General features: G+C 32.2%; 189 protein-coding genes, 29 long non-coding RNA genes, 1 other non-coding gene and 2 pseudogenes across 334 annotated transcripts; 115 read left to right on the top strand and 106 right to left on the bottom strand.

The window, feature by feature from the left end:
- Positions 1-674: 674 nt before the first annotated feature.
- On the bottom strand, positions 675-40,530 carry LOC107361778 (death-associated protein kinase 1). Of its 5 annotated transcripts, none has more exons than XM_015928681.3 (15): positions 40,388-40,530; positions 32,647-32,868; positions 31,596-31,858; positions 31,431-31,506; positions 30,719-30,862; positions 30,450-30,591; positions 23,802-23,927; positions 10,071-10,184; positions 9,455-9,553; positions 9,271-9,369; positions 8,879-8,977; positions 6,817-6,915; positions 6,471-6,569; positions 2,884-4,750; positions 675-2,815 (listed from the first exon to the last, which is right to left on the bottom strand). In XM_015928681.3, exons 1-15 carry the CDS (start codon positions 40,447-40,449, stop codon positions 1,245-1,247), a joined length of 5,082 nt encoding a protein of 1,693 aa, XP_015784167.1. In that variant the 5' UTR covers positions 40,450-40,530; the 3' UTR covers positions 675-1,244. The 5 variants fall into 5 exon arrangements, with proteins under 5 accessions (XP_015784167.1, XP_015784166.1, XP_015784169.1 ...); XM_015928680.3 differs by lacking the exon at positions 40,388-40,530 and adding an exon at positions 33,784-34,001; XM_015928683.3 differs by lacking the exon at positions 40,388-40,530 and adding an exon at positions 33,789-33,994.
- On the top strand, positions 11,895-12,769 carry LOC112538833 (uncharacterized). The gene is made up of 3 exons (XR_016200868.1): positions 11,895-11,985; positions 12,110-12,208; positions 12,279-12,769. It is a non-coding gene; the product is annotated as an uncharacterized LOC112538833 (long non-coding RNA).
- LOC107361780 (uncharacterized) lies at positions 34,079-37,352 on the top strand. Of its 2 annotated transcripts, none has more exons than XM_015928688.3 (5): positions 34,079-36,131; positions 36,222-36,411; positions 36,587-36,756; positions 36,880-36,968; positions 37,104-37,352. In XM_015928688.3, the coding sequence occupies exons 2-5, from the start codon at positions 36,291-36,293 to the stop codon at positions 37,255-37,257; spliced, it is 534 nt and encodes a 177-aa protein (XP_015784174.1). In that variant the 5' UTR covers positions 34,079-36,131; positions 36,222-36,290; the 3' UTR covers positions 37,258-37,352. The 2 variants fall into 2 exon arrangements, with proteins under 2 accessions (XP_015784174.1, XP_015784173.1); XM_015928687.3 differs by having other exon boundaries at positions 34,105-36,131; positions 36,227-36,411.
- LOC107361781 (uncharacterized) lies at positions 40,381-42,878 on the top strand. The gene is made up of 6 exons (XR_016200864.1): positions 40,381-40,520; positions 40,654-40,924; positions 41,107-41,451; positions 42,004-42,520; positions 42,622-42,712; positions 42,819-42,878. It is a non-coding gene; the product is annotated as an uncharacterized LOC107361781 (long non-coding RNA).
- Positions 42,879-42,940: 62 nt separating this feature from the next.
- Positions 42,941-45,431, top strand: LOC149094936 (uncharacterized). Its single transcript, XR_016200865.1, has 3 exons — positions 42,941-43,371; positions 43,471-44,041; positions 44,230-45,431. It is a non-coding gene; the product is annotated as an uncharacterized LOC149094936 (long non-coding RNA).
- A 459-nt stretch (positions 45,432-45,890) lies between these two features.
- LOC107361581 (uncharacterized) lies at positions 45,891-47,011 on the top strand. The gene is made up of 2 exons (XR_001568532.3): positions 45,891-46,117; positions 46,181-47,011. It is a non-coding gene; the product is annotated as an uncharacterized LOC107361581 (long non-coding RNA).
- Positions 47,012-48,544: 1,533 nt separating this feature from the next.
- On the top strand, positions 48,545-49,332 carry LOC107361884 (prefoldin subunit 6). The gene is made up of 3 exons (XM_015928823.2): positions 48,545-48,770; positions 48,955-49,079; positions 49,165-49,332. Exons 1-3 carry the CDS (start codon positions 48,633-48,635, stop codon positions 49,250-49,252), a joined length of 351 nt encoding a protein of 116 aa, XP_015784309.1. The 5' UTR covers positions 48,545-48,632; the 3' UTR covers positions 49,253-49,332.
- A 1-nt stretch (position 49,333) lies between these two features.
- HisRS (histidine--tRNA ligase) lies at positions 49,334-52,846 on the bottom strand. Its single transcript, XM_015928822.3, has 11 exons — positions 52,392-52,846; positions 52,164-52,324; positions 51,995-52,102; positions 51,826-51,924; positions 51,030-51,758; positions 50,841-50,942; positions 50,470-50,713; positions 50,237-50,397; positions 50,066-50,173; positions 49,906-50,004; positions 49,334-49,845 (listed from the first exon to the last, which is right to left on the bottom strand). Exons 1-11 carry the CDS (start codon positions 52,636-52,638, stop codon positions 49,381-49,383), a joined length of 2,523 nt encoding a protein of 840 aa, XP_015784308.1. The 5' UTR covers positions 52,639-52,846; the 3' UTR covers positions 49,334-49,380.
- Positions 52,847-72,366: 19,520 nt separating this feature from the next.
- LOC112538787 (uncharacterized) lies at positions 72,367-76,615 on the bottom strand. 2 transcript variants are annotated; one of them, XR_003082135.2, is made up of 5 exons: positions 76,436-76,576; positions 75,654-76,368; positions 75,022-75,404; positions 73,331-74,868; positions 72,367-73,232 (listed from the first exon to the last, which is right to left on the bottom strand). It is a non-coding gene; the product is annotated as an uncharacterized LOC112538787 (long non-coding RNA). The 2 variants fall into 2 exon arrangements; XR_003082136.2 differs by having other exon boundaries at positions 73,135-73,232; positions 74,951-75,404; positions 76,436-76,615.
- A 10,805-nt stretch (positions 76,616-87,420) lies between these two features.
- Positions 87,421-132,817, top strand: LOC107361773 (uncharacterized). 3 transcript variants are annotated; one of them, XM_025160707.2, is made up of 11 exons: positions 87,421-87,769; positions 90,036-90,155; positions 102,648-103,115; positions 111,025-111,110; positions 118,139-118,709; positions 119,649-119,798; positions 123,548-123,658; positions 123,751-123,900; positions 124,511-124,648; positions 129,856-132,182; positions 132,279-132,817. In XM_025160707.2, the coding sequence occupies exons 1-11, from the start codon at positions 87,671-87,673 to the stop codon at positions 132,286-132,288; spliced, it is 4,230 nt and encodes a 1,409-aa protein (XP_025016475.1). In that variant the 5' UTR covers positions 87,421-87,670; the 3' UTR covers positions 132,289-132,817. The 3 variants fall into 3 exon arrangements, with proteins under 3 accessions (XP_025016475.1, XP_089126064.1, XP_015784161.2); XM_089269938.1 differs by lacking the exon at positions 90,036-90,155 and having other exon boundaries at positions 87,547-87,769; XM_015928675.3 differs by lacking the exons at positions 87,421-87,769; positions 90,036-90,155 and adding an exon at positions 100,812-101,519.
- LOC112538786 (uncharacterized) lies at positions 89,636-90,658 on the bottom strand. The gene is made up of 2 exons (XR_003082134.2): positions 90,228-90,658; positions 89,636-90,126 (listed from the first exon to the last, which is right to left on the bottom strand). It is a non-coding gene; the product is annotated as an uncharacterized LOC112538786 (long non-coding RNA).
- LOC107361774 (uncharacterized) lies at positions 96,620-99,443 on the bottom strand. The gene is made up of 3 exons (XR_003082141.2): positions 99,205-99,443; positions 97,512-98,363; positions 96,620-97,436 (listed from the first exon to the last, which is right to left on the bottom strand). It is a non-coding gene; the product is annotated as an uncharacterized LOC107361774 (long non-coding RNA).
- Positions 100,034-100,785, bottom strand: LOC149094935 (uncharacterized). Its single transcript, XR_016200329.1, has 2 exons — positions 100,645-100,785; positions 100,034-100,546 (listed from the first exon to the last, which is right to left on the bottom strand). It is a non-coding gene; the product is annotated as an uncharacterized LOC149094935 (long non-coding RNA).
- Positions 111,740-117,402, bottom strand: LOC107361775 (uncharacterized). Of its 3 annotated transcripts, XR_003082138.2 has the most exons (11): positions 117,190-117,329; positions 116,956-117,115; positions 116,686-116,812; positions 116,382-116,544; positions 115,439-116,259; positions 114,700-115,251; positions 114,268-114,624; positions 113,511-113,752; positions 112,517-113,304; positions 112,210-112,406; positions 111,740-112,052 (listed from the first exon to the last, which is right to left on the bottom strand). It is a non-coding gene; the product is annotated as an uncharacterized LOC107361775 (long non-coding RNA). The 3 variants fall into 3 exon arrangements; XR_001568566.3 differs by lacking the exon at positions 116,956-117,115 and having other exon boundaries at positions 117,190-117,402; XR_001568567.3 differs by lacking the exon at positions 116,956-117,115 and having other exon boundaries at positions 116,393-116,544; positions 117,190-117,399.
- LOC112538788 (uncharacterized) lies at positions 132,551-133,720 on the bottom strand. Its single transcript, XR_003082142.2, has 2 exons — positions 133,485-133,720; positions 132,551-133,400 (listed from the first exon to the last, which is right to left on the bottom strand). It is a non-coding gene; the product is annotated as an uncharacterized LOC112538788 (long non-coding RNA).
- Positions 133,721-133,984: 264 nt separating this feature from the next.
- On the top strand, positions 133,985-135,871 carry Art4 (arginine methyltransferase 4). The gene is made up of 2 exons (XM_015928870.3): positions 133,985-134,454; positions 134,534-135,871. The coding sequence occupies exons 1-2, from the start codon at positions 134,119-134,121 to the stop codon at positions 135,818-135,820; spliced, it is 1,623 nt and encodes a 540-aa protein (XP_015784356.1). The 5' UTR covers positions 133,985-134,118; the 3' UTR covers positions 135,821-135,871.
- Positions 135,872-136,159: 288 nt separating this feature from the next.
- On the top strand, positions 136,160-139,383 carry LOC107361920 (uncharacterized). Of its 3 annotated transcripts, none has more exons than XM_089269941.1 (6): positions 136,160-136,609; positions 136,931-137,065; positions 137,213-137,712; positions 137,801-138,072; positions 138,163-138,395; positions 138,735-139,383. In XM_089269941.1, exons 4-6 carry the CDS (start codon positions 137,827-137,829, stop codon positions 138,862-138,864), a joined length of 609 nt encoding a protein of 202 aa, XP_089126067.1. In that variant the 5' UTR covers positions 136,160-136,609; positions 136,931-137,065; positions 137,213-137,712; positions 137,801-137,826; the 3' UTR covers positions 138,865-139,383. The 3 variants fall into 3 exon arrangements, with proteins under 3 accessions (XP_089126067.1, XP_015784357.1, XP_089126073.1); XM_015928871.3 differs by having other exon boundaries at positions 136,931-137,069; XM_089269947.1 differs by lacking the exons at positions 136,160-136,609; positions 136,931-137,065; positions 137,213-137,712 and having other exon boundaries at positions 137,745-138,072.
- A 1,860-nt stretch (positions 139,384-141,243) lies between these two features.
- LOC107361997 (lysine-specific demethylase 4C) lies at positions 141,244-146,405 on the bottom strand. Its single transcript, XM_015928970.3, has 10 exons — positions 146,181-146,405; positions 145,495-146,044; positions 145,037-145,278; positions 144,747-144,925; positions 143,921-144,656; positions 143,128-143,485; positions 142,590-142,852; positions 142,098-142,478; positions 141,776-141,985; positions 141,244-141,639 (listed from the first exon to the last, which is right to left on the bottom strand). The coding sequence occupies exons 1-10, from the start codon at positions 146,295-146,297 to the stop codon at positions 141,556-141,558; spliced, it is 3,120 nt and encodes a 1,039-aa protein (XP_015784456.1). The 5' UTR covers positions 146,298-146,405; the 3' UTR covers positions 141,244-141,555.
- Positions 146,406-147,593: 1,188 nt separating this feature from the next.
- LOC107361800 (adenosine kinase) lies at positions 147,594-150,963 on the bottom strand. The gene is made up of 4 exons (XM_015928713.3): positions 150,630-150,963; positions 150,358-150,432; positions 148,369-148,996; positions 147,594-148,192 (listed from the first exon to the last, which is right to left on the bottom strand). Exons 1-4 carry the CDS (start codon positions 150,647-150,649, stop codon positions 147,860-147,862), a joined length of 1,056 nt encoding a protein of 351 aa, XP_015784199.1. The 5' UTR covers positions 150,650-150,963; the 3' UTR covers positions 147,594-147,859.
- A 2,026-nt stretch (positions 150,964-152,989) lies between these two features.
- On the top strand, positions 152,990-155,426 carry Brd7-9 (Bromodomain containing 7/9). Its single transcript, XM_015928712.3, has one exon. The coding sequence runs from the start codon at positions 153,168-153,170 to the stop codon at positions 155,154-155,156; it is 1,989 nt and encodes a 662-aa protein (XP_015784198.1). The 5' UTR covers positions 152,990-153,167; the 3' UTR covers positions 155,157-155,426.
- A 696-nt stretch (positions 155,427-156,122) lies between these two features.
- TRNAH-GUG (transfer RNA histidin (anticodon GUG)) lies at positions 156,123-156,194 on the bottom strand. Its single transcript has one exon. It is a non-coding gene; the product is annotated as a tRNA-His (tRNA).
- Positions 156,195-157,127: 933 nt separating this feature from the next.
- Positions 157,128-161,929, top strand: LOC107361801 (phospholipid scramblase 2). The gene is made up of 5 exons (XM_015928714.2): positions 157,128-157,456; positions 158,724-158,906; positions 158,976-159,072; positions 160,008-160,374; positions 160,892-161,929. The coding sequence occupies exons 1-5, from the start codon at positions 157,219-157,221 to the stop codon at positions 160,952-160,954; spliced, it is 948 nt and encodes a 315-aa protein (XP_015784200.1). The 5' UTR covers positions 157,128-157,218; the 3' UTR covers positions 160,955-161,929.
- LOC107361802 (phospholipid scramblase 2-like) lies at positions 161,927-163,946 on the top strand. Its single transcript, XM_015928715.3, has 5 exons — positions 161,927-162,546; positions 162,622-162,804; positions 162,870-162,966; positions 163,094-163,460; positions 163,543-163,946. Exons 1-5 carry the CDS (start codon positions 162,384-162,386, stop codon positions 163,567-163,569), a joined length of 837 nt encoding a protein of 278 aa, XP_015784201.1. The 5' UTR covers positions 161,927-162,383; the 3' UTR covers positions 163,570-163,946.
- A 1,136-nt stretch (positions 163,947-165,082) lies between these two features.
- LOC107361517 (phospholipid scramblase 2-like) lies at positions 165,083-166,585 on the top strand. Its single transcript, XM_089266149.1, has 4 exons — positions 165,083-165,176; positions 165,315-165,497; positions 165,717-166,114; positions 166,195-166,585. Exons 1-4 carry the CDS (start codon positions 165,083-165,085, stop codon positions 166,219-166,221), a joined length of 702 nt encoding a protein of 233 aa, XP_089122275.1. The 3' UTR covers positions 166,222-166,585.
- Positions 166,586-167,662: 1,077 nt separating this feature from the next.
- LOC107361573 (phospholipid scramblase 2-like) lies at positions 167,663-169,025 on the top strand. The gene is made up of 5 exons (XM_015928410.3): positions 167,663-167,961; positions 168,033-168,188; positions 168,256-168,352; positions 168,493-168,856; positions 168,938-169,025. Exons 1-5 carry the CDS (start codon positions 167,799-167,801, stop codon positions 168,965-168,967), a joined length of 810 nt encoding a protein of 269 aa, XP_015783896.2. The 5' UTR covers positions 167,663-167,798; the 3' UTR covers positions 168,968-169,025.
- Positions 168,531-170,457, bottom strand: LOC112538836 (uncharacterized). The gene is made up of 2 exons (XR_003082209.2): positions 170,201-170,457; positions 168,531-169,836 (listed from the first exon to the last, which is right to left on the bottom strand). It is a non-coding gene; the product is annotated as an uncharacterized LOC112538836 (long non-coding RNA).
- Positions 170,458-170,465: 8 nt separating this feature from the next.
- On the top strand, positions 170,466-171,902 carry LOC107361988 (phospholipid scramblase 2-like). 2 transcript variants are annotated; one of them, XM_015928960.3, is made up of 5 exons: positions 170,466-170,761; positions 170,845-171,003; positions 171,069-171,165; positions 171,308-171,671; positions 171,759-171,902. In XM_015928960.3, the coding sequence occupies exons 1-5, from the start codon at positions 170,599-170,601 to the stop codon at positions 171,768-171,770; spliced, it is 795 nt and encodes a 264-aa protein (XP_015784446.2). In that variant the 5' UTR covers positions 170,466-170,598; the 3' UTR covers positions 171,771-171,902. The 2 variants fall into 2 exon arrangements, with proteins under 2 accessions (XP_015784446.2, XP_015784445.2); XM_015928959.3 differs by having other exon boundaries at positions 171,739-171,902.
- A 590-nt stretch (positions 171,903-172,492) lies between these two features.
- LOC107361986 (phospholipid scramblase 2-like) lies at positions 172,493-174,303 on the top strand. The gene is made up of 5 exons (XM_015928957.3): positions 172,493-173,008; positions 173,082-173,240; positions 173,306-173,402; positions 173,528-173,894; positions 173,972-174,303. The coding sequence occupies exons 1-5, from the start codon at positions 172,846-172,848 to the stop codon at positions 173,999-174,001; spliced, it is 816 nt and encodes a 271-aa protein (XP_015784443.2). The 5' UTR covers positions 172,493-172,845; the 3' UTR covers positions 174,002-174,303.
- A 17,204-nt stretch (positions 174,304-191,507) lies between these two features.
- On the top strand, positions 191,508-193,717 carry LOC107361984 (phospholipid scramblase 2-like). The gene is made up of 5 exons (XM_015928955.3): positions 191,508-192,404; positions 192,488-192,646; positions 192,712-192,808; positions 192,897-193,287; positions 193,366-193,717. The coding sequence occupies exons 1-5, from the start codon at positions 192,242-192,244 to the stop codon at positions 193,423-193,425; spliced, it is 870 nt and encodes a 289-aa protein (XP_015784441.1). The 5' UTR covers positions 191,508-192,241; the 3' UTR covers positions 193,426-193,717.
- A 5,508-nt stretch (positions 193,718-199,225) lies between these two features.
- On the top strand, positions 199,226-201,088 carry LOC107361989 (phospholipid scramblase 2-like). The gene is made up of 5 exons (XM_015928961.3): positions 199,226-199,863; positions 200,001-200,183; positions 200,247-200,343; positions 200,414-200,780; positions 200,849-201,088. Exons 2-5 carry the CDS (start codon positions 200,009-200,011, stop codon positions 200,876-200,878), a joined length of 669 nt encoding a protein of 222 aa, XP_015784447.2. The 5' UTR covers positions 199,226-199,863; positions 200,001-200,008; the 3' UTR covers positions 200,879-201,088.
- Positions 201,089-202,030: 942 nt separating this feature from the next.
- On the top strand, positions 202,031-203,464 carry LOC107361987 (phospholipid scramblase 2-like). The gene is made up of 5 exons (XM_089270410.1): positions 202,031-202,338; positions 202,422-202,580; positions 202,652-202,739; positions 202,875-203,238; positions 203,317-203,464. Exons 1-5 carry the CDS (start codon positions 202,176-202,178, stop codon positions 203,338-203,340), a joined length of 798 nt encoding a protein of 265 aa, XP_089126536.1. The 5' UTR covers positions 202,031-202,175; the 3' UTR covers positions 203,341-203,464.
- A 658-nt stretch (positions 203,465-204,122) lies between these two features.
- LOC107361985 (phospholipid scramblase 1-like) lies at positions 204,123-205,529 on the top strand. Its single transcript, XM_015928956.3, has 5 exons — positions 204,123-204,426; positions 204,503-204,685; positions 204,747-204,843; positions 204,970-205,336; positions 205,414-205,529. The coding sequence occupies exons 1-5, from the start codon at positions 204,264-204,266 to the stop codon at positions 205,441-205,443; spliced, it is 840 nt and encodes a 279-aa protein (XP_015784442.2). The 5' UTR covers positions 204,123-204,263; the 3' UTR covers positions 205,444-205,529.
- A 292-nt stretch (positions 205,530-205,821) lies between these two features.
- On the top strand, positions 205,822-207,833 carry LOC112538447 (phospholipid scramblase 2). Its single transcript, XM_015929075.3, has 5 exons — positions 205,822-206,044; positions 206,129-206,293; positions 206,356-206,452; positions 206,799-207,138; positions 207,218-207,833. The coding sequence occupies exons 1-5, from the start codon at positions 205,936-205,938 to the stop codon at positions 207,320-207,322; spliced, it is 816 nt and encodes a 271-aa protein (XP_015784561.1). The 5' UTR covers positions 205,822-205,935; the 3' UTR covers positions 207,323-207,833.
- Positions 207,834-208,463: 630 nt separating this feature from the next.
- On the top strand, positions 208,464-211,271 carry LOC107362071 (phospholipid scramblase 2). Of its 2 annotated transcripts, XM_015929073.3 has the most exons (6): positions 208,464-208,697; positions 208,782-208,946; positions 209,009-209,105; positions 209,493-209,850; positions 209,939-210,052; positions 211,134-211,271. In XM_015929073.3, exons 1-5 carry the CDS (start codon positions 208,583-208,585, stop codon positions 210,041-210,043), a joined length of 840 nt encoding a protein of 279 aa, XP_015784559.1. In that variant the 5' UTR covers positions 208,464-208,582; the 3' UTR covers positions 210,044-210,052; positions 211,134-211,271. The 2 variants fall into 2 exon arrangements, with proteins under 2 accessions (XP_015784559.1, XP_015784558.1); XM_015929072.3 differs by lacking the exon at positions 211,134-211,271 and having other exon boundaries at positions 209,939-210,416.
- A 673-nt stretch (positions 211,272-211,944) lies between these two features.
- Positions 211,945-212,877, bottom strand: LOC107361519 (uncharacterized). The gene has a single exon (XM_015928358.3). The coding sequence runs from the start codon at positions 212,804-212,806 to the stop codon at positions 211,997-211,999; it is 810 nt and encodes a 269-aa protein (XP_015783844.1). The 5' UTR covers positions 212,807-212,877; the 3' UTR covers positions 211,945-211,996.
- Positions 211,945-215,095, bottom strand: LOC112538835 (uncharacterized). The gene has a single exon (XM_089266391.1). It carries the CDS (start codon positions 215,022-215,024, stop codon positions 214,200-214,202), a length of 825 nt encoding a protein of 274 aa, XP_089122517.1. The 5' UTR covers positions 215,025-215,095; the 3' UTR covers positions 211,945-214,199.
- A 5,660-nt stretch (positions 215,096-220,755) lies between these two features.
- Positions 220,756-222,941, top strand: LOC107362111 (uncharacterized). The gene has a single exon (XM_089268998.1). It carries the CDS (start codon positions 221,707-221,709, stop codon positions 222,796-222,798), a length of 1,092 nt encoding a protein of 363 aa, XP_089125124.1. The 5' UTR covers positions 220,756-221,706; the 3' UTR covers positions 222,799-222,941.
- An 865-nt stretch (positions 222,942-223,806) lies between these two features.
- Positions 223,807-224,781, bottom strand: Srx (sulfiredoxin). The gene is made up of 2 exons (XM_015929158.2): positions 224,474-224,781; positions 223,807-224,283 (listed from the first exon to the last, which is right to left on the bottom strand). The coding sequence occupies exons 1-2, from the start codon at positions 224,720-224,722 to the stop codon at positions 224,077-224,079; spliced, it is 456 nt and encodes a 151-aa protein (XP_015784644.2). The 5' UTR covers positions 224,723-224,781; the 3' UTR covers positions 223,807-224,076.
- An 856-nt stretch (positions 224,782-225,637) lies between these two features.
- Positions 225,638-226,869, bottom strand: LOC107361992 (enoyl-[acyl-carrier-protein] reductase, mitochondrial). Its single transcript, XM_015928963.3, has one exon. It carries the CDS (start codon positions 226,828-226,830, stop codon positions 225,730-225,732), a length of 1,101 nt encoding a protein of 366 aa, XP_015784449.1. The 5' UTR covers positions 226,831-226,869; the 3' UTR covers positions 225,638-225,729.
- Positions 226,870-227,535: 666 nt separating this feature from the next.
- LOC107361991 (protein singed wings 2) lies at positions 227,536-230,184 on the top strand. The gene is made up of 2 exons (XM_015928962.3): positions 227,536-228,069; positions 228,196-230,184. Exons 1-2 carry the CDS (start codon positions 227,974-227,976, stop codon positions 229,624-229,626), a joined length of 1,527 nt encoding a protein of 508 aa, XP_015784448.1. The 5' UTR covers positions 227,536-227,973; the 3' UTR covers positions 229,627-230,184.
- A 387-nt stretch (positions 230,185-230,571) lies between these two features.
- On the top strand, positions 230,572-232,367 carry GCC88 (GRIP and coiled-coil domain containing 88 kDa). The gene is made up of 3 exons (XM_015929010.3): positions 230,572-231,356; positions 231,438-231,866; positions 231,946-232,367. Exons 1-3 carry the CDS (start codon positions 230,851-230,853, stop codon positions 232,139-232,141), a joined length of 1,131 nt encoding a protein of 376 aa, XP_015784496.1. The 5' UTR covers positions 230,572-230,850; the 3' UTR covers positions 232,142-232,367.
- LOC107361520 (uncharacterized) lies at positions 232,302-233,961 on the bottom strand. The gene has a single exon (XM_015928359.2). It carries the CDS (start codon positions 233,630-233,632, stop codon positions 232,424-232,426), a length of 1,209 nt encoding a protein of 402 aa, XP_015783845.1. The 5' UTR covers positions 233,633-233,961; the 3' UTR covers positions 232,302-232,423.
- Positions 233,962-234,602: 641 nt separating this feature from the next.
- On the bottom strand, positions 234,603-237,125 carry nSMase (neutral sphingomyelinase). The gene has a single exon (XM_015929086.3). It carries the CDS (start codon positions 236,810-236,812, stop codon positions 235,310-235,312), a length of 1,503 nt encoding a protein of 500 aa, XP_015784572.1. The 5' UTR covers positions 236,813-237,125; the 3' UTR covers positions 234,603-235,309.
- A 1,380-nt stretch (positions 237,126-238,505) lies between these two features.
- On the bottom strand, positions 238,506-240,554 carry LOC107362107 (bromodomain-containing protein 7-like). The gene has a single exon (XM_015929113.3). It carries the CDS (start codon positions 240,441-240,443, stop codon positions 238,719-238,721), a length of 1,725 nt encoding a protein of 574 aa, XP_015784599.1. The 5' UTR covers positions 240,444-240,554; the 3' UTR covers positions 238,506-238,718.
- A 716-nt stretch (positions 240,555-241,270) lies between these two features.
- On the bottom strand, positions 241,271-243,844 carry LOC107362076 (very long-chain specific acyl-CoA dehydrogenase, mitochondrial-like). The gene is made up of 2 exons (XM_015929080.3): positions 243,822-243,844; positions 241,271-243,435 (listed from the first exon to the last, which is right to left on the bottom strand). Exon 2 carries the CDS (start codon positions 243,411-243,413, stop codon positions 241,488-241,490), a length of 1,926 nt encoding a protein of 641 aa, XP_015784566.1. The 5' UTR covers positions 243,414-243,435; positions 243,822-243,844; the 3' UTR covers positions 241,271-241,487.
- A 1,476-nt stretch (positions 243,845-245,320) lies between these two features.
- On the top strand, positions 245,321-246,653 carry CRIF (growth arrest and DNA damage-inducible proteins-interacting protein CRIF). The gene is made up of 2 exons (XM_015928954.3): positions 245,321-245,523; positions 245,585-246,653. Exons 1-2 carry the CDS (start codon positions 245,473-245,475, stop codon positions 246,389-246,391), a joined length of 858 nt encoding a protein of 285 aa, XP_015784440.1. The 5' UTR covers positions 245,321-245,472; the 3' UTR covers positions 246,392-246,653.
- A 579-nt stretch (positions 246,654-247,232) lies between these two features.
- On the bottom strand, positions 247,233-250,530 carry LOC107361982 (uncharacterized protein F35H12.5). Its single transcript, XM_015928952.3, has 6 exons — positions 250,205-250,530; positions 249,487-249,829; positions 249,309-249,405; positions 248,935-249,238; positions 248,546-248,717; positions 247,233-247,899 (listed from the first exon to the last, which is right to left on the bottom strand). The coding sequence occupies exons 1-6, from the start codon at positions 250,334-250,336 to the stop codon at positions 247,652-247,654; spliced, it is 1,296 nt and encodes a 431-aa protein (XP_015784438.1). The 5' UTR covers positions 250,337-250,530; the 3' UTR covers positions 247,233-247,651.
- Positions 250,531-250,624: 94 nt separating this feature from the next.
- On the top strand, positions 250,625-251,472 carry LOC112538810 (uncharacterized). Its single transcript, XR_003082163.2, has 2 exons — positions 250,625-251,144; positions 251,208-251,472. It is a non-coding gene; the product is annotated as an uncharacterized LOC112538810 (long non-coding RNA).
- Positions 251,473-251,802: 330 nt separating this feature from the next.
- On the bottom strand, positions 251,803-254,602 carry LOC107361745 (very long-chain specific acyl-CoA dehydrogenase, mitochondrial pseudogene; annotated as a pseudogene). 2 transcript variants are annotated; one of them, XR_001568554.3, is made up of 2 exons: positions 254,229-254,602; positions 251,803-253,813 (listed from the first exon to the last, which is right to left on the bottom strand). The product of XR_001568554.3 is annotated as a very long-chain specific acyl-CoA dehydrogenase, mitochondrial pseudogene, transcript variant X2 (transcript). The 2 variants fall into 2 exon arrangements; XR_001568553.3 differs by having other exon boundaries at positions 254,406-254,602.
- LOC107361746 (methylglutaconyl-CoA hydratase, mitochondrial) lies at positions 254,406-256,040 on the top strand. 4 transcript variants are annotated; one of them, XM_089270408.1, is made up of 3 exons: positions 254,406-254,544; positions 254,886-255,279; positions 255,385-256,040. In XM_089270408.1, exons 2-3 carry the CDS (start codon positions 254,925-254,927, stop codon positions 255,933-255,935), a joined length of 906 nt encoding a protein of 301 aa, XP_089126534.1. In that variant the 5' UTR covers positions 254,406-254,544; positions 254,886-254,924; the 3' UTR covers positions 255,936-256,040. The 4 variants fall into 4 exon arrangements, with proteins under 4 accessions (XP_089126534.1, XP_015784109.1, XP_015784108.1 ...); XM_015928623.3 differs by lacking the exon at positions 254,406-254,544 and adding an exon at positions 254,576-254,716; XM_015928622.3 differs by lacking the exon at positions 254,406-254,544 and adding an exon at positions 254,600-254,741.
- On the bottom strand, positions 254,875-269,200 carry LOC107361744 (fatty acid synthase-like). 2 transcript variants are annotated; one of them, XM_089270405.1, is made up of 6 exons: positions 269,062-269,193; positions 267,946-268,221; positions 263,615-263,767; positions 258,381-263,432; positions 256,222-258,278; positions 254,875-256,149 (listed from the first exon to the last, which is right to left on the bottom strand). In XM_089270405.1, exons 2-6 carry the CDS (start codon positions 268,154-268,156, stop codon positions 256,030-256,032), a joined length of 7,593 nt encoding a protein of 2,530 aa, XP_089126531.1. In that variant the 5' UTR covers positions 268,157-268,221; positions 269,062-269,193; the 3' UTR covers positions 254,875-256,029. The 2 variants fall into 2 exon arrangements, with proteins under 2 accessions (XP_089126531.1, XP_089126532.1); XM_089270406.1 differs by lacking the exon at positions 267,946-268,221 and having other exon boundaries at positions 269,062-269,200.
- On the bottom strand, positions 269,062-270,503 carry LOC107361747 (serine/arginine-rich splicing factor 10-like). Of its 2 annotated transcripts, none has more exons than XM_015928624.3 (4): positions 270,269-270,503; positions 269,873-270,081; positions 269,494-269,635; positions 269,062-269,401 (listed from the first exon to the last, which is right to left on the bottom strand). In XM_015928624.3, exons 1-4 carry the CDS (start codon positions 270,340-270,342, stop codon positions 269,257-269,259), a joined length of 570 nt encoding a protein of 189 aa, XP_015784110.1. In that variant the 5' UTR covers positions 270,343-270,503; the 3' UTR covers positions 269,062-269,256. The 2 variants fall into 2 exon arrangements, with proteins under 2 accessions (XP_015784110.1, XP_025016522.1); XM_025160754.2 differs by having other exon boundaries at positions 269,229-269,401; positions 269,766-270,081.
- Positions 270,504-270,998: 495 nt separating this feature from the next.
- On the bottom strand, positions 270,999-273,651 carry Pbp95 (proximal sequence element A Pbp95). Its single transcript, XM_015929110.3, has 3 exons — positions 273,052-273,651; positions 271,788-272,964; positions 270,999-271,706 (listed from the first exon to the last, which is right to left on the bottom strand). Exons 1-3 carry the CDS (start codon positions 273,547-273,549, stop codon positions 271,072-271,074), a joined length of 2,310 nt encoding a protein of 769 aa, XP_015784596.1. The 5' UTR covers positions 273,550-273,651; the 3' UTR covers positions 270,999-271,071.
- A 292-nt stretch (positions 273,652-273,943) lies between these two features.
- Positions 273,944-276,761, bottom strand: LOC107362126 (uncharacterized). Its single transcript, XM_015929137.3, has one exon. The coding sequence runs from the start codon at positions 276,587-276,589 to the stop codon at positions 274,058-274,060; it is 2,532 nt and encodes an 843-aa protein (XP_015784623.1). The 5' UTR covers positions 276,590-276,761; the 3' UTR covers positions 273,944-274,057.
- Positions 276,762-278,776: 2,015 nt separating this feature from the next.
- On the bottom strand, positions 278,777-279,922 carry LOC107361522 (choline/ethanolamine kinase-like). Its single transcript, XM_015928360.1, has one exon. The coding sequence runs from the start codon at positions 279,920-279,922 to the stop codon at positions 278,777-278,779; it is 1,146 nt and encodes a 381-aa protein (XP_015783846.1).
- A 3,490-nt stretch (positions 279,923-283,412) lies between these two features.
- LOC107361523 (choline/ethanolamine kinase-like) lies at positions 283,413-284,558 on the bottom strand. The gene has a single exon (XM_015928361.1). It carries the CDS (start codon positions 284,556-284,558, stop codon positions 283,413-283,415), a length of 1,146 nt encoding a protein of 381 aa, XP_015783847.1.
- Positions 284,559-289,859: 5,301 nt separating this feature from the next.
- nwk (FCH and double SH3 domains nervous wreck) lies at positions 289,860-294,693 on the top strand. Of its 2 annotated transcripts, XM_015928843.3 has the most exons (16): positions 289,860-290,508; positions 290,586-290,747; positions 290,809-290,916; positions 290,988-291,093; positions 291,156-291,276; positions 291,381-291,528; positions 291,618-291,813; positions 291,933-292,059; positions 292,129-292,294; positions 292,374-292,766; positions 292,845-292,987; positions 293,049-293,257; positions 293,326-293,575; positions 293,653-294,015; positions 294,163-294,179; positions 294,262-294,693. In XM_015928843.3, exons 1-16 carry the CDS (start codon positions 290,201-290,203, stop codon positions 294,526-294,528), a joined length of 3,084 nt encoding a protein of 1,027 aa, XP_015784329.1. In that variant the 5' UTR covers positions 289,860-290,200; the 3' UTR covers positions 294,529-294,693. The 2 variants fall into 2 exon arrangements, with proteins under 2 accessions (XP_015784329.1, XP_089122568.1); XM_089266442.1 differs by lacking the exon at positions 294,163-294,179.
- Positions 294,694-295,504: 811 nt separating this feature from the next.
- On the bottom strand, positions 295,505-301,773 carry LOC107361904 (FHF complex subunit HOOK-interacting protein 1B). Of its 16 annotated transcripts, XM_089266475.1 has the most exons (13): positions 301,656-301,773; positions 301,162-301,251; positions 301,014-301,084; positions 299,321-299,400; positions 298,797-299,127; positions 298,302-298,704; positions 297,837-298,221; positions 297,620-297,667; positions 297,260-297,427; positions 297,104-297,183; positions 296,166-297,016; positions 296,007-296,109; positions 295,505-295,944 (listed from the first exon to the last, which is right to left on the bottom strand). In XM_089266475.1, exons 5-13 carry the CDS (start codon positions 299,065-299,067, stop codon positions 295,719-295,721), a joined length of 2,535 nt encoding a protein of 844 aa, XP_089122601.1. In that variant the 5' UTR covers positions 299,068-299,127; positions 299,321-299,400; positions 301,014-301,084; positions 301,162-301,251; positions 301,656-301,773; the 3' UTR covers positions 295,505-295,718. The 16 variants fall into 16 exon arrangements, with proteins under 16 accessions (XP_089122601.1, XP_089122577.1, XP_089122580.1 ...); XM_089266451.1 differs by having other exon boundaries at positions 298,797-299,400; XM_089266454.1 differs by having other exon boundaries at positions 296,007-296,106; positions 298,797-299,400.
- Positions 301,774-301,921: 148 nt separating this feature from the next.
- On the bottom strand, positions 301,922-313,259 carry LOC107361787 (uncharacterized). Of its 3 annotated transcripts, XM_015928693.3 has the most exons (10): positions 312,890-313,259; positions 312,711-312,820; positions 305,031-305,987; positions 304,794-304,953; positions 303,547-304,720; positions 303,309-303,485; positions 302,998-303,229; positions 302,756-302,938; positions 302,462-302,698; positions 301,922-302,377 (listed from the first exon to the last, which is right to left on the bottom strand). In XM_015928693.3, the coding sequence occupies exons 3-10, from the start codon at positions 305,956-305,958 to the stop codon at positions 302,307-302,309; spliced, it is 3,162 nt and encodes a 1,053-aa protein (XP_015784179.1). In that variant the 5' UTR covers positions 305,959-305,987; positions 312,711-312,820; positions 312,890-313,259; the 3' UTR covers positions 301,922-302,306. The 3 variants fall into 3 exon arrangements, with proteins under 3 accessions (XP_015784179.1, XP_015784180.1, XP_025016455.1); XM_015928694.3 differs by lacking the exons at positions 312,711-312,820; positions 312,890-313,259 and adding an exon at positions 306,115-306,324; XM_025160687.2 differs by lacking the exons at positions 312,711-312,820; positions 312,890-313,259 and adding an exon at positions 306,111-306,282.
- On the top strand, positions 310,829-312,343 carry LOC149094934 (uncharacterized). Its single transcript, XR_016198069.1, has 2 exons — positions 310,829-311,107; positions 311,294-312,343. It is a non-coding gene; the product is annotated as an uncharacterized LOC149094934 (long non-coding RNA).
- A 156-nt stretch (positions 313,260-313,415) lies between the features above and the next one.
- On the top strand, positions 313,416-315,843 carry P5CDh1 (delta-1-Pyrroline-5-carboxylate dehydrogenase 1). The gene is made up of 5 exons (XM_015928697.3): positions 313,416-313,629; positions 313,799-314,045; positions 314,137-314,934; positions 315,016-315,383; positions 315,452-315,843. Exons 1-5 carry the CDS (start codon positions 313,556-313,558, stop codon positions 315,681-315,683), a joined length of 1,719 nt encoding a protein of 572 aa, XP_015784183.1. The 5' UTR covers positions 313,416-313,555; the 3' UTR covers positions 315,684-315,843.
- Positions 315,844-319,300: 3,457 nt separating this feature from the next.
- Positions 319,301-322,766, bottom strand: LOC107362042 (uncharacterized). Of its 2 annotated transcripts, none has more exons than XM_025160690.2 (5): positions 322,407-322,766; positions 320,717-322,306; positions 320,337-320,548; positions 320,000-320,196; positions 319,301-319,712 (listed from the first exon to the last, which is right to left on the bottom strand). In XM_025160690.2, exons 1-5 carry the CDS (start codon positions 322,574-322,576, stop codon positions 319,662-319,664), a joined length of 2,220 nt encoding a protein of 739 aa, XP_025016458.1. In that variant the 5' UTR covers positions 322,577-322,766; the 3' UTR covers positions 319,301-319,661. The 2 variants fall into 2 exon arrangements, with proteins under 2 accessions (XP_025016458.1, XP_015784522.1); XM_015929036.3 differs by having other exon boundaries at positions 320,337-320,497.
- Positions 322,767-322,980: 214 nt separating this feature from the next.
- Positions 322,981-324,868, top strand: LOC107362089 (uncharacterized). Its single transcript, XM_015929093.3, has 2 exons — positions 322,981-323,726; positions 323,833-324,868. The coding sequence occupies exons 1-2, from the start codon at positions 323,696-323,698 to the stop codon at positions 324,696-324,698; spliced, it is 897 nt and encodes a 298-aa protein (XP_015784579.1). The 5' UTR covers positions 322,981-323,695; the 3' UTR covers positions 324,699-324,868.
- LOC107362088 (dnaJ homolog subfamily C member 21) lies at positions 324,709-326,276 on the bottom strand. Its single transcript, XM_015929091.3, has 2 exons — positions 325,635-326,276; positions 324,709-325,534 (listed from the first exon to the last, which is right to left on the bottom strand). Exons 1-2 carry the CDS (start codon positions 326,259-326,261, stop codon positions 324,947-324,949), a joined length of 1,215 nt encoding a protein of 404 aa, XP_015784577.1. The 5' UTR covers positions 326,262-326,276; the 3' UTR covers positions 324,709-324,946.
- A 1,715-nt stretch (positions 326,277-327,991) lies between these two features.
- On the bottom strand, positions 327,992-330,408 carry LOC107361569 (uncharacterized). The gene is made up of 6 exons (XM_015928405.3): positions 330,212-330,408; positions 329,495-329,554; positions 329,329-329,420; positions 328,969-329,248; positions 328,701-328,912; positions 327,992-328,551 (listed from the first exon to the last, which is right to left on the bottom strand). Exons 1-6 carry the CDS (start codon positions 330,297-330,299, stop codon positions 328,165-328,167), a joined length of 1,119 nt encoding a protein of 372 aa, XP_015783891.1. The 5' UTR covers positions 330,300-330,408; the 3' UTR covers positions 327,992-328,164.
- Positions 330,409-331,879: 1,471 nt separating this feature from the next.
- Positions 331,880-336,332, top strand: LOC107361959 (ubiquitin carboxyl-terminal hydrolase 19). The gene is made up of 8 exons (XM_015928920.3): positions 331,880-332,108; positions 332,480-332,583; positions 332,661-332,981; positions 333,199-334,104; positions 334,164-334,224; positions 334,309-334,421; positions 334,508-335,502; positions 335,577-336,332. The coding sequence occupies exons 1-8, from the start codon at positions 332,058-332,060 to the stop codon at positions 335,687-335,689; spliced, it is 2,664 nt and encodes an 887-aa protein (XP_015784406.1). The 5' UTR covers positions 331,880-332,057; the 3' UTR covers positions 335,690-336,332.
- Positions 336,333-337,626: 1,294 nt separating this feature from the next.
- rept (RuvB-like helicase 2 rept) lies at positions 337,627-339,559 on the bottom strand. The gene is made up of 3 exons (XM_015928874.3): positions 339,410-339,559; positions 339,201-339,308; positions 337,627-339,071 (listed from the first exon to the last, which is right to left on the bottom strand). The coding sequence occupies exons 1-3, from the start codon at positions 339,422-339,424 to the stop codon at positions 337,794-337,796; spliced, it is 1,401 nt and encodes a 466-aa protein (XP_015784360.1). The 5' UTR covers positions 339,425-339,559; the 3' UTR covers positions 337,627-337,793.
- Positions 339,560-339,871: 312 nt separating this feature from the next.
- Positions 339,872-343,574, top strand: LOC107361921 (RNA-binding protein 5). Its single transcript, XM_015928873.3, has 7 exons — positions 339,872-339,980; positions 340,153-340,503; positions 340,691-340,801; positions 340,907-341,021; positions 341,155-342,425; positions 342,501-342,569; positions 342,646-343,574. The coding sequence occupies exons 1-7, from the start codon at positions 339,978-339,980 to the stop codon at positions 343,012-343,014; spliced, it is 2,289 nt and encodes a 762-aa protein (XP_015784359.1). The 5' UTR covers positions 339,872-339,977; the 3' UTR covers positions 343,015-343,574.
- A 1,430-nt stretch (positions 343,575-345,004) lies between these two features.
- Positions 345,005-347,564, top strand: mts (protein phosphatase 2 catalytic subunit mts). Its single transcript, XM_015928996.2, has 3 exons — positions 345,005-345,398; positions 345,871-346,128; positions 346,578-347,564. The coding sequence occupies exons 1-3, from the start codon at positions 345,140-345,142 to the stop codon at positions 347,030-347,032; spliced, it is 972 nt and encodes a 323-aa protein (XP_015784482.1). The 5' UTR covers positions 345,005-345,139; the 3' UTR covers positions 347,033-347,564.
- Positions 347,565-347,851: 287 nt separating this feature from the next.
- LOC107361916 (kinesin-like protein KIF12) lies at positions 347,852-366,037 on the bottom strand. 2 transcript variants are annotated; one of them, XM_089266507.1, is made up of 11 exons: positions 365,904-366,037; positions 365,205-365,338; positions 358,795-358,873; positions 357,977-358,104; positions 357,577-357,652; positions 357,026-357,178; positions 355,087-355,219; positions 353,993-354,293; positions 352,507-352,567; positions 352,151-352,336; positions 347,852-349,232 (listed from the first exon to the last, which is right to left on the bottom strand). In XM_089266507.1, the coding sequence occupies exons 2-11, from the start codon at positions 365,231-365,233 to the stop codon at positions 348,483-348,485; spliced, it is 1,896 nt and encodes a 631-aa protein (XP_089122633.1). In that variant the 5' UTR covers positions 365,234-365,338; positions 365,904-366,037; the 3' UTR covers positions 347,852-348,482. The 2 variants fall into 2 exon arrangements, with proteins under 2 accessions (XP_089122633.1, XP_015784353.1); XM_015928867.3 differs by lacking the exons at positions 365,205-365,338; positions 365,904-366,037 and adding an exon at positions 361,608-362,858.
- On the top strand, positions 363,030-364,050 carry LOC149094933 (uncharacterized). The gene is made up of 2 exons (XR_016198068.1): positions 363,030-363,286; positions 363,820-364,050. It is a non-coding gene; the product is annotated as an uncharacterized LOC149094933 (long non-coding RNA).
- A 3,143-nt stretch (positions 366,038-369,180) lies between the features above and the next one.
- On the top strand, positions 369,181-370,914 carry LOC107361917 (uncharacterized UDP-glucosyltransferase YjiC-like). Its single transcript, NM_001323119.1, has 2 exons — positions 369,181-369,209; positions 369,636-370,914. The coding sequence occupies exons 1-2, from the start codon at positions 369,181-369,183 to the stop codon at positions 370,912-370,914; spliced, it is 1,308 nt and encodes a 435-aa protein (NP_001310048.1).
- A 3,358-nt stretch (positions 370,915-374,272) lies between these two features.
- On the bottom strand, positions 374,273-376,005 carry LOC107361556 (cytochrome P450 2J4-like). Its single transcript, XM_015928394.3, has one exon. It carries the CDS (start codon positions 375,843-375,845, stop codon positions 374,364-374,366), a length of 1,482 nt encoding a protein of 493 aa, XP_015783880.1. The 5' UTR covers positions 375,846-376,005; the 3' UTR covers positions 374,273-374,363.
- A 1,096-nt stretch (positions 376,006-377,101) lies between these two features.
- Positions 377,102-378,645, top strand: LOC107361557 (uncharacterized UDP-glucosyltransferase YojK-like). The gene is made up of 2 exons (NM_001323117.1): positions 377,102-377,130; positions 377,367-378,645. Exons 1-2 carry the CDS (start codon positions 377,102-377,104, stop codon positions 378,643-378,645), a joined length of 1,308 nt encoding a protein of 435 aa, NP_001310046.1.
- Positions 378,646-381,013: 2,368 nt separating this feature from the next.
- LOC107362033 (sterol 3-beta-glucosyltransferase-like) lies at positions 381,014-382,565 on the top strand. Its single transcript, NM_001323122.1, has 2 exons — positions 381,014-381,042; positions 381,287-382,565. The coding sequence occupies exons 1-2, from the start codon at positions 381,014-381,016 to the stop codon at positions 382,563-382,565; spliced, it is 1,308 nt and encodes a 435-aa protein (NP_001310051.1).
- A 1,232-nt stretch (positions 382,566-383,797) lies between these two features.
- Positions 383,798-385,252, bottom strand: LOC107362030 (cytochrome P450 2J4-like). The gene has a single exon (XM_025160714.2). The coding sequence runs from the start codon at positions 385,107-385,109 to the stop codon at positions 383,841-383,843; it is 1,269 nt and encodes a 422-aa protein (XP_025016482.2). The 5' UTR covers positions 385,110-385,252; the 3' UTR covers positions 383,798-383,840.
- A 1,421-nt stretch (positions 385,253-386,673) lies between these two features.
- LOC107362032 (sterol 3-beta-glucosyltransferase-like) lies at positions 386,674-388,263 on the top strand. The gene is made up of 2 exons (NM_001323121.1): positions 386,674-386,702; positions 386,985-388,263. Exons 1-2 carry the CDS (start codon positions 386,674-386,676, stop codon positions 388,261-388,263), a joined length of 1,308 nt encoding a protein of 435 aa, NP_001310050.1.
- Positions 388,264-389,252: 989 nt separating this feature from the next.
- On the bottom strand, positions 389,253-390,868 carry LOC107362031 (cytochrome P450 2J4-like). Its single transcript, XM_015929024.3, has one exon. It carries the CDS (start codon positions 390,767-390,769, stop codon positions 389,306-389,308), a length of 1,464 nt encoding a protein of 487 aa, XP_015784510.1. The 5' UTR covers positions 390,770-390,868; the 3' UTR covers positions 389,253-389,305.
- Positions 390,869-391,280: 412 nt separating this feature from the next.
- Positions 391,281-393,370, bottom strand: LOC107361560 (uncharacterized). The gene is made up of 3 exons (XM_015928397.3): positions 393,169-393,370; positions 392,239-392,468; positions 391,281-392,171 (listed from the first exon to the last, which is right to left on the bottom strand). Exons 1-3 carry the CDS (start codon positions 393,242-393,244, stop codon positions 391,680-391,682), a joined length of 798 nt encoding a protein of 265 aa, XP_015783883.1. The 5' UTR covers positions 393,245-393,370; the 3' UTR covers positions 391,281-391,679.
- Positions 393,371-393,639: 269 nt separating this feature from the next.
- On the bottom strand, positions 393,640-394,536 carry Ppcdc (phosphopantothenoylcysteine decarboxylase). The gene has a single exon (XM_089266421.1). It carries the CDS (start codon positions 394,534-394,536, stop codon positions 393,958-393,960), a length of 579 nt encoding a protein of 192 aa, XP_089122547.1. The 3' UTR covers positions 393,640-393,957.
- Uxt (Uxt prefoldin-like subunit) lies at positions 393,640-395,363 on the bottom strand. Its single transcript, XM_015929041.3, has 3 exons — positions 395,036-395,363; positions 394,764-394,935; positions 393,640-394,681 (listed from the first exon to the last, which is right to left on the bottom strand). Exons 1-3 carry the CDS (start codon positions 395,329-395,331, stop codon positions 394,619-394,621), a joined length of 531 nt encoding a protein of 176 aa, XP_015784527.2. The 5' UTR covers positions 395,332-395,363; the 3' UTR covers positions 393,640-394,618.
- On the bottom strand, positions 395,320-397,052 carry LOC107362046 (cytochrome P450 2H2-like). Its single transcript, XM_015929040.3, has one exon. The coding sequence runs from the start codon at positions 397,050-397,052 to the stop codon at positions 395,565-395,567; it is 1,488 nt and encodes a 495-aa protein (XP_015784526.1). The 3' UTR covers positions 395,320-395,564.
- A 647-nt stretch (positions 397,053-397,699) lies between these two features.
- LOC112538791 (uncharacterized) lies at positions 397,700-398,246 on the top strand. The gene is made up of 2 exons (XR_003082147.2): positions 397,700-397,873; positions 397,941-398,246. It is a non-coding gene; the product is annotated as an uncharacterized LOC112538791 (long non-coding RNA).
- A 231-nt stretch (positions 398,247-398,477) lies between these two features.
- Fkbp12 (peptidyl-prolyl cis-trans isomerase Fkbp12) lies at positions 398,478-399,188 on the bottom strand. The gene has a single exon (XM_015929130.3). It carries the CDS (start codon positions 399,144-399,146, stop codon positions 398,820-398,822), a length of 327 nt encoding a protein of 108 aa, XP_015784616.1. The 5' UTR covers positions 399,147-399,188; the 3' UTR covers positions 398,478-398,819.
- A 530-nt stretch (positions 399,189-399,718) lies between these two features.
- Positions 399,719-401,303, bottom strand: LOC107362095 (N-acetylglucosamine-1-phosphotransferase subunit gamma-like). Its single transcript, XM_015929101.3, has 2 exons — positions 400,898-401,303; positions 399,719-400,798 (listed from the first exon to the last, which is right to left on the bottom strand). The coding sequence occupies exons 1-2, from the start codon at positions 401,011-401,013 to the stop codon at positions 400,120-400,122; spliced, it is 795 nt and encodes a 264-aa protein (XP_015784587.1). The 5' UTR covers positions 401,014-401,303; the 3' UTR covers positions 399,719-400,119.
- Positions 401,304-401,921: 618 nt separating this feature from the next.
- LOC107362094 (LETM1 domain-containing protein 1) lies at positions 401,922-404,923 on the bottom strand. 2 transcript variants are annotated; one of them, XM_089266402.1, is made up of 6 exons: positions 404,217-404,923; positions 403,604-404,109; positions 403,374-403,520; positions 403,207-403,303; positions 402,992-403,115; positions 401,922-402,097 (listed from the first exon to the last, which is right to left on the bottom strand). In XM_089266402.1, exons 1-5 carry the CDS (start codon positions 404,416-404,418, stop codon positions 403,033-403,035), a joined length of 1,035 nt encoding a protein of 344 aa, XP_089122528.1. In that variant the 5' UTR covers positions 404,419-404,923; the 3' UTR covers positions 401,922-402,097; positions 402,992-403,032. The 2 variants fall into 2 exon arrangements, with proteins under 2 accessions (XP_089122528.1, XP_089122527.1); XM_089266401.1 differs by lacking the exon at positions 401,922-402,097 and adding an exon at positions 402,678-402,807.
- A 107-nt stretch (positions 404,924-405,030) lies between these two features.
- Positions 405,031-409,542, top strand: SMC6 (Structural maintenance of chromosomes 6). The gene is made up of 5 exons (XM_015928986.3): positions 405,031-405,464; positions 405,560-406,520; positions 406,579-408,050; positions 408,319-408,776; positions 408,877-409,542. The coding sequence occupies exons 1-5, from the start codon at positions 405,170-405,172 to the stop codon at positions 409,054-409,056; spliced, it is 3,366 nt and encodes a 1,121-aa protein (XP_015784472.1). The 5' UTR covers positions 405,031-405,169; the 3' UTR covers positions 409,057-409,542.
- Positions 409,543-409,578: 36 nt separating this feature from the next.
- LOC107361902 (ankyrin repeat and MYND domain-containing protein 2) lies at positions 409,579-411,247 on the top strand. Its single transcript, XM_015928842.3, has one exon. The coding sequence runs from the start codon at positions 409,827-409,829 to the stop codon at positions 411,069-411,071; it is 1,245 nt and encodes a 414-aa protein (XP_015784328.1). The 5' UTR covers positions 409,579-409,826; the 3' UTR covers positions 411,072-411,247.
- Positions 411,248-412,773: 1,526 nt separating this feature from the next.
- Positions 412,774-423,677, top strand: sdt (MAGUK p55 family member stardust). 5 transcript variants are annotated; one of them, XM_015928841.3, is made up of 12 exons: positions 412,774-413,169; positions 414,616-414,716; positions 415,044-415,572; positions 415,670-415,881; positions 416,311-416,467; positions 416,619-416,897; positions 417,022-417,295; positions 417,440-417,594; positions 417,733-417,806; positions 417,886-418,072; positions 418,495-418,638; positions 422,966-423,677. In XM_015928841.3, the coding sequence occupies exons 3-12, from the start codon at positions 415,200-415,202 to the stop codon at positions 423,253-423,255; spliced, it is 2,145 nt and encodes a 714-aa protein (XP_015784327.1). In that variant the 5' UTR covers positions 412,774-413,169; positions 414,616-414,716; positions 415,044-415,199; the 3' UTR covers positions 423,256-423,677. The 5 variants fall into 5 exon arrangements, with proteins under 5 accessions (XP_015784327.1, XP_089122521.1, XP_015784326.1 ...); XM_089266395.1 differs by having other exon boundaries at positions 412,987-413,169; positions 417,745-417,806; XM_015928840.2 differs by lacking the exon at positions 412,774-413,169 and adding an exon at positions 414,248-414,389 and having other exon boundaries at positions 417,745-417,806.
- LOC149094931 (uncharacterized) lies at positions 414,000-414,830 on the bottom strand. Its single transcript, XR_016198031.1, has 3 exons — positions 414,690-414,830; positions 414,577-414,624; positions 414,000-414,288 (listed from the first exon to the last, which is right to left on the bottom strand). It is a non-coding gene; the product is annotated as an uncharacterized LOC149094931 (long non-coding RNA).
- A 102-nt stretch (positions 423,678-423,779) lies between the features above and the next one.
- Positions 423,780-424,702, bottom strand: LOC112538823 (uncharacterized; annotated as a pseudogene).
- A 4,217-nt stretch (positions 424,703-428,919) lies between these two features.
- Positions 428,920-433,382, bottom strand: LOC107361828 (zinc metalloproteinase-disintegrin-like MTP8). The gene is made up of 6 exons (XM_015928749.3): positions 432,975-433,382; positions 432,501-432,659; positions 432,125-432,323; positions 431,836-431,978; positions 431,668-431,739; positions 428,920-431,534 (listed from the first exon to the last, which is right to left on the bottom strand). The coding sequence occupies exons 1-6, from the start codon at positions 433,143-433,145 to the stop codon at positions 429,210-429,212; spliced, it is 3,069 nt and encodes a 1,022-aa protein (XP_015784235.1). The 5' UTR covers positions 433,146-433,382; the 3' UTR covers positions 428,920-429,209.
- Positions 433,383-434,827: 1,445 nt separating this feature from the next.
- LOC107361830 (ubiquitin-conjugating enzyme E2 Q2) lies at positions 434,828-436,718 on the bottom strand. 3 transcript variants are annotated; one of them, XM_025160735.2, is made up of 3 exons: positions 436,491-436,718; positions 436,050-436,187; positions 434,828-435,910 (listed from the first exon to the last, which is right to left on the bottom strand). In XM_025160735.2, exons 1-3 carry the CDS (start codon positions 436,650-436,652, stop codon positions 434,984-434,986), a joined length of 1,227 nt encoding a protein of 408 aa, XP_025016503.1. In that variant the 5' UTR covers positions 436,653-436,718; the 3' UTR covers positions 434,828-434,983. The 3 variants fall into 3 exon arrangements, with proteins under 3 accessions (XP_025016503.1, XP_015784238.1, XP_089122130.1); XM_015928752.3 differs by having other exon boundaries at positions 436,083-436,187; XM_089266004.1 differs by lacking the exon at positions 436,050-436,187.
- A 241-nt stretch (positions 436,719-436,959) lies between these two features.
- Positions 436,960-440,213, top strand: LOC107361829 (serine/threonine-protein kinase 3/4). Its single transcript, XM_015928751.3, has one exon. The coding sequence runs from the start codon at positions 438,107-438,109 to the stop codon at positions 439,763-439,765; it is 1,659 nt and encodes a 552-aa protein (XP_015784237.1). The 5' UTR covers positions 436,960-438,106; the 3' UTR covers positions 439,766-440,213.
- A 169-nt stretch (positions 440,214-440,382) lies between these two features.
- Positions 440,383-442,427, bottom strand: LOC107362128 (peroxisomal membrane protein PMP34). The gene is made up of 5 exons (XM_015929140.3): positions 442,381-442,427; positions 442,096-442,324; positions 441,786-442,005; positions 441,048-441,350; positions 440,383-440,951 (listed from the first exon to the last, which is right to left on the bottom strand). Exons 2-5 carry the CDS (start codon positions 442,296-442,298, stop codon positions 440,745-440,747), a joined length of 933 nt encoding a protein of 310 aa, XP_015784626.1. The 5' UTR covers positions 442,299-442,324; positions 442,381-442,427; the 3' UTR covers positions 440,383-440,744.
- Positions 442,428-443,357: 930 nt separating this feature from the next.
- On the top strand, positions 443,358-447,443 carry Polr2B (RNA polymerase II subunit RpII140). The gene is made up of 4 exons (XM_015928608.3): positions 443,358-443,721; positions 443,828-446,472; positions 446,548-446,746; positions 446,834-447,443. Exons 1-4 carry the CDS (start codon positions 443,518-443,520, stop codon positions 447,305-447,307), a joined length of 3,522 nt encoding a protein of 1,173 aa, XP_015784094.1. The 5' UTR covers positions 443,358-443,517; the 3' UTR covers positions 447,308-447,443.
- Positions 447,444-447,733: 290 nt separating this feature from the next.
- LOC107361737 (serine/threonine-protein kinase DCLK1) lies at positions 447,734-456,047 on the top strand. 5 transcript variants are annotated; one of them, XM_015928610.3, is made up of 4 exons: positions 447,791-448,323; positions 448,633-448,746; positions 449,523-452,707; positions 454,089-456,047. In XM_015928610.3, the coding sequence occupies exons 3-4, from the start codon at positions 450,549-450,551 to the stop codon at positions 454,615-454,617; spliced, it is 2,688 nt and encodes an 895-aa protein (XP_015784096.1). In that variant the 5' UTR covers positions 447,791-448,323; positions 448,633-448,746; positions 449,523-450,548; the 3' UTR covers positions 454,618-456,047. The 5 variants fall into 5 exon arrangements, with proteins under 5 accessions (XP_015784095.1, XP_015784096.1, XP_089122129.1 ...); XM_015928609.3 differs by lacking the exon at positions 448,633-448,746 and having other exon boundaries at positions 447,734-448,092; XM_089266003.1 differs by lacking the exon at positions 448,633-448,746 and having other exon boundaries at positions 448,175-448,323.
- Positions 456,048-456,827: 780 nt separating this feature from the next.
- On the bottom strand, positions 456,828-458,726 carry LOC107361582 (phospholipase A1 VesT1.02-like). The gene is made up of 2 exons (XM_015928417.3): positions 457,522-458,726; positions 456,828-457,403 (listed from the first exon to the last, which is right to left on the bottom strand). Exons 1-2 carry the CDS (start codon positions 458,177-458,179, stop codon positions 456,901-456,903), a joined length of 1,161 nt encoding a protein of 386 aa, XP_015783903.1. The 5' UTR covers positions 458,180-458,726; the 3' UTR covers positions 456,828-456,900.
- A 131-nt stretch (positions 458,727-458,857) lies between these two features.
- Positions 458,858-508,301, bottom strand: LOC107361756 (uncharacterized). Of its 7 annotated transcripts, XM_025160788.2 has the most exons (9): positions 508,084-508,233; positions 506,925-507,875; positions 489,407-489,600; positions 480,931-481,450; positions 477,255-477,386; positions 468,835-469,080; positions 467,335-468,383; positions 459,962-464,763; positions 458,858-459,879 (listed from the first exon to the last, which is right to left on the bottom strand). In XM_025160788.2, the coding sequence occupies exons 3-9, from the start codon at positions 489,529-489,531 to the stop codon at positions 459,422-459,424; spliced, it is 7,332 nt and encodes a 2,443-aa protein (XP_025016556.1). In that variant the 5' UTR covers positions 489,532-489,600; positions 506,925-507,875; positions 508,084-508,233; the 3' UTR covers positions 458,858-459,421. The 7 variants fall into 7 exon arrangements, with proteins under 7 accessions (XP_025016556.1, XP_015784129.1, XP_015784130.1 ...); XM_015928643.3 differs by lacking the exon at positions 489,407-489,600 and having other exon boundaries at positions 508,084-508,301; XM_015928644.3 differs by lacking the exon at positions 477,255-477,386.
- On the top strand, positions 469,594-473,536 carry LOC107361758 (uncharacterized). 3 transcript variants are annotated; one of them, XR_016197986.1, is made up of 4 exons: positions 469,594-469,780; positions 469,897-469,985; positions 470,314-470,928; positions 471,022-473,536. It is a non-coding gene; the product is annotated as an uncharacterized LOC107361758 (long non-coding RNA). The 3 variants fall into 3 exon arrangements; XR_003082192.2 differs by having other exon boundaries at positions 470,314-471,285; positions 471,976-473,536; XR_001568561.3 differs by having other exon boundaries at positions 470,314-473,536.
- LOC149094930 (uncharacterized) lies at positions 474,985-478,136 on the top strand. The gene is made up of 2 exons (XR_016197980.1): positions 474,985-476,105; positions 476,579-478,136. It is a non-coding gene; the product is annotated as an uncharacterized LOC149094930 (long non-coding RNA).
- Positions 508,302-508,743: 442 nt separating the features above from the next.
- On the bottom strand, positions 508,744-511,893 carry LOC107362064 (sorting nexin-14). The gene has a single exon (XM_015929061.3). It carries the CDS (start codon positions 511,615-511,617, stop codon positions 508,834-508,836), a length of 2,784 nt encoding a protein of 927 aa, XP_015784547.1. The 5' UTR covers positions 511,618-511,893; the 3' UTR covers positions 508,744-508,833.
- A 5,512-nt stretch (positions 511,894-517,405) lies between these two features.
- LOC107362151 (carotenoid-cleaving dioxygenase, mitochondrial-like) lies at positions 517,406-522,188 on the top strand. The gene is made up of 7 exons (XM_015929165.3): positions 517,406-517,752; positions 520,034-520,779; positions 520,835-521,128; positions 521,198-521,294; positions 521,494-521,600; positions 521,694-521,802; positions 521,861-522,188. Exons 1-7 carry the CDS (start codon positions 517,614-517,616, stop codon positions 522,037-522,039), a joined length of 1,671 nt encoding a protein of 556 aa, XP_015784651.1. The 5' UTR covers positions 517,406-517,613; the 3' UTR covers positions 522,040-522,188.
- Positions 522,189-525,679: 3,491 nt separating this feature from the next.
- LOC107361660 (solute carrier family 60 member 2) lies at positions 525,680-527,537 on the top strand. Its single transcript, XM_015928505.3, has 4 exons — positions 525,680-525,945; positions 526,008-526,166; positions 526,428-526,841; positions 526,926-527,537. Exons 1-4 carry the CDS (start codon positions 525,738-525,740, stop codon positions 527,474-527,476), a joined length of 1,332 nt encoding a protein of 443 aa, XP_015783991.1. The 5' UTR covers positions 525,680-525,737; the 3' UTR covers positions 527,477-527,537.
- A 131-nt stretch (positions 527,538-527,668) lies between these two features.
- Positions 527,669-532,739, top strand: kz (putative ATP-dependent RNA helicase kurz). The gene is made up of 16 exons (XM_015928500.3): positions 527,669-528,099; positions 528,160-528,260; positions 528,323-529,178; positions 529,251-529,364; positions 529,447-529,548; positions 529,611-529,942; positions 530,009-530,270; positions 530,353-530,477; positions 530,564-530,657; positions 530,836-530,998; positions 531,059-531,303; positions 531,386-531,542; positions 531,628-531,748; positions 531,821-531,996; positions 532,063-532,467; positions 532,546-532,739. Exons 1-16 carry the CDS (start codon positions 527,803-527,805, stop codon positions 532,632-532,634), a joined length of 3,639 nt encoding a protein of 1,212 aa, XP_015783986.1. The 5' UTR covers positions 527,669-527,802; the 3' UTR covers positions 532,635-532,739.
- A 715-nt stretch (positions 532,740-533,454) lies between these two features.
- Positions 533,455-535,296, top strand: LOC107361657 (solute carrier family 60 member 2). The gene is made up of 4 exons (XM_015928502.3): positions 533,455-533,784; positions 533,852-534,010; positions 534,154-534,582; positions 534,680-535,296. Exons 1-4 carry the CDS (start codon positions 533,577-533,579, stop codon positions 535,228-535,230), a joined length of 1,347 nt encoding a protein of 448 aa, XP_015783988.1. The 5' UTR covers positions 533,455-533,576; the 3' UTR covers positions 535,231-535,296.
- Positions 535,297-537,131: 1,835 nt separating this feature from the next.
- On the top strand, positions 537,132-539,241 carry LOC107361658 (solute carrier family 60 member 2-like). Its single transcript, XM_015928504.2, has 4 exons — positions 537,132-537,448; positions 537,513-537,671; positions 537,801-538,226; positions 538,346-539,241. The coding sequence occupies exons 1-4, from the start codon at positions 537,241-537,243 to the stop codon at positions 538,894-538,896; spliced, it is 1,344 nt and encodes a 447-aa protein (XP_015783990.1). The 5' UTR covers positions 537,132-537,240; the 3' UTR covers positions 538,897-539,241.
- Positions 539,242-539,436: 195 nt separating this feature from the next.
- On the top strand, positions 539,437-541,175 carry LOC107361661 (glutaryl-CoA dehydrogenase, mitochondrial). The gene is made up of 2 exons (XM_015928506.3): positions 539,437-540,131; positions 540,240-541,175. Exons 1-2 carry the CDS (start codon positions 539,661-539,663, stop codon positions 540,969-540,971), a joined length of 1,203 nt encoding a protein of 400 aa, XP_015783992.1. The 5' UTR covers positions 539,437-539,660; the 3' UTR covers positions 540,972-541,175.
- Positions 541,176-541,338: 163 nt separating this feature from the next.
- On the bottom strand, positions 541,339-544,660 carry LOC107361656 (uncharacterized). Its single transcript, XM_015928501.3, has 3 exons — positions 542,426-544,660; positions 542,213-542,327; positions 541,339-542,126 (listed from the first exon to the last, which is right to left on the bottom strand). Exons 1-3 carry the CDS (start codon positions 544,465-544,467, stop codon positions 542,010-542,012), a joined length of 2,274 nt encoding a protein of 757 aa, XP_015783987.2. The 5' UTR covers positions 544,468-544,660; the 3' UTR covers positions 541,339-542,009.
- Positions 544,661-544,857: 197 nt separating this feature from the next.
- Positions 544,858-546,272, top strand: Mettl2 (methyltransferase-like protein). Its single transcript, XM_015928507.3, has 5 exons — positions 544,858-545,068; positions 545,142-545,420; positions 545,482-545,542; positions 545,623-545,762; positions 545,837-546,272. Exons 1-5 carry the CDS (start codon positions 544,974-544,976, stop codon positions 546,147-546,149), a joined length of 888 nt encoding a protein of 295 aa, XP_015783993.1. The 5' UTR covers positions 544,858-544,973; the 3' UTR covers positions 546,150-546,272.
- Positions 546,273-546,476: 204 nt separating this feature from the next.
- LOC107361664 (uncharacterized) lies at positions 546,477-548,351 on the bottom strand. 2 transcript variants are annotated; one of them, XM_089266361.1, is made up of 3 exons: positions 548,200-548,351; positions 547,358-547,525; positions 546,477-546,876 (listed from the first exon to the last, which is right to left on the bottom strand). In XM_089266361.1, the coding sequence occupies exons 2-3, from the start codon at positions 547,464-547,466 to the stop codon at positions 546,713-546,715; spliced, it is 273 nt and encodes a 90-aa protein (XP_089122487.1). In that variant the 5' UTR covers positions 547,467-547,525; positions 548,200-548,351; the 3' UTR covers positions 546,477-546,712. The 2 variants fall into 2 exon arrangements, with proteins under 2 accessions (XP_089122487.1, XP_015783996.1); XM_015928510.3 differs by lacking the exon at positions 548,200-548,351 and having other exon boundaries at positions 547,358-547,693.
- Positions 548,352-548,678: 327 nt separating this feature from the next.
- LOC107361663 (uncharacterized) lies at positions 548,679-550,941 on the top strand. The gene is made up of 2 exons (XM_015928509.3): positions 548,679-548,899; positions 549,184-550,941. The coding sequence occupies exons 1-2, from the start codon at positions 548,807-548,809 to the stop codon at positions 549,910-549,912; spliced, it is 822 nt and encodes a 273-aa protein (XP_015783995.1). The 5' UTR covers positions 548,679-548,806; the 3' UTR covers positions 549,913-550,941.
- Positions 550,942-551,773: 832 nt separating this feature from the next.
- Positions 551,774-556,392, bottom strand: LOC107361654 (dynamin-binding protein). The gene is made up of 2 exons (XM_015928499.3): positions 556,099-556,392; positions 551,774-555,701 (listed from the first exon to the last, which is right to left on the bottom strand). Exon 2 carries the CDS (start codon positions 555,615-555,617, stop codon positions 551,946-551,948), a length of 3,672 nt encoding a protein of 1,223 aa, XP_015783985.1. The 5' UTR covers positions 555,618-555,701; positions 556,099-556,392; the 3' UTR covers positions 551,774-551,945.
- Positions 556,393-556,897: 505 nt separating this feature from the next.
- LOC107361551 (pseudouridylate synthase TRUB1) lies at positions 556,898-558,129 on the top strand. Its single transcript, XM_015928390.3, has 3 exons — positions 556,898-557,135; positions 557,219-557,299; positions 557,428-558,129. The coding sequence occupies exons 1-3, from the start codon at positions 557,027-557,029 to the stop codon at positions 558,111-558,113; spliced, it is 876 nt and encodes a 291-aa protein (XP_015783876.1). The 5' UTR covers positions 556,898-557,026; the 3' UTR covers positions 558,114-558,129.
- A 709-nt stretch (positions 558,130-558,838) lies between these two features.
- LOC107361847 (manganese-dependent ADP-ribose/CDP-alcohol diphosphatase) lies at positions 558,839-565,569 on the top strand. The gene is made up of 4 exons (XM_015928776.3): positions 558,839-559,065; positions 559,187-562,021; positions 562,792-563,437; positions 564,554-565,569. Exons 2-4 carry the CDS (start codon positions 562,010-562,012, stop codon positions 565,402-565,404), a joined length of 1,509 nt encoding a protein of 502 aa, XP_015784262.1. The 5' UTR covers positions 558,839-559,065; positions 559,187-562,009; the 3' UTR covers positions 565,405-565,569.
- On the top strand, positions 559,409-569,424 carry LOC107361524 (uncharacterized). Its single transcript, XM_015928362.3, has 2 exons — positions 559,409-560,887; positions 566,206-569,424. The coding sequence occupies exons 1-2, from the start codon at positions 559,409-559,411 to the stop codon at positions 568,012-568,014; spliced, it is 3,288 nt and encodes a 1,095-aa protein (XP_015783848.2). The 3' UTR covers positions 568,015-569,424.
- Positions 569,167-574,877, top strand: LOC107361846 (glutamate receptor ionotropic, kainate 2). 3 transcript variants are annotated; one of them, XM_089266338.1, is made up of 12 exons: positions 569,167-569,895; positions 570,032-570,195; positions 570,365-570,520; positions 570,620-570,871; positions 571,350-571,528; positions 571,641-571,694; positions 571,898-572,065; positions 572,158-572,310; positions 572,378-572,482; positions 572,608-573,293; positions 573,379-574,069; positions 574,150-574,877. In XM_089266338.1, the coding sequence occupies exons 2-12, from the start codon at positions 570,069-570,071 to the stop codon at positions 574,306-574,308; spliced, it is 2,730 nt and encodes a 909-aa protein (XP_089122464.1). In that variant the 5' UTR covers positions 569,167-569,895; positions 570,032-570,068; the 3' UTR covers positions 574,309-574,877. The 3 variants fall into 3 exon arrangements, with proteins under 3 accessions (XP_089122464.1, XP_089122460.1, XP_089122458.1); XM_089266334.1 differs by having other exon boundaries at positions 569,518-569,895; positions 574,147-574,877; XM_089266332.1 differs by having other exon boundaries at positions 569,518-570,195.
- Positions 574,878-576,369: 1,492 nt separating this feature from the next.
- LOC107362092 (calmodulin-lysine N-methyltransferase-like) lies at positions 576,370-578,662 on the bottom strand. The gene has a single exon (XM_015929096.3). It carries the CDS (start codon positions 578,121-578,123, stop codon positions 577,173-577,175), a length of 951 nt encoding a protein of 316 aa, XP_015784582.1. The 5' UTR covers positions 578,124-578,662; the 3' UTR covers positions 576,370-577,172.
- A 648-nt stretch (positions 578,663-579,310) lies between these two features.
- LOC107361543 (uncharacterized) lies at positions 579,311-580,474 on the bottom strand. Of its 2 annotated transcripts, none has more exons than XM_015928383.3 (2): positions 580,334-580,474; positions 579,311-580,265 (listed from the first exon to the last, which is right to left on the bottom strand). In XM_015928383.3, the coding sequence occupies exon 2, from the start codon at positions 580,231-580,233 to the stop codon at positions 579,547-579,549; it is 687 nt and encodes a 228-aa protein (XP_015783869.1). In that variant the 5' UTR covers positions 580,234-580,265; positions 580,334-580,474; the 3' UTR covers positions 579,311-579,546. The 2 variants fall into 2 exon arrangements, with proteins under 2 accessions (XP_015783869.1, XP_015783868.1); XM_015928382.3 differs by having other exon boundaries at positions 579,311-580,242; positions 580,334-580,472.
- A 1,988-nt stretch (positions 580,475-582,462) lies between these two features.
- LOC107361564 (uncharacterized) lies at positions 582,463-583,391 on the bottom strand. Its single transcript, XM_015928403.3, has 2 exons — positions 583,199-583,391; positions 582,463-583,134 (listed from the first exon to the last, which is right to left on the bottom strand). Exons 1-2 carry the CDS (start codon positions 583,257-583,259, stop codon positions 582,578-582,580), a joined length of 618 nt encoding a protein of 205 aa, XP_015783889.1. The 5' UTR covers positions 583,260-583,391; the 3' UTR covers positions 582,463-582,577.
- Positions 583,392-583,847: 456 nt separating this feature from the next.
- Positions 583,848-585,705, top strand: BckdhA (Branched chain keto acid dehydrogenase E1 subunit alpha). The gene is made up of 4 exons (XM_015928917.3): positions 583,848-584,205; positions 584,300-584,461; positions 584,529-584,835; positions 584,970-585,705. Exons 1-4 carry the CDS (start codon positions 583,905-583,907, stop codon positions 585,526-585,528), a joined length of 1,329 nt encoding a protein of 442 aa, XP_015784403.1. The 5' UTR covers positions 583,848-583,904; the 3' UTR covers positions 585,529-585,705.
- PIG-T (phosphatidylinositol glycan anchor biosynthesis class T) lies at positions 585,638-587,808 on the bottom strand. Its single transcript, XM_015928916.3, has 4 exons — positions 587,546-587,808; positions 587,265-587,442; positions 586,876-587,197; positions 585,638-586,804 (listed from the first exon to the last, which is right to left on the bottom strand). Exons 1-4 carry the CDS (start codon positions 587,721-587,723, stop codon positions 585,788-585,790), a joined length of 1,695 nt encoding a protein of 564 aa, XP_015784402.1. The 5' UTR covers positions 587,724-587,808; the 3' UTR covers positions 585,638-585,787.
- A 220-nt stretch (positions 587,809-588,028) lies between these two features.
- Positions 588,029-588,948, top strand: LOC107361957 (uncharacterized). The gene is made up of 2 exons (XR_001568596.3): positions 588,029-588,271; positions 588,339-588,948. It is a non-coding gene; the product is annotated as an uncharacterized LOC107361957 (long non-coding RNA).
- A 594-nt stretch (positions 588,949-589,542) lies between these two features.
- LOC107362044 (uncharacterized) lies at positions 589,543-593,423 on the top strand. The gene is made up of 2 exons (XM_015929038.3): positions 589,543-590,416; positions 590,754-593,423. Exons 1-2 carry the CDS (start codon positions 590,172-590,174, stop codon positions 592,069-592,071), a joined length of 1,563 nt encoding a protein of 520 aa, XP_015784524.2. The 5' UTR covers positions 589,543-590,171; the 3' UTR covers positions 592,072-593,423.
- A 396-nt stretch (positions 593,424-593,819) lies between these two features.
- Surf1 (surfeit locus protein 1) lies at positions 593,820-595,018 on the top strand. Its single transcript, XM_015928384.3, has 4 exons — positions 593,820-594,002; positions 594,080-594,201; positions 594,268-594,574; positions 594,642-595,018. The coding sequence occupies exons 1-4, from the start codon at positions 593,862-593,864 to the stop codon at positions 594,909-594,911; spliced, it is 840 nt and encodes a 279-aa protein (XP_015783870.1). The 5' UTR covers positions 593,820-593,861; the 3' UTR covers positions 594,912-595,018.
- A 1,211-nt stretch (positions 595,019-596,229) lies between these two features.
- Positions 596,230-598,066, top strand: LOC107361561 (uncharacterized). The gene is made up of 5 exons (XM_015928398.3): positions 596,230-596,778; positions 596,874-597,181; positions 597,377-597,424; positions 597,514-597,615; positions 597,693-598,066. The coding sequence occupies exons 1-5, from the start codon at positions 596,580-596,582 to the stop codon at positions 597,768-597,770; spliced, it is 735 nt and encodes a 244-aa protein (XP_015783884.1). The 5' UTR covers positions 596,230-596,579; the 3' UTR covers positions 597,771-598,066.
- A 2,984-nt stretch (positions 598,067-601,050) lies between these two features.
- LOC112538821 (uncharacterized) lies at positions 601,051-601,555 on the top strand. The gene is made up of 2 exons (XR_003082180.2): positions 601,051-601,258; positions 601,345-601,555. It is a non-coding gene; the product is annotated as an uncharacterized LOC112538821 (long non-coding RNA).
- An 8,443-nt stretch (positions 601,556-609,998) lies between these two features.
- Positions 609,999-612,324, top strand: LOC107361952 (uncharacterized). Its single transcript, XM_015928914.3, has 4 exons — positions 609,999-611,141; positions 611,524-611,682; positions 611,751-611,840; positions 611,929-612,324. Exons 1-4 carry the CDS (start codon positions 610,983-610,985, stop codon positions 611,950-611,952), a joined length of 432 nt encoding a protein of 143 aa, XP_015784400.1. The 5' UTR covers positions 609,999-610,982; the 3' UTR covers positions 611,953-612,324.
- A 388-nt stretch (positions 612,325-612,712) lies between these two features.
- On the top strand, positions 612,713-616,866 carry LOC107361950 (RING finger protein 145). Its single transcript, XM_015928912.3, has 4 exons — positions 612,713-613,093; positions 614,118-614,302; positions 614,376-614,728; positions 614,813-616,866. The coding sequence occupies exons 2-4, from the start codon at positions 614,140-614,142 to the stop codon at positions 616,106-616,108; spliced, it is 1,812 nt and encodes a 603-aa protein (XP_015784398.1). The 5' UTR covers positions 612,713-613,093; positions 614,118-614,139; the 3' UTR covers positions 616,109-616,866.
- Positions 616,867-617,521: 655 nt separating this feature from the next.
- On the top strand, positions 617,522-620,001 carry LOC107361951 (cytochrome P450 4C1-like). The gene is made up of 4 exons (XM_015928913.3): positions 617,522-617,892; positions 617,980-618,095; positions 618,493-619,330; positions 619,403-620,001. Exons 1-4 carry the CDS (start codon positions 617,658-617,660, stop codon positions 619,948-619,950), a joined length of 1,737 nt encoding a protein of 578 aa, XP_015784399.1. The 5' UTR covers positions 617,522-617,657; the 3' UTR covers positions 619,951-620,001.
- A 3,109-nt stretch (positions 620,002-623,110) lies between these two features.
- LOC107362080 (uncharacterized) lies at positions 623,111-624,815 on the top strand. The gene is made up of 4 exons (XM_015929084.3): positions 623,111-623,499; positions 623,582-623,997; positions 624,066-624,412; positions 624,487-624,815. The coding sequence occupies exons 1-4, from the start codon at positions 623,260-623,262 to the stop codon at positions 624,621-624,623; spliced, it is 1,140 nt and encodes a 379-aa protein (XP_015784570.1). The 5' UTR covers positions 623,111-623,259; the 3' UTR covers positions 624,624-624,815.
- A 294-nt stretch (positions 624,816-625,109) lies between these two features.
- LOC107362079 (uncharacterized) lies at positions 625,110-626,922 on the bottom strand. Its single transcript, XM_015929083.3, has 3 exons — positions 626,725-626,922; positions 626,409-626,605; positions 625,110-626,340 (listed from the first exon to the last, which is right to left on the bottom strand). The coding sequence occupies exons 1-3, from the start codon at positions 626,818-626,820 to the stop codon at positions 625,308-625,310; spliced, it is 1,326 nt and encodes a 441-aa protein (XP_015784569.2). The 5' UTR covers positions 626,821-626,922; the 3' UTR covers positions 625,110-625,307.
- A 3,702-nt stretch (positions 626,923-630,624) lies between these two features.
- LOC112538493 (uncharacterized) lies at positions 630,625-633,970 on the bottom strand. Of its 2 annotated transcripts, none has more exons than XM_089265935.1 (3): positions 633,676-633,970; positions 632,713-632,937; positions 630,625-632,069 (listed from the first exon to the last, which is right to left on the bottom strand). In XM_089265935.1, exon 3 carries the CDS (start codon positions 631,919-631,921, stop codon positions 631,196-631,198), a length of 726 nt encoding a protein of 241 aa, XP_089122061.1. In that variant the 5' UTR covers positions 631,922-632,069; positions 632,713-632,937; positions 633,676-633,970; the 3' UTR covers positions 630,625-631,195. The 2 variants fall into 2 exon arrangements, with proteins under 2 accessions (XP_089122061.1, XP_089122062.1); XM_089265936.1 differs by having other exon boundaries at positions 632,713-632,923; positions 633,676-633,947.
- A 655-nt stretch (positions 633,971-634,625) lies between these two features.
- Positions 634,626-637,434, bottom strand: LOC107361894 (uncharacterized). Its single transcript, XM_025160675.2, has 3 exons — positions 636,801-637,434; positions 636,347-636,709; positions 634,626-636,240 (listed from the first exon to the last, which is right to left on the bottom strand). Exons 1-3 carry the CDS (start codon positions 637,306-637,308, stop codon positions 635,423-635,425), a joined length of 1,689 nt encoding a protein of 562 aa, XP_025016443.1. The 5' UTR covers positions 637,309-637,434; the 3' UTR covers positions 634,626-635,422.
- Positions 637,435-637,595: 161 nt separating this feature from the next.
- Positions 637,596-638,560, bottom strand: LOC149094929 (uncharacterized). The gene is made up of 2 exons (XR_016197763.1): positions 638,424-638,560; positions 637,596-638,098 (listed from the first exon to the last, which is right to left on the bottom strand). It is a non-coding gene; the product is annotated as an uncharacterized LOC149094929 (long non-coding RNA).
- An 829-nt stretch (positions 638,561-639,389) lies between these two features.
- Positions 639,390-640,906, top strand: LOC149094928 (uncharacterized). Its single transcript, XM_089265934.1, has one exon. The coding sequence runs from the start codon at positions 639,577-639,579 to the stop codon at positions 640,873-640,875; it is 1,299 nt and encodes a 432-aa protein (XP_089122060.1). The 5' UTR covers positions 639,390-639,576; the 3' UTR covers positions 640,876-640,906.
- A 1,042-nt stretch (positions 640,907-641,948) lies between these two features.
- On the bottom strand, positions 641,949-642,945 carry LOC107361525 (copine-8-like). Its single transcript, XM_089266128.1, has 4 exons — positions 642,853-642,945; positions 642,786-642,789; positions 642,386-642,732; positions 641,949-642,263 (listed from the first exon to the last, which is right to left on the bottom strand). The coding sequence occupies exons 1-4, from the start codon at positions 642,943-642,945 to the stop codon at positions 641,949-641,951; spliced, it is 759 nt and encodes a 252-aa protein (XP_089122254.1).
- Positions 642,946-651,289: 8,344 nt separating this feature from the next.
- LOC107361935 (uncharacterized) lies at positions 651,290-654,041 on the bottom strand. 2 transcript variants are annotated; one of them, XM_015928892.3, is made up of 6 exons: positions 653,706-654,041; positions 653,553-653,630; positions 653,129-653,235; positions 652,759-653,065; positions 652,395-652,624; positions 651,290-652,305 (listed from the first exon to the last, which is right to left on the bottom strand). In XM_015928892.3, exons 1-6 carry the CDS (start codon positions 653,791-653,793, stop codon positions 651,943-651,945), a joined length of 1,173 nt encoding a protein of 390 aa, XP_015784378.1. In that variant the 5' UTR covers positions 653,794-654,041; the 3' UTR covers positions 651,290-651,942. The 2 variants fall into 2 exon arrangements, with proteins under 2 accessions (XP_015784378.1, XP_015784379.1); XM_015928893.3 differs by having other exon boundaries at positions 653,129-653,217.
- A 1,403-nt stretch (positions 654,042-655,444) lies between these two features.
- Positions 655,445-657,666, top strand: LOC107361936 (uncharacterized). 2 transcript variants are annotated; one of them, XR_003082150.2, is made up of 3 exons: positions 655,445-655,741; positions 655,816-656,790; positions 656,862-657,666. XR_003082150.2 is itself a non-coding variant. In XM_025160719.2 (2 exons), the coding sequence occupies exons 1-2, from the start codon at positions 656,763-656,765 to the stop codon at positions 657,539-657,541; spliced, it is 708 nt and encodes a 235-aa protein (XP_025016487.1). In that variant the 5' UTR covers positions 656,701-656,762; the 3' UTR covers positions 657,542-657,666. The 2 variants fall into 2 exon arrangements, 1 of the variants encoding a protein (XP_025016487.1); XM_025160719.2 differs by lacking the exon at positions 655,445-655,741 and having other exon boundaries at positions 656,701-656,790.
- LOC107361934 (uncharacterized) lies at positions 657,190-659,986 on the bottom strand. Its single transcript, XM_089266274.1, has 3 exons — positions 659,840-659,986; positions 659,611-659,778; positions 657,190-659,551 (listed from the first exon to the last, which is right to left on the bottom strand). Exons 2-3 carry the CDS (start codon positions 659,654-659,656, stop codon positions 657,765-657,767), a joined length of 1,833 nt encoding a protein of 610 aa, XP_089122400.1. The 5' UTR covers positions 659,657-659,778; positions 659,840-659,986; the 3' UTR covers positions 657,190-657,764.
- A 226-nt stretch (positions 659,987-660,212) lies between these two features.
- Positions 660,213-662,082, bottom strand: LOC107361792 (uncharacterized). The gene is made up of 4 exons (XM_015928704.3): positions 661,934-662,082; positions 661,115-661,644; positions 660,859-661,047; positions 660,213-660,800 (listed from the first exon to the last, which is right to left on the bottom strand). The coding sequence occupies exons 2-4, from the start codon at positions 661,605-661,607 to the stop codon at positions 660,328-660,330; spliced, it is 1,155 nt and encodes a 384-aa protein (XP_015784190.1). The 5' UTR covers positions 661,608-661,644; positions 661,934-662,082; the 3' UTR covers positions 660,213-660,327.
- Positions 662,083-662,251: 169 nt separating this feature from the next.
- shi (dynamin-1 shibire) lies at positions 662,252-669,097 on the bottom strand. 4 transcript variants are annotated; one of them, XM_015928699.3, is made up of 8 exons: positions 668,803-669,097; positions 667,604-668,239; positions 666,335-666,898; positions 666,075-666,209; positions 665,620-665,695; positions 664,585-664,808; positions 663,445-664,155; positions 662,252-662,877 (listed from the first exon to the last, which is right to left on the bottom strand). In XM_015928699.3, the coding sequence occupies exons 1-8, from the start codon at positions 668,946-668,948 to the stop codon at positions 662,775-662,777; spliced, it is 2,595 nt and encodes an 864-aa protein (XP_015784185.1). In that variant the 5' UTR covers positions 668,949-669,097; the 3' UTR covers positions 662,252-662,774. The 4 variants fall into 4 exon arrangements, with proteins under 4 accessions (XP_015784185.1, XP_089122382.1, XP_015784188.1 ...); XM_089266256.1 differs by having other exon boundaries at positions 662,252-662,486; XM_015928702.3 differs by having other exon boundaries at positions 665,644-665,695.
- A 1,009-nt stretch (positions 669,098-670,106) lies between these two features.
- LOC107361791 (sialin) lies at positions 670,107-674,943 on the top strand. The gene is made up of 5 exons (XM_015928703.2): positions 670,107-670,253; positions 670,380-670,640; positions 672,790-673,269; positions 673,413-673,787; positions 673,874-674,943. The coding sequence occupies exons 1-5, from the start codon at positions 670,137-670,139 to the stop codon at positions 674,087-674,089; spliced, it is 1,449 nt and encodes a 482-aa protein (XP_015784189.1). The 5' UTR covers positions 670,107-670,136; the 3' UTR covers positions 674,090-674,943.
- A 2,133-nt stretch (positions 674,944-677,076) lies between these two features.
- Positions 677,077-692,599, top strand: ninaC (STKc_myosinIII_N_like and MYSc_Myo21 domain-containing protein ninaC). 13 transcript variants are annotated; one of them, XM_089266230.1, is made up of 19 exons: positions 677,106-678,323; positions 678,393-678,568; positions 679,027-679,131; positions 684,497-684,596; positions 684,717-684,939; positions 685,024-685,089; positions 685,571-685,645; positions 685,987-686,077; positions 686,143-686,424; positions 686,530-686,921; positions 687,335-687,545; positions 688,233-688,570; positions 688,659-689,043; positions 689,354-690,422; positions 690,513-690,904; positions 690,977-691,047; positions 691,229-691,285; positions 691,391-691,542; positions 691,657-692,599. In XM_089266230.1, exons 1-19 carry the CDS (start codon positions 678,185-678,187, stop codon positions 692,058-692,060), a joined length of 4,728 nt encoding a protein of 1,575 aa, XP_089122356.1. In that variant the 5' UTR covers positions 677,106-678,184; the 3' UTR covers positions 692,061-692,599. The 13 variants fall into 13 exon arrangements, with proteins under 13 accessions (XP_015784426.1, XP_089122356.1, XP_089122354.1 ...); XM_089266228.1 differs by having other exon boundaries at positions 690,974-691,047; XM_015928938.3 differs by lacking the exon at positions 685,571-685,645.
- Positions 692,600-693,019: 420 nt separating this feature from the next.
- On the bottom strand, positions 693,020-699,655 carry wge (BAH domain and coiled-coil containing protein winged eye). Of its 4 annotated transcripts, XM_015928989.3 has the most exons (5): positions 699,386-699,655; positions 698,785-698,977; positions 697,274-697,520; positions 694,634-696,228; positions 693,020-694,545 (listed from the first exon to the last, which is right to left on the bottom strand). In XM_015928989.3, exons 3-5 carry the CDS (start codon positions 697,512-697,514, stop codon positions 694,324-694,326), a joined length of 2,058 nt encoding a protein of 685 aa, XP_015784475.1. In that variant the 5' UTR covers positions 697,515-697,520; positions 698,785-698,977; positions 699,386-699,655; the 3' UTR covers positions 693,020-694,323. The 4 variants fall into 4 exon arrangements, with proteins under 4 accessions (XP_015784475.1, XP_015784478.1, XP_089122393.1 ...); XM_015928992.3 differs by lacking the exon at positions 698,785-698,977 and having other exon boundaries at positions 699,386-699,576; XM_089266267.1 differs by lacking the exons at positions 698,785-698,977; positions 699,386-699,655 and adding an exon at positions 698,111-698,492.
- A 495-nt stretch (positions 699,656-700,150) lies between these two features.
- Positions 700,151-702,125, bottom strand: LOC149094927 (ARF GTPase-activating protein GIT1-like). Its single transcript, XM_089266295.1, has 3 exons — positions 700,948-702,125; positions 700,812-700,875; positions 700,151-700,709 (listed from the first exon to the last, which is right to left on the bottom strand). Exons 1-3 carry the CDS (start codon positions 701,973-701,975, stop codon positions 700,500-700,502), a joined length of 1,302 nt encoding a protein of 433 aa, XP_089122421.1. The 5' UTR covers positions 701,976-702,125; the 3' UTR covers positions 700,151-700,499.
- A 68-nt stretch (positions 702,126-702,193) lies between these two features.
- On the bottom strand, positions 702,194-705,969 carry LOC107361711 (protein Son). 5 transcript variants are annotated; one of them, XM_015928575.3, is made up of 6 exons: positions 705,693-705,969; positions 705,092-705,284; positions 704,817-705,003; positions 703,098-704,337; positions 702,855-702,965; positions 702,194-702,778 (listed from the first exon to the last, which is right to left on the bottom strand). In XM_015928575.3, the coding sequence occupies exons 4-6, from the start codon at positions 704,238-704,240 to the stop codon at positions 702,320-702,322; spliced, it is 1,713 nt and encodes a 570-aa protein (XP_015784061.1). In that variant the 5' UTR covers positions 704,241-704,337; positions 704,817-705,003; positions 705,092-705,284; positions 705,693-705,969; the 3' UTR covers positions 702,194-702,319. The 5 variants fall into 5 exon arrangements, with proteins under 5 accessions (XP_015784061.1, XP_089122401.1, XP_015784062.1 ...); XM_089266275.1 differs by lacking the exon at positions 705,693-705,969 and having other exon boundaries at positions 704,817-704,842; positions 704,910-705,003; positions 705,092-705,234; XM_015928576.3 differs by lacking the exon at positions 705,693-705,969 and having other exon boundaries at positions 704,910-705,003; positions 705,092-705,234.
- A 486-nt stretch (positions 705,970-706,455) lies between these two features.
- Positions 706,456-710,772, bottom strand: LOC107361710 (ARF GTPase-activating protein GIT1). Its single transcript, XM_015928573.3, has 5 exons — positions 710,464-710,772; positions 709,283-709,645; positions 707,251-709,216; positions 707,117-707,180; positions 706,456-707,014 (listed from the first exon to the last, which is right to left on the bottom strand). The coding sequence occupies exons 2-5, from the start codon at positions 709,341-709,343 to the stop codon at positions 706,805-706,807; spliced, it is 2,301 nt and encodes a 766-aa protein (XP_015784059.1). The 5' UTR covers positions 709,344-709,645; positions 710,464-710,772; the 3' UTR covers positions 706,456-706,804.
- A 579-nt stretch (positions 710,773-711,351) lies between these two features.
- Positions 711,352-714,508, bottom strand: bsk (mitogen-activated protein kinase dJNK). 2 transcript variants are annotated; one of them, XM_015928579.3, is made up of 4 exons: positions 713,976-714,508; positions 713,653-713,903; positions 712,814-713,141; positions 711,352-712,707 (listed from the first exon to the last, which is right to left on the bottom strand). In XM_015928579.3, the coding sequence occupies exons 2-4, from the start codon at positions 713,814-713,816 to the stop codon at positions 711,973-711,975; spliced, it is 1,227 nt and encodes a 408-aa protein (XP_015784065.1). In that variant the 5' UTR covers positions 713,817-713,903; positions 713,976-714,508; the 3' UTR covers positions 711,352-711,972. The 2 variants fall into 2 exon arrangements, with proteins under 2 accessions (XP_015784065.1, XP_015784066.1); XM_015928580.3 differs by having other exon boundaries at positions 713,653-713,787.
- Positions 714,509-714,762: 254 nt separating this feature from the next.
- On the bottom strand, positions 714,763-716,493 carry LOC149094926 (uncharacterized). Its single transcript, XM_089266307.1, has one exon. It carries the CDS (start codon positions 716,152-716,154, stop codon positions 714,997-714,999), a length of 1,158 nt encoding a protein of 385 aa, XP_089122433.1. The 5' UTR covers positions 716,155-716,493; the 3' UTR covers positions 714,763-714,996.
- An 81-nt stretch (positions 716,494-716,574) lies between these two features.
- Uba5 (Ubiquitin-like activating enzyme 5) lies at positions 716,575-718,382 on the top strand. The gene is made up of 4 exons (XM_015928581.3): positions 716,575-716,727; positions 716,809-716,854; positions 716,924-717,397; positions 717,467-718,382. Exons 1-4 carry the CDS (start codon positions 716,660-716,662, stop codon positions 717,980-717,982), a joined length of 1,104 nt encoding a protein of 367 aa, XP_015784067.1. The 5' UTR covers positions 716,575-716,659; the 3' UTR covers positions 717,983-718,382.
- Positions 718,383-722,278: 3,896 nt separating this feature from the next.
- Positions 722,279-723,368, bottom strand: LOC107361527 (uncharacterized). The gene is made up of 2 exons (XM_015928365.3): positions 722,777-723,368; positions 722,279-722,710 (listed from the first exon to the last, which is right to left on the bottom strand). Exons 1-2 carry the CDS (start codon positions 723,227-723,229, stop codon positions 722,399-722,401), a joined length of 765 nt encoding a protein of 254 aa, XP_015783851.2. The 5' UTR covers positions 723,230-723,368; the 3' UTR covers positions 722,279-722,398.
- Positions 723,369-723,769: 401 nt separating this feature from the next.
- Positions 723,770-725,062, top strand: LOC107370618 (uncharacterized). The gene is made up of 2 exons (XM_015938591.3): positions 723,770-724,549; positions 724,616-725,062. The coding sequence occupies exons 1-2, from the start codon at positions 724,097-724,099 to the stop codon at positions 724,925-724,927; spliced, it is 765 nt and encodes a 254-aa protein (XP_015794077.2). The 5' UTR covers positions 723,770-724,096; the 3' UTR covers positions 724,928-725,062.
- A 230-nt stretch (positions 725,063-725,292) lies between these two features.
- LOC107370617 (uncharacterized) lies at positions 725,293-727,879 on the top strand. Its single transcript, XM_015938590.2, has 6 exons — positions 725,293-725,476; positions 726,020-726,499; positions 726,607-726,732; positions 726,822-726,956; positions 727,024-727,230; positions 727,305-727,879. The coding sequence occupies exons 2-6, from the start codon at positions 726,350-726,352 to the stop codon at positions 727,431-727,433; spliced, it is 747 nt and encodes a 248-aa protein (XP_015794076.2). The 5' UTR covers positions 725,293-725,476; positions 726,020-726,349; the 3' UTR covers positions 727,434-727,879.
- Positions 727,880-730,101: 2,222 nt separating this feature from the next.
- pug (pug C-1-tetrahydrofolate synthase, cytoplasmic) lies at positions 730,102-733,498 on the top strand. Its single transcript, XM_015928604.3, has 14 exons — positions 730,102-730,177; positions 730,272-730,471; positions 730,582-730,692; positions 730,913-730,978; positions 731,040-731,158; positions 731,230-731,460; positions 731,603-731,783; positions 731,867-732,013; positions 732,085-732,266; positions 732,335-732,628; positions 732,702-732,782; positions 732,853-732,937; positions 733,033-733,115; positions 733,200-733,498. The coding sequence occupies exons 1-14, from the start codon at positions 730,143-730,145 to the stop codon at positions 733,287-733,289; spliced, it is 1,905 nt and encodes a 634-aa protein (XP_015784090.2). The 5' UTR covers positions 730,102-730,142; the 3' UTR covers positions 733,290-733,498.
- Positions 733,499-733,574: 76 nt separating this feature from the next.
- Positions 733,575-736,100, bottom strand: LOC107361734 (metal cation symporter ZIP8-like). The gene has a single exon (XM_015928606.3). The coding sequence runs from the start codon at positions 735,875-735,877 to the stop codon at positions 734,033-734,035; it is 1,845 nt and encodes a 614-aa protein (XP_015784092.1). The 5' UTR covers positions 735,878-736,100; the 3' UTR covers positions 733,575-734,032.
- Positions 736,101-739,258: 3,158 nt separating this feature from the next.
- Positions 739,259-742,665, top strand: LOC107361886 (uncharacterized). The gene is made up of 4 exons (XM_015928826.3): positions 739,259-739,490; positions 739,555-739,668; positions 740,889-741,112; positions 741,581-742,665. Exons 1-4 carry the CDS (start codon positions 739,400-739,402, stop codon positions 741,692-741,694), a joined length of 543 nt encoding a protein of 180 aa, XP_015784312.1. The 5' UTR covers positions 739,259-739,399; the 3' UTR covers positions 741,695-742,665.
- LOC149094925 (uncharacterized) lies at positions 741,353-742,999 on the bottom strand. Its single transcript, XR_016197979.1, has 2 exons — positions 742,711-742,999; positions 741,353-742,621 (listed from the first exon to the last, which is right to left on the bottom strand). It is a non-coding gene; the product is annotated as an uncharacterized LOC149094925 (long non-coding RNA).
- A 1,279-nt stretch (positions 743,000-744,278) lies between these two features.
- Positions 744,279-746,802, top strand: LOC107361885 (beta-galactosidase). Its single transcript, XM_015928825.3, has 8 exons — positions 744,279-744,371; positions 744,437-744,600; positions 744,656-744,806; positions 744,866-745,380; positions 745,445-745,607; positions 745,682-745,948; positions 746,026-746,160; positions 746,224-746,802. Exons 1-8 carry the CDS (start codon positions 744,303-744,305, stop codon positions 746,680-746,682), a joined length of 1,923 nt encoding a protein of 640 aa, XP_015784311.2. The 5' UTR covers positions 744,279-744,302; the 3' UTR covers positions 746,683-746,802.
- A 116-nt stretch (positions 746,803-746,918) lies between these two features.
- On the bottom strand, positions 746,919-748,596 carry LOC107361887 (uncharacterized). The gene is made up of 3 exons (XR_001568584.3): positions 748,286-748,596; positions 747,768-748,159; positions 746,919-747,645 (listed from the first exon to the last, which is right to left on the bottom strand). It is a non-coding gene; the product is annotated as an uncharacterized LOC107361887 (long non-coding RNA).
- A 1,701-nt stretch (positions 748,597-750,297) lies between these two features.
- Positions 750,298-751,049, top strand: LOC107361888 (uncharacterized). The gene is made up of 2 exons (XM_015928827.3): positions 750,298-750,597; positions 750,669-751,049. The coding sequence occupies exons 1-2, from the start codon at positions 750,366-750,368 to the stop codon at positions 751,010-751,012; spliced, it is 576 nt and encodes a 191-aa protein (XP_015784313.1). The 5' UTR covers positions 750,298-750,365; the 3' UTR covers positions 751,013-751,049.
- Positions 751,050-751,174: 125 nt separating this feature from the next.
- Positions 751,175-752,890, bottom strand: LOC112538817 (uncharacterized). Its single transcript, XR_016197978.1, has 2 exons — positions 752,716-752,890; positions 751,175-752,618 (listed from the first exon to the last, which is right to left on the bottom strand). It is a non-coding gene; the product is annotated as an uncharacterized LOC112538817 (long non-coding RNA).
- Positions 752,891-756,364: 3,474 nt separating this feature from the next.
- Positions 756,365-757,997, top strand: LOC107361795 (uncharacterized). The gene is made up of 2 exons (XM_015928706.3): positions 756,365-756,579; positions 756,739-757,997. The coding sequence occupies exons 1-2, from the start codon at positions 756,470-756,472 to the stop codon at positions 757,640-757,642; spliced, it is 1,014 nt and encodes a 337-aa protein (XP_015784192.2). The 5' UTR covers positions 756,365-756,469; the 3' UTR covers positions 757,643-757,997.
- Positions 757,998-759,245: 1,248 nt separating this feature from the next.
- On the top strand, positions 759,246-761,682 carry LOC149094924 (uncharacterized). The gene has a single exon (XM_089266378.1). It carries the CDS (start codon positions 759,375-759,377, stop codon positions 761,184-761,186), a length of 1,812 nt encoding a protein of 603 aa, XP_089122504.1. The 5' UTR covers positions 759,246-759,374; the 3' UTR covers positions 761,187-761,682.
- Positions 761,683-763,246: 1,564 nt separating this feature from the next.
- Pka-R1 (protein kinase, cAMP-dependent, regulatory subunit type 1) lies at positions 763,247-767,636 on the top strand. The gene is made up of 5 exons (XM_015928705.3): positions 763,247-763,434; positions 764,209-764,397; positions 764,737-764,937; positions 765,507-765,726; positions 765,954-767,636. The coding sequence occupies exons 1-5, from the start codon at positions 763,276-763,278 to the stop codon at positions 766,328-766,330; spliced, it is 1,146 nt and encodes a 381-aa protein (XP_015784191.3). The 5' UTR covers positions 763,247-763,275; the 3' UTR covers positions 766,331-767,636.
- A 1,903-nt stretch (positions 767,637-769,539) lies between these two features.
- LOC107362045 (MFS-type transporter SLC18B1) lies at positions 769,540-773,141 on the top strand. The gene is made up of 5 exons (XM_015929039.3): positions 769,540-770,135; positions 770,307-771,225; positions 771,409-771,937; positions 772,276-772,369; positions 772,445-773,141. The coding sequence occupies exons 1-5, from the start codon at positions 769,983-769,985 to the stop codon at positions 772,487-772,489; spliced, it is 1,740 nt and encodes a 579-aa protein (XP_015784525.1). The 5' UTR covers positions 769,540-769,982; the 3' UTR covers positions 772,490-773,141.
- Positions 773,142-773,368: 227 nt separating this feature from the next.
- LOC107361665 (lon protease homolog, mitochondrial) lies at positions 773,369-776,748 on the top strand. Its single transcript, XM_015928511.3, has 4 exons — positions 773,369-775,124; positions 775,217-775,600; positions 775,678-775,818; positions 775,888-776,748. Exons 1-4 carry the CDS (start codon positions 773,523-773,525, stop codon positions 776,596-776,598), a joined length of 2,838 nt encoding a protein of 945 aa, XP_015783997.2. The 5' UTR covers positions 773,369-773,522; the 3' UTR covers positions 776,599-776,748.
- A 451-nt stretch (positions 776,749-777,199) lies between these two features.
- Positions 777,200-779,606, top strand: Atg4a (Autophagy-related 4a). 3 transcript variants are annotated; one of them, XM_015928515.3, is made up of 3 exons: positions 777,200-777,370; positions 777,523-777,970; positions 778,535-779,606. In XM_015928515.3, exons 1-3 carry the CDS (start codon positions 777,292-777,294, stop codon positions 779,277-779,279), a joined length of 1,272 nt encoding a protein of 423 aa, XP_015784001.2. In that variant the 5' UTR covers positions 777,200-777,291; the 3' UTR covers positions 779,280-779,606. The 3 variants fall into 3 exon arrangements, with proteins under 3 accessions (XP_015784001.2, XP_025016587.1, XP_089122505.1); XM_025160819.2 differs by having other exon boundaries at positions 777,500-777,970; XM_089266379.1 differs by having other exon boundaries at positions 777,281-777,420; positions 777,500-777,970.
- A 1,040-nt stretch (positions 779,607-780,646) lies between these two features.
- Positions 780,647-790,546, top strand: LOC107361668 (aromatic-L-amino-acid decarboxylase-like). Its single transcript, XM_015928513.3, has 9 exons — positions 780,647-781,127; positions 788,460-788,573; positions 788,634-789,096; positions 789,167-789,261; positions 789,379-789,446; positions 789,516-789,606; positions 789,681-789,779; positions 789,847-789,948; positions 790,012-790,546. The coding sequence occupies exons 1-9, from the start codon at positions 780,927-780,929 to the stop codon at positions 790,219-790,221; spliced, it is 1,443 nt and encodes a 480-aa protein (XP_015783999.2). The 5' UTR covers positions 780,647-780,926; the 3' UTR covers positions 790,222-790,546.
- Positions 782,594-783,822, bottom strand: LOC107361671 (uncharacterized). Its single transcript, XM_089266380.1, has 2 exons — positions 783,523-783,822; positions 782,594-783,460 (listed from the first exon to the last, which is right to left on the bottom strand). Exons 1-2 carry the CDS (start codon positions 783,694-783,696, stop codon positions 782,711-782,713), a joined length of 924 nt encoding a protein of 307 aa, XP_089122506.1. The 5' UTR covers positions 783,697-783,822; the 3' UTR covers positions 782,594-782,710.
- Positions 790,547-792,562: 2,016 nt separating the features above from the next.
- On the top strand, positions 792,563-794,331 carry schlank (ceramide synthase schlank). The gene is made up of 2 exons (XM_015928876.3): positions 792,563-793,979; positions 794,111-794,331. The coding sequence occupies exon 1, from the start codon at positions 792,658-792,660 to the stop codon at positions 793,720-793,722; it is 1,065 nt and encodes a 354-aa protein (XP_015784362.1). The 5' UTR covers positions 792,563-792,657; the 3' UTR covers positions 793,723-793,979; positions 794,111-794,331.
- A 391-nt stretch (positions 794,332-794,722) lies between these two features.
- On the top strand, positions 794,723-796,968 carry Pgk (phosphoglycerate kinase). The gene is made up of 4 exons (XM_015928875.3): positions 794,723-794,882; positions 795,081-795,327; positions 795,567-795,892; positions 795,983-796,968. Exons 1-4 carry the CDS (start codon positions 794,821-794,823, stop codon positions 796,593-796,595), a joined length of 1,248 nt encoding a protein of 415 aa, XP_015784361.1. The 5' UTR covers positions 794,723-794,820; the 3' UTR covers positions 796,596-796,968.
- A 639-nt stretch (positions 796,969-797,607) lies between these two features.
- On the top strand, positions 797,608-799,625 carry LOC107362014 (uncharacterized). The gene is made up of 3 exons (XM_015928995.3): positions 797,608-797,763; positions 797,976-798,066; positions 798,548-799,625. The coding sequence occupies exon 3, from the start codon at positions 798,661-798,663 to the stop codon at positions 799,357-799,359; it is 699 nt and encodes a 232-aa protein (XP_015784481.1). The 5' UTR covers positions 797,608-797,763; positions 797,976-798,066; positions 798,548-798,660; the 3' UTR covers positions 799,360-799,625.
- A 424-nt stretch (positions 799,626-800,049) lies between these two features.
- LOC107362013 (uncharacterized) lies at positions 800,050-802,579 on the bottom strand. The gene is made up of 3 exons (XM_015928994.3): positions 802,421-802,579; positions 801,799-802,339; positions 800,050-801,737 (listed from the first exon to the last, which is right to left on the bottom strand). The coding sequence occupies exons 1-3, from the start codon at positions 802,532-802,534 to the stop codon at positions 800,752-800,754; spliced, it is 1,641 nt and encodes a 546-aa protein (XP_015784480.2). The 5' UTR covers positions 802,535-802,579; the 3' UTR covers positions 800,050-800,751.
- Positions 802,580-802,991: 412 nt separating this feature from the next.
- LOC107362135 (uncharacterized protein F35H12.5) lies at positions 802,992-805,303 on the bottom strand. 3 transcript variants are annotated; one of them, XM_015929149.3, is made up of 6 exons: positions 804,946-805,303; positions 804,473-804,812; positions 804,285-804,381; positions 803,879-804,182; positions 803,616-803,790; positions 802,992-803,525 (listed from the first exon to the last, which is right to left on the bottom strand). In XM_015929149.3, exons 1-6 carry the CDS (start codon positions 805,054-805,056, stop codon positions 803,413-803,415), a joined length of 1,140 nt encoding a protein of 379 aa, XP_015784635.2. In that variant the 5' UTR covers positions 805,057-805,303; the 3' UTR covers positions 802,992-803,412. The 3 variants fall into 3 exon arrangements, with proteins under 3 accessions (XP_015784635.2, XP_089122503.1, XP_015784636.2); XM_089266377.1 differs by having other exon boundaries at positions 803,616-803,787; XM_015929150.3 differs by having other exon boundaries at positions 805,209-805,303.
- Positions 805,304-806,748: 1,445 nt separating this feature from the next.
- Positions 806,749-807,225, top strand: LOC149094923 (lipase 1-like). The gene has a single exon (XM_089266126.1). The coding sequence runs from the start codon at positions 806,749-806,751 to the stop codon at positions 807,223-807,225; it is 477 nt and encodes a 158-aa protein (XP_089122252.1).
- Positions 807,226-807,253: 28 nt separating this feature from the next.
- Positions 807,254-808,452, top strand: LOC107361529 (gastric triacylglycerol lipase-like). The gene is made up of 3 exons (XM_015928367.3): positions 807,254-807,360; positions 807,435-808,022; positions 808,091-808,452. Exons 1-3 carry the CDS (start codon positions 807,303-807,305, stop codon positions 808,210-808,212), a joined length of 768 nt encoding a protein of 255 aa, XP_015783853.2. The 5' UTR covers positions 807,254-807,302; the 3' UTR covers positions 808,213-808,452.
- An 857-nt stretch (positions 808,453-809,309) lies between these two features.
- Positions 809,310-835,684, top strand: LOC107362043 (uncharacterized). 5 transcript variants are annotated; one of them, XR_003082157.2, is made up of 12 exons: positions 809,310-809,679; positions 810,898-811,623; positions 811,708-812,020; positions 812,791-813,956; positions 829,020-829,115; positions 829,369-829,793; positions 832,715-832,850; positions 833,322-833,432; positions 833,831-833,958; positions 834,211-834,305; positions 835,041-835,272; positions 835,362-835,684. XR_003082157.2 is itself a non-coding variant. In XM_015929037.3 (12 exons), exons 3-12 carry the CDS (start codon positions 811,738-811,740, stop codon positions 835,577-835,579), a joined length of 2,862 nt encoding a protein of 953 aa, XP_015784523.2. In that variant the 5' UTR covers positions 809,310-809,679; positions 810,898-811,623; positions 811,708-811,737; the 3' UTR covers positions 835,580-835,684. The 5 variants fall into 5 exon arrangements, 2 of the variants coding, with proteins under 2 accessions (XP_015784523.2, XP_025016507.2); XM_015929037.3 differs by having other exon boundaries at positions 829,372-829,793; positions 834,236-834,305; XM_025160739.2 differs by having other exon boundaries at positions 834,236-834,305.
- Positions 835,685-836,259: 575 nt separating this feature from the next.
- Positions 836,260-838,559, bottom strand: LOC107361590 (transmembrane protein 130-like). Its single transcript, XM_015928424.3, has 4 exons — positions 838,384-838,559; positions 837,894-838,229; positions 837,307-837,606; positions 836,260-836,876 (listed from the first exon to the last, which is right to left on the bottom strand). Exons 1-4 carry the CDS (start codon positions 838,439-838,441, stop codon positions 836,260-836,262), a joined length of 1,311 nt encoding a protein of 436 aa, XP_015783910.2. The 5' UTR covers positions 838,442-838,559.
- A 74-nt stretch (positions 838,560-838,633) lies between these two features.
- Positions 838,634-840,088, top strand: LOC107362130 (uncharacterized). The gene is made up of 3 exons (XM_015929143.3): positions 838,634-838,760; positions 839,029-839,328; positions 839,392-840,088. Exons 1-3 carry the CDS (start codon positions 838,703-838,705, stop codon positions 839,973-839,975), a joined length of 942 nt encoding a protein of 313 aa, XP_015784629.2. The 5' UTR covers positions 838,634-838,702; the 3' UTR covers positions 839,976-840,088.
- Positions 840,089-841,245: 1,157 nt separating this feature from the next.
- Positions 841,246-842,653, bottom strand: LOC107361530 (uncharacterized). Its single transcript, XM_015928368.3, has 3 exons — positions 842,462-842,653; positions 841,997-842,302; positions 841,246-841,901 (listed from the first exon to the last, which is right to left on the bottom strand). The coding sequence occupies exons 1-3, from the start codon at positions 842,517-842,519 to the stop codon at positions 841,267-841,269; spliced, it is 999 nt and encodes a 332-aa protein (XP_015783854.2). The 5' UTR covers positions 842,520-842,653; the 3' UTR covers positions 841,246-841,266.
- A 75-nt stretch (positions 842,654-842,728) lies between these two features.
- LOC107362132 (uncharacterized) lies at positions 842,729-844,444 on the top strand. Its single transcript, XM_015929144.3, has 3 exons — positions 842,729-842,892; positions 843,009-843,305; positions 843,373-844,444. The coding sequence occupies exons 1-3, from the start codon at positions 842,835-842,837 to the stop codon at positions 843,954-843,956; spliced, it is 939 nt and encodes a 312-aa protein (XP_015784630.2). The 5' UTR covers positions 842,729-842,834; the 3' UTR covers positions 843,957-844,444.
- A 554-nt stretch (positions 844,445-844,998) lies between these two features.
- LOC107361531 (uncharacterized) lies at positions 844,999-848,891 on the bottom strand. Its single transcript, XM_015928369.3, has 5 exons — positions 848,720-848,891; positions 848,206-848,541; positions 847,624-847,923; positions 846,431-847,021; positions 844,999-845,324 (listed from the first exon to the last, which is right to left on the bottom strand). The coding sequence occupies exons 1-5, from the start codon at positions 848,775-848,777 to the stop codon at positions 844,999-845,001; spliced, it is 1,611 nt and encodes a 536-aa protein (XP_015783855.2). The 5' UTR covers positions 848,778-848,891.
- Positions 848,892-848,961: 70 nt separating this feature from the next.
- On the top strand, positions 848,962-850,259 carry LOC107369695 (uncharacterized). The gene is made up of 3 exons (XM_089266104.1): positions 848,962-849,155; positions 849,442-849,741; positions 849,811-850,259. The coding sequence occupies exons 1-3, from the start codon at positions 849,098-849,100 to the stop codon at positions 850,257-850,259; spliced, it is 807 nt and encodes a 268-aa protein (XP_089122230.1). The 5' UTR covers positions 848,962-849,097.
- Positions 850,260-864,252: 13,993 nt separating this feature from the next.
- LOC107369741 (transmembrane protein 130-like) lies at positions 864,253-867,335 on the bottom strand. Of its 2 annotated transcripts, none has more exons than XM_025162383.2 (6): positions 867,019-867,335; positions 866,755-866,942; positions 866,165-866,669; positions 865,635-865,970; positions 865,162-865,464; positions 864,253-865,077 (listed from the first exon to the last, which is right to left on the bottom strand). In XM_025162383.2, the coding sequence occupies exons 3-6, from the start codon at positions 866,286-866,288 to the stop codon at positions 864,461-864,463; spliced, it is 1,380 nt and encodes a 459-aa protein (XP_025018151.1). In that variant the 5' UTR covers positions 866,289-866,669; positions 866,755-866,942; positions 867,019-867,335; the 3' UTR covers positions 864,253-864,460. The 2 variants fall into 2 exon arrangements, with proteins under 2 accessions (XP_025018151.1, XP_025018152.1); XM_025162384.2 differs by having other exon boundaries at positions 866,165-866,477.
- Positions 867,336-868,284: 949 nt separating this feature from the next.
- On the top strand, positions 868,285-870,007 carry LOC107361585 (transmembrane protein 130-like). The gene is made up of 3 exons (XM_015928420.3): positions 868,285-868,743; positions 868,882-869,181; positions 869,246-870,007. Exons 1-3 carry the CDS (start codon positions 868,614-868,616, stop codon positions 869,827-869,829), a joined length of 1,014 nt encoding a protein of 337 aa, XP_015783906.2. The 5' UTR covers positions 868,285-868,613; the 3' UTR covers positions 869,830-870,007.
- Positions 870,008-870,797: 790 nt separating this feature from the next.
- On the bottom strand, positions 870,798-872,829 carry LOC112538815 (transmembrane protein 130-like). Its single transcript, XM_025160763.2, has 4 exons — positions 872,604-872,829; positions 872,113-872,442; positions 871,494-871,793; positions 870,798-871,420 (listed from the first exon to the last, which is right to left on the bottom strand). Exons 1-4 carry the CDS (start codon positions 872,659-872,661, stop codon positions 870,798-870,800), a joined length of 1,311 nt encoding a protein of 436 aa, XP_025016531.2. The 5' UTR covers positions 872,662-872,829.
- Positions 872,830-873,259: 430 nt separating this feature from the next.
- On the bottom strand, positions 873,260-875,277 carry LOC112538816 (uncharacterized). The gene is made up of 4 exons (XM_025160764.2): positions 875,106-875,277; positions 874,591-874,923; positions 873,976-874,275; positions 873,260-873,897 (listed from the first exon to the last, which is right to left on the bottom strand). Exons 1-4 carry the CDS (start codon positions 875,161-875,163, stop codon positions 873,284-873,286), a joined length of 1,305 nt encoding a protein of 434 aa, XP_025016532.2. The 5' UTR covers positions 875,164-875,277; the 3' UTR covers positions 873,260-873,283.
- Positions 875,278-881,600: 6,323 nt separating this feature from the next.
- LOC149094922 (uncharacterized) lies at positions 881,601-882,656 on the bottom strand. The gene is made up of 2 exons (XM_089266127.1): positions 882,295-882,656; positions 881,601-882,022 (listed from the first exon to the last, which is right to left on the bottom strand). Exons 1-2 carry the CDS (start codon positions 882,620-882,622, stop codon positions 881,682-881,684), a joined length of 669 nt encoding a protein of 222 aa, XP_089122253.1. The 5' UTR covers positions 882,623-882,656; the 3' UTR covers positions 881,601-881,681.
- Positions 882,657-886,336: 3,680 nt separating this feature from the next.
- Positions 886,337-888,293, bottom strand: LOC107369700 (transmembrane protein 130-like). Its single transcript, XM_015937672.3, has 4 exons — positions 888,100-888,293; positions 887,572-887,907; positions 887,070-887,375; positions 886,337-886,987 (listed from the first exon to the last, which is right to left on the bottom strand). Exons 1-4 carry the CDS (start codon positions 888,155-888,157, stop codon positions 886,365-886,367), a joined length of 1,323 nt encoding a protein of 440 aa, XP_015793158.1. The 5' UTR covers positions 888,158-888,293; the 3' UTR covers positions 886,337-886,364.
- Positions 888,294-891,593: 3,300 nt separating this feature from the next.
- Positions 891,594-893,508, top strand: LOC112539638 (uncharacterized). Its single transcript, XM_025162379.2, has 3 exons — positions 891,594-892,008; positions 892,130-892,429; positions 892,493-893,508. The coding sequence occupies exons 1-3, from the start codon at positions 891,951-891,953 to the stop codon at positions 893,074-893,076; spliced, it is 942 nt and encodes a 313-aa protein (XP_025018147.1). The 5' UTR covers positions 891,594-891,950; the 3' UTR covers positions 893,077-893,508.
- LOC107361859 (uncharacterized) lies at positions 893,288-921,603 on the bottom strand. Of its 6 annotated transcripts, none has more exons than XM_015928793.3 (4): positions 921,078-921,603; positions 902,313-902,560; positions 900,821-901,087; positions 893,288-898,537 (listed from the first exon to the last, which is right to left on the bottom strand). In XM_015928793.3, exons 1-4 carry the CDS (start codon positions 921,349-921,351, stop codon positions 894,053-894,055), a joined length of 5,274 nt encoding a protein of 1,757 aa, XP_015784279.2. In that variant the 5' UTR covers positions 921,352-921,603; the 3' UTR covers positions 893,288-894,052. The 6 variants fall into 6 exon arrangements, with proteins under 6 accessions (XP_015784279.2, XP_089122248.1, XP_089122249.1 ...); XM_089266122.1 differs by lacking the exons at positions 902,313-902,560; positions 921,078-921,603 and adding exons at positions 901,274-901,435; positions 901,631-901,970; XM_089266123.1 differs by lacking the exons at positions 902,313-902,560; positions 921,078-921,603 and adding exons at positions 901,318-901,435; positions 901,631-901,970.
- LOC107361860 (uncharacterized) lies at positions 902,434-903,292 on the top strand. Its single transcript, XR_001568580.3, has 3 exons — positions 902,434-902,573; positions 902,732-902,938; positions 903,027-903,292. It is a non-coding gene; the product is annotated as an uncharacterized LOC107361860 (long non-coding RNA).
- Positions 903,632-904,283, top strand: LOC149094921 (uncharacterized). Its single transcript, XR_016197873.1, has 3 exons — positions 903,632-903,773; positions 903,890-903,984; positions 904,144-904,283. It is a non-coding gene; the product is annotated as an uncharacterized LOC149094921 (long non-coding RNA).
- Positions 905,820-909,261, top strand: LOC149094920 (uncharacterized). The gene is made up of 4 exons (XR_016197872.1): positions 905,820-906,413; positions 906,537-906,732; positions 906,990-908,555; positions 908,765-909,261. It is a non-coding gene; the product is annotated as an uncharacterized LOC149094920 (long non-coding RNA).
- A 172-nt stretch (positions 921,604-921,775) lies between the features above and the next one.
- LOC107362075 (fatty-acid amide hydrolase 2-B) lies at positions 921,776-927,457 on the top strand. 2 transcript variants are annotated; one of them, XM_089266124.1, is made up of 6 exons: positions 921,776-922,350; positions 922,443-923,274; positions 923,593-923,792; positions 925,082-926,110; positions 926,566-926,887; positions 926,973-927,457. In XM_089266124.1, exons 3-6 carry the CDS (start codon positions 923,610-923,612, stop codon positions 927,245-927,247), a joined length of 1,809 nt encoding a protein of 602 aa, XP_089122250.1. In that variant the 5' UTR covers positions 921,776-922,350; positions 922,443-923,274; positions 923,593-923,609; the 3' UTR covers positions 927,248-927,457. The 2 variants fall into 2 exon arrangements, with proteins under 2 accessions (XP_089122250.1, XP_089122251.1); XM_089266125.1 differs by lacking the exons at positions 921,776-922,350; positions 922,443-923,274; positions 923,593-923,792 and adding an exon at positions 924,586-924,770.
- A 1,608-nt stretch (positions 927,458-929,065) lies between these two features.
- On the top strand, positions 929,066-931,971 carry LOC107369735 (uncharacterized). Of its 2 annotated transcripts, XM_015937713.3 has the most exons (6): positions 929,066-929,407; positions 930,518-930,580; positions 930,655-930,746; positions 930,820-931,099; positions 931,156-931,370; positions 931,524-931,971. In XM_015937713.3, the coding sequence occupies exons 1-6, from the start codon at positions 929,320-929,322 to the stop codon at positions 931,935-931,937; spliced, it is 1,152 nt and encodes a 383-aa protein (XP_015793199.1). In that variant the 5' UTR covers positions 929,066-929,319; the 3' UTR covers positions 931,938-931,971. The 2 variants fall into 2 exon arrangements, with proteins under 2 accessions (XP_015793199.1, XP_015793200.1); XM_015937714.3 differs by lacking the exon at positions 930,518-930,580 and having other exon boundaries at positions 929,201-929,407.
- A 79-nt stretch (positions 931,972-932,050) lies between these two features.
- LOC149094919 (uncharacterized) lies at positions 932,051-936,225 on the top strand. Its single transcript, XR_016198650.1, has 2 exons — positions 932,051-932,154; positions 936,171-936,225. It is a non-coding gene; the product is annotated as an uncharacterized LOC149094919 (long non-coding RNA).
- LOC107369740 (uncharacterized) lies at positions 933,673-936,225 on the top strand. The gene is made up of 6 exons (XM_089267460.1): positions 933,673-933,957; positions 934,569-934,628; positions 934,702-934,793; positions 934,873-935,152; positions 935,209-935,426; positions 935,566-936,225. Exons 1-6 carry the CDS (start codon positions 933,870-933,872, stop codon positions 935,959-935,961), a joined length of 1,134 nt encoding a protein of 377 aa, XP_089123586.1. The 5' UTR covers positions 933,673-933,869; the 3' UTR covers positions 935,962-936,225.
- Positions 936,226-936,505: 280 nt separating this feature from the next.
- Positions 936,506-939,015, top strand: LOC107369702 (uncharacterized). 2 transcript variants are annotated; one of them, XM_015937675.3, is made up of 6 exons: positions 936,509-936,715; positions 937,400-937,459; positions 937,528-937,619; positions 937,699-937,999; positions 938,056-938,270; positions 938,413-939,015. In XM_015937675.3, exons 1-6 carry the CDS (start codon positions 936,628-936,630, stop codon positions 938,800-938,802), a joined length of 1,146 nt encoding a protein of 381 aa, XP_015793161.2. In that variant the 5' UTR covers positions 936,509-936,627; the 3' UTR covers positions 938,803-939,015. The 2 variants fall into 2 exon arrangements, with proteins under 2 accessions (XP_089123503.1, XP_015793161.2); XM_089267377.1 differs by lacking the exon at positions 937,400-937,459 and having other exon boundaries at positions 936,506-936,715.
- Positions 939,016-939,695: 680 nt separating this feature from the next.
- On the top strand, positions 939,696-946,842 carry LOC107361538 (brefeldin A-inhibited guanine nucleotide-exchange protein 3). The gene is made up of 10 exons (XM_089270050.1): positions 939,696-939,925; positions 940,012-940,792; positions 940,913-941,092; positions 941,173-941,305; positions 941,378-941,475; positions 941,540-942,405; positions 942,480-942,809; positions 942,893-945,230; positions 945,296-945,646; positions 945,714-946,842. The coding sequence occupies exons 1-10, from the start codon at positions 939,832-939,834 to the stop codon at positions 946,753-946,755; spliced, it is 6,213 nt and encodes a 2,070-aa protein (XP_089126176.1). The 5' UTR covers positions 939,696-939,831; the 3' UTR covers positions 946,756-946,842.
- A 1,236-nt stretch (positions 946,843-948,078) lies between these two features.
- Positions 948,079-950,586, top strand: Atg4b (Autophagy-related 4b). The gene is made up of 4 exons (XM_015929045.3): positions 948,079-948,355; positions 948,436-948,629; positions 948,705-949,167; positions 949,400-950,586. The coding sequence occupies exons 1-4, from the start codon at positions 948,234-948,236 to the stop codon at positions 950,442-950,444; spliced, it is 1,824 nt and encodes a 607-aa protein (XP_015784531.2). The 5' UTR covers positions 948,079-948,233; the 3' UTR covers positions 950,445-950,586.
- A 400-nt stretch (positions 950,587-950,986) lies between these two features.
- LOC112538783 (uncharacterized) lies at positions 950,987-953,364 on the bottom strand. Its single transcript, XM_089266373.1, has 6 exons — positions 953,175-953,364; positions 952,596-952,655; positions 952,444-952,535; positions 952,077-952,356; positions 951,806-952,020; positions 950,987-951,647 (listed from the first exon to the last, which is right to left on the bottom strand). The coding sequence occupies exons 1-6, from the start codon at positions 953,260-953,262 to the stop codon at positions 951,252-951,254; spliced, it is 1,131 nt and encodes a 376-aa protein (XP_089122499.1). The 5' UTR covers positions 953,263-953,364; the 3' UTR covers positions 950,987-951,251.
- A 538-nt stretch (positions 953,365-953,902) lies between these two features.
- On the bottom strand, positions 953,903-956,218 carry LOC107369753 (uncharacterized). The gene is made up of 6 exons (XM_015937732.3): positions 956,030-956,218; positions 955,268-955,327; positions 955,107-955,198; positions 954,747-955,026; positions 954,479-954,690; positions 953,903-954,337 (listed from the first exon to the last, which is right to left on the bottom strand). The coding sequence occupies exons 1-6, from the start codon at positions 956,115-956,117 to the stop codon at positions 953,942-953,944; spliced, it is 1,128 nt and encodes a 375-aa protein (XP_015793218.1). The 5' UTR covers positions 956,118-956,218; the 3' UTR covers positions 953,903-953,941.
- A 987-nt stretch (positions 956,219-957,205) lies between these two features.
- LOC149094918 (uncharacterized) lies at positions 957,206-959,977 on the bottom strand. Its single transcript, XM_015937730.3, has 6 exons — positions 959,556-959,977; positions 958,620-958,679; positions 958,460-958,551; positions 958,101-958,380; positions 957,824-958,044; positions 957,206-957,666 (listed from the first exon to the last, which is right to left on the bottom strand). The coding sequence occupies exons 1-6, from the start codon at positions 959,641-959,643 to the stop codon at positions 957,271-957,273; spliced, it is 1,137 nt and encodes a 378-aa protein (XP_015793216.1). The 5' UTR covers positions 959,644-959,977; the 3' UTR covers positions 957,206-957,270.
- An 864-nt stretch (positions 959,978-960,841) lies between these two features.
- Positions 960,842-963,522, bottom strand: LOC149094917 (uncharacterized). Of its 2 annotated transcripts, none has more exons than XM_025162393.2 (6): positions 963,069-963,522; positions 962,437-962,496; positions 962,271-962,362; positions 961,910-962,189; positions 961,642-961,853; positions 960,842-961,493 (listed from the first exon to the last, which is right to left on the bottom strand). In XM_025162393.2, the coding sequence occupies exons 1-6, from the start codon at positions 963,154-963,156 to the stop codon at positions 961,353-961,355; spliced, it is 873 nt and encodes a 290-aa protein (XP_025018161.2). In that variant the 5' UTR covers positions 963,157-963,522; the 3' UTR covers positions 960,842-961,352. The 2 variants fall into 2 exon arrangements, with proteins under 2 accessions (XP_025018161.2, XP_089122501.1); XM_089266375.1 differs by having other exon boundaries at positions 961,642-961,847.
- A 202-nt stretch (positions 963,523-963,724) lies between these two features.
- On the bottom strand, positions 963,725-966,369 carry LOC149094916 (uncharacterized). Its single transcript, XM_015937725.3, has 5 exons — positions 965,377-966,369; positions 965,263-965,322; positions 965,097-965,188; positions 964,480-965,013; positions 963,725-964,377 (listed from the first exon to the last, which is right to left on the bottom strand). The coding sequence occupies exons 1-5, from the start codon at positions 965,462-965,464 to the stop codon at positions 963,973-963,975; spliced, it is 1,179 nt and encodes a 392-aa protein (XP_015793211.1). The 5' UTR covers positions 965,465-966,369; the 3' UTR covers positions 963,725-963,972.
- An 835-nt stretch (positions 966,370-967,204) lies between these two features.
- Positions 967,205-969,892, bottom strand: LOC107362002 (uncharacterized). The gene is made up of 6 exons (XM_015928975.3): positions 969,608-969,892; positions 968,671-968,727; positions 968,511-968,602; positions 968,159-968,438; positions 967,892-968,103; positions 967,205-967,730 (listed from the first exon to the last, which is right to left on the bottom strand). Exons 1-6 carry the CDS (start codon positions 969,693-969,695, stop codon positions 967,362-967,364), a joined length of 1,098 nt encoding a protein of 365 aa, XP_015784461.2. The 5' UTR covers positions 969,696-969,892; the 3' UTR covers positions 967,205-967,361.
- Positions 969,893-970,458: 566 nt separating this feature from the next.
- On the bottom strand, positions 970,459-972,948 carry LOC107369756 (uncharacterized). Its single transcript, XM_015937735.3, has 6 exons — positions 972,708-972,948; positions 971,830-971,889; positions 971,672-971,763; positions 971,319-971,598; positions 971,051-971,262; positions 970,459-970,913 (listed from the first exon to the last, which is right to left on the bottom strand). The coding sequence occupies exons 1-6, from the start codon at positions 972,793-972,795 to the stop codon at positions 970,524-970,526; spliced, it is 1,122 nt and encodes a 373-aa protein (XP_015793221.1). The 5' UTR covers positions 972,796-972,948; the 3' UTR covers positions 970,459-970,523.
- Positions 972,949-973,055: 107 nt separating this feature from the next.
- LOC112539641 (uncharacterized) lies at positions 973,056-975,680 on the bottom strand. The gene is made up of 6 exons (XM_089266374.1): positions 975,440-975,680; positions 974,562-974,621; positions 974,404-974,495; positions 974,051-974,330; positions 973,783-973,994; positions 973,056-973,645 (listed from the first exon to the last, which is right to left on the bottom strand). The coding sequence occupies exons 1-6, from the start codon at positions 975,525-975,527 to the stop codon at positions 973,256-973,258; spliced, it is 1,122 nt and encodes a 373-aa protein (XP_089122500.1). The 5' UTR covers positions 975,528-975,680; the 3' UTR covers positions 973,056-973,255.
- Positions 975,681-975,787: 107 nt separating this feature from the next.
- Positions 975,788-983,147, bottom strand: LOC107361998 (uncharacterized). 6 transcript variants are annotated; one of them, XM_089266368.1, is made up of 11 exons: positions 980,471-980,725; positions 979,862-979,921; positions 979,697-979,788; positions 979,338-979,617; positions 979,070-979,281; positions 978,524-978,928; positions 978,303-978,408; positions 977,990-978,202; positions 977,245-977,304; positions 977,069-977,176; positions 976,959-976,991 (listed from the first exon to the last, which is right to left on the bottom strand). In XM_089266368.1, the coding sequence occupies exons 1-6, from the start codon at positions 980,556-980,558 to the stop codon at positions 978,527-978,529; spliced, it is 1,134 nt and encodes a 377-aa protein (XP_089122494.1). In that variant the 5' UTR covers positions 980,559-980,725; the 3' UTR covers positions 976,959-976,991; positions 977,069-977,176; positions 977,245-977,304; positions 977,990-978,202; positions 978,303-978,408; positions 978,524-978,526. The 6 variants fall into 6 exon arrangements, with proteins under 6 accessions (XP_025016460.2, XP_089122494.1, XP_089122493.1 ...); XM_089266367.1 differs by lacking the exon at positions 980,471-980,725 and adding an exon at positions 982,838-983,039 and having other exon boundaries at positions 977,990-978,408; XM_015928971.3 differs by having other exon boundaries at positions 977,990-978,408.
- Positions 983,148-983,829: 682 nt separating this feature from the next.
- Positions 983,830-987,056, bottom strand: LOC149094915 (uncharacterized). Its single transcript, XM_089266376.1, has 7 exons — positions 986,874-987,056; positions 986,292-986,351; positions 986,126-986,217; positions 986,001-986,045; positions 984,809-985,043; positions 984,543-984,752; positions 983,830-984,381 (listed from the first exon to the last, which is right to left on the bottom strand). Exons 1-6 carry the CDS (start codon positions 986,959-986,961, stop codon positions 984,601-984,603), a joined length of 672 nt encoding a protein of 223 aa, XP_089122502.1. The 5' UTR covers positions 986,962-987,056; the 3' UTR covers positions 983,830-984,381; positions 984,543-984,600.
- Positions 987,057-987,360: 304 nt separating this feature from the next.
- On the bottom strand, positions 987,361-990,918 carry LOC149094914 (uncharacterized). Of its 2 annotated transcripts, XM_089266372.1 has the most exons (7): positions 990,362-990,918; positions 989,644-989,703; positions 989,472-989,563; positions 989,118-989,397; positions 988,831-989,051; positions 988,291-988,689; positions 987,361-988,205 (listed from the first exon to the last, which is right to left on the bottom strand). In XM_089266372.1, exons 1-6 carry the CDS (start codon positions 990,447-990,449, stop codon positions 988,294-988,296), a joined length of 1,137 nt encoding a protein of 378 aa, XP_089122498.1. In that variant the 5' UTR covers positions 990,450-990,918; the 3' UTR covers positions 987,361-988,205; positions 988,291-988,293. The 2 variants fall into 2 exon arrangements, with proteins under 2 accessions (XP_089122498.1, XP_089122497.1); XM_089266371.1 differs by lacking the exon at positions 987,361-988,205 and having other exon boundaries at positions 988,236-988,689.
- Positions 990,919-991,048: 130 nt separating this feature from the next.
- Positions 991,049-994,138, bottom strand: LOC149094913 (uncharacterized). The gene is made up of 6 exons (XM_015937734.3): positions 993,260-994,138; positions 992,501-992,560; positions 992,336-992,433; positions 991,975-992,254; positions 991,691-991,896; positions 991,049-991,540 (listed from the first exon to the last, which is right to left on the bottom strand). The coding sequence occupies exons 1-6, from the start codon at positions 993,345-993,347 to the stop codon at positions 991,148-991,150; spliced, it is 1,125 nt and encodes a 374-aa protein (XP_015793220.1). The 5' UTR covers positions 993,348-994,138; the 3' UTR covers positions 991,049-991,147.
- Positions 994,139-1,003,838: 9,700 nt separating this feature from the next.
- Positions 1,003,839-1,005,089, top strand: LOC107366026 (uncharacterized protein F54H12.2-like). Its single transcript, XM_015933602.1, has one exon. It carries the CDS (start codon positions 1,003,839-1,003,841, stop codon positions 1,005,087-1,005,089), a length of 1,251 nt encoding a protein of 416 aa, XP_015789088.1.
- An 8,947-nt stretch (positions 1,005,090-1,014,036) lies between these two features.
- On the bottom strand, positions 1,014,037-1,016,525 carry LOC149094912 (uncharacterized). The gene is made up of 6 exons (XM_089266096.1): positions 1,016,364-1,016,525; positions 1,015,190-1,015,249; positions 1,015,024-1,015,115; positions 1,014,658-1,014,943; positions 1,014,390-1,014,601; positions 1,014,037-1,014,240 (listed from the first exon to the last, which is right to left on the bottom strand). Exons 1-6 carry the CDS (start codon positions 1,016,449-1,016,451, stop codon positions 1,014,037-1,014,039), a joined length of 942 nt encoding a protein of 313 aa, XP_089122222.1. The 5' UTR covers positions 1,016,452-1,016,525.
- A 656-nt stretch (positions 1,016,526-1,017,181) lies between these two features.
- LOC107369759 (brefeldin A-inhibited guanine nucleotide-exchange protein 3-like) lies at positions 1,017,182-1,020,149 on the top strand. Its single transcript, XM_015937738.3, has 4 exons — positions 1,017,182-1,017,442; positions 1,017,505-1,018,049; positions 1,018,124-1,018,453; positions 1,018,537-1,020,149. Exons 2-4 carry the CDS (start codon positions 1,017,551-1,017,553, stop codon positions 1,018,809-1,018,811), a joined length of 1,104 nt encoding a protein of 367 aa, XP_015793224.2. The 5' UTR covers positions 1,017,182-1,017,442; positions 1,017,505-1,017,550; the 3' UTR covers positions 1,018,812-1,020,149.
- A 192-nt stretch (positions 1,020,150-1,020,341) lies between these two features.
- Positions 1,020,342-1,024,152, top strand: psidin (phagocyte signaling impaired). The gene is made up of 9 exons (XM_015937724.3): positions 1,020,342-1,020,436; positions 1,020,548-1,020,772; positions 1,020,838-1,021,031; positions 1,021,113-1,021,847; positions 1,021,912-1,022,472; positions 1,022,566-1,022,717; positions 1,022,796-1,023,198; positions 1,023,287-1,023,814; positions 1,023,876-1,024,152. The coding sequence occupies exons 1-9, from the start codon at positions 1,020,394-1,020,396 to the stop codon at positions 1,023,996-1,023,998; spliced, it is 2,964 nt and encodes a 987-aa protein (XP_015793210.2). The 5' UTR covers positions 1,020,342-1,020,393; the 3' UTR covers positions 1,023,999-1,024,152.
- A 283-nt stretch (positions 1,024,153-1,024,435) lies between these two features.
- LOC112539637 (uncharacterized) lies at positions 1,024,436-1,025,901 on the bottom strand. Its single transcript, XM_025162378.2, has 2 exons — positions 1,024,847-1,025,901; positions 1,024,436-1,024,782 (listed from the first exon to the last, which is right to left on the bottom strand). The coding sequence occupies exons 1-2, from the start codon at positions 1,025,831-1,025,833 to the stop codon at positions 1,024,636-1,024,638; spliced, it is 1,134 nt and encodes a 377-aa protein (XP_025018146.2). The 5' UTR covers positions 1,025,834-1,025,901; the 3' UTR covers positions 1,024,436-1,024,635.
- LOC112539639 (uncharacterized) lies at positions 1,025,323-1,028,039 on the top strand. Of its 2 annotated transcripts, XM_089266365.1 has the most exons (3): positions 1,025,323-1,025,421; positions 1,027,449-1,027,607; positions 1,027,675-1,028,039. In XM_089266365.1, exons 1-3 carry the CDS (start codon positions 1,025,377-1,025,379, stop codon positions 1,027,822-1,027,824), a joined length of 354 nt encoding a protein of 117 aa, XP_089122491.1. In that variant the 5' UTR covers positions 1,025,323-1,025,376; the 3' UTR covers positions 1,027,825-1,028,039. The 2 variants fall into 2 exon arrangements, with proteins under 2 accessions (XP_089122491.1, XP_025018148.2); XM_025162380.2 differs by lacking the exon at positions 1,025,323-1,025,421 and having other exon boundaries at positions 1,026,679-1,027,607.
- A 7,611-nt stretch (positions 1,028,040-1,035,650) lies between these two features.
- On the top strand, positions 1,035,651-1,040,178 carry LOC107369766 (uncharacterized). The gene is made up of 2 exons (XR_001570428.3): positions 1,035,651-1,038,469; positions 1,038,556-1,040,178. It is a non-coding gene; the product is annotated as an uncharacterized LOC107369766 (long non-coding RNA).
- Positions 1,040,179-1,042,708: the final 2,530 nt, after the last annotated feature.

Below are 1,042,708 nucleotides of genomic sequence, written 5' to 3'. Positions count from 1 at the left end.
TTAGCTATTCAATGTGAAAATGTTAAGAGTAAACGCTAAGATTTGTTTCGTAAATCATCTGCAATTCTTATCGATTTGTTCACATTTGACGTAATAAGCAATATAAACGTATACTTGACATTAAGTAAACACTTTTTGGAGGATCAATGGTTGTAATAGAAAGTCATCAATAATGAAATTAAGTTACAATTACGTGAACTTTTCCTGTTTAAACACTTAGAGTTGAAATTTTTGAGAAAATTTTTGCGAGGCTATTAAAAGATCATTGAATCTTATTCATTTTAACTCAACTCCTCATCCCATGTAATCACAATGTTTACATTTATTGAGACAAATAATTTATGAAAGGAAATACAGTTAAACTATTAGCTTATGTACAAGTTCATGTACCCCGTGAGTCCAAATATACATGGCGTTAGCGCTAATTAAACAGATTTGTTTCTCTGATAGTTCAATAACTAAATAGGCCAGACATTTTTGCATATTTATAACACTTTAGCCATTAAAATTTTTTGATACCAGATTCTGGATCATCTGCTTATTTGACCTTTTACTAGCATTTGAAAGAAATTTCAACCTTTTCTTTGAATTGAAAGTTACTTTAGCATTTTGTACTATTTTTGAGTTGCTTTATTTAATTTAGATGAACTGATTGATATAGATAGAGATATTGGTTTCGATGAGTGTGATTTTATTTTAATAATATCATGGTACAATATAATTTCAAATAATTTTCATTCAGTGTAAGAATCGCTTTTATTTCAAGATGGCACTTGAATATCAATTATTCAATCAGAGATGATTGGGATTTGTTTTGTTTAAAAGGCTGGAAAGACATGATGAAAAGGCCAGAGAATAAGAACTGAATTGATGGAGAGAAACAGAAATATGGATCAAGAGGAAAATAATGAAAGATAGAGAAAATTAACAATCAATTTGATTTTGAAAAAATTAAAACATTAGTAAAATTAGTACAGTTATATGGTCTTATCTTTTTACAGGGACTAGGAAGTGAGGCAAATTGAAAAGCCTTTTGGTTTGTCAGTGCTAAGTCACAGGTAACAAAGCTGATGATACATTTCTTGATAATAATATTAATAAATCAAATTTAATTATAAAACAATCAAAAGGCACCGAAAACTTATTAAAATGAAGACTTTAAATTTTGATTTGAGAGCGTCATGAAACTTTTTAAAGGTTGTCATCTGATGCAGCTTGAATGCTTTCATTTTGATTCCATATTATCAACGAGATAAATTTGAACTGGACGCTTGAGAGGCTGATCTAGTTACTGTGCTTATGGGTGCTGATGAGGCGTCATCACTAAGAGGTGGGCAAGCTGAGTCCATGTTTGAGAAAAGAGGGAAAACTTTGAGAATAGGAACAGAACTGAGAACTAAATTAACAGCATCCAATCTAGATAATTCTTGAAGTTTAGCAACCAAAACTGATATGGTACAAGAAGGATTGCGACAACATTCATCTAAAACTCTCCATGTAGGACTGATTGCTGTATTATTACCAGGATCTAGTTTGGGTAATTTATCAGTTAGACCTAATTTAATTCCGAGCATACACCAATCTTTACCCATGGATTCAGGTGGATCAAGCAAAGCACAAAGACGCTGTTTAGTAACCACTGGAAGATTGTTAATATGTAATTCCCCAACTAGTGTTGGATTCAAAGAGACAGGACCAAATGCTGTTGCCGCTGAAGATCCAGAGGAAGAGTTTGAATTAATTGTAGGTAAGATAACTGATGATGATATTATTGATGTTGTCATTGGTAATTGATAAAATTGAGGTTGAAAAAGATGGTGAGATGGAGATGATGATTTTATTGATGACGATGATGGTGGGACGGTTGGAATACAAGTTCCAGAAGTTTGATTGAGTCTAAGCTCAAACTCATAGGAATCTCGTGATTTGGCAAAAGCTAGATTAGTGGCTAAAGTTGTAGGTGCGCTATTGGTTGATGTTGTGGTTGCTGTTGATGGTGAATCCATATCAAAATTGAGATTATTACAGCCGAAGCTAATAACATCAGCTAATCTCTCCCCAACACCAGTGCATCGACCAGTTTCGGAGGATGGTGATACCGATGAAGAACAAGAAGAGGAAACTGAAGATATTAATGATGTTGTTAAGACTGAGGATTCAGTTAATGATAAAGATTCTTCCAGAGGACGAGAAGATCTTAGGGCAACGTCAATTAATTGTGAAGGAGAATAGGTTAAAGGGTGAAGCTTATGTTTGGCCAGTTCAGTAGGACTCATGTAATGTCGGTGGATGAGAAGCGCTGGAGCCATAGAACCGATCGAAGATTCAATGAGTGATAAAAGGTCATAAAAAAAGTGGAAAGCATCTAAAGGTTTGGATCGAGGACCAACAACTCTTAATTCAATGGCTTCGTATTGCAAAGAGCAGGAAAGTATGGCGGGCATAAGGGTTGCTGTTAAAGGTCCAAAATGTAATTTAACTGTATTACAAAATTGTTCCAATTTCAAGGAATTATCGATATCATTATTCTCTTGGACCAAAGATCGTAAAATTGTTTGAAGTCGAGGGAATAGGCAGGTTAATAAAGTGCCAGATGGAGTATCAGGATCACATTGTAATCGGATTCCAGCCATCAGAGTATTATTTGGATTATTAGATTCTAATCCCTCCGCTGGTGGCCCAGGTGAACTCGAATTAATGTGATGATCACGATGATGATGATGTTCCTCCAGTGAATCAGCAATTAGTAAAGGACTTTCAGGCCTTTCTTGCTTAATAAAATAAGGGAATTCATATTCGATGTTTTTATGTTCACCTAGTAAAATAAAAAAATAGATTATTATTAATTTGTCGATAAATAAACAAATTGATTTGACAAATTACCTTTACTCATAAAGTCTCCTTCAGAATCACATTGAGTGCATAAAGATAGACTCTCTAATACTTGAAGTAAATCTAGAGCGTCCATTGACGGGAAAAGATCTTGAATCTCATCAACAGTGTACCTTCCTGAAATTGGACTTTTCAATATTTGATCTTCACAAAGAAGATTGCCGATAACGGTAGATGTTAACCATTTGGGACATAGAACAATAAGATCTTGATCATTTTTTGATTTGAGGTAAAATATTTCTCCAATGGAGACAAGTTGACGGACGATTTGATTAACATGTTCCTCTCCTGTAAGAGGATTGATCTGTTCACGAATCATGGAAACTAATTGATTATATGTTAAAATGGGGAAATTTGATAGTGCTTTTCGCCAATGATTTAAGGCACTCATAACTGATTCTAAAAGGCCGCTTGAAGGTGGCAATATTTCTAAAATTTTGTTCTTGACAATGGACAAGTAATTTTTAAATTGTTTCATGGCTTGGGAGCCAACAGCATGAGAATCCATGATGAGAACTTGATCGTGAATATCGAAAATGTTTGAAAATTTTTCCATGACAACTTGGTAAACAGTGGCTACTTCTCGATTCACATAATCGGTTGGGGACGAAGCTGTAGATGAACAATTGTTAGCTGCTGGATAGGCATGGAAATTTGGCCGAGAGGGTAACAGATCAGCATGTGTTGCAATCAAGATAACTTTGGCTGGAAATTGGCTTTTACCTCCAAAAGCTAAAGGCTCTACAACGGGGAGACGACTTTGCAAGAAATGAAGCCAATACAGGACTTGGTTCATTTGAATATCAAGTCGATCACAGGCACGAAATAATATGGCATGGACACAATTGGTTTCTGCAAGAAAATGATCATAAATTTGGAGATAGCTTTCACAGCCTGAAAAGTCCCAAACACTAAGATCACCGACTCCAGAAGGGGAAATGGTTGAAACATCTATTCCTCGAGTAGAGTTTTCATGATGTAGGCTACTACAAAATTCAAATGACCCATGGAAATGACCATTAATTCCATTAGCTGCACCAATGCTGCCATGAGTTGAGTGTTTACCATTACCATAAGCGATTGAAGAAGTAGCGATGCTACTGGTACTACTGCCAATACCACTGGTGGCAGAACTACTTGAGCCATTACTACTTGATCCAGCAGAAGAGGATGAAGATGAAGTAGCAGTGGTTGGAGTTAGAGGAGGTGATGCATCAAGACTAGACTTAGAAGATGACATTGAGTTTTTGCTTAAAACTGAACGTTTACCAATACTTGGAAGTGAGGCAACCACTGCTGAAGCTGCAACTGTTGTTACACCACGAGAGGAGCGGCGAAACCAGCTTGAAAAATAGCCACATTTCAACGATTCAACTAAAGTTGTCTTGCCAACTCCTGAGTGACCTAGAAGCTTAAGTTTAACACGAGTTAAAGGTTCACCGGAGGGCATCAATGACTGAATATAGTCTGATCGAATGGTTTCGTTTTTAATTGACACCAGTAGGTCAGCAATATCCTTGTATCCTTGAGCCAGAGCAGAGATTTCAGCAGTTATTCCATCACGATTCTTTTGATCAATCGTACATGATGTTAAACATAAAGTACGGACTATTTCAATGTGACCATTTTTAGCAGCCAAATGAATAGGATAGAGTCCAGATTTGTTGCAAACATTGACCGAGCAATTGAGTGAACATAAAGATTGACAAACAGAGAGGAGACCTTCTCGAGCAACAATATGGATTGCCCTTTCTCCAATGGAATCAGCGATCTCAAAATTAGCTCCTCCATTGATCAACATCAACGCCACAACGATATGATGACGACGTAAAGACAAATGAAGAGCAGTGCATCCATTCTGTAGACAGAATACAAGTAAATTTGAAAATTAGCATATTAATAACAAATAAAAACAATGAGTTTAAATGAATAAAATAGGTTGATAGTTTGAAAAATAACGAATGAATTCGTGGTGCAGTCTAAATAAAGCATATTTTTGGAATTATTAACTGGATGTTAAGTCATCAAAGTCAAATTGATTGAAAACACAAAAAGATTGGTGAAGATTCCCTAGAAATTGGTTTGCAAATCTCTTCATTTCAATCAAAGTGAATTATTCATTGCCTTTTCTGTCAAAATTTCAGCATTGACCTTGCGATTGAATCCTTTAGTAAAAAGATTCAATCAAAATTGAAAAAATTTTATTCTATATTGCTTCAGATGCAATGAGTTGAACAAATGAAATTGAAAAAGTTCCTGATAATGATGTTAATCTTGATTATGTGAAAGTAAGAAAAGATTTTCACTCTGACAAGCTTGAAAGTTATTTAAGAAGCATTTAAAATCAATTAAGGACGATTTGACGAAATATTTCAGGATTCATGAGATTAAGAAGATGGCGTAAATCTTTATACTTAATGATCATAATGATGATGACTATATGTAAAGGTGGCAGACAATTGGTGAAGATTGATTTTATTTAATCATTGAAATATTAGGCTCTCATGGGTGTAACTAAGAGTCGGAGAAGAAAAGTAAATTAAATCTGAGCTGATTGATGAGAAAAATGAAATCGATAAGTTGATTGCTAATTCTATGACCGATTTCTTTTTCATCGCCAACACCATTGTCTTTTCACTCATTTCATCTGTATCAATCATGAATTACTACTCAAAAAGGTAGATGAAACAAGTTATGTGTTTCATCTCTCCATTGTCCATCATTTAATCGTGACGATTGGGTGAAAAGTCATCTTTTACTGTTTTAGCTATGAGAAAGTATCCATAATGTATAATAAGAATTTTGAAGAGTCTATTGATAATAGACTGGAGGTAATTAAACTTAGCCATGGCTTTAGGGAAGGAAATAGAGTTGAGTCAACTTATAATAAGGTTAATCAAGCTTAAAATCTAATTAAATTAGTTAATGATCACCCATCATTTGATTAGTATAGTACCATTCAATCACCTCAAGTGAAGAAAAGTGAAAAATTTCAATTTATAGTGAGAAAGTGAATAGTCAGCATAAATTATCGTCAATTCGATAAATTGAAGTGAATAAAGACGAAGCAAGTAATTATGAAGAAAAGGACATTGACCGAAGCTTTAAAATGATTGACCATTGCTTGGATGGCTCTGCCATACTTCAAAATTGCAATTATTGTTTAAATAAACTATCTAATGAACTTCGTATATCAAAAGAGTGGCGTAATTAAAAGAAAACATTAACACAAACAGTTCAATTTAACTAGCAGTTTATAGCTTATATCAAAGCTTCTTTGCAAACACGTATACGGTGAGGTAATTGTTTGCTATTGTGGTGGTCATCAGCTTCGGATTTTTTTCTATCAATTGTTGAATAAGTGCATATTTTGATTGATGGACAGTAACAATCTATGTTGTAACTTTACAATTGTAAATGAGTTTCAGGCTCTAAATTGGTGTAACTTTCTACCAGGTTCACTATTGTTTGACAGATTAGACATGGTTTCACCTCACAAAAAAACAATCAAATCCAAATAATCCACATTTCAAGAATAATGAATTAAGATGGTTAAATGGCGATTGTTATAAACTAACCTTATCGAGAAGATTCAAATCAACTCCAATCTCAAGTAAACAACGGACACTTTCAATGTGACCTCGAGCAGCAGCACAATGTAGAGCAGTTTCATCCTCCTAATGACAGGTCAAAATCATCAACATCAGGGTTATCATTGTGATCAGCGCCAATTTTAGGTCCAAATTGAATTGTTAACGAGTGATGAAAAAAGAAAGACAAATACATTAGAATTAACATTTAGAATCAAGCATCTTCACTATAATCATGAAGGAATGGACACTAATTAAGGTAAACTCTAGTTGTAACGTTCATAGGGAATAACTGGAGATTACTGTTATAATAAAACAGAAGTTTTAAACTTACCTTATTTTTAACATTTGCGTGGGCCCCAACTTCACCTAGAACATGAACGATTCTGGGAAATCCATGCCAAACCGCAATATGGAGAGCAGTTTCGCCATGCTGATAAAAGAGAGAATAAAAAATGTCGTTAAAACATGAGAAATTGGTCAAAAAGGTTTATGTTAAAAAAGATAAAGAAAATGAAATGAAAAAACAGACAAATAATGAACGAATGATGAATAAGAGTTTAAACGTTGGTAACAAAAAAAGTGAAATTGCTTTCATTGGCGGCCATTAAAAGGAGAAGGATTATTTTTCTTATCTTTTCATCGCGCTCTTTTATTTTCAGTTGCAATTTTCCCTCGTTTTTACATAACATATTTTTCTTTGTTGGTTAACAATTGATCTCAATTTCTTTCTGATTTCATATTCATCTTGAACTTAATCACCAATTCAGTTAACCATCAACTTTTTTTGCAAATGGTGCCTCCTAACTTTCAACAGTTAACCGTTTTCTTCTCTTGTTAATCAGGCTAAACATCCATCTTATACACAACAATGAATATATGTTAACTCATCAAGATGTAAGTTTTCTTGTATACACTGGTTATGAATTGAGCTGATTTCTGGGTGAGTGTATATTGGAGATGAAGCAGGAGCGTTCATGTCCGAGATTGCAACAATTATGATGAAGATGAATTATCATGAATAAAAATTGACTTGAGGAAGCCAGATTATGCCATTAATAAGAGGAAAAAACTTGTACCCAATCATCAAAATTTCAACAATAATCAGTCAAGTTTTTGTTGTGGTTATTTCATGATGTTTATCAAGTTAATTATTTTTGCTCTGATTGTTCGGTATCCATTTGCAAACTTGGCTTTTTCGAGCATTTAGATGAGCAAAATAAGTTATTAATTACTGCCCCAGGTAGTTGATGATTACTGTTTTCATGTGGTATTAGGATCAATTTGCTGTTTACTTTCGGATTATAATAACAAGCTAATAATGTATATGTCAATCACTACATAATCACGAATGTTAACCTGTTAATAAAGCAAGATGAAACCTTAATTGCCAAATTAGAGGCAAGGATCGTCCTAAAGGTAAGAAATATAATAATTTTTTGTCATTTCTCGTTCAACCCAACCTTTTTAATAATCTATTTTAAGGTTTTATTTGAGACAAAAACCTTGTTTTGATCCAATTAAATTAAATAGATTTATTTATTGTCTTAGTTGTCTGTCTTTATGCATTTCTCTCTCACAAGAAAGTCGTTTTATTGACTCCAATCTAAACGATATTGCCGCAATATCCCTAAATGGCGGATTTATAACCCCATCTTCCTAAAATGTTAACCTTTATTTATTCCAACTAAATCATTTTTCTTCTTACAGACTTTCAAATTGCTCAAACATTATCTACATTTGTCTGCTCTTAATTATGAATAATGATTGTGATCTGACTACAGCTGGCAAAACAACACGATAATGATGAAGTTTAAACAGCGATGGTTCAAGTCAAGCCAACTAATCAAACCGTTCAACACATCATTCTCCATGGTTCAGCTAGCTTACTCATGAAAAACTCTTCTGTATCCCGGAAACCTGATACTTTCAAAGTGGAGTCATCATTTTTCAACTATTCTAAAAATTGACAGTCAACAGCACACACACAAAAAAGATGCCAGTAACATTTCAACTTGAAGATACGATAAAAGATGAAAACACGCAGCAATCACTTCATAGAATAAATGTTGATTCCTGGATTCCACTGTTCATCATCTTGCAAAAACCTTGAGCTTGCCATTGTTTACCAGATTCACCATTCTTAAAAGAATGTCTTAAATTAGAGGCGAACGATCAAAAGAAAAGAAATACAAAATACTAAATAGAGACAAAATAAGAATGGACTTCAGAACCAGCCCATTCGCTACAAGCTGAAGGATTCATGTAGCGAAAGATAAAGGTGAAAAAAGGATCGCAAGGAAACGTAATAAAGGACAGTCATGAAGATGTTATGATAACTATAAGAAAAGCAGGAAAAATTGTCCTTTCAATGGTTTAACAAAAGTTAAACTTACATCGTCCGCCACATTAACGTTTGCACCACATTTGCATAACTGTTCAATAGCATCGGCGTGTCCGTAACGTGCAGCTACATGGACTGCAGTCTCGCCAGCCTGGTCAAGAAAATAGAAGAAAACCATAAAATTAGCTCACCTCTACCATCATCTTATACAAAATCATACTCTACAAGTACTATATCCAACAAAGCATATTATTTCAGAATACAATTTTATCAATAACATCAAGAAGAATTGAGCTAAAACAATTTATAATTTTATATTCTCTATTGTCCTTTATCCTATCATTTCACTGAAAGCACGTTCAAAAAATTACTTTTGTTTCGTTATCTTTTGATATGCAGATAATTCACGATAAATCATTTTTGGTTCATCATTAAATGGCTTACCTTATTTTTACTATCAACATTCAATCCCTTCTCATAAAGATAACGGATAACCTGTGTGTGTCCTTGCCTTGCTGCCCAATAAATAGCACTGTCACCATGCTGTTGAATCAAGAAATCAAAACAAATTCCGTTAAAGTATACAACATTGACATCTTTACGAAAACTTATGACAAATTCAACTTACATTATCGACTAGTGTGAAGTCAGCACCTTTTTTGATTAAAAGTTTGAGGATTTCCAATTGTCCCAAACCAGCCGCAATATGAACTACCGTTTCTCCATGCTAATTGTTTAAAGATGCAAGCAAACATAATTAAACGATGTGTTTCCAATCGAGAATAAGTAAAAAAATTGATAGAGTAAATGCTTTTAATTACTGTAAGATATTTCAATGTATTTTGAAATGCAAATCACATTTACAAGTAGCTTCGCCAGAGATAATTGCCATTTTCCAGAGGTAGCACCCAAAGGTCAGGGTTAATTGTTGAAAATTATAGTCTGATGTTAATTTTGTTAAATACAATGAAGAGAAAATGAAATGAAATTTTCACAACGATTAACATCAACAGACAATTAAACAGTTAACCTTGTCCATTCAATGCAATTCCTTCTTTAAATGAAAACTATCTCTGCCTTTCCTTGTGATTAACTTAACCTTCAACAATCTAATTATCCATCCTAAAACAGAATAATATTTTCTACTTGAGACATTATTAGTGTCAAATATATAAAAATATTCCCGTTTTCAACTAAAATTTTACTCTTTTTTTGCAATTTAAATTATAGAAACCGCTACTAACCGTATTCGCCTGGTTTATATCAATCTTGGACATGTTAACAAGCTCTTGGAGTCCATTGAGATTACCTTCTTCAACGGCACCAAACAGCGCTGCCAGAACAAAGTTTTCATCTTGCTGTTGAAATTGAAACAAAAATAAATCAAAAAGGATACCAGATTAATATCGTAAATACAATTCACAAAATTTACTTCTTTTGTTTTGCTTCGTACAATTCAGTTGATTCAATTGCAATCATATCTCTTTAGAGTAAATCAACAGTAAGCTGGAAAGGGTCAAGCAAACGGAAAACAATTTCAAAGCCTTTTGAATCAGCAATAATACAAACAGTAACAATTAACACGATTATCATAATCATAAGCGAAACAAACTTGGTGAAGTTCATTGTTAACAATTTAATTCAATTTCAAGCAAAGCGAAGAAAGTTTTTTTTTGTTCATTTTCATTCATTTTAAATGGTGATTGTACGATTTGGAGCTTCTTTTTATTCCCAAAATGAACAAAAACAATTCTCTTTTCATTTAAAATTCTGTTATTCTTAATGATCTTCATTTTTTTATCTTTTTAGGTGTTGATGAACAGTAACCCACCACCAACAACTTGAAATTATTAACATCACAAAACGTAATATTTTCAACAACAATGGTTTTAGGTCAGCCAAATGTTCATCTTACTGGAATCAATTTGGTCCAATAAGTTAATGAATATCTATTAATTCATAAATTGTGGGAAAAGGTGCAAAAATGAACCCAAATTTGAAACGGATTACATAAGCAAATGGATCATGTTGGCAGGTTTGTCAAAAGACACTTAACACCATCATAAATGGTATAAAGAATCGAGGAAAATATCATTATTTTCGTGTTAATCAACGGAAAGAAAGGCGATAAGCAAAGATGAAAAACCGCAAAATATTTACAATTACTTATTGGAGAGATTGGATTAAATTCAAAGTAATAACAAGCTAAAGAAATGCAGCAAACTCGCAACTCTAATTGCAGTCAAATTTACAGTTTAAATTATCAAATTATCATCATCACTAGCACCATATAATGAAAACAATGGAACCCGAAAACATCATTATTACGTATTCCTTTCAAATGAAGCCTTTACATCATTCAAAGTGAACCCATCTTCATCGTCATTATGACTGACCAATTATAATAATAACACACATCAAAGTCATAAGTGTGTGGCGATTTGTTAACATTAATGCGTTGGAGGACAGTGATTAAGAAGATAATATAATTGGTGTTCTGTAAACTATAATTAAAGCCTATTGAACTTTCATAACAACGAGGTTAAAAGTTATCTCACGATGAAGTATTCAGATGAAGATGAACAAGAGTGAAAAAAAACATTGATAATCAACAATCTGAGCAATTGTAAGGAGGCTAAAGACCACGAGGATGAAAAAAAACAAACGATTCAAGAGGTTTCAACATTCAACATTTAACCTGTAAACGGTTTCTTGATTACAATTGGACAGTCAAGCTTGAAACCCAAAATTTGGTTAAATGTCGCCCAACCTGGACCAATTACAACCAAAATAACTTGCCTCCGAGGTGACTTTACTTACAAGAAAGTGAATCTCATCAAGTTCATTAAAAATCGCAATATTTAAAATTTATAAATAGCTCAGGAAAAGGTCATCAAAACTAGTATCAAAATTTTTCATCAAAATTAGCAAAAAGTTACATTTAAATTGCCTGTAAAACCCTATTATCAGGTCACTTAAAGCTCAAATTTTTCAGGCGTTTCAACTTTACTTTCTCAAGAGAAATGTACTTTATTATCCAGAAAGTATTAATTCATGAATTTTTGTATATTTATAAATGATACCATTTAAATGTTCATTTTGTGTAGGCTGACAAAGTAAACTATGGTTTTTTGCTGATAAATTGCTTCAACGTTTCAGGTAAAGTATCATTTTTTTCAACAATATTTGAATATAATTTGGTTCAGAAAAAAGATCAATTCACGAATTTATCGTAACCTTTAATTTTTATTTTATTTTCCCGTTTATTTTCATTCTCAAGCAGACATAATTTCAATTCTGGTGTTGGTATGAAGAGGATAAAGGCAATTCTCAGATTCTCAAGAATATAAAGCATTTCTCTTGATCATCAATTATAATAATTGTAAGTTTAAAAGATTCTCATCGTCAAAACTGAACCATTATTAACATTACTATTGTTTTCACTTCCGAAGTACACAAGGAATTCCTATTCACGGAATCAGAAAAAAAGAGGATGAAATTGGAACAGGTTCAACTGATGGAAACAATGAAATACATTCGCAACTGACACTGAAAACGATAAATCTAAATTAATTAGCAAATTGAAAGATGGATCCATGGAAAAGCATGTAAAGTTTGAGCAATTGGCACACCTAATAACAGATTCATTGTAAAAAATATTCATTTCATCCTTCAAACAGATGCATGTTCAATGGATCCATGTCTGTCAACACCCAAAACCCTGTTTTTTCAACAAAAAAAACCAAAAGAAAGGAACAGAAATTTTCCTTTTGAAGGTAATAATGTTAAAAAAAGGTTTATAATAATTTGATTGCTATTTTATTTGTACAATAATAATCCTAATGATGTATTGAATTGTTGAATACAAGGAAATGTACATTTACCAATAGCTTGAACCTTTAGTTCAACAGGTAATTGAAAAAATAATATTTTAAAACCAGTATTTTTGTCTTGTTTTGTCTCATTTACAATCAACTAATTTAATTTGTCTTTTAATTATCCTTTTAGTCTTTCAAGCAGAACAATTTAACCTCTCGTCAGTTTACTTAATAACATGCATCCTAAAAACAACACAAATTACACTTAAATTACATGTAAAACACCATTATTGCAATTTAATTTAATTTTTCTGCTTCAATTTGGTCTGTTAACCTTCAAATAATACCTTTAATCTGGTTCCAGCTTTATCGACTAAGGAAATTCAATTTGAGATTATTGGATAATTTAATGATGGATTCAGTTTTAATGGAATTGGCCGCTGTTGGAAGTGACAATCAAAGTTAATCAGTTGATTCATTTAATTTACTAATTGCTGCAATTGCTGAGCAAAGCACAGACAACAAGCCTGATAGATCAACAATTTCACATCGCTTATGGATCAGTCTAACATGGATCTTGCAAGAAAGCCAAAAGCTAAACCAAAAGCTAAATATAACGATTTACAGAAAACAATTTAGACATTCCAAGATAATTAACTGTAAAGATGTAAATCAGTGATCAATTGATGTTAACTTGGAGCAAACTATAAACCAATCTTAATCTGAAAAACGGTTTAACCCAAAATCATTCAATTACGGTTTACAATATTTTGCTGAAACAACAGCTTTTTTCATTCACGATTCTGGTAATAGATTGTTTCAATTGGTGGTTTTGAGGTTATTCATTATCAATAATTAACAATTATGAATAACCATGATCTTCATCAAAGATAATCATCAAGAGAACAACAAAAAAGATGAAAAGAAGGGCTAAAAATGGCAAAATTTCATTGACGTTTCGCTTCAAGTTTATCTGATGGCAATATTTCAGTGATTTGATGAAGAGAAGGAAGCAATTTGAGCTGACAATTTATGGTAACAATTAACATTGCAAGATAAATTGTCATTAAACAATTGAAACTTTTGCTTTCAAAGGTTAACCAAACAAGTAAAGCATGAAATTTTGTTTCACTGTTTAACCTTAAATAGAGGGACAAAAAAAGGTCACTGACTTGGGTTCTAAATCATATTGTATCATATTGTAACCCTTTAAATAGTAAATGAAACAATCATAATAATCATTATTATTATCATTTCAATTAAAAGTAAATTCAATGAGATGGAAGTGAAATTTGAAGAAATCAAAGGAAAGTTTCAGTTAGCAAATCAACTTTTTGATTTGGATGATTAAGTTTTTGATTAAAAAACCTTTTCCACTTTACTTTCTCATGATAAGTCTGAGTTATTATTTCAACCTCTAACTGTTATTAATTTACTAAAATAACTTGCCAGCTGATTTTCACCATTTAGTTTCATTGTTTTCCTCACAATCTCTTGTCCATCTCAACCTTCTTGTACCATTTAATTGCAATTGTTTCTTCAAATTCAATTGTTTAATATAATTTTGGATTAAATTTCGTTTCTCTTTTCCAAACACTTTTAGAATCAAAATGGCAAGACAATTAACAATTCATCGAATCAGCAAACTGATAGATTTACATGAACATAGTCACAGGTTCATTAAACCTTCGTATTTATCTAGGAATAACAGTTATCTGTTTACGGAAAGATGAACACATTGTAAAGACTGATTACCTGGAAACACTTAACTCAATGATAACTATCAAAGCTTCTTAATGTTGGCAATGTTGGAACTGTTCATTTTGGCAACAATTAGAAAGGTGAAATTACTCAACAAGTCATGATAATTATGATGATGATTAAACAAGAAGGTAATTCATCATCAATCGTTCAACAATGTTAATACATTAGGATTCTTGTTTGACCATAAACATCACGAATTAGCCATTTAACCAATCAACAAGAATTCATTTGATACAAAGTTTATTCAACGATTTGATGGAAAAAAAATGTTTCACATGGAAGTCGGAAGTTGACAAGCAGAGGAAGTTGAACCCAAATCAAAGCTGATTAGTGAACAGTTGAAAGGTTGGAAAAAAAGAGATCGACATTTGACGGATTTCGGTAGGAAATGAAGTTCACCAAGTTTTTACCCCAAGAAACACGAAAGGGTACAAAAGGAGGAAAGGCCAAAATTGATGTGTGTTATGATTGATCAGGAGTGGGTGAAGGCAGGAGATAATTCAGTGAAGATGAAGGGATGGAAAAGCGGAAGAAGGTCGAGTTAACACGTTGAGGTGATCAAGATAATCATTAGCTGTGTTTAGTGTTGTGTTAATTTAGTTGAGAAAACATTTTTCATTCAAATAAGACAATGGATTAAGGTTGACAAAATTGAACAACCAAATGAGTTGAGAAAATTTTGCCTTTTTTTTGCTCATCTCATTTGTTTTATTGTAACTGTGTGAAAACATTTCATGATGTTACCTTGGAATGAGAATGAAAAACGAAATGAACATTTCATGCATTTCAAAGTTGATCTTCTTTATGATTAACTTTGGGTTAACTTGGTCTCACCATGAAGACTAACATTTTGTCTTCAACAGTATAATTGAAATTACACTTAAGGTAAACATTTAAATGATTGTTTCACCTTTTATTTTCACAGATTAAGTTGAATGATTGGTGAAAGAAACCAGTAAATTGAGATAGTTTATTAGATTAATCATGAGACAAATGAATGATCTCAATTGATGGTTAAAGAAGGTTAAACAAAGCATCAGATTGTTAGCTAATCAAGTATTTAAATTGACCAAGAATAGAGATTACAATTGGATAATTGTATTAAAATAAGATCAAAATGAACTTTCAACTTGGGAAACCTTTTCATTGATTTCAAGTCTTTCAACCTAAAATGGATTAACTAAAATTAAAGGTTCCACTTTAACCAACAAAACCAACAATTATTCAGGGGTTCAATGGACAATTCAACCTAAAGAGTTAACAAATTGCTCGGATTGGAAACGATTGGCAGATGATTGAATCTTTGTTGTGACTAACCATCAATCAAACACAGGATTGGCTTTACCTGAAAGGCGCTTAGGTGATCTAAGATTTCTTGATTTTCAAAAACAAACCTTGAAATAATCGGGAAACACAGAAACACAATTACTTGATAAACCACTTTTGAACCAGACTTGGAAACCAGAAAATCAAATGAAATGGGAAAATATTAAGAAATTAAAGGAAAGTGAAATTGCGATTGAATCAAAGACTATTTTCATCGGTATATTTGTAATTAAGGGACAGAAAGTGATCAAAACTGGTTGTCAAGGAAAGGTGAATCATTACCGTTATTATTTCAATCAGGTTTCCATCAACTATCAGATTTAACTAAACAAATAAGGTCACCAAACATGATTTGGTTTACTGAGTTAGTCAATGGAAAAGATTAATCATTCAAAATAACTGTAATTGTAATCATGATAATTGGTAAAAAATTTTCAACATTTGCATCATTCAATATTAAACCATTTTCCCATATCAATCATTCAATGTAATTATTAAATTGTATAAACCATTAAATATAACGGCAGGCTTGAAATTACAGACAAAAATATAAAACGTTTTTACCAGTTTTTATGTCTTCAGCAATACATTTGACCTGGTCAATCGTTTTTTGCTGTGATTTACAGATTTTGACTTTTTTTTTATTTCCAATCAATTTAACAATCTTTTAATCAATTAACCAATTCTTGTTTTTCACTTGATTAACTAATGATCATCATTTAATGATTGATTGAGGGAAAAAAGACGATTTCTAATAATACAATGTAAAAACACTATCAGTTATACCCTCAAGTGGCTTAACATTGAATTGGTATTTGGTTGTCGTTTGAATCACAATTGTCTAATAATTAGTTAACTTCAATTTGATTGTTATGATAATTCAAAGCAATCAGCTATTGATAATGATTTGAATTGCAATACCAATTTCTTGACAATAAGTAGGCCTCTTCATTTCATTGAGTTAACCTTTCCAATTAATTGCTAGTTAATTTCAAAGGTGATTTAAGTTTAAGAAGATTTAGAAAGACCCAATTAATGGTTGACCAATCTAGCAGTTAATTAAAACTGACCATAAACTGTGAAGCAAATTGTCGACAGTCGACAGTAAAACTGTAAAAGTCAGCCTTTTGAAAATATATTCATTCGGTTGTTGAATTATCAGGTAAAATGTACGATTAGACTTAATTGCCAGTGATAAGTTACGATTAAACTGATATGAGATTCAACCGTCTTTTTGGGTAAACAAAGCCAGTTGGATAATAGTCTGACATTGTGAATGTAAGTCTATCCTAAGAAGATATATTTTACCAGTAAATTTGATCTGTTGAGTTATGATTGCAATTTACAAGGTTGATGAATATGATCAAGTGTTGATTGTTGTAAAATAATTACAATCAAATTACATACCAATGTTGATACAACTGTAAAATCAGAGTCATCATTTGTAGTCTCTTGATCAAAATAAACTGTATCCTCATTGGTTAAACTGTCTCGTGAAATATTTGAATGTTTATCCATTTGGTTGTTGATTGTAAAGATGATTTACACCATTAATAACAATTAAAGTAACAATTATTCCTCATTTGGCACAGAAATTGAAATTGAAATAAACAAACGATTCAAGAAACATAGAGGTTCATGAAAACAGAAGCAACATTTTGGTTTATACTGTATCTACAGATACGGAAAGCATGGAAAGCACAAAATTGTTGAAAGCAAATAACATTTAAACGATATTTAGCAATCAATTGAAATCATGATATCAACAGGATGAATGATTCAAATGGTTATCGAGATGTTAATGAAAAAAAAGTGTGATGATAAGGTTGATAAGTTGATCGGTTAAAAATGGGTTTTGGTTAAAATGGGTTTTAAGTGGATGTAAACATAGCAAGCTTATGGGACATTTGTAGTGTTGACTGAAATTGAAAAGTGGAAACTAAAAGTTGCAAAAAGGACAGTGAAGATGATGATGATGATGGTTATGAAATGTTCAACTGAGAAATGAAGGAAAATGATAAACAGGATTGGGAGGGAGAAAGGGAGAAAGACAGAGAGTAGTTAGTGAGAGGATAGAGAGATGGAAGAGAGATGGAAGAGAGAAAGGGAGACTTTTTTGTAAGGTTGACCTGAATGTGTAAGAGTGAATCTATTGAGATTTATCTTGAAGTTGAATACAATTTGGAGTAAAAATGTATTAAATCATCGACAAAGTAATCAAGTAAATCATGTAAAATGATGAGAATCATGGATAATTAAAATTAATTTGTAATCGATAAGGTAATCAATATTAATGGCGAGTAAAAGACAAGTCAAGGTTTACAAGAAGCAGTTTAATGTAAAACTCAACTTGGTTCCAGTATTGGAGGGACACACAATTTGGACAGTTAATTGATTACAGTAACATGTTAAATCCTACTGTAAGTAGGCAAGATGAAGAGGAGACCTTTTTTTAGTATAAATGGACATTCTTGTCTTTCCTTGAAAAGTGAGCATTTTTACCAGTTATTTTAGGTATTTTTGGGTTAGACAAGAAGCAAAATAAGAAGCAATGTTTAACGTCTTAAACCAGAGAGAGTGAGGTTGACTCGTTGTGAGGTAATCTGGTGAAAATGGTAAAAACAGGTTTCAAATTGAAACTGTTGGTTGAATCATCGGCTACAAAAGTACAGCCAATCGTACTGATAATGATGTTCACTGATTCATCATTGCTTGAGATGTTTGCTTTTGTTTTGATTCTCCTTTTTTTCTGGTATTCTTGAGTTACTAATGGTAGAGCTTTGGTTACATAGTAACCCAAATGGTCCAATTGCCTTTTCATTGGGTTACCAGGGTGATAACATTATGATAATGTTTATTATAATCAATAACAGATTAAGACCAGCAAGAAAAACCAGATTCAATGCAATGCCTAGTGACCCTAATAACCTTAATTTAGTGTCACTTGATTGTGATCAGGTTAAATTGATTTAAAATACAGTAACGAGGTAAAAATGGTTAAATTGTTTTCACTTTTCTTTACATTTCAATTGTTCCAATATTTGGTTAACTAATTGCCACAATCACTAATTGTCACTAATTGTTTACAAGACAAGGTTACTGATGAATATGTTAATCTAATTCTTGGGTCAGTAAATGTCCAACTTGACAAACCTGTCAATGATAAACTCAACATTTTTATATTTTTGAAGCCCAAATTTGTTTGTCATGAAACAATCAAAAGTAATATTTTACAATTTAAATCAAAGGATAAATACATTTGATCCAGATTAAATTGTTAATCTAAATTGATGAAGACTAAAAGCAATCATTTCTCCTGTTATTACCATCAACTGATTCACTCCAGGATTAAGTATAATCATAAATCGTTAGAAAGGTTTCTTTTTTTATTGATCATCATTTAAAAGTTAACCATTGAAATCAATCAAAATATTGATAATTTAACATCACAACCAAACCGGTGAATTGATTGAACCGTATTAAATGACAAAAAGTGTAATAGTTGACTCTAATTCAAGCTGACAATTTTCATTACCGACATCTTTGCTTCTCACTGGATAACCGTTAATGTGACAAATTTCAAATTTAAATGCTATTGATGGTAACGATCATCATTATGATGGAGACCAAAATTAACGGTTTATAAAGTTATCATAAAGGTGAATCTGGTTGTGTACAATTGTGATCAAGACACAATCTATTTGGTAATCTTAAAGGCGTACAATTTTTGCGGTTAACTGAAAATTAATCAACAATCCATATCACCATGAATTAGTAAATGTTGATCAGTACCGATTTGTAGGTAAATGGTAAAACCAATAACCTAATCCATTAAATGACAATTTACCGAAAAAGTAACAATGATTGATCATTTGTATTGCCGAGACAAATTAATATAAATTGAGACAAAATCAATTTCATAAAGCAACTGGTCAACATTGAAACAATTTGGTAAACAATCGTCTATTTACAGGTTTTGTCAATTCAGATTGAATCATCATTAAGATTTATGGTTTGAGTTAATCATCAAAAGGTTTAATCATTAGACCATGATTAAGAGACTTAAATTGATCAAAGTAGAAAGCTATTAATTTAATGTTCAACATTGATTAACATTTAAGCGCCAATCAATCAACCAGCAATCTTTTTTCATGAAAAGCTAAACTTCAAGTTTTCATGTTACAACCAAAATCAACTTTAAGATTGACAATTTTTTCAATTGTTGATAAACTAACAAACAATAGTCTTGCAGCAATTAGTTGATTGTCTCTAAACAATCATTTCGTCGTTTATTTGATTAGTGACAAAACTCATCAAAAGTGACTTCTGTAATTAGCCGATGAAAAGCGGTTAAGAATCAATATTCAGTTCCGAGTCAAAGTCAACCTACTGAAGGTATTGATTTGAAAAAAAAGTTGAAGGTAAAGTGAAAATTAGTTAGTGAAGGTTAACCATTCAATATTGACCTTAACAAGTTGAGGTCAATATTGGTTAACCTTGCTTATTATTTATAATCAAAATAATTAAATTATCTAATGGCCTCATTTGATAATTATGTTATCTATGCAATCGATTGTTGCTCATTGTAAGATTTAATGACAGTTTTTGAGTTGATTTGAAAGGAATTGAAGGATTGTTGAATTTGCCTGAAACAGTTTACTGTGATTATCGGCTGAAGGAATCAATTTTTCATTAGATTATTGTTGCTACCAACAAAATGGTTAACGGCTCAGATTTATTGAGATAAGAAATATTAAAACACCATAAATAGTAAATAAAATTGTAATTCATTGGATTTAGATTACCAGATTTGGTTGAAATTGAGCAAGTTTGATAAAACGGTTGAATGTGAACAAGCGAATATCAAGTTAAATTGTTCGAGTTGAAATTCTTTTTTATAACAAAATTTAATGTTAAGGGTGAGGTTTAACAATTACTCTACTGATTAGTGCATTTCAACCACAATAAAAATACTGAAATTTGTTTACCAATTGCGATTTAACGTTGATTTACACATAAAAATACACTCCCAACACCAGTCAATTGAAATTGAGATTTAATCAAAATCGAGTGAAATCAAGATCATTACAACTAAGTTAATATCTGTTTATGCTGAATAACTCGAACAATCAAAATGAATAATCGGGTTTGTATCAAAATTTCACTTATTTTTACATTTTCAATGCAAAGACCAAGTTAATGGTTGAATCGTTGGTTGCTCTAATAGTTACAGCATGTTGACTTATCAAAATCAACAGGAAAGTACTTTTTATAAGATTCTGGAATTAGAAATATGCTGAATAATACGTATAATAAATAAATCGTACAAATAAATTTGATTAGTTATCATGTTTAAAGCTTTGAACATTTAATTTTGTCAAAAACGTTTGTATTGTTTTCAAAACTACAGCTCCATCTATTGGCCGAAATTCAAGTTAAGAGAACTTCTATTGATACGCATTTTGACAGAAAAGGCAAAGAAATCAAAATCTACTGAATGAATATTATCTGTAAAGATCAACTATCCAATTATGATCAACAAGTTACATTAGCACTGCAGAAATGATCAGATTGATTCAAAGCTAAGGTCAGTTTGTATTTATTTGCAAATTTACCAAATTTTCTGCCCTTTTCGGAACTCGTAATGGTTGGAAATGGGAAATGAACATATCCAAAAATTGATGGACAAGTCGATAATAAAACTCTTTAGACTGAAAAATAATTGAAAATTGATTGCCATATTATTTCGGATGACTATCAATCAAAATGTTCATGATCTTCAAACAAAGGCAAATGTTGCATTCCTGTGTTACAATGTTTCGTTCATTTGCTGTGAATATTTCAAACAAACCAATTTGATTGATTAACCCACCCGGTTAAAAATTCGTAAAATGGGGGGAAATTGAGACAAGTCAAATGCTGATTTTAAATATTATGTAACGATCCTACCCATAGAATCCGTGACTGGACTTTATATTAAACTCGAATGTCTAAAATCCAATCTTTGATGAAAAGGTTTTGATTGAAGCAAGTTACACAACTGAATAACTAGCGCCATCTAGTTTTCGCTAATCAAATAATCTTCTCAAAATCTACGAATTCATCATTTCTGTGTGAATGGCTCAAAATTCCCTGTGATGTTCCTTCGATTATCTTTTCTACTTTCTATTTTTCTGTTAAAACTGAGTGACAGAGGAATACTTTACCATTCATTTCGAGCTTTCAAGTTTTTATTTTAAATAAAATGAAGTTTGTCATCATGTTGAACTATTAAGACCTGAGATGGCGCCTTAAGACTTGTTTCGTTAGCTTTTGATTTCAGTTTTGTTGATTCTTGGACGATGATTAATGAGAGTCGTCAATGAATCGCTTTAATCATGTAAGAACCAAAGAATAGTCTTAACCAACAATAATTGTCCAAACCTTTGTCTTCAGTTACATAGTTGCTTTAAATCATGTTGCATCAACAATTGAATATATTGTTAAGTCAATCAAAAACTTAAATCATCTTTGTTTAGTAAAATTTCAACGAGTCCCGAATTTAATCAAAAATTTAACTTTCAGCACTTTTCTGTTTTTGCTGGATAACTTAAATGATTTCAACTACAATTTGAATCGAAATTTAAACATGGATCATTGAAAAATTAAGGAATGAAGCAAGTTGATTGAACCAAAAAATGGATAAAGACGATAACACTGAAATAACAATAAATAATTAACTGAAAAAAGAGATAGAATCATGTTAACAATGGAAGATTTATCAAAACATCAATCTGGTGAAACTGAATTCAGAGTTTTCAGAATTTATTGTTGCTTTAAAATGGTTTTCTTGTTATTGATACAATTAGTTGTACTAATACTAACAAGTGTAAATAACTTAATAACTGGAAACAATCAACTGATTGCTGGTCAAGATAATGAAGCAAAGTACAAAATAAATGCTAAATGATAAAATAAAGGGTTCAATTGAGTCAACAATAGCTTTAATAACAAAGAAATGATTAAAAATTGAGAAATCAAAGGATGCAATTAATTAATAAAAATGAAAACCCATATCGACATTGATCATCAACTTTCCCTCAAAATAATAACTAAATTGTGCTAAAATACAATCAACTTAAATTGTTGATCTTCAATGGCATTGACTTTAAAGCACTAATAGTTGACAAAAAAGGACTCAAAAATTGGCAGAAATAAATTTCAAGTCAAAATATCGTTTGATGTCATTGAATTCACAATGAAGAGTTTTTTTGAAATTAAATTTTCTAACTTCAGAGATTGTCAAAAAATTGATTCAAAATTGACTTTGATTGAGCATTTTTTGTCAACAAAGACCAGCAAAGAGCACAAACCAGCAATTTAGATTGTTGTTGACATTCAATGTGAAATTATAAAAAATCAACTCAATCGATTCACTTTTGTGCCTTTTCTGGTTTGGATTCAATTTTTACTTGTAAATATTGAAATTTAAAAGTTTAATCAAGGGTTTAATGGTTAAATATGCAAAAATATCACAATTACAATTTGAGTTGATTATTGTGGGAGTTTGCAGACTCGATTTAGGCTTGTTTCAACTCGTCAAACCTTTCAACTTTTGAGTTGAAACAGACAAAAAATGTTCATTCAAGTGAGACTTTTTTTCAGGTGTTTGCAAGATTGACCTTGCCAAGGTTATTGTTGTTCAAAGCTTTGATATCTTTTTCAAGACCTGAGGGTTGTTTAAGGTTAATGACGTAGGCTTTGGTGGTAAAAATGAATAACGATTCTATGAGAAAAAATGTTGACGATTGCCATGAAAATCATTGGAGAAGATCAAAAGATCGGTGAAATTTCAGGTCAACTTGAGGTCAGCAAGATGAGGTTATAATGTCAGGTGACAGACTGTGTATCAACTCCTACGTAAAACAATTTAATGAAAACATTTCCTATTTGCTTAACCATCAACTAAAGCCACTTTAAACTTAAAGTTAAAGTTTACCTTTCAATGGCAATTGACTTAAACCTTTTTTGTCCGGTTGACATAAAGTTGCAATTAAACTGAAAAGCAAAATAAAATTGAAAACTTACCTGTTTTTCATTGTAAAAGTCGTTTGGAAATGAATTCACAAGACTATTGATACTTTCATGGTGATTTTCCTCCTGACCGGCGGGTCTTGCTAAACGAGTACAAGTTTTGATAACTTCATAGGCGAGCTAAGGAAAGATATTGATTAGCAATTAATAACAATTCAGTTCAAGTCAAATAATGAAAAGCAAATGACTTTTTAAGTTAACATTCAAAGTTGAATCAATATTCATGTTAAATGAGAGTGAAAATGGTTTCTAATTTTGGATTCAAAGTGATGATCAAATGTTTTAAGGTAAAAATTTGTTTAAAAATGAAACTGTAACTGGATTAAGATTGATTATATTAGCTTAATTGCTAAGATTTAAACATTTGATTCTCAATACTTGTAAGTCGATCTCTGCAAATCTCATTTAAGTCCGATTTTAGCTTCTATTATTTGAATCACAAGAAAAGTCTCACACTGTTATTGATTAACCACCAACAGATTGGTTGATTGTATCATGGTTTCATTGTGTTCATGGGATTCACTAATTCAAGGTTTCATCTTGTTCAAGTTTATTCCAGTTTCTCTTGAAACTGAAATGCAGATTAAGTTTCAAAATTAGAGTAAAAGTTGACCAATAAACTGGTCAAAATCATGTTCGCAATCAAAATGATCATCAACTTGGAAAAACTTGAAAATGACTTTTTTATGTAAAGAAAAAAAATCATTGAAAGTTCATGATGCAAGTTCATTGGAAATCATGGCAATAATTATGTACATTGTTATTGAACTTGGACCAAACGCAATAAAGCAAAAAAGATCAATGATTAATCTTTTTTTCTGATTGTTCTGAATCAATAATGATAATCCTGAAGCAATTGAGTTTTTTCAAGTTGAAGCCGGAAATAAAATACAAAAAACGCTGAAATGATCTTATTACAATGAAGCGACTTTCAGTTTTTTTACCTCTTCTTAAGGTTGAAACTCACACTGAGATATCATGAATTTTTCTTGGTTAAACAATTATTGCAACGGGTGTTTAAAATTCATTGATAATTCACAATTTTTCATGGGAAGTTAAAATGGGCAGAGCGAGCCAGAAATGAAACCATTTTTGCAGCCCAACATGAAGATAAAGTACAATGATATCAATCAACATTTCAATGTTATCATGTTATTGTGTTTGTTTGGAGTTAAGGTTAAACCATCTTCCCATTATCTTCATAATAACAAGTAGTAAATCAAATAAAACGGTAAATTTATTTTCCGGGTTTGGTCAAGAAAAGGATAACTCATCAAAATGTATCTTAATTATTGATTTAAATTGTCTTCTTTTCAAATGTCTTTCAGTGAAAAGGTTAACAAAAGCTATTTGAATAGTTAACAAAGAGAGTTAACATTGAAATAAACCAATTCAATGTTTACTGATAATATGAAACCCATTATAATCATGAAATAAGGTTTCAGTCAATCTGATAACAATTAATCCTTCTAATCGTTGCAATGTCAAGTAAATTCATTAATCAATACAGATTCATTCCTAGAAACAGTTGGTCCAACTCATGAAAAATTTTTACATTCAAATTCATCTTCTAAGAGCTTTTGAACATCTCAAGTCATAGCAATTTAATGTTAAATTTAGGTTTAACCAAAATTTACCAGAAAACCCAAAATTTCAGAATTGGTTTACATTGAAAATCTCATTAAACGATGAACCATTTCAGGCAAAATTGAAAGGCGGATTCACTAATCACTTCATTAATCAGAGTTTCAGAAATTTCTGTAGAAATGAATTGATTTTTACTGAAAAAACGTTAATTATCATTGAAAGTCAATTCAGTTGGTGTTGATCAATATTGGTAAAAGCAATTAAAATCGCTATTGTTGTCTCTTAAGTTGAAAAAGTGCATTTTTGAAGATGACTTTGACTAGAAGGTAAATATTGAATAGATTATAAGACAATTGTGATTTACGTGACCCAATTTAACCCAACAATTAATTCAAACAAATTGTAGTTTACTGTTGTTTTTATTGTCTCTAGCAACTTCACATTGTAAGTGTATTGCTGACTTTTTTGTTGCTGCATTACCAAGAGCAAGTCGGATTGTTGGATAAACCTTAATTTGCTTGTTTTGTTAATTTGATTGCCTCTCTTTAACTAAATTTTAATGTTAACTAACTTAGCACTTGATGTGAAATTGAAAGTTTAAATTTGCAAAAAAAAGGATTGAATGGCAATTAGATGAACCTTACCCTTAAAAAACAATGGACACAAATAATAATCGTTAACATTATTATTATCATCTCAACATGGTTAATGATATTACCTTCATCAGGCTCATGTATTTAAAGGACAAACGATGAAAACAAAAGGTTCAAGTTGATTGTTGACAATGATTAAATTTTTTGCGCAAAAAAACTAATCAACAAATGGCTCTTTAGATTGTCTTGTCCAACAATATAAAGTACAATTTAAATGTTCATTATTAAAGGTCAACTCGTTGCCCAAATGGTTTGATGTGAAAAAAGAGCAACAATTTTCAAACCTTTTCAAATGCAAAATCATCTTAAACAACATTTTCAATTCTATTGTCTTAATCATTAATTAACCTAAAAAAAGTTAACTGTCAATGAAGATGATGATTAACAAGCTGATTGTTGGTGTTAATTATTGGTAAATTGGTTCACAATCGACCAACAAAATTAAATTTAAAAATGCAAATTCAGTTAACTAAACTTCAATATCACTAACAATAGCAACTCAAGATTTAAGGTTGCTTCAAATGAAAGTTGTTTAATCATTTCCAATTGATTCATGGTTCTCATGAAAGTGTAATAACGAGAAATGGCGAAATAGTTCATTGGTTATATTGATAACAGGTTAAGGTTCACAATTAGAAGGCAAAAATTGCGTGATAATAAAATACGCATCACAATTTGATGAGAACTCATTTCAACAAGTGAAATGAGTTCTGAAACTGATTAAAAGTAAAAGTCTGTGAATCTTTTGCTTTCAATTGACAGTTATAATTATTTATAAACTTGATTAGTAAATTTTACCATAAATGTCAGGTGAACATTAACACGTAAAGTTTATGAAGCAATAAAAATCTGTAATTTATCAAGAACGTTGACTTGAGATAAGAATGCAAAAAAAAGATAATTCATGATGAGAATAATGATGAAGATCCAAGATGGATAATAAAAGATTCTGGTTAAACTTGAAATTGCTTTGTATTTTATGGTCTGCACTGGTCAAGATTAAAGTCATCATTGTTTTATTGTTGTTCAACAGTTTAACCATTCATCATAAATGGACAACCTGACCTGATGTTAATTTAAACCTGGACAAAGATGGTCATTTGGCGATTCAAGGTTCACAAGGTTTCATGTTTTGTTTTCATGTCAAAGTAAATTTTAACACACATTTATCTAGAGGAGTGATTAATGATTAAAAGCTCATTGAATTGGGTTGAATAATCAAAGATTAATTGTTGAATCGTTTCTCTACAATTAGTTTGATTCAACAATAATAATTGTTAACAATGTTGGGGAAAATGTCATTGATTGTTAAAGATATTAAAATTGAGCAAAAATTGCAATTTCATTGGTAAATCTGGTTTTCAGCTGTTTTAGGTTTAGGTTAACGTTGAATCCATATAAGGTTGAATATGTATTTATACCTTTATAATATGTTTAAAAAGGTAACTTGTATTGATTCAATTGAATTATAACCTAATTTACCTGAGCCATAAATTGAAAGGAGTTGAGAGAGATTTGTAAAGATTGAAAGTTAAAAGTGTTCAAATTATCATCAAGTTGATACAAAAGTTGAAGTCGCTTCATCAGTCAACATTTCAATTTGTAGCTACTATTTCAGTGAACATACAGTTCATGATAATCAAGGTAAAAATGATTGAAATAAATTTACTCTCACATTTTTTTTCGCCTGGTAAAGGCAGATATTTGTATTACCATTATTAATAATGAGTTAACCACCTACAGATTGACCTTTATCGGTCAATTTTTATTTACCTGTAAGATTTTAATCCATTTATTATTAGTCAAGTTACATTTGATCAACATTTCACATTACATTATGAGAAAAAGTAAAATCTTAAATCACGCATTTTCTGGTTAAATGTCATTGTCATTATAAAAGTGAAACAATTGGAAACAAAGTTAACCAGATTTTACAATTTTCTGGTTTTGGGTTGAAATGGTTTCAACCTTCACTTGTATATTTAATTGGACAAAATCAATTTAACTAAATCAATCTGATAATCACAATTTTGATTAATTTGCTAAATTGATTTGATGGTTGGTCAAGGGTAAAAAAACATTAAAACCTACACAAGTAATCAAATTGATGAGACAATAAACTGTAATTGATCAACTGCAATTGATCCTTGAAATCATCGTCAAATCATTATTTTTGCTTCCATTAAATCGGTTTGATTAAAATCCGATCTTAAATTAAATGCAATATTTAATTGTAAAATTCAGGTTGAAAAAGGGTGAAAATAGCACTTTTCAAGTAACACTTGTGTAAATAAAGTAACTACAATTAACTTGATCCATTTTAACATGATTAACAGGACAAATCTCTCAACCACACCTGAAGAACCTTGAATATGAAATTCAGAAGCTTCAATTTAATGATTAAAATGAGTGAAAAAATCTCACTTTTCCCAACAGTTAACATTCAAATGAACCTGGAGTTTGAAAATTTTCAATCGTAATATGTGTCAGAGCGAGTTCACGATAATTCAAAATCATCATCTAACATGATTCTCATCCATTAAATGTAAATGTTGATTTAAACATGAATAATTTATATAAATATTACTGATTGATAAGTTAATCAAGAATATATTTCAAAGCAATCTAAAACAATCAAAGGTAATCGAAATGAAAGCAAAAGGTTTTACAATTGATATTGGGATTGGCTTTGAAGCTTTGCAAAGTATTGATTCTGGTTTAATAAAATTCAACTTAACCATGATGATCATAATTGAAGCACTAATTGTTGTATATCAATATCTGTCAAAATTAAAGAGTTAAGGTTAAACATAAGATAATCAATAATGGCCAATTAAAAGCTAATAGCAATTGGGTGACATTGGGTTAAATCTAACGGAAAGATTCGGATTGAGATCAGTGAATATTTTATGAAGGATTTGATGGTTGAATATGAGTTTTGATTCTGATTGATTGAGATGATTGCTGTAAATGTGATTGAGATAAAGTCGACTGAAGATTAACTGACCACAGAATAGTAAATTGTATCAGTGAATGATTACTTTCTTTCTGGCTAATCTTTCGAGTTAATCATTGAAATTAAAATAATTTTATGAATCTACTGAATAAGATGATTATGATGAATCAAGATGAACATTTGAAACATGAAAAAAATAAACCTTTAGGCTTGTAATTCACATATAATTCAATGATGATTGTAGATGAGGATAAAGATTATTATCATTATTTGTATTATCATTTTTATTGTTATCATCAGGCATTATAATTATAAAGCTCTTGTATTTTAAGAACTGCTATTTTAAATGAGTTGGGCGGTTGGTTGAAATCAACTGATTGTTAATCTAGGATTGTTTGTGTGTGATCTAAACAGTTCGTGATTAAAATTAATCTAAACACAGTTTAAATCAATTGAACATCACAATCGTAAAATTGACAACTCCTAAGAATGGGTTTATGAATGGAAAAATGTTGAAATTGAAAATGTGAATCAGTTGAATATTTTTTTGTTTAAATCAATATTAACATTGAAATAAAGTGAATGTTAAACAAATAATGATAAACAATATCGACTATTGAATCGACTTGGAGGTCAAGTTTATTCATATTTTTTTTTCATTAAATTGCATTCAAATGATGATCTCAATTAGACTTGGGCTGAATTGAATAACTAATTAGATGTGAATTACAAAAAATGGCTATTAAAGTCATCTGAATGGCAAAGTAATGTTAACCTATTGGGTTAACCTAAAGCAATTGATACATTTGTAGTTGAATAAAGGGAAAAGCAAAATGAAACGAAATGTAAAATTTTCATTTTTTGATCCAGTTTCAGTGTAAAAAAAACATTTCTGGTCAACATAAAGTTCATTATCTCACAATCTATTGTTCATGATGCTAGAGTTGGTAACCTTTTTTGCTTCTATTCTTTGGATCAAAATGAACCTTCCTTGATTCCTTATCGTCATCACAATAATAGGAATCAGTTTCATAGTCAATATCTTTGCTGTTGAAAGGATGAACATTTTTTTCCTGACAAACTCTCACTGAAGCCCTTGAAGCGTACACACAACAATGTAAGCTAGTCTAATAAGATGGTCATGGATGGATGCAAAGGGTTCAAGTGAGAAAGCAAGATTAAGTTGGAATGATGATGATTATGAAGAGAGTAAAGGTTCATGTGGAAATGAAGGTAAAAATGATCTTTGACAGTTGACGTAAAGACAGCATTAGGAAGGAAGATGATTGAAGGAGGATGAAAGGGAAGATGATGAAAGTGTAAAGCACTTTTCATAGTTTATGATTCCTGTTTCAATGAGTTGTTCAGCAAAAGCTGTTATTGACAAAAAATTGAGAGTACAACTTGAATGTTAACTTAAGCCATGGATCAGTCGAGTTGACTTACTTTCCACCTATTTCGAGCTTTAATATTAATCAGTTGAGGTTGATAATTGTTTGCTAATTGTATCACAGTTTCACTGAGTAAATAGGAATCATTTTGCTTTATCCAATCGTGTTGTAAACATTGATCGACGGTCAATCGTTTTCTGGTTGAAAAAAAGAAGGAAAGATGAAAAGAAAAATTAGATTTGGCAACAAATAGTGATTAATATCTGTAGCATTTTATCGACTATTTATATCAATAATAAATGTTGATTGAAATGTTAAAATTACCTTCCATCTTTAACCAATAAATTACTAATAAAATGTTGCGCTAAATCACTAAAATGAGTTGAGTCAAAAAAATAATCAACAGCAGTTATATTGGCAAAGGTTTCTTGTTTGGTATCTCCAAGGAAAGGTGATGCTCCACTTAACCTGTAATATAATCAGGTATTACCATGATTATCAAGGGATCATCAGGTGAAAGGATAAGAAAAAGATATTATTAATGAATGGTGAAATGATAAGTTAACCAACTGTTTGATTTGGTAACAATTAATTTTAATTGATGTCTTCCCCTTTCTATTTTTGTTAATGTTGTACGCTTTTGCTTTCAGTAGATTATTAAAAGTTAATTATTGGTCAGCAAAAAAAACACAAATGTTAAACAATCAAAGATGACGCTCAAGATTTAGATGATACTGAAAGAGTGGAAGCAGTGAAAAGTTGCGTTTTGTGTTTGATTTGTCTAGCATTACATAAATTGCTATGATCTTATCAACACGCAAAAAGCAACAGCATCAACAATAACAGTAACAGTTAACCGTGGGTGACCTGATTTGATAAAAGTTTGCCTGATTAACATTTAGTTGAACCACAAAAGTATGTTTAGTTGATTAATAAGGCGTTCAAGATGACGATCAAGATTAATCGGAAAACATTATCAATTTTAATAATCAATTGTTGACCAAGTTCAGCAGAGTAAAAAACATCAGCAACTTACAGGTTATAAGTTATAACACCAACACTCCATAAATCGGTTGCCAATGTTATTGGTTCATAATTAATAATTTCAGGAGCTAAGAGAGTAGAAAGAGAAGAAAAGGAACAATTAATAATGAATTAAGTTACAGGGTTAAACTGATTTAACCTAAGACCTTTGACTTACCAACAAATTCTGGTGTTCCCAAGATTTCTCTAATATCTGAACCAGTATTGACAACTCTTGACAAACCAAAATCAATCAACTTCAACCTTTGAGTTTCCTTGTCAAGAAGCATAATATTTTCAGGTTTCAAGTCTAAATGTACAATATTTTTGGAGTGCATGTGGTCCAATCCGAGTAGGATTTGTTTAATAAATGCAATTGCTTGAGTCTCTTCTAGTCCTTCCTTGCCGGCCAAATAGTCAAATAACTCGCCACCTTTAACTCTAGAATTATTAAAGGAAAAGGAGAAAAAATTAAGTTTAAAAATGACAATCAAAAGTTAATTGAAAAGGTAAAATGAAACCTTAAAGGTTGAGTTTGAACAAAAAATGTCAAGTAAAGTTGATTACTCTTAAAGGTTAAATAATATTCATAAGATATTAATGATGATACAAAAATTGTTATAATAATCATAATAATAAATGGGCAAAATGAAAAGGTAAAGTGTATTATGAAGTAAGTAAAGGATTTCCTGGTTTAACCCAAGATTACCTGTGTTATACAAATTTTGTGGTTACCTAAATTTAACCTTAAACTAAAGGATAAACTTATTATAATTAAGATGACGGAGGATGATATTTGACCATTTATATGGTTTTATATCATTTTGGTTGCTGTTACTATTGTATAACATTTAAGTTTGTCAAAACAAACACCGGAAGGAAGTAAACAGGTAGCCTTTACAGTAATCATTGACGGGTGGAAATTAAAATGAATCTAAGGTGAAGATAATGATGATTATGATTATTATTACTATTATGATTATTATTTACTTTTATAATGTATCATCAAGATGAAATTTATAAAGTAATGATTCTTCAACAGTAATACTAATGCCTACAAAAGCTGTTCAAGTGTTCAACAGTTAAGGTTAAATATCACTTGTGAGTTTTCAAATCATTTCAATAATGGATTAAGAACTATCATGAAACTTTTGATATAAGTGAGCATTAAGTAAATTGTGATTAACTGGATGAAGAAGCATTAACCATCAACTTGACATCAAACTTACAACTCGAGTATAAGAATAACTTCGTTTCCATTGTCATAAACATTGAACAGTTTAACGATATTGTCATGATTGAGTTTCTTTAAAATGTTCACTTCACGTTCAATATCTTCCAGTAAAAGGCCTCGTCGAGATCCAATGATGCGTTTCTTGCGGACAAATTTAGCAGCAAACTCTTTACCAGACGATCTTTCAATACACCGACGGACAGTTGCAAATTGGCCACTAGAAAAGAGAAAAGAAGAAAATTATTAGTAAAATGTTTAAAAATTTTGCTCAACCAAAGAGGTGTCATGAAATCAAACCATCAACATATCAACCATAAGAATCATTTCGGATAAATCTAAGATATAATTTGATCCACTTGTTACAAATTTCAGGTGTATGTTAAGAGGAAAGAGGGAAAGAGGAAGAGATTGAAAAAATTAGATGATAATTAGGCTAGAATTGAGTGAAAATTGAATCAAAAATCCTTTAACTGACTTCTTTTTTTACAGTCCAAGATTATTATTACTTGATGTGTGATTACATTTTGTTTGCTGTTGCTTTTATGGCGTAAAGGTAAAATGACCGGAAATTTGGTCACGAAGAAGGAAGATAAATCAGATGATGATGATAAAAAGGAAAGAAATATAATAATCCAAAGATAACAATCAACTTTGTGTTACGGCAAAAAAGAGGCACACGCACCATGTTAATGTTAACACGTACAAAATGTCGACCAAACAAAAAAGTTAAACTTAAAACCTCATCATTATCGTCATCATCACCATTTTGGTCTTCCTGTCATGTTGATTATTTTATTATTCACCATCCTGACAAGCTTTTTTCAACATTTCTCTATGTGATTCGATTAAAATTTAATTAACCTTAAAGGCAACAAAATAGTCCACAAAAATGTTTCCCATTTCTAAAGCACTTTCAAGTTAATATAATAGTCGGGCAAATCGCAAGAAGAACAAGAATGACAGTTATTAAAATAAAATGGCTATAACAAAGGTAACTGTAATGATGATTTTGATGACGGTAATTTAAACGATGATCAAGCTTCTCCATTTCAACTTGTTTATAATTGGTCATTAAGGTCAATTTGATTTGATTTTAGAAACAAATTCAGAGTTATCAGGAAAAAGAAGTTACCTCACATGTTCAGGTTTTTGTGTAAGATGCAAGATTAACACTTGATATAAAAAGAAGTCATTTAAAATGGAAATTATTTCACCATTTAACATAAACATGTAGACTTATAATTGTAGATGTGAGTGTTTAAACGTATAAAAAGAAATCAATGACTTTAATTGTAATTAACATTTGATGGACAATTTGTTACGCTAAAATAAATTATCGCCTTAATGGCTTCAATTTTTGGCGCGTCTTCATCAGCTGAAGCTTTTACCTATGGTTCCCTCTAGGAAGAAAAGTGACAACAAAATGTAACGTTTGGTCATGAAAGTTGATAATTAACTTCAATCTTAAGGCCTCAAGGCTTAATAACTTGTTATTTATTGATTTATTTTTGTTCAGATAAAACATTAAATCATCATCAATGTGTAATTATCAGGGATTTACAATACAAAGGTTTCTTTGGTTCATGTGAATGTAACACTTTTTTCTCAACTGTTTCTGGTTTACTTATTTCTTCAAAATCAATTTCATTTTGGTAAATTATCCAACAACGGAATTTGATTGATTTAAATGCTTCAAGGCAACTTGAATAGTTTTTAATTGTTGCTAATCATCTCCACAAATCTATAATTATTGTTGAACGCTATTTAATAATATTATCATCATCTTTACATCACATTTGTGATGGTTCTGATTGAAAGGTGGCAAACGGAAAAGATTAATATGTTGATGAGATTAACATACAAGGAATCAAAAATGGCCATCTTCTGTATACTATTTTACTGGTGATACAAAAATTTCGTGATTCCGTTTGTTACCATTTTATCAATAATAATTACAATTAAATTGCAGCCAATGTTTCAAAGTTAAACATATAGCTGATAATAATATTAATCATCATCATATTTGGTCGTGATTTGTTTTGATAACATGATGATTACAGTAATAATCATACATAATAATTACACTCTCAATGTAAAATAATATTCAATTGGGAGGTTAAATATTTGGAAGCTGAAAGTTAAGGTAAAGATGATAACAAATGATGTTGATGACGGCGATTGAAATGGTCAGAAGAGTGTAAAGTGGTCATTTTAAAATTCAATTTCAATTGAAAGCAAAATTTGATTAACTTGGAAATAAAAATTGTAACATGAAAATTATTTCCCCAACATTGAAATGGCAAAGTAACTAAAAAAGATTATTTTATAAGTAAATTTTGTCTATTTTTTAGTTGCAGTTAATTGTTGCATGTAAAATTATTAATAAGCAATACTAATCATGATAAAAAGGTATGAAAATGGATGAGAAATGTGATAATCTTTTTGATTTTCAACTGAAATTAAAGGTTCATCAATCAAAATGTTAACCAGATTAGCTTTAAAAACACTGCATCAACAGACAATCACTTGAATGTCAAATGGATTGACATTAAAATTGATTGTTTGTAATACAATTAATGTTTCTTTTCAATTCCCTAATCATTCAGGCAATTAAAGACTTTGCAATGCAAATTAGTCAATTTTGGCTGATCAAATGTTTGCTATCAAAGTCATAGGATTTTTTCAATTTGAATCTGAAATGTCAAAAGGCTTTTTGAACAAAACCTTAATTACTGTTAGACTAATTCAAAGTCTTATTTTGATTATAACATGAAACCTAAAAAAGTCATATTACAATCAAAAGGTAAGTTCATTCATCTAACCAACAACAATGATTAAAATAAAGATAATTATCACAAAGCATTTCAATTTGTGACTGTTCAAGCTGAGTTGAGAGTTGACCAGAAAAGCCGTTTTAAAAGCAGTTAATTTGCTTCTAAAATTAATGATCAATTAGAGGTTTGATACTGACTGAATCTAATTGCAATTAAAAATGGATAATAGATTGTTGGATTTGACGGAAAAGACTCTAGTCAATGGACTTGCTGACAAAGACCATTGACCAGTAAATGCATTGACTATAAAAGCGTTTATCATTGTATTTGAATAATTGTTTTTTTTCACTATCAACAAATTGGCTATTCTAATTGTGATAATGGTTGTTAACATCATCACTATTATCATTATCGTTATTAAATATCTTTTCAATGTTAAAAGTTAATTTAGCTGTAAACTATTAAGCTGGTTTCTTCTGAATATTGACATATAAACGTATCCAAGTCAATGTACTGTTAGGTTGAGTTGTAAGGGTTAAATTGTGAGGTTAATAAATTGATTTTGGTCGTTGGCAAAGTGTTGATTGTAGATGTTGATTAAAGTGAATGTTGGATTTGTAATGGAGTCTGGTTAAGCAATGGAGAAACCTGTAAGTTGGAGTGATCAGGATCAAGAATATGCGTTTTTTGATGGTTTGCCCAAAAGGTAAAGAATCGAGTATTAATACATTTAACTGATCCATAAGTTAATCAAGCAAATCAATTGACAATTCATCTCATTGAACCTGCAACCCAGTAAAGATCATCACCATTTTCAATTTGGATTGTGAATGTGAACACACTTTTGGTCAAAATAGCTGTTAAAATGTCCATTTACGTTAGCGTTATGAAAATGTTTACTTCAAATGTTTACTACTTTGTTGTCTTCAATTGTATCCAGTTAAGTCAATTAACAAGTGTTAGTAAAGGAAACATTGTATTCACAGGTAAGTGGATTAGCCTTTTTTTTGTTGCTTGTGTGTGTGTATTTGATTGTTAACTATTAAATGTTCCTAATGATTGATTGATTTGGATTCATTTGTTATATTGTTTTGCGTTTCTTTTATTTTTTTTCATTGCCTGGCTTTTTGTTTTCCTGGTGACCATCATTTGAAACAAAAGGAGCATCAGCACAGCAACAATCGATTCCGATTCCAATTCCGATTCCTATTCCAATTCCATTTTTACACAATACAATGGGTTTACCAGTTCCACCTCATCCTCAATCAGCTCCACTTCGTAATCATTTCATTGAAATGTCACCAAGATCCCATTATCAACAGCCTGACCAGGTAAGCTCAGATGGTACCAATTATCATACAAATTAATCACTAAAAGTATGAGAAAAAAATTGATTTCTCCATTTTTTGCGTCTTCCTTCTGTCCGTCTTTTCCCATTAACTTGGCTTGTACAGATGATGCCACCCTACCATGGTTTACCGATGGAAAGATCAGCGTCTCATCAATCAGATTATTTTCCAATCAAAATTGTTGTTCTTCCAATGTGAGTTAATCAACCATCAGCTATCACAATACAAAAAGAGTCTTCAATTTGGTATTCCTTTTATGAACGCAGTTGAACTTGTCCTTGGTCTTTATTGTGCTTCATTTTTCCCTTTGCTTTATACTTTCGTTACAGAATAGCCAATCTTGATGATAATCGTTGGAACAATCAAGGTACCTTTCCATCAAATCAACAGGATCAACAGGATCAATTGGATGATGCATTGATCAGGCAACACCAGCAAACAAATTCACCAAGACCTTGTGGCTTAATACTGCCTTGGCAGTGATATTAATGATGGAGGTTTAAGAATCAAAAAAATCTGGATCTGTCTATGAACAAAATCAAGATATTATTAAAACGCAAGATTACAGATTTTCAAAATTTCTCAATTTTCAATCAATCAATTATTGCTACAAGAACGGGATCTAATAAAGATATTGAATCTAAATTGTTTTTGCAACCATTCAATGGGAAAGGTTGACAACAGAGAAGAGACAATTTTCATGATTATTAGATTGTTATCCTGCAAGAATGTTGGTTCAATTACCAAAATTCAATCCATCTGAGCAGAAAAAAACATTTCCCAAGTTACAAGAATATCTAACCTTATATGTAAGATTGTTTCAGAGTTTACAAGAGAGTGAGAAAAATGATGATGATAATGATAATAATCCAATGATCATGAGAGTTGAGGTTGTATTACAATTAGATTGTTGGTGAATCAAATTTCTGGATGAGTGGTAACAATTAATTTAAGGCAAAGGGAAAAGAAAGGTTGTACACAATCAAGGTTTTAAACAAGAGAGATCAAGTTGAAAGCAATCTTTAACCCTAAGAATTACCGTATTGACGCGTATCGTGGCGCCGCGCTTATAAAAAAGTACGCCATCATATAAGCGCCTTTTGAGCCACTGCAAATGCGCGAAGATCATTGCTTATTATTAAAAGGCGCCTCTATTGTCACAAAATTGTGCCTTTAAGAGTAACATTCTCATTATTAAGCCCGGTGCTACGATACGCATCAATACGGTAATCATCGCTCAGGTATTACAATTAATCTTGTTCAAGTTTAATTGTGTGGCAGTGTTGAACCATTGATTCCATGGAAACTGGAAACAATATTAATAAACATTACAATAATGTATCACAATATAGTGAGTTTCAAGGGCAGTGGGAATTGTTCAGCAAGGAAAACAAAAATGGTTCAAAGTAACCAATGGTTATGTGGAGTATAAATGATCAAGCTAAATCGATCAAAATTTATGGCTATTTTGTACGATTAGAGCAATATAATGATTCATATTTGTGGTATTAATGATCACTGTGTTGAGGGAATTAATTAGATGCCTATCAAAATGCAAATTAATAGCGATCCCAATGGTAAACATTGGTTAGCCATACCAACAGGGAAAACAGATTGACTCTGCAGTTGATGAGATTTTAACAAGGTTTGTGACTTTGGTTTGTATTAATAATGTTAATTGTGAGGGTGGATGTGATTAAATGGATCTTGGTTAGTTGATTATCGGTATAAGTAGGAGTGATTAGCAGGATAAACTCAAGGTTTCAACTGGGTAAGGAAGTAACCATAAAAGATTGCGACTTGAGTTGGTTGTTTGATGTGGCTCTTTTTTGTTGCCGTTTCCGAGGGACCAAGATTGAACAATTAATACGATTCCAAAACAATCGACTCCATCATCGTATTGCAATTGAGCTTTTTGTCTTGATGAACAATGTTGACTTCAAGTGTATAAGGTTTCGATATGTTGGTCAATTTTGAGTTTGCTGTCTTTAACCAAATGGCCTAAATGGAGACCAATCAATCAGTTGAAGAGTTGCTTGTTGTTGACTGTTCATTGAAAGTTAATTGTTAACCGGTAAAACCACATCTCCATTAATGATATACAAAACTATTGGCCGTCAAATTAAATAAATCATGTTTACCAAAATACAAGTGCTTTTAGAATGCTATTAAGGTGGAAGGGAAAGGAGGTGGAGGAGGAGGTTAGGTTGGTTGGTTGATAAAAGAAAGGTTTGCTTTGATTAAATTGTCATTGATTTGAATTAAAGGTAGTTGATGAAAGGTACAAATTCACACGCATACGTACCAATATGAATAAGTGTAGTTCACAGAAAGAGTTGTATCTTTGGTGGTCAACCCTCAATACCCATGGTTAACTGACATGTTGAGGAAAGTTAATTTGTTGTTTTTGTTAGACCTACACACTATCAGTCATTAGCATTCATCTTTAAGCCAGGTATTGTTTAATTGTGATTAAGGTTACCTGGTTGACTGAATCCTTTTTACAAAAAGTAAACTTGTAAGGTTAATTTTTTCACTTCTCTCAAATTTACATTCATTCATAAACAAATTATTTTCACTTTTTTTCCATCTAATCAAATCAATGTTTTAATACGCTTTCACTAATTGATTTTCATTAGTGAAAGGCCTTTTAGCACTTAATTTGCAACAAATTGTGTTATGGTGTTGATGAAGTATATGGAGGTGTTTAGTGTCGACATTTTGAATGATCAGAAGGTAAGAGACTCGCTGAGTCGCGTGAGTATAAAGCTAAATGTCTAGGAAATTTACAATGAAAATTTGGCGTTTTCAGATGAAATATAGTTGTCACGATTGGAAAGTTATGATTGACATAAAGACTGGTTGAATTGCTGAGAATGAACCACAAGAAATGATAGATGGATTCACACACAAACATGAGGTAAAAAATTGGCAATAAGTGGTAAAATAATTGAAGAAAAAGTGCAAAAACGTAAAAATATTGACGATGATTTGAATGGAGGTGATGTCTGATGATTTGATAGTGGGAAAGTTAAATCAGTATATTCAGATTGGAATGAAAAAAAGAGAAAAATCAGGTGAAACTTTAACGATTAAGAGGTGAAATAATGTTTTCAAAATGGAGCTTAAAGTTGACAAATAAATAGAAGAAAATCACAAAATTAGCAAAAAAATGGTAAACAAAATTTTATAATATTGCTGCTATCATCATTAGCGTAATGATGATGATATAAAATATTGAGCTTAAGCTTTGTTTTGTCATCAATATTTTTGTTGAACAAGAAAAATAAAAGATTGGATTCTAATTTGAATGATTTAAGTTAACCGAAAAAATCAGAAGTAAATATCGAGAGCAAAAAGGAAAACAAAGGAGTTCAACTTTTGAATCATCATCTTTACCAAACGGTTTTCAATTAGTCAACGGTTTTTTTGGTTCTCACAACCAATTTTGTTGCATGCTTTTTGTCTTGTTATCAATACAGTTCTATAATTTTGTTTTAATTTTTATAATAGTGATATCTGTTGATATGTTGATTTGAATTTCATGATTTACCCACGATTATTATATATTGATTTTTCTTTACCAACTGTTAAGGATTGAGAGTCAACTTACCTGCCAATTTCCTCGGCAATGATGTAATCCATTTCAATGGGCTCGGATTTAAATTGTTTCATGTTTTTAGCTTTCTCTCTTTATTACCCGTTTGATGTTACTTTTTGGTAGCCGTTCAACTTTAATATTTATGGTGAGCTTCCCAATTTTAAATTAACACACAAAACTTATAAATTAGAGATTTAAACTTGAACCACAATTATTTATGATTGGTCATGTCAGTTAACCTTTTATTTTCTTTTGTCCTTTCTTTACTTTTTTGATAGCTTTTCTTGGCTTTTTTTCAATGTAACTTTTTGTGTTTTTGTTTTAATTCACTGCTGATAATACGATGATGAATACGGTAATGATGTATTTGTTTACACTTCATCTATGGTGACTGTACAATTAAACACTGGAGAAGGTTATAAACGAGGATTCACAGTGACAATTGCAGATTAAAACATGGTGATATCGAGAAGATGAGGTTAAACATGATTATGGTTTCAATACACAAACAAAAGTTTGTACAGATCCAAGTGAATGTTTAAATTAATGGTGATGATTGTATAACTATGTTTAACCAATTGTTGTTGACACTTAGAAGCATATAAGTAACCATTGGTTGGTTGATCATTGTTGAACATGAAATCCGTGCTTAGATTCTTTAATTAGAGCTTCAGACTAACAATAATAATCCTTCTCTTGTTTTTACCCATTTTTACTCTTCACATACACAGGTAAACTTAAGCTTTGGAGAAATAAATATACACGGATAATGTTGACGTTGATATGGAACAGGTCAAAAACAAAAACAAACTATGCATGAAGGTTAACACAGATGATGATGTCCACTTGTCAAAATACTCGACATGGTCCACAGTGACATGGATGGTAACTTGATGACCAACTGGTAGAGGGAATGTTTACGTTAAGATGAAGATCACACCTATTGACAAGATCACTGGACGTAAATGATGAGAGGATGTAGATAAAGAAGATTCCAATGAAGAAAGAATGGCAAATCTCGTTGTGACTTTTTTTTACTGATGTTTCAGATTCCTCTTCCACCTCCAAACCTGATGGTATAAGATGATGTTTTTTTCTCTCCTTCCTTTTCTTTAAACTTCTTTTTCTTCTTCTTTCCTTACCCAACCGGAGAATGGAGAAAGGTTAACTTTCGTTGTTACCGGAGATCATCTCAATAAGCATTTCTTGTCTGGGCTTGACGAACAAAAAAAAATTCTTCCTTTCTTTTTTCTCCCTCCCTCATCTTCCTCTCTCTCACAAACTCGCATACAGCTATTCTCCCTTTGCCACTAACTTACTCTTTCTCTCTTATTTTCCTTCTGTCTAACTATCTGTCTGTATCTCCTCCTTGTTTATGTTTTTTTACCTTACAGGTAACTAAGTATATTAGTAACTGTGAATCCCCCTTTATGTATCCCTAAGCAACTCACTTACCTTCTCTCTCTTACTCTCTTGGTATTATCTTTTGTCTGTATTCATCTTTCATCTGTATACATTTATTTGCACTTTTTTGCTAGATTTCAACTTGATCTTTCAACTTCTGAACCTTCATATTATTTTGCAACATCTTCTAACTCTTTCTTTTTATCTCACCATTTTTATCCTAGTTTAACGATTTCTGGTGCATACTGAATCAAAGATAAACCAACCTTCAGGATGAAAGTTATTAAGCTTCGGTATCAAGATGAATTCATTAAATTGGAACTGCTTGGATCTTCAATTCTATGAAACTTTTAGAGTTTGGTATTTCATTATATTCCTATTACCTGAGGTTATCTGAGCGGCAAACTTTCTTATTCTACCATTTGCTTCAGTCTATGATTTCAATTAGAGCAATTGCGATGTCACTTTCACTTTATTGATATTGAGCTCAATAAGTTTGTTTAGAAGTGACTGCAAATTATGGAATCTCTATGGCAATTTAGCGAAAGTAAAGTGATACTAATTATGATAATTAATTCCACTCTGATTTAACAATTACTCATTAACCATTAATACACTCAATGGCATTACCAAACAGTTAACTCAGACCCAACATCAGGACAGTTGATTAACCCTTAAGGTATTGTTAAAATTACTTTTGGATTCGATATATTTCAAGTTGCATTCAATAATGAATAACTGGTAATACATTCTTAATCACAATGGCTGTTAACTTTTAACAGCTCAATTTACGTATCTTTATAAATTAATGACTTAATAACAAGTGTCAATTTTTACTACAGGTTATTAATACACATGTCAACACTTACAACTTCATCTTGTTCCTGGTTAATGATTAATGCAGAATCTGGTTATGATGATGATACCAAAATGGTTAGTGTTTTTATTAAAAAAAATATTTGATACATTTTTGGTTGTTGCCAATTCAATTGTATTAATATCATTCCTATTTTTTCCTCTTTTTTTGCATATTGATTAGTGATTGGAATCGGTCTTCATTCTGGGTAATCAAGTTGGTAGTGCGTCTCACAACTGAAACACTTTTTTTATATAAATGGTTATAAAATGATCAAGATTTTGTTACATCGCTTACTACCTTAGGAGACATTTTGAGGTCAAGAGAAGCAATAATAATTTAATCAACAGCAGACTCACATGCAGCAGACAAGTTGTTAACAGTTTACCATCAACAACATCAACATACAAACCTAATACAACCAGCACAATCAAAAGACAAAGATAACTCACGGTTAATCGTTCAATAGCAACATCTCTTTTCAACACTCTGATAAAAGTGACTTGATTTCATCAGAAAAAATAATAATGGCTACCAACAAAACTCAGCATGTCTTTTTGTTACTGTCAACCACCAACATGGTGTGACCTGTTGCTGCAACAATCAACTTTAATCATCATCACCATAATCATTTCCCAACAATGATAACAACAAAGTAAATCCTCTACTTTTTTTTCTCCGTTTAATTCATCAAAAAAAGGAGAATGAATAAAATTAAAAGGATAAAATATTCATGGTAATTGTTTTTGAAACTTTCATATTTCTATTAATATTTGTTATTTCTATTACAATCAACTTTTAATGTATCAATTTACCTATTCATCAATTTCTTTAGGTTATTTGACCAAGGCAACTTTGTTATTTAATCTTTTACCAATCAATGAACAAAGCTTTCACATCATGAGGAGAAAGACGAAGTTAAAGTTGTTCGCTATCACCATGAAAGATGTTTAATCAAGGTGGAATCAATTTGACTTTCTAATGGCAAATTTTAGTCTTTTACTCAACCTTTGAACCAGTTGAACAAAGTTGATTTTGGATGAATAAAGTCCTGTTATTGATGGTTATGGCGAGTCTTTTCATTTGAGCCAATTGACCAACTCAAGTAGCTTCAGTGATAACACTTAATGACCATTTAATTCAACCTTTTATCCGATTGCTAATTAAATATTGGATACAATCTTCTATTTTCATGGAAAATTTATGCTGTGGGATAATAAGTGAATTGTAATTGTCATCATCTTTTACTGCTATTATTACCTGTTATTACATTCACATCAACACCAGGAGACAATCAACGTTCGTTGTTTTTGCTGGAGAAACAGAGAAAACATTGAGTGTGGAATATATTTTTTCAAGCTTAATTTAAATGTGAAATAAAGGTGGTAATAATGATGATTGAGAATGTAATGTTTAAATTTACTCAAATTCATATTTCCATCAATATCACCAGCTCTTAATATATCTGAGAATTTATTATTCTATTTATCTAGATTCCTTCCTTTCTCTCTATCGCTCTTATTCTCCCTTCTCATCCTCATCATTGCCTTCATCACATTTTTTCATCATTATCATTTTCTTCCTCTTTTTTCAGGTCAACCTTTCTTTCCGTGAATCTCAATCATCAAGGTTTTTGTCGGAGAGGAGGATGAAGCAAAGGATAGGCGAAAAGGCAGTAGCCAGTTTTATTTTTGGCTTGTTTTGCCTTTTCAACTTCATTCTTGTGGTCAATTTGGAAGCATGAACATCATCATCAACCAAGAACGCAAGCTGATAAAATGCTGATGGATAAAAAGGCAACGCGATGATAAAGAAGATGAAAATGATGAAGTAAATGACAACTTCAATTTTGAATGCTCACAATTGCTTTCCACCACTAGTAATGATCTTATACTGGCGGATTGTACCTCACTGCTACTGTTGACTTAATTATTATCGGCATAATCATTGAAATGTAGTTGCTGTTGACTTAAATTGTTCATCTTGATACATCTCACTGTTAACAATTTACTCTCACTGCCTTTCATTTTCCAATTCATTCTCTTTCCATCAAACTCTTTTCATTTTTGCTGCCAATAAATGGTCACTTTGCCATTAAGGGACCAGTTGTGTCACTTTCACAATCAAATCACCCGGAACATATAAATCAATCTTGATTCTCCTCTCAACATCCAACAATCATCTTCATCATCGTCTTAATTTCTTTCATTCTCTTGCTTCAAAATTACATTTTCAACCATCACTGGTTTTGAATGGGAAAGTAAATAACTGAAATTAACTAGAAATTTGATTTATCACCAATTTGATGAGGATTCAAGAAGTCGATTATTACAGACAATTAATCGTTTCAATTTATGAAATCTCTTTTAATTCACTGCTAATTAATTGATATCAAAATTGTTTGGCTCATCATTTACGATTGAATGGCGTTTTCTGGATGATGATCTGTTTCCATTTTTACTGTGGATTGGTTTAGGTTGGAATTTTGTTGCAAAAGTAAATTTTTTACACTATTTGTTGGTTTATAACGGTTCATTTAACTGATAGTTTAACCAATTGATATTTGACCGTTGGTTACTTCAGGTTCTGGTCAAATGTAAAATTGAAACGGACGATGAATAATGATTAACAATGAAAAGAAAGTTGAAAATTAATGGTAAAGATAAATAAAGCAAATCAAGTTTTAGTCAAACCAACAAGAATAATTTGTTCAAATGTACATTCAATCAGGATAGTAATCAAAAATCAAATGTCTAACTCTTGATTAACACTTGATTAACATTTATTTACTTTTTATTCACTTCTATCAAAAAGTTATTGTTATTGGACGGTTGATTGAGCAAATCATTTTAATAATGATTTCAAAAATATTTTCATCAACGAACCAGAATTTTTTGCTTCGATTTCTCATTCAATATTGTTATTTCATACATTTCATACATTCAAATACTGAGACCGGAAAAAATTGTATTAACTTAATTAAATTGATTCTAATTTATGCTAACTTGACTCTCTTTAACTCTTTCATGTTTTTTTACGGTATGGACAAGTTGATTTGATTTATTTGACAAGTCAACAATTTAGAGTGGTTAAGCTTTAACTTTAATAACTGTAATAATAGTCATTTCAAATCCAATTTTTATATTATATCTAATATTTCAACGATAAGAACAACATTAATTTGTTTCTTTACCCTAATGACAATAACCACGGGAAATGAAACAGAATGTCATATATTAATTGTCCCTCAAAGATAATCAAGGTTGAAAATAAAAGGCGCGCTACAATAGTTGAATAATAATAACAGTATTTTTCATTTTAACCACAATAATGATAGTGTTTTGATTGATAGAGCTGATGATTTGATGACAATAGATGATAATTTTGTTTTGGTCCGTTTATTGTGATGACCATTAATGTGTCTTATGTGGCTGTTAATCTGGTCCAGATGATGTTGTGTTGGATACATTACCGGTGATAAGGTGAGTCCATTTTAAATGTCTTGTTTGATAACTGACAACTAATTGCTTCTTTTATCTATCTAGATTAATGCAGCATATCATTTGCAAAAAACACCAACATCATCAACAATTTTGACCTGTTCCAAAAAATTGTCAAACGCGGTGTCAACACAAGATAAGACAGACACATTTTCCTATCGTCTGAATTTGATATCGCCATATGTCTCAGGATTCCAAGACTTTCTGATTGTTCTACTGCTATTAAGCTTGACTAATTCCTTATTTCAGACTGGAATTCAGTGTTCTTTTATAATTTCCTGGATATGACAAGCAAAAGACCCACCGTTGCCCAAAGGACAAGATTCAAGTTGCCGTAGCTTAATAACCGTTAATTTTCAATCTCTTTACCTTGAAATTTCTTTCACTTTAAACTCATTCACAAATTGTATCGCTGTGATATTAATTGTTGATCATGAATTAAGGTGTAATTTCATGAAATTGATCGAAAATTGTGATACTGTAAACAACCGAAAGCGGACCTGACTGTTTAAGCCACTTCATAGAGAAAGTGTTTTTTTATTTTTAATATTTCACTTGATATTGTATTTAATGGATACAATGAGTGTAATCTAGAATTAAGGTGTGATTATCAAATTAATCGCAATTACTCTCAATCATTATAATGCTTAAACCTTTCTTGGAATGGACTTTTAATGATAACCCTCTGTTTTATCGTACCTGTAAAATCAGTGATGGCCTCTGATTTAATTTCAAGCTTATGTTATGATTAATTGATTGTCACGAGCTGTCAGGGCCATTATTCTTGTTACTGTTATTGTTGTAGATTGAGATGATAATAACAGTGAGAGTAATAATTATTAGCTTTTATTTATTAAAAATTAGATGAAAACTCCACGATTAGCTGTATTTATTGTGAATAAACCGTTAAAATCAAGTTCATAACAAAAGGTTTTTTCAATTTAACCAGCTTAAACCTTTCAAATCTTAATCAAACTGTTTATCAAATATAGATTACCTTTGATTAGTATCACACTTTAATCTTGCCATAGTGATACAACTTAAACTGTGAATGATTGTAAATTATCTATTACAATTAGAGTATTAGATTCTTCCATCACTATCATTATTATTATCGTGTCCGAACGGATAAATGGCCTTAGCTGCACTTTGTTTTTCAATCTTATATTAGCTTTCAATGTTACGGTCATGGATAGAGCAAGTTTAATCAATTGATAATGAATGTTAATGTTTTAGATTGGTTTCCTTGTTTATTAACCATTAATCAAGATTATATTAACTTTCACATTCATTCCAATTGCTAATCAATCGATTGATTGGACTTATGATAGACAGTTATCACTCAATTTCACCAATCTTTAATTTGTTGTAAGATCAGATTGTAAATCAACATCAACAGCAATATTAACGTTTTTTTGGGTAAACTTTTAATCTAAATGATTTAAAAGCTTTTGATGATTCGCTTCAACATTTGATGACTTCATTTGATTCTCATAAACATGTATATTGATTCAATTGCAGTTGATTTAATTGCTACTAAAAGATAAAACAAATCATCTCATGATTCCACCTTTTCACTTGTAAATCATTGAAAATACCAGCAATCACCGATTAACTTTAGACAAGATTGGGTTAAAATGCAGTTTAAATGAAATTCAATAAAATTTACCAAATAAAATTAACGATAATTACCATTATGGTAATTATCGATGTACTGAAATTACTTAATTATTATCCTTTACTTATAGCTTTTTTGTATTCTTGTTTACTGATTGATTAACCTGAATTTCATGCAAATCTTTTCTTGTTTTTCTGAACATTTCGTCCTTTCCAGTTACCATTAAATGATTTGTCATATTTGACATTCATTTGGTTCAGTAAATCAATTCAAATCAATCAGATACTTTCGATTACAATCAATATCTCAAAGAGTTAACTGTTAAATGATTACGGGAGTGGTTTTTGGTTGTTTCAGGTAACAAATCAATTGGTTTACCTCCAAAGTTAACTTTAGGCATTATTTTGTTTAACCATTCATTTGATAGTGAAAATGGTAAATAATGGTTTAATCAAAACAATTAAATGATTTAGGTTTTTTGTTTGATGGAAATTAATTGTAATCAATTTGCTAATAAGGAAAAGTCAAATTGTAAAGATCATTACTCAAGTTTAAATGGACCTTTTTTGCTCTTTATAATTTAATGAACTTTTTGCTGTATTTGTATTGATATTTTTTATATTATTTCATTCTAATTGTCGGTAAATAAAGTATTAATTGCATTTATAATCATCAGTGACTATTTAGAAAGAGTTGAACAACGCGCTCAGCATTTAATAGTAACCAAGGGTAACTTTGGTTCAGTTTGTTTCAACAAGAAACATCTTTTTTTTCAATTGTCACATTGTTCTGTTTTTTCCAACTTGCTTTTTGATTAACTAACAATTTGATTTTCAATTGCCTGTGTATAATTATTTACAGTGTCAGCAATTGTGCAGAATGGAGTCTAAAAATATGTCTACCAAATTAGCTGATGAAATTGCTAAGTTTAATAACCTTCAGAAGGAATATCAAAAAGTGTGTACAACGCATCAACAATTGGATGAACAGTTGAATGAAAATAAAATAGTCAAACAGGTTGGTTACAAATTTTATTTCAACTTAATTATTGCTGGTTTAAATCAGTTGTTTATCTAAATCATTTAGATTTTCAATCTCAATCCTTTTCACATTTTTCCAAAGAATATTTAAACACTGAAAAGTATACCTTTTTATCAAGAAAACTCATCCATTGCATCACTCTTTATCTTCATCATTACAGGAGTTTGATTTATTAGATGAATCTTCAGCTGTTTATAAGTTGATTGGACCTGCACTGATTAAACAAGAACTCAAAGAAGCCAAAGATAATGTTCAAAATAGGATTAAATATATCTCAACTGAAATGTAAGTTCTGTGTCAATCTCTGTTAACGATGTTAACCTTAATACATTTTTTCTACACCCATCTTTTTAAACTCTCTTCATATTAGGAAAAAGCAAGAGGAATTGCTGAAGAGAATTGAGAAACAACAACTTGAACAAAAGGAAGTGATTGGTAAATTGCAAAAGCAAGGATAATTTTTGGTTTTCATTTTTTTATATCATGATTCTTGGTGTATAACAACTTATCTGTTTTAATAAGATGATTGAAAAAAGAACTTAAGAAACTTCGAGTTTATTCGTGACAATTTTATAAATTATTATAGTTATTCTTTAACTTGGATGCTTTTTTGGAAGTCTTTAATGGTCAGTAATCTGTCACTGCCGATACTAAATCCAACTGCCGGTACTTTGTGCTTTTTTCCCGCTAATAAAGTAACCAAACCATCATAACGACCACCACCAGCTACACTGCCAAACCCGTGATCAACGGGATCTTTTAGGGATGCTTCGAAGATTAGTCCGGTGTAATAGTCTAAACCTCTAGATAGACTTAAATCAAATTCAATGCTATCTTTATCTATTCCAAGAGCTTGACAATATTTAAATAGAGTCTTTAATGATTCCAAAGCTTCTTGAGAACTTTTGATCTTTCCTAATTCACCGGCCAATAATTCATCCAGCTTATCTTCAGAACCACGATGTTGTATCAAATCTCTGATTTTATCGACAATAACCTCAGTTAAACCAGTTTCTTTCAGCAAATTTTGTTTAATTTCATCCCAAGAAGTCTGGAAAAATGGATAAAAAGATTATTATCTGGGAATATGAATCTTAAAATCGGATTTTACCTTTTTCAACTTGTCCATGGCTATGAACAAAGTTTTGAATGACTTTTCAGGAGCTCCAGCTAAAGTAAATACGCCTTCCAAAATTGGAACCATGTTTACCTGCGATAAAATAAATATTATAAAACTTGTTGAAGATTATTCTTTGATTTTGAAGCCATACCTTAATGATAAACGATTGCAGTCCAGCATCTTTTAAACACTTGTAAAGCACTCTGATACATCTTGAGTCAGCAATCATAGAATCAGATTGTCCCGCTATATCGAAATCCTGATTAAAAGATAAAAAACAAATGATTGAGCTGTTTCCTTAGGATGTTGTTAACTAGCTTACACATTGATAAAATTCACGGAATGTTCCTTTGGTACAATCTGGGTTGTCGATCCGATAAACTTTACCAATGTGATATCGTTTCATACTGTGCATCTTAAACATAGTCAAGAAACGAGCGAAAGGAACCGTAAGATCGTATCGAAGGGAAAGAATCTCTCCTCCTGTTAATAGACAAAATTTATATGAAATTAGAATTTTTTGCTATCAACCGACTTTCATGAAATCAATATAACCTTGATCTGCAAGATGGAAGATCAACTTTTCTTCTTCTGGTCCATATTTTCCTTGTAGAGTTTCTTTCAATTCACAAATCGGAGTATCCAGAGGTTGAGCACCAGATCGTTTGAAAGTATTCTCAATGGTATTAAAAATTTCTTCTCGGTCCAACATCCGTTCAGGATCATAATCTTGCATCCCTTTAGGTGTATATAAACCAAGCAGTTGGTTACTTTTCTCATCATCAATGGCGTCTCCACCCTGGTGAATTAAGAACAAAAGAAAGGAAATCATTTGAAGTTCTGAAAGATCGTTGAACTATTAAATTAAAAAGTTCTCAATATAGAGAATTGTTATTACAGAAAAATTAACTTGAACAACAACTTACCATTATTTTATCGATTGCATCATTTGTACTAGTAATTTTGTTAGATTCACCTTTAGAAGAATCTCCAGTTAGATCTGATTTTTTTTCTATGAGCATTTTTTTCTAGAAAGAGAAAAAAAAGATGGGAATTGTGAAATAACGCTTCGAATTTGAAAAAAGGCTCTAGCAAAAATAAAATCATCAACTAACCAATTCTTCAACTAATTTGGCTCGTTCGATAGGCGTTTCAGCACGAGTCTTTACATCTCTTATTTTAACAATGCCGTCTTTCAATTCATTTTCACCCAGCATCACAATATAAGGGATGTTTTTCTCTTCAGCTGCTTGAATTTGTGGTAACAATTTGGGATTGGCTTTATCCAAATGATCAACGCTGATCTGAGCATCATCTAGTTCTCTAATTATCTTGAGCCGTTCTTCAACCATTCCTTTTCCGATTGAAATGACAAAACACTCCACTTCCATTGAAGGTTCTACACTAAAACGTTTTTCGATAATAGCCAATATTCTCTCAATTCCAACACTAACGCCAACGCAGGGTACATCATGTTTATCAGCGGAAAGTAAGCCAACTAAACCATCATATCGTCCACCGGCAGCTATTGAACCAACCTCCAGGCCATCATCTTGTAGAACTGCTTCATAAATAACGCCTGTATAATAATCCAAGCCTCTTGCTAAACTCAGATCAAATTCAATCTTTCCTTCGATACCAGAATTTTTACACAAATTGTAGAGAATCTTCAACTCTTCTAAGCCCTTCTTGGCATTTACGTTTTTTCCCAAATCGCTTGAAAGAAGTTCATTCAACATCTCTATTGAACCGTGATATTTGATCATTTCACCGATTTGATCTGCAACAGATTCAGCCAATCCTTTATCTTTACACATTTCTTGTTTAATTTCTTCCCAAGTCAACTAAAATAGAAGCAAAAAAAACAATCAACTTTTGGTAACTTTAAATTGGTCAGAAAAAATCTTTTACCTTTCCCAATTTATCGATTGATGAACAGATTGTTTTGAATTTTTCTTCAGGTACACCAGCTACAGCAAACATTCCATTAAGGAGTAGCCTATGATTGACCTGAAAAATAAAAAGGAAACGTAATTAATGAAACGAAAAGAGTTTAAAAAAAGGTCTTAAAATAACCAACCTTAATTATAAAGGATTTAAGATCTAATTCGTTTAAAACTTCACAAAGAACTTTAAGACATCTTGAGTCCGGCTCTATTGGTTCAAATTTACCAGCAATATCAAAATCCTGAAAAGAAATGAGATTTGAAATTTTCTGAACAATTCACTTGCATCCCTCCAAAACTAACACATTGATAAAACTCGCGAAATCTTCCTTTGGTAATTGATGGATTATCTCTTCGATAAACAGCATTTATTGAATATCGGGTCATTTTGGTAATTTTATGTTGAGCAAGGTGACGGGCAAACGGCACCGTGAGATCATAACGAAGTGAAAGAACATCTCCTTCTATTATCATAAGACGAAGAGTAAGAATTAATTAAATGAGTTTTAAAATTGTTCAATCTGTACTTACCTAGTTCTTCAAGATCGTAAATAAGTTTGGAATCTTCTCCGTATTTACCGGTCAACAATTGCTTAGATTCCACAACTGGAGTATCTAAAGCTAAAGCACCGTTTCTTTTGAAGGCTTCAGTAATAATCTTAAAAACCTTTCGTCTTATCAGCATTTGTTGCTGACCAAAATCTCGCATTCCTTTGGGCGGCTTGAGAACATTTTTTAGATCCTTTGAAATTAACTTGATAACATTTTGACTTGCCATGTTGCAGGTAAACTTGATCAACACTCTTTGGTTTCAAAACTAAAACTAAAACTTGTGCGTTGGCAAATGGAGTTAATGTTTACAGTTTTCTACAGTCGTTGCACACTTTTTTGAAGACTCTTTAAACAGGTCGAAAGAGAGAAAGGCAGACGTTTCAACTATCTTCCAAAACAAAACAATTCAATCATAAAAAGTGTTTACAGACTGTGAAAAAAGTACTCATTCCTCTTGTTATCAACCGGTAACAGTAGATCGTCAGATGGCTCTGCAAACAAGGTTACAATCAAAAACACCGGTTTATTTAAAAAGAAAAAATTTCATCAAAAACTGAATTAAAATTAGTTTACAACTGATTAGCTGTTAAAACAGTCTATAATAGTAAATCCGATTTTTCGACTGATCCATAGACATGTCCAAACAAAACTCCAAAGACTTCTGGTTAACCAACAGACTGACAACTGTCAATTAAATGAACATTTCACAAGATTACTTTTTACCAAATTCACAATCCAAGTTGAAGAAAAACACTTTATAGAACGGGTCAGACTATCGAAGATTATATTCTCAGTTAATTTACATGGATTTAATGTTAAGCTAATGAAATTAAATTCATTTCACAAAAGATCACCAAACTGAGCTCAATATTCAATTTACAAACAAAAATAATCACCACCTGATCTATAGTTTTAAACTTGCTCGATAGATGACTCTACATGGAACAATCGAAGCTGAATGAAATTTTTTAGATCGACTTAACTTTTTAAATTGTTGCGTTTAATTATAACAATTAGAAGTTTTTTTTCGCAGCATTACTTAACGACTTTGGCCATCTTAAATGGTATCGATCGTTTGGAGTGGACGTTAACCTTGATAAGGCAAGTTTGGTGCCAATATGAATGCGAAAAGCGTTTGTTGGTTTACCTTCTCTGATTGTCACTGATATGGACTGAAACCGGTTTAACAGTCGCTTCTTGTGTACCTTTTTGAGTGAGTATTTTTTGTTTATCCCGTTAAAAACATGTTGAACATTATTCAAGTATTTACTGAACAGTGAACATCAGCTAACTGGATACAGTTGATTATCATCTTCACCCTTCTAGATGTTTGCAGTGTCTTTATACTTCTGGTCAGCTTGCTTGTCTCTACCGGCTATGAACACAATGAGTGCGATACCTTTCATAATTTGGATTTAATGTGTTACATTTTAGTGTCAACCAATTGAAGCTGCAAATCAACTCTAAATTTAATTGCCAGTGAAAATGTGTGACTTAATTGACAATTTTACCAATCAATAGGATACAACCTAAAAGGAGTCCAAAAATTGTGTTACTTTTAATAAACAACCTTTGATAATCATCGTTTTATTTACACTATTATTATACCTCATGCTCGGATATTTTTCACCAAATAGACTCAAAGGTAAGCACAATTAAACTGTACAAATAGCTAATCAATAAGATATAATCATCTGTCAGTGATTCCCAAAAAATCCCATTGATCAACCCAAAAAACCCAAACAAACGTTTACAAACATTGCTTCAATGTCAGGCCTAATGTTGTCCATTTTCAATAGCGCCTATCATCCAAATTAAAGAAGCAATCGTAACTGTAGCAATTAGCATTATTGTAATGTCATTAGTTGATTGGCCATTTACAATGTGTGCTAATTAATTACATAAAAAGCAATTGCTTTTCAATAGCAATTGATTCTTCTTCCAACATTAGCTTTTCTTGAAAGCGAGCAACTATTTTTGATCATGACAGTCAACTTACTTTCAATTTAATTACTTTAATTAACAGTCATTATTTGTTGTCATCCCTTAAACGGTACATTACTCTTAATTGTTGTTAACAAATATTTGCTTTTAATCAACAAGTTAAATTCCTTGACAATTTTGTCGCCTTAATGGTAAAGGGTTAAATTGAGTTGACATCATTTTTCAAATGATACTTTGGTGCAACATAATCATCATTTTTAGGCTGATTCACAATCATTTTACATTTCACTACATTAATTGCAATCAATCAATAATAAGGGCAAATTAACCATCACAGTTTTATCAACATTAATACAATAATTACTTTTTATTATTAAAAGCCTCAAGTAGCAATGAACATTCAGAATCTTTTTTTTCTGGTGATTTGTGAATTGAAAAAAAAAGTATTAAGATGATGATGAAAAGCAAAAACTATTGAGGTGACCTTTATCATCATAATTAGGATGATATGGGTTTTCATGGTAAACGTTGAATTTGGGCGACAGAATTTTCTTTCTAGTTAACAAATTGTAATCATTTTGGCAAGCAATTTAATGATTAAACCATTAATCATTATCAGAATGCAAAGACTTGGTCAATGGGAAAAAAAACCAAAACACTGAAAACAACCCAAATTGAGTTAACCTCAAAATCAACCCAAAAATTGGTTGACAATTTTTCTGGTTTTGTAAAAATAATACTTTTGTTTATATTTGTATTTAATTGTTGTGTGTTTTACATGTTGACTTCATTAAATTAAATTATAAAACAAGATGAGAATCCAGTAAATCATTTAACTACCACGAATTAATCATTAATGATAATATGATTTGTGTATTTAAACCGGATTTAAGTTTTAAATATCATTATATAATGTTTTCAATGTTTGCTATTCATTTTCTGGTTAATATTTTACCCATTCATATGATTATTATGGGATAATCTTTGAGCAACAATAACCATTTCAATTAAACATTTAAACCTTACCTTGTAACCTTTATATTAATTTTTCTTGTTCAACCTCTTCTTCCCAATTAAACAGCTTTTTTTAATCAACACAATTTAGCAAAGGTTTAATAGTAGACTTGGTTATAAATGTGAAATTATTCGATTAAATGGATCACAATTTGGGTCATCAAATGGTATAATTTAATAGTGTTTATTACCAACTCCTAAATCATTTGATTATTGTTTTGCATTGTTAATCAAGTTAATTTACCAAATTTCAATTGTCCAAAGTTTAATGTTTGGTTAGGTTTGAAAAGACAATTTCATTTGGATATTGGAAATGAAATTAATTGTTGTCTTTCTAATTGATTGCTAGTTAAGTTGATGATAGCAAAAACTTTCACATCTTCATAATCCTGTTGGGTTACCATTAATTGTAAATCAAGTTTATAGCTTTAATAAGGTCAATTAAGATCAATATCTTTCTTTTTTAATCATCATCAGAGTTGTAATCATTTAACGTTTTAAGGTCAATCATAATGATTTAAATTGATTTTGATAACAAGAGAATTGTTTTCAATGTTATCCAATTCCTGGTTGAATCTTTGGGTTTTGGGTTAACCTTGGTAAACTTTTAACCAGATAATTGCCAATTTAACTACGAAAGATCATCAAAAGCTAAAGAATTAAAATTATCCAAATCAATTTTATTCTGGTTCACTTTGTCTAGTTAGCTCTTGCAACTGTTTTTTTGAGGTCAATGGTCCGAAAAATATTGGACTGTACAAGTTTCGCTGTAAAAATGCATCAATGCTCAAATAATGGCGAATCTAGAAAAAGCTCAAAAAGATTGAGACTGAATCTCAGTGACTTTCATGTTGCATGTAAGAGACTCGGAAGATAATCCTACTCAATTTTTCCTGAAACATTGTGAGGTAAACATGAAGTGAACTTGAAATTCATTGAAAAACAACAAAAAAGGTTGAACAGCATTTGCTGTTTTCCCGTTATGATAATCATTCAACTTGACGTTGAAAAATGGCCAATCGCAGGTCATATTAAGGGCGACAAATTCACTTCTAATAAAGCTCAAGTTTCAGTCAATTTAAAAACAAATTCATTAAAGTCTAAGATTCAATTTACATCAGAAAAAACAACTTCATTTTCAAGACAGTTTCAGTTGATTCCATCCTTAGAATTTCTGTGTTTGTATTCAGATTATTTTCCAGTTTCATTTTACCCAATTTCAGGTTTCGTTCGAGACTTGAGTTAGAAAAAAAAACGATGAGCTGAACCTTGCAAATGACTTTTAACTGATGCAGCCGTCTATTTCAACCTTTCAAGTCTGGACAAGATTTTATCTTCGAGTTTATCATTTCGTCAACATTGCTCAATATTTGAACTCAGTCACCAGTTGGATTAGTCAAACTAAAGGGTTAAATTGGTTGACAATAATGGTCACTTGAAGCAATGACAAGTAAGCATAATGAGCTAAATATACAAAAAAGGATAAAAGTTAAACTGCGACAACTTTCAAAATTAAATGCTTCCCCAAAATCATATACACTTGTCAGTTCATATCCGTATCATAATGCAAGTGTACCTTTAATCATCACCATCATCATCATTCTAATCCAGTCCAAGATACAATTTAAAGTTTACTTCAACTGGATAATAATGGTAATCTTAATCAAGTCAACAGTTAAGCATCGTTTACTACATTTTATTGCGTTCAAGTGGACAAAAATTGTTTACCAGAAACAAAAAACATGGATCAAAACTGTTGCTTTTGGTCATTTCTTGTTTAATTTTGTCCGGTTGAGAAATTTTTTTCCGTCTTTCTTTTTATTTACCAATTTTTACTCTTGCAACTCTTTAGATGATGATGAGTAAAATTCCGGAAATCAACTACAATTACCATCAAGATGAGATAAGTTTTACACTCACACACTCACAGAATCAAGCAAAAACTGTGGTTAAGGTTGGGTCTTGGTTAATTTTACAATTTTCAACCAACTATTAACTTGCACTTGAAGGTTTAAACAGACGCAAAACAAATGAAGGCAACAATTAAATTTGATTAGAATCATCATCAACTCAACTTATCTCTTATATTGATTAATCAACACGCAAAATCAAGTCACTCCTTCAGTTACAGGGTTATTTATCATGAAAATTATCAATTTTTCTTCAACAGAAACAGCAACATTTACCCAAACAGAAAGGATAAAAAAGTAACTCAAAAACAAGTAAACTGGTTCAAAACAGTTTACCTCAATCCCAATTAGATATAACACCTCAAGTTTGATCGCTAATTGTTCAAAACTGATGGAACTTCGAAAGAAAAGATTCAGGAACAACTTCGTTTTGAACACTTTTCGAGATTGTCTTTAAGCATTTGATTTTGCGAGTCCAACTCGAGGAATGGATTTCGTCTTGAAAAGTATTGCAAGTCGCTTCAGTCCTTAAAGACTTTTGATAATTGCTCAAGTTCCAACGACTTGGACTCGAATTTTGAGGAAAATTTGAACATTTCATGTTCAGATGAAAGCCATAATCGAAGTGTTTGATGTTTCAAATTTTGTTCATTTTCTTTCGATGAGATTTTCCATTTTGTTCATATTTTTGCAGATAATCATTTTGGGTTAATTTAATTGCAATAAACATATTTCATTTTCTTGACTGTTATTAGCTGATGAACAAATGAATCTGATTGTTATTAATTTTGCTTTCCTTCATCGTGATAATCAAACAATAATGATAAACTTTATTTTACCTTTTCTTTTTCTGGTGTTATTTTTGCATCTGAAGATGTTCAGATTCTTGTTCATGAACCATGATTTGATTCAAGATCAACACTGATTGTTTAATAAATTGTTGTTGCTTTTTTGTTGTGCCTATTAATGGTCATGTTTTTTAATTGGTTACACTTTGAAATATGATGATGCTAACAAAAAGCCAATTGTGAACAATAAAAGATGTTAATTAATCTTTTTTTACATTTTATTTTTATTTTTGCATTGGTCTTTTTTTATACCTCAAAATATACTTTGACTTTCCTATTGTTTCGGTAAAGATTTGAGCGTTTTTTTAACGTTGAATGCTCAACAAATCAAGGTTAACTCATTCCATTGAAATTGATATTAACTTGTTAATTATTATGATGGGGTGAAGATGAAAATTAAGACAATTAAGGCAACGATAATAATAGCATTTGATTGAATGTATTAAGTTTCCTTGAGAAGGTAAAATGTAATTGTAGTTTCGATGCTCTTTTCATTGTTGATGTTCAAGTTTTCTTGTTGCCTCTTTGTCCCATGTTTAGCGTTTAAAATGGATTATCTGATGTGATTCTGGGCTTGTGTTCATTCTTGATGAGTGGGCAATGCTATATCATTAGCAGATTTAATGGTCAAGATTATGTTTCAATGGTGATGATTAACTGACAGCAAATGATTTAATTTGTAAGGTGTGTGTAATCAGTTTACAAGTGCATAAATTTGCTTTCTAGTTGAATCAGTTCAGTTGGCAGGTTGATAAGTGGTGTTAAAAGGTGACACTTTATGCGATTCAAGAATAATCATTTTCATTGTGCCATGAAATCGAGAAACTTGTAGACTCTATTGAAGATCAGTTTAAAAACGATGAAAATTTCATCTTCAAACTCGTCACTGGAAGCTTTTTGAGTGACATTAACAATAACATGTTCAAAAATCGTTTATGAAACAATTCCGTTTGCTTAAGATCAATATTTTTGGACAAATTGATTCGATCTTAGTTCTTGGTGAATTTTTTATGTTAAGTCAAATGACTTTATTGATGCTGTGCGAGTTGTTTTGTGTTATTATTAGGATTTTGTGCGAAGTAAATGATGCAAATTGATATTCATTTGAATCGTTATTTTTTGTGATTGTAATTGATTCTAGAAAGATTTGGTGATAGAATCTAGAATCTGGATTGAATTTCATTGGATTTTATGGTCTGGTGAAGGGCGAGATCAAGACAATAGTTTGTTGATTGTTAATGATATTATTGGCATCTTCTTACCTTAGGACATTGACTAAGAGTCTGATTGTTGATCATTTACATTGAGTTTTACTTGTGTAATTAGTGAAATCAGTTGTCTCGATCAATTGAGCGCAACGAAACCATTTCAATTGTCAATCTTTAGATACGAAATTCTGGCAAACATTGAAACTTGAAACATTGAAGCTTTATTCACAATCAATGAAATTGCCGATGAACTGGATTAGAAAACGATTAAAATGATGTTAATCATAATTTGAAATCTTTTCTAGTTTTAGGCTGAAAATCGGCCCATTTTACGCTATTTAATTAGCTAAATTACATCTTAATTTGCAATTTTATCAAAATTTTTACTCTCAAATTAAAGTTTGCAACTAATGCACACTTTTGATCATTAATTAACTGATTTCAAGATTTCATTCATGTTCTTCTTCAATTTTTATTGCAATTAAATTTCATTTTGTCACCTGATAATTGTGATAATAGTAGTTCAATCAGCGTTTAATAATCAATAAATTTTGTTCCAGGTTAGCCTTTATTTGTTGAACCAAGTAATTGTTGAACATAAGCCTGAAGGAACATTGAAAATGAATATTATTAAAGTAAACTTTTGGCTCAAGTAGAAAGACTTTAATATAAAGTGAATCAATGATCTTTCTAATATTACAACCATTGTTACAATATTGAAAGTTCAGCTATTATAAGAAATTCAGTTTAATCTCGATTAATCCTATTCACAGTTTCTAAATCAATTTCATTCTAAAATCGTTTAACCAGATTGAAGCATCTCAATTTCAATTAGTTTCAGCTTAAAGACCCAATAAGATGATTGAGATCTCAACAAATAAAGATACAAGTAATTCAATTAACTTGCAATATCAATTCATGATTGAAATATGAAAGGAACCAAACGGAAACCAATAAATTTGATCAATTAATTTCATTCATAACTTTCAGTTGAGTTTAATTATTTATAGCTTAGAACTGCAAAAAATCAGATCAACTTTAGCCTCAACTGATGATCAATATCAAAAATGATGCCAACAAGTCTTGATCATCATTTTGGCAATTCTGCAAGAGATTCAAGTGCAATTACACTGATTATCATGCATTAATTATCCTTCAATGTTTCGATTCGTAAGTGACTGTAGATGTTATTTGTGACCTTAAGCATCTCATGTTTCAGCTTAACAACTTTCTCTTGATTAGTAAATTTTGAAGGTAACTTGGACAGTTGACTGTAAGAGATCTAATTGATTCTCATCGATCTTTTTGACGGCTTCAAATAAATCTATTGCAACCTTGTTGACCCTTAACGCAAGAAAGATTTTGAAAAATTAGTTTCAAAGCTATCAAGACGAAGTAGACCTTCAATTTGGGTTTGTTTGATCCAATGACCACAGACCTGGAAATTTTGAGCAAAACTTTCCAATTGTAAACCATAATCGATATTGACGTTTCAATTTATTTTTTGGTTAAACATTTGATGCTACATTTTGAGCTTCAAAAGTATCTTTATCCATTTTTGGGATACAATTTTGCGAATCTCAATTTGTACAATTGAAGGTAAAAGTAAACAAATAAATGCTCAAACTGACCCTTGTATTATCCCACTAAAAGCCTTACAATAGCAACAATTGAAGTATAATTGATTTGTTTATTGTTGTCTGCTGTTTGCCGTTTCCTCATCAAACTTGCTTCGTAATTTTTTGACCCAAATTTTAACCAAAATTTCCGGTCTAAAGTGTTCAGCTTGAAATCATCTTCATCAATGTTGATCAAATGCTAACTTGCAATTTTTGTTACTTGAATAGTAACCGTCAACTTGCGACAAATGGTGAAAAAAGCGTGAAAAAAAGAGGAACTCAGCAATTCCTAAACTTATGTTTATAAGAAAAAAAAAGTCTTGATAACCCAATTCATTTAATAGTTAATATTTATCACTTTTTATACCTTAAATTGAAATTATATTTTCATTATTCAATCAAGTTGAGTGTATCAATTGAATAGTTTATTAATATTGCAAGGTTTGAAGTGAAAGAGGAAAAAGAATGAAAAAGATTGCAGATTTTCAATCAAAGAATCAGGAAGAAGAGTAATATCTGATTGCAAGTCATCATGTTGATGATAATTTGTTGATTTAAATGAAATTTAATGAACAACAGAAGAAACTAAAATGAAGAAAATGATTCAAAAAGTTAACTTCTTCAATGTTTATCAATCTGAACAATATGCACAAGTAAATATTTCCGAATCACGCAATTTATTCATTGGAAAAGCATTAGAATGGATTGAAGGAAAACAAAGCAAACCAAACAATTTAATCAACAATGAATTGGGAAAAATTTAAATATTTCATTTTATTTCTCATCAAAAGTTTGATTGAAGAAATGAAAAGCTCATGTTTCAACGGCTTCTCAATTGTCATGATGAATCCTAGTTTTGATGGACGTTTTGATATTCAGTTGCAATGAATGATTGAAAGCTTCAAGTTTAAGTGTCTTAAATGGTCAAATGTTTAAAGCTCGCTTTTAATCATAATTACAATCAATGATTGCATCTATTAAAAGGATCTAATAGATCACATTAAAGGTTGAGTTAAGTGTTACCTTAATGGACCTGAATGAAATATATTAATCAAGTGGGTCTAGACTAAGTTGATTAAAAACCGAGTCTTTATTACCTGAAAGTGACCCTAATAATAGCCTTAAAAAACCAGTAAAAACACACTTAAAGAGGTTATTAGATGAACCAGTTTAAATGGCATTCAAATGGTTAGATTCATGCATTTAGGTTTGGCGATCTTTAAACATTAACTTGGCGACAATTGATCAATTGACATTTGATTGTCAAATTGATTCGCAAGTTTACTGGTCAAGAGACTATTTTTGAATCTGTAAACAGATTTCAACAGTTGAGTTGTATTTTGATTGAACAGAAATAGCTGTTTGTGTTCAATCATGTAAACATGTAAACCACAATAGAAGTGAAAAAATCATATTTAAATTGTCATTTAATTTAAAATTTTGCCTTCATTTTTCGCCATCGTGTTTGGTGTTGCTATTCATCGGCGTTCAATCAAAACTGTCAGTTACAAGTTCGTTACGTTTGTGGGTGAAATGTGGATGATGGTCCTGATTATTATTATCATTCAAACGGTTAAACCATTGAACCGCACACAACAATTGACTTTAAAATTGGATCAATTTATGTGTTACTAATTAAGGTTTCATTTTGTTTCCCCATTTTACTTTTTCCTTCACATTTTTCGGATGTTCAATTACTTTTCATTATTTTGGTTGTGTTACAATTATTATTAAACTTTCTCGCAAAGCGACAAGTTTGTAGAGCAAAATTGAACCACAATGATACAAACTCAATGCTCAACATTGCAAGTTGATTGATTAGTCCATAATATCAGTATCATAATTAACTCTAATTATAGAGAAAATTTGAAAGACAATTTAATATCAAATAACAATAGAATGCCGTTTTTGCAACAATCGATGTTGAATACAACGTTAAGGCTGAGCCGACTGCTAATAGAATCAAAGTTTATCAGAATCAAATCAATTTCAGTCAAAAAATAGCCATCATTTTGTTCAATACAATATTAAAAACCAACTTTTACCATGAAAGTGAAGCACAAATAAACTGGTCAACCGTTCGGCTCATTATAACTTAATGTGAAGCCAATGAAGCTCGGGAAGTTGATTTGTCTAGTAAAGTCAAACTCTTAAGTCAAGTCTGAAGTTGTTAGACTAACATCTCGATCAGCAACAATTGAAGAGCAAGGCTATTAATTGATCTAACATTAAATCTCTCGAATCAATGGTCATAACATGAAAAGTGTAATCCTTTAATGTTATTCATTTTCGGCTTTTACATTTGTTGCTATTTTTTATTTCTTTTTGATTCTAATGCTACATTTAAGTATTCAATGTTGGTCTTCATCTAGCTCATAATAGTGCATAAGTTAACCAAAAGAATCGGTTAAACACTAAAACTTGTAATGAAATTGGTAATTTTGATCATTTTGATGATTTACCAAACAATTTGCATTTACACTCAAGTTTTACCAGTTTTAGTTTTATTTCATTTCCTTCATAATAGATGAAAATACAATCGATCAATACAATTTCAAGTTGATTCACTGACGATGATTACAGTTGCATACAATGTGTTTTAATGGTCATTTTATGCCAAAATTTAAACCAATTTTCTCTGTTCTCTTTCAGGTGGTGATATAAATGAACCTTGTCCTATTCCAGTTACATGGATTTATTATAAACAAAGGCGTCATTACGGTGAGTTTCAACTTAATCTCTAGTTTTGGCTAATAGCAATAACGATGGGACCTTCAAGTGATGGTCAAATTTCAATGATTCAGTTAATCCAAGTCTTTTGTTTTCCAATCTTTTCATCTTCAATGTCGAGTATAATAACGAAAGTTGATATTGCTGGTCAACAGTTTGTCAGAGTAGCAAAAACCTGAAATCGTTGGACATGAAGTTTAATTTTATGATACTTTTGACCAAATTTTTCATCTTTATGTTTCTGCTATTTTGAGATGTTAGCTTGAAGATGATCAGCATGATAAAAGATGAAGGTAAGATTTAAGTTGTAAGTTCTTATAATAGCCTGGAAACAAAAAGTGAACTTCATCAACTCAACCAATAAACCTTTTCTTGCTTTCCTTACTTGTTGTGTTTTACCGTTTAAACGTTAATTATCATCAATAATGATCAGAGACAACAGTTTAGTTAAACTTTACTTTCACTGAGCGACCAATAACCATCAATTTCATATTGTCCTCACATTCCGACCCTTTAAATAAATACAGAAACGGTGTTTAGTGTATTAATAGTAGCCTTTAGATGAATTTGATATTACAATTTACTTTATTTCATCTCAATTATCTTTTGATGACCATAACAAGGAAAATACGTTTCAAAGCGCTTTCCAAACTTCAATTGTTTCACCTTCTAATAGCTTCTGATTTCAATTTAATCCCATTTTTAGCCTTTCGTTTTCATCTTGTTAAACAAAAAAGTCACTGAATGCAATATTGCTGCGATTGATAAAGTCGCAATTAACCAAAGCTCATTGATCTCAATAATGCAACTAACCGACTGAAACATAGCGAACATCATCAGATCATCTGTCTTGTTTTGTACATTATTGTCACAACGTACAAAACAAGACAGTAATGAACCACTAAGCTTGCTAGATCATTTCAAGCCGACGAAGTCTGCCCAAGCGTTTGGTTGCAAAGTTGGCTCTGAAAAGTGTTTGAACAGAAATTGAAAACGCTTGTGTTTAACTTTTGATTACAAATTTTGAGTGCAAATTGAACAGGCTTTTCTAACTTTGCAAACTAAACTTCGCTTTCGCTAAATCTGGTTTAGTCTGATCCAGCAATTGGCTTCAATGTGCTAGACTCGAAATTGTTTTCCAGTTTTGTTTATGTGCAAAGTTGTGTCAATTTGTGCACAAATGTTTCTTTTCAGCAACAAACTGGTTGATATTGTATTGAAAATGGCAATAAAGTAAACTATGTACTTTTAACTTGAACAGAAGCTGCTAAAAACGCTTGTTAGCAACATATTTTGGGTGCAAATAGAACAGACTTCTCTAAAATTGCAAACTAAACTTCGCTTCACTCAGACTAATTTTGCAAGTTAAACTTGTTACAAACAGAGAAATCATTAAATTTATTTCATTCTTTATTGTTTCAATACTTGGCTACATAAATTGGATATTGCAATGAAATTTAATGTACTAACAAAAGCTGTTGTTAGCTAAATGAAACAGTCACTAACTTGAACAATTTCAAGTTGATGCAGTTTTAGAGCATAAGCCAGGATCAAGATCAGGGCCATTATTTCGTCGTTTTGTTTTGCATTAAATTTTGTGTTTGTAAGAAGCTGACAAAAGGTGTTGCATGAATTTCGAGTTAAGATGTTTCTTTGCTTTGTGAATAGCATTTTAAAAAGTATGCAAGTTGTTGAGTAAACTTAATGAATACTTTTCATTGATTATTGATATGTAAATGTCAATGAACCAACACTGATGGTCAGTTTACGATTCACTTTGTTTTGCTGTTGATTGATTAAGTGAGTTGCTTGAATTGTCTTGAATCAACTTCCGATAGATATTTTTTGCTCTTCAATCTGCAAATCAACTTGTTTAACAATTTTTCCATGTTGATACAAGAATTAAATGTAAATCAAATTGAACCTCCAATGAACCAAATCTCGTTTTTGTTGTCAAATTCACCATATACCTGCTCTAGTGACTGTAAAGCTTATTTACTTTAAACTACAATCAAAGCACACATGAGAAGGCAAACCATTGATTAAGATAATTGATTAATTCGTAAATTTACCAATTAAACTCATCAAAATAGAAACCTCAATCTTCAACTTTTACCCCAAAGTCAAGCTCTTCATCAACTTTCCGTTCAAAGTCAATTTTTCAGGCTTCTTCACCTAAACCAGGTAATAACATTAAGCTTAGCTTAAATTAGGTTGAAATATGAATGACCCAAGCCTAGGATTTTTGATTAACATAAATTGATTGAGAAAAAAGTTGAATGAATGCTGATTGAAATGTAAACAGAATTACATTTGAAATAGCATTTTAAGCTTGACATTTAACCATTTAAGCTTCCAAGTAAACAAAATATTGAGTTAATCTTGAGAAACAAGAATTCTTGAACTTTTTCAACTTTCTTTTTTCACCATTTTCCAACATTTGTTAATTGTTTTTCATGTTAAATAGGTATGATCAAGAAAAGTCACTTCTAACCAGAAATTATTTTTCTCTTCTTCTCCTCACTTTTCTTACCTTTTCTTCCAAATAATAAATTAATTCCCACAAATATAATGACGATAATTTATAATAATAATAAATGGATGAAATGAGAAACAAAATTTGTATTTAAAAACAGTTAATTTAACAGAAAATTTCACTCAGAAAAAAAGGCTCAAAATTAATGGTAAATTATGAAAAAAGGGAAGTCAAGTTTCAACTGAAAATCCATGTTATTTTAATTTCCGCATTCATTTTATTCACTTTATTGGCATCAACTTTCCAAGCCTTTTTTCACTCGACTTAAATTAGCATCTTTTAATAGCATCTAATAACTTTAAATTTGGTTCACCCTTGAAACTGACCACAAGTTAATGAGTTACAGTAAAATAATAACAAACAGAAATCGTAAAAACACCAAACCAATGAAAAAGAAACTCAAACTTGAGAATCTTGAAAAGTAAAAATTGACTGAAACTGTCTTTCCAGTGACAAGTTTATTATGAGTTATTTAAACAACTGCCACAAGCAGTTATGAGATTTAAAGCACGAGGGCGGAGCCCGAGTGAATTTTATCTCATAACTGCGAGGGGCAGTTGTTTAAAAAATTTACGTAACGATGTCCATTGAGAGAAGCCGAAGAGAGAGAGAAATGAAAGAGAATGAAGATGAAGAGAGATAAGGTGAAGAAAGATAAGGACAAGATAGAGAAGATAGAGAGTGAAAAGAGAAAGAAAGAGAAAGAAAGAGAGGAGAAAGAGATTGAAGAACAAGAAAAAGAAAAGAAAGCAAGAGAAGACCAAAACAATGCATATTAACTGTGCGATTAAACAGTGTCTGTTAAATGTGCCACATTATGTAGTTTAACCATTGCTGATAAGTTGATTTATCAACCACTGAGTTATGTAAAATCAAATTAAAATAGCAATCAAAATATTCTGATGATCATTGAGTCGACAGTTATGATCCATGGACTGAACCCAACCCAACTGGTCTGTCCGTCTTGAGTAAACTTGTCCGTTAAGGTGTAAGTTGATAGCCATTAAAGTAAATCCTTTTTAGGTAATCTTGTGATTACTTGAGAAATGATCTTGAAAATGAAAGTTGATTTTCCTCAAAATTAATACAAATCCAACACTTGACTCAAAATGATTAACATTAACTTTTGGTTAAACTGCTCCAGTTGATTAAAATGTTTGAGTGAATCTGGTCGGATTCAAATTGATCAATTTATTGATATGAATAATTCAACTCTTGATTTAGGCTTGTTTATTGATTAACTTTGATTACTCCATGAATCAATAAACAGATAGTTGATGAGCAAATGAAAACCTACACATTTACTGATTGAACAAAAGTGTTGTCCACCTATTTATAGTCAATGGTAATAACCTTACATCTTATTAAGAAATGAATTTTTCTCGTTGATTACTTTTTACCTTTTAATAATGACTATTGTCACTACGTTTCCGCACTAAAATGTGATTGATTAATGATTGAAACGTGCCAATACAATGATAGCAATCGTCTATTGCCCTTTGCTAATAATTGTTGTTATGATAAACCCAAGTCTTAAGAATCGCAAAACACTTTGCAAACAATTGAAGAAAAATTGAGAATCTGATTTACTGATTGCTCTTGTTGGCAGACAATTTGCAAAAAACTGTTGAAATGTTTCAATTGACTAATTGGTTGCTTGATTTAAATTAACCTTGATTTAAAGGTGTGTGTTGTGTGTGTTGTGTGAGTAGTAATGAAATTAAATTGAACTTGCGTTACAATAATAACCTTGTTGGGTTAAATGTTTCAGGAAATAACATTTAATTTAATAATAATGTCATTACAAGAGTTTTGCTGCTTCTCCATGTTAATCAGTAAAGATTTCCTGGTGAAATTGAACCTTGAAAATTGAACTAAACAACAATCTGAAATGAAAGTAAATTATCATCTTTTTGACCATTAGACTGGTATTAAACCTACTCTTGGTTATTAACTTTTTCAAACATTGAGAGAGAAAAGAGAATCATTTTTGAGGGAAAAAAACTCAGCTATTATAAAGATGGAAATGAAGATGAAATTAAAGATGAAAAAGATGAATATGAATGTGAAAAAGATGATCATTTGCCAGGAAATGAGAAGAGTAAATGTTACCTTGAGAAGCCAATAATAAATGCCTTTTTCATACCAATTTTGCTTTCTTATTTAATTATTGTCTGCATATTAATTTGTTACTCTTGATTGCCTTTGATTCAGTTTCTTCCTACTCAAGATGATCCCTGACTTGTCTCAATAGCTCTTGTCAAAGTAAATCAACATTTTTGGCCAACATGTAACTGTTTATGTTGATTAAGACTAAACTTACAATTCAAGTTTGCTATTCAATTGTTGCTATTTACTGATCATCAAAATTTGTGTTTTTGTTCATTGTATTGCTGCCAATTGAAATGATTGCCAGTAAACAATGAAAAAGGTCAATTTCACTTGAATCACTTTGCAGGTTGAATGTCATGATGTTCATTGATTGTGCATTGATTAGTGATGCAAACAATTGAATTAAATTGATTCATTGTGACTGTCTCTACCTTTTAGGAAACTCGGAAAATTTGAAACATTTTTCTTCTCTTCTCGCGCTTTTCCTTCACTTTTAATAACTTGATTAATTTACTCTTTGCTCATGATTAATCATTTTTTTTCGGTGAAAATGAAGTTGATATAATTAATGGTCACTTTGTCACTAACTGATTTGCCCAACTTGACCTTACTCGTTTCAACATTAATATTGTAAAGATTAAGATTTCAAGTGAAAATAAAGTTGATTACAAAGCGTCAGATGGACAAATTTTTCATCTTTCAGAGTTAATCTAAAATGTTACCTTCAGGTCAAAGAAGGACATTTACCTGAACAACTTGTTGGTTGACATGAATTTATATTGATAATTGATTTTGTTGTTATTCAAATGATTGCTTCAATTACGAGATTCACTTTTTGTGCTTATTTTGAGATTCACAAGAAATCTAATTGTTGATGAACAATTGAAAACAACATTGATTTCATTGAAACTGCTTCTTTCTCATAACCATTCAAACCTTTTTTTACTCAGAGAAACAAATGAAGTTGCTCATGAATAACTTTTACTCTTGTTTATCATGATTAGTATAATATTGGCAAGTGATTAACTGATTAACTTGTAACATGTAATCAGTTACAATAATGATCAATATTGCGTGTGTTTACCAACCAGCTTCATCATTGTCAGAGAAACGTAACAAAACGAATAATCATTTTCAGTTTAAAATGGAATCTCATGAGAAAGAGAAAAGGTGAAAATAGCAAATGACAGGTAAGAAAAAAAAGATCATCATTGTAATGATTAACATAATTGTAAATCAATTACATTTGAAAAGAGAAGGAAAAAAGTTCAGAAGTAACTTTAAAATTGGTTGAAGTCAAGTTCAGTGAATAACGGAAATTCAACTTTCTTTTTCAGTCTCAGATCTTTGACCTTAAATGTCCGTTATTTTTACGTCCATTTCATTACTGTTATGAGAAAAGTTGAGTTCTGTGATTTAAATTGTCATCGCAATGTTTGATATCACAAAAGATGAATTCAAATTTTCATCAATTTCCGAATCAATCCAACAATTGTAAATTTAACCTTTTCAAAGTTAATCATCAATTGCAGAAAATTCATCATTCACATTGTTGAAAGAAAATCCTTTTTTCATCTTCCAATCATCATGATAACAATATTTACATTTCTTTTATATTTACCTTTTTTGTCCTTTTTTCATACCTGAATAGACCATGAAAAGGTAATGATAATGTTTGATTGTCAATTAAGTTCAATTTTGGTTCATTTATCATTTCAAATTTTCAACTTTTTTCATCTTCCATTCAAAGTGACAGTTTATTTTTACACATTTTCATCAACGGTTTGATCCGAGTTCATGAAAAGGTCATTATCATGTCACCACATTGAATGGGCGACAAAAGATTAACCCTGAATGGACTTGGAATGGACTTATTGATTTACGTTTTTCGTGTTCAATTTGAATGCATTTGTTGTACAATAACTGATGTTGACTCAAGAAATAATCATTTTCAGATTTCAATTTTTCTCCCAAATTCAACTTAAAATGGAGAAATTTTTTCTCTCACAATTTAATCATCTTGAGGTTAACCTTGATTAAAACCATGTTCACACCTTATTATTGTTAATTAATTATGATACAAAAAAAAAGACTTGACACCATCCAACTGTCATTTGTGTTAACCAGGAAAAGCTGGGTTAGATTAATGATTTCATTGGATAATTTGTGTCTTCAAAGTGTTGTCAGAGGCGATCACTTTGAAACATTAAAATTCAAGTTCACAATTTTTCTACTTTTACCATGAAAATGATTGAAGAATCAAATTCATTCGTTGTTAATATTTCAATCGATTCGACAATTTACCCAAATCTAGAAACTGGTTAAATTTGGTTAAAAACTCATTGCGAGTGAATTTGGTTAAAGAAAAATTGAATTTCCAATTGAACCATTCGCCAACATTTTTCAACTTTTTGTTCAGATTTATGCTTGGTTTTGTCGTCAAGTAAACTTGATGAATATCGTTTCATCTGAACCAGTTTTACTGAAGATGACAATTTCAACCTGTTTTCAGTGAAGGAAAAATTTGAAACCTAATTTTTACATTTTAATGGTCTTATTATGTTTCACTGAACAAGTCTATCAAAGATTCAAATGCATAATGAAACAATGACATTTTTAATGATTTGACAAAAAAAAGAGTTTACATGAATGGGATTCGATAGCTTTTTAGGTGAAATAAAACATCCGCGAACTTGAACATTTTCAAAATCAACTTCAGTTTTGACCAGAACGATTGCTGTCAGTTCTTTAACTTTCATCCCAATGATGCATATCAAACTCTGAGCCAAATCTCCGTTTAATGGTGTTTGGGTTAAATAAAGAGCTTATTAGATTCAACTCGCAATAACAACCTTTAAAAGTCAATATTAACTGAATATTAGTTCAAGTAAACATTTGCCTCAATATTCAAAACTAGATTCTAGGGATTGAAGAGGAAATAAGTTCAAGACAATTCTTGTTAGGTAACTTTGACTAACCAAATTTGTCTGTGCTTCAAAAACGGTCGACTTTTTACAATTAGATTTGGGACTTAAAGAGACCAAACCGATTCGGTTAGAGAAGGAAATTTAGAATCAATTGTTTCAAGACATCAAAGTAACTCGAACTTGAAAAAACCATGATAGTGATGAACATTCTATGTTCATTGAATAAGCAAGAACCTTATTTTGCTATGAAATGTTCAACTTTGTAAGAATGCAAAATAGCTTCTTCGATAGTTTCCAGAAAAGTCGAGATTCTTTCCCTTTTAATGGCCGATGTGTGAAAGTTTTAATCAAAATTGATGTAAGTTGATGGAATGCCAAATTCCAGGTCAACTTTTTTTCTTGATTCAATATTTAGCCCTTTTGAGCTTTATTCAAATTAATTTGGCCATTTTTTCTCTTCTTTTTAGCGAAAAATTAATCAAAATTTTTTCGCTGTAATTAATCATTGAAATCTTATGGATAAATGATTTAGTCAACAATTTTCAAAAGTTAAATTACATTTTAAACAAAAGTAAATCTTGAACCTGTTAAAAATAACGATTGAACCACAATGTAACGCTATTAACCGAAATATGGCCACTTTTGTGTTGCTATTGTGGTTTGATGTGATTTAATATGTGTAAAAATAAATATTAAACTCGTTGTGAGGTTGAAAGGTTGATTGAGTTAAGATGATTAAGGACTCAATTAACTCTGGTTCAAGCTGCAACAATTAGAATCATCCATTTTGGCCATTTTTACTCTCATTTTGATTCGCTATTCAATTAATTTAATCCAATAAGCTGAATAACAAATGAATGAAAAAGAGCACAATTTATCATGAAATTTGGTTGTTTCATTAGTCTTGTTTGTGTGAATTTTGTGTCAAGTTAAAAATATGTTGAGATTATTTTGAATGGTTAATAGTGAAATGTTTTGATCAATATTTAGATACATTCATTATTAAACTAATAGAGCATTAAATTATCAAGTGAAAATGATTAAAGTGTCAGTCAAGTGAAGACAATAAAGAGTAGAAGGTAAAAATTGTGACCAAGAAACGCAAAAATGGCTCAAAATGAGGTATATTTTGAATGGTAAATTGAAACTTCGACAAACCAATAATTATCCATTCAACTGTATTGTTGATTGTTTGCACGTTTACACATGATAACAATGATTATAAAGATGATCAGTAATCATAACCATAATCAATGGTTTCAAGAAATACAAATAAAAACAAAACAAGAGATGAATAAACTCATTAACAGTAATGCATTCATAAGGAACAAACCGATTGCTTCTTCTTCACGTAAAAATACAATCAAATAACACTTTCATTTTAAGTGAAATTACGTCGATTTAACCGTTAATTGTGAATATTTTTTACCTTTAACTAAACATAATCTATATCTGAGTTTATCCACATTCAACAATTGTTTTTAACACAAACGATTAACCCAATGTTTCGAGTATTGTCTTGATATTTCGCTGGCTTTTTCCTGGTAATCTTCAAAGTCCATTATTCCCATTCAACCCATTTAATCTATTAAGATTGCTATTATTAAGATTACCATTAAAGTTGCTATTTAAGTTACCATTAGAGTTACAATTGTTGATCTTTTAATCTTGACTGTCGCTAGTCAACTAGTGAATAATTTTTTAGTTATTCAACGATTAACCAAATTGTGATTCAACTGATTTACTATTGTCTTTATCTCATTGTAAACCTGTTGAGGTTAAATGTTAATCCTAGCAGATCTCAATAATCGGGTCAGCGTTGGTTGATTTAGGAGTAAACAATTGAACGTTGGTGTTGATTGTTGCACTTCATATCTTGACAATTGTGATTTTATTGTGGCTGATTAAGCAAATGACTGTAAATCATGATAATCTTGATAGTCAGGCCATTAACGAAAAGCTGTTACCAAAGCTGTTTTAAAGGGAATATTTGAAATGGGAAAAATTAAGGACAAGATTAAATGCAAGATTAAAATTTTGAATTAAATTCAAGTTAAATTGTCAACTCACTTTGATTTAGTTTCTGGAGAATAGTTTTTCCTCGCTTTTCAAGTCAATCTTTCAGTTAACTTTACAATTACCAATTTAAGGTATAATGATGATAAAGTTGTAAAGGATTGTTCGGATAGTTGCGATCAACAATGAAAAGTAATAGTGTTTTTGGGGTGAAAAAATAGACTGTAAATCATAAGTTAAATGATTGCTTTTTTTGATTGTTGCAAGTTTTGAATGAGCCAAGATAGGTTTTTGTTGTTGGTTGATATATCATGTTAATCATCATTATTATCAACAATCAGTAACAATTACAACAGGCCGAAAAAGTCTAATCAAAATTGTAACATCATTTTGCCGAAGCAGAATCGAGAAGATCTTATTAAAGAGTTAAAATCTTTTCTTCCTTTCAAAATTAAATCAGGTCAATTAAAGGTCTGACTTTCTCTTGATCATAATCATCATTATAATCAGAATCATCATCAGACTTGAACATCATGTAATCTCTTTAAACCAGTTGGATGATATATAAATACATATATATATATATAAATATAAATATATATATATCAAATTAAATGATCAAAGATGCGAAAAAAGGATGATTTATGTCTGATTGACTTTAAACACAGCATGAAATTTGGTTTCACTGGACGGAACAAAAAAAGGAACCATTTTGATGATGATATTTAAATGATTATTAAACCATAAAAATCATTTCTTATGTTCAATTTAATCAACCTTAAACAATCAGTTAATCACGGTTAGTCCTTTTAACTGGATCCAGCCTTTTATTAATTCCACTCGTGTTGTAATGTTCTGTTGATCCTATCATTTACTTAATAGTAATAATGATATTAATGTATTATTAACAGCAGCAACAAGCCCAACATGATCCAAGTTATTGATGATTGAAAGCAACAATGTAATGATGAAAGTTGATTGTAAATTAATTTTGTTTACAATTAAGATGCCAATAATTAACAAGCTTTTGACCAGTAAACAGATAATCACAAGCAGCATCATAGCGAATCAAAGCCAAAATTGTTATTGCTATTGTATTCAAGCCATCTACTGATCCCTTTATTGGTAATTAATTGTTCCCATCAACTAATTGATTGCATTTTTCCTTCTTTCTCTTTACAGATGAAACTATGCGGATGTACAGTTACTTTTATCGAAAGGTAATTATTCACTCAATTTGCATTATTCCTCTTGATTATAATAATGGCGATGAATATGGATTTGTCAAGATTACGGTCAACTTTGACAATATCTAACACGCACTGTGTACAAGAGAAGCTTTGACTGTAAGATCGAAGTAAAATATTTGTGTCATGATTATTTCAAGTTGAAACAGGCAATTATATTGCAATCTCATTGGAATGTGTCCATTTTTGTCAACATCTACTCCGTCTAATATTACTTGAGTGCATATTCACCAGAAGATAAATTATTGGAAATAATTCATTATGATGAGAGTGACCGTCTTTTTAATCTTGACCATCCTGTGAGTCAGCTTTTTACTTGATAGATTTTAAATGGTAAACAGCGAACTGTTGGAGAAACAAAGATTAGAATGAATGACTCTGGATTTTCCAAAAAAGATGATGATTGAATAAGTATATTATGATTTACTTGATGCAAGTCAAATAACAGTTGTAGATGATAAGTTGTAGGTCAGATGGGTCCAATTAAGATCCTATTACCTAAGAATTTGAATCCATAGTTTTTAGATGACTGTAAGATGATAACGGTGATGATATGAACCAAGAAAATGATCAAACTTTTCAAAGTTGAGATCTTAAACAATCTAATCCACTTGGTTTGACCTCTTTTGCTTGCCTTTATTTGATCGTTCACTCCCAGGTTTCCTTTATTTGCTTATTTATTCATGTCAGCTATCTATGGGCCGAGTTTGAAGGACCTGGGTTATGTAGTTTCTGGACCGGTAGGACGTATCTTGTAGGTCTTTGCTTGCGCTCAGACTAATTATAATAATAATTACAGCTCCAAGTCTCTTTCTCTTTTTTCTTTCTCTTTGTAATTGGGCATCTTCAAGGCAAGTAATGGCAAGTTTATTGGTAAGAGGCTGTAAGGAAGAGAAGAGAAAAGTTGAGTTAAAAAAAAAAAGAAATCAAAGTTAGTTGCAAGCAAAAAAGTTCACCTCAAGTTTTGCATAAATTATGGCAAAATTCACATTGACTTTTTGGTGGAACCACCTTTATCAATAAAAAATATAATTCTTGCAAATCTTGCAGAAATCTTGAAGAGAAAGGTGAAATTAATCTTCCAACTTCTTGCTTAAGCCATGTAGATACAAAAAAAAACGTTAACCAACCAGTTTCTTTGGGTAAACTTTTAAGTTAATGTTAAACTTAATTTAAGTTCAATTTTTTTTGCTTTGCTTAACTGCTGTATTACCAATTGATTACAGTTATACATACAGAAACCGGTTACTTGTACAGTCTTCTTGATTGTTATTCACTTTTGTTTTTATCAGCCAGGGTTAACAAAAGCACTTGAGGTAACACATCAAGTCCAAGATTAGCCACATTAAAAACATTTATTGGCCAAAGAATTACATTTGACCAACCAATAATTCTTGCCAGATGTATTCCATTTAAACAGCAGCATACAGTTTAACTAGAGGATTAACTGGCATGATAATTTTACGTTTTCTGTTTCCTTAAAACGCGATCACTTGAGAGTGCCAAAAGTTGATTAAGCTTATTGGTCATCAACATTCTTGTCCCCATAAGATGCTTCAGAACCCAAATTTTTTCTTCCAAGTAAAGGTCCAAGTTGCTTTGAGTAAGTTAATACTGGTTAATCATTGAGTAAGCTCTAATTCATCGATTGAGTCCACTTGAACAAAACGGTTAAACATTCAAACTGTTACAGCACTTATTAGACCAATTATTAAACCAATTATTAAACCAATTGTAGCATATTGTAGGTACAAAGAGCGACTCGACATGGATTGATTATGACAATTAACCAAAGAAAGCTAATCAAAAGATTAAACACCAAACCATGATTTGACCAGGAAAAGGCTGAAGCAGCAATAAAAAAACACATGGAAATGAGTTGCGGGTTAACTACGCAGCAGAAGTAACTTACTTAATCCAAACCATTTAATTGAACACATTAATGAAAAAAACTTGAAAACAGATGACAGTTGATTGACAGTGTCGATTGTTTCAATCAAACAAATTTTCTTTGATTAAATGTTTAAAATTAAAAATAAAGCTTCTAAAAAAGCTTCTGAAATAAAAAAAGAGGGAAACGCAAAGACAAAAAAACGCTTAGTCAAGGGGTTGTATAATAATTAAGATCGTCAATAAGCATACTGGGTGGATAAAAAATAAAGGGAAAAGGGGTTCGGTTTAATGTGCTCAGTCTTACTATTTAAAATGTAGACAAACCAAATTTGTCTTCTGAGCAACAAAAGGGGGTGCTTTCCCCTACCCACAATTTTTTATCCACCGAGTAATTTTAAAATTGAAAAATTGTCCGTTTTAATCAAATTACATCCCAATTGAACCCAATTAGATTTACCAAAATGGTTAAATCAAAATCCCAATGGTATCAATGAAAATGAGAAGCCAAAATATAGACATTTACGGGTCAATGGTCAAACATTAACAAAATAAACAATAAGACAATTTCATCTCCTATTAACACTATCATAATGATCATCATAATCATTACAATAATCAACATTTCCATCATTACTACCTTTTTTTAAGAAATGGTTGTTTGTAATGACAATAATTATTAACAAGCAACTTGGAGTAATTTAAACAAGCCTGTAACAATACAAGTGATAATAATGGCCATAACCATAACCATAAATGTGATGAAAGATTCATGAGCATTTTCAGTGTCCATTTCAAGTTCATTGTTATCGGTCAAATTGAATTTCCATCATTGAAGTATTGAAGAGCAACAAAAAAAATTGCTGATGATAATGATGATGAAGTAAAGAGGCAAAACATGATAACGGTAGTTGACAGGTAAAGACTTGAAAAGGTGAAACACATTTGAAAAGGTCATCACAATGATAATGATACAAACTTGTGATGATATTAACAGTTGAAGCTATTTTTTTCACATCTATTAACAATTCAGACAGTTATTCATCTATCAATGGTGTCTAATGATATCTAATGGTGTTTTGCATTTACAAGACAAAGGAGAACAGGTTTCAACTGAAGTTAACTCTGAAAAATCTGACTTTTCTTTCGGTGTTAACATGTTACCTAATGGCCATTGATCTCGTTGAATAACCATTTCAATCGGTAACAGCATCAACGATATAATCAACTGTTATAATCATTATTATGTAAATACAATCTTTTAGTTTGAAAAGCTTTCCCTTGTTGCGACCGAAAGTATATCTTTGTGATTGTGATCAATGTTTATCACTTTCATCTTTTAATTACTCCATTTTATCACTAAATTGTCGTTGGACTAAAGGAACAATATTGATTGAAGATTTAGGTGAAAGGTGAACCTTTTTTTGGATTGTTTTATCTTTTCAATTTGCGTTTGAATTATCATCTTTTCATGTTTAACCTCAAATGGTTAAGTTAATTGTATCAGGTGTGTGTGTGTTTTAATTTACATTCAACTGAACCTCTTTTGTTTGCTATTATTAACACAGTTTATGTGTGTAATCAAGATGATTTGTGATTTAAAAAAGGTTGGTTTGTTGATACCAATAGATAGTTAATTGTTCACGTTTCAATTTATGCCTCGCGAAAAGCCAAAAAAAGGTTATTAAAATTAGCTGTTAACCAAAGTCGAAACCAGATTTCATATTAACCTCAACAATCGAATAAAAATGGTCACTTTAAAAATCGATTTCAAATGGTTAAGTTTTCCTTTCAAGCTTAACAAGCAGACTCTCGATGACTGATCCATAAAAGACCCAAATCATCCATGAAAAACCATTGTTAAAATGAGAAAACCTAAAAATAAAATGTAAACTCAATCTAAAACAGAACGAAGTTTAACTTTGAAAGCGATTTCATCCAAAACTGTCGATCAAACAAGCGCTCCTAAAGTTCATCAGAGCTCAAGCCATGAAATCAAACTGAACAAAATATTTCCCTCTTTTCAATGCTTTAGAATATGGATTCTGTTAGAACATGATTTTCTCAGAAATCTCAATTGCTAGGGAACGAATCTTATTTTTCGACTCTTTAGTCGAATTATTTAGTCGAAGTTACATTTGGTTGCAAAATTTCTGATATAACACTTTTACCTCAGCTATAAAAATGATTGACCGTAAGTCTTTCTATCGAGTAAGATACATTGAATTCAAAAAGAGCTGAATTCTTGATGGAAAAAGCATCATCAGATAGGAAATCCTAAAATTAAAATCTTAGCTTTTGTCAAATCGATAAGATTCACTTTGGGATGAAAAAGCTTTTCTTTAAGAAACATAAAAATTTTGAGTTGAAAGTTGACCCTTTGTTGGTTGCTAGAGCATAAAACTGATTCCATTTGTTGAATTGAAAAGTTTCTCTGGACAATCGAGTTCAAAATTGAAACTCAGATCTTCCTTTTATAAAGTTGAGGAACCAGATTTCACCAAACTCTACTAACTATTTATTGTTATCCTTTAGTATTGTTATTTACTCGAAGACAAAGTTTTACATAAAAATCCTGATCCAACAATGAAACATCAACCTGGATAACAATGTTTTCCCCAAGACTAAATGTTAATGAAGTCTGGCTTTTCCCCAGCCTCTATCTTCATGAATTTTTCAGCGATTTTAATTCTAAGGTGAAATCTCTCACTTTTGTTGTACTTGAATTAAGGCTGTAATTTAGTTCTAGAACCCGCTCGGCCACAATTCGGACACAAAATTTGATACATTGACTTAGTTCGGTTTAATTGTCATCGTTGCCAGAGCTAATCTTTCAGTTTATTGTTAAATTGTAAACAGACTTTCGGTTTGTCTCATGTTTCCTCATTTTAATTATTGATTGTTTTCACCTCAAATTAACCCAATGATATCCTCGATAATCAAAATTAAGTGTTACTTGAGATCATTTTTCACTTTATTACATCTTTTGCTCCCAGTCAATTGACCTTAACCATAATAAATAATGGCAAACAATAAAGTGGGTTAATATTGGGTGAACCAGAAAAAAAGGTAAACGTAAAAATATCTAAATTGAAAGATGAAAATGAAAACAAATATCATCATGAACAGATACATTTCTTTCTCTCTCTCATGAAGACTGGGAATGAAGAAATATTAGACATTTTATTGAAACTCAGTGACCTTTACAAATGTCAATATGCATATAATAATGATGATGAAAATGTTTCCATTAATAAATGGATCAACAGAGAAACTAAAATCTCTGGTTTCCACCAGTGATTATTTATTTCTTGCCACTGAATTGTTATAACATTATTTGAAAAATATTTTCACCAATTCATTGTTCACCTCTTTTATTATTATTATCATTATTATTCACAAACGGAAATTGACTTGATAAACAAGTGTAAACATTATGACATGAAAAATAGCTATTTCAACTTGTGACAAAATATGAACAGTAATCAACGAGAAAACATGATAAAATTACAATATTATCTAATGATAAATGAATGTCAAATAAACAAAGGTAAAAGGTATCAACAAGATTTATCAATGTAAATGGAAATCATTTTTTTGCTCAAAAAAGGTTATTATTTTAAAACGATGGAAATGCTGACAGAAACGAAACTCGGATTTTCCAATGAAATGGCCAACATTCGAGATTCATTTCGATTCCATTGGAAATCAAAGTCTCTTTTCAAATCGAATCATGAAGATATTAGGAATTGGAACTTTGATCTTGGAAATTAGAAAATTTGGAAATTCTTTTAGAAAAATTTTTAAATTTTGCTCTGGAAAAGGATTCAAACTTTCGTTTCATCAATTTCATGATCGATTGAGGATCAGAACGAATCGATCATTTTTGAGTGAGTTTTGAGTACAGATGAGATCATTTTACACATTTCAGGAAATGTCTGACAGAGAATCTGAAAAATCATATTCCAATAATGCATCGACTATTTTGCCTACTGATTTGTCACCAATTAAGGGAACTGCTTCACTCCCACTCAGTGAATATTGAACTTTAAAATTTAGACTAAAGTTTTGCAAGTTTGTCCATTAAATTCATTATTCAAAAAAATTTCTGCTCTTGTTTGAGTCAAATTGGTTGAATCTATTCTGTTCATCCATTAATTGTTGTGTTCATTTATTTACATGGTAAAAGAAGGGAATTGAAGAATTCCAAGATGAATCTCTCAAGTTACCTCAGTAAAGATGCGAGGACAGCTAAGGTAATCAACGAGAATCGTTGAGAAGCTAGTAAATATTTGAAATACCAAAATAAAGGCATTCGTTAAACTGAAGGTAAAAGATCAATAGGCTGGTGAATGGAGATAAATTGAGTTGCACAGATTTGTTTATTCAACAGTTTATAGTGAAAACTCAGTAAACTCAGTGATTATCTTAATTTTTAATTTCTATCGATAATAATTCTCAACAATTCTTAGTCTTCTTATGAACTCAATTCCAACATTGTTGCAATACAGAGTTGAATCTCATCTCAAATCTAACCTTTCATTTTAACAACCAAATCTCATTCAAAGACTTGATTCAACTTTAAAATGAATTTTTCTCATTGAAATCAGATTTACTTGTCTAGACTGAACTCCAACTGAACCCTTTCTTAAATCGTCCAGAATTTCCATCCTTTCATCAACTTAATCCTGATTGAGTTTTCATGTTTGTCCAAAAGATGTTAATGACTTTTTCATTTGAAATTTTTCATCATTTCTAGCAACAAAGAGACAAAATAATGCTCAAAGTCAACCTCAAAAAGGAGTGGACAATGATTGTAACTGAACTTCATGAAGAAGACTGACTTTCTGATTCTTGTTCATTAATTTTATCAATAATTAGATTAATTAAAGAGAAAGGATGAAAAAAAGTTGAATCGAATAAATAATTGGGTGAAAAAGTGATTTGCAAATTTTAAAAATAGTTGAACGAAAATGAGGAAAAGAAGGAAAAAAATTGTGAATCCAAAAATTCCTAAACTGATGGACTTGGAATTGATGATTACAAGTAAAAGTGATAAGGTTGACATAATTTTAATGATGATACATCAATGTAATAATATTGGTGAACCAGGTAAAGCTTTTATTATTACTTTACCTTTTATTTTTATATAGTTTAATGATAACCTTTTCTGTATCATGTAAAGCCTTTTAAAAACTCATGCGCTGAATCACCAATTCAGTTGAGTTTTCAGATTGAACATTGTTTTTTTGAACATCGCCATTCTACCTTTACTGAACATCATAGGTACATCATCAACATCATTATCATCCTTTCATCATCTTCATCACCATCATTAAGAGTGAACACTTTAAAATCAATTTAAATTTTTCCAAAATTTGTTGTTCTTTTTGTAAACAGAGAAATGTTTTATTTTACAATTTTGTACAAAAATTTTGATTGAGCAAAAATTCAATCAAAAAGTCAATAAGTCTACCTTTTGAATAAAGTGCTCAACATTTGAATCTCTTGGATTATCCATTTTCTTAGTGAATTGAGTTGATGTAAAAGTTTCATCTTTTTTCAGCTTTTCTTTGAGCTTTGATACTCTTCAACTTGGAGTAACCATTTTCCCTCTCAAAGTGTTAGCTATCGTTGAATGGTGTCTTCAAAGAGCAAGCACGGGTCCAGCTTCTTTCCCATCTAATGGTGACCCTGATCGGACCCAGTGTCCGTCAGGTCAACCATTGAAACCAACCTTTGCCACTGTTTCACCTTCAGCTGTATCAACAGCCAAGGCAAAAGCCTTAGCCTCAACAATCCAAACAAGTGCAACAACAACCTCACCACAAAAGGTTAACAATGAAAATGCTCAACATGTAAGTGAATAAAATTTACATTCAAATGTCAATGATTGTTAACATTTGCTCAAGGCTCTAAGACTTGATTCCTATTCCTAAATGAAATCAGATGAATAATAGAAGAGCAACTTGTCCAATTAGAGAAACTTAGAAAAGTTGAAAGATTGGACAAACTGTTGACCACTCAATGAAAGTGAGCATAAAAATTTCCAATAAAATATTCTGATCGATCAACTTTTATTCAGTTTAATTATTTTCATCAAAATGACATCTTATGTAATCTCTTCACCAATGAACAAATTTCCAATCATTTTTTGCTTCTCTTTAGTTTCATCAAATTACGTGAATCTGCAATAGTTCAGTTACTTTCAGAGTTTTCCCTTTTTTATTAATATCTACAACTTTAGTTACTGCAAGTTGATCCTGATGGATGACATTTTTAATTGTTATCTGATCATGTTTTGTGAGATTAAAATAAAATCCAAACAGCAATGTTGACCAATTTCAGGGAAAAGCATATTATTTTACATTATTACTTCACTAACAAGTTGACCACTTCGACTAAATTGATGACAAACTTTTCCATGTAAATTGAATGATTCCGGTCAATCAAATGAACAATAATGTTTCCAAAAGTTGATCTAAATGAATATTCCATTAGAGTCTTCTCATGAAACCATCCTTATAATCACTGATAAGTGCCCAGCACAGAGATATATCTCAAGCTGAACATTTCAATTTGGTGAAAAAAGCAATTAAAAAATTCTGAATGAACATTAAAACCTTTTATGAGAAAAGCAAATTTTTGAAAATGCTAATTGACAATGAATTGAACCTTTGAAACCTCTCACAATATCGCATTACCTGTCCTTGCTGAAGGTAACTCAATTATTGTCTCTAAAGTTGACTTCAATGAAACAAATGTTGATATGAAATCGCAAAACTGTCCAATCAATTAAAAGCATTTTTATATTTTGCTGTTTTTTTTCATTCAAATTGTGATTCCATGAAATTGGCTGTTTACGTCAATCCTGGGAATGAATACCAATAATGTAATAAACGATAAATGATACTGAAAATGATGAAATGGTCAACAGACAAAAGAGTTAAATTTGTAAACCTTACGAGTATTAAACTGGTTTAATGGATACCTTAACCAACTGACCCATAATGTTAAATGAGACTTATTATTGTTGGGAAAGTCAATCAGAGAAACTTGAATAACAATAATAATAACACCATTGATATGCATGGTTGATATGAATGTTTCATTCTGTATGATAATCATTAGACTGTAGTCATTGGTAACCTTGATTAGGAGTGGGTCAAGGAGTGTTTCAGGATTGTCTATTTATTGTCACATTGTATTATTATCAAGAATCTTTTTTTTTTGTTATATTTTTCATTTTCTCATCTTCTTCTCAACCTTTTCATGTGTACAATTTTACTGATTAATGCTGATAGTAAATTTATAAATGATTGAAGATGATGATCAAGATGAGATGGGTGTGTGTCTCAGATGAGACAAAATACGAAAAAAAAAGGTTTTCTTTTATTTCACCATTTAAACTCAATTTATAGATGTATTAATGTTGATCAGAATTGCATGAGAAGAGTCAAGAATTTTTCTGCTCTTTTCAAGGTTTTCAATGTTATGTTAATTTTGTTACCTCAAGACTTTTCATTGTAACGATTGTTATTATGGGTGGATTAGATTAACTTTTTAACAGCAACAAAAGACGATTAAACAATGGATTATTGATTATTATTGATATTACCTTTTCTCAGTTTTAACCCTTTTCCAAGTGTTAAGGCGATTCAATGTTCAACTTTTTACGAAAATGCATTTTCTCGACTTTCGTCACTTCTTTCGAGATTGCTTTTCACATTTCCGTAAGTTTTTTTTTGCAGGAAAAATGTCTCGATTGATAATTTAATTTAATATTAGTTACAGTTAACTGGAATGATACAGCCTCGGGCTGAGAAGATAATCAGTGAAAGTAAAGATGATCAGGAAAGAAGAGGAAAGAAGCTAAATTGAATGATGAACATGATTCTGTTAAGGAAATGAACAATATGATAACACTTGGTTTAACATCAATTCAATGGTTGCATATTTTAAGGTTAATTCATCAATGATTCAATTAATTGTTGCCTTTTTTTGTTCTGCTATTTTTGTGTCACAGATGAGATAAAATGAGTTTTGATAAAAGATGAAATTGAAACTTTTTCAAGTTTCCGTTTTTCAAATGTAAAGTCACTTTTTTGTGCTTGCAAAGTTGGACAGTTTCAGATTTACTCAGCTTCAAGTTGCATGAATTTTTGGTTTTGTTTCATTTTGCAGTTCATTTAAATTGGCTAAAGGTTGAGCAGAAGTTTCAATAATTGATTATTTTCATCATGCATGCTGAGTAAGCATATTGTGGCATTTGTTGAAAAATTTAAGTTACATTACATTCAATTTTGACTTAACTTAAAGGTTTGTACCAAGTTTGGTCGACGGAAAATCGATCACATTTATTTCAATGTTCATGTAATTGTTGCCCTCTAACAAGTTGAAAAATTGATGTTAATTCAAATGAAGATTTACAATTTCGTCTATGATGAGTAAATATGAATCATGATATCATTGAGGGTTTGGTTATTTGGAGCCTGAATGGATTAGACAGTTTATTTGAAAATATCCTTAAAGTGGTTTTATGGTCAACCTAGTTGAGCTCATTTCATTACCAGTTGGTTGGCTTGATACAAACTCAATCTTTAATTGTTTCTATTGATGGTTACTTTGACGACGCAGGTTGACCTAAACTCTGTAAAATATGTGAATTTCAGTCGAGTATGAAATCAGTTTGCAATTAACTTTTTTCCTAATAGTTACAAGCTTAACAAGAGTTGGACCTTATCTGGTTAACCTTACTTTACAGTTCAATGTTTTGCATTATCATCGTGACAAGAGACTGACAAGACTTGACCATCGTTGAGACTTCAACTTGATTTCAATCAATTTAAGTTGTCTTTAAAGTGGACTAATTTGTCCAAGAATGAGAAGTGTTTTTACGAGTTTTCTTGAACCAAAAATAGATGGAAGCACAAATAATATCGTTATCATTTCGTTACACTTTTTGTTGAGCATTTTATCGTAAAGTTGTGGTCGCATCAGATTGAAGCATATGAACCATGCAAATGATTGTAAATATTGCACCATTTTGGATAACAATGTGAAAAACGCAAACTAATGATGAACTTTTTCACGATAAACTTGATTCTCAAGTAGAACTGTTTGGGTTGATAAATTTTCAAATAAACATTATCATTAGTCAATAGAGAGATGATAATGATGCTGATAATGAGGTTCAGGGGAAGAAGAGTGATCAAGTTTACCATTAAAAAGTGAGAGAAAGTGAAACTTGTAAATAATGAAAAGTAAATCACTTTACCAATGAATTATCATTTTCCCTTGAATTACGATTTCTATTCACAATTTATTCTACTTCATTTTTTTTAAATATTTAATGATGGTTAAAGTAAAGATGGTGATGTTGATGAGAAAAAAAGAGAAGAAGATGAAAAAAAAACTTTTTTTTCTCCCAAAAAGTTGAGTTATTTCTTATATCATGTGAAAAATATTAAATCAAATGGTTAACCTTTTTTTGATACTTTTGCCAGAAAAAAAAAGTTTACTTTTTCTTGAAATGCATTTTGTGTTTTGCTTGGTTGCCACTCTTCATATTTTCACTGTCATTATTTGTTTCACTTGAAATTTCATGAAATTATGGTGTAAAAACAGGTTAATATTTTGATAACATTAACTCTTTCAGCTTATTGGAATCAATGATGAACAATAATCGATTTTACAGTCAACAATCGATCTTTTTGAATCGATTCTCATCAATCGATTTTCGACGAAATTTTGATCAATTTATTTCAATTAGTTCGGATTATTGACTTCAGTTGAACCTTTTTGGTCAAAATTGACGATCTCGACCTTAGATGTTAGCAATCGATTGTTACCGATTTATATCGATTATTAGTGATTTTTGTCGATTTTTAAAGATCGCTCAACAATCGATTGATGATTCGTGATAAAAATTGTTCAATTAATTGCTAAAAATAGTTTAACTAATTTAATCATTTAGTTGTTAATGATCAATTTGCATATTGAGATGATTTATTTTCTGGGAAAACGAAGATATAAAATCGATATTCTAAGTATCGACATGAATCGATTATTAAACATCACTGTATTCAATTAACTAAATGAATCAGTTGATCTCTTATTGCTTCTTGTTGCAATTAAATATGTAAACTGAAGCAAATTGATTTGGACCAACAATTGACTCACCAATGAAAATTAGATGTTGGTTTCAATGAACTTGAATTTCACCTGAAAAGGCAACAATCACATGAAAAGACAGCTCAAAACATTGACAATCAAAGTAGATTAAAATTTTGTCAACTTGATTACATATGATTGGTGCAAAATAATGGGTTTTCATGAGCAATAATTAGCAATCAATTTGAAGGCAAATTAAGATGATTACAACAATAAACACTGTCAATGTTTGTGCATTAAAATGTTTACCAACAAAATGAGCAAATGAAAGTGTCTAATTAAATTTATCCGTTCAAATTGGTTATCATTAAGGTTGACACTTGCAAAAAACAAACAAAACAAGGAAAGACAAAAGATTCAGGTAAAAGATTCATCAAATGAATCTCTGTTTGAGTGAAAAAAAAGACACACAAATCTGAGGTAACAATTGAAAATAAACAAAGCTCAAGATTGAACAAAAAGTACAATCTCATACAAAATACATTACACCAATGATTTTCAATCAACTGATTCAAAACCTTTTCTTACCTTCAACTCACTCTTTAACTTTCATTATTACGTATCTCACCTTGATACTTATCATCATCATCATCATAATAATAAACAGTGGCAACAACAAGAATCATCTTAACTCTCTCTCTCAATTCACATCTCATTGTCATTTTCAAATGAAAAGTGTTGGACTATTTTTGCAATTGTTACTGATTGATAAAGTGTTAGACAACCTTGTTTATTACCTGATCATCTTTCCCATCATCAATGACAGTGTTGATCATCATTCCGAATCATCATCACCATTACCAATAAAATTATCAACACTTTATCAACATACAAAAATATTGATGGGTTTCACTGTTTTTGGGTCTGCCATTCAATCTATTGATATCTTTCAATTGCATGTAAAATGTTTCACCAAAAAGGATTCAACTCATTAAACCAATTATAAGTTAATTGTCAATCTTTCATCATTTGTTTAATTTTGTATTCAAGTTTCATTGAAAAGTGAAAGTCAAGACTGTCAAGAGCATGTTGTGAAGAGCCTTTGTTCAAGTCAATTTGGATTAAATTGTAATCAAAGTGAATAATGAAAAAGCATTATTCAAAACTACGTAAATCATCATTTAGCTTTTCTCGACGCTATTCAACTGATGCCGTTGTTTTCAGTTCCTATGAGCCATATCATGTAAGTAGATGGTCAAGTTTGCCAAATAAGTTGAACAGTCGCTGTTAATCAATTGGTTTGCATTACCTTTGATAATATCACAGAGATGAGACTTAACAACACATTAGAGTCGATTGTTTCCAATTTTCACTTTTCATTGAAAATTTAGCATCATTCAGTTATTGTATTGAAATGATTGAAGTTTACAGAAATATTCATTAGAGCTTTATCAAGGTCTTACTAACTCTCCATGGGCCTGCCATGATAATAATGAGCTTTATTATCATGATAATGTTAACTGGTCTTTATATAATTGACTGGAATCATTTAATGCTTTTGATAAAAGATCACGTTGAGAATTGTGTTTACCTTTTTTCACTCAACTTATCCCTAACATCAAATTCAACCTAGATATTTCAATCCATAACTCATCATCATCATAACCATCGATTCATCAAATCTCCCTGAAATCACATGAAATTTAGTTTTTCTCCTGTGCAAGTTGATAATTACAAATATAAACTCCCTAAATGCTCAAACCAATTCAATAATTTGCTTGCTCAAGTTTACCTTTTTTTGTAATTCATTTCAAGTTTAAAAACATTTTTTTTTGTATTCAAAATACACGTTTGTGCTTAAACATTGTTTGTTGGTCAATTGAGGAAAGCAATTGAATTATCAGTTTCACCTTTTATCCAACAATTACATTATTATTCAACTAATAAGGTAAATTTTTGACCCTTTCTCATCTTCTGCCAATTCACTTATCACTTTCACTGTTAATCCCACTAATCCAACTAATCCAATGTTGCTGGTTAATCGACCAGTCAAGCTTATCACTATTTGGTCTCTATTTGGTGTAAATTGTTATTAAGCTTAAACCTGATCAAGGCGGGTCTCGAGCAATATCTTTAACAGATAATTGCACTCAATGAGATAATACTAATTTGAATAAAATGAAATATTGTGTGCTTTTTCCAATATATTACACATACTAAGGGCGTGATTCATATATAAATATATTTTGATTCATCATCATGATGATTCTTGATATTTAGTGGCCAAGCTAATAGCGAACCAAGCAGCAAGAAAAACAACGATGAAAATCAGGTTAAAACCCTAAATTAAAGATGTAACCATGAAGACATTTGTTTCTTGCTTGTGACAAGTTACATATCACATTTTTGGAAGAGTCTTGTTGTTGACAGCTTTGATTTTTATCCTGTTTGCTTCTCCTTTTTCCCTTCATCATCAGCACCGTGAGTAACTTTGTGCTGATTTAAAGCTAATCAGTGTTGATTAATGTTTGAATTTGAATATAAGACCAGCAAAAATTAGTTCAAACTGGTAGCCTTTATCGCAATGGTGAAGTCATCCAAAATTTGATCATATTTGCCTTGCACTTGCAGGAGTTGATTAATTATCTAGAATTATTCAAATGATGTTTTCCAATTTGAGCCAGATTTGATTACTAATGGTACGGCTATTATCACTATCCAGGTAACTTTGAACCATCAAGTCGTCAATTGTGTACCAAAGATTATCTGGAAGCAAATGAGAATGTGATTATTTAATAATAGATTAAGTGTCAAAGGGAGACGAAATGATGATCACGATGATGATGTTGGTGATGTTGAAGGAAACCTTTATCATGTTCAGATGTTGTCATGATGATCAGGTTTTATGGATCAAATAAATATGAATCTACATGTAACCTGAACACGCAAAACAAGATGAAAGTTTGTAAAGAGAAGAGGAAAAAGTTTAATTAGATTTACCCTTGAATATAATTGTGGTAACTGAAAAAATGTAACCGGGAAGAGGCAGGCAAGAGTAAAAAAATAAATGTATGCAAAATGAACCTGAAAAAAGGAACAAGAATATCAATCGATTATTAAATTAGTATCGTTCCGTTTTATTTATCGTTACTAGCCTGAGTCATCTCAATTGTAACCACCAGGAATGATAGGTTTATACAGTTGAAGAGGTTTTACCAATTTAACCACAATTATCATCATCATTGAACCAAATTTTTTTACCCTAAAAAATGTCCTCCATGTTTTTTTTATATACAAGACAAATGTTGTCCTAAATGTACATATTAATGTATTATATAATATGCAATATTAACAGCAATCATTGACATGTATCTTCAAACCTTCTGGATTCAACTCTCATCTAATTATCGCCATTATTATTATCAAATTACCATTCTTTTATCATTATATAATATTTGGGTCTTTTTAATCTTTACCATTTCTTTGTCTATCTCTTTATCATAAACCAGGGATCGTCTGAAGATCTTTATACCAAAAAATCATCCATATATCGATCATCAGGTCAACTTTTAAAAACCTTAGGATGCCAAAGATCGTTAACTACAAAGGGATCATCATTTGAGAAAAAGGTAAAACACAATTAATTTTCAAATCATTCATTATCAATCTAATGTCCAACCAACCTTTCCAAAAATACTTACTTGAAAAAATTGACTCTAAAAGATGACCGTTACAAGTGAACAGCTTTGTGTAAAAAAGCCAAAATTTTAACAATAGATTGTAAGACATTTTGAACTTGATTTCTCGAAATTATGACAAGATAATTTATGAGGATTTTGACACAAAAACTGATAATATTCCATATTTGCTAATCCGGTAATCAGTTATAAGTTGAAACAAATATAAAATTAACAAACAAAATATAAAAAAAGCTTAGCATAACGTAACTCAGAAAGTTGGATGAATGTAAGTTGACAATTAAGATTTTCATTAAACTGATTAACTCAAGCAATCTAGATCACTGTTTTGGAAACAAAGAAAATTGAAATAATTTATGTGATGAATTAAAATTAATCGTAGTTTATGAGTAAAAGCAAAATGAATATTCATAAAGACTTTTATTAAAGAGGGAAACATGTGATTTATTTTAGGGAAGAGCTTTGTTACCCCGATTAACCAAAGAAGCGCCCGATTTAAAAGCAATTTATTGTAACGTGAAAAAGTTTATCAATTTCAAGTAAAATCTGAAAAGAGTAAATAAAATTTAAATTTTAATGTAAAAGATAAATTATTTACACACTTTTCACACTATAAACCAAGTAAGACCATTAATTTAAAAGTAAAACAAAAAATTGCTCTTAAATTGTCAAAATGTTTACCTTTTGTTTGCTTTAATTTTCATCTTAAATTCAAGTGTCAATCATTTTTGATATCATTGAAATAACATTCAATCGACTTGCGACTCAACTGAAAATGCAATAATTATAACTACTTCATATAGCATTGGATAATGGTTGCAAGATTATTTGATGAAAAAAATTGAAACCTGCAAAGGTTGAAACAATCAATCATAAGGACAAGAGACAGATCAAGATTTGATTATTTTTTCATCAAAATGCATTTCCAACTGTCACAAGGTTTGCACATCAACCCAACCATTTGCATTATAACCTTTACTTTCAGGGATTTTCAACTCCCAGCATGATAATAATGAATAGGAAACTCTGCAATATTTTACGATCAGATGATCTTGAAATATTTATTACAATAAATAACATAATTATAAAGTTACTTGATTATCAATCAAAGTAACAAAAGATAAATCATTTGAATGTAAATTTGTTTCCACGTAAAAGACCCTAGTCTTGTATCCAATTTGATGGGAAGCGAGTGACTCTTTTAGGTTAGGTTGGGTTATGGGAGAGGCTTGGTTTTATCAGACAGTGTCGATGAGTGAATGATGAATTTGGATGAATCTTGTTTGTATGTTAATTGATTGAATAACTAATCTATTGTGAGATTATCTGTAAGCCAAGTGAAAATGAATTAACTTGATTTAATTGTGAACCCTTCATGTAATCAATTCCGATTCAATCAATTTTGTCTTGAAGCTTTAATCTTGCCAAAAGAAGCCCAAATTTACTCTGTAAACCTTTTTTTTGCTTCTCGTGATTATGGGAAGAAACTTCCGATTCTGGTAACATTTTCAATTAAAGTTGACTCAGATAATTTGCTGGCTTTAAGTTAATTATCTATTCTTTTTACAATTGAATTTATTTTTTCCTTCAATTTGACCTTTCAAACATTTTATTTACACTTTACAGTCAACAAATCACAAGCAAAAAAACTCACAACATTTAAACAACATTGACTTTGTTACTTTCCATTTAAATTCAATTCACACTTTTTACCAACTTGTTTCATTTCAATTTGTGTCCTTTCATCTGTTTATTAACTTAATTATGTATCGACTTGGTAAATTGATTAGATTTAGTTTCCCATTTCTTGGATCACAATTTGTTAAATTAAATAAGGAAACACCAAGAGTGAGTAAACACTTCAACATTGCATTTTAATTTCACCAAATTTCATCTCACTTTACAATTTAAATTTAAATCCACTCAAAAATCCTTCATATTTAAATATTCATCAAACACTTTTCCAACACAATTAAGCAACAATTAACTTTTTTTGATTAAATTTTTCATTCGTTGCTTTTATCGATGTAGCTGCCATCTAGTGAGTTCAATTAACACTATTTGTATCTTTTCTTGATGTTGGTTTTTGGAGGGAATCACATTTTTAGCTTTTGTTTGCCTTCAAGTCATCTCTTTTCGTGAATCCATATTGCACCTTTAATTATTGATTTTTAACCTTTAAGTTTCCTTTTTTGATTAATTATAGTTTCACTTGTTTGATCAATTATTTGATTTATATGAGGTTTGCTGGTTTGATGAATTACTTTTCATTTGAATCTCTTCTTTGGTTATATCGTCTGTTGTGCTTTTCAATGCTTTGACGTGTTCAATTTTGGATTTCTTATTGATTTAATGAAACTTTCATTATCATTGATTGATTAGTGATTTCTATGGATCTCGCAGATTCACCTGTTAATTTTTAATCTACTATAAATCTTCAATTGTTGTTTCTTGGGACCACAAATTTAATTATTAATGGATATTATCGTCTGCTCATTTTTTCCCATTGGCTTCTTTTGGTAACACCATAAACATCACTAAGATTGATGAAATTAATTTCATTTCTTGACTTTCTTTTTTTTCCTTGTGATTTCTCATAAATTTTGTGTATGTTTTAGCCTTCAACAAAAGCTTCTCCTTACCTTTTACTACCTTTTCCGTACCTTTTTTGATGTGCTTTGTCAAAAATTGTTATCATAACAGGGTTACGGATTTTTAATATAACTAGAAACGTTTGAGCAAACTGATATCTTTTATCAAATATAAATGATAATTTGTTCATAAACCTGGAAATGAAACACTGAGCTTATTTGTTATTGTTTTTACTTGAACATTTTGCTTTTCCATTTTCTCTTCTTCTCTCCTAATATTATCATTATTACTGATTCAGCAGCATTTTACTTTTTTTTCTTACATCAACATTGTTTCATCTTTTTTGTTCCTGTGTTCAACCCATTATTACATACATCATCACCATGTTACCTGGAAAGAAAAAGCAAATTATTAGTTTGAGTGAAATCATTTTCTTCATAATTTTCAATTCTTCTTCATAATCATCATCTTTATTTTCATTTTTATCATTGTGAATTAATGCTGAGGCAAGGTGGAAAGCAAAGTGTATCCCAAAAAGTGAAATTGATTTCAATCAAACCTGATTGCATCAATAATGATTCAATCAAACCCTAACCATTTGTTTCACCTCTCAAACCAATATCAAGTTGTATACATTAAACTGGCAACAACAACCAATTTTAAATCTACTTAATTGTTCCTGCTGTGTCTTAATGTTAATCATAACAATAATTTGTTGGCACAACTCTTACAACTTATATACCAAATGAATAATTACCAGTAAATTGGGTTAATATCTTGGCAACATCCGAAAGATTAACCAGAAAATTAGACTTATTTTTATCAATCAAAGTTAATCCTGCCAATTGTAATTCATTAATGATGATGTGACTCTGTGATGATCCCACAAAACATTCAATTTACTGGTGATATTAATAAAGTGACCGCAACCAAATACCAAACATACACAAGAAAAGGCAAACCCAAACAAAGTTACCTTCTAATAAAATGACCAAATTGATTGTCTTGAAGGTAAAGACTGTCAACCCTTGAGGCTGTGTATGGCTGGTTCAAGGTTTCATTGTCATTTTAATAATGTTCATCATGAGATGCTGGTCATGATGAAGATGAAGAAAGCCATTGATGAATGGAAAGTTAAACAAGAAAATGTATGAGATGAAAAATATAAGATCAATTTGAAGGTGATAAAAGACGATCAATAAAAAATATGACAAGGTAAATAGAGGATGAAATCAAAGAGCAAGATGATCATCTTTTCAGTTGACACCAAGAAAAATGAGAAAAATGAATCAACTACAAATGATGAACTAAAATGATAATTAATTTGATTACCACTTGAATTGTAAAAAAATGTGTACAAAACCAGAAAACCTAAAAGCTAGTGAAAAGACATTGAAAGTAACTTCAACATTTCAATTGAAATCACCTTATACTTTCAATATTGCCATTTCACATTTAATCAAAATATTGCATTAATTTTGCTTTTTAGGATTGGAGATGAAGGGCCAAATTATTTAGCCAATCAATTGGACAAAAGTGGGCTTCTTAAGGCTTATCAAGAGTCGATCCGATCAATACTTTACTTGAAACTACTTTGATTTAGCCTTAATCAACCAGCCTTTTAACCTTGATTAGTTGCTTTGCTCTATTTTTTCGTGTCTCTCATGTGATATCGTTAATTTCATTTTAACCACTAGTCTAATCATGTATCATATTTTCATTATTATTGCAATAATCAACTTTGCTTCCATCATGATTTGATTCACTTCATCCAGCTTGGCTAATACATTAATTCAATTCAACTTGCATTGGCATAAATGTACTGATTATTGATCAAAGCTAAACAAGATTCAATGATGTTTCTATAGATTTTTGTTATAAACTTAATTTCATTAGTCAACAAAAGTCAATTGACACAATAAAATGTCAAATTGATATTGAAATTGGGATTAGCCTTTCTTGGGGTTTTCATGGTCAAATAAAAATCTTGACCCGCTATAAATGCATTACATATTGTAAGGTTAAGGATAAGTTTGTATTCAACTTAAAACGATTGTGATTTGTTATCTGAAGCTATCTGTGAATCTGATTGCACTAATTATCATGAAATGCTTCATTTTTAGATGAATAAACAATGGAAAGTAAAACGTAGTTTGAATTTTCTCCACAATTGAATTCAGATTCATGATTGATTTTGAAATTTGCAAATCTCGATAAAATGTATTAAATTTATGTAAGACCTTAGGTCAAGCTTTCAGAGAATTGGATATTTCCAAATCAACAAAGTCAGTCAACAACTGTACTTGCCCTTTTCAGTTTGTCTATTCAATGGCATTTCATTGAAATTTATCGGTATTTCGTATTTTTACGTATTAATGACGGTGAAAAGGTAAAATAGTTGAAACTAAAATCATTTCACCCATTTGTGCTATTAGTTTTGATCAAAGGAAATCTGGTTGACAATCTTGATTTATGCAGTTATCTGCTTCCACCTTTGCTCAAATTGTTACTCACCATAAATTGAGTAAAGAGTTCAATTTTAACTCAAAATGAATCATTTCCACTCACATATGCGTTTGAGATCAACCCAAAGTGATAAATATGAAACTGCATAAAATGACCTTTTCTGTTGGTCATTTCATCTAATTTCTTGTGAAATAATAATGCAAAATTCACTATTAAACTTGAAGTCTAAATCATTAATCAGCTCTTCGGGTTAGATAACCATCATGCAGTGAGTCCAGGTTGAAACCCTCCAAAGTTGCCTTGTAACTCGTTAAATATTTGATATTTCAACTGAAGCTCAAAGGTCCAATTGATCACAATCACCTTAACTCATCAAATTATTCACCTTTACTTGGATTCGTCCAATTTCACGTCCAAACATTTACATTAATAATTGAAAATGAGCGACAATGAGTTTGTCCAAAGAAGCAATTTCAACCCAAACACATTCAGTTTTACCTGAAAGTAAAATTTGAAACCAATTAACATGTTAAAATGATCAAATTGCAACCATTAATTTATTGTAAACACACTTTAACCAAAAGGTAAAATTAAAATCTGTTTTAAACCTAAAATTGTTATTGATTGTTGGTGTTAACCAGTAAAACCATTTGAACCCATAAGTGTATACTTACAGGGTAAATGTCATGTTAGTTGAATAATAAAAATCAATGGAAATGTTGTTAATACCAATTTGAGTTTATTAAAATGAAAACGGTTCATCACTAGGTAACAGTAACAGTAAAAATAACTCAAATGATTACCATTTTTGTTTAGTTGCCTTGTACACAACAACAATAATAACACTAAATACAAATACTTCTCATTCTGATTCTCCTGATTGAACCATTTTACTAACAATCGCCACTCAATCAATACTGACCATTAACACCAGTAACAATTGTCACTCCATATCAATAACAGCCATCAACAACAATTTATTAGCATCACTTTACTTGATTTGTTTTCATTTTCATTTCTAAATTTAACATTTTCACTTTTCCTTGCTCTTCCTCATCTCACCAAACCATCTCAATCGCCAAAACTGATTGTTACTATTAATAGTCTCAACCATTTATTAATATTTATTGATTGACATTAAAATTTAAAACTGTTGTTTACATATTTTGAATCATTTCCCTTGTGGTTCAATATAATGGGCTGTTAATTAATTTTAATTTACTTGCAATCATATTGATTAACTTAATGACTTTTTCAACACAAATTTTGCCTTTCCCTTTTGACTGATTGTTGCTGTTATTAATAAATCACTGTTCAAAGAATAGCAAATGAACAAATTGTTCAATTTTTCAGGGTTAAATTGTTTAAATTTTTGATTGTTTGCCAAACATTAACATTCAAGACTTGCAGTTACAGAAAGTGAGAAATACAAAAAGGTAATTACATATTAGATAATTAGTTTAATATGTAATTCAGTTTCTTGGTTTTTTTGCTCTGCTTTTTCACTGATCTCAGGTTGATTACCTTTGGGTTAATTTGGTTGATGGAAGACACTTTTTTCAAATTAAGATTGAAATTGACTTTCAATTGAAACGGTCAAAAGGCTGTCAATTTAGAGGTGAATAATCAATGTTAGTAAATGAAAGGTTATTAAATTTCAAGATGAACATTTTACAATGAAAGTGACTGCAACTGACAGGATTGTTGTTGATGATTTGAATGATAAATGTGCTTTTTTCATGTTGAGTTTGGTACAATGGAAACCTGAGAAAAGCATAAAATGAAATGATTTTCAGTGAAAATTGTGATGATCAATAGTCAACTGGTCATTTCCACTTTTGACAATTGCAATTGTTCATCGATTGTTCAAGTCTTGAAGGTTGAATATAAGGAAGATGAACTTAAATTTATACCAAAAGGCGAGAATGGACCATCATTTTTTGATCGATTTCGGGTAACATTGAAATTCACTTTTCCTCAAATGACCTTTTCTCAAGTATCAAATCAACCCACATTCAGTTGAAAATGACACTTAATTGTTACCCTGTTTGGTTACAAGGTTGAGTTGAGGTTTTCGTCGTTGAACAATTTTTTTACAAAGATTGTTGACTCGATTCCAGGATGAAAAATTGTACAACTGTAACTGTATTGTAACTGGGAAAAAGAAACGTTTGTCAATCGCTTTTTTTACATTCAACAATCAACTTGTTATATTAGTATTAATCTTACTTTTCATCATTATCAGTGTAAAAATTATTTCTTGAAGTAACCATGAAGATGAGGATAGATACAGAAGATGATTATGAAAGAAACATTTGAAATTAACATAATTTTGTTAACAATTTCTTGGATTGTAGTCAAATGTTGTAAACCCTTAAAGCCTTTTCACAGTTAATTCTCAATTTTTCATTAATGAGGCTTAATTGTTGATGGTTAATATTGTCTTTTCACTTGAAACATTTGATCATTTTCATCAACACAATCATCTAACAATGTTTTGTGATATTATGTTTGAATTTATCATCTTTTTATCGGGTTCATTATTTATTGGTTTTTTTAACCTTGCTTTTGTTGTCATCTTGAAAATGGTTGAGTAAAAGTGATTTTTACTTTGTTTTTACCCTGAAATTGAGTTAACATGGTTAAGAGAAAAGACAAAAGATGATTGTTGATGATGATTATGATGATGAGGGAAAAAAATATCTCCATCTTGGTTGTCAGTATTGATTTGATGGATTAAGCTTTGATGGAGATGGAAGAGGAGGGAAAAGGGTGAGACGTGAAGATGGCCCTCAAGATGATGAAGATAAATTTTGAGTGAAATATATAATAATTCTGTCTCAGTAAATCTGAGATAATAGAATTACTATTAGTTTTTACTTCTTCTTCTTGTTGATAATAGAAATGAAATTGCGAATCATTTTGGCACAACGAAAAGTATTATAACAAGAAATCGGAAGTTAGACTCTGAATTGGGTTCTCCTTTTGCTTCAAATTGTTTTCAAATTTTTCTTCATCATCTTTTCACTTCCACAGGCTCAATGGATTTTCAAGTTTATACGTCAATCCTGGTTGAATAATCTGAGGAGAGAATAAGAGAGAAAGAATGAAAGGATTAGAATTTTTTTGTTCCATTTTTTCACGTCACTTTCTTTTATACTATTGATGAACTTTTTTTTTCTCCATCCCTTAAAGTATCATGTTTTTCGTCATAATTATTGCTTGAAATGACAATGAGTTACTCTGGTTATTATTATTTTCATCGTTATTTTCATTTTGCAGAAATGTTGATGATAATAATGAAGATAAACAAGTTTAACTGATTGTCAATCATCAGCTTTTTTCATTGTACAAGATGGAGAGGAAAAAGATGACAATATTGTTGTTACAGTGATGTCCCAGATAATGGGAATAGGTGGAAATTTTTTTCACTATTTGTCGGTCACTCGAATACATGATTTTCAATCTTTTTTGATACATTGGTTTAGCCTAAAATTATAATTGCTAGCTAAATTATCGAGTTTTTTATTGATATTTCAAGCATTTTAAATAATAACTCACGTTGTCTGGGAAATCACTGTATGTTTATCATGTGTTCAGCACAAAGAGTAAAGTAGTGGAAAAGGCAAAATTAAAGTGCTGTCTTATGACACGGGATGACTGTTCGCAATTTTAATTGCAATTGCGGTTATCGAGTGATAAATTGTTTATCTCATTTTTTATCAATTTTTCCATCGGTGTCAGCCTGTGAGAAAAGACGATACTTCAATTTTTCCTTTTCACACTGCAGTCTCTCTTCAGTTAGTAGGTTTTCAGCGGGTAGGTTAAAAAGTAAGGTTTTTATCTACGAAACGAGTTCAGGTAACTTCATTTTCAAACGATGTGCAAATTCAATCATAATAAAATATAAAAAGTTACTTACTGAATTTTGGTTATCTCCCAATCAACTTATTGTTCTGGCTGGAAAATAGCCTTCGGATCACCCTTAAATATTCTGAATTTCAAATAACTGCACTAAAACGACTTTGACATTCATTTGATCAATCTTGAAAATTCGGTGTCGGAGGCCAAATTTGAACCTTTGTATCAAATTTTTTGAATAGCTGATCAGGAATTTACGATAAAGCTCACCAATACAAAGTAACAACTTGCTCTGACTAGTAGTTATCGAGATATTTGAGTGCAAAGTTTGAGCTACCTTGGAGGAAGACCTTGTACTTTACTCTTTGCTTTAACATTATTACATAATGCTGATGAAAATTTTTCTCACTTTCTTGACCAAAAAAGTAAATAAAGGGGAAAATAGGTGAAATTTGACTTGATTTTCATTTGTTGTCTTCCTCTCATCGTATTTTCTTTCGTATTCTTTACATGTTAGCCTTGCTGGTCCTCGTCTTTAGGGGCACTTTTGGTGAAGAGTGGCGTCAAGTAGAAAAACCAATATTATGGGGAGAAAAGTGAAAATGTATATTATGATGATGATGATGATGATGGAAAAGTGAGCCTCTTGAAGGGGAAATCTCGATAGGGAAACCATTTTTTATACCTTTGCTTTTTGCCATGCAGTTGCGTAGTTGTAGAGTTGCTGCATGATGATGATTATGATGATGAAAGAGGGAGCCTCAATGACAATGTCTAGTATCGTCATCAACATCATCATTATCATCATCATGTATTGAGCATCATTCAACTTTCAACTCAACTTGAATACACGACAACTCTCATTCCAATGGTTTTTTTGTATATGAAGATAAACAAAGAAAAAAACTAACTCTAAATGTATTTAACACGTTGTATGTAATTAGTGAGGCACACAGAGTAAAGTCAATTGATGATGGAAGGAAACCTTTTGCTACCATCATCGTCATCGTCATCATCACCATTAACTCGGTCGTCTTCGTCATCTTCTTCACCCTTCACTTGTTCACCATTACAAGCTCCAAATGATCATGTAATTTGCACCAGTGTGATATGGTTGTGCTAAAGTTTTTCCCAGTGTTTGGTTAAATAATCTTGAATATATCTCCAATCAACAGCCAACATCACAGCAACCATAGTTTGTTTAACAAGGCAAAATCTCTTTTTATCTAGTCTCACCAGTTTCATTTGTCTTTACAGTGTCTCTCTCCATAATAACATGATTTATCGTTAAAGTTGTTGCCATTTATGAGTGATTAACATTATTAAAACCAACCCGGAGTTGCCTTCAATATGATTTTAATTACCACCAGTTGTCATTAATACCATTTGTTAACCAGTAAAACCTAACAAAAAAAGGTATAAATAGTTAAATGAGAATCAAATAAGACACTACAAAAAACAAGGATAAATTTGGAGACGAAAAAAAAACGTGTTTACTTACATTCTCTGTGTAGTGTGTTATGCTGATGATGACGATTTGATTGATCCTGGTGAATTGGTGTTGACAATTGTTAACCCTCAACGTGTAAACTATTATAATCAAAGTGAATTAAACAAAAAGTAGAAAAAAATTAAATTAAAAATTACACAAAAAGCCTAATAAACCAGAAGTGAATAGAGCAAAGTTTAAGATGGCGACTCTCGAAAGACCTTATTAGTCAATGAAGGAGTTAAACAAAGGAAAGCATAAATGACATAAAGTTAACCAGATTTATGCTTTGTATACCTAATAGTGCTCTTTATGCTTCTAATCGCCGGCTCTTCAGCCTCATGACAACAACCATTAATGTATCTCATTTAATTGTTTAATATATATCCTTTACTCAGTCAATTTTAATCAGCTTAATTTTTATCTCTTCACAACATTCAATCATCAATCTAAATTGTGTAATAATTGTTCCCATTATATCGTTGAAAACAAATGTTTTAATTATTGTGTACTTTCCAATCATCTTTACCAATTGTTACCAAAAAGCTAACCAGAAAACAAAAAGCAAAACCAAAACAAATGCTATGTCTGTTATGCATTACAAAGCAAAAAGCTTCAACCCAAAGTAATATATCCATGTTAACGTTTTAATTTAATTTTATTGCTGTTAATTGTTTTAATTTAAACATTTTAAGTTATTTCTCAAGTTTTTCATTTATCATAATTTATTGTTGCTTGTATCAACATATTATTTTACAAGCTTGCAACAACCAAAACAAAGCAAAAACGCAAATCATATCAACAAATAATCAAAAACAATGCTCAAAAGAGTCAATTCACATTTCAAAGTTCGTAAACCCAATTTCCTAGAGGTTGGATTAACTCCGGTAAGATGTCAATTTAACCATTCCATATTAAACCATGATAATGATGAAAATGTTGATGATCCTAAAATACAAATGACATGTTACATGATTACATACAGAAAAAAAATTGATGATTGATTTGCTGATGTTGCAGTAGCCAGTTTTATCAACTGGTTACTTCCAATTACCATCAGCCTAGTCATCATGATCATCCTTCTCATCAAAATTATGAATTACCTTGATTTAATGTAATATTTTTCATGAAATGACTAAAAAGCATAAATTGGTATATAATTAAATGATCTGTAAATCATCCTTTAAGACCAATTATTGGATGAGAAAAGCAAAAAAACAAAACCCTTTCATTAGAAGCGCCTTGTCTCAATTGAAGCGCAATTTATAAATTTCAATTGTAACACTTTTACATTTACAAATTATCTATGGCTATCAATCTAAATGGTTTACCATTGAAATTATTAGCATTACTTAAGTGGCATTGATCGACTATTAAAAACAGGTTATCATGTCCCTTCAATATCCAATAATGAATATATCATTTTGCAATTTACCTTTCAAATGATTGATCATTTTTATCCCTATCATTTGTAACCTTTCATCATCGTCATCATCCTAGTAGTCATCATGTTTCTATGTTTACCTTTTGCTATTCACCTGTTGATTGTAAACAAATTAGATTACAAACAAAAAGCTGAAAACAGCACAAAAAAAGGCCACAAGTAAATACTCTTAAATGACTATTTAGTTTTCATTGTCTTAGTTACTTGAAATAACTATTGTTATGTTCAAGTTGGGTTGATTAAAATGACTAGATTAATAGGTTAATTGAAAAGGTAGAGAGTAAACAATTATTAAAAAACCATTAACAAGTCTAATACTTGTAACTGCTAATATCAAAGGGATAATCAACATTTTCAAATATTTTGATTATTGATTATTTCATTTGTCTATTGATTTAAGATTAAAAATTTACTTCAACAATTTAAATTGCTATTCATGGTCAATAGAGTCAATTTTACTGTAAACCCGATTCCTTTAGTTACATGTATTTTTCAAGCTCTTCAAGCTTTAACCGTTTTTTGAAGTCAATTGATTGATTTGTTAATTTTAATTTTGATTTCTTGTTCTTAGGCTCATCGAAGTAAGAGTTTAACTCAAATTGATTGTCTTGAACCTCCACCGTCTCAAAGGTTGATGAAAGGTGATGGACTTGGTGCAAGCGGTGTCAATATTAGCAACACTCCTGGATCGGGTTCAACTGGTACAGTGTCTGGTGCTGGTGGAGTAAGTGATAGTCAACAACAGCAACATCACCAGAAAAGGTCGCCATCAAAATGTGACTCTTCACCTGAATCAGGGGCTACACTTTTAAGTGATCTTCATTATTCAAGTGATCGCCTTGTTGTTCCAAGTTATCATCATGCCTCTTCATTGGGCCTTGATGAGGAAGATACGACTTTATCGCGTTTTAAAAACGTTTCCCAACAACAACATCATCCCCAACAACAGCAACAACAACACCATCATCAACAACAATCTTCACAACAACAACATCAACATCATCCTCAACTTCATCATCATCATTCTTCATCCTCAATGGTAAGCCTCCATTTATCATACCTTGCATAATGAATTGTAATGAACCAGACATCTGGTTGAGTACCAATAAATGTCCCTTTTTTAAAGGTAAACCCAAAGTGAAACCCAAAATTTATTTGGATCTAATCAACTTAGAGCATCAAATTTACTCTCAATTTAATAGTTTAGATGCTGTCTATCTCATGTTAAGTAACTCAATGATTTACCATTAAACTTTCAACTTTGTTTATCAACGCAATTCACTGTAGTTTGAAAATTTACCTCAATGATTAACTGCAAGATCAAATTAGCTTTCCTTTCCTCTCAATGAATCTCGGTATGTTTTTAATTATCACAAAAGGTTTTCCCATGAAATTGATAGGGAAATGGAAGAAAACATTTCACCAAAGTTGACCTAGAAAAAGGATGAGGAAAAAAGCAATATCGTTTGAACAATTGGTTGAAATTTTGATAATATCGATGAGAATCTAATTTAGTGAACATTAAATTACACATTAACCAACCAGATTATGCAGTGATGTGTTTCCAACTAGGTTACACATTAAAAGCCTTCAAAGGTGCTTTGTCATAAAAACATGAATAATGTTTAGAGTTGGAAATTAAAATTATAATAAAATCAACTTTAACCATCAACATTGTGATAATCAGATCAGTCTCTCTATAATGCAAAGCTAATGATCCAAATAAACTTTGGGTTTACCTTTGAGCCTAATGAACATTTAAACCCAATTTTATATTAACATGTTAAAGAGTCGATCACTTTCCAGCTGACAGTTGAAACATTTACTATCATGTGTTGTGATGATGAGGCAGATGAACATTTCAAGACAATGACATGATTATTGTGAATCCGTGATATTAATTGCTTGTGACACATTAAATAGAACAGTGTTTAAGAAAATAAAATATGTCATTCATTTGTCTTTTTCCTGGTCCATCTTGATCATCATCATCTTCACCTTTTCATCTTTTACTCTGTGTATCATCAAAGGTTAATCAAAGGTACAAACCTGGCAATAAACGGCAATCCACTTTGAATGAGCATTTTGTTCATCAATCAACTGTTAACCAAATTGATGACAATTTAATTTGATTGAAATGTTTTGCGTTTATTATTGTTTTCCCTTTCAATCCCTTTACACTATTTAATCTCAATTTTTTCGTTGATACCAACAATTTAACTCAATTGTAGATCGTTTGATTATCCACAAAGAAGAAGATGAAATAATGATTCTGTTGAAACAAGAAAAATGCTCAACAGAAACAATCATCGCTGGATAAATGTTAAATGTTAAACCAAGCTTATCATTTAATGTTATACCAGTTTTACCCAAAATGACAACAATCATGTTTAATTTGTTTCCATTTTGGTGACATCAAACTTGAATAATCATGAAACTGTTTCACCCAGACAACAGGCTTTCAAAAATTGAATGAAAAACAAAGTTCAATATCATTGTCAATGTCAATCCTGGAAGCACACCAAAAAAAACTAATCAATTTTAATCAACATCAGTTAACCTTTTAACCAAATTTTCCCATTGACCAATGTGAATATTGAAACATTGAATGAACCCAATCTTTATCATAACCATGAAACGTTTGAAAAGCAATTGAATAAACATTCGCTTCAATGGAAACAAGTTCAACATTTTGTATTCAATTGTTGTTTTGTTTTTTCTTGTCCTTTCAAAACTCCCAGTAAAGGCCACTTTTTCACTCCACTTGTGTTCACTGAATTTGTGTAACTTGAAAGATTTTATATACTTCTTGTCACTGAGTAAATTTTTCATTCCTTATCTCAGGGAAAATGACGATTCAAATGCAAGTTTTCATCGAGGATAAAATGGAAACTTTTAAACTCAATATTTATATCAAAATTTGTCTCACTGTTTTTGTTTGATAGGTAAAATTGATGTTGAACATGATGATAAATGTGAACACTTTTTTTCCTCTTCTCATGTAATTCAGTTATTGCTATTCAAAAGTTTATTTCTTTTTTTGCTTCCTTTTCTTTATTCATAAATCAAGATGATGAAAATGTATAAGATGATGAGGAACCATCAATCATTCATAGCATGCTATTAATCTTGAGATTGTCATAATTACATGAAAATGTGTCCAACATTTGATGAACAACAACAAAAATAAAAGTAAAGTAAAAACAAAACATTTTCATGTTTCCACCAATCATCAAATGTTCACAATTTGTATCAACATTATCATGCTACTGAATGTTAAATGGTTACATTTTAATTGTCAACAATTACTGTCTTGAAGGTTGTTCATTTGATTGATTGTTTCAATCGTCTTTTAAATCAACATTTCATTTAATATTAAAATCAATTTTTCATTTCAACATAATTGCCCTTTGAGATTACTTTTCATAAATGATCTGAAACTGTTTCGCCAACGTCTTCATCATCACTCACAATATCAAAACTCAATTCACTTTTTACACCGAATCATTGTTTCAAATGATTTATCAATTTGTGAGATGGAATTTTCGTTCAGACAAAACTTAATAACAACCAGATATGATATTGATTATGATGGAGTAGTTGATGAAGTTTACCATGTTATTGATTTGAATAACATTTTCTGTTTTCTTTGCATTTGTGAAAATAAAATGCAAAAAAATGTTTAACACAAGCTGTTGATTGAGAGTAAGTTTAAGTTGATAAAAAACCTGAAAATCCATTATTATCATCTGAGTATCATATCAAGTTGAACTATTAGCTGAGTCTATCAGGGAATGGAAACAGCAGGAAGTTAAATTTTGAAAATAATGTGAAAGTGAATAACGTTTGATGAGTTGTAATGAAAAGGGAAGGAAAGCTGAAAATTGAAATGCAGAAAAAAAGTGTTTCATATTATTAAATATCCATCCATATGATAACAGTTAATTAAAAGATGACACCAAATTAAACTGGTAATGGTTTACCTTGATGAACAGTTTAAACCGCAATTTAACTCAACAATTTAACATCGGTTGAGACACTTTTTAAAGCATCTTTTAAAGCAAATCAAGAGCCACTTTTGGGTTATCCAATTGATCCTCAACATTCTGGTTGTTTGGATTAAACCTTTTGTGACTGTTTTTTGGTGAAAATGTTTAGAATTGAAATTTGCTTTTTTATCAAAAGTTGAAACTTGATAGATTGTTTCATGGAATTGAATTAATCCAATGATTTTGCTCGACAAAACCACTTTAACAGACATACTTTACAATATAACTCAAGGCAAGTTTTTGGGTTTAACCAAAACCAAGAAGAAAAAATTGTTTCATATTTTTCAATATTTTTTGTAAGTAAAATATTCATCAAAATTCATCAAAATTCAATGTTTCTTTTTCTCTCTCTACTTTCATTTCATTTGTTTCGTCTCGTTGGATATTGATTTACTTTGCAAATACGTTTTTTAACCTTTTCAAATGGTCTCACGAGATTTGTGTCAAATTTTGGCTTTGCTTTACTGTTATTGCCATAATTAACGCCAATTGAATCAAATTAATGTAATATTGTAATTAGTAATTTGATATTTTTCCCTGTTAATCATGAGTCTATGGATGAATGGGGGAAAAGATGATAAGCTTTTGCAGTGTGTTAAATATTTGCATCTGTTCATACTTGTGAAAGAAAGTGAAATATGAGATTTTACCTTCAATTATTTGTGACTTTATTTCATTTGAATTTCAGTTTTAGTTTTCATTCCCATTGGAGTTATCAAGATTTTATTGTTAAGTGATAAATTTTCACAATTTAACTCTTCATTTTGAGTGTGTGTGTTAGGTGTTCAGATTGTAAAATAGTTAACTGGCATCAATTATTCATTCAATTTTCAATAATGTAAAGGTTAACTTAACAAGATGATTTGTTATTTATGAGGAAAAGCATTCACAAGGCGTCGAAAAAAGTGCAATCATTTGATATTTATTTTTATTGTTTGATATTATTTGTTGTTGTTGATCATATCAATTGATAAATGGTTCAATATTTGATGAATATATTTATGTAAATAACATTCATCTTTAATCTCTATATTGCATCTTGAAAATTTCAGCTCAATAAAGAGCATTATAGCTTTTAAATTGCTTTCCAACGATAAACATCATTATTGTTCACCTCTTAATTGTTCAATAAAACAGGACAAATGTGAAGATGTGATGAAACTCATTCAGGATCGTATCAGATGACATGAAACTATGAAATGTTTCAGTCTTTGGTTATTCAGTAATGCTAATCAAAGCCATAAGTTGAATATGGACCAAGAATCGGTTTTGTGTTATCATTGGGTTTAAAGCAATGAATATGAACAATAAGCCAATATTGAGTTAAATCTAGAAATTTGTTTTCTAAATTGCAACTGAATGACTCTGATTTCAAGTCAACTAATAAGTGGAGCTTGTGAAATGAACGATTGGTTTCGATATCTGAAAATTTTACTTTGATTGAAATGCGATTTTTACAATTCTAGTCGATATGTTCAACTGTCTTTATTGCATTAAAGCAATTCAAATTTGATGAAAATTCCCATTGAAGTGTCAATTGTTTCTTGAATTTTCACTTTTTTTCAAATCAACTTTGGGCTTGACTTTTATTAACTGTATTTAGATTGATTGAAAATGGTAAGAATCAAACTGAGATCTAAATCTGCCACTGATTGCGATTTTAGATTTATATTCAATACTTTTCCAACTTTCATCTTAGCCACGTTTCAACGTTAAATGAGCAATTTTTATTGTAAAGCATATTGAACATGACAGACACTGAAAGTCCAATTGTAACCCTTTAAATGGGTCTTACAATGAGTCGATCAATTGAATGTGACACTATGAGGGAAACAAAAATCAATATTAATTTCTTACATTCGCCTATTTTTCTTGGTTCCCTTCAACTTTCAATTGTTATTCAATATGTTTCCCATTCAACTGTTTCTCCAGTGTCTGATAAAGCAAGATTGATAACCGGAAATATTGGACAATTTGATTGATTGTTTCCAATGATTATTATTAATTTATCCATAGTCTTATTGGCCCTTGATTGGCCTGAAAAAGCAAAATCAAATGATAACAGAAAGCGATCAAGTTGACCAAAAATAAGCAAAACAATTTTCTCACCTCAACAATTAAAACCAGACTCGGTCCACATTAAACACAATTTTTGACAATAAAAGCTCAACATGAAAGTGATTTTTTCAAAGAAATGAAAAAATTGTAAAAAATATCTTTATATTTGACGATCTGAACAACAAAAAATGTATATAAATATAAATCAAAAGTGGAAACAACAGGAAAAACATTTCACTGATAATGCACTAAAAGTAGTTACAAGAGATGAATGATTCAAGTTAAAAAGCAAGCAAAAAATTGGTGACATTTAAAGTGATAACAACTTTAGGATCCATTTTTGTTCACTGGCCAAACTTGGACCTTTGAAGAGGCCAAAATTTATGGATCTAGTGAGTCAACTGAATGACCATGATGAGGTTTGAATTTAAGTGTCCAAGTTGACTGAGATTGAGAAGAAAGTGTCTCTTTATCCCAAACCTTTTCTAGTTTAACCTTTTTTTTATCACTTTTATTGGCATCTTTGTGTGCCTTTAAAGCCATTCAGTTTACCTTGAGTTTGATGTTATTAAAAACCATTATGACCAGTTGAAAGAAGACCATGAAAAGTTGAAATGATGAAGAAAAATATGGCCAATATACACTTGAATTGGACAACTGGAACAAAAGTTATACAATGGTTGCCACTCTGTGGTCACTTTGGGTTCAACTTTTTTGTTTGTCCCAAAAATTTCAACTTTTCATTTTCACTTCTTCTTAATAATGGGAACAAAAGTGAACAATGAAAAGATATTTGAGTGAAAAAAAAGACTGACGATAAGTGATTCTTTTGTTTGGAAACGATAATGATTTTTGAGGCAAAATAAAGTTATCTCATGAAACTGAGCTTTTCATTCTGGGATTGACAAGTTTTTACTCTTAGTCGTCAATTTCATTTCAATTGTTTTCATATTGATAATAGAAATATTATTCATGATTGAGAAGCTTTTGTTCATTTTTTTTCTTGTATTTATTGAATTTCAGTTTATATCTTCTTTCCATGATACATTATCAAGAGAAATTTGTACTGAATTCCAATGAATTTTTGAAACTGCAAAATGAAATGCTCTTCTTTTTATATCTTAATTTGAATTAAAATTGTAAAATTGCTAGGAGATGAGTTTTGTTTTGTGTGGCAAAATGCAATTGCTTGTGGGTTTTGATATCAGATTATCAAGACAATCGGAATGACTGGGAGTTTTTGTTATTGTCAAAGTATTTTTGTCTTCTTTTCTTGTGAACTTTTCTTTTGATAGAAAGTTGTAAATTGTCGTCATTCCCTGTCATTGATATGCATATAAAAGGGAATAGTTTTTTCTTCTTCTTCTTCTGTTTGTCAGTTTAGTTGTTCATTTTGATTGTAGTGAAATGAGTAAAAATAAGACATGAAGATAGGGAGAATGAAAGAAGAGAATAATTAAATTGGTTTCTATCCAAATGGTTAATTGCTCACCCATGGATTGACATTAGCAATTAGTGTTTAAAGAATGAACATTATATAGCAACAGGAATTAAAGGAATGGGCAGGGAATGATGATGATAATGATGTTATAATAGTGAGGCAAGATGATGAAAAGATTTGGAAGACAACAGCAGAAAAAAATGAATACTAACTTGTGTATTAGAAATGATTATGTCAAATTTAATTATTTTTACTTGGATGAGAGCAACATTGCGTGAGAATGGTTCCGGATGATATGGATGAGAAGATGAAAATTAAGGAAGAAATCAGAATTGTTCAGTAAAAGGATGATGAAAGTAAAGTTTACGGAGAAATGTCTTCATCTATGTTACATTCACTGGGACGAGCAACTTTGATGGGTTGAGAGATGACTCTTTGCTTAACCATTGACAGTGAAAAATGCGGTAAAAGTATTGAGTTTTCAACGAGTCAATGACTCGACTAAATGCTGTATTTGATCGGTCGATGGTTGACTTGTTAGGTTGAGAGATTCATAACATTTAGCCTGACAGTGAACACTGATCAAGTTGATTAAGATAATCTTTTCATGCGTAAAATACCCAATCTTTACATTAAAAGTGATGCTATGATGTTGACTCTGTTAGGTTGAGGTATTCCTTGCTCTTGGCCTAAGCAAACTTGGATGAAGACTTGGTTAGGTAATTATGATAAGGTTAATTATGGAAATGTTTATCAAGTTAATTTAATTAAAATTAGTTAATTTTGTTGTTGAAAATGATGTTGATTTGATTATCGATTGGGGAAAGGTTTAATTTCTGAGAATCACTTTTTTTCACTTCTTAATCAAAATTTGTGTTCACTCTATTTTGGGCTTACTTTTTGCTTCTTCTGGTTCAATGTCAGATGAACAAAATATTGCCAAAATGAATAATAAAGAAGAGGCAAAAGATTATTATATAAGAATCATCTTATTGCATGGTTGAACATTTCAATGCTATCATTATTATTCCTCTTCTCATGAAGTAAAGAAAAAATTTGATGCATTTTTCAATCTCTAGACTTGAAAATCTTCATTTTATAGTTAATGATTGTTTCTTATACCATTTTTTATTTGTTATTTTATAGATATTTTTGTTAGATGCATTTAACGTCATCAAAATAATTCTGGTGTTAACATATTTCGATTTAATATCTTACAACTCTTCAACCCTTTTCCCTCATATTTATACTTGGTTTCATTATCCAAAGATATTCCGTTTCTGATACAGTTTAACATTCAACTTATCCAACCATTGATTAACATGTTAATATAAGATTTTTTCATTCAAAATTACGATGAAAATTTTTTTCTAACTTTTCCCTTTTACCTTTCATTTCAGCTATCACATCATGATAATTTAACATCGAGCCTTGATCAATACAAACCTGAAGATGTAATTTTATCCCGAGGATTTCAATCAACAGGGTAAGTCATTTCAAGATTCAGTTGTCAATGAATTTAATTTCACCTCAATCTTGTTAATATCCAAGTGTCGAGTTAATGAAAAAAGTGTTTAAAAAGGGTTCCTTAAACTATAAGCTAATTCAAGTGTTATAACATTGTCATCATCTTATTAAGAGTCTAGTTAATGAACATCCACCTTTGCCTATTATCATTTAACTTTGATTGTCTAGTAACTGCATTTGGTTTATTAATTTTCATCGTTATTAAATTGTATTAACGTAATCTATTATATTATCAAAGGTTTTCCAGTAAACAATTTACAGTATAAAAGGTAAAGTGGTGTGAAAATGATGAGGAAAATTAATTTAACTATAAACGTATTAGCCTTTGATACAGATAATAATAACCTATTGTATATGTGAATATTTACATCAACAATTTTTAACAAGAGAAGTTCAAGTTTTGTTTCCATTGTTGTTTAAATTGTTTAGTTTCTTCTTTCCACTCAAAGATAATTCAATATATTATCATCTCGACACTTTGTTATCCTCCATCCTCATCCTTCATCTTTACATCTCATTTTTCTTCACACTTTTTCCCTTCCTTTTCTTTAAGAAATATCAACTAATTCAATCGAAATTTCAGCAAAATTTTCAGATAACTTTGACCTTTTTTTGTTAATATTTATGTCTTGTTTACATTGGCTTCTCAGTCTTTTCCTCCATTACTTGTCAACCATGAATCAATAAACAGGGGACAACATGAAATTTACATTATTAAATCTATTTGTTGCTTCCTCATGATGATGGCAGTGACGAAAGTAGATGAGCAAAATGGCTTTTGTTTGAAATTGAAATTTTGTATCACTTTACTTTTAAAGTTGAATATTGATTCTCCCAAAATTTCCTGTTTTATCTCGATAATGAGAATACTGAATAATGAATATTGGAAATTAGATGTAATCTAAATAGTTAAGAGAAACGAGAAATTAGATTAAATGAGGTGTAATGAATGAATTGGATGCTCTGATTATCCGATTTGTGTGAAAGTAAGGCAAAGACGATTAAGCTTTAGTAACAAAGGCTTTTACTTTGCTTCCTCCATCGAGATGATTACTTACTCCTTGCCTATTGAGTTTTCTTGGTTAATTTCTTGATCTTATTTTGATTATCACATTTTAACAGGAACCCGAAAATATAGCCAACAAAATAGATGAAGAGTGAGAGGCAAAAACAATGACAGTAATGAGTTGAAGGGAAACCATTGCGACCATTATCTTGTTTCAGGATTGACCATTTTGGTTTTTGCCTGATTTGCCTTGTATAAGAAAGAAACAATTAGAGTTAATTAAGGTCAGATGCAAATTGTAGGATAGTAGAGCAAAACTAATATATAAGATACAATGTTGAATAACATGTTTTTATTACCTTGCAAGTCTTTGATCAAAAGCATGGACTTTTAATACTTTCATATTGGTCATCTTGGATTCCATATTGTTTTACAATCCAGTCACAAAATTTCATCCTTTTTACAATCTTTTTACAATCTTTTGTCATTCTTGTTCTTCTTTCAGCCCTAATATTATTCTCAATCTTGTTTAGATTCTCGCAAATTTGCCTCAGTAGGGTTTTCTTGCATTATTATTTAGCTTGATCGATAACAAAAGTATCAGCTGAATAAAAAAATTCAAGAAAAAGGTCGATTCACATCGATCCAATTCTCTTTTTTCTCTTCTTCTTTTTTTATTTCTATTCTTATTTTCGTCTTCCCTATCTTTATCTTTCTTTCCTTTCCATATTTATATCTAAAGAAATTCAAGGAAGAGAAAAGACAGGGAGAGAAAGAGAAAAACCTTGAGGCTCAATGAGAAATAGTGGAAGAACATGAGTGAACAAGCGATTCATATTGACTAGAGTTCCCTTGAGTTGGATGGAAAAAATTCATTCCTTCCTTTGATTCCCTTCATGCTTTTGACTCTTTCCATAAACACAACCAATGATATCTTTCCTTTTCTTATTTTTCCTTCTCCTTCTCAACACCAATGGAAGAAGAAGGTTTATACTTTCATTTGGCGTTGCTTCAATCAAGTGTAAAAACCAGTCTAAATACAGATAGCAATCAGGAAGACCAAGTAATATGTATCAGTTGTATAAGAAGTCTTTTCATGTCCCATGTCTGTGAAGTTGGTCTATTTGTTTGTTTGCTCCATCCTCATCTGAACAAGAATAAGATGAAAGTGAAAATAAGGAGAACCAGAAAAGGGCAAAAGAAAAGATATGAACATACAAAGACAAATACAATCACAAAAAAAGGAGTAAGTGAAAGATTTATCTCATCAAGAAAAAAAGAGAGAAGTGAGATGATAAGAATAGGAAGAGAGGAAGATGAAACAGGATGGAATTTTGATAAAAGTATATTTACCAATTGATCTATTTGTGTGTATTAATACACAGTGTGGAGGTAGAAATGTTTCCTGAGTATCCTCCAATATTACCATGTCAGTTAATCGTTTTCATTTCACCTTTTTTTGTTCTTTTCTTCTCCACGGTTCTTGATAATATCTTTATCCATGCTTCCTTGAATGGTCCAGTTCCACTGAGTTATCCAATTGATTAGAGTCCAGCATACTTTGATGGTAAAGTTTCTTTCCTCAGGAATGATAACTAAGAAAATAGATAATAATAATAATAATAATACTTCAATATTATTAGATGATAGGTAAACATGATCAGGTTTTGTCGAGTTTTTTTTTCTTCACAAAAAAAACCTTGATATTCATTATAAGTCATTACTTTTATATCAAGTGTAAGCTATATTAATTGATTTCAAAATGATCAATAACATTACAAAAGTGCAATTTAAATCTAACTTAACTGATAGGAAACAATTCATCTTCTGAAGAGACTGATGTATTTGATAAATGTTACACACTATTTGAACGTTATCATAAGTTGCAATTTTTCTGCTACACAAATCATAACATTATATTTTGCTCCTTTTTTCCTTCCCTTTCAACTATCAAACTACTCGGAATAAATCACTCAAAATAACATGAAAAATATCTGGTTCATTCAGTTTTTGAAGAAAACAAAAAACGATGAAACAAGAATCAAAAAATTAACTTAAGAGGCTTCTTTTAAACCACTCAACTTTGAAACAATCAAGTAGCATTACAAACTTTTTAGACACTATTCAATGACCATTGATTTATTTGCTGTAAAAATTGCAGCCACCTTCAACACCTTAACACTGATATTGTGTTCATTAAGATCCGATTAGAACCCATTTTACGCTCTTGGAACAATCACTGAAATCGCTGTTATCATCTTTCTTTACTTTCACTATTCCATTATTGCTGATTTTATATTAATATTTCCTCTTTTCACCATCTTTGCCATTAATCTCCTCTTTTATATTGAAGTCAATTTTCACTTTTATCCTTGAAGCTTATTTCTTGTCCTATTGTTTCACTTTTTGCTGATTAATTGGTATCAATTTTCCAGCTTTCCTTCGTCATCTTGTTCTTAAGCATAATCTGAAACAATAAACAATTTGATATGTTAACATTAATATTATAACATTTAACTCTATTACTGACTAAAAACCTTACCAATTATTAGTTGAACCAACAGCTACCATAAAGTAATAAATAATTGTGTCCAGTCTTGGTTAAAGGTAATCATCATAAACATCAAACTTATTTCTTCCTTCAACATGTTAATCTACCCCTTTAATTGAAATTGTTGTCCTCTTTTTTTGCTCAATGTTTACAGCTTTCCAAATGTTTCTCCTGTTAACTTTCAAATCTTGAGTTCATGATACAGTTTATCTGGGTTTACTGTTTCTAATCAATATATTGGTCCAGGTTAAGTATAATAAAATAGTTTAGGAAAGTTCCATGTCACTTGTTAGCTGAACATTCAACTTTGAATCTTATATTGTTTGTAATATAAACTGTTTACTAGAAACAGTTTTCTGTCAAACGTTGTAAAACTTTTCTCTTTTCCTATTTCACTTCCAATCAATCAGGGTTGAATCAGCTTGCACTATTTTTTTAATCTGATTGTTCAGCTACTATTCCAATAGTCGAAGTAAGCGAAGGGGCCAAAAATTCTGGAAATTGCATTGTCATCGTTTTGAAAACCAATTATTATGCACCAACCTGTGAATGGATGTAAAAATATTATGTTAATTTTTGTTACATTGATCTGCTTTTAAAATTCAGTGAGAATCGATGATAAAACTTCTCATTGCAATGATCAAGGTAAATTGATCTATTGAGTTGTGTGATTAAAAGATCATCAGAGTGTAGAAACAAAAATTAAGGTCAATAATAAGGCAAAACAAACCTTCTTCATCTTTAAATGATTTAGCTAATTCACTAAAGAAGGATAAGCCTCAAATCATAAACCGTCCCATAGATAATTGATGATGATGATGATGATTGAACGAGTTGCAATTTCACTAGATTTCATTCATAGGACTGATAAATCAGGTTGATAAAAATATTTTCATCTGATGCTTTTTCCCATTTGATCCTTCGCTAGATATGCACAGACCTTTTCTTGATATTTCCAAGAGAAACTGCGAGTGATTCTAGTTATAATCAGGTTCCATTGACTTTCCATTGTTGGTTAGTTAATTGATTCAGCAAAAAGTAGATAAATTAAGATGAAACAGAGCAAGTGAAATGATAAATCAGAAAAGGTCAAACGATTAATTGATTTGCAGAATATTTAGACTTGTAATGTTTGCAATGTTTGTCTTTATCGACATCCATATATTAAATGCAAATTAAATGTATTCACGAGAAGATGATCTACCAAACGTGGTGATGACCTGGAAGTTAGTTTTTTTTCATCGTCATCACTATCATCAACCTTTAGTAAACAGTTATCCATCCAATTGTAAACCAATTGCAATAGTAATACTTGATTCAGCAATTGCTCCATTATCATCATTATCATTTGAATTAGCATTAATATCAGGCAATAGAAGTAATGTTTAATACCAGTTAGGCGTAAAATACATGAACAAATATCAGTGACTGCGATAAAAATTCATTTATACTCCGCATCAGAATAAAACACCAGGCTAATGTACCATGTATCAATGTGTGACAATGCAAAAAAGTTGGACCAGCGTTAAAGGGTGTAAAATCCTGAGCAAACTGCAAGTATAAACAGAATTAAATCAGCAATGATTGAAAAATCAGGAATGTTGAACTAATACAATAAAAGGAACAACTATCATGATTAGCATGAGCTGCTATAGTGAAAATTCTTGACTTACATAAATCTTACATTTGGAATGGTCATAAGATCATGAGTTTTTCCCTCTTTCCTCATTGAATGGTGGCCAGGGTTAGATTTTGGAGCAATTTTGATGTTCATTCCAGCTTGATTAACCATAATAATGTAAAAGATTACAAGTCCATGATGATCTCGTCTATCGCCTGAAAGAAACGCGAAAAGGATAAACTGTATTAGCAAACGTTGAATAGGTTTGGCTTATCCAGCTGTAAGATTCTTACATGAAGCTCAAGAATTTTTTGCTTCATTTCTATTTAAAATGTAATTAATTAGTTAATACTTACTTTATTTTTTGGCATTCACTTTAATTCCATCTAAATATTAAATGATAGGGAAAATAATCCATAAAATTGATAGTGATTACATGATAGATCGAGGTTTGCTTGAACTAGACAAGGCTTTTAGGATAAGCTTTGGTCAGGTGATTAATAGAGCGAAAAGAAAGACAAAGAAAATGGTGGATTTAGTGGATGACAGTTGATTATTGTGAGTAAAGATTATCTTAAACCTTCTTAAGACAAAAGTAATAACAATTTATGTATTAAAGCATTTACCAAATTTTTAATTAAGAACACACAAAATGCCTAACAGTTGCAGGTTTTGATTATTGACCAGTCTTGTTTGAAGAAGGCTTTTCAAAATGAAAACCAACGAAATTTTAAAGTTGACCTAAAATTTCACTCCTTTAAGGTTTTGTGGAATTGCTTTCAGTTTCTTGACCATGTACACAGATAAATTATTATTATTAGAACAATAAAATGAAATAAATGTTGATATTTTATACTTACCTATTGACCAATGTACATTTCAAGAGCAGTTGATGGAACATTGAACAAAGATTAAAATTATTCACATTCCATTGCATCTAATCCGTTTGCTATTGCCATTGATACATAAATTAGGTAATTAAAGTTTCATTGAAAATGTCATTAAGAACTGTAAAAATAACAGATTTTTAATTAAATCCTAGTTAGTAACGTTCCCAATGTAATTAACAAATGTAAATACTGTCCATTATTAGATAACTGTCCCTCAACTTTCTTGCTAAGCGACCGATCTTTTGTTTATGTTAATTTTTTTTAATAATCAGACGATCGTCCAATGCTTTTGTTTTCTGAGTGTAATTTAAGTCACTTATTTAATTGATTATAAACTTGTTAACTTATCTGTTAATTGTTTGCCTACTTATTTTGTGATTTTCAATTAATTGACAAAACGTGTTAATTGTTAACTTTCACTTGTATTATGTTAATGTTTTGTGAATTTTACTTGCCAGCTTTGCCTCTCATTTTACTTCATCTTCGTAAGATATTATTTCTTGTGGATCAGTTTACGTCTGACAAATTGAAATGACCACTGATGAAAGTGTGAACTGTTAAGCTAATCGAGTCAACAACTTAATTGTCTTGTTAATTATTTTGTCTAAGCTACAGTTTTCAATAGACAATTTTAAACAATGGCTAATGAAAAAAAAGAGGGAGGATAAAGACGAGTCAGAAGATTGTTGATCTCATTGTAAAATGTTTAAATATTGTTTACTCCAACATCATCACCAGATGATGGATTGGTTGAAAATTTGCCTTCCGAGAAATCCTTTTTAGACAATTTTGTCTCCTCTCTCAATTGTCCATTGAGAGGCAATCTGACAACAATGGACGATACAAGTAACCATTACTTCTCAGCCATTAATCTCTATCCTTCACAATTAATCTTACTGTTGTACCTCTTTTTTTCTAGATCTCGTAAGAGTTACCTCGAGGAAACTGGAAGCTCGTTATCTCATGATGGTACATTAAAGAGTTCCAAAGGAAGCCGAGGACAACTGGCTCGTCGAAGTGGTGGCATCTTTTCCAATCCATTTAAAACGGATCGAGAAAAGATGGACCAATTAACGGAATTACTTAACTTGTACAGTGTTCATGGTATTCCAGACCAAGTGGGTCTTCTCAGATTTGAATCAGAGTTGGATAAGTTAGAAGCAGCTCGTCAGAAATTAAACAATGGTGCAAATTCAACAACAAGCACTTCTAGTAGTGTTTCTGGTGGTACTGGGTCAACTTTTAATCTCAACAGTAGCAATTCAAGTATCTCCATTAAACAGTTAAGTGAAGAATCTCTTTTCCTTGAAGACCATTGGCGATGCATTGTTACCAATTGGGAAACTATGCCAAAGAAACTGCAAAATCAGCAAGACGCTATCTGGGAACTTCTTCATACCGAAGTTTTCTACATTAAACGCCTCAGAGTTATCGCTGATCTATTCCTATCCTGTCTTTGTAACCTTCAAGGTGAATGTCTTCTCAATGATGTAAGTTATCTTTCATTTTCTCCTTCTATTAATCCCCACACATCTAACACATAACATCAACAATTATGTTAAGTGACAAGTTGCAAACAAATATTAATAATCAACTTACAAGTAACCTCAACATGGTTTCATCCTTTCACTGCTAATTCCATTATTACTAAATACCTGTATCTTGTGTCCTACAAAGGCTTTGACAATTACCTTGACCATCCAATCATAACTTAGTCCTTTATTACCACAATTTCGTGGCAATCCTTTCCCTTCCTCGGGCCATTTTCACATCCAATCAATATACATTCGGGAATAAGATGAAACGGTAGACAATCGACCCTAAGGATTTATCTTTAATGGTGATGATTGGATAAAATGTTAAATTGATTAAAATATTTACGATTTCATCTTATTTGCGCAAAGATATTTTTGTTCTGATCAAACTCATATTCGACTGTAGATATTCATTTCTATTCATAGCAAGAGAAAAATTTCCCGCATCACTTGACTGATTATTTCTTCTTATTCTTAAAGATTATATTTCTGATTCTATTTTTTGCCTCTCATATGATATTTCATGTGTTTATATTTATAATACACTCACACACAGACACACATACTTTCCTCTCTCCCTGTTATTCATAAGCATATTACCTCTGGGATCAAGTAAACAACAACAACAACAACAGTAAAGAGTCGTAAGGTAAAGTATTTTGTGATTAAGTGTGTTTGTGTGATGATCAGACATGATTGAGGTTAGGTTAAAAGGCATGTTGACAGGTAACATTGAAGTTGTCATCATCATCACTATCGTCACTTTATTGTCCTGTTGTTGTTGTTTTATTTTCTCCCAGGCTTATATGTTTATTATTTGCCTCTTCACCTTATTTATCATCAACCATCACTATTATTTTCATCATTGTTTTTTCTTCTTTTCTTTTCCTACAGATCGATACCGAGAAAATGTTTTCCAATATAACGGACGTATATAAAGCAAATCACTATTTCTGGATGCATCATCTATTACCAATGTTAAAAGCATCCAGAGAAAATCATCAACCTCTCAATCCAATCATCATGAAAGATGGCTTTCTCAATGTAAGGATAACAATCATCACAAAAGATATTTCTCATCATCAACCTTTCCCAGTTCTCACTCCCCATCATCATCATTTCTTCGTTACCATATTGTTCATCCAACTCTCTTCATCTCTCTCTCTAAATGAAGAACCTCAACCCCTTTCCAAGACTCAGAAGCAGGATAAAGGAGAGAGAGAAAAGAATAATGATAAAGATAAATTTACTAGAAGAGGAAAGATGAAGGTGGTGATGAAAAATAAGAGATAAATGATCTTAATGCTTCAAGACTTACATTCACACGCACTCATTCATATTGATAAAATTGACGCCTACCAAATTTATATCCTTCTCCTTCAATTGTACTTGTGATGAAGATCATGGAGTGAATGTTAGGATTCATTCCTTTCTTATTTTTCATCATCTCATCTTCATCTTATGTTATATCTCCTTCCCCATCATCACCATCATCACCAACCATTTTAACAATCAACAAATCGTTTTCCCTTCACTTTACTAGCTTGTAAACATTTAAGCTGAGAAGACAAAGAAAAGGGCAAAATATAAATGATAACAAAAACTGTTACTAGCAACCTTTATCATACCATATTTTATCATTATCATGATGATTTTCATTTTAAGCTTCAACTTGTCCAGTCTCATTTAATCTTGCTGGCTTTCCTTAAATCCTCACTGATGATGGTGATGAAGATAAATACCATGAAAATGATTCTTAACTTTTTTCTTCTTCTTTTCCAACTACACTTTCAACTTTTTCATCTTTTCCTTAACAACTCATGATAACTTTAACACTCCATCTTTTCACACCCTTTCAATTTCACCCACTTTCCTCTTCATCACCAATGGTTCGTAAATTTGAATTTTTGTCACTTTTATTTCATTCGGAAGTTGTATTATGGCGTAAACAGTCAAGTAAAACAGTTTACCATCCATTAGAAGGCAAATATCAATGTTAACTTGACAACCATCAACATTTTTTTCTTACTTTTTTACATACTTTTATCCATTATTATTTACCATCAGATTCACCCAAAGTTTCCTATTATTTCATTATCTTTGCTTCCCAGCTTTAATTGAAAATTATCATAATTTTGATTAAAAAAATAGTCTTTTATCAATATCCATCTAATCAATAGAAAAGTTCAATATCAAGTCATCTTGAACCCTTTTCCCTTTTCCTTCATTTTTACCAGAATTTCCTTGACTTTATTTTCCCTTTTTGACCCAATAATTGTCTAGTTAATGTTCAATATTTATCTACATCCTTTTGGTGGTGAAAATTGTTTCAAAATTTGGGTTAAAATTGAACTAAAACTTGATAATTCATCTATTTTCACCTTCATTATGAAATTTCCGTTGTAATCTTTCCATTTGCATGTTAGTCATGCTGATCATCCTTATCATGGTTTCAGCTATAATTTAATCTCATTCTGTCCTCTTCCAAATACATTTTTGATTTAATTTGCTAATTATATTCACCAATCTGCCTAATTTATCATTCACTTTTTTTCCAATCCTTTCTGCTCAACACCACCATTGTCTTGTTCAAGTCAAAACTTGGGTTTCCATCGCTTTTTTACCTCGTTTTTGTTATCAATCTTCCCTTTTTCATTTTCATCATTTCCACTCCCATCTCTAGTAATTATCATTTTCATCACTGATCCCAATTTGATTTAAATGATATCAAATTTAATTCCCAATGACAGTTTAGCTTATCTATCTCATCATTAACAGCAACAATACATTAAACTTGTTTTACAGGATGAGTTTCATTACAGTTACATTAGTAACCTTTAAACTGTTCACAATGTAACCTTGTTTTTTTCATCATTGAAACTTTGTTTTTTTCACTGTAAATATATTGTAATCTCTTGTCACTTACAAATTATTTTGACACCATATTCAGGGAAAATTCAGTCTTCTCTTTCTCTCTCAACTCACTTGATCAGCATTTTATCGATTTAACTTAAAATCGATTTCCTTATTTCTATGTAAACCCTGTTTTCACCATCTTTAGTTTCCCTCATTGAACCACTTTAAATTCAAGAAATAACATCACAAGTTAGCAACTCTCAAATACCGAGAGCTAGAAGAAGAAAAAAATCTGAACAAAATTATTTTCCTCAAAATTTCAGCATGTTTGGTGATTGATTGGGAATCCATGAAAACCATTCTCAACATTGTAATTCCAACTTAAGCCTAAATGATTTAGATTTTTTTGTTTAAATTTAGTTAAATGGAAGCGAAACAGCGTGAAATTAAACCCAAAAGTAAAATATCTCAAATAGTTGAACATATTATACTTGAAATGCACCATCTGGAAATGTCTTAAAAGCTTCTCGAACCCAATAATTGACCAAAAAATCAAATTTCTTTCTCCAACCTTTAACATTATCGATTGCTCATTGTATTCAAACTTTCCATTGTTTTCAAGCTTTACATTTTTACATCATTGAACTCAAAGCTAAAGGTTAACATTGATTAAAAGCAAGTCACTCAAGTCAACCCTTCAACTCAACTTTCCCTGTAACATGAAATAGGCAATTTTAACCTGATAGCTGATCGATAAACTAGTAAACAATTTACTTGTTTTATCATCAACCTTATTGAGAACTGAACAAAATGTGAAAATAAATTGACCCAACCACTTGCAAGATATTTTTCATCATCAAAAGTTGAACTAACTGTTAAAAATTTTTACATTTATCATACTTTTTTGGTCAATTTTCCTTTTCTATTTTCGCCGAACTTTTCTTCAACTGATGAATTTCCAATACTGAATAAGAACAAAAAATCAATGGTTATTAAGTTAAACTAACCAGGTTATCGCAATTTAATACTCACAATATATTGTTCAATAACTTTCAGTCTATTGAATTGATTCCTCTTTTTTATATTGACTTACTTTGGCTCTTAGTTATTTACTTTTCATTGTTTTCTGAGCTTTTGTTGTTTCCTTTCACCATTTCTGGTGTCAATCAGAAACAATTTAATTGCCATTAAATTTGATTCTGTTTACTAGCTTTTGTTTTATAAATCAATTGATTTTTGCCTTCTTAATTTAGGTTGAAAGAAAGTAAATTATTTATGGAAATTATTTACCAATTTTACTCCCATTTACCAACAATTAGAAGACAGTTGATCATCAATTGAATTATTTCAATTGTACTTTTCAAAATGATTTACAAATCAATCTCAATCAATCAAAGTTATGATAAATTAATGAGAAAACATTTTGCAAATTTTGTACCTTTTCAACTTATCTAAATATTTACCAAGCAAACACTCGAGTCAAAAGTGAAATTAAATATTAATCGTTGTAAATCAACATTGAATTAATTAATCTACAATTTATTTACATTCTCATCTTTATCACCTTTGAATCCTGAATTTCCTTTGGTGTAAAATTGTGTATAATGACGATTATATTGAATAATTGTCAATAAGAAGTGAAAGCGGAAAAATGAAAGTTAAATGATGAAAAAAATGGCAACTTTTTTGAATAAAACATAATAGTCAATGGAAGTGATTTTTTCACAATATTTAAATCATCATTCATCCATCGTTTATCATTTTTATTGAAATTTCATTTTCTTTCAACTTTCACAAGAAATGATTTGCTTTTACCTTTAACTGTTGTTATCTGTTTCTTGGAAACTTGAAATTCCCATTCCTTCTGATTGTTTAACGATTCCTTTGACATATTCATTATCAACTAATTTTCGTCTTTTCAATTCCTTTTTCAACAGTTTGATGTTATATTCAGACCCTATGTAAGATACTGCCTGGAGCACAGCAATTGCCTGCATTATGTAAAGGAAAAGCACAAAGAAAGTGAATTATTCAAAGCTTATGTTGTGGTAAGTTTTAAACAAAAAGGAACCCTTTTTCTCGGAATTGTTTTTCCTACCTTTTCTGACAATTTTATAACATTTTTCTTCTTCTCTTTCAGTGGTGTGAAACTCGGAAAGATTGTGACAGATTACGTTTAATGGATCTTCTTGTAAAACCTATGCAAAGATTAACAAAGTATTCACTTCTTCTTAAAGCCATTCTCAAAAAGACTGACGACGATGACCAGAAAGCTGCCTTAAAGTCAATGGTAAATTAGATTTATTTACTAATTGTCTTCTCTTTTTATCGGCCCTGATGAATTGTTGATGAAAAATGCTTCAATCGTTCATTTTCATTCATTAAATTGTCAATCTCCAAGTTAAATTTATCCCCGATGGTTCACCTTGCCTTGACATTATTCATTGTTTTATCCATTGAAGCAAACAAATGCAAAGAGATCTCAAAGCTATTATTGATATAAATTGTATTCACAAAGATGACCCAACATTGTGAATCAATAATGTAGTTACTTTATAAGTTTATTTTTGGCCCACATGAAGCAAAAAAGTATATCAATGTTTATAAGATACAATTAGATTACTTTAGTTGAAAGGTTGATTCCATTGAAGATTGGGTTAACATTGCTTTTGGATTTTCATCTTTCAATTCACAATTAATGGTTAACATTTTATATTGCTTTTGTGGTAAAAAAAGAGTCTCGAGTCTTGAACTATTCAAGGCAACGTGAACAACCCTTGAAATATTTACACTTAACATACACTTGATTTTCAATCAACTTCAATTTGACTTGAATAAAAGTTGTTGACAAATTTTTCCCTGTTTACTCTTGTTCTGACTTTTTGTTTCTTCTTTTTCAGAATTATTCCGTTGAAAAATTTGTATGCCAGGTTGACGCTTGTCTCCGTCGGCGACATGATATGGAAAAACTTGCCTCAATTGTCAGCCGTATTGAAAGTTATGATGCTCTTGATAGTAGCAACGATGAAGTTGAAAAGGTAAGTTGTTTTGTTTTTGATCATTGAAGCGTCTGTAAACATTTACTACAAAATACATTCAACTGATTGAATTGGTAACCATTAGCTTTTCATTTATCAACCAAAGGTAACAGTTGAACTTGTGCCATCTCACATGATCATATTTAGCTAATCGGGTGAACATAATGTTATTAATATATTTATTAGCATGAACATGTTGAATTAGCTTTAAATCTAGAGGAAGAAGAGAAAAAGTTCAATCGATAATAAACTGAATGAAACAAAACACACACAAAATAACTCTTCATCAAGGTCTATGGTCATCATCATTACCATCCTTATAATGATCATTTCAGGCTGCAATACCATTAGCTTTGGCAGACTTGAAAAACAGTCGAGTCTATCATCAACAATTAACTCTAGTTTTGCATTTAGACTTGATTTACGATAAAATTGATTAAATATCAAATAACCATTTTATCTCCTTTTGTTACCAATTAATTATTATAGACTCCTTTCCTATTGATTTACATAAATCATAATTTTATCACTTTATCATTGAAATGCTGAAAACACAGGAAAAAACAGCTGCTTGAATACAGTATTAGCTCAAAACAATAAATTAATCAAAACATGAAAGATATCTTTTCTCGCTAACTTACATTAACAATCTATCAACAATCAACCCAATTTGATCAAACATAATGCAATTTTATTGCCAATTGAAATAACAATAGTTTATCAAAAGGTTGACTTGATAGTTTCCAACTGAACATTTTGATAAAAGATTCTTGTAACTCGGCATTTAGCTATAAAAATTTGGCAACATTTAATCACAAAACGTTTATATTAGTGATAATAACATGATAATATTGCAATAATTTTATTACTGTCGCTTCACATCATTTATCATTACATTGTATCAATTTAACATTCAAAAGGTTCTCAGTTTTTTTACCTTCAATAAAAATGTTATTTTTGAACGTTTTCAATATTTACTTTTAACATTATTATTATCATGAAAATTGATGAAAATAGAAATAACAATTGATAATATTCCTGTCAACAGATGAAGTTGAACATGAAATTGAGTGCAAAAGTTCAATTCATTCGCTATCCATACCAATTAAATTCATAGCATTCACTGTTGAACAATTATTATTATCAATTTTCAACATTCATGATTCACATTTCACTTGAAACTAGGAATAACTTTACGCATATTCAATGAACAAGAAACACTCATATTTATCCAGTTGTGATAGAAACATTTTTTCAATTCAATCAAAATCTGTATCTTAATACAATCCTAAACCAATTACAAGTGCAACCTTTAATATCATTTTATTCACATTCATTAACAAGAAAAATGTTTTCACTTATACCTTTTCTTACCTTTTACCTGTCAAATATAATAATATGAATTGTGTAAAAAATGAAAAAATTTACTTTACTTTGAACATTATTTCTCACTTTAAGATAATCTTTAAGTTTAAAGGAAAAAAATATTTCACCCAAAAAAGTCTCAAAATGGAGTAAATATATTTTATATTTACATTTATATTTATATATCTATTATATAACAAGTAAAACCATCTTTTTTTATGAAAATCCTCTATCAGATTATCTGAGTTTTCCAGTTTGTTTACGTTTCATTGCCTTGATGTTTATTTATTTTTAGAGAAAATCTTTTCTTCGTTTTTCCTCTTCCACTCATCCTCCTTATCCCATCCTCATCCTTCATCATCCCATCAACTCCTTTTACCCAACCACCAACAATGTATTTAACGTTGAAAAGGCAAAAACAAAAACTGTTCAATCTCATCAAGTCTACAAGAAACTATGTTTTATTTCACTCCAAGTTACAGCCAAAAATCACTGGGAGTTTTTACTTATATTTAGATTATCTAATGATTCGAATGATTATTATTATACTTTCTATTACTATTATTGCTATTGCTATTATTGCCATCACTATTATTGCTATTATAACTTTATATATATAATATTACTCTTTTTTTGTACATTTCTGTTGGATTTGAAGAAGCAAAAAAACTCCAGAAACGTAAACAATATCGTTTGTTGCTTCAGGCCTTCAACAGTAATATGGATCTTGTATTTATTTTATCACTATTTATCGTTATTATTTTGATGATTATTTTATTTATTATTACGTTTATTATTATTTATCTATGCACTTAACTAAATATCATGTTAACTGTTGAAATAATACATAACCAAATCGCTAGTCATTTCAACAAATCTTGAGCCTTTTCAATTGTTGAATCAAAAAGATGAGCTTTTTTTATGCTTATCGAGACACTTTTATCCTTTCCAATGTTGTACATTTTACTGATTTACTTTATATCTTATGTATATTATTATTTCAATATTATCATTGACAAAAATTGGAAATTTTGTTTTCCTTTTTCGCTCATTAATTTGATATTTTATTACATTCATCCAAAGCTTTAGTTCAAATACAGATTTACAGTAAAACCCAACTTTGATTCAATTTATTTTTACTTAGACTTTCATTTTTCTAGCTTTTTTATATCAAAAGGCTGAGTTTACAGTTTATTTTCAATGTTAATGTTTCAATGTAAAGTTGGATATCAGTCCATAAATTGTTTTTAATTATCAACTCCGCTTATTCATTGGACTGCTTGATCTCAGTGATTAAAGGATTTACTGGGAAACATAGCAAAGTCCGGATTTCCGATGCATATTGAAGGAATAATGGAATAACTTTCTATTCATTTTATCGTCATCATTATCATGATCGTTTTGGTTGATTTCTGAGGAAATAAATTGTCATTAATTTTCTTGGAAACGTCCAGTCAAGAGTCAACTATCGATTGTTAGTTTTTTTCATTCAAATCTTGACTGATTCAATTTTTAACCATTTTGCTCAAGATGAAGTTGAAATTTTCAATTGTCCAGATTTTTAAACCAGTTTCACCCAAATAGTGCTCAAAGTAAATAAAATTATGCTTACTATGCATTTAATTTGTTTACCTTTTTTATTCCACATCAGCTCATATTAAATTTGTTTTTCATCACAGATAATGCTGAATACTCAGTAAATGTTACACTTTTACATTTTTGTCAAAATTTTGATTCAAAAAGTTGACTCAAATTTCTCAGTATATCCATTTAAATACATTATGTATTATAAAAATGGGTTACTTTCAATTTAAATGCTAAGTAATTTCAATTCTCTTTTCACCTTTTTACCATCTTCAATCATCTTAGACTTGATAAAAATTATGAGACAAATGGAAAAGGGTTGAGAAATTAATTCTAATTGTCAATATTAATCATTAGTCAACCTTTTCGAGCTCCTTATCGGCAACTTTCAAAATCTCATTATTCATGTTATTTGTTATTTGAAACTCTGCTTCTGAAATTTTATAATTTTGAAAACTTGTAAACTGAGAGCCTTTTTCAAATGATAATTATCATTTTTGTGAGCTTTTTTGTTACCTGCTTACAAAAATGATCACATCTCGACTACTCAATATAAATTTGTATTTATTCTCATTGGAATATGAGTAAAAGATTCAGATTTTCAAATCTTTATCTTGCTCTTCTTATGAAATATGTAACATTCATGTATATATTAGGTGGGTCAAGCATGCGTAGGTTTGACCTAGAGGCCGTGATCACAGAAAGATCGAAATTTTTTTAAAAGAAAGAGCGTAGTCGAATTATCATAGTTATTGACTTTTATCGTTATAAACGAACTAGTAACAAAGTTATTCGAAATCGTTCATGATTTCTTGCATCAAAATGTGATTTTGCAAAAAAGGGTTGTCTTGAACAAAAGAGGATTATCAGAGCCATGCTTGATGAAACGCTAAATGCTTTCATGACAAGATTTCTAGATGGATGAACTATGAATCGACAGAGAAAGGAACTACAGTGCAGCCATGTGTCTCTAGAAAAATGACCCGAAAATCGAAAATGAGTTTTTTTGTGTCGCCTTGTGTTTTCATTGACCTGAGACAACTTTCATTCAGCGAAACTAACTGATAAGCCTGGATTTATGAACGGCAAGGTTCATCGTTTCTATAGTTACGCCGCATTACATATCAATTGGTCTTTTAGGTATTGAAAATCGAGCTGCAATAACTGCCTAACAAGCACGTCATCTCGGCTTTCATGATACCGTTACAACACGATATCATATTTAGGAATTAGTCTGAATTCAAAGCATTTTTCATCCATAATCAGGTAGATTTGTTCCCTTAGACTTATTTTTGATAGAAAATTGTAGTCAGTATGACCGTGAAATGAGACAGGAATCGATCAATGTGCTAAAGGCAGCCAAAAACCGGTTTTTCGGTTCAAAGACTGTGGCCTGCTACAGAGTGGAGATACAACCATAGCTCCTTCGTTTATAGTAATATATTAAGACCTGCAAATCACATTTACAATGAAAAGTTATCTAAATTAACTCCTTCAATGTCAGACCTACGCATGCTTGACCTACCTAATATTAAGTGATGAAAGGATAAAAGACGAAAGATTTCTCATCAAAGTACATTTTTCATCTTTTTTTAGCTTCAATTTGTCTCTTCAGTCTTTTCTTCATCCATTGCTCTCTTTTTATAATTCAAAATATCTACCTTTGAAATCTTTTCATCTTGATTACTTTACATCTAATCATTATTATTATTAGTTGTATTATTATTGTATTATGGGTGTTTGTGTGTATTCAAAGTACCATTTAGTCTTTAAAATGCTTTTCATTTTCAACAATCTCGAGAGGAATTTAAAGTCACTTTTGGTATTAACCAAAATAAATAAAAAGGTTACCCTTTCAGGTGAAGTTGTACAAAAACATAGGCATTAAGAACGTAAAGAACAACTTTTCTTCACTTAATTAAGTTTCTTTTCTTTATTTTTACTCGTATTTACAATTTTTTACCCTTTTCCCACTCGAATCACATTGTCTTTTTTTCAAAAAAAACATTCAACAATAGAATGAAAATTTTATTAAATTAAGACACATTTGAATCTCTGTTGTCTATTTACCAGAGCTTTACTGAAATTTTAGATCTTAAATCTCTCAAACTGTAAATGCCTTGAATTTGCCATCTCTTTACTTGGTTTTATATTATTGCAGTGAATTTACAATTGAATGTATTTTGCTGTAACTTGCACTTTTTTGTTGCCTATTTATGATATTCATGATTCTAATTTTTCAATGTTTCTTTATTCAGGTTCTCAAAGAGTTTACTCGACTAAATCTTACCTGTCCAATGCCTGGTTGTCTTAGTTCTCGAATCCGTCAACTGCTGCTGGAAGGATCAGGCTTAAAGCTTCGAGATTCCTACACTTCAAGTAAATTGGATGTTCACTGTTTCCTTTTCACTGATACCTTATTAATTTGTAAATCAGTTGGACGTAAAGGTGATAAGGTTAGAGTGATTCGCCAGCCTTTCCTTGTTGATCGTATTGTTACCCATGAATTGAAAGATGGATCTGGTTTCATTGTGATATATTTAAATGAATTTAACGTTGCTAGTGCATTTTTCACTCTTTACACCACCGAAACACGAACCTGGCTAGAACATATCAAACGAGCCCAAGATCATTATGAAGAAGCAAAACAACAATTGATAAAATCTCAGGAAAAGAATAAAGCAAAGAGTGATATTGAAAATGCCAATGCTGATGATGCTAAAATTGTCACCAAAAACGATAGTAATAACAATAGTAATAGTAGTAATAATAATGATAATATTAGTAAACCAACATTGAATCCGCTGGTTCGCACTGGAACTGGAACTGACAATGAAAATGAAAATGAAAATGACGATGATCCTGATTTCCCAGGAACTGCACTATTAGTTACCAATCAATCACCTCAATCTTCTCGGTCTTCCCTGATGCGTTCACAATCTGGCTCTATGGACATTTCAGAGTCCAACTTTGCTCTTGGTTCAAGCTTAATGATTGTACCTTCAACAACACCCAACCTTTTATCTCAAAACTATGGACCCGATGGTGAGCCTTTACCGTCTCGAGCCATCTCATTTGAACTTGGGGAACTTCGTAATCCAAGTATGACTGTTGAAGATTTAGAGCCTTTTGGTCGATCTCATTCAATGGAGACTCGCCAACCTCCAGTATCTGTTACAATTACTTCACCTCGACCAGAGAGACGAGCTTTCCTCCTTAGAGGAGCTGGTAGTGAAAAGTCTTATGATTCAATGTATGAATCAAGCATCAATACTTTATCAGTTAATGTTCCAACCCTCCATATAAATGATAAAACTGTCACAACTTCAATTCAGGTTCCTGTGCTTAGTAAGCAATCACAGTCTCAGCAACAATTACAACAACAACAATTATTGCAATATCAATCAACAGTTAAACCTTCAGCTTCACCTCCATCATCATCTTCTTCCTCTTCTAATGCTCCTCGCCAACGATCTGTTTCACCTCGATCTCTTCAACGATCACTTCCGATCTCATCAGGCTATCCAGCTGCCAATAAACCACCTTTGGTTAAAATGAAAAACATTACCGGTTTAAAGGTTCACTCTGCTCCACCTTCAGAAGGTCCTTCACCGGTTCACTCGTTTGACTCAGAGGCTGGAATGGGAGAAGGTTATCCAATTTCTAGTGCCTTGGCCGGAGTCGATACAGTTGAAGGTTATGGAGCGCCTTTAATCCCACCAAGCTCCGGAATGGCGGGTTACAATACCAGTATCATCTCGATTGGAGAGAGTAACAGTCCTGAATTTTATTATACCTATGAAACATCAACACTTTCTCCGGGAAAAGGGACAAGTGCTGCAACTGCCAATGATCCAAGTGAGGATGATTTGGATACTGCGAAAAGTCGTTTACACCAAAAGCGAAGTGTTCGTGGAGAAAGACGTTACCATACCGCTGATTCAATTGAAAACATTAAAAAGGAAAAGGACTCATCGATCCATAAAAGATTATCTTGGAATTTTGGACAACAATCTTCTGGTGGTGGTCGAGGATGTGGTCATGGAAGTGGATGCCCAAGTTCAGGATCAGCTTGTGGCTCTGGGCCTAGTGGTAGTCATGATCGAGTTTTATGTAATAAACATTTTAACAAATGTCTATCATCTGAATCAGTCTATACCTCATCTGGTTTCAGTTCAACTGGAAGCGTTCCATTATCGGTCAACAGTTGCGAATGTGAACAATGTGGAATCGAGATTTTAGGTCATATCCAAGAAATGGAACCTTCAGCAGAAAGTCCGACAACCTCGTTAGATCCTGTTTCCTCAGAAGAAATGAAAAGAAAGACCTTATCCAATGTTCATCCATCATCACCAAGAAAAGTAGACCCCAGTGATTCAAGTGGCAGTGGTCACGGGGAAACTTCCAAGTCAACAACTGGTGCTAACCCTGTAATTGGACCTTCTGACATTAAAATTGATGTCAGTGAGGTTAAAGACGGCATTTCTTCAGTGCAGATAACTCTGAGTGGAACAAATATCGGAAAACCTTCAAAGAATGATCTTAAAAAGATGAAAGAATTTCTTTTAACCAGTTTGGAAGCATCGTAAGAATTTAACATTCATGTGACATTTGTCCATTTTTTATCGTTTAAATATTCATTTTTTTTGCTAATCAAACTCTTTTCTTTATTCTGTTACAGTGAAGTCTGATATTAAATGGTCCTAGGAACAACCATTGATTCCGTTTATGATTAAACCTCTATTGAAATTACCAAATCGAAGATTGACCAGCAAAAAATCAAAGCTGATTGATTTTATGCTTCTCGACTTTACTATCAAGGCTATTTATATCACAAACCAATGTAATCAATATTATGCATATGATTATTATTACTCCAAATTGATATTCTGTAAAACCTTCTCAAGACAAAAAGTAATACAAATTTTTTCGCAACAAAACCAAATTACTTCGTAAAACAAACAAATTTTATTGTAAATATATATAACAAAAACAACCATTATTAAAGAAACAAACAACAAATAATAATGTTATAAATTTATTATTAATACAATTGATAATTGCTATTTATAATGTTAAACTGTTAAATCTCTTCTCCTGTAATTTCCCTTTTATCAAAGTAGTGAGAAACAAAGCAAAATGAAAGAAAATCTCATTTTCTTTTGACCGTAGAACGTACTTTTTTATCATTAAATCATTAAATCATTTTTATCAAATATCCTTCCATGTATTTTATTGATTTATTTTATTCTGCGAGAATCGGAACCAACTGCCAACTACTAGATATTTGTATAAGTTTGGATCACCATAATGAATTTATAATAAGTCGACGTCTATCCAATAACCAAGCATTTCATAAAAGATGAATAAACTCAATTAAACTCTTGTATGAATCGTAAATTTGCATTTGTCTTATCTTTTTCAGTTTAAACACAAAAGTGGTTTAAGATTAGACCCATAACCAGAATTGTTGACATCGAATTAAGTACTCAATGATCATCATTTCAAACCATTGGCCTACTAGGTTTGATTCAGTGCTTGCAAAATCAACACTGATACAATGGATTTATTAAATTGTTATTAAGACTCGTACTCGAACGCATTCAACAGCAATTTTATTTTTCTTGTTATGCATTATTTTCAAAACAATGCTCATGGCCGGGTCTGAGTTCAAAATATTAAATTTAACGTTTATTTACAACAATGAGCTGACCCATGCCCAAAATATTCAGTCAGAAATTGATAAATAATCAACCATTTAAAATCAACTGCGAATCCAAAATTAAGAAGACATAGATTAACCCTAATAAAATGTTAAAAGAAATGACATTAGGTTAAAAACAATTTCGATGCAATTTATATTGCCAGGTAAAAAATTAAAACTTACCTTTGTTTTTATGAGAAGCAAAATGGCGGTCTCGATGATTTCAAATGAATGATTGAGTAGCATAGGATAAACATCTTTTTACTTGAACCCTAGATTAAATAATCCTTGATTTAAGAGTTTATAGTGATTCGAACTGCTCAATATAAATTAATCAAATATCCTACCTAACTTAATTATTTAATTAATTTACATTGTTGTTTAATAAACGATCATTTCTTGCATCTCACAAAGGTAACCATAGTTTTACACAGCTTCTCTTTGGTTTCCTATCCAAGCGCCATCTAACAGCGATTATCTCAAAAATCTCCGCATTTCTTTTCTTTCAGCATTTTCAACAAAGACCAAGTATTTAATTTTGTAACCTTTTTGGTTAAATCAATTCGTTTAATATTTATTTTATTTTATTAGTTATTTAAATCGATTGAAATGTTTTATAACCCTTCTCTATATTTGTAATGAAACGGGTTAACTTCGACGTGATTGATTAACTGTATGAAAATTTTTGCCTGACTCATTTTTTTCTCTGTCATCAAGTCCTAGGATCTTATCCGACACACTCAAAAAAGTATCCTTCTAACCTCATCATATACTATTGTACATCTTATATTAGAATTGTATTCTCAAGATCTCCATCATGGGCACCAATTATGCAAATGTAAATGTTTTTACCGTTACCGATGATAAGCAGCTCATCAAAAAGCCGGGTAATCCATTTTATGTCAAACTAAGTGATGAACAGGATAATCTTTTGATTACACTGAAAAATAGTGAAACCAGTTTAAGTGATAAAGATGAAGATTATCCATTTTACAAGGATTCAGAGATTTCAAAGTTCGGTAATGACTCTCTAGTAGTACACAATGGTACCATTACCTTTGTCCTTCAATTCGATAACTTACAAGAATCAACCATGTTTAATAAAATTCTCACGGATTTTAAGCAAGGAGTTAAGGCATCAGTCTTTTCACAGGTAAGTTTTATTGTAATGTAACAATGCTGCGTACTTATGTTTCTAATCTTTTTTCCTAATTTTTCTTGCTATATTTTAGAGAACTGATGAAGCCTCAGCTTCTCAGTATTTCCAGTTTTATGGATATCTTTCTCAACAGCAAAACATGATGCAAGACTACATTCGTACATCTACTTACCAAAGGGCCATTCTGGGAAACACTGATGATTTTCGGGATGCAGTTGTATTAGATGTTGGTGCTGGTTCGGGTATATTATCTTTTTTTGCTGCTCAAGCAGGTGCACGAAAGGTTTATGCAGTTGAAGCTAGTTCAATGGCTAAACACGCTGAACAGTTAGTCTTCCATAACAAGTTACAAAATAAGATTGTTGTCATTCCCGGTAAAATTGAAGAGATAACTCTACCAGAGAAGGTTGATATAATTATCTCTGAACCGATGGGTTATATGCTGTTTAATGAACGTATGCTTGAAACTTATCTTCATGCTAAAAAATGGCTCCAACCTCAAGGTAAAATGTTTCCAACTCTTGGAGATCTTCATATCGCGCCTTTCAGTGACGCAGCTCTCTACATGGAACAGCTCAACAAAGCCAATTTTTGGTATCAAGAAAATTTTCATGGTGTTGATCTCACTGTTTTAAGAACAGCTGCTGTTAAAGAATACTTCCGTCAGCCAGTTGTTGATACTTTTGACATCCGAATTTGTATGGCGAGGTCTCATCGATTTACAGTTGATTTTCAATCAGCCTCAGAGACTGATCTTCACCACATTGAAATTCCTTTTTCTTTTGTAATGCTACACACAGCTGATGTTCATGGTCTTGCCTTTTGGTTTGATGTTGCTTTCATTGGTCAAAATCAAACAGTTTGGCTATCTACATCTCCTACTCAACCTTTAACCCATTGGTATCAAGTTAGGTGTCTTGTTGATACACCTATTTTCTGCCAAGCTGGACAAATTCTCACCGGCCGAGTTGCTTTAAGATCCAACAAGCGTCAGAGTTATGATGTTGACATTGAATTAAATCTAGAAGGAACCTTAAGCCGAGCCACTAATTCATTAGATCTGAAAAATCCCTACTTCAGGTACACTGGACAAACGCAACAACCACCGCCAGGAGCTCATGAAACTTCTCCAACTGAACAATATTGGCAATCATTGGACAATAATCAAGTAATCATGAATGGTAATTCTGGAGTTGCTTTCATGGATATGTCAGGCATCCACCCTATGCCTCAAACATCAGGGCAAATTCCACCTGCCAATGTTCAACAACAACAACAACAACAAGGCTCAGGAAATCTAAACATGATGCCACAACAACAGGCACAATTGTCTGCTTTTAATAAACCAATCTTTCGATAATATCATTAAAAGTATTTGTGTTGTTTGATCAGACGAGATTGAACGTTTAGATCAATGGGTCCATCAAAAAAAGTTATATCGTGAAAATCAATTGGGTTGATTTTGTAAACCACTAAACAATACAAATGGTAAAAACGAAAGTGTACAATCTAGGCAAATGTTGAAATGAAACAACTGAAAAAATCGATTACATAAAGATCAGTTATCTAAAGAAGCCGATCCTAAGTTTGTTTCTGTTTTCAATGTAATCATCCAAATTAACAAATTTAGTTAGTAATGGGTCAAGATAATTCTGAATTTTTGTAAATTCTGTCTCTAATTATTTAAATTTTCAAAAACATGCACAGAACTGTTTCCTAACTCAACTTGAATTTGAACTTGAAGCAAAAGTTCACTGATCAACCGTTTAAACTCAACGGTTGCAATTTTTCCAAAATGTATTAGGTTGACTCTAATGTTGGTAATTTTTCAATCACGGACTAAAATTGATTTTGACCACTGGATCATCTAGGTCATTCATCTTATCAACTAAACTTATGACTGTCGCCTAGTTAAATGTTAGGTTATCATACATTTTACAGCTAAATCTAACCGTCTAATGAAGATGCATAAAATCGTCCAACTGTGATTGAGTTAATCGTGCAGCCTTGCTAGGAGTTTAATTGATGACCGAGAAAGAAAAGGTCAAAATGGCTTTGGGCAGCCAAAATATATACAAATGTTGCATTGGCCTGACCCATGGACTTTGCTTTATCACATCTCTGATTTAGGCTGATAAGACGGATCTAGGTAAGACAGGATAAGATGCCAAAAATAGATTACCTTAAATTGGATTTTAATGAAGGAAAAATACATTTCTATTCAGAAATTCATCCTCTACTCACCACTGAAGACAACAATTGACGGTTGAAAGATTAAGTGTTATAATATTGATAATAAAACAAATTGAATAGATGAATAAATGGCAACTTTTCCCCATGCTTACCGAAAACAATAAATCAACAAAGCTTTTTTTTATATACCTTCATTGATTTGTTATTGTTAATATAATTTCAATTATTTAGCTAACATCTAATTTTATCCTCTTTTCTTTCTTATTCAATCTAACAGTTTCTTTTCATTATGTGGCTAATTTTTACATCACTTTGACCCCAAATTGACTCAATACATCAACAATTAATACAAGCAACAAGCTGATAAGTAACCACAAAAACATCAACATATTCACACTTATTAAATCAAAAAGCAAGTATGAAACGACAACGAAAAAAAAGAAGCCATCAATTGAACAGATGAAGATAGCAAATCAGATGATCTATCTATGTTTAATTGATGATTATGATAATAAACTTGAATCCTCATTTCTTATATCTTTTACACTATCCATTTTAGACGCAATAATGTAAGGTCAACAAGAATCAGAAGAAGATCCAGAAAGATAGAGAAGGTACAGAAGGTACAGAAGATGCAGAAGATAAAGTGAAACGTCAAAGACAAGCGTCATTTGGTTAAATCAATTTAATTTTAATTTTACTTGGTTTACTCGTCATCATCATCCCCAACCTGAAGATCGTATTATCATTACATGACCTGCCCTGTTTCTTGATGATCATCTCCTCCCCTTTGCCCCTTATCCAGACCCAAGAGATGAAAAGAGCGCAAAAAAAAGAGTCAGGAACTTGAACAAGACCTGTTTATCAACATGTTCATTACATTTATACCCATACTGTAATGATGAGGTTGCCCCGAAAAAAACAACAAAATAAGAATTGGTTCAAAGTGGATCCTTCTCACCTTTTAGCCCCTCATGTACTGTTATTCTGCTCACTCATCTTCATTTTTTTCTTCTTCTTGTGACCTCCCTTTACCTGCTTACTTCCTAGTTGTTTAAGGTAAGATCATTTCATTTAAACCATTCAGTGTTTATAACTCAGTGTCTTCAGATCAACGCAACTTAACTTATTTTGTCTCTTCATTTAGTAACATTCCCACCAACTCTTACAACCATGAAAAACGTTATTTTAAGTGTTGCTCTTTTGGCCGTTTTTGTTGCCGTTGTTTCAGCTTCTGAATCAACTCAAGCCCGTCAAGCCCGATTCGATGATAGGAAAGCTCGATTTGATACCGAGAAGAAGGAAATTACTACATTTATGAATACCAAAAACCTCTTCAAAACTGTGTTCAAAATTTTATTTGGTACAAGTGATGAAAGTGCAGCAACATCACGTCAAGTCCTCGGTGTTCTTGTCGAGGTAAGTTTCCCATTTTGACAAACAATTTCATTAATTTTGCATGAAATGAATCAACACTAACTTTTACTTCATTTTGCTTCTTCTCTACAGGTTCTTGACATGTTGAGAAGCTCATTTGGTCAAAAGGCACGAAGCTCATCTGCTCGTGGATTAAAAGATGCTGTTGATGATGCTGCTTACGCTGGAGCAACCATGTTACGAGGTTATGTAAAATCAGTCCTTGCCGGTGACGATCATTGTGCCCAAAGACATTTGTGTGAATCATCCAAGGAAGCCGTTAGGGAAGGTCGTGAACTCGGTTATGTTGTATCCCAAGTTGGAGGGTAAGTTGAAGCTTTCTTAACCATTATCCATCCATCAGTTTTTATCATTGACAATATTTTCAAAATACAATTGGATCGAGATTTTGAAAGATGTAATAACCCTGAATTGAGGTCGATTCCCTTGAACGCTTCAACAATCTATTATGTGCAATTTAAAGTTGTATAAATATATATCTTCAAGATCTATATAATCAGGACAAGTTACATCTTACCCTTTTCTCGCTTCACATCCTATTATCCAATTTTGACCTTTTTTTCTGCTTCTCTTCATATTTTCTTGTGTATTCATCCTTTCTTTATCATTTTTTCCCCTTTTCCTATTCAAATGTATTTAAACAGATATGCTACTGGTTACCTCCTTCAACACCAAAAATCAATCCCATCAAATACAATCTCAGAGGCAGTTAGACGAGGTCGAAGCGGTGAGGATTGTGCCAAGATTTACTCAAATTGTAATGAAACTTTGTAATGACTGGCCATAACAACTGTTACATCCAATTCAACTACACCAATGAGCTTGGATTTCATCCTTTTGGTTAGATTTAAATTTTAGCCAATTTATCATGACGATAATCATACACAACTATACCACCGATTTTTTAACATTTGGGACAAATTAATTTTTATCCCTTCCATTACAAATAAACAATATTTAAATGGTAAAGATTAATAAGCCTGTTACAGTTCCGTCTCATTCGTCTTTTCACCTTAATAAATATACTTTTCTTTACAAACCAACCAATGGAAAGAAACAATTAACCACCGTCAGGGACTACGATCAATGCCAAAGATCAAAAACACCATTTTCTTGATGATCCTATGTCACCTCTGATCAGTCCTACCATTTACAATCAATTTAACACCATTAATGTAACACTTATTTATAATGCACCCTTAATTGCACACAATTTAATTTGTCCCTTTTTTTAAAAAAAACCTATCTTTGCGATTCTTTTGTTATTTTTAATAAAAATTATCTTTTGTTGAATTTTGATTTGTCCTCTTTACTGGCAACTAATGAACAAATTACAAAGAACAGAATGTTGTGTTTCAGTGTTTCAACTGAATAATTGTTCTTGATTGGCACTTGAACATTCAGCTTGATAAGAAAAGCTTGTAATGACACTGAAAGACAATTAAATGATGAGTATCCCAAAGATGTTTGTGAAAAGATGAATTTGTAAACAATTTAATTTGAGCCTCACAGTGTTTTTGTGTTGATAAAATGATGGTTGGTTATAATGGTTGGGTCAAGGAGAAGGTTATTTATGTAAACAGTCTCAGTATAAAGGTACAGTTACAAACAATTTTCAAGAAACCAGACCAGTTATTCAGGAAGTGGGTAACAATTCCGACCTCGATTATCTTAAGGCGAAGCTTCATTAACCTTTCCGTGAACTTGATCATCATCATCATCTTGATCAACTCCATCTTTCTTTTTTTTGCCATTTCTTCAACCTACCTTGACAGAAGAGGATTTAAGCAAAAAATTACTGATTCCTATTGATGATTACTTTTTAAACTGGTAAACTATCAATTAACTATCAACTGAAATACAAGTTTAATATGGAAAACTGCTAAAGGCTAACGTGATCAAGATTCGAGGTGCCAAAGGAGCTGGGAAAGTTGAACAATTTACTGGTGACAATCAGGTAAATGTCTGATATGTGAGAAGTTAGTAAATGGTTGAAGGTAGTGAGTGAGAAATTTCCAGACAAATTAACAGTGCATTTGGATGACTGATAACATTTCATACAAATAGTGCAGATTTATCAAGCCAAACTTTACTGACTAAACTGCTTATACTTGTATGTTAACCAACATCGATTCAATTGTATCCCATGAAAATCAGAATAACTTAGGCAATAATTATTAAATCAATATTGGTTATTTAACAATTCATCACAAAAAATTGACCATCGATTCGCTTGAATACCAGACGTTAATCAAAAGATAAGGTATCGAGGTCTAACTCCATTTCCAATGCTTTATTTTAGCTTCAACAAAGAGTTTATCTGGTAGCAATTATTATTCTTGGGATTCACTAGGCTCTGGTATTGAAGATATATGAACAATTGAGCTTCCATTACAAGTTGTCAAATACGATTGTTGTCATTGCCGGTAAAATTGAAGAGATAAATCTACCAGAGAAGGTTGATATAATTATCTTTGAACCAATGGGTTATATGCTGTTCAATGAACGTATGCTTGAAACTTATCTTCATGCTAATGGCAGATCCAACTCTGGAAATTTTTCATATCGCGCCTTTCAACAGCTCAACAAAGCTAATTTTTGGAACCAAGAAAATTTTCATGGTGTTGATCTCACTGTTTAAAAAAAGCTGCTGTTTAGGAATACTTCCGTCAGCCAGTTGACATCCGACATTACTTTTGACATCCCAATATTGTAAGTCGAGGTTTCAGTTGACATTTACAATGAAATTTACAGTTGACTTTCAATCAGCTTCAGAGACGCATCTTCTCCGCATTATAATCCCTTTGTTTTGACTTTCACGGTTTAGATATTCCTCTTACCGGCTATAGCTGAATCAGCTTGGTTAGCGTCTTCTAATCAACCTTGTCGCTATTTATTGCTTTTTGACACATGTGGATGTGATGTAAAGGATTTTATAAAAGATAAGAGTATTGATGAAAATTGAACTCAAACGCAGATAACAGGAAAAAGTGCAAATCATTTGATAAGTGATTACTTTGTCGCCATCTACTGTTAATTATTCATTTTTATCTCATTTTTTGACTGAACTGAGGTTAAAATGAATTTTTAAGGACGAACCAGAATAGTTCAGAAGTCACGCCATCTAGATAAATTAAGGATACAATTTGAAAATCAATTCAACAATTTTATTTTAATAAAATGATCAAATAAAAATTGTAATTTGAGGGGTGAACATATGGTTTAATTCGTTGTGGAGTGAGAAGAAATCAAACAAACTAGATAAGATTACATGCATTTTAATAGCATCAGAGTTTCAACAGAATGAAGTACGAGATAATACTATTGATATTTTCATTATGAGTAATACGAGGAGAAAAAGATAGGCAAAATTAAATGATTTGTTTTTGATTTTTTGAAAAGTTGATTTTGATGATTTTTATGATTTTGTTGCTCGCGCCCAAAAATAATGAGTATAAATATACATTATGAGTTAATTATTGTTGTTTTGAATTTTTTAAGATTTGCGGCCCAGAATGCACTTTCGTTTTTAACATCCGTCGCTCGAGACTGAACAAAAAAGAGAAAACAAAAATTTTAGAAAAATGAAAGATTTAAAATTGAGGAATGAAAATGAATAAAACAGACAAAGTAAATAAGATCTGGGTTCAGATAAAAAATTAGGTATCATTAAAGATCTACTTACTCGTTTTTGTTGAACTTTTAGTGGAATTTCGTCATCCAGACGATAAAAAGATTCTCTTGTACATTTGATTATGGATTCGTCCTCAAATTTGAGAACATATTGAATAGATTTGTGGTTGCCAGCATATTTTCCAGCTTGATTTGTTTTCTCCCAAAATATTGTAATTGGATCACCGATTTCAGGGATTCCAGTCCTTTCAATATCTGGGTCCTGAGATAAAATATAATCAAAGAAAAAAAACAAAACAAAGATTGTTAACAAGAGTACTTGATAGGTATCATTAATTAATAAATAAAAAAGAGCAAGATAAATAGCCACTTACAACAATATCAGACGTTTTTAAAATTTGTAAAATTGAGTTATCCTCAAGATGAGCGTGATGTAAAATCAGGCTTGTTTTGTTCATCACAGTAGCTTCATAATAACGACGATTTTTATGCTTTGCTAAGACGATGGTTCCCAAGTTTACCTCGTCCTCTTCGCCCGGCAGGCCAAGATGTTTACCAGATGTTCTTCCGATGCACTTTGTACAATACACTCTAATTGGGTCAGGCCAATCGTCCGTTTCAAATTTGGCACCATTCAAGTAAGCGCAGGTTGTGTGAAATTTTACAGAGCACTTCGGTGCTAAGTAACATTGAATACAGTAGCCACTTATATAGTCTGTAAGTTTATTATTGGTTTTCTGACAATATATACATTTCTAGAGGACAAGTGAGGAAGAAAAAAGGGTAAAACAAAAGATGCGGTTAATTTATCAAAAGATAAGGGAATATATATATATAAATATGTGTATATATTAACGGATGCTTACAAATAAGGGTGCATTTGCTCTATTTTTTTTAATTCCACTAATATCTATAGGTTGCTTATTAAATCCATTTAAAAAAGTAACCCCAGGTTGCATTAATGCACAAGTTATGTGAGCCCATTTACTGTCATCTTTTGTTTTTTTAAGAGCACCTCCTCGCAATGGACAGAGACAACAATTTACACCATAGTCTTCATTTATACAGCGATCGCATCTCCAATTTGCACGATTATCAACATCTAATTTATTGTGGACTCCATAGCAGACTGTAAATTAAAAGAAAGAAAGATTGATTAGAAAGGAAAAGTTTAAGGTTTTGAATTGGTAGATAAAGTACTAGCATAGCAAAGGATGGATTGTGAAAGATTGTCAGAGAAAATGAAAACTAGACTAATTTTGAATTTTAGAGCGACTCTCAAGATTGACTCTAAACTAATTTCAAGTCCCTGGTAATCAATCAAATTCATCCTGCCCAATGATGTTTATCTGCAGTATTGATCTTTACTAGGTTATTTTATTGATTGTTATATTCAAAACTTACTTGAATGTACACAAATTTTGCAATCCGCGCAAACTAGCAATGAGGAACATTTGATATCTTCAAGATTTGGCGTAGCATCTTTCACCTTAAAGGCAAAAGCAGCACTTGGAAGTATGATTGGACTAGAGGTAGGTATTTTATAATGTGCATCAACCCAATCATCTTGGATTTCAAACTTTCTCATTATTATACATATCGAACAATGAGGAAATATACTTGATATGTAACAATTAAAGATCTGTTCACCAAAAAAACTGTAGGGTAAATGTTGGTAGAGGTAGGGTTGGACAGGCACGCGCTTTAAGATCTCTCTCATATCACGACTTAAGGTCTCATCGGCTAACAGCTTAGATAAGTCCTAGAAGATAAAGGGATGAACACACAACAGAAAGAATGTGTTAGAGAAAAGAGGTTAAAGTGTTCTTTATCAAGTTTTAAGTTAAACTCAATCGATTTCTCAAATTAAAATATTAATGACGAGGTAATAATTTTGAACAAGCAAATGAATTACTAACAAACACACAAATTGAAACATATATAAAGAGGTGATAACATGGAATCTCACAGAAGTGAATTTAAAATGCATTAAATTTGTACAAGGATTGGAAGAGTTATTGCGACCGATAATCAAGAGTTGTTGAGGTTTCGGTCAATATTTGAAAGTAACAGTAAGTAAATTCTGAGTAGAGACAGAATGTATTGAGATAGATTACCAGGTCACTAGATCACTGAGACATCTATAGTATAGCTAATTTAGAGGCAGAGCTAGTATGGATGATGAAAAATTACTTACATCATTAAGCACTATCTTGGACTTCATCGATAAATCTGTTGGGACATCATCGTCATTCGATGCACTAGCCTGTGAATTTCCGTTGTATGGTAAAGAAGAAATTTCTACATTTTCTGATAGATTGAAATTTGGATTTGTTGGATAGAAAGATGTAGCAGATGATGGCACTGAAGATGTCAGATCACAATTTAGAAATTTATCGATCAATTGTAAGGCTCCAGAATATGCTCCTGGTTTAGTAACCCAGGTTAAAGGTAACACACTTTCCGGTGGTTGAGTGCACAAATTTGAGTGCATATATGAAGGCCCAGCAATGGGATTCGTGTTGATGAAAGGAGTTGGATTCATAAATGGAGGTGCATTAGTTGGCATCATTTTGGTTGAACTTGATTCTGGAGGAATGGAGCAAGTCGAAGAGACAGTCGATGATTTACGAGAACGTTTCGTTAATCCACTTTTTGGTGTAAATCGATGTTTTATTCTCTTGACAGCATCTGTTATATTTGGTGGGCTAGTTCTGAGATATTCAGATTCTCCGATTGTAACAGAATTATCAATAAAACCATGCTTTGAATCTGTTTGGTGTGAAATTGTTGCTGATGGCCCAGGAGTTTCGAAGTGTTTACGAGCAGCTTTTGTTGGAAATGTTGGCATAGCTTCACAATGATTATCCATTGATTCTGCATCTGATATTTCTGGGTCAGGTTTGTAAGGCGGGTGTCGTTTACTTTTACTCCTGTAATTGTAACAATTATAAGTCATTAATTAACTACATTAATAATCAACAGCTAAATGTGAAAATTTAAGAGAATGAAGAAACACTTACACTTTGGATAGAACTTGAAGTTCGTAATCAGACGGTAAAGGCGCAGGTGAGATATGTGTCGGATCTTCTGGATGAGGTCCAACATCTTTACCTTGGAGCCAGAGATCATAACGTTCAGGTTGATATTTTTTGACAAAAGCCTCCATGCTAATTTTAACTGAATCACTACGGCAATTACACTATGGAAAAGAAAGAGTAGAGAAAGGTAAGAAAGAGGGAAATAAAAACAAATAGCTAGAGGCAATGTTTGCCTAAAGGAGTTAAAAGTGAGAAATTGCTCCAATTCCTACCCTTGTAGCTCGTTTTCCATATTCAACCCATCTTTCCGTTGCAAAATTAGTAGACTCGGCACAGTTATAGCCGTGGTTATATCCAGCATGATATGAGTAAGGAAATGTAACCATGAACTCTCCAGCTTCTTGAGTTATTTTGTTATATGGTATAGAATATTGTTTCAATATTGCTGGAGAAATTAATGTCATCTTATGTCTTAAGAAAGCTGGACAAGAAGTTACGCTTGAAGGGAAAAAGCCTTAAAAAATTGATAGTAAAAAAAAATGATATGAGTAAACAGAAATTGATAAGTAGAAAAAGTAGCTCATGTCATTAACACATGGACATTTACAACACAGCAAGAGTACTGTGAAGTATTTTTCCATGCTCTTTAAAGAAAGCTCAAGAGGGAGCACTTTGGGAATAGAGCTTACACACAAATGAAAAAAAAAGAATTAAGTTATAAAAAACTCACCAGCAGCAAGCCTTTCGAGACGTTTACCATGCTCTGGGGGGACGCAATACCATGATTTTGGCGCACCGAAGTGTAAATAATTTATGCTATAGAGATCCATGTCTTCAGTGTGCCAGGCAAATGTAGTCTTCCACATACCAAAATAAAGATATGCGGTATTAACACCCATGATCTTGATTCCGTAAGATTCATTTACCAAATCGAGAATAGTGTTAAGTCGATTAATGTTGAACTCATCAACGTCTTCATCATACAAAGAGCCAGGGACATCAGCCCCATATATTGGTGGGTTATAAGTAACATTTTTCCAATATTTCCTTTCAAGCTCTTCATAGTCAAAAAAATCTGGTGTCCGATATTTCGGATTCTCAGCAAGTTTCTTGAACTCTTTAACAGTTAAAGATTTCTTCTGAATGTTATACTGTTGGTAAAGGCCTAATCGACCTTGAACGATTTGTTGAATTGGAGCTTTTATTACAAGTTGATCTATCTCATGAGATTGATAATTTGAATCTTTACGACGAGGTTTCCATTCAGCAGGGGGAATAATCTAGGTTAGGTAAAATTATCAATTTGTAAAGGATAAAAATATAAATAAATGAATGGGTAAGAAATTGAAATAGAAAGCAGGAAATTTATAAAAGATAGACATTTGAATAAGTAAACAAAATATCGCAATCACTTACCTTTGCTAGGCCTGCTTTATGAGCACCTGATTTCTCAATTTTATTGATGTATCCTTCAAAATCTTTCATCTCTTCCATAGAGGGCCGAAACACTTGAATTCTCGGTATATTAATCATTTTGAATTTATTAAAACATAAAAATTAACTCTGTGAAAAAACTGTCCAATTTCAATTTCAATCAATTGAACCTAAGGCAGAACCAAAAACCAAATTTGCAAGAACCAGGAGGCGGAGTGATTAGTGACTAAAATGGATCGCAGCAAAGAGAGTAAAGAACATGTGACGCCGCCTATTGACAATAATTTTGTCTTTCTTATGTTGGTTTGAAAATTTTGTCTCAAAATCTTTAAACTATTTAACCTAAAAATGATTATTATTAGTGTTTTTAGGTTTTCAAAATTAAATGACCGCTGCAAAATACCAGTTTTACAAAACCTGTCAATAATCCCAAGGAAGTCCAACCCATACAATAATGGATCTGGTCAGCTTGGAATAAACAAGTTCTTTACGTTTTTTCTAGAATTGACAATCCAAAAGACAATCTCTAAGAACTTCCAATTTAATCTTTCCAAGTCTTAAAGTTGAAATCGTATCAACATCGCATTATCGACTTTTAATTATTGATTGAAAAGATTCCTATGTTTTCAAGGCATCTGAGCTATTGCTATATGATAAATGAATTACGCATATTTTTACTGACCTTTTGTCATTAAGATATGTGGTCTAAGATTGAGCGTAATGATAGTTTATCGACTTGATCAAATATTTGTTTCAGATGAGAATTTGATTTTTAATCAAATGAGATAATTTAAAAATATAATGTTTACGTGAATCTCAATGAAATCAAATTTAATTTATCCATTGCATTGAATCGTTCATTTCATCATACGATCCCTGCATCTACTCTGTTTTTAGGATGATTCAATATTTTGAATTTTCTAAAAATGTCTCCATTAATGAATGCGTAGTTGAATGGAGATGAATCATTTGAGCGAAGACATGTGAGGTTTAATTGAAAGATGAGCGTCTAATCTATGTAAGAGTTGAATAGCATAAAAAAGGTTAGTGCACTTTAACGGTTGAGCATTTTTGTCGCAACCTAAAATCGAAGTGATCTGTTGCCTGTCGCATAAAAAACGAAGATTCAATTTCTCAGAGTTTATTTCTTTAGCAAAGTAAGGGCATTTTCTGGTTTGCCATCAAAGGTACCTGAAAATTTCTTACAATATTTCTTGTTAATCTGAATTATCATGGAAATATAATAAACCAAAAAATATTTGGCTTTTGCAAGTAGAAACCTTTACTTTTGGCTATTTTGTTTTGCCTGTTTAAGTGCCACCAAAGGTCAAAGGTTAATCTAGTGATTATCTTTCCAAACCAAAATTATGATGAAAATAAATAAACCAAGGAAGATTTAGTAAAAGGTTGAGTTGTTTTTTTGGACAAACGGATTGTCAAATTACATTTATCATATTTTTAGATTGCAAGGTTTAATATTAAGATAATACAGGTGAAATTATTGAAATGATGAAATGAAATTGTATCAGAGTAGGGATTTGGATGCAAAGAGACGAAGAGAGAAAGAAAGGAATATTCATTGGAAAATCTGGATATTAAGGGTTGGGATAAAAGACTGAAAGGAAAGACTTTAAATAACAATAACAATGATGGTATTTAATTTAAGGAGTAAACTTGAATTCCTTAGGACAAGTACAGCCGATTCGTTGAATACATTCAGTCGCACAGTAGATACCACATTTAATGCAAACATCCAAAGGTTTTTCTTGGATGAACATAGCCAGAAATCCTCCAGTAAAAGCATCGCCAGCTCCATTAGTGTCAATTATTTTCTCTTCCTCTAATTGAGGAACAGGATACTCAGCAACTTTGTCTGATCCAGTAGTAGCCACTAAAACAGCTTTTGGACCTTGGGTAGCAACAGCAATTCGTGGACCTTTACTTGTTTTCGGTTCATTTGCAATCTTTTTAACTATCTCCTTCATATCCGTTGTCTGTTGAACAAAAAAGGCAAAAAAGAGAAGGAAAAAAGTAAGAAATCTTTTTTTCACACAAAAGTGAAATGCTTAAAAATAAATTCAAACCTATCCAATTCAGTTTTCAAATACTAATTATAACATAAATTTAAACGATTAGCAAATGAAAAAAACTGAACACATTGACAACTTACTCCATATTGTTTGAATTTAGCAAAAGCTAAAGTTTCCTCTTCATTACCAAACATGTAGTCAATGTAAGGTAATATGGCTTGCAGCTCTTTACCATGTTTTTCACTGACATATGTGGCAGCCAAATTGAACATGAACTTTTTATCAGTAAATTTGTCCACATTTGTTTGATGGGCAATGGCGACAACCGAATCAGGTGTAACAGATAAAATGTGACCCGTTGTATAATATACTCGAGCCTTGTCCACCCAATGCCAATTTCGGACAATAGCCTCTTTATTCAGTTTGTCAGCGGCACCCAAATAAGCACATAATGATCTGTTCTTTCCATGGTCAGTAATGAGGACAGCACATGTTCCAGTAGCGGTTGTCTTATCTACATGATAAAGAACCTTGACTCCTTCAGATTTGGCTTTCTTTTCCATCATTCGTCCAAAATAATCGTTTCCAATGGAACCAACAAAAGTGGTAACCGAAGTATTTTTTCCGATAATCCATTGAACAAAACGCAAGGTATTTTGACAGGCACCACCAGCCGAGTAGTCAATTTCAAATGAGTTGATTAAATCTTCATACAAATTTTCATGAGTCTTATCAGCAACAATGGCACCATTTTTGGGCAGTTTCCATCTGAAAAAAACAAATAAAAATACGATTAATTAGTGAATGATAAATGTACTTGGAACCATTCAAATTTAGGATCAAATTTCCTCAATATTTAAAGGTTAAGTGTAAGTTGATTAATGCTGGCAATTTAAATGATAAAATTTACATACATTAAATATGTAATTATGAAATTATAAATAAGCAATGAGCATTTTTATATTCATGTCTTGCTATAAATACACATAGAAATGTTATGAAATATTGAAAACACTTGGCCTGACTTTCAGATTCATAAATAAAGAAACAAGATTTACAACAAATATTGATTATTGAATGTACATAGCTAATTATCGATAAACAAATCGATAAAAACTTAATTTATTCAGTTTTAGTTGATATAAAATCAATTGTTTCGTTATAAACTGTTACACTGATAACATTGAGAATGTTAACTGACATTGTTGCGAGATAAACTGTGTTATTGAATAATACATTGTCTTGATTTTTAGCAGTAAATGCTCAGAGTAGTAAAGCAATTAAGATGGGATTTGATGCTAACGACAATTTTAAGTAACTAATGATCGCTTTAATCAAGTTTACTATATAGTTTAATAGTTAATATTGAGCGAAAATTGCAAGTTGTTTGAGAAAAGTATGCTTAAAGTTGAAGCCAATTTTCATTGTTGATGATTATTTTTCCGATTCCTCTGGCAATGTTTATTTTTAACAATTGAGCTAAATTAGAGCGTGAAACGAGCAGATATCACTTGAACACTGCTTTCCTTTTTAGCATCTCATTATCATGATTATGGTGGATCGTTAAGCCAAGTAGTTAAGGATTGAAAAGTATAATTTTCACGATGTTGTTCAATAATCAGATTCTTTAAGAGTTTAGTTCCAAAACAATTTCATATCACTGAATATCTTACACATTACTTTTCAAGCAACTCATATCACCTACTCAAGAAGCAAGATTATCACCATAATCACAATCCTTTTCATTCATGTTTATCTTTCATCTCACCGTTGAGAAATTATTACAAATGAGTTTTCACTTTCAAATTGAAGATCATGATCAACACTTTTCCAATCTGTCTCTTTGACTAGTAATAATCAGCAACACTTACATAATTAAGTTATTAAGCTATGTTACGATTGATGATCAAGTTGAAAAACCTAAAATCAACTTAAAATCTAGAGTATTGTCTAGCTAAAAGTAGGCTTATAATACAAAAATACAATAAATCAAAACTCTAGAGTAATTGTTTTCCTCTTTTTAATTGTGGTCAGAATTAAATCTTAATGCTGATCAATGCTGAATAAGCGAATCTATTATTACTTATATAAAGTAACAGTTGGATGGGAAAATCAGTTAATAGACTTACTTTGCTAAAAATTCATCGTTGACATTGGCAGAAATATCCAATAAAGGGTTTCCAATACCAAAAATGGATCCTTCTCTAGATAATTTTAACCAGAGGAAATGAAATAGAGACAATAATTAATAAAATATAATTAGAGTTACCAAATTAACCGTGAACACAATGGCTGATTGAGACAATTAAAATATAATTACAAAAATAGATAGGAAACTAAAAAGTGATACAATAAAGCTATAACAATCAATGAAACGTAAAAATGGAGGGATAAAACTTACACCAGCAACTCTTTAGCCATGTTTGATTTTTGATTGGACGATCAAAATGAAAACAAATTTTAACGATGGAGGGAAAATCAAATTATACAAGAGTTGAATTAAAAATCAATAAATCAGTTAATCAAATGATTAGAACACAAATTAAAATATTAATCCAATGTAAAATGGAGTAACATGAATAAATACGAGGTAAACAAGGTAAAAAAATTGGTTGTGTTTACAAGTGTCCAAGTCTGGTTAATTTTAACCGTTTGACGTGATTCAAGTTGATATTTGAAGTAAACAGTCGAGTAAATTATCCTGAATTAGTGTATCATTGAATTGCGAAGGATCAAGTGAAAAGTGAAAAACAAAATGTGAAAAGCTGAAAAAATAGAAATGCTGTGACTTGACCGAAATAAGCGTATTTTTATTTGAAACGCAGTCGCAACCCAAATTGATACGGATTTATGTAAGTCTTGAAAGGATGAATGGGTGGATAATGATGATAATGAAGATGATCATCTTCATCATCAACGGAGTATCTTTAGACATAAGGAGGTGAAAAAATGCGCAAATAAACGGTGTTAAGTTAATTTTGGGTTACTCCAACCATGTGAATCTATTCAGAGAGTATACAAAAAGTACGATAAACGAATCTGACAGAAACTCTTTTTTTTGTCTTTTATTCACTTTCCTTCTCATCACCATCATCCTCATCATTATCATCTCAGCTCATCTCTGAATCGCATTATAAAAAACCAAATTTAGGGCGATTCCTCAAGGAAACTCGAATAAACCAAACCTTCCGTTTCCAAGTATATCATAATTTTCATCTTGTTGTTTTTCAGGCAACCATTAACTTTCATTATTTTTCATCAACAACATCACTTATTACGACCATAATTTCAACAGCAAACAAATAAACATCAACAACAATCAACAGGATCCATGTTGATCTAGCGTAAGCCAAAAAATGATGATGTAGACGTTCAAGTACAAAGTAAAGGCCCCATCGTAATTATCATTTCTGTACTACAATTTAGGTTGAAAACAATCACTAATATATGATAATAAATTATTGAGAAAATGGTTAAACCAAGGGAAATTGATTGGCACAACTGACAGGAAAAATTGATTGTTGAAGCAAATATCTTGAGCAAAAGGAGCCTCATAGAGAACCAGAGAAAGATTAACTCTTTGCTGGTTCATTTTACCATCAGCTGAAGCACTCGAGTTAATAAATTATCTGGAAATCAGGGAATCACAAAATCAGTGTTGATTGACTTACAACATTAAATAAAGAATAAATTTGATTAATAATTGTCATGGAATGGTTAAACTGGTTAAAATATAACAATACAAATAAGATCAGTTGGGATAAGCAAGTTGACTTGGATCAATTTGGATCAGTTTCTTGTATTATAATATTACTTGGACTATATCCATAAAGATTGATACTATTAATACAGTAATTGATCGATCATAAATTGTAAATTTTAAATTTCTAAAGGTTATTGTGCTTAGAAATGGTTGATTTGTTTCTAACATTATTATTAACACTGTTATTTGATTGAATTAGACTAGACTGATTGATTGTTATTTTAAGACAATCGTTGAAGGTTTAAGGCTTGACAATGTATCAATAAATTGTATTGAGGCTTGTACAAGACATTGTAAGACTAATGGTGTAATTAAAAGGGCAATTTATTTGAAAAATAATGTGAGAATTGTTATTTCAATGTTTGCTATTTATCCATGAGAAATAAATGGATATTTGATCCTGTTGGATTAAATTGGTGATGATATTTGGCTGGGTAACAAGTATTTCTGGATAATTTGAGATACACTTGAATCTAGTCACTGTGTAAGTCTATTAAAAACAATATATTTATATAAAACAGAACTTTTATTTTTAATTTAAACATGAAACTCTTTGGTGATGAGCATGATGAATAGAAGAGTGAAAGTGATTTCAAGGTGATTTAGTATGCAATACAATCTGATGATTACAGATTTGTCAGTGTTTTCAATTCAGGAAAACTGAATGAGAAATATTAAAAACAAATATTTACTTCCAATTCATTTGGTAACCTGGAAACTCAATTTTCAATTTAAAGTTAATCTCACGGTCTATTAAAGATTTATTGATTCTTATTGATTTTTGAGATTGTTTTCAATCAAAATCAAAATCCATCAACAACAATGACAGTTTCAGCTGAATATTTGTGAATATGATTTATCTGAATTGAACAAAAACTCTGAGAAAGATTTGCTGAAAGATTAGATTTTACTTTTTTTGGTCAATAGATGGCATTCAGCATTTGTGTTTTTCAAATCTGGCGGTTCAAATTTAGTAACCAATAAGTAGTCGGTAACTAGAAGGAACTAACACGGGTTTTCCTTGAAAGCGATTAACCATTTTTTTCATCTTTATTGGTGTTTATTTTAGACAATCTTTATTTAGTTGTTGAATAAAATTCAAGTATAATCTTGTGATACTTTCGTTTAATTGTCTTGTGTAAAGTTTATTGTTTTCTGTTGTTTTTATCTATAGTAATGAAGTCAAAGAAACATAAGAAACATAAGGATCATCATAAATCTGGATGTGAAGATAGTCCATTTGAGCAGAGACCGCTGAAACTTGTTCTCAAAGTTGGTTCATCGTCTTCTTCAAATAATTTAGCCACTGCAAAGAAAAAGAAAAAGTCTAAAAAACATAAACATGGACATCATCGTTCTCATCATTCTCACCATCATCATAGGCATCATAGAAGAAGCTCATGCAGCCATCATTCAAAATCATCATCATCATCACAACATCATACTAGCAGTGAACAACCACCATATGTAACACCACTTTCAATCAAAACTCATCCAATTCCTACTGAAGTTAATGAAGTTTTACCCTCTAAATCACCTCCACCCCCACGGCTTGTTTCCACTGGTGGAAAAACAGGCAGCAAATCTCAATTTATCCAGTTTTTGGGACATCTTTTGAAATTGCTTCAAAAGCGGGATATGCATGACTTTTTTGCATGGCCAGTTACTGACATGATTGCTCCAGGTTATTCATCTATAATTTCTCACCCTATGGATTTTGATACAATGAAAAAGAAGATTGCCCAGGGACTTTATGAAACATTGGATTCTTTTCGGTCGGATGTTAAACTAATTTGTGACAATGCCATGGTTTACAATATGCCTGAAACCATCTACTATAAGGCAGCGCGAAAATTATGGCATTATGCTAGATGCAAAATTTTCAACAAAAACATTATTCCTGAGTTAGCCAAACCTTATCCTGATTTAAGTCCAGGTCAACTTGGCTATGATATGGAAGAAAGTCCAATAATGGAGATTGACTCTTCAATTCAAACAGTGCCAGGTATTGAAAACTCACAACAAGACAGCTGTACGGACCCGCTAAAACTTCCAGATAAAGAAATGAATGATTTCAGTGAAATTGAACTGATTGATGACGAAGAGCTGACTGCAGAACAGATTTTAGCTCACGTGAAAAAATCTGCAAAAATAGCTGCTGATAGATTAACGTTGGAAAGACCGGAAGGGTCACATTTAAGTTTCCTACGGCAGAAAAATGATGGAACCACAACATTGGGTATTATTGGAAGTCAAGGCAAAGAAAAGACAGTAACATTAGGAAGTTTAGTTGGTCAAATATCCGATGGTATTTCATGTTTACCACCCTACAAAGAACCTGAAGCAAATCGAGTTAAAATGATGGATTCCGTCACTATAACACCTTTCTCATCATTCTTACCCTCAATGGATTCGACCTTTGCCACTCTTAGTAAAGAAGAAACTCAATTGTTGACATCAACTTATGGAGAAGATGAAATCGGCCTACATTATACACAAAGTCTACTATCATTTGCAAATGATAATGACTATGTTATGAATATGGTTGGATCTTTACTTGAAGTTCTAACTCATGGTCAGCATGGTAAAACGATGCATAAGTTGAAAGATTTGCAAAAGGAAAAGGAGAGAGAAAAGGAAAAAGAGAAAGAGAAAGCAAAAGAGAAAGAAAAAGAGAGAGAAAAAGAACGAGAAAAAGAGAAAGAAAGAGAAAGAGAGAAAGAAAAGAAAAAAGAAGAGGAAAAAGAGAAAGACCAAGAAAAAGATGGGGATAAAGAGTCAGAAAAGGAAAAGGAGAAAGATGGAGATAAAGATAAAGATAAGAAAAAGGACGATGAAACTGAAAAAGCCAGGAACAAAGAACAAACCAAAGACAATACTGATATGGACATTGAAATGATAGCCATCGATACAAGTTCGGATGATATTCAACCTCAATTAGATAAAAGTTCTCAGCTTATAAATGAATTACAATCCATCAATCATCAACGCTTAGCATCTTCTACTCAACCAATACCACCATCTGATGATGAAATGAAATTAGCTAACCTATTATGTGACAAACTAACGACATTCATAAGTTCTCATACAACACCAGCTGACATCAGTGATCCTAGAGCTATCAGGAAAGCCTTGGGAATACAAATCAAATCAGAAAACCATTGAGTCTCATCATAATTCACATTCATTTTCAGCATCTTGATCATATTAATATTTAAAGATTTTGACCATTCAAAATCGTAAACTTGATTGTAGACTCTTTACCTCGCCTTTTGTTTGTAAAACTGTTTTTGAAGTCATCTCTCTTCGTAACCAGCTGATCTTGATACTTTTATATCAAAGCTGGTGATATATGATTATAAATTAATTGTTATTTAATCCAATATTTGACAATGAAAACTTACTTTAATAAACAAAAAGAATGCTTTTAGCTTATTCCAAGCTATCAAGATATTAGCTGATAAAAAATAACACAATTTACAAACATTTTTACGATTCAAATAGCAAATAATGTCATTTAGGTTTGATTGATATTTTTGTAAAACTAAGAAACTCGAGCTAAATAACGGGATGCAGATTTAATGACAAAATGCGATTATTGTGATTAAAACTTAAACATGTTCAACGGATAACTCTAATGAAGGAAAAGAAATTGATTATAAAATCTATTTTTTGATTTAAACACCTGATGGAAAGTCAAGCTCTATGTATAACTTGTAATTAACCATTAAATCATGATTAATAATGATAATAACCGATAATTATAATGTGAAACTGTAAATTTTGAAATTGATAAAATAAAACATGACCATTGCTGCTTTGAATCAGCACTGGAAATTGAAAAAAGATGAAAAAATCATTTCAGTAACTATTGAACTGCAATTTTCGACATTATTTTGTATTTATTGCATTTCTACTATTTTTAATAAAACCCTGAGTTGATATGGATCAATGTGTTAAATCGCAAACGATTGAAAGATGACAAAAATCGTGAACTAAAGATTCTTTGTCAGCCTATTTGAGTCTAGCAAACTTCGTGAACTTCGGTTTAGTTTGATGGCTGCAAAACATTAAAATAAGTGTTTCAACCGCGTTTTTGAACAAATGCCGACGTTTGGACTAAAAAGTATTTGCTGTCACCAGGATTCGAGCCTGGGTTGTCGCGGCCACAACGCGAAGTACTAACCACTATACTATGACAGCTTATATAATCTGAATGCAGCAAATTGGAAGGGATGAAAACTGAAAAGCCCAACAATGAAATTGAAGGTATGAAGCCAATCCTGTTATTACTGAAGCTAGGGGAAGGAAAAGACCAACCCTTTCATCATGAAGCTGAACAATCATTTTATTGATAATGATAGGTAATGGTTCACTAACCATGAGCGGGCTGAAAAGCTGTAAACAAGTTAAATTGTAGTTCAAAGCATACTTACTTAGCTGTTGATCTCAGAGCGTTGAGCACCTCGAGTTTTAGCTACCATGCCTAGAGCTCGAATTTCTGCGACATCAGTTACTTTTTTGTCCAAATTTCAAAAACCGAAAAAGGGTGAAGAAAATTGAAAACACTGAAAGTTAAATCCATCCTAAGCAAGAGCTTGAAAAGCTGATATTGAATGTTTATCACCAGTGACAATAGAAAATGGTTTTCCACTTTAATTTGAAAAGATACAACAAAGATGTATACTGTAAGATCATTGTCGATTGTCGTCAAGTTTCATTCCACATTTGATCGTTTTCAAATCAAATACAATGTCAACACACCAAAGAAAACCAAAAACTCGGGGAAATACTGAAGCTGAAAAAATGAAGCTTAAAAAAGCTATTGGAAATCAAAGCAATATCTGATAAATTTCAACTAGTTCGGTGAGTCAACATGTTGTTATCAGTAATTCTTTTTAATACTTGATATTATTACTCCTAAAAGTGGTAATTTCAATCAATGTTAATTTCAATTGAGATAAACAATTCGTATCAATTGTTTAAACGAGTTGTTTATTGTTAACGGTTGAGAGATGGAGCAACGTTACCAATTCTTTATGTAACTCACTTTTTGAAGGAGAAGTGATAGGGAAAGAGAGAGAGAGAGAGAGATAGCAAGTGATTTATTCTACAAACATATAAACAGTCTTTTTATTTTCATAATCATAATCCACCCTTATTTTATTATTGAAATTGTCTCTTTTAATTGTATACTTGTTTGACCTAAGTGTTAGTTTAATAAAAGATGTCCGCTCCATATTCAAATCAACCCCCACCAATAGGTCTTAATGGTCCTCCGGCCGCTGCACCTCCAAGTTATCCAGGTTATCCACCAGCAGGTCCACCGATGAACCCAGGTTATCCTCCTTATTCACAACCTTATGGTGGACAACAGCCACCGCCAGCTTATGGTGGAGCACAACCACCACCACCAATGCAACCTTATGGACAACAGCAAAATTATCCAACGGCTGTCAATGAAGGTAAGCTTCATAATTTCCTTTAAACCGTAACCACTATCTCATCTTTTGCGTTACATCTATTTGATAATATTGTCGATTTATATTAACGATTTTATTTCTATTCTTATCGGTGTTTGGAGATAATCTGCATCTTTTTTATTGTTTCACTAACTGATTTGAAGGAGAATCATAATGCTAGAAATACGCCAGCCATTCTGTTGATCTACAGTTAATATCGATGGTAATAACTTCAGGGAAAAAGAGAAAAGGTTGAAAAGCAAAATGTCATGTTAGTTCATCATTCTCTATGTATGTCGATAAATGTACATATTGACTGCTTTTAATGACATTTCAATCATCATTAAAGCAGCCAATCTTCTAGAAGATTTGATCTTAGCAATTTCAAGTAGCATAATGCTTGAGACAAATACTTATCATCGTGTTGTTTTTGCTTAACTCATACATTGCGTAGACTACAGAGTAAAGACTCAGCTTGCCATGTTTCATAAAGCGAAGATTTAAAAAGAAACAAATCGTTTCAATTTCACTTGAGCCCACATCGCTGATGTATCATAGCGATATTCAGTGACGTCAATGCATTACTCACAACTATTTTTTTGACCGGTTTTACGTGCTTGTAGTGTGTGACTGTTTTATTTATAGCTCTAACCGTTTCTTCAAGGAAAGAAAAAAAAAGTTAACCTCTTAAAGAAAGTGAAACTGACTGAAGTCAATTAAGTCTTGTTTTCTGTGACCTAGTTAAATTGAATCTTTCCGTTTTTCGTTCCATCAACAATTTTCCCAATTCATGATATTTGCAAAGTAGATCCATCCGATGATAATTTGTAGACTAAAATTACTTAGTAATCACAAACTGTAGTAGAAATGACAACTCAAAAACAACTTTGATGTATTTCTATACAATATTTTTATATCAATTTATCAAACTAAATACAAAGTGTTGACAGATTGTTAACAATTTGTTACCTTGAATTCTCAGCCATTGAAAATGAACTTTGTTCCTGTCTTTTCGGAGAATTATTGTAATATTATTTGTCAATACTTTAAATGAATTTATGAATGATTTCATATAGCATTAGTAAAGGCGTTAAGATAACGATAACCAGGATTTACTTTGCATATCTATTTTTAGGTTAAAGTGTATTCCACAAAAGGCTCTTATTATTTAAAGGTTGACTTTTCACATTTAGGAATATGAATCTAAATGGTTAAATGTTTCCCTAATTTTGTTCCATCTAATTTGTCTTTTGTCTTTATATTTTCACAGGTAATTGGATGCCAACTCCACTAATACCAAATTGTCCACCAGGATTAGAATATTTAACTCAAATTGATCAACTTCTGGTTCACCAGAAAGTTGAGCTTCTTGAAGCTTTCATTGGCTTTGAGACAAAAAACAAATATCACATTAAAAACAGTATGGGCCAGAAAGTGTACACTGCAAATGAAGGTAATATATTAATAGCTTAAATTGTCACCTTTCAACTTGACTAATTTTATTTCTTTCTTCGCCCACTAGATACTGATTGCTGCACCAGATGTTGTTGTGGATCTGCTAGAGCTTTTGATATGAAAATTCTCGATTATCAGAAACGAGAAGTTCTTCATCTCTACCGGTAAATCATTTTTGCTGATTCTTGTAGCATGATGCATCCACCGTGATTTAATCATTTAGATATGGTTGCCTGGTTTCAATCCTGTTTCAGATAATCCAAATCAATATGAACCTGACTAATTTCAAAGGAAATTAGCATCAATTTGATTCATCTTATTATGCTCTTTTCTAATCTAATAGCTTAGGTTCTTTCAATATGTTTGCCTTTTGCTCGTTATCCTTAGTTTTACAAGTAATCAATTTTTCTTGTTGGATCAAGTTAGTTTTCATTTTTTTATTGATTTTTCATTCGAAACTGTCTCTCCATTTCTTTAATTATTTAAATATATTATTCATGTTGTCTTCTTTCTATCATGTCCTGTCCATCTATCATATTCTGTCCATGAAAGTTGTCTATCATTCAATGTGATTGTTAATCAATAGTTTAAGTCAATTCTTGAGCTAGCATACTTTTTTGTGTTTATACCAAGAACTGTTGGGTTTAGCTTCCAAATTTGACTCTATCTATGTTTATTTAGGCTTACATTTAGTTCATCTTGACAAAAAATTTCATTTGAAATTTCTCTCAATTCAATTATCACGGTTTCATGTATTGTAGTAACATTGCTTTATATTGCATTCATTATAATAATCAACCTCGTAAATAATCAGGGTTAACCATTGTCGAATCTATGGGTAGCTTTAAAGTATCTTTACAATCTTTTATAATCTAATGACATGATGATCACTGAAAAAAGCATTATTGAGCTATTTACTAGCACTTTATTGAGCTATAACAAAATCGGTCAAACGATTGCTCATAAGATAGGAAATTATTGTAATAAATATAAGCTTGAAAAAATCACCATAATTTTCGGATGTATTTTCAAGGCTTTTCCCATTTATTTGGATGAAACTTCATTAATTGAATCTTTTTTATCTCTTTTTTTTGTCAAGCCCTTTGCGATGCCAATCCTGTTGGTTTCCCTGCTGTCTGCAACGCATGGAAGTTACTGCTTCTGGTAATTTATGTGGATATGTTGAACAATCCTGGAGCCTTTGTTTCCCTAAATTTAGAGTTTGTAATGCTGCAGGAGATACAGTTTTACGAATCGAAGGACCATTTTGTACTTTCTCTTTCTGTGGTGATGTTGAATTTCAAGTATTATCACGCGATGGCGACACGCAAGTCGGTCGTATAACTAAACAATGGTCTGGTTTAGCTCGAGAAGTATTCACAGACGCTGATCATTTTGGTATTTCATTCCCAATGGATTTAGATGTCAATATTAAAGCTGTATTATTGGGAGCTTGTTTCTTAATTGTAAGTATTTATCTTATAATTATTGCTTCAATTCCTTACGCGTTATTCAATAAATTCAAGTTGAAGAATTCATAATTCCCTTTTTAATCCAATCTATCATCGGTTAACGACTCAAATCCTATGATAATTTTTGTGATCGTCACTAGAAACTTGAGTTACAATATCGTTCGAAATAGATTTCAAAAATGAATTACTATTATTTTGCTAATCTTAATACTTATTCTGATTAGATTATGATATTTTGACAATTATTGTAGAGGCGTTATATCCTTGAGATATTATCTTGCCTTTCCTACGTCAGTTTTTTTAGTTGTTTCAGCCAATATATTTTACTAAATAAGTTGCTCATTTCGTAAACAAATGATGGCATATTGCTAGATCTTGATTTTTTCATATATTTCAGAACTTTTCTTACTGATTACAAACATCTTATCAACTTTACTTTACTTCAATATTTGATGAAAATTAAAACCATTTTGTCAATATTACAACTAATTCTGTCTCTTTACTTTTACAGGATTTCATGTTCTTCGAGAAAACTGGAAATAAAGAACGTGATAGACCGGGAATGTTTGATTAGGACGCAAAAAAGACACAATTTTACATTTAACGACTTTTCTTAAGGCAGATCTATTGAACGGCAACCTACAACCATGCTATCAATTAAAGCACATTGTTTAAACTTAACAAACCGAAACAAATGGACATATTAGTGTATAAATATATATTATTATGTGTAAAATGCAAGAACAAAATTCAATATCAAATATCAATAGACATGGTTTGAAAGGCTTTTGATATTGATATTGTTCATGTTTTGGTGTGCAATATAACTTTTTTACTCTGTTGACTATTTCATTTTACTTGTTGAGTCCAATTGTGCTCGTTTTTGAGGCTCATCTATGAATTTCATTCATTTGCAAACGAAAGTGACAATTATTGACAAACTTACCCTTTGAAATGACAACAACATCAAAGAAATAAAATTGAAGGAACCCACTGATGGTCGACAGCTGATAAATGCCAACAAAACTAACTTTTAACTAATCTTTCAATAATCTTTGAGGTGAAATTGAAGTTTCATTAATATGTAAAGACAAAAGTGAATGAAATTCATTGAGAAGCGTTTCATCATTTTAAACTATTTCAATTTTGATCATTTTACACTGTCATTGTAAAGATCAAATGTGTTTTCATTTGCTCTTTTTGTTACGCTTATACTTATAACAGCCATTATCTCTAATTGTCCAGATTAACCTAAAGTTAAAGCAAGTCCAACTCTCACAAAGGTCCCAAATGAAACAAGAATTATCCTTGACTACCGAAAAAGCCTTCGTATTTCTTAAATGTTTGTCCGCATCTAATTTACAATGTTTACACCGATATAAATATCCCAAATCACTTTGCGTTAAAAACAATGGTTCATTTGATTGTACCGGAATTGTATCAAATCTCATTTTATTTAAATCATCTGTCTATCAACACAGAGATATATGTTTAATCGAGTTTTTTTTATAAAATTATGACCAATAAATTGCACAATTTTATCATTTTATCCAGGCTTTTTATCCAGGAAATTTTTAACAATTCATTGCACAGTAAAACCTCAGTTATTTTATGTCAGCGCTAATTTTTTGTTGCGCCATCTCTTGTTTTCTTTTGATACTCTGCATACAAAAATATAAAATAACCAAGACTCCACTGTTATTATCAATCAATACTTCATGAAATTATTATGTATTTCTATTGTAATTGTTAGTTTAATAATGAGGAATCAAAAGAATAGCCATTTAAAAAGGATTTTCTGCACTTTTTGATAGCCTATCAATGATAGGTGTCCATATTCAGCAAAGTACTTTCATTGCTTTTGAACTTTCATTTCAAAGATGAAAAAAGCGAAGAGATAGGACACAACGGTAAACTGTCCATGTCTAATCCATGCTAATTTAAACTCTAATTTTCTTGTTAAAAGAAATTGTATCAAATTTAATTCAGTGATTGTATAAATAATGTTCACTCCAAATTCAATCCAAGAACCGTCATGCAATCATCTTTATCCTTCACTCGAAACACCATCAAATAGTGTGGTTCATCCTCAACCAGCAACACATTTAGAGCAACCACTTTATCCTCAGCTTTACGGTGGAGCAAGACTACCATCGACCAATCCCGGTAAAATCAATTACCTAAATGTTTTGTTATCTGAGTAAATCTAATTTCTTTCTTATATTTCCATGATATTTTTAGATGAATGGATTCCGGGTCGTCCAGTATCTTTTAGTCCGCCAGGATTAGAGTACTTGACTCAAATTGATCAAATTCTTGTTCACCAGAAAGTTGAAATTCTTGAAACTTTAATTGGCTGTGAGACAAAAAACAAATATCATATTAAAAACAGTATGGGCCAGAAAATATTCAATGCCATTGAAGGTAAGATGTTGATATCGCAAATAACCTTTCAACTAATTGTACTCCTTTCTCGCTTTACCCATTAGATACCACTTTTTGTACCAGGTGTTGCTGTGGACCAATGAGACCATTTAATATGAAAATTACCGATAACGAGGAGCGAGAAGTTATAAATCTCTATCGGTAATATATGTTGATTTAGCATAATACAGATTGATGGAAACAAGTATATTATCGAATGCATGTCCATTCAACTTTCACTGATTCATCACTTACTGAGTTTTTTCATTATTTTAATTTTTTCATTTAGGCCTTTGAGATGTCAAGGACGTTGTTTCCCTTGTTGTCTTCAAAGTATGCAAGTTACTGCTTCTGGTGTCGTATGTGGTTATATTGAACAAACTTGGAGTCTTATTGGGCCTAAATTCAAAGTATGCGATTCTTCTGGTGAAACAGTTTTGCGGATTGAAGGACCATTCTGTACTTTCTCTTTCTGTGGTGATGTTGAATTTAAAGTTTTATCACGCGATGGTGACACTCAAGTCGGTCGTATAACTAAACAATGGTCTGGTTTAGCTCGAGAATTATTCACTGACGCTGATCATTTCGGCATTTCATTCCCAATGGATTTAGATGTCAATATCAAAGCTGTATTATTGGGAGCTTGCTTTTTAATTGTAAGTATCTTCTTTCCTGCTCAATATGATTTCAATGAAAAGGACTTATTTTCTTTATGCTTTATTTTTCTTGATTTTACAGGATTTTATGTATTTTGAAACTAAATAGTGATCCTGTAGACAGACGATTCAAATGAAATGAGATTTGACACAATCACGGCACAATGAAATGAAACATTGTCTTCAACGAAAAGTGATTAAGGTTTCATTTGTGACTGTTTTAGAGTTGGACTTGCTTAAACTTTGCGGTTGATCTGGACAATTAGAGATAATGGCTGTTGACAACAAGTCTAAAATGATCAGAATTAAAAGCTTTCGCTTATCAGCCGTCGATTTTGTCTTATATTGGATTCTATTACGGCATCAATACTATGTATCGATGGTAGGCTCTCGATATTGCCACAATTTAAAGTTTGATATTTGCTATCATATTATAATATTTTATAAAAATCAAATAAATATAAAATTTTATCAATTTACACCAAATTTTTTACACAGGTTAGTTGCTTTCTTTATTTGTACGTAGTAAACCGATCACCATTCATCACATCGATTTCAATCCAAAAACCTCCAGGATTGGAATATTTAATCAAAATTGATAAATTTGTTGTCAGTCAGAATATTGATCGTTTTGAATCAAAGAACAAAGTATCTTTTTTAAAAAACTATTTGCCTCAGAAAGTTTATACTTCAGTTGAAGGAAAGATACAAAGAAAATTAACGCCATTTCTCATTGTTTTCATCTCCTCCGCTCAGAATACGATAAGTTTTTATAGATTTGTTGTAACACTTGTTTCCTAGTTTCAATGCTGTCCCAGATAATCCAAATCAATATGAATCTGATGCTGATTTAAAAGATGAATTTGATCCATCTTATTAATATTATGAATTTTTCTTAATCTAATAGCGAAGGTTCTTTCAATATGTTTACCTTTTGCTCATTATCCTTAGTTTCACAAGTAATCAATTTTTTTTGTTGAATCAAATTAGTTTTCATTTCATATCGATTTTTCATTTGAAATATTCCCAAAATTTCTTTAATTATTTATTTAGAAAAAACAACTGATGTTAAATCTTGATTTTTTATATATTTCAGAACTTTTTTAATAATACTAATAATGGCAAGCTTTGTACTAAATTTTAAACTAATAAATGATTTAAATTTACACAATTTTTGTTTTTCTTTTGTCAATATTACAACTAATCATTCAAACAGAAAAGTTGTCATTTATTTAGTTATTCAGTTGATCAGGTTTAATTTATCATAACCTCTGTTAACTTAAAATCGGTAAAAAGTAGAATTTTCTTCAATCAATAGCGAAATTCATTTGGGGTGAAATTGTTAACAATTTATTAATACAAATACTAATATTATCAATCAATACTTCATGAAAGTTTTAAAATGAAAAATCAATAGGATAGCCATTAAAAAGGGGGTTTCTGCACTTATTGATGACCTATCAATGATAGGTGTCCATATTCAGCAAGTACTTTCGATGCTTCATAAACTTTCATTTTTAAAGATGAGTTGAAAGTGAAGAGATAAAATGAAACAGTGAACTTTCCATGTCTAATCTGTGCTGATTTTCTTGTTAAAAGAAGTTAAATCAAATCAAGAAAACATGTCCATTCGAAATTCAATCCAAGAATCTCCAGGATATCTTGTTGGTCCTCAAACCGAAAGACCATCAAATAATGTGTTTCATTCTCAACCAGGTACACAATTGGTACAGCATTTTATCCTCGGCTTCACTATAAAGCCAAACTACTATCGAACCAAATACCTAAATGTTTTGCTGGTTTTTCTCTAAGTAAATCTAATCATCTGTCACGAATTTCCATGATATTTTTCAGATGGTTGCTTGCAGGACCGTCGAGTAGCTTTTTGTCCATCAGGATTAGAGTACTTGACTCGAATTGATCAACTTCTTGTTCACCAGAAAGTTGAACTTCTTGAAGCTTTCATTGGCTTTGAGACAAAAAACAAATATCACATTAAAAACATAATGGGCCAGAAAATATTCAATGCTATTGAAGGTAAGATTTTGACAGTAACCGTAACTAACAGTTTCGCAAGTAACCTTCCAACTAATTGTACTTCTTCTCTTGATTTCACTAGATTCCGATTGCTGCACCAGGTCTTGCTGTGGGCCTGTTAGACCATTTAATATGAAAATTATCGATAACGAGGAACGAGAAGTTTTAAATATCTACCGGTAATACATTAAATCTGTCAATAACTCATCTCTTATTGAGGCTTCTTCATTATTATTCATTTTTCATTCAGACCTTTGAAATGTCAAGGATGTTGTTTCCCTTGTTGTCTCCAAAGTATGCAAGTTACTGCTTCTGGTGTCGTTTGTGGTTACATTGAACAAACTTGGAGTCTGTTTGAGCCTAAATTCAAAGTTTGTAATTCTTCTGGTGAAACAGTTTTACGGATTGAACGATCATTCTGTACTTTCTCTTTCTGTGGTGATGTTGAATTTAAAGTTTTATCACACGATGGTGACACTCAAATCGGTTGTATAACTAAACAATGGTCTGGTTTAGCTCGAGAATTATTCACTGACGCTGATCATTTCGGCATTTCATTCCCAATGGATTTAGATGTCAATATCAAAGCTGTATTATTGGGAGCTTGTTTCTTAATTGTAAGTATTTTTTCCCCAGTCTATATGATTTCAATGAAAAGGTTTATTTTCTTTATGCTCTGTTTTTCTTGATTTTACAGGATTTTATGCATTTTGAAACTAAATAGTGATCCTGTAGACAGACGATTCAAATGAAATGAGATTTGACACAATCACGGCACAATGAAATGAAACATTGTCTTTAACGAAAAGTGATTCAGGTTTCATTTGTAACTGTGTGAGAGTTGGACTCGCTTAAACTTTTTGGTTGATCTGGACAATTAGAGATAATGGTTGCTTAAATAGTGATCCTGTAGACAGATGATTTGATTAAAATGAGATTCGATACAATTCAGTTTCAATGAAATGAGCCAGCTAACACAATGTGATTCTGGATATTTAGATCTGTGTAAACGTTAAAAATTAGATGCAGATTAACATTTAACAGCCACGAAGGCTTTTTCGGTAGTCGAGATTGATGTAGGTTTCATTGGTGACCTTTGTGAGAGTTGAACTTCTTGGAGTTGGATATCTGCTTTCATACTTATCATATGTATTATTTTATTCGTATAAGTTAGATCACTGCAACGAGGGTATTCGTTGTTAAGACTCGAGGCGGAGCCGAGAGTCTTATCAATGAATGCCCGAGATAAGGTGATCTAACAAACTTATACCAGTTTTAAACAGTATTAATGTGCTGCACTGGTATTAGTGCAATACACTTTTCAAAAAACAATGGCTCTCCTATAAAAAAGTGGTATAAATAATAAATATAAAATTTTATCAATATACAGCAAAATGAATCGTATCGATCTAGTACGAATTACAATTATTTTGAAACGTTATTTGCGTTATAAACCTCTAAGGTTGTTACTAAAAGGACACAATTATCACATTGATGCACAAATTGACACAAATGGACAGAAACGGGTGAACATTAATTTCTTTCAAACTAAGACTCTGTTTGAGAATGGCATCACTTAAAATCATCAATCTTTCACCAATTAATAATCCAATCCCTTTAAGAACTTTCCATTATAGCATTTGGATTATGATGTTTACGCTGTAAAATGTACGACCACCAACTTATTCAACAAACCAAATTCTTCGTAAATAAACCAATTTTCTGGTTAAACTAACAAATGAAATGCAAAAAGTACTGCGAAAGTCTCGTACATTTGAGTAAAGAGTTGAGACTTGGTGGGTTTGTAGGGACATAAAACTAAGTCTAATGGCACAATTAAATAAGTAATAGACAGTGTTCTAGAAAGTCGAGGTATTTTTAAAACTACCTTTTAAATATCTTTCATCTTACATCTTGTCAGCTGTGTCAGAATATGTAACTAACTTTTAATTGAATACATTGGGGATTTTTTGGCTGCACATTGATGAAAGGATCTTGGAATTGTCATTAGATAAAGGAAATGATACACAGTCGTCTTTTCCTAGCTCAAACATATAATGATCTTTGAACCAACAATTAAATCTCACTAATAACATAATCTCTTGCTAGACAGAAATAACTGTACTTTGATCTTACAAAATCTTACAAAGTTCTTTGTTAGCCATGTAATGATCTTTGATTATGATTCAAAAGTATGCTTTGATTCTTTTCTCTGTTTTCATGCTCATGCCCGTTAATTTAACCTCTCATTTTTTTGTTAAAGAAGTTCCATCAAATTTAATTCAGTGATTAAAATAAATAATGTTCACTCCAAATTCAATCCAAGAACCGTCATGCAATCATATTTATCCTTCACTCGAAACACCATCAAATCGTGTGGTCCATCCTCAACCAGCTACACACTTGATGCAACCATTTCATCGTAAGCTTTATTATGGAGCAAAACTACCATCGACCAATCCTGGTAAAATCAATAACCTAAATGTTTACTCAGTGAATCTAATTGTTCTCTTATATTTTCATGGTGGTTTTTAGATGGTTGGCAGCCGGGTCGTCCAGTGCCTTTTAGTCCGCCAGGATTAGAATACTTGATTCAAATTGATCAAATTCTTGTTCAGCAGAAAGTTGATAAGAGAAACAAATATAAAATTAAAAACATCGAAGGCCAGAAAATATTCAAGGCTATTGAAGGTAAGACGTTTAATTGCAAATAACCTTGCAACTAATTGTATTTCTTTCTCGCTTTGAATCCCATTAGATACCACTTGTTGTACCAGGTTTTGCTTTAAATGGATTAGACCATTTAATATGAAAATTACCGATAACCAGGAACGAGAAGTTATAAATCTCTATCGGTAATACATTTATTGTATATTTATACGTTGCCGTTCATCAAATGATTCACATTGATGAAAACATGTTCAAATGCATGTCCATTAATCTTTCATCGATCATCTATTATTAAGTCTTCTTTATTTTATACGCCTTTGTTCAGGCCTTTGAAATGTACCGACTGTTGGTGCCCATGTTGTCTTCAAAGTATGCAAGTTACTGCTTCTGGAGTCGTTTGTGGTTTTATTGAACAAACTTGGAGTATTTGGCACGCTGAATTCAATGTTTGTGATTCTTCTGGGGAAACAGTTTTACGAGTTAAAGGGTCATTTGACATCTTTCCCTGCCGTGATGTTAAATTTAAAGTATTAACAAGAGATGGTAAAATTGAAGTTGGTTGCATTACTAAACAATGGTCTGGTTTAGCTCAAGAATTATTCGGCAACATTAACCATTTCGGCATTTCATTTCCAATGGATTTAGATGTTAAGATTAAAGCTGTATTATTGGGAGCTTGCTTTTTAATTGTAAGTATTTTTTTTCCTATTCAATATGATTTCAATGAAAAGATTTATTTTCTTTATGATTTGTTTTTCTTGATTTTACAGGATTTCATGTATTTTGATATTGCATATTAATCCTGTAGACAGACGATTTGAATAAAATGAGATTGGATAAAATTCCTTTAGAATGAAATGAACCATTGTTTTTAATGCTATGTGATTCTGGATATTTATAATGAGTAAACGTTGAAAATTTTAAGTGGAATAACATTTAACAGCTACGAAGGTTTTTCAGTAGTCAAGATTGATTCAGGTTTCATTCGTGATGTTTGAGAGTTGAACTTCTTCATATGTATTATTTTATACAAAACCAAATAAATTTAAACTTCTATCAATTGACACCAAATGGAATCATATCAAATCTCTTAACTATTAACTCATGTTTGTTGAGTTTTTTTATGAAATTATGACCATCAAATCGCTTTCACCATTTTTTCAACCTTCTTCAGAGTTATTCAATTTTCTTGCTCATGATAAGTTGTCATTCATTTAAACGTTGAGAATATATGAATACATCCAGGTCACTTTGATGCTCTTCGTATTTAAGCATAAACATGTTTCCATCAATGTGCATCATGCAACATCAACATCAACATATATTGCCGGTAGGAATTTATAACTGGTCGTTCCTCGTTATTTCATATTAAACGGTCTAATTGGTCCAAAAAAGTGGTATCTAATAAGAATTACAATTTTTTGAAAGGTTTTTTGCGATATAAACCTCTAAGGTTGTTACTAAAAAGACACAATTGAATCAATTTTCACATTTATGCATCAATTTAGCGGCAGTTCTCTTAGCATGATAGCGTGATTTTAGGTTGACGTTTAGTAGATCTGCCTTAAGAAAAGTCGTTAAGTGTAAAATTTTTCCTTTTTTGCGTCCTTATCAAACATTCCCGGTCTATCTCGTTCTTTATTACCAGTTTTCTCGAAGAACATGAAATCTTGTAAAAGTAAAGAGGCAAAATTAGTTGTAATATTGACAAAAAAGAAACAGAAATGGTTATAATTTTCATCAAATATTGAAAAAAAGTAAAGTTAATAAGATGTTTGTAATTGGTAAAAAAAGTTCTGAAATACATTGAAATATTATGTCTCTATGATAGTTGTCAAAATATAAGAATCTATTAAGATTACTGAGACACTATGTTTTGATCAGAGTTACTCGTGATAAAACTATGATTAATGTTTTGTTGCTGAGAACTGATTAACCACTATTTAATAGGATATATTTTTCATTTCTTCAACTTGATCCGTTCTCAAGAAATGAATAATTAAGATATTGACCTTTAATAAAAAATAACAAACCTTTTCATCGTTTATAAATAATCAAAGATCATCTTACAGGTACTTCTCCCAACCAGAAATGAAGGATTTATGATGAACACGTCAACTAAATGAACGGGGACTAAATGTTAATGTTTTATGTTTTTATTTAACAAGAAGTAGTTTTCAAAGCTCTAAAAATCAGATTAAAAAACAATTAAGGCTCAATTTGATCTATTAGAGAAGATTGAAAATGGTGAAAATACGCTGCCCGTTGAATAGTGTAAATAAGCTATTCCAAGAGAGCCAATTATTTCAACCTTTACTGTACAAAAAGTAAACAGACGATAAACTGTTCATGTCTAATCTGTGCTAATTTAACCTCTCATTTTTTTGTTAAAGAAGTTCCATCAAATTTGATTCAGTGATTAAAATAAATAATGTTCACTCCAAATTCAATCCAAGAACCTCCAGGATATCTTGTTGATCCTCCAATCGAAAGACCATCAAATCGTTTGGTTCAACCTCAACCAGCTACACACTTGGTGCAGCCATTTCATCCTCAGTTTTATTATGGAGCAAAACTACCATTGACCAATCCTGGTAAATTCAATAACCTGAATGTTTACTTGATTTTTTTCTCAGTGAATCTAATTGTTCTCTTATATTTTCATGATGGTTTTTAGATGGCTGGCAGTCAGGTCGTCCAGTGCCTTTTAGTCCACCAGGATTAGAAAGCTTGATTCAAATTGATGCAATTCACGTTCAAAAGAGAGTTGACTTTTGTGGAAGCAAATATCATATTAAGAACATCAAAGGCCAAAATATATTCACTGCTATTGAAGGTGAGATGTTGCTATCGCAAATAACCTTTCAACTAATCTCACTTCTTTCTCACTTTACCAACTAGATCCCACTTTTTGCTCAACGTTTTGCTGGGTAACTGTTAGACCAATCAATTTGAAAATTACCGATTCTGAGGAACGAGAAGTTATAAATTTCCACCGGTAATAAATGTTGATGTTCATAGCGTGATACATATTGATTGAAACATATTAATACAAATGAATGCACTTTATTAGTACATTGCATCTTTCATTGATTCATCTTTTATAAAGGCTTCTTCATTATTATACATTTTTCATTCAGGCTTTTGAAATGTCAAGACTGTTGTTCCCCTTGTTGTCTTCAAAGTATACAAGTTACTGCTTCTGGAGTCGTTTGTGGTTTTATTGAAGAAACTTGGAGTCTTTGGCAAGCTAAATTCAATATTTGTGATGCTTCTGGCGAAACAGTTTTACAAGTTAAAGGGTCCTTTAACATCTTTCCCTGCCTTGATGTTAAATTTAAAGTATTAACACGAGATGGTAAAATTGAAATTGGTTGTATTACTAGACAGTGGCCTGGTTTAGCTCGAGATGTATTCACCGACTCTGATCATTTCGACATTTCATTCCCAATGGATTTAGATGTTAAAATTAAAGCCGTATTATTGGGAGCTTGCTTTCTAATTGTAAGTATTTTTTCCTAGTCAATATGATTTAATGAAAAAATTATACACTTCATGATGTTTTTTTCAGATGGTTTTATGATTTTACAGGATTCGATGTGATCTTACTACTGCAGCTTTGAAAAGAGATTCATCTCTCATTGCCATTTCTTTATCGTTATTCTCATTTGCCAAACTTCTTGTAACCATTAATAAAGGATTTAAAATAAACTTGGAATTCATTTTTTCTTTTAATTTTGAGACTTTTCAATATTCAACTTTCTTTAAAATTTTCTGTTTTCTGTAAAACAGATCAGTTCGATTTCCAATTAAGTCTTCCGCATTCTGTGATCGTAAGAGTTAGAGATCTGAAACTTGGTTGATAAAAACTGTCTGTGCAAACTCGTACAAACAGGCACATCTTTAAAAACGGTTGCATCGAAAGTTTTCTTGACTGAATAGGCACAGAAAAGTGGTGCCTATCAAAGAGTAAATACCATATAACTAAACAATGATCTGGCTTAGCTCGAGAAGTATTCACCAATAATATAAAAATATCAAACCTTTTCATCATTACTAAATAATAAAAGGTCATCTTACTTTTCCTCAACCAAACTTGGATTGAGCTATGATGAACGCTATTGGAAAGTTCATTTCATTTACTTTCTAATGTTGTATAAACAACATCAAAATTACTCGACTCAATTACTAATGAGAACCAGAGTCGTCTTTTCCTAGCTTAAACATATAATGATATTTGAATCAACAATTAAATCTCACTAATTGTCTTTGCTAGACAGATTTAACTGTACTTTGATCTTAGCCATGTAATGATCTTTGATTATGACTCAAAAAGGATAATTTGATCTGCTTCTCTGTTTCATGCTCATAAACGTTTTTCTTATTAATGATTAACATAAAAAATTAACAACATCTAGTCCAGTCTTGTGGTTTGCACTGGGAACTCTCAGTCTGAAAGTAACATTTTTGTTTCTCTCTTGTTGTGTTCCTTGTTATTTAACACGAAGTATTAGTAATAGTTTCCTAAGCCCATTATTCACTATGAGTCGTATTATTTCAACCCTTACTGTACGAAAGGCAAACAGTCGATGAAATATCCATGTCTAATCTGTGCTAAACCTCTCATTTTTTTGTTAAAGAAGTTCCATCAAATTTGATTCAGTGATTAAAATAAATAATGTTGACTCCAAATTCAATCCAAGAACCTCCAGGATATCTTGTTGATCCTCCAATCGAAAGACCATCAAATCTTTTGGTTCAACCTCAACCAGCTACACACTTGGTGCAACCATTTCATTCTGAGCTTTATTATGGAGCAAAACTACCATTGACCAATCCTGGTAAAACCGATTACCTGAATGTTTTATGTCAATGAATCTAATTGTTCTCTTATATTTTCATGATGATTTTTAGATGGTTGGCAGTCGGGTCATCCAGTGCCTTTTATTCCACCAGGATTAGAATACTTGACCCAAATTGATCAAATTCTCGTCCAACAGAGAGTTGACATTTGTGAGAACAGATATCATATTAAAAACATAATGGGCCAGGAAATATTCAATGCTATTGAAGGTAAGATGTTGATATCGCAAATAACCTTTCAACTAATTGTACTTTCTTCTCACTTTACCCATTAGATACCACTTTTTGTACCAGGTTTTTCGGTGGATCTAATAGACCATTTATTATGAAAATTACCGATAACGAGGAGCGAGAAGTTATAAATCTCTACCGGTAATATATGTTAATGTTCATAGCGTGATTCACATGGATGAAAACATGTACAAATGCATGTCCATTAAGCTTTCAACGATTCATCTCTTATTGAGTCTTATTTATTTTATACTTTTTTCGTTCAGGCCTTTGAAATGTGAAAACTGTTGTTTCCCTTGTTGTCTCCAAATTATGCAAGTTACTGCTTCTGGAGTCATTTGTGGTTACATTGAACAAACTTGGAGTCTTTGGCAACGTAATTTCAAAGTTTGTGATGCTTCTGGCGAAACAGTTTTACGAATTAAAGGGTCATCTAACAACTTTTCTTGCTGCAGTGATGTTAAATTTAAAGTATTAACAAGAGATGGTAAAATTGAAGTTGGTTGCATTACTAAACAATGGTCTGGTTTAGCTCAAGAATTATTCGGCAACATTAACCATTTCGGCATTTCATTTCCAATGGATTTAGATGTTAAAATTAAAGCCGTATTATTGGGAGCTTGCTTTTTAATTGTAAGTATTTTTTTCCTAGTCAATATGATTTCAATAAAAAGACTAATTTTCTTTGTGATTTTTTCTTGATTTTACAGGATTTCATGTATTTTGAAATTAAATATTAATCCTGTAGACAGACGATTTGAATAAAATGAGATTGGATATAATTCCGTTTCAATGAAGAGACCTTTTTTTTCAACGCAATGTGATTCCGGATATTTATATTGGTGTAAACGTTGAAAATTAGATGCGACCAAACATTTATGAATAACAACTAATATGAAGGCTTTCTCGGTAGTCAAGATTGATTCACATTTCATTGGTGATGTGTTAGAGTTGAGTTTCTTGCAGTTGGATATTTGCCATTATACGTATCATGTGTATTATTTCATACAAAACCAAATAAATTTAAACTTCTATCAATTTACACCAAGTGGAATCGTATCAAATATCTTAACTATTAACTCATGTTTTCGAGTTTTTTATGTGATTATGACCAACAAATCGCTTTCACCATTTTTTCAACTTTTCCAAAGTTATTTTATATTCTTGCTCATGATAAGTTTTCATTCATTAAAATGCTGATAATATATTAGTACATCCAGGTCCCTTTGATGTTCTTCGCATTTAAGCACAAACATGTTTCTATCAAAGTGCATCATGCAACATCAACATTAAATATAATATCTGTAGAGATTTATAACTTCTCGTTATTTCATATTAAACGGTCTAAAATCAAATATTGAAATAAAGTAAAGTTAATAAGATGTTTGTTATGCTTAACTATGATTAATTTTTTGTTGCTGAGAACTGATTAACCACTATTTAATAGGATATATTTTTCATTTCTTTAACTTGATCCGTTCTCAAGTAATAAATGGTTAAAATATTGACCTTTAATATACAAAAACAAACTTTTTCATCGTTAATAAATAATCATAGATCATCTTACTCTTCCTCAACCAGCTGGATTGAGCTTTTATGAGCGCCATTGGAAAGTTCATTTTTCTTCTAATGTTGTATAAACAATATCGAATGTTGAATAAGCATATCATTTCAATGCATTATAAACTTTCATTTTTAAAGATGAGTTAAGTGAAGAGATAAAATGAAGCAGTGAACTGTCCATGTCTAATCCCGATGAACGAAAATGAGTCAAAGCACTCACTCTATCATTCAATGTGTGTGTTTTGTCTTCTTTGGGCTTTCATGGCTCTTCAACATATTTTGATTGTTTCGATCAAGAAATGCAGATATTTCATTCAACATATCGATTAATCACCTTATCATTACTGTAGAACTATCTATTATATCTCCTAAAGAATCACTTTCTGTCTATCTATTTCCGCCATCTTATCAACGATACGACTGATCATCTCTTTTTCATTATCTGGAAATCAGAAGTTTGACTAAATTTTTGCCGATTGACTGAGAGGAAGCTCAAAGTCACCACCCTTTTTGAACAATTGAGTCACTAATGAGTTAATATTTGCGCCATAAGGCTGCATAAAAAAGCTTTTTTTCATTGGGATCTGGGCTAATTTTCTTGTTAAAAGAAGTTAAAACAAATTTAATTCAGTGATTGTAAGAAAACATTTCCATTCGAAATTCAATACAAGAACCTCCAGGATATCTTGTTGGTCCTCAAACCGAAAGACCATCAAATAATGTGTTTCATTCGCAACCAGGTACACACTTGGTGCAGTCATTTTATCCTCGGCTTTACTATGGAGCGAAACTACTATCGACCTAGATACCTAAATTGTTTGCAGGTTTTCCCCTAAGTAAATATAATTTGTCTTTTATTTTTATATTTTAACAGGTAATTTGGTGCCAACTCCACTGATACCAAATTGCCCACCAGGACTAGAATATTTAACTCAAATTGATCAACTTCTTATTCAACAGAAAGTTGAACTTCTTGAAGCTTTCATTGGCTTTGAGACAAAAAACAAATATCACATTAAAAACAGTATGGGGCAGAAAATATTCAATGCTATTGAAGGTAACATGTTGATATCGCAAGTAACCTTTCAACTAATTGTACTTCTTCTCTCTTGATTTCATTAGATTCCGATTGCTGTACCAGGGCTTGCTGTGGGCCTGTAAGACCGTTTAATATGAAAATTACCGATAGCGAGGAACAAGAAGTTTTAAATATCTACCGGTAATACATTAAATCTGTCAATAACTCATCTCTTATTGAGGCTTCTTCATTATTATTCATTTTCCATTCAGACTTTTGAAATGTCAAGGATGTTGTTTCCCTTGTTGTCTCCAAAGTATGCAAGTTACTGCTTCTGGTGTGATTTGTGGCCATATTGAACAAACTTGGAGTCTGTTTGAGCCAAAATTCAAAGTATGCGATTCTTCTGGTGAAACAGTTTTACGGATTGAAGGATCATTCTGTACTTTCTCTTTCTGTGGTGATGTTGTATTTAAAGTTTTATCACGCGATGGTGACACTCAAATCGGTTGTATAACTAAACAATAGTCTGGTTTAGCTCGAGAAGTATTCACTGACGCTGATCATTTCGGCATTTCATTCCCAATGGATTTAGATGTCAATATCAAAGCTGTATTATTGGGAGCTTGTTTCTTAATTGTAAGTATCTTTTTTCCTATTCAATATTATTTCAAGGAAAAGATTTATTTTCTTTATGCTTTTTTTTCTTGATTATACAGGATTTTATGTATTTTGAAACTAAACAGTGATGCTGCAGGCAGATGATCCGAATAAAATGGGATTGGATAAAATCCCGTTTCAATGAAATGAACCTTTTTTAAACGCAATGTGATTCTGGATAATTATATTGGGTAAACGTTGAAAATTAGATGTGGAATAACACTCAACAACTAAGAAGGTTAGGTTAGGTAAGATAAGATTGATTTAGGTTTAATTGGTGATGTGTGAGAGTTGAACTTTCTGCAGTTGGATATTTGCCCTTATATTTATCATATGTATTATTTTATACAAAACAAAATAAATTTAAACTTCTATCAATTTACACCAAATGGAATCGTATCAAATCTGTTAACTATTAACTCATGTTTGTCGAGTTTTTTTATAAAATTATGACCAACAAATCGCACAGTTTTATCATTTTACGGTCTCTCTCTTACGGTCGCAGAATGCGATCGGTTTAACTGAAATTCGAACGAATCTGTTGTACAGAAAAAGAAAAGTTCTAATTCTAAAAATAAATACATTTTCTGGTTGATAATCAAAAGTTTCATCAGTAAAATTAGTTTGTTGAAAAGATCTGCTTCCATAACCGCACAAAAGCGCAATCCAAGTTTCAAGTTTGGACACGATTTTCTCGAAAACTGTAGCTCGGATGAACCCTTTAAATCGCCCGAATGGAATCAGTTTTATTTCATAACAAACTAACAGAGTCTAAGCTTGGAGGAAATTAATTTTTACCCATTTCTATCCATTTGTGTCAATTTTTGCATCAAAGTGACAATTGAGTTAAAACTTTGCAACATTTAACTTTCTGTTGCACAAGAATTAAACAAGTTTAAACAATGATGCGCTTTAGTTGATATCATGATTGTAGGTTACCCTTCAATAGATCTGCCTTAAGAGTCATTAAATATATAATTGTGTCTTTTTGCGTCCTAATCAAACATTCCCGTTCTATCACATTCTTTATGGTTGTAGGCAAGTTCACCGAAAATCAATTTACCGAAAACAGGTTTACTAGAAAAAAAGCTTAAAAGCAACAATCGATGGTAAATATGAGTATATCGGATAACAACATTGATATCGAAATAAATAATCGTATTCAACCTGAATTAACATTTATTAATTTTATTTGTCTTCTCATTGAAATATATTTAAGTTCCTCAATTATCCGAGTCACTGAAATTATCAATTACATTTATTGGTTCATTAAGACCCATTGGTATTTTTTCCAAGTAATGATTTAAGTTAATATTGCCTGTCTGAAGTCATTTGTTAGTTTAATCAATTTCTGTTTAAAAACTATTTGTTTTCGTTTCATTGGATTGATACGATGACCACAATGAGAAAGTAAAATGTTTATTTCTGTTTTTTGTTGCTCCTTTTCGATGAAGTCGATGAGAGTAAAGATGTTTGGATGTTTTGTTTTGATCAATTCGTTGAGTTTACGATGCAAGCCTTCAAGATGATTTGTTGTTCGGAGACAAAATGCACCATAATGATTCCATTCATTTACATTGAACTTTCCATCCGACCATACTCTTCCAAAATATTGGTAGAATCTATTGAGTAGCGATTGTAATGGCTCATCAAATGAAGAAATTTTCAATTTCTGATATTCAGATAAAACTTCGTTCTCTGGAACCAATGGTAACGACATTATTTTCCTCATTAATGGTCTAATGAATGAATTATTATAATATGATGATAAACCAAGCTTATTTAAGCGTCTCCATATAGCTTGAGTATAATGAAAATTACAGCCTTTGATATTTGATCTTGGAAATACAGTTTTGATAGCGTGAAAAGTAGCTTTTTCAAAGTTGAATTGGAAAGTTGATGGATCAAAGTTAGCGCCAATTTTTTCAGCTTCATCTTACAATTGTCAAAAAACTCTAATATATTTTTTTTCCTTCGATCAGGCATTAGTATTACATAAACATTAGTAATACATAAACTAAAGGACACATAATATTTTCAACCATAGCATGAATGGTGTAAAGTTGATGAAATCGACGAGCAACAACACGAAAAGTTCCATCCATAAAAACCTTATCAGCTTCACATAATTTCCTTAAATTAGTTTCACTTGCAAAGGCTATAATTTCATCAGTCGAACCAATTTGAAATAACAAAAAATTTTCACCTCCAATCGTTTTGCCATATTCGCCATCAATGTTGATATCAATTCTATCATTTTGTTCAGCTGGAGTAAGCTTTGCTTTAGATTGTCTTATTGTTGTCCTCATTGACACATATTCAGGCAAATCTTGTGCAATGATTCCCTTTTCATTTTGTGTTTTTCCATCTAATGTTTTGATAACAATATTATCATAAACTGTTTTAATTGATTCCAATGGCTTTTCTTTGATATGTTGACGCATTTCCATCTTCAATCTTAGTTGAGTTATCTTTGTCTCTGAATTGACATGAAGTGAATGATCCTTTTTTGTGTCATTGTAAGACCATCACTGTTTTCGTTCACAATTATTCTTGATCTACATCCATCAATACGGAAATCACAGAAACAATATTTAATTCCATCGATTTGGTTTACTATTTCATCAGCTATTATTTTATTATTACATATTACATTATTTTTCTAATTCCATATTAACCAATATAAATAGATATAATGTTATCACAATGTGCTTTGAGAAACTATTATTTAGACTAATATTAAATGAACGTTTCTCAGTTTAAATTTGTATTCCATCGATAATCGTTTCTTTTTCCTTAAACTTTTTATTCTAATAATCGGTTTTTCTAGGAATTCATTTTCCGGTGAACTTGCCTGCAGCCTTCTTTATTACCAGTTTTCTCGAATAACATGAAATCTTGTGAAGCAGCCTGGGGTGGTTTACAGGGTGATTGGTGATGACCCCTGGACGTTTGATTATTAATAACTAAAAAACTTCTACTTTTAAGTGAAAACCAACTTTGATAGGTTAACACCTGGTTTTGGTTTATGCAAATTTTGACATTTTGCAGCTGCAGCGCTCCGTTCACAAAATGGGCGTTATCGGGTTTGATTAACTTTAAATAGCGATTGTTTCAAAGCTGATCTTTATACTAGTGTCAAAAGTTGTTTTTAATGTTTAACAAGCATTGTCTTAAATATATGTGAAGTTTCATTGCTTAGTTTTATCTCGTTTCAAAGTTATAACCTTGCAAACCAATGGCCGAAACCCGCTACTCAACCCAGCAAAAGGCATTTTTTGCGTTAGAATACCATGTGTTGAAAAATTATGCTGAAGTTAAGCGTAGATACGCAAAACAGTTTGAGATCAATGATTTGCCAACCGATGAGACCATCAAACGTGCTTATGATAACGGAGATGTGTGGATTCCTTTTTAAAAAAACTTAAAGAGGAAAACAAATTAAAAGTTTAAGAACAACTAAGAATTATTTTTGTTATGAAAGAAATAAAAAATTAGAGAAAGAGTGAAAATATCTTGCATCGCTGACAAAGATTATTGAATCGATGCTAAATTATCATCAATTAGGAATAAATTGAGACAATACAGCTATAATTGTTAATCTGAAAAATATAGCGAAAGGAAATAAATTATCCATAAAAGTTTATCCATAGTTTAATTACTATTTGTATCTTACCGTTAACTAAATTTTACAATCAATAACATTTTGTGCGTGCAAAGTCTTTGTATTCTTGATAACTAACAGTAATTTTTTCACTTTGATAGCGAGTCAATTTGATAGACGAACGAACGTCAGCTATTAGGCAAGATACAAACTAAAATCAATGTGTATAAATGTAATGACATCTATTGGCATTTGTCATTACATTACACAAAAATAGTAAGTACAATGCTTACATCATTTTGTTAACAGCATGTGCTTCCTTTACCCTTACTCTTTCTTTTTTGTTTAAGAGTTTTTTATGATATAATGACCATCAAATTGCTTCACCATTTTTTTTGCAACCTTTTAAAAAGTTATTTTATATTCTTGCTCATAATAATTTGTCATTCATTAAAATTTTGAGAATACCCGGCGTTTTTTTCATTTCACGTCTTCATGCAGTCATAAGTCACGAACGGCTCACGAGACTCCAGACTTGAACCATAAGCTTATTCAGATTGCACAAACATAAGTTCGAGTACTCAAGGTTATTCGCGGTCATTTCTTTGACCGCTAACCAGCATTGAAAGGTCATTATCTTAAATCGTAAAAATTGATAGTGTTAGTCACATGTTCAACTCATACTGGCTAAAGGATATGAGTGGTCCAATAAAATTCAGAAAAATACATCATCTATCAATGGTTATGAACATGTGTCATGCATCATGTTTCATCCTGCAACGTCAACATCAACATATAATATCTGTAGAGAATGGTCCAAAAAAGTGGTATCTAGTAAAAACTACAATTAGTTGAATGTTATTTGTGATATTAGGTGATCCAATAAATTCGTATAAAAATTATGTTCAAGGGGAGCAAAAAATTTTATTTTAAAGATATGCGCCATTCAGGTCAATGAGTTTTGCCAACGAGCAGGCAGACCGCTTCGAAACCAAAAAGCGGGCTTTGAAGAAAGTACTCATTGACGGCACTAACAATCTCATCTCGGCTGCTAAAAACGTGTCCTCGGAGTGACCTTTTTAAGTTAGAGAACAGAAAAAAGTCTGACGGGGCAAGGTAAGGTGAATAAGGGGGTTCTTAACCAATTTCCATCCAAGGTTGGATAAAAGGGTCTTTGTTTGGCCAGCTTTGTGAGGTCTTGCATTGACTTGAAAGAAAACCGGTTTGGTCGCTCCTCTCCATGACCTTTTCTCTGTCAAGATGGCGGCAACTTCTTCTATTTGGGCGCAATATTCGGCCGCGGTTACAGTTTGACCCTATTGCAAGTATTTAGCCAAGATAATATCATGGTGGTCCCACCAAACACAGGCCATAATCTTTAAACCATGAATTTCTCTACGAACTTCTCGACTGACCTGTGATGGGTCTGCCCCATTGTCTTGACTCTTGAGTGGTCAAAGGGTCATTCGCACATATCCAGGTTTCGTCCATAGTCAATAAATGTTCAAGAAACCTACTTCGGTAGCTTCCAAAAAGGTCCAAAGCTTCGCGACCGCAAGCGATTCTTTCACGCTTTTGCTCATCCGAAAGTGCGTGTGGGACCCATTTTGCGGCCAATTTTTTGAACTTAAGTTCATTGTGTAGAATATCCGACATGGTACCTCTCGATACATTAAAGATGGCTGCAAGTTTTTCCGTTGTTGTTCTTGGGTCTTCCTCAATGATTGGCCTGGCACGGGTGGCAATCGTTGTATGGTCCACTTCTAATGTTCTCCCCGGGCGAGGCTCGTCAATATGTTGGTTCAGCCATGTTTGAATTGTTGAGCATATTTTCGAATGAAGGACGAACTGAACTTGTACCTGCCATAAACAGCTTCAAATTCGGCCGTAAGACCGGCATAAGACAGGCGTTTTAAAACTAGGAATTTTATTACGGCACGGTATTTAACGTAATCCATGGCCTTAGAATTGGAATAACTTTTGAATGAATGAAAATAAAGTGATGAAACTTTCTAAAGTTTGCCTTCAAAATGGCCTCTTCATTGCTATACTAGCGACTTGAATAAGAGAAAATGTGAACTAACTTTTTATAAGAACTTATTGGACCACCTATTATAAACCTCTAAGGTTGTCACTAAAAAGACACAATTAAATCAATTTGCATCAATTTAACGACAGCTCTTTAGCATGATAGCATGATTTCAGGTTGTTTTGAGAAAAGAGGTGTTATATTAAAAATTGTGTCTTTTTGCGTCCTAATCAAACATTCCCGGTCTATCGCGTTCTTTATTACCAGTTTTCTCGAAGAGCATGAAATCTTGTAAAAGTAAAGAAACAAAATTAGTTGTAATATTGACAAAAGAGAAACAGAAATGGTTTCAATTTTCATCAAATATTGAAATAAAGTAAAGTTAATAAGATATTTGTAATCAGCAAGAAAGGTTCTCGAATATATGAAAAAATCAAGATCTAGCATTATGCCATCATTTGTTTACGAAATGAGCAACTTATTTGCTAAAATATATTGGCTGAAACAACTAAAAAATGACGTAGGAAAGGAAAGATAATATCTCAAGGATATAACGCCTCTACGATAATTGTCAAAATATCAGAATCTAATCAGAATAAGTTATTAAGATTAGCAAAATAATAGTAAATCATTTTTGAAATCTATTTCGATCGATATCGTAATCGTATATCGTACTGTATCGTTTTTTTTATTGGATTGAGTTAATCTTCCTTAGAAAGGATTATTGTTAAGTTTTGAGTGCAAAAATCTCACAATATCAATTGAATTAACTTAATTGGATTAAATATGGATTTCTGAGCGCGCAAAAATTATAAATACAGATGGAAAGAATTAACTAATTAGGAAAAATAAAGGGAATAAAAGTTCAGAAATAGTGTTTTCAGGGTCAGTTTTGTGTCTTCTTTCCGAATAGTAACTTCTCTTTTCGATATTTTGTATATTTTTTGAGTTATTTTCTATTTAATTGAATTCAACCTAAGTTTTACTTAAAAAAGTGAATTATGCCTAGAGGAACCGAGTTAACTGAATATGAAAAGGGCCAAATTAGTTCTTTACATTTTCAAGGACTATCTTTAAGGAAAATTGCTGCTGAAATCGGTTGTAGCCATACCGTTGTGCAAAATTTCGTGAATTTGCGATAAAATTATGGTGCAACTCCTGGATCTGGACGCCGTCAATCTCTTAGTGATAGAGATAAAAGAAGAATTTTGCGTTTAGCAGATCAACCTGGAACATCATCAAGAAAGATTCTGAATGACTTGCAACTGCCTGTCTGCCAAAATACCGTTTTGAAAGCAATTCGAGACTCGAATCTCTTTGAATATAGTCAAATGGTTGCGCAACCTAAATTAACGGATTCTCACAAAGAGAAACGGATGGAGTTCGCCAGAAAGCATATTACATGGACTGATGAATGGCTGAATGTGATTTTTTCAGATGAAAAGAAATTTAACCTCGATGGACCGGATGGATCGAGATGTTATTGGCATAGGATCGATACCCCGACAAGAGTGTTTTCAAAACGGAATTTCGGAGGTGGAACTGTAATGGTATGGGTTGCATTTAGTTTTAATGGTGTGCTACCAATAGTTAAAATTACTCCTTCGATGAATTCAAAGGATTATATTGCTGTAATCAAGGAAAATTTGCTAGCAAATGCTCAAAATAATGCTGGAGATGACTGGATTTTCCAACAAGATAACGCCCGAATTCACGTTTCGAAGCAATCAAAAGAGTTTTTTTCTAACAATTCAGTAAAATTAATGGATTGGCCTGCCTGTAGCCCTGATTTGAACCCGATTGAGAACCTTTGGGCCGCAATGGTTAGGAAAGTTTATGCAGCGAATAGACAATATGATAAGGTCGATGAATTATGGAATGCAATTGAAAATGCATGGTACAATTTAGAACCTGAACTATTGCAAAATCTTGTTCGAAGCATGAACAATCGACTTTTTGAAGTTGTCAAACTAAATGGCGCTCAGACTCATAATTAAATTCAATTTTTCAATCTGTATTTATAATTAATGCGCGCGCAGATTTTTATTTTTTTTCAATTTAGCATTAATTAAAAAATTTAAATATGGATTTTGACACATCATCTTTTTTCTTATCTCAAGACAAATCTTCTGATTTAATCCAATTTATCTCAACTCATTGCATTCTCTTTATAATTGGAAAAAACCGGTGTATTTATAATTGTTGCGCTGAGTGTATAAAGGTGGAAAATGGCGATATTCAGGGTTAACGAAAATGCCATGAGCTAAGAAGCCTGAGTCTTGAGTTGACTCCGGGTTTGGTTTAAATTGAAGAGGAACATCAAGAAGTGATAAAAGAAAGAGAAAAAAGGAAAAACAAAGAAGATAAGAAGATGAAAATGATGATAAAGAGAGAGAGAAAGAGAGAGTGAAAGGAGTAGAAATAAATGAAATGTGAATATTGCGCTTAAATACAATAAAATAATGTTAACTTACCTGAGTTTGGAGTTTTGTATATCCTATGGGCAGAAAGTTTGAGACAAATATACAAATCATGTGTTAAGCTTTTTTCTTGCTAATCCGATTAGCTGGAGCACTGAAACTTTCAGGAGACTGAAAAGGAAGTTCAGTTCATCTACAGTGAGAAATTCAAGATCATCGAACATTCTGATCAATTTTAATTCATCATTAACTCTTGCGACAATTGAATGATTTCTTGCCTCTTTTCATAAGAAAAAATATTTGAAAAAATCGATTAAATTCAAGATCCATTTATTCAGAGGCTATATAACATTTAAAGCTTTTTTAACTTGCTAACGTTCCAAAACACTCTATGACCTATCAAAATCTTATATTTTAATTATGATATTATGCCTAAGACGACAATAATTAAATCTAACAAATCAGAAAAAAATTTAAAAATTCAACTTCAATCACCGCAGAAGGGTGCCAAAAACATGAAATTTGAAGCAAAAGGTGCTATGTATAGTAGGTCATTATATATCGATTTAAAGAACAAGAGTTGTTGAATCTATACTCGTTTGAACTGAAAAGTTAAGAAGATTTTTGAAAAAGATACGAGCAATTAAACATTTGTCTCAAACTTTCTCCCCATAGGTTATTTTCACTCCCAGGACAAGATTAACATTAGCTATTGCCATTGTTGTTTTTTGGAGTTGCCTGATTAAAGTTGCCTGTTAAAATTAGTGAAATAAGAAACATTTACCATTCCATTGAGTGTTTCAATGTTCAAGTCCAGTTATGGATCGATATGTAATCCATTGAACCTTGAAGTTATTATCATTAATCAACATTCCCTATATCAACACCATCAACAATAGATAGAAAAGGATAGAAAGATGGTTGAATCAATTGCGGTGAAAAGGTTAACTGTTCAAAAATAAGCTCTTGTAGCTATTATACTCATCTTTTCTTTGATTGATATTTATACACAGTTAAACCAAACAATCAAGAGTGATAACCTGGTGAAAGAAATTCAAAGGTAAAAATTTATCTTTTCCTCTCCCACATCCAACTTTCAACTTTCCACTTTTATTTAATTCTGGTAGACAGAATTAATAGGTATTCCTTGTTTACCTGAATTTCTCTTCTTTTCCTTCTATTAGCCAGAAGTAAAGAAGACCCCTATTTCCTACCGTCCAACTTAAGATAAATTAAACCCGAAATCCTGGTAGACAGGATTTGAAGAGGAATAATTCAGATTTAATGTTAGACCAATAAAGTTTTGCGAGGAATCGCCAAATACTTTAAATAATAGATCAACAACTTCCTCACCTCCGATAATATTACCGCTGCAATCAAGCCATTTTAAACTCTCAAGTATTATTCGTGGCTTCCAAAATGAATGTTAATCCTCCTTTCTCCAGACCACAATCTGAAAAAATGCCCTGTTCGAGCTTTGGTTCATCTCTCATGGTCTCAACAATGATTCCTCAATTTCACCTATTCTCATATTACTTCTGAAATACCGCAAATGAGGCAGAAGGAATTGCGTCATTCATTTTACAAGACAAACGAATTAGTCCAAGTAACAAAAATTTGCCACTCGCCAACGTTGATGTGTCTCAACAAATAACCAAGGTGACCTAGAATCTGCTTCCGGGATTCTTTACACAAACCTACATATATTTCCTAATTCTATTCTATTCTATTCTAATTTTATTTTGTTTTTTGTTTCAATTTCCTTTCCTTCCTATTTTCCATTTCCTTATAAACAACATTTAACCACTATTATTTAGATATGGCTGAAAAGAAGAGAATTTCAGTTGCTGGATACTGGAAAAGATTACGACCATTTTTCATGATTCTTACTAAGCCAAATAAACCACCTGAAAAACGATAAAGAACTATGACCGAAGAAATCATAGAGACTAAAGAAGAAAGACTAAGAGAAGAAGGAAAGTAAGTTCCTGATACAAGGAAAGACCAGATTACCCTGCCTTCTAATGAGATGTTTGCTTCTTCTATTCAAATCAACCTTCAAAGTCCCTGTTTCTGGCCTTGCCCGCTAGCTTGACTCGCATGGTATGCCACACAAAGAATTAGCTGTCGAAGTCCCTAATTCACTATTTGAGATTTGTATGAACATAGTTCTGGTTAATAGGATCACAGTTATTCAAATGACATGGTTATTACGATTGGTGGGTCTTTCGAAATCGGAATTGTAGAGTAAATAAAATTCATATTGTCTGACATCCTTTGTCTTTTTTAAATTGGTTCAAACACCTGTTAAGAGACCAACTGAGAAACAACGGCACGAAAATATGAGATATGATTATATCCAAAAACCATATCAAGGACTTTGAAAAAGATTTCGCGGAAGTTCCACCAGCTGAACTTTTAATAAATAAACCTTTTATTGATTGTTTGCCATCTACAAATAAGAATAAACGACAGCGATTTTGAGAAATGGAATTACCTATAAACTGAGTGTATTCAACATCAACTTCTTTCCATTAAGTTTGTTAGCTGAAAATGAAATCATGTGAAAAAACGAAACAAATGAAAACTGGGGAAAACTAGGTGAGTGGATTTGTCCTGTTTTTTATTAATATTCAATTATGGTTATGTGCAAAGTGATATGGGACAGGGTAACAAAGGAATAGGTAAGGTAAGGTAAGATCAAGAGAAGAAATGGTGATGAAAGATAAGGTTATCTTACTTTAAACTTACCTTTACTGACCTTTATCTTACATTATCTCACTTTAACCTTATGTAAGATAAGGTAAGGTTAAGATAAGGAAAGAGCGTAAAGGTAAGGTAAGGAAAAAAGGGTATGATAAGGAGAAAATTGGATAAGGTAAAGGTAAGGTAAGTTAACACAGATTAAAAAAGGGTAATGAAAGATAATGTTATCTATCCTTAACCTTACCTTTACGTACCTTTACCTTATATCATCTTACCTTAACCTTATGAAAGATGAGGTAAGGAAAAGAGTGTGCAGGTGCGGTAAGGAAAGAGTTGAAGGTGAGAAAAAGTAGAACAAGAAAATGCATGGAAAAGGTAAGAACAAGCTAACTGTATGCTAAAGGGAAAGTGGAGAAAAAGAAAGAGTAATGAAAAGGGAAACTTACTTTTGATGATGATCGTGGAGCTGTTGAAGTGTATCCTGCAAATGCAAAAAAATAGATAAATATACACAATAAATAACATAGAAGACTTACCTTAGCTAGTTGTTGCTCCTGTTGCCCCTGAAAGAAACAAGGATGTTAATAAAAAAATTTGCAGGAAATAAACGCTTACCTTGTTGTTTTCAACAAAAAAAGGCGGAAAAACCTATTAAAAACAAATAAAACTAACGAATAAATGAGAACTGACTTCTAGTACACCAGGCAATGTTTTGAAAGAATCTGATTTATTAATGGAGAGATTGATTAAGATAGGGTCATTTTATGAATCAGCTCAATCTTCTAGTATTTCAATTTTTAATCAATTTCTTGGCGAAAATCGTTGTTTCTCAATTTCAATATCCTGAACATGGTAAAATTGAATTCATGCAGTTTTTCTTTCATCGTTATTTTGGTTTTGCGCCAGTCCACTTGCAGCCAGCATAGAGACGCTCCAAGTAAGTCATTTTGTTATATAATATTTTCCTCTATTCAACTCGAATTTTAATTTCAAATTTTATTGTTTCACTATTAAGTCAAACGAAACAGTTGAAATGAAGATATCGTAGAAAAATTCCTATCACCGATCCAATTCATATTGTAAAAATTTTAACTCCAGCTCGAGCTTTCGCTGAACTAGATGAATTTGAGTTGAGTTTGCAGGGTCGAGTGCCAACAGAACCTGACACTCCAGAACAAATGAACTTGACGCTGAAACTGTATACCAATGAAAATAATTCGACTGGGCTTAGATTCGATTATAAGGAAAAATTTTTGGAGAAATTCTCCTTGAAACGCAAAACTGTCATATAATCCATGGATTCATGAGTTCTTTCAAGGAAAATGAATGGACTGGCGTTAGCTAGACAATCCAGCTAATTCTCTGTTATAAAACGACTATTACTCAGTCTCAATTATCTACGGACTAAATATTTTTATGGAAATTCTCCAAAAGTTATTATGTTTACAAGGCCAGCCTAAATTAAGGTTATCTATAGAAAATTTTTCTATCGTATAAAGTGTCGAAAGAAAATATAATAATTTTCAATGTCGTTCATCATATTGGAATAGTTGATAATAGTTGTTAATACGTGATAGTAGTGATGCGTGAGCACTTTACGAGTATGATAATAGTTATAATTCAATTGCATTTGGACTCTGATATGAATAATGATAATTTCCGGAAAAAGTTGCACTGATCTTGACCTTTAAATATGATGATTATACGCGAAACTTTCTGTCAAAATATTTAGCCTCGGGCTGAGTTATAGCCGTTACAAGCTTAAAAGCCATGTAGCTGAAGCCATACCTCTAGATATTATAATTATTCGTTTGCATATTTACTTGCATCTGTTTAGCAATTAAAAAATTTATTTTTTGAGTATTCCAAACAAAAATATATTGTTTTCGGAGTTAGCTGGCCGAAAAGAATGGATTCAATAACAGATTATTCGAAGGCTGCGAAGTAAAATACCACGTTGTGGTTGGATTTCTGTTTCATTTCATTCATAGAATGCAAAAATTTTCAGGATTAAATCTTATTATCAGAATTATCTTATTTGGGTTTGATCAAGTTTAAATGGATGTTGGAGACTTGAGAGGTCCATTAATTGTTAACGAATCGTCGTTTTCATCTGAAGTCGATGCTTTACAATTTTTTCTTGGCGAATTCCCATTGTTACAAATGCGATGAGGACACTTAAACTAACAACTGAAGTATCTAGCTGGTACGGTGTAGACAGAGGATTGGTGACAATAAAAGACAGAAAATATTAAGGTGGAAAGGACGATAAAAGGAAAGACAAAACTGACATGACTGAACATAGATTCACAGGGTAAACCAAATAGACATGAGCTGCGAAGCCTGAGTCTTGATTCAACTCCTTTGAGTTTTATTGAAATGATTGATGCAGAATAAATGAATTCATCAATAATCATCAGCCGCATCATGATTCTCAGCATTAACACTGAAAGAAAAAACTAATTTTAACCAGGTTTTGGTCAACGCTACCAGTAGGTAGGGAAAAGTCACAATTGGTTGTTTTTTGGTGGGTCGCCCATTTTGTGGAGGAGATTGTCACGTTGCATGAAATGGCCGACATTTCTTTGTTTTCGCTGCGATACAGCGACCCGCGGAGGCCCTGGTAAAATGAAAATTGGACAACTTTATTGATACTACTATTGCTGAGATTTGTATTTGACTAGTGAAGTGACGTAATATCTGTGCCTATGCCCTAGTGAGATTCAGTATTAATTAAATGTAATAGGAATGTTTACCTAAATTGCATTATAATGTTAACGTTGAGATTCATCTGCAACCACATCATTTAATTGGATTGAGAATTCCGGCAACTCGGTGACTACCTTGTTTGAGAGTCTGGTGACTCAAGTATTATCACTCGATGGTGACACTCGAGTCGGTCGTATAACTAAACGATGGTCTGGTTTAGCTCGAGAGTTATTCACTGACGCTGATCATTTTGGTATTTCATTTCCAATGGATTTAGATGTTAAAATTAAAGCTCTATTATTGTAAGCTTGATTTTCAATTGTAAGTATTTTTTCCCAGTCAATATTATTTCAATGATTTCAATTATTTTCTTTCTGATTTTGCTTTGTTTTTCTTGATTTTACAGGATTTCATGTATTTTGAAACTAAACAGTGATGCTGCAGGCAGATGATCCGAATAAAATGGGATTGGATAAAACCCCGTTTCAATGAAATGAAAATTTTTTAAACGCAATGTGATTCTGGATAATTATATTGGGTAAACGTTTAAATCTAGATGTGGAATAACACTCAACAACCAAGAAGGTTTCCGGTAGTTAAGATTTAGGTTTAATTGGTGATGTGTGAACGTTGAACTTCCTGCAGTTGGATATTTGCCCTTATATTTATCATATGTATTATTTTATACAAAACACTATAAGTTTAAACTTCTATCAATTTACACCAAATGAAATCGTATCAAATCTGTTAACTATTAACTCATGTTTGTCGAGTTTTTATGAAATTATGACCAACAAATCGCACAGTTTTATCATTTTACGGTCTCTCTCTTACGGTCGCAGAATGCGATCGGTTTAACTGAAATTCGAACGAATCTGTTGTACAGAAAAAGAAAAGTTCTAATTCTAAAAATAAATACATTTTCTGGTTGATAATCAAAAGTTTCATCAGTAAAATAAGTTTGTTGAAAACATCTGCTTCCATAACCGCACAAAAGCGCAATCCAAGTTTCAAGTTTAGACACAATTTTCTCGTAAACTGTAGACCAGAGAAACCTTTAAATCGCACGAATGGAATCAGTTTTATTTAATTACCAACTAACAGAGTCTAAGCTTGAAAGAAATTAATTTTTACCCGTTTCTATCCATTCGTGTCAATTTGTGCATCAATGTGACAATTGCGTTAAAACTTTGCAACATTCAACTTTCTGCTGAACAAGAATCAAACAAGTTTAAACAATGATGCGCTTTAGTTGATAGCATGGTTGTAGGTTGCCGTTCAATAGATCTGCCTTAAGAGTAATTAAATGTAAAATTAGTAGTTAATAGTAGTTTATAATTTACTAATTGTTCCAAAAAGTGGTATCTAGTAAGAATTACACAATAAGATTTTTGTAATTAGTAAAAAAAGTTCTGAAATACATTGAAAATATACTGTCTCTACGGTAGTTGCCAAAATATCAGAATCTATTAAGATTACTGAGACACTATGTTTTGATCAGAGTTACTCATGATAAAACTATGATTAATGTTTTGTTGCTGAGAACTGATTAACCACTATCTAATAGTATATTTTTCATTCCTTCAACTTGATCCGTTCTCAAGTAATGAATGGTTGAAATATTGGCATCAAACCTTTTCATCATTACTGCATAATCAAAGATCATCTTACTTTTCCTCATCCAGACTAGTATTGAGCTATGATGAACGCCATTGAAAACTTCATTTCATCTTCTTTCTAATGCTGTACAAACAACATCGAAATACTCATTTACTAATGAGAACCAGAGTCGTCTTTTCCAAGCTCAAACATATAATGATCTTTGAATCAACAATTAAATCTCACTAATTGTCTTTGCTAGACAGATTTAACTGTACTTTGATCTTAGCCATGTAATGATCTTTGATTATAACTCAAAAGGATAATTTGATCTTTTTCCTGTTTGCTCATTGCTCGTAACTGTTTTCCTTACTAATGGTTAACTGAAAAAATTAACAACATCTAGTCCAGTCTTGTGGTTTGCACCGGGAACTTTCAGTTCGAAAGCAACATTTTGTTTCACTCTTGTTGTGTTCCTTGTTATTTAGCACGAAGTATTAGTAATCGTTTCCTAAAGTCATTATTATTTTTATTATGAGTCCCATTATTTCAACCCAATGTACAAAGAGCAAACAGACGATAAACTGTTCATGTCTAATCTGTGCTAATTTAACCTCTCATATTTGTTGTTAAGAAGCTCCATCAAATTTAATTCAGTGATTAAAATAAATAATGTTGACTCCAAATTCAATCCAAGAACCTCCAGGATATCTTGTTGATCCTCCAATCGAAAACCCAGCAAATCGTTTGGTTCAACCTCAACCAGCTACACACTTGGTGCAACCATTTCATCCTGATCTTTATTATGGAGCGAAACTACCATTGACCAATCCTGGTAAATTCAATAACCTGAATATTTTAATTGATCTTCTCTGCATGGAACTAATTGTTCTCTTAAATTTTCATGATGGTTTTTAGATGGTTGGCAGCCAGGTCGTCCAGTGCCTTTTAGTCCACCAGGATTAGAAAACTTGATTCAAATTGATAAAATTCTTGTTAAACAGAGAGTTGACTTTAGTGGGAACAATTATCATATTAAAAACCGTATGGGCCGGCAAATATACAGTGCTATTGAAGGTAAGATGTTGATATCGCAAATAACCTTTCAACTAATTGTACTTCTTTCTCACTTTACCCATTAGATACCACTTTTTTTACCAGGTGTTGCTGTGGACCAATGAGACCATTCAATATGAAAATTACCGATGACGAGGAGAGAGAAGTTATAAATCTCTACCGGTAATATATGTTGATTTTCATAGCATAATACAGATCGATGAAAACACCGCTTATTAGAACTTTTTATTTTATATATTTTTCGCTACAGGCCTTTGGCATGTAAACACTGTTGTTTCCCTGGTTGTCTTCAAAGTATGCAAGTTACTGCTTCTGGTGTCGCTTGTGGTTATATTGAACAAACTTGGAGTCTTTGGCAACCTAGATTCAATGTTTGTGATGCTTCTGGTGAAACAGTTTTACGCATTAAAGGACCATCCTGTACTTTCTCTTTAGGGCCATTTGACTTATTTTCTTGTTGCCGTGATGTTAAATTTAAAGTGTTAACAAGAGATGGTAAACATGAAATTGGTTGCATTACTAGACAAAGGTCTGCCTTAACTGAAGAAATATTACCCACCATTAACCATTTCAGCATTTCATTTCCAATGGATCTAGATGTTAAAATTAAAGCTGTATTATTGGGAGCTTGCTTTTTAATTGTAAGTATTTTTTCTTAATCATTAGGATTTCAATGAAAAGATTATTTACTTTATGCTTTGTTTTTCTTGATTTTACAGGATTTCATGTATTTTGAAATTGCTTATTATTCCTGTGGAAAGACTATGCGAATAATATGAGATCTGATACAATTGATCTAATTCCGTTTCAATGGAATGAACCTTTTTCAACGCAATGCGATTCTGGATGTTTATATTTGTGTAAATCTTGAAAATTAGATGCGGACTAACATTCATTAATAACAACTACGAAGGCTTTCTCGGAGGTCAAGATTGATTCACATTTGATTGGTGATGTGTGACAGTTGAGTTTCTTGCAGTTGGATATTTGCCATTATGCGTATCATATGTATTATTTTGTACAAAACTAAATAAATTTGAACTTCTATCAATACACACCAAATGGAATCGTATCAAATCTGTTAACTATTAACTCATGCTTGTCGAGTTTTTTATAGAATTATGACCAACAAATCGCTTAGTTTTATCATTTTACGGTCTCTCTCTTACTGTCGCAGAATGCGATCAGTTTAACTGAAAATCGAACGAATCTGTTGTACAGAAAAAGAAAAGTTCTAATTCTAAAAATAAATACATTTTCTGGTTGATTATCAAAAGTTTCATCAGTAAAATAAGTTTGTTGAAAAGATCTGCTTCCATAACCGCACAAAAGCGCAATCCAAGTTTCAAGTTTGGACACGATTTTCTCGAAAACTGTAGATCGGAGAAACCTTTAAATCGCCCGAATGGAATCAGTTTTATTTCATAACAAACTAACAAAGTCTAATCTTGAAGGAAATTAATTTTTACCCGTTTCTGTCCATTTTTGTCAATTTGTGCATCAATGTGACAATTGAGTTAAAACTTTGAAGCATTCAACTTTCTGTTGCACAAGAATTAAACAAGTTTAAACAATGATGTGCTTTAGTTGATATCATGATTGTAGGTTGCCATTCAATAGATCTGCCTTAAGAAAAGTCATTAAATGTAAAATTGTGTCTTTTTTGCGTCCTGATCAAACATTCCCGGTCTATCTCATTATTTATTACCAGTTTTTTCGAAGAACATGAAACCTTGTAAAAATAAAGAGACAGAATTAGCTGTACTGTGAGTCCGCAGTTGATGCATAAAAATGTGGGTTAAGCTTTTTCTAAAGTCACTTAGACGGCGTTTTCAAATGTCGATCTCTCTACATTTGACCATCCTTTCTGGTGCATTGCAGAGAATCTACAAGATCTATTTGTTTGTAAATTGGGAGGAAATTCTCATTTGTGTAGATCATCAACTTGTTCACCAACTCATCACTATATTTTATTTAAAAGATTTGATTATGCCGCGGTCTATGGGTTGAAGTTTACACGTCATATTCGGAGGTAAATGCTTAATTGCTTAATCTTGTCTTCAAAAATGAAATCAATTTTTATATAACTCTTTGCGAAAATGACGTTATGGAGGATTTTATCTTTAATTTCATTGTAATGAAGATGATTCAATAAGATAATTCTTTGGTATTTAGTCAATTAATCTATCAGTAGTCTTTCAATTTCATTCTGTGTATTTGTTGATTTATATTGTTCCAAAAACCTTCCACCATGCCTAAATACTTACGAAGTATTCGAAAGTTGAATGAAAAAATTCAGAAATTTGCAAAAAAGAAAGAAAAATTCTTTAAAAAGTCCGGTTGCAAACCTCTTCAAGTTGTCCTTCCCCTCATGAGGAGTTTTGATAATTTTTTGGGCAAGTGTCAATCAATTTCAAAATCTGGCTCCCCGTCCTCTTTGTCATCATCATCAACTTCTAGTCAAGTTGCACCAAAACCAAAACCAAATTTCAGCACCTGAAGCTTTCTCTTATTCAGATTCCTTAGCATCAACTTCTCATTCTGTTCACCCTGTCAACATCATCTTCCCAAGAGCTAGCATCTTCGATAACATCAGATTATTTTTCATCATCACCAGCTTCATCTTCATTACTATTTTATAACCTGGATAGTCGAGGGAAATTGGTTATACATAATAGAACGCATTTATTCGTAAAATGGAAAATCAGTTTTCTGTAGTTTGATTATTAATTTCTCTAAATTTATTATATATTATATAATCTTAGCCAATTTGTGTTAATTTTAATCTTTCAATCCTTTCTATGCATCTTAATTCACTGGTCGCGAAATACGTGGTGAGTAAATTCATTACCTTCTCACCACTCATTTTAAGTATTCGCTAAATAATAATCCTTTATTCTTATTCTATTCAACTATGAGATCGGGAGATTTCCCTGAATTACAAATAAACATTACGCCGATCTTCACTAATGATGTGTGTCAAAAATTTTACCAACTAACCAGTTAAAACACTCAATCAAGCCCGGTCATCAACATTGGTAGTCAAATTGATGGTGAGAAAACTCATGAAAGAAGCCAAAAGATCTTGTCAAAAGAACATGAATATAGAAAAAAGAACACACTCGATTCCTAAACTCTTTCTCGGTACTCTTGTTGGGAATTGTTAATTAGGATTACTTTAACCTCTCTTGCACTTGTGATCTTTTACGTTTTGTCTTACGTTATTTATATTTTGTACTCCAATTCATACCTTAATAGCACTTACTATCATTATAACTTTGATTCAATTTGATTTCACCTATTCTCAAATTACTTATGAAACATCGCAAATGAGTCAGAGTGGATTGGGGAACGGAACTGAGATTCGGACCTGGTGGACAACACAATTCGGAGAAAGATGCACGTGCAACAATTTTGTCTTTTTAAAGTGGTTCAAACACCCGTTACGAGGCCAACTAAGAAATGGCATGAAAATTGGAGATATGTTACGTTACCTTTGCTAGTTGTATTGGTCCTTTTGATCCTGTTGATTCTGTTGATTCTGTGAAACAAAAAACAAGGATGATAATAAAAAATTGAAGGAAAAACAAACACTTACCCTTGTTGTTTTCAACAAAAAAGGCTAAAAACCCCAATTAAACAAAAAAAACTAAATAAAACTAAATAAAAACTTTGATTGTGTTGTTGATGTTGATGTTGATTGGCAACTGAGTAAAAATAGATGCTAATTTAGCATGAAAGAGAGCACCTCTTTTATATGTTTCCGTTTTATAATTAAATTATTCATTTCATTTCTCGAAGAGACAACAGGAGGACTGCAAGTAGGTGAGTTACCAGGAGAAATTTCAGTGCAACTACTTTTGATCAAATGTGTTCTTCTTTCGAGAAATTAATACTTAAGGATTTAATCAGGTGACTTCTAGTTTACCAGGAAATGTTTGAAAAGAGTCGCATTTATTAATCAAGAAATTGATTGAGAAAGGGTCTTCTTATGATTCAGCTCAATCTCTATCATCTTATTTAGATTTGAGCAAGAGTGTTAATGAATCCAGGAGACTTTAAAGGTCCATTTATTGTTAAATAATTGTCGTCTTATTTGCGAAAAGTCGATGCTTTACAATTTTCTCTTGGACGAATTCCTATTGTTGCAAATGCAATCAGGAAACTTGAACTAGCGGGGAAGTAAGCTGTTGGTGCTGATCCTGAAAAGAAAAAAATTAGATAAATATAATCAATAAATAACATAGAAGACTTACCTTAGCTGTTTATCCTTGTGTTGATGATGTTGATCCTGTCGCTCGTGTTAATCCTGTGAAGGAAAAAAACCAAGTATGTTAATGAAAAAAATTGAAGGAAAAACAAACACTTACCACTGTTGTTTTCAACAAAAAAAAAGGCGCTAAAACCTAATAAAATAAATACAACTAATGAATAAATAATAAACGACTTCTAGTTTAGCAGAAATTTTTTTGGAAGAATCGGATTTATTAATCAAGGAATCGATTGAGAAATTGTCATTTTATGAATCAGCTCAATCTTTATTATCTTATTTTGGTTTGATCAAGAGTGAAAATGGATGTAGGAGACTTGAAAGGTACATTTATTGTTAACTAATTGTCGTGTTCATTTGAAAAAAGTCGATGCTTTACAATTTTCTCTTGGACGAATTCCTATTGTTGAAAATGCAATAGGGACAATTAAACTAATAAGGGAAGTTACCTAGCTGGTACGGTCTAGACAGAGCATTGGTGACAGTGAAAGACAGAAAATATTAAGATGGAAAGAACAATGAAAGGAAAAGACAAACCTGACATGACTGAATATAGATTTGCCGGATAAAACAAAGACACATGAGCTGGAAAGCCTGAGTCTTGATTTGACTCCTTGGTTTGGGTAAATTGAAGAGATATTGCAGAAGAAATGAATTCATCAATAATCATCATCCTCATTATACCCAACATTAACACTATCTAAATCTTGCAACGGTTAATTGTTTAAAAATAAGATCTTATAGTTGTTGGATTATTGAGCAGTCAATCTACATTATTTAGTATTTAACCAAAGGTCTTCGTATAATGAATCAATTAAATATAATTACATTTTTCCCGCGTTTTTTTAAATGGAAAAAATTAACTTAAAAGTAAATTTTTTATTGAATATATGAAGTTTTGAACAAATCATCTAGAATTTTTTCAATTTCTTCATCATTTATTATTATTGGGTTATCTTGATCTTTCATAATATCCATGTCATTAAACCTTAATTAAAATTGATAAATTTTTTATCACTCAGAATATTGATTGTTTTGAATCAGTAGACAAAGTATATTTTTAAAAACTATTTCCTCGGAATGTTTATACTGCTGCTGATTGAAAGATACAAAGAAAATTAGCACCATTTCTCATTGTTTTTCATCTCTTCTCCGCCGTTCAGAATACGATAAATGCTTTGATTTGTTGTGACACTTTTTGCCTGGTCTCAATCCTGTTTAAGATAATCTAAATCAATATGAATCTGAATGATTTCATAGGAAATTTGCATCAATTTTATTCATATTATTGTAATTTTTCTTTGACCTTAGGTTCTTTCAATATGTTACCTTTCGCTAATTATCCTTAGTTTCACAATGATTCAATTTTTCTATTAGTTGAATGAAATTAGTTTTCATTTGATATCGATTTGCATTTGCATTGTCCCAAAATTTTTTTAATCATTTATTTAGAAAAAACGACTGATGTTAAATCTTGATTTTTTATACTATATTAGTATACTTACAAGGGAAGTATCCCAAGTGGTACGCTCTTTTTCGATTTTTTTTGGGTTTATATTGTAGAGGATCGAAAATTATTGGTTCGTGATGTAGAGCCATTTCAAGTCGCGACAGTCAATTCAATGTAAAGCGTATGGAAGTAACTCTAAATTTCATTTTAATAAATAAAATGTTTTCTTGCTTATCAAAATAAATTTTACAGCTACTTTCATACGCTTTACATTGAATTGACTGTCGCGACTTGAAATGGCTCTACATCACGAACCGCGCGCCGGCGAAAAAAAGTCAAAATACGTGTCTAATAATTTTCGATCCTCTACAATATAAACCCAAAAAAAATCGAAAAAGAGCGTACCACTTGGGATACTTCCCTCGTTAGTATATTATATTTCATAACTTTTTTTAATAATACTAATAATGGAAAGCTTTGTACTAAATTTTAAACTAATAAATAATTTAAATTTACACAATTTTTGTTTCTCTTTAGTCAATATAACAACTGAACATTCAAACAGAAAAGTTGTCATTTATTTAAACACAGTTAAACATTTGAATACTTTTAATTCACTATCATAGCCTCTGTTAGCTTAAAATCTGTAAAAAAGTAAAACTTTTATCAATCGATAGCGAAAGCCATTTGGGCTGAAATGGTTAACAATTTATTAATACCAATATCATCAATCAATACTTCATGCAAGTTTTGAAATGAAAAATCAATAGTTAAGCCATTAAAAAATTAAAAAAACAATTTAAAAAAGCCATTTTCTGCACTTATTGATAGCCTATCAATGAGGTCCATATTCAGCAAGCACTTTCAATGTATTATAAACTTTCATTTTTACAGATGAATTAAGTGAAGAGATAAAATGAAACAGTAAACTGTCCATGTCTAATCCCGATGAACGAAAATGAGTCAAAGCACTCACTCTATTATTCAATGTGTGTGGTTTGTCTTCTTTGGGCACTTCATGGCACTTCAACATATTTTGATTTTTTCGATCAAGAAATGCAGATATTTCATTCAACATATCGATTAATAACCTTATCATTACTGCAGAACTATCTATTATATCTCCTAGAGAATCACCTTCTTTCTATCTATTTCCGCCATCTTATCAACGATAAGACTGATCATCTCTTTTTCATTATCTGGAAATCAGAAGTTTGACTAAATTTTTGCCGATTGACTGAGAGGAAGCTCAAAGTCACCACCCTTTTTGAACAATTGAGTCACTAATGAGTTAATATTTTCCCCATAAGGCTGCATAAAAAAGCTTCTGTTCATTGGGATCTGGGCTAATTTTCTTGTTGGAAGAAGTTAAATCAAATTTAATTCAGTGATTGTAAGAAAACATTTCCATTCGAAATTCAATACAAGAACCTCCAGGATATCTTGTTGGTCCTCCAACCGAACGGCCATCAAATAATGTGTTTCATTCTCAACCAGGTACACACTTGGTGCAGTCATTTTATCCTCGGCTTTACTATGGACCGAAACTACCATCGACCTAGATACCTAAATGTTTTGCAGGTTTTCCTCTAAGTAAACTTAATTTGTCTTTTATTTTTATAATATTTTAACAGGTAATTGGATGCCAGCTCCACTGGTACCGAATTGTCCATCAGGGTTAGAATATTTAACTCAAATTGATCAACTTCTGGTTCACCAGAAAGTTGAACTTCTTGAAGCTTTCATTGGCTTTGAGACAAAAAACAAATATCACATTAAAAACAGTATGGGACAGAAAATATTCAATGCTATTGAAGGTAACATGTTGATATCGCAAGTAACCTTTCAACTAATTGTACTTCTTCTCTTGATTTCACTAGATTCCGATTGCTGCACCAGGGCTTGCTGTGGGCCTGTAAGACCGTTTAATATGAAAATTACCGATAATGAGGAACAAGAAGTTATAAATATCTACCGGTACTACATTATATCTTTCAATAATTCATCTCTTATTAAGTCTTCTCTATTTTATACTTTTTGTATTTAGGCCTTTGAAATGTCAATTATGTTGTTTCCCTTGTTGTCTCCAAAGTGTGCAAGTTACTGCTTCTGGTATCGTTTGTGGTTATATTGAACAAACTTGGAGTCTGTGGCAACCTAAATTCAATGTTTGCGATTCTTCTGGTGAAACAGTTTTACGCATTAAAGGACCATTTTGTACTTGCTCTTTTTGGGGTGATGTTGAATTTCAAGTTTTATCACGCGATCGTGACACTCAAGTCGGTCGTATAACTAAACAATGGTCTGGTTTAGCTCGAGAAGTATTCACCGACGCTGATCATTTCGGCATTTCATTTCCAATGGATTTAAATGTCAATATCAAAGCTGTTTTATTGGGAGCTTGTTTCTTGATTGTAAGTATTTTTTCCCAGTCAATGAAAAGATTTATTCTCTTTATGCTTTGTTTCTCTTAATTTTACAGGATTTCATGTATTTTGAAACTAAACAGTGATCCTGTAGACAGACGATTTGAATAAACTGAGATCTGATACAATTGCGTTTAAATAAAATGAACCATTGTTGTTAATGCAATGAAATTCTGGATATTTATATCGGTGTAAACGTTTATAATTAGATGTTGACTTACATTGAACAAATACGAAGGCTTTTTCGGTAGTCAAGATTGATTCAGGTTTCATTGGTGACTTCTATGAGAGTTGGATATTTGATAGCAAGAATAGATAACTACTGTAATTTATCTGCTAGTTAAAAATTGTTACAAGAATAAATATTGTCATTTTTTGTTCGTGCTTAAAAGTGCAAGCTAATTAAGAGTCTGTAAAACAATATACAGCAACTAGCAGATTTAAATGATAAAATGAGAGATATTAATGAAAGGATCTTGGAATTGTCATTAGAGAAGCAAAATATTGCAATAATACACAATTGACTATTCACTTGAAAACTTGCGTAGCAGTCAAAACAAACCAACAAGTTTAATCAAATGAATGAATTAAAATATTGAACCTTTTCATCGTTAATAAATAATCAAAGATCATCTTACTCTTCCTCAACCAGCTGGATTGAGCTATGATGAACGCCATTGCAAAGTTCATTTCATTTTTTTTCTAATGTTGTATAAACAATATCAAAATACTCATTTACTAATGGGAACCAGAGTCGTCATTTCCTAGCTCAAACATGTTTAAATCAACAATTAAAGCCTAACTATTTGTCTTTGATCAAAGCCATGAAATGATAATTTGATCTTTTTCTCTGTTTTCATAATTTCTTTGAAATTTGCTTTAACTAAAGGTTAATGTTTAATGTTCCTTGTTATTCAACAAGAAGTAGTTTACAAAACTCTAAAAATCAGATTAAAAAAACAATTTAGGCTCAATTTGATCTATTAAAAAGATTGAAATTGGTGAAAATACGCGCTTGAATAGTGTAAATAAGCTATTCCAAGAGAATCCCATGATTTAGATGCATGATACCAGAAATAAGTATTTATTGAAAGAACAATATTTTTTCCATGAGTATCAGAAAGTCAGAAATATCAACGAAAAAAATATATCGAAAGGAACAATACTATTGCAGAAAGTATCGATAAGTATTGTTGTCAACAATTTGTTGAGATTGATAATATTTTTCAAAAATATAATATTGCTGCAACACTACCATTATTTCAGCCCTTACTGTACAAAAAGTAAACAGACAATAAACTATCCATGTCTGTGCTAATTTAACCTCTCATTTTTTGTGTTAAAGAAGTTCCATCAAATTCAATTCAGTGATTAAAATAAATAATGTTCACTCCAAATTCAATCCAAGAACCTCCAGGATATCTTGTTGATCCTCCAATCGAAACACCATCAAATCGTGTGGTTCAACCTCAACCAGCTACACACTTGGTGCAGCCATTTCATTCTGAGCTTAATTATGGAGCAAAATTACCATTGACCAATCCTGGTAAATTCAATAACCTGAATGTTTTACTTGATTTTTTCTCAGTGAATCTAATTGTTCTCTTATATTTTCATGATGATTTTTAGATGGTTGGCAGCCAGGTCGTCCAGTGCCTTTTAGTCCACCAGGATTAGAAAGCTTGATTCAAATTGATCAAATTCTTGTTCAACAGAAAGCTTGTGATATGTCAAACAAATATCAAATTGGAAACATCAAAGGACAACATATCTTCACTGCTATTGAAGGTAAGATGTTGGTATCGCAAGTGACCTTTCAACTTATTTCACTTCTTTCTCACTTTACCAACTATTTATAGATACCACTTTTTGCTCAATGTTTTGCAGTGGACCATTGCATACCAAAATTACCGATTCCGAGGAACGAGAAGTTATAAATCTTCACCGGTAATAAATGTTGATGTTAATAGCGTGATGCATATTAATTGAAACATAAAAATGAATGGAGTTAGAAGAACATTAAATCTTTCATTGATTCATCTCTTATTGAGGCTTCTTCATTATTATTCATTTTTCATTCAGGCAAATGCCATGTGAAAACTGTTGTTTTCCTGGTTGTCTTCACGATATGCAAGTTACTGCGTCTGGTGTCGTTTGTGGTTTTATTGAACAAACTTGGAGTCTTTGGCAACCTAAATTCAAAGTTTGTGATTCTACTGGTGAAACAATTTTACGAATTAAAGGGCCAGGTATCACCTGTACCTTCTGCCAAGATGTTAAATTCAAAGTATTAACAAGAGATGGTAATAGTGAAATTGGTAGCATTACTAGAAAATTGTCCGGTTTATCTGAATTATGCAACGACATTAACCAATACGGCATTTCATTTCCAATGGATTTAGATGTTAAGATTAAAGCTGTATTATTGGGAGCCTGTTTATTAATTGTAAGTATCTTTTTCCTAGTCAATATCATTTAAATGAAAAAAATTATTTACTTTATGCTTTTCTTCTTCATTTTACAGGATTCGATTTATTTGATATTTTAAACGTTTTAACTAGAGATCTTATTGCAGTTTTGAAAAGAGATTCATCTCTCATTGCCATTTCTTATCGTAATTTTCATTTGTCAAACTACTTTGTAACCATCAATAAAGGATTTAAAAGAAACTTGGAATTCATTTTTTCTTTTAATTTTGGGACTTTTCAATATTCAACTTCAAAATTTTCTTTTTTCTGTAAAATAGACCAGTATCGATTTTCAGTTAAGTCTTCGGCATTCTGTGATCGTTAGAGTTTGAAATCTGAAACGTTGATAAAAACTGTTGGTGCACATAAACGATCAAAAACTTTTTACAACTAGTGCGAACAAGTGCATCTTTAAAAATGGTTGCATCGAAAGAGTATCAAAGCCTATCAAAGAGTAAAAGACCATAAAACTAAGCAATAATCTGGTTTAGCTCGAGAAGTATTCACCAATGCTTATCAAGAAGATTCTTCAGGTTAAAAAGCGATTGGATGTGAACACAATTTCACACAATCAAATATTGAAAGGTTCAAAATAATGGCATCAAGCAAATAGTTAAATCATTTCCAAATGTATCCATTAAATGGACTCTATTTTGTGGTTGTTTACTATGTGTCTTAACACAAAGCCACAAGCTCTGTTACAAGCTTTTATTCAAGCAAAACTGTGTGCAAAAATACGATGTAGGATGCATAAATCTTGATCTATGGATCTTGGCTTGAAATTCATAAGAGATTCTATAATGAAAAATAAAGAGGAAAGGCATTGAAAAAGGGTTGCTCTACTCTTTGATAGGCGCCACTATTCTGTGCCTATTCAGTCAAACAACCATTTTTAAAGATGGGATACGATGGGAAACTTTTCATGTCTGATCTGTGTTTAACCTCTCATTTACTTGTTAAAACAAGTTGTGTTAAGTTTAATTAACAAGTGATCTGATTAAACATGTCCACTCCAAATTCAATCCAAGACCCTACAGGAGATCTTGTTGACCCTCCACTCGAAACATCATTGGATGATATGATCCTCACTCAACCAGGTTCACACTTGATGCAACCATTTCATCCTCAGCTTTACGATGGAGCAAGACAGCCATCGACCAAGCCTGGTAAACCCAAATACCTAAATGTCTTTTTCTCTGAGTAAATCTAATTGTTGTCTTATATTCTCATGGTGTTTTTCAGATGAATGGATGCCAGGCCGTCCAGTACCTTTTAATCCACCAGGATTAGAGTACTTGACTCAAATTGATCAAATTCTTGTTCAACAGAAAGTTGAATGTTGCGAAGTTTTAACCGGTTGTGAGATGAGAAACAGATATCATATTAAAAACATAATGGGCCAGAAAATATTCAATGCTATTGAAGGTAAGATGTTGATATCGCAAATAACCTTTCAACTAATTGTACTTCTCACTTTACCCATTAGATACCACTTTTTGTACCAGGTTTTGCTGTGGAACAATTAGACCATTCAATATGAAAATTATCGATTCCGAGGGACAAGAAGTTATGCATCTCTACCGGTAATATATTATAATATGTTGCTTTTCTTAGCATGATTCGTATTGATTGAAGCATGTATATGCACATTTGATTGTTCATTAATCTTTCATCGATTCATCACTTACTGAGTCTTCTTTATATTTCAGGCCATTGAAATGCCAAGACTGTTGTTTCCCTTGTTGTCTCCAAAGTATGCAAGTTACTGCTTCTGGTATCGTTTGTGGTTACATTAAACAAACTTGGAGTCTTTGCAAGCCTAAATTCAAAGTTTGTGATTCTTCTGGTGAAACAATTTTCCGGATTAAAGGGCCATTTTGCATCTTTTCTTGTTGCCGTGATGTTAAATTTAAAGTATTAACAAGAGATGGTGAAAGTGAAGTCGGTTGCATTACTAAACAATGGTCTGGTTTGGCTCGAGAATTATTCACCGACGCTGATCATTTTGGTATTTCATTTCCTATGGATTTAGATGTTAAAATTAAAGCTCTATTATTGGGAGCTTGTTTCTTAATTGTAAGTATTTTTTCCCCAGTCAATATGATTTCAATGATTTCAATTATTTTCTTTATGCTTTTTTCTTGATTTTACAGGATTTTATGTATTTTGAAGATCCAAATTAAACCTTAAAACATTACTTGTGTTACATGAGTAATTCAATGCCACACCTTGTTTAACTTTTAAATAAATTGACATTTTTTCAATTGCGTTACAATGAAATGAACATTTGTTTTTAACGCAAAGTGATTCTGAATATTATTGTTTGTGTAAACGCTGGAAATTAGAATCGGACAAACATTTAACGAGGCTTTTTTGCTATTCAAGACTAATTTAGGCTTCATTTGTGGCTGTGTACATCAATCATGACGTTTCAATCATCATTGAAACGTCATTTTCCTGTAACTGATTTCTGATATTTATCAGAGTGATACGAGATGCTGGATTAGATTTTTTATTGTAATATATAGTCACTAGTCTAAAGTGGAGTATTTATGAGAAGTGTTTAACTTCGCCATATAGCTTTAATTAATTTATTGTATTTCCATAATAGTAAATCTTTGCAATTCGATGTTTAAAACTCATTGAGTTTCAAGTTGAATTGCAGTAAACAAAACATGTCAAGTTCAGTACCAGATAACCCATTAAATGCCTATGATGGAGCCAAAAACCCTTCTCTTCAGCTCAAAGATCAAAATTTAGATGCTAAACCAAGCAACACTGAAGGTAAGCTTTAATTTTACTAAGGATTTCAATTTGACTCCACAATCTAATAGCATATTTAATCATTGTCATTCATTGTTTTCAAAGATAATTGGATGCCATTGCCACTGGCATCAAATTGTCCACCAGGATTGGAGTATTTAACTAAAATCGATAAATTTTATGCCGCTAAGGATGAAAATCGTCGTGAGTCGAAGAACACTTATCTTATTAGAAACGATTCGGCCCAGAAGGTTTATACTGCAGTTGAAGGTAAGATACAAAGCAAATTAAGGCCATTTCTCATCGTTTTGTGTCTCTTCTTCGCTACTTAGATTACGACAAATGCTGTCTGATTTGTTGTAACACTACCAGACCATTCGATATAAGAGTTCTCGATTTCCAGGAACGCGAAGTTCTTCATTTTCATCGGTAAAGCGTTTTTTCTTTTTTTTGTCAAAAACATCTTGTTATTCAATGTTCCTGTATAGCTTAGTTGTTTTTCCTGATTTCAATATCATTATTGATGCTTTAAACCAATATTATTAATAGATTCATCAATTATCTTCCTTGACAATTATCAATTGGCAAGCAGATTAAGATAATTGTATTACAATATGAACTTTGAAGTTACAGCAGACTTTCAGATATTTTCATTTCTTTTTTTGATCTACTTGAACAAATTGATAACCATTGAAGGCATTGTCCAGAATAAAAACGTGTGATGATTGAATTTAATACATTGACTTAATTGTCTTTTTTTTCATTCTTTATGCAGACCTTTAGGATGTCAATCTTGTTGGTGCCCGTGTTGCCTTCAACATGTGCAAGTGACAGCTTCTGGTGTCGTATGTGGTTTTATTAAACAAACTTGGAGTCTTCGTAAGACTAAATTCAGACTCTGTGATGCTACTGGGAAAACTGTTTTACTGATCCAAGGGCCATCTGACCATTACCTTTTAAACCAATTCAAAGTATTATCAAGTGATGGTAAAACTGTATTTGGGAAAGTTACTGCGCTAAGGGCAGTGAAATCACAAAAAAACTTTAGCATTTCATTTCCAATGGATTTAGATGTTAATATTAAAGCTGTATTATTGGCCGCTTTCATCCTAATTGTAAGTACATTCATTGATCAGATATTATCTGATTATTTGGTATGATTAATGTTTTGATTTCGTCCTTTTTGGTGTTTAGGATTGCTTGTACTATAAAAGAGCACCCAGGACTAACAGTGATTTCAGAAGTGCGTTTTCTGTGGGTTGGGAACTTGGATATTGTTTAGCCATGTGTTTCACCTAGTAATTAATTGATCTGACTTAAGAGAATAATTCTAAAGAAATTCTTAGGAAAACTGATCAATATCGATGTATCGGAGTATTGATGTTTGAAATTTTCAAGATTGACCAAATGCTGATAAATGGTCATTTGTTTGACTCGAACTGTTTTCATTTTTTCACTAATCTGATTGGATCAATAATTGGATAATAATCAACACTTTTCATGCTGCCATTGTGTATAAGTTTCGTGTTTTCATGAGGTTTTACAAAAACTGATTTTGTGGTTTAACAATACAATGATGGTGCTTAAACAATGATGTGCTTTAATTGGTAGCAAGATTTTAGATTGCCTTTCAATTGATCTGCCTTAAGAAAAGTCGTTTAATCTAAAATTGTACCTTTCATGTATCATAATCAAACATTCCCGGTCTATATCATGTTTTCGAAGAACATGCGATCCTGTAAAGAGACAGAATTATTTGTAATATTGAAAAAAGGCAAAAAATAATAAAATATTAATAAGATGCTTGTAATTGGTAAGGAAAGTTATGAAATATTGAAAATATAACGCCTCTACGATAATTGTCAATGTGTCAGAATCCATTAAGATTAGCAAAATAATAGCATTCATTTTTGAAATCAGTTTCGATCGATATTGTAACTCAAGGTTCTATTAGATGACAAAAATTATCATTTGAGGCACCAACCGATGATAGATTGGATCAAAGAGGGAAGCCTGCGAATATCTAGGACCAATTTCAATAAGACTAATTTTATTTGATAGAAATTCAATAAATAGAACATGGAACATTGTTTTCATCGCAAATTGGTTCTGGATATTTATGTTCGTGTGAATGTTGAAAATTAGGTGCGACCAAATATTTAAGAAACATGAAGGGTTTTTTGGCATATTGTCGTGAAATTTTACCAGTTCACCCAATTTTTGTGATTCAGGTTAGTTGCTTTCTTCAGTGGTAAAAACTGTCGTAGGCTCGATCTTATTCATCATTTTGCGCTTAAACCAAAACAATAGTTATCTTTGAATTATTCATTTTCCCTGGAACTGCTTTCTGATTAATCATAGCCAGGATAATGCAGATTGTAGATTAGATATTGTATTACAATATATTACTAGTCTAAAGCGGAGTTGGTTATAAGAAAACGTTAACTTCATCAGTCAAGATAGCTTTCAACTAATTTTTCATAATCGTAACTCAATTTTATTCAATTGTCTGAATTGTTCAAGTTTCAGGTTGAATTGAACCAACAGGCCAATAAAAACATGTCAACTACGGATTTATTATCAGATGATCCATTACATGCCTATGATGGAGCCAAAAACCCTTCTCTTCAGCTCAAGGAACAAAATTCAGATGCTAAACCAAGCAAAACTGAAGGTAAGCTCTAATTTTACTAAGGATTTCAATCCAACTCCACAATCTAATAGCATATTTAATTATTGCTACTCATTATTTTCATAGATAATTGGATGCCATTGCCACTGGCATCAAATTGTCCACCAGGTTTGGAGTATTTAACTAAACTTGATAAATTTTATGTCGTCAAGGATGAAAATCGTCGTGAGTCGAACAACACTTATCATATTAAAAACGATTCGGCCCAGAAGGTTTATACTGCAGTTGAAGGTAAGATTCAAAGCAAATTACATTGTAAAGCCATTTCTCATCGTTTTTTGTCCCTTCTTCAGATTACGATAAATGCTGTCTGATTTGTTGTAACATTACCAGACCATTCGATATAAGAGTTCTCGATTTTCAGAAGCGTGAAGTTCTTCATTTCCATCGGTAAATTGCTTTTACTTTTTTTTGAAAAACATCTCGTTATTCAATACGTTTGTAAAGCTTGGGCGGTTTTTCTTGTTTCAATATGATTTCAGATGCTTTGAATCAATTATCAAGACAGATCAGTAACAATTGTATTCGTGTTTTTATAATTTCCTTTCCATTCAGCTCAGTTCTTTGCAATTTTTTCGATTAAGATAATTATATTACAATATGAACTTTGCCTTTACTCCAGACTATCAGATATTTTCATTCTCTCACCTTTTTTTGAATCTACTTGAATTGATAGCCATTGAAGACATTAGGCTTGTCCAGACAGAAATGTTGGACTATTGAATGATTGAATTAAATGTCATTGATTTAATCGCTTCTTCCTTTTGCTTTATCCAGACCTTTAAGATGTCAATCTTGTTGGTGTCCCTGTTGCCTTCAAAGTGTTGAAGTTACAGCTTCTGGTAATTTATGTGGTTTCATCAAGCAATCATGGAGTCTTTTTGTATCTAAATTCAGAATCTGTGATGCAACTGGGAAAACTGTTTTACTGATCAAAGGACCATACATCAATCAGATTGTAACAAAATTCCAAATATTATCAAGTGATGGTAAAACTGAAGTTGGCAATGTTTCTGCGCTAAGGGCAGTGGCATTGCAAGAACAATTTGCCGATGTTGTTCACTTCAGCTCCTCATTCCCAATGAATTTAGATGTTAATATTAAAGCTGTGTTATTGGCCGCTTCCATCCTAATTGTGAGTATATTCATTGATCAGATATTATCTGATAAATCTGATAATTTACTATGATTAATGATTTGATTTCGTCCTTTTCCTTGTTTAGGATGTCATGTTCCTTAAAAGCGCACGAATGGCTAGGATCAGTCATGCAGTTGAAACAGGATGGGAGCTTGGACATTGTTTACACTTGTGTTTGCATTGTCTCTGATCTGCCTCGGTAAAGCATTCAATATCAATCTAATTGGATCAATAATTGGATAATAATCAAAACTTTTTATGCTGCTATTGTGTATAAATTTCGTGTTTTCATGAGGTTTTACAAAAACAGATTTTGTGGATTCGTAACAAATTTTTAAATCATCAATCGATATCTTTTTGGTTTCAACCACAAATCGATCAGCATAAACCTCGGCCTTAAAGTAACTCTAAAATGTTACAAGTGACCACAATACAAGACAATTGGGTGGATTAAAAGCTTTTAAAACAAGTGATATTGAAAGGTCATTCTGAGCTTGAATTGTCCAACCATTTCTAACTTGTTCATTTCAAATGGGAATAAATATTAAGATTTTTCTATCTAATCATTTAAAGCAGCTCGAAGGTTCAAATTAATGCTTTCTGTTTTAATGAAGCTTTGATAAAATAACGGATATTATTTAAAATTGATAATTTATCACTTTTTCGTTTTCTATTGTGAATAACTCAACTTAAATTCATAATTATACACCTGAGCCGAAATCGTCTCCAAAGTCAATCATAACTATTTGATGTGCAGATACTTAACGCATCAAAAACTGCTTTCCAGGCAAAGAGTTATACTCTTTGTTTCCAGGTCCAATTTTCATTGACAATGGTCAGTTGAGAGTCATTATGATGATTGATTCAACATTACTGTTTACCCAATCATGTAGGAGAAGAGGATTTATTGTGAGAGAAATAAGAAAGTAACAAAAATATTTATATTTTCTTCTCGAATAGCATTTTCGTTGAAAAAAGGAGCAAATCTGGTTGTTGATGAAATAAAAAGAGCACATTAAAACATAAAACAAAATGTAATGGAAATAAACGAGAAAACTTTTGCAATATTTAATTTAATTTGTCTTGTATGCTTTTATACCAAATTACTTTGAACCTTCAAGACTTCACAAGTCGTAAATTCGATTCAACCATTTATTGATTTTTTGTTTGAATCTTTAAATTGTTTCGTTATTTGTTGTCGAGAAATGATTATTTACCATTTACTTATTCAATTGTTTAATATCATTTACTAATTACATTATTTTTTGTTCATCTTTTAGGTGCCAAGCTTAAGCCTTATATCGTTTTTGTGGCTCCACCGACCAATATTGAGACATTGAAACGAGTAATAGCTTCAACTTACAGAGGTCAAGAGGAAGGCAATAATCTACCATTGAATGAGTTACAAGCAATCATTGACGAAGCCCGTGATATTGAAGTCCGTTTTGGCCATCATTTTGACAAAGTTCTTGTAGTGAATGATATTGAATCAGCTTATCAAGAATTATTGAGAGAAATCAATTCCCTGGAAAGAGAACCTCAATGGATTCCAAGTATTTGGATTAAATAAAGATGTCCATCTCATTTTAATCATCTCCATTATTTATACATATGCATGTAAAGATAACAATCAATTCAAATTTACTCTAAATGGATCATATTTGTCCACTGTTTTACAAGCTCAATTTTAATCAAATTGTTCTCACCAAATGTTTGTTTTCTCTGTTTTTTTTCGCTTAGCTAAATTTATTTTCAATTTGCTGAAATCAGTTATTATTATGTAGTTTTAAAATTGATCCAGCAAAAAGTACAATGTATTTAAAGAACGATTTTAGCTAAAAATTGATGAAAGCGAAAGGTAATGCTTACTTTTGCTATGATAAAACGAAACATCTCCGAAAACAATTCCAAAAAATTATACAAATTATAATGAATGCAATTTTTGCTAAAGAGATACGAAAAAATGTGATTAATAAACTATTGAAAGATGTTTGATTTGTGAATATCTTTATTTGCAAGCTAAGATTTGTAAGTTTTGTCCATTAAGCTTAGAGACTATTCGACCGATCAAATCAATTGCGATTTAAGTTTAATTTATTTCATGCTTTATTTTGTTTTAGAGTATTTGGATGGAGAATATCAATCAATGCTCAATAAATGAAACATTTCGTGGATCTTCGAATGGAAGGACGCTATTTTCAACTTTAACAGTTGGATCAATTGACAAAACATAAGATGCACTGTAACCATTACCTTCTGGAATCAACTCTAATATTGTGTCGGATCCTCTAGACAAGGCGAAGACAATATCTTGATCATTTAATGTCAATTCATTGTTATTTTGTGAATAAGGATCGATCAGTTTCAATGCTGCAGGCATCTCTCGGTTAAAGTAAAGCTGTCCAATGTAACTGACTGCATGTCCGTCTGTGGTATTTTTGTCATAAATTTCAACATGAATATGAATACAACGACCAAAGTACCAACCAGGAATGATTGTATTGAAGTTTACTAAACCATCTTCATTGGTTATTTGGTAACCTCTAAGAAACCTTAAATTGTTGATTGGTTTTGGACGGAAGGTTGGATGATCAAAAAAGTTAAACTCTTTTACCCCTGAATAGTGACCCATGGCATTAGCGTTCCAAATATGAACATAATAGTTGGATAAAGGTGAACAATCCTTAGCATTGGTTAATAGAAGAGTTAGATTCAAGTTGACTCCAGTATAGCCATCAGTAATGTCTGAGCGTTCATAGTCATCGGGTAAAAAGTATGGGCCTTCAGTTGTGAATGGAGTGATGACACATTTATGTTGATTGGCTTCTCTCTTGTATCGAGCACAGTCGATCACTGTAGCATCATGATTCAATATTTCAATGGATCTTTCGGAATGGGATGAAACAAGGACAACATTAGCAAACAAAGTCACAGTTAACATAAAAATCAACATTTTTAATGGTTTCAAGGGTTTAGATGGTTCACAGAAATGAAATAATTCACTTGTTATTGCTGATAAATCAAATTGGAATATGTTTTGCTTTAAAAAACCGTCAGCTTTATATACATTGATCTGCAGCTCTAGTTCGTAGTGCTAGTTCACTCTTAAAGGTATTATTGTCCGATTTGTGTGCCATTATTGTCCCTTTTGTCACCTTTGTCACTTTGTCACAAGGTTTTGTTTTTTCGATGTCGCATTCAGCTAAAGATATTCATTTCGTAATCATTTTGACTACTTTCAAGTACTCAATTTTATCGATTTATCGTTAATCATCTACATAATCCTATTGTGTGATTTTGTATTGTTTCAATTAGAGTTAAATGTTTTTCAAAGATAATCTTCTAAATTGTCCTTTGTTCTAGAGATGAATTGAATTGATAAATTTAGGCTAATCACTCAACGTTGCTAGTATTGCATATGAGCCTCTTGACCGTTATATACAGGAATTAATAAGCAGACATCATTATATGATAATAAAATATACTGTTAATATAAATATGTTTTTACATAGCACAACATTGTTATTAAAATAAGAGTCCAATTAGAGGAAAAAGAAGGCAAAATGGGCAAAGTAAAATGAACTGTACTTTAAATAAGTGATCCGAAATTCAGATTAAATTTCATTAGAAATATCAATCCAAAACCAAATTAATTCTCGTAATATTTTTCGTGAATATGTTTCAATATTTATTGCTGTAGTCGAAACATGGTCATCATTTTGTCGTATAATTTCGTTTATAACTTTTGCGTTCAGTCATCATTTCGGCGCAATGACTGGTTATGAATTTTCTTTTGCCTGACTAGGACACAATCAATCGACTTGTAATAGACACAAATTAACGATTTAAAATTATCGTCATGATAAGAAATACTAAATTTGAAATATTTGGCTCTTGTGGCTTTAATAATCATTTTGGGATGCAAAAAGTCATTATTCAAGCAAACTTGCAAAATTCCCATTCTTGTTGAGAGTTGATTCATTGTTGGTTTTAGAGCGAAAAAGTTGATTCCATTTGTTTGGTTAAAAAGTTTCTCTGATGGATAATTTTGCAAAATTGGGTTAAAATTTGAAACTTTGGTTATTTTGTATCGCTGTGGTTCCATATTTTTTCACCTAACTCTTTACACTTCACTTGAAAGACACAGTTTTACATATACTTGCAATCCATCAATAAACCATTTTTTACGTCACAATAAGTTTTACTGATGCGAATGGTTCCAATAATGGTGAAGGTAGCAAACCAAATAGAGTAAGAAAATTGATAATTAAATATGTTTTAAATATTATTTAGATATTTATTTCGTGCTTTATTTTGTTTTTCAGTATTAGTATTGAGAACATCAATTAATGTTCAGTAGATGTACGATTAAGTGCTTTGAAAGCGTCATCATATAAAAATTGTTCGTAAGTATTTTCAATTTTAACAGTTGGATCAATTGACAAAACATAAGATGCACGGAAACCATTGCCTTCTGGAATCAACTCTAATGTTGTGTCAGATCCTCTAGACAAGGGGTAGATAACATCTTGTTCATTCAATGTCAATTCATTGTTATTTTGTGAATAAGGATCGATCAGTCTCAATGCTGCAGGCATCTCTCGGTTAAAGTAAAGCTGTCCAATGTAACTGATTGCATGTCCATCTGTGGTATTTTTGTCATAAATTTCAACATGAATATGCAGACAACGACCAAAGTACCAACCAGGAATGATTGTATTAAAGTTTACTAAACCTTCTTCATTGGTTATCTGGTAACCTCTAAGAAACCTTAAATTGTTAATTGGTTTTGGACGGAAGGTTGGATGATCAAAAAAGTTAAACTCTTGTACACCTGAATAGTGACCCAAAGCATTAGCGTTCCAAATATGAACATAATAGTTGGATAAAGGTGAACAATCCTTAGCATTGGTTAATAGAAGAGTTAAATTCAAGTTGACTCCAGTATAGCCATCAGTAATGTCTGAGCGTTCATAGTCATCGGGTAAAAAGTATGGACCTTCAGTTGTGAATGGAGTGATGACACATTTATGTTGATTGGCTTCTCTCTTGTATCGAGCACAGTCGATCACTGTAGCATCATGATTGGCTATTTCAATGGATCTTTCGGAATGGGATGAAACAAGGAAAACATTAGCAAACAAAGTGACGGTTAACATAAAAATCAACATTTTGAATGGTTTTCAATTGTTAAACTGTTCACAGAATTGAAATATTTCACTTGTTATTGCTGATAAATCAAATCAGAATATGTTTTCCTTTAGCAAACCGTCAACTTTATATACATTTGATTTGTTAATTTAATTAGACACTCTTAATGGTATTATTTTTACCTTTGTCCCTTTGTCACAAGGTTTCATTTTTTTTCAAGTCAATATCGCTTGCAATGGAAGATGTGCATTTCCATAATCATTTTTAAGTGCTCAAATTATCTTTAATCATCTACAGAACCCTATTTGTTTATCTGTTTCAATATGTTTTCATAGATATTCATCAAAATAGTGTTTTGTTCAAAAGATAAATTGATTTATGAATTTCAGATAATTAAGTGCCTAAAACCTTTGACCATCATTTACGGCAATATATGACACATCATTATATAATTAATAAAAATGGGTTTCTCAATTAAACATATCTACATCGGGTGTTGATTGATCAGATATGGCGAGTGCAAGAGTGAGAAAATTAATCAAATCGATATCATGTTTAGCAGATCATTGAATGTCAGTCTTCAATGATTCTGCACTGATTAAATCTTTGATTGATTAATTAGTCAAATTTTCTAATTCAATTTATCTTTAGAGCCAAACACTATTTTGATGAATATCTCTGAACATGAGCAACGAAAAAAGAACAATTATTTCTCAAGTTCTGAACGCATCAAACACTTGCGTTTGCCAATACATTGAATCTAACTTCTTGACTGAACCAAATGAAAAATTTCAACATAAATAAAAGTCAATTAACGCTATCAACGTGAATAATCTGGTCTCGTCTCCTCACTCAATTAGAATACGTTTTCAGAATTTGTTTCGTTGCATGTTTTCCCATGGATTGCTAATCAGAACGGACAATCTCTTTATGAATCCTTCTGATTCTCTGGCAAATGTTCAGTCCATTCGGTTTATTCATTGACATTTAATCGTTGAAAATTAGTTTAATATCTGAGTTGATCTTACGATCTTTTATAGTTTCAGCATCAAATGAACTGATTCAATCAAAAGGGATTAAAATTGATTGAAATGATGGAGATGAAGTTTTCATTTTCATTGAGAATAATCTTATTGTTTCGATTGTTCAATTTTGATAAGTTTCTGGATTGAGATTAATCAAAATTCATCTGTAAAATGGCTGTCAATTTGATTTCAATAAAATGTTTTCAAGGTAAAAATCATGTCTTTTTGGTGAACCAAGGTTGATTACCCTTCGATTACTTGAATCCCAATATTAAGTGAACTTTATTTTGAATCATTTTTTGATTATTTTCTTACTGTAAAACAATGTTTCGTCCAGTTGATTATTACCGATTCTGAGTTATTAAACAAGTGTATTTATTGAATATTGAATAAGGTTAAAAGTGAACAGTATGAAACAATTTAACAGACTAACTGAATACTATAATTGCTGAACATTATTAACGTGAAATACATTGTTTAAGCTCAACCTAACAATACCAATCAAAATGTTTAATTGTTACTAAACTTAATAATTTTACTTAATCAGGATAATGTGACTGATTAACCAACTCTCCCACTCAGACCACATTATCATTGATGAATAGCTTGGACCGCAGAATTTGAAACTGATCCTTTGGTAAGGCTTTGGTCATGATGTCCGCTATCATGTCTCTTGTTGATAGATACTGTACTTTGATGATTTGATCTTTTACCTTCTCTCGTATGAAATGATATTTAATGTCAATGTGTTTTGACCTTGACTGAGATACTGGATCTTTGCTTAAAGCAATTGCGGATTGATTATCTTCATGAATAGTTGTTGGTTCTGATAGTGATATTCCTAATTCATGAATCAATTGCCGTAACCAAATAACTTCTTTTGCACAGTTAACTAAGGCTACATATTCAGCTTCCGCTGTAGACAGAGAAACTGTTGTTTGCTTCTTGCTATTCCATGAAATTAGATTACCATAAGAAAATATCGCCGAACCACTTATGCTGCGTCTATCAATTGATGACGATGCAAAGTCGGCGTCTGAATAACCAACTAAAACACAATTATTTTGATTTTTACTCATTGTTAAACGGTAATTGATGGTCCCTTTTAAATAACGTACATGGCTTACATTCGTACATGTTATATCGGTGCAAAATATTTTCAATGTAATTTGATTGACTTAGTTGAATTATCGTGTTATCATCAGAAAATTTGAACTCAATTCCTAGAAATGACTTAATTATACCAATATCTTTCATTTCGAATTGTTCACACATTTGCTTTTTCACAAATTTCATGCGTTCAATCGATTTACCGAATAACAATAAATCATCAACGTAAATTAGACAATACATTTGCTTATCTCCTTCACCTTTGTAATACAAACAATTGTCAGACATCAACCTTATGAAACCAATCTTTACCATAAAATCGTTAAATAAAAGATTCCAAGCTCGACCTGACTGTTTAAGACCATAAAGACTTCGCTGAAGCTTACACACTAAGTTAGTATCATTGACAAAACCCTCTGGTTGTTCCATATATATCGTTTCCGATAGTTTACCATTGAGATATGCTGTTTTTACATCTAATTGATTGACATAATAACCATTCTCAACACTCAAGGAAATGAGAAAACGCAAAGTAGTGAACTTTGCTACCGGAGCAAAAGTATCAGTGTAATCTTTTCCCTTCTCTTGTGTAAATCCTTTTGCAACTAGTCTTGCTTTGAACCTTTTACCATCAAAATTGTCTTTGATCTTAAAAACCCATCGGTTTTTAACAACATTACAATCGCTTGGTCGCTTTACTAATATCCAAGTGTTGGCATTAAGTAATGATTGATACTCTTCATGAATAGCTTTCAACCATTCATTTGCATCATAACATGAAATTGCTTCATCATATGATTCAGGTTCATTATTGACGGTTAAACAAACATGATCATCATCTTCTGTCTCAATGTTTTGGTCTGTTTCAGTTACATCGTCAATCAATGTAATTTCATTGACAATCGATTCATTTTGTTTATTCAATATAGCCAATTCATCAAACTTAACGTCCCTTGAATAAATTACCTTTTTGTTAACTGGATTGATTAAACGATAAGCCTTTTTGTTGGCACAATAACCCGTGAAGATTGCTTCCAATACCTTAGATTCAATCTTCGACCTCTTCTCTTGAGGTAATAGTGCAAAAGCTTTTGAACCGAAAACTCTGAAGTGTTGAACATTTGGTTTCCTTCCTTTCCATCTTTCAAATGGAGTTAGATTGTAAATCACTTTTGATGAACAACGATTGCGAATATATCCAGCAGTTACAATAGCTTCGGCCCAATAGGTTAATGGTAATTCAGCTTGGTGCAGCATTGAACAAGCCATTTCTCTCAGTGTACGATTCATCCTTTCTGCCACTCCATTTTGCTCATGAAGGTAAGCAATAGATGTTTCATGTTTTGTGCCTTTATTTTTCAAATAATTCACAAATTCTGTTGATAAATACTCTTTAGCATTATCAGTGCGCAATATTTTAATTGATTTACCAAATAAGTTAGTAACTTCTGCTTCGTATTCCTGATATTGTTCAAATACTTTATCCCGTTCCTTGATTGGAATAACTTTTACCCAGTTCGACCAATCATCGATAAATGTTACAAAGTAACGTAAACCAGTAAATGACTTAGTTCGTATTGGTCCACAAATATCAGAATGAATCAGATCTAAAACAGATTCAGTCTTGACATGTGATCTTGCCTTTTTGCTACTTTTTACCATTTTACCTTTCAAGCAACCTTTACATATTGATGACTTTTCACCCTTCAAGTTAATACCATCAATTGAACTGTTTCTGACCATTGAGTTCAAGTTATCATAATTAATATGCCCATAACGAAGATGCCAAAGGTTAATATCTTCCTTTTTGTCTTCATGATCAACCATTAATACTGCATCATTTTCATTGTAAACTTCACATTGTAATAGGTAAAGTCTACCTTCTCTTTCACCTTGAGCAATGCATTCATCATTAAGATAAATTTTACATTTTCCATTCTTTATGTGCATTTCAGCTCCTGAGTCTTCTGCTTGACCCACTGACATGAGATTTAGATGCAGTTTAGGGACGTAATATACGTTTTTCAATGTAAATTGCACGCCAAAACTCGATAGAATATCAATTTCACCAATACCTTTAACATCAAGATTAGTAAGATCGCCCTGTTTGACTCGTTTGTCAGTGATTTCTTCAAAGTTTTTGAACCAATTACGACGAAAACACATGTGATTCGTCGCTCCAGAATCAATGAACCATTTACCGTTGCTATTAAAATCACTAACAAGTGTCAATGCTTTGTCCTCAGTAATCTTATTCTGTTTTACGTATGGCTTATCAATATCTTTTGGTACTGTTTTTGGCTTACCAAAACCATCTTTTGATTGTATTTTAGGGCAATCACGTTTGAAATGACCTTTTTCACCACAGCTATAACAAGTAAACCATTTTTTACCTTTTGGTTTACCTTTACCTTTTACAATAAGAGCTGTTTCAACATGTGTTTGTCCCTTGAATGTTTCCTCTTCTTGTAACAACCGAGCTACCAAATCATCAAATTGAATCTTATCGAGAATAACCCTGACTGCTGAGACGAAATGTTTGTACTCATTTGGTAATTTACTCAATAACTCAATAACTTTGTCATTGTCACTAATATTATCACCACAATGTGCCAATTCAGACCAAAGCTTTTCCATCTCAGTAATATAGTCAATCATTGACTGTCCAGTTTTTATCCGCAAATTAGCTAACTTCTGTTTTACGGCAAGCTTTTTAGACAAATCATGTCGTTCAAAAGTTGATTCCAGTATTTTCCAAACTTCCTTTGCAGTCTTAGCCTTTTTGATCAAAACGACATATTTTGAGTCAACACAACAACATATCAAACCAAGCGCTTTTTCGTCTTGACGCTTGTATATCTTTTGTTGAAAAGGACTATCAGTTTCATTGGTTCCACTAATAACATCCCAAAGACCATCTCGTTTCAAGTAATTCATCATTTTGAACTTCCAAGTAGAAAAATCTTTACCTTCAAATCTTTCAATAAGGCTTGTTGAGCCGTAACCAGAATCTGCTCTCGTAGCTGAGCCCATAACCAGTTGATTATTACCGATTCTGAGTTATTAAACAAGTGTATTTATTGAATATTGAATAAGGTTAAAAGTGAACAGTATGAAACAATTTAACAGACTAACTGAATACTATAATTGCTGAACATTATTAACGTGAAATACATTGTTTAAGCTCAACCTAACAATACCAATCAAAATGTTTAATTGTTACTAAACTTAATAATTTTACTTAATCAGGATAATGTGACTGATTAACCAACTCGTCCAATACTTTTCTGGTTTCCTATTATTCACAATTTACGTTTCCTAAGATGTTTTGATTTGAACTGAAGGCCAATTTGGTTGAGTAACGATGAGTAAATAAAAAGTGAATGTCAATTGTCTAATTAACCAGATTTTATTGAGTGAAACCAGAATAACCAGAAACCAAAGTTGATTACCATAATGAATATGTGGAAACCTCATCTTCATCAACTGACTCTGTTCAGAAATTTAAAAAACAATTATTTCCCCTGAAATTAATTCTCATTATTATGCTTTTTTGTGGAAACTGTTAATCATTTCAGTGAAACTATCTTTACTTTTTTAATCATCTCAATTAGCCTTTCAATCACCGATGAAAACCTTGAAATATTCAAGAAACATTATGTATGAGTCAAAAGGTTTACGAAATAACATGTTTGTTCAAATGCTTCTTGCAAGTAATCTATGGACGTCTATTAAAGAGTCATTTTGTTGATAGCGATGTTGGTAGCGATACTTTTGAGTTGAAATTCATCTCTAAATAAGTGCCTTCGAGTTAAGCCATTTATCCATTTACAGGCATACAATTGTTTCTCATAATTGTCAATTAGCAAACCTTTTTTATCCAGAAAACGCCATCTTAAGACAAAAATTAATTTCTTAAGTCTATTTTATAAAGCAACTTTGCAGTTTGAACTTGATAGTCATTTGGTAGTCACTTTCACTTCAACCAACCTTTTTATGCCTGTACTTTCACACTGTGCCTGTACATAGCGTCTGCTTCCTAATTGTGTTTTCGTCGCATTTTTATGACCTTTTACATTTCCATTATTAAAACCATCATCTTTAGATCATATGAAATTATCATCTATTCATTTCCCTGAACAGTTGAAGGAACAACAAAGAGACCATTAAACAACTTACTTTACTCTTTGCCATTAAGAGTTTCATTTTTTGCTATTCTCTTTTAAACATCAAGTGCTTTCGTTGTACATTTGTGTACAACTGTCACCATTCCATTTTCCAACTAAACAATATGTGTCATTTTAGTGAAAGTCCATCATCTTAACTATTAGTGCTTACTGTTGATTTACATAATCATCTGAAAACGCTGTAAACTTGTGTCTTCAATCCTTAAAATTGTTTCCATTCATCGACAATATCTTTTGGCTGGTCTAGTTCAAATCGTTTGGTTTCTTTTTCTTTATTTAAGATAATTGTAACACTGTCCCAGCTGTTTTGTTTAAATTAGTTTACTGATCCACAACTGAAGCTTCATTTTAATGTCTCGCCATCAAACCTCACCGTGAAAATGTCGTTGCCCTTAAAAGAACGACTTGTTTACATTTTTCGCTTTCCTTGTTTGTTTCTCATCTTTCTTTACCAAGATATTTATTGCTGGTTCAAAAGAAAAAAAACTGACCCATCGATTCGTTTGGATGGTAAAGTAATACTAGTAACTGGTGCTAATAGAGGGATCGGTAAACAGATTGCTTCTGATTTATATAAACGTGGTGCTAAAGTGATCCTTGCATGCCGCAATACAGAAGCAGCATTGAAAGCTTGTTCAGAAATATCTAATGGAAGATCTGATGATCGTTTGGTTCCTTTGAAATTAGATCTAAAATCATTTACGTCTATCAATGATGCTTGCTCTCATTTGTATTCGACTCTGGATTCATTGGATATTTTAATAAACAATGCTGGCATGTTTGGGGCAAAGGATAAAACAATAACAGCCGATGGATTTGAAGAAACATGTCAAGTGAATTTTTTAGCCCCTTGTTTATTAACTTATAACTTGATTCCTTTACTATCTAAATCAACATTTGGTGCTCGAGTTATCATGATCTCTTCAGAATTCAATTTGATTCCATTTTCTTTCAACACCGATCTTTTTGTTCCATCTTCACCTGATTATGATGCTATTCTCAACTACGCCATGACCAAATTTGCCCTGAATGGATTCGTGTTGAAAATGGCTAGTCTCTTGAAGGATACAAACATAACAATCAATTCTGTCCATCCTGGTTGTGTGAAAACTGACATAGTTGGTAAAGGATCATCGTGGACAACTAGATTCAGCAATCGATTTCAACAAGCATTTCGAGGTGTTTCCCTAGAAACTGGTGCGATAGGACCAGTTTATTTAGCAGTTGAACCTTCAATGCACAAAGTCAGTGGACATTATTTTGTTAGTAATATTGAGTTCAGTCCAAATAAACGATTATTACAAGAAAGTGTTCAAAATTGCATTTGGAATTTCATGGAACCATGTTTACTTTCATATAAAATTGACTGTAATAGCAACAAAGAAACGACAGATTTCCCCATTCCAAATCAATCATCAAATTGCCACCTAACTAAAAATACTAAGCATAGCTTGGATATAAACATACATTAAATAAATTGAACATAATCACAACTTTTGAACACAACCAACTCAGCAAACTTCATAAAGTGAATTTTAACCTTCAATCAATTTTACATAGAAAATACATTTTATTTTAAAATATATAAATTAAACCAACTTTTTTAATATCTACACTAATGGTCGGTTTGTATTATAATAACGGTATATATATTGAAATAAAATATGTAACATTGAAGCAAATTCAATCAACTTCATCATTGAGTCTGAAAATTTTGTCGACCTCAAATCTTGAAAAATAAATAATCTTGGAAGAAGTAGAATCATTAGGCTGCTTGAACGGCTAATGTTTTTATGATTACATTTTAACTGTTAGTCTAAATGAATATTGAAATGAGATGCAATAGTAATGTTAAAGATATGATCGTGATATTGTTAAAAGCTAAATGGAAGACGGAAACAGCTCATAACATTAGAGTACAACAAACTCGAGGCGATTAATTTACTCTGAAGAGATGCAGACTATTCTTATCAAGCAACAAAGTAGTACATAAACAATATAAAATAAACAGCATTATTATAAAAACTATCTGATTTTGACATTCTTACCTTCAAAACTTTCAAAAGTAACATATGAGTATAACTCAATAAAAACATGCAATATTTATTACCTGTTCATTATCATTATTTAATATTTGGTTGAGCTTGTGCTTTTGGAGTACTCGTAAGTATATTTGTTGAGCATGTTATTGTATCTAGTGAACTTTACTTACGTGAAAACAAAAAATCATTAGAAATAGACAATTAGTTTGGAGTAATTAACGTAGTTTTTAATATTTCTGAATATAAGGTGGAAACATATTGAATATTTTCAAGCTAAACAGTGAATCACTCCTGCTTTTATTTTCTCATTAACAATGAATCTTTTCAGTTATTTAAAATGAACATTCATTCAATCAATGCTGTTATTGATTATCCATAAATCTAATGGTTAGGCTAGCTTGGAAAAAAACAAAAATTCATCATGAGCCTGAGAATTGATTTGTTTTGAATAATCGCGAAAAGGCAATGTTTACTATTCTGTGTCTGGAGGATTATTTAACATTAACAAACAAAATCATTTGCTAGAAAGCAATGTAATACAGTTAGAGAAATTTAGAAACAAAAAATAATAAAATAACGTTAACATGAGCTGGTTCTCAAAAATAAACTTGTATTCGGCAATTAACAGGTAAGTTGATTCAATTGCACTGTTGTGTCCACTAAAAAAATAAAAATGTCCAACATTAACGATGCATAGTTTGAGGTGAATTATTTAAGGTCTGGAGTTGAAGATCCTAGGTAAATACGCAAATCGTCGATGGTTGACGGAACCAATTTACATTTAATTGTAGGTGAATGTAATCTGCAATGAGCCTCGAATCGATGGCAGCCACCAAAACTGTAGAAATAATTGCCACCTTCAGATCCTTTAATCCAAAGTACATCGATTGGTGGCACTTTATCCTCTTCAGTTTCCTGTTAAATCAAAAGAAAAAGATTCATACAATTTATAAACAGAAGGCCTAACGATTACATTGTAATGTACATTGTCAAGAGAAGGCGTAACAACACAGACACCAACAGTAATGGATTAGGTGATTCTTGTAACCTTTATTCTGGCTGTTAACAGTCATTTGCTTCTTTAACCTATGGTTTATGTAATTACCTTTAATGTGTTCATCAAACTTTGAACCTTGTTTTCATCCAGAACAGGAGGAATCGGCCGGATAATTACACTGATTGGAACGTTATGAACTTCGGTTATCCCAGCCGCGTGTATAGATGTAGCAGCTACCGATTCCTGTGAAGGTTGTAATGCTGATGAGTGTCTTGATGAATTGATTAAAGATGGCATTGTTAATCGGTTGAACAAATTTAAATTGGTAAATACAAAACCAAAAGATGATCTAAACATGTAAATAAAAAATGAGCAAATTATAAGCAAAGATGAAAAAATAACCTTCAATATTAAAGAGAGAGTATGGAAGTAGTGTTGCAACAATATCATCGATACAATAAATAATATCGATAACAAAGCTAGCAATATTTATCGATAAGTCCGACAATACTATCGATAACTAATATTATCAAAAAATCTTACGTCCAGCTACAATAAAATGTTTTTTTCTGAAGCGAGTCAATAATTAATGAAGAATGCACAGGTTAATGTTAATAAACTAATGTTTCTAAGCTCACTGCCTGGTTCTCTGATTAAGTTTTCAATCTGCAATTCAGTCAATAGAAATCTAATAATCTAATCTTACCTATTTTTTCATATTAAATTCTATGAAAATAACAATATATTGCAATATTTTTCAATATTTAACGATATTTTTCAATAACAATATCATCAATAAGTATCGATAAGTACTCAAACAATATTTTTCCTATCGATAAATAACTTTTTTCAATATTTTGCAACACTATATGGAAGAGAGTTGAAAATAAAGTGAAAACCATGGAGATAGGCAAACAAGATTTCAAGACAATTGCCTAGGTTTTTCATGATAATTTGTAATCAACAAACGATTAAGGCCACTATTCTAAAAATCATTAACGATTTCAATGATACTAGAGTTTAAATGAATTTTCAATGTCAAAGAGAGGGATTTTAAGGTCAATAGAGTTGTTAATAAAGGATTCACATTAGTAATAAACATTGGATATTGATTGTTATTTAAAATTGTTATCTCAAACAACATGTAAACATAATATTTCTTCTCGAAATGTATTACTCTCAAACCTTAGATAATGTAGCTTTTAGTCTGATCTTTAATTGAATTTATTCTGATAACTCTAGTAGTTCAGTTGAAATAATTAAATGGAAGAATTTCCTAGTTAAAAATTTATTAATTAACATCTAATATTATTGGTATAGAACATAAAAACATAAATTTTCAGAAACCTCTATTTTATCACATTTCAAGGTGTAAGAATGACTTTTCCTTCGACGTAAGGTGCAGTAGCTTTCCGTATAGCTTCTTTGTAATCTTCAAACTTGAAAGGTATCACCTTCGGTGCTTGTAATTTTCCTTCTTTGAAAAGATTGACTAAATTTTGTGTCATTTCTGTATATTCAGGTTTACCAGCATGTTCTTTCTTCCACTTTGTAACCCAAAATCCAGTACTTATAAGATGTTTAAAAATAAATGGACCTGCTGGAAGGGTTAGTGGTTTTTTGGACATTGCACCATAAGTCACCATTACTCCATTGTCACCCAAATAACGGAAACAGTTGGTAGCATTTTCCCCGCTGATGCAATTAAGAGCAAGGATTGGTTTAGGAGTTCCACTTGACCAAATTTTATCCATCACCTCGCGGTTTCTTAAATCATCTTCAGTTACAACATGATCGGCTCCTAAATCTTTTAATGAGTTGAACAGTTTTTCCGTCTCTTTAGGATCTGGTCGAGCCCGAACAACATTAATAGTTTTATAACCCCAAATTTTACATAATTGAATGACTAGAAGACCAACAGCTGAATTACTACCATTTTGAATAACACAATCACCGGGTTTTAAATTGCCATAGTCTTTGAGCATCCTGTAAGCAGTAGGTGGATTAACATTCAACTGAACTGCAGCAGGCAAGTCTAATTCATTGTCTATCAACATCAGATCACCTTCAGATGTTATTGCATGAGTTCGCCATGTACCTGAACCAGGTCTAGCAGGTATAACCCAATCTTCAGGCTTTAAATTAGTTACTTGTGATCCTGTCTTAAGGACTTTGGCAACACCTTCATTACCCCCAACAGCTGGTAAACTGGGTTTGATTGCATAGGTTCCTTGGATAGTATTAATATCAGATGGATTTATTGTTGAAGCAATATATTGAATCAATACCTGATTAGGTTCTAAAGGTTTGTCTAACGAAACAGAACTGGTTACATCAACTTTTTCAACAACTTCCAATGGATCACCGTAATTTTTATACATCAGAGCGTAAGTAGAATTGAATGCCATTGGAGGTGTCTTGATTGTCCGCAATTGAGCCATCAAACGTAAACTATTCTTGATCATTTCACCGGGGAAATAGGCAGGTTGATAACTAATAATAATAATTGTTAAAAGATGCAAAAACAACACTAATCACATGTTAACCTAGTGAGTTTTACCCAAAGAGTAAATTCAACCTAATGTAAATAAAACCCGGGATATTCAAACTTCAATTTGTCTTGAGTTTTTTATTACCTTTTATGAAATTAATGTATAATAACTGCACTAGTTCAATGATTGAAAATGGTCCTAGGTGTTGTTTCACCTTCGATTTACAATTAAAACTATTCAAACAAGGTTTCAACTCATTCTAATTGTACTTTTTCTTGGTTTCTCTTAAGGACAACATCATTAACTAAAGCTGTTTCTTCAAGATCATTCTCACCATCGATCAATTTTTTGAGACAAAAAAGTGAAGGTTGTTTTCATTTGAAGCAACAAGTTTTTTCTTCTATGTTCATTATTAACATTATGAATAGTCTTATTTATTTAATTTTATTATTAAATATTGTTTGATCTTTTGGTCTAAACACATTTCGCAAGCAAATCAGATTAAGTATGTAAACAAAGTGTCTATAGTTAGTCTTTCTATTACCATAAGATAAGCAACTTGAACATCCCATGTTAATCACGCAGCTATAACTGTTTTCCTGTATATCTCATCTATGGTGAAACAACCTTGTAAAAATAACAGCCAATATCATCTTCAATTAAATGCTATATTTACTATATTTAACTAACTGGTTAAATATCAATTGTGTTTCTTTTATAATATGATTATCATGTGTTGAACTTCCAAGTGGATTATTACTGTGGAGCATATTGTGGTGTAATTTCGCGTTGCACTTGTTGCCCAGTTGGTATTTATTTCATAGTGGTTTTTAAACCTTCTTAATTAAGCATACCTGATTATCATCATTTAAATACGTGTTGAGGAAAAACCATAGAATATATAGTGATCATATAATGATCAGAGATAAACCTCGGATAAGAGGTACATCTCTTCATCATCTTTACTTTCGCTGTAACAACCTGTTGCTTTAATGTTCAAATATTATAACTGTGCTTATCTTAAAGTCTTTGTTTACTTTTGCCATTCCTTTGGTTGATTGAACCTAAAAACAAACTTATTTCTCAACCTGATTCCGGAAAAATAATATTGACTCAATGGTAGCTCGAATACTCAAAACTTGTCTCCTTTTGATTTTACCCTCCATCTTTTATTCCATCGATTATGTTTTGGCTTCATCGCTCGTTGAAAAGGTAAGCAAATTAAATTTCCAGTAAAAAACTGTACATGTGTATATCAAAATATACCGTTTAATTTTTGTTGATGTATATTTCACTAAAACTTTGCTCTTTTCATCTTTGGTTTCATCACTTAACTAGGGTACCAACGGAAATTATGGTGATTTATGTTCAAGTGATCCATTTGAACCTGATAAAGGTTCTTGTTGGTGTTTCTATTCAAATCCAGTAAATATAAGCTGTAGCCATGTTGGCTATTTGGAGATAATAACTAATGCCATAAACCAGACCTCAAAGACTCAAGATAATTCAAAATTGGCATTACAGGTGAACGAGTCTTCTGAAACAATCGATCAAATTGTGGCTTGGTTAACTAATGGCTCCTACGAAGAAGTTTTTGCGTCACTGGAATTGCTTCATCTATCATGGAATGGCCTAACTTTGGTTGATTTACGTTTTTTCACCAAATTATCCAATCTAAAAGAATTAGACCTTTCAAGTAACCTGATTGTCAGCGTTATCTGGGTTTCGCTACCTTCTTTAACATTTTTAAACTTAAGTCACAATCGTTTAACTTACATAAGTTTGAATGATGCCCTTAGAAATTTTCCACTTCTAGAAAAATTTGATGTCTCATCGAATTTTCTGAAAAGCATGGATGGATTGGACCAATTGAAACCAAACAAATTGTTCAGTTTGTACATACATGACAACCCATTAGATTGTAATAACCCATCAATTGTCAAGTTAGGTGGATTAATTTACTCAAATCGAGATCCAACCAAACAAGGGACCAACATGATTAGACAACCGTGGGATATCCTCTGTTCTGAGCCTGTTAAATGGAAAGAAATGACTGTCGAACAAGCTTACTCTGTTAAGCAAACTTCCATTTGTCACCAATGTGATTGTTTTATGATCAAGAAAGATCTTCTCATGGTTAACTGTAGCTACCGTGATTTGACATCTCTTCCGAAAAATCTACCTCTTGGAGCACGAATAGTTCAATTAAATGGTAATCGTCTTCGCAGTTTTTACCTGTCGGCAGCCGACAGTTCATCCTGGTCAACTGTTCGCGCTGTTTATTTGGATAACAATGAAATTAGTGGCCTGCAAGATCTTGAGATAAGCAAAATATTGAGAAATCTATTGTCCATAAATCTTCAGCGGAATCAAATGAAAGAAGTGCCCATACATATCTTGGAACAATTTTCTCACCTTCTCAAAATCAACCTCTCCGAAAATCCATGGACATGTGACTGTAATACTCTAACATTTCAAAAGTGGCTTCAAAAGCACCACGAAAAGGTTTCAGATATAAACAAAGTATATTGCACCAACTCTAATAACAGGATGGATTTTTTCATAACACGGAATAAAGAAAGATTGCCAATTCATCAATTGCCCATTTCCGAAATATGCCCTCAATCTAATGTGCCATTACATTTTCTAGATATACTTAGCGGAATTTGTGCGGTTTTGACTATTCTCATTGCTTTGAAAGCTGTTTATGATTATTTTTGGCAAAAGAAAACAGGAAAACTACCCTATTTTTTCAAACTAAATTGTTGAGGAAGAAGCATAATTAAGAATGTAATTTCTTTTTCGTAAACACCATCAATTTGTTTCCATCAATATTTAACTTGATTCAAATCTATTACAACCAGTAAAATGCATTTCCACCAAAATTATACCAACCAGATTACTCTTGGCATTCGCTTAAACTGCAGTTTTATTCGTATATCGACCAGGACTAATCTGATCCAATATTTTATGATGATTGGCCCGCTAAATGCTCCACTGGCTCAAAATATGACAGAATCTTCTTCCATATGAATGCATTCTGACGATCTCTTTTGCTCATCGAGAGCTCATCATTAATTTCTAGTCTTAATCATAATTCTTGTCTTTCTGTGCTTACATTACCTAATATTGTGACTACAATCTCACTCATTGTTAGTGCTAATTGTATATGGTTAGTCAAATGTTGCTCATTTCATAACTTTGTTCAAAAATGTCTAAAATTTTTATTAATCTATGTTCATTGTTGTGCATTCTCAAAAGATAAATGAATGTAAAACGAATTCTTTGAATGAATTTCATAAAATTTAAATCTTGTTCGAACATCAATTTCTTCTTTTATTCATTTGCAGATCAAGCTAAAAATTGAGTTACTCAAGAACCAAATTAAAATTTTATCAACATTAGATCTTTGATCGATACTTTATCAACGTGTTTGATCAACTCCGTCAACTCTCTTGACCAACTAGAAAAGAGAGAAATCAAACATTTTCTTAAACATGTTGAAATATTAAATAGCTTGAAACATTGATTATCTTTAATTGACATTATTGTTAAAGTTAATCAAAACCTAAACCTGAATAAACCTGGAAATTTTATTGGAGTTTGAATAATGTTTGCCATCTATTATCACAGATTGGAAGCTATACAAATTACAGTTTTTCGTAAAAAGATGGAGCTGTAGTTATCGTCCAAATTTTGGACTCCAAAATATTATTGACTATAGCTTCTTGTTTACAAATTGTTATCTTCTGTATTTGAAGCTTTAATTCTGTACATTATGTGGATTTTAATCAGAAAAATATTTTTCGATTTCTGACTATTTTCCGAAAAATAAACTAACTCATTCAAATTAGTCTGTTAAATTGAAACATATGTGATATAGTTCCTACATCAGTATTCAACTTGTCCCTTTAATTTTGCTGTTTGAACTTGAATGTGGATAAAAAAGTTGCTTTATGAAATCATTTCGCTACCGTAAACTAATTATAAAATATGTCAACCAATACCTCATCAAACTGTGCACACTGTGAAAAACTTGAAAGTATTGTTAACAAACAGAAAGATAAATTGGCTACTGTTGAATTGAGACTAAGAGACTGTGTTCGAGCTTATAAAACTGTACTCAGCGAGAAGAATGTTATTCTTCAAAATTTGGAGGCCTCAAAAGAATTGTTTGCTAAACGAGGAGAAGAAGAGGAGAAACGTTTAGCTACTTTGGAAGATAGTCTCAATGAATTGAGCTCGATTTGTGGAAAATATGAATCTGAAAATATCAAGAACCAGGCGTTAATTGAAAAGCTTAAGCAAAAATGTGATGAATTGACTCGACAATTGTCTGCTCAAGAAGCGATTGGGAAATCTGAAACATGCGATGATGAGGTTAAAATAAACGAGCTTGATCGTAGAATTGTTGGTGATGTTAATGAAGTTCGTAAACTGAATAACAAATGGACTCAAACAATTGCTGAACAGCCAGAAACAAGGGAAGAACCAGAAATGTAAGATTTTTCATTGTGTCTGTTCTTGAACATTTTCTCATGCATCTTCTTGTTTATTTATCTTAATCTTGAAAATTTTAGTGTTCAATCAACTTCACGTGATCAAGAAACACAAACAAACCTGGAATTAATGAATTCTAATCATGGGAAACAAAGGAAAACTGAATGTGCTATTGTCTTACCAACTCACAGGGAAGTAGAAATTGAAAAATCAAATGATAGTCGACGTGGTTCTCATGGTTCCCGAGCAAGCGTTTCTGAAACCGTTTTCACAGACAATGATTTCAATCTAGGTGATAGTGATAGTCGTTTTGAAGTCTCTAGTGTTAGACCTTCGCTAAATTCCGTAAGCATGGTTAACCAGGAAATGCCAAGTAATTCTGTCTCATTATTCTATGTTAATGAGTTGGCTCGTAAAGAAATTGAACTTGTTGAAACTCGTCTTGCAGCTCGAGAAAATGAATGTGCTCTTCGAGAGCTTCGGTGGAAGTACAATGTTGATACATTCAAGTGAGTTGCTTATTCAAGATTTCACATAACCTTGCATAAATTCACTGACAAATAACGTTCTGTTTGTTTTATTTCACAGGCTTCAGAGTAAAGTTACTCGCTTGGAACAGCAGCTTCAACAAGTACAAAGTGACGATACAACCAAACCTAATCTAACCTACGTAAGAAATGTTTTAGTCCGATTCCTTAAAACAAAAGACAAAAAACAACGAACCTGTATGATGAATGCATTGCTCACTGCCTTAGGAGTAGACCAGAAAGAGATAAAGTTGTAATTCCAATCGTATTGTATAATAAGATAATCTACTTCTGGTCTGTTGATTTAATTCATTCTCGAGCTGCTCATGAATGATTGATGGAAATTCAATCAATTTTATCACCATAGCTTCATTTGCTCTCTGTTATCCCATGAAATGAAAAGTTATAAAAAAAATGTTTAAAATCTGTTGAATTCTGTTTGATATTTATTGTTATTTTAAAATAAAAATGGATGAATTTATACTTTTGATATTTAAAAATTGATTACTCCAAACTAAAATGTTCATTTGCTCAAACTTTCAATTCATTTCGTCATTGTTGAATCGATGGTTTGGTCGTGTGTTGTTTTGATTGTTATTTAATGTTGTCGATGATGATGATGATATGTTTTCTTGACGAACACCGACCAAAGGTCGAAGTGGCCTTTGAGGAAATGAATGGATGTTATTAGGAATACTCCGGGAACGGTGATAGTTAATGTTATTGTTAAAATTGTGATTATTGTAATTTTGCTGAACATATGGAACATATGCACTTTGGACCATCCTATAATGACCTCTATCATTGTAAGATCGATTTGATTGTCCCTGGTTTCGTCTGTGATGAGCATTATTATTATTATTATTTTGAAAGGTTGAGCCAGTTTGGGAAGTTAAATGAGGATTGGGTGCTGGGAAAGGAGCGCGAGATGTTGGGTAGGAATGAGTTGAATTGCCTCGGGATTGATGTGCTGGGGGAGGTGGTGGCGGTGGCGATGAGGTTGATGGAGGGTTCGAACGATGACGTGGAGCTTGTCGGTTGTTTGGAGGTCTATTGGGGTTACGATTGTACCGATTTGAAGCCCAAATTATTCGAGGATGGGCAACAGGTGATGGAGCACAAGCTGATGGTCGACGAGGTCTTCGGTTCTCAATGTACAGGTTATCCATACCACGAATAACTGGAGTCAATTCCATCTCTGGTTGTGATTGTTGACCTCTTGGTTGTGGCTCTTGTTGTTCCTCTTGATAGGCTGTTTGTGGTTGCTGAACCATTTGTGGGTGAGGTTGTTGGTTACGCTGGTTATGAGGTTGTCTTGAAAATTGGCGAACAGCAAAAATGTTTCGATTTGATGGTTGGTTTCTATTGTTGTTTGTCCACCATGAATCTCGGATAAAATTAAACACAGAAGCTCTCCTTTCCTCCAACGGGATCACCTCATAGTCTGTATCGGAAAGCACATTTGTTATTATATTGGCAAAAAAGGTACGGCAGATGGGACAAAGTTGACTTCTACGAGCCCATTCAAAAATACATCGACCACAAAATTTGTGAAGACACCCATCGGCATAACTGGTCACTGAAACTTCATTTAAACAAATGGAGCACAAATTGTCAAAATTAATTGATACTTGAAGCAGATCGTCACTGCTAGACTCTGGACTTGATGGTCTTCCCTCATCAGGATCAGTGTTGTCAACCGTGGTTGTCTCATTATCACTTTCATTTTCATTGCCTGAGTTACTCATAATTTAAATTAAACAGAGAGAAGCAAATTTTTACTTGATTGACTTTCGTTTAATCCTTAATTGGTTACCACAATTATCCTATAGTTTTGGTTTAAGTTTAGATACAGATGAAAATGAGAGAGGCTTTGGTTGTTTCAATAATTTATCCTTTGACTGTTGCTTCGTTATGTGAACACCCCAAGTACATCGTAAATTAATAGTAACAGTTTTAGGTAAATTAATCGGATTTTTGAAAGTAAAATAAACAATTATTCTGGATTTAGATGATGCTGATGGTTGTGTAAAGGTGAAAGAGATGATATATGATCAAACAATGATGAACAAAGGTTGTTCAATAATGAGTTTACTTTGATATTCATCTTCATTTGAGCTAAATTTAACTTGACTCTTCAAATAACTGATTGGTTAGTCTTTTTGTCCAGTTACTCATTTCCATTGGTTAATTTTTTTCAATCGACTGTTGTAATTTGTGAATCCGCCAAGTTTCCTTTAATTATTGTTATCTAAGTTTTTTAAATTGCTCATCAGCAATCAGTTAACTTGATAGTGATACAAATATTGCGGACTATTCCAATAAATATGTTGTACTGTTTATTTTGCTTTTAACATCAATTTTGTCTTTATAAGATAAATACGTCTTCACAATTTAGACATTTTGAAACAATGACTATAATTAATTTCGCTTAATTTACTTCAATAATTTGTGTTGAATTGTATATTGTATAATGTATTGTTGCCCCTCGTTTTATAAAAGCCCATGAATTAAAAATATTGTTTACGGTTCAAAGGATACTGTTGGTTAATCAGCTGTTAATGGTTGATTATGGTTCATCTACACAACCGGAAAATTTCCTCGACTATTTTTTATATTGTATTTTTACTAATTGTGAATAATAATGATTTGATTCGGAACCTCAATTTTATTAACTTGATAAAGGGTAGATGAAAATAAAAGTTGACAATTTTTCAATCAAATTGTTTTGATTTATTTATTGAAGATTGAAACACAAAATTGTGACATTGCAAGTCTTTTAGGTTACTATATATTGCTGCAATAAAAGTCAATTGCATTTAATGAAGGTAAAGATAGGAGGAATTCAACAACCACCAGGCTCCAGGGAAACATTGATATCGTCTTTCAGAATTTGCGAAACCCAGATAATTGTATTCATTCATTTTTCCATCTCACTTTTTTGTTTGCTTGAAAGGTGAATGGGCAATAGTGACAATGTAAAGGTTGTCAGGCTCTATGAGAAAAAAAACGTTTAAACAAAATATACTTCTGCCATTGATCGAAGCTGTATACATCAGGATGGGAATAAAATTAGTAGATTGTTTGCAACTAAATTGGAATTGGTCTAATTGCTTGGAAAGGAAAAAGGCGAAGAAATGAGAAAGCGCTGTAGGTGTTAATCCATTGATGAAATAGACATGCCGTGTCATAAAGTTATTTTGATCGAAGATGTATTGAGAAATTATGTTTCTCAATTTATCTGAATTGAATTGATTTACTTTATCATTGTTACTTAAAATGGAGAATCTGTCTTTATCCTTTAAGGCAGTTGAATGGTGTGTATCAGTGATATAGATGTTTGAGCCTGAGTAGTTGTGCAAATATCGGAGCAAATTTTCGTAAGAAGGTTGAGTGAGACTATTTTTTTCACCATCTGTCAATCTTTATAATTGTAGATCGTTGACAGATGAAGGGGTTGATGTTGATAAAGAGCAATTCATTTCTTCAATTATACTGCATATCCCGTGTTGTTCAAATCTATAGACAAACTCAATAACTAGGAAAATAAAAACAAATATAACAGTTAAAAGAGTACAAGAGATTACCAACAACAGCGAATTCATGAAACCATGATAAAAGTTGGCCATGGTCAAAGCTAAAATGAAGGCAACACAAAAAAAAGCCAGGAAATAAGTTAACTTGTGCTTTGAAGATTCATTCTCATTGATGTAACATCGTATTAATTTAGCAGCTTTCTGTAGACTTGTTCCACCAACACTTTGACATTTCTCGGAGTCACTTGAAAAATTCATAAATCCATTTGAGTCAACTACCTCGAAATTGGATCTTTTTAAATTTATATTACTGTTACTATAATAGCCAGCATCACCATTTTCTTGAGCTTTATGTTGGTTAGTTTGTCTCGTAATTTTGAATCGCGCTGCAACCGGTTGATGATCACTGAAAGAAAGTCCAGTTTTAGGATCTTTAGTTAAACATGGAAGCTTCTCAGCGACACATGTTACGAAATTTTGATTAGAAGATTTTATTTCACTGGTTTCCAAGTTTCTATCACAGACACGTCGATTGACTAATTTATACAATAGAAAATCAATTTGTTTACCCGCGTTTGTTTGTATTTTGTGTCTATTCTTATCATCTTTACTCTGACCTTTGGGGAAAGGTTCAGTGTAGCTGTTCTCGGAATGTCCACAAGTAACCAAATCTGTCCGACGCTTCACAGTGCCATCTTCACTTTCGTTGGAAACGGAATGACAAATATCATGAAGTCCAGTGATAGATTCCAACAATTTGAATGGAAATTCTCCAGGACTAGTATTAAGATCACCGGCAAGAATGAATAATTCACTAGATTTACCAGTATCATGGACTAAATCTTTTGTCATATTGATAAATTTACCCAATTGGTAGGATTGACAAATCCTATGAATTGAATATTGATCACTTATGGCTTCATTGTCACAATACTGGGCATGCATGTGAGTACAGAAAAGATGGATTCTCATATCTTGTAAATCAACTCGAATATAAGCAGTACCTTTTCCGGTAAACCAATCACCATGCCAAGGACGAAAAGGAGATCCATTAACAGTGAATGGCATGAATGAAATGTGAGTTGGACTCCATTTGGATAGAATTGCTAAACCACTGGTTCCAAGAATACTCTTTGTTGGAAAAAGGTAGGCAAATTTGTAGAAAGAAGAGGTTTGCTGACGAATCAATTCAAAATCAGATTTGACCCACACTTCTTGGAGGAAAACAATATCATATTTTTGTTCAGCCAAATAATCAGCAATAGATTGTATACGCTGGAGTCGATGTTTTGAGAAGAACAGCAATCCCCAACAGTTCAAAGTGATGGCATTTATCGTTAACTCTTGACTCTTTTCATCTTCCTCGGTATGATGATAGATATCTTCATCCATTGTCTAAATTTGATAGATATTTATTTTCAAATCTATTAAGCCTATCGATTAAAGCAAGATGATATTTTTTTACAGGTCATCCATTTAACTTTGAACTCATAGTAAAGATTAACAATTAAAAAAGGTAAATATAAACTAATCACAATAATAGCACCATTTGAAAGCGATTTAATGTAAGTACAATGATAAATTATAATATATAATCTACTGAAACACAAGAGTAACTAATATCAAGATAAGTAATGGCATAGTTTGATAGTCACTAATGACACTAATCTCAGGCAGATGATTTAAATCGGCAGCAAACATTTGTTTACATATAAAAAAACTGGTAAGCCCTATTCGTACAAAAAAATATCTGATAAGATTCTCATCCTTGGATATGTAGTAGACTTTTATTTGGCTTAAGAGTACGGCGCGTCTGTTTAAACTCTATGGAATAGTGTCAAAAACTTGATTATTTAGATTAAGATTTGAGACTTTGTGGATTTGTAGGGACTAATTACCACATTTATGCACAAATTGACAGAAATGGGCAAAAAACGGGTAAAAATTAGTTTCTTTCACATTTAGACTCTTTTGTAGGGACATGAGAACTGAGTTCATTTGTGCAGTTTAAAGATTCCTCTGGTAGATAGTTTCTGAGGAAATCGAGGTCAAAGTTGAACTTCGATTGCCTTTTGTTCATTTATGAAAGGCAATCGAAGCAAAAAATTAAGCACTTTTCAATTTATCGACCGTTCTTTTGATTTAGCCATTGGCATAAAATAATTATCAGACCAGCTTTGAACCCTCAATCCTTTCAAAAAGCTTAGCGTATTAACCTACTCTCTGTCCACTGGACTGTCCTTAACTCGATTAAATTAAAGTTTAGCTCATCCTTATGATTGTTAACCTTTTGAAATCAAGCTTAGTGTTTGAATTACACAAGAGATGGCGTTGAAATTCGCATTTGTACAAATACAGTCACCATTGAGATAATGCACTCATTTTTTCAATGGTCCCTATTGAGGAGGAGTTATATCTACTTTTGAATTTCGTCAAATTTTGATTCGATTTCTTTAATTATCAATTGACTTAATTCAATTTTCTTACGTGAAATTTTAATCCAAAAACTCGCAAAATCAGATTAAAGCAAAATTTAAGGTTAAATTTGATCTAATAAGGAAGATTGAAAATCATGAATTACGCTGCCCGAAGAATAGTGAAAATAAGCTATTCCCAGTGCGGTGCATTATCTCAATGGTGACTGTAGTCAAAAAGCCTATTCGTACAAGTTTTTTGTACGAATAGGCCTTTCCAAAAAAACTCATGCCATCTACAGGATGACTCAGTTATCTTAACTGTATTGTGCTGCAAGTTGCAAAATTTCACCGCCAGTTTTGAACTTGCTAACAATTAAACAAAAAATTCACTAACCTTCATTGAACCTGGAACTTTTTAGAGTAAGAATAATTATTCTTGAACTTATTTTCAGATTGTAAGAAGACTTGGACCAAGCATTATTGTTATAGAATGATTACATTCTAATGGCAAGTAAATTGTAGTTCATAACTAGAATCCGAAATTCAGAAATTGAAGTCGGTAAAGTTTACTAATAAAAAATACAGTATGATAGGAAGTTCATGTTTAAACAATACATAAGCTGATGATAGATAAAGGTGAAATTCAGGTAAATAAAGACAATCAAAGCTTGGAAAGAAATGAAAACACTTTTTTATTATCACAGAAAATTATGAAATTATTTTTCATGTTTTTGAGTCGGCAGACTGTCAGCTGGGTGTGAAAAGAATTAAAATTTGTTTAAAATTGAGTTTTGTGATTTCAAATGTACAGATCAAGAAATCTTATGGAGATGAATATGATAATATTGATGTTAAATTATGAGATTCAATAATTGTTTGATTTAATTGCCAATTTCTAAGTCTCTTATGATATCTTCAAGAAGCATACAATCTGGTCTTGTCGAAGTTTCATGATCTTGTGAATCGGATAAAATTGTTGTTTCATCATTAACAAGCTCAGTCAGTTCCATTTCATCATTTGACAGCGATATTGGCTGTACACAAGACGTCGAGGGTTGCATATTGATTGGTTGATGCTCATTCAATGGATTCGATATGAATTGAGAGCTTAGAACTTGAGGTTCATCATCATCGGAACTTATATCAATGGCTTCTATTTCGTAAATTGTTTCTTTTTCCGTTTCGCCTTCATCTTTGCTTTCATTTTCATTTTCCTCTAAATTTTCTTCATCTATATTGAACTCTAGAGCTAGTTCCTCGAGCTCTTTGCCTTGTTTATCAGTAAGAGTTTTAATTATCCGGTCAGCCATGTTCATGGCTAAATCATTGCCATCAGAAAACGATAAAATACTATGTGTATATTGAAAACAAACATCATCATCTCCAAAAGCTTCTATCAATGTTCGAGTTTCTTCTTGACTGAGGGTAGCATAGCTTGAGTCCCATGAGGGTAGAAATGACGAGAAAGGTTCTGTAGGGACAGAGTCAATCAGGTTAACGAGATTTTCTTCAGGTTCTTTGTAGGGCGGTAAATCAAAAAGACCATCGGATAAAGGACCAACCAAACTTCCCAACGTTACTGGTTTCTCTTTTACTTCACTAATTATCTTCAATGTCGTGGTTCCATCATTCTTTGGACGTAAGATACTTAAATGGGATCCTTTATATTTTACTCGATTGGTAAGTTTTTTTGCTGCTTTATCCACATGGGCTAAAATTTGTTCAGCAGTCAAATCTTCTTTATTGGTTGTTTCACTTTTACTCAATTCGGTATTCTCTTTATCAGCAGGTTTTAGTGTATTCAAACAGCTGCACTGCAAGTTTTCGATACATGTTGATGATTGAATCGGTGAGATATCCATAGTTGTATCCTCTGCCATATCACAGTCATGTTGACTTTCAATCAATTTACGATGCGTTTCGACTGATTCAATGGCGATGTTTTTGTCAGCACATTCAGCACTCAAAACTCCACCATTCGATTTATTTTTCAATTCATATTCAATAGCTGCGTTTAGACCGCGATATCGACGAGCTAACTTGATGAGAGCTTTTTTGGTGAAAATTTTTTGTTCAGCATGACGCCACAATCTTTCCGCCTTTTTATAATAAACAGTATAAGGCGCGTTGTAAAGCATGGCATTTTCACAGATGAGCTTAACATCATTCTGGAAAGATTCTATTGTTTTGTAAAGATTTTGATTGATTTTCCTTTTCATTGTACTAAAATCCATTGGGTGAGAAATAACGGTTGAGTAAAGTGGAGCGATCTCGTCTGTAACTGGTGTTGCAAAAAAATCGGAATCATCTTTGGTTTGTAGCTTTTTCAAAATGGTCCCCAGATACAGCTGAAAATCACTGGGTTTACAGGTGGTATTGCTTTGGATGGATGCTGGTACTGACGATTTCGATGTCGATGCATAGGTATTCAAGCCTTTTTTAAGATGATTCTGAAGATTGAGAGAAGAAACATTTTCATTCTCTTTATTGGTTATCCTTTCTTCAATGGCAGCAACATTGTTGGATACCAATGAGTTAGAAATACAAAGTTTCGTTGGTTCACGAACAACTTTGTTAAGCTCAAGTTTTGATCTCTTTTGTCCCATCGAAGTGCTTAAACGCAAATAATGAATAAATTGTCACAACAGAAAATCAAATGATAAAAACGATGAATAAATTAAAATTTGTTAGAAAGAGTAAAAAGCAGTTAGCAAATGAAAAAGCATTGTCAAAATCAATTTGAAATGTATGAGGTAATGAGTTCATTAAAATTGCGTAAATAAAATTAAAAATTATCTTAAGCGGTACATTCAAAACATTCATCAAAAAGGGCTGAAGAGGTGATCATTAAATAATGCACAAAGCATTACACATAAATTATAAATCAGATCACTTGAAATGAAGAATTATTATTTAGAAAATCTGGGAAATACTCTTTTGAGTCTGATTACGATATGAAGCAATGCAGTTTAGAGCAGAAACCTTTGTAGTGAGTTGAGACTGAGTTTTTTGAAAGTCAATAAGATTTTATTTGGACCTTTCTTTTATCATGCTCTAGACATGCTGTTTCTGGGTTGTTACTAATAAGACACAATTAACACAATTAGACATTGGACTTATCCATGTTTTCATACTTCCCCATCATTCCCCAACATTTTTTATCCGATCATTTGAAAAAAAATGAGCATATATTATTCAATAATCTTTTGAATACAATAATAAAATAATAATAGCATATCGATAGGAAAACTGAACAAATTTTCGCAAGAGACATCAACGGAAATCAATGCATATCAAGAGAACTGTTGATAAATTGAAAAAATGTGTCCAATCGTTGATGTGTACCTACCATTTTTATCGACGTAAAAAGTTTAGCTCTTTGAATCGTACCGTCACTCGAAGCTCGAGGTTTAACGAAAGTCGAAGTGATCTGTTGTAGAGGAAATTGAAATTTTATTTCCCGGAATGAGTAAATTTTCTGGTTGGAATAAAAATTTTACATCAGAAAAATGAGATCTATGAAAAAATATGAATTATTAAACATAGGAAAGTTTGTGCTTTGACCTCGTTTTCTCGAAAACTGTCGGTACAAAAATTTATATATAATTTAAAATTTCGAAAATTTTTCAGTTTAAATAGAAACTCTTTTGTTAATCTCGTTCGATAGGGTGGCGATGAGAAACTCCATTGTTAACAAAAAGCGACTCTGAAATTTTCTTCAGGTTTTTCAAGTCATTTAACTTTTCAGAGCTTCGACAGGCGACAAGATTTTGATGAACTCGAGATGATGCTTCATTACAAATTACTTTGACCATGTTTACTTCATGCTGTGCAGATGGGAAATTTTTCTGGACTGAGCGAGTGGCTCTTGAAAGGGTAACAATCATTGAATAAATGTCAATTGCTGAGTTAGCTAAGCGATTGAGTAAAAATTGCTCGTGAATAATTTTCTTGTTGTACTTGAATAAAAGATGCTCAACAGTTGCTCCGAAGTTTGTCACTGATTTGGATACCAAAGCAGCTGAAGGAGCCAATTCAGGTGAAACAAATTCAGTAAGAGATGGTCCTGAACTTAATCCTACAGCCCGGAAAACTCTTTTAGTTGATTCATCAAAAATCATTCCCAAGTTGGCAACAGGATTTTTCATAGCTTTTTGTAATTCTTTCAAATGAGAACCAGCATTTTGAATTCCAGTTAAGGCAACAAACAATCTAAGGATATCATTTGTTCCTTCAAATATACGGAAAATACGAAGATCTCTCATTATCTTTTCAACACCAGTTTCTCTCATGTAACCCGAACCTCCTAAAATTTGAATAGTTTCATCACAAACAAACCAAGCAGCTTCAGATCCAAAGACTTTTGAAATAGCTGCTTCTAATTGAAATTCTGTTGATCCTTTATCCATGTTACCAGCGACCATGTAAGTCATCGATTCAGTTATATATTGAGCTAATGCCATTCTTGCAATCTTTTCTTGAATAGTTCCAAAACTGGCAATTTTATCTCCAAATTGTATTCGGTTGTTTGCAAAATCAGTTGCTTTGGCAATACAAAGTTTCATGGTTCCACTCATCGATGCACCCATTCCAAACCGTCCACTATTCAAAACATTCATAGCAATTTTGAATCCATTACCAATTTCACCAAGCACATTCTCTACTGGAATTTTAACATTTTCAAAATAAACATGAGCGGTATTTGATGTTTTGATTCCCATCTTTTTTTCATCTGGGCCACTAGTTACTCCTCCAAATGCTCTCTCAACAATAAATGCTGTAACCTTTTCTTTTTCCTCTCCGCTTGATGTTATAACTGGAGTTCTGGCAAATACAGTGAAGATATCAGCAAGACCACCATTGGAAATCCAAATCTTGCTTCCATTGAGTATATAATGAGATCCATCCGGAGAAAGAACAGCTTTACATCTGAGAGAACCGGCATCTGAACCAGCACTTGGTTCAGTTAAGCAGAAACATGCAGTTTTCCTACCTGTTGCTAAATCAGGGAGATATTTGTCTTTCTGTTTTTCATTACCAAAGAGCAAAATACCCTTGTAGCCAATTGACTGATGAGCACCCAATGTAACAGCTAATCCTAAATCACTTTGACCACTAAGTTCAGCCAAGGTAGCATATTGAGTGTTGTTCAAGCCAGCGCCTTCATATTTTGTAGGAACCATAAGACCAAAAGAACCCATATCTTTGAGCATTTGTATAGTTTTATCATCTGCTTTACCGTTTAGCTCGGCAACTAATGGGTCGTGCATTTCATTGAAAAGTTTCAAAGTGGGTTCACGGACCATATTTAAGGTTTCCACTTGATCTTCAGTTAAAACATCAGGATAAGGAAATACTTGATTTACATTGGCTTGTCCAGAAAAAATACTCATAATAAATGAATTAGTTTCTGGAAGTTTTTCTTTCTTTACTTCTCGCTTGTTACTTTTTTCTTCCTTCACTTGTTCCAAGGGTTGAGCCTGAGCGGACATCAATCTCATATGAGGGTAAACAAGTTTGGTTGATTTTAAGACATTAAAATGTCTAAGAAATCTCACTGACATCATAGTAGACATCTTGACAGATCCAAATGTGAAACTGAAAAAACAAAAAACCAAAAAGTAGAATAAAATTGAGGAAACTTTAACTTGAAATAAATGAAAATACGTCAATAATCTTAGGAAATGAAAAAAAGAGACATAAAAGACAGTAATGAGGCCAGTTGCACTTAAAAGTCAGTTGACTTGTTTACAAACAAAAACGAGTCATGTGATGTGTCATGTGACCAAAGTTGGTACAAAATGATGTTCCAGTCTTTTAATTTTGGCTCAATGAATCGATAGATGACAATTTAACAAACTATTAACGGTTCCTGGACAAGTACAGTTTTGAATCTGAACCAAAAATTGATTTTTGTCAAATCAAATTCCAATACGAAAGGCTTCTTGATATGAATTGACAAACAAGCATCTAAATATTCTTACCTTTCAAAACTTGTCGATGTAAGAACAGTTTCTAATCTTTTTAACGACACAAAGACAGTTAGCAATTAAGCAAATTATCCTTTCCACAATTAACTTGACACATTCGACACATAATAATTCACCCAATGATCACACATTTCAATAATGCAAAACTCCCTTACCTATGGAATGGAAACGAGTTCTCGATGAAATGTTTTTTTTATTACACTAAAGTTAAAAACTATAAGAAACTATTATATTATAAAAAGTTGAATTTTGTTACAAGCAAATAATTTGTTTGAATCTCGACTAGTTTCACTGAACAAGTTTATTAACAAGTTTATTTACTCTTGCAAGTATTTTGTTTTCATATCTGTGAATCAAATGTCTTTTTATTTTATTTATATGAACTGGTTATCTGTAAAATAGATTCATCTTGATTCGATAAAAAATCCAAAGGTTGGCTGATTATCATCATCTGCATCATTTATTGTTGAAGTTAATCAATTAAGTAGCATCATTTGATGTGTCGCTTATTGTACTTTACCTTTGTACTTTGGATATCACCTGTCGCCTAATATTAAGCCGTCTTATGATTACATAAGTTTAGCCAATTTCTTACGAGAAATGAATAACATCGAAGCTCGTTTCTTTCTTGAAATAAGTTTTTATCTTTCTGAACAAATTAAGGAAATTCATGCAATGAGTTATGCTCTTGGTGGAATCGATCTCGATATTATTTTTAGTTAAGCTTTAATATTGGACAATCGGAAAACAAACAAGATTTATTCACACAATCTTTTGAAAATAATGAGCATATTATTAGCTATTAATATTAGAATAGCTAGACCTAGAGACACCCTTTTTCAGGTGTCAAAGCAGCTTTCTTAGTTTATCTAAATTAAAAATTTTGAGTCGATTCATGAAACCGTTTTCAATTATGACTAAAATTATTACCATTGAAGACTTCAATAATGGTCAGTTTACTTGTGCAATGTATGAATATCATTCAATCTTTTGAATAATTTGCAATAAAATCATTACTTATCCTGAACTTATGATTAACAAATGGGATGAATATGCCATATTCAATATTGCTTCACACCATGTATATTTGTCCACAATCACTGATTGACTATCAGAAAGATAACTGATTCTACTGAATAAACTGTTACTCTAAGCTCTATTAAAATTGAGCTGCTTATCAATGCAGATAATTAAGAACGTTGCACTTAATATTACCGTGTTTCCGCACAATCAAGCACCGTGGTAGTGTTTCTAACTTAAGGTACAATATGTGAAAATGTGTGGTTAAGCTTTTTATTTGATCTAATTGAGATAATTATTTCAATATTAAATTAACTAATGACTATCAAGCTTCATTGGAAATTTTCATCAATAAATTATCAATACGATGATGAAAATTTAATGGTCAACTCTTTTGAGAGTTTATAATAACCGCTATTTTCCCTATTGGTTTATTACAGAGTTGATGTGATGAGAATGTAAACATATGGTGCATGAGTGTAATTGATGAATAGTGAATATATGAAGTGTTTTGATTATTATTACCGATTTAAACTTTAATTTAATTCATTTTTTATCCAAATTCATTGTAAATTTATTAATTAACTTGAACAGTTCATTTAATCTGTTTGTATTTTTCCTCAAAATGAGTTTACTTTCTGTTTCTTCACCTAAATTGGTATCGGTTACATCTCAGGTTTGTTTTTTTTCTCTTTCAAATTGTATCATATTTCTGATTGAAAAATTTTATAATCTAGATAACAGTCAGTCGTAGTTTGGCATCTTTTTGGCCTATCAAAAACCCATTCAGAAAGTCTCAGCCGGAAGAAGACTTGGCACTGCAACCGATAGAAGTTGAAGCTAAATCACCATGGCAAGACTTAAGTGAGGAACAAATATCTAAGATTTGTGATCGTTCGGGTTTAGATGATGAATTAAAGGCGTTAGAAAGGAGACAACTTTCAGCGCCTGTTAAGTTTGATCAGTTGAGAGAATATAAACGGGAACATGTCAGGAGTTTCTATGCACAATATGGTAAAGATAGTGGACTCAAGCCGGGTGTTTGTTGGCCCAACAGGGAAGAATTGGACTTTCGTGACAAGTTCGAGAAAACTTTCTACCCTTCATTGGAAAAACTTTTGAAGGATAATGAATTGGAGAAACAAAGAATCGCTAACTTAAAGAAAGAAACTGAAGATTCAATAACTGCTGGTCTTGCAAAAAGAGAGGAACAAATTGCTGCTTTCCACGAAAAGAGAGCAATTAAACAGGCAGAGGAAGAAGAAGCCAAGAAACGTAGTGAAAAGTTAGTTGCAGAAGTTAGAGAATACCTCGGATTTAATATCGAAAGATCAGATCCAAGGTTCCAAGAAGCATTAGCTAAAAAAGAAGAAGAAGAACGTTTGAAATCTAAGGCCAAAGTTAAGAAAGATAAAAATGCCAAAATTGCTGATATGTTACGAAAAATGTTGGATATACCTACGGAAGAGTTAACGGCCAAGTCTACAGAAAAATCCGATAAAACTGACCAATCTGCTGAGACTGTAAAGGATAAAAAAGAGTGAACTGGCATTGGTGTATTGGTCATTAGACTTCATCGACTGTTAACATCATTTGTAATTTCATGGCTAACAAGTACAAATTTTGTGAATTATCTCTTGCTAGTTTGGCATAAATTACAGTTGATGTCACGTGAAAAAGTCATTGCTGTTCTTCATTGCCAGATTTGTTAATTAGTTACACATCATGCCTATAGTCATTGTAATAATTTAATATTCAAAACAAAGTTTTTGATAGTGCAAATAAATAATATTTGAGAACGCGGCACTTTTCTCTTTGAAAAAGTTCTCATCTCAATCCAATAAATTATCATTCATATTAAATCATGCAGCTGACATGATACTACATTCTGTCTCAAAATATAACTAATGAAATTACGTCGATATTTCAATTGATATTCAGCTGATGAAGGCAAAGAAGGATACGAAAATCAAACTAACTTGATGAGAAACGCTTTTTCTCAATAACAAATTTTGTGAGATTAGTTATTTAAATTTATAATTACATGTACTTTAAATGTACTCTTCAAATTTTGACGAAACAGTTGTCATTGTCTCTTAAATAGTTACCTAGATTTAATTTGACTTCACTGGCTTCGTTTCCCATATTTTAAATTTGATTGTCATAAAGATGATCTTTATATAAAACAGATTTAATATAAAATGAAGTAAACAATTTGAAATGAATTTGAATTGAGCTAGACAATGGATTTTTCATTTCATTACCTGACAGATACATTGTATTAGATACTTCAGTTGGTCAACCGAACGATCATACTTTTAGCTTGAGATAATGTAAAACATAATTTACTTCAAATTTAATTTTAAAAAACCAAACAGTTACCAATAAATTATAATGATCATTTATTAAAATTAAAGTTTCATTCATTTTTTTCAACCAAATATGTTGTCAAAGTTGATTGAGTTCCGTCTTTGTCTTTCTATTTTATAAAAGTTTATGTTGAAGAAACTAGGCAATTTATAACATTAATCAGTAGATTATATTGAACAATAATTTTAACAATCAGTAAATCGACAAAAATTGGTCATGGACAGGTAGATAAATGGATACAAAGAAAGAAACAGCTTTGAAACAATCAATGACAGTCTGTCAAATTGACATACATAGTCTCGAGTAGGACAAAAACAGCTAATATTACAATCACCAATTTAAAACGATTTGCAGTTGAAAGCTTTTGTTGTGGCAAAAATAAGTCCAATAACAATTAATAGTAGCTGTCGAAACGCTAGTGATATTTGAGTTCTTTAAAATCGCATTTTGCGAACGAGCTTCTCTTGTTCTTCTTGCTTTTCGGAGCTGTGATTATTAAATTCCAATGCTTGTTTGGATTGGTGTCCAATTGAGTTAACTTCAAGATCAACTTGCTTCTTATGTCGAGTTACTTGGTCCAAGAGTTCTTCAACTGCTGGATTAACAATGTTTGAAAATTTAAGGAATGCATAGTGTCCACCTTTTGCGAACTGGATAATCTTCATCCAATCATCCTGAGAACCTGAAATTATTCAGAGAAAAAAAGATTTGTAAGATAGTGAATCATTTTTTATAACAATGTAATTGCTTTGATTGAAGTTGTTGCCAAGAGGATGATGTGCAGAGATATGAGTCATTTATATGACACGATCATTGAATTGAACGGTTGAAATCTTATAATCAAGAAATGTTAGATCCTGATTAGAAAATCATGAACACCACTGATTTTCATATGCACAGAGGACAAAGTTCTAAAAATGATAATCTTGAATGCAACAACAAAATCGAACCACACGAAGTGACAACTTCATTGGACTAAATAGGAAGTTAAATGATCACTCTATTAAATTTGATTATCAGGCACTTTGTGTTGAGATAATTCATGTTGAAGTTTATGATACTTTCATTGACGATACTGATAGCATGAATTAACTTTACAGTCATCGATTCTATTAAAGATTATTACAGTAAAAATTGTATAACACTTCAAGTGAAATGTATCTTTTCTATTCATGAAATACATCGATTTCAATGTTTGCATTTCACCGATTAAGCATTCAATAGATAAATAAATTGTCCCGAATTGGTGAATTTCCGATTTCAATTGTAAGTACCGATTGAGAAAAAGATTATGGTAACGTGAAGATGATAAACAAAAGTAAACTGACCTCGGACGATACAATTTCCTTCGGCATCATATTTTGAATATTGAGATTCCTTGGCATCAAGTATTTGAGCCATTTCATAGAAAATTTGTTTCTCCACCAATTTATCGTTCTCACTGTATATGTACAAAAGATTTGGTTTTTGTTGCCTTAAGGTCTCCAAGAATCCAGACAACTGAAATAAGAAGAAAAGAAAACCGATAGAAAGGAAGATTAGAATGGTAATCATAATTAATAGGATCAAGGAGAAAATAGAAACAGGTATAAGGAAAATAAGATAAAATTAAGATAGTAAACTAAATGTATGAAAATGAGTTTTAAAATATTCGTTAATATTAATTGGTCAAGGTGAATAAAGTTTTATTAGTAAAAAAATTAAATCATAAACTTACTCTTTCTGATTCTGAGAGAAACATTACAGTACCAGCGTGTATAACATCATCCAAAGAGTCAGTACGAACTGGAACTCCTTTCAATGCGAAAACATATTTACCAAGTTTACGGAAAATAGCCCGGCCAGTAGGATTAAGAGTGAATCGAATGAGATTATCGATAAACCAAGCAGGCTTCATGCCAATTATTTTTCTATGTCCAGCTGGATTGATTAGTGTATAAGAATTAACAGGGAATCGTTCATTAATGCACATATCAAGGGCAGGAAACACGGCACTACTATGAGTTACTAGCATATCCAACCTATGAAAATAAAAGATATAGACGGATGACAGTTTGACTACACGTAAAAAGGATGGAAAATTTCAAATACCTGTCAATGTCAATTGCTTTTAGGAAATCTTTTAGATATTCTCTTTTTTCATGAGACGAATGGCGGAAATATTTTGTTCGATCAATGGCAGAATATACTGGAGAAGGTAAATTATAATGTGATTAGCCTTGAGAGTACTTCAAGAAAACAGAAAAATTGATGCAAAGAATAAAAATACCTGGCCAATTCGGGGCGATGATACGAACTCCTTTAGGCGCTAGATGATTAATCAATGGATGAAAGTCTTGATGTGAACCAGGAGATCCATGAAGGGTTAGAATTACTGGGGCTTTATCATTTGCGACATACTCTTTGGTATCCACATACTCAACATTAAAAGATAAACCTTCTTTAGGCGCACCAGCATAAGCTTTCCTTGTTTCTCTCCATTCCTCATACAATGGACCACAAGTTTGGATAGTGATATTTTTAATTGCGGTAGGAGAAATCACTTTAGATGCGCCTGATGTCCCATGCCAGCGTAAAGTATTCAACAGCTGTCTGCGAGCTTTAAACTCTTTCTAAGAATCGTAATTTTTGTAGGAAATCATCGATAACAAAAGGAAAGTGAACATGAAGACCAGAATTAATATCATTAAGATAGGAGTCAAGTGGAATGACTAAGCTTTAGAAACAATTGCCAGAGAGAAATAAATAAAAGGAAATAAACTTTTTGGACAAATATCAGGATAAGGTAGCTCAACATAATCAAAATATCGAACTTTTTGTTACCGCCTTTCTGTTGAGTATTCGTCAAACAATAACACCAACAAAATTCAACTAACCATCATCACCATTCAAGAGGGTTAGTTTGGATTATGATGATCCATTATTATCAAAAAGAATTCCATTGGAGTAGCATTTACACTTGAGTATTTTGTCTTTGATTAACTAACCTTTTCAGTTGGATTTCTCCAAAAATAATGAGTTGATGGCATACTGGACAGATGACGAGCAAAGAATTGGCCTTCACCATTAATTATTGCTGGTGAAGCAACTTTAGACAAAGAGACAACAAAAAGAACCATGATTAATAATATCAACTGTTGGCAAACCCAAAACTTAAAACACTTTTCTTTTCACCAAAAAAACAAAAATAATGTTTACAAAAATCTAATGTAAATGGTAAACGCAGGTTGGAGGGTTTCAATTTAATATTTATTAACTAAATACAAAAATCAACAATCAAATGGCACAATCTAACAAGCTAGTTGCACAGTTAATTGTCATTTCATTGTCATATTATGGAAAGCAATACAACTCTATTTCTCTCATCCAAATGGCGTGATTTTGTCCCCTCCTTTAAGGGATGTTCCGATCCGATTTTAAGATCGATCTCATCGATTTTTCTCGCACAAAAATTCATCGCTCTCCTTAAAAACACGTCCTTTCGAGCCAGGAGACACTTCTGTAGATCCGCTGATACTTTTTTTGAAAAAATCAAGAAATTAAATTTTTTTGGGAATTTTTTCTGATATCATTGTGCTTTTAAAAATCGAAAATCGATCTCAGTAAAAATTGAAAATCGCACATATCCTCTAGTCTTTAACGAGCTCCCTCTAGGTAAAACTGTAAAAAGTTTGCATCGTCTGATTATGTGAGTCCAGTTCAAAGTATTTAATTTGTTTAATTAATAATACTAAAGTTTAATAATATAATTTAATGTTAATAATTGTGTCAGGTTTTAAGTCATTGGATAGATGGATAAATCAACCCAAATAACACCAGAATCCTCACCATCGGTATTCAAGGACCGAGCTGATGAAATAATAAAGTTATTAAACGAAACACCATCAGACGTGGGCTCAAGTATAACACAGGATACCATCGAAATAAGTAAGTTGATACAATTACTCCATTTCAAATCATGTATATAATTGTGAACTACTGATGATCCAGGAAGTAATAAAAGAAAAGCTCGAGAGGAACCCACCATCAAAGGAAATGAAATCGCTTCCAATCTCTATGCAAATAAAAATTCTTTCGAATTCTGGTCGTATTGTGATGAAGTCATTGTAAATGATGTTAAATAGCCTAATTTGCTGAAAATTATTTTCATTAATTAATTGAAACTAAAATCAAACCTAACAAACTTTACATTAAAAGTTAATATTTGATGATCTTGTAAGTCTTAAGAAAATGAAAATAAAGTCTCAAACTTCGATCGCTATTGTACAGTTATTGATCTTTTTATCAAATTCATCTTATCGTGTAACTTTAATGCTTGATAAATTTTCAGTCATATGTAAACTCAGACTTAACTGTTATCAATAGTATGTCTGTTATCAATAGTAAATTTTGAAGTTTTAAACACGATTTGCAATAGTCAGTAATGAATAATTCATGAAAATTTTCTTTAGGTTGAGTAAAAACCGACGTTATTTTTTAATTTGAGTCAGTCAGATTTGTTTGTACCAACTTTTGACTGTTGTTTACCGCTTATCAGTTGAAATAAAATCTACAAGATAGAAAGTTTCATAAAGCATTAAGCAGGTTTTTACGGCAAGAGTATAAACAATTTATCATAAATATCATAAAAGTTTTACAATTTTTTGCTTTGATCGGAATATCTTTTTTTAATCTCGTTCGATAGGGTGGCGATGCCAAACTCCGTTGTTAACAAAAATAGAATCTGAAATTTTCTTTAGATTATTAAAGTCGGTTAACTTTTCAGAACTTCGACAAGCAGCAAGGTTTTGATGAACTCGAGATGCTGCTTCATTACAAATCACTTTAACCATATTTACTTCATGAGGTGCAGATGGGAAATTTTTCTGGACTGAGCGAGTGGCTCTTGAAAGGGTAACAATCATTGAATAAATGTCGATCGCTGAGTTAGCTAAGCGATTGAGTAAAAATTGCTCGTGAATAATTTTCTTGTTGTATTTGATTAAAAGATGCTCAACAGTTGCTCCAAAGTTTGTCACTGATTTTGATACCAAAGCAGCTGAAGGAGCCAATTCAGGTGAGACAAATTCAGTAAGAGATGGTCCTGAACTCAATCCAACAGCCCGGAATACTCTTTTAGTTGATACGTCGAAAATCATTCCCAAGTTAGCAACAGGATTTTTTATAGCCTTTTGTAATTCTTTCAAGTGATAACCAGCATTTTGAATTCCAGTTAAGGCTACAAACAATCTGAGGATATCATTTGTTCCTTCGAATATACGGAAAATACGAAGATCTCTCATTATCTTTTCAACACCAGTTTCTCTCATGTAGCCCATGCCTCCTAAAATCTGAATAGTTTCATCGCAAACAAACCAAGCAGCTTCTGAGGCAAAAACTTTTGAAATGGCTGCTTCTAAATGGAATTCTGTTGATCCTTTATCCATGTTACCAGCAACCATGTAAGTCATCGATTCATTTATATATTGGGCTAATGCCATTCTTGCAATCTTCTCTTGAATGGTTCCAAAACTGGCAATTTTATCTCCAAATTGTACTCGATTATTTGCGAAATCAGTTGCTTTAGCAATACAAAATTTCATGGTTCCATTCAACAATGCACCCATTCCAAATCGTCCACTATTCAAAATATTCATAGCAACTTTAAAACCATTGCCAACTTCGCCAAGCACATTCTCTACTGGAATTTTGACATTTTCAAAATAAACCTGAGCGGTATTTGATGTTTTGATTCCCATCTTCATTTCAGGTGGACCATTAGTTACTCCTCCGAATGCTCTCTCAACGATGAATGCTGTAACCTTTTCTTTTTCCTCCCCACTTGATGTTATAACTGGAGTTTTGGCAAACACAGTAAAAACATCAGCGAAACCACCGTTAGATATCCAAATCTTGCTTCCGTTGAGTATATAATGAGACCCATCGTGAGAGAGAACAGCTCTAGATTTTATGGAACCGGCATCTGAACCAGAACTAGGTTCAGTTAAGCAGAAACATGCAGTTTTTCTACCTGTTGCTAAATCAGGGAGATATTTGTCTTTCTGTTTTTCATTACCATAAAGCACAATACCCTTATAACCAATTGACTGGTGAGCACCTAATGTAATAGCTAATCCTAAATCACTTTGACCCATAATTTCAGCCAAAACAGCATATTGAGTGTTATTCATACCAGCGCCTTCATATTGTGTCGGAACCATAATACCAAATGAACCCATCTCTTTAAGCATTTGCATGGTTTTATCCTCTGCTTTACCGTTTTCCTCAGCAGTTAATGGGTCGTGAAGTTCATTGAAAAGCTTCAAACTGGGTTCACGGACCATATTCAAGGTTTCCAATTGATCATCAGTCAAAACATCAGGATAAGGAAATACTTGATTCACTTTAGCTTGTCCAGAAAACATACTCATAATAAATGAATTAGTTTCTGGAGGCCTTTCCTTTTTCACTTCTTCCTTCTTTTGTTCCAATGGTTGAGCCTGAGCGGACATCAATCGCACATGAGGGTACACAATTTTGGTTGATTTTAAGACATTAAAATGCCTTAGAAATCTCACTGACATCATGGTAGACATGTTACGCAGTCTTATGAGGAACTGAAATGAGATAAAATAGTTCGAGTATAAAATAAGGTTGAGAAAGCTTCAACTTGAAGTAAATCAAAATATGTCAATAATCACACTCAATAATTAGAGGAAAATTAAAAATAATAAGAGACGCATAAAAGACAGTAATGAGGCCAGGTGAACTTAAGTCTGTCAGTCTACTTGTTTACAAACAAAAATGTTAAGTCATGTGATATGTCATGTGATTACAGTTGATATAAAATGATTTTGTTCAAGTCTTTTTAATGTTGGCTCAATGAATCGATAAATGACGATTATAGAAACTATTAACCGTTCCTGGACAAGTACAGTTGTGAATCTAAACCGAAGATTGATTTTTGTCAAATTTAATTCCAATACGAAAGGCTTCTCTGATGTCAATTGACAAACATATAAATATTCTTACCTTTCAAAACCTCAATACAAGATGTAAGAACGGACTGAAAAGTTTCTTATCTTTTTAATGACACAAAGACAGCTAGCAATTGCAGAAATTATCCTTTACACAATTAGCTTGACACAAATGGTACTAAATACTTCACCTGATGATTCCCCACATTGCAATAAAGAAAAATTCCCTTACCTGTAAAATACCAACACGCTTTGCCTATTTATCACAGTTTTAAATCCTTAATGAAATGTTGTTTTGCTATTTCACTTGAGTTTAAAAATTATTAAAAACTAAAATGTTGAACTTTTTCACGAGTTAATAATTTGTTAATGTAAGTCAATCTTTCACTGAACAAGTTTATTCACTCTTGCAAGTATTTGACTATCATCTTTGTAGATCAAGTGTTTTTATCTCTAGATAATAGATAAATCTTGATTCGATGAAAAGTCCAAAGGTTGGCTGATTATCATCATCTGTATTATTCTGTGGTGAGGTAAATCCAGGTAAATACAAAGAGTATAACAAGAGGTATCATGCAATGTTAACTATCTTTTTGAGATAAGGATAGGGAAAAGGGCTCGAACGCGATGGAGCCACTAATAACCCTTTTAATTTTTCTTTAATTTTTTTCAACTTTTTCTCATCAAAAAATTTGTTTACATTTTCTCACAGAATATCCAAGTTGCCTATTGTTTGTTATACGAAACTAAAATGATTTTCAGGATTTTTTCCCCATTGTTTCATCCAATCAAACCTGTTTCGGTCCCGTTCCGTTCTCTTGCTGTTAAGCGAGAAGATTTTTTTGAAAAATCTGATGAGATAGTGAAAGTGCAAACCTCGCAAGACGTAACTGGACTGTTTGTCTTATCATTGAACCACGGGAAGAAACGTAATGCATTGAGTGAAGCTATGATTTCTCTCATGGAGCAAAGCTTGTCATCTTTGAAAAGTGATCGATCAGTCAGGTGTTTAATCCTCAGAAGTCAGGTCGATGGTGTTTTTTGTGCTGGAGCTGATCTTAAAGAAAGATTTGAAATGGATAACCATGATGTTGGGCCTTTCGTAGGTAATTCACCTTTTTTTTATCTACTGTCGAATACCCGGTTAAAGCAAAGTATTGAATTTAATCTTGTTCAATGTCACACCTGTTGCATATCTTATCTATTTACAGAAAGACTAAGAAATCTTGCTAACAACCTGTCCGAATTGCCGTTCCCAACCATAGCCGCTATTGACGGTGCAGCTTTTGGAGGTGGTTTAGAGTTTGCTTTGGCCTGTGACCTGAGAGTAGCATCTTTGAGAGCTAAATTAGGCCTTGTTGAAACTAAATTAGGAATTTTGCCCGGAGCTGGGGGAACGCAGCGATTACCTAGATTGATTGGTTTATCAAAAGCAAAAGATTTGATTTTCACTGGAAGAAAAGTTTCTGCAGAAGAAGCACATTCGATAGGATTAGTCGACTATTTGACATCGGATGAAGATAAAGAAGATAAAGAAGCCGCTTTCAATCGATCAGTTGGTTTGGCTAAGGATATTTGCAGTTCGGGTCCATTAGGAGTCAGGTGGGCTAAATTTGCGTTAACGAAAGGGATCACAGTTGATATACATTCTGGGATGGCATTTGAAAAAGCTGCATATGATCAAATTATTTGGACCAAAGACCGAGTTGAAGGAATGAAATCTTTTCTGGAAAAAAGGAGTCCAAACTATAAAGGCGAGTGATTTTCAACAGGTGATTTAATACGAACACTACAAACCACTACAAAAAATATAATTTGTTTGAAATTGAATTTATCTTATTTATAATAAAGAAACGTTAAGCAAAAACGTAAGTAAGGAAATTGTCCATCAGGATTCCAACCTCGTTGGAATTGTGACTTAAGAAGCTGCGATGATCACCATCAACGATATTTATTTGTATTTTATTTGACGAGAGCTGGAACAAACAAAAATTATTGATTAGTCAAAATTTTCGCAGAAAAAGTGAGTATAATTAAAAAATAATTACCTTTGATAGACCATAATCTTCTTCAAACGAAGCAGTAGTGAATTTGTTTGCCGCTCTTATAAGATTAATGGATGCTTCAAGAGTACCCGAAGGTCTGTAAGTGTGCGCCATTTTCATTTTACGGAAGTGTCTATCAGTAGCCAAAATTAGTGAATCTTTTTTGGATCCTGAAGAGAAATGTTGACCAAGAAGAACTTCCATTAATTTGATTCTTTCACCTTGTGATTCTAAACGGAACAACTTCTCCTTGAATTTATTAAGCTCATCCGAGGGAATAACAGAAGCTGCATAGTTAATCAGAGTTTCAGCTTGAGCTAAACTTTCGTCCATAGAACCATATTTATCAATCATCTCATCTAATTGAGAACGAAGATAATCAGGAGCTCCATCCAACAAGACCAATCGATTGATAATTGACTGACCTCGTCGAACAGTTAATTGCAAGGAAACTTCAAGAGCTAGAAGCGAACCGAAAGAGTAACCAACAAAATCAAATGTTTCATCAGTTGGATAACTTTCCAATAATTTATCGGCATAGAAATTAGCTGCTTCTTGAATGGTTTCAAATGTATCCAAATCTTTAGTCCAATTGATACCAATGATTGGTCTTGAGAGAACTCGAGTCAACGGAAGCATCAAATTGAAATTACCCTCAATGGGCGGGAAGAAGAATACAGCTTTACCATTGTGAGACGATATAGTGGTAAACAGTGAGTCGGGTTCTTGGTAGACTTCGGTAAGAAGATTTGTTTCTTCAAGTTTATCAGATTCATTATTAGTCTCTGAAGCTTTTGCTCCTTTTGAAAGACTGAGTTCCTTGATATCTTTAATCTTAAGATTACGAATCTCTTGAGCAGATAGAATAGAATCATAATCACGTTCAAGAGCTTGTTTAATTTCGACAGCCATCAGAGAGTCCATTCCAAGTTCACCAAGAGTTGTAGATGGGTCAAGAGTTGAAGGATCTTTAACACCAAGAATGTGACAAATCATTTTGAACGGCGATTCTTTAACACCACTTCCAGCACGTTTAGAGTCAGCGATAACAATAGATGAACAAGTTGTATGCGATGAAGTTAAAAAGGTGTCCATAGTTGACATTACAGAGGGTATTCGTTGTGGTAAAGTACCACCAATTATAACATCATTGCCACCCAAATGTTCAGCCACTACACCAACGTCACCAATGGCTCCCCATTGAATGGCTAAACCATGATGACCAGCAGCTCGACGATCTTCACAAACTCTTTCCATAAACGAATTAGCAAATCCATAATTAGATTGACCGGCGTTACCTTTACCAGCAGCAGCTGATGAAAAGCAAACAAAATAATCCAAATCAGGACAAATTTGTCGAGACAGTGAGTCAAGTAAAAGTGTTGCTTGGACCTTTGGTGCACAAACACGTTCAAAAGCTTCAACCGTTTGATTTTCAAAGAGAGCATCAGCTAAGACCATAGCCAGGTTAAAAATACCCCCAATGGGTCCAAGTACACTTGCTTCGGCGAATAAAGCTCGTGCAGAATCTTCAGTTAAAGCAGTATTAGTTGAGACAACAACTTTTCCAAATGAGTATGGAATAGATTGTTTCAATCGTTGAATACACATTTTTTGATAGCCAGTAACGGCACCTGAACGAGACGTCATTACTAATTTAGCAGCTCCTCGAGAAACCATCCAATTAGCCATTTCAAGACCAACTCCACCTAATCCTCCAGTGATTATGTATGTTTTCTCGTGATCGAAATGAACTTGTGCCAAACATGGATAAGATTTAACCAATGGAACAGGCTCTGTGGGTTCATCTCTAATTTTAATTAAAACCTTTCCAGTATGTTTACCAGCAGCCATGTATCTCAACGCTTCTTCAACTTGATCTCTTTCAAATACGGTTGTGTCGATAGGTCGGACTGTGCCATTAGTTAAACCTTCTTCAACCCATCGTCGACATGTTTCTGCTGTTTCACGGGCTCTAACACAGCCAGAGAAAGCATTGTCTTGAAGATGAGCAAGGCAGACAACGTGATAAGTTTTATTGCCGGCTAAGAGTGCGGGGTCTGAAACGAGAGTTAAATGAAAAGATAAAATAATTTAGGATGTGTATGGATAATAATGGATAAACTAATGCTAGTTTGTATTATAGTTAAGTTAAAACTTACCAATTGTATTGTTTTGGATAATATCGTATTTACCAATCTCAATGAAACGTCCATTTTCAGCAAGAACACGCATAGAAGCAAGGAATTTATCTTCAGCAAGAGAATTAAGAATAACATCAACACCATCTCCGTTGGTTTCTTTGAGAATTTGCTCTTCAAAGGAAGTATTTCTAGAATGGCAAATATGTCTGTCATCTAAAGCAGGGAACAATTTTTTGATATATTCTCTCTTTTCTGGTGTTCCAACTGAAGTGAAAACTTCGCATCCCATACCAAGAGCAATGTTGATTGCTGCTTGACCCACACCGCCGGTTCCAGCGTGAATCAAAACTCTTTCACCTTGAGTCAAACGACCACGAATGATGAGAGCATAAACAGCGGTGTAATAAATAATTGGTACTCCGGCTGCATCACGAAGAGACCATGAATCAGGAACTTTGACAATAAAGCTACAAGTAACATCAGAAATGGTGTCACAAATTCCTGAGCCAGAGGTCATTCCAGCAATACGTTGACCCGATTCAAGGATACCAGATACTTCAAAACCTAAACCAAATTTACTCAATGTGTGAGGATAGGCATTGGTAGGTATACGACCTGAAGCAACCATTACATCTTTGAAATTGATTGCTGCATAATAAATATTTATCTTATGCAGTGGTAAACCTCTCATTTCTGGTGCGATAGTTTTGCAAAAATTCATTGGAGATTGCAACCAACGAATAGATGATAAATCACCCCTAATAGTGAAATCGGCATAAGAATAATTGGCGCTAATATATTTGTCTTTGGAATCCATTAATGTATGACGATAAGAGCCCAGTGAAGATCCATCGAAAATGTTCATCACCAAATCTTTTTCAGTCAAACCATAACTCTCAAAAAGTTTTTCAGTTTCTTCAGAGCTCTCTTCAGTAATTAAACATCTCAATTTAGATCCAATTGGTTCACGTCGAATACAATTAACCATACCAACAAGACCAGTTAATCGTGAGTTGGATCGAAGCCAGACACGGTTATAATGTGGATCTTCTAAGTGGGTCTTTAATGTATCAACCCAATCAAACTGATGAATTGAAGTGTCTATTACTCGAGTTTTCAACTCTTGATTGCACAATTTTTTCCTAATTAACAAAGATTTCCAGCCTGAATCTGCACACCGGGAAGCAATCAAAGTAAATCCTGTCTCTTCAAGTATATCCTTGTATTTTGTAGCATCCGATGTTGACCATTCACTTTCTTTTTGACCTGAATATTTGGTTATTTTTTCTTCCAGAGGATAAATTTGACTTCGAGTAAGAATCAAAGCGAATCCTTGTGGAGCTAAATTTTCAGCAAATTTGTTAAACAATTCAACAGAGTTGATTGGATCAATTTGCTCTAATGATGCGTGTAAAAGATCACAGGAAGGTTCAACGTAAAGTATGACCTCAGCTGATGGAAGCTCTGGAAGTCCACTAGAAGGTGACCAATAGTGAATCTTTTGTTGGGTTCGTCTAAAGTTTGAACCGTCATTATTAGGTGTTACAATTGTGTAATTAACTCCACGATTCATTAAAATAGGTAATGTTTCCAATAAAATGGAGTAAATTGCATTTTGACTCAAATTTACTTCAACCATGTTAATAACTGTAGCAGAAACGTTTTCTTCAACAATTCCCATATGGAATCGCAATATACCGGCCAAATCAGGATTATTCAACAATTTATCTGATGATAATTTATCAATATTTGATGTAATATGTTTGTTGATTACATTCTTGAATTGTTCAACTTGGTCATTTTGTTGCTCCTTTTCAGAAGCAAGTTGATTAAGAACAGTCAATAAACCATTTTTATTGGGATCAGATTCAACCAGCGATTGAATTCGGTCATTTACATCTGTGGGAATGGATTTTGAGTTTGCTTCAATCAAGTTACCCCAAAGTGTATCACACAAATCAATGTACTCATTTAGATTAGCATCTTTAATTGGAGCAACATATGAACCATCGTAAGGCTGGAAATCGTACGATTCAAGGGTTACTTGTTGATTGTTGACTTTTCTTGGAGCCGTGTTACCAACCATTCCTTTAATAACAAGTCCTTCAGTTGAAATGACATTACAATGACGATCAAAATAAACTGTTTTCATGGAATCTGCGTTGGTTTCAAAAGCTTTGAATAACTTTTCTGGATCATAACGTATGTACTCAAAAAATGTTGGCAAGAAAAGTTCACGGATAGGATTAGCCAAGATAGCACAATGAAGAATACAATCAGCTAAAGATATAAAATGCTCAAGACGACGGATTTTACCGCAACTACCATCAGACATGGCTTCAACTACACCTTGAAATGTTGACCCATAATCGTAGCCTCGAACTCTCAATTCCTTGTAAATTGATTTGCCGTCAATAGTGACAGCATCTGGGGAAGTCTCTACTTTTCCCATTTCTGTGTAATTAGTCTGACAATGTTTCGAGCCAATACGATATTCACCAGAGCAAGCGACAGATTCTGATTCAACAATGGCGAATTTTCCAACTTTTTCGTTCAATAGAATAGTAAATTGAACTGCATTTCCCCGACTAAGTAAAGTAGCTCGATGAAGTTTAACATTCAACAATTCAATGATTGATTCCTTGGCCTTGATTCGAGACAATTGACGCCAAACAATATACATATAACCAGTAGCTGGAAACAAAATACGTCCATCGATTGTATGACCAGCTAAGTATTTATCTGATGGGTTATTAAGATCGAAAGAATATCGAACGTTGACCGCACCACTGGTTTGATATTCTGGATACTTGGCAACCAAATAGGATTTAGAGTGATCCCATTTTAATAGATGAGACAAAGGTTCAACTTCTCGCGAGACAGGATACTCAATTGAAGGATATAGCTTTTCAATTGCTGGGTTTAATCCTGATTTATAAAGATCACCAAGTCCAGAGAGAAGAGGAATTAATCCTTGTGATGATTTGTCAGACAATCGGACGTAAGATCCTTCAGAACCGATGGTTTCTCTTATTAAAGGCAATAAAGTGGCATTTGGTGCGATCTCAAGGAAACAACTGTTTCTGGGTAACACCTTGATTTTTTCATAAAATCGAATCTGATTAATAGCAGCATGAGCGTAATAATGTGGAGTACAATAACGATATCGATCTTGTGTAGCTTCCTCGTCAGGAACTGATGAAGAAATCCAGCGATGAGAACGTAGTTTAGGTTCGGTTATTATTTTGCTGAAATGTTCAATTAACCCATCATAACTTGATGCAATAAATGATGAATGGAAAGCAGTTTGACATGATTCAACTTCAACTATGGGTACACCTTGAGACTTTAAATCTTCAAGGAAACCAGGAAAAACTGATGCATCACCAGAAACTGTTGTATTATTTTTGGTGTTGGAACAACCTGGTTCAATGCCTGTTGGACACACTTTTAGAGCTTCTTCCCATGTTAAACCTAGATTTACCATTCTTCCAGGTCCAGTTTGGCTTGCGAGTACCGTTTTTGCAACCCAGTAGGCAATCAAAACAGCTTGTTCATCAGTTAAACATCCATCAGCATATCCAGAGGCTATCTCACCAAATGAATAACCCAAAATACCATCAGGTTCAATATTCAGGAAACGTAAAACATCAACAAGACCAATTTGAATAGAAACAATAGAAGCCATAGCATGAACAACTGATTCGAAGATTTCCTTATTCTCTGAATCACATATGAGCGATTTCAGATCGATTCCAAAGGGTTTCAAAACTTCGGCCAATTTATCCATTTTGGAAGCAAAAACTGGAAGTTTCATCAATGATTTTCCCATACCATTCCATTGAGAACCAAGAGGTGAAAAGATAAACCATAAAGGTTGTTTTGCTTCAACTTTTTTGTTTGATTTACGAACAATTTCACCGTTTTCAATTACAGCATAACCTCGATGGTTAAGACCTCGTTTAGGCTCTGCGTAAGATAAATTGTTAAGTAGAGTCAAATATTCCCGGTTCAATGTCTTTTTGTCCAATTTTTCACTTAACGTAGAAAACATAAATTGTACTCCTTGAGAGGTTCGATTGCAAAGATTGACCAAACGCGGAATGGGTGAATCAATAAGGTAAGATTCAGGTGTAAGCCGTTTCTTGTTAGCGGTTAAAACAGCATGAACATTGACTCCACCAAAGCCAAATGAATTTACACCAATAATGTCTCCATTGAATGGTGTTTGCTTCAATACTGGAATGATGATTCCCTTTGAAAGACCAGGAATATTAGGGTTTGGTTCGGTAAAGTTAAGATTAGGAGGAATCCATCCCGTTTGAAATATTTTGGCAACCTTTGAAATTGAACAAAGTGCGGATGCTCCTTCAGTATGACCCATATTTGATTTAAGGCAACCGAAAAGAATAGGTTTCGTTGATTTTGATCTTAAACCTGATAAGATAGCCTCCGATTCAATAGGATCACCTGCTGGTGTACCAGTCATATGAGCTTCAATGTATTCAACATCATCAGTATTGATATGAGCTTCTTCATAGACTTGTTTCATTAAAGAATGCTGGAGCTTGAATCGAGGGAAAGTAATTCCTTCAGGCTTAAATCCATCACAATTAGTTCGACAATTTAATACTTTTGCATAGATTCGACGAGCTTCAGGTTCTCGTTGTAAAAAGATAGCAACTACAGCTTCAGCTCGACAGTAACCATCTACTTTGGCATCCAAACATTTAGGGATACCGTCATCGGATAACATACTAAGTGCACGGAAACATTGAGATATTGAGGGACGCAATTGCACAGTTACACCACCAACAATACAGCTATCACAATCACCTGCTTTCATGGAGGACAAGGCGGCACAGAAAGCAGAGAAACTCGATGCACAAGCGGAATCAACTTGAGCAACTGGACCTCGAAGATCGAGAGCATAAGAAACTCGAGAGGTGGACCATTGAATGTAAGAATGAGCCAAGGATTCATCTTGAGTTATAGCTTGAGTGGAATCATCATAACATAAGCCAAAAAATACTCCAGTACGACTACCACGGAGATCATCTGGATTTATACCTGAAAAACGATAAAAAGATGAGCATTAAAATCTTGTTGATTCAAATGTGCTTAATTCACAATAATTTTTTGTAAACTCTGTAAAATATATTTGCTGTTCAAAATGCTTAATAGACAATGATCTGTCTTGTAATAGATGTGATATTTTGTTATCTAATTATCGTAAAAATCGTTTAACGTACCAGCATCCCAAATTGCTTCATAAACAGCTTCATGAAAAATCCTTATTTGAGGATCCATAAGATGAGCATCTTTGTCAGGTATTCCGAAAAATTCGGCATCCATCTTGGATATATCATTGATTTTTCCAGCTCTTTTAGGTGTTCCAAGATAACCTGTAGAAGTAATTGAATTGAATAAAAATATAATTCAATTACAATAAACCGATTCCATTTTTAATCGTCAATTAAAATTAAATTGGCCCAAACAATAAAAGGATTGGTATCTTATGCATGAAAAGAGCTAGATTATCCTAAAAGACGCAACTAACAATCAGTGCAACTTCATCAGAATTTTAAAGATTTAAAGATTTAGCCAACTCATTTTGGAATATACGTCAATAGATTAAAATTGTTAATCATTTATTATGCGGAGGAAGTGATTATATTGCAGATTCCAGACATTTCAATGAATTTTCAAAGAGTTGTAATTCAAATTGAAAAAATCTGAATAAATTAAGTATAATCTTAAGATGAGTTTTTGCTTCTGAACAAATTAATTTTTTGCATTATTTACTGTTGAATTGTAAAGAAACGGGTCATTGTATTCAGCTAATCATTTGTAATCAAATTGAGACACAAATCATCAACAGACTTGGACCAAGAGTTCATCACAAATTGTGGTAACAATTCAATGCAAAGTGATAATGCAATTGCACAAAATTATTGTTCGAGTAAAACTTGAAGATGAACTCAAATTCAATACCGAGCCGTGTTAATGATTATTTTGCATTAGAATAAGTTAATCAACTTGTTGTGATATGCGTTATTATATGAGAATGGTGAGAGCAATCAACTAAATATAGTTGAAGTTATGGGAGATCATGGTAAATCATGATTGAAATTGAATCCAAAAGAAAAGATTGAATAATGAAAACATTTTGTTCTTGAGCTCATTTGTTTTGAAAAAGGTGACTTAAGGTCGGGATAATGAAAATAAAATGTGATGATGAGAATAAGCTGTGATTGATAATGAGATTGAGAAGTAGGAAGATGAATATTACGAAAACTGTAGCATATGAAATCAGTGATGCCAATCAACTTGAATGTTTAATGGTTCGTCAACCAATTAGAACTTAATCTTAACATTGTATGAGCAAGAGAGTGCTTCTGATGATTTATATTTCATCCTATTGATCCTGCCTCATGAGAGTAATGAAACACTTGTTATTCACAGTCTTACATTAATAACCAGATTAATATTGGAAATGATACATTGTAAACTGAATATTTAACAATAATCATTAAATCAAATCCAAGATATTCAAGAAATAATTACATAAATTGTAAATCACAAGAATAAGCTTTGAATAAGTCTTCATTTATACAAATCTTTTTTCAACATTTGCAGTAACGTTTGATTTTAATTTTGAACTATTTTTTGTGATTTTTTGAGTTTAATCAGCAATTTATGGTTAATTGGTTATTATTTTACTAATTATTGATGACATCGTTATTTGCAAATTGGTGTTTCAATAGATTAACCCACAATTGTACAGATTAAGCGTATAATTCATCTTCACAAGACTTTAATGTTTGGTTTTGACTTTGTTTTCTGTAATTTGATTTCTCAAGTTAACCTTAATTATGTTTTGTCGCAATTTAATCATAATTTAATGATTAAAATTGCGCTATCCATTGGTTAGACTATTTATTTTAATGTTAATTCTTTTCAGTTTTTGAATAACAATTTAGAAGGATTGAAAAGCAAGGAAATGTCAATGAACTGTATGTCTGTTATTATTTTCAACCAAAATTTTTAGTCTCTCCACTTGCAATCAGAACGGGAAACATTAAAATAATCAAGAATTAACTCTTCAATTCTTTCTACTTCTAATAATTGTGATTACAGTCATCATTACTTTTCGATTTTCTTCGATCCTACAACTTGATTCAGTTGAACTTAATGATAACTTAATTTCTCGCGACTAAGTTGACTTCATTAGTGTTATCGCAACTTTTGACAATAAAATGTCCCAAGTTCAGCAGTTCATAACTTTAAAATGAACCTTACAATGTAAGCAGTGATTTTAACGACTATGTCAAGAAGATCAAAGACAGTTCTCTATGCCCATGAAAATCTCAGAAGGTAGTGAATTTAGTCATGAATCAACAAGATCATGTTGCTTAACAATTCAAACTCAACACCTTCATAAACTGCAAAATATCTAGAAATAACTCGATGATTTGATTTATTGAATTCTTGCACTTTATTTTCTAGAAAAGTTTCAATGGCATTTTCATTTCTCTTTTGGAACTAAAGTTTTATCATTTCTGCTTAAAAAATAACAAGTTGGAAGAATTGGTTTATAAATAACATTAAAAATCTAAAAGCAATCAACAAGATGGCAATAATAACGAGAAGTTTGTTCTTGGTTTTTTCATCCGGGTGTTAAAATTTACTGGAATCACTCGCTTTGGAAACAATTTAATGATTGGAAGCTCTTGTCGTTTCTTCCATGGCTTTAGGATTGAAAGATCCGTAAGGACAATCAAAAGCCACTTTGACATAACTGTAAAATTGAGACAAAATATCGATGAATAAAGCAATTGAATCTCATGAAGCGATCCGAATATTTGAAGCGGTTCAATAAACTGTTGTATTAAAATAATTAATGACCAATTGTTTATATGCTAAGCTTAGATCAACAAGGTTCATGTTTGCAATTTCATAACATTTTCCCGCTTTTGTTTCAGATTTGGATTGTTAGCTTCATGATTCGTTTCAATTTATATTGAATGGTGAGTGGCAAACCAAATCGGTATAATTAAATTGGCTGGAAATGCGAAATGTTTCGAAATCTAATGAAGAGATTTGACAATAATTTGATAATCACAAACTTATCAAATTGATTCTTAAAATAAAAGATATTTTACTTTTGATCAACTATTAGAGTGAAAATGTATTAATACTTAAAACTGATTGCTTACTCATTTCAGCTCTTATTCATCTTCTTCTTGCCAAAGACATGACTTTACCTGCTTCATCTTCATTACAATAAGATGTGGTGATCAATGAATTGTAAAAAAATTTAAAAAAATTAGCCAAGCAAAGAGCTGCTAAGCACCAATGAAGAAGAAAAATGGTTCAATATCTTCATCTCGACTCATCTTATTCTCGGCTCGTTCCCTCTCACCTTCAAGCCATCATCATAAAAGACTTGTCAACGGAATAAAAATTTAATCATTCACCAATCCTTTTTAAATACATTGCAATTAGGATCGTTATCAGTGTAAAACGTGTGTGTGTAAACTCAGCAAACACACTAATCATTAACATGTTTCGTGAATTATTTCTGTTTCATGATACATAAAGGCTCTGTAAGTGTACATATTGATCATGAATTAAAACCATGATTTACTGTAAATATGAGCATTCTATTGATTATGACAGCTTTTGCTTCTACTAAAATTATCTCCTCATCTCCGTCATTTCAGTTTACTGTAACTTACCTTTGTTACCAGAAAATTGTCTTCACTCATCAGTTAATTTCACTAATTTCCTTTGACAATTTGTTTACTCATTCATGTTAATTAATCTCCTTCTAACCATTTCCTCTAACAATTCAACTTGTTTTATTTTTACATTCCTAATAATTCAAAATATTACAAACTAATAAACTTGCTTTTCAATTTTAAGCAAAGGCTCAGATATTCATTTCTTATATTAACTTACAATAGTTAATTGTTAGTCTGACTATCAGTAATCAACTATCAACTATCATTACTAATGGCTAGTTAACAGTAAATGGTTTAGATTATTCATTCTTCACCTTCAAATCCTAAACTAAAGGTTGGATGATTATAATCATAATTGTTTAAAATCTTATCTTAATCTTACACAATTCGGTTTAGGGATAATAACAACTTAAAAATGAGTGTTTAACATCTTAAAGATTTAGACAAATTAGATTTAAATACTAATCGATTTTCTCACGATTTTAATTGTATGTATCGCTAATTAACACTTCTGGCTTTGATTTAATCTTTCAAGAAAGCGATCTAATCATGAAATGCTAAAATTGTGGTTACAAGTCGACTGATTGATACAAAATCAATTGATCTTATCTGGTGGTTACCTTAACTGCTATTCAATTATAAGCTCAATTAGCAAGCCAATCGGCATCAAAATTAGTGAAACCACCAACTGCTGATGGCAATCAAACCAATCTGAATCAATTTTCAAATGTATTGCAAAAAGACTGGCTAAGACTCAAGTTTTATAAAACCATTGGCTATTTGGAAACAAAAGATGGCCAAATAATTTACTAATTTTTAAGTAAAAATTAACTCACCTATTGGCCATCGTCGATCATCAGCTGTATAAAGAGGAACCCCATTCATGAGATTTGACCAAAACTTTTCAATATCATCTGAGTCTGGATAACGTCCAGAAATACCTGATATAACAATGTTTTCTTTAACCTTCCAACTCAGGTCGTTTATACCCTTAACATGATTGCTGTCATCCATATTTTGATTATCCATGTTTTCTGAAGTTCCCATATAGAAGCCAAAACAATATAACACAAGATATTACAATTTTTTAACTATCAATTTGATATTCTCAACTTCATTAATTTGGATGTTCATACAGAATTTGGAAAGATGAAAAAGAGAACGAAGACGAACAATGTTTATAAAATACTTGAATCCGTTTAGATGAAATAGATGAACAATAAAATAAAGAAACACAAAAAAAAATAATAAACGACTGACAACTGTCGCAGTAAGAATGTGTTTATCAAATGAATTTGGCAAAATTAACTAATACATTTCAGTAACATTGATAATAATTGAGCAAACAAAGGATTGAACCTGACAGTTGCTGATGTTTATTTAATTAGTCTCAATCTCCACCTTATTTTAAATCCTTTTTTCAGTCTTTAACCCTAAATTGTCAACGAAAAAAGGAAGAAAAGTTGATAATAATCATCTTGAGAAACTCCTTCACAGCCTCCTACCAATTTGATATTGTCATCGATTTTGTCCCTCTTTTCTCTCTTCTTCCAAGTCAAACTCATTCCGAGGGTCTCCCATCATTAGTTTAAAAGATGTGAGAATGGTGATGAAGATAATGATGGTGACAGTGTGAAGACGAGGAGGAGGATGAAGAAGGAGGGAAGATGAAAAATGAAATGTGCATGCAATAATGCGAACTGCTCGATTAGACACAGTTTTTTTCAATTTTCTAAGTATCAACAGTGAATGACAAATTCTTTGTATCGCTCTATTTCGTTTCTTCACTATTTAACCATTGCTACCATAAGATCATCCATTTCATTATAAATGTCATCATTTTCGTCTTCAGCATTTGTTCATCAGTTTGTCTTCCTCACTTTAACACGCACGCATGTTCCTTTCATTTATTTTTAGTTTGTAAGGATTTACCAAATAACTAATCAACTTACTGAGGTTATAACTTTGTCCGATAAATATTTCTTTATCTTTTTTCCTCCATTTTTTAATACAATTCTAGTGGTTGGTGACAATCAAAGTATTAAATCATGAATTCTTGAATTAAATCGTTGAACGGATTTTATGATGAAAATATAAGCAATAAGTGATGAAGACTGACTGGGAGATGCTAATGACTTTTAATGAGTTCAAATAGGGGAGATTTGACGAGGCCGGTGTATGTATCGATCGTTATGATGAAGGCTACCAGAACCATGTTTTGGACGTGACCTTGATAATGAGCGAGAGCGACGTGACGGTCTAGAGTGACGACGAATTGGACTTCGACTAAACCTAAGATGAAAAATACAGAAAATACAGATGTAAATTATTGTTAAGATTAATATATTCAAAGAATTCAAAGGTTCAATAAAATTATAGCTTACCTTCTTTCCCGTGATCGACCTCGAGATCTGCTTCTTGAGCGACTCCTGCAACGTTCTCTAGACCTTCTTCTGTAACCATTGTGTCTGCTATCCCCACGCTCGTTCGGTGTTCGTCTTTCTTTGTATCGCATCTCTGACGGAGCTGGATTAGCAATGCGCAATTCAAGAATTGACAAAAGAAAATGATGTTCAATGTGAATGAATTCAGGTCAATAACTTGATAATACTTTGATTAAATAGGAATCGAACGAAGAGTAAATCTTTCAACCAACTTCTTTCGGTTCTTTAAAATTTTGTAAAACAATGTGGATTTGTGGATTGTGGATCACAGTCTTGTTTAAAAGTTCCCTTTGAATCAAACCATCTTTGGATGACTTACTCTTTCGATCTCCTTGGGCAAATTCGACAGTCAGCTCACGTCCATGAAAAGTAAGATGTTGTAGATCCCTGACGGCGTCTTTAGCATCCCGCAAACTTTCAAATTGAACATAGGCAAATCCTCTAGGTTTCCTGTTGTAGTAGTCGACCGGGATGTAAACATCAGCTATTTTACCATATTTACCAAAAATGTTCTTTAAATCATTTGATCTAGATAATTATAACACAAAGACAGTAAAAAATTAAACAATATTCAAATGAGATTCATTGGTATCTCAATTAAGGCTACCAAGTGAACAAAACATGAGACATTCAGCAATTCATTTTAAAATGAACGCTTAGTTGTTCAAAGTAATGTCCAATGATAGCCATGCTGTTTTAAACAGAAAGGACTCACCTAATATCCTCAGAGAGGTTCTTTATAAACAGTGATTTATTTGCTATCCCATCACCTCCTCCGCTTCTTGGCATGATGAGGTTCTCTTAAAATTGTAACCAATTTCAACAAAACCTATTAAGGGTACTACAGAGAATTTGTCTATTTCACAAAGTATACAACTAGGATGATGAACAATTAATAAATAGTAATCAAAACAGATATTAAATTAGACACTTTGATAATGTATTACAATAAGCATGTAGAAACAAATTTACAAGCATTTTACGCATGTTCTTTTACTGAGGGTACTGCTGCCATCTGTCTCTTTTATATACCTTTTACATTTTCATATTTAAACTCCTTAGCAATTTAAACCTTTTAATAATCCAGATTAATTAGTAAACTGCCAAATAGAAAAGCAAACCTAGAAAAGGCTTGAAGAAATGTATCCAGGTCTAGTGAAAGTGAGTTAAAAAATAACCTCATCTAGATCTAAAGCTGATTATAACGATCACTCCTGCTCTTAAGCAAGAAAAATTGCTTAAGCAACAATCATCCTTTCTCACAGTCAGTCAAAGTTCAAATAATTAGTTAAAAAATCCTACCCAGATAATTAGCTAAAATTATGTTTATCATAAATATAATATAAACTATAAAGTAAAAGGGTACAGACAATAGACAATTGTATGCATAAGAAATGTACATTTTGCAATTTAGATTTTGATTAATGCAAATGACAAATTGCAAATTTAATCTTTTTCAATATCTTTCATTATTTATTTAACTCTTATATAACATAATTTGGTATAAAAACATACAATTTAAATTGCATTAGATTGTGGGTTAACTTCTTGTCTCGCTTTGGATTCGAGATATCCTTGATAAAGTGCAAATATATATCGTTGTTTCTCTCTTGCTTCATTAAGATAATCTATATTTGGTGATTGAGATTTTTTCCTTCGTTTAGAATGTTTTTTCGTTGATGAGAATGATGCTGATGATGTTGATGAAGTTGATGAATTTGATGAAATTGTTGAAAGCTCAGATAATAGCTGCATATTATCCAGTTGATTTTTGGGAGGTTGAGTTGATTCTGGTGGTTGAGTTGAAAGAAAGCAAGGCCAATAATAAACAGAAACGAGAAAGCCTAAAAGTGCACGATAATTTGGGTGCCACTCGTGCTGACTAGTATCAATGGTTTTTCCCTCTAATTGTTTTATTAAATGTTGCTTCATAAATAAAAGGCACTGGTAAGAATTTGTTGTAACCAGGTTGGGCGGGAAAATTGGTGGACAATAACCAAGTTTATCAGGGTTTAATCCAATCACTTGTTTTTTGAGTACAGCAGATACAATTTGTACCAAAAGATGAGGTTCTTCAGGTAATTTGCCAGAAAAATAATCTTGTAATAATGAATTTAAAACATCCAGCACAATTGCTTCTTGACTAGCACGATCTGTAAATAAAAAAAGATAACAATAAAAAAGTTAAAAAACAAATTCATATAATTGATCAGACAATTTAATCTTTTGCATACCCAATCTTTTGACTTGAGGGTTGAGTTTACCAATGAGAGAATAAAAACTAAATCGGTGGACAAGTTCTTGTTCAACAATCTCATCCCTTTCAGCCCTTTTCGGTCTCCCTCCATTTCCAAGTCTACTAATTTTTGGTCGATAATTACTATTCTTCAGATTTATTTCCAATTCTTTTTTACCGGAACGCAAAAAATCGTCGATAGTTTGACCTTCCTCTAGTTGCAACTCAGGAATGATAAAATTATTACTTTTTGATGATTTTTTACGCGGCACCAAATCTTGTAAATCTTTATAATAACGTAAATCATTGGCGATTCGACATCTTTCAAGAGTATCATATCGTGCCGCTATTTGGCGGGCATTTCTTTTAAGTATATGCGCCATCATTTCAATCCATCGAAACTTTAAATTAGGAGCAATTTGAATTAATTTACAGTCTTCGTTAAAAGTCCAATCAGCAAGTTTACGATCTTTTATTCCTAATCGCATCATGTACCGTTCTCTACATTGTCTATTGCTTCTTCCTGGGATGAAATAAGCTACGTGCTTCCAATTACGAGTTCCATGTTTTTCAACAGCAGCTAGCAAAACTTTATCTTCCAGTTCATTCCATTTTGCTCCTCTTCTACTACAATTTATTTTATTCCAGAAATGCTTTATCTGTGCTAGTGAACGTTGTGTCATAAAATATGCAACTTGATGCCAAGGTATGTAATCTCCAATTGAAAGTCTATCCACTAACTTTTTCAATAAACAGTTCTCTTCATAAGTGAATTGCCCAGATCGTACGATCCTCTCATTGAAGTGGGATTGATACTTTTCAAAACATTCCCATGCAGTTCTTTTTGTTCCTAAATTCACAGCAACCATATCCCAATCGGTATGTATCTTTTTACAGAGTTGTTTCAGTTTACTTTCTTCTTCTGAAGTCCATTTCTCATGATTTATTTCAGGGTGTAAATAATTTGACCATTTAATTTCACAATCGAATTCATTATATAGCGCTGAACACTGGCTTGAAACCCATAACCAGTCAATATCATCACTTTTATCTGGAGGCGGATAAAAAAACGTTACTGGTAATTCAGAGATTTCGTTAATTTCATTTCTAACATTTTCCAGTTTTTCAATTTTTTCTTCCAATGTATCTTGATCAGCTCCAATGGCTTCTAATTGCTAAAAGTATCAAAATCAAAGTCATAAAAATAACGAATGCATTAGTTTAGTTTAATAATATTCAGAATTTAACCAGAAAATACTTACATCTATTTCAGCAAGTAAAGAATCTTGTTTCCTAGTGTAAGGTTCCAAAGTTTTTCTGCGAACACAGCTTTCAACAGCTGACCTCAAATTATTTATATCTTGATCATTCCATGGTTTTTTCTTGCGTCTATAGAAAAAATTTATGGCACCCGAAAGTTTCCTACTTTTTGTATCATCGTTATCCTCAGGTTTGAAACCTTTTCTGTCACGAAAATAGGGTACTAAGAATTTGAGTGCTGAATTTGGATGGGCAACATCACTGATGGCTGGTTCTTCATTATAAAGTTTCTCTTGCAAAGCTCTATTCTCGATCAGCTTCCTTTCCAGATCCTCTTTAAAAATTTCAAGTTCATTTTGATAAGCCTGGTTTATGATATAACAGGAGGGAACTGAAGGTGGTAACTCATTTATATCGGGTATATCATGTGTTTCATTAGCATCAGGTGATTCACAAAAGCCAGAAGCATCAGGTTCTACTTCAAACGCACCATTATACATAATTAGCCTGAGCGAAGCGAAGACTAAATGATGAGAAAACTTTTCTATGTGTTAACAATTTCACAGCAAACATAATACGCAATTTAGTAAAACTTGGACAGCACGATTAATATTTAAAATACTATATTAAAATGTACGATAATATCGAGATAATCGATACCTATCGATTGTTTAAGCGATTAATCGCTTTAAATTGACCGTTAGCAAACTTTAGAAAGTTGATTTGATTAGTTATAATCAACTAATAACTTATATTTTATTTAGTAATTAACATTTCCAGACCTTATCAGTTTCCAACGATCGATCATGCAATTCGAGTTTTCATTAACTAAAGATATCTATCATGAACTCTTACCTATTTGGTGACAATTTTATAAGAAAATAATTCAAATTATGATTTTGTTAATCATTATTAATAATTACAATAAAGTAATTAACTTGAAAGTTTACTAAGAAAATACATATTTAATGTTAAACAAGGAGGACTAAATAAAATTCAATTTTAATCTCAACAGCTTGTATCTAAACGTAATATCCTCAACTTTTCTGCTTCAATAAAAACACAAGCTGATTCGTTCATTCCACCACAATAGTGTGATGAAGAAAAGATAGTTATTACTTTACCACCCATGTGAAATCGATAACCAGCTGGAATAACCTCATGAGCTCTAATAATGTGAGTTAAACCGTTGACTTGAAGAAACTTATTAACAGCCTCTTCATTAAAATAGTAAGCTGTTCCTCGCTTAGTGTTGGGTAAAAACCCTTGTAAACTGTTGAATGCATTGGATCCTGATTGTAACCGCAACATGTCCGCATATTCATCAAATTCATTTCCAGACACTGGATCATTCCAAAGTATTTCCCAAGCAGGCGGTGACTGTGACTCGGGTTCAGCCAGTGGAGTGGGTATGTTTTGAAGATCCTCAATTTTAGTGACCGAAGTAGGTATTCCACCATGAGCACAGAAAATGGATTCATCAACAACTGCACATATAGGCATCACGTCAAAGGCTCGATTAATAGCATCCCAAATGGAGTTGCCCAAGTTTTTCCCAAATTTATCGGCACATTCACGTTGAAAGGTAAACACTGCTTGGATGGATCGTAGTTCATGGTTACCACGGATAAGCCAAAATTTTTCAGGTGACAATATTTTACAAGAGAAAAGGTAAAGAATACATTCCAATCCATATTCACCTCGATCAACAAAATCACCAAGAAATAGGTAACTAGCAGATACACAGTTGGGAGCTTTTCTCCAAAGGATTCTTTCATAAATCATGATATCTCTCAAATTACCATGAGTATCACCAAGAACATATACAGGACTATTAATTTTAATACATCTAGCTTCTCGTTTAAAGATATTTTCCATGTCAGCACACAGTTTAATTATCGCATTGGCCAAAGCTGTTCTATCACTGGTAATCCAATAATTTCCAGCTTTCTGTTTCTCTCCTGGTTTACGTCTGGTACCAAAAGATCGTTTAAAATTACCCAAATTGGCAACTTCAGAGTAATCACGAAGCCATTCAATCATTCGGTTGGCCACATTTTCAACACTAAATGCAATCAATGACATTGCTCGTCGATCTTTGGGTGTTTGGGCAATTTCTTCGGGTAAAACCTCTTGTACCTCAACAATATTTCCTTCTGGAGCTACTCGAGCACAATGGACAGCAATTGTGAATTTTTTGTTTTTACAATTCGAACAAATGCCTTTGAGTCTTCTGCAAACTTTAAGCTCTTGTTCACCACCAACTCCTTGTATATGAGTGAGAGACTCGTAACAGCGTTTCGCTGAAATGGTTGTCAAGATTGGGAATGGAGCACGAAATAGAGCTGATGTTCCTCGGAAAGACATGGTACCAATGGCTCGTAATAGTTGAGTGTCAGTGACAACAGGTGATGGATCATTTAGGTTAACACCCAAGGCCTGATAATTTTTAACCATTTCCTTTTCCACCGAGTCATCATCATGGGGTTTGTTTTTCAAACGTAAAATATCATAAATCATTCTGGCCATTTCAATATTATCCAAAACTCCATCATTGTTGGTATCATAATAACGAAAGATATAACCACATCTCAACTCTCCTGGGTGACCTCCATGATGGGTTTGCTTGTCCATTGCTGCAAGACCGAGAAGAAACTCGTGAAAAGATAAATAGGACATGTGGTTGAAGCCAAAAGCACGGTAAACATTTTCCAAGTCTCGATCAGCAGCTGGCCAACCAATACGAGACATGTAATCAACAAATGAAGGGAAGACCATGTACTGTGAGGGATAACAGTGTTGAATGAATTCAGAGTAAAGTCGATTGATATCTTTGTCCGCAAAATTGGCTGATTTCAACATTTCATCTTGAAACGTTTTTGGTGGATCTCGTGTCATGTAACGCATAGCATCTCTCATCGTGTATTCAGTATAAGCTCCTTTTTCAATGGCATTGTGAAGGAAAGCTTCACCAAAAACGCAAGGTTCTGGACCCCAAAGATCAGCAACATTTTGATTGATAACATCATCAGCTGAAAACCAATGTAGAGTCTTGTTTGGTTGGCAACAATTGCCTGAACTTTTTTCTTCATGAGTCAATTGAGATAAGAAAGTAACTCTAGTAACGAATTGGCAAAAGTCTGGAACTTGAAGGCGAAAAATATGTATCAATTCTGGTTGGGAGAAGGAAAGATATTGCTTCGGTCCTGTACCGGTTGAAAGCACTTGCTTTAAACGGGAAACACAAGCGGCATACCAACCATCTGAAGGTCTAAGAGGTACATAAGGTAACCACATTCCTTTTCCTTCACCAATCCTGGTTAAACCAAAGTTATTGTGTCGTGGACAGTAAATCAATGTGGCACAACAATCAAATAAATTTGGTCCAAAGGCTGGTGGCTCAAATGGTATATCACGTCGACCGGGTCGACCGGGTGGACCAATTGAAGAAGTAGATTCCAATGAAGGTGACTTTTTTGGGAATCCAATTGCTCGGGCTCTGTCTTTGGTTGTACGAGCACTTTTTGCCGGTCGTGGCATGATTTAGCTTTTTAAGAATCGTTTTAAGTTATAAATTATAATTGTAATTTTTTCAAATAAAAAAGATTCGTTTTATTTCATTACAATTATCCAGTTCATTTTAATTAACAACAATGTAGAATTTGGAATGTTTAATTTAGAATACTAAGCTTCAAGTTGTGGCAACTAATGAATATCCCAAATTATGAGATAGAATTGGTTTAATTAAAAATGGAAATTGGAAAATTTTGATGGGTGAGATTTTTTAAAAGCACCTATGGACGCAGATTTTATGCTTCTACAAACCCCACAAAGTCCTAACTTGAAAATTTTAATGTTAATCTTATGCAACTGAAAGGTTATTAAAACAAAAATCTTATGAGCTAGAAGGATATTAATTATTAAATGTCAGATTTTCTTTGGTTTTAAGTTTAACTATGTCATAGCCCATCACAAAATCTAATGATTGACCAAAGAATGATGAGGATAGCTGATACCATTCTTGAAATATCGAGGTTAAAAGTTTGTAAGAAAATGGCCGAAATCAAGAGAACTATCGATAAATTAAAAAAAGTGATTGCGTCCTGATTTGTGCCGACAATTTTTATCTACCAATAATAAGTTTCAGCTATCTAACACTTACGGTCACAGAATTCGGTTCGTTTAACTGACAATCGAAGTGATCTGTTTTACAAAAAAAAGAAAACTTCATTTCACAAAATAAGTGGATTTATTAATTGGTCATCGAAACTTACATCAGAGAAAATGAGTATCATTAAAAAATCTGGCTCCATGGCTGCACAAAACGCGATCGAAGTTTTAACTTTGACCTCAATTTTCTAGAGAACTGTCCATCGGATGAATTGTCTAATAGTATTAATGGATTTAGTTTTTATGTCTCTACAAACCCACCAAGTTTCAACTCTTTACCCAAATGTTGGAGCTTTTGGCATTACTTTTTGCATAACGGTTGCAAGTGCAACCAGAAAATTGATTCATTTACCAAGAAATAGGTTAAGATGAGTTTTGTTTGTTGAATAAGTTGTTGCTCGTACATTTACAACCCAAATATCATGACCCGAGTGCGTTCTTGGAAATTTATTTAATTGAATTGGATTATTGATTAGTAAAGGATTAAATTGATGAAAGAATAATGGTTGTATGTGATGCCATTTTTGAAATATCGAGGCTCAAAGTTTTAAAAACAATGTCCAAAATCAAGAAAACTGTTCATAAATTGAAAAAAGTATTTGATGCATGATGTATACAAACAAATTTTGTCCACAAATGATAAGTTTGAGCTCTTTCACTCTTACAGCCAAAGAATGCGATCGGTTCAACTAAAAATCGAAGTAACCTGTTTCACAGAAAATAGAAAACTTTATTTCTGAAAATAAACACCTTTTCTGGTTGTTCATTAAAAATGTCAATAGAGAAATGAGTTTCATGAAAAAGTCTGCTTCCATAAGCGAACAAAAGGTGATCGAAGTTTCAATTTCGTGCTCCATTTTCTAGAAAACTAATGGTCCATGAAATTTTTTAGTAGCATCTATGGACATTCAAACTCTTATTTTTGATCCTCTAACATGCTTGTATATCGACTGATGGGTGAATAACATGAACTGGTTAAGATTTAAAGATCGATCATCATCGATCATAAAACTCTCATGAAATTCCAAGGCTAACATAATGAAATAACATAATCATCCAGTTGTATTACAATACTTACTCTAAACCTTGAAACGAGGTTGAATAATAAAAATGAGCAAGTAATCATTGAATTGTTCATTGAAAAGCATAGAAGATAAATAAGCAAATTTCACTCGCTGTTGTCATCTCATAACAGAGTCATCCACTTAGCATCACATGATGAATAATCATGGAAAAATTGATACTTTAATCATGATTATATTTGCTATTATAAGGTTATTCAACTCAATGGCATTGAACATTGAAGCTTTTATATGTATCACTGGGGCAAGTGAATAAGATAACTCGATGGAAATCACGATAACTCATCGTCTATTCCCCTGCATTAATATAAATTATTCCTGTTTTTGATCGAACAATTAAATCTTTTATACTAAATTAATTAAAATAAAATATAAAATTAAGCATTCTGATTCCTTCTATTTCATTATGTTTACAGCTTTTCGAGACACAAACATTTATTAAAAAAGGTTTAGCTTCCATTAAAGCTTTAGCCTTTTACAAAATTTGTGACCATCGTTCACAAAAATGAGTGTACAGATCAATCCGTGAAACTGAATTTTGTAGCATGTCGAGACTGTCAAAGTTTGGATGCAATACATTCCAGGGTATGACAAAAGTCAAAGCCATCAAGATTCCAAGTTGCATCTCAAGAAATAAATGTTCATGGTTATCGATTTCGGGATCAATGCCATTGAATTGACTAGCAATTTTGAACCATTGATTCAAATAGCAATCAACGAAAATATGAATATCAGAATCATAGAATGAAGAAAATTTTTTCGTTTCATCAGCAAGATAAAGTTCACAGAAAAATTTACCCAAATCGATCCCTCGAAATTGATTTTGACTGTTTTCCACATCAATTATCATCAAATCATCCGGATTGTGCGGCAAATGAGGATGAGGAAATAAAAGATTGGAGTTGATAAGGTCCATGTGACTAAAAACCCTCTTGTGTTGCGTTGAAATCATCTTTGATAGTATACGAAATCCCAGCTTTTGGGTAATGAAAGTCTTAACCTTTCTGAATAGCTCTAATGAATTGTCCGAACAACCAGCAAAAATAGATTCATCAAAAGTTTCCAACTTTTCACAAGCTTTCTCAGTATTGTCCCGATAAATTTGTACGAGATCGTGATCTCGTTGACACCGAAATTGTAAGCTATGATATTGAGCTATTTTGGGCGCAACAATCATAAGGTTAGTGGGTTGACTCAACCGATTTGGAGGTAAAATGATTGATTCAACATATTCATCGATTCTTCCACCAGTAAACGGGACTAAGACACGAGGACTAAGACCTTTTGAGGAAAGAATGGCCAAGATTTCAAGTTCTTCTTCATCGGTTACACACTTATATCGATTTCCTTCTCCCGTATAATCGCTGCCATAGAATCGAACGACCACTTTAACATCTCCATATTCGTCTTTCAATTGTTCAAAAATTGACTCTTCATGGCTTTTTGAAGGTTTTGGGCCATTTAAAGAGGTTACCAATGGACGGGAACAGATGAACAAACGGTTTGATCTTCCAGTTGTTATTGGGTCAACAGTGATTTCATCCAGTGACAAATTTTTCCATGGACCGCTTAGAAGACTTTGACAGATTGATTTAGCTTTTACAGTCCATTCAGAATACATTGTGGTAATTAAATTGTAGTTGTAATTAGATTTTCACTAATAATAATCAAACTTTAATTAAGTGAGAGAAGCAACGATCAAGTTGCGACTACTCGAGTCTCCGGTTCATTTAAATACTTTTGTACCTTTTGGGTGAGCAAGGTTTCGATTAGAGGTTTGACTTAGTTTCAAATCAGTTATTGACGTCAATAAAAGTCGAGTTTCACTTTTATATCAGACTAATAATTTATTTATTATTGCATAGAAATGCGTTCATTGAACTTGACAAAAAGAAGTGCTTGTTTCATAACACAATCTAGACTGAACAATTTTCTCGGTGAAAGTAAAGGATTATCACGATATGTAGATACATTGCACTTTCATTCAAGGTAAAACATTATAATCGTTACAAGGACGAGTGATAATAAGCAAGTCAATGAACTTATCATGAGAGCTTTCAAACCAAACAAAGTTATTAACTTGTTTACACTTTCAAAGTCAAGATAATAAATAATAGATCAAGAGATTCAATGAGGCCACAATACATGTAACGAGACCTGGGACTTTCTTTTACCACATTCCGATCAATACAATTGTTCAATGCAATTGACTTCCATTCAAGTTAATCCATTAGCAAATGATCGATTAATTTAAATTTGAAACATTCTTTCGAAACAGTCTCATGAATCATGAGTCATGATCAATATCACAGTCACACGTTTGAAGATTGGGGACTGCTTGTTTTCAGGGATCTCCTGGAATATCCTTTAGCTCTGGACTTGTCTTTGGACAAGAAACTTTCTGTCGAGTTAAGAGTTCGATTAAATTTTAGCTCATTCAAATTTTAACATTGTATTAATGTATTTAAACCAAAATCAGTTTCAGTTATTCAACCATGAGCCGTTATACAAAGCTTAAAAAGCATGTTGGTTAATCAAGAATAACAGTTTGAGTGTTTAAATTGAAGTTGAAACGAAGGGTTGTTGCTAAAAAGACACAATTAGTACGATTGCTAAAGACAGACACAAATGGGCAAAAACGGGAAGTAATGAATTTCTTTGGAGTTTAGATTCAAGTTTTCAAGTTTGTACAGAAATGAAAACTGCGTCCATAGGTGCTATTAAAAAATTTCTTGAACCAACAGTTTTCTAGAAAATGGAGCACAAAATTGAAACTTCGATCACCTTTTGTTCGCTTATGGAATCAGACCTTTTCATGAAACTCATATATCTGATGGCACTTTTAATGGGCAACCAGAAAAGGCACTTATTTTCAGAAATAAAGTTTTCTATTTTCTGTAAAACCGATCACTTCGATTTTTAGCTAAACCGATCGCATTCAGTTAAAGAGCTGAAACTTAATATTTTCCCGTAAAAATTGTTGGTTTACATTATGCATCAAATTCACTTTTCCATGCCTTGACTTTGAGCCTCAATATTTCGAAAATGGCATCACTTACAATCATCATTCTCCCACCGATTTGATTCTTTACTAGCTATTAATCCAATCCGATCAAATAAATTTCCAAGAGCGCATTTGGCTCATTATATTTGTATCGGTGTTTTAATAGCACCTATGCATGCAGATTGCATGTCTCTACAAACTCTACAAAGTCACAACTTTAAACTTAAATCTTTACTCAAAAATTTAAATGCAAATCTTATAAAGCTAAATGGTTGTTCAAACAAAAATCTTATGAGTTAGAAGGATGTTAGTTATTCAATGTCCGATTTTCTTTGGTTTTAAGTCATATTATCTCATAGCCCATAACAAAATCTTATGATTGATCCAAGAATGATGAATATATCTGTTACCATTCTCGTAATATCGAGGTTTAAAGTTTTTAGGTCAATGGCCGAAATCAAGCGAACAACCGTTAAATTGAAGAAACTGTTTGAGTCAGGATGATAGTCGACAATTTTTATCCATGAATAATAAGTTTCAGCTATCTAACACTTACGGTCATAGAATTCGGTCGATTTAACTGACAATCGAATTGATCTGTTTTACAAGAAATAGAAAACTTTATTTCACAAAATAAGTGCATTTACTAATTGGCCATCGAAAGTTACTTCAGTGAAATGAGTATCATCAAAAAATCTGGCTCCATAGCTGCACAAAACGCAATCGAAGATTCAACTTTAACCTCAATTTTCTAGAGAACTGTCCATCGGATGAATTGTCTAATAGTATTAATGGATTTAGTTTTTATGTCTCTACAAACCCACCAAGTTTCAACTCTTTACCCAAATGTTGGAGCTTTCGGCATTACTTTTTGCATAACGGTTGCAAGTGCAACCAGAAAATTGATTCATTTACCAAGAAATAGGTTAAGATGAGTTTTGTTTGTTGAATAAGTTGTTGCTCGTACATTTACAACCCAAATATCATGACCCGAGTGCGTTCTTGGAAATTTATTTAATTGAATTGGATTATTGATTAGTAAAGGATTAAATTGATGAAAGAATAATGGTTGTATGTGATGCCATTTTTGAAATATCGAGGCTCAAAGTTTTAAAAACAATGTCCAAAATCAAGAAAGCTGTTCATAAATTGCAAAAAGTATTTAATGCATGATGTGTACAAACAAATTTTGTCCACAAATAATAGGTTTGAGCACTTTCACTCTTATATTCACAGAATGCGATCGGTTTAACTAAAAATCGAAGTAACCTGTTTGACAGAAAATAGAAAACTTTATTTCTGAAAATAAACACCTTTTCTGGTTGTTCATTAAAAGTGCCATCAGATATATGAGTTTCATGAAAAGGTCTGATTCCATAAGCGAACAAAAGGTGGTCGAAGTTTCAATTTTGTGCTCGATTTTCTAGAAAACTAATGGTCCAAGAAATTTCACAATAGCATTTATGGAAACAGTTTTTATGTTTTTACAAACTTGCAGAATCTAAACTCTAAAGAAATTCATTTTAGCCGATTTGTTTCAATTTGTGTCTATCTTTGGCAATCGTACTAATTGTATCTATTCAGTAACAACCCTTTAACTTAAACATTGTATTAAAATTGTAACACAGTTGTATTACAATATTTACCCTTAACATTGAAGCAACGAGGTTGAACAATAAAAATATGAATGTAATCATTGAATTGTTCATTGAAAAGCATCCAAGATAATAAGCATTTCACTCGCTGTTGTCACCTCATAACAGAGTCATTCACTTAGCATCACATGATGAATAATCATGGAAAAATTGATACTTTAATCATGATTATATTTGCTATTATAAGGTTATTCAACTCGATGGCATTGAACATTGAAACTTTTATGTGTATCACTGGGGCAAGTGAATAAGATAAACCGATGGAAATCATGATAACTCATCGTCTATTCACCTGCATTAATATTTTCTTGTTTTTTGATTGAACAATTAAATCTTTTATACTAAATTAATTGAAATAACACCAAAACAAATCGTAAGCATTCTGATTCCTTTATTTTATTATGTTTACAGCATTTCAAGAAACAAACATTTATTAAAAAAGCTTTAGTCTTTTAAAAAATGTGTGACCATCGTTCGCAAAAATGAGTGTAAAGATCGATCCGTGAAACTGAATTTTGTAGCATGTCGAGACGGTCAAAGTTTGGATGCAATACATTCCAGGGTACAACAAAAGTGATAGCCATCAAGATTCCAAGTTGCATCTCAAGGAATAAATGATCATGGTTATCGATCTCGGGATCAATGCCATTGAATTGACCAGCAATTTTGAACCATTGATTCAAATAGCAATCCACAAAAATATGAATATCAGAATCATAGAAGGAAGAAAAATTTTTCGTGTCATCAGCAAGATAAATTTCAGCGAAAAATTTACCCAAATCAATCCCTCGAAATTGATTTTGACTGTTTTCCACATCAATTATCATCAAATCATCCGGATTGTGCGGCAAATGAGGATGAGGAAATAAAAGATTGGAGTTGATAAGGTCCATGTGACTAAAAACCCTCTTGTGTTGCGTTGAAATCATCTTTGATAGTATACGAAATCCCAGCTTTTGGGTAATGAAAGTCTTAACCTTTCTGAATAGCTCTAATGAATTGTCCGAACAACCAGCAAAAATAGATTCATCAAAAGTTTCCAACTTTTCACAGGCTTTCTCAGTATTGTCCCGATAAATTTGTACGAGATCGTGATCTCGCTGGCAACGAAATTGTAAGCTATGATATTGAGCTATTTTGGGCGCAACAATCATAAGGTTAGTGGGTTGACTCAACCGATTTGGAGGTAAAATGATTGATTCAACATATTCATCGATTCTTCCACCAGCAAATGGGACTAAGACACGAGGACTAAGACCTTTTGAGGAAAGAATGGCCAAGATTTCAAGTTCTTCTTCATCGGTTACACACTTATATCGATTTCCTTCTCCCGTATAATCGCTGCCATAGAATCGAACGACCACTTTAACATCTCCATATTCGTCTTTCAATTGTTCAAAAATTGACTCTTCATGGTTTGTTGAAGGTTTTGGGCCATTTGAAGAGGTTACCAATGGACGGGAACAGATGAACAAACGGTTTGATCTTCCAGTTGTTATTGGGTCAACAGTGATTTCATCCAGTGACAAATTTTTCCATGGACCACTTAGAAGACTTTGACAGATTGATTTAACTTTTACAGTCCATTCAGAATACATTGTGGTAATTAAATTGTAATTAGATTTTCACTAATAATAATCAAACTAGAATTAAGTGAGAGGAGTAACGTTCAAGTTGAGACTACTCGAGTCTCCGGTACATTTAAATACTTTTGTACCTTTTGGGTGAGCAAGGTTTCGATTAGAGGTTTGACTTAGTTTCAAATCAGTTATTGACGTCAATATAAGTCGAGTTTGACTTTTAATAGCAGACTAATAATTAATTATTATTGCATAGAAATGCGTTCATTGAACTTGAACATTGCACTTTCATTCAAGGTAAAACATTATAATCGTTACAAGGACGAGTGATAATAAGCAAGTCAATGAACTTTTCATGAGAGCTTCCAAACCAAACAAAGTTATTAACTTGTTTACACTTTCAAAGTCAAGATAATAAATACAAGATTATTCAAGAGATTCAATGAGGCCACAATTCATGTAAAGAGAGCTTGGACTTTCTTTTACCAAATTTTGATCAATACAATTGTTCAATGTAATTAGTTTCATTATTAATCCATCAGCAAATGATCGATGAATGGAAATTTGAAACATTCTTTTGAAACAGTCTCATGAGCAATATCACAGTCACATGTTTGAAGTTGCCTTTTTGTTTGCAGGGATCTATTGGAATATGATCATATCATGGACTCTGGACTTGAATTTGGACAATTAACTTTCTTTTAAGAGTTCGATTGAATTTCGCTCATTCTAACATTGTATTATTGCAGCTAAAGCAAAACCAGTTCAGGTTATTCACCCATCAGTCGTTATACAAGCATGTTAGAGGATCAAAAATAACAGGTTGAATGTTTAAGTTAAAGTTGAAACAAAGGGATGTTGTTGTAAAAAGACAAAATTAACGAGATTATCACAGATAGAAACAGATTGACACGAATGGACAATGTTTCTTTTGAGTTTAGATTCTGTAAGTTTGTAGAGACATAAAAACTGCGTCCATAGGTACCAACAGTTTTCTAGAAAATGGAGCACAAAATTGAAACCTCGATCACCTTCTGTTCGCTTATGAAAACAGACTTTTCTGTGAAACTCATTTCTCTGATGAACAAACAGCCAAAATAGATGCGTCAAAAGTTGCCAAATTTTCATGAGCACTCTCAGTATTGTCGTGATAAATTTATTTATTTATTTTCTTTGATTTCTGGCAAACAGAAAAGGCGCTTATTTTCAGAAATAAAGTTTTCTATTTTCTGTAAAACAGATAAGTTCGATTTTTAGTTAAACCGACCGCATTCTGTGACCGTAAGAGTTAAAGAGCTGATACTTATTATTTGCTGCCAAAATTTGTTGGTACACATCATGGATTAAATACTTTTTTCAATTTATCAACAGCTTTCTTGATTTTGGACATTGGTCCTAAAACTTTGAGCCTCCATATTTCGTAAATGGCATCATCTACAACCATTATTCTTCCACCAATTTGATCCTCTACTAATTAATAATTCAATTCCATCAAATAAATTTCCAAGAACGGATTTACTCCATGATATTTGGGTTTTAAATGTGCAAGCAACGTCTTATTAAACAAACTTAACTCATCTCAACCCATTTCTTGGTAAATAAACCAATTTTCTGGTTAAACTTGCAATTGTAATGTAAAAAGTAATGCCAAAAGCTCCAACATTTGAGTTTACAGTTGAGACTGGGTGGTTTCATTGGGACATAAAAACTGAGGCTATTGGTACTATTAAATTAATCATCCAATCAATAGTTTTCTAGAAAATTGAGGTCAAAGTTGAATCTTCGATCGCGTTTTGTGCAGCTATGGAGCCAGATTTCTTAATGATATTCATTTCACTGAAGTAACTTTCGATGGCCAATTAGTAAGCTTAAATGCACTTATTTTGTGAAATAAAGTTTTCTATTTCTTGTAAAACAGACCACTTCGATTTTCAGTTAAACCGAACGCATTCTGTGGCCATGAGTGTTAGATAGCTGAAACTTATAATTCATGGATAAAAATTGTCGACATTCATCCTGACTCAACCAGTTTCTCCAATTTAACGGTAGTTCGCTTGATTTCGGCCATTGACCTAAAAACTTTAAACCTGGATATTACGAGAATGGTAACAGATATATTCATCATTCTTTGGTCAATCATTAGATTTTGTTATGGGCTATGACATGGTTTGACTTAAAACCAAAGAAAATCTGAAATTTAATAATTAATATCCTTCTAGCTCATAAGATTTCCATTTCATAATAGAATGCTTAGTTTTATGTTTGATTTTAATTAATTTAGTATAAAAGATTTAATTGTTCAATCAAAAACAGGAATAATTTATATTAATGCAGGTGAATAGATTTATGATTTATGATTTATCATGATTTTCATCGAGTTATCTTATTCACTTGCTCCAGTGATACACATAAAAGTCTCAATGTTCAATGCCATTCAGTTGAATAACCTTATAATAGCAAATATAATCATGATTAAAGTATCAATTTTTCCATGATTATTCATCAGTTGATGCTAAGTGAATGACTCTGTTATGAGATGACAACAGCGAGTGAAATTTGCTTATTTATCTTCTGTGCTTTTCAATGAACAATTCAAAGGTTACTTTCTCATTTTTATTATTCAACCTCGTTTCAAGGTTTAGAGTAAGTATTTCAATACATAGCAGATAGACACAAATGGGCAAAAACAGGTAGTAATAGAGAGTAGAGACATGCAAACTGCGTCCATAGTTGCTATTAAAAAATTCTTTGAACCAACAATGTTCTAGAAAATGGAGCACGAAATTGAAACTTCGATCGCCTTTTGTTCGCTTATGGAAGCAGACTTTTTCATGAAACTCATTTCTCTATTGACATTTTCAATGGACAACCAGAAAAGGTGTTTATTTTTAGAAATAAAGTTTTCTGTTTTCTGTAAAACAGATAAGTTCGATTTTTATTTAAACCGATCGCATTCTGTGACCATAAGAGTTAAAGAGCTTAAACTTATTATTTGTGTACAAAATTTGTTTGTACACATCATGCATCAAATACTTTTTTCAATTTATGAACAGTTTTCTTGATTTTGGACATTGTTTTTAAAACTTTGAGCATCGATATTTCAAAAATGGCATCACATACAACCATTTTTCTTTCATCAATTTAATCCTTTACTAATCAATAATCCAATTCAATCAAATAAATTTCCAATAGCGCACTCGGGTCATGATATTTGGGTTGTAAATGTGCGAGCAACAACTTATTCAACAAACAAAACTCATCTTAACCCATTTCTTGGTAAATAAAGCAATTTTCTGGTTAAACTTGCAACCGTTATGCAAAAAGTAATGCCAGAAGCTCGAACATTTGAGTATAAAGTTGAAACTTGGTGCGTTTGTAGAGACATAAAAACTAAGTCCATTAATACTATTAGACAATTCATCCGATGGACAGTTTTCTAGAAAATTGAGGTCAAAGTTAAAACTTCGATCGCGTTTTGTGCAGCCATGGAGCCAGATTTTTCAATGGTGCTCATTTTCTCTGATGTAAGTTTTGATGACCAATTAATAAATCCACTTATTTAGTGAAATGAAGTTTTCTTTTTTTTTGTAAACAGATCACTTCGATTTTCAGTTGAACTGGCCGCATTCTGCGACAGTAAATGTTAGATAGCTGAAACTTATTATTGGTAGATAAAAATTGTCGGCACAAATCAGGACTCAATCACTTTTTTCAATTTATTGATAGTTCTCTTGATTTCGGCCATTTTCTTAAAAACTTTTAACCTCGATATTTCGAGAATGGTTTCAGCTAAACTCATCATTCTTTAGTCAATCATTAGATTTTGTTATGGGCTATGACATGATATGACTTAAAACCAAAGAAAATCTGAAATTTAATAATTAATATCCTTCTAGCTCATAAGATTTTTGTTTCAATAACCTTTCAGTTGCATAAGATTAACATTAAAATTTTCAAGTAAAGAGTTAAGTTTAAAGTTGGGATTTTTAGGAGTTTGTAGAAACATAAAATCTGCATCCATTCAAGCTATTAAAAAATCTCTTTCATCAATAACTTTCGAGAAAATGGAGGTCAAAGTTGAATTTTGGATTGCCGTTTGTTCAATTATGGAAGCAGATTTCTTGATGAAACTCATTTGAAGAATCTAAATTTTGTTGACAAATCAGTAAATGCACTCATTTTACGAAATAACGTTTTCTATTTTCTGTAAAACAGATCAATTCGATTGTCAGTTAAATCGACCGAATTCTGTGACCGTAAGAGTTAACTAGCTGAAACTAATTAATAGGGGATAAAAGTTGTCGACTTTCATCCTGACTTTAACAGTTTCTTCAATTTATCGTTAGTTCTCTTGATTTCGGCTATTGACCACAAAACTTTATTTCGAGAATGGTATCACCGACACTCATCATTCTTTGATCAATCATTAGATTTAACTGTCGATCATGCAAATTTTTTAATAGCACTAATGGACATAGTTTTTACGCTCCTGCAAACCCAGAAAGGCTAAACTCTAACTCAAAAAAAATTCTTGTTCACACGTCTTTAAAATTATATAATCGGCGTTTATTCTGAGTAAAATGAACGCAGAAATATTCCGGACTATTCTTGATTTGCTTATCTACACAGTCCATCTTCACGACGACTTCAATTTTCTATAAAATTGTATTTTTATTTCTTAATAATTAACTTGATTTTCCCGATTGGGTGAAGGGAACAGTTTCAATATCAAAATGATTGGCATATTGACGAACTATTCAAATGAAGCGAAAATCTATGCATGACATTCGATTAAATTTGCTTTCATCATTTGCCGTGAAATTTGCAAACTGTGAAAGTATTTCTCATGTCGTTGAGAAGTATGTCATCGCATACTCAATATGCAATATTTTTGATTTTAAATGCATCAAAGAAATTGTCATTCTGATAAGCAAAATTATCTTTGTCAAATTCATAAGCCAACACCAGTATTGCCGGTTAACCCTAAATAATGTGCTTGATCGAGAGGATCTTTGGTTGTTTCATCTTTTTATTATTTAATTTGACAAACATGAACAAATTTACATTATTTTTTCATTTCAAACTTTCGCCATTACAAATATTCAAATGAAAATCGCTCAAAGAAAATGCTAATTCTATATTTAATTTTCATATCTAGTAATTTCAATTGAAAACAACATCTCGACTTGAGTTACTCGATCGATAACAGCTCTCCATAGACTCATTGTGATCAGCGCAGTGTATTGAAATCACCAAACTTCTAGTTACCTTAGTCTCCCTTCTGAACCTCTTATCAATATCCTCATTCCATTCGAGGAAAAAAAGACAAAAAATAACAGAATTATTTTCATGTGTCTTCTTAATTTCATTTATATTCACATATTATGCTTAGTGTCTTAAATTTGGCTCTTCCATAGAGTTAACCAGTCTATTGTTACCCAATTAATTCAGTGTAAAATGTAAAAAAGCAAATGAAGCAACCTTAATTGTTTACTGTTGACTAATTCATATTTCCCATTCATTTACCTCCTCTTTACTTCTCCTTGTTTCAGCTCCATCCCATGTTCCTCATCAATATATATGTCATTCCTTGACATAATATTTTATAAAGGTTAAGATCAGTTGGAGTTGAAGGGGTTCCATTTATAGATTGGTAAACAATGAGTGTTAAAGGTCAAAGTGAATCAAGTAGCTCCGGTTCAACTGGATTAAATAGGGTTGGATCTTTTATGGTTCACAGTAAATCAGCTTCCCTGGTTGCTGGCTGTAAATCAATTTTTCAAGAGCAATCTACTCGATTATCACAGAAACATGCTTCTGAATTGGAGTTAATTGATGATGTGAGAACCTTTTTCAAAGTTAAATGTACAATTGAGAAGGATTATTGTTCATCTTTAACCAAATTATGCACAAGCCATTTAACCCGTAAATATCCATCATTTGAGGTTGAAAAGGATTCAGATTTCAAGTGAGTATATTTTTAAATATAACCAGAACTAGTTTAAGCTGATTGCCTATTTAATTTTGCTTATATTTCCAATGTAGATCAATCTATTCAGTTTGGCAACTGTACCTGGAAGAAGAGGAAAAATTATCCAAATTTCGGGCAACTCAATTTGAACAGATTGCTAATGTTTACGATTCACTGAAACACATCAAAAGCCACAAATCGTCGATTGGAAAGAAAGGAATTGATAATTATTTAAAGTAATTATGAGTTATATGATTGGAGATTTATATTAATGAGATCAATTTCATTGGGTTTCAGGAAACAACAAGAAGAGCTGATTGCTTCGGCAGTCGAGATTGACAAGAATCGTAAATTATATTTTGATGAAGAGCATCTTGCTAAGCAAGCTCGAGACAAGGAAGAAAAGTAAATGTTGATTTGATTGGTGATACTGATTTCAAGTTATTAATTGTGTCTCTATTTTTGAAATTAAACAGGGTTAAGAAGCGCAAAGGAGGGATATTTTCAAAATTTACTCATTCAGAGAGTAAAAAGGAGAAGATTGGAGCCCATCGGGAAGCTAGTGATATACAATCAACAATGGTAATTAAGCTATATTTTGATTCAATCATGTTAACCTAATCTGTTTCTTTTGAAATTTCAAGGCGAGAAATGAATATATTTTAGCTTTAGTTGCTGGTAATGCTCATTTAGAGCACTATTATTCAATTGATTTACCCAATTTGATGCAATTCCTAGAGGATGATGTTCTTGACAAATGCAAAGGTAACTTGAGATTTTTATTGATAATATGTGGTCAATTATTGTAAATTAATGGATGGGAATATTTTATTAATTGCTATTTTATCAATTATTTAATTTATTTACAGGATTTATGTTAAATCTATTGAATTCAGAAACAACTTCTTTAGCCAATGCCAGTGAAGCTTTAACTGGCTTAGTTACCGCTTTAGAGTCTACATCAGCTGAACTGACTGATAAAGCATTTTTGGCTGAGCAAGCATCTAATTGTCTGAGGTATTTATAATTTACAATTTATTTTATGCTCATTTATTACATTTATTCTAATAACAATTATTGATCTTTTTTGTTTTATGCTTTTTTAGAGATACATTGCAGTTTGAATTTGAGCCTTGTGATGGAGATCAGATACAAACAGTTTCGATTGAACATAATGCTGAACTTGCGCTTCAGCATGAAATTGCCAAATGGATGTCCTGTTTCACCAAGGAATGTCGTAATCTTCATAAATTGAATCAACAATTAACAAAATGTCTTAACTACCAGGCTACTGGTAAAAAGGTGCGTAAAGGTTTTCTTGTGGGCAGCTTCTTTCGATTCCGTCAAGTGTAGTCTTTAGTCTTTGCCCATTTGACCATTTGTTCATTTTGACTAATCTATTTTTTGACTAATCGATCCAGACTGTCGAAGTGACTGGAATTGGTGTCGTTGAAATTGAAACACGTATTGATGACATCAAACAACAATTGAGAAAATGTGACATTAGTAGATGTAAAGCTGAAGCTCGTCTAAAAGCAATCAAACAAGGTAAGTTGACAAATAACTCGAAATTTATATTGGTTTTCGTTTAATTATTTTATTATCATCGTTTTTTAGCTGGAATGCCAATTGAAGATTTGGAAGCAATTGAATCTCAAATAGCATCTGAGATGAAACAAACTTCATTGGATGTTGATGTTGCTCAACCATTGAGTAGAACACCAAGTCTTCGAAGTACCAATATAAGCGAAGGAAGAGTTTCATCAATGGAAAATAAATCATTGTAAATTGATTGATTTTTGAGCTCATATTAAGGCTTGTAAGGTGTATTAATGACATGTTTCTTCTTCTGATTTTTTTAGTTCTGATGACCAACAAGAATACAATAGCCAAGAACCAACTCCAGAACCAAATGAAAGATACTCTTCTGAACCAGAACCAGTTGAATCTCCAGTTGAAAAGGAACCATTACAGCAAACGTATAGTTATGAGACATATGATACCAATGCAGGTTGGGGTGATTATGATGCTAATGATGCCTGGGCTGAACCTGAGCCACCTCAAGAAGAATCCATTTCAACATCACCAGCGCCTGTTTTACCATATCCAACTGATGATACCTCGTCTTCATCCCCACCTCCCCCTGTCACATCATCATCTATTCCCATCTCATCTTCAGACAATCCTTCAATACAGAACAATTATGATTCAGTAAATTACGAGGAGCAAGCTGATTATACGGTCACTGTTGATGTGTAAGTTTACTTCAATATCACTTATTTTTTTACAGTGTTCAATCAATGATGAAAATGTTTTAAATTTAATTTAAATAGATCTCAGCTTGTTGGTAGACGGGTTCGCGCTTTATATCCTTACGAAGCACTAAACCAAGATGAACTGAGTTTCGAAGTTGATCAAATATTAACTGTTTTATCGGCAGCAGATGAAGCTTGGGTTACAGCTCAAAACGATAAATGTTGGTATTTCAATAAAAATTACTCAAATTCATCCATATTAATGCATCCTTTTGATTTCAGATCAAGTCGGTTATATTCCTGCTGCTTACGTTGTGCTTGCTGATGATGATTTGCCTCCACCTCCTCCTGAGGCAAATGGGTATACAATTGTAGAACCAAATGACTCATTTAATTCGACCGTTTCACAAAATGAGCCGACAATAACAGCTCCAGTTGAAACGCAAGATAGCTCAAAAGATGACCAAGATTTCAATTCAAAACCTCAAATTGTAAGCTGAAATACAATGTGAAATCAATTTGTACACGACGTTTTCAACTTTCTCTTCTTATTTTCTAGGAAAATGCCGATCATATTCAGAATGTTAAAGCTTTATATGATTACACTGCCACTTCTGAAGAAGAAATATCATTCAAAGAAGGTGATATTTTCATAGTAATTGAAAAAAGTGAAGACGGTTGGTGGCTCGGGGAAAAGGATGGAGTCAAAGGTCATTTCCCATCAATGTTAGTGATCGATGCTGATGAATATGAAGAGGAAGAAGAAGATGAAGAAGATGAAGACAAAGGAGACGAGCAATCTTACAAGGGTAAACATCATGAAAATCCTATTTCTCCCTTGTCATTTTTAAGTCAATTTACACTCATTTTTGTAACATTTTTTCAGCTGAAAGTCCTGGAAGTGAAAGTGTCGATTCGAATGAGCTTCCTATGCCAACTGAAGGTCCTCCTCCCCCAACATTTGCACCACCAAAACCTGCATATCTAACACCTCATCAAGTAGTAATCATCCAACCAACTCCTGAGATTGAATCAAGGGGTACTTTTGGTGAAGATGTTGATGAATCTGGTTCAGCATCTGATCAACAAAAAGATTCATCTGAAACCAATGGTAATAACGATGAAAATCCTAACGCCAACATTGAACAAGATAATGTAACAGCAGCAGAGGAATCTGGGATTGAAGTAAGAGTTGAATTTGACGCTGATTTCAGTCTTGCAAAACCTAATAAAAAGACTAATGATCAAGGTAAGAATTATTAAAATATAAAATCAAACGAGTAATTAGACTCGAGCAATTGTTAAAGGTTTTATTGATGTTAAACGTTCAACAACATGCATAAACATTTATCAAAAATATTTTGTTTCTTATTTCTTTTAAAATCTCTTCACCAAGCTGAGGATTCAAATCCGGTAATTAAACCCTTCAGTCTTTAATAGAGACAATTTTTGAATTTTTAGTGCTAATTGATATTAATTTTTGCTTTTATCCTAGGATTCGGACCCGCCAACAGTTGTTGTTTGTGAACCAGATTTTGAGTCCAATGGACATTCTGATTGTAATTTTGAAGTCGAGATCTCTCATGACGAGGATAATAATTTTCAACCAGAAGGTCCAGATAAAAACATTGATGGCGCTGATTCCAAAGACAATCAGCAACTGAATGATACTAATGGGATTACCAATAAAGAAGCAACTAGCTTAGGACACCGAGGTGAAGGCGAAGGTGCATCTCATGAAAATGATTATGATCTTAAATGAACAAAATCATTAGGACTACACCACAGTAGCAACTAACAATACAAATCCAAACGAAGCAATTATTCTTTTAGAGCTTTCATCAAGACAGTTAGAATCTCATCACATTTGCAAATTGTTACATTAAGAGATAACCAGATACTCGTTTGAATGTTGTTTAATTGTTGACTTAATGGTTCCATTATTTGTTTGTATTTCATTGCAATATCTTTCATCACTTCCTAATTGGTTATTGCTGATCGAGTCAGTTTTCAGTTTCTCATCGTCAGTTTATTTGCAGAGTTTGATTTGATTGTTTAAATTGTTACATTCCCTGATATGAAAGAATCAAGAATGTGTTTTTGACTAGGAAATTAGCAAAATCTGTTTGTAACTGTGACTGCCAGTCAGTCAGACAAAAGTTAAATCCGTTTGAATCTCTTTTTTTATTCTTTCACAGTTTTAATCCTTTCTAATCAACCCTAATCCCTTTAAATCTTTAACCTCACCTTAAACTTATAATATAATGTTATGATGGCAATGATTAGTTCGAATCGAACTGTGAATCGTCCTTTGAAAGAAAATCAATAAGTTAACATATTAATTTATCTCACCTTAAAAGCCTTTCACTATTAACAATAACAATAATAATAGCCAGAAAATAATGGTGATTAACTTACATTACAACTAATACAAAACAGTATATCAACTCAATGCTTGATCTCAATTGTGCAATTCAATTCAACATGAAAAACTTAAATCTGACATGTAAATTAAATTCAACATGTAAATTATGACAAAATCAAACCAATGTCTTGATCAATCAATCAAAGCACTTGAATCTTTTTTTGTGTATTATTAATAACTAAACTAATGATTAGGAATAAGCTCTTTTAATTATTGGTATGAAGCGCTGTTTTGTTTGTTTTAGATTTGCTTTTAATACTAAAAATTGATGAAATAAAGTGCTGTTAATAAATTTAATAACAAGCTGATAGGCTTAGTAAAAGAAACTTGTTTAATTTTTTGAATGTTTCAATCAAATAAGTTTACATTTTAAACATGGCTATAAACAATTTTGTATTTACATTACAAATCTATCTGTAAATTTTGTCGAGCGTTTCACATTCTGTTTAGCCCTAATCTTAATCTCAGATAAATCATTTACTAATTACAGCTTGATCGATGTATTGATTAGTTTGACGAGACTTAAGTCAAGATATAAAGTTCATCAAATAGTTTTGGGATATCAATTCATAATAATGAGATTGATCTGGATCTATGTCGGAAAGTAAATAATGCTCAAGTGATATTGCAGCGAGTTCTTTCACGAATTCCTCAAAAACAATGGCAGCATGAATGATTCGTAGGTTTTCAGATGCTTTAGAAGATCCATCAATTCCTTCGTCTTCTTCAATAAAAACTTTTTTATTGATGAACCTGTAAAGATAAAGCATTCAATGAAGTTACTCAAGTAAAGAAAATCAAAAATCAAGACTTACTTATATCCATTGTCAAGAGACTCTAAGGATGGACACTCTTGAAGTTTAGGATTACTGTTAACCCAGGGCAAAAATGATTTGAAACTTCGCCTTTTTTTACCTGCTGTGATAAATAAATAATTAATAATAGAAAATTTGAGCTATAAAAAATTTTTGTACCTTTTTTATCAGAATTTGATTTAGTTGAGAGTGTATCTGATCCTTCACTGAGAACAGAGCCGTTTCTTCTGCCGGGTAGAGTTGATAATGATAAATTTTGTTTCTCTTTAACATATTGTTCGTGAAAATCATCAATTTTCGTTGACATTTCTTCCAGTTGTTTCTTCAGAGCATTTAAAATAGAGAATAAACTGCGAACATTTCTATGCAGTTTGAGGTCACAGTTTAAAAAAAGAGATTTCAGGTGAAATTCTGGAAAGGTTGCGAGACGAGTAATCAGTCCAGTTAATTGTAAATTGACATGAAAATCATTAAATGGTAGTTGTGATAGGCGAGAGAGAAGATTAGAAAGGAAAGGTCCAATTATTTCGGCTTCACTATTGTGACATGATTCGAATAGTGATTGATCATTGCAATCGGTGGCAAACTTTTGGCTGTCCAGGTTAGATGACGAACTGGTGGTTAAAAAGATTCCAGAATCTGATGGTGGCGAGACAATTTGACTGTCATTTGTACCATTGAGGCTTTTTGTTTCATATTTGCTGATCCAGGAATGGGTTTTTTGTTTGCAACTTAATATTGCTGTGTGAGCTTCATCCAGGTAATTGAAATAATTTGCAAAGTAATCAGTTTGAACATGAGAGAGAGTTGAAATTGCCTTTTGCTCATATTGATTTTGATATGATAACGGATCATTGTTAACATTTAACGATGAACGAAGTGATACTTGACTGAATGTTGGCACGAGGGTGAAAAGCTTTTTTACAGAGTTTAAAAATTGCAAAGACGTATCCGATCCGCAGTCATTATCGTGTTTGTCATCAAAAATGTTTTTACAATCAATGAGATATCTGTAGAAGAAGAAGAAGAAAAAATTAAATTTGAGTACAATTTGTTTGTTTTCTTTTTAAAGGGAGGGAAATAATTATTATACTAACCTTAGTAACAATTCAAGGATAACATCTTCACAATCAAGGTCTATAATGGTACGGATCAATACCAGAGTTATGAGACTCAACTGTAATGAAAAGACACAAAATAAATATGAGAACCATTAACTTAATGTTTATTTGCATTAACTGTTGTGAACTAACCTTGGTTGTAGCTTGAATCCTTGCAATTAGAGTATTTAAAATACGGTTTTCATCAAATTTTTCAACGCATACAAATTTGAGAAATATTTTCAACAAATCTGGCTCAGTTACTCGGCGCAAACATAGTTCAAGATATGCAGTTGTGGTGATTATTTGTTGAACAGTATCCTAAATTGAAACAATAGAGTTAGAATATATTTTATAAAATTGAAACAAATAAAAAAAGGGAATATAAATAATAAGCAAAAGGGTAAAAAGTAGAGATATGGAAAGTAAAGAATAAAATAAAAAGAAAAAGGATTGAGAAAAAATGAAATTAGCTCAGGCATGCAGCGACAATATATAAAAAGCGAGACAAACCGAGTGCTTTGATGTGTTCTCCAATATATCAAGAGGTATATTCATTTCCTGTAAAAAGTTATATAAAGGTTATAAGCTGGGAAGCCTATGATAATTTTGTTTATTTGCACTGAAAGCCAAGCTAATTGGATGAATGAAACATTGAAATTTCTTCATCCTATTTTTTATCTTTCTTTCTTTCTTTCTTTCTCTCGTTGGATTCAATTCTTCAACTTACCTCATGTAGAGCTGGACCAATGACTGGCACCAAGAAACCTTGAAAGATAAGATCAACCATTTGTTTCTTGATCGTGGGATGAGACATTTGTACCACTGCATTACAGAAGTCTAATGCACTTAAGAAAATTTGAAGTTCGAACTTTTCATGAATATCTTCTTCAATAATTTGGATTCGATCGTTAAGAGAAGTCAATTTTCTGGGCAAAGATGAGTATAGCCCACTTAAAATGGTAACCATGACTGGACAAAGATTACTATAGTTGGCAATATATTGACTAAGAGCTTCATTGGTTTGAGAGATTGGCATAATCTGGAGTAAGCCTTCTCTTGCTTGTTGACCAATAATACCTTCACGGTGGACAAACGACAAAAGAAGTGAAAATCTGAAAAATATAGAAAAAATATAGAATTATTTTCTGGAATTTTTAAGTGCTTGATATTAAATATAAATTGAGATATTTACACTAGAAATCTTGATTCCACTTCTTTACGATCTTGAAAATAGGCTGGTTTAATATCACTATTGACTTCAGTGCAATTTTCATTTGTTTTGGTTTGATGATCGTCATCAGGAATAAAAAATAATTTCAATAAATGATTATTTTGTCCAATGCAAGAACAAATTGTATTGAGCAGCACAACAAGCCTCTTTTCAACTTCCAAAGGACAGGTTTTACTGCAAGTAGACAGAAGCTTGTGTAATGGTTTAATTACTGAAGGTTGAAAGATACAATCAGTTTTATTATATTGAGTTATCAGAAGTTCGTAAATTTTAAGCTGCTCAAGTTTCATAGTGTTGGTAAACTCTCCAACGTCCCGGCCCCAATTGAAAATGGTTGTTAAAATTTTTTCCTTTAAAAAGTAATCTGAATAAGAGAAGAGAAATTAAAATTAAGATTAATATTAAGTATTTGTTTAGATGATATAGAGAAAGGATACAAAATAAATGTAAATATACCTAAAATTGAATTTGTTGTAGGTTGAAAGGAACCTGTATTGGCATTGTTTGTTTCAGTGCTTTTGAAATTATTGGCTTCACGAAGAAGCAAGGCTATCATTTGATCTATATTATTCACAACACTTGATATATCATCTGAGGTTATTAATTTTGATTTTGGCACTTGTGGATTGAATCCATTAGAGGTTGCTGTCTTAGTGGTCATGATGTGTGATGTTTGGTACCAGTGATTTTTAAAAGTGGCCAACATGATGGACGGATCAAGTGGCATTAAAACGGATCGATCAAAAGTACTTTGTTCATTAATTGAAGGATGATGGTGATTTGATTTCTGTGATAATGAATAGAAGGTTGAATTGTGAGACTCGGGATGAGTTTGAATTGCATTTTGTTGATGGATTGGCTTGTTTGATGTTATCCTTTTGTTATTTCGCCAATTGTTCATCTTAATAAATATTACGTATCACAATGATTCGGAAAAAGCACCAAATAATCCGGTATTAAAGGTTTCAGTAAATAATTACATTTAGTTAGGTCATTGCAACAAGCCTGATGGATTGAGAAAAAAGTCTAAATTTCCATGCTGTAGACGCAATCATATAATCTAGAGGAGAAAAGAAAAATACAGGATTAATGTTAATAATATGAAGTAATTTAATAGATAAATGACAGTTAGTCATACCAAGTTAACACAGTGAGAGGAAAAGGAGATTGAAAATAGCAATATCAACAATAAAATAGGGATGTAAAGAGTAAATTATCTCTTTTAACTGCATTCAAAAGTAGCAATAAGGACAATTGGAAAAATACTAAATGATGATTTGTCAAGAGTGAAAGCATAAAATCAAGAATGAATTGAAAAAAAGTTGTATCTCATTAAGAAGCCTCAAGGTTCTCAGTAGCAATTAAAGGTTGACCCAAATTTTTGGATACCAAAATGAATCAATTGATTTCCTGGGTTAAGTAGAGAGAAAAAACAATCAAAAGGTTTCTCACTGTAAGCCTAAATAGGAAGATAACACAAATTGATGAGCAAATGTTAAAGATGACCATGGGAGTTAATTTATTCACAGACTTGGAGTAAACACATGAGTGTAAGTCTTAATCATATTTTTCTCAGTGAATTTTATAACTACGGAAGGTTACTGAAGCTCGGTTTGAGTTACATCTAACTTATGTTTCTATACCTCAACAACCAATTCATTTTTTTTAATAGGATTTAGCATAGATTGGACATTAGTTATATCGTGTTTGGTATACAGAGACATGGAAAGCATTGGCTTAATGGCTATAAATTTTATCTTCAGTTGAATGTTGGAAAGGAAGTTAGAAGCCATCTGATGAAAATTGACAATTATGGTTATAAATCATTTCAATATAATAATGGAAAACGTTTTAATGCAAGTTTCAGTATGACTACTGAATTCACTTACTTGTAAGCTTCAATAGCTTCAATTATTCAGGTTATTTCACATGCAGACAAAAATACAACAAGATAATGAGGAATAAAATTAATCGGAACAGTCATAGTAAAATGAGATTTTTTATGCATCATTTTTGTATCACATCTGAATCAGATCAAGTGAGAAGTTATTTTTTTACTCCAATCTGTCAAAAAACCAACAGTTGGAATAGGTAAAACGCTAGATGATTTAGCTACACCCTAAAATGAATTACCAGGAAAATAATGGAAGAGTAATTGTTTTAATATAAGACAAAAAAGGCTATTATATTGGAATCTATTGACTTAGAGCAACCCGTATTTTATAGATTTAAATATTAGTTAGCAAGACATTACTCAATTTTTCGAGCTACCAGTTTTACCTTATTGTGATTTGAAATGATAACATTGTAAGTTAGAAATGATAATACTAACTGTTTAGTGATTAAAATGAGTCAACGATCCAGATAAAATTAAATGTTGATAATTCTATTCTATCCAATGATAAAAATAAATGATTCACCGACAATTTTGTTAGTTCATATATTTTGTATATTCAGTTGCTCTTTGCTCCAATAGTGGATTCCAATCTTTTCAGGCTATTGACAATAGTTGGGTAAATTTAGAGCTAGTTGTATTGAAAATTTGGAACAACTGTATACAACAAAAGGAATTCAAGTTTCATCTCTGAAATAAAATAGGACGCTAAGTTGAATCATTTTTACCAGACTCTACACTGACTAATCTTGAACCAATCTTGATTTAAATCAACTCACTCGTCAGTTTTGCAGTGATAACATTTGCGCATCTTGGATTAAATCATAATTCGCTTATTATATACAATTCACTTTTTGATATCAGGAGAAAAACAAGACAAGAAACTGCATAAGACGAAATTGACATTAAAATGATAACATCACTTACCTTAAAAATTTAGGTATCACCTTGATAGCAAAACATTACATGTTGATGTGTCATTCAAAAGTACAAATGTAGGATGTTCAATGTTAGAATCTGAAAAAGAGATGAATAAAAGTAATGAAAAATTGGCTCAAGACTTAAGGATAGCAAATACTCAGAAATATTAATGAGAGAATAAAGGCAAGTGAAAACCAATGATAAAACAAGAATCAAACCCTAAGGTAATGACAACCAAGAGAGGAAGAAAAACAAGTTTGCATCATACAATATTATATAAATATTGATTCAGAGAATTCTTAGCTAATGAATATATAATGAGGGCAAGCTAATCACAATACAAATAATAAAGAAAAATAAGGCAAATTGGTATAAATTGAAAATATAAATCAATGAAAGTTTACAATGAAAATTGGAGGGACTCTGTTTATTTTCTTATTCTTAGATCTGAAATCACTATAAATGCTTCAAACTCCATAGATTTAGAAAAACGAACTTACCTTTTCAGGATGAAATTAATCCATTTGGCAATTGGATTTTATAAAGTTAGTTAAAAACAAATTGGTTATTGACAATTAAAAATCAAAGACTATCTATTAACTGATGAAGATTGTGAGAGGAAAAACATAAACACAATTTTAACAGCAAATCCATTGGAAAAAAATTTTTTGCTTTTGCAAGTTGCAAGAGTGATTATTGTGTCATCTGGTGATTAAAAGGATCCCTACAGTAAACTTGATGAATTCAAAATAGCAATTGACTTTGATTTTAGTTTGCAATGATATAAAAGATTTAATAAATGCAATAAGACATTGTCATGATGTTTTTTAAATTTACAATTTACAGGGTAGAAATTTCAATAACAATAAATTATTAAATATCGGCTAGAACTTCAGAATGGAACATAGGATTGAATTGGAAATTAAAATTGGTATTTCCAATAAGTAATGGAAAATTAAAAAATAAAAATCAATATGATCAATAGATGTACATCCTAAATATAAAAATTTTTGGCCTTGTTTGGGTGAAGACGTTTCCAATTATCCAATGTAATTTGTGACCTTTAATTGAATAAAAGCAACCAGCTCAATTCAAGCTGATTTGATTGACATGATTTAGTTTAAAATAAGTGTATGAATCGGATGGAGCCTTCAAGTTGTTCCTGAATGGTTAAGCTTATTTGAATGGCATGTGTAATGTTTTGCTGTTATCATATGATGTGCTGTAAAATGATAAAAATAAACAGTTAAATTAATTTCAAATGTTATCAAAATGGATGAAACCAAAAAGAATCAAAATGACTTACCTAAATCGTTATTGTCATTTGATATGAAACCACATTCACAAGTCCAAGACAAGTTATCAGAATTGCAAGTGAATTTGTTTAATTCAATCAGGCGATTTTGTTGATGTTTCTTGGCGTTTGCCAAACAATAAGTCTTGAAAGTGCAAATTGTACAAGATATTTCTGCTTGTGAAAAGTGATTCTCTGTTACTTTGAAACCACACTCCATGCATTTCAAATCTGACAATCTTCGTGAACCTGGATAAGAGAAAAGTAAATTAATCTGATCATTTAAAACAATGATTTCAAACTAACCTATATGTAATTTTTTTAGCCTTTTGTGGAGATCATTTTTATTTTCTTTCTGCATGAAAATTTTATGTAGACTTGAAGGATCCGATTTCTTTAAAAATTTCGACTTCATAAGCTCATCGCGAGTTGCGATTATACTGTAGATCTGCTCTTTGGCATGTAAACGGTATGGTTCAAACACGACTTCTGTAAATATAAATGTAAATGGCTGATTATATTAAGAATTTGATAGCAAATTTACTTACCAGTTCCATAACTGTTAGTTGGGTCTGAGTGACAAGTTAAAAAGTGACATTTTCTATCATGATCCGAAGCAAATGTCAATGTACAATTTGAACAGCTAAATGTAGAAAGCGCTTCGAAGTGTTGCGACATGTGACCATGGACAATTCTCGAAAGATTATTTGGACTGTCACATCGTAAGATGGCTAAACAAATCGGACAAATGGCAATCGTTACCTCAGAATAACTATGCTCCTGTGAATGAAATAAAAAGTATGATTAAAAATGATTCTTTTAAGTTTCTGATTTCAATACTCTGATGATCTTCAGTTACCTTTCTGAAATGATCAAGTACATCTTTTTGAAATGATGATCGGTATTTACAAACATTACATCTATAAGGAGCTTCTTTTGGCCAGTGTGTTTCAATCATGTGCTCAATAAACGACAGGCGATTTGTAAATGGTAAACAGCAAATCCTGCAGGCGTATTGTTGTAATTTGTTACTCGTCTGTAAATATAAAACAAAATTATTTGACTTGAATCAAGAGGCGTTGACAAAATATAAATACCAATTCTTTGTGTAAATGTAATGTTTTAGGTCCGAACAGTTTCAGGCAATGATTACATCTAATTCTTAGATCTGCCTGTGTTTGTTTGCCATTGACTTCGACATCGTCCAAGTGTTCAATCATGTGTTTACCAATGTTACTTTTGTTGAAATGCATCTGACATAAATGACAAATTATGTCTAAACTAGGTTTGTAAAAATCAGAAGCGCTTAGTGTGTCATTTGTAGGATACCAATAGCCATAAAAATATTCATCAACATAATATTCGTCCACTTTATCATTGGAATTCTGTCTCGTATCGCTGTTTTGTTGGTTACCAAAGTTTAAAAAATAAACTATTGTTTTATCCATTTCATCGCCTTGAGTGTGCATACAACTTTTACAGTTTTTGATTAACCATTCTTCGCAGTTCTTTCTATCATTAGCTTGATGAGCACCAGACAACGAACGATCTATAACAGAGTTTTTAAACATAGGATCAGTAGCAATATGAGTAATTATATTTCGGAAAGCAATGCAAGGCTCGTAACCATATTTTTCACGCCATTCGAGTTCACTTAACAGGAGATTCATTGTATTTGCGCTTAACGAGCTGAGATCGATATTTTTAAACATTTTCTGCAAGTGCGATATTATATAGCCACCAGCATTTTCATCGTTGGTTTTGAATCCATATTTACAAAATTCTGATTTAGTGAGGAAGCTGACATTATAACCATGAGAGATTAGGCCATTGAATTTCTTTTCGAATACTCGAAGGGTTGATGGAAGTGCAACCCATTCACGAACTTTTTCAATAAATATATTGATGCCCTTAGTAGCTGCTGAGTGGATTTCATCTATTGAAAAAGCATGAAGTCTAACTGCTTTTGTTTTGCTCTCCATAGCTGCAAGAATAAATGTTTGGCCTATTTGAACTGAGACAACTTCAACAGGATAAGAATCGAATGATGCTAATTTCGTTCTATCTCTCGTTAAGATGCGGTTACAGAGAGATTGTAACGATGAATACACAGCAAATGTATCTTTTATATTATCTTTGCTGAATAAGGTTAGAAGACTCTCAGCATTATCATCACGAGTTGCCCAGCAGTAGATAGCATGTACCAGTCTACATGCCGATGTGAAATTTCTCAAAACTGTGTGAAGTACAACAACTCCTGAATTACCACACCTGAAAATTAATTGGTTAAAAAATATTAGAAATGCATAAGTTGTTTACAATGAATTTAATTGAATAGACTTACCCACAAACCCAAATTATTTCAGTAAATTTTGTATAAGTGTATTTTGGTTGATATATGAATTGATTATTACACGTCTGGCATACAGGCTTTTTAATTAACCGCTGTCTGAACATCCATTCAATGGCATCAGCATCCGATTTGATTTCTGTGATAACGTTTTCTGTGTAAAAGATAAAATATGAAATTAAATTGCACAGTTGAATTATTTAATACACACAACATTGATTTAAGACTTACCCAGTTTTAATAAACATTTTACTATGATATTTCCTTTTGGCCAAACAGCTGGTAAGGGTTTAATGGAGAGGAAACTGCGTTTATTCAGCTTGCGAATGCTTTGTCCAATTATTTTAGCCAATGCATTTGTTAGTGTTGCCATGTTCAGTTTTATCACACATCGCTTAGTATTAATTGAATTGTTTTTTTCTAACTCTTTATCATTTTGAGACTCGTCTGCTTTTGATTTATCTGGAAGCACAAAACTCGACTTTTCAGCGGACGTTTCTTTCGCTTTATCAGAACCTTCCCTGTATGATATTGAATATTCAACTCGCTTAGAATCGGAGATATACTTGAATTTGGCCAATAATTTAGGTCTATTTGGTGTATTATCATCAGTTTGATTTGATTTGTTTTGATTAGTTGGATTTGTTTGCTTTGATTCGCAATTGAAACTAAATTTGGAATTATCTGAAACTAACTGAACCTTTGTTGAATTGGAAGCAGGACCATCGTCGGACTTTTTAAATTTCTTATAGGCCAGTTCGAAAACATCTGAATATCGAGCATCAATTGAAAACATTTCTTCAAAATTATCTCCATCTGATGTATTCGTTGGTTCAGCATTTGAATTTTTTGATTTCTCATTTTGGATTGAACTCTTGTTGATATCGTAATTGTTATCTTCATTGTCTTTGTCAATCTTGTAAAATCCGTCTGATATACTGGGGAATTCATTTTCTATCGACTCACATTCCATGAATAGATCATTCGAGCAACCATCATTGTTCTCGCTTCGATTTTCTGCAAGCTCATCATTTTTGCTCGCATTTATATCCAAGTCGTTTAAATTGGTATCATCATAGTTTCCATCCGATAGATTTTCAATGCAATGCTCCGATATATCATCTGGAGTTATCAAAATTGATTCTATATTTGAGTCCATGAAGACGCAATCTTATTGAATAAATAAATCTGTTATAGAAATGGAAGAAAAAAGATGTATAATTACTTAATTTGCTTAACTTGCGTAAAATTGTTTTTGTGATATCGGTGAAACAGAAAGCTGTATGTTCTTATAATAACAAATTCACTAACTCACTCGGTATCAATGAGTGTATACAGGGTGTAATTGAAGATCGTGGTTGTAGGAAGGCTGAAGAGATTCAATCATTTTCTTAAACGAGAAATCAAAACAAACTATATTTCAAACAAAAAATATTTCTACAAGAAATATTTTTTTGTTTACAACACGAACTTGTAACAAGTTGAGTGACTAGTGAATTTTAAAAATGGCACACCATTGTAATCTCTTTATTATTGTTAATTAAATATGCGTTTATGCATGGGGGTTGTTCGCTTCTTCACGAACTACATTATTGTATCATATTGGGTATACATTGAACTGAATCATCATAAGGAGTTTTCAGTGTTTTTGATAGACATTGATTAGGAGATGGAAAAGCTGAGCATTTGAGATCTATGTTAAGGGGAAGCTCATATTGTTTCCTTTTGAAAGACAATTTGCGGTGGGTGGAGGGGAGAAGGGCATAATTTTGGTGAAAGATGTCAATGATTATTACGAAAGTCTGAGTTACTTATAATATTACAATTTTTGATTCTTTGGATATATTTAAACATTGCCTCAATTAGCTTGGTAACTCTTGGCGTTTCAATTCTGGTCAATAGCCAGTCAAATTTACCAGGGGTGCGGAAAGCGATTGATAGATTGTATTTCCAGTTTGAAAATAGTGGACAATATTGAATAACATGCTGTGGAATTGCAGAACCAGTTCCACAAGTACAGATTACTCTCGAGTCATAGAGAAAGTCATATCCACCTATGAGAAATTTAACTTTCCAGTCGATTTTTTCGAGTTTTTTGAAAGACTTTTGAGGCCAGAAGTACACAATTCTGCCTTTTGTTTTCTTGAGAATTCTCTCTGTCATAAATTTATGAACGGCTTGTATTGTCATTCCATTAACTCCATGCCAAACACTATTACTAGTAATGGAAGGAGCTAAATTAACATCCAAGTCGATCATTCTCTGATAGAAAGGTGAAGTTGAACCTCTGTCGATCATTTCCTTGATTCCTTTTTTGACTGCCGTTTCGAGTATACGCGAAATAAAGCAACCATTGATTGTCAAATAACCTATGAGTTCTCGATTCTCCGAGTGTTGGTAAGAGTTTAAATAGCGGTTGAGTCCACTGAAGAGATATTCAAATCTTTTACATAAGGTCGCATTCTTAATCACATCATCAGCTATCAAAGCTGAGTGTCCGATGAAGTGTGAGTTAATGAAAGTCGTGATGATGATGTTTTGGGTTTCCTTAGGCATCAACCTGATGATGTTTTTCTTACTCATTACATGAGCGATTTTTCCTTTCAGTATATTGAGATATTCATCATAATTAACAAGATGTTGGTTGGCAGATATTGGAACACCTAGGATTTTAGCAGTGTGCGTCTGAGGGATCAGAGTGTTTGTTGAACCAGGAAGGTTACAAATTACTTTTGATTTGGCAGGAAGTATTTCCAGTTGATGATTATTAATTACTTGCTTCATAGAATTGAATCTAGCGTTCATTATGTTATTCCTTTGTTGTGATCTTGTATAAGAGATATTAATAAGATCATCAGCATAAGCTAAAGTCCTAGCATCTTTGTTGGTTCTATGAGTGAGCTTTGGGTTGATCGAGACGCTTTTACCAATTGTTTGGAGGTTATTTAAAGCTAGTTGAAAACCATAAGCATAAAGTACAGGACCTAAGCCTGAACCTTCTGGTACTCCTCCAGTTATCTGCTTCCATCTAATTTCATCGTTTTGCAGAAGGCCAACTTTATGATCAGCCAGAAAGGAAACAGTGAGATAGATGATTGATAGAGGACAGGACAACGTAGACAACGCATTTATGATGTGATTATGTTTAATTGTGGCGAAAGCAGACTCAACATCAGCGACCAGAAATTGGTGGTTATGAGCAAGACTATATTCAGATTTTTTCAGGCTATCTTTTATATTCAGAAGTAAATCAGTAGTTCCTTTATTCCTTTGATAAGCATACTGATTATGGAAGAATGATGTTGGTGTGATTGCTTCTAATTTACTCAGGACGATAGTTTCAAGGAGTTTGGAGAAAACTGTTTGAATTTGAATAGTTCGGGGTCTTACCCCATCTGATTTAGGAATGATTGTTGCTCTCGAGAGTTTCCAAGCAGTTGGGAAAAGTCCTAAACTTAAGGTTTTCTGAAAAAGCTTAAACACTGATGTTGGCTTCTTTTTGTATAATTGTAATAACGTGTCCTTATTCATAAAGTCGATACCATGAGCAGCTTGAGAGTTAATTCTTGAGATCGCTTCATTGAACTCTACCTCGTCAAGCGATAGACCAATTGAAGGAAGAGTGATCGTTTCTTTTAGTATTTCCCTCAACTCATTGGTCTTGGATTTGTTTGTAAACTCGTCAATTTTTTGTTTCTTGTTTTCCTCAAATTCAGGAGTTTCTTTGATTCTCTCTTTTAGGAGCGATTTGAGGCGAGTCCATATCTTCGGATGATCATGTTGATAGTGGGTGTTATGAGTTGATTCATTATTTTCTTTAAGTTGTCTCTTGATGATGTTAATGATTTCCGTTCGAGCTGAGAAGTTGTCTTTTTGATTTCTTTTATTCAGAGCTTTGAGGACTTTGGTTATTGGAGGTCTTTTAGGCTTGATTATTTGAGGTCTTTTCTTTATCGAAGATTCATTTTGGATGTTAATGGTTGAGATCATGAGTTCAGTGACTCTGTTGTCAAGATCTTCTCTACTCAAGGCATTTTGCCATAATTCCTCATCAGGGAATGAACTAATTAGCTTGTCTGTAAATGTTTGTCTATTTACTATCGAGATCATTTCAGTTTGTTGTTTGACAAAACTTGGATTAGTTCTGTTAACATTTTTTATCAATGATGAAATCAATCTATGGTCATTATTAGAGAATAGGAATTCATAATTGATCTCTGATATTTCTATTTCTTTGATAAAAATGGCATCAATCCATGTTTTATGATTATTTTGTGAGTAAGTAAAGTTGTCTGCGTTAGGTTCAATTGGACAGTTCAGACCTAGCTCAGTGAAGTAATCAACTATTAATTGTGAGGAAGCAATAGCTCTATTTCTGGTATCATGCGACCATTCAGAATGTTCGCAATTCATGTCACCACATATTATTCCTGGTAAGTGTTTAACTATACTTATTGCTTTGTACATTTCTGATAGTATTTTCTTAGTTGTCGGAAAGGTTGTAGGAGTCGGGAAGTAAACTGAGGCTATAAAAAGCCTTTGACTATCAATAGTTAATGTAATTAAAGTTAAGTTATTGGTTTGTCTGATTAATTTTGGGTTCGAGTGAGATTCAGCAACAACTGCTGTGTAACCTTTCTCGAAAACTTTTAAAGAGTTGTTCGTGATTTTGATATTGTTTAATATTGAAGCATTAAACTCTTGAAGGGTAAAAACTGTGTTAGATTCATTTCTTGTTAAATTAAAAATTCCTGTCGTTTTGATTTGAGATTTACCACAGTTTAGGTTGTGTAACCTAAACATCTAATTGTGTATTTTTCCTAGCTTTGTTAAATAGCTTATTCAGCAATGGACAGTTTTTGTGGAAAGTTGGGTGATCATGAGGTTTGCTCTGTTTCTGACACATATTGCATCCTGACTCCACTGAGGGAATGAAGGCTTCTTTTTCACATTTACCTCTTTTGTGTCCTGCTTCCCAGCATCGGGTACAGACATTAACCATGTAATGATTTTTAATTCTAGCCGATTCTCCACTAAAGAAGAGAACTTTACTTATATTCAACTTTCTGTAGGTAGCTGGTGATAGTCTGTAGACTAACCTGGTCAATGGAATACCTTTTCTCGATTTAAATTCCTTCTTAAAGACCTGTTTAATTTCATCATTTTCATCAAATCCATTTCTATATTTAAAACTAATCTCATCTTCAACAGAGTCACTTCTAACAATCACTCTTACCATTGGATCCTTCTTCTTTTCATCTTCGATGTTGGCTTTATTTCCGAGAGTGGTGTGTATGGAGGTAATTTTAGATGTAAAATTTTCTTGTGGAGATGTTATCTTGATTGATTTACCAGCTTTGACAATATCACGGACCTGAAGTCCTTTATCTTCATTGATAATTTTGGTAACTTCCGCAGCTACATCTTCTAGAGTTTGATCTTCTGTCGGTTTAATATAAACACAGTGTTTCTTTGTCTTCTTTTTTAAAACCTCAGCATAGGACATATTTGTCTTCTCAATGGGTTTATTGATTTCCATGACCTTTGATTTAATTTCCTTGATTTCCTTGTGTAAATCCTTGAACGCAGCATTGATGTTGGTGTCACCAATCTCTTTGTTTACCACCTCTTTGACGCAATTAGCAAACATCGTCTTGATAATCGGAAAGTTTGATTCAAATTTACGTTTGTCTGCTACTTTCATGAATTGTACCATTTGGTCCATCATATTATTAAATGAATTAACCAAGAACATAGAGTCCACTACCACGTTGTTTGTGATATCAGGTAACATATCCACGTGTAAAGGTGTAGAGACGAACAGATTTTCAAGCTTTAAAGCTCTTTTTTCATTATCAATTACCTCAAGCGGCATGTTGTTAGATGCAGGAGATTCTGCTTAATAAATTGACATACAATTTAGGTCAGCACTAATTAAAATTAATTAATAATTCACAATTAAGGCACTTGGTTAAAAAATTTCAACTTCACTCTCCAAAATCTCTATGCCCAGTAAAGGTACATGCGTGTCATGCAACTTGAAACTTTCAAGTTGAAACAGAGTATCATGTTTATTGTAATACATCATCAAAGTGTCTAATTTAATATCTGTTTTGATTACTATTTATTAATTGTTCATCATCCTAGTTGCATACTTTGTGAAATAGACAAATTCTCTGTAGTACCCTTAATAGGTTTTGTTGAAATTGGTTACAATTTTAAGAGAACCTCATCATGCCAAGAAGCGGAGGAGGTGATGGGATAGCAAATAAATCACTGTTTATAAAGAACCTCTCTGAGGATATTAGGTGAGTCCTTTCTGTTTAAAACAGCATGGCTATCATTGGACATTACTTTGAACAACTAAGCGTTCATTTTTAAAATGAATTGCTGAATGTCTCTTATTCTGTTCACTTGGTAGCCTTAATTGAGATACCCATGAATCTCATTTGAATATTGTTTGATATTTTACTGTCTTGTTTATAATTATCTAGATCAAATGATTTAAGGAACACTTTTAGTAAATAAAGCTGATTAATACATCCCGGTCGACTACTACACCAGAAAACCTAGAGGATTGAAGGATGAAATCATGAAAAATGGACTTCAAAAGAAATAAGTAAACTGAAACAACTTTGTCAAAAGAGTCATCCCGATTGGGATATGGTTGCTGTGAATTTAGGAACAAAAAGAACTGCATGGGAATGCTGTGAAAAGTATCAATCTAACTTCAATGAGAGGATCGTACGATCTGGGTAATTCACTTATGAAGAGAACTGTTTATTGAAAAAGTTAGTGGATGAGTTTTCAATTGGGGCGTTTATACCTTGGCAACAAGTTGCATATTTTATGAAACAACGTTCACTAGCACAAATGAAGCATTTCTGGAATAAAATACATTGTAGTAGAAGAGAAGAAAAATGGAATGAACTGGGAATTAAGTTTTGCTAGCTGCTGTTGAAAAACATGGAACTCGTAATTGGAAGCACGTAGCTTATTTCATCCCAGGAAGATGCAATAGACGATGTTGAGAACGGTACATGATGCGATTAAGAATAAAAGACCGTAAACTTGCTGATTGGACTTTTAACGAAGACTGTAAATTAATTCAAATTGCTCCTTACTTAAAGTTTCGATGGATTGAAATGATGGCGCATATACTTCTAAGAAATAAGCGGCACGATATGATATCATGATGTCAAATTGCCAATTATTTACGTTCTTATAAAGATTTACAAGCGTGAAAATCATTAAAAAGTAATTATTTTATCATTCCTGAGTTGCAACTAGAGGAAGGTCAAACTATCGACGATTTTTTGCGTTCCGGTAAAAAAGGAGCAGAAATAAATCGATTAAATAAATTATCGACCAAAAATTAGCAGACTTGGAAATGGAGGGAGACCGAAAAGGACAGAGGGATGAGATTGTTGAACAAGAACTTGTCAAGCGATTTAGTTTTTATTCTCTCATTGGTAAACTCAACCTTATATATGATTCATGAGATTAGCCCTGTAAAAGATTAAATTGTCTGATTTATCATATGATTCTTTAACTTTTGTTATCTTTGTTTTTAGTTTTTTCATTTACAGATTTAGCTAGTTAAGAAACAAATGTACTAATTGTATTTAAAATACTAATGATACTACATTAATCTGCAGCATGAATAAGACATAGCTAAGGCAATTAGATGACAGCTAGTTCAAATAGGTGACAGATAGGGTTATTGTTTTTATGATTTAAAGGGTTGATCTTACATTAAATAAGAAGAAATGTTGTTTATTTATATAATTCATAGAATCTAACAGCATGCATTAAGCATCGTATTCGAGATACAAAGTTACATTATGTTATAACGGAAAACAAGTGAACCTAACTAAGTTAAAGGAGCTAACAAACAAGATTTTTACTTACCTAGATTTTTAATTTGCATTCCAATTGGCTTGACAGTATAATCCACCAAATGGGCCAAAGATTCAGTGTATGTTGTCTGTTTCATGATTGAAATTAGATGCCATCGATACCTATAAATATAAAGCAATGAAAAAATGTTAAACAACTTGCACTAATAATAAATAAAAAATTTAACTTACCAATTTATGATGATTGGTTTTCTATTAGATAGAATATCTGGGAATAAACTTGAAAATTGACTTTAAATAAAACATTTACACTGGTTTAATATAATGTTTACATTGTTTACTATAGATTGAGATCATAACATGAAAAAGTCAAATATCTCACTGATTCTCTATATAGCCCCCTATCGATATTCAGCCTAAGGTTCTAGAGGTTAAATTCAAATTGCCCAACTCTTTGAATGGTGCTTCATATGTTTAATCAGATGCCAATTATATTTACTGCCAATTTACCAAACATGTTATCTATCCAATGTCTTGTTTATAAAAGTGAATTTGAATAGAAAATGAATTCGAAATAATTATTCAATTTTTTATCTCAATGTGGCTCTACCTATAGATGATTTTTCAACAGCCGTAAATTGAACATCTTGTAATCATATGCTGAACGATTTGATTATCACATTAGATAATTTGTTTATGACTTGTGTTATCCTTGCTATCGTTGCTAAAATATTTACTAGTCTTTTTATCCTGTAAATTTTGTTGACTCAGGTCTTGTGTTTCAATCAGTGACACTTTCAAATGGATTAAATAATGAAAATTTTCACCAATCATTGATACAAAATTTCAACTCTTCATTTCATAATCTTGGTTTTTATGATCAACTAATCTATTGAGATGGCTACGAACCTAATCAAGGGCTTCAACCTAATTAATTCGTCTATTAAATTTTCTTCCAGATATCCTTTAAGGTGATTATCTACCTTTTGTTTACAATTGTCTACCATCGTAAAGATTGTGCATTTTCGGGAAAATCTCCTTCTAATCACTCTTTGACTATGAATTATGTCTCTATGAAGATATTTTGACCTTGATTTTTGTTTTCTACATTTGTAATTTAATTATTCTTGTCTTTTGCAGAGCATTTTCAACTGTAATCAACGAAAACATCGAAGATTTCGTCGTGACTAATGAACCAATATTGAGCTATTTGTCATCCAGTAAAGAGAGGCAACTCTTGAGTGATTCATTAACCAAGTTGTCCAAAGATTGTCACAATGTACCGATTGTCATCGATGGGAAAGAATACTTTAGTGATCATGTTAGATCACAAGTTATGCCTTTTAATCATAGCAAGACGATTGCTAAATATTATTGGGCTACATCGGTGAGTAACTTGTTGAAAACATTTTCATTGACATTTTTCTCACAGTTACATATTGATATTAACATTATATATTGCATCTTCTTCTCTTTAGGAACTATTGACTAAAGCCATCGAGACGTCGCTTGAAAAAAGAGAAGCATGGGAAAGAGTGCCCATGAAAGAGAAAATAGAAATTTTCAAGAAAGCATCCGATTTAGTTGCAACAAAGTATCGTTATGATTTGCTAGCTGCAACCATGCTTGGTCAGGGTAAAACTGTTTTCCAAGCAGAGATTGATGCTGGAGCGGAATTTGCCGATTTTTTACGTTTTAATGCTTTTTTTGCTAAAGAAATGACCAAATATCAACCAATTAGTGAAAATGTATCAGTTGTCAAGAATAGCTTTCGTTATAGAGGGCTTGAAGGATTCATTGCTGCCATTTCACCTTTTAATTTTACTGCCATCGGTGGAAATCTAGCATCTGCACCAACATTGATGGGTAATGTTGTTCTCTGGAAACCTTCGGACACTGCAATCTTATCCAATTACCTTGCATTCAAGGTACTTGAAGAAGCGGGTGTTCCACCGGGAGTGATAAATTTTGTTCCTTGTGATGGACCTGTTTTTGGAAATACAATAACTCAAAGCCGTTGGTTAGCTGGTATTAACTTTACTGGAAGTATAGGAACATTTAAACACTTATGGAAACAAGTTGCTCAAAATTTGGATCTATATTTAAATTATCCTCGTTTGGTTGGTGAATGTGGTGGAAAAAACTATCATTTTGTCCATTCTTCTGCAGACATCGATAATGTTGTTGTCAATACAATTCGATCCGCTTTTGAATATAGCGGACAAAAATGTTCAGCATGTTCAAGATTATACGTACCTAAAAGTATTTGGCCCGAGGTAAGTTGGCAACTGATACTTTAACAATTCTTCAACAGATACAAATATTTTTGTAACACTTGTTTTTATGTTTATTTGAAGATCAAGAAAAAAATGCTGGATATCTGTGGTAAAATGAAACTTGGCAGTCCACTTGAGTTTGACACTTTCCTTTCTGCTGTTATTGATGAAAAAGCGTTCAACCGTATTAAGGGTTATATCGATCACGCGAAGAAAAGTTCGTCTTGTCAAATAATTGCTGGAGGAGAGACTGATGATTCAACTGGATATTTCGTCAAACCAACTATCATCGAGTGCAATGATTTAAATGATAAGTTATTTAATGAAGAAATTTTTGGTCCAGTTTTGACTGTTTATCAGTATGATGATGCATCGGTTGATCAAGCATTACGGCTAGTTCATAGGAATACTCACTATTCTCTTACTGGAGCGATTTTTGGCCAAGATCCGTAAGTTTGTATATTTTGTGCTGATCTAAACGTGAATTTTGTATTGATCTATTTTATTTTTTTCACAGAAAATTCTTGCAAATGGCTGCTGAAGAATTGAAAATGTCAGCAGGTAATTTCTATATAAATGATAAATCAACCGGAGCTGTCGTCGGACAACAACCATTTGGTGGTGGTAGACTTTCAGGTACTAATGATAAAGCTGGAGGTCCCCATTATCTTATCCGTTGGACTTCACCTCAAACAATCAAGGAATCTTTCGTTAATCAAAAAGATTGGAAATATCCGTACATGACTTAAAGCAATTTATATTTTAATTTTATGGTTATATGCCAGATTATTTTGATATTTATATTCACCGACCTTGGAGCCTAAATTTGTTATTATCTTTTAATTGTTTACGAATCACAATTCTTATACTCTTATAACTGTTGACAAATAATATAAGTTTTGCTGTTGACTCTAAAAGACAATTATTCATTATACTATCTATCATTTTACAGATCGTTTTATCGCCTTAATTGTTCATTTGCTAATCTTTTATGCAATTTATCATCAGTCAAATCAAATGTCAATCTTCTCTAATTAGTTTATAACCTTCGCTATCTAAATTTCTACTAAATCACAAAATGAGTAGGTTTCCATTTCAATCTGTGGGTAAAATCAATTAATATATCAACATTCAACTTCGTTATATTTGAATTGTTGTTATCCTTTGGAAAGAGTTGGATCGTAGTTTAAGTGGGTTGGATCAATAATTAGACCAAAGATTAATGGTGAAATGATTGAACAGGCAACTGCAATTACAATTATAATTTGTATTTATCACTTTTTGAAAATATTAATAACATCAAGATCAACTTTAACATTATCTTTACAATTGAATAATTGAATTTATTTAGAAAAGTAAACGAGCAAACTTGATGCAAACAGGAAAGTTGTCATCATAGAAGTGATCATTTTAATTTTCCAACCAGAGGCTCTAAATGAACTGCACTTGAGACTGGTGACCTCTTTAATTAAATTTTTGTTTAATTCTTTCAATTCTTCCAATTGTTCCTTTAGCTCGGATTCACGAGACTCATGTAATAGCTTTTCATCGCGCAATCGACTTACTAATATTTCAACTGCCCGTCGCCGTAAACGACAAAGCAACAACGGTTCACCAGTTTCTGCCATCGATTCCATCTCTTGTTGAGTGTATTCATCGTCATTGCTATCATCGTCATCGTCATCCATTCCGACTCCAATATGCACCATTCTTCCAGACGGAAATGTTGTTGCTGATACTGTTGATGGTAAATCAGATGATTGTGTGTTTAATGTTTGCGGAGCTGAATCAGTATTTTGTAGTTCACTTTGAACAGGATTTGGCTCGTTTAAAAGGGAAGCTGTTCGACTCTCATACAGATTATTAGAGTCCCAAGGAAGATCACTCATGTCAGCTTCTTCGGTATTATCTATAGTTTCTAACTGATCAAGTGTGTCAACTGGCAACTGAAGTTCGTCAAATTCATCAGATAATGGATCACTCAAATCATCATCATCTTCATCCTCATTTTCTTCATTTTCAGCTTCTTCATCATCCATAACTATCACTCCATCTAACAACCCTTCAGTTATGTCATCTGGGAAAAGCAGAGGATTGGCTAACGACTGAACCAGTCTATGATCAGTTTGATCGCTCTCTACTTTTGGACGTGAAATATCACCTGACCTGGCTGATAGAGAGGCAAATAGATTGTAACATTCATCTTCCAAATGATCGAGTTTAGCTCGACGGTTGTCAAGAGCTATTGCTAAATCCTCATAACCTGTTGTACGTGTTGTATCACTGCTTAACGATTCAATAGCTTGTGAGTCTCTTTGCTGGTTATCAAGATTATTGGAAGGTCCATCCGAAGGTTCTAAGCCTTCACGGCCATCTTTTGCTTCAATAAAGCCACTTTCTTCACTTGGTTGTTTCCTTTTCGAGGCAAATTTACGACGTAGAGTCTCAGACCAAAGTAAATCATCTTGTTCGTCTTCAGGGCTTCTTTTCTTAACCCTTAGAAGACGCCAATCTTCTCGGGTTTCTTCCAGTTGATTGCGAAGACGTCGTAAGAGCTTTCGTTTTTCTTGAAATTCATATTTAAGAATAGCTTCTCGTGTTTTAAACGAATCATATTTCTCCTTTAGCTGGTGAATTAAATTATTGCTTGAATGAATGTCAATTGGTGAACCGGTCAATCGTTTATGTAAACATTGAATGTTATATACTAAACAAAATCCAAGTCGATGAGATTCTTGGACTTCTTCACGAAGCTTATCAACCGCTTCTACCAATCTTTCTAATTCAATTGATGAAAATACTGACGGAGAAGATGATTGAGACAAATTAATTGCCTTCTCATCATTGTTTTTAATAATCACAGAATCACTGCTAATTACTTGGGGAGAAGTTGTTGGATTTGATGGGCGACGAGCGTAAAGATCATAACCACTTGACCTATCTTTTAGATTCAACAGTTGTTTAAGTATATTGGCATGAAGGTTGAAATTTTTGGCATCCTTAATCAAATTGTTGCATTGATAAAGTATATTTTCAGGTGGACATGATGAAGCTTGCTCTATTGCCGAGTCGCTTTTGCCGGCACTAGATTCCGTTTGATGGCCCTTTACTTTTTTACTATCCGATGTTGTGGTTACTGTTTGTGATTCAACTGCTGATGTTCCCATCATGGTTCGGATTATAGTTGGACACGAAAATTTTTAATGAAACTTATCCTATTGTTTCTGGATCAACACTGGTTATTGTAAGATGAAACATTAAACTGACTCAAATTAAAGTAGTTGAAGCATTTTTTAAATGGATACAGCAAAGAGAGGAAACGTAATGAAAAAGATATCTTGGAAGAGATTACGAACAATTATATTTGAACTATTAGATTGAACAACAGTCGAAGTAACACTTTCTTATGATGCAACTAATTTTGTTTGGGCCAAGACAAAAGACCTTGTGAGGCTGAATTCGGTTCTTGATGAGTGAAGAAACACTCGAACAAAAAAAACGAATAAGAAAGATGAGCTTTTACGTTACTCATGATTTTGGTAACAGCTACCTCTGACTAAAGATGAACATCATTCTGGGTTTATGTTTGCATTGGAAACTTGAAAGATCTAATTTTAGAGCCTTCGTAGTTAACTTAATTTGCAATCCGTAAAGAGCAATGTTTTTGTCTTTTGGTTTTGTTTAACTGAATTTTACTCTCATTTTTGTTTCTCTCTCTCTTTCATCTTCTATCTTCCTATCATCTTCTTTCCCTTTCCCTTTCTCTTATAAATACTTTTTTCCTTGTGTTTAATGAGTCTTGGGCTATCATCATCTTCATCTTCATCAGTTGCTTGAAATTTTCTCCTCATCAATTTGTTTCTCAGATCTCGTGAATCTTGATGAGAAAACTTGGCATCATGAAGAGGGGATTAAAATGAAATGGAAATTTAACTCGGTAAGTTAGTAAATTAATCAGTCCTTCAAGTTTACATTTGATCTTGATGTTGATCACCAGTAATGATTGCCAGATGAGACAAGTAAATTAGAAGCAAAAGAAAGAAAGTATCTAATGTAAATGGGAGGATATGAAGAAAGTAACAATTAACTAATAATTTTATCACATAATCAATAATTTTCATGATCATTCACTTCGAGCTTTTACTTTTCTGATTTTATGCTGTCAGCATCGAAGTTATTTGAAAAAACTAAGTCGATGATCCTTCCTAGCATTTTAAACAAAATTCAACATCAGCATCTTGTATCACTCACTCAAATTAAGGATATTTAATAGAGAAGTTGACATGCTTGGTGATTTATGAGTCAAATTTAAAAGCTTTTTACAAAAGGAAAAGCTTACAAATAATGTTTCTAGACGCCATTTAAGTTATTGTCAGTAAATACGCATTTTATACAATTTCAATCATTGTCTTCAGTGAAATTCGATTATTCAATGATCTGGAATCTTGTACTTTTGAATAATTTTGAATTTCCATACATAAATATTGTAATTCATCAAAATAGTTTCATCATCCATCGATGCATTCGAATGAATATAAAGTCTTAAAAAATTGCAAAAAATTGTTATATTTTCGCCTGATCAGTACTTATTTAAAAATTGGTTAATTTTGTATCCAGACCAAGCTAATAAGTGCAATATACATGTATATAACATTTTATTCATGATGCAGTCTTTAAACCAGGAAACCAACAGAAAGTATTGATACTTGAAACTTTGATTGTTTGAATCAAGCTGCCACTATAGGTGGATTGTTACATGCTTGTCGCACGCTCATTTCCTAAAGAAACGGAGAAGAAATATGAAGAGTAAAATGTTATATTCTGATATAGATTTCTAAAATAGAGTGAAGAGAAGCAACTTCAAGCTAAAACTATATTCAAAATTGCTTAAGACCTAAAAAGATACTGAAAAACCATTGATCAATCTTAATTGAAAAGTCTTAATTTTAATCAATGTTATTGATACCTTTAGTCTCTGTTGATACTCTTTAGCTTTTTGACTAGTACTTTAACTCAAAGTTGCTGCTGTTTTATCAAAATGTTAAAAATATGAAATAAAGATTACCCATCGATTCAATAAAGTCATGATTGAGTAAATATTGGGCAGATTACCAATATGATCAGTAAACATCCTCCTAATATTCATCAGAATTGGTGATGCACTGTACTCTTCAGAATCAATAAAACACTGAGGAGGTTCGTTTGGATAATCGTCAGGTACTTCTAATGAAATAGGCGGAACACATGGTAAATCTTGATCATCTGTCAAAGCAAATTAAGAAATAAAAGAAATTATTAATACTGATACTTTCACAAGCGTTCATGGAAGTTAATGTGTTTGCATAACTATCCAAAACTGATGGTATAAAATAATTTTTCTCTCGAAATATTGAAGTTCTTACCTAGACGACAAATCAAATGTATAGTTTGTGATCCAGGTTGGTGAAGAGGGTGAAGCTGGACTTTGAATTTCGGATCTAATCGAGCAACTTCTCCTTGAATTACTTCGGGAATCTCCGTCGGACTGGTAAGAGGCTTTTTACGAGGGATTGGATTTGAATTCCTACAAAAAATAATATCAAAAAATGTCAATATTTTTTGAAAGAAACAGCAACTAATAAAGTAAAGCATCATTCACGAAACATTAACAACAATAGAATATAAAGATTAATGTTGAGAAAAAGAGAAAAGCAACAAAAAGATGAGATAGAAATATAGAACTTCAGACAAAGTCGAAGTAAAGATAAATTATTTGAATAGGAAATTCAAAATTGTTTGTTACCATTGAGTTCCGTTTGAAAGAGAACATACAGCTCTAGAGAATGTTCGATGAAGGGTATGATTGAAAAAAGGCTTTTTAATATTGTTTATAAGAGCATCCATCAATGGTTGTCCAATATTTTGATCTGGCATTTTTGACAAATTCTGTTGGTTCATGTGTGTTTGTTGGTGTTGATTAATGGCCATTTGTGTTTGATTAGCAAACTCCATCTTTTCTAATATAATCTCACATTTTAGTAATAACTCCATTGGGACGCGTACTGAACTATCTGATATGATATTAAAAAGGTTTCTTAGTTTACTATATTCTTTCTTTTTGTCAGAACCAGATTCTTCTCGTTCCAATCTTGCTCGAAGCGGCTCAATATAACGCGATAGTTGTTTCAATTTTTCTTGATAAGCTTGATCATCTGTCATTTGGCGTTGAGCTGGACTAACTTGTGAAGCCATTTGTGGAGTGTTTAATGGACCTGGCGATGGCACTGATGGTATAGAACCTGGACCTCCCCTTGATTGCATCATTCCAACTGACATTGGGGAAGGCATTATATTTTGTGATGGACTAGGGACGAATTGAGCAGCAGGTGACATGGTAACATTCATCTGATTCATTTGATTAGATTGATTATGCGAGTGTGGATGCATTTGATTGATTTGTTGAGGTCCACCTTGGTTTATGATGAGATGCCCTTGTTGCATCTGTGGACCCTGTTGGAAATGTTGCTGTTGTTGTTGCTGCTGTGGTTGAGGCTGCTGCTGCATCTGTGGTGGTAAGGGCTGTTGTGACTGTTGAGGAGGCGGTGGAGGGGGTAAAGATTGTTGGGTTGGTGGTTGTTGCTGTTGCTGAAGCTGAATTTGTTGAGCCTGTTGTGGTCTATGTTGAACCATTTGAGTTTGGTAAAATGTAGTTTCGGTAGCTGGTTGCATTTGTGCCTGAATAGTCATATTAGGAGTAGCCTGTCTCATTGTTCGTTGTATTTGAATCTGTTGCATCATTTGACCTCTACTTCCACCAGGATGAGGTTGACCAGACATTTGAACTGGTTGTCCTTGTTGAACCATCATTTGATTAATAACCATCCTATTCTGAGGAATACTAATGCGCTGTTGTGGCATCATTTGAGGTCCACCAGTTGATACAGCTGTCATTTGAACTTGACCAGCACCTACGTTTGAGATTTGTGCCATTTGCGGAGGCGGTACTTGACCAGGACCCATAGCTTGTATCTGAATACCATGGTTATTATTTATTTGCTGCATTTGTATCTGTTGCATTTGTTGCATTGGTTGCGTTGTCATTTGTATTTGATTTACTGGTTGGCCTCCATGTCCTCCTGAAATGGGGACATTGATATTAGTTGACGTTACTGTGATCCCCATCATATTTGGATCCTGCATAGCATTAGACACTGGTATTGGTTTATTCATAGTAGTTTGATTATCAAGAGTTTGCAAGGTAGCAAGATTTTGCAACGCACTCATGGGATCTGTTGCTGCCTTAGGAACATTTGGATTCATATCCGAAGGAATCATATTAGCTTGCACAATCTGGGGTTGTCCAAGTGCCTTTTTATTTTTTTCTTTAAGAGCACTAAAGTGTAATATATAAAATAAATTGTTAGAATTCAAGAATCGACCCAATTACCCAAAAAACTAACAATCAGGGTTCAATTAACACATAATCAACTCACCGGATAACTCTGAGAGCGTTTTCGATGTATTCTTCTCGACTCTTTGAGGTACCAAAGATGCTATTCTCCAACTCTGTAACGCTTTTACCATGAGCAGGACCAATTTGTTCTTCTAAACTCATTCGAATTCGTGATCGGAAAGTTGGTGTTTTCCAATCTTCCGCCGCCATCTTGTAATTTAAATTAATCTGTACACTATTTCAACAAAAGCATAGATGAAAGCACAAATCAATAGTAACGTCAATAGGTCAGGAATAATCAGAGTTTTAAAATAAATTAAGAACTAGAGGTTGATTCAGCTTTCAACTATACAGGTAACTTAAATTCAAATTCAAACACCATGACATACGTCAAAACAAAGTTGATTAAATGAAATTTTAAGAGTGTTTACACAGAAGTTTGTTGCCTAGCCTAAGCTCCTTATTGGCTTAGATTTTGCTGCCACTGACATGTAGTTAGCTTTGGCGCGGCATTTAAAATTTACAAAATATTATAATATTTATAATATCAAAAGATTGCGTCATGGGTCAGTTAGCAGTGACCACCTTTTTACCAAAAAGTGGTTATCTAATCCGTCAGTCGAGTAGTTTGTTAAACTCAGAACCCGTTATCAAATGTTTATTAGCAATGAATAGTCATAGCTAATAAACTATCCGAAGGGTTTTTATTCTGAGTTTTATTTTTCTTCTTCATCATCTTCTTCATCATCTTGAATTGACTCTCTGACAGCAAATAACCAACTTAATGAGACTAAACTGCATTTATATTGAATTCAATATTTGTCAATCTGTTATTTACAGTTTGGCCTGTCCGTCAATAATCTGTCAGAATTTTGGTCAGTAAACACCGATTTTTTACTTGTGTCAAATATTGTCATATTTAGTGCAAATATTTTCACGAAGGAAAAGTGCAAGTTTATAATAGCTTTAGTGTTTCAAAAGGACCAAGTTTCTGATTGTTGCCTTGTCACTTGTTCGATATTCACTGAATATTGTCCAGCAATTAGATATGAGTCGAATAGTTCAATGCTGTTAGATGTAGAATCTACATTATAGATGTCACTTGAAAACGGTCAGCTGATAACATTTTAAGGCTCAAGTCTTAGGCTCAAGACTGGAATTTCAACTTATATTTGCCTACGGCCTAGGTCCTAGGACGCATGGATAAGACGAGTCCTTTAGTTTCCGTGATTCTATTTTACAACTAGATTTTATCCTTTTTTATATTTTCGTAGATTCCTTAAACGAGTAAACAGTAAATTATTTCTAAATTATTTCTAAATTATTATCATGGAGATGCAGCACTCATTTGGTACATTTGGTAAGATTATTGAATATTTACTCGGTTATCAATCAACATTTATTGATAACATGAATAGATAATGAATTTTAATTATTTATTTTCTTTTTTTATCTTTTCATAACAGCAAACTTCAACCAGCGCAATGATGAGGAAATGTCATCTTTTGGCTCTTCAGGAATTGCATCAGGATTCAGTTCACCCTTCACTTCAGCCTCTAGTACAGCGTCTTGCTCATCATTTAGTTCATCATTTAACTCACCGTTCAATTCATCAGCATCTAACTTATCTTCACCTTCTATTCCAACTTCATCCACACCCGGTCGCATGAAAGAGTGGAAAAACCGTAAACATCGTGAAGGAACCAATACAAATTCAACACGGAATCGTAGAGATGAAATCGTTGCTCGATTTCGCGGTATCAGTTTAAGTGAATTTCCTGATGATGAAGAAGCCAAACTTCCCAAATGGGATTGGGATGATTGTGTAAATTCATCTTGGGATTTGAAAGTGGAACCAAGCAAGCCAGTCCCCTGGTATATTTATGACGATTCTTTGACTTGGGATCAATTTCTTGAGCTCAGTGAAATAGATCGAAGAGACAGAGAAAGTCAATATTTCCAAAATGAAACTATGCATGATTTAGAGGCAGGGGATGATTATCCTACTAACCATTGGATGGTAAAAACAGAGCTTCTCATTGGTCAACTTATCAACACCCCGAACCTTCATGATATGATGTGTCCCGCTTGCCACCATTATGCTTTAATAATTAAATTTAAGACTTTAGTCTGCACAGTTTGCCTTAAATATTATCCTATGCCGTCAACTGCCTTGGATATATCAGTGTTGAAAGAAGGAATCAAGCTATTTGAGAATAAACACGCAATGCGATGTCCCAGAACAAGTGCATCTTACGGAATATTCAATGGTGACATTGCGATTATCTGTGATTATTGTCAACTCATGTACAATATCTCCAAAAACTTTTAAACTAATCCCATTTTTTCCATTTATTTCATTTATTTAAAATTTAATATTCTTGCCTACATTTATTATAAATTCAACCTCTCATATATTGTATCTTGTATTTGAAAACCACCATCTTTTTTGTACTTTGCGTCATTATCCTTATTTTCCTTACATTAAAATTATTTCTGATACATCTCGTCATCCTTTCAATTTTGTTTATCCACATTGTTATTTGGTCAATTTATTTTACTAATCAAGTCGAACTGTTATCAACTCACACCATCCTCGTTATCTTCCAGTTCACTGTTATTTTCTAGTGATTGGTCTTCTTGTTCTAATAAAACTTTGAGAGCGGCTACATTAACCTTATGTTTTTTAGAGTTTTCGTGATTTTCAAAAGACTTGACTGATTTAAATAATTTTTCACACGCCATACAATATAGATCACAATTCTCGAAGGATTCAGTCTCCGAATCTTCCTTATTCGCACTATCATCTTGATCACAATTTACTGGGTCATTATTTGTGGTCTGGCCATCAATATCTTGTTCGTCTTGGACAGTTTTCTTTCCGCCAGTTAAAACTTGGTCTTTCGTTTTACCTTTATTTTTCTTTTTCTTTTTCTTCACGTCATCATATTCAGCAAAATTTTCTTCGATATTTTTCAATTCTTCCTCTAGATCACCAACAGAAAAAAGATTTGATTCTTCGTAACTCTCAGCTTCTTTTCTTCTTTCCGCCAATTGTTTTTTTCTATGTTCAGCTGATTTTTTCCTTTTCTCTTCTAATTTTACTTCAACTAATTTCTTGTGAGCTTCAACTCGTTTATCCCTTCTTTTGACAAATGCAACCAACTCCTGAAAATGAGATTTTTGAGAGAAAAATAACATAAGAAACAGAGATAGAGAATTGAATAGTAAGGAATATTGTGAGAGAGAAGAAGATGGTAGTAGTTACCCGAATTTCCTCATTTCTTTTCTTTTTAGCCGCATCTCGAATCTTTTTATTTTCCTTTTCCATGAGTCGAACAATTCGTCGGTTCGGTGCCTCCATTGTCTTATATAAATCGAGGAAAGCGAATGTTTTAGGTGTTGAATAACTATCCCAAAAACTATAAAATTGGTGGACATCTTGATATGGAGTGGTTGAGTAGCCAAAAGACATCGGTTTAACAAAGTCGTCTTCATAATAAGGTGTATCTTCTTTGATAATCTCATCGAAAACGTGCCGGTAAACGGTATAAAAACCTTCTTCGGAATCATCATAACCAGAATAACATGAAGATGTGAAATATGGAAAGATGTCGAAACATGAATCAGCTATTGAATCTTTATCTAGTCCAGCTAAAATGGCAGATCGATGTTTATCATACCAGGCTCTTTCTTGAGGATTGGTTAACACTTCATAAGCTTCCTGGACTGAACGGAACATCTCAGTTGCTTCGGCCAGATTGTCCATATTTTTATCAGGATGATATTTAAGAGCCAGTAATTTATAATTCTTTCGAATAACTTCATCACTGGCATTTTGTTCAATACCAAGAATTTCATAATAACACTTTTTGATTGCTTTTCTTCCAGCCATTTTACTAACTTACAATGTAATGGTTAAAAATGTGCATGAGGTAAACAACAAAGCTTTCAAGCTGATTTATCGATTTTCAACAGAATCGATCTGATCGATATGTTTTGATGCATTTGAATCAAATGATTTGGTATAAAGATCGTATTAATAAAATAAAAATTATGATTCATGAAAGCATTTTGATATGTTATTTTGATTGAAATCAATGAGTCAATTAACGTTAAATGTTGTGAAAAGGAAGATTTTAGATGGTGATAAGGTAGAAAAGAGAAAATTTTAGATTATCGTCTCAAGTATCGAAGCAAAACATGTATCGATTAAAAACTTTCCATGATTTCTTGAGATACATTGTAAAGTTATCGTCTTCGAGAAAGCTCTGCACAACGGAAAGGCCGTGATTTTTCCTTTTTACTGTATGGGGATCAAATAAGATCAGTGAATATTGCTCTTCGTATAGTGAAATCAAAAGATATCAAAAATTATGCTATGAAATGCGATTTTTTGGTTTTGATTTATTTTCACTTATTAAATCATCCTCCTAACCTATTCGTTTTACTTTATTTTAGTTTCGCTTTCATTTTACAGAAACAGTACCTCAAATGAATGAAATGTCAAGTCAATGGGACCGGCTTTTTCCACCGCATCCACCACTTTTAGAGCACATTTTCCACCACATTTTCAATCAATTTTTTCATAGGATTTTCCATCAAATCCACCAAATTGTTCACCACTTTTCAGATATGATAGATATGATGGTGATGAATAGTGGACGTTTTAGATTTGAATGATGGCCAATACGTAGGAAAAAAGTGATTGAAAAAGTGGTGGATAAGGTGGTGGAAATAAGTCGGTCCCCAATTCAAACATAATTTATTCTCTGATCAAACATTCAGTATAATGTTTCATATGCCTGCAGTTAATGTCTGCATCAATGTCAGTTGGTATGACGCAATCAAGGTGAGGCTCGGGTTCTATACCATCAGTGTCATCACCAGGTCCATTAAATACTACACAAATGGGTCCGGGATAAAAGACAAAAAAGAGCAAAAACTGGGCAAAAGATGGCTAAACTCTCGTAATAAAGCGTCTTAGGTAGTCTAACATATAAAATATTTAGAGTTTGATGAAAAAGTAATTTATATTTGATTATAACACAACTGATTTCCCCCTGGATTCATATCACTGTGACTTTCCTCGTAAATTATCAATTTATCGGATGGATCCAAGTTGTGCCATTGGTTTTTATTGTCCAACTCGTCAAGAATATAATGAATTAGCAGACACAATCGGAGAAGTGATAGTTCCAAAACACACTGATTATCCCATGTTTGTTGTGTCTGAAGGTTCAGCATCTGCTCATCGTTATGACTTTGATTGTTCAATGGAGCAAACCATTCGTGTTAAGCATCGTTATATTGATGCTCTTGGAGAGATCACTTCTGAATTTGATGCAGATGAGTTTGTTATGATCTGATTTAAAACTTGATTCAACTGTGATGAAGTGAATGAAGTTCTATTGATACTTTGATTTATTGTTAAAGGATGACAATGAAAAAATTGCCGATTTTGTTAACTTAACCCTGATTACTATTGCACTGAAAATTGGTGCCTTTATTCAATTTTTAGTCTAATCATTTTTCACTTCAAAATTTTATTGCAATATCTTGAACCATAAATATTTTTAATCAAACAAATTCTGCCAATTTTTTCAGACCAATCTATCTCCAAAGCAATTGAATAAATGTTTATTTCATTTAGCAATAGCTACAATCATTTATCTTTTACCTATCATCATTATTTTTGAAACCTCGATGAAAGTTATCTACGGATCTAAAGTTCTAACCCTTTGACCCCAAAGACATTTCTTTAGGTTAGACAATAGATAATATTCAATAAGTACTTTTCAATAATTAATTGGAATCAAAAAATGTGAGAGGTAGGTAAAGTCTTTGCGAAAGCAATGTTTCATGAAATCAAAGCCTCGACTAATTTTTTCGTGTTTAGTGGATAATTGAGGCCAATCTGATTCGATTTCATTACAATTTCCATTGAAGTAAAATTTGATTGATCGTCCATATCTTTTACAATAATCTTTAACATAATCAGCCGCTTCTTGAGTAACTCTGTTACACCCACTAACATTCAATAGCACTAAATTGGGTAAAATGTGAACCAATTGCTCGATATGTTCATCTTGAATATTCCCAAATCTCAACGAAAGATGTTTGAGATTCGGGTATTTAATAAGCAATCTTTTATATTTATTCCAGCTATAATTATCGTATCCATACTGTAAATATAAAATCAATTAGTTTATATGGAAAAATTTTGAACAGATGATCCTTTCCATGTTGGCCTAACCTAACCTTGTTGATTTTATTCTCAAGAAATTCCTATATTCCAAAAAGCAATTACATTTCAAATATGAACAATACTTACAAATTGTATAACTAAATCTTGTAAACTTTTGTGTTTCAATGTTTCATCAATAAACCAAGAATCAGTATTCATAGAAATATGTGCACTTTGTAAATTTGGACATGAATCCATCAACTGGAAACCATAAAAAATTTTTCGAACCCAGCATTCGTAAGACAATTCAAGTATTTTAAGCTTTTCCAATACTGGGCCATCGTAGGGATTTTCTGTAACTGAACGATAGATTTTCATAAATGAACATTTCTGACCAAAATATTTCCATAATTACCAATAATTTGAAACTTTAGTCTTTCAAGGTTTGGCAAATAATGAGCATCTCTTCCCAAAGCCTCTAGACTATAATACAAAATGTCCAATTGCTTTAGGCTGGAACTATTTCGTAAATTGTTTGGATTGAAAAATATGACGGATAACATTTCGAGTTTATCACAATATTTTACTATTGGTTCATCAAATGGATTGATTAATCCTTTCAGATTTTTTTGGTTTTTAACAAATTCAATAGCACTTTCGGCTTTGTAATGTAATCTGGAAGACAATTCAGCAATCTAAGTTAATAAAATAAATAAGCAAATTAAATATTTAATTAAAGATGCAAAAAGAAATTGGATTAATTATATCAACCTACTTTTAAATTCGTAAATAATTTATTCAGACAGGTTGAATCAATCAAAACTTGGTTTTCATAAGAAACAGCATCAGATGAATAACCACACTGATCTGAAAATATAAATTTCTGTGATTAAGAAATGGATTACAATGAGCATGAAACATTGATGAAACATGAATCTTACCGATCAAATATTTAGTTTTTTTAGTCCGTTTAGCAATTAAATAGCTCCATTTAACGCACACTGTAATCAAATTTTACTAAATTAACTAATAATACTTTCAAAACCAAACTTATTTCATGTTTAAACGAATGAATTAAGAATTGAAAAAAATTATGTACTGTTCTTGTTACTTCTATTTGTCCAAAATTTCAGAGACAAAAATAATACAACAATATTATTATCGGTTCGGAACAATACAACACTAGACTTAACATCTGTATAAATATTCAAATATTGCGCCCTATCAATCAGATGGTTTAGTCAGGCAATAATCACATGATGAAACTTTTATAAAAACAAAATTGTAAGTTATTATTTTGCTACCTCAACGTTCGAAGCTTGTTGACTCATGCGAAAATATATCTGGTCAATTCAGCAAATCGTCGATTAGGTTTGCCCAAAAAATTGCAACCATCACTGAATGGGTGTCTGTCACGAAAAATTGACTCTCGTTAAATTGAAAATGTATCTTAATTTTAGAAAGAAGACATTGAATTAGATTGAACTGCACTTTACAATTGAAACAACTTTTAATGATTTCAAGCAAACCAACTATGATACAGTTAAATCTGCTCCTGGTAAACTCAAAATGGATTATTTTCGATTTAGTCTGACATAAAACTTCTTACTAGGGAAATATATGAAATTTATGACACAAGAAGCACGATTGGTACTTACCCTTATAGCAGTTTATTAAATCCCACATGTTGTTCATATAATCAAAAATGGCGAGCAAACAATCATCGGGAATTTCGTTGATCAACATTTTATAATAAAATGCTTAAAACTACAGTTTTCCTTGAGTCTAGTGTTTGTATTCAAAATAGTAAAAGATTCAATCTTTCATTTAAAATTGTTTTTCCCTGTAGTTCCCATAGATGTCAGCAGTAGATTGAGATACATATATGTTTTGATGCATTTGAATCAAATGATTTGGTATAAAGATTGTATTAATAAAATAAAAATTATGATTCATGAAAGCATTTTGATATGTTATTTTGATTGAAATCAATTAGTCATTTAACGTAAAATGCTGTGAAAAGGAAGATTTTAGATGGTGATAAGGTAGAAAAGAGAAAATTTTAGATTATCGCCTCAAGTATCGAAGCAAAACATGTATCGATTAAAAACTTTCCATGATTTCTTGAGATACATTGTGAAGTTATCGTCTTCGAGAAAGCTCTGCACAACGGAAAGGCCGTGATGTTTCTTTTTTACTAACACTTTGTCTTTGTAAGGTGGGATCAAATAAGATCAGTTCATATTGCTCTTCGGTTAGTGAAATCAAAAGATATCAAAAGTTATGCCATGAAATGCGATTTTTTGGTTGTGATTTATTTTCACTTATTAAATCATCCTCCTAACCTATTCTTTTTACTTTATTTTAGTTTCACTTTCATTTTGAAGAAACAGTACCTCAAATGAATGAAACGTCAATTCAATGGGACCGGCTTTTCCCACCACATTTTCAAGCAATTTTCATTAGATTTTCCATCATCCAAATTTACCAAATTGTTGACCACTTTTCAGGTATGATAGATATGAAGGTGATGAATAGTGGACGTGTTAGATTTGAATGATGGTCAATACGTTGGAAAAAAGTGATTGAAAAAGTGGTGAATAAGGTGGTGGAAATAAGTCGGTCCCCAATTTAAATATCATTTCTCAAACATTTAGTATAAATGTTTCATATGCCTACGGTTAAAGTCTGCGCCAATGTGAGTTGGTATGATTCAATCAAGGTGAGGGTCGGGTTCTATACCATCAGTGTCATCACCAGGTCCATTTAATACTCCAATGACTTCACAAGTTAGTCCAGCTAAAGGCCAAATGACAGATGATCAAGCTTATCAAGAAAAATTGAAATAGCTATCGTGTTATATTTATCCTCTTTGTACAGAGAAGGATCTTTGTTTAGCAAATCTCAAGAAGGAGTGAAATAAAATTTATCACAATTAATAAACACGTAAAAAACTGTCAGGCGAATCATAAGATAGAATATAAACTCCAGAGAAAGTGTTTCATTCACAATTGGGATTGTGAGTACATAGTAAAATCTTTTTAACAATAAACATTTGTTGATAGACGTTGATTAATAAGATTAAAATATTTTCTATTTACATTGATTCATAAGATTTATTTTCCAGCGATGATAACAAATAAGTTTTCATAAATTATAATAAAATTTGCATCTCGATCCATCGATATAACTGTGTTTAGTATCTGATCCTTGGCATAAAGATTGGATTTTATCATTTTTATGGATCCAATATTTCAGTCTAATGCAGTTTTGTTTCTCAATTTTTAATTTTATTAATTTTACCTCATTTTTCCGCATTCGATTGTTGGGATTTGACTTTAATGATTGTAATTCTCTAAAATGTGTCATTTAAGAATTTAATTAACTCGCTGTTTTCATCATTGTGATTGATTTCTCTGACTATCTATTTCAATTACCATTACATTGGATTTGTCCCATTTCTCTTCATTTTCAACGCATCAATAACAGAGTGAAAATATTTCAATGCCTCACCAATTGGAAACCGATAAATTAAGATATGAAAGCTATGAAAGGGTATGATATTTAATTTTTACTTAATGACCTTTAATAGTTGGTTCCTATCATCTCTATGTCCTTGATCTTCTCGTTCGCGAAAAAAATGTCTAAACTCGTTGAAACCTTTCAATTTTAAGCTGTCCCTTTTCAAAATATTTCCGGCTAATATGTTTCTACCTTATATTGTTTTTCAATTACGTTTTTTTCATTTTAACCAATCATTTAGTATTCTAGCTGACTCTTTGTTATCTCCCCTGAAAAAATATTGAAATTATGACAATAATTTACTGAATTTAACTTGCTTCATTTGTTTCTCAATTTTAAATGAATCGCTCATTTTTCTTTTTTGTCTTATCATTTTTTGATTCTGAATACCATTTAAATTACAGGATGAGCATAGCATTACTTTGATAGTTTACATAAAAGATATTAAAGATGGTTCTTACAAGGTGACTTTTGGCGAATCAACGGTCAATATTGTTTTTCAAACAAGGTAATTATCCAAGCCAAATTCCTTAAGCTATTTTGTACTCTTTGATATTTTTCATATTTACTCATGTCTTTCCATAGTAATCCACGTTTGATTGCTCCTGAATTTGGAGATTTTCCCCATGATACTGAATTCAGTTGGACTATTAATTTGAAAAAAGAGATTGTACCGGAACAATGTAGTTATAATAAAACTGCTTTTAAACTTGAAGTTAAATTGAAAAAGAAGAAACCTCTTAAATGGGATACAATTGAAGAAGCTAAACCCAAAGTTTTAAAAGATACTCTTCAAGAAATTGATCTACGAAAAGTACCGAGTAAACGTAATGTTTGGATACCTGCTGCTCCCATGGAAGATGATGTTGATATTGAAGTACCCAATGAAAATTTATATAATAATCTGTAAGTATTTTCATTCACATGTTAATCCAATCTATAATAAATGATTTCTAGCCATAGAAATCTCAGTTTCTATTCTACTTTTTAATAATTTGCTTATTCATGCTAATTTTTGTACTCTTTGCTTTTCTTTAATTTTGAATCTCTAGTAATAATCAACTTGTATAGATTTTCTAATTTATATCTTCATTTCTAATCATTCGTTTTTATTTTTATCTAGTGGCGGAGATATCTATGGAGCTTCAATTCCACTCCCACCACCGGAAGAGATGAGAAGCTATACTTCTAAGCTCTCTTTGAGTAGCTTTTCTAGCTCTGAAGTTGGCTATACTGGACTTGATAATCTAGGAAATACATGCTTCATGAATGCTGTGCTACAATGTCTCTCCAACACTCAAGAGCTAAGAGACTATTTCATGGAAAACCATTTTAAAGAAGATCTGAATGAGAAAAATGTTTTTGGAACAGGTGGTCAACTTGCTGTTTCATTTGCTGTTCTTATGAAACATCTCTGGTCTGGGGCTCATCCGTCTTATTCACCTTCAAAATTGAAGTCATTGCTTAGTGATAAACTCTCTCAATTTTCAGGGTTTGCTCAGCATGATGCTCAAGAGTACATGTCATTTTTGTTAGATGCCCTACATGAAGATATCAATAGAGTTCGACATAAAGCTAATGTTGATATGAATGGTACTGATGATGAAGAAAAACCTAGACCTGATGCTGAAATAGCTGATGAAGCCTGGTATAAATATAGAATGAGAAATGATTCTGTGATTATTGATCTTTTCCATGGTCAGTTAAGATCAAAAGTTATCTGTCCTGTTCGTGCCAACGTCTCCATTACTTTTGATCCTTTCGTAATTTTACCCTTACCTATGCCAAAAAATCAACTCATTTACAATGTGTTTTTCTTCTCCCGTGACACATCCAAGAAGCCTATACGTTATTTAGTTAAATTACCTCAAGATTCAGAAATGCGATGTTTACTTCAATCAATATCAACACGCACTTCAGTTTTACCTTCTAATCTTAGAGCACTTTTAACCTGTAATGGAAGCATATTAAATATTTTTAAACCTGATGAAGCTATACCAACGATTAGCCACAATGAGATGTTACTAATGTAAGTATTATTCATTGTAAATCAACCCTTATGCTAATCTTTAATTTCTCGTTTTTTAGCTTTGAGACTCTGAACTCTCAAGATTTAGGTGAAGATGTTTATGAGTTTGCCGTTCAACAGGTTAGTAATGATCAAACTTTAAACAACGCAAGTTTGAATTTTCGGTTCAACTTTCAACTATAAATATTTTCTATTCCTATTTAGCTACTTGCTAATTCCAATGATTTACCATTGTGGTGCTCTGGTTGCAACAATGCATTAACTGAAAAAGAACTAAAGCGTTGTACCAAATGTTACCAAGCCTATTATTGTGATCAGTAAGTTTCTATACATTCTAATTCTACGATATTCTTCTCATGCTAATTTTATCTTTTCTTCACTGATTAATCTTTAATTCAAACAGAGAATGCCAAAAAAATGATTGGACTAAACATAAAGAAGTTTGTTTCTCCCGACCTGAGCTTATTGGCTGCCCCTTCATCATCTCCATTCCTCAGTCTCAATTTACCTTTAAAAACTTGCAACAAATGGTTGCTGAATATTCACGATTCTCCGTTGATATTTGCTGTCCAACCTCTCGAAGTGACTCAATAGATGATTGCCCAGAAACAAAGGATAGTGATAGTGGAGTTTACAGTGATACTTCTGAAAATTCTTGTTCATCATCTTCTACTTCTTGTAGCAACTCCATTCCCCCTTCCTTTACCGCACCAACATTAACCTCATCATCAACAACCACATCGACAACCTCAAGTCCAACAGTTACTCAAACTAGACCTAAATTCCTTTTACGCTATCATAATAGTCGTTGTTTCACCAGAATATCCGATGAAACACTTATTCAGGAGCCTGATGACGAAAATGAAGAGTCGATTATGAAAGACCTTAGTGGTAAATATTTTCTTTCCATGGAATGGCGGCCATTAGAACATAAAAACGGCTCCTTCATTGTTGAAACTAAAGATTTAGACCACAATTATGATATTTTAGAAGCTCAACGAATCGCGTCTGAATGTTATGAACATACTTTACAAGATTGTTTAAGTGCATTCATCGAACCAGAAATTTTATCAGCAGATGAAGCTTGGTACTGTCCGTCATGCAAAGCACTTCGTGAAGCTACAAAACAACTTTGTCTATGGCGATTACCACCTATCTTAATTATCCAATTAAAACGGTTCATGTTTAAGAATTTATACTATAAAGAGAAGATTTCTAAATTTATAAGATTTCCTTTAGAAAACTTAGACATGACAGAGTACTGTTGCCCAAATTCACCGCAGGTCTCTCAACAAAAACCCATCTATGACTTGTATGCTGTAATTAATCATCACGGAGGAATGTTTGGTGGACATTATACAGCCTACGCAAGGACACGCTTTAAGAATCGTGAATACGGTAAGAATCGGATTTATTAAGTTGAAACTTTTGTAATGACTAATAAAATCTTGTTTAATTTTATTTGAATACAGGTTGGCGTTGTTTCGATGATTCTCGAGTTAGAGACATGCATCCAGAAGAAGTAACCACTGATAATGCCTATATCCTATTTTATCGACTTAGAGAAGAAAAAATCAACTCATAACCATGTAATCTACGATCAGTTCAATATAAACAAATTATCTAAACCCGTTGATGAGCTTTCATCCAGCCGATGATCACGGTCTTTTTATTTTACCAAACAGATCTTTTCTTCAATTTTATCCTGTTTATAATGAGGTGATTTCATTATAAGTATTATACTTTCCCTTCTCAAATACTGGAATATCAAAACTGTTGAAAATATTGGTCATATTTATGAATCTTATGCGGTACAGGATGGAAAAGATAATTGTGACCCAATCGACGCAGAACAGATTATTCAGCTAAATTGATAATTTTAATAACCCATGTTGAATACCAAATCTTAAATTGGTCCCATTTTCTCTCCTAATGCTTTCACCAATATTCATTTATGACATCGAGCTGAATCATTCAACAAAAGCAATCGAACTCAAATTGTGCCATCTAATTTTGTTTTCACCCGTTAAATCTATTTCAAATTTACACTGACGAATTGCGAATCAAGATTTATTGATTGCTTGGTTGTTTGGCTGATAGAATTAATGATTTATATATTTTGGAGACCAAGATTGAAAGAGAGAAAAGAGCGAACGAAATACGCAATCCCGAATCACTATAAAATTTAATCTAAAATAAAAATGTCATTTTAATTATATCATTCAAAATGTGACCAAAGATGTTATTGCTTGTGTATTATCAAAATTATCAAGTCAAGCTTTATTATTAATCCCGCTTTACCTCAATAATTTTCGCCATCCTTCATGTTAATTTATAGGAAGAAAAATCAACAAACTATTATTTTAAAGTTTATTCAATTCACAACAAAAGATTAAATCACTGAAAATTAAATTCTGATGCATTGTAAAGTAAGATCTTACCCACTCATAATTTCATTAGTTGTAATTTGCTTATATCATTTTGTTTTTTTCTTGCCTGTTACAATCAATAAAAGCAGGTTGATTCACCAAAAATTAGTTTATTCATTTAAATGGTAGAAAATTGAAATTCAAGTTAATAAGCTAATTATTTTTTGATTGAATAGTTAGTGCCTAATGTTTTAACAAAAATTTCAGGATCTTTGACTCTTCCAAAAGCATCATGGAAAGCTTAACCCGCATAGTTAGATAATTACAAGTTTTGATGGATGTTAATTAATGATTATCATTATTTAAGCCTGACTTTATTAACAAAAGCCTTACATAGACATAAGTTCACCACTCTATCCTCACCGTGTTACCTCTGTAAAAGTGTACCTTTTGAGTCGATATTTTTTTATTTTACGTGATGAATTTATCTTCGTTCAATATTGTTTTGGCAATTTCGATCAGTTATTATAGCACTTTTTGCTCGAGTTTATTGATTCAAGATGTTAATGAAGATTTATCGCAATGTGGTGTACCTTGGGATGATGTGAATGCTATTGCTGAAGCTGCAATCATTAAAAAATGCAAGGAAGATTTAGCGGATGGTTATCCGTCTTTTTGTGGATTTAGACTTTACTTCGAAATACTTTGGGATTATATGACAGGAACTGGAACATTGGATGATGAGATTGTAGATATGGCAAAGGAATTGTTTCAATCACTTATGTCGCCCGATTCAGAAACAGAATCAATTGTTCGTAAAGTTTTTAATAGAGTTATTGATAACCGCGGTGATTATGAAGTAAACACGGAAGATGCCACTAAAGCCGGATACATTGATAACTTGAGTAAAAAGACTTGTTGAAATATACTAATTTTAATACCTTTTTAATTGATCCTTTTTCAATATTCATGTAAGTAGACTAATAAAGCGATAAAAGTGGTACAGAATATGTAAAGCTTGATCATAATCAAATGATCAAGCATGACAACTACTGATTTGCGATGGTTATGTGAATGTTTTCGATGACAGCTTTTTGACAAAAGCTTAACGTGTCTATTTATTGATAAATTCAAATGAAAGTGTTGAAGAGTATTGTAAATTTAGGAACAATTTTGTAGCGAATTGTGAAACTTTTTATTAAGCAAATAAATTATAAATTTAACTTGAACGAGAGTGACATATTTAATCAAAGACAGATGATTCTGGAACAGAAAAGTTAAAAAAGTACAATGTCAGGATTTGAATTGCTTATCAGTAATTCAAGATTTCATTTCAACGTCATTGTTGACTGTTTGGTGGAAAAGATATTGTGCCTGATACTCTTCCAGGTGTTGACTTGATCTGTGCACATCAAGAAACAGAGAGTAAACTCTTTTAATCACTCCAACATCAATGGCTTCTTCTTTCGATTTTCTTTTCAAATGAACAACATTGGCTGTAGTAATCAATTGCATGGCATATCGAAGACTTTTTTCTGCAGCTACTCGAGCCAGTAAAATGAAAGCTTCTTCGGTAAATTTAACGTCTTCTTCTTCGCATCGGATCTTGAGAATGTAGGAAATTTCGTCTTCGGTGTATGGAACAGTTGAAATAATGATCATTCTATCTAACAAATCTAGTGGCATACCATGTGGAGACTCATAGTTGGTACCTCTGATTTTAGTGATTCCTCTATTACTGGCAACAATAAGGATAGGAGCTAGCGGTGATTCGAGAGCTCGATTTAAAAATGAGAAGCATTCAATGTCCAGCATATGAACCTCATCAATAAAAAGAACTCCTGGAACAATTTCGGCTTTTCCTTCTTCTCTCCATTCACTGACTTTTTCATTTATTTGCTGACGAACTTCTGCTTTGATCTCACCAGTGTCACCAGAGAATAAGGCTAAAAATCCTTGAGTCCGACTATTGATAACATCTATCTCATGCAAAGAAACTGTGTGAGTCACCTCTTTCCGTTTTTGTAATTCACCACTTGGACATTGAACAAATTTAGTTTGAGGGCCCATAGCATCATAATCACGAGCACGGGTAAAACTTCTTCCAATTTTTGTTATTTTTCCAGAAGATTTATCAATTATTATCACATCTCCAGCTCCAATTTTTTCTTTTGTTAAACTGTCAATCATTTTTTGACCAAGATCATAGATAGTTTCCATATCAGTTGTTTTCATAGTTAGTTTACCGGTTTTATTGCCGGTACCATTGGCTGGTCTATCAATTGTTATCTCAACAACTTCCCCTTCGATAATTTCAGTTTCTTCTTTAATTTTAACAGCAATCGACTTTCTGAAAGCCTGCATCAAAGCCTCAGATTTACTTATTTCCAAGCTGAAAATCTCAGATCCTGATATAATTGTGAAAGGAGTACGTCTTCCGAGGGATTTGAATAATGCTGTTGCAATAGCAGTTTTTCCAGTACCCGGTTCACCAGCTATGAGAACTGCTCGCCCGTAGATTTTACTTTCCTTAATCATTTGCATAATCAATCCAGCAGCTCTACGTGCATTCATTTGCCCAACCATTCCTTCAGAAATCTGTAATATCAAACAATAAATAATGATTGAAATAAGAAATACCAAGGTAAGAAGAAGAGGATAAGCCTATTAACAATAGTATGCCTCAATTGATAAAAAGGCGCAAAATGTATGGTCACGATACCTTACCTTTTTAGGTTGCAGAAATTCATCCAAGCCAAGACCTCTGATATGAGAATGAGCCCCAATACGATCGACTTTGGTGAGATCCTTCATCTCACTAGCTTGTCGAGTTATCTGTGACATAAAGTTAAATAGTAAACATATGAATAATCATTCAAGTTTTTGAACAAGTCTCAATACAATGGTACAAAGGAATTAATTTAAATGGAACTTACCCCTGACAATGTCATTATAAATTGAGTATCGGAATCAATAGAGTTTTAAAAGAAAAATATTAGGTTGAATCAATAAGAAATGAGATCAAATTAATTAATAAAAATAGATTATCAATTAAGCTTTCAAAACAATGTGTTTTTCATTAAATCCGGCATTTCAAACCGACTCGCGCAACTTTTTAAAATGAGCTTTTGTAAAGAAAGATGGCAGCATAGAAAAGTAGATGTGAAATTTAATGCGATATCGTTTTAATTGTCCAAATATTTAATTAGTTAAGAATTGACTTTATATTGTAAAAGACTTTACTGCGAAAGAAGTTACAATTCAAAAACTTTATTCAGCTTTTAGAATCAATTGTTGCTGATTTAATACAATAAAGCTAACATTTACAATTTATTTACAAAGAGTAGTACTTGTATCTGTTTAGGAATCGATGTTTCAGATCTTTTACTGTCAACATCTTTTAGCTGGACAATTTTATTTTTGTATTAATTGATTTTTGTGATAATAAATTAAATTACTCTATCTGATTGTTTGCTGTATATTTAATTGGCATTTATATCTAACATGGTATGTGATTCAGATTAAGATTTTATTGTTTCATTCCTATTTCAACTCAACATTGTTACAATTGATTCATGTTCAATCTTCTTTAACTCTATTACTTTACTTTTGCCAACATTTCTTTTTTTCCTATATTTTTATTTTTCAATGGTTTTTTATTTTCATTTCTCTTCTCTAGAATTTTAGATTCAAATCACGTGAAAAGGACAGAGATGATCGCAAAGATCGAGTTGCCCTAGGTATGCCCCGTGAACGTGATCGTGAATGGGACAGAGAGTGGGACAGAGAATGGGATCGCGACAGGGATCGTGGTGATCGTGATTATCGTGAAAGAGAACGACATCGTGATCGAGACTCCTCACGAGAACGTGAAAGGGACTACGATCGTCCACGGGAACGAGAAAGAGATCGAGATAGAGAAAGGGATCGTGATAGAGAAAGGGATAGAAGTCATGATGACAGAGATTTCAATCGAAATAGGTACAGAGAAAGAGAAAAAGGATCAAGCAGTCGATATAGGAGAAATCACGTAAGAAACAAAATAGACTGGATTTGCCAGCGTATTGCGAAGTTACATCAATGGACAAGTTTTAAAGATCTTATCAACAACTTATTTGGATTACATCTACTCATATCTTTGTGAAATATCTTTCTCTTTCTTCCCCTCCTATCTTTCCTTATTTTTACATTCTCCTCACTTGGATTGGATTCCAAAGGGCTTTAATAACACCGATGAAGACAATAGCCTTTCACATCACAATAATGCCAAAGATGGCTATGGATCTGACAGGAATGCTATCCAGAAATGGGACTGGAGTTGTTATAAGGTGAACCTTAAAATGCCTTGAATTTCTTAATTATATATATATATCGTCTCATGTGTGGTCATGATCTGTGCTCATTTTTAAATCCCTTCATTTTATCTTGTAAAGTGTGGTGTAAATAATTTTAAGAGAAGAGAACAATGCTTTAAGTGTGGAACTCCTCGGGAGGAGTCTGCCGCGGCAATCGAAGTAGGGGACGAGATAAGTATCAATCCAACTAATTGTAAGTATTTCATTCAAAATTCCGTCCAAATTTTTCGGATAAATTACTAATCATTTTTTTTCTTCTCTTTCATTCCTTTTCTTGGCACTTCTAACCTTTTTTGCTATTTTTCATCTTTCTTTTATATTATTAGGTCTTATTTTGCGGGATCTCGCTCCACACATTACCGAGGAGAAAATTCTGACTGCTCTAGAACAAGTCACGGCATTACCTATTAAGAGTATCCGTATACCCCGAGATCCTGTCTACGGTTCTACTCGTTGCATTTGTTTTGTAGAATTACATACCACTTTAGAAGCTTCTCAGCTTTTCACTTTATTGTGCTCTTCAAATCCAGGTTTCGTTGTCGATGGTTATCCGCTGAAAGTGTGTTACGCCAAGAGAAATGTTTCATCAAGTATTGCTCCGAGAGTTTCAAACGTTGCCAGTGTTGCATTAGCTGCTGCCCAATGGACAAATCAATCTGATCAATCAAATCAATCAACCATGACTAATACAGATTCGACATCTCGTGATCCAACAATCTCAGCTGGACCTACTGTGATAGGTGCCAATTCCCATTCAGCTGTTGACTCTAGTGAAAATAGTAATGTTGTTAGTTTGGGAACCGTTTCAGTTAACGGTGTACTTTACCCGAAATATCCAACACCTGATACCTCAACTTACCAATATGATGAAAGTTCGGGTTACTACTATGATTCAACTAATGGGCTTTACTATGATGCTAATTCTCATTACTATTACAATCCAACAACTCAATCGTACCTATTTTGGGATGGGAAGCATTCAACTTATTTACCAGTAGACAATAAAACTTCTACAAAATCTGCTCAGGCTTCCAGTCCAACATCACATTCTAATGATAAAAATTTAGTTGATAAAACATCTGAATGTCAGGATAAACCAAAGGAAGTACAAGACGAAAAGTTGCAAAAACATGACAAAGTCAAGATTGCCAAGAAAATTGCAAAAGATATGGAAAAATGGGCCAAAACTCTTAATCAAAAGAAAGAAACTTCACGTTTATTAAGTCAACCTCCATTAGCTGCTTTCAGTCCTGAGGAAACAGAAACCCCAGTGTCATCATCAGTTCATTCACAACCTTCAAATTTTAGCTCTAAAAACAGTGAATATGTTACTTCACTTGATGAAGCACCTAAAAAACGTCGCTTTGAATATGAAACAACTATGGACTCTCCTGAACAAAGTGAGGAAAAAATTGAAAAACCTGACTCAGATGATTCTTTGTCCCGTTCACCCAACCTTCCAGACGCTTTAGCATTTCTGCAAACTCAAGAGCAAAAATTACTTGATTGGGAAAGACTTTTGTGTTTATTGTGCAAACGACAGTTTAATAGTAAAGAACAATTGACAAAGCATCAACAAGCATCCGATCTTCACAAGGTAGAAAAACGTTTTTCTTTTAAACATTTCATTAGCTCAAATTTTGATGTGTTGTATTTATCTTTCGTATTACAGAACAATCTGATAAAGCTTGGAGAAACCAAATTTGCTGAAAGTATAGAAGCAGGAACTTCTTTTGGAGATGTACGTACTTTTCTACGATTTTCATCAAGTCTCGATTTACTATTTTCTCTATTATTTTACATTCTCAAATATCTAGTCTAGCTATCGAGATCGTGCCAGAGAACGAAGACTGAAATACGGCCAACCTGAAGTACCTGATGCTGACTTAAGTACAACGAATATAAATACACTATTTACTGAACCCAGGAGTTCAGCTAGTTCTGCTAGTTCTGCTGGTGTTAGCGGAATTGGTAGTAAGATGTTGAAAGCAATGGGTTGGAGTGAAGGTCAAGGTCTAGGTAAAGCTAAACAAGGAACTGCATCAATAATTGAAGTCGAGAGACGATCTACTGGAGTCGGACTGGGTATGAAATCAACTACGACTGGAGTGGGTGAATCTTATAAAGATGCTGTTCGTCGAGCTTCTTGGTTAAGATTTCAAGAACTTTCTAAAAATGATTCTTGAAAATGAAACCGATCAATTATTAATTCTACCCATGATTTAAACCCTTTCCTCTTCAAAGTCCATTTGGCTGTGCACTCAGACTTGTGGAATCTCCATCCACGACTTTATTCAATGATGTTTTATTAACACGAGCAAAAATGATTGCAATGCTGTTTTGTTTTTTTACTGAACATCATTTGAATTTTGTGAGATTTCTGACTTAAATCATATTGATCAAACCATTTGTCTTACCTTTAATTATCTCTCACTTGAATCATTTTTCTCATTACATAAACAAGGCTACACCCTTTCTGCTTCGTTTTCTTTTGCGATTACAATAAATGGCAAGCAAAACAGAAATTTCTGCACCTGAAATCAATTAATTTATTAACAAATCTACCTGAATTGTATTTAGATTGTCAGCTAGATACGAATGCAAGGGAGTAAAATATCATTTGAAGATAATCTGGCTTGATTAATAAATTTTATCAGCTGGAATATTCAAAATAAAACATCTCTTTTGTACTATCAACTGTTTCATGGAATTCGTTTCATCAAATAAAATTGCAAACCTTGCTCTATTTTTTTTCTTGTTAATAATGATGGTCGCGAATTTGAACCTTTTTGATTACTTTATCCTTCTCGAATTCAAAGCCAAGTTTCGATCAAGTTTTAACATTATCCTACTCGTTACAACTAATCAACCCTTTAAACAATTATCAATAGGAAACATATTATCTTTAATTGAATTAAAACACACATTGATTATTTTTTACCGCACAACCTCCAAATATGATCACTGATCAGTTTTGAACTGACAGTATTGTTACCCAACTTTGGTGAACTGAAAATTATTCCGAGAAAACTGACGTACAATCAAAATGACAACCGCTAACATTATTCAATGATTATCTTTTAAATAATACAGCCTATTAATGATAATTGATAAATAATGAACAATTACCAAATTTGATAAAATTTCTAACTAATACTCTGATCTGTAAATGATAGCTTTGTTCACTTTTTTCAGATTACCTGTAACTGAATTCATATATTCGTAGCAACGACGAAATCAGCCCCAAATATTAATCTAAATTGTTTGAGTACACTATACATTGAACATCTTTGAGTTGTCTTAGTTTTAATTTCTTATTTATAATCGTGAATTTAAATGTTTATCTTCAACTGTTATATAATTCATAAATAAAATTGTGTCTAGTAAACAAAAGCGGGTTAAAATAAATTACAGATGGCAATGAAATCATCAATATTTTTTGTTAGCCTTTCCATTATCCTGTCAATCCTATTGGTGTCTTTACAATTGATTTGCTGTGAATCAGCACCAACAGGAGTTAATAAGATCAAGTTGGTTGGTAATAAATTTACAATTGAAAGCGAACAAGGACTGGTCTGGCGAGCTAATTTCTGTGAATACGCATGCAATCATGGTGATGGTGGACCCTTCTGTAGATGCGATTTCATGCCTTTTTTATCCAGCTAAATCAAGTGAACAAGTTGCTTGATTGACTTTTTCTTTAACTCATTGAAACACTTTATTATAATAAACACTCAGGTGATTATGTTTCTTTTTACAATTGTTTGCTTAATGGTGATTCTTGGTGATTGATGAAACAAAAACAGAAGTAATCTTTATTCGGTAATGTTGCCTGTAATTACAAATTGTAATTTACAGTCATTTCAACGAAAGATTTGAACTGGGGTCTAAAGAGGGCGACACAATTTAAACAATTAATTGACAGATTTTACTGTAAAATGGTCAAACTTTTATAAATCAATTGTATTTTGACACTATTAAATCTAAATAAAAGATAAATAATAAAAGGTTCAATGGTTTAATTGAAATTAAAAGAATGTTTCAATAATTCTTAAGCTAAGATAAATGTGTTTAATAGTCTTTTATTACACTTTGTGATGAACCAATGGTAATGGCATCTGGTGCTGCCACCATTCAGGGCGGTTGCTCTTTGGAGTAACTTACTTCAGTTTTATTGATCAAATCAAGTTGCTTGTTGTGAGGAATCATCGGAAAAATCATTTTATTTAATTAATTGTTTCAACTGGTTTTCATTTATACTAATCTATTAATTACTGTGTTTACCAGTGATCACACTTAAATTTTTCAACAATGACGGAAAACAGTGGTTCATTGAACAATGAGGTTACCAATACCAAAAAGGAGCCTTCCTTAAAGGAATTGGACAATTATATTGAAAGTCTTATGGAATGTAAACAGTTAACGGAAAATCAAGTTAGATTATTGTGTGAAAAAGCCAAAGAGATTCTTTCAAGGGAAAGTAATGTACAAGAGGTTAAATGCCCGGTAACTGTTTGTGGTGATGTACATGGCCAATTCCATGATTTACAGGAGCTATTTAAGATAGGAGGTAATAATACTTCACTGATAACCTCTCTCTTTCATCTCTTTCTTTAACTCTCTTGTGCCCTTTCTCTTACTTCTCTTTCCTTATTCCTTTCTTTTCATTTTACTTTTCACAAATATATATATATTTTTAACTTCCTCTCTTTCCTTTTTTTCTCTTTCTATGCCTTTATTTTTTTAATTGAAATGATTCCTCATTCTTTCAATTTAAACCTGTGAATAGTTTATCCTATTCATTTTGCTTGCGCTTCATAGGCTTGCTCTTCCTAATCTCTTCTATAGAGCTCTCTGTCAATTTGCACTTCACTTGTTTGATGCAGGCTTGATTCAAAGTCATCTTAGCAAAAATAAAGCTTATAGCACTGAAAATAAGTGAAAAGGACAGTATTTTAATGGTCAGCTGCATAGAAAGTGAAGATTAATTGGATTACATATTTCCCATTGTTAATTTCACCTCTTTTCTCATCTTTTTCTAGGAAAATCTCCGGATACAAATTATCTATTTATGGGTGATTATGTCGATCGTGGGTACTACTCTGTAGAGACTGTATCATTGTTAGTGTGTCTTAAAGTCCGTTATAAGGAAAGGATAACCATTTTAAGGGGTAACCATGAGTCACGACAAATCACCCAAGTATATGGTTTTTACGACGAATGTTTACGTAAATATGGTAATGCTAATGTTTGGAGGTACTTTACCGATCTTTTCGACTACTTACCTTTAACCGCTTTAGGTGAGATATTTTTTTTTGTTTTCATCTTCTACGACTTCCAAGGCCATCTCTTTGATTTGTCTGAGTAATTTACCATGCCATAAACTTATCACAGGCTTTCTTTCTTAAAAATAGAAGATTAGTTGCAAGTGGATAGATAGTAGAAGACATTAAAATGCTATCTTTTCAAAAAATTAACTACTATCATTTATTAATCCTCACACTCTTTTATTATTATTTAAGAATTCTTGTTTTGATCGTAGTTACTTAACATTTTATTGCCTAGATTAAGGTAATAATCAGACATTTCAATTACTCATTGCTATATTTGTCAAAACATGTTATTGATGAAATCCCTCAACCTTAGGCCTTGGATATTTTATTTTGAGTTTACACTGCTTTGATCTATTTTGACAAATTTTGATTAACTAAATTTTTTCTATTGTCTCATCTCCAAATTTATATTACAGTTGACGGTCTGATATTCTGTCTCCACGGAGGATTATCACCATCTATAGACACATTGGACCATATTCGAGCTCTTGATCGTTTACAAGAGGTTCCTCATGAAGGACCTATGTGTGATCTTCTTTGGAGTGACCCAGATGACCGAGGAGGATGGGGTATTTCTCCTCGAGGAGCTGGTTACACTTTTGGACAGGATATTAGTGAAACATTTAATCATACTAATGGATTAACCTTGGTATCTCGAGCTCATCAACTAGTTATGGAAGGGTACAACTGGTGCCACGATAGAAATGTAGTCACCATTTTTTCCGCACCTAACTATTGTTATCGTTGCGGTAATCAGGCAGCCATCATGGAGCTTGATGATAGTCTCAAATATTCCTTCTTGCAATTTGATCCTGCACCTAGAAGAGGAGAACCACATGTTACTAGGAGGACTCCTGATTATTTCCTGTAGGTTGAGATGAAGAAATAATAAAAACCTAAAAAACAAAAGCATAACAAAGCAAAATTTGAAGATTATCTACCTAGAATACTGAGCAACTTCAACGTAAAATCATCGGAAAATAGTTGAAAGGAACCGTTTGCAACATAATTACATTATTATTGCAACCAGAAAAATCGCAAGCAGCAGCATCGAAACATCGCTGAGTTTTCTTTTCCCTATGTTGCCGTTTTTCAAATTAACTAATTTTCAATTTCATTCAACTAATTTGGAAGCCCACCCTTCATCTATCACCGTTTCTACTGAGATACAATGAGAAAAAGATCTTTCTGTTCTCTTCTCTTCTCTTTCTCTTTCTCTCTCTTTTCCTTCTCTATTTTTCTTCCTTCTACCTTTCTCTTTCATCTTCTTTTCACTACCAGCCAAGTGCTGGTGTATAAAAACTATCACTAATATTGAAAAAACAAATCCTCGCAACAAAAGAAAATTAACTCTTCACTTTGTTCTGAGACTCTAGTTAACTAAATTTTAACAACCTATTCAATCTTTTTTGCGTACCTCATAACTGCGTGTTTTTATAAATAACTATGAGAAAAATGAGAAAAAATGTTGTTATTAGTGTATTTATAAGACACAATCGCGCGCGAAATCCCCAACACGGAATCCAATTGTCAAAAATTGAGCTTTTATAATTTAACCCATCCACTAGTATTTGAAAACAAATTAAAATCTGATTCGCAGTGAAAATAATTTCATATTTTATCGGTCAAACTGTGATTAAAATAATGGCATCAAAAAACGATAGTTTTAATTGAATAACATAAAAAACAATCAAATTATGGTACCTTTTATTGCAACAACAACAAAAATACATTATTTACAATTGAAGTACAATGTTGCTGATAATTCAATTGAATGATTAATTTACAATGAAAGTGACTAATATACAGCTTTTGTTTATTCAAATTATTCTGCGCATTTCTCGGTATCGTTTTGTATTTCCTATTCACTCGTTTTTTGACTAAATGAAGTCAATTATAAATTGAATTATTACTTTCTCTTTAATTATTTAAAATTGTTTTCCTTTCTCTTCCTCTTTAATCTTTCAACTCTTTCGATGATGCTCCTGATTCCCTTCCTTTCTCATCGTTGTCTTTCTTTTTTTACTGTGTCACCTCAACTTCCTCTTTCTCATGACGAGATGAGCTTTTGTTGAACAATTGAAAGCAGCAGAAAAAAAGAAATAACTTGAACCAGTAATGTGAAAAAGTCATCAACTATCTCATTATTATCTTGAAATCGTTACTTTCACCATTCTATGTTTACTTTTATCGTTTGTTTCTTGTGAATCCTTCCTTAACCCTTTTCATCTTTGATAACATTCAAAAATATTATCCTCACGACTTCATTTCCATCCAATTATTAGTCTTGAAGACACAAAAAAAAATTGTAGCTTTAAATTTTACTTCCTCCTGAATCGAGTCTTAGTTGCTGCTGAAGTCCCTCTCAACTCCAGATTAATATCATTTGATTGCTTCTCATTACTATCCTTGATTAAATTATAATTAGAATGATTGTCAGTGTTGTTATTTGCATCATTTAAGCCATTAACCAGCATAAGCTTTCCATTTGCTGATTTATCATTAAATTTAAATCTATTATGTGATCTTTCCTCTCGATTACCATTAATAGCCACCAAAGAAGGTCGTCTTTCTTCATCTTTCCTTATATTTCTCATGTTATTTGATTTAGTATTTGAATTGACATTATTAGACAAGTTTCCGTTGTCCACTTCATTGTCACCTTTAATTGTTTGATCTGGTTCACCATTAAAACCATTTTCTTGATAAACTATGTTAGTCGCCTCTTGATTTGGTATCGATAACCTTTTCCTTAATCTATCATTTTCTCGGCAAACCAATTCATGGTCATGGATGAGACGTTCTCGTTGTTGGTGAAGTTGAGCATTTTCAGCTCTCAACCCTTCATTTTGTTGCATATATTTATGAAGTAAATTGTCCTTAATTTCTTGCTTTCCTGGATCTCTATTTCCTTCAGCTTCAAGCTTGCCATGTTGATCAATTGCCATTAAAATTTGCTTCTCTTTTTTATCTCCATTAACTCCATTAATTGTATTATCATGAGATGAAATTGAATCATTTGAAGTTGGACGATCACCATTGTTGAGGATAAATCCACTTCCAATGTTAAGCTATCCATTTGTGATCCAACAAGCCAAATAACCGAAACACACATCAAATCAATCATATTAGGTGATGGAAGATGAACCATAATCAAAATGATGAATATAAGATAATGGAAAGAAAACAAAAGAAAGTTATTATTCAAGTTATTTCAAGAAATATTAATATTAAAAGTAAATCTTGATTGTTACTAAAATCATGACCAACATGGCAATCTTAATGTTTATGCAGTTGTACATGTAAATGGTTTTACATGAGTTATGGCTACAATGGCAGTAAAGATGATCAACAATTAGTTAACATATCAAGTTAATCATTACACTCAAAGATGTAAAAATACAAACCTAAAAGATCGAATCGCATTTTTAAGGCCTTTACAGGACGAGCTGCAAGAATCTCGATCTTTTCAGGTATTCATTTTGAATTACATTTTATATAACCAAACCTGTTTCCCATCTCAATTGTTATTCATAGAGTCTTTTGTTAAATTATCAAGCACAATTTTAGGAGTGATTTACATTCCATTTTTAATTGTTCAATTTTTTAATTCAATGTGAACACTGAGGAAAACAATGAAACCGGTTAAACTATTAACAAAAAGAAGCTAATTTTACCCAACATTTAACGAAACAAAATTAAAGTTGATTATTTCATTGACCATTAAATACACACTCAATGGAGCCATTGAATATATTTTTGTTCAATTAAATAGAGACTTTATTGTTGAAAGATTGGGAATGCAAGTTGAAACAGATTGACATTTAACTGACTTCAATGTTTGAACTTGTCCAACATATTACATTAAAAATAACCGAGAAATATATTTTTTTTGTGGATAAATTGTACAATTAGAATGATTGATTCTCACAATTTTCACCATTTAACAAGAATAATTGTGTGTGTGCTTTATAAGATATAGTAATTATTGATTGATTGATTGTCTCATTAGCTTTGAATGAAGACAACCAGTTATGCTCATTGTGTGTGATCAACTTGAGAAACGTTGACAAGGCAATAAAATTTTCATTCAAGAGTTGGATAACTTATTATTATAAATATAAGCTCGATGAAAGGATAACATAATTAATGGCAGAGGAAAGATTGAAAGTGCTGAGAGGTTAATCCTGATCATAATGAGTAATGAGCAAAATGAATCTCAGTTTGATTAACCTTTAGTTGAAATGGGTTAACCCAGAAAACAAAAATACTGTATCATTTGGGTTTGCTTCATTATTGATTAAAAGTTGAATGTGCGTAATTTACATTAAGCTAATTTTTGCTTGCAACCAATCGTCTTCTTGAGTCACCAAAAGATTCTGAATGTCTGAGATTCTGTGACCCAGAATCATTGGTTTCCCATTTCAGTCTGAAAGCTGTTTCAAGCTGAAAGCATATCAAAAATAAAATGATTGAATGTGGAGCAAAGGAAAAACATTTTCCCTTTGCTGATCAATAAATTAAATTCATCACTGAATTATGTTCCAAGGTTGAATGAAATTGTGATGAAAAGATGAGAAAAATACAATTAAATTATTTTGATTGCCAACAATGATTAGGTTAACTTACATCATAAATTTGCTTAATTCACTCGACTCTTGAGTTGTGCGTAGGCCTGAAATGCACAAATTTTACACAATCAGTAACTCTGTGTGATTATTGAGGTAATTTTGTCACTCATAAAATAAAAATAAAATTTCAAATCTCAATGATTTATAAAGTTAAACATTTCATATTTCTTGGTGATCAACGAGAAAAATATAGATTTTTTTAATCAAAAAATATATCAACAAAACTAGATCAACCTACGCTCATAGACATTGTATTAAATATTAATATACTTTAGCTGAACCAATGTACATAAAGATTACATTTTTGTAATATTTATATAATTTTTGGTTATTAAAAAATAGCACACTTTAATATCTCATTTGAATCAGTGGAAAAATGTGCCTTTCTGTCAACTGATTCTCATCTTTTCTTGAATTTCATCCAACCGAGTAAATGAAAGTGTGATAGTGTGTGTATGTAAGCGTGTATAGTAGCGTGAGTGTTAACGAGAATAGATGGTGAAAGTGAAGATAAAGAAAGAACCAAAAAAATCTGGTTAACTCAGTATTGAATCTTGTCTGAATCCTCCTTCAATTTCAATAAATATTCACTTTAGGATTGTCATTAACGTTTCCTCCATTTGAATCTTGTCTTTCGAAGGCCATTTTTGACCATATTGCCAATCACCGCGATACCCCTTAATGGACTCGTTGGTTTATCAATTTTCCTTAAGCCAAGTGGCCCACCATCAAACTGCATCTATTACCATGACATACATCATATGATATGATTTGTATTTTCATGTTAATCAATACACAATTTATATACATACAGATAATCTCAGTGACCAGATGAGATAATAATATACATCAAAATTGCCATGTTAAGTCATGAACCTTTTTCTTCAAGGCAGTTAACACAATTTTATCTGGTGTTCTTGAGCAAAATATAAAAATATATCCGAATCCTAATCTCGCAATACATCCTTTAACACTGTAATATAATGCTTGATGATAAGTTGAAAGATTGATTGGAAAAGCATCACACAATTGATTCATTCTCAGTGAATGCTTTACTTCATCAAACAACGGGTTGATGGCACTAAATATAATTTACTCATTTCTGGTGCTATGGAGAGTTAAAACTGGATAATGCTTGCGTGACTTTATCATCAGTTGATTGACCTGCACAGAATCCTTTCCTTTTGTTTTAATCACCTCGATTAGCTGGGCAACAAGTTTACTTGAGCTTCATTGGCAAGACTTGCTAAAATATTATTCATGGATAAGCTTTCATTGTTCTAACAGGTTCTTTCCTTTGTGTTAACTACCTTTTCTCTTGACTAACCATTTCTTTAGAATCAAACAGATTATCTCACCTGTTGTCTAAGGTAGATATTTTCCATTCTGAGCAATCTAACTTCTCGTTTCAGGGACAATATCAACAGTTCTCGGGGATCCATTCGGACAATTGGGTTGGTTTTCACTTTCTTGGCTCGGGCCGCATATCTCAAAGTGTTTATTGTCTCTGAGGCATCTTCAGGTGACGAGGAAACACAGGCAACCTGTAATTAATTGTTGATCAAAATGGTAATTAGGAAATGATGGAATGATTAAATTGTTGGTTGAAAGAGAAAAGAAGAAAAAAAGAAACAGAAAAGAGTTGAATGTCAGCTAAGATGTTGAACCAGATTTTTAGCTTTCATGCAACAGCGATATAAACAGTTATCCATACCATTAATGTCATTCCACTTCCAGATAGACTATCAGCCAGTAATTTAGTTAATGTGCTATCCCTGTAATAAAAAATTAATCATCATTAGTATCGATTATCATTAAAATTTAATTAAATGTGAATAATTTTCTCCTTAACCAGTATTTAACACAGACAAAGGAATAATTTGCCATGTTTGTAAAAAAGTCAAAGTTTATTGAAAAACCATTTTTCATTAAATGGTTTCCTTTGTTTTTTTTTCAACGGATTATCAGCTAATTGTTTCAAGATTGAACAATTTACAGTTCATTATCATCTTTTAATGCTTGTTATGGCATAATTAAATCTTAGCCATCAAATAATCAGTAAATTGCTTGTGTCGTCAACATCATTCATCAAATATGGTTAATGGCAACGGGTAAGTGAATCTTGTTTAGCTTTTTTTGTATGCAATAATTATACTAGAATACTAATTAATGGTTAAATTAATTGCTGCTTTAACCATTCTCATAGTCTTTGTCTGAATCTGCTGTTGATCTAGTAAATTAAATTTAAACTTGAATTGATTCTTCTAATGATATAAGTGTGATTAAACTACAAATTAGACAAACCTTTCTTTCTTGTCTAACTAGTCTTAACCTTTGATTGATATATTGATTAATTATTCATATTGATAGATCTGAGTTCACTGTCCGGCTATTTGTATTGATTTGAAACCAATCACTTGCCTTGACTTTGATCTCGAACATAATCTTCATCTTTGTCAAGAAATGATTACTAAGGGTTAAACACGTTATAAATAGTTAATGGTTAATATTGTTGTAAAGCTGACTCAACATGCAATAATTTCATGAATGTTTCAATGGGAATCTTCAGACTAATAGAGAGCCAATAACATGATAAAACTGATTTTCTTGATTAATGTTAAAGAGAAAAGTAAATTCATTTGTTTTTTCAAACTGAAACATTTTTTGATTCGATTAGTGTTTCTAGCCATTCTCAGGTTGACGTATTATGTCAATAAATATTTGTATAAACAAATGAGAGGCCAGTGAACCTACAAGAATCAACAATTTGTGAGTCAATCACCGGTTCAAGAAAATCTCAGTTGTGCTTGATTAATCTAGTAATAAATTCTGACATTTCTTTTCTATTCTATTTAAATTTACTCTTTTTCTCATTTCATATTTATATTTAGGTGTTGATCACTAACCAACTCATTAGAAGGCAAATTTTCCCTCTCCATCTTTACTGCAACCATGGCTGAATGGAACCCAATTTTTTTCAAAATTCTGGTAATACATCAATATAAAGCCAAGAAAAGATTCAACAAGATTCATTGACATTAAGCTTAGCGTGCTAATCAAAAAATTTGCTATTCATCACTTTTTAATACTTGATTATCAATTGCCGCTCAAAACTGGTAGTTAAGATGATATTGTCCGTAAAATAGCAAATTTGATCGCTTCTCTATTGCGGAAGAAAATTATCTTTCTTTGTTGTTTACCTGTAGGGAATGTGTCCCGCTCTGCGTTTAGGCGATGCCAAAGCTGAAATACAATTGCCGAGGACGAGTAAGGATCGATTAATATTGTTGGCCTCAACCAGAGTATCGCCTTTACTCTGAGTACGCTTAGTCTTCTCTGAACCAGCAAGATCAACCAGACACAGTCGACCCTCTCTTCGGATATAACCCTGTGGATCTTCCGGGTCTTGAGTTTCGGATGCCAATGAAATGGTCAATAAGGAATGACTTCGACTTGATTTCTCGTTCATCATGTGGGATCGAACTTGACGATTTTTGGTTCCTGGAGGGAAAAATTACAAAAAATTAGATATTTATCTGTCAAATGTTAAATTAAAAAGATGATCAATGCTGTTGATTGGACATCTTTAGATTATAAAAACCATTGAAATCATGAATACTGATTATCTTGAAATAATGGAAATGTTTCAAATAAAAAACGAGATTTTTCTCGATTCATCAGACAGTCAATGTCTTGTTAATAAAAAATCTTTTTAATTGTTTTCTATTATTACTTGTACAGTGATTATCACTTTCTTTACTTGTTTCCCATGTTACCAAAATATTAATAACCCAACACCATGATAAACCATAATTATCTCTTACTTTCAGTTAGAATCATCTAATGATTGTAAAGGGACTTTTCTTTCAACTTCTCATTACCGTAAACACTATTATGCAAATTACTTATAACAATTTAGCTAATAATAGTGAAAATAAAAACCCGGAAAATTGTTTCCCTAATGGTCAATGTTGATTAACTTCTTTTCAATTTTTCTCCTTTTTTCTCATTCACAAAAATTCCTAATTTAAACATTTTTACAGATATAACATCTCAAGTCCAATAATAGCTTTTCACAGACTAAAGAGCTTCAATAATTAATGAAAGCCTTTTTAACATAAAAAATAACCTCTAACAATATGTAAATTATGCAAAATTGAAAAGAGTAGACAGCAATTGTACAAAAGATATCGCTTATTTCATTCATTCAAACCCTACTTTGCAATTCAACCAAATACGACCAACAATTAGATTAACGATCAATGTTACCAAATGGTTAACGGCGTAAACTCACCTTCCTCCAAGACACCTTCAAGATCGCCAATATCTTCACATTCAACTTTAAAAAGGTTTTCGGCATAAAATCCTCTGTCTTTGGACCAACGAACATTGAGGCTTTTTGTCGATGGATTCAATAAATCTAAAACCTTAATTACAATTAAAATGAGTTAGCAAGTTAAATATAAAAAGAAATGAAAGAAATATTTCATGACCTGAAAATGTCAATGAGAAGAGGCAAATCGCCAATCTCTTTTAGTACAATTGTTCATCATTAATTCATTATCAAAGGCTAACCAATGTTCACAATTAATCCCAAATAAAATCAACTAAACTGAACAATTTAAGCTTTGGAATTAGTATAAATGTAACTAAAAGCAACAGATGGAGACACATATTCAACAAATCCAAAAATTATTTTACAATCAATTTCATGTTTATTTATGTTTAAGTTAATTCAATATTTAGTCAGTTCTAATTATTTAAATTGTTTATTTCCTTGTACATCTAGAAATTAATTCATTAAAACATGATAAGTTCAATTGATTGGTCAAATGGTCGAATAAATAGAAAGGAAAAGAAACTAAAAAGTGAAAGATATTTTCAAGTCCAAGACTTTAGTGATTGTATCAATACAAGACTCATTTCAACGGTTCCTTGATTGCCAATTATTAAGTGCTCTAGTCACCATTATAGATTATTTGTTGATTAAAAATCGTTTCTCCATTAAGTTAATTGCTATTAAGTTGATTGTGCTTGAAAACCTAGTTTTTTGCAGTCAATTGTTTCATTAAAGTGCAATTACTTATGCAATGGTATGAGATGCAACTCCTATGAGATTAACTTAACTACAGTAAACGTTAACTATTGATTGTCAAAGGTTGAACTACATTTTGTAACATTCACTCATTAACTTGTACATCATAATTGACAACATAATAAAATAACGATTATCTTCAATGAATAATTAAACTGAAAATACATAATTAATGCATAATTCAATTACATATTTCAACATGAATATGAAAAGTATTGCCAGCGGACTTTACCATGAAACAAAAACAAAACATTGAACATGATCTAGATCAAGTTTAATGAAAAGCACAAAAGTTAAACCAAGTCAACAGGAATATTTAGATATTAATGTTAATGAACATGTAAATGTAAACCTTTTTGGGTCAAATTGATGGTTTTTAGTGAAGAAAAATGGGAAAATATGTTTCCTATTTTATAATATTTTCAAACAAAAACAATGAAATATTTGGCCAAATCAAGTGAAAATAATGAATTGATTTTAGCGTCAAATATCACTCAACTTGCGTGATTGTAAGTTATTAGATAACACAAATTGAACAAAGTGGACAACAGGATTTACACGTGAAACTGAGGAATCAATAATTGTTGCCATGTAATAGACCATGAAATAAGTCAATTAATTATTGATACCAGCTAATCAAATTGTAATGATTAACCGGGAAAAAGTTAACACAAATGGTTGAGTTGTGATAAAGAGCATTCAAGTTGCTTGTGATTTTGTTTTTGTGTTGAGTCGACCCTTGGACAAAATTGAGACAAATTGAAATAACAATATTGATTGGAGTAAATGAATGATATGATGATAGTTAACAATTAACTTGGATAATCTGAATTGTGAATCTCAAGTTGTTGATAAACAACAATTTTAACTGAAAAAAATAACAAATTGACTTGTAAACGATAAATTGCCAAGTATTAATATTGCTATTAATAGAGTTGAAACCTTGGCAAAATGATCAATCTTTTCATTAATTTAAAACAATCAATGAAATTCACTAATTGTGAAAATGATGGCCAATAAATAATGAAAAAAGAGTTGAAAATTGAATCAATATTTCCATCAGTCTATCATTTAGCATCGTCTAGTTGATTGTTGATTGATTTCCTCTTCTTATTGATTTAACCAGAAAGTCTGTTACCTGTTCATTGTACACCTCTAAATATGAAGCTGTAACAACGTAATAAACTCCTCGATCCTTTTTTAATTTGATTTGCTCAAAAAGATATGCGAAGCTCAATTGAATTATGCCAAGAATTTTCTTTTCACCGATGTTCTTCTCGTCACTGAAATCCTGGTAAAAGAAGCAAAAAAAACGTTGATTAATTTTATTGAACAAAGGAATGGTCATAAGCTTTTTTAAGCTATTACAATTATTTTATGGACAATTCAAATTGACCTTATTCAATGACATACATTGGAAATTGATTAATCATTTTGATAATCTTAATGTTGATTGGAAACCTTGACAGTCCCAAGTTATTTGCTGTTGGTTGAGCAACAAAAGCATATGTATTTATAACAAAAAGTGTCAACAATAATGTAAAAATAGGTTTTCTCATTATTTCAGTATAAAGCCTTTCGCTTTAATCATAACCTTGATCACTATTAACTTGTTTAATGATTAATCAATCATGATGGACATTAAGTTGAATTGATTAGAGGTTAATTCAAATCAAGAGTATAACTTACCTCATAATAATTACCACAAAGTGTAAAGGTTTTCCCTGAACCAGTTTGACCATAAGCAAATATTGTACAAGCAAACCTAATCAAGATTATTACAATTATTAGACGAGTTGAAGGTGAGTTGAACAATCAAAATGTAGGTTAATTAATAAAAGCTAAAAGTGTAAATAAATTGTCAACCAAAAATGAAACAAATTAAACAAAACAAATTAAATAAATTAAAATTGTAAACCAAAAAAGCAAATAAATAAATGTAAATATTGAAAGAAAATTAATAAATGAAAAGTGATTAAAAAATCGAAAGATGGCGTTACAAGAGAATCGACTAAATTGGTTGACAATTAACTAATTTTGAATAATTTTTCATTGATTAACATCTAATTGAACATTTAAAATTGCTTACCCTTCTAAGGCCATGTCAATCAACCTTTTAACTCCTGAATGTTCAAAAATTTCCTCCTGAGTTGCTTCAGGCTCAAAGACAACATTGAATGTAAATGATCGAGTTGTGTTTGATATTGGATCATTAACCTGTTAATTATTGTTAGATATTGATTGACCAATGAGTGTCTAATTAGTGGTCAAATTATTGTCTCTATTATCAATGATTAATACTGATTGACGTTTAAATCGATTGATGATGAAAGCTGTGGGAATGCATTTTCAAGTATTAAATGTTGATTTCGTAAATCATTTTCACTGTGTTTTATCGTAGTTCAATCCACTTCAATGATTATCATGATTAACAACAGTGATACGGAATAAACCATCTCGTTTACATTGGTGTGTATACATGCTGTTAAATGTTTGCTAATTCAATTACAAATAGTAAATAATTATTTGTTCAATTTAGGAAATTTTTCACCATTTTTTTCCTTGACTTTCAAGATTGAACTTGAATTTTCAAAGTTATCGAGATAGTGATTTGAATTTTCCATCAGTCAGTTTCATGTAATGTTAGTCAATTCACATGCAGACTTAAAGTAATTGATTCTCATTATCGATTATTACCGGTAATAGTAAATAAAGAAAGTGATTATGTCAAGTTTTTACTATCAATCGCAGCTTTCATCATCAATATATTGGATAATGTAATCATTATCACATAAAAACAACACTATTTTGATCACATTTTTCATTACAAATGCTTTTCCCATTGAGAAACCATTATAATGAGCAAATAATTAGACAACAATCTGACACTAATTAACAGTTGCTAACCTGAATCTGTCCAGCAGCAGGGAATAATGAAGTATCTCGATTTTTCTCTGAACCTCGATTTCCATGAATAGGACGGACACTGGAATGATAAACAATGAAATATTAAAAAAGACACAAAGAAAACTGATTGTTAGGTGCAACAGTCCCAATCAAGGGATTGATTAAAATGTCGATTTTCGTATCGATTTCAATGTTGAACCAATTCCTATTCATACAACGAAAAATTCAACCTTTTTGTTGTTTGAAAATCATGTAAAAATATCTAAAAATATCAAAAGTCAAAACACTTACATAAGAAAAGAGTTTAGTCGGTTAATTGTGATAACTGAATATTAAGATGTAAACAATTGAAGAAACCATTCAAATTAAGATGAAGATAATTATAAAATTCAGACTACAATTGTATAAAATCGATAAAATTATTGTTATTCAGAAAAAGTATCAAGAGAATCATCAATTGATATCAATTGCACTTCAATAATGTGACAGTTTTGAAACAATTTCGCAAAGAACTTTCGAAACTGAATTTTTCGTTCGTCAACAAATTGATTGAAAATTGCATTGAAATTTAGGAACACAATTTATGGGCAAAATTAATGACTGGGTTGGCTTTTGTCAAGCAACATAACTTGCTCTGGTTATGCAGTGAAGTGAGTCGAGCTAGGTTACATTGAAGATACTTTGACCAACCAACAAGGTTGATGTTCATCAATAAAATGTTTATTGGGTTCATCGAAATTTGGATTCACATGGTAAATGTGACTTAGAAAAGTCCAACCAAAGGTCAAAATACAATTTGATGCTCTCAATCAAAGCCATATTTATCCAGGTGTCTGTTCATCGTTCAGACATTTTTGAATGAACAATTTCAATGTCATTCTTGATTCGTCAAGATTGTCTTTGATACGCTTCTTGTGTGAGTTGATATCTTTCATCAAACCAATTGTACTTTGCTCAAGTTTTCCTGTTCAGATGAGCTCATAATTTTGAAACTTTCTACTATTAATAAGTATTTCCACTAATTGTAATTCATGAGAAATACTTTCTACTGAGTCTTGAACAAACTCAAGTTCAGTTAAACTGGATTGAGTTGAATGCAAAAAATATAAAATCGATACAAACAAACTCCAAGTAAATCGACTTGTTTACTAAGAATAAGAGAAATTTTTGGTAAAATAATTAAAAAATTTATCATATTCATGATTGCAATGAAAACATGGCCATGAACATTTCATGAGCCAGCCTTGAACCAATTGTCAAACATTGAATATCGAGTAAAATAAATGATTTTAAAAATCGATGGCAAAAATTGATAATTGATAGCTTTCAAGATATTGAGTTTCACCTAAAAAACAAATAAACATGTTATTCATCAATACTGAACTTTTCATCACGGAAACATTGAAATTGTGAAAAGGTTGGAATTGAAACTCCAACTCTATTATTCAATTGACTGTCTAATGCTTATTGACCAGTTGATTATCAATTTACCAATTAGTTTATCATTGTTTATCATTATGTTTATTGGTCAAACATCAAATCAATAGGAAGTAACATTTTGCTTTTAATACCAAAGCTCTTGTAAGTAAACAAGATCAATGACCGTTGGACTGACCAATCATTTATACATTAATGTAACGAGGTTGAAGGCAAAATGATCAAATCTTGCTTGATCAATAGTTACATATGAATACTTTTGCTTGTTGATTGAAAACATTCACTAAATGTCATTTGTCTTCTCAATGTTGAATTTAAATTGAATTTTTGTCATGTTTACTCTTGTTTACTAACAATCGGTAAATGTTGATAATCAAGGTTAATGATGAGGTAAAATATGGATAACAATTAATCGATTGTTGCGTTTATTTATAACACTATTCATTGATTGTTGGATAAATAATTCAAAAAGCTACTCTTATTTACAATTTGCCTTTTCTTATGAAATTTTTTCCGAATTACTGGTTATTGATTAATCATTAAAGATTTTCATTTCTACTGATTGTTTGCATTCAATTGAGACCTTGATTTTTAGAGACAATAAAACCAATTAAAGGTTAGTAGGTTAATACATGGCTTTGATTGATCTTCATTTTTCAAGCTAAATTGTTAGACTTTTTAATTGATATTAATATTGCATTGGACATTGAATGGTAAAATTGGACTTCAAGAAAACGAGCTCAAGTTTGGTTTCTTTACCTGTGAAGCTGACAATTTGATTTAGATTGTTGCAAATGGTAACAAAATTAAAATGTTATTTAGACTATTCAAACAGCTAGTTGAATGGGTATGTAATTAATTGAATTATAACGTTATCTAATCATTTCTAGATTGAGTAAGAAGGAAAAGTAAAAGTATATTTCTAGATTGAATGAAATCAATACTGCGAAGGAGTGAAAGGCTTAATTTACATATGAGTTGTTACCAAATTATTGGTAAATTATTTCTCTCATTGGATGAAAGTAATTATACAAATGGTTTGGGTGATGAAATTGAGGCAATTGTGAACTAATTCACTGTTAGACGGGGGGTAAACATCAGTATTTTGGACTGAGTGATTGTCACACTACAACAAGCTGTTATTGCTTGTTTTGAGTCATAGACTTGTAGACTAGTGTATTTTTCCAACTATCAACTTGACTGATTAACGATCATGAAATCACGTCGTGACCAGAATTATTATGAACAAGAAGAGGATTTCCTTACGTACACAAGATCACCGGCAATGATCATGATCTTGATGAAGATGATGACAACATCAACGACAATAATAATATCAAAATATATTGAGAAAGAGAAAGCAAAAGTAGACTTACCGTACAACAACATTGATAGCATCAAATTCACTAGCTACAGGAGATGCTTTCAATTCTATTGGTAAATCAGGAGATGATTCAGTGACACTTTCAGCTGGTGACGATTTAAGTTGCTCTTTATCTGATGAAGAATCAGCATAATTGTCTATGGCGGTCATCTTAATCCAAATTGTAGTGTTAAAAGTAACCAAAAGAGTTTAAGTAAATCCAAAATGGCAACTCTGGCTTTCTCTCACACTTTGAGAGATTGTAAAAAGCAATAGATTCAATAAATAACCGCCTTTTTACATTAATTTATAAATTAATCTCATTTTTAAACAGTTAGTTGACAATTGAGTCAACAGTTGGGTCAAAATCAACAATAAAACAATTAACAATCAAGAAGCACCAAGTAAAATCACAAGCGAGTAAAATAAAGCAACATTGAGTAAGAGCCTTTGTTAACCGGTAAAAGTTGAAACTGGTAAGGCATGATTAATCGGTCAAACCAACGGTTTTCTTTGTTTTACCAGAAAACTAAAGGATTGACATTAAAGGTTAACATTTTAAAAAAACAACAATTGGATCAACGATAAAAGTCTAATGTGGTTATTGGTAAAAGGTAAAGGTTAAAAAACGAGTCTCCTTGTGAATCCAAACTAATGTACAAGAAAACAAAACTCCGGTTCAATTCATATTCAATTGTTTTGGGTTATTTGTCATTGAGTTTCCTTGGCAACATTTCTCGGGCATGAATATTATTATAAAATATGAAAATTAAGTCCATAACCAACAACAACTTTGTTTAGATGTACTTTGATTTTTACGTTTCTTATTTTGTGTTATTTTTTCTTCCTCTCTTTGCACCTCATCATTATCATCATCATCATCATCATCATCTTCCATCAGTAAGTCCATTACATTATTAATATGTACATAAATGTACATTTCTGGTCAATCAGTGTGAGACTTAATGTCAATGTAACCCAACAAGAAACCAAAAATGCCTTAGAAGCCATTAACATGATTGTTTCTTTTAAATTACAATGATTTATATAGCATGATATTAATGTTGTCCAATAATTTATGATATCATTTATAAATAATAATAATCTTCTTGTTATTCGTATTGATATTTTAATTTCTCAATGTGTTTGAAAAAGAGCTCTAGAAATCTGTTGATATTCAACTTTACTAACCCAAAGATGAAATATTATAATTGATGCAAGTCTTGATTCCATGAAAATTTTATAAACCGAAATAAGAATTAATTAGAAAGTATTGATTGTTACCTTGGGAAAGAAGCTAACGGACAACCCAGAAGAGAAAAAGATTTGTATTAGAAGTGCTTGTTTCTCATTGGCTTTAAGTGGTAGCTCCTTTTATCTCTCTTTTAGTTTATAAAGAAATGATCTTCTGTCTTCTTTTATTTTCATCTAAAACTCATCCAAGCAACTTGACTAAACAATTACAATTTTAACCATAAAAATGTCCAATTTTAACATCACTGGTGTCCTTTTATTACTCCTCATAGTACAAACCTCATCTAAATCAATCAGTGCGTGCTCTGGTCCAAATTGTGTCCACGTAAATTCACCTAGATCCAGTAAATTAGATAGTGCGCCCTGTGATAATGGAATCATAATTAAACGAAGCTGTACTTATGAAGAATGCCTTAAATACCGGTATCCAAATATTGCGTAAGTAAACCCGAAATGTATTTACATTTACCCAAATTTTCAGTTGACTTGACTTTTTTCAAATGGTTTAAACATGAAACATTATTGAAACAAAATCAACAATTGAACGCATCTGAAGCTGTTAGGATAGGACATACATGTATTGTATTTGTTAAACTACATGTTGAATGCCTGAAAAGACTTGTATCTTTGTGTATATGGACTTATTTTTACCACTCAACAGCCCGCTTCTCGATCTGACTTTAGTCAACTGCGATTTAATGGCCAACTAATGGACTTTGGAAGCACGGATAAGTTTTCACTGCCTCGATCATTCCTGTTGACGGTGGAAGTAACCATTTCCAGAAATGTTTTGAAAAAATATTAGATATACGAGTTTACCATGGGAAAACTCTTTGAAATATGTTTACAGCTTCATATCATGTTAAATTAATACTTTGGAACCATGTGTTTTAACCATGATAAAGAGTCAAATTCAACTTGAAATTGTTATTTTCATTTAGATTAATTGTTTTTTCCTTTTTTACTTCCAGAATATGCCGCAGATGGGATGAAATTGAATGGTCAGAAAAGGTTGAAGTATGCCATAAACTGGTCAATACGCCTTGTAATGAATTTTAAATTACTTCGATCATTTCCATTTTTCTTCCAACCCGATGCAAAGTGATATTTTAACCAATTTCATCAAATCATTCCATTTGTTATTTATTTATTTTATTATCATTCTTCCATTTAAATAATAAATCTTTGCTTCTGTATATAAATTAGGTTAAAAAAATGAATTAATACCATGAGATGAGTTAGAACAACAATTAAATCATCATCAGCTGCGACTATGCTGCTAGATTTAAGGTATCACCTGTGTGATAGGTGATAGTAGCCACCACATAGTACCAACTGCGTGTTTAGGTAACATTATTTAGTCAACCATCAGTTCAATCATGTTTATCAAATAAAAAAACTTACATTTTTGTTGAGTCAGTTTCTCGAGTACCTTGATAGACATTATAAGAAATCAAATTAAGCTGAAATTCAGTTGACAATAAACTCAAACTGTGCAAAGAACTTAATCATTTTAGATTTCATTGTTAGAGTTTTCATTGTATTTCTGGGAATATTTGATTTTCGTTTATCTAACTAACAGTAAAACGGTTTAAAAACACTAGCTAATGGTTTAGTGAAGCATCTGTAACAGTCACAAAGTTGAATGATCTGATTACAGCAAAAGGGAAGCATACCAACAATTAGCGTTAATTACTTGATTTGACCAAACTCAATCTCCAATAAATTGATCAATGGAGTCAGTCACCAATGTATACACCAATTTAACAGAGTAAACAATTGAATGCAAGAAGGAAAAGTTATCAGTCGCAAGATGAAACACAAGGTAAACCCTGAGAATCAATCAAACTGTTTACCTTTTGGGATAACCCATCATGGATAGCGATCAGAATGAGTAAATAATCAACAAGAATCACAATGAGCAAGGTGAAAAATTAGGTTAAAGATTAGTGAAGAGGGTTTCACTGATTTAAGTACAATTACTGATTATCATATGGTTTTCGATTAATAGGAAAACCCAAGTTTGAGCATCTTTACAACTCAGACTAATCAATAGTTGAACCATTAGTATGATATGAAAAACAAGATAAAAATTAACCACCAACACCTAACAAAGGTTGATTGCAAAAAATAAACTCAAACAAATCTTGTTTACTTTTTCTGTAGTAGATGGCACTCAACCCTTTTTGCACCCACAGAATTCAGAATTGAATCAACAAATCAAATAAGCATCAAACAATGAAAAAATGCCAGAATCCAAAAAACAGGAAACACATAGAATTACAGACTAACATGAATTGAATTGAATTTTCCCAGATCAAGCATAATATGAATCTAACAAAAGACAACTCATCACCTTATAATTTTTCCAAACACTCTTTCCATACCTTGGATCCACCACGATTCCCTGCAGTCCACCACGAGTATAACTGTTCGGAGTTTCTCCTCGTGAAGAGTATTTTACGTTTGGAGTCGATGGAATCCACGGTACTGTAACAAGGTGAAAGAATTAATGTGATTGATTATCAACTTTAGATTAGTCAGTTATTTGAGTTAATTTATTGATTAACCAGAGTTCAGAATTAGATTTTCGTTAATTTTCATTAATAACATTCACTTTTTTCAATGTTACTTCGATGAATTTACGCTTAGCTTAAGCTCTAAAAGAGAAAATTAATTTTAAATTACTCTAAATTGTGAAAATTCTGATCATAATTAGCTATAATCAAATTGATTGTCTACCAAAAAGAGTCGAAAGTCGTCGTAAGTTGTTGATATTGGTTTATTCAGATTTCAAGTCCAGTTATTTAAATTTTTTGTCTTGATTTATTGATTTCTATTTCCAATGCAATTGCTGTTTCACAATTTGTTTCGATTCACTTCATTATTGATGCAAATGGAATTAAAATGAAAATTTGAAATTATAAATTTCACTTTTACTTTTTAAAAAGGCTATTATTTTTGACTGCATTCATGAAGCAGTTCCGTTTCTGTCTCGACATGATTTAAATATTCATTCATTACAAAAAATGCATTTGATTAAACTGAGTCATACCTTGAAGTCAATGGATCAATATTGAGCAATAAAAGTGAAATTTGAGTGTATGATCCAGATTGGCTTCAATCAGTGTAAACCACTTTTACATTGGCCTCAGTGTAGCTCAATCTCAATAGTAAATGATGGCTGCGTCATTGAAAAAGCCATCCAATCCTTTAACCAAATCTCTGATATTTACTCATGATAAACTAGTGCCGATTATTATTTGCATTATTGGGGCAACTACACAGGTGTCAACCTTGTTTACCCTCTACTTCTCCTGGCCAACAACTACAGTAATTGAGTTGTATCGACCTAACGTTATTAACTTACCTTCGATTAGTTTGTGTTTTGTTTACAAACTGAGCAAGGATGTTATATTGGAGACTATTTTTTCTCGCGATACACTGAGTGACATAGGTCAAGAAATCTCTAGTCTTGACTTGACTCTTGATGAATTGGATCATTTAACAGCGGATTTACATAATTTTGTGGAATCCTGCAAAGTGGCCAATGCTTCAATCGATGCCAACCAATTATTCAACATGGTTGACTGTGAAAACGTTAGTCAAGTTAAAGTTGCTTTGGCACCATTCTTAAAGTGTTTCACTTTTTTTGCGGGAAAACACAATCCATATGAATATTATCGAAATGATTTCTACGATGATTACTTTCTTTTGGCTGAACTCAATGCAAACCATTCAAGTGGTCTCTCACTGGTTTTTGTCCATGACAATGATGAGGAGGTGGCTTTCAACAATGGCAGTCCTGATATGGCAGTTCTCGACAAGACTTTTTATAACAAATTTGTCTTGACCTATTATACGAAGACTAACAGTGAACTTGGGTTTCCATATTCAAATTGTATGGATTATGAGGAGGTCCACAACAAATCTAGACGCACTTTGATCAAACAATGTATGTATACTGCGATCTATCTTGAGTATCTTGCTTTTCCTGAACTTTCACTGGTTTCCGTTCCAAATTATTTGTCCAATGTTACCTTCGATAAGGGAATCCCAACATCAAAATTTCGAGCTGCTTGTGAGGCTATTTATCATCAACCAGAATGCAAAACTCATCTGTTTGAAACACGTATACTTAAAGCAGAGTTTGATCCCACCATTGATCCTGGAATTATCTTAATAAAGTTTGGCTATCCTTTAGGCTTACAATCCGATATAATGAAATCCAAAAAATTCAATGATATTGAATTTTTTTGCTATGTTGCTTCGATCATAAGTCTTTGGCTTGAAGTGTCCATCCTTTCAGTTGCTAAATTTTTGTTTCACAATTTACGGAAGCTTGGTCGCAATATTTTACGAAGGAGACGTGAAGCAGCCAAGAAACGTGCGCTTTTAGCCAGATATCAGCAGAAACAGCGAAAGATGAACAAAAGTAAAGCGAAAATTTCTTGGATATCCAATGGTTATGAGCGAGAATTTTATCTCTTCTATCCAAAGTACATGAGATCCTATGGTCCAGTGTATCCAATCAACTATTATTGAAATATGAAAAGATTAAAACAATATCAGTCAATTTAAGGAGTTCAATGTGCAAGAAAAAATGTGGAATTTAAGGGTCATTCTTGTGTATTGACAAGAAAATCAATTACATAACATGATAAAGGAATAAAAATAGCACAATCACTGTGATTATCCTACAGATAATCAATACTATATACTCACTTTCAAATTGGACTTGATCCAAGTCAAAGTACAATATAAAAAATGTGCAGACACCATGATCATGTATTTTGATTTCAGCAAATCCAATCACTTAAATTAACAGAAAAATTTGAATATTGAAATCGTCTTTCTTCAGATAATAATCGGCAAAGGTCTTTCACATCACGTGAGTCCAGTAAAAAGCTGACCATAAACAGCAAAATTCTTGATGTAACTGTTATGTGTGATTCCGGGAAGATAACTCGTGAGTCTAAAGTTGAAAAAATAAGTAAATATGATTAAGTAACAATTTAATATCAAAAATAAAGAGTTCAATGATTGATTTGAGATCACCGAAAGCATGCAGTTGAACACAAATATTCCATCGTCTCAAATGAACCATTTTGGGATTCGTTGATAAAGATTTAAGCTTGATCACAATAAGATTAGGTCATAGATTTACTGGAGAAGATGTTGATGAAGGTGATGAAGAGCATTTAATAGACATTGATTTATTTGAAAATTATAAAAATACCAAACATATGAAAAAATGACTCGTTGCCATTAGCAATTATTGCTCAACCAGCTGATTTCATACGCATTGATTCATCCAATTGAAGCATTACTTTTAATAAATCAAAACTAATTAAAATGATGACACAGTTATAACAGTGGATCGGTAAGTCCATAAAGTAAGTCCACTATTTCATTTTATAGATCATTATTTAGAAATGAATATTTTGAATCTACTCGTATTTTGTACGTCGAGTGAGATCAAAGTTTGCTTCAAAGGATACTGTAATGGTTTTTTATTAGGATTAGACGGGCGGACGATAAACGGACCAAGATTGGAAAGACCAGACAATCTTTTGGAGCATTAAAAGAGCCGGTATTCCTTCTTACGGTCGCATCATTAAATATCTTGCCTTTTCGTTTAGATTGTCTGTTGAGTTACCCATAAATATAGTCTGCAACTTGTATGAAATTCACTTCATTTTGATGTTTCAACGCCTTTCGAAATGAAATCATTAAGGTACTGAAAGGTATCTGGTCTAGCAGAATGGAATGATCTGAATCTAAGGCAATCAGCGGTTAAATTAACCATATCATAAGATCCGTTATACCCGTAAATTGTAACTTGTAAAATGATTTTAGGTGAACCTGTATAAAACATACTATTTTTCACTAGATCTAGACAAAGCGACACACGCACGTAACAACAATCACTGAGTTGAAGTCAAAGTCGACTGTGCTTTTACTCCAAAATGTCATCAGAGAGATGAAAATGGTCAAATCATTTAATCGTAAGTATAATTAGCATTCTAGAAGCAATGAATTATAATAAAGGAATGAAAAGGAATGAAAATCACTGCCATTGAATTAATAGAGCTATCGATGATAATATCCAATCCCTATATCTGAGTACCACATTACTGGTACAAAACACTTGAGTCTTATCTTGACGTTGATTGGATTTAAGAAAAATTGAAAGATTCATTTATAATTTGAAAATCATCGAGACTGTTAACAATTGTTTAAGTTTTAAAGTTGAGCTTAAAAGTGTATAATTTCATTTTTACTTTGAATTTTCATCATAAATTGACCCGATTTTTGTCTAACATCACAAAATGCGTTTTATGGTTACAGCTATTGATGCGTGAGTATAATAATTTATCGATACAAATTGTTTTGTTATTATATTGGTTACTCTGAAAGAAGCGAAGTTTTATTTTTGCCAAAACTTTTGCAGATTATTTACTGTTTGTTTCATCTTACATGATGTTAGTTTAAGCTTAAAGGTTTGAAAATATTTCAAGTAACGTAATGTATAGTAAAGATATATTAATGCTTCCACTTAATGTTAATAACTTCAATACTGAATTGACTTTTTTAGTTCTGCGAAATTCGCATGTCTTTCAATTGAAATAATATCTATTCATAACTGACATGTTATCTGACATCTCTAGAGCTTAACCAAATAGTCGATAGTAATCATGTTTTTAAGCAAATATTTGATCTGCTTAATTATTATAAGTTGATAGAGGTTAAAGTACAAAATATTTTTCATTTATTGTCTCTTTAGTTTCGGACATATCAATGCGACTTTAGGATTCGCTGAAGGTTTGAAGGCTGCTGGTCATGAGATTACCTTTGTTCATCGGGAAAAACACAGAAACTTGGCTATTAAAAGAGGATTTTCATTCATTCCGTTTGACGAAACATTAGTTGGTGGAAATCCTGAAGAATTACTTTTCAAGTGGATTGATGCTTTTGCTGAGAAATTTCGACAGGAACCTTTAAAACGTTTTATTGAGTTTGCTTCCGAGAAACAGGAATCTTTCGAAGCTCAGGCTAAATTTTTCGATACATTAAATGATGCTTTAGATAAAATAATTATCGATAATCCTGATAAATTTGATGCAATTGTACATGATTTAGCCGCTCCATTCCCTTTTCTGTACAAACATTCAATTCCTTGGTTTCAACTGGCATCAACAAATCCATTGATTTTATATCCCTCAGGACCACCACCATTCGCTGGATACTCTGTCCACAGCGATCAAACTGCTTGGAATGAGTTCAGAGAAGTTTATAGCCGAGCCCATGCAATACTAACTGAAATAAAAAACAAAGGCTTTGAAGCTGCTGGTCTCAAAGATGTCAAGTTCAACCCAGCCGTATTTGTTGACATCCCTCAATCCTTTGGATTTTATCATTACCCGGCTGAATTGGACTACACTGAATGTGAACCAAGACGACCTAATTGGTATCGTGTTGATGCTTGGATCCGTCAACCAGATCTTGATACAGAATTCGTAATACCACAGAAATTACAAGATAAACCAGGAAGATTGATTTTCTTTTCTTTAGGATCATTGGGATCGGCTGATTTAGTTGTCATGAACAAGATAATCGCCATTCTAGCCAAATCACCTCATAAATTTATCGTCTCTAAGGGACCACGAGGTGATGCACTCGAATTGGCTGACAATATGTGGGGTGAAAATTATGTTAACCAAATTAAAGTTATTCAAGGTGTTGATCTGGTCATAACTCATGGAGGTAACAATACTTTTATGGAAACACTTTATTATGGTAAACCCATGATTGTCATTCCTTATTTTTATGATCAATATGATAATGCACAACGAGTTGTCGATAAAAAGATTGGGTTCCGAGTTAATCCATATGATATTGAGGAAGATTATCTTCTTAATTGCATTGAGAACATATTTAATGACAAAGAAATGATAGATCGAGTTAAATCCATTTCACACAACATGAGGAATTCAAATAGTCTGAATGAAGCTATCAAAATGATTGAAAAACAAATTGAAATAAATAATAATAAAGTTCAGTAAATTATATTTTCAATGCTGATTTTGATAGAAAAAGTATTCACAACTAAAATATTCATTAATAACGTTTATTTTCAGCTACGAGCTAAAGTAAGTTTCGATTGCAAGACTTTAATATTACTTATCATTTAATAAAAGTATTCAGAATTTCTTATTATAAAATATGCAGCAAAATATGTATTAATAACGGTTTTGAATCAGGAGCTAAAGCAACTTTGGGTTACAAGACTTTGACACTTTTGACTCAACTACGTCGTTCTTCATGGGCAATGATCTTGATACAGTTTAATAAATTATATTTTCCACTAACACAAACTTCGATTGGTATTCAAAATGAAATGTTTATATAAAACTTACCATTTTCTTATTTAGCAATAATTTGCTTTTAAAGAGATACGAATTCGTCTTCACCTATCACCCTGAATTCAATTCTTAGCTTGAGTCAACACCTAAGTCATTATTTCTCGCAAAAGGTCGAAAAATTCGCAGAATTCGCGGCTATTGAGCTTAAAATTTCCTAATCTCAAAATTTTATTTGGCCGCACAACTTAAGTGAAACCAATTATAAATCAATCAAAACCTTTTGGGAAGGTTTTGATCAAACAGGACCCAGAGAGTTACTTGAAAGTTACTTACTTTTATCCGTCTCAATCAAATTCAGCTATGCTAGGGTAACCATAAATTAATCATTCTAATAAACTACTTTGGATTGACAGGATAAATTACTTTTTCATAAAACTCTAAATATTTTACATGTTAGACTACCTGTGATCTTTATCACGTGAATTGAGTCATTTTTTCCTCTTTCCCCTCTTTCGCCTTTTTGCCCAGTTTTTTGTACTTTTTTGTCTCAACCCAGACCACGTTATCCCCGACTCCCCAATGACGTTCCAACAAAAGACTACGGATACCGCGCCATCGCTTGTACCGTTTCCCACCACAATAAATATTACATTTGAACTTTGTTTTTTTAATAATGCATCACTGCGGCCTTTTAGCGCTTTACTCGAGGCATTGCTGTAAGAACAGGTACACCTGATGTAACCCAGCTTATGATTCGGGATTTTCTTCATATTTTACATTTCATTCATAAATTCATTAGCGTTTATTGTTAAAATGGTCTAATTCTTAATGATTTTTATTTTCTGTGGTTAGGGCTTTTTATAGCCACCTTTAAGTAATTGGAACTGCAAATAATGAATGAATGATTTGTTAGAATCGAAAAGCAAATTGAAATTTTATTATAAAACACTTACTCAACTTGTGTTTTACACAAAATTTTCTGCTTCTTCCTTTTAGATACTTTCTTTATCAATGGAGTTCTTTTATTATTATTTTCATGATTTTGATGATTGCCGTTTTGTTGCATAGCCAAAGGGGAGTTTGCAATCCTTTTAACAATAATTTTATACAGACCGTTATGAAAAGATGGACTCATTACTGACGAATTTATTTATTTGAAATCAAACGAAGAATCTCTTTCACTTTGATATTTTCTTCAGATCTCATTGAGCAGAAAGCAACAGACTTACTTGCATTGATTGTCTCATTCCAAACGGTTTGGTTGATTTGTAATCAGTTTTGATTGCGTTTTGCGCAAAAATTTTTTGACGAAAAAATTTAAGTGGCTAAAACAAACAGAGCTTCAAGTCTATAATAATTAAGATTCATTTGAAAACTTTGCTGCCAGGAATAATTTATCTTCTTGGTGTTCAACAGAAGAATAATTTGCTAAAAGAAAGAAATTCATGATCTGTTGATTGATTTTTTTTGTTATGTTCATTTGTCGCCTATGAAGTCAATAATGGACGCCCCGTGCCTGATCAATTGATTGTACAAGCGTTAGATACAGCTCGGATTGAAAGATTCAAAGAATCCACACAAGATAATTATGAGCGTTTAAAGCAAATTTTCATATATTATTCATTATATATTCAATTCACTGGCAACGTATCTTTACAAGGTTATCTATTCTTCATTTAATGAATGAAACTTAAAGGTGATAATTATATTCTTTGCTTTAGGTATACAACTGTTCACCGGACCCGAAAGCAACAGTTGGTGGTACTTCAACAGATTCTTGTTTTATTTGTATTTCAAATGTAATTGACACAGTTTGTTTCCCTTGTTTCCACGCTGGATGTAGACGTTGTTTAGTTCAGTGGTTGCGTAATTCATCATCTTTACCTTCATTGTCATCAATTTCAACTCTGTTAGCTGACCCTGTTATGGCTGTGGTGAGAAGAATTGAGGAAAACACCACGCAATTACTCAATCAAGTCTCAGTCAACACCACCAACATTTTAATCAACAGTAGAGACTTGGATGACCTTCACGAGATTACGGAAAGGATCCAAAATCGTCAGCGAGCTCAACATTTAAGAGTGGTGGAATTCATCTCCGGGGTTGAAAACCATATCACTGAAAGTTTAGATCATGAACTCGAAAGAATTCGCAATATCCAAAACAACCTTGCTAACAGTTTAGTTGATCAAAGCGAAAGGATTCTCAATGCTATGGCTGTCTTTGATAGAGCCAACAATTATTTCATTGAACAACTAAATAGATTAGTAGGGCATCCTAATATTTAATTCATTACTTTCAGAACCATGATTCCTGTCTATCAAGCCATTTCCATTCATTTTGCTTCCTTTTTGGATATTAAATATGTTTAATTATTCATTTAAAATCATGTTCCATTCATATTCCTTTGTTTGAAAATTTGGTTCCATTTGCTGGCATTATAGCGTTTAAGTTAAAGGCTAAAATTTGATTGGTAATAGAAAATTAACTCAAAAATAACCGTTGAAATAGTCAAGATATTGCCAACTACCTAAGATTGCAAAAGAGTCAAAAGATTACAAATAAGGTTAACCAAAAACTGCTAAAAAACCTGATAAGATTTGCTTTAGTTGGCGCCAAAAAAGATTAAGCAAAAAATTTCACCCTTTGACTAATTCTTTATTTCATGAGATTGTAAGTGCCTGGATGGGGAGAGGAAAACCGGAAGGTCCGGAAGTATGATAAAGTTTTCTTTTTTATACTACTGCCTAGAAACTTCCCCACACTCTGAAAATCTGTAACCGGAAAAATTTTAATTCTAATGACAACGGCTATTTCTCTGTTCTTCTTGGGATGGTTAATTTTTGTCTTGTCAGCTAAATGAAGTATTGACACTTGAGAATAAAGAAACTTCATACATGAAAGTTTATAATCATTATGAATCATTATTAATCATTTTTATAGGAATTTTAAACTCGGAAACTGTAAATTATGCTGGCTCATTTGTATTTTTCATGCTAACGGATCAGATTAGTTGTGATAATTCAGATAATCATTTAATAAAACTGAAAATCCAGGCTAGAGCTGAGTAATTCATTTATTCAAAAAGTACTTGTTAGTACTTTCAAACATGATAGGGGAGTCTGAATGATTAACTTTGGTTTATAAAATTAAAAGGAAATTTTTTCGAAGATTAAATCTGGCTTGTATTTTGGACGTCGAGTGAGACCATTGATTGCTTCAAATGATAATGGTTTGCCTGATTTGATTTTGAATCGTTGAAGTATACCAACTGTGTACAAAAATAGCTCCACATTAGCTAAGCCTTCACCTGGACAAGCTCTTTTACCAGCACTAAATGGGACTAAATATGGAGGCTTTATTACTTTGGTACCATTATCAGCAAGAAATCGATTTGGATCAAATTTATCAGGATTAGGCCAAAGTTTTGGATCATGATGGACGGACCAGAAATTGAACAGAACCAGACTATCTTTTGGAACATTAAAGGAACCAATCTTTGTGTCTTGAGAAGCTCTTCGTATAAGATTTGTAGCGACGATGGATTCAATACGTTGGACTTCATAAAGAAAAGCTAGAGTAAAAGGCATCTTTTGACGATCCGAGAAATCTGGTCTCTTTTCAGTTCCAATAGCTTCTTTTATTTCTGATCGAATCTTCTCTTGATATTGAGGATACTGGACGAGATACATAATGGTCCAAGTTAGAGTACTAGTGACTGTTTCTGAACCAGCAACAAAGAAAGTGATAACATTTCTTCTTAATACATTATCATTGAATATTTCATCTTTCCTTTTGGACTGGACATTTAAGTATCCATCAATATAGTCTTCAACTTCTGTCGAATCCACTTTATTTTTATGTTTCAAAACCTCTTTCGAGATGAATTCGTTTAAATGCATTTGAGCTTTTTGTATAATTTTAAGATTAGCTTTACCCAAAAAAATTAGAGGTTTAGTTAACCATGGTAAGTAGCTCGTTAATCCAGTGAATTGGAAAATGTTACAGAGTCTCGCGACAATTTGATCAGTTGTTACTTTTTCTGGATCATTATAATCAAATATGTGACCAAATAAAAGAGCTGAAATGTTATTAGAAACACTTGGCATTAGACGTTCAGGCAAGTCAATTACATTAGTTTCAAGTGAAGACAAAAATTGATGAATTTCCTCCGAGATCAAAGTTTCCATTTCTCGTTTACCCAAACCAACATTGCGCAAAACATGTAATGATAACCGTCTGTGTTCACGCCAAGCTTCACCCGACATTGAAATAACTGAAAGCGTGTTCTCTATTCCTGATATGAAACCTTTAACTGGACGAGCCAATAAAGCATCATTTGCGAAGGCGTCTTTAAGGTTATCCCAATCACAGACAACAAAAGTATCAAATTGACCCAACTTTAGACTGAAGACTGGTCCATACTTTTTGGATAGTTGATCGAATTGTATGTAACTGTGATGTTTCAAGAACGGGTAATAACCAAATATTGGAATTCCAAATGGTCCTGGTGGTAATGAATATAAGCGTTTCACAGATTGGTAAAGATATTTGATGATCCAAATAGTAGACAGACTCAAGAACAAGTAAATGACAGGCGATGGTTCACTAAAGTAATCAAGAAGCAACATTTTCGTAATTAGTCAGTTCACTTAATTAATGAAATCAGTTCACTCGTTTTACGGTTTAATATTAAACTGGTTCATCTGCATATGAACACGAAATATAATATAATAAATAACAGTGGCTATTTATATATTTTGATAACTGTCTTAGTACTATGCACTCAAATTATGAACTCTTATCAATGATTTGATAATCTTTAAGATTCTTGGTGCTTCGTACTAGAATTATGAAAAAAATATGTAAAATATGAATGACTGTTAATGGGTTAAAATTGATCGCAATTATCTCTTGAAATATCGAAGTCCAATAGTGAAATCAAAATGATGAGATAATCGTGATTGTAACTGCAGAATAATGAGTTTCATGAAAAAATCTTTCTCCCATTATTGAACGAAAGGCGATACAAGTTTTAACTTTGACCTCGATTTTCTTTAAAACGGTCAATCAGAGAAATTTCTAGCACTAATGGACTCAGTTTTTATGCTCCAACAAGCCCACAAAGTCCCTAAAAGTCAAAGCTTTCATCCATAGTCCTTTGAATAAAAACTAAAGCAAAAATTTGCAGATCCTAAAATAATTTCACATTTTCTCCTTGTATGAATTAATCAAATAATTCACTAAATCAAATCGCACCAGTGAGGCACTTTTCCTCGTGAGTTGAAATAGTGAATGCTAGCATTGCCATTGAGTGACTAAATTCATTGGGAATTGAGCAAATTTTAGCTTCAAAATGAAAAGATCATTTGACTCTAATTTATTTATTGTAGATCAATAAGACCATCCGATTCCAATTTGGTGATTCATGTAAACTAGAACTTCATTTATGATTCTACTTTCAATGTTTATGGCCTAGAATATGGCAAATGTTTAAAAACAAGTTTCTATTCAAATTAACGTATAAACTTGTTAGGCAGTTTTGGCCTTCCTCATTGTGTTTGTATTCAAAAACCTGATAAATGCAGTCAAATCGTGGTTCATCTTTATCTATTCAATTTCAACTTAATTTTCCCAACACTATTGCACTTAGCTTCATATCCAATGCACATATCCTGTGAGTACCACCATAAAGATAGAAACACTTGAAGGTTATCTGGATGGTGAATTTATTACTGAAAATCAATAAATTCAATTATAATTTGCAAATCGTTGAGCCTGGCAACATTTCTATAAGTTGCAATCGTTCAAGCTGTGAAAGTATACAAATTCAATTTTGACTTGAACCCAATGTAAATTGACGACTTTTAGTGCAAAACAACTCAACATGCGTTTCTTGGTCACAGCAATTGATGGGTAAGTAATTTATCGATACAAATTGCTTTGTTATTATATTTGTTACCATCGTTATTGTCTTGGAGAGATCAAGTTTTTATCCAATATTTTTATTGTTTGACTAAATACTAAATCAACTAAATGTAGCCGTAATTTATTAAAATATACATCAGAATTTCAAATAAATTAAAAAACACCCATTCGTTCGATAAATAATGGTGATTGCGACTAATGAATTTAATCTATTGTCTATTCAGCTTTGGACATATCAACGCAGCTTTAGGATTCGCTGAAGGTTTGAAAGCTGCTGGTCATGAGATTACCTTTGCTCATCGAGAAAAACACAAAAACTTGGCTGTTAAAAGAGGATTATCATTCATTCCGTTTGATGAAACATTAGTTGATGCAAATACTGAGGAAAATCTTTTCCAGTGGATAGATGCTGCTGGTGATAGATTTCGACAGGAACCGCTAAAACTATGCCATGACATGATCAACGATAGTTCAGAAGAAGCAGCAGCTAAGGCTTATTTTTTCATTGCATTAAATGGTGCCATGGATGCAATTGTTTCGGATAAAAACAACAAATTTGATGCAATTGTAGTTGATTATCCCACTCCATTCCCTTTTCTGTACAAACATTCAATTCCTTGGTTTCCATTAGCATCAATGGGCCCGTTAATTTTGTATCCATCTGGACCTCCGCCATTCTCTGGTTACTCAGTCCACAGCGATAAATCTAATTGGGACGAGTTCAGAAAGGCTTACCAACTAGCCTATGCAAAGATTACTGAGGCGCATAATGCAAACATAGAGGCTGCTGGTGTCAAAGGAGTTAAGTTCAACCCATCAGTATTCGTTGACAGCCCTCAGACAGTTGGATTTTATCATTATCCAGCTAACTTGGATTATACTGAATGTGGATCACGACGACCTAATTGGTATCGCGTTGATTCTTGGATCCGTCAGCCAGATCTGGATACAGAATTTGTTATCCCAGAGAAGTTACGTGATAAACCAGGAAAATTAATTTACTTTTCTTTAGGATCATTGGGATCGGCTGATTTAGTTGTCATGAAGAAGATAATCGCCATTCTAGCCAAATCTCCCCACAAATTTATCGTCTCTAAAGGACCTCGAGGTGATGCACTCGAATTGGCTGACAACATGTGGGGTGAAAATTATGTTAATCAAATTAAGGTTATTCAAGGTGTTGATCTGGTCATAACTCATGGAGGTAACAATACGTTTATGGAAACACTTTATTATGGTAAACCCATGATTGTCATTCCCTATTTTTACGATCAATATGATAATGCACAACGAGTTGTCGATAAAAAGATTGGGTTTCGGGTTAATCCATATGATATTGAGGAAGATTATCTTCTTAATTGTATTGAGAACATATTTAATGACAATGAAATGATAGATCGAGTTAAAGCTATTTCACACAACATGAGGAATTCAAATAGCTTGAATGAGGCCATCAAAATGATTGAAAAACAAACTGAACTAAATAAAAATAAAGCTCAATGAATGATATTTTTTAGTTCTAATTCTGATCGTAAAAGTTATTCAGGCCAAAAATGTACAATGGGTTACAAGATTTTGATACTTTTGACACAATAACGTCTCTGTTTATGGCAAATCTATTAATAAAGAAAGATCATCTCAAGATATTATTATCCATTATTATTATTAATATAATCCACGATTTATATAACCCCCTGCCATAAGAAATTGCTTTAGATAATAATGTTGCTAAAAAGACACAATTATAGACAAATATTACAACCACATAATGAATATTTTACCACATCATAAGATTTATGTGCGAATAAGCATTCACTTTTATAAAAAAGTATCAATCTACTAAAATATCATAAACAATACGACGCTATAACTTTTTTGCATGATCTTGATTCATCTAGAATTTCAATAAACCGTAGCTTATAAGAAAATTCAATTATTAGTTAAAGAATCGGGATTTTAGGTGATACCATTTTCGAAATATTGGTGTTTAAAGTTTTATGGTCAATAACGAAAATCAAGAGAACTATCGATAAATTGAGAAAATTAGAAACATTTTATGCTTGATCGTCATAAGTTACATCAGTAAAATGAGTTTTATGAAAAAATCTGGCTCCATAATTGCACAAAAGGCAATCGAAGTTTCAACTTTGACCTCGATTCTTTAGAAAACTGTCCATCTGATGACTTATTTAATAGTACTAATGGACTCAGTTTTCATGTCCCTACAAACTCACAAAGTTTCAACTCCTAACTCAAATGTTCGAGTCTTTGGCAGCACTCTTTGCATTTCATTTGCAAGTTTAACCAGAAAATTGGTTTATTTACCAAGAAATGGGTTAAGATGAGTTTGGTTTGTTAAACAAGTTGTTGCTCGTACATTAACAACTCAAAAATCATGACCAGAATGTGCTAATGTAAAGTTATTAAATTGAATGAAATTATTAATAAGCAAAGGATCAAATTGGTGAAAGAAAGATGACTGTAGGCGATGCCATTCTCGAAATATTTCGTCTCAAAGTTTTAAGGCAATGGCCAAAATCAAGAGAACTGGGCATAAATTGGAAAAAGTGTTTAACTCATGATGCATAATGGCGGTTTTAGTAAGTAGTAAGTATTATAATAGTAATTTTCAGCTCTTATGGTCACAGAAATCTGTCGATTTGAATGAAAATCGAACTTATCTGTTTTAAAGAAACAAAAAGTTTTATTTCATAGCATTTCTCATCAATACATTATCATTGAATAGTTCATCTCTCATTTTGGACTGGACATTTAAGTATCCATCAATATAGTCTTCAACTTCTGTCGAATCCACTTTATTTAGAGGTTTAGTTAACCATGGTAAGTAGCTCGTTATTCCAGTGAATTGGAAAATGTTACAGAGTCTCTGGACAATTTGATCAGTTGATACTTTTTCTGTTTGACCATATGTGACCAAATAAAAGAGCTGAAATGTTATTAGAAACACTTGGCATCAGACGTTCAGGCAAGTCAATTACATTAGTTTCAAGTGAAGACAAAAATTGATGCATTTCTTTAGAGACCATTGACTAAAATCAAGAGAACTGTTGATAAATCGAAAGTGTCTGACCCAAGCGGTTTATCGGTGGAAAATGAATCTCAGCTGTCTAACTCTGACGGTTTCTCTTGGTTTAACTTTGAATCGGAGCGCTGTTGTACGGAAAACGAAAACATTATTTACCGAAATAATTGCATTTTCTGGTTGGCTATTAGCAGCAGAATAATGAGTTTCATGAAAAAAAACTTCTTCAATAATTGCACAAAAGGCGATCAAAGTTTCAACTTAAAACTCGATTTTCTAGAAAACTGCTGATCAGAGAGTAGCACCGATATACTCAATTTTTCTGCTCCAATTTTTTCGACCCTCATAGTTTATTTACTGAAGATCAAGCAGACCCAATACCAATCCCGACTTCATTACTCCGACTTCCGACCCCGTTTTCAATGCTAATCGTCTAAAATATGGTAAATGTTTAAATTGAAATCTTAATTTAGAAACTTGTGTTTGTACTCAAAACCTTGATAAATGCAGTCAAATCGTAATTCATATTTAACATCACAATTCATTTTAAAATTAATTTTCCCAATACTTTGCACTGAGCTTCATATCCAATCCACATATCTAACAATGGGACATATCTGACATTGTGAGTACCAGGGTAAAGATAAAAACACTTGAGTGTTATCTCTATGGTGAATTGATTGCTGAAAATTAATAGATTCATTTATAATTTGCAAATCATTGAGCCTGCCAACATTTATCCAATCTCCGAAGCTGTAAAAGTACAAGGCTCGATTTTGACTTGAATAAATAGTGTAAATTGACGAGTTTAGTGCAAAACAACTCAACATGCGTTTCTTGGTCACAGCAATTGATGCGTAAGTAATTTATCGATACAAATTGCTTTGTTATTATATTTGTTACTATTGTCTTAAAGAAACCACAGTTTTTATCCAATAATTTTATTGTTGGCTGAATACTGAATCAACTGAATGAGATCGTAATTTATTATATACTTATCTTATAATTAAGAATTCTGATGTCTCTAAACACCCATTCGTGCGATGAAGAATAACGATGATTATAATTGAGACTAATGAATTGAATCTCTTGTCTATCCAGCTTTGGACATATCAATGCGGCATTAGGATTCGCTGAAGGTTTGAAGGCTGCTGGTCATGAGATTACCTTTGCTCATCGGGAAAAGCACAGAAACTTGGCCGACAAAAGAGGATTTTCATTCATTCCGTTTGACGATACATTAGTTGCTATTAATACTGAGGAGTTTCTTTTCCAGTGGATAGATGCTGCTGGTGATAAATTGAGACAGGAGCCACTAAAACTATGCCATGATATGATCAACGATGAGTCTGAAGAAACAGCAGCTCAGGCTTATTTTTTCATTGCATTAAATGGTGCCATGGATGCCATAGTTTCGGATAAAAACAACAAGTTTGATGCAATTGTAGTCGATTTACCAGCTCCATTCCCTTTTCTGTACAAACATTCAATTCCTTGGTTTCCATTAGCATCAATGAACCCATTGATTTTGTATCCAACTGGACCTCCGCCATTCTCTGGTTACTCAGTCAGTAGTGATCAATCTAACTGGGATGAGTACAGAGAGGCTTATCAACTAGCCCATGCAAAGCTTACTGAGGCAAATAATGCAAACCTAGAGGCTGCTGGTCTCAAAGATGTCAAGTTCAACCCAGCCATATTTGTTGACAACCCTCAATCCTTTGGATTTTATCATTACCCGGCTGAATTGGATTATACTGAATGTGGATCAAGACGACCTAATTGGTATCGTGTTGATGCTTGGGTCCGTCAACCAGATCTTGATACAGAATTTGTTATCCCACAGAAGTTACAAGATAAACCAGGAAGATTGATTTACTTTTCTTTGGGATCATTGGGATCGGCTGATTTAGTTGTCATGAAGAAGATAATCGCCATTCTAGCCAAATCTCCTCATAAATTTATCGTCTCTAAAGGACCACGAGGTGATGCACTCGAATTGGCTGACAACATGTGGGGTGAAAATTATGTTAACCAAATTAAAGTTATTCAAAGTGTTGATCTGGTCATAACTCATGGAGGTAACAATACGTTTATGGAAACACTTTATTATGGGAAACCCATGATTGTCATTCCTTATTTTTATGATCAATATGATAATGCACAACGAGTTGTCGATAAAAAGATTGGGTTTCGAGTTAATCCATATGATATTGATGAAGAATATCTTCTTAATTGTATTGAGAACATATTTAATGACAATGAAATGATAGATCGAGTTAAATCCATTTCACACAACATGAGGAATTCAAATAGCTTAAATGAAGCTATCAAAATGATAGAAAAACAAATTGAACAAAATAAAAATAAAGTTTTATAAATGATATTTTTCAATTCAAATTTCGATAGGAAAATTTATTCAGGCCAAACATAAATATGTATTCACAATATACTAACTATCTTAACTAGTATATAAGAATATTTCCAGTATTGCCTAGCTGGATAGCAAGTTTTGGTTGCAAAACTTTGGTACTTTTGACTCAACTCCATAGACAAATCTATTAATAAAGAAGGATAATCTTAAGATATTGTAATCCACGATTTATATAATCCCCTGTCATAAGAAATTGCTTCAGATAATAATGTGGTTGTTGCTGTAAAGACACAATTATACACAAATTTTACACACGCATAATGAATATTAGATTTGTGTTTGAATAAGCATTTACCTTGATAAATCAAGTATCAATCTAAAATACCATAAGTAATACGACGCTATAACTTTTTTGTATAGTCTTGCTTCATCTTGAATTTCAATAAACCATAGCTTATAAGAAAATCCAATTATTAGTTAAAGAATCGGGATTTTAGGTGATACCATGTTCGAAATATTGGTGTTTAAAGTTTTATGGTCAATAACGAAAATCAAGAGAACTATCGATAAATTGAGAAAATTAGAAACACTTTATGCTTGATCGTCATAAGTTACATCAGTAAAATGAGTTTTATGAAAAAATCTGGCTCCATAATTGCACAAAAGGCAATCGAAGTTTCAACTTTGACCTCGATTCTTTAGAAAACTGTCCATCTGATGACTTATTTAATAGTACTAATGGACTCAGTTTTCATGTCCCTACAAACTCACAAAGTTTCAACTCCTAACTCAAATGTTCAAGTCTCTGGCAGCACTCTTTGCATTTCATTTGCAAGTTTAACCAGAAAATTGGGTTAAGATGAGTCTGGTTTGTTGAAAAAGTTGTTGCTCGTACATTTACAACCTAAAAATCATGACCAGAATGCACTGATGGAAAGTTATTAAATTGAAGTAAATTACTAATTAACAAAAGATCAAATTGGTGAAAGAATGATGACTGTAGGCGATGCCATTCTCGAAATATTGCGTCTCAAAGTTTTAAGGCAATGGCCAAAATCAAGAGAATTGGGCATAAATTGAAAAAAGTGTTTAACTCATGATGCATAATGCGTTTTTAGGTACGAATAGTAAGTTTAAGCTCTCTAACTCTTATGGTCACAGAAATCTGTCGATTTAAATGAAAATCGAACTTATCTGTTTCAAGACTCAAGAAACAAAGAGTTTTATTTCGTGTAATAAATGTATTGTTAGAATACTAGTTTTATAGACTTAAATGGACATTTAGATTGAATTATTAGAAAGATATTTTTCGAAGATTAAATCTGGTTTGTATTTTAGACGTCGAGTAAGGCCGAAGTGTGCATCAAAGGACAATGGTTTGTCTGATTTGATTTTGAATCGTTGAAGTATACCAACTGTGTACAAAAATAGCTCCACATTAGCTAAACCTTCACCTGGACAAGCTCTTTTACCAGCACTAAATGGCACTAAATATGGAGGCTTTACTACTTTGGTACTATTTTCAGCAAGGAATCGATTGGGATTAAATTTATCAGGATTAGGCCACAGTTTGGGATCATGATGGACGGACCAGAAATTGAAAAAAACCAGACTATCTTTTGGAACATTATAAGGACCAATCTTTGTGTCTTGAGAAGCTCTTCTTATCAGGTTAAAAGCGACAACTGATTCAATACGCTGGACTTCATAAAGAAAGGCTTGAGTAAAAGGCATCCTTAGACGATCAGAGAAATCTGGTCTTTTTTCAGTTCCAATAACTTCTTGAATTTCTGAGCGAATCTTCTCTTGATATTGAGGATATTGGACGAGATACATAATTGCCCAAGTAAGAGTACTAGTGACCGTTTCTGATCCAGCAACGAAGAAACCAACAACATTTCGTCTTAATGTCATGTCCTTGAATAGGTTGTCTTTTCGTTTAGATTGTGCGTTAAGATATTCATCAATATAGTCTTCGATTTCTGTCGATTTCACTTTATTTTTATGCGCTAAAACCTCTTTCGAGATAAAAGCATGCATACGCTGATGTGTCTTGCTTATAACTTTAAGATTAGCTTTACCTAAAGCTATTAGCGGTTTAATTAACCATGGAAAGAAACTCAGTATTCCAGTTAATTGGAAAGATTCACTGAATCTCTGAACACCTTGGTCAATCATAATTTTATCAGGATCGTCATAATAAAAAATGCGACCAAATAAAAGAGCTGCAATGTTATTAGAAACACTAGGCATTAGACGTTGAGGCAAGTCATTTGCATCATCTTCAAGTGAAGACAAAAATTGATGAATTTCTTCCGAGATCAAAGTTTCCATTTCTCGTTTACCCAAACCAACATTTCGCAAAAAATTTAATGACAAGCGTCTATGTTCACGCCAAACATCACCAGACATTGCAATCACTGAAAGAGTTTCCTCTATTCCTGATATGAAGCCTTTAGCAGGACGAGCCAATAAAGCATCATTTGCGAAGGCATCTTTAAGGTTATCCCAATCACAGACAACAAAAGTATCATATTGACCCAACTTCATAATGAAGACGGGTCCATACTTTTTGGATAGTTGATCAAATTGTGATGTTTCAAGAACGGGTAATAACCAAAAATCGGAATTCCAAATGGTCCTGGAGGTAATACATATAAGCGTTTCACAGATTTGAAAATATATTTGATGATCCAAATAATGGACAGACTCAAAAACAAGTAAATGATAGGCGATGGTTCACTAAAGTAATCAAGAAGCAACATTTTCGTAATTAGTCAGTTCAATCAAAAATTATAATTTCTTTTGGGTTTGCGTTTAGAAAGAGAACATCAAAATCAAAGAGTATAGTAGAAGATACTGTTAGTAAATCTTGTTAATGTTGAACCATTGAATAGTCCACAGACTGTCTTTCCGCTTAAAATAGTTATTTAAGTATCCTTCAATGTAGTTTTCAACTTGTAACGAAGCTGATTTATTCTGATGTTTCGAAACCTCTTTCGAGATGAATTCGTTTAGGGGCATTTGAGCTTTTTGTATAACTTAAAGATTAGCTTTACCTAAAGAAATTATGGTTTAACCTTGGCAAAAAACTTGTTATTTTGAATAATTGGAATGATTCTGTGAATCTCTGAACACTTTGATCAATCATAATTTTGTCAGAATAGTTATTATCAAAAATGTGACCAAATAAAAGAATGGAAATGTTATTATTAATATAAACACTTGGCATTAGACCTTGTGCCAAGCCAATTGCATTATTTTCAAGTGATGACGCAAATGAATGAATTTCTTCAGAAATTAAGGTTTCCATTTCTATCAGTTGATAGCCATTGATAGTTAACCCAATAAAACATAGAATGGACTGACAATTGAAAAACATGCATAAAAAGATGAATAAGAGTCAATTGATTTGAATTGCCACCATACTCTGATGGGTAATTGATGGCAAATTATTCAAGTGCATAATAGTTTGCAGAAATCGAGTGATCTAACAAGATCTATTCATTAGAAGTCATGTAAATTTTAGAGCCAATTATAATCTTGTGCAGGAAATACACGAAGATCACGAGGTTCAGATCAAGCTTAGCGTATCTTGATCTGAACAATATCTTAAAGCTAACCCTTTCATTTAGCATTTTAGACCATTAAAGTTGAAGAAATGTTGATGATGATCAAGTTTGCATGTACTGATTTGAATTGGATTTAATTAGTCTCCAATAAAATAACTATGAAACTTAATTATGATCGTCGAATGGTTAGTTTCGTGACTAAGTGCACGCAAACTTGACAGTGTTTGTACTCAAAACTCGGATAAATGCAGTCAAATCGTAATTCATATTTAACCATTCATTGCAAAATTAATTGTTCAAATACTTTTGCACTTAGCTTTTTATCCAATTTGACATTGAGAGTGCCATGTATAAAAACACTTGAGTGCCATCGCAATGATCATTTAGCTTTGAAAATTGTTAGATTCATTTACAGTTTACAAATCATTGAGTCGATCAGCAGTTATTCAAGTGTCAAGCTTTCAAGCTTAAGAGTATAAAACTCCAATTTTAACTTGTGTAAATTGACGAACTTTACAAATTCAGTTTAAAAGCAACTCAACATGCGTTTCATGGTCACAGCGATTGATGCGTAAGTATTAATTTAGCGATATAAATTGCTTTGTTGTTGAGTCCGCTACTCTTTAAGTTTGTATCTATTTAAGTTGGTCAGAACTATTTGTTCGACTGCATCTAGTATGCAATATCAACTGACAACTTGTGAGTCTAACCGTGATTTATTATTGATATCCGGAAACTTTGTTGTGACATATTATAACTTCAGAATCCTGATGTCTCTAAATTGAAAAAACACCAACTCGTTCGAAGGAGAATGATAATCGCGACTAATAAATTGAATCTCTTTTCTATTCAGATTTGGACATATCAATGCGGCATTAGGATTTGCTGAAGGTTTGAAGGCTGCTGGTCATGAGATTACCTTTGCTCATCGTGAAAAGCACAGAAACTTGGCTGTTAAAAGAGGATTTTCATTCATTCCGTTTGATGAAACATTAGTTGCTGTGAATACTAACGAGTTTCTTTTCCAATGGATTGACGCTTTTGCTGATAAATTCCGACAGGAGCCTCTAAAACAATGCCATGACATGATCAAAGATGGATCAGAAGAAGTAGCAGCTCCGGCTACTTTATTTAAAGCTTTGAATAATGCCATGGATGCAATTGTTTCGGATAAAAACAATAAGTTTGATGCAATTATAGTCGACATACCAGCTCCATTCCCTTTTCTGTATAAACATTCAATTCCTTGGTTTCCACTGGCATCGCTGAACCCATTGGTTTTGTATCCATCAGGACCTCCACCATTCTCTGGTTACTCAGTCAGTAGTGATCAATCTAATTGGGATGAGTTCAGAGAGGCTTATCAGCTTGCTTATGCAAAGCTTACTGAGGCCAATAATGCAAACCTAGAGGCTGCTGGTCTCAAAGATGTCAAGTTCAACCCAGCCATATTTGTTGACAACCCTCCCACCTTTGGATTTTATCATTACCCGGCTGAATTGGATTATACTGAATGTGGATCAAGACGACCTAACTGGTATCGTGTTGATGCTTGGGTCCGTCAACCAGATCTTGATACAGAATTTGTTATCCCACAGAAATTACAAGATAAACCAGGAAAATTAATTTACTTTTCTTTGGGATCATTGGGATCGGCTGATTTAGTTGTCATGAAGAAGATAATTGCTATTTTAGCCAAATCTCCCCACAAATTTATCGTCTCTAAAGGACCTCGAGGTGATGCACTCGAATTGGCTGACAACATGTGGGGTGAAAATTATGTTAACCAAATTAAAGTTATTCAAGGTGTTGATCTGGTCATAACTCATGGAGGTAACAATACGTTTATGGAAACACTTTATTATGGGAAACCCATGATTGTCATTCCCTATTTTTATGATCAATATGATAATGCACAAAGAGTTGTCGATAAAAAGATTGGGTTTCGAGTTAATCCATATGATATTGATGAAGATTATCTTCTTAATTGTATTGAGAACATATTTAATGACAAAGAAATGATCGATCGAGTTAAAGTGATTTCACAAAACATGAGGAATTCAAATAGCTTGAATGAGGCCATCAAAATGATTGAAAAGCAAATTGAGCAAAATAATAATAACGTTTTATAAACTATACTTTTCAATTCTAATTCTGATATGTAAAAGTTATTTATGCCGAAAATAAAGAAAAATACACAGGAATACGTATTCATAACGTTTATTCTCGGTTGTTTCAAAAAAGCACTTTTGTCATATTTATGAACAAATCAACACAGATGCTGAAAGAGAAAGGAGCAAAAATGGGTAAAAATTAGTATCTTGCGAATTTGGACTTTTTTGGTTTGTAGGAAACTGCGTCATTTTGTGTGATTTAAATGTTTATTTGATCAACAGTTTTCGATAAAATCGAGTTTGAAGTTGAAACTAGTAAAGCTTTTTGTACGATTGTGGAAGCAGATTTTTTCTTTAAACTCATTTTATCAATGTAACTTTTGATGGCCAACCAGAAAATATACTTTATTATAGAAAATAAAACTTTTTGTTTCTTTAAAACAGTTAAGTTCGATTTTCAGTTAAATCGACAGATTTCTGTGACCATAAGAGTTGGAGAGCTGAAACTTCTTATTCGACCCTGAAAACTGACATTACGCATTATGAGTTAAACATTTTTTTCAATCAATCAACAGTTCTCTTGATTTTGGACATTGGCCTGTAATCTTTGCGCCTCGATATTTCGAGAATGGCATCACCTAAAATTATCATTCTTTGACTACATATTAGATTGCAATATGGGCTATATTATAATATGACTGAATATCAAAGAAATCAGATTTATTTCGTTTAATAATGAATATTGTTCTAACACATTATAAGTAACCATTTACCTTTGTTAATCTTATATAAATCTGACAAGCTAGGTAAAACAATGTTATTACTTTTTTTTGTAATTTCTTGAATCATCTAAAAACTTCAATGTATCATATGCCATATTGCCATCTAATATTTAGTCAAAGAATGATAATTTTAGGTGATGCCATTCTCGAAATATCGAGGCGCAAAAATAACGTCCTGTCGTAAAAATTAAGTGAATTAGATATCCATATTATTAATACATTGAATTTGAATTACCATTTTGTAGACTTTAATGGATATTTACATTGAATTATTAAAATTATACTCTTTGGAAGATTAAATCTGGTTTGTATTTTGGACGTCGAGTGAGACCGTTAATTGCTTCAAAGGATAATGGTTTATCTGATTTGATTTTGAATCGTTGAAGTATACCAACTGTGTATAAAAATAGCTCCACATTAGCTAAGCCTTCACCTGGACAAGCTCTTTTACCAGCACTAAATGGCACTAAATATGGAGGCTTTACTACTTTGTTACCATTTTCGGTAAGGAATCGATTTGGATCAAATTTATCGGGATTAGACCAAAGTTTTGGATCATGATGGACAGACCAGAAATTGAACAGAACCAGACTATCTTTTGGAACATTATAAGGACCAATCTTTGTGTCTTGTGAAGCTCTTCGTATAAGATTTGTAGCGACGATGGATTCAATACGCTGGACTTCATAAAGAAAGGCGAGAGTAAAAGGCATTCTTAGACGATCCGAGAAATCTGGTCGTTTTTCAGTTCCAATAACTTCTTTTATTTCTAATCGAATCCTCTCTTGATATTGAGGATATTTTACTAGGTACATGCTGGCCCAGGTTAGAGTACCGGCAACGGTCTCTGATCCTGCAACAAAGAATGTGGCAACATTCCTTTTTAATGTTGCATTATTGAATAGTTGATCTTTCCGCTTAGACTGGACATTTAAGTATCCATCAATGTAGTTTTCAACTTTCCCATTCTGGTGTTTGAAAAGCTCTTTTGAAATGAAGTCGTTTAGATGCATTTGAGCTTTTTGTATAATTTTAAGGTTAGCTTTACCTAAAGCAATCAGTGGTTTAGTTAACCATGGTAAATAGCTCGTTATGCCTGAAAATTGAAATGCTTGGCAATAATCTCTCAGACTTTCATCAATCGCCACTTTATCTGGATCATCATAATCAAAAATATGACCAAATAGCATAAGCGAAATGTTATTAGAGACACTTTGCATTAGACGTTGAGACAAGTCATTCGCATCATTTTCAAGTGAATACAAAAATTGGTGAATTTCTTCCGAGATCAAATTTTCCATTTCTCGTTTACCCAAACCAACATTACGCAAAACATGTAATGACAACCGTCTATGTTCACGCCAAGCATCACCCGACATTGAAATAATCGAAAGCGTGTTCTCTATTCCTGATAAGAAACCTTTAGCAGGACGAGCCAATAAAGCATCATTTGCGAAGGCATCTTTAAGGTTATCCCAATCACAGACAACAATAGTATCATATTGACCCAACTTTAGACTGAAAACTGGTCCATACTTTTTGGATAGTCGATCAAATTGTATATAACTATGATCCTTTAAGAACGGATAATAACCAAAAATCGGAAATCCAAATGGTCCTGGAGGTAATGAATATATTCGTTTCACAGATTTGAAAAGATATTTGATGATCCAAATAATGGACAGACTCAAGAACAAGTAAATAAAAGGTAATGGCACACTAAAGTAATCAAGAAGCAACATTTCTCGAAGCTATGCAGATCACTTTATTAGTAAAATCATTGAAAAGTAATTCATTTTATTTAAGTATCCAAAAATGAATATCTCATGAGTGGCTTTTATACGTCTTGATCTTTGAGATCCTCAGTACAATGGAACTGGTCATGGACTTTTATCAATTTTATACTTTTATGGTATTTTGTTAATAAAATCATTTATAAAATAATTTCTATTCTTTATGGATTTAGTAAGCAATGATATTTCATGTAAATCCTCTAAGAATCATATGATCATAATAACAGCAAAAAATTTTAATTTGTTCCTCTGAATAATAAAGGTAATTAACTAATTTATTGCTGCCACTTATTCTTGAAATCATTGATTCAATGGGTGCAAATTCCTTACAATTATCTCAAAAACTTTGCTCTTAATAGTACCATAATCAAAGATCATTACAATCACTTCGTACCTAATGAACTTTTAACAAGATTGTAAATCGCTGTTATATTGATGCAATCAAATTTAACTTGACTGGTTATTGATTCTCATCGGTCTTGCGATGCGTTAAAAAATATTTATTGGTAAAAAATTGTTGACTTTTAAAATAAATGTGATATGTGATACAAGTTGAATAGTTTGGTCCATTCAATTTCAATTCAAAGTGAAAAACAATGAAAATCAATGGCCAAACTTACACAGATACATAGACTAAAACAGTTATAAAATTATTAAATAAGTTGAATAACTAATACATGCGGTTATTATGATATTTGATAATAATGAAATTTCGAAGTAAATTTTCGGAAATTATTGTCAAACCAATTACACAAAACAATAGTTCTGTAGAAATTGATAAAATTTTTAGCCTAAAAATGGGGAGATAAATGGAAATATGAGAATAGAAATTCTGAGTAACTTAAAATCTCAACAAGATTCAATCAATATTGATCACATTATCATTGCACTGCGGGTCGGTTCTTGCAGGTCCTGGTCTTGTGACCCTTGGAAAGTAATCTGTTATTGCTCTAATATTATCAGCTCGATTGAAATGTAGACATCTTGGCAGTCGGATGGGTGGCCGTGCCAAATCACGTCCGAGTTGGTTTACAATTCTTCTCACCAAATACTCGAAAGCATCTTCGTCGTCAAACAGCTTTTCATCCACTAATTTCATGAGATCCAAAAAAAGTTGCTCCTCTTCTGATGTGAAAAATTCATTTCTATCACAGGGTTTAATACCTTTCAATGGCTGTCCGTTTTTGCCCATCATGGTTTTTACAAGCCTGTCATGACCAAACAATATCTCCGCCAATTTTCTTACGAATGGAATAGGATCCTTAGGACCGAACAAGAAGGTCGATTTAATGGTTCTCAAAGTATCTGCCTTCACCCTTTCTTCTTGTAAACGTTTAATCATTAATCTCCACTGCAAGAAAAGAAAAGAAACTGAAAATTGTTGTCATTGTCTCAAAAAATCAGTGAATTTCACTTACAGCTGGATCATATCTTCTTTTCACCAATTTCTTGGTGAATTTCGCTTTGTATTTCAGCTCTATCAATCTCTTTGGCTCGAATCTTCCTTCCACTATTTGAGTTTCAATTGTATTAAAAAACTCTTTTTGAATTCGCCCCAATGCATCTACTTTAGCTTCCAGGAACTCTATCTTAGAGCTCATAACCTCGGGTCGAGTATCCATCTCATCGCACCGAGAGCTTGGGCCAGCTAATTCATTTGATAGACAAAAAAAATGTTAGTAAATATTAGATAATATTAAAATTAATACCAAGTTAACACTTTACATTGATAGACTTTTTAACAATTTCATTAGGTTAGCATCAATTATGATCAGAATAATTTGTTTAATTGTGCTCGATAGCTCATAGCCAAAGCATGATACGGATTCAGATGTCATCGGATGAATTGATTGATAAACGATCAATTCAAATCAAAAATTCATTTAACATTGATCTTTAGAAGCTCAGTTTTTTATTTTTCACCATTTGGATATCTTCAATGTTATTTTAACATAAGATTTAGCAGAAAAAAGTTGAAAGTTTGAGGATTCAAAATTAATTGATTAATTTATTGATTTAGCTGAAGGCTTGATGCATTTAATTTTGAATCGCAATTAAACAAATTACTTTGATCCCAATGGGCTCCAACCACAATAAAGCAAATGAAAAGTATTCCTAACCTGACGCAAGTTATTTATATTGTTATTTATCAATGTAATTCAATGATAATCAGTTCGAAAATTATATCTAACTAAAGCTTAATAAATTTTCTATTATTTAGAAGAAAAAATAATTCAAATAAAGTTAATTTGAAAGAAGAAGAACGAACATTTAAAATTAGATTGCCAAAAAACGAACGAACTTAGTTGGATACTTAATACTATAAGTCACTGAATTTTTAAACTCACCTTCTTGATAATCTTCATATTGTTCATTTGACTGAGGTTCATGTTTACAAAATTGTTCATTGTCTTCCTGGGACATTTTATTGTCAAAATACTGAGAACTTTGTAACAAAATTACAAATTAACAACAATCAAAAACTATTGATGCACAAGTGTTGAACATATATTATAATGAACTTACTGTACTATAATCACAAAAGTTGAACTTTAGACCTAGTTTAGCCTCAACAAATATTTTCGCTCATAGAAGACACTACTTGTTTATTTCACCGCTAATTTTAAGTGACTTATTAGTAGAGCTAATTACTGTAAAATGAAAAGGCTCAGCAAGCAAATAATGTGTCTTTGTAAGATCTTGATAAATACGTTTCACATTTTTAATCTCTAGGATATCATTCATGGTCAACATTCAATAGCCGTTCGAACCATCGAACAATTTTAAAATTTGTAGAAGTAAACGCATTACGAGTAAAGTTTGATTAATTTCAAGTATTTTTATTCAAAGTAATAAAGTAATAACATTATGAATAGTTAGTATTGATAAAATAGAGTTACTCGGTAAAGGTTAATGTTTGAAAATTTGTCTCTCTAAAATAATACGAATAATAGCAATTTCTAGGAGTTGATTCTTGATTGATTCTCAACTATGAAAGAAGAGAAAAAGCTAATCAAATATTTAAATAAGTCAAATTGAGCCTTAATTTTTAAAAGACTTGTTCCAATTTAGACTGGATTGGTTCGATTAACGGCAATTTAAATATGAGAAGATGGATCAGAATTAATGGACTTTCTCTATACTAGTGACTTTATTTGGGCAATAATGGTGTCGACTTCAGCCATAGCTCCAGGTCCAATATCACCACAAGCAAGCTTTTTGGAAACAACTGGAATCAAAGTGTAACCCCATGTCTCAAGCTTTCTAATAGCTTCAGATGTGACTGGATGTTCCCACATGAATGTGTTCATAGATGGACAAAATAATAAAGGCTTTTGCAGATCCCAGGCACGGGCTATACAAGTTAATAAGTTATCACAAATACCAGAAGAGATTTTGGCTAAAGTATTAGCATCCAATGGAGAAATCAACATAATATCAGCCCATTTACGGAGTTCAATGTGCAAAACAGGATCGGACATTTGTTTCCAAGAGGACCATTCTTGATCATCAGTGAAAATCTTAACAGTCTTGTACTTTTCTTTAATCTCTTGTAAATCGAAGAAATGGAATGAATGATTAGTTCCAACAATTACAATGTTCAATGGCAAATTCATAAGTTTCTCAAGCAAAATAGGTATCTTAATCGCAGCAACACTGCCAGTGACACCAATCAGAAGATTTGTAGATTCTGGAGAGTTTGGTAGCTCAATCATTTTATCTTTCACTGATTCGTCTTAAAATTGATTTTCAGAAAAAAATAAACGAAATGTAATAATTATGATATTTGGGTATCTGTTAACAACAGCACTCTTCCTCGTTAACGTCCTTATCAGTAATTCCTTGAAGATAACTTAGCGTCTGAAATTAAGATGCAAAAACATAGTGTTACATAAAATTTTTGTAAACAAAGATTTTAGTAAATAATTATTTGAATACTTACATCAAGAATTACTTTAATATGAGCTTTAACTTTATAAGCTTGGTCAGATAATTTCTCAAGACAGCTATTAAGAAATTTTGACCTCTTGGTAATAAAATCCAATGCTTCCTCTAAGGTGAATTCAAGATAAAACCCAAGTCCTACGAAGACTGTAATCTTTTGCGTACAAGGTCTTTATAGAAAAGGAAAAGTATGAAAAATAAATGAAGGGATAATGAATTATCAGTCGACAAGTTATCAGCTTAGGTTCATGTGAAGTGAGGAATACTTACATAGTACATCTCATGTAAAAATTATGGCCAACATCAATTTGAGTTTTTATAGATTTACCTGGACCAAAAGAGGTATTTTGCAATTCAATGATGAATGACTTGAGATCATCAAAATTATTTAATTGAACATGAATATTCTCTTGTCTCATATGAATAATTTTAAGATCATTTCGGAGTTGTTCATTAATGAAGGTTTCACATTTGAGCACAATTGGATCAATTTGAGGTGTAGCTGGTGAAGGTGCTGAAGGTGCTGAAGAAAAAGAAGACGACGAAGAACAAGGTTTATTAGACATTTTGATATTTATTTGAAAATCATATCAATACAAAACATGTGATAAAAGAGACGGTGACTCGTTGCCAATAGCAATAACTGCCAAACCAGCTGATTTCGTACTTATTGAACCTTAAATTTTGAATAAAAGTATTAATTTTGATCAATCAAAACTAAATAAGATGATGATAAATTTATGACATTGGTGAGTCCATAATTTAATGATTTTGTTTTCGCTTTATACTTTAGACGCTGCTAATATTGAGAGGATATTTTTTCGAAAATTAAATCTGGCTTGTATTTTGGACGTCGAGTAAGGCCAAACTTTGCATCGAATGATAATGGTTTATCTGATTTGATTTTGAATCGTTGAAGTATACCAACTGTGTACAAAAATAGCTCAACATTGGCTAAGCCTTCACCTGGACAAGCTCTTTTACCAGCACTAAATGGGACTAAATATGGAGGCTTTATTACTTTGGTACCATTATCAGTAAGAAATCGGTTCGGATCAAATTTATCAGGATTAGGCCACAGTTTGGGTTCATGATGGACGGACCAGAAATTGAAAAAAACCAGACTATCTTTTGGAACATTATAAGGACCAATCTTTGTGTCTTGAGAAGCTCTTCTTATCAGGTTTATAGCAACAACTGACTCAATGCGTTGGACTTCGTAAAGAAAGGCTTGAGTAAAAGGCATTCTTAGACGATCCGAGAAATCTGGTCTCTTTTCAGTTCCAATAACTTCTTGAATTTCTGAGCGAATCTTTTCTTGATATTGAGGATACTTCACGAGATACATTAAGGTCCAAGTAAGAGTACTAGTGACTGTTTCTGATCCAGCAACAAAGAAACTGATAACATTTCTTCTTAATATCATATCATTAAATAGGTCGTCTTTTCGTTTAGATTGTGCATCGAGATATCCATCAATATAGTCTTCAATTTCTTTCGAGTTCGCTTTATTTTGATGTTTCAAAACCTCTTTCGTAATGAAATTGTTCAGATGTTTATGTGTCTTGCTTATTATTTTAAGATTAGCTTTACCTAAAGCAATCAGTGGTTTAGTTAACCATGGCAAAAAACTCGTTATTCCAGTAAATTGGAAAGATTCACTGAATCCCTGAACACTTTGATCAATGATCATTTTATCAGGATCGTCATAATCAAAAATGCGACCAAATAAAAGAGCTGAAATGTTATTAGAGACACTTGGCATTAGATGTTGAGGCAAGTCATTCACATTAGTTTCAAGTGAAGACAAAAATTGATGAATTTCTTCCGAGATCAAAGTTTCCATTTCTCGTTTACCCAAACCAACATTACGCAAAACGTGCAATGACAACCGTCTGTGTTCACGCCAAGCATCACCGGACATTGCAATCACTGAAAGAGTTTCCTCTATTCCTGATAAGAAACCTTTAGCTGGACGAGCCAATAAAGCATCATTTGCGAAGGCGTCTTTAAGGTTATCCCAATCACAGACAACAATAGTATCATATTGACCCAACTTTAGACTGAAGACTGGTCCATACTTTTTAGATAGTCGATCGAATTGTATGTAACTGTGTTCTTTTAAGAACGGATAATAACCAAAAATCGGGAATCCAAATGGTCCTGGAGGTAATGAACATAAGTGTTTCACAGATTTGAAAATATATTTAATGCACCAGAAAATAGATAGACTCAAAAACAAGTAAATAAAAGGTAATGGTACACTAAAGTAATCAAGAAGCCACATTTCTAGTCATTAATATTTCAATTTCAAATTAATTTCTTTCTAATGTTTACTGAGCGTTGCATTCATGTAAGTTTGACTTTTAAGTAGCTTTTAAGTACTGAGGACTTTGAACTAACAAAGTAAGTGACTTTGTAATAGAGCTTCATGCTTTGTTTCAGATTGTAAACAAGATTAAATTTAATAGAATTATAAGATCTTTCCGATTCTCACAGCATCGCGCTAAACTGTCTTATCCACGATATTTCTCAGCTTATTAAGGATTTCGTTGAAACACTTGTAACATCACGATTGAGGTAAATGACTACATTGGGTTGTAAAAAGAATCAATGGACGAGAGTATGATTTCATGTCTTTCATAATAAATGAAAAATTAAGTGCTTGTAATTTGACAAAGTTATTGATCAATTGTACTTATTGAAGCGAGTTTGTGATTTAGCTTCTATTTGTTTGTTATTGGACAAAATCCTAGCAATCGATCGAGCAAAGCATCGAATTCCTGCAAAATACATGAAATTTTTCTGCAATTTCTGCTCATTGTTTGAAATCAAATAATCTTCTCAAGGAATTTTTTTACTCATTTGCAAATGCTTATGATTTTTGTATTTCTTGTTATTATTTAACGACCCCTTCAAGCTACAAGTGTAATTGTAAACATGCTTTCTGACTTGGGGTCAAACCGTAAATTTTGTTGAAATTAATTTAAATTGTGCTAGCATCATTTATCGCAGTCAGCCACATTTACATTCGTTAGAATTAAAACTAGGCCTTTATAACGACATCCATTTTTTGTGTTGAAAATCAGTGATCAATAACACTCAAGGGTAAGATATTGATTCTCAGGTTTTCGGTCAGTCGTTTTATTAATGTGGTCTTATCTTTTCATTACAGAATGTTTCAATTACCTGAAGGACCCAGCTCAGCTCATCAGGAGAGGAATGCCCGTAAAGATACAGCTAATGATATCGTACTGTTCGCTTTAATGATTGGTCTTATTAAAGCAACTCCTTACCTTATCAAAAAATTCAGCGAGTAAATGATCCTAAATGACATCGATTTATTCATGTTGTTTTGTCAAATTTAGTCAAATTTTTGTTATATACACGAATTTTACATGATTTAATCATGTTCATTCGCCATTCGAAAAATTGTGTTCTGAATGCTTTGATTTGTAAATAAACTATCAAGTGACTTATAGATTGCCTTTGTGAAGATTTATTTCATCTTGGCTTGAACTGGAAATGCTTTTTGTCGCGCTTAACTTTACATTTAATCGACATCTACTAATTTTCAAATCTTGATTCATGATGGATTTGTGAATTTTTCTATGAACTTTTAATGTTTCCTTCACGGTTTGCAATCTAATCAGTATTTTAAATTTTAGCTGTAAAAACTCGAATTGGTAGAGTAAAGTTAAATATAGGCAAGTTTTGTTGTAGTCGAGTAAAGTAAAGCAATTTTATTGTGGTTTAACCAAAACCTTTTACACACTCAAAATAAATGAAAAAATTTCGACGTGTAAATGGATGAGAAAATGATAAAGAAAACGGGAATAAATTGAAGGGACAAGAATTAATTCATCTCTGATCATGGTTACAATAATTTCGTTAGTAAGCGAGGAACCGATTTAGATATGTTGAGATACAATTTAATCTGAAAGATAAGCACGGTAAGCAAGTAGTTTTTCTAATAGGATATCTAATGCGAAAATCTAATCAATAGTTGCAAGTTGAGGGAAAAAAACCTTAAAGATGAATGAATTACAAAAGCTCATTCTAAGCCGAGAAGCTCAACGTCAAAAATAAGCGTCGAATTTGGAGGAATAATTCCAGGGTGACCTTTTGATCCGTAAGCAAAATCGGGTGAACAGATTAACTTAGCACGTTCACCAACACTCATTCGGGCAACACCTTGGTCCCATCCTTTGATTACCTCGCCTTTACCAATTCGGAACTTGAATGGTTTGCCTCGGTCTCGTGAGGAATCAAATTTCTTGCCATTTTCCAATGTACCAGTATAATGAACAACGACAGTTTGTCCAGATTGAGGATAATTGGTACAATCACCAGCTTGAATCGTTTGAACTTCGACACCCATGATGACAATTTCAATTAACTGTGATGAAACAAATTTTAAATTTAAATTTTAAAACAAAGGATGAAATGTAGACTTTTATACACAAAAGAAATTAAAGGAAACCAGAAATAATCCCGTCTAGAGAGCCATCTATCATCTGGTTATCTAACTCCTTTATCATAAAATCTGGCTCATTTTTAAATTCATTTTTACGAACATTAATAATCAGTTTTAGCCCTTCGCACTTTTGTGAAACGAAAGCTTTGAGCTGGTACAAGGAATCGGTGTTTCTGGTTAATATCAAATAGCACCAAAAGCATTATCAAAAGTACTACAGAAAATGTTATTAAAAAGTTTCGTGAGTCTGAAAGATGAACGATAGCTGAGTGACTGAAAGGATGAAATGAATTATTTTCAATATTCCCAGATAAAAAATGAGTGGGAAAGATTGAATTTTGATTATTACGAAGTAATAAAAAATTTTAAAAATGAAATGTGGCCTCAAATTAGATTGGCTTTTCATTAAAGATACGATACATTGCCATTAAAAAAATTGCGCTTTGCTGGTAAATGAAATTAGATCGTTTTGGTTCTTTTTATGTGGCATTTTGTTTAACAAGTATTTATTGTAGGAGTAATTTATTTGATTAATTTAAAGATCTTTGAAGTATATAAAAGGATGATATTGTAAAAAAATAGGGTGAGAAGAAAATTATTCTCATCGCTATATCACTTGAATGATAATCATTTTGGTTCATCTAGAAATGATCACTTAGTGATTTCAATCATAGATATGAAAAATATACATAACAGCAAATAGAAAACTGATATGACAATATTAGATGATGGATGATTCATGGCAGAGTTGTATAAAAGATACATTGAGTTAAACCTTGAGAATACAGCAAAAGATCTCTTGAATTTGTATCGATGACGTTCTGGGCAAAAAAAGTCCAAATGAGATACAAATTCAAGCGATACTTTACTATAAAATTTAGATTTTGGCAGAATGTGTCTTCTCTTTCATCAAATTTTTATAAGCTCGTTTACATTGGGCAAGGTTGTCAAACTGGGGCTCTTCTTCATCATCTTTTTCCGCACCAATAGCGAACATATTACGATGGATGAGACCAGCTTCTCGAAATATTTGGTCAACTTGAAAAGTGTAAGCCTTATTGGTTATCAATTGGTTTAAACGCAAAGTCTCCAAAAGATCCCATTTAGAGCGTAAATTTTCATCCAAAGTTGGATAAACCTTGATATTTTTGGTATCACAGATGAGAGGAGTTTCAAAATACATCTCGTATCGACAAAGATCTGGTTCAGAGGCATTTAATAATCTGTTTGAAGCACCACAAATGGGATAAACCTTTACTCTTCGACGTATTTGACCAGTTTTACTTGAACATAAGTCACCATCGCGATATTTCATGCTTAAAAATGTGTTGTTCCCGATGGACCATTCACCAGACCAAATACCTAAAACTCCTTCAAATCTACTCCAATTGCTTGTTGTTTCATGTTGAGTTACATTGCGAAAGGGACAGAATCGATATTGGTACAATTCATCTAAATATGTGAAACATTGGTTTTCCAAAAGGCGTAAAGCAGATGGACCAGAAAAGTTTGCCGGTGGCTTAACGGTAGCAAGTGATTTAGGAGATGGTGTGGAGCTAATAGACAACATAAAGAATCAAAGTTAATAAGACAACTCAATAGGACAAAAAGTAAATGACATGAAAATGAATGAAAATGAAATTGTAAAGTCTTACCTTAAGCGTGTTGATTGTTCACTAACAATTCTTATTGGTACTGGGTTGACTAAATTTTCCACGCTATTTATTAACGTTATTACCGTTGTAACCAAGCAAACCAGCTGTGTTATCATTGTTAATTACTAACTGGTTGCGAGAAATCTTTGATTTCAAAAGCAATGTTAACAATGAAAAACAGATGTTGATGCACAAATATGACAGAAATTGTTTCTTTATCTGGAAAAATAAAAACATTTAAGAGTTGAACATTATTGACATTGTTCCATGAGGAAATAAATACTCAAGTAAAATCATGTAAAATGATGAGATCAAGTCAGACTGACATCGAGATGTTTCATCAGTACAAGTGAGTGAAACAAGCTGACTTTCAGAAGTTTGATTTTTAGCTTCTTGACTTTTCGAAATAAAATAATGATAGAGAAGTGATGATACAAAAGTTGAGACGGAATGAGATATGAAATCAGTTTGGAAGATCTTGGGTGAGTTAGATAAATGGTTAGATAGACAGAGAGAGAGAGCAAGGTTGACGTGTGAAACCTAATTTCAAAGCAATTCAGAGAGAGATATATTTAAAGCGAAAGAAAGGCAAAAAAGAAAGATGAAGATGAGAAAGGTACGCATTTATGGAGGGAATGAATTGGTGAAAATATCGGTGACCTGGCTTTAGGGCTATGATTATAACAATCTAATACAGTGATAGGTGACCATTCAGAAAATCATCAGATTTTGCTGATTCCTTCTTTTCTTTCCTTTATTGTGATTTTCTCGTTTCTCTTCCACTATTCAAACTACCCATTCACAATTATCGGTTCATTTTATATCCTGTTTAATCCTTCTCAGATCTTTTTCCATGCTTGTTTCAACTTGCTCATCATTTTATCATCTTCTTGTTCCTTTCTTTTTCTTTATCTCCTTTGTCTAGTCATCTTAAGTTTTGCTTTGCCTACGCTCCACCAACAATTTTCAGCTCTTCTCAAATCATATTACAATATGATTATTATATCATTACAATGATAAAATATACCTTTCTTGTGGCATCAATCGATATTATTTAGTATCCTTTCATTGGTTAGCTGCTGTTGAAAATGGACAACAACAAAATCAAAATAATGATCACTTGATAGAAAGAATCCAATTGTATTTGCAGGAAAGGCTGGAAAGTTAATTCAAGACAGTTTTTGTGTAATAGTTGAATATCTGTAAAAATAGAAAGATGATGAGAGAAATCAGTATTTTATCAAATTTATTAGAGGTAAACTTGAAAGTTGAAATTTCATCATGAAAAGGCTACTTTTGGTTTTCAATCAAAAAAATAGACCAAATTGCTACCAAAAAAAGATAGTAAATAAGTCAAAATTAATGCGTAAATAAACAGCTCTCAACACTATTGTCAAACTTGATTACACTCTTTTCAGCTACAAAAATCGTGTAAAGAACGACCTTCTTGTGCCCACAGTTATTATCGTGATGATTATGATCTATGATTATCGTTGTGATGGTAATGAAAATGGCGATTAAGTTGATAAGAGTTGAATACTTACAAAATTAATAATGTTTCAGTTCTTAAAGACAGTTAGACAAACAAAATGTTGCAACAGCACGAATGTGTTATGGACTTATCTGGCAAAAAACTTCACCAATTGAAAAATACTTGTTCAAACATATTCAATGAATACAGAAAATTTTCACCATTTTTAGTGGCTTTTAGTTCGGACAGCCTTTAAGCACCAGTTTTGGTTGAATCGAAAAAAGTCCAGCAATCAATCAGCCTCATATATTATTTCAGAAATTACTATTTACTAATTTCATTTTGGTCCTTCTTTGAAGCATAAATGTCATAGATGCTGTCAATTGAACTGAACTAGAATTGAGCTGTGGATTATTCCTAAAAATAGTCATGATGATACCTACAAAATATTTGAGAATTAGTGATAAATAGAATGTAATAATTGCGATTTGTACATTACTTGAATAAAAAAAGCATAATATTTCGTCCATAGTATTTGAGGATTTAATTTAGTTCAAGAAGAATCACAACTTATTCAGTTTCAAAGCAAATTTGCAAAGTCAATTTAATAAACACTACTTAACATGTCAAATAACAAAATTAAAGATGACTAGAAGTACAAAAGTTATTTGTAGATAAGCTTCCAATTGCTAGGCTGGTTGTATCCGAGAAAGATGGGACAATGGAGTAATAACGATGGACATGTGCCTAAAAAGAAAAGATTTTCAGTTTTGATGATTAGTAATTTATATTTATTGCATTTGATATATATGATATTCAATTAGCGGATGTATTTTACCATTCAATGCTTTAGAAATGTAAAGCCAATTATCAAGCCAATTGGTTAATTCTTCTCTACTACACCCAAAAGGATTCAATCCTCTCATGTTGGCAGCCTGTAAAATTGGAAGAAATTATCTTTAAATATTTTGATTGAAAAAATTATGAAATTGAATGTGTTCTTACAAGCTTGAGATCGTTGTCAGATAATTTTGCAGATCCTCCTAATCGTAAAATAGCTAAATCTAACTCGTGAACCAATCCACAATAGTTGACAAGTCGAGGTACTTTTCGAGGTAAAGACGTTATTCCATGCATCTTACAGAGATGAGACTGAATAAAATGATTGATAATAAAAGTGTTAATGACCTTTATCAAATAATGAAAAGATAAAAGATAAAGATTTATCAACTAACCAAATGAGATTTTGAAAGATGCAGGAGTCCGTATGGTTGCTGATCAAAAACAGGAGATACTTTGAGTAATTCTTCAACAGTTGGATGCGTTCCACTTCCAAGTTTGTCATAAATTAGTTTGCATTGCTCTTTGAAATCGATGTCAGGTGAATTGGACAACTGCTTAGGAATTGAAGAGAGTTTGAATTGAAGATAGCGAAATATGGGTCGATTGTGTTTCAATCGTTTCTTTGTTTTTTCTAATTGATAATTGAAGCGGATTTCCTTGCTCCAAAAGTGTTGAGACAATAATTGTTTAGGAAAATATAAAGCTAATGGAAACACCACGTAATTGGCGAAAGGGGCAGCTGAAACTAACAAAGTTGGTGCAACTTTGAGTAAATCCTTTGGTGTTTGATAATAGACTAAAAGCTCTTGATAAGATAAAGAGCGTACATCTTTTCCATAAGAGAGTTCTCGAGATATTCTTAGATATTCAACGGTATCAGTGTAAAGAGCTCGTGTACCTATTAAATCAAAGAATAAAAGAATTTTTCAATAAGCTGATTAAAGTGCGAAATATTTAAAAGGATGAGGATGAACAAAGAGCTTGCAGTAGAAGCAAAAAACTCACCGACGGTGAAAACTTGGTAGACTTCAAATGCTTTGGGAAATCTTTTAGATAAAACATCTTCATATGAACCGACAAATTTAGTTAAATACTCAGCTATTAGTTTACGAAAACCTTTAACCGGTTGAACATACTTTGAGTCAGGTGATGCATCTGGTTTTATAGACTTACAAAAGCGACGAACACTTAGACGAAACAATGACATAATTAATCATATGTATGTAGTTTCAAGGCAAAAATTTAGCGACAATTAATAATCACAAGTCTAGTTGACAAGAAAAAAAACATAAATACTGAAAGAAAACATTTGTCAACAAATGTAAGTTAAACTCATTATTGCATCATTTTGTAGAAAATGTACAAAAAATAGTAAAAAAACAAATTAATATCAACGATTTCTCAAATTTGATAGTAACAAGGGACAACTGTTTACAGAAAAATAGCAATCAGATTTAAACTCTACAATTAAATGATTAAAAAGGATGGTTTACTCAACCAGGTTGAGAGATAAACATGCATGTCAGCTGGCTTATTGAGTGTAAATTGAGAAGCGCCAATTATGTTTTCACAATATTTCTCAATGAAATTAAATTCCGAACTAGACTTTAAAGTAAAATAATTAACAATTAGTTTAACTTTCTTTCTTAGAATCAAAATTTTAGTAATTAACCTTTGAGTAAACTGCTTAACAAAATTTAAGAAGATTAAGATATTTTTCAGGTTGAAAAATCGCGCTCATGAGCTTACTTTATATCTGCATCCCTAGGGGCGGTTTACAAGATATCGTATTCTTTACCTTCATTCATTTTCCCGGTTCAGAAACAAAATTCGTTGTCAGACGATGGTTTGTTATTTTGCCTTTTTACTCATTGTTGACTATCACTAGTTAATTATTTCTATCTTTGTTTTTATCTACCTGTATTTTTGGATTTGTGTTTGTTTTTCTTAAACAGGACATGATGTCTGCCAAAAGAAAGCGTCGTGATAGATCACCAAGCTTATCTAGTGATTCTAAAGAAAACATAGATTTTGATGAGGAGGACAATCCTGATCGCGCCAATGATTCAGACGATTCACTGGATATGGAAATCAGCTCTATTGGAGAAACTAGCTTTCTCAATAGTCAAGATAAGTCCAATTATATTGAGTGTGGTACTATCAAATCCCTCAAATTAGTCAATTTTATGTGCCATGGCCATTTTGCTATTGAATTTGGCCCAAGAATTAACTTTGTTATCGGTCGGAATGGAAGTAAGTCACTCTTATACATGTATCTTTAGACATTTATGTCCATCTATCTTGAACTTGAATTTAAACTAACATCAATCCCATTCTTATCTTCTAAGGTGGTAAAAGCGCTATCTTGACTGCTATTGTTTTAGCTCTTGGTGGTCGTTCTCATCACACTAGTCGCGGCCAAAGCTTAAAATCTTTTATTAAAACTGGAGAGTCTAGAGCTAAAATTGTTATCAAACTGAATAATTTCAACAATATAGACAAAAGTGCAAGTTTCAAGTATGAAGAGTACGGTGACACTATCTGGATAGAGCGTCTGCTCAAGTCAGACGGTTCTTCAACTTACCATCTGAAAAACAAAAATGGCAAATCTATAACTACGATGAAAAAAGAATTGGATACCATTGTGAAACATTTCAATATACAAATCGATAACCCGATAGTCGTTCTCAATCAAGAAATCAGTCGAAATTTTCTTAACTCAAAAAACCCGCGGGACAAGTATAGCTTCTTCATGAAAGCAACTCAGTTAGAAGACATCTTAAACGACTATGCGTATGCTTCCGAGAAGACTACTTTAACTGAACTTGAATTGGATAAGAAAAAAAAGGTTTTGAAAGACGTTGCTTCAGAACTCAAAGAATTAAAGAAGAAAGTTTCATTATTCGCCAAGATAGACGACCAAAACAACAAACTGAGTTCTTTGGATAAAGAGTTACTTTGGGCCTTAGTTTGCGAAAAGGAACGAGAATTTGAAGAAATTTTGAGTAAAATCGAAGAAAATAATGGCAAAGTGATTGAGCACACAACTACAATAAATAAACTGGAAAATAAACTTACTAAGTTTTCAGCAGACAAAGAGAATACTCAGAAAGATTTGGATGACATGGCAATCAAAGTTGATGAAATAAAAGCGAAGATTGGCGAAAAGACTCAAATATTGACCGAATATAAAGAAAAAAAGAACAATTTTGCTATTGAATGCTCTAGACTGAAGAATGAACTCGATGCTATGGGAAAAGATGAAAAGCATCTTGAAAGAAAAATTAACGAACTCAAGAAACAATTCGGGTAAGTAAATCCCATGGTTACTAGTTTTATTTTACTCATGAAAAATTTTCATTTTCAGTGATGTAGAAAAAGTCGAACAAGAGAGGCATCTTAGAGCTGAAATGGTTGCTAAATTGGAAGAAGAAGAGAGGCAACTCAAAGCAGAAATACGAACCCGTAAACTTCATAAAGAACAATTACAAGGCTCTATTTCCGAGATCGAGAAAAAGATTTATGGTTGCAAGGCTGAAATTGATTCGATTAAGTCTTCAATATATAGAAAGAAACAAGATATTCAACAAGCTCGTTCTAGTGAGAATGACCAACTGTTGCGGTTCGGAGTTTACATGCCTCATTTGCTCAAACAGATTGATTTAGAATTCAAACAAGGACGATTTGTGAAGAAGCCATTAGGACCTATCGGCCATTTGATTAAGCTACGAGATCCCGGTGCAGCATTTGCTGTTGAGTGTTGTATCAAAGGGCTAGTTAGTGCCTTTTGCTGTGATAATCAAGGCGATGCAAATGTTCTTAGTCAGTTATTTAAAAGGACTCTTGGCAATGCGCGACCTCCCATGATAATAACCAGAAGATTTACTAATCTTCACAACGTTTCTTCCAATTGTATTCAAAGTGACAAATATAAATCTATATTAGAACTTCTTGACATTGACCAAGCTCCAGTCGCTAATGTACTAATTGACAGGTCTAACATCGAGTCAATTGCCTACATTGCTAACGAGGATGAAGCTCTCAACGTGATGACTAATGCAGAAAAAGTTCCACATAATTGTAATCAAGCTTACACTAAGCAAGGAACCAACATGTATCCAGTTAAAAGGAACCAATTTTTCAAGTCTTATGCGCCAAATTATAACCAAGCTAAATATCTAACTCATGACATCTCAGATTACATTCTTTCACTTGAACACGAATTGGTGGAATTGAACAAAAAGTGGGAATCTAGAACAGCTGATCTAACTCCTTTACAAGAAAATCTTCAGGAAAACAAATTGGATTTAGTTGAAACTACGAACAAGCTTTCAAAATTGTATGATCGTGCTAATGAAGTTTCCAGAGAGCTCGAAGAGTTAAAAAATGTTGTTGAAACCACTCCAGTCGAGATGGATCTGTTTGAAAAAGATCTATCTGATTTACGAATGGAAAAAACAACCAGAAATGAGAAGCTTGCTGGGTTGCAGGAAAAGTACAGTGAAATGAAAACATTAATTGAGGAAATTAATGTGAAAATAACGACCCTTCAAGATGAAAAGACTCGTCTATGCCATGAAGAGAGACCTGCAAGAGAGAAGATGAAGACTCTTGAAGACCAATTAGTCAGTGTTCAGCGAACCCTGAACCGATTTAAAGACAATCTAACTTCAGTGGAAGAAGAAATACACGATTTAAAGAAAGCTCAAGAAAGTAAAAAGCAAGAAGTCGAAAATATGAGGCAAAAAGCTATGGAGGAAACAGGACAAGAAATAAGAACGACTAGATCTCCTAGTGATGTCAAAAAAGAGATTGTCGACATAAAACGGTTTATGCAAGGTAATTTATCAATTTTATCTAAATTTTTTCATTGATGTATTAAAGTCCAATAGCATCTAACCCTTTAGCTAAAAAATATGACCAATTTTGTTCATGAAAACACTGACAAATGTGAGATGGTAATTTACATCACAATTTGATTTTCATGATTTACGAAATATTACAATCTGACTATACTCAATCTTTTATTGATTACCCCTTAATTATTAATTTAATATTTAATCTTTTGGTTACATTATATAACTTTTGTTTTTTTATTTATCTTTAGAACAAGAAAGTGAAATCGGAGATCGAGATAAGATCATCAAACAATATAATGACCGTATTGAAGCTCATGAACGTGTGCTTGAGCAAGTTGAAACTTTTGAAGAACTACTTGAAGAGTTTAAAGCCTCAACCAAAATGCGCCTTGATAAATATCGTCGATTACGAAAACAAATAACAGAAAAAGCTTGTCAAGTATTCAAGATAGCCCTTGATGCTCTCAATTTTTCCGGTATTCTTGAAATAAATCACGATGATTGTATAATTGATGGTGCCTCAAAGAAAGCAAAAACATTGGATATCAAGATAAATCCCAAAGTAATGGTTAATTCAGATGTTTACAAAGACACTAGAAGTCTTTCAGGAGGTGAAAGGTCGTATGGTACAGTTGCTTTCCTTGTTGCTTTATGGGAATCATGTAATTCACCATTCCGTATACTCGATGAAGTTGACGTTTTCATGGTAAGTTTGCATATTCCACTTCTAATGAACTTCATTGATTCATACATATTTTTCACGTTAATTCCTTACATAATTTTCTCAATTTAATTTTCAATTTCAGGATGTTGTTACCCGATCCACAGCTATGCAAATTCTTGTCGAAAATGCCAAAATGAAAGCTGGCAAACAATACATCTTTTTATCGCCTCTTGGTTTGGTGGTTGATGAAAAATATGTTCATGTTCACCGAATGCCTGATCCTGTCAGAGGAATTTCAAACGTACTGTCTCACACAGATTAATCAAAATATATTTTACACAACTTGCTATTTTTTCTCATTTCGTAATCTCTCCTTATCGCCTAATCATTCCCATTGACTGTGGTTCCTATTTTTCACCATTTCCCTTCTATCACTATCCATCTCTATCCTTAACACTCAGCTAATATTATATTCGATTATTTTTCCGTCCTATTTTCACTTATTTTTTGCACAAATCAGAAATATCAGAGTAATTCTTTGCTCATACAAAAAAATCTCCCATCCTATCAAAACCTTTTTATTGTAATGTTAATTCTACAGAATAATCTGTCAATTTTTTTTTGAAAAATGGGCTTTTCGCAAAGCTCATCAGTTGTAAATTCAGAAGTTTTCCAATCAGAAATAATTGTTAAGTTGATTAAGCGTAATAACAAGCTTGATGAGACGAATCTAAGGAGATGATTATGCCAAAGAATTTAAAAACTATTTTGTTCTATTGTAATAAAAAATGATTATTGTATTTATCAATTTTAACTGCTATGAGTCATTTTCAAGCAATTTTTAATTGTCATTTGTTCATTTAAGAATTAGCTATCCCTTAAAAATACAATTAATGATCCTACCTTAGCAATAAGTTCAAAAAACCCGCTTCTGGGCATATTTTCAGGTAACCATGACTGTTGTGTAAATCAAGATCTTGACTGCAATGAATAATTTAACAAATTGTTACCTCGATCGATTTGATTGTTTACAGTGAGTATAAATTAGTAATTTTGTTTCGTCTGCTAGTTTAGATAATCTAATTTAAAGTTATGGCCACCAAAACTGATTTATCTGCTAATGAGAAATTGATTTTCGAGAAAATATGTGAAAATAATCTCGAAGAAGTGAAGCTTTTAATGAACAAAGATGATGTCCGTTTAAATGCCGTTGATGAAAATGGAATGAGTTTCCTGTGCCAAGCTGCTTTCAAGGGATCTTATGAGATTTGCAAATTTTTAATTGAAAATGGTGCTGATGTGAACAATACTCGGCATGTCCATGGTTACACAGCGCTAATGTTTGCTGCCATAGGTGGACACTTAAAGGTTGTAGGAATTTTGCTAGAGGCTGGAGCCGACATTAATCACATTAATAGTGTTGGACGAACAGCCGCTCAAATGGCTGGTTTTGTGGGTCAACATGAAGCTGTCAACATGATCAACAATTATGTACCAAAGGAGGATGTTTTATATTACACTGAGAAACATGGACTTGAAGACGAACCTAGATTAAAGTCAAGTTTGGCTGATCCACTTTGGTCTTTATTGAGACAAACCAATATACACCCGGTTCGTATGGTAATGGAACTTGAGAAATATCCATTATTAATTGAATCAATTAACCAAGTGATAAAAGTTTTGGAGTTGATGACCGAAAGAGAGATGAAGAATAAAGATGCCAATGAAATGTTGGCTCTTAAATTCACTTACTTAGCATTTATATTGGAATATTTTGGTAAACAAATGGAAAAGTTGGAAGCCAAACATGGACCAAATGCCAATCGTAAAGAGCTTATCTCATCTTGTGGAGATTTATTGATCAAATATTGGTTGAAAGGAAGAGACTCAGATGGATTCCCTGAAAATTTAGAGAATTTCTTGAGAGAAGCAGTAAAAAGATTTCCATATCATAATTCAATGACTTTCATTCAAATTGTCAAAACTCTGTCTACCGTTTCGATTGGTGAAGAGCCAAGTGCATTGTCTCTTCTTGCACGAACTATAAGTGGACAGAAAGGTTTCATAGATGAAGAAATGGTCAATTGTGCTGCCTGTAGTGAACCCAAACCAAGTAAAAAATGTTCACAGTGTAAATTAACACAATATTGTAATCAGCGATGCCAAAAGTTACACTGGTTTACACACAAGAAATGGTGTTTAAAGATTAAAGAAGATCACGAAAAGAAATTGAAAGAAATTAGTGAAAAGAAGCAACTTGAAGACAAAAATGAACAATCAAGAAATGAAGGTGACAATCCTTCAAATCCTGATTTAAATCAATTGAATATTTCCTAATTCTTTCCACTTCTTATACTTTTATATAAAACAGCTACATGTATTGATATGCATGTAATCGATATTTCATTTATCATTGTCAAATGTTTCGTATTGCATGAAAAATACAAAAAAACATTTATTAATCTTCATAAATTATTGAAGTTGATAATATAATCGTCAATATTTAAGACCAATTTCAGTCATCAAATTTTTTCAATCTTTACCTTTATCCTATTGAAAGGTCATTCTGAGCTTGAATTGTCCAACCATTTCTAACTTGTTCATTTCAAATGGGAATAAATATTAAGATTTTTCTACCTAATCATTTAAAGCAGCTCGAAGGTTCAAATTAATGCTTTCTGTTTTCATGAAGCTTTAATAAAATAACGGATATTATTTAAAATTGATAATTTATCACTTTTTCCGTTTTCTATTGTGAATAACTCAACTTAAATTCATAATTATACCCGAAATCGTCTCCAAAGTCAATCATAACTATTTGATGTGCAGATACTTAACGCATCAAAAACTGCTTTCCAGGTCCAATTTTCATTGACAATGGTCAGTTGAGAGTCATTATGATGATTGATTCAACATTACTGTTTACCCAATCGTGTAGGAGAAGAGGATTTATTGTGAGAGAAATAAGAAAGTAACAAAAATATTTACATGTATATTTTCTTCTCGAATAGCATCTTCGTTGAAAAAAGGAGCAAATCTGGTTGTTGATGAAATAAAAAGAGCACATTAAAACATAAAACAAAATGTAATGGAAATAAACGAGAAAACTTAATGGTCAGTCCATTTGACTCGATGTGACCAAAAGACTCAAACCATAACCATGTTTCATTATGATTCTGTTGATGGTGGTCATTACGGTGATCACTATCACCAGGTTAAACCCAAAGGACCCCGAAACCAAGAGATCAAAGTGAAATAAGGATGAATGGTGAGAGATAAAAACGGAGGACAAAAAAAGAAACATGAAAGATGAATAAATGTATTTTGTTATTTTTGAATCTACTAAGAATGGTATCAACAGTAATGTTTTGGAGTCAGTATGACTAGACTTGCGCCATCATTCAACCGTTGAATCAGAGATGCATTTTTCAAGAGAATTTAGATCAAAAATTAGTTAATTTTGATTTTAAATAGTGAGGTTATGGATCTATAAATAGAAAAGATCGTCGAAATTAAATTTCCAGTTTCGTGAAAGATCACAGTAGTCTGAGTTTGTCAAGCCTTATCCTGATTTAAGCCCAGGTCAACTTACAAAAGGTCGGCATTAAGCAATTATTTCCATCAATCAGCGAGTCTAAGAGGCCAATCACGGTAATTAATGAGGTTAAAGTTTTTTTCATCTAATGTTCATGGAACGAATTTTCGTTTGTTATCAAAAAACTTCAGCATAATGCATACAGAAATGCATTGGTTCGCTACGAAAGTGTGAATAACTTTCGTTATCAAAAAACGGACACTTACTATTTTTCACTTTTTATGTACTCCTGATGGGCTAACTAAAAATATATATTTCATTAGGAAACTCGATTACACTTCATGCCGACCCCTTGTGAAACGGTTACCAGTAACCGATGATTTGGTTAGTGGGGGAAGAAAAGTAACCGGTTAATGGTTATCCTAACCAGTTACTGTTTTTATAGACCGAATAACTGGTTAGCGGTAAAAATTGCTCTTCTTTATTGAAGTTGGAGTAACTGTCAGAGCTGTGCTGGTTAATGCTTAGAATGGTTGGTAACCCCATGGTTAAGCTGACCAAGCAATCGACGGTTACTGAAGCAGGTCAGCGCCTTTTAATGATGATTAGGATAACTTCAAAAAAGACGAAATTTTTGAGATAAGCGCCTCTAGTGTTAGGTTTAATAGCTTTCAACATAAACAAACTCTTGAGCGCTTCCTCTTTCTTTTTCTCTTTCTAAGAAGAGACGGTTACCGACGCAAGCTGAGACGGTTACAACGGTTTCGTCAAACTTTTTTTTATTAGTTTTAATTTAATTAAGTTTAACTAATTTTTTTAAATTTATTGACCTTTAAAATACTCAGTGAACTCAAGTTTTATCAAGAATTTCATCATTTTGTGTGTTATCGCTAAAATAAGGTGAGTACCAACAAAACAATGTGCTTTTCACATGTTTTAAGGATAATATGGATAGGAAATATGAATGAAATAAAATTGTGGACCAAAATATTTGGTGCTACTTTGGAAAGACTACTCTTTGGACGTGTTGACTTTGGATACTGAGAATGGTTTGCCCCATAAAGTTTGCCTTGGCTTTGGTCAAACCTAGGCGGACTATCCCTTACAATTATAATTACATAATTTAATCTTATTTGTAATTTTAAATGTAATGCTGGTCAAGCTTAGTATGGCTACTGAGTGGTGGACGAAGGAACCACTCAGCTCTGTGCTCAGCTTGACGGCATTTTGTTGTCAATAAATTATACCACTAACCAATTAACCGGTCTTTAAAAACAGTAACTGGTTAGTATAACCATTAACCAGTTACTTTTCCTCCCCCACTAACCAAATCATCGGTTACTGGTAACCATCTCAGCTCTAACTGTCAGTCACTGACTGTAGGCCATTTACATAGCAAGCACTAATCATTAGGCAGAAGTAAAATTAATAGAAATTCAGTGATGTGCCAGATAATGGGAATAGGTTGAAGTAGCTCGGGTAGCTTAATAGGTTCGGTCACTTTTTGTTTTTTGGTTAGGTTTAGCTTGAGTTAGGTAATAGTTTTTGTATACTTGAACACCATTTGCCCTAAAAAAATTAACAAAGGCCTCAATGGGGAGTTAGGCCTTTTTTCATAGAATTTCTTAAGAACGGTAAATAACCCGCGACCAATTGTTCCTATATGAGTAGTCCATGATATGAACTATAATCATGTGCAATCTCATCATGATTGGCGGGGTGGTTCTTTCGAAATTTATCCAAGGGATTTCTTTACTCTTTGATATGAGCCACTTTTCTGTACATCTGATCATTGAATGCATAGAAGCATCCTATGCATGATCTCAGTAAGATTCATCTCCAAAGCTTCATTGCAGAATTTTCTTTCCTCGATTTCTCCATCTATTCATGTTTTCTGTCTCTTCTGGCCTCCATTCCCTTGTTGACTTCCCTGTTTTTGTTTAACCATCCACGGTCTGTCCTAAGTATGTACAAAAGTACCAAAGTCACCATCACCATCGATATAAATATTCACATTAGCTGCAACAACAACAATAACAAACATCATTAAATCAACATGATTGACCTTGGTGTATATGTTATTGAACTGGTTGAACATGAAGGAAAGATTAAATTACTAGGTCGGTTCTTGATTTGCCTCATAGTATTAAAATTGTTTGGATTTAATAATCAACCTGTCTAGTTTCATACTTTTTTGTGATCACTCTATTTCCCTATAAATTATATTTTAATCTCTCTTTCCTCTTCTTCTTCCTCTTGTGTCTTTGAAATCCTTACAACAATCTTCTTCGCAACGATGATACTTACAATGATGGATACTCTCTCTGATGATTCTTGACCCTACAGGATCAGCAGCTGAAAGGAAAGATTGTGATGAGATACTTGAAATCAATGGTGAATCTCTGGAGACAGCTACTCACCAAGAAATCATTCAATACATAAACCAGGTTAGTTTATTTAATACTTCATTAAGAAATGTTTTTTTTATTTATTTTTGTTGTTCCTTCATCACACTATCACACTATCAAGATTAATCTTAATTATTAGCCTCCGTTGCTGGGTTGTGGCCTGGCAACGGGGACTGGCAAAAGTAATCGCCTCGCCAGGTAAACTGGTTGCCCCACCTGGCGTGTTTAACCTGTTTTCTTTGTTTCCCATCAACCTGTGATTTATTATTATTGTCATTTTCATCCTTTCATGCTTTTGTATACTTGACTGATCTATATTTTGTTTTTTGTGTACATTTTTTTAACCTCTTCTTTTACCTTTTACAGTGTATACGAACTCGGACAATATGCTTACGAGTTAAAAGACGGACAAGTGGGAAAAACCAGGAACAAGCTGCTTCATCATCATCTTCATCTGTTGTTGAAACAACCAGCAAATCGTGTAAATCAAGTGTCAAATATTATGAATTGAGTGATAAAAATATGGAATTAGTAGAGTTAAATACAAAAAATTTAAGCCCCTACCGTGAGGTACCTGTTGATGTTCCTGAATCGTTTGTTGGTATCGTCAAGCAAAAACCTCGATACCCACCACCACCACCGCCTCCACCTCCTTCCAATTCACCCTCGTTGGGGTCAACTCAGCCGATGTCCGATGAAGCTGAAAAATTGCGTAAATATTCCGAAGACATTAGTCGAAAGAAAGCGGAAGAGGAATTCCTTCGTACTAGTTTAAGACATAGTAAAAAATTGAAACAATTGGAACACAAGAGGAAAGTCAACGAAGATATTCAATGTGAATCTGCGGTTAACGATGCCTTCGAGGGTGACGATGATTTTAATGAACAAAACAAAAGTGAGTGTTGAAAACTTGTAACCCTTTTTTTAGTTCATCTTGCATTCATTTTTAACTCTTTTTTTGTTTTCGTTTCTAATCTTCTTTTCCAAACCAGTTCTTCCTAGCATCGATTTAAATCCCATTTTAGATCGTGTTGTCCAACAATTAAATAACGAATTGAAGGAACTTGTTACCAAAACTGATTTAACCAAATTAGTTAGTGTTTATAACAGTATTATGCAACAAAAACAAAAACAACTTTCCCTGCCATGTGTATCTATGCCGGCAACTGATCTCCTTGGTGACATTGTTATGCTTTTACAAAAGGTAATGACATTTATTTAATGTTATTTTGTGATTATAATCAACAATAATCACAAAATTATTGAGATAATCAGTGATCAATGATCAGTGATCATAAGAAAAAATTACGATTACTTGTGCACCTATATAACTTTTTATCTTAATACTTTTTTTTGCATCTTCACTCTTGGATTTGTTTTGTTCCCTTCTTAATGGCAAATCTATTCTTCAACTATTAAATCATCATTATCATCACCATCATGGTTATTTCATCGTGATTTCATCTTTAATAATTTTATGGCAATCACCGTTCAATCGCCATTCACTATTGGATTTATCATCAATTGCATCACATTAAAAAAATATTAACGATTGTTTTACCATCTTAAACACCAACTTGATAATCATCAATGGAATGTTTTCTTTTCTTCACTGGGAAAATCTTGTATCCAGTATCCTGAAAGTAGCGAAGCAGCAGAACTTCTTGAGATACTTACAAAATTTGAATTGGAAGGACTTTGCTTCGCATTTGATCGGATTGTATCAACAGTAAAAGATTATGAACTGTCACCCGCAACTACTTCTCATCAAGCCGTGAAAAATGATCAAGGTACGCTTTGTTAATTTCACCAAACAAGGAGATTTCTAAAACTTGCGACCATAAAAGTTTATCCAATTAATTAAACGGTTAAACAATTTTTGTTCATCTTAATCAATTTTCTTTTAACCATTTTCATTTCTTCCTTTTACACGGATTATAGAAGTTAAAATGGAAATGGAAATGGAAATGGAAGACCTGAATTGCGAATTAAATTCAAATGTACGAGTTGTTAGGATAGAAAAGTCGACATGTGAACCTCTTGGTGCCACAGTGCGAAATGAACCTGATGGTAGAGTTATAATCGGAAGGATAGTTAAAGGTGGAGCTGCTGAAAAATCAGGTTTACTTCATGAAGGCGATGAAATATTGGAAGTCAATGGTATTGAAATGAAAGGAAGAAATGTCAATCAAGTTTGTGATCTGTTGGCTGAAATGACAGGTACAATGACGCAAAAACAAAGCAATTTACCAAAAAATTTGTCATGATCATTGTCATGATTTCAATTTGTTACTATTGAACAGAACATTTCTAACATTTTTTTTTCTTTTCTCAATAATTCAAGGTACTTTAACTTTCGTTGTGGCCATAAGGGATCAAGTAACAAAAACTACATCCACCGAAAATCACACACAACTTATCCATTTAAAAGCATTATTTGATTACGATCCTGATGAAGATGTATACATTCCATGTCGTGAATTGGGCATTTGTTTCTCGAAAGGTGATATACTTCATATAATTGACCAAACAGACACTAATTGGTGGCAAGCTTATCGTGATGGAGAACAGGACCAATCGCTTGCTGGACTCATTCCTTCAGTACATTTCCAGTTGCAGTATGTTTACTACCTTCATTATTACTCTTGAATTACTTTTTGTTCATTTCATTTTCCATATTCTTTACATTTAATGCTAACATTCCTTTCATTATTTTTTTTCTCTCTTCCTTTCTCCTCCTTTCCTTCATTACACCATTACAGACGTGAAGCAATGCAACAATCAATGTTACTTGATAATAATAATACTACTGCCCATAACTACAAGAATCGCGCCAACAAAAAATCAGCATCTTCCATTATATTTAACTGTGGTAAAAGATATCATAATAAGAGGAAAAAACATCGGAAAATGATGAGTAAGCAAATTATTTAGCTTCCCTCTTAATTACATTGTAAATCAAACGTATGGATCTGTAATTTAAGCCAACAACCTTGACTTTTCATTGATGAATCCATTTCTTTCTTTTTCACTGCTACTGTTTAATCACTTTTAGGCTTAATTTCAGGTTCAGATGAAACTCTTACCTACGAAGAAGTTTCCCTTTATTATCCAAGAGCCAACATCAAGGTAATCCATCTTTATATTTTGTTATTTTATCACACATAATCAGAATTTTTTCACTCATTTTATCTCTTTATCTTTACAGCGACCTATTGTTTTAATTGGTCCTACCAACATTGGACGCCATGAATTGAGACAAAAACTTATGCAAGATTCAGAAAGATTTGCAGCAGCAATACCTCATACATCGCGACCTCAACGTGATGGAGAAATTTCAGGAATAGATTATCATTTCATATCACGCCAAGCCTTTGAGCAGGACATAAAAGATGGTTAGTTAATCATTCCAGTTATCATATTGTTACAGTATTGTCACCTTTTAACCCAATGTATGCCAACAATTGGGTTGTATGAATATTATTGGGTGTAACTGTTAATGTTGACATTTCAATCAATGACAACTCTTTACTTTGGTATGTGACTTTGGGTTTTTGGTTTCACTTATTTCACACATTGGAAATAGCAAACTGTCACCAGAAACTGTTCCTGATGAAACCATAAAATTCAGATTGCCAATTGAAATGATTAACGACGATGATTCAAAATCTACTTTTGTTTCACCTTCACCACACCCAATATATCCATTGAAGATCAAAACTTTAACAATGATGACTAATGATGTTAACCTTTTAACATTCTTATTGTTTAACTGTCCAACTAATTGTATAATCATCTTTTCATTTAAAATTAATAGGAAAATTTGTTGAACATGGACAGTTTGAAAAAAATTATTATGGAACCTCATTGAGTGCGATTGAAGCTGTTGTACAATCGGGTAAAATTTGTGTTCTCAATTTACATGTTCAAGCAATTCCAATGTTGAGACAAGGACATGCTGGTAATTATCATATATTGTTTATTGATTAACCAACCATTTAATCATTTCGACAACAATGCATCAAAATACACAAACGAGTGTTTATTTTTAAGCAAATTTGCTAATCTTTCAGGGTTATAATGCTATCTTATGTTTCTCTTTGTCATTTGCTATTGTAGCGATTTAGTTTAGCTTATTTTTTATAAAGGGTGTTGCGTTTAATAAGGTGCAATTATCAGTACCAAAAATGAAGATAAAAGATTAGAAATGTAAGATGTCTTGATCTTTACCTTTGTCCATCTTCTTATCTACATTTGGCTAACTGATAATTGCACCTTATTAAACGCAACACCCTTTACCAACGTTGATTAACTTTTATTCAGTCATCAAGGTAAATTGTTGTGTTATGCTTGAAAACAAAGTGAAACAAAACAAAAGCAAATGCTGCCTCATTCATATATTCATGTTGAATGAAACAACCTGAGTATTAACTGGATGAAAATGGTGAAAAAATCTGATTATAGCAAAACTTACATCATTAACTATTGAAAGGGTGTGTAACCATTTCACTTGGCCATTCACAGATTAAATTTCTTGCAATCTTGATGATCACTTTCATCTGCGATCAATTTAATCACGCTTTCCTTGTTACCTTACTTAAGCTATTTACCCATTTTTTGTCTCACTTTGTGTACAAATCAAGCGAGAAAAAATGAAAATTTTTTTACCTTCCAAAGTCATCAGATTATTTCATAAATATTGAGTTTAGATGGTTGCAAAAAATCCCTATTTTTGTTCATTTGACTTATTTTATGTTCAAATGTTCATGTTCAGTTAGCTTGTTGCTCAATTTTTGAACTCTTTTGAATAAGTGGGCGAAACGAAAGCAAATTGAAAGCAAACTTTGTATTGAATAATTATAATTGAGCCGATTATTCGGACAAATAAACATTCATTTATAATCTACTTGATCATCATCAACCATCTTTATTCATATTTGTGGGTTTCCTCCCTTGTTTTATTGATCATCCAGCTATGAAAGTTTGTTGACTAAATTGAAAACTTTCCTACAACACAATATGAATTTAACTTTTGCTCAATACATATTGTTAGGTGTGATCTGATTATTTTCAGTTAATTTTCAACTTCTTTCTTCCCAACTTACCTTCCCATTTATGTTAGGCATTATTTAGGGCTAATCGTTGCTAAAACAGTTATAATTGACTGTCCTGCCATCATTCAATCTAACTTGACCAATATCCACTTTGAATGCAAGTTTTGTTGACAATTTCCATTATTCTGCAGAAATCTTTAGCATGAGCAAAACTGTAATTATGATTTATGTATATGTTTGTATATTAAATCAGTAATCATATTCTTTTTACAATATAATTAAGTTAACACAAAGTCAAAAGCATAATCACCAGGCTTAACTAATGGGTAATTACCCTGTGTAAGAGTATGTTAACTTTGCTGATTGAATAGATTAACACAGTTAACCCTAGCTTTTGATGTTTGACTTCGTTGATGGTGTTCATTGTTACCAATTATCTTGAGCTGTTTCCAAGTTAGATGTTCACTAAAAGATGCTTATAGAGATAGTTATGATTACCACTATTATGTTGGTTTCGTGAAATAATCTTTGAAATCTTTTCAGTTCCCAGGATCTTCAAGGAATATCCAAAGCTGTCTGCCTTTTTCATTTTTTATGTTAACGTGGATGTTGAGCATGAATATCAAATTCATTTCATAATAAGAATTGAATTGACTGTAAATGTAAACATAAGTATTGCCACTATTAGAATTAAGAATTGTATAAATTTTGTTAATAACGATGTCAATTAATCTACCAATGAATTATTGTAATATCAAGTCTGACATTAAGCTTTAATCTTTGAAGTTATCAATTTCATTGACACTTATTTCAGAATTAGATTGAGTTGTACTCTCATATCGAAAACTGTACTTGATGACTAAATTTAGATTTGAAATCAGCGTAAATTTCACATAAGAAAAGTCTATAACTGAATAATTCTAGTCACAGACGAGTTAACTCATTCTTAAACTTCCTTTCCAGATTGAACATTTTGATGTTGGCTTTGGTTTGAATTCAATTTTATGTGAATATGCTTTTTCCTGCACTTTAATCAGTTGACTTAATCAGTTGATGATAATCATGATGGTAATTTTTGCTAATGAACTTGAAAAATGTAAAACATCTTGAATTAGTTTAACCAAACATGGTCAACATGAAATGAAGTAAAGTTACTTAAGTTATAAGATGTTGATGGTACATCTTGCTGCCTTTATTTTGTATGTAAAATGACTGTTATTTAGATGTTGTACAGACACGCAATTTCAATGAAATGAATGATATTTCATGATTATTTTCACCTTCTTAGTATCCAAAATGTACTCATCTTTTGCCATCTCACGCAAACATTTTAACTGACTTTTAACCATTGGGTTAAATATAAATTTACATTAAAATATTTGCAAATGCAATCTAAATTTCAAGCCTAAAAGTACCAACAAAAATGGATCAAAAAGCAAATTCAGATTCAATATCAGATTTCATTGACTTTTAGATCACTGATTCTCGTCAAATTTTTATCCATTGATTAATTATAGCAATTAATGATTGAAACAATTAAAATGTTTTGCAGAGCTGAATCTTCAAGAGTTATAATCATTTCACTAATCAATTGAATTGATTTCACCTTTACTTTACAAAGTCCATTATTCTGACCTTTTTGGTTTGGTAATTTATTTCAGCTTTGACTTTCCATCAATGTAACCATTCATAAGGTATAATTAACTTTTTCCCATGTGAATCTTGGAACAATCAGAACTTGAATTAGAAGATTACATTTTTTATTTCACGCGATTTCTCTGATATTATCATACCAATCATGATACGAATCACTTGAAAATTAATTGCTACCTGATGATTAACTCTGATGCGTTTGTTTTAACATTGTGTTTACTATTATTAATAGGTTCGTTTGCATCAACTTGATGTAAATGATCTCAAATTTTTTCACCAGTTTTGTGAAAACTCCGATGCTTTTAACACTTTAAAACCAATTGATTTTTACTCATCAAATTTTCATCAACAATCAACACTGAAATTCAATTTCAAGCTTATAGTGAATGTAAACCATTTTCAAGCTTCTCAGCAATCAATTTGATCTCAATCAGCGATAAAATAAGATCTACTTTAATATTTCAACTTCATCCACTTTTTGATCTGAAAGGTGGATCACAATTTTATTCATTGAGCTAGTGATTGATTTGAGCTTTCATTGTAAAGCGGAGATGAAACTTGGTGTTAACAAAATATTTGTTATCCATTTTGATAAAAATGATGTCAAGCGAAACTCTGTGGGAATAAATTGACGTTAAATCTAAAACTTTGAGTATTAACTTTGAATCTACTTGGCCATTATTCATTTTTTTGTGCAATATCTATCAATATAATGTAAAAACTATTGTAATGCTTTAGCTTGCAAGGTAAATGTTATATCTAACTTCATTGACAATGTGTATAAAAAATGGCAGTAAAACTGTATTTTCACATGTTGTGATCATTTATTAGCTTCACCAATCTGATCCAGCAACATTATATCAAAAAATGTTTCACTTGAAAGGATTACCAGTGAGCTGTTGAGGGTATTAAACATGAAAAATAATGAAAAGAAGGTGAAAATGATGAAAATTGCAAAGGAAAGGTTTTATTGTAAAAGATGAAAGTCAAGGAAAAAAATGTTAACCACACATTAGTGTTTCACTTATCTAGTTGTTGATTGCTTTTACTTTTTGTTCAGTTTTTTTTCCTGCTAATTCACCTTCTTTCACCTTTGTTTTCATCTTGATTCTCAACTTTATCCTCACCTCATTCATTCCACAACTCATTAAATGCTTCATGTAACTTGAAGTGTTTTTGTTGTTGATTGTTGATTGATAATGTTTGAACTGTTATCCTGTCAATTTCCAATGCTCATCACCTTTCATTGAGGTTTTTATGGTTCAGACAATTCTTCCAATACTAATTGTATTCCTGATTCACGTTATTCCATTCATTGCACATCGCTTATATCATCTTTTCAGATCACTAACTAATGCATTATTAAATTTAATTTGTCTTATCAATGTCTGCTTTTATGCCAAATTACTTTGAACTCTGAAAGACTCACAAGTCGTAAAGTCAATTTACCCATTTATTGATTTTATGTTTGAATCTTTAAATTGTTTCGTTATTTGTTGTCGAGAAATGATTATTTACCATTTACCTATTCAATTTTTTAATATCATTTACTAATTACATTATTTTTTCTTCATCTTTTAGGTGCCAAGCTTAAGCCTTATATCGTTTTTGTGGCTCCACCGACCAATATTGAGACATTGAAACGAGTAATAGCTTCAACTTACAGAGGTCAAGAGGAAGGCAATAATCTACCATTGAATGAGTTACAAGCAATCATTGACGAAGCCCGTGATATTGAAGTCCGTTTTGGCCATCATTTTGACAAAGTTCTTGTAGTGAATGATATTGAATCAGCTTATCAAGAATTATTGAGAGAAATCAATTCCCTGGAAAGAGAACCTCAATGGATTCCAAGTATTTGGATTAAATAAAGATGTCCATCTCATTTTAATCATCTCCATTATTTATACATATGCATGTAAAGAAAACAATCAATTCAAATTTACTCTAAATGGATCATATTTGTCCACTGTTTTACAAGCTCAATTTTAATCAAATTGTTCTCACCAAATGTTTGTTTTCTCTGTTTTTTTTCGCTTAGCTAAATTTGTTTTCAATTTGCTGAAATCAGTTATTATTATGTAGTTTTAAAATTGATCCAGCAAAAAGTACAATGTATTTAAAGAACGATTTTAGCTAAAAATTGATGAAAGCGAAAGGTAATGCTTACTTTTGCTATGATAAAACGAAACATCTCCGAAAACAATTCCAAAAAATTATACAAATTATAATGAATGCAATTTTTGCTAAAGAGATACGAAAAAATGTGATTAATAAACTATTGAAAGATGTTTGATTTGTGAATATCTTTATTTGCAAGCTAAGATTTGTAAGTTTTGTCCATTAAGCTTAGGAACTATTATTATTTGACCGATCAAGTTAATTGAGATTTAAGTTCAATTTATTTCATGCTTTATTTTGTTTTAGAGTATTTGGATCGAGAATATCAATCAATGTTCAATAAATGAAACATTTCGAGGATCGTCGAATGGAAGTACGCTATTTTCAACTTTAACAGTTGGATCAATTGACAAAACATAAGATGCACTGTAACCATTACCTTCTGGAATCAACTCTAATATTGTGTCGGATCCTCTAGACAAGGCGAAGACAATATCTTGATCATTTAATGTCATTTCATTGTTATTTTGTGAATAAGGATCGATCAATTTCAATGCTGCAGGCATCTCTCGGTTAAAGTAAAGCTGTCCAATGTAACTGATTGCATGTCCATCTGTGGTATTTTTGTCATAAATTTCAACATGAATATGAATACAACGACCAAAGTACCAGCCAGGAATGATTGTATTGAAGTTTACTTAACCATCTTCATTGGTTATCTGGTAACCTCGAAGAAACCTTAAATTATTAATTGTTTTCGGGCGGAAGGTTGGACCATCAAAAAAGTTAAACTCTTGTACACCTGAATAGTGACCCAAAGCATTAGCGTTCCAAATATGAACATAATAATTGGATAAAGGTGAACAATCCTTAGCATTGGTCAATAGAAGAGTTAAGTTCAAGTTGACTCCAGTATAGCCATCAGTAATGTCTGAGCGCTCATAGTCATCGGGTAAAAAGTATGGGCCTTCAGTGGTGAATGGAGTGATGAAACATTGGCTTCTCTCTTGTATCGAGCACAGTCGATCACTGTAGCATCATGATTCAATATTTCAATGGATCTTTCGGAATGGGATGAAACAAGGACAACATTAGCAAACAAAGTGACGGTTAACATAAGAATCAGCATTTTGAATTTTTTTCAATTGTTAGACTGAGCACAGAATTGAAATAATTCACTTATGATTGCCGATAAATTAAATTGGAATATGTTTTCCTTTAAAAAACCGTCAGCTTTATATACATGGATTTGTTAATTCAAATTGACACTTTTAAAGGTATTATTTTCACCTTTGTCCCTTTGTCACAAGGTTTCATTTTTTCCAAGTCAATATCGCTTGCAATGGAAGATGTGCATTTCCATAATCATTTTTAAGTGCTCAAATTATCTTTAATCATCTACAGAACCCTATTTGTTTATCTGTTTCAATATGTTATTTCTCAAGTTCTGAACGCATCAAACACTTGCGTTTGCCAGTACATTGAATCCAACTTCTTGACTGAACCAAATGTAAAATTTCAACGTTAATACAATCATTCTCGTTTGTTTAGAACCAACTTTCATATGAACAAAACCAGAATTCAAAAGAGTAAATTACCATACTTTTAATAAGCCCCAATTAACGCTATCAACGTGAATAATCTGGTCTCTTCTCCTCATGTAATTAGAATCAATTCTAATCATCAGAACGGAAAATCTCTTTATGAATCCTTCTGATTCTCTGGCAAATGTTCAGTCCATTCGGTTTATTCATTGACATTTAATCGTTGAAAATTAGTTTAATATCTGAATTGATCTTACGATCTTTTATAGTTTCAGCATGAAATGAACTGATTCAATCAAAAAGGATTAAAATTGATTGAAATGATGGAGATGAAGTTTTCATTACATTGACAATAATCTTATTGTTTCGATTGTTCAATTTTGATAAGTTTCTGGATTGAGATTAATCAAAATTCATCTGTAAAATGGCTGTCAATTTGATTTCAATAAAATGTTTTCAAGGTAAAAATCATGTCTTTTTGGTGAACCAAGGTTGATTACCCTTCGATTACTTGAATCCCAATATTAAGTGAACTTTATTTTGAATCATTTTTTGATTATTTTCTTACAGTAAAACAATATTTCGTCCAATACTTTTCTGGTTTCCTATTATTCACAATTTACGTTTCCTAAGATGTTTTGATTTGAACTGAAGGCCAATTTGGTTGAGTAACGATGAGTAAATAAAAAGTGAATGTCAATTGTCTAATTAACCAGATTTTATTGAGTGAAACCAGAATAACCAGAAACCAAAGTTGATTACCATAATAATAGGGGTGTTCGATAATGCTTTGACCTGAGGTAGTTTCTCTGAATTCTGGTAAATATTAACATTTTGATATGATTCTCCGTACTTAATAACAAATATCTACTGAGTTTGGTCAGCATCGATCAACACTTGATCGAGTTATCAGGTCAAATTGCGTTTTGAAATCGATTTACGGCTGAATACTAGTAACTCAAAGGTCAAATATGACCTTCCTGTATTAAGAATCGGCTTATTGTGCAAACATGCAAAATCTCCAAGCATTCAGGTATTCAATGAGGTAAAAAAAGTCGATAAGGAGGTAGAAACATCCGTATGGCTATTCTTCGAGCTAAGCCAATGCATCTGGTTCGGCTTAAGACTGGTGGAAGCTTCGGCAAACTCACAGACAACTTAGCTGAGTCGACAGTTAGCTTAATTTAAACCTTGGATTAACTTTAATTAACAAGAGAAAAACATGGTTAGTCAGAATAATCAAATACATCGAGTTGATCCATAGAAAATGGATTATTTTGAAGATGTTTCAATGTTATTTCAAAATTGAGAGTCGGCTCATTTTTGTTGTGATACAGAAAGATCCCAGATAATGAGACTACTGTGGAAAAGCTTATTTTCACTATTCATCGGGCAGCTTATTATATGATTTTCAATCCTTCTTAATAGATCGAATCTAATCGTAAATTTTAATTTAGGATGATTTTGGGAGTTTTTTGATTAATATTATACGAAAGAAAACTGAATTAAGTCAATTGATAATTAAAGAAATCAAAATGAAATTTGATGAAATTCAAATTGAGTTAACTTAGGGATCGTTGATAAATTTATCTCATTATGTGGGACTCTCATTATCTGGGATCTTTCTGTACTTTGACTTGTATAAAAATTCGATCAAATGATCATCTCTATTTGGTCCGTTAGAAGACTTAGGTATGTGATCTTTCAGCGATCTCCAATTCCTCTCGATGTTTTGGGTATGGACATTTTTGTTACTAGGGTTAAGAAAATTTTTTGAATGATTAACCGTGTCATGAGAGTAGAAATTATATTGGTCTAAATTGTTGTAGCTTTTCCAACAGTCAGAGTAAATTGTTGTTCCGGGCAAAATGTTATTTTGAATTACATCAATTAGAGTCTTTTCATCCCTTTTCTCAACAATTTCTGCGAAAGTTGCTTTCGATTCCCGTTCTATGCCACCAAAGACCCAAACTTGTCTTTTTTGATTCGACGATAATCGTCCACGGTTGTATTTGCGCTTAAATATCATTGTCTCGTCAATTTCTACCACTTTACCTGTACCTCCAATCATTTGCTTATCTTTATTCAATATATTGTAGCAAACCTAGCAAAAGCAGAGAAAAAAGTTAGAAAATATTTCCAATAATTAATATCATTTACTTACCATTCTTAGCATTCGAAAATGATGTGAAACGGTTTTCTCATTAAGCCCTAGATCCATTGATGTCATTTTGATTGATTTGTTTTGACACCAACAAAAAATGAGTTTTAGGTACGTCAAAATGGTCAATTTACAGCTTTCGAAGATAGTTCCTTTGGTCCAATTTATTTGTTTCCTACACTTTCTGCAAACGAAACCTTTCTCTAGTATTGAAAGTTTAATCGCACTCAAAACCATCATTCCATCACAACCATCACAACCAGGCTTAATACACTTTTTTGGATGTTCATCGGGAATAAGTCCGGAATCGATGATGTATTGCAAGCCGGGAACTGAATCATTTAAGGAAACAATTACTGAATCAAATTTAGTAAAATTGAGTTTGGTTAGTTGAGACATTTCGATAGATAGAAACTAGATCTACAAAAACTCGAAGTAAAATGAATTCTAAGATGCCAATTGTGCCCTTTATATATTTCTCTTGTTAATTTAAGTTAATCCAATGTTTAAATTAAGCTAATTGTCGACTCAGCTAAGTTGTCTGTGAGTTTGCCGAAGCTTCCACCAGTCTTAAGCCGAACCAGATGCATTGGCTTAGCTCGAAGAATAGCCATACGGATGTTTCTACCTCCTTACCAAAAAGTCCAACTTTATCTAAAGGCCAGCCGTTTATGGTCATTTTGCGGATGCGTTACTTAAAAGCGGTGATTTCTTTTTGATTGGCCGCAAAAATCAAATGACAATGCTGCCGTGCGAAATTTCTAATGCTAAACATTCCTCATTATCTGACCTTTGAAATCATAAAATGTTTCAGCCTTTAATCCGCGATTTTATCCGCTGAAATCTTCTCATAAGATGTATCCATTAAGATTTGTGTTTAGCAAGCAAAGGAGTTTGATGAAGGTGAAGATGTTGAATAGAAAAATTTCGCGAAAAATTTACGATTATGCGATGTCACTTTCCAATTCAACTAATGTAGCCCTGTTGATTAATAAAACGCTTTAAAACTTCATAAACTACGCACAGAACGGGTTATTGCACCAATAAAAGAGAAAAAGGCTAAAATTTAGGTACTTTTCAGAGAGAATCCAAAAAATAGGTATGCCGACGGAATTTTTAAAAATCCTTTTAGATGGCCTCTATACACTTCCCAAGGAAGTGATTTAACTCTTTAGTTCGAAAAAATAATTTATTTTTCATATTGAGGTCAACACATTATCGAACACCCTAATACCATAATGAATATGTGGAAACCTAAAATTTCATCTTCATCAACTGACTCTGTTTAGAAATTTAAAAAACAATTATTTCCCCTAAAATTAATTCTCATTATTATGCTTTTTTGTTGAAACTGTTAATCATTTCAGTGAAACTATCTTTACTTTTTTAATCATCTCAATTAGCCTTTCAATCACCGATGAAAACCTTGAAATATTCAAGAAACATTATGTATGAGTCAAAAGGTTTACGAAATAACATGTTTGTTCAAAGGCTTCTTGCAAGTAATCTATGGACGTCTATTAAAGAGTCATTTTGTTGATAGCGATGTTGGTAGCGATACTTTTGAGTTGAAATTCATCTCTAAATAAGTGCCTTCGAGTTAAGCCATTTATCCATTTACAGGTATAAAATTGTTTCTCATAATTGTCAGTTAGCAACCCTTTTTTATCCAGAAAACGCCATCTTAAGACAAAAATTAATTTCTTAAGTCTATTTTATAAAGCAACTTTATTATTGATCGATGTTGACAGTATAAAAGAAATCTTCCTTCACAATTTTCTGACGAATTACATGATATGAATTTGACTAAATTGTGCAGTTTTTGTCAGTCAAATTGCCATTGATACAAAACTGTTTCAATATGAGCGCATGCTTTTTGTTTTTTAAAGTGATCAAATAAACGAAATATACACTAAAATACATTTAAATTTTGAATTTGTATACAAATATAATATTTATGTCTAATATTTAGATTGACTAGTTTAATCATAATTTATCATCATCTTAAATGTTTATCGTTTCCAGTACTTTGTTCATCTGAGTCTTTGACTAAACCTACTTTGGACTTGATTTGGGGTTGATTTGATAAGGATGAAGGAGGATGGGATGAAGATTTGTTTGATGCATTAAAACTAGCTTGCAAAGCAGCCAGCCGTGCAGCGAAACTGGCTTGTCCGATACTATCATTGGAGGAAGCTTTCCTATCATCCTCTTCTCGATTATTCATGAGGGGACGTTGAAGGTCTTTACTATTATTAGATGAGGGAGGAGGATCAGAAGATGAATCACTGGATGAGTTATCCTCATTTTGATCTATAGGAGGGGGTTTGGGTGGAGGATGCTTTGGTCTTTCAAGATGGGTTCGTGTTGATGAACGAAGGCTTGTAGAGCGAGATAAATTACCAGCTGTTAATCTATTGGGTGCTGGTTGATTTGGACGGCCTGAAGCTGTTTTCGATGAAGGCGATGATCTCTGAGAAGGCAAAGGAGGCGGAGGAGGAGCTGGACGAGCCGGGGCGACAGCTGAAAGTGGAGGAGCAGTGGGTCGAGGTGGCTTAGGATAGGAAACAGGACCAACATGATTTGTTGAACGCAATGGTTTGACTACTTGAACTGGTGGAGATACGACTGTAGCCCATGGTACAGAATTTCCGTTACCTATTGTGGTTAGGACTGTTGTTGCTGTTGTTGAAGGTGCTGGAGTTGTTGTAGTTAAACCTGTCGTCGATGTAACTAACTTTTGTTCCACTTGGTCAGCTGAAAGTGGTCCGGAAATCTTCAAAGACTTGAGATCCATGCGAGGAGTTAAATGCTGAACTTTTGAGATTGATGATTGTTTGGCTCTTGATTTAATGTTAGCTTTACGAGTTCGTAAAATCCACCAAGTTTTAATATTTGAATGAAAATAGTAGGCGATAAAGGCAGCAAATGCAGTTAATGGAAGGATGCAAAGGAAAATAATGTACATCGCTAATGTTAGATGATACCAACGAGGTAATGGTTGTTCACAATCAGGTTCAGCAAAACCATCCATACAATGACACATTCCTTTGTTATCACATAAACCATTTCCTGAACAATCATTGGGACAACTGATTCGTCCTCGTATTTTTTCAACCGGAGTACATCGCTGATTAAGACACATTTTGTTCTCTCCACATTTGGCCCCATTCGGTACTAGTCCTGGGTCAACAGTTTCAAGACCTAAATCAATAACAGCAGAATGACAGGCTAAAACGGACTTAGAGTCACCTTCTTTTTGCGTTATGAACGTTTTGTGAAGAATAGCGGCAGAATACATTCCAAATTCTAAACGCTCATTGGTATGAGTACAATGTAGCATTCCACAAAGAGTGTCTGATACACTGCACGGGATGTAAGTTTTATTAATACGATTGAATCCACAATTACCACTTGGTTTACCGAATCTATTTTGGTCATAACATGCTGTAGATGAAACAGCACCGGAGTCTCCCCAAAGAAGTTTACACTGCGAGTTATAAGATGAGCAAGTACCATTCAAACAAAATGCTTCTTCAGATCCACATTCAGTTCCATCTTGGACATAACGATCTTCAGGGCATAACTCAGAACTACCATCACAATATTCAGGAAAATCACATTCACCACTGGCTGGACGACAGGTCTGATGGCTAGACGCTTTGACAACAGAACATGTAGATAGATCACAACAAATACCTATAGCACATTTGGCGCCTGTCTTTAATTTGCAAGTTGAAGGGTCACAGCATGGATTGTCACAGAAATCTTTTAGACCACAATCGCATTCTTCGCCTTCCTCAGTGAAACCGTTTCCACAAACAGGCCCAATTATCATTCTAGGTTGGTTTTTAAGGCAAAAATCCATTCCACGAGAAAATGCATCATCTAAATATTTCACAGAGCAAGAGGACCATTTGCGTGGACTATAAGCACCCGATGAATGAGACATGATACATTTTTCTGCATCTTTGCACACACATTCGGGTGTGTCATGTTCCATACCAAAATTGTGACCCAACTCATGAGCAACAGTTGTTGCTACAAGACTGATCAGATGACTATGATCGGTGTTGACTCCCCCTGAAAACTCATAGGTACATATTGGTCCTTTAAGCGCTTTACCAACAACGCCAGCATCGAAGGTTGTTCCAGTTATGAGTTGAGCATTATCATTAGGATGCTTTGGAACCAAACGCTCTTTTCGGTAACGAAGGAAATTGTTAAGTGTGGTATCACCATTAGTTGATAACGTAATCTCATCATGATCAGACCAAATTATAACTCCAACAAGAGCGACAAATATATTTAATTGATTATAAAGCTAAAATTGTAAATAACAAAGGAACAAAAAGAAGATACATTAAAAAAATGATCGGAAGTGACGAAATCAAATTGGTTCATTTTCTACTGATTAATTGATAATAAAGCTGTTTTTAAAAAACAAAAGAGCTTACCGCATTGACGATGTTTGCTATTTGTTTATTTTTTTCGATCACAGTTTCTCTATCTCTTCCACATTCAATGTACTAGTGTAAGAATGAAAACAAAATAAATGAGTTCAAAATAAAACAAAAGCATTAATTAGAGATAATTGTCAGGAAAACTTGTATACTTGAACATACCTCTTTATTGTCATTGACGAGAACAAGTTCTACGTAACGCGTTTTTGCATTGTTACGGTAAGGTTCTTTCCGGTCAGTTGACCTTTTTGGTCTAAAAGAATGAAATGATTGTTTGCTTTGATCAGTAGATGCATCTTCAACTCCTAAAATGTCAGAAAAAGAATGAAAAAAAGATAAACGGAATAAGAAAATTACACCAAATTTTTCAGTTATTGAATAAAATGTGAAGAAGAATGAAGTAACATAAATGGTGAGAGATTCAAGTTGAATGACCAGAAAAGATAATTACCGCATTTGAAATTTTTGATGTTTTTGTAATGGCTAGACATAAAAAGTAAAGTTTTTGAAGCTGAATCATCATAATGAATATGATAAGATTCATTGGTGCTATAAATTATCCCAGAGAGTGTTCCTCGAAAAATACTGAGAGCAGCAAAGGAATCTGGATCGGAAGATAGAGAGCCTTGGAAATGACAATGATTTGACGGCTATATTTAACAGAATTGGAAGGTTAAAAATAAAAAACCAAATTAGTTGGATATGCAAAAAATCAGATGAATAGGAAAAAATTTGAAAAAAAGTAGATTGCATAGTAGAACGGGAAATGAAAAAATAGCGTTCGCAAGTAAGGTGCAACTAATTCAAAGAAAACGAACATAGCTCACCTTTAATTGATGTTTCTGATGAGTAACTAGTGAACCATTAAGATGAATTTGCTCAAAATAGTTATCAGGAATGAGATTATGATTTTCTTTAAGATCTAAAGAGAGGGTAACATTATGCAATAAAAATTGTAAGCGAGCGAACTCGGAGCAAGGTAATATCTAAGATAAGAGAAAGAAAACATTTGACAGTAAAGAGAGGAGCAAAAGAAAATAGAAATAAAATGTTATTAAAATTAGATTAAGGTTTGAATAATGGAATGTAAATGAGGGAAATTTTCGAAGAATTAAATGGTAAAATAACAAAATGGTCAGGGCAATGAATAGGAAAAAGAGTCCAATTTAAAGACTGGTTAACCTTAATGCAAAAACAAGTCTGCTGATTTAATGCTACAAAATGAAAAGGGGGTCCAAGATTTTGGGCATGAAGAAGGACAAAAAAGGGGTTATCTGGTTAGCTGATTAAGATGACCTTACTTTTAATGAATCGCTTGACAAATGGGCACCTTGAGAGTTGTAAAAATTTGGCTCGATAATCTGGTGGAAGGTAAACTCTTCAATCGGATGGACCTTGTTAGTTGATTGAACAAAACCAAATATTAACAGAGTTACCGTAAGATAAGCAAGAAAAGAAGGCAAAAAGATCATCGCCCTTTTCAATCTTCTTCCTCATAAAGTTGAAAGCAACAACATAAGCAGGGAAAGACACACACGTTTAGAAGATGAAAACATTAATTGTTTCACTTTGTACGCTTTCAAACAAAGCGAATCACAGCGAGTACAATGAATTAAATAACTTGCTCATTGCAAAGTAAAACTTTGGTTAATTAAAAATACAATTAATACATAATAAAAATTTGATTGACTAAGATGCTTGAATACAAAATAAACAAAAATAACAATATTTTTACGTATCACAACACAAAACTCTTCCTCTCTTCTCTCTCCTTTCTTTATTAGATGATAAACGCCATCTATCAATAGTTACCTTCACTTTAAATCATTAAAAAAACGTAATTGCTGTACAGTTACTAAATCAATGAAAACAAACTGAACAAACATAACAAAAATATATAAATAGGACCAAATAATCGCACCTTCAAAGACAATTCACTAACAACATCGAGCATTGACGATATGGACACTGATGACGCTTATTTTCAAAAAGGATGGACGTTACTCGGAATTGCTTGAGGCAACTTTTTGGCGGATGAATTGCGAAGGATTGTCGACATCTAGGATTGGGGGACTAGAAGGGAATTGCTGTTTCACGTTTTCAAATGATTGATGTAGGAAAATGAAATAAAAATGAAATTATCTGGAGTTATTTTATTATTCTAAAACATGAAACCTTCAAAATTATCTGATTGGATAGAATCATCAGGAAAAAGTTGAAGAAACTTGAAGAAGCTGGAAGCATCTTTGGTTCATTTTGTATTCTCAACCTTGATGGCCTGATCATCGGAATAACCGTGCCCCATGAAGTCATTATTGCACTCTAAATGTTATCAAAGCAAATTATTGTGAAACTCTCGGTAATTTCCTAACCTGAGTTGTGAACTCTATTGTAAATTCAGTCTTTACTCATTTACATGCATCTTGGTGAGGAGTCTTAATTTTTCCTATCTGGGTCTTTGGATGTTAGCAAGATAAAAGTATCTCTGAAAAAATGTTACAAAAGTCCTATACAGTGGGCATGTGTAAAATGATGGCCTCCACCTTAGACTAATGGTTAATTAATAAATTAAATTAATCTTCATCATCAAGTTGATGAAAGTTGCCATTTTTTAAATATTTAGCTTTTAACGTTTAATCACCTTTAACAAATTAATAGTTACCTTCTAAAAACTGACGTAATTTTAACAGAATATAGATGATGATTGTTGGAAATTAATTGTTTAAGGAGACAATTGAAAATAAATATTGAGTCACTAAGATTTTGAACCGATTGTAATTTTTTTCTGCTATACGAGACTAATTTTCGTTTCAATGATTTAAATGGTGCAAAAAAGTTATTTTGTCAGGAAATAAGTGAAGATATTAATCTAAACGGAATTATATTTGAAATTTGACATTGAAAATCCTCGAAGAAGCTAAGCATTTGATTTGCATGGATTTGAATTAATTTGAAATATAAATTTTCACGATTCTATCTATTTTTTCAGTTGTTATAAATATTAATTAATTTATAATCGAATATTCGGAATAATGTCTTTTTATGTAGAGATTTTTCGTTACATTTGAATCAAATTATCAAATTGGTGAGTTGTTCTATTTCTCACCTGATCATTGGTTAATAGGCATATAGAATAATACAAATTTAAAATAAGTTAGATCAGTAAAACAATTAGAGTTTATTTATATGTGATTCAATGGAACAAAAAAGCTATTATTGTAGGTTCAGAAGATTGAGAGTCAACAGAATCAAATTATGATTAAGGAAAAAGAAAGAAATGAAAATGATGAATATAAGAATAAATCTAAGGTTAACCATCTTCTTTGGGAGGTGTGAACCAACCATTTTTCTCGTGTATTTGTACAAGAGATCTGTAAGTTTGTTGTGCCCGAGCGAGACTATATTGGCCCTTATTTCCATGGAATTGTATACGAGCTTTGCCCTTAACTAAGGTAGCAGCTATTTGTAAAATGATAGCTTCAACTGTATACGCACTGCTCCATCCCTGCTTGGTTAGTAGTTCCATACAAATGGCTCCACCACACAGCACATATCCACCTTGGATCATAGGATGTACGACACGAACAAATGGTGGCTCGAAAGGGTAGGTTTCTTTGAATAAAATGTTCAATAGAATATGATCTTTTCCCTCCTTTTCCTTTAGTATTCTCAGATCATTGTGCAATGGACTATCTGGATCTACAACTAATAATTTCACGTTCCATTCATATAGAGAATCGTTGATCAATTCAACACAAAATACTCCTTTTTTGAAGCTTTCTGATCGATAAACTTCTCTCAACTCTTTCATTAGCCTATCGGAGGCTTGAACAGAGCCACTGACAGATCCTCTCAGATAGCCTTCTCGTTGGTTTTGTTTAAGCCTTTCGAGAGTGGCTGTGTGTTCATGGCTTAACCCGTCATCTTTTGACTTATCTGCATTGCTGGCATCTTCTTCCATTTCAATGGGTAAATCTTCATCTTCCATATCTGAGTCTTCTTCAGTGTCTGATGATTGATGATTATTAACATTAGCTTGGTTTACCTCATCATTGTCATTGATGTAACCCGAATCACCACTGTTTTCGGTGGCGAAAGAAGAACGTGAATTTGAACATTGTAAAGCACCGTTAAGAAGAGGTGTTGATACATCACAAAGTTGACCTAACTCGGGTGGCTCTGGAAGATTGTGGTCTTTGCATAATTCACGAACCAGGACTTTTACCTGTTGTAGAATCTAAAGAGCGAGTGAGTGAGTGAGAAAGAGAGTTAGAGAAAAAGAGAGATAGGGAAAGAGAGAAAGTAAAAGAAAGAGGATAGAGAAAAAAAGAGAACGAGAGCGAATAAAATTTAAGAGGAGGTTGAAAGATACACACAAGTACACACACAAAGAGCATGCGATAACATACATAATTTTCAACACCACTTGTGTTGCTCAGATATTGAACGATATTACTGATACTTTCATCTTCAACCTCGGAGAACCAAACTGGAGGTGCCTCTGGATAAGTTTCCTGTGACAGAAGAAAAAAGAGACAGAAGAAAGGGTTTTACGACTATCAAGTGAAAAAAATGAACAAGGTGTAAGGAGAACCAAAGAAACAGCATCCGAAGAAGCATCCGAAGAAGCTTCCGAAAAGCTGAAAAAGGATAGTGGAAGAAAGAGAAGCACAGAAAGAGAAAGAGCAGAAATAAAAAAAGCAAAGAAAGAAAGATAGATAGAGAAAAAAAAGAAAAAAGAGAAAGAAGAAAGAGAGGAAAGGAAAGGAAATATAAAAAAGAAGCACAAGTGGACAAACAAAGGAAAAAAGGCTTACCGTGAAATTTGCGTGAATCTCGTATTTTTTACCATTTCTGCCGATAAAAGTACATGTTAATTCATCAACAGTGGCACTAATCAACTGAAAACGCTCATGATCTTTAGGAAAAATGGTCTCTAAACGTCTTAAATCTTTTTTTAGTGTGATCAAACAAGCCATAATTTACTGTTTTCTATAGATCTTTCTTATTCAATTGAGTTGCTGGTTCACTTTACTGCAAGTGCTGTTCAAAACTGACTTTACTCAAAAATTACACAAACTGCCATCTATTGAATTTCTGTCAAGTATTTAGATCCGAAAGAATCGATGATAAGATTCGATAATAGCATGTTTCTTGTTATTGCGAAATCGTTCTACCTTTAAAGTTAAGCTTTTGTGCGAATCCGGATAATTATACAGGACTAGATAATTTACTCGAATCTTAGTTGGATTCAAGTTCAATCATATGATTGTTTTGAAGGAAAGGAAGAAAAAAAAAGAAAAGGTTAATGAATTTATTTACGTCAAGTAATACATGTTTAAGCAGAGTTTTGAGCCTTGGTATGGCTGAGTGATTTGGTGGTCACCCTCTGTGTACCTTACTAGGCTTGGCCAGGCGAATTATTCGCAATAAATTAAAACAATTACGGCCTTTCAATTGATACAAAATACATGAAATCTTTGAGTGATTACGCATCTTAAGATTTCAAGACTGAACTTTGTGTGCAAACTACATATTTCCATGTCAAAGGATATTTTGTTTAGATATTTTCCTGACAGTTACTTTGTGTTTTTTCCCTGTGACCTTTATTTCTCTAAGAGTTGCTCATATTTATCGTATATTCCATTCCCAGTTCTCAAAGAAATCTTCTGATTCCGTTTACTCCATTCATTTTGTTTCCGGGTTCAATCTCAGCTGATTTTGTGTATCTTTTGTTTTTCTGGTCAGGACCAGAGTTTCCATCAGCCCATTCCGAGAATCAAATTGAGTCTAAATATAATTCATTTGGATTTTTATCAATCATTCTGACTTCTCGATTAAAACACTTCTTCACCAGATCTTTTCATTTCAGAGCAATTCGTCATAAGATGTCGGCAGCTCCTCGCAATTCTTTCATTTCTGTACTTTTTACTTTCCTAAATTCAGTAAACTACCAGTAATTGTCAGTAAATTAATCAATAGTCCCTCAAACCCTTTGTTTACTTGTTTTTATGGAAAGTTTTGGTTTAAATTATAAAGATATTATTAAGAAAATGGAATATTTTGACAAATTTTATTTTAATTATTACTCTTGAAGCTTGGTAATTTTAATTTGTAAGCTTTTCCGACGATTAATTTATGTTGGTTAAATTTATTTCGATTAATTAAACTATTTTCGCTCAATGAATAGCTCTTGCTGTGTAAATAAGCTATTTCAAGTTACTGACATTATCTGGTACTTTACTGTAGCTGTTATCCAGTGTATAGTTTATTCATTTACAGAAAATGTAAAATCTCTCTCTTCTTTTGTTTAAATTGTTTTTAAAGCAATGAGTGTGTTTAATCGTTTTCTTTTGTGTATTTATTTTTAATCAAATGGTTTAATCAAAGGCTAATTTGTTAAGCGTCAACTATTAAAGATTAATCGATAATCATGGCGACACTTAAAAAACTAAGTGAGGAAGCTTTGACTCGTCCACCGGAAGAGGTTTTCGATATGATTTGTAAATTAGGCGAAGGCTCTTATGGATCTGTATTTAAAGCATTACACAAGGAATCCGGACAAATCTTAGCAATCAAACAAGTGCCAGTTGAAAGTGACCTTGGAGAAATAATTAAAGAAATATCAATCATGCAACAGTGTGATTCGCCTTATGTAGTTAAATATTATGGAAGCTATTTTAAAGGTAAAACTCTAGGAAGTGATTTATGGATCGTAATGGAGTATTGTGGAGGTGGAAGTGTCAGTGATATCATGAGGTTAAGGAAGAAAACACTCACTGAAGATGAAATTGCAACCATACTGAAAGATACCCTACTCGGCTTGGAGTATCTCCATGCTCGTCGCAAGATTCACAGAGACATTAAAGCAGGAAATATTTTATTAAACAGTGAAGGTCATGCCAAATTAGCTGATTTTGGTGTTGCCGGTCAACTAACTGATACTATGGCTAAAAGAAATACTGTTATAGGGACACCTTTTTGGATGGCTCCAGAGGTTATACAGGAAATTGGTTATGATTGTTTGGCTGATATCTGGAGTTTAGGTATAACAGCATTGGAAATGGCTGAGGGTAAACCACCTTACGGTGATATACATCCCATGAGAGCAATTTTCATGATACCTACCAAACCACCACCATCATTCAGAGATCCTGATCGCTGGTCAACTGAGTTTATAGATTTTGTATCTCGCTGTCTTGTCAAAAATCCTGAACACCGAGCTTCAGCTAGCAGTCTACTTAAACATGAGTTTATTAATAGAGCTTTACCAGTTAGCACGTTAACTGGCATAATCCAAGAAGCCAAAATGATTCAACAAGAACACTATAAGCAAGACTGGACTGGTGATGAGGATGTTGACTCCTCAACAATAGTTCCTAGCTCAAACAGTCAAACACTTAAGCCATCTTCCTCAGATGGAGCCAATGGAACAGCAACCAGTCAGAGTGGTAGTACCAAATCAGGAACTGTGAAAACGATGAATACAGTATCAGATGTAGAATCAGACCTTGGAACGCTCATAATTAATGATGAGTCGGATGATGAGGACGGTGATCGAACCTTAAAACCAGCATTTATGCAACATTTTGAAAGGACTCGAGAATTAGAGAAAGAATATAGCAATCATAGTGACTCTGCGAACAAAACAGATATCAAAGAACAAGATTTAAATAAAAGATTGGCGGAAACTACAACCTCTGCCTTTTCAATCCACGATTCGCTTTTACAACACCACCAGGTACAAGCTCAGACAATGCCAGCAACAGCTCAGATTCAACAATCTCAATCGCAACAAAACTTACCTTCGACCCATTCAAATCAAACATTACAATCTCAACAAGCACAACATCAACAGCAACACCACCAACAACAACCTCCACAATATCAACCAATGTCGCGTGCAATTATGTTAGAAAGTGATTTTGAATTTCTTCGATATTTACCTCTTGACGAGCTTCGTAAACGAATGGCTAATCTTGACTATGAAATGGAAAATGAAATTGAAGAATTAAGACGACGATATGCAGCCAAAAGACAACCTATTCTCGATGCTATTGATACCAAAAGAAAGCGACAACAAAATTTTTGACAAAATTGCGAGCTTCCATCCAACTGTATCTAATCAAATTATCATTACAGCCAATTTTGCACCTACAAATGACAAGAAACTCACATCAAGAGTTCACTTTTTTCGCAACCAAATTTTCAATAAAATACATCCACAAATCGAGAAATTGTTTTCTTATTTAGCATTTCTCGTGCATATCAATTATTTTTCTTCCATATTTCGTTGGTCTAGTATTTGTAATAACATATTACTTCACATCTGAATCTTTAATTTCATCTTAATGGAGTACTTCACGCTTCGGCAACATCCTCATTCCTTTTTTTCATTTCTAGTTTAATCAGATACTTTATTGTATACAATTTAATGTATATTGAATTTTAGTTTATTCATTGATCGAGAAATGTAAAATCTTTATCCTCTTTAATCTAATCATTAAAAATGTATGCCTTAAAATTTCATTTATAGTAAACTACCAAAAATTGTCAATAGATTATTCATTCATCATTCAGTTTATTATATTTTTTGCCTAATACAAGTAAATAACTTAGTTGCTCTGTAATAAAGCTATTTCAAGTTACTGACAATTACTGGTAGTTTAGTGTACGTATGTTAGGACAAAATGAATTGAGTAAATGACATCGTTTGAATATCGCACTTTAATCCCATGAAAGTTAAGTAATTAATCACTAAAAGTGATAATATCTAAATAAATTGCGTTGATATATTAAGTGAATTACCATTTCATTTATGCAAACGATTGTGATGCATTAAAAAGGACAACAAAAAATTGTAGTGGTAAAAAATATCGTTATCATAACTGTAATATACAAAAGGAGTATCTTTGATTCTCTTTAAATCAATAAATGGTGTGTAATTTTTTTTTCAATTTGTGACTTGATTCTTGTAAATGCTATTTCATTATACGGAAAACTGGTCAACCCTGGCCTTATAAAGCATGCCAATTGATTGTTGAAAACTGTCCACAGTTAACACATGAATTTCATTTTTTCATTTTTCTTGAACCTTTCATTATGGTGAATACAAAAGCAGCAATCTTTTCATAGGTGAAAAACATCAATGCAGTTGCAAGCACTGTTTGGTACAGCTTGGCTTCCATTCCTTTGTAAAGACCTCCAGGACCATTTCGCAGTAAAATCATACGGATAACTTGCATCATATTCTTGTTCTTTACGTCTTCACTACCATACTATGAGGAAACGAGAAAGAAAAGACAAATTAGATCAAAATCAAAATATAATAGATTGTTTGATAGACAGCGAAATGCATATGCAGAGCTACATACTCTTAATTTAGATTGGACAAGTTGTAGTGGGTAGGTAAGAATAGTGCTTAAACTTTTGGATATTGCCCCAAGAAGAAGAGCGTTTGAACCTTTAATCTGCTCCTTTCCAGTCCATAATTGGGTTCGACGTTTTAAATTTTCGTAAATCATGAATTGAATTGCCGGATTTGTTACCAAAACAAGAGATGGAATTGCACCAGCCCACAAAGCCGGGACACCTTCAGTCGAAGCGATCTTGTAGATACCATGGAAAATATTCTTATACCTTGGAGTATTTCTTGTCATTTCCCCGCCATTCTTTAGCTATTAAAGGAAATAAAAGCCATTAAACATGTATTCATGATTTGGGTCACAATAAGGAAAAAACTGTGATGAAAATAAATGATGCTCATTATTTAAGAGTTCAAGTCGATAAGAATCTGAATGAAAACTGATATTAACATAGATATCTTGATGTTCTTGCTGATGCAATTAACTCTGAAAAATCCATTGTCCTTACATTCATTTGCGAAGAATTTCAAACTTTACAGTCAAATTATTTATAATTCAAGATCAATAAATTTGGACTAAACAAGGAAGTTTTCGTGCTTTAAATTGCCAAATTTTCCTGTAAATAGCAATTTTGATCGATTCTTCAGCAATTATATATTGAACTCCTAATACTAAATTACAAGAATTTGCAATTTACAAAACAGTGAAAATAATACAGAATGTATTAGAATGAAGGGATTAAGATACCTTTGCACCTTGCATCTTCATTCTCATATTGACAACCCATAACGGTGTTGTTAAGAGCACATTGAATGTCCCAGCGATTGAACCGAGGAATAAATCACGCAAAGCAGAGGGTTCACTATTTTTAAACATAGCTCGTAATCCATGGAATGAATAAAAATAAACAAAATTAGAGGCACACAAAGATATAAGCACTGGTTCCAATCCTCTGTACAATCCTTCCCTAGAAATGAACAGATGATGAGATAGACAATTTTAATATAGTAAACATTAAACATTGTTTTGCAATATCTTTAATTGCATATCAACTTACAGTCCTTCAGAGTCAAGAATTTCCTTAATCAAAGCCCAAGTATTCTTTCCTTTGGCTAAATCATCAACTTGAAGTCTAGATCTCACAATATCCAAAGGGTAAAAGGTAGTCATAGCTGTAACACCACCAGCCGATCCAGCCATAGCATGAACCAAACTGTCATAGGTAAATAAATTGTCCCAACCAATTGTTGCTTTACCCATGGTTGATTAATAATCCAAATATCTTGCTGAAAATTGAACACGATTGATAAAATATTATTGAAAAAAAACACAACAAACTTACAGTAAGCTGTAGAACAGTCAAGAGCAAGATGATGGTAACGTCAACAAGAGGCAAAGTGAATGAGAAAACTGATGCTCATTGAGTGGAAAGATTATTGGAGAAAATATTAACGATTTTTCCTACTTCTCTTTAAGTTTAGTGAATAAAATCAAACCATAAAATCAATTTTACTGTGCATTTTGAATCTTTTGGATGCATTGTACCCTGGATAGAAGTTCAGTGGAAGTGTTACAATATGACTTCTATGACAGTTTTGACTGGATTCTGGGTGACACATAGTGTGAGCCATGGTCAGAAAAAATTGAGATTCGATAAATGGATTGATGAAATCCGAAAGTGTTCATTTAATAAAGTGTTGGATGTTGTAGTTTTTCCTACTGTTCATTTATATTTTAGAGCTTTCTCTGTTTCAATGCTATTTTTATAGATTTTAGGTTCATGTTGTGGATAAAAACAAACCACAATTGTTTTTGTGCTGTGTTTGAATCAATTGTAAATCGACTGTGAATCGATCAGAAATCCGGAAAAATCGATTTGGTGCAGGAATTTTCTCATAGACAAACTTGAAAATTTTTTACAATTCATATCAAAATTTGTATAATTTGACAAATTCATCTCTGTTCTGAGTCACTCAGTATTGTCAGTATTGAATCATTTAAGGGTAAAGGGTAAGGCTGTAGAAGTAACCGTCTGCTTGCTTTCGCTTTCCTACTTTCGGCCTAAGACCAAAAAAGCATTTAAATTACGTGAGATTTACGCATAATTAGTACAGGTTTTGATTTAGAAAAGTTATTTTAAAAATCAGTAATTTGATAGTTAATGAATACAATGAAACTGCATTTATCCAAAAGATAGATTAGGTTTTGTTTGAGTTTAGCAATGTGACTACATTTTTAAAAATGGCGGCAAAATGAGCTTATTTGATGCAATGCTTTCACTTTAGAGGCTGTCTTTCAGCTTTCCGGTTCATATGTGATTTTTTAGATGATTGTTTTCATGTCATCTCTTAAATTCAGTCAATTCATTTTTATTATTAATTTTTAATTTGTTGTCATCTAAAGTTTCAGTGTTTATTCTACACAACATCCTTGGCTTCCATTAAATTGGTTAGAATTAACTGTTATAACCGGTTTCATCATGATGGACGACGAGGGTGATCTGTTTGGTGAAGAGGATAATGCCGAGATTGCACCAGATCTTTGGCAAGAAGCTTGCTGGGTCGTAATTAGTTCTTATTTTGATGAAAAAGGTTTAGTTCGACAACAATTGGACTCTTTTGATGAATTTATTGATATGTCCGTACAAAAAATTGTTGAAGACTCTGCTCTCATTGAATTACAGGTTTGCTTCTTTACTTTTCAATTAGCCGTGCATTACTGTTTTTTTACTCAATTTATGTTTTGCGTTTTATTTTAATCATTATTTTCTTTCATTTTTTTGTTTTCAGGCTGAAGCTCAGCATACTTCTGGTGAAGTCGAAAATCCACCAAGATATGTTTTAAAATTTGAACAACTCTATCTTTCCAAACCTACACATTGGGAAAAAGATGGTGCACCGGCTCCTATGTTACCCAATGAAGCTAGACTACGTAATTTAACTTATGCAGCTCCTCTTTACGTTGATGTCACTAAAACGGTAATTAAAGAAGGCCAAGAGCCAGTCGAAACTCAACATCAGAAAACTTTTATTGGTAAAATTCCAGTCATGTTAAGATCCAAAAGTTGTTACCTATATGGTTTGACTGATCGTGATTTAACTGAATTAAATGAATGCCCACTTGACCCTGGTGGATACTTCATCATCAACGGATCTGAAAAAGTATTGATTGCCCAAGAAAAGATGGCAACTAATTCTGTCTACGTTTTCAGTATGAAAGATTCTAAATACGCTTACAAAGCAGAATGTCGTTCTTGTATCGAGCATTCATCTCGTCCAACAAGTACTTTATGGGTCAATATGCTTTCAAGAGGTAGCCATGGTACTAAAAAAACTGCTATCGGACAACGTATAATAGCTATTATTCCATATATTAAACAAGAAATTCCCATCATGATTGTATTCAGAGCTTTAGGTTTTGTTGCCGATAGAGATATCTTGGAACATATTGTTTACGATTTCGAGGATCCTGAAATCATGGAAATGGTTAAACCATCCTTAGACGAAGCCTTTGTGGTCCAAGAACAAAACGTTGCTTTAAACTTTATCGGTGTTCGTGGTGCAAGACCAGGTGTTACGAAAGAAAAAAGAATAAAGTATGCCAAAGAAATTTTACAGAAAGAAATGTTACCACATGTGGGTATTAGTGATTATTGTGAGACCAAGAAAGCATATTATCTCGGATATATGGTCCATCGTCTTTTAGTCGCAGCTTTAGGTCGTCGAGAGTTGGATGACAGAGATCATTACGGCAACAAAAGACTTGATTTAGCTGGTCCTTTAATGGCCTACCTATTTCGTGGACTCTTCAGAAACTTGACGAAAGAAGTACGGATGTATGCTCAAAAATTCATTGACAGTGGAAAAGATTTCAATTTAGACCTTGCCATCAAAACTAGAATTATATCTGATGGATTACGATATTCTCTTGCTACTGGAAATTGGGGAGATCAAAAGAAAGCTCACACAGCTCGAGCTGGTGTCTCACAAGTGTTAAATAGACTCACATATGCCTCAACTTTATCTCATCTTAGACGTGTAAACTCTCCTATTGGTCGTGATGGTAAATTGGCTAAACCTCGTCAGCTTCATAATACTTTGTGGGGTATGATTTGTCCCGCCGAAACTCCTGAAGGCCATGCTGTAGGTTTGGTCAAAAATTTAGCTCTCATGGCTTACATCTCAGTTGGTTCGAATCCATCTCCTATTCTGGAGTTCTTGGAAGAATGGAGTATGGAAAACTTGGAGGAAACAGCTCCTTCAACTATTGCCGATGCAACTAAAATTTTTGTCAATGGATGTTGGGTTGGTATTCATCGAGAACCTGATTTACTCATGGCTACTTTAAGAAAACTACGTCGTCAAATGGATATCGTTGTATCTGAAGTATCAATGGTTCGTGATATTCGTGACAGAGAAATTCGAATCTTTACCGATGCAGGTCGTATTTGTCGACCACTATTGATCGTGGAAAATCAGAAACTGTTACTTAAAAAGTCACATATCGATATGTTGAAAGAAAGAGAATATAACAATTACAGTTGGGGTGATTTAGTTGGTAGCGGTGTCGTTGAATACATTGACACTTCAGAAGAAGAAACCGTCATGATTGCAATGACACCTGATGATTTGCAAGATACTGAAATGGCTTATTGTTCAACTTATACTCACTGTGAAATTCATCCGTCCATGATATTAGGTGTTTGTGCATCTATTATCCCCTTCCCTGATCACAATCAATCACCTCGTAATACCTACCAATCTGCTATGGGTAAACAAGCCATGGGTGTTTATATTACCAATTTTCATGTTCGCATGGATACTCTGGCTCACGTCCTTTATTATCCCCAAAAGCCATTGGTTACAACTCGATCTATGGAATATTTACGTTTCAGAGAATTACCAGCTGGTATCAATTCAATTGTTGCCATTATGTCTTACACGGGATACAATCAAGAAGATTCTGTCATTTTAAATTCATCTGCTATAGATCGAGGTTTCTTCAGATCTGTCTTCTATCGATCTTATAAAGATGCTGAGCTCAAAAGGATTGGAGACCAAGAAGAACAATTTGAAAGACCTAGTCGAGATACTTGTCAAAATATGCGTAATGCAATTTACGACAAACTTGAGGACGACGGTATTATTGCTCCTGGTAGTAGAGTGTCTGGTGATGATGTTATCATCGGTAAAACAGTTTTATTGCCTGAGAACGAAGATGAACTCGAAGCAACAACCAAAAAATTCGTTAAACGTGATGCTTCAACCTTCCTTAGAAACAGTGAAACTGGTATAGTTGACCAAGTAATGATCACCATCAACAATGATGGTTATAAATTTTGTAAAATAAGAGTAAGATCAGTTAGAATACCGCAAATTGGTGACAAATTTGCATCTCGTCATGGACAGAAAGGTACTTGTGGTATACCATACAGGTAAGATGTTTTTTATATTTCTTCAACAACAAAAAATCAAAACAAATTTCTCACCTTCTATTTTCTTCATTACAGACAAGAAGATATGCCATTTACAAGTGAAGGTATCACACCTGATATTATCATTAATCCACACGCCATTCCATCTCGTATGACCATTGGTCATTTAATCGAATGTCTTCAAGGAAAAGTTTCCGCAAACAAAGGAGAAATTGGTGATGCTACTCCTTTCAACGATACTGTAAACGTTCAAAAAATTTCCGAGCTTCTTGCTGTAAGTTTGAATTGCTGCTATTTTATTGCTTATATTTTCATAATTTAACTTTTGAATATTTATATTTACTTTATTGTACTTTTATAGGAATATGGTTACCACTTAAGAGGTTATGAAGTAATGTATAATGGACACACTGGACGTAAAGTAAATGCTCAAATCTTTTTAGGACCCACTTATTATCAACGTCTTAAACACATGGTAGATGACAAGATTCACTCTAGAGCCCGTGGTCCTGTGCAAATCTTGGTTAGACAACCTATGGAAGGTCGAGCTAGAGATGGAGGTTTACGTTTCGGTGAAATGGAACGTGATTGTCAAATTGCTCACGGAGCTGCTCAATTCTTGAGGGAAAGACTTTTCGAAGTTTCTGATCCTTATAGAGTTCATGTTTGTAATTTATGTGGACTTATTTGTATTGCCAATTTACGAAACAATACCTTTGAATGTAAAGGCTGTCGAAATAAGACACAGATATCACAAGTTCGTCTCCCTTATGCTTGTAAACTATTATTCCAAGAATTAATGTCCATGTCCATCGCTCCTCGTATCGTTGTTTAAAAATTTTCCATTAAAATCAATTTATTAATTTCCATCCAAAAAAAACTATCTCTTCAAATTACCTTTCATTTTGTCAAACTTGCATCATTCTGGTAATCAAAAATTGTAATTAATAAATAAATTCATTAATAATGTAGATTTTATTTGCTGATTTTATTCATTGCAACTATTTCTGATAAAACATTGCATCGCCATCTGTTGATTTCAATTCACTCAAAGGATTCTAAAATGAAAATTTGACCAGCAAAGATTTCATGACAAATGTAATTGCTGATTTGGTTTTTGCTCGAATCATTTTTCGAAACTGAATAAGCACGATTTAAGATGATTCAAATAAAATTACTGTACATGAAAAGATAATCAAAAGGGGAGATAAGAGAGCGAGAGAGAAAAGGATGGAGAGAAGAAAGAGAGGACTGAAAAAATGAGATTGCAAGAGTGAACGATATAGGAAGAGAAATTGTCATTTTTTGTAGATGTTGATGTGTTTATCTTTTGTGTGCTCAGAATTTACCTTTTATTTTATTGAATGGATCATGTTTTTTTATAATATTTCTTTTGTTTCATTAACATTCACATGTTCATCTCAATAATCTTAATCATCGAAATTATTATTAAATATAAACAGTTAAACCAATAACAACATAAACAACGTTTTATTCATAACTTCAACAACAAAATACCTAATGCTTATTTACCAACATTAATGGGTGACCTTTTTTTTCTTCTACATCACATTTCACTCTTCTTATGGTGTAACATTGTCCAATACTTTCATCTTGATGGTTAGTTAATTAACAACCTTTTCTTAATAATGATAATGGTGGTGATGATGATGATAATCTTCAAGAGTAAGACAACCTTGATTAACCTCCCGGGTTTAAAGTGAATTTATTTGCAACCAAATAAGATTGCCTCTAAATATAAATTTGTTAAAGAAGGAGATATAATACAACAAATGTAAATAACATTAACACGATTGGTGTTTACAAGCTCATTAAGTTGACATGAAACATGTAAGCATATACTTGTAAAACCAAAAAACAAGAAGACCAATCAAATAGTAAGTCTGTAATCACCTTTAATAGCTATTATTGGTTTTAAAAGCCGATAATATGTGATTATTTCATGAATCAAAAACAGAATACAGATTGAAATAACCAAATTCGCATCAATCTATCTTCATTATCATTCTGTTTAGCCTAACCTGATTATTTGTTTCCTCTTCTTGTGGATTTTAGCCAAAAGCTGATAGATCTAAGTTGAGAACTGTTGGTTTACTTTTTTCATCTAATTCAATTCTGTTTCTCTCATCTACCACTCAGTGTCTTTCAGCTCATCACATGTTTGCTAATATTTCATGCTAAATTGCTGACTACTTGATTTGTGAACAAGGTGTTAGTGATACTATAAACCAACTTACATTTATGGTAGCAATGGTATGATACCTGAATTTAAATTGGAAATCAAGCTGACGATTATTATGATGACAAGATTTAAAATTGGGCCATCAAATTGTTCAACTATTTAAGAATATCAGACCCCTTAGGTCACAACATTCACTAGTGATGATGGTTTATATACACATACATAAACATGACTCTCAATGCATTATGCTTCTTTTCCTCTTCTTCTTCTTTCTATTTCTACAGATAGTAATGTAATTAATTGTCGAGCTTATCTGAATATAGCATCATCATCTTTTTCATTTTAAATAAGGCTGAGATTTATTTGTATGTGACCATTAAAACATCATCAACTTGCCCAATAACCATGTTTCATGCTTGTATGAACCGTTGAGCATGAAGAAGAGCGCTGAGGAGAGAAGCTTGTATAGAGAGCGGTGTCCTTATCCTTACAATCTTTGTTGTTACTGTTGCTGTTGATACTTCAAAGTCACTGCTTGATTGTTTGCCTCCTATTATTTTTAGGTTTGCTAATGTAATTGTTATAAAATCAAACTTTAATTAATTATGTTAATCACCATTAGTAAGATTGGTCAATGATTAACCTTTACTCTTAACCAATTTTAATATTTCCTGGTTTTCCTCTCTTATAATTAGCAACAACATATGATTATCTTCTCAACCTTACCATCATCATAAGGTTATATAACTGATATAACTGTTTGTTATTTTTTTAATTGTTTTATCTACGCAATTGTTGTAATATAATTTTCTAACCTTACTTTTCTTTATATTTTTATCCACTTTAGGTTTACTGTAAAGCTGTTGCCGGTCATTAAGTTTTTTTTCTGGTAACCTGTTTGTTTACTCTTCATGTTTTCTTACAATTTTGCTCCGAAGCCTCATCTTTCAAGTCATTTCATTTACTAATTCAAAGTAAATTAATCAAGAATCAAAGTGAAAGTTTACATAAATTTATCCTTGATTATCAAGCAAGTCGACCAGGACTTAGGCGGTCTTTGGAAGAAAAGGAGGAGGAAGAAAGAGCAACATAAGAAAAAGAAGTCAAAATAAGGATTGTGGAGAATTGAGCAAGAAATGCTGATGAGCAACCACTAGGATGATGTCGATGAACACCATGAGCAGTGGATAGAAAGATGAAACCCTAAAGAGATTGGGGCTCTTTTGCTAATTAAATTAATGGCAAAGTACTTATATGATGTGTAGGAATGCTGTCCTTGGTAAAAACCGTACCATTGGATTGTGCGTTGATTTATTCTGTGAATATAAACAACCTGTGAAAAAGCAACCAACGACTAAATAACCATCAGATTTATTATTTTTTTCCAACTCTATTTCCATCGTCATCATCGACATTATTATCATCATCATCACCATAATCAACAATAAAAGTGTCTGTGTTGTCTATGGTTACCTTCAATTGAGTTAGTAAAGTATATCTTTATTAAATCAATTTTGGTTACATTGTTTTTGGACTTTGCTAGTTTCTTTATTGTAAATGCTGCTTCAACCCTTTTAATCAATTCTGCATTTGCCTATTTGCCTTTTTACCATTCTTTTCCTCTCTTGGATGAAGGTGAAAAAGGATTCTCGTCTGTTATCATCACCGTCATCTTAGTAACCAGTTCAGCCCATGTCTAGCTGGCTTTAATTTACACAGCTCACAACCTTGTGCTGATTACATTTCAACATCTTTGATAATTGTTTTTACAACCATTCGATACACAACTTTATACATATATAAAATATTTCTATCATCGTCTACTTTTTCTTCTTTGTTACCAGTACCTGTCTGTTCAAACTAACTGCTAATCATGAAAACTTTGATTGAAACCGACAGAGAGACAGAGGATTCTTCCTTGGAAAATTCAACAAGCTCTGGTAACCTATTGATGCCTGTTAAAAGTGAATCAGCTGTTACCAACCGGACCAAGCGGATTGAGTTGTTAAGCATTGAAAGAAAAGGCAAAAGGCTCAAATTTATGATCAATGGAAATCGTTTTTTCAGAGGAATACGTTATTGTTTGTGTACCGAAAGAATCCGATCTTTCGATGTTCTTCTAGAAGATCTTAACCGACTAATCAAAGATGTCAACTTACCAAAAGGAGTGCAGTACATTTACTCATATAGTGGTTCCAAACCTCGAGTTAAATTAGAGTCTCTTGAAGAATTCAAAGATAATCATATTTACATATGTTCCTCCCTGGATAATTATGTTGATCTTGACTATGGGTCTATTAGCCAAGGATTTGATTCACATGGTTTTAATCAACTTTCAAAGTCAACCTCATGCACAGCCGCTGATCAACGCATAAAAACAATGGCCTCTCCCTTTGCAAGCAATCAACCAGGACCGCCAACTAACGAATTCATTCGACCTAAATTGGTTAATATTATTATTAATGGTCCTAAACCTCGAGAAGTGATTAAGTTGTTGCTGAACAAACGATCAGTTCACTCCTACGATCAGCTTCTCACTGATATTCAAGCTAAAAGTAAAACCTTGTTTACCCCAATAAGACGCGTTTACCACTTAAATGGTAAAAAAGTAACCAAATTGAAAGATTTTTTCAGTGATCAAGATATATTTATTGTCTCAACTAGTGATAAACGTAACAATCAAGACTTTGAGATTCATCCGGAAGAGTGTAATAACATTCATTTTGGACGCTTTTTACTAGGTAAAGCAGCTGTCAGTTTATCATCGTCAACAACAACATCAACTCCGGGCTGTAAAAAATACGACATCAATGAGACAACAATAGCATCACCAAGATCATCAAGAACATCAAATGTAGTTCCCACATCAGTAAATTCAGTTACCTCACCATCAACTTCCATCATCAAAACTTCTGTTTCAACCTCACGGGAAATTGATTCTGATTCATCACTATCCTCAAGTTCAAGTTCATCTGTTTGGTTAGAGAATGTAAATTTGCGCGATTTAAGTTTGGAAAATGATGTTTTCACTCCTGAAGTTTATGATCCAGTCTCATCAACAGTGATTAACACTAATTACAACACTTACAAAAGCAACCCAAACCACAATCATAACAATAGTAACTCAAGTCTTTCTAATCAGCGGAAATATCTGGTCAATTCATCAATTCCAATGAGTTCGTCTCGAATTTCTCTTAACGAATACAACAACAACCGTGATTATCCAGTGAAACGTAACCTAAACCGTAATAGCATTGGTGGTATAAGCAGTAGCAGTGGAATTAATAACATTAATTGTGGTGAAAATGTGTATGGTTACAATGCACCTCGCAATACTCCATCCAAAGATAAAGCTAACCGTAAAATCCATAACAATACTTTAAGAGCTAGTGACGGTAATATTGTTTATCAAGATCCGTTGAAGTCAAGTCATAGGAAGAACAACAACAATAATAGCAACAGTTCAAATAATAGCCATAATATCAATAATATTAACAACAATAATAATATTAATAATAACAATAACAATCATCATCATCATCATCATCATGATAAAACTAACAAGAGAAAGACGTCTTCATCAGTTAAATACAGTCGAATACCGATTCTTCAAGGACTCACTCAACTTCCCAGACGAATTAATTCAACAATAAATTGTGCAAAAGCTTCAAATAATAAGATTACATCATCTTTCAACAATCAACACTCAAATTATTCGACAATGAGTTTATTGTTTCCTCGAGAAATCTGTCGTAAATACTCTGTTGGCAATATAATTGGAGATGGCAATTTCGCTGTTGTTCATGAGTGTGTCAATCGTGTTAATAATCTTAAATTCGCCATGAAAATTATCAATAAGAAAAAATGCCGTGGAAATGAAGTATCCAAGTCAGAAGTTTCAATTTTACGGAAAATTAACCATCCATTTATAATCCAGCTAATTGAAGATTATGATTTTCCTAATGAAATGTATCTAGTCATGGAATTGGTAGCCGGTGGTGATTTATTTGATGCAATAACCTCTAAAAATAGGTAAATCATGCAACCGCAAAGAACTTATTAATCCATACTCATTGGGAATATGATAAAAAAGGCTGAATCTGTTAACAATTTACTAAACAGCTTAGAAAACATGCGAATACGATTTCCTTGTTAGACAATCAAGCTTTTTGCTCCAACTATTGTTTAGATGAGTTAATGCTGAAATTGTCTTAATTTGATGAATCAAATTCATTGTTTGAGATTCATCAAACTGTCGATTTATTATATTTGATTTTTTCACTCTCTATTGTCTCTTCCAATTAGTTTGAGTCTTTTAATTACATTATCAATCAACTTGAGGACAACAACTAAAGCAAACAATAGTAATCTTGAACAGTTAGTCATTTAAAATGTAACAAAAAATGATCCAAATGTTAACTATCTGTTGATTGTTAATTTAATTTGTGAATATTTTTCTTCCAATTCTTACTGAACTTTTAGTCACCATTTCTTAATCACAACTTATTGGCATTAACCTTGACATGAAAGGTTATGCTTATACATTATGCGGATAAATGAGCTAATCAACTGATTATCCACTGAATAAATCATCATCTTTGCTGATTTGTTACCAAGCTAACTGGGTCCAGTAAATAGTCATAATCTTAATTCAATCTTGGTCTGAAGTCAACGAAAAATTTGTCTTTATTGACCCATTTTAGTGTCTGAATGTTTCTCAGTTAAATCGTTTGATGACAACCATGATGATGTCCATGAAAAAAATGTTTAAACTTGATTTGTGTTGATTATTGAATCATCAGCATCAATTTTCCCCTTTTTGTATCAGTATCTTCTCAGTATATCTGGTAACATAAGGCATAAGTTTACCTCTTGCTTAGCGTAGGAGCATTATTACCTCCTAATTTAGCTTAACCATTTTAATTAACCTCAAATAAGTTTATATTTTTCTTCTATTTAAAACTACTATTCCAATAGTAAACCAATTAAATTATACAAACAAACAGATCACTTTACAGTGTTTATGTGAGTCAGTTTATCATAATCTTCAAACCATCAAGGTTAACTATTTAATATTCACTTTAAATCCAATTCAAACTGTGAGAAATGAAAATTGATTAACTCATTGTTGATGATTGAAATTATTTCATCATTGTTAACCGCTAATAATCGTCTAATCAGCATATTCTGAATTTCATTAATTCTTGTTTGATAATAATTTAGCCTTAGAACATCAATCTTTAAATTTTTCAATGACATTAAAAAAACAAATAAACATTGTTTTCGTATTTCTTTCACCATTGAAAGTATAGTTGGAATAATTGACCTTTAACTGTCATTTCAAAACTAATGATTCCAATCATGATTGTTTATCATTTCACTAATTGTTTAATTTTTTCCATCCTTTCAATAGGTACAGTGAAAAAGAAGCCAGAGGAATGGTTACCAATCTTCTTCAAGCTCTTGCCTACCTCCATTCAATGAATATCTGTCATCGTGATATTAAGCCTGAAAATTTACTAGTTTCATCTAAAAAGGATGGTAAAATGTTTATTAAACTAGCTGATTTTGGTTTAGCAGTTAAAATACTCCCAGGACAAAAGCTATTCGAAGTTTGTGGTACTCCGATTTACGTTGCACCCGAAATCCTCGCTGAAACTGGTTACGATTTTAAGGTTGATGTCTGGGCAACTGGAGTAATTGCTTACATCTTACTTTGTGGCTATCCACCTTTTGTTAGCATGGATAACAACAATGATGAATTATTTGACCTTATCCTGAAAGGATCGTTTGAATTTCTTCATCAATACTGGTCAACTGTATCAGATGAGGCTAAAGATTTCATCTCTAAATTATTAGTTGTTAATCAAAATGATCGATTATCTTCACTGGAAGCTTTAAGAGATTCATGGATTTCAGAAGACATTAACCCACACTGGTGATGAATCAATCAAGTTACATTACTATATATATAAAAAAGGAGCCACCAGCTAACAAAAAATTTGTTTTTAAGTTGGTTAATTGTGTTTCATTTTCTTCCACTCACTCATACTTTTGGATTGCTCATTTGCATCTCATTCATCCATTATTATCACCCTAAATTGAACTTCATTCATGGAGAGCAAGTTGACTAAGCGCAAGAAAATAATAATAACATCAAAAAAAGGACGAGACTAATCATAGAAATGGTCATTGGTATGACCTTAATTTGCATCGATCCAAAGTCACATGAACAAGAGACGTCTGGAATAATTGAACAGAAATGTCTTCTGAAGCAAGGAAATGGACAAAAATTGGGTTTATTAACCTAAGATTTTTTATATAATGGAAAATGATTGGATTCATTTCTTTATATAACCAGGTGCTAAGCAAATCTCCAATTTGCAACCTAAATATCATGACTTTTCCAATCAAATTGAAAAGTCTCGCTCCTCAAGATTCACCATCAATAATATTTCTCTGTCTACTAGAGAAAGCTAGTCTCATTTCCCATTTTTCTCTCTCTTCTTTCTTTGTAATCACTTGTTTAGCTCTTTCTCATTTCCACCTTCACTCATCTATCTATACAACTCATCCGAGGCTTGCCTTGTATGGAAAGTGTAAAAGGAATGCGGAAGAAAATTCAAGGAAGGATTGAACTTCGGTGATCAAAGTGAAATCACCGTGAAGAAAAACAAGACAAAAATATTTGATTGATTTTTTATCAAAACTTGGAACCTGGATACAAAGGAAAAATTCTGAGGACAAGACCAAGAGAAATGCTCAATTTTGTCGTGATTAATATTTAATACTAACCATAACAAGACTTATAAATATCTATATATAAATATATATAAATACATAAATATATATATTTACATATGTATATATTATTTTTCAACTCTTCTATGTTAACATCTTGATTTTAATCAGGAAAACTGATGTTGATGACAACGTTTTCTGACTTCTCTGCCAAAATTGTGTTACAATTGTAAACGAGTGATGCTGACTTTCAAAATTGTTAACCTTCACCTTTAATCAAAAAATTTACCTAATTGATAAACAAAGAGGAATCTGGATCATTTTGTCAACCTTTTAGATTTGACGAAATTTTTGATCTGGACAAAACTCTGCCTTGGTAAAAAAGCTTTTATAGTTTGACATCATTTTACAATCAATTTATTAATCCACTCTACTGTCGACCTTTTCATTATTCAAAGTGAATTCTTGTTTCCCATTTGGGTAGATTTTTTAAAAAAAATAATCCATAAACTAATTAGTTTCAAGCAAACCAAAATTGTCATCATTGAAAATTGAAAACTCAACTTGTTGTTTCTCATTCACAAAACCTTCATTTATAAACACAATTAAACATAAATTTAAGCAACAACAATCTGTTTCAATAACAAAAACAATTATTTCAATGAATGTTCATTAACATATGTTTGCTATGTAATAAAACACATTTCAACTGTGATTGCGATACTGAATCAACTAAAGGTGTTTTAATCACAAGATTCTGAACAGGTGAGGCTAAAGTTCGTATTAAATAACGAAGTTATACATTTCAAGTCAGTCAGCAGTCAAGGTTAAAGCTGTTAGCTGTTAACTACAATAACTCGATCAGACTTGATTCCTATTCTTTATTGTATTTCATCAGATTTCATCAGAATCTGTAATTGATTTTTCAGTTCCTCGCCAAGTTTTGTCGAGCCAAAGATTCGCATTGAATTCCTTATTACTTGTGCATCCATAAACTCGAATAGATACTTTTGAGATCATCTTTTAGATATAATCCAACATCATTTGTTTCCTTAAATTAGAATCGGAAAGTCAAGTCTAAATATATTTATTTAAAGCAACTTTTTTTAACCGTAACCAAAGAGTCATACATTTAGTTATTATTATTAGTTATTAATACATACTCTTTGGTTAAGATAACTTTACGAGTTGCTTCTTTGTCTCTAACAAGTTGTAAGTCAGTCTCTCGATCATCCGACTAGCTTGGCTGTCTAATAATATTACCATTGACTTATGAATTAAATTTCGCGGATTTATTTAAACTTTTCTGGTTTTGACAAGTTTTTGCTGAACAAACAGCTGAGTAAAGGTTAACCCAATTTTTGGTTTTCTGGTAGCATCAATAAAAAATGCAAAAAGTTGCTAAACTTGGTCTGATTTTTGAAATCTTTTAATTTTTTCATTATGTTGATTAAATAAATGGTTGAAGAATCGTTTTAACGACTTCAACAACTGACATTCAAGTGTTTCACACTTTCCATTCTATGAGACTTTTTTACTTTACTAAATTCAACAGATTGTGTCTTCGATCCTGACTCGCATTCACATTCTGTTAATGGATATTTAGGAGCTGTTATACATAATGCACCTCGTTTGCCAAAAACTGAACTAGCAACACCAGTTCGATCATCATTGAAGTAACATGATTTATATCGACAGCCAAACAACGATCCCACATAGACATTGATCGAATAAAAGTGACTACAATATGGCAAGAGTCCACAGGGTGGTTGAAGAATCAACACTCCGTAAGGTCCATTAACATATAAATCCGTATGTGATAAGGGAAAAGGCGAGCCGACTTTTAATACGGTTGCAGCCGGAAGATGAGATATCAGGGGAATGGGAAAGTTGAACGTTGTATGAACTGCAGTTACATAAGAAGCGTCCATGCGATTGACTGGGAGTACAGTAGATGGGATATAAGGGTCAGAAACCACATCCAAACCTGGTATTTCAATAAATAAATGAATTAATTCACAAAATAATTCAAAGTTAAAACATATCAACATAGCTTCATTCACACCAGCAACTACTCTTGAAATAAGCTGAGACTCTTCGCTTACCAATTGTTTCATAGGGTTTCATGTTATATTTTTCCTGTAACCAGGTACTCGTGAAATGTGTTGCCTGTGAACCAGCACTGTGACCTACTACAACTATATCTGAAGGGCTGATGCCCAATCGTTGGACTGCATAAGCATAAACATTAGCCACTCGGCGTCCAACAACTTCACAATTGGCTGTACATAGAAATAAATTGATGATTGCAGGCATTCTACCAAAAACGTATGGATTTGCTCCTCTAACCCAATCAGACAGAACTACTTGGTAGTAATGTCGGAGTAACCCGAATCCCGGGTAAAGGGCATTTTTATCTGCATAACTTCCGAAGCATCCATGGCTGTAAAAGGCCAAACTACGTCCTGGTTTAAGAGCAGACAATGAAGTTGTGTCAATAAACATGGAGGGATCATCTCTATTGGCAATGTGAAAGGTCAGGTTAACAATCTTGGGATCTTCAGCACATATACTTATCGGTGGAAATAAAATGATTAATCCTGATATTAAAGGCCTAAAGCAACCCAAATCATCTCCGTAACATTTTACTTTGAAACACGGTATGAAGACATCAGGATTGATTGGCCTTACTTCATCCTCACTTTGTGCACTCAACAGTTCGACAAGAAAACAACTGATAATAAGATGAAAACAATAGTACATTTCAACACAATTTACAATTTAACCCTTTGTCTTTTCTAACTAACTTATCTAAATCAAACTAGATAAACAATTAGCCTCTACAAATCACCTACTTCCAAAACAAACTTAGAACTAAACTTTGAGGAAAATGATATAAGGGCAAATAATTATAATCAAAATATCAATGTCTTATTCATTACCTCCTGGAAGCTTGAACAAAAATATTGAAATCAATTAGGAAGTACGAAATTCATCAAAAATGAGAACGAATTAGATTGTTCAACAAACTGATTGAATGATGGATTAACATATCTCATTTTACCAAGTTAACAATCAGCGATTTTTACATGTTGAGTTAAACCAATGAGCTAAAAGAGATTGTCTGAAGAATTGTTGCCTCGAATACCCAAAATCACAAAATTAAGATCGAGATCGACTTTGTCATGGAAATCAATTTCGTGAATATTATTTATGATAAAAATTATAATCCCAGATATTCATGTCAGATATTATGAGAGATTTTACTGTTGAATACAGTCAGTGGGGAAAGAAAGTCCAATCCTTGATTATTCTTGATTACTTTTTGGTTAGTCTGAAAGGAAATTGAAAGATAAATTGAAGAAATTAAATTGCAACTTCTTTGTCCCATTATAGTATATGTAGATGAATCTCGATAAGTTAAATAATTAAATACTTGAATAAACAATTAAATATTTATATTTATTTCATTTCAATTTATAGATTTTGTCCAGCTTTTTATCACCATCTAGTAATAATTCATTGGATAGCTTATTAGGATGATGAGATTGAAATGAGAAGGCTATAAATGTACAATTTACTTGGGTTACTTTCATCATCAACTCCTAATAATACATCACAAATAGGAACGCACATGATAAATATGTTACCAGTTTCGATACAATTGATTTTTTTCAACCAAAAAAGTAATTTTGTTACAATTTTTTTTCGCTTTTGCCTCCAATTAATTTAAAATATGATTCATCATGATATATATCGATTGGAATAACATTAGTCTGTTATCAAATTCAGACAATGATATTTCATTCTAAGCATCTTTCTATTGGTACCAATTTCCTTTGGTGATTATCAATTCTAACTTTGCTTTGATTCTTTTACAATGAGTTTCTTCATAATAAAACTAAAAGAAACCATTTTTCAGTAAATGTTGATTATCTGTTGCGGTTAATAACAGAGAAAAAAAATAATCGTCTTCATGGCTACAATAATAATCCATTTCTGGCTTTAGACAAAACTATTTGGAGTAATTAGATCAACATAATCAGTTCCAATGGTCTTCCTGTTCAAGTCAGAATCATTGATATAATTTGTGTGTTCAGCTACAGATGGTTGATGCCGAGAAGGTGAACATTTCAATGATGATGATGAGGGTGATTGAGGCCATTTAGATGTGAATGGTGGTGAACATGATGCTGGTAGTGATGATGATTGAGATAATTGTGAAAATGAATTTAAATAACAACGAATCAATAGTTTCTGTTCTTCAGCAAATTTCTCAAAACATTCAATGACTGGTGAAGATGACGATGAAGATAAAGGCGAAATCGAGAATTCATTGAGAAAGTTGAATGATGATAAAGCTTTTTGCTCTTTTTCACCGAATCTGTGGTAAAAATCAAGCCTGTCCACGATAGATGCTCTTATCCTGGGCAAAAATCCCATACCCATATAACGACCAGATGCTTTTGAAAGAAAAAAAGATGAAAATTAAAAAATGAACTGACAATAAATTTAAATTAAATTGAAATAGTAAGAGATAATTACCTCGTTTTCGTTGTCTTCTAGACCGGTGAAGAGCTAAAAGACGCTGATGAAAAGATGATCTTCTCTTCCCATTAAAATTGAAATTAGCTTCATCCTCACTTGAGCATGAGTCTGAACTCAATTTACTAGTCGAATTTTTATTAACATTGATGACTGTTGATGATGATGACGTTGGCTTTTCCACATAATTTTCCGATTTACCAACACTGAAACCACTTACATGAACCCAGGATGTTTCATGACCTTCTTTCGAAGTCTTTGAAGGTTCTCCTTTAGGACGTCTTAAAATAGCTTTCGGATAATTTAATTTACATTGAATACTTTCCAATATTGGCTTATCACTATTATTAACCTTACTCTTATTTGATGAGCATTCAACATTAAATGATTGTCTTTCTTCAAATAGAGAATAAAATTCCTTAATCTTTTCAGCCATCTGTTTATCCTCGGAAAGTCGCCTTTCAAATTCTTCGACACTTGGAGCTGTTGGTGATTTCAATTCGTTTGCAGGAACATCGGTTGCTTTTCGTGATGCATTATAACTCTTTTCACTCCTTAGTCTTTTAGTTTCCACAGTTTTAATATATTCTTTGACTTTTTCAGACTTTTCCTCATTTTTGCTGCTATTTGCAGAAATCAGTCCAGTTGAATTTGAATCAGAATTATTTATTTTACTATTATTGATTGAGCTTTTGGTTAGCTCTTGTTTGGTTGGTTTTTTAGAGTTTGCGGAAAATTTAGCGATTAAATTTTTTGTACTCATACGTTCACCGATTTCAGTTGTGTCATGCCTTAATTTAACATCCTTAACTGTTTTAATCTGATCCAAAGAGTTACTTTGTTTAGGTAATGGAATTCGTGTTGCTGAAGATAATTTTGCGTAATTGGATGAATGAGATTTGATTAAAGATGGGATTGGTCGCGTTTGAGACGATGAAGAGAGAGAAGCATTTTCTGAACCCTTTTCTGAGCTTCGTTCAGTTCTATTGCAGTCACGAAGAGTTGATCGCTCTTTAACATTTTCTTCTTGGTTTTCCTTGTTTTTGTTAGTAACAATTATCGCTGTTGATTCTTTGACCGGCGATTTAAACGTCTTCAGAGGTTTCTTTTCCTTTAAGCCCGTACTTGGATTGATTGTAGATTTTGTTTGTCTGCATTTATCAGTAGAAGAAGATTGTCCAGAATTGCTTGATTTGAGAGAGAAATTTGATGAACAGGGAGAAAGACTTTTGGTTGGTGAGGTGATTGAAGTTGTAGTTGAAGTGCAGGATGAGCTTTTTGTCGTTGAAGGATTGATTGGAATATGATTTATGATGACAATTTTATCATCAGTTTTACTTTCTAACAATTCATTGTTAGGTTTTTCTTGTTCCTTTGATTCCGTTTTTATGGCCAATGAATGGTGTAAAGACTTGACTGGAAGCTGAGATGTTAATGATGTTGATTCTGATGAAGGTTTCATTGACTCTTTTTGTTGATCACTTGATTCAACTGAATGATCAACAACATCAGTCGTAATAACTAAAATTTCTTCATCATCTTGATTAGCATCTAGGCATTGTTTTTGAATGATTTTAATTTCATTCAAACCAATATCATCAGTACTTTCTTTAACCACAGAATAAGATGATAAATTATCATTTTCAGGGACACTCTCTTGTTCTTTAACATCTGTTAATGGGAATGATGTTGACGATAAAAGACCTGGCACTTCAGGTAAACTCGTTTTAGATCCAACAGAGCAAAGACGATAAAAATCTCCATTGAAATTAGTTTCAGGCACCAAATTATCATCTAGAACAGATGAAGCCATGTCAGATGAATTATCACCTATCTCAGCTTTTGAAGAACAGGGTAAGACACTGGTTACAATTTCAATTTTATCTGATTCATCATCCAACAGGGGAATCTCTTCAAAGTTGTCATCTTTCTTTGAAGAAATGTAATCCATAGATTCAGGCCAGTCAAGTGATTCATTTAATTTCCAAGTAACCTCTGAATCGTCCCATCGAAGTCCACCAGTTCCATTACGAAGCCATCGAGAAACAAATTTTTCATGGCTATCTTCATCATCAGCCGAATGATTTTCATCACTGGAAATATATTTAACAGGTAAATCAGTTGGTCGAGGACGACATCGCCTTCTTTCATAACAAATAGGAGCTTCTAAACCATCAGATAAAGCCGAGCTCGAAGTTGATAAAGTTGACCATCGAAGAGACTGATTACAAGCTCTTGTCTCACGTTTAACTCGTCGACGTATTAAAACAGATGGTTTACAGGTAGAAGTGGTTTCATGAGTGGCCCGTTTCTTTCCAATGGAGGCTATTTTATCTTTAGAGTCTGAATACAATTGTGAATCTGAATAAGATCGACTTAGTGAATGAGATCCAGCAGATGATGACAATGATGTTGAGCTTCCAGGTTTGTTAACATGATTACAATGAGCCACTATTATCGATTTCCTTTTGAATCCAGGTTTACCAACTTTAAAGGTTACTATTCCATTTTCATTGTAACCCTTTTCATCTGTTTCTAAATCAGATTCCTTGTCATCCGTTTTAATCATTTCACCTTTGAATGATGTTAATCTTCTACTTCGAACAGGTTCAGCCTTAATATTTGTTTGACCAATTTTATCATCAAATTTATCACCATTAGTATCAACTGCATTTAAACTTTTCTCACTATTCATCTTTACATCATCAACACCATCATTGTTTGTAACAATGCAATGGTTCAAATAGATTGATCCATCTTTATCACAAAAATCAGTAACTTTCTCAGTTGTATCAATTAACCTTGACTTTGGCCAACCATTCGAATCAATGGATTGTGTTGATTTTTTGGTTAATGAGTTACACAGAAAGCCTATGGATTTAAAATCAGCTCGCAATGAAGGTTTAAAGTCACTGACAACACAAGGTGTACATTCAATACCATCAACTGTAACGGCTTTTGATGTAGGTGGAAATGTATATCTATGAGGATGATTACTCTTTTTTGACTTACGCATAATATCCATATAAGGTTGTCTTGTTAATTGTGAACTGTTTAGGTTATGCGTCTCACAATTATCTGACCAAGATGATTTGTTACCATTTGTAGCTGTTTTTGAACAATTACTGTTCAAATTATAATCTTCGGTGGATTTATTCTTGTCTTTCTCTATACAATCCTCTTCTTCTCGTAAAACATCCATTTTAGTGTTATTATTATTACAATTATCATTGGAAGAGGTGAATGAGGTATTTTGGGTTGATATTGTTGATTTAATTAAACAATCTTCTGGAAGATCCTTGAAAGTTGTAAGTCGACAAGATCCTACGACAATCGGGTTAACAGCTGATAATTTCATTGGGATTGGCGTTGTCGATCCGTTTACTCCCATTGTTGATCTTATTTCAACCGTTTCACAGGATTGCTTTGAAACGAGAGCTGATAATGGTAAAGGTTTACTCGTGGTAAAATTTTGCTTTTCAATCAAAATAGTTTTACCAGAGTTGCTTTCAGTTGATTGTTTAGTGATTGATGGATTAACAGGGAAAATGGTGTTTGTGCTGTTGATGGTGACGTTTGCGTTATTGTTTGAAATAAACGATGACCCAGATAAGGTTGCATCACTTTGAACATCACTGGACATTGTTGAATAACCTTCATCCTTACTGCCAAGCTCTCCATTAGCATCAGATGAAATTTCACCTGATATTGGACTATCTTTATCCAGTGATGGAATTGATTTAGAATCACTTGATGAACTCGATAATGCTCGTAGTTCCAAATTGATTGGTTTATTAATCGACTTGTTATCACAGCTGCTTTTCTCTATTGAAAATGAGGACGAGGATGATGAGGCGGAAGAAAAAGATGACAACGACGATGAGATGGAGGAAGGATTAGGCTGATTGGAGGCCAAAATGAAAAGAATCCGTTTTTCTTGTTGATTTGATCTCGCATTAACTTGAAATAGACTAGAATCAAGGTTTGATGTCTCAGCATTATCGGCATTACGGTCAAACAATATTTTCTTGGGCGATGAACATGATGATGATGATGATAACGGAGATCCAGCCAAGGCTGATGAAAGTGACGATGAAGTAGAGGAATGGATTAAAGACGAAGAAGGAGGCAGAGAGGATGAGGAGGAGGAAGAGGATGAAGAGGAAGAATGGATTGATGTAAGATTATGAACCAGATTGATATTAGAAGATGACTTCTTTTGAGAAGTGTTAACAAGTGAACAAATTTGATTAGATGGTGATGACTTTAATTTGGTTAAATCAATTAAATTGGTTGAGGATAATTTTAACTTATCATCAAATAATGAAACTGAAGTTGAAGGTGATATTGTTTTTATTGCTACTGCTGTTGATGTTGATGTTTCTGTTATTGTTGTTCTTGGTTTACTTGATATCAAATCATCTCTTCTGATTTGCTCTCCACTTCGATCGATTATATTGGACTGGTAACCAAGCTTCGAGTTTATCTCGCTCATGCTCTGTATGGGCAAACAGTTTCCGGAATATTGCGAAGACCTTGTTTCTTTATAACTTTCAACATTGTGATTCCTATTATTGAATGAATAGTGAGGTCTTTTCATTGATCGACAACAATCAGACTCAAAAGACTCCCTAATTTTTCTGGATAACTTTTCAGGTTCATTCGATGTGACGGTTTCTGTTGTTGTTGTTGTTGGTGATGAAATAGATTGACCTTGACCTAATGATGATGGAAACATTGATGGTGAAGATGAAGGCAGAATGGAAGCTCCATTGGAATTAACCGATAAAGAATGAAAATCACTGAAAAAGAGAGAACAAAATGTTAGTCTTTGAAGTAAAGTGAAACTTAATTACAGGAAAATGGGTTCAGCAAATGACAGACTCTAAACAGTAGCAATTTTCATAGAACAAAAAATGAGAAAATATTTAATCAAACCATGATAATTGCTTATTATTGCCAAGTATTTAATTGCCTTTACATGGTTTTAATGTGAAGTTTAGCACAAAATTAATATTGGAAACAAAAAAATTTGTACACTTGAGCACGAAAGTTGATAAAGCTCTGAGTAACTTCAATTGGTACTACAAATAACTCCTATCATTTACGTGCAAAAAATTCCCTAATTATGAAGAAGCTCATGTTGATAAAATAACAATATAAAGGTGAGTTGAAACGGACAAGGTTTTAAATATTCATGGAAAAAACTTGAAACTAAAGCTGAAAGCATAAAACAGAATCACAGTGAAAATGTTTTATTTACATCCAATATTGATAAACAAGCTAATCAACAATCAAATCTTGCCGAGCTCAACCTAAATAAGGATCTTTTAGACAATGATGATGACTAAAAATCATGGAATCTTTTGACATCAATAGCATTGTTAATGGATATTATTAAATACAAATGAATAGTAAAGTTAAATTTATTTTAGCTTATTAAGTACACCACATTGTAATGATAATGTGCAGCAGAATTTTAGATCAAAATTTCAGGTCAAAATCATGGTCAATATTATTGTGAGAAATAGTAAAATGGACTGATAGAAGAATGACCTTTACAATGTAAGTTGCTCAAGTAACTTTAGTCGTTCATCCTTTTTTCATGTTCATCTCTCACCATAACAATAGATAACTCAGTTACCAGAAAGTTACTTTGAGGCAACAAAATTGCTCATGATTAACACAAAGCAAAGGAACCTAATCAATGGCAATAATAGTCAAGGGTAAAAAAGGTATACAAATGTGTCTAACATTAAGTCCTAACATGATTCGTAATTTTTACTGTTGTTTAATTTATAACATAATGATGATATAAATATCACTATTATCAAAGGTTGATTTAGCTTGAAATTTGTAAACTCAAGAAGCTTTTTTGGAAGGAAGAAGATGATTATGATTTCATCGTCATTATTAACTTAATCTTAACTGAACAATTTAATCATTTTTTCCTGTAAGTTGTTTATGATTGATTGATTGTTATGAATTCAATCAACAAAACAATTTCCAACAATTCAACAATCAATGTAAACCCAAATTAAGGCGCATTAGAAGTCACTTTGAAAATTATCTAAATTTCCGTTCCACATTTTTTTCTCACAATAAAAAACATGAAAATTAATAAATCTCAGAATCTACAGAATCAAAGTTACAGTTATATTGACATGTTTTTTTAACCCTAAAACCCAGGTTGTAATTGATTGTTGCTAAAATAGGGTTAGCCCATTGTGTTGATAATTAAGGTTGATTAGTGAACTGTTTTTGTATAAATAATTAAAGGTGAAAGTGTGTTAAAAAAAGCTTACGGCAATTCAGAAATGGGTAACTAATCAATTGACCATAAATTCATCAATTAACTCTAGCAAAACAATTAATATGAGAGGTAAAAAAATGTGTGAATAACTATTTACAGTAAAGGGTTAATTTACACTTAACATTTAGAAAAGCTTATGGAGGTTGGTTAGAGGTGGACTAATTTGCAACCAATTTGTAATCATAATTAGTTTGTTGTTGTTAGTCAATGGGTTTTCTGTTGCTGGCTTCATCAAAATGTAAATGTTTTTAAGCCAGAAGATAATTTCAATTAACAAGTTAATTACTACCAAAACATGGTTGAACTTTTACCTATCAATTTGGGATTTATACATGAAACGACAAGATGATGAGGAAAAACAATATTTGAATAATCATGATTATTTTGATGGTAACAATGATAATGGTTGATGATGATATTATTATAAATGAATGGTTAAACCCTTTTTAACCCTTTGCAAAATTAAATACAATTATAATAATGGATGCGTTCAACAAACTAGAGGCTATTGTAACCATAAGATTGGAGACAAAATTTTTGCACCCAACAGCATAACTGATCAAGTAATCAACAAACTAATAATGATACAAATTGAAAGATGATTGAATAAATGAATATACTTTGATTACAAATAGAGACACTAAATTATAATTATAAAAGGCCAATCCTTTAGAGTTGATTGAAATAAATTCAAAAATATAGCTTGAAACGTTTGAAACAAACACTTGATTAATGACCTTGATTGTGGATGATGATATAATAATAATAATAACAATCAAAATAAAACAGTAAGATGGACCCAGCCCAGAAGGTAAATTATCATCACAATCAAAAATGAAAATAAATTGTCGAGACTTGAGTCTCGCCTACGAATGCACAATTAGAGTCTAATTTAGGAAGAAGTCATCATCAACGTTATCAACTAAACGAAGTGTGATTAATCAACAATGACTTGAAGATATTAGCGAAAGAGTTATCGTCTAAAAAGAAGAAGAAAGAGGCACGAGGCGATTTTTCATCATAAAATATGATCAAGATGAAAGAGAAAGAAAATAATTACCTTGAGGTTGGATAAAGAGATGAATCTTTTTCCATTTTGAGGGAGGTTAAAAAACTTTCTCTTGATGGTCTGGTTAATTGTCTCAATCCGGTTGATGACCCGTTTGAACAGTTAATAGGCCCTGAGACACCATCAACATCATCAATTTCTTTATCAACTTCATTTCGATCAGATGAGGTTCGCCAACAATAACCGGCTTCATCGTTAACAAGAACGTATTTCTCCTTTCCTTTTAAGCCAGCTTCTTGGTCCATTTTCATCTTGATTTGCTCAACCGATGATTTCCGAGTTTTAATGGTTTCTCTGGTGTTAACTGGTTTCACAAATGTTATTGATTGAACTTCATTTGCGGTATTTATTGAAAAGTTGGCCTCATTGGAATACAATACAGTAGAATCTTTGGGTAATTTGTTTGACGAGGAAGATGGTGAAGAGGTTGAGGATGACGATGATGATGATAGTGCCTTTGTTGGTTGATATGCCATTTCTTTGGGTGAAGTTGAATCAGTTAACAAGGAGGATAAGGCTTGCTCAAATTGTCGAGCCATTTCAGAGAGTCCGGAAGAGGATGATGTTGGAAGTGAGTTGGAGGAGGAAGTTGATGAAAGATATGAACATGGTGAAATATATTCACTGTTGATGATTGCGTTTGTTTGACTATCAGTATAATTTAAATTATCATTTCTGGCAGGTCTATTAGAATCATCATCACCATTTGTTATTCCATTGTCATCCAATTTATCAGAACTAAGCTTTCCAACGCCTAATGATGAAAGTGGCAAAAACGATGATCCGTTTGTTGTTAAATATATTTGATGATTGTTAACAATCGATGAATCTTTTGAACATGTCTTAACATTGTTTAATGTATCTTTGTTTTTGATATTAATCAAGTGATTATTGTTGAAATTATTTATCAATGTTGCATCCGATTTACTTTTATTGCTTGAAGTCACTAATTGCTCTTCTAGGACAAGGGTTATCAATTGATTCTGTTGCTCCAATTCTCGCACACGTCGTCGCAATTGAACACATTCTTGACGAAGATTCTGTAAATAAAAAAAAGATAAAAAAAATGTAGCAATTGTTTCGACAAACACAAAAAAAGCAGCTGAATAAAAGGATTAATCCTTGTTATTAAAATTTAATGGTTTGATTAGAAAAATTTGGTGGCTTCAATTCACCAAATTAAGCCTTGCGATCTGCTAAAAACGTAATAAGACACAATTAGCGTCAAACTGTTAGAGAATCATTCAAATTTTAAATAGGTTATACAAAGGGTGAAAATTTATCCAATCAGGCAGATTAATCATTGAAATACACAAAGAGTTGCTTTCATTGTTGAAACTAACTAATCTTTATTGCAATATGATTAATTTTCAATTGTTTTCTTTAGCAAACACAAGTCTAGTCTTATAAAAATATCAAACAAAAAGGTTTTTCCAATATAATAGGTAACTCAACCAGCATAATTAAGAAATGAAAAAACGTTGTGCTTACCTTTTGTGATAACAATGCATTAACAACACTGGCAGCAACATCATCGAGACATTTTTCATATTGAATACGTTGTTGTTCACTTTCAGCAATTAAGTTTGAATTTTCTTCTTCCAGTAACCGAATCCTTTCTAAAAGAAGAATACTCAATGGATCATTAAAATCACCAGTAGAGGTTTCATGATGATCAAAAGAGTGAATCCTATTGTCTAAAGATGTCTCCAAGTTCATATGGTCGTTTTGTGATTTCTGTTGAGAAAAAGAACGTCAAGTTAATCAAGATTGAATTCAAAAGACAAATTTTGAAAGTGTTAACTGTTTGTGATTGAAATGTACATGGTTTTGTTTTTAGCAGCAATGAAATGTTGAAGTAAACGTTTTTTCACAGGATTCAAATTTTCAATAGGACCGGGAATTAAATTGTAAACAAACAGGACTAAAAGACAAAGAGAAATGTATTTCTTTTGTATCAAGACGTAAAAAGGACACTTTTAACGGTCAATTTAAAATGTGAACTTGTGATCATAAGATATTTTAGGCGTTGGTGTCTTTACAGCAATTAAACGTGCTTCCAACAGTTAACAGCAAAATATTAATCATAGTTTATCATCAAAATCTTTTGTCTCTCTTTATCTTTTCCCTCCTTAACAAAGGATTAAAGAAAGTTGAGTAAGCAAGAAGAGACTCGCAACGGAAAAGCTATGAAACTCTTCTTTGTTTTTTTAAATAATCGTTAACTAATTTATTCAGTTTATCTTATTGAATTTTTTAGCTTGGTTTTTCCTTTTTTTCTCATCAAGTTTTTCAACATCAATATTTGTGATTTATGATCTACAGTTCATGGATTTATCATGGTTGTATGGATTTGAATTTTATTGGCAAAAATGGGCTTCACCGTTATGGTTCATAGATCATATGGATCATACAGATCTTTGAAAAAAATAACCATGTAAGTTGTAAATCATATCAAATCCACCTTTATTTTATCTTTTTTTGCTGATATTTTTCATCATTGAACCACTAAAATGACCATTAATTTTCTTCCCCAAATTTCAAAATGACCAGTGTAAATGTGACTCTCTTCTTGACCATTAACGATGGCAACGTGATAAAACAGAATGACGACTTAATTTAAACTCTCGTGGTGATCAATGGTAATAATTCACATTCTTTTTCAACTGTTTTTATTGAACCATTTTGTTTTCATGGTCAATCTATTGAGGCAAACTTTGAGGCCAATTGAATAAGCTTTATGTGACTGATTAAGTTGACCCATTTTAAATTGAATTCACTTGCTCTCTGTCTCTGTCTTTCTCTATCCTAGAGATGAAATTAACTTCCATCAAGTTTTATTTTTTGAATTTCTATTTGTTGATTCTACCATAAATAACTAAATTTTATATTTCAATTTTCACTCGCTTTTTTGATGCATCGTTAATCTCAAACTTAATAATTTACTCTTCCTCTTTTCTCTCCATACAGGTTACTATTGTTATGTAAGGTGGGAATAACATTATAAAGCAGAATACGTTCAAATGAGAAATAACATTGTCCAGTGATTTATTGTTTCCATCATGTTCCTAACAGACTAATAAAGTTGGCAATTAAATGACCAAGTGAGCAGAAAGGAAGAAAGAAAATAAGATCTGATAACGTCTCGGTAATTGGATAACAAGAAACTAGCAATCAGAATGTTGAATCAATGAACAATTAGGAGAGAGAGATGGAAAAGAGAATTGATTAAGATGAAGTAAGGAACTCAATTCCAAAACACTGAGAAAGAAGAATCCTATCACGACCTTAATTCACATCTGAATCTTCACAAGGTCAATAATTGCGTGCTAACGTGACGTTGGGACAAACTTGATTTGATGTTTTGATAGTCCTTTTCATCAGTTCACACACACTCAAGTTATACACATGAAAAAGGAGATGTAAAAGAGGATGACAACCTTGTGTTCAAGTCTGTCGGCTGTTGTCCACTGTTTTCATAATAAACAGCTACAATACAATTATTAACTTGAAACCATAAAGCAAAATAGTGATAAGTCAAGACCTAAACAGGAAACAGAAATGAACATGACCAAAAACCATGAAGTAAGCTGACTGTGATAAGCTCATTTGGTTGCCTGAAGTTTTTTTTATGAGCAGTAAAAGCTACCCAAGAATTATGGTGAAATCTTTTTACAGGATCACATGAAAAAAGATAAAGCTGTTCTTTTTGGTTAATTTAAGTGATAATCCTTTGAGCTGATTCTTCAACCATGCCGTACGATTATTTAACTAAACAGTTATTGTTCCTGTTGTCATGAGTCTATTGAGTTACACGAGCTTTTACAAATGATAAAAGGAAAGAAAAAACCATTCAATCAATACAATCGACAATTGAATCTGGCCAAAAAAGACCAAAGCTTGCAAACAAATAACCTAATCGTGTATGAACACTTAAGCTTTGTAAGTTAATTTTGTTGCAGATTAAGTAATGGTGAAAAGAAGGAAACAAGAAGAAGTGCATTCAATGGATTTCCCATTAACAACAACCAAGCCCGTCAAGGTCCCACAAAAGCAGAGAGACACACGAGTGACCCTTAACAAAAATCTTTTGCCCACCAAAAGAGATGTTTTTAACTTCAACAGTACATTTTAGTAACCAGAAACTGATTGACTCTTGATCCAACTTTGACTTTAGATATCCGTCAAGATTTTGACAATTCTGGGCAAATCTTCTTTTCAAATTCTCATAATTATCGTTCATTTTCCTTCCTCTTCAGTGCGTTAACATCTGACGATATCTGACTCTTATCAATTCAATTTAGTTTCTTATATCCTGATTTTCATTTCTTAATGATGAACAGAGCCAAGAGAAAAAAAAACATGATATAAGAGAGACAAAATACAATGATAGTAATACATTTAATAATCATGCAATTGTTATTACAGCATTATTATTATTAATATCATCATCATCACCATCATCATTATTCTGTGTTGTAGTAACAAATGAGTTGTCCTTAGCAAACTCATTTCATTTCAATCTAACAAATTATCTTTCCGTCATTCAAGTTTCATAGCTGACTATTTCACGTTATTCAAAAAAATCTATCATTTTTTGCTAATAATACTTTTTCTTTTATCCCATTCTAGCAATTCGTGTTCTGATTAGTAGCGTTTTTCAATGGAGTAAACAGCTAAAGCCATTTTACCCTGATAACCCTGAAAGTCAACATCATTGAAAAATCGATGAAGAAACGTGGAGAAAAATGAGGAAGAAAACCATCAAAACAACTTTTTTTGCTTCATCATCAAACGATCAAAACGAGAGAGAAAAAGGTTGAATGATTAGTGAAAAAATGATATCAATTGATGAAAATGACAAGTTTTATCCTTGGATGGAAATCAAAGGAATCAATTCACACTTAATCAGTTACAGATATTATCTTCAATTCCATCAGAAATCATGCTTTTATAATGAAGAAGGCGAAACATCTCGAGTTATCCTGGAATCATTTAAAAAGACTAATTACTCAACAGGGAAATGAACAAAATTGTGAATTTACTACTTGAAACGAAGTGAAAGAAGTACAATAAATTATGAGCAATGTCCTCGAGGTAAACTTACGTTAGCATTTAAACATTTAGACTTGAGATACAAGATTTTCTTTGAATTTCTCAGACCCATGACTATAAAAAGTCTGATTGAAAAGAGCACCTAAAATAAATGGCAATTTGATGGTAATAAAGAAATATTAGGGAAAAATTATTTTCATCAACAGCGTACAATTGTTAGCTTATTTTCATCATAATGATTACTATTATGTTCATTGCTATGATTTTGCAAAAAAAGATGATGATGATGTGACTGCCAATTCTGTTTATATCCAGAGTTTTCTTTCCTGTCAGATTTAACGATAAATTCACAAGGAAAAATTACGTGAGAGTAAACCTTTTTACATGAAAAGCTAAATTGCAAAATAAATTGTTAAAGTGACGCAAATTGTAGCAGCAGAATCTGAGTTTGAAAAAACTCAGCATTATCTCACCATTTTTTATTTGTTTCAAAATAACATTTTATTCCCATTTTTTTGCATGACTGTTCAACTATTGATATTTTTCATCTCAACTGAACTGTTATCATTTCTTGTTTGGTACCGAATAAAAAACAGATGATAAAATCTGTTTGAATTAAATCAATCAAAATTGTCTATCAATCAATGATAACTTTGTCCATTTTGAGAAGAAAGGAAAATATTGTAATAAGGTTGAGAAAAACTGATTGATTATTGATCGACTTATCATTATCATGATCACAGAAAAACTCAAGGTTTCTCATGATAAATTCATTCTCCTTTTGATCATCATCATTGATGTTCCATCTGAAGGCAGGTCAATTTGATCCAATGATAACAATCGGGAAAACAATTACAAAAATAACAGATTCAACAAACAATATTTAAAGTCATCATGATCATGAGTAACAAAATCATATTTTTTCCTCAGTCAATTTGATTGTTTTATTTATTTTCACTTTTCCATCATCAACATCTTGCAAGAGTAACTTGAGACTAAACAAAACTAATAGGTTTGAGGGAAAAAGTTGAACGTAAAGATATACAATTCAAATAACAATTTCCTGAAAATTAATGTAAGAAACTTGTATATATTTAACAGTAATGGTCAATAAATCATTGATATTTAACATGAGAATTGCTACTAACCACTTTTTTTACTCACATTGGGTCAATGTTACTTAAAATGACGGCAGAAAACAATCAATATATTTCAACTTGCATGCCATGGAAAAGTCTTCGTTAACATGAAAATGTTTGTTAAAAACAATGATACAGTTCAAAATTTTGGATTTTGCTCCTCAAATCAAGGACAGGTAAATCAGAATCACTTTTCACACACAATCTAACAATAGAGAAGAAATTGTTTTCACTTTTTAAATGTAATGAAATCACGTTTTGTTAACGAAAAGTGAAAAAAACAAGAGAATGGATTCACTAAATTGGAAGGAACGTTTTTGATGACAATGGTCAATCCATCAACATAGATGTATCCAATGTAATGAGGATGATGATGATCATGATGATGTCCTAAATGTTTAATGTAATCACCTGGGTTACACGATCCACAGAGTATATAAATAACCACATTAATCACAAGAGAAACAATAAAGATAATCAAGGATGTAACAATTAAAACGGCCAGGAATCAATGAGCAAAGCTGTTAACAAATAACCATATGCTTCTTATGTATTCAAGCAATGGCTATGATAATCACAATGGTAACTATGAATAAACCAAAGGCTTCAAGGTTGCCTAAGGAAACTCACAGCTTTACTGGATCAGTGATTAGTTCAACTTTTAATCACAACTAGAGATTGAATATATAAAAAGAAAGACTGGAAAATCTAATTGTTCCATTGATTATTATAATCTATAAAAGGAAATCACTTTTCCTTTCGTGTACAATCAAACTAAGGTAAATGATCTCTGTTCAGTGATTAAACCATATGTAAGGTTTTATCAATCTCACCAGTCTACCAGATAATAAATGAATGAATCTATCGGGTAACCTTGAGTGGGTAATCAACCAACAATATAACTGTTTGTTTGCCAGTTTTAGGTTTGAGATAACAATCCAATGTGAGTCTAATTTGTTAGCAAGCAAAAAATGCAAAATCAAGTCAACAATCCGATGTGAGATGAAAACACTGAATGTCCATTTTAAACCCTTGAATCACTAGAAACAAAATGTTGGATTGAGTTAAGGCGATCGGCTGGTTAGATGATTACAATGGTAGTTTAGTGTCTAAATATAATAATTTTATCATCACCAGTTTACTAACCAAAGACAAAGCATATTGAAAGATTGACTCAGTTGCCAAATCATTATGATGAACAATCCGAAACTTGAGTAAACATAATCTGGTTTTTGGCGTAATATTATTACGGTGTCCCGATCAAAGCGGGAGACACTAAAAGTGAAATATCTTTCGACATATATGGTACATAATCATATGCTTTAGCTCATTCAAAAGGCCATTTACTCAGACACCGAAAATTCAATTCATTTTTTTCAAATAAAATTCGAATTGTTAGAGAAACGTGAATAAGAGCGAAAAGGTCAAATCGAAAAAGTGGCCTTTTTATTCTGTATTATTTTTTTTAAACATGTGTTCTGAGGCCGAAATTCAGATTTTTCGGTGTGCATAAAGTCCAAATATAAATTTATCAATATCAAAAGTCCACAATTTGCACCAAAACAGGCGGCAAATGATTTTGAAGTCATGAGTACCCTTCGATTTCGTGAAAAATTTTCATTTTTTTCAATTTTCCCATGTTAATTTTCCCTATTCAAATTTTCCTCTTTAATGAATTATGAATTTTCTATTTAATCGGCACTGACCTAGAGAGTTTTAAATTATGTTATCTTAAAGTGGACAAAATTACCTTTCGAATAAACTCAAAATTATAAATGATCACGATCTAGATCAGAAAATATTCCAATTTTAGTCGCTCCCGCTTTGATCGGGACAACCTAATATATCAAGAAGTGTTGATTTTGATGTTCAACAAAATATACACAGCAAACAAGTTGAACTGATGATTATAATAAAGTTAGCAACCATTTGCAAGTTGATAACAGAAAAAATAAAATGAAATAAAGAATAGAATAGCCATTGGAAACAAAGAAGAATCGGTTTAACCAATAAGATTTAGTCACTTGACTAACCCTTGCAGTAAACTATGAGTAAACAGTTTGGATGAATAATCAAGTCAACTTAAAGCGGGAATAAAGAAGATTCTAGTTACTTTTTTTATTTCTATCAGCTATTTGTTAGCAACCAAAGAAACTGGTAAAAGGAGAATCAAGTAAACATGATCATATTTCATCTTGTGAACAATAATGACCACGAAATGAGATAGATTCATCAGTAAACAATTTTACGTAATTTACCTTCAACTGTGTGTCTTGTTTCGTGTTGCAGTTCAAGCTGGCAGTGGATTATATCAAGTTTTTTAAACATGGCTGACAAAGAAGAGATCTCTACTTGAACGAAATTAATCTGGTTTTTATATTTTTACCAATATTCACATTCTGGATTCGGAACTCATCTTTTATTTAATTCCACTTCTCGTGACCACTAAAATGCTTGGAAACAATCAATGTTATTTAACTTAAGTGTACGGAAATATGGACCAGTTAATATCCTTTTTTATCCAGTCTATCTCTTCATGGTATAAGGAATCATTGGATCATTATTTTTGTTGAGTATTAAAATTTGAGTCCTTTTCACCACTTATTATCATCATCATATTTTGAACTTTCTCTCGAAGGCAAACAACGTTATATTGATCAGAAAGATCAATCTAAATCAATCATTTAAAAGTTGACAGTAGATAAACTTGATTGTCTTTATCAGTCTGCCTATGTTTCTGTTTTTTTTATATTCAAATTTTTCTGGTGCATTAAATGTTTCATTTTTATCTTGAAATGGAGATACATTATCATCTTGAAAGCATTTTTTGATCGTTGAATTTACAGAAAAACGGATGTAATCATCGAGAAGAAAGAATCATGATTATTATCACAAAGGATAAACCATAAAGTGATTCAAGTCAATGGATTGAAAAGTCATTCAACTTGTCCATATCAATTCAATAATTTAACATTAAGCTTCATTGATACTCAATCAATTTAAACCTAATACAGTTTTTTTGTTCTTTTATGTTTACTTAGGTTCATTCAATACAAATGGAAGTTGGCTGCTAACATAAAACCTAATACAATTGCCTTAAATTACATTTGAGATGATGAAACAAAAAGCTGTGAAAAAGGATTTAATTAAGCGGTTAACGAAAAGATCAACAACATTTCCATCCTTTCGGTCAAAGCCATGTTATTTACCTTTAGGAACTGATGTCCGATCATCATCAAGTTAAATGATGCTAGTAATGTGGTTGGACAAAAAACAAGAAGCAAAGCTTGATTTTTATTGTTTCAAAGACCCATTTGGCTGAAAATTGTTCAATTCTGTCAACCATTGTTCTCCGTTTTATCTCTAAACATTTATCACCCTAAAAACTGGATGCTATTGGAGGTCGACCATTTCAAAATGACAGCATTAAAACCTGACTACCGATTGAATTTATCACGGAATTGTAAATGTTGGACAGATTTTATAACAAATGGCAAGCTACGAAAACTAACCTTAACTGGTCAACCCGTAATTGTGAATGATTGGTGGTTTCAAGAGCTGTTCACTTGAAACATGAACACTTTCCAATATCATCAAAATTCTGACGATAAAGTGTGTAAAAAATGGCTAATAGTGATAGACTATGAATTAATATGTACATTCAAATCACAAAATTGTTAAACATCAAAATAATACACAATTACAAGTACAACTTACCAAATTGCTGCTATTGTGGTTGCAACTGTTTGAAGATTGAAGGTGATCAAGCTGATTATTATTAAGTGGGCCATTATTTTCATTTTTCATGGCTTTTTTCGGCAATAGAGATTCGTATTGTTTAAAAGTAACCTGACAAATGATGGCGAACCAGAAAATGGCGGAGCAAAAGAAGAGAAAGAAAATATCAGTTAGAAATAAACTATTAATGCCAATCATTGGTGAATATATTTATAATAGATTGACTTGGAATGGTAATGATAATCATACTGATGATAGTAAATAGTAATGATTAAAAAGATGCAATAAAAACAACAGGACAACAATCAATTTTATTAATGGTACAAGATAAAGATACAACTTGTAATGATGAAAGCTAGAGAAACGAAGGAAATATTGAAGGCTTGTGAAGATGCCTTAAAATTCATTGATGATACAAATTGATTGTTGTTCTCATTAAACATCACTGTTACAAGAAATTGTGATAAATTGTTTTCCAACCAAAGATTGTTAGATTACAATCTTCTGATTCTGGTTAATTGAAAATTTCAGCCAATATTTGACTGTAAGGTGTGTTAGGCTTTAACCTAAACTTGACCTAGCCTTTGTATTACAGCAGCAACCAACCTTTCGATGCTGCCCCTTCAATCATCTATTATTTAAATAATTGATACATAATTTTAGTGAAAAAAAGTCTAATTGTAATTCACTTTCTAAACCAGTTTTAATGATGTTTTTTTCCTTCAATTTCACCAGTTTTTCATTTCAACCTTATCTTGGTTGTCAATCTTTGCTGACCCAACTAACAGTTTGGTGTTAATTGTGCTAAACTGTTTGATTGAAACCAAAAAGAGACTAAAATTAAATGTTCAACAATGTCAATGATTAATTGTGGATTAAAAGTGAAAATCGTAGGAAGTTTTAAGGAAAGATTAACGATTTTAAGGATCACATTTTAACTTTCCTTTGATTTGTATGAATGTAAAGTTAAGGTTAAACATGATTAACAAGCAAAAATAAATGCGTTATAATAAGGAGTTAACCATACAAAAACAAAACAACTACTTGAATAATCAATTTACTGGTCAGTCAAATGGTTTATCAACTTGGCTTTAATATGTATTTCAACCTTGACCATATTAACAAACGCCTTCACATTAAAATGTTTTTAAGTTACATTCAAGTTTGCATGTCAATTCACATTATCCTGAGCAAAATATCATGATAGTCAAGTTGATTGTTCAACAATTTGATGTTACTAATGATTATGTGTTGAAAGTAATTAAAGCAAAAAAAATAATCATCAGCTCTGTAAGAAACAGGTTTTACTTTGATGAGTGAAAACATTGAGACTGGTTGGCGACTTTAATTATTGATAAATTGTTTCAAGTTGAACTCATTCACCAATTTACACTTTCAATCTGATGTTACCAGGGAAACAGTTGAATCAAATGATATTAACAATTTATCAGTCTGGATGATTCTGCATATAAAGCATTGATTTTTTGGGCAAAAAAGGCAAAAAAAATTGTAAAATGCTTCAAATAGGCAACAATAAATCAATTATATTGGTTAGTTGGACGTAACTTAATTGCCTGTGGGCTGCTTAGTGTACAATTGAGTGAACCAGAATGAAACAATCACATAATAATGAACATTGAAACTAATCCATCACATTTGAAAGCTGAAAGATGTAAATTTTAAGGCAAATTGCTTCGTTTTAAGCTCAATTTTGGATTCAGATGTAGATTCCAGTCAACAATCAAGCAATTAGTCAATGATTAAGAGTAAAATGAGTTAAACGATGAACTAAAGTTACAAAAAAAGCGACAAACACTTTCATAAATGCATAAAAGCAGAAACAATTGATTGTATTGAAAGATATGAAATTGAGTCCAATGTTGGGATAATGATTACTAGATGGATATTATGATTGTAATTAGGATTTAGATATTTTCAAAGCTAAATCAGCTTCAAAATGATTTGAAATAAAAACCTAAGTCAAAGTAAAACTGAGAAGCTGATGATTGATTATTTGTCAGCTGATGTTGTCAGCTGAAAACTAAATCTGGTTAAAGTTAAACCCAATGATCAAAATAATAAACTAACTTGATTATAATTTATTGTTAATTTTCAATTCTTTTCCTTCATCCAATGTTCAAAATCAAGATTAATATAATTGTTATGATGATTAATTGATAATCAGTTCATTTTCTTGACCAAGGAAAGTATCAAAATGTTGATTCTGTTTTAAATTGTATCAGCTGTCTTCAATCTGATTTTACTCTGATTACGTTGATAACCAACCAATATGTTTACAATTTACCTTGATTTCATTCAAAAACTTGATTCTTCAAAATTTAAATCAATATCAATATCAATAAGACGATTCTGGCAAGAGTTTTATATTTTCGTCTCTGGTTTACTGGTGAAATATTGAATACATGAAAATTGAATTAACCATTTATGTGTGTGTTTCAGTAATATTCAATCAACATAATTAACTGAGTAATCAATTCAAGTTGAGTGTGAATTAGCGTTAAATTAATAATTTATTTTCATCATCATGTTAAATCCACATGAAAATGTTTAACTTGCCCTTAACAGGCGTGAGAAGCTATTTTCCTATGGGATTCACATGTAATATTATAATAAGTAACTAAATATCAATTTTTAGGATTGAGCTTTATTTTTTGTAACTTTACTAATGACTTTCAACCAATCATTATCATTATGATGATTATTATTATTTGGCATAAACTGGTACTTGGATGGAAACCAAAGATTTGTTGAAATGGTTGAAGAAACCAGAAAAAGTCAAATTTCAAGTAAACCAGACTAAAGGTCTTGAACCCGAAATGTTCAATATTGAAAATTAATTTTCCAACAATCAAGTAATCATTGAATCTTACAATTCATGCTAACCTAAAAAATCAGATTCACCATAGAACCAGTTTAATCAATTTCATATTGAAAGCTGACTGACATAAGATTCAATGTTTCAATGATTACAGAGCAACCATTACATTGGATATTATTTGGTGCAATTGAAACTCAAATGTAACATCAAACCATTTGATCGGGTCATTTGATGGTCAAATTTAATCATCTAAGCTAATGGTTCATTCAACTTGATTTAGTTTTGATTCATTTTAATTCTAGAGTTTCAGAGCACAAGATATTTAAAGTTGAAAAATATCTCTGCCAATTGTAATGATAATGGCGAGGACAAATTGACATCTTTACATTTCTGTCTCAATCATCTTCTCAACATTTGTTTGTTTTTACTCTTCATTTGTCTTCAAATTTTCCTCTCATCATCTTCTGTCTCCATCTGATATTTCCTCATTAATCCCATTTCAAAATGTCTATCATGATCATCTTACAGCAAACCAAATGAACCTTTCAATAAACAATGTACGGGAAGCAAAAAGATTGAACTCAATTTCCATTCATCCAAGGAACCTCAAAAATACGGATTTCACATCCAAATGACCCTTTATCAAAGATACTCATCTTAATCAAAAGCAACAACATTTGAATTGAAATTTTACTCTTCACTAACTACTCATGGAAGAAGAAGAAAAAGGTGAAAATCATTTAACAAAAACATTATCATTACCATCATTAATATCGAATCGACAAGTTTAATAAAAACGCAAAAATGGTTACATACCTGATTGACTAGCGTTGATGTTAACAGGTTATCGGGACTGTCAATTGGACAACAATCATTGGGTTGATCATTTCCTTCAACACCATTTGCTTCACTTGCATTAACCAGATGAGTTTCATTCTGTGAATCAAGTTCACTTTTCCTATTGCCATCTTCAATAAGGTGAACCTCATCCTCATGTTCATGATGAACATTTTCCCGTTTACCAATTAACACTGAAGATGAACAATGATGACCAGAGTGACTTTCATTTTCATTTTCATTATTTGACTGATTCTTGTTATTGTTGTTTTTATTATAATTGTTGTTATTTTTCACTTGACGGTTACTGTTGCGATTATTTTTACACTGACCCAACTTAACAGGACAATTGGTTTGGATAACTTGACTCTCATCGGTTAACTTTGAATCAATTGGTAAATAGCAGGATGATAAGTTACTGGCATTACTAACTTCAATTGGGTTATGACTTTGGTCATCAATATCATCTTTGCGTTTATTACGACGGGACAGGCCATTTCTAGAGCAACAAGAGGAAGAGAAGATGAAAAAAAGCTGTTAAAATGATTGTTTAGATTAAGTGATGTTTAAATGAACACAAACAAAGTCGGCTAAAATTGTAATCACAACATTTGCATGAAACAGCTTTAACCATTTGTAAACCCAAAGTGACCCAAACTGGTCTTAAATTGAACTTAAATGGTTAATAGTCATTAGATGAATCTCACTTCTCGATGAATGAAACTCTTCAATGGTTTACTTTTTTCTCTGAAATTTTTACGATTGACCTTTAATAGTGTTAGATGTCGAGATATTGAATCAAGATGATTATAAAGATGAAGGAGGATATTAATGTGTTATTAAGGTTGAAAGTGTAAGTGTGGGTAAAAAAAATTACAACCCAAAATGGCAGCAATGAAAAATTGGTTGATCAGGAAAAGTGAAAGTAATAATGATGATGAAAAAATAGTAAATAAAAATTGCTATTGTTAAGGTTATTATTTTGTTTCTTAGGATGATGGGAAAGAAGATGAGAATCAAGTATTTCTCATCTTTACCTGAACCTGGAAACAAGAAGATCTAGGAAGATGAGATTTTTTGGGTTCTTCCGTCTTAAGCTTTGAACAACTTTGAACAACTTTCCTTCATTTTGCTTGGTAAGTTTAACAAAAGGATAAATATATGAACCTTTTGATACTCGATAAATAAGTGAAGAGCTTACGATTAGGATGATTTAGGTGACAAAAGTTGGAGGACGATCATGATAATAAAGTTACAATTTATTGGTTCATTTTGTAATGGAAATGTCAACTTTTTCAATGTAATTTATTGTCGGTCAAAAATTGTTTTCAAAATTGTTGCCAACACTTTTATTAATGTAAATGTTGATTTCAATTTTTCCTCACTGCTCTTCAACCATCAAGATGAATGAACTTGTCCAATTGCCATTGAATCAGAATAATCATTATTTATAAATGCTATTATCATTTCAATCTCCTCCCAATGGTTGTCAATTGAAAGCAACACACAGCAAAAACATTAAAACAATAAGTGAGATGTAAATGTTTAACCATGAATTATTAGGCGGAGATGAATAAGATTATCATCATGATGATGCTGGTTGTTATGATGGTGATGATGGGCAAGAATGAATTAAGAGGACAACAATGATAACAGAACATTTCATGTTTTGACTCTTATAGTAAAGTTAATAGAGTTGAACATTAATCCAACGTTAATCATGTGAATCAACAATTTGATTGAATAACACTGGAGTGACCATGAAGTTTGCATTGAAAATTAAATGAGCAAACAAACGGAAATGGGAAAGGTAAAGAGAGAAAGAGGATAATGATAATAGCTGATGATTAAACTTGTTTACCTGGAAACAATCAAACTAAAGCATCAGAAAATATCTTGCTCTAAATAGTACAATTCCCTTAATTGTATCAAAGTTGGGTGACTTTGAAAACCTAAACTTTTCTCACCACTTTACTTTAACGGAATCAAATCAACGTCAAATTAATCAAAATCATTATTAACTGTTTTCATTGAGCTTTTCATCCACTTGGACAACCTTTCTGGTTATCCAGTAAAGCAAGCCTAACTGGTTGAACCTTGAAACCTACAGCTGCCTTCAACGATTCATCAGTTAAAATTGCATAATTTAACACGAAATGATTGGAAAATAAAATCATAAAAAAGTCATGAAGCAATTCAAGTTTTCAGATTTCAGTAATTTCTTGTCTCACTTGATAACCCGATGCTTGAGCATGAAAATCAAATCCTTTAAACGTTGAAACTTATGCACCGTTCAACCTGATCATAAATTTCAAATCTATTGTCAGTCAATACTGATCACTTTTCACATCTGATCATGAATTTGATCATGTATTTGAACTCTGAATTAGTCAGTGGGTTAGATTGCTTTAAATCTTGAGACTTTACTGTCTCCATAAATAGTCTGATACAAGACATGAATATTAAAGATTTATCAACTTTTCTGATTGTTTTACCTTTGAGCAATTGAATAACAACTCTTTGGTAATTAAACACCAATTGCACCCTAAGGTGATCATGATTAGCGATAATCATTATTGATATTAAAATCATTTTGTATTTCAAGATTTTCATCAACAAGTTTGGTGATTGGAAGAGTAAAGATTAATGTATTGAGAAGTTTCAAATTGGATTATCATTATCTTTGTTCAAAAACATGTCACACTAATTAATAGTGTCGCCGGAAATTAAAGATCAATCAATATCAAGCTTACAGGTAAAATGTTTAAAAAATATTGAGATTAGCAACACATAAATAACGCCATTTTTTGTTTTCATCTTTTTTCCCAGACTTTTAAGGTAAACCTACCTTAAGGCATTAATTAATAAGATAGTCTATTGAGATCAAGGGCAGGTTAAGATGATCATCATGAAGATGGTAAAGATTATAATATTGATGATTTAAGGGTGACTTAATTTTGTGGCCATTGAAGGTAAAAGTGATTCAATTTTCACAAAATTCAATGTTAATCTTATCAACAATAATCTGTTAGTAAACCTTTTTTCAGGTTTCACTTTACAATATTTAATTAATGATTAAGATTTATGATTTTATGAAGGTTAACAAAGTTGTATTCAAGATTAAATATAAGTTGATCATCTTTAACATCAATAATTGTTGATTGCAATAATTACTATTGATAAGACAAGTGTTGTCACAATTAATGTAACATTATATCGATGATTTTAATGATTATGATTAAAGTCAGCAACAAAATATGGGAAAAGTTGAACACCTGAAAGTCAGTTGTCATTTAATTAACAAGGAAAGTTCATTGGCTTTGAAACATAATTGGCAGAAATTGAACTTTCCCAAATTTAATATCATCTTCAAGAGGTAAAACAATTGAGATGGAAATCAGTTTAGATCAGATTAATCAGAATAAGTCTGTCAACGATTGTCCATTTGAATCATGATTAATGATTCTTTACATCATTACGGATTGTTCAATCCAGGTTAAACAATTGTTGAAACGGTAGAAATTAATTAATCGTAAATTGATGATATAAAACAATTGGAAAGCTTAACAAGGTTAATTGTTACATTTACATTGTTTTTTGCCGTTAATTTTGAGTTTCCAACAGTTGTTGGGAAAAGGTTTGATATTAAAGTTGAAATGATAATCAAATACAAATACATTAATCATGTCATCATTAAATGCCACAACTGTTAAGTGAAGAAGCGAATTGAATATTTATAATAATCGTAATAATTTTGGTAATCATTATAAGCTAAACTAATTGGCTAAGTTTCGCCATTAATTAACTGAACAAAAAGTTGATTCTTAATGATTCCAATTGAACATAATGGCTCAAATGAGGTTTCAAGTTGTTTGTGTTCAGTCGTTTTAATGGGTTAACATGAAATTTATGAAAATTAATCTTCAAACAAAAAAAAAGGTTAACAAGTCTCACAAAATATAAGTCAATGAATTATTTTGTCTCAGTGGCTTTAAATCATCAATAATAATTAGTATATTTTTATATTTAATTGGACATTGGATTAATGTTGAAGTTGCTTCAATTTGTTGAATGAATGAATCCCAATGTGATGCATTTTAATGAGACAGTTGATAATGTTTATTATGAGTGAAATATCATTATTATTTATGATTGACTGTTTGATCTTGACCATGTTCATAATCAGCCTGATTAAGTTAAGGATAAACATCAATCAACTGGCAATTGAACCAATTGTTAGCCATTTCAAGGAAACATTGAACAGCATCTAAAATGAGCAATTTAGCTGGACAGATAAATTGAAATAGTCATTATAAGTGAACAAATGATGACCACAACAAATGTTTGTTTTTTGCATCAGATTTAACTGGTTCATCCAATGAAAGGATATCCTCATTAATGTCTATTTACTGATCATGTTCATCATCATGTTTAGGTGAATGATGAAAGTAATGAGGAAAATAATGAAAGGTAAGGAATTGAAGGGAAAATGTTGATTAATTGGTTTGACGAAAAAAAAATGTCAATAAAAATTGTTGATGGACTATTTATTTTGACTTGATTACTTGAAAAGTGATTAACAAAACTGTGCCAAAAAAATAACAATGTTTTTGTCCATATTTTTGTCCTATTTCTTGAAATGGTCAAGGTTAAGATGGTCAATTTAGTTAATGTATCAGGTTGAACCTGAATCAGTTTGACTCTTCAATTATGAGAAACAATTGCTGATTAACTAGAAAGCTTTAACATTGAACTAAATTGTTTACACTTTCTGGCCTTGTATGTGATACACAAGAATCAGTTGAATAATAGATTAGCTAAATTGGTGTTGATTTTAATCATGAACATTACAGGAACTGAGAAAGCGATCAGAATAGGAGGTTAAAGAGGAGGAAGGAGACAAGGAAAAGAAATATTGTCTTTTCCTTCATCACCAAGATCATGATGAACAACAAGGTTGTAAACACAAAAATTATTTAAGCCTCAAATTATGAGCTTTACTGTATGTTTTGACCGATCAATTTTTCATCTCTTATCATGATTGAAAACAAGGTGATTTATCGAGTAAAGTAACATTTGATGAAAGCCAACAATCAATGTAAACAATTAAGAAACAATTAGCTTTGAATTAGGTTGATAAGTGTTTTGTATGAACAAAGAAATGTGTGCGGCGAAAAAAGCGATTCAGTAAGTATCATTATAAAGAGGAAATATCATGAAAAGATGAGACAAATGAAGGTAAGATGATAGAGCAAGATCGTTGGCTTGTGTCTGCATCAAGCTAATCTGAGGACAACTGAAAAATCGTAAAAATCGGAAGCATGCCAATAGAGTCATTGAAGGCAAAATGTTTGTTGTTGAGAGGCGAGAGGAAGAAGATAATGAAGAGAAGAAGAAAGACTTTTAAAGATAGTAGGAAGTGAATGAGAGAGGGAGAGAGAAAGCGGAAAATTTTAAGGGAAAACAAGACCGAAAGGATGTGAGAAGGGAAGAGAAGGAAGATGAGGAAGATTGAAACACGTCGTATGATACTCCAATTTCAATGATAAGTCATTTTTTGTTGTTTCGTTGCTCATAAAGCGTATCGCATGAGCAACGCAACATGATGGTTACTTTGATGTTAATCAATGGGAAAGTTTTTCAAACAAAGGCAAAGGTGCCTTTTCAAGTTGCAAATCAATTGCTGTTTGACCATCTTGCTTTATTCTGGTCAAGGAGCTTTTCAAGTTGTCAAGTGGATCAATCAATTACTGATGATTGGATTCATGATAAAAAAACTGCTGATATGACCTTAGTTGCCATGATTAATATGAAGGTAAGGGAAACAGTGATAACATTATTTACTTTAGGTGTGTTTGTTGATTGATATGAATTACAAATGATATGGTTTTACATGGTTTTAGCTGTTTTCAACCGCAAGTACAATTGAAAATAACAGTTGATTTCAATGTTGAGGTTTTGCATAAAGAATGAAAATTCAACAAGAAACTTGGGAGTGAGGAAGTTTGGGTTGAATCATGAAATGATTATCATGATGGAAAGGAAGAGGTTTCAATTGAGATTTTTGGTTCTTCTTTTTTTTCACTTCTTCCTTACCTGGAGAAGTGTAATTTGAATGGAAAATGTTGAAATGTTTTAATGGTCAACAATGTTCAAGATGATGATCAACTTTAAGTAGCAGTTGAAAGTGAAAAAACATTTTCTCTTTCATGCAATATTTTACTCAAATTATCATCATGATAATCATGATGGACGTTGAAAGGTTATTTAATTGAAGTAACGATGAAATGATTCAGATAAATCAGTAGCAATAACCTAAGTTGATGATTAGGTTTGACTTGAAATGATGAGATGAAATCAAGTTGAACATTTTTGAAACTTTTTTTTCTCAACATTTTTTTGCTTCTCTTTTGGCTTTTCAGTTTTTTTCATTGTTTAATTGTAAAGTCAATAGACAATTTGTTTATTGGTCGTGATTTGATCAACAATTAATTCCGGGTTTACCATGAATATTGTATTAGATTAACATTTGAGTTCAGTTTTTTTTGCCATCCTTTTGCTTCTTCTCATGCAAAATGTTAATCAGTCAAAGTTTTATTTCATTTCAAGTGTTTCAATCTTGCGATTTCTTGGCTCACTTCATTTTGGCTATTTAGATTGAATTAAAGGTAACCTTGATTTGATTATAATTTATGGCTAATAAATGAATGAGTAACAAAATTGATTTCATTGCAATAAATTAGATTACTATTTTCAATTAGACAAGGCAAATGATTGAACCAAATCAAAGTTAGACGTTAATCATTCTCATAAATCAAGTTAACCAACTAAATCATATTTTGTCATTTTCCAGCATTCCTTCAATATTGCATGATATTGAGACAAAAATATGAATTTGATTAAAAGTTGAATTAATTTATGATAATTAATATGAAAGTCTTCAAAGACACTTCAGTTGATTTACAAGAGCATTAAGATGATCATGATTATGACATGTAAGATGATGAGTGATGAAACAATGAGTTTGGTGAAACGTTTAATGTTGAAATTGATTGTGAATGTTGAGTCCAATTAATTTGATGATTAAGGAAGACACAAAATAAAGACAATTTGAAGTTGGAAAAATAATCTCAATGTAAGAAGGAGGAAAATAAGAAGAGAAATAAGAAGATTCTGAACAAGTAAGCCATGAGAGAAGATCTGGACTGAATGATTCCTTCTCATGGTAATTTAATTCCAGAAGCACCATTAGACATTCAACGAGAAGAGGAAAAAAATTCATTGAGAACAAGAGAATGAAGATAATGAAGATGATGCAGAGGATGCTGAGGATGCTGAGGATGCAACTAAATACATCTCAACCCATTAAATAAGTTTTTTGTTGAAGACATTTGGAAAGCTGAGGCAAAATGGTAACAAAAAAAGAGAGCATTTCAAGTCTAAAAAAAATGTTCAATTGAAATGATCCTTTGGGAGGTTGATGAAACCCTGGAAAAATGATGATCAACATTTAAGCGAGCAATTTGATCAACTATTGAAACTAATTAGGTGAAAATTTTGGGCTCAAAAAAGGTCCAGATAATGAGTTTGGTAAAGCGGTTGAAAAATAATTCAATGTAACTTAAGGTTAACAAAAAGGTGTCTTAAGGTAACTTAACCTGATGAAACTTGAGGGAACCCAAAGTGATGATAATTTAGTTGTTATATCATCAGTTTGGTGATACTTCATCTTCAATGGACAAGGATGTTTTGTTGTTGTTTTTGTGGGTGTTAATGATGATACAGCAAGAAGAGACTTTATCATCATTATCATCATTCCACTTTTGTCAGTCACTTTAAGAAAGTGTTTCTTGGTGTTGCTCCGCTTTTTAAAGCTTTTGTATTTTTTTTGGTTAAATAACTATGGGTTAGGTAGAGAGAGAGAGAGCTAAATATAAGTTATAAAAGTCACAGGTAATCACAGTTTTAACTTAATTACATTAGAAGAAGGAAAAAGAGGGAAATGATGATGATGATGATGAAAGTTAAACAGGTTCCTAGGTAAACATATATGTATTTATATACTGATGCAATAACCTTTAGCTTTTGAATGATGCCAAGAAACTGAATCACGCTTCTAAGGTTTGGTTGTAAATAATAAAACTGTAATTGAACAGGTAAGTTTAGGTTATTTTGTTTTCCTTTACTTCATCCTCTTTCATCTTCATTTTCATCTTTCCAAGCTGTCTGATAATTACAATTAAAGATGGCAAAATAATTTTCATTTAATAGATCGCAACTTTTATACTTTAGTTGTTGATAAAACATCACGAACGGCAACTTTACCAGATTATTGTTAATACACATTTTAAACAATTCATTATTGTTCATTTGAATCAACCTGAGTGTTGAGATCAATTTTAGCCGAAAAATGGAAATTTTGTTTGATAAAATTCATTCAATTTGGTAAAATTACCTTGATAGTTTGGATGATTTGGGTGACAATAGTTTGGCAAACATATTGGTTTCATTGGTCAACTTGTAAACCCGATTGAATATGTTGGATGACCGAGATTTGTTTGGTGTTTTTGGTGATTCCATAAAGTTTCAGTTGTTCAAAGTTTCAGGGTTAACATGTGCGGTAACAGATAACTTGAATATCAAATAATCCTTGAAGAGAAAATTATTTAACATTAAATATTGAACAATTGTTGAAAGGTGATCACATTAATCTACTAATTTTTGGGGCACAATTAAACATGTTTATTCCAATTGGATTAAAGACACTGAAAGATGGTTAAGAAACACTTGATTGACATTAACATGAAAAGCAATTTAATGTCACCACTGAAGATGTTTACAATAATTGAACTTTTTTGGCATCAAGAATGGGAAGTTTGTCTTTTTTGTTGTGTGAATATAAAGTGGAATCTGGTTTTGGTGTAAAATGTGAATGACTGGTGAATGAAAGTTAAAAGTCATCAAACCAAATTAATTTACATATGAGAGAAAGGATTAACGATGAAATAAATAAGAGACAAAAAAGAGGATCAACTGGATAACTTGGAGTGAACATTTTGTGAAAACATCTTTTTTTTGGCAACACACAAAAATTGAAGTTGAACAAAAGTGACTCTCAGTTTTTTTTCTGATAAAATTAACAACAACTAAGGTTCAATGGTTTACTGGTAATGTGTTGTTATTTACTTGGATTGAAGAGACGCGATTTGAGTTCCCACTCGAGAGTCTGAATAACAACTGAAAACTCTTGAGTGAGCAGTTTCAATGAGAGAGGGAGATGAAGATAAAGAAAGAGCAAAAAGTAACTTCTTATGATGATAGGGTGAGAATGAGTGAGTTTGTTATGTCATTTTTTGGTTAACTCACTTCACAACATTCAACTCCCTCGTTTATACCTAGTCTTACGAGTCCATCATCATCATCATCATCATCTTTCTCTCTCTCTTATCATCCTGTTTCTTCTCAACCAAGAAGCTCTTTCTTTTAATTAATTCTTGCTCTTTCTTTGGTTACCTTTCTCTCTCCCTCAACATCAACCTTTTCAACTTCATTTTTCATCTTAACCTTTAGCTTTTAACCTTAATCATCTTTTCCTCTTCAACTGTTCACACTTGCTTTTTTGTTGCATTGTTAATTGGTGTACCCTGTCAATGTTTATCAGGTTAAATCAATTAAATGCAATCTCACAATCATGCTAATCAACAACGGCAACCATTTGATTAATATTTTAACCAGCAACTTTCAGCTGCTTCATGCTACTGATTGTAGGTAGAAACGGTTAAAACTTAATCTTTAACCTCCTTCAACATGGCTTATCATCCTCTTATCAAGACTCTTGATAATAATTTACAGCGACTCTTCAAGTTTTTTTATCAAAAAAGAGATCAAAGTTGCATTAACTTCAATTATTAATACATGTCATTAGGTAAAGCATTCAAATAATCAGTTCACTCTTGATTTCAATGTGAACCAAAGAGTAACAAGAGACTGCACGAGAATAGAAGACCTCAAATTGAGATAAAAATAAGTTAACAATCGGTTGATAGATGGCTCTAATTAAAGAAAGACAAGAAATAAGAATTGTGAAAAATTATAAAAAAATTAACTTTTAATTTGAAGAGATAATTCAAAGAGGTTAATTTTTACTTTCTTTTCCCCTTTCTTTTCTCTTTCAATCAGACCCATCTATCAACCGATTGAGGAGCTAGCCCCTTATCTCAATTTGAGGTCTTCTATTCTCGTGCTATCTCTTGCTCCTCTTTGATGTGAACAGTTTAACTCACTGTGATTGTTGACAACAAATTGAATATATTTACAGAAGCGATGTTTCAGCGACTAAAGCTAATAAAATTTCAACCAATTTGAGTAAAGCTAATTACAATTTCAAAGGCTGCTTGCCATTAGTAAAGGTTAAGTCAAAGTTTAACCGACTTGGAGGCAAAGCTACGCATCATTTTGCCTCATAATACATAACCTTATAGCTCTATGATTTACATCTTTGGACTGTGATCTTGATCAACATGTTGAGGAAAAATAATATTTGAAAATTTATGATTCGTTGAAATTACAATTAGCTTAAAGTCATAATCAAACAGAAGCTTAAACGATACCAAATGTAACAATTTTATTCATTACAATGATTAATCTGACGATTGTAATTGATTTGATTGTGAACAACAAACATGTTATTTTCTTTAACGATCTTAACGATGATTTCAATGCAACACACACAGTTGATGAAGCGAAGATGTTCAGTAAAGCAATCAATTGTGAGAAATATTTGAAACCAGAAACAGTTAATCAGTGAGAAAAGTAGAAATAATTAATTCCGATTTGGCAAATGTTTAGTTGCTAAAAAGGGCTGTAAATATCGACTCTTATTCAATGTTTTGATTGATAGTCAACTCTTTAGCAAGGAAAACACATCTTTTTATTTATAATTTTGCCATTCTCCCATGAAAAAATATTAACTCAAAGTAATTAATGATGATATTAAGTAGTCTACAATATCTTGAAACCAATGAGAAACAATAAATCAATCCATTTTTCCCTTCAGATTTGCCTTGTAAACACCTAAGGCAAATCAATGAAAGCAATCTTTGTTACTCCATTTAATCATATGTAATAAAGATAAGCCAATAACAATACACAATTGAGAGTAACTTTCACCTTGCTTCAGGGAGATTTGGACCAATCTAGATAATCTGATTATGATAAAAAGCCAGCAACGATATTGATCAATTCACACAATTTATTGGACTCATTGGGATTGAATGGGAAAATTGTATCGGAATGAAAAATGATGGACTACAATGAACTGGAATGGTGAACAAAAATGAGGAAGAAGATTAAGGTGAATAGGAATTTGAGTTTGAATAATTTTACAGCGTTAATCATGAAAAGACAATCAGTGAAACAATTTACATTCTTGTGAGAAGGCAATGGCCCCTTGTTAACCCGTTGGTTCCTTAATACCAAAATATCATTATAACCTCCATCAGACTGACAATTTACGCACGGATAAGTATTTCCTTTGCTTTATCACCATCAACATCATCATCAACATCATTACCCTTGAGGGTGAAAATTAACTTTCATAGATTCAATGATGTTACACTTAGTAAACAGTTATGACTTTCAACAATAAAAAAGGGAAGAAGAAAAAAAAAGAGTTGAAATGAATCACAATGCACATCACTTTGACTCTTACCTACAGCAGCAACAGAAGCAACACCATTTAACATTCCTTGTAACTATTCATCTTCATGGTAATAATTGTCAAAATGCTGAATTCGGGTTGGAATTAGTTTTTACTTTTGTTGACAACAATTGTTGAAACAGATTATGTGAGAGCAAAAATGGTTTACAAATCAAGGGTAAAATGCAAATATCCTTTACATTTGTTTACCTTTGCCTGTTTTTTTGTGTAATCACTGAAAAGTAACAAAATTTTGGCTTCTCAACACAACATTAACTTTCATACCTTCACGTCAAGAGGATACCTTGATGGGAAAGCACAGAATCTTAATCAATTATTGGCTGCTTAGCAATTACAGCATAACTCAATTTACAAAATGATTCAGTTGCAGGTGAAGTGTTGAAAGATTGGCTGAATTTAAATTAATGATCATTCTTCAATTGAAGCACACAGGGTTGAAATCATTGACTGACACAACATTGCATCAAACTATTTTGCATTATTATTGTAACAAGAAATTGATAAAACTTTCAAGAGTTTATTTCATACTTAAAGTTCCTGTTCATTAGTTGAATAAAGTTCAACTTGGCTCATGTAAAGTTGCACTCAAGTTATCATTATTATTGTAATGCGATATTGATGAGACTAAAAGTATAAGTTCAATGTTAATAGGAAACAATAGTTGATATAAATATGAATTTTAATACATTTAGGGCCGATCCGATGAACTAAAATGTTTGTCAAAATGTTTGTTTATTGGCAATGTTTGTTAAAATTAATCAATTTTGATTAATGTCATTTTAAATCTTAATTAGAAAGCGCCATCTTTTGTTTTTTAATGATTTTAAAAGATAACTAAAAATAATTTATAATCAAAAAGATAAGAAATGCAATCTGAAAAAATGTAAAGGCGCATGAATAAAATGATTGTTAATTTTTTGATCGGACAGTGTTAATGTTGATGACGTAACAAAATCAAACAAACATTGCCTACTAACAAAGATTTAAACAACATTTTAAACATTTTTTAGTTCATCGGATCGGCCCTTAAATGTTACCTTGTAGTTGTTCAAATAAAGGTATCAATTTGAACAAACAAAAAGGTTTTCATGTGATCAAGTCAAGGAAATAAAGGGTTTAGAAAGTGTAAAAAAAGGTAAAAGATAAGGCAACAATGGAAGGTAACAGACAAATTCTGGGTCAGAATTATTCAGATTGCATCAAATTGAAGCAGACATTTTCATGTTTATTTTGTGCGGATGACCAAGAGATGGGAAAAACAATGAACGATCAAAGTTAAATGATGAATAAATTTGCTTGAGTAAACTACAAATTTGGATCATTTTAGATTGAAATCAATGTAGAGATGAAATTATGATTACTATGGTCAGTTAAAGTGTTACCTTGTACTCAACAGGTAAAAGCGTGATAATGTTGATCTTGTTATGAAGACCAGTTTTTGTTTTGTTTCACTTTTGCCCACAATTTAATGGTAAATGTTTCCGGATTAATTTTGCTTTCAAAGTTAATTAAAACTATTTAAACATAATGAGTAGCTTTTCAAGTGTTATTTAATGCTAATGAAACAATCAAATTAATCAACAGTTTCATTGAAATCAAACATTCAACTGGAAAAAATATTAACAAATACATTTACAGGCAAATTCAACCAACAATTTACAACAGGAATTAAGCATTGCAAGTGTTAATTGTTACAATCAGCATTTCAAGGTTTTCATTTTGTAACCATTTCTTGTAACCAACAATTAGATCAGGCAAATTAATAAACTAATAAAAGCTAATTGTTCAAGCCTCTCGATTGAAATTAATGACTGCTAATCAATTTGATTGAGATTTGATAAAAGCTACGTTTTTGGGTTAAGAAAAGTGAACATTTGAATGTTGATTTATAAAAATATAATCAAATTTAATTTTTTAATTTCCTAATTATTCATCGTTATTAAAGGATTGAAATGAGTAAAAAATTTGAAGTCTAAATGAAGCAAAAGGTAAATATGAATATAAGACAAAAGTTGCTTTTCTTCATCAACATCATCAACTCATCACGTCCAGTTAATTATAATTGTGTTATTATTAATAATAATGGACCACCAAGGCTAATAGTTAATATTAATGTATATTTAAAGTACATGAATAGATATTCGAGAAAAGGTTCTAAAAAATCGGGTTAATTGTTGCAGGTTTTTGGTTGATGGTGATGATGAAAATAAACATGAACAAGTTCAACATAAACTACAGAATGGTGATCAACACACCTTGGATCAAAGTTTAAATGCAATTGAATGTGAAAACTTTAAATTTGTGATAAAGGCTTATTTAGTGGTGAAACCTAAATTTTTACATCAATTCAACAATCAATAACAATCAATAAACAAGCAACACTACCTACTAAAGGTAAAAATAAGGCAACACAAAAGATATGAACAAAAAAATGGATTCAATTGAATTTACAGTTGATTATTAAATGACCAAACCTTTTAGCCATTTGCTGAAACATTGATGAAAAAATGCAAAATGATGCAAAAATTTTTCCAGCTAAATCAATGATTCTGTTTGTACATGAAATACATGAAAATATGAAGCGTCAACAAAAAATGATAAAACATTGAAACATTGTTTCGATTGTAAAAAATGAATTTTGAAATTGCAATAACAGTTTCTGTTAACCAAACTGGTTTTTGTTGGCAAAAAACATCTGATCAAATGTAATTTGTTAAATTGTGAGCAAGATAAATACGGAAATTAGTTTCTTAATTATTGGCATTGTTGGTGATTAACAGCAATTTTAATTTTGATTCATTGCTGAAATAGACTGAAGCTTTTGAACATTGTTTCTGAACTTGACTTGTATGTCTTTGTATGGCTGCTGTTGAGTTGGATTATCATTGTATTTTTGGTAAGGTCAAAATGGTCATTGGTTCTGACCATTTTGTTTGAACATTATTGTGCATTATTAAACCTGTTGAAACAATTGAATTATTTTCGCAACATTGTCAACTAATATTTAACAAGGAGTTGCAAGTCTGACTTTGTTTCACCTGCAATGCAAACTTACACCTTGAACAATATCAAATAATATAGCTTGTTATTAAAGCTGGAAATGATTTTCAACTGTTTAAGCTTTTACATTTCTTTCAACCCAATGTCAACAGTTGAAACTGTGAACATGATTTGAATTGTTTATAATCATTACAACCATAAATTTAATGACAATTGTTTCCGGTTTCATCACAGAGGGTAACAAAGAGGACATTTGTTGACAGGTAACTTAAATGATGAAAATGATGACAAAAGGCAACATCAAGATGTAACCATGTGTAACGAGGTATTTATGTCAAATTGTATTGTCATTTGATGACCAATAAAATTGGATCAATAACCTGATGCCCTTGCAATTCACTATTCATGGCAATTAATCAACACAGGTATTTCACCTTAAGCACAGAGCACCAACCGAGATGAAACTAATCTTCATCTTGAGTTTATATCAAAACGCAAATTCACCAAATCGTGGCTTCTGTTATGGCCTTTGCAAGCATCTTCATGTTACCAGAAAATTGAAGCTGAATACAAATGATTATTATTCAAATCTATCAAAATCTGGTTAAGGTTCAATGTGATTTACCCATTAAAATGATTAGTATTTTGGGTTTTCAACTTTTTTATCAATATTATAATAAACTTCAAATTTTGATCTAATCAAATTGAGTTCAATGATTTCAAGCTTAATCATGATATTTTCGGTATCGAGTTTTAAATGAACACTTTGAGATAATCAGTTTTCATGCTTTTCTGGTTTTTCATTTTTACCTTCAATCCTTTCAATCCATTTTTAAGGTTAATTTGCTTGTTTCCTGGTTTCCCATTTCACTAGATTTCAATTTCATCTCTTGCTGTTAATCAGTTAATCATACAGTTAAATATAACAATTAACGGGACAATTGATTGCATTTAATAAATGTGATTCGCTTTGAATAGTGAATGTAAAAATATCAATAAAATTACTCAGGTAAACGCAAACAATTAATTAGCTTTCAATGAGCTGGAAACAATTGCATTATATTGTCATCAGAATTCTTTCATTGCTTTGATTGTTGATTTTAAATTATGTTAAATCATCATTAAGATGAGGTTTGGATTATCAAGATAATCAAATTAAAGTGCATAAATGATTAAAGTTACAATTGATTTAAATATCGTGAGATTCAAGATTTTGTTGATTGGAAAAGCAGAACTTTTCATTATCTTTTGATTGAGTAAATGCGATGAAAAATTGTTTTCCACTGAATCACTCAATTAACTTAATTGACAGTTTATCGTGAAAGTTAACCTTCGTATCAATGGATGAATCAAGGCAAGGAAAACAATAACCATAATTATACAAACATTTATAAATAAGTTTCACCAATTTCATGATAATCAAAAAGGTTAACAGTTAAACGTTTCAAGTTTTAAGATTGACTTTTGATAAAAGATAATAACTTCATTGAGATTAATTTGCATTAAACTCTGTTGACCTTTATTATGATTTAAAGCATTTCATGATTAACAGAGTTTGTGATGAAAATCACTGTTGATCACTGGGAATACCAGGTAAACGTTAATAACAATCAGATAAAAATTGCTATAATTAACATCAAGATGAACTGATTGTAAACTCTTTATGAATTAACCATTTGGTGCAAACTAAGCCTAAAGGATTTGGTTAGACAATCACAGTTGAGCGGAAAAATTTGGCCAAATTAAAGTTCCTAATATTTCAACGATTTGCTCAAAGGTATTATATGAATTTTGAATCTTCATTTTCAGTTAATCGTGAGATTAGGTAAAACAGTTTGATTATAATTTTGATTTGATTGATTTAAATGTTATTTAACACTTGAGTTTCAGATGAAACTTGAAGTTTGATTAAAATTGCGTTTCCACCAAAACTCAAGTTATCATCAAATTATGATAACTAAATGATAATGTTCATAATGATAGTAATTATGATGAATTAATCAAGATAATGCTTGAATGTTTGCCCGTTTGGCCTAAATTTTGCAACATTTTGGCAGGAAAAATATGTTTTTCAACCAAATCTCTGTAACCCAAAAAAAGCGATAACCTGAAAACTGGTAAAGTGTAAACCAGGAAAAGTTGAGATGCCATTTAAAGATGCAATTAAATGTGATTTACCATCAACATTTGAAATTACAATTAACTGTTGCTTCAACTAATTACTGTAATGATTGATTGAAAATATCAATTGAACATATCAATAAGGTGAGTCTGGGAATTGATTAAAAATAAATAATCAAATTGAGGTGAAATTAATAAGGTAAAAAGGATTGAGAAAATTTTTTATTTACTTTTCATGCGTTTGGATGAAATTGAAACTGAAATGATAAACAAATAACAGGGTTGAACAGGTATATCATGAAAGTACACATGAACACACAAACGCACACCAAAACCAGCAACAAATGATTATAACCAGAAAACCATCAACATAAAAACAAGAGAAAAAATTTGTTGTTTTTTCTGTAGTTGAAAAGCCATTTACTTGAGACGTTTTTTTTCACAAGAAAAACATTAAATCTCGAGCTTTTTCAAGCTACTCTCATCTACAGATCTCATCATAATCATGATTCCCTGTAATCACTTTCAATATCATTAAAATTCCTTAAAGCCAACCACTTTGAAGCATTTTTTTACTCAATCCACAGAAAAGTCATTTATAACAATTGAAATGATAATTTTTGAAAAATTACTTGAACCCATTTGGAAATGTTTATCGCCTAATGATCATGGCTATGGTGTTTATCATGAGGGTGATGATAATTTTAATGAATAAACTCAACAATAAAGTGAAAGTATAAACCAAAAAGTGTATCAACAGAGCATGAAAATTGACCAAATTTTATGTTAAAAAAGGCAAAATTGTAAAAAGAAACAAAAGTTTATTTTAAAGTGATTCATGTAACGATAAAAGCAATAGCTTATTAAATGCATTTTCATTTTTTTGATGGTTCCTTTTGCATCAGTTATAAATAGTTTTGTGCATGTTTTGGACTGTAATGGTTATTGATTATTTACAGATCAATAGTTAACCATTTTAGGAATCAAAATAAATCAAATTGCATATTGAAAGGATTGATTCTGTGAACACTGAAAATGGAACCAAAGAAAAGGAAATTAAATTTTTCCAAATTTTCCTGTTTCATCTTCTTGCTAATCATCAACACAAACAAATGGAAACAATTACCGTTGGTTAATTGATCAAGTTTAATGCCTAATTGGGTGAACAAATGAAATTGAAAGTTCTCATGATTCAACAGCATTCATACAAACTCAGCCTCGGATCATCAGACTTTTTCAACGTCATCAAAATTACCATAAACATCACAATTATCATCATCTTATAAATTGTTAAGAACTTTTTGAATAACAAAAAGTTATAACAAAAAAAGGGAAACATTAAAGATTGATAAACTTTACTCAATGTCATTGTAAGCTTCTTAAGCTCATTGCTTTAGTCCATCATCATGATTAACTTGAGCTGTAATCAAACTAAATTAATTGCTTTTTATCTTCACCTTTCAATTGTTATTACTTTAAAAGGTAAGATAATTACATGGTATTAGTAGACTATTAATATCAATATGTATTAAAATAATTGGATAATATTATTGAATGAGTAAATTGTTTTTTCGCCATGAAACTGGATAAACTTCTCATCATGAAATATAATGCCATCAGTAGGCTTTTGTAATTTTGATAACATGATTTTGTGTTCAACAATTTTGGGATTATTAATGGTTAACATGTAATTTTAATTGGAAAAGTTGTTCAACTATTTTAGATTGAAATTCAATTTAACTTTTCCTTTTTCTTAATTGTACAAAAGGTTCAAACTGTATGCAATTTTATCATCAAACACGAAAATACAAAAGTCAAGTTTTTAATATTTATGTTCAGAATAGCTGATCAGGATTAATATGTAGGATAATTTGATGAATTGTTAAATAGTTAACAACAACATTAATCATTAATTTGTTTGATAAATGGTATAAAAAAATAACCAAATTTGATTAAAGAAAAAAAATATAAGTGAATAAACTGACAACAGAAATGGTTTCATTAATTGTGAGATTGGTAAGGCCAATTAAGGAAATGGTTAACCTCAGCTGATTACGGTTAATATGGTGGAGGAGGATGTAAATTGTTCAATTTAATTTACTAGTTTCGAGAAAAAAATTCAGCCACAATCATGATTAAAAGTTCGCAACAGAAAAACAAAGTCAAAGTGAAACATCATTTCGGTTAATCAAACCTTAGAGATTTGGTGAAATAATTAGATTGAAAATTTTAATCAAAATGAAAGCTCAATTAAATGCTATTCAATTCTGTTTCATCCAGTTATCTGAAAACCCAAAACCTAAACCTAAAACCTATTCTGATTGATATTGACTATGTTTTGTATAAGAGTTAATAACTCTTTTGAAAATGCCATTCAACTGAGCTGAGTCAATTCTTACATGTATTTCAAAGGTATATCAGATTGAGAGTTCATGGCTTGCCTGAGTGCGAACTCAACATCATCGGGTTATTTTATATTATTGTGATGAAAAATTGAGAAACTGTGAAAGTGTATTGATCTTGGTGATTTGACCCTAGTAAATATTACCTTTTGAGTGAAATTGCAAAGCAAACAAAAATTACCTAACAAAAAATGCTTTTCAATTGACAAGTTGTTCAATAGTCGTTCACAAGACGAGCCATTTAAAAGTGTTTGCAAGACTCAAGCAAGTTTAGGCTTACTGAAAGGCAAAAGGTTACCTAACCCGATGAATACTGCAACTTGGTGTAACTCAATTGATCAGTGTTGTGATAAGATGACAGAATTTGTTGATTTTAAAAAGTCAAGAGCAAAGAAATATCTGCAAACTGAAATAATCGAAGAGTGAAAAAATGAAAATGATTATTGATAAATATCATCTGGAATTTTCATCTCAGGTAAAGTTATAATAATTTTCAATCCAAACAGTTGATAATTTTTCATTTACGGTTATGTTCAGGAGCAAATTGTAATCAAAGTAAATTAGAAGATTGTATTTTGATGGAGAGCATTTCAATGTCCTTCTTTGGTTTTCATTTGATTTTCATTATAATCTTCTCGCTTCTTGCAAGGTTCATCATCATTCTAACGCCTCTATTATACGGTCTTATAAGGATTCTTGTTCATCTCTCTGTAAATGTCTTAAAGTAGCATTTTTAAGTGGGCATTATTTGAATGGTTCATCATCATTATCATCATCCAGTTTTTATTTTGTACTAAGAAGTTGCCAAAAAAATGGGAACTAAAATAAGGATAAGTTTACTATGGGATTTAATTTTGAAGGAGAAGAGTAAATCTTGTTCCTTCTTTTGACTTGAAAATGATTTTTGAAAGACTCAAGAGACAAAGAAAGATGAAGATGATGATGATGATGATAGAGGATATAAGATAGTCTCTTGTAAATACTGTGAATACTAAAGCTTTAGGTTCAAACATTCAAAGTTTTCAACGGTAAAATTGGAATCCAAGAATCTCTTGTTTTTTATCCAATATTTCAATTCATTGTCAGCTTGAATAAACATTTTGAGACCTTTTCAAGTCACAGAATTGCATTGAAATCATTATCATCATGAATGAACTTTTAAATGATATTTTATGTAAAAACATTCCAATAATGACAATAATTCATTTCATTATTTCATACCTTCAACACACATTATCATATCGATTCAAATGAGAAGTCATTTCTTTTGTCAAAACAATTTAAATAATGAAGATTCATCATCGCTATTTACATAATTAATGGGTTCAATGGTTCAAAGTTGAACTTGATAAATCAGGATAAGATTTATAAACTTGAATAAAGAACAATCAAGGAATGAAAAGGATTGATAGAACTACAATTTGATTGCGATTAAATCATTGAAAATAATCTCGACTCTTGTCAAGTCTCTTATCAGTTTTGTTCAGTTATTTACACTTTCAATAGATTCTTTTATTCAGGTATTTATCACCTAGATTCTGTCAACAATCGGTAACATTTCAAAGACAGGATAAGTGATAAATGCTAAGGTGATTCAACATGATGATAATCATGGTGAAAAGTGATGAAAATAATAAACTAATAATGGTGAAAATTGTTGATGAATGAACATGAAAATGAGTATAATTTATTTGATAATGAAACATTGAAAAGAATCTAAAATGTATTCAATTTGATTCAGGAAACATTTCAAGGTAACTTTATCCTGTGAGATTTCAATGAATCTTTCAAACTTACATTATCATCAATCACACCATGTTTAATCAAAATTTAACATTTCAAGTTGAACTGAAAAACATTTCGTTGAAGCTCATTTCAAACTTGAATAAATTCATTCATTATAAACCTTTAGATCAATTTTTGATCAAATTTTCCAATTTAAACATTTTGATGTTTCAATGATCAACTCATTTCAATCAAGAAAATTAACTGATAGTTTACAAATGATTGACAGAGGTTGCTGATTTTCAATTAACAAAATATCTATTTGTAAACCTTCATTTAAACCTCATAAATGAAACAGTAAACATCATTACAGAGATATTTTCAGGTAAATTTCAGGGTTAATTTCAACAATTTACAAAAGGTTGAAATAGCTAAAGTTGGAACAATCACTTTAATACAGTAAATTGTTTTATTTTTAAACTACAGTTAAGTGTAACTACCGTTCCATAGTAAACCATAATTACAATGAACACTGGCAAATTGTTTGAAGCATTTGTATTCACTAATCATTAATTGACAGGACCAAGGATTTTGAGTTGATTTTGCACGAAAGAGTTTCATTGTGAGATTGGAATCGACATGAAAGCCTTTTGTAAATGACAAAATCAATTGAATAAAGTCTTCCAGTTTTGAATTATTTTACACTGAACTTTTGATACTGAATGACAGAGTTTAAAAGTTGATGATGAAGATGATGAAAATTGGCGATGAAAAAAGGGACGAAAAGTGAGTGAAAATAAGTTATTTTTTTGTTAAGCCCAAAATGCAATTGAAAATTACAGACCAAAACAGAGTTGTAAAGTTTTCAGGCAAAAATAGGTTACTTTTGTAGCTTCAAGATATGCTCAAGTTAACATCATGAAAGGCACTTTTTTGCTTGTAAATTTTTACGAGACTTGACTATGATTGTAAAATATCTTCAAGATGAAGATGGATGAAGAGGCTGATGAGGAGCAAGTTTTTAAAAAGGAAAGGCTTTCTTCTTGAGGAAAAGGCAAACACTCAAAATACTCATAAATACGAGTTAAAAGGAGAAACACAAAAATGATAGTCAAAGATGTTCACATCTTTTTAAAAATTGTCATCATTTTACCAGAATTTTATAGCAAATAAATGTTGCTAAAATAAAGTAAAAATATTAACGAGAAAATGTAAATAGGAAAATTAATTTCAATTCAATTTCAAGCAATTTTTGGGAAAAAAACGGTTTTCAAGGTTTTCCTTCAAAAGGATTCTGTTTGGGAAAAGGCGATTCCTTTCACAGTTTAATCTGGTTTTTTTCTGGTTAAGTAACAACTGTTAATTGTTTAGTCGATTGTTGTTTAATTGTTAGCACATGTGATGACGTTGTTGTGTCCATCTTGAATGGTTTGTTGGATGAAAAGTGGAAACAACAAAACCTAATATGGCCTTGCATGTGAACGTGTTTTTGAAGTCAATTTGTCCTTTAAAACCTTGAGGTTTGAAATGTACACAAATTGTGAGTGTTAATTTGATTTGTGTAGGTTACAAAGTGAATGATGATGAGGATGATATTGATAATAACATGTTATTTTCAGGTCAAAAGGAAGACAAAGAAATAAGCTCAATTCATTCATAATAATTCATGAAAAGCTTCAAGTGATGCAAAACCTTGAATGTTTCATTGAGACGGTTATGTACAATTTATGATAAAATAACCAGAAAAGGGGGAGAAAAAGGAGGAAATCTCGTGCTTTTTTTCGGTGTATTTTCAACATTACAATCAAGTAAAAGTGTAAACATGTTTAGTCTTGTGATTAAGACTCAGTTGATGATAATGTTTACTGGTTTGGAAGACACATTTTGTCAATATTTTCATGTTTATCATTGTAATAATGACATTTCACTATCTATTCATGAGGCATAAAAATTGAGAATCAATTTTTTTGCTATTCATTAACTGAACCATTGAGAATTGGAAACAATTGAAGACTAAAGAATGGATTTTTGTTGTTGGGACTGAGAAAATGTTTAATCATTATGAATGATTATTGGAATTCAGTTGTAAACCTTTTCTAGACTAAACTTTGAAATTAATATTGATTTCGTCCATTGATTGGTATTGATTGGTATTGATTCAAGTTAATAACAAAGTCAAGTTCAAGGGCAGGTTTACAATCAATTGGATCCAATGATTAAACATAAAGAGTAAATTTGCAAGTTGGAAGCAAAGATTTAATGAACAACTGAAAACATTTTGCATGATAATGGTCAATTAACATTGAAAGTTGAGATGATTTTGAACAAATGTCAGTGTCAACAAAAACATGTAATCATTCATCTGAAAAACTTCATATCAAATGATCAGATGAGAGTAATGATCAAGAAGATGGTTAATGATGAGATGAAAGGCAATCAACATCTTAACCATGAAAATGTGCTGTTGGCTTGATTGTCAAATTGTGAGTGTCAAATGATGTTTTTTTCATCATGATTAAGTTGATTACTAGAGTGGTTAAAGTTAATTTAGTTGAACCAGAAATGTTTGAATTTGTGTAAAAGTATATCAAACGAAAGTTTCAACTCTGGTGATATTAATTTTTCAATTCAAGGATGAATTGAGTTTATGTGAAAGTATAAAAGGTTGATATTGAAGACGTCACAATTTTCATGGAAACTTTCTTTTTCTCTGAAATCAACATGATCGTAAAGATTTTATCCAAAACTATCATTAAAGATAGATGTTATATTTGGTTGATAAAAGGTTTAATAACTCAAGTCCCTTAGGGTTGGTTTTGCATTTCAATGGAAAGTTGAATTGCTTTTTCTGGTTCAAAAGATTGAATCACTTTTACTGTAAAACTGGTTCAATTCTGGTTGACATTTGCACAGATTTGGTAAATTTTTACCTTCGGTTGATGAAAGAGTTTGAGTGAATTAAAGAAATTACTAAAGTGTTTTCATGTGTTTGGTGGAGATTCATGTGGATGATATGAAACAAGGTATGAGGAAAGATTAGGAAAAATTACATTAGAAAGTTAAACTGCAATAAAGTTCAATTAAAGGTTTTTTGTAGGAATCGGGTAAATTGAATGTTAACCAAAAAAATATTGGTAACAATAACATTTCAGAGATTGTTCAATGTTGACACAATGTCAACCTAGTTATAATTAATTTGGGTTATTTAGCAACAATTAAGGTAAATGGATGAAGAAAAAATTGTTAATTTTAGGTTCACTTTGTATCTTTATTGAGATTGACAATTAGCTTTTTGTCAATGTTGATGGTTAACCTGGTTTTGAAATTGTTCAAATTGCTGCTGCTTTGAATTGTTGATTAGTTAATTAATTGGTTGAGTAAAGATGGTGATCAACTAAAAACAATGTTTGACCCAAAGTTGGCGCAGTCAAAAATGTGGTAAATTGTAAAAACTATTGAATTGTTTTTGATGGCAACAAAGGGTTTCTTTTGTGTTCATTTGTTTAATTGTTGATCTACTAATGGTAATGTGCAAACAATTAGTATTAAATATCTAACGATGAATCAATAGATTAAAGGTAATTGTTAATAGGAGACCAAATAGATCAGGAAACATTGAATTAGGATGAATAGTCTGGTAAACAACCAGAGTAATCATAATAACGATCAAAGATCAATATACATTTTGGAAGCAATTGGATTTACGACGTGAATTGAGTGATACTAATTGTCCTTTCAATTGAGATCAGTTTTGCTAATGGATTAAACTGTAAATATTGATGGAAAGTTAATCAGATAATCTTGAATCTTTTCACTCTGAATACTGTTTTTCAACTCACTTTGGTTAGAATGATAATCTTGTGTTACTGAGGGAAAATTGGTGACAAAAACTGAACTGAATCAGAGAAAAAGATGAAATCTTGTTTCCTTTTGTATACATTAACAGGAAAATTATGATAGCATAACAATAAATGAGTAAACATTGATAATGAAAAGCAAATATATGATGAATTGAAATGAGTTTAAATGAGAAAAATGGAAAATATTTTTTCATGGATTTTGGGTTAACAACAAAAAACTGCCTTTAGTATGAATTTGCAATGAAATAAACTAAATTGATGACAATTAGAATGCTTGAAATTAGAGTAAAACGATAGAGGGATGGAAATTGAATTTGAATGGAAGATGGAAAATGATGAGAATTGGAAAGAGCAATCGAATTAAAGCAAAGAATTGATCTGAAACATGGCTTTGTTTGATTAAAATATAGAGGCTATTAACGATTTAGTGATTAACAAAGAATTAAAAATCAGTTTGAGTTTCAAATGCTGTTTTGTAGACTTTTTATGTGCGTAGTTTTTGATGTTTTCATTGAAGTGTTATATTAAAATTCATGCAAGCACATTTTTTACATTTTTATGATCTACATTTAATTTTGAGCTAAAATTATTAAAAGAATTTATTATTAAGATTTGGCTGAGTTAAGGTTTCATCTTTGAAAAACATTTCAACCTTGAATTGGAAGGGTTTAATCAATTCTGATTGCTGAAAGAAAGAGCTAAATAAAGAATCTATTGATTCGGTTGTAAGAGTTCCAGTATAAAACAAAGATGGAAAGTTGAAAATGACTGTCATTAACAGAGAGTTTTGTTAATAGCAGTTAATTCAATTGAAAAATTGAGACTAGCAAAGCTCTGTATTAACTTTAAATGGACCTAGAATTTGATTTGTTCAAGAGATCAATGAACTATTTTTTTGTGTTGATTCAGTGTATGTAGACTAGTGATTTAAAATTCTGGTGGGCAGCTTGATGAATAAATTGTTTCAGTTTCAAGTGATAATCAGGTAATAAAGTGAGTTTGTGTCTTTCGTTAAAGGTTATGAAAGGTTAAAGTAAGTTTAAATAAGATTAAATGTAAAAAGTGAAAATGGCTGTAAAATGTTGTGATTACCTTGATTCTGGATTTAACATTGAAAGGTAAAAAAAGATAACTGAATGAACTTACTTTTTGAGGTGTCGTTTAATTGCACGAATCATAAGTACACTGATAACAATAAGAATAACGTTAAATAACAACAAAAGTTCAACAAATAAACGGTATGCTTGAATGTCTTCAATGGTGATTGTCTTGTAAGATGTTGAGTTGAGAAAATAATCGATGTGTTCAAAGTTAATCACATAATTTGTTAAGCAAAGCTTAGATTAATTAAATCCGAAATTTAGGGTTGCTTCCATGCAGTGAAGATGATTTCTTGTTGATTTCAAGTTTAGAATGAAGATGAGAGCTGAGAATAAAAATAATTTGCAGTTGAGGTGGAGAAAAAAGAAGGTGGAAACACATGGAAAAGGTAAATATGTTAGTTCATCCAACTTGACTGTTAATGTTAACCAAAGATCATATTGAATCCACTTCAATTAGTATTTAACAGAACAAATAAGGAAATAAATTGGGTCACAGCTACCAGCCAAATTAAAGCACACTTCTGTTGTCAAGACATCTTTTGTGGAAATTATGATTTCTTTTTGTTTCATATTTTAACCATTTTTTTGTACAATTTATCCTTGTTTACCATCTCAGTTAGACGAAAGTGGACTTGTAGCGATATGAAATTGAAAAATGACAGGCCAAGAATGATGATGAGGAAATGAGCAGCACAATAAAAAAATAATCAGCGTGAAGAAAATAGTATTGAAGTCAGTATTTGTTGTTACCAGTTAACGGATACTTTGAGTTTTATCTCGTTGAAATTGTAATGTTGTCTAATAGCTTTCTCATTGTTTGAGGAAGAATTAGAATCCAATCATGTGATGTTGATAAATCTGAACCTCATTTAAGTCTGACTGCTGGTAATCGGTCTGATGATCATTATGTGTCTAGAGACAATGATAGTGATGATGGGACAATCCTTTGATGATGTAATGTGATGAAAAATAGAAGGATATGTTGAACGTATAGCTGTGATAAAAATTAGAAACAAGAAGAGTGATGGCAAAAAAATTAAATATTAAAATCAGTTGAAACAATAAAAAAAAGGTTGCGTAAAAGGAAGAACAAAGACAAGGAGAGAAAGGTAGGAAAAATGTAATTCTTGAATCTTATTAACGCTTGATTAAATGGATGAATAATTCAACAGATGGTTGATAAATGTGTGGAAATTAATTACCTTGATTATATTGATAAATGTAAATCCGTTGACATAATAATAATGGAAGAAACTGTAAATTATTTAGAGCTTAATAACAACGTTCTTTTAACTGCCATTCAGTTTGAAACTGCCTCAGCTGATCAATGTTATGATTTCAAAAAAACCGAAAACAAAAGTTACTGTTACTGATGACAGATGACGCTTCAGGTTGTGGACATTATTTTGTATTTCGTTCAAATTGATTGAATTAATGTTGAGTTAATATTTTTTGTTCATATTTTGTTACAGTTTATTAACTAATAACTATTCATTTCTCAAATTTAGATTAATTCTTGTTCGTCATTGTTGTTCTTATTATGTGTGGATCAATTAAACGACGGTGAATTATAAAAAGCAAGCTGTGGTAAAGGATAAGCCAATTGTTGCGGAGTTTCCTATTGAATTGGAAAATTATAGTAAATATTGTTAGCAATATGATTCTTCCATCAACATTTTACATGCTGATCAAAGTGAATTCAAGATTTGTGTCAAGGTTTGAGTTAATCAACTAGGTTTATTAAAATACAAGTACATTTTTATAATACATGTATTGGAGGTCTTCAATGAGGTGAACTGAAAAATTCAATGAGACAAACTTATTCTGCAAAATTTTAGTTTTGCAAAAATAATGTTCAAATGTATTGGTACAAATTATTTGACTTTTATTTCACAGTTTTGAAAAAAATTAAATAAACAAAACTAATAAATCTAAAACAATAGAAGGATATATTAATTATCATCATTAAAAACTTCTGGAAACAAGAGGAGGAATAGCTGGTTAAGAACTATGTAGAGAAATTGTTTGTTTAATTGGGGAAATTGGAAACAGTAATAAAGATGAAATGAGAGTGACGAAGGTGTAAATGGTATGTAATTTAGTTTGGTTTGTATTGCCTTTAGAGCTTCTCTTTCCCTCAATTTACGAAGCTTTTCCTCCTCATTGACATCTCTTGGAGATTTTCGAGCTTCTAGGGTCGACTTTAAATTTTCCAATGCCAAAATGCAATTATCAAGTGAAATGATACTTTTCAATTCACTTTCAAAAAATCTAGTCATTAAAGATTGTACCACGTCTTTACCTAATGGTTCAACTAATTTAAATAAATAATAAACTCGTGAATTGGATTCATCTAAATCGTAAATGCTGCTCATGATAAAAAGTATTAAATCATAAAATGTATTTCCTTTGCCATCACCAATAAAATCACTATTAACAGCGTCGTTGTTAATTTCAAGGTCCGATGGATCTAGTGCATCTTCAAAGCTGTTTGAATTACTTTTAATTCCTAAATTGGTTGTTTCCTTGTCATTCGAGCCAGTATTTCGTTTGTTTTCAGTTGAATTTACAAAATTAAGGATGAAGGGTTGAAGAGATGTTCGCAGATCATTTCCACCTTTCAAAGAGAATGATGAGTTTATATTGCGGATCATTTTCCTGAAATCAACTGAGGTAGAGTTAAACTGATTGGACGATGCGGAAGGTTTGAGGAATGAATGTAGAAGAGATGAAAATTGTAGAGCAGGATTGGACAGGAGTGTTTCCATGAAAGCTTGGAGATCGTTGAGGTTACCCTCAAGAAAAGAAATGTTTGTCTGTGTAACTGGGAAATAGGAAGAACTGGAAAATAAGTTTATGCGTTTTTTAGGTAACTGGAAATCAATTCCTTTGATATTGCCATGAAATTGTCGCAATTTTGATTGAAGAACATGGAACTCATCAAATTCCCTTTGAACATCCCAAGATGTCTCTTCTTTGGTATCATTCACTTTAATCAAATAGATTAAACGATCTTCCTCTTCATCAATTTCTTCGTCATCAAATTCACTCTTGATTCGTTTATCTACTCGATCAACTTTAACTTTCCAAGAACTTAAATCATGGATTACTTGAATATCTTCCTCAACCTTTTCATCCTCTTCTTTAATGGAATCTTTGTCTCTTGCTTCGTCACCATTAGACTTTTTATTTACGTCCGTTATTGATGATATTTGACTAGAGAGAGATAAATTATCACCATCGTTGGCATCGAATGATAAAGATTGAGCAGATCTCGATCCGGCAACTAGTTTAAAATATAGTGAAGATTCGGAAAATAATGGCAAATAGACTCGATCAACAGTATTATAAACTTGATCGTAAGCTTTGTACAACGGATCACTGGTTTGGAGTAGTATAACCTCTTTACGTTCAATTATACTTTTAAGCGACTGTTTGATTGCATCATCATGAAAATGAATATAATCAGGACTTTCATCGTCAAAATATTCTTGGAATAACAGCTCAAGTTCCCTTGTTAAATCAGATTTCTCCTCTTCACTTAGGTCAGGCTTTAATAGGCGGCAGTTGAATGAATCGATAGAGAGCAGAAATTGTAATAAGTTGACGGAGCCTTCCTCTTTCAGGTATTGCATAAAGATAAAAAGTAATTGCTCATCTTTAATTATTTCCTTCAATGAAAGTCCCAAGCAGTTTTCTTCCTTATTTAACTCTTTGATGGGTTTTGAGAAATTTTCCAGTAATTGGCCAAGTGAGTGAGCCTTTACAGTGGAGGAATGCGTGTTTGAAGCAGAAGAAGAGGAAGAAGTTGGTTGACAATTACTGGACAGCTTGGTTTCATCCTCCTTGATACACTTATCGATTTCAGTTACATTCGATATTCCTTCTAATAACAAAATAATGAAGGTATTAAAATAGTATGGATTAGAGATGAGATCCAGGAAAGGTTCTAAGACACAATTAACAATCAGTTCGAGGGAAAAGTGGGCTAAAGTTGAATTGGACAGTAAGGTTGGTGATAATAGTAAGTGATGGCAGCTTTTAACCATGGAATGAAGATAATTTGAATCACAGTAATAATCATTTTCTCGGTAAACTTTGATTACTTGTTCCCGAATGAAGTAAGCCGATCTTGCTTGACGTTTACCTTTCAGGAAGAAATACAAATGTTGTATCAACGAGGTAGGCAAACGTTTGGAGATAAATTCAGATGAATCAACGTTCAATCTCATTCGATTAATTAGATTACCAGTTACAAATGATATGCATCTTCTAACCTCTTGACACAATTTATCATTATTTTTAAGACTATCGACATCATCTAGGCACAAATTGATAATATCTTCGAGAAGCTCATTTAAACAGGAGTTCACAAGAATACGACGATCATGAAATAATCCAACTTTGACTTCAGGACCGTGGCGTAAACATCGCCTCTCTTGACAGATGAAACAAAAATAGATTTCATCTCTTTCTCTAGTCTTGAGAAATTTAATAATTCCTTGTTTTTCCAACGTCTCCTGTAATCCTTGCTTTCTTTTAGGGTTATTACAGTCCAGTAAATATGCCCATGTGAACTGTTTGAAGATGGTTTGATTGGACGATAAACATAGTTTACCGAAAGTGTAAGCCCCGGAAAGCACCAATACCAGAAGAACGATTGAAAACAAACCACCAAAGATTAAATTGAGAAGAACAATGATGGCCGAAAATATCCATAGATTGATCAGTTCCATGACCAAAGAAATGTTCGAGTTGACAACATAACCATCATTAATATTGAAAATTGGCTTGCGTAGTCAATCAATCAGTGTTCGATAGATATAGCACAAACAACATGAAAGAAGAGAGATAAGTTACAACTATGGTTAAAGGTTACCAGTAAACATACAAAAGAGTTAAATCGAACAAGCCTTAAAGCCCAATTTTACTATAATTTGAACAAATAAGGAAAATTTTGCCACAAAATAAATTGAACTCTACAATTGTAACATGTAAACAAACCAAAAAAATAATAACTGTAAATGTTAACTTTCACTAGGTTGCGCTACAAACAGATTTGGAGGAAAATTCAAAATTCAATCAAATCCAAATATTACTCCAAATTTATTTATAAAAGGCTTTTAAAAATCAACCTTAGACTTTAAATATAAACTATTTATAAATTGTACAGAAATTAATTTGAACACAATCTATAAATTTAAAAATATCGATAGAATAATCAATTTATAATAAACATTATCCAACTTGGATTGTACTGATGGAAGGACATAATAAAAGATAAAATATTTTTGCCTCAAAATTTTTCATTCTTTCCACTCACAAACATAAACAATTAAATTGGAATGAAACGCTAATTCCAAATAGAACTATCTTATTCAGATATTTAACTAAAACGCAATAAATCAATCCAAATTATACTCCATCCCAAAGCTGTTTACAAAATACAATGTATAGCAATGATTGTCACAAATCCCACTGTCCAATTCAAACATAACTTGATTTTTTTGCTACTTTACAATTTAAATTCATTCTAATCAGTTAACATTTACCTTTGAGTTTAACAGTTTGCATGGAGTCAACAAGGGAATTCCAGGGAATATCAAAGAGATTTTCTCTTTCATATTATCTGATCAAAAGGCAACTTTACTGGCTATCATATTTACCTTTACCCATTCCATGGTACAACAAACCTGTGTCGATCTTTTTTTATCTTATTTCGTTTACCTTCTTATCAAGGTTGATAATTTTCATTTTCGTGCCTCTTGAACCACTTTTAGCGCTTTATTTGGGCGATTTTGCCTACAATTTGGATTCTTTACATGATATTATTTGTTCGATGGTTTCATTCTGGCTTGCAGCTATATTAACTTCTTTCCATTTGCTCGATCAAACAAACAGATCGGTAAAATTACAGGCCTGGTTCACTCCTTTATCGACTTTAGAAAAGGGAAAAGATCATTTCTTCAAGAAGCCAAATAATAAATTGGTCTTTGCGGCAAATCTGTTATTTACCAACCTCAAAACGTCGCTTGTGTGTTGTCCGTCTTTTGTTTTTTGCCTTTACATTCCTCATATGATCACCAATTATGCGAATGGTCAACTCGTAATTGTACTCCTTGTTCATGGAGTTACAATTGCAATGGCTGGCTTTATGGGCATTTGTTATATTGTCAGCTTGAGTTATTTCTTTGCCTTTTATGCTTTCCTTATTGGACAAAAGTTGAGTTATATTGCAGAAATATTTAAAACCCAAATTGAGCGAACGACTAAATCCTATCGAAAAATTGTATCAAACTCTGATCAGTTAATTTCCCTGGTAAAGCAAGTATATTGTGCTGATTTGTTTTGGTCAAAAGTAAACTCAATCGTTTTCTTCGCTACATTTTTCCCTCAAATTTTGATTGTATATTCAGTTTTCTTTGTACCATTAAATGCCGTGCATTTTATAAGTCTAATTGGACTTGGATCTATCAACTTTACTTGTGGACTGTCTGTCAATTTTGTTTGTGGAGTTCATGCAAGATCAAAGGTAACTCATGAAATTATAATTGTTCACCAAACAATCTAAAATTTTCTCTCCAATCGATAGCTAAATGATTGTCAAAAGCAGTTAATTCGGGTTATTTTCATAAAGGATGCTAAACTCAGAGTGCCATTTAAAATAAAGCTTCTGATAATCTCTGAATATTTATTGCCAAGAAAACTGTTTGCCATTTTTGGAGCTTTGGAGATGAATAGCTTAAACTATTTACTGGTAAATAGACATTGAAACAAACTAATAACGCATTGATCTTTGATCATTTTATTTCATTCTATTAATATATCAAATTATTTTCATAGGTTTTCATCGAAATGGCGATTCATTTATTGCTTGTTATTCTTAATGCAAATCGTAAATGATATGGATATCGCTTGCTGTAAATGGTCAAACTCAGAATAAAGAGTTGCGTGGAGTTCGTACTCAACTTGTGATTGGTGTTATTTTTCAATCCATACAATATAAGGCATAAACTTATAAAGGCAAAACATCAAATTTTTGTGTAAAAATTGTAACTAAACGGAAAGGATTCTAAGGAAAATTTCTGCACAGACTGAAATCTACGATTAAACTACATGCCCGAAAAATAGTCAGAGGTTACTGAGAAATTCCCGTTTGAACAGGGTAGGGGAAAAATGCAGAGTCCGTATCTCGTAGCGTTGTGTTTGGGGAAAAACTTTTTGGTTATTTAGTTTGATGGTTTATTGTTGGACTAGGAATATATGCAAAACTGTCTTTCGAGTAAAGAGTTTGGTTAATAATCTGGTGCCTCAACTGTACTAAAAGAGACCAAATGAGATATTTTGAAGTCAATTTCATCAATAATTCAGCATTTGCGTCTTTAAATGTGGATTGAATTTATCGTACACAGTGAAAATAAATTTGCGATCAGTCATGATCGGGGGCTAAACTTGTACTTGTAATGTTTAAATGATTAAAATTTAATAATAAAGACTGAGATGATTGAGAAATAATGTCGATAATTTGAAGCTACAATCTAGATTATATATTTTTTGAAAGATCTCCGTGTCTTTACACGCGTGATCCGAATGAGATCAAAACCGAGAATCCACATCGAATAGCATAATAATAAAATCTCTTGCATCTACAATCGATGAAAAATTGACCTTTATTAGTTGACACATATCATTGTATCTCACAATATATTGACCTGAAAATTATGATATCATAACAATAAATGAGTAAACATGAAAAGCAAATATCATGATATATGATGAGTTTTAATGAGAAAAAATAGAAATATTTTGACTAGATTTTGGGTTAATAACAATTAACAACAATTTAGGAACTAAATCAATCTGAGTTGGCAAATTTTAAAGTTTCATGGACTTCTTATGATTGTTTTGTGGATCAATAAGGAATAGTTTCTTAAAACTCTTTTAATTTCTGGACTGTTTCTGGATTTTAATGGACTGCAAATTTATAGATAAAGGGCCTTAAGAATCAACCTAAGACTTAAAATAATGAAACTATGAATAAATTGTACAGAATCAATAAATTTCAAAATATCGATAGAATAATCAATTTATAATAAACATTATCCAACTTGGATTGTACTGATGAAAAGACACAATAAAGATCAAATATTTTACCTAGAATTTTTCATTATTTTCACTTCATTTCACAAATAGAACCAATTAAATTAGGATAAAACGCTAATTCCACTTATTCAGATATTTATCTAAAACGCAATAAATCAATCCAAATTATTGCTCCATTTCAAAGCTGTTTACAAAATATAGCAATGATTATTACAAATCGCACACCCAAACATCCCTTGGATTTTTCGCTACTTGATAATTTAAATCCATTTTCATCAGTTAACATTTACTTTTGAGTTTAACAGTTTTCATGGAGTCCAAAAGGGAATTCCTCGTATCAAAACGATATACTCTTTCATATTATCTGATCAAAAGGCAACTGTACTGGATATCATATTTACCTTTACCCATTCCATGGTACAATAAATATGTGTCAACCTTTTGTTATTTTGTTTCCTCTATTTGCTTATCAAGGTTAATAATTTTCATTTTTGTGCCTCTTGAACCAACTTTGGCACTTTATTTAGGAGATTTTGCCTACAATTTGGATTCTTTACATGATATTATTTGTTCGATGGTTTCATTCTGGCTCGTAGCTATATTAATTTCTTTCCATCTGCTCGATCAAACAAACAGATCGGTAAAATTGCAAGCTTGGTTCTTTCGTTTATCGATCTTGGATAAAGGAAAAGATCATTTCTTTAAAAAACCAAATAATAAATTGGCATTTGCTTCAAAGCTTTTATTTATCAACCTTAAAACGTCGCTTGTGTGTTGTCCGTCTTTTGCTTTTTGCCTTTATATTCCTCATATAATCAACAATTATTCAAATGCTACACTCGTAATTGTACTCCTTGTTCATGGACTAATACTGGTAATGGCTGCCTTTATGGGCATATGCTTCATTGCCAGTTTCGGCTATTTGTTTGCCTTTTATGCTTTCCTTATTGGACAAAAGTTGAGATACATTACAAGAGTATTTAAATTCCAAATTGAACAAACGACTAAATCCTATCGAAAAATTGTATCAAACTCTGATCATTTGGTTTCTCTGGTAAAGCAAGTATATTGTGCTGATTTGTTTTGGTCAAAAGCAAACTCAATCGTTTTCTTTGCTACATTTTTCCCTCAAATTTTGATTGTATATTCAGTTTTCTTTGTACCATTAAATGCCGTCCATTTTATAAGTCTAATTGGACTCGGATCTATCAACTTTACTTGTGGACTGTCTGTCAATTTTGTTTGTGGAGTTCATGCAAGATCAAAGGTAACCCATATAATTATCATTTGTACCTTTTAATTGTCATTTTTTCTCTCCAATCGATAGCTAAATGACTGTCAAAAGCAGTTAATTCGGGTTATTTTCATCAAAGATGCTAAACTCAGAGTGCCACTTAAAATAAAGCTACTGATTATCTCTGAATATTTATTGCCAAGAAAACTGTTTGCCATTTTTGGAGCTTTGGAGATGAACAGCTTAAACTATTTACTGGTAAATAGACATTGAAACAAACCAAAAGATCGTCAGTAAATCATTTTATATCAAATATGTTTATTTTCAAAGGTCTTCATTGAAATGGCCATTCATTTATTGCTTGTTATTCTTAATGCAAATCGTAAATGATGTCGGATATTGCTGATGGTCGGACTCAAAGAGAGGACTTGAAAAGACGACGTGCAAACCCAACGTATCATCAGTCAACTGTTATTTTTCAATGCATGCAATGATCCAATGTGTAAATGATTACAATTAATAATAAAGATGTGTGTACTATGAGATGATTGACAAAATAAGTCGATAATTCATAGCTACAGTCAAAGGTTATCTTTCTTGAATGATCTCCATGTTATTCTCGTGTGATCTGATAAAGATCAAAATCAAGTTCATACATTGCTAGATCGAATAGCATAATAACAAAATCTCCTGCACCTAAAATTGATATTGGTCTTTTAGTTTATCTATTCCATTGAATCTCACAATATATTGACCTGAAAATTATGATAGCATAGCAATAAATGAATAATGAAAAGCAAGTATATGATGAATTGAAATAAGTTTAAATGAGAAAAAATGGAAAATACTTTTGGGTTAACAACAATTTACAACAATAAATTAAATCAATCTGAGTTAAAAGTTTCATAGACTCCTTATGATTGTTTTGTGGATCAATAAGGAATAGTTTGTTAAAACTCTTTTAATTTCTGGTCATATCTATTGGTGACCAGCACGTTGATTTTGATGATTTATGCATCATTGAATATTGTTGATAAATATTTTGCAAATGGCAGGTAAGTCACTCAATAAATTGCTGTATCACCAGGACAATAACTGATTGAATATCGAGGTTTTATAAGGATTATCATTCTGTTTGCTTCTTGCTCGTTTCATGATCAAATTGAAAGGCTTCATCTCAGTTTGTCTCTCCATCTCCTCCAGATTCATCTTTATCGATTTTTCTCTTCTCAATCATTCATCACGTTTCCATCCTTGGACTTCTCTCTGTTTACCCTCACTCTTCAATTCAATCCTTTTTTCACTGTTTTTCCCTGAAGATGATTCTTTCACTTCGTGCTTTATTGGAAGATTTACAATGACAAAACCGTTTCCTACCTCAAAAATTACGTTTCAATGCAGTCTTCAAAAGATTTCAATCCTTCCTTTGGATATTCAACATCAGTTGACGGTAATCCTCAAGTGGAAGCTCAATCACCTCACCTACGATCATGTCTACAAGAATGCTCTGAGCCTGTAACTGCAAAAGTCATCGGTAAGTGATTCGACTAACTTTCAAAATCCAACTCTAAATCAGCTGCCAATTGACCACTTTTTACACTCTATTTGATATTGAATTGCCTTCTTCAGGATATGCTCAATTCATGTCTTCTTGTTTTCAAACCTAATCTTTATAAGACAAATCGACACTAACCAATGTTTAAGTATAGAGAGTAAGATAGAAAAGGCCAGGTAAGGTAGTGTTTAGAGTGAATTAATAGTCAAGATGATTGAAGAAAAGAAATCAAAGATTAGAACTTCGATATTCTGAACTTCTTCGCTGTTCAACCTCAAATGCATAAAATTACTACCATGATCAAGCTCAGATTTTCTCAATTTTGAACGTTTCCAAGTTGCTATCTCGTCTTTAAGGTTCAACAGCGCTATCAAGTCTCTTGTACACTCCAGATACACTTAATATTTACCATTTATAACTGAAGTTCAATAATTTTCCTTGAAATTATGTTAAGCTTTTAATCGAAGGTAAGGTCGAGTTGGCCGTTAAAACAATCTATGACAAGTTAATGCAATCCTTTGGACTTAAATCGGATTATGTTAAAATATCAAAGTAACTCAAAAATCAAGTTGAAACTCACCCAAAGCAAAGAACTATTAATTTTCTTCCTTTTTTTGAAAGCAAATCAAGTGTAATGAAGGATTTCATAATGTCTAATTATGAAATATGAACAAAAATATCAAAATTTATTGCAACCCTGAAGCGACAGTTGAAATATTGTAACAAATTCCAATCATCAATAATGAGTTTGAAAAAAAGTTTCAAAAGTAAAATCAATTTTTGATTATGCAATTGTACTGTGTCCTTCCTGGCTTAATACCAAAAAGCGAAGAGAGCAAAGAGATTCATTGCCTTGAGCATCAATCAATAACCAAGACAATTTAGCTACCATCAAATAAAATGTAAGAATTGAGTGACAATCATGTGATTCTAATCGCAATAGGAACAGAGTTTTAAACCTTCAATCATACGAAAAGCATACTTGAGAAGCAAGAAAATTGATGGACGATTATCATCCTTTCAGGCCTCAAGATTAGCTTAATAAAGGATAAGAATCTTAGCAATATGAAGGGATTATGAAAATTATTTGCCTTTACTCAAGGTTTGATGCAAAATGGAGAAAGTTTAATGCTATTCATGAACAAATGAACGATTTAAAACTTTGACTGAATCTATGATTCTTGTTAATTGTCGTAATTCAATTTGCAAGCTACGGTTTAAAAACTATCATTGCATTCATCGTTATTTTCATCCAACTCTTTACATTAACTAACTTGAGTATTTCTAATAAATTTTCAATGGGGGCTTTTGGCCTTTTGAAAATGAAACTAACTTAAGTTTAGGCTTAAACTTGGCTTAATTTGTAGTTTAATACTTGATGGATGCGACAAAGCTTGGCAAGCTCATGTCATCAACATCTAGAACTAAATGTGTTGCAGGATTGTTACTAAAAAGACACAAACAACACGATTGACAGATTTATGCACAAACTAACACAAATGCTTAAAGAAAAATGGGCGCAAATAGTTTCTTGCAAATGTAGACTCTGTTGGTTTGTATATAATATATTATATATCGTATTATATTATAGCCGATAAGGAAATCTAACGTTTGGCAAAAGAATGATGATTGCAGGGGTCACCATTCTCGAAATATCGAAACTCGGAGTTTTTAGGCCAATGGCCAAAATCAAAAGAACTATTGATAATTTGAACCAAGAATTTAGTCCATGAAGTGCTCTAACTATTTTTATGCATAAATAATAAGTTTCGGCAATCTAATTTTTGCGATCACAGAATAAGATCGGTTTAACTAAAAATCGAAATGATCTGTTTTACAGAAAACGGAAACTTTTATTTGTCAAACTAAGCGCATTTTCTGGTTGAGCATCAAAGGCTACAAGAGTAAAATAAGTTTCATAGAAAAATCTCTTTCCATCATTGTACAAAAGACGATCAAAGTTTCATCTTCGAACTCGATTTTTTCGCCAACTATTGATCAGAGAAATCTTCAAATCATACAAATTGATTCAGTTTTTATGTCCTTACAAAATAATCGCTCCTGAATTTACAATAAAACTATTTTCACCCGTTTTTGCCCATTTTTCTTTCACCATTTTGTCAATCTTTGCAAAATTGTCATTTTGTGTCAATTGTGTTGCTTTTGCCTTCTTATAAATATTAAAAACTGTGTTGTAGCAACAGTTTTGTGGTTAACGGGAAAGTTTTTCTCATGTCATAAACTTTTTTGTGTCTACCAGGACAAATCCCATCTTGGGTCAAAGGCTATTTGCTACGGAATGGCCCAGGACTCCGTAAAGTTGGTCTTGATGAATATTGTCATTTATTCGATGGTCTTGCTCTTATCCACCAATTCACCATCGACAATGGTTCCGTTACTTATCGAAATAGATTTTTACGCTCTCAGGCTTACAAAAGAAACATGAAAGCGAATCGAATTGTTGTCTCTGACTTTGGGACCCGTGCTTATCCTGATCCATGTAAAAGTCTACTTGGAAGGTACATGAGTTACTTTTCATTCAAACAGTTTACTGACAATGATTCCGTCAGCATCTATCCAGTTGGTGATGAATTATACGCTTCAACTGAATCAACTTTTCTCCACAAAATCGATCCCGAAACAATTGATACCTTAGGAAGCACTGACTTAGCTCAATATGTTGCCGTCAACACTCAAACGGCTCATCCACACATTGAACCCAATGGTGTGGTTTACAATTTGGGAAGCAATTTCTGTGGCATTGGCAGTTACAATGTAATCAAAGTGGATCCAAATGAATCGAAAGGCTTTAAATCAGCTTCACTTTTAACCAGCATTCCAGTTCGTAATAAAATGTATCCATCATATTATCACAGCTTTCTGGTTACAGAGGATTTTATCGTCTTTATTGAGCAGCCTTTGGTCACATCGATTCCGTCCATACTTTTGAACCATTTCATTGGCGGTGCTTATAGCAAATCCTTGAAATGGCGACCGGAATTCAAAGTAATATTAAAATTTGTACTTGTTTTCTCTGTACTAAAGCTTTTCTATTTTCTAGACTCGTTTCAATGTGATCGATAAATCAAACGGAGAAGTGATCGCGAGTAATTATGTCAGTGAACCATTTGCGTTCTTCCATACAATTAATGCTTACCAAGAGGATGGTCACGTCATTTGTGATATTTGCTGTTATGAAGATGGATCAATAGTTAATGCGCTATTTACCGATAAGTTGGCTCAAATTAGTGATCAAAGCGATGAAAATAAAGCTGAATCTGTTAAGGATTTTCAATCGCTCAGATCTCAAGCTCGACGTTATGTTTTACCATTAAATGTTGATTCATCTGATGAGGTATAATGTGGTTATTTTGCTGAGATTGCCTCAAATCATTCACTCAAATCATTTTTCTCGTCTTTACAGTCTTCTGTAAATCTGGTGACTCTGAAAGGTTCGTCAGCAAAAGCTGTACGCAATGGCGATGAGATTGAGGTAATTCACGAATCTTTGACTACAACTGGTAAGTTTTGCGGCTTCTCTTATAGTCAATCAGAGTATTGATCTTTTGAATAAAAAGGAAAGGATGCTTTTGCTTTACTATTTGCTATTACATTGATTCAATATTTAGTTTAATGCTAATGTAAGCTAAAAATACTAAATTGACATTGAATATTTTATTGATCGAAAGTTTAATTCATTACTTTCTCATTCATTTACAGGTTCGAATATGGCTGAAATGCCTCAGATCAATTATCGACATTACAATGGTAAAAAGTATCAATATTTTTACTCAATTACAAGGAACGAAGATTATCTTGCTCAATTGGTTAGTTTAATTTACTTATTCTAACAAATTTATCGATTTCTTTACAAAAAAGTTACATTAAATTTTCACTGATTCATTTTTACTCTAATTCAGTTGAAATGCGATGTAATTACGAAAGAAACAGTCCTTTGGTCCGATCAAGGATGTGCACCTTCTGAACCAGTTTTTATCCCAAGACCAGGAGCAGTCGATGAAGACGATGGTATTTAAAGTCACAATTTATTTTTATTTTCAAACTCAATATCTTTTTGTTTTTCTAGGCGTAGTTTTATCTGCCGTTTTGTACGAGAAGATTGAAAATGAAGGATTCCTTCTGGTTCTGGATGGCAAATCCTTCAAGGAAATGGCGAGAGCTCATTTCAAAACTCCATCAGCAATTACCAGTGACTTTCATGGTTTATTTTGTCCAGTTGAGTCTCCAGAAAAGCTCATCAAATAGTGACTGACAATAACGAAGGCAATGTTTTCAGTTTCAGTTTCGCTGTCTTACGTTCAGTCCATTGAAAGAGTTTAATCTTTAAGTATTTATGTATTTGGAAATGAAATATTTTTTCAATAAGAAAGCTAAATAAATTATTGGAAAACAAACTCACTATTTCAATTTGAGTTTGAGGATTTTAAAAGTTCATTCGCTATTAATTATCTAATGAAATGATGGTAAAGCACCAGGTTTTGGTCAATTGAACGTAGTTAGCAACAGATCGACCCATTAAAAATATACCAATCTTTAAATGCCAAAGAAAAAGTTATTCGGTTATTAAAAGTTACTGTTTTTCGGAGTTTAATTGGGATTGGGATTTGATGCAATTGATGACTGATGATGTTTATAAAAACGCTGAAAAATCAATATTAACCTGAAAACAAGAAAATTGTAAATAAATTGTGACAAAAAGTAGTTTAGACACAATCAATGCATATTATTAATAGAATAATAAATCCTCAATGAACTTGGAGTGACAAAGATATTGATTAAAAATTAAGACTGCAAGATGGAATAGTTGCATTTTCATTTCACAAATATCAAAATAATCAGAACCATTAGAATTATGATGAAGCACGGCTTACGCATATAATGAGCTTATTTAAATATTCATCTGAAACGCAATAAATCGATCAATTTTTTATTTTTTAAACTGTTTACTCTGGTTAATATTAAAATGCTTATTGCATTGTACAACTCAACACTCAAAAATTTGAACACCAACATCATTTCATTTCCTCAATGCTTCAAAACACATCGAGTTGAGTTACATTGAGTTCCCAATTTACATGGAGTCGGGAAGGAGTTTCATCGTATCAACACGATATTCACTTTCATATTATCTGGTCAAATATCAACTGTACTGGCTATCATATTTACCTTTGCCCATTCCATGGTACAATAAAACTGTGTCAGTCTTTTGTTATTTTGTTTGTCTTGTATATCTAATGCGAGTGATAATTTACATTTTTGTGCCCCTTGAGCCACCTTTAGCACTTTATTTGGGAGATTTTGCTTACGATTCGGATTCTTTACATGATTTTATTTGGTCCATCCTTTCATGTTGGCTTACAGCTTCAGTGTTTGCTTTCCATTTGCTCGATCAAACAAACAGATCGGTAAAATTGCAAGCTTGGTTCGTCCATTTATCGATTTTGGAAAAGGGAAAAGATCATTTCTTCAAGAAACCAAATAAAAAATTGGTGTTTGCTTCAAAGCTTTTATTCATCAACCTTAAGACAACGCTTTTGTGTTGTCCGTCTTTTGCTTTTTGTCTATTCATTCCTCATGTAATTAACAATTGTTCAAATATTCCCCTCGTGATTGTCCTCCTTGTTCATGGACTTACTACTTTTATAGCTGCTTTAACTGGCGTCACTTTCTGTGTCAGTTTGAGCTATTTGTTTGCCTTTTATGCTTTTCTTGTTGGACAAAAGTTGACTTACATTTCAGAAGTATTTAAATGTCACAAAAGTTCCCATCGGAAAATTTTGTCAAACTCTAATCAGTTAATTTCCTTATTGCAGCAAGCTTATTGTGCCGACTTTTTCTGGTCCAAGTTGAATGCCTACGTTTTTCTTGCTACATTTTTTGCCCAAATTTTCATTATATATTCAGTTTTCTTTATACCATTGGACAAGATTCATTTCATTTGTCTGATTGGACTTGGATTGATCAACTTTACTTGTGGACAGTCTGTCAATTTTGTTTGTGGAGTCTATGCGAGATCAAAGGTAACTCATGAAATTATCATTTGAACATTTTAAATTGTCAATTTCTCTCTCAAATTGATAGCTAAATGACTGTCAAAAGCAGTTGATTCGAGTTATTTTCATAAAGGATGCTAAACTCAGAGTTTCACTAAAAATAAAGCTTCTGATTATCTCTGAATATTTATTGCCGAGAAAATTGTTTGCTATTTTTGGATCATTGGAAATGACTAGCATTAATTATTTAAAGGTAAGTAGACATTGAAACTGACTCAGCATCTTTGATTAACAACTAAATTACTTTACTACATTTTATATCAAAAATTTTTCATAGGTTTTCACTGAAATGGCAATTCATTTATTTCTTGTAATTCTTAATGCAAATCGTAAATGATGTCAGATAATAATATATGGTTGGAGTTGTAATACATGTAAATTATTATTAAAGTTATCATTGAAAGCATAAGTGTTTAAATGATGAAATGAATTGTAAGATGTGTCGATCGAGACAAAAATGTGACTGAAGTCGATCACTATTACATTGTTTCATTACTTTACGATTAAGATTATGAACTGTATCAAGATACAGGAATCAAGGAAAAATGATTGCGAATGATTATTCCTTTGCATTATTTGTGCTTGCGAGTGAAGATTGGTGACAAACATGGTGAAAAAGATGAAATCTTGTTTCCTTCATGTTAACATGAAAATTATGATATCATACAATAAATGAGTAAACATGAAAAGCAAATACATGTATATGATGAGTTGAAATGAGTAAACTGGGAAATATTTTTTCATGCATTTTGGGTTAACAACAAAAAAGCTTTGCCTGTAGTCTGAATGAATAAACATTTAGATTTACTCATCATTCCTGGTGTTGTTATTCAATTCAGTGTTGGGAGTTGCCATTCCCAAAACTTTTGCACTGACAAAATTAATGTTCTTGAAACAAATTTTATCAATTTATTAAAAGTAATAAGAACAGACAAATGTTTATAATTTTACTTAGAAAATAATTAAAATAGAAAAACCAATTTCGAAGATAAAAAACCCTAAAATCAACAGATTAAACCTGAAACTAGGTGCGTTTACACCTTTATCTACTGAGCGAGTTAGCTTTGCTCATAATAAAAGTGCTAAAATGTTGCACTCCAAATCACTCCACTATGCTTTAACGAAGGTATTTATCTCATTCAAAGCAGTTCTGGGCAACTCGTGAGATTCCCTTGGAGTTTTATCTCGAATTCACTGAAAATAAAAAGATTTAAAAGACTTTAAATAGCGTGAAAAACATTATCAACAGTGTGATCTACATAATTAAGATCGTAAAGTGCGATAGCACGCAAATAAACTGGCAATAAAGATTACTCTATTGTTAATTACCAGAAGATGAAGCTAAATATTGTTCATCTGATTGTTAATGTTTTCATCATGTAGGTCTTTGTATTATGTTAAGAGATAAAATCAACTTCTTTGAGTGATTTCTCAACAAAAGATGAAACCATCCATGATAATAAAATATCTACGAGTCATGACTTTATTATGCTTCCAACTTTCATTGGACTGGGACTTTCAATGTACAACTATTAGCATCTTGCTCTAACACAATATTTAGTTGAGAGACTCTAATATTGGGTTTAGGATGCTTTAAGACAAATGACGTTTAGCGATATTTTCAATTACGAAAGGAATTGTTCTTAGATGTTTCATTGTATAATAAATTGTTAAATACTTTGATAAGGACAGATAATGATGTCAGGTGTCTTTCAATGACAAAAGGATTTGATCTGATAAATTGCATGATAAAATAATGAATAATCTGATAGAGACAGCTAATATATAAACAAGCTTGTTGATTAAAATTAATAACATTGTTCAGATTTCAATGTGTTAACGGATTAACAAGTATAGACAGTGATCAGTGATTTACTTGAAACTCGAACCATGAACATCTCAAAGTATTTAGCAGCTAATCGTGTAAAATTATTGAAGACATTATTCTGTTACCTTTCATATACATGTTACGGTGCTGGAACCACTTTAATGGGTTCATCCTTGTTTGATTTACAAATAAGGATGAATGTCTCATTCGCACAAGCATCTCGTCTGGTGCCAAGTCGTTCATTTGGTATTTTGATCGGATCGCTAGTTTGTAAGTTGATATAAAAACCAAAGATATTAAACTTGATAACATCGTCTGTGTGCTTCTTTTAGCGGGATTTATTGGTATTTTCGTAGAACCTGAAATGGTCTTATTTCTTAGCAACTTGATGGCTGGTATATTGACTGTCGCAGCTCCTTGGTTCAAACAGTACAATGTCGTTTATGCCTGCCTTTTCTTGTGCGGAATAGCACAAGGAATCATGGAAATATGTAAGCATTTACATTTCGATTGTTTCCAAAACTAACCTCTAAACAATGTCAATAACAAACCGAATAAGTAGCAAAAAAATGACCTTAGGTCATAGTGTTGACTAGTGTTTATTGATATTTCAGGAAACAAAAATTGTCTCAAGACAGCTTTTAATTTCAGGAATTAAATTAGATCACAACTTTTCTTCATCTTAATTAGAGAATAAATTAGAGATAACCGGCAAATTGGGATTTAAGATTGTTTGTTTGTATTTGTTTCAGTTATCAATGCATTTGTCCTCTCAACTTGGAACGATGAGGCAACTAATTACGTCCAGATATTGCATGGAGTTTATGGTGTAGGGTCATTGGTGGCTCCTCTGATGCTTAAACCCTTTTTATTGCCGCAAGTGTCTGATATTAATGTAAATAATACAATTGAAAGTGATGGTCCAACTATTGTTGCTTACACTCCAGACGATGTTAAAGTTCAATATCCATATCTGGTTCTCGGGTTAACTGTGACTCTTACTTCACTTGGATTTTTATATTTCTATTTCAAGAGCAAGAAAAATTCAACTAGCAAGAGTAATGAAACCATAAACACTGATAATCATCCTACATGGAAGAAAATTTTAGTTGTTATAATTGGCGCTTTTATTGCTCATACAACATTTTCAGTTAACGCTATGACCGGTAAGCTGTTATGATATATTTTTTTTAATTTTTCATCTCACTTGATACAAATCATGAAATCGTTTTTTAATATTATTCAACCAGGATCATTGGCACCGGCTTTTGTTGTCAAATCGGACCTGCAAATGACCAAAAAGGATGGTGCAGATTTGGTATCAGCATATTGGACTGTCTTCACATCTTATCGTTTACTTTTCATCATTGCAACTAATTTTATTGAAAAGAAAGCCATAATCATCTTTAATTGTCTGCTAACTTTGACAAGCACTGTTTTAATGTTTCTTTATGCTGCTCATAGTCGGACCTTCGCTTGGATCTCATTCATCATGCTTGCCGTTGGATTTTCACCAACATTTGCAGCTTCTCTCGGTTTCATACAAGAGTACATATTTATAACGCGAAACTATGCGTCTTTTATCTTTCTCATTGGTGCCATTGGTGACACGGCTCATCCCTGGATAATAACTGGATTCATGGATAAGACACCTGAACTATTTGCTACCTACGTCGCCTCTTTGGCTGCCATGCAGGCCATAAGTGTATTTATTTTACCGTTTGTTTGTGCAAAGCTTTTCAAAACCAAGACCAAAGAGACTCTCAATAGAACGTCATCTCTAAGAATCAGTCAAAGATAATTGATGTTGCTTTAAATTAAATTTGTTATTGTAATTAATAAACATTCCTTGTGTTATTTAACCAGAAAATTTCAGTATTTCTTGTTTAGTTTCAATTGTTTCGACTGATCAACGTTAAGATTTAAAAAATTATTAAAATAAGGTTGATCTCGCTGGTTACAGATGGCGCCTCCATCATTCCACAGTCACATGGTTTTGTTTACCTCATTTAACCCATGCCATGTTTAATGTTTTAATATTTACGTGTTTGTAATTACACTTTATTAACTTAATAGCTATCTAGTTCTTAAATTTAATTTAAATTTGTTTATATATTGTGTTACACTATGGGTAGATCAATTAAACGACGGAGAAATATTAAAGCAAGATCGGGTGGTAAAGATACAATAAAGTCAGCTGTCAAAAGTAAAAGTAGTGTTGCTGAAATTCCTATCGAGTTGGAAGTTGATCATAGCAAATATGATTCTTCTAATCCATTGATTCTTCCATCAAATAAAAATGTTGATGGTGTTAAAGACAGAAAAAGTGATGTACAATCCAAGAAAAAGCCGAAAAAAGTGCTGTCACTCAAGAAGAAAAAGAAGTTACAAAAAGTTTTGGATAGAAAAAAGAGAATCCAAGATGTAAGTCTCAATATTTATGTTAATTGAATGATTTATTTACTCTTTTTTTAATTTTTACAGAGGTCTTCAATTTTAGATGAGCTAAAAAAACATCAATTGGATACAAAAACTTATAGTGCAATGTCTTCAACTTCGAATTTACATACAAAAGGATACAAAAGGTTAGTTAAATTTTTTTTCTCAATTTTCTTCAGAGAGATAATTTATTTTTATTTATTTACAGAAATATAGATATTGCAAGTTCACAGATTGCTGAAGTTGAACTTTCTAAGATAAAGACTTCAGCAAGAAAACGAATGCGCATCAACACCCTGGAAGATGCTAATAAAAAAGTAGGAAATAATGTCTTAGGATTTGATCGCTCTGATGATGATTCAGATGGAGAAGAAAAAGAAGAAGAAGATGACGATAACGATGACGAAGGTCATGGCGAAAACGAAGAAGAGGAAATTAAGGAGGAAGAACCGGCAGATGTAACTAACCAACTCAACTTGAATGATAAAGAAAATTTATCAACTGAACAAGAGAAAAACAAAGTGGTTGAGGTGTTATCGAAATGGGAACCAGAAGAAAATTCAGTAGCTGATGAAGTTGTTGATAAAAGTGAAAATGAAAAACCTAGTGAATCTTCAAAAGTTCCTGAGGAACAACTAAAAACTGTAGATAAAGATGTATCTAACATTTCAAAGGAAGTTACCATGAAACCTAGATTTGTTTCTGTAAATCGAGATCCAGAAATCCAAAAGAGCAGAGAGGGGCTTCCAATATATAGTAAGGAATGTGAAATCATGGAAACTATCAATGATAATGATGTAACCATTTTGTGCGGAGAAACTGGATCAGGGAAGACAACTCAGATTCCTCAATTTCTCTACGAAGCTGGTTATGCTATTGACAGAAAGATAGGAATCACAGAACCTAGAAGAGTCGCCGCTATTGCCATGGCTAGTCGTGTTGGTCATGAAATGAACCTTTCCAGTGATATTGTTTCATACCAAATTAGATTTGAAGGCAATTGTACAGATGAGACAAAAATTAAGTTTATGACGGATGGTATCTTGCTGAAAGAAATTCAAAAGGTAATTCTTACTTCAAAGTACCCTGTGTTTCTTAATAAACAATAATCTCTTCTTTAATGCTCTTTTCTACAGGATTTCCTATTATCAGACTATTCTGTTATTATCATTGACGAAGCTCATGAGAGAACAGTGTACTCAGACATTCTGATCGGACTTTTATCTAGAATAATCAAGCTAAGATCAAAGGTAAGATCTCAAGATACGGAAAAATTAATTGATATTAGTGATTGTTTCAGCCCTTAATTATTTTTCTACACTTTTCTTACAGAAAAATGATCGTCTAAGACTAATTATCATGTCAGCTACTTTGAGAATCGATGATTTTAAGACCAATCCAAATTTATTCAAAACTGAACCTCCTGTTATAAATGTAAGTCTTCTTTAGCATTTTTGTATCTTCTTAATTTTAATATCACTCGTTTTCTCTCTCAGATCGAAGTAAGACAATATCCAATCAATGTTTACCACAACAAGGTAACACCAGAAGATTATATTCACGCAGCATATTCTAAAGTTTGTAAGATACACAAAAATATGCCTAAAAGAGGAGGAATATTAGTTTTTCTGACTGGTCAACAAGAAGTTTTAACGTTATGTCGGAAATTACGCCAAACATTTCCTTTTAATGAAAATTCGTTAGCAAAACAAAAGGAGAAGGAAGAGGAAAAAGAAATACAAAGAGTATCAAGAAAAGAGGCCAAGAAACTTCGTAAAACTAAACCTAAAACATTAGGTGATATTATGCCTCAGATTGATTTAAATGCGTAAGAATCTTGTATTATAATCATTTCGCCTTGTTTAACTAACAAAAATCTATTACTTTTAATCAGATTTGGTGATGAAATCGATTTGGCAGATGATGTATCAGATGAGGATGGAAATAACGAATCTTCTGATGAGGACGATGACAATGTTGTTTCTTGTAGTGATCCTCTTTATTGTTTACCACTTTTTTCGCATCTCAATGAAAAAAGGCAACGTCTGATTTTTGAAAAGCCTCCTGAAGGGGTTAGACTTTGTGTAGTCGCTACAAATATTGCAGAAACGTCTTTAACAATACCGAACATTGAATATGTTATTGATACTGGAAAGGTAGATCAACTCTCTTAGCTTTTTATTTAACTTTACTTATTCATTTATTTTTTCTAAATTTATAAAATATGCACATTTTTAGGTTAAAATGAAATATTATGACCAAACTACTGGTATTTCAACGTTTTTAATTGACTGGATTTCTCAATCATCTGCTGATCAAAGAGCTGGGCGTTCAGGAAGAACGGGTAAAGGACATTGTTATAGGTATTGTATCAATTTTTGATTTTTTTATTTGGTGAATATTTTCCGGCTAAATAATAAATCGATTCAATTTGATCTTTCTATTTTAGGTTATATTCATCAGCTGTCTACAATGATTTCAAAAAATTTTCTGATGCGGAAATAGTTCGGAAACCAATAGATGATCTTGTTTTACAGATGAAGGTATGAATTTAGGGCATTTAGAATGTGCAAGACCACAATATAATTGATAGGACATTGATTCTTGAAATGAAAATCAAGAAATCGAAAACATTGTAGTCTTGAACACATCTTATTATTTATCGATGAGATTTCACCTCTAGAATTACACTAAACTAACCATTTTTTATTTATTTTCCAGTCGATGAATATCGACAATGTAGCAAATTTTCCTTTCCCAACACCACCATCTTCAGAAAGTATCCTTGCAGCTGAAAAAAGACTGGTCTTGCTAGGCGCTCTAAAAGAAACAAAAGTGTGTGAAGCTAAAATTGACAAAGCAAAAAATAAAACTCAAGCTAAAAGTGAGTACTTTTTAAAAATTTAACTTTCATCCATTTACTGAATATTTTTTTTCTTTCTAGCTGTCGCAAGAATCACTCCTCTCGGGCGAACAATCTCTCTCTTACCGTTAAGCCCTAGATTTGCTAAGATGATTATTTTAGCATCGAAACAAAATCTTATTTCTTATTCGATTTCAATCGTTTCTGCTTTGACTGTCCAAGAAATATTTGTTTCTCAAAGCTCGGTTGACCAAATAAATGAAGATGGAACCAAAAAAGTATACAAAGATAGACTTTCAATCATCCGTAAAAAATGGGCTGGAATCGTGAGTTTCTCGTTTAAATTCAATTTTTTCTAGTCGAAACTAATTAGATTACTTATATTATTTACATATCTCTCAATTACAGGGTAATAGTTTATTATTAGGTGATATGATGATTTTTCTATGTGCAATTGGTGCTTGGGAACATGTTGATTGTATTCCTGCCTTTTGTAGTAAATATGGACTTCGTTTGAAGGCAATGAATGAAATACGTAAATTAAGAATACAACTGTTGAAAGAAAGTATGATAATTTTCATTATTTTTCATCGTAATTTAATTACTTTTATCATTTGATTACTGATAATTATATTATTTTATTTTCACAGCTTCGACTATTTTCCCTCAATTAGGATTATCAACAGATCTGAAGATGTTGCCTCCAACTGACGGTCAAGCAAAAGCACTCAGACAAATTTTACTTTCAGGTCTTTTTGATCATGTTGCAAGGTAAATTGAAATAATCGCAAATCCATCTTTATTGTTTCGTCTAATTTTAATTTCTTATTTTGTTGATCTTAGAATCATGCCAGACGATGAAAAAGACAATGAAAATCGTAGAATATTAAAAAACGCATATAAAAGTATCGAAGTTGAACAACCTGTCTATATCTCTAATGATTCAGTTCTGAATGATGTAAAACCAGAATGGATTGTCTATCAAGAAATTTATGAAACACAGAAACTTTATATGAGAAGTGAGTAGATTTATTTTGTTTGCATTCTCGACCTTCTTTTAACAAACAAATCTCTTTTTTATTCAGATGTTGTAGCTATTGAGCCAGAATGGATACCAATTTATGCACCTAATATGTGTACATTTTCCAAGCCAATGAATGACCCTCCACCTCGCTATGACTCCGAAGCAGATTGTGTTAAATGTACTGTTAACTGTAACTTCGGTCCTTACAACTGGATTTTGCCAGATACAGAAATCGAGTTTCCAGAATCAATTGACAAATATCGTTGGTTTACAAGATTTCTTCTTGAAGGTTTAGTTATCGATTATTTTATATCTAAACGTTCATCTTTGCTATCAACACCAGCTATCATGCAAAAATCATGGGCCAAGTTACAAAAAAGAACAGAATTTATCTTAAACAGTCTAGCCAATCACAGAATCTGTTCTAAAAAATCTCTCATTGCGAAGTGGAATGAAGACCCGAAATGTAAGTTGTTTGAATTTTTTTATATTGTTTGCATTTTCAAAAATTTTGACCAAATTCCATTCTTTTCTCTTTAAATAGATCTCTTGACGGAATTTTTGAAATGGATACCTGAAGCTCTTCATTTTGAAATACAGTCTGAATGGCCTCCGTTAGAAAAATCCACGTAAAACGTTATTTTTGTATTTTATATGAATAAAACACTGTATAAAAAAGACTTGTGAATTGGTTCATTATATGATCTGTCAATTCTGATTAAACAATTTAACACAAAATTCAAGGTATCTGATAATTCAACATCTGATATCACTCCGTATATTTGTTTTACTAATTTTATCTCAAATCTGGATCAACGTTGGAGTTATTTTAAATTCAACTAATTTTTCATATTCTGTCATGTTTTTGATAATTTATAAGCAAATAATTTAGACTTATAATTTAGAAAGGTTAACATTGTAAATCTATTGAACCCAATGATTTGTACAATGGCACAATGATTATAACAACAATATTTTTACCGTGTGACTTTGATTCAAAATATGATGCGAAGGATTTTAAACAGAATAGTTTATAATGTAAAAAGGCTAATCTACTTATTATTACCTACTTAGAGTATTCATTTCTTTCAAGAGCAATACAAAATTCAGCAGTAATTCCCCAACATTGATGAATCAAATATCAACGATTCATGAATTTATTATGCTTCCAACTTTTATTTTAAAACTATCTTTGGACTGGGACTTTAATATATTAATATATCTATGAATATCTTGCATATTCAAACTTATTCAAACAGTTTCACAAAAGTGACTCTAATATTAAATTCAAGATGTTTCAAGACAAATCAGCCTTACGATATTTTCAATGAAAAAAGGATTTGATCTAATAAATTCAAAAGTAGATTGATAATAATCTGATTGAGACAGATAATAGTATCAAGTGCTAACATACAAACAAGTTTGTTGATCAAGACTAATAATATTGTTAAGATTTCAATGAGTTGCAATTAATAGAGTAACAAGTGAAACAAGGATTCACTTAGAATTGAATTATTTAGTCTATTACAAGGTTTTACCACAAACAAGGTGACAATAGTCATTTTAGTCATCAAAATGAATATTTCAAATTATTTATCAGCTAATCGTTCAAAATTGTTTAAAACTTTCTTATGTTACGTTTCATTTTTATGCTTTGGTGCTTGTTATACCCTTTTGGGTTCATCTTTATTTGATTTACAAATAAGGATGAGTGTTTTATTCACCCAAGCTACTCGTCTGGTGCCGAGTCGTTCCTTTGGTATTTTGATTGGATCAATAGTCTGTAAGTCGATGACAAACAAAAGATATTAAACTTAACGAAATAAGAATAATCTGTGCTCTTCTTTTAGCGGGATTTATTGGTATATTCTTGGAATCTGAAATGGTTTTATTTATCACCAACATGATGGCTGGAGTAATGACTGGTGCAGCTCCTTTGTTTAAACAGTACAATGTAGTTAATGCCTGTCTTTTCTTGTCGGGAATAGCACAAGGAATCTTGGAAATATGTAAGCATTTACATTTAAGAAATGAGTTCAAGTTGTTTTGAAAATGTTACCAAAATAATCTTCATTATTCACAAATACATTGCCGTCTGGAACTTTATTAAGATATGAGTTTCTAATTAGATTTTTTTGTTGGCATTCATTAGATTCTAACACATTTGTCCTCTCGATTTGGAACGAAAAATCGACAAATTATGTCCAAGTATTACACGGGACTTTTGGATTAGGGTCATTGTTGGCTCCTCTGATGGTTAAGTCCTTTTTATTACCTCAAGTGGCAGATTCAACCAATACAACCGAGAGTGCAGATACAAATAATACAACTGACAGTGGAAATAAAACTTTTGTTGCTTACACTCCAGAAGACGTTAAAGTTCAATATCCATTTCTGTTTTTCGGGCTTATTATGATTCTTACTTCATGTGGATTCTTGTATTCCTATTTCAAGAGTGGTTCAATAAGAAAGAGTAAGGTAACTGAAATATCTGACGATCATCCGAGATGGAAAAAACTTTTAGTTATCATGATTGGTGCTTTCATTTGCCATGCTTCTTTTGCCGTAAACGCTATGACTGGTGAGTTATTATTTCAGTTGATTGTTCATCTTATTTCAATTTAACAGACTAGACATTTGAACAAAAGATTAATCATTTTTTAATATTATTGAACCAGGATCCTTGGCACCTGCTTTTGTCGTCAAATCAGACCTGAAAATGACCAAAAAGGATGGTGCAAATTTGGTATCAACATATTGGACCGTCTTCACATCTTATCGTTTAATTTTCATCATTGCAACCAATTATATTGAGAAAATATTTATTATCATTTTTAATTGTCTATTAACGTTGACAGGCGCTGTTTTAATGTTTCTTTATGCTGCACACAGTCAAACCTTCGCTTGGATCTCATTCATTATGCTTGCAATCGGATTTTCACCAACATTCGCAGCTTCCCTCGGTTTTATACAAGAGTACATATGCATCACACAAAACTATGCATCCTTTATCTTTCTCATTGGTGCCATTGGTGACACGGCTCATCCCTGGATAATAACTGGATTCATGGATAAGACACCTGAACTATTTGCTACCTACGTCAGCTCATTAGCCGCAGTTCAAGCCACAATTGTTTTACTTTTACCTTTTGTTTGTGCAAAGCTTTTCAAAGCCAAGACCAAAGAGACTCTCAATAGAACGTCTTCATTAAGAATCAGTCAAAGATAATTGTTGTTGTTTAAATTAGATTTTCTGCTGTAATTAAAATTTTATGCATTTGTTTGTTAACCAAAACCAATTGCTGCGTTTCTTTGTTTCATAAATCAACATTAGTTTATTTCAGATTCCAGGTTCATTACTGTCGATAGATTAAACTATTCAAGGGCATAAGGAATTTTACTCAAGTGTTGTTCAATTCGGCGAGTCCTTAAAACACTAGTGAATCGATGAGTTTCACCTCATCTTCAACTTCAGAAATGTGAGTAATAATGGTCTGGATTGAATAAGTTATTGGGAAAATTGATAATTCACTTCGAAACATGAATTTGAAAAGAAATTTTCTTAAATTAAGATTAGTTAATTATCATATTTTAGACCATTAACATTGATGAAAATATAATCATTAATTAAGTTGCAATTTTCATTGACTGAATTATGAATCTCTCACTTGATTGCAATGAAAATAAAAATATTTAAAAGACTTTAAATAGCGTGAATCACATTATCAACAGTAAGATCTACATAATCAAGCTTGTAAATTAAAGTGTGACAAAAGTGAAACATTAAAATAGACTGGCAATAAAGATTAGTCCATTGTTAATTACAATCTGCAAGAATTTAAATATTCATAACCTTTGACGAAAAAGTTGGAGACTAAATTTTTGATTTCCAGTATCTTTTGAGTCAATTTTGGGAAATAATCTAGCTTCAATTTCAATTTCATTCATCTTTTATTTGATACATGAAAAGCATTTGGTTTTTGCATAAAATTTAGATTTCAAATCGCTCTAAAAGCTCCCAATTAGTCTGAGGTTAGGTGAATTATGAGGGCCAGGAGGGCTAGATAACTTAGGAGCAAAGAGGGTCACAAATTCATCCAGTTTATGTTTCACCATTTTGTCGTTTCTCAAAAATTTTGAGAAAACTGTAAATGTTTAGGTTTATGTCTCGTCAATCAAGAAATAAGCAAAAAATCGCTAGTTTTCTGATCAATCGACAGAAATGGATAGCGATAGTGGGTGTCAATCCATACAGAATCAAAAACTAAATCTTTGAAATAATGGAATTGTTTTCTTCGCAGGTGATTTTGCTCTCAGGCTTCGTTTACAGATCATATCGTTTTTAGCTGAATGAGAAGAGATATTTTGCATTTTTTCACTGATTATAGTGAAAGTAGTGACGAATTCAAAAAAATTATCAAAATTAAAGTTGGGTAAGCCTAAAAATTGCTCACTTTCGATTGTTTGTCGATATCTTCTGATCTACATGGTCCAAAAATTGATTAAATCAATGAAATTATCTCAGAGTGAGGTATATTAGTAACAGTGTGATCTAAATAGTTAAGCTTGTAAACCAAAATGTGATAACATTCAAATAGCCTGGCAATAAAGATTAGTCTATTGTTCATTACAACCAGAAGATGTTAAAGTTTAATACACAATACAGGTGTATCTATGCCTTGTTCCTTTGATTGCTGGTGTTTTCATCATGTAGGTCTTTGTATTCTGTTGCAAGATAAAATCAATTGATAAAAGTAGTTTCCCAACAAAAGAGAGAAACATTGATGATAATCAATTAACTGCGACTTTTGGCTTTACTATGTTTCCAAATATCGCTTTAAAACTATTTGTGGATTGGGACTTTAATGTAAATCTATGAATATTATAATAATATCTTGCTTTTTAAACATATTAAACCAGTTTCACAAAAATGACTCTAATATTCAATTTATGATATTTTAAGATTAATCAAGTTTTATGATACTTTCAATGACAAAGGGACTTGATCTGATAATTTAAATAGTAGATTTATAATGATCTGATTACAGAAACAGACAGATCTGAGACAGATAATAGTATCAAGTGCTAATATAAAAACAAGTTGGTTGGTTGAGATTAATGTTATTGTTCAGATTGCATTGAGTTGTAATTGACAGAGCAACAAGAAAAAACGTTAATTCACTCAGAATTTAATTTTTCCGTCTTGCTCTTGCACAGATTACATTCTCTAGCAATCAGAATGAACCTTTCAAATTACTTAGCAGCTAATCGTGCAAAACTGTTGAAAACGTTCTTATGTTACGTTTCATTCTTCTGCTTTGGTGCTTGTTATACCCTTTTGGGTTCATCTTTATTTGATTTACAAATAAGGATGGATGTGTCATTCACCAAAGCATCTCAACTGGTACCAAGTCGTTCATTTGGTATTTTGACCGGATCAATAACCTGTAAGTCGGTGAAAAAACGAAAGAAATTAAACTTGACAAAATGAAAATCATGTGCTTCTTTTAGCGGGATTTGTTGGCATTTTCTTAGGACCTGAAATGATCTTATTTCTTACCAATATGATGGCTGGTCTAATGACTGGTACTGCTCCTTGGTTTAAGCAGTTCAATGTAGTGAATGCATGTATTTTCTTGTCGGGAACGGCACTGGGAATCTTGGAAATATGTAAGCATTTACATTTAAGAAATGGGTTCAAGTTGCTTTGAAAATGTTGCGAAAATGATCTCGATTGTTCAAAATTACGTTCACTTCTGAAACTTGATGAGATATAAGTTTCTAATAAGATTTTTTTAGATTCTAACACTTCTGTTCTCGCAATTTGGAACGAAAGATCAACAAATTATGTCCAAGTACTGCATGGGACTTGTGGCTTAGGATCATTGTTGGCTCCTCTGATTGTTAAATCCTTTTTATTGCCACAAGTGACAAATACAAATGATACAATTGAAAGTGAAGACAAAAACACAACTGAAAGTACAGATGCAACTGTTGTTGGTTACACTCCAGAAGACGTTAAAGTTCAATATCCATTTCTTTTTTTCGGGCTTATTATGATTCTTACTTCATTTGGATTCTTGTATTCATATTTCAAGACTGATTCAATCAAAGAGAGCAAGGAAACTGAAATAACTGATGATCATCCGAAATGGAAAAAAAATTTAATTATCATGATTGGTGCCTTCATTTGCCATGCAACTTTTGCAGTCAACGCTCTGGCAGGTTAGCTATTATTTTAGTTGATTGTTCATCTCAGGAAGTAATCAATTCTAATTTAAATTGATACATTTGATATAAAAACTAAAGTTTAAAATCATTTTTTTGAAACATTATTTAACCAGGATCATTGGGACCTGCTTTTGTTGTCAAATCGGACCTGCAAATGACCAAAAAGGATGGTGCAGATTTGGTATCAGCATATTGGACCGTCTTTACATCTTATCGTTTAATTTTCATCATTGCAACTAATTATATTCAAAAACAATCCATTATCATTTTTAATTGTCTACTAACTTTGGTTGGGGCTGTTTTAATGTTTCTTTATGCTGCACACAGTCGAACCTTCGCTTGGATCTCATTCATCATGCTTGCCGCTGGATTTTCACCAACATTCGCAGCTTCCCTCGGTTCTATACAAGAGTACATATGTATTACTCGTAAATATGCGTCTGTTATTTTTCTCATTGGTGCCATTGGTGACACGGCTCATCCCTGGATAATAACTGGATTCATGGATAAGAGACCGGAACTTTTTGCTACCTACGTCAGCTCATTAGCCGCAGTTCAAGCCACAATTGTTCTACTTTTACCATTTGTTTGTGCAAAGCTTTTCAAAACCAAGACCAAAGAAAATTTAAATAGAACCTCATCACTGAGAATCAGTCAAAGATAATTCTCATTGTTCTAAAATGGATTTTCCTTTGCTGCTGTCCAAAAAGCCCTTCAGTATTTCGGAAATCAACATCATTCACAGTAGATTCTATTGAATTCTGTACTGTCGTTAAATTAAACTAGTCAAGTGAATAGGGAATTTTACTCAAGTGTTATTCAATCAGGTCAGTTCTTAGAATACAAATGATTGTATCAGTTTCAAATAATTTTAAAAAGTATGTTATTCGCAAATGTAAAAATTATTTATTGATTTTTAAGATTTAATGAATACTTTATATTATGAACACATTGATACAATTGTAACAACACTTTGTTCTTGAAAATTAAAGATTTGACTTACACTAAATCGTCAATTTGTTATCTACAAAATCTGACATGGTTTGTAAATTAATAAAATTAACAAAAACAAAATGCTCGTTTAGTTTTGAAAAAAGTTAGTTACAAAAATTTCAATTTTAGACCAAAGCTAGCTAAGCAGCTAGCTAAAGCTAGTTAATTTTAAGCCAGCTCAGGCTACTTATATACTGGCCATAGCCAATCATGCTGATTCTGGCTGGCTAGTCAGCTTGATTTTCACTGGCTTCGGTATCTACATTTTTGTTTTGTTTACATTGAAAAAAGTAATTGGTGTTTTATGAGTTTCAATTATCTCATCTTTTTCATTTAAAAACATTCAAGTGCCATAGCTAATTTTTACACCGAATAAAGCCCGTTTTAAACAACAGTTCGATATTATCATATGGTAAAGTGTTTTCAAATCGTAATATGTCGACTTGTAAAACTCTCGGTGCAAAATTTGATTATGCTGATCCTTTAAATATGGACGAATTTTTGACCCAAGACGAGATTTTGATTAGAGACAAATTTCGCTCTTATTGTCAAGAAAAGTTGATGCCAAGAATTTTGAAAGCTAACCGTGATGAGGTGTTTGACAAGAATATAATGAAAGAAATGGGATCTTTAGGTGCCATAGGGTCAACTTTGAAAGGATATGGTTGTTCCGGTGTATCTTACGTTGCCTATGGATTACTTACTCGTGAAATAGAGATGGTTGATAGTGCTTTTAGAACAGCTTTGAGTGCACAATCATCTCTAGTTATGGGGGCAATTTATGAGTTCGGAAGTGACCAACAGAAGGACAAGTATTTGGAAAAATTGAGATCTGGTGAAATTATTGGTTGTTTTGGCCTGACTGAGCCAGATTTTGGAAGCGATGCTGGTGGTATAACGACAAAGGTAACAATAACAGTTATCAATGATAAACCTATTCATTCACAAAATCGTCAATAGGATGAATATGATGCAAGTCCAAAGGCTAATAATTTTTTCTTTATACTTTCATAGGCCACTTATGATGCATCTACAAAAAGCTATTATCTTACTGGATCCAAAACATGGATAACTAACTCACCGATTGCTGATATTTGTGTCGTCTTGGCTAAAAGTGACGCTCATAAGGGAAAAGTCAAAGGATTCATTTTGGAACGAGGAATGAAAGGCTTGGAAACACCTAAATTAGAGGGCAAATTATCTTTAAGAGCTTCAACAACTGGAATGATATTGATGGAAAATGTTCAAGTTCCCGAAGAGAACATGCTTCCTGAAGTGGAAGGAATGAGAGGTCCGTTTTCATGTCTAAATAATGCCAGATACGGAATCGCATGGGGAGTATTAGGAGCCGCACAGTTTTGTTATGAAGCTGCTCGACAATACACAATGGATCGTAAACAATTTGACCGTCCGTTAGCAGCTAACCAATTGATACAGAAAAAATTAGCCGATATGGCTTCTGAAATTTCTATTGGATTAGCAGCTTGCTTGCAAGTAGGTCGTTTGAAAGACAAAGGCTTAGCTACTCATGAAATGATTTCTTTGATTAAACGAAACTCCTGTGGTAAAGCCTTGAAGATTGCTCGAATGGCTCGTGATATGCTTGGTGGAAACGGTATCTCTGATGAATATCATGTAATGCGCCATGCAAACAATTTAGAAGCTGTTAATACCTATGAAGGAACGCATGACATTCATGCTTTAATACTAGGGAAAGCTATTACAGGAATACAAGCATTCTTTTGAATGAAGTGCAATTGACAACTTGAGCTTACAATGTTAATATGTAGAGACTCAAATACACTATATTTTTACCTTCTTTCGGTTTGAGTTTTGGTTTTCTTATTTTTATTTTGTTTCATACAATTGAAATATAACTTGTAAATTTATTGTTTCTCGGAACGAAAAAATTTAATTTAATTTCATAAATATCTTATTTGTTTAAACATATTCAACCAATTTCACAAAAGTGACTCTAATCTTCAATTTAAGATATTTTAAGATTAATAAAGTGAATAGGGAATTTTACTCAAGTGTTATTCAATCAGGGCAGTTCTTAAGAATACAAATGATTGTATCAGTTTCAAATAATTTTATATTGTATGTTATTCGCAAATGTAAAAATTATTTATTGATGTTTAAGATTTAATGAATACTTTATATTATGAACACATTGATACAATTGTAACAACACTTTGTTCTTGAAAATTAAAGATTTGACTTACACTAAATCGTCAATTTGTTATTTATTATTGTGTATTATCTACAAAATCTGACATGGTTTGTAAATTTATGATGAAAAATCTATTTAATCTGTCAAAGTGGCATCTAAACATCATTATATTATAGTATTACATTGTAAGAAAAGTCACTAACTAGGTATCTTTGGCATAATCGTAGTTCAATCCATTCATGATTTGCTTCAATTACTTCAAGCTGTAATGTCCACTTTCATGGATTGCCTGTTGGTGGTAGTTGAACAGCAAGTGATGTAACAAGTATGAAGTCAAGTATTAGAAATGGTAAAGCAACTTTGGCATCATCGGGAGTATAATCATCGAGATCAGCCGAATGCCTTCATTTTAATGCTCAATCAATAGGGATAAGTATAACAAATGACTCGTTAAGCTCTGGTCAAATCGGTAAATAAAATACGTGAAAGTTTTTATCGCTTCCATTGAGTGAACACAAAATGTTTTTATATGATTTGTTTGGGAAACAAACATGACATGATTGGAGATGCAAGCATCATTGACTGATTTCCAATCAGTAAAGTTGAACTGATCATCTCCAAAACTCCCAAGCATCGTTATTATCCTCCATGATTTTCTTTCTAATCTTTGTGATCAACCAATGTGGTCTTTCATGAGCAGATAAATCTTCAAATTCAGAAATATCGACCTTTTAATAGAGAGAAAAGTGAAAGAGTGAGTAAAATAAATTGCAGATTTAAATCGAGTCTGAATAAAGACCAGTGAATCACTTACCAGAACAGGTGTAATGCCAAGTTTCCTAATAAGACGTAACTTAAATTGAATTTTTCCTCTCAAATTTCTTGAATGATTAGAATAAAAGTATTTATAGGCTGGTACAACGGTAACTCTGTCAATTGAAATAATTAAAGAAACGTTGGGTTAGATAATTAGAATATCATGAAATATATAAAACACTGCGTTCTCGGTGCATCATTATTTACTTACATTTTGGCTTCAGAAGGCACTGGAATCTCGTATAGAAAATTTATTTTTGATTCATAATGAAAATTAGATTCTAAATTTCTTATAGCAACTGGATATTCACCACGTCTAAATACAAGAAGATGGTGCATCAAAAGACCAGTTTTAGTCCAGACTCCATGGACAACAAACTCTGGTCCACCAAAGAGGGTTTCTAGAGTAGACTGTAATGGTGATATTGGTCCGAATCGCAATTCTCTATTCAATTGTACAATAGCTTTTGATACGAGAGGATAAAATTCTCGTTTAATCGACCATTTTTGATTGCCATTGTCAGCTTCATGAGCTAGTCCAGAGTAGAGGGTTAGTAGACGTTTACTTTGAGCTGAATTTTTGTGGGCTGTCAATGAAGATTTAATGAGATCTGCATCAAAGTCTCGAATTTTAGAGTAATCTTCTAAAATTGCAAGACGAGAAAGTAATGATAAAGACCTGTCAACAGGAACTTCAGTCAATTTCTTAGGGTGTAGAAGAATGGACAAAAATTTATCCCAATTTGCAGTTAATGGTTTATGATAACACTCAGCCATCAAACGAATGTATGGAATAGGTGAAATTTGACGATCTTGAATATAGGCATTGGCATTTCTTATTACGATTGGAGCAATAGTATCGATAATAGATGGACAATAAATGCGGAAACGATTTATAAGAGTCAATAAATTTTGCCAGCTATGTAGATCCAGCTTATGACGATTGAAATCAATTTCACTTAGAAAATTAAACCAAAAAGATGCTTGATTAAATTTGTTTGCTTCTTTGAGTAGCATCCGAAAGAAACAATCAGAAATATATTGAGTACTCGAAGGATTTGCTCTCATATTTGAATTCGTTAATCGACCAGTAATAACCACTGATAAATCAATTAAATCGCGATATCTTTTGATTGCCGCTTTGTCTTTGGAGGCTACAACTGCGCTCAATATTTTCGCACCATTGGTTGAAGTTAAACCAGCAATAATATCGGTAGAGTTTTTACTCCGCATATAACTGCTCATACTAACGATTGATTTTGAAAGAATATCAATTGCTTCCTTCGCAAATAATTCTTTGTTGATCCGGCGAAATACTTCACACAAAGTAACGATATCTGTTTCATCAAAGTGAGAAGTTTCTACTCGAAAGGCAACATTGGATATTAAAAGATGTCTAGCTCGAAGCACATCATCATTAAGTACATCAAATTGGCCAGTTATGTCCGATCCTTCTTCAAGTAATGGAACTCTAATTGCTTGTAAACTTTTGTAGAGATTAAAGACTTCATCAAATGATAGCTCATCTATCTTCCTGATCATTTGCTTAGCAATGTACTGAAGCATAGGTATTTTTGAGTCAACACGAAGCTGGGACACAAAACAGGAAACATCGGTTAGATTGGATATGTCTGATGTCATCTCTGGAAAAGCCAACAACATATTATGAATTAATTCAAATTCTTCAGGAGATAAATGATATTCATAGATGTAACCCGCACAGCTAATTTGTTTAATGAAAGTCTTCAAGCGGCCCAGATCAATCAAGTGTCGGTAGGTTCTAAGAATATCAACCATTTGACTAGGTGTTTTGCCTTCCAAATGCAGGCGAAATTTTTCATCGATTTGTAAAGTTCTATCTTTCGATTTATCATCTCGCAGACTATCAAATCTATCTTTGTATGCTCCATCATTAACTTTTGTGTGAAGTCCATTGTTAAAGCCATTATTGTTGCTTATTTTTCTTCTTAAATTAGATTCAGTCAGTAAAGTTTTGGAAATACTTTCTGGTTTATTTGTATCACTAGATCTTGGTTGTGTCAATGATGGACCGTTTAAGGCGATGTCAAAAAGTTTTTCCTCGTCTGCGGACGACCTGGTAAGGTAGCAAGTGTAATTTGTCGAGTTTTTAGACTTAAAACACCTCTGAAATGATTTACAGCTGATGGAGTATGGTGAGGGTGGAAATAATTTAAGGACAAATGATCCAGATTCTGAAAGACTACGAAAAACTAGCGGCGATAAAGGCCACATCACTAGGTACCACACTGCAAATTAATATTTGAGAAACATAATAACATTGATTGCAAACAGCAGAAAGTTAATCAATAAGAACACATTGTAGGGAACTCTCAAAATGATTACAAATAACAGTTTAACATGTGAGAAATCAGCTGTGAACAGCACGTTTTTGTCTGTATCAGGGATCATGTGAAAAAAATAAGTGGAGCCCAGAAAAGCTATTAAATTTTGAAAAATCAACTTATTCAGATTGATTTTAACATTTTTGGAATTAATTCATCATTTATTCATGTTTAACATGATCCAAAATCAATTTTTCTCATCGTATTTGGCGCTATAATTTTAAAAGTTGTTCACCACTTGCAGCTGATAATCTAATAGATGAAAACATACAAACCTAACTTTTTTACAATTTGTGTTTCATTCAAACTGTGAAAATTCTCGATTGATTAATTTCTGTAATTTAATCAATAGCCAGATATATTTCTGATTCTCCTAATGTACATTATCGATTCAAGATGACATCTGAAGAAGACAGTGGAGATCCCAAAAGGCCTCAATTTGGTAGTCGATTTTTAACTGATGATAAAGACGTTTTTTCACACAATGCATGGTTAGTCAATTATTATTGGTATTTGCTTTAAGTTGATTCTGTTTTAAGATGATTTTTAAATCTTTTATTAAAGGGATCAAATTGACTGGACTGAAGAGCAATTGGCTGAGGTTGATGAGAAAATCCAAAAGAATTCAGCTGATCGTGTTGATACTGATGTAAAAAATGATTTTTTAAGCAGAGCTGGTCACTATTGGAATAAATTTTATGAAACTCATCAAAATAAATTTTTCAAAGATCGCCACTGGTTATTCACGGAGTTTCCTGAACTATTATCAAAAGAAGTTGTCAATATTTTTGAAATTGGATGTGGAGTTGGAAACACTGTTTTTCCTCTTTTAGCACTCAGAGAGTAAGTTAGATTTAAATTCTATGCAAACATTTCTAAATCTTGTTAACTTTTGATTGCTTAGAAGTCCACAAACGATGATTTATTGCTGTGATTTCTCACCATTGGCCATTGATATATTGAAAGTAAGATTTTAAATTCAAATCTTAAAGATTTTGACCCAAATTTTCTAAATATTTCTTCAAATTTTTATATTTTGTTCTAGAGTAATGATTTATTCGATGAAAACCGCTGCAAACCATTCGTTTGTGATGTCACATCTGATGTATTGTCATTACCCTTTGATGAATCCAGTTTGGATGTAATTGTTTCTATATTCACACTTTCGGCTATCCCACCTAAAGAGTAAGAAAATTTTTTCTTTGATTATTATCATATTTAAGAAGTATTTTAATAGTTTCGTTTTTATCCCTTTTCAGTATACCCAGGGTAATCAGTAATTTATGTCGGTTCCTAAAACCAGGAGGATTATTTCTATTTCGTGATTATGGCAAATATGACTTGGCTCAGGTGCGGTTTAAGAAGGGTTCATGCCTCGAAGATAATTTCTATGCTCGAGGAGACGGAACCATGGCTTACTTTTTCACTGAGGATGAAGTTGATAAATATTTCGTTGATGCAGGATTAGTGAAAAAATCACTCATTACTGATAAAAGATTACAAGTCAATCGCGGGAAACAATTGAAAATGTATCGTATTTGGATTCAAGCAAAGTACCAAAAACCAGGCTGATATATCATATTTCACTGATTTCGGACCCAAATCCTGTTCTCAATATGATGAATTTATCATTTACTCATCTTGTAAATGTATTTATATTTTCTGAAAAATATCAAATGGAAATGTGATAAATTTGCCTTAAAGCGCTTACTACTAATCTAAATGATCTATGAAAAACAAATCAAAATCGAGAATAATGATGGATTGATTAGCCTGATTGGGAAATAGACGCGATTCTTGAACTTGAATCCAAAAATAAATTGGGCTTTGAAATCAGCTCGGCAGATAAATTATTGCTGATACAAAATAAACATACAGAAGAAAATTTTGCTTCAAAAATCAGAAATCAACTCAGACAATTTATTTTTAAAATAACCATGATCTGACAATGGTTAAAAAACAATCTCAAAAGAGTTGTTTAATCAGTAATCAAAAGTGAGGTATCTTTAGATATTAAAATTTCAATGTTTCATAGTTGTATTAAAACGAGCGTCAATGGAAGCGTCAAAGGTTAATTGGTTACATCGTAAAATGTTTTCCTTCATCGGAATAAAAAAGCTGTATTACAAATCCATTCATGGATTTTGAAGTTTCTCCACTTCGGGTTCTGCGATTCTTGCATCGTAATCAATGGGTCCAGCGCTACGACCATGCTTACGGCTTTCACTTACAAAAGCAAATGTAAACAGACCACAACTACCAAGAACAAGTAACCCTCCAAATCCAAACGAAAAGGGTCCTGAAATATAATTGAAGCAAAATTAGACAATCAGTTAAATAATCAATTCACATATCTCAATAAAACATTGAAGATTAATATTGGGAATAAACATCTTGGGTTCGGTTGGGAATAATTTCATGGTGATTGGTGTCTCACAATAAAAATTATAAGATCAATAAAAGAATCATATGAAACTGATGGGCTTCAAAGATATACAGAGTAACGTTTGATCGAGAATATTTAGGCCTCAAGATTAATCAAAAATGACTAATTTAGGAAATAATTATAAAATATCAGTTCACAATTAATTAGATATTCTTACATGACGTTTTTTCAACCCAAGTAAAGTATTGTTTGTTTATGGCGTAAGCTGAACAATATTGTGCACGAAGAAATGAAATGCTTTACTTATGATTCATTGACATTTTTAAAACTAAACTTGTCTCATACTGTATTTAAAATTGAATTTCAATTTTTGATCAAATATTTATGAACTTACCGACAACTCTTAATACATTTGATCCAATATACCTCTTGTAATTATCATCGTAATCGGGTGGAGTAATTTCTGTATAAGCAACAGCAGTGAGGATTGCACCTATCAACATGAGGAACAAGCCGAGTAGAGCAGAACCAAATGAACACCAAGTAACAGCGGCAAAGTTTCCTATTTTGGTATAAAAAGGCATGATTATGAGGTTGAAGATCAAAAACAGAATAAAGCGAAACTTATAAATCTACATTCAAGATGACTTCACTCAAATGTAATTTGAATATTTTAACCAAGATGAGAACGTTAAATGTTGTTATCTTTATTGTTAATAACCTGGTTTTTGTCAGTAAACATGGAAGAAGCAAGGTAAACTTTCTAGCTTTACTGATTGTGATTCTGCATTTATGATGTCGATAGTTATTATCTCGTTTTCATCTATTTGTTGTAAACATCCAACACATTTCAAGATTAGCTGCTAACAGTCATTTCAGATTGAAAAGATCTTGACTCACAATTAAAGAAAGCAAAGAAATTGAAAAGACTCATGTCAAAATGAAACCTTCAAAACCTTTGAAATGACCATTAAAAAGTTGATATTTTATCAAAATTGCTATTTGACAATAAATAGATATTGTATAAAATTTCAGTTTTCATTGTCAAAGCGATATTATTAAAAAAAATATTGTACCAGGTCCATCAGACAATAAGACAATTATCTAGTTTATAATTTGAAATTAATTTTGTTTTCACTGTTTATGGTGCTTTAGCTTAAACTAACAATATCACTGTGGAAGGAAGGTAAACATGATAGCCAAGATAGTCTAATGTGAATAATCCAATGAACAAACCTTTTGATTTGATATAAAAATCATTCAAAAGTAAACTGATTAACAAATATGAAAAACAAAACCAAAAAATTAGGACCAAGAATTAACTTTAAATCGATCAACATTTTTCCTTTTTGTTTGTTTTTAATAAATATTATTTATCGATAAATATCGATAAATTTCAAATGAGTATCGATAAATATCGTTTCATAACAATACTATTGTATCATTAAAATTTCAATAAAATTTGATTAAATTTCCTAGTTTCAGTTCAAATTTTCAAATACATTGGCTTTTCATGGTTAATTATGACATGTTAAGTCACTTTCATCGGGAAAATATCAACTGTATCCCTCGATAATCTGATAAACGATACATTTTTCAGTGTGTCGAGAAGAAAAAGTCTCACAACAGACATCTTTGTCGACAGGCAAAAAGAGAGTGACCTGTCAGCCCCTTTTTTACTTTATCTTTCTTTCTTGGATTTTTCTTCTTTTTTGAGAAGAAACTTGCAGTAGGTTTTCATGATTGTAAACAATTTTTTTTCTTTATTATTTCAGGCAGGCTAAATAGTACATTTTAATTAATTATTGGGGACTAATAATTGAGTTGCTGTTTTCCCAGTGCTATGAGTGAGAAAAAGTATCATTGCCCAGTTGAGGGTTGCTCTTTCTCAGAGCAAAAGGGTAAACACTTTAAGCGTAAAATGTCCATTGATCAGGTAATGTGAATAAATTTTAGTTTTGATCTTTATTTTCATGTTTACTTCAATCGTATTTGTTCAAATCTTCAATCCCCTGTTTATTCTCCTAGTCCATTTATTGTCTTTATCTTTGCCTTATCACAATTATTGTCATTATTGTTCTCCTTTCCTCAGGAAAAAAATTTTGTACTCCATTTATTGTCACCCAGAAACCTATTCTGTTCATTTATAATCGATTCATCGTTACCATTGTACAAGTGTAGGATGTTAATTGAATTATTTTATCTATTTTTTCTTCACAGCATTACCTAAATTGTCACTCTGAAAGAAAGTACCAATGCTTCAATTGCGAAAAACGCTACGCTATTGATTGGCAATTAAAATATCATCTTAAAACATGCGGTCTAATTTGGAAGTGCCTAACCTGTGACAAATTTTACAAGGAAAGATTATCTTTAATCACTCACTGTACACGACACTCTCATGTTTTACCAGAAGAAGCGCGTCGAAGAAAAACGAAAATAAAAAAGGAAGATAAATCGAGTAGCAACAGTAGCAGTGGTAGTAATAGTAGCAAAGACAATAATATGCAGGTAATGATTTTTCCTGTTATGATGCCAACAACTCAGGCCAATAACATTCATCAAACATCGTCAAGCTCATCTCGTCACCAATCTACTTCTTCCTCTTCGTCCTCTTCTAACTCAATGTCTAACTCGTTATCATCTCGACATCATCACCAAATTCAACCACCAAAACATTTACAGCAACCTAATACTAATCGAGCTCACCATCATCAACCAACCCATCTGCACAAACCTTCTTTTCAAACTCCAATAGCTCCACCAGCAGTTGATCATCATTTTAATCAAAGAATTATGGCAGATCTTTATCGAACCATGCAAATGGATCCACCACAAATGATGGATCCAAATATAGGTTATATCAAAGATACAACAGGACAGTTGGACGTTGATCACCTGAAACATGGGTTACACAATTTTCCACCACCTCGAGCTCATATCTGGTGATTAACCAAAATTTTGTTTAAAAAAAGATTCGAAGAATCTCGATTCTGAATCGCCTGATTTTTACGAGGTTTACCCGGATTCAAAACATTTGATTCAAGGGTCAGATATTCAGTTACAGTGATCTCTCTCAGAGCTTCGAAAGCCATTTTTAGGTAACAGAAATCATTTCTAATCTAACTCTATGTAAAAAGCTAATATTCACTCATTTCATTGCAAGATTTTGTTGCTGCCATCTACCAATTTCGGCTCTCAGAAAGAGGTTTTGCGAAAGATCACTGTTCAACATTAAATATCATACGATCATTTGATTATTTATTCACATAAACATAAACAATCAACAATGATAGAGCAAATTGTTTCTAAAAAGAAACAAAATTTGGCAGATTTGAAAGTAATCTATTAGACTTTCTTGTCTGAATGAACTATGTTAATAACCACTCTGTTTTAAGGTAAAACGACATGTTGATGCTACATTCATTTTAAAGTCAACTTGGTTAGTATCGATGTCACTTTAATACAATGTACATGCAACTTCTGATATTTGTGCCATTTGAAGAGATAGAGCTTGATCAGAACCTATCAATTTTATTCGAAAAGTTTCCTATTCAACTTCCAAGCACGCCTGACGCATCTATTTGGTCACGAACATGCTACAGCTTATAAAATCGTCCTTCTCTTGGTGAATTTCTTCCAAATCATTTCAATTTTTGTCATTTATCATCGCCATATTTAGTACAATTTCCTTAGATATTTCCCAGGATTTGATGCTTTATAGCTTTATAGCTTTTCTCCGATCTTCCAATTGTTTTATCTGCGTTCAATTGATTTTCTCTTCTCTTCCGATTTGACTTCAACTAATTTCTAATGAGCTTCAACTCGTTAATCTCCTCTTAACAAATGCAACCAACGCCTGAAATAGAAATTTTACTTGATCAAATAAGTACTGAATTTTAAATTATACTAATCAATAAATTGTAAAAAAATATGAAAGCTCCAATAAGTTACTGGAAATAAAAGTAATTACTGTAATCTCTTCTTTTTTTTCTTGGCTGCCTTTTGGATCTAAACAGAAAACTAGTTATTCATCACTGACTTTTCAATCAACGTTGAAAAATTCAATAGGTTTTTTGCTATAATCGTTACATTACGATTTTTTCTATGTGTTAGAGCAAATTGTTAATCAATTTTCAAACTAATCGAAGTAAATTAAAACCAATCTTCCCTAAACATGTGTATTGTCAGCTGTGAACAGCACGTTACCATACTGAAGGGGTGATTTTGAAAAAAATAATGGAACCTCAGACAATCATTAAGAATATAAAATTGAGATTAAACTTATGCTACTCAAGATCATCTTTGAAATTTTGCCACAAAATGTCTATTTGTCATACGATCTAGAATAATGATTGACACATGATCAATTTTTTTGGGAATCGATTAAAGGGTGTTGCGATTAGTAAAGTTCAAGCAATCACTTTCCTGAGTTTTGAAAAGAAATAAGAATGATAATGTCCTTGTGACGATTAAAATATTGTGTCTTTGCTATCATTCTTGTTTCGGCGTCTTAAAATCGTCTTATCTCTAACATTTAGGTGAGAGATTGTTTGAACCTTAACAACCACAACACCCTTTGTTTTTTATTAAAGGGAATTGTGACACTGAAGATTACAATTAACAGAGGAAGAAACTGTTGCGATCACAACAGATATTTGGTTTCTGAACAAAGTCAGGCAATTCAAATATAAGTTTGATTATTCTAACAGACTCTTGGAAAGAAAGGATGAAATAAACGCATCAATGTGATGTATAAAATTACCATGGTAGGTAATGCACTTGGTCCAGAAAAAAAACAAGAGTGAAGAAAGGAATTAAATTAATTTGTAATTAAAGATTTATGTACATTGAGTTTTTCTTGTATGGAGTGAAGATAGAAGCCAACAACAAATCATAAAGAAACAAGATTGAGATGGAATTGATGAGATTATTCAGTTAACGATTTTATCAACAATAATTTTATAAATTTTTTAGTTGCATTAATGAAGGTCAGACGTAAGATAATTAGCCGGCACATATCCCTCTGACCCTAAATGATTTCTTATAAACCACCATTCTGAGTTGCCATTTAAATCACTTTTATGTAAAACCAAGACTGGAGCTCCTCTGCTAAGGGATACTTGATATGGTCCTTTTGGATTGAAAGGATAAGCTGCTTTCCAAGTTTCATTGATAGGTGTTCGACGATCATTCAAATTTGTAGCTGCAATAGTATCTAAATTTTCATACCTTTCTTCAGGTATATTTTCAATGTCTTCATATCTGTGAGGCTCAATCGGAGATGAATTTTGTCTTATTTGTGACACCAATGGATCAAATTCATCAATATTTGAATAGCGAGCACTTCCGTAATCAACAGAGTTACGGCCAGTTTGTGCTAAATTTTGATAGAAACTAGCCATTCCTTCTTTAGAGACTGGATCATAATAAATGCCGGCATCAATGCTGGTTGACCGGGGAGGAAGAGGAGGCGGTGGTGCTGGTGCTTTAATTGAAAATGATTCGGCCCTTTGGATAGATGAATTGGGTGGTCTTGGGGCTGGACGAGTTATTGTCCGATTAGATGAGCTTCCTAAACTTCCAATAGTTGCATTAGTATTTGATGAAGATGATGAACATGATGAATTACTTCGTTGAACATGATTAGAAGTTGATGAAGAGAGCAAGTTTAATTCAGTTAATCCGTTAGACTTGGGTAAAGTATCAAAATTATTTCCAGGTCCAATGGTTCCAGGACAGGGAGAAAGAACATTTTCAGGAATAAAACCTTTCTCTGTTCCATTGTCGACAAACCAACGATGACAGTTGCCAGAAGGATCTTTATATTTAATAACGCCAACTAAATCATCTTTTCTCACTGATAAACCTGCTACTTCAGTTGTTTCATAATTACGGTTAACACGGTACACATGGCCTTTGAAATTATTTTCAATATGGTAACGGTCAGTTTCACCTTGTTCTGAAATGACAGATGATTTCCTCAATAAAGTTGAAGATCCTTTGGTATTTTTACAATCTCGTGAGCTTCGTCGATCCAAGGTTCGAGAAAATCCCGTAACAGTTGCATTAGGGAATAAGTTGACGGGAATCAGTTCAAAGTCTTTGACCATTTGGTCGACAATTAGATTATACTTGATTTGAAATGTTTCAAATACTGATGTTGAATTCAATGGTGATGAACCCAACATGGATGGCAAGTCCAACAGTTTCATCATTTCTTCAGTTATTTTGGCGAGAAATAATTTCTTTATCTTGATTTGGGCGTGAACACAACCTTGTATTATTTCAACTGTTCGTGCGGTGAATAAAGGTAGCTCGTCTAGAAGTTGTGCATTTAATGCTTCGTAATTGTTTTTGGCCATAATTTGTTCCTCCTTGAGGCTTCTCTGTTTACTTGGATCTTTGTTTGACTCGACTTTCTTTGTGGCTGCATCATAATCCAATAATTTATCATTACGTTTTTCAATTAATTTAATTGGATTTTGAAATCGACTTAATAGTTGCTTTAAAATATTTATCACATGAAGTTCTAATGCATTTTTCATTGCTTCCCAATGTTCAGTTTTCAATAGTCTTTGACAAGTCCTAAACTCTTCAACATCAGATTGATTACACTTTTCTGCATAAAATGTGGCAACATTTTCCGATACTTGAAAGCAAGTATTGACAAACTCTTGCATTGATTCAATAAAACAATGTAAATCTTTTAGAAAGATTTTAATTGTTTTCTCTACTATTTTAAACTTATTTGCTTCCTCTTCAAATTTTTCGTCCTTTATTCCGGTTGAAAAACCAAATGTTGTAGTTAATCGGGAACCTAATCGGGCAGATTTTTTCATTACAGTGTGCAGATTGAGCTTGGATATTTTAGATGAAAAACTTGAGCTGTTTCCTTTTCTGTACTTGAAGACAAGATCTTTACGACGCTTAAGTTCATTAATATCTTGAGCCATATCAGTTATCATGTGAGCTGCTTTTATAATGTCATCACGATCAGGATGAGTCTCATCTGTACATTTGAGAAGCTCATTCAAAAGTAATGGATACTTGAGTATTCTTTGAACAGGTTTAATTAGAAGGGAAGGAACATCAAAACAATTAGTCTCAGATTTTATACGATCTAATCCTCTTTGAAGTATAACTCGGATCTCGGGATTTTCCTCATAACGTTTCCATGCTGTTGGTACATCTTCATGGTCACGACAATATACAATGTAAGCTTGCTTCATCTCGTCTTGAAGAGTAAGAAAACATTTACCTATCATTTGATTTTCTGGTTTACGACACAAAGTAGATTCCTCGAGAGAACGAGTCAATTTTTCACTAACAGTAATAATTTCTTCAAAATTGCAGAAAAGAGATTCCAAGACTACTCCTTTTTCAATTAATTGGTTTTTTACAGTCGCGTCATGGAGAAAAGTTTTAACACAAACACGCAAATCTTGACAGTAATCACGCTCTGACTGAAGCATTTCTGTAACAATGCAACTTCGTTGTTCCATCATCTTTTTTCTTCTAGCTTCAGTTCGATCATCATCCCCTCCAGTTTTCGTAACAGCTTCAGCTCCACTATTGCGATTTGATGAATCTGTTACTCTAGCAGGTAGTGGTGTAGATTGAACGTTAGATGAAGTTCTGATTGGAACTTGAGGGGAAGGCGAGGGTGGTAATCCAAGAGAAGATGTCCTCGGCGAAGGCGTAATTAAAGGGGGACTTTTAGATGTTGGTAGAGGATGACGAGGGACTGGAGGACAGGGTCGAGCTGGAGTGAGAATTGAATTGAGATGAGCTGGAGAGACTGCTTCTGCGTTTGAATATTGGCCAGGTTGAGATGTTGAATTTAATGATAGGCGTTCAACATCTTGAGTTAAAGGGCTAACTTCGGGTTCGTCGGGACTGAATTCCAGTAGATTCGTATTTTGGTTTAAACCAGTTGAATCAATTTGATGTGTGTTAGTGGGTAACGTGGTGTCTATAACTTCAACGTGGTTTAGAGGTATAATCCCTTCTGTTCCAGAATCATCAATCACCTCAACCCAATCATTATTGAAGCCACGCAAAAGTAAAACTGTAGAGCCTTCTTTAACAGATATTTCTCCCTCAAACTCTGCATCAAAATTAAACAAGACACGACCATACGTATCAGGAGGATAATCAAAGACAACCAAGGACGCAGCTTTCCTCCTATCCATACAGTCTACTATAATTTTAACAAAATCCTTAGGAAACATTCCAATACGCCCATCAATTTCACCGAGAATCCAATTTTCTTCCGCATCAGCATATTGAATAAGATGAACAATTTCACCAGGAATTAAAGAAAGTTCATCATCTCTACGAGCATTGAACGGAAATATCACTTTAGCATAAGATTGAATCCCATCAATTGATAAATTTTTTGTGCTAGAACTATCAGAACGGATTGATTCTTCATAGCTTGGAGGTAGATCATTGATTTCGTTCACTAAAGGAGTTGATGATCGTGAAACAGAAATCGCTGAAGCAAACTGTGACACATTTGACGCTTGATTCTCATAAGTGTGATATTGATGTTGCTGGGTGGAATTTTCTTGAGCTGTTGCATCTTCTTGAATAGGAACAAATCTTCTAGAGAATACTTCAACACTATTACTTTCTCCTTGATGATGCATGGTTGATTTGAATAGACAATAGTTGAATTTTAAAACTGTTTACACTTTTCAGAAAATAGATATAACTTCCTCCAGGTAATTCATCTATTGGATAAAAAAAAGGAAAAAGAGACAGTCGTTTAGAATATTAGATCACAGAAAAGGTTCAAATTACTATGAAAAATGCATGCAATAAAGATAAATTTGATGGGAATAATAAAAGAGAAGCATGAAATGGCAAAGATCAACTAATAGGCATAGAATTACATTTTTATTGAGGTCTATTGGGCTCACTAGATTAATAGATTCAATATAGGCATCCTCTTTTATTTTTTTGAAAAAAAACAAATTAAGGTTAAGAACAAGGAAAGTTGTTGAATATAATTTTAAAATGGGTGAACATTACCAATAATAAGATCTAAAGATAATCTCATATTCATCTGAAAACATGAACTAAGGTCAAAAGGAATGAGAAATTTGAAAAATAAAATTGTGATCTTACCTTTTGAATAAAATTGCAAAAGGCCAAAAAATAAATTAAAGCAAAAACGATGCTAAATAGCGACTTAATAAACGAAAAACATTGATGGAATAGATAGAAGCACAAGTTCTCATAAAATGTTTACATGTATAAAATGAAGCCAATTGATGAACATAATTTGAATTGAATTTCCAGAGTGATTCACTGATCATGCACAATCAAGCGTAATTGTTGTTTGGAATAAATAATTGTTCAAAGTTTATAATAATTTAATATAAGTAATTCAAAACATCATTATCTTGTAGAGTAAACGTCAAAATGACATGAAACACAAATGTTTACTTCCTTAATTGTTCCAATGATTGTACAACCAATGAGACAAAAACAGCTTGCGCGGTAAATTTAACCTGTTCTCACTAAAAAGTACATTCGTAACATTTAAAAATGAATCCTTCTTTTTAATTTCGATTGAATTTTGACTTTTTAAGTAACCAGATCAGAAATTGGAATTAATAATCAGGGGAGTTAATAAGTCAAATTCAATTATGGTGCCACTATGAGAATGAATATCTAATTGTATCAAACCATATTTAAGGGTTCATAGCTTGTATCAAAACAGTTTTTGTGATCGGTTTTTTATTTATGAATCAAACAAAACAAAAATTTCATGATTGATCTTTCTTCTCGAGATAATTGAAGATCTTTTAATTTCATTAATATCAAGGTGATTAATAAGAAGATAATTAAAATCAGATAAAAATTGGCAACCTTCTTGTATTTACCGCTGGAAGTTTGTTGTTATTTTTATCAACTGTTCAGCTGGTGATGGTTCAAAAGCGTGCTTATTTGAAATGTTTTTATGAGATAATTTATTCTCGAGGTATCGATTGTATACCAATTAAATAACCTGATCTGGTGGTTTTCAAAGATATTTTCAAACTATAATGCAATGAGTAGATCATTTGTATCCAGAGTTAAAGGAATTGTTCCCATTTATAAGGAAGCTGGAATAAGCAGTTTCACTATTTTGAAATGGATAAAACTTCATATTGCTTATGGTAAGTTAACTTTATATTTCTCTAATTTTGATTCCAAGATAAGATCACATCCCTTAATCTTTTCTTTTTGTTATCATTTTCAGAAAATTTCGGAGGCAAACATTGGTATATACCACATGTAGAGAGTTATCGTAATTTAGAACCGTATGCATCTGGTGTTTGCAGTAAGTTTCTTGAGACATTTAATTTACAAATACAATTAAATCCTATCTATATATGTACAGCTAATTGTATATGCATAGTCTGTAGTGATTATTTACTAATTTATATATTTTTAATATTTTGTGAACAGCTGTTGGCATTGGAGGACCTTCTTTATACATTAAATATTTGCAGTTCTGTGATTGTCGATACTCTGTTAAGATAAAGATGGGCCAGTCAACGACCAATGATTTCTACAAAAGTGATATCATAGATACAAAACCATTTAACCATGTAAATTTAGACGATGTTAAAAATGCCTGTCTCTCTTTCATTGGAAGTCACATTCAAGTTATGCCTTTTGTTACATTCAGAGAACCTTGCTCATGGTATGAACTGGATACTCTTCATAATGAAGAAGCGGATAACTATGGGGAAAACAGAGATTTAACGAGTCCGAACTTTTGGAATGGTGAAGATCAGATGAGATACAAAGTCAGAGATGTAGTCCATCATCGGAGAGTTACGTGCCATTCAATTGAAATTACCGATTTCGATCCTCCTGATATCTCATTAGAAATATTCTGTGGTACAACATTTGTAATTAGATCATTTGTGAAAGATTTATGTGAAAAATTAGGTACTTGTGGTTCAATCGTGAAATTAGAGAGAACTCAAGAAGGTCCATTCACACTTGACCATTGTATTGACAAAACTGATTTGTACTTGAAGTACTTGAAGCCAGCTTTACAAACCAATACAGTGTTTTATATTGACCATGTAAGGCAACATTTAGATAAATTACCATTTTATGGTGATAAAAGAATTAAAAAATAGTTATAATTATAATAAATCATAGCTTTATGATGATTTTATCAAAAAGTTATCATATTTATCTAAATCATAAAATTGAGTATAAGAAGACTAACAATTTACTCATTTAGTTGTACTTCATGTTGGTAAAAAACTACTGTGACACACATTTTTATCTACTAATCGTGAATTTATTGGCAAATTATGATTTGATTAACATTTGTGATCTACTGAAGCAAACTTTGAGTAAAGCATGGAGTGAGGATTTTTTGAAGCGCCAAATAATAAGAGCTAGTGAGCAACTGACATGATAAAGTTCACAGCATTTCTAACAATTATTTTGATGATAGTTATCGAAATCAGTGTTGATAAAAAATAGCCTTATTTTTAGATATTGGATAGCTTTTAATGATAATCTATTGAGCTACAAAAAGCTACAAATTTTAAAATGGCCGAATATTATTCAATAATATCCCACTGATATGATGTTTCATTATGAGTCTTGTAAAAATTAATATGCGGCTTTGAATATGGTGGCACTTTTCAACAATCTAATGAACAGTTCTGTAATTTACTTGAAACTTGATTTGCTTTTGTTAAACACTCCAAGTAAATAATTTGTGAAATGGTTTTAAAACTCGCTCCTTGACTCTGTAGATTACTACTTACATTGAAAGGCCGCAGGAGTCCCTTGCTGTTGCTGGAATACAGGCAAAATGTTTTGCTAAAAAAAGTTTAGTGAGAGAGATTGGTTTTAAATTAACTTGTTTTTTCTTGGAGATTTCAGTTAATGATTATTTCAATTCATTATTTTTAATTAACCTGGTTTGTGGTTACTAAAGTAATTAAAAGAAAGATAAAAAATTAATGTCGCCCAACTGACTGATATTGCTGATTGAAGGATTGATGCTAAGTGATTATTGTATCTTTTGGTTGCACGCTTTCTAAATCCTCAGCAACTTGGATTACTTGTAAGGTGAGTTACATTTTATGTTTTGTTTTTTTTTGTCTTTTTTTAATTAATCAAACCTTTCAGAACTTGGTTGTCATCATTTTATTGCATATACATAATATTTTCTATTTTCTCCTCATTTCAGGTTTGCTCATTGTTCTTTTCATTGTGCTTTCCTTTCTCTTCTATGCTTCTAGGTTCATTTTTTTCTTTCTCTACTCGTTGCTGTAATAAGCATATTTATAAGTGATATTATTATTCTTAAACCAATTATCAAAGTGATTTACCATTTACCAGCTTAATCTGCTGTTTAAATATTCTGTGAATAGAGACTAGTTTCTTGGACCATCAGCAAAGTGATTCAACAATGACCACCACAGAGCCAGCAACAGACAAATCAGGACCAGTTGTCGAAACAGATGCATCGAATTCAAATAAAGCTATCGCGCTTAAAGATAAAGCAAACGAATACTTCAAAAATCAAGATTATTTAAAAGCAATACTTCTCTATTCTGAAGCAATTGAACTGGATGGAACTCAAGCGGCCCTTTATTCTAATAGAAGTATTGCCCATCTTCGGTTAGAAAACTTTGGCTACGCTCTATCTGATGCAACCAAGGCTATCGAATGTGACCCTAATTACGTTAAAGGTTATTATCGCCGTGCCGTATCTTATATGGCTTTGGGTAAATACAAAGAGGCAGTTAAAGATTTCGAACACATTCTAAAGATATCTCAAGCTGGTAAAGAAACCCGACTCAGATTAAATGAATGTAAAAAATTGCTTAGAAAACAAGCTTTTGAGAAAGCCATTTCAGTTGATTACGATAAAAGTGTTGCTGCATCAATTGATCCAGATCATATGCAAGTTGAACCCAATTACGATGGTCCACATATAGTTAACGGCAAAGTTGATCTCGAATTTGTTGTTTCATTAATCAAAACCTTTAAAAAAGGCAAAAAATTGGATAAAAAGTATGCTTATATGATTATTTTACAAGTAGCCGAGCTATTTAGAAAATGCGACTCTTTAGTCGATGTAAAAATTCCTGATGAATCCAAATTCACAGTATGTGGAGACATACACGGGCAATATTTTGATTTGCTAAATATTTTCGAACTCAATGGACTTCCTTCATCAACCAATCCATACCTGTTCAATGGTGATTTTGTTGATCGAGGATCATTTTCCGTAGAATGTATTCTTACTTTGTTTGCCTTTAAAGCTCTTTATCCAAACCATTTCTTCATGTCAAGAGGTAATCACGAAAGCCAAACTATGAACCAAATGTATGGATTCGAGGGTGAAGTAAAAAGCAAATATTCGTCCACAATGTATGACCTATTCACCGAAACATTTAACTTGTTACCTCTTGCTCATTGCCTTAACAAACGGGTATTGGTTATGCATGGTGGCCTTTTCTCCTCGGACACTGTCACATTAGATGATATTCGTAAAGTAGACCGATATCGACAACCTCCTGATGAAGGTATCATGTGTGAACTTCTCTGGTCAGATCCAATGGCCAAACATGGTCGTGCACCTTCAAAAAGAGGCGTTGGTATTCAATTTGGACCAGATGTGACACATCATTTTTGTGAATTTAATAATCTTGACTATATTATTCGAAGTCATGAAGTCAAAAATAATGGCTATGACCTAGCTCATGATGGTAAAATGATCACCGTCTTTTCAGCTCCCAATTACTGCGATGCCATCGGTAATCTAGGAGCTTACATTACCATGACTGGTAAAACTTTAATTCCCGATTTCCACACCTATTCGGAAGTGCCTCATCCTGATGTCAAGCCTATGGCTTATGCGTCAAGTTTTTTCGGATTAAGGGCTTGATGTAGTCCTGTAGTTAGCCTGAAAATAAACAACAACTACAAAGTAAAAATTGAATAAACAATAAAAACGAAACTTCTAACAGACCTTCGCAAACGAAGAAGCAAAATTTTGAGGTAAATGCGAAAATTTTCATGTATATATTGATTGATTAATCAAATAAATTTCTTTTGAAATAATCGATGCAATTATTTATAGAAGTGAAAATATTCACAACTTATTAATAATAAGCAATTATCATCTACGTTAAACTGATTGTTAGGCAACTCTAATCATACAAATTGATTACAAAAAAAAGCTACAATAAACAGTTTTCCGCTGTAACCAGTGTTGAAATTAATTCTGATAAGTGAGATGAGAAATATCAAATTTACTATTTAAAGTAATTAACAAATGTAAAAATAGTGGTTTGGATATTCTGGGTATGGAAGTTAACAACGTAAATTCAATTGTTTATTCCAACAAATTAATTGTAAAAGGATATGAGTTACTTACGCCATTAATGATTAAAAATATCCATAGTTAAAGTCTCGGCGGAGTCTTGAAAGATAATTAAAGGTCAGATTCTCAATAGATTTTCACTAAATCAATAAATAACCCTCTTTGAACATAACAAATAAAACTGTTTGGCAAAATGGTAGAGTGCCCTTCGAAGCTCGACAGATATGTAAGTGAAAATGTTCGTGCGATAATGAATTTGCAGCCAATAACGAAAGTTACAATTTTCAATAAAGAATAAAATATCCAAAGAAGAAATATTGAATGAGAACTATTAGAAATCAGATTGAAACATGGAAAGCGTAGTTTAAAATGATTAAAATATGAAAAGTTAACAAAATTTCGTATGAATAGCCCTTGGAGCTATTCTTTGATAGATTAAGCTTGGAATAAGGATTTCAACTTACTCATGTGTTGATTAGCTTTATTTTTTTGCTGTTTAACGCTACATTTCTGGTTTTGTTTATGTAATTCAGTAAGCTAACTAAACAGTTCAACTACCTTCGAATGCGAAACTTGAAATTATTAAAGGAATTATTGATCGTTAACATTGAATTTCTGTAAGGATGATTATAATTAACATGTGTCTGTCAACTGATGCTTTGATAGAAACTGTCAGCAATGGCTTTATTGGTGAGTAAATATCTTAATTAATTTTCTATTAACATGGTTGCTATGAACAAAAATCGTAGAAATGATGAATACCTATGGGTGCATGTTTCATCCAAGTGATTTAACATTACATTATTCTAGTATTTATGATCAATAATCCCCAAATAGCGAGTCTTAGATTTATCATCAATCGATGATGCATTTTGTAAACAACAAACCGATAAGTTATTTCTTTTGGAATCAGCTGCTGATTGTGTACCTTTTGCCGTGTTATGTTGTTTTCCTGAATGTTATACCATTATTCAAAGTAACTGGTGTTTAAAGATTTGTCCATACATTCAGCAAATCCTTGGCATTAAGGTTTTACGTCTACTATTGTAATAAAAGCTTACCTTCTGTAACTTTCAATCTTGTCCTCAGTATCTTTCAAACTGCTGAGACTTTTCATTGTGTAATTTGGCAACTAAAAATATGATCCATTCCTAATGAGACTATTTTTTTATTCAGTTTTATTCAACTTGCTCCACGTCGAAAGGGTAACATTGTTTCTTTTGTACTGTCTAAACTGTGTTGCAATCAGCACTCTATTTGAGTTTTCATCCAATTTCTTTCGTTAGTTGCGCATCTCTCACCAATTTAGCTGCTCAGTAGAAAAGTTAAGCTATACATTGTAAATCCCATACAATATATTGTATTGCAGCAGAAGAGACTGCCTTCTTTTTTTACTTTAATCTGATTTCATTTGAATTAATAAATCTTCTTTATCTGTCTCTCTTTTTAAATATGACTAGATTGTTCTTAGTCGACGTGCTCATCTTCCAGTTGGACCATTTGCCACCAAGCAAGCCCTAAATCAACATGTCAAGACTTTTCAAAAGACTTGTAATTTTTTGGTGAAAAATCTGTTACAACGAAGCAAGGGGGACGTTGTTGGTCGGACATTCCATTCAAGGTGTACCATCTTGGCTAATCAAGCATTATTGAATTCCAATTGTGAAGATAAAGTTGAAACTACCGGACAAAGGCTTGGAAAACAACCCCTTGGTCAAAATTTGACTGAAAATCACAATCATACAGTTAATAGTGATAAACTCGAAATGCTACCAGATCAATCTTTGGATATGAACCTCACACCTAGCAACAATTTTTTGGCAAGATTTGGTGTTATTACTGATGTCCAATATGCTGATTCAGATAATAAACCAGCTCATTATGATCCAACTAAAACAAGATATTATCGAGCCTCATTGGGTCACGTTGCTCATGCATTTGACCACTGGGATAAAGAAATGACTAAACCTTCCTTTGTTCTTCAACTTGGTGATATTATTGATGGATTGAATAAACGTACAAACGGGTTGGATCCATTGGATGCTATTAATAAAACACTGGTTGCTTTCGAAGCCCATCCAACAATTCCCACATTTCATGCTGTTGGTAAGTAGTGTTGGATTTTGGTGCAATCCTTTTGATTTTTTCTATAAATGTGCAAATGAACCTCGTATTAGAACGATTATTTTTTGGCATTAGGCTGTGATGTTAAGTTAAATCATTCTGAGTTTGAGAGCAGAGTATTTTAACATTTATTATTCATCATATTTTTGAACCTTGATAAGTCTATATCATCATTGTCCAATTCAAGCAGGGTAGAACAAAGAAGAACAGGTTCCAACTAGAATTAACCATAACCAATATTTAATTGTTCAGTTATTTCCGATGGTTCAAACAAGAGGCTTGTCTGGAAATGCTTGTTTGTTTAAATAAACTTGTGTTTGCATGGCGAAACATCTTCAAATACTTAAGCAGGAAAAAAGTACTCCAGTAAACGTGGTTAGCGACAGTAACACAAACAATGGCTGAAAATTTATAACTTATAATTTATCCACAATCAGTACCAATCAATTGTAAATAATACACACCCATGCCAAGCCTCTCGCGTGCTGATTCCTCAATCTAATTTGATCTTAGGTTTATAATCATTTTCAATAGGAAAAATCAAAAAAATTCTAAGAATAGTAACTGCGATAAACCTATCGCAGTTATTTTTCCGTTAATAATCGTATCTCAACTGTGCTTTCATCAGGTTAGATAACTCTATTGAATTTGTTCATGAATTATTTAGAATCAGTTCCTGTGAATCATGATCAAAATCATGTATTCTCATAAGATACTGCGATCTAACATATCTATGCTAGTTTAAAAATGAATTATCAATAATATTATTGTTAAATCTAAGTCATTGAAATGATATCAGTTCCAATGATCAAAATGGTATCAACATGATAGTTAGGCTTAAAAAGTGGAATGAATGGTATTTAACCACATCTGAACATCATCGTGATCGTCTTTGCGTAAAGTTACATAAGTAAATCATTGATATTAGTTAGCGTAACATGTACTTTGGACATTTTTATTTCAATGATTACTTCACACTTCAATAATTCGTTTAATTCACTGATTACACTTTATCAAATCTATTTTAATTTTCCAAGCAAAAATGTTGCCATAATTATTAATAACTAACTCTTATTTTTTGTCTCCTTTGCTCATTAGGTAACCATGAATTATATAATTTCAAGCGAGGTGAAATTGTTAGCCTCTTCCGCGATTCCCTTATAAGGAAGACTAAAGTCAAGACTGATCTGATGGGGCTAAATTTGAATATTAACGAAATTTCCGATAATCAAGCTTCACCTGACAGTCATACCCTTTATTATAAATTCAACCCTTCACCTAAATTGAAAATAATTGCTCTGGATTGCTTTGAAATCTCCGTTATCGGATATGACCCTAGTCATGAAAATTATCGTAAAGCTGAAGAGATACTCTTTAAATACCATGGCCATCGTGATTTTGATTTATGGGACGTTGATGATCATTTAGCTGAAGGACCTGAGAAACGGTTTCAACAACAGAATGGTGCTATTAGCGATGAGCAATTAGATTGGTTGGCAAGAGAATTGGAAGATTCTGATAGAAAAGGAGAGAAAGTTATCGTATTTGGCCATGTCTGTCTTCACCCTGGTTCTTGTGATTGGTCATGTTTAGTCTGGAATTATGATAAAGTTATCGAAACCTTTCATCGCTACAATTGTGTGGTTAGCTACATGTCTGGCCATGCCCATAAATTTGGACACTCGGTTGATGAAAAGGGAATACATTATATTGTTTATCATGGAGTAATCGAGACTTCACCGACTAATGAAGCTTTTGCAACTGTAACAATTTATGAGGATTGCTTACAAGTTGATGGTTATGGATTAGAAGAAAATTTAAATCTTGCAATACCATCGAAAATCACTTCACCCAATGACACCAATAATTCTGCTAATTATGAAATAAGCGACTTTAATGGAACCACTGCTGCAACTAATATACCAACAACCATTTCTGTTACTGTTTGATTGTACAGTTGAATAGTTTTTACCTGTTGTTCCAAATGCGCAATTATTCTGTATAATTGTTGACAAAAAAGAAATGAAAGATAAAAAAACATAACATATATCAACTGGTTACTTTACCTGAAACCTGCTTCAGAATAAAACAAAAACAAGAAAATTTTTTGAATCTGATTTAATTAAATTTTGATTGGCATAAATCGTGATTTTCTTGGTTGCTCTGATCATTTATCCGAATCTATTTTCGGAAGTTTTTATTTCAGATTAGATTTACAATAATCAAGGAACTACTGTTACATTTGGTCCATATTCAAAATCCATACTGATCAAACCAATTGTGATTTGATCACATATTAATGGTTCATTTTAATCATTGACAGATTGTATTGATTGGTTTTATTGATTGATTGATTTGATAGATATCTTATTTTCTTAGATCGATAAATTGATGCAACAAATTGCATTGAATTGGATTATATTTCACATTTTTTTCTATATAATCTTTGAATAATATCTAAATAATGATTAAAAATAAATTTATTTAATTCATCAACATAAATACACGTTAATTTAAAAAAGATTGTTGTCTTTAAATAAAAAAATTGAAAAAAATTAATAAAATAGATTTGAAAAAAGCGCTGTTATTTGAAAAATGCACCGCTTTATGATACTTGATATATCGATAAATGTAAAAGCTAATGGATCATTTAGATTTTGTATGACAGGAGAGTTACAAGATTTTATTGCTTCTCTTTTCTTCTTTCTTTCTTTCCTCTTTTCCTTGTGCAAATTTAATTATTTAATTAATTACATAAAATTGATACTGGTTTAATTATCATGTTTGGAAGAAATGGTTCCTTTTTTCTTCTCTGTTTAATATTCTTATTGTCATTAGTGAGACAACATGAATCTCTCAACCTTCCTGTACCTCGATCTGATCCATTTCTTTCCTCAATTCATGGCAATCAGGATGATTTGGACCCAGTTTTTGGTGAATCGGAGAGAATTATATTGACTCTTGATGAGGGGATCTGCTTGTCCAGTGAGAATGAAGATTTTCAGTTTGACGATGTTTGGGATTGTAACCTCAATTCAGTTGCCTTCTTACCAGCATCGCCAATCGCTCACAATAGCAGCTCTTCATCTTCATCATCCTCCTCCTCACCATTTGAATCAACCTTTGTCTCAACTTCTTCTAGTAACTTCTCTAATACTGAGCAAACAATAAACTCGTATTACGTCAACTCTACCGATGGAACTAGCAGTTTAATCTGTGAAACCTCATTAGGTGATAATCTTGGTCAGCTAACTCTAGAACCTTCAACATCGGTATCCTCTTTATCATCAGTCGATGTCAGTGGTTCTATTGCTTCTGGTGAGACCCTTACTCAAAATAGACCAATTTTAAACAATTCGCCTAGAACGCCAAGCACCTCGGGTGTTAGCAGCTCTTTAGATGTAGACTCATCTTCGGTTAGCTCATCAAGAAATGGTATTTGTCCGAGTTTAAGCAGTATTAGCAGCAGTAGCTATGAAAATGATAATCTCAATAATTATCGCAATATCGATGATTATAGCGATGATGAAAGTATTGCTGGTGCATCTGCTTTAGTATCTACTACATCCTCAATCAATGAAAATGGTTTCAGCCAATACTGTCACAATTCGGATGCTGTTAATTTTTATTCTCATGATGATATCTCTTCCGACAATATCGCTGAACAGGAAGCAGCTGTATCATTTATCGACCAATCAGTGTCAGATTTAAACGGTGCGTTATGGAGTAATTTTTCAAGTGGGGCTGATTTTGCAGAAGGATCTGACATTGCAATGGGAGGATTTAGTGGTGATAGTTATGCTGTCAGTGATTCGGTTGATACTTTTTGCAGCAATGTTTCCTTAAATAGGCCTGGGCCAGCAGATTCTGTTCGCCACAATCACACTTATACTACTCCAACACATCTTGATCCTGTCAATGACTTAAGAACCAACTCGATACATCACACCAATGGCCATTCTCCCCTTTCTTCTCTTTCACATCTGCCCTACCAGCAACATGTCAGTCTTAGACAACAGTTTGTTCTCAATGGAGGTCGATCTTCGAGAGGTTCTAAAACTGAACATACTCGAAGTAATTTCAGTGATACATCAGACGATGATCGAAGTATTACTAGAGATGAAAAACGTGCAAAGGCTCTTAACATACCAATACCTGCTGAAGAAATAATTAATTTACCAATTGATGAATTTAACGAGCGTTTAGCTAAATTTGAATTTAATGAAGTTCAGCTAGCGCTGATTCGTGATATAAGAAGACGTGGTAAAAATAAGGTTGCCGCCCAAAATTGTCGCCGACGTAAAATGGACCAAATACTAGATTTACAAAGTGAAGTGGGACGACTATATTCTCAAAAGAAAGCCTTTGAAATTCAACAAGAACAGTTGTTAGCCTTGAGGCATTTAGCTCAAGAAAAATACACTAAACTATACGATTTTATTTTAAGCTCATCTGAAAGTTCAACACCCCTTTCCAATTTCACAAGCAACCTCAATGATTATCCTCAATCAATGTTAGTCCTACCATCGGTGGAAAGTACTTCAGCAACAAGTAACTAAATAATTATGATAAGTTATTACAGTGACAACAACATCAACTACAAAAACAAGAATGAATAAAAGTTAACATACATGTAAACTAATTATGATGGTGGTGATGGGCAGCAAATTTTTTACCCTGAAAAAGTGTGTTCACATTCCCTGGAAAGCTTGTTTGCTGGTTAAATACTGGAATAGACTGAATTGAATAATTCAGCTTCTTTTTTGCAATCCCTGATAGATTCTTCAAACAGATGATGCTGAAAACAAAAAGAAAAAAGTGATCAGATCGGAGGAAAGGAAACCCCAGTTCAAAATCTCATGTCTTGTTAATTGATTTCATATTCTCGAGGAAAGAAGGAAAGAACATTTTTGATGACTTCTAAAGGCTTTAACTAATTCTCAAAAGTTTGGATTAAAGGATTATGGTGACTGACTTTTCGTAATCAACTTATGTTGATCCATTATAATATTGTACATTGTGAGTCAAGCTCTGGATTCGTGCTGATGGTTTAACAACTTCAAATCGAATCCTAAATATTCTGGATTAAGTTCAAAAAAACCTCAAAATATAAGTAAAAAAAAATTAGCGCAGCTTTCTCAATATTGAAAGAGAAAGGGAAAGAGAAAGAGAAACCACGAAACTATTCAAAACCAACCTTCAAGAGGATAAACTGCATCAACATATTATCGATCTGATTTCCAAAAGGATTAGTCAACTGACTGAACAAACAATGATTCGGGGTAATTTTTCAAAGATCAAAAGCTACAAAAAAAATAGGTAATGATTAATTCATTAAGATAAACACAGACAACTGTGCCTCTTAATTATGATAATTGATAAAAGGAGAAAACTGGTGAGGAGCTGATAAACTTAGTTAATGGACAAATGTTTGCGTATTAAAGGAAAGGATACATCAATGGAGATCCAAGCAATTACAATAGGAGCAGTTGGTGAGGTGTTAATAAGAGAATCAGTCAATTACTATTTACAGACTTTTATAACAACTATTTTTGACTTACAAAAAATTCAATATTTCTTTCATTTTCATGTTCTCTCTTCTTGAATTAACTAATCTTTTCTAACGATCTACTCATAAAATTGAAAAACGACATTTTTTCCTCCTTTGCTGTCATCAATCCAGCTTTTAAAACTTTTGATAGTTGAGACTTTACCTCATCCTTTATCAACTATTTTACTTTTCTTTACTTCTCAAGACTTCAACATTTCACAAAAAAAAATCCCCACTAAATCTCTTTCTCTTTCTCTCTCTCTCTCTCTTTTCTATTTTCTAGTCTTATTACTTAATACTTTTATGTAAAATATACCTCTCTTTGTCCTTTTAACCCTTTTTTGATCGAAATTTACCTGTTTCTCGGTGAAAAGTGAAGACTAGATAAACAAAAAGACAAAAAAAGATGATACAAAAATTACCCTGACTCAATATTCATTTCAACTTACCGGTTTAACAAGTGAGAAAGAGAGACGCTTTAAAATTGAATACATTTCTGATTGTGATTTAAAATTAAATACAATGTTTCAAAGTGAATGATTGGTCAATTATCATTCAATATGAGATGATATCTCTAAGTCGGTCAAGACTCCAAAAATGGCTATCTTCAATAATTATGAAAAGCAAATAATTATCTTCTAAAAATTTTAGAATTAAAAACAACGCTCTCATTTGACCTTACACAGGTTAAATTGTAAATATTGGTTTTAGTGGCCATCCTTGTATCAAATTCATCCTCATCCTTTTTTTATTCAACGCAAAATCAGTGGAATCCTTGAGAAGATGAAATTTCAATCAATAACTACTCAGAAGGATGCGGATAGATGAGGAGAACTGAAAAAGTACAATACTTCTTGGGAAGCTGAGCATCATCATAACTCTTCCCATTGTAATTAACACATTTATTTATCTACCAATTTGTTATTTGTTATTTTTGTTTCGTCTTTTTGTTAATACTATGTTAATGTTTATCTTTAAATGGATAGTTAAATAATTAATCTTTCCTGTGTACACTCAACAATTAGATTGTAACTCAAAATTTAACCCAAATTTTCAACCCAAATGTTGCTGCATTTTCAACGGTCAACATTTGAAGCTTGGCACCTAAACAAAATGTTATTCATCTACATTTCAATAATATCTGCTATTATCCATCAAATTAATTCATTTCCCAGTGTGCTTAGAATAGGTAAGTTTATAAATTACATTGTAAATTCAATAGTAATACCAAATTAGTAAATGAACATTGATTTATCCATGTTAAGGGAAACGACGAATCAATCTTTTTGTTTACCTTTTGCATTCTTTGATTTTACCCAAGTTTAATTGTTTCTTGCTTTTAATTTTTTATTACTAAGGTGGACTATTCAGTGATGGTGAAGAAGAACAAGAATTAGTATTTAAATATGCCGTTGATAGAATCAACTCGGATACAACGATTTTACCAAGATCAGCTTTGGTCGCTCAGGTTGAACATTTTGGTTCTGAGGATAGTTTCAGAGCTGATAAGAAAGGTTTGTACATTTTGTTGTTTTGTTTAACCATTTTTGTTTCAATGTTAACGATATATTTGTTTCCTTGACTAATATTTGTCTTTTAATTTAATCTTATAGTTTGTGGCCTTCTTCACGCCGGAGTGGCAGCCATTCTTGGTCCTCTTAGTGATTCAACCTCAATGCATGTTCAATCTATTTGTGATGCTCTAGAAATACCTCATATTGAAACTCGTTGGGATATTTCATCTCATCGAGAAGAACTTTCTATTAACCTTTACCCTAAACCAGCTGTACTTGCTCGAGCATACATTGATCTGGTAAAATATCTTGGTTGGAAACAATTCTGTGTGGCTTATGAAGATAATGATGGTAAGTGTACTTGAACATAGTGCCGTATATTGTCAGAGTACCAATGATGATAAATTTTGAGTGCACATTGAGTTGACTTTCAATTTGTTTATTTCATTTTAATCACACGGAGACAGTGTTCAAAGTTAACTCTTTAAATATTCACACATAAAGTGATTAATTGACAAACTCTTGTCAAGCATTCAATCACTGATGTACCTAACTGAACAATTTATTTTTGTTGCAATGACAAGCTATCGAGATCCATCGTAATCCGATAAGTTGATTGTATCAAAGCGATACATAATATTATATCATATTCTTGGTTTAATTGTACATTCTTGGCACAGTTACTACTACCAGGGCAAAACAAAATTGTTTAAAATTGAGATAATTGATTATTACGTTTCTATCATCATTACCCTTCTGTGTTTATGTTTGTTATGATCATTTTGTTGATGATTTGTTATACTAACTTTTATATCTTTCAATGTTACAGGATTAGTGCGTCTTCAAGAATTTCTGAAACAAGCTCAAAAAAATGATTGGTCAGTCAAATTTTACAAATTCAGACCTGGGAAACCTTACAGAGAAACATACTGGAAAATAAAGAAAACAGAAATAACAAATATCGTTCTGGATATCAGGACTGAAAATATTAATCGAGCTCTTAAACATGTAAGTGTCGAGAAACAGATTAAAATTTATCCAAAATACATTTTAATCATTTTACAATGAAATTATGTTTTGATTGACAATCTGATATTTGTTTTATTTCCCTTGAATTCAGGCTCAACAAGTTGGTCTTTTAACAGAGAAACATAACTATTTGGTCACCTCTTTGGTAATTAACCATTACAGTAGTGGTTTGGGTTAAGTTAACAAAAAAGGCCAGACTCAAGTTAATTTTTAAGTGTAGCCATCTCGAGCATAGGATTTGATAGCATCTGGACAGTCCACACAAAAAGTTAACTTAACCCTGACATTTATTGTATTTGTTTTGTTGATTAGTTTGATAAAATATATTAATGATGTTTCTCATTATAGGATTTACACACAGTTGACTTAGAAGATTTTAAATTTGGTAAAACAAAAATCTCTTCTTTTCGTTTAATTGATACTTCATCGACTGAATTAATCACATTGCTCGATGAATGGAGTTCAATATCAACAAGATATGGACGACGGACGATTAATCCACCTGAAAGTATCAGAGTAAGTTAAATTGACTTGCATAATCAGGAAAATCAGAAGATTTTAATATTAACGAAAATTTTCTCGCTCTTCTTGATGTTTATTTCAAACAGACTGATACAGCTTTAATTTACGATGCTGTTAAATTACTTGCAACTGCTCTTCAAGATCTCGATCAAAGTCAATCCATTGACATTACTCCTATTTCGTGTGAAAATGGACTACCTTGGTTGCACGGTAGTTCATTGCTTAACTACATGAGACCGGTGAGTTAATTTATTCCTAGTCAAATCCCAAGCCAACAATTGTTAATTTTTATGTGATATTTCACAGATCACATTTCGTGGGATAACTGGTTTGGTCGCTTTTGATCAACTTGGTTTCAGATCAAGCTTCACTCTAGATGTCATGACAGTTTCTGAAGATGGCTTACAAAAGGTAAATTGATTGCTCCAATCTAATCTATTTTATTCCCTAATAAACGATAGCATGCAAAATTTTAATAAAAACAATTGATGTCAACAGAGCAACACGAACTAATATTGGTCTATTTAAAATTTCAGATTGGTATTTGGAATCCAGAGGAAGGCAAAGGTGTAAATATTAGTGATGCCTGGCGAGCCTTTCTTTTCCAGACTCATGCTCTTGAAAACAAAACGGTCGTGGTCACTACCATTCTGAATGAACCATTTGCTATGTTGAAAGGCTCTGCTCGTGAAAAGTCACAAAATGAACGTTACGAAGGATACGCAATTGATTTAATTGACGAATTATCAAAAGTACTTCTCTTTAAATATATTTTTCGTGAAGTTAAAGATGAAGCCTATGGAACATTGAATGAAACAACTGGAGAATGGAATGGGATGATTGGTGAGCTGATTCGAGGAGAAGCTGATTTAGCGATTGCAGATTTAACAATTACATCTAAACGTGAAGAAGCTGTCGATTTCACGCTTCCTTTCATGAATACTGGAATATCAATTTTGTTTCGTAAACCGACAAAAAAGGTTACCACATTGTTTTCCTTCTTATCCCCATTTTCAATGGTTGTTTGGGTTTATGTTGTTGGTGCATATGTCGGAGTTTCTGTCATTCTCTTCGTTGTGGGAAGACTATCTCCATATGAATGGGATAATCCTCACCCCTGTAGGCAAGATGATCAAGTATTGGAAAATGATTTCAGTCTTCTGAACAGTTTCTGGTTTACCATTGGAAGTCTTATGCAACAAGGTTCAGACTTGGCACCCAAGTAAGTTAACTAAATGTATAACTGTTGAGTAAACAATTTAATGAACAGTAAATAAATTAATCTAAAATTTAAATCTCCACATTAGGTCTATGTCTACTCGAACAATCGCTGGAATATGGTATTTCTTTACACTAATCATGATATCTTCGTACACCGCTAATCTGGCTGCTTTCTTGACCGTTGAGAAAGTCGTTTATCCAATCGAGGATGCCAAAGATTTATCGATGCAAACAGAGATTGAATATGGCTGTGTTAAATCAGGATCAACCTGTGGTTTCTTCAAGGATTCAAATCTAACAGTTTACCGGCGAATGTATGAATTTATGATTTCACATCCTTATGTTTTTGCCGCCTCTGGTGCTGATGGTAAGAAACGCGTTCTCAATGGTAATTATGCCTTCTTGATGGAATCAGCATCTATTGAGTACGCTATTGAACGAGAATGTAATTTAACTCAAATTGGTGGATTATTGGACAACAAGGGATACGGGATAGCAACTCGGCGAAACTCACCTTATTCCAGATTATTGTCTCAAGGAATCCTTCAACTTCAAGAAAGAGGTGTTCTTCACACCCTTAAAGATCGCTGGTGGAAACAAAAGCGTGGTGGTGGTGCTTGTGCTGATGATGCTAAAAAAGGATCATCCAGTGTTACTGAGCTTAGTCTTGGTAATGTTGGTGGTGTGTTTGTGGTACTTGTTGGTGGACTTTCATTCTCTATCCTAATGGCTGTCTGTGAATTCATGTGGAGAGCAAGAAAAATTGCTCCAGATAGGGTAAGATTGTTGCTCTATAGTTTTTATCTCATTCATGTTTCCAACAAATTTGATTAATCTTAATTTTTTTGATTCAGAAGTCAATGTGTGATGAGATGGTTCGAGATCTCAAATTTGCTTTATCGTGCCAAAGTTCAACTAAACCTGCTCGAACCAGTATTCGTTATGCAGGATACACAGGACCCGATAATGTCCATGAAAAACCGGCGCCGTCGATGCCAGGATTTATTAACTATTGATCAAATTCAGCTAATACATTGTAATAATATGGTGCAATGGCTCTTAACATTGGCAAAAATGAAACCAACCTCAATATGCTCAACGATGTTTTTTCCTCTTCCTCTTCCTTTCCTTTTTTTGGAAAACTTTTAATCTAATTTATATCATCATTCTCTTTGGTAATCATTATGGTCATTCAAGGGAGAGGACGACAAATAACGCGAAACGAAGCCAACTTTGAACAAAGCAAATTAAATTGTATACACTTTTCAACGCTGTTGGCCCAATCAAAAGGGAGATTGTTAACCTTTTTGCTGCAAAAATTTTGCATGTTCAATGTTGCTTTTCAGTTGAAATTCAATTTAAATTGTTGCTTTTTGTCTTCCCAAAAGAATCAAAAATTTTTATCATGTTGACAAAATTATTAATATGCTGATGAGTTTAAATTGTTATTAGAATCATTATTTCATTTTAAAAGAAACCTTTGTTCTCTCATTAGTTTAATATCTCGCATTTATTGTATAAATTTAATCATAAACAATCATGATTTCATCCTCATTAAAATCAACGTCTTTTTTAGCACACAAAACTGATTCGTTATTAATTACTCCGAGTTTATTTGAAGAAAAGTGCCAATTGTTTAAGTTTGCTAGGCCTTCAAGCTGGAATCTCGAATCTAGTGTTAACTCTATTTACCCAGTACATTATATTGACATTTTTGACTTGCTAGTTGATAAATTGCTAATTAAATATTGAATAAAGAGTTGGCTCAATCTGTTAATAAATTTTGATCGACAAATATTGAATTGCAAATAAAGCTTCAGGCTGCTTGAAACAGTTATAACAAGTAGACATTTATATTGATTGTTTTCTGGTTGGATAATTAGTTGTTATTATATTGACTTGTAAATTCAAACTAGCATGAGTTTTCAGTGAAATTTAAACCAGATTTAGTGAGTTGAGTCTAGCGAAGGAGTAAATTTGAATCTCTTTTAGACTAGTAGTGCATACAATTAAAATTGATCATCTATTTTTGTTTTAATCAAGCAAATAGTGTAGCAAATTGTAAGCTACACTATTGACCTCGAATCTTCAATACAGTTCAATTGTCTAATTGGGATTACATTAATCCAGATGACTGTGATTTCCCGGAAACTGAGCAGTTAACTTGGTTCGCAAAACAATTAGATTAACTTCTATTGACTACATTACCAACTTATTTCAATCACTGTTTCAATCGCAAACCTTAAAATTGAAGATGAGTTTAATCTAAACGATATTAAAATTCCGTTCTAACTGTTGAATGACGCAAAATATTCAAGTCTTCATTAATCCTATTTTGGTTGTAAAGCGACAGATAATTTCATCAGTTGAATACGACATTGAGTCTAATCTTAGTCTGGAAACAATGAATTAGTCCTTTAAAAAGAAGGTAAATTATCCATTGATCAAGTTAAATCAATCAGAGATAGTTTAAATTTCCAGTGATTTCATCGTTTCATCAGAAAGGTTAGTAACTTTCAATTTTTTTGCTGTGACTTCAGTAACATTTTGTTGCTTTTAAAGATCAACACAAAATGTCCAAACTGTTCGCATCAATATCAATCTTAATTTTATCAATTGCGAGCTTTATCCCGTTAATAACAATGGCCTGGATACCGAATGGACCATCCTCTCTTGGGCCAATTCGTATAGACAAAAAAAGTGACGGATTCCTTGAGGTTGGCTGTTATGGTGACTATGATAAAGCCAAGTTTGCCCGACTGGATCGCTTGTGTGAGGAATGCTATGAGCTTTACCGAGTTCCTGATTTATTCACTCAATGCAGGTCAGTTTTTACGCCTATTTTATCATAATTAACCATTAACCTTACAATTTTAATCATAATTTAACTGTTATTAGGCAGAGCTGTTTTAGAAATGACTATTTTCCTAAATGTATTGAAGCTTTAATGGTGACCAATGAAAAGGAGAAACTCATGGAGATGGTCGATATCCTTAATCGAGGTCGACTTTTTCATCCAGCATAAATAATCAAAATCATAATCATTATCAACGTAAGCAATTAAAATGGTTCAATTATTTCCAATTATTCAATTGTTTTTATCTTTATTTGATCATTTCTTTTGCTTTTGCTTGAAGAAGCAACAACTTTGACTTTTGAAATTTATTTTTTGATCATTGAAGACAATCAATTGACTGACTCATCATTAAGCTAAATTGAGACAATTACACTCAATAAAATGGTCAACTAAGATGATTATCAACACCATAAACACCTAAAGTTCAGTATTTGTTTTTACACATTCCTTGTTTCCCTTGTTCTTAAGCATTTCCAATGTGACTGAACAATCGTGTACAATGCACTGATTATGTTGAATAAAACTGTATTTAAAAACAAAGCTTAAAAGGTACATTTAGTTGCATTGAACGATAATAATAACAATATCGGTAACAGATTAACATGGGTAAACCTCTTATGGTCACATCTTTTGTTGCGTTTTTAGGGTACTTTTCATTACTTCAACAAAGCGTTTTATTTTATCCAAATAATTTCAACAGCAATAACAATAAGTTATCGATGAATTTATCCGTCATTATCGTCCAACTATAGTAATATATGGAGCTACTATAAACAATGTTATCTTGGTTTAAACGCTATTTCTGCGGCAAATAGAGAGAAGATTGATTGAGAGCATCTGATTGTCAAACAAAACAAAGACCAGAACTGAACGTTTCCAGTTTTGTGATACAAACAGCTAATAATAAATTTTCATTGATTTTTTTGTTTCTCAAGCAAATTTTTGAGTTCATTAGTTGCGACCTCTCCTCCTCAATGTCGATTGAATACGAATGATTGACAATGATTGAAATAACTAGTGAGGTTAATAACTTGGCTTTGTCAAAATCATAAGTAATGGATAATGTCGGTCAGGTGAATACTGATATTTATCTCTTTCGTCTAGATAAGTTGTGTGCATTGACCAAATGGTTGGATCATAATTTTCCTCATGTTGAACTATAAATCGTTTACTGGCAAGGTTGGCAAATTTTTCGAAAGATTTGTTCCTACTTGGAGCGATAATATAGCATTTTCCGTTTCGTTTCAACAAAGACCAAATTGTTTGTTCCAGATTTTTGTGACAATTTTCTAAATACAAGCAATCAGAAATGAGAATAACATCAATGAACCCGCTAAGATTTTCATAATCTTCTTGCTGGCCCCAAGTCAACTGGCGAGCTTCAATTGGAATGTCTTTGGATATAAATCGAGATCTATTTCTGGCTAAAATTAAATTCAAATTGTCAATGCAAGCAGGATTACCATCGGTAAGAAACAGTTGCGCTGGATTACAAGTTGAAGCAACAATGAGACCACTTAAACCGGTCAAACCCGAACCAAGCTCCAATACAACCTTTCCATTGAATAGTGGTTTATTTTGAAGGCACCAATAACCCAAAATTTTCTCAGAAGGCCAAATACAAATAGCACCGGTCGAATCACGTGATATAAGAATCTCGGCAAAGGGTATTTTGCCTGCAGGTAGCCTTATTTCAACTTTAACATCATTACTACCTTGACATGTAGCTTGGTACCAGACATTTGATTCTTCTCCATTAGGTTTACCGGGTTCTTTTTCCACTGCCACCAGAGTTATCAAGGGAAAGCCATTGAATAAGCGTATAGAGCCATCATATGGAGCGGCAGCTTCTAAGCCTTCATAAAATACTTTAGCTAAAATCTGCCAACGGGCTCGAGCTAAAGTCCGCCTCAGACCAATCTCTATTTGTTGCTGCTTTGAATCTGTATTTGGGTCAGTTTTCATCATCGCCATTTGACTGATAGATAAAACTGGTAGCAATCAGCTGTCGATGGCTTGTCAACTGAGGCAATATGGCAATATCTTGCAATTAACAAATTTCTTCAAATCGCAATTTGAATACTGGTTACAGTGTCACATCACTGATTAATATGTTTACCAATGATAGGTAAAATTAATTTTGATTAAATAAACATGCTGTCAAGACTGGATGGAATGTGAACAGATTAAGCATATGCATGTATAAACACCACAGAAGAGAGAAAGATGTTGTTTAAAGATGGCACAGTTTGTGGAAATTATTATTAATTTTAAACACAATTATTAATGATTCGTTGTCTATTTAAGAAATACTAAATTTAAATTTAAAACACTTAAGGTGGAAGTTATTGAATATGTTGTCACAATTCAATAATATTCTGGTAACAAAACAACCTTACTTCTCTTTTCAATGATAGAGACCTCTCCAATAATAATGATTGAATCATCATGTCTGATGCATCTGTTTTTACATCTTTATCAAACAGCTTCTGTTTATCATTTAATAAGAAGCAAAGTTGACATTTAACTTGTCATTTATCAAATAATTAGATTAATGCATAATTTATGATACATTTTTTTACATTATTTACATTATGTATTTTAGTCGATGTCAACCAATGCAAATGTCAAAGATCGTTAAGATCGTTCTTCAATAAACTTAGCAACCATTCACTTATTTGAGTCCATTAAGGCTCGATAAGACTAGCGACCATATAAACGAGTTTTTTTAGCTAGCCTTTAAACAATAGCTAGACTATTTGACCGGTTCGATAACGGATTTTGGTAACCAACCTTGAATAATTTGCGTCCTTGTATATTAACTGTATGGCTGGTTGAATGAATCATAGTGATGGACTGATTGCGATCAAGAGATGGATCGATATCGATCATAAATGTCATCATCACTGATCGCTAGATTCTTGCTACTGGCAACTTTAATTCACGTTGATAAGCTGTTGCTATAATGAAATTAATTTCATGGTGACTTTAGATGGCAGTCAATAATCAAAAAGGTTTCCCTCATCACAATTCTTTGAAATACAGGTCCCTGCGTTTTCTCAGCCCGGTTTCACCATGAATTTTCATTATCCTGTAATCCAGAAAGCTATAGCTATTTCTCGTGTATTTAGTTCAGTGCCGGTTTTCATTTTATCTCAATATTTTATAAAATTCACAATTTTTACTCAAAAAATTTTATGCATTCTCATTACATTATAATATATTGGCAGTTTGTTCAAACAATTTCAATACATATGTTTACTTGATTGATAATTAACTTTGATCGTGAGGTAAATAATGATTAAAATCAACTTATTGAACGATTTACATCTCGATTAAGGCATCTTGTCATCGATTTGTATACATGGATTCATCAAAACTTGAAAAAGATGAATTTTTAGTGATTCTCTGTCTTACATTTTTCTGGTTCAATATCTTTCCACCAATCATCTGGGAATAAATATTTCTGAATTTCTTCTTTTTCTCTGGGTACAGAAATTTCAATATTTAGTAATGTTGATACTGGCAATGGTTTTTCTATTAACATAGGTGGAAAACAATGAATGGCTGCACAAGAATTCGGAGGAACCAATCTATTTCTCCAGCCAACTCGACGATATTGACTAGTCACTGAATCTTTTTCAAACAAAACCAATTTAATCTCAGGTTCATTAACTGTTTCATCATGGACCAAGTATACTCCCTCCGATGAAATATAACTCATCCTGAGATGCTGGCTTTTAAAGATACGGAAAATGAATGCTTCATCCATCCGAGAGAGTTCATCATTGATTGTACAAATTTCCAGATAATTAACCCACGGTAATACAGTTCCCATCTTGAGTGCTCCCCATAATGAATTATAACACAGAAAGTAAGTTAATCCCAGTGAATCTAAACTTTCTTTGGTTCTTATCAACAGATCATGTAATGCATCTTGAGTTTCAGGGCCATAGTTACACGTTAAAATAGCTTTGTTCGCGCTTGAAGACGTTAAGAGGGTGACCAATAAATATAGTAGTCCAATGAAAATTAGAATTGCTATCAGTCGTTTCTTTCGACCAGTTATCAGTCTGATTGCCATCCCAAATACCTATACAGAAAAAAAACATTCACCTTAATATTAATGTCAGTTAGTTTCAGCAATTGCCAAAAGTCAAAAATAAAACGTATCCATTTTATACCTTATGGTGGTAGCCTTTCAATCAGTGATAGTAGTTATTTACAAATTAAATATCTTTACAGGTTAGGTTAAACCTCACAATAACACATTTAGAGTATAAAGAAACTCCATTCGAACACAGTGGAAAATATAAAACCCAAAAGCGTTGGTTTAATCAGCTAACTAATTTTTTCATGGCAATTTATGTTGAAATGAGATTCACTATTTTTAGCAATATCAACGGCGGAGAGATGATTTTTGTTAATCATAAGATATCTGATGTAGAATTGCACCGAAATCAACATTTGAAAAATTTTAATTCACTGTTAATATAATTAAATTCAAGCTTTGAATTTGATAGCAATAAAAGCGGTATCATCATGAAATTAAAAATAACCAAATTCAAAGATGCAAAACATAATGTTTTTCATACAACAGTGCATCAATGTAAATAGCTTTACCACTCTTGTGGAGGGAAAATTGAAAATGTAGTAACGCGTCAATATTTTTGTCAAACATTTGCTAAAAATTGAATGCATCAAATCTAAGGGAATTAAGAGTGATGATTGAAATAGAAATGATGGATTTATACATTATTGAAACGACAACCGTTAAGCAATATTAAATCAAAAGGATAATCAAGAAGAAACAGTTGAGAATTTTTTTTTCTCCATCAGATTCAGTATTGATTTCGGATAGTTTCCGTATATTCCTCTTTTATTGAAGATGATGGTTTACTTTTGATGAGATGATCTTTGACAGCTCGTGGCAGTTGAACCGTCGGTTATTTTGAAACATCATTCAAAGATGAACTAGTCAAGTTTTGATTGACTTGTCTAGCGAAACTTCCGTACCTCTGTTTATGGTCGATTAACGACAGGAGACAATCTGAATCTTTTTCTTGGTCCTACTCCTCAACTACGGCACTTTAGTTTTCTGATTTTGTGAATCAGTTTCATTTGATCAAAAGCCTCATTCCATTCTAGTTGGCTATCATCTTCATAATTCAACATAAGCTTTTTGTGATCCTTGCGTGTTTGATGGCAACCTTTCATCCTGTGCAAGTACAAACCTTTACTATGTTGTTTACAATTATTGTTTTGATCATCATTCCATCTTCCTTGGTTAATTGTGAAAAAGTGATTCCACGTTCATCGACAAATCAACTATCATTGCCAGTTTCCATTCCATCATCGACATCATCTCAACCAATATTTACTGACAAATCATTCGTAATCCCTGTGAGGTTAAAGCTGTCCAATAAAGATAAAAATACAAACTCATCTTTGATACCAATAGAGACAAAGTCAAGTTTCATGCGATGGGCACCATTTAGACGATTATTTGGCCGTCAAAGTAGACAGACAACAACTCAATTGACTGCCACTATAGCATTGGCCATTTTAGCAGCTTTGAGTGCCATTGTTTTGGCTTTGTTGATAGCTCTTCTCATAAGCATAGGAAGCCTTGGTTTTGCCATTAAAAAGTGTTCCTTTGGGTTTGGCAAATATCTTCTCAAGCTATTTGGTTCCATTGATCATCACAGTCACAAATTTGTTTCCATAATCAACATGATAACCAGAATTTTGGTTGAAGTCTTGGGTCGACAGAATCACCAGCAAGATTTCCTTTTCAACATGATTCACATTATAAGAGAGATCGGACTTGCTCGACAAAAACCAGCCCATCCCAGCATTCATGATATCGATATACCAGATAGCTTCAAAGGATTTGACCATAAGAACTTTGACAATCCTCATCCTAAAAGCACTTTTGAACATTCACATGGTTTCGAAGCTAATAATGGGTTTCCTCGCAATTTTGACGTTTTCCCTCGTGGCTTTGATGAGACTCGTAGTTATCCTTCACCTCGTGGCTTTGAACATCCGTTCAACTTTGTAAATAAAACAGTCGAGTTTGATTTTCCAGGCCATTATTCACGTTACAGTCCACAACCAAACCTTCAATATCAAAATCCATATTCAAACAGGATGGACTCACCAAGACAGTTTTCAGTCTCATCACTTTTTGAACGCAATCGCCATCCAAATCACAATTATGATTCATTTTGATTGAATAGCATATTTTAAATTCAACAGAATGTCAGTCAAATCAAATCTTCTCGAGGATAATTATTTATTGAAGTATTTATTATTATAGTATTTATTAAATCTTACTTTTAATTCAATTTTAAAATAAAATTTATCAAAAGTATTTCCAATTGCTAAGTGAAATAAAAAGTCTTACCATTAAAGAGTCAAACAATTTACATGATTCCAAGAGGATCCTTGGCATTTTTCCTGACAATATCAGAAATAAAAGAATCGATTGAAGTTTTTCCTGAACTTTCAGTTTCTTGATTCTTGTGAGATTGCCTTTTATTATCATACTTCACCCATTGGTCCCAAATGTTTTGCCAGTTAAGTTGAGGTTTACGTTCAATTGTTAAAGCCTTCATCAATCGAACGAACAGTTTTCTATTGTACTCTTCTAGCGCATATCTAACATAAATGCGACTTCTTAATATGTCCATAATCAATTGGTATTTATCTGGTTTGTTGGCTATTACATTATACTTTAACCACAGGAGAAAGGTTTGGAAATGATCTTCTTTCTTGTTGAGATGATCTTTAGATAATAAATAAGAATCACTTGCCGCCTCGGGACCACTGAATAATAGCTCATAAGGTGTCATCATTTTCCGATCTTTTTTTGGCCTTACTCTTTCACTATTTACCAACAAGTCATTATAAGATTCATCTTCATATGTTTCCAAAACAACTGAATCACTATCATTGTTTTTTGAGGTTTTGGGTTCAACACCTGATAAAAGATGAAGTTATTTACATCAGATTGCTGGGAAATAGAGGAATGATTAAAAACTTACTTTTAAAAGATTCCAATAAAACAATAAGAAAAATAAGTGGAAATTTCAGCGTCAGATACATCTTAACATGTTTATTCCTGAAATACTTAGTGGATAGTGAATTGGAAACAGAGCGAAGCAGGTGAAAAACTGATTAATTATCAATTGTATTGCTAGGAACAACAAAAATAGTCGATAATTTGTAAATAATCCTAAGCTGTTCTTGTTTACCGCATGATTAATGCAAAAGAGTTACATTTATTGTATGAGTAACGATAATTTTTGTGATTGATATCCAAGAATTATCGGAATTAAATAAATATTCACAAGTTTCTTTGACCAAAAGTTTACAGAACCCTCTGCAAGCCAATTCCTAATGTTTTTAAATGAAGACATCAAATGTATACTGAAACCTGATGATTGTAGTCAAGGTTGTAAAAAGAGTCTTTTTGAAAAAATTATGTTGATTGTAAATGAATTTCACTCAACAAAATCAATAAATTACTAACAGAATATATTTAGAAGATATAAAATTAGAATTGGCAATTTTATTGTCTCAAAAATGAACGGGAATGATTAACGTACAAGGAATAACCAGTTTCAATCTTGTTGTAAGAGCCTCTTAACTTCATAATACTTGACACTGCCGATGTTTTTTTCACAGCTGTTAAGTTATTTACTGTAGACGTTTTTTTACTTTTTGTTTTTATTTTTTTATTTGATTAAAATGTTTGTTAGCCGGTCATTAATCAAACTACAACGTTATGGCCTAATTAAAGTGTGCCGTAATTTGTGTAATCAATCATCGACAACATCGACGGGCAATGTTGACTTGAAATTGGAAAATTTAGAAGAAAAGCCTGCGTTTCCTGGATCGCGAAGCAAATGGACTAGTCAATTGGAATTTATCCGAAGTGAAAATTATGAAGGAATACCAGTCTACCGTGTGATGGATCGAGAGGGTAAAATAATTGAGCCTGACGGTGATCCCAATTTAGGCCAAGAAATGATAACCAAACTTTATAAAGGTAAGGTGTCTATAAACATACATTCATCTCGATATTTAAGTAACTCCATTTGCATCAAGTTTGTATTAATATTACATTTTAATCACTTCTGCAGGTATGACCCTTCTTAACACGATGGACAGAGTGTTGTATGAATCCCAACGCCAAGGTCGAATATCTTTTTATATGACAAGCTATGGAGAAGAGGGAACACATTTCGGATCAAGTGCAGCTCTACGATCTGATGATCTTATTTTTGGGCAATATAGAGAAGCTGGTAATTTCAATCAGTCTCGTTAGATTGTTAGTAGCACATATTAATGTAATTTTTTCTGTTATCTCAGGTGTGCTTATGTGGAGGGGTTTCACGCTAGATCAGTTCATGTCACAATGCTATGGAAATATAGATGACCTTGGTAAAGGTAGACAGATGCCTGTTCATTATGGGTCGAAGGACCTTAATTTCGTGACAATTTCATCAACCCTGGCAACTCAAATGCCTCAAGCTGTTGGAGCTTCTTATGCTTTGAAAAGACAAGGAAGTGGTCGAATAGTTATTTGTTATTTTGGTGAAGGTGCCTCATCTGAAGGAGATGCTCATGCTGCTCTCAATTTTGCTGCAACTCTCGACTGTCCTATCATATTTTTCTGGTAATTAATCTTAACAGATTCTTATCTAGTCTTGATTCAGTGATTGTGTTGAATCATTAATCTTATAACTTATAATCTTTACCAAACCTTAGTCATATTTCTCAAATATTTTAATTCATCTTTCCCTTTATTAGTCGTAATAACGGATATGCTATCTCAACACCAACTAGAGAGCAATATCGGGGTGACGGTATTGCTGGTAGAGGTCCCGGCTATGGCATGGCTACTCTTCGAGTTGACGGTAATGATACATTAGCCGTTTATAAAGCTACTGCTGCTGCTCGACGTATTTGTCTAGAAGAATCAAAACCAGTTTTGATCGAGGCTATGACTTATCGTATTGGTCACCATTCCACTTCAGATGACTCAACAGCCTATCGAAGTGTTGATGAGGTACGATTTTGGCATCAAAAAGATCATCCCATTTCCCGACTTCGTAAATATATGGAGCAACGAAGCTGGTGGAATGATGAGCTGGAAAAGGATTGGAAAGAAGAATCGAAAAGACAAGTTATGCAAGCTTTTGTAGCAGCAGAGAAAAAGATAAAGCCAAATGTTAAAGAAATGTTCACAGATGTTTATGACGAGATGCCTCCACATCTGACTGAACAATACGAATCATTAATGGAACATCTCAAACATTATGGTGAACATTATCCTTTGAAAAAGTTCAATGGAATGGGAGATTCTTGATTCGTTTCACGCGTTATACATATATGTATCAAAGGCAGCAAATGGGACTTGGGCAATTACTGCATCAGAATAAAATTCAAAATCATCAATTGTTGTAAGATTTCAAAAATTTCACCATCAACATCCTTTAATAGATGAGTTTAATAATAAAAGATGAATTTCAGTGCCAAAAAATAATTTGTAATAATTTACAATAATTCGTTATTTCATTTTTTACTCAAACATTCCATCCCATTGTGTCTACTTTTCCCCTTAGCACCTAACTCCGTTTGAAAAATTTGAAGATACGATCCTTAAGGTTTGATCCTTCTTTAGATTGGATTGCAATTCGGGCTCGTTTGGTGGTCAAATTATGAATTGGACCAAAAGCAAGAGTAATCACGGTGCTGACCAAACAAATTACATTGTAGGGCATACTGAAATCAGGAGTAGGTAGAGAAACTAAAAGATTTTCAGTTTTTATCTTGATTGTCGGTGGATCTAGAGATTCTGTATGTTCAGGATGAATAGTTAAATTTTGAAAATTTGTTGGTTGGAAAGTTAAAGTTGCTGCTCCAACATAAACTCCGTGATTTGCGTCTGGAGGGAATTCAGTCCATTTAAGAAAAGCTCTTTCAAAGTCATAAGTGATTATGGTGTCCGATAAGGGCGGGAGCTCTAAGATGATTTCAATATGATGAGGTTGAGCACGGTCTTTACCTGGTTTGTGATAAAGTTTACTTGGTTTAATCTCAACGTTATTGCTTGTAATTGAGAGCGTGTGTATATAAATCCTTAAATACCAAGGTATGACATCGAGATATGTCACATTTTGCGCTTTTGTTAAACTATTAGTAATTCTACAAGTAATACCACCAAGATAAACACCATATCCAGTAATATAACGGTGGGCAGTGATGTAAGGTGGGTTAACCTTTTTGTAGATGTATTCCTTTTGATACATGCTATAAATGTTGAATTTGTTAACATTATTATTCCTATTGTGTTCGATCATTTTTTTCACATCGTACACAGCAAATCGCCTTTTTTCTCCTTGAAAATCTGATTCGATGCTAGTTTCAGGTAAAGGTGATAAGTTGTATGAGTTATCTGTGTCATTTACAGTAGTTTCCACGTAAATCTTGCTGGAACTAGCAAGTTTACATTCTTCTTTCAATGAGGTACCAAAAAACTTGACAATGGACCAACGATGCTTGCCTTCAAACATAGCTGGAGGATTGAAGACCACCTGAACACTCTGCGTTATTTCTGTAGAAGTTTCATTGCAGGAAGGATTCTGATGATGAAGGAAAATGAGTACATTAGAACAAGAAATAGAATCAACTAATTTTGAAAATGTCAACTTACGCGGCAAATCGATTTGACATCAAGAGAGAGTGCGAAATAATTTGAATTAAATATTTGGACAGCATTTAAAAGTGATGCTAAACCGGCTTTTGAAAAGCAAGGTAATAACTTTTTCCAAGGAGTTAAATTTTCAGTACAAACTGCTTCATGAGCCAAACTGGCATAGAAAACATTATCAGGTCGATATGAGTCATTGATAAATATACCATCTGGCTTCAGAGAAAATTTAGGCTTTGTTGTAGCAGCTTTATCTATGAAATTAAGTGAGGCACAAAAAAGTCCGGATAGTGTGCTGGTGATGTCTTTCCATGATTTCCAAGGGCTGAATAAATAATCGATGATACATGATTAAACTTTGAGCTAAATATTTTTTGATTTTAGTATCTTACTTTGGATTGAAATTTTGAAGAGTAACCCATAGTTCAGCACCATTGGGCTGATATCTTAGTGGGTAACCCCAAGTATTCAGTTTCCAATGCCCACGGCCAAGGCTGAAAGTTAGTTCTTTGATTAGATTTTTAGAGATGAAATTGCCGATGGCCAAAGGAAATCGATCAAAATGGTTTTCTGTGGTAGATGAAACATAAACAGATTAAGTATTGCAATGCTTTTAGCAAATGTCATTAAAAAATAGACATTGACAGATGAGTATTGAACTTTATCAACATACCTAGATGTAAATATTCAATATCTTGATGCAGTATTGTCTTGAATTGAAAATGATTGTAAATCATTCCATCTGGAAGAGGTTTTATTAAAAGAGATTCACTATAATCATCTTTGACAGCTTCATCAAGATGAACACACGGTAAGAGGACTATGAAAGTGAGAAAATAAATTAAAGTCATAACTATATATAAACAATGCAAATTCAAATTAGTGAAAATCAGACAATTAGATTAATTGAAACATTTTATAACAGAAAAACAACTTAAGAAATCCATGAATAACCGACTTGGTGTGATTCAACTTGCATTAGGAGATTTGTTTGCATACCTGATACAGATGATTATTAAAGCGCCTTATTTGAATTTATGTCAACCAACTTTCATTTGAAGAGCTTTAAAGGCAGAGTTAGCCGAAGTATTCGGCTCGCTGTGTGCTCTAGAGTCTAGATTATTCCTTAATTTTGTACCCAACAATCATTTCAATTAAAGGCCATGGTGAATAAACTTCTTAAATACAAATTGACAATGAAAAACAAAACTTGTAGCCTGAAGATATTAATCCTTCTTGACCATACCTGGAAAGAAGCTTAAGTTTACTTTAGCCGTTTAACCCGGTCAAGACAAGGGTATATAAATCAGAGAGATTTTGACTAGACCAGTAAATTTTCTCAAATGGTTAACTTTAACACAACACTTTTTTAGTTTATTTTGTGATATTTTATGTGATGGTGAGTTATTTTCATCAAGTTAACATAGTTTGACAATCTAACCAATTTGTGCTTTTCTTTACTCCAGGTTTTTGGCTTCATCGTTCTGATATTTGTCTTTACATCTGTGCATTCATCTTTCAGTGACGAGGAGTTTTACAATTACGATGGCCCCTACTCTGTTGGTTATCAAAATCATCGATACGAGCCAGTCCCTTACTTTCACCATTACCCTGAATCTTTCCCACCATACCCAGTACAAACATATCCAGGCTACGGCAATGTTTATGGAAAGTATAAGATTACACGTAAAAAGAAGACCAAAGCTAAAAAAGGTGTTTTACATACTAAAAAAGTGCAGAAGTTGTGGAAACTATCAAATGACGAGGGTGGAGTAGAACACTTATATGAAAGTCCGTATTACGAATCAACAAAGATAAAGTACCAAAAGCCATGTAAAGAAGAAAAGAAACATAAAAAGAAAACAAAATATCGGAAATTCATGGACAAACTGATGGGCTAATTTTTATATCCATTTTGGCCATTTTATAATCTCTCATCCTACACCAGTGCAGAAAATTCACAACCTTTAATTGTATTTTAAAATTTATTTGAAACCTACTTCGTGCCTTTGATCTTACCTCTTCATTTATTTGTATAATATTTGTGAAAAAAAATAAAAATGTCGATAAAAAATATATGATCTTTGTCCTTTAATTTATGAAATCCATTGGGTTTATGGTTAAACTCTTTAAATCTACATGAAAAGACGTGATTTATGATGCGGGTACAGATGAGTTCAAAGCAATCACATCGGGTGTATTTAAAATGAGCTATAGATTGGGTGGTTCTATGTCCACCCCTCAAATAGCCAATATGGCAGATTCCAAAATATGTGATTTTAAAACAAAAACTATTAAAATACATGAGGATATGTCAAGCTTAACATCTCGATCCAATTTTACATCTTAAGCTGGACATCTCTTGTTTTACATCTCGGAGCCTTACCAAAATCCAAAGGCTTAAACATCATAAGATGACCATTGACACAAATTTTAAAATCATTTTAAACGCCACTATCAATACCTTTAAATTAACCAAAATAATTAACCAGAAATATTTTAACCAGAAACAGAGTAAAGTATGTTTGAGAAAAAGAGTGAATCTTCTTGTTGTTTTGATGCTTCTCTCCTTTTCTATCTCTCTCTCTCTCTTTCTTTCTCTTTCTTCATCTCCTTTTTTATTTTTCTGTCTATTTTTTCCTTTCTACCGCTACCACTCTTTCCTTCGTCTGCCTACAGGGTGTAAAGAGGGTTCGTGGACGGGGTTGAAATCTTTCAACTTTGCGCACAAAAGCTATCTCGAGTTTTGTTAATTATATAATTTCACTATTGATTGCGCATTACTATCTCCTTCCCACCTCCACGAACTTTCTCATCACCCTGTATCTTTCCCTCCTTTTGCCTGATTTTTCCTTTCATTCTTCATTTTACTATCTGATTTAAATTTACTTTTTGACTGGACAAGCTTAAGAAAAACTTAAGCTTCATTAAATTGTTCTGTGTTATTATTTTCTTCCTCATATTCCTTCGTGAACTTCCTATCTTAAATCATCTTTTATATCACACCAACTCAAGGCTGGTACAGTGAAAACAACAACAACATTGTCTGTTTTGCCTTTTTTCCCCAGACTGCATCTCTAGCCATTTATTTTTTTGTGAATGTATTTTCGTTATTTTTCGGTTAATTCAATCGATGGTTTACCAAAAGAGAGTTAAAGATTTAATTTAACAATAATCTTTTCAACTGTGTAGTAACCAACTCAGTGTCTATCGAGTTTGGTAAGGACAATCTCAGTGTCAGCCTTGTTTTCATTTTGGTTTACAAAATTTCCACAGTATAGAGCTTTTTGGGCCTCAAAATGACAGATGCCCATCGTCGGGTTAAACTCTATGCTTTGAATGCAGATAAAAGTAAAATACGGAAGTATCCATGTGGCTATCCAGGCTGTCAATGGGTTTTCACTCGAACAAATCATGTTGTGCGTCATCATGAAAGAGTTCACCCTGGCTTTAGGCCGAATAAATCTAGTTCACATGAAGCAGAAAAAGGAGCAGCAGCAAAACCAGCAACTAAGGCGGAAACTGAAAGTCATTCATCGAAGTGGTAAGTTTTGTTTTTTACTGCTGTGTTTTTGTATTCATATTCTTGTTGGAAAACGTCAATAACATCTCGACCTCTTTTTCTTGACCTCTTTCTTTAGTTCAATTTCTTTCATCGTCCCTCTCTTTCCCTTTATTTTTTCACTCTCTCCACTCTCTCCACTCTCTCCATTCTTTCATCCCCTCACCACATCTCTCTCTCTCTCTCTCTCTTTTCTTTTGCTTTTTTGTTCTTCCCCCAATCTTTTTATAATTTTCTTTTCATCGCTCTTTCAGTTAATCATAATAATTTAAATTTGGTCCATTTACTAATGGTAATTTCCCTTTTATTTGTTTTACAGCGAGGCTCCATCTATCTTCCATGCGTGCTATGTTACTGGATGTAAACAACAATTTAACACTAAAAATGAGCTTAATATTCATTTATTCCATGTTCACTCGGTGGTAGAACCTGAAGTATGTATCAAAGTCGAAGGGCAAGAGTGGAATGATGAAGAAAATACAACCTTGATGACCAATAAGATGTTGAACCGTCGATATGTTTGTGATTTTGTTGGATGTGACAAGGCATATACCAAAAATTCTCATCTCATTCGGCATAAAGAAGATTCCCATAACGTTATAAGACCTCCATGTCCCATCAAGTACATGAGATCACCTCGACCTTATGCTTGTACTTTACCTGGTTGTGATAAAACTTATACTAAAAACTCTCACCTAATTCGGCATTTAGTTGAAACACATAAAATGACTAAACCAGCACCAAAGGTCAATAGACGATTAATTCCCAATTTTGGTTCGCATCTTGCCAATGCTTTACTTCAAATATCATCATCTTCATCGTCCTCTTCATCATCATCAACCTCGCCATCAGTAGTAACCTCACCTTCAGCAGTAACCTCAACATCGACATCATCAACAACGCCTAATCGTATTGGTGATGCTCCTATGATTTATAATGATAGGCCATATGCATGTACATTTCCTGGTTGTGGCTGGAGCTTCAAGCGTCAATATCATTTGAATCGACACATCATAACCCATAGGATGAACAATCGTAAAGATGGAAATAGAAGTCATAACAACAATACCATTAATCAAAATAACAAAAACAATGTTTGTAATATTATCAATAATGCCAGCAGTAGCAATGATAATCTTAATAACTCTATCAACAACAATACTGAATTATCGGCTCTAATCACTGCAGCTCGCAATCTTTCTGTTGCTCGACCTAAACTTGAATCAATTAGTTGGATTGTTTTAGAAGATGGTGATGATGAAGATGGCCAGGAATCGGCTGATGAGCAACCTACTTTACCTCGCCGTCATATTTCCATTGAAGAAGATACCTTCTGCTGCGATTTTCCTGGATGTGGTAGAATGTTTGTTAATTCGCGTGATTTGATGGTTCATTATTTAGGGCATTCAGGTCCTTCCGGTTTGCTACTTGGTGGCTCTCACTTAATTAGGTCAAGTCACTCCGATCTAACTGATATGCTGGAAGAGCCTCCATTGGAATGTGTTCTTGAAGAGTTTGGTGATGATGACGAAAATGATATCAATGGTGAAGATGATTTAGACAAGGGTATTAATGAGTTACCTATCAATGGATCAAAATCAAGGGATTGTAAAATCACTACAACAGCTAGTGATTAACGTTAATCAAAACTATAGCGTTAAAAAGAAGAGCCATGTTTCTTTTTGTAAATTTGCTAATTATATCATCTTTCAATCCCATCAACATCTGCACAACATATTCACCAACTTGCACCCTATTTAGACTTATAGTTAACTAATTGCTAATTCTTCTAACCTCTTCGCTCATTGAAATCTCTCGAGTTGTTTACCACATTAATTTTAACCAATTTTGTGGGTTAAAGCTCTCTACAAGTTATGCCCAAACTCAGGCATTCAACATGAAGGAAATGGAAGAGTCACAAAACCAAGTACAAAATTGGTTTAAATCAATCAACCTTATTTCACCATTTTTTCAACGATTACGACCACTATCCATCATTACCTGCATTCAAGTATACGTATATACACATGAAGACATCACTTTGTTTTCGTCATTCAATTATTTAAAACTATTTCAAGCCAAAATCCTAATCGAGTATGATTAACATAATATTGACCAAGATTTTAAAATGATTGCCTGATTTGTAATTATCGTCTTAAAGATGAGCTCCAAAAGACTTAATACCTAATATAATCTACATATTTATTTCTTTCACCATCATATTATTGTTCCATCTCTGCTCTGTTCCGTGAAGAATCACCATCTCAATCGTATCACCAATATGTTCATTCAAGGAGGATTTGTACTGTTGGCAGTTTGATCAGTTTTCGCAATATCAACAAATTAAAACATCAACCAATACAAGATGTTAACCACCATTTGGGAAAACTGTTTCAATTCATTTTGCTATTATGAATATTGTTGCAATATTTTTGCCACCTTCTACAAATATCGAGGGAACATACAAGCCAGCAAATCTGATTAATCACTCATCGATTGATCTCTCTCTCTCACCTTCTCATAGACCATGTTATCCTAATATCATAACAATTTTCTCTTTTTATCTCATTCTTGCCTTAAGTTGAGATATTACCCTAACCTGTATCTATGTGCGAAAATCGAACCTGAAATGTTTTTCTGTTGATTCTTACTACCTTATTATTATGATTGCGATTATTATAATTATTATTATTAATCTTGTTATTATTTGTTGAAGAAATCTCATGAAATCTTTGTTGTTATTTCTGTACATTTTCTTTTTTCTCCTTTTCTTTCTCTATCAACTTATTGTTTCCAATTATTTCCCTGCTTTTGACAATTATCTCAATTTTGATTTATTATTGTGTATTGTAAACATTTTGTTGCTTCTTCCTCTAAATGCCATTGAGCTTTTTTCTTGTAAAAATTTTTCTTTAAATCAAAACGAAAACAGCAGAAAATGTGATTTAGACAAATAAATCTATTGCCATTGATGAATTTCAATCTTAAATCTCGATTCAAGCTTTAATCCATGACAAGTTTCCTTTTGATTCAGTAAAGTTTCGTTCACCTTTACCTATCTTGATTTAGTGATTTCAAGATGAAACTGAACTGAATGATTATTCATTTTTGTCAGCATAACCAACAACTGGTTATTTGGTGGTTTCAAAGTTTAAAGTGTTATGATTTGAACCACAAATTTAAATTTTCTGTTCCGTACGTCATCTGTTGATTGAACTGAAACCTTTCTTTCTTCACTTTCTTTTTGAAATTCCCTCTCAATCTATTCGAAAAGTAACCGATTACTTTGTAACCATCGTTAGAGTAACCAAATAATCGGTTAACACTAATAATTTGAATCGTTGATAGATGGCGATTTTTACTTGATAATGTTTTGTTTTTACCACATGTTTAGTACAGTTTGATTATCGGGCTTTTCAAACTTGTCATGTTCCGTTCATTGAGGTCAATCCAATCGAAAGGCTCTTTATATTTCAAACGAAAGTTTGGAATCAAAAATGAAAAATTGTTCAAAGATGGTCCTAAACAAGTTAGAGATCCTGTTACATTAGCAGATTATTTTTTGTTTGTAAGTAACATTTTAATAAAAATTTCATGAAAATTAGTTTTGTAGATTAAATGATTTGTTGCTTTTCTTACCAACAGTCGATTCCTTTAACTACGTTCTGTCTTGGAACATGGCAAGTGAAAAGATACAAGTGGAAACAAGAACTGAAAGCAGAATTGAAAGATCAATTGTCAAAAGAGCCGGTGCCATTACCTGAAGAGTAAGTTGATCTCAAAATGTTGCATTATTTACATAACATATTTTACTTACCTAATGTCTGTTTCAGTTTACGTAAAGTGGACGACATGGTATATCAAAGAGTCTTGCTACGAGGACATTTTGACCATTCAAAAGAGCAATTTATTGGCCCAAGAGTTTTACAAAGGGAGTCTGCGGTGGCAGCGGCTAGTATGCTTTCTGGAAATGCCAATGGTTATTATGTAGTGACTCCATTCGTATTAGCTGATAGAAATTACAGTGTTCTTATTAATAGAGGTTGGATTCCAAAAGAACGACTTAATCCTAACACAAGAAAGGAAGGACAAGTTGAAGATGAAGTTACCATCACTGGTATTCTTCGAAGATCTGAAACGGTTAGAATATTTTTTGTAAAAAATTGATTTCCATCATCTAATCGACATCTTTTGTGTTATTTTCTAGGCTGATAATTCATCAAGTGCAAGGGAACCTAACGGTATTTGGCTTCGCCGTGATATTGAACAAATAGCTAGATATGTTGAAGCTGCCCCAGTCATGATTGACGCTGATTTAGATAGTTCTATCAAAGGCGGTCCAATTGGTGGACAAACACGGGTTGACTTGCCCGATAATCATCTATCATATATGATTACTTGGTACGCTTTGACCTTAATTACGGCCTATCTTTGTGCAAAACGCATCTATGTGAAAAAGAACCCAATTTTAGTCTAACTATAAATAATTTTCTAGTTGAGATCTTATTTAGAATTAACTTTAATGAAAATTTGTGTACAGAAATAAGAGCTCAATAAATGTCTAAAAGCTACACAACCTCGAAATACTCATTTTCAGTGTAAATTTAATTTTATAAATCATTCAATTTATGGTCATTTGTGTGTTACTCGACTGTAACTTTTCGGAAAATTGGCCCCCAATCAAAAAGTGGTTAATGCTTGAGATTATAAAAAATGCATCAAATTGTGACGAGTTACTGATACGAATACAAGTATCCCTTGAAATCAAATGATCAGGAAAAGTAAAAAGATGTTCATCAGGAAAAATCACACTTCTCCAGCCGGAAATTTCATCAAATCATCATTTACTTTTTTGTGTTTACTTTCAATTAAAGCTGTCAAATAACACAAGAAATAAGTCACAATCAGAAGATGAAAAAAAGATCAAAATTTTCAATAATCAATCCAAATTCTCGGTCAACTAAACTTTTCAACGGTTCAATCAAATCATCAAATAGACTTCCGAGTTGTCAAAAAGAGTGAATTTCTAATTTGGTTTTGAATCTATTGAAAAAATTAACCACCAGACAGTCTCTAATAAACAATAAATTTGTATTAATCAACAATGAATTCAATAGACAATCAATTATTGACCCATTAATCTCAATAAACTAATGTGATCAATTTTAATTTCATTCATTAAACAAACTCTTAGCATACAAGTTTATTCATGGGCCTTAATCTAATGCTAAGCTAATCATCGAAAGGCAAAATAACATCATATTATTGATCAATATTTATCCAAATAATTTAAATCACTAAGAGAATAGAGTTGATAAATTTCGGTCATTTGTATCAATACTACAAGCTATTAAACAATTGTCTAAATAAAATTGTCTAACTGTTATAATTGTAGTTGACACACAACGAAAGACAATGCCAAGCTAAATGTGGTTCAAATCGCTTTACCATTTGGTTAAATGTTAAAGGTTAGAAGTTGATTAAAAGATAATTTCAGACGCAATTTAAAATTACACAAAATCTCAACCTTTCTGTGAAATTGCCATAATCAAACAATCAGTTTTATAATAACAAAAGCGTTAATTAATTTTGCTGGTTGTTAATTCCACATTAATAAAATCAATTAATTGTGGTCTGTTATTGTGTATTGATTAAAGTTGAAAATATAAGCATTTAAGACGCAACGATCAGTAGTTCAAAAGTGATCCTAAAAAGTGACAATTGAATGAAAATTGAGGTTAATCAAAGAAAGTAAGCAACATAATAATCAAGTTAATCATTGATCAATCACTGGGCAAGTTTGATTTGAAATGTTTTTTTTCGGAAGTATTCAAGTCTTACATGAATTTAATTTAGACTTGAAAAAAATTCACTTTTTGAATGGTTTTCGCTTTCATTGTTGGTTCAATCGATCTAATTGTGTTTTTTTGGATACTAAACATGATACTGTAGCTTTGAACAATACAATCTTCGAGCAAAATTTTACAATTTAGTCAACTGATTTTCACGACAAAAGATCAGATCGACAAGTGATTTCGAAGAGTAAACAATAAAAGGGAATAGTTGAGTGTATAAATCTTTATGTACTCATATTGATTACATTTACAGTGTATTGCAACTTGGTTGATTGCTCACAAATATCAACATGAGAACCTTTACTTTAGTCTGTTCCTTGATCCTTTTCACAAGTCAAGCTTGGTGTGATCCTATTGGAGCTTATGTTAACGCCATCAGTCCTGAGATCGATTCCTCCAATGGATTAATCAAATTCTCTGCCATTCAACAAGCAATTCAACCTGTTCCTGCTGCTGGTTGGGGTGATCATCATGGTTGTAAGAAAGAAGGTAAGTGACCATTAGATCAACTAAATCACCATTTAAACATAACCGTTCAAGTCTAACATGGTTTTGTGCTTTTCCTTTTGCTTTTCCCAATATAGAAGAGATTCACCATCACCATCACCACCATCATCATGAAAAACAAATAGCTAGTCATCACCATCACCATGGACATAAACACGGTCACGATCACGGGCACAAACACGGCCATGATCATGGACACAAGCATGAAGCTTGGCATCATCACGGCCATAAACATGGCCACCATCATGGACACAAGCATGGACACGATCACCATCATGGACACAAACACGGCCATGGTCATCATCATGGACATAAACACGGTCATGATCATAAACATGGACACGGGCACAAACACGATCACTGGCATGGTCACAAACACGGTCATGTAAGTACAGTTAATATTTACATTGGAGACAGATTAGAGCTTATGATTTTCAATTGAAAAGTTTAGACAAGCTTCATTTGAAAGTGTCTCTAAATGTTTCAATCGTTGAACAATTGATCAAAAAATCTTCTCGATTGACATCAAATATCCAAATGATTAATTCAACTTACTTTTGTTTCTTCAACCAATTTATAGGGACACAAACACGACCACGGACACAAACATGATCACTGGCATGGACATGTAAGTTAACAGTTTGTTTTCAATTTGCCCATATTGCGATTATTGCTACTCGATATTAATCAAATTATGTACATTTCTTTCACTCAAAGGGTCACAAACATGGACACAAGCACGATAATTGGCATCATCACGGACACAAGCATGGACACGATCACAAGCATGGCCACAAACACGACCATGGACATAAACACGTAAGTATTCGTTAGACATAAGGTTTTATCGCAAATTTAGACTCAGACTAACATTTAATTTGATCTTTATTTCATAGGAACACGGTTGGCATGGACATCACGGTGGTCACGGTGGTCATGGCTGGGGTCACCACAAGGGATGGGGTCATAAATAGGAACATGAAAATGAAACTAACGGGTCAAGCTTATAATTCATTATTTAATGATTTAGTCAACAATTGGAAGCTAAATTATTTCTTAATGGTGACATTTACCATTCTCAGTCAAAGTGAAAAATTCTCAGCGAACCAAAATTGTTATAAATATCTTTTGTACCTATTTTCATATTTTCATCAGACTTTTGTATAATGTCATTTTTCCTTCTCCTCTTGTTATGTATATATTGTACATTTAACTTTGTGTCATTGGTTATGGGTTGAACAATTTAATAAACAAATATATTTGCACATTTAATTCAACTTATCATTTTACTTTACTCGAAAATATTATAAAATATCAATAGATGTTAAAGTTATGTTAAAGACTTCACACTACTCAAAAACTGCAGCAATCTTTGAAGTGAATGCTTGATGATCAAACTTCGATCACCTTTTGTGCAACTGTGCGACTAGATTTTGCCATGAAAGTCAATTATCTGATGTAAATTTTGGTAGCTAACAAGAAAATGCACTTATTTTGAGACAGAACTTTTCTTTTTCTGCAAAGCAGGTTAGTTCGATTTTCAGCTAAACCGATCGCTTTCTTTGGCCGTAAGAGTTAGAGAGCTGAAACATATTATTTGCCCATAAAAATTGTTGGCCCACATCATGGATTAAATACTTTTTTCAATTCATGAACAGTTCTCTTAATTTTGGCCATTGGTCTTAAAATTTTGGACCTCGATATTTCGAGAATGATAGAACCTAAATTCATAATTATTTTACCAATTTGATCCTGGACTAATACATGATTGAATTACATCAAATAACTTTTTATTAGCGAATTCTGGTCTTGATTTTTGGGTTGTAAATACACAAGCAACAACTTATTCAACAAAACAAACTCACATATATCTTAACACATATCTTGGTAAATAAACCAATTTTCTGGTTAAACTTTCAAATGCAAAGCAAAGAGTGCTGCCAGAGACGCAAACATTTGAGTGTAGAATGGAGACTTGGTGTCTTTGTAGGGACATAAAAGCTAAGTTCGTTTGTACTTTTAAATAATGCATCCGATGAAAAGTTCTCGAGAAAATCGAGGTCAAAGTTTAAACTTCGATCGCCTTTTCTGCAGCTATGGAAGCAGATTTTTTTATGAAACTCTATTTTAACAATGTTACTTTTGATAAGCAACCAGAAAATGGTCTTAGTTTGAGGAAAAACATTTCCCGTTTCTGTAGAACAGATCAAGATCGATTTTCTTTTAAACAGATCGCTTTCGGTGACTGTGAGAGTTAGCGAGCTGAAACTTAATATTTGTGTATAAAAATTGTTTGTACAAAACATGGATTAGATAATTTTCTTAATTTATTACCAGTTCTCTTGATTTCGTCATTGCGTCTAGAAACTTTGAGCTTCAATATTTCGAGAATGGCATCATTTACACTCATCATTCTTCGATCAAATACCGGGCGTTTTTTTTATTTTACGCCTGTTTGCAGGTGTAACTCCCGAACGGTTGGTACTACACATCTTAGACTTGAACTATGTGCTCCCGCAGATTGAAGAACCATAAGTACGGACGCTCAAGGTCATTCAAGGTCAAACAGCTATTTGACCTCTAATTGACATTTGAAGGTTATTTGCTGATAGAGCAAATTTTTTCAGATGGTTTCATGTTAGTTGCATGAGTATAACTTTTGTTGGTCAGGAGATATGAGTGTTTCCATACCGTTTTTGAGAAAAGTTTGTGCATCTTCTCAACGGTGTGAGTTTTCAACTTGTCACAAACACAAAACGATCTGGAAAAATTGCTCTATCAGCAAATAACCTTCAAATGTCAATTAGAGGTCAAATAGCGGTTCGACCTTGAATGACCTTGAGCGCCCGTACTTATGGTTCTTCAATCTGCGGAAGCACATACAGTAGAGTACTCCATAACTTGGTAGAATTTCGTGTTGGCGCCACCTATTGGATTAACCATTTCGGAACCATTTTTATCCAATTATTTAATTGTTTTAGTCAAAAGAGCTTAAAATTTAGTCAAAAAAGGTGAATTAGCGAGTCGACTTTACATAAAAATGGTTTTCCTCCAGTATTTATCAGTTTATTCTCCTAATAACTAGAATGTCTTTTTTTCAATGCTGCTCTTCACTTTTGTAGAGATGCGAAAATGTTCTATTCTATTGAATAATCAAAATATCGTGTTTCTGACCTATTCCGATTTGTTTAACAAGAAATTTCTAATAATTCTAGTAAAGTTGACTCGCTAATTCAACTTTTTGTACTTAAATTTGAGTAATTTTGGTTAAAACAATTAGAAAGTCCAATTAAATGGTCAAATCCAATAGGTGGCGCCAACACGAAATTCTACCAAGTTATGGAGTACTCTACTGTAGTTCAAGTCTAAGTTGTGTAGCAGCAACCGTTCCTGAGTTATACCTGCAAACAGGCGTAAAATGAAAAAAAATACCCGGTATTAGGTTTAGCTGAAAATCGAACTAATCTTCTTTACAGAAAAAGAAAAGTTCTATGTCTCAAAATAAGTGCATTTTCTTGTTAGCTACCATGTAGTTCATTTTAATTATTATTGTCAAGTCATTTTTGTAAAATGGTGTCAGTAAATTTAGAATTCCATTCAGATGCAAGTACCGACTTTGTTATTACTATAGAATATCAAGTAGATTTCGAAAATTTAATGGATCAAATGTTCTTACGCCAAGGACCAGTACCAAGAACCTACGTTATTTATGACGAATCGGCACCACGAGATGTAACAGTGCATTATGCTGGTCTTTGTGATAAGATGATGAATCATCCTGGAGTAAGATTCCGAGTCCGGAAAATCACAAATTTGGATTAACGCAGAGGACCCTTTCTGGAATTTCGCGAGATCAACTAACTACAGGGCATTTATTAATACTATGTTTATGAACAAATTAGAATAAGCGTCTAATGAAGGGGTTAATTTTTTTGATAAAACAAGGTAGGCATATCTATTGTTAATTCATTAGGCTATCTATTACAGTCAATATTCCCAAAATGAGACTTCGTGGGATTAGCCCTTTTGGCTATTTTAACACAACTTTACCTGAGAATAGATTTGTTTACATTTTTATATCAAAAGGTTTGAGTGAACAAGAATCTTATTGATTGAAATTTTCATAATTTAAGTTAATTTATTGTCTTAAAACAATTTTTTTTGGAGGATCAAATTCCTCTTGAGGTGAATTCATTTTGGACAAAGTAAGTATCAGTTTCTAATACACTCAAATTTCTCATGTACTGGACTAATGTTGGCTTTTCTTTTGAATTTATAGGCAGAGTATCGAAAAGATTTTCAATGTTTATATCTTCATCAACAACATCATTACCAATATTTCCAACATCAACATTTTCATCAATTTCATCATCACCATAACCTGACTTTCTCCAGCAATCCACGATTGTTTCACTGGTAATCTCCTCCCATGAATCACCAAGCCATTCAATAGCATCATAAAGTGAGATACTTTTAGCAATTTGATTAATGGTCATTTCATTTTCAAAACATTCAATTATTTTCTCTAATATTCTTTTAACATATTAGATTTAAATGACCTTATTATACCGCTATCAAGAGGTTGGAGGAAACATGTTGTGTTCGGAGGAAGCCAGAAAAACTCAATATATGGAAATAATTCTTCATCAATTTTATGTCCGGAAAAGTTGTCAAGAATTAAAGCTACTTTCTCTCCTTTGTTTTTCAATTGCTCGTGCCAGATATTGATGTAATTAAAGAAAATTGATTTCACAATCCAGGCTGTTTTGTTTGATTCAAAAATTATTCCTCTCTCTCTTATCTGGTTCAAGTTACCTCCGAAAGATCTCGGATTTTTGGATTTACTGATTACTAAAGGAGGCAATTTTTAACCAATTTGGTTACAACAAAATAAAACAGTAATCCTTTCCTTGTTAGCCTTAGCTCCATAGTGTTTTCCTTTTTTATTGAAAAATGTTTTCAATGGCAATTGACGATAAAAACACTTGTCTCATCAACATTATATCGTCTATTTGGTGGGTATTTTTTTATGTCAGGAATCACATTTAATTTAAAGTTGTTTATCAATTCATTATTTGTTCCTGCTGATTCTCCTGATAATTTACCATGTTCAATGTTACATCTTTTTTGAAATTTTTGGAACCATCCAACTGTACCTTTGAAGCTCGGGTCTTTCATCAATTTCATAGCTTTTAAACATATCATCGATATTGTGAGTGGATATCCTTTATTGTTCATCATGGAAATGTAATTTATTAGCTGTTTATCAAGCTCATCGGAAGTGTTGACAATCCTGAAATGTAAGTAAATTGTTTATCATTCATTCAAGATTTTCACCTTTTCAACTTTACCTTTTCATCCTTCCTTTTCCTTGTTCAACTCGTTCTTCAATCACTTTCTTGTTTTGAATTATTCGGAAAACACGGAATGTGTTTATAGCTGAATTTACCCCATATTGATTTACACAATTGATTAATTTTGTTACAACGGGGCATTTTGAGTAAAGGAACAAAGACATGAATGAACAAAGAGGTTTACATTGAAACCATGGCAACGTCTCATTTTGAGATAGTCTCATTTTGGGAATATTGACTGTAATGTAAATTAAAACTTGCTCTTCCTCATTTACAGGTCGATTCTTACCTCTCGAGTCAGTTTCTCAACGATGATAATTATCGAGATTACCTTTATCAGCGCAAGTTTCCTTTTTTTCCAGTTTTTCAATTGTTGATGGTAAAGTGCGATGAAAGATCTTCGATTTGTCTTTGGAATTCCCGTGACTTCTTTTAAACTAATTTCTGATATTCCCTTGATAATATATGTGATAATTTTGGACATTTAATAACATTTATTAATAATAACCATTTTGTGGACAATAATTTCCATTTAAATTGACTAAAATTTAGTTAAACTAATAATTAAATAAGGACATCGTCCAATTGACGAAGCACTAGTTCCAGACATTTTCAAGTTACCACATTGGAGTCATAATTTCAACTTTCCTCAATAATCCTTTAGTTAAAACAAAGTATTTGTTTTGCCCTTCTGACCATTGTTAAGAAAAGAAATAAGACAGGGAAATAGACAGAATAAAGAAAGAGGAGAATAATTTAATAATAACCATTTCTCTTTCAATTTGAACACTTAATATATGAATATTAGATATATTAGACCGATATCCTTTGAGAACTTTCACGATACATGAATTTACAAAAGTTTCATTTCCACTTTCATTATCATTTTTAATTTGTAAATAAAATTCACACCTTTGCCACTGGCGGTCTTTGTATTTGTACCATTCTGAACGTTTCCAAGAAAACCTATCTACTAGAATGTCTTTTTCTCCGTCATTTTAAATGCGTAAATTCCATAAGATGTTGGTGAACATGGTAATCTGGTTGTTAAATTATCCAATTTCTTTGCTGATGCTAAATAGTTCTTTAAATCCATCACAGTTGATGCAGGTTCTCAAATTTTTAACAAACTCATTTCACAATTTTGCAATTCTTTACTTCATCGATTACGAATGAATAATTAACAGACAGTTATAATTAGACAGAGTATAAAACACTAAATTACCGAAATCTTTAAATTACAATAGGCGAATGGTATCTTTGTACATATGTTTCGAAATTGCGTGCCAAGCATAAATTAATCAGCGCCATCTGTCGAGAATTTAATATTTAAAAATACTCTACTTCAGCATTAATAAAGAAGTGATATTTCGATTCAGTTCAATTCATTTTTCTTCAATAAACTTAACTTAACAAATTTAGCCAATAAATTAAATCTTTTTGGGATTATCAAATATCTTGCAACAACTGTGGGCATAGGAAATCTATTTAACGATAAGTACTTTTAAGTTTACAGTCAATTATGTAGATATAAGCAAACTAGCTTGAACTAAATTTACTAACTAAAATGGTATTTGAATTCAATTTTAATTTATTTTGATTAACCATTATCCAGGTTAAAACAATAAAAAATTTTTACTCAACAAGCGTTGGCCAAACCAGAGTTGCTAAAACGTAGAGGTTTAAACGTAGAGAATTACTAGAGTACCACAATACAAAGGAATTACAATTTTGAAAAGGTTCATGTATTTGAATTAAAAGAGGATTTTGGTAATTTCTGTGATAAGAATTATTAAAAAGATTGAGAAATGTTATTGGGATTCCCACATGTGTATAAATGTTACTAAAAACTAAAAACTAACTCCAGCTAGAAACTGGTTTGAGTTTGGCTATCGGCCATGAACCTTTCACTTTTTTTCTCAAGCTCGACGAATTAGACAACCTGGCTCCATGTGCCCGTCCTTGTCATTTCATTCATTCATGTGTCGAGTGATTCCATATTTATCCCCTTGACGAAAATATGAGCGGCAGTATGGACAAGCCCATACGCGGGATCTACGTTTTGCAACGTTAAGCTTTCTGACATTTTCTCCAATTTCAGCTGTCAAGTCGCGTTGAGTAACCTTTTCGTAAACACCATAAAGTTCCAGCATTTCTAGTCGCGCGTAATATTTGTCATATTTGACGTGAGCGTAAATCTTTTTATTTATTTCTGCAAAATGGCTTAGTTTTGCTGGAAAAGCAGCTTTGAGCTCTTCTACGCAAATATTAACTGTTTGTACAACCTAGGGTTATAGAATAGCATATTAAATATTAGCGATTAAGTCATTAAAAACAAAAAACACGAACTTACCTCTTCCTCTCGAACCGCTGAAGCAGATTCAGAATTTACAGCATTTGAAACAGGTTCACCTTCACCGCTTTCTAATGTGTTTTCTGGCGATACATTTTGACTTTCGCTTTCTACTGCAACTTCAGATGCAACATCTAGATTATTTCCTACATCGGCATCATGCTGAAGACCAGGTTCTTGCAGGTCGGATAATAATTGATCTTCTGAAGCTTTATTTTGGTGGTGGACTCGCTGGTGGCTGCAATTAAAAACAAAACATAGAAATTGTGATGAGCATTGAAATAATTAAATCAAACATAAAATACTAACATCCTCAATATAAATACACCTATTATGATTAGATAAAACGTTAACAGGTACACCAAAACTTGTTGCAACAGGCATGGAGAAACTAATCTGATTAATTATACAAATTTAATGGCTGTATTAAAAGAAGCGTCCTAATGTCTTTGAATTTGCCTGCAAATTATAGCGACATCTAACTTTCACTTGTCTTACTATTACTGTTTGCCTTGTTAATCTTTTGAATACGTGACATTAGTATGACACTACTGTCAGCAACATCTAGATGCATTATGTCACCAAGATTGCATAACACTTTAGATTAAATCAATCTACCGGAGTGAATGAAGTGCAGTGAATTTATAAAAAATCATAATTAAAAATCAAATAACTCAAATTCCTTGATAGAATGGTGTGATTCTTCCTTCGTCAATGATTTCTTGCATCCAGTTTCAAAATTCTGCCCGGAACCTGAAAGAAGAGTTGCAAGCCAAATTTCTAGAAGAAAAAGAGAAATTATTTTAAGTTTACTACTTTTCGGCACAATAACAATCACGTCTTTTATGAGTGTTGGATTAGGAGCAATCACCTTCTCTAAAGAGAAAAGCCTGAAATCAGAGTTCGCTAAACTTGTCGAAAAACACAAAGAAAAGAGTTACGAACTAGAGAAACAAAAGTTTAAACAACAAATTACAAAAAAGTAACGAGAGACATGGAAGTGAGCTTTGATAAAATAACTAGCATTTTACAAGAAGTAAACACAAAATTGGCTTTCCTTGAACAAGAAATTCCTAAAACTATCTATTTTGTTTCTCAACTATCAAATAAATTCATACGTATGAAGACAATTCTCACTCGGGCAGAAAGAAAATGGAGTTATGGTGAACTAGAACCAGAATTATTAGAGTTATTCAACATTTGACTTCCTTGCAAAGAAACGTGTCCTTTGCAACTTTTCGGACCGACTTATTGTTACCTAGATTCACGTAAACGTCATATTATTCTCGGTTTTGATGTTAAGATAACATCAACAAATTACACAATATTGCAAGCTGACGCATTTAAGTTTACTCAGAGAAACGAGACACAAAATTATAATTCAATCTATGCTGGACCAAAAGAGATCCTTTTTTCCAAAAACTTGAACTGCGCGGTAGAAATTCATAATAAAATGATTAACAATCCCTATTTTGATCTAATCCTCAAGAACGAAACTGTTTAAAACAGAATCTTACTGAAACTAATTTGTGGGTGACAGATCATTGTATTGACGGGTTGCTACCTACTACAACACAGTTCAAATAAAATTCGTTAAAAGACATAACTTTATCTATTGTGCGGGAACTTCAATTGAACTCTTGACGCACTTCATCAATGTCCACAATTTGTCTTCTCAATACCAGCAAACGTGTCCTTCAAGAATAATAATTATACTTACCACCCTCATAACATAAAAAGCACAAACACATTACATTTTGTGTAAGATTGGAATTTCAAAGTTAACAGGCAATTCAATCCATTGTTAAATGATTCATTAAAAGAAAATCTTAACCTAACAAAGTTTGATATGCAAAGCTTGAGTCAAGAAAATGTTATCAACAAGACCGATTCGTTTATCCTCATTCTCACAACAACTTTAATTGTCATTATTCTAATGCTGCTCGCTCTTACTTTTTTCTTATTTGGTCCTATTTTAAATCAAACAATAAAAGACAATAACATCGAGAAACCGATTTTACCGGCTAAACGTCCGTTATTGAGGAAAGCACCAGTTAAATGTTCACCAATCACTGATTAATCAATGTTGAAACAATAACTTATTCAAACAATCTCTTTACAGTAAGGTACCAGATAATGAGAATACCTTGGAATAGCTTATTTACACTATTCTGCGGGCAACTTATTTTCTTGATTATCAACTTTCTTTAAATAATCAAATTCAAGATTAATTGTTTTTCAAACTGATTTCTTGAGTTTCTTCATTGATATTTGCGAAAGAAAATTAGATTTAGTTTAGTAATAATCAAAGAAATTCAAAGAAAATTTCAATTTTATTTAACTCTCCCATTGAGGGTTCGTTGAAGAATTGATTCTCATTATCTGGTACCACACTGTATTTCATTTAATTTTCTTTCCGATTTCTTTACATTTTTTTGCTATCTATTCACCATTCATTTAACCCTTCGTAAATTGAATTCCTTCCTATATTCTAATTATTAATGTTTTGGTCAATTAACGGAATCTGGCATACGTAAGCCTGAAGCAACACCAGGTACTCCAGGAACATCTCTTTGACCGCCATGTCAATGTCCAGCGTTATGGCGTTCAGGATTACTTCCTTCACTGGCCGTGTCTGTTTTTTCAGGCAAATGGCATAACCAGAAGCCATCCATGTCTGTATACCGACTCATGTCCAACCTTTTGGTCTTATCTCTTAAATACTTCAACAGTTTATCGTTATCAATGGTTATTCGAATGAGCTCGGGATCAGATGAACTATTTAATTCCATGTTGCAACTAAGGATCCCTTCTTTGAATGCTCTGCAGCCTAGAATATGATCACATACTGTCTCTTTGGCACCAACAACGCAATTCGGCTGAAATAGATTCAAAACATACATTTCCGTCACGTTGCAGAAAGTCATCACTCTTTCACCTTTCTTTTTCTTGTAGTGGCTTAAACACTCTTCTCTTGACCAAGACGGGTGGTAAGCGTTTCAGTCGCCAACAAATAATTTAAGAACATCTGACCCCATTTTTGTTTTAATAACGGCAGCAATAAATTTCAAGTCCTTAGTTAAATCTTCAACAGAATTCTTAGCAATGTTGGAAGAGAAGTAACTGCAAATGGGGGCTAGTTTTATATTATTCCAGCGAGCTTTAGCACAGGTAGCGGTGCAGAGTTCCAAACAACACTTTGTAATAAACTGAAAGCTTTCACTGTCGGAACAAGCTATAGCAGCTGTATTAGGTTGTTAAGCCGTCACGATAGAAACTTTTGGCACTGTATAATCCAAATCCTCGGGGGTCGGTTCAAAGCTGTAAAATCTGGTTTTTCATCAGCACTTATTTTCATAAGGTTCTTGGTGGCTGCTTTAGTACGTTTACCTTTTTATTTCTCTGACTATTTTAATAACTTGTAAGCCATTTGAATAGTCTTGTTATTGACAACAAAAACACAAAACACACAGTTTAAATTCAGAATTCATTTATTGTGATACGAAATTTGCAAAAGTTTTACAAATGTAAAGAACAATGATTCCTTGGATTTTGGTCGCCCCGGGTTTTTCTTCCTGCCATCCTCCCTGGGGGTGTATTTGGCTGGAGCGGGACAGTTTGGCGCACAAAACCTTCCATGTACATGTCCAGGAGCTCGAACAACATTACACCTTTTTTCATGTTTGTTAATATTTGACTTATCGTCTGTTCCCATACCGCACCATCGACAGCTGAATTTCCACTCGATTCGCTTAAAGTTGTTGGTGCTTTTTGCACTTTCGTGTTGTCTCCATAGTGCACGATTGAAGGGTTGCAATTTAGGTAAACTCAAAACTTTCCCCTCACCGAGATGTACATCGCTTCTTTCCACCCATGTTGGCGACCATTCAGTTAAACGATACACATTTGTTGCTGTTCGTGGACCATCCGTACATGCATGCAGTAACTTTCGAAATGGGATACTCCCCGGCACAAGCACGAGCTGTTTCTTTAGACATGTTGAAGAAAGAAGATAGAAAGAAAAGAGTTTGGATAAAACAAGCACAATTGAAATGATAGACAACAGAAAACAAAGGCAACGTATAACTGAGACTGTTTAATTAGAAACTGAGGACAGTTTCTTTGTTTTTGTAGTAGAGGGTAATGTAAGACCAACGAGGTCTCAGTTGACCGCAACGAGGACTCACTGAGCATCCTCTAAAAGTTGTAACGTCACTTTAGTCAGTTGTGCTTTGACTGCCCTCTTTGTACTATAACCTTGTTTACTTGTACATCTCTCAATTAAACCTTTAAGTTTATTTTAATGCATTTTAGTGATTACTTTATTTTTTTGGTGTAACATAAAAACATTACTTGTTTTTTTTCTTGATGGCATGGATCGTTCAGCGCGACCATCAGGAAGAGTAAAATAAACAAACTTTCCAGCGCAATTTGACTTACAGATTTCAGCCACACAATTATGGTTTGGTGACGCTGGGAAAACACAACTTTTCTCCTCATGGCGAGTCATATTACACTTATTGGTGAAACAAGAATCACAGAACAGTAAAACAAATTCGGGTCCTTTTCAAATGTTTCATCAGGATCGAGAGCAAAAACGAGACTCCGTTTCAGCTTTTTTGGTATACCATAAGGAACATTAGTGCAACTAATATTTCTCATATCTGGCATATCGACCAGGTAGGGTGCCCCGAGGACGGCAGCCATGTTGCGGACTTCGCCTCTGCATCGATACCTCTCTTGTTAGAGCACTTAATCAACATCGTAATAGCCATCACGGGCTTTTGCTGTCATTTTTAATTGCTGACAACCACACTCGTGGTCTCCAGAACATGTGGGTGGCTGAGGTGACCGACTACGTTCATCATTGGGTAAAGCCATGTTAAAAGTTAAAGTTAAAAAGAAAAGCCAAACAAAATTTCAAATAGAAACAAAGACAATGAAAAGGTTGTAAAATGTATTCACGTTAACATACAAACTGATGTTTAAACTTTAAACTGTGGACAGTTTTCTTCTTTGGTGGTGGCAAATGTTAAAATAACCTCAACGAGGACTCAACACAGGCTACTTAAGCCGCTTTAAACCTTTATTGCACGCACTCCTGTAGTCATTGTAAACCCTTAACATAATCTCAGTAAACTCATTTTCAAAACCTTTATCTTTATTTTACTCTTCATTTGGCCCCTTGGGCATAACAATATCTTGTTGAGTTACTTCATCTCCTCAGGCACCTAAAGAGTCACTTTTCTTCAACTTAGTCCAGTAATGGTCAACATAAAATGCCAACATAAGCACAATTCGGCTGAAATAAGCACGATCTTTTGCTTTTTTTGCTTTGCAAAACTTGTAAATGGCTTAAAATATGAGAAAACTTTGTTTGACGATTAAACAGAAAGAATCTTTTCCTCCATTGATTCTCTGTATTCGGACAAAGTTTCCAACGCTATCCAAAGAACACGAAGTTGGCGTTAATCTGTTCAAATGGGCAAATGAATGAACATCATGGAAACCAAAGCAGGATCCATCTTCAGAGGATTTGAATGTTTAAAGAGCCAAAACAGCTAGCTGGGTTATCGTGTTTATGTTTTAGACATTTGATGAACCAGAAGACTTTAGAAATATTTATAACTGTTATTAAATAGATCAATTAGAGAGGATAATTATCAGCATCAATCACTTGTTGTATCAACACGAATTAATAGATTTATTGTCCATCAATATAGCAATCAAAACAGGAAGAATATTCTAATAATTTATAATAACTTTGTGGTCAATTATCGCTTACAATTAAAGTTAATCTCGATATAATATTGTAACTTTTTATAAATACATTGAGAATCGGCCTAAAAAAGATCATCAATGTTTTTTTGGTGTAAGTCAGCAAACGGTAAATTTAATCATATTTAATTGTAATCAATGAAGCAGATCAAAACATTGAAACGTTCGTTGAACATGATCAAACATCAAAACATTGGTTAACATGATTAAAATTGAGAAGCAAAAGAGGAAGAAGTTGAAATGTAAAAAAGAAAGCATTTTTTCGACCAAAAAATCAAGTTCAACTTTGATTCAAATCAATTGAGATTGCAATCATAATAACAGATCAACCATTTTCCAGTGAACATTCAGTTTTGTCAAAAACAAATTTGATTCAACCTTACAATTATTGAACAAGACTATGATTGTAGTTCATAATGAATCCTTTTTTTACCTCAAATTTTGTCGTTTGTCATCAAATTATCCCAGTTAATGTTGAACTCTTATTAAACAATTGGCCAACATTGTTTAAGGTGTCAACATTAATTGTTAGAGTTATTAATTTGGTCGTCATTTTGGCCAATATTTTGTATATGAATGCTTGCTACGACCACTGTGACTGATTCAGTTTCAATTCATCAGATCATCTTGTAAGGTGATCAATTTTTAGACCGATAGAGTTACATTAAGTATTATTCGTCATTTGTTAACATTGAGTCAACATGAAGCTCGCTATTGTTTTTGCTTTGGTCGCCCTTTACATTGTGGCTGTTGCCTCTCATCGTCATCATCATTGTTGCCACAAAAGTGTTCATCACCATCATAAACACGAGGGAAAGAAGGTTCATCATCATCATGGACATCATCACGGACACCATCATGTAAGTGAAATACCAACAGCATCTTGTCAAGTTACAGGCTTGTCGTACACATTACGGACCAACAACTGATACATCGATATGATGTACGATTTACAGTTTAGACTATTTATTATTTATTATTTAATAGATTCATTATTGTTTCATCAGAATTGTTAGAGTTTTTTGTCAGATTGTATAGCATCTTGAAGTTTCTAGTTACATTCATCAGATTACCTGTTCGTTATTCACATGAAATACTAGATTTGCTTGAAAATGTCATCTTTTTGCTAAAATATTCAATATTTTAGTTTAATGGTGATACATTGATACTTTCTCAAGGTTTCACTGAAATAAGATGAATCGTAATTTCATTGTTTAACTGTTACATTTATTTGTATTTAAGGGACATAAACATGGACATCATCATGGCCATAAGCACTCTCAAGGTCACGAGCACGGTCACAAGAGCTGGGGTGACTGGGGTGGTTGGGGAGGCCACACTGGACACTCTGGATGGGGAGGATGGGGTGGTCATAGTCACGCTCATGCTGCTTTATCTCATGTAAGTTCAATAATTTCAACCAATTTCAGTATAAACAATGATATCAATTTTTCTTGTTTAACAAATAGGCTTGGAATGGTGGATGGGGATGGGGTCATCATGGCCATCACGGACATCATGGACATCATGGACACCATGGACATCACGGTTGGGGTCATGTAAGTTAATGTTTACTTGAACATAACTGAATCCTTTTCCATAAACACTAATTACTTTCTTCGTTTTTGCTCTTATCTAAATTCGTAGGGTCATGGCTGGGGCTGGTGGTAAAAATTGGTTTAATCATTTACAGATTTCTGGCAAATAAAAAGTCTTAAGTACCAAAAAACCAACAAAAACGGAAAATCCAATAGACCAGACAAAGACGATGTTTCAGTAATCTTATACAAATTGAGCTTTACTAAAAGCATGCTTCAAGTTTTTAATCGTTCACATGTATAAGTGTTGATATTTTAATCAAACCTTATTGTATATCAGATCTTTACTTGTTTATATCTTGAATATTTTGTTATTGTAATTGTAGTGCGTATTTTATGAATTATCTGTTGATCAGTTCTTTTCTTTCTCAATGTCAGTTGTACAAAATAAAACCTGAACCTCTTTCAATGTTTTCAAAATAAACAAAAAAATTGAACTCTTAAACTTACCTTTTTAAAAATCATTACAAATGAATAATTTACACTGAAAATGTTTCACTAAAAAATATATCAGATCAAGAAATACTGAAAAAATGAGCTACTTTGATAAACATTTATAATCGCTCAATTAAAACGTTAATCGATGATATAACCCAGGATTTTTTTCATGATAAGGATCTTTAGGTCACTTATACTTTGAATAAATCAATTAACCATTACATGTGTAATTAAAGACAATATTTAAAGTATTTTAACTACAATTTAACTGTATTCAAAACATGCGTTAAGAATAACATTACATTTTTCTTTTCCTTGTATCCTAATAGATGTCGCTAATGAGGAGAGTTGTGAAATTGTATGCGTTTTTCAAACTCAATTTGAGTAACTCAACCGTTGTGCTGTATTTACCTTTTTGGTTAACTTGTTTTTGTTTTGGTGGTAATGATTAATGATAAATCATCTAGACCAATTTAACTCTTTTTTTATTTATACTAATGTCAACGTACGAATTTGATTTAGAAATTTATTCTCGTACAACTATCAATGTGTTAATGTTTGATTCATGGTTATTTGAACAGACCATTTGAATCACTTTCTGCATCTTGTAACTCTTACCTGGTTTACTTCACAACATCTACCGTTTCAACTGTTTTTAATTGTCGTTTAATTTTTCTATCAATGTGAAAATTGAAATTGTGTCTTGGCATTTTCCCTTTTTGATCTTACCTTTACTCATTTCATCGTCTCTGACCTCAAATATGCTCATGAATCAGGTAAAATCATTATCAGTTTTGTTTTTGTTAAATGTGTGTCATGCAAAAAGTGCTCAAGCTTTTTTCAACTATTTTTTCTTTTCTTTCTCTCTTTTTATTTTGATCACTCCTTCTTCTGTGTTTTAATAATTAGTTCAAACAAAACACCTTTCTTTGTTATTCCACTCGAAACTGTCTTTATATCACAGTTAGATTTTCAATGTGATAGGATTTACTTTATTGCCAGTAAAAGGTGTTGAAAGTTCAAAATATCATGAGTTGTTTCTTGTTTTGGTAGACATTGTTATCGGTTTAAAGGTTGACCGGATCCAAGAGTGGATTTTAAGGTCTTCTTCATCATTTTGATGACAGTTTTTAACGTTATGAATAAACTGGTTCTAATATATTTCAACCCTAAAATCAGGCATATCCTGACCTTGCATCTCTTTAACGGGAATCTCCCTCAAAATAAGAGCGATCATGGTCATCAAAATAATTATCATTCACTCCTTATCACTTTTCATTCACGAACCTCAATACGTTTAACAGACCTGATTTAGGATGATGAATTTGACCTTTAACTCGAGACTCTTTTATAATCTGTTCTTGAAATTGAATAGCTGGCGGTTGTTAATTAGTACATTATAAATTGAACTTGAAAACCTTATTCGAGTGTTTGTTTTTTCTGTCAGTATAATTTACCATTTAATGCCGGTCTATGCCACTTGATAGATGCATGTTGAATATCAAATATTATCCAAGATTTTTCCAATAATTTTTCTCTATTCTCTCTTATTTTTTTCTATCGAAATGAAAAACAATTAAATTTACTCTGATTTCAATTAAGCATGTTCTCTTCATTTCAAAGTCATTAACTTCAGCTTATCTTTCAACCCTTCTATTCATACAATTCATCTAATGGAAAAGTGAGCTAGACTGATTTCTCATCCGTCTCAATTTCAAAAGAAATATCTATTTTTGTAAACCCTTTCAAGAAAATCAATTCAATTAATTTCCATTTTTTTCTTTTTCTTTTCATTTTTAGCTTCTTCTGTAGGTACAAAACAATGCCTAGGAATCGCGACCAACAGCGACTTGACGCGGCTCTTGCTGTCGTCCTCCGAACTCCAGGTCTCTTTATCATTGAATATTGGTGGCAGAACGAGAAAAACAATTTCCTGTCTTTCGGTGATGAGTCCAATTACATTCTGACAATTCTCAATAACATCGGTACATAAATTATTACCATTCAACTTTCTTCTTACTAAGAATATTATCTAATTACATTTTTTCCTCTCTTCAGCATTAATCAATGGATTTTTTATCCTGTTATTACCAATCTCATGCATTCGTTCGCTCTACATACATTTCATTTGCGGAGCTTTACTTCTTAGTGCTCACTTTCTTTCTCATTACTGGGTTCGAGATTCGAATGGAGATTACTTGTCACAAATCGATGTGGTTGACCGAATGGCATCTTCAGTTGTTCATAATTCCGCCATTAAACAAATCTCATTGCTTGCGGTACATGTTATTATCGCAGGTATCGTTTCATTACTCCTCCAAGGACCGCGAAGACCTGTAGTTTCAGCTTTCGCTTGTTACTCATTACCAGTTATCGCTCGTATTGTCGACTTTTCATCCGAGTCAATAGAGGCAAGTCAATTGTTTTATAATTGGCATTATATTATCAAAAATTAGTTTATTCATAATCGCTTTTGTTATTTTTTTTATCTTTAGGTTATTCATCATTTCAGTACTGCTTTCGTGGTGATAACTTTAGTTCATTATGGATACAACCAGTTTTATGGTTTATTTAATTCATTTAAAGGTGCTTTCAATGATCTTTTAAGTGAAACTAGAGTCAATGGTTTCCTTTATATAATTGTTTTACTTTGGAAAAAATTGTTCGTGCCAACTCACTTTCTCCTCTTTTGGTGCATTGCTTTCTTGTGCAAAATTTATGAAAATATTTTCGTTGAAGAAAATTCTCAAGACATTTATGGTTTAATCTTAAGTTCAGCCAGCAGTTTGTGCACATCTCCACTTTCATTGGTATCAACTGCAGTTACGGTCACTTATATCTCATACTTTACTCTATGCGGAATTAAACTTTATTTATGGGGTAAACCCGATTATGTTGGACGCCAAAGTGATATTTATTTCAATCAAATTATGCTTCATCAAGCTCACTCTGGTTGGGAAGAAGGATTGATCACATTTCTGCTCGCTGTTCTAACAGGAATCACCAACATGCAGCCTCCTGCTCGCATGGCCGTTCTTACCATCATCCTTTTCGTCGTTCTTTCATCCCTCTTAGAGTCAATGCTGGAAATTGCTGAACCTGTTATACTCTCGTTGAGCACTTATCATGGACGAAACATTTTCCATCATGTTAAAGTATTACTTCTCTGTGCTTTCCTATTCTTCTTTCCTCTCCATGTTAGCTGGGTTTTGGCCAATCTATTTCCAGTTGACTTTTGGATGGCAGTTGTTATATCGACAAGTCTCCTCACCTCAGCACAAGTCCTCGATCTGGTTGTAGTCCATTGTTTACTTTGGTACGATGCAGTCCGTCATGAACCATGGGCTCCATTAGACGAGATGGTTTACTATGTTAGAAGTGCTACTAAAGTAATTGAGTTCATTGTTGCCAGTAGTGTTGTTTTTGTCGGAATTTTTGAAGGAATATCCAATAAGTGGAACTGGACCAATGCTTTTATTTTGATTATCCACTGTTATTTCAATGTAATGCAAAGATTCCAAGCTGGTTACAAAAGCTTCATACAGCGCCGCGAAGCAATCGCCAAATCAGCTCGCTTACCGACAGCAACTAAAGAGCAACTGAAACAACACAATGACGTCTGTGCCATTTGTTATATTGACATGATAAATGAAAAAGAGTCTGTTATAATTCCCTGTCAACATTTTTTCCACCGTATTTGTTTAAGAAGATGGTTGTGTTTTCAGGAAAGCTGTCCACTTTGCTCAGCAAGAGTTACCCTTGGAGAACCTAAAACTTCTGATGCCAAATAATCACAAATCATCATCATCATAATCATCACCGTCGGTTATTAACTTTTGAACAAAAAATGTTATTGTTGGAAATTTTTTCGTTTAAATTTTTTATTGTCAAATTACAGCTGTCAAAGATGCAAACAACAAAGCTATTTGCCTGGTGAAATTTGTTACTAAAGAAATTATTTATTTATTATATATTTAAAGAAACTGTACATCAAAAATTACATGACTTGGATATAATGGCCCACTCCAAGCCAGATATATGAATATTAGGAAAGATTCGTTCATGAACTCTGCCTTCTCCAAAAGTGACTGAATTGGCAAAATGTATCCAAACTTTTACGCCATTTTTGATAATCAATGGAAATCAAGAGACATGTCAATCTGAAAATCAACCAATGCTGATCAGTTGTAAAGCTTTACAAAACATCAATTCATCCTGATTGCAACAAGTTGAAACTAACAATCAATTAAATGTTTCATGGTTACCCAATATTAACATTATGACCCCAATTATATAACTTGCGTTATAGTAAGACAATGAGATTGAATCGCCTCAATGAAACTAATCATGAAAAATCTTTAAAAATTGATTCCAACCATTGAGACTTTAATTGACTTTAATCAAATGAGAACGCTTACAAAAATGTTCTCGTTTCTATTTATCTCTTAGACGAAGAGTCTTCCCAAGACTGTAAAAATGCTTTCATATGATTGTAATGAACAAAAAAAACTGAATAAAAAAAAGATATTTGATTGCGTATATAAAATAATTCGTATTTACTGGAAAATTCTGAGCCTTTGCCTTGTGATAAGGAATCATTTGAATCTTGTTATATCTGAAGTTAAATCTTAATTTCTGACAATTTGATCTGGCCATTTGAAAATATGTTTACTATTTGTCATTATGTATTTACATTGGTCATCATATTCCCCCTGTTAAGGTCCAACCATTGTCAAACTTGAATTGGGAAAACCTTAGAGGAACTGGAAAAATGGCAATTTTACACAAGTAAAAATAAACAATTTTCACCTGAAATATACAGCCAAAGATGTATCACATTGATTGTATTTGTGTATTTCAAATGAGCAAATTTCAGGAATAGAATAGGAATTTTCCGGGTCAAAGAAGAAGATTGGATTTCTCTTGCTGATAAATCAACAGTATTGAATTCACTTTGATTAAAATTGAAAAAAAAAACAAAACTGAAATTATAATTTCCATTTTCCTTATAAAATAAGTTGTTTACTTCATCAACAGACAATTGACAACAATCTTTACACTCAATCAGTGTCAGTCATTTTGATCAACAGTCTTTTTACACTTGTTAATTATTCACAAAATTCAACAGATTCAATCCCTTCATGATACTAGAGAGAGGGAGAAATTAAGTTTGCCATGAAATTTGGACTTGAAAGAGCAACAAGTTTTCCATCTTTAATCAAGATTAGTTTTTCATGTTTTTCATTGTGATTCAATTGTGGGACTCTCAACTTTTCAGTTCAACTCTGGTATCAATTGCTGTTGAATGAATTTACCTCAATATCATCATTTCATTCAAAGATGATTCCAATGATCTCACCTACGTTAACTAACATCGTCAACTTTACCACTTTGCCTAACCTCACCTTGTTTACCAGTTTTATTGTGTTCATTTTTATTTTGGTTAAATTAATCACGATTCTTTATCGATTTCACATCTTCAACAAGCTTCCTCATGATGACCAGAGTCATTGGCTATTGGGCGATGTTATCCGTTTGATGCCAACCTTTCCCTTTACCCCAGGACCAGATGAAAGTAAGTCAATGAAAGTAAATCCAGCAAAAATTCAACTAAACCTAAATCCTAATAAATACCCAATTTTACTCAATCTTTACACTCCAGCTCCCCTAAGAGATGCGGTCAATTATTATCAGGAAAAATTCAAAGACAAAAGTGTTTTCGTTGTTTGGTTAACTTGGTTTCCAGTTGTTATTTGCAAGGATTATCGATCAGCTCAGGTAAGAAATTTATTTTATAATTGCTAATCAAACAATAACAAGTGCTCTCCAACAAATGCTTTTATTTGGACTTATAAGCTTGTATTGGCTAGAAATGCTTCTCCTTCGTGGATTGAAAAAGGGAAAAATTCTGATTCAATATGGCATTATTCAGGATTCGTGATTGAGTTTAAATAAGATGAAAGATATTCTTTAAATGAAAACATTTTATTCAATTCTTTCCATGTATTATCTGATACATTGTTGTTCCCTAATCGGAAGAGAAGCCCTTCCATTGTTTATTGATAAATGGTTAACAAGTTATAAGTTATGTTTACAGAATCAAAATATTTGATGATTTAATTTTATATTATCATTGATAAGCATTTAATATGTTTACTCGTCTTTGTTTGACCAGCTATTCTTGGGCAACAGAAATAACCTGGAGAAAGGTTGGTTTTACAATTTTCTTGACCCTCGATTTAAAAATGGTCTTATTGGAGCAACACTTGATAAATGGTCTAAACGACGGAAACTGGTTCTTCCTGCTCTAAATCGACGTGCGATGGAAAATTTTGTTCCCATTGTTGTCAATAGTTGCCATTCGTTAATTAATGATCTCACTTCAACTTCGAGCTGCCCAATTGACATAAAGGATCCAATTTATTTGGCCACCTTCAACATTATCTGCCAGTTAGTGATGGGAGTACAAGTTTTACCCTCAAAAGCCTCATTTTCATCGTCATCCTCATCAATACCCTTGTCTTCCCTGTCATCAGTTAAATTTCCATCTCTCATTGAGGCAATCACTTCCTTCACCAAACCAATCATGTCTCGAGTGGTTAATCCTCTATTTAGATTGGACTGGCTTTTTCATTGTACTTCTTTGGGTAAAACATATCGTCACCATGTAAATATATTCAACACTTTCTCCAACCAAGCAATCACTAATCGACTGAAAACCATCCAATCTACTCGACCACATTCAGTTAACCATCGTCCCTCTGATCTGGAGCAAACCTTTTCCGGACTTGAATACAATTCAATGAGAAAAAGTACAACTAAATCAATTCTTGATTATTTACTCACAATTTATCTCGACAATAAGGACTCACTGGAATCACAATCTAGCTCATTCAAGCTAAAATCTCATCACTCAATTGATATCAAAGGAATCAAAGAAGAGTTGGACAATACATTAGCTGCTGGCTATGAAACCACAGCCATAGCCATTATGTGGACAATTTACTTGCTTGGTAAGAAGGAAAACCTTTACTTTTAATTTTCATAATGAATTGTAACTAACCTCAATTTATCTACCTTTCTAGGTCTCAATCCTGAAATTCAGAGGAAAGCTTATGAAGATGTTTTGGATCTGCCTTTGGATGAATCCGATAGTTCAACATTAACCTTAGACCATTTCAATGGCCTCACCTACCTGGACCAGTGTGTTAAAGAAAGCATCAGATTGATCCCACCTTTACCCATGATTGCTAGAAAATTGGATTCTGATGTTGTTTGTGAAGGAGTCAAAATACCTGCTGGTTCAACTGTTGGTATAATGATTCACATGATTCACCGAGATGAAAATATATTTCCTAACCCAAATGTTTACAATCCTGATCGGTTTAATCCAGAAAGATTAACCTCAATTCCAGCCTGTGGATTTATACCATTCAGTATGGGACCTCGCAATTGTATCGGTCAAAAATTTGCTTATCTTGAAATCAAAATTGTCCTCGCATTTATTTTAAAACACTTTACAATAATCTCAACCGAACCAATGGACAAGATAACTTATGAACATGAAATGATAACATCACCAAAGGTACCATTGAATGTAAAGTTTATTTCCAGAGAAACGCATATTCATTAACATGACAAAGAAATGAGTTTCTTGTGGACAATAAAATAATTACAAATCACAGTTCGTTTCTCAAAACTGGTTAATTTTAAATGGTTAAGCATCTATCATTTATCGGTGATATTTAGATTAATAAGGATTCATTTTCCTTCCCAAAAAGCGCATTTTCTTGCTATTTGAGTCAAAGAGATTTGCATGTTGAGCCGATGATTAACCTGAAAAAAACGAATCAAATGTTGATAATTTTATGCAAAATGCCCTCAATCTTGAAACTAATTGGCGTCAATTAATGTAGACTTATGGCAATGACACTTAAATATTGGTGAACTTAACGGATTGATTTGAAAATGGCTGGTAATTATCAAGAGCAATTAATGTTGAATTAATGATGGTAAAACGTTTCTAAAAATGATATCTTTTTATATTAAAAGTGCCTTTTAATAATAGATTGGCATTTGATGGTTTGTTTATAAAAATGCTTTTACAATATAATGTTTCACTGGTTTTAAAGTCATCAAGAAGTCAATCACAGAAATCAGATTATCAAATTTAATAGCTGAAAACTGAATTAAATCAACTACTGTTTTATTAATCAAAGCGATTTATGTATTTATTGATAATAAATGAAACTGTAAGTAGACTATTTTGTGTATTATTAGACTGATTGTCTTGATTTTTATGAAAGTAATCGGTCAACCATTAAGACTTTTGACCGAGTCATTGAGATGATTGTTGAAATTTTGACAAACAATGAAATATTACAGCCAAAAATTAAAATGAATAATTATTGTTGAACGAAAATGATTAACTATTTGAAGTCAGGATCTAACAACAAATGAATCCAAGAAACAATCAACCGGCTGGTGAACATTATTTCTTGGTGATTATTTTGATCCTTTTTGTTGTTAAATTAAACATCATTCGTTTTGCTTGGTTAACATTAGATTACTGAAACACAAAAGATGAAGATTAATCAGTTTCAGTAAGTAGAAAGTTAATTTAGATTTTATTCAAGTTTAATTTGATGAAATGTTGGTTTACTCATTCTGTAAATCACTTTATTCTGATGAGCATAAATCTATATCAGGATCATTTTCCATGCCATTCAAACAATCATCATTAAGTGAGACATTTGAATGAGTTTTATGGATTAAAAAAGAGGTGAAAAAAAGGTTGAGTCAAACAGTCAAACAATGAAAAGGACGATGGAGGAGACGATGAAGACGATAATGAAACCAGTGATGGTGATTCTCATCTAAACATTTTAAATTGTTGGTTAAAACACTTTGATTGTTCAGTCGAATCAATGCTAAGATTCGAACATCTTTTCACTTTTTTGATTGAAATGTAACTCTAAAAATACAACTCATCGGTGACTCTCCATAATATGGCGTTATCTCTGTCTACCATCTTTAAACCTTCTAGTGACTTCTTTAACTCCATTGTCTTTGCTTTGCTTTGTTTACAAGCTCTTTCGATACCAAATGTAACCAGTAAATCAACATCTTCTGGATCTAATTTATCCAAATCTTCCACCGATGGATCGACAAGTACAATTGTTGAAGGTGATGTTATAATAACCAGTGAAACCTCTGATTGTCCCTGTTCAAATTCAATCAGCCAACAGTTTGCTATAAAGCGTATTGGTGGTAAAAAAGGGGATCCCATTGTGATTACCAAAAGAGCGGGTAGTTGTTGTGACAAGGATTCCTCATCATCCTCGTCCTCTTCATCCTCTATGTCCTCACCCAAATTGGTTCCTGTTCCAGTACCAGTACCAGTTCCCATGTACCGTCCTTACTTTTATCATCCCCAACCGCCTCCATCTCAGTTTATGCACCACCATATGTTGCCTTACTCTTCCATGCCGATGTCACCCTATCCTGGTTCAAATTATCCATATATGGACCGTCACAATCTTCACTCATCTCATATGTCGTTGCCATTAACACCACAACATCATTATCCACCTCCACCTCCACCGCCGCCACCACCGACTTTGGCTCATCCATCTCATCATCTAATTCACCCGTCTTCGTCAGCAAGCCAGCAAACCTTTTGGACTTCCTACGATAATAGACCCTTTTATTCGGATCCCAGTTGGTCTTTTGATGGCTCATCGTTAAAGTCAACTCTGCTCACTTCCCCAACAATTCAAGATAAAAAATCAGAAATTGATTATGATTATGATGGATTCCCTTCCAATATGGATATCTGGGACTAATTGTTTTCCATTTTTTGAGGCAAATTTTGTTATATTTTTACCTTTTGTTTTTATGTTCTTTACAATAAAAATAATAAGAACTATCAAATAATAAAAGTAATGAACCAGATTTTTCTCATTTTTATCATCACATTTCAACGGTTCTAGTTTCAGTCTAAAATTAGCCCGAAATAATGATCTTAATTTTACACTCAGCTAATCAGTAAACTTTCGACCATTCCAGTTATTAAAAATAACCGGTTTATTTTAGAACCGTTTCTAACATTAAATTTTCGACGCATTTGATAACTAAAACAGAAACAAACTCCCAGAAATAATGTAACGTTATTTACAGTTTCATTTACAAAATTATTAGAAAAATATGTTCAATATCGATTATAATAACTTTGAATAAGTCTAGAATCTTCTCAGAAAAATTGAAAATAATATCTAACAATTTAGTGGCAAGTCTTCCTATTGATTAAAACAAGTTACGCTTTCTGACGTTGGTGTTGACTTGTAAGCGGAGTAAGACAAATTAACTGATTAATCCTTTATTGAACGAATGGACCTTATCACTTTATATGATGATCTTTTTGAAACTGATGAGTAGTGTTGTTTAATACTGAGTTTCCCATTCGATTAAAAGTAATTGAGTGTTTCGTTTTCCCGAAATTGACCGAAATTCATCTAATGACTTACAATCATTAAACAGTGATGGATTTCAATGCATAAGATTGACTTCAATTTTATAGTTCTACAGATACTCAACTTAACCTGCACAGTTTGTGATATTTGGCAAAAATGATGTCCACTCTTTTCTTTGATTAGCCATAACGATTTATTTCAAAAAATTTAAATTAGTAATGTTGAAAAACAGGGAGATTGATTTCACTCACAATTGCAATGCTATGGTAAAAGTTGCCTTTACCATATGATTTTATGACTCACTTCATTTTCTCTCTCCTGCTTCCCTATTGACAACTGCATATTGATTTTGTTTCAATTGGTTTTGTGGATGAAACAGTTCATGTGATTATTAAGTTCGATATTTATCCAAATTGAATGTGATATGGTCCTTCATTAAATAGTTAAATTTATTTATTTACCTGATTAAAATGATTCAAACATCAACCTTGCCATCCGCTTCTTTCATCAATGACAACAACTATAGCAGCACATCATTTCATTCAATTTTCCGTTACTCCTCTTTACCAACTGATGAAATTAATGACAACAATTATTACGATAGACGAAAAGAGACACTTGGCCAACGGATAATTCGGAATTTCATCCTGACAACCGCTTATCTGTTGGTAATATTCACATTTCCCATTTCTATATGGTTCACAGTTAAGGCAAGTTACCCTCTCAACTCATATGTTTACATTTGTTTTTTATATAAGATTATCCTAAATCTCTATTTTTTATTAATTACAGAAGATAAAACCTTTAGAAAGGTGCATTATTTATCGTCTTGGTAAAAGATTACCAATTAAAGGGCCTGGTTTGGTTATCGTTATCCCTTTTGTTGATGTTATTGATTTTATTGATCTTAATCCTCATCGCCTTTGTGTTGTTAGTAAAGAGCAAATGTTAACCAGTGATGGATCATTGATTGAATTCATTGATTTTACAGTTGAAATGACTGTATTCAATGCAATAAGAACCTCTACTCAACTTAAAGATTCTCGTCAAAATGTTGATCAGTTCGTGAAATTGTCTTTTCTCAATACAATGGGAGGAATCCATGTTGAAGACTTGGAAAGAAAAATGGAGTTCATAATTAAACAATATGCGGAAACATGCAATCAATATATTAATAAATGGGGTTGGTCTATGGTAGTTATTGAAATGTAAGTAAAGGCCTTGAGTAAAAAATCCATCAAGTAATTTTAAAATTCGTTCTCGTGTATCCTTACAGACCCAGAATCAAAGTATTGTCCCGAGCGGAACCAGTGAATAATGTCGTTAAAGCCTTAAAAGGCTATTTTGGTTTGAATGACCAACCCAACAGTTCCGCTGCCAATCTTTTCAACTCTCTTTCAGCTACAACTATGCCTAATGCTCAAAGTGATAATGAATTTTCAAGAAGTGAATCAAATCGAGGCGAGCAAATAGTGACCCAAGAAGATGAAATAATAAATAAATTACAAAAACTAGCTGAAGATTATCGATACATAAGTATGTTGGGGATTTCTTCCGTGAATATTACATTAGAAATTGATGAAAGTCCAGTCCCAAAACATTATCAATTCAATCCTAAGACAGGTCAGTAATTTTTTAAGCTTGATATTCATCTAGATTAGCTGTTGTATTAAAAAATTTCATTTTTATCCTCATAGGTTCTATACATCAAATTGAGTTGCAACCTGGAGACTCATCTCAAATTATCGTCAAAGCAAGTTCATGGGCAAACTTTCATGAAGCGATTGACCAAAAGGATTTATCCAAAGTACAAATCACCAACAATTTAATTTAAACTAGTCAAACACGCATGCTAATTTATTACACAAATGCTCAAATTAAGATCAATTACATTGTATCTTTTGCCGAGAAAAATATTCAAGAAAAATCATGTATTATAATGTTGAATACTTAAAATTTTAATTATTTCCAAAAATAAATTGACTATGTAAATTGCACACTTAAAATAAACTTGACCAAAACTTAATTATGATAAGCTTTAGGTCAATAATCATAATCTGAACTTCTTTCCAAATTAACAATAAATCAACGATAATTTCTGATTTTTTTATCACCGATCTAGATGACTCTGGTTCTAGTCCTAATCTAGTAGCTAATCGAGAAATAAGGTTTGATATTAGGAATTACGATACATTCACCATCATGGAATTTTGGAAGATTCTTCAATAGTTCTTGGAAATACATCTTGCAGAATAATCGTAAATTTCATCCAAGAGAAAAATTCATTTCAACAAAAAATTATTTTTCAATCCATATTGTATAAGTTTTGTAAACCTTATAATTTTTTTGCATATTTTGTACAATATATAATATTTACATGAAATGGACAAATAAAAAAAGGTTATACAATTCAGTTTTCCGCAAGAGTCAGCACATAAAATGATTGAAAGAGTTTACATTTATTGATAGCGATTGGCAATGTAAATCTGTGTGCATCGTTAGATTTTTAATAGACAAGCTATTCCGATTTATTATCTGATTCAGGTAACTCATGTTCAGATTCATTACTAAATAGCTCAACTGGGACAGTTAATGGAGTTTTTTCAGGTAATAAAAGAGAAGGCTGAAGTGGTCTGGATTCAAAATGCCTTTCGATTTCTTCAAAGGTAAGCTGTCCTCCATTAGATCTTCCTAGAGACAGTATAGATGGAATTTCAGTTTTGATCGGTCTCGGAGAAAATTCACTTTTGATTGGTTGAGAAAATGATGAACAGTTGAATATTGAGCTTGACATTGATTTAGATGTAGACGCAGTTGATTGCACTAGTATTGACGAGCACATCCCTGACGATGTAACCATAGTTAACGAGGATGGCGGCGATATCAGAGAAGAAGATGCTATGGGTAAGGACAGTGATACAGTTGGAGGTGGTGGTGGTGGAGTGGGAGTTGAGATTGATGTAGAAGAAAATGTTAAATTTGATGTTGAAGGCGAGACATTAGATAAAGATGCATGTGAAGATGGTGTTGATAATACAGCTGAATTGAGTGATGAAGATGATAACGATGAAGATGAGGAGTTTAATGAAGACGAGGATGCTGACTGTAATGAATTAGTAACAGGCAAAGATAAGGTTGAAGTCAATCGATTGAGATTTTCATTTGCAGTCATTGTAGATGTAATGGATGACAAAGTTGGTGACATAGTTGTTATTGCCGTAGTTGCTTGTGCTGTTGTATTAGTCGATCTTAAAGATGTTGCCATGGAAGAAGATATTGTAGCGCCTAAAAGTGTTGATGTAGAAGTAGTTGATGGCAATATTGGATTTAATGCTGAAGTTGACGCAGATGACGATGGCAAAGATGCCAGTAATTTACTGCCCTTTTTGCCTCCAGTTGAGTTTTTATTCCGATTGGAAGATGTATAAGTAATTAAAGATGACTGAGATGATGATGGAATTGACCCATTACTATTTATTCTCCTTCTTTTACTAGTAGGATTTGATGATGTACTTGGAGTTGTTTCGCTATTTGTACTGTCAATTCTTCGCCTGATTAAAAGGGAAAGTGCATGTAGGTTAGATTTCATTGTTAAGCTATTAAATGTATAGCAACGTACCTTCGACTAACAGAAGCTGGTCGTTCTTGTTTAACTTCCACTTCAGATTCAGAAGATTCTGTAGCATCGGAGTCAGAGGAGGAAGAGCTGATATTTTCATACTTCAATAATTTATCCATCAAGAAGTATTTATCACGATTAATAATGAGTAATTCCTTTTGATACTTCTTAAGTTCCTCTTGGTAATATTCATTTTCCTGGAGTAACAGAGACAGTGAATAAGAAATTAACCAATCTTTCAATTAAATATCCATAATTTGTATAATAGATTGCGGTTCAAAAATAAATAGTACAGAATAAATTGATTGAGACTTACATAAATAAGTAGCTTTAGTTTCTTCTTCAAATTACGGTACTTTTGTTTTTGTTCTAGAGTTGGTTTAGATCCAGTTTCATCTGAAATCAAAGGCATTCTCACAGAATCAATTACTTTTCAAAAAAATATAGATAATCAAGAGTATGGAGGAAAAAATTAATCAAATTGTCGTATTATTAAATGAACTGTCAGATGGTAATGTTTTTTTGTTTACTATTTTGCTCTAAGAAGGCTTACAAAAAGAAAAACCGCCAAATTTGAATTTAACCAACATCTTTATTAATATTAACGTTTAACAATTATCACTGAATATCTAGATTAATTTTCATAATTGATTCTGTGAAATAATGAAATTAAATCTTTAAGAATACATTTGTAAATCTGTTAAATCAAGATAAACAGTAAACCTGAAAAAATAATAGTCAAGTAATGTCAGTGAATTGCCCGGAAAGGTTACTTGAAAAATGATTTAAGAAGCTGTGACTTTTAAATTATTGTAATTGATGATTTAATAGATGATAATCAGTCGGGGTTTGAAATTTACCAGCATTCCCCTTCTGTCAAAAAAGGTTAAGATCTTTGGATTATCTTTAGTGTCAGGTTTTTCTGGTTGTTCAAGTTTCCCAGTCAATGTAACTTTCATTCAATTAGATCGTAATTAGTGATTACAAAACAAAAAATTAGACTTGATTTCAAATAGATAATCCATTATTTAAGGTTTGTTAGTTATTTAACAGGATTATTGAACTTGAAGAGATATAGAAAGTTGATTTCATCCACTGATGACAACTTTGACTGATTAACCAGCAAGTTCAAAGGCTTTAGCAAACGTGTGAATGTGTTAACTTGCGTGAAGATATTGATTGGAATTGTCAGGTTCAAGAAAAATGGCTCTTTGAATACATCTTTATTCAATTAAGAAGTTCAGACTTTTTCCATGTCAGATATGAAAAAACATAAAACCAAATGGACAACATTAGCTCATCGTTACACATAAGCTTGATATAAAAAATACATCTTTTAGATCTATTGGCCTTTCAACAGGTAAAATTACAAATCATTAAATATAAGAATGTTGACTTTATAATAAAGAATTGAAATTTGTTTCATTGTTCAAGATTTATATACACCAGTTTGAATGAAACAAAAAAAAACCAATATCCTTTGACAAATAATTTAAATCAGCACCAAAGTGAATCTTTTGCATCACATTTTTCCCTGAAAGCTTTAAAAATAATCATCAGGATCCATGGCAGATAGTAAATCACTTTAGTTCACCTCGAGTAATTAACAGGTTAGTAAATGTTTGGAGATGAACCAGTTGAATGATAAATTCCCAATAATTTATGTTCCTCCGATTCATTTTGACTGTACCAACATTTGGATTGTTTATTGTTCCATAGATTCAGGTCCCTTCATAACCCAAGCATGGAGAATCGCCAAAATAAACATTCCAGGCCTCATGACCATACCAATTATCTTGTAGATGAACACATTAAAATCTCCTGAAGTATAAATACCAATGAATTCAAATCCCCATTCCATGATAATTAAGACTATAGAGATGCATAAGAATAGACGGCTATTACGGTAAGTAGCGAAGATGGCTAGAGATAGAACCAAAGTGGTTAATACTGCACAAAATATAAATAGATTACGAGTTGATTTAAAGAATTCCCTTTTCCAGATAGGATCTTCATCATATTTTTGAATCTCCGATTCATATTCATTTATAGAGTACCAAGTCCAAGTCCATTCATAGGCAAGGGCTAAAACAAGGTAAAACATTAACAAATACTTGAGCTTCTCGATCTTTTTAGGATCAATAGCTGGAGGTTGAAACAATTTCCCAATCATAATCAGCTTTTAAATTTCATGGGTTGAACACTGGAACAAAAGAAAATCAAAGGTTTTGCATAAAAAATGGATAAATGTTGAGCGATAGCTTTGTAAGCACTCCTAATCCTTTGAAGGGTTATTAATGTTTCCGAGTAATATCAACCACTTTTTCCTTGTTAATCAGCCATTCACTCATTGAAGACCAAGTATATCATCACAAGTGGTGTTTCACAGAATTAAGAATGAAGATTATGAAAAAATAAATAAAGACACAGATGATAACAAATGATTACAGACAAGAAAAGGTTGATATTTGGTTCAAGAAAAGGAGCTATAGAGATAGGGTTTGTTGCTGTTGTTGTCACTGAAAACAAGGCAACTTCTCCTTAAGCTGTTCAAGAATTAAATGATGATGGTAATGATGATGATGATGATGATGAGGTTGGTGATGTTAAAGATGGCGAATAAACTTGGGAACCAGTTTAATGTGAAATATAAAACTTGGATGACCTTTACCGAGTCCAGTTGAAGTATTAACCATGATTGAGAAAAGAAATTGTCTTTCGTTGTTGAACACTCAATATAAACGTGCCAAGGTGATAAAATGAAACAATCACATATTTTAACGGCAAAAGGTATAGAGGGTCAGGTCAACCATTTATCCGGAAGCATCTCAAAATAAGCTTCATTGATCAATCAACCATACTTGGAAACATCAGCTGTTTTCCAATTTATGTTCAATAGGTAACTCATTGGTTCAAAGGGCCATCTATAAGCTATAAACTATAAAAGTTAAATCAAAACCACAAGCCATATTCACCAAATAAGCCAAAATACTAATTAAAATTATGATATTGTTTCAATCATCACTATTTTAACCACCATTAGTCTCAATAGTCATAGTATTGAACTTAACTGACTTAAAGACTGATACTTAAAATACAGTAGAGAGGTGAAACATGAACTCTATCGGTCAGAGATTGGTAAACGATCCCAGAGAGACGCACATAATGTACAAAATTACATGTAATTACGGGTAGTAATATATGTAGAGACTGTACATGCAATTAGCTATGGCAAAACAACAATTTACTAAATTCATCGACGTTAATCGCATTCAAATGTTTTCAATTTTATATTTTGAATCATTATAACAGTTGCAAATGCTTAAAGAAACATAAGATTGTCCAGTGGAAACTTTTGATTACATCTATTTAAACATTAAAAAGCAATCAAATTAATTCTTATTCATCAATATCATAATCAAGTTAGAACAGTTGTCTCAATGTAAATTATTGTTTTACTAATAGTGTTTGATTAATCCAGTAACCAGTGTAACTGACGATGAAAGTTGACTACATATGTGGTGTTGCTGAGGCCAAAGGTTGCTGTAGTAATTTTCAGCAATCATGATTTTGATTCTAGCTAATTATTTTTAAATGTAATCATTGTTAATCATGAAATTTTTATTTGATGAAAATTGGCTGCTTCTTATTGCCATTTACCAATAGAGTATAATCAATAGAGTTCATTAATGTTTCAGCTGACAGCTACGTTTAAAATTTTAATCCTGTTGTGAGGTTAGTTGATTAAATTCAGGTTAAAATAGTTAATTGATAGATTGCTTACTAATTGTTTAGCTGTTGAGTAACAAGCAAATAAATAGCAATCATGATACAGTCATAAGCAGTTCATTTCACTAAATCAGTAAAAAAAAGTAAGCAACGTAAATGGTATAAAGAAAGTTAAGATACAAACTTGTAATGTTAATCAAGGTTAAATGTTGGTGCGCATTTAGACCTTCAAAGTTAATGTTATGAATGGTTGTTGAAGTACAAAAACGCAGGTAAAATATGTTCACAACTAGAAATATAAAATGATCAATTCAATTTCAAGATAATCGAAAAAACAAGGTTAATCCGACGCCTGTAATTGTCACAACAAAGCTATTCAGTACTCAACAATTGTTGAATAGCTGCGATTTGTTAACTGTAATTACAATTGGATATAATTTTGGGACTAAGATGGTCATCTTCTCGGACAAAATGAGACGTCTAACAATTTTGCGTACTTTGAATCAATTTTATTGAGCAGTATAATTCGCCAATCGGCTATGTTAGAACAATTCGTGTGATTCCGTCGTTACTTGGTGATTTTTGGTGATCAGAACCATCTTTTTGGGTATCTTGAAAAATTAAATTGGTCATCATCATTGGACTTGATTGGCAACACAAATAGATAGTCTTTATAACCATTAAATTAAATTTGATGCTTTTTCGTAAGAGAGGTAATGTATCAGAATGCATTCATAGAAAGGAGCAGCAAAATTGAGCGGAGATAGTCGACAATCAAGATTAATCAACCTTGACATGATCAGAAAATTGTAAACACCATTAATGTGTTTCTTTCGGCAAAAAAAGGAGTAAAAAGAGCTGGGAAGAGACAAGGAAAAAAATTAAAATTAAAACATGATGAAAGTTATCATCTGTTGAAACAAAATAATGTAAGCTCCAGAAGCTCGAATAAAAAAGAGTAAATTAAATTTAGATTGAGAATAGAAGAGAACAAGTAAACAAGGTTGACAAAATTGTACAAAATAAAAATATAAGCAAGGATTGAATATCCAAGTTGATTAAGAAGGTGGCTTTAGGAATGATTCTTGTTTAACAGGTAAAGTTGCAACTCCTCTAGAGTCATTATTGTTGTTGTTGTTATTTGATGATTGTTGTTGAGCATTGGGTTCATCTTGTAAATCTAAATTAGGATTATCATGTCCAGATTCTTGTTGATTGGCAATCTCCATGGTAGGTGAAGCACCAATTTCTGAACCAGTAAGTGAATTACGCCTTGATTCAGCCATCGTTTGCCGATAAATTGGTAAACTGGCCAATCTTTTTTCAGCCGACCGTATCATTAATGTAAATCCTAATGAGAGAACCATTAAAACAGGTTCCAAGGAGACGGAGACAAATTTGAGCTTTCTAACATCTTCATCGTTTGATTTGAAGGCTCCGGTGATTTCAAAAACGAAACCAATGGCAAAAAGACAAAGGAAACCAAAAATGGTAGAGATATTTTCTTTGAGGATTCCCCATAAACCAATGAGAGTTGCAGCACCAATGTAGAGTCCAGTAAAAAGGAAAAAGTGATTATGTGTTTTGTACTTTTGATTTTCACGAGTAACATCATTATCTTCGTCAATTTTGGATTTAAAAAAGGCCATAGCATGAACTGTCCAGGCAACCAAGCTTACAAAATAAGCCATAAATAAGAAACAAAGGATTATTTTGATGGCGGCATAAACACGAGTTGCATTGGCTGCTCGAGGAAGTAAAATAAAACGATCACTTTTCTTCATATTTGACTATGATTTAGAAACAAAATATCCACAGTAAAGTCACTAATCCAGGTTACACTTAAAAATTGAAAGTCCAGTTGATTTTGTTGTGTTTTTACTTGTTGCACCAAATCAACAGCAACACAATAACTTGTAAGAATCTTTTCAGCTTAATTCGTTCAGATGTTGTTTTGGTAGATTGTTGTGGATTTTGAAATTAATTGAACGCAGTTAGTTAATCACCAGTAAACAATTGGAAAGGAAAATAAATAAAATTGTTAAAAATTGTTAAATTATGACGATTTAAGCCACAGAAAGAAGAAAAACCATCAGAGAACTGGTTAACACTGGATAAGGAAAAAGGGTTTTTTTCTGGTTCCACTGATGATGAAAAGTTGAAATGAAAGGGGGATTGTTAAATTTGAATAAACGAGCCAGAAAGGGGAAGAAGAAGCAAAAGATGACAACGATTATGATGATAATTATTTGAAAAAAGAAGGTTGATTTCAATGGATAGAAAGTAATAGGAGGAAAAATATTTACTTTCAATTGATTTGGGCTTCCAGCGATGTTATAAGATTCAACCTAACCAGACTTTCGTTATTTTAGTTAAACTATTTTCCTCCTTATTCGTTTCTCTCTCTCTTCTCTCTCTCTTTCTCTCTTTCTTGTTTTTGTCTCTATCAACTCATTTCTTTCTCACTCTTGAAACTATCTCCCTCTGTTACATGGATTACACACAGTTTATACAGCAAGTGTTAACACTGAAGGTTAACCAGTTTACAATTAAACAGATATTTATTTATACTTACAAGTCCAACATATTTGTCTTATTATCTCGACAAGTTTTTCAATATTAACTTGCAAATAAATGGCTGATAAATAGGAGGGAAAAAGGTGGACCAATCAAGGAGGCAAGTTTAACCATAAGAGTCATGAAAAGAAAGGTAATTTTCCGATATTTCTGGCCGTTGGTCTTGAATCTTTTACATTTTTGTCTTATTTATGGTCAATAAAATGTATCTAGAAAGAGAAGACTGAGAAGATAAGCAGAAAGATGATGAAAAACCTAAACAATTGCTATGTTATTATAATAACATATCAAGATTAGTCAATGAGTGACTATGTGAATCATTTTGGAGGGATTTATCGCTCTTTTTATTTTCTTTCCTTACTGTTGAGCCCAAGACTAGTCATTGGACAAAAGGCCAATTTGATTGCTATTTTTGTGTATTTCAATCGATACAAAGGTAGAGTAATTGAGATTAATTCTGGTTTTTACGATTAACGAATGAAAGATGTCAAACAGAGAATGTAATTCTGGTTAGTTGAAAGGCATCTTTCACCAGATTTCATCTTGTTGTTAAACTAAAAGTAATACATTTGTCTGCACTTTGAATTGAAGTTACATCAATTGATTGGCTTTGGACTAGTTTTTGTTTCTGTTTTGAAAGATGAGTTGCCAACAATTCACTACTGCATCATAAATAAAGATGTTTTAGTCTGTTGAAGATGAAAAATTTGAAAATTAACATTAAACAGAGAAAAGAAGAAAAAATTAACTTTAATTTAGTTATAATGTCTACCAATCTTGTATCTACGAAAGTTTATATTAATATCTCATTTCTCCTCACAAAAATGTACCTAAATGGTGAATAGAATGGTGAATTTTTTTGATATAAATAAATCTTACTTATCTCTATGTTGTAACGGTGATTTGCATGTTCATCAACCATATCGAGTTGATAATAAGCTCAACAAGTAAATTTACTTACCATGGTTAATTCATTTCAAAATGTAAAACTAAGACGAGAAAGCTTCAGATCCATATTTGTTTGCTGTTGAACATCACAAAAGTAAACAGTTATCTTTAAATAACAGAATGGTATTAATTTAGAACAATTAGAAGTGAATTAAGTATTGACAAATTGATGCACCAAATTAAGAGTAATTTAGGGTTAATAAAAAATCACAAGTGCACAATAAAAAATGTTAATTTGTAGCCAAAAATAGCAGTTGAAGTTGAATAATATTTCTTAAAAAGGACAAATAAAGATGGCGCACTACATTAAGCATTACAATTGGTTGATTATTGTAACTATTAACAACGGCTAACAATAACAATAACTTAGGTTTGATCTAATCTGGTAAAATTAATTTAACTTGTTAATAATTTTCTTGAAGTTTGTTGTCAAGTTTGAAATTTTGGTTTGTGATTACTTCGGACACTTCAGTTGCTCAAATAACAATTTATTTTCAGAATTAACTCAACTATAACCAAACAATTACATGGAATCAACAAGTGAATTGAGGGATCAACAGCTCTTTTTGTTTTCCCTTTTCTTCAATGCGAATCTTTTAGTGCTGGCTTTTCATCAATAAACACCGAGATGTTGGATGTCTAATTAAGGAGACTGTTCAACTGGATAATCATGAGACTTACCCTTCATGTTCATTGTATTGGAAATCGTTAATCAATCACTTTAGTGAATCGAGATTTCACCAGATCAACAATCTTTACTTTAGTATTGGGATTAATCCGAGTCAATGATTACATCTGTCGGTGTTCCTTTACTAATTACATGAGATGTTTACGTTTATATCTTCATAGTTGGTTTAATTGAGCAACTACATTTATTGCTCAAAACAATTGCATTAGAAACGAATTAATTTTTTTGTCTGATGAACTTCTTCTAATCAAGTAAAATGGGTTGAATGGTGATACTTGTAGCATAAATTTACGTTTAATGGTCAACATGGACAATTTATTCTCATCATCATCAAAAACTTCTACATTTGATTGCATATTGGGTTAATGTCGAATCGCCGTTGCTATTTATTTTTTCGTTTTCTAGTTGTGTTAATTGAGAAGACTTGTCAAAGTGGATCAACATTATCAATCATTGGAAACAACAAAAAAAAAGATGTACTTGCACCGAAGATATTTAATAGTCTCAAAACTTTTGCCGGAAATAACAGCTTCGAAAGAATCTTTGATCTTCCGGTTGATGATTCTGGTTTAATTCATCCTCTAATTGTTGGGATACATTCCTGATAATGTTGATAAAACAAGTGCGTTGTGATGGACAAACCTTGGAAGGATTAGTTACAATGAAGCGTATTTCAATGGATTCAACAGAGCGAGATCGTGTTAATAATGCTGTTGGTTGAAGCTGTTTAAAAACGGTTTAGGGTTGTTCAGATATCAATTCAGAGCAAGCTTGGACGAATTAACCATAAGCCTTTAGTTTGTTTAATTATTGATGCTTTTCTTAAGATATTGGCCACTAGTTCATCAACAACTAAACTTGTTAAACTAGATAAATCATGATGCATACCAACTTCTTTAGGCGCAGATAAATTGCATCTTAACCTCTGTTAAAGTTTTGTTTTTTTCCGAACGCTCCAAATATTGTTACAGTAAAATTTGTTTTTAATTTTGTTTCACATCGATGCCGTGATCAACCGGTTTTACTGGATGGATGAAGTTATAGATTTACATAGTTGTGATTGTTGTTGGATTCATTTAGACAATTTACTGATTACTCGAATTAAAGCACCATTCTCGTCTTTGAGTCTTTTATTGTCACTCTTGAAGGCTTCCAACTGTTTAATTTCTTCTTCAAGCTCACTGAGCTTACGCTGAAGAGCCCGTTTCTCTCTATTCCATTCATGTTCTTTACGTAAGATTTCTTTTTTCAAGCTTTCCATTTCCTTGACTAATGTTTCATAGAGTTTACGAAAATCTTTTACATTACTGCTACTACTATTAACATTACTATTATTATTACTATTATTCTTATTACTACTACTAGAGCTAATGTCACTACTGTCTATTTGATCTACTGATTTAAAATCTGATTGTGACACTGATGGAGGTGTTGGAGGTGATGGAGGTAAACGACAACGGACTGGTCTAGATTGCTGGTCATCCGATTTTGTTAATGGATTATTGTTATTATTATTGTTGGTTGGGGTGTTAGTAACCAGATTATTATAACTGGACGAATTAAGTGGTGACGGTGCAATCGATGAAATTGCTGTCAATGACATAGTGTTATTATTATTGAAGGTTATCGTCGGTGTCGTCGGTGTCGTTGGTGTCGTTGATATTGTGGTTGTTGCTGTTGTTGTCTTTGGAATCGAAATAGGCGAATTAGTTACAGCCGGTGAAGCCGGTATAGATGAAGATATCATGAACTGCTCTTTGGCTTGCTTGACATCCTCCGCTGAAACACCTTGCGTTGATCTTCTAGTTTCTCGGACTCGCTTAGCGTGAGCTTTTCTTTGAGTTTCACTTTCCGTAGGAGGAGTTGGTGCAGAAGGTGGTGAAGGAGGCACTGTTTAGAAAGAAGATAGAAAAAAAGTTGAACAAAATGTTGAACAATTAAGATGTGTAAGATAAATAACAGGAACGTAGGATCAGTTAGTGGAAATATTACAAACCTTTAGATTGGGATACAGCAGATCTCATTTGCTCTCTGAGTTTTTGCTCTTCAGCAAGCTTACGACGTTTCTCCTCGATAAGCTGTGCTATTAGATCATGGTCTGTTAGATCCTGTAAACGTTGACCTGCGTCAGTTTCAGCATTTACATCAGCTCCATGTAAAATAAGTAACTGTACAGCTCCGGGTTTCTGCCAATAACAGGCAGCTGCCAACGGAGTCCATCCTTCATTATCTCTAGCATCAATGTCTAATTGACTACGAATAATGCGATTATTGAGTAGAGTACCCAAAACATCGATGTAACCTTTAGCAGCGGCTACATGAAGTATCGTAGCTCCTGATCTAGGATGAGGTTTGTCATCTGTTAACAAAAAAACCAAAGATTGTCAAAGTGGAATTAAAGGTGAGTGGAAGGGAGATAAAAAATAGAAAAGGTAATAATTTTTACGTACCAACAACTTGAGTTTTAAGCCAATTATTGACATCACTTAACATACAGATATGTTCTTGTTGTCGAAGAGTATCCACATCAGTTACACCTAGTTCTCTTAATTTTTTGTCAATCATCTCCTTGATGGCAAGGCTATCTGTGATATCACAAGCCAATTCACCGTCATAATTAATAATCCTTGGATCAGCACCTCTTTCTAATAATAAACTAGCAATGGCTTCATTACCACAAGATGCTGTCGCATGTAAAGGTGTCCAACCCTCATGATCACAACAATTAATGTCAGCTCCATGATCCAAGAGGAACCGAACCATTTTTATATTATCATCGATACAGGCTTGGTGTAATGCTGTTAACCCGTCCACATTGGTACAATTAATATTGACCATATTCTGTGATAGTAAGCGTTCACATTCATTTAAATCATTACAAGCACAGGCAGCAAGAAAGGTTGTTGGATGGCTAAATTTGATCTTTGGCTTGCCATTGACACCGTGATTATCTCCCATGACCGTTACTTGATATTTTTTAGCTAAAAAACTGGTTACAGTTACATTACATTTATTTTACATTTCCCTCATCTTACACAATTAACCAACATTATTGTTTTGATCTAATTTTTTTCTGTTTTAACTCAAAAATAAGACAGTGAAAAGTATGTGACTCTGTATGAGTCTCTTTCTCTCTCTTTCTCTCACTCAATATCTATCTTCTCTCTCTCTCTGTCTCTCTGAATCGTTATGAATCAAAACCCAGCAGATGTCAGGATGGAGAAGGAAAACAATAAAGATCCATTAAAGAGCGATTTTCAAATGTTAATAAAACCTTAAAAAAATATAATTGTAATTGTAAAAATCTTAAACAAAGACTATAAAATAATTGCAATTGATCCAACCGATTAAATAAAAATAAAGATTATTCAAAATTCCCAATCTGCAAGAAATGAATCAATCTACATTTTCGGCACAATATGAGCATGATTTGTTTACTTTTAGCGTAAGATTCACTAATAGCTTGAACTTTTTCAATTCAACTATCAAGAATCATTTCAACAATTAATAGAAATAGACTCTTGATTACTATTCGTATGATTACCTATTTTCCTAGAAGTTAATCTAACATCACTCCTTTCTCTTTTTCTTTGGGTGCATATAAATCAATTGTAAAGAATAGTTGAGTTTATTTTAGCCTCTCCAGTGTTTACGGTTCCTTGCTGGTTCTTTATACTTTCCTCTCAATCATTCCACAATTAGAAATGTGGTTCTCCGATTATTATCCGGATCTGTATACAGGGAGAAACTAGGATGATGAAAAAAACACAGAGAGAGAGTCAGAAGTGCATGAAGATGTGTTATGCTCATGATTGTTTGAGTAGATCCATAATGATGATGATTGAAAAAGAGCAGCTTTTCATTCTTACACCATTTTACACTGCATATCCTTCACCATCATCGTTATAAAAAGCATTAAAAGAAACTAGGAAAAAGCTGTTAACACCATAATATATCCGAATAAGGGCATTAAATGAGTTCTCAATTGAATAAAGCAAACAGTAGATAAAGAAAGAGGGGAAAATTCATCCACAGCACAGAATCAAAAACGATAGATAAAAAATTAAAGTTACCGATAATTTTCGGTACAATCTCCAGTGATTCACAATAAAAGTTGAATAAATCAAAAAACAGTTTGTCCAAAAAAAAAGATGAACAACCAGAAATGACCAGCGACTTGACAAAATATGGTCATTGTTTTTAATCTGCTTGATGGCAGATTAAAGTGTCTCCACCTTTTTTTAAATAAATTAACTGTAACACCTTTTATATTTCATATCTAATTGAGATCAATGTATAATAATCAATTTCATAGCATCATTACAATAATGCAGAATCAATTGACACAGTTTATAACGATTAAAATTGTATCACAACAAATAGTCTATAGTTTGATTGCTCGATTGTTGGGTGAAATTGGTTGTCTCAAAGATGACATGAACATGACAAATTTAAACGCCATTGATAATATCCTCAATGCATATATTTAAAGTGAAATTACTGTTATCTTGGGGAATTAATTGTTCACTGAAAATGCTCTTTCATTATCCTTGATCTTTGATTAAATACAAGTCAAAATTAAGTAAGGAAAAGTTTGCTGTTAATTGTCTGCTTGGAAACCATTGCTATCCATTTTTCAATTGCTTGTCTACTTTTGATGTTTAGCTTTCAACTTGAGAAGTGAATGTTTCGTTTACTCTTAAAAAATCAACAAATTAACACAAATTGTTCCGAATTGTCACTAACTGTAATTGTTGACGATAAACATTCTGGATTGAATTGAAGCTGAGATTAAGATTACCAAAACTCTGCAGTTGAAGATTGATAAGAAAACGGATTTGAGTTTTGTTTGTTTTTCAAGCTTCTGGTAAAGGATTGAAATTCCGGTTATATCGCACTGGTAAAGACAACTGTATTTATAAAAAAAAATCTGATAATAAACTAATCTATACTATTAATTAACGCCTTGGGGCTTGGAAAGGCCTCAGCCTTGGATGAAGAAACCAGAGTGATAGCAAGAAAGGAAGATACTGTGTGGTATCCCTTAGAGTGGCTAACCCGCCTTGAGCTGATCAACTTGAAGCTTGGCATTTATGTTTGAGATCAAAATGGATTCTTCATAGGTTCAAATTAATTTATGTTGTTTATTTTAAACCAAATGCTCATTTTGTTTATTAATTATATTTTTCTATCATCTTACTATTTACATGTGTTTTAAATACAATAATGTTGATCAAATTAAATTGGTTAATTTTTTTAATTCCGTTAATAGATGAAATCTTGTGCCAAGGAGTCTCTTTGAATGCAAACAAAAAGAAAGCTAATCTACTTACTCCAGAGGAATTCAATGTGATCAAGACTCGCGATGAAATCACTGGATTAGAGGAATGTGGTTTACCTCCATCTGATGGTACAGGTGTAATTGATCCTCGAATTGGTGGAACTGTTCCTGATAATGTTGATGAAACAAATGGCTGTGATGGACGAACCCTTGAAGGATTGGTTAAAGTAGAACGCATTTCAATGGGTTTAACAGAGAGAGATCGTGTAATCAGTGCTGCAATTGATGCCATTAAAACGGCAAACAATTATTCTTCCATTGCTGAACTCATTGAGGCTAAATTGAGAGCGGTTACATCGGCACAATCAGCTGCCAAGTCAACTAAATTGTGGTTCACCTTTGTTGGAGCTAAAAATGCATTCTCTGGTAGTCACAAGTCCATGTCAACCAACGAGTATATTACCTTTTCAATTGGTGGTCTAAGAATCAATACGCTAGCTGTTATTGTTGTTGTCCCCGGATCCGGATCTTGTACCAATTCTGATTTAATTTCAACGCCAAGTCCGATTCGTCCTGGTCCATTCCCAATCAATCCAATTGAAACCTCGTCTGGATCCCAGGAACCTTTCTTAGTGAAAAGTGATTTCGATGACTCTGTCAATTCATTTGTACTTTCAATTCTGAAACCACCGGGACGAACTGGTGCTGGATCATCCATTGTTTCACCAATCCTAGGAAGACCAGAAAAGCCTTGCCAAACGTTGGTTAATAAATTAGCTTTAAAATATGAAGATTCCGTTGACCCTCGATCTTGGACATGCTTTTCGGGCCCTCAACATGCATCTAACTTTAAATCGTTTACTGATGATATTCCTGCCATAAAAATTAAAGTGGGTGGAACTAAAATTAAAATTATGAAAATGCCTAAACTGTCTAAGACGGAAAGCGAAGTAATCGCTGAAACTCGACTCAACCTTGGAGTTGCTACTGTTAATAATACTGATTTAGATGAGACGTCGGCTTCGGTTCTCGTCTCATTTGCTCAGGAAGGTGTGCAACAGTATCAAAGTTATGCTGGAATTGCTAAGCATATTCAAGACCGAGCCGGTCAACAATGGCAACGAAAGTTTCACTGTACTGTTGGTTTAGATACTCAATATTGGATCTATTTTTGGTACAAAAAACCATATCTGATTAACTTTACCATCAATGAATTAAGGATTATTGTTTATGCGCAAAATTAAACCAAGACTTAATCACACTTTTAATATAAAATCTTTGTCCAGTTTTTTTTATCAATCATCAGTCTGCTAGAAACACAATTAAAATGTCCAAAAATCTTATCAGTTCGTATACCAATGAAGATTAATCAAACACCTAGAATTTACTTCGAGAAATTCACAAAACTTTGTTTATTTGATAAAATATCAGATGCATAATATTTCAGAAATATTTCAACTCACTGTATATCGATACGCTTAATAGAAGTTGTTGCGATTGATAGAAATTAAGAGCAACAGTTATTATTAAAAGGTGTTACACTTAACAGCCTGCAAATGTAGGAGGTAAAATTAAGATTTAACTTACCTTCATCACAACTTTGGTATTGATGAAGATATTAGGGATGGCAGGAAAAGATCGAGTACTCGAAAGATCGATCTTTGAGGGCTGCGAGCCGAGCAAAAATCGAGCTATCGAACTTACGATCTGATTGAGATCGACCTTTTAAAAATTCGAATACTCGAGAAAGATCGACCGGCCTAAAAATTACATAAAATAACCCAAAAATTGATAAATTTTTGATGATTTTGTTTTTCACTAAATCTTTTCAGTCAACAGTTGTTCAGAAAATCAAAACATTTTAATTTTGGTCGATCTTGGGCTCGATCTTTTAATTTTTTTCTATCCGAAGATCGAGCTTGAAAATCGCCGATCCTGCCATCTCTAATGTGTGGTACATGAAGAATAATCAAGAAATCATTTGAATAGATTATATTGATGATACCTAAATTTTAGGCTGTGGCTACACTCTCATTTCAGTTGTCTTTTGTTTTCCAAAAGATCTCTTTGGTTGATTCTCAATTTGTATTGTTTTATGTGGTGTATTTCTTTAGTTAAATGGAAAATTAGTTAGTTAAATCACTTAATTAATTAAAAACAATTAAGAAACTATCAGAAACAATATTTTTATAATTTTACTTTATTAAAACACTTCTCATTCAATTTTTCAATTAGCCCACTCCAGTGGGAAACGGCAACACTTTTGTCTTTACCTTCCAAATTGCTGTCTTTTCTACCGCACTCTTTGAGTAAAAGATCAAGAGACAACTCTTTTAGGTTTGATTCCTTTGGCTCTCATGTACGAAATTAATTGCTCAGGAACTTCATGAAGTATATCTCTAGTTAATCCATCCATTGTTTGAAGCCAGATTCCAGTAGAAGTGATATAATTACGAAGAGGTACAAACTGGACAATGTCACGAACAGCTTTCTTACCATTAAATTTCAACAAAAGATTATCAGAGTCGAGTTCGTCTATGGCAGCAAAATCATCGTGTCCAACACCAACAATGATTATTGATAGAGGTAAATGTGAAGCATCGATTATTGCTTGTTTTGTTTGCGGCACATCCTAGATAATACCATCAGTAATAATGAGTAAAATAAAATAGCTGGTACCAGCGTCATATTGTCTAGCGATGGCAGCTGTACTTTTAATTACTGGAGCAAAATTAGTCGGTCCAAAAAAGTTACACAACCAACAGTTGATCGATAGTGCATAATGATTTCTTCAATTCCTTTGCAATAAGAATGCATAACGTTGCCGTTTAGAGGGAAATGATGGGGAAACCAAGGCTTGAGGAAACAATTTAGCCCAAATCCAAAACCAGGGTAAACATTAAGAGTGTTGTAAGGCTTTAAAATTTCATCAATCGCATTTAAAGCCGATTCGTATGGATTAGGTTTATCTGATCCGATGAAATGTAAAGATTCTGGATATCTCGGGTCACCGTTCGAAGCAATGAAATCAATAGCGACCGCAAAATGTAGATGAGTTCCTCCTTTAATATAATCAAGAAATGATATTTCTTCTTCAATTTCTAGTCCGATAAGTTCCAAATATCCACATTTTTTGATTTGTTCGTTGAATTACTCAGCTGAATAAATAAAAAAATAAAATATTTATTTTTTTCACCATTTATTTATGGCAAAAAACTTACAGTCAATTTACGTCTGGAAGGCTCGTTAAATCTTTGTGCCAAGTCATTAAGGGTTGTATTGAAAGAACCAATTAAGATATATGCACCAGACATTTTATATCTCATACAATCGATCCTAATGTTACGATCAAAATCTCCATTACAGAGTTTTCTGGCTGTACAGTGAATCATATTTCATTCAGGTTTATGAGATGATGGGTGAACTCCAGTTTTATGGATAAGACAATATGATCCATCTTCAACGGACCACCAAAAGGTGAGAAACGTTTGAGGTTTAGTGAAAAAACTTGTTCCGAGAATATTGCAGCCTTTCAATTTGATATAAATACCCCTTTTACAATTGGCGATCTCCTCAGCAAGCACACTGATAGTTCCTGCATTTCTGCCTCTTTCGTCTTTCAGAGCACCCACATATTCTCGTCCCTGAACGGCAACAATTTCAGCCAGGGTTGTCTCATGGTGACCAAGGAAGTCATTTGAAAGAGTATCAATATCCACTAACTCAAATCGCAACCTTTGAACGGTTTAAAAGTTGTAATTGACAACAAATTTGCGGACAAAATGAGGATTCAAATCATCATTGATAATTTCAGTTTTTCAAATCTCACGATAATCTTTCTCAGACAAGTGTTTCATGTACAAAGTACATTGTGGGTCACTTTTTGAAAAGGTGTCTTTGTTAGGAAGATTTCGACATGACACTGATAACTGCAGTTGAGTGGTAGGAATTGCTAAATCTCTTGCAAAATATGTTCGAGTTGGCGGAATTTAATTTTCAATAACAGGACTATTTGCGCTTCACTTTTCAACATAAACTGTCCGTTTTACTGGATCATAAAACAAGAATTTACCATGACGTTCAAAGATTCATTTGTCTGCATTTCCTCAGGATCGCAAGGATCAGATCTAGAAATAAGAGCTATTGAGAGGAGTCAAAGTCTACAAATCGACAGGTGTCCAGATGGCCGATATATGTATGACAGGACCGCGCGACAGTACAATATACTATTACTCGCTGGTGCTTCTGATGAAATGATAATCGTCAGGGTTTTTAACTCATATTTTGAGCAAATAACTGAAAGATCAATGGAACATGATTATCTGATTAAGTTCGACCTGATTTATCCGGAAACTCAAACAGATATCTGGATCGATGGAAACGGTTTGCTTCGAATTGATTGGGCTGCAAACAGATATAATCTTTTGCCGCAAGCTTCTAAATACTTGCGTAAAATTCGAAAGCTCTTCGACTACGAGAATAGTTGGTATGTTACACAAATTAAATGGCTGGGGTTTGGTTAAACATGGATAGAAATCTTTGTAAATATTAGTAATTAATATTTTTTTTTTGGCAGCTTAGGAGTAAGAGAAAAAACTTATTATGTGGACCCAAATAGCCCTGAAAATTTTATTGGAGGAACGGTGCTGGATGGACATGACAAGTATGCTCTTGAAGGAGATAATGTGTTTCTAAGCATAAATACAAGTTTATCAGAGATTGAATCTTTTGATTTACTTAATAACTCAAACAAAAATTTTCGAGCCACATCATTTTTGGAGAATTTGTATATCTTACACTCTAATTTGCAATTGTCAAAATTAACTTATGGAAGTGGTAGAGCACAACAAAGCAACATTGCGAAAATTGGCAATAATATAAGTTATGATAACTGCCATATCACATGTACCAAAGCTAATTTGGTCTTTTTGTTTCACGCAATAACTGGTGAAATCTTTGCGTTAGACACTACACGAAAGGAGTGGGATTCTTTGGGTAATTTGTTGCTAGCCGATAATCCGTCCGAAGGTATTTCCTTCGTATCTGGATTATTTACTAAAAATCGGATAGAACTTATTGAATAAAAGTTTTCTTTCCCAGCAAGAAATATCTTGCATTTGCATTATGATGTAGTGAGATGCAGTGATGAAAATTAATCTTGATGTGAGATTAATATAGCACATCTAGATTATCAAATCTAACAATTTTATACATTAAAAGATAATGATTAAGCAATTAATAAAATTTCAAGAATAAACTTATCATTGATATGATTGTATTTATATCTCAGTTATTTTATTAGGAACGAGGTCTTGCTGAGGTCGCTCAATAATTTTGCAAAAGTTCGCGGCAAATTAATTGTTGCAAAAACACTATTTATTTGCAGAATCTTATGGCGGGTAAAAAATGATTGTCTAATTGATTTTGTAGTGAACATTTTATGCAGTTTTAAATGAACAGTTAGATAGTTAAATACGAATACTAGATACTAAGATAAAGCGATGATCAAAAATAGTTTTTAGCTTTTTCGCACCGGGCGTTCAATGAAACAAAGCCTCAGTGGGATTTTCCAAAAAGAAAGTCGAATCTGCTATCCCTCGATGGCATCCTTCGCAAACAAGTAAATAATTTTTTTCCAAAATATGGCCAACAAGGTATTTAGCATCGTCAGTTCTGAAGTTATTTCTGCATACGCAGCCATCTATGTAGCAAGTTTTGATGTCGTCGCTAATAATGTCAGCTCGCATGAACGAAATTGTATGGTAGGATGTATATTTGCAGTCTCTTTTTTACAGGATCCTAAATTTAAGTGATTTTCGGGGATCCTTGTTAACTTTCGTCAGTTTTTTGCAGAGCCAAATTCCATAGTAATGTCCAGTACTGCCAAGACAAAAGAAATCATAATCAATAAGTGCTTAATTTAATGAGTAATGATATTTTAGAACAATGTGCTTACTCTTCAAGATGATAAACTGCTGCACCGTAAGCTGCAGGCGCAATGAGATCTTTGGAGAAAACAAAGAAATTATAATCATATTTGTTTTGATGTATTTTATAAACTCAGACTAATGAGCGATTGAAATGAGTCCGGAATCGTGAAACTTCTGGAAAGCAAGTTTGCAAAAGTCAATGAACTTTTCTTCCATTTTTCAATGATTGGAACTGGGTCAGGATGCTCAGTTTTTTCTTTCTTGGTTTTTTTAGATCACGTTTGAAACGATCACGGACGGCAATGTTCTCCAATGCAGTTCTTTTATTGCACATGCAATGTTTAGAATGTTCAACATAATGGGACTTTCCTTTGAATGGTTCACCACATTGGATACAAAAAATAAATCAGTCCAAGTATAGTGTTTATTATGTGACGGCGCGTGGACATGTCATTTTTTGCAGTCGCGAAATCACATTTTCCTTTACAAACAGAAGCTTTACAAGTAGTCATTTTTGGGCTGGTAATTTCGATTAGTGGTGAAACTGCTTTTTGTAATTCATCAGACCTCCATGCATATCCTTCAGGAGTAATAATTTGAAAATCGTGACTAATCATTGTTTCATCTGAGAACTTGTGATTATCGCAATTTATTAGCTTTGATATATCAGGGCTGAAACAAATAAAACGTAAAAAGTGGTTTGAGTATGGCGGTAAAATTAATTACTATTTTTCTTGATTGAAGTTGGACTATCGATTCAATACTTACACATAGTCATAGTTGTTGGTTTTTTTGTAAGTTGAATAACCTTTCCTGGTTTTGATTGAATGTAAATATTCTAAGCCAAAATTGTAGAGGAGCTGCCAAATATCATCTTTCTTCGGAAAATTAGCAGGTTTTGAAGCCATTTCGGCAAAGCATCTGTTTCAGTTTCGTTAGCACCTCCAAGAGTTGAACGTGATAGGTCCGAAGTAGATGCGGAAGGTGATTTGGATGTGCTTATTGGTGAAATTACATCCTAATCTCATCATCACCATCATGTGAACTGATTGGATCCGGAGCAAATGAAATTGACGCATCAGGAGCAGGTGTAGAATCTAATCTGGATGTAACAATTGGAGAGATGGATTGAAAAACATCATCACGAGCTTTCGTTGTGTCGGGCAATGCTGTTGAATTTGCGATGCAGGTCGCATTATGAGTGCTGAAAGATGCTGATTGCTCAGCTTCAGTCTGAACGATTTCAGTGGCCAATGATGTTTCGTTTATTTTTTCAGATTGAAGCAACAAACTTGCTTGTTGATCAGGAAATGCACCAACAACTTGATCTAGAAAAGTTGAAGTACCAATAGTTGATGGATCAGCGACATTAATTGACAAATCTTTAGGCAATTCTGACAGTGGAGATTTTTCGTTTAACTCAATGACAGCTGGTTCCTTTGAAGTATTTTCGCATGTACAACATAATTCTTTAAGATTTGCTGTCATATATTTTTTTTCTAAATGTTTTTTATTCTTACCTGCAAAGATGAAAAATAGTTAGAAATTACTAGAGAAGATGCACAAGAAAAATCTGAAAAGAAATATTACTTACTTATATCGAATAGATAATGTGGCCAAAACTCTTTCGGTTGACTTCTTTTGATAGGCCAAGGACGGCCTCGAACCAAAATTCTAGATAATTTTTTAGCCTCAACACAATCGTATAGCCAAATATCTTCAATTTTAGTGATGAAATATTTTTGTCTCTTATTTTCTGGACCAGTAGAGAAATAGAGAACATATAGTTCATTCGATTTCTTTGGAGAATTCATGTTTACACTTTCAATAAACAATCCAAATTGTTAATTAACACTTTATCAATTAAAGCACAAAAAATTAAGGATTTTAAGAAAATTGTTGGAATAATGAAAAAGGATAACGAAAATCACAACAATATCTGTCGATACATCGAGATCTCGTATCGATCTCATGCATGAGTCAAGCGTGAGCCTGTAATAAACATTCAATTGTAATTATTTAATGCTATTATATTGCTTTGTTTTAAAAAGTGATGAAAGTGATCAACGATGCTATTAATTAAATTAGTTAATATCAAACAACTTTTAATACAATAAAACACCTCGAATCGAAATGTTACGGATTATTACTTTTAATTTCGATTTTAGCCTTTAATTTTCTAGCTAAAATTTCAGGATTAGACGTCGCAATAAGAATTACTCGACTGTCTGAATTGGTTATTTCTGCCTCAACAGAGCTAGCTTTGTACTTGTTTCTAGCTTTCAAATCTCTTCTAAGCTGAAGGTATTTCTTCGTAATGCTGTCTTGAGTCTTAGCGTTTCGTTTTGATATTTGTTCGAGAGCCTTTCTTGTAGCATAGTCTTCTTTACGCTTTGGAGCATTTTGATTAGGCGAACAAGCAAGATTTGACGAATCCAGACGCAAAGGAAACCAGATATAAATACTAATACAAGAAGAGTATACTGGAATATACTGCGTTCCACATTTTCAAGATTGAAGCATGGAGGAACTAACAAGTATGGCGTTAATTTAGATCCAGGAGCTAAAGCTTAAATTATCGTTGGAGATTTCAACGCAAGTATTGATGACAATTAAACTGATGATGATCGATTCCTCAAAGCTTTAATCGAATAATATGGATTGCTTGCGGTGTCGACCGAGAACACTTATTTCTGTGACCACAGCAATACGAGATTGCGAGATATGATTATATTTTACATACATCGAATTTGGACTTTTACAGAAAATTAGAAGATTTGGACACAATTTATCAGACCATAAAGCAATATTTTCGGAGCTAAAAGTCACAAACCATTCATTAAAGAACTTTCCTCATGAAATACAAGGATAAAGATTGGGACAGTTTCAGAAGGATTGTTGAAGCAAGTAGTTTGAGATTTCAATCTATGTAATCTAATTTATGTTTTAACTCAATTTATCTACAATTGGCTACAGTATCGGTAAAACTGTATATTTTCTGTAACTTTTGTGAAGGAAAATCCTGCAAAAGCCAAAGGTCAAAGGCTCCTTCTTATGTAGGATAATCCTTTTTGATCCGCCTCGTTCACTTTAAATTTGAATGCAATCATTCACTTCTATCAATGCACAATAATTCATTGTTTTTGTTGGATTGTTCGCAACATCAAAATGTGGGAATATAGTTTTAACCTCGTGTTGACAGCGTCTTTACTTGGATCAATTGGAAATCTAGTTGCTAAGGAAAAACAATCAAAAGCTGCAAATGAAGGCATCATCCTTATGTGAAGCTAAAAAAGTCAACGCCATTTAGCAAAATCACACATTTACTATTACATATGCAACACGCTATGCACCATCAACCATTTCAAAGTATAATAGGAATAGAAAAAAACTAATTGCATTGCAAAAATTCTATTTAAGCGTACATTTTCAGGTATTGTAGCGAGATTGAAATAAAATAATTAGAGATTTGCAATCTTTGATTTTCAATGGTGCTGCACACATCGGGATCAGAAGGACATACGGTTATATATGACACATATGCTTTACGTACTCCGGATACATAATCATATCAACACATCCAGAAATGGGCAATGCAACAGCAAGTTACCCATGATGAATTTACTCCGTTGTCCTTCTGGTGCTGTTTTAGAGAGAGGTTTGACCATAAATTTTCGGTCAGCGCATCTGTATATACATTCAAACTTTTCACGTTTTTTGATGGCCTCAATGTCACATTTCTTTCAAAAAATCGTGCACCAAAGGCTTTCGAATCATGCAATGACAATAGTTGCATTGATAATTTCGCCACAAATTATCGTCGATGAATTGATTGTCATCTATCAACTATGTACAGGGCATTTCAGCTAATTTTCCCGTTGTAAATTGGCTATATCTTTGCTCCTGAGTGACCTAGAGGTTAGATATTTTGTTAATGGAAATTTGGGCGATACTCAATTGTCATATTGCAAGGTCAAGGTCATTCAAGGTCATTGCGTTATTTGACCTCTAATTGATATTCAGAGGTCATTTTCTAAGAGTGCAAAAAATTTCATATTGATTGATGGTAGTGACATGTTCATAACTTATTCTGGTCAAAAGATATGGGTGTTTACACATTGCTGTGTCGATCAATTGGTTTTAAGAAAAGTGCATTTATCTTTTCAACGGTTTAAGATACCAACGCGTAGTAAGCATCAACCAATATGAAAATTTTTGCACTCTTAGAAAATGACCTCCAAATATCAATTAGAGGTCAAATAACGCAATGTCCTTGAATGACCTTGACCTTGAAATATGACAATTGAGTATCGCCCAAATTTCCATTAACAAAATATCTAACCTCTAGGTCACTCAGGAGCAAAGATATAGCCAATTTAGAACGGGAAAATTAGCTGAAATGCCCTGTATATCTACTCGTGAATCAGCATCTTCAGATTTTTCTGGGCCTTCCAGATAACATTTTTGTTAAAACTTTATTTCCACATTTTTTGATGTTGCGAACAATCCAACAAAATTAATGAATTATTGTGCATTGCTAGAAATAGATGATTGCATTCAAATTTAAAGTGAACGAGGCGGATCAACAAGAATTATTCTACATAAGAAGGAGCCTTTGACCTTTGGCTATCAATAGAGACCAACATTTAAATTATTGATCAATGATTCATTAAATTACAAAACAATAAACAATTTGTAACATAATTTTGCCTCACAGGTTATCAGAAATTGACCTTCCAATATCAATTAAAGTTCAAATAACGAATTGACATTGAATGACATTGAGCGCTCGAAATCATAGTTCTTCAACATGCGGAAGCTCATGATTCAAGTCTGAGGTCTGTAGCACTAACCGTTCGCGAGTTATGCCTGCATGAAGGCGTAAAATGAAAAAAACGCACAGGCTATAGTAATTTTCAATCCTACTTCTGATATTACCGCTAAATCAGTGTAAATACAGCATTGAGCAAAACAAAATCAAATATTGATCTGTTGCATCCTCACTGATTTATCTGAAATATCGGCCTGATAAATCTTATATATTTTATACTTATATTTTACCATTTGGTTTAAAAATGTGAAGAAGATTGAGAAGCGTTTATTCCAGTAAAATCGACTGATGTTCTGACGAATTCCTTATTCGTCTAAAATGGAAATCATTCAAATATGTGATCAAACCAGGGGAGGAAAGTTCAATAAAATATTCTTTCACTGAGTATTCATTGATTTCATTAATTATGGTTGGTATAATTTTTCACTATTGATTTGCTTTGTGTGATAATCATTCACCTTTCTTTTCAATCTTGTTAAGTTGCTTCAGAAAATGTAGTTTTGTTCATGCCGTTAATTGTTAATTGTAGCTGAAGATCTATCGAAGTTAATCAAAACTGTGCTGCTTCAATTTCATTATTTCTTAATCATTAAATGTCCTTACAATTCATTTGTATTAGCTTGTAATCAGAATATGAGATTGATGTTTATCTTTGAATTGTAAATAAAGTTTATGAGGCTTTATTAATCGTTTTCATCACTTAATATTTATTGGTATTTTTCACAGTTAATGACAACAAATCACAAATATATGATTGATTCAATAGATATTAAATAATTTTTGAGTCATTTTGATCTTGCGATCGTCAACATGTTAATCAATTAAATGAGATTTCTGATTGTCATACAAAAAAGCGAACAATCAGTTATTTATATTTATGCAGAATCTTAGTCATGATTTTTCATTTCTGATAAAATAGGTTTAATGATGATAAAAAAGCAATCACAATTAGAACCAAATCACAATATATGAAGAACTGAAAAGCTAATTCAGTCTTTTGAAAGAGTAATTTCATTACAGCAACAGCATATTAGCAAGTCAATTTTAACACCTTAAGATAATGGCTGTGAATAATTAAACAAATAAACAATAAACAATTTGATTTAGAAAAAAAATCAGAAATTGTCACAAGATGAACTTAGTTGTTAATCAATGAAAACAAGGGTGACTTGTAAATGGATTGAAAATGAAACGATGAATGATAATTGTAGAAAAAAATTAATCATCAATATGATTTACATATAATTAATCGTTGAATGGTTTTTCATGTGGACAATTAAGAAGTATATGCATTAGAGAAGAAACATTGGAGAAGATGATTCAATAAAATCATTACCAGCGAAGTTCTCGTGCTAATCTGAAGTAAATTTGATGGATAATTTATGGCAAGGCGCTAATATAGTCGTAGATCAGTCATGATGATGATGATGGTGTGGACGCTATGATGATGATGGGTGATGAAAACAAACAGTTGTGCTTTTTGAACTTTGCAGATTTTGCAGAACAGTGTTTAAATGCTAAATTGTATTCGCACAAACCAATTTACCATTTCAATCGTGCGTTAGGAAAAGTGGAATATTTTTCCATGATTTATGGAAAATATGTTTCATGAAGTCAAATCCTTGGCAGACAACTTTTTCGTGGTGATGAAGAGGTAATTTAGAGTAAGATCCTGTCAATATTTCAATTTGGTAGTCTTTTGATTGGTGTATTTCATTGATCATAGTATCCGATTCTGAATTGATGTCAGAACAACCTCTAAGATCAAGAAGTTTAAGGTTAGGACAGGAGGTCAGAATGTCATATATGTGAATATCTTTAAGTCCAGGGCACGATCGGATAGCAAGATTCTTCAAGTTAGGAACCTTTTGCAAAAATATCGGTATATTGGTCCATTTAATTGGTTTGGGATCCTGAAACAAGAAAAAAGTATATCAATGAAAAATGTTATATGGACACACATTAATTTAATTGTGAATAATTTAACAAAACAAAGTTTTACCTTTGAACGCGTGTAATATTCAAGGACTAGATTTTCAAGCGATTTGTGGCTTTTAGAGGGAATAAAATTATACACTGTATCAGAGAAACGGAGGAATAGGCTATTTAACTTGGGACACACATCAATAAATTTATTGATGCATGTATCAGGACAATAAAAGTAAGTTACATCCAATTCGAGATATTGCAAACTTTCTGATGGTGTTCCGTTGTAGGTCATTAGCCTGGCTCCTAAAAATAAAAAATTATAATTAGATACAACTGGCAAACACTGAAATAATCATAAGATTGCACACACTCACTTTCGAGTTGAATGTCTAGATAATGAATGGAAATACTTTATTAATATTTCACAAAGCCCTTACCTTCATGATGATGAATATGAATCCGTTCCAAGGATTTGCACTTTGAGATTATATCATCTATGGCTACATAATTATCTTCAAAAAACAACTGTCTTATAGTATCTGAACAAAGGTTTATCACGAAGTCGTTATTATTATTAAGATAACCAGGAGCGAACATTTCTATGTGCTTGAGAAACATAGATTTACATGGTCCTTCTGGTTCATAATAAGGATAAGCCAAGCCTTTGATTTTCTGTCTGGATTCTAAAGCTCGCAGAAATATGGTCTCCTCTTCACGATCTAAGCTCTTCTCTACATCAATTATCTGTAACAAAATAGACAAAATTTTAGAATTCGATGCTTAAAAAAGGGACTGTTAATGAATTACCTTTAAATTAGGAAGTATTCTCATGTATTGATAACTGCTTTTATCTGCTCGATAGAAGATAAATTTTCTTCCTTGATATAAACAGACATCTGCAAAAGAATCAAAATCTATGCTTGTTTATATTAATTGAAATGGATTCGTAAAGTAAACAACTTTAGCCGTGTAAATTTATTTTAAAATAGTCTAAGGTGTAATGGATAAAGTTATGATAACAAAATAGTAACGAAAATATGGTAACCTCACCTTAACAGATCGTAGCAAATTAAAATTCAAACTATTTAAGAAAATAAAGATTCATCACATTGATTGACGAATCAAATGAATTTTTCTATTTTCTTGAATAGCCCATTGTTGAAAGTTGTTTTGTAAGTTGAAAAGGCTAAGTTGTAAAAGTGATATTGATTAGATTTGCTTAAGACCATACCTTTAACACTGACACAGGCAATGAGGTAGTTAACGTAATTCAATCGTCTCTGAGCTAAAGTCCACCAATGTCTGCATACTGGAGCGAGAGAGAAATGAGAATTAAATTAAAATTTGAATCATAATGATGAATAGATAATGAAAATAATCATACCCTTTGAACAACTTATAACATCTTCAATGAACAGTATTCTTTCAAACATTAAATCCAATATTTCATCTGGTAAGCTGTCAATGGACATTCCGGGCTGCCTGAATTAGACGAATATAATGATAACAGCAGTATGAAAGAGAAATACAACAGCAAACTGAGGATCACAATCAGGTGATAAGATATTGGGCACAAAATATGTATAAAAAATAATAACAGTTAACCCAGAAAAAGCATAAAAAAGGCTATTTTCATCAAACAGAATAGTGTAAACAACAGGGAAAAACCATAATAAAAGTGACAAAGAGATACTATATTCTGCAAATATTCAAGGTAAGAGGAAAAGAAAAAAGCTTTATCACATGGAAAAATAAGAGCAGTAGAGGAAGAAAAGAGAGAGAGAAAAAGAGAGAGCCAAACAAAAAAGAGGGAAAGAGAGTGAGAGTGAGAGAAAGTAAAGAGCAAGGAATTGAAAAGATGATAATCCACAAGAAAAAAGAGGTAGAAATGAACAGCTAATAATGTTTAACTAAAATCACCAATTTTAGGAAGACCAGAACAGCCTTGCCGAACGTTGGTCATTTTCCTTATCAACTATATTTTCTATAATCTTACTGTTTACATGTGTTCTGATTAAAAGGATGTTGCTCAAATTAAATTGGTTGATTCTTGTGCCATGGCAAATGCAAATATGCTTACTCCAGATGAATTCAATGTGATCAAGACTCGCGATGGGATCACTGGCTTAGAAAGTCATGGTCTACCTCCAACTAACAGGTACATGGTACATTGATCCTCGAATTGGTGAAACTGCTACTGTTAATGTTGAAACTAATGGGTTTGACAGAGAGATTTTGTAAACAGTGCTGCAAACGGCAAACAATTATTCTTTCATTGCTGAACTTATCAAGGCTAAATTAAGAGCTGTTACCAAATTAATCAGCTGCCAAGTCAACTAAATTGTGGTTCACCTTTGTTGGAGCTAAAAATGCATTCTCTGGTAGTCACAAGTCCATGTCGACCAACGAGTACATTACCTTTTCAATTGGTGGTCTAGGAATCAATACTCTAGCTGTTATTGTTGTTGTCCCTGGAACCGGATCTTGTACCAATTCTGATTTAATTTCAACGCCAAGTCCAATTCGTCCTGGTCCATTCCCAATCAATTCTTAAACCACCGGCACGAACTGGATCATCCATTGTTTCATCAATCCTAGGAAGACCGGAAAAGCCTTGCCGAAAATTGGTTAATAAATCTTCCTGCCATAAAATGAAACTAAAATTATGAAAATTCCTAAGCTGTGTAAGACGGAAAGCGAAGTAATCGCTGGAACTCGGAACTCAATTAAACCCTGAATTAGATTAAGCGTCGGCTTCAGTTCTTGTCTCAGATTCTTTGCACAGGAAGGTGTGCAACAATACCAAAGTTATGCTGGAATTGCTAAGCATATTAAAGATCGAACCGGTCAACAATGGCAACGAAAGTTTCACTGTATTCATAATATTGGATCTATTTTTAAAATTAAATCTTTTAATATGAGTTTTTATATAAGGCACTCTGGTAGAAACACAATTTGACTGTACATGAAAGCGTACAAATGAAGTAAATTAAATTACTAAATACTTCAAGAAATTCCCACACTGTTGTTTATTTGATGAAATATCAGATTCATAATCTATCACAGAAATATTTCAACTCACTGTTTATATCGATACGCTTAATAGAAGTTGCAATTGATAAAAATTAAGAAGAGCAACAATTATTACTATTTCGTTGAAGGATGTTTTGCTTCACAATTAGAGTATTTCCGATTCTTATCAAACTCAAGTAAATTCTTCAATGGCTTTGATAGTAAATGTACTTTAATTGTCCTTACTACTTTCATCTACACACACATAAAATAAAAGTATCAATAACTTTAGTAATAAGATCGGAGTCGCAATTCCTGGTTCATCAACAGAAATCAATTTTTTTAAAATTGTTTTGATTAACCGATAGTCAACTACCTACACAATGAGACAAATTACTTTTACCCTGGGTGAGTGACTGAAATATCCAACCATAATACGTTAACTATGATAACTAAATCATCTTTGAATTGCTTATTTACAGCAATTACATTTACTTTGACTGTTGTTTCGTGCTATAGTGATACCGATTTCCTTCACCAATTATCCAAACAATACAGTCCAGCGTTAATTGAGAGACTTTTCAAGGATCAAGTCAAGGAACGGATTACAGCAATTGGTCGAGTCGCCTCATCACCCAATTTAAACGATGACCAGATTGGCCTTTGTAATGTAACACTTTCATCTCTATTACTATTCAATGATTACATTGATCAATCTATTCCATCCTTTCAAACCTGTGGCTTTGCTGCTTCAGACAGATTGAAACATTTCATCAAACAATACGAAATTATCATTGGTCTGTTCAATGATGAATTTAAATCAATGAATCTTCCTGAAGCAGCCACTTTCGAGACACCAGATTCATTATTGAAACTAATGGACTCCAAGCCTGCTGATTTCATTAGATTGGCAGCTTTACAATCAATAGCCAGTTATAAACATAATGTTGGTTTATTTTACAAAGAGGCAAGTAGATATGAATCAACATTAGCTGATTCAACTATCAAGCAATTAGACATTCTTCACAATGAAATTGACAAATTGAACATCACAAGTCCAGCAACTCCATCAGTCACTAAATCACTCCGAATAGTCTTGGAAAGGTTCAAGCTCATCATTAAAATGTTTTCATGTTCAAGATTCTAGTTGAACTGTTATCAAGCAACACAAACGATTATTTTCCTTCAATTACTCCTATTTAATTTTTCATTGTATTCATTTGATTTTTATTTGACAATTATTGCATTGGTAAATGTAAAAACGCTATTAAACACAATACAATTGAATCTAATCTATTAACTAATCTCGGTTGAATCGGGGAAAATTTTCAGTCAATAACAAAACATTGGCTCTTTAAAAGCACCATTTCGTTGATATCAGCCAGAAACAATTTCTTGTGCCATTAAATTTGCGTGTTGAAGCTTCAAGATGCGACAATTGGTTTCCAACCTAATTGGTAAGTCTATTTGGTCTATTATTTAATTGCTGTCAATAATTTGTCTAATTTGTATTCCTTTTGATCTCCAGTAATCCTAATATCATCAGTAGCAATCGTTTCACCTTTAGAAGAAGCTGATTTCCTTCGAGATTTATCATCAACATACAGTCCACCGTTAATTGAACAATTACTTAAAGATCAAATTAATCACCGGATAAACTCAATTGTGGAAATTAGACGAGATGGTAAAATAAATAAAGATCAAGTAGCTTTTTGCAACATTACTCTTCAATCTCTGGCATTGTTGCATGATTCCGTTGATAAATTATCCTCTTCGTCTCAAGACATCAAGATAATTGCTGGCGATTCACCGCCTGATTTGCTGTACGCTATAAAACAATATGAAATTATTGTCAATTTGTTTAATGAGCAGTTTGAATTGTTGAGATTTGCTCAAGCTGATGTGGAGACACCGGATTCTTTGTTGAAATCCATAAATCTTAAAACTGATCAGTGGATTAAATCAAGTGCTTTGAAGTCAATTGATAAATATATTGATCTTATCGAGAAATTAGCTTCAAGTGAAGTCAAAAAATATCCAACGTTAATGATTGATCTATCAGTCAAACAACTGAGTTCACTCAAAGTTGAAATTGAATCAATTGTCACCAGCAATACTTTAGTCTCACCAGCAATTAAACCACTTGACTTGGCTTTGAAAAAATTTAAGGTTATTATAAAAACCTTAGCAGCTTCCCAATACAAGTAATAACATTGTTTTACCAGAAATTAAATTTTTCATTGAAATCTAAATGTAATCAGTTTATTCAATCTTCAAAGAAAATTGATTGAAATCCGTTTTGTCCGAATAAATTCCAGCATCAGTGATCTGTAGATATTGAACGTTTGATTTCTTGTTTTCCATGAAATATTAAAATCCAAATAAAGCTAATTCATTCTCCACCAAATCACATATCAAAAGACTTTGCATCTCATGATGAAATTACTCTGCCGATCTCTTTTTCCAGATTAGACTTCAATTCTCGACGCAATTTATCATAAATAACGTTGTGATGCTTTGATCTTTGAATTAAATTTTTCTCTTCTTGGTCAATCTTCTCTTTAATTAGTGATAATTGTTGCTGATAATAAGTTTGAAAAGCATCCAGCAACCGTTTTCTTTTCACTTCTTCCTTTTCCATTTGAGTTTTTATCATTTTCTTGTAAGCAATTAAGTCTTCTCGAAAGTCTTTCAATCTTTCCTGGGCTTGAGACTTGATTAAATTTTCTTCCTTGGATTGTGCTGCTAAATATTTTGAACAAGTTCGCCTTTCTAGATCCGTGGTCAATTTATGTACACGAGCTCTTTCAGTCCGAGCTTCCCTAACCATTGCTCTATCTTGAATTTGCTTGATTTTCTGAGTGTTTGGATCCAATGAAACGGAAGACTTTATTTTATAATGAATATCAACCAAAGCAGATTCCTGTTGTCGCCATTCATCAAACAAAAATTTCCCATTCTCAGTCATTCTCAATTTGGAATATGCTTTTGGTCTGATTCGTTGAGACAGTTTGGTTTGAGTGTGAGTTAGCTCTTTGGAAACCAAAGGCCTGGTGTAGATATTTGATCTCATTGAAACTGAGTTAATTTGCTTCGCTGTTACTTTTCTATTCATTATTCTGGGCTTTCCTACTGATGGTGTGAAACCTTTTCTTCTGTTGATCGGCTTTTGTTTATTAGATGTATTCACTTTGAGTTCCCCCGTAATCGCGGCAAGTTTAGCTTCGATATGTTTAGTAGACTCTTCCAATTTTAAAGCCCTTTGTATTTTGTGTCCAATTTCAAGAGCAAATCTGTGGGCAGCCAGCTCTTCATAACTTGCAAATTTTTGATGGCATTGGTTGATAACATTATCTTGGGGTTTGTTTTCGGGATAATATGGTTCTGTAATAGTCCATTTGTCCATCTTGTCCACTGTTTCAGGTGCCTTTGAACAATATGGCGTCGATAATGGTGATGATTCTTCACTTAAAGAGCTTGAATTTGAAACTGATTCTGAGACTGGATCAGTGTTGATGCCAATATCACGTAATTTAGAGCAAACACACGCAGAGTCAGGGCTTGATAGGAGAATAGATTTAGAAGATTTTCGAGAAGAATAAGTGGATTGTTCTGGGAAATTTTTCAACGATTGTGGACTTGGTGACTTAGGTATTGATTGGGCTGGTAAACTTGAAGTTGATGAATCAATATCATATGATAGCGATAATGTTGACGAGGAAAACGAGTTGATGGATGAACTTGAATACGTTGGTGATGACCAAGGTTTAGAGTGGAGTGAAGATGAAGGTGATGATGAAGGCGAAGGCGATGGTGGAGGAAGCGATATTGATAGAGCAGCAAATTCTGAAGATGGGATTTTATTAGCTTCTTCTGTTAAATTTTCCGATTCTTCATTATTGGGTAAGTATATTTCACATGCGGCGAGTATCTCGAGTAAATTGTAAATACTGGTTGGATCTGATGAAACTAAGTCTTCGGGTTGAATATGATCTATTGGAACATTAAGAATATCACAAGACAAAAATTTAACTAAATTAGCAAATTTTTCCTTATCGGTCATTGATTCAGGTCTCGAGATGGAAACAATCGCCCTTTGCTTGAGTATTGAGAGAAATATTTTCTCGATGATCTCATAATTGATTTCTTCAATTCTTTCAACTGGTTTTATCTTGTCATCACAAAGAAAAGCAAGATTATTGAATAATCTGACACAATCTGAAAAGTGAAAAACAATGTAAGAATGAATAAAATCAATCGGAAATTTACTGACAAACCTTTTTCTTCGACTAAGTTTGATTCCTGACTTGTTTCCATTGGCATTTTATATTTGAATTGTTTAACTTATTTTTTGAAAATTGAATCAATCAGCGAGTATTGTCAGGATGGCTGCTCATTAGAATTAAATGCCATAATCAAGAAACAGAAAAATTCCAGGCAAAAGTCTGAAAGGATAAAAAGAAAATTAATAGTTCGAGTTAATAGGTGACAGCTTATTAGACTCACCACAATGGTAATAAACTCGTTCCGTTTGCTAGAAACATTCCTTGATCAGCAAATTAAATTCTTGAGAAGAAAATTCAAATAATTTTTTTGTTAAAATAAAAAAGTCACTCATTTTACCAGAAATTGTCTTAATTTTTGTTTACAGTTTTATGAACCGGAGTTACGTTGCCCATAGTAACAAGAAGTGACCTAAAATACCTAAATACAATAAATACATAATGCAATCAAAATGATTTGAAAATCCTTCCTTGAGCTGATTATCATGATTGCATATAAAGCCCCCATCATTAATGAAATTTATATTCATTATTAAAAACACCTTCTAACCAACAAACAATTTTGTGATAAACATTTATGGGTTATGAAAAGTTGATTTTGCTGTGAATGATTTTATTTGAGTCTAATGAAAATTTGTTCAGATATGAGGTGAAATGGAATATATAAATATAAAATCAAAAATGATTTTAATTTGAAAAGGAGAAAATAGATCATTTTTTCTTCTTGAGCGCTTCAAATCTTGCCGCAAGATCATCAAAATCGATGTTATCGTCATTAGGTGGATCGTTTTTGTCATCTCCATCAAGATCAGGTAGTGAATCAGGTATATCAGGCAAATCAGGCAATTCAAAGTCATCAACGTCCGTAGGCATTTTCGATTTACGTGGAGCAGGAGCAGGAGGAATTGATTTGTTGGCCGTGGGTTGATTATTTAATGTTTTGTTATCAGGAAACATGCTATGATAATTTGGAGGGTCATAATTTGGAACTTCATGGGGAGGCATATTTTCAGGGAAGTTATGTGGAGGAGCATAAGGGGACTTGGAAGGATCTGGTGGTGGAAAATAAGGTGCAGTGTTTCCTCCGACAGCTCCTTTACCGTAACCATAGTCAGGGAACTTTTCTGGTGGCATATCAGAAACTGGAGGTCCAGAAGGATTAGGATTATAATTATAATTGAAACCTGTGAAGAATTAGCACGATTAATAACGTTCTTTGATTAGATTAATCATAAATTATACCTATTGGTGGTCCAGTGTAAGGTACACTAGGGTTAGCCAAAGGAAGAGGTGGTGGACCAAGATTGGGATCAAAATCAATTAAAAAGCCAGGTCTTTTATTAGCAATTGCTTCTTCAGCTAAATAAATTTCATCGGTCTTCATAACTTCTGGGTCCGGGACATAATTCACATTCTGATCCTTTGCAATCTCTAAAAAGGTAAGAGTTAAAAATGTTAAAAACAGTATAAAGAGAGTGAAGGTCGAGAATACTCTTACCTATCATGTAACGTTCAACCATAATTTTAGGTAACTCTTCAATATTCATTTTCTTCTTTAAATTTTCGTTAACTGTTTTGATAGCTCCCTCCCTTACTGCCATCACATACTGCTTACCGTACTTTTGAGTTAATAGATCAACAATAATTTTAAGCTCCGATATATCAGCAATCCTAGGAGCAACCCAAATTATTGAACTGATAGCCTCAGCAAGTCCATCATCCAAGGTTTTCATTTGTTCGATTAACCCAAAACGAGTTAATAGTAAATCACAGTACATCTCGACAATTTCCAAAGCCTCTACTAAATAGTCCTCTCTTATGATGGCTTCAACACGAATCTTGGCTCTTTCAACTTTATTTGACGCAATATAAGCAGCAATTTCCCGTCTGCATTTTTGCGCATTTTCCGTTTTCTTCTTCTCCATCATTTTCAGCCTCTGAATGGCTAGCCTTAGATTGGTTTTTAATTTGTTATAGTTCGTTGCAGGCATTTTGAAATTTGAAGATCAGACAAGTACACCGAACACTCTAATGATAAAATGAATAAAGCATACAATAATTAGAAGAGAAAAAGAACGGTTACTTAATCATTGATGGTTGATTAATCAAAAAGAATTATGTATAGAGCTTAATGTGAAATAATAATCAATGATACAAATCATATAATGATTAGACACGTTTGTTATAATTAAATTATTCTGATAGCAGACACAAGATGAAACCAAAAATAGGCTCAAAATTGAACACACTGAACAATAAAGAAACAATTGAAGAGACACAAGAGAATGTAAACAAAGAAGAATGAATAAGACATTACCTTTTTATCCTTAGTAAAATTTAGATAGATTTGATTACCAACTTTGGAATTGACAAAATTAAAGTCTGAGTATGATCCATGAAGATAAAGACTAAATGGTTAATAAAATACAATATGAAAATAAATTGCTAAATTCATGATGTAAACAAGGTGTGACATTAACCATTGAAAAGCTGTAAGAATAGCAACAAGGCTATCTGCACGAAAGAAATGATTATTTTTACAGTTAAACGTTTGCATTGCAATTGTTAAGCTTAAAATAAAGATTATAATGGCAACAATTAATGAATTAATCAATGGAAACTTTGTTAACAGCTGTTTTAATTTACTTTGACTAACTTTATTTAACAGATAATTGTTAGTTTATTAAAAAATGGAATTTAAACAACAACTGAACAACAATTGAAAATAATTTGTCCATAAATTGAATCAACCCATTCCTCAACAAATCATTTTATTGTTCATACATTAATTTCTCTTTAATTGTGATACAACTTGTGATTGAATAATAGGTCTATCTGGAATTCGAGGAGGTATTGTTGGTACGGGTCGTCTAAATAGGAAACAAAATAAAAATTGAAAATTAAGTTGTAGATCAAATTGTAAATGATAAATAATGAAAAATATAAATGATAAATTATAAATTAAAGGATAGAGAGAAAGATGATTAAAAGATGATGAAAGCAAGAAAAGGGAGAAGAGGAAAAGAAGGACGAAGAAGAAGATGAAGAAGAAGAAGAAGAAGAAGATCAAAACTACACAATCTTGAATTTTAGTCTTCTAAATATCTGGATAAATTTCTTTATTTTTCTCTTGATTAACAACAAACATGAAATGATGATCACTTGTGAACAGGCATTCCGAAAGCATCGAGCAAAGTATCGGTTACAGCCTGACCAACGGCCTGTTGGACCCTGGCTGGTACAGCAGGACCACCTTGTCGACTAATCATCAACAAATTATTTTTCAACACATTGTTAATAGAGTCGAATCAGAGTAGTAGTGGTAATGGTAGTAGTAGTAGTAGTAGTAATTATAATCGTAGAGGTGCATTAATGAGAAGTGAAGATGGGTAAGCGTGAAATAGAGAAAAAGAGAGAATGTGTGAAAGGAAGATTAAAGAAGATGACGGAAGAGAGACAAATATTAAGATTAAGATGAAATAAGTTGTTGATGATTTTGCTAATGAATTTCATTCAGAGAAGGTAAAAAAAATAGTAACTTGGCATGCTCATATTTTTTGGTGTATTCTGTCATTGACTCAATGAGGTTGGGTTGAATGTCATTCAGTTAAAGAGGTTCAAGCAATTCAATTTAGTGAAGTGAGAAAATTAAAATAATTATCAATGAATGATGGAATAAAGGGGAAGGAGAGAAAGAAAAGTTAGTGATTAAAGTGGAAAGGGCGGACTACTATTTATTATAGAATTGAACAGAAATGATGAACATCAGGAAGGGTTAAAGGAAAGGAAAGGAAAGGTGAGGGAATAAGAAAATGTAAATACACTTACGATGGTATGAGCGGGGGTGGAAGTACCCCACCTCGTGCACTTGGAGCACCTCGTCCAGGTATGGTTGGTGCTGGTCGTCCGGGAGGAGCAGGCGGTGGTCTTGTTATAGTTGACCCAGGAGGTGGATGAACTGAGGGTGGTTTATTGCCAACAAAAGAGTTTCTTGGAGCACCGCCGGGAGAGGGTGGTGTGGGTGAAGGTTGAGATGCCCGTAGCCAGTCATCTTTAACTGGTGGTGGAGGTGGTGAGTAAGTGGTTGCCATTGAGACATCACCAATAGTTTTAAGAGCTTCCTTACAGCCATGGTACATTTTAAGCAACTCATTTCGCCGTTTCTCCTCTTCGGGACTTTCCTCCATCATGGTTGACTGATCTCCAGCGGCATAAAGGTTTGCCAGTAGCTCCGAGTAGATGAAATCTTTGGCATTGTTAATCATTAGGTGCATGATAATTTTAGGTACTAGATCGCGGAATGTTTTTGTAACAATTTTCATATATGAATCAACCAGATTACGGATTGTCTCAACTTGACGTTCCAATTGTGGGTCAAGGGAGGCTTCTGCTTCGGAAACAGTCTCCTCACCATTCGTGCTTTCAGCTGAACTTTTCTCGGGATATACACCAGCTCGGAGGAAAGAGGCTTTCCATGATTCAACATCCTCCTGTGATTCACAGGATAATTCAAGATATTTGAAGTCTTTGTAGACATTTCTGTAAGAGTTGACAGAGAAGATAGAGAAAGAAATTTAAGTAAATGGTAAATTATATCAAATTTAAAGGAATAAACAAGTTAAAACTGAAAGGATCTAGAAGGCTGTTAATTGCGGAAATCAATTAGTTCAAACAGGAAAAAGTTAGTTTGTCATTCAAATCAACGGATCGTATCACAAATTTGTATAGGGGAAAAAATTGGAGTATTTAAAGCCGGAGAAAGGGAAGTGCTAAAAATTGAAAGGAACAAGTTGAACAATACTTTTTTCACTATGCATCAACTATGCACACCTCAGACTTTTTTGACTCTCTATCGAAACAAAAGATCAAGAAAAAGAGCACTTTATGAGATTATTTATGAGAATGAAAAAGTAACAAAAAGTGAAACAATGAAAGAAAGTTGAATAAACGGAAGTTAAATCTGATTACCTTCCATCAGGATTGAAAAGAGCGAAGGTATGTCTTCGAGACATGAAACCGCTTTCAATATCTCGAAGTTTGAGACCATCCAAAGGTAACATATACTTTTTGTCCTTTTCTTCCTCATCTTTAAACCAGGATAGGCTGTCACTTGTTAAAACAAACCAATAATCTCTTGAACCTCCTTTCATTATGCCAAGATTGTGTATACACATGTAACCTTTGCGGATAACCTGAATTAGAATTGAATAGTCGAAGAAGAAGCAGCAGAAAAAGAAGATATGTTTTGGTTAGAAATTAAATGTAATTAAATATCAACGAAAACAGTAATAACAAGACAACACAAAAGCAAATTAACAAAATTTATACAGAAAGTAAACATAAATGGAGAAAATAAAAGGAAACAAATGGATTTACATCAGAAAATTAAAAGTAAAGAAAGCAAACATCGGAATGGTAGAAAGAAAACCAAAAGAATCGATTCAATTCTTTGATATTAAAGCTTACCCCGGACTTCGTTATTTGTTACGAAAGTAACGAAGATTTTCAATGAAAAGGACATTATTGAAGCGCAAGAAAAATCGAAAAAGAAGAGAGAAAAAGATAAAGATGAGAAAAAACAAATATTTTTCAAGATGAAATACAGAAAGTGCGAAATGTAATACTCTGATAAAATGATCAAAATGATCAAAAGTACGAAATTTTAACGGATTAAGATCAAAAGCTGATTTGGATTTGCAGCTACGAAATGTATTGGCTGACGCAGTAACCCTGTTATCTGATGAAGAGAGGGAGTTAAGGATTGATGATTAATTGATTGGTGCGATGATGAATTTATGTATCTATGATATAGCAACATAAATATACGAATGAGGGTGAACATATGAGTTATCTGGTTAATTCTAATGTTAATTGAGACAAGGTTTGATTATTTAACAAGATTTTCAGCAGCATTGATTAGTCGATTATGACAAAGGACAAGTATAAGCGAAATTTAAAAGTGGGTTTTGAGTGTGTGAGCAATCATAACCCAACAGAACCTACAATATTTTTATTTATTTCTCTTACTTGATTCCCAAGTTTTCTCTTTGGATTAGAAGTGTCAGCAGTTTGTTGTGCACTGAAAAAGAGATAAAAAGATATTGTTAAAAGGTTGAAATTTTTCATAAAACTAAACTGTTTCATGGTAAATAACATGAAACTGTGAAAAATTTGCCATCAGGTAGGTATTTTTATCATTGATGCTGGTTTCATTATTTAATTGCTAAAGAAAGCTAATTTTTGTCAATTTGTATCAACAAAAATGTAGAAGTATCATGTTGAGGTAAAAAAGCGGTGAAATGTCAAATGATGGATAATGAATGATTTTTGATCTACTGAAATAGGCGATATTTATAAAACAATAAATTTTGTTTTATGTTCTCATGGTGATGATAAAAACACAAACTGATGATAAACCTTTTGTGGGAGTGAAAATTGGACAAGTCAAGGTTATTTACTTGGTGAAGCCAATGAAGTCTTCATGATTGGTATTCATATAAGCCAACTCGACATCTACCAATAACAACAATTGCTCCTTGGTCTTTTGTTCACGTTCCCTTACATGAGTAGTAATTATTCGTTCGGTTTCCTCTCTGCATATTGAATAGAAACAAGAAACAAACGTTAGTTAATATTAATAAATGATATCTTAAGGAATTGTATTACAAAAGTGTAAATTGATTTTTTTTTCAAAACAAAATAAAGAGTTATATCAAACCTGAGTCTTGGATATTTCTTCATTCGTTCAGTAACCCTACGTACAACATTACCAAGCTCCATGATAACTAAATCAACGCATTTGAGTGAAGGTTCTTTCAACCTTTCAATTTGCTTTTTGACAATTGCCTCGAAAGCCATATCTGGTGTAAAAAGACCTACTCGAATACCATGGATGTTTCGAATAGCATAGGCAATTTCGCGTCTCAATTCTTTCTCGTCAAATTCCATTTTAACGATCTCAAAAGGGAATCGTTCGTGGAAAAGTCGATTTATCCTTGCACCACCGGAAAGTTCTGAAGTATTAATGGCAGCTGATCCGCTACCTTCAATGTTACGTTCAAAGTCATTCTGTAACTGTTGAATCATTTGTAGCATGGCTTTTGTTTTACGGGTAGGATCATCGGGCCTAAAATTTTTGTACTCTTCGACTTCTTTTTCAAGCTGGAAAAATTGCTTCTGTAGTTTATCCCTAAGCGATGGAAGTGTGTCTCGAATGTGATTAGTCAATTGTTGATTCAAAACTTTTTGTAAATACTGAGTTCCCAAACGGTCAACCATATCTCTATATTTTTACATAATGAATGGGAAACGAAAAAGAAAAATAAAAAGGTTAGAAAATAGGAAATGAATAAAAATTTGAAAGTGATTATGTGACGATAAAGGTGTCAATGAAAGTTTAAGTGATTGAGTGAGATAAATAGATGGTGGTTGATGTAAGCCAAATGTTCATGATAATGAAAAAAAATAGGATCATGATTCTAGTGTCTATTTTGACCTTGATAAAGGCAGATGCCCAACAATGATTCTGATTTTCAAATGATGCTAAAAAGTAAAAAGTGAAACAGATGAAGGAAGGTGTGCAATATGAATCTCGCTATTAGATTGAAATATAATTAGATAAGTATGTGCCTGTGTTTCTGATATTTGCACATCAGTCTATTATCATTTTATCATCGTTATCTTCACTCTTTCCTTTCTACTTTTTACCTCTTCATGCCACACTAAGCCATCTATGTGTCATGCGTTTTCTGCTTTTTTATTCATTGTTTACTAATCATTAGGTGTATTTCTAATTATTGGAACGATTTCAGTTTATATTACATTTGAAATTAACTTTAAATGTGTGATTGTGAATTTCATTCTGTTACTTTGATTAACAAGCAAGATTATAATCAAAACTATAAATAATGAGAATGAAATATAACAAATACAATCACTCTTGGGATAAAAAGCTTTAAAAGGAAAGAGTATATTATATATTGATTACCTGTATGCTGGGTGGGTTCGGAAAAAATTTCTCTCCGCTTCCATGGCTGCTCGAATATCTTTTTTACCATCAATATCTTTCTGACTCCGATTAACAACACCGATGTATCCTCGACGTAAAGGAAGCAAACGATTCTCCAAGATATCTCGAGCATCAGTACCTTCATCCATCAAATCGAGCTTAGTGATTACACCAATTGTTCGTAAACCTTCTGGATCAACTTCTTTAGCCAATTTAAGTGCATCGGAAGTAGCAAGATCTTGATTGGCTGCGGTTACAGCCAAAATAAGACATGTTTCTTTCTTAATAAATTGTAAAATCATATCCCGAATTTGAGTCTCAATGTCCGCTGGTTGATCACCAACCGGGACTTTGGTTAATCCAGGTAAATCGATTAGGGTTAAATTGAGAACATGAGGAGAGTATACGCGAAGGTTAATTGGTACTGGTGAGATCCCTTTATTGGTTCCAGTTGCTCGGTCTGTTTCATCTTCAATCTCTTTTCTGATTTGATCAAAATCGGTAAATTTTTTGCCTCGACAATGAAGAAACTCTCCATATTCCATGTTCGAATGGATCAATTGAAGAATCAAGGGACGCCGGGTGACAATACCGGACCCACGGGGCAGAAAATCTCTAAAAGGGACATCAAAGAAGGACCAAGATTAAAAATTAAAAATAGATCAACAAAAATAAAATGCATAAGTTATCAAGTAACATAATCGGAGGTGTTGTTCAGGGTTAATAAGAAAATAAAAAGATGCAAAATAAGCTTCAAGTGTTATTTACATTTCTCTCTTCATGCTTTTTCTTCTTTTTCTTCTTCATTTTCTTGAAACTTATATATTGGATGTAAAAAAATGAAGCAAAGAAAATCAAGAAGAAGCAAGTGCAAAATAGAGAAAAAAAAATCAATATTCCAATTCCTAAACAAGCCAGTGTCCTCCTCCTTCTTCTCTCTCTCTCTCTATCTTTCTTTCTTTACTTTTCAACTTACTCCATACATGCGGAGCATTTATATGTAATAATGTAATAAGAACAGTATAAACACATACACACATATATAGAGATCTATGATGTAGATACAGAGGTAAAAATAAGAGAAGAGCAAAGGAGTAAAAAAAACAACAATGAAAGGGACATAATCATTGTTATCCAAAATTAATGTCCCCAGTATGAATAAAGAGTTTATATCTTACCGTCCAACACAAGCCTCCAGGACACTTGATTTACCGGCTGATTGACCACCAACCACAGCAATTTGGGGTAAATCAAAAGCATAACTAACACCCAGTGTTGAAAAAGCATCTTGCAGCTTGTTTACTATCGGAATGAGCTGCTCCATTCCTTGTTGTAAAAATTAAATTATATTAAAATGAAAGCAAAATGATTACTTCTACTCCGAGAGAAACAAAAAATTGAAATAATGATTGTGATTAACTGTTGGAATAAAATGGTTAACCGTCAACAACAAATACACCAGCGACAAACTGATTACTTTTCACAAGCAAAATCCAGTCAGTTGAGTCACACTCAGTGAAATCAGTCTTGTCAAGTTATATTATTTCAACTTTTTACTCAAGATGGCGCAATGAAACAGGTATTCTAAATGATAAACACAACAAATGTATTCAATTAAAGTTAATTAATGCAATTAAAGACTTTAATTTAATTCAATTGAATTCTCCAACAGAATATTATTTAACAATTGAAGGATAAATGTAAATAAAATCTTTAGTAACTACAGCAAAACTTAAGTCAATTCCTTATTGTTGCTATTGTTACTGCAACTGTTGCTTTTGTTTTTCCAATTCCTTCTCTCCTTATTTACAACTTCAAACAATTTAATTATCTTCTAATAATAAACTTTCCAATGATAGTAAATAGTAATTTTCCTCATTCAGATTCCTAATATTCAATCAATTCAATGTAATCCAGAGAATTGAACTTTATAAATGTAATAGGTTGTCCTAAAAATAGTTTACAATATTTTCAAGTTGCATAAAAAGCCATTTCAAATCTGCTGGATCCTCATTATTGATTTTTACATGTAAACTGACCAATGACCAAATTAACTTGAAATCAATAAACTCACACTCAATAGCTGATCAATAAACTGTTGAACACCTTTTTTACACAAAAAATATTCACCAAGTCAGCTTGTGAAACCACATCGTAGGCTTATTCAAATTTAACATTTAAAGTAATAATCACCTGTTAACGGCTTACCTCAGATTAACTTTTATTTCCTTCCTTTGGGTCACTTTAGGTTATCCTGGTATTTGATAGATGGTTAAACTCATTAATCTACGAGATTAAATAATAAATCTCTAAGATAATTGTAAAAAATAAATCGATCATAATTGTTTATTGTTTCATTGTTTAGAAATAAACGGTTTGAATTTATAACGTTAGATGTCTCTACATTTCTCCCTCTTTTTTTGCAATCGACAAGTTTGTGATTTAATTTATGATTTTCTCTATGAATCTCTCACAATGTGATTAGTCTTGTAATTAGCTCAATTAAGACAACATGTATCTTCGTTATATTATACTGGCTACAGCAACTTTGGCCAACTGTCTTGAATATGCTCTACGTGATAATATGAGTATAGCCATTGTGGCCATGGTTAACAATAATTTAACCTCGGTAAGTAAATTTTGTCAACTAGTCCGTTACCCTTAACATTAACAATCTTTCCTCTATTTATTTTCATCCATTGTTTTAAAATTGATGTTCTAATTTAACGTCATCTTCTCTCTTTTTGGGTTAAAGAAAGCTGTTGTTAAACCTGATGAATTAAACAATAAATTTGACTGGTCACCTACAACGCAAGGTTTGATTCTTGGAGCCTTCTATTATGGATACATTATTGCTCACATGATCGGAGGTCAATTTTGTGCATGGCTTGGACCAAGATTTTTAGTTTCTCTGTCCATATTTTTCTCGAGTCTATTTACACTACTTATTCCATCGGCAGCTTATCACAGTCCAACCACGGTGGCTGTAGCCCGGTCTCTACTCGGAGTTGTTCAGGTAAACAAAATTCTGTTTATTTTTTTCTGGTTCTCTATCACAAGCATCATTGTCATCATTTATGCTTCCTGAGTTCAACCAGAATTTTATTTTGAATTATTTTTGACTATCAAAGATTCTTATATGCTTTGTGCAAGTGTTTTTTGCTTTGTGAAAGTGTTGCACTCGCTGTAAATTGATGACACTAGGTTATAGCAATTGGCTTGTGAAGTCAAACATCAAGCATGATCAAGGTAACGTAAGTAAAGTTGCAAAAGGTAGAGAAAAGGTTGTATCACTAGTTTGCACCGTGAGACTGCACAATTAGCTAATTACCAGTGGCAATCCAATGGTTGATGGAAAAATCTTTTGTTGTAAATAAAGCTGTTAGCTATAATTAAATCTATCTGACAATCCACTGAATCATGATAACCAAGATTACCATAAATTTGGATTTACAGTTTATTAGGTCATTGCTGAGACATTCAGTTCTCAATTTAGTGTCGCCAACAGTGTTATATGAATAGATATAAAAAATCTTGAAAATTTTGTTCAGTTTTTTTATTGATTCAATTTTTCTCTACAATTTTCATCCATTCATTCATAGATTAAATTTCGCTTTACTCCTTTCTTTTAATCTCTTCATCAGAGCAATTAACTAATTCTTGTCGTCGTTTAAGACATAATCTCTAATTATGTGGATTTTTCTTCATCAACATAAAACAATTTCAACTTTCAGCATAACCGTAATATTATGCAAAAATTGGTCTTGAATTTTATCACAAAGTTAATTGCTCCAACAAAATGTTACAAATTTACCAGACATAATCTTAAATCTAATCCAAATGACTGAATATTGATTTTCACCTTAAAATCAGCTGAACAAATAACTTACATCTCTTTGTCAGCAAACTTTTTGTTCATTATCAGTACACAAAGCTAACCTGAATAAAATGGGGAAAAATGTATTAATAATGTTACCTTTAATTACTAATTAATACACTTCCAATGTCAATGGCTTGTCTCATCTAAACCTTGCAAGCTTATCCTAATCGAATCGAATTTTCTTACCCTTTTCGAGTGTCAAAAATTTCACATATTTCATTATATCAATCGATTCCAATCAAATTTCTTTCTAATTCTAATGATAGTATTAATGGATGATATAAAATATGAAAAAATTGATCAAACAAGTTCAATCTGAACAAATAACATTAATAAGCAATATTGAAATGCAAACAATCATTTGAACTTTATCATAAATCAATATTTCCATCATGATCTATTCCACCATTCATATTGTTATTTGTATTATTTCGAGTGAAACAATTGAATCAACTGTTTGATCATTGTACTGATAAGCCTATGTTTGAATTAAGACAATTTCAAAATTCAAATTTTTATTCAATTTCTAATTCAAATCTATACAAATGTCTGAATGATGTTAAATGAACATTTATTTTGTTTTTTTGTGAAATGTCAAATCCATTCACCAAATGGATAAAAAAGATGATCAATCGCTACTAGGAAATGAATTTGAATCAGCTTTGGATAAGTATGTTAAGATATTCAAAGATATCCAGTTGAAATCATTTTATTATCATGTTGAAGCCCTGATATTTCACTTAACCCGTCATTGTTAGAGCAGATACTGATTAATCGTGTTAATTACCATCAACATCTAACTTTCTTGATTAATTCAATCCCTATCTTAAGATTAGTAAAAGGTGTGTATTTTGGAGGTGTGAGTGTATCACTCTGGATTTAATAATAACTTTTTAAGTGCTTTCATTGATGACATTTCATTTACAACCCTTCTTTTCAGGAAATTTTCAAGAAATTGTATAACAATAATTTATGAAGATTCATGATTACGTTTTTTACGTAGACGCACAAATTGTACCATTTGGTAGCAATTCAATTCTTAAGAAAGATGTACAGAAAGAGCTGCAACTTTATCTAATCTATTAATTGTCTATTCATATTTTAATATGATTATGTCTAGGTATAAAGGTAAAAGTCTAGATATGACAATTAATATCCTTCAGCTGTGCACCTTAACCCATTTAAAGTTTACCGCACTTCACATTTAAAGATGAATCTAAAGAAATTTGATTTTAAAATGAAATTCTAATCAAAATTTTCCAATAATTCATTTCATTGTTTTCAGGGTTTCCTTACACCATCTTTATACGCATTGTTTTCCCAATGGATACCTAAACGAGAACGAAGCTTTGCTCTGGCCATGCTGGTTGTCGGTGGTAATTGTGGCTCACTGTTTACCATGTTAATATCAGGATATTTGGCAGAAAGTTCATTCGCTGGAGGCTGGCCATCAGTATTTTATGTCCTTGGTTCCGCTGGTTTAGTTGTTCTGTTAATTTGGATTTATGTTGTTCGTAATGATCCAGATTCTCATCCAACAATCAGCGAGTCAGAAAGAAAGTTAATCACCGAAAGTCTTGCCGAGGAGAATAAAAATGTCAATTTAGTTAATGGAAATCATAAAATACCATGGACAGCCATTTTACTTTCACCCGCTGTTTGGGCTGTTGGTATAGCTAAATTTGCTGGTAAATGGGGTTACATTACCTGGGAAACTGAGCTTCCAACTTATTTAGCTCAAGCATTGGGTCTCAACTTGAAACAGGTTGGTTTTAAATTTACAATTGTTCTCATAATTGTAAACACTTTTTAAAAATTCATCAATTAACCAATAGATGGCTGAACACATTTCACTCATTGATTAAATTTTAATGTTGACTTTTTTCTCTAAATTTATTCTCTCAACAGAACAGCGCAATCAATGCTTTACGTTACATGTCAATGAGCATTTCCCTTCTCGTTACTGGATTCATTTCGGATGCAATTGAACGCAGAAATTTGATCTCACGAACAACTTCACGGAAAATATTTGAAGCAATTGCATTAATAGGACCAGCAGTTATGACAAGTATCATTCCTTTCATTACCAACAACACTGCAGGAATTATAACAGCATTAGTTGTTTCAATGACACTTTGGGGATTCTGTGCTGGTGGAGATAATCCCATGGTTGTTGATATTTCTCCCATAAATTCTGGAGCAATTTATGGTTTTACAGCTGGATTATCAAGTTTCCCTGGACCTTTGGCACCATACTTTGTTGGCTATGTCTTGGAACTAGGCGTAAGTTTTAAACTGGACAGTCTAATGAGATTATTTCAATACTCAATGTTAACTTACTAATTTGGACTTTATTATTTTATTTACAGGGTGGAAATCCAGAAGTCTGGAATTATGTCTTTTGGAGTTGCAGTTTATTTTATATCATTGGAGCTATTTTCTTTACTATTTTTGGAACCTCTAAAGAACAAGATTTTGAAAATTTTAATATGCCAACCATATTTGGTGGTAAACCAGAAGGAAAAGTGATTAATGTTGACTGTGAAAAGAGCAAACAGTCGGGCGATGAGAAAATAAGAATTTAAAATAATTCGAACTGGATTAACCACGAGCTGATTGGACTTCATCTTCATGTTGAATTTGATTAAACCAAGAGTTGGCCAAGATAATAGATGAACTATCCATTTTCATTGTACATTTCAATTTCATCCATAGTTTGACCTTTTTTGGTTATAAGGACGCTTCTTGGTCAATTTTAAGATTCATCATGCAATTTCATTATTTTTTATATAAAAATGAGCCATCAAGATCTAATTTTCACCTATTTATCTACCGTGATCAACTTTAGCTCAACTCGAAAAGCCTTCAAATTACGTTTTTGGATTACCTGTTGATAAATTGCATCTCATTTTTATATTTTTGGACAAAATCATTTCTTGATTGCTCTTCGATAAATTTATATCAACTATTTACCTGATTATATGGATGAATCAAAATCTCTTTTTACTGCTCAGTCAACAGGTGTACCAATCCAACAGAACCAGATACAATACAATGCAATACTTATGAGATTAAAGCTGTATATTGGTGACAAGCGTTCCTGATTGAACAAATGAACTTGAAGGTCTTTTGATTAATATTCAAATAATTAGGACAAGGATTATGTTTCGTGAAAAGGACAAAATACAATTATCTGCAGAAATAGTTCAGAATGCATTAGAATTAAAAGCATCTGATTATGCTGATTCTAACCGGCTAAAATACAGAAATAAAACACCAATAAAGCTCATACCTTTCCCTAGATCCTGTTATACATTGAATTACAATCAAATTTATATACATATTTTAAATTGTATCACTTTCTGAATATTTTATACTTCAACAAAAACTCAAAACAAAATCTATGATCAATTATTAAAACAATTGTTGCCGAAAAAAAGCATTTTTTATTTTGTTTCACCTATTTATCTCAATAATTGTCCATTTCATCAAAAGTAACCCAAAAATATACACTCAAAATGGGTTCACTCATTTTCATTTAGTCAATTGTTCTTGCAAAAATCCAAATTAAATCCGGGAATGAATGAAAATTGAATAGAAAGCTAAATTACTGTTGGAGAAGATTAATAAATTTAAATAACTTATCAAAGTAATATGTATTTTGTTATGACAATTTCGTGATTAACGGTCTACAGATTTACATTTATACATGATGACATGATACCAACGGTTGACTTAAGGACAAAAGAACAGGATAATAAGCGAAATGATGATGAGGAGTGAAGAGAAATTAATAAATGATAATTACACTATTATAAATATGATTTTGATGATTGTTAACAAGATGGATTGTTTAACCAAACTGTACAGCTAAATGAGATTGAATGCAATTTTCAATGAAACCAAACAATTAGCTACTGTTTATAGCCCTTGTTATCCTCCGGTTAACCCAATAATTCAATAATCAACTCAAAAGATGATTTAATTGTTTACCAACAAAGGCTAACCACAAGCCTAAAATGACAAAAGCCATCTATAGTAAGCAACAAGACCGTAATGGTTGAACCAAAATTTCAATGTTTCAAGATTTCCATCAGTTTGTAATCCTTTATATAAAGGTTAATCAATCTGTTGATTAACAGCTAATAGCTGAAGGATCAGACAGTTAACCAATATTGTGGCTTTTGATTTTAATAATGAAAAAACGGTTAAAACTGGTAACACAAGCAATCAAGTAGAAGGCGATGATTGAGTATTGTTTCTTGCTGTAATGATAATGATAGTGACATTTTGATGACAACAGTTGATTCTTGAATCCTAGTTACAGTTAAACTGTCTTCCTCACGAAATACAAATCAATGAAAAAAAAGAGCATGATAAAAGCACCAAAAACGACAAAAGATGGGAGAATGAAATTGAAAAGGTTGGTTGGTAAAAGGGTTAATCAAGCATGGAGACTTTTGGATGGAGATATGAAGTAAAGAATTAGTTGAAACATCCTTTTTTTGTAAGAAAAATACTGCTGATAATCAAAAATTATTATTATTGTTATTTTAACTTTCAAGTTAATCATTTTCAACAGTTAAAACAAAGACAAAGATTTAATTGCGTGATTATCTGTTGCCTAATTGACCAAAAATAACGACACAATACGATTAATGGAAGATGTTAATCGATATATCGTCAAAAGGCGCTTTCCTTGCTGTTAAAGTGAACATTTTCAAAGCAATATTGCGTGTTTAAAGAGCCACATGATTATCATTGATGAACAATTAGTTAATCCAATTTCAGCCATTTCAAATTTCAGGCCTTAATTTGAAATGAATTTGATTTTCATTGGATTGCCTGACAACTCTCCAAAATAGCTAAATCTGGTCTCAAGAAATGGGTTTAGTCGAGACTTTCATTTTACTTCAAGCAGATATTTTACTCATCTTTTAATCATCAAATATTGTAAATTGTGAATTTAAACCGATTGCAGCTTCTATTGTCAGGTAATTGTAATCAGGTTACAAGAGTGTAATAGACCTCAAAGAGTCTAATGTTTAATAATGACCATAATTTGAGCTTTTGTCAAACCATAACAATGTGTTTACACACAAAATCTGGTTAATAAGGTTATGATTGGCTTGTTTCATTCATGATTTTGAATCAGTTTCTGACTGAAGCTCATTTCAAGTACCACTGAGCTATTAATATATTGTTTAGAGTCACAGATGTTCACTTTGTCACAACCAATGTTATCAATAACGTAAAAGGTGTTGATTCATTGATTTTGATTCCCGTAATACCTTGAACCAGATATCGAGTGAAAGAGATGAACATTTCCTAACAGCTCAGTTACCAGTTGATTTGGGTTCAGGTGTCGATGTAACATTGTTGAATACATATTTATGTTGAAAAAAAAGTATGGCCATAAGCAAGTTCGTAGCCACTGGCCCATAACTGTCAGAAAAGTGTAGATGTAATAAAATAGTAAAGGAAAAGATTTAGAGAAATAAAGAAAGATAAATAGACAGAGAAGAAGAAGACATTGAACTGATGATGAGGTCGGGAGATCATGCGAGTGAGCGGTGAATGAGTGTAACAACACAAAAAAACATCAACAAGAGCTGTAACATTCACAGTCAACACCAGCCTGTTGCAAGTATATGTAAAGATTCAACTGACTAACTGTTGACGCTTTTTTCTTCTTGTCCTTTCTATTTCCTCCCTTTCATTTTTGCTGTCTTTCTTAGCCATTTATCTGTTTATTAAGAGTACCAACGGACTAATAGGATAATTAACAAATTAATTTGATGTGTAATTCCGTTTCTAATATCATGTTTCAATATGGTTTACTTTGGTAAAATTGGTGTCTTCACTCATCTTTCCCTCCTTATGTTACCCATTGGACTAACTTTATTCACATGTTAATGGTTACAACGCAACAACATGTGAAGAGTACAAAGAGTTTATATTTCTTTCTTCCTTGTTTCTAAATGATTTGCTGTTAAACAAAATTGTTGTTTCAATCGTTATTGATTATCTCTTTGTGTTCTTCTTGTGGATTAACATTCTGGTGTTTATAACAATTGACAGTGAATCCATACTTGACTTTCATCGATAACTATGAAGCCAAATAACAACCAAATGTGAAGGTAACTCGGCAACATTGTTTACTGTATAACAAGATTGGTTTCAAGGGAAGAAGACCTGGTTAATCTAATTTAATTTTCCCATTTTGTCTACCAACTGTTATCATCTTGTACATAATGTTTTACCATTGGAACCAACATGGATTCATATTTTATATTATGTCATGCTAATATTAACAGTGATTTTCTTCAAAATTGTAAATTCGATTAAGGATGAACAAAGCTGTTCCATCCAAACAACAAAAGGTTTCTCATCTGGCTTTTGTTATGCACCTTCAACTTGCCGTTTTATTTCCCTATTGATTCTTTTCAGAGAAAAGTCTTAATTTTTCAATCGTTTGATTAACAATTCAGTGTAATATGATGATGATCCTTATTATCGTTTCCAACTTGTGATTGTTTACAACTTTTATCATCTAAGCTGTTGTTAATACCGATCTTACCTGTGAGAAGTCAACATTATCCAACATTTAGTTTTATTTTACTATTATGATAAAATTTGTTTCCTCCAGTAACCATTGTTTAACCAAGTCATAAACCAAGATGGTTGATTATTACGAAGATTTGAGTAAATCAATCAACTTTGGGTCTCTAACGGATCCAACAACCAAATACGAGTTGATCCATGTAATTGGAGAGGGAACTTATGGAGAAGTTTTTGAGGCAAAAGATCGTGAAACAGGTAAGCAATTTTTATCAAATTTAGCAACAAAAAAAGTACCCAAATAACCCAAATTTATCTCTTTCACAGGTCGAAAGGTTGCCATCAAAATTATGGAAAATATCAGTGACAATATTGAAGAAGTGGAAGAAGAATACCTGATCTTGACCAATCAAAGTCTCCATCCAAATATACCTTCATTTTACGGATTATACCTTAAATTGGGAAACCGACGAGAGGAAGATCAATTATGGTTTGTGCTGGAGGTAATTTCAGTTCGTTTCATGATTACATCTCCAAAACAGATGGATATGAATAAAGTAGATGTAACCAGTTGAATAGTTGAATAGCATTCCAATTTTTCCAACCAAGGCAAGATTCAACATAGACTCAGGATTCAACAAATTATTCAAAATAGTTTGAAAAAAGCAAACCAGCAAAAAATGTGAATCAAATTAGTTGCTATTAAATTGCAAGTCAACTCAGGAAAAACAAAAAAGGCCATTTATGTCGATTTGCAATTTAGCAGAAAGAGTATCAAGTTTCCCAAAAGCTTCCCATGATTAACCTAATCACCATTTTTGACTAGTTGTTGAAATTTTTGAATTGTTACAAAATGTTGTTATTCCAGACTCATATCCATCGCACCTTCATCACCTCCACCATTATTATCATCAATTGAATCTTCAGATGACTAATTTGTTTCTTTTTTCTTCCATTACAGCTGTGTTCGGGAGGATCGGTCACTGATTTGGTTCAAGGCCTGTGTAAGAAGGGTGAAAAGTTACCAGAACGGATAATAGCATACATCTTACGGGAAACCATAGATGTAAGTTTGAGAGACAGCTTCATTACTATCAACTTAACAAGTAAAACCAATCAATCACAATTGTCACTGTAATTTACCGAAAAAAAAGAGCAAAAAAAGAATCTCGTTTAGTGTGAAACTTTCTACCTTTCCCTTGATTACCTGTTGTGAACCAGATTGAATTAATGATCATTTCAAATGCTAAAACCTTTCCAGTTTACTTTCTTCCCTTCTCCTTCTTATCACTCTGATTGGAGTAAATTTTGTAAATCATTGTTTACTTCTGTTAATGGTTGGTTAACCGTTGATCATTAACATTTCATCTTCTCGATTTCATTGACCAGGTTCAATGAATAAGTTAATTAAGACAATCTAATTAGTCTTTTGGTAATGACATTTTAAAAGGTTTCCTTCAAATGGTTATATTTTGGGTTAAGCTTTATTTTGCTCAATAATTTGCTGTTGGAAACAAAACAACAAATGTATAACCATTAACCATTAGAAGCTGGTTAACTTATCAATCACAGATTGACTGAATTAATTAGTCAGTTGAATGATTACATGAAAATGATAGTAAAATAATTCAACATCTTGATACAATTTTAAATCAACTTGAAATTGAAATCAAACCTTAACTTGAAAGGTTATCTTAATATTTAATTTTTAAGTCTAACAATTGCAAGATATTTTTTTTTGGTTGAAAATTTAAAGTGTGTTTAGGTTCAAGCCTTGATTGATTATAATGAAGAATTGAGTTTCATTTTGATTCAGTTTCTCACGAATCAGTCTGAACACTTCTCATCATTTCAATTAAAAGTCAATTCATTCCATTGTTATTGTATCTCAAAAAATTATCACATCATCAATATATCGCAACAGTTTAATCAATGTTTACTCTCATCTGAATGGCCTAAGGTCGTCAAAAAAGTATCAACTGATGGTCATCATTTCAGCGATGAGAAATAAATAAATGATTATCATTTCAATTGAATTTTAACCTCTTTTTTTCTCAATCAATTTATATGTATGTTATTCATGTACAAACCATCAAAAACTCACATGTTGATGAAATACACTGATTGAGATTTTCGATGAAAATCATCATCATTATCAGTATTTCAACCAACTTGATCATGATCATGAAAACCCATTTCGTGAGTTTAATCAAGGTTTTAGGGCTTTTAGCCATTCAACTTGTCATTATTTAAACATTACTTATGTGCACACATCGAAGTAACAAGATGAACAATGAAATGAAGCAGAAAAAAGCATTTGATTGTTGACTTGATACTAAAATAATCATTAAACAACCTCTTAAATCATTAATTCTATTGCTTGATCTTTTACCCATTAATCAACAGAGAAGTGAAGCTTTTAGCAGCAAAAAAAGATCACATGAAATAACATTAGTAATGGGACAAGAAAAAATTGAATTTTACTTTCAAATTATTGCTGAGTTTTGCTGTTTTGATGGCAGCAGCAAAAAAACGCATTAATAGTTAATTTTGTTGTTTATCAATGCAGCAACTAAAATAAATGTCAACCGTTGCGTTTTTTGCCCAACAATTCACTTTGTTAACAGAATCACAATTGATGTCATTTCACTTCTCATCATCTCAAGCTAATTTGTGTCAGTTAAAAATGAACATCGGTCAGTCTAACAGTTAACTATTGACTTCAATCTTCATCTTCATCTTATTCTCATCACTACTTTTGAAAGTCATTTTTTCCTCCTTTTTTGCACTCTCAAACATTTCATCTAAAGAGGGTTGTGATGAAGATGATTTGATGGATGATTGGTGATGAGGAAGAAACAAAACACCAAACAAAAATCGGATAAATGGGTGAATCTATTTGGTTCATATCCGGGCCTTTCTCACAATATAAAGGTACAAGTGATGGAGGAGGTGGAGGAGGTGAAGGTGATGATGGTGGTTTTGGTGGTTTAAAGGTGATCCAACAATTGAAACGTAAGATGAGGTGATGACGCAGTTACTTTATCATGAACCGAGTCAACAACAATAGCTGTACATTATTAGTTTATGATGGAAACACGTTCAACACAAATTGATGTTTAATTATTTTTACCCAAATCAACATTTTCCAACAAAATCAAATTCCAATTCTGTGTCTCCAAGTTGACTCAATAACCATAAAACCCAATGAAAGTCAATCTTTAAACTCCAATCATCTCCATATTAATCTTGATTTAAACTCTTCTTTACACAAATATCAATCTAATTGATTGTTTCTCACCATTCCCATCGTTATAATTGGCATTGATAATGATGAGAAATGAAAAAGTCCTTTGACATGATAAGTTGATCTTGTCAGGATAATTGCAAGTTCATTTTTTACTCTCAAACTTGATCTTCAATTGATCATTCAATTGAACATTCAATGATTAACCTTTGTCAGGTTATATTATTTTTGATTGCCTGTGTTGACACAATGATCAGCTACAATATTATTGATAATCAGTTAAATCAAGAGAAATGGTGAAAAGAAAAAGTTCATTTTCTCATCTCAACCAATAATAAATAATATACATCAATACTATTGAGTTAACAGTTAAAAAAAAACCAATATTAGGGTTGAAACAGGAAAATCATCATTGAAAGGTTTTAGTTGTTTAGTTACAATATTTGAATTGCCATTTGAAAAGCTTTCATCTGAATCATTTTGAGGTTCCTTTTTTTGCTAGAACTGTAATTGTGTAAAAAGGGTCATAATTTTATAATGTAATTGACTCTTTATTTGAAAATCAGTTCAATATTCAGGTTGATACTATTTTCATTAGGAATATTAATTTCGCTGATTTACATTAATTTTTTTGCCCATTGTTTGTCAGCTAATTGTAATTACTTGACTATTTTCAATTTGGTTTGTAAATTAACCTTAAATTATCTCTTTTAGCCAAGAAATAACCAAATTAATTGTTTACTTTTGCTTTTCATGATTTACTTTTTTTTATAATATTCAACTGAAAATTACAATTGCTAAACAATGGTTTAAATTTATGACTTTTTAAGATAAATTTCAACAATTTAAGCATATTAAATCAGTTTTATAGTTTGAACTACCCTGGTGGAAAAAATTGTTTGAAAAAGCATTATTCAATTCTAAAATAAATGAAATTAAAGATTAAAATTGCAATTTTTTGATGATAACTCGTGCAAGTTTCGACAATAAAACAATAAGATATTGTATTAAATCACAAATAACTTAGATTAAGATTGCTAGTAATCAGTTAATTCTCTGTGTTATAATTGATTCAAATATGTATTGATAAAGACTAATTGTGCTTCATGCCTAAATATTTACAAATTGAAATGACTTCATTCATTTTTCATTTCTTCACCATCTGCATCAAACTGCTGAAAATTCTGCTGGACACTCAAAATGATTATTAGTAACAGCATTCTGTAACAAAGAAAGGAGAAGTTGATTTAATTGAATTTTATATGATATCTGGCTTAATATTAACAACTATTATTTTGCTAGGTGAGATGTGAGGAAACAATTTATCCTCACATCAGTATATCATTGAAATAGCCAACAAAAAAATTAATTACTTACTTTAATAGTGTTTTTGAATATTATCTGAGTCTTCAAATTTCTCATGGACTATTTTTCTGATTACACTAGTAATACTTAGAAAACATGAAGAAGAACTGATTGATATAAACATATGGCTTTACATTAACAACAACTGTTTTGCTATGATAGATGTGATGAAACAATTTATCATCACATCGATTTTAATTTAAACATACAAAGATCATTGATAGAAACCCATAATAACTTGATATAAATTATAACTTACATTGTTTTCAATGAAATATGGACAATTATTAAACTAATATTTAGTTTGAGGAAACCTTCAATCAATTTTGATAAATTTTACTTAATCAAACAATTTTTCAATAATCAAGCAGTTTATAAAGGGTGCATATCAGTATAAAACACGGATAAATATTGGGCTTTGTTAGCTTCTTTGCTTAGATTAAAAAGGGTCGATTAACACTAAATTTATCTCATTCTTACGATAACTTACATGAAAATTGTAAACCCGAATCTTGCAAATTTTAAATCATTCAATTACTCGGGCGAGTAAATTCAAACTTATTTTAAACGAAATTGTTTGTTTCGGATAAACTTTTCCACCAGGGTAATCAATTGAGCTTGCCTTTGATTCAGACAATCTGATTACTTTGATAAATTAGTCTAAATATAAGGATTGTTTTAAATTAACATCCATTTCAATTGAATTGCTTTTGCTTTTATTTTTACAAAAAATCTGTAGTTACACTCAACTAATTACCTTTTGATTACAATTTAAGCTAAAATCAACATTATGAATAATCTGAATATCAAATTAATTGAATCAACTATTATTTTCCTGATTTAGCTCAGGTTAACCTTTTAATCTGTTGTATTATTTATAATAAAGTATCAAGTCCAAAACAATGTTAAAATATTAATAGTAATATTAAGATTAATTAACCGTTAAGATCAAGTTAACTAACATTTCGCCCATTTTCAAGCTTTAATCAATTGACTAATTGCTGGACTGATTAAAGCTTGATAGTAATTAAGGAAATATAAAAAGATGTCTTCAATCGATGGATTTTGTTGATAACTCATTTGTTGAAATTTTAAACATTGACTTTGAAAATGTCTATTTTTGAATCTGATTGCTGTTTGTTGCCATTAATTGTGCTTTAGATGTGTTAATCATAACAATTCAAGTTGAACATAATGTCAAAGCATAATTCAAGTTAATTTAAAATTGAATCATTCATCAATTGTGCCTTTTACAATGTCTTGTTGTAATAATTTGGCCAACAAGTAATGCTGTTTAGATACAATTTTTAGGTTAACTGTCCATTTGATTTCGTCTAATTCATTGTTTGAATGTTTAATTAACAAATTTAGCAGCCATGCTATCAACCGATTAAAGTATTTCAATTCAATTGAATACATTGTTTTACGATTTGCCTAATTAACTTAAATTTGAACATGTGAGTTGAATTTAGGGCGGATAAACAATTAACTTGGTCACATTTTCGCAGATTAATTGTTTCTAACCATTATTAACAATTAGAATCACGTAGCCATTGTAATTTGTAAATTAAAAGGGATTGTACCCATTTTAACATCAAATAAGTCTTTAAGCCTCACCTTTATGCAAGATCATCATCAAAAAAGTACAATTATCATTGCAATTATGTATTAAATTGTCATAATAAGCAACAGTTGAATTGGTAAACATGTAATCAAGAGGAATAATTAAAGAAATTAAAAAAACGGAAAATTAAAACTAAAATCAATTTTGAACAGTTAAATAACAGTCAAAAACTCATCTCTTTTTTTGTCTTCATAGGCATTGAACTATCTGCACCAGAGCCATATCATGCATCGAGATGTGAAAGGTCACAATATACTGTTGACAGAAGAAGGAGTAATCAAATTAATTGATTTTGGTAAGATTAAGTCCATTTTTGTATCATTTGTTGATGTAGCATTCAAGTCTTAAAACTTAACAAAATGTCACTTTATTTGTGAATAAATTGTTGATTAATCTTTTGATATTTACTTTAAAGGTGTCTCGTCTCATCTGAATAACAGCCAAGGGAAACGTAATACATCGGTTGGTACACCATATTGGATGGCCCCTGAAGTGATTGCATGTGAACGACAATTAGAGTATGCTTATGATGTTAGGTGTGATGTTTGGTCACTCGGGATAACTGCAATTGAACTGGCTGATGGTGAGCCACCTTTAGCTCAATTACATCCAATGAGAGCTTTATTTCACATACCAAGGTAATTAACAATTAGAGCTCACCTTAATACAACACTTGATATACAAAATAATACTAACTTCAATTTATCTCTCTCTTTAATTAGAAATCCTCCGCCAAAATTGAAAAAACCATCATGTTGGTCTGAGATATTTAACGATTTCATAGCTGAGTAAGTTAATCTATTGGCTACTACCTTTTCTGGTTTATTTATAATCAACCAATTTACCATCATTTCGCCTACAATGCTGTTATAATTGAAAATTTTGATTCCACAATCAAAAAACACTTTTGTCTTTTGGTATAAAAATTTAGTGTTACCAGTTTGTTAACCAGACTAAATGGACCTGCTCTTAAACCTAATGTTTTGTCCAAAAGCTGCTGGATTTGACCAAGTTTCTTAGTCTGGTTACAATAATTAGTGTCCTATCAAATAGTCCAATCTTTTACAGTCATGTGTTCACATTCAAATTAACGGTTCCTAACCGGTTAATTTATAATTAGGATAATGTTTCAAACTTTCCATTTATGAAGCTTTTCCTGCTTCTTTCACTCCTCTTGATGATTATGTAGTCACCAGAAAAGTCATCCTAACCAAACTCACCAAGTTTCACTCTGTTTCCTTGAAAAATACAATAAACCAACCGGACTAGCATTTACACAATGAGAGCAACAAAAAAAAGTCAGTTTACAGTCAACTGCAAAAAGACAGTGAAAAACAATTCAAGGTACACTATTCACAATGTATACTCTTCATTTTATCCGCACCCAACTAATCTTACTGTCTACTGTCCCTTAACACGCGACACGCTTTTATGATTCTGTTCATCATAATGATGATGATGATGATTCCTTTATTGTTAATCCTTGTTAGATTGGAACCTTTCAAACTGTGTTATTCTGTCAACATTTGATTGGAAATATTATATAAGAGTTTTGTATTCTACCCTTAAATCGTAATTTTTGGGGGTTTTAACGTTTCTTTTTGAAAATAAGCACAAAAATTGAACAATATATTTTGCTATAAAATACAATTATAATGACAATATTTTTGCCTTTCAACTTACAGATGCCTTGTAAAGGATTATGAACAACGTCCTCAGATGTGCGAGCTTTTGTTGCACCCTTTCATCGCACAAGTAGATCGGAAACATGATGAGGTACGTTAAAGCATTTAAATGATAATTTGATTTTACTAATTGTTTCATTTTTCTATTCAATACAGTTAGCAATGGAGCTTAGAAATTTAATGTATAAAGTACGAGGTTGCGGTTATCCTAAACGAGTTCCTGAAGTAACCACGAAACATGGTAAATTAAAGGTTGATCGTCGATCGGAACCATTGGCCATTATCCATGACGATCTTGCTTCATTGGAAAATTTGAATCAAGATATTGTAATTAATCATCTGTTTGAGAGATTCAAAGAGGGTCAAATTTATACATACATCGGTGATATCCTAGTGGCAGTCAATCCCTTTCGTCCATTGGGTATTTATGATGAAAAGGTAACTTTTTTCATCTCCAAATTTATTTCAACTCTTCATTTTTATTCCTATTATATCACATAATACATGAGCTTTAATTGTTGTTTTCTTTCTCTCTTGTTACAGCATTCGTTCATGTATCGAAACAAGGCTAAAAATGAAAATCCTCCGCATGTTTATGCTCTCGCTGACTCGGCTTACCATCAAATGTTACACCATCGTCGTAATCAATGTATTGTTATCTCGGGTGAAAGTGGAGCTGGTAAAACAGAATCAGCTAATTTTTTGTTAAAACATTTAGTCTTCCTGGGTAAAGCACTCAATCGTAACCTTGAAGATAAAATTCTTGAAATTAATCGAATCATGGAAGCATTTGGTAATGCTAAGACAGGTATTAATGACAATTCAAGTCGATTTGGTAAATTTTTGGATGTCACCTTCACCAAGACTGGTAAAGTTACCGGTGCCAAATTATATGTTTACCTCTTGGAACGATCAAGGGTTGTTTGGCAGCAAAAGTAAGCACCAAAAATAAAGGGCTCAATATTTAAACACTATCACAACACCCTTTAACATTATCATCACCTAACTATATCATTATCCTTACCATCATCCTTACCATTCTCATCATCATTCCAACCATCAACCTAATCATCATCGCCTTTTAACCCTTTTAAACTTGTGATAGATCGTCTTTTTTGTTTTCATTTTTTTATTACACTTAACATCAGCTCCAATTACATCTAATTTTTCATCACCAATCACCTTTTCCTTCATCTATCCCTTGAATCATCTTCCATCTTCCATCTTCATCTAACATTAATAGTTAGGCCTCAAAACATATTTAGTATTCAATTCATCACAAATCAGACTCTACTCGGCTAATTTCAAATTAAATTAACATTGTTTCTCATTTCTCTTCTTGTTGCAGCGGTGAACGAAACTATCATATATTTTATTATATGTACGATGGTTTGGCCGAAGAGGGACGAATCAACGATTATTTTTTGCATGTACATACTGATTGTAGGTCTCATCGTTTTCTTGGTGGCAATCAACACGATGCTAACAGCATAATGAGAAATGTAGCTTCATTTCGAGCTGTTAAACAAAGCTTTCAACTTCTTGGATTCAGAGCAAAGGTAATTAGAGCCAGTGACAAATATATTGTATTATATCTACAAAATCTCATTTTTTGCTGCTGCATTATCGTTCTGCGTTGTTGTGTTGTTTTGATTGATTGGACTAGAACAAGTTAAACCATTACAAAAGATTTTGCTCTTGAAAAAAAAATTATTTTCATCTTTTTCTATTATTAAGAATAGAATCAATTGAGACGAAAACAAAATTGAGCAAAAATAAGCAAAACCGTGAGGCGAAGTATATGAGATGCTATTAGAAACGGTAAATTGGGATAAGGATGGTTAATCATGGTTAGAAGAGAGTAACTAAGAATTCACCAATTCGTATTCAGAAGCATGTTGTAGTCATTATTATCATAATAATCATGCTTTTATTTCCATTAACAACTGTTATTTTGACTTCAACAGAATTATCATCACAATCATTATCATCATCAACAACAAGAACAAAAACCTTTAAAAAAAATCTTAAACATGATTCCTTGTTTTTTTTTCAAGTACGATAATGCTGAAGTTTCTTGCGTTATCAAAAACCAGAAGCAATTATAATCTTTATCAATACTAATTCATATATCATTAAATCTATTCTTTTTCTCATTTTTCTTTCCTTCTCTCTCTCTCTCTCTTTATCATGATAACTTCAAACAAATATATCATCTTTTGGCACGATTGTTTCATGGTAAAAAGGACACTGACTCAATCCTTGCAATTTTAGCGGCCATACTTCACTTGGGAGACATTCGCTTTGAGGAAGCCGAAGAGACTCACAATTCAAACAAGTGTAAACTAACAAATCCAAGTATCATTCCCATTGTGGGTCAACTTTTACGTATCGATGCCAACAGTCTTGTAACCGCTTTAACCCGTAACACTGTGGTTACTCGTGGTGAGAGTATAATCAAAAATCATTCAGTCCAAGAGGCAGAAACAACGAGAGATGCCATGGCCAAAGCAATTTATGGTAGACTCTTTGATTGGATTGTTAATCAAATAAATCGTCTTCTCTCACCGGGTAGAATGGTTTAGTAAGTATAATAATTGTTACAATTTAAATGCGACTCGACAATTTTTCTAATTTCAATTCTGATTCTGTTTTATCTTTTTTTTCTCCAGTGGTGAACCTTTAGCTGTTGGTTTATTGGACATTTTTGGGTTTGAAAATTTTCGAACCAATTCATTTGAGCAACTTTGCATAAATATTGCTAATGAACAGATGCAATACTATTTTAATCAACACATTTTCCGCTGGGAACAACAAGAGTACATTTCCGAAGGAATCGACGTTGAATTGATTCAGTTTTATGACAATAAACCGGTTCTTGACATGTTTCTCGGTCGTCCTTTGGGAATGCTGGTTCTGCTTGATGAAGAAACTCATTTTCCAAATGCAACTGATGCCTCATTGATTGAAAAGTTTCATTCTAACATTAAAAGTTCCTTCTACTTGAAACCTAAGTCAAATGCACTCCAATTCACTGTTATGCATTACGCTGGAAAGGTAAATGACTTTCATTTCCATAGTTAATTGGATTCATTCAAAAAGATGAAACCAGTAAATTCACACTTATTTAACTAACAAATGAGAGTCTCTTGTTACTCCTTGAAATTGTCAACCCTTTGTTTTTTTCCACCAATTTACTATTCAATATGAAAAATCAAACACTTTTAGAATGACAAATGTTTAATAAGTGTGACTTTGCATGTGTATTATGTCATTTTGAACATTTTCATTATTCTTTTTTTTGTATTGTTTGAGGCTTGGATAATTAACGTTTACTAAAATAAATTTTCTTACCACTCTTTTACAGGTTACTTATGATGCTAGAAATTTTTTAGAAAAGAATCGTAATTATGTGCCACTTGAGGTGATCCAATTACTTCGCCAATCGTCCGTGCCTATTGTTAAAGCATTATTTGCCTGTCCATTGACCAAAACTGGCCATCTTTACATTGGATCTGAAATTGATTCTAGTTCATCTAATGATACACCTAATAAAATTGATGGCCTTTCAAATGGAAAGAATGGTTTTGATTATGATCGTAATGGGTTGGTTAGTCAAACACGAACTCAACAAACTGTGGCTACTTACTTTCGTTTCTCATTAATGGATCTACTTCACAAATTAACTAATGGAGCTCCACATTTTGTCCGTTGTATTAAACCAAACGACTCTAAATTAGCAATGACACTGAGTAGGGAAAAGATTGCTGAACAATTGGCTTACACTGGAATAATGGAAACAATCAAGATTCGTCAAATGGGCTTCTCTCACAGAATTCCTTTCGCTGAGTTTTTACGAAGATACAGTTTTCTTGTTTTCAGTTTTGAAGAAAAGGTTGTAGCTGATAGAGAGACTTGTCGCCTTCTGTTGGTTCGTTTAGGTTTAGATGGTTGGGCTTTGGGCAAAACAAAGGTTTTTCTCAAATACTATCACATTGAATATTTATCCAGAGTTTATGATGAAGTAGTCCAGAAAATTATTAGAGTACAAGCTTTTGCTCGACGTTGGTTGGCCAAGAAAAGAGCTGAAAAGGAACGGTGGAATGTCGCTAGATCCATCTTGATCATGCAGAAGTATGCTCGAGGTTGGCTGGCAAGAAAGCGAATGATGGAAGCGAAAAGTAAACCCAATTATGGAAATAATGACGGATCTTCGATTAGTCCAACATCAACTCCTAATCAAGCCAAAAGAGCTCGCTCTTATGAAGCTAATATGATGATCTCATCATCGTCATCTACTTCATCATCGTCTCCATTGGTCCATCAACATTCCAACCCTAATCAAAGCCATAACCAACAACAACAACAACACCAAAGAAATGGTCGTTGCCCATATTGGCAATCTCCAGATAAAGCAGCAGTTTTAATCCAAAAATGTATTGTTTTTGTATCTTTTTTTATCTCATCAAAGATTCATTTTTCCAATTTTAAGATATTAATCAGAGTTTTTAACTTTTCTTATACAGATGTTAGAGGCTATTTAACTAGGAAAAAGGTTAAGCCGCACTTGGATGAGAATCGAAGAGTGATTCCAGCTCCTATTGTTCCACCACATCAACGACAAATATTTGCAAATGCAAAAGATTATTCCAAATATAACAATCATCATGGTCAATATCACCACCATTTACACCAACAACAACATTTGCAGCAGCAAAAACAAGAGCAACTCTTGTCTTCCAAAGGAAACCATTTTGTTGCCGAGAGAATGAAAATGTACCAAGCTTCGGTAGGAGTGAATAATAATCAACCATCTCATCAGATATGGTCTCGAAATCAGAATGTTCACAACCAACTTCACTCAACTCGTCCACAATGTCTCAATATTGGACCAATGACACCTAATGGTAAAAACGAGGTAAATCCTAGATTACAATCAAATAACAAAAGTTCCCGTGCTCATCATTTAATTCAAAATTTACATCAGCAGCGATCTACTGATAATAATGACCAATATCCTGCTCATTTCCTCCTTTCATCCAAAATTGGAATCGACTATGAGTAAGTTAATTTTTAATCTGCTAATCGAATTGAAATAAATTTTTAAACAATTAGACGACAAGGTTGATTTTAAAACTGTTACCAACATCTATTACTATTAATGAATAGATCAATGTATCTTCAATCATTGTTTCTAATAATTTGCTCTTCTTAATTATCTAATGCTTACCAAATAATAAAGTGTCCCGTACACTTTGGAAGATCCTTGGGATGCTCCATTGAGAAATCTTGAGAAAAAGTAAAATTATCAAACCTAATTAGATTAGTTGTCACTATTACCTAAACAATTTATAAAATATAACTCATTCAATCTTTAATTAATCGAATTTCTTTCCATTTTTAGCTTTAATCAACCTCAAGCCGAGATTATTTCAGTTGGCAAATTCCTAAGTGAAGACTATATGTTACAACAACGATTAGAACACCATGAAAAAGAGAACCTAATTTCTAGTAAATGGTGGGATTTAATAAAACAAACATCTGGAGATATTTTACGTAAGTGTCCACAATTTAAGCGTCATGAATATTTGAGCTACCGTGAGATTCAATAGATTCTCAGACTTACCATTTGAATCAATTCTAATAAATACTCATTTTTGTTCAAATTAGATGATGAAAAATCTGGTCTTGCAAGTGAAAGGTATAACAAGGTGAAATCAAACGAGCCCAATGAAGTCATTTCCCCGAAAAGCGTTACTAGTCCATCTGAAGCGAACAATGCCGGGAGTGGAAAAAAGGTTTTGGTTGAAGTTGAAAGTTGGTTTCAACGGTGTGGAGGAGGACAACCTTACAATATATCACCAGAAACAGGTTCAGCCTCTGATCAAGGTCCATATCAATTTCGGAAAATACTCAAACCAACGTCAACAGGAACCAATAAAAGTGACGGAAGCATGAGAAAAGCGTCAGCAACGGAAGAATTTCCATTTGACTTTCGTAAATTACTTCGTCGAACTGAACACGCTCCAACAGATACACTGAAAAGATGCAAAGGAATAATGTCACCGCAATAATTGGCCACCAAATGAAAAGCAAAAATAAACCAAAGAGTTTAATCCATTTGCTTGACCATCATCATCACCATAATTTAATCACCATCAAATTTTGTCTTTCTTTTAATCTCTTTCAAAGGATCACCATTCAGTATTTATTTTATTTATTTATTTGCACCTGTGTGTGAATATGTTGAATTATATTATCAATTTTATGTTTTCACTCATTACTCGGTGATTTTTAATCACCACAAAAAAGACTTCAAATAACGTGCAATCAACTATCTCTGCAAGTGGAAGGAGATCAATCTATTTGTTGACAATCTAGTTCGGACTAAGATTATTTTTAATTTGTAATATTATTAATCGTTAATACTTCATGTTAATTGAAATATTTAAAAATTATAAGATTTTATTTTTTCTCCCTTTCAAGTGGATTTTATCATTTTGCTGATCCTCTAGTCTTAATAATCATAGAAATTAATGCAATTAAATCAGACAAACAAGGATAAGTGACTGTTACTGTTAGATTTTTGATTAAATACAATTTTTGAAATGAATTGTTCTCAATCCTTGTATTTGCTTCAAAAGGCATCAAAGATATGAAAGGTATCTTCAAGTAACCCAGTGTTTGATCAACTGGTTTCAAAAATGCATTAAATTAAAAATCTAATTGTAGCAGTTGCCTGCCCAGTGCTGTGAATTGATTTTTTGAAAGCATTAAATAAAAGATTTCGTCCAAATGTCTGTGTTATTATAATCTTGATTGTTCAACTTCATTAAATTGTTAAATTTGAGACGTGAGTTTAATGTGTAGTTCAACAATTGTAAATTGATTGAAAATTCAATTTTATTGAAACAAATTTGTCAATAAACGACACTTAAATGGGATTTGGGTTTACAAATTGAATTTAAAGGTTCAATTTACATGGTCTATTCTACAATTAATGTAAAATGTGTAATAATTTGATGAGAAAATGGAAAAATTAATCGTATTTTAATTGCATAATAATGTAATAAGTAGATACAAATACAACTATGATAATCAATATCAATGAGTTTCATTTCAACATATCAATCCATTTGAATATCAGCTAATAATGACACCAAAATGTGAAGCAAACCATTCGGATAAGCAAATTGATTGAGAAGGTGGATTGAAACTAATAAAGAATGAAAATAAATGTTTTTTTTTTTATTTTAGAGTTAAAGCTTTCACATTGATGATGAATTGTTGTTGTTTTTTCACCAAAGATGAAGACATTTTGATTATTTTAACGAGGATGAAAAGTACTGGTTTAATGATGGAACTTGCATTTGAAATTCAAAATGAAAGGAGACAAAAGGAGACAAAGAAACATTTCTTAAAATTTGAGTGATGACACAAACATAACGAACCTCTCATTAAAAGAGGAATAGTGTTATCAAATGAAGAAATATTAGGTGAACAAGAAAGCTTCAAACCTTTGCAGTTAATTCATTTCAAATGATCAAATAATATGGTCAAATCATTTAATTGTTTCGTTTTCACTATCATAATCAAACAAAATTTGCTTTTTAATTTGCACAGGATTGATAAAGAATATTGAATATTCTTGAATTTGAGTTTGGCTAAATCATGCTTTAAACAATGCAGTTGCTGACTAAAACTGATCAAAAATTAAGAGTTGAAAAAATATCAATTGAGCTTGAAGTTCCCATAATCAATGATAATATGAAGTTTATAATCATTTTTTGACATTAAATTTCCATAGGAAAGATTTTTCTGAATTTTCTTTATTTGAGAAAATCCTATTGAAAAATCTCATAGGATTGGTCAAAAATGAGTTTCTTTAAACTATCAATCTAAATAATTATTGATAAAAATTTCAAATAACAGTGGTTATATGAATTTCAAGCGCATTGATCATTCATCAATTGAATTTGATTGCTGTAAAGGGTAAAAAATTATGAATAGTTGTTAGTAAATGTTTTCAAATATGGAATTAGGTTCAAGTTGAAATGCAAATTTTGTTTAATTAATAAAATGGAAATCAAAACAAGCTAATAAATCATATACCATAGTTATCAATCATTTGAAATGAAATAGCTGAAAGAGATTTAAAACTACCTGTCTACTTAATACTATGAGATTGAAATCGGGCGAAAAATGAAAAAGAAAAGGGTTTTCATAAATAAAGAGAAGGAATAGTAGGAATAAAAAAAGGTGAGTGAAGCTAAAAGAAATTCTTGAAAAAGATGAAGGCTGGTTCGAGATAAATGCAGAAGGTAAAAATTAAGCTTTTTAAGCTTCTTTCATAGGAATTTCAGGCGCACATTGGACCTTTCCGGTGACAGCGTCATAATATCCAGCCAAATAGTAGAGCTTTGGAGGAGAATTGGAGTTTAACTGTTCAGGATTCTCTTTCAGGCAACATTGATACTCTTCCCACGGTAGGACTGAACATTTATGAAGTATAGTACGAACATCATTTTGATCGAAATGAGCCGATTCAAATAAAGCTCCCTAAATAAAAAATAAATGGTTGTTTTAATAATTTTGGAAATAATTTTGTTATTAAAGGAAGTAAATTGATTAAGGTTCAATAACTTACCCTCAGATCTTTGAGATTTGGTTGAGATTTGGTTTCCTCCGGATGGTAAAACCATTTAAGGCGAACAATCATACTTCCATTTGATGATTGCCACATTGAATCAATTCGTCCAACATAAGGTAAGGTTGATTTTGTCTTTGAGATAAATACGGCACAATCGCCGACTCTAATAACCTCTTTGCCACGGGTTATTTCGTTATAGTAGGTTTTTTTAGCCTTGCACTTTCCAGTTACTTTTTTGATTACGGGACCAGACCAGTTCCATTCTTCATTAATAAATGCTGAATTATCACTATCACTATCATAATCTTTATTACTTGTATTATTTGGTTTCTTTGTATTTTTAGTATATCTCGATTTATTTACATTTTTGACAGGCTTTATAGAGGAATCGTTTTCAACATTCATGTTATCGAATAGATTCCTCTTCTTTCTTTTAACTTTTGTTTCCTCACTTTTGTAATCACATTTGTTATTTATAACGGCCTCTGCTTGCTGACAAGACTTATTCAAAGATGATGAATTTGATGGGGAAGTTGATGTATTATGATTTGATGGTGTTGTCGATGATGATGATGGCGTCGTTGATGATTGTGTAGATGATGGCGATGAATTGGGTTTAGACTCTTTTTGGGTCGCTTTTTTCGACTTTGATGGAGTTTTTTCAAATAACTCGCGTCGGGCGTCAGGTGGTTTGATCCCACAGAGAAAATATGATTCAAGAACGAATAATCTTTCACTTCGACGTGTGAAATTATATTCGTTGGAAGATGAAGATGATGATTGACGGTTCCTTTTCTTTAAAGGAAGGTCAATAGCTGGAATTAAATCTTTCATTAACACTTTATCGTTCTTGATTTTATCCGTGTTACTTTCGGAGGGAGTGACTGATGATGAATCATTAGTTTCAGAATTCGATGACGGAGTGGTGATAGGCGGAAGATCAATTGAAGATGGAGGAGGTGGAGGGGAAGTTGTTGGTATTGGAGAATTCGATTGAGGTTCAAAGGTAGGTTCATCGGACCAACTGTCTTCTTTAAAGTTACAATCGGTAGAGCTAGTACTGATTGGTCTTTCAACTGATTGCATACGTTCTGGTGGCTCTGAATTAATCTTTCTGGCCAATGAAACTGGTGGCGTTAACAGACTGGTTGGTTTATATTCCGTGTAGGGATAACTAGAATAACAGCGGTCATATTCTAGTCGGCTTTCTTCTTCAAGAGCCCGTTGCTCAGCAAGAGCACTGAGTAAAGTTAAACCATCACAACACGAGATAGAAGATTGCTTATTAGGGACATCATCTTCTGTTGGGATGAAAGGTTCAGTCGTTTCATTGTCTACCATGGTTCGAGGAACAAAAGAGTTTATGGTATTATCATTACAATTGTAGCTCTCAATACGATCGACTAAACGGTCAAGATCCCGTTGTTTAATAAAGTTGATAACTTCAGGACTGGCAACAGGTAAAGTGGGAATGGCCTGTGAGGTAAATTCACTGTTGATCAAATAGGGTCTCTCCAATGGATAGTAGATTGAAGGAGGTGGCGGTGATCCAGAAATAGGTGAATCGTAATAATACCTGGAACGGTAGGTATCTAAAAAACAAAATAACAAAGAGTAATTAGAAGAATGAGAAAAAAGCAGATGAGATCACAAATTTTAAAGGCGAGTATGAAGCAATGTTGAATAAAGTAGCTTAAAAAAGGTTGAATCAGCACAAAATGAGCTAGCAAAGAGACTAGGTTAGTCACAGATGTGTAAGATGAATAAAAGGTTTGATTTTCACTCGATAACACAGAGAATAAGGTTTGCGCGGATTCAAAAACAACTCTGTTTCACTTCGCATTGCAGAGTAAGAAGAAATATCGAAAAAGGAGGCGTCAGCTAGTAGCCAATTAGCGGCCTCTTTATATCTTTATAATTTTGCAACTAACCCCTTAGTCAATGCTATCGTATTTCAAGAAGACAAAAAGATTTTCCAAAAGACAGCCATTTTCTTAACATCCAGAAAAGCTCAGTAAACAACCTTTGATCTAGACAAAAAATATTTTATAATCCTCAACTAGGATCTGATTAAATTAACCGCTCGTTTTCTTAGAACCATTTCTACTCCCTCTTTCTGGGCAAAGTCTTAACAACAGTCTGAAAAAGAGGCAAGAAATCATCAACGAAATCTTATCTGGTTCATTTCTTTCCAAAATCCAACACAATCTAGACATTCAAAAATGATTAAGAGTTCAAACATAAAAATTACAATAAAATAAAATGATAATTTATCAAAATGAAGTGTTTCAAAGGCCACAGAAGATGGATAGTATGAGTGCATAAAAATTTAGACTGATCAAACTGTTGATAAATTTAGGTTATCAAATGCGACGAAAATTATCTATTGAGTTCACATAAGATGAGATCAAAAAGCGAGTTATAAAGGAAATAATTAGTTGGGAAAAATAATACTTGTAAATATTTAAACATATTTAGCTTTACAATTTTGTTTGTACAATTCAGCCTTTTGTCAACACTCATCAATTCAATTGAAATTCACGATGTATAAGTAAAACTAGATATTTGTAGGAAATTAAGACTACCAATCAGCATTATTTCAGAGCTTTTTTCTTGTGATAAAAAGTAAAAAGTTACCTGATCCAGTGATCTCATCGTCTGATAATGATGCACAATCGCTTTTGATGGTTAATGCTTCCGACTGTTCTTGAATTAACGGAGTCCGGTGTAAGAGTGTTTCATTACCCACAGAGATTGCATTACTAGGTGTGAGAGTGGTGTATGTATTCATGGATAATGATGATTCACATTGCTCACAGGGAACGTAACTCCGGACATTAGTTTCATTTCCACATGATTTTCGCCAGGGACGCCACATAGTTTACTGTAAACAAACATGGAAAAAGTCAAAAATAAATTAATGAATTAAATTAGAGTCAAGGAGTGACTGATATAATAAGAAGAGAATTGTTTCTTGGTTGACATTTCAAAGCAAAAAAAAACGGTTGATTAATGTATTGAAATAACTATAGTAGACTGTTGGAAGGAACAACTAGACAATAAGTTGAGGCAAGCAAAAATTTATAACATCCAATAATCATAATAGTATGACAGCCTTTAAAGAGAGTCAATGACCATTTTGAAAATCACATGAATAAAAATGTAATATGGAAACATATTCTTGGTGAAGAAATAAAATGGAAAACAACTGACTAGATGAAGAAGGTAGGAACGCAGGGAAACAAGACACTAATTTAAGATGATGATCAAAATGGACTTGAAAGTGGAAAAGGGTTAAGAAACAAAAGGCCACTTGATGATGTTGCAAGTCAAAAAATGGGTTGATATTTCCATGGATTTGAAAAACAGAAAACACCAAACAATAGAGGTAAACATAATAGGTAGGAAAATGACCGATGACGTGTGTGATCCAACAGGATGAAATATATTCTTCCAAGCATTTTTGATAATTACATTGGTAAAGCAAGCAGAGATTTCATAACAGATGAAAACTAAGAATGAACAAATGCTGAAAGATTGATTAGAAGATTGAATAAAATCAGAACATAATGGGAAGACAAAAGATTATCAGACAAGAAATCTGGATAACCAAATTTGCTTCACCACTGACCAGTTTGAAGAAGAAAACACCCCAACAACAAAAAGAAGGGGATAACTTGGATGAAGAGCATACATAAGGAACTATTCTCATTTGTGTGTAAGATTCTAAAAATATATTCATGCATTTGATAGAAGATGGCAGATTGATCAATTAATAATTTTGAAGATTCAACTACAAGGGATAAGTATAAGTGAGACCAGATGATCTTAGACTTCTAGTCATTTTAAGACAACTAAAGGAGAGCTACCTGGGTTTTACCCATTTGCTATAAGAGTTTCATATGAAAGCTGAACTGAATACTCTGGTTTATTAGAGATGAAGGTGAGCAGAAAAAGCGAAACCAGTAAATATCACTATTTTGGAGTTACATTATGCTGATGAAATCTTGGCTTTCTAGTCAAAGAAATACCAATATGATATCTAACTATTATCATTAAATTAATTAATGCAAGGTATAAAATGGGAGTTGAGATTATCTCATTCAAAAATAAGCGCGCTTTTATTTCTATAGATAAAAAGGTTTTACCTTAATCTTGGGTTGTAAAGTTGAAGCAAAAGTGAAGAACTGTAAACCAATAATCCAGGCTATAAGATGGACAATATGAGATGAATGGATTTGTCACTAATTTACACTTTCCAATCAACATAAATAGATGAATTTTACATGTTGACTGTCGATTAAAAACACAATTTTTAGAGTAAAATGAAGCAAGAAACAGCTATCCAATGGTTAAAAACAAAAAAACAACAGCCACGTTAATTGAAATGGGCGGATTCCGAGTGTTGTGGAGAAAAGATGAAAATTTGAAAAAAGTAATCATAAAGAAAAGAAAAGATAGTTAGAAAAATATTGAAAAATAATTAGACAATATGATAGTTGGTCAAAAAGGTAAAAAAAGACATCACCAATGTTATTGAATAGGTAATGGTAATACATAGACAAACACAGGACAAAGAGAGCTTAGGTGTAAACAAGGGGTGGGGAAATTGCAATGGGTCTCAAAACATCTAACATCTAACAGTCTAAATAAACTAATGTTGAAAAAACCATGTTAATAATGTTCCAAATTACAGGAATAAATGTGATGAAGATATAATCAAAATAAGATTTATAAATTGATACTTACCTAGGGATTTTTTTGTTGTTTATGTGATGGGGATGGCAAACTGGCAAACAAGGGTAACCCTTCACCTAACAATACCTTTTGACACATACAATTGATACCAAATAAGACTCTGGTTCAAAAGATTAATTGTTGATTGTATATAAATGCAAATAATAATGTTGAAATAATAAAAGGTAAAGAGATAAATGAGATGAGACTTTGGTTGTGTTGTTGAATAAAAAGTGAGAGTATCAAGATAGATATTTGCCTCTCATCATGTTTTCCCTTTCAAGATCAAAATAAAATAAAAAAAGACGCAATATGCAGAGTCTTTTTCATGCGTAGCTGTTGATTTATAATGCAACCATTAACAGAGGAATATCTTACGGAAATTGAAATAAACAATGTTTTATCAGCATAATTAAAACCACCAACAAGTTACAAATAGCTCAAAACAACCTAATTAAACAACTGTAGAGAAGAATAGTTGAAATCGATTGATAAGCAGATAACCAGAATAAAAACTTATCATGTTTTTATTTTTCTTTTTATATTTCTAATAATAAATTGGATAAGTTTACATTTCATGGTATTTTACGAATTACTAAAAGTCACCCAAAATAGAAAAGAAACAAAGCCTAGGTTCAATCTTCACTTTCAGTTGATATTTAGTAATCTATTTACAATAAATTTGTTTTTAAAGACAATTCAGCGTCATTCATGATCTATGAAAAGGTTAACCCATTGGTTGATTTAGACGCAGCAAAATCAAAGCTACTTTGAGTGTTATTAGGGAAAACATTTTTGATGTTTTATTTAATTACATATAATTTGAAAATTGAGTTTACAATTTGTATAATAAAAAAGGTAAAGTTTAAAAGGTTTAAAAATTTACTAAAGATAATTGAGCTTTTTCAAGTTTACATTTTTCAACTCTTTCAGATTAGGGATTGAATTTGTATAATGATAAAAATAGAGAATATATTTTGACACGCTCATTGCATCTCTATCATTCTTCTGGCAAGAAATTAATTCAATGTGTAAAAATTGTTAGAATTATCTGCATCAATTATTAATATATAATAAAAAATTTGTCTATATTGTAGATTATCTCCTTTCTTCATGATGATCACTATTAAGGGTCATTTAAAATCATGATAAGTTGCTTGGCCACTCTTGCGATATCGTATGCACTATCAATAATTTTTTCAACTTCAGAGTGTCCGTCTGGTTTTGAATTTCTCACTTGACATTCGGACATTAAACGGGTAGTATTATTACGTAAAGCTTCAATAATTTCGAATAATTGTTCCTCTTTGTTTTTCAGTTCTCCATCGGACAGGGACTGGAATAAAAAGCAAAATTTGATTAGATATGCAAATTGATTATATTTAACAATTTCAGAAATCTAAAAGTTTCCATGATTTGCCAATTGTTGAATATTTACCTCAGGAAATAAATCTATCATATTGAAAACGACTTGTTGAATATTTTCAGCACACTTTATGAACCTAATATGAAAAGAAAGAAAACAAAATTAAATATGATGGTTAAATTAAAAAGAAAGGGGTTTGGATACTAACACTTCTTGTCTACCTTCTAGTGATACTTGAAGTAGTTCTTGAATACCTTTCGTTATTTGTTCAGTTTTACGAAAAACATCTTTTATTGGAAATGCTGGTGGATGACTCGAGTTATGTTTAGGCGAGAGAACTGCATATTCAGAATCACTTTGACTAGAGAAAGATTCGTGGTCCAGCTTTTGATTACTATGAGCTGCTTGTAAACCATGAATAGGTGATCTAGAGACTGGTTGTGGTGAATTGCATGATTGAGGTATTCGAAGAGGTGAAGATACTGTTGCTGGTGATGGCGGAACTGGCGTGTGAGTCGGAGTTTGATGAGTAATTTGAGATTTTTCCGTAACACCTGAAGGTTTGTCATACATAGATGCAGCTCGAGTCATGAGAATTTTGTTTGGTGAACGAGGTGCCAATACAGGAGAATGATGTGCATGAGAATAATGATGATGATTAAGATGAGGACTGACATTTGTTGGTTCAGGTGAATTGGTAAAAGGAATCTCTTGAGACGTCTGATTTTTCGATGTTACTACTAAAGAGCGAAGTTGAGCATTTTCATTGACCAAGGTATTGACAATGTTTTTCAAAGTCGAGATTTCAGTCTTCATATCTTTATTGCTAACAATCAATTCTTTTAAAAGTGAGTCTGATTTAGACAACTGGTTTTGTAAAATGCGATATTGATCCGATGAACTATTATTGTTATCACTCTTATGTTGATTTGATGCTAATTTGTGGTTAGACTTCAATGCTGAGGCATCTTCTACTTCATCATAATCTCTTTCATCATCCGAGGCAACGGAATCGTATAGTGGATCAGTGTCATCATCACTGGTATTTTGTAAGCACCATTCAATTCGGGAATTTGTTATTCGAAGTTTATGGGGTGGATGAGCATCTGAACTTTTGGGAGCATGAAGCTGCCTTCTTTTGGATTCAATAAGAACATCGATTAATAGAGAAGTAAAATTTTTTGCACTAAATCGAGCAAGCTTTTGTCTGCCTTGATTTCGGGTTGACGAGAACATTGGATTAACTGGTAAAAATGGAACTAAATTATGTTCTGGACTGGCTGTTGACTGATTGCGAAGCTGCAACCATATTTCATCTAATTCACGGCGGTCAACTTCATCATAAACATCTTTGGCAAGTTCCTCGAACTGTTTGTTAGTTAAAGCCTGAAGTTTAGTTTTAGCTAAATGTGTGTCTTCGGGTGCCAATCGGAAATCGACTAGAAAATGGCAGCTTTTTACAATGAAAACATGCGATATGTTGAATTTATTTAACAAAATATATATATACAATTATGGAAATAGACTCAAAGAGTAAATCATGACAGGCAATTGAAAAAGAAATAAGAAAATTGATATTTTCAAGTTCCTTCTTTTTCCACTAATCCATAAGCTTGAAGAGCAACAGTAGCAGCTAACGCTTTGGCTTGTTTCTTGGTTCCACAAGAAACTGATGGTCTATATTCAACGCCGTTAACTATACATTTCATAATAAAACTTTTCTTATGGTCAGGACCAACAGCCTCAACCATATCATATACAGGTAAATCCCATTTATGTTTTGAACAATGTTCTTGAAGAAATGAAATCGGGTTTCTACCTCTTGAAATTTCAGCTACATCGACAACTTGCGCTGGAATTTTGCTGACAGTTTCTTCTTCTGCTACTAAACCTTTGGTATCAAATTTCAGAGATGGAATAATAGGCTCAATTGTCCCTTTCTGATTTCTACCAAGTCCGGTGCCAGGTTGCCACCCCATTTTGAGCAATAAATGCATACCAATACCATCTTTGATTCTGTTGCCTTCCGAAAATTGTTCCTTAAAAATGCATGAGATGAGAAAAGAAATGTTAAAAAATAACATAAAAACGACAAAAAGTAAAAATAATCCTTACGATTCCAGCTCTAACGAATCGTCTCTCTTGCATTTGCGAGGCTGTGATTTCAGCTGCAATTGCAGCGGCCTGCTCATTTTGAAGAGCTTGTTCTTGCATTTTTGCAGTTATCTGTAAAAATTAGAAATTAAAGGGATTAAAAAATCAATCAAAATATGATTAGAAAATAATCAAACAAGGGAAGTATCTGATATGGTACAACTTTTCCCCGACTTAAACATTAAGTATTAAAACTTTACTAACCAATCTTTCTGCTTCATAAATTTGTCTGATAGCAACCAAATTCAATGGATCTTCTTGAAGCTTTTTCTTGGCACTTAATCTTAAAGCCACAAGAGTACCTATTTCTGAACTATTTGTTGACGGCGCTATTTCTTGATCAGAAGTGGAACTCGTTACAGACATATCTGACTGATCTGTAGATTTTGAAGTTTCTTCTTTCGGGTCTGGAACTTCTTTGAAAACTCTTTTTTTGCTTTTTTCAGGTACTTTTGCCGGTGGTGGCATTTCAGGTTTCACTTCTATCCATTCCAATTCTTTTACTCTATGAGTATCTCCACTTGATACTGGAAACTTATCAGTTAATTCTTTCTGGATTTCTTTGGACGATCTAGTAGGTAACTGAGCGAAATCCCGAACCTTTATTTGAATATCTTTTCTTTCTTTCAGTTTAAATGGATGTCTAATAATGGCAGAGCAAACAGATTTAGTATCACCATTTTCATCGTCATCACTATCAGAATAAGAATCGGAAAGAGAATCTTCGTTAGCGGCTGCTTCCATAGTAGAAATTGCACGACAGTATTCTGACCATTGGCTAATCGAATTCTTTTCTTTCAAATTTCTAAGTTGCTCCAGGTTCAACTTATTAATATCTACTCCTTTAGGTAATGTACCTGATTTTATCATACGCGCAAGGTTAGCCTTTGCAATTTGAAGCAATTTTTCTTTATCGACCTTTTCGATAACTGATTGACTTCTTGATCGGCTTCTTCGTCTTCTCTTTGTATGAGATGATCGATCACGACTACGGCTACGGCTACGGCTATGTGTTCGTCTTCGACTTCTACTACTGTGACCATGACTGGAACGTTGAGATTGATGATGCGAATCAGAATGGCGATCTTTATTTCGAGAATCCGATGAACTTAATAGATCTGTAGGGTCAATAGAATAATAGCCAAGACCTTTTCGCTCATCTGGACTGGGAGACTTCCTTTTTCTTTTCTTCTTTCGAGTTTTTGAATATTCATCCAAATTATAAAATGCGCTTTCTTTGAACTTTTTTTTCTTTTTCTTTCGTTCCTTGTCTGACTTATGTTTCTTCTTTTTCTTCTTATTCTCCTCGATCACTTCACCCTCCTCTGGAGAGCTTATGTCTTCCATTTTTCTGCATGCTCGGAACTGATAATTAACTGCAATCCATATTATAAAAAGCCAGGAAAAATCGATGGATTTTCAAGTCACTCATTGATTGATGGACCTGTATACACACCAAATAAAAAAAACTAGTTAAAAATATTTACACTGACAAAATATTAGAGCTTTTTAAATTCTAGGGAATATTAAAAGATAGGATTAACTCTTAAGTAATTGAAAATTATTTGAATCTTTCACTTATTCAGGTCCTTAATTTCAGGATGTTAACATAAAGTTCAAAACAACTCTCTTGTTATACTCTTTGGTTCAAAACATAAATATTGTTAAGCAAGTGTGGGAGTGTCATTGAAATGCGCTTAAAATTAGCGGCTTTTTCAAATTTCCTCATTTGCGCATCAAAATACATGCAAAAACATGTAAATTAAAAAGGAGTGAAAAAATTTTTCCTTTCGAGTTAAGAGAGGGGTTCTTTCACACACTTGTTTCTTAACACCCTGTAACTTTGATGAGAAGAGATCTGTGAAGGGACATTTAACGATATTAGCCATAGTAAGTGTGACAAAATGAGCAAAACCTAATTACATTGAACGTGAGCATCTGCATGTAATCTGGCAAAAAAAGGAATGAATGAATTCTTCAGAGGTTGTTGTTGAATAATCAGAATAGATAATTTACCAGAAACAGAAACTTCAATCAAAAGCAACAGCCAAAAACCAAAACCAAAACCAGCTAAGCAACAGCAAAACAGAAATGGAGAAAAAGTCACAAGCTGTATTTTCAAAGGTATAAAATGGGAGTTTAGATTATCTCATTCAAAAATAAGCGCGCTTTTATTTCTATAGATAAAAAGGTTTTACCTTAATCTTGGGTTGTAAAGTTGAAGCAAAAGTGAAGAACTGTAAACCAATAATCCAGGCTATAAGATGGACAATATGAGATGAATGGATTTGTCACTAATTTACACTTTCCAATCAACATAAATAGATGAATTTTACATGTTGACTGTCGATTAAAAACACAATTTTTAGAGTAAAATGAAGCAAGAAACAGCTATCCAATGGTTAAAAACAAAAAAACAACAGCCACGTTAATTGAAATGGGCGGATTCCGTGTGTTGTGGAGAAAAGATGAAAATTTGAAAAAAGTAATCATAAAGAAAAGAAAAGATAGTTAGAAAAATATTGAAAAATAATTAGACAATATGATAGTTGGTCAAAAAGGTAAAAAAAGACATGACCAATGTTATTGAATAGGTAATGGTAATACATAGACAAACACAGGACAAAGAGAGCTTAGGTGTAAACAAGGGGTGGGGAAATTGCAATGGGTCTTGAAACATCTAACATCTAACAGTCTAAATAAACTAATGTTGAAAAAACCATGTAAATAATGTTCCACATTACAGGAATAAATGTGATGAAGATATAATCAAAATATGATTTATAAATTGATACTTACCTAGGGATTTTTTTGTTGTTTATGTGATGGAGATGGCAAACTGGCAAACAAGGGTAACCCTTCACCTAGCAATACCTTTTGACACATACAATTGATACCAAATAAGACTCTGGTTTTAAAGATTAATTGTTGATTGTATATAAATGCAAATAATAATGTTGAAATAATAAAAGGTAAAGAGATAAATGAGATGAGACTGGTTGTGTTGTTGAATAAAAAGTGAGAGTATCAAGATAGATATTTGCCTCTCATCATGTTTTCCCTTTCAAGATCAAAATAAAATAAAAAAAGACGCAATATGCAGAGTCTTTTTCATGCGTAGCTGTTGATTTATAATGCAACCATCAACAGAGGAATATCTTACGGAAATTGAAATAAACAATGTTTTATCAGCATAATTAAAACCACCAACAAGTTACAAATAGCTCAAAACAACCTAATTAAACAACTGTAGAGAAGAATAGTTGAAATCGATTGATAAGCAGATAACCAGAATAAAAACTTATCATGTTTTTATTTTTGTTTTTATATTTCTAATAATAAATTGGATAAGTTTACATTTCATGGTATTTTACGAATTACTAAAAGTCACCCAAAATAGAAAAGAAACAAAACCTAGGCTTAATCTACACTTTCAGTTGATATTTAGTAATCTATTTACAATAAATTTGTTTTTAAAGACAATTCAGCGTCATTCATGATCTATGAAAAGGTTAACCCATTGGTTGATTTAGACGCAGCAAAATCAAAGCTACTTTGAGTGTTATTAGGGAAAACATTTTTGATGTTTTATTTAATTACATATAATTTGAAAATTGAGTTTACAATTTGTATAATAAAAAAGGTAAAGTTTAAAAGGTTTAAAAATTTACTAAAGATAATTGAGCTTTTTCAAGTTTACATTTTTCAACTCTTTCAGATTAGGGATTGAATTTGTATAATGATAAAAATAGAGAATATATTTTGACACGCTCATTGCATCTCTATCATTCTTCTGGCAAGAAATTAATTCAATGTGTAAAAATTGTTAGAATTATCTGCATCAATTATTAATATATAATAAAAAATTTGTCTATATTGTAGATTATCTCCTTTCTTCATGATGATCACTATTAAGGGTCATTTAAAATCATGATAAGTTGCTTGGCCACTCTTGCGATATCGTATGCACTATCAATAATTTTTTCAACTTCAGAGTGTCCGTCTGGTTTTGAATTTCTCACTTGACATTCGGACATTAAACGGGTAGTATTATTACGTAAAGCTTCAATAATTTCGAATAATTGTTCCTCTTTGTTTTTCAGTTCTCCATCGGACAGGGACTGGAATAAAAAGCAAAATTTGATTAGATATGCAAATTGATTATATTTAACAATTTCAGAAATCTAAAAGTTTCCATGATTTGAAAATTGTTGAATATTTACCTCAGGAAATAAATCTATCATATTGAAAACGGCTTGTTGAATATTTTCAGCACACTTTATGAACCTAATATGAAAAGAAAGAAAACAAAATTAAATATGATGCAAATTAAAAAGAAAAGGGTTTGGATACTAACACTTCTTGTCTACCTTCTAGTGATACTTGAAGTAGTTCTTGAATACCTTTCGTTATTTGTTCGGTTTTACGAAAAACATCTTCTTTTATTGGAAATGATGGTGGATGACTCGAATTGTGTTTAGGCGAGAGAACTGCATATTCAGAATCGCTTTGACTAGAGAAAGATTCGTGGTCCAGCTTTTGATTACTATGAGCTGCTTGTAAACCATGAATAGGTGATCTAGAGACTGGTTGTGGTGAATTGCATGATTGAGGTATTCGAAGAGGTGAAGATACTGTTGCTGGTGATGGCGGAACTGGCGTGTGAGTCGGAGTTTGATGAGTAATTTGAGATTTTTCCGTAACACCTGAAGGTTTGTCATACATAGATGCAGCTCGAGTCATGAGAATTTTGTTTGGTGAACGAGGTGCCAATACAGGAGAATGATGTGCATGAGAATAATGATGATGATTAAGATGAGGACTGACATTTGTTGGTTCAGGTGAATTGGTAAAAGGAATCTCTTGAGACGTTTGATTTTTCGATGTAACTACTAAAGAGCGAAGTTGAGCATTTTCGTTGACCAAGGTATTGACAATGTTTTTCAAAGTCGAGATTTCAGTCTTCATATCTTTATTGCTAACAATCAATTCTTTTAAAAGTGAGTCTGATTTAGACAATTGGTTTTGTAAAATGCGATATTGATCCGAACTATTATTGTTATCACTCTTATGTTGATTTGATGCTAATTTGTGGTTAGACTTCAATGCTGAGGCATCTTCTACTTCATCATAATCTCTTTCATCATCCGAGGCAACGGAATCGTATAATGGGTCAGTGTCATCATCACTGGTATTTTGTAAGCACCATTCAATTCGGGAATTTGTTATTCGAAGTTTATGGGGTGGATGAGCATCTGAACTTTTGGGAGCATGAAGTTGCCTTCTTTTTGACTCAATAAGAACATCGATTAATAGAGAAGTGAAATTTTTTGCACTAAATCGAGCAAGCTTTTGTCTGCCTTGATTTCGCGTTGACGAGAACATTGGATTAACTGGTAAAAATGGAACTAGATTATGTTCTGGACTGGCTGTTGACTGATTGCGAAGCTGCAACCAAATTTCATCTAATTCACGACGATCAACTTCATCATAAACATCTTTGGCAAGTTCCTCGAACTGTTTGTTAGTTAAAGCCTGAAGTTTAGTTTTAGCTAAATGTGTGTCTTCAGGAGGATCGATACTATCATCAGATAATTGAGGAATTAAGTAGTGTTGACCTTGTTTATGATCAGGTTTACGACCACAGAGAAAATGAGATAATCGGTCAGTCAATTCAAACTGAAACTCAATTAATCTTTCAACTATATCATTATGTGATGCACTTTTAGCATAATCCAGAGCTGTTTTGCCATTTAGATCAGTAATAAGCGGATCTGCACCATAAGCGAATAACAGTTCCATTTGAGCTAGTTGACCAGATTTGGCAGCAACATGCAAAGGAGTATTATGCTTTGCAGGGTGAAGATAATTGGGATCAGCCCCAGCAATCAAAAGCCGTAAGCTTGTTTTTAAACTTGAACTTCGAACACTTGAATGAAGCTCTTCACTAACATCACTATTACTGTCACTATCCTTGGGTCCTGGTTTCTTGATAAAATTAAGCTTCTGATATTTGGCCTTAATGAAGTCATTTTTTGCTGGATATAGACCATCCTTAGGATTTGGTTTTTTACGGAAAGATGATCTCATTGAATGCGTGAGAGATGAAGTTAAAGAGTTGCTTCCTGAATTAAGCAAAGTATATTCCCAAATTGAGTTACTTCCACTGTTATAGAGATTAATAACCATTTGAAGTTCACTGGAAGACCATTGGCTCTTCTTGATAGATTTAATTTGAGAAACTTCTCTTCCCATATTACGATGTACAATACAGCAGTCATCACATACAATAACGCCTCTATTAACTGAAGCCCACTCAGCATCTAAAAAGAGTAAAAAACAATAGAGATAAGAATTTAAAGATAAAAATTTGAAGAAGCTGAACATACCTGTATTGGAACAGTCAGCACAATCAAAAATAGTTCTTATTTTAGATCTTGATAAACTCATTTTGATGATTTGATGAAGAATTGAAATAAAATAAAAATTGGTTTCTTAAAATTTCTAAATTGTCAACACCCAACAGCAAACAATTGTAAGACTAGTTTGCTCAGCTATTTTTAAAGGTGAAATGCAATCAGTTGTCCAAGTAAATTAAAATGTAAATTGATGATGAATCGTCTTTAATCAACCATGAATTACAGATCAGCAAAAACGGTAAAATCAGGCAAAACAAGTTACAACAGGCAAATTAGCTTGTAAATCAGCTCATCACGGTTTAGATTGGCCATTGAACAAAAAAATATAAAAATCTGAAATTGTGTAGAGAAAGAAAGAGGATATGACATGATTATTATACACTAAACATCAAAAATTAAAACAAAAGGTCGATGAAGATAAGGATACAAGTGATCTATAAATAACCTTATTTTGGGAAGACTTCATTCTTGACTTATGGTAGTTTTATTTTTTACTCAAGAAGCCAGTAAGAAATTTCCGGTATCATTTCCAGGAGAAAATATCTTTTAAGCTAGGTTTCACAGAAAAATGCAATACTTTCTCTGTTATGATGAAAGTCTCTAGATGAAATAATGTAAAAAGTATTTGAGGAGCAAGCCAAAAAATTTAGTACTGAACAAACCTAATTGTTATCGAATCAGCTACTCGAAGAATGCATTATTCTTACATTTACAGCATTCACCAAAAACTGTAGCAAAGTATAACAGCTCACATTGTATTGACAAAATACAATTTAGTTTGAAAACAAGCATTTCAATTCGAAACAACCATAAGTGTATTGATAAACATTTGAGATGTTCTGAGATGGAGGAATCTGGAGTTAAAATGGCCTATCATTACTGATTCTGTGTTTCCAGAGCGGTCTGTTACCACAGAAGTTATTGTTTACACATTAAAAATGTTTTAATGTGACAGTCACATTGTGACAAACTATAAGCCGAAAGATTCGATTAAACGGTTAGAATTGCGGATTGTTTATTCGATACAACACGACAAATATTTAGGTTCGGAATAAACAAATCCAGAGCAAAGTTAATCTTCGAATGTAATCGGGTTATTCAAAACTTGATCAATCAAGCAATTTGAACAGTGTAAATATAATCGAGCTTACCTTATAGATATTTATTGCTTACGGAAACAAATCCTTCATACCTTAAACAACCGCCGGAATTTGAAAGCCTGAAATTATCCACAATAGAGGCAAACAGAAATCACATTTTTATATCAAAATGATAAAAAATAGATGAAAAAAGAAAGCTAAAATAGCATTAAAAACTCATTTAATTCAAGTATTTACAATTTTTCAGACATAAATAAAAAAAATGAAGAGGCTGTGGCTTCCATGCAATAATAAAGACTTCTATTGGCTACAGCAATGGTTTTGGCGCTATTTTCAATTTTATCAACTCTTTAAACGTTAAAATTCATTATGAATACAATTTAACCAGCCATTTATTTTCAATGAATAAATTGAGCAAATCAATTGGTTCTTTTAAAGATTTTCATTATTTATTGAACTTTTGAAACTTATAATTGAATAAACTAGTGACATTCATTATCAACAAAATTGGTATTATTCAAGGATTGTGATCTTATGTCTAGCAATTGCAAGATGACAATGATAGTCATTGACTTTGATTTGTTGTGAGTTTTGGTAAAAATTAATTTGAATCTAAAAATTGAAACAACTTACAATAATGAGTTACAGTATTACAATACATCAATCTTTGGATAAATATAATATACTGACTTAGTTTATAAAATTGTTTCAGAAAATGTAATTTTAGATGGCTTTAGATGATGATTTGATTAGAAAAGAAGAGATTTAGCTAACAATTTATCTTCCAATATTAACTAGAAGGGTTAAATGGACAAAAAGGTTCAACCATTACTTGATAAAAATAAAGATACAAGGAAATTTGGGCAACTAAATATGGGGTAAAATTGATCTTCAGGTAAATCGGTTTGGAAATGAAAAATATATGCCAAGGTTTGTGTCTTCTGGTTTGGTCTTACTTTGACTTCTAAATAACATTTAATTTATTGTAAATTAATTCATGAATTACTTACAACACGATTAAAATTGGAAAGGTAAGAGGTGGGAAAGGAAAAAGAAACAAATGAAAAGATGAGCTCAAGCTGGTTGGTTTTCTGTTCACTTTTAGACATTGAAGATGTATGAAGGGTTGCAGAAATTGGAACAATTAAAAAGCGATTGATGACTTTTTAATAATTGTAGATGATATCCGTATTATCATTATTATTATTATTAACCACATTTGTTTTCCAGTTACTCGTGGTGTTATTGGTGGTTAGTTTTTTGCTACGACTCGTCATGCTGAATACAAATAATACATGTAATAATAATCTCATCATCATTATATATATCAATAGCAGTTGGATTAGATTTAGAAGTAGCCATAGTAGTTGTAGTTGTAGTAGTTGTAGCAATAATATTAGAATTAATTGATAGTAGTAGATGTATATTAGGAATGCGAATGGAGAAATTAAAATTCATCTTTGCCTTTTCGTTATGTTGTTTTTCATAGTCATAGTTTCATAGTTGATAACATTTTTAATTTTTAGTTTTGCTTGTTTGTATTTTTGTCAATGTGAAATCCTACGTGTCTGGACCATTGTGCTGTGCAGGAGGTGGTGGTGGAGGCGGCGGTGGTGCTGGAGGAGCAGTGATAAAACCATTACGTTCACTTTCATACTCTAATACTTCTTGATAAATAAGCTCCTTCCATTGGTCAACAGTGTGTTCCCTTTCATCAATATGGTGATCATATGGTGCAGGTGCTGGAGCTTCAACTTCACTAGCATCCCACCAAACTTTAATATAGTCATGATTTAGAGCTTCATCAACGGAGATCCGTTTCTCTTGGTCAACAACTAGCATCTTTGATAGTAGATCACGAGCCTCGGCAGCTGTTAATTTTGCATGTTCCGTTGAATCAGCTGGAAACAGCATATCTGGAAAAAGTCTCTCAAATCTATATCCATCGTATCTTGGCCTATTCTCGACGTAACTCCGTACTGAGGGTTGTAATCTTTGCATAAATTCCGGTGAAGGCGTACCAAGTTGCTCAATAATTTTGTTCCATTGGTCTATATGATCGGTCCCTGGAAATAGTACAGTTCCACGAATCATTTCACCCATGATACAGCCTACAGACCATAAATCTACATTGTCAGTGTAGCCCATTCCTAAAATCACTTCGGGTGCTCGATAGTAACGGGTGACAACATAAGGTGTCATGGCAAAGTTGGTACCCGCTGTACGAGCTAAGCCAAAGTCCAAAATTTTAAGGGTGCAATCACTTTTTACCACGATATTCGATGGTTTTAAGTCCTAAAATAGAATGGAAATTAAAAAATCAATATAAAAAATTGAAAAGAAAATAAATTTAACGCTTTGTGAGGACAATCAAAAAGTAAAATCTGAAAATTATATTAACCCTGTGGATGATTCCAGCCGAATGAAGATGCTTGATGCCACAAAGCATCTGATAAAGTAGGTAGGACATTCGTTCATGGTCGAGATCCATTTGAATGACTTGACAAAGATTGGCATCCATCAATTCCATAACTAAATAAACATCTTGAAATTCCTCTAGAGTCCTTTGTGGTGTGAAGGCATTCAACAATCCTATTATGTTTTTATGATTAACTAGCCTCATCAGCTTAAACTCCCGATATGCTCTCTTTGCATGAGTAGTATTTTGAAATGGTCGGGATAACTTTTTAATGGCAACATTTTGTCCCGATTCCGAATCATATGCTGAACTGGAAAGATGAAAGAAAAAAAATTATAACATTGTATATAAAATATAATTTATAGATAATTTATAATATTTTAAGATATAATACACCAATCTTGTTTCTAGGTAAATGCAAGGATATAAAAGTAAAATGTAAATACCAATGAAAATTTACTACTATGGGATGACATACGAAAATGATCAGATAGAGATTTCAGCACTAGTTACTATACTGAATCTTCATTGTCGTCATCATCAGTTCCTTTTTTAAAGATAGAGGACAATTCCTATAATTTAAAAAATCTATTGAGAGATGCAACATTGAGCTAATATTTTGATGAGAAATTGTCAAATACAGGGAATATGGAGTACATTTTACTATGTAAAAATATAAATACATCTAATTAATAGACTGTTGAAGCCCCGTGAATTTATCTACGTACAGAGTGAACATCAAAAACTGAGATCACCCATTAAGTAAAGATGCTGATGGTGATGACAATAATTATGACGAGTAGATAAATAAAAACACTTACCAGACAATTCCTTGAGCCCCTGAACCAATTGGCTTGAGATTTTGATACCTTCTCAGTATAGTGAATTTGGTCTCAGCCACTTCTACAGTATAAAACATAGATTGGCTTTTAAATTGAACGCTATTAATCCGATCACTATTGGTTGTAGTTGTTATTGATGACATTATACATTGGTTAATCCATTAAACAGGCGTTTTAGATTGAGAAAAAAATCAGCAATACAAGAGTAGCCGAGGGAAAGAGAATAAAATCTACAAAAATGAGTGACTTTAAAAAAAACCAAAAACAAATCGTCAAAATGATAAATAAAAAAGAGGACTAACAAGAGATGGAGAATCCAAGAGCAGTAACGTGAATGAGTGAAGTAGAGAAAAAAGGTTGGCTGTGATTTTGAATGAAAGTGAAATCCGATTTTGATGAAATGTTGTTGTTCACGATGATGTTTATATTGATGAAGTTATCGATGATGATGAATATGTTGTTGATGATGCTGATGAAGACGGTTGAACTGGTGAGAGTTGAAAAGGGAGAATTGAAAGGACAAGAGTCTCAGTGGAGTCTTAAAAATAATACAACTTGTAAAATGTTGATAGTCAGATGTTTTTGTTGATGTTGGTGGTGGTATCAATGGATTTTGAGGTACTTGTTCCTTTGGAATAATGAATGGTTAATGAAAACTAGATGACCAAATTTACAAAACAACGGACTGTTTTTATCACAAATAATATTATATTATTATACTAGCAATATCAGTAATAACATGATCACAATCAGGCCGAGAAGCAAAATTTATCAAGAGCAAAAAAAGGATGAAGAATTTTAAACCTCTTTTCTATGGGAAAAACTGATGTAGCTTATTCCTCTTTCACTATTTCTCTCTTTCTCTCCTTCTCTCTTTTTCACCAACTCTTGTCTTCTCTTTCTCTTCTTTCCTTACAAACTCTGCTGATATTTTTTATCTGTACAGGCGCGTTCACAATAATTCTGAGCACCCAATTTGAAATAAATGAGCAAAACTTTTTGCTCATGCTGTAGCCGCTTAGTCAAAGGCATAAGAGCCATCTATTGATACGCTTCAATCAAACATTTATTTGAACCAAATTTACGAATAATTTTTCAATCTTTTTACTTGTTGTCAATAAATGAATCTTACATTTATTTCATATGATATTAAAATAATTTATAAATTGTACATTCAAAGAATAAGTAGGAAATTATATTTCCCTGTTCTTATCGTCTTTTTTTTGTTTTTAACAATTTAAATAAAACGTTTCATCGCTTTGCAGGCATTGATGAAACCTCTTTTTCCTTAACGACACAAAATTACAAATATTATTCAATAAGTTAATTGACTCGTCGACGTTTGTATGTCTTATTATCAGTTGAATGTAAGGGTAATTTAAAAACGAAAACTCTATCAGTCTTGGTTTTGTTAGTATCAACATGACAGCCAACAATATTTCCATATTTTCTCATTTTGATGGTTGATGTCAGGAAAACTTTGGATACTTCTGAAATGAGGAGTGGCTTGAATTGGTTAAGATAGATTGATAAAATTAAACCATGGATAATAATCTTGTCCTTGCACTTTTCGGTCATAGTTCGAACGGGCTTGTTACTTGCATGCAATGAGACTGTGTAATTTTCCAAAATGTATTGTTGCAGCTCAAAGCTTTGTAAGCCAAGTGAACCATGAGATTCAACTTTTTTTAATTCACTAGAGCGAAGATTTTTAAGTTTGATCAAAGTATCCAGAAAAATGCAGCAAGCCTTTTCCAAATTATTTTTAACTCTTTCAGCAAAATGTTGAACCAGTGGAGAGTTGATATATTGTAAGAAATTTTCTAGGTCGTAGGATGATTCGACATTTGTTACTATGCTTTCTGAAACAATATCATTAATATTGTAGACTTCTTTGGCTGAAGTAGCATTCTGATTGCGAGGGGGCATTAAAAATGTATCATTAATAATATCTGTTGTATCAAATTTGGTTTTAATGACTCCATCTGTAGGTGTAGACGATTTGCTGGCTATCGAAGCTGTCTTGTCTTTCATTTCCTGGTAATCATCCTCTCCAAAAGAGATTGCGAATTTTTTCCTTTGTTCAATACGTTTAAGGCTTCGCTTTGATCCAAATTTTTCATTGTATTCATCCATTTGCTCTTTATAAGATAGAGATGACAAATTACTAGATGCTCGAACAGGAAAATTTATCTGGGGTTTCATACGAAAATAAACACATGGTTTGAGACGAGCTTTGTTTTCTTCAACTTCAAGAATCATGAATCTCCGATGACTTGGAATAAATTGGCTCCCAGAATATAGAACTTCACTTAGAGGATCTTTAATTTCACATTTTAATTGATTCTCATCAGTTTTGATGTTTAAATCAATGTTGCTTTCTCCATCAGGTACACCATTTGAAGACCATTCAGTAACACAAATAGGACCAGAGTTAGGCTTATATTTCACTTTAACTGATTTTTTAGACTTTGATTGCATTTTAAAGGGGAAAGTACTTTCAGTTTAGATACTAGTGAGGAATTAGAAAACAGAAATCCCAGTAATCAAATTAAATTGATTGAAGGGAATGAAGAAAATTCAAAGATGATAAAAATATAAACACATTTGAAGAGATCAGCTTAACAACCACGTGGTTACAATGCCGGGGACTTTAATGGTAGTTTATAAATTGCATTCTGTTCATGCTTATTGATTTAAATTAAAATTAAATCTGAATAATATTGAAATTAATGATGAATAATTTGTTGCACTGAAAAATAAAAAATCACTTCGTCAAATAAATGAATAGTTCAAGTAAAAATTTCAACATTTAATTTTATCATTCGTATTTGGCGCTTTGACAGACTAAAGCCTTGTAAGCTTACTGGTTAGTTGTTCAATGAGAAACTGTTGATGTTGAGTTTATTGCCACGAAACCCAATTTGTTGAACATATTTTCGTGTTTCTTAATTATTTGATAAATTTGATTGATTAATTGGTTAAAATGGCCGAATCCGCTCGTCCCAAGATCGACGTTATGTCAGATGAGGTTACCGATGTGAATCCTTACAGGTAAAAGATTTTAGTTATTTTATTACTGACAATTCGTTTCATTTCCTTTCTTAAATTTTGTTTATTTTATCTGTAATTCAGTCGACTTATGGCTTTGAAAAAAATGGGAACAGTTAAAAATTACGAGGTAAGTGTCCATCTTAATCCCTAGTTGCATTATAAAGATGTGTTTACTTTGTTTTATTTACCAATTCAGGAAATCAGGTTATATACAGTTTTGATTGTTGGAGTCGGAGGTGTCGGATCTGTGGCTGCTGAAATGTTAACTCGATGTGGTATCGGTAAATTAATCATGTTTGACTATGATAAAGTGGAATTAGCGAATATGAATCGATTATTTTTTCAACCTCATCAAGCTGGAATGTCAAAAGTTGAAGCAGCTTCTAAAACCCTATCATTCATCAATCCTGACGTTGTCTTTGAAACTCACAATATGGACATTACCAAACTGGAAAATTTCAACACTCTAATTGATCGAATTGTTAAAGGTGGACTAGGAAATAAAGCTGTCGATTTAGTTCTTAGTTGTGTTGATAATTTCGAAGCCAGAATGGCAATAAATACAGCTTGTAATGAAGTTAATCAGGTTTGGTTTGAATCTGGAGTTAGTGAAAATGCAGTCTCTGGACATATACAGTTGATAGATCCTGGTAGGACCGCTTGTTTTGCTGTAAGTAATTACAAACTATCAATTGTAATATAATTGTGTAGCTTACTAATCAAAGTTGTCTCTTTTCAGTGTGCTCCTCCTCTAATTGTTGCTTCCAAAGTTGATGAAAAGACATTGAAAAAAGAAGGAGTTTGTGCCGCATCTCTACCGACCACTATTGGTATCATTGCCGGTTTTTTGGTTCAAAATTCTCTCAAGTATCTTCTCAAATTTGCTCCAGTTACTGAGTATCTTGGCTATGATGCTATGAGTGATTTTTTCCCAACATTTCCTGTAAAACCTAACCCTCAATGTGACGATTCTAATTGTGTTCGTCGTCAACAGGAATATCAAGCAAAAGAAGCAGCTAAGCCAAAAATTGAAGCTGTACCAGAAGAAGTCCCTGAAATCATCCATGAAGATAATGAATGGGGAATTAGTTTAGTAGATGAATATGTTCCCGATTCAGAAGAAATTGAATTAGCTCCAGGAGTTAAACTGCAATACACAAAAGACGCTCAACCCGCTGAAGAAAATGCAAAAGATTTCGTTCAAGATACCGATCAATCTTTAGAAGATTTAATGAAACAAATGAAATCTCTATAAAAATACTTGCCTAGATGTCAATTTCAGTTACTAAATATTGTATCTTTATTGGAATTAACCCTCCAAACTTAAAAAACGAAATATTTTCTATTATTTAGTTTCAATTTTGAGCGACTTTGGAATGAACAATTCAACTTTTATGCTGACTATTTCTCTGTCTTTTGTTGATAAAAAAATCATCAATCATCATATTATAATAAGTTCTCATTATTAATCAACTCGGGCATTTTTATTCAGCATTTGCAAAGCAAATATCTATTTATTGAATTGATAAATTTTATGTATTATTATTAAAAACCTATTTCTTTATTTTGTCATACAAGCTGACGTACATCCAATTAACATCATGTTGCGTTTTCAATTGAAGTAAATTTTTAACAATAAAAATTCTGGATAATTTACAATATGTTTTGAATTTATTCCTTGAGTAGATAACTTGAGTCAGAGAAAACTATTAATTCAATCATATTAATACTTAAAGCTTCAGATGAGAGGAAGACAGTTGCATTTGCAATTTCATTTGGATCGCCAACTCGTCCTAGAGGTAGTCGTCTGTCCATATCTTCATATACAGTATTTTTTCCAGGTACAAGTGGAAACAAAAACCTAGTTCGCACCGGACCAGGATTGACGGTTTTTATGAAATTGTTTTGTAACAAACACTTACGAGTTTTACACTTAAGGCTCTGCTGACATTGACGATTTTCAGATTGAGGATATTTACTTGCCTAACTCCATAACTCCCAAAGCATAACACGAATAAATGATAAATTTTTCCTAAATCTCGAAATTTATCGTTAAGATGGGCAGTTAGCTTTTGCCGCTAGCTTAAAAAACATGGATTCGAAAACATAACTCTAAGTAATTAAACATTAAAATTTTGTCTAGATCAAACAAAGTTGGTTATCCTTATATGAGATTTATGTCCGTTGAAGCTCAACCACTGGAGCGAACGAAGAAAGAGAGACTAAAAAGGTCTCCAGAACCAAATTCATTTATTATGTGAATGTTTTCTGGTCAAACTAAAGTGATTAAAGAGTTGTTATTGAAAAGACACAATTGTTACATTTATGCATCAAACTTGTACACAAAGTGGCAAAAACTGGCTAAAAATCAATTTCTTGCAAATTTAAACTCTGTTGGTTTGTATAGACATGAACACTGAGTTCACAAATGTGATTTAAAGATTCCTGAATCGATAGTTTTCGAGCAAATCGAGTCCAAAGTTGAAACTTCGATCGCCTTTAGCTCAGCTTTGGAAGCATATTTTTTTTATGAAACTCACTACACTGATATAGCTTTTGACACTCAACCAGAAAATGCACTTATTTTGAGAAAAAAAGTTTCTTGTTCAAAATAAAACAGATAAGTTCGATTTTCATTTAAATCGATCGATTTGTTTGACAGAAAGACTTAAAGAGCTGAAACTTGTTACACGGCTATAAAAATTGTTGGGTCACATCATGCACTGAATAGTTTTTACAATGCATCAAAAGTTCGCTTGATTTTGGCCATTAAGTTTGAAACTTTGAGCCTCGATATTTCGAAAAATGTGGTACCTACAGTCATCATTCTTTCACCAAATTGATCCTTTACTAATTAATAATTCAATTCCATTTAATAACTTTCCATAAGCGGCTTTGAGTCTTGATTTTTGGGTTATAAATGTACTAGCAACAACTTATTTAACAAACTAAGCTCATCTTAACCCATATCTTGGTGAATAAACCATTTTTCTGGTTAAACTTGCACACTAAAGTTTAAAGACTATTGCCAAAGGCTCGAACATTTGAATCGAGTGTTGAGACTTTGTAGCTTTTGTAGGGAAATGAAAACTGAGTCAATTAATACTATTAAATAAGTCAAATGATGGATAGTTCTCGAGAAAATCGAGTCCAAAGTTTAAACTTCGATCGCTTTTTTCTCAGCTTCAGAAGTAGATTTTTTTATGAAACTAACTTTAATGATACATTTTTTGATAACCAACCCCAAAAAGTTCCTTATTTTGAGAAATAAAATTTTCATTTTTCTGTAAAATAGATAAGTTCGATTTTTAGTTGAATCGACCTTTTTCTGTGACCATAATAGTTAGAGACCTGAAACTTATTATCCATTTCTAGAAATTGTTGCCTGACATCATGACTTGAATACTTTTCTAAATCAATCAATAGTTCTTTTGATTTTGGCCATTTGCATTAAAACTTTGAGCTTCGATATTTCGATAATGGCATCATTCACAGTCATCAGTCTTTGACCAGACATCAGTGTTTTTCATGAACTATAATACATCGAAATATTAAACTATTCAATGTGCTATGAAAAAAGTTACAGCATTTTATTACTTATGTTGCCAGGTTTGATAATTGTTTTATAAGTTAAATGGTTACTAAAAAACAAATCATAGGTGCTACAAAGATATTCATTATTGAGCAGATTAGCTAGAATTTTATTGAATATTCGGGCATATTATGTTATAGACAATAATAAAATCTAATGTCTGGTCAAAGACTGATGACTGTGAATGATGCCATTATCGAAATATCGAAGCTCAAAGTTTTAATGCAAATGGCCAAAATCAAAAGAACTATTGATTGATTTAGAAAAGTATTCAAGTCATGATGTCAGGCAACAATTTCTAGAAATGAATAATAAGTTTCAGGTCTCTAACTATTATGGTCACAGAAAAAGGTCGATTCAACTAAAAATCGAACTTATCTATTTTACAGAAAAATGAAAATTTTATTTCTCAAAATAAGGAACTTTTTGGGGTTGGTTATCAAAAAATGTATCATTAAAGTTAGTTTCATAAAAAAATCTACTTCTGAAGCTGAGAAAAAAGCGATCGAAGTTTAAACTTTGGACTCGATTTCCTCGAGAACTGACCATCGGATGACTTATTTAATAGTACCAATTGACTCAGTTTTCATTTCCCTACAAAAGCTACAAAGTCTCAACACCCGACTCAAATTTTCGAGCCTTTGGCAATAGTCTTTAAACTTTAGTGTGCAAGTTTAACCAGAAAAATGGTTTATTCACCAAGATATGGGTTAAGATGAGCTTAGTTTGTTAAATAAGTTGTTGCTAGTACATTTATAACCCAAAAATCAAGACTCAAAGCCGCTTATGGAAAGTTATTAAATGGAATTGAATTATGAATTAATAAAGGATCAAATTAGTGAAAGAATACTGACTGTAGGTACCACATTTTTCGAAATATCGAGGCTCAAAGTTTTATTGCAATTGGCCAAAATCAAGCGAACTATTGATGAATTGTATAAAGTATTCAGTACATGATGTGATCCAACAATTTTTATAGCCGTGTAGCAAGTTTCAGCTCCTTAATTCTTTCTGTCACACAGATCGGTCGATTTAAATGCAAGTCGAACTTATCTGTTTTATTTTGAACAAGAAACTTTTTTTCTCAAAATAAGTGCATTTTCTGGTTGAGTGTCAAAAGCTATATCAGTGTAGTGAGTTTCATAAAAAAAATATGCTTCCAAAGCTGAGCTAAAGGCGATCGAAGTTTCAACTTTGAACGCAATTTTCTCGAAAACTATCGATCAAAGAAAACTTTAAATCGCATAAGTGGACTTCGTGTTTATGTCCCTACTAACCAACAGAGTTTAAATTTGTAAGATATCGATTTTTAGTCCATTCTGCACTTTTGTGTAAAAGTTTGATGCATAAATGTTACAATTGTGTTAGTTGTGTCTTTTTAAAGCAACTTGAAGCAAGTATTTCTTTATCCTGATGTTTTGGCTGAAGATCAATAGGAAATATGGCCAGTGAATCCAGTTTGAAGCTGTGTAGTGAACTTCTCGGTTCATTGACTGCCGAGGAATAAGGTAAAGAAGAGCGAATGCAAATGATTAAAGGGATTGAACCATTTGGTATTAAAGGATCGTAAAAGCAGCAGCCAAACTCTTTCATCTCTCGATGCTAAAGTGGCCATAGTTGGACGTGAGTAAACTAAACTTGCTCATGTAGCTGCTGAATGTGAAGTCATGAAATTGAATTTGCACATTTGTGCAATTTGTTTCGGGATCCCTGTTTCATAAAATCTAGAGCCGTTGTTCCTCATGGTGTCATTTTAATGTTAATGGAAGCAATATTTGGATATCAAACGACGGTTTCGCTGATGTTTACACGTTTTTTTGCCAAGTTTTCAGTTATAAAATCAAGTGCAGAATGAAAAAGAAAAGGTTTCAGCATTTAGCGTTGAAAGGTATTCAAAGGAGTATTTAATGGTGAACCTGAAGATGAGAACTTATTTTTAAAAACAATGAGTCGAGACTATTCCTTGCAAGTTCACTTTATTGATTCAATAATGTAAAGATACATTTCTAGATTAATGCAAATTCTATCATTTTTGTAAGCGGATTTACACCATTTCAATCCAACTACAAGTATCATAATTTATTCCGCAAGCAGATAGCCTGAGTCAGAGAAGACTATTGATCCAGTCATGTTACTTGAGGCTTCAGATGAGAGAAAGGCAATTACATTTGCAATTTCATTTGGATCCCCAACTCGTCCTAGAGGTTGTCGTTTGTCCATATCTTCATACACAGTATTTGTATCAGGTACAAGTGGTGACAAAAACCTAGTTCGTACTGGACCAGGATTGACCGAGTTTACTCGAACATGTGGAGCCAGTTTAAGTGCCATTGTTTTTGTAAACATATCAAGAGCAGCTTTAGACATAGAATAGTACCAGAATTTTTCACTCTGTAAATAATGATTGATTTAGTCATTGGGAATTGTTATATTAATATTTTTATGAGATAAACTTACCGGTTTCACAGCTACGACATTGCTAACATTGACAATCAATCCTTTAGATTTAACCAAATGAGGAATAGACAGTTCAGTTAAACGGACAACAGATCGAACATTAACTTGTTGAACTCGATCATAATCATGAATATAATCAGGATCTCTTATGTCTTTAGTACCACCAAGACCAGCATTATTAACTAATATATCTAAATGTTTGTAAGCAGAAATCGTCTCTTCAAAAGTTCGTACAACATCTTCATCTCTCGTGAAATCAGCTTTGATAACAACAGGCTTGTAGTTGTGAGGTGATTTGGCTTCACATTCAGAGGCTACTTGATCCAGTTTAGTTTGATCACGTCCAACTATGGCCACTTTAGCACCTAAAGATGAAAAGAGTACAGCTGCTGCTTTTCCGATTCCATCACTAGAACCAGTAATTAAAGCGACTTTATTGTCAAGATTAATCATTTCGTAAGTTAGTTAAGTTGATTGAATTTAAAATCAGTAAACAAAGTTAATGAGTTTTAGTTGAGTTACTTTTTAATGACAACTCTTAACAAAAAACTCAGCTTAAATAGTAAGTTAGATTGATCCAGAATGAACGATTTTTGATTATAATCATAATCCAAGATTTAATCTGTAAAACTCTATGTAACCAATGAACTCGAATTTTCAATTCTGTATTGTAACATTTGTAAATATTGTTCGAGATTAAATGTCTACTTTTAATGTATATTCACATTTTAAATCTCTATGTAAATATTATATCACATAATATTTTTTATTATTTCATGTCATAACAATTTATCGCTCTTCAATCAGCATTTTATTCCTCAACCTTGTCTATTCATTTAGATTTATTGTCTCTTTATCTTATTCATTGCCACGTCAAGTTAATCCTTTCTGTTTTATCAGAACTGAATTATTCTGAACTATTTTTAACTCAATTCGAACAAATTAACTATATTCTTCATTTAATCGCGATTTTTTATAATGTTGACGAATATTAAAAGAGACATTTAATCTGAAAAAGATTATTCGCTATGATATTTACGTACATAGAGACTTTTAATCTATTCTCTGAATCAATCTCGAACAATATTTACAAACGTTACAATTAAGAATTGAAAATTCAAGTTCATTGGTTACATAAAGTTTTAGATACTAAAGTACTCATCTTGGCTGAGGATTACAATTAAAAACGCCTTTTAAGTCATCATCATCGTTCATTCTGGATCAATCTAATTTACTATTTAAGCTGAGTTTTTTCTTAAGAGTTGTCATTAAAAAGTAACTCAACTAAAACTCATTAACATCAACTAATTAATTTACGAAATGATCAATCTTGACAATAAAGTCGCTTTAATTACTGGTTCTAGTGATGGAATCGGAAAAGCAGCAGCTGTACTCTTTTCATCTTTAGGTGCTAAAGTGGCCATAGTTGGACGTGATCAAACTAAACTGGATCAAGTAGCTGCTGAATGTGAAGCCAAATCACCTCACAACTACAAGCCTGTTGTTATCAAAGCTGATTTCACGAGAGATGAAGATGTTGTTCGAACTTTTGAAGAGACGATTTCTGCTTACAAACATTTAGATATATTAGTTAACAATGCTGGTCTCGGTGGTACTAAAGACATAAGAGATCCTGATTATATTCATGATTATGATCGAGTTCAACAAGTTAACGTTCGATCTGTTGTCCGTTTAACTGAACTGTCTATTCCTCATTTGGTTAAATCTAAAGGATTGATTGTCAATGTTAGCAGTGTTGTAGCTGTGAAACCGGTAAGTTTATCTCATAAAAGTATTAATATAAGAATTCCCAATGACTAAATCAATCATTTTTTACAGAGTGAAAAATTCTGGTACTATTCTATGTCTAAAGCTGCTCTTGATATGTTTACAAAAACAATGGCACTTAAACTGGCTCCACATGTTCGAGTAAACTCAGTCAATCCTGGTCCAGTACGAACTAGGTTTTTGTCTCCACTTGTACCTGATACAAATACTGTGTATGAAGATATGGACAAACGACAGCCTCTAGGACGAGTTGGGGATCCAAATGAAATTGCAAATGTAATTGCCTTCCTCTCATCTGAAGCCTCAAGTAACATGACTGGATCAATAGTCTTCTCTGACTCAGGTTATCTGCTTGCGGAGTAAATTCAATTCATATTCACATTTAATTCAGACGAGGTATTGTGGTCAATTTGAAATGGTATGAATCCGCATGAAACAAATGATAGAACTTGCATTAATCTAGAAATGTATATTCAACTAATAAAATAAACTTTCAAGGAAAAGTCTCGTCTCAGTCTTTTTAAAAATAAGTTCATTTATTGGACACAGAAGCCGTGCAAGATGCCAGCCGTTAAAAAATTGCGTGAAAATATTTTGATATTTTAATTTGATATCGATATCTATTTATATTTATGCTGCCGTCTGTTGAATAATATTAGAGTGAGCTTTTTAAAAAATGAGTTTGTTTTCATGTGCAGTGACAACAACATTACTTTCTTTCCTCCATTCTTGCTCTTCATTTTCAATTGCAGTTGTAACACTTGATTGTTGTTGAAATTTCATGATTCTCATTATTACTGTTCTAGTTTCAATGTATTACTTGTGAGATATCACTTTTGATATTATCTGTTTTCAAATGGAAAACATATTATCCCTTTTACCAGTGTTATCTGCATTACCATCCTGTTAAGAGTAAGTAACATTCTGTATTAATTGTGGTTCCCCGCTATAATTTTTTCTTGTTCGTCACATTAGATTTTTTATTTTTCGTTTTCTGTTATTTTCTACTTATTAATCGAGCAAAATTCGTTCATGAAACCTTTGTTCTCCTGTCTGTTATGTTGTCTGTCCTTAGATTATTCATCATATTTGACCATCATCTGTCAAGCGTAAAACTGGTGTTTTTATTTTCTTGACCCATTTTCTTTGTCTCTGTAAAGCTGCATAACAAACATCCTATGGCTTTTTGAAAACAATAATAATTTTCAAAAAATAAACTTAGAACCTTCATTTCTATAACCCTGGTATCTAATCGAACAATCTAGCTACATTCGTTCTTGTTTTTTCATTTGTCATTTGATCCGAATCTTCTCTTTGAAACTTCCATGGTTGCTATCGTACTCGACAAATCAATTTGTTAAACCTATGATGATTATTTTTCACTCATAACTCTTTGCTTTCTACAACCTGTTTTGTTAATTCAACTTTTTTTGCTTTCCACTTCTCTATTCAAAGCTCGCTTGATAACAACGGAAGAGGAGGTTTAACAATCAATCTTGATTTTTTTTTTGGATTTTAAGTTGGGACCAGCTCTCCTCAAAAAGTTAAATAAGAAAGAAGGAGGTGGAGGAACTGCAATTCAAACCAGGCCACAATAAACAAAAGTGAATTGTTCATTCCACTTCATCGAGGTTACCAGTTCCAGTTGATCAACTGGTTTTCCTTGAAGAAGAAAGTGAAAGTACGAAAGCCATTTCTCCTGAGTTATCGTTCAACATAAAGTCTACAAAACTCTATTTTTCACCAAAAAACATCAGCAAATTTTTGATACAGATACTGACTACGATGGCTACTTATTTATCAATTTTGATTATCATCTGTTCATACTTTTCATCAAATTTTCTGGTCCAATCAGCTAACATAACTGACCAATTTGCTGACTCTAAACATGGTATCCAAATGGGTAAAGTAATTCAAGGATGTGACGATGCTAAAGTAATTATTTTCTCTGTTTTCTCTGATATCATCTACTAATTAATTCATCCGTTTCCTTTATAAATTTTACGCTTAGACTAATTGTCATTTGCATTTTGTATTTATAGACCAACTTGGAACTTGACTGGAATAATTCGCCAACAGATTACCTTTGCTTTCACCCAAAAAATCCATATCCAGTGAAAAGAATAAAAAGCATTCAAGAATGTGTTCAACTTCCGTCTGATTATTATGTATGTATAATTAACTCTTTCAAAAATTTAAATTATAAGAGCTGTTACGCGTAAACAAGCTGAATAATTGTTTTCTTGCATTTCTCTAGCCTCAACATTTTTGTATGGACACTAAGCTTTCATATAACGTGACTCTCCCCACTTACGGAGACCATAGACCACTGTGGCCGGTCTTCGGTGAATACAAATACGTTCCTCCACAAAGATGGCTTCATAACATAGAGGTAATTTGTTTTTCTCGGAATTTGATATTCGATTGTTCCAAAATTGATTTGATTTTTATCTTTGTAGCATGGAGCCGTTGTTATGTTATACCATCCATGTGCCCATCCGTTTATGGTTAATAGATTACGTGCCATTGTTCGAGGATGTATCCGTAAACACATTATAACACCATACGTTCATCTGGACCCTGATCGCCCTCTTGCTTTGATTTCTTGGGGCTGTTCCTTGAAAATAAATTATGTCAAAAGACAAGAAATTGTCAATTTTATAAGAGTAAGTGAAAATTATTACATTAAGAGTTTGTATTATTGCATTCTAACGTGTCTTGGTATAATTTTGTCTCTTAGACTACTGCGCTTCATGGACCTGAAGGAAAGTACGCTAAAGAAGGGCAATTCACCAAAAATCTGATTAAAATTGCCACTGTACCAAAAGGATCAAATTATAACGATACTCAATTATGTCCATTTTTTTAATCTACCCATCCATCTTGCCTGACAAAAATATTTAATAGCTTTTTTTGAATCTTTTTTGAATTTCTACAATGTGATCAATTTTTGGGTGAATAATTGGGAAGGTGTGCCATACGAAGCTTAAGAATCTTCTCATTCATCAGTCCACACCAAAAGAGACTTTAAAAGTCACACAAGAAACTATCCTGGATGCAAAAGCAGGAATGTTAAGGGAGACCAAAACCTTACATGCTTATTGTTGTGATCTCATGTATTTCTCCAGTTTCGTGCTCTTTTACTATTAATTGTACATCTAAATAACGAGTCAACTGTGAAAGATTTACTTAATCAACAATCAACTTAAATAACCCATTCCCATAACAACTGTAAAATTACGTGAAAACCTTGTGATCACAATCTAGTTTACCAAGTCATTAATAATAGACCAATGTCTTTCTATCTTATTATAATTCAACTGATTCTCACAATCCTTATATACATCCCAGTTTTCCACTACTTTTCTCTATCAACCTCTATTTTTAACAAGATGTGGTTATGAGAATCGTTAATTATTCATTTGTACCCGCACTTTGATGACTAAATTAGCTCTATTGTTTTGGTGATCGATATAAACATGTTGATGAATTTTCCCTCTGTTTAAATTATATGAATAATCTAAACGAGTCAACTATTGAATGGAACGATGAACAGTTTTGGATTAAATTTGCCTACCATGAACAATTAGGATTACTTCTAAAACGACCCAACGTTTCTATTATCAACACCAATGAAACTGGTTCAGAGCAAATCGATGAATCGGGCAAAATCAAACTAATTGACATAACCTTTCTGGTTCTGGTAATCTTTACAATTGTCTTTGTCTTTGTTACCTTAACCGTTAAGGTTCTTTGTCAGCGTTTGAATGACAAAGATTTCGATATTGAATACCTTGAAACTCTTAGCAGAAATATCGCGGCATCCAGAGCTTTTTCAGCTGTACATTTCGGTCAACCTGCTAGTAAATTTGTCAGTAAATCCATCAATAAATCCATCAATAAATCCATCAATAAATCCATCAAAAAATCATTCCTTAAATCCGCCTCTGAATCTGCTAGTTTACCTTCTCATAAAACTGGTCCAATGTCCGTGCCAGTTCAATCATCATCTTTCTCAATTCAAACTTCACCAATTGACCAGGATAAAAGTTCATCCGATTTGCGATTAAATGTTTCAACTGTAAAAGGAAAAATTAGTTCTATTCCATCCAAACAATCTGTCATTTTACCTGTTAATGAATCTAAATATGCCTCAAAAGCTGGAACCGATAAAGTACCTTCCAGTAGTCAATCGTTCCCTGATGCTGCACCATTAAGTAAACAATCATTGGATTTACATTCAGCTTACCGATCATCAAGTATTTCATTTGATAATCTAAGTGGAGAATCGCCAAGAAACTTGTCATTGTCATTAGGATTTTCTAGAGAGGATTTTATTTCAGTATTGTCTGATCGAGATTCATTTGAAATGGATACTAAATCACTGCATCAATCACTCAAATCATTGGGGTCAAAAAAGAGCCAAATAACATCAGGATTGCTTCAAAACAGTAAAACTTCAAAACAAGCTGATTCCAATTCTAATATTTCTCATTCATTGCTTAAGGATAATCTTGCAAGATCGAGTTATCAAAGCGAGAAAATCAAAACACTATCAGTCAACAAACCAACGCGAGTTAAAGTTAGCAATATTTATCAAGATTCGTATCCATTTGGTTCACGTTTTTCAAAATCGCCAAAAACCCCTAAGAGTCAAAGAGAGATTCAATCTCGAGCATTATCGGGCTTGGAATCAAAAGGGTCTAGATCAGTTGGTTTAAAGACTCATAAACCAAGAGCATTACCACCAAGAGGATCTTGGAAATCGACTAAAACCATTGAGAAAAATGTTAAACACGATTCACCTAAACATGCAAATTAAGCCTTAAAACATTCATTAAACTTGGTTTCTATTTTAATAATATAATAAATGTATTGATATGTCAAAATAAGCAGCCGACATGAGTCGCTTTGAATCAAATGTATCTAAATCTTGAGTTGATTAGATAACTTGATCATCAAGCATATTTAGATGTCACTTGATCAACTTTAAAAATCAAAGAAAAAGATACGTCAGAATAATTTATTCCTCCTGATGAATGACGGTTTTTAAATCTGGTTTTACACTAAAAAAGAGTTAAGATTATTTCGATTAGATTAGTTTTTTTCCTAGAGGATGAAAGTTGATCGGGTTTGTTACAAACTGGACTTATCAGGTGTTGTAACTGAATGAGGTCGGTTATTTACAATCTTCACTTCCTTTAAATGAAACATCTTATTCAGTGAGGTAATTATGATTGAGTTTGGGGAGGCAAATTAATTAAAAGAGACTTTGATTCCTAAAGTAAATCGATATGCAATTAGCATGTTTGAAGGTGCTTTTCAATCATTATCAGACCTCTAGCAGACTCGAGAGTTGATTGAAAAGAGCAAACTAAAGGTGGCCTTGGATTGGAAAATAACTAGCCTCATAATTATCATGATCATCATCATAAACACAATCATCAAGATAAGTAACATCACACTTGAAAGATAGTAAGATGAAGACAAATCAAATTAAGTAAAATATCTTTAGTTGAACAGGTTTAATTGTAAAGTGAATCTTGCCAAAACAATCAATACCAATAACATTGCCAATATGTCAAGATTACGAAGAGTTACCCCAGTGCCTAGGTAAGCTTGTGAACCCATTTTTTTTGGGTTTCCTTAACCATAATTTGTTTTGATTTATATTTTTATTTCTTCCTCAATTTTTTGTTCATCCAAGTGACATTGATATTGTCAAAGCCCATTCATGTTTACCAATCGGTGAAATTGCCAGTAAAATTGGTTTAACTGCCAGTGACCTAGAATATTATGGACCCTTTATGGCTAAATTAAACACCAAAATTCCAGCCAGCTTGGAACCAAAGGAACGAGGGAAATATGTAGTTGTCTGTGGAATCACTCCTACACCACTTGGTGAAGGTAAGATCAAATTAATGTATTACTTTATTATTGTACAATCAATCTTAATTAACTTGAGTTCTCATACATCTTCGTATAATCCTTTTAACTGACAATCCTTAATTATCTAGGGAAAAGTACAACAACCATTGGTCTGGCTCAGGCAATGGGTGCTTGGTTGAATAGGAAATGTATTGCTTGTATTAGACAGCCAAGTCAAGGTCCAACTTTTGGTATCAAAGGTAAATAACAATTTGTTGAAACCATGATCATTGAAAAGCTTCAATAGCTGAGTTTAGTGATTCAACTTAAATTTGAGTTTTATGACTTAAACAATATTACGTTAAAACTCATAATTTGAAGTTAATTTCCATTTTCCATTAATTTTAATCGCTCATAATGATGATTGTTGCTAATAATCATAATCGTTTCAACTTGTTATTTCATACTAAACACCAATAGGAGGAGCAGCTGGTGGTGGCTATTCGCAGGTTATTCCTATGGAGAGTTTCAATCTTCACTTCACAGGTAAAATTGACGACTGGATTTTGTTGTAATCAGAAATTTACCCAATTTTTTTAAATTTAAGGCGATATCCATGCAATATCTGCTGCTCATAATCTGATAGCTGCAGCTATCGATGCTAGAGGACTTCATGAGGCGACTCAATCTGATAAAGCTTTATTTAATCGCTTGGTACCAAAAAAGGTATAGATATGACTTTTATTATCATTGACATTCTAGTTAACATTAAAATTATCATTTTCATCTTCTATTAGCCTGGTAAACCAAGAGTTTTCAGTCCAATTCAGAAATTGCGCCTTAAAAAGCTTGGAATTGATGTTAACATTGATCCAGAAAAGTTGACGGATGAACAGAAACGATCTTTTGCTCGACTCAATATCAATATGGAAACAATAAACTGGAATCGTGTTGTCGATCTTAATGATAGATTCTTGAGAAAAGTCAAAATTGGATTGTCACCATCAGAACAAGGGTTTAGTAGAGAGGTAAAATAAACAAACATTTCATGATTGAGTGACATTGATCACAAAATTAGTTTTAATGATTTATTAAGACTAATTTAAAATAACCATTCTAAATGGTGCAGGATTTCAATTAGTAATTTTGGATCATATGTTAATTTTGCAGACGCAATATGATATTACAGTTGCTAGTGAGTTGATGGCAATCCTTTCATTGGCCAATAATCTTAAAGAAGCGCGAGAACGTATTGGTAATGTTGTTATTGGTAATGCTAAAGATGAAAAACAAACACCTATAACTTGTGAAGATTTAGGTGTTGCTGGTGCTGCAACGGTTCTAGTCAAAGGTTAGTAATTATTTAATTTGTGAAATTTTTAGTTAATTTTGAGCTTTTACTCATTTATTAATTCTGTTAATTTATTTAAACAGATGCTTTGAAGCCAACCTTAATTCAGACTCTGGAAGGAACACCTGTTTTAGTTCACTGCGGTCCTTTTGCCAATATTGCTCATGGTAGCTCATCAGTTATCGCTGATAAAATTGCTCTTAAACTTGTTGGACCCGATGGATTTGTTGGTAAGTATTTAATTGAGAGTGAATGTAAGCATAATTATTAACATTGTTTCTTGTTTTGCTCTTTATTACAGTTACTGAAGCTGGATTTGGAGCTGATATTGGACTTGAGAAATTCGTTGATATTAAGTGTCGAAGCTCTGGTTTATTGCCTGATTGTGTAGTGATTGTGGCAACTGTTCGAGCTCTCAAAACACATGGTAACGGGCCACCTATTACACCAGGAGCAACTGTCCCTGCTGAATATTTACAAGAGGTGAGATAGAGAAATCTATTTTGTCACTTTTTTATTACCAAAATCATGTTACATTTTTTTGTTGACAGAATATGGAACTTCTTGAGAAAGGAATTGTCAATCTTGAAACGCATATTCGTAATATTAGACGGTTCAATCTTCCTGTGGTCGTCGCTATCAACAAATTTTCAACAGATACTCTAAAAGAGCTTGATTTCGTCCGAGAAAAAGCTATTGCAGCTGGTGCATCTGATGCTCAAATTGCAAATCATTGGGAACTTGGTGGTGAAGGTGCTCTTGATTTAGCTAAAAGTTTGATCAAAGTCTGTGACCAATCTGAATCAAATTCACGATTTCTCTATGATTTAAACCTTACAATCAAGGTAAATCCAACATAAATTTATTTACACCTTCGTTGGTAATCTCAAACTCATTGTTTTATTATTGTTTTTCTAGGAGAAAATCGAAATCATTGCTAAGCAAATTTATGGTGCTGGATCGATAAAGTACTCTGAAAAGGCTGAAGAGAAGATAAAGGTAAGTGTTCTAAGGAATATTTTTTGATTATCTGATTGATTTGCTTATTGAAATCTATTTTTTATTCCAGCTTTACGAACAATCTGGTTATAGCTCAATGCCAATTTGTATCGCTAAAACTCAACTTTCGCTGTCACATGATCCAACCCTCAAAGGTACATTTCGTGAATCATATTTGTTTATCATCGAACAAGTTCTGCCGAAATTCATTATGATCTTGTTTTTCTAATTTTAAATCATTAATTTTTAGGAGCTCCTTCTGGTTTTGAATTTCCCATTATTGATGTTCGTATTTCTGTTGGTGCTGGATTCATTTTTCCAATGGCTGGCGAAGTGAGTCTTGTTTTACATGAAAATGAGTTGAAACTGAAATATTATCCATTGACTAGATTATTAACCTAATTGTTTCCTTTATAGATACTAACAATGCCCGGATTACCCACTCGTCCTGCCTTTTATGATATCGACATAAACACTGAAACTGGAGAGATCCATGGATTGTTTTAAATGAAATGACGAATTTGAAGCCAAAAATTATCTGAAAGACCATGAAACTTATCAATGATTTTTTCAAAGCAATCGTTAGTAATATAAAGATTTCCGTAGAGCTTAAATATTTGATGAGAAGATTAAATCTTTGCTAACTTTGAGATGTGAATAAATACTGTAGGCTGCTCCCAATTTATAATCAATTAATAAATTTGATTGTCAAATTTTTTCTCCGTCTGACTGTGTGTCAAACATATGTCAATTCATTTTCGTAGAATCTGTTGACAGTCAAAAATCAGTTCATTTTTCTCTTGTGTTAAAATTTTATTAAGTGGTGAAAATTATTGACCACTTCTAGAAACAAAACATTACAGTTAAATTTTTCATTGATCAACAATCTGAATGAATTTACAGATGAAATTTAGATGTATAAAATGATATGAAAATAACAAGAATAAAATCAAAATCAAATGCTCCACACTCTCGTTAGATTAATTTTTAATCATTAAGATTATTGAATTTCTTTTTTAACTCCTTATTTGTTTGCGAATTTGTACTTTTCGTTTCTTCACTTCGTCTTTAACAAAAGATATATTCGAATGATAATAAATTAGTAACAATATTAAACCAGATAAACTTGATAAGAACCTGATTCAACTAAACTCTTCAATTTCTTTAATTGCTTGGTCTAATTCGTCCGATAAACGCATTTGCAGCAAACTTTTTTCGTGGCCATTATCTTAATGGTATGAGTACTGCAATCATTGGAGAGCATTTTGAGTCAACTCTTCAAGCTCAACCGCTTCGAAATCCATATCCTTTTCATAAAGAGCTAAAATAGAAAGAGACAAAACAGCCAAAGCAATTCCAGCATTCTGAAGAGCGAGGATTTGTAACGATGATTTTACACCTTTGCGACTTGCATTTTCCATCGATCTATTCATTTCTCTCATAACATCAACCAAAGCCATATATAAAAACATGCCACCAGCCAAAGCAAATATATAAGGCGATTCTTCTTCAGCAGCATCACCCAAAAAGATACCCAAAACAAGACCAGCATAAAGCGTACAAGCGGAAATAAAAATCAGAAAAAATCCTTGTTTCATCTCCATTCCAGCTCTAATTAAGACTGCAAACGTTCCTAATCGATGAGGCACTTCTTCCAACATGACAGCAACCGAAATTGATATTCCAGCTAAAATGTTACGATCAAAAGCAGCACCAATAGATAGACCATCGATGAAATTGAGTGATGCATCACCTAAAACAATCATCCATGCGGCAGCGTCAATAATGGCTCGAGTAGAAGTATATTGATCTTTCCTGCGACCAGCCATATCAGAGACAAAAGCTTGTTTCCTCAAAATCGTATCGATATCGGTTGCTAGAGAGGAACCACCAGGAGCTAAATTGCCAGTAACGCTAACTGCAGTCACAGATGCAGCAGCTACAACCGCCAAATCACTTGATGGTCCAATGTCTTGAACAGCTATGCTTTTTAATGTCACAGGATCACGTATACTGGCCAGTTTAGCATCCATTTGAAATTTAGGCGAGTCAGCATGAGCTGTCGGTGATGTGAACAGAGTTTCAAGGATTTCGGTTTCCGCACTGGCAGAGTCAAAGCCTCTTGCAGTTGAAACTAAGCCTGGAGGCCTACTCAAAGTACTTGATCGTGTTAAAATGCTAAATGGATCAATTTCATCAGGAATTGATGAGTTTCGTCGTCGCCTACCTCGAGGTCCATTACGAACTTTCATAAAAACGAGAAGTTTCAAAAGTCTTTCAATGATGTAAAAAAAATAAATCCCTGCAAAAATGAAGAATGTTTTCCAAAAATATTTACGATAATCGTCATCAGCTATACCAAAGGCTTGTGGAAATAAATGAAGAATAGCTGATCCTGCCAATCCACCGGCAGCTAAACCTTCAAACAGAGTCAGTATGGTTCGTCGATGGTCACGGTGTAAAAAGGGCAGTAAAATTAAACCTCCCATTGAAACGACAATTGATAAAGTAACAAAAAGAATAGCAAATGCCCAAACTTTCTCAGATGAAGGTTCAACCAGAATGGGTTTCTTTGATGCTTTAGCGTGTGAATCAACAACTTCACACAATACTCGAGTCTGACGGAACAAGATTAACGGACAGAGACGAGTTAAAGCTTGATGTAGGGACACTATTTTCTTTGGCATCATTGATATCATATCAGCTGCTGACAAACACTCTTGGGTAACAGCGTGACAAAGAGGTCTGTTATCAGGTGCAAGTGAATCACAGCCTAAATCCCTTTCCTCCATAGCTGGATAAAGCAGCAAGCCTGTTGGTGAAAAGGATCGTCGTTGTAATTTGTACAAATGGTTAATCAATTTATCCAAAACAATTGTGTCCAAGTCCATTTCAGATTCTGGTCCCATAACAATATGTCCTCTAATTAACACAAAAGCAGCTAATAATTCAATGTCCAAGTTGGTGTCAAGTATTGGATTGCTTCTGTTCCAAAGGGGTTGGCGATCAGATGTTACAGATGTTGCTTTTATGGACTGAGCCATCATTAAAAGTAATAATTGAAGGCACAATAAAAAAGTTAATTCAAAATTCATAATTAAATTTTCACAGTAACGAAAATAGTCCAATTAAGGTCATCTGATTGATTAAAAGAAGGTTAAATTTGTTTAAAAAAAGCAGAAACAAGGTTAAGGTATATAACAACGTCTGAATGCTGATTCATAAGATCAACAGAAATCTTTGTTTTTCTCTCTTTCTCCCCTCTAAATTTTCAACCTTATTCATTTCTGGATCTATTAGCCAGCCTTTCGATGTTTTTCATTCAATTAGTTTTCTTTTTCTTCATTATACTCTTACTTTATTAATAATTTGATTAGATTATTGTTGATCAAAGCCGGTATTATTAACTTACCATTCGGTACTTGAATTTATCTCGTCGTTTTTATCGATCCAATTGAACATTTCATTTTCATTTCATTACCACTGTTGATGTAAAAATATGAATGAAATGAATAATATTTTAATATCAATATTACAATTTATATTATAATATCATATTAGAGTATCAAAAATTTAGCTTTTATTTAAATTACTTCTGATTCTCTGGTTGTCTCAATAATTTCAGAGTTACAAGAGCATCTTTACTTGTGGTACATCAAGTGCTTGTAGACCATTATTTGACTCGATCGGAGTCAGTTAACTATAATTATTTAGCTAATCAAAACAATTAAAAGTTGCCAGAACTTGTTGATATTTCTGATAAGAAAATCAAATCTGAATAATTATCAGAAAATTCAAATTATTATTGAATCATGATTTCTTATTGATTGATCATAATCCAAGATTAATCATATTGTTGTGTTATTTACCTGTTGAGGGTTAAGTTGAAGCGAAGACGCAAAGTTAGAAATTGATTTTTATCATTTTCATTTGTTATTCAGTTGTATCATTGAAAATCACCTGATTTAGGATCTTTATTCACTTTATTGATGATTCATTCAAGAAAATGTGATCAACTGATAAATTGGTGATCTGACTTCATTGAACAAATCATCTTAGCTCTTAATTCATTGATAAAACCCTTTAAGTTACGGACGCCCATCCTTACGGAAGGTAAAGCCCAACCTTTCTTGTGGTTTGAATGGCGGGTCCGATAAGGCTGTAAACTTGAGTCTCACAAAAATGTACATTTCATTGGAAAGTGAAATACAAAAGCATTTTGAAAATGTGTTTATATGATTTGATTTTTTGCCTTCATTTGTTTTATCCTTGCATGTTAAGTTCAATTTTATTTAAAATGGCATCAAATTTAGTATCAGAGAAGATGATAAGTTCATGTTCTGTGAGGAAAAACCATGTTCTTTGACATACAGAGTGAGATTACTTACAGCGGTTCAATTCCATACATAAAAATCAAACTAATCATGAAACCAATGAGCCACATAGTGGTTTGTAATTGCGAACAAGAACAGAAAAAATCGCAGCAAAACGTGAAAAATTTAGCTTTGCTCTTTTTTACAGTTACTGAAGCTGGATTTGGAGTTGATATTGGACTAGAGAACTGGACCGTCCTCCTGATCTTCCTGTGGTCGTCCCTAACAATCGTAGTTATCGACAAGTTTTCAACAGATACTCTAAGAAGCTTTATTTTGTCCGAGAAAAAGCTATAGCAGCTGGTGCATCTGATGCTCAAAGTGCTGCTCAAACTGAAACTGAAGAGATGCATGGATTGTTTTAAATGAAATGACGCAATTAGAGTGAAAAATTATCTGAAAGACCATGAAACTTATCAACGTTCCTTTCAAGGCAATCGTTGATAATATCAGCATCTCCGTAAGAGGTTAAATATTTGATGAGAAAAGTAAATTTTTGCTAACTTTGAGATTCTTCGTGATATCAGTGAATAGATACACTTCAAACTGATTTTACAAGTTCGACGTATTTGGTAGAGTCAATAGTCAATTTCAATTCATCCAAATTTTGATCATTAATTAATTTAGTTTTAACTCATTTCACAACCCAAATAAGATGTTACTGAAAATGAGATGCAAGACTTAATCAAATCCAGACTTTAAAATCGGCTTAAAATGATTATGAAAATAACCTGAAAGATATGATTGTAAATGGTCCAAGTATTGAACTCAGATCATTCAAAAACAAGAAACAAATAACTCAACATTTACTGAAATAAGCTAAAAATCCAACGAGCTGGACGGTTCCTCACTCCAATACAACCTATTGAAGCTTCTGATTCTGTTTCAGCAAAATCTGAATTCTGTTGAGTTTATCGAATCAATTTTATTACATTCTTCTTTTACATCACGTAAGCATTTCACAATGAAATCTATAAACTGGGAGAAATGTCTGAATGAAGAAACAAATGAAATGCTGAGTTTAACATTGAAATTTTTCAGACAGCACTTCTTCAGACTAATTTACTCTTGTTTTCAAAAACATCAAAAATATTACAATTAAATTGGGTGAAAAAAGTGAGTCAAAAACCTCTAAAACTTGATTTAAAAATGCAAACAAGTTGATCAACAGAATACAATTTAACAAATTAACTTGAAATCATGAAAATTGCTTGAATGTTATCTAGACAAGTGACTTCCTTTGAGTTGAAGCTTTGTCATGAAAAAATGTATGAATCCATTGATATATACGTAAACATGAGTTGTTGATGTTGGCAAGAAAGTTTCAACATTAATTTCAAGAGCAGTGATCATGTTTAATGATAAAAAATTAACAAAAGCGCCAACAATTACACATTAAATTGAACAATTTATTGGACAATTTAAGTCTATCGGAAAGACGCGACATTTGTATTTTGTTAAACAAATGTCTTGGATAAAGTGGTTCAATTGAATGAGGGAAATAAACAGCAGCAATTTGATCACGTTTCTTCATTAACAGATTGTCCCATTGATATTTAAAGAGTGGGTTATCCTCAGAAAAGCAATCAATTGATTGTCTTTAAATTATTGAGGCAAAAGCCTCAAGATTTTCATTTAATTATTGAGAGTAACACGGAAAGATTAGCCAGCAAACACATTGCAATGCAGGTAAACCAGAAAGCTATACAAATAGACTATTAACTAATGATCGATCCTAATCAATGTTGTTAGCTCCGGAAATGTCAAACAATTTATCAAGTAAAAGTGGATTATTTTAATAGCTATTAACGATATCTTTATTACAATTAACTGTTTGCTGAAGACAATCATTGAGTATCCTCCTCAATCGTCTTCAATCCAAGTAAATCCCTCCTTAGTCATAATTCAACATTGCTGTATCTAACCAGTTTACCAGATAATTTCAAGTGTTCAACTCAATTTTATCATTTTCATTCAACTTTTTTTCTCACTCAGTTGTCTCTCCTAATTTACCTTAAATTGTTACTCACAAAGAGAGTGTTTCTTCGCTTATTATTATTGTTATTAAAACTGAGCTGATTCACAATTTGAGAATCACAATTTTCAATTCTGTTATCAACAACATTTTCACTTGTTCAACATCAACAATAACCATTGAATCTCAACCTTTTCAAACAAATTTTACATCAATCAACGATTTTGGATAAATATTTATGTGAATAAACATTTGAATGTAAAATAATCATGTTTATCGGTCAAGCAAATATCCTTATAACTCTGTTCATCGCTTCATCCATTGGATTCTCAGAGGCTGGTAAATCTCCTTACCATTTGTGTAAGTAACCTTTAAATAACTATCTTTTGTCCAAATATTTCATTTACTTTTCCATCTTTTTCAGGCAAAGAACGGAGTTCCCTGTCGAGAGACATTAAAATTGACATCAGTGACTGTGAATACAAGGAACGATGTCCTTTATTTAGAGGCCAAAACACAACCATGTCCATTACCTTCAGTAAGTCCATCGATATTTTCATTTCTAATAACATCAAATATTAGCATCAATATAAATGCTTCAATTCAAGGTTGCCTTTGCTTTTGATAATCAACAATTGATTTTTGAAAAGAAGTCAAATTGAAAATCAACTCAATTTAACATTGAATATTAGGTTAGGCCTTTTCATAAGTTCAGTATGATGTCAAGTTTTGTCCCAATCGCGCTTTGAAGTTGAAACAATTTTTGATATTTTCCCGTGAACCAGTCATGATAGAGCTCTGAAATTTTGGGTAAATATGGTTCTAAGTTAGGTCTATCGATCAACCTCAGAAATTCATTTCAAGACGTGGATCATGTGTAGTAGCGGTTAGGTCATTTAACTTTGATCGATACTTAACTGATAATGCTGCCATCAAACTTGATCCTAATCAGCTCAAATGGCTCTTATTATCAGCTATGAGCTAGCGTGATGTTTTTTCATATGATCAGCAGTTTGCTTATTTTACGAGTGGCTTTTGTCGATAAGCTCTAGCTTCTGAATGAATGAAACTTTCAAAGGTTTCAACTCAAATATACTTTTATGACAAAAGATTGGATTCATCCAAAGTCTCGGAAAACTTGAATTTTGAGTCTACTTTCACTTGAGTGGGCTATATCAAGCGATTGGGACAAAATGTGACATTAATCTTTGAAAGACTAAAATGGTTTTCGATAAAATTGACGATTTTCAATTTGACGAAAGTCGTTTTTTGTGACCTCTTCTGATCGGTTAAATTATGGAATGAGATTGTTGAATTGACCCACTGCTTTGATCACACAACAATGTCAATGGTATTATTCAACTAAAATTGTGTTCCAGATCAATTGTTGTCACCAGTTTGGGTTAAATTAGATTACAATTAAATTAAATTGCTTTCTATGTTTAGATTGTTGCTTAATGTTAAATCTTCAATGAAAGTAAATACTACAATAATGGTAAACATTTCAAGTTCATTCTTACATGCAACACTAACATTAACGTCATTCATTTATATCGTCTCATGTAATTACGTAATGCCGTTATTTTGACAATGTTTTTCAATTTGTTACAATCAACCGAGTTAATTCAACAAATTAAACAAGATTGATCAATTTGTCTTTTCAAGAACACGAGTCAATACTGAATTAGAGCAAAAAGAGACGCAATTTTCCTAAAATTTTGTCAACTCATAATAATTTTGTCTCGTTTCTTTGATCAGCTCCATATTTTGATACAAGTCGTGGAATCGAAAGGATTTTAACCGGAAAATTTTCATCCATCAAGGGAAAGAAAATTGTTGAACTTCCAATGGTTAAACCAATCGATGCGAGCAAAGAGACGTTCAGAGTATTTGATAATGTACCTGTATCAATGGTTCCCATAAAGCGTAACTTGGCCTACACAACTCAATTTACTTATGCAGTTCCAGTTGCGGCAGCAAAGGTAAGCTTTTTCATTACAGTCAAAAGTCATCCAGTCGATTGAAATATTAGGTCTTCAAAAAGTCCTGACACAATGTGTTGCTGAGGTCGAATCAGATCAGATACAAAACCAATCTTCTTCAGCATTCATCCAAATAAGTCTTTGGTCTTTTATACATTGCTCGACTCAAAGTAACACTTGTTAACATTGAGAAGATATTATTAGCCCTCAATCAAGTCGATTAATATACAAAATAATTGATAGATTTTATTAAATCAGACATTTATTGAGACAATTTAAGGTTAAATTGTTTGCAAGGTAACAAAGCTTCTCATTTTGATTCATTGAATCAGAGTCAGTATTTTAAAAAATACAAAAATAGGAATAAAATTTGAAGCTTTTAAGTCAATTTTACAAATGAGATTTGAATGCAGCTTTTTGTCATCAGAAACAGATTCATAATGTTTATTTGTTTGTCCAAATTTTTAGGGTCCTTTTGATCTTCGCTTGGTGATACGGGAAAAGGTGAATGGCACTAAATCGTGGAGAAACAATAACGGAGCTGTTTATGTTTGTGCCATGATTCCGTTACAGTATGTTTAAGATTGAAACAGCAAACCATGGTAAAGAGTATAAAGAGGAATTGCGAGAATGAGAACTGATCACCAACAGTCAATACCATTAATCACTTATCACACCAATTAATTATCAACAATACCCGACCTTTGCCCAGCTGAAAGAGGGTCCTTGACATTTAAATCATCATCAACATCATTTTTTTCTCATCTTCTTCATGGTTAACTTTGTCCATATTTTGATGAAAAAAACAAACAAACAATTGAGTTTACCCTTTCAAGTAGCTGATTGCTGTTTAACCATTGAAGAGTGAACCTGTTGAAATTGAAATCGTGAGGTGAAAAAGTGATCTACTTAAGTAACATTAGATTGTTCAAACAACGAAAGTTGCGACCAAAGACACAGAAAAGCCAACAAAATGGTCAACCATTGAAACAATAACCAAATCTAAAGGAAACTGGAAACTGCATTGTAATTCAATTGTTTCAATCATCCATCATCAATTGAATGATTTAATGAATTTACCCAATTTTAGAGTAAAAATTTTCTCTCCTCATGATAACAATTTAGACTAGATGATTGGCCTTAGTTGAAAATCTGAGTGTAAATGGAATGACCCTCAACACTTGGAAAGGTTGGAAAATGATTAACCTAAAAGCATCTAAATGGATAAGGGCCCAGCCGAGTTGCAATTAAATCAAAATTAGCCATTCATAATTTAATGAAACAATACCAAGTAATTGGAATCAACAAATATGATTCCGTTAAATGTTAACATAATATACTTTTTCAATATTTTAGTTTCTTAGAGTCTACGGTTCAGACTGGTCAATTGTTATAACAAGGGAAACAAAAACCTTTGTGAGTTTATGCACTCAGTCTGGACACTGATTAACAATGTAATCAAAAACCACTGAAAACATCATATAACAGTATTAAAATATTTTTGTGTCTCTGTAATCAAATAAAAATAAGAGTTAATTTTTGTTAAACAACAATTGTGATTATTATTTGCTGAACAACTAAACATGGTGAATACTTACATTCAATGTCAATCAGATTGGGAATCAAGGTTGATTAGTACAGGGAATTTCTTGGATATTAAGTGTCTAGCTCTGGTTATTACCCGATTAAGTAGTAATTGTGGCAACCATTGAAGCTCTTAAAACACATGGTACACTAGGAGCAACTGTCCCTGCTGATTACAGTTGATATAAGATTTAGAAGTTCATTTTTTATCACTTAATTATTTTGATTTGTTTGTTGACAGAATATGGAACTTCTTGAGAAAGGAAATGTTGATCTTGAAACGCACAATCATAATATCCGCTTCGGTAATGGTCTTATTGTGCGGACACAGGGAGGAGTCTTAATTTAACACACAGTTTGATCCAATCACAAGACACTCATATGTTTATTTCAGTTGATTAATCCATAAAAATGATAATCTATTGTATTTTGTGTTAATGGATTTTCTTATCAACATTAAATGCTTGCATTAGTGGTCAAACAAATTGACCAGCAACCAACTCCAGAATTAGTTTTAATATCTTTGCCTTTTGTGTTGTTTTCAGTTTTTTTATTTCAGTGATTGGATATTAAAGTCTTGTTATTTACGCCCTGTGTCCATAAAACTAGACAGTTACCGACAGTTCAACCTTGCTTTGGTCTTTGCTATCAACAAATTTTCAACAGATACTCTAAAACAGCTTAATCTTTTATTATGAAATAATTCTTGAAATATCGAGGTTTTAACATCATTCGATAAAATTAAGTGAAATATCGATAGATCGAAGAAAGTGCTTGATCATTTCTTTCATTGAAAATAAGTTATTTTGTTTGAGTTTGAAAGTTTCAACCCTAAAGTGATATTTAACAACATCAGGAAATTTATTCTCTGTATTTATTGCTTTATATTGATTTACACTAATTAATCAATGATAAGCTCTGATTCTATCAAATATTTTATAAAATGAACCGATTCATCCAAACCATTGATACTTTGTTGTGCATATTAAAACAACTTGTCTGTTGATAATTGCTAATCTTACCAACAGCTAGTTATCGTGGTCTATCAAAACCTAGAATCCCCCAATTATATCATATCTATTGTTAATTACATTACTGATAACTTGCCTTTCGGGCAAAGTTTTTCTTTGTTTACGAACTCAATCAATCACATGCTTAATTAGGCAATCAAAATAGTTACAATATTGGCTTACCTCAAAACTTTTCTTGAGTGCTTTAAAGCACAAAACTTGCTTAATTAACTTATAATAAAGGTAATTTAGATATTTTCGTCTTTATAACTGAAAGCGTCACTAAAAAGTCAAAAAGTAAACGGAATTTGAGCTAAAAAAGTGATAAAAATATGCTACAGTTTTTTAGATTTTTACAAGTTATTCTTGACTATCATTGATTGGCAAGATTGTCTTTTGACAGCAGAAGACAATTGTTCAGGTTTATTCAACATTGATAAAACTATTATTATTCAGTCATTTATTTAACTATTATAATTATCTCTAGACTGCTACCATTATCTTGATGTTAGCGTAACTTCCCCATGGAAATAAAACATTGGTCTTCTACTGTATTACCATTTTTTCACCATTTCAACTCTTGAGTAAGCTGCAAGATGATCCCTCAAAGGATTACACAAGTGTTTCTATATGTTTGCTTGTTTACATTAACATTGTCTGCAAAGGTAAGAATGTTTATTTGTTGATAATTATATTCATTATTTAATTTTATAATTACAATTTATTTAAGGTCGACCGTAAATTTGAGATTGACAATGTAAACAACTGTTTTCTCAAAGATGGTGAGCCATTCCGTTATGTAGCTGGATGTTTCCATTATTTCCGTGCCCCTCATCAATATTGGACTGATCGGTTGACCAAGCTTAGAGCTGCTGGTTTAAATGCGCTTCAAACGTAAGTAAAAATCTACAGTTAAAAATTTTAATGTTGATTTTATTGTTTCGATTAGTTATATTGAGTGGGGATCTCATGAACCAAGAGAAGGTGAATACAATTTTGAAGGTGATCTCAACATAACTGACTTTTTTGAGAAAGCTCAAGAAGCTGATCTACTTGTGGTTCTAAGAATTGGTCCTTATGCTTGTGCTGAAAGAGATTTTGTAAGTCTTATTGATGTTTGCTTATTATTGACCTTTAACTAACCAAATTTTTACTTTAGGGTGGACTTCCATGGTGGTTATTGCAATATAATGTCAAGTTGCGAAGTAATGATGACATTTACATGAATTATGTTGAAAAATGGTTTAATGTTTTGTTGCCTAAGATTAAGCCATACCTTTACAAAAATGGAGGACCCATAATCACAGTACAGATTGAAAATGAATATGGAGCTTTTGGAACCTGTGATTTTGAATATACATCGCGACTTCGTGATATTGTACATTCAGCTTTAGGTAAAGATGTCATCTTATTTACAACTGACCAACCGAACCATGATGGACTTCGTTGCGCTGTAATCGACCAAACTCTAGCCACTATCGATTTTGGTATTGGACAAGAACCAAGCAAAGTATTTGGTGTCTTGAGAGCCCATCGAGCTTCTGGTCCACTAGTTAACTCTGAATTTTACCCCGGATGGTTGGATCGATGGGGTGAAGCTCATCAAAAAAGGTCTACAAGTGATGTTACCTATTGGTTGGACAAGATTTTAGCTTATAATGCGTCAGTTGCCTTGTAAGTTTACCAATTAATCAATTTAATACACTATTTCCAACCAGAATATTTCTGCTCAATTTAGTTACATGTTTTACGGAGGAACCTCATTTGGTTTCAATTCTGGAGCCAACTTTGAAAGCGGAGTATACAAACCACAGATAACTAGCTATGATTACGATTCGCCAATGAATGAGGCCGGAGACACAACAGACAAATACGATGCTATTAAAAAAGTTATTTCAAAGGTAAAATTATTGATACTCTTGTCATCCTTGAGTATTGTTTCGTAAAATAATTTTTTTACTTTTTAAATTGTCAGTATTTACCAGTTCCTGAGATTGAAATAAAAGAATCGAGTGATAAGATCAAATTTGGTCCAGTCAAGCTGGAATTAACCGCTGCTTTTCCTCAACTCTTTACTTCATCATGGAAATCTAAATCAGCAACTGATCCACAAGCATTTGAATATCTTGGAGCTAGAAATGGACTAGTTCTTTATTCAACTAAAATCGATTTCAGGCCCACTAGTCCCTCAACTCTTACAATGGCTAACCTTAGAGATAGAGCTTACATTTATGTTGATAAGGTACGCAAGTTCAATTATATTCAAACAATTATCTTTGCAAGAAATGAAAAATACTAATAACATTATGATTCATTTAGGTTTACCAAGGATACGTTGGAAGGCAAGAAAAATCTTTGGTAATTCCAATCAGAGCTAAAAAAGGATCGATTCTTGATATTGTTGTTGAAAACCAAGGACGCATAAATTACGATCAACAAATCGCTGAACATAAGGTTGGTATAATTTAAATCTTCACCTTACAATTTCAAAATTGTTGATGCATTTCTTGTGAACAGGGAATTTTCGGGGATGTAAGTCTTGGATCTAAAGTTTTGAAAAACTGGAATCACATTTACCTTGAAGATTGGGAAGACTTTGTTACTAAAGGATATGATTTGAAAGTAGCGGGTTCTTTGGAAGAGGTCAAAAATCTGGGCCAATCTTTGACTCCGGCAGTTTTAAAAGGACAATTTACTTTGGCGGCCGATGTTAAACCAGCTGATACTTTCCTTAACCCAAGTAATCTGACTAAAGGATTTGTTTACCTTAATGGTAAATGTCTTGGACGATATTGGCCCGCTAATGGACCTCAAATTACTCTTTATGTTCCTGGAGTTTGGCTCAAAGGTTACCCTGAATCAAATGAATTAGTTGTTGTTGAACTTGAAGATACTCCTTGTTTGGCTGATGGTAAATGTTCAATTAACTTTGATGATACCCCACAAATTGATGCACCAGTCCCTGAAAACTTTTAGACTCCACTAAATGTTACCTTTCTTATCATGGAAATGAATTGTAATAGATTATTTGTTTTCCTTTCTCGGTGAAATCTTTGTATTTTTAATAACAATTAAAGTTATTTTTGTCTTAATTAATTGATCATAGTGACTTTGATTTCTAATTACCAAATATATCGAAAAACCAAAGATAAAAGCAAATAAACAGCTATGATAAAAACAAACAATAGAAATGATACACACGAAAATCAAGATAACTTGGTTAGAATTCAAGATTAAATTGATCAATATAATCATTGTATACAAGTTAATCAATCAGTTGGATTCATGGTTTCATGCAGACTTCATCAAATTAACTGTGAGTAAATTGGTGAAGTAAAGTATAACAAAAATACTTTATTAATTTGTTTTTGTGCAGTCGTCAAGAATCAACCAAACTAAGAATGGAGTTAGGTGATTATTTAGCATCGTCGAGACACCGACGTGATTACCCATCAATCATTTTACTCATTGTTAAATATTTTCTCCTTATTGCCATGTTTCTCTCGTCACTTTATGTAATCATCTTCATCTGTTCTTTCGTATTTAACCAGGACGCTTGGACCAGCAAATTGAAACATGAGTTAGAGTTATCGAATACACTTTTCATGTCTGACCCATTTGATCCAACAAGTAAGCCTTTAACAACTGAAACACCCGAACCTGAACCAAGGATTCCATCCAACTATTTAAACAAATTGATAACCCAAGAGATTGATATGTTTCTTGTTAAATCTGCTCTCGGTTTGGTCTATTTTGCTGTTGGCTTTATCGCTTTGATATCGGAAGATTATTACATTTCATTGTTTTTCTCGTTCACCTCTCTGGTTGGTTTCCTTTGTAGTCTTGTTAGACGTGAAAATGAACTCCAAATTGTATTGATGATTTACACAATAACCATATCATTGTTTTCACTAATCCATTGTGCTTTGTTGAAATTAACTGCGAGAGAAAAATCTTATTATTATGGATATCTTCAATCCTGAGCAACATAACAACCTCGTCAATTTGAAGAGTTTTAACATCCAGACAACAATTATAATTGTTATTCAACTTATACTTACATGGAAATCATCCTTCATTGTATTTGTTTTTACAATTTTTTACTAACTTTGCAAAGGGATCGTACTGATGCACTCAAAAAAGCTGACATAAATACCGATTTTTATCTCACATGTGATTAAATGTGTTAGCTATTCCAATAAAACATGTACATTTAAGTAAATAAAAATTGAATTCCAATGAAATTATTTTGATCGGCATCAGATATAAAGATTTTACCACTTTGATCCATTCATTTATCTTTCACAGCGTTATAGGAATGTGAAATCGATGTTGACAACTCAGCAATCAAGGTAGAGATCGATGCCAAACAGATAGACACGGGTTAATTAACACGAAAATGGTGTGCGAGATGAAATGTGAAACTCCAACATTAAGTAACAATGATAAGATTCTGTAGTGATAAGATGATAGAGAAACCAAATTCAGTTAAATAGGAGATCGAAAATTTATCAATTTTAGGATAAATAGAGTAATGGAAGAGTATTTAAACAAATAAAAATTGAACTTTTGAGATTACCGAATAAATGTCCTACTTTTCTTTCAGGTGACATGAAAATGTTCAAAATCCATGTTGTTTAGATTATAAATGAAAATCAAATCTATTTGATTTAAGTTTTAATAGTGTTCCAAAAAACGTGTCTGGAGTGAATTTTTTTACTCCACTGTGATACAGTGTTTACTTGCTTATTCACAAATCAATCAAAATCAAACTGTTCGAGCACAGATAACCAATAATTATGAACCAATGGGTACACTGAGTATTCTAATGTCACTAAAACACAAATTAGAAAATAATAATGGATCTAAAATTGATTTAATTCAACTTAAGGTGAATCCGATTTATCCGGTTAAAAAATAAATTGAGATTTAAATTGATAAATTTCAATTGTTGATGACGTAGCTCTGACATCACTATTTAAAAATTTCCGAAGACAATTTTAAATTAAGATTCTTGTCCTGCGTAATTACAAAAATTTACATATGTTTTTATAGAGTATTACGATTAACATTATAAAATCGTTTTAATAATTTTTCATAGATGGTGTTGAAAATCAGCAAAATTAAATTAAGTTTATCAAACTAATGTCGATTAAAAAATTAAGTAAGATTATCTCAATTTATTTTTTAACCGGATTCACCTTTAATTAAAAGAAAGAATCGTTCTCGAATCAATTTTGATACGTTTTATAAGGTAAATCAGTGCCATCTCTAGTCTGTAATATAAACGTTTTCCGTTAACTTTGTATCACATGAATGGTAATTACTATTAATTAGTCAAGTTTTAACTTTATCTTCTTGCTCCATTTATTATTACCAATATTTGCTTAAAATTATTACTTTTCTTGTGAATATTGTTTGTATTTTTAATTAATCGATTGTTAACCAATTTCAAAGTTTTTACATGAAATTATCAAATGGTCCAAGATATTTATTTTCATCTTCTGGCTTAGCCTTTTATGATTCAACTGGACAATAACAAATTTTACAAAGTGCTGTCAACTTTTACTGGTTCACAACAAATTTTTGTATCATTCAAACCAATAAATCTTCTTGACCAATTGGAGATTCTATTCCAGATGTTCCGGACTATTGATGGAATGGGTATTTGCTCTGAAATTGGAGGAACAACCTCTTCTCCTGGCGGAATTCCTTCTGTTGTTGAATATTCTGTTGAATCCAAATTGGTTGGCGCCGCTCGTCTCTGGATATCTCCTAAAAGTTGACTCATTCGAGTTAGTTCCTCTTGATAGTCTACTCCACCTCTAAGTATCCGCTCAGCTGTTGATTTGGCTTGTTCAACTGATATAGCTGTCTCGTTGGTTGATACTTCTCTTAAATATTGAAGTAAAATGTATAAAATATTAACATAAAAACGAGTGATTCCTCCATAAGCTTCTTTCACCAATCTTGGTAACACAGTTAAATCTAAAGCCACTGGTCCTGAGATCTTTTCGTCATTATCAACTCCATTGATATTTCCATTGGCATTATTAGAGTTGATATTATTTTCGCCATTCTTAATTTCATCTAACTGTCCAGCAATTGGTGAAAAAAGTGTTAAAATGAAAACAAACCAAAAAACGAAAATCAACTTTTCCATTGTGGGTGTTTTATGATGAACAATACGAAAAGACTTCACAGTAAATCTAACACAACAATCTCGACGGCAATTAGTAAATGAATAATTCTGAAAGCATGAGAAATTGACTGAAATGTCGCTAACTGTCCTGCTGTAAGTAATCTAATTACTTACATTGATGCATTTATCACCAGCATAATGCTGGTTGAATTTGCATTGTCAATATTGTGAAATGAATAACCGGAAAAATTGGAATCTATTTCAAAATAATCAGCTAAACTAGATCATGAATCGTCAATATGAGAAAATTTGACTCATTTTTATCCGGCAAATTTCAACTTTGCCATCCAATGGTAATTAAATCAAGAAGAAAAATTGATTTACTTTCACCCGCATGATTGTAATGATACTTAACTGAAATGTTTGCCGATTTAATTTGCTTTTTGCTGAAAACTTCACAGCTCAACAACAGTTTATCCTTTAGCTTAACAACTACAATTAACTACTTTTTGTTACAATGATTTCGTCTAAATTAATTGTCATCTCTCTTCTTGTTACATTTACCTTGGCTTTCCAGTCACCAACACCTTCACCAGTAGGTTTACCTCCGGCTGATTTGCTTGAAGATTTACGTAAAATAGCTGAACAGATAACCGGTGATCCTGAAAATTTGGAAAAGCTAACCCAACAGTTGAAACAACTGTCAGCTAACAACAAGAACCTAGCCAAGTTGATTGAAGAGCAGATGGGTAAGTTTATCTTGAAATTGTTCATAACAGATTTATGATTAACTAGATTATTATTTTTAATCTCACTGAAGCCACCGCAAAACCAGTCCAAGAAGCGGATAAAAAGGCACCGGGACCACCTCAACCAGGAAGCAACCCATTGGTATCCATTCAAGCCCGAATCAATGCATTTGTTGAATCAATGAACCAATTTTTCACCAACATGAGAACAATGTTTGAACGAGTTCCAATTCCTGACAATGCCAGTATCAACCCACTCAAAGCAATTCAGTCAATGGAAAGTCAATTTCAAAATATGTTCGAGAGATTCAGAAACAACAATCCTTTGGCTATCGGTCTTACTGGCCAGCAAGAGGTTGGTACTAATAATGTTCAGACCGAATCTAACAAAGACAAAGTTTCGACTTATTTTTAATCTTCATTAAAACATGATCTATATTTTATACGATAAACGATTTGGTGATCTTTTTTCTTGAGTGTTCTTGTTGATTCCCCGATCAGATTCATATTTAAATATCGTAATAAGCGGTTTTTGTAAAACAGTAAGTATTTCAATTTATCAATAGTAAAAGTATTGTAAAAGGTGTTAGGATTTTATATTGATCAATACAAATTACAGCAAAAATAGACAATCTTGTAGTTCCTCTAATATTAGCCTTTTTAATCATGAGCTATATTATCAGTTTAGTGCTACAATTGTCTGAATGTAAGCGAATCAATCAATTAATTAATTAATTTTTATCATAATGCGTGATTGTATTGTAACCTTCAAAGCAAATTATGTGCACTTACTCATTTTTGTGAGTTATGATAGATTTGTTTGTAATTAAATGTTACAATTTTGCCTGAACAGATTAGTAACAATCAAACTCAGGAATATTTTAAGATATTAAAATTTAAATAATAGCTGGAAACTTCAAATAATTATTAGTATTATTAATCAAATCAGTGACAAGAAATGATGCAAATGAAAATGAAGTTTACATTTGGAAATGAGACAGAGAATCGGGCGGTTTTACAAAGGAATGGCCATTTTTTGAAGCTTTCTGTAAGTAATCCTCCAGGCTTGAATTCACAGGAAATAAAGAGACCGAGAGTTTAACTCTAGACTTGTAAGTCAATCCTTGAGGTTAATCTGAGAGATAATCGCGACTTAAAGTGTTTCTCCAGTTGAAACATGAATAATTTAAACGAGGTTTTCGGCTGAAAATGGGTTCTCACTGCTATAAGGGCAACAAAAAAGGTAAAAGTGACCAATTATCACAAGATGGTCACTACAACCAAAGCTTGATTAGATAGAAAAACAAATGTTCCTCCAAAGATGCAATAAAAACTTTCATTTCCCATGAAATTGAAGTAAGTCATCTTAAGATGAATTCTCTCACCCTCCCACCAAGTAACGAGTAACCTTGCTTTTGTCACCCTTTGCCACCTACATCAAGTACTAGAACATTAACAATAATTTACAAATTATTGGTGCCCTTTTTTGCGAGAAGAGGACCAGAAAATGCACAAATTATTGTAGCAGAAATAATAACAATAATAATAACGTCAATGATGATAATATTGATGATAATGTAATGAAGAGAGAGAAGAGAGAGAGAAGAGAGAAACGCTTGTTTCCTTTCATTTTGCAGTAGGAACCAGTAAAGTCACTTTTTCCCTTCGCTTTATTGGAGGCTTGTTGATGATGTTGATTGATACTTGAGATAACACTAAATACAATTGTATTTAAGTGATCTTGATCTTGGAGTGTGACCTCAGCCACGGAGGCAACCTCACCATCGCGGGCATCTTCTTCATCATTATTATCCTCATCATCTGATTCAGTAAGAAACGAGTAAGTTTGAAGAGAGAGAAACAGGGAAGCAGAAAAAGATAATCTCCTTTTCAATGGCCTGGGAAAGTAGCGCTCATCATTTTTGTCATCCTCGTCTCGATATCGTCATCTTCACAGTCACCACAGTGTTTCAATTGATTCATAGCCATCAAACAATTGTTGTTATCAGCAAATTGATTTTCTGAAAGTAGAAGAAAAACTTCCCAGGATCATCTGTAAAAACACTTTTAGTTCAATAAAATAAACTTTCATTGCGTTGCATGTTGATGTTGTCTTACATCGTTCTGTATAAACCAAAAACCAACAAGTCACCAAAAAGTAAATGAAGACAAGAAACTAATGTTAATTACTAGCAGACAACACATGGAAAGGATTTAATTTTAACAATTAGCGGCCAAAACAATTGGGTGATAATTTGTAGAGCTAACAAAAAATGAAACAAGAGCGACAAGTCATAACTGTCACCTAAGTAACGAGTTGAAAAGAGAGGGAAAACATTGAAAGGCGCTTAGCTTGAATGGATTTAAAATTGAGTTTCAGTAGCTAATCCAATTTTCGGCAACCCGTTGAATCTAACTCGGTCAACCTTTGTTTATGTTGCTGATAAACTGTGTCCAGTTTATTACCGACTGTTGATTTACCAATTTAAACAGTGATTAGCCTTTAAATTTCCCTAAAAAAAGGTCGGGAAAATTGAAAGATGAGAAAATGCTTCGGGTTAGTTACTGTTATACAAAAGAGGATGATGATGATGAGGAAAAAAATATGGACAAGGAAATAAAAAGAAGATGAATATTAATGAATGATGATGAAGAGGATTGAGGATGAAGATAAAAATGATGAGCACGCGGCTAATATTGTTAAATTGGATCATTTTATGGACTATTGACTCGCAATTAACCACATAAGATAGACTCTTATTTTTAAATGGACAATAATGTATATTGAAATTATTATCATTATCAAAGTGAAAGGTGATGAAATATCATGTTATCCTCCTATTTAATCAGTGGACCCTGTAATAACAACAAAAACAACATCAACATCACCAAATAATAGTAAAAAACTAATGCTTTAAACAGTAATGATTGTAACCTCTTAAAGCCTCCATTTAAGGTAACTGTTAAAGCAAGTTAAGTTGAGGTCGAGCAATAACTTTAAATTGTAATGTTACCATTATTATTGTAAATTGAATACTTATATGATCATTCAACTGTACTCGAGCTATCGGTTAATGGTTAACATTATGTACAACAATGACCAAAGTGTTAACAATTTGACTTAAATATGTTTTTGCTTTGACATGAGACCAAAAAGTGTCTCAAGTTGAACAATTTACACTTGAATTGTTATTATTATTATAACATTTCTCATGGGATGCTAGATTTAAATACATTAATATCTATTTTAATCAAGTGTAATGCCAAACAAAAACAAATGACAATTAATTGTCTGGTTAGTTTTGTGTGTGTTTTTTGTTCAGTCTGTTGAGTCGCTTTTTTAATCCAAGTCTATTCAACTGAACAACAAAATGTCACCCTCAAAGTGTATATAAATTACATGATATGAAGCTTATTCATGTTATCCTTGATCATTGATCATCATCATCATCATCATCCTCACCATCTTCATCATAAACATCATCATCATCTTCATTATCATTTTTCATCTCTCTGATCAACTTTCATTTTTCATTTCACTTGTTACACCAAAACTCAACCATTTGTTTGCCTATGTTTTCCTATGAAAGTCTTGTTATTATCATTTTTGCTCTTCTTTTTTCACCGCATTTCCCATTCTTACCAATGATCCTTCAGGAAACAAGTTTAATTGAAATAAATTAATCTTAATTGAAGTCAATTGAAGATGATTAAATGATGCAACAACGTGTTACAAGGAAAAGGAGAGAAAGATGAAGATGATGAGGATGAAAGCATGAGAAGGAAGGCAAAGAAACTGTTATAGTAATCATCATACTCTTAATCATCATAATATTCATCACAAGAAATCATCATTCCAATGGTATCATCCTATTCTCATCATCACAAGAACCATTATCATCTTCATCTTCATTCTCATCTTCTTCATCTCTCACCAAAGGCTCAGCCCTAAAATAGGACACTTTTTGACGCATGCTTTTACTCAGCCTTTACAAGTAAAATTATAATATTATTATTAGTTGACAATTTTAGTTGAACCTTAATTTTACAATTAAATTCACCATTGGAAGCACAATTAAAAACTCAACAATTAACATGCAACAATTTAATTAAAACCATTTCTTTCATTTCAACGTCAGTCACAGTCCAGGTCTTGTTGTTTATGTTTTTCTTGTGCAGCCAAAGTGCCTCTGATAGGATCAACTAAAACAGTTGCTCTGCTACTTTTCACATTTTCACACATTAAACCTTTATGACATTTTGCATCTTATTATTAATATCGTTGGTATTATTGTTATTAATATTAATATTATTAGTTAAATTGGAGAGATTTGTCTTTTTAATTGTAATTGTTAGTTATATATTACAGAGTCACAAAAACATTTACATTTCAATCATAATCAATTTGGTAATTATTAGACTCTATTGGTTTGCATTTACCAGACAAATTATTGACTTTAACAATAAAACCAATTTTTTACTTGTTCAGATTAACAATCAATTCTGATGGTTGAAATGGTTTAAATCAGAGTTTATTTTTCACCTTTCAAACATGCAATTCATTGAATACAAATGAGCAATTGAAGTTAATTTCAATTCCTATTTTACGACAATAAAGCTAATTTTTAGGTTGCTTTTTTGATAGCTTTTGTTTCCTTGTTTTCAAGGAATTCCCATGAAAAATGAATTATCCTTCCATCCCTAAGTTGGTTGAAAGTTAATAACTATTTCTTGGACTTATTGCTTGGGCTTCTTGAAATTGCGATTCAAGTAAACTCCTGAAGGCAGAATTGACATTTACTTTGAAAGCTAGATTTAAATTGTTGATTTAATTTAAAAGTTTATATAATTTTATATTCACAAGCATCTAAATGAGAATCAATGATTTTGATTGTTTCATATCTTTAAATCAAAAAAGTTTAAGTGTGTGAATATAACCGAGAAGTGAAAAGGAATCTGAAAAGCAAAATATCAACATTGTAAAGGTTATGTTGGGTTGAAGTTAACATTGTAAGTTATCAATATTTAGATATCTTAGTTTGATAATCAAAGTATCAATGATGCACAATTAGTTATCAGATGGACAATTTAACTTATGGGAAGTTAATCCGTGGGAGGATGAGGATGGAGTGTGAGACATACAAGATGATATTAGACGTTAAATAACATCCCAAAGTATTGGAAACCCAAAAAAATAACAATTATTATTGATGTTCAATCAGATTATTGGCCATTTAAAAACAAAACTGTGACTTGATAATCGGGACACGTGAATCTAATTGAATACATGAAATACAAGTATATGATCAAGAAATAATCAAGAAATAATGTCAAAAATGAAGACAGTTAATGCATCATAAAATGATTGACCGAAAGACAAGGAATGAAAATATAATGCGATGTTATTGTAATGTAATGTTGAGGTTAAAACAAAAAAAGGTTGAAAACAATGAAATGATAATTATAATGGTTAATAATGTCCATTGATTCGTGAATGACTGATCATTATGATTAAGGCTTTCAACTGGATATTGATTGGCCTTTGGTTATGCAAAATTATCTTGTGCTAAAGATGAGTTGTAAGTCAGTTTTAAGTATTGTGAGTTATTGTATGAAAAAAAGCAAGGCTGTGTAAAAAGATGGTAAACGTTAACAAAACATCGGACAAAAGACGAAGATCGCGGAGAAAGAAAGGTCGAAAGGGAAGATAGGAATGGAGGAGAGAATGAGGGAGAATGACTTGGGAAGATGGAAAGAGAAAGAAAGAGAAAAGAGAGACAAGATTTGAAGATGTGTGGCAGTGTCTAGGAGGAGTTTGATCTTAGGCCCTATATAAACAGTCAATGTCATCTTGAAATGGTAATATTTTACAATGAGTATTACCATGAGTAAACACGTTATCGAGCCCAATGGTACCAATACAAGTACTGCTAATGGAAACTTGAATGGTACAAATGGACCTTCAAAGAAAAAAAAGACACGGTAAGTTCAACTGTTGCTTTATATCTTTTGCTTTAACCTTTTGTTTTAACCTTTTGATTCATTAGGTTTTTTCCGTTACATAAGTTGCTTGTGATTTTTGTTGAAAATTTTTTCTCTAACCTTTACCTTTTCTTTTTCATTTGGTGATCTTATTTTTAGGACAACTTTTACAGGTTTTCAATTGGAAGAACTTGAAAAGGCTTTCATTCGTGCACCTTATCCTGATGTTTTTGCTCGTGAAGAGCTGGCTGAACGGTTAAACCTTAGTGAGTCAAGGGTTCAGGTTTGGTTTCAAAATAGACGAGCAAAATGGCGTAAAAAGGAGCCACCGAGGAAATCATTGTCTCATGTTGCCTTAGGTGCTAATGGTTTGCTTACGTTAACTAAAAGTTTATTAAGTCAACCTCAACCTCAACCTGCTGCTTATCCAACTGGTCAACATTTGTCGACGACAAATCCAACTGGTCAATCATTGCAGCAACAACATACACAACAGCATCAACAATCATCTCAACAGCAACAGCAGCAACAACAGTCACAATCTCAATTGCAACCACAAACACTTTCACCTTCACACCAACAGCAACACCAACAGGGAAGTCCACAACATTCAACATTTGATAAGCTCATTTGTTCACCTTCATTTTCGCCTACTGGTAACATGTCATTAAATCAACCTCACCATTTACACCATCATGCTTATGTACATCATCATCATGCACAACAACAACCTCATCATCATCAACAACAGCAACCACAGTCCCAGCAACAGCAACAACAGCCTCAACCACAAGCTCAACAACTTGCACCTTTACATACTCAATCACTAGCAGGTACTAGTTATACATCTTCAATTCACAATGGTTCATTTGTTAACCATACGGACTCCAATTGTGTTAAATCGGAACCAAATGAATCAATTTATTCAAATTATGACTTTCCTGGAATGTATTCTGCTCCTGATTACATGGCTCCTAGCCATACCTATTACCTATCCTCTGAACCGTATGAAATGCTGGAGCAAACTGAGATTCATAATGTTAACGTTAAATTGGAGTTATAATTTGGAAAATTGGAAACTGGATTCACTTTCATTCAAAGTTCATTTACAAAATCATTTCATTTTTACATTTTTCAATCTATGCTATTTTTTCGAAAATCTTGTACATTAGTTGAAATTATTATTTCAAACAATAGCAACTTAATCATACACAATTCCCATCTTAAAGCTTCTTTTTATTTACACTTATATCAAATATAGTCTTTTGTGTATTATAAACATGAAATTATTACATATAAAATAACCCAAATCCAACAGATTGATATTGAATCGATCTCATGGTTTATTCAACTGGAAGCGTGCCTAAAAACTGATAAGAAACAAATGAATAAATTAAGAAAATTTCTTAATTTCTAAATCTTTTGATCTATCAGTCCAATTATTGTCTTGATAACCTTTATCCTCTTTTATTAAACTTAAATTTCAACCTTTATAAGAATCACCAATTTTTTTTGTTACATATTTTTTGTATAAATCGTGAATATACAGTTTTAATCAATATTTAAAGCTACAGCCAATTCAACTATCAATGTCTAGCTAAATCATTCTGAAACTCTCTTCTATTTATTTCAGCAATGTTCATACTTCAGTAAATCATCTTTTCTAAATCTGAATTTCAATGGAAAATGAAATCAACTTATAACTGTTAAATATGCTAACCCATACACATAATTGAACGATCGGTTATTATTGAAATTAGTGAAGTCAACACACAATTAGGAGGGGTAAGATAATGATTGAATCTCTACCTTTTACTTTGCTTGATACAATTTAGGTTAAAATAGTGATCCAGTGAAACAATTGCATGATTGGGAATTCCTGGTGCACATAGGGGCTCTGGTAGTTATACTTATTGATCAGAGAATCAATTTTTCAGTTATTGTTAATCCAAAATGTCGATTATTACAGCATCATTCACATTGTTCATAATTTTCTCTTGTTTTACAGTAAACCACAGTGAAGAATCTTTTGAACCACCTGTAAGTCCACCAACCGAGGAAGGCAACATCATTGACAGAATATTATATGAATTGTTTTTAAACAATCTACTAGTTTCTACATTAAAGTCAATTAATCGTCGAATTGTTGACGCTTTTGTTGAATATGAGTTTTATCGCATTTTAGTGAGCCTGGGTAAACTGGTTCGTCGTAATGGCACAGACAGTGGAGGTAACACAACACAAAGGCCATTAAACTTTAATATATCATCAATTGCTGATTTAACTCGACCATTTAATCCGAATATGACTGCTTATGCAGATAACACACCACAAAAAATTACACCGCCGACGGATATATTTCTCGCTAATTATTAAAAACAAACAAAGAAACAGATGTGTCTTGAAAGACACTTTAACGAGGATAAACAAACACTAAAATTACTTCTTTGTTATAGTGCTCATAGTGAACCAAAAATATGAAACTGTTGGATTGTTTAACCATTATAATGATTTTAATTTGTGAAAATTGAATAAAGTACAATTCAAATAAAAGTAAAATTAAATTTATTAATCATTTAATAATCTAATAAAATACAAATTTTCAACTTATTTAAGTTTCGTTTTCAATTTTGGCGCATTTAGTATTATGGTAACCGTTGCTAAGTCTTCCATGCGCTCCAATCTTTGTTATTTTCCTACTTTTGACCCAAATGTTCTTTGCTTTAAATATTTTTATTTACTAATTTCGGTGTTTTTTTTGTTTCTTGCCGACATTTCATTAAACTAAATTATCTATGATCATCTCGAAGGTATCTTATTCAAGGTATTTTTCTTGTTGTAATCTACTGCAACAGTTAATCAAAAATGATCCCATAAAAAGCGGTCTTTATCGTAGTAGAGTTAGTATATCATCTTCAAATCGATCATCCCAGTCAACTCCATCTTTAAATTATCAAAACGATGTGTTACCGGTTAATTCATCTGCTAGTTCGTCGGTAATTTCTGGTGAACTTTGGCCAAATCTGTTATTCACTGATGATACTTGGTCTGATGTGGATGAAAATGGAGATGAGAGGTTCAATAAGTTATCCGACACAGCTTGGGATTCAGCTGAACCTCATGAAACAACAATACGAAATTTTTCAACGTTTCATTTACTTTTTACTTCTCCTTATCGTGATAATATGATCAAGATTATCTCGGAAGAGTTAGATCTAGACCACTGGCAAGCTGATGTTTACCTCAACTTTCTAAGAATCAAACCAGTTTTAATCAGATTTGATGAGATTCGATTCATCCGGGATAGACGAAATTTACTCAGATTATTGAAAACCCATCTTTCAAAAAGAGATATTGTTGATGCATATGAATTGTTTCTTTTAACACTGAGAGCTGCTCATTTCAGAATAACTTGTCTCAAAGAATGTGGATTCAAATTCATCAAGCCAACTCATTTATTGAACTTTAAAAAGATTCTTGGATCAAGTGAAAACGTACTTAAACACTTGAAATTGCTCGATACTGATGTTAACGTGGTTGACTCTCTGCTATCAAATTTACAAGGTTTGTCTAATCAAGAAACTAGTCAACTCCGAGAGGAATTAACCAGTCAAGGATTGTTGCCGTTAAGTAAACAATATGCAATAGTTATTTCTTTCGTGTTAAACAAAACTAAAGATACCGCACATCTTAGCAAGTCTGCTCATCATTCTCGTTACCTTACTATCAAGGGATTGAATATTCTAGCCAAAATGTTTAATGACTATTCTCTAAATGAAAGTTATTCGCCAAGTGACTTGGGGTCCCTCTATGAAGCCGATCCACATAATCTGGAACTCATATTAAACGAAGTACCAAAGAAATTTGATGAAAGCACTCTGCTTTTTTTATTGAAGTATCCAAAAATCCTTCATACTTACTCATCAACACTTACTGATAATCTTTTGCTTCTGAAAAATACCTATGGTTTTACAAATGAAGACATTGATAACCATGCTAATTGTTTGATGGTTGAAACGAATGATTTGAAGTCAAGAATTGAAAATTTGGCTACAATATTTGGTCGCCCAAGTCGTCTCATGCTATCCCTTGTTCATTTTGACATTTCCGAATTATCAGATTTGCTTCACGAGATGAAAGTGAATGGTTTCCCGTGTTCAGATGTTGACTCTGTTCATAAATATCGTTCAATGACAATTAAAAAAGCAAAATTATACCCTGGCATGGTACCTGCTCATCTTAGAGGTTTAAACCGGGAACTGGGAATTCCTCAATCAATCATTTTACGGACATTTCATAGGCATCCTCATTTTCATCTAACCGATAACCATAAAATCAAACAGACTTTGAATTATATTAGAAATCTCGAAGGAATCACCGAAGAACAGGTATTAAATGGATTAACTTTGTGCCTTTATGATACGGAAAAAATAAAGGAAGCCTTGGAAATCATGAAAGGACGAGATGATTATGAAGAATGGAAAAAACATCCATTCTTTTTGGAATCATTGGTGTACATGATCGAAAAAACCTACTCATTTGAAGATATTTTAACTTCTGGTGGATCCGGTTTAAATACTGTAAATGGTTATTCTAATGAAAGTTGACACTTGGATTCTCTTACCTAACCATTCTATCCGTTCAAGCCAAATTGGAAGACGATTACAGTGTTGATCATTAACTGTATCTATCAGTCTTCTGGTCAATCAAGCAATCTCACTGTAGATTCTATTGTCTTTAACTTGGAAAACCTGTTTAAATAAATAAGCCTGTAAAATGTTGTGTCATCAGGTAATCCGACACTGATATATTTTTTCCAATGATACATGAGCTGTACTATCGAAGTTTGATTACTTAGCGGTTTAATAATTCAGCTTAGATGGTAGTTCACGTTAAGTTCCTCACTTTTTGTCTAGCACCCATTTTTGTAATCAATTGAAACATGTATGATTTGAAAAAAATATTTGTACACAAATGAAAGTTTGTAATTTCAATCAATGTAATTGTTGAGAAAATTATATCATAGTTGTAGTATTAAGTTATGAAAAACTTCAAAGTTCCAGATAAAATCAATAATAAAAACTGAACATTTGCAATGCCAAATATCTTCAATGCATGATATTGCTAAATCTTCAAGAACCGATCAAGAACAATAACCTAAATGTACAAATGTTATTTATATCAAATTGCATTTTATCATTGAAATTGATTCTTACAATCAATAACTAGAATATTAGTCATTTTATGAAAGACCAATATAAACAATTGCTCCAACCAATTAGTTTGATTATTTGTTATAATTACTATTACCAAGCTATTCAATATACATAATTAAGTGCTCTGTCGGAGAACCGGAATTTCGTGAAAAATTGTGGTTTTATTCACTGGTCAACACATGATTTCCCAATTTATTGAAATGCTATTCTCCATTGTTACTCAACCCTATCTCAGGTAAATTGATTTCATGATTTCACGGTTAAATGAACTCAATACTAATTCATGATAAATTTTTCATCTACATTACAGACTATTCCAATATTGGTTAAACACATTGATTCTCAAATGACCTGATTTCTTGGTTGGTTACAATTGCAAAAATCCAGTGAACAGGCAATGAACGGAATGGATTGTGACAAGATGATTCATTAATAAACCTGATGATTAGTTGAATCATCTTTAAACATTTAGCATTTTCATTGCCCACAAATGAAATCAAGAACCAATTCCAATCAAATAATGTCTCCTGGACCTGGGAAATGATTTATTATGGTATTCATGATATATGGCTGGTTAAATGATCAAGGATTCTGCATGAAGTCATCTTCTTGAACAATTTACAACTAGATTGACGACAACCGCAAGACCAACATTTTATCGATCGTCTTTCCTTAAAATGTAAACTTTATTCAAAGTCTGACTTCCCTCTGTTATTTCCTTGACAAATACATGGCTGGAAATTTGAAAGAATGGTTATAACATTGAAATTAATTGATTATAATCTCCTATTATCCAGTATTATTTTGTGTTTTGCATTAAATGATCAGTGAAATTCAAACAAAGGAATAATTGTCATGAATGATAATGGAGATCAGCCCTTCCAAATGGCATGGAGAGAGAACAAAGCTTGGCTATGGATGAGTGGGTTATAAATACCACCCTCTATAACACCATACAAAGCGCGGTCAGCTTCGAATTTTCTGTTTACATGAGCATAAAATTCAAACGTAATTGTAATCATAAACATTTAAATATTTAGTTGATTAAATATAAAGTTGTAAGAAAAGGTTATATGATACATTTTTGTTAAATGATATCACTTGAGGCCCTTTGCAAGAGGGCAATTTGCGACAGTAAAGTTCATTGACTGGACTTCACCCTAGAAATATTGAGCACATGAAACAATTCGGTACAGAAGTACGAAACGCTTCTGTTATTGGCATTTAGTCAGTTTTATATGGAAATTGTAAAGCTCAACTATTAATAATCGGTAATTCATTGAATTGAATAAACGTATGTTTTATAATTCCTAAAAAACGGAGGAATTAATCAAATTGAATTGAAAATTAAAAAAGAATCATGATGATTAACGAGCAGAATCATGAGATAAGGAGGGGAGAAAGAGAGAGAGAAAGAGAATATCAAACGTAGATTCATTTTAGATTGAATTGGTTTTTATTTGGGTAAGACACTTGAATCATGGCTTCAGAAGAGGAAGCAAGCCGCAGAGAATGTGAGGCTTATGTTCAACGCCACGATATTCAAGGTATTATGAAGGAATGTATCGTTAGTTTATGTGTTAGCCGACCAGATAATCCAATTAAATTTCTCCGAGAGTATTTTCAAAAATTGGAAAAGGTCAGTACATTTATTTCTTTCTTCCTATTCAATCTATCTTTTCCATCTCTCTCTTATTTCCCTGTCTTCACTTCTCACCCTCTGTCGACTCTCTTTCTCTATGTCTTTCTTTCACCTCTGTCTTTGCCTTGTCTATTCCTTAAGACATTATTGATGTGGAAATAATTAGAGGACCATTACTTTAGGAAGGATAAAATAGAAATGAAAGGACCCAAAGTAAGATGAAAAAAGCATCAATAAGATGCAGGAGGAAAAACGGTTTATGTTGCCAAAAGTTAACCTTATTTTCTTGGTTGAAGATAAAAAAAACCATATAAGATTCACTAGCTTAACTATGCAGTTGACCCTGTTACCCAGATAAACAGGGTATCCATGTATATAAATATATATATTTTGATCCATGAATACTTTAATTTAATTTCTCCTCTTTTATTTTATATCGTTCCTTGTTTTAATTATTTCTCATTAATTTAACCTCATCATCATTATCATTCTTCTCATCATCAATATTTATACCTCTTATACTTCACCATATCATACCATTCAATAACTAACCTAGTCTGATAATAACCACCATTTTGGTTGTTTTCTTTTTTCAATTATTTCTTTTATACTGTGTTCATTATCACCATGGATGGCCAACCGACTGATCGTTCTGTACCTACCTCTTCAAAATCAACTACAACTACAACCACAACCACAACTTCATCAACATCAACGTCAACTGGCTCTATCAATGCTACATCATCTAATCCTTATGCTACTGAATTACAGGAGGAATCAATTATTCGTCGTCAGCAACAACAGCAACAACAGCAACAAAGTAAAGCACCAATATCACCGCCGGGTGATGAAAGAGAAGATGATTTATCTCCTGTCCCAACCATTGCTCAAAGGACTAGGCGTGGTGCAGTAAGCGCTGAAACGTATTCAGAAGAAGATGCCACAACCTATGTAAAAAAGGTTGGATCATATTAATAATCTACACAATTGAAAATCAACAAGGCAAAAAGAAAATGCTTGTCAATTATGTGTGCACGTTATCAAATGTGCAATAATTGCTTAATGTGAGATGAATCAGTTAAGATCGAGAGTGAATCATTCTCAGGCAGAAGTAAACAATTCTCTCTCCCTCTTGACTTGTCTCTCATTTGACCTGGATATCAAAATTATGATTACAATGCCTGGATTTGATTTGATTTATTTTAATTTTTTTCTATCCATTACATTATTCTCAACTAATACTTTTTTTCGTATCTCGTTCTATGTTTTCTTTATGGATACTTACTTCGTCGCCATCAGGTTGTTCCCAAAGACTACAAAACGATGGCTGCCCTCTCCAAAGCTATTGAAAAAAATGTCCTGTTTAAACATCTGGATGAAGGAGAAAGAAGTGAAATCTTCGATGCAATGTTTCCTGTTGTTCACAAACAAGACGAAATAATAATTAAACAAGGAGATGAAGGAGACAATTTTTATATCATTGATGAGGGAGAAGTCGAGGTAAATTGATTGCAATCAATTAAATTAATTGAAGATTTACTATAATTTGCATCGTATAAAACTCCAATGAGATATTCTTACCTTCAGTGTATCCCTCTATTCGCCAAAAACAACCATGATTAATCAAGGACATCTCAGTCTCTCAATAATTTTCTGTCTTTTTTCGCATGCTTTCCTTACCTCTGTCTATCTATTTTCAAGCTTCTTTCTTTTTTTTGTTTACTACAATCACATTAATCTCCTTCAATTCAATTCTTTCCATTTCTCTTCCACTGCTATATTTCCATACATAAATCCGCATCTACTTTCCCCTCTTGTTCTGATCAAAATTCACTTTAAACTTATAGGTCAGATTGATTGATGTAAAATCAAAATTTTAAATTTTCTAGCTTTTAGATGCGTTTTGTTGATTTTGAGTTGCATAATTAGGTTCTACGATACTTTTAGCCTCAATTTCACACAATTTACTCTAATTTATTTCCCATACCTTAAAATTTTGCTAGATTTCAATATTCTCTGTAATGGTTTTGAATATTTTCTCACTTTTTATCTGTTCTTTTTTTAAATAGGTATTTGTTAACAATAATTTAGTAACAACCATTGGGGAAGGCGGAAGCTTTGGAGAACTAGCGCTCATCTATGGTACACCTAGAGCTGCTACAGTTAAAGCGAAAGTAGATTGTAAATTATGGGCCATAGATAGAGACACATATCGTCGTATCCTTATGGGTAGTACTATTAGAAAGAGGAAATTATATGAAGAATTCTTGAACAAGATTTCCCTGTTTGGTAAGTTATCACTTGACAACAGGAAAAAAGAAACTAAAGACATTGAAAGTGAACGTTTAGAATTGTTTATTGTTTTCGATTGTTCTCTAATTTCATTTTTTCTTTCTCTTTTTTTTCATTATTATTTCCTTTTCATTTAAACTCTCATCTCATTATTGGAAACACTTCAACAATCGCTGTTCAACTCATTATCCCTCTTATCAAAATCTGACTTGAACCACTCACAGAGAGCCTCGATAAATGGGAAAAGTTGACCATTGCTGACGCTCTTCAGCCAGTCACCTACACTGATGGTGAGGTTATTGTTGAACAAGGTCAACCAGGAGATGATTTCTATATTATTGAAGATGGTATAGCGATTGTATACCAACGTCGTGTGGACAATGAGCCCCAAACTGAAGTTAGCAGACTTGGGCCAGGAAAATATTTTGGTGAGATTGCTCTTCTTTTGGATCGACCTCGAGCAGCTACTGTTGTTGCTAGTGGGCCGTTAAAGTGTGTCAAACTGGATCGTGCTCGATTTGAAAGACTTCTTGGACCTTGTTCTGATATTCTAAAGCGCAATATGGAACACTATAATTCGTTAATTTCATTATCTGTTTGAAATTTTGTTTTTTGCAAAGTTTTATTTTGAGAAGGAAATTGAGATAAAACAGAACAGTGTAATGTAAAAGTTAATATGGAAGGATATAAAAGGTGGCAACATTAACATGAACAACAACGTCAAAAATTAACTTCAACTACAACCAAGTTATTAGTATCATCACAAAACAAAACCATAACTAAAAACGAAAGACAATGACCACTATAGATGGCCAACAAAAATTGCTTTAAAAAGGAACAAGAATCATGATAAATTAAGAAAATCCAGGCAATTGTGAGGTGACAAGAATACTGTGAAAAAAAAGTTTAACAAGATCTCAAAAGACGATTTGCAGATCATGAAATTGATTGACAATTACCAAACAAACAAATATCTAAAACGAACCTACGCATCATTAAAGCCTGAGAATTACAAAAATACCCATTAAAAACATGATTCACTCGGTCTACCATCTCCACGCAATTATAAGGAAAACAATTGGACAAGCTCGTTACAAATTCACACAAAATACGCTTAAAACTAAACGCGCATCCCATTGAAACAAAAAACAATTATCCAAGGCTCAACAGTGATTAACGTCAAACTATGAGCTCTTCTCATGTCCTATTATACGCTTTTAATTAGCATATCGCTCTCTCTCTCTCTCTTCCTCCCCTTTATCTTCATTTTCTTCTCTCTTTATCTCTCTGTTATTGTTGTTAAATTACTCCTTAGTTTGTAGAAAATTGAAGATTGTTCTCTTCGTTTAACCATCTTTTATTTTCTGTATTCACTTGCTGTGTTAGGTCTTTCGTTGCGTATTCTTCGTCCTCCAAACTTCAATCATTACAATGGGACAATGACTAACTGAACATCTTCCCTGCCATCACTTCAACTTTTCCTCCTTCTCTTCTTCCTCTCTTCTTTCCTTCATTTCTCTCGCAATCATTAAGCACTCCAACATCAAGCAAATATAAATGTAACTTCACTAGTCTCATGTTTTCTGGTATCTCTTGGGATCACACCAAACATTACTGTCTCAACCCATTGTTACCAACATAACGCAAATTCGTTCGGTCATACACAACAAAAACAGAAATGGAATTTAAAAATTCAACGATCCAATTTATATTAATCAATTAGACAACCTATCTAATCAACTTGTACTTGAAAAAAAACAAGTTGATATTGAATATGAAGAAAAGTCGGTTATGATGAGTTAAAAATCATGTAATATTCAATGTTTCATTCGGGTTAAACTTGCTACGGTTTAACAATGGATATATTAATGAATTCTTAATAATAACTGTTGAATTTTACTGTCAAACGTTTTGATTTACTTATTACAATGCTGTATTACTCACGTGTAGTCAACATGGTAAAAGCATTATCAATATTTACACAGGAATAGATGTATTATCATCCTGTTTATCACCAATTATTGGTTTTGGGAATCTTTTTCGATCCATTGATATCACATTTAATGATAACTCCTAATGAGTTTTTAGCATCTTTAGCTTTAAAACGCAGTAATTTATATTGCAACAAGACGAATTATTGATTATCTTACAATTGAATGTTTCAATGATTACTTGAGGTTAGCTTTGATCCAAAATCAGTAGACTTAAAGCGTTGCTTGAAATTAATTTAAACATTTGCTTATTTGCTGTGACTTTCTCAACAGTCATTCAAATTACTGGTTTATTTAATGTTTTCATCTAATTGTTGAAATCAGATCATTATTTGAGCCTTAACCTTTGAAGGATTTACTTAGGTAAGTTTATTGATTCACTTTGATTAAATGTTTGGTTGTTGGGAAAATTTTACTTCAACATTAATAATGTACACATTGGAAAGGTTTTCAAGTGAAATTTACGGTTAAATTTGTTTTGTTTTGTGTTCTCGATTATCATTCACTTTTCCTTTTGAATCAAATTTATAAATTACTTTGATTGTCGGTTGAGATGACTAAGCGGTTAATTACTATTGTTTAATTGTCTTCATTATTCCCTCAGATTTGGATACTTTCAGTTGAACACTTGATTTCAAAACAGAAGAGAGACTTTCCCATTACTGTGAAGATTATTTTTTGATTTATGTGTTAGATCATACATTTCATGATCTGGACTTCTAAATCCTCTAAATGACAATTTGTATAATATCCGAACTGATTGGTAATAGCTAGACGTAAATAAGGGTTGCATGTTACGGATGAAAATCTAATTCTGTGTGATGCTACTCTCATGATTCATATTTGATCTCTATTTTGGGCTCCACGAGTTTCTATGAAACTTTAAATAATTTGTTAGATTGACTAGATTATTGGACGTTAATAGATCATCTTTTAAATAGATCAAATTTTGTGAGTATCACTCAAAAATAAGCAGTATTATGTAAATAAACAATGAAGATGCAGTGGTTCGATTCCATTATTACCAGCAACAAGAAAGCAGCTCACAGTTGGAAATATAAAAGCTGCAGATTCAATAGACCCAATAATCAGCTGATCAGCATGAAATTACAACTTCAGTTACTAATTTTGATGGCGATAATTGAGTTGAGTTGACTTAGGTAACTTGCGAACATGGAAATATTACGATAACTCCAAAGCTCTGATGAAAAAATGATCAGTGAAACTAGACTGTAGCTTGGATTACAATCAGCATCTTAAAAGAAAATGAACATTCCGGTTAAGGTTGTGTTGATATGACATCTAATTTCGGTTATCAGTTAATGGTAGAATCTAATTATAAGCATTAGTCATTGGCTTTTGATGCTTTCTAGTATGATTATTAATGATGAGTAACCAAAGTTAATCACTACAGATGAGGTGATGAATTAAACTTGACACAATTTCAGTTTGTTGATTGCACATTTTTAAATATTTTTTGGGATATACACAAGATTGAATCAAAAATCAATGAAGAATAATGGGTTACGTAATGGTCCTAAGCCTAAGGGAATAGTTCATAAATAATATCACAATCATGTTTACAGCTCATCTCTTTTTTGTTCGTTATCACCACAAACAGATTAATTAGAAATATTGATGATAAATAAACACAAACAACAAATCATGATAGATCCAATTAACCAGTTCTTTATACAACTTTGCCTGGTTTTGGATAGTTTGGTTAAACAGCTCACTTTTTTGTATCTATTGTCACTATTTGATTTCTTATCTTCAGTATAAAGACGATTAGCTAACATTTCCAATCTTCTAGTCTTTCAACCTCACTTCCACTTTCAACTCTATTACTAATTAACCTTTGTGTCATCAACAAATGTTTGGCCGCCAAACCGATTCTTTGAAAATACCATTAACCCTACAATTTATGATTCTGGTTTTACCTATTAGTAATAAGCTAATAGATTGTTGCTTCTTTTATCCTTCATTTTTAACCGTCCAGCTATTCAATACTGGCAGTTTTATTCGCCTTTCATCTCTCTTTTCACCCGATTATTCATACATCAACCTTTTCTAATGATAACCATTCTAGTCTCTGGCTATTTGATCATTTTTGCATGTAAAATTCAACATTCCAGTTGAGCTAGTTTCAATTTGATCCAAATTTTAGCATCTTCATAGTTCTCGTGATCTCATCGAGATAAATCCTTTTTTAAATTTTGTTTTAATCAATTTTATTCTCTTTCGTAAAATATCCACCATAAAATGGCCGACGAAAGCCATGCTCATCACCATCATCATCATCACCATTCTCATCCTCACCATCATCATTATTATGATCATTCACATCATCACTTAACCCATCCTCATCATCATTTTATTCGTAGCAGTGGCTCTGTGGATCTTGACCCAATTGAAGTAAGTCTAAAACCATTGAAAGATATCAACATTCACTAACAAAATTCAAACTTTGACTTGTCTTGAAAGTCTTGCAATCATGTTGAAAGTAATTTGTACCAATAACCATTTGCCATAACTGTAAGAAAACTGATATAATCTGTTCTTTCTTTCATTGTTTTCCTCCATTAGCCATTAGTAATGCAGAATAACTTTACGATCAAAAGGGTTGAAAGTGTTGCCCGCCGGTTACAAGTACATGCCAAACTAGAGACAAGACACGATGAAGAGGCTCGATTAGTTGTGCCCAGTGAAAGTATCACTAGTGAAAAGTCTCGTCTTTTCACTGAAAGTCTAAATAACTACCAATCAATCGCCAGCTCTCTTGGTGGACTTTCTGTGGCATCATCATTAGGAGCTGGAAGCAAAAGTCAAGCTCATAGTGTGTTCACCGTATCTGAAGAAAATGAAAAGCTACTTGAATCTTCAATTACCTCATTTGAAAGTCTCATTGAACAGTCCAATAGTCCATACAACAAATTAGCACGTAATAAGATTGTGCTCTGCTTATTAACCACAGGATTCTCTCTGTATTCCGTATTCTCTATCATCGCTCCATTTTATCCACAAGAAGCTGGACATAAAGGCATTCCAGAATCAATTTATGGACTGGTATTTTCATCACACGCTTTAACCATCATATTAATTTCACCCTTCATTGGAAAAGCTATACATCGATTTGAGATAAAACATCTTCTGATGTCTGGCATTTTATTAACTGGTCTATCCATGATACTTTTCGGTTTCCTTCACTACATAACAAACACCATACTCTTTGGAGCTCTTTCATTTGGCTTGAGAATCCTAGGTGCAATTGGGTTCGCCGTTTTTCACACCGCAGCTAATATCTACATTACTAAGCTATACCCACAGTCCATTGGAACCGTATTTGGCTTGGTGGAAACTTTTTGTGGTTTTGGTCTCAGCTTTGGACCCATGATCGGCGGTGGACTTTACGAATGGGCAGGCTTTCCATTGCCCTTCTGGGTTTTAGGAACAGTCAATTTACTAAATATCATTCTCTACTATTATCTAATCAAACCTATTTCAGGTAAATTCATCGAATGAACTTGCTAATGATTCATGACAATAGAGTTTAAATCTACAACCAGTCAGGCATGTTAGATGAATTGAAAATCAGCTCCTTTTACATTTTAGCCTTACAATTAGCTGAAGATTTAATTTTCAAGATGTTAGATTGAAATTAATGAAAATATTTTCTTTCTCTTTGCAGAAATTGTACCAGAATTTGATGAACATCTCAGTGACGATCCAGATACTCCTAAGTTAACTTATTGCAAACTTCTATGTAATTATAAGGCGTTGGTTATCTGTGCTGCTACAATAGTAATTTCTCAGAATCAAACTTTCCTTGATCCTACGGTTGAGCCTCATCTTTATAACAATGGAGTCAAGGAATCGTCAGTTGCTTTAACATTTTTCCTGATGAACGCCGCTTTTGCCCTTCTTTCACCCATTGTTGGTCTCATCTCGGCCAGAATTAATAAATATACGTTAATGAGTATCGGACTTTTAATCAGTGGTTGCAGTCTCATCTCTCTTGGTCCACCAATCTTTCTTCCCTTTGACGTTAATTTACAAAATAGTTGCATTTCAATGGTTTTCATGGGAATTGCTTATTCATTAACGCTTATACCATCATTTGAAGCACTGATTGAACATGCTGTTGAAGTGGATAAATTTGGTAATCTGCAAACTTTCTCATTGGTTGCTGCGCTTTACACTGCCGTCTTTTCACTAGGGTAACTATTAAATTTCAATTGTCATTTCCAATCAAATTGATTTTCATTGATACAGAATGTTCCTAGCAATCAGTTAGTTTCGTTACAAATGTATAGAATGAAAAGTAAATATTTGAAATTGATTATCAGCATAGGTTCGGTAAATTAATGAATAACCATTCAGAAATGATTTTTGAAACGTAAGATCTAGAAATATCTATTCAATCTGCTCAGCTATCTTTGATTATCTTGATTGTAGAGGGATGTTAGAGACAAATCTAGTTGAATCTTAATATTAGTAAACATTGACTTGTCATACTTGACCTTTCTAATAACAATTCATGATTTAATTTTAACAGAGAAGCAATCGGACCTGCATTTGGAGGTATTTTTACCCAATGTTTCAGTTTTCAACTATCAACTGTTTTAATGGGAAGCATTACTCTTTTCGTGGTAAGTAGTTAATCATCAAATATTATATTGTTACTTTTGGACATGATTTAACTAATTTTTATTGTCATTCTTTAGGCTTTTATTACGTTCATGACTCGTTTATGTGATCAAATGCATTGAATGCACCATTGGTTATAGCAAATGCCGCAAAATTAAATGGTTGAATATTTTTATAAGCTTTTTTTATTTCTATGTTAAAAATAATCCTTAATTTGTAAGATCGCTGAGAGATCACTATAAATTGTTTTTTTCGTTGATTAACTTTCAATAAGAAATCATATTTTGTTGTACAATTTGTACATTTTTTAGAGTTTTCATTTTATTTACATCTTCTCATTGATTCCTATTTTGGTGAAACCTCGTGAAAACGACTCCTTTTTGGATCAAAAGTAAACGAAAAATTAAAAGTCAAGTGGCTTTCAAAATGGACAATAAGATGGTTTCCTCTAATCTTCATGTGGAACCCGATAAACAAGAATCCCAGATTTTATTTCCAAGCAATCTACTGAAACAAAAGTGATGACAACTATTAAGATCAACATGTCAGTGATTGTCTTCAACTATATTTTGAAATATTTGGATTCTCTGTTTTTTTTCTTACAATTATACTCACCACTTAAACTAATTAATATTGATTGTGATCTCTCTGCCCCTAATTTTTATACTAATGCTTAATATGATCAAAATTACTAATGATATAACTCTTTTAAGCATCATCATTTTAAAATTCATTTACAATGTACACAATAAAAAGCTGTTTTTAAAATTTTTATCTTAAACTTGTCTAACAGTTAGATTCAATTGATATGATTTCGGACATCAAACATTTATGAATAGCAATCGAAATTGAAATATTCAGAAAATTATCCCGAAATATAACTGAACATTGTCTGAATCAAATCCTATTCATAGATTAACATGAAGCTTGCGGTCTTTAGTTGCGCCATCTGAAAATCTGGTTGTAACCTTGGTTACACAAACTTCATAGTAAAACATGTGAGAAAATTTACTGTAAAACCGACCACAACATTGACTTTATATTGTTTTGATATTAATTTAGTAAATTTTTGTTGATTTTTTAATGAATTGTGCTAATTGCTTCTACCGTTTTTGGTGACCTACGGACTTTTGTTGACTTTCTTTAAATTCCATCATGATTTCAAATTTAAGTAAAATCAAATCTCATGCTTGTTTACGTCTATTTAAAATTGCTTTGAGAAATGAAGGAAGATTTTTACTTGATGCACGACCTCGTAGCTTCTCTTCAGCATCACTCATTAGATTAACATCAGTTATTAACAACAGGCCCTGTTGGTCATATTCTTCACCTAACCTGAATGGTAACCTGAATGGTGCTAACTCCAATCAGCTAGTCCTAGCGAAGCGAAATTTTTGTAATCCTCCAAAACGAGATGATGATGATGATGACGGTGTTGCAAGTAAAGATCATATGGATCAAGCAATTGAAGAACCGGATCTTATGATGCCAGAGGCTGTGCCAAATACTCTTGCAACGAGTGTTATACCTGATTATTGGCCTTATGTCCCGTTGATTGCCATACAGGGAACGCCAGTTTTCCCTAAATTTTTGAAAATTATTGATGTCACTGATCCTATGTTGACAGCTTTAATCAAACGTAAAGTTAGATTAAATCAACCTTATGCTGGAATATTTTTGCGCAAGGATGAAAATAGTCAATCAGAAACAGTTAGCAGTCTCGATGATGTTTATCCTGTAGGTACTTTTGTCCAAATTGTTGAAATTCAAGATCTCGGTAACAAAGTAAAGATGGTGGTACAATCACACAGACGAATTAAGATTGTTCGGCAAGTCCATGAAGATATCGAAACTAATGGTGATAAATTGAGAAAAAGACGTACGCGTCGTAAGCTTCCAATAGAGGGTGAGAATGGAGATAAAGCTGAAACAGGCAATGTCTTGATGGTTCAAGTGGAAAACATGGTACCAGAAAAGTACACAATGACAGAAGAACTTAAAAATTTGACTCAAGAAATTGGAAAGATCATCCGAGAAATTATTGAATTAAATCCTCTCTATCGTTATACGTTAGCGCAAATGCTTCAAGGTCAAAGAGTTGTAGATAATCCAGATTATCTATCTGACTTAGGTGCTGCTCTAACAGGAGCTGATCAACAGGAACTACAGAAGGTTTTAGAAGAGATGGATGTCCCTAAACGTCTGGAAACAGCATACAATTTATTGAAGAAAGAATTAGAGCTTAGTAATTTACAGCAAAAAATTGGTAAAGAAGTCGAGAAAAAAGTCAAAGAGGAACACCGTGGTCAAATGTTGCACGAACAGATGAAGTTGATAAAAAAAGAATTAGGTTTAGAAAAGGATGACAAAGACAATTTAGAAGAAAAATTTCGTTCTCGATTGAAAGATCTTGATGTCCCAAAACATGTAATGGATGTTATTGATGAAGAGTTGAACAAGTTATCGCTTCTGGACAATCACTCATCAGAATTCAGTGTCACTCGAAATTATCTTGATTGGTTAACTAATCTTCCATGGGGTAAAAGCAGTATTGAAAATTTTGATTTGGAAAGAGCCAAACAAGTTCTCGAAGAAGATCATTATGGTATGGAAGAAGTGAAAAAAAGGATACTCGAATTTATCGCTGTTAGTCACCTTCGAGGTAAAGTTCAGGGTAAAATTCTTTGTTTCCATGGACCTCCTGGAGTTGGTAAAACAAGTATTGCTAAATCAATTGCTCGAGCTCTTAACAGAGAAGTAAGTTAATCATTTTAATGATTTTAACTTTATTATTTTTCACCTTATTTTATTCAAACCTTTCTTTTCTTTTTCACTTTCTTCTAATAAAGTATTTTAGATTCAGTGTCGGAGGAATGACTGATGTAGCTGAAATCAAAGGACATCGTCGTACATATGTCGGTGCTATGCCTGGTAAAATGATTCAATGTTTAAAGAAAACCAAGACGGAAAATCCTTTGGTTTTGATTGACGAGATTGATAAAATAGGCCGTGGCTATCAAGGCGATCCATCATCAGCTCTTCTAGAGTTACTCGACCCTGAGCAAAATGCTAACTTCTTAGATCATTATCTAGATGTTCCTGTTGATTTATCGAAAGTCCTTTTCATATGTACAGCAAATGTTCTGGATACGATTCCTGAGCCTCTCCGTGATAGAATGGAAATCATCGAATTAACTGGTTATGTCGCTGAAGAAAAACTTGCAATAGCTGAAGTAATTATCCATAGTCATAAACTAATCTTTTTAAGTTCGATCTCTGATAAATGTAACTCTTATCTTTCTTTCAATAGCAATATCTCATTCCTCAAGCCCAAGAATCATGCGGAGTTGGCAAAGAACGTATAGATATCCCAAAAGAGGTCCTTTATTCATTGATTCGTTCTTACTGTCGGGAAAGCGGAGTTCGAAACCTTCAAAAGCATATAGAAAAGGTAAATGAGAAAATATAAATTCTAAGTTTTTCTATTAATATTCGCTTTCTTATCTTTCTTTTGTTTTAGATTATGCGAAAAGCTGCTTTCAAAATAGTGCAAAAAGAGTCGGACAAAGTTACAGTTGATCCAAACAATTTACAAGATTTTGTTGGCAAACCCATTTTTACCCAAGACAGACTATATGAGGTAACTCCTCCTGGCGTTGTTATGGGTCTAGCTTGGACAGCGATGGGAGGCTCTGTTTTGTACATTGAAACCTCTTTATATCGTCAATTAAAGAAACAAGGAGACAAGATCGATAAAAAAGCAACTGGATCCATCAAATTGACTGGACACTTAGGTGATGTTATGAAAGAATCAGCTGATATTGCTTATTCGGTCGCTCGTAGTTTTATTTCTCGAATAGATAAAGAAAACGATTTTCTGCATAAAGCTCATATACACCTTCATGTTCCTGAAGGAGCAACTCCTAAAGATGGACCAAGCGCCGGCTGTACAATGGTTACAGCATTATTGTCCTTAGCTCTTGATAAACCAATTCGTAATAATCTTGCTATGACTGGTGAGGTTTCGTTGACAGGTAAAGTTTTACCTGTCGGAGGAATCAGAGAAAAAACTGTAGCAGCAAAAAGAGCGAACGTCAATTGTCTAATTTTACCAAGTGAGAATCGTAAAGATTTCTCTGATTTACCTGATTTCATTAAAAGTGGTCTTGAGGTTCATTTTGTTGAAAATTACGAAGAAATTTTCAAATTGGCGTTTTCTGATTCTCAATAGCCATAGATAGCCGCAAAAGTTCATTTATTTTGTAAAGACTTGAATTTATCCTTAATTAATCATACCTTTGATATCTATTAACTTATAGTAAATATATACTTTGTTCAATCATATAGTTTTAAATAAACTTTGTACATTATTATTGGCTTTCCTAATCTGAATCTTTATTTTTATTGATCAAGTTTAAATACATTTGACATGTAATCTTGATTAGAACAAGATCATTTCTTTTATTTAATGTATTTAGCAAATCAGCATTCAAAGCCATACCTTGGAATCAATGGGTTGAATACGATAAATTATGTAATATCAATTTCGTTAATGTTGACCTTTATAAAATATTTTGATCTTTGTGGAGATTTTTTTTGTTAATCTTGTTGGTTAATTTTTCATTTGAAAATTGCTGATTGTTTGGTAAAGAAAAGAGAGGTAATTGGCTAAGTAATTGGTATATTTTTTTGGATTAACGAATGGATTAAAAGTAAAGTTAATATCATTATCATTTTTTGATTATGCTTCGATTGTATCGATCATGCAACATACCTTCAGCTGATTTTGTTTACCATTTATTTACCATTTATCAAATGGGTTTAAATGACAATCCACAACGTTATTGATCAGTTAACCTCTTACCCCAACATAGTTTATGGAATTATTTTTTTAACTTCATCATTAATAGTTTTTCGTTTCATCATGGATGGTCGATGTCCAGATATAATCAACTGCACTCAATCAGTGGCTACTTACTTCGTAGAAGGGATAGCTAGTTCACGTGAGTATCGTTTGTCTTTTTTTAATCCTGTTCTGTGAGTATGTGTGTGTGTGAGTATTCATCAGCTATTTATTATTTCGTGTGAAATGCAAAACTCAAATTTTTAATCTTTTCTTCTAAATAATTCAGTGAGATTTTCTCTATTCATTTAGTTTTCGAGACGAGAGGTATGACCGAATTGGTTCCTTCTAACGACCCAGTATGGATTTTGGGTGAAAAGTATAGTTCACTTCATGACATGGATGGTATTAAAGATGACATACGTTCAAAATTTTGGATCACTTATAGAAAAGGTTTCCCCAAGATTGATGGTTCAGGTCCAAGCAGCGATTTTGGCTGGGGCTGTATGCTACGTTGTGGTCAAATGGTTTTGAGTCAAGCCTTGATCTTGAAACATCTCGGTCGACAGTGGAGATGGTCTAAAGATAAAAAGGAAATGATCGAAAATGGTTCTTACAAAACATATTTGAAAATTTTAAGCCTTTTTCTAGACAGGAAAGCTTCTCCTTACTCAATTCACCAAATTTCACAAATGGGCGCGACAGAGGGTAAAGCTATTGGTACATGGTTCGGACCAAATACAGTTTGCCAAGTACTAAAGTAAGTCACTACAAAAACGTACTCGGTCATTTTATTTCGGTGAATTTTCTTTTAGATTATACGGTATACATTATCATTATAATTTTATCTTGCTCATTATCTACCTGTATTTTCTTAATCCTCGTTTAGTTTCGGTATTCTTTGATCAGAGATGGTTGTTGATAATCTAGAATCTACCAGATTGGAGAGGAGTTCTTTCAACCCTTCAATTAATCATAATTGCATTTGATCGTTACATATTTTGATTTTATTAATGATTTTTTCATCCGCCTTCTGTTATCCTTTAACCGTTTGTTTTAAAGGGTGTTTATTCAAGTTTGCCATCAACGGTGAAGACTGAATGAGCCTCATTGGTCAAAGGTAGTAGAGTTTAGATTCAAAATGGACAATAATCAACACCATCTATTGAGTTATCAAAAATAGGCAATTAAATTATAATGATTTGACTTGATTAATCTTTTCTCTCTAAAACTCAATTCACCCTTCAAGTTTAAATCCCATTCAATTGAATATTGTCAACTAATACATTCTTATTTCTCTTTTTGGCTGTTTAATTATCCACAGGAAACTCTCAGAATACGACAAATGGAACAAATGGGCTGTACATATTTGCTGTGACAATTTAGTGATTATAGATGAAATTAAAGAGTCAATTAAAGAAGCTATTGCCCTCCATCAACCGTCTGAAGATGAAGCATCTACAAGTAAATCTTGGTGTGATCTTTTACTTTTTATTCCTGTCCGATTGGGTTTAAATGAATTCAATAAATTGTATTATGATGCCATCAAAAACTCTTTCCGCCTTCCTCAGAGTCTGGGCATAATTGGTGGTCGACCAAATCATGCTCTTCATTTCATTGGTTGTGTTGGTAACGAGATGATCTATTTTGACCCTCACACAACGCAGTATGCTGTTGATCCAGAACCTTTAGTCGATATCGATACTAAATCAGATGAAGATTTGACAAACCTAGAGTTCGACGATTCTACGTATCACAATGATAATGCCTTTCGTTTGGAATTCTCTCAACTTGATCCTTCCATGGCCATGTGTTTCTATTTTCGATCCGAGGAAGATTTTGATAGTTGGTGTACTCTTATTCACAGTCTCCTTGTTAAGAATGTCCCACAGTCATTGTTTGAATTATTTAAAGAACGACCTTATAAAATGCTCAATTTGAGCCCAAATGAAAATCCCGCCAACAGTCAAGATGATTATGATACTGGTGCAATCCCTCAACCTAAACAATCAACAGATCTCGCCAAAGAATCAGAGGAGGAAGATTTTGAAATACTGAGTGGTGATTAATGTCCACATCCAATAAACACTTATCCCGTCTGTTATTCACCTGTAGATCGCATCGTCACTTTCCATCATGATCCACACAAGAAAAGAGTATTGATTACAAAATTTTTATAAAAAAAGACATCACGTTGTTCTTATATTTTTGTCCTTTTAAGACTGTTTGTATTAAAAAAATTCAATTGTAATAACTTCTTCTCTGAATTCAAATAGTTCAAATTGTACCATTCGTTTCTGTATCAACTGAAATCAAAACATTTCCATTGTAACTGATATTTCTCTGGATATAAATCACGAGATTTCATTTCATGGAAAGCCATTTTTATCCACAAATTATGACATCAAATTTAATTTTCTATAAATGTTAAAATTTGACCGATAGTTCAAACAAAACAAAACAGAAGTCTTCACTCTAATGAAATCATCAAGAATAATGCAAATTAATCAGTCGTTAAAGATTATGAAAAATACCCAAAACAGTTGGTCAAAGAGTAGACTTATGAGTGACTGTAATTGGCTTGGACCATTCTGTATCAAATAATGTACCAAAGGCGTTTCATATTTTGATAGCTAGATAGGCTTATGTTCAGTTGAGATATGAATTTATCTTGAATAACAAATCACTCGATATATCTGTCCACTTTTAATAACAATTGAATCATATTTACTGCATCAAGTAAATCTTGCCCGAACTGATGATCAAAAGCCAAATATTTGTAAGTAACAACAACAGTACCAACAATAGGCATTGAAAGCACAATATTTCGTGTTTTAAATCTAGCTTTACAATTCCAACCTATTCAGTATAAAAACCAAATACATGAAATTATGTGATGAACATGAAATAATGGGAATCATAGTGTTTGTTTGGTTTCATGTAAATCTGAAATAAATGAATTAAGTTCAAACACATTAAATGAATTTAGATGCACACTTTTTGAAGCCCAATTTCACTTACATTATTGATTAAATTACAGGTTTGATTTTTGTATTACAGATTCTAAAGTTAAACAATGATTAACAACAAAGATCTTACAATCCTCAACACTTCTATTTTCAAAATTAACAACTGCTTAGTGATTAAATCATGTTAAATCTTGAAAACTTTCATGTTTTTGTTTTACTTTAACCGGAACTTTTTTTCAATCCAAGCTATATTTTGATTGACTCAGTAATTTTTACTCCTTGTAATTTTTCATCTTGATCTTGATCTTTCATCAGTTTGATTATCATCTTCTTATTCAAATTTGGCCTTTTCAAAGTCAATTGGCTTTTATTATCACTGATTTAATCGAACCTGTTGCAATCCTTCGATAAAGTTTAAAAGGTAAATCCAGCCTCTTCGATTTTCCTAATCTAAATTAATTTTTCGCTGTCATAATCATAATTTTTAACACCATCAATTCAAAATGTGACTATTTCTCCATGGAAGTTTTTCACTCCACCTTTTCGCAACCGAATCGACTTATAAATATCTTTGTGTAACTTATATTCTGAGTCTTCGTCTCCATCTTAGTTTGGTCACATTACTCTTCTTCAGATCGATTTGTATCGACAACTAGACGTGTTTTTGTTGAAACATTTTTTGGGAACCAAAGTAAAACCAAAATTTAATCTTCTGACCAATTCCCATTCTTTTGTGCTTTAGTGAAGATGGATTCAAAACAATTTCGTGAAGCTGCCAAACAACTTGTTGATTATATTTGTGATTATCATGACAATATACGAGATCGCGATGTTTTGCCAGCCGTTCAACCATATTTTCTTGAGAAACAAATGCCTGGCTCAGCACCAGAAAATGGTGAACCATGGACATCCGTGTTCAATGATATTGAAAAGTTAATTATGCCTGGGGTGAGTAAAACTTATTTTGTTATTGGTAAAACAAATCTTTAATTTTTTATATAATCAAGCAAATCAAAGTTCAGATTGTTGCAAAATTTGAAGTTGTTTCAATTTTTCTCATCATTCTGTTAACGTGATTTCTCGATGAGAAGGATTAAGACAAAATGATGAAACAGAGGCAAGAACAAGTAATTAGGTGAGAAGTGATGACAAGTAAGAAACAATCACTAACATGGTGATGAAGTATTGATGGAATCTTCTGATCAGTTAACAATATAATTGTGAAACAAGTAGTTGAACTGGGAATAAGAAACCAGAAAACGCTTAAAATTTGCTTATTCAGCTCACCATCATCATCTATTTGAAACGGAAAACAACCAGTTATGGAACTGATTCAGTGATGAGATTATTTGAAATTAGATGAGGACTGAGCAAAAGATATTTAAAGGTCGCATGAAACTTGAAAGGGTAAATTTGCTAAAATAAAATCAAAGCTAAATTCATCATTTTCAATGCTAATCACAAATGCCCGGGTTAAAATTTAGCTTGTTACTTGTCATGGACTGGGTTATTTTTCTTGGCAACAAATTGCAATGCAGTTTGCCCATGTCCATGTAATGGATTACAGTAAAACCTCGCAAAGGTTGTATGAAACTAAACAACGCCATCTTTGGGATTTAAGATTTTCCCCACTTTTACAATGCAATTATGTTAATAATTTCAAAGAGTTGCACAAACAATATCGCTAGGCGGCAGGACCGCTCACAACCTTTGCGAGTACAACCTTTGCGAGGTTTTACTGTAAATCTTTTACCAGACTAAGAGTTCAACCTTTTGTTTTCAGCACCACTCTCAGAAAATAACAAATGCATGATGATTGCTTATTAAGCTTTGATTCATAAACAAGAAAGCTTCAGACAATTTACCAACATGAAAATAGCGAATGAGAGATGTAAAGCTAGAGCTTTTCAGCCAATTCAATGCTAAGGTCTGAATATAATACAAATAGCTTCAGATGGATTTCCATATAGAAATTTTGTGGTTAATGATGATGTTGTTATCAAGTAATTGATGATTTATTTGAACCATTTCAGTATGGACATGACGTGGGACAAGTATTAAAATATGATTATCTCAATACAAATTAACTATCAGCATGTTAACGAATTTCTGAGACGTTAGAAAGCGCTTGTACAAACATTGAAATGTACGTAGACGTTTTTAGAGAAATATCTAAGAGTTTTTTGAGACAAAATAAGCAAGTTCTTGTTATGGACAAGGTTTGCACATTAGAAGTACTTGAACTCATTATGTAAAGGATAGAGTACTCTCACAAAATGATATATTCAAGAAACATTCAAGATACTTTTGTAAACAGTTTAATATGCTTGTCAAAACTTAACATCGAGGTGGAAGGATCTGTAAGTTTCATTAAATGAGATCAGTAAGAAATCGTTATGCTATAACTTGTTGCGTGTTAATAGCTTGAAAAATTTTAGTTATTGAAAATAATAAAGGTTGGATAAGGAATTGTGATCATGTTATGGCCACATTTGGTTGTCGTGTAAATTTTATAGCTGTCATAGGTCGATTCAAATATATCGTCGTTCCGGTCGCTCTTGTTTATCTTTTTCACCATCCTTTGACGCTAAATCTTTATCAAATGAGCTTGCCCTACTGGTGGTGCTGAACATTGTATCCAGAGTTGATTGATAGTATTTTCTTGAAATGGGTAAAAAATTACTGCTAATTGAAGACAAAGGTCTACTTATGTGGCCGAAGTCAAGCTTTGCTCTGTTTATATCTCTTGATTGATTGACATTTTGGTTAGAAACACTGATAGTTCCACTTGGATTCGCTTTTTCTTGCTGGTCTGACTGCGTTATGGCCATGGTAGGTTCAGCCGAAGTCAATGTTTGTGGAATGTTTGATGGTCTTTTAGCCTTATTGCTTGTTTTGAAAAGTTCAGCAATATCAAGGGAATCTCTTTTACCGCTTTTAAACTCGCGTCCCATCTGATTGACAGGTCTTCTCACTAGATATTCCCAGCCATCTTTAGTTACAAATATTTGCTCGATGAATCCAAGAACTGCTCGTAATTTATTTTCTTCGTCTTCTGCCAGCGGAGGACGGGAGAACATGTGACTAGAGCCAACTGCAATGGCCATACCATGACATCCGATTGAGTAATTCTTTATAGCATCTATTCCAAGTACTTCTTTAGCGATAGTATTTACTATTCTTGAAGCTGAGACTCTTTGCTTATTGATAGCTGATATAATCCGATCTTTAGATTCACTTGATAAACCTTCAAATTGGATTGCTAGAAAATTTTTCCTCCACTATGAAAAGAGAATAATTCGTTATTATAATATCTTTAAATGATTCAAATTTCAACACTTACCTCATTGTCACGTTTCAAAAGAGATAGCTTTTTCTCAGCATAAGTAATGTAGTCTTTTTGACCCTTGAGTGACCATTCAGCAGGGTATTCTTGATTGACCATGGCCATACTAGTTACATGAGGAAAATTGATTGCTTCTAGTGAAGCTACTCTGCTGTTAAGTTGTTGAACCATAATCTCGAGAAAGTTAATTTTCTCTTTTAAAACCGGGATCGATTCAAATAAAGTAGAATCAGGATCTGTAGGAAAAGAAAGCTTGTTAATTTTTGCCTACAGTATAAAATTTTGGGTACTTACCTTCAAAGCTCAAAGGCTCGTTTTCTATATTGTCATCCATTATTAGAATCGGTTGCACGAAAAGTCAACAGTAATAATACGAAAATAATTTGAGAAAATCAAAAAAATAGCACCAATTATAACAAAATAAATAACTAAACAAAAATATTCTAAAAATTGAACAGCGTGTTTAAACCCATATGCTTTTAACAGAGGGAACGTTATAAAAGTTCACTTTGTACCAAAAGCCATGCTGTTTTGTTTGTGATGGCCATGGTAAATCTCAAAATTTCATTGTTCATCTTGTTGTTCACCGCCACCAATTGTGTTATCAGAGGCTATATCTGAGCCATCTGAATCATCTCGTCGACTTTTTTTACTTTGTGTTTGTGGTATTTGCGTTGAACTTTCCAATCCAGATGGACCCGAGATATTTTTTTCAATGCTTTCATTGCGCTTCCTCTTGCGCTCTCTACCACTCTGGTTAACTGGTCCTCTAACCAAAACCTCCCAATTCGTTGGATCATTGAATAAATCATTTCCAAAGCAAGAAAGAATATCTATGTAAAAATTAGTGTTGCATGACATAACATGGCCATGTATGTGATTTACCTCGCAAAATTTCTTCTTCTTCCAATGGAATGACCAAGGCACGTTCACCATCCCTAGGCGCTCGCACCAAACGACCTTTTTCACCAAGTATATGTGTTTTCAATTTATCACCGTATATGATTTTAGCTAAGGAAATAGCTGTCTTTGAGGCTGCTTTATTTCCTTTGAGTAGCTCGTAGCGAACCGAGTCAATTTGATCTTTATTCAACTGTGGCCATTCCATGTTTTTGACTCTACGTCGCCACTGTGTCATCAAGCAAACATAATTGTTAAATGTGAGTTATATTTTCATTTAATATGTACCTTTGGATCATTACGATGGTTGGCCATTTCAGTCATAGCATGATCAGTGATGCTGAGTGACGGATCACGAAAGTTTGCACTAGATACTTGGTTATCAATCTTTTCTTCAATGAGTTCCAGTCTTTCAACAAGATTTTTGAACAAAAGATCTATCTTATTGGAAACACTTTCAAAATTTCGCTTCAATGTATAGAAAGAGTTTTGCTGATCAAAAGCGTGGTTGTTGTTGACCTTTTCATGGCTTGAACTTGATGCTGTCATGTTATGGCCATTCACATTATAAGGAGTCTTTCTTGGGTTGCTCAGTATTAATGGACCAGAACCAATTTCACGAAGTTTACTTTTACAAAGACTATTTGTTCCATAAAAAATCGGAATGACAGTATGGGAAACTCCAGTTGGATCTTCAACTTCAACTCTATCCTTGATTTTTTGACCAATGTCAACAACATTTTTGCCAAAAAATATAGCTTGTATAATTCTCGGATCACCTTTGGAAATTTTATCCCTGACAATTACAAAAGCATCTGAAAATTTGAATTATAACAGCGTTGAACACATAAGAAAACTCACCTCCGACTGAAACAGTAAAATCACAATCTGTGTAGACAGGGTCAATGGTTGTCATTTTGAAATTTACAGTGAACACAAAGATTACAAATTAACTACAAAGTATGATGAAAAAATGAGCAACTTCTTATCATGATCCTTTTATTGTTTTCTCTAGAGAAATGACATGGCCATCATGGTAACCAATCAAAACTCTAGTAATGTATGAGATTTAATTGGATTGGTCTAAATATATTACACCAATTCATTGGAGATCAACACAGGAAATACTTTTATTAGCAATTTCCCTTTTTCCCATCAACCCATAAGCAAATGTGTGATTTTTCAATTTTCCTGTTTTCTTGAAAATGTTGCGATCAAGACGACATTGCCGATCTACCTCTTCATCTTATTTGCGTAAAAAAGTAACTTCAATCAGAACTCCATCCTTTACAATATCCCTGAATGATTCAACCTCTTCGGAGTCATCTTCTTGCGACAGTTTTACCGACGATGTCCTACATGTGGAGGAATATCACGAGGACAATGATCATCTAGAAGTCCAAGGACATGACATGGCCACAGTATCGCAGATTGAGAAGTATATGTTGACTGTCGCTAAGTTATTTGATGAAATCAATATAAGTGATTTGACTCAATCGAAGCTTTACGAGCTTATCCGGACAGTTGGAAGAGATAAAGTGTTTTTGCCTCCTTTCAATTACTTCAGCAAGTTTTTGAAACGAACGAGTTCAATCAGTGTTAAGAAATATGTATATTGTGAAAATTGTAATGTGTTTACTTTTCAAAAACAAAACTGTTCTTGTATTGGTGTTTTTGGTGATTTGCGTGTTTTTGACATGTGTCAAACAATTGAACTTGCAGTCAAGATTAACAAGGAATACCTCAAATCATCAGTTGATGTTATTGAAAACTTGACAGGTCCATACCATGGGTCAAGAATTTACAACGAAATTTGGAGAGATACAGTAGGAAAAGACGTGATAAGAATTACACTCATCTTTAACATTGATGACGCTTCTTTTGTCAAATCAGCAAGAACAACATCAACCCCTATTTAATTCATTATTGCTGAGCTTCCAGAGCATAGAAGGTACTGTAAAAGCAATGTTTTCATGGCAGGTCTATGGTGGGGAAATAAAGCTAGTTATGACGATTTATGGAAGTTTTCAGTGACAAATGAGCTTAAAAATATGAACACTACAGGCATAAAAGTCGCTATTGATGGAGAATACAAACTCTGTATTGTCCGAATTGGAGCGATTGTTACAGATTCTGTAGCAAAACCAAAAATAATGAATATCATGCAATATAATGGTAAATATGGATGTCCATACTGCCAACACCCTGGCGAGTCCATGCAAACAGCCAGAGGTGGCTCAAAGATGTGCTTTCCATGGAATGGTCAAGAACATCCAATAAAAGATCACGATTTCTACAGGAATGGATCAATTTTGGCTGCAAGCTCTGGTTCACCTCACATGGGCATAAAAGGGCCATGCTCATTGGAACAGGTCATATATCTACCTGATTGCTTTCCAATCGATTATATGCACTGTGTTTTAGAAGGAGTTTTCAAGACAATTTTTGGAATGAAACCATTCAATTTAGTAGCAACAACGAAGAAGATAGATGACATCGGAAAGTCAGTTCAACTTCCGCATGAGTTTTCAAGAAAATTCAGAAAGATATCTGATTTAACATACTGGAAAGCGGGCGAGTGCCGAACATTTCTTCTATACTTAACACCGCTGCTTAGATCGTGCATTGATTCCGAAAGTTTTCATCTGGTAATAGCTTTGACCGTATCAATACGATTGCTGATTAAAAATAATTGCTGTAACCATGATATTTCCATGGCAGATGAATTACTAAAAATCTTTCTAGTTTCTTATCAAGAAATTTACGGAGAAAATTCAATGCGCTTCAATGTTCATCTTTTGAGTCACCTCATTAATCAAGTGAAAAAAATGGGCTCGTTGAGCAATGTTTCCAGCTTTGTTTTCGAAGACAACATCTTCAAATTGAAAAAAACAATACATGGAAATCGTGGACAAAACGCCCAAATGGTCGATCGCTATTTGAGATCAAAAGCATTTCTACATCAGAGCCTTAACATGGACCCAGCGTGGCCAATCAACAGTACTGAAACCTGGAGGTCAGCACACTGTTTGGATAAACCCTTGAAAAACAAAGAAATAAACACAAGCTTACTGAGAATGTTACGTTCTCGTTTTGGTAATCTGCAGCAAAATCAATTGAGTGTTTATGGTAGAGCTAAAAAAGGGCATATTATTTATCACTCATTGAACTATTCCTACAGAAGGTCATCAGCAAGTTATTACTTCCATTTTCATGATATAACTACAACGGAGAAAAGATATGGAGAAATTCAATATTTCATACTCATTCCAGAATGTGTGACGAAGTGTGGCCATGACAAAATCTTTGTGGTCTATCGTGAATATGCTAGTTATAGCAAACAGTCACTTTTCACCAGTATTGAAAAACTGAAAAATGCGCTACTTAAAAATGTCCCTAATTTAGTTAAAAATGCGCAAATTTTTCATAAAATAAAACGCTCAGATAAAATAAACATAATCGAAATTCAAAGGATAGAGGGTAAGGCCATAATAATAATTGAGTCAATTAGATCAAACACATACTATGCAACCCCTGTTGATTCATTATACGAGCATGATTAAATTAACAATAAATTGGTGGTATTCATGTTAACTGTAAATTACAATAAAATGCATATGGCCATAACGTGAAAATCCGTTCTAGTGTACATCTAAATTTATTTTCATTCTAGTAGCTAAATCGAAAGAAATGTTAATAGTCCAGTATCATGGCCATTATTGAAAATGAAAAATGTTGTGATTAATTGTAATTACTATTAACACATTGATTTACTAGCAAGTTGACTGTATTAAATTATTATGATCATATCTTGGTTTTCATAGTCAAATATTGTCATCATGCCTCTGGAATCATATTAAGGCTTGATATTGATACTTTTCGTCCAAGAAAACATAATGGACATGTTCTAAACCTGTCCTTGACAAGTAAACGTCAAATATTTCAACCCGGGTGCAAATTTATCCAACTTGTTCAATCCATTCTCATTTGACACTAAATAAGATTTTAAATTTGTTACTTTGACCATTTCAAAGATGACACACTGGCATTCGCCTCGATTTCACGCTTATTTTCCAACAGCCAGCTCTTATCCAGCCATTTTAGCCGATATGTTAAGCGGAGCTTTGGGCTGCGTAGGCTTTAGTTGGGTAAGTCACCTCAATAAACAATTGTGCAAATCATTTGAATCCCTTAAACAATTCAATTAGATTTCAAGTCCGATCTGTACTGAGCTGGAAATGTCCATGATGGATTGGCTTGGTAAAATGCTTCATTTACCATCTGAGTTTCTCTTTTCCTCTCATGGCAAAGGCGGTGGAGTGATTCAAGAGGCTGCAAGTGAATCTACTTTAATCTGTATGCTGGCAGCTCGAAGTAGAGCGATAACAAAATACTCTTCCTCTTCTTCACCAAAAAACAAATCATCTTTGAACAAGTTAGTCGCTTATTGTTCAACTCAAGCCCATTCATCGGTAGAAAAGGCTGCCTTATTAAGTGCAGTAAAAATTCGCAGTCTAGATCCAGACATGAATCTTTCTTTGCGCGGAGAGACACTGGAAAGGGCGATAAAAGACGACAGGGAAAAAGGATTGATCCCATTCTTTGTTGCTGCCTCATTAGGAACAACCAATAGCTGTGCATTTGATAATATCATTGAAATCGGCCAAATATGTGAGTAAACATCTCTTTATCCTTTAATTCACTCCTTCATTCTCATGGCAATTTCAAATTCAATCATCAGGTCAAAAGGAAGATATTTGGTTACATATCGATGCAGCTTATGCCGGTTCAGCTTTTATTTGTCCTGAATATCGCCATTATCTCAATGGAGTTGATGTAAGTTTACTTGATTATCGCACTTTTTTCCTAATAAACTGTGAACTTTTATAATTCAAGTTCCCAGAATTAAATTCACTTCGCTCTTGTAACCAACTCTTACTTTGATTTTATTAGAAAGCTGATTCCTTCAATATGAATCCACACAAATGGCTTTTAGTAAACTCTGATTGTTCTGCTTTATGGTTTGTATCATTATTCAAAGTTATTGATTTAAATACTAACATATCCAATTTGTATTGACATTATTTCAGGGTTAAAAATTTAAATTTGATTAGCGATGCTTTCAATGTTGATCCAGTTTACTTGAAATATGATAAACAAGGGCAAATCCACGATTTTCGGGTATGAATCAACTTTATTTTGTTTTAATACAATCTAGAGTCTGACATTTTTTGACCTTTTATTTGAACAAATAGCATTTGCAAATAGCATTGGGTCGTCGATTCCGTTCATTGAAAATGTGGTTCGTTTTCCGACTTTATGGACTCAATGGGTTACAACAATTCATAAGAAAAGTATTCATATCTTTTAACTGATTCATTAATCACATCGGCTAATGGTTTTCAATCTTTTAATCCATAGCATATAAGGTTGGCTTCTGAATTCAAAATGATGCTCCAAACTGATCCAAGGTTTCAAATTGAACAACCTGTTGTACTTGGTTTGGTCACTTTTAGGTTAAAGGTGAGTTAGACATTAGATCGGTTCTCATCATTTTTCTAATAATTGGCCTTTCATTATGAACAGGGTTCCGATGAACTGAATAAGAAGTATGCTAAAGCAATAAATGACCGAAGGAAAATACACATATCTCCATGTAGTATAAATGGCCGTTACACTCTTCGATTTGTTGTTTGCTCTCGCCACACTGAACTTGAAGATATAAAATTTTCTTGGAATGAATTCAAGACTGTTGCTGATCAGTTTCCCATGGAAAATGGATTTGCCAATCATTAATAAAAGCTCAGTAATAATGTAAAGCTTAGTGAAAAAGTATTGGGAATTTCAACAAATTTTAGCCATGAAATTCAAAGACCACTCGATGATTCTGATTCTCTTTGGCGATTCATTGTGAAAACTCAATTTCAATATTATATTTAAGATACATTATTCAGTTTGTGAAAACTCGCAATGAATTTTTTCCCTTTTGATGATCTAGAGTATGATGATTTACTGATCAATTAAGAAATTTCTGTCAGAATTAGAGTCGAAGTGAGTTATCTATTTTGGATTGTACTATCAAATGATCGTGATTCAAAATTAAAATAAATTTTCCCAATAATTTTGCTCTAAACTTTGATTGAACAAACAAACCTAACATTTTCAATTTCAATAGCATAACCTCATAATACACTTTGAGTTTAATCTTTATGAAATTTCCATTGATTTATCTGTTTGGTTTGTTAAAACAATTTTGCTTTTAGACCAAAAATTAGCCAGAGAGACCAAATCTATTTGTTTTAGACTGATTTGTACTCGATATCTCAGCTTGTCGATTTACTAATCCAATTGTACTAACAGGCGTGTTTATTTGCCAATTAAACTCTTATTTTGATTGTTTAGTGTTGTTAAATAGATGTTATATCAATTGATACGTAAAGATTTCATCTATGTGAGCAATTTGATTATAAACTACCATAATATTTGCTAATCGGACTATTTGATAATTGAGATTTTTTCAGCGTGACGCACAATGCGCTTATGTCGTCGAAAAAGAGTTCAGAATTCAGATGCAAGATCAACTGAAAGTACAAGATTATGTTCATTAGGAAAGCTTATATTCATGTGTGCAGATTTTCCGTGTATATGTTAAAAGAAGGCATTTTTTCATGGCGTAAAAGACCGTCACTAGTGCATAAGAACTAGAAGCACCTTATTTAACAATCAAAATAGACTTATAATGTAAAGTTATCGATTTAGGTTTGATTTGGCAAAATAAACGCGCCCAACCTGGCTGTCCATGTCTAGTTTGCATTATTTCAGTTTCAATAGTTTCTGTTGATTTTGATTGAATGTTTCAAGTAATTAATATTGATTTGAATCGATTTTTAAAGATGTTTGCTGAAAGATAATATTAATAATACAAGCTGTTTCAATAGTGAACGCTATCAAATAATGATCCAGATAATTGAGAGTTATGAGTAAAATTGTTTGATTTTGTTTTCACATTGAAATATTAATAATATTAATATTTGATGATAGAAACCGGTGTTTCTATGATTAATAAACTGAAAACATTAATTTGTAATTTGAATAAGCTAAACAACGGCTAGTGAAACTAGGATTTGTTCACATAGAGCAAATAAACGTAATTTGTTTGGGTAAAGTTGATGTTATTTTGTTGCAATTTAATACGAAAAAATAGTGAAAATGATTTCGTGAACAAAAGCAAGATGCGATTTTTGCCACACCTATTGTCGAGAAGCTAAAAAAGATGACTTTGAACATGCAACTCTAATGAAGAGGATGAAGTAGTGGGTGGTAAAGACGACTGACTAATGTTCACCTTAGCTTAAACCAGGCAAACCTTTTTGAAACACTTGAGTTGACATGAAAGCTGAACAAAATTGAGACAAAAATTGCTTATAAAACTGTGAAACCCAAAAATTTTAATAAATTTTGGCGTTACTTCCATTATTCAAATCAATTGAAATACTCGGCAGTGATCACCGAGCCAATGATAATGTCTAGCAATCTGTCACATAAAACACCTTAAGCTCTGTTAATTTAAGAAATGATTTTTTCAAGTGTTAATAGTTCAATTTCATCGGTAGAAATTTAATTCATTAATTTCCAGGATTGACCCATTTAGACCTTTACATTTGTCTAAATATTCAGAGACCTAGACTAATCAATATGATAAATATCGCAACTTACCGAGTGGCTTTACAACCGGCTAAAGATTTTGCCCAAACAATCTAAATAGTCTAATCATTATGAGAGATGCTGTATCAGTTTTTACGTGATGTTAATTAATTAATCATAAGTTAAAGGAAATATAAAGGGAGATAGATACTCAAATAAGGAAATGTTGAAATGTAAATATGATTATTTAATGAGTTTGGAAGAAAATTTGTTCCTTTATTAACTAATGTTGTTAATGATTTCAACAATTGTCATTAAACGATTTTTGGAGAGGGAAAGTTGAAGAGGGGAATGAGAGGGAGAAGAGGCAAGGAAGGTAAATTGGTTTGAAAAGAGAGAGAAAAAGAAAGAGAAAATGAGACTTGATTGTGGCGGCTTCTTTGATTTTTTTCCAAAACTAACTATCTATCAGCAGTTTGTTGGTTACTGTTGAATGGTAACTCGCCTTGCCTTGCTTAATGTTCATGTTGTAGTCAATACAGTAAACATTTGAAAATATATCTTTCATATTATAATTTTATTAATATTATGGCCTCTGCGAGAGATCTATTTATCAGGATAAGTGATGCCTTTTGGTCAGAATCTATCTGGTTACCGCCGAATACAACGTGGAAAATCTACGAAGATCGTGCCGGTGGTATTAACTACGCCCAATTTAATGATATCTATTACTCCCTGTTAACAGCTATCGTGATATTGTGTATTAGAATTACCTTCGAACGTTTAATATTCCGACCATTGGGTCAAGCCTTAGGAATAAGTGATCGTCCTCGGGTTAAATTAGAGAAAAATGAAGTCCTGGAGAAAGCCTTTAGGATCAACAGACGTCCATCACCATCAACAATTCAAGCTTTATCCAAGCGAACCGATTTATCGACCAAAGCAGTGGAATCATGGTTTAACCGTCGCCAGGCAGCCGTCAAACCCACTACCTTAGCTCGGTTCACAGAGAGTTCGTGGAAATGTACATTTTATACGTTTTCCTTCTTTTTCGGAGTCTGGGCTCTTTGGGATAAACCTTGGACTTGGGACTCAATGCATTGTTTTATTGATTACCCTCATCATTCAGTGTCATCTGAAATTTGGTGGTATTACAATATAGAACTTGGTTTTTACATTTCTCTCATCATATCACAATTTTTTGACGTTAAATACAGTGATTTCTGGCAAATGTTTATACATCATGTTGTGACCGTTCTGTTACTTTGTTTTTCTTGGGCTTGTAACCTCCATAGAATCGGTACTCTAGTTCTGATAATCCATGATTTTGCTGACATTCCGTTGGAGGGAACCAAGATAACGCGCTACATGAAAACCCCTAGGCTGGCCAATGTTGTCTTTTCTGTATTCCTCATCTGTTGGATATACTCAAGACTTGGTCTTTTACCAACCCGAGTGATAGCCTATTCAACATATTATGCTTTATCCATTCTTCCCATGTTCCCAGCATATTATATTTTTAATGGTCTTCTGTGTACACTACAAGTTTTACACATTGTGTGGACCTGGTTAATCTTAAAAATTGCCCATAATGCAATTTTTGTCGATGGAGTCAAAGACTTACGAGAAAGTGATGACGAAGATGACGATTGAGATTTCCAGATCGAGATTAAGATATTTGAAGTGGGAGATAAACACCTAATCGAGATTTTGTAAAGGAGAAATAAGCAATCTTTTTTTGTTCTGTTTTTTCACAACACCATGGTAACCATTTAAGCTACTAGTGGTGTTAACTGTAATAATCAATTGTTGGTACACCTAGACGTTACTCACAATACAATGTACAAAATATCCACCAATAATCATATTTCCAGTTAACAATTGAATCAATCTGCTCCAAAACCTTTAAGGTATTATTATTGTGTGTTTATCAAGATTGTTTGGATTTGTTTGAATCGTATGATGTTGAGAAATGACAATTGTGAGTGGAATTGCAACCTGGCCTGATTTTGATTTTTGTTTTATTGTTTCCTTTTTCCAGTTAACTTGTATGAATCATCAGCAACCTTTATTGTGGCAGATCTCTGGTGTATTAACATCTACATCTAATCATTTGGGCTTCTTATGTTATCAATAATAATTGTTATTATTTCCCTTAAATGATTAGTTAAGCTCATTTTTTACAACTGTATTTAATACAATAATAAGGAAAAAAAATATGTCGCCAATTAATTTTGGTCAATAAAAATATTATAGATTTAATAGGAATGCAATTTATTCTTAGTAACAATTGTTCGGACAATGATACCACAATAAAAAACTTTAGCTAGTCAACTTGGGAAATTACATATTTTAACATTGATTTGATAAATATGGCTCAAATTGGAATCAATTCATGTGCAGTTGCTTATGATTACTTGTTTTGCTCCATTTAAAATCTTTATTGTTGGTAAGCAAAATCAATTTTTCAGGCTTGGCTATTTTCCTACGTCTTTAATGAATATTTATTCAATTATTTTATCAAATTAGCGGAAAACTTGCTGATTTCCATTGAAATTGATTGAATTTAATTGACTACAGCTCTAGTGGTTAAATTATGTAATTTATGAATTTACCCTTACCGGTTTATATTTGATTTGCTCAGAAGAGAGACTTGGTGTTTCAAGGGCGTTTAGTTTGTTACTTGTGCTTTATTTAATTAATATATCTTAATCGAAGTATTCTAGATTGTCAACTTAATAATTGTGCATCATGACCCTTAAAAAGTTATCAATTGTTGATTTGGATCTCAAAGGGAAACGTGTTTTAATCAGGTATGAAATTAAAGAAAACAATAACTAGACCTTTCACTGTTTGCTTGAGTCTAATGTCTACAATGCTTCATCAAAATGTATTATCCTTTGTTTGTTTCAATCTATTCTTCTTTTGATTATCTATTTCTTTCTCTTCGTTCTCTTTGACTATCTATATGTGACTAATTACCCGTTTTTTCCCTTATTTATTACTCATAGGGTTGATTTCAATGTTCCCATGAAAGATGGTAAAATTACAAACAACCAGCGAATCGTTGCTGCTTTGGATACAATCAAATATGCTATTGATAAAGAAGCCAAGAGTGTTGTTTTAATGTCACACTTGGGACGACCTGATGGACGACCAAATGCTAAATACTCATTGGCACCAGTTGCTCAGGAGGTTGGAAAATTACTTGACCGTGAGGTTAAATTTTTACCTGATTGTGTTGGACCTGAGGTCGAGGTTAGTTACAGCTGATTGACATTCAAGGTTTTGAAACTTGATATCGATTCGAGCTAAATTTATTCAAAGCTTCAATACATTGAGCATATAAACAAAATGCAGACCTGACTGAAAAAAGGGTTTAGATGAGAATAGCATTATAAACCTTTTTTATGGCTCTCCATTTGTTTATATACTCACCGTATTAGAATCAATTTATTCCACTGCATTCCCTAATTATTACTCTTTTTCTGGGATAGGCTGCTTGTGCAAACCCAGCAGATGGTTCAGTGATACTACTTGAAAACCTGCGATTCCACGTAGAAGAAGAAGGAAAGGGGAAAGATGCCGATGGCAAAAGTTTAAAAGCAACTGCCGAAGAGGTTAAAAAATTCAGAGAAAGTCTAACCAAACTCGGTGATGTTTATGTCAATGATGCTTTTGGAACTGCTCATAGAGCACATTCATCTATGGTTGGAATCGCTCTCCCTCAGAAGGCAGCAGGTTTCTTGATGAAGAAAGAGCTTGATTATTTCGCAAAAGCACTGGACAATCCAGAGAAACCTTTCCTTGCAATCCTTGGAGGGTAAATATCATATTTATCTAACTATTTACACTAAAATAATAACATAATCATTCAAATAATTTATTATTGTTCGGTTTTTCCTTTTGACAGGGCAAAAGTCCAGGACAAGATTCAATTGATTGAAAATTTGTTGGATAAAGTCAATGAAATGATTATCGGAGGAGGAATGGTTTTCACTTTTCTTAAAGTTTTGAATAATATGAAAATTGGTGCTTCACTATTCGACGAAGAAGGAGCCAAAATCGTCAATAAATTGATGGATAAGGCTAAAGCCAATAAAGTCCAAATCCATTTACCAGTTGATTTTGTCACAGCTGATAAATTCGATGAGAAAGCAACTGTTGGATCAGCAACTGTTGAATCAGGAATCCCCGATGGACACTTAGGACTTGATTGTGGTCCTAAATCAGCTGAAATATTCAGCGAAGCCATAAAACGAGCTAAAACTATTGTTTGGAATGGTCCAATTGGAGTTTTTGAATGGGAAAATTTCGCCAAGGCTACCAAAACAGTTATGGATGAAGTTGTAACTGCCACTGCAGCTGGTGCTACCGTTATCATTGGTGGTGGAGATACTGCTACTTGCTGTGCTAAATGGGACACAGAGGATAAGGTTAGTCATGTTAGTACCGGCGGTGGAGCCTCGTTGGAGCTGTTGGAGGGTAAAGTTCTTCCTGGTGTTGCTGCCCTCAGTGATCCTTGAACCTTTGAATTATGTGTACTAGTTCGATGACGATTAATGGCTTTTCCAATCAGTTAATTTACCGTCGTGCTTAAAAATTTACTTTCCCAGTGATCCCGGTCTGATTTTTCATTAGACCTAATCATCCGTGTGTATCACACTCAATCTCAACATTTATTTTTCAAAATTTTACTTCCAGTTTTAGCTTATCATCGGTTGATTGGTTTCCGTAGTTCCTATTTAATTGCTTTCTGTTGTTTTTTGGTCAGCTGATATAACAATAAAGCAATTTAAATTTGCTGTAAATTTAAATATTTACCATAAATCTTCTAGCATATTGTTTTAATCATCTATGTATGTTGAAATTTTGATTAAACTCTTTCAAACCTATCAATGAGAAATAGTCGATTTTTAACTGTCGATTTCCTATTATCGGTCACAGAAATTTACATCTTCGCTTAGTAGCTAAATTACTAAATCAGTTGGTATATAACAATTTTCTAATGAATTTTCTAGATTCTCATTAGGTTACAATATCAAATTATATTTAATTAACTAGAAGATTCAGCAAGATTGCAAAAAACAATCAATGTAATAACAATCGTTACAAAACAATGTTAAAGGACGAAATCTGAGAGCAAACAATTTCTATCTGTTTGCAAATTGTTATTCTACACTGACTGTATATCATCATTATAATAGCAATATTAAATTTGAAACTTGATTGAATTAAAAATAACAGCTTTAATCAATTGAAATAATCTAAAAATAACAAAAACTAGCATTCACTGCAAATAAAAGATAGAATTGAGAATGTAAATTTCGTTCAAATTCATTCACGTTCATTTGTCTGTGATTTTATTTTTTTCTCGTGATTTAGCAGAAAGAATATTGAAAATTTTCAATAAGACTAGGTTATTCAATCTGATCATAAATTAATTTGAAATCGATTTGTCGATTTTTTTGATTGTATGATAATCGTTGTTATTGTTATGTCTTCATGGTAACAGAGAATCAGGTTTTAGATTTTGAAAGTAATAACATTGATCCCTTACCAGACTAACATCTCTCAACGATAGTTAAATTACTGACTGCTAATTTAATTGATAATTACGGTTTATCAATAATTTAGCGTGCTTCTTGAGTAGTCTTGAAATTAATTTGTTGTCAAATAGAGTCTCCAATCAAGGTAAGATCAAATTTATCATCGTTCTGTATTTTTGCGCTTTTCCTACCAGAAACTGTGCTTTTTTACATCCTTTGTAATACCTAAATGTGTCTTTTTTTTCTCAATTTTCTCGCCATATTTCCACTGATTTTATTATTGTTATCCATCGTATTTTGGCTTACCATTTGAAACAATGTCCTGATAATTAACATTGACTATGTCCTGATTGATAGGAATCCAATTGAAAAGGAAAAAGTCGTCACAAAGGGAGCCTAAAATCATCATTATCAACATCATAAATACAACAGCAATTGTTCAACAAAGGTTCATTTCTTTTTCTTTCCTCTCTTTCCTCCTCTCTCCTGAAATCTTACTTGGCTAAGCTTTATTCTACCCTTCGCTATTTATTCATTATTGTTTTATTCTCCTGATTATTGGTGCATGGTATTATTGGTGTGAAAAGAAGAAGAAAAACCAGAATTTGATGCTTGGTATTAGGTTGAAAAAAAGATTGAGGGAGCAATAAGGTGAAGAGAAAAAAAAGAGCAGTCATAGCTTTACAAACAAAGCATTAAGAAAAAGTTGCACTCAGATGGTGTTGATTGAAAATGACTCAATGTAATTAAATGAATGTGTCTGTCTTTTTCACTGAAATTTATCCATTTTGGTTGATTTGATTTTCCTTGTGTCTTTCCCTTTCCACCTTTCCCTTCTCCTTCTTATTGGTTTCTGCCCTTTTTACCCTCTCTCGTTCAACCTCATCGTCATCATCAGCTAATTGTTTTTGTTCAACTATATTTTTTAGCTCCATTTTTGTGCTCTTGTGTGGACAACTGGCATTCAAGTTACGGGATCGGTTAACGTTTTGTTATGTAAAGTTAATTATCAAAGCAACATCCAAATAATCCAGTGACAACTATGTTACAACCAATTGCTCACATCCTCAGTAAACAGAGAAATATTCTTGGTAGTACTTCAGTCAGACGACGAGCTCTTCTTGAATCCATTGGATTTAATTTTGAAATCATTGACAGTGGATTTAATGAGCAACTGTTACGGGACAAGTTCAGTCATCCTTGTGAATATGTGAAAGAAAACGCTAAACAAAAGGCTATCCATGTATACAAAAAGCTGGCTGATGCTGGTGAAACTGCTGACCTTATAATAGGCGCTGATACTGTTGTAACCTTTCAAGAATCCATTTACGAGAAACCCAAGGATAAAGAAGATGCTTTCCAAACATTGACCAAATTATCAGGAAATTGGCATACAGTTTTCACTGGTGTTGCTCTGGTTACAAATTCAACATCACCTCCAACAACAACTTTAGGATCTTCATCGAATGCCAGTTCTAATAAGGATGACAATGGTGGAAATGGAGATGATTTTGTGGTTACAACTTTCCATGAAGCAACTGATGTTTATATTTGCCAGTTAACACCCAATATAATCAACAGTTATATTGAAACTGGTGAACCAATGGATAAAGCTGGCTCTTATGCTATCCAAGGAATCGGTGCTACTCTTATTGAATCAATTAAAGGAGATTATTCCAATGTAGTTGGCTTACCTCTTCATCGATTGACTAAAGAACTGTATCACATGTATTCTGAATAGATTCTCCTTACATCAAACTCGATCCTGGATTGATGATTGTTCCTAAAAGTTACGAATCTTCTCTTTCTTTCCATAAATGAGGTCCATCTTTATACCTCATCCAATATTCCTGTGTAACTGTCTTTTTCTATCATTTTGTCCCAGTTTCAACATCATTATTCATGACTAAAGTCAAGTTTAATATCACTTTTGAATACGCTATTTTGTATGTTTCTCTTTTCCTCTGATAAAAATGAGGTTCTTTTTGGAAGAATTGTTATTGATAAGATAGTTGATCAAGCCTTTAATTTCGTGCTTCATTTAGCATAAACAGTTGATTTCTTTAAATCTTGTGCGATTCTCCCATTCTAGTAGGACTGAAATTTTCCTTACAATCTACAAATTGTAATATTGGAAATCTTTTGCGTTCAAGTACAATAGAAAATCGTAATCTTCACTTATGTAGTTTATCTAATAAAAATGACTCGAACTTGCACTAAATAATAATTCCCACAATATCTTTTTCAATCAGATAGATAATTTAACAAATTAAATCAGAAAATTAAAACAAAGTTGCATTATTATCCACAATTTAGTGTTTAAATGTACAGCTAAGCCAGCAGGGTTCCCTAGATTCGTTGTTAGTCTCTTTGGACTTGGTTTTAATAGCAATAACTACTCAATCGTTTTTCATGAAATAACTATTACAGATCAGAATTAAACTATTTATTGACAAATTCCATATTCAATTGTGTCCCTTTGCTAGCAACACAGAACTCTTAGGGAAACATTTATTTACAGCTATTTACACGAGGATAGAGTAGGATTTGAAATTTAGGATTAAGATCAGGAAACCGAATCTTGTATTGAAGTTCGCCAATCATCCGGAATTTAAAATTAATATTAAGCACCTCATAAAGTATAGTCTTTCTTGTCCTTTTCAATATCACCACGTAGATCTTCACTCAACTTTTTCATAGGCTCATTGTAATTGTAAAATCCTAATAACGAACTGCCCACAGTAACCACCATAAAGACCAATACATTTCCATTAATTCTATGAATCCAGGCCATGATGATTAACAAACAAAAAATGAAGAAAAACAAAACAAGCTTGAAATTAAACCAAAACACTAGCTTGAAGCTTCTATGTATGCGAATCAGCTGTTGAAAAGAGGGAAAGAGAGAGGGAAGGACAGAATCAGAAGGAGAAAATCATTGAAACAGATTTTGGAGCCAAAATGAAATCAAGACAAGTTGATGAATTATTGAAATAAAAAAAACAGATATGAGATTTGAATACATATGTAGATGTTTATTTAAATTATGTAACAAGGACTAGATTTAATGAGTGAAATTAAAAATAATTTACAACACAGTCCAATATATTTCCAGGTAAACGAAATAGTAAGCTTATTCGCCACAATCAGAAAGTTTATCGTTTGATATTGTTGATAATGATGAAAGTGAATCACAGGTTATAATGTTAATCACAGGAATTTCAAACTGTTTTTCTGCTTTGATAGAATTGTTGGGAATATCATTGGCTTTATCACAATCAGATTGATCATCAGAAGAATCGCTTGAAAAACCTTCATTTTCCTTTCCTTCTTCTTCAGAATCACCAATTAAGCTGAACAAGAGTCGATCTTCATCGCAATAGGGTGGAATTGATGTCAAAAGCTGGTTGAAAGTGGGCAAAGCGAAGACTTTGGAATAAAAAATGTAACTAACACCATAATCAAGAGCAACTTCTTCTTGAGTCTCTCCTTCTTCTTTTAAAATTTTCATGAGCACTTTTTTATCTACATTATAAGGTTTATGATGAAGATACCGAAGTAACCAAAATATCGAGAACAAAGTCATAATGAGAAGAGTTAAATTGACATAAACAAGATGATTGAAACTAATGGTTGTGATTTGATAACTGCAAACTCCAACTGTCCAGATTGCACCAAAGCAAACGTTTTCAATCAAGATTATGACCAAAAATAATTGTGTCCGTCCAGCGTCTTTCAATTGAAACATTAAAGGCCAATAAATGATTGAAGGTAAACCATAAATGACAAAAGATAATAACCAGAGAAGCAATCGTCCTCGTCCAAAAGCTATCTTCCAGTCAAGAATAGCTTCAAGATCATTGAGGATAACATCGATATAAGACTGTCGAGCAATGTAAAAGACCCAAGAATTGATGGCAATGGCATGAGCAAAGATGATGACAATTATCCAAGATTTGATTATAGTAGTTGCTAAACAAATAGCAAGAGCACGACTCATAAACATGGATATCCATCCGAGGCGAACGTAGAGAGATGATAAAAACCTATCATCACGGCGCCTTATTGCCTCCAACATTGAAAGTAAGCTCAAAATTGAGCCAATCAATTCGCCAGTCACTATGAGAGGGAAATTTGAAAAATCACAAGTTAAATGAAAAGCCAAAAGATCTGTAGTTACCTAGTTTTGTATCTTGCATTTCTTCACCGGTCCATCCCCAGTTTACCAGAATAATATACAGTTGAAGGCAAATACCGAGGAAACCAGAAAACATGTCTTCAAAGAATTCCAGTAAATCACAATCAACGCCCATCGAGAAGACTACCTTGGCATCATAAACTGACCATACACGGTCACAAATCCGTTGAGCTGAATAGTGAAGAGTATCAAGACACTGTTTGACCTGCCAAGGCACTAGCAGTAAACCATTGATCAGGGCCACAATAATGTCTTTCTGGCTGGGTTGACATCGAATGTCGATTAATTTAGTCAAAATCATGTAGATTAAACACATCAAAGTAGGTAAGATTAACATTAAGACGGAGATAATGAAGTAAGCCGTATCAGCATCATTGCTATATTCAATGGCCTGACCAACATCTTCATATAACTTGTGAAGCCAGACACCAAATTTAAACAATGAAAGGACAAATAAAATTTGGTAACGATATTTGGTCGTAAAATATTTGTAATAGATGAGGATATTAAAAGACCAATGTAACTGAAAAGATAATAATTATAATTATAATAATGATGATAATTACAATTTAATTAGGAAAGTTTAAAATGTTTGCATTATTACCTCGATTGAAGACTCTTCAAATTTTGACGAAACAGTTGTATCATTGTCTCTAGACTGTCCCTTACAATCGTCTAGACTTAATTTTACTTCACTGGTGTTTTTTTCGTTTCCCATATTTTCAATTTAATTGTCACAAAGATCATCTTTATACAAAACAGAGTTAATGTAAAATGAAGTAAACAATTTATTTAAATTGAACTAGACAATGAATCTTTTTTTCATTGGCTGGCATATGCTTCAATTGGTCAACCAAACGATCATACTTGTAGTTTGAGACAATACAAAACACAATTTACTTCAAATTTAAATTTTTCAATCATCAACTAAACAGTTATTTTTATTTTTATTAAAATTTCATTCTTCTCTTGCTCTTCTTGCTTTTCGGAGCTGTGATTTTTAAATGATTGTTTGGATTGACATGCAATTGAATTAACTTCAAGATCAACTTGCTGCTTATGTCGAGTGACTTCGTCACGGAGTGGTCAGCATTTGTTATCGATATAACAATTAAACTTGATAATTGATAGCCGACTCAATCAATTTTGAAAAGTCCGATAAGAAATACAGTAAATCGATTTACGAAGTACGAATTTATTGAGTGACTTAAAATATAATAATTTTTAAAAACGTAACTTTTTTCAACGAATACAAAAAACAATGACTTTTGACTTTGACTTGAAACAATTTTTGGGTTTAATGTCTCTTCTCCATCATTGATACCTCCAATTTATAACAACATGTGAAATAAGGAATTGAAATATTCTTGATATTCTGGTAAAAGACTTTCAAAGCTGGCGCCAATTTCAATGGACAATCAAATTACACAGATGAGCAATTTGCCGTGATTTTAAATACTCAGAATTGACTTAAACTGAAATAAGCTTACATTGGTTCTAATCAATGACGATACAACCAACTTGATGTGCCAAAACAATTTACTTTAAGCTAATTACATCTATATTCTTGGATCGATCGAAATTGAGTTTCGAATATTATTTTTTGATGAATTCTTCAATAGCTAGATTGACAATATTTGCATATTTTAGAAATGGATAATGACCAGCTTTCTCGAATTTCATTATTTTAATCCAATCGTCTTTTGAGCCTACAAGTTGACATGGGAAAGATGTGAATCATGATAAGACAGTGGGTATTTTCTTGAAAATTGAATCTTTTTGTTTACTACCAAACTTACCTGCTGCTAAACAATTTCCTTCAGCATCATAATTAGTATAATGAACATCTTTAGCACCTAGAATTTGAGCAATTTCGTAAAAAAATTCTTTCTCAATCAATTTGTCCTGATCACCAAATATATACAGCAAATTTGGTTTCTGTTGCCTAACAACTTCCAAAAGTTCAGGCAACTGCTTGCAAATAGAAAAGAAATTGAAGTCGAATTTAAAGAGAGAAAATTATTTAGCGATATTCAGTCACATAAAATGATGGTTAGCTTACTCTAGTCCATCCAGATAGATACATGACAGTTGCTGCGAGGATAACATTATCTGGATTATTGGCCTCTATTTTTGGCTTTATGAGTTTAAAAGCATATTTATAGCATTTGCGATAAATCGTACGGCCAATTGGGTTAAGTGTGAATCGAACAAGATTGTCGGTAAACCAGGCTGGCTTCATTCCTGCAGTTCTTCGATGTGCACCAGGAGAAATTAAAACAATAGACTTAATTGGAAATTTTTTGTCACTATACAATGAAAGAGAAGGATAAATCCCACTACTGTGTGAAACAACTGTATCCAACCTAAATTAATAAAGAAAAAGTAGCAAATTAAATTAATTTGAATGAATTGAGAAGAAATTGAAATGAGCTGAACAATCAGTGTATTTCATTTGGTGTATTTACCTATCGACGTCTATCGCTCTGAGAAAATCATGAAGAAAGTTAGTTTTCTCTTCAGTTGAATGACGAAAATATTTTGACCAATCAATTGCGGCATATTCTGAGAATGTATGGAATAATGAAAATAACTTAATTTCATGGAGTCATAAGTTTCTTGGAAAGATCTTTATGGAAGCAATTGGTTAGAATACCTGGCCAATTCGGGGCGATGACACGAACTCCTTTAGGTGCTAGATGATTAATCAATGGATGGAAGGCTTCATGTGAACCAGGAGCACCATGTAGAGTTAATAATACCGGGGCTTTATCATTGTTGACATACTCTTTGGTATCCACATACTCAACATTAAAAGATAGACCTTCTTTAGGAGCACCAACATAGGCTTTTCTTGTTTCTCTCCATTCCGCATACAATGGACCACAAGTTTGAATAGTAATCTGTTTAATCGAGTCTTTTAATAAGAAAGGCTTTTCACTTTGGGTATTAGTTCCATACCAATAGCTATTCTTCGGCAATTGTTGTTTCGGATCCTTGTAATTTAAATATAAAGAGGATAGGAGTTGATAAAATTTATTAGACACACATGTTTCAACACATTTATGGTTTGTTTTTCTAGTCCTATGAATAGCGGGAAATTTGTATTTATTAACAGTTATAACTAACCTTTTCATTTGGATGGCTCCACAAACGGGAAAAATGTCGGGTTAAGAGCCGACTTTCGTTTTTAAATGTAGATATTAAGGTGACTTTATGCAAGGAAATAAAGAGATCCATAATTGTTGTTATACTCAAAACATATTAAAAGGTTGTTTACAGTATCATGTGTTTTAAACGATGTTTTAATGGTGGAAAAATGTTGATTATTTAAGGTGGAATTGGATAATGATTAGTAAAATTAAGATAGTTTAGAAGAAATATTATTATACTTTAAAAATAAATCGTTGTTGATCAAATTGTGCCATCACGAAGTCCATAAACTTGGATTAAACGAGTCAAAACGTAACAAAATGTTTATAACGCCCGGTGAACTTGTGATGAATTTGCTTTTAAATCAAGTGTATTTATCCACAATCACCGATTGACAATCAGAAAGATAACTGACTGAGCAAATTAGAATGGAGCTGCTTATCAATGCAGATAATTCAGAACATTGTACCTAATATTAATCATCGATAGTGTTTCTAAAGCCAAAAAGAGGAAGAAGGAACCAAGAAACGTAAAAACGAAATTATATTTTCATTTTAAAGGTTATCAGCAAAAGATACGGTAACTGTTAAAAAGTAGTTATAATCCGAGATCCAAATCTTTAGATTGATACATTATAAATATCCATATCGATCCAAACATTGATTAGATCTCAAGTCTTAATTCTCTGACTATTGTTAATTATATGCGTTTATGAATTGTTACCTCAATATCCAAAGGATTCATCACCATTTCCACATTCCCGGCAATGGTCAAAAAGGACATTTCGGTAAAGAACCAGCACATTTATGGGGAATCCTGAAGTCAAAGCAATATCGATGGATCTCATTTTGTAGGAACCATTGAAGAATCATGAAGAAAACCAAACTCTCTCATCCTAATCAATTGTGTATTCCATCCGATTCTCAAGAAAGGAATTCTGGTTCGGCTTATCTCTTCTAATGGTGTACCAGAAAATTCATCAAACCAGTCTTCAATATTTCTGAAATTTGTTTTACACTCATTTGTATTATAACCGAATTCATGTTGATAATCACATTAGTTATTCTTCGAAGTTATTAGATCAACTTCATTGACTCTTCTTCATCTAATATTATTACATTTTGTTTCCTGATGAATAATTTACTTGAAGTCTGACCAAACTAAATAATTTAACCAACAATAGAGAGTTAATTTAGCACACAATTTTGACCCATAAAAGGGTTGTACAATGAAAAATTGCATTTATCAATATTAAAATATTAATAGTGCATTTGATGTCCAATCAATAGTAAAATTGATTCCATTCTTTCCTCTCATTAAATTATCAGGATTCATCTTGATTTTTAACTCAAGGATTCATTGATTTCATCCTTTAATATAAATTATGCACAAAGGCTTTTATCAATTATTGTATTAAAACTTTATCAGACTGACAATTTCATCAAATGTTCAAGTCCAAATTAGGTTAACTCATTAACTTTGCCCGTGATTTGGTTTACCCTTGAACCAGACATTTTCATTAAGAAACATTGAAACTTCCTTGATAATGATTATTGGCTATTGATTTGCTCTTCAATACCAAAGATGGCAACATTTAATTATAATCACACATTAATTAGAGACTCAATTTCAATATCAAGCATTAATTGTTTTATTGATTGAATCGTATCTGAGATGTAAATTGAATTGAGACACAATCCATCCATAATAGATGAAGCCAATAATTTTGAAAAGAGTCTGTGATTGAGTTAAAATTGAGATTAAAGTTGAACAATAAAGATGAATATGAAACATTGGCTATCAATTGTCTTATTAATCTCTAGCCTTAATTGTAATCTTTGTGATAAAAGGTTGGAACGGTTGGTGTCTGATCCCGACGAAAACAGAACTCCCTGCGAAATGATTGAGTCTCGTAATTTCAAATGTGATACTCATTGGGCTAAAACGGCCGATGGTTATATAATTGCAATTCACCGAGTAATAAACCCAATATTGAAGGCAGCAAAAAAGCCAACAATCAGACCGGTTGTGGTACAACATGGTCTTATTGGTTCAACTTTGCATTGGGTTATTGGCTCTGCAGGTGGGTTTGCTGCTGACTGGACAAATGGAAAGCCCAATGTTGACCTGAATGTGGAAGGACGCAATTTACCCTATTTACTGGCCAATTATGGTTACGATGTTTGGATGCCTAACTCAAGAGGCAACCAATTTTCACAGAATCACACTTATCTTGATCCAGAAAAAGGTATTTAAACATTTAGGTTTTGCTCACCATTCACCAATATTTTCATCAATTAGATTCAGATTTTTGGAAATTTTCATTTGATGAAATGATTATTTACGATTCACCAGCCGTTATTGATTATATTTTGCGAAAAACTGGTTACAGTAAGTGTTTATTAGCTCTAGTATTGTTGGATATTTACATTTTTCTTAAACATTTAACTTTCATTGAAAATCAGAGAAACTGGATTGGATTGGTGTTTCTCAAGGAGCAATGATAATGTTTGGTCTTTTAGCCGAGAAACCAGAATATTCAGCAAAGATTAACCTTTTCTATGGATTGGCACCAGCCGTCTTTTTGGGCAACATGGCCAGTCAACTTAAATCAATTGCAAAAGTGCCGGGTTTGCTGAAGATTGCAACTCTAATTAAAGCAGAATTTGCGATTCCAAGAAGTGTACTTGATCCAGTTGTTGATCAATTTTGTGGTGAATTAGGAGGCCGTAATATTTGTCAATCGGTATTTGAGTTCCTAATTGGTAAAAATCCAAATGCACTAAACTCATCTAGATTGTTAGTCTACATAAAACAAGGCATTAATCCCACTTCATTCTGGAATCTGGTTCACTATGGATCATCTGCTGCCACTGGAAAGTTTGCTAAATTTGATTATGGTTGGCTTGAAAATCTTGCTCGGTATGGGTCCATAAATCCTCCAGAATATAAACTTGCTGCAATCAATTTGAAAAATATAGTAATCATGTCATCCGATAATGATATTTTAGTTTCTCCAAAAGATGTGCAAATACTTAAGAAAGCGGTTAAAGGTGAGAAAAGACTGAAATCAAATTGAAATATTGAATTGAAAAGATTAACCTTTTCTTGCCTTTTCCAGTTCCGATTATTGAATACCGAGTAAAGGATAAAAATTTTACTCATGGAGACTTTTGTATAGCATCAAACGTCTATGAGATGGTTAATGTTCACATTGTAAGGCATTTAAGGCAATCCAGCTAAACTTGGCATTGAATTAATTGTTGAATTGCTCCAGATTTAATAGCATTTATTGTAACCAAAGAGTGAAGAGCACAATCTATTATAAAAGACAGAGCAAGTTATACTCTTTGAGGAGTGATTATTAAAAAATTAACAAAATAAATTAAAACCAATTGAATATTGTATTTTTGGAATCTATTTTGACTTTTGGGTTCTTGATACTTACTGAATCTAGACCCTAATAAATGGAAATTAAAACTATTACAAAAATTTTTCCTCTTTCCTTTATTTTCTCTTGAGTCCAATTCAATTTGTGGCAATAATTGTATCAATTCTGACAAATTGACTTTAAGTAGCCGATAAGTGCCTAAAAGTCTGACCATTAAACATCTTTTGTTCAATGAGCAACTTCACTTCAAGTAAGATCTTCAGATTTGTTGGCCTAACATTTTTTTTCAGTTTTTAATGCTTTGCTTGATGCTATTGAAATATCAATTTAGTTGAAGATAATTTGAAATGATCAAATTGATCTGTTTGATGAAATGAAATGTTCAAATGAACTTCATTGAACAACCGAGCTTCATTGAACTCTCAACGCCATCTAAACAACAATTTGTGAAGTAAAACTCATTGATTATTGAAATTTCATCTCCATTCACCTTGTGATTCAAGCAAAATCTAATTGAGCTATTTCTGTTTATCGTTGATTGTTTTGGTTCAATTTGTTGGCGCACCTCCAATTGATAACTTTATTGATTCTATCAGCGCATGATTCTCGATTTTTATCATGAAAAAGGAAAGAAAAAGCTGTTTTTTCAGTTTTGTAATTTGGAAAGAAAGAAAGAGAGGCAAAAGTAAGAAGAAGAAGAAGAAGAAGACGAAAAGGAAAGAAAAGAAAGATAAAAAAAGTAGTTCTTTGCATTTTCATCATTATGAGAATCTTTATCATGATGATCAACAATAAAAACTACAGGCCAATCCAAATATTATACTTTTATATTCACAGAAGATTCAGAGCATTCTCGTTCCTTCTCAATCTTCCCAGTCTCACTCTAATCTTCCTATCTTCAACTCCCGCCAAACTATTTTCATTTTCAGTTTCACCTTTTACTTCTCTTCTTTCCTCTTTTGTGACAAAAACTGGATCCAATGGATTAAGGTTTTACCAACAGCAAACATCAGCAGAAACATCAGGCAACATCATTTAACATCATCAGCCAAACATCTTGAAGAGAATCAATTTGACAACAATTTAACTACAATCCAAGTGAACCTACATGCCTAAGTAACAAGTAACCTCAACCCATCAGCCAACCACCAAGTTAACCATTTGAAAATTGCTCTTCAATTACAATGAAAATTGATTCAACCAGTTGAATCAAGAGCAACTAAAATGGATGAAAAACAAGAAAACGATTTGAAAACATTAAATGATTAACATCGGCAAAGAGAAACATTTCCCTATGATTAAGCCATCCAAGGTGTAAGGTAAGCAGTTTTGGTTGAAGATTATTTTGATAACAATTCCTTCCTTTGTTATCCCATCATTTACCTGAAACCAAGTATCAAATTTCATCAGTTTTTCATCTTTTCTCATCATGCTTTTCATGCCAATCCCTTTTGAATAAAAGTGAATCTTGAAGGCATGAAACTAACACTTTTTTTTAAACTTTCATCATTACCAACTGACAGATTGACTTGTTTCCCATTTGTTATCATTTCAATGTTATAATCATTATTGTTACAAAAAACATCAAAAATTTTAACCTTAAAAGCTTTAATCAAAATTATTCATTACTCTTTAAAACTGAATATCAAGTTACACTTTACCTCCCAGTATCAAAAGCCAGGTTTAACCAGAAAAAAATGTCCTCCATTCATCAATTCAACTCTAATTATCTGCTCATTAATTCACCTTCCCATGTAAACAAGGATAACAATATTAATACTTTTATTTACCAACTCTTGAAGCCAATTAAAGTGAACCTTGTTTCAATCTTCACCAAAGGTTAAACAATTAATTATCCAAATCTGACTTAATTGTACAAATTTAAGGTTAATGTCATCTGTTGATTTTAAGATCCATTCTGGACTTTAAATGAACCCAAAAGGAAACCCAAAAAAAGCGAAACAATTTTACCAAATTGATCAAATTTGCCAAGCAATCAACTAGAGTAAACAGTGAATGTCCATAAATAATTGAGTGTTAATTGCGAGTGACAATTGTCCTGTTAAAGGGTTTGATCAAGTGTGTGATTAAATGTGAAAAATGTTGAGTTGTTTGAAAGGTGAATGTTGAAGTTACCAGGAAAAAGGAGCTAAATTCACTGATAATGAGTCTAAAAATGAAACAAAAAAGTTACAGTAAACATTAATAAGCTTCTTCCATGCATATGCATTATTAGGCTTTTTGCAAATGAAAAGTATACCAAGAATATACATTAAACCAGATTTACCATGTTAGACATTTTTTGTTGCTCTCATTTTCATCATCATTCAGACTCTCGATTTTCTCTCTCATTTCTTTTTTTGCTGTTGTTGTTCAGTTGATCGATTTTATCGTTTCTTAAGCAAAGAGAAGAGCAAAACCTTTTTATCACTCATAGACTCTCACTGGATTTGAGTGACAACCTTTTCTCTTAACATCATCATCATCATCATCATCTCTCATCATCTCTCATTTGGCTCTCTTTATTGATTTTGCAGGTAAAAACCAGGGCTTACTAGGCTTTCTTCCTCTGTCATTATCTTCATCATTATCATCATTATTATTGTCTGTATCATCATCATCATCATCTTTATCGTTCACATCATCGTTGTTACCGTTGTTACCATAATCATCATCAACAACGACATCAACCATCAAACCAACAAAGCCAATTTCAACATTATTTCAACTCTTTTTTTGCCTGCTTTTTGTTTCTGGTTTACTTTCATTGATGATGATCATTTCAAGGATTAAAAGTGCTCTAATAATGGATAAAAGTTTTGTAAAAATGATCAAGTGTAAAAGCCGTTTTACCATCGGAAAGTTGACAACCAGCTAAGTGTATGCAATTGAACAAAAATGTGATTCATAAATTGTCTTTACTTTTGTTCACTGTTTTCATTTTCACTTGTTTGTGCCTAACAACAATTTAAATTATTGCTATTATGGTAAACTTGAATCAAGAAAGGATATTATTTATTAGCCCAAAATGAACACCAAAAGCCAAGGGATAACCCATAAAAGTATCAACAGTTACCCAAGTCAACCCAATCACACTAGCCTTAAACTAAATGCCTTAAATGTTAATATCGCATGTTAAAAGTGACATTTTAAATTGTAAATAAATTCAATTGTGAAAATTGGATTCACAATTGAAACTTGAAACGAACAAAAAGCTTTTTTTGTTTCTTAAAGAAAAGATAAAAAATTGACTCGTTTTTTGGGTAAGTTTACCTTTTGCTTTTGTCTAAATGAAATTAGATTTGATTGAATTGAGGTTGAAATTAAAGTTTGGATTCTGTTTTAAGCTGAGCATTGGAAAGTTGAAAGCCGAGCCAATGTTATTTGGTCGTATGCATTCCGAACCTGAAAGGCCTGAGCCAACAGTTGGTTTAGATTCCTTGGAACCTCCTGTTGATGCCACTCTTCAGCCCAGTTACCGTTCGTGTCCTGAAATTGGTCCACAAATAACAATTAAATCATGTGATGAACCCGATGAGAAAGAGTTGCAATTGATTCGTGATCATTCCTGTGTCACTCATCGACGTCGATCCAATGCAACAACTGCCTGTTGTAGAGGTCACAATGTGATCAATACAAACATCGCTCCACCATTTGGAGGTAAATATCAAAGTTAACAGAAAAAAGTTAATTTCTAAAGATTTATGAGTTCGAACATAAAAGCTCAATGTTTTCAGGCAAATTATTCTGTTTCAATGGAGAGAGAAAAAAAAGAAACAAAAGAATGGCAAAAGTTGAATATAATTTCTTATACAATAACGATTGTTGTTGTTTGTAACTTAATGGCAGCAAAGGAAATGTATTATCATTGAATGTTATTGAAAATGTTGAGGAGCAAAAAAAATGCGAAATGAAGAAAAGTTGGAAAAATCGGAAATGAGATGAAAAAGAAAGATGTTGGTAATGGTTGTTATTGAGTAGTTGAACAGATGAACATGATGATGATAATAAGTTATCTTGGCCTGAATCCCAAAATAATTTTCCCCTTGGAATCAAAATTATCTGTGAAAACATATAGACAGTTATTTTTGGTTATTTCTTGTTCTTACATTTCCTTGCAATATTTATATTTTTGCCCTTCTTCTTGTATACAGAAGAGACTCATTTTACTTTCATGGTTTGATTTGTTTTCAATGAAATAGATGAATAAATAAATTCAATGAAAAACATGAAACTTGCTATTAAAACTCAAAGTTGACAGAAGAAGAAGAAGAAGATGAAAAAAAAGAAAAGAGAAAAAAAGGAAAAAAATATTTCTTTTTTATTAACTTGCAACTTGTTTTTTGCCTCCCAATCCTGTGTCTCTTCATCCTTTTATCACAATCCTTTTATGATGATAACACTTTGACTGGAATGCTGAAAACTCCCAGTAATAGGATCCAAAGTGAGGCATCATCTTTGGCCATCTCATGCGCGTTTGGGTCTCTCTCGTCTTGATCATAGTTTCTTGACACGGACTATTTCTCGTGAGAGTGTGCGCCTATCAAGTCAGGCTTTGAATTGCTGTTGTGAGGCATCAACACCATTGTTTCACTGTTCACACTTGCAGCCAAATTCAAGTTGTCAACAACAACAAAAGCAGACTTCATCTTCATCCCATCATACGGGATATGCTGTTGGATCAACCGTTGCAACTAGTGGTCCTTACGGTGCATGCTGTGTCTCTGTCAACACTGGCCATCATCATCATCACACTCATCACAACTGTGCTCACACTTGTACCAACACTAACCACTACCACCTGGGTACATCGACTGGAGTCACAGGCGGAGGAGGAGGAACGAGTAACTTTATTGCTTCCATTCCTCCCTACCTGGCAACAAGTGGTACTGGACCAACTGGTCCCACCTATGGTACTAATGTTAGCTTTACTGGACATGGTTCCAATTGTCCCTACAATCCGGCCACTCGAGCCTCGCTCACAGGAATTACATCTTCAGTTTATCGAATGGTTGACAATGAGATTGCCGAGATTGCAGCAGATTCACTTCGGGTCAACGGAGCGTTTCCCGGCTTCCGAAATTTACGTAAACCAGTTACTTCTTCAACTCTTTCCATTCCATCGGCAATGAAAAACGCAACCCACAACTCGTCACATCAACCAGCCAACTCTCAACACAGAACCAGTGTGGTTGATGGAATAGGTGATCACTCTATAGGTGTAGTGTCTGACCTAATTGCGGGAACACTTGGTGTAACCAATAAAGACGGATTTTTAAGCATAACAACGGAAAATCCAGCGCCAGGACCAGTTACAAATCAGCGTTCATTTGCCTCCAATTCAGTTGACAGTGACAAGAAGCGTCCACACAATCCCAGTATAACTGGACAAGGTGGAGGTGCTGGCAGTGTAAGTGCAGGCGCTGGTGGCCCAACTGGTTTCCACAGGCCAAATGTGGGCTACCGTTTAGGCCGAAGAAAAGCTTTGTTTGAAAAGCGAAAAAGAATCAGTGATTATGCTCTAGTAATGGCTCTTTTCGGTATAATTGTCATGGTCATTGAAAATGAACTTTCATCAGCCGCAGTCTACACAAAGGTAAGTACCCTTCTAACCCTAACTCGATGCTCTTTTAAACCTCTAAACAACATCAACTGCCACAATCACATTTCATGACAAAACCAATTCTCGACAAAAATTTCATGGAAGAAAAAAAAACTCAAACTTGAAACCTTTGATAACCACTGTTTACTTGGCCCATTTAGAGCTTCAAATTCATGTTTACAGTGATATTTAAACTATTAATAGACTAAATCATGTTAACATGAAAGTTGCTAAAAAAAGTAATGGTTGCCGGTGTAGGCAAAGATAAACTTGAAGATGTTTTTTAATGAATCTTAATGAAAGTTTGTACATTGAACCAGAACAGAATAAGCTTTGCATGAATAGTTTTATGATAACAGAACTGAAAATAAACAAAATAAAACCTGCAACCAAATTAAGGCGTATCTCGATAACCTTTCATAAACGTTGTCATGAAAAAGGCCTGGTAAAGTGCAACATTGAACATAATGTTACCTTCAACATTATCTGATATTACTTGATCAATCCCAAGCATTCCCAGAGAAGCAAAAGATTGTTAGTTTCAACCGTTTCATATCTTTTCCTAATCATTACATTTCCAAGGCACCAAAAAAAACGAACCATTTTTTGGGCAAAATTTTCCAGCAAAAAAAGGAAAAATATTGAAAATTCAAAATCTTATCCAATGTTAACCTGTTTCACTTGATATTTACTCAAACTATTATCTTGTCAAGTTAACCTTTAATCAAATTTACATTTGCAACATGACATCATTGTCATCATCATTTTGCACTCGTAAACTCCTTGAGGTTACCCAGGATACAATCTCCAATTCTGGTTCTCAAATTATGTAATCGATAAACTTTGGTCACAGGTAAACTCCTTCAGGGAGTTTTTGCTTTCTTCACTCCCAGTGCCATTCCCTGAGTTTTGATGTTATCTTTGAAAATGAAAAAAACAACAACAAATGTATAAAAGTTTATCATAACAGTTATTTGCTCTTTTCATCAACAAGAAACAAAACTCGATTTATCATCGTCTTGCGTTCATTTCTCATGAGAACCATCCATCAATAAGAATAATGTTATCTCAAGAAAAAAAGGCTAAACATTAATTGTTTCATTGCGATATCAAAAATTCTATTCTTATTTATTCTTCTCCTTGTTTCACAATTGTCGTTGATTAATTGAATATTTTTTCCTCTTCATTATCATGTTGCCAATGAAAGTCGACTTGTGATTGATGAAAAAACTGTTTCCAGTTGAAATGCTCTTCTGCATCAATTGGGCAACAAAAGTCAACGTTCATGGAAAATTTGCAAAATTAAATATTAATGAAGAGAATCGGAGAAAAAAAAATTCTCAATCAAAATTATCCATCAATTATTGATCATCTTTTCATGGAAATTCATTTTTTGCAACTTTCCACTTTTCCATAAACTTTTGATTGATCATCAACATTGAGAACGAAAACATTTTCCAACAATTTAGACCGTAATCGAAGCTGTAATTAAATTGTCAACTTTCATTTTTTGCATCAATTTTTATTCCTTCCTCATGATTATCGTTGAAACATTATCTTAAGATGAATTGAAACATGCAATTTGTAAGCTTCTAGACGCCAAACATTGTCTAATTAAATGCAATTATTAAATTGTTCATTGACCAGAAAAAAGTTGAAATCACTTTTCTGTTTTAGTCATTTTTATGTAAAATGAAAAGTTTGGATTCCATGAAAAGATTTTTGTGAACTTCAATAGAATTGGTTTAAGAGTTATTCTCAATCCCTGATTCCCTGTAGAATTGTAATTGCAAATTCTGCCTTCTTTCGTTGGATTAACCAACGAATTGAGAAAAAAAAGTTGTCACTAAACACCATCAAATCTCATGATTTATCATGCACATCAGGCTGAGTCAAAACCTTATGTTACTCCTAGTTTTGGGTATTATTTGGATAACACTTATAAAAGTTAATCAGAAAAAAAGTTCCGGTTGGTGATCTCAATTGAGCTTAATCATGGTTGGTTAGTCTTTGAATGGTTTTGATTTGATTCTTGAAACAAGCAGAAAATTCGTTTCATGATCAATCGTTAATTGCTATTTGGATTATCTCTGTGACTCTTGGAACGAGAAAACAAATCATTTCTATCTGACTTTGATTTTTCCATCAACAGAATTTTTCATTTCAGAAAACGCAAAACTCTTCCATTCCATGGAGTTTCCTTGCTATTGAAATATGATAAACTTGAAATTGATATTAAAGTTAAATTAATTATTCAAATGAAAACAAATTTCATTTTCTATTCTTTAATCAACTATTCACAAATCACGATATAAATTCATTTTCCATTTCATGGGTTAACTAGTTTTTCCTTTTCTAATATTTATTCATTTCTCATTATTTTTACAACATATTTCTGTCTCAACTCATTTTGATAGACTTAGAACAGGCCAAGAATATCTGAAGGAAAATCAATGAAAATGCTAATGGATAAAAGTATCGATTCCATTAGCTAAAAGTAGACTCTGATTTTTTCAGGTAATTGCATTAGAAATTTTTTCCTTTTTTCACCAAATGAAACTTCATTAAATTCAACATTTGAAAAATGATGAATTTTGTTTTCCTTTGTCTAGTCGCTAAGATTAATTGAAGCAAGGGAATCAACGAAACTTATATTTTTAACTTTTCCTGGTTTCCAGTTGAACCATTTGGTTAATCACAGTTTTGGTCAAATTTGGGTTCAATGTTAAAATGGAGAATCGCAAAAGTGTGGAAAAGATTTAAATTATTTTTCGGTTAAAACTGGCCATTCTTTTGCTTCCCTTGAATCCCTATTGAATTACTTGGATATTAAATGATGTTTCCTGATATCGAATGATTTGGGTTTGAAAATTTATTGCTCAAAATAATGTTGTGATTGTCAGTGACGAGTGAAAAAGTGTGAAAATCCATTTCAAGCTGAACAAAGGTTTGGGAAGGAAAAGAGAAAAAGATTTTCTACAGAATCAATGGTTCACCTAAATATATTTATGGTTGAAATTGAAGATTGAAAAACAGCTTTTTGCTTTCCAACCTGAACCTTGATCATTCCAGGATAATCAATTTGAGCAAAATCATTGAACATCACACCATCAACTTGATAACTCGAGAAAACCTTTATTTTCACTTTAAGATACTTTGATTTATTGATAGACTCGTCCATGTTATCCATTCACTTGGATAATTTATTCATTTACACAAACAAATTGATAGAAAGGGTGACAAAATATTGCTAATTCATTCAAATGGACATTCCATTTAATCAAACCTGATCATTGGTCAGTCCAAAGATTATTCAATTCAAAGTAACTTCCTAACTCAATCTTGACATTTGCTAATAACGTTAGAATCGCGAATTTGCTCAATCTCAATTTAATGTTGTTTCAAATTGAAAACCCATTTTTACCTTTCAATTGTTGAAACCAATTGAAAGGTTTTAAATTTAATTGCTGCTTTGATTCAAACACCAACCACAATCAACGTCAAATGACACTCAACTCAAAGGTGTTTACTTTTCTTGTTATTCCGATAATTGAACATTTCTTGGTTGATTCTGAATTACAATTGTAATGATTGAACTCATTTCGTCTTTAAAAACAAACGTCTTTAAAGCAATAACATTTACATAAATTAATAATTTAATTAACCATCCATTTGGGCAATTGCTTCTCATCTTATTCAATTCTTGCATATTTTTGCACTTTAGCGTGATTTAACGTTATTTTGCTCATAGACTTGATCAAGTTAACTGTAAATTTGATTTTCAACCAACATTCATTTTACAACCATTCCGGCTGAATGAGTGTTTGCAATGAAAATTGCTTTCGCTCATTAACAATTGATTAACAAAGTGAACATTTTTATTACATTTTTTACTTCGTTTCATCTATTTTCAGCAAACTCTGTGTAGGCGTCTCTTGATTCAGTGCATCATGTTCATGAGCCTTTCCCTTTTCCTCAATTGCTGTATTTCTGTATATTTTCAACTTTACAATTGAAGTTGTTTAAAATTAGAAAAGCTTTCTTCAGAGAAACCTCAATAGTACAAGGTTGATCTTTTTGATATTCACTGTGGTAACAAGAAACTGGATTGCAACTTGTTAATTAAGACTAAGAAGATGATTAACAGTTAACATGGTTGAACCGTTCCATTGATTATCTTAAACTATCCAACTATGAATAGACTGCCATTGATGGTAATAATACAATGTATCCTTTATGTTCCCTTATGGTTACAATGAAAATGACCAAAAATCGCTTTTCTTATCCAACCCAAAACTGGACCCAAAAAGACAATGGAATTATTGATTTATCAGTTTTGATGATACAATTAACAGTGATGAATGGACAATATGAGATGTTATTATCGGTTAAATAATGTTCACATTGAATCAAGTCAAAGTCATTTTCATTGTAAATGTTGCTCTCAAGATTAATGATGTTTAAAATGAGTTCAACTTTGGATATTGAAATGTGGTAAACAAATGAAATTAAATTAAAGTTGAATCAAGAAAAGACTAAATCAAAGTTTCCAGCTTACATGATTAATGACTCGAGCAACAACTGAAGTTGAAATTTTATTCATCAAAAGTCGAATGTCGATTTATAATGTTTGCCTGTTTCACATTTGCAAATCAATTAAATTAGCAATAATTTATCATTCAGTTTTTATTAATGGTAAATATTATTGAGTAAGTGATGATAATTGCCAGTGAAATGTTGAACAATTGATCGTCAAGTAAAAATAACTCAATATCAGATGGATTCAGATGAGTTCAGATGAGTTCTCGGCTTTTATTAAATCATCAATATCTTTAGTCTCGCAAACTCACATCAATAACATTAGCTGTTAATAATCAGAAACTATTTACAGTTATCTGTAACTGTCAGCTTTTCTCACATAAATCTTCAATTCTCGAGTTAATCGAATTGTGATTAACTTGGATCTTTACTCTCATCCTAATTGCCTGAACTTTTGCTTCTTTTTCGTTTTCATCTTCTTCTTCTTTTCCTTCTCCATCATCACCATCATTATGAATACAATTTGAATCAAATTATTGTAAGTGGTAAAGAAGCTCATTTCAAAGTGGATCCTCTTAACCATTTTACATATCAATTACAAGTTTCATTGAAATTGATTCATTTCCAGCATCTTCATCATTTCCATTCATTTGCAAATCATTTAAATTGCAAAGTCAATCAACTTTCAAGAAAAGAAGCTTTCTCAATGAAAATGATTTCAATTAACAAAAGCTTCATCCAGCATTGTCCTGTTGATACAAGTTGGAAACAAGACTATTCAAAATGCTTGCAAATTGTTGAAACAAACTATTGTTTTTCATCAAAGAAACGATTTTTGCGTCGACAATATCAAATTCCTTGTTTCATTTTAGCCCATTCTTGTCTGATAATTACGACTGTTTGAACGTAGCTAAGAACGGTTATTTCAGGTTTAAATTATTGCCATTTGAGAGTTTAATTTTCGATGCAAAGTTAAATTTCCTTGCAATTTATTTGAAGCCTCAAACTAAGCTCTAAAACTTTTGTTGCATTTGACATCTATTGCCACTCTAATGCTTAAGCAGGCTATTCTTGCACTGAATTTGTTAGTACCACTAATCTTGTATCAACAATCTTGCTTCTCTCGAACTGAGCTTCGTTAAAATTGAGATGAGTTATGTGGAAATTTAGCAAATAAGTTTTCTTATTTGCATTATTCTTAGCACTGCATTCATAATTTAATGCCTTTGGTATATAAAGATAGATTTGCTTCAATTATCATAATTGATCGAGATGGTGTTTCAGATTGTTACGGTAACCCTTAACAAGTAGACAATTTGAGTCAATTAATGGCCTGATATTTGTTTCCATTGCACTTGCCTTCACAGTCAATCAACTTCAATTCATTCATTTAAACACGGAATCTCAAGACATCGATAATATCAATCTTAATAAAGATTTACATTACTAATCAAATTGATAGGGGTCGAACAATCGCACGATTAATGTAAATGAAACAGTTTATTAATCATTCATGAGCACTTAGCTTTTCAAGAACTCTATTCAGATGAACACTAAAACTGTATGCTTTATGAAACTAACAAAAAGATTGAAAGGAAAGAGATTGACAAAGAATTGCGACAAAATTTCAAGGAAAATGTTTCAAACTAGAAAAGCATTTCAATTTCAAAGTGGAAAGTTTAATTTTTAATGAAAATACCAAAATTGAGTAAACTTAGCAGTTGTTGAGCTTTTATTGAGACTTTGCTGTTGAACAAAAAATTGCTGAACAAGACTCGACTCATTACTATGAACTAAAGGATCTGTAAACATTGAACCTACAAAAAGCGGTAAAACTAACAACCATTAATAATGTAATTGCAAGAATAATTTTCGCTATCATAACAATCTGTAATGGTCAAAGTTTGGAGCAAGAACTCAATTCTCAATCAACAATCGTTTATTATGTGATACTTTGATTGATTGTTTCTATTATATTTGCTTCTTGATTGTCGATTAGGCAGACGAAGAAGAAGAAAAAAGCGTTTCTCATTAATCTAAAAGCCAAGAAGTTCCCTGAATAGAAGCTGAAAGTTTCATTAACTCGACTCCAAGAAAAGGGAATAAAAATGCAATAAAATTAATCCGATAAATTAGACGCAACTCGACTTAATCATCGAGTTTTCATCGATTCTTTAAAAGTTGCCAAACTTTTTCAAATTTCTGTTGATTCATCATAACCATCGACTGGAAAGAAATGTTGAAATGCAAGATTTGACCGTAAAACCATTTGCAAACTAACATTGTTTTGAAAAGGTAAACATTACCAAGCTCAACAAATAACCAAAGGCTACCTTAGTCTTTGAATGAAACAAAATTCAAGTCTCATGAGTAATGGATGCTGAGCAAATGATAAACAATATGATTTGTAAATGTTGACCATTTCGTAAGTTTCATTCAACATTATTGCTTGGAAACAGATAATGATGAAAAAGTACCGAAAATGATGTCTTTTTTGGTAAAGACAATTGTCATTTCCAATGTCAGAAGATGAAGAAAAAACTAAAGGAAATTCAGTTCAACTATGAACCGGAAACTGGTGTTTATATGCGTTTTTGTTACTACTTTTTGTTCATTCCAGTTGATAAAAAGGTTTCATTTTGACAGACAAACATTTGTGTTCATCCAAACTGCTCATAATGTTTCATTATCGCACAGTTTAGTTATTACTTTGGTCCATCAAAATGAACCTTGATAATGGTCTACGAGATGAAAAGGAAAAAAAGACGAAGAAGAAGATGAAAGGAAAACATTATCCTTATTAATAATCATTATCATTACTGGCTTCATATCGTCTTTCAGGTCATTCCAGATATCAAGACTAGCAAATGATATCAAGTATAAAAAGAAGAAAAGAGAAAAGCAGAAAATGCTTTTTTGCATTTAAATATTACTTTTAGTCTAATGATATTCATGATGTTATCCACTAGATTTACTCCAACATTTTATTCATAACCCATTGAACTTGACATAAATCATGATTTCGAGTTATCTTGGCTAATGTACATTTTAATCCATGCAAAGTTTCAATATCATCGATATCAATGTTCAGTGGGTTTTTCGTTATGCATTGAGTTATGGTAGAAACTAAACGTTTAAATGATTTTAGGTAAAGTTGAACAGAAATGCTTTTTATTTCAAGAGTTTGTTTTGTTCAAAAAGTCACAAAGTTATGATTCGAAATGTTTAATCGCTATATTTAGCTGTTCACATTGCACGCCTTGACGAACATCTTTTGTCTAAACTTTAACGACTTTTAGAGTCAACATTTGAGACATTTTTGAACCATTTCAAGTGAAATGATGCTTCAAAAGACAAAAAGTTTTGAGGGAATCTCAGTCATTCAGAGCATGCATTTTTTTGGGTAAACAAAAAGTTCATTAGCTTTTCAGGGAATTGTCCATCCACTGATATTAATGATTACTTTGAATAAAAGTGGGTTCGTTTGACTGAACGGTTGAAAGGAAAGGAAAAGAAATGTTGCAATTCGAATTCGATTCCTTGTCCAAGTTTCTCTCAAGTTGAACGTAAAAAGAAGTGCGAAGTTTTGAAACCATAGAATCAATTGCGTCTTTTGTTGCTGTTTTTTCGAGAAAATGTGTTTTCTTTCAACTCTAAATATCGAAACTTTTTGGTCGATAACACCCTGTATATCGTATTACTGAATAGAACCATAAAGTTTTCTTTACTGGTGTGAGTTACAAAAGTGAATGCAACTGAAATTACTTGACATTACAAACTATGGGTTTCCGAATGAGAAAAGATAAAAATGAAAGGAAAAGAAGGAAAATGAATGATCTGGAATTGGATTGTTGTGCATCTGAGAAATGAATGGCATCGTTTTCAATCGTGATTATACAACAGATTAGATGAGTCCACATGAGTAAAATTGATCATCTCATTGTATTAATATTTACCTTAACTTTTATCGCCAAACACAAACTCAATCCAATTTATTTGATAACAACAATAAAAATAATAATTCCCTTTTTACTCCATTTTTTACCAACTCAAATTGCTGTATTTCATAGTTAAACTCCTTTGCCTTCCCAGTTAAAAACATTCATTATCAACACTTTTGAGCCATTAACAGTTGGTTAAACTCTTCCCATCCTAAAACAGACCATTTCAAACCTCACTTACAAGTTTTAAAAACACAATATTCTCGAATTCGCCTGACACATCGAGATATTCTGAATTCGTCGAAGTCGAAATGCCAAATGCTAATCGTTTCAATTCGATCTCAACTTCGACTCAATTTTGAATAAAATAATTTTCTCAACAGCAGATCATTTCTAATGAACATTGAAAGTCTAAACATATTTGGTGCAATTTTGCTGAACAAACCTCTTTTATCATAATATTCATAAAATTTTGTAAATTTCATTTCCATAATAATGACAACAATTTACCCTGTAAATGTTTTTACCCAGAAAAGCTTGAAATAGCAAGCTCTAAATTTATTCCTTATTTCCCTCTCATTTCGCAAACATCAGGAAATTTACTCATAAAGATTATCGACTCAACAATTGAGAAGGAGAGAAAAAAACACAATATTGAAATTAAAGTGAAAATGTTGAATGCAGAATAGACTATCATTATTCAGTAAAAGTATAGATATAATTAGATTTTACAGTTTGATGTTTGAGATTAAATCGATTGGGATCTTTTTTAATATTTCATTTACATGCGAAATTTTTCTTTTCAATTCATTTACTCATTTCACTTTATCCTCAAATTACCCTAATGGCTTTAATTATGTGCAAAATATCATTTCATATCGATTTCAGACTTAAATTCAATCCTTAAAACTCATACAAAGCTCATCTTTTCAAGCAACTACACCTTGAGCAATAAGTGTTGACAATGTAAACCTTTTGTCGCCCAAGTTTCCGTTCATCATTATTTCAACCTTTCATCTTTATCTAAAGCATCTTCACTTTTGATGAAAAATTCAGAAGATAGTTGAAGCAGAAACATTCAAAATCCAACTTTTGTCCTAACATCGAAATTGATTGCAAATTCACCTTTCAAACGGATAATAAAGTCTAATTTAATCAAACTTGAATCCTTGTTAATTGGAAGCTATTTATTACTCTTTTTTCCTCATTTAATAGATAAATTGTCTTCCTTTTATTATTGTATTATAAGTTTTAAATGGTTACAATTGAACAAAAGTTGCTTCCCATTGTGACATTTTATTTGCTTCAATAAGTCAGTTGAGGCATAAAAATTTATCCTTCCCTTGAAAAGAAGTCAATTTGATGTACAGATAAAGTGGGAATAAAAAAACATATAAAACTCTTGGTATTGATGGTAAAACTATTAAAACTGAAAACACTTTAGTCACATCTTCTGATGAGAATAATAATGTTGCATTATATTCAATTTTTTTCTCGTTATAAGTTTTAGCATTTGGGTGAAAAAAAGATGACTTTTTTTTCTCTGTCGTCTCGTTTAGCCATTAGGAAATGATGAAAAGTCAATAACTGTTGGTAAATGTTATTCTGATGTGTCAAACAGAGTTTATCCTTATTCTTCATCAGAATACGAAATTTTTTAAAGTTGCTGGGAAGCAAAAATTTCGCCACTAATCTAACAATCAACCTTATCGGAGATTAAATGATCATGAATTTAGATTTTTTCCTCTCTTCCATCATGCTTTATTCATCATCAGAATATCGTTTTTTCTCTGCTTCTCTTTTCATCACAATGAGCCACCAAAATCAATAGTCCATCTTATTATTGCTATCAATTTCCATTATGATGGCATTTATTATGCTTTGCTGGGAGTTAACCTTTGATCAGTAAAGAGTGTTGAAAGACAGTTAATGGATAAGAAAGATGTGAGTTGATTTGTTGTCCTCTTTTTGCACAACTTACCACTCGAATGGAATGGAAATTGAAATTTGGTCACAAAATTCCAGAATAAGTTTAATCATTGCAACCAATTTCATCAGCTATTCAACTAATTTCTTATTGGTAAAGTCAGAGGTCAGAAAAGGAACGAGCGAAAGATTTGCAGAATTTCTGATGGCAAAGAAGCTTGAATAACGAAATTTTTATGCACATAAACTCAACCATTTGCATTTGGATATCATTCATTGAAAATTTACATTGAAGCTCACAATTGTCAGTAATACTGAAAAGAAACCAAAAGTGAATTTCAAGACAAACATAGATTCAATGTGCTTTTGCCACGTACTTTTGTGCAAAGGGAATGACACTTTTACCATCACATTGACATGATCTTTACTGACTCTAGTTGCACAAGATTGTAACCGAAACTACAGAACGAGGCAAATCTACCGAATTGGAAATGTGATCTTCTCTGTAAGTAGTGTCACTACCAAAGCGCTTCTAAAAGACAAGAAGTTAACATTTTTATTCTTCTTCAAGACTTCTTTTGTGAATCTTTTTCATCTTTTCATCATTAACCATAGTCGGACTCATATGAGCTCATATCAAAGCGCATCAATCGAGCTGAAACTCATCTAATTATATTCTCGCCATACTTCAGATTCATTGATTTCCATCAAAGAAACTTCATGACTTTTCCTCGCTAACAAAATTTCTCTATTTTTTGAACAATTTGGATGAAAAATAAATCCTTTTCAAGCATTTATTCAATTCAAATAATGTATGATAATTGCATTGAATGTATCATATTTACTCAGCAATCTGTAAACTGAGAAGGAGAAATGGTTCATGAAAAACTAAAAGAATCACTTTAGTAAAACTAATTAATTTTGTGAAGAATTAATTTTGAGTTTGTTTCTACTGAAAAGACTGTTACCGAACAAAACAGAGCCTGAAGCATATTTTCATTTTTCACATGCATTTCTCATTATTTGCATACTCTTATTCAATGGTAACCCAAAAGGCTTCTCCCAACTGAACAAGAAACCAAATATGTTGGAATTAACTTTATCATATTCGTATTCATTGTTCGTACTCTCTTCATCTTTAACTTTGTCCATTTAGCAGAACACAATAGACTGAATTAATTAGAAAAGAGAATTGAAGAGAATCTCTTTCATGCTAATCTTGATTTGTTTCCTACGCATAATTCAAGTTTAAACAGGCAACAAAATGAAATTAATTCACAGACGAAACCATCCAACAATCGTAAACTCGATTACATATTTATGTCTGTCAATAAATGCATTATCATCATAATGTAATACTTTCAGATCACTTTTTTAACTAACTGGATTCATCTTGAATTTCACTCAATTACAGAATCATTTCCATTCCTTTTGTTCCCCAATTGTTCAATAGATGGTTCAGATAATTTGAGAACAATTTTCATCCCAAAGATCGACCTTTATCTTTCATTAACCTTTCTTCCGTTAATCAAATAACCTTTCATCTTTTGACTTCCTTTCCACTTCTCATCACAGGTTGACATTTAAATACATCAACATGTTTCATCTGAACCATTATTTCCATCGCCATCTCAGACAAGAAATGCCTTCTTCCTGAATTGGATAGTTTGACAAACAATGATTGATTGCCTTCATTTCATTATTTTCATATTAATAAATTAACCAAAATTTTCTCAATCCTTTCTTAGTCGAGTCGAGGTAAAGAAGCAACCAGACTTGACCATCTTGTATCCATTTAGCAACAGTGATTAACCTTTTAACAGGACATGCGAATCAAATGGACAATCAGTTTTATCAAAAATGAAACCTTTTGTTTCTCTGAATGTTTCTGCATTTTAATTTAATTCCAACTTGGAAATTCTTAGATTCATTAATCACTGCAAGAGTAAATTTCTTGAGGCAATCAATAGAGTCTAATGTTTGAATTCAACTTGAATAGTTTACTCCTTTAGGCGTAAATCAAATAACTTTCTTTAAGAGTCGACATATGCATCAATAAGCATATATAAATATGAGTTGAATAAAAGCAATATGTTCAACTTGTGTCAACTGTGAAGATGAACTGAATTTACATTTCAAATTGACTTGTGATTCCATTTCAGATATCATTTCCATGAAATTGCATATTGACAGAGTTTCAACTTTTATCAAAAGCAACTCAGAATTGCTCTGTAAAACCAAAGTCTCATCACTCTTCAACTGCAACATCTTGTGATGCTTCAAAAGGTTCATCTAATTGTTAGGAATCAACTCAAGTCTTAGTCTAGACTTAATCAACTTAAAAGATTATTAAAATAAAAGACAAAAAATTGACTTCCATAGACATTAAGAAACTAAAATGATGAACCTAAATTTGGGTTTTGCTACATGAAAATTATTGACTTATAATGGAGAGAAAAGCAGTTTTTAATGTTCCCTTCAATCAGATATTGAAGATTATTCTGTTACATGGTGTTTAGTGGATTGATTAGAGTGACTTTCCCATTACACACACTATAATATGATATTAATGAAGAATAATGAGAATCTCATGAACAAGGCAAAAAAGCTCTTAACTATTCTCAAGTTAACTTTGACTTTTTTTTGGGTTAAAAAACAATTGCTACCTCATCAGGTAAAGACAAGTAGACAATGTAACGATGAACCGTTAAAAGTAGGATGATAAATTAGGTAAATTAATCTTGCATCAATCCCATTACTCAAGTTTCTTTCATTAATGTGCCTTAAGAAGAAGAAGATGCTTTTTTGCTCTTCATTGGAGTGAAGGAAGACAGCGAATAAACTTGATGAGGTTTACATGGTAATTAGAAGACAATTGATATTCAACTTTGGATAGATGTTAATAAGTCGCTCCATTGTTTCCCTAATCAAACAGTTGATAGCAAAGTTACTTATCCATTGACTCAGCAGTCAGAAGCCTTCAAAATCCCTTCAAATTTATCATTGCCTGGAAAACCTAAAAATTGGATAAAAGTAAATTCATTTAGATTTTCCTTTTAATGGAAAAAAATTTCATAAATTTCAAACTCTTTCTCAACAATCAGCATGAAACAAAATGCTAATCCTATCATGACAATATCTTTACAAGAATAATGAACATTAAAATATTCATAAACACGTTTAGACAAAATGTTTGGAATAAGAATCTTTAAAATTCCATAATCATGTATCCAAAGAATTGGAGAAATGGAAAGTTTGCCAAAACTTGAAATATCAAAATTTCCAAGTTTGGGTAAAGTCGAGTATTTTATTGAATCTGGACTTTTTACTTTTGCAGGTTTTCCTCACTTCGATCCATCCTCTTCCATCATATTTTTACCTCTTTTCACCTTTTTAGCCTCTCAATACCTTTTCCATTCACTGAATAACCCTTTTAACTTAATCATGTTTCCACTCATGATTGATGTTCAAGTCTGCATTTCTTATTACATTAGATATTGTCTTTCAAAGGAACGCCTTTCTCATCAGGAACACTATTTAAATGAATAATGAATGACAAAAAAGGATAACACAAATGTTAAGCCTTTTTTAGGTACTTTTACAATCTTTTTTTTCTTCTTCTTCTTCATCTTACAAAATTTCAATTCAGTTCCAAGTTGCATGCTTCAATCTTTTCATTAAACAGTTCATTAAAATGTTTCCTTGTTTCTATCCAACCTTTGTTAATTGACATTCAACCTGAAGACCTGAATCAATTGCTAATCTTGTTGACAAACTTGTCTGAAAAAGCTGCTAAGCTAAACTTTTTTAATCTTCAACTTCATTATTCTGGTTCAATTTAATCTGAAACTGATTTGTTCGGTTGAAAAGGCAATCATTGAGAAACTCGCAACTGATTACAACCAGAAACTGAGAAGAAATTTCGATTCCATTATTCTACATTTCAATGAAATTCTTTATGCACTTTCCATGTAAAATCAAGCATCAAAATTACTCTAATTACGAGTATAAGTTGAAGATTAAATTTTTAAATTAAATTTCGCTTCCATCCATTAAGGAGTTTTCACTCCAAGATTCAATGTGCGCCATAAATCTGGTAAACTCATTGTTGCTTCAAAATGTGAATAAAATTTTCATTTCATAACTCAGTTATTGATAAAATGTAATCCATCAATTTTCCACTTTACTTTCAAGTTTCATTCTCTTTTCATGAATCTTCTTATAAAGTTGATAAACCATTTCAAAGCTGATTAAAGTTACGTGAAATTCATTTTCTATCAAAAAGAAAGTCTATCAAAGTGAAAACTTTTTTCCTGATAACATTTCATTTCCAAAGTAAATTCAGACAAAACTTCATTAACTTTTTGATGGCTTGCAATTTATATCGTTAAATTTGACTATTACTTGTCAGTAACTGAAAGCTAAACTTGGAAATAAAAATGTACAGAAAAATATGAACATTCACTTTATTGCTTTACTTTTACATTCAAAACTCAATTTATGATTACTGGATAACAACAAAATTACTCGATATGAACAATTCAAATGAAGAGATAAAATGAAATGTGAATCCAAAGATGAACAGATGTTTAAAAGAGCATCAATTTGTATCAATTGCTTTCACTGAATTAATTGTAAATCTCATTCTTAGGCTTCAGTCTTTTCAACGGCCTTAAAGACTCTTATTACTGTTTCAACCTTGATGCTTGTTGGCTTGATCGTGGCTTATCATGCACTAGAAGTCCAGGTAATTGATTTCATTGTCCAAGATTCTCATTAAAGATGTCCATTTGAAGTTGCTTCAGAACAAGACTAAGAGATGATCGATAAATTGTGATTAGAAATGGACATTCATAAAACTCTAATTTCGATTTTCGGTTAATATTTGCTTTTCCAGAAAATTAACCAAATTTTGTCTTCATATTGAAACCTTTGAAATACTTTGACCCAAAAATAACCAAATCTTTTCTTCCTTTTTCTTTACCCTTGTTCACTACAAGCAGTTATTTATGATTGATAATTGTGCTGATGATTGGAGGATTGCAATGACTTGTCAACGAATGAGTAGTATAATGATTGAACTGTTGATATGTGCCGTTCACCCGATTCCAGGTGAATACTTTTTCTTCTGGCGAACAAAACTTTCCAATCAAAACCGTCAACCGCTCACTGTTCTGGTTCCTTTGGATGTTATCTTATCTCTTCCCATGTTTCTACGTCTTTACCTAATTTGCCGAGTAATGTTGCTGCACAGTAAACTGTTTACCGATGCCTCATCAAGGTCCATTGGTGCAATTCAAAAAATCGACTTTAACACTCGTTTTGTCCTTAAAACACTAATGACCATTTGTCCAGGTACAGTTTTAATGGTTTTCATGGTTTCCCTTTGGATTATTGGAAGTTGGACAATGAGACTTTGTGAAAGGTGAATATATTTTTGAAATGATCAAACCCATTGAGGAAAAAGCTAAAAATATAAAACCAACTAAATGACCAGAAAAACCAGGAAAAGCAAATGGTATAAACTGTTGAGTATGAGATAAATTATACAAAATACTCGACTATTTGAGTGTTTGATTGGCTTCGTAATCAGGTTCGATTATGAAAGCTATTCACTGAGGACTTGGTTGACTCTCAACTACTTTGCAATTGAAAATGACAGTAATCAAGTAATGTTTATGATGCATTAAAAAAGATTTCACCATTAATTTGCTGATCAAGTAAAAGTAAAATTGATGAAAGTTGTTGGTGAAAAGGATGATTGTTATGGATTGAAGTGGAAAGGCCATTGGACATTACAGTCCATTAGCTATTCTTGGCCAGAAATAATACTGAAACAATTGTTGAGGTTGAAGTACAGGGGAAAAAAAGAACACAGAATAACACGATAATAAAAGTTTTAATCTTTTTTTTATTATTATTGTTCTTCTCTTCTTGAATAGTTTTCTCTTATTCTCTTCATTTCTAATCTTTTCTGAACTTTCCAATCCATTTCATGGAAGAAGCCAATCGATCAGTAAATAACATCAATTTAAAAGGTAATCTTAAAGACCAATAATAATACAGTAAGTTGGCTTTGAACAGTTTAGGTCTTAAAATTTAGGCAAACATTATATTTCAAAGTCATCATCTAATAGATGAATCTGGTCATTATTTCTTTATATTAGTTTCTATCAAATGGTCAAGATTTTTTCCTTTAGGTTAAGAGGTTAACGAAAAGGTTTACAACATTTCTTTCATCAGGTCGCTTCTTCCCAACATACCTTTCAATATCACTTTCACCTTTCACCTAATAAGTATCATTTTACTTTTCACACAACAAACTCATTAGTTTTACTCAAGACAAAAAGGTCATTAACTCGGACTCAGGAAGTCTTGTTAAATCTTGTCACAGCTTAAAGTGTGTCAGTAACAATATCCAACAATTGGCTAAATTGTTACAAAAGCATGATCAGATTCGTGAAGAATCAGTGAGTAAAAGATTTGTAACAATTTTTTCCGTCATTTCAATTGGAAAAGGTTTCGTCTGGTTTTAAACCCAAATTGTGAACCAGATTGGGTGGCAATTTTACTTGCTCTTCTCGTCTGGCAAAAGTGGTCAACTTGAACAGAGATGCATTCAACTTCAATTTCATCCTTTAAGTTGACATAATGACACCGAGTGAAACTCGCTAATTCATCATGAAGTCTGTGAGTTTCAAGCCATGTAAAGAAATGACATGAAATTATAAAATATTAAAATGTGTTAAGAGTTTAAAGTCATTTTTGGGTTTTCTGGTGCAGTTGTTACATGGCTGTTACGTGGTTATACTTGAAACTCGCAGATGTAATTGAATGAAAAGATCAATATTGCCATGAACAGATTTTCGTTGCCACAACGTGGTTCTCATTTTACATCATCATGATAATTGTTTTGGAAAAATTGTTTTTCCTTGGAGATGGAAAGACTAGGAAAAGAGAAAAAAGATGAACAGAATTGACTTTTGTTTGCTTTCAATTGTAATCATCAAATAGACCAACTGATTTAATCAACTTTCATCTCTTTTATTGTAAGGATAAACAGTAAGAATCAGAATCAAAGAGCAAAAAAAGTCTATTAAATATTGTTTCATCGTTCGATAATCAAATGAAATTGTTTAATTTTCAAAGCAAACTTGCAAAATGAAAATTAAAAACATCTTCAGAATACAATTTTTACCAGAAAATGATTAAGTCTTGAATCGCAGGGAAAAGCTTCTAATCAATGGTCACAATACATTTCCAATTTAATAACTGATTCTTATCAAGCTCAATATGCTTTGTTTGCTGAATCTATTTCAAGATATTATCCAATGAAACAAAAGGTTGAGATGAAAGTTCAAATTTCAATCGATAAATTTTGTGAGATTGATTGAGGATTTGTGCTTTCAAATTGAATCATTGAATGATTGCTGATCAAAACTGTAAAAATGTTTCAATTGCTAATTTTAAATGATGTAATCATATTAACTCTTTTCAATTTATTCAATCAGTTTCCATGTGATTGGACATTTTCCCAATTTACTTTCAATAATCAATTTGTCGATCATTTTACATCTACAGCAAACAGACTCAATCCATCTTGGTTAATGTAGATGTTAGCATTTTTTATCAATCAACTTGAAATTTAAATTTACAGTTACAGTTAAGTCTTCAATCATTTATTGAATTGACCTTTTGATGAAAAAATAGCTAAATTTGCTTAATTTTGGTGTATTTTGATGAGTAAACATTTTCTGATCGATAGATTATTACAAAAGCTTGGATACAATGAAGTCTCACTTTTGGTGAAAGATAATTTCAGGTTGACAAATATTGAAATTCATTTGTCAACAAGGTAAATGTCAACAATTCAACAATAATTGAAATTTCAAAAATGTATTCATTAAAATCACAGCTAAACCTATTGTCAGTGAGATTAACACTTATTGCTATTTGCACATTAAATTTCGGATAAATAGCTCTATTTGCTGAGTAACGGTCAAAGAGTTAATTATCCTACTGTTTGGTAACGGTGGATAAGGGTTTAGTTTTTTTAATTATTGTTACTGGTCTACTCTTTGGTCTTTAGATTGTGAATGTTTGAAAGATTTAATTGTTGAATTGGAAATGAGGAAAATATTTCCATGGAAGAAATCTTCAGTTGAATTATATTTTATCAGTGAAATGCCCTTGCCTTGGCCTAAAGTTAACACATGAACATGTGAAAATCATGTTTCTTGCTCTTGTCATTGGGAGATGGATTTTTGTGTAATCTTATTGGTAAAAAAGTGAATTAAACCCTTGTTTAAATTGAATTTAATGACATTTTAATGATTTTTATTGCAGGAACCATGATAAAGAACACGCCAATCTATTGAATACAATGTGGTTAACAGCGATTACATTTTTGTCTGTTGGTTATGGTGATATTGTACCAAATACTTACTGTGGTCGAGGAATTGCTGTAACAACTGGTTTAATGGTAAGTGTCTAATGAAACAAATAGAGAAGAGAATGTGAAAAGTGAAATTTTTGCCTCAAAAATCAAAATAAACAATGGTCATAATGAGTCAAGTAATGTTATCTTATTTCATTACTTACTTGCTTTGACCATTATTTATTTATAAAATGATATTGAACATGGTAAGGAGAAACAAAGATGTCGATGAAGAAGCAAAAATTGGTTTATATAATGTTGAACAAATTGGATGAAAATAGCATGAAAAATAGGATTAAAATGAAAAGGGAAAAAAACGTGAACAGAATAATTTTCTATGGAAACATGGCAAGAAGTGCCCAAAGCGTTTTTCAATATTTCCCTGGCCAATTTATTCTCAGGCATACATGAAAATGTTGCTGCATTAAACCAGAATAATGTTTGACCATAATAACTACCATTAAACTAGATTTATTCAATGTAAGTCATTGTATTTTATTTTTGTTGATTGATTAGGGCGCCGGTTGTACAGCATTGGTTGTTGCTGTGATTGCTAGAAAGCTGGAATTGACTCGAGCTGAGAAGCGTGTTCATAATTTCATGATGGAAACTCAATTAAATAAAAGGGTAAGTGTCAATAAACGCATAATCCTAAAGCAACTCCACAAGTCGATATCATTGAAATTTCTCCCCCTTCAACATGATCTTTGTCAACCAAAATTGGATGAAAGAAATGTTTTCCCAAAAAACACATTTTCAGCAGAAATTGAATTATTCAAAAAAGAGTTTTCAAGTTCACTGGGAATCCCAAGTCTTTGTTATAAATTTCATCTTTAAAGGTTGAAAGGATGAAAAAAATGAAGCTTATGAAATTTCAATGAATATCCAGTCTATGAAAAGGTCAAAGATTTGTTAGGATAAAATTCAAACTTTTGCGGTAAAAAAATTTGATGGTTTGATTGAAATAATCAAAAGTATCATTTTTCAAATTTTAATTTTCAATGTTTTGTCTCTTCTTTTTACAGTTAAAAAATTCTGCTGCCAATGTATTGCGAGAAACTTGGCTGATTTACAAAAATTCCAAGCTTGTCCAGAAAGTCAGCCCATCCAGAATCAGAAACCATCAAAGAAAATTTCTTCTGGCCATTTACAGGTAATATTTATTGACCCGGAAATTAAGTTTGCACCATTCAAAATTCAACCTTATATTCTTTACATTCAAGATTTACACCAGAAAAGAAGAAAATGTATTCTAATTAATCAAACTTGAAATATAATTTAGGATTAAACTGCAATTTAGCTGGTTCTTAAGATACAAGAAAAGTATAAAATTAATTGTGAATGTAAAGAAGCAGTTTTGTTCACGTACAAACTCAAATTCCGTGGCCTAATTTATAAATTTCAGGCTCAACATTTGATTAATTTTTTAGCTTGAGAAAGGTTAAAATGGACCTAGTAAAGTTAAACGATAATACAAATACTATATCTGATATCGCTAAGGTAAGCATTGTGTATTCATTTCAATGAAACTCCCTTCGCTCAAATCAAATAACACTCATTAATATTGTCTTATAAATTGAAAACATAAGTGACCGTAAAATCAGTGATTGTTGTGGCGCCATCTCATGATGAAATTTCAAACTTTAACAGATTATTCAATCATTTATTAGAAATGTTAGATTTTTTGTTGGAATAGTTAATACATTTCATTGATTAGTAAATAATGATTTGCAGTAAAAAAATTTGAGTCAATGTATTGTCTTTACAAGGAATTAACATTGGAATTTGAATCTCAAGCTTTTTTAAAAATTTAGTTTTAAAAATGTAACTTCCCAATGAAAAATTTTATGATAATTGAGTTTGATTAAAGAGATGAATGAAAGCTTAAAGATGAAGGTTTCTTGAGTCATACATCGGTTTATCCTTACATTATCTATGACCATTGAGACACCTTAACTAAACCAATCATTATATCAAACAATACTCATAAATAGACATTTAATTAGTTGCCAGAGTTGTAAAGTGTTAGTTTTCTCGGAAAAGTTGATCGAATGACAGGTTTTATCTGTGCAATTGATATTGGAAATTTTAAAGTCACTTTTGAATCAATTTATATTTCAATTTAAATCAATTGCGTTTATCAATTTGAGTATTATTGAGCATTTTTGAACAAATCAATCAAGATACAATTTATAAGCCAATTCTAAATATAACCTTTTCTTTTCATTTATTTAGATTCAAACTGAAGTTCGTGATATAGTCTTGGATATGAACTCACGTCAAGAAATTTTGGAGGAACGTATAGTTGTTCTTGAAGAGAGGCTTGGTACTCTTCAAGAACAGTTAGAATCACTTCCAGTGGCCTTAAGTCGAATTATCGAGCAAACATTAGTCCCTTCTATTCAACAAACAATATTTCGTTTGTCACACCAAGGCCTTACTCACACCCAGAATGAGCCAACATCAGGTAAAAGCTAAAATGCAATTTATGAATCTAATAATGTTCAATAAGTTCGATAACAGTGAATTAATTGTATTCATTTTTAAATTTGATAGGTAATGCTGTTAACGGGATCAATATAACAACGCTACACTCACAGCCTTCAGGAACCACTACTTCAAATTCATCGAGACATAATTATCTTCATCCTAATGATGCGGCATCTCTTGTAAACCGACCTTCATGGTCATCAACAAGCCATAACACTGGAGGAACCAACACCAGACAGTCATTGGCTCCATCGATCCCAAAACCAAGCTCATTTGATAGATGAATACATTTTAAAGAAACATTTATTGTAATTCAAATTTTTAACTCTTTTATTATTATTGTATATAAAAAATGATTCAATTATGAATAATTAGTTTTAAATTTTTAATCTTTTGCACTCATTTCTGGTGTGAATTTTCAGCAAAACTATCGATTGAATTTCTACAATAGGATAAAGAGCAAAGAGTAAAAGTTATGAACTCTGGATTCATAGATTTGGTGAAAAATACTTCAATAGACAGAAATGTTAAATCCATGGCGAATTTCCGATATCTCATTTTTAATAACAATATATAAATCTCTTGTTCCTTTTTCACTGAAATAATTAACTATTGAGAAGAAGCTTTCAATTGTATTCGTTTCCGTTTCCATGCCCATTTCCATTTTTTCATTTGTATCTGGCCTGTAGTTCTCGTGCTATTAGGTTGAAGTTTGAGCTAACGGTTTGTCCATTGTATTCTAACTGACCTAGCGACAGCGAAGCGACATCTAACTGATAACCTTTGAAGATCAGATTCACCTTTAGAGTCTGTTGAAATTGATTCATGTGCCATAAACCCTTTCCTTTCCCTAACTGATGTGGAGTACAGAATGCTATTTATAATTATCTCCAACAAAACTAGAAATTGAGAAAAGAATTGTTCTCTATCTCTCGATATTTCACAAAACAGGGTCTAAAATACTTTAATGGACTGAAATGGCCATTGACTTGCTGTATGAAGATACATCATTTTCAAGAACAAGATATAAATCTCTTGTTCCTTCATCGCTGAAATAATTAATTAATGAGAAAAGGCTTTCATTCGTGCCTTTTACAATTCTTTCAGTTTCGGTGTGTGGGTTCTTCATCGAAAAATGATAGGTAATATGAAATGGAGGTGTTCCTCCGTGAATTTTAAAATCAAGTTGAAGTCTTTCAAACACTTTAACCTCGGTTGGACCATCAACAGTCAAATTAGTAATTGGAGCTCTGCTTTCCAATGTAGTGTTGAATGAACCAGATTTTTGTATAAGACGACTTCCATTGGTTTTAGTTGCTGTAACAAACACTGAAATGTTGTTCAGTCGAGGCTGGGAAAAAGTATGCACAATAACCTTAGATCTTTCCTCTTGTACTTCATCATTAATAATCCATTTATATGTTATATTAGCTGGTGGGATTCCACATCGTCCGGTGAAAAACCCAGTAGGATCACGAATTTCAGCAATCAGTTCAACTGGTATTTCAGTTGAAATAAAATTTTTACCAAGAATAGAATCTTCAATGAAATTCTCTCTATTGATAAATCCGACCAGTTCATCTAGAAAAGTCGATACAAAATTGAAATGCAAAGTGTTGCAGTCAAATTGAATTATATAATAGTTACTCTAATTTTTTCGGTTCCATATATTCAATCAGCTGCATTTTCTTTCCTTCTAGAAGATCCAAAACAAAACTTTGACTAACTTAATTTTTTGTTAATTTGTTGTTTGAGTATATGGAATTGAAAAGATTTTCAAATGAAAGTACGAAAAAGTTAGTAATAAGTAATTAGAGTGCTTCAGTCAATCAGGTGGAACCTTGATTGCTGAAAACGTCTTAAATTTGAATATGATTTTTGTGGTAGGGAAAACTTTAATGAAAGTTGCACTACTTTCACTGGACCAGCCTGCATATATGATATCCAGTATGGGCAAAAGAAACTATCACTTAGGTTTTTCAATGTTGTAATGATAAAGTTTGAAAGTTACCTGAAAGCTGGAAATCATGAAGAGCAGTTGCAATTAAACGTGAAGGGACGCCAAGAAACCAAAGATCAACTTGCACTGTATAGTTACCAGGTTTTGGTGTTGAAGACGATTCAAATGTCACTGAATATTCAACTTCACGTTCAATTGAAACAATGGTTTTATCATGTTGAGGAAACTGGTCAAATTTGAACCGATATTCAAATGATGGATCATCTGTTCTATATTTATTATTAACTGTGAAAGTGATTGGTGCATCAAGGGTAACAGGTCCATCGTTATGGACTTCAATCCAATCACAGGCTAGAAAATGAATAGACAAGAAAAACGTGAATCAAACGGATTCTCAGATGTGATTCAGTGCTACACATATTCATGCACAAAAACTTCAACGACAGCTTTATATTAGAGTGTACAACAGTGATGCGCAATATTCATTTCCAATATTGATTAGGACAGAATGTCGATATTTTTCAATGGACAAAATAACGATAAATATAGATGCTTATTGATAACGATAATATTGCACATCTCTAGTGTACGGCTTTTGACCTGATCTATTTATTTGATAGATTATTTGATAAATTTACCATAAAGATAGAAGGTTTCAGGGGCAGTTCCTATCAAATATGTAGGCACACCGAGGTGACATTCCCATACATCAACTTGTAACGTAAATTCGCCACTTTTCTTGACACAAGTTGATGCAAATGTTACTGAGTATCGAACTTGAATTGAAGTTGAGACAATGGTTTTATCATGTTCAGGAAACTGGTCAAATTTGAACCGATACTCATATGATGTGTCATTTGATTTAGAGGAATTAAAAACTGTGACGGTGAATCCGATTGGATCACTAATTGATTGAGGTCCACTGTTATGCAAAAAAATAGCTCTGTTGGGTGAGTAAGCACACTCGACATAAGCTGAAAAAAAAGACAAGAATTACAATAAATTGAAAGATTCTCAAAGATGACTGAATAAAGATAAAATCAAAAAATGAATTTATGTATAAAGATGATTGGTTTCAGCATAGATAGTTCATTAAAAAGTTGCATTTAATATTAATAGTGAACTTACATATTCCATTGTTGAATGAGACAATACACAAAAGTAAGAATGATGATAAAATTTTCATGGTTGGTCTGAAGTTATTGGCGATTTGCACTTGAATAATGTTAACTTAAAAGTTACTTGCAAATAATTATCACAACAGGACTCCGATTATAGCTTTATTTTAGGGTTTACAAGCGGCAATGACCTGTTCTGGCTGTAAAGGTCAACCGCACTAGAGGGCGATTGAGATAAAAGTTGCTTCAACAGAGTTTTGTTGTGATAAGTATTTGAAAATAACTTTCATCTAAACATTGTTCAAATCATCTATGACTTTAGATCAACCATGAGAACTTTATCATCATTCTTCATCTTGTGTCTCGTCTCATTCAACAATGCAATGTGTAAGTTTGATATTAATTTGATGTAATTATTTAATAAACTAAAGGTGGACCCCATCAAATCTCAATTCATTGCATCGAGATTAATTTTTTAAATTGAAAGAATCAAAGAAAAAAGATAAGATGTGATTTTACACCAAGTCATAGACATATTGAGATTTTTAATTTCAATAAATAGTTGATGGTGTCTCCCTTAAGTGTACTGTAATAAGATAGCTTGAGGAGTAAACACTCAATTATCTCCGGTTGTTGTCTATTTTTTTATTTCCAGTCTATGACACAGCTCCTAGGCTGTATGACTTTGGACCTGGAACTATTGGAGCACCAATGTTATTTAGATATTCATTTGGCGATGCAACAATGGGTCCTCCATATGAATTTCGATTCAAATTTGCCCAATTTCCACAATATGATAAAACCCTTGTCTCAGATCAAAATGGTGAAGATTACGTCGTAACATTTGAATCAGCGAAAGCTGGTAACTATACAGTGCAAATCGATGCATGGTATTCTCGTCACGGTATTCCTTTTCATTGGATAGGAACTCTTAATTCTACCTTCCAGCTTACAGGTAACGTTTGAAATCATCATCCAAGAAATACCAACATTAAGCTCATTTTATCTATTTTTCTAGATTCACTAACTGGAACTATAGCTGTAAATGATGATGCAAGAAAAAAAGTTGTTTCCACTGCAGAGAAGTTTAAACTGTCTGCCATATTGAGTTATTATTTCGGGTTCTTCAACTCAGCTAATATGACTTACAAATGGATTATTAATGATAAACCACAAGAGGAAAGTTTTAAGGTTATTGAACATACTTTTTCCAAGCCTCGACTGAACAACATTTCAGTGATTGTTACAGCAACTAAAACCAATGGAAGTGATCTTATACAAAAATCTGGTACATTCAGCACTACATTGATAAGCAAAGATCCAATTACTAATTTGACTGTTGATGGTCCAACCGAGGTTAAAGTGTTTGAAAGATTTCAACTAGACTTCAAAATTCATGGTGGAACACCGCCATTTCAATATGACTATTCTTTTTTTATGGAAAAACCTTACAGCGAACATATTAATGTTATTAAGCCTTCGAATGAAAGCCTTTTCTCATTAATCAGATATTTCAGTGCAAAAGGAAGAAGAAGTCTAAAAATTGTTGCTAGCAATGATGTATCTTCAATTACAAAATGGATGGAGATTTCAGTCTATTAGTCTAAAGAACGCAATTTTTACCACTCGATAAATCTTGGTAAGGATTTACATGGTTTTTGATGTTGCTCTTCTGAAAAGATGAATCTCTTCTAAAATACCAGGTCAGACGATCGCTCACCGAAATCGGATTGTGCTAAAAACAAAGTCAATCATCATTTAATAGAGTTATACAGCATCGAAAGTAAAGTTAGAGCTGGTTACGTTATCTTTTGCACATTGTTTGGTAACCAAGCATATTTTAATAGTCCATTTTTGAGATTAATCAACACAATCAACAACGATTCGATGCCTTAACCAATGAGCCTCGGGTTGATGTTGATTGTGCTTAATTTATCTCTAAAAATGGACTACTAAAATATTCTTGGTTACCAAACAATGTGCAAAAGATAACGTAACCAGCTCTAACTTTACTTTCGATGCTGTATATTTTTCTATGCATCAGAATAAAAAATTTAATTAACAATCTGCGAAAACACATACGAGTTCGAAAAAACTGATTAATCAAAACATCAATTTATTAAATGTAAATTTCACTAACCAGCTCAATAATGTCACTTTTGTAATATTGCGATTGACATCTGATTGATAATCATTATTGTTGAAATTCAATTTGAGTGTGGAGTAAATTGTTAAATTTATTCATTATAAGAACGCATTTTTCACTCATGAATACAAATCAGATAGAATGGGAATTTAGAGGTGATGCATGTCTATTCGTTCAAAAAAACAATGATTTGTTTGCAATTAAGTGACGACAGTTATATGTTTACGGTATCAATTAATTTTATAAATAAAATTGGTTTTATATTCGAGTTGATATAGAATGTCAACAGTTTAATTTCTACAACAGGATAAAAAGCGAAGAGTAAAAGTTATCCACTTAAAATTTCATAGATTTGGTGAAAAATACTTTACTGAATAAAACACTTAAATACATTAAACTTTAATGTATTAAAGTTAATGGCAACTTTCTTGCCAATTTTCGGTACCTCATTACTAACGAGGGAACCTGACGAATGCGACATAAAATCATGAGCCAACATGCTTTTGAGTTTCATACTCATGAGTTTTATCGATGAAAAATGAATTTAAGGTCTCTTTTACGGTCACAGAGAGCGGGTGGCTTAACTCAAAAGAAGTAATCTGTTGTACAAAAACAAAAAATCTGGTTTCGCGTGCATTGCTAAACTAGAACCTCACTGAAATTGAGAAAAAAGCGATTGAATTTCTATAACAGAAGAAAAAGCAAAGAGTAAAAGCACTTAGAATCTCATAGATTATGAAAAATACTTTAATAGACTGTAATAATTAGACTTTTGCCGAAATTATTTACATCATTTTTAACATTAATGTGAAAATTTCTTATTCCCTTTTCGCTGAAATAATGAACAATTGAGAAAGAGGTTTCATTTGTGCATCGAGCAACGCTTTCATGGATGTAAGGTTTGTCCATTGAAAAAGAATAGTCATATTGAAATGGAGGTGTTCCTCTATGAATTTTAAAGTCCAGTTGAAGTCTTTCAAACACTTTAACCTCGGATGGACCATCAACAGTCAAATCAGTAATTGGATCTTTGCTTTCCAATGTAATGTTTAATATACCAGATTTTTGTATAAGACGACTTCCATTGGTTTTAGTTGCTGTAACAATCACTGAAATGTTGTTCAGCTGAGGCTTATAAAAAGTATGTTGAATAACATTATTATTTTCCTCTTGTGGTTCATCATTAATAATCCATCTATATGTCATATTGGCTGGTGAGTTTCCAAATTTTCCAGAGAAATACCCTTTAGGATCACGAATTTCAGCAGTCAGTTTAACCGGCATTACAGTGAACGCGATATTGTTCTCAGAATGTTGTAAAGTGAATATTGGGCTTTCATGATAAATGTCTTGGTTTTTATGTATAGATCCAATGAGTGAATCTAGAAAAATATTAATAACATTGTATAATAATATTAGATGAAAAATTGATAAAATAATTACTACCATTTTCGGATTGACGTCTCAATGACTTTACCTGTCAGCTTAAAAGTATGAAGAACAGTTTTTATCGAATGCGAAGGGACACCGAAAGGACATTCCCATACATCAACTTGCACTGTATAGTTACCAGCTTTCAATGTTGAAGATGATTCAAATATCACTGGATATACAACTTCACGTTCAGTTGAAACAATGGTTTTATCATGTTGAGGAAACTGGTCAAATTTGAATCGATATTCCAATGCTGGAACATCTGTTCCATATTTATATTTAAAAGTAAAAGTGATTGGAGCATCAAATGTAACAGGTCCATCGTCATACATTTCAATCCAGTCACAGGCTAAAGTAAAAAGTGATTGGACAGAAAAATGTGAATCAAAATGGATTCTCAAAGTGCTTGCACATCTTATTTAAAATGAATAAAATTAACACCATAAAATGAGTTGTGATTGTGTTATAAATAGTTTATAAAATAATAGTTGTATTGAATTAAACTTACATATTCCATTGTTGAATGAAACGAAACACAAGATGAAGAATGATGATAAACTTCTCATGATTGGTCTGAAATTACAGATGATTTGCGCTTGAACAATGTTTAGATGAAAGTTGTTTTCAAACACTCATCTCTACAAAATTCCAATGGTAGCTTCATGATATGGCTTACAAGCGGCAATGACCTTCGCTGGTTGTAAAGGTCAACCGCACTAGAGGGCGATAAAGATAAAGTTGCTTCAACAGAGTTTATTTGAAGACTCATATCATTACCATAATATGAAGCTACCATCGGAGTTTTGTAGGGATAAATATTTGAAACCAGTCCCCATCTAAATATTGTTCAAGTGCAAATCATCGTTAATATCAGACCAACCATGAAAAGTTTATCATCATTCTTCATCTTGTGTTTCGTTTCATTCAACAATGGAATATGTAAGTTTAATATTAATTTAATACAATTATTTAATGAACTAAGCGTAATGTAATAATATAACTTGTTTGAAGTGTAAGCTCAATTATCTCGGTTGTTGTCTATTTTTTATTTTCAGTCTGTGACGCAGCTCCTACGCTGTATGACTTTGGACCTGGAACAATTGGTGCACCAATGGTATTTCAAGTTTCTACTAACTATGGCACATATGAACCGACATTTGAATATCGATTCAAATTTGACCAATTCCCACAATATGATAAAACCATTGTCAAATATGGTTTTATGGAGTACAAGGTAACATTTGAATCAGCGAAAGCTGGTAACTATTCAGTAAAAATTGATGTATTGCATTGTCGTCAAGGGTTTCCAACTTATTGGATAGGAACTGTTAATTCTACCTTCCAGCTTACAGGTAACGTTATCGATTCATCACCCCGGAAATATTATCAACATTAAGCTTATTTTATGTATTTTTCTAGATTCCCTCACTGGAACTATAGCTGTAAATGATGATGCGAATAAAAAAGTTGTTTCCACTGCAGAGGCATATAAACTTACTGCCAGAATGACTTATTATTTCGGGTTTTTCGACTCTGCTAATATAACTTACAAGTGGATTATTAATGATGAACCACAAGAAGGAAACGATAGTGTTATTCAACATACTTTTTCCCAGCCTCAACTGAACAACATTTCGGTGATTGTTACAGCAACTAAAACCAATGGAAGTGGTCTTATACAAAAATCTGGTACATTCAGCACTACATTGGAAAGCAGAGCTCCAATCACTAATTTGACTGTTGATGGTCCAACCGAGGTTAAAGTGTTTGAAAGACTTCAACTGGACTGCAAAATTCATGGAGCAACACCTCCATTTCATTACGAGTACTCTTTTCGGATGGACAAACCTTACAGTGAACAAATTACTGCTATGAAAGATTCGAATGAAAGCTTTTTCTCATTGATAAGGTATTTTAGTGGTAAAGGAACAAGAAGTCTAAAAATTGTTGCTAAAAATGATGTATCTTCGTTTACAAAGAACATGGACATTTCAGTCTATTAATCTATAGAACGCGATTGTAACCACTCGAAAAGCCGACAGAAATTTTGAAAAGACTTAAATCACAACTTTCAGGAGGAACCACTACTTCAAATTGATCGCGACATAATTATTTTCATCCCAATTATGCGATTTATTGGCCTTTTCACGTTTTACCTGGTTTATGCTTTTATCCTCTTCAAGAGTTGATCACCATAGGGTGATGGAAGGACAAAAAACTCAAATTATGGATGAAATAAAGATCCTCATCATAATGAGCCTAATGTTAATCTTATAATAGAAGTGTCATTGTAAACCGACCTTCGTGGTCGTCAACCAGCCATACCACTAGAGGAACCAACACCAGACAGTCATTGGCTCCATCGATCCCAAAACCAAGCTCATTTGATAGATGAATACATTTTAAAGAAACACTTATTGTAATTCAAATTTTTAACTCTTTTAGTATTATTGTATATAAAAAATGATTCAATTATGAATAATTAGTTTTATATTTTCACCCTTTTTTACTCATTTCTGGTGTGAATTTTCAGCAAAACTAGAACCTCACTGAAATTGAGAAAAAAGCGATTGAATTTCTATAACAGAAGGAAAGGCAAAGAGTAAAAGTTATACACTTAGAATTTCATAGATCGTGAAAAATACTTTAATAGACTGTAATAATTGAGCTTTTGCCAAAATTATTTACATCATTTTTAACATTAATGTGAAAATTTCTTATTCCCTTTTCGCTGAAATAATGAACAATTGAGAAAGAGGTTTCATTTGTGCTTCGAGCAATGCTTTCATAGATGTAAGGTTTTCCCATTGAAAAAGAATAGTCATATTGAAATGGAGGTGTTCCACCATGAATTTTAAAGTCTAGTTGAAGTCTTTCAAACACTTTAACCTCGGTTGGACCATCAATAGTCAAATTAGTAATTGGATCTTTGCTTTCCAATGTAATGTTGAATGTACCAGATTTTTGTATGAGACGACTTCCATTGGTTTTATAATAGTTGCTGTAACAATCACTGAAATGTTGTTCAGTTGAGGCTTATAAAAGTTACGTTGAATAAACGATGTTAACCTGAAAGCTTAAAAGTATGAAGAACCGTTCTATCGAATGCGAAGGGACACCGTGACGACGATACCATACATCAACCTGCACTGTATAGCTATCGGCTTTTGTTGAAGACGGTTCAAATGTTACTGAATATTCAACTCGGTCTTCAGTTGAGACAATTGTTTTATCATATTGAGGGAATCGTTCGAATTTAAATCGATATTCATATGATGGATCATGTAGGCCATGGCGGTTTAAACCTGAGAAAGTGAACGGTGAATCAAGGGTAACAGGTCCATCGTCATGGACTTCAATCCAATTACAGGCTGAAGTAAAAAATGATTAGACAAGAAAAACGTGAATCAATAGGATTCTCAAAGTTCTTGCACATCTTATTAAAAATGAATAAAATTAACACCATAACATAAGTTGATGCAAAAAGATTTTGCATTGTAGTCTATAAATAATTGCATTGAATTACACTTACATATACCATTGATGAATGAGACTAAACACAGAATGAAGAATGATGATAAAATTTTCATGGTTGGTCGGTAATTATACATGATTTGGACATGAACAATGTTTAGATGAAAGTTGAATTCAAGTATTATAAATTAATAGTATAATAGTATTTACTTATCTCTACAAAAATCGGATGGAAGCTTCATATTATGGGTTACAATTGGTGATGACCTGGGCTAGTTTTAAAGGTTACCCGTTCTAGATGGCGACCGAGAAAACAGTTGTTTTAACAGAGTTTTTGTAATGTATTTTGTTGACTGATTTGTTCTTTCTATCAAATTTCGTCGTGGTCTAGATTAACCAGTCAGAGTTCATCATTAATCCATTCAATCGACAATAGCGAGGGAGCTAACGGTTTGTCCATTGTATTCTAACTGATCTAGCGACAGCGACTCGACATCTAACTGATAACCTTTGGAGTTGAAGTTGATTCTTGACGGAAATGATGGTTTTATTCTGTTCAAGTAGGTTCCATTTTTATCATTTTCCGTTTCTTCTTCGCTTTTTGATCGAAAATCAGAGCGAAGTAAACTTTGAAAGAAAACTTACTTAGTGACAAGTCTAGGTAGATAAGGATATGAATCAATTTTTACAAATTTTTCTTAATTGATTGAGGTTTGTGCAAATTGTCTGAGCTTAGGCCATGAAGTACAACCTTAAACACTTTCACAACCAGATGATCGTCTACTTAGACATCTAACATTAGATTAACCTTTAGGTCTATTTAAATTGATACATAAGCCATGAATACATCCCTATCTTTAGTTATAACTGGTTTGTAGTTCAGAACGCTATGAATAGTTATTTCCAACAAACCAGAAATCGAGAAGATTTGTTCTCTATCTTTCGATATTTAACAGAATAAGGTGTAAAATACTTTAATGGACTGAAATGATCATAGACTTGCTAAATGAAGATACATCATTTTCAAGAACAATATATAAATCTCTTTTTCCTTCATCGCTGAAATAATTAATTAATGAGAAAAGGCTTTCATTCGTGCCTTTTACAATTTTTTCTCTTTCGGTGTGGGGGTTCTTCATCGAAAAATGATAGGTAATATAAAATGGAGGTGTTCCTCCGTGAATTTTAAAATCAAGTTGAAGTCTTTCAAATACTTTAACCTCGGTGGGACCATCAACAGTAAAGTTAGTAATTGGATCTTTACTTTTCAATGTAATGTTGAATGAACCAGATTTTTGTATAAGACGACTTTCATTGGTTTTAGTTGCTGTAACAATCACTGAAATGTTGTTCAGTTGAGGCTGGGAAAAAGTATGTTCAATAACACTATCGGTTCCTTCTTGTGTTTCATCATTAATAATCCATTTGTAAGTTATATTGGCTGGTGGGATTCCACATCGTCCCATGAAATACCCAGATGGATCACGAATCTTAGCAGTCAGTTTAACTGGCATCTCAGTTGAAACAAAATTTTTATCCAAACTATCATCTTTTTCAATGGATTGCTCTGCATTTATAAATCCAATTAGTGAATCTAGAAAAGTTGATACAAAATTGAAATGCAGGGTGTTGAGTCAAATAGAATAGAATAAAATAGTTTCTCTAATTTTTTAAATTCCATATATTCAATTAGCTGCATTTTCTTACTGCCTAGAAGATGCAAAACAAAACTTTGACTAACTTAATTTTTTCTTATTTTTTGTTTGATTACATGGAATTCAGTCTTTAGAACATTTACCATGACAAATTGTAGAAAAATTAGCTCAAGAGTTCTGAAAGCGATGAAATTAGCGGAAATGAACGATCGATTAGGAGCACTGGGTCAACTAAAATTTGGATAATTTTCATTCTCTAAGATTAATTGCAATCTCAAATATCAGAAATCTCGGATATTTCAATCCGCAAAAAAATATTTCTTCAGTCAATTTGGCTAGATGTTATGATTTCATTTGCTATGTCCTGACAAAATTGTAAAAAATTAAATGCTGTACTAAAAAGTGAATCATGGATCCATTAGAAATAGATCAGAAGATATCAACTTTGAATGAGAAGACAGATATTGACAGTTTTTTTTGACTCATAATGTAATAGACGTTTAAGCATACTGTTGCTATTGTTGGATTAAGACGTCTTTACCTGAAAGCTGAAAAGCACGAAGAGCAGTTGCGATAAAACGTGAAGGGAAGCCAAGAAACCAAACATCAACTTGCACTGTATAGTTACCAGCTTTTGGTGTTGAAGATGATTCAAATGTCACTGAATATTCAATTAGCCTTTCATTTGAGACGAAGGTTTTATCATGTTGAGGGAATTGTTCAAATTTGAACCGATATTCAAATGATGGATCATCTGTTTCAAAGGTATTTTCAACTGTGAAAGTGGTTGGTTCATCAAGGGTAACAGGTCCATAGTGTTCAATTTGAATCCAGTTACAGGCTAAGTAAAAAATGAATAGAAAACAAAAACGTGAATCAATATGATTCAATGCTACACATATTCATGTACAAAAACTCCAACGACAGCTTAATATTAAAGTGTACAGCAGTGATGTGCAATATTCATTTCCAATATTAACTAGGACAGAATTTCGATATTTTTCATGGAAATTCGCCACTTTTTCAATGGACAAAATAACGATAAATATAGATGATTATTGATAACGATAATATTGCACATCTCTATCGTAAGGCTTTTGATCTATTTATTTGATAACTTTACCATAAAGATGAAAGGTTTTAGGAGCAGTTCCTATGAAATGTGTAGGGACACCGAGTTGACCTTCCCATACATCAACTTGTACCGTAAATTTGCCACTTTTCTTCACACAAGTTGATTCAAATGTTACTGTGTATTCAACTCGATGTGAAGTTGAGACAATTGTTTTATCATGTCCAGGAAATTGGTGAAATTTGAACCGATACTCATATGATGTGTCATTTGACTTAGAGGAATTAGAAACTGTAACTATGAACTCGATTGGATCACTAATTGATTTAGGTAGTGAGTTGTACAAAAAAATAGTTCCGTTGGGTGAGTAAGAACACTCAACATAGGCTGAAAAAAGACAAGAATAAAGTAAATTGAAAGTTTCTCAAAGATGACTGAATAAAGATAAAATCAAAGCAATGAATTAATGCATAAAGATGATGAGTTTCAGCATAGATGTTCATTAAAAAGTTGCATTAAATCTATATTAATATTGAACTAATATTGACATTAATATTAAACTTACATATTTCATTGTTGAATGAGACGATACACAGAAGTAAGAATGATGATAAAATTCTCATGGTGATTTGCACATGAACAATCTTGACTTAAAAGTTAAAAGTTGCAAATGATCATCAAAACAAAACTCCGATGATAGCTTTATATTAGGGTTTACAAGCGGCAATGACCTGTGCTGGTTGTAAAGGTCAACCGCACTAGAGGGCGATCGAGATAAAAGTTGCTTCAACTAAGTTTGCATTTGAAGACTCTTTTGATTGTCATCACCACTTGTAAACCATGCTATGAAGCTGTCATCGGAGTTTTGTTGTGATAATTGTTTGAAAACAACTTTCATCTAAACATTGTTCAAGTGTAAATCATCTGTAACTTCAGACCAACCATGAGAAGTTTATCATCATTCTTCATTCTGTGTTTCGTCTCATTCGTCAATGGAATGTGTGAGTTTAATATTAATTTGATGTAATTATTATTGTAATATTTAATAAACTAAAAATGGATCCCATCAAATCTCAAAATATTGAATCGAGATTAATCTTTTAAATTGAAAGAATCAAAGAAAGAAGATGAGATGTGATGTCACACCAAGCCATAGATAACGACATATTGAGATTTTTAATATCAATAAATGGTTGATGGTATCCACTCTAACTGCACTGTAATAAGACAGCTTGATAAAGATGTAAACACTCGTTTATCTCCGGTTTTTGTTTTTTTTATTTCCAGTCTATGACACAGCTCCTAGGCTGTATGACTTTGGGCCTGGAACAATTGGTGCACCAATGTTATTTAGATATTCATTCGACGATGCAAGAATGGGTCCTCCATATGAATTTCGATTCAAATTTGCCCAATTTCCACAATATGATAAAACCCTTGTCTCAGATCAAAATGGTAAAGATTACGTCGTAACATTTGAATCAGCGAAAGCTGGTAACTATACAGTACAAATCGATGCATGGTATTCTCGTCATGGAATTCCTTTTCATTGGATAGGAACTCTTCACTCTACTTTCCAGCTTACAGGTAACGTTTTGAATACCCATCCGACAAATACCAACATCAAGCTCATTTTATATATTAATATTTTTCTAGATTCACTAACTGGAACTATAGCGGTAAATGATGATGCAAGGAAAAAGGTTGTTTCCACTGCAGAGCCGTATAAACTCACTGCCAGAATGAGTTATTATTTCGGGTTCTTCAACTCAGCTGCTATAACATACAAATGGATTATCAATGATGAACAACAAGAAGAAAGCAAAGAGGTTATTGAACATACTTTTTCTCGGCCTCAACTGAACAACATTTCAGTGATTGTTACAGCAACTAAAACCAATGGAAGTCGTCTTATACAAAAATCTGGTACATTCAACCTTACATTGGAAAGCAAAGATCCAATTACTAATTTGACTATTGATGGTCCAACCGAGGTTAAAGTGTTTGAAAGACTTCAACTGGACTGCAAAATTCATGGTGGAACACCTCCATTTCAATATGACTATTCCTCCTGGTTGGGAGTGAAGGGTAGATTTCTGACTTAGTTAATTTATTCAATTCAATTTCATTTATTCATTCAATCTCTTGAATCATCCCTCTTTTAAATTTAATTCAATTCAGTTTAAATTCAATTGTTTCATTTCACAAATTATAATTGCTAAAGCAATATCATAATTCAGTTTTCTTAACTATGTTCAAAAAGCCTAAGTGCTAATCTTAATTGTAATCCGTCAAAATCCTCTAAATCTCATGTCTAAATGAATGTAAATCTAACCACAATTCTGGTTAAAGAATTGACCAAAATTAAGATTGAAAATTAAGTGCACAAAAGTAAGAGATGTAAAAATCACTTTCTTTTTTATCTTCATTTTCAACTGTTTTTCACCTTCTTTAATCCCCTTGCATTGTCAAAGGTACAATCTCTTAGGAGATATATGTCTCAAGACATAATGGTAAGAGGTAAAAAGCTTGTAGCTTTACCAGTATTAATTACTGATAAGACTCAATTTGGTCACTGGTTAAAATCAACCAAAACCAGACACAATTAGACAGAGAAAAAAGCTTTACTTTCTCAATTCCCTCCAATTTCTATTCTTTGTTTCAAGAAGGTTATAAAAACCTAAAATTTCATTTTTTACTTTACTTATTGGTTACTCTCCTTAAGTCATTCATTACTCTTGTAATATCCTCATTCATTTTTGTTCAACATTAAATTTCTTAAGAAATATTCAACTTATTCAACTAATTTCCATTCAGTTATCTTGTTTTAATAAAAGATTTCAAGTTAACTCTAAGTATTCCTAACTTATGAATTGTGCTTTTCATCTCTTATGAGATATCCTGAAACACAGATAAGTTTAAGGTGTAGATCTCTAGTGATCCAAGATTCGAACTCAAAACTTGAAGTGAAAGCAAGTTCGCAGTCTTCTCATCAGATTACTTCCGTAACAAACCTTTCACTTGGCGACCTTGGCAGGATTGCTAAGTTCTGTGCCTACGATTTGTGTGTGTTTCCAAAGACTCTGTTTCAATTTGACCTTCCTGAAGGTTACACTTGTGTTATCTTCAAACTCTAGAATATCGGACTCGCCGTGCCCTTTATGTGACTGATTCAGTTCTTAAGAACTATTCCTTCAAATTTAATTCAAATTTAATACAAAGATTTTCCATAATCTCTTCAATAATCAGGATCACAATAGTTATTTCCATATAACTCTCAAGGTAAAATTGTCTCAAGTCTCTTTCCAGTTATTCCTTTAAGAATATCCTTACACAATTCCGAACTCTGTTCAACTAATTCAATTCCTCAAAGAATCTCTGAATTACCTTCAACTTTAAACTCAACAAAATTAACTCCAATTCCTTAAAGAATATTTCAACTTTACCTTCAACTGAATATTTCCAACAAATTCCAATAACTTTCCAGTTCTGAACTCAATTAAACTTTCAAAGTAAACTCCAAGTTACTCCTTCCAATTAAACTTCAACTATTTCAACCATTCAACTTTAACCAGAACAATTAAACTCAAGCTCCTTCAATTTTCAAATTTCAACTGAACAATTCAACTTTCAATAACGCATTCATCCTTACCATCACTTAAGTGATATTCCGATTTACTTTTCTTGTATCATTCACTATTCAACTTAACCATCATGGCAGTTCAGAGAAGAAGAAGATTCAATGTTGCAGCCGATGAACCAATCGTCTATGAAATGAATCTTGAAACCATGACTCAAACTTTACAAGGTTGGAGTGTTCTCGTCCCGATTCCATGTCTTGCAAAACGAAGATTCTTCGAGTGCATAAAAACTCATTTGTTATCTGTTGGTGAACAATTAACTGATGATGACATCGAATGTCTTCCTACTACTACCGTTACTCAATTTGCCGTTCCAGATTGGATGACTCAGTGTAGACATAATGGACTCACAGAAGAGGAAATAAAGACCATAATAAGATCATTAGGTCGAGATCGTGAGGCTATGTTACGCATATCTTATGCTGATATTTGTTCAATCCCTATCCCTCTTGAATCTCAGAGAAAACTCTTAGAGATATTGAATACTTTAGGTGCTCATATCAATCCCATAGCCCAAAACAATCAACCTCCTCCATTATTTCATCCTTCACCTTCCTCTACCGCTAGTGAACCCCAAGTAAATCCTCAATTCCTTCTGAATGCTCTTTCAAATCTGAAACCAGATCCTCATGTTACTGAATTTAAAAAAGGTGAAGATGCCATTGATTTTATCACAAACACAGAACAACGACTCGCTCAAGAGAACGTTGACGATGCCACACGTTTGAGATGTTTTAAAAAGGGTTTAGCCCATGAACTTTTAGCTGTGTCTAAAACTTTAGATCCAACTATCAGTACTTATAAAGAGTATTTAACTGCGTTGATAAATGCTGTTAAAACTCCAGCTATGCAATATTCTGCACAATTTCAATTAAGACAACTCAAATATAACCCAACTGATCATCCTAATACTTTTTTGATAAAATTACGCACTTCCCTTACTAAAGCCGTAGGAACTTATACTGAAGAAGTATTCAAACATGAACTTCTAAACCATCTTCCTTATTATATCCTTTCCGAAGTCAATACTTTAGGCATCAATGATGACCTTCCAAAAATTACTAATTTACTCATTCGTAAACATTTCGAGGCAGAACAAAGTAAAACTTATCATAAAAATAAATCCAATCCCTCTCAACCTCCTCGAACTTCCACTATTAATAACTTATTAAGAAAACCTGATACCCGAAATCAAACCAATCGTACTCAACCTTACCGTTCAAATCAACCCTCTCATTCAAATTCAAACCCAATTACCTGTAACTATTGCAAAAAGCCAGGTCATACCCTCCAACAATGTCGAACCAGACCCCAAAATAATCCAAATTATCGTTCAAACAATTCAAATAACCCTAATAATTCCAATGTAAGAGCAATTACTGCACCCCCAAGTGCAACTTCCCCTGCAAACACCACTCCATCTTCTTCAAATTTAGCCATTACTCTTCCTCCTGAACCTCAAGCTGATGCTTTGAGAAACCCAGGACTTCTTTGGACACTTTCATCAACCCCTGCTATTCCGCTTATAACTAAATTAGGCGAATTAGATCTTTGTCACATGCCACAAGCCATATTCAAGCTTTGTAAGCCAACTCGAGAATTGGTCCGAGAAGGTCGAGTATTGCTTGATACTGGTTCTACTCTATCCGCTCTTGACGCTAATCTTGCTGATGAACTTGGAGCTCATGTAATCCCTTATGCTAGAGCATTAAAAGGAATCGCTGCTAAACAAGTCGTTCCTTCTAAAGGTTTTGCCTACGCTATTGTCAAGCATCCAGCTATGAAAGAGTCAAGAGTATTTCGAGTTCATATTGTCCAAGACTTTGAACCAGTTTGCCTGATTGGAAATGCCTTCATTCATTTGTATTATTTCAATTTAAAATCTAATGGCGAATATTACGATACTGTTTGTTATGAATCTCCAAATTCACAACCTCTCAATCCTAACTTCTATTTCCGATTTTGTACCCCTGATGAAACCAAACAAATCTTTGATACTACAACCCTTCCTGATAACAATACTGAAAACAATTATATTATCGATACTAAGCCAAAATCAACTCAATCCATTCCTGTCCCTGTCGATATTGAAGATATATCTGCATTAATGGCTAAATGCGAATTCATTACTCAAGAAGAGTTAAAAGAAATCAAAATTCAGCCTTTTAGAGAAAAAATAGCAGCTAGAATCAATCCTGATTTACCTCAACCATTGCAAGAGCAATTAACTGATTTAATTGATTCATTTCAATCGAGTTTCTCAAAATCAAAAAATGATTTAGGACTCGTTCCAGCTTCAGTTTGTCCAGTTAAAATTGATCTTGATACCCAAGAAATTCCTGATCAGAAACCCTACAATTGCGCACTTCATCGAAGACTCGAATTCAAGAAAATAATTAACGAAATGTTAGCCAATGACATCATTGAGCATAGCACTGCTCCTGGTGGATCCCCTTCCCTCTTAGTCCCTAAACCTGACGGAAGTTTTCGAATGGTTATCGACTACAGAAAATTAAACAGAATCACTAAAGTCCCTCGATACCCTATGCCTAGGATAGACGACTGTCTAGAAGTCGTTAGAGGTGGAAAATATTTTAATATTTTCGATCTCGCTCAGGGGTATCACCAAATTGAATTGCCGCCTGGAGAAAGAGAAAAGACCGTATTTGTAACCCCGGATGGTAAATACCATTACAAACGTATGCCTATGGGTTTAGCAAGCGCACCCTTTATCTTTCAAAGATTGATGAATAAAGTTCTGGATGGACTAATTTATCAAAAATGCGTTGGATATTTCGACGATGTCCCTGTCGTTGGAAAAGATTTTCCTGATTTAATGGCTAACACTAAACTTGTTCTCAATCGATTACAAGAATTCAATTTAAAAGTTAAACTTGAAAAGTGCCACTTTGGTTTCGAAGAAATCCTTCTCTTAGGACATCTTGTTTCCGGACAAGGTATAAGACCTGACCCTAAGAAAGTCGAAGCTTTGAAAAACCTTCCTTATCCTCGTAATGTACGAGAGCTTCAAAGTATTCTTGGTTGCTACAATTATTTTTCCCGTTATATTCCTAATTTCTCAACCCTCGCTGCTCCTCTCTATCGTCTTATTTCAAAAGAAAAAAGATTCCGTATTCTTCCTGAAGACAAAAAAGTCCTTGATACCTTAAAAGATTCCCTCGTTTCTACAACTATGTTAGTTCATTTTGACCCCAATTTAAGAAGAAAACTTTCCGCTGATGCCTCTGATCATGCTGTTGGTGGCATCCTACTCCAAGAAGACCCTAATTCTCCCTCTTATGATTCTGAAACTCCTATTGAAGAAGTCAAAGATTGGCTTCCCCTTTCCTTCTATTCACAAAAACTTCAAAAATATCAAAAACATTACTCTGTCTCTGAAAAAGAGCTTCTAGCTATCTTTGTTGGCGTAAATAAGTTTACCCATTTCCTCGAAGGAGAGCTATTTCTCATTGAAACCGACCATCACGCCTTATGCCAGTTAACCAAAACTAATTTCAAAAATTCAAGACTCCAGCGTTGGTCTATTATGCTATCTACATTCAATTTCAAAGTTGTCTACCGAAAAGGTTCAACTCATCCTCCTGATTGCTTTTCCCGCTATCAAAATTCATGGTCACATCGAAAGACTATTGATCCCGAGGAAGAATTCCTCGACAGAATCTATTTGATTGATTATATTGCTGATCCTTTTGAAAATCGTTTATACGATATTGGTTTAAATGAATTATGCTCTGATCAACTTCCTCATCTCAATGATTTAAATGGTATTCCTGCTATTGCTTATTCAATCTCATCTGAAACCTCTCACATCAAACCTACTGATAATCCAACTTCATCTGAAATCTCTAAATGGAAAGAAAAAGTCCGAACTACTCAAGCCAACAATCCTGATATCCAAAAAGTTATTGAACTTTATCGCTCAAACGATACAGTAGCGCTTAAACGCTATATGATTCGAGATGGCTTGCTTTACAGGAAAGACATCAACACACCTTTTGGTTCCAGACTAGTTATCGACTCTCAACTCCTTAAAGATATCTTTGCCTATGAGCATGAGAGCCCCTTAGGTGGACATTTTGGCCCGGAAAAGACTTATTTGCAAATCTCAAGAAGATTCTGGTGTCAATATTTACAAGATCAAGTGAAACAACTTTGTGACAATTGCATAGTTTGCCAAATCGCAAAACCCACTAACATCATCTACGTAGACCCCTCAACCAAACCAATTCCTAAAGAGATCTTTGAAAGATTTGAATTAGATGTTCAAGGTCCTATCGTAGTAAATCAGGTTAAAAAGTATATAATTGTGTTAGTAGACATTCTTTCGAGATATGTTTTTGCAAAATTGACTAACAATCAAACTGCATCTACAGTTATATCATTGTTAAACTCACTCTTTCAGACTTACGGATTTCCAAAGGTAATCCAAACTGATCAAGGAACTAACTTCACAAGTGAAGCAGTTCATGAGTTCCTTAAGGAACATGGAGTAAAACATGAAAAATCGAATCCCTATCATCCACAGTCTCAAGGTATCGTTGAACGATGTAATCGGACAATTGCCGAAAGACTAAGATCATATGTGATTGCAAATTCAACTAAAAACCTGAAAAATACCCTCGAAGCCTCAGTCTTTGCGATAAACACTTCTGTCCATAAAATAACTAGATTTTCCCCTTATTTCCTCGTATTTGGACGACACCCTAGAAAGCCTTTAGATAATCTTTTAGATTTCCCTGATGATAATTATTTTAATGTTGCTCAAGCAAGAAAGTTAGCTTACGCTAGACTACATTCCCAACAACTCTATCAAATTAATAGAACCAAGTCTCTTCATAAATCTTCACCATATCGCTTAGGCGATTTTGTCTTTGTTAAAAATGAGTCTATTGACCCGAAAGTAGCAAAGAAATTAAGAGAAAAATATCATGGTCCTTATTTAGTTTGTGGAGTTCAAAAAGGTTCTGTTCTTTTACTTGAAACTACAGATTTAGGATTATTCAGCACCAATGTTTCAAACACAAAACTTTACAGAGGAGAGTTAGACGAAAGAATGAAAAAGCTTAAAGATCAATTCTTCAACCCTGAAACTTATTTAGAGCCAGAAAATTTCAATTTACCAGACTTAGATTCAGATACAATTAATTCAGATTTAACTAATCATTCAAATGATATTAATCCACCGAACTCAGATTCAAATTTAACCTATCATTCTAATGATATCCCTGATCACTTTAGTGATATTGATTCAGAAAACTTAGATTTAAATTCAGATGTTAATTCAATTCCAATTGATTCGCAAGAATCATCAACAAATTCAGAAAATTCAGATTCTCCTTTAATCATTTCTAAAAATGATTATGATTTAAACAAATTTTTAAACCTTCCATTTGATTCTTTTAGCCAAACAACTTCAAATTTAGAAACAAATTCAGATAGTAATTCAATCTCTAAAGAGATATCTAAATCAGTTAAAAGTAAACCAAATTTATCTTCAAAAGCTAAATCAACTAAAACAGTTAATTCAAACAATCTTTCAGATTCAATCTCTCAAGAGATATTAGAGTTAAATAGTGCAAATGATAGTTCTTTAAATTCAAATATTGATCAAAATCCTTCAAATTCAGATTCTTCTCAAAATCTTAATTCAGATAATTCAAATTATATCGAAAAACAATTTCCAATTACAGCTAAAAAGCCCAAATCTAAAAGAAAATATTTAAGTGCAGATCGAGAAATTTTAAGACAATCTAAAAAATTGGTTAATCATTCAAATGATATGAGCAAAAGGCAAACCAGATCACAGACAAAGAAACAAAAATTAGGCGCCAACACTTATGTGTTATATCTTTGTTATGAAGATAAGTCACCGGCAAAATCAAAGCCTGGGAAAGAAATCAAACTCTTACCAACAATAAACTTTAACTCAACCGAGTTATTAACCAATGGCGTTGCATCTCAAAATCAAGGGAGAGCAAAATTTTTCCCCCTTGGTACCAATGTAACACCAGTTAAGACAAAAGAAATTTTTGTCTCCTCACTTTTGTTCTCGTCTCTTAAAAGACATCATCAAAGCTTAAGCTTTACATTTGAACAATTTTCAAAATTCTCTTTTCTGACCACATTACTCCTTCTAAGTTTCACTTTACAACTTAACTGTCTTAATCCTTTACTTTTCTTGACCATCAAAATTACCTTGTTTTTGCAAACATTATTGCACTTTCACCTGTTCAAGTCAAACCAGTTTCTCTCAAAATTCTGTGAATTCTTTTCACTTGTAAAAGTTCGTCAAAACTCTACATTTGAATATTCAACAGTTTTATCCCTTAAAGGATCTCTTCCAATTCAATCTTCTTCAGTTATTTCAAAGTTTCAACTTTATTCAACAAATTATCCAATTGTTCACTTCTGCAAACCTTTCACTTGTTCTTATTTTCATCAGTTCCTTCAAACTCAATTCAAACTTTCCCTCAATTTTAAATCAAACCCCTTCAGTTCATTTCAATTCATTCCCATTGCTCAAGCAATATCTTCGATCATCATGCAACCCGCCAAGAAAACAATTATTGAACGTGTTCTTCCTTCTGGAGAAGTTGTGAGAGTTCCAACTCCACACATTCGTGTTGATCGCATTCGATCTCCTTCCCCTTCTCATGTACCGCTGAACAAATTTCCAGATGAAGATCTGATTCCTGCTCGTTACAGTGATGATCCAACTGTACGAATTTTTGTGCCCAAACCTCCGTCATCAGTCACTGAAAGTGAACCTTCGATGGACATTCATCAGCGAGTTCATCGCTCAATTGTGATTCAAGGTTCGTCATCTTTACCAGCATTATCATCAAATGATCCAATGCTTCCACCTCCACCTCCACCGAATCGAAGATACACCAAAGACAATTATGACTTTGCTGCTAATGTTTTAAGTGAAGATTCAACGGATGATGAAACTAATGCTGTTCGTCTGAATCGAAAGCCTCGATCACCTTCAACTGTTTTCCCTGAAACTTTGTCTCACCAGACTTACAAGAAACCTCCATTTAATTGGAATCCCGAAAACTTTGCTTCTGTTTCCTCCAAGGGAAAAATTCCTATGAAAAAGTTGGTGAATGATCCTAATGCTATTCAAATAGCTCAACAAATGCAACAAAAGAAATTGCAAGAATTAAAACGAGGACCCAATCCAGATAATGTTCGTGAAGAACAGCTCAGTTGGAATCCAATTCATTTGGTACATAAAGAAGATAAGGACGCTGTTGTTCAACGAATTGCTCCTGGAACTTCAAGTTTGGAAGTCCGAAAATCTATCCACGATTCACTGATGGGAACTTCCAAGTCCAACAATCCAAATCAATCCAATTCAAATAATTCTCAACAACTTGTACAGATAAGTAATTCCCCTCACTTTGACTCTAATCATCTTCCGAATCTTCATTCAAAAACTCCTTTCAGACCTACAATTGTCCCTCCTAAAATAAATTTAACTAGAAAAGTTTGGCCTAACAGATATTTAAAACCTTCTGATTATCCTTTTGCACCAAATCAATATCCAGCTCCACTTCCAACTGCACCCCTTCCTGATTATCTAACAGATGAAACCTTTCTTGAAATAAAAGAAATGGTTAAAGCTAAAGCGCAAACTTTTTCAATTCTTCGACATGAATTTAATAAAATTATGAGACTTAAACTTTATGATAATGTTTATCATGATGAAAGAATCAAGACAATGGATCTTCCATTGATCCCTCATGGAATAGTTATCGATAACATCACCAATCCTGAATTTGATTCAATTAAAAAGTTAGTTCAATGTGCTTTTTGTGCACAATATGCTCTTGAACCCAGAGAATGTCGAAGCTGCCGAAAATGTTATTGTTTAGCTTGCATACAATGGTTAAGAAATCTCGTCGAGATTCTTGAACTTTTTCCTCTCACTCATCCTAATCAATTCCTTTGTATCCTTCCTAAATGTATTAAATATCACACTCAAAAGGATGATTATCCTTTTTATCAACCTTTATCAAACTCCAAAACCATTGAGATTTACATGAAAACTCTTTTCAAATGCAGGCGTACACATTGTACTGCTAATCTTACTTTAGATGAATTCATGAGCCATGAAAAGAAGTGCAGACTAGGAATTTTTGCTGCTAAACTTTACTTTAATTATACATTTGAAGAAATGAAAATTTCACCAGAAGTTAGGGAAGAAGTAAAGAAAGTTCCGAAAAGTTTAACAACTTTTCTTCCTGATCACCTACAGCAGGGTAACTTTGATTTACCAGAAAATCATCGAGCTCATGCAAATCAATGGTATGAGAAGATGGGCCTTTGGGCTTGCCTCTCTCATCTTAAAGATGAAAACCCAAATGATCCCTTATTAAGTCCCGCAGCCATAAGATCCCTCGCTCATTTTTCCCTCGGTTTCTGGGATGCTAAAAAGCAGCTCCATGATCCCACTCATCCCTTATCTGAACAAGAAAGTTTTGTTCAACATATTGTTGGTTTTGAACCAATCATGGGAAAGAAAATTGATCCCAATGTAATCAAACCTCGCCCTCACACTATTACTTGGTCAAGAGTCCCCTTCTATTTATTAACTGATTCGGAAGAATGGGTCAAGGTTGCAAGAGGTGGAATTCCGAGATCTAATCCTCCATTTATGAAAAATGTTGCACCCGAGACTGAAGATCGTCTCACTCCCTTTATCAAAATTAATCCTATCCTTCGATTATCTCCTGAATTACAAAAACAACTATTCGAATATGCCAAACATAATTTTCCTACCTTCAGAGGATTCCGTATGGAACATATTTTCCCTAGCACTTCGAATGTCAAAGCCTTAGTTAATCGAAAGAATAAGGTCGATTTAGCCACAAGAGAGTTTCATGGATTAACAACAATCAAAATGCCTCCACTTCGAGCTAATACTGAAAAGTTAATTCAAAAGCAAATTGAAATCCATCCAAGTCCTGAAACTACATTCTCCATTCACATGGCTTATTGCCGAGTTCAAGGATGGACTGCAGATGAAAGAAATCCAGCTTTACGCCCAAGACCAATATGGGTAGTAATTGTAGATGGTTATAAGAACTCATCACTTTCCCTCATCTCATTCCTTCTTTTACCTGGATTCACTCTTCGCGCTGAACCACATTCACCTGCAATTGAAGCAATTACTTCAATGAACCTTTATATGGCTCACTGGCAGGAAATTGAGGAATCTTCACGCAAATGGGGAGGAATCAATCATGAAAATATGGTTAGGACCTGTGGTAATAGAAAAGTTTCAAAACTTTTGCAAATCTACCAAGAACGAGTTAGAAACAATCAAGCAAGATGGCCATCAAACTGGGCCTATGTAAATCGCAACAGCGATCTGAACTTTAAAGCTCCTTGCGTTTCTCCCGCATCATCTCCAACTCCTTCACAATACTCAAATTATGGTAGTGATAGCAATTATTCAATCCATTCAGTTGATTCATCTGCTAGTTCAACTTCATCCATCGATTCAATTACCTATGAATATCGAGCTCCTGCACCATCACCTCCTAGACCTCAGCCTGAAAGAGACTTTCCCCTCATCGATCTATCTGATGATGATGAATCCGTACGACTACTGTCACCTCATACACCTACCAATACTCCTCCGAATTCACCTCAACTCTCTCAACAATCAACTCTTCCAGCATCCTCTCAATCAATAGCTCAAGCTATATCCACAATTTCATCTTCTTCATCTTCAATGAAAAGAAGACACAACTCAGCAGAAGCTTCACCCGATTTCCCTCCACCAAGAATTGAGTTCGATCGAGCATCAACTCCTTCCTCACTCTATTCAGCAATCGCTGATTTACTTGGTTCACCTTCGCCTCGAAGTTCTCCATCCCTTCCTCGCTCATCTCCAGTTTCTCATTCCTCAACTTCAACAACTTCAACTTCAACAACTTCAGGTTCCGGCTCATCTTCAACGTCATCCTCCACTACTGACCTCACATCTTCCTCCGATATAATTACAAGAAACTACGCACAAGGAAAAGTCATCCCGTACCCAATTCCACCAAGTCCATGGAGACATTTGAGATCAAAGGATAACCCGGAATCCAACACTTCACAAATGTCGGAAGATTCAAGATATTCTTCCACCTCGACTGCCTCTTCAGGATCATCAACCAGGACTGTCGTTTACAACCCGAATAATCCCTCTCAAGTCCGCTCTCATATCTTTTACCCCACTCGACAAAGGTCCTCTTCAAGAGATTCTAATTCATCAAACCGAAACTGAATCAATCTAAACTAACTAAGGGTTCAAGGTCTCAAATTCAGAGAAGTGAAGGGTAGATTTCTGACTTAGTTAATTTATTCAATTCAATTTCATTTATTCATTCAATCTCTTGAATCATCCCTCTTTTAAATTTAATTCAATTCAGTTTAAATTCAATTGTTTCATTTCACAAATTATAATTGCTAAAGCAATATCATAATTCAGTTTTCTTAACTATGTTCAAAAAGCCTAAGTGCTAATCTTAATTGTAATCCGTCAAAATCCTCTAAATCTCATGTCTAAATGAATGTAAATCTAACCACAATTCTGGTTAAAGAATTGACCAAAATTAAGATTGAAAATTAAGTGCACAAAAGTAAGAGATGTAAAAATCACTTTCTTTTTTATCTTCATTTTCAACTGTTTTTCACCTTCTTTAATCCCCTTGCATTGTCAAAGGTACAATCTCTTAGGAGATATATGTCTCAAGACATAATGGTAAGAGGTAAAAAGCTTGTAGCTTTACCAGTATTAATTACTGATAAGACTCAATTTGGTCACTGGTTAAAATCAACCAAAACCAGACACAATTAGACAGAGAAAAAAGCTTTACTTTCTCAATTCCCTCCAATTTCTATTCTTTGTTTCAAGAAGGTTATAAAAACCTAAAATTTCATTTTTTACTTTACTTATTGGTTACTCTCCTTAAGTCATTCATTACTCTTGTAATATCCTCATTCATTTTTGTTCAACATTAAATTTCTTAAGAAATATTCAACTTATTCAACTAATTTCCATTCAGTTATCTTGTTTTAATAAAAGATTTCAAGTTAACTCTAAGTATTCCTAACTTATGAATTGTGCTTTTCATCTCTTATGAGATATCCTGAAACACAGATAAGTTTAAGGTGTAGATCTCTAGTGATCCAAGATTCGAACTCAAAACTTGAAGTGAAAGCAAGTTCGCAGTCTTCTCATCAGATTACTTCCGTAACAAACCTTTCAGGAGGACCTTACAGCGAACATATTGATGTTACTAAACCTTTGAATGAAAGCCTTTTCTCATTAATCAGATATTTCAGTGAAAAAGGAACAAGAAAGCTAAAAATTGTTGCTAAAAATGATGTATCTTCAATTACAAAATGGATGGAGATTTCAGTCTATTAGTCTATAGAACGCAATTGTTACCACTGGAGAAATCTTGATAAGAATTAACATGTTTTTGATGTTACTCTTCACAAAAGATGAATCTCTTTGATACTAGGTCAAACGATCGCTCGCCAAGATCGGATTGTGCTTAAAACATAGTCAATCATCATTTAGTAGAGCTATATATTTTTCTATGCATCAGAATAAAAAATAAATATACAATTAACGAAATTACATACGAGTTTGAAAAAACTGATTTTAAATTGATCATAACTCAATTTAATAAATGTGAATTTCAATAACCAACTCAATAATGTCACTTTTTTAATATTGCGATTAGCATCTAATTGATAATCATTATTGGTGAAATTTAATTTGAGTGTTTAGTAAATTCTTAAAATGCATCATAAGAAGGCATTTTTTACTTATGAATACAAACCAGATAGAATGGGAATTTAGAGGTGATATGTGATGCAATTAGATCTAACAAGGGGGATACCCGAGGTCATCCGAACCGATTTCAATGATTAGTGTGTCATTGAATTCGTCTTATTAAAAAACATTATAGTTCGTCTTCTTTTGAGTAGCAAATGGACAGAAGGGTCAAAAATCGCCATTTATTGTCTATCGCTATGCATAGATCAATGGGAAAGCAATAATATGAACCCATTGCGATGAGCCTTTTTGTTTCACTCATTTTGTTTTGTATGCTCTTTACCATACTTTACATGTAAAAAATTGAATTTTAATTCCGTTTTTCTCGTTAATCTTTAATTTGCTACTCGGGAGATTTCGAAACAATTAAACACACATAAAACCTAATTAGTTTATGATAAAAATATTAACTTTTATTCGGATGACCTCGGGTACTTTCCTCGTAAGTGCATTTTCTGGCTGATCTTCAAAATTTGCAACAGAAAAATGTTTCGATATTTCGGTATTATTCAAGCTCCAAACAATTTTATTTTAGTGAAACTATCAATTGTATTTATTCAATAGGATGCAGAGCAAAGAGTTGCCGTTATGTACTTAGGATTTCATATTAGGTCATCCGGGAAGTCGTGCCCTCTGACCCTGTTTTCAAAATTTGCGATAGATATCGACAATTTTTTCAAATTCACTATTTTAAACTGACCCAATTAATACGCTCTGATATTACCAATTAATCAATTGTCAAGTTTTTCAACCAAATACAGTTTAGATAACATAATAGAATTGGCGAGAAATTACTTTAATACACTGAAATGTTGAATATTTGACGAATTATCGATACATCATTTTCAAGAAAAAGATATAAACTTCTTGTTCCTTTTTCGCTGAAATAATTAGATATTGAGAAGAAGCTATCATTTGTGTCTTTTTCAACACTTTCATTTTCGATATAAGGTTCTTCCATCGACAAACGATAACGATAATGAAATGGAGGCGTTCCTCCATGAATTTTGAAGTCTAGTTGAAGTTTTTCAAACACTTTAACCTCGGTGGGACCATCAACAGTCAAATCAGTAATTGGATCTTTGCTTTCCAATGTAAGGTTGAATGTACCAGATTTTTGTATAAGACGACTTCCATTGGTTTTAGTTGCTGTGACAATCACTGAAATGTTGTTCAGTTGAGGCTGGGAAAAAGTATGTTCAATAACACTATCGCTTTCTTCTTGTTGTTCATCATTGATAATCCATTTGTATGTTATATTGGCTGGTGGGACAACATATCGTCCGGTAAAATACTCAGTAGAATCAAAAATATAGGCAGTCAGCACAACCGGCCTTGCAGTGGTCACAATATTTTTTCTCAAACTATCAGAGTTAACTGATTGGTTTTTATCTATGATTCCAATGAGTGAATCTAGAAAATATTAATAACATTATAATATTAGATACAGAATTGACAAGCACTGATATTATCAGATTGGCGTCTCAATAACTTTACCTGAAAGCTCGAAAGTACGATGAACAGTTCCTAACAAATACGAAGGGACATCGTGACGACAATGCCATACATCAACCTTTACTGTGTAGGTACCAGCTTTCGGTGTTGAAGACGAATCAAATGTCACTGAGTATACAGCTTGTGAAGTTGAAACAATGGTTTTATCATGTTGAGGAAATTGGTCAAATTTAAACCGATATTCATATGATGGATCATCTGTTGTATATCGATTATTAACTGTGAAAGTGATTGGTAAGTCAAGTGTAACAGGCCCATCGTGTTCAATATAAATCCAGTCACAGGCTAAAGTAAAAAATGATTGAATGAGAAAAAAGTGAATCAAAAGGACTCTCAAAGGTACATAGCAATATTTAAATTGCATAAAATTAACACCATAACATAAGTTGATGTAAAAAGATTTTTGACTGTTTTATAATCTTGCTTTTCTAATCTTAATAGTTTGCTAATCTTACCTGTAACCTCCATGGTATAAAGAATAGTTCCTATCGAATGAGTTTGGACCCCGAGTTGTAATTTCCATACGTCAACTTGTACTGTATAGTTGCCACCTTTCGATTCACAGGTTGATGCAAATTTTACTGCGTATGTTGTCATTGACTCATGTGATACGATGGTTTTATCAAGCTGTGGAAATTGGTCAAATTTGAACCGATATTCATATGATGTAGCTCTTGATCTATAGGACTCTGCAACTTCAACCATAAATCTAATTTCAGCATTAACTACAAAAGGTCTCATGATAAAAACACTAAAAGTTTGGTTTTGGGACCAAACTTTCTCACCATAAGCTGAAAGTAAACGAAATAGACAATAAAACGTGAGTCAGTAGGATTTTCAAGATGACTGAGTGCTTGTACATCAAACACAGCATCTCATTGAAATTGAATAAAATTTAAACCATGACAATAATTAATGTAAAAAGATCTTTTATTTTAGCTTAGAAGATCATTAAATAATTATATAAAATTAATATTGAACCTACGATTTCCATTGATAGTTGAGACGAAACACAAAATAATGAATGATGATAAACTTCTCATGGTTGGTCTGAAATTACAGATGATTTGCACTTGAACAATGTTTGGATGGAAACTGTTTTCAAACATTTATCACAACTAAACTCCGATGGCAGCTTCATATTATGGTTTACAAGGGGCGATGACCTGGGCTAGTTGTAAAGGTTACCCGCGCTAGATGGCGATGGAGATAAAGTTGCTTCAACAGAGCCTTGTAATGTATTTTGTTGACTGATTTGTTCTTTCTATCAAATTTGTGGCCACTAGTTTCGTCGTGATCTAGATTAACCATTGGACTTAATCATTAAACTATTCAATCGACAATAGCGAGTGAGGTTATAAGAACTCGAACTGGCTTTTAGTTTTCGTGCTATTAGGTTAAAGTTTGAGCCAACGGTCTGTCCATTGTATCCTGATCTAGCGACAGCGAAGTGACATCTAACTGATAACCTTTGCAGTTGAAGTTCAGTTCTTGACAATGATGTTTCAATGAATATATAAAAATATAAAAACTCAATCCTAAAGCCTAATATGAATGTAAAATGTTTCAACTTACAATTTTTGAGTGGGTCCTATGAGACAAAACCAGTAGATCGGCGTCATTGCTGGTTACTCCGAAAGCTTCTTTCACTTTTGATAAGAACGCATTTTTATCGGCCACAATAGGAACATACTTAAAAGTCCAATTATTACCAGAAGCCAAAAAAACCTTAATAAAAGATTCAGTACCACTCATAGGAAGATCTATAACAAAAACAAAAATAATTATTTTAAGAAATACAAAAAATAGATAGAAAAATAAATCAAACAAAACACATACCAATATTACCAGGATGACTCCTCTTGGATAAAACCCGGTATTTTGATTGATGTTTGGCCATAATCAATTGTTGCCTCATAAGTAAATCTTCAACTCTTGGTGGAGGAACAATTATTTCAATATTCGGGGTCCAACTGGATGTACGACGAAAGGGAACACAAGTCAAGACATGTTTAGCATATCCATAAGGTTCAAAATCGAGATGACATCCCCTACACTCAATAATTCTTCTGGTATAATGGACCTCTTCTATCTCACAAAAAGGACGAAAGAAAGGGGCCTCAAAAGCCTTTGGACAACCAGCGACCGGACAGCGGGGATACTTTCTTCCGTTCTTATCAATACCATAGTTACGATTAGTATAGTTGCGTTTTTTGTGACTTTGTTGTTTATTTTGTTGATGATGATGTGTTAAACACAAACAAAATGTAAAATTTGACCTATCGATAAAACTTTCATCTTTTGAGTTACATACTCGTGAGTTTTATCGGTGAAATATAAAATTTCAGGTATCTTTTACGGTCACAAAGAGCACTCAGACCAAACTGAAAAGAAATGATCTGTTGTACGAAAACAGAAAATTGGCTTCGCGAAATAAGTTCATTTTATGGCTGATCTTTATCAGAAAAATGATTTTGATTAAAAAATCTGGTTGAATAAGTGTAAAATAGGGGTTCCCTGTAAGTTCGCCAATTTTAAGCTTTAAAACAAACAAAGAGTCATATCCTTTTACCACTTTAAAGAAACATTTACAATAATTATTTACTGCTTTGGCAAGTAAATTATCAATTTTGATCAAGATATTCGTGTACAGCGATCAAGCTCAAGCTGAATTAATTCAATATCATCATTTTGGAAGCTTGTTGTATCAGTCCAATAATTTTTCGGCTATCTTTAGCTTCAAACATAACTGAGAACAGAACAGAATCCTGTTGGACATTTCTTTCGGACTAGTTGCCCAATAAAAGCACTAGACATTGCATCTCTTTTCAAACTGTTACAACAAGCTTCCAAAATGATGACATTGAATTAATTCAGCTTGAGCTTGATCGCTGTACACGAATATCTTGATCAAAATTGATAATTTACTTGCCAAAGCAGTAAATAATTATTGTAAATGTTTCTTTAAAGTGGTAAAAGGATATGACTCTTTGTTTGTTTTAAAGCTTAAAATTGGCGAACTTACAGGACACCGAGAAAAATAGTCCTTTACACAGTTCTGGTTATTATTGTTAATAAGAAATGATTCAATTACATTGTATGAATGATTACTAATCATTGATTAGTTTTAAATTTTTACTCTTATCATGGTTGGTTTGAAGTTACCAAGGTTTTTAGGTGTACATGATTTGCACTTGAATAATGTTTAGATGAAAGTTGTTTTCAAACAATTATTAATATTATATCACAACACAAGTCCGATGGCAGCTTCATATTATGGTTTACAAGCGGTGATGACCTGGGCTAGTTGTAAAGGTCAACCGCACTAGAGGGCGATCGAGATAAAAGTTGCTTTAACAGACTTTATTGCATTTAAAGCCTCTTTTGATTATCATTACCGCTTGTAAACCCTAATAAAGCTTTATGAAGCTGTCATGATAAATATTTGCAAAAATTTCTATCTCAACATTGTTCAAGTGGAAATGATCAATAATCTCAGACTAACCATGCGAAGTTTATCATCATTTTTCATTTTGTGCATTTTCTTATCCATCAATGGAATGAGTAAGTTCAATATTTATTTAATGCAGTTATTTCATTAACTAAGCGTACCGTACAAGTGTACCATAAGATACAAGATAAGTAGCTTGTTTGAGAAGTTAACACTCAATTTTCTCCGGTTGTTGTCGATTTTTATTTCAGCCTGTGACGCGTATCTTGAGCTGTATGATTTTGGACCTGGAACAATTGGCGCACCAATGTTATTTAGAGTTAATTCTCACAACGGTCCAACGGGCCCTTCATATGAATTTCGATTCAAATTTGACCAATTACCACAATATGATAAAACCATTGTCTTGAATCAATATATTGTAGATTACGTCGTAACATTTGAATCAGTGAAAGCTGGTAACTATACAGTACAAATTGATGCATGGACTTGTAATCACGGCGTTCCTTTTGATTCGTTAGGAACTCTTAATTCTACCTTCCAGCTTACAGGTAACGCTATCGAGTCATCAATCCAGAAATACCAACATAAAGCTTATTTTATGTATTTTTTTAGATTCCCTCACTGGAACTATAGCTGTAAATGATAATCCAAGGAAAAGAGTTGTTTCCACTGCAGAAACGTTTAAACTCACTGCCAGAACGAAATATTATTTCAATTTTTTCAACTCAGCTAATATAACTTACAAATGGATTATTAATGATGAGCCACAAGGAGAAAGCGAAGGTGTTATTAGACACTCTTTTTATAAGCCTCAACTGAACAACATTTCAGTGATTGTCACAGCAACTAAAACCAATGGAAGTCGTCTTATACAAAAATCTGGTACATTCAACCTTACATTGGAAAGCAAAGATCCAATTACTAATTTGACTATTGATGGTCCAACCGAGGTTAAAGTGTTTGAAAGAGTTCAACTGGACTGCAAAATTCATGGTGGAACACCTCCATTTCAATACGAGTACACTTTTTGGATGGACAAACCTTACAGCGAATATATTAATGTTATCAAAGATTCGAATGAAAGCTTCTCATCATTAATCAGATATTTCAGTGCAAAAGGGACAAGAACTGCGAAAATTGTTGCTAGAAATGATATATCTTCGATTGAAAAGAGGATGGAGATTTCAGTCTACTAGTCTATAGAACGGACTCGTGATCGCTCGAAAAAACTGGTATAAATTTTCATAAGAATTGACATTTTTTTCAATGCTGCTCTTCAAACAAGGTGAATCTATGAATATTAAATTGAAAATTTTAAACTAATGTCACATTTAAAGTGTTAGTGATAAACTCCAAATAAACATTTTTGAAAGATCTGACTTGAGATTTACAGACAAAATCATGAGGAACAGTACTGATAAAATTGGTGGACAAAGTAAAATCGTGAAGTTGGTGAAACCGTTTAGGAAAAAATACAACTGAGGAAGAATTTTATCAAATGAAAAAGAGCAAGTTGGATCTCAGGTCAGTATTGAAAGTGATTCGAAACTGTTTCGCTGAAATTCAATTAATTGCTGAGATATTTTGATTTCTCATTTAATATCTTATATTTTAATAATTTAATTGAAAGCTGAGAAAACACAAAAATCAAAAAACGAGCTGTAAAATTAAAAATGGTCGAAACGGGGACCCTATGCATAAACTGTATTTTGATTAAAATTTATGTTAGTCAATAGGAGCTGAAAATTTTTGCCATTTTTCAATTAAAAATACCTCAGAATTTAATATAGATAATCAATTTTTGTTGATTGCGAAAAATGCATGAATATTGTATTATGTTAATAAGATGCTAACCAGTATTCATCTCTGTCCGATATTCGAATGAAATAAAATAAAAAATAATAAAATTAAAATCGACTCTAAACTGTATCCGGCCAACCTAATAATTTAAATTTTAACTCTTTTATCATTATTGTATAATAAAAATGGTTCAATTATGAAAAATTAGTTTTAAATTTTTGCTCTTCTTTTTTACTCGTTTCTAATGGGAATTTTCAGCAAAACTAAAATGTCATTCAAATTGAGAAAACAAATTGAATCTGTACAAGAGGATAATAAGCAAAGGGTAAAAGCTTAGAAGACATAGTTTTGATGAAAAATAGCTTTAATAGACTGAAATCGTCAAGGTTTTTATAAAAAAATTAACATCATTTCCAACATAAATGTTTAATTTTCTTATTCCCTTTTCGCTGAAATGACGAACAATTGAGAAAGAGGTTTCATTTGTCTCTCGAGCAACGTTGTCATAGGTGCTAGGTTCGCCCATTACAAAAGTATAGTCATAATGAAATGGAGGTGTTCTGCCTTGAATTTTGCAGTCCAGTTGAAGTCTTTCAAACACTTTAACCTCGGTGGGACCATCAACAGTAAAGTTAGTAATTGGATCTTGGCTTTTCAATGTAGTGCTGAATGAACCAGATTTTTGTATAAGACGACTTACATTGGTTTTAGTTGCTGTAACAATCACTGAAATGTTGTTCAGTTGAGGCTGGGGAAAAGTGCGTTCAATAACCTTAGAGCTTTCCTCTTGAATTTCATCATTAATAATCCATTTATAAGTTACATTGGCTGACGGGATTCCACATCGACCCATGAAATACCCAGTAGGATCACGAATTTCAGCAATCAGTTTAACCGGCTTTTCAGTGGAAAAGACATTTTCTGCAGTAATTTCAAGCCCAATAGATCTAACTTTTTGATCTTTTTTTATAAATCCAATGAGTGAATCTACAAAAAGATGAACAAGTGTCACAATAAGTAGATTTTTGACTTTTTACGATTGGTGTCTCATCGACTTTACCTGAAAGCTCGAAAGTGCGAAGATAAGTTCCTATGGAATAAGAAGGAACACCAAGAAACCAACCTTCAATTTGCACTGTATAGTTACCAGGTTTCGATGTTGAAGATGAATCAAATATCACTGAATATTCAATTACACTTTCATTTGAGACGAGGGTTTTATCATGTTGAGGGAATTGTTCAAATTTGAACCGATATTCATATAATGGGACATCTGTTTTAAAGGTATTTTCAACTGTGAAAGTGATTGGGATATCGAAGGTAACAGGGCCATTGTCATGCATTTCAATATAGTGACAGTCTAAAGTAAATAATGAATAGACAAGAAAAACGTGAATCAAAATGAAAAGTGATCGACTGTTTGTATTAATAACATTCAAGCAAATTTCCAATAATGTCTTCATATTAGAGTGTAAAGTAGTGATGCGCAATATCCATCCATATCAATCAGAACAAAAAGTAGATTTTCTTCATCGAAATTAAAATCTTTTTGATGGATAAAATCACGATATCGAGTGCAGAAATACTGTTTATTATCTTTGATAAGGATAATATCACTTTTCTCTAGTGTACAGGCAGCTTTTAGATCTACTTATTTTATTGATTACTGGATAACTTACCATAAAGAACGAAGGTATCGCGAGCAGTCCCTATCGAATGAGTTGGAACACCGAGATGAACTTCCCATACATCAACATGTACTGTATAGTTGCCCTCTATTGGTTCACAAGTGGATGAAAATTTCACTTCATGTGCACCGCGATATGAAGTTGAGACAATAGTTTTATCATGTTGAGGGAATTGGTCGAATCTAAACCGATATTCATATGTTATATTCATCGGTTCATTTGTCACTTCGACTAAGAATTGAATTGGGCAAAAAACTCGACACGGTCCCGAGTTACTCAACCTAAAAGTACGGTTTTGTGACCAAGCATACGGCGCATAGGCTGAAAGTAAACAAATAGACAAATTGAGTTGAGAGATTTCAAAAAGATGGCTGAGTAAAAATAAAACCATAACATGAATTATCTGAAAAGATTTTTGATAAAAGCATAATTGTAGCTTATTGGCTTGTTAAATAGTTGCACTGTATTAATATTAAACCTACGCTTTCCATTGACGAATGAGACGAAACACAGAATGAAGAATGATGATAAACTTCTCATGGTTGGTCTGAAGTTCTAGATGAGCTGCACTTGAACAATGTTTAGATGGAAACTGTTTTCAAATAATCATTACAAGAAGCTCCGATGATAGCTTTAAATCAGTTTTTACAAGTGGTTATGACCTGGGCTGGTTGTAAAGGTCAACCACACTAGGTGGAGATAAAAGTTGCTTTAACACAGTTGCAGAGTTTAAACCTATTGAGGCTATTTTGAAATTGAAACCATTGAAATAAAGGAAACATTGAAACATTTCTGAAATATGAAAAATCAAAAATTTTGAAGTTTTAGTCTCAAACACGTCAAAATATGATTTTGCCTTACATAAAAAACAATCGAACTGTCCAACTTCATACCTGGGCTTTGAAAATATAAAAAGGTTTCAAATCTGACCTCAAAGTTGTTGGAAAAGGTGCAATTCGCCTAAAATAACCCAACATTGAAATGTTCAGATAACCATCAGAAACTCAATTTCTTGGAATTTTCATAAAAAACTATTTTTCCTCAATTGAAACAAGAATGTCACTAAACTGAAGAAAAAAAGAATTTTTAAAATAGGATAAAAAGCAAAGAGTAAAAGTTATGTACTTTGGATTGCATAGACTTGGTGAGAAATATTAATACTTTAATGAACTTTAATAGTAACTCTCTCGCTAATTGTCGATACCTCATTTCTAAGAACAATATGTAAATCTATTGTTCCTTTTTCGCTGAAATAATTAATTATCGAGAAATAACTTTCATTTATGTCGCGAGCAACGGCTACATCAGTGTTAGGTTCATCCATCCTAAGAAAATATTTATAATGAAATGGAGGTGTTCCTCCGTGAATTTTGAAGTCCAGTTGATGTCTTTCAAACACTTTAACTTCGGTGGGACCATCAAAAGTTAAATTATTCATTGGATGCTTGCTTTTTAGAGAGATGTTGAATGTACCAGATTTTTGTATGGTACGACTTCCATTGGTTTTAGTTGCTGTAATAATCACTGAGATGTTGTTCAGTTGAGGCTGGGAAAAAGTGCGTTCAATAACCTTAGAGTTCCCCTCTTGAACCTCATCATTAACAATCCATTTATAAGTTACATTGGCTGGTGGGATTCCACATCGTCCGGTGAAAAACCCAGTAGGATCACGAATTTCAGCAGTTAGTTTAACTGGCATTACAGTGACCACTAAATTATCCATCGGAAGTACATAAAAATGATTTTGGTCTTTGTCTATAAATCCAATGAGTGAGTCTAGAAAATAAATGCAAAATGATACAATTATAATAGTAATTTTGCGACATTGCAGGATTGGTATCTCGATAACTTTACCTGAAAGCTCGAAAGTATTAAGAACAGTTCCCAAGGAATAAGAAGGAACTCTAAGGAACCAAATATCAACTTTCACTGTATAGTTACCAGATTTCGATGTTGAAGAAGATTCAAATGTTAATGAATATTCAACTGAGCGTGAAGTTGAGACGATGGTTTTATCGTGTTGAGGAAATTGGTCGAATGCAAACCGATATTCATATGATGGATCATCCACTCTATGACGATTAAACACTGAGAAGGTGATTGGGGCATCGAAGGTAACAGGGCCATCGTCTCCCATCTCAATATAGTTACATTCTGAAGTAAATAATAGACAAGAAAACGGGAATCAAAAGGATTCTAAAGTGATTAAGTGTTTGCACATAACATTAGATAAATAAAATGTCCAATGACGAATTTATTTTAGAGTGTACAATAGTGATGGGCAATATCCCTTTCCGATATCGATTAGGACAAAATTTGATTTTTTTCATCGAAATTTAACTCCTTTTCTTAGTGTAAAATAACGATGAATATCGTGGGAAGAAATGCCAATGGTGGTAACATCACACATCTCTAGTGTACACCCCATAAACAACTCATCTCTGTTTGCCTGGCGAGTCGCATTCTTACCGAAAAGCTCGAAAGAAGAATTAACAGCTCCTATCGAAAGAGTTTGGACACCGAGTTGACATTCCCATACATCAACTCGCACTGTATAGTTGCCCTCTTTTGGTTCACAAGTGGATGCAAATTGCACTGAGTACATGGTATCACCTTCAGTCGAGACGATGGTTTTATCATGTTGAGGAAACTCGTCAAATGTGAACCGATATTCATAAGATGTGTCATTTGATTCAGAGTGATTCGTAACTGAAATATAAAATCTGACTGGTGTATCAATCGATGCAGCTCCGTAGTGAAGTAGGAAGGTTCGGTTGTGTGACCAAACAAGCTTGCTATACACTGAAAGTAAAATGAATAGACAAGCGAAACGTCAAAAAGGACATCAAATATTACTGAGATCACACCAAGAACGACATCTTTTTGAAATATCTCATTAATAAAATTAACAACATAACATGAATATCTTTAATTGTAGCGTAAATAGTTTATAAATAGTTGCATTAAATTCATATTGAACTTACTCATTCCATTGATGGATAAGACAATACACAAAATGAAAAATGATGATAAACTTCTCATGGTTGAACTGAAGTTATAGATGCTTTGCACTTGAACAATGTTTAAATGAAAGTTTTTTTCAAACAATTTTCATAACAAAACTCCGATGACAGCTGCATGTTAGTGTTTATAAGCGGTTATGACCTGGGCTAGCTGTATAGGTAACCCACACTAGATGGCGACCCAGAAAAAAGTTGCTACAAAAAAGTAATGCAAGGCATTTGAAGACTTTATTTGATTCTTAACAAGATGAAAGTTTTGATCACTGTAAAGCAAAAGTCGAAAATAGTACTAGGTGTATCTAAATTAATCATTCGCGTGTTTTATCTTTAAAGCTCAATTGTGACCGCGCGAGACAAATCGAGAAAACTCACAGCAATTTTGATAAAACTTGCCATAGTTTTTGATGTTACTCTTCAGAAAAGATGAATCTTTTAGTATCAAATGTTTTACTGTAATGTCACTTCTGTATTGGCCAGATTAATTGACCCTGGCTTTGTCAATTATTTACATCTCAGCCTGGCAAGATATGGGAATTCAGTTCCAAACGTGACTTTCCATTTTTGGTTAAACAGTAAAATCTTCTGGTTAACATCAAAATCTCTTTCGATTCCCTTCGGTCCTTGTCTCCGTTCAGCTCAATTCAATGTCTACATTCAATCCTTTTTTTCATCTAACGTAAACTGGATAAAAATTTGAATGCTGCCAATGAATTAACTGTCTTTATAAACCACCTTCATGTTCATCAATTAGCATACCACTGGAGGAACCAACACAAGACAGTCATTGGCTCCATCGACACCAGGTTGATTCGATATATGAATACATTTTAATGAATCACTCTTTTATTATTGTGTATAAAAAATGATTCAGTTAAATGACTAATTTATGATTTTTACTCTTCGTTTTTTCTGGCGTAAATTATCAACAAAACTAGAACATTTTGAAATGGCGAAAAACTGCATGCGAATGAATGACAGGAATAAGAGCAAAGAGTATAAGCTATGCAATCACAGTAAATCAAAAGTGGATTGTCAAAGTGGCTAAGAACAAAAAGTTTAAAGAGTCTTTAAATGTGGATTGAATTTATTGTATTCAGTGAAAAGAAATTTACGATCAGCCATGATCGGGGGCTCAGCTTGTTATTTTTAAAAATAAAATTAGTGTTATATTGATTGTATTATATGTTCATCGGGAAGTACCCTGAACACTTACACACCCAGATAACCTTCTACTTGCACATCTGATATTCACTTTTAGGGTCTGTTGAAATTTATTCATATGCCTTGTCTTTACATATAACTGGTGTGATTACAGACAATAGACAGTCCTTAGTCCATCTATCCCAAAACTAGGCTCATTTGATATATAAATATTGATATATATAAAGAATTACTCTTTTACATTACTCAATTACTCTTGAATTATTATTGTGTATAAAAAATGATTCAATCGTAGGGATGTAAACTTCCAGCAACAGTTAAAGCAGTAATTGTAACTTTGCTTTTCAATGTAAGGTTGAATGAACCAGATTTTTGTATGATACGACTTCCAATGGTTTTAGTTGCTGTAACAATCACTGAAATGTTGTTCGATTGAGGCTGAGAAAAAGTATGAATAATAACCTTAGAACTTCCCTCTTGTACTGCATCATTAATAATCCATTTATAAGTTACATTGGCTGACGGGATTCCACATCGTCCCATGAAATATCCTTTAGGATCACGAGTAACGGCAATCAGTATAACTGGCATTTCAGTATAAACAACTGAAGAATGAGAAATTTCTCCTACTCTCAACCTTTCCATACCAAAACAATGATCATATTCTTGATCTTTTTTTATAAATCCAACAAGTGAATCTAGAAAAATCGATAAAAAGGGTGTTGCAGTCAAACTTTTAAATCGCAAAAACTTTTTCGAACTTTACTTAAATTTGAAAATTTTACATTTCCAAATAGTCAAATAACCAAGTAACAAGTGAAATAAATTGGTCAAAGTTTTGTTGTGGGTAACCTAGCAAGAACGATAAATGTAGATTATGGGCGCAACATTGTCTCTAATTTGAAATCGTTTTAATAAAAAATTTCGATTTCAAAGCCTACATTTCTTTTAACTTAAAAGTAGCGTAAACGATGAAATTAGTAAAAATGAATGCTAGGTTAGGATCATTGGGTCAATTAAAATCTTGATGATTTTCATTCTCTAAGAGTGATTGCACTTCAATTTAATTTTATCTTGATTTAATTTCATTAAAGGTTATTATTTAACTATCTTTCATTTGCTAATTAGTTCTGGAAAATTGTAAGAAAATCTATTCTGAATATTATGACTATTCCTGAATATTCAAATAGGAGCACAATCATGGTTGTATTAGAAGTAGATCAGAAGATATCAACTTTGAATAAGAAGGTAGATATTAATAGGTTTTAGTTCATATTGTTGGATTGATGATTCGATAACGTTACCTGTAAGCTGGAAGGTGGAATTAACAGCTCCTAACGAATAAGAAGGGCCACCGAGATGACGTTCCCAAACATCGAGTTGCACGGTATAGTTGCCAGGTTTAACTGTTGAAGAAGATTCAAATGTTATTGTGTATTCAACTCCATATCTAGTAAAGACAATGGTTTTATCATGTTGAGGAAACTGGTCAAATTTGAATCTGTATTCAAGTGATGGCTCATAGGCATCAGGTTTATAAGAATTGTAAGCTGTGAAGGTGATTGGTGTACCAAAGGTAACAGGTCCATCGTCACTTATCCAAATCCACTGACAGTCTAAAGTAAAAAATGAATAGACAAGAAAAACGTGAATCAAAATGATTCTCAAAGGTGAATGGACAGGATTTTTGATCACTAAAAAACTTAGATAGTCGCTTTATATTAGGATTTGCAATATCCATTTTCAGTTATCGAATAGTACAAAATATCGATACTTTTACCCAATTTTACGCTTTTTAAATGGATAAAATAAATAAAGCACATCTCCAGCGGACAAGTACATTTGAACTGGTCTATTTTTTGGATTGGTGACTTGCTAATCTCACCTTTAAGCTCGAAGGTGTCAAGAAGAGTTCCTAGCGAATGCATTGGGGCACCGAGTTCAGATCTCCGTACTTCAACTTGTACTGTATAGTTACCACCTTTCGGTTCACAGCTTGATGCAAATCTAACTGAGTATCCTTCTATTTGTGAAGTTGATACGATGGTTTTATCATACTGTGGAAATTGGTCGAATTTGAACCGATATTCATATGATGTAGCTCTTGATATATAGGCCTCTGCCACTCTGGCCATAAATTCATTTTCAGAATTAACGAAAAATCTTCCAGTTTTCAACAGACTAAAAGTTCGGTTGTGGGACCAAACGCGTCCATCATATGCTGAAAGTAGATGAATTGGACAAAAAAATGGCAATCAAAAGAATTCGCAAAGATTACTGAATGCTTGTACATCAAACATAGCATCTTATTGAAATTACACAAAATTAAAACTGACATTAATTAATGTGCAAAGATGTTTGATTTTAGCTAAGAAACGCATTAAATAATTATATTAAACCTACAATCTCCATTGATGGATGAGACGAAACACAGAATAAAGAATGATGATAAACTTCTCATGGTTGGTCTGAAGTTACAGATGATTTGCACTTGAAAAATGTTTACATGGAAACTGTTTTCAAATATTTATCACAAAAAAAACTCCGATGGCAGCTTTATATCAGTGTTTACAAGCGGTAATGACCTGGGCTAGTTGTATAGATAACCCACACTAGATGGCAACCAAGAAACAGAGCAACAGAGCATAAAATACAATAGAGTAAATAGAGTATTTAAAGACTTTGTTGTATTTTGGACAAATGAAATGAATGTTGCGATAACTGTAATAAAAGACAGAAGTAATGAATAATATTAGAACGTTTTATAATTTCGTTAATCAATTACTTTTCGTTCCAATCAGTCTATTTTTTAAATGAAAAAGTTTTCATCTCTCATTGAGGAAAACCAAATAAAATCTATTTTAGACTTTGAAAGTGATTTTATCAAAAACCTTCTAGGAATCATAGAAATCTTGCAACTACACGAATGGTTTCAATTCTTATAACCCTAAAAGTTCATCAGGTACAGATTTTTCACCTAACTCTTTACTTTTTACTCCAAAACATAGTTTCACATAAAATTCTGATCCAACAATCACAATTTTGATAAGACTTGCCATAGTTTCTGATGTTACTCTTCAGAAAAGATGAATCTTTTAGTATCAAATATTTTACTGTAATGTCACTTCTGTATTGGCCAGATTAATTGACCCTGGCTTTGTCAACCATTTACATCTCAGTCTGGCAAGATATGGAAATTCAGTTCCAAACGTGATTTTCCATTTCTGGTTGAACAGTAAAATCTTCTGGTTAACATCAAAATCTCTTTCGATTCCCTTCGGTCCTTGTCTCCGTCCAGCTCAATTCAATGTCTCCATTCAATCCTTTTTTTCATCTAACGTACACTGGATAAAAATTAGAATGCTGCCAATGAATTAACTGTCTTTATAAGCCACCTTCATGGTCATCAATTAGCATACCACTGGAGGAACCAACACAAGACAGTCATTGGCTCCATCGACACCAGAACCAGATTCATTCGATACATGAATACATTTTAAAGAATCACTCTTTTATTATTATTGTGCATAAAAAATGATTGAATGCCTAATTTATGATTTTTACTCTTCGCTTTTCCTGGCGTAAATTATCAACAAAACTAGAACATTTTGAAATGGCGAAAAACTGCATGCGAATGACAGGAATAAGAGCAAAGAGTATAAGCTATGCAATCACAGTAAATCAAAAGTGGATTGTCAAAGTGGCTAACAATAAGCAACAATAGTGTGTAAGCTTAGCCTGAATCTTTGCTACGCTCCGATAATAAAACATTTAATGTGGCTCTAGTAGCTATTGGAATTTTTCATAAAAGAAAAAGCTTTTCCAATGGAAATAGTTTACGACTGACCTCAAGCAAAAATGAATAGAAAATGGTCGCGATGGTGTAAAATTAGATTTGGATGTAGATAGTGATAGTGACATATGTAATGATGCAGCTTACTGATGTTAAGCTATCGACGATTTCTGAGAAATATGGAAATATTTCCAGATAATGTAAACTGATTCCAGTTCATTGTCATCATAAAGAATTTAAATAATTTCTGGTGTCATTTTGAGAGCATTAGTGAACGAATACGATTTTCTTTAGATTTAGTGCCTCAGAGTAGAGGAATTATCAAACCGTCACTGAAATTGAAAACAGCGAATGAACTTAATTTTTCGTAAAAATGCAGAGCAAAGAGTTAATATTATGCTTCTGAGATTCACACAGTAGGTGTAGAATACTTTAATGGACTGAAATTGTCATTTTTTCGGTAAGTTTTGATATTCCATTCTCAATAGAGATTAAAAAACTTCTTGTTCCTTTTTCGCTGAAATAATGAATTATTTCAAAATTTGTTTCATTTGTGTCTTTTGCAAAACTTTCAGATTCGCCATCCATCGAAAAACTATAGCGATAATGAAATGGAGGTGCCTCTTCGTGTACTTTGCAGTCCAGTTGAAGCCTTTCAAACACTTTAACCTCGGTTGGACCATCAATCGTCAAATTAGTAATTGGAGCTCTGCTTTCCAATGTAAGATTTAATGAACCAGATTTTTGTATAAGACAACTTCCATTGGTTTTTGCAGTAACGATCACTGAAATGTTATTATTTGGTTGAGGCTTAGTAAAAGTACGTTCAATAACCTTGTCATTAAAGTTGTCCTCTTGTACTTTGCCATCAACAGTCCAATTATACATGTATGTTATATTGAATGGCTGGCTTCCACATCGTCCCATGAAATACCCAGTAGGATCACGAATTTCAACAGCCAGTTTGGCTGGCTTTGCAGTTGAAATTAAATTGTCATCATCAACAGCATGATCACGGGACCACTCTCTATATATAAATCCGGTGAGTGAATCTAGAAAAGTCGACAAAATTGAAATGCATGGTGTTTTAGTCAAATTTAATAATGGTATAATATGTGTAATAACATATAATATATCGTGTTGCAAACTTTCCAAACTAAGAAAATAATAAGTTATTGAATCTGAAAATCCACCTAGATATCAAGTAAGTGAATCTAGGAAAAGTGATAAAAAGAGTGTTCCAGTCAAAGTTTCAAATCGCAATAACTTTTTCGACCTTTACCTTTACCTTGACTTTAAACGATGAAATCAGTAAAAAGAGTGATAGGCTAGGATCATTGGGTCAACTAAAATCTCGATAATTTTCCTTCTCTTGGAGTAATTTCAATTCAATTCAGACCAATTTGAATTTCATTAAAGGCTGTTATTTAGCCAGCAATGATTTGCTAATTTGTTATATTATAATAAAATCAAGTTCTATCCCTGAATATTCAAATAGGAGCACAATCATGGTTGTATTAGAAGTAGATCAGAAGATAACAACTTTGAATGAGAAGTTAGATATTGATAGGTTTTGGTTCATATTAATGGATTGATGATTCGATAACGTTACCTGTAAGCTGGAAGGTGGAATTAACAGCTCCTAACGAATAACAAGGGACATCGAGATGACATGTCCAAACATCGAGTTGCACGGTATAGTTGCCAGGTTTAACTGTTGAAGACGATTCAAACGTTATTGTATATTCAACTCCAACTTCAGTTGAGACGATGGTTTTATCATGTTCAGGAAACTCGTCAAATTTGAATCGGTATTCAAGTGGTGGGCCGTTATAAGATTGAAAGGTATTGCTTGCTATGAAGGTAATTGGTGTACCAAGGATAGCAGGTCCATCGTTATTTATATGTGAGGTCCACTGACATTCTAAAGTAAAAAATGAATAGTCAAGAAAAACGTGAATCAAAATAATTCTCAAAGATGAATGGACATAATTTTTAAGTACCAAATACTCAAATAGCCGCCGTATTAGGTTTTTGATGTGCAATATCCATTTTCAGATATTGAATAGCACAAAATATCGTTACTTTGGCCAAATTTTACGCTTTTTAAATGGATAAAATAAATAACGCACATCGCCAGTATAAAAGTGAATTTGAATTGGTCTATTTGTTGTATTGTTGACTTGCTAATCTTACCTTTAAGCTCGAAGGTGTCAAGAAGAGTTCCTAACGATTGCATTGGGGCGCCGAGTACAGATCTCAGTACTTCAACTTGTACTGTATAGTTGCCACTTTTCAGTTCACAGGTTGATGCAAATCTAACAGAGTAGATTTTCATTGAAACAGGCCATACGATGGTTTTATCATACTGTGGAAATTGGTCAAATTTGAACCGATATTCATATGATGTAGCTCTTGATCCATAGGCATAGGCCACTTTAACCAGAAAATCAATTTCAGAGTTAACCACAAAAGGTCCAGTTTTCAACAGACTAAAAGTTCGGTTGTGGGTAAAAATACCCATATAAACTGAAAGTAAACAAATTGAAAAGATTGTAGATCAAAAGGACTCGCAAAGATGACTGAATGCTTGTACATCAATCACAGCATCTTATTGAAATTGAATAAACTTTAAACCATGACAATAATTAATGTAAAAAGATATTTGCTTTTAGCTTAAAGGCTCTTCAAATAGTTATAAGTTAATTATTAAATTAATATTAAACCTACTTTCTCCATTGATGGTTGCGACCAAACACAGAATAAAGAATGATGATAAACTTCTCATGGTTGGTCTGAAGTTACAGATGATTTGCACTTGAACAATGTTTGGATGAAAACTATTTATCACAGCTAAACTCCAATGACAGCTTCAAGCGATGATGACCTGGGCTGATTGTAAAGGTCAGCCGCACTAGATGGCGACCGAGATAAACGTTGCTTTAACAGAGCATTCAATACATTTAAAGACGTTGAATGTTGCGATAACTGTAATAAAAAACACAAGTAAATAAATAATATTTAATGCTTTGTAATTTAGTTTGAATCAGTCTATTTTTTCAATAAAAAAGTTTTCGTATCCTTGATTTTATTTAGGAAAACTAAGGAGACAACATAAATTTGATTATGGCATCAATCAAGCTAATAATTAAATTCATTATTAATATGCTAAAAAGGTGATGAACAATGTCATTTATTGGGTATCATAGCATCGAAATGGCTGCCAGCAGATAAGAGATCGAGCCTCGAAAGTTGAATACTAATGAAATGGTAAGTTATCGTAACATTCACTTCATTTAGTGTCGATCAAATAAAGTCTTCAAATACATCTTACATCAGAACTCTGTTAAAGCAACTTTTAGCTCGCCATCTGTTGTGGGCTACCTATACAGCTAGCCCAGGTCATCACCGTTTGTAAACTCTGATATAAAGCTGCCATCAGAGTTTTTTTGTGATAAATATTTGAAAAAAACTTTCATTTAAACATTGTTCAAGTGAAAATCATCTGTAACTTCAGTTCACCATGAGAAGTTTATCTTCATTCTTCATTTTGTGTATCGTCTTATACATCAATGGAATGAGTAAGTTCAATATTTATTTGATGCAATTATTTGATACAACATTTGTAAACTAAGCGTACTGTAATAATATAACTTGTTTGAATTTTAAGCTCAACTATCACCGCTTTTTTTTGCCTATTTTTTTCATTTTCAGCCTGTGGTGCAGGTCTTAGGATGTATAACGTTGGACTTCAAACAATTGGTACACCAGTGTTATTTAAAGTTTATTCTTACGATAGTCCAAGTGGTCCTTCATATGAATTTCGATTCAAATTTGACCAATTTCCACAATATGATAAAATTATTGTCTCAGATCAAAGTGGAGTAGCTTACTTTGTAACATTTGAATCAGTGAAAGCTGGTAACTATTCAGTACAAATTGATGCATGGACTTGTAATCACGGCGTTCCTGTTGATTCGTTAGGAACTCTTAATTCTACCTTCCAACTTACAGGTAACGTTATCGAGTCATCAATCCAGAAATACTGAGATTAAGCTTATTTTTTGTATTTTCTAGATTCCCTTACTGGAACTATAGCTGTAAATGATGATGCGAATATAAAAGTTGTTTCCACTGCAGAGGTGTATGCACTCACTGCCAGAATTAGTTATTATTTCGGGTTCTTCAACTCGGCTGATTTAACTTACAAGTGGATTATTAATGATGAACCACAAGAGGAAATTTATAAGATTATTGAACGGACTTTTTCCCAGCCTCAACTGAACAACATTTCAGTGATTGTTACAGCAACTAAAACCAATGGAAGTCGTCTTATACAAAAATCTGGTACATTCAATATTACATTGATCAGCAAAGATCCAATTACTAATTTGACTGTTGATGGTCCAACCGAGGTTAAAGTGTTTGAAAGAGTTCAACTAGACTGCAAAATTCAAGGCGGAACACCTCCATTTCAATATGCATATCATATTTCAATGAAAAAACCTTACAGCGAGTATATTAGTGTTACTAAACATTCGAATGAAAGCTTCTCATCATTAATCAGATATTTCAGTACAAAAGGAACAAGAACTTTGCATGTTATTGCTAGTAATGATATAGTTTCGCTTAGAAAGAGAATGGAATTTTCAGTCTATTAGTCTATAACGCAAGTTATAAAGTTAGAATGTAATTGGGACCGCATGAGAAAATTTAAACAAATTTTGGTAAAGAAAATGATTTTTGATGTTGCTCTCAACACAAAAGATGAATCTTTTTAGATATAAAATATAAAATAATTTAATATAATAAATGTTTTATTTAATAATGCGATTGACATCCAATTGATTGGTAATTGTTGTAATTCAATTTGAGTGTGGAAAAAATTGTTAAATTTATTCATCAAAAGAACGCATTTTGGCTAAACTTCCGTATTCAGCCGGTCGAATTTCTTCATGAAACTTTGTGTACTTATAGAACTCGACAAGCTGAGTCCGAATATATAGGTCATTTTATGCGGAAACGCCCCCTAGCGGAGAAAATTTTGATTGTATGAAAACGCGTTTTAGACCATTTCTAACGTTGCGCATGCGCATAGAACAATTTTTCGGACACATACTATTAACAATGATTAGTTCAACCTATGTGCGAAGTTTCATGACTCTAGCTAGCATATTGCCTGAGATATGGGTCCATAGACGTATAATACAAAACATATACAAAATCATTGGAAATCAAAAAATGTGTATTGAATAGGCACTGACTATCAAAATGTGAACACATGTGTTAGGTTAGGTTAGGTTAGGTTAGGGCACGTAAATTCATTGTTTGCTCTGTTTATGATTATATTTATACGTTCCAGAATATCAAGAGGCTCATAAGACTGAATTCTCGCTTTTTTGCATTGATTCGAGGTAAAGTGGTACTATGTATAAATTGACCCATATCTCAGTCAATATACTAGCTAGAGTCATGAAACTTCGCACATAGGTTGAACTGATCATTGTTAATAATATGTGTCCGAAAAATTGTTCTATGCGCATGCGCAACGTTAGAAATGGTCTAAAACGCGTTTTCATACAATCAAAATTTTCTCCGCTAGGGGGCGTTTCCGCATAAAATGACCTATATATTCGGACTCAGCTTGTCGAGTTCTATAAGTACACAAAGTTTCATGAAGAAATTCGACCGGCTGAATACGGAAGTTATACCCGCATTTTTTAGTTATGAATACAAAGCAGATGGAATGGTCTTCTAGATCTCCTGGTGAATATCAAAATCTCTTTTGATGAGAATGATTGTAAAAATTATTACAAACATATGAAAACATATATACTAAAATTCCTGAACAGAGAAGAAATATTGAATTGACATTTTACTCATTTGAACCTTCATTTGCTCATGTTTTTACCTTTTATTTTCCTATTATGCCCAAAGTATTTCACCATTTTGTCCAAAATACTTTAGTAGTAAATCTTTAAGAAGATTTGTGAAAACTTCATTTCTTCATTTGCCTTTCCATTTCAAAATTAGGTTTTTTCATTTCAACCAATCAGTTTTGACAGTATAGTGAATAAAAAATGATTCAGTTTAAATGGCTAATTTATGATTTTTAATCTTGGGTTTTTTACTGATTTCCGTTGTGAATTATCAGTAAAACTATAACGTTCTGATATGGCGAAAAATTGTGAATGAGAATGAATGACAGAAAAAAAGAGCAAAGAGTATAAGTTATGTACTTTGCATTTCTTACTATGGAAGGTACTTTAATAAACTGAAATGGTCAAGTCCTTAAACAATGAGGATACATCATTTTCAACTCTAATGAATAAGTCTTTGGTTCCTTTTTCACTGAAATAATTAACTATTGAGAAGAAGCTCTCATTTGTATCTTTTTCAACTCTTTCAGCTTCGGAAAGAGCTTCTTTCATCCAAAAACTGTAGTGATAATGAAATGGAGGTGTTCCGCCATGAATTTTGCAGTCCAGTTGAAGTCTTTCAAACACTTTAACCTCGGTGATACCATCAACAGTAAATTCAGTAATTAGATCTCGGCTTTTCAATGTAGTGCTTAATGTACCAGATTTTTGTATAAGACGACTTCCATTGGTTTTAGTTGCTGTAATAATCACTGAGATGTTGTTCAGTTGAGGCCGGGAAAAAGTGCGTTCAATAACCTTAGAACTTTCCTCTTGAACTTCATCATTAATAATCCATTTGTAAGTTATATTAGCTGGTTGGATTCCACATCGTCCGGTGAAAAATCCGGTAGGATCCGCAATATCAGCCATCAGTTTAACAAGCGTTTCAGTTGAAACAAATTTGTTCATCAAAACTTCATATCTAATATGTTGATTACGATTTAAATTAATCATTCCAGTAATAGAATCTAGAAAAATGAATGAAAAAGTAGTACAATAATGGTTAAGTATATTTTTTACATTGACGGCTTGGTGTCTCATTAACGCTACCTGAAAGCTCGAAAGTATGAAGAACAGTTCCTATAGAACAAGAGCGAACACCAATAAACCAAACATCAACTTTCACTGTATAGTTACCAGCTTTCGATGTTGAAGATGATTCAAATGTTACTGTGTATTCAACTCGATGTGAAGTTGAGCCAATAGTTTTATCATGTTGAGGAAATTGGTCAAATGCGAACCGATATTCATATGATGGATCATCTAGTTTATGGCGATTAAAAACTGAGAAGGTGATTGGTGAGTCAAGGGTAACAGGTCCATCGTTTTCAACTTCGAGCCAACGTAAAGCTATATCTAAAGTAAAAAATGAATAGACAAGAAAAGCGTGAACCAAACGGATTCTAAAAGGTGATTGAGTGATTGCACATAACATGCAAGTATAAAACATTTTCAATGGCTACTTTAAAGAGTGTGCAGTATCCATTTTCTGATATCAATTAGGACAGATTTTTCATCAAAATTTAACTCTTTTCGATTACCGAAATTTTACCTGTGAGCTCGAAGGTGTCAACAACTGTTCCTACTGGGTGTGCAGGTACATCGAGTTGATACTCCCATACATCAACTTGTACAGTATAGTTGCCAACTTTGCGTTCACAGGTTGATGCAAAGACTACATCGTATACGCATATATGTCTAGGAAATGAGATGGTTTTATCATGTTGAGGAAACTGGTCAAATTTGAACCGATATTCATATACAGTAGTATTTGATTTAGAGGGGTTTGTAACTTCAACTGTAAAAGTGGCTCGTTCATCAGTTGGTACTGGTCCAAAGTCGTATAAACAAATAGTTTGGTTTTGCGAGCAAATCCGTTCACGACACGCTAGAAGTAAAATAAATAGAAAAACGTGAATCAAAAGGATTCTCAAAGATGATTGAGTGTTTGCCCATCAAATACGACATCTTATTGCGATTGAATAAAGTTAAAACCATAACATTTATCAATGTAAAATGATTTTTCATTGTAACTTAGATAGTCCATGAAATAGTTGCACTGCCTTAATATTGAACTTACATATTCCATGGATGAATGAGACGAAACACAGAATGAAGAATGATGATAAACTTCTCATGTTGCACTGAAGTTATAGATGATTCACACTTGAACAATGTTTAGATGAAAGTTGTTTTCAAACAATTATCACAACAAAACTCCGATGGCAGCTTCATGTTATTGTTTTCAAGCGATGATGACCAGGGCGAGTTGTATAGGTAACCCGCACTAGATGGCGACCGAGAAAAAAGTTGCTTCAGAGGACTTTACATTTTTTGTTGCTGCTCTTGCAGTTGACGTCAAATTGATAGTCATAAGTGAAATCAATTCAGAAATTTAATTTAAGTGTGGAGTAAATTGTTAATTTTATGCATCATGAGAGCGCATTTTTTGAGTTATGAATACAAATACATCTTGAGAATTTTCGGTGATGAATGTCTATTCTTTCAAAAAATGATTTTTTTGCAATTAAGAAAAAACAATTACAATGTTTTCTGTATCAATTAATTGTATGCATAAAATTGGTTTTATTTTATATGATTGATACTGGAAGTTCGTCTACTTGGACATCTAACATTCACCTTTAGGATCTGTTGAAATTGATACATAGGCCATTAACCCTTACCTGTCTTTACATACAACTCGTGTGGTTTGCAACTTTTTATTCAAAGTTCAGAAAATTTGATTCATGAAGAAATGTAAATGAGTTCTTCACTCAGAGCTTTTGATAAAGATTCGAGAGATTTTTCATTTCTATTCTGTTATTCCTGCACCACGAGACTATAAAGATAACAATTCTCGTCCTCTAAGAGATCAGTCAGAGACAGTCATTTGGTTCCATCGATCCCAACACCATGCATGAATACATTTTAAAGAATTATATTTTTTATTATACATTACTTAATTACTATTGTACTTTTATTGGTTATAAACAATGATTCAATCGCAGTCAGGGAAATGCCATCCATTAGTGTCTGCAGCTTTGCTTTCCAATGTAAGGTTGAATGTACCAGATTTTTGTATAAGACGACTTCCATTGGTTTTAGTTGCTGTAACAATCACTGAAACGTTGTTCAGTTGAAGCTGGGAAAAAGTATGTTCAATAACCTTAGAACTTTCCTCTTGAACTTCACCATTAACAGTCCATTTATATGTTATATTGAATGGGTGAATTCCACATCGTCCAGTGAAATACCCAGATGGATCACGAATATCAGCAATCAGTTTGGTAGGCTTTTTATTGAAAACAGTATTCTCGCTCGAACTTTCAATCCCAGTACAAAAATGAAATTCTTGGTCTAGTTTTATGAATCCAATAAGTGAATCTAGAAAAATTGATAAAAAGAGTGTTGCAGTCAAAGTTTTAAATATCTTCTTTAAATATAATTTTGTACTCGAAAATTTTACATTTCCAAATATTGATTCAACCAAGTAGCAAGAGAGATAAATTGGTCAAAGTTTGTTGTGGATCACCTAGTTAGAACGATAAATGAAGATTCTGAGCGCAACATCGTTGCAACAACATTGCAAAGTTGTAAATGAAAAATTTCAAAGCCTGAATTTCTTCTAACTTAAAAGTTATGTGAACGATAAAATCAGTAAAAATGAATGATCGGTTAAGATCATTGAGTCAACTAAAATCCGGATAATTTTCATTCTCTAAGAGTGATTGCAATTCAGTTCTGACCCATTTAATTTCATTGAAGGTTATTATTCAACCGGCTTTGATTTGCTAATTAGATCTGAAAAAAGTTGCAAGAAAATCAAATGCTATTCCTGAATATTCAAACAGGAGCAGGGTTGTATTATTAGTAGATGAGAAGATATCAACTTTGAATGAGAAAGTAGATAGTGACAGTTTTTGGTTCATATTAATGGATTGATGACTCGATAACGTTACCTGTGAGCTGGAAGGTTGAATTAGCAGTTCCTAACGAATAAGAAGGGACACCGAGATCCCAAACATCAACTTGCACGTTATAGTTGCCAGGTTTAAGTGTTGAAGATGATTCAAATGTTATTATGTATTCAACTTCTCCTTTAGTTGAGACAATGCTTTTATCATGTTCAGGAAATTGTTCAAATTTGAAACGGTATTCAAATGGTGGGCCATAGTCCATTCGATACCAATTGTAAGCTATAAAGGTGATTTGTGTACCAAGCGTAGCAGGACCATCGTTAGATTGGCCGATCCAGTTACAGTCTAAAGTAAAAAATGAATAGTCAAGAAAAACATGAATCGAAATAATGCTCAAAGGTGAATGGACATGATGTTTAGTGACCAAAAACTCAAATAGCCGCTTTATATCAGCGTTTGCAATGATGTGTGATAGCCATTTTTAGTTGTCGATTAGCACAAAATATCGATAATTTGACCGAAATTTTACACTTTTAAATGGATAAAATAAACAACGCACACTGCTAGTGTACAAGCGGTCTATTTGTGGTATTGGGGACTTGCTAATCGTACCTGTAACCTCCAAGGTATAAAGAATAGTTCCTATCGAATGAGTCGGGAAACCGAGTTGAAATTTCCATACGTCAACTTGTACTGTATAGTTGCCACCTTTCAGTTCACAAGTTGAAGCAAATTTTACTGCGTGAAATCCTGTTGGCCAAGTTGATACGATGGTTTTATCAAGCTGTGGAAATTGGTCAAATTTAAACCGATATTCATATGAAGTAGTATTTGATTTAGAGGAATTTGTAACTTCAACCATAAATCTAATCTCAGCATTAACTACAAAAGGTCTTCTGTAGGCATACAGACTAAAAGTTTGGTTTTGGGACCAAACTTTTTCATCATAACCTGAAAGTAAACGAAATAAACAAGAAAATGTGAATCAGGAGGATTTCCAAAGATGACTGAGTACTGTACATCAAACATAACATCTTAACGAAATTGAATAAAACTAAACCATGACAATAATTTATGTAAAAAAATATTTGATCCAGCTTAGAAGATCATTAAATAATTATATTGAATTAATATTAAACCTACTTTCTCCATTGATGGGTAAGACGAAACACAAGATGAAGAATGACGATAAACTTCTCATGGTTGGTCTAAAGTTATAGATGATTTGCATTTGAACAATTTTTGGATGGAAACTGTTTTCAAATACTTAACACAACAAAACTCCGATGGCAGCTTCATATTATGGCTTACAAGTGGTGATGACCTGGGTCAGTTATAAAGGTTACTCGCACTAGATGGCGGCCAAGAAAAAAGTTGCTTCAACAGAGCATTAAATACATTGAGTATTTAAAGGCTTTGTTGTATTTTCACTGAATGAAATGAATGCTGCGATAACTGTAATAAAAGACAGAAGTAATGAATAATATTAGAATGTTTTATAATTTCGTTAATCAAATACTTGACGTTTCAATAAAACTATTTTTTCAATGAAAAAGTTTTCATCTCTCATTGATTTTATTGAGGAAAACCAACAAGAAAACATATATTTGATTATGACATTAATCAAGCTAAAATGAAATTCATTATTAAGATGCTAAAAAGATGCTGAACAATGTCATTCATTGGTTGGCATAGCATTGAAATTGCTGACAGCAGATAAGAGATCGAGCCTCGAAAGTTGATATAATAATGGAACATAAATAAGTTATCGAAACATTCACTTTATTTTGTGTCGATCAAATAAAGTCTTGAAATGCATCTTACATCGGTACTCTGTTAAAGTAACTTTTAGCTCGCCATCTGTTGTAGGTTACCTTTATAACTAACCCAGGTCATCACCACTTGTAAGCCATAATATGAAGCTGCCATCGGAGTTTTGTTGTGATAAATATTTGAAAACAGTTTCCATCTAAACATTGTTCATGTGCAAATCATCTATAACTTCAGACCAACCATGAGAAGTTTATCATCATTCTTGATTCTGTATATTGTCTTATCCAGCAATGGAATGAGTAAGTTCAGTATTTATTTGGTGCAACTATTCAATAAGCTAAACGTACTTTAATAAGAAAGCTTGTTTTAGGTGTAAGCTTAATTATCTTCACTTGTTCTTGTCTATTTTTTTATTTTCAGTCTGTGACGCGGCTGTTACGTGGTATGACTGGGGTCCTGGAACAATTGGTGTACCAATGAAATTCAGAGTTACATCTGACTCTGGAACAAGAGGCCCTTCATATGAATTTCGATTCAAATTTGACCAATTTCCACAATATGATAAAACTATTGTCTCAGATCAAAGTGGAGTAGATTACGTCGTAACATTTGAACCAGCGAAAGCTGGTAACTATACAATGCAAATTGATGCATGGAATTGTTATCACGGTGTGCCTTTTGATTGGTTAGGAACTCTTAATTCTACCTTCCAGCTTTTAGGTAACGTTTCGAATCATCATCTCAGAAATACTAAAATTGAGCTTATTTTCGGTATTTTTCTAGATTCCCTCACTGGAACTATAGCTGTAAATGATGATGACAATAAAAAAGTTGTTTCCACTGCAGAGGCATATAAACTGACTGCCAGAATGAGTTATTTTTCATGGTCTTTCGAAGCAACTAATATAACTTACAAATGGTTTATCAATGATGAACCACAAGAGGAGAGTTATAAGGTTATTCAACATACTTTTTATAAGCCTCAACTAAACAAAATTTCAGTGATTGTTACAGCAACTAAAACCAATGGAAGTGATCTTATACAAAAATCTGGTACATTTAGCACTACATTGGAAAGCAAAGATCCAATTACTAATTTGACTGTTGATGGTCCAACCGAGGTTAAAGTGTTTGAAAGACTTCAACTGGACTGCAAAATTCATGGTGGAACACCTCCATTTCAATGCGAGTACTTTTTTTGGATAGACAGACCTTACAGCGAACATATCAAAGTTACTAAACATTCGAATGAAAGCTTCTCATCATTAATCAGATATTTCAGTGCTAAAGGAACAAGAAGTTTGAGAATCATTGCTAAAAATGATGTATCTTCGATTACGAAATGGATGGAGATTTCAGTCTATTAGTCTACATATAATGCAATCGTGGCCGTTCGAGAAAACTGACAAATTTAGTTAAAACAAAACATGATTTTTTATGCTGCTCTAATCAGCAAAGATGAATCTTTCTATAATAATATTGAATATATACATGTATAATATAATAAATGTTTTATTTTAGTGCCACATTTGTAATAATGCGATTGATATTTGATTGATTGAGCTTGTTGTGATTCAGTTTGAGTGTGGAAAAAATTGTTAAATTTATTCATCATAAGAACGCATTTTTTTTAGTTATGAATACAAATAGATAGAATGGGAATTTAGAGGTGATAAATGCCAATTTGTTCAAAAACAATGATTTGTTTACAATTAATTGACAAGGCTACAAATCTTGTAGTATCGATTAATTGTATAAATAAAATTGGTGTTATATTCAATGACCAGATTTCAATTGACCATGGCTTTGTCAATTATTTACATCTCAGCCTGGCGAGAAATGGGAATTCAGTTCCAAACTGGATTTTCCAACTTTAATTTAGCAATAAGATCTCCTGGTGAATATCAAAATCTCTTTCGATTTCCTTCGATCCTTTTTTCCATTCAGCTCAATGCAATGTCTCCATTCAATCCTCGTTTTTGCAATCAACGTACATTTTATATCGGCGTTTATGTAACATTGTATTAAATATTACACTGTTAAGTGTATTAAATTTTAACGCAACAATTCAACTTTCGTATGATTAACGAAAAGAATGCTTCTATTTCTTGGTTCAATGACAAAACTGTTAACACCGGGTAATTTTACTATCTGATTGCATAAATCTGAGCTTTTAATCAAGCAAAGAGCGTTAAGTTTAATTCCTCCAGCAGCTAATTTGATGCTTAAAATCATCAAAAGCGGAAGAATTAACTTTACGAACTTAATTCAAAATGATTTTGCATGAAAACATTCAATTGACCAGAAGAAGCTGATTTGGAGATTATTTTATTGCTAAAGATATTAAACCCATGTTGATGTGGCTTTACTTGGGGATGGTGAGGACGGTGATTGTTTCAGCAGTGATGGATTATTGTACATTCCAGCTGAGATTAAATGTTTCTCCATTTCTTTCGATCCAATGAACGATAATCCCTTTCGATAGTTATTCTCGTTTTCAAATGAGTTCGATGTTGAACCTTTTTTCAATTCTGTTGGGACAGAATAATTATTTACTATTGACTCTTCTTGGACGGCATCCTCTTCGATTGGTGGACACATTACTTCAAGTCTATAAGGACTACGATAGATACGTCCATTGATTATTCTTGTGCGCGAGTCACGAAGAGCAGTTGGTGCTTTGAGATGAGATGAAAGTTGACCGGTTGAGGGTGACAATGAAGGTGGAGATTGAGGTGAGGCCAGTGAAGATGAAGATGTTGATGATGGTGGTGAGTGTAATGATGAGGGTGAAATAGATAATGACAAAGATGAAGTAGTTGATGATGGTATTGTTGAAGTTAATGATGGTCGAGCTGATTGGGACATTTCATTGAGAAGATGATTGGTCATTGAAGTTAATGGCGTTGATGGTCTCGAATTAACCGATGATATGGTTGATATTGGGTTGGCTTGAAGCAAATCTTTTGCCGATACTGTTGACTTTTGAGTGGATCCAACTGGACGAGCGGCAGCAATGAGTTTTTTGAAGTCATGAATAGATGTGGGTTTTACTGGTCCTAATCGATCAGAAGCTAAGCTTCGACGACATCCTGGTACAGTAACATCAAACCCATTTGTCATTTCTTTAGTAAAGGACCAGCTTCGCCTTTGATTAGGTGAGAGGAGGTTTGGTGGTGAAGGTAATGGTTCACTTTGGGGTGATGTTATTGGAGACGGAGTTTCTGCCGATCGTTTCTCTAGTTTTCGTTTGGAGTCATAAATCATTGAAATCAAATCACTTGTTGATAGTTTACTTCTAACTGAACCAGAACTAAGCAGAGTACCAATGGGTGAAGGTAAATCAGATTGAAGTGCAGGATCAACAGGACTAATATTTACATTGAGAGCGTCTTGAGCACGACGTTCAATTGACCCAAGACCTGAGAAACTATGTCTATTCATGTTGAAACGAGGTTTTGGAAAAGTTGGTGGACCCACTCGACCTGTGACAACAGTTGATGGTGTCTCAGAGTTTGGTGTTTCTACTTGAATGTTAGCAAGTGGTCGATAAGGTGTTGATGATAATGGACTTGATGCTACTAATTTTGGTGGTGAACAATCTTGTTGCAGCTTTGATTGGGAATTTTCATTCTCTTTGCCATCCAAAGATTCAGTCAATGATGTATTGGGTGCTGAATTTGTTGGTTGGGAAGGTCGATTATTATTTGTACGGTCATGTGATACCATTGATCGATTTTTAGATGACACAGTGTTTACTGTTGTTGCTCGTGGACTGATTAGACAAGCATCTTCAACGGAAGGTCTAGGCAAAGTGGACCATTTTTTATTTTCAGCTTCTAATTTTTTTGCTCGCTCTAAATAGGCCATTGGGTGATCATCTCGACGTCGTCCGAGAGAATTGGATGGATACAAAACTCGACCATTAGAATCCAATTCGACTTTAACTTGTTGTTGTTTAATTTTATATGGAAGAATCAATGTACTCGGTCGCTTTTGATTAGAATCAGATTCTTGTGATTCATTTTCGTTTCTTTCACCCTCTAAAGGTGCCTTCGTTTGAGGTAGATTAAAATTTGTAACTTTTTTGGGCTTTACAAGATTTTGAGGTAAATTTGATTCGTTTTTTGATGGAAATGATGGTTCCATTTTGTTCGAGTAGGTTCGGTTTTTATCATTTTCAATTTCTTCTTCGCTTTTTGATCGAAAATCAGAGCGAAGTAAACTTTGAAAGAAAATTTGATCAGTGATTGGTTTAGGTAGATAAGGATTGGAATCAACTTTTTTCAATGTTGCCAAATTTTTCTCAATTGATTGAGGTTTGTACAAATTGTCTGTGCTTAAGCCATTGATTGATCTGGAAGTACAACCTGGAACACTTTCACACCCAGATGATCGTCTACTTGGACATCTAACATCAGATTCACCTTTAGGGTCTGTTGAAATTGATTCATAAGCCATGAACCCTTCCCTGTCTTTACATATAACTGGTGTGATTTTAGACTTTTTATTCAAAGTTCCAAACGAGAAAATTTCTTTAATCTTGAACGGCTTGTAGCTACCGAATAATTTCTTTTTACTTTTCTCTTTTTTAGATGCTGATTGCTTCTCTCGGTTTGATGATTGTTTGTCCACATCATTGGTACCTATACTTCCATTGGAACTAGTACCATTTGAACTATGCTGATCACAGACGTCAGATGATGATGAAGCTGATGATGATGATGTTACATTACAAAGAGAGGGATAATCAGTTGAGCCGATGCACGTTTTTGAGCGAACACGTTCACCAAGTTTATCACTTTGTTCCGACTCAGAATGATTTCTGATGGAAGGTGTTGATGATCGTGATTGAGATCTTGATGAATCAGGTGGGTTGGAGATTACATTAATTGAGGTAAAGCCAAAGTCATTTGCAGTTTGATTTGAACTAATTGCTGTTGATCCACGACCTAATTCTAATGATTTTGGACGCTTATTTTCACTATTACTGTAACTATTGTTGTCAGTATTGTTACTATTAAAAGTATATTTACTGGAAGAGCCATTTGTTTTACGGATGCTTGAAACTCTGACTGGAGGTGGAGGAGGAGCAACTCTTGACCAACAAGAATCATTATCTTTATTAACAGGTGCTCTACTTGGTTTAACTGGACTGGGCTTTTTGACAACTTGATCTGATGAATTAAATGATGAAGCATTGTTTGATGTATTCACAGGCGTAATCCCACTTTCAGTGTCTGTTTTGGAGTACATGGAAGTAAGACTCATATCTCCGATGGTGCTATTTGAACTCACTGAAGAGGCTCGATTGCGATGAGACTTTACACCACCACGAGAAGAGGTTCCAGGTGATGTTATAGTATCATTTTCGCTGGAAGAGGCGACGCGTGAACGACTATCATCCACAATATTGACAGATCCCAATTTGGAGTCGCGAAAAAGTCCACTGTCAGTATGCATAGAGGTGTAATAGCCATCAGTATCAACTGAATAAACTGATTCAACTTCATCGTCAATGTGAAGGAAATCTGTTCCACGTTGGTGATTAATGATTGAACGATGATGGTGCGGGTGATGGTGAGAATGGGAAGATTCCGAGTTTGAGGGACTCATCGGTGACAGTAATTTAGAGTTTTGTTTATGCATGTCATATCTATTTTTAGATCCATTGGTATTCATATTCATCTGACGGTCATTGGTAATATCTGGCGTTAATGTTTCGGTAGATCCATCGAAATATTTCAACCAAGACTCGGAATCACGATTGGCAAACCGAATTGACCGACCATTAAGCTCAGTTCGTGTTGAAGCTGTAGGTAAACCTGACTTTGTTGATCGTTTTATTACGGCTTCACCGCATATTGCACTATATTGTGGATCTTCTCTACTTTTTTCTAAACCAGAAAGACGACTCATGGCATATGAAGATGAGATAGCCGAAGTATCAGACACATATCCATTTGAATCAGCTGCCATATAACATCCACGGTCAGTATCTTGTTGTGTGGTTAAGGTTAAACTCTCCGAGAGAACGGAATCTTTACCAAGAGATGATCCAGAAGGAGATCCTGGCGGTGGACAGTTTTCTTGTCCTCGTTGATTGCGCCTACAAACTCCAATATTACATTTACCCGAAGAAACATGATCAGAATCAACTGAAGCATGAGTTGAACTAGAAGCCGACCAATTACCACTTGATGATCTTCCATCATCTCCTGGACCTTTGGCTGATGGTCCATCTCTCATTTTAATTCCGTTTGATGAAAGGTAACTTTTCACTTCAACAGCGGAAGGTAATTGGGTGGAAGACTTTTTCTCTACTACAGTGGTTCCACTTGTACCGGAAACATCACTGGTTGTTAATAAACTTGATGAACTAGGATCATGTACAGAGTTGGGGGAGCGACCCACACCGATACTATTGCTATTACTACGTGAAGTCGAAGAGTTGGGCTCAATTAAACTAGAGCTACCAATTGATTTAACAGTTATCACAGATCCACTGAAAATGTCACTTCGATCGTCTTCCCGATGAATCTCTGCTCTACACTCGAGTTTAGTTCCACCAAAAGAACGTCTTTTTGCTTCTTTCAGGTTAACTATTCGTCCAGTTGAGTAAATAGCTTCAATGGTTCTCTCAGTTTGACAGCTTTCATCAATTTGATTTAAAGATGATGGATCTGAATTTCGCCTTTCACGTAATTTATATTTAGATGATGATGGTCGTTCAGTTGTTGCTGATTTATTAGTTTCATGAATAGTATTACGTCGCTTGGTGCGTTTACCACGAGATGAGATTCGTCGGCGAGGAATTTCTTGATCCCCCTGGAGATAAGAAAGTGAAAGACAAGAGAAACAAGAGTCAATAAAGGTACAAAATTGGTACAGATAAAAGAGAAAGTAAACATTGATTGAACTGTAAGATGATACCTCGAAGGCCTGAGACTTTGTTTAATTGCAAGTTAAATTGAAGGATGAAATGATGATAAAGGGGAGAAATGAAGGAGTGAAAATGGAGATTTGTGTGAACAAGTGATAAATGGTATTTGAAAACATGAAAACAATTCCTGAAAATTGTTTGTAAAGTAACGAATTTCAGAAACAGTGTAAAGAAAACTAATGTAAATAGTTAGCTGGAAAAATTTTTGTAACAAAAATACGAAGAGGAAGAAGATAGTAGGAGAAGATGCTGATGAAGATGGTAAAGTAAATACAGTTATGTGGATGACAAGACAAAAAATCAGAGGTTAACTAATTTGAGGTTTTAATTGAGTACCAACTCATCATTTAGTGAAGACAATTGAGGTGAGTAAAAAGCTCAAATATTCATGATAATGAGTGAAGGAGCATTCACCGAAAGAGACAAATGTTGATGATGATAAAGTCAGATTTACAGGGAAGAAGAAAAAAAAGCTAACTTCAAATGGAAGATGAGAGAAATAAGAGAAGACCCTAAAAATAGCGATTTGACGACCTGGAAAGAAGCCCTTTCTAAATAGATTCAGATACGATTAAAATGGTTCAATTTATTAGGCAAGAAAAAAGTACAAAAAATAGAACTAAGAAGATGAAGAAGGCGAAAGTTGAAGAAAAGGAGGAAAAAAAGATCTTAGATTTTGATGTAAAGTTGACAGTCTTGAAGATTCTTGGAGCTTTTAATTTACAAGATTATTGTAGTTCATGGAGGATGATAATGGGAAATGAAAACTTCAAGTTGGCTTAAAATGCATGACACTTACAGGGAGAGAGAGAGAAGAGATAAGAAGTGAGTTTTGTTATGGATGAGAGAGCTTGGTGAACATGAAAGATGATAATGTTGATAAAAAAAGGAATGAAAAACAACTGGTTAAGTTGAATGGATAAACTGAAACAGAATTGTCAAACTTTGAACCGAACTTTGTTTACTGTCAATGAAACTCCACTGGAAAAGTTCATGTAAAATAAGCTCATCATGATCAAAGGCAAATTTTACTCAACGATATTTCATGCGCTAAATTAATTTCTCAACATACGCACTCTCATCCTCATCGATATAACTTTTATTTGTCTAACAATATCATTTTCATCCTTCTCTCTCTCTCTGCCTCTTTTTATTACCTTTTTCATCAGGAAGATGGTAAAGGTATTATATAAAAAATAATGATCCATTCAATCAACTGGAAATAAACTCACATTACGGTCAGAAAAAGTTGTAACCTTCCATGAACTGAGGTCAGCTTTTTTCCCTTTTTACTAACCATGGAAATTACCTATCTATGGATCGCCAGGGAACTACTTTTACTGGCGTTGTTGTTGTAGAGTTCAATTGAAATTGTTACCTTTCCATTTCATTTGCCACCATAACTTACAGTTTATTACTTTTTTAGCATTCTATTCTCCTTTTCTCATTGATAATGGAGAGTGAGAATAGAAGGGAAAATGATTGAGGTAAAAAGCGAAAAAATTGACCAGTAAAAATTGTATATTGGTTAATAAATTGAAAGAGTAAAGAGTAAAAATTGGAAATCGGAAAACTGTTTGGTTCAACAGTTTTTATGGTCAACTTTTGTTAAAGTTTGGACTTTTAACATGCAAACCACACAACTTGGGTTGTAAAAACTAATCAATCGACAGTGAATTTTAATTCACAATTCAAATAAATGATGATGGTATGAATGATAAAAATAGCTTATAAGTATTAATAGATCGAATCCAATTGGTGAAATAGCTGACCCTTTACTTTATACTTTGAGAAATGTATCAAGCTCAAGTGTAACTGATTGTGTCTTTTCAATGTCTGGAAATGTAACTTTCCTTGTGTAATGTTTCACACTGTACATTTGTGTTGTCTTGCTACAGTTCATCATTCACTTTGTTTTGACCATTCACCCATTTCAATCTTTACTTAACCTTTTGAAAGTGAAACTCAAGCTGACGCATCTTCACCTCTCACGCTCCTTATTTTCACATTGTATTTGCTTCTAACGGTTCCCATAATAGGCAATAAACTTCCGGCTCTGTAAGCGAAAACAAACTTCCTTTCCTTTTTCATCTTTCAAAATGAAGACCAAACAATAATCCTCAACTGACTTCGAGGTAAATTACATTGGACAAAAAAAGTAAACTTACATGAATAAGTGATCTACGGAAACTGGACATCCTTTGAAAACTGGAGACATCAATTGGTATAAATGAGGCGGGATATTCTTGAGCTAAAGCTTCAGTTACTTCATCTGGTGATGGTAATCTGTAGATTGAATCACTATCAGCCTCGTCAAATCCATTGGTTGAATTGTTTTCCTGATGACTGTTTCTTGAGGTCACTGTAATTGGAGTCTTAAATTTTTCAATTAACGCGTTCCTTGGTAATTTGGCAGCTCGAGCCAATTTTTCAGGCTGTAACAAGCAAATGAGAGGGAAAAGTATTAAAAAAGGAGGGAAAAATGGAAGTGAAGGCAAAAAGATTGCTCATCTTGTCAGTCGGTTTAAATCATAAGACCAGAAGATTAATATAATTTGTAATTTATGTTTATGTTGGTGCATTCATAACACAATAAGTAATCATGGCATATTGAATGTTACCGGTTATCAAAATAATAAGATTAAATTTGATTTGGTAAACACACACAAACAAAAGACGATTATTTTTCAAATGAAAAAGGTATGTTCAAAATAAGTAATAGGTTCATTATCATCATTTCTGTGAACTTTTCCTGAACAATATAATAAGCACAGTGTATAAATCTGTATGAGAGAAAGAGAGGAAGAATAAGGTAAAAAATTAATTAGCCAAGAAATTAACTTTGATGGCAAACCTGTCATCCAGAGTAAAGTCAAAGCTAAACTTTACTAGATTGGATTGGATAATTGTTTCATGATGGATGAAGATAAATGGGATGAGAAAGTACTGGTCATGATGCCACAAGGATTAAGACTTACTGTGGGCTTGATCATTGAAATTTAAGATACAAAACACGAGCAAAATAACAATTTGGATGGTTGATGATCAATAAATTGATTGAATCAATTTAGTACACAAAAAAAAAACTTGAAACATCCTTTGGTTAAAAACGGATAGAATAACAAAATTGGTGACAAAAGGTGCTCTTAAGAGTTACCAATTAGTTCAGTTAGTTATGTGTTCAATTTAATTGAAAGACGTTAATTTGGGACTGTTCATGTTTTGAAACAAAATTAGCAATCAGCATTAAATTAAACGCAAGTTGGGTTAGGTTGAAATGATGATCTGATGCTCATTGTTACAGCAACATTCAAATGTGACTTGCTTTGATGAAGAGTCAAATTAATTTGAAGGTTGAAAATCCTTAATTTTGCGTGAGTAATTAGTCGTTTTGTAAATTGAATTAACCTTATCTTAAAATTAACCGACATATTTTGAAAATGGCGACAAATGGATAAAAATAAGTAACCTTTTGACTAATCCTTTTTGTTTTTAAACAAACTGATTATTCTTATCTCTTATTAAGGCGCCAAAAGTGATAGACAATATCTTTTTGTAGACATTTTTTGATACTGTGAATCACAAGATGTTACATTTCAAGATTTCTTATCTTTGGTCTCATATTTCAACCGATTTTACTTTTTTTTAAATAAACGTTACCTTTTGCTGTTCAATCTCTAGGATTTCTGCTTTCTTTTTCGTATCCGCAAAAAATGGTGAACAAAGATAACTGTTGTGATATTTGTAATCTTCCAATTTGAATTGGTTTAAAGGTGAAATCGATGCTTTCTCGTAGGCATATTTTATACATGGTGCTCGTTTATCTGGTGAAAATATATTTGTTGTAATCTCTCGATTTGCTTTGAAATGGTCAGTTATCCTCATGAAGTCGTTGATTGAACCAAGAGCTAAATAAAATAGGTAAGAGAATTAATTTCATTGCTATTGGAAAAAATGGACTGATCGTTTATGGGGTAAAATCTCACAAAACATAACCATTTTAGACAAGTTTTCAACAATTGAATTATTTTTTATTTGAATTCCTTGCAACTTTACTTCTGTTTCATCCTTTCCTCCAGGTTTTTACCTGTTAGCTAGTAAAGGTTATTTTGTCTGAGCTTTTGTGTGTAAAAGCAATTGCATGTTTTTTTATTGGTTAGTGAATTGAACTGGGTCCCTAATTGAATCACAGTAATTATGGCAGCTTTTTCACTCTGTCTCGTTTATTGCCACGTTAGACTCATCAATGAATTTCAGACATGGGGCAATTTAAGTGAAGCAAAAGGGTAAGTCTTGAAACCAATCCTCATGAGTACATCATTAAAGACTTACTAGAGAAATAAAAGTAAAATAATTTCTTTCTTTTTCTTCTAGACGCCATGTTTTACTATTTGCATCGTTCCTCACGTTACATTGGCACGAAGAGACTTCCTTTCAGCAAAATAAGTGATTAACTTTCTGATCCAATAAATGCTTGCTCTTTGATTGCAAGCTTTTATTTACCATCATACCTGATGTTATTCACATTATTGATTATGGTTGATTACGGATAAAGAGAGAAACTAACATACTTAAAGAATAATTCATTGAATGAGAAATTGATGAAACAAACAAAAAAAAGGTTGCTTCAAGGCATAAAGTTCAAGAAACCATTAAGCGATTCAACATAAGAAAGATGAAAAGATCTCGCTAGAACTAGCAAATGATCAAACCATCATGAATTCATAAAACTGGTGGATGAGGGCAACCAATAATGGAGTTTTTCAATCAAGTTAACAATTGAATTTATGGATTTGAACATATTTGCTCAAAGCTGTTTCCCTTAACGCCATGATGCTGATAGTGATAACACTTTGGAAACTGGACATGATTGCTATTATTGAGGAAGGTACAATAAGAGTAACTTTTTCAATTAGTTAAAGATGGGAACAGAGCTGGGTATTTGAATCGTTCATTACATTCTGCCCATCAATTTATTTATGATGGAAAGTGATACAATTATACTCAAGTCAACGAGTAAAAAGGATAGCTTGAAGCATGACAGCAAGAAAGATGGAATATGAAATTGGTGAACCAAAAACCAGATAAATGAATACACATTGTCATAAAACTCATGATAAGGTCAGTATAAAGCAAACTGTTGAACTACATTGACCATTTCCTCTTCCTTCCGTTCTTCATACATTTCTTTTTTATACCTTTCTCATTCACCTTAACTTGTCTTTCTTTTTTTTCAGCTCCCGTTCATTTCAATCTTATAATTGTCAGTGCTGAAGCTGTCTTGTTTTTGCAAACCTTTTACGCTCTGATTGTTAATTTAACATTATCAAAGGTAACTTTACGTAAAGGGTAACAATGGGACTCTTGCGCTTCCCACTTGAAAGTTTAAAATACAAAATAAACAATAATTGAAAGATATCTTAATGATTACTTCAACTTTAACAAGACTCATTATCATACTAATCTGAAACCTGTAAATTTATTCTTTTAGATGACTCGAATAATGATCATTAGAAAAAAGCAGGATAACTACATTATAATGCTCATCTTTTGATGGTAGCTGTTGCTTTCAGTGTTATGGTAGCCATCACAACCCACACAAAGTCACTTCAGTCAAGCAGGAGAAACGTTTTTAGATGAAATGAAAAATTTAGAAGTAAAAGGAAAAGGAAAAACCATGAACAAAGGAGGAACTTTGATGCTGTTGATGGTAAAATTGAACGGAAAAATTATCCAAATATTATATAAGCATGATGTAACCATGATATGAAGCTCAGTGGTCCTCAAGTGATAACGACTTTCCCTCATAACTTTCATTCATATTCATGGTTAAAATATGTTGCCTACAGACACAAAGTTTCACCAGATAATCAGTATCATGATTATAAGGGAATCAATCGTAAGATACAAAACCAAGAAGATTAATTTATCATACATTTATGGCAAAATGGAAGAAATGTGCCTAAAATGAATGTGAAATTGCTGGAAAAAAAGGCCAAACATTGACACCAATTGGATATGCAATATTATCGAAGGAATCGCGACCGAAACGGAAATTAGGTTAATGTTGTTACTGCTGTTGTAGAGTTGAAAAGCCGAAAGGAAAATCTATAACAATAGAGTGTGCTGGCCTGATTGTTATTGTGTTTTCAAAAGAATGCCAAAAAATTGAAGTTGAACTGGCTAGTTGAAGTTTATTTGTCAAATCATTTCACAGTGAGAAGAGGATTAAGTTTTGTTTTCAAGCCTTCCTCTTTGGTGGATAATGCATTGACATTGACATAACAATCGACTATTTGTTTTTGGCTTTGATCATCAAAAAGGATAAGATTGAATCTATTTTATCAGCTTGATCATCTTCTACCTACCTCTACTGGATCTTCTGTCTATAATTGATAAATCAATATAGATGAATAAAGAGACAGTAAATGTATGGTCATTTGGTTTACCAAAAAGTATAGAGAAAAAAACTCGTTCAACTAAATTATTGTTCAACAATATATCAAGAAACAATGATGAACTATATCATAATGTAATCTTGTTGACAGTATCAGCAGTTGAGTTATTCCCGGGACATCATCACCACTATCATCTTGTTCATACTTTTACCATCATCAGTATTTTGATGAAACCAAAAGAAAAACAATATCAACTGTTAACAGTGCGACCCATAAATCATGCCTATCAACAATAATGAAAGAAACATCGCTCAATATACATTACAAACAATGCATAATGAAAATCCAACCTTGATCATGACGAGATAACAAATCCGATCAGACACGTTTCTAAATACCTGATAAGATGTTAACTTGGACTAAAGACAAAATACTAATAAAATTGGAGCTAAAATTAAAATCATGGAAAGTGGTGGGATAATGATAAGAATCGGAATTACTAGAAGAAAAATGGATTGAAGACCATTTACGGTAGACCACATAAAAGACTTGAATTGTTGGAATGCATTTTATAAATAAATGCGAGACTCACTAGAATGGGAAATGACAATGAAGGAAAAGGACCAAAAATAGTTAACCATTTACAGTAAACCTACAAATAACCATGGAAATCTATGAATTACAAATATTTCCAACTTTTCCATTCTTTTTGTTTCGCTTACAGAGAGCTTCATCTGTACTACCAAACAGTAGGAAAAACAAGCTGGAGGGAAGCGAGAAAAAAAGTTATATCTGTTGGTATTGGAGGCGTTTTCCTTTCGCCAGAAAAGCAAAAATATCCACAACAAAATACACGCCATTATGTAATCACCAGTACAAAACAGCAAGTACAGGATCAACCTTAATTGACAAAAAAAACACGACTAAGTTTAGTCTCAAGATATAAATATATCTCTTGATTTTTCTTCTGAAAAATTTCTCAATGTTTACCATCAAGCTTATTGACTTACATTTCTACAAGATTTGATTTTCTGTCCTCAAAAATGGAACTTTGGATTGGCGAAAATCGTTTCTTCTGGATTGATTTATAAAAGCTGAACAAATAATGGAAGCAGAAACAATGCAAAACTGTGCATTCAAAGAAACTCATCCAAGTTTTCTTTGTCTTTAAACTCTACTTTTAACAAAAAAGTGTTTCCAGTTGACTGAAAAGCGTTTCCACTTTTCAGGTATTTCATGGTAAAAAAGAGATAATTTTATAGTCTTTACACACATCAAAATTTTGACGATTTTCATTAGTATGCATTTATGCAGATACATGATATCATCAATGTTAATTTGATATAATTTGTTGACTTGTAAGGTAAACTTATTAAGCCCTATTACATGATTGAATTATTCATATCAATTTTCAGCTCATTCAATGAGTTTGGACAAGAACAAGTGAAAAACTTTCTCTCTTTCCAATTCTCGCCCTTGAATACAGATCAGCATTTGGCTTGTTAATCCTGAATCTCAATCCAATTCTTAGTCTTTTAATCCACTTAACAACTGAATCTTGATGAAAATTTTTGACCACCGACGTTGATTTCCAGCTGACTATTATTAATGAATCAAAACTGTACTCATTATGAAATCAATGGTTACACAGCGCTGTTACAATTTCAATTGAAACAATTTAGGCAAGTAATTTAAAAGTTGGCAAACGACCACAATTTTTACCAAGAAACATGATTAAACTCAATTAGATCAGTGTTTAGATAAAGTTAAAGATGGCAAAAAATTGAAAGCATAAATATTCAAAAGCATTTATTTCGATGAAATAAGTAGAGCTAAATATGATAGATGTAAAAGATACATTTGATGTTCATCTCAAGTTGAAACCATTTCCATTCTCCTTATACATGTAACTCATGGTAACCTTTTTCTTCTTTTACAGGTTGATCCATCATTATCATCATCAACAACATCAACATCATTCACATCATTAAAATTTCTTCCGTTTTTCCTTCGCAATTTGCACAAGACTTGACTGGATTAACTAGTTGTTTGGGATTCACAAAGGCAATATAAAAGTACCTACGCCTTTTCACCTTTTTTGGTCATTCCAAGCGAGATCTTTTTCCTTTTTTCTCTTTCTCTTTCTCTTTCCTCTTCTTCAGCCTAAAAGCTCAATAGAACAAGTATTATGATGATTTCCATGGGTGAGGTCACCATATTAGCTAACATTAGTTTCTATCCTCGGGCTATCTTTGGATAGGTGAGAGTAGAAAGAGAAAGACAAGGTAAAAAAGACGAAAAATGCTGCAAAAAGTAAAGAGAAACGAGATTTTTTGTTCCAAAGGAAAATATTTACAAGAAAAAAATGGATCATCAAAAGCAAACTCTTGAAGATTAGGAAACGTGACTTGGAATCAATTTCAAGTTTTCATTTACTTCAATCATAATTCACTTTAAATATCAACAACATGGACGTTAACAACAATGGCCCAGCAAAATTTTTGAATACATTAATAGAGATTGGTTCCTTTTATCTCGAGATAAATCAACAATTTAAAAGTGGGAGAATCAACCTTATCCTTGATGTTTCTCTTTGTATTTGATCAGCTGGAAAGGTGGAGAGAAACAAGAATTTCCAGTGTTTTTTTTCATCAAAAAATCAACACAAAGAAACCAACAACACAATCACCTTTAAAATTGAAGGTCTATCACCGATTTAAATCAAGAATAATCCTGTATACCTGTGAATCAACAAGTCTCATCACAATTAGAGTTTGATCACAATAAAGGATAAAGAGGAAAGAGGAAAGGCTTAATAAAGTATCAGAGAATCTCACGAACATCTAATATTTGAATCTGTATTGAAACAACAACAAGCCTTTCAATTGATTGAAATGGATCCATTAATCCTTTTTTTAAACTTGCCTACACACAAATTGGTGAAAAAGTGAAGCAAATGATTGATGACTGTTACCATTAACACCATGCACTTTACCAACACACTTTAAACATCCCAGCATCAATGGCATTTAAATACCAACAATTGATGGTCACATTTCAACTCTACAACATTTCTGGAAGCTTGAATCAAATATAAACAAATCATCTGATCATCTTTAAGTCATAAAGCACGGATAATTTTACATTTCATCAATTTTATAAACAATGTTGGGTCATTATACCGATTGTACTGTATCGTGTCCAGTAATGAAATGTGCTTACGGTTAGTGAAGTGAACAACAGACTAACCAATCAAGATTAACAGTCATGATCAATGGAGGCGCACAAACAAAGGTTATGCCAGTGATTAGCAGGGGTCCAATAATTAACTTACCAAGTTAATTGATGGCTTGTAATACATTTTTGTTAATATAAAAAGAGCTGTTCAAAGTAATTTTAACATATAAATAATAACTTAAACAGTGGACAGCTTTTTATTCAACAGAAAATTAAAGGTTGGAAAATGTATTACTTAACATCATGATTATAAATATTAATTGATCAGGTAAAAGATGAGAAAATTTAAACAATGAATTTATAAATTGTTAAACGATTATTCCAAGTGTTTGTAGTTGGCAAAATATTTACAGAAACAAAACAGAATAAGAATTAACATCATAACTATCGTTGTTTAATTAATTTCTCATGTTAAGTGTTAATGAAATGATTTGTTGCCATAATAATAATGATAATTTCATCTCTTTTTCATTACAGGACACAATTATGAATAGGAAAGACTAGGATGGGATCAATATGCATGTTGACCAACGCCTTCACTTAATAAGCTCAGGATGTTGATTAAATGATGACCCTTTAATTGGCTATTTAATCATGTTTAATTAAAATTGCTCATTGTTGATGTCAGCAATGATAACTTTCATGCGGTTTTCCTGGTTAACAATTACAAACAATTCAATCCACTTTGAATGTTAACTGCAAACATCTCTTAATTGTTTAATTGTATTAATCCATCATTGCAAGTTTCATCTCGTTGGATGTTTAAACTGTTGATTTCAAGTTTACCAACTCAACCTTTTGAAATTTAATCAGCAACTTTGACTAATCAAATTAACAAATTAATCAACATGAAAATCAAAATACTCTTCCCTAGCATTGGTTAAACCTTTGTACAGTCAATTTAATTTTTCTTATAAATATTCATGTTTCGTCTCAAATTGAATTTACAATTAAAGAGTTGAATTGAAGAAAAATGATTATTTTTATTTCAATTTTTTTACCCAAAAATAATAGATTCAATATATTAAGTAATAATTAAATTTTAAGCAGATTGCAATGATTAACATTTCTAATTATAAAAAGAGATTTTCGTTTATTTTGACTTCCATCTTTCATTTTTCAAACCTCAATCCAACCTAATCAGATTAAAGTATTTAATACAAAATTGTCATTACGTTTACCATCAACACCAACAATCATCAATCAAGCTGATCACCTGAATTCACGATGTGAATAATCTTGAGATTAAATAGTCAAATGTTTGCTACTGAATGGGAATTAAGTCTCAAGTTTAAAGTCGCGACTGTAACAATTAGAAATTTTGATTAAATTTAAATTAAATTCATATCATGATTCTGTTAAGTACCGAATGAGAAACAAAGTCAAATTGAAAAGGTTGGATGCAACAGAATCTTAATCAACGTCTGATTAATGCAAGAAAAAATGAAAACAATTAGTTAATCACATTCTGACCTTTTTTCAATAGCGAAACTGTTTAGTTATTTATTACTTGAATGATTGATCAGCTTGAGATGAAACAATCAAATTTAATCAATTTTGATTCATTTCCATCAAAATCTTTTTTGACTTTCAATGAAGTTAATCTTCAAGTCGAGAATGAAAATAAATTGTGATTCATGTAAATTCAATTCCCAGTGAATTGTATAATCATGATTTGAGGTTGAAAAAGAAACAAATGACTGATTGTAAAGTAATTTACAAATCATTCATTCCTTTCAGGTAAATGTTGTTAAAGCAAACAAAAATGAAACATTAAGATTGTTCATTGTAAACTGATTGTAATTTGCATTTCCTTTGCGCTTGTTTCAACAATTTACTGATTTCAATGTAAATACTAAATTATTGGATTGGTCCATGTGAAAGGTTACCGAGTGAAAGATGGACCAACAAAATTATAGCCTTTTGTAGAGACTTTGGTTTGTTCATGTTTCTCTTTACCTTGACCGGTTTGTGTCTAATAAAAAGGTAACCCAAGTGAAGAGCGAAACTTGTAAAGGTAAAGAAAGGAGAAGGTAATGATTATGGTGATGACGATGATGATCATTATTATTATCATTGTGCTGAGAAGATTGAAAAAAGAGAAAGATTCACTTGATTGTCTGAAAAATGTTCAAAGACAGGTTACATTAAAAGTGGATCCAACGATGGACTCTTCAAACATACTTTTTACAAGAGGAATCATCTTTTCATCAATATTGACTTGCTCTTCACCTCTCACCATTATCATCATTCATCTTCTTTACCTTTTTTTTCGCTTCTTTCTTTTGTTCTCTCATTTTTTGTTGCTTTTTCGCTCTTCTCTTTGCTGTTCAAATTACTTTAAATGATAAGTAGATTTCAAGTTGAGCATCTCTCAGTGTTAACCGGAATTAATAGATTGCTGTTGATCAGTTCCATGACGATTCAAAGATAACAATCGAGTGATGAAAGTAGAAGAGCATTTTCTCATCTTTACCGATTCAATTCATTTTTTCATCATTTTCATCATTAAATTCAAATGCTATTTTTAGATGAGTAAATAGATTAAGACAAATCACAGGTGCATCAGTTTTACCCGAAAAAAGATAACCAGAAAAAGGCAAAAGAAATTGATTCGTCTTTGAATTTAAATGAATCTGGAAATTCAACTGAAGCACGATCAACTGCTATTGTAATTATTTGGTTTAATTAGTTTAATAGGAAAATCAGTGGCAACTTTGTGTGGTTGCGGTTTGAAATTATCAGGTAAAGTTAATGAATTGAAAGCAGTTCAAGTGTAATTGCCACTTTTATGCAAAATGGGCAAATGATGGTCATCATTAACATCATGAGCATCAGTGATGTTTCTTGAAATACTGGGCAAACAGGAAAATGGTTATTATTGAAGAAAGTAAACTTTCATTCTCTCATTCTGGTTCCTCTTGATTTGGGCTAAAAAACGTTGGCGATGATGATGATGATGATTGTAAGAGCAGGGTTGGCTATCAATCTAAATGTTTATGAGATTTCAAGTTTCTCTTCTCGTGTTTGCAATAAATTGTTGATAATAAGAAAAAATGATTTAGCCATCAACTTGAGAAACGTCTTGACTCTTCACAGTGATTTAAAGCCTCAACATTACATTTACTCCTGAAACTCTGGATAGACTTGTATTGGTTAAACAATAAACATTTTTTTTCTGGTCCAACTAGTCCGTTAGCGAGTCCATCAAGTTACGATGAAAAATCTCATGAGGTAAAACCATTTTTTTTGGTGAAAAAAACTATTAAAAGCTATTGTTATCATTGTGCATGATGGTTCTTGGTGCACCGTCAATGCTATCAACGTTCATTATAATAGTTACCATTGAGTTAATGTGTCAATTTGATGAACCATTTTCTCACGTTCATTAGATTCTTGGAATGAGCGAAATGAAATTAAACAAAATGGACTTGAGATTGTCAAGTGAAGCTAAATAAAGATGTAAAAAATGTTAACACACGCACAGAAATGATTTACAATAAAAACAATCAACAAGTTAATTTGGTGATGAAGATGACCGTTTTAATTACAAGTAAAAATGAAGATGCAATCAATATAATCTCATTCAATCTTAATACTATTAAGAGGATCAGATTTGCTGATGAACCTCACATTTTAAGGTAACATTTTGTCTTAATAACAGTGTATCAGATTATCATGATTGAGGTGAAACAGAGTAGAAATAAAATAAATTTGTAAAAATGAAAATAATACGTGAAAATTAATGATGATGATGATGGTAATAGCAACCACTGTCAATCATTTTTTGGGCCTACATTTGATATTCAGGCCTTAATGCAATAAAGATTTTGATCAGAAAGAAAACAAAATTAATGTGAATTAAATTCGTTTTTTGAACAATTAGCTTACAATTTAGTGTTCAATAGCAAATATTTTTGGCCATTTGCTCGTTTTAAATTGTAAAAGTGCAAAATGAAAAGTTAATAAATGAGAATAAAAAGGTTAAGGACAAAATGAACAAACAAACAATATGAAAGACTTTATTCACTGCAACAATTTAACTTTTAATTGTTTCAATTATTTGATCAAATGTATTTTGCACTCACACTCATGTCAGACTAACAGGATTTAACAATTTAATCAGAGCATCTTTGGTGTCAGAATTTATTGAGTCTCCAATTGATGATCAGTGAAATTGATTGAAAGTGTTGATTCGGAATCTTTAACCAATTTTTTTATTCTTGTTTTAAAGTCAACCAGAGTTCAAATATTTACGCTAAAAAGATGAAGTTTATGGTAAATGTTTTTGGTCAACATTAAGAAAAGTAAATGTTAAATTGTTTCTTTTTCTGGTTGATACAGATTATGATTTGGTTAATTGTTGCCATTATATGGACAGTCTTGACAGAAGTGGTCAAAGGAGAGACCAAAGTGGAAGCCAAGTTACCTTATTATCAACGTTTCTTTGAACCCAAATATTCAACCGGTTTTTATGCTAATAGCCATTACCTTCCAACCTATTATCCATATTACTTTCGTCCTTATTATCAATGGATCAATTGGAATCTAGCCTCATCTGGAGGTGGATTGGGTGGATTAGGTTGGCATCATGGTGGTTAATTAAAGGTAAATAATCTCAATTCTCATTAACCAGACTTTTACATTTTTGGGTTGATTCACATTTTTAATATTTTTGTCACTTTTATACCTTTTTTGTTACATTACTTGATCAACATTAAACACTGTTTTGCATTCAACTTGACCATTTCGTTCACTTTACAATCAAGTCTCTTAAATGGTTCCTCAGTAAATTCAATGTTAATCATTTTCCCTTCCTGATAACAATTTATAGTTGAATCGTGAAAACGTTTATTAACTTAATCACGGCAATTACAAAACACAAGTTTGTCATAAGTTATGAATTAAAGTTAATTACTGTTAATCTGTTTAAACTGTAGAACCGAAATGTTTAATTAATGTTTTGATTTTAATAAGATTGGTAACACTTGCGATTAGTAAATGGATCTTGAAAGATCAAGTTACAGTCAAAGTAAATCATTTTGAATCAAACCTTTTACCAAAATCTTATTCCAATCAAATGGCTAAGATTTTGAGCAGTTCAGTAATCAAGAGTCTGACACAAAAGGCCATGATAGTTGAAATAAGATGAAGATGAACGTCCTAATCTGTGATTCGGGTTTCATGAGAAACTCAAATTTGGGTTGTTAAACAGGAAACTTTGCAGAATCACATTACCGTGAATTGTAAATGAACAGTGATTAACCTTGACAATGGTGATTATTTAAAGTTAAATAGTTTTGGCAATTATTCACCTGAAATTCAATATCCATGAGCAGCAACCCATGAGGACAAAAAGAAACAAAGAAATGCTGAAAATCTTGAAGTAACAAATCGCCAAATGAAACTAATCATGTTTAATCAAGATAATTGTTCGTTGTAACAATTTTCACTGCAAACTTCGTTGAATCAATCTCTATTGTTGGTTAGCTTTTATTGTGGCAACAATCACGAAGAGTCAAACATTGACTTTGAACTGTAATCTTGATCAAACAATGTCAATTGCAGGTTGATTTTGATTAGATAAATAATGATTTATAGCAATTAAGTGTAGTTGGTGATACATGATGAGGTAAATTGTACTCTTATTAAACTTGAACTTTATTGAAGAGGAAAAGTTTACCTTTACGTTAAATTGACTGAATAACTTTTCTGGTTAATCATCAAAACTTTGGGTTAAAAGGCAAAGCATAATTATTTTTGAGAAACCATTTCAAGCTCATTTTTCATGTTTATGAAAAATTGTTCATTCATTGAACAGTCTTCGCCAAAAATGCCTTTCATTACACTTTGTCTGTAAATTGATTAATGGTTAACCTTTAGTCGCAAAATTGAGCTAAAATTGTCTCAATTTGACAGTTGAATGATTAAATGATGCTCTAGAAGGCAAAATTGGAAGTTTATTCAAATACAATTATTTGAACCAACATTGAAAAATGATGGTTAACCAATGATGAGACAACCTTTCAAATTGTATTAACCAGCAGATAACTTGAACTTTCAAACTTTTTCCATGAAAATTGAAAAAAGTTACATTCGTCCAATTTTGATACAAAAATCATTGATGTTGTTGCTGAGCTGTAAGAGATGGAAGCTTCGATATGGAGATTTAGTTGAGCAAACTAACAATGATAAAGGGCATCGAGCAAGGTAATAAGGTAAAGTAATCATAAAAAAGGAAACATTTCTAATCATAAGCTTGAAAGGTAAATGAGATTTGGGTTTCATTGTGGGAACATTGTGAGTTATTTTGCCAAACAATCACGAAGAGTCAACATTGAAAAATGACGGTTAACGGAGCATCTCATTGGTAACCTTTCAAACCTTGTTTTTTGGTGAAAATCAACTTTTCTTTTCATTAAATTAACAACTTCTATTGTTAACTTCTTGACCATAAATCAATTTAACAGTTAGATTGGCTAAATTTATTAAAAAGAAACATGTAAAACAATCATTTGTTACAGGGAAGCAAGTCTATCAATGCCTTTTGCCTTTGAAAACAAAATTGAAGTGCATTTGGACAGATACGTTTTCTTGTTGTTGATTTATGTTTACCCTTAAGCCTAATTGTGACTGACTGATCATCATCAACACATCAATTATCAACAAGTTTAACAATCTCAAGTTCATCTAATTTAAACATTTAATTGAAAAGATTGTGATCAATGATTGTGTTCAACAACAATGATGAAAAGATGAAAAGTTAAACTCAGGTAAACATAAAAGGAAAAATAATACAAAACTTGCTGCTGTGTTTGGGCCAAAATTTACTTTCCTTCAGGCCAAAGGTGAGTTCAACTACTGTTACACAGAGGACCATTAGGTGCAAATCAATAATGATTACACCCAAGGAAACAGTCAAGTTAATCTTCAACTTTTAAACTAATAATGATAATGGTTGAATAATGGACATATTGAGTCTACATTGGGTCAAGGCTAATGTGACAAGATTAATTGTCAAGCCATATTTGGATCAACATGGTAAACAGTTTAGTCTGTTTAAACCATTGACATTGATTAAGAGACTAAACTGACAGTGAACAGTGAAACAGGATAAAAGTACAGAGACTCAAGTAAACATCTTTGGTCATCTGGTAAGATGTTACAGGATGGATCATGGTCAGGGATGAAAAATGTTTAAATAACATTGCGTGAGATGACTATTAAATGCTGTCAAGTTAATCATGAAACGTTTATAAAAAGCTATTTAAACGTCTCCAAGAATCAAAGCTCTGTATCAATGGCACAACCAGATATTACCAAATCTGGTATCAATATTCAAATGTAACCAACTGTCAGACTCCCTGAGGTTTGATCAGCTTTGGGTTTAAAAAAATATGATATTGGGTTAATTAAGAAACTGAGGGAAAACAATTGAAATTTACATTGGAATCGTTTTTAATTGTGATTGAAGGTTGAAGAGAGAAAATTGTAATTCTAAATTGATTCAATTAACCCATCAATCAATAAATATTGAATCAACAATTTAGGCTTTTCTTCCAATTTTACCAAATGTTGGAAAAATATCCTTCACTTGAAACTAAGGTTCATTTAAATTGTTGAATGTCAATTGAAGACCTTTTCTGGTTTTGAAGGGAATCATGTTTATTAATAACCACGTAATTGTCAATCATTTGAGGTTAGTAAAAGTGAATCAGTTAATTAACTTTTAAATTTATGAAACAATTTAAAGTGAATGAAAGTTAAACAAAGCCTTTTCATGGATAGAAACAGGTTAACCTAACCCTTTTTCATTGTACTCTTTGTAATTATCATGGAACGATGAAAATGAAAGATAAAAGTTATGGAAATATTAATAATGCAGTTACACGCCCAGGTAATAAGTTAATTTATATTGATAAGCACTTTTTGTGCCTTTTACCTTTTTTTATCAGTCCAATTATACACCTTTAAAAGGCTTTATTTTCATGAGCAACTTTCAACATTCAACTTTAAAGGTGCCAATAAAGGATAATTAACAATTAAAATGCAACAGTAGTTATTGTTTCAATGGTTAAGATCAGTAAACAGTGAAAAGAGATTCAATTTTTGGGTTTTGCATAAAACCAAAGATGAAAATTGATGATATTTAGATTGTGATTTGAGTTGAATACATTTCATGATTGTCCTTTGGCTTGTTCAATGGTGCTAACTGTTAATTAACTGAGAATCTGATAAGTCCATTAGCAAGTGAATATTGGGTTTAAGATAAAGGCCTCAGGTTGTTTCAATTATAAATGTTCAAATTTAGATTCAAAGGGATCGCAACACACCCAAAGAACCAGATTAATGATATAGTTGAGGCTCGCTGATCATGATGATCACTGTAAAGAGATTTTCAAAATTTCAAGGAATCTATTTTTTATTAAAACTCGCCTTTTGATCAAATCTAATCATGATTAAGAGCTTTCATTTTACACTAAAAATTTAAACCTATTTTTTAAATTAATAGTTTACCGTTAATTTTGTCTTTCAAATTTTACTTCATCTTTTCATCATGAAATGTGGAACAATTATTCACACCTTAATTGAAGTTTAAACCTGTCCAACTGTTAATTATCATTTCAAGTAAGGATAAGATGAAAAGGTTTCTTCCTTAATCTTGATCCAAAAACATTAGCTTTTGTTGAATCTTTCAAAATATAGCAAAGGATTGAATTTGCCTTCATTGTAATTAACTATCAAGACTTACTAATCCAGTTAATCGATTAACTGCTGTTAAATGTTTTCACGCAAATTGTTGATTAATGATTTATGCTCAATATGATTGAGGCAAAATTGATTTGAAAAATTGGCAAAAAAGGTAAACTGAGAAAGGCTTAATAATGAATCAATTAGCAAAAGACTGAATCAGATATCAATTTGCAAATGATTAATTATCTTGCGACAAATTAACTGACTGTTGTTTTCATGTTTTCAGTGGTTAATTTAGTTTATGTCAATCATGATTGACAGTATGAATTGTTCAACTGTGCATGAATGAACGGCAAGACTGTTCAATAAAAGTTCATTTCCTTGATTATGGTAATGTTGAAATTGATTCAATTGCTATTTTTGATTATTGAAAGCTGTTAAGGAACATTTAGTTAAATCATTTTCATAGAAACCGAAACAGAAGAAGAAGAAAGTAAAGAAAAATGAACTTTAATTAACCACTATTTACCAAGAAACGGGTAAGAAACTGGTTTTCATGGTTATTCCAGTTGCAAGAAGTGATTAACCAACAGATTCACAATGGGATTGATTAGGAGTAAACACAGCATTTCCAATTGTAATAGTTGATTTGCACGCAAAAAAAGTATAGCAATACAAATTTCAAGGTTCAGATTGGAAGGAAAACAATCAACAATTGAAAAAAAAGATTGAATTTACCTGAAAGCCTGATGTTATTAAGATCAAGTTAATAATAGTAAAATTGATTCCCTGTGTGATCAGTTGTATTGGTAATGAGAAGACAAAAGGTTTTGAAACATGAAAACTGAAGACTAAATTTGAATGGAATGACTGCAATTACAATTACCCTGACCATCATAATCATCATCAGGCCAACAGCAGGGTTTCCTTCAATTAATCTTTCAACATTTACCTCATGTGAAAGCTAGTCTTTTTCACCGTCAACATTCAATCAACATGAAGTCAGGTAAAAGAGTAGAGGAAGCATCAAAGTCAAGGTGAAAAAAAAGATTCACAAAAACGCCCTCAACTGTCATGATGGTGCTGTTGATGATGGTAGGAATGAGAATAATGTTGAGTAGATGAAAAAAAAGGAAAACTAAATCATCTGTTAACAGTTAACTCTTTTCTTCCTTTTCTCATCCTTTTACTTGTTCAGACAAGTTAATGTTTCATAACTGATGGGTTCATGTCAATATTTAATGATCCATGAAAGGTTAGCTTTCAAATTGTTTCAAATTCATTGATAAAATGACATCGATTCTTGTCAACTTTGTTGATTCTGTGCAAGTCCAGAAATGATGTTCAACAGTTTAAACTCTGTTGCTCTTGAATTGTCTTTGGAAGTGAATTACATTTTTAGATTAAATGATTAAGTTGATTAAGATTAGCCAGTTTGAATGAGCAAAACTTGGAAGCACGGAAATGGCAGCAAGACGATGATAAACTGCATCATCATGATGAAACTGCACAAGGAAAGGCTGAAAATGAAGTAGACAGGTAACTCATGCAATGCCCATGATGAGAGAAGGATAACAAAAGGAAAATGTGAAAACAACTTTTGAGGTTTTTGTCCATTTAAAGTTCCCAAGCTTATTAGAGGCACGCAAGTTGAGTCTAAACAACAATGGCCACAACTCACGGCTACAATTGACATTGGCTTACTGTTGGTGAACAAGTAAAGAGTCAAAAAACTTGGACAATCAACTTGATTACAAATTGTCAGTAATGATGAATAATTTGTTTGCAACTCAAAGTATTGAATGAATGTGAAAATTGAATAACTAATTGATACAAATCAACATTCTTTGCCATTATTCATGGACAAAAATTGCTTCAATCAATAAACAAGTCAAAGACCATAATCAACAAGACCTCCAATGAAAGTCCAATAAAGGTAAACATTTAAACAGTTTTCCTTCAGTGAACCTTTTCTTTGCTTCTCTCAGGTATTTATGTTTCCCGTTTTCAGAGTCACAGTTTTTTTTGTTGATTTAAGGTGTTTTCAGGTCAAACCTAATTTCCGGTTGAAACATGTTTCACACTGAACCATAAACGTTATCAGGTTAAAGTTGGTCCACTCAATTCCCTCTGTATTTACCTGTAGGAATGAGCAGGAAAATAAGTTGTTAACTTGTTCCGTTTAATCAATGTAATCAATGAACACTTAATTCACAATGATAAGGAAATTGGGTAAAAGGTAATTACAATTAGAGTTTTTTACAATCTTTTCAAGTTGCGCTCTTTGATCAATCAAAAAATACTTTTCAAACAACTTTCATTTTTGTTTTGTTTCGAGATGAATTGAAATTGAATGGGCCATTAAGTTTAAAGGTAAACGACGAAACATTTGAAAAGATAATTTCTACCTGTAAAGGAGAAACAGGTAGAAAATGGTTTCTCCATCATTTTTTGATGGTTCCTTTCACTTCTCTCATCGCGAAAACAAGGCTTTTTATTGTTCAATTGGCTTATTATCAAATGATGAAAATGGGTTTTGCCTTTTTTGGTCAGTTGACTTTTCATTCTATTGGTCAGCGTTTTTTATTGCTATCAAGTGAGAGTTGTCCATTTTGTAACCATAACAATAAGGAAATAATGGAATAGTGAAATCAAGTCGATCAAAGGCAATCATTAAACAATAATTGTCCACAAATCATTGATTATTCATAATAATCAATAGATTAATGTTTCTTTTCTGGTTTGTTTTCAGACCAAAAACAATCTTTCAATTGCAATTCAATTTCCGCTGGAAGCAATCAAATACAAATTTAATAAGCTTAAGTGTATTGATATCACAAAGGTTGACCTTTTGGGTCACTAAAGAGACATCTTGTATCTTCAACTCTCGTGGCACTTGGCCTCAGTTGTAAAAGATACAAATGGTGAGGAGAAAGAGATTGCGGGGAAAACCGTTTATTTAAAAATGAATATCAAGCAGAAGGTTTACTTGAATAGGAATGAAAATGGCTTGACTCGCAAGTTACCTTGACGGAGCAAAACCAGTATTAAGAGGTTTAACCAAAAACAGCGGCAACACCAACATTGGATAATAGTGATAATAGTGAAAATAATAATCATTGAAATTTAGTGTTGAATGTAATCATCAAAATCAACACATTAAATGACTAGATTTAACTATACTTGAAATTTATATGAACCATGTAACAATCATCTTTTATGTACTACTAATAATGCTCATTGTTTATCCTCACACGATGATCATTTGACTTTATCCAGGGCAGACTTTCCCTCCTTCCCTTCACCTTCCTCTCCTCCTCATCTTCACCTTTTCATCCATTGTCTCTCTGTCTATGTCTGTCTTTTTTTTATTCTATTATATCTTTTTCTCTCTCTTTCACTCAATTTTAATCATCCACGTTCCCTCTTCAGCAGCTGTTCACATGTGATCCATTTAAAACAGTACCTAATGTGATGCAAAAAGATGATGAAGTGATGTTGGGAAGTGAACACACTTATGGTTTTTCATTTTGTTGGGTGAAGAGGAGAGAGCGAGGAGGGAAACCCTTCGGTTGATCGGATATCCGTGGCGTGTTTTTCAGCTAACATAAGCTTAAAATTGTTTAGTTGCATAGTTGACTTGACACTATACTTGAGACTTTCAAAATGACAGTTTTCCAAATCGTAAACCTTTTTCTTTAAAAAAAGAGTGTAGAGAAGGAAAACGTTTCGGGTTAAACATTTTCACTGGGAAAACAATTGATATGCTCAGGTTGGTTAACGGGAAAATCAAGATTATCAAAAGGCCTTTTGAGTTGGATAATCCAGTTTGTCGTTTCAATACAATTGATCTCGACAGTTTTGTCAACCCATCTTTTAAACATGAGAAAACTGTTGAACAAAACATTCAATATTCAATCCGATTATTGTACGAGTTTTAATTTTCACTTCAGTTGAAAACAGATAATCACACTTGAAATTTATGTAATTTATTTTAAAATTCAAAAATTGTCAACATCTTTTAAAATGGTTATTAGTTGTGAGCTTTGTAGGAATGAGATTTACGGTAAATTTTTGGTACTAAAGGTTTACTTACGAACTTTAACTGCTCTGTGATTAAGATTCTTAACAATTGTATGACAGTTGATTATTTTACCCTTAAGACGTTCTGTTTTTTTGTTGATAGAGTCAACTTCGGCTGACAGTTCATTAAAAATGGTGTTAGAGATGAAGGCTAGGCAGGACAATTGTTTAATCAATGCAACAAGCGTATTATTGGCAATGGCTTCTAATTCATCTAATTCCTTATCCGGAGGTAAAGGTTTTCTGCTCAAGAAAACAGGTTCAACAATCCAATTGACGGCAGGCATAGTGAAATGGTAGATCTAGTTGGTAACAAAAATGGTTAACCCAAAACAACAACACAAGAGGTAACACAATAAAACCTATTTGATATGTAAAATCCAAATCACAGCCAAAATGGGTATCCTATTTGCATCCTTTTCACTTTTCACTTTTCACTTCTTCATTGAACAATTTTTAGTAAATTTTTAAATACAAATATCCAGCTAGCTCAACTAAAATGTACCTACTTTGGGTTTGCGGTAAGTTTTCAACTTTCAGAAAACTTGTTTAATTTTTCAAAACTGTTGCCGACTCGTTTCAACGCGCCACCTAGGGGGAGAAAGTGTTTTTATACTGACAGCAAGGCCATCTTTATTTACCGAAACTAACTAAGCAACAGAAAAATTATTTCATTAGATTGTGTCTACTTCTTGATCATGAGAATGCTTTTTTTAATCATTCAAGGTGCTTTTTTCAGCTCTACGTTGAGTCAAGTTGTCGAGAACTCCATCTTGGTCATGCAGTGCTAAATTGTGATTCGAAATTTTGAAATTAAATTAGCGTTGTGGATATGCTGATACGAGAACAAGAACGATCTTGGAATAATGAAACCTGTTACAGTTACATTGAAGGATTCGATGGAAAAGTCAAGTTGTAACAGTTTAATATATTTTCATGGATTGAAATCTATTGAGAATAATGTTTATGAACAATTTTATCTTCCACCAAATTGGAGATCAACGCAAAAAAGCTTTCGTAAAATGGATGAGTGAAATCGAGTCATCACAAGCTTAAAGTCAAACCAACTCTTTTCCTCGCTCAAGGTTGGCTCCTATTTTTATAACAAATGAGCCTAAAGACATGGTAACTTACTTAAGTCCACCTCTCGAGGGTTAAACGATTATGAAGTAAGCAACTTTCTTATGCTTCATCACATTTGCTTGGTAAAATTGCTGAAAATGCTTGCTCAAAGCTCAATAACAAACCCGGAACAAAAATGGACATAAACAATCGCAAATTAACTGGTAAGTATCTATCATGAACACTCATTTTTAAGTCTTAAATGTCAACAATAGTTACTTCTAATCACTAATTTCAACATTTTATTTTGATATAGAAGAGTTAATTTAATCAACAATTCGGAGCTTTCCTAAACCTACCATGGACTCTTCTGGTTTTACGATCAATGCGTATTTGCGAGCAGTTTTGCATTCAAATTTTTCATTCTTTTTGTCTTAAATTTTGACAATCGACCGATTTTTTGGACAGTTTTCACGGGACCCTCTAGTGTCGGTCAAGATTGAGCCATTGCTTTTCTCACTGGCCGCACAAATTTTAAAATCTTCACTCTTCTTCATACCCATGAGAACAGATGAAAATTTGAAAATATTCACAATTGTCAGTTAATCTCTAGCTGAGCTGGTTAAAATTCATTTCCATTTTTATTCCAATGTTATTTCTGCGAAGAAATCTTGTCTTTAATAGTTGCTTAGCCTGTGAGCGAAATATCTGGAAAAAGCAAGCTCAATGGTTTCAAATTGAAATGGGGAATTTGAATGCAAATCCATAAGATGTTATTCCAAATTCATCATCTAAGCTGTTAGATGATAAAACAATTGAAATCTGTCAATGTGTTTAGCCAACTCTGCAAATAATTATGAGAATAAAATTAAAGGGTTTGATAAGCACGAGGAAATTATTTTCATCAAATTGAAAAGGTGTTTCCCCTGGAAGCCTGGCATAGGTTCATCAACTTTGAAATGAATTGGCAATGATGAACATATTTGATAATTAAAACTCATTCAATTGACAATTTGCCCTGAATGGAGCCCATTCAATCCAGATCAGTGAGTAAACATTAAATAATGGTAAAAATGAAAGACCCAAAAGGATTGACATTTAATTGAACAATGATCGATGGAAACCTTCACGGTCCAACGTAAAAAATTGTGAGTAATCTGTTAATCATAATTATTATTATCATCTTTAACTACCTGTAATTCACGGCTTAAAAAACTTCAAAAGAAAACATTTGATAACTTTTTCCTCAAACCTTTTTTGTCTTCTTTACCTGATCAACATTTACATTGCTTGTTTTCATTTCACCAAGTTCACCTGAAAGTGAAACTTCAACTTTCACGATCAACTTTTTTATTTCATTTCATTTTTGATGCTCTTTCATCTTAATCTTTACCATGCTTAACCTCAAGTCCAATCATTTGATAATCTTGTTTTCCTTATAAACAAATTTGCTTTTGCCGTTTCAGTGAAAATTGTTTCAACCATGGATTCAAATGTGCCAATGGAAAACAAAGCCAAAATTGAGTTTACTGTTGTGCCTTTGAATGAACACTCAGAACTTGGAACCGATGAAATGAACAACAATGACAGTCCACCTGTGATATTCGTTGAGACTGAACCAGTAAGCAATCCAATCACGGAATCAGATGTAAATGAATGTAAAATTGTAAGTAATAACTCCAATAAATGATCCAAGTTTTGGTTGAGAAAAAAGTACGTAAATGTCACAAAAGTGTCAATGAGTCTATGAATTTTTCAATTTAAAAGAAAATCATGAAAGCTTTTGGAGCTTAGAAATTCCTAAATTCTTGCTGTTGCACTTTGAATGTATTAGGTTTTGGCTTCTTCCATGTTAGTTGCTCTTTTAATTTCGTTTTTGGGTAAATCAGAGTTGAATCAATTTGCGCTTTGTATTCTTCTTTGTTTTGATTTTTAAATTGATCTGATTTTTTAGTAAATTTACTGTTTAAGTCTTGAAAGCGTTTACCTTTAAGAACGATAGACAAAATTTGAACGTTGATTTTTATGAAAAAATAAGTCCTTTTAAAGTGCATTTTTCATTCAATTCATCACTTAATTTTGAATTGCAACATTATATCAACTTCATAGGTTGAATGATCTTTTTTATGACTATTTTGCACTAAACATGTTTCGCAGTCTTTATGGTCAATATGGTAAACCCGAAGACTTTGTGGTTAGTCTTTTATTGATTTTGAATCGAAATTAGTGTTCTCTCAATTTTTGGGTTGAGGAATGAAGCTTTCAATTTGTCTATTGTCAATGTGCTTTTATTTGAACCTTTCACTGTCAATGTCGAATGCTTTAGGCAAAGATTTAATCTTAATCTTGTTGCTAATTTAAGCTGAGGAAAGGCCTTCAGTAAAAATGGGTTTGAAAATTTTCCAATGAAAATGTGACTAAAGTTTGTTTTGTTTTTAACCTCCAATCACATTTGACCCTTTCCAAGGTTTCATTCTTGCTCTTGAAAAGTGAAATGTCAATGAAATGAATTTGAAATCCCATGGATTGTGAGTTTCTTTTTCTTCATAGATTTGCTTTGCTTTCGGCTGATTCAAGTCAACCCAAAAACCGGTTTAACACGTTTTGAGTTAAACTTAAAGTTTACCAATTTTCAAATGTTTAGGTAATTCATTAGCGTAACATTAACTTTTTTTCTGCCATTCAATGTTATCAATCTTTAATTTTCTATCAAATATTACAGTGATCATGTAAATTAACCTGAACGGCCAAATCGTGCTTCCCATTGCTCAAAATTTTTTCCTCGTTTTCCATCTTTCCTCATAATCTGAGGAACTTTTTCTTTCGTTTTTAATCTTTCCTCACTCTAATGGATTCTCATTCACAGTTGACTTACAATCACTACCTGCTGTAGTATCAGCTTGTGTCGTTATTTTTGTGTTTCTCACCCTTTTCTCAATTGTTCATTTGTTTCAGAATATGGATCCAATTGGAATCACTTCATCTTCAGTCAAGATGTCACCTTTTCGAGTCTTTTTGTTTACATCAATACGTTTAATATTCCGTGCCCTTTCATCGTTTGTCGGACTGTTTATTTGTTCATCGAGAAATGCTCTTCCACCGATTAAGGATCCACTTCTCTTGAAGCCAGCAACAACTTTGGTTCCAATGATTAAATCAGGTTCTTTGAAAAGTGAAACATTGATCAAGGCTTACATATCTCGGATCAGAGAGGTTCAACCGCACCTAAACGCTGTAGTCCAAGAACGCTTTGATAAAGCTTTAGTAGAAGCAAGACAAATTGATGAAGCCATTGCATTGGAAATCAAAAATGGTGTCTCAGCTGATGAACCCAATTCCATTCGGAGAAAGCCACTTCTTGGCCTACCATTAACGACTAAAAACTCTCTTGGTGTTCAAGGAATGATCATGGATACAGGATCAGTACCAAGAGCTGGAACCTTGGCTGAGAAGGATGCCGAAGCCATTGGTAGAGCTCGTCAAGCCGGTGCCATTATTATTTGTATAACAAACACTCCTGAATTGGTGCTTTGGTACGATTCCCACAACTTTGTCTACGGAAGAACCAACAACCCATACGATCTTGCACGAATCCCAGGAGGTAGTTCAGGCGGTGAAGGCGCTCTCATCTCAAGTTGTGGCTCTTTGATGGGTGTAGGTTCAGATGTCGGTGGATCCATTAGGATTCCTTCATTTTACTGTGGTGTCTTTGGCCATGCTACTTCACCCGGCGGTGTTCCTGTCACTGGAATGTATCCACCTCCATGTAGGGCTTGGGCAAACCATTTGTCTTTTGGTCCCATTTGTCGATATGCAAGTGATCTTCGATTATTGCTCAAAGCTCTATCTCAAACTGAAGGAAGTGATCCATTAAAATTAGATGAAACTGCTTCTCTCGACAATTTAACAATCTTCTATTTTGATGACATTGGCAATCCATTGGCTAACCCTGCTGTTCCAGAAATCAAAGAAGCTATTCAAAAGGTAAATCTATTTTTTGTTTTTACATTTCATCTTATCAACTATCAGTCACTTTTTAGGCTCCATTAATAGTTCAGTTACCCAAAATATATATTTAAAGCAAAATTTTTGAAGGTTGGAAAATAATTCTCCTTTAAAAGTATCAATTTATATCACAATTCTTGTATGTTTTGGGTGAAATAAGAATCAGTGGAAAAAATTATTGACTGCTCAAGAATCAACTCATTTGGTTTGGTTATCATGACTCCATTGATTCTTATCGCTGCTTTACGTTTCATTTGATATCAAAATAGCAACATAATTATTGCTTTTTGGTGAATAAATGACGGAAAATGTTTTTTCCCGATAAACATTAGAAAATTTCATTCACGTTTTAACGGGCAATCTTAATGTTCCATGTCATTTTGTAATTATTTATTTATTTTCGTTTTTTCTCGTTTTTCTACTTTTATTAACAGACCTTGGAACATTTCAGAAGCAACTTCAATGCTCGAATAGAGAAAATTTCGCATGGAAAAATGTCCTATTCTTTATTCATGTGGGCTGCTCAACTATCATCGGGAGATGCTTATCCAATGGCTGTTGAAGCCGCACTTCGTAGAGGTCGAATCAACCCTTACTGGGAATTAGTCAAGTTTTGCTTCCATTTATCCCAACACACTTTACCTGTCATCTTAATGTCACTGTTTGAGTCAATAGGACCTAAAAAAGGATCCCCAATGCATGATAAAGTGCTCGAGAAAGGAAAGGAAATGAAGAATCATTTTACTAAATTATTGGGTATTTAAATCAATTCTTTCTCTGCTTCTAAGTCATTATATCTAACAATTTAATTTCAATGTTTTAATTTCGTCTGTTTGTCCAGGTCCAAGAGGATTGATAATTTGTCCAACACTTCCCATTCCTGCTGTGAAACACAGAACAACACTTTTAAATGGATTTGATCCAAGCTATACCATGTTTAGTAATGTAATTTCATTCCCTTCAACTCACTGTCCAACTGGTTTGACCAAAGAAGGCCTTCCCGTTGGATTTCAAATAATTGTTCCTCCTTTCAATGACAATTTGGCAATTACAATGGCATGTGAAGTTGAAAAATTATTTGGTGGCTGGATTTCACCGTCTGCGGTCAATTGCTGATTAATTATGTACAGAATAGCTTAATTACATTCAATGTAAATCAACATCAATCTCTTTCAGTGATGACTCCTTAATATAATAATAAGGTTATACCTTTTTGGCCATCATTTTGACCATTGAAGCAGCTCAATTAAAATAACTCATTGTGTGTTCACATTTCTTTGTTACCGATTAAATTTAAATAATAAATTGCTATTTTTTCATTTCCTATTTCAACAATTGGAAATAAATTTCAAAAATTGGATCCAATTTTTTCCCTCTCAAATTTAATGAGACTATAGCAAAGAGTAGCTTCCCTTTGGATAATGACACTTATTAGATATTTTTAGAGAAACTCCATCTATTGGAATAATTAATACTTTTCTCTTAAACAATCAAAAAAATTAATCATTAACCAAAGAAAAAAGTACAGTCACTTTTATGAAACTGCACTTAACAATTAACTGATTTTATTGTCAGTTTTCACTAGCTTCCTCTAGTGTCGGTCAAGACTAATTTTTCACATTAACCGTACAGATTTCAAATCCGAACTCAATTTAATATTGAATGATACATTCTGATCAAATCTAGTGATTCACCATTGAATACCATTTTGGGTACAATAAGTAGATTCAAGTTAAAACTGTAGTTTTAAGCATTTTATTCTTTTGATATTTCAATATTAAAATGTTGATCAATGAAATTCCCGATGATTGTTTGCTCGCCATTTTTGATTATCTGAACAACCTGGTTGATTTAATAAACTGTTATAAAGGTAAGTACCAATCATGTTTTTATGTATAAGGTTAGGTTACGGCTTTATGGAAAGTGCCATCTGTGCGAAATTTTTCCATATAAACTAATTGATATTATATTTACAGGATGGATCCGAGTACGGAAATGGAAATAATACCTGGAATAATTTAAAAAGATTGTTTATGAAATACCCGAGTCTCAAACATCTTTCGTTGAGGTACTTATCGAATATAACAGATGAACATATCGAGCAATTGTTTCACATTTTGCCCAATTTAGTGCTATTGGATGTTAGAAAGTGTTTCGAAGTCACTCAAGAAGCTGCTGATTATGTTAAAGATCATTGTGAAAGAAATGGACGATCAATCAAATTTTAATTCGATGGGAATGAACATGAAATCGAATCAAATTGGCCTCAATTGTCCATTGAACGAAAAATAATTAGTCGAGGCTTTGATTTCATGAAAAATTACTTTCGCAAAAACTTTTTTACCCTTTCAAATTTATTGATCCAAATGATTATTGAAAAGTACTTATTAATAAATTTGTTATTTTTTACCTCGAAAGCCCATTCGAAGAGTTTCAACTTAATCTTTATTAATCATTCATTTTATTTCGCGATCTATTTTTCTAGTGAATATTATCTATTGTCTAACCTAAAGAAATGTCTTTGTGGTCAAAGGATTAGAACTTTAGATCCGTAGATAACTTTCATCGAGGTTTCAAAATAATGTTGATAGGTAAAAGATGAATGATTGTAGCTACAGTCACCATTGAGATAATGCACCGCACTGGTAATAGCTTATTATATTTTCACTATTCCTCCGGCAGCGTAATTCATAATTTTCAATCCTCCTTAATAGATCAAAATCCGAAATGTTGCTTAGAGCTGATTTCGCGAGTTTTTTTATTTGATTTATGATATTTCACGAAAGAAAATTGAATTAAATCGATTGATGATTAAAGAAATGGAATCGAAATTCGAGGAAATTCAAAACTAGATATAACTCTCCTTAATAGGGACCATTGAAAAATAAACAATTGTTCTATCGTCTATGTTCATATGAAAGTTGGTTCTATTCAAAAGCATGATTTTAATCAGGGTTAAGTCAACAAAATCGGAAAGTTTTAAGAATCTGGAGTGAAGGTGAATCCATAAAATATAATAGAATCTAAATTTTTCTTATTGTAATAGTATCTCAATCTACTGCTGACATCTATGGGAACTAACATCTAATGATACATTCTGGTCAAACCTAGTGATTCACCGTTGAATACCATTTTGGCTACAATCACTAGACTCAAGGAAAACTGTAGTTTAAGCGTTTTATTATAAAATGTTGATCAACGAAATTCCCGATGATTGTTTGCTCGCCATTTTTGATCATCTGAACAGCCTGGAAGATTTAGTAAACTGCTATAAGGGTAAGTACCAATCATGTTTTTTGTACCATAAAAATCGTCTATTTCCATAGTAAGGAGTGTGTCACGCAAAATTGAATCTTGTTTGAATCAAAAATATGCCTCAATTACATTATCAAGTTTGAAAAGGTGTTCAGTTACATGGACGCAATTTGTATTTCTTTCACTTCTTATGATACCTTAGTCTTTCATGTTCAGACTAAATCAAAAACCATTTTGAACTTATCAGGAGCAGATTTAACAGTCGGTTTGTGAGAAATCATCAAAAGTTATTTCAATTTGAAGTGCAATTTTTTTCAATGTCTTCTTCAATTGCGTTTTGGTAAGGCTGTAGAAGTAACCGTAGGCTCACTTCTCTTCTATTAGCCGCAGCTAGTTTCGGCTCAAGCCGAGCAGCTAATTAAAAAACTTAATATTTAAGGGTTTTATTTAACAATTAACTTTGTTTACTTCTACAGCCTTACCGATTGCAATTTTTTGGGCAAACCTGATCGACAATTTGCTGAATTGACCAGAGATAGTTTCGCATGACTCAACTAGCTTCGGCCTCTGAGTATTTAAATTTTAAAATAATAATTCATTATAAAAGTTTCATCTGAATATATATTTTTGCGTCATCTTGTGATTATTGCATGAACCAACCATCTAGCTGTTTAGGCGCAGTATTTGGATATTTTTACAGATGTTGAGTCTAGTGTTGTATTGTTCCGAACCAAACAATGGACGATTTATTCTAGGCTCTCCATAATTTGGAAAAAATTGAAATAACAAGAACGGTACAAAATTTTGTTCCATTGTTGATTCATTCATCTTAACATGAAATAATGCAAAAAAGTTCACTGATGTGACTTTTGATAGCAACCAGTTGTCGCTGACATACAAAATTATACTAAAGTGAGCGATATTTAGCCCTTTTCTCAATCGAACAATTGTTTTTCAGGTTTGTTTTTGTTCTGATCTGATTTTTGTTATTTCATAAAAACAAATAGTTTTTTTTTCAATCTATGGGAATAATACAACACTAGTTAAGTCATGTTGGGTTGGTTTTGAAAGTATTATTACTTAATATAATTGAATACCGATGTGTTTAAAATGAGTAAAATTTTATTACAGTGTGCGTTAAATGGAGCTATTTAATTGCTGTGCGGACTAAAAAAGTAAAATATTCGTTATTCAGTAAGATTCAAGTTTTATTAATGTTTCATGCTCATTGTCATCCATTTCTTAATCTCAGAAATTTATATTTTCAGATGAGCGTGTTTATTCCTCTGATGCTGTTTATTATCGAGAACTGTATAAGATTGATTCAACCTGTCTGAGTAAATTATTTACAAATTTAACAGTAAGTTGATATTATTAATCAAACTTATTTTTGTATTTTAATTGAATATTTTCTTATTTATTTTATACCACAGATTGTTGAATTGTCTATTAATTTGAAGCCAACATACGAAGATGCTATTGAATTTGTTAAAAAACTGGAATTTTTGAAAGGATTAATCAATCAAATTGATTTACCAATAGAAAAATATTGTGATCAACTTGAAATGTTATCTGTCGAATATTTCAATCCAAACAATTTAAGAAATGGTTCCAGCATAAAGCAATTGGACATTTGGAATTATAGTCTAGATTTTTTGAAAAAAGATGCCCATTATTTGCCAAACCTTGAAAGACTAAAGATTCAAATTTATTGTAATTATGAAAATATTTTGCTCAGAAATGTTCATTTATGAAAATCTATCGTTCAGCTCCAGACTATTTCTACGATGGTCCAGTATTGGAAAAGCTCAAAATACTTGAGCTGTCTTTCCATGCTCCCTGGGATAGTATCATTTTTTATGGTTTCAAGTTGATGGATTTATGTCCAAATTTACAAAGTGCACATATTTGCATGGCCGCTAATACTTATTTTTTCGATGGGACATTGAAACACAAATGTTTGCAAGATTTAGTTTTACAATTTGTAAGTATTGCTCCGATTATAAATGTAATTGTTTTTTTGAAATATATTTTAAAACAGATACATTTCAGATTAAAATCAACAAGTTTAGGTTACCTCAGCATGGAAAGGGCCATCAAAATTTTTCCATATAAACTAATTGATTTTATATTACAGTCTGAATTCTATAATGGAATTACTACCAGCACACGGGTTGGAAACGAAAACGATTTAAAACGATTGCTTATGAAATACCCGAACCTCAAACATCTTGCGTTGAGGGACGCTTGGAGAATAACAGAAGAACATATTGAGCAATTGTTTCACATTTTGCCCAATTTAGTGGTATTGGATGTTAGAAAGTGCTACGAAGTCACTCAAGAAGCTGCCGATTATGTTAAATATTATTGTAAAAGATATGGACGATCAATCAAATTTTACTTCGATGGGAATGAACATGAAATCGAATCAGATTGGCCTCAATCATCCATTAAACACGAAACAATAAGTCTAGGCTTTGATTTCATGAAAAATTGCTTCTTCAGACAGCATGACTTCCTTCCAAATTTTTTGATTCCGATTGATTATTGAAAACTACTTATTAAATTGTATTTGTTATTTTGTAGCTTGGAAGCCCATTCGAAGAGTTTCAACTTAATCTTTATTATTCATCCACTTTATTTTGCGATCTATTTTTCTAATGAATATTATCAATTGTCTAACCTAAAGAAATGTCTTTGTGGTCAAAGGATTACAACTTTAGATCCTTAGATAACTTTCATCGAGGTTTCAAAAATAATGTTGATAGGTAAAAAAAGATTGTAGCTGTTTCTAAATAAAATAATAATTTATTCGATTGCTTTTGAGATAGATTGGTCTAAAAACGTTTGACTGGATTTGTTTGATTAAAAATTGTTATGGTTCAAGATATTTCAATGCAATTTTAAAGTAAAACATGATTAGACTAAAATTTGAATAAAGGCAACAATTTTCAGTACACTAGTAATCAGGGTTAAGTTAACAAAATCGGCAATTTTTTCTGACTTCTAGTGTACACAAAGACCTTTCAGATAATTATTGCAATAAGCTGTGATGATTATTCATTCATTTCATTTCAAGAGTATTCATAAAAAAAATTATCAGCCACATATGTAAGCATTCATGGGCGTGAAGTTGAACACCATTATCTAATAGGCCTTCGTATGCACAGTTGAAGCAACGCAAACAAATCATTTGCCATAATTTGTACAAATTAAATAATTCTGCATAAACATTTGTCTATTATTAATTCATTTTTCATGAACCTGATGCAAATCAACAGTTTGTCATTGTTTACATTTCTCTTGACATGAGTGATTTATGTTAGGTATTGAGATCCGTGGTTAGGAAAGATCCGTTTTTTATTTGATCATTAGCTTTTGATATCCGCTCTAGCATTAGACTACTGAATATTTAAAAAATTGAACTGATTTTCATTTATTAATAAATAACTTTCTAACTCGTCATAAGATTTGTGATTTGTGAATAATCATTCACATTAATGAACGAAGTATGCAATCTGAAAAAACAAGAAATTCAATGCTATAACTAGTTTTTATGATTAAAAATTCGTTATGATCTAGTCCATGTTAAAAGCTAATGATCAAATAAAAAATGGTGACGTTGGGTACTACCATTCGCGAGATATCGAGGTTCAAAGTTTTGAGGCCGATGGCCAAAATCAAGAAAACTGTTGATAAATTGAAAAAAGTTTTCGATCGATGATATGTAACTACAGTTTTCATCGCCAAATAATAAGTTTCATATCTCTAGCTATCATGGCCATAAAATGGCGGAGGTTTAACGGAAAATCGAAGTAATCTGTTGCACAGAAACAGAGAATTTTATTTCCCGAAATAAGTACATTTTCTGATTGGCTATCAAAAGTTATACCAGAAAAATAAGTTTGATTAAAAAATCTTATTCCATAATTGAACAAAAGGCGATCGAAGTTTTAACTTTGACCTCGATTTTCTCAAAAACTGTCGATCTGAGAAATTTTTTAATACCACTAATGGACTCAGTTTTTATGGACCTGCAAACCTACAAAGTCCTAACTCTTAACTCGAAAGTTAGATTTACTACCACCACTCCTTTATTGAGATACATTTCAGAATAAAATCAACAAGGTTAGGTTGCGTCAACATGGAAAGGATCATCTGTTCAAAATTTTTCCATGTAAACTAATTGGTTTTATATTTACAGTATGGACACCATAATGATGCCTGGAATAATTTGAAAAGATTACTTATGAAGTATCCGAATCTCAAACATCTTTCGTTGTGCCAATTGTATCTCAATCTACTGCTGACATCTATGGGAACTACAGGGAAATGATACATTCAAAATTCAATTTAAAATTGTTTTTCCGTTTAATAAACGGCGTTTATTAAATTCTCATCAAATCTAGTGATTCACCATTGAATATTATTTACAATCACTAGACTCGAGGGAAAACTGTAGTTTTAATCATTTTATTATAAAATGTTAATCAATGAAATTCCCGATGATTGTTTGCTCGCCATTTTTGATTATATAATTGACCTGGATGATTTAATAAACTGCGATAAAGGTGAGTACCAAACGTTTTTTACCACAAAAATCGTCTTTTCCATTGCAAGGAGTGTATCACGCAAAAATGGCCTTTTTTAAATCGTTAATATTTCTCAATTACATTATAAAGTTTGAAAAGCTTCTCAATGTCTTCTTTCAAAAATTAAGTTATTTTCAATTCAAAGATAGTCAATTTTTTGTAACAGACGCACATTCAGTGATGATTGCAATTTTTTGGGCAAACCTGATCGACGATTTGCTGAATTGATCAGAGATATTATGATTGAGTCAACTAGCTTCGGCATCTGAGTATTAAGAAAATAATATCTGAGAAGACAAGATAAGAAAATAGCCTCTTGAAAATAATAATTGTAAAAGTTTCATCTGAATAAACTTTTTTGTGTCATCTTGAGATAATTGCATGAACCAACCATCTGGCTGTTTAGGCGCAGTATTTGAATATTTTTAAAGATGTTGAAGTTGTAGTTTAAAATTGGAGAACAGGAACAAAAAAAAATTTTCAATCGGAACAATACAACACTAGTTAAGTCATGTTGTAATGGTTCTGAGAGTAATTGACTAACGATTGAGCAAATCAATATTTAAAAAATAAATAAAATTTCATTACAGTGTGCGTTAAATGGAGCAATTTAATTGCTAAGCGAACTAAAAAAGTTAAATATTTGCGAGGTAAGATCAAGTTTTATTGATGTTTCCTGCTCATTGTCATCCATTTCTTAATCACAGAAATTTATATTTTCAGAGAATCCTGGTTATTCATCTGACACTGTTTATTACCAAAGATCATGTTCGATTGATTCAACCTGTCTGAGTAAATTATTTACAAATATAAAAGTAGGTTGATATTATTAATCAAATTTATTTTTGCATTTTTTATTGAATATTAATTTTCTTATCTATCTTATTGACTAAGATCGCTGATTTGTCTTCTGAATTACATTGTAAAGTAGAAGATGCTATTGAATTTGTTAGAAAACAAGAATCCTTGAAAGGATTAATCAATCCTTTTGATGTACCAATGGAAAAATATTGTGATGAACTCGAAATGCTTTCTGTCGAATATTTCAATCCAAACAATTTAAGAAATGTTTCCAGCCTAAAGCAATTGGATGTTTGGGAATATACTCTAGAGGCTTTTGGAAGAGATGCTCATTATTTGCCAAACCTTGAAAGACTAAAGATTCAAATTAATGGTAATTATAAAAATATTTTGCCCAGAAATGTTCATTTATTAAAATCTATCGTTCAGTTCCAGACAAACACTACGATGGTCCAGTATTGGAAAAGCTCAAAATACTTGAGTTGTTTCACTATTACGAAGAACAACCTGAAACTTCTTTTCATGGTTTCCAGTTGATGGATTTATGTCCAAATTTACAAAGTGCACATATTTGCATGGATATTCCCAATTGGTTTTTTGATGAAACATTGGAACTCAAATGTTTGCAAGATTTAGTTATACAATTTGTAAGTATTGTTCAGATTTGAAATGTAATTGCTTTTTGGAATATAGAAATTTCTTGAGAATAAAATCAACAAGGTTAGGTTAGGTCAACAGGGAAAGGATCATCTGTTCCATGTAATCTAATTGATTCTATATTTTCAGGATGGACTGGATATCAAAGATGATAAGTGGAATAAATATAAAAGATTACTTATGAAGTATCCGAATCTCAAACATCTTTCGTTGAGGGGCTTTTGGAAATTAATAGATGAATATATCGAGCAATTGGTTCACATTTTACCCAATTTAGTGCTATTGGATGTTAGGGAGTGTGACGGAGTCACTCAAGAAGCTGCCGATTATGTTAAAGATTATTGTAAAAGATATGGACGATCAATCAAATTTTACTTCGATGGGAATGAACATGAAATCGAATCAGATTTGCCTCAATTGTCCATTAAACACGAAACAATGAGTCGAGGCTTTGATTTCATGAAAAATTGCTTTTTCAGAGAGCATCTTCTCCTTCCAAATTTTTTGATTCCGATTGATTATTGAAAATCGCAATAATAAATTTGTTATTTTGTACCTGGAAAGCCCATTCAAAGAGTTTCAACTTAATCTCTAATATTCATCCAATTTATTTCTCGATCTATTTTTCTAGTGAATATTATCTATTGTCTAACCTAAAGAAATGTCTTTGTGGTCAAGGATTGCAACTTTAGATCCGTAGATAACTTTCATGGTTTCAAAAACAATGATGATAGGTAAAAGATTGTAACTGTTTCTAAATAAAATAATAATTGATTCGATTGCTTTGGAGATCTAAAAACGTTTGACTGAATTTGTTTGATTAAAAATGTTTATGGTTCAAGATATTGCAATAAAATTTTAAAGTGGAACATGATTAGACTAAAAATTAAATAGAGGCAACAATTTTCAGTACACTAGTAATCAGGATTAAGTTAAAATCGGCAATTTTTTTCTGACTCGTCAAAATCGGAAATTTTCAAGAGTCTGGAGTGAAGTTGAATCCTTAAAATTAAATCTCAATTTATGTATTTTGATTAAGAATGTATCTCAATCAACTGCTGACATCTATGGGAACTACAGGGAAAAACAATATTAAATGATACATTCTGATCAAATCTCGTGATTAATCATTGAATCTTTTACCATTACTAGACTCAAGGAAAACTGTAGTTTTAAGCATTTTATGATACAATGTTGATCAATGAAATTCCCGATGATTGTTTACTTGCCATTTTTGATTATTTAAACAACCTTGGCGATTTAATAAACTGCTATAAAGGTAAGTACCAATCATGTTTTTTTTGTATCATAAAAATCGTCTAATTCTATAGTAAAGAGTGTGTCACGCAAAATTGACCCTTGTTTAAATTGTAAATGTGTATCAATTACATTATCAAGTTTGAAAAGGCTGTTCAGTTGTTGAGCTACATGGACGCAATTTGTATTCCTTTGACTTCTTATGATACCTTAGTTTTTTATGTTCAGACTAAACCAAAAACCCTTTAAAGTTTATCAGGAGCAGATTTAACTGTACCATAACTGACTTGTGAGTCAAAAGTAGTTTTAAAGTGCAGTGCAGTTCAATTCAATTCAATGTCTTCTTAGAAAAATTAAGATACATTTTCAATTTGACGAGTGACAGTTTTTCGTGAAAGACACCCAATCAGTGATGGTTGCAATTTTAATTCAACCTGATCGACGATTTGCTGAATCGAACAGAGATATTTTCGCATTGAGTTAACCGGCTTGAGGCTTTTAGTATTAAAAATAATTCATTTTAAAAGTTTCATCTGAATAAACCTTTTTTTCATCTTTGATTATTGCAATAACCAACCACCTGGCTGTTTAGGCGCAGTATTTGAATATTTGCAGAGATGTTAAGTCATGTTGTGTTGGTTCTGAGAGTAATTGAATAACGATTAAGCAAATCAACCTTTATTAATTTAGTAAAATTTTATTACAGTGTGCGTTAAATGGAGCTATTTAATTGTTAAGCGAACTAAAAAAGTTAAATATTTAACATGTAAGATTCAAGTTTTATTAATGTTTCGTGCTCATTGTGATATTAATCGCCGAAATTTATATTTCCAGATCAGCGTAGTGATTCATCTGATGTTGTTTATTATCGAGGATTATGTTCGATTGATTCAACCTGCCTGCCTAAATTATTTACAAATTTAATAGTAGGTTGATATTGTAAATCAAACTTATTTTTGAATTTTTAAGTCAATATTAATTTTCTTATCTATCTTATTGACTAAGATCGCTGATTTGTCTTCTAAATTAAACCTCAAAGACGAAGATTACTTGCTTCCAGATGCTATTGAATTTGTTAGAAAACAAGCATCTTTGAAAGGATTAATCAATCCCTTTCGCCAACCAATAGAAAAATACCGGTATTGTGATCAACTTGAAATGCTATCCGTCATAAATTTCAATCCAAACAATTTACGAAATGGTTCCAGCATAAAGCAATTAAATGTTCGGAATTATACTCTAGAGGCTTTGACAAGAGATGCACATTATTTGCCAAACCTTGAAAATCTAAAGATTAAAATTATTGGTAATTATGAAAATATTTTGCCCAGAAATGTTTGCTCATGAAAATTCATCGTTTAGTTCCAGACAATCACTACGATGGTCCAGTATTGGAAAAGCTCAAAATACTTGAGCTCTATTCCATTAAATTACAGCGTAAAAGATTTTTTTATGGTTTCCAGTTGATGGATTCATGTCCAAATTTGCAAAGTGCACACATTACCATGAATAGTCATAGTTGGTTTTTTGACGAAACATTGAAACACAATTCTTTACAAGATTTAGTTATAAAATTTGTAAATATTGTTCAGATTTGAAATTTAGAAATTTATTGAGATACATTTCAGAATAAAATCAACAAGGTTAGGTTGCGTCAACATGGAAAGGATCATCTGTTCAAAATTCTTCCATATAAACTAATTGATTTTATATTTACAGTATGGACACCATAATGATATCTGGAACATTTTAAAAAGATTGCTTATGAAATATCCGAATCTCAAACATCTTGCATTGAGGAACTATTGGAATATAACAGATGAACATATCGAGCAATTGATTCACATTTTACCCAATTTAGTGCTATTGGATGTTATCAGGTGTGACGGAGTCACTCAAGAAGCAGCTGATTATGTTAAAGATTATTGTAAAAGATATGGACGATCAATCAAATTTTACTTCAGCAAGAATTATCATGAAATCGATTCAGATTGGCCTCAGTTATCCACTAAACGCGAAAATATTAGTCGAGGCTTTGATTTCATGAAACATTATTTTCGCAAACACTCCGGTTACCTTCCACATTTTATGATTCCAATTGATTATTGAAAATTTCTTATTAATATATGTAATATTCAAAATCTGAGTGTTTAAAATGTGAAATGAAAATGGTCCAAATTATTCTTTTCATTCTTTATTCTGTCTATTTCTCTGTCTTTTGAGAATCTAACTTTATTTCGCTTATTTTGTGCCAATTTTGCTCAAAAGTTTTTTCTTAAATTTTAAATCATTAAAATGCTACATGTGTCATTGTATTACTTATGTTTTCAGATTTGATACTCGATTTTTTTCAAGATAAATGGTTAATAAAAAACTAATCCTATCATGTACTACAAGTTTTCATGATCATTTCAATCCCTCACTATTGTCAAATCTATCGTTATTTACAAAACCCTGAATGCCCATCAAAGAAAATCTTCAAAAGTGCTTTGTTTTCATGATAAATTGTAATAGAAACTCGTGTTCAAAAAAAAGAGTATTTAGCAATTTAAAGAATTAATTATTCAAAGCTGTTAGTATTGAGTCTATGAGCTCTCTTGACTTCCTCCATTTCGCTTACGCTATTTGTCTTTCTCGGTTTTGAGCTCAAACCAATTTTTTATAATCGAAACTCCGAAATAACATTCGAGCTAATTCATTAAATGCAATTCTGATTTTTGAGTTCTTATGAGTCAAATCAGTTCAAACTCAAAGTTATATTATTGAAAAATTGCTGTTCAAGATTGCAATGATTGTTAAGTTTAGGTCGTCTCTTGTTTTTATTATAAGCAGATGATTATGATAAAAAATCTAATAGTTTAGATGATAAGATGGCAATTAAATTAAGACAATATAAATCATGGTGGTACTTTCAATGCTGAATGATGATCAAATGGTTGAAAACAGCTTTACTGCTAACAAATATCGATCGCTGAAAGAGAGACAGAAAATTGGAAAGAGAGATTCGACAGAGAAGCAAACCTCTCTTTTCTCACATATGTAACCATATGTTGATCTATTGTTGTTTTTTCATTTCTCTCGTTTTTTTGGTAATTTTAATGGTGATTTATAATTTAAATTGTATTTTAAAGTGTAATCATGGAAATGTTTAGTCAAATTATTGAGAAAATAATAACCGAAGCTCAACAATCTTCAGCTCAGTCAATTGTAAATCAAGCTCGTGATATTAAAGGTTAGTACATTTGTTATATCATTTTCAATTTGTAATGAATCTGGAAATAAATTGTATTGAGTTAAATTATTTTCTCTCGCCTACAGAACCGACAACAATAGCAGCTTTTAAAGCATATATTTTGGATGATTACCTGAAATTGTTATCTGCCTGCTTATCATCAAAAAACGCCAAGTTGAGACAATTTGCTATCAATGGCTATGAAACAATTATACGAGACAACTCTTTATGGCGACCTGATGTTTGTGAGAATCACTTTTTCAATCGTATTATTGCTAGCATCGGATCAAAAATTACAAGTTGCAATGAAATAACTCAAATCGAGCTTCTTAAATGCCTTTTGGAAGTCACCTGTTCTCGAATCTCTCATCTTAGATTCACTGATCTTGTAACGGTTTCCGATATTTGTTGTTCCACTATAATCTCATGTGCAAACTCATCTACAGCATCTCCACTATCACCAACAAACTCTTTCACCAGTTCAATAACATCCCAATTGTCAGCATTGAAATCACCCTCAGACCCCTTTGGAGGATCATTTGGTTCACCAGTTAGTCCAAAAATTACTGCAGCAACAGCAACAGCCATTCAATCAAATAGATATTTTGTTGGCTATCTGATCACGGAAAGTTCAATTGAATTGAGAGATGCTATTAATCACCAGATAATTCCTCTTCTTGATTCACTGACAACCAAGATTCTTGATTTGCGAAAACGATGTTACTCTAATGGTAAAGATAAAAGCTCACGGACTCAAGTTACTATTTTTTCCATTCAAATTTCATTCCACCTTAAATGCATTACTGCGATATTGACATCATTGGAAATTGATAAACAAATCGAAAAGGATGTATCCGATTTTGTCTGGTTAGTATAATATCATTTATCTAACAATATTGATTTTGTAAGGATTTTCATTCCAACTGATATCATATATCAGGTGATAGATCCTTTAAATTATCTCATTCGTCTTGTTTTACTTTTCAGGCAAAAATTGGGACCGATGTTGATTAAGCTTCTGAATTTAAATATGAGTCGACTTAAATCTCCTAAAGTGAAAAATGTGAAGAAAAATCGCAAAAATTCCAAAGATTTGGTTTTTGGTCGAGGAGCCGAGTGTCTATCCTTTATCGATAAAAATATAATTCAATTGAAGGAAGTCTATGAGTAAGAAATTCATTACATTTTTCACTAAACTTAAATTTACCAAGAAACACCAAGCTAATGAAATATTTTCCGAATTACAGAGTTTCTCGAGAACTGGTTCAACTTTTTGGTCAAATCAAATACATGAGACCTGTATTAGAATCAATTTTTCATCGAATGCTACTCTACCCATTGATACACTTTCGTTTAGAGGCTCTTCAATCCGTGAAAGAGGTTTGTTATTATCTTATTATCATGAAATGATTCCTCATGATTTTGCTTTATTATTTCTAATATCTTCTCTAGTTGTTTAAAGACGCTCAGTGCACTATTAAATTGTGTACCACCATCAAATCACAAAACCAGTTGTCATGTACCAATCAAGATTTAAACTTGATTAAGATGTAAGTTGAAAAATATTGCTTTTATTGTTTTTCTATTGATTTAATTTATGCTTTATCTTTGCAGAATTATTGATTCACTTCATGAATGTAGTTCAACCAATGACCAAGAAATTGCCTTTCAAAGTGTCTATTGTATTATGGCATTAATCGAAACATTGGACTTTATCGCTTCTGGGAAGAGTTTAGCATTTCAAGAGTATTCTAGTGTTATAGAATCGGAAGAGACCACTGATGATCCTTCTGATCATGATGATATTAATAAATTGAATTTGAATAAAAAAAGCTTTGGAAGCACAGAGGACGAAGATGATGGCGAGGATGATGATGGTGATTGTGATACATCAACGAGCTCAAATTTTACCAATCAGCACAAATTAATGCAAGACGATTTACAAGAAGATTACGATAAGCTAGAAATGACTACATTCAAAAATAAACTGAAGGAAATTATGGGCCATTCTCAAGATGAAGTTCAGAGTGATGGTCAACTCGATGATTATGAAGCAGATGAAGATGAAACAGCTTCCGATGAAATTTTTGTTACCGACGAAGGTGCCTCTTTAAAACAATCTATTAGTTCACTTGGTTCTCAATGTGCCCTTGATGAGCCCAACTGTGATGAAGACGCTAATGATGAAATCTCAATCATTGAGAACAAGAACCTTGACAATGTTTTTGATGGTAACAATGAAGATGATCAGGATTATGAACTTTCTAAATATCGAAGCAAGATTATTTCGGAAGTGAGAGAAGAGAATGAACGCCATCAAACCATCTTAAACTGTCACGATTTACTTAGCAATCAAGAGCGTGAAAATGCCCGTGATATAATTAAAGACTTGACTCAAATTTTACCCGAATTATTGGCAATGAAAAATAGCATTCAAATTGACAATGCACTGCAAAAATTTTCTTCCAATTTCTGTAAAAGTAAGCATCTGCACTTTTATTTCTTTTCATTTGATATTTTCTGATTTTGATTATTAATTTTTTCATTCTTGCAGCTGTTTGGGAAAAACGTAAGACAATCATCGAATCATCAAGTGACCCCTTAATTATAAATGGAGATGGCGTTTACTTAGCTGTTTACTCTGCTCTATCCCTTAACCTGAAATTGATAAAAGAAGACTATTACAATGAATCGAAGCAGATTAATCCACCGATTACTGAACAGGAATTTATTGATGATATTTACAATAGTGGAGTCTTGGTCTATCTATCATCAACTTGGCTAGCCGAACTGTATCAGCAGATATTAGCTAACAATCTTTTAGGTGACTCTGGATACATGTATTCATCGTCTAATAATACTGCTCTAATTAACATGATCAGAGGTAAAAATGATACTTTTACTTGAGAAGACTTGCAATCAGTATAAATAAATACCTAATTGTTTCTAATCTTGTTTATATTTCAGATATTGATGGTGATAGTGATACTCCTGGTAGCTATGAGCTTTCAGATTATCGTAAATTGACGCAAACTAGTTTACAGCTCACAAATCCAGTGAATGATGGTCAAAATGTTGGTCGAATAATTGCAAGACGTGTTCTTGATTCATTTTGGGATTCAATCATTTCAATTATGGAATCAATTTTTACCAGTGATGCCAACTCTTCAAATCAATCTCCTTTTCTTCTGATTTTAAATCATGGTTCTGAGAAAGACAATACTGAGCGAAGGAGCATCATGATCAATTGCCTAGCCACTCTACAAACGGCTTCAAAACTTTGCATAGCTTTAGGCCTTCAATCTCGGTGCAATGGTATTTTCCATTTATTGTCTCGCTCTATTCTAGTCAGTCCATTATCGAAAATTGACAAAGAAAATGACATTTGGATCGAAAATAAAGGCGCAAAATCAAATCAATCAAAAAAGACTCCAATCTCTCTACATGTTTCGCAGGTATTAAGTCTGCGATCAATGTTAACCGCTGGATTACAAATTGCAACTCACTGTGAGCCTTGTTGGGATTATATGTTTCAAAGTTGTACCTTTATAAGCGAATTAGAGAATGAATATTTCTCTTCCAGAACCAAGAAGCCACTTAAAAGCAGACTTAGCTCTCTTCTTCGTTCAAGAAAACAATCAAATGACCCGCTACCTGAATTCAGCCAGATTGAAGTATCTTCAAATTTTCTTGGATTGGAAACTGAGTCAGATGTTAACAAATGCTTGGAACAATGTATTAATGCTGTTATAAACGAAAAGAATGGAAGAAAGGGCGATGGAATTTTGGTAGATTCTTTGTTGGAACGATCACTTGAATGCTTGTCTCACCTCTCGGATCGTCTTTTTACTGAAGCAACTTCTCGGCTGAACCTCAAATCTCTTCTTGCTTTCCTTGAAGCTCTCATTTCAAACTCTAGTCGTCAGATTAATGCACTTTCTAAAAAAGCCAAAAACAAATCTCCATGTACTTTATTGTTCGCTCGTTTCTGTGATGTCCTTTTACGAATTGGTAAATCCGGCCGGCCACTTATTCATTTCATGAGATGTTGGGCACTTGCGGTTCCTCACTTGATTGAAGCTTCCAATTGTCAAAGATTTGACATTACTATCTGTAAATCAGCTGTATCAGCAGTCAATGATATTATTTCAACCATTTTGGCTATTCACACTGAATTAGATTACTTCCATTTCAACGAGGCTCTCTTCATTCCTTACGAAAAGATTTTACTTTTAGAGTTATGTGATTCCGATATTCAAGAAATGATAGTCAGTTCAATTTGTGGTTTTGTTGAAGGATCCAGAGAAGATGTCAGATCAGGATGGCGCTCATTATTTGCAGCTTTGCGAGGAGTTGTGCTTCCTGAATCTGGGTTCGCCATCAATTCTCAACAAAATTCTATTAATGATTTATCGGAGCGTCAGATTGAACGTGTTAGACAATTGCGGGTGATTCTGGATATCTTTGAAGCTTTCTTGAATACACAAAATTTGGATATTTTTGCCAATGCTGCTCTTGATTGTATCATTTGTCTTCTTGGTTTGATGAAAGATCCACTTGCCGAAGAAACTAATCTTGGTGAAAATGAACTGATCTCTATTTCAACTGAAACAAATTCTGCGATTGAAAGAGAAAACTCAGTCAATGAAAATAATGTTGACCTTTGTCTTCTTTCACTCAAATATCTTCATCAATTTGAATCAATGCTTCGATCAATGTACAAAATGCCTGGTTGTCCATTCTTTATCTCTTCTAGACGAATCACTTTATGTGAAGAATCAAAAACCATTGAAATACCTGAAAATTGGTCTTGTGAATTGTCTCCAATCAACCTTGATATTCCTATTAAATTGTCATCTTTTGACAAACCATCGAGAATCCTCAATGTTTGGTTCACCTTGGTGGATGGAATATTTAATTGTATAAATAGATGTCCAAAAATAAGACAATCCAAAACAATTGAGACTTGCATGGCGATTCTTGGTACACTAAGAAGTAACCCAGGCAATCAATTTGCCATTTATTGTATAAATCACGTTGCACTTCCATTCCTTCAACGATGGATTCGAGAAATCAACAATCAACTGTCATTTATATCCAGCTTACCGTCGCCGTTGATGACAAATTTCAAACATTTTTTCGGCTTAATCTCACATTTTGTAGTTCAACATGTCAAGCTGTGGTCTGAAGATAAATCAATTCTTGGAGTTGATTTAATGCTCTCACAAACTGTAATTATTTTGATTGAAGCCACTCAATCATCATACAAAGAAGCTATATCTAATCTAAGCTTCTCTTGTTTCAGGTAATATTCCTAAATTGTTTAATCATCTTGATCAAAATCATCTAACATTCTTCTTTTATTTACAGCCATGTTATTATGGAAACCTATCAATATTATGATGACAGTAAATGGGATATCATTTCTACTGCATTTCGTTTGATGCACAAAACCTGTTTAACATCTTTGATCAAGCTAATCAATGCATTCCCGAATCGAACGTTGGATTTTTATCAAGATTTGGAGCGTATAAGAGTTGTTGCCCGGCGAGTCCAAATTGTACCAAAGGCTGATCTCATAACAAAAAAGCTCGCTCAGCAAATTTTCCTATTAGATTTTCAAACGCCAAAAGAAAGTGATGAAGAAATTGATGAAAACTTTTCTGAAACAGAAAAATGTTTCGTTTTTGAGATTATAACTGATGAAAATAATGAACTTGAGTAAGTTTAATGAAACCTGCAAATAATGCTTGTAATACATGAAACTAATTCTCTTCTCTCTTTTCAGAATTCCATTTCGAAGCTTGATTCGAGAAATTTACAAACATTCCTCTCTGGTGAAATTGATTGAATCCATTGTTTTAACTGACAGACCTTTCAGAATTTCTCCAGTCTCTTATTTTATTGAAGCCAATGACAATTATATTTGTACCAATGAATCAACATCAATCAGCCAATCTTTCATTTTTCAATCACTGGATCTTCTTATGGAATCCTATCGTAATTTCCACGAATTTGATACCAGATTGGGTTTAAAATTGGTTATTCAAAAAATGGCTCGCATTCATGTTCCTGCTAATCTGTACAAACAAACGGCATCTTGTTTTGCTTCATCATTTCTTATCTGCTTCAATTCAGTTATTTTAGGCCATGAAAATGGGCCTGAAGAGATTTCGAAATCTGGATCGCTTTTAAGAAAAATATTTGAAAAAATGTGTGGAAATTATACAGATTTAATTGTTCAATGTCAACAAGAAAATGGTAAATTGGATCAATTAATGTCTAATCCCGTGTTTTTGTTTCCCGAATCCTTGAACGAGTCCAGTGAGTCAAATGATGATAAAGTTGACATTAAAGATGAATCCAATGATTTTGAGATTGGATCAGTTGATTCCTTTGACCAGGAATCTAAGCATGATAATTCAAAGGAAACTAAAAAATATATCGTTATGAGCAAGAATCGTATTGACAATGTAATGAAAAATTATCGTAAATGGAAGTCTCAACATTCACCTCTTCCACCATCATTCAATGATTCATGGAATCAAAAAAATCAACTTCCAAAGCGTTACCGTGGTAATTTGGATCTAACCAATGGTTCGGAAAAGGATCAAGAATATCTTGTGAAAGATACTGATGCCTATGAAACTCTTTTTTCCCAAATTTTAATCTCAATATTTGAATGTATGTTGACCCTTCCCGATTCCCAATTTGACCTCATTATGCCCTTTCTCAATGAAGGCATTGAAAATTTAATTATTTACGCTCAGTCTAAAGATTTAAGGTCTGTCCTTGCATTACTTTACCGTCGATACGCACAACGAAGGTAACAGTAATTTATCCAACAATCAATTCCATAACTATCTCATTCCTCATATTTTAATTAAAATGTTGTTTATTGTCATGTTGAACAATAATTTCTTTTTCTTTTCACAAACAAATACCCAAAAAATCAGTAAATTCATCTTAGCTCATTAGGTTAGCTTATCTCAATCTTAATGAGTTTTACTCAAGAACTGTCCATAGAAATGGTTAAAAAATTGATTATTAACTCGTGAAAAATACTTGAAGTGTATTTAATTCATAAATGATTGATCATCATAAAAATTGATTCCAAAACATTCAGTATTTGCTTAACAGTTTGAAGTTTTGCCCCAACATGCTTAAAATCTTGAGCCGGTTGTGTTCATAGATTAGTAATTCACGAATTGAACATGCTTTTTCCATTTTCTTTCACATGTCGATTAAGAATCGCAAGAAAAATTATAATTACTACAAAACTGTAACAACTATCAGGTTGACTACTTGCCTTAAAACTCATAAACTGATATTTTTCTTTATAAATCTATTTTGACTTGACTATGGTGCTTTTAGTTCTTGTGTACAGGGGATCTGATATGAATATAATGAACATAATCTCATTCAGTTGAGCTTGCACTTAAATTCTGAAGTTTTTTTCGACGACACAACCTCATTGTACATGATGCTAAAAAGTCCCTTTTTAGCCTAATTTTGGTAGTTTTTCAATCATATTGCCAAAATAGATGAAATCTTTACCTATTAATTGATATAAATCTATTCAACAATGCTGAATAATCAAAATAAGAGTTTAATTTACAATTACAAAACACACCCAACCTGGTATTTCACCAGTATATTGAAACTAAGCTTTTCGCGCTAATTTCTTAGAAATCCTTTTTATTATTTCACATAGCATTCAACTTTACATATTTCAGATTTGCTTTCCATTAACTAATTAAGTGACTTTAAAAAATATCCTTAGATATCGACAGTTAATCAATTTTCACGGTAAACGATTTATCTTGTCAAGTGTCTGTTGCTACTAGTTGGGTCCAGATTTTGTGTCATTGAAGAGACTATCTCTGTATCTTCTTGTCAAATAAATATGATAACTTATGTAGTCAAATTTTTTTAGTCTATTCAAATATTAGCCTAATTATGAAATGATAATTTAAATTATATCAGTTGAAATAGGAAATGATAACTATTATAATGTGTAGGCTGCAAACAACTTCAAAAGAGGGCATTACTTGTGCTAGATATTTGTTTTATTGATTCGAGATGTCGCTCTTTAAAGTTAAATCATTTTTTGAGCTTTAAATTGTTGTTTTTAAGGGAATGATAAACTGTCTTTTCTTGTTTAACTGTATTCAATTGCTTTCTTTCACGTTAATGGTGATAATGGACACATTTAAGTTGTCTCATTCGACTTGAATGTGTTAGATTTGATAGTTTCATCAAATTACATTGTGAATATTAATAAGCATCATATCAAATAATAATCCTTATGGCTACTGAAAGAGCCTTTGACGAAGATGGTGCAGCTAATGTAATCGCTCAAGGATCAGAGCTTAAATATGACTTTCAGCCAGGCGACATTGTTATGGCACCTTGGACTGCCGATGGCCAGTAAGTAATATATCCTATTGATTGAACCCATTGAATAAACCGTTTTTATTATTATCTTGCTTGCAATCTTCTTGATATAGATTCTATGAAGCTGAAATAGATGATATTTTTAGTGATGGCCAATGTTGTGTTGTATTTTCTAATCTACCCAACGGGAAGATGAACGTTTCACAAACCTGCCTAGTCACATTACTTAAGCCAGCCCAAGGTGCTAAGAGAAGGATGAAAATCGACACCAGTGGATTAAGAGCAATCACTATACGATTATTCATGAGTAAGCTTTGTATTTTGAAATGTCAATTTTACAATGTAACTGTTTCGTTTTTTCACTATTTTGTTTTCTAATTAGACTGGAGTATTAAGCTGCGTACTAGTTTCAATCCTGAGATACCTATTTGGCTATTAGGATTAAGATACCAAAGTATTGCTGGGTCTGATGTGTCCAGGAACCAAGTTCTGGAAAAATTTAGACAGGATTTTTCGAGTCGTATTTGGTTAACATATCGCCGAGACTTTAAAAGGCTACCTGGCTCAATGCTCACCTCAGACAGGGGCTGGGGGTGCATGTTAAGAACGGGTCAAATGATGTTGGCTCAAGCCTTTCTTACTCACTACTTAGGTCGAGAATGGCGTTGGAATCGAACACAGTCTGATAAAAGTGGAATGATTCATCGAATGATAATTAAATGGTTTGCAGACGATCTGACATCTGATTGTCCATTTTCAGTACACCAACTTATTAGGATGGGGTCATCATTAGGCAAAAAACCTGGAGACTGGTTTGGACCTTCAAGTATATCTATATTATTACAGTAAGGTCATTTTCTTATTGACAAGGTTACTTGCTAGTTGAACTGATGATAGTTATAGATTTGAATTAAGGAAACTTCAATTGTTTCAATTTTAAGGAACCCTGTTCATCAATAATGAATATTCATGAAGATTTACATTTAGAGGGAAAAGCTATCATTTTCAGTCAATTATCATACAATTCTGAATAACAAAGATATCAAATTAACACTTTTCTATTTCTCTTTATTTCAGGAAAGCTTTAGCTGCCGCTGCTCCATCTAATCCCATTTTGAATAATATCTGCATTTATGTTGCAAATGACTGTAGGGTATTCATTCAAGATGTCATTAATATGTGCACCTCACCTACAATTGCTCACAAAAAATCTGACAGTATTACACGTGAATATGGACGTTCACTCATGAATAAACATTCAACTCGCTTATCATTAGACTATGGTCGTTCTTTTGATATAAATGAGCATGGTTACTTCTCGATGCAGCATAGTGACGTCGAGCGAGGTCCAACCACAACATCTCGTCGTCACTCAACTAAACCAATTTTCTATGGTAAAGCCATGTCCACTATAAATTTGACTGATGCAGGAAACAGTGTCACAAATAGTCCTAACTTAGGAAATCATCCATCTATGGATTATGTAAACAACTCATCTTCCTCATTCTCCAGTAATTCCCATCATCATCAGTTTCCTTCTCGTTCTCAGCGTCCGACAAGCTTACCCAGTGAGCCCAGTCGAGATAAATGGAAGAGTGTTATTATTATTGTACCTGTGCGACTAGGAACTGAAGTCTTGAACCCTATTTATGGCTCTTGTATTAAATCCCTTTTTCGTCTTAAGTCATGTTTAGGTATAATTGGTGGTAGACCTAGACACTCGTTATATTTTGTTGGTACAACTGAAGATAAATTAATCTACCTTGACCCTCATAATGATCAGAAAGCAATTGATCCAAGCAAAACTGATTTCCCCCTGGATTCATATCACTGTGACTTTCCTCGTAAATTATCAATTGATCGAATGGATCCAAGTTGTGCCATTGGTTTTTATTGTCGAACTCGTCAAGAATTTAATGAATTAGCAGACACAATCGGAGAAGTGATAGTTCCAAAACACACTGATTATCCCATGTTTGTTGTCTCTGAAGGTTCAGCATCTGCTCATCGTTATGATTTAGATTGTTCAATGGAGCAAACCATTCGTGTTAAGCATCGTTATATTGATGCTCTTGGAGAGATCACTTCTGAATTTGATGCAGATGAGTTTGTTATGATCTGATTTAAAAACAAGTTTCCCTTGACTCTTTCCTAATCACGGATCTCAATACCTAAGTTAAATCACTCATGTCAAGAGAAATGTAAAAAACGACAAACTATTGATTTGCATCAGGTTCATGAAAAATAAATTAATAATAGACAAATGTTTATGCAGGATTATTTAATTTGTACAAATTATGGCAAATGATTTGCGTTGCTTCAACTGTGAATACGAAGGCCTATTAGATAATGGTGCTCAACTTCACGCCCATGAATGCTTACATATGTGGCTGATAATTTTTTTATGAATACTCTTGAAATGAATGAATAATCATCACAGCTTATTGCAATAATTATTTGAAAGGTCTTTGTATACACTAGTAGTCAGAAAAAAATTTCCGATTTTGTTAACTTAACCCTGATTACTAGTGCACTGAAAATTGTTGCCTTTATTCAAATTTTAGTCTAATCATGTTTTACTTTAAAATTGCATTGCAATATCTTGAACCATAAACATTTTTAATCAAATTCACCGAAAATCAAACTTTTTTAGACCAATCCATCTCCAAAGCAATCGAATAAATGTTTATTTTAATATTTAGAAATAGCTACAAAAATTTATCTTTTACCTATCATCATTATTTTTGCAACGTCGATGAAAGTTATCTAAGGATCTAAAGTTCTAATCCTTTGACCACAAAGACTTTTCTTCAAGTTAGACAATAGATAATATTCACTAGAAATGAAGTGAATGAAAAATAGAGATTGAATTAGTACGCTTCGGATGGGCTTCCGAGCTACAGAATAACAAATATATTACAAGTACTCTTCAATAATGAATTGGGATCAAAAAACGGGGAAGGAATATATGGTCTCTGAAAAAGCAATGTTTCATGAAATCAAAGCCTCGATTTATTACTTTGGATTTCCTGGATGACTGCGGCCAATCTGAATCGATTTCATTGCGATTCCCTCCGTAATAAAATTTGATTGATCGTCCATATCTTTTACAATAATCTTGAACATAATCAGCAGCTCTTTGAGTTACTTTATCACACGCATTAACATCCAATAGCACTAAATTTGGTAAAATGTGAACCAATTGCTCGATATGTTCATCTTTTATATTCCAAGTGTCCCTCAACGAAAGATGTTTGAGATTCGGAAATTTCATAAGCAATCTTTTTAATTTATTCCAGGTATCATTAGCTTCATCATATCCATCCTATAAATAAAAATCAATTATTTTTATATAAATAGTTTATTATTAATAGTTTATATGGAAAATTTTGCTAACTTTGTTTGATTTTGATTTGCAATGTATCTGAATAAAATTGCATATTTCAAAGAAGCAATTACATTTCAAATCTCAACAATACTTACAAGTTGTATAACTAAATCTCGCAAACATTCGTGTTTCGATGGTTCGTTAAGCAACCAAGTATCAGCCCTAATGAAAATATGAGCACTTTGTAAATTTGGACATAATTCCATCAACAAGAAACCATTAAAAAAATAATGAGGGCTGGAAGTAAAGAAAGACAGCTCAAGTATTTTGAGCTTTTTCAATATTGGACCATCGTAGAAATAGTCTGGACCTGAACGATAGATTTTCATAAGCAAACACTTCTGATCAAAATATTTTCATAATTACCTTTAATTTGCATCTTTAGTCTTTCAAGGTTTGGCAAATAATGTGCATCTCTTTCCAAAGCCTTTAGACTATAACTCCAAATGTCCAATTGTTTTATCCTGGAACTATTTCTTAAATTGTTTGGATTGATAGTATTGACAGAAAGCATTTCGAGTTTATCGCAATATTTTTCTATTGGTTCATCAAATCGATTGATTAATCCTTTCAAAGATTCCTGTTTTCTAACAAATTCAATAGCATGTTTGGCTTTGAGATGTATTTCAGGAGACAATTCAACAATCTTACAATGTTAGTAAATAAAATAAATAATAAGAAAATTAATATTCAATAAAAATAAGTTTGATTAATATTAATAATATCAACCTACTTTTAAATTTGTAAATAATTTACTCAGGTAGAATGAATCAATCCAATAAAATCCGAGATAATAAAAAACATCAGATGAATCATTACGATGATCTGAAAATATTAAGAAATGGATGACAATGAGCATGAAACAAGAACTAACTTGAATCTTACCGATCAAATATTTAACCTTTTTGGTCCGCTTTGTAATTAAATTGCTCCATTTAACGCACACTGTAATAAAATTACACTTATTTTATAAATTTTCATTTTCTCAATCGTTCTTCAGTTACTTTCAAAACCAACGAAACATGACTGAACATTTGTGAAATTATTTAAATGCTGCGCCTAAACAGCCAAATGGGTGGTTCGTGTAATAATCACAAGATGACAAAAAAAGGTTTATTCAGATGAAACTTTTAAAATACTCAGAGGCTGAAGCTAGTTGACTCATGCGAAACTATCTCTGGTCAATTCAGTAAATCGTCGATCAGGTGGACTGGAAAAATTGCAACCATCACTGATTCGGTGCCTGCCACGAAAAATTGACTATCGTCAAATTGAAAATGAACATTGAATTGAATTGAACTGCACTTTACAAACAACTTTTGATGGTTTCTCACAAACCAACTATGATACAGTCAAATCTGCTCCTGCTAAACTCAAAATAGTTTTTTGATTTGGTCTGAGCATAAAACTTCTTACTAGGGAAATAGATGAATTTTATGACACAGAAACATGATTGGTACTTACCTTTATAACAGTTTATTAAATGATCTAGGTTAACCATATAATCAAAAATGGCGAGCAAACAATCATCGGGAATTTCATTGATCAACATTTTATCATAAAATGCTCAAAACTCAAAGAGTTAGATTACTCTTTGTCAAAACTACAGTAACTGTAGTTTTCCTTGTGAGTTCATCCAAAATGGTAAAAGATTCAATCTATCGTTTAATATTGGTTTTCCCTGTAGTTCCCATAGATGTCAGCAGTAGATTGAGATACAATTGTTGAAATAAAAAATTGAGATTCTTATTGAGATTTAAGGATTCAATTTAACTTAACATTCTTACAAATGCCGATTTTGTTAACTTAACTCTGATTACTAGTGCACTGAAAAATGTTGCGTCTATTCAATTTTTAGTCTAGTCATGTTTTACTTTGAAATTTCATTGCAATATCTTGAACCATAAACTTTTTTAATCAAATTCACCGAAAATCAAACTTTTTTAGACCAATCCATCTCCAAAACGATCAAATAAATGTTTATTTTATTTAGAAATAGCAACAATCATTCATCTTTTACCCATCATTATTTTTGAATCCTCGATGCAAGTTATCTACGGATCTAAAGTTCCAATCCTTTGACCACAAAGACATTTCTTTCGGTTAGACAATAGATAATATTGACTAGAGAAACAGATCGCAAAATAAAGTGGATGAATAATAAAGATTAAGTTGAAACTCTTCGAATGGGCTTTCGAGGTATAAATAACAAATTTATTAATAAGTACTTTTCAATAATCAATTGGAATCAAGAAACGTGAAAGGAATACATGGTTTTTGAAAAAGCAATTTTTCATGAAATCAAAGCCTCGACTTATTGATTTGTGTTTAATGGATGATTGAGGCCAATCTGATTCGATTTCATGTTCATTATCATCGAAGTAAAATTTGATTAATCGTCCATATCTTTTACAATAATCTTGAATATAAACGGCAGCTCTTTGAGTGACTTCGTAACACTTTCTAACATCCAATAACACTAAGTTTGGTAAAATATGAACCAATTGCTCGATATGTGTATCTGTTATAATCCCACACCACCTCAACGCAAGATGTTTGAGATTCGGATATTTCGTAAGCAATCTCTTTAAATTATTCCAGGTATCATTTCCGTCATCAATTCCAGACTGTAAATATAAAATCTTTAGTTTATATGCACAAATTTTGAACAGATTACCCTTTCCATGTTGCTTTTAATTTGAAAAGTATCTCAGTAAATTTGTATATTTCAAAGAAGCAACTACATTTCAAATCTGAATAATACTTACAAAATCTATAACTAAATCTTGCAAACATTTGTGTTTCAATGTTTCATCAAAAAACCAAATATCCCTAGCCATTAAAATATGGGCACTTTGTAAATTTGGACATGAATCCATCAACTGGAAACCGAGATAATTATTCTCAGGGTAGCAGAAGTAAGAAAACTCAAGTATTTTGAGCTTTTCCAATACTGGACCATCGTAGGGATTGTTTGGACCTGACAGATAGATTTTAATAAATGAACATTTCTGGGCAAAATATTTTCATAATTACCATTAATTTGAATCTTTAGTTTTTCAAGGTTTGGCAAATAATGTGCAACTCTTTTCAACTCCTCTAGACTATAACTCCGAACATCCAATTGCTTTATGCTGGAACTATTTCGTAAATTGTTTGGATTGAAATAAATGACGGATAGCATTTCGAGATTATCACAATATCTTTCTATTGGCTCGAGATTGCAACTGATTAATCCTCTCAACGATTCTTGCTTGCTAACAAATTCAATAACATTTTCTACTGCGAGATTAAACTTAAATGGCAATTCAGCGATCTAAATTAATAAGGAGGATAAGAAAATTAAATATTTAATTAAAAATGCAAAAATAAATTTGATTAATAATGTCAACCTACTATTAAATTTGTAAACAATTTAATCAGCCAGGTTGATTCGATCAAACATGGTTTTGGGTAATAAACAGTATCAAATGAATAACCACGATCATCTGGAATATTAATTCATAAGATTAAGAAAGCAACATGAGATTAAAACATTAATAAAACTTGATACTTACCGATCAAATATTTAGCTTTTTTAGTCCGTTTAATAATTAAATTGCTCCATTTAATACACACTGTAATAAAATTTTACTCATTTTATAAATATTGATTTGCTCAATTGTTATTCATTTACTCGCAGAGCCAACACAACATGACTTAACATCTGTAAAAATATTCAAATACTGCGCCTCAATATTCAGCTGATTGAGTCATGTAATAGTTAGTAGATAAACAAAAGTTGTTTTATTCAGATGAAAATTTTATAATTATTATTTTAATACTTATTATACTCAAAGTCCGAAGCTAGTTGACTCATGCGAAACTATCTCTGGTCAATTCAGCAAATCGTCAATTAGGTTGACTTAAAAATTAGGACCATCACTGATCGGGTAAAAAAGTGTCTGTCACAAAAAATTAACTCTCGCCAAATGTATCTTAATTTTTGAAAGTAAACACTGAATCGAATTGAACTGCGCTTTAAAATTAAAACAACTTTTGTTGGTTTCTTACAAACAGACCATGGTTCAGTTAAATCAGCTCAAAATGGTTTTTTAATTTAGTCGGAGCATAAAATACTAAGGTATTTTAAGGAGTCACAGAAATACAAATTGCGTCAATCTATTATAATAACTAAATAACAACTAAACATATCACATATCCTTTTCAAACTTGATAATGTATTTTCGGTTTAAACAAGGATCAATTTTGCGTGATAAACCCTTTACTTATAGTAATAGACGATTTTTGTGTTACAAAAAAACATGATTGGTACTTACCTTTATAGCAGTTTATTAAATCCTTTAGGTTGTTTATATAATCAAAAATGGCGAGCAAACAATCATCGGGAATTTCATTGATCAGCATTTTATCATAAATTTCTTAAAACTAGTTTTCCTTGAGTATAGTGATTGTAACCAAAATGGACTTCAATCACTAGATTTGATTATCAGAATGTATCATAAGATATTGTTTTCCCCTGTAGTTCCCATAGATGTCAGCAGTAGATTGAATTGTTACAATACAAAAGTTGAGATTCTAATTTTAAGGATTCAACTTCACTCCAGATTCTTAAAAATCTCCGATTTTCAACTCAACCCTGATTTCTAGTGCACTGAAAATTGTTGCCTCTTTTCAATTTTAGTCTAATCATGTTTTACTTTGAAATTTCATTGCAATATCTTGTCCCTTAATCATTTTTAATCAAATTCACCGAAAATCAAACTTTTTCAGACCAATCTATCACAAAAGCAATCGAATAAATGTTATATTATTTAGAAATATAAGCTTTAGCTATTTAGCTACAATATATTAGGGTGTCTCACGCTATCGCGGATAACTTTTAGCTTAATAGCTTTTTTTCTAGTCGAGAAAAAGTGACATTTTTATGCTTGTTTTGTAGCTTAGAGAAGCGAAAATTGCATGAAATCATTCTTTGATAAATTCAATCATGGCAGAATTTCAGGGTTTGATTTAATCTATAAGTGAGCAAGAAAAAAACCCATTTCTAAAATTTCCACCATTGGTGAAAAGTCTTCTAGTGTAACGCAGACTTTTTTCGACTGACCTGAGTCCCTGTAACTTCATCTGTTTGCCAAATTGAAGCGAAAACTGAGAAAAAAATCATCACGAGGGGGAAACAGTTTGAGTCTGCAGTCTGAGTCTGGAAAATTGCCGCAGGGTTAAATACGATGATGGCCTAATGCACGGAATTGACGATCTACCGAATAGCTGGCAACGTTATATTAATTCTGAAGAATAATACTTTTGGTATATAAAATTTGAAGAAAATCCGCTCAGAAATAAAGAAGTTATTCAAAATAAAAATCATCCGCGATAGCGTGAGACACCCTAATAGCAACAGCGTTGACCCCAAAGACATTTCTTTAGGTTAGCTAATGAATAATATTGATTAGAAAAATAGATCGCGAAATAAAGTGGATTAATAATAGAGATTAAGTTGAAACTCTTCGAATTGGCTTTCGAGGTACAAAATAACAAATATATTAATAAGTACTTTTCAAAAATCAATTGGAATCAAGAAAAGCGAAAGGAATATATGCTCTTCGAAAAAGCAATTTTTCATGAAATCAAAGCCTCTACTGATTACTGCGCGTTCAAGGGATAACTCTGGCCGATCTGAAAGGATTTCATCGCGATTCCCATTGAAGTAAAATTTGATTGATCGTCCATATCTTTTACAAAAATCTTGAATATAATCAGCAGCTCTTTGCGTGACTTCCTGACACTCTCTAGCATCCAATAGCACTAAATTGGGTAAAATACGAACCAATTGCTGGATATGTTCATCTTTTAAATCCCGGAGATACTTGAACGAAAGATGTTTGAGATTAGGATACTTCATAAGTAATCTTTTTAAATTATTCCAAGTATGATTTCCGTTATCGGATCCATCCTGTAAATATAAAACAATCATTTTGTATGAAAAAATTTTGAACAGATGACTCTTTCTATGTTGACCTAACCTAACCTTGTTGATTTTATTCTGAAATGTATCTCAACATTTGTGTATTCCAAAAAGCAATTACATTTCAAATCTGAACAATACTTACAAACTCTATAATAAACTCTATAACTAAATCTTGCAAACATTTGTGTTTCAATGTTTCATCAAAAAACCAAGAATTAGTACTCATGTAAATATGTGCACTTTGTAAATTTGGACATAAATCCATCAACTGGAAACCATAAAAAATTTCATCATGACGACGAAAGGCCATCTCAAGCATTTTGAGCTTTCCCAATACTGGACCATCGTAGCGATTGTCTGGACCTGAACGATAGATTTTCATAAGCAAACATTTCTGGGCAAAATATCTCCATAATTACCGATAATTGTAATCTTTAGTCTTTCAAGGTTTGGCAAATAACGTGCATCTCTTGTCAAAGCCCTTAGACTATAATCCCAAACATTCAATTGCTTCATACTGGAACTAATTCGTAATTTGTGGGGCTTGAAATTACTGACGGAAAGCATTTCGAGTTTATAACAATATTTTTCTATTGGTTTATCCAAGAAATTGATTAATCCTTTCAAAGATTCTTGTTTTCTAACAAATTCAATAGCATCTTCTACTTTATAATGTAATTCAGAAGACAATTCAACAATCTAAGTTAATAAAATAAATAAGAAAATTGAAATTAAAATAAAAATGCAAAAAGAAATTTGAATTATAATATCAACCTACTTTTAAATTTGTAAATAATTCACTCAGGCAGGTTGAATCAATCAAACATGGTCTTGGATAATAAACAACATCAGATGAATAACCACGCTGATCTGGAAATATAAATTTCTGCGATTAAGATCACAATGAGCATGAAACTTTAATAAAACTTGAATCTTACCGATCAAATATTTAGTTTTTTTGGTCCGCTTAGTAATTAAATTGCTCCATTTAACGCACACTGTAATTAAATTATGTAAATAACTTAACTAGTGTTGTATTGCTCCAATAGATAAAAAAATAATAATTCTTTAATTTTGTTTCAAATTTCCACATTTGTTTTTATGAAATAACAAAACATCAGAAAGATCAGATCAGAACAAAAACTAAACAATAAGAACAAACCTAAAAACAATTGTTCGATTGGAAAAAGGGCCAAATATCGAGGCCTTTAGCATAATTTTGTATGTGAGCGACAACTGGTTGCTATCAAAAGTCACATCAGGAAACTTTTTTGCCTTATTTCATGTTTAGATGAATGAATTAATGGAACAAAATTATGTACTGTTCTTGTTACTTCAATTTTTCCAAATTTCTAAGAACGCAAATAATACAATATTATTTTCGGTTCAAACAATACAACACTAGACTTGACTTCTGTAAAAATATTCAAATACTGCGCCTAAACAGTCAGATGGTTGGTTCATGCAATAATCACAAGATGACGCAAAAATATATATTCAGATGAAACTTTTATAATGAATTATTATTTTGAAACCTCAACGGTCGAAGTAAGTTGACTCATGCGAAACTATCTCTGGTCAATTCAGCAAATCGCAATTTTGTTGATTTCACACAGACCAACTTTGATACAGTAAAATCTGTTCAAAATGGCTTTTGATTCAGTCTGAACATTGAAAACTAAGGTATCATAAGGAGTCAGTCAAATACAAATTGCGTCCATGTAACTGAACATCTTTTCAAACTTGATAATGTAATTGAAACATATTTCATTGTATATTTACGATTAAAACAAAGGGTCAAACTAGCGTGGCACACTCTTTACTATGGAAGTAAACGATTTCTGTGATTCAAAAAAAACATGATTGGTACTTACCTTTATAGCAGTTTATTAAATCATCCAGGTTGTTAATATAATCAAAGATGGCGAGCAAACAATCATCGGGAATTTCGTTGATCAACATTTTATCATAAAATGCTTAAACTACAGTTTTCCTTGAGTCTAGTGGTCGTAGCCAAAATATAATACTGTAAAGTACCCGTTTAAAGCAATTTTCACAGTCGCCATCTATGATTTTTTGAAAATTCACATTGTGTTCACAAAGCTCCTGCTTTTTTGATTATTTTCTACAATTAAGTTATTTAATTACTCTATTTTTTGTTTTTTTATATACTTAGGGCCATCGTTAGGTGTGTTGGAATACTCTTTTTCATCGAAATGGCGTCTACAAACTCTACAACAGGGACTACTTTGGATCAAGGGATATCGTCTGATAATGGCATTTTGGCTTCAGCGTCACTGTTATACCCACTGGTAAGTATTGTAATTTAAAACAATGTAATTTAAAGGCAATGTAATTTAAAGACAATGTAATTTAAAGACAATGTAATTTAAAGACAATGTAAATCAAGAACATCCGTTCAACATGTAATTCAACAAAACTGTAGAAGAACAACTTTTCAATGACCTTTTGAAAAATTTTTCTTATGACTGTAATTCCTACCAAACACTCATTAATATCACTCAGATTTTATGTAAACCTTATCCCCAAAACTCAAATTGTATTGTCATGTATGTCCTTGAGACACTTTCAGAAGCTGCCTAACTGGGCTCTGTGCTCAGACCTCTGTCCTCGTTTATGTTACCGACTTGACAGGGGATTACAATTTTCTTTAAAATTGTAATGGCTACATGCGTAAATGCATGGCTTTTTCTTTGTATGAATAAGTTCAATAAAATTTATAATCCTTTCATTACCTAAATCTTAAGCGCTGCCACTTTCTGAAAGCTATTATCACTAGATGGAGACTTAGAAAAAAATTGCTTCAAACGGGTACAGTCACCATTGAAAAAATTAAGTGCAGTTTCTCAATGGTGACTGTACTTTACAGTAATATTCAATCTTGAATCGCTAGGTTTGATCCTAATGCATCGTTTAAAATTGTTTTTCCCTGTAGTTCCCATAGATTTCAGCAGTAGATTAATATACATTCTTAATTGAGCTTCTAATTTTAAGAATTCAATCTCACTTCAGATTTTTAAAAATCTCCGATTTCGTCAACTTGTAATCATGTTTTACTTTGAAATTTCATTGGAATATCTTAAAATTATAAACAATTTTAATCAAAACATTTAAGTCAAATTTTTTCAGACCATATATCTCCGAAGCAATCGAATAAATGTTTATTTTATTTAGAAATAGTTGCAATCATTTATCTCTCACCTATCATCATTATTTTTGAAACGTCGATGAAAGTTATTTACGGATCTAAAGTTCTAATCCTTTGACAACAAAGACATTTCTTTAGGTTAGCCAATAGATAATGTTCACTAGAAAAATAGATCGCCAAATATTAATAAATTAGATGAATAACAAAGATAAAGTTGAAACTCTTCGAATGGGCTTCCGAGGTACAAAATAACAAATATATACTTTTAATACTTTTACTAATAATCAATTGGAATCGAAAAATTTGTCGCAATGTTTCATGAAATCAAAGCCTCGACTTACTGCTTCGTGTTTAATGGTCAAATGAGACGAATCTGATCTGATTTCATGTTTATTCCCATTGAAGTAAAATTTGATTAATCTTCCGTATCTTTTACAATGATCTTTAACGTAATCAGCAGCTCTTCGAGTGACTCCGTTACACTTTCTAACATCCAATAGCACTAAATTGGGTAAAATGTGAACCAATTGTCGATATGTTCATCTGTTATACACGAATCGCCCCATAACGCAAAAAGTTTGAGATTCGGGAATTTCATAAGCAATCTTTTTAAATTATTCCAGTTATCATTATCGTATTCATACTGTGAATATAAAATCAATTAGTTTGTATGGAAAAATTTTGTACAGATGACCCTTTCCATGTTGACCTAACCTAACCTTTTCGATTGCAATCTGAGTTTATCTGAATAATTCAAAAAAAAATTCATTTCAAATCTGAACAATACTTACAAAATCTATAAACAAATCCTGCAGACATTTGTGTTTCAATGTTTCATCAAAGAACCAATTAGTAGCATTCATGAAAATATGGGCACTTTGTAAATTCGGGCATGAATCCATCAACTGGAAACCATGAAAAATTTTGGCAGGGTAGCAATAGTAATAAAACTCAAGTATTTCGAGCTTTTCCAATACTGGACCATCGTAGCGATTATCTGGAACTAAACGATAGATTTTCATAAATGAACATTTCTGGGCAAAATATTTTCATAATCACCTCTAATTTGAATCCTTAGTCTTTCAATGTTGGGCAAATAATGTGCATCTCTTTTCAAAGCCTCTAAACTATAATTCCAAATGTCCAATTGCTTCATGCTGGAACTATTTCGTAAATTGTTTGGATCGAAATTATGGACGGAAAGCATTTCGAGTCCATCACAATATTTTTCTATTGGTACATCAAAACGATTGATTAATCCTTTCAAAGATTTTTGGCTTTTAACAAATTCAATAGCATCTTCTACTTCGAAAGTTAACTCGCGAGACATTTCAGCGATCTGAGTTAATAAGGTGGATAAGAAAATTGAATATTTAATAAAAAATGCAAAAAGGAAATATGATTGATGATATCAACCTACTATTAAATTTGTAAATAATTTGGGCAGACAGGTTGAATCAATCAAGCATGATCTTTGATAATAAACAGTATCAGATGAATAACCAACCTCATCTGAAAATATAAATCTCTGTGGTTAAGAAAAGGATGACTATGAGGATGAAACATTAATAAAACTTGAATCTTACCGATCAAATATTTAACTTTTTTAGTCCTTTTAACAAGCAAATAGCTCCATTTAACGCACACTGTAATAAAATTTTACTCATTTTAAACTCATCGTTAAAAGTACATTAAGTAATAATACTTTCAAAACCAGCACAGCATGGCTGAACTAGTGTGGTATTGTGTCGATAGATTTTCTGTCAGCGACAACTGGTTGCTATCAAAAGTCGCATCAGTGAACTTTTTTGCCTTATTTCATGTTAAGATGAATGAATTAATGATGGAACTAAATTTTGTTATGTTCTTGTTACTTCTATTTTTTTCAGATTTCTGAGACCAAAAATAATCAGTTGTTTCATGGATATGAAGAGCCTGGAATAAATTGTGCATTGTTTGGTCCGGAACAATACAAAACTAGACTTTACACCTGTAAAAATATTCAAATACTGCGCCTAAACTGTCATAATTGAACTGCACTCAAAGAGTAGAGGAACTTAGAGTGCACTTTCTCTACTCTTTGACTACTATAATTTCACACAAACCGGTTATGATACCGTTTAATCTGCTCCTGGTTTATTTATTTAATCTGAACATAAAACTTCTTACTAGGGAAATAGATGAATTTTATAACACAGAAAACATAGTTGGTACTAACCTTTATAACAGTTTATTAAATCCTCCAGGTTGTTAATATAATCGAAAATGGCGAGTAAACAATCATCGGGAATTTCGTCGATCAACATTTTATAATAAATGCTTAAAACTACAGTTTTCTTGAGTCTAGTGATTGAATTCAAAATAATATTCAACTGTGAATCACTAGGTTTGACCAGAATGTATCATTTAATATTGTTTTTCTGTTGCCCACATAGATGTCAGCAGTAGATTGAGATGCAGTAAAAAAATTGACATTCTAATTTTAAGGATTCAACTTCCCTCGAGATTCTTAAAAATCTCCGATTTTGTTGATTTTAGGGTGTTTCCGATGAAAAATGGATCGAGTTATCTGGATCCAAAAAAGTCGATTCAGATCAATTTACATCGACATTTTTGGACTTAATTTGTTCTAAAAATGATCTAAAAGCTGAAAAAAACATTCCCAGGTCAAAAAAGTCACCGGAAGTGAATCCAATCAACATTTCACCGGAAAAATCCATTGTGACGTCACTGTGACGTCACAAAACGTCACAATTTATTGACAATGAATCGGATTCAATCTCAATAAATTTTTCATCGGAAACACCTTTAATCATGATTACAATCATTCTCGTTTGAATAGAATCAACTTCCATATGAACATAGACAATAGTGTTTACAGTGTTGACATGTTTGTTTTATTTAAAAATAGCTATACAATCATTCATCTTTTACCAATCATTATTTTTAAAACCTCGATGAAAGTTATCTACGGATCTAAAGTTCTAATAAAGGTTAGACAATAGATAATATTCACTAGAGAGTAGATCGCGAAATAAAATGGATGAATCATAGAGATTGAGTTGAAACTCTTCGAATGGGCTTTCGAGGTACAAAAAAACAAATATATTAATAAGTACTTTTCAATAACCAAATGGAACCAATAAAGGTGAAAGTTCAGCAAAGTCTTTGAAAAAGCAATGTTTCATGAAATCAGAGCCTCGTCTTAATGTTTCGTATTTAATGGTTGATTGAGGCCAATCTGATTTGATTTCATGTTCATTACCTTTGAAGTAAAATTGGATTGATCGTCCATTTCTTCTGCAATGATCTTTAACATAATCAGCAGCTCTTTGAGTGACGTCTTGAGACTCTCTTACATCCAATAGCACTAAATTGGGTAAAATACGCACCAATTGCTCGATATGTGTATCTGTTAAAACCTTACGGCACCTCAACCTAAGATGTTTGAGATTCGGATACTTCATAAACAATCTTCTTAAAATATCCCAGTGATCAATAGCGTTTATACATCCAACGGTTTCATACTGTAAATATAAAATCAATTAGATTATAAAGAAAAACTTTGCACAGATAACCCTTCCTATGTTGACGTAACCTAACCTATTTCAAATCTGAACAATACTTACAAAATCTATAACTAAATCTTGTAAACATTTGTGTTTCAATTTTTCATCAATAAACCAATTTATAGAGCTATTGTCAATATATGCACTTTGTAAATTTGGACATGAATCCATCAACTGGAAACCATAACAAATGTCATGATGACGATCAAAGGTCAACTCAAGTATTTTGAGCTTTTCCAATACTGGACCATCGTAGGGATTGTCTGAACGAAGGATTTCATTTCGAACATTTCTAGGCGCCATATTTTCATAATTTCTAATTCCAATCTGTAGTCTTTCAAGGTTTGGGAACAGATGAGCATCTCTCGTCAAAGCCTCTAGACTATAATCCCAAATGACCAATTGCTTTAAGATGGAACCATTTCGTAAATTGTTTGAATTGAAATTAGCTGCATATAACATTTCGAGGTTATCACAATATTTTTCTATTGGTTCATCGCGCGGATTGACTAAACCTTTCAAACATTTTTGTTTGGTGACAAATTGAATAATATGTTCTAGTTCATCACTAAACTTGAAAGACAATTCAGCAATCTAAATTAATAAGGTGAATAAAAAAATTAAATATTCAATTAAAAATGCAAAAAAGGAATTTGATTAATAATATTTCAACCTACTGTAAGATTTGTAAATAATTTACTCAGATATGTTGAATCAATCGGACATGGTCTACAATAATAAACAGTGTCAAATGAATAACCACACTGATCTGAAAATATAAATTTCTAAGATTAAGAAATGGATGAAAATGAACATGAAACATTGATAAAACTCGAATCTTACCGATCAAATATTTAGTTCTTTTAGTCCGCTTAACAATTAAATTGCTCCATTTAACGCACACTGTAATTAAATTTTACTTATTCTTTGATACAAAAAAACATGATTGGTAATTACCTTGATAGCAGTTTATTAAATCATCCAGGGCAATTATATAATCAAAAATGGCGAGCAAACAATCATTGGGAATCTCATTGATAAGCATTCTATCATGAAATGCTTAAAACTACAGTTTTCTTTTGAATCTAGTGTTTGTAAAATGGTAAAAGATGCAATAGCGAATCACTATATTTGATCGATTACCAGAATGGTAAAGTCTATTTTTAACGAGGAGTAACTCCTGAGGAGTTATCTCCTTGGATTCAATTCTTTATAGATGATACTTGATTTCATTGGATGAACAGCTTCTGGCGGTAGTTTTGTTATGCACTTTAGTTGATTCTGGTCACAATTATATTTAATAATACTGATTTAATTATTAATACGATTAATACAATGTGCTCAAATGAGCTTTTAAACTTTGAATTTTAATAACACGCTAACTACTGAAGGAAAATCTATGATTTTATGTCTGGAATTTCAAGACTCAAAAGGAATTCGATTAGTGTGATCGAAAATTCAAAATCTCGTTTATTAAACTTTCTGATTTTTGCCAGTTAATGCGCAGATTAGTGATTAAACCTGATTTTAATCAATCAAATTGAATTCTAATTTCTTTTAATGAGATCCTCTGAATGATTCACTACCATTCGAACTAAAAAAGCAATTTCTGGCAATTTTCTATGGTAAATCCATGTCCACTATAAATTTGACTGATGCAGGAAACAGTGTCACAAATAGTCCTAACTTAGGAAACCATCCATCTATGGATTATGTAAACAACTCATCTTCCTCATTCTCCAGTAATTCCCATCATCATCAGTTTCCTTCTCGTTCTCAGCGTCCGACAAGCTTACCCAGTGAGCCTAGCCAAGTCATGTTTAGGTATAATTGACCTAGACACTCGTTATATTTTGTTGCCTCAAATGTGAATACGAAGGCCTATTAGATAATGATGCTCACTTCGCGCTTATGAATGCTTACATATGTGGCTGATAATTTTTTTATGAATACTCTTGAAATGAAATGAATGAATAATCATCACACCTTATTGCTTAAAGGGTGACTATGAAAGAAATTGCCGATTTTATCTACTCAACCCTGATTGCTAGTGCACTGAAAATTGTTGCATCAATTCAATTTTGAGTCTAATCATGTTTTATTTTGAAATTTTATTGCAATATTTTGAAACATAAGAATTTTTAATTAATTTATAGTAAATCAAACTTTTTTAGACCAATCTATCTCCAAAGCAATCGAATAAATGTTTATTTTATTTAGAAATAACAAGTGGAACCTACGATCATGACTGATCTTAATTTTTTCACTAGATACGGGACTGGCTTATTTCACCATATTGTCCAATGCGGTAAAAAAACGGTAAAAAAGTGGTTGATGAAGTGACGGATATGGTGGAAAAAAGCCGGGCCCACTGAGTACAATGAAATCAATCCATATTTAAAGACTCGAATTCTTGATGAAAAACCATCGTCAATGGGAAAAACGTAAAAATAAAATAAAATCTGGTTATACTACAGCTGAACAAAATCTTTTTGTACGGTTAAAGTATTGTATTTTTCACTTAACCCTTTACTCGAAAGACAGTTTTACTTATCCTTCTAATCCAGCAATAAACCATCAACCTGAATAACCAAAAAGTTTTTCCCCCAAAGTCAATAGTAAAAGATACGGATTCTGCGTTTTTTCCCCTACCCTGTTTGAACGCTAATTTCTCAGTAACCTGAATTCCGAGAAAGTTCGAACTATTTTTTGCGATTGTAGTTTAATTATGGCTTTCATCCTGAGTAAAAATTTTCTTTAGAACCCGTTTAGTTTGGCCACAATCTTCCCGCAAAAATTTCATAGTTTGACTTTATATATTGTATGTATAGATGTATAGATGTATAGATTACAATCATTTATCTTTTACAAATCATCATTATTTTTGAAACGTCGATGAAAGTTATCTAAAGTTGTAATCCTTTGCCCACAAAGGCATACCTTTAAATTGGAATCAAAAATTTTGAAAGCAATCCATGCCATTTGAAAAAGCAATGTTTCATAAAATCAAAGCCTCGAACTATTTCGTATTTAATCGGCCAATCTGAACCGATTTCATCGCGATTCCCTTTGAAGTAAAATTTGATTGAGCGTCCATATTTTTTACAATAATCTTTAACATAATCAGCAGCTCTTTGAGTGACTTCGCTACACTTTCCCACATCCAATAGCACTAAATTGGGTAAGATATGAACCAATTCCTCGATATGTTCATCTTTAATACTCCCAATCCTCAACGAAAGATGTTTGAGATTCGGGTATTTCAATAGCAAACTTTTTAAATTGTTCCAGTTATGATTATGGTATCCAGCCTGTAAATATAAAATCAATTATTTTATATGGGAAAATTTTGAAAAGATGACCTTTTCCATGTTGACCTAACCTAGCCTTGTTGATTTTATCCTGAAATGTATCTGAATAAAATTGTATAATTCAAAAAAGCAATTACATTTCAAATCTGAACAATACTTACAAACTCTATAACCAAATCTTGCAAACATTTGTGTTTCAATGTTTCATCGAAAAAATAAGCATTAGCGGCCATGAAAATATGTGCACTTTGTAAATTTGGACATAAATCCATCAACTGGAAACCATAAAAAATGTTATCACAGGTACGATGAAAGGCCAGTTCAAGTATTTTGAGCTTTTCCAATACTGGACCATCGTAGCGATTGTCTGGGACTGAACGATAGATTTTCATAAATGAACTTTCTGGGTAAAATATTTCCATAATCACCTTTAGTGCACATCTTTAGTCTTTCAAGGTTTGGCAAATAATGGACATCTCTTTCCAAAGACTTTAAACTATATTTCTCAACATTCAATTGCTTTAGGCTGGAACCATTTCGTAAATTGTTTGGATTGAAATTATCGACAGATAGCATTTCGAGTCTATCACAATATCTTTCTATTGGTCCGCGATATCTTTTGATTAATCCTCTCAAAGATTTTTGTTTCCTAACAAATTCAATAGCATCTTCTACTTTGCGATGTAATCCAAGAGACAATGAAGCAATCTAAGTTAATAAGATAAATGAGAAAATTAATATTCAATTAAAAAATAAAAAAATAAGTTTTATTCAACCTACTTGTAAATTTGTAAATAATTTACTCAGGCAGGTTGAGTCAATTCGTCGTGATCCTGGATAATAAACATAATCAGATGAATAACCAACGACACCTGGAAATATAAATTTCTGCGATTAAGATCACAATGAGCATGAAACATTTATAAAACTTGAATCTTACCGAAATATTTAACTTTTTTAGCCCGCTTAGCAATTAAATGGCTCCATTTAACGCACACTGTAATCAAATTTTACTCATCGTTATTCAATTTTAAAAAGTAATAATACTTTTAAAACTAACACAACATGACTCAACTAGTGTTGTAGATTGAAAAAAAGTAAATTGTTTTTGTTCTTGTTCCATAATTTTCTATGTCAGCGACAACTGGTTGCTATCAAAAGTCACATCAGTGAACTTTTTTTGCCTTATTTCATGTTTAGTTGTAAGAATTAAGAATGCAACAAAATTTTGTACTGTTCTTGTTACTTCTATTGGATCCAAATTTCTGAGAACAAAAATATTCTGGTTTTCCATGGATATGTAGAGCCTAAGATAAATTGTCCATTGTTTGGTTCGGAACAATATAACACTAGACTTAAAATCTGTAAAAATATTTAAATACTGCGCGTAAACAGTCAAGTGGTTTAGTCATGCAATAATCACAAGATGAAACTTTTATAATGAATTATTATTTTGGTTACTCAGAGGCCGAAGCTAGTTGCCTTATGCGAAACTATCTCTGGTCAATCCAGCAAATCGTCGATTAGGTTTTCCCAAAAAATTGCAATCGTCACTGAATCGTCCTTGAACTGGTGTTTGTCACGAAAAATTGACTCTCTTCAAATTGAAACTTTTTGAATTCACACAAACCGAACATAATACAGTTAAATCTACTCAAAATAGTTTTTGGATTAGTCTGAACATAAAAAACTAAGGTATCATAAGAAGTCAAAGAAGTAGAAATTGGGTCCATGTAGCTCAACAACTGAACAGCCTTTTCAAACTTGATGTACTTGGTAATTGAGACATAATATATTTACGATTTCAACAACAGTCAATTTTGCGTCGCACACTCCTTACGATTTTTATGATACATGGAAACATGATTGGTACTTACCTTTATAGCAGTTTATTAAATCATCTGTGTTAACCAAATATTCAAAAATGGCTAGCAAACAATCATCGGGAATCTCATTGATCAACATTTTATCATAAAATGCTTAAAACTACAGTTTTCCTTGAGTCTAGTGATTGAAGCCAAAATGGTGAAAGTTTCATATTGTTTTCCTGTAGCTCACATAGATGTCAGCAGTAGATTGAGATACATTCTTAATTGCAATACAAAAATTGAGATTAATTTTAAGGAACCAACTTGACTCGAGATTCTTAAAAATCTCCGATTTTGTCAATCTAACCCTGATTAATAGTGAGAACTACTGAATACTAAATTGTTGCCTCTATTCAATTTTAGTCTAATAATGCTTATAATAATATTACTTTTGATTTTTATTGCAATATCTTGAACCATAAACATTTTTACATAACTCAGTGCTTGATAACCGCTAGTTATTGCGACTGATATTTTTGGTTATTAGCACTAGTTATTGGAATGGGTTTGTGTTGATATCGGTGATATGATAGTGAATACACTCGGGCTTCGCCCTCGTGCATCTAACCATCATATCACCTCGCAATCGTTGTTTAAATATACTTAATCAAATTAACCGATAATCAAACTTTTTTAGACCAATTTATCTCTGCAGCAATCGAATAAATGTTTATTTTATTTAGAAATAGCAACAATCATTCATCTTTTACCTATCATCATTATTTTTGAAACGTCGATGAAAGTTATCATAGGATCTAAAGTTGTAATCCTTTGACCACAAAGACATTTCTTTAGGTTGGACAATAGATAATATTGACTAGAAAAATAGATCGCGAAATAAAGTGAACGAATAAAAGAAATTAAGTTGAAACTCTTTGAATGGGCTTTCGGGGTACAAAATAACAAATATATTAATAAGGAATTTTCAATAATCAATTGGAATCAAGAAAAGTGACAGATGTATATGGTCTCTGAAAAAACAATTTTTCATGAAATCAAAGCCTCGAGTGAGCAATTCGCGTTCACTGAATAACTGAGGCCGATATGATTTGATTTCAGTGTGATTCCCATTGTAGTAAAATTTGATTGATCTTCCATATCCTTTACAATAGTCTTTAACATAATCAGCAGCTCTTTGAGTGACTTCCTGACATTCACTAACATCCAATAGCACTAAATTGGGTAAAATACGAACCAATTGCTCGATATGTGAATCTGTTATAACCTGACGGCACCTCAACGAAAGATGTTTGAGATTCGGATACTTCATAAACAATCTTTTTAAATTATTCCAGTTATCATTTTCGTATCCATACTGCAAATAAAAAATCAATTAATTTATATGGAGTAATTTTGACTTAACCTAACCTTGTTGATTTTAATCTAGAATTTATCTGAACATTTTATATCTAAAAAAAGAGAAATTACATACAAATTCTGAATAATACTTACAAATTGTAAAACTAAATCTTGTAAACTATTGTGTTTCAATGTTTCGTCAAAAACCCAAGTATCAGCGCACATTAAAATATGTGCGCTTTGTAAATTTGGACAAAAATCCATTAACTGGAAACCATAAAAAATGTTATTACAGGGACGACGGAAGGCCATCTCAAGTATTTTGAGCTTTTCCAATACTGGACCATCGTAGGGATTGTCTGGAACTAAACGATAGATTTGCATGAGCCAACATTTCTGGGCAAAATATTTTCATAATTACCAATAATCTTAATCTTTAGTCTTTCAAGGTTTGGGAACAAATGAACATCTCTTTTCAAATGCTCTAACCTATAACTAAAAATTTCCAATTGCTTTATGCTGGAACCATTTCGTAAATTGTTTGGATTGAAATCATCGACAGATAGCATTTCGAGATTATCACAATATTTTTCTATTGGTTCGTCGAGTGGATTGATTAATCCTTTCAAACATTTTTGTTTGGTGACAAATTGAATAACATTTTCTACTTCAAAATTCAACTTGATAGACAAATCAGCGATCTAAGTTAATAAGCAAAGGAAATTGAAATTCAATTAAAAGGCAAAAAAAAATTCATTAATAATATCAACCTACTGTTAAATTTGTAAATAATTTACTCAGGTAGGTTGCATCGAACAAACATGGTCTTGGATAATAAACAGCATCAGATGAATAACCACGCTGATCTGAAATATAAATTTCTAAGATTAATATCACAATGGCATGAAACATTGATAAAACTTGAATCTTACCGAGCAAATATTTAACTTTTTTAGTCCGCTTAGCAATTAAATGGCTCCATTTAACGCACACTGTAATAAAATTTTACTCATTTTACATTGTACTCATTGTATACTCAAATATCGAGCACTTTAGCATAATTTATTATGTCAGCGGCAACTGGTTGCTATTAAAAGTCACATTAGTGAATTTTTTTGCCTTATTTCATGTTTAGATGAATGAATTAATAATTGAACAAAATTTTGTACTGTTCTTGTTACTTCTAATATTTGTTGCAAATTTTTGAGAACAAAAATAATACAACAATATTGTTTTCGGTTCGTAACAATACAACACTAGACTTAACATCTGTGTAAATATTTAAATACTGCGCCTAAACAGTCAGATGGTTTAGTCAGGCAATAATCACAAGATGACGCAGAATATTTATTCACAAGAAACTTTATCATGATTTTTTATTTTGAATACTCAGAGGCTGAAGCTAGTTGACTCATGCGAAACTGTCTCTGGTCAATTCAGCAAATCGTCGATTAGGTTTGCCCAAAAAATTGCAATCGTCACTGAATGGGTGTCTGTGACGAAAAATTGACTCTCGTCAAATTGAAACAACTTTTGATGGTTTCTCACAAACCGACTATGATACAGTTAAATCTGCTCTCTGGTAAGTTGAAAATGGTTTTTTGATTTAGTCTTAACATAAAAAACTAAGGTATCATGAGAAGTCACAGAAATACAAATTGCTTCGATGTAACTCAAGAACAACTTAACAGCCTTTGCAACTTGATAATGTAATTGAAACAAATTGCAATTACGATTTAAACAAGGGTCAATTTTGATAAACCCCTTTCTATGGCAATTTTTTGATAAACAAAACATGATTGGTAATTACCTTTATAGCAGCTTATTAAATCAGCCAGGTCAACCATATAATCAAAAATGGCTAGCAAACAATCATTGGGAATTTCATTGATCAACATTTTATCATAAAATGCTTAAAACTACAGTTTTTCTTGAGTCTAGTGATTGTAAAACGGTAAAAGAATCAATGACGATTCACTAGATTGGATTGATTACCAGAATGGTAAAGTCTATTTTTACACAGAGTTATCTCCTTGGATTCAATTCTTTGATAGATGGTACTTAATTTCATTGGATGAACAGCTTCTGGCGGTAGTTTTGTTTTGCACTTTTGATTTTGATCAAAATTATATTTAGAAATAAGTATGAGAAATTGAAGAGAGTTTTCAAATAAAATTTGTATTTTCCTTTGAATAATTTCCTCTGTTCGAGTAAACTTTCAATTTTACAGTCAAAATGCTGAATTGCAAACGCTTAATTGGATGGATTACATAAAGTGGATGAATAGTAGAGATTAAGTTGAAACTCTTAGAATAAGCTTTCGAGGTAAAGAACAACAAATATATTTATAAGTACTTTTCAATAATCAATTGGAATCAAAAAATGTGAAAGAGCGAAAAAATTTTTGCGAAAGCAATGTTTCATGAAATCCAAGCCTCGACTAATTGCTTCGTGTTTAATAGATAACTGCGGCCAATCTGAATCGATTTCATGTTTATTTCCATCGAAGTAAAATTTGATTTTCCGTCCATATCTTTTACAATAATCTTTAACATAATCAGCAGCTCTTTGAGTGACTTCCTGACATTCACTAACATCCAATAGCACTAAATTGGGTAAAATACGAACCAATTGCTCGATATGTGAATCTGTTATAACCTGACGGCACCTCAACGAAAGATGTTTGAGATTCGGATACTTCATAAACAATCTTTTTAAATTATTCCAGTTATCATTTTCGTATCCATACTGCAAATAAAAAATCAATTAATTTATATGGAGTAATTTTGACTTAACCTAACCTTGTTGATTTTAATCTAGAATTTATCTGAACATTTTATATCTAAAAAAAGAGAAATTACATACAAATTCTGAATAATACTTACAAATTGTAAAACTAAATCTTGTAAACTATTGTGTTTCAATGTTTCGTCAAAAACCCAAGTATCAGCGCACATTAAAATATGTGCGCTTTGTAAATTTGGACAAAAATCCATTAACTGGAAACCATAAAAAATGTTATTACAGGGACGACGGAAGGCCATCTCAAGTATTTTGAGCTTTTCCAATACTGGACCATCGTAGGGATTGTCTGGAACTAAACGATAGATTTGCATGAGCCAACATTTCTGGGCAAAATATTTTCATAATTACCAATAATCTTAATCTTTAGTCTTTCAAGGTTTGGGAACAAATGAACATCTCTTTTCAAATGCTCTAACCTATAACTAAAAATTTCCAATTGCTTTATGCTGGAACCATTTCGTAAATTGTTTGGATTGAAATCATCGACAGATAGCATTTCGAGATTATCACAATATTTTTCTATTGGTTCGTCGAGTGGATTGATTAATCCTTTCAAACATTTTTGTTTGGTGACAAATTGAATAACATTTTCTACTTCAAAATTCAACTTGATAGACAAATCAGCGATCTAAGTTAATAAGCAAAGGAAATTGAAATTCAATTAAAAGGCAAAAAAAAATTCATTAATAATATCAACCTACTGTTAAATTTGTAAATAATTTACTCAGGTAGGTTGCATCGAACAAACATGGTCTTGGATAATAAACAGCATCAGATGAATAACCACGCTGATCTGAAATATAAATTTCTAAGATTAATATCACAATGGCATGAAACATTGATAAAACTTGAATCTTACCGAGCAAATATTTAACTTTTTTAGTCCGCTTAGCAATTAAATGGCTCCATTTAACGCACACTGTAATAAAATTTTACTCATTTTACATTGTACTCATTGTATACTCAAATATCGAGCACTTTAGCATAATTTATTATGTCAGCGGCAACTGGTTGCTATTAAAAGTCACATTAGTGAATTTTTTTGCCTTATTTCATGTTTAGATGAATGAATTAATAATTGAACAAAATTTTGTACTGTTCTTGTTACTTCTAATATTTGTTGCAAATTTTTGAGAACAAAAATAATACAACAATATTGTTTTCGGTTCGTAACAATACAACACTAGACTTAACATCTGTGTAAATATTTAAATACTGCGCCTAAACAGTCAGATGGTTTAGTCAGGCAATAATCACAAGATGACGCAGAATATTTATTCACAAGAAACTTTATCATGATTTTTTATTTTGAATACTCAGAGGCTGAAGCTAGTTGACTCATGCGAAACTGTCTCTGGTCAATTCAGCAAATCGTCGATTAGGTTTGCCCAAAAAATTGCAATCGTCACTGAATGGGTGTCTGTGACGAAAAATTGACTCTCGTCAAATTGAAACAACTTTTGATGGTTTCTCACAAACCGACTATGATACAGTTAAATCTGCTCTCTGGTAAGTTGAAAATGGTTTTTTGATTTAGTCTTAACATAAAAAACTAAGGTATCATGAGAAGTCACAGAAATACAAATTGCTTCGATGTAACTCAAGAACAACTTAACAGCCTTTGCAACTTGATAATGTAATTGAAACAAATTGCAATTACGATTTAAACAAGGGTCAATTTTGATAAACCCCTTTCTATGGCAATTTTTTGATAAACAAAACATGATTGGTAATTACCTTTATAGCAGCTTATTAAATCAGCCAGGTCAACCATATAATCAAAAATGGCTAGCAAACAATCATTGGGAATTTCATTGATCAACATTTTATCATAAAATGCTTAAAACTACAGTTTTTCTTGAGTCTAGTGATTGTAAAACGGTAAAAGAATCAATGACGATTCACTAGATTGGATTGATTACCAGAATGGTAAAGTCTATTTTTACACAGAGTTATCTCCTTGGATTCAATTCTTTGATAGATGGTACTTAATTTCATTGGATGAACAGCTTCTGGCGGTAGTTTTGTTTTGCACTTTTGATTTTGATCAAAATTATATTTAGAAATAAGTATGAGAAATTGAAGAGAGTTTTCAAATAAAATTTGTATTTTCCTTTGAATAATTTCCTCTGTTCGAGTAAACTTTCAATTTTACAGTCAAAATGCTGAATTGCAAACGCTTAATTGGATGGATTACATAAAGTGGATGAATAGTAGAGATTAAGTTGAAACTCTTAGAATAAGCTTTCGAGGTAAAGAACAACAAATATATTTATAAGTACTTTTCAATAATCAATTGGAATCAAAAAATGTGAAAGAGCGAAAAAATTTTTGCGAAAGCAATGTTTCATGAAATCCAAGCCTCGACTAATTGCTTCGTGTTTAATAGATAACTGCGGCCAATCTGAATCGATTTCATGTTTATTTCCATCGAAGTAAAATTTGATTTTCCGTCCATATCTTTTACAATAATCTTTAACATAATCAGCAGCTCTTTGAGTGACTTCCTGACACTCGCTAACATCCAATAGCACTAAATTGGGTAAAATGTGAACCAACTGCTCGATATGTTCATCTATTATAATACAATGGCCCTTCAACGCGAGATGTTTGAGATTCGGAAATTTCTTAAACAATCTTTTTAAATTATTCCAGTTATCATTTTCGTCATCAAGTCCATACTGTAAATATATAATAAAATCAATTAGTATACACCTAAAAATCTCAAAAATACTTACAAATTGTAAAACCAAATCTTGCAAAAATTCGTGTTTAAAAGTTTCATCAAAAAACCAAGTATTCGTGTTCATGGAAATATGTGCACTTAGTAAGTTTGGACATGAATCCATCAACTGGAAACCATGAAAAAAGTCTGCATCACAGAATGAAAGACAGGACAACTCAAGTATTTTGAGCTTTTCCAATACTGGACCATCGTAATAAGTATCTGGGACTGAACGACAGATTTGCATAAGCGAACATTTGTGACCAAAATATTTCCATAATTACCATGAATTTGAATCTTTAGTCTTTCAAGGTTTGCCAAATAATGTGCATCTCTTTCCAAAGCCGCTAGACTATAACTCCAAATGACCAATTGCTTTATCCTGGAACTATTTCTTAAATTTTTTGGATTGATATTAGCGACAGATAGCATTTCGAGTTTATCGCAATATTTTTCTATTGGTACAACAAAACGATTGATTAGTCCTTTCAGTGATTCTTGTTTTCTGACAAATGCAATAGCGTCTTCTACTTTGTAATCTAATTTAGGAGACAATTCAGCAATCTAAATTAATAAGAAGGATAAAAAATTAATATTCAATAAAAATGCAAAAAGAAATTGGATTAATAATATCAACTTACTTTCAAATTTGTAAATAATGTACCAAGGTAGGTTGAATCAATTCGCCGTGATCCTTGATAATAAACATAATCAGATGAATAATCACGCTTACCTGGAAATATAAATTTCTGCGATTAAGATCACAATGAGCATGAAACATTAATAAAACTAGAAATATGTAAAACTTGAATCTTACCGATCAAATATTTAACTTTTTTAGTCCGCTCAGCAATCAAATTGCTCCATTTCACGCACACTGTAATAAATTAAACTTATTTAATAAATATTGATTTGCTCAATCGTTAGTCAATTACTCTCACAACCAGCGAAACATGACTTATTAAAAGACTTTTTTAAACATCTGTAAAAATATTCAAATACTGCGCGTCAGCAGTCAACTGATTGGGTCATGTAACAATCAAAAGATAACAGAGGTTTATTATTCAGATTAAACTTTGCTAACACTCAGAGCCCGAAGCTAGTTGCCTCATGCGATACTATCTCTGGTCAATTCAGCAAATCTTCGATTAGGTTGACTTAAAAGATTGCAACCATCACTGATTGGGTGTCTGTCACGAAACATTGACTCTCGTCAGATTGAAAATAACTTAATTTTTGCAATAAGTCATTGAATTGAATTGAACTGAACTTCACATTGAAACAACTTTTGATGGTTTCACACAAACCGACTATGATACTGTTAAATCTGCTCCTGATAAATTCAAAATGATTTCTGATTTAGACAAAAAACTAAGGTATCATAAGGAGTCGGAGGAATAAAAATTGCGTCCATGTAAATCAAAAACAACCGAACATATCCTTTCCAAACTTGATAGTGTAATTGAGGCATATTATGAGGCATAAACAAGGGTCAATTTTGCGTAACACTTCTTACAATGGAAAAGGACGATTTTTGTGGTAAAAAAACGTTTGGTACTTACCTTTAAAGCAGTTTATTAATTCCTCCAGGTTAACGATATAATCAAAAATGGCAAGCAAACAATCGTCGGGGATTTCATTGAACGACATTTTAAATAAAATGCTTAAAACTACAGTTTTCCGTTGCATCTAATGATTGTTGATACAAAGGTATTTAATGGCCAATCACTAGATTTGTTTGATTACCAGAATGTATCATTTGAAATTGTTTTCCTCTGTAGTCCACATAGATGTCAGCAGTTGATTGAATTGTTGCAATACAAAAAATAGAGATTCTAATTTTAAGGATCCAATATTATCCAATTTATCTTTTACCTATCGTCATTATTTTTGCAACCTCGATGAAAGTTATCTACGGATCTAAAGTTGTAATGCTTGACCACAAAGACATCTCTTTAGGTTAGCCAATAGATAATATGCACTAGAAAACAGATCGAGAAATAAAGTGAATGAATAATAGAGATTAAGTTGAAACTCTTTGAATGGGCTTTCGAGGTAAAAATAACAAATATGTCAAATACATTATTAATAAATACTTTTCAATAATCAATTGGAACCAATAAACATGAAAGGTCCACATATATCCAGTCTTTGCGGAAGCAATGTTTCATGAAATCAAAGCCTCGACTAATTACTTCGTATTCATTGGATAACTGCGGCCAATCTAATTTGATTTCGTGTTCATTTCCATTGTAGTAAAATTTGATTGATCGTCCATATCTTTTACAATAATCTTTAACATAATCAGCAGCTCTTTGAGTGACTTCCTGACACTCAACAGCATCCAATAGCACTAAATTGGGTAAAATGTGAACCAACTGCTCGATATGTTCATCTGTTATAATACAATGGCCCCTCAACGCAAGATGTTTGAGATTCGGAAATTTCTTGAACAATCTTTTAAAATAATTCCAGGTATCATCTGCGTTATCAAGTCCATACTGTAAATATAAAAATCAATTAGTTTATAAGGAAAATTTTGAACAGATGACCCTTTCCATGTTGATTTTAATCTGAATGTATCTGAATAAATTTGTATAATTCAAAGAATTAATTGCATTTCAAATCTGAAAAATACTTACGAATTGAAAAACTAAATCTTGTAAACATTTGTGTTTCAATGTTTCATCAAAAAACGAAGTATTAGCGCTCATCAAAATATGTGCGCTTTGTAAATTTGGACATGAATCCATGAACTGGAAACCATAAAAAATGTTATGACAGGGACGACGAAAGGCCATCTCAAGTATTTTGAGCTTTTCCAATACTGGACCATCGTAGGGATTATCTGGAACTAAACGATAGATTTGCATGAGCCAACATTTCTGGGCAAAATATTTTCATAATTACCATCTATTTCAACCTTTAGTCTTTCAAGGTTTGGCAAATAATGTGCATCTCTTCTCAAATCCACTAGACTATAATTCCAAATGTCCAATTGCTTTATGTTTGAACTATTTTGTAAATTGTTTGGATTGAAATGATTGACAGAAAGCATTTCGAGTTGATCACAATATTTTTCTATTGGTTTGCGATATCTACTAATTAATCCTTTCAATGATTCTTGTTTGCTAACAAATTCAATTGCGTCTTCTACTTTGAGATGTAATCCAGGAGACAATTCGGCAATCTAAGTTAACAAGATAAATAAACAAATTAATATTCAGAGAAAAATGCAAAAAGAAATTTGATTAATAATATCAACCTACTTGTAAATTTGTAAATAATTTACTCAGGTAGGTTACATCACGCACACATGGTCTTTGAAAATAAACAGCATCAGATGAATAACCACGCTGACCTGAAATATAAATTTGTAAGATTAAGAAATGGATGACAATGAGCATGAAACATTAATAAAACTTGAATCTTACCGATCAAATATTTAACTTTTTTAGTCCGCTTAGCAATTAAATGGCTCCATTTAACGCACACTGTAATCAAATTTTACTTATTTCAAACACATCAGTTATATTAAGTTATAATACTTTCGAAACCCCCACAACATGACTCAACTAGTGTTGTATTGTTACTCAATCGTTAGTCAATTACTCTCAGAATCAACACAACATGACTTTATATACATAAAAACATTCAAATACTGCGCCTGCATAGTCAGCTGATTGAGTCATGTAATAATCAAAAGATAATAAAAGATGTTGCATTTAGATGAAACTTTTCACAATATTGAAACAAATTCTGCTGGTTTCATACACACCGGCTTCTATACAGTTAAATCTGCACCTGATAAACTCAAATTGGTTTTTTGATTCAGTCTGAGCACAGAAACTAGGGTATCATAAGGAGTGAAAGAAATACAAATTGCGTCCATGTAACTCGAGTACAACCGAACATATCCTTTTCAAACTTGATAATGTAATTGAGGCATATTTTTGATTTAAACAAAGGTCAATTTTGCCTGACACTTCTTACAATGGAAATAGACGATTTTTATGATACATAGAAACATGATTGGTACTTACCCTTATAGCAGTTTATTAAATCATCCAGGTCAATTATATAGTCAAAAATGGCGAGCAAACAATCATCGGGAATTTCATTGATCAACATTTTATCATGAAATGCTTAAAACCAAAGTTTTCCTTGAGTCTAGTGATTTAAGCTAAAATAATATTCAATGGTGAATCACTAGATTTGATCAGAATATAGACTTCCCTGTAGTTCCCATAGATGTCAGCAGTAGATTGAGATACTGTTATTATTTAACCCTGTTCAAAGAGTAAAGAAGTTCTAATCCTTTGACCACAAAGACATTTCTTTAGGTTAGACAATAGATAATATTGACTAGAAAAATAGATCGCGAAATAAAATGGATGAATAATAGAGGTTAAGTTGAAGCTCTTCGAATGGGCTTCAAGGTACAAAATAACAAATATACAATTTAATAAGTAGTTTTCAATAATCAATCGGAATCAAAAAATTTGGAAGGAATACATGTGGTTTGAGGAAGCAATGTTTCATGAAATCAAAGTCTCGACTAAATAGTGTGTATTCACTGGATAAATGCGGCCAATCTGATTTGAGTTCATCACGATTCCCTTTGAAGTAAAATTTGATTGATCGTCCATATCTTTTACAATAGTCTTGAACATAATCAGCAGCTCTTTGAGTGACTTCCTGACACTCCCTAACATCCCATAGCACTAAATTGGGTAAAATGTGAACCAATTGCTCGATATGTTCATCTTTTATATCCCAAAAATTCCACAATGCAAGATGTTTGAGATTCGGATACTTCATAAGTAATCTTTTTAACCTATTCCAGGTATTATGGTATCCACACTGCAAATATAAAATCAAATAGTTTATATGAAAAATTTTGAATAGATGACCCTTTTCATGTTGGCCTAACCTAAACTTGTTGATTTTAATCTGAAATGTATCTGAATAAATTTCTAAATTTCAAATGTGAACAATACTTACAAAATCTATAACTAAATCTTGCAAACATTTGTGTTTCAATGTTTCATCAAAAAACCAATCATCAGTACGCATGGTAATATGTGCACTTTGCAAATTTGGACATGAATCCATCAACTGGAAACCATAAAACAATTGTTCTGCAGGTTGTTCATCGTAATAGTGATAAATCTCAAGTATTTTGAGCTTTTCCAATACTGGACCATCGTAGCGATTGTCTAGAACTGAACGATAGATTTTCATAAATGAAAATTTCTGACCAAAATATTAGATAAAAATATTTCATAATTACTTGTAATTTGAATCGTTAGTTTTTCAAGGTTTGGCAAATAATGTGCATCTCTTTCCAAAGCTTTTAGACTATAATTCGAAACATTCAATTGTTTCATGCAGGAACCATTTTGTAAATTGTCTGGATTGAAATGATTGACAGATAGCATTTCGAGTTCATCACAATATTTTTCTATTGGTACAACAAAATGATTGATTAATCCTTTCAAAGATTTTTGGTTTTTAACAAATTCAATAGCATCTTCGGCTTTGTTATGAAACTTGGAAGACAATTCAACAGCCTGTGTTAATAAAATAAATAAGAAAATTGAATTTTTGATTAAAAATGCAAAAAAGATTAATAATATCAACCTACTATTAAATTGGTAAATAATTTACTCAGACAGGTTGAATCAATCGTACTTATTTTTTGATAATGAACAACACCAGGTGGATAACCCTCTCCAAAAAACGGAACTGAAAATATAAATTTCTGTGATTAAAAATGGATGACAATGAGCATGAAACATTAATAAAACTTGAATCTTACATGTTAAATATTTAACTTTTTTAGCCCGCTTGGTAATTAAATAACTCCATTTAATACACACTGTAATGAAATTTTACTAAATTAAGTAATAATACTTTCAAAACCAAACTTGTTTCATGTTAGATGAATGAATTAAGAATGGAACAAAATTTTGTACTGTTCTAGTTACTTCTATTTGTTACGAATCTCCGAGACAAAAATAATACAACAATATTATTTTCGGTTCGGAAGAATACAACACTAGACTTAACATCTGTAAGAATATTCAAATAGTGCGCCCTATCAGTCAGATGGTTTAGTCATGCAATAATCACAAGATGAAACTTTTATAATGAATTATTATTTTGTAACCGCAACGGCCGAAGCTATTAGTAATAAAGTTAATAGTTGACTCATGCGAATCCATCTCTGGTCAATTCAGCAACATTCAGTCTGTCACGAAAAATTGACTCTCGTCAAATTGAAAATGTATCTTTATTTTTTAAAGAAAACATTGAATTGAATTTAACTCAAAGAATATAGCTCTGAGCATAAAACGCCTTACTAGGGAAATAGATGAATTGACACAAGAAGCATGATTGGTACTTACCTTTATAACAGTTTATTAAATCCTCTAGGTTGTTCAGATAATCAAAAATGGCGAGCAAACAATCATCGGGAATTTCGTTGATCAACATTTTATAATACTATAAAATGCTCAAACCTATAGTTTTCCCTCGAGTCTGGTGATTCAATCACTGTGATTGTATCCAAAATGATAAAAGATATAATCATTCATTTAAAATTGTTTTTCCTTGTAGTTCCCATAGATGTCAGCAGTAGATTGAGATAATTTCTTATTTGAGCTTCTAATTTTATGAATTCAATTTCAGTTCAGATTTTTAAAAATCTCCGGTTTAGTCAACTTAACCCTGATCACTAGTGTAATGAAAATTGTTGCCTCTATTCAATTTTTAGTCTAATCATGTATTATTTGAAATTTTATTGAATCATAAACATTTTTAATCTATCTCCAAAGAAGTCAAATAAATGTTTATTTTATTTAGAAACTGCATAAAAATATCAATCATTATAAAACTATTTTTACCTTTAATCTTTCTATTCATCAAAACGCTTTTTTAGCAATTTTTTATCAGATTAACTGTTTTTGCACGCTCACACACAAAGTATCCAGGCTCTAGCTGATAGTATTACACGTGAATATGGTCGATGAAGCATAACGACGTTGAGCGAGGTCCAACCACAACATCTCGTCGTCACTCAACTAAACCAATTTTCTATGGTAAAGCCATGTCCACTATAAATTTGACTGATGCAGGAAACAGTGTCACAAATAGTCCTAACTTAGGAAACCATCCATCTATGGATTATGTAAACAACTAACAACAACAATTTTTGTGGTCAGCATAAAATTCTGTTTCAGTGGAAAAATTTATTTGAAAAAATTCTGACAATAGGCCATTTTTGACATCCTCCTTTTAGTCGAATCATGTGAACTGTAAAATTTTATTGCAATATCTTGAACCATAAACATTTTTAATCAAATTCACCGTAAACCAATCTTTTTTAGACCAATCTATCTTCAAACAATCAAATAAATGTATTTTATTTAGATATAGCTACAACCATTTATCTTTTACCTATCATCATTATTTTTGAAACCTCGATGAAAGTTAACTACGGATCTAAAGTTCTAATCATTTAACCAAAAAAACATTACTTTTTAAAACGTACTTTTCAATAATCAATTGGAATCAAAAAATGTGAGAGGTAGTTAAAGTCTTTGCGAAAGCAATGTTTCATGAAATCAAAGCCTCGACTAATTTTTTCGTGTTTAGTGGATAATTGAACCCAATCTGATTTAATTTCATTACAATTTCCATCGAAGTAAAATTTGATTGATCGTCCATATCTTCTACAATAATCTTTAACATAATCAGCAGCTTCTTGAGTGACTTCATCACACCCGATAACATTCAATAACACTAAATTGGGTAAAATGTGAACCAATTCCTCGATATTTTCATCTGTTATACTTTCAAAACCCCACAACGCAAGATGTTTGAGATTCGGATATTTCATAAGCAATCTTTTACATTTATTCCAGGTATCATTAGCTTCATCATATCCATCCTATAAATATAAAATCAATTAGTTTATACGGAAATATTTTGAGCAGATGACCCTCTCTATGTTGACTGAACCTAACCTTGTTGAATTTGATCTGAAATGTATCTCAATAAAATTGTAAAATTCAAATGAACAATTAATTTTCAAATCTGAACAATACTTACACATTTTATAACTAAATCTTGCAAACATTTGTGTTTCAATGTTTCATCAAAAAACCAATTAGGTATCCATGGAAATATGTGCACTTTGTAAATTTGGACATAAATCTATGAAATGGAAACCACGAAAAATGGTTGCAGGGCAGCAAAGGTAATAAAATTCAAGTATTTGGAGCTTTTCCAATAGTGGACCATCGTAGGGAATGTCTGGACCTGAACGATAGATTTTCATAAATGAACATTTCTGACCAAAATTTTTTCATAATTACTTCTAATTTGAATCGTTAGTCTTTCAATGTTTGGCAAATAATGGGCATCTCTTGTCAAAGCCTTTAGACTATAATTTGAAACATCCAATTGTTTTAAGCTGGAACCATCTTGTAAATTGTTTGGATTGAAATGATTGACAGAAAGCATTTCGAGTTTATCACAATATTTTTCAAATGGTTCATCAAAAGGATTGATTAATCCTCTCAAAGATTTCTGTTTTTTAACAAATTCAATTAGATACCGAAGTGAGCCGAAAGTCTCTCGGCTCACTAACTTGATGATATTTTTCACTCACTAAGCTAATAGTCGACTAATTGGCTTAGTCTTAGTTGGAAATTTATGTTTGGCTAGCTGACTGACTAAAGGCAAAAAGGTGTATTGTTTTTACTTTATGACAAAATTTTATTACTATAAATTGATATTACCAATCATAGTTTAACCAATCATACCAAACAAATTCAGAATTGTCATGATTGCAAAGAATTTTCTTCAATTTTTTAGGAGTGAGCTGTGACCTTTTTTGGTTAGTGTCAAACCAACTATTGAAAACACTCGAACTTGAGTTCGAAATTCAAATTTCAGTCATTTTAGCGAGCTTTTAGTTGACTCACTAAAGCTGGCTTAGTGGGGAAAAAATTGGCTAAAACTAAAGCCAGGCTATAACCGGCTCACTCACTCACTAAGTTCGGTCTATTCCTGCTCGACCAATCCTTTAATCCATAACGTTCAAACTCAGAGCTTGAGGGGAAAATTCATTCTATGATTTTAAGAAGTTTAACAAATTCTCAAGTCAGAGTAGTTAGGTTTGCTCAGTTTGATGTTTTATTTCAAATATTCAAAACATGGATTTCGTTCTCAATGAATTTAATAGTAAAAATTTGATTTATTGTGATATGTTTTACTTATTAGATAATAAGGTTAACTCTAGAATGTATCGAAAGTAAGTTCAAAGTGATTGTAATATCACTATGATAAGTGAAAATGATGATATAATTAAACATCCAAACAAATTATTACACTCAGTATGTCAATAATCAAGTGAATATTTGAATCTTGCTGATCATTTGGTTTAAAGCCTCAATAAATTTGTATTTCTAGAGGATATTTGCTTATCCTTTGTCTTAAAAGCTTAAAGTATTGGTCGAGCAGTACTAAACCCTAAGTTCACTAGCTTCAGTATCTAAATTCAATAGCATCTTCTTCTTTGTGATGTAATCTAGAAGATAATTCAACAACCTGTGTTAATAAAATAAATAAGAAAATTGAATTTTTGATTAAAAATGCAAAAGGGAATTGGATTAATAATATCAACCTACTTTTAAATTTGTAAATAATTTACTCAGACAGGTTGAATCAATCAAACATTGGTCTTTATAATAAACAGCATCAGATAAAGAGCCAGGATCATCTGAAATTATAAATTTCTGTGATTAAGAGATCGATCACAATGAGCATGAAGCATTAATAAAACTTGAATCTTACATGTTAAATATTTAACTTTTTTAGCCCGCTTGGTAATTAAATAACTCCATTTAATACACACTGTAATAAAATTTTACTAAATTAAGTAATAATACTTTCAAAACCAAACTCTTTTCATGTTAGATGAATGAGTTAAGAATGGAACAACATTTTGTACTGTTCTTGTTTCTTCTATTTGTCTCAGTTTTTGAGAACAAAAATAATACAACAATATTGTTTTCGGTTCGTAACAATATAACACTAGACTTAAAATAGACACTAGATCTGTAAAATATTCAAATACTGCGCCTAATCAGTCAGATGGTTTAGTCATGCAATAATCACACGCTGAAACTTTTATAATGAATTATTATTTTGAAACCTCAACAGCCGAAGCTTGTTGACTCATGCGAATCTATCTCTGGTCAATTCAGCAACAGGGTGTCTGGTACAAAAAATTTACTCTCGTCAAATTGAAAATGTATATTTATTTTTTAAAGAAAACGTTGAATTTAACTCAAAGAATATAACTCTGAACATAAAACGCCTTACTAGGGAAATAGATGAAATTTTATGTTACAAAAAAACATAGTTGGCACTAACCTTTATAACAGTTTATTAAATCCTCCAGGCTGTTCAGATACTCGAAAATGGCGAGCAAACAATCATCGGGAATTTCGTTGATCAACATTTTATAATAAAATGCTCAAACCTACAGTTTTGCCACGAGTCTGGAGATTCAATCTCTGTGATTGTATCCAAAATGGTAAAAGATTAAATCTTTCATTGTATTTTTTCCATGTATTAGTATTAATAGTTCCCATAGATGTCAGCAGTAGATTGAGATAATTTCTTATTTGAGCTTCTAATTTTAAGGATTCAATTTAGTGTTTCCCGATATTGAAAAAAAGTATCGGGGAAACACTAATTCAATTTCACTTCAGATTCTTAAAAATCTCCGGTTTCGTCAACTTAACCCTGATTACTAGTGTAATGAAAATTGTTGTTTCTATTCAATTTTTAGTCTACTCATGTTTATTTTGAAATTTTATTGTTCCAAATAAACCTTTTTAATCTATCTCCAAAGAAGTCAAATAAATGTTTATTTTATTTAGAAACAGCATAAAAATATCAATCATTATAAAACTATTTTTACCTTTAATCTTTCTATTCATCAAAACGCTTTTTTAGCAATTTTTTATCAGATTAACTGTTTTTGCACGCTCACACACAAAGTATCCAGGCTCTAGCTGATAGTATTACACGTGAATATGGTCGATGAAGCATAACGACGTTGAGCGAGGTCCAACCACAACATCTCGTCGTCACTCAACTAAACCAATTTTCTATGGTAAAGCCATGTCCACTATAAATTTGACTGATGCAGGAAACAGTGTCACAAATAGTCCCAACTTAGGAAACCATCCATCTATGGATTATGTAAACAACTCATCTTCCTCATTCTCCAGTAATTCCCATCATCATCAGTTTCCTTCTCGTTCTCAGCGTCCGACAAGCTTACTCAGTGAGCCCAGTCGAGATAAATGGAAGAGTGTTATTATTATTGTACCTGTGCGACTAGGAACTGAAGTCTTGAACCCTATTTATGGCTCTTGTATCAAATCCCTTTTTCGTCTAAAGTCATGTTTAGGTATAATTGGTGGTAGACCTAGACACTCGTTATATTTTGTTGGTACAACTGAAGATAAATTAATCTACCTTGACCCTCTTAATGATCAGAAAGCAATTGATCCAAGCAAAACTGATTTCCCCCTGGATTCATATCACTGTGACTTTCCTCGTAAATTATCAATTGATCGAATGGATCCAAGTTGTGAGGTGATAGTTCCAAAACACACTGATTATCCCATGTTTGTTGTCTCTGAAGGTTCAGCATCTGCTCATTTCTTTAGGTTAGCCAATAGATAATATTCACTAGAAAAACAAGTGAATGAATAATAAAGATTAAGTTGAAACTTTTCGAATGGGCTTCCGAGGTAAAAAATATATTAATAAATACTTTTCAATAATCAATTGGAATCAAAAAATCTGAAAGGGACCCAAAGTCTTTGCGAAAGCAATGTTTCATGAAATCAAAGCCTCGACTAATTTTTTCGTGTTTAGTGGATAATTGAGGCCAATCTGATTTGATCTCATGTTCATTCCCATTGTAGTAAAATTTGATTAATCGTCCATTTCTTTTACAATAATCTTGAACATAATCAGCAGCTCTTTGAGTGACTCCATCAAGCCCGATAACATCTAATAACACTAAATTGGGTAAAATGTGAACCAATTCATCGATGTGTTCATCTGTTATATCCAAAACACTCCTTAACGCAAGATGTTTGAGATTCGGATATTTCATAAGCAATCTTTTCCATTTATTCCAGGTATCATTAGGTTCAGCATATCCATGCTATAAATAAAAAATCAATTAGTTTACACGGAAAGCTTTTACCCAGATGACCCTTTCTATGTTGACGTGCACTAATCTTGTTGATTTTATTCTGAAATGTATCTGAATAAATTTGTATTTTTCTTACTGTAATATACTTACAAATTGTATAACTAAGTCTTGCAAACATTTGTGTTTCAATGTTGCATCAAAAAACCAATAAGTGATATCGATGCATATATGTGCACTTTGTAAATTTGGACATAAATCCATCAACTGGAAACCATAGAAAAATTGTTCTGCAGGGAAGCAATCGTAATAGTGATAAAACTCAAGTATTTTGAGCTTTTCCAATACGGGACCATCGTAGGGATTGTCTACACCTGAAGGATAGATTTCATGAATGAACATCTCTGACCAAAATATTACTTAAAATATTTCATAATTACCAGTAATTTGAATCGTTAGTTTTTCAAGGTTTGGCAAATAATGTGCATCTCTTTCCAAAGTCTTCAGACTATAATTTGAAACATCCAATTGTTTTAAGCTGGAACCATCTTGTAAATTGTCTAGATTGAAATGATTGACAGATAGCATTTCGAGTTTATCACAATATTTTTCTAACGGTACATCCATATTATTGATTAATCCTTTCAAAGATTTTTGGTTTTTAACAAATTCAATAGCATCTTCTACTTTTTCATATAAGCTAACAGGTAATTGAACAACCTGCGTTAATAAAATAAATAAGAAAATTGAAGATTTGATTAAAAATACAAAGCAGATCAATAATATCAACCTACTATTAAATTTGTAAATAATTCATTCAGACATGTTGATTCAATCAAACATTGGTCTTTGAAATGAACAGCATCAGATAAATAACCAGGATCCCCTGAAAATATAAATTTCTGTGATTGAGATATTGATGACAATGAGCATGAAACATTAATAAATGTATAACTTGAGTCTTACATATCAAATATTTAGTTCTTTTAGTCCGCTTGGCAATTAAATAGCTCCATTTAACGCACACTGTAATAAAATTTTACTAAATTAAGTAATAATACTTTCAAAACCAAACTCTTTTCATGTTAGATGAATGAGTTAAGAATGGAACAACATTTTGTACTGTTCTTGTTTCTTCTTTTTGTTGCAAATTTTTGAGAACAAAAATAATACAACGATATTGTTCTCGGTTCGGAACAATACAACACTAGACTTAACATCTGTAAAATATTCAAATACTGCGCCTAATCAGTCAGATGGTTTAGTCAGGCAATAATCACAAGATGAAACTTTATTATGAATTATTACTTTGAAACCTCAACAGCCGAAGCTTGTTGACTCATAATTTGTCTGGTCAATTCAGCAAATCGTCCCTCAGGATTGACCAAAAATGGCAATAATCACTGAATGGGTTTCTGTCACGAAAAATTGGCTCTCGTTAAATTGAAAATGTATTTTTTTTAAAGAAAACATTGAATTTAATTCAACTCAGAGAGTATAACTCTTTTTTTTAACTTCACTTAACAATTGAAACAACTTTTGATGGTTTCTCACAAACCGGTTATGATACAATTAAATCTGCTCCTTATAAACTCAAAATGTTTTTTCGATTTGGTCTGATCATGAAACTTCTTTCTAGGGAAATGGATGAATTTTATGACACAGAAACATGATTGGTACTTACCTTTATAGCAGTTTATTAAATCATCCAAGTTGTTCATATAATCAAAGATGGCGAGCAAACAATCATCGGGAATTTCGTTGATCAACATTTTGATATTGAAACATTAATAATAAAATGTTTAAACCTAGTTTTCCTTGAGTCTAGTGATTGTAGCAGAAATAGCAAAAGATTCAACGGTGAATCACTAGGTTTGACCAGAATGTATCATTAGAAATTGCTTTTGCCTGTAGTTCCCATAGATGTCAGCAGTAGATTGATGTACATTCTTAATTGCATTTCAAAAATTGAGATTCTAATCTAATGGATTCAATTTCAGTTCAGATTTTTAAAAATCTCCAGTTTTGTCAACTTAACCTGGATACTAGTGTATTGAAATTGTTGCCTATGTTCACTTTTTAGTCTAATCATGTTTCACCTTAAAATTTCATTGCAATATCTTGAATCATAAACATTTTTAATCAAACAAATTCAGTCAGACTTTTCAGACCAATCTATCTCCAAAGAAGTTAAATAAATGTTCAAGCGTTTATTTAGAAATAGCTACAATCATCATTATTTTTGAAACGTCGATGAAAGTTATCTACGAATCTAAAGTTAAAATCCTTTGACCACAAAGAAATTTCTTTAGGTTAGCCAATAGATAATATTCACTAGAAAAAAAGATCGCGGAATAAAGTAAATGAATAATAAAGATAATAAAACTTTTTGAATTGGCTTTCGAGGTAAAAAATAAAAAAATATACAATGTAATATCAACAATCAACAAGATCAACAGATAAGTACTGTTCAATAATCAATTGGAATCAAAAAATTAGAAAGGAAAAAATGGTCTCTGAAAAAGCAATGTTTCATGAAATCGAAGCCTCGACTTACTTCGTATTCACTGGATAACTGCGGCCAATCTGATTGGATTTTCTCGCGATTCCCATTGAAGTAAAATTTGATTAATCGTCCATTTCTTTTACAATAATCTTTAACATAATCAGCAGCTCTTTGAGTGACCCCCTTACACCCACTAACATCCAATAGCACTAAATTGGGCAAAATAAGAACCAATTCCTCGATATTTTCATCTATTATATTCCGAGTGTCCCTCAACGCAAGATGTTTGAGATTGGGATATTTCATAAGCAATCTTTTTAAATTATTCCAGTTATCATTTTCGTCATACCATCCATACTGTAAATATAAAATCAATTAGTTTATGTGGAGAAATTTTGAACAGATGACCCTTTTCATGAAGACGTAACCTAACCTTATTGATTTTAATCTGAAATGTACAAGTATATTTCAAAAAGTCATTACATTTCAAATCTGAATAATACTTACATATTGTATAACTAAATCTTGTAAACATTTGTGTTTCAATGTTTCGTCAAAAACCCAAGTATCATTCATGAGGAAATGTGCACTTTGTAAATTTGGACATGAATCCATCAACTTGAAACCATAAAAAAAATTTCTAGGGTATTGATAATAATACTCAAGTATTTTGAGCTTTTCCAATACGGGACCATCGTAGGGATTGTCTGGAACTAAACATAAGCGAACATTTTAAACATCTAAACATTTTCATAAGCGAACATTTCTGGGCAAAATATTTTCATAATTACCTTTAATTTGAATCTTTAGTCTTTCAAGGTTTGGCAAATAATGGACATCTCTTTTCAAAGCCTCTAGACTATAATTCCGAATGACCAATTGCTTCATGCTGGAACTATTTTGTAAATTGTTTGGATTGAAATATTCGACAGATAACATTTCAAGTCTATCACAATATTTTTCTATTGGTACATCAAAATCATTAATTAACCCTTTCAAAGTTTTTTGGCTTCTAACAAATTCAATAACATCTTCTACTTTAGTATTTAATTCAGGAGACAAACCAGCGATCTAAATTAATAAGGTGGATAAGAAAAGCAAATATTTAATTAAAGATGCAAAAAAGAAATTTGATTAATGATATAAACTTACTGTTAAATTTGTGAATAATTTGCTCAGACAGGTTGATTCAATCGAACGTGATATTTGATACATGTAATAAACAGCATAAGATGAATAGTCAAGATTATCTGAAATATAAATTTCTAAGATTAATATCACAATGAGCACGAGACATTGATAAAACTTGAATCTTACCGAGCAAATATTTAACTTTTTTAGTCCGCTTAGCAATTAAATAGCTCCATTTAACGCACACTGTAATAAAATTGAGCTCTTTTTATAAATTTACATTGTCTCAATCGTTCTTCAGTTACTTTCAAAACAACACAACATGACTTAATCTCTGTGTAAATTATTTAAATGCTGCGCCTAAACAGCCAGATGGTTGGTTCATGCAATAATCACAAGATGACAAAAAAAAGGTTTATTCAGATGAAACTTTTAAATTAATTATTTTTAATACTAAGAGCCTGAAGCTGGTTAACTGATGTGAAACTATCTCTGGTCCTTTCTGGTCAAATCGTCGATCAGGTTGACTCGAAAAATTGCAAACATCACCGATTGGGTGTCTGTCACGAAAATTGACTCTCGTCAAATTGAAAATGTATCTTAATTTTTGAAAGAAGACATTGAATTTAATTGAACTGAACTTTACAATTGAAACAACTTTTTGAATCCACACAAACCGAATAGGATACAGTGAAATCTGCTCCTGGTAAACTCAAAATGTTTTTTTGATTTAGTCTGACAAGGGAACTATTTGAGAGACCCGGAATGGATTGAGATGAGAGGGGGGCCATTCGAGAGAGCTAGTTGAGGGATGAAATCTGGTATTACACTTTTTCTGTAAAATGCGTGGTTCCTAAGATATTTGGGTTTAAAATTTGTGAGCATAAACTTCTTACTAGGGAAAAAGATGAATTTTATGTTACAAAAAACATGATTGGTGCTTACCTTTATAGCAGTTTATTAAATCATCCAGGTTGTTCAGATAGTCAAAGATGGCGAGCAAACAATCATCGGGAATTTCGTTGATCAACATTTTTAATATTAAAATATTAATAATAAAATGGCTAAAACTACAGTTTTCTTTGAGACGGTAAAATGGTAAGAGATTTGGTGGTTAAGCACGAGAATTGGTCAGAATGTATCATAAGATATTGTTTTCCCCTGTAGTCTCCATAGATGTCAGCAGTAAGTTGAATGCTACATTACAAAAATTGAGATTTTAATTTTATTGATTCAACTTCACTCCAGATTCTTAAAAATCTCCGATTTTGTCAACTTAACCCTGATTACTAGTGCACTGAAAATTGTTGCCTTTATTCAATTTTTAGTCTAATCATTTTCACTTTAAAATTTTATTGCAATATCTTGAACCATAAACATTTTTAATTGAACAAATTCAGTCAGACTTTTCAGACTAATCTATCTCCAAAGTAAAATAAATGTTTATTTTATTTAGAAATAGCAACAATCATTTATCTTTCACCTATCATCATTATTTTTGAAACTTCGATGAAAGTTATCATAGGATCTAAAGTTCTAATCATTCGACCACAAAGACATTTCTTTAGGTTAGACAATAGATAATATTCAATAAGTACTTTTCAATAATTAATTGGAATCAAAAAATGTGAGAGGTAGTTAAAGTCTTTGCGAAAGCAATGGTTCATGAAATCAAAGCCTCGACTAATTTTTTCGTGTTTAGTGGATAATTGAGGCCAATCTGATTTGATTTCATTACAATTCCCATCGAAGTAAAATTTGATTGATCGTCCATTTCTTTCACAATGATCTTTAACATAATCAGCAGCTCTTTGAGTGACTTCATCACACCAGATAACATTCAAAGTAGTAGGGAAACATACGCTTCAAGCACAGGAAGTCGGAAATAGGGAAGACTTCCGGTTTCAGTACCAAATCAGCGATTTGTAAAAATTGGTGCAGACATATTCCAGTTAATTTTTTTTTTGTGTTTGTGTTGGCTGAGAAACCTAAAAATTTGTGGATAAGCATAAAGTTGATGTTGTACTGACTCACACAAACACACCAACTCTAACACACACTAGATTGAAAAAAAGAAACAAGCAATGAGTTGAGAGTTAAAAGTGATTCAGGAAAAACGCGCGCGCGCGCCGAACTCGCGAGATCATTGTTATCGTTGATCTCCGTGAACCCGCGAGAACAAGGATATCATTGAACTCGCGAGATTAAGGATTTCTATGTTTACGCGAGATCAAAGAAATCAGTTTTTAATGTTTAATCATTTTTTATTATGTTTGCCCGAACGGTTTTTAGGTGCAAATTGGATTTGACCACAGTAGCAATATAAAACCACTAAGTAAAACCAATATAATTAATTCAACAATTATTTAATGTTAATGTAAAAATTGACATATTTGTAGAAATAATATTACAAATGTAAATGAAATTAATGTTGATTTTTTTTTGGACGGCCAACTTTTGATTGATTTAAATGCCGTTCATCTACCATCAATTCCAACCATTGTGTGCCGATCTCTCTTTTTATCAAAAAGTATTTTACTTTTATACCATCTTCATCGATTCTTGTTTTAATTTGTGATTTATCGCGGAGATATATTCTTCCCCAAGGAAATAACAAGGGACGTGAATTTTTTTTTACCTTTTCTCTATCTTTTATGCCTTCAATGTTAGCTCGGGCTAGGCAGTCTAAATATAAAAATTTCGAATTACCTCTGTTTCTACCAATTACGTGTTCTCTGAGAATATACAATTTTTTGAATGTGGCATCGCAATATTCACATTTGAAGACAACTGGATGATCGATCATTTCTTTCAGACAAGCTTGTTCCTGTACATCAATGTGTCTATGAGCTCCTCCAGCCCATTCATACAATTTTTCCATCGAAAGTTCTTGCATAGAAGATAATTCTACAGGTTCACAAAATCTGTCTTGAGGGATGATGGATCTATCCCATTCCCCACCTTTTAAAACTTGTCCATCTTCATCAATGGCGTAAACTGGTGTTGTGATTGGAAATTGCAACATTGAAGAAGAAACATTAACGAGTTGTTTTCTTTGTTTTCGTCTTTTTCTCTTCTTTTTTCGTAGTTCTGTTGCAGGTGAGCCTGGCATGCTTTGCTCCGTGTTTGAATTTTCATGTTGATTTCCATGTTCATGCTCATTTTCATCAGATCCAGAGTCAGATTCAGTACTATATTCATAGGTATCATATCTTGTCCTGCCCTGACTTGGTCCAGCCTCACTATCACCACCATCAACATTAACATTTGTATTGATATTGCTTGGCCCAGCTTCACCACCATCAGCACCACCACCACCACCATTACCACCACCATCACCATCACCACTACCAGTACCATCAACAATACCATCAAAATCATAATCTATCACCAGATTTCCTTCATCATCAGACTCAAACATATCCGAAACTGTAGCCGCAGGTAATCGAGTAGCTTCTGGTGAAGGCGGAGCATCTGCATTTTTACATCTAGTAGCAGAGTGCACCTGAAATACACCTGAAACAGAAGAAAATTGAGTGTAAAAATTTTATTTCCAAGCACTCTTAGCAAATAAATTTATGAATTTAAAATTTGTCAACTAAAGAAAAAATAGAGCAAGAAAAAGAGCAGCATACTTTTTATTGGTAAACATGGAAATTATTTTTTGATTCGGAATTGATGACCTACATATATACATCACATGTGGATCGGAAAATGTCCGAAAAATATTTGCGGTCAGATTCAAAATTGAAACCGAAAAAAAATATATTTTACCATTTTTTACGGGAAAATAACAAATCGTACCAATCTTTTAATCTGGACTAAATAATTTTTTTTTTCGCTTTCAAATATTTGTTGTGAATATACAAAAATTAAACTCATGCAAAATGGTAAAATAATATTGACGGCTAGATAAAAATTAAGGTAAAAAATAATATCATCAATTATTTCAACAAAAATTCAAAGAGGGCCTCATCTTTAACCTATCACTTTAGAAATTATTTTTTGATGCGGAATTGATGACCTACATATATACATCACATGTAAATCGGAAAATGTCCGAAAAATATTTGCGGTCAGATTTAAATCGAAATTGAAAAAAATATATTTTACCATTTTTTACGGGAAAATAACAAATCGTACCAATCTTTTATTCTGGACTAAATAATTTTTTTTTTCGCTTTCAAATATTTGTTGTGAATATAGAAACATTAAACTCATAAAAAATGGTAAAATAAAATTGACGGTTAGATAAAAATTAAGGTAAAAAATAATATCATCAATTATTTCAACAAAAATTCAAAGAGGGCCTCATCTTTAACCTATCACTTTAGAAATTATTTTTTCATTGCAAATGATTAGATATGCTAAACTCACAATATGTTGGCAAAAATTTTTCTACCAATCATTTGCGGTCACTTTACATGAGCTTTTATGAAAATTATCGAAATCTTGATATTAGAATCCAACTCATGTTTTTTGAAAATTATGAGGTGATTTGATACTTCTAACTTATTACTTAGTCTGTTCAATCATAAAGACAAGCTTATCCAATCACACCTGACATAACTTATCTCTAAGTTTTGACATTTAAGTACAATATTCTACTGTATTATTTTATCGATAAAGATCGATATATGAATATTCAAATAATAGATATAAAGCAAACGATATGATATTCATCTATTAGGTTTCCAACTAAGTTCGTTCGCTTTTTTTACCACTAAGTTCAGTTGTTAATTTTTCGGAGAAAAATTTATCTTTTGAGAATTATTTTTTCGTCAATGATAGTTGATTTTGTGAGCTTTAATTTGATATAACTTTCATACTTATCAGAATTTAAGTAAATTATAATTTAACAATTTAAATTGATCAACTTTTTACAAATTTTTTTGGGTTGAGCATAAAGAATGATTAAGATAATTTTTTTAATTGCGATTCTACAAAATTTTAATGCAACAGATAGCTTATAGTTCAGAGTACATATTCATGTAATTTCAAGTCTGTAGATAAAATAGTTAATTAATAAATCAATTCAAACCTAAAATTCATTTAACATTGAAAATCCATAGAAACCCAATTTTTACTGAAAATCTAATTTTTCACCAATTTTCAATGCATTTTTAACATTAGATTTGACAATAAAAAAATGAAGGTTTGCTAATTGAACATTGATTAATTAATTAATTGATTAACATGTAGACTTGAAATTACATACATATGTACTCTAGACTATTAGCTATCTGATGCATTTGATTTTTTTCGAATCGCAATCGCAAAATTTATTTTGATCATATTCGACGATCAACCCAAAAAAGTTAGTCAAAATTTGATCAATTTAAATTGTTAACTGATAATCTATTTCTATTCTGATAACTATGTAAATGATACAGAATTAAAGCTCAATAAATTCTCTATCATCGGTACAAAAATAATACTGAAAAGATAAATTTTACAGTAAAAAATTATTAATGAAAGTTAATATTACAAAAAAACGAACGAACTTAGTTGGAAACCTAATATATAATGTAAATACTCATATCGAACACCTCTAGAATAAATAAAAAGCTGCTCACCCCATAATAATAATAAACCAAATAAGTAGAAATTTTCCATCTTAGTCGTGATCATCTGATGTGAGCTGAATAAATATATGAATAACACAAATGAGGAGATTAAGAAAAAGGATATTAGGTATATACATATTTTGCTAAATCAAACTCACTTTTTTTAACAGGATTAGTTTTAAGCTGATAAAGATGTTTAAAGCACTTCAAATAAAATTTAAGTAGCACAATATAAATTATGTTTCAACTTACTACTTTAAAACTACATTTGATAGTGTTAAAAAATCATCTCAAAATTTCTTTTTATATGCACTTAAGATGATGTGGAATTAGATGAAAAAGTTGTTTCATTTGTTCATTATTTATTCAACAATTTTACTGCTATCAATCAAGCTGAGCCCCCAACTGCTGCATGTTAAACATATAATTTGCATTTAAATTGATTTTCCAACCTGAAAAAGGCAAGAATTTATGGTGATTCGTTCCACATTGAAGCAAACCGGTTTTCAATAAACTTGTTTTATTTTCTCAGCTGCACAATGTAACAATTTTACCTCTATCAATCAAACTAAGTATATAAATATCATCGAGTTTAACCTATTGCAAGTAAACTTTGAATATTTAAGCAGTTTGAGGATTTTAATGTCATTCTAAATAAACTTTCAAAGCAAAAAAAAAATTGGAAACTAAATCAACTCAAATTAAAAAAATAAATTACATAAGAAGTTCAGAATATACATACATCTGCATTGATAAAAGATGTACACTATTTACTTAAAGCATCCTTTTACCATGTTGTTAGCTGGTCCAAGCGGTTGTGGAAAGACGTTCTGGCTTGCTTCACTTCTGAAAAATTTAAATAGATTTATTTACCCAATACCATTAACAGTCGACTATTTCTATGCTGAGTACCAACAGCTGTTTTCCACAATGCAAAACGTTAACTTCATAAAAGGTTTACCTGAAAGTGCTTTTGAGAAAATAGATACAAATTCCCCTAAATTAGTAATCATAGACGATATGATGACAGAATCCTCAAACTCAAAGTTAATTTCACAGCTTTTCACACGTGGTAGTCACCATAAAAATCTTTCGGTCATACTTATCGTTCAAAATTTGTTTGTCAAAGGTGCAGAAAGCCGTAATATATCGCTTAACGCACATTACATAGTGCTCTTCAAAAATCCTAGAGATAAGTCAATTTCTGCAATGTTGGCTAGACAAATGTTTCCAAATAAGATAGTAAAGTTCAGGGACATTTTTGAAAATGCAACAAAAGAACCATACTCATATCTTTTCATAGATCTGAAACCTGATACTCCGGATGAGATACGTCTTTTAACTAATGTGTTGTTAGAATACAAACCAATGTATGCATATCAATTATAATAATAATGTGCTAATAATATTAAATTTTCAATTATATAAGAAAGTAATTGTTTAAGATCACTCAAAATGTCGATTGAGAAAGCAATAAAAGTTTTACCTACCTTAAAACAATTAGCAAAATTAAATGGAAAAACTGAGAGACGTAAGATTATATGTTCATGTCCATGTAGTGTGCTAAAAGTAATCCAAGAAATCGCAAAAAAAACTTTATCTGGACACATAAACTTAACATCACGTCACAGAAAACATTTGAAAAAATACAAAAAAGATATAAGACGGATCAGTACCAATTTACCTGCAAATACATTGAAAAAATTATTAATTCAAAAGGGTGGATTGTTACCAGGATTGTTAGTGCCTGCTATATCAATTTTGGCAAATCTAGTTGCAAATAAGTTGTCGAAATGAACACAATCACCAGAATGGTTTTAGTTCCAGAGGATCAGCTTAATGATATTCATTTCAATAATATGAATGATGTGAATCATAACCATAATCATCATGCTAGTTCATTAAAAAAGAAAAATAAATTAGATCCTATTTTGAATTCAGATTTACCTTCTAATCTCAAAATAAAATTGTTAAATCAAATTTTATTGAAAAATGATATTCATTCAATGCAAAAGAAAAAGATCAAAGAAAGTGAGCTAAAGAAGGACATTGAGAATCGTTATAAGATATGGAAAGGAATCAAAAAAGAACAAAATGAATCGAAATCAACACAAATCAAAACTGACAACATCCATGATGCTGACAGTGATGATACTCTTATGGACCACAACCATCTGCAGGCAACAGTTTCTCCCCCCTTAATGACAGAACCTAGTTCAAATGTTGAAAATAATACTAATACTAAACATAAATTATTATTCGCGCTGAAAGCACAGAAAAATCTTGTTTCCAATGATAATAAAATTCAAGGAAGTCACGGTAAAATAAAAGGAAGTGAAATTGAATCTATAGTTGATTATTTATCTAATACTGCATGGAATGGAAAAGCTCCAAATGGAACAAACACTGTTATTGAATACATCAAAGATAACAATCTTCCTTGTCGAAATTTAGTTAAGAACTTGGCAGCTAAAAATAAGCTGAAAGCTCACAAACTATCATGGACAGACTTAAGACGCTTCTAAAACAAGAATACTATACACCAAAAGCCATTGGATCTTTAGGTGGTATCAAAAGATTGTATCGTTCGATTAAGAGAAAAATTCCTGATGTTAAGTTCAATGATGTGCAAAAATGGGTCAAAGAACAAGAAATTTATTCACTATTTAAACAGACAAAAAAAAATTCCCGAGATTACCAATTTTAGTAGACACAATAGATGAACAATGGCAGATAGATTTGATGGACATGTCATGGATAGCGGGTGAAAATAATGATTTTCGTTATTTATTGAATGTGATAGACTGTTTCAGTCGATTTGTTTGGGTAATACCTGTCAGGAAGAAATCCAGTCAGGAAGTTTGCAATGCTATGAAAAGTATTTTCGCCAAAGGAAGAATCCCAACTAAAATTCAGAGTGACCAAGGAAAAGAATTCAAAAATCATAACTTCATCACCTTAATGAAAAATTATAATATTAAATTTTTTACTTCAACTGATGATGTAATAAAGTGTGCTATAGTCGAAAGGTTCAATCGTACATTAAGGAACCGTATTTATCGATTCCTATCACATAAAGGGACAAAAAGGTATATTGATGTGCTACAAGATATAGTTTTCTCTTACAATAATTCATTTCACCGCACTATCAAGATGTCTCCTGCTGAAGTTAATAAAGAAAACATTATGAATGTGTTATTAAATATAAGAAAAAACCATCCGAAAGTTGATTTGAAGTACAGGCCATATTCTATTGGTGATAAAGTTAGAATAAGTCGTGCAAAGGGAATTTTTGAAAAAGGTGCGACTAGCAACTATACTGAGGAAATATTCACTATAAGAAAAGTTAAGAAGACGCCACAAGGATATATATATAGACTGAAAGACTGGTCAGGTGAAGATATTACTTCAGTTTTTTATCATAACGAAATTGTCCTTGCTGTTGAACCAACATTATATAAGATCGACAAAATATTAAAGAAAAGAATCAATCCTGTTACAAAAGTTAAAGAATATTTTGTGAAGTGGAGAGGATACCCAAACAAATTCAATTCGTGGACTCAAAATGTGGAATCAACCTAATGAGTTTTTTATTGAAGCTGTTTCTAACGCTTCAATGGATTTGTTTCCAGGTAATACATTATCAAAATTTTCAAATAAGTTGGCTAGACCTATTGATATTAGCGGTGATTGGGTGGTTGGAATACAGGAAATTTTCTATCCATCAGATATCATACCTTCCTCAAGAACATCAAATCTGCAGCTTTTAACAGGTGCAAACAATAGAAGTGCAAGTTCTGATTTTATTGTAGAAGCAGGAGATGATACAAACGCTGTTATTAGGAAGATTAATGATGCTATTAAAAGATCGTTTGCTACAACCAAAATGAAAAGAGCCAAGCGGGACAAACTCACAACACTTCAGAATCTCTTAGCAACAAATGTTGATGATATGACTATTGATCAAAAAATAAAACATATGGACGATATTAAAAGGTTGGGCGTTGCTACGTTTTCTAGATTATGGGACCGGATCAATCAATTATCAGCAGAAGTTACTGAAAAGGATAGTGAAATAAGTAATCTTACTACTAATTTAAGGATGAAAGATTCAGAATTGCGAAAAGTGCAACATGAAATAAAAATTGCTGAACAGCAAAAAGAAGATTTTGAAAAATATAAAGAAGCATCTTCTCGGCGGATGAACGAACATTTATTAAAAATTAACTCATATGATAAAGGAAGATACCGAGAATCAGCAGTTGTTCATTTACAAGAAGCTCTGGCTAATGAAAAACAAAGGTCGCAAAACTTTGAGAACAGTGTTGTTGCTAAAATGTCTGAAATTTCAAAGTTGAGAAATGATTATCGAGTGTTACAGGAAGAATCCCAAAGAAAAATTCAGCAAATGGAGATGACAATGGAAAGTTTAAAAAAACAGGAATCCGACTTCAATAAGATTAAAGCAACAAAAAAAGATGCAGTTGAAGATCCAAATATTAGTGCGAAAGAAAAGGAGAAAGAAGTATTAGATAATCTAAACATTAAAGTTAAGATGGACAATGAGATCAATAAATTGAATAAACAAATTCGTTTAGAGCAAGAAAAATATTCGAAAATTGCGAAAATGTTACAAGATAAAGAGATTAAGAACTCAGAAGAGTTGTTAAAGTTGAATAAACAAAAGGAGAAACTTCAAAATATAGTAGAGAAACTTGAAGCAGAAATAAAACAATACCAAACAACTGTTGATAAACAGGCTGCAAATCATTCAAGTAAGGATGCAGTGCTCACAAATCAGCAAGCCACCCTTGAAAATGAAGTGAAAGTATTAAACGATAAAATCAAAACCTATTTGTCAGAAAAAGAAAAGTTGTTGGAAGAAATCGAAACAAACAAAAAATTACTTGCCAAATATGAGCCTCAAAGAAATTTAAACATTGAAATTGATGAGAATGATAAACTACCATTTTTAGAAGTAAAAGATAATAAATTAACCATACACAGAGGTTACCTCGATAAAAAAATCATCGTACCACATTTTCCTGATCCGACATTCATCCAATCACTTGGTTTTGATGGATATACCTATCTTGATGAAATTCAAAAGTTGATGTCATCAAGTGAAAGCATCAAAGCGGATAAATCAGCATCTCTCGATTTTCAACCACACCTCATGTTTGTATATTCAGACATTGTCTCTGAACATTTTGTAGGAGATAAATGTGTAAGAGTTCTGCGAGTTTTACCTTTGAGAAGAAATGAAAATCATCAAATTGTTCATGAAAGATTTCTGAAACCTTTTTATTATCCATTACGGTCCAACAGAATTGAAAACATAAATTTTGTGTTAACCGATGAAGCAGGCGAAGCCGTAAAATTTAACTCAGGAAGAGTACTAATTGGTTTACATCTTAAAAAAGTTGTATAAGAAATGTTCTTAATAAATATTATGCAAAAGTATTGTTTAGTATAAAAATGAATCGTAAAGTTTATTGCTCGTGTGATTCTGATTTGCAAAAATTTTTTAACTTCCAAATCGGTAATGGTTTTGGTGATATTGATGTTTTCAGAGGGTCTCCATATCAACGTGGTCATGGGATTGGGAGTTTAATTGGCCGATTTGGTATGCCATTGTTAAAGTATCTAGGAAAACAAGTTTTAAGAACTGGTGTTAACGTTGGGTCAGACATATTGGAGAAGAAAAAGTTGAAAGATGCATTGAAGTCAAGGTCAAAAGAAACTCTCAAAAATATTACCAATAAATCAATCAGCAAAGTAAATCAATTAGTGAAACAAGATGGAAGTGGTTTTAAGAGAAAAAGATTGTATAAGAAAGCAAGGAAGAATAAGAAAAGTAAAGATAAACGTAAAAGTAAAAGTAAAAGTAAAAGTAAAAGTAAAAGTAAAAGTAGAAGAAAAAGAAAAAAGAAAGTAAAGAGAGATATTTTTTCATAATGGAATATTTACATGTTGAATCAGCACCTGTTGCTAAAAGCGAGTTGACTATATTTAGTGTTCCAACAACACAAGTTGCAATTGACTCGACTTATGAGGTTGCTTATAGACCATCAGCAAGCTTGGAGAGCAGTCAGGTTTATGAAATTCATGTACCACCATCGGAGGATCTTACTGATTTATCTTCCACAATGTTACATTTGAAAGTTAAAATAATTGACAGTACTGGAGAAGCAACTAAGCAAGTGGTAAAAGCAAAAATGGCGAAAAACTTCGCAAATGCACTGTTTGAGCAAGTTGATTTATTTTTAAATGGTGTTAATTTATCGCAAGCCAACAACATGTATCATTATCAAGCATATCTAGAAGAGCTTCTTTACAGATTTCCGAGTGAAATTGATGTAGGAAATGCAAGTAGAAGAGAGGCACAATTTGTGACTCCAGACAGACAATACGACTTCTATTTTAAATTACATTTACCTATTTGTCAACAAGATAGGTTGATGATTAATGCTATTCCAATGGTTTTCAAGTTCACGAGAAGTCTATCAACTTTTCCGGTATGGGCTGCAGCTGCATCAGATACGGAAACTTACAAAACAAAGATTGATAGCATTGCTTTACACGTTCGTAGAGTAAAGCTCTTTCCTGATGCTATGACTAGCTTGCTTACAACATTACAAAAAGTATCAGCTAAATATTTCATTATTCGCAATGAAATTAAAAATTTTACTATAACAAAAGGAGTTAATATGATAAGCATTGAAAATATTTTCAACGGAATTTTGCCCAGACGGATTATAGTAGGATTTGTAGACGAAGCCAGTTTTTCAGGTGATAGACAAGCTAATCCATTTGAGTTCAAAAATTATTCAATAAATTATCTAGCCTTGAATGTTGATGGAAATAGCATACCAAGTATTGCATATCAGCCAGACTTTGTGAAAGATCTATACATGCGTGAATTCATAAATTTATATCGCTATACTGGTCAAGATGATGGGATACCCCAACTAAATGTCGATTATGATAAATATAAACACTTGTATTGTTTATTTGCGTTTGAATTGGGTGGAGATGGAACACTTGGCGGAGAAACTGGAACGCTGAATTTACTCAAGCGTGGTACTATAAGATTAGAAATAAGATTTTCTGAAACCCTTACGAGTCAAGTCAAGCTTGTAGCATTGGGACAGTTTGATAATATCATAACAGTTGATAAAGAAAGAAATGTGCAGCTAGATTATTGAAAATGTTATCATCAATTGATTTGAAATGGTACTTAAGAAAGTATAAACATTTTGGTGGAGTTTTCCCGATTGACAGGCTGCCGTTAATAATCAATAAACCAATGGATTTTATAATCAATTTAGACCATAGCTACAAAGAAGGCTCACATTGGGTTGCACTCCACTTCACCAAATCATATGCTCTCTATTTCGATTCTTTCGGACGAGAACCTCAAGGTGAAATTCTTAATTTTATTGAAAGAAATACAAATTGTTTCACACACTCAAAAATGAAATACCAAGGAAATGATTCAACAGCTTGTGGTTATTTCTGTTTATTATTTGTAGCAATGAATAAAAAGAGATTCTTCAGAACCTTTGAAAAGTGTAATCATCTCAAAAATGAATATTTACTCTATAAACAAATAAAAAGAATATTTAAAATTTGAAAATAAAATATAGTACATTTTTATTTCATAAAAATATGTAAAATAATGGTGGCATGTTATATATGAGACATGCGGCAGTCGGTACACGAACCTAAGAGTTCGAATCCTTTCAAATTTCAAATATTGCAGGCACAAACCAAGTAAGCCACATGCTTACAATAATTTTATATGAAGATAATTTTGAGGTGAACATAATTCTTTATTTTTATTGGTTTAATTATTACATTTATAATTGTTGATTTATTTTATAATGACCATATGCAAGAGAATGTATCTTGTCAATCAAGTATCTTTTATCTTCAAATGGAGACAAAGCAATTTTTTTCTGTTTATATTGATGAATATTATGTTCGTCTGACCCTAATCTGTTAACATCGCTGACAACAACTGCATTGTTGAACAATGAATTGTGATAATCCTCAAATGTTAATTTATTCTTAACGACTGCTTGTTGCACACCTTTAGCTTTCTTTTTTACTCCATTTTTAGTTTTCACGGCATAAAGTTTGGGTCTTATTGCAATCACTTCTTCAATGGTATCACCTGCCATTTCATCTTTTAAACAACCAATTCTTTTTTTGTTAACTAGGGAAAAGAGTGGGTCACTTGGAGGTAGATCGCTGAAATCCATAATGTCATCAAATTTTTCCATATCATCGACAAAAGTATTTGTTTTAAGCTCGATCAATAATGAATCAGTGTCAGAATAAACTAAGCTCATCTTTTCATGGAAATATGATTTTAATTTATCATAATAAAGCGTGTAAACATGAAGTTTAGCAAGTTCAAGTATTGTGAAACCAACGATTATTGGTTTGTCCAGTAGTACTGCATCAGGGATCATTTGAAATAAGACTTTTTCTTCGTCCAAAATTTTCATTGATTTGCATTGACTATTTCTGATTCTACGTGCAGCCATTGCTTCATTCAATACTAAGTCAACTCTACACCTTTGCCTTTTATCTTCCAACATTTTGCCGTAATTGCTATTGACAAAAAGTTTGTAGAGAGAAGATATAAACGGTGAAGCAGCATTTTGTCTTTTTTCTGTACAAAACTCAATGAAAGGGGCTAACCATTTCTTTTGTTTGAAGCTAATTACTCTGTGCACTTTTGTCACTACCATTCCATGAAAAACATAGAATTTTAAGGTTTGGTAATGAACCACATATTTTTTTCGCGGCAGGAAAGTTGCAACCAATTTTTCACACAGTGCAGGTTTATAGTTCATTCCATCTAATATTTCCATTGCAGTCGGGCTCAGCATGGAATGTTCGATTAACATCTTATGAGGTGCTAATGGGAAATCATTATGATCATCATGTAAATGATTCGGATATTCTAAATCAACTTCTAAGATGTATCCTTTCATATATGAAGATGGTGTAGACAGGATGTCGTGCAAATCAAAATTTCGTACCCAACGATAATCTCCAACAGGTAATGTTTGTAGCATAGCATGCCCGTAAAGATTATTAACGTCTAAATACAGTAGCCATGTTTGATCACCTCCATTATATGAACTCTGATTAGGATTATTTGCTTTTGCATACCTCTTCACAGTAGTGGTGAAACCACCACGTTTTCCGTTCTCAATCATTATGTACATATCAAGTTCTGTGAATAACTCTAATCCTATCCGCAACATTTTTACTGCAGATGCTAAGGACAAACCGGGCACAGACATATAGTGAGGAGGGTCGATTCCGAAATCTGTTATGGATGTTTCTCTGAAATTTTCAAAAATAGCAGCTAGCATTAAAACATCTAGTTTAAGATAAATGTCTATAAGCTGACCCAATGATTCACAATTGAACTGCTTCCAAATTCTCTCCAGTCTAGAATACATTTCAATGGAGCAGTTGCTATCGTTAAGCGAAGAATAAAACTTTTCGATTGGTGGTAATGTTGAGTCTGCATACTTTTCATATGAATCCAGATATTCATATGGTAATGTTGCTTTTTCGTACAAATCGGTTAAATCTTCATCTCTCCATAATTGTCGTAGCATTTGATTTTTTTCATCAATACTCAAATCTTTAGCTAAAGTATCCAAACTCGCTGGTAAAAAAGCAAATGAATCAAGGAACGCAAAATTGCCAACAAACCATCCAATATACTTTTCCATAGTTTGAGGAATTATAGTGATGTCTGTGAATATTTTCGCATCCATTCCTTTTATCAGAATATGTGAGTCATAATTTTTCAGATTATGGAAAAATATTGGAATCCGTTTAGGTATCGAATAGTTCAAATTACAGTTGTTATGGGCTGCTCCGCGGTAACGTCCTGTAAGATGATCATGATCACGAACTCGATCATCACATAAAGCTTCACGACAAATCCAACAGTAAATAGCATTTTCGAAATGTTGTTCATCCTCTGGAAGCATGTGAAGCTCTCTGACTTGATGTTCTTTGAGGTAATTACGCATCCACTTTTCTGAGTTCTTTATACTTAACAAAAATTCTTTAGCAATATTCTCACCATGAAGAAATTCGCTCTTAATAATTTTCTTGTTCCAATCCATTATGCAGTATCCATAACTTGTTGGTTCATGTCTTGTTATTTTTATTGAATCACTAGTTGGCACAGCGATGCATTCGAAATCAGCATATATTACGAAAGGATGTCTTATTTCTTTATTTAATTGTCTCTGAACAAAAGGAACTTTAGCGGAACCATTTTTTGCCTTAGGCATAAAAACTGCCTGAACAGCACGTTTCTTACATTCAATTATATGATTTTCTAATTGAATCTCGAGACGATATCCATAAAGACACCTTTCACAATGAAAGCGTCTGTAGTTCGTTCTGCTATTCAATAATCTTGAAAAACTTGTTATCAAGCTATAATGATCTTGGAATAGAAAAAGCTTCACATGCTTCTCCAATTGATTTTTAGCGATTCGGACCGGAATGACATATTTCTTAATGAAGTGATAAGAAAATACACTAACAGAAATATTGTTTCTCTTCTCAAATCCTGCAATTTGGTCAATGGTTACATCTCCTCTCCACATTGAAAAGTCATGTTTATCAATATACTGTTCATATAAATTAACACGATTTATATTAGCTCCATTGTTATACAATCCTGCCAAAACTGAATACATGAAACAGTCCTGATTACATTGCATAGAAGATATACATCTCTTTGCAGTTAAAGCTGGTGGCAATTTTATCCATGAACACCCTCCATGGTGTGGTTGATATTTTGCAACATATACATCCAAATTATTCACTGACAAAATACGGAATCCACTACCACGCTCTGTGTAATGATCAATAATATTCTGGATTTCGGTAAAACTTTCTCTGATTAAATCAGTTATCGGCTCACTTTCATGATAGTATTTTTTGAAAATTGAATGCATGTGAGATTCAACACTTTCTCCGCTTACTAATTTTTCAAAAACAACACTTAAAGAAAATGCGATTTTTATTGGACCAAGTTCCATAACAACAGCTTCAACAAGATTTTTGATGTCATCGCCATAATTGATAACAACGTCTTCCAAGGTGAAACAATTTATTATGTTCTGAGAATAAAGTCGATAATTTTTATTAAAAGCTTGATTTAACAGAGTAAAGTTATTTAATGTTGAATATGACGCTTGAGTTGGTGTTAATAGGGAAAGACCACACACTTTCATATGTTTTGACAATCTTTCTTGAGTACTCAATCCTTTTTTACAACGATCGCAGTAAAATTTTTTTCTCTTATTCGGGCCACATTTGAGATTTATATGTTGAGAACTGTTATTTTGATGAGCACATATATTTTGATGAGATGTAGACGGTTGAGGCGATAGAGGAAGTGAGTTTTGGGTAGGAGCACAAATAATCTGATGAGATGTAGATGGTTGAGGTGATTGGGGAAATGAGTTTTGGGTAGGAGCACAAATAATCTGATGAGATGTAGATGGTTGAGGTGATTGGGGAAATGAGATTTGAGTGCAACACTCATGGACGAGATAATCACAAAGATCTGCATAATCTTTTCCACATTCACTGCATCTTCGCAAAACAGGTTCAACTTCAGTAGCAGGGCTCCAGAACGTTTCCATCATTGAACAGTTAGGTTGCTTACAACATTCATGAGAGATAAAATCATTTATTTTCAAAAATCTGCACAAACAACAACTACAAGAAAACGTGTCATCATCTTCTTGCATGTCTTAATTCTTAACAGAGGTTTTGTTACATATTATAATTGAAACTTTATTTGCAGGAAAGTATGTGACAAGTACAATATCTTTTAAGTGACAAAAAAGAGAGATCTAATTTACTTATAAGGTAATATTTGTCGGGAGCTATTGAGGGGCATATCGAATTGTAGAACATAAATATTTTATATTGTATAGGGCTTATCTAATTTCATTGATGTTCTGAGAGGAAATACCGAACCAAGAGATTATAGATCAATCTCAACAAAAGCAGATGTTTTGGGTATCAACTAGTTTAATGTAATTGGTCTTCCGGCAGGCAATCCTACCTGTATCTTAAATATTGCATCATAGTATTGGACTCTTAGAAGATCGACCTCATTGAGAGCACAAACAATGGGAAAACTAGGATCGGATTTATCGGGCATTATTCTTGCTAGTATAATTTTGATTCGTGCGTCAATACCTTCAACATTACGAAGATCATCATAATATGTCATGATTGGCATGTATGCTTGCTCGAAAAGTTTGGAAATAAGCTTCATTGCTTCTTCAGTCAGCTCATCATTTCTCCGGCGATATTCAGTTAGGATCTCCGATTCTGTCTAAATTTTTCCAATAATATTTAAATAAATAAATAATTAACATGAGTGTTATATCAACAGTCTTCTACTTTTGATTTGATCACTTTTAGCAAAACTTAAGATTGATAATCTTTGTTTAGATTGCAGCTTTCTCAAATGTAAGCTTTTTTTGTTTGATTAGATTAGATTAACACTTTTTGTATCTATTAAAAGTGATAAATTCAAAAGTAAAAGACTGTGTCATTAATAATAAATTTGAAATAGGCAAATACTCACCGGTTCTAAAATATCAAACACATCATCAATAACTTCATGAGCCAACAAGTCCATTTTTTATTAAAGGTAAAAAATATCAATTCACAGTTTTGTCAAAATGAAAAACAGATATTAAGGTTAGATTGTAAATTGAACAAACGTCTAAATGAGAAGACACTAAATGAGAAGAAAACATAATGACAGATATTGTTGAACGGGAACGAATACGATTTAGTCAAAAAAAAGTCCTTGATGTTTGAAATGTTTTTGTAGACAAAAATTCACGGTGGAAGTTGTTTAATTTAATTTGTTTAAGTTTATGCTTAGCAAAAAAAAAATGATATCATCTTGATATTGGTTTTTAAAATTTTTAATTTGTGTGAAAAAACATGTTTTGATAACTTTACATGTTTGCATAAACTTAATTGAATTATCAATTTATTTATGATTTGTGATATATTTCTACAAGAAAACTGATAGACCATTTATAAAATTAAATAAAAAATTGTTTAGATCATGAATTTATGAATCAACAAGGGCTGTAACATGTCTTTTTCTAAATTGAAAGTTATTAAAGGGATGAAAAGAATTGAAAGGAATGAAGAAAGAACTAAAAAAAGAAAATCAAATAAATCAGTGTTCAAATCAATCTTTATTGTAAATCATTTTTTTTTTTTTGGAAGTCAATTACATTGACTGTCTGTTGTATCGGTACATTTTATGGGTGTTGGCCAAAGCACAATCAAACGATTTGTTAGGAAAATGTAATTGGCAAGATGGAACTTTGGGTCCGTGTACAGACACTTTCACGCGAGGAATCCAAAGTTTTTTAAGCATCATCTCAGAAGCTCTGTTCATATAACCGCACAAAAACCGATCTTCAGTAAGCGAAGAATCATAAAAATTCCGTATCATGATATTAGCCTGTTCGAGATTTATCTCAGTAGGTTTACCTTCATACGGCATCCCGATAACCTCATCTTGATCAAGGTGAACAGCCCAATCGTCCTCAGTAGGCACTTCGGATAGTTTTTTCCCATGAAAAACAGCAGTATGGATAGTGGCAGTTTCAGATAGCAGAGCTATCTCACGAGGTAAGAAATCGGACTCAACAAAAAATCCAACGGTGTCAAAGAAACAGCAAATATTTGAAGGCATTTTAAAATTTATTATTCAATTAGATTAAAAAACAGGATACAATTAAAAAACTTAATTTAATTAAAGCAAAAAAAATTTGAAAAGAGAAGAAGAAGCAAAAAAAAAGAAGGAAAGATTAAAATTTGACAAATTCACTTGATAAATGAAAGTTACAAAGTGATTTAATTTGCAATTTCTTTCAATGCAAGAATAAGTGAGCGTAAAGTTACTGCATTATCGCTATTTAACATGTCTTGCAAATTAGTCACGAATGAGCCAGATAATCGAGCGAGAAAATCTTCCTCGCGTATTGCCATATTTGGTATGTCACCAAAACTTTTCTGGTAAACAGCCCATTCCTTTGCAGGCGTGAGAACTTGTAATGCTTGATAATCTTTATTCTTGATTATCTGAATTTCCTCAATCCATTCTTCATGGATATTCTCATGTGAATCACCAACTACTCGCGAGTAAATGAAAGAATCAACAAGCAAATTATCAGGCAATCGGCCAATAGGGTCTCGTATTAACTCCAACAATGCAACTATACCAGGTATAGCCTTCATTAAACCATCGATAGCATCAACTGGAATTTTATACTTATTGTATCTTTTATTAAGCTGAATCTGTCCAGAATCAAGTTGCGTAATTGTAAGCTCATCAATGTCTTCTACTTCAATAGCATTTTTTTCTGATAAATCGGTCAAATAACGTCCAAGTTGTAGAAGCTCCCACCTTTTGAGATTAACTCCGGATCTTGTTGGAAAACCATTGTAAAAGGACCTGATATCAGCTCGAACACAAATTACCTCACCATTGTCGATTCCATAAGATGCAGTGATCTTATGGTCTAACGTAAAGGCAAATGCTTTTAAAGAAAACCAATGAATTGATGGCATGTTGATTTTTTTCATTTTGGAGAGCACAAATTTATATCACTTAATAAAATTGAATTGAGAACTTAATAACATTGAGAAGGAAAAATCAGTTCTTTATATACTTTTTGAAAATATCCAAAAAGTTGGAAAAAGACTCCCGCAATTGTTTTAATGTTCTCACTCCTGTTACAATATACGATCCTTTCGGATAATATGTGATACATATTTGTTTATCTCTCCAATAAATGGCTGGATAGATTTCTGGTTCATATGAAACATTATTATTAGATTGTACGAATTTTGTAACATCAATCAAATATTTGATTTTTCCTGTTCCGGTCATATTCACAACTTTAATGAATTTGATTTTGTCGAGCGGGAAAATTTGCTGAATGAACTTTCCTCCATCTTTGATCAAAGTGAATCCTGTTGCAACGATCTTGCCAGACTCGAAAATTAGTAAACTTTTCTTTCCGTTCTTGACAACATCAGCATTAAATCTTTTGTCTGTCTTACCGGATTTCCCTACAATAGTTGTTTTTCTACCGAGATCCCATAGAGTCACAATATTAACAACTTTCGGTAAGGTTAATTTCTTCATATTGATACAATTATAAAGACAAGTACACTGAAAGTCGACATTGTTTGTGACATCGACAGTGAATTTGTTTTCTTATATATATACCAATAAGAACTATCCTTGCAATCATTAATTAATTAATTAATTCATTCATTCATCATCATCGTGTATGTAACATGGATAAAGTGTGTGGTCTCTTTGCATTGAGGAGAGAAGATAACTATGCTTGCTACTATTCTTTAAAAGACAGAATATTACATAAATTTAAGTTTTACTCTTTAGCTGAACTTCAAAATTATTTGTTATTTTTCATGGATGTTGGCCCTATTGCCTGTGCCAGTGCAGAAGCGGAAGATGTTTTGAGCGGTTTTGACATCCATGTTATAAATATTATAAAGTTTGGTGCAATCATCAGACTTGAAGTCACTGATGAAATCGATAAAATGAATTGGTTTATTAAACAATATCAACCAACATATTGTAACTGTGGTCAAATCCGATTTGCACCTAAAAACCTTTAAAACGGTCGGGCAAACATAATAAAAAATGATTAAACATTAAAAACTGATTTCTTTGATCTCGCGTAAACATAGAAATCCTTAATCTCGCGAGTTCAATGATATCCTTGTTCTCGCGGGTTCACGGAGATCAACGATAACAATGATCTCGCGAGTTCGGCGCGCGCGCGCGTTTTTCCTGAATCACTTTTAACTCTCAACTCATTGCTTGTTTCTTTTTTTCAATCTAGTGTGTGTTAGAGTTGGTGTGTTTGTGTGAGTCAGTACAACATCAACTTTATGCTTATCCACAAATTTTTAGGTTTCTCAGCCAACACAAACACAAAAAAAAATTAACTGGAATATGTCTGCACCAATTTTTACAAATCGCTGATTTGGTACTGAAACCGGAAGTCTTCCCTATTTCCGACTTCCTGTGCTTGAAGCGTATGTTTCCCTACTACTATTCAATAGCACTAAATTCGGTAAAATGTGAACCAATTGCTGGATATTTTCATCTTTTATACTTCCAAAACCCCTCAACGCAAGATGTTTGAGATTCGGATATTTCATAAGCAATCTTTTTAAATTATTCCAGTCTTCTCCTTCGTCATACAATCCATCCTATAAATATAAAATCAATTAGTTTATATGGACAAATTTTGCTCAGATGCTCCTTTCCATGTTGGCCTAACCTAACCTTGTTGATTTTATTCTCAAGAAATTTCTATATTCCAAAAAGCAAATACATTTCAAATCTGAATAATACTTACATATTGTATAACTAAATCTTGTAAACTTTTGTGTTTCATTGTTTCATCTAAAAACCAAGAATCAGTATTCATGTTAATATGTGCACTTTGTAAATTAGGACATGAATCCATCAACTGGAAACCATAAAAAATTTTTCGTCCCCAGCATTCGTAAGACAATTCAAGTATTTTGAGCTTTTCCAATACTGGACCATCGTAGCGATTTTCTGTAACTGAACGATAGATTTTCATAAATGAACATTTCTGGGCAAAATATTTCCATAATTACATGTACCATGAAATTGAATCTTTAGTCTTTCAAGGTTTGGCAAATAATGAGCATCTCTTGTCAAAGCCTCTAGACTATATTCCTCTACATCCAATTGCTTTAAGCTGGAACCTTTTCGTAAATTGTTTAGATTGAAATCATACCCGGAAAGCATTTCGAGTTCATCACAATATTTTTCAATTGGTTCATCAAAAGAATTGATTAATCCTTTCAGATTTTTTTGGTTTTTAACTAATCCAATAGCATCTTCTACTTTGTTGTATATACTAGAAGACAATTCAACAACCTTTGTTAATAAAATAAATAAGAAAATTAAATATTTAATTAAAGATGCAAAAAGAAATTGGATTAATAATATCAACCTACTTTTAAATTTGTAAATAATTCACTAAGACAGGTTGAATCAATCAAACGTCGGTTTTCATAAGAAACAGCATCAGATGAATAACCACACTGATCTGAAAATATAAATTTCTGTGATTAAGAAATGGATTACAATGAGCATGAAACATTAATAAAACTTGAATCTTACCGATCAAATATTTAGTTTTTTTAGTCCGCTTATCAATTAAATAGCTCCATTTAACGCACACTGTAATTAAATTTTACTAAATTAAGTAATAATCCTTTCAAAACCAAACTTATTTCATATTCAGACGAATGAATTGCGAATGGAGCAAAATTTTGTACTGTTCTTGTTACTGGAGAACAAAAATATTAGGTTGGCCGGATACAGTTTAGGGTCGAGTTTTATTTTATTGAAATTCATGTGATTATCGCACAGAGATGAATATTGGTACTTAGCATCTTACAATATTCATGCATTTTTGCTGTTAACAAAAATTGATTATCTCAATTAATTGCTGAGATATTTAAACGAAAAATGGGAAAAAATAAATTGCGAAAAAACGCTAAAAAAGTGAAAAATGTCCAAAGGGGGACCCTTTACAAAACTGTATTTCTGATTCAAATCAATGTTATTGAATAGGGCATTTTATTTTTTCCCATTTTTCGATTAAATTTAAATATCTCAGCAATTAATTGAGATAATCAATTTTTGTTAACTGCGAAAAATGCATGAATATTGTAAGATGCTAAGTACCAATATTCATCTCTGTGCGATAATCACATGAATTTCAATAAAATTAAAATCGACCCTAAACTGTATCCGGCCAACCTAATGATACAACAATATTATATCGGTTCGGAACAATACAACACTAGACTTAACATCTGTGTAAATATTCAAATGCTGCGCCTAAACAGTCAGATGGTTTAGTCATGCAATAATCACAAGATGAAACTTTTATTCTAACAAAGTTGTAAGTTGTAAGTTATTATTTTGAAACCTCAACGTTCGAAGCTAGTTGACTCATGCGAAAATATATCTGGTCAATTCAGCAAATCGTCGATTAGGTTTGCCCAAAAAATTGCAACCATCACTGAATGGGTGTCTGTCACGAAAAATTGACTCTCGTTAGATTGAAAATGTATCTTAATTTTAGAAAGAAGACATTGAATTAAATTGAGCTGCACTTTACAATTGAAACAACTTTTAATGATTTAAAGCAAACCAACTATGATACAGTTAAATCTGCTCCTGGTAAACTCAAAATGGTTTTTCCATTTACATGTAGTCTGACATAAAACTTCTTACTAGGGAAATAGATGAATTTTATGACACAAGAAGCACGATTGGTACTTACCCTTATAGCAGTTTATTAAATCGTAGGTGTTGTTTATATAATCAAAAATGGCGAGTAAACAATCATCGGGAATTTCGTTGATCAACATTTTATAATTAAACGCTTAAACTACAGTTCTCCTTGAGTCTAGTGTTTGTATCCAAAATGTTGAAAAATTCATTAGATATTATTTTCCTGTAGCTCACATAGATGTCAGCAGTAGATTGAGATACATTCGCAATTGCAATAAAAAAATTGAGATCTTAATTTTAAGGAATCAACTTCACTCGAGATTCCTAAAAATCTCCGGTTTTGAGGATTAATCTTAATTACTAGTATAAAGAAGATTGTTGCCTTTATTCACTTTTTAGTTTATCATGTATTATTTTAAAATTTAATTGAATCATAAACATTTTTAGTCAAACAAATTCACAGACAAATTGTCAGTCAAACTTTTTCAGACCAATCTATCTCCAAAGCTTTGAAACGTTATAAAACTATTTTAACCTTTAATCTTTCCATTCATCAAACGCTTTACCAAGAGACTAATATAAGTGAAATCGGAAACAATGTAACATATTTCCAATTAAGTCAACTTGTTACCTGAAATATAAGATCAACCTTACCTTAATTGAGTCATACAGATGAAATTTCATTTTGAGAGGATATTTTGTTCCTCAAAAATTTGTAATATTTGAAGAAAGTGTTGAACATGATAATTTGAATCGTTAATTCATGCACAAATATTCATTCAACTGCTGTAAGTTAATCCAAAACAAAGCGCTCGCTTCGAAATGACATCGTTCCTTTTTTAGCTTACTGCGCATTGAAAGGGGCACTTTTTTCCCTCTTAAACCAGAAACTTTCAATGTGAAAGCTAGGCTGCTTTTATTATTAACTCACTTATTTCTAGTATAACATCATAGCTTCTTCGTTGTTTTTTGTGTATCATGAAATGATTCCTCATAATTTTGCTCCATTCTTTTCTAATATCTTCTCTAGTTGTTTAAAGACGCTCAGTGCACTATTAAATTGTGTACCACCATCAAATCACAAAACCAGTTGTCATGTACCAATCAAGATTTAAATTTGATTAAGATGTAAGTTGAAAAATATTGCTTTATTTTTTTCTATTAATTTAATTTATGCTTTATCTTTGCAGAATTATTGATTCTACATTGATACAAGAAGATTACGATAATCTAAAAATGACTACATTCAAAAATAAACTGAAGGAAATCATGGGCCATTCTCAGGATGAAGTTCAGAGTGATGGTCAACTCGATGATTATGAAGCAGATGGAGATGAAATTTTTGTTAACGACGAAGGTACCTCTTTAAAACAATCTATCAGTTTACTTGGTTCTCAATGTGCCCTTGATGAGCCCAACTGTGATGAATATGCTAATGATGAAATCTCAATCATTGAGAACAAGAATCTTGACAGTGTTTTTGATGGCAAAAATGAAGATGATCAGGATTATGAACTTTCTAAATATCGAAGCAAGATTATTTCGGAAGTGAGAGAAGAGAATGAACGCCATCAAACCATCTTAAACTGTCACGATTTACTTAGCAATCAAGAGCGTGAAAACGCCCGTGATATAATTAAAGATTTGACTCAAATTTTACCCGAATTATTGGCAATGAAAAATAGTATTCAAATTGACAATGCACTGCAAAAATTTTCTTCCAATTTCTGTAAAGGTAAGCATCTGCACTTTTATTTCTTTTCATTTGATATTTTCTGATTCTGATTATTAATTTTTTCATTCTTGCAGCTGTTTGGGAAAAACGTAAGACAATCATCGAATCATCAAGTGACCCCTTAATTATAAATGGAGATGGCGTTTACTTAGCTGTTTACTCTGCTCTATCCCTTAACCTGAAATTGATAAAAGAAGACTATTACAATGAATCGAAGCAGATTAATCCACCGATTACTGAACAGGAATTTATTGATGATATTTACAATAGTGGAGTCTTGGTCTATCTATCATCAACTTGGTTAGCCGAACTGTATCAGCAGATATTAGCTAACAATCTTTTAGGTGACTCTGGATACATGTATTCATCGTCTAATAATACTGCTCTAATTAACATGATCAGAGGTAAAAATGATACTTTTACTTGAGAAGACTTGCAATCAGTATAAATAAATACCTAATTGTTTCTAATCTTGTTTATATTTCAGATATTGATGGTGATAGTGATACTCCTGGTAGCTATGAGCTTTCAGATTATCGTAAATTGACGCAAACTAGTTTACAGCTCACAAATCCAGTGAATGATGGTCAAAATGTTGGTCGAATAATTGCAAGACGTGTTCTTGATACATTTTGGGATTCAATCATTTCAATTATGGAATCAATTTTTACCAGTGATGCCAACTCTTCAAATCAATCTCCTTTTCTTCTGATTTTAATCATGGTTCTGAGAAAGACAATACTGAGCGAAGGAGCATCATGATCAACTGTCTAGCCACTCTACAAACGGCTTCAAAACTTTGCATAGCTTTAGGCCTTCAATCTCGGTGCAATGGTATTTTTCATTTATTATCTCGCTCTATTCTAGTCAGTCTATTATCGAAAATTGATAAAGAAAAACTTGGATCGAAAATAAATGCGCAAAATCAAATCAATCAAAAAAGACTCCAATCTCTCCACATGTTTCTCAGGTGTTAAGTCTTCGATCAATGTTAACTGCTGGATTACAAATCGGAACTCACTGTGAGGCTTGTTGGGACTATATGTTTCAAAGTTGTACCTTTATAAGCGAATTAGAGAATGAATATTTCTCTTCTAGAACCAAGAAGCCACTTAAAAGCAGACTTACTTTGTTAGCTCTCTTCTTCGTTCAAGAAAACAATCAAATGACCCGCTACCTGAATTCAGTCAGATTGATGTATCTTCAAATTTTCTTGGATTGGAAACTGAGTCAGATGTTAACAAATGCTTGGAGCAATGTATCAATGCTGTTTTAAACGAAAAGAATGGAAGAAAAGGCGATGGAATTTTGGTAGATTCTTTGTTGGAACGATCACTCGAATGCTTGTCTCACCTCTCGGATCGTCTTTTTACTGAAGCAACTTCTCGGCTGAACTTCAAATGCTTTCCTTGAAGCTCTCATTTCAAACTCTAGTCGTCAGATTAATGCACTTTCTAAAAAAGCAAAAAACAAATCTCCATGTACTTTATTGTTCGCTCGTTTCTGTGATGTCCTTTTACGAATTGGTAAATCCGGCCGGCCACTTATTCATTTCATGAGATGTTGGGCACTTGCGGTTCCTCACTTGATTGAAGCTTCCAATTGTCAAAGATTTGACATTACTATCTGTAAATCAGCTGTATCAGCAGTCAATGATATTATTTCAACCATTCACACTGAATTAGATTACTTCCATTTCAACGAGGCTCTCTTCATTCCTTGCGAAAGATTTTACTTTTAGAGTTATGTGATTCCGATATTCAAGAGATGATTGTCAGTTCAATTTGTGGTTTTGTTGAAGGATCCAGAGAAGATGTCAGATCAGGATGGCGCTCATTATTTGCAGCTTTGCGAGGAGTTGTGCTTCCTGAATCTGGATTTGCCATCAATTCTCAACAAAACTCTGTTAATGATTTATCGGAGCGTCAGATTGAACGTGTTAGACAATTGCGGGTGATTCTGGATATCTTTGAAGCTTTCTTGAATACACAAAATTTGGATATTTTTGCCAATGCTGCTCTTGATTGTATCACCAAAATCAATTAAAATAACATTAAAAACATTGAAAATAAATCGAAAAAGCCTTTTCTAATTTTGAAATTTATTGTGTTAATTTAATTTTTAATTATAAAAAGAAAGAGAAATGAAAGAGAAAAAGAGAGTAAAAAATTTGTAAAGAAAGTAAAAAGAAACAGGCTCTTGGACCGCGCCATCTTCTGACACCAAAAAAAATTGATGAGAATGTAGAAGAAGATGTATTGAATGCTCTCGCTTCTTCGGTTACTCTTTGACTTCACCCCAAATCTATTGTTTTGTTTAAATTTAGGATCAAAACTAATCAAAAATGATCAATTTATTCAATGAAAGACGGCTGCGGCCAATCTATGGTAAGTTTACATTATCTTTCATATGAATTTTATTATTCGTTGTTTATCATTTTTCATAAATCCATTCGTAATTTGGAATAACATCTCCTAATCTTTATCTTATTTTTATAGATTGTCTGGATAATGGAAATTCCAAGAAAGCTCTACAGGAAGCTGACAAGTTATTAAAAAAACACAAAGATTTTCAATGTGCAAAAGTGCTGAAAGGTCTAGCTTTATTAAGGCTTGGTCAAACTAGCAAAGCTTGGAATGTTTTACAAGAAGTTCAAAAAGAAGTGCCAACTGATGACTGTACCCTTCAAGCCATGGCTATCTGTTATCGAGAACTTAATAGATGTGAGTTTTGAAATTTTGCTTGAGAAAAAATAGATTTAATAAAAATAAACTTTTCCTCTTTTTAGCGGATCTCATTGCAGATGCATACGAAAATGCTTCTAAAAAAGACCCTACTAATGAGGATCTCATGGTTGCATTATTCATGGCGTATGTGAAGATCGGAAATTTCAAGAAACAACAACAAACTGCTTTAAATTTGTACAAATTAAAGCAAAAAAATTCATATTATTTCTGGGCTATAATGAGTGTCTATATGCAAGTAAGTTCTTTTTAATAATCCTGTTTTTCTTCATTTTATAATATACATTATGAAACTTACATCTAATTTTTATTTTAACAGGCAATCACCAATCCAGATAAAGAGATGGCCAGTAAAATGTTGCTTTCATTGGCCCAGAAGATGTGTAAAAAGTTTATTGATGAAGATAAAGTAGAATCGGAAGCTGAAGTGGAATTGTATCTCATGATATTGGAGAAACAAGAAAATTTTGAAGAAATATTGAAAGCTACGGATGGTCCTCTTGCGCGACTACTGCCTAATTATTTAGACTTCTTAAGGCGACGGAAAGCATATCTTTATTTGAAAACATCACGTTATCAAGAAGCTTTTGAAACTTTCCGATCCCTAATAGACAATAATGTTGACCAGCTTGAATATTACCAACAGCTTTACGAGGTTGCATTTAAACTTGAACAATTAGCCATTAATGTTCATTCTTCTGCTGACCAAGTGCCCAAAAATGAAGATAATCCCTTCATATTTAAAGTAATCGAAACCATCTCTAAATATTTATATATCAAGAACGAATCTACTTCAAACGGAAAACAGAGTAGCAAGAAAATTTCACACTCTAAGTATCGAGCACCTTACATCGCTAGAATTGAACTCTACGAAACTCTAAAGGCAAGATGTGAAAATCACCCATCTTACCATTCCCTTTTATCGACTATCTCTGTGGATTCAATCAAATTGTATACCCAGTTTTTCACTCTTTTTGGACACAAAGATGCCTCCTTTTTTGATTTCTCGTACCTTTTCACCAAGTTTAACAAACCTAAAGCTGATGTATGCTCAGTAAGTACTATTTATATGTTATTTAGTTGAATTTATAAATATTAATATTTCATTTCATTTGTAGATTATTGATGCTATCGAAGTTATTCATGGCCCATTATTGGATAAAGAACCTACAACCCTAAATGAAATGTATCGACTTCTATGTTTTATCAAGTTGAACTATTTTGCTGGTAGATATAGCTCTATGGAAGATTTTGATAAACAGAAACTTATAGCGAGATTGCTCGACCTATACGACCATAGTATTCAATTTGGAGTTGATTTGCTGCCGAGCGATTTCCAACCTCCAGATCCTTTCGTACTGGTCATTTCATATCTTTTGCTGAACGAATCAAATATAAAGGACAATTCAAAGTTACTTAATCTTCTTATCATTTTGGAACGATCTCTCAAAAAAAGTCCATCCAACTATAATAGTAAATTAGCCTTAATCAAAATTTATAACGCTATCGGAGCTTGTGGCTGTAGTAACCAATGGTTTGAATCAATGGACATCAAGCATCTCCAAATAGATACTTTAGGTTACTTAATTTCTGATGCTTTGCTCCTATGTGGACATTTTTCTACTGCTTGTAAAAAAATTACTAACGCATCTAGATTTTACTGTGCCAATTACAAAGATGTAAGTTACTTTTACTTTTTCAATATGAGGCTCTCAGTCATAATATTTATTTATCGTTTTATTTTTTGTTTTTATTTTTTCTTTTTTCTGTAGACTTTTGATTTTCTCGTATCTTTTTATAAGATAGGAAGTTTCACCAAAATAGAAGAAATTATGAAATTGAAAGAAAGATTAAATCTCTCTATAAATTATTCATCTGTAGAGCTCGATAAAATGGTTTTAGCTCTTATTTTAGTCACTAAAAGGTGAGTACCTCTTTTAAATTTAATTTTTGCGATCATTTTTGAAACTTATTCTAAATAATTTTTCCTTTTTCTCAACAGTCCTGACTCCTTTGCTCAAACTATGATGACAATTGATGTCGATTTAGATAAAATTGAAAACGGTTTCGATGACCGCTTGGATAATCGAGATGTGGCAATTTTTCGAGTTTTGGACAATGAAACCAGTGAACAGTCTGAAAAAAATCGTGAAAAATGGTTTGACGATCAACTCAAATGGATTAAACTTCGTCATCTATTACTCAAAACCATAGTTGTCGGATTTTGCAGTCTGGCTAAATTAGAATTAAAAGATTTGAATAACGCTGGTTCAAGTGAAATGATAAATTCTAACTCGATTGGAGCCAAATTTGAAGAAAGTGACTTTCCGAGTTTTACAAAAAATTTGGAAAAACTTACAGCTTACTATGAAACATTAAAGACTAAACCAATTTATTTGGAAATGGTAAGCTTGAATTTACTGTTGATACAATTGTTTTTATTTTTGGCGGATCATTTGAATTTATCTAATTAAATTTTCTCTTTCTTTTTAGTTTCCTTTGCAAGGACCTCAACCTTCCAGGATTAATTATTATTTGCAAAAAGACTACTTTGACATTATTCTCAAGATCCTAAATCAACTGAAAGTGGTTCATGAATCGAGCAAAGAGAAAGCAGTATCTTGGGACGATTCCTGGCTCAATATCTTGCAATCCATTATCAACGACATTTCTGTTTCTTTAAAAGTGTCTAATTCATTCTTTGAATTGGGAAAAGTTTTGAATGATTTATCATTCATTGTCGAAACAATATGTTTTGCTGTTATATTATTAGGATTTATTAATCTATCAGTTAAAAAAGATCTCCAAGAATCCAAGAAAAATAAGAAAAAGCGTAATCTTGAAGTTTTGGCCAACATAAGTGGAATAGTAGAAAACTTCAACAATGCTTTGAACGAAATGAACACATGCCTTGCGTTTTTACTCTCAACACTAGATGAAATGAATTTAAATCATCTTATCAATGCACCTGTTGATTATGATATGTTCAAAAGCAAAGGCATTTTCTTTCAACAACCAGACGTAAGTTATTTTTTTGCTTGATTTATCAACAATAACTAATACCTTTGATCTTTTACTACAGGTTTATCACTCAACTCACAAGGAAATAACGTCAAAGCTGGAACAAAGTTATAAAAAGACTGCAAGCCAACTCCATTCTACTATTTCAATGAAAATGAAATATCTCAACTCTCTCAAATTGTAACTAAATATATTGAAAATTTTACTGAACTCATTTGTTAGCATTAAATCAGTTTAACGGTCTCTAGAAGTTGGATTTTTTCTTGCGAGGCAATTGGAAATTACAAAATCAAAACAAGATGCCAAAAATAAAAAATATTGTTTAGCTTTTATTATAATTATTGAGGTCATTGTATCTTTGATTATCAGTTTTACTATTGATGATATGATATTGGAACATTGCAATACAAATGGAATCTGTAAACCAATTTAGTTTATTATTTAAGTACGCAAAAATAGGAAGATCGATTCACGGCATGATACTAAAGAAACGAATGCATTTATTTTGATGTTATTTAGGTATTGGCACAAATATTATAACTTGACAAGCAATCAAATGATTGACAAATTAACGAGTCTAAATTTGAGATTTGTGATTTAATGAGCTAATTCCGTCTACAATTCATTTCAACAATTTTACTTTTTCAATAAGATAGAGTTTCGAGGGATTTCAAGAAAAAATAAAACTAGAAGTTACTTTGGACTGATAGATTTATTATGATTTATCTTTTAGTACTGAAATCAAAGAAAATGATAGACATTTGATTTTCTTCTAATTGCGCTATTCAAATATTGCAATATAACGATTAATTTTAGTTTTATTAAGCTGAATGGAATGACGGAATAGCAATGATTATTGAGATTGTTACAATTGCCAGAGTAGATATGAAGTCTGGAGTGATCATGAAAAGGCCACCAAAAGAAAATCCAATATCATTGAAACCGATACGGTAAAGGGACAAAGAAATCTGAACAAGAAAGATTCGATTAAAATGTTATTTAAGTCCAACAATATTTTGTCCCAAAACTCACCTCATTGAGAACGGAAAATGAATCTGTTTTAAACGATAGCTTGTATAAAATTGGTACAGGCTGTTGAGATTTGATGTAAATGGCTACAACTGAATGGGTAATCAGACAGAGTTCAACAAGTATTCCCAGAAATGCAAACATTGAACTAATTTTGATTAGTACAATTTGCTTATCAAATACTAAAATATAAACGTCGACGATTACAATGAACACATAATGACTGATTAAACCAATTGCAGCGAGATTCATAAATGCACTTGATTCATCAACCAATCGATGGATCAAAAGATATTGCCAACGAAGCATTTTGACAACTTTATTGTTCAATTTGTTGCCCTCAAGTTGCATCTCTTTACTAACAGCATTCAACTGATCATTGATGTTATTAAGTGTTGCTTGAGACAGCATTGCTAAATCAATCAAAATCAAGTCTTGTGATAGTGCGAAAGGATAGTAAACTGTAGTCGACAAAATGGTTAACCAATAATTCAAAAAATCACTCGAAGTTGAAACAGAGGTTTGGCTCTGATATGGCCAAGAATGCTTGTAAACATTCACTTTATGAAGAGCTTGTGGTATGTAACTTAAAATAATCAATATTCTGTAGACTGTTCGGTGAATCCAGAAAAACTTTCGAGTTTGATGGTCGTAATCAATGTCTATAACATGATAGTGAGCGATCACTTTGTCCAAAAATTGTTGATTATATTTAACATAAAATAGAAAGAAAATGAAAAGTTGAAACGAAAAATGCGTTACTTCCAAAGGGCTGAAGGAAAACGTTGAATCCAATGAAAAATTGACCAGTTTCGTCGAATGTCTTGCAAAAATTAAAACCATTGTAACCAGAAATAAGCCATTCCCTGTAACTCCATTTGACGATGAAACGATCAAATTCAATCTTGATGAAAGTGAATCTAGGGAAATTTTCGGATAATTTGCTTCATTTTTGCTTAATAAACGTTTCAAGATTTTGATGTCGATCATTTTTGATTGTACTCAAATTGAACTCAAAGATTTAATGATAGGTTTGGCGAGTTTCAATATTGTTTGACAGACTCAAAAGATGGTTCGAAATGTTTTTGCATTAATTTAAAATTTATAAAAGCCATTCAAATTGGACCATTGAGGAGCATTTTTACAAAATATTAATGTAAGAGCATGTTATTTATGAGTTTAATGCAAAAATCGATGAACAATTTTGGATACAGCTAAATTTTAATATCGAATGTCATTTGAAACATTGTATTACAGTAATTTCTTGCTTAATGCATAAAAATGTGGGTTAAGCTTTCGCGAAAAATCAGCAAGGTGACGTTGTTTTTTCATTAAAGGACTTTGTTCGCAAATTTCCACTTTTGAGTTAAGCTCTCAGACTTTGTAGCCTGATAGGAGCTAAAATGAAAACGGCTTCGCATAGAAAAAAAATGGTATAGATCATCTTATTTCTCATTTCATTTTACGCACAGAAATTTTTTTGCAAAAAATCTATTTCTATTATATTTTTGATATCGATTACTTGATGACCTACAAGTTTTCAAGATATCATTTGGTTGAATTTAATTATTCAAAACTAAAGTTTTATTGGGATTAAATAGCTTTTTGATCATCAAGTAAAATACCAAAAGTATTAACTGTAATGAAAATTAACATGCAATCAATTTAAAAAATAATTAAACTTTGCTTCGATTTTTTATGCGACTGAGTTTCTTTTGTTCATGCAGATTAGATAGTTCGTCCATTTAACGTCTGTATTTACAATTCTGTAATAACAATGACTTCCATCAATAGACATCAATGTTTTTTAAAAAATGAAAATCTCAAAAATTATCCCAAAATAGCTATTGACTCGATTCCATCCAGATTCAAATTAATGATTTCGTCAACAAATGGTGCTCTTGGAAAATGTTTATTCATATTAATTGCGCTTGTATTGAACATGAGGTATTTAAATTTTATATTTGCTATTTCTTCAGATGCCGGTTTGTCAAAAATTGCTGTATATTACGCTGTCATTGAAAATATTTACTTCATTTTCTTGCATTTCAATTATAATCATAAATTTTTGGGACAAATTAATGATTATTGGAACGAACTACATATAGACTTTGATTATGAAACGAGGAAATATTTTTATACTCAAAAGACTATCAGTCGTTTATTCACACTTGTAACGTTTACAAGTTACCTAGCATTCAAATACAGTGACTCGTTCTATGCGTGGTACACGGAAACAACCAATAATTCGAGTAAAGATTCTTTCCTCGACGATGTACTTTACTACGTGATGCATTTTATTGTTGGGCCAGTATCTTTTGCCAACAACTTTTGTCAATCTTGTATTTTCACTGATATACTGATCTTAGCGCAAACAGCACTTCTATTCAGTGTCATTAAATTGAAGAAACTTGGGTCAGTACGAGGCAAGCAAATACTGAATATCGATGTTATTACAGACCTTCGTCAAAAGTATCTCTCGACTCATCGTTTAGTTGAGAAAATCAATGAAATCATGAGTCCATGTTTGTTGATAATGTTTATTCATTTTACATTGTGGGTTATCCATTTATCTTATGTTTTGCTTTTTCTTGATGCCCATCAGCTGATTAAATTTAACCGGATCATGCAGTGTGTCATAGTTTTAATAAGTTTAGTCTTCATTGCGTCTTTGGCTATCCGTGTTCATAAAAAATCTCAAGAATTATTGATGACTGCATATAAATTATCTCTCAAAACTGACTCGATAATCATTCTCAAGGAGGTACGTTCGTATTCATGATCAACATATAATGATTTTTTGAGTTAATTATTATTTGTTTCTTATTTAGATTACATTATTCCTAAATTGCAATGAAATTGGATTCTCATTCGGTGGACTTTTCATGTTGACGACTTCGTCCTTATCAACATTGTTTGGCATATTAACGACTATGATCATTGCTATTCCATCATTTAACAAACACGAAGATACTCATTGAATTGACTGAACAAATAACATCAAAAATGTACATTTTTGTCATGTATTAATTGTTCAGAATGTAAAATAAATACGCAATACAGTACAATTTTAGAACCCAATTCGAGTCCATCAATCTTATCAATTTCTTTTGTTTCTTTTCAAAAGCTGCTAATTGACGACCATTCAATTTATCGCCTTTCTCATCACCAGGAAGAATATTCCATAAATCTAAATCTTTACAGATCAACTTGATCTTATATTTCCAGTTAACCCAATTATCCTGGTTCAATTTATCAATTGAAATCGATTTTGAATCTTCCATGATTTGAATAGTTCAATAATAAGACCAAAATAATGAAATGCAAACATTGAACTAATTTTGATTGGTACAATTTGCTTATCAAATGCCAAAGTATAAAAGTCGACGATTACAAAGTACACATAATGACTTATCAAACAAAATGTAGCGAGATTCATAAATGCACTTGATTCATCAACCAATCGATGGATCAAAAGATATTGCCAACGAAGCATTTTGACAACTTTATTGTTCAATTTGTTGCCCTCAAGTTGCATCTCTTTACTAACAGCATTCAACTGATCATTGATGTTATTGAGTGTTGCTTGAGACAGCATTGCTAAATCAATCAAAATCAAGTCTTGTGATAGTGCGAAAGGATAGTAAACTGTAGTCGACAAAATGGTTAACCAATAATTCAAAAAATCACTCGAAGTTGAAACAGAGGTTTGGCTCTGATATGGCCAAGAATGCTTGTAAACATTCACTTTATGAAGAGCTTGTGGTATGTAACTTAAAATAATCAATATTCTGTAGACTGTTCGGTGAATCCAGAAAAACTTTCGAGTTTGATGGTCGTAATCAATGTCTATAACATGATAGTGAGCGATCACTTTGTCCAAAAATTGTTGATTATATTTAACATAAAATAGTAAGAAGATGAAAAGTTGAAACGAAAAATGCGTTACTTCCAAAGGGCTGAAGGAAAACGTTGAATCCAATGAAAAATTGACCAGTTTCGTCGAATGTCTTGCAAAAATTAAAACCATTGTAACCAGAAATAAGCCATTCCCTGTAACTCCATTTGACGATGAAACGATCAAATTCAATCTTGATGAAAGTGAATCTAGGGAAATTTTCGGATAATTTGCTTCATTTTTGCTTAATAAACGTTTCAAGATTTTGATGTCGATCATTTTTGATTGTACTCAAATTGAACTCAAAGATTTAATGATAGGTTTGGCGAGTTTCAATATTGTTTGACAAACTCAAAAGATGGTTCGAAATGTTTTTTTCATTAATTTAAAATTTTTAAAATCCATTGGACCATTGAGGAGCATTTTTACAAAATATTAATGTATTAGGGGTATCAAAAAGTTCTGTCGTTTTTTTTACCGATGAATTTTGACTCCATTTTGAATGGGTTTTAATTATCCTGTTGATCCAATAATTTCAGGAATACAAGAGCATTCTTATAAGTGCATTCATGCCAATTTTTGACTCGATCGGAGACAATTAACTATAAATAATTAGCTAATCAATATGTATCATTTTTAGACGCAATTTAAAGGTGCCACAACTCATTGATATTTTTCATGAAAAAATTAAAATTGAAATAAAAAATTAACATCAATCGAAAGCTCAAGGTTCATATAATAACTGAGCAAAATTTGAAATTTCTAATCATTATCATTATTTAATTGTAAAAATAAATAGTTCAAAAAAACTCATTTTTTGACCATTTTCTATGGGATTTTTCCATAGGATTTTCAGTCAAATTGCAAAAAAAGTTCAAAAAAATCTTTCTATGGGAATTCAATGTTAAACAAACTTTTAGTTATAATAATATAATTTGCTCATGGTAATGATTAGAAATTGCAAATTTTGCTCAGTTATTATATGAACCTTGAGCTTTCGATTGATATTAATTTTTTCTTGCAATTCTAATTTTTTCAGCGAAAAAATCAATCAGTTCTGGCCTCTTTAAATTGTATCTCCAACTAGTACCTATTGATTAGCTAATTAATTATAGTTAATTAACTCCGATCGAGTTAAAAAATAGCTTACATGCACTAGAACTGATGTTCTTGTATCCCTAAAATTTTTGAGTCAATTGAATAATCAGAACTGATTTGAAATCGAAGCCAAACAATCAGTTAAAAAAACGACAGAACTTTTTGATACCCCTAATATTTATGAGTTTAATGCAAAAATCGATGAATAATTTTGTATACAGCTAAATTTTAGTATCAAATGTCATCTGTAAACATTGATATTGATGCAAATGTATATCTAATAAATGTTCAATTCATGTTGACGAGTTTAATGTAAATGATTTTTACGAGCTCTTGATGGTTAATAATAAAAACAATTATTTATTCAACATTTTTGATTGTAAATTGAAAGTGGAAAAAGGTCAATCAAAAATTTAACTTTTATTAATTATGCCAGATTAATATGGAATGGTTCAATATTTAATAAGCGAAACCAGAATTTAGTTTCTGAAAAACATTTAATCATGAATTATTGGTTATTATCAAAACTATAAACAACTTTGAATGTTTGCATGTAATATCGGAAAGCAGATTCCGATCATGGCTCATCGCAAAATTGCTTCGACTAAGTTCCTTTGGCCAGCATAAACAAACATCAACCAATCTGAAAAATTTTGTTCACAAGTGACGAGTGCACGATTCACTCATCTTAATCAGTATCTTCGTGTTTATTAAATGATGGAATAGCAATGACAATAGTAGTTAATATGCTGAACAATGTCGATAAGGACGATGTCGTCAACATGAAAAGTCCACCGAATGAGAATCCAATTTCATTGTAATTGAGGAATAATGTCATCTAAATAAGAAAAAAATGTAATCAACTCAAAAAATTGAATGTGGACGAATCATGAATACGAACAGACCTCACTGAGAATCCTTATTGAGTCCGTTTTGAGAGATAATTTATATACTGTCATCAATAATTCTTGAGATTTTATATGAACTCGGATAGCCAAAGACGCCATGAAGACTAAAATCATTAACATTATGACACATTGTATGATCCGTTTAAATTTAATCAGCTGATGGACATCAAGAAAAAGCAAAGCATAAGATAAATGGATAACCCACAATGTGAAATGAATAAACATTATCAACAAACACGGACTCATGATTTCATTGATTTTCTCAACTAAACGATGAGTCGAGAGATACTTATGACGAAGGTCTGTAATAACATCGATATTCAGTATTTTCTTGCCTCGCACTGAGCCAATGTAAAGTTTCTTCAATTTAATGACACTAAATAGAAGTGCTGTTTGTGCTAAGATCAGTATGTCATTGAAAATACAAGTTTGACAAAAGTTGTTGAAATAAGATAACGGTCCAACAATAATATGCAACACGTAATGAAATACATGTTCGATAAAAGAGTCTTTACTCGAATTATTGGCTGTTTCCGTATACCACCCATAGAACGAGTCAATGTAATTAAAGGCTATGTAACTTGTATACGTTACAAGTGTGAATAAACGACTGATGGCTTGCTGAGTCCAAAAATATTTCCTCGTTTCATAATCAAAATTTATTTGTAATTCGTTCCAATAATCCTCAATTTGTCCCAAAAATTCATGATTATAATTGAAATGTAAGAAAATGAAGTAAATATTATCAATCAAAGCGTAACATACAGCACTTTTTGGTAAAACTGATAAACCGGGATCCGAAGAAATAGCAAGTATAAAATTTAAATACTTCATGTTCAATACGAGCGCAATTAATATGAATAAACATTTTCCAAGAGCACCATTTGTTGATGAAATCATTAATTTGTATCTGGTTGGAATCGAGTTCATAGATATTTTGGGATAATTTTTGAGATCTTCATTTTTTAAAAAACATTGATGTCTATTGATGGAAGTCATTGTTATTACAGGATTGTAAACACAGAAGTTGAATGAACATAAACTTTTTATCTGCATGAAAACAAGAAATCAGTTTCATTGAAAATCGAAGCAAAGTGTCATTATTTTTAAATTGATTAAATGTTAATACTTTTGGCATTATACTTGATGATCAAAGAGCTATTTAATCACAATAAAACTTTAGTTTTGAATAATTCAATTCAACCAAATGATATCTTGAAAAATCATAATCCATCAAGTAATCGATACCAGAATAAAATTTTGATGTGATCTGTTCGATTCAGTTAACTTAATGAGTTAAATGATGGAATAGCAGTGATCATAGTCGTTAATACGCTGAACAATGTTGATAAGGACGAAGTCGTCACCATGAAAAGTCCACCGAATGAGAATCCAATTTCATTGCAATTGAAGAATAATGTAATCTAAATAAGAAACAAATAATAATTAACTCAAAAATCATCGAATGTTGAACATAAATACGAACAGACCTCATTGAGAATCCTTATCGAGTCAGTTTTGAGAGATAATTTATATGCAGTCATCAATATTTCTTGAGATTTTGTATGAACTTGGACAGCCCAATATGCGACTTGGAGCAAAATTATTGCTCCTGAAACACAGCGAATAGCAAGACTTAGTTTGTTAAGAAAATTGTGTTCAAGAAATACTAAAGCATAAAAAAATGACAACTATGAGACACAAAACCTATGAAAATCAAGAATAAAGAAGGGCTCATGATTTCATCGATCTTCTCAACTAAACGATAAGTCGAGAGATACTTTTGACGGAGATCTTTAATAACATCGATATTCAGTCTTTTATCACGTCTTACTGATTCTTTGTAGAGCTTATTCAACTTGCGCAAGTTGAACAGAAGAGCTGTTTGAACTAGGATCGGCAATTCAATGAGAATGCAGCCTTGGCAAATTAAATTGAAAAAAGCTATTGATGTAAAAATAATACTTAAAACGAAACCAAATATTTTGCTCGATTTATCTGTTTCTTCGCACCACGCATAGAACAACAAACTGTTTCTATAGATGTAAAAAATTATAAATAATATAATTGGGAATAAACGGCCAATAGTCTTTTGAGTCCAGAAATATTTTCTCGTTTGATAATCAAAATTTATTTGTAACTCATTCCAATAATCTTCAATTTGTCGCAAAAATTCATAATTAAAATTGAAATAAAAGCAAAGGAGACCACTATTTTCGATTAAAAAGCCAACGACACTTTTTAGTTCAACTGAAAACACTGAATCTAAAGGAATTTTCAATAACTGTTTCAAATACATTGAGTTACTCAGAAGCATAAACAATGCAAATAAACACTTTCCAAAAGCATTACTTGTTGATGAAATCATTAATTTGAATCTGAATGGAATCGAGTTTATATCTATTTTTGGATAATTTTTTAGCTCTTCATTGCTTATGAAACACTGTTTCCTATTGATGGAAGTCATTTTGGCGAACTATAAAAGCAAAATGAATAAAATGAAATCCTTGAAATCCTGTGGATACATAAAATGAGTCTCGACAAAAGCCAGTTTCATTTAATTTCCTCATGACACACAAAATCATTGTATTAAAATGAATTATGAATATTTCCATTTCAATTGATACATTTTGCATGAAGTAAACATGTTTAAAAAGCTATTAACATTTAAAATCAACTTTAGCGTTAAATAATTCAAATTAAAAAATGATGCCTTGGAAGTTCGGGAAATAACAAGTAATCGATATCAAAGTCAAACGTTAAACTTTTTGATATCTTAGTTTTATCAAAAAGTCGAATAGTCGATGCTTTAGAACGGCAATAAGTTCGATTCAGATACACATAACTAGACGTTAAACTAGAACTTTAATGCCAGAAGAGGACAAATACTGGGTTTCAATTTATTTATGTCAATCATTCTGTGTTTGTCTAATTTTAGGTTTGAATATTTCATTATAATAATGTCTTCTAAGACTTGCAATTGATAAGTTTTGATTCAGATTCAATTTTCATCTTTGTCTGTATCAATCAATTGTACAGTTTGGATCGCTTGAAAGAGTCGAGATGAACAGGACTCTAAGAGTTTGAAGTAATCAAAATTGTGCGTAATTAAGACGTGTGTAAATTTAATATTTAATGAGTTGATTGGCATTTATCGAAAGTATTAGCTTGTTACTAAGATATTAATGACGGAATTGATCATGAAAATGGCTCCAAACGAGAATCCAATATTATTGAAGCTCATTCAAAATCACAATAGGAGCTGAAAGTTGGTGAAGTAAGCAAGTATCTTTAACGACTGTTAACTGAATAAATTTTACTTGGCATGATTAACTTGACAATTAGACAGACTCTTGTATGTTAATAAAGTAACAGTAAGTTATTCAAGTGAATGTGTAAACTTGAATCAGATAACTTAACAGTCTGCTCAACTTTTATTAATAAACAGCTTTTGTAGGCTTTGCCTTCAAGGCTTTAACAGGTCCAGCCATCTAGCGATCTTATCAAATCAACTGATAATCTCTAATAATTAGAGTCTAATTCATCACTTGGCATTTATTTAGTCACCTCATGACATAATTACATGAAAACTTGAGTAAAATTTTACACAATTAACAAGTAACAGAACTCAGGTCGATGATAAGAATGGCTACGCACAAAGTCTCAATTTTCAATCAGATTCTTCAGTTATCCATGGCGATACCGGAAAAAGCAAACAAATGAAAATTTTGCGTAAACTTTACAATATTAATCATGACTTGACAAGATTAAACGTGTATTTGTGTAATCAGTAGTCCAATTAAACACCATTAGTAATTGTTTAAACATTTCAATGACAAACTTCATTAATTTATTCATTGATTTCCCACTCAAGACCTTTCATTGAGTTGAAACCCTCGTGATTATCTTGACTTGTTGACATAATATGTTTTTGATATTTTATTAGCCATTTCAATGTTCAGTGAAACAAAAACATCATTTGATCAAATAAATCAATCAATTTACTCACTTTATATACGATCCCTCAAAATGTATTTTCATTTGTTTACATTTGCTAAATCGCATTTAATTAACAAAGATTAATGGTAAAAATTAATAAAGGAATCAATGGAATCCTTGTTAACATTGAAACCAATAGCGAACCCAAAAATAACCAGTTTTTACCAAAATATTGGCTTTAAGACACTTTTACATTGAAAGGCCTTTTACTGTTATTTTTGACATGATTACTTCATTGCTCTGGTTTTAATAAATTGATTGGCTAAATATATCAATAGACGAGTCTATTAATCATGGCTATTTCAATCATAAGATTCAATTAATTTCAAGATTAACTAATAAAGTCTGGACTTCCTAAGCTTACTGTTTGAATCCAAATCCAAGGCCTAAAGGCTGAATGTCAATACAGATGTTGATCGAGCTGACGCTTAACCAGGAATCATTTTCATCTAATTTGATTGAAAGATATCGATAATTAAAATGATTATTTAAATCAATTATTCTAGATGAAATCGCCAATTAAAGTAATTAGTTAAAACCAGATTTAATATCAAGATTTTAATTTGTCTGGTTTCCCATTTGGGTTAATTGACTAACCGTAGTTGGTTAGTTAACCAGGAACTAAAGATCTATGGGATTATTAATTATCACTAATTGTAAGATAATCAGTTTCCAATCAATTATTACGTTGGATCTTATTATTTGTTGTAAATTAAATAATTTTTTGCCTTATTTTGAGTAAAAAATTTTTGTTTCGACGCCATTTTGTTGGTTCAGCTTGGTAGTCTTTTCGAGAAGAAAGGCGGATCTTGCCTTCTGATTGGCTGTTTTTTAATACGTCATGAGTTTTATTGCTGAGAGTATATAAAGGCTTGCTGTTTCTTCACTATTTTCATTCTAGTCTAAACTGTTAGTAGTTCTGTTATGGTTCTTCTTTGGTGCAGTTAATCCTTCTGTTGTTTATTCCAGTTTGTTTTGAGTCTACCTTGATGTGTTTTTGTCTTTTTTGTCTCTCTCTTTACTCTCTTTCTTTTTAGAATTGATTCCAATTGTGAAAGGCCACGTCAACAAAGTTGTTTACCCTTTAAAGTATCTTTCGAAGATGTCTAAGTGTTCTCTTGTTCTGTTTAAGTTTATGGATGGAAAATCCGAGGTTACCTGAGAAAAATGGTTGAAAAGAATAGATGAAAAATTACATTTTTCATTTGGTGTTTCAACTCTATTGATGGCATTTGATCGACCTTGGTTGAGACAAATTGCTCTGTCACTTGAATGATGCAAGCTTTGCTCTGATTGAAATAATTGGCTCAAATGCGCAGGAATCGACTCAACTGGTTTGTTGTGCCTCTCTGTCTTTTTGTCTTTTTCTTTGCTCTTCTTTCTTTATAGAGTTAATTCCATAACAGTGAAAAAAAGGCCAATCCATTCAAGTTGTGTATCTTTAAAGTATCTCTCGAAGTGTTCTCTTGTTCTGTTAATTATCTCTGGGATAAAGCTAATGGATGGGAAAATCCGAGTTTACCTGAAAATGGTTGAAAGTTAATCAATGAAGAATCCTATTTTTCATTTGGTGTTTCAACTCTGATGGCATTTGATCAATATTTGGTTAAGTTAACTATTCTTAGATGATGCATGCTTTAAACCATTTTCTTTATAGCCGGAAATCAATAGATCTGTAACTGACCTGGTTTGTTGTGATGGGTCGACTTATTCTTGATGATTGGTTGATCTTTAACAATCTCTCAAGGTCACTGCAGGGAGTATCTAATCCTTTTTTCCTCTAACGTTAATTCCTCTAGTTTCAGGTTCTGGACTCTTCTCTTTCTCTTTTCTCTCTCTCTCTTTTTCTCTTTTTTCTCTTTGTCTTGTTTTTTACTTTTCCATAGTGTCAAACGATTAATTTACCGCAGGTCTCATGTTAATTATCCGGGAAGATACAGTTGTGTTTTGTTACAGTTATATAAAAGAAGAATGTCTGTCCTTTAATTGATCCTATCAATTAATCCATGGTTTACTGAGGTCATCTCTATTGTCTGCCTTCACCCTGCATCAAGCCTATTATAACACTTCACTGCATGTTATAATGGATCTCTTTTCAAGTTACTAAAGTGGCCGATTGAAGCTTTAGTATCTCAAAGTATTTTGCCAAAGTTTCTGTCATTTCGTGTTGTCAAATTGCTGCCTATTCCTCACTTGCCTGGAATTCTGCAATTTGGGTTTTTCTGTACCATGACCTCAATTTTAACGTGGATTCAACTCTGTTACCTGTTTATTCTTGGATCACTTGAGATTTTTATATATCAGCTTTATAAAGCCTTAGCTATCTGGGAGTTTAATTAGGATCAACTGTGAGTCGCTAGGATGTCAATAGGAAGTCGATAGGAAATCAATAGGAGGTTCATAGGAGGTCACTAGTGGTTAAAAATGCTCACCTTTCATTCCCTCATCACCATCTCAGCTTATCATTAAGGAGTTCGCCTTTCATCCCTGCAATTTACAATTTTGAGAAACCCCACCCTAACGAATATGCTGTTATGTCATGTCTTTATCATTTTTATTGTTCCAATCTTCATCTCGCTTTAATTTATCGTCTTTCCGCGTAATGAGTTTAAAATTTATACCTTCCTGATGAATGGTTAGTTCTGTTTACCATTGCCTCACCATCTGTGTTTGCAAACACTCACCTTTACGTATTGCACATTAATTATATTTTTAATGGTTAAATGTACACATCTCCAAAGTACCGTTTTTTGAATCCCCGCTGAAATCATGAATCTTTTGAAGAATCCCAATATGTTGAGTTCACATAAGTTAATCCAAGTCCACACATGATAAATTGCTATAATCACAAGCTGATTGTTTAAAGCTAAGCTAAGATTTGCCATGAAAATTCTGGTCATTTCCATCCATCTGATTGTAATTGGGTCTCAAAACATCAATTTATGGTTTTCTGTCTAATCTAAAGTCAAAAGATAAAGTCGTGATGAATATGTCGCAACCCTTGAAGGTGTTATGGTCAAAGTTCTGATGTTAAATACTACTGATATTTAATTGGTCTAATTAATCTCTAATCTAAATTACAAAGTCAAGTTTAAAGTAAGTGGGTATCCAGCGAAAGTTTTAGTTCAAATCGTAAGCCGTTCTCAATCTCAATTATACTCATTGGTCGTTCCATGTCTCCAAGCTTAACTACTCATCTTATAAAATCATTATCCACATTCAAAGTTCATTCAAAGCTCCTAGTCATCTAAATATCCATCTTTCAATTGGTTTAATTTATCAGTCAAAATAATGAAGTCAAGTTTTAAAGTAAGTGGTCATCCAGCTAAAGTTTAGTTCAAATCGTAAGCCGTCTACAATCTCAATCTCAATCATAATCATTGGTCGTTCCATGTTCTCCAAGCTTAATCATCTTATAAAATCACGTCTAATTCAAAGTTCCTAGTCATCTAAATATCCATTTTCCGAAATTTCGAAGTTCTCAATTTAATTGTTCATCAAATCCATTCAAATTCCGAGTTTTCATTCACTACAAAACCAGTTTTTCTAATTCAAATTCAATTCAAGTTAAAAGTCCATTGATCAATTAGTAAATTCAAAATCTTCATATGGCGTTTAAAATTAATGAATCAAAGATTTCAGTGCCAGCCTGGTTCAACTCATTACAACTTACTAGTTCGTAAATTCTCATTGTGGCTCCCGCAAAGTTTGGATGTGTTATTGGTGAGTTTCATTGCTGACTGTTTCTTTAATTTTGCTCTCAATTGTTTCATGTATCTAATCCGTCCTCTCGTTTTTGTTCATTTCAGAAGCTTTTTTCAAATTACCATTGAAGTTATATTGGTTTCCAGTGTTTTACCAATTTCTCATTACAAAGATGTCAAAGGTCCATTAAGATCACATTATATTGGGTTTAAGGAGTTTTTGTTCAGCCTGTGCGCTATTCAATAATGGTTTTATCAATTACTGGCGTAAAAAATGTTCAATTTTTCATTGCGTATCGAGTTAAGTGAAGTTCAAGGTTATTCGAGTATCTGGGGTATAGCGAGTCGAGATAAATCTTAAATTTTGTTTTCATGCTTAAAAGCTCAAGCTGAAGTGGTACATATAAGTTTGGTAGATTTTTTGGTCCATAAAATCACTTGCAAGGTTAAAAAGGAGTATCAACTGTTCTTGGAAGAATGTTAATTTCTTAATTCATTTTTTGCTGATTTACGTAAAGGGATAATTTAATATCTTCAATTTAATTCAAATGCTAAAAGCAATCATACATTTGCTTCAATATCCGAGTGCTGGTTTTGGTTTTGGTTTTAACGAAAAGTTATATTAAGCTGTTAATGTTCTGTTATGCCCAAGGTTTCTGAACTATAATTTTTGTCAAAATTTTGTTCTACATTTCCTCATTTGATTTTTTTCTATTCAATTTTTGCTGATCGATGTTTCAAGTAACTTTCATGTTTCTTGTGTCAAATTCAAGGGGTTAAATCATATCAATTGAAATGATATCTACTGGTTTATCTAAGAAGTAATATTGAAATTTACATTTAAAATCAAATTCATACAAAGATTCATGCTACATATCGACGCCATTTTCTTACTTCATATCCATACTGCGTATCCATGCTACAATTACTGAATTCATACTGAAATTACTACAAATGATTGCTACAATTCCATACTACAAAGTCGTACTTAAAGTTATACTGAAAATTCATACTGAAATTCACCCGCAAGTTCCATACTGCGAATTCGTACTGAGATTTATTCAAATTTCTATTGAAAGTTATTCTGAAATCCACATTGTGTTTGCATTGAAATGCTCTGCTATTTTGCTATGAAAAATTCTGCTAAAGTTGTGTTAAAATTCATAATGAAAACCTTTTCTGAATCTGTGTTAAAAATGTACATTGAAAATTTATATTGGTAATTTATTTTGAAACTCAAATTGTAATTTAAGGTGAAATACTGAAATTTATTCTGAATTCATACTGAATTTTATACTGAAATTGTTCAACTAAATTGTGAACTGAAGTTGTATTTTTCTGTTTTAATATGAATGGGTTTTCTTGTATTTGAAATGAGCCACATAAGTTTGATTTTACTTAAACCAAAGTGTATCTAAGTTTTTGTGTTTATTTCTGATTAATACTGTTTGTGTTTAATTTCAATTGAAATTTTGTGTTCAAATTTTACTGACTGAGTTTCTTGGTGAATAAAGTGTTTTTGTTGTGCTAAAAAAGTGTTCATTTATTTCTCATCTCTACAAGCAAAGCCAAGGAAAAGAATCATCAAGTCATCTTCAACGACCTGGTCAATCACCTTTCACCTATCACCAATATTAATCCCCATTCCCCATGAATTGTTAAATCCCTTACCCCCGATAAATAATACAAAGCGCTAAAATGTCATTAAATCTAGATTTAACCGCTAAATTTTGTTCTTAATTACTTTTTTCGCGACTATCTTTGTAATTGTCTTGCTATTCGGGTAGACTATTAGAGCAAGTAAGCTTGACGCCAATTTTATGATAATAAGAAAGGTAAGAATTTATATCGATATGAAATGTTATGAAAGTCAAGACATGATTTGTACTTCAAGCTGAATAAGAGTCGATTATCAGGTAAGAACATGAAATATCCATTAACACTAGTTGAATTCAATGGCTTCAGATTCATCCCCGCAATTAGTATCATGTCTATTCTTGACAATTAATCCTGAATAAAATGTCTAGAGACGCAGTTTTGTCTCAAAATAAGGTATGACTACTGTAAAGAATAGGTACTAATGTTTCAGACTAATTATACTCAAATTACGACAGTTAGACAAGACAATTTATGACCTTTAATGGATAAGAGCGTAAATCTGATTGTTTCTTAAAATATGAAAAAGTGATTTTTAATTTCATGAAATTTAGCTTGTAGGTGGAACAGAAAATTTCAATCGACCTTAGTTGAGATTTTCGTGACAATTTTGCTGCAAAATTTTGGCGTTTTTTCAAAAAACCTTGATATGAAGCTAGATCACTGTTGCCATTGAAATAAGAAAAATCAAATATCGCTCTTATCCATCAAAGGCTATAAATTGACGATTTTTCATCAAGATTGACTTATAACCAAACATATCTTTGAAAAGTGTACCTTCATTTAGGCTAAATGATGCCTGTGCGTCTTGTCTAACTGTCGTAATTTAATTTTGTACAATTAGTCTGAAACATAAGGAGTCATTCCTATTTTAAAGATAACTTAATACAGTCTAGGATCTATGACAGAAGTTTAGTTTGCTTGAAAAACATAAGATTCAGTCTTTGCTGAATTGAGAAGACAAATAAAACTCGAATTTGGTTCTTATTTTAAACCAATTACCATTTGCTTTCATCACTAAAGAAGTAATAGCTTGAAAATTCGATATTACTTAGGCTACCGCTATTCGGTCACCCAATAGCTCTAGAATCTAAAGCTTTCAATTGAATTCTGAAGATTACGCCATGTTTCAACAAATCTTTCATTGTTAAGGCTACCGGTTACTTGGTTACAAAGCAAACAGTTTTTGGGTTGCTAATTTTAGAGGGAAATTCAAAAAACGTAGAATCTTGAAAGTTTATTAAATGAATTGATAGATAGCGCTGCAAACATTGAAATTCAATTTCCACTTTAGGCTTAATGGTGCGAAATTGTTACCACAATTACTGGTTATTCAAAGCCAACTAGTGAGATAAAAAACCGCTCATGATGCATGGATAACTTTTGTGCTATTAGATGGAGCTGCAATATTAACTGATATACTGAACCATACTGAATAACTGTATTTATGGGAATTAACGATGTTCATTTACAGTCCATTCACAATGAAGGCAGCCATTTCAAAATGAATTTTTTTATTTTGTCGCTCTAAAGAAAAGCCTTGCCAAAACGGAGAAAAGCAAGATCATGATGAATAAAAAATCGAAGCAAAGTTTGATTGAGAACTGTAAGTTACTCCTGATTCGTTTTAATCTGCGTCTGAAAAAGATTGGAACTCTTCTCACTTAGGAATTCAATGATTAATTGAAGATCTAATCAAGATATAACTTGAAATAAAAGTTGGTTCATCTTGATTGTTGAACTTCGATACATTGATTTTAATTAATAATTGATAAAATTCCACAGACTACAAATTCAACTAATTCACTTTACCCATTTCATTTGCAACAACCGATTATAAAAACTATCCAATTGTATTGATCAATTTCATGCTGAATATCCACCAATTCTTGAAAACACCCAAAGTCACAATAAAAAATTTAACAACTTTTGTCAAGCTGAAAATATCCAGGTCAAGATGAAACAAAATGATTGCTTAAAATGGTCAATAAAATTCATTTCACATGCATTTCTATTGCAAACCAAACTTTGATTCCATGAAACTGTGAACCCATTTCAGCTAAAAAAGTGTCTTGTATTTTGCTTGTCCTCATAAAATATCGATACTTGACAAATCAATCAATAGCAACAAACCAATCCTAAACAACAGATCAAACAATATCGACAGCAAACCTCTTGATGATGTCCGATGAAAATCAGAGTAACCAAAGTGTTTCAAGTAGAGTTTTGAAATTTCATTTTTTGGGCATTTTTAGTCGACTAAATAAAAGGCAGCCTGAAAGATTACACAGTTAGCTTGATGAGCCTCGGGGTAATTTGGTCATTCCGTTACTCTACCAGAGCCTCAACAAACAAACCAAAAACAACGACCAACTCCTCCTCCTCCTCCGACGGTTACCCCTCATCATTACGCTACAATGATTTTAACTGTAACTTCTTACTCCAATCACAGTCCAAATCTTGTCCGTCCTTTCTGTTCTGATTTCATTTCCTTTCTTCTCTCTCCTTCTCTCCTTCTCATCTTCTTCATCTTCATCTGCTCACCAATTACTATCACCACTCTTTCTCAGGTAACGACCTCATGCTCGAATGACCCTAGTTC

Source organism: Tetranychus urticae, chromosome 1 (genome assembly GCF_039701765.1).
Source record: "Tetranychus urticae isolate SD_2017Ah chromosome 1, NJAU_TeUrti_SD_1.0, whole genome shotgun sequence".
Taxonomy (NCBI): Eukaryota; Metazoa; Arthropoda; class Arachnida; order Trombidiformes; family Tetranychidae; genus Tetranychus; species Tetranychus urticae.
Note: the sequence above shows the minus strand (reverse complement) of the source record. Positions and strands in the feature narration are given on the sequence as shown.

Coding starts and splice junctions, on each gene's coding strand:
- LOC107361582 (XM_015928417.3), bottom strand. CDS start 458,179: ATGTACTATTGTTTTCATCTTATTATCAGTTGTTTTCTTGTCGAACTG. Junction 457,404..457,521: donor GAAACCCTATGAAACAATTG/GTAAGCGAAGAG, acceptor TTGAAATACCAG/GTTTGGATGTGGTTTCTGAC.
- shi (XM_015928699.3), bottom strand. CDS start 668,948: ATGGAGCAGCTCATTCCGATAGTAAACAAGCTGCAAGATGCTTTTTCA. Junction 664,809..665,619: donor GAGAAATAAATAAAAATATT/GTAGGTTCTGTT, acceptor ATTCTAATTCAG/GTTATCCGCAAAGGTTACAT. Junction 664,156..664,584: donor CTTTTCAATCCTGATGGAAG/GTAATCAGATTT, acceptor CAACTCTTACAG/AAATGTCTACAAAGACTTCA.
- LOC107361556 (XM_015928394.3), bottom strand. CDS start 375,845: ATGTTGCTTCTTGATTACTTTAGTGAACCATCGCCTGTCATTTACTTG.
- LOC107361590 (XM_015928424.3), bottom strand. CDS start 838,441: ATGAAAATTTTATCATCATTCTTACTTTTGTGTATTGTCTCATTCAAC. Junction 837,607..837,893: donor TGAAACCTTCTATCTTTATG/GTAAATTTATCA, acceptor TTCATTTTCTAG/CCTGTGATTGGATTGAAGTC. Junction 836,877..837,306: donor TCATGATTTCCAGCTTTCAG/GTAACTTTCAAA, acceptor CGACTTTTCTAG/ATGAACTGGTCGGATTTATC.
- LOC107369695 (XM_089266104.1), top strand. CDS start 849,098: ATGAGAAGTTTATCATCATTCTTCATTCTGTGTTTCGTCTCATTCGTC. Junction 849,156..849,441: donor CTCATTCGTCAATGGAATGT/GTGAGTTTAATA, acceptor TTTTATTTCCAG/TCTATGACACAGCTCCTAGG. Junction 849,742..849,810: donor CTCTACTTTCCAGCTTACAG/GTAACGTTTTGA, acceptor ATATTTTTCTAG/ATTCACTAACTGGAACTATA.
- LOC107361886 (XM_015928826.3), top strand. CDS start 739,400: ATGTTTATCGGTCAAGCAAATATCCTTATAACTCTGTTCATCGCTTCA. Junction 739,491..739,554: donor TAAATCTCCTTACCATTTGT/GTAAGTAACCTT, acceptor CATCTTTTTCAG/GCAAAGAACGGAGTTCCCTG. Junction 739,669..740,888: donor AACCATGTCCATTACCTTCA/GTAAGTCCATCG, acceptor TTCTTTGATCAG/CTCCATATTTTGATACAAGT.
- LOC107361884 (XM_015928823.2), top strand. CDS start 48,633: ATGGAGTCTAAAAATATGTCTACCAAATTAGCTGATGAAATTGCTAAG. Junction 48,771..48,954: donor AAAATAAAATAGTCAAACAG/GTTGGTTACAAA, acceptor TCATCATTACAG/GAGTTTGATTTATTAGATGA. Junction 49,080..49,164: donor AAATATATCTCAACTGAAAT/GTAAGTTCTGTG, acceptor TCTTCATATTAG/GAAAAAGCAAGAGGAATTGC.
- LOC107362092 (XM_015929096.3), bottom strand. CDS start 578,123: ATGGCGATGATGAAAACTGACCCAAATACAGATTCAAAGCAGCAACAA.
- LOC149094918 (XM_015937730.3), bottom strand. CDS start 959,643: ATGTTGATCAACGAAATTCCCGATGATTGTTTGCTCGCCATCTTTGAT. Junction 958,552..958,619: donor AAAAACTAAATATTTGATCG/GTAAGATTCAAG, acceptor TTATATTTCCAG/ATCAGCGTGGTTATTCATCT. Junction 958,045..958,100: donor ACTAAAGATTACAATTATCG/GTAATTATGGAG, acceptor TCTATCGTTCAG/GTCCAGACAATCGCTACGAT.
- Art4 (XM_015928870.3), top strand. CDS start 134,119: ATGGGCACCAATTATGCAAATGTAAATGTTTTTACCGTTACCGATGAT. Junction 134,455..134,533: donor AGGCATCAGTCTTTTCACAG/GTAAGTTTTATT, acceptor GCTATATTTTAG/AGAACTGATGAAGCCTCAGC.
- LOC107362046 (XM_015929040.3), bottom strand. CDS start 397,052: ATGTGGCTTCTTGATTACTTTAGTGTACCATTACCTTTTATTTACTTG.
- LOC107361660 (XM_015928505.3), top strand. CDS start 525,738: ATGAACATCTCAAAGTATTTAGCAGCTAATCGTGTAAAATTATTGAAG. Junction 525,946..526,007: donor TTTGATCGGATCGCTAGTTT/GTAAGTTGATAT, acceptor TGCTTCTTTTAG/CGGGATTTATTGGTATTTTC. Junction 526,167..526,427: donor ACAAGGAATCATGGAAATAT/GTAAGCATTTAC, acceptor TATTTGTTTCAG/TTATCAATGCATTTGTCCTC.
- LOC149094913 (XM_015937734.3), bottom strand. CDS start 993,347: ATGTTGATCAACGAAATTCCCGATGATTGTTTGCTCGCCATCTTTGAC. Junction 992,255..992,335: donor AATTATTCACAAATTTAACA/GTAAGTTTATAT, acceptor TTATTAATTTAG/ATCGCTGGTTTGTCTCCTGA. Junction 991,541..991,690: donor AAGATTTAGTTATACAATAT/GTAAGTATTATT, acceptor TTATATTTACAG/TATGGATGGTATGACGAAAA.
- LOC107361569 (XM_015928405.3), bottom strand. CDS start 330,299: ATGTTGATCAACGAAATTCCCGATGATTGTTTGCTCGCCATTTTTGAT. Junction 329,249..329,328: donor AATTATTTACGAATTTAAAA/GTAGGTTGATAT, acceptor TTATTAACTTAG/ATTGCTGAATTGTCTTCCAG. Junction 328,913..328,968: donor ACTAAAGTTTCAAATTATTG/GTAATTATGGAA, acceptor TCTATCGTTCAG/TTACAGAAAATCCCTACGAT.
- LOC107361998 (XM_025160692.2), bottom strand. CDS start 978,116: ATGCAACGGAAAACTGTAGTTTTAAGCATTTTATTTAAAATGTCGTTC. Junction 976,992..977,068: donor CATTATTTACAAATTTGAAA/GTAAGTTGATAT, acceptor TTATTAATTTAG/ATTGCTGAATTGTCTCCTAA. Junction 976,656..976,711: donor ACTAAAGATTCAAATTCATG/GTAATTATGGAA, acceptor TCTGTCGTTCAG/TCCCAGATACTTATTACGAT.
- LOC107362107 (XM_015929113.3), bottom strand. CDS start 240,443: ATGGGACAAAAGAGATCAAAACTTGAGCTTAACAAAGTTGTTCGTGAA.
- LOC107362033 (NM_001323122.1), top strand. CDS start 381,014: ATGCGTTTCTTGGTCACAGCAATTGATGC. Junction 381,043..381,286: donor TTGGTCACAGCAATTGATGC/GTAAGTAATTTA, acceptor TTGTCTATCCAG/CTTTGGACATATCAATGCGG.
- LOC112538493 (XM_089265935.1), bottom strand. CDS start 631,921: ATGAAGAAAAGTGATCGTTTTATTTTACTTCCTCGAGCAGCCAATGCA.
- LOC107370617 (XM_015938590.2), top strand. CDS start 726,350: ATGGCTACTTATTTATCAATTTTGATTATCATCTGTTCATACTTTTCA. Junction 726,733..726,821: donor AACTTCCGTCTGATTATTAT/GTATGTATAATT, acceptor GCATTTCTCTAG/CCTCAACATTTTTGTATGGA. Junction 727,231..727,304: donor AAATTGTCAATTTTATAAGA/GTAAGTGAAAAT, acceptor TTTGTCTCTTAG/ACTACTGCGCTTCATGGACC.
- LOC107361984 (XM_015928955.3), top strand. CDS start 192,242: ATGTTGACTCCAAATTCAATCCAAGAACCTCCAGGATATCTTGTTGAT. Junction 192,647..192,711: donor AATATACAGTGCTATTGAAG/GTAAGATGTTGA, acceptor TTTACCCATTAG/ATACCACTTTTTTTACCAGG. Junction 193,288..193,365: donor TGGGAGCTTGCTTTTTAATT/GTAAGTATTTTT, acceptor TTGATTTTACAG/GATTTCATGTATTTTGAAAT.
- GCC88 (XM_015929010.3), top strand. CDS start 230,851: ATGTCAACCAATACCTCATCAAACTGTGCACACTGTGAAAAACTTGAA. Junction 231,357..231,437: donor ACAAGGGAAGAACCAGAAAT/GTAAGATTTTTC, acceptor TGAAAATTTTAG/TGTTCAATCAACTTCACGTG. Junction 231,867..231,945: donor TACAATGTTGATACATTCAA/GTGAGTTGCTTA, acceptor TTTATTTCACAG/GCTTCAGAGTAAAGTTACTC.
- LOC107362043 (XM_025160739.2), top strand. CDS start 811,738: ATGTTATTTGGTCGTATGCATTCCGAACCTGAAAGGCCTGAGCCAACA. Junction 813,957..829,019: donor CAGCCGCAGTCTACACAAAG/GTAAGTACCCTT, acceptor TCTCATTCTTAG/GCTTCAGTCTTTTCAACGGC. Junction 833,433..833,830: donor AAACTCAATTAAATAAAAGG/GTAAGTGTCAAT, acceptor TTCTTTTTACAG/TTAAAAAATTCTGCTGCCAA.
- Ppcdc (XM_089266421.1), bottom strand. CDS start 394,536: ATGATTGAGCTACCAAACTCTCCAGAATCTACAAATCTTCTGATTGGT.
- LOC107369702 (XM_015937675.3), top strand. CDS start 936,628: ATGTTGATCAATGAAATTCCCGATGATTGTTTACTTGCCATTTTTGAT. Junction 937,460..937,527: donor AAAAGTTAAATATTTAACAT/GTAAGATTCAAG, acceptor TTATATTTCCAG/ATCAGCGTAGTGATTCATCT. Junction 937,620..937,698: donor AATTATTTACAAATTTAATA/GTAGGTTGATAT, acceptor TTATTGACTAAG/ATCGCTGATTTGTCTTCTAA.
- LOC107361885 (XM_015928825.3), top strand. CDS start 744,303: ATGATCCCTCAAAGGATTACACAAGTGTTTCTATATGTTTGCTTGTTT. Junction 744,372..744,436: donor CATTAACATTGTCTGCAAAG/GTAAGAATGTTT, acceptor AATTTATTTAAG/GTCGACCGTAAATTTGAGAT. Junction 745,608..745,681: donor TTAAAAAAGTTATTTCAAAG/GTAAAATTATTG, acceptor TTAAATTGTCAG/TATTTACCAGTTCCTGAGAT.
- LOC107361531 (XM_015928369.3), bottom strand. CDS start 848,777: ATGAGAATTTTATCATCATTCTTACTTCTGTGTATCGTCTCATTCAAC. Junction 847,022..847,623: donor TCGTGCTTTTCAGCTTTCAG/GTAAAGACGTCT, acceptor CAACTTTTCTAG/ATTCACTAATTGGATTTATA. Junction 845,325..846,430: donor AAATGATGTATCTTCATTTA/GCAAGTCTATGA, acceptor TTTTTACTTCAG/CCTGTAATTGGATTGAAGTC.
- LOC149094926 (XM_089266307.1), bottom strand. CDS start 716,154: ATGCAATCAAAGTCTAAAAAATCAGTTAAAGTGAAATATAAGCCTAAC.
- LOC149094922 (XM_089266127.1), bottom strand. CDS start 882,622: ATGGGTATTTTTACCCACAACCGAACTTTTAGTCTGTTGAAAACTGGA. Junction 882,023..882,294: donor TGACACCTTCGAGCTTAAAG/GTAAGATTAGCA, acceptor TTTTTACTTTAG/AATGTCAGTGGACCTCACAT.
- LOC107362151 (XM_015929165.3), top strand. CDS start 517,614: ATGCAGTCTTCAAAAGATTTCAATCCTTCCTTTGGATATTCAACATCA. Junction 517,753..520,033: donor TGTAACTGCAAAAGTCATCG/GTAAGTGATTCG, acceptor TGTGTCTACCAG/GACAAATCCCATCTTGGGTC. Junction 521,601..521,693: donor AAGATTATCTTGCTCAATTG/GTTAGTTTAATT, acceptor ACTCTAATTCAG/TTGAAATGCGATGTAATTAC.
- Srx (XM_015929158.2), bottom strand. CDS start 224,722: ATGTTTAGATCATCTTTTGGTTTTGTATTTACCAATTTAAATTTGTTC. Junction 224,284..224,473: donor GTTTGATGAACACATTAAAG/GTAATTACATAA, acceptor TTGATTTAACAG/GAAACTGAAGAGGATAAAGT.
- LOC107361991 (XM_015928962.3), top strand. CDS start 227,974: ATGGTAGCTCGAATACTCAAAACTTGTCTCCTTTTGATTTTACCCTCC. Junction 228,070..228,195: donor CTTCATCGCTCGTTGAAAAG/GTAAGCAAATTA, acceptor TCACTTAACTAG/GGTACCAACGGAAATTATGG.
- LOC107361787 (XM_015928693.3), bottom strand. CDS start 305,958: ATGGACTCAAATATAGAATCAATTTTGATAACTCCAGATGATATATCG. Junction 303,486..303,546: donor TACATTTACACAAAGAATTG/GTATTTATATTT, acceptor TTATATTTACAG/ACGAGTAACAAATTACAACA. Junction 302,378..302,461: donor AAATGACAATAACGATTTAG/GTAAGTCATTTT, acceptor ATCATTTTACAG/CACATCATATGATAACAGCA.
- LOC107361664 (XM_015928510.3), bottom strand. CDS start 547,547: ATGCCTTTTTATACCAAAATAGGAAACTTTGCCGCTGTTACTTGGTGT. Junction 546,877..547,357: donor AAATGTATTAAGAGTTGTCG/GTAAGTTCATAA, acceptor ATTATATTTCAG/GACCCTTTTCGTTTGGATTT.
- LOC107361847 (XM_015928776.3), top strand. Junction 563,438..564,553: donor TCCCACATTTCATGCTGTTG/GTAAGTAGTGTT, acceptor TTTGCTCATTAG/GTAACCATGAATTATATAAT.
- LOC107361551 (XM_015928390.3), top strand. CDS start 557,027: ATGAGTAGATCATTTGTATCCAGAGTTAAAGGAATTGTTCCCATTTAT. Junction 557,136..557,218: donor AAAACTTCATATTGCTTATG/GTAAGTTAACTT, acceptor TATCATTTTCAG/AAAATTTCGGAGGCAAACAT. Junction 557,300..557,427: donor GTATGCATCTGGTGTTTGCA/GTAAGTTTCTTG, acceptor TTTTGTGAACAG/CTGTTGGCATTGGAGGACCT.
- LOC107369700 (XM_015937672.3), bottom strand. CDS start 888,157: ATGAGAAGTTTATCATCATTCTTCATTCTGTGTTTCGTCTCATTCATC. Junction 887,376..887,571: donor TGACACCTTCGAGCTCACAG/GTAAAATTTCGG, acceptor TTTTTACTTTAG/ATATAGCTTTACGTTGGCTC. Junction 886,988..887,069: donor TCATACTTTCGAGCTTTCAG/GTAGCGTTAATG, acceptor TCATTTTTCTAG/ATTCTATTACTGGAATGATT.
- LOC107361916 (XM_015928867.3), bottom strand. CDS start 361,765: ATGACCGCCATAGACAATTATGCTGATTCTTCATCAGATAAAGAGCAA. Junction 358,105..358,794: donor CTGCTGCTGGACAGATTCAG/GTTAGCAACTGT, acceptor AATAATTAACAG/GTTAATGATCCAATATCAAA. Junction 357,179..357,576: donor TTTGTGGTAATTATTATGAG/GTAAGTTATACT, acceptor TTCTTTTACCAG/GATTTCAGTGACGAGAAGAA.
- LOC107362032 (NM_001323121.1), top strand. CDS start 386,674: ATGCGTTTCATGGTCACAGCGATTGATGC. Junction 386,703..386,984: donor ATGGTCACAGCGATTGATGC/GTAAGTATTAAT, acceptor TTTTCTATTCAG/ATTTGGACATATCAATGCGG.
- LOC149094927 (XM_089266295.1), bottom strand. CDS start 701,975: ATGTTCTCGTCAACCCGAAATCAAGGCAGACAAAAGCTTGCTCGATTT. Junction 700,876..700,947: donor CTAGAAGGTAGACAAGAAGT/GTTAGTATCCAA, acceptor TTTTCATATTAG/GTTCATAAAGTGTGCTGAAA. Junction 700,710..700,811: donor TGATAGATTTATTTCCTGAG/GTAAATATTCAA, acceptor TTTTTATTCCAG/TCCCTGTCCGATGGAGAACT.
- LOC112539637 (XM_025162378.2), bottom strand. CDS start 1,025,833: ATGATCGACATCAAAATCTTGAAACGTTTATTAAGCAAAAATGAAGCA. Junction 1,024,783..1,024,846: donor CATTTTCCGTTCTCAATGAG/GTGAGTTTTGGG, acceptor TTTCTTGTTCAG/ATTTCTTTGTCCCTTTACCG.
- wge (XM_015928989.3), bottom strand. CDS start 697,514: ATGTGGCGTCCCTGGCGAAAATCATGTGGAAATGAAACTAATGTCCGG. Junction 696,229..697,273: donor CGATGAGATCACTGGATCAG/GTAACTTTTTAC, acceptor TTTGTTTTTTAG/ATACCTACCGTTCCAGGTAT. Junction 694,546..694,633: donor CAAATCTCAAAGATCTGAGG/GTAAGTTATTGA, acceptor TTTTTTATTTAG/GGAGCTTTATTTGAATCGGC.
- LOC107362064 (XM_015929061.3), bottom strand. CDS start 511,617: ATGGAACTGATCAATCTATGGATATTTTCGGCCATCATTGTTCTTCTC.
- Atg4b (XM_015929045.3), top strand. CDS start 948,234: ATGGCTACTGAAAGAGCCTTTGACGAAGATGGTGCAGCTAATGTAATC. Junction 948,356..948,435: donor CCTTGGACTGCCGATGGCCA/GTAAGTAATATA, acceptor TTCTTGATATAG/ATTCTATGAAGCTGAAATAG. Junction 949,168..949,399: donor AGTATATCTATATTATTACA/GTAAGGTCATTT, acceptor TCTTTATTTCAG/GAAAGCTTTAGCTGCCGCTG.
- LOC107361710 (XM_015928573.3), bottom strand. CDS start 709,343: ATGAGTTTATCAAGATCTAAAATAAGAACTATTTTTGATTGTGCTGAC. Junction 709,217..709,282: donor TGCTGACTGTTCCAATACAG/GTATGTTCAGCT, acceptor TACTCTTTTTAG/ATGCTGAGTGGGCTTCAGTT. Junction 707,181..707,250: donor CTAGAAGGTAGACAAGAAGT/GTTAGTATCCAA, acceptor TTTTCATATTAG/GTTCATAAAGTGTGCTGAAA.
- LOC107369735 (XM_015937713.3), top strand. CDS start 929,320: ATGTTGATCAACGAAATTCCCGATGATTGTTTGCTCGCCATTTTTGAT. Junction 931,100..931,155: donor ACTAAAGATTCAAATTTATT/GTAATTATGAAA, acceptor TCTATCGTTCAG/CTCCAGACTATTTCTACGAT. Junction 931,371..931,523: donor AAGATTTAGTTTTACAATTT/GTAAGTATTGCT, acceptor TTTATATTACAG/TCTGAATTCTATAATGGAAT.
- LOC107361829 (XM_015928751.3), top strand. CDS start 438,107: ATGGCGACACTTAAAAAACTAAGTGAGGAAGCTTTGACTCGTCCACCG.
- LOC112538815 (XM_025160763.2), bottom strand. CDS start 872,661: ATGAGAAGTTTATCATCATTCTTCATTCTGTGTTTCGTCTCATTCGTC. Junction 871,794..872,112: donor CGATACCTTCGTTCTTTATG/GTAAGTTATCCA, acceptor TATTTACTTTAG/ACTGTCACTATATTGAAATG. Junction 871,421..871,493: donor TCGCACTTTCGAGCTTTCAG/GTAAAGTCGATG, acceptor ATCTTTTTGTAG/ATTCACTCATTGGATTTATA.
- BckdhA (XM_015928917.3), top strand. CDS start 583,905: ATGTTTGTTAGCCGGTCATTAATCAAACTACAACGTTATGGCCTAATT. Junction 584,206..584,299: donor GATAACCAAACTTTATAAAG/GTAAGGTGTCTA, acceptor TCACTTCTGCAG/GTATGACCCTTCTTAACACG. Junction 584,462..584,528: donor TGGGCAATATAGAGAAGCTG/GTAATTTCAATC, acceptor CTGTTATCTCAG/GTGTGCTTATGTGGAGGGGT.
- Mettl2 (XM_015928507.3), top strand. CDS start 544,974: ATGACATCTGAAGAAGACAGTGGAGATCCCAAAAGGCCTCAATTTGGT. Junction 545,069..545,141: donor GTTTTTTCACACAATGCATG/GTTAGTCAATTA, acceptor CTTTTATTAAAG/GGATCAAATTGACTGGACTG. Junction 545,763..545,836: donor TCGGCTATCCCACCTAAAGA/GTAAGAAAATTT, acceptor ATCCCTTTTCAG/TATACCCAGGGTAATCAGTA.
- bsk (XM_015928579.3), bottom strand. CDS start 713,816: ATGTCATCAATAACAACTACAACCAATAGTGATCGGATTAATAGCGTT. Junction 713,142..713,652: donor GGGGCTCAAGGAATTGTCTG/GTAAGTGTTTTT, acceptor TCATCTTTCCAG/TTCAGCATATGATTCGGAAT. Junction 712,708..712,813: donor CGGCTGGAATCATCCACAGG/GTTAATATAATT, acceptor ATTCTATTTTAG/GACTTAAAACCATCGAATAT.
- LOC107361935 (XM_015928892.3), bottom strand. CDS start 653,793: ATGTCCATTGACAGCTTACCAGATGAAATATTGGATTTAATGTTTGAA. Junction 653,236..653,552: donor TGCCTGTGTCAGTGTTAAAG/GTATGGTCTTAA, acceptor AAACAAGCATAG/ATTTTGATTCTTTTGCAGAT. Junction 652,306..652,394: donor AATATTACACGCGTTCAAAG/GTAAAACTTTGT, acceptor TTCTTGTTTCAG/GATCCCAAACCAATTAAATG.
- rept (XM_015928874.3), bottom strand. Junction 339,072..339,200: donor AATTTCTGCAACCTAAAAAG/GTAAGGTATCGT, acceptor TTGATATTACAG/ATTTCTGAAGGAATGGTTGG.
- LOC107361846 (XM_089266334.1), top strand. CDS start 570,069: ATGTTGCTGCATTTTCAACGGTCAACATTTGAAGCTTGGCACCTAAAC. Junction 570,196..570,364: donor TCCCAGTGTGCTTAGAATAG/GTAAGTTTATAA, acceptor TTTATTACTAAG/GTGGACTATTCAGTGATGGT. Junction 572,483..572,607: donor CTGAAGATGGCTTACAAAAG/GTAAATTGATTG, acceptor TTAAAATTTCAG/ATTGGTATTTGGAATCCAGA.
- LOC107361519 (XM_015928358.3), bottom strand. CDS start 212,806: ATGTTGATTTTTATGTTAACTGTGACTTTGTTTGCTAATGTTGTCCTT.
- LOC107361800 (XM_015928713.3), bottom strand. CDS start 150,649: ATGGCTAAAGAGTTGCTGGT. Junction 150,433..150,629: donor ATGGCTAAAGAGTTGCTGGT/GTAAGTTTTATC, acceptor AAAATTATCTAG/AGAAGGATCCATTTTTGGTA. Junction 148,193..148,368: donor CTAAATTCAAACAATATGGA/GTAAGTTGTCAA, acceptor TTTGTTCAACAG/ACAACGGATATGAAGGAGAT.
- mts (XM_015928996.2), top strand. CDS start 345,140: ATGACGGAAAACAGTGGTTCATTGAACAATGAGGTTACCAATACCAAA. Junction 345,399..345,870: donor GGAGCTATTTAAGATAGGAG/GTAATAATACTT, acceptor ATCTTTTTCTAG/GAAAATCTCCGGATACAAAT. Junction 346,129..346,577: donor CTTACCTTTAACCGCTTTAG/GTGAGATATTTT, acceptor TTTATATTACAG/TTGACGGTCTGATATTCTGT.
- LOC107366026 (XM_015933602.1), top strand. CDS start 1,003,839: ATGGAATATTTACATGTTGAATCAGCACCTGTTGCTAAAAGCGAGTTG.
- LOC149094917 (XM_025162393.2), bottom strand. CDS start 963,156: ATGTTGATCGACGAAATTCCCGATGATTGTTTACTCGCCATTTTCGAT. Junction 962,190..962,270: donor AATTATTTACAAATTTAATA/GTAGGTTGATAT, acceptor TTATTAACTCAG/ATCGCTGAAATGTCTCGCGA. Junction 961,854..961,909: donor ACTAAGGATTCAAATTAGAG/GTGATTATGAAA, acceptor TCTATCGTTTAG/TTCCAGATAATCGCTACGAT.
- LOC149094912 (XM_089266096.1), bottom strand. CDS start 1,016,451: ATGTTGATCAACGAAATTCCCGATGATTGTTTACTCGCCATTTTTGAT. Junction 1,014,602..1,014,657: donor GATTCAATTTCATGGTACAT/GTAATTATGGAA, acceptor TCTATCGTTCAG/TTACAGAAAATCGCTACGAT. Junction 1,014,241..1,014,389: donor AAGATTTAGTTATACAATAT/GTAAGTATTATT, acceptor TTATATTTATAG/GATGGATTGTATGACGAAGG.
- LOC107361792 (XM_015928704.3), bottom strand. CDS start 661,607: ATGCCTGCAACGAACTATAACAAATTAAAAACCAATCTAAGGCTAGCC. Junction 661,048..661,114: donor GGTTGAACGTTACATGATAG/GTAAGAGTATTC, acceptor TTACCTTTTTAG/AGATTGCAAAGGATCAGAAT. Junction 660,801..660,858: donor TTACACTGGACCACCAATAG/GTATAATTTATG, acceptor AATTCTTCACAG/GTTTCAATTATAATTATAAT.
- LOC107370618 (XM_015938591.3), top strand. CDS start 724,097: ATGATCAATCTTGACAATAAAGTCGCTTTAATTACTGGTTCTAGTGAT. Junction 724,550..724,615: donor GTGTTGTAGCTGTGAAACCG/GTAAGTTTATCT, acceptor CATTTTTTACAG/AGTGAAAAATTCTGGTACTA.
- LOC107361992 (XM_015928963.3), bottom strand. CDS start 226,830: ATGATCAAGAATAGTTTACGTTTGATGGCTCAATTGCGGACAATCAAG.
- LOC149094923 (XM_089266126.1), top strand. CDS start 806,749: ATGAATATGAAACATTGGCTATCAATTGTCTTATTAATCTCTAGCCTT.
- LOC107361525 (XM_089266128.1), bottom strand. CDS start 642,945: ATGTCTGGTGCATATATCTTAATTGGTTCTTTCAATACAACCCTTAAT. Junction 642,264..642,385: donor ATCGATCAACTGTTGGTTGT/GTAACTTTTTTG, acceptor GGTATTATCTAG/GATGTGCCGCAAACAAAACA.
- Pbp95 (XM_015929110.3), bottom strand. CDS start 273,549: ATGTATAATGGTGCGTTTGAAGTAGAACCTGATGCTTCTGGCTTTTGT. Junction 272,965..273,051: donor CTTTACTTGCTGAAATAGAT/GTAAGTATTTTC, acceptor TGATACTTTTAG/CAATTAGAAGCCATTGGAGC. Junction 271,707..271,787: donor CCCTCAAGTCAAAAGATTGG/GTATGCAAAAGA, acceptor TTTTATTTACAG/ATCGTGCTAGTCAAGAAGCA.
- LOC107369756 (XM_015937735.3), bottom strand. CDS start 972,795: ATGTTGATCAATGAAATTCCCAATGATTGTTTGCTAGCCATTTTTGAT. Junction 971,599..971,671: donor AATTATTTACAAATTTAACA/GTAGGTTGATAT, acceptor TTATTAACTTAG/ATCGCTGATTTGTCTATCAA. Junction 971,263..971,318: donor ACTAAAGATTAAGATTATTG/GTAATTATGAAA, acceptor TCTATCGTTTAG/TTCCAGACAATCCCTACGAT.
- LOC107361795 (XM_015928706.3), top strand. CDS start 756,470: ATGAGTATTACCATGAGTAAACACGTTATCGAGCCCAATGGTACCAAT. Junction 756,580..756,738: donor TCAAAGAAAAAAAAGACACG/GTAAGTTCAACT, acceptor TCTTATTTTTAG/GACAACTTTTACAGGTTTTC.
- LOC107361773 (XM_025160707.2), top strand. CDS start 87,671: ATGAAAAAGCATTATTCAAAACTACGTAAATCATCATTTAGCTTTTCT. Junction 90,156..102,647: donor GATCATCATTTGAGAAAAAG/GTAAAACACAAT, acceptor TCTTGTTCTTAG/GCTCATCGAAGTAAGAGTTT. Junction 123,659..123,750: donor TATTCAAAGCTTATGTTGTG/GTAAGTTTTAAA, acceptor CTTCTCTTTCAG/TGGTGTGAAACTCGGAAAGA.
- LOC107361778 (XM_015928680.3), bottom strand. CDS start 33,881: ATGTTTATGTTAAATGGTGAAATAATTTCCATTTTAAATGACTTCTTT. Junction 32,869..33,783: donor CAAAAACCTGAACATGTGAG/GTAACTTCTTTT, acceptor TCTCTTTTCTAG/TGGCCAATTTGCAACTGTCC. Junction 30,863..31,430: donor GGTGTTATAACTTATAACCT/GTAAGTTGCTGA, acceptor ATTATATTACAG/GTTAAGTGGAGCATCACCTT.
- LOC107361989 (XM_015928961.3), top strand. CDS start 200,009: ATGCCAGCTCCACTGGTACCGAATTGTCCATCAGGGTTAGAATATTTA. Junction 200,344..200,413: donor GAAGTTATAAATATCTACCG/GTACTACATTAT, acceptor TTTTGTATTTAG/GCCTTTGAAATGTCAATTAT. Junction 200,781..200,848: donor TGGGAGCTTGTTTCTTGATT/GTAAGTATTTTT, acceptor TTAATTTTACAG/GATTTCATGTATTTTGAAAC.
- LOC107361573 (XM_015928410.3), top strand. CDS start 167,799: ATGTTCACTCCAAATTCAATCCAAGAACCGTCATGCAATCATATTTAT. Junction 167,962..168,032: donor ACTACCATCGACCAATCCTG/GTAAAATCAATA, acceptor GGTGGTTTTTAG/ATGGTTGGCAGCCGGGTCGT. Junction 168,189..168,255: donor AATATTCAAGGCTATTGAAG/GTAAGACGTTTA, acceptor GAATCCCATTAG/ATACCACTTGTTGTACCAGG.
- LOC149094924 (XM_089266378.1), top strand. CDS start 759,375: ATGATCATCTCGAAGGTATCTTATTCAAGGTATTTTTCTTGTTGTAAT.
- LOC107361987 (XM_089270410.1), top strand. CDS start 202,176: ATGTTCACTCCAAATTCAATCCAAGAACCTCCAGGATATCTTGTTGAT. Junction 202,339..202,421: donor ATTACCATTGACCAATCCTG/GTAAATTCAATA, acceptor GATGATTTTTAG/ATGGTTGGCAGCCAGGTCGT. Junction 202,581..202,651: donor TATCTTCACTGCTATTGAAG/GTAAGATGTTGG, acceptor AACTATTTATAG/ATACCACTTTTTGCTCAATG.
- schlank (XM_015928876.3), top strand. CDS start 792,658: ATGGCCTCTGCGAGAGATCTATTTATCAGGATAAGTGATGCCTTTTGG.
- LOC107361522 (XM_015928360.1), bottom strand. CDS start 279,922: ATGTATTCTGAATGGACTGTAAAAGCTAAATCAATCTGTCAAAGTCTT.
- LOC107362095 (XM_015929101.3), bottom strand. CDS start 401,013: ATGATAACACAGCTGGTTTGCTTGGTTACAACGGTAATAACGTTAATA. Junction 400,799..400,897: donor GAACAATCAACACGCTTAAG/GTAAGACTTTAC, acceptor GTTGTCTATTAG/CTCCACACCATCTCCTAAAT.
- LOC107361557 (NM_001323117.1), top strand. CDS start 377,102: ATGCGTTTCTTGGTCACAGCAATTGATGG. Junction 377,131..377,366: donor TTGGTCACAGCAATTGATGG/GTAAGTAATTTA, acceptor TTGTCTATTCAG/CTTTGGACATATCAACGCAG.
- LOC107362075 (XM_089266124.1), top strand. CDS start 923,610: ATGGATTCAAATGTGCCAATGGAAAACAAAGCCAAAATTGAGTTTACT. Junction 923,793..925,081: donor ATGTAAATGAATGTAAAATT/GTAAGTAATAAC, acceptor CATTTGTTTCAG/AATATGGATCCAATTGGAAT. Junction 926,111..926,565: donor TCAAAGAAGCTATTCAAAAG/GTAAATCTATTT, acceptor TTTTATTAACAG/ACCTTGGAACATTTCAGAAG.
- LOC107369741 (XM_025162383.2), bottom strand. CDS start 866,288: ATGTTTGAAAACAGTTTCCATCCAAACATTGTTCAAGTGCAAATCATC. Junction 865,465..865,634: donor TTATACCATGGAGGTTACAG/GTAAGATTAGCA, acceptor TTTTTACTTTAG/CCTGTGACTGGATTTATATT. Junction 865,078..865,161: donor TCGTACTTTCGAGCTTTCAG/GTAAAGTTATTG, acceptor AATATTTTCTAG/ATTCACTCATTGGAATCATA.
- LOC107361888 (XM_015928827.3), top strand. CDS start 750,366: ATGATTTCGTCTAAATTAATTGTCATCTCTCTTCTTGTTACATTTACC. Junction 750,598..750,668: donor GTTGATTGAAGAGCAGATGG/GTAAGTTTATCT, acceptor ATCTCACTGAAG/CCACCGCAAAACCAGTCCAA.
- LOC107361921 (XM_015928873.3), top strand. Junction 340,504..340,690: donor GTCGATATAGGAGAAATCAC/GTAAGAAACAAA, acceptor TGGATTCCAAAG/GGCTTTAATAACACCGATGA. Junction 341,022..341,154: donor AAGTATCAATCCAACTAATT/GTAAGTATTTCA, acceptor TTATATTATTAG/GTCTTATTTTGCGGGATCTC.
- LOC107362126 (XM_015929137.3), bottom strand. CDS start 276,589: ATGCCACGACCGGCAAAAAGTGCTCGTACAACCAAAGACAGAGCCCGA.
- LOC107362130 (XM_015929143.3), top strand. CDS start 838,703: ATGAGAACTTTATCATCATTCTTCATCTTGTGTCTCGTCTCATTCAAC. Junction 838,761..839,028: donor CTCATTCAACAATGCAATGT/GTAAGTTTGATA, acceptor TTTTATTTCCAG/TCTATGACACAGCTCCTAGG. Junction 839,329..839,391: donor TTCTACCTTCCAGCTTACAG/GTAACGTTTGAA, acceptor CTATTTTTCTAG/ATTCACTAACTGGAACTATA.
- LOC149094914 (XM_089266372.1), bottom strand. CDS start 990,449: ATGTTGATCAACGAAATTCCCGATGATTGTTTGCTCGCCATCTTTGAT. Junction 989,564..989,643: donor AAGAACTAAATATTTGATAT/GTAAGACTCAAG, acceptor TTATATTTTCAG/GGGATCCTGGTTATTTATCT. Junction 989,398..989,471: donor AATTATTTACAAATTTAATA/GTAGGTTGATAT, acceptor TTATTAACGCAG/GTTGTTCAATTACCTGTTAG.
- Pgk (XM_015928875.3), top strand. CDS start 794,821: ATGACCCTTAAAAAGTTATCAATTGTTGATTTGGATCTCAAAGGGAAA. Junction 795,328..795,566: donor GTGTTGGACCTGAGGTCGAG/GTTAGTTACAGC, acceptor TTTCTGGGATAG/GCTGCTTGTGCAAACCCAGC. Junction 795,893..795,982: donor TTCCTTGCAATCCTTGGAGG/GTAAATATCATA, acceptor TCCTTTTGACAG/GGCAAAAGTCCAGGACAAGA.
- LOC107362089 (XM_015929093.3), top strand. CDS start 323,696: ATGGAGATGCAGCACTCATTTGGTACATTTG. Junction 323,727..323,832: donor GCACTCATTTGGTACATTTG/GTAAGATTATTG, acceptor TTTTCATAACAG/CAAACTTCAACCAGCGCAAT.
- LOC112539639 (XM_025162380.2), top strand. CDS start 1,026,720: ATGATTTCGTCAACAAATGGTGCTCTTGGAAAATGTTTATTCATATTA. Junction 1,027,608..1,027,674: donor CGATAATCATTCTCAAGGAG/GTACGTTCGTAT, acceptor TTTCTTATTTAG/ATTACATTATTCCTAAATTG.
- LOC107362002 (XM_015928975.3), bottom strand. CDS start 969,695: ATGTTGATCAATGAGATTCCCGATGATTGTTTGCTAGCCATTTTTGAA. Junction 968,439..968,510: donor AATTATTTACAAATTTACAA/GTAGGTTGAATA, acceptor TTATTAACTTAG/ATTGCTTCATTGTCTCTTGG. Junction 967,731..967,891: donor AAGATTTGGTTATAGAGTTT/GTAAGTATTGTT, acceptor TTATATTTACAG/GCTGGATACCATAATCATAA.
- LOC107361744 (XM_089270405.1), bottom strand. CDS start 268,156: ATGGGAACTTCAGAAAACATGGATAATCAAAATATGGATGACAGCAAT. Junction 258,279..258,380: donor TATCCAAAACAATACAATTG/GTAAGTTTTAAC, acceptor CTCTCGTTTCAG/ACCCCGCACTCTTAGCCGGC. Junction 256,150..256,221: donor AAGATTATGGTCTATCAAAG/GTAATTATTTTT, acceptor TGTTTGTTCCAG/CTCTCGTCAAATAAAATACA.
- LOC107361529 (XM_015928367.3), top strand. CDS start 807,303: ATGATTATTTACGATTCACCAGCCGTTATTGATTATATTTTGCGAAAA. Junction 807,361..807,434: donor TTTGCGAAAAACTGGTTACA/GTAAGTGTTTAT, acceptor ATTGAAAATCAG/AGAAACTGGATTGGATTGGT. Junction 808,023..808,090: donor ACTTAAGAAAGCGGTTAAAG/GTGAGAAAAGAC, acceptor TGCCTTTTCCAG/TTCCGATTATTGAATACCGA.
- LOC107361801 (XM_015928714.2), top strand. CDS start 157,219: ATGTCCGCTCCATATTCAAATCAACCCCCACCAATAGGTCTTAATGGT. Junction 157,457..158,723: donor TCCAACGGCTGTCAATGAAG/GTAAGCTTCATA, acceptor ATATTTTCACAG/GTAATTGGATGCCAACTCCA. Junction 159,073..160,007: donor GAAGTTCTTCATCTCTACCG/GTAAATCATTTT, acceptor TTTTTTGTCAAG/CCCTTTGCGATGCCAATCCT.
- LOC107361791 (XM_015928703.2), top strand. CDS start 670,137: ATGTATCTTCGTTATATTATACTGGCTACAGCAACTTTGGCCAACTGT. Junction 670,254..670,379: donor TTAACAATAATTTAACCTCG/GTAAGTAAATTT, acceptor TTTGGGTTAAAG/AAAGCTGTTGTTAAACCTGA. Junction 670,641..672,789: donor CTCTACTCGGAGTTGTTCAG/GTAAACAAAATT, acceptor CATTGTTTTCAG/GGTTTCCTTACACCATCTTT.
- Polr2B (XM_015928608.3), top strand. CDS start 443,518: ATGATGGACGACGAGGGTGATCTGTTTGGTGAAGAGGATAATGCCGAG. Junction 443,722..443,827: donor CTGCTCTCATTGAATTACAG/GTTTGCTTCTTT, acceptor TTTTGTTTTCAG/GCTGAAGCTCAGCATACTTC. Junction 446,473..446,547: donor ACTTGTGGTATACCATACAG/GTAAGATGTTTT, acceptor TCTTCATTACAG/ACAAGAAGATATGCCATTTA.
- LOC107361658 (XM_015928504.2), top strand. CDS start 537,241: ATGAACCTTTCAAATTACTTAGCAGCTAATCGTGCAAAACTGTTGAAA. Junction 537,672..537,800: donor ACTGGGAATCTTGGAAATAT/GTAAGCATTTAC, acceptor AGATTTTTTTAG/ATTCTAACACTTCTGTTCTC. Junction 538,227..538,345: donor TGCAGTCAACGCTCTGGCAG/GTTAGCTATTAT, acceptor TTATTTAACCAG/GATCATTGGGACCTGCTTTT.
- ninaC (XM_089266225.1), top strand. CDS start 678,185: ATGGTTGATTATTACGAAGATTTGAGTAAATCAATCAACTTTGGGTCT. Junction 679,132..684,496: donor TCTTACGGGAAACCATAGAT/GTAAGTTTGAGA, acceptor TTGTCTTCATAG/GCATTGAACTATCTGCACCA. Junction 685,646..685,986: donor ACAGTGAAAAACAATTCAAG/GTACACTATTCA, acceptor TTCAACTTACAG/ATGCCTTGTAAAGGATTATG.
- LOC107361756 (XM_025160788.2), bottom strand. CDS start 489,531: ATGGAATCACCAAAAACACCAAACAAATCTCGGTCATCCAACATATTC. Junction 464,764..467,334: donor TCTCTTTATCCAACCTCAAG/GTAATTATTTTC, acceptor TCTCTTTTTCAG/TGATTTTCATTCTTTATCGG. Junction 459,880..459,961: donor TAGAAGACAACGAAAACGAG/GTAATTATCTCT, acceptor TTCTTTCAAAAG/CATCTGGTCGTTATATGGGT.
- LOC107361661 (XM_015928506.3), top strand. CDS start 539,661: ATGTCGACTTGTAAAACTCTCGGTGCAAAATTTGATTATGCTGATCCT. Junction 540,132..540,239: donor CTGGTGGTATAACGACAAAG/GTAACAATAACA, acceptor ATACTTTCATAG/GCCACTTATGATGCATCTAC.
- LOC107361747 (XM_025160754.2), bottom strand. CDS start 270,342: ATGCCAAGAAGCGGAGGAGGTGATGGGATAGCAAATAAATCACTGTTT. Junction 270,082..270,268: donor AACCTCTCTGAGGATATTAG/GTGAGTCCTTTC, acceptor ATAATTATCTAG/ATCAAATGATTTAAAGAACA. Junction 269,402..269,493: donor GGTCGATCACGGGAAAGAAG/GTAAGCTATAAT, acceptor TTTTCATCTTAG/GTTTAGTCGAAGTCCAATTC.
- LOC107361711 (XM_015928575.3), bottom strand. CDS start 704,240: ATGGAAGACATAAGCTCTCCAGAGGAGGGTGAAGTGATCGAGGAGAAT. Junction 702,966..703,097: donor TTTATGAAGCAGAAAGATTG/GTTAGTAAAGTT, acceptor TAATTTTTACAG/ATAACTGCAAAAATGCAAGA. Junction 702,779..702,854: donor GATTCGTTAGAGCTGGAATC/GTAAGGATTATT, acceptor TGCATTTTTAAG/GAACAATTTTCGGAAGGCAA.
- LOC107361538 (XM_089270050.1), top strand. CDS start 939,832: ATGGAAATGTTTAGTCAAATTATTGAGAAAATAATAACCGAAGCTCAA. Junction 940,793..940,912: donor GATGTATCCGATTTTGTCTG/GTTAGTATAATA, acceptor TTTACTTTTCAG/GCAAAAATTGGGACCGATGT. Junction 945,231..945,295: donor CTAAGCTTCTCTTGTTTCAG/GTAATATTCCTA, acceptor TTTTATTTACAG/CCATGTTATTATGGAAACCT.
- LOC107361543 (XM_015928383.3), bottom strand. CDS start 580,233: ATGGCAATCAGACTGATAACTGGTCGAAAGAAACGACTGATAGCAATT.
- LOC107361917 (NM_001323119.1), top strand. CDS start 369,181: ATGCGTTTTATGGTTACAGCTATTGATGC. Junction 369,210..369,635: donor ATGGTTACAGCTATTGATGC/GTGAGTATAATA, acceptor TTGTCTCTTTAG/TTTCGGACATATCAATGCGA.
- LOC107361904 (XM_089266451.1), bottom strand. CDS start 299,241: ATGAACAATTGGCGAAATAACAAAAGGATAACATCAAACAAGCCAATC. Junction 296,110..296,165: donor ATCAAATTCTGATAAAAAAG/GTACAAAAATTT, acceptor TATTTATCACAG/CAGGTAAAAAAAGGCGAAGT. Junction 295,945..296,006: donor TCTCTTGACAATGGATATAA/GTAAGTCTTGAT, acceptor TTATCTTTACAG/GTTCATCAATAAAAAAGTTT.
- LOC107362079 (XM_015929083.3), bottom strand. CDS start 626,820: ATGCCTTTGATTTCAGATGAAACTGGATCTAAACCAACTCTAGAACAA. Junction 626,606..626,724: donor AACTAAAGCTACTTATTTAT/GTAAGTCTCAAT, acceptor CTGTTACTCCAG/GAAAATGAATATTACCAAGA. Junction 626,341..626,408: donor CCAGCTTCTGTTAGTCGAAG/GTACGTTGCTAT, acceptor CCTTTTAATCAG/GCGAAGAATTGACAGTACAA.
- LOC107361668 (XM_015928513.3), top strand. CDS start 780,927: ATGGATTCAAAACAATTTCGTGAAGCTGCCAAACAACTTGTTGATTAT. Junction 789,097..789,166: donor CATTGAAATCGGCCAAATAT/GTGAGTAAACAT, acceptor TTCAATCATCAG/GTCAAAAGGAAGATATTTGG. Junction 789,780..789,846: donor TACAACAATTCATAAGAAAA/GTATTCATATCT, acceptor TTTAATCCATAG/CATATAAGGTTGGCTTCTGA.
- LOC107362088 (XM_015929091.3), bottom strand. CDS start 326,261: ATGGCTGGAAGAAAAGCAATCAAAAAGTGTTATTATGAAATTCTTGGT. Junction 325,535..325,634: donor AAAGAAATGAGGAAATTCGG/GTAACTACTACC, acceptor TCTCATTTTCAG/GAGTTGGTTGCATTTGTCAA.
- Uba5 (XM_015928581.3), top strand. CDS start 716,660: ATGGCCGAATCCGCTCGTCCCAAGATCGACGTTATGTCAGATGAGGTT. Junction 716,728..716,808: donor ACCGATGTGAATCCTTACAG/GTAAAAGATTTT, acceptor TCTGTAATTCAG/TCGACTTATGGCTTTGAAAA. Junction 717,398..717,466: donor GTAGGACCGCTTGTTTTGCT/GTAAGTAATTAC, acceptor GTCTCTTTTCAG/TGTGCTCCTCCTCTAATTGT.
- LOC107361671 (XM_089266380.1), bottom strand. CDS start 783,696: ATGGTTCAACAACTTAACAGCAGAGTAGCTTCACTAGAAGCAATCAAT. Junction 783,461..783,522: donor TTTTGAAACGTGACAATGAG/GTAAGTGTTGAA, acceptor CTCTTTTCATAG/TGGAGGAAAAATTTTCTAGC.
- LOC107361859 (XM_015928793.3), bottom strand. CDS start 921,351: ATGCCTGCCGTCAATTGGATTGTTGAACCTGTTTTCTTGAGCAGAAAA. Junction 902,561..921,077: donor TCACAGAGCAGTTAAAGTTC/GTAAGTAAACCT, acceptor TATTTTATTTAG/CTCTTGGTTCAATCAACGAC. Junction 901,088..902,312: donor TAGAGATTGAACAGCAAAAG/GTAACGTTTATT, acceptor TGCTTGTTACAG/CCTGAAAAATTGGCTCGAGC.
- LOC107361828 (XM_015928749.3), bottom strand. CDS start 433,145: ATGATCTTTTTGCCTTCTTTTCTTGCTTATCTTACGGTAACTCTGTTA. Junction 432,324..432,500: donor ATCAGAAACATCAATTAAAG/GTGAGCTATGTT, acceptor TGTTAAATATAG/CCGTCAAATCATTGTCATTT. Junction 431,740..431,835: donor TCGTCAATGACAATAAAGAG/GTATGTTCAAGT, acceptor TTCTTACACTAG/TACATTGAATGTGGAAGAGA.
- sdt (XM_015928839.2), top strand. CDS start 414,326: ATGATTGACCTTGGTGTATATGTTATTGAACTGGTTGAACATGAAGGA. Junction 416,468..416,618: donor AGCCGTGAAAAATGATCAAG/GTACGCTTTGTT, acceptor CACGGATTATAG/AAGTTAAAATGGAAATGGAA. Junction 416,898..417,021: donor TCTGTTGGCTGAAATGACAG/GTACAATGACGC, acceptor CAATAATTCAAG/GTACTTTAACTTTCGTTGTG.
- LOC107361982 (XM_015928952.3), bottom strand. CDS start 250,336: ATGGTTCTTTTTGTTGTCTCTTTGTCTAAAGTTGCTTCACCAGCAATA. Junction 249,239..249,308: donor AAAGCAATTGACATTGACAG/GTATTTGAAATT, acceptor TTATTTTCATAG/GTTGGATATGCTAGTAACTC. Junction 248,718..248,934: donor TTCTCTCAGAATCAGAAAGA/GTAAGTTTATGA, acceptor TTCTTATTTCAG/TTGTCTGGATTCTTGGAGAC.
- LOC112538816 (XM_025160764.2), bottom strand. CDS start 875,163: ATGAGAAGTTTATCATCATTTTTCATTTTGTGTATTGTCTTATCCATC. Junction 874,924..875,105: donor CTTATCCATCAATGGAATGA/GTAAGTTCAATA, acceptor TTTTACTTTCAG/TGTATAGCAAGCTTGTTTGG. Junction 874,276..874,590: donor TTCTTCTTTCGAGCTTTTCG/GTAAGAATGCGA, acceptor TATTTACTTCAG/AATGTAACTATATTGAGATG.
- LOC107362042 (XM_025160690.2), bottom strand. CDS start 322,576: ATGGCGGCGGAAGATTGGAAAACACCAACTTTCCGATCACGAATTCGA. Junction 322,307..322,406: donor AACGCTCTCAGAGTTATCCG/GTGAGTTGATTA, acceptor ATTACACTTTAG/TGCTCTTAAAGAAAAAAATA. Junction 320,197..320,336: donor ACATTTGATTTGTCGTCTAG/GTAAGAACTTCA, acceptor TTGCTTTGACAG/ATGATCAAGATTTACCATGT.
- LOC149094928 (XM_089265934.1), top strand. CDS start 639,577: ATGTTGATCAAATTAAATTGGTTAATTTTTTTAATTCCGTTAATAGAT.
- nwk (XM_015928843.3), top strand. CDS start 290,201: ATGAGTGTTAAAGGTCAAAGTGAATCAAGTAGCTCCGGTTCAACTGGA. Junction 290,748..290,808: donor GGAATTGATAATTATTTAAA/GTAATTATGAGT, acceptor ATTGGGTTTCAG/GAAACAACAAGAAGAGCTGA. Junction 291,277..291,380: donor TGTTCTTGACAAATGCAAAG/GTAACTTGAGAT, acceptor ATTTATTTACAG/GATTTATGTTAAATCTATTG.
- HisRS (XM_015928822.3), bottom strand. CDS start 52,638: ATGGCAAGTCAAAATGTTATCAAGTTAATTTCAAAGGATCTAAAAAAT. Junction 52,325..52,391: donor TTACGATCTTGAAGAACTAG/GTAAGTACAGAT, acceptor TTATGATAATAG/AAGGAGATGTTCTTTCACTT. Junction 49,846..49,905: donor CCATGGACAAGTTGAAAAAG/GTAAAATCCGAT, acceptor CCATTTTTCCAG/ACTTCTTGGGATGAAATTAA.
- Surf1 (XM_015928384.3), top strand. CDS start 593,862: ATGTTCCGTTCATTGAGGTCAATCCAATCGAAAGGCTCTTTATATTTC. Junction 594,003..594,079: donor TAGCAGATTATTTTTTGTTT/GTAAGTAACATT, acceptor TCTTACCAACAG/TCGATTCCTTTAACTACGTT. Junction 594,202..594,267: donor CCGGTGCCATTACCTGAAGA/GTAAGTTGATCT, acceptor TGTCTGTTTCAG/TTTACGTAAAGTGGACGACA.
- LOC107361734 (XM_015928606.3), bottom strand. CDS start 735,877: ATGAATTTTGAATTAACTTTTTTATTGTGCCTTCAATTATTACTTTTA.
- LOC107361952 (XM_015928914.3), top strand. CDS start 610,983: ATGAAGCTCGCTATTGTTTTTGCTTTGGTCGCCCTTTACATTGTGGCT. Junction 611,142..611,523: donor ATCATCACGGACACCATCAT/GTAAGTGAAATA, acceptor TTTGTATTTAAG/GGACATAAACATGGACATCA. Junction 611,683..611,750: donor CTCATGCTGCTTTATCTCAT/GTAAGTTCAATA, acceptor TTTAACAAATAG/GCTTGGAATGGTGGATGGGG.
- LOC107361523 (XM_015928361.1), bottom strand. CDS start 284,558: ATGTATTCTGAATGGACTGTAAAAGTTAAATCAATCTGTCAAAGTCTT.
- LOC112538835 (XM_089266391.1), bottom strand. CDS start 215,024: ATGTTGATTTTTATGTTAACCGTCACTTTGTTTGCTAATGTTTTCCTT.
- LOC107362013 (XM_015928994.3), bottom strand. CDS start 802,534: ATGGGAAACGAAAAAAACACCAGTGAAGTAAAATTAAGTCTAGACGAT. Junction 802,340..802,420: donor TTGAAGAGTCTTCAATCGAG/GTAATAATGCAA, acceptor TTATCTTTTCAG/TTACATTGGTCTTTTAATAT. Junction 801,738..801,798: donor AATGCAAGATACAAAACTAG/GTAACTACAGAT, acceptor TCCCTCTCATAG/TGACTGGCGAATTGATTGGC.
- nSMase (XM_015929086.3), bottom strand. CDS start 236,812: ATGGATGAAGATATCTATCATCATACCGAGGAAGATGAAAAGAGTCAA.
- LOC107361986 (XM_015928957.3), top strand. CDS start 172,846: ATGTTGACTCCAAATTCAATCCAAGAACCTCCAGGATATCTTGTTGAT. Junction 173,009..173,081: donor ACTACCATTGACCAATCCTG/GTAAAACCGATT, acceptor GATGATTTTTAG/ATGGTTGGCAGTCGGGTCAT. Junction 173,403..173,527: donor GAAGTTATAAATCTCTACCG/GTAATATATGTT, acceptor TTTTTCGTTCAG/GCCTTTGAAATGTGAAAACT.
- LOC112539641 (XM_089266374.1), bottom strand. CDS start 975,527: ATGTTGATCAATGAAATTCCCAATGATTGTTTGCTAGCCATTTTTGAT. Junction 974,622..975,439: donor TTTAATAAGCTGCTATAAAG/GTAATTACCAAT, acceptor ATTTTATTACAG/TGTGCGTTAAATGGAGCCAT. Junction 973,646..973,782: donor AAGATTTAGTTTTACAATTT/GTAAGTATTATT, acceptor TTTTATTTGCAG/TATGGATACGAAAATGATAA.
- LOC107361902 (XM_015928842.3), top strand. CDS start 409,827: ATGGCCACCAAAACTGATTTATCTGCTAATGAGAAATTGATTTTCGAG.
- LOC107361746 (XM_089270408.1), top strand. CDS start 254,925: ATGATTTTCAGGATTTTTTCCCCATTGTTTCATCCAATCAAACCTGTT. Junction 255,280..255,384: donor TGATGTTGGGCCTTTCGTAG/GTAATTCACCTT, acceptor ATCTATTTACAG/AAAGACTAAGAAATCTTGCT.
- LOC107362132 (XM_015929144.3), top strand. CDS start 842,835: ATGAAAAGTTTATCATCATTCTTCATCTTGTGTTTCGTTTCATTCAAC. Junction 842,893..843,008: donor TTCATTCAACAATGGAATAT/GTAAGTTTAATA, acceptor TTTTATTTTCAG/TCTGTGACGCAGCTCCTACG. Junction 843,306..843,372: donor TTCTACCTTCCAGCTTACAG/GTAACGTTATCG, acceptor GTATTTTTCTAG/ATTCCCTCACTGGAACTATA.
- LOC107361656 (XM_015928501.3), bottom strand. CDS start 544,467: ATGTGGCCTTTATCGCCGCTAGTTTTTCGTAGTCTTTCAGAATCTGGA. Junction 542,328..542,425: donor GTGCCTTCTGAAGCCAAAAT/GTAAGTAAATAA, acceptor TTCAATTGACAG/AGTTACCGTTGTACCAGCCT. Junction 542,127..542,212: donor TTGGCATTACACCTGTTCTG/GTAAGTGATTCA, acceptor CTCTATTAAAAG/GTCGATATTTCTGAATTTGA.
- LOC107361657 (XM_015928502.3), top strand. CDS start 533,577: ATGAATATTTCAAATTATTTATCAGCTAATCGTTCAAAATTGTTTAAA. Junction 534,011..534,153: donor ACAAGGAATCTTGGAAATAT/GTAAGCATTTAC, acceptor GGCATTCATTAG/ATTCTAACACATTTGTCCTC. Junction 534,583..534,679: donor TGCCGTAAACGCTATGACTG/GTGAGTTATTAT, acceptor TTATTGAACCAG/GATCCTTGGCACCTGCTTTT.
- LOC107361950 (XM_015928912.3), top strand. CDS start 614,140: ATGCCTAGGAATCGCGACCAACAGCGACTTGACGCGGCTCTTGCTGTC. Junction 614,303..614,375: donor GACAATTCTCAATAACATCG/GTACATAAATTA, acceptor TCCTCTCTTCAG/CATTAATCAATGGATTTTTT. Junction 614,729..614,812: donor TTTCATCCGAGTCAATAGAG/GCAAGTCAATTG, acceptor TTTTATCTTTAG/GTTATTCATCATTTCAGTAC.
- Atg4a (XM_015928515.3), top strand. CDS start 777,292: ATGGATGGTCGATGTCCAGATATAATCAACTGCACTCAATCAGTGGCT. Junction 777,371..777,522: donor AGAAGGGATAGCTAGTTCAC/GTGAGTATCGTT, acceptor CTATTCATTTAG/TTTTCGAGACGAGAGGTATG. Junction 777,971..778,534: donor ACAGTTTGCCAAGTACTAAA/GTAAGTCACTAC, acceptor AATTATCCACAG/GAAACTCTCAGAATACGACA.
- LOC107361934 (XM_089266274.1), bottom strand. CDS start 659,656: ATGCCAATGGAAACAAGTCAGGAATCAAACTTAGTCGAAGAAAAAG. Junction 659,552..659,610: donor AAACTTAGTCGAAGAAAAAG/GTTTGTCAGTAA, acceptor TTCACTTTTCAG/ATTGTGTCAGATTATTCAAT.
- LOC107361830 (XM_025160735.2), bottom strand. CDS start 436,652: ATGGCTTGTTTGATCACACTAAAAAAAGATTTAAGACGTTTAGAGACC. Junction 436,188..436,490: donor AGATTCACGCAAATTTCACG/GTAAGCCTTTTT, acceptor CTTCTGTCACAG/GAAACTTATCCAGAGGCACC. Junction 435,911..436,049: donor TGCTCTTTGTGTGTGTACTT/GTGTGTATCTTT, acceptor CTCGCTCTTTAG/ATTCTACAACAGGTAAAAGT.
- LOC107362071 (XM_015929073.3), top strand. CDS start 208,583: ATGTCAACTACGGATTTATTATCAGATGATCCATTACATGCCTATGAT. Junction 208,698..208,781: donor TAAACCAAGCAAAACTGAAG/GTAAGCTCTAAT, acceptor TTATTTTCATAG/ATAATTGGATGCCATTGCCA. Junction 209,851..209,938: donor TGGCCGCTTCCATCCTAATT/GTGAGTATATTC, acceptor TTCCTTGTTTAG/GATGTCATGTTCCTTAAAAG.
- LOC107361894 (XM_025160675.2), bottom strand. CDS start 637,308: ATGGGAGATAATCACGGTGTCAATGGCAAGCCAAAGATCAAATTTAGC. Junction 636,710..636,800: donor GCTTAAAACTCAAGTTGTTG/GTACGTAAAAAT, acceptor TTTTGTTAACAG/ATGACAAACCTCATCCTAGA. Junction 636,241..636,346: donor TGCTGTATCCCAATCTAAAG/GTTTGTAATATT, acceptor CTTTCTAAACAG/TGCCTCCTTCACCACCTTCT.
- LOC107361780 (XM_015928687.3), top strand. CDS start 36,064: ATGGAGAAACCTGTAAGTTGGAGTGATCAGGATCAAGAATATGCGTTT. Junction 36,132..36,226: donor TTTGATGGTTTGCCCAAAAG/GTAAAGAATCGA, acceptor AACCCAGTAAAG/ATCATCACCATTTTCAATTT. Junction 36,412..36,586: donor AGGAAACATTGTATTCACAG/GTAAGTGGATTA, acceptor TTGAAACAAAAG/GAGCATCAGCACAGCAACAA.
- LOC107361951 (XM_015928913.3), top strand. CDS start 617,658: ATGATTCCAATGATCTCACCTACGTTAACTAACATCGTCAACTTTACC. Junction 617,893..617,979: donor TACCCCAGGACCAGATGAAA/GTAAGTCAATGA, acceptor TTTACACTCCAG/CTCCCCTAAGAGATGCGGTC. Junction 619,331..619,402: donor GTGGACAATTTACTTGCTTG/GTAAGAAGGAAA, acceptor CTACCTTTCTAG/GTCTCAATCCTGAAATTCAG.
- LOC107369759 (XM_015937738.3), top strand. CDS start 1,017,551: ATGACTACATTCAAAAATAAACTGAAGGAAATCATGGGCCATTCTCAG. Junction 1,018,050..1,018,123: donor TTCTTCCAATTTCTGTAAAG/GTAAGCATCTGC, acceptor TCATTCTTGCAG/CTGTTTGGGAAAAACGTAAG. Junction 1,018,454..1,018,536: donor TCTAATTAACATGATCAGAG/GTAAAAATGATA, acceptor TTTATATTTCAG/ATATTGATGGTGATAGTGAT.
- psidin (XM_015937724.3), top strand. CDS start 1,020,394: ATGATCAATTTATTCAATGAAAGACGGCTGCGGCCAATCTATG. Junction 1,022,718..1,022,795: donor CTTATTTTAGTCACTAAAAG/GTGAGTACCTCT, acceptor TTTTCTCAACAG/TCCTGACTCCTTTGCTCAAA. Junction 1,023,815..1,023,875: donor TTTTCTTTCAACAACCAGAC/GTAAGTTATTTT, acceptor CTTTTACTACAG/GTTTATCACTCAACTCACAA.
- LOC107361561 (XM_015928398.3), top strand. CDS start 596,580: ATGAGAACCTTTACTTTAGTCTGTTCCTTGATCCTTTTCACAAGTCAA. Junction 597,182..597,376: donor ATGGTCACAAACACGGTCAT/GTAAGTACAGTT, acceptor ACCAATTTATAG/GGACACAAACACGACCACGG. Junction 597,425..597,513: donor ATGATCACTGGCATGGACAT/GTAAGTTAACAG, acceptor TTTCACTCAAAG/GGTCACAAACATGGACACAA.
- Uxt (XM_015929041.3), bottom strand. CDS start 395,331: ATGTCTAATAAACCTTGTTCTTCGTCGTCTTCTTTTTCTTCAGCACCT. Junction 394,936..395,035: donor TTTTACATGAGATGTACTAT/GTAAGTATTCCT, acceptor TTTTCTATAAAG/ACCTTGTACGCAAAAGATTA. Junction 394,682..394,763: donor ATATTAAAGTAATTCTTGAT/GTAAGTATTCAA, acceptor TCTTAATTTCAG/ACGCTAAGTTATCTTCAAGG.
- LOC107362014 (XM_015928995.3), top strand. CDS start 798,661: ATGTTACAACCAATTGCTCACATCCTCAGTAAACAGAGAAATATTCTT.
- LOC107362135 (XM_015929149.3), bottom strand. CDS start 805,056: ATGGATCTCTTTATTTCCTTGCATAAAGTCACCTTAATATCTACATTT. Junction 804,813..804,945: donor GGAGCCATCCAAATGAAAAG/GTTAGTTATAAC, acceptor TTAAATTACAAG/GATCCGAAACAACAATTGCC. Junction 803,526..803,615: donor AGGAAATTGTTTAGCAGCAG/GTAAGTTTGGTA, acceptor GTCAACTTGTAG/GCTCAAAAGACGATTGGATT.
- LOC107361997 (XM_015928970.3), bottom strand. CDS start 146,297: ATGATTAATATACCGAGAATTCAAGTGTTTCGGCCCTCTATGGAAGAG. Junction 146,045..146,180: donor ATAAAGCAGGCCTAGCAAAG/GTAAGTGATTGC, acceptor TACCTAACCTAG/ATTATTCCCCCTGCTGAATG. Junction 144,926..145,036: donor ATGGAAAACGAGCTACAAGG/GTAGGAATTGGA, acceptor TCTTTTCCATAG/TGTAATTGCCGTAGTGATTC.
- LOC107361560 (XM_015928397.3), bottom strand. CDS start 393,244: ATGTCCCAGGAAGACAATGAACAATTTTGTAAACATGAACCTCAGTCA. Junction 392,469..393,168: donor ATATGAAGATTATCAAGAAG/GTGAGTTTAAAA, acceptor CAAATGAATTAG/CTGGCCCAAGCTCTCGGTGC. Junction 392,172..392,238: donor AAAGAAGATATGATCCAGCT/GTAAGTGAAATT, acceptor CTTTTCTTGCAG/TGGAGATTAATGATTAAACG.
- LOC107361988 (XM_015928960.3), top strand. CDS start 170,599: ATGTTCACTCCAAATTCAATCCAAGAACCTCCAGGATATCTTGTTGAT. Junction 171,004..171,068: donor TATATTCACTGCTATTGAAG/GTGAGATGTTGC, acceptor TTTACCAACTAG/ATCCCACTTTTTGCTCAACG. Junction 171,166..171,307: donor GAAGTTATAAATTTCCACCG/GTAATAAATGTT, acceptor TTTTTCATTCAG/GCTTTTGAAATGTCAAGACT.
- LOC107362045 (XM_015929039.3), top strand. CDS start 769,983: ATGGCCGACGAAAGCCATGCTCATCACCATCATCATCATCACCATTCT. Junction 771,226..771,408: donor TCTAATCAAACCTATTTCAG/GTAAATTCATCG, acceptor TTCTCTTTGCAG/AAATTGTACCAGAATTTGAT. Junction 771,938..772,275: donor ACTGCCGTCTTTTCACTAGG/GTAACTATTAAA, acceptor TAATTTTAACAG/AGAAGCAATCGGACCTGCAT.
- Fkbp12 (XM_015929130.3), bottom strand. CDS start 399,146: ATGGGTGTCGAAGTTCAAACGATTCAAGCTGGTGATTGTACCAATTAT.
- LOC107361936 (XM_025160719.2), top strand. CDS start 656,763: ATGCGACAATTGGTTTCCAACCTAATTG. Junction 656,791..656,861: donor ATTGGTTTCCAACCTAATTG/GTAAGTCTATTT, acceptor TTTGATCTCCAG/TAATCCTAATATCATCAGTA.
- LOC107361654 (XM_015928499.3), bottom strand. CDS start 555,617: ATGCATCATCAAGGAGAAAGTAATAGTGTTGAAGTATTCTCTAGAAGA.
- LOC107362076 (XM_015929080.3), bottom strand. CDS start 243,413: ATGTCTACTATGATGTCAGTGAGATTTCTTAGACATTTTAATGTCTTA.
- LOC107362111 (XM_089268998.1), top strand. CDS start 221,707: ATGTCGTTGCCCTTAAAAGAACGACTTGTTTACATTTTTCGCTTTCCT.
- pug (XM_015928604.3), top strand. CDS start 730,143: ATGTCAAGATTACGAAGAGTTACCCCAGTGCCTAG. Junction 730,472..730,581: donor TCCTACACCACTTGGTGAAG/GTAAGATCAAAT, acceptor TTAATTATCTAG/GGAAAAGTACAACAACCATT. Junction 731,461..731,602: donor AACAAGGGTTTAGTAGAGAG/GTAAAATAAACA, acceptor TTAATTTTGCAG/ACGCAATATGATATTACAGT.
- LOC107361517 (XM_089266149.1), top strand. CDS start 165,083: ATGTCCATTCGAAATTCAATCCAAGAATCTCCAGGATATCTTGTTGGT. Junction 165,177..165,314: donor TGTGTTTCATTCTCAACCAG/GTACACAATTGG, acceptor GATATTTTTCAG/ATGGTTGCTTGCAGGACCGT. Junction 166,115..166,194: donor TGGGAGCTTGTTTCTTAATT/GTAAGTATTTTT, acceptor TTGATTTTACAG/GATTTTATGCATTTTGAAAC.
- LOC149094915 (XM_089266376.1), bottom strand. CDS start 986,961: ATGTTGATCAACGAAATTCCCGATGATTGTTTGCTCGCCATTTTCGAG. Junction 985,044..986,000: donor ATCACAAAGAAGAAGATGCT/ATTGAATTTAGA, acceptor CTTCGGTATCTA/ATTGAATTTGTTAAAAAACA. Junction 984,753..984,808: donor ACTAACGATTCAAATTAGAA/GTAATTATGAAA, acceptor TCTATCGTTCAG/GTCCAGACATTCCCTACGAT.
- LOC107361530 (XM_015928368.3), bottom strand. CDS start 842,519: ATGAGAAGTTTATCATCATTCTTCATCTTGTGTTTCGTTTCATTCAAC. Junction 842,303..842,461: donor TTCATTCAACAATGGAATAT/GTAAGTTTAATT, acceptor TTTTTACTTTAG/CCTGTGACTGGATTGAAATG. Junction 841,902..841,996: donor TCATACTTTTAAGCTGACAG/GTAAAGTCATTG, acceptor ATATTTTTCTAG/ATTCACTCATTGGATCTATA.
- LOC112538447 (XM_015929075.3), top strand. CDS start 205,936: ATGTCAAGTTCAGTACCAGATAACCCATTAAATGCCTATGATGGAGCC. Junction 206,294..206,355: donor GGTTTATACTGCAGTTGAAG/GTAAGATACAAA, acceptor TTCGCTACTTAG/ATTACGACAAATGCTGTCTG. Junction 206,453..206,798: donor GAAGTTCTTCATTTTCATCG/GTAAAGCGTTTT, acceptor TTCTTTATGCAG/ACCTTTAGGATGTCAATCTT.
- LOC107369753 (XM_015937732.3), bottom strand. CDS start 956,117: ATGCTGATCAATGAAATTCCCGATGATTGTTTGCTCGCCATTTTTGAT. Junction 955,328..956,029: donor TTTAATAAACTGCTATAAAG/GTAAGTACCAAT, acceptor ATTTTATTACAG/TGTGTATTAAATGGAGCAAT. Junction 954,691..954,746: donor ACTAAAGATTCAAATTAATG/GTAATTATGAAA, acceptor TCTATCTGTCAG/GTCCAAACAATCCCTACGAT.
- LOC107361737 (XM_015928609.3), top strand. CDS start 450,549: ATGAAAACTTTGATTGAAACCGACAGAGAGACAGAGGATTCTTCCTTG. Junction 452,708..454,088: donor GCAATAACCTCTAAAAATAG/GTAAATCATGCA, acceptor TCCTTTCAATAG/GTACAGTGAAAAAGAAGCCA.
- P5CDh1 (XM_015928697.3), top strand. CDS start 313,556: ATGGCTACGAACCTAATCAAGGGCTTCAACCTAATTAATTCGTCTATT. Junction 314,046..314,136: donor AATATTATTGGGCTACATCG/GTGAGTAACTTG, acceptor TCTTCTCTTTAG/GAACTATTGACTAAAGCCAT. Junction 314,935..315,015: donor CTAAAAGTATTTGGCCCGAG/GTAAGTTGGCAA, acceptor GTTTATTTGAAG/ATCAAGAAAAAAATGCTGGA.
- LOC107361665 (XM_015928511.3), top strand. CDS start 773,523: ATGATTTCAAATTTAAGTAAAATCAAATCTCATGCTTGTTTACGTCTA. Junction 775,601..775,677: donor AAAAACTTGCAATAGCTGAA/GTAATTATCCAT, acceptor TTCTTTCAATAG/CAATATCTCATTCCTCAAGC. Junction 775,819..775,887: donor TTCAAAAGCATATAGAAAAG/GTAAATGAGAAA, acceptor CTTTTGTTTTAG/ATTATGCGAAAAGCTGCTTT.
- LOC149094916 (XM_015937725.3), bottom strand. CDS start 965,464: ATGCTTATCAATGAGATTCCCAATGATTGTTTGCTCGCCATTTTTGAT. Junction 965,189..965,262: donor AAGAACTAAATATTTGATCG/GTAAGATTCGAG, acceptor TTATATTTTCAG/ATCAGTGTGGTTATTCATTT. Junction 965,014..965,096: donor AATTATTTACAAATCTTACA/GTAGGTTGAAAT, acceptor TTATTAATTTAG/ATTGCTGAATTGTCTTTCAA.
- PIG-T (XM_015928916.3), bottom strand. CDS start 587,723: ATGACTTTAATTTATTTTCTCACTTTCATAGTCCTCTTACCGTGTGTT. Junction 587,443..587,545: donor TATTGAATATTTACATCTAG/GTATGTTGATAA, acceptor CATCTACCACAG/AAAACCATTTTGATCGATTT. Junction 587,198..587,264: donor CTTCAAAATTTCAATCCAAA/GTAAGATACTAA, acceptor TTATTTATTCAG/CCCTTGGAAATCATGGAAAG.
- LOC107362094 (XM_089266402.1), bottom strand. CDS start 404,418: ATGTCATTGTTTCGTCTAAGTGTTCGTCGCTTTTGTAAGTCTATAAAA. Junction 404,110..404,216: donor CTACCAAGTTTTCACCGTCG/GTGAGTTTTTTG, acceptor TTGATTTAATAG/GTACACGAGCTCTTTACACT. Junction 403,304..403,373: donor CTGACAACGATCTCAAGCTT/GTAAGAACACAT, acceptor CCAATTTTACAG/GCTGCCAACATGAGAGGATT.
- LOC107361564 (XM_015928403.3), bottom strand. CDS start 583,259: ATGTATCTGACGCTGAAATTTCCACTTATTTTTCTTATTGTTTTATTG. Junction 583,135..583,198: donor TTTATTGGAATCTTTTAAAA/GTAAGTTTTTAA, acceptor ATCTTTTATCAG/GTGTTGAACCCAAAACCTCA.
- LOC107362044 (XM_015929038.3), top strand. CDS start 590,172: ATGACAGATGCCCATCGTCGGGTTAAACTCTATGCTTTGAATGCAGAT. Junction 590,417..590,753: donor GAAAGTCATTCATCGAAGTG/GTAAGTTTTGTT, acceptor TTTGTTTTACAG/CGAGGCTCCATCTATCTTCC.
- LOC107369740 (XM_089267460.1), top strand. CDS start 933,870: ATGTTAATCAATGAAATTCCCGATGATTGTTTGCTCGCCATTTTTGAT. Junction 933,958..934,568: donor TTTAATAAACTGCGATAAAG/GTGAGTACCAAA, acceptor ATTTCATTACAG/TGTGCGTTAAATGGAGCAAT. Junction 935,427..935,565: donor AAGATTTAGTTATACAATTT/GTAAGTATTGTT, acceptor CTATATTTTCAG/GATGGACTGGATATCAAAGA.
- kz (XM_015928500.3), top strand. CDS start 527,803: ATGGGTAGATCAATTAAACGACGGAGAAATATTAAAGCAAGATCGGGT. Junction 531,304..531,385: donor GTAAAAAATGGGCTGGAATC/GTGAGTTTCTCG, acceptor TCTCAATTACAG/GGTAATAGTTTATTATTAGG. Junction 531,997..532,062: donor ACAGAAACTTTATATGAGAA/GTGAGTAGATTT, acceptor TTTTTTATTCAG/ATGTTGTAGCTATTGAGCCA.
- LOC107362128 (XM_015929140.3), bottom strand. CDS start 442,298: ATGGGTAAAGCAACAATTGGTTGGGACAATTTATTTACCTATGACAGT. Junction 441,351..441,785: donor TGAAGATGCAAGGTGCAAAG/GTATCTTAATCC, acceptor TTCCTTTAATAG/CTAAAGAATGGCGGGGAAAT. Junction 440,952..441,047: donor TTGTCCAATCTAAATTAAGA/GTATGTAGCTCT, acceptor GTTTCCTCATAG/TATGGTAGTGAAGACGTAAA.
- LOC107361527 (XM_015928365.3), bottom strand. CDS start 723,229: ATGATTAATCTTGACAATAAAGTCGCTTTAATTACTGGTTCTAGTGAT. Junction 722,711..722,776: donor ATGTCGTAGCTGTGAAACCG/GTAAGTTTATCT, acceptor CATTATTTACAG/AGTGAAAAATTCTGGTACTA.
- Brd7-9 (XM_015928712.3), top strand. CDS start 153,168: ATGAAGTCAAAGAAACATAAGAAACATAAGGATCATCATAAATCTGGA.
- LOC107362080 (XM_015929084.3), top strand. CDS start 623,260: ATGATTCAAACATCAACCTTGCCATCCGCTTCTTTCATCAATGACAAC. Junction 623,998..624,065: donor TCTATGGTAGTTATTGAAAT/GTAAGTAAAGGC, acceptor GTATCCTTACAG/ACCCAGAATCAAAGTATTGT. Junction 624,413..624,486: donor TCAATTCAATCCTAAGACAG/GTCAGTAATTTT, acceptor TTATCCTCATAG/GTTCTATACATCAAATTGAG.
- LOC107361520 (XM_015928359.2), bottom strand. CDS start 233,632: ATGAGTAACTCAGGCAATGAAAATGAAAGTGATAATGAGACAACCACG.
- LOC107361802 (XM_015928715.3), top strand. CDS start 162,384: ATGTTCACTCCAAATTCAATCCAAGAACCGTCATGCAATCATCTTTAT. Junction 162,805..162,869: donor AATATTCAATGCCATTGAAG/GTAAGATGTTGA, acceptor TTTACCCATTAG/ATACCACTTTTTGTACCAGG. Junction 163,461..163,542: donor TGGGAGCTTGCTTTTTAATT/GTAAGTATCTTC, acceptor TTGATTTTACAG/GATTTTATGTATTTTGAAAC.
- LOC112538783 (XM_089266373.1), bottom strand. CDS start 953,262: ATGTTGATCAATGAAATTCCCGATGATTGTTTGCTCGCCATTTTTGAT. Junction 952,021..952,076: donor ACTAAAGATGCAAATTAAAG/GTAATTATGAAA, acceptor TCTATCGTTCAG/GTCCAGACTATTTCTACGAT. Junction 951,648..951,805: donor GAGATTTAGTTATACAACTT/GTAAGTATTGTT, acceptor TTTTATTTATAG/GATGGATATGATGAAGCTAA.
- LOC112539638 (XM_025162379.2), top strand. CDS start 891,951: ATGAGAAGTTTATCATCATTCTTGATTCTGTATATTGTCTTATCCAGC. Junction 892,009..892,129: donor CTTATCCAGCAATGGAATGA/GTAAGTTCAGTA, acceptor TTTTATTTTCAG/TCTGTGACGCGGCTGTTACG. Junction 892,430..892,492: donor TTCTACCTTCCAGCTTTTAG/GTAACGTTTCGA, acceptor GTATTTTTCTAG/ATTCCCTCACTGGAACTATA.
- CRIF (XM_015928954.3), top strand. CDS start 245,473: ATGAGTTTACTTTCTGTTTCTTCACCTAAATTGGTATCGGTTACATCT. Junction 245,524..245,584: donor TGGTATCGGTTACATCTCAG/GTTTGTTTTTTT, acceptor TTTATAATCTAG/ATAACAGTCAGTCGTAGTTT.
- LOC107361585 (XM_015928420.3), top strand. CDS start 868,614: ATGATAAATATTTGCAAAAATTTCTATCTCAACATTGTTCAAGTGGAA. Junction 868,744..868,881: donor CTTATCCATCAATGGAATGA/GTAAGTTCAATA, acceptor TTTTTATTTCAG/CCTGTGACGCGTATCTTGAG. Junction 869,182..869,245: donor TTCTACCTTCCAGCTTACAG/GTAACGCTATCG, acceptor GTATTTTTTTAG/ATTCCCTCACTGGAACTATA.
- Pka-R1 (XM_015928705.3), top strand. CDS start 763,276: ATGGCTTCAGAAGAGGAAGCAAGCCGCAGAGAATGTGAGGCTTATGTT. Junction 764,398..764,736: donor CCACAACCTATGTAAAAAAG/GTTGGATCATAT, acceptor CGTCGCCATCAG/GTTGTTCCCAAAGACTACAA. Junction 764,938..765,506: donor TTGATGAGGGAGAAGTCGAG/GTAAATTGATTG, acceptor TTTTTTAAATAG/GTATTTGTTAACAATAATTT.
- SMC6 (XM_015928986.3), top strand. CDS start 405,170: ATGATGTCTGCCAAAAGAAAGCGTCGTGATAGATCACCAAGCTTATCT. Junction 405,465..405,559: donor TGTTATCGGTCGGAATGGAA/GTAAGTCACTCT, acceptor TTATCTTCTAAG/GTGGTAAAAGCGCTATCTTG. Junction 408,777..408,876: donor ATGAAGTTGACGTTTTCATG/GTAAGTTTGCAT, acceptor TTTCAATTTCAG/GATGTTGTTACCCGATCCAC.
- LOC107361663 (XM_015928509.3), top strand. CDS start 548,807: ATGAGTGAGAAAAAGTATCATTGCCCAGTTGAGGGTTGCTCTTTCTCA. Junction 548,900..549,183: donor GTAAAATGTCCATTGATCAG/GTAATGTGAATA, acceptor TTTTCTTCACAG/CATTACCTAAATTGTCACTC.
- LOC107361920 (XM_089269941.1), top strand. CDS start 137,827: ATGAAAAACGTTATTTTAAGTGTTGCTCTTTTGGCCGTTTTTGTTGCC. Junction 138,073..138,162: donor TCCTCGGTGTTCTTGTCGAG/GTAAGTTTCCCA, acceptor TCTTCTCTACAG/GTTCTTGACATGTTGAGAAG. Junction 138,396..138,734: donor GTTGTATCCCAAGTTGGAGG/GTAAGTTGAAGC, acceptor GTATTTAAACAG/ATATGCTACTGGTTACCTCC.
- LOC107362030 (XM_025160714.2), bottom strand. CDS start 385,109: ATGAAGTTGGGTCAATATGATACTTTTGTTGTCTGTGATTGGGATAAC.
- LOC107361959 (XM_015928920.3), top strand. CDS start 332,058: ATGCCTCACCAATTGGAAACCGATAAATTAAGATATGAAAGCTATGAA. Junction 332,584..332,660: donor AATATTGTTTTTCAAACAAG/GTAATTATCCAA, acceptor GTCTTTCCATAG/TAATCCACGTTTGATTGCTC. Junction 334,105..334,163: donor CACAATGAGATGTTACTAAT/GTAAGTATTATT, acceptor CTCGTTTTTTAG/CTTTGAGACTCTGAACTCTC.
- LOC107361524 (XM_015928362.3), top strand. CDS start 559,409: ATGACCACCACAGAGCCAGCAACAGACAAATCAGGACCAGTTGTCGAA. Junction 560,888..566,205: donor CAAGTTTTTTCGGATTAAGG/GCTTGATGTAGT, acceptor TTATTTAATTAA/TTACATAAAATTGATACTGG.
- LOC107362031 (XM_015929024.3), bottom strand. CDS start 390,769: ATGTTGCTTCTTGATTACTTTAGTGTGCCATTACCTTTTATTTACTTG.
- LOC107361985 (XM_015928956.3), top strand. CDS start 204,264: ATGTCCACTCCAAATTCAATCCAAGACCCTACAGGAGATCTTGTTGAC. Junction 204,427..204,502: donor ACAGCCATCGACCAAGCCTG/GTAAACCCAAAT, acceptor GGTGTTTTTCAG/ATGAATGGATGCCAGGCCGT. Junction 204,844..204,969: donor GAAGTTATGCATCTCTACCG/GTAATATATTAT, acceptor TTTATATTTCAG/GCCATTGAAATGCCAAGACT.